Raw genomic sequence first — 1,085,120 nt, 5'->3', positions numbered from 1 at the left:
TGTGTGTGTGTTTGTGTGGGGGGAGTGTGCATGTGTGGGTGGTGTGTGTGTGGGGCAGGAGTGTGTGTGTGGGGGGGAGTGTGTGTGAGTGGGGGGGTAGTGTGTGTGGGGGGGGGGAATATGTGTGTGGGGGGAGTGTGTGTGTGTATGTGTGGGGGGAGTGTGCATGTGTGGGGGGTGTGTGGGGCGGAGTGTGTGTGTGGGGGGAAAGGGGAGTTTGTGTGTGTGGGGGGGTAGTGTGTGTGTGTGGGGGAATATGTGTGTGGGGGGGGAGTGTGTGTGTGTGGGAAGGGGTGTGTGTGTGGGGGGGGTAGTGTGTGTGTGGGGGGGAATATGTGTGTGGGGGGAGTGTGTGTGTGTGGGAAGGGGAGTGTGTGTGGGGGGGGTAGTGTTTGTGTGTGGGAAGGGGAGTGTGTGTGTGTGGGGGGGAGTGTGTGTGTGTATGTGTGGGGGGAGTGTGCATGTTGGGTGTGTGTGTGTGGGGGGAGTGTGCATGTGTGGGGTGTGTGTGTGGGGGGAGTGTGCATGTGTGGGGGTGTGTGTGTGTGGGGGGGGGAGTGTGAGTGTGGGGGGGAGTGTGTGTGTGTATGTGTGGGGGGAGTGTGCATGTGTGGGGGGTGTGTGTGTGAGTGGGGGGTAGTGTGTGTGTGGGGGGATGGGGGCGGGGGGGAGTGTGAGTGTGGGGGGAGTGTGTGTGAGTGGGGGGTAGTGTGTGTGTGGGGGGATGGGGGCGGGGGGGAGTGTGTGTGTGGGGGGGGAGTGTGTGTGCGGGGGAGTGTGTGTGTGTATGTGTGGGGGGATTGTGCATGTGTGGGGGGTGTGTGTGTGTGTGTGGGGAAGTGTGCCTGTGTGGGGGGTGTGTTTGTGTGGGGGACTGTGAGTGTGTGGGGGGGAGTGCGTGTGTGTGTGTGTGTGGGGGAGTGTGAGTGTGTAGGGGGATTGCGTGTGTGTGTGGGGGGGTGTGTGTGTGTGGGGGGGAGTGTTTGAGTGTGGGGGAGCGTGGGTGTGTGTGGGGGAGTGTGTATGTGGGAGGGAGTGTGTGTGTGTGGGGGAGTGTACGCGTAGGGGGAGTGTGTTGTGTGTGGGGGAGTGTGAGTGTGTGGGGGGGAGTGTGTGTGGGGGGAGTGTGTTTGTGTGGGCGGAATGTGTGTGTGTGGGGGGGAGTGTGTGTGTGTGGGGGGAGTGTGTGTGTGGGGGGGGAGTGTTTGAGTGTTGGGGAGCGTGGGTGTGTGTGGGGGAGTGTGTATGTGGGAGGGAGAGTGTGTGTGTGTGGGGAGTGTACGCGTGGGGGGAGTGTGTGTGTGGGGGAGTGTGAGTGTGTGGGGAGTAGTGCGTGTGTGTGTGTGGGGGGAGTGTGAGTGTGTGGGGGGGAGTGTGTGTGGGGGGAGTGTGTTTGTGTGGGCGGAATGTGTGTGTGAGGGGGGGAGTGTGTGTGTGTGGGGGGAGTATGTGTGTGTGGGGGAGTGTACGCGTGGGGGGAGTGTGTGTGTGGGGGAGTGTGCCTGTGTGGGGGGTGTGTTTGTGTGGGGGACTGTGAGTGTGTGGGGGGGAGTGCGTGTGTGTGTGTGTGGGGGAGTGTGAGTGTGTAGGGGGATTGCGTGTGTGTGTGGGGGGGAGTGTGAGTGTGTAGGGGGAGTGCGTGTGTGTGTGGGGGGGAGTGTGTGTGTGGGGGGGAGTGTTTGAGTGTGGGGGAGCGTGGGTGTGTGTGGGGGAGTGTGTATGTGGGAGGGAGTGTGTGTGTGTGGGGGAGTGTACGCGTGGGGGGGAGTGTGTGTGTGGGGGAGTGTGAGTGTGTGGGGAGTAGTGCGTGTGTGTGTGGGGGGAGTGTGAGTGTGTGGGGGGGAGTGTGTGTGGGGGGAGTGTGTTTGTGTGGGCGGAATGTGTGTGTGTGGGGGGGAGTGTGTGTGTGTGGGGGGAGTATGTGTGTGTGGGGGAGTGTACGCGTGGGGGGAGTGTGTGTGTGGGGGAGTGTGAGTGTGTGGGGAGTAGTGCGTGTGTGTGTGGGGGGAGTGTGATGTGTGGGGGGGAGTGTGTGTGGGGGGGAGTGTGTGTGAGTGGGGGTTAATGTGTGTGGGGGGGGAATATGTGTGTGTGTGGGGGAGTGTGCGCGTGGGGGGGAGTGTGTGAGTGGAGGGGAGTGTGTGTGTGTGTAGGGGGGACTGTGTGTGTGCGTGTGTTGGGGGGAGTGTGTGTGGGGGGCAGTGTGTCTGTCTGGGGGGAAGTGAGTGTGTGTGTGTGGGGGAGTGTGTATGTGGGAGGGAGTGTGTGTGTGTGTGGGGGAGTGTGCGCGTGGGGGGGAGTGTGGGCATGGGGGGGGGAGTGTGTGTGTGTGGGAAGGGGAGTGTATGTGTGGGTGGGGGTAGTGTGTGTTTGTGTGGGGGGGGAGTGTTTGTGTGTGGGAAGGAGAGTGTGTGTATGTGTGTGGGGTGTGTGTGTGTTTGGGGGGGACGTGTGTACGTGTGTGAGTGCGGAGTGTGTGTGTTCGGGGGAGTGTGTCTGTGTGACGGGGGGCAGTGTGTGTGTGTGGGAGGGAGTGTGTGTGTGTGTGGGGGTGGGTGTGTGTGTGGGGGGGGGGGAGTGTTTGTGTGTGGGAAGGAGAGTGTGTGTATGTGTGTGGGGGAGTGTGTGTGTGTGTGTGGGGGGGGGGAAGTGTGAGATTGTGTGGAAAGGGGTGTGTGTGTGGGGGGGGAGTGTCTGTGTGTGTGTTTGTGTGGGGGAGTGTGTGTGTGTGTGGGGGGGGGGAAGTGTGAGATTGTGTGGAAAGGGGTGTGTGTGTGGGGGGGAGTGTCTGTGTGTGTGTTTGTGTGGGGGGTGTGTGTGTGTGGGGGCAGGATTGTGTGTGGGCGGAGTGTGTGTGTGGGGGGGAGTGTGTGTGTGTGGGAAGGGGAGTGTGTGTGTGAGGGGGGGGTGTGTGGGTGGGGAAGTGTGTGTGTGTGTGAGGGGGAGTGTGTGTGTGTGTTTGTGGGGGGGGACTGTGTGTGTGGGGGGGGAGTGTGTGTGTGTTTGTTGGGGGGACTGTGTGTGTGTTGGGGGAGTGTGTGTGTCTGTGGCTGTGTGTGTGTCGGGGGAGTGTGTCTGTCTGAGGGGAAGTGAGTGTGTGTGTGTGTGGGAAAGGGAGTGTGTGTGTGTGTGTGTGAGGGGTGTGTGTGTGAGGGGGGAGTGTGTATGCATGTGAGGGGGAGAGTGTGTGTGTGAGGGGTAGTGTGTATGTGTGTGAGTGCGGAGTGTGTGTGTGTGAGGGGGCAGTGTGTCTGTGTGAGGGGGGCAGTGTGGGTGTGTGAGCGGGGAGTGTGTGTGGGGGGGAGTGTGTGTGGGGGGGGAGTGTGTGTGTAGGGGGTGTGTGTGTGTGGGGGCGGGAGTGTGTGTGGGGGGGAGTGTGTGTGTGGGTGGAGTGTGTGTCTGTGTGGGGGGAGAGTGTGTGTGGGGGGGAGTGTGTGTGTGTGGGAAGGGGAGTGTGTGTGTGAGGGGGGGGTGTGTGTGTGTGTTTGTGGGGGGGAGAGTGTGTGTGGGGGGGGAGTGTGTGTGTGTTTGTTGGGAGGACTGTGTGTGTGTTGGGGGAGTGTGTGTGTGTGTGGGCTGTGTGTGTGTCGGGGGAGTGTGTCTGTCTGAGGGGAAGTGAGTGTGTGTGTGTGTGGGAAAGGGAGTGTGTGTGTGCGTGTGAGGGGGGAGTGTGATTGCATGTGAGGGGAGAGTGTGTGTGCGTGTGAGGGGGAGTGTGATTGCGTGTGAGGGGAGAGTGTGTGTGCGTGTGAGGGGGGAGTGTGATTGCATGTGAGGGAGAGTGTGTGTGCGTGTGAGGGGGGAGTGTGATTGCGTGTGAGGGGAGAGTGTGTGTGCGTGTGAGGGGGGAGTGTGATTGCATGTGAGGGGAGAGTGTGTGTGCGTGTGAGGGGGGAGTGTGATTGCGTGTGAGGGGGTGTGTGTGCGTGTGAGGGGGGAGTGTGATTGCGTGTGAGGGGGGTGTGTGTGCGTGTGAGTGGGGAGTGTGTGTGTGTGAGGGGGAGCACATGTGTGTGAGGCGGGGAGTGTGTGCGTTTGGGGGAGGAGTGTGTACGTGTGAGGGGGAGTGTGTGTGTGTAAGGGGGGAGTGGTGTGTGTGAGGGCTGAGTGTGTGTGCGTGTGAGGGAGGGTGTGTGTGTGCGTGTGAGGGGTGTGTGTGTGAGGGGGGAGTGTGTATGCATGTGAGGGGGAGAGTGTGTGTGTGTGAGGGGTAGTGTGTATGTGTGTGAGTGCGGAGTGTGTGTGTGTGAGAGGGCAGTGTGTCTGTGTGAGGGGGGCAGTGAGGGTGTGTGAGCGGGGAGTGTGTGTGTGTGTGAGGGGTAGTGTGTATGTGTGTGAGTGCGGAGTGTGTGTGTGTGAGGGGGCAATGTGTCTGTGTGAGGGGGGCAGTGTGGGTGTGTGAGCGGGGAGTGTGTGTGCGGGGGGAGTGTGTGTGCGGGGGGAGTGTGTGTGCGGGGGGAGTGTGTGTGTGGGGGGAGTGTGTGTGTGTTGGGGTGAGTGTGTGTGTGTGTCTGGGGGGAAGTGTGTGTGCGTGTCAGGAGGAGAGTGTGTGTGAGCGGGGGAGTGTGTGTGTGGGGGGGGTGTGTGTGTGTGGGCGAGTGTGAGTGTGGGGGGGAGTGTGTGTGTGTATGTGTGGGGGGAGTGTGCATGTGTCGGGGGTGTGTGTGTGGGGGGGAGTGTGAGTGTGGGGGGGAGTGTGTGTGTGTATGTGTGGGGGGAGTATGCATGTGTGGGGGGTGTGTGTGTGGGGGGGAGTGTGTGTGTGGGGGGGGGAATGTGTGTGAGTGGGGGGTAGTGTGTGTGTGGGGGGTTATATGTGTGGTGCGGGGGAGTGTGTGTGTGTATGTGTGGGGGGATTGTGCATGTGTGGGGGGTGTGTGTGTGTGTGGGGAAGTGTGCATGTGTGGGGGATGTGTTTGTGTGGGGGACTGTGAGTGTGTGGGGGGGAGTGCGTGTGTGTGTGTGTGGGGGAGTGTGAGTGTGTAGGGGGAGTGTGAGTGTGTGGGGGTGAGTGCGTGTGTGTGTGGGGGGGAGTGTGTGTGTGGGGGGGGAGTGTTTGAGTGTGGGGAGCGTGGGTGTGTGTGGGGGAGATTGTATGTGGGAGGGAGTGTGTGTGTGTGTGGGGGAGTGTACGCTGGGGGGGAGTGTGTGTGTGGGGGAGTGTGAGTGTGTGGGGGGGAGTGTGTGTGGGGGGAGTGTGTTTGTGTGGGCAGAATGTGTGTGTGTGGGGGGGTGGAGTGTGTGTGGGGGGGAGTGTTTGAGTGTGGGGGAGCGTGGGTGTGTGTGGGGGAGTGTGTATGTGGGAGGGAGTGTGTGTGTGTGGGGGAGTGTACGCGTAGGGGGAGTGTGTGTGTGTGGGGGAGTGTGAGTGTGTGGGGGGGAGTGTGTGTGGGGGAGTGTGTTTGTGTGGGCGGAATGTGTGTGTGTGGGGGGGAGTGTGTGTGTGTGGGGGGAGTGTGTGTGTGGGGGGGGAGTGTTTGAGTGTTGGGGAGCGTGGGTGTGTGTGGGGGAGTGTGTATGTGGGAGGGAGTGTGTGTGTGTGGGGGAGTGTACGCGTGGGGGGAGTGTGTGTGTGGGGGAGTGTGAGTGTGTGGGGAGTAGTGCGTGTGTGTGTGGGGGGGAGTGTGAGTGTGTGGGGGGAGTATGTGTGTGTGGGGGAGTGTGTTTGTGTGGGCGGAATGTGTGTGTGTGGGGGGGAAGTGTGTGTGTGGGGGGAGTATGTGTGTGTGGGGGAGTGTGTTTGTGTGGGCGGAATGTGTGTGTGTGGGGGGGAGTGTGTGTGAGTGGGGGTTAATGTGTGTGGGGGGGGAATATGTGTGTGGGTGGAGTGTGTGTGTGTGGGAAGGGGAGTGTGTGTGTGGGGGGGGTAGTGTGTGTGTGGGGGAATATGTGTGTGGGGGGAGTGTGTGTGTGTGTATGTGGGGGAGTGTGCGCGTGGTAGGGGAGTGTGTGCATGTGTGTGGGAAGGGGAGTGTGTGTGTGGGGGGGGTAGTGTGTGTTTGTGTGGGGGGGGAGTGTTTGTGTGTGGGAAGGAGAGTGTGTGTATGTGTGTGGGGTGTGTGTGTGTTTGGGGGGGACGTGTGTACGTGTGTGAGTGCGGAGTGTGTGTGTTCGGGGGAGTGTGTCTGTGTGACGGGGGGCACTGTGTGTGTGTGGGAGGGAGTGTGTGTGTGTGTGGGGGTGGGTGTGTGTGTGGGGGGGGTAGTGTTTGTGTGTGGGAAGGAGAGTGTGTGTGTGTGTGTGTGGGGGGGAAGTGTGAGATTGTGTGGAAAGGGGTGTGTGTGTGGGGGGGAGTGTCTGTGTGTGTGTTTGTGGGGGGGAGAGTGTGTGTGTGTGGGGGGAGAGTGTGTGTGTGGGGGGGGGAGTTCGTGTGTGTGGGGGGTGTGTGTGTGTGGGGGCGGGATTATGTGTGGGGGGAGTGTGTGTGTGGGGGGGGAGTGTGTGTGTGTGGGAAGGGGAGTGTGTGTGTGAGGGGGGGGTGTGTGGGGGGGGAAGTGTGTGTGTGTGTGGAAAGTGGTGTGTGTGTGAGGGGGAGTGTGTGTGTGTGTTTGTGGGGGGGGACTGTGTGTGTGGGGGGGGAGTGTGTGTGTGTTTGTTGGGGGGACTGTGTGTGTGTTGGGGGAGTGTGTGTGTCTGTGGCTGTGTGTGTGTCAGGGGAGTGTGTCTGTCTGAGGGGAAGTGAGTGTGTGTGTGTGTGGGAAAGGGAGTGTGTGTGTGTGTGTGTGAGGGGGGAGTGTGATTGCGTGTGAGGGGAGAGTGTGTGTGCGTGTGAGGGGGGAGTGTGATTGCATGTGAGGGGAGAGTGTGTGTGCGTGTGAGGGGGGAGTGTGATTGCGTGTGAGGGGGGTGTGTGTGCGTGTGAGTGGGGAGTGTGTGTGTGTGAGGGGGAGCACATGTGTGTGAGGCGGGAGTGTGTGCGTTTGGGGGAGGAGTGTGTACGTGTGAGGGGGAGTGTGTGTGTGTAAGGGGGGGAGTGTGTGTGCGTGTGAGGGAGGGTGTGTGTGTGCGTGTGAGGGGGTGTGTGTGTGAGGGGGGAGTGTGTATGCATGTGAGGGGTAGAGTGTGTGTGTGTGAGGGGTAGTGTGTATGTGTGTGAGTGCGGAGTGTGTGTGTGTGAGGGGGCAGTGTGTCTGTGTGAGGGGGGCAGTGTGGGTGTGTGAGCGGGGAGTGTGTGTGGGGGGGAGTGTGTGTGGGGGGGGAGTGTGTGTGTAGGGGGTGTGTGTGTGTGGGGGCGGGAGTGTGTGTGGGGGGGAGTGTGTGTGTGGGGGGGAGTGTGTGTGTGAGGGGGGAGTGTGTGGGGGGGGAAGTGTGTGTGTGTGTGGAAAGTGGTGTGTGTGTGAGGGGGGAGTGTGTGTGTGTGTTTGTGGGGGGGAGAGTGTGTGTGGGGGGGGAGTGTGTGTGTGTTTGTTGGGGGGACTGTGTGTGTGTTGGGGGAGTGTGTGTGTGTGTGGCTGTGTGTGTGTCGGGGGAGTGTGTCTGTCTGAGGGGAAGTGAGTGTGTGTGTGTGCGTGTGAGGGGGGAGTGTGATTGCATGTGAGGGGAGAGTGTGTGTGCGTGTGAGGGGGGAGTGTGATTGCGTGTGAGGGGAGAGTGTGTGTGCGTGTGAGGGGGGAGTGTGATTGCATGTGAGGGGAGAGTGTGTGGTGCGTGTGAGGGGGGAGTGTGATTGCGTGTGAGGGGAGAGTGTGTGTGCGTGTGAGGGGGGAGTGTGATTGCATGTGAGGGGAGAGTGTGTGTGCGTGTGAGGGGGAGTGTGATTGCGTGTGAGTGGGGTGTGTGTGCGTGTGAGGGGGGAGTGTGATTGCGTGTGAGGGGGGTGTGTGTGCGTGTCAGTGGGGAGGGTGTGTGTGTGAGGGGGAGCACATGTGTGTGAGGCGGGAGTGTGTGCGTTTGGGGGAGGAGTGTGTACGTGTGAGGGGGAGTGTGTGTGTGTAAGGGGGGAGTGTGTGTGTGTGAGGGGTGAGTGTGTGTGCGTGTGAGGGAGGGTGTGTGTGTGCGTGTGAGGGGTGTGTGTGTGAGGGGGGAGTGTGTATGCATGTGAGGGGGAGAGTGTGTGTGTGTGAGGGGTAGTGTGTATGTGTGTGAGTGCGGAGTGTGTGTGTGAGGGGGCAATGTGTCTGTGTGAGGGGGCAGTGTGGTTGTGTGAGCGGGGAGTGTGTGTGGGGGGGAGTGTGTGTGCGGGGGGGAGTGTGTGTGTGTGGGGGGAGTGTGTGTGTGTTGGGGGAGTGTGTGTGTGTATGTGTGGGGGGAGTGTGCATGTGTCGGGGGTGTGTGTGTGGGGGGGAGTGTGAGTGTGGGGGGGAGTGTGTGTGTGTATGTGTGGGGGGAGTGTGCATGTGTGGGGATGGGGGGGGGAGTGTGTGTGTGGGGGAATGTGTGTGTGAGGGGAGTGTGTGTGTGAGGGGGAGTGTGTGTGTGTATGTGTGGGGGGATTGTGCATGTGTGGGGGGTGTGTGTGTGTGTGGGGAAGTGTGCATGTGTGGGGGGGTGTGTTTGTGTGGGGGACTGTGAGTGTGTGGGGGGGAGTGCGTGTGTGTGTGTGTGGGGGAGTGTGAGTGTGTAGGGGTGAGTGGTGTGTGTGTGGGGGTGTGTGTGTGTGGGGGGGAGTGTTTGTGTGTGGGAAGGAGAGTGTGTGTATGTGTGTGGGGGAGTGTGTGTGTGTGTGTGGGGGGGTGTGTGTGTGTGGGGGGGGAGTGTTTGTGTGTGGGAAGGAGAGTGTGTGTATGTGTGTGGGGGAGTGTGTGTGTGTGTGTGTGGGGGGGAAGTGTGAGATTGTGTGGAAAGGGGTGTGTGTGTGGGGGGGAGTGTCTGTGTGTGTGTTTGTTGGGGGAGAGTGTGTGTGTGTGGGGGGAGAGTGAGTGTGTGTGGGGGGGGAGTTCGTGTGTGTGGGGGGGGTGTGTGTGGGGGCGAGAGTTTGTGGGGGAGGAAGTGTGTGTGTGTGTGGAAAGTGGTGTGTGTGTGAGGGGAGTGTGTGTGTGTGTTTGTGGGGGGGAGAGTGTGTGTGGGGGGAGTGTGTGTGTGTGTGGGGGGGAGTGTGTGTGTGGGGGGGAGTGTGTGTGTGTGGGAAGGGGAGTGTGTGTGTGGGGGGGGGTGTGTGGGGGGGGAAGTGTGTGTGTGTGTTGGGGGGACTATGTGTGTGGGGGGGGAGTGTGTGTGTGTTTGTTGGGGGGACTGTGTGTGTGTTGGGGGAGTGTGTGTGTCTGTGGCTGTGTGTGTGTCGGGGGAGTGTGTCTGTCTGAGGGGAAGTGAGTGTGTGTGTGTGTGGAAAGGGAGTGTGTGTGTGTGTGGGGGGGAGTGTGTGTGTGTGGAAGGGGAGTGTGTGTGTGAGGGGGGGTGTGTGGGGGGGGAAGTGTGTGTGTGTGTGGAAAGTGGTGTGTGTGTGAGGGGGAGTGTGTGTGTGTGTTTGTGGGGGGGGACTGTGTGTGTGGGGGGGGAGTGTGTGTGTGTTTGTTGGGGGGACTGTGTGTGTGTTGGGGGAGTGTGTGTGTCTGTGGCTGTGTGTGTGTCAGGGGAGTGTGTCTGTCTGAGGGGAAGTGAGTGTGTGTGTGTGTGGGAAAGGAGTGTGTGTGTGTGTGTGTGAGGGGGGGAGTGTGATTGCGTGTGAGGGGAGAGTGTGTGTGCGTGTGAGGGGGGAGTGTGATTGCATGTGAGGGGAGAGTGTGTGTGCGTGTGAGGGGGGAGTGTGATTGCGTGTGAGGGGGGTGTGTGTGCGTGTGAGTGGGGAGTGTGTGTGTGTGAGGGGGAGCACATGTGTGTGAGGCGGGAGTGTGTGCGTTTGGGGGAGGAGTGTGTACGTGTGAGGGGGAGTGTGTGTGTGTAAGGGGGGAGTGTGTGTGCGTGTGAGGGAGGGTGTGTGTGTGCGTGTGAGGGGTGTGTGTGTGAGGGGGGAGTGTGTATGCATGTGAGGGGTAGAGTGTGTGTGTGTGAGGGGTAGTGTGTATGTGTGTGAGTGCGGAGTGTGTGTGTGTGAGGGGGCAGTGTGTCTGTGTGAGGGGGGCAGTGTGGGTGTGTGAGCGGGGAGTGTGTGTGGGGGGGAGTGTGTGTGGGGGGGGAGTGTGTGTGTAGGGGGTGTGTGTGTGTGGGGGCGGGAGTGTGTGTGGGGGGGAGTGTGTGTGTGGGGGGGAGTGTGTGTGTGTGGGAAGGGGAGTGTGTGTGTGAGGGGGGGGTGTGTGGGGGGGAAGTGTGTGTGTGTGTGGAAAAGTGGTGTGTGTGTGAGGGGGAGTGTGTGTGTGTGTTTGTGGGGGGGAGAGTGTGTGTGGGGGGGGAGTGTGTGTGTGTTTGTTGGGGGGACTGTGTGTGTGTTGGGGGAGTGTGTGTGTGTGTGGCTGTGTGTGTGTCGGGGGAGTGTGTCTGTCTGAGGGGAAGTGAGTGTGTGTGTGTGCGTGTGAGGGGGGAGTGTGATTGCATGTGAGGGGAGAGTGTGTGTGCGTGTGAGGGGGGAGTGTGATTGCGTGTGAGGGAGAGTGTGTGTGCGTGTGAGGGGGGAGTGTGATTGCATGTGAGGGGAGAGTGTGTGTGCGTGTGAGGGGGGAGTGTGATTGCGTGTGAGGGGAGAGTGTGTGTGCGTGTGAGGGGGGAGTGTGATTGCATGTGAGGGGAGAGTGTGTGTGCGTGTGAGGGGGGAGTGTGATTGCGTGTGAGTGGGGTGTGTGTGCGTGTGAGGGGGGAGTGTGATTGCGTGTGAGGGGGGTGTGTGTGCGTGTCAGTGGGGAGGGTGTGTGTGTGAGGGGGAGCACATGTGTGTGAGGCGGGAGTGTGTGCGTTTGGGGGAGGAGTGTGTACGTGTGAGGGGGAGTGTGTGTGTGTAAGGGGGGAGTGTGTGTGTGTGAGGGGTGAGTGTGTGTGCGTGTGAGGGAGGGTGTGTGTGTGCGTGTGAGGGGTGTGTGTGTGAGGGGGGAGTGTGTATGCATGTGAGGGGGAGAGTGTGTGTGTTGTGAGGGGTAGTGTGTATGTGTGTGAGTGCGGAGTGTGTGTGTGAGGGGGCAATGTGTCTGTGTGAGGGGGGCAGTGTGGTTGTGTGAGCGGGGAGTGTGTGTGGGGGGGAGTGTGTGTGCGGGGGGAGTGTGTGTGTGTGGGGGGAGTGTGTGTGTGTTGGGGGGAGTGTGTGTGTGTATGTGTGGGGGGAGTGTGCATGTGTCGGGGGTGTGTGTGTGGGGGGGAGTGTGAGTGTGGGGGGGAGTGTGTGTGTGTATGTGTGGGGGGAGTGTGCATGTGTGGGGATGGGGGGGGGAGTGTGTGTGTGGGGGGAATGTGTGTGTGAGGGGGAGTGTGTGTGTGAGGGGGAGTGTGTGTGTGTATGTGTGGGGGGATTGTGCATGTGTGGGGGTGTGTGTGTGTGTGGGGAAGTGTGCATGTGTGGGGGGTGTGTTTGTGTGGGGGACTGTGAGTGTGTGGGGGGGAGTGCGTGTGTGTGTGTGTGGGGGAGTGTGAGTGTGTAGGGGTGAGTGTGTGTGTGTGTGGGGGTGTGTGTGTGTGGGGGGGGAGTGTTTGTGTGTGGGAAGGAGAGTGTGTGTATGTGTGTGGGGGAGTGTGTGTGTGTGTGTGGGGGGGTGTGTGTGTGTGGGGGGGGAGTGTTTGTGTGTGGGAAGGAGAGTGTGTGTATGTGTGTGGGGGAGTGTGTGTGTGTGTGTGTGGGGGGGAAGTGTGAGATTGTGTGGAAAGGGGTGTGTGTGTGGGGGGGGAGTGTCTGTGTGTGTGTTTGTTGGGGGGAGAGTGTGTGTGTGTGGGGGGAGAGTGAGTGTGTGTGGGGGGGGAGTTCGTGTGTGTGGGGGGGGTGTGTGTGGGGGCGAGAGTTTGTGGGGGAGGAAGTGTGTGTGTGTGTGGAAAGTGGTGTGTGTGTGAGGGGGAGTGTGTGTGTGTGTTTGTGGGGGGAGAGTGTGTGTGGGGGGAGTGTGTGTGTGTGTGGGGGGAGTGTGTGTGTGGGGGGGAGTGTGTGTGTGTGGGAAGGGGAGTGTGTGTGTGGGGGGGGTGTGTGGGGGGGGGAAGTGTGTGTGTGTGTTGGGGGGACTATGTGTGTGGGGGGGGAGTGTGTGTGTGTTTGTTGGGGGGACTGTGTGTGTGTTGGGGGAGTGTGTGTGTCTGTGGCTGTGTGTGTGTCGGGGGGAGTGTGTCTGTCTGAGGGGAAGTGAGTGTGTGTGTGTGTGGGAAAGGGAGTGTGTGTGTGTGTGAGGGGGGAGTGTGATTGCGTGTGAGGGGAGAGTATGTGTGCGTGTGAGGGGGGAGTGTGATTGCATGTGAGGGGAGAGTGTGTGTGCTTGTGAGGGGGGAGTGTGATTGCGTGTGAGGGGGGTGTGTGTGCGTGTGAGTGGGGAGTGTGTGTGTGTGAGGGGGAGCACATGTGTGTGAGGTGGGAGTGTGTGCGTTTGGGGGAGGAGTGTGTACGTGTGAGGGGGAGTGTGTGTGTGTAAGGGGGGAGTGTGTGTGTGTGAGGGGTGAGTGTGTGTGCGTGTGAGGGAGGGTGTGTGTGTGCGTGTGAGGGGTGTGTGTGTGAGGGGGAAGTGTGTATGCGTGTGAGGGGGAGAGTGTGTGTGTGTGAGGGGTAGTGTGTATGTGTGTGAGTGCGGAGTGTGTGTGTGTGTGAGGGGGCAGTGTGTCTGTGTGAGGGGGGCAGTGTGGTGTGTGAGCGGGGAGTGTGTGTGGGGGGGAGTGTGTGTGGGGGGGGGAGTGTGTGTGTGGGTGGAGTGTGTGTCTGTGTGGGGGGAGTGTGTGTGTGGGGGGGAGTGTGTGTGTGGGAAGGCGAGTGTGTGTGTGAGGGGGGTTTGTGTGGGGGGGGAAGTGTGTGTGTGTGTGGAAAGTGGTGTGTGTGTGAGGGGGAGTGTGTGTGTGTGTTTGTGGGGGGGGAGTGTGTGTGTGTGTTGGGGGGACTGTGTGTGTGGGGGGGGAGTGTGTGTGTGTTTGTTGGGGGGACTGTGTGTGTGTTGGGGGGAGTGTGTGTGTCTGAGGGGAAGTGAGTGTGTGTGTGTGTGGGAAAGGGAGTGTGTGTGTGTGTGCTGTGTGTGTGTCGGGGAGTGTGTCTGTCTGAGGGGAAGTGAGTGTGTGTGTGTGTGGAAAGGGAGTGTGTGTGTGTGTGTGTGAGGGGGGAGTGTGATTGCGTGTGAGGGGGGTGTGTGTGCGTGTGAGTGGGGAGTGTGTGTGTGTGTGAGGGGGAGCACATGTGTGTGAGGCGGAGTGTGTGCGTTTGGGGGAGGAGTGTGTACGTGTGAGGGGGAGTGTGTGTGTGTAAGGGGGGAGTGTGTGTGTGTGAGGGGTGAGTGTGTGTGCGTGTGAGGGAGGGTTGTGTGTGTGCGTGTGAGGGGTGTGTGTGTGAGGGGGAGTGTGTATGCATGTGAGGGGGAGAGTGTGTGGTGTGTGAGGGGTAGTGTGTATGTGTGTGAGTGCGGAGTGTGTGTGTGTGAGGGGGCAGTGTGTCTGTGTGAGGGGGGCAGTGTGGGTGTGTGAGCGGGGAGTGTGTGTGGGGGGGAGTGTGTGTGGGGGGGGAGTGTGTGTGTGGGTGGAGTGTGTGTCTGTGTGGGGGGAGTGTGTGTGTGGTGGGGAGTGTGTGTGTGTGGGAAGGGGAGTGTGTGTGTGAGGGGGGGTGTGTGGGGGGGGAAGTGTGTGTGTGTGTGGAAAGTGGTGTGTGTGTGAGGGGGAGTGTGTGTGTGTGTTTGTGGGGGGGAGAGTGTGTGTGGGGGGGGAGTGTGTGTGTGTTTGTTGGGGGGACTGTGTGTGTGTTTGTTGGGGGACTGTGTGTGTGTTGGGGGAGTGTGTGTGTGTGTGGCTGTGTGTGTGTCGGGGGAGTGTGTCTGTCTGAGGGGAAGTGAGTGTGTGTGTGTGTGGGAAAGGGAGTGTGTGTGTGCGTGTGAGGGGGGAGTGTGATTGCGTGTGAGGGGAGAGTGTGTGTGCGTGTGAGGGGGGAGTGTGATTGCATGTGAGGGGGAGTGTGATTGCGTGTGAGGGGAGAGTGTGTGTGCGTGTGAGGGGGGAGTGTGATTGCGTGTGAGGGGAGAGTGTGTGTGCGTGTGAGGGGGGAGTGTGATTGCATGTGAGGGGAGAGTGTGTGTGCGTGTGAGGGGGGAGTGTGATTGCGTGTGAGAGGGAGAGTGTGTGTGCGTGTGAGGGGGGAGTGTGATTGCATGTGAGGGGAGAGTGTGTGTGCGTGTGAGGGGGGAGTGTGATTGCGTGTGAGTGGGGTGTGTGTGCGTGTGAGGGGGGGAGTGTGATTCCGTGTGAGGGGGGTGTGTGTGCGTGTGAGTGGGGAGTGTGTGTGTGTGAGGGGGAGCACATGTGTGTGAGGCGGGAGTGTGTGCGTTTGGGGGAGGAGTGTGTACGTGTGAGGGGAGTGTGTGTGTGTAAGGGGGGAGTGTGTGTGTGTGAGGGGTGAGTGTGTGTGCGTGTGAGGGAGGGTGTGTGTGTGCGTGTGAGGGGTGTGTGTGTGAGGGGGGAGTGTGTATGCATGTGAGGGGAGAGTGTGTGTGTGTGAGGGGTAGTGTGTATGTGTGTGAGTGCGGAGTGTGTGTGTGTGAGGGGGCAATGTGTCTGTGTGAGGGGGGCAGTGTGGGTGTGTGAGCGGGGAGTGTGTGTGGGGGGGAGTGTGTGTGCGGGGGGAGTGTGTGTGTGTGGGGGGAGTGTGTGTGTGTTGGGGGGAGTGTGTGTGTGTATGTGTGGGGGGAGTGTGCATTTGTCGGGGGGTGTGTGTGTGGGGGGGAGTGTGAGTGTGGGGGGGAGTGTGTGTGTGTATGTGTGGGGGGAGTGTGCATGTGTGGGGGGTGTGTGTGTGGGGGGGAGTGTTGTGTGTGGGGGGGGAGTGTGTGTGAGGGGGAGTGTGTGTGTGTATGTGTGGGGGGATTGTGCATGTGTGGGGGGGAGTGTGCATGTGTGGGGGGTGTGTGTGTGTGGGGGGAGTGTGTGTGTGGGGGGGAGTGTGTGTGAGGGGGAGTGTGTGTGTGTATGTGTGGGGGGATTGTGCATGTGTGGGGGGTGTGTTTGTGTGGGGACTGTGAGTGTGTGGGGGGGAGTGCGTGTGTGTGTGTGTGGGGGAGTGTGAGTGTGTAGGGGTGAGTGTGTGTGTGTGTGGGGGGGTGTGTGTGTGTGGGGGGGGAGTGTTTGTGTGTGGGAAGGAGAGTGTGTGTATGTGTGTGGGGGAGTGTGTGTGTGTGTGTGTGGGGGGGAAGTGTGAGATTGTGTGGAAAGGGGTGTGTGTGTGGGGGGGAGTGTCTGTGTGTGTGTTTGTGGGGGGGAGAGTGTGTGTGTGTGGGGGGAGAGTGAGTGTGTGTGGGGGGGGAGTTCGTGTGTGTGGGGGGGGTGTGTGTGGGGGCGGGAGTTTGTGGGGGGGGAAGTGTGTGTGTGTGTGGAAAGTGGTGTGTGTGTGAGGGGGAGTGTGTGTGTGTTTGTGGGGGGGAGAGTTGTGTGGGGGGGGAGTGTGTGTGTGTGTGGGGGGAGTGTGTGTGTGGGGGGTAGTGTGTGTGTGTGGGAAGGGGAGTGTGTATGTGGGGGGGGGGTGTGTCGGGGGGAAGTATGTGTGTGTGTGGAAAGTGGTGTGTGTGTGAGGGGGAGTGTGTGTGTGTGTTTGTGGGGGGGAGAGTGTGTGTGGGGGGGGAGTGTGTTTGTGTGTGGGGGGAGTGTGTGTGTGGGGGGGAGTGTGTGTGTGTGGGAAGGGGAGTGTGTGTGTGGGGGGGGTGTGTGGGGGTGGAAGTGTGTGTGTGTGTGGAAAGTGGTGTGTGTGTGAGGGGGAGTGTGTGTGTGTGTTGGGGGGGACTGTGTGTGTGGGGGGGGAGTGTGTGTGTGTTTGTTGGGGGGACTCTGTGTGTGTTGGGGGTGTGTGTGTGTCTGTGGCTGTGTGTGTGTCGGGGGAGTGTGTCTGTCTGAGGGGAAGTGAGTGTGTGTGTGTGTGGGAAAGGGAGTGTGTGTGAGTGTGTAGGGGTGAGTGTGTGTGTGTGTGGGGGTGTGTGTGTGTGGGGGGGAGTGTTTGTGTGTGGGAAGGAGAGTGTGTGTATGTGTGTGGGGGAGTGTGTGTGTGTGTGTGGGGGGGTGTGTGTGTGTGGGGGGGGGAGTGTTTGTGTGTGGGAAGGAGAGTGTGTGTATGTGTGTGGGGGAGTGTGTGTGTGTGTGTGTGGGGGGGAAGTGTGAGATTGTGTGGAAAGGGGTGTGTGTGTGGGGGGGAGTGTCTGTGTGTGTGTTTGTTGGGGGGAGAGTGTGTGTGTGTGGGGGGAGAGTGAGTGTGTGCGGGGGGGAGTGTGTGTGTGTGGGGGGAGTGTGTGTGTGTTGGGGGGAGTGTGTGTGTGTATGTGTGGGGGGAGTGTGCATGTGTCGGGGGTGTGTGTGTGGGGGGGAGTGTGAGTGTGGGGGGGAGTGTGTGTGTGTATGTGTGGGGGGAGTGTGCATGTGTGGGGATGGGGGGGGAGTGTGTGTGTGGGGGGAATGTGTGTGTGAGGGGGAGTGTGTGTGTGAGGGGGAGTGTGTGTGTGTATGTGTGCGGGGATTGTGCATGTGTGGGGGGTGTGTGTGTGTGTGGGGGAAGTGTGCATGTGTGGGGGGTGTGTTTGTGTGGGGGACTGTGAGTGTGTGGGGGGGAGTGCGTGTGTGTGTGTGTGTGGGGAGTGTGAGTGTGTAGGGGTGAGTGTGTGTGTGTGTGGGGGTGTGTGTGTGTGGGGGCGAGAGTTTGTGGGGGAGGAAGTGTGTGTGTGTGTGGAAAGTGGTGTGTGTGTGAGGGGGAGTGTGTGTGTGTGTTTGTGGGGGGGAGAGTGTGTGTGGGGGGAGTGTGTGTGTGTGTGGGGGGAGTGTGTGTGTGGGGGGGAGTGTGTGTGTGTGGGAAGGGGAGTGTGTGTGTGGGGGGGGGTGTGTGGGGGGGGGAAGTGTGTGTGTGTGTTGGGGGGACTATGTGTGTGGGGGGGGAGTGTGTGTGTGTTTGTTGGGGGGACTGTGTGTGTGTTGGGGGAGTGTGTGTGTCTGTGGCTGTGTGTGTGTCGGGGGAGTGTGTCTGTCTGAGGGGAAGTGAGTGTGTGTGTGTGTGGGAAAGGGAGTGTGTGTGTGTGTGAGGGGGGAGTGTGATTGCGTGTGAGGGGAGAGTATGTGTGCGTGTGAGGGGGGAGTGTGATTGCATGTGAGGGGAGAGTGTGTGTGCTTGTGAGGGGGGAGTGTGATTGCGTGTGAGGGGGGTGTGTGTGCGTGTGAGTGGGGAGTGTGTGTGTGTGAGGGGGAGCACATGTGTGTGAGGTGGGAGTGTGTGCGTTTGGGGGAGGAGTGTGTACGTGTGAGGGGGAGTGTGTGTGTGTAAGGGGGGAGTGTGTGTGTGTGAGGGGTGAGTGTGTGTGCGTGTGAGGGAGGGTGTGTGTGTGCGTGTGAGGGGTGTGTGTGTGAGGGGGAAGTGTGTATGCGTGTGAGGGGGAGAGTGTGTGTGTGTGAGGGGTAGTGTGTATGTGTGTGAGTGCGGAGTGTGTGTGTGTGTGTGAGGGGGCAGTGTGTCTGTGTGAGGGGGGCAGTGTGGGTGTGTGAGCGGGGAGTGTGTGTGGGGGGGGAGTGTGTGTGGGGGGGGGAGTGTGTGTGTGGGTGGAGTGTGTGTCTGTGTGGGGGGAGTGTGTGTGTGGGGGGGAGTGTGTGTGTGGGAAGGCGAGTGTGTGTGTGAGGGGGGTTTGTGTGGGGGGGGAAGTGTGTGTGTGTGTGGAAAGTGGTGTGTGTGTGAGGGGGAGTGTGTGTGTGTGTTTGTGGGGGGGGAGTGTGTGTGTGTGTTGGGGGGACTGTGTGTGTGGGGGGGGAGTGTGTGTGTGTTTGTTGGGGGGACTGTGTGTGTGTTGGGGGAGTGTGTGTGTCTGAGGGGAAGTGAGTGTGTGTGTGTGTGGGAAAGGGAGTGTGTGTGTGTGTGTGGCTGTGTGTGTGTCGGGGGAGTGTGTCTGTCTGAGGGGAAGTGAGTGTGTGTGTGTGTGGGAAAGGGAGTGTGTGTGTGTGTGTGTGAGGGGGGAGTGTGATTGCGTGTGAGGGGGGTGTGTGTGCGTGTGAGTGGGGAGTGTGTGTGTGTGTGAGGGGGAGCACATGTGTGTGAGGCGGGAGTGTGTGCGTTTGGGGGAGGAGTGTGTACGTGTGAGGGGGAGTGTGTGTGTGTAAGGGGGGAGTGTGTGTGTGTGAGGGGTGAGTGTGTGTGCGTGTGAGGGAGGGTGTGTGTGTGCGTGTGAGGGGTGTGTGTGTGAGGGGGGAGTGTGTATGCATGTGAGGGGGAGAGTGTGTGTGTGTGAGGGGTAGTGTGTATGTGTGTGAGTGCGGAGTGTGTGTGTGTGAGGGGGCAGTGTGTCTGTGTGAGGGGGGCAGTGTGGGTGTGTGAGCGGGGAGTGTGTGTGGGGGGGAGTGTGTGTGGGGGGGGAGTGTGTGTGTGGGTGGAGTGTGTGTCTGTGTGGGGGGAGTGTGTGTGTGGTGGGGAGTGTGTGTGTGTGGGAAGGGGAGTGTGTGTGTGAGGGGGGGTGTGTGGGGGGGGAAGTGTGTGTGTGTGTGGAAAGTGGTGTGTGTGTGAGGGGGAGTGTGTGTGTGTGTTTGTGGGGGGGAGAGTGTGTGTGGGGGGGGAGTGTGTGTGTGTTTGTTGGGGGGACTGTGTGTGTGTTTGTTGGGGGGACTGTGTGTGTGTTGGGGGAGTGTGTGTGTGTGTGGCTGTGTGTGTGTCGGGGGAGTGTGTCTGTCTGAGGGGAAGTGAGTGTGTGTGTGTGTGGGAAAGGGAGTGTGTGTGTGCGTGTGAGGGGGGAGTGTGATTGCGTGTGAGGGGAGAGTGTGTGTGCGTGTGAGGGGGGAGTGTGATTGCATGTGAGGGGGAGTGTGATTGCGTGTGAGGGGAGAGTGTGTGTGCGTGTGAGGGGGGAGTGTGATTGCGTGTGAGGGGAGAGTGTGTGTGCGTGTGAGGGGGGAGTGTGATTGCATGTGAGGGGAGAGTGTGTGTGCGTGTGAGGGGGGAGTGTGATTGCGTGTGAGGGGAGAGTGTGTGTGCGTGTGAGGGGGGAGTGTGATTGCATGTGAGGGGAGAGTGTGTGTGCGTGTGAGGGGGGAGTGTGATTGCGTGTGAGTGGGGTGTGTGTGCGTGTGAGGGGGGAGTGTGATTCCGTGTGAGGGGGGTGTGTGTGCGTGTGAGTGGGGAGTGTGTGTGTGTGAGGGGGAGCACATGTGTGTGAGGCGGGAGTGTGTGCGTTTGGGGGAGGAGTGTGTACGTGTGAGGGGGAGTGTGTGTGTGTAAGGGGGGAGTGTGTGTGTGTGAGGGGTGAGTGTGTGTGCGTGTGAGGGAGGGTGTGTGTGTGCGTGTGAGGGGTGTGTGTGTGAGGGGGGAGTGTGTATGCATGTGAGGGGGAGAGTGTGTGTGTGTGAGGGGTATTGTGTATGTGTGTGAGTGCGGAGTGTGTGTGTGTGAGGGGGCAATGTGTCTGTGTGAGGGGGGCAGTGTGGGTGTGTGAGCGGGGAGTGTGTGTGGGGGGGAGTGTGTGTGCGGGGGGAGTGTGTGTGTGTGGGGGGAGTGTGTGTGTGTTGGGGGGAGTGTGTGTGTGTATGTGTGGGGGGAGTGTGCATTTGTCGGGGGTGTGTGTGTGGGGGGGAGTGTGAGTGTGGGGGGGAGTGTGTGTGTGTATGTGTGGGGGGAGTGTGCATGTGTGGGGGGTGTGTGTGTGGGGGGGAGTGTGTGTGTGGGGGGGAGTGTGTGTGAGGGGGAGTGTGTGTGTGTATGTGTGGGGGGATTGTGCATGTGTGGGGGGTGTGTGTGTGTGTGGGGAAGTGTGCATGTGTGGGGGGTGTGTTTGTGTGGGGGACTGTGAGTGTGTGGGGGGGAGTGCGTGTGTGTGTGTGTGGGGGAGTGTGAGTGTGTAGGGGTGAGTGTGTGTGTGTGTGGGGGGGTGTGTGTGTGTGGGGGGGGAGTGTTTGTGTGTGGGAAGGAGAGTGTGTGTATGTGTGTGGGGGAGTGTGTGTGTGTGTGTGTGGGGGGGAAGTGTGAGATTGTGTGGAAAGGGGTGTGTGTGTGGGGGGGAGTGTCTGTGTGTGTGTTTGTGGGGGGGAGAGTGTGTGTGTGTGGGGGGAGAGTGAGTGTGTGTGGGGGGGGAGTTCGTGTGTGTGGGGGGGGTGTGTGTGGGGGCGGGAGTTTGTGGGGGGGGAAGTGTGTGTGTGTGTGGAAAGTGGTGTGTGTGTGAGGGGGAGTGTGTGTGTGTTTGTGGGGGGGAGAGTTGTGTGGGGGGGGAGTGTGTGTGTGTGTGGGGGGAGTGTGTGTGTGGGGGGTAGTGTGTGTGTGTGGGAAGGGGAGTGTGTATGTGGGGGGGGGTGTGTCGGGGGGAAGTATGTGTGTGTGTGGAAAGTGGTGTGTGTGTGAGGGGGAGTGTGTGTGTGTGTTTGTGGGGGGGAGAGTGTGTGTGGGGGGGGAGTGTGTTTGTGTGTGGGGGGAGTGTGTGTGTGGGGGGGAGTGTGTGTGTGTGGGAAGGGGAGTGTGTGTGTGGGGGGGGGTGTGTGGGGGTGGAAGTGTGTGTGTGTGTGGAAAGTGGTGTGTGTGTGAGGGGGAGTGTGTGTGTGTGTTGGGGGGACTGTGTGTGTGTTGGGGGAGTGTGTGTGTCTGTGGCTGTGTGTGTGTCGGGGGAGTGTGTCTGTCTGAGGGGAAGTGAGTGTGTGTGTGTGTGGGAAAGGGAGTGTGTGTGTGTGTGAGGGGGGAGTGTGATTGCGTGTGAGGGGAGAGTATGTGTGCGTGTGAGGGGGGAGTGTGATTGCATGTGAGGGGAGAGTGTGTGTGCGTGTGAGGGGGGAGTGTGATTGCGTGTGAGGGGGGTGTGTGTGCGTGTGAGTGGGGAGTGTGTGTGTGTGAGGGGGAGCACATGTGTGTGAGGTGGGAGTGTGTGCGTTTGGGGGAGGAGTGTGTACGTGTGAGGGGGAGTGTGTGTGTGTAAGGGGGGAGTGTGTGTGTGTGAGGGGTGAGTGTGTGTGCGTGTGAGGGAGGGTGTGTGTGTGCGTGTGAGGGGTGTGTGTGTGAGGGGGGAGTGTGTATGCGTGTGAGGGGGAGAGTGTGTGTGTGTGAGGGGTAGTGTGTATGTGTGTGAGTGCGGAGTGTGTGTGTGTGTGAGGGGGCAGTGTGTCTGTGTGAGGGGGGCAGTGTGGGTGTGTGAGCGGGGAGTGTGTGTGGGGGGGAGTGTGTGTGGGGGGGGAGTGTGTGTGTGGGTGGAGTGTGTGTCTGTGTGGGGGGAGTGTGTGTGTGGGGGGGAGTGTGTGTGTGGGAAGGCGAGTGTGTGTGTGAGGGGGGGGTTGTGTGGGGGGGGAAGTGTGTGTGTGTGTGGAAAGTGGAGTGTGTGTGAGGGGGAGTGTGTGTGTGTGTTTGTGGGGGGGGAGTGTGTGTGTGTGTTGGGGGGACTGTGTGTGTGGGGGGGGAGTGTGTGTGTGTTTGTTGGGGGGATTGTGTGTGTGGGGGGGGAGTGTGTGTGTGTTTGTTGGGGGGACTGTGTGTGTGTTCGGGGAGTGTGTGTGTCTGAGGGGAAGTGAGTGTGTGTGTGTGTGGGAAAGGGAGTGTGTGTGTGTGTGGCTGTGTGTGTGTCGGGGGAGTGTGTCTGTCTGAGGGGAAGTGAGTGTGTGTGTGTGTGGGAAAGGGAGTGTGTGTGTGTGTGTGTGAGGGGGGAGTGTGATTGCGTGTGAGGGGAGAGTGTGTGTGCGTGTGAGGGGGGAGTGTGATTGCATGTGAGGGAAGAGTGTGTGTGCGTGTGAGGGGGGAGTGTGATTGCGTGTGAGGGGGGTGTGTGTGCGTGTGAGTGGGGAGTGTGTGTGTGTGAGGGGGAGCACATGTGTGTGAGGCGGGAGTGTGTGCGTTTGGGGGAGGAGTGTGTACGTGTGAGGGGGAGTGTGCGTGTGTAAGGGGGGAGTGTGTGTGTGTGAGGGGTGAGTGTGTGTGCGTGTGAGGGAGGGTGTGTGTGTGCGTGTGAGGGGTGTGTGTGTGAGGGGGGAGTGTGTATGCATGTGAGGGGGAGAGTGTGTGTGTGTGAGGGGTAGTGTGTATGTGTGTGAGTGCGGAGTGTGTGTGTGTGAGGGGGCAGTGTGTCTGTGTGAGGGGGGGCAGTGTGGGTGTGTGAGCGGGGAGTGTGTGTGGGGGGGGGAGTGTGTGTGTAGGGTGTGTGTGTGTGTGTGGGGGCGGGAGTGTGTGGGGGGGGAGTGTGTGTGTGGGTGGAGTGTGTGTCTGTGTGGAGGGAGTGTGTGTGTGGGGGGGAGTGTGTGTGTGTGGGAAGGGGAGTGTGTGTGTGAGGGGGGTGTGTGTGAGGGGGGGAGTGTTTGTGTGAGGGGGGAGTGTATGTGTGAGGGGGGGAGTGTGTGTGTGAGGGGGGAGTGTGTGTGTGGGGGGAGTGTGTGTGTGGGGAGGGAGTGTGTTTTGGGGGGAGTGTGTGTGTGTGTGTCTGGGGGGGAGTTTGTGTGTGTCAGGGGAGTGTGCGCGTTTGGGGAGGAGTGTGTGTGTGTGAGGGGGGAATGTGTGTTGAGGGGGGAGTGTGTGTGTGTGCGTGTGAGGGGGAGTGTGTGTGGGGAGAGTGTGTATGTGAGGGGGGAGTGTGTGTGTGTGAGGGGTAAGTGTGTGTGGAGGGGGATTGTGTGTGGACGGAGTGTGTGTGTGTGGGGGGGGTGTATGTGAGGGGGGAGTGTGTGTGTGTGAGGGGTAAGTGTGTGTGGAGGGGGGAGTGTGTGTGGGGGGAGTGTGTGTGTGGGAGGGGTGTGTATGTGAGGGGGGAGTGTGTGTGTGTGTGTGTGTGAGGGGTTAAGTGTGTGTGGGGGGGAGTGTGTGTGTGGGGGGAGTGTATGTGTGTGTGGGGGGAGTGTGTGTGTGAGAGGGAAATGTGTGCTTGTGTGTAGGAGTGTGTACGTGTGTGGGGGGAATGTGTGTGTATTGGGGGGAGTGTGTGTGTGTGTGTGTGTGAGGAGGGAGTGTGTGTGTGTGTGAGGGGGGAGTGTGTGTGTGAGGGGTGAGTGTGTGTGTGTGGGGGGGGAGTGTGTGTGTGAGAGGGAAATGTGTGCTTGTGTGTTGGAGTGTGTATGTGTGTGGGGGGAGTGTGTGTGTATAGGGGGGAGTGTGTGTGTGTGTGTGAGGGGGGAGTGTGTGTGTGTAGGGGGGAGTGTGTGTGTGTGTGTGTGTGTGAGGGGGGAGTGTGTGTGTGTGTGTGAGGGGGGAGTGTGTGTGTATGGGGGGGAGTGTGTGTGTGTGTGTGGGGGGGGAGTGTGTGTGTGTAGGGGGGAGTGTGTGTGTGTGTGTGTGTGTGTGTGTGTGTGAGGGGGGAGTGTGTGTGTGTGAGGGGGGATTGTTTGTATGTGAGGGGGGAGTGTGTGTGTGTGCGAGGGGGGGGAGTGTGTGTGTGTGTGTGTGTGTGTGTGTGTGTGTGTGTGAGGGGGGAGTGTGTGTGTGTGAGGGGGGATTGTGTGTGTGTGAGGGGGGAGTGCGTGTGTGCGAGGGGGGGAGTGTGTGTGTGTGTGTGTGGGGGGGGAGTGTGTGTGTGTGTGTGTGTGTGTGTGTGTGAGGGGGGAGTGTGTGTGTGGGGGGGGGAGTGTGTGTGTGTGTGTGAGGGGGGGAGTGTGTGTGTGAGGGGGGGAGTGTGTGTGTGTGAGGGGGGGAGTGTGTGTGTGAGGGGGGGAGTGTGTGTGTGTGTGTGTGTGAGGGGGGAGTGTGTGTGTGAGGGGGGAGTGTGTGTGTGAGGGGGGGAGTGTGTGTGTGTGAGGGGGGAGTGTGTGTGTGTGTGAGGGGGGGAGTGTGTGTGTGAGGGGGGAGTGTGTGTGTGAGGGGGGAGTGTGTGTGTGAGGGGGGGAGTGTGTGTGTGTGAGGGGGGAGTGTGTGTGTGTGTGAGGGGGGAGTGTGTGTGTGTGTGAGGGGGGAGTGTGTGTGTGAGGGGGGAGTGTGTGTGTGTGAGGGGGGAGTGTGTGTGTGTGAGGGGGGAGTGTGTGTATGTGTGAGGGGGGGAGTGTGTGTGTGAGGGGGGAGTGTGTGTGTGTGAGGGGGGAGTGTGTGTATGTGTGAGGGGGGGAGTGTGTGTGTGAGGGGGGAGTGTGTGTATGTGTGAGGGGGGGAGTGTATGTGTGAGGGGGGAGTGTGTGTATGTGTGAGGGGGGGAGTGTGTGTGTGAGGGGGGAGTGTGTGTATGTGTGAGGGGGGGAGTGTGTGTGTGAGGGGGGGAGTGTGTGTGTGAGGGGGGCAGTGTGTGTATGTGTGAGGGGGGGAGTGTATGTGTGAGGGGGGGAGTGTGTGTGTGAGGGGGGAGTGTATGTGTGAGGGGGGAGTGTGTGTATGTGTGAGGGGGGGAGTGTGTGTGTGAGGGGGGAGTGTGTGTATGTGTGAGGGGGGGAGTGTGTGTGTGAGGGGGGAGTGTGTGTGTGAGGGGGGCAGTGTGTGTATGTGTGAGGGGGGGAGTGTGTGTGTGAGGGGGGAGTGTGTGTGTGAGGGGGGAGTGTGTGTGTGTGAGGGGGGGGAGTGTGTGTGTGAGGGGGGAGTGTGTGTGTGTGAGGGGGGAGTGTGTGTATGTGTGAGGGGGGGAGTGTGTGTGTGAGGGGGGGAGTGTGTGTATGTGTGAGGGGGGGAGTGTATGTGTGAGGGGGGGAGTGTGTGTGTGAGGGGGGAGTGTGTGTGTGAGGGGGGGAGTGATTCTTGCCTATAGTTTGGGTCATCAATTTCCCATCAGAATGTGATCCAGGGAGGAGGCATGGGGAGGGGGAGAGTGGGTGCACCCAGCTGTAACTGCGCCTGGGGAATGTTAGCGTCTACGGGGAAAGACTGAGCTGTCTGAAACGAGGATGGTGAGGGGAGGTTTATTTGAGGAGTATAGAATCCCCAAAGACCAAGATGGAGTGGATGGGTAGGATCCTTTTCCTGAGCTAAGAGTTCGATGTCAGAGTTTGTAGATTTAACAAGGGAATTTGACATGACTGTTTCTCACCCGGGGATGGTGAGGGGAGAGCTGAGGGGTAGAAGAGGCTAAATACCATGATCGAAACTAAATGACAATTGCTTGTGTGCTGGAAACACTGAACTGACTGAGAACGAAGGAGCAGGAACTGGGAGGTGGCGTCTGACTCGATCACTCTTTGATGTTTAGGCAGACGTGTGGGGCCGTTAGACGTCTCCTGTACTGTCAATGTTTCTATAATTCAATTTATGGTTTCTCCTTTGCTCTTAGAGTCTTCACATGTTTCGGTAACTTTGCTTAGTAAATTAAATATCAAACTGCAGCATCACCAGAATTAACAAAGATCAGAGCTTCCTTGGATGCAGGAGCTGAATATTTTCAGATTTTTCTGTTTACATTTTGAATTTTCAAAGCCTTTTTTTTTGTTTTTAGTACAATATTCTTAATTGTTCAGGCTTCAATACTCCTGACCAGCAACAGTGCAGCTGGTTTGACCTTTAATGGGATTTAATAGGTTGTTGGAAGTTCTCTGTTGTTGGTATCAGGGACACAGTGTATTAGATGGACAGGGTCTGTATGTCTTACTCTGTGATCAGAATGAAGACAAGGATGGAACAAATATCATCGAATCAAACTGATCGATGCACAGAGATCTACCTGCAGCTGTAGGGTAGGGGAAAGGGCAGCCCCTTGAGAGTTAAATAATTGTCATTTTAAAAAAGTACAGCTGACCTGAAGCTGCATGAGGCAGGAAATCAGCAAACATGAGAGGAGACTCCGAGAAAAACTTTAGATGAGTAGAGACTGAATCGGTGCCAAGAGAGTGAATGTAAATATTGACAGAGTCAGTGGAGAGAATGCCAGACACTCAGCCATTTATATGGTCCCAGCAGCGTCCAGTGGACTTAATGCTACTCATTTGTCATTGAGACCAGGCCAGAGTGAAATCACAGCAGCCTGACTCGTGCTGTGTGCCATGTCTGTTCTCTCTATTACCATCGACAGTGCTCTGATCACTCCAGTCAGCAACCTGGCTCTCGATGATAAAAATTAGAATGAATTTACTAAAACTGAAAAGCCACCTGTTCCCTACGGTAAGAGCACATTCAAACTGCTCCTGACTGCATCACCTCACCCTAACAACATGCATTTCCATCCTCTTTCTCCTTCACTCACTCTGCCTTGTTTCCCCTGAAATGTAGTGATACTGTTGCCCTCACCCCCTCCCTGTTGGAGTGAGTCCCACATTCTCCCACTCCCCACTCCCCACTCCCTGTGCTGCATTTATACAGAACAGAGAACGTTACAGTGCATTTCCTCAATTTTGTGCCAACCTGTGAAATCAATCTGAAGCCTCCAATCTACACTATTTCATTCTCAGCCATATGTTTGTCCAATGACCATTTAAATGCCCTTAAAGTTGGTGAGTCTACCACTGTTGCAGCCAGTGTATTCCACACCCCTACTACTCTCTGAGTAAAGAAACTATCTCTAACATCTATCCTTTATCTATCACCCCTCAATTTAAAGCCATGTCCCTTATGCTAGCCATCACCATCCAAGGATAAAGACTCTCACTGTCCACCCTATCTAAACCTCTGATTATCTTTTATGTCTCAATTAAGTCACCTCTCAACCTTCTTTTCTCTAACGAAAACAGCCTCAAGTCCCTCAGCCTTTCCTCATAAGACCTTCCCTCCATACCAGGCAACATCCTGGTAAATCCCCTCTGCACCCTTTCCAAAGCTTCCACATCCTTCTTATAATGCGGTGAACAGAACTGTACACAATACTCCAAGTGAGGCCGCACCAGAGTTTTGAACAGCTGCAGCATAACCTCATGGTTCCGGAACTCAACCCCTCTATCAATAAAAGCTAACACAACACATGCTGCCTTAACAACCCTATCAACCTGGGTGGCAACTTTCAGGGATCTATATACCTGGATAAAGTTAAAAATCACACAACACCAGGTTATAGTCCAACAGGTTTAATTGGAAGCACACGAGCTTTCGGAGTGATGGTCCTTCATCAAGTGATTGTCAATCACCTGATGAAGGAGTGTCGCTCCGAAAGCTAGTGCTTCCAATTAAACCTGTTGGACTATAACCTGGTTGTTGTGTGATTTTTAACTTTGTACACCCCAGTCCAACACCGGCATCTCCGAATCATTTATACCTGGACACTGAGATCTCTCTGCTCATCTATACTACCAAGAATCTTTCTATTAGCCCAGTACTCTGCATTCCTGTTACTCCTTCTAAAGTGAACCACCTCACACTTTTCCCATTTACCTCCATTTGCCACCTTTCAGCCCAGCTCTGCAGCTTATCTATGCTCCTCTGTCAAAATCGTTGACTAGGACCTGCTCTGTACACCCCAATCCCTGTACCTCTGATCCCTGTACCACCAATCACCATAGCACTCCCATCCTTGTACCTCCAATCCCCATAGCACCCCCATCCCTGTACCTCCCATCCCCATAGCACCCCCATCCCTGTACCTCCAATCCCCATAGCACTCCCATCCCTGTACCTCCCATCCCCATAGCACCCCCATCCCTGTACCTCCAATCCCCATAGCACCCCCATCCCTGTACCTCCAATCCCCATAGCACCCCCATCCCTGTACCTCCAATCCCCATAGCACCCCCATCCCTGTACCTCCAATCCCCATAGCACTCCCATCCCTGTACCTCCCATCCCCATAGCACCCCATCTCTGTACCTCCAATCCCCATAGCAACCCATCTCTGTACCTCCCATCCCCATAGCACCCCATCTCTGTACCTCCCATCCCCATAGCACCCCATCTCTGTACCTCCCATCCCCATAGCACCCCATCTCTGTACCTCCCATCCCCATAGCACCCCCATCCCTGTACCTCCAATCCCAAGCACCCCATCTCTGTAACCACCAATCCCCATAGCACTCCCATCCCTGTACCTCCAATCCCCATAGCACCCCCATCCCTGTACCTCCAATCCCCATAGCACCCCCATCCCTGTACCTCCAATCCCCATAGCACTCCCATCCCTGTACCTCCCATCCCCATAGCACCCCATCTCTGTACCTCCCATCCCCATAGCACCCCCATCCCTGTACCTCCAATCCCAAGCACCCCATCTCTGTAACCACCAATCCCCATAGCACTCCCATCCCTGTACCTCCCATCCCCATAGCACCCCATCTCTGTACCTCCCATCCCCATAGCACCCCATCTCTGTACCTCCCATCCCCATAGCACCCCATCTCTGTACCTCCCATCCCCATAGCACCCCCATCCCTGTACCTCCAATCCCAAGCACCCCATCTCTGTAACCACCAATCCCCATAGCACTCCCATCCCTGTACCTCCAATCCCCATAGCACCCCCATCCCTGTACCTCCAATCCCCATTGCACCCCCATCCCTGTACCTCCAATCCCCATAGCACTCCCATCCCTGTACCTCCCATCCCCATAGCACCCCATCTCTGTACCTCCCATCCCCATAGCACCCCATCTCTGTACCTCCCATCCCCATAGCACCCCATCTCTGTACCTCCCATCCCCATAGCACCCCATCTCTGTACCTCCCATCCCCATAGCACCCCATCTCTGTACCTCCCATCCCCATAGCACCCCCATCCCTGTACCTCCAATCCCAAGCACCCCATCTCTGTAACCACCAATCCCCATAGCACTCCCATCCCTGTACCTCCAATCCCCATAGCACCCCCATCCCTGTACCTCCAATCCCCATAGCACCCCCATCCCTGTACCTCCAATCCCAAGCACCCCATCTCTGTAACCACCAATCCCCATAGCACTCCCATCCCTGTACCTCCAATCCCCATAGCACCCCCATCCCTGTACCTCCAATCCCCATAGCACTCCCATCCCTGTACCTCCAATCCCCATAGCATCCCCATCCCTGTACCTCCAATCCCAAGCACCCCATCTCTGTAACCACCAATCCCCATAGCACCCTCATCTCTGTAACCACCAATCCCCATAGCATCCCATCTCTGTAACCACCAATCCCCATAGCACCCCTATCTCTGTAACCACCAATCCCCATAGCATCCCATCTCTGTAACCACCAATCCCAATAGCACCCCCATCTCTGTAACCACCAATCCCCATAGCACCCCTATCTCTGTAACCACCAATCCCCATAGCACCCCATCTCTGTAACCACCAATCCCCATAGCACCCCCATCTCTGTAACCACCAATCCCCATAGCACCCCTATCTCTGTAACCACCAATCCCTAAAGTGCCCCAATCCCCATAGTCCCCCAATCCCTGTAATGCCCCCAATCACTGTACACCCCAGTCCCTGTTCCCCAATCTCCAGAGCTCCTATCTCTGTAGCTGCCAATCTCTGTAATCCCCAATCCCTGCACACCCCATCCCTGTAGCCCCTCATCCCTGTAGCCCCCAATCTCTGTAACCCCCAAACCCTGTAATCCCCAATCCCTGTAACCCCTGAATCCCTGTAATCCCCAATCCCTGTAGCCCCCATCCCTGCACACCCCATCCCTGTAGCCCCTAATCCCTGCAGCCCCCAATCTCTGTAATCTCCAAACCCCTTAGTGTCCTAATCCTCATAGTCCCCCAATCCCTGAAAACACCTATCCTTGTAACCCCAATCCCTGTAGTCTCCCATTCCCTGTAACCCCTCTTCCCTGTAACCCCTCTTCCCCATACCCCAATCCCTCCAAGCCCCAATTTCTAGAGCCCCCAATCGCTGTAAACGCCATCCCACTACCGTCATCCCCACAGCACCCCTAATCTGTGTAACCCACCATCCCTGTACCCCCAATCCCTATAACACCCATGTCTGTAACTCCCAATCCTCATTGTGCCCCAATCCCCACACACTCTCCAATCCAAACCCACCCACAATTGACAGCATCCCCTCTGCATCGACCCCACCCCTCAGCCCCCCTCCCCCATGGGGGACCTTCTCTTTCTGATGTCGCACATGGTCCTGTTTGATTTTTGTGAAGAGTATTTTCCAGGCAGGTCCAGGACAGGTCCAGGACAGGGTCAGGACAGGACCAGGACAGGACCAGGATAGGACCAGGATAGGACCAGGTCAGGACCAGGTCAGGACCAGGATAGAACCAGGACAGGACCAGGACAGGACCAGGATAGGACCAGGACAGGACCAGGATAGGACCAGGACAGGACCAGGATAGGACTAGGACAGGACCAGGTCAGGACCAGGACAGGACCAGGTCAGGACCAGGACAGGACCAGGACAGGACCAGGTCAGGACCAGGACAGGACCAGGACAGGACCAGGACAGGACCAGGTCAGGACCAGGTCAGGACCAGGATAGAACCAGGACAGGACCAGGACAGGACCAGGATAGGACCAGGACAGGACCAGGTCAGGACCAGGTCAGGACCAGGTCAGGACCAGGACAGGACCAGGACAGGACCAGGTCAGGACCAGGACAGGACCAGGACAGGACCAGGTCAGGACCAGAACAGGACCAGGATAGGACCAGGATAGGACCAGGATAGGACCAGGATAAAACCAGGACAGGACCAGGACAGGACCAGGACAGGACCTGGACAGGACCAGGACAGGACCTGGACAGGACCAGGTCAGGGCCAGGACAGGACCAGGTCAGGACCAGGACAGGAACAGAGCATCCTGAGCATCAGCAATTGAATTTGAAAGGATGCCTTGGAGGCTGTCAGTAGTTGAGCCAGACGGTCTCTGTCTGTATAATTGAACCAATAGCGTGAATCCTGACAGGGGTTTTTAGTGCTATCACAAATAAGGAGGAAGCTAACAACTCATCAATCCTGGACACGCATCTCAGTCTGTCCTCTGCGTGAGAGTATATATTGCATATATATATATTCTATACCTTTTAGTATATACTCGATAGATGTGTGTGTCTATATATTATCTTTATATATATTATAAACTGTATATATTATAATGGGCCACACGGTCAAGAATATTTCAGACCCTTACACTTTATACATGTAAGTCTTCTCTGACACCTGCTGGCAGCCACTGAAACTGCAGCTTTAAAGGCCTTCAGGGAGATTTTCCTCTTCCCTGACTCAGGGAAGGTTTGATGTGAAGTTACTGGCATTGACTTGGGCTGGACAAAGTCAAAGGTCTTGTGACACCAGGTTGTTATTTTGGTTCGACCCTCATCATGTGACTCTGATACCTACTCACGTTATTCCGGCCTCTAGCACCACCTTATTTTTGATTTTTTTGTAATTAACTCTCTGCCTCAATTCATTGTATCATAGGTCATCCCTACACTTGCTAATTAGCTGTTGACACTTTACTCACACTGTCTGACGCTCTTGATCAGTTGCACTGACTTGTTACTCAGCCTGTGGACACTCCACCCACACCAAATGTATCTATCCATTGATACTCTTAGTTACCTGGAATTATCTTGCCATTATCTCTCCCCTTATATATTCTGTACCTGTGTGCTTCCTTCCACTTCACCTGACAAAGGAGTAGTGCTCCAAAGCCTGTGACTTGAAGTAAAGCTATTGGACTATAACCTGGTGTCATGTGACTTCTGACTCTGGGACCGTTGATGATGAAAGTGGGAGGAATGGTGGAGATATGATCACTGAGGGAAGTCTCCTCCTTTACCTGGGGAGTTGGAGATATTTATTGAGCACGTACCTTACCCAGTCGTTAAATATAATCTGCTGAATTTTAACTTGATGTACGCGGATTGGGCCTGGTGTCTGTAGAGAGTGGTGAGTATCCAGTGTAATCTGACACTGAACTCTCATGGTGTAGAAATTGGATCTTTAATTCTGTCACTGAGTCCTCACTCAAATTAATAACCGTTCACTTCCTGGCAGTGTCTTTGAATCTCAGATCATTCCAAATTGACAAGACTCAGGCGTTACTGGAGCTGTAGTGTTGATGATGAAAGAAATATATGAAGGTGTCGGAGAGACTTGGTGCTTGCTGTCAATTCCAATTAGTGATTGCATTCACTACGCCCTCTGACCTTTCGCTGGTGGAACAATCTGTACTCTGTTTTAATCATTTCCAAACCTCCCCCCCCCAAACCTCAATGAATTCTGGGTGCTGCATGTTGCTGAAACTCTGATTTCATCACCTTGTACCTGTGGATGGGATCTCTCCTCCCTGTCACACAGATCCCCCCACCTGAACACTGCCCTCTTATCCACTTCTCACTTTTTTCATTGAGAACTCTTGGTGTGACATTGGCTGCCTTACACTCTGAGCTACCCCTCCCCTACTCTAACCCGTCTCCACGCTGCACTCCATTCTCTCTCACCTTGATGCCCGAAGCTGCCGATAAGGGATTCGGGTTGGTGTCTGGAACAATGACCTCTACCTGACAGAGGGGGGGGGTGCCAACTCTCAGATACATCCTCTTACCTCCCCTGGATCAAAGCCCCACTATTGGCAACCCAGCTGCAATTTCCAGAACAGTCACTAACTTCAAATCCTGTGGAGATTTCCCACCTCATTGTCCCCCAACCCCTGGCAGCTAGCATCTTACCTCCTTCACAAAATCCACAAACAGGACAGCTCAGCAGACCCACTGTTGCTGCCTGTTCCTGTCCCAAGTGACTTCTTTCATTCCACCTTGATCCTTTCTGTCTATCCACACTCTCCCCGGCTTCATTGGTGTCTCTCCTGATGCTCTGCAGTTTTTGGACAATTTCTAACATTTTGTCCCTAGTTGCCGCCTCCCATTGCCTTACACATGGGTGTTCTATCCCTCGACACGTCTATTCCCCATCAGGATGGTCTAAAGCATCATTGATTTTCCCTTGAAAAGTCTCCTGAACCGTCCCCATCCATCACCACCCTCCTCTACCAGGCTGAGCTCATTCTCACTTTGAACAGCTCTCCTTTAACCCTGCTCACTTTCTCAAATGAAAGGAGTGACTGTGGCTACCCACCTGGGTCCCAGTGACTCCTCTCTCTCTGTGGGCTGTGGGGGAGCATTCCTCATTCCCAATCTGCTCAGGCCACTTCCTTTCTGCACACCTGTTCTCACCCCAAGTTGGAAAACTCAATGAGTTTTGCTTCTAATTTCCATCTTTCTCTCACCTACACCTGCTCCCTCTCTGATCCTTCCCTCCCTTCACTTCACTTTGTCCATTTCTGAGGTTAATCCACTGATATCCATGACAAACCCACTGATTTCCACAGTTACCTTGACTACAATCCCCACACTTCCTGCAAGGATTCCGTTCCATTCTCCCCGTTTCCCTGTCTGTCACATCTGTTCTGATGATGCCACCTTCTGCTGGGCTGCCTCTGGGATGAGGCCAACCCCTGCCCTCCTGATAGGGCCCTCAGAACTCAACATTGAGCTCACGAACATCTGACCACAAACACAGTGCTTCACTTATTGTCTCTCCTGCCAGTGTCTTCAAGATTTTGCCTTCAGCTGAGTTGACTTTTATTTTGCTATGGATGCCTCCTGTGTTTTCTCATGTCTCTATATCCATCACAACTCCCTTTGCCTTGATCTATGATTCCAGTGATGGCTAATGTTCCTCACCCTTGATCCTTCCTCTGGTCGTCCATTCTGTTCCACCTGCTCCTCTCTGCATTTCTCAACAGTTTAAAATCCATCTGTTTCTCACCTTCCTCGTCGGTTCTGAAGAAGCGTCACACTGAACTTCAACGTTAACTCTAGTTCTCTCTCTGAGAGATGCTGCCAGACCCGCTGAGTTTCTCCAGCACTTCCTGCTTTGATTTCAGTTTTCCAGCAGCTTTCCTTTTGTTTGTGTGCGAGAGTTTCATTGTGAGAGTCAAGCAGAGGAAAAGGAACCTTCAGCAGCCCTTGGCAATCGGCCAGAGTTACATTTCCACTGTGATGGAAGTTCCAGAATTTGACCTCGATTAATAGACAATAGACAATAGGTGCAGGAGTAGGCCATTCTGCCCTTCGAGCCTGCACCACCATTCAATATGATCATGGCTGATCATCCTTAATCAGTATCCTGTTCCTGCCTTATCTCCATAACCCCTGATTCCACTATCCTTGAGAGCTCTATCAAACTCCTTCTCAAATGAATCCAGAGACTGGGCCTCCACTGCCCTCTGGGGCAGAGCATTCCACACAGCCACCACTCTCTGGGTGAAGAAGTTTCTCCTCATCTCTGTCCTAAATGGTCTACCCCGTATTTTTAAGCTGTGTCCTCTGGTTCGGGACTCACCCATCAGCGGAAACATGTTTCCTGCCTCCAGAGTGTCCAATCCTTTCATAATCTTATATGTCTCAATCAGATCCCCCCTCAGTCTTCTAAACTCAAGGGTATACAAGCCCAGTCGCTCCAGCCTTTCAGTCTAAGGTAATCCTGCCATTCCAGGAATTGACCTTGTGAACCTACGCTGCACTCCCTCAATAGCCAGAATGTCTTTTCTCAAATTTGGAGACCAGAACTGTACACAGTACTCCAGGTGTGGTCTCACCAGGGCCCTGTACAGCTGCAGAAGAACCTCTTTGCTTCTATACTCAATCCCTCTTGTTATGAAGGCCAGAATGCTATTAGCCTTCTTCACGACCTGCTGTACCTGCATGCTTACCTTCATTGACTGGTGTACAAGAACACCCAGATCTCTCTGTACTGCCCCTTTACCTAAATTGATTCCATTTAGGTAGTAATCTGCCTTCCTGTTCTTGCCACCAAAGTGGATAACCATACATTTATCCACATTAAACTGCATCTGCTATGCATTTACCCACTCACCTAACTTGTCCAAGTCACCCTGTAATCTCCTAACATCCTCATCACATTTCACCCTGCCACCCAGCTTAGTATCATCAGCAAATTTGCTAATGTTATTACCAATACCATCTTCTATATCATTAACATATATTGTAAAAAGCTGCAGTCCCAATACTGATCCCTGTGGTACCCCACTGGTCACTGCCTGCCATTCTGAAATGGAGCTGTTTATCACTACTCTTTGTTTCCTATCAGCCAAACAACTTTCAATCCAAGTTAGTACTTTGCCCCCAATACCATGCGCCCTAACTTTGCTCACTAACCTCCTATGTGGGACTTTATCAAAAGCTTTCTGAAAGTCCAGGAACACTACATCTACTGGATCTCCCTCGTCCATCTTCAGAGTTACATCCTCAAAAAATTCCAGAAGATTAGTCAAGCATGACTTCACCTTCATAAATCCATGCTGACTCAGACCTATCCTGTTACTACTATCTAGATGTGTCGTAATTTCATCCTTTATAATAGACTCCAGCATCTTTCCCACCGCTGAGGTCAGACTAACTGGTCTATAATTTCCTGCTTTCTCTCTCCCACCTTTCTTAAAAAGTGGTATAACATTAGCCACCCTCCAATCCGCAGGAACTGATCCTGAATCTATCGAACTCTGGAAAATAATCACCAACACATCCACGATTTCTCGAGCCACCTCCTTCAGTACCCTGGGATGTAGACCATCAGGCCCCAGGGACTTATCAACCTTCAGACCTAACAGTCTCTCCAACACCAATTCCTAGCAAATATAAATTCCCTTAAGTTCAGATCCTTCAGCCACTGTTACCTCAGGGAGATTGCTTGTGTCTTCCCCAGTGAACACAGATCTGAAGGACCAATTCAATTCTTCTGCCATTTCCCCATAATATATTCCCCTGTTTCTGTCTTCAAGGGCCCAATTTTAGTCTTAATCATTTTTTTCCCTTTCACATACCTAAAAAAGCTTTTACTATCCTCCTTTATATTTTTGGCCAGTTTACCTTCGTACCTCAGTTTTTCTCTGTGTATTTCCTTCTTAGTAATCCTCTATTGTTCTTTAAAAGCTTCCCAGTCCTCCATTTTCCCACTTATCTTTGCTATGTTATACTTTTTCTCTTTTAACTTTATATGTTTCTTAACTTCCCTCATCAGCCACAGCCACCCCTGCCTCCTCCTGGGATCTTTCTTCCTTTTTGGAATGAACTGATCCTGCAACTTCTGCATTATACACAGAAATATCCACCATTGTTCCTCCACTGTCATCCCTGCTAAGGTATTGCACCATTGAACTTTGGCCAGCTCCTCCCTCATAGCTCCATAGTTCCCTGTATTCAACAGAAATATTGTTACTTCCGATTGTGCCCGCTCCCTCTCAAATTGCAGATTGAAGCTTATTGTATTATGGTCACTACTTCCCAATGGCTCCTTCACTTCAAGGTCTCTGACCAATTCTGGTTCGTTACACAATACCAGATCCAGAATTGCCTTCTCCCTGGTCGGCTCCAGCACCAACTGTTCTAAGAATCCATCTCGGTGGCACTTCACAAAGTCTCTTTCTTGAGGTCCAATACCATCCTGATTCTCCCAGTCTACCTGCATGTTGAAATCCCCCATAATAACTGTAGTATTACTGAGTATAACTGACTGGGCCATTATTGGTCATTTGCTAAAGTCAAATCTCTCAAAACAAAGCCCAATCGTTTTGTGAAATCTCAGCTATTGAGTAGGCTGATATGTGATAGGAAACATGTGGTTTACATATATAGGAATACAGTCCAATTTTAGAGTTTAAAGTTTAAAATAGTTGCAAATTATTGAATCGTACAGTACAGACAGGCCCTTTGGCCCATTGAGTCTGTAGTAATAAGGGTGGCACGGTGGCACAGTGGTTAGCACTGCTGCCTCACAGCGCCAGAGATCCGGGTTCAATTCCCGCCTCAGGCGACTGACTGTGTGGAGTTTGCACGTTCTCCCCGTGTCTGCGTGGGTTTCCTCCGGGTGCTCCGGTTTCCTCCCACAGTCCAAAGATGTGCAGGTTAGGTGAATAGGCCATGCTAAATTGCCCGTAGTGTTAGGTAAAGGGGTAAATGTAGAGGAATGGGTCTGGGTGGGTTGCTCTTCTGAGGGTCAGTATGGACTTGTTGGGCTGAAGGGCCTGTTTCCACACTGTAAGTTATCTATCTAATCCAGTGCCACTTGGCTCCTGGCCTTGAATGTTACAATATTTAAACTGCTCATTCAAATAGCTTTTGAAGGTAGTGAGGTAACCTGCCTCACCTTGGAGATCGTGAGAACTGCAGATGCTGGAGAGTCAGAGTCGATGAAGTGTGACGCTGGAAAAGCACAGCAGGTCAGGCAGCATCTGAGGAGCAGGAGAGTCGATATTTCAGGTCAGAACCTTCCATCAGGATGGGGAGGGGAAAGGGGGCTGAGAAATAAATTGAGAGAGGGGGTGGGGCTGGGGGAAAGGTGGGTGGGATAGCGATGGGATGGATATGCAGGTAGGAGGTGATTGTGAGTGGTCAGTGGGAAGGGTGAAGCAGATAGGTGGAGAGGAAGAGAGACGAGTAGGGTCAGGTTAAAGGGGTGGGGTGGAGAGGGAGGGCTGGTGCTGGGATGAGGTGGAAGCTGGTGAATTCTACTTTAAGGGGGTGTGGTTGTAAGGTCCCAAGGTGGAAGACGAGGTGTTCTTCCTCCAGTTTGGGTGTGGTTTGTTCTGCCTTCCCAGGGAGTGCTTTGCAGATTCCCACCTCCCTCTGGACCAAGCTAGTTGAACTCATACCAGTGTGTTCGTTTTGCAAAAGATCTTTTATTTTAAAAATTCACTCAATGAGACAGATCTTCCTGAACAGTGCAATAATCCAGTATGTGCCAGAGAGGATGGAGCTCGTGGAGTGTGAATATCAAATTGGTTTTAGTGTGGTGGTTGATTACAGGCAGGGGAAACGTGAAATGCTTGTTTTTCTTTCAGAGTAACCAACAATTGACCTGATCATTTCTTCTTAACAGCAACTAAGGCTGGCGCAGAAATGCCGTCCCAGCCAGTGACACCTCCATCCCTTATATAAATAAAGATCTCCTTAGAGATTAAACCTTTTGGGTAGTTCAGAGAAGACCTGCCTGTGGTCAGAATCTTGTAAAGTGGAAAAGAACACAGGACTGTTCAGGGAGAAATCGTCACCTCAGTAGAGAAGTTCAGTTTGTGCAACTTCCAGACCAGAAGTGCTTGGTCAGAACTCTGCAAATTATTAGGACCTGAGAAAATTTAAGCTCTTGATTTGTGAATGAATGAAGACTTCACAGATCACAGAAGGAAAGTGAAAGATTTGGTGGAAAGAGGTAATTTTCTGAATATGAGTCTCTCTGAGGGATATTTTCTGGAAATGGGAGAAATATTTGTATCACATTGTGTTTTAAGACCTTTCAAAGTGCTTTCTATATTTAGATAGCTTGTTTACTTTTGTTTTGTGTGATAAACGTCTGTTCTGTTTTTTTAAAGAAGTCTGCAGCCTCATGTAACAGTGTTTCAGTGAATAAGTACCACACTCACTGAGGAACATGTCCTTCTACTATCTGACTTGTCCAGCTGTGCAATTCGTTGGATCAACTCCCATACGGTGATGGATCACATGGAGACAATTGACAAGATATGGAAGGTTGGTGGCTGATGGTTCTCTTTAAGTAAAATCCTTCAAAAACAGGAGTTTTTGTCCAAAAACTCCCCACATACATTCGAGACACCACCCACGCCCTCCACCTCCTCCAAGACTTCCGTTTCCCCAGCCCCCAACGCCTCATCTTCACCATGGATATCCAATCCCTCTACACCTCCATCCGCCATGACCAGGGCCTCCAAGCCCTCCGTTTTTTCCTCTCCAGACGTCCCCAACAGTACCCTTCCACTGACACTCTCATTCGTTTGGCCGAACTGGTCCTCACCCTCAACAATTTCTCCTTTGAATCCTCCCACTTCCTCCAGACCAAAGGGGTAGCCATGGGCACACGTATGGGCCCCAGCTATGCCTGTCTCTTTGTTGGCTATGTAGAACAGTTGATCTTCTGTAATTACACCAGCACCACTCCCCACCTCTTCCTCCGCTACATTGATGACTGCATCGGCGCCACCTCGTGCTCCCGTGAGGAGGTTGAGCAATTCATCAACTTCACCAACACATTCCACCCTGACCTTAAATTGACCTGGACCATCTCTGACACCTCCCTCTCCTTCCTGGACCTCTCCATCTCCATTAATGACGACCGACTTGACATTGACATTTTTTTACAAACCCACCGACTCCCATAGCTACCTGGATTACACCTCTTCCCACCCTACCTCTTGCAAAATTGCCAATTTCTCTGCCTCCGCCGTATCTGCTCCCAGGAGGACCAGTTCCACCACAGAACACACCAGATGGCCTCCTTCTTTAGAGACCACAATTTCCCCTCCCACGTGGTTAAAGATGCCCTCCAATGCATCTCGTCCACATCCCGCACCTCCATCCTCAGACCCCACCCCTCCAACCATAACAAGGACAGAACGCCCCTGGTGCTCACCTTCCACCCTACCAACCTTCACATAAACAAAATCATCCGCCGACATTTCCGCCACCTCCAAACAGACCCCACCACCAGGAATATATTTCCCTCCCCACCCCTTTCCGCCTTCCACAAAGACCGTTCCCTCCGTGACTACCTGGTCAGGTCCACGCCCCCCTACGACCCACCCTCCCATTCTGGCACTTTCCCCTGCCACCGCAGGAACTGTAAAACCTGCGGCCACACCTCCTCCCTCACCTCTATCCAAGGCCCTAAAGGAGCCTTCCACATCCATCAAAGTTTTACCTGCACATCCACTAATATCATTTATTGTATCCGTTGCTCCCGATGTGGTCTCCTCTACATTGGGGAGACTGGGCGCCTCCTAGCAGAGCGCTTTAGGGAACATCTCCGAGACACCCGCACCAATCAACCAAACCGCCCCGTGGCCCAACATTTCAACTCCCCCGCCTACTCTGCCGAGGACATGGAGGTCCTGGGCCTCCTTCACCGTCGCTCCCTCACCACCAGACGCCTGGAGGAAGAACGCCTCATCTTCCGCCTCAGAACACTTCAACCCCAGGGCATCAATGTGGACTTCAACAGTTTCCTCATTTCCCCTTCCCCCACCTCACCCTAGTTCCAAACTTCCAGCTCAGCACTGTCCCCATGACTTGTCCGGACTTGTCCTACCTGCCTATCTCCTTTTCCACCTATCCACTCCACCCTCTCCTCCTTGACCTATCACCTTCACCCCCTCCCCCACTCACCCATTGTACTCTATGCTACTCTCTCCCCACCCCCACCCTCCTCTAGCTTATCTCTCCACGCTTCAGGCTCACTGCCTTTATTCCTGATGAAGGGCTTTTGCCCGAAACGTTGATTTCGCTGCTCGTTGGATGCTGCCTGAACTGCTGTGCTCTTCCAGCACCACTAATCCAAAAAGTGAGGACTGCAGATGCTGGAGATCAGAGCTGAAAATGTGTTGCTGGAAAAGCGCAGCAGGTCAGGCAGCATCCGAGGAGCAGGAGAACCGATGTTTCGAGCATTAGTTCTTCATCAGGAATGGACCGATCTGATCCTGAACCCAACTCTCCTTCCTGCCCACTCAGCGTTCTGTCTGATTCCTTCTCAGTCAAGAGTTTGATGACTTTGGCCTGAATGTATTCAGTGACTGGTGTCTGTGAAGCAGGATGTGTAAAGCCAGAGGTGAAGACTGTGCTGCTGTTTAACATGAACATCGCTGTAATATACACAGCTCTCGGGGTTTTTGTCCTCCTTTTGAATAGTGAAATACTTGCTTCAGGGAAGTTTGAGAATTTGCCCGTGTTAGCTGTGCGCTTTGTACAGAAAGGGGACAGCGTACCTCTTTGCTGTGCTCTTTTCAAAATGCCCCTTTCTAAAACCCTCAAACAGCTCCTGCTAACCCTAGTACCCCCATCCTCTGCATCTGCGTGCTGATGGATCCCTGCTCTCATTCAATCATTCTTGGTTTCTTCAGGATATAAAGTTGTGATTGTTCCCCTTGTCTGCAATTACCTCACCGCGACCTTCATCCAATCAAGGAAACTCTTCACTTCCCAATTTCATCCCAGACCTGGAGCTCTCAGGGAGCAGAGACAGCTCCAAGGAACTCCTCGAAGATTGACCTGTCCCAATGGGATTGATCCAGTACAGAGCTGTTCCTCATTTAGTCATAGAGATGTACAGCATGGAAACAGACCCTTCGGTCCAATCCATCCATGCTGACCAGATATCCCAACCCAAACTAGTCCCACCTGCCAGCACCCGGCCCATATCGTGTGGGTTGGGGTGGGTTGATCCTGTCCTGAAGGGGAGTTGATCCTGTTCTTGGGGGTGGGTTATTACATTTTATCTTTTGCCTTAACTCGGTTTTAGCCATTGCTGATGAGTAGCACTGGTTCTCTGAGCTCTGTGAAGACCCGCTGCTGGTTGGTAGGTAGCTGTGCCATGCTCTTGGTTTCCAGCTGTGATTGATGTTCTGTCTACTCTGTTTCACAGTTACTTCTCTCTGAAAGGCACCAAATGGGAAGCACTCAGTGATTGAATGTGCTCCTGCTGATCAGTTGCTGTGTTATTAGACAGTTCTTTCAGGGAGACAGTAAATCGGTGGCAGCAAATAAAGATTATTTATTCTGTTTCTATTTACATTGCAGTTACTGCTTCAGTTGGTTAGTGCAACAGATAGAGGAAGTAAAAGGCTTTAATCTAATCCAGCCACTGAGACGGACAGGATTAGCTCAATGGTCAGGCAGCATCCGAGGAGCAGGAGAATCGATGTTTCGAGCGTAAACACTGACCTCCAGCATCTGCAGTCCTCACCTTCTCCTAGGATTAGCTAAGACTACTGGATTTACTCTCTACACGACTTAATCTCCAGTGCAGTCAGGATTGCAGGGTGTGTGAGGGCAGCTGGGTGGAGCGTGGGTGATGTGGGGTATGGAATGAGGATGTCAGGTATGGGGGTGGGGAATGTGGGATTTCAGGGTGGAGTTGTTGAGGCAGGGTGTTTGTATGAGAGGAACTGCACTGTGGCTCTGGTTAGCACTGCTGCCTCACAGCACCAGGGTCCCAGGTTTGATTCCACCCTCAGGCGACTGACTGTGTGGAGTTTGCATATTCTCCCCGTGTCTGCGTGGGTTTCCTCCGGTTTCCTCCCACAGTCCAAAAATGTGCAGGTCAGGTGAATTGGCCATGCTAAATTGCCCATAGTGTTAGGTGCATTAGACAGAGGGAAATGAGTCTGGGTGGGTTACTCTTTGGAGGGTCAGTGTGGACTGGTTGGGCAGAAGGGCCTGTTTCCACACTGTAGGGGATCTAATCTAAAACATTTCACACAATCCCATCAGGTTTGCATCTGGTGAATTGTATGATGCTTTTCCATCCTTTCACAGGATGTGATCATCTCTGACTGGGCCCAGTATTTATTGCCTGTCCCTAGTTGCCCCTTGAGAGGGTGGGGGGTGAGCTGCTTTCTTGAACCGCTGCGGTCCGTGTGCTGTGAGTTGATCCACAATGCCCTGAGGGAGGGAATTCCAGGATTTGGACCCAGTGACACTGTGGGAACGGTGAAATATTTCCAAGTCAGGATCATTGTTCCCTCTTTGTGCTGACACTGGGAATCCCTCGTTACCCCTCACCCCTCCCCCCGCCTCCCCAGGAGAAAAGAATGACAGGAAACACTGATCCGGACGCAATGTTGTTTGGAGGGAAACATTCTCAATGGCCATGTCCTCCCTGGGATAACAGGTTGTGAATTTAGACCATTTGTTGAGCTTTTGTTGAATTTCTCTCACACACCTTGCAGACAGTACACCTTGTTGCTACACAGTGTACCCTATAGTCTCTGACGGCTCTCCAGCCACAGTTTGCAGTCTCGTTCAGAGTGGTGCTGGAAAAACACAGCAGGTCAGACAGCATCCAAGGAGCAGGAAAATCGACATTTCAGGCAAAAGCCCTTCATCAGGAATACAGGCAGGGAGCCTCCAGGGTGGAGAGATAAATGGGAGGGGGGGTGGGGCTGGGGAGAAGGTAGCCAAGAGTACAATAGGTGAATGGGGGTGGGGATGGAGGTGATAGGTCAGAGGGGAGGGTGGAGTGGATAGGTGGGAAGGGAGATTGGCAGGTAGGACAGGTCATGAGGACAGTGCTGAGCTGGAAGGTTGGAACTGGGGTAAGGTGGGGGAAGGGGAAATGAGGAAACTGGTGAAGTCCACATTGATGCCCTGAGGTTGAAGACTTCCGATTTGGAAGATGAGGCGTTCTTCCTCCAGGCGTCTGGTGGAGAGGGAGCGGTGGTGAAGGAGGCCCAGGACCTCCATGTCCTTGGCAGATTGGGAGGGGAAGTCGAAATGTTGGGGCAGTGGGGTTGGTTGGTGCGGATGTCCTGGAGATGTTCCCTATCAGGCAGCCCCAGGAATATTCCGTGTGAAATGTTGTTGCTGCTGTTTTGCTGTTAGCCACCAGGTGTCAGTAGAGCTTTATTTAATGGATCACCCATTCCCACCCTCACGAGGTCAACAAATGCTGGAGATCACAGTGGGTCAGACAGCATCCATGGAGAGAGAGCAAGCTAACGTTTCGAGTCGAGATGACTCTTCGTCAGAGTTGACGTGAAGTGTGGAGGGGGCAGCATTAATGCAATAGTTTGAGCGGGGGGTCAGGGTTCGAGTGCTGGAGGACAAAGGCTGCTGATAGTGCAGATTAAGTGATTGGAACGGGAGAATGGCAGAACAATGGTGTGTCTAACTGCCAGGCTGGAAACAGACTGTCTGACTGGGGTGGGGGTGGGGACAGAGGACATGGTGACAGAGAATGTAACAAGTTAAAGCTAAAAGGCAGGGAAGGAGTGGGACTGAGTTCACAATGGAAGGGTGTTTACCTCAAGATGAAGTCCAGCAGGCTGTAAAGTTGTGATGTTGTTCCTCCAGTTTGTGCTGGGATTCGCTGGAACACTGTAGCATGCCTGAGACAGAAACGTGGGTGTGTGAGCAGGACACTTTGTGTTAAAATGACCAGCTACAGGAAGGTCAGGGTCATGCTTGCACACAGACTGGAGGTGTTTCCCAAAGCAGTTACCCAGTCTGTGTTTGGTCTCTCCAATGTAGAGGAGGCCACATTGGGTGCAGTGAATAAATATACCAGATTGGAGGGGGTACAGGGAAAAGCCTGTTTCGGCCCCTGGCTGGTGAGCAGGGAGGAGGGGAGGGGGCAGGTGTTACACCTTCTACAATTACACGGGAAGGTGCTGTGGGAAGGGGAGGGGATGTTGGTGGTTAGGAATGGACCGGGTGTCCTGGAGAGAATGGTCCCTGTGCAATGCAGACACGGGGGAGTGAGGGGAAGGTGTGATTGGTGGATTTGTGTAAAATGGTAGAGGATGGTCCTCTGAATGCAGAGGATGGTGGATGGAAAGTGAGGATAAGGGGAACCTGATTGTGCTGTAGTGATGGGCAGTGCCAAGGGCAGAAGCACGAGTGATGGGGTGGGAGTGATTGAGGGCCCTGTCAACCACAGTTATGGAAAAATGGGGATTCAGTCAATTTTATTCAAAGGCTTTTACTAAATTCAATTAAATATTAGGGCTTTCAAGAAACCACACATTGCTCTTGTATGTTTTATTCAATGTCCTCACATCAACTTTCCTTCTTTCTCTCAAACACTAAACCTTGAGCACTTTTTAAAAATGACTAATGTAGAATTAACATCAAAAGCAAAGCACAGGATGATTGACTGAAAATAAAAACACTTGATTCCTTTTCTGATTTTCCACAGTTTGAGAAGGAGACAGTAGACAGCTCCAGCCCAGTGCACATTTACAGCTGTCTGGGCTGCCTGGCCTGTTCCTTTCAGTCAGGGCCTGTACAATGGGGGCCCTGCTCCACCTAGAACCTGTCACCAGCTGCTCCTGCTCAGCGCAGTGAGTCTCTGTACCTCTCACTGCTCACTGCTGTCCTCGGCTCCATCTGGGCGGCTGTAGGTCAATGAGGTGACTTTCTATCTGTATGTGTCAGCTCAGGTGACAGTGAGACACAAGCGATTTAAACATGAATTTTTTCAGATTGGGGGTGGGGGAGGGGGACGCTGAAATCTCATGACGGGGAAGGGGTTGAGCATGGGGACGGTGATGGTGGTCAGTGAATGCTGCACTGCTGGCAATGTGGCTGCTCCTGAGTGTTATGGACCAGACGAAACTCCCTTCTAGAATATCCAGGAGATAGCCTAGACCCTAACCTTTACCTTATTTAAAGGCACTTGTGTTCCAGATGTAATCAAGGAAATTCTACTTTTCAGCTTTAAGCAAAAGACATTTTATTCTTACACCCAGTCAAAATCTAAACAAAACAAAGAAGAATTAGTCTAACTTTAACTTAACAGAATAATTCAACTATTAAACAGCAACAGTTCCAATGGAATAACATCTTATAAACACACCCTGGGCAAAGGTAACATCAGTAAAATGGATTGTCTCACACGTGATGTTTCTCCAGTCCGGGAGGAAAGACATCAAGAGAAAGGTCTGGTAGAAGGAGAAAATCCCAGCTTTTAGCTGGGACAGCTCAAGCCCCAGCTGGTGTACCCTGGAGCACTTGCTGAGGTACCTGTCTGTTAGCACGTGCAGTCATAACGTGTGGGCTCTGGCTGCAGATTCAGTTTGAGCTTTTAGTGCACACCTTTTCAGGACATGTGACATTGATCTTTGTGAAAGGGTCTGATCACCTTATCCATTGGCCGGTTGTGTGAGGTTAACAACAAGGAAAGCTTGGCCAGCTTCTGAAATGAGCCTTTCATTTGCTTGGCTTGGAACCTCAATGATATGTTTGCATCTGTGTAGCTTCCTAACACTTCCCTTGCTGCAGTGTTATGGTGTTGTACCATCTTGACGGTCCCTTGGGTATTGTTCTGGGGACTGGCTTGGCTGTTGGAACCAGATGTCCTGTACCACATGCCCAGTATCCCTCAGTGTGAGATACTTCCCATAAATCAGGAAAAGCTGAACAGCTATTGGGTAGGTGTGGCACGCTGCACCGAGACCAGGGCTGCCTGGTTTGTTACATATTCCTGATGGCAGTTACATTGTTGGCTGCTCACAAAGCAGCATTGTCTCTAACCTCTCACATCCATCCATCCATGAGTGAAACGTCAATGGTATGGACCTTTCTCTTGCCCAAGAGATCCTTCCTAAAGGCTTTAATTGGTCCTGAGGTGATGACATACCCAAGGCACCTCTCTGAGAGTCACACTCATACCCTCTGCTGCTGCATCTTCTAACAAATTGCTCCATGGACAGTAGGAATCGCTTTGTGCCTGGTATGTATTGGAGTTTCTTTTCCTGAAGTTAATTCTTACTTGGAGTTTCATCTTTGAAGATCCTCCAGACCTTTTCTTGGCCTTTTTGTTCATCCCTGCAAAGACCCTCCATGTTAATTCTGCAAAGTTTTTCCCACCACTGACAAGTGAGTGATTTTGGGCTGTTTTGGGACTGTCTATCACTTGGCTTGTTACCTCGGGATACTTCTGTTGCTTGAACAGTTGTAATTAACCAAGGTCAGCTACCCAGTATAAAATGAGCTTTCTGTTATTCATTAGACCACCCGAACGAGAGGAGGCCATTCGGCCCCTCAAGCCTGCTCTGCCATTCACTAGGATCACGCCTGATCTGACATTCCTCACATCCACATTACCCCTTAATCCCTGACTCCCCAACTGATCAAGATTCTATTTGTCTCAGCCTTAAATATACACACGGTCTCTGCCCCCACAGCTCTCTGTGGCAAGGAGTCCCAAAGACTCCCAACTCTCTGATAGAAGAAACTCTTTATCATCCCAGTCTGAACTTGGTGCCCCTTTATTCTGAGACTGTGCTGTCTGACCCTGAACTCTCCCTCGGGGGGAAACATCCTCTCAGCATTGACCCTGTCAAGTCCCTTAAAAATCCTCTACGTTTCAATGAGATCCCCTCCCATTCTCCCCACCCCATGTATCCCAGTTACGTACATTGCACTGTTTTACTTTAATTTCTGTGCCCTAATGCTGTGTTTGATACTAAAATGGCCCCTTCCTACATCTTAAAGACTTTGCAGCTCTTGTTATCAGAGACTGCTATTTATCACCAATCAGGAACTGACTTTCTGAACTGTACCGAAATTGTGTCTAACTTGACTGTGTATTTCAGCCTTCTTCTGTGTTTAATGTAAGACTACCGTAGAAATTTCTTTTGACTTTAAAGAATTTCTACTCTAATTAAAAATAAGCTATCTCTGCTATCTTGTTGGGTTGGTGCCCCATTGTCACCTGTTGGTATTCACAGAAACTGATGTTTTTTAAGAATAAGAGGTTTTAGACCATAAGACCATAAGACATAGGAGCGGAAGTTGGCCATTCGGCCCATCGAGTCCACTCCGCCATTTAATCATGGCTGATGGGCATTTCAACTCCACTTACCCTCATTCTCCCCGTAGCCCTTAATTCCTTGTGACAACAAGAATCTATCAATCTCTGCCTTGAAGACATTTAGCATCCCAGCCTCCACTGCACTCTGCGGCAATGAATTCCACAGGCCCACCACTCTCTGGCTGAAGAAATGTCTCTGCATTTCTGTTCTGAATTTTAATTCTAAGGCTGTGTCCACGGGTCCTAGTCTCCTCACCTAATGGAAACAATTTCCTAGCGCCCACCCTTTCCAAGCCATACATTATCTTGTAAGTTTCTATTAGATCTCCCCTTAACCTTCTAAACTCCAATGAGTACAATCCCAGGATCCTCAACCATTCCTCGTATGTTAGACCTACCATTCCAGGGATCATCCGTGTGAATCTCTGCTGGACATGCTCCAGTGCCAGTATGTCCTTCCTGAGGTTTGGGGACCCAAAACTGGACACAGTATCCAAATGGGGCCTAACCAGAGCTTTATAAAGTCTCAGTAGCACATCGCTGCTTTTATATTCCAACCCTCTTGAGATAAATGACAACATTGCATTCGCTTTCTTAATCACAGACTCAACCTGCATGTTTACCTTTAGAGAATCCTCGACTAGCATTCCCAGATCCCACTGTACTTTGGCTTTATGAATTTTCTCACTGTTTAGAAAGTAGTCCATGCTTGTATTCTTTTTTCCAAAGTGCAAGACCTTGCATTTGCTCACATTGAACTTCATCAGCCAAACTGTATAGATCCTTCTGCAGCCTCCCCACTTCCTCAGTACTACCTGCCTGTCCACATATCTTCGTATCATCAGCAAACTTCACTAGAATGTCCCCAGTCCCTTCATCCAGATCATTAATATATAACGTGAACAGCTGCGGCCCCAACATGAACCCTGCGGGACAACGCTTATCATCGGCTGCCATTCCGAAAAAGAATCTCTTATCCCAACTCTGTGCCTTCTGTTAGACAGCCAATCCTCAATCAATGCCAGTAGCTCACCTCGAACACCATGGGTCCTCACCTTACACAGCAGCCTCCCGTGTGGCACCTTATCAAAGGCCTTTTGGAAGTCTAGATAGACCACATCCACTGGGTTTCCCTGGTCTAACCTACTTGTCACCTCTTCAAAGAATTCTAACAGGTTTGTCAGGCACGGCCTCCCCTTACTAAATCCATGTTGACTTGTTCTAATCAGACTCTGCTCTTCCAAGAATTTAGAAACCTCATCCTTAACGATGGATTCTAGAATTTTACCAACAACCGAGGTTAGGCTAATTGGCCTATAATTTTCCATCTTTTGTCTTGATCCTTTCTTGAACAAGGGGGTTACAACAGCGATCTTCCAATCATCCGGGACTTTCCCTGACTCCAGTGACTTTTGAAAGATCTCAACCAACGCCTCCACTATTTCCTCAGCCACCTCCCTCAGAACTCTAGGATGTAGCCCATCGGGGCCAGGAAATTTATCAATTTTAAGACCTTTTAGCTTTTCTAGCACTATCTCTTTTGTAATGGCAACCATACTCAACTCAGCCCCCTGACTGCCTTTAATTGTTGGGATATTACTCATGTCTTCCACTGTGAAGACTGACACAAAGTACTTATTAAGTTCTCCTGCTATTTTCTTATCTCCTTTCCCTTTGTCATACTTCTCTGATGTCCATGTGGATTTCAGTTGTTTCCAAATGTTTGCTTTCTAGCTTTTACTTTCTAGCTTTCTAGCTGCCTTGATGTGAGTTAGCCTCCAGTTGGGGTTTTACCTGATGTGGACATTTAGGGTTGGCTTGTGGTTGAATGATAGTGTGTGCATAGCAGTAGGCTGTCTGTTTGAATCTTGTCAGGTATCTGAAGCTTCACTGGATTGGCAGCCCCTTCATTAACCATTAGTTTCATTTTTGGGTTCCATAGTGGCTCAGTGCTGTCTTACAGCGCCAGGAGCCTGGGTTTAATTCCAGCCTCGGGCGACTGTGTGGAGTTTGCACATTCTCCCCATGTCTGCGTGGGTTTCCTCCGGGTGCTCCAGTTTCCTCCCACAGTCCAGAGATGTGCAGGTTACGATGGATTGGCCATATAAAATTACCCATAGTAGGGCTTCTGCCTATTTTCCTGCCCCTTGGACGCTGCCTGACCTGCTGTGCTTTTCCAGCACCACACTCTCGACTCTGATCACCAGCATTTGCAGTCCTCACTTTTGCCATACAAAATTACCCATAGTGTCCAGGGCTGTGTAGATTAGGTCGATTGGCCGTGATTGCAGAGCTACAGGGTAAGGATGGGTAGGTAGGAGGGTCAGTGTGGACTCGATAGACCGAATGATTTGCTTCCACACTGTAGGGAGTCTATGAGTCTATGGAAATGCTTATGTTATCCCCATTACACAAGAAACTCAGCATGGACACTGTTAAGTTGAAGAATTCAACAGATATTTATTACATCAGACTGAGTAGGGACTTATTAAGGAAATATATTCCACCCGATAGGAAAGTTTTTGTATCTAATGAGATTTCATGACAAGTCAGCAATTGCACAATCACCATTACTGACGGGAGATTATTATTTCAGATTTATTTCATTTGCGGATTTAAATACTGAAGCTACCCATGTTTAGAATTGAGCTCATATTTCTCTGAGTCATTAGCACGAGTGTTAGGATTACCAGTCTGTCTCCAGAACTTTAACCCAGCAATTTCTGTGGATTGCTAGTCCAAAAACATATCACAGAAGTTGCTGAAAAAGCTCAGCAGGTCTGGCAGCATCTGTGAAGAGAAATCAGAGTTAAGTGAGGAAGGGCCATTGGACCCGAAACGTTAACTCTGATTTCTCCTCACAGATGCTGCCAGACCTGCTGAGTTTTTCCAGCAATTTCTGTTTTTGTTTCTTATTTCTAGTATCTGCAGTTCTTTTGGTTTTTTAACATGTTACAGTCACCACTGTCCCCTCTTGAAGCGCTCCTCCTGCTCTGTGTTACCTGGCAATAATCAAATTGATGCTTTCAGGAAATAGCAATGAAAGGTTTGCATTGATGTAGCATCTTTCCCCTTCTCTGAATATTCCTTGAATGCCAAGGAAGGGGTCTTCACATTTAGTCGCTGTGGTGATGTAGGAGGTTAATTTGATTTGTGGTGCAGCAGTCCAATACGAATCGCACAATTGTGAGCAAGACAGACCAGTCGAATATGTTCACTAAAAGAGGTGATTCATTAAAGGGTTGCTGGGAGCTGGAAAAGCACAGCAGGTCAGGCAGCATCCGAGGAACAGGAAAATCAACATTTTGGGCATAAGCCCTTCATCTGGATCATATTGGACTGCCCCTGACCTGCTGTGCTTTTCCAGCATCACACTCTCGACTCTAATCTCCAGCATTTGCAGTCCTCACTTTCGCCTGGCTGCTGGGAGCGGCCTGTGCAAGACGTGGAATATCATTGAGGTCTTTGAGACAGCAGGTGGCACCCTTCACTGGCAAATGCTGGAGGAAAAGGCAACAGATGGAGCAAGGCTGGTTCATGCCAGGTGAGTGTCATTGCCCGACATACCTCTGGCACTCCCAGTCGAACCAAACCCTTCTCTGCCCAAGGGCAAAACAAAGGCTGGGAAGAACTCGGCTTTTTACTGCTGTTCTTTAGGAGAGAAAATCCATGGAAAAATAACCTTCCTGTTTTTATGATTTTACCAGTAACAGCAAAACCGGAACCATAAATAAACCCTGCACAGACCTGTAGCCAATGATGATGCACTATGGTGTTGTCAGTGTGGTGTAGTATTGGATTTACACTCTGGGGTTGTTGACCACCAACCAGTTTGCTGCTGGGGTCATGGGTTGTCACCAGCTGAGTCTTAGTGAGAGGAGGATCTTGTCTTAAGCCAGATGTTGCTCATTCTTGACAGCAATCAGGTGTAAGTAAAGCCAATAAGAGACATTATTCCAAACGCAAAACACCGATATTACTTGAGAAATTCAGTGGGTCTGGCAGCATCGATGGAGAGACAGAAACAATACCATTTTGAGTCCAGTGATTCTTGTTCAGAATTCTGAGTTCTGTATTTTCTACCTGTTTTGCTTTCATTTCCTGCTTATGAAGATTATTGAGAGACTGAGGAGGACAGATCGGAGATCTTCAAGATCCTAAAATGTTCTGCCTTATCCCTATCCAAACATGGAGCCAGCATTAGTTTGGATGGAGGTTAATGTCATCTCCAGATTAACCCCTTCAGAACCATTAGCAGTCTCTCAACATTGAACGATCATGAGTAAATCCAAGGAAACACCATTCTATATTGGACAATCAAACAGAACAGGAAAGCATTTGGCCTTCAGAAAATTGCAGAAACTGGGATTGTTTTATTTAGAGCAGTGACAGCTCAAAGAAAGAAATGTTCAAAATCAAAGATAACTTAGACAGAGTAAACAGAGAGAAAACTGTTTCTGGAGTCACAATCAGAAAACTGAGGGAAGAAGATTGGGAAAATAAGCAGAGGTGAGGGAATATTCTTTTTGAACAGCGTGAATTGATGCAATCTGGAATGTTATTCTTGAGAGGTGAGGAGAGGATGGAATCTTCTAGACTCGGAGAGGGAGGTTGGTGGCAGATTAGAAAACCACTACCTGCCTGCTCATAAACACTGGGTGTGGAAATCCAAGATTTAACATCCCATCGAACCCCCAGCACTGCAACTGAGGCCTTTAATTGGTCAATCAATGATCACTGAAGAACCTCACCCACCTTGGGGGCTACAGTAACTTCAGCACTGGGAGAGATGGGAAAGAGCTGGATTGTCTAACTGGCTAACTGTTTTCACTGGAGTGCAGGAAGTTGAGAGCTGACCTTACAGAGGTCTATAAAATTGTGAGGGGTATAGATGAGGTGAATGAAAAGGGTCTTTTTCCTAGGGTTGGAGATTTTAAGACTGGGGGCGTATTTTTAAGGTGAGAGAAGAAAGACTTTAAAAAGACTCTGTTTCACACAGAGTGGTTCATGTGTGGAATGACAGAGGAAGTTATGGATGCAGGGGCAGTTACAATATTTAAAAGACATTTGGATGAGATGATGAATAGGAAAGGTTTGGAGGGGTATGGGTTGAGCGCAGGCAGGCGGCTCTAGATTAGTTTGGGATTATAGACCAAAGGGTCAGTTTCTGTGCTGTCTCACACGATGACTCTATTACCATTGTGGGCAGTCTGTCCATACGACCAGTGCTCCCCACTTTCCATTGATTTGAGCATGAATCCTGGGAATGAATTAGAAAAGGGGAGGGGTTGGACCGGAGCACGAGGGTGGTCATTGACAGCCACTCCATTCCACTGCACTGCTCTTGTTTCCAACTGCCCGCCCAAACCCCCAATCCAGAAATCCCCATCCCACGAGATGTCCCTCCCAAAGACAATTACTGTTCCCATTGCCATTCCCCTGAGTGAGCCATGGTCTCCACTGGGGTGGGTCTGGAACTGCTGACCTCTGTCTGGGGAGGGGATGGGAGGGGAGGTTCAGCTCTCAGCTGCTGGCACTTCCTGGTTCATTATCCAAATGGCAACAGGAGCTCATCAACAGCCAATCAGCTGGGGCTCCCAGTGGCCTCTCTCTCCTGGGTAGGCTATGGTTTTCCCTCCTGTAAACTCTCCCACTTAGTCCAAAAACAGAGACAATTCTGGCCATTGGCCAATATAGTGACTTGCCAACAGTTTAACGTCTGCAAAATCAAAAGCAAGTGCAGTCCTTGAAGGGCAAATATTTCCAGATCGACAGGTTAATTAATCGTTCCAACAGGGAGTGTCAGGCTGTTTGGAAATTCTGTCCATGATGAAATGAATGTGGATCTGCTTCCTTTAATTTGATTGCAAAGTAGAAAGTTATTGTTTGAAACTCTCATGGGAAACAATATTTAGTTCTGGATTTCTGAAGGGTCATGGATGTGATCCTTTTACCACACACAGCCGAAACATTTCACCCATGGCAGCAACAAACCACACTTTCAGTTTTTGAATCAGTTTTAGTGGTTTTGCTATACATCCAATTATCAAATATTTACATTCAGGAAGTTTTCAGGCAATATTACTAATTTTACAAATCTCTTAAGGAACTATGATATCAGATGGTGAGATCACATGACCATTTTAGGCAGATTTGTACAGGGCCTGAACGACATTGGCCATGCTGCAATTTGTGGCAGAATTGTGTGAGAAATCTAGGGAGGGCCATCTCAACATCTGGCGAAGGAGTCAGCCCAGAAGATGCTTCCTCCAAGGGATTCTCATCCTCAGAGGGTAAGGGGTGGATACTGCCAGGACGGGCTGATATCCTCATGTGGATGTTGACACCCCCCAGCTGGGACGTGGGAAACGCTGTAGCAATCAAAGGTTTGAGATAGTGTGCAGTCAATGACGCTGACAGTGGGTTACTGCAGGAGTCACACTGGAATGAAGAGTAGGACTCAGTTGGTGGGATGTGGGGTCTCAGTCTGCCTTTGGGATGTGGGGGCTCTCACCCTTCCCTTGGGATGTAGGGGTGTCACCCTTCCCTCAGGATGTGGGGGTGGTCATCCTGCCCTGGGGAGATCTCCTGCTCCTAGGGGGTTGGGAGGGTGGAGTCTGCTGTCCACCTGCCCAGGCCATCTCTGCCCTGGGTGTGGCCTGTCTCATTCTGGAATGAGAGAACGGGTTGCACTGAGTGAGAGGGATGTGACTGGCACAGGTGGGAAGGTGGGGAGGTGTCCCAGGCGGAGGGCATTCAGGGTTAGTGCCATGGGGCGCTGTGGGGCGAGAGGGGTGGGTGTGGTGCTGCTGAGGGTGAGTGAGGGCAGATGATGCAGGAAATACTGAGAGTGACATGATGCCTGGATAGGCAGTGGATGCAGTAAGAGAGAGAGGGTGAGGGTGAGGGAGCAGAGACAATAAGGTCATTGACCTTCCTGTGGAACTAATGGCTGCCCCTCAGCACCATGGGGGTGGCACTGCCCCCTGGTGGTGACCTCAGGTGAGGGTGTCAGGGACTGGTGCCATGGTCTGTCTGTCGGCCCTGGGGATGGGGCCGCCCCTCTGCCATACCCCCCTCCCTTCACTGGGAGCTCCCGGTTCCTGTCGGAGAATCACGGAGCCCCCTTCACCTTCTCCACCATCTTGTGAGTGTCAGTATGTCACGGAGCGTGGCAGCTTCAGAACATCGGTGCCACTCCGACTCCACAGTGACCTTTTAGAGATGGTGTGGGTGTTTTGGCAGATATCCAGCAAGGGGTGAATTGGGTGAATAGGAGACCACTGGGGCAGGGTGGGTATTAATGAGGTGAGTTTGGTAAAATATGGCAGGAAAACTTGCCAAGGTTTGGAGTGAAAAGCCCTCCAGAAAACCTCCTGGTGCTTCCCCCATCTCAGCCAGAATGTTTCCAGCTTTCGTGCAGTTAGACACACAGCTCAACAGACAGACAACACCCACGTCTTTAACTCATACTTCTTAGTAATTGAAGTGAATCACTGAGACTTGCACAGAATATAAAATATTATTAGTTATGCTTTGAACACATATTGTGGGCTGTGATTTCCTGCTGGATACTCTGAAAGCTGTAAGACTTCCTTGAACTCAAAACTGTGACGGCACAGCCATGTTATTGTGACACACTTGCTCTCTCAGAATGAGGAAGTATATTCCTCTGGGAGTGGTATATATGAAGGTGAGGCTTAGTGATATTATTACTAAACTATTAGAAACATAGAAACACAGACATTACAGTGCAGTACAAACCCTTTGCTGCCCTGTGAAACCAATCTGAAGCCCATCTAACTTACACTATTCCATTTTCATCCATATATTTATTCAATGACCATTTAAATGCCCTGAATGGTGGTGAGTCCACTACTGTTGCAGGCAGAGTGTTCCATGCCCCTATTACTCTCTGAGTAAAGAAACTACCTCTGACATCTGTCCTATATCTATCACCCCTCAATTTAAAGCTATGTCCCCTCGTGCTAGTCATCACCAACCGAGGAAATAGGCTCTCACTGTCTAACCTATCTAACCTTAACTTACATGTCTCAATTAAGTTGCTCTTAATCTTCTTCTCTCTAATGAAAACAGCCTGAAGTCCCCCAGCCTTTCCTCATAGGACCTTCCCTCCATACCAGGCAACATCCTAGTAAATCTCCTCTGACCCCTTTCCAAAGCTTCCACATCCTTCCTATAATGCGGTGACCAGAACTGTTCACAATTCTCCAGATGTGGCTGCACCAGAGTTTTGTACAGCTGCAGCATGATCTCATGGTTCCGAAACTCAATCCGTCTACCAATAAAAGCTAACACACTGTATGCCTTCTTAACAGCCCTATCATGAGTGGCAACTTTCAAGGATCTATGTACCTGGACACCGAGATCTCTCTGCACATCTACACTCCCAAGAGTCTTACTATTAGCCCAATACTCTGCATTCCTGTTGCACCTTCCAAAGTGAACCACCTTGTACCTTTCTGCATTAAACTCCATTTGCCACCTCTCAGCCCAGCTCTGCAGCTTATTTATGTCCCTCTGTAACTTACAACATCCTTCGGCACTATCCACAACTCCACCGACCTTAGTGTCATCCACAAATTTACTAACCCATGTTTCTACACCCTTATCCAGGTCATTTATAAAAATGATAAACAACATTGGACCCAAAACAGATCCTTGCGGTACACCACTAGTAACTGAACTCTAGGATGAATATTTCCCATCAACCACCACCCTCTGTCTTCTTTCAGTTCACTAATTTTTGATCCAAGCCACTAAATTACCCTCAATCCCTTGCCTCTGTATTTTGTAAAATACCCTACCGTGGGGAACCTTATCAAATGCTTTACTGAAATCCATGTACACCACATCAACCACTTTACCCTCATCCAACTGTTTGGTCACCATCTCAAACAACTCAATAAGGTTTGTGAGGTACGACCTACCCTTCACAAAACCATGTTGACTATCCCTAATCAACTTATTCCTCTCTAGATGGCTAAAGATCCTATCGCTGTTAACCCTTTCAAATACTTTATCCACAACTGAAGTAAGGCTCGTGGGTCTATAATTTCCAGGGTTGTCTCTACTCCTCTTCTTGAACAAGGGAACAACATTTGCTATCCTCCAGTCTCCTGGCACTATTCCTATTGACAATGACAACATAAAGATCAAAGCCAAAGGTTTGGTAATCTCCTGCCTGGGTTCCCACAGAATCCTCAGATAAATCCCATCCTGCCCAGGGGACTTATCTATTTTTTATACTTTCTAGAATTGCTAAAGCCTCCTCCTTATGCACCTTAATCCCATCGAGCCTGTGTTTCAGTATCCTCCTTGACCACATTGTCTTTTTCTAGAGTGAATACTGACAAAAAATATTCATTTAGTGCTTCCCCTGTCTCCTCTGACTCCATGCACAACTTCCCACTACTGTCCTTATTAGTCCTTATCTTACTCTAGTCATTCTTTTATTCCTGATGTACCTATAGAAAGCTTTAGGGTTTTCCTTGATCCTATCCGCCAATAACTTCTCATGTCCCCTCCTGGCTCTTCTTCACTCCCTCCTTAGGTCTTTCCTGACTAACTTGTAACCCTCAAGTACCCTAACTGAGCCTTCACATCTCATCCTAACATAAGCCTTCTTCTCCTCTTGACAAGAGATTCAACTTCCTTAGTAAACCATGGCTCCCGCACTCGACAACTTCCTCCTGACAGGAACATAATTATCAAGGACCCGCAGTAACTGTTCCTTGAATAAGCTCCACATTTCAATTGTGTCCATCCCCTACAGTTTCCTTCCCCATCCTATGCATCCTAAATCTTACCTAATTGTATCATAATTGCTTTTCCCCCAGCTATAACTCTTGCCCAGCGGTACACACCTATCCCTTTCCATCGCTGAAGTAAACATAACTAAATTATTCGTCCAGAGATAAACCAAAAGAACTACAGATGCTGGAAATCAGAACCAAAATCAGAAATTGTTGCAGAAACTCAGCGTGTCTGTAGAGAGAGAAACAGAGTTATGTTTCGGGGTCCAGTGACCCTTCTTCCAAATTGATGGTAGCTAAGAAAAAGTTGGTTTACATACAGAAGACAGGATGGAGGGAGGGGGTAAGGAGTAAACGATATGCAGGGATAGATCCCAGAGAGAGGGGAACAATTGGACAGACAAAAGGAGTGGTTAACAATCAACCTGGGAGAACGTATAGTTGCTAATGGGGTTTATTAGTTGCTAACAATGGGTTGTGTGTGATGCCAGACCATGTGATAAAAAGGCCTGGTGTGTGGTGTTTGGGGTAAGGGGACATGGGAGAAGGTGCTCCAAGCCCTAAGATTGTCAAACTTAATTTGAGTCCAGAAAGCTGTGGGACTCCCAACAGAAAATGAGGTGCATGTTTATCAAAAGATTTTAAAAAGACACGAAGGGCAACTTTTTTACCCAGAGATTGGTTTTAGAGAAAGTGGTGGATGTGTATACAGTTACAACTTTTAAAAGACATTTGGAGACGTTCACGAATAAGAAATGTTTGTGTGTTAGTGCACATTGCATAGTATAAAGGTTCTCAGTGCTCTCAGTATGATCTGAGTCCTTATATTTGCATCATTTATTGTTTCGCATATACAGTGAAGTTTGTTTTTGTTTAAAAATATAAAAGCTTGTGGCATTGTTTTTTAAGTTAATCACTGGGTGTTGAAATTTCTCTTTAAATGTCTATAGAGATTATAACAATGTGCGTTAGGTTCGTTCTGTCTTTCTGAGTATGCCCAATTTTAGCCACTCTATCATTAGTGTCCTTGCTTTGACCTGTCTAGGTTCTAAGTTCCCTCCCTATCCCTCCTGATCTTTCTTTTTCTCCTTCCCCATTAAAACTCTTTTTGAGCTAAGGGAAACACTGTGCAATGTTTTATCACATCAATAATATCAAATCAATACGAAGTGTGCTTGCTGTAAGTGGTTGTAATTGTATTCCATTAGTAAGGCGTCTTGAAGGCCTCTCTAGCACAGACACACTGACAGGCTGCTGCTCCATTGACAAGCTGCAGCAGGGAGACTCTGCACAGGGACAGGGCCTCAGCTCACTCACTGTGCCAGGCTGCACCACGATCTTTAGCACAGACAGACTGACAGACTGCTGCTCCATTGGGATCTGTCCAGGGAGACAGTTTGCTGTTGACCACACACTGAGACATTAGTCTCACCCCGACAGCATGAGCCAGCTGCCTGTGCAGCAAACACACTGACCCATTATACAACCCAATGGCCTTGCCCAGAAATGGCTGGGGGCTGGTCCTCAGGCCATTCAGGAGGGGTGCTATCGGTCAGGGGGTTCTGGTACTGGCAGGCACGGGCACAGTCCACACAGAGTCTGCTCACTCATTCCCTCAAGATGTGTCCGATAGCAGACTGGGCAGTGGGTAATGTTCAGGCCTGGAGGACCAGCAGGGGTAATTGCATACTTGGGGCCAGTGACAGAGCTGCAGACACAGTGGGGTCTGCTCACACAGTGGGAAGGGGTCTGCTCACACAGTGGGAAGGGGTCTGCTCATAGAGTGGGAAGGGGTCTGCTCACACAGTGGGAAGGGGTCTGCTCACACAGTGGGAAGGGGTCTGCTCACAGAGTGGGAAGGGGTCTGCTCATAGAGTGGGAAGGGGTCTGTTCACACAGTGGGAAGGGGTCTGCTCACACAGTGGGAAGGGGTCTGCTCATAGAGTGGGAAGGGGTCTGCTCATAGAGTGGGAAGGGGTCTGTTCACACAGTGGGAAGGGGTCTGCTCACAGAGTGGGAAGGGGTCTGCTCACACAGTGGGAAGGGGTCTGTTCACACAGTGGGAAGGGGTCTGCTCACACAGTGGGAAGGGGTCTGCTCACACAGTGGGAAGGGGTCTGCTCACACAGTGGGAAGGGGTCTGCTCACAGATGTCCTGGGGCTGCCTGTTGATGCTGGGTCAGAGTTGGGTGGAGCTGGTGTGTTTGAGAGACCTCACAAAAAGCTCTTTCCTGATGGACAAGGGCTGCCCACATTGTGCAGGGCTGATGTTCCCCTCGTGCAGCCCCTGGCTGATGTGGAGCTGGGAACTGGGTTTCCACCATAGACTGCAAATTCCAGAAGGAGGTGTCCACGATGGTGAACACAAACAGTTCTGTCCTTTACATTGCTGTAAAATCTTGGCCATCAATGTGGTAATCTCTTACTTATCTCAAGGACACTGCCTTTGCCTACCAGACTGCTTTGAATCCTAGAACTCACCTTTAATAGACTGAGTCATGGCTCTGTTGTAACTGGGTTTGTTTTATTGATACCGAGTGTCTGGTAGCTATTGGAGATAATGTAGGATTATTTAAATGAGGTCTGCCTGTGCCAGCAGGAGTGTTTTCTAAATAAGTTGGAAACCTTTTGCTTCTTCACTCCCTTGACCATCGGTCTCTTTGACCTTCAGTTCCTGCTGTAACACTGTCTGTCAACCATATCAACTAGAGACAACAACAGTGTGCAAGACAGTCACCATGGCAACTATCACTGATGGGTGAGATAATGATATGTGTTAGCATTTAGCCAATTGTTTAACTGTAAAACTATCCTGAAGCAAGTCTGGTAACACTGCTCCAGTAACTTCCTGTTCTTTAAATTAGAAAAAGGTTTATGAAGTTTTTGCCTGACCTGCTGTGCTTTTCCAGCAACACACTCTCAATGTATGAAGTTCTGACTCATGTTCACCATAGATTTTCTTAATGTGCATACATTATTATTTCTATTTAAATTTAATCCTGTGTCCAATCAAAGCAAGTATTTAAAATAATCTGAACTACAATTGGTTGTTATTGTGCTGTCAGTTGTAACTTAGCAGCAGGTGATATTCAATACAGACTTCAGATTCCTCTCTCCTTTTGCTAACCAACATCCTTCACTAGGGAAACCAAACCTGAAATATATGCTCCAGTGAATATCAGCTACGGTCTACCATCCCTGGAGTCTGTGCTGGGGATCATTCACAAAGGGGGCCATTATTTCCAGCATTGTCAGGATGTCCCTATTCTGCCTGTGCTGACTCTTTGGTGGAGTTGTCCAGTCAGTTTCAAATTCCTGTTCCTTGCCCAAAGTGTTCAAAAATAACCAACAATGGTTCCTTAATTGCTTTTTTGAAATTATTATTGAATCTGTTTCCAGAATCCCTCCACGCAGCATCTTATACCATTTTGTACAAGTTGTTTTTTCCTACCGTGTCACCTCTCCACCACCCTCCCCCTGCAACCCCAATTCTTTCAGCATTAAGATTCTTAAATGTGCAGGGAAATTATGATTAAAAGGTTTGCTATGCTGCGAGAGCTAAGCGTGAGTGTTCTTACTTTTCCATGGAGGAAGTGTTATCATTGCAGGCCATGGTTTCAGTTATTTGTTTCATGCATCTTGGCAGTCCATCTGATATCCGAGCAGTGAGTCACTGGTTCCAGCAGGTCGCTGTGAGGGTGGGGTAGTCTCTTTGTCAAAAAGGGTCAGTCTAGTTTGGAGAATGTGAGGTTCTAAAGGGACAGTGCACTCAAAGGAGAAAGGAGAGAAACAGGACGATAGAATTCAAGTTCTCTTCCTTCTCCAAATCCAGGGCAGATATCAGCAGGCCCAATGAAGTTCAAGTTAAAGTTGCAGCTTTATAGAACATAGAACAGTACAGGAACAGGCCCTTCGGCCCATGATGTTGTGCCAAACATGAGGCCAAATGAAACTAATCCCTTCTGCCTGCCCTTAGTCCATATCCCTCCATTCCTTGCATATCCATGTGATTATTTAAAAGTCATTTTAACACCCCTGTCATATCTGCCTGCACCACCACCCCGTGCAATTTGTTCCACACTCCAACCACTCTCTGTGTAGAAAACTTGTCCTTCACGTCTTGTTTGAACATTCCCCCCTTCACCTTAAATGCATGTGCCCTAGTTTTAGATATTTCAACTCTGGGAAAGAGATTCTGACTGTCAACTCTATCAACGTATCTCATCATTTTATCGACTTCTATCAAACCTTCACTCAGCCCCCGCTGCTCCAGAGAAAACAAGCCGAGTTTTTCTAGTTTCTTCATATCAGCTCATACCCTCTAATCCAGGCAGATCGAATGATGGCAAGGATGTGGTGTCTGGAGACCTGTGCAGAAGGGGGCAATACTATTCCATAAGGAATGACGTGAAAGTAAAGGAATATCCATCCCAAGCCAATGCTAAATTAGCCATTTCACAAAATGCAGGTTTTGGAACTATAGAGGTTGGTGCCATGAACAACATGGGATCTGTTTTAAACCAATGAACAAACACAGTTGATGGGAGACTGGTACCCATTAGTGCAAGGTCGCCTGAAACCAGCCTCTGATGAAAATCTACAACTTCTCCTGTGAGGTTAAAGGTCCTTATAATTTATTGCCTCAATATTGTGCTCTGTGCATTACTGCAACGAGGAACTGCTCCCTGAACACAACAGCAAAGGACTGCTCCTTCTGGTCCATGTCAGCCACAACTACTGTCAGCAACACAGGCTCAGGATATTGCTCAGGTTCGCAGCAACCTCTGTCAGGAAACCTGGTTTGACAGCGCCACAGACTATATCCTGAGGGGAGTGTACTCATGTCAGAGTTTCCAGAGCACTGTAAGAGAATGATTACACAAACAGGAAAAACAGCCCGAGAAAGATTGAGGAAAATGAGAAAGAGTATTGCACTGATGACAAACTATCAATTAGATTACTTACAGTGTGGAAACAGGCCCTTCAGCCCAACAAGTCCACACCGCCCCGCCGAAGCGCAACCCACCCTTACCCCTACATCTACATTTACCCCTTACCTAACACTACGGGCAATTTAGCATGGCCAATCCATCCTAACCTGCACATCTTTGGACTGTGGGAGGAAACCGGAGCACCCGGAGGAAACCCACGCAGACACAGGGAGAATGTGCAAACTCCACACAGTCAGTCGCCTGAGGCGGGAATTGAACCCGGGTCTCTGGCGCTGTGAGGCAGCAGTGCTAACCACTGTGCCACCATGCCGCCCAATTGCTGGGATTGGATTTTATTTTCTTTATTTATTCATAGGATGAGGGTGTTGCTGGCTGGACCAGTGTTGATTGTTCATCCCTAATTGCCCAGTGGGCAGTTAAGAGTCAATCACATTGCTGTGGGTCTGGAGTCAGATGTCAGCTAGACCAGGTAAGGATGGCAGTTTCCTTCCGTAAAGGACACTTGTGAACCAGTTGGGTTTTTCCAACAATCAACAATGAATTCATGGTTATCATTAGACTCTTAATTCCAGATTATTATTAAAGTTAAATTGGATTTGAACCCAGGTATTCAGGACATTCTTGGTATTAACAGTCTAGCAATTGTGCCACGAACCATCACCTCCCCTAATTCCTGACTGCTCTCTGGCTTTGGGAATGGTGCATGGAATGAAGAGATTATCCAAGAGGGAAAAGCTGAACATGATTAAATCTGATCCCAAATTTCCAGTTTTGCATTTTGTGCAATCAGTCAGTTGTACCTAAAGGCTAATGGAGAAAGCACTGGAACATCAGAACATGAGGGAAACCACATGCCAATCAGCTGGGCATTGGGACAGAATCCTACACTCTTTGCTGAACGAAGTGGCCACAATAGCTTCCAAAATCAGGCCTTTTCAGGTTTGCTGTCAATGATGTTGAAAAATGTGCTGCTGGAAAAGCGCAGCAGGTCAGGCAGCATCCAAGAAGCAGGAGAATCGACGTTTCGGGTATAAGCCCTTCTAGGCTGGACATCCTTTTGCTAAGCAACCAGTGCTTTGTACAAGGACAGGCTAAAACCCTTTTTTATGACCTATTTAGATTCAAGAGACTGTGTCATTTGTGATATACTCACGTGGCATTTAAGACTATCTGTCAGATTATTACTTTTTCAAACCAAAGATAGAATCCTTGATCCTCATCACTGGAGACATCCCATTTGGTTACCAGATGACAGGAGCTGGAGAACCAGTGAAGGAAATGGACAAACAGTCAGAGCTTCTGCATCATCGAGTGACACAGTCTTTTAACTTCTGTTAAAACATTATTTTGCTGTGAACTTTAACAGGAGAAGTTGGGAGAAAATCTCATTTCTGCAAAACTTCTATGAAACCTTAAAGTCGTCAAAGGGTCGACAATGAGCTTTCGTGGTGATAGGAGCAGGAGGAGGCCACTCGGCCCATTGAACCTACTGCACCTTTTAATGTCATCATGGCTAACAAAACATTTCAATGTCTTTTACCCTCCCTATCCCCATCCCCATCCCCATCCCCATCCCCATCCCCATCCCCATCCCCATCCCTATCCCTATCCCCATCCCCATCCCCATCCCCATCCCCATTCCCATCCCCATCCATATCCCCATCCGCATCCCCATCCCCATCCCCATCCCCATCCCCATCCCCATCCTCATCCCTATCCCCATTCCCATCCCCATCCATATCCCCATCCCCATCCCCATCCCCATCCCCATCCCCATCCCCATCCCCATCCCTATCCCTATCCCTATCCCCATCCCCATCCCCATCCCCATCCCCATCCCCATCCCCATCCCCATCCCCATCCCCATCCCCATCCCCATCCCCATCCCTATCCCCATCCCCATCCCCATCCATATCCCCATCCGCATCCCCATCCCCATCCCCATCCCCATCCCCATCCCCATCCCCATCCCCATCCCTATCCCTATCCCTATCCCCATCCCCATCCTCATCCCTATCCCCATTCCCATCCCCATCCATATCCCCATCCCCATCCCCATCCCCATCCCCATCCCCATCCCTATCCCTATCCCTATCCCCATCCCCATCCCCATCCCCATCCCTATCCCCATCCCCATCCCCATCCCCATCCCCATCCCCATCCCCATCCCCATCCCCATCCCCATCCCCATCCCCATCCCCATCCATATCCCCATCCCCATCCCCATCCCCATCCCTATCCCTATCCCTATCCCCATCCCCATCCCCATCCCCATCCCCATCCCCATCCCCATCCCTATCCCTATCCCCATCCCCATCCCCATCCCTATCCCCATCCCCATCCCCATCCCCATCCCCATCCCCATCCCCATCCCCATCCCCATCCATATCCCCATCCCCATCCCCATCCCCATCCCCATCCCCATCCCCATCCCTATCCCTATCCCCATCCCCATCCCCATCCCCATCCATATCCCCATCCCCATCCCCATCCCCATCCCCATCCCCATCCCCATCCATATCCCCATCCCCATCCCCATCCCCATCCCCATCCCCATCCCCATCCATATCCCCATCCCCATCCCCATCCCCATCCCCATCCCCATCCCCATCCCCATAACCCTGTGCAATGCCGATAATCACTACTTTGTCAACCTCAACATAACTATACTCAGTGACTGGGCATCCACAACCCTCTGGGATGCAGAATTCCAAAGATTCACAACGATCTGAGCATATACATTTCTCCTTAAGTCAATGAGAAATGGCAACCCCCTTATTTTTGAGTTGTGCCCCGTGGTTCTAGATTTTTCCACCATCATATCTGCATCGATCCTGTTGTCCCTTTAAACATTTTCAATATTTAACATTCAATGAGATCACCCCTCATTCCTCAAAACTCTAGAAAATACAAGTCCAGATTGCATGATCTCTTCATAGGACAGTCCCACCAACCCAGGAATGAGTCTGAGGAAACTTTGTTGTACTCCCTCTCTGGCAATAAGAACCGAAGGACTAAGAGCTGAGATAATGAAACCAAAACTGCACACAGTACTCCAGACATGGTCGAGACAAGCTCCTTTACTATCAAAGCAAGTTCTCACTACTCTTCTACTCAAATCCTGTTGCAATTAGGCCTTCCTAATGGTTTCCTGCAGCTGTATTTAAGTCTTCAGTGACTTATCAGCAAGAAACCCAAGTCCCTGAACATCTACACTTTCCAATTTCTCGCTTTTTAAGAAATACTCTATAACACCAAAGTGGATGACCTCACATCTTTCCACATTATGTTCCACCTGCCTTGTCCTTTCCCAATCATTTCGCTACCCAAACCCTCCTGCAATTTTTAAAAATCCTCCCCACAGACTCCTGCTTGGCTTTTCACTACCTGCAAATTTAAAAATATTCGATTCATTCCCCACATCCAAGTCATTGATACATATTTCAAACAGCTGGATCTTTGTGGTATCCCACTAATCGCAGTTTGTTAATGCATGAATAATCTATTTATTTCTCTCTCACAGGTTTCTGACTGTTAGCCGATAGTTAACCCATGCCAGTACATTACCTTCAGTACCATGCACTTTCATGGTTGTGACCAACCTCCTGTGGGGACTTTATCACAAACCCTCTGAAAATCCAAATATATTGTATTTATCAACTTCTCTTTATAAGTGTTCTAAATTAATAACATCAATAATAATTTATCATAATTCATAATTAAGAAAATAATTATATTAAATAATAGATAATTAAACTTCCATCAAGTTTGACAAACGTAATTTCCCATTCACAAACCCATACTGACTTGCCAAATCAGATCATTTTGTTTTAAGTGCCCACTTCTCATGTCCGTTACGATAAATTGTAGAACTTTCCCAATTACAGATGTAAGGCTCAGCTATGTAAGGTCCACAGCTCCCTGTTTTGTTCCCTTGCTCCTTTCTGAAATAGTGAGGTAACATTTACTAGCTCGTGTCCCATAGGAATTGTTCCCGAGCCCATAGAGCTTTGGAAGATATTTGCAATGCATAGAGCCATTTCCTTCAATGCTCTGGGATGTAGATGGTCAGGTTCCGAGTATCTGTCAACTTTCAGCTCCATCACTTTCTCCAGCGCAATCTTCTTACCCATATCAATGTCCTTCAACTCCCAGTGCTTCCTCATCATTTAGATATGTAGTCCTGGGAGATTTCTTTCATCTTCCTCAGTAAAAAAAAGTAATCATTTATTGATTCCAGAGGTGAGGGGCTTGTCTCATGAGGAACGATTGAGCAGTTTAGGCCTTAACTCTCTGGAGTGTAGAAAAATGAGAGGCAATCTAATTGAGGTTTGTAAGGTGCAGTCGGAGATTGGCAAAGTAGATGTAGAGATGATGTTTCCCCATGTGGAGTCACAGCTTTAGAATAAGGGGCAGCAGATTTAAAACAAAGCTGAGGAGGAATTACTTTGCTCAAAGGGTCATGAATCTGTGGGACTCATTACCTTAGAGTTTTCTGGATGCTGGGACAGGGAATGAATTCTATAGAAACGATCCACTGCAACTTGGGCTGCCCAATCTATGTCTTGCTCCAAATAAAAACTGAAAATATTGGAAATATGTAGCAGCTCTGGCCACGTCTGTGGAGAGGGTGTGATCGAATCACCAGAATTGTTTCTGCGCAGAAGAAGGCCATTCAATCCCTTGTGCCTGCACCATTTCTATCACCTCATGCCAATCTCCTGCCTTTACCCCGTGCCCATGCACACTATTCCAATAATCAACCAATGCCATCTCAAATGTCTCTAAGGTCAATGGGTGGAATTTCTAAAGGATATCAGAGTTCCAATACTGGAGTGAAAAACAATCCCTCTCGTCACACTTCCTGGTGTCAGGACCTGCTCATCCATTTTGCTACACACGCCTCTTTGTTGGACATCTGTTGATCCATCATCCATTTAAACATAAAAGCAAATTACTGCGGATGCTGGAATCTGAAACCAAAAGAGAAAATGCTGGAAAATCTCAGCAAGTCTGGCAGCATCTGTAAGGAGAGAAAAGAGCTGACGTTTCGAGTCTAACTGACCATTTGTCAAAGCTGTGACAAAGCAGCATTAGAACTCAGCTTTGACAAAGGGTCAGTTAGACTCACGTCCCCTCTAAAATTTCACTTTAAAATGATGTCCCCGTGTTCTATTGCAATTCACATTCGGAGAGATCTGGATGTTAGCTGTTATAAAGTGACCTCTGACCTCAGTGCTGACAGCTTGGAAACTGGAGAAAATGCAGAGTAACCGACTACGATAAAGAATGTGATTCAGGAAGGCATGGAACGTGTTGGAAGATACCAGAGCCTGGCCTCAGCAACATTAGCTGCTTTCTTTCTTTAAAGTCACTGAGATTGTAAAATGTTGCCTGCCAGCCAAACCCAAAGGTTCCCAGCTTCTGATCAGCAACTGATTCTGCAAATAATGCCAAAAGATGCCAATCAATGTTTAACTTTGTGAAGCCTATTGTTGAAAACACTTTTTTGTTACCAAAAGCTGAATCTGTGAGCTGAAATGAGGAAGGAAAGGAAAATGTAATTTTTTTTCTATCTCCTAGACATTTTCTTTTGTTCAGTCTCTCACAGCTGAGGAGGCTTGGCTCAGTGTGGATGCTCCCCCACCCCCCGAATTTACACATTCAAGTTCCACTCCATTACAAAAGCCCAGAAGGTCTGTGCTTGCCCTCAGTGCAGGGCTGCACAGTCTCAGGAGCCAGTTACTGGCTGAGATACTCAAGGCATCAGTTGCTCTTTCAGCAGGATGTGATCGATCCTTGGGCATTATTTTGAAGAAGATCAGGAGAGTTCTCCCCAGGACCAGGTCAATATTTGTCCCTTAGTCAAAACCACAATAGCACTGCAGTACTGGCCACCACTCTCCAGCCAGGAGTTTAAACAATTGAACATCGTGACAAGGATTAGTGAACAGGCCAATACCTTCAAGTACAGATCACTTACCAGTAAACAGTACACCATGTTTCCCCCATTGCAGCAGAGTACACTTCAAAGGTACTTTATTGGCTGTAAAATGCTTTGGGTGTCCTGATATCATGAACAGTCCGATAAAAATGCAAGGTTTCTTCATTCATACATGGATTCAGTGTTTTGTTGATGGAGTAACTGTCGACATCCAACCATCATATTCAATACTTCAGTAAAAATACCTTTTTTTATTCAGTCATGGGACATGGGCATCTCTGACTGGGCCAGCATCTATTGCCCCGTCCCTAGTTGCCCCTTGAGAAGGTGGGATGAGCTGCCTTCTTGAACTGCTGTAGTCCATGTGTTATGGGTGACCCACAATGCCCTTAGGGAGGGAATTTCAAGATTTTGACTCAGTGACAGGGAAGGAATGGGATATATTTCCAAGTCAGGATGGGGAGTGGTTTGGGGTGATCTTTTAGGGGTTGGTGTTCCCATGTATCTGTTGCCCTTGTCCTCCTAGATGGAAGTGGTTGTGGATTTGGAAGGTGCTGCCTAAGGACTGTTGGTGAATTTCTGCAGAACATCTTGTAGATAGTTTACATTTCTGCTACTGAGCATCAGGGGTGGAGGGAGTGGGTGCTAATAGATATGGTGCCAACAAATGGGCTGCTTTCTCCTGGATGGTGTCAAGCTTCTTCAGCGTTGTTGAAGCTGCATCCATCAAGGAAGTGGGGAGTATTCCATCACAGTCCTGACTTGTGCCTTGTAGATGGTGGACAGGCTTTGGGGGGAGTCAAGAGGTGAGTTACTCGCTGCAGGACCCCCAGCCTCTGACCTGCTCTTGTAGCCACTGAGTTTATGTGGTTAGTGCAGTTGAACGTGTGATCAAATGTAATCCACAGGATGATGATAGTTGGGGATTCAGTGCTGGTGACACTGTTGAATGTGAAGGGGCTATGGTTAGATTGTCTCTTATTGGAGATGGTCATTGTCTGGCATTTAGGAGAGTGTGAGGACTGCAGATGCTGGAGATTTGAGTCGAGAGTGGGGTGATAGAAATGCACAGCAGGTCAGGCAGCCTCCGAGGAGCAGGAGAATAGATATTTTGGGCATACGCCCCTCATCAGGAATCAGGATGTAATGTCAATTCTCCTGCTTCTTGATTGCTGCCTGACCTGCTGTGCTTTTCTAGCACCACACTCTCGAATTGTCAGTATATTGGATATTGTCCGGGTCTTGTTGCATTTCGATATGGACTGCTTCAGTATTTGAGGAGTTGTGAATGGTGCTGAACATTACACAATCATCAGCAAACTTTCCTACTTCTGACCTTATGATGGAGTGAAGGTCATTGGTGAAGCAGCTGAAGATAAGATGGTTGGCCCTAGGACACTGTCACTCTCCCCTCATCTGCGTTGGGCTTTGCATGTAACCTTGTTAACAATATTACTGTAAGAAATACCTTCTTTCCAGAACTCCCTCAAGCCTTGTGCATGTGAGCTGGCAATGTATTTGTAACTGTAAAAAATTGGTGTGATTTTACCTGCACTAGACTGACTATAGCGGCTCAATGTGGCAGCTCACCACTGCCTTCTCAAGGGCAATTAGAGATGGACAATAAATGCTGGCCCAGCCAGTGGACACCCACATCCTGGGAATGATTTTTATTAAAAAAAGATTGTTTTCAGATTTAAAAATCACACAACACCAGGTTATAGTCCAACAGGTTTAATTGGAAGTACACTAGCTTTCGGAGCGACGCTCCTTCATCAGGTGATTGTGGAGGGCTCGATCGTAACACAGAATTTATAGCAAAAATTTGCAGTGTGATGTAACTGAAATTATACATTGAAAAATTGATTGTCTGTTAAGCCTTTCATCTGTTAGAATACAGTGATAGTTTCACTTCTTTCATGTGTAAATCACAAAACCCTTTTTGTAAAAAGTTGCATTCTCAGGTTAGCTGTTAACAATGGTGATAGCTAGACAATATGTTGAGGGTGTTAGCCCCCTGTGTTCTCTGTCTATGACCTGATGTTTAGATTGATTCTAATCTAACAAGTGAGATAACAGAGTTTTACATAAATTCATGCAGTTTTTGAGCTCAGAGTTCTACATGAATGTATGCAGTTTTTGAGCAAAGTACAATGTAACTCTGCAAGTACAAATTCACCACATAAAATATATGTGTGCATGTGGGTCTTTGTCTGTGTGTGTCTGTCTGTCTGGGGTGGGGGTTGTGAGTGTGAGAAAGTGAATGTGTGTGTGTGTGTAGTGAGTGCAAAGTGTCTTAAGTCTGTGAGGGAGTGCATGTGTGTGTCTATAAGGGTGTGTGTGGGTGTCTGTGTGCGCGTCTGTGTGTACCTGTGTCCGTGTGTATGTGAGAGTGTGTGTGTGTGTAGGAATATCTGTGTGTGTGTGTGTGTAGTGCAATGGTGATCCCTGTAATGTGACATGAACCCAAGGTCCCGGTTGAGGCCCTCCCTATGGGTACCGAACTTAGCTATCAGCCTCTGCTCAGCCACTTTCCTCTGCTGCCTGTCCCGAAGTCCACCTTGGAGGATGGTCACCCGAAGGTCCGAGGCTGAATGTCCTGGACCACTGAAGTGTTCCCCAACTGGGAGGGAACCCTCCTGACTGTTGATTGTTGTGTAGCGCCCATTCATCCAGATCATTCAGCCTCGGACCTTCGGGTGACCATCCTCCAAGGTGAACTTTGGGACAGGGAGCAGAGGAAAGTGGCCGAGCAGAGGCTGATAGCTAGGTTCCATACTCATAGGGAGGGCCTCAACCGGGACCTTGAGTTCATGTCACATTACAGGTGACCACCATTGCACTACACACACACACACACACACACACACACACTCTCACATACACACAGACACAGGTACACACAGACGCGCACACAGACACCCACACACACCCTTATAGACACACACATGCACTCCCTCACAGACTTAAGACACTTTGCACTCACTACACACACACACACTTTCTCACACTCACAACCCCTAACCCAGACAGACACACAGACAGACAAAGACCCACATGCACACATATATTTTGTGGGGTGAATTTGTACTTGCAGGGTTACATTGTACTTTGCTCAAAAACTGCATACATTCATGTAGAACTCTGAGCTCAAAAACTACATGAATTTATGTAAAACTCTGTTATCTCAATTGTTAGATTAGAATTAATCTAAACATCAGATCATAGACAGAGAACACAGGGGGCTTCAACATACTGTCTAGCTATCACTATTGTTAACAGCTAACCCGAGAATGCAACTTTTAAAAAAAAGGGTTTTGTGATTTACACATGAAAGAAGTGAAACTATCACTGTATTCTAACAGATGAAAGGCTTAACAGACAATCAATTTTTCAATGTATAATTTCAGTTACATCACACTGCAAATTTTTGCAATAAATTTTGTGTTACGATCAAGCCCTCCACAATCACCTGATGAAGGAGCGTCGCTCCGAAAGCTAGTGTACTTCCAATTAAACCTGTTGGACTATAACCTGGTGTTGTGTGAGTTTTAACTTTGTACACCCCAGCCCAACACCGGCATCTCCGAATCATGTTTTCAGATTGAAACCTTTGACAAGAAACAGGTCACTAACTCCACAATCAGTTCATGGAGTATAATACCGGTTTGTCTGGTTTGGATGGTTTTGTGTTTTTAATGAACATTCCTCTGTGTGTTGAACTGGCAGATACTGTTGGTTTCTCTGCTAATTGCTTTCATTTACAGTCTGGCCATATAACAAATCTGAAATGGCTTACGTTTAATGAACATTGACTGATTCCGTAGTAAACTTTAAAATGCATGCTTTATATACATCGCCAAAATGTAAAAGAGTGACATTTTGCTAATTAATTCAACTTGAGAGGATAGAGAAAAGATTTACAAGGACATTGCCAGGGTTGGAGGATTTGAGCTTTTGGGAGAGGCTGAACAGGCTGGGGCAGTTTTCCTTGGTGCGTCAGAGACTGAGGGGTGAGCTTATAGAGGTTTACAAGATTATGAGGGGAATGGATAGAGTGAATAGCCAAGGTCTTTTTCCTGGAGTGAGAGAGTCCAAAACTCAAGGGCATAGTTTAAGGTGAGAGGGGAAAGAATTAAAAGGGACCTGAGAGGTAACTTTTCTACACAGAGGGTGGTGCGTATATGGAATGAGCTGGCAGAGGAAGTGGTGGAGGCTGGTACAATTGCAACATTTAAAAGGCATTTAGATGGATATATGAACAAGAAGGGTTTGGAGGGATAGAGGCCAGGTGCTGACAAATGGGACTAAGTCAGATTGGGACATAATGATTGGCCGAGATAGGTTCGACTGAAGGGTCTGTTTCCATGCTGTATGATTCTATGACTCTATAATTCTAATGATAATTTTCTGATTCCTGGTTTTCACTTCAATCTCACAAATGACTAACTTCAAACTACAGAAAGCAAATTGATTAATTTTTGCAAAGAAATAAAAGTTGTTTTCTCTCTCTCAAACTAGAAACCAGTTCATGTCAGTGATTTCTCTCTGATAATTTCTCTTCACTATTTCCTTCCAAAGCGTAATGAAAAAGTGAAGGTGGTTCCGTGCCCACAGGGTTTCTGTGTTAGTGTTTCAGCCAGTTAAGTGTAAATCAGCATGCTGACATCCGCCTTGTGAACAAGCAGATCTATTATGTTCTGACAGGACTTCCTGCCCATATCTGATCAATTGACTTTGCCTGTACATGCGCAAGTGCTGAATTCACATTCTTATTCAGGGCTCTAATAGCTGATGGTGAACTCTATAAATCTGTTGCAAAAGATTGTCTTTTGTTTTATTAGATGTGCTGATTATTTGCATAATGCAGTTAAGATGCTCCAACTTCTGATTATTTTTATAGACAGGCTCTTCCATCCCTTTTGATGCCATGTCTGCTTGGTTTCAGGTAAAAATAAAACTTTCTCCTTTTGTGACTGAAGACTGACTGCAATCGCATACTTACTGAATGTTATTGTAGGTCTCATACATCCTTATGTTGCTGCAAGCTGACCTGGTGAATTCTTGCACTGGTCTGATACACACATGTGGTGAATCTTAAAACTGGGTTGTACTTCTCTCTCGACCATGCTGTAATCTTTCCATGCTGATGGGCTTTGTTTTATTCAAAGTGGCCACTAAATCTTTCTCCAATGTTTTTCACAATTGTTTGAATTCATACCTTCCCCCATCTTTCAATTCATTTCTACCTTTGGTGTTGCAGTGGATTTATTCCGTGCAGGTGTTCAGTACCATGTAAAATGGAACATTTAGAGTCATAGAGTCATAGAGATAGGCCGCATGGAAACAGACCCTTCGGTCCAACTCGCCCATGCTGACCAGATACCCTATATTAATCTCGTTCATTTGCCAGCATTTGGCCTGTATCCCTCTAAACTCTTCCTATTCATATCCCCATCCAGCTGCCTTTTAAATGTAATTGTACCAGCCTCCATGACTTCCTCTGGCTGCTCATTCCACACCATCTGTGTGAAAAAGTTGCCCCTTAGGTTTCTTTTAAATCTTTCCCCTCTCAGCCGAAATCTATGCTCTCAAGTTTTTGACTCCCCCATCCCAGGGAAAAGACCTTGTCTATTTGCCCTTTCCATGCCCCTCATGATTTTATAAACCTCTATAAAGTCACCCCTCAGCCGCCATGCTCCAGGGAAACAGCCCCAGCCCATTCAGCTTCCCTCACCAGCTCAAACCCTCCAACCCTGGCAACATCGTTGTAAATCTTTTCTGAACCCTTTGAAGTTTCACAATATCCTTCCTATAGAATGGAGACCAGAATTGCACACAGTATTCCAAAAGTGGCCTGACAGCTCCAACATGACTTCCCAAATCTTATGCTCAATGCACTGACCAATGAAGCATACCAAACGCCTCCTTCACTATCCTATCTACCTGCAACTCCACTTTCAAGGAGCTATGAACCTGCACTCCAAGGTCTCTTTGTTCAGTAACACTCCCCAGGACCTTACCATGAAGTGTATAAGTCCTGCTAAAATTCACTTTTCCAAAATGCAGTACCTCGCATTTATCTAAATTAAACTCCATTTGCACTCCTCAGCCCCTTAGCACATCAGATCAAGATCCTGTTGTACAGTGAGGTAACCTTCTTCCTATCTCAGTAATTCGCTGTTAATATGCCAAACGCCTTCAAGTCAATATTTAGTGTATTTTACATAGAATTGCAAATATTACAGCAAAGGGTATAGAGTTATACCAAACCACTTCAGTCTAGTTTAGCTTCGGTATGAAGAAATAAAATGGGATAAAATTGCATGGATAAATGCAGGTTAATTAAAGAACACCAGAATAGATTTATTTGGAAAAAAACATATTTGACTAGCTAGTATTTTTTTGAGAAGATATTAGATAGACAGTTGCTGGGAATTTTGTTGGTGTGGTGTACACAGATTTCTAAAAAGCATTTGATACAGACTTGTGAGCAAAGTTGAGCTCATGGCTTATAAGGGCAGTAGCAACATACTTCAGAATTGGCTGAGTGGCAGAAAACAAGGAGTGATCGTCAATGGGTGCACTTCAGGTCGAAGGTAGGTTTGTAGTGGAGTTCACCAGGGGTCAGTGTTGTGACCCTGCTTTTCTTGATGTGTCCTCAGTGTTGTACCAATGCAGTGATTCTGTGAGTTAGTGAGATACAGAAAACCCAACTGACAAGCAATAGGGCCAGATGGGATATAGCCTAGATTACTACAGGAACAAGGGAAAAGAATGCTGCACCTTTGGCAATGATCACTGTCCACTGGGGTAATGCCAGATAATTGCAGTGTGGCAAATGTTATTGTCTTGTTCAAGAAAGGGAATAAGGAATACCCTGGAAATTACAGACCAGGCAGTCTTACATCAGTTGTGGGCAAATTATTGGAGAGAATTCTGAGAGACATTCTGAGATTTATGATTACTTGAAAAACTAGAGTTTGATTAGAGATAGTCAGCATGGCTTTGTAAAGGGCAAGTCATGCCTCACAAGTCTTATTGAATTCTTTGAGGATGTGACAAAACACATTGATGAAGGTAGAGCAGTGGATGTGATGTACGTGGATTTTAGCAAGGCATTTGATAAGGTTCCCCATAGTAGGCTCATTTAGAAAGTAAGGGGGCATGACATACAGGGAAATCTGTCTGTCTGGATACAGAACTGGCTGGTCCATGGAAGACAGGGGGTGATGGTAGATGGAATGTATTCAGCCTGGAGCTCGGTGATCAGTGGTTTTCCTCAGGCATCGTTTCTGGGACCTCTGCTTTTTGTGATTTTTATAAATGACTTGGATGAGGAGGTGGAAGGGTGGGTTAGTAAGTTTGCTGATGACACAAAGGTTGGTGGAGTAGTTGATAGTGAGGAGGGCTGTTGTAGTTTGCAACTGGACATTGACATGATGTAGAACCAGGCTGATAAGTGGCAGATGGAGTTCAACCTGGAAAAGTGTGAAGTGATTCACTTTGGAAGGTCAAATTTGAATGTAGAATACAGGGTTAAAGGCAGGATTCTTGGCAGTGTGGAGGAACAGAGGGATCTTGGGGTCCATGTCCATAGATACATCAAAGTTGCCTCCCAGGTTGATAGGGTTGTTAAGAAGGCGTATGGTGTGTTGGCTTTCATTAACAGCGGGATTTATTTAAGAGCTGCGAGGTTATGCTGCAGCTCTTTAAAGCCCAGGTTAGACCACACCTGGAATATTGTGTTCAGTTCTGGTCACCTCATTGTAGGGAAGATGTAGAAGCTTTAGAGAGGGTGCAGGGGAGATTTCCCAGGATGCTGCCTGGACTTGAGGGCGTGTCTTATGAAGAAAGGTTGAGGGAGCTTGGGCTTTTCTCATTGGAGCGAAGAAGGATGAGAGGTGACTTGATGAGAGGCAGAGATAGAGTGGATAGACAGAGACTTTTTCCCAGGGTGGAAATATTTATCACGAGGGGACATAATTTTAAGGTGATTGGAGGAAGGTTTAGGGATGATGTCAGAGATTGTTGTTTTACGTAGAGAGTGGTGGGTGTGCAGAATGCACTGCCTACAGTGGGAGTAGAGTCATAGACATTAGGGACATTTAAGTGACTCGTGGATAGGCACATGGGAAGATAGTACAATGAAGGGTATGTAGGTTTGTCTGATCTTAGAGTAGGATAAAAGGTTGGCACAACATCAAGTGCTACATTGTTCTCTGTTCTATGTGTTTGGATGGAGATATGAGTCGGAAGAGTTAAGAGGGATGTAGGCCAAGTGCTGGCAAATGGGACTAGATTAATTTAGAATATCTGGTCATATGGGATGATTTGGATGAAAGGGTCTGGTTCCATGTTGTACAGTACTATGATGGTAAGTGGCCAAGGAAGATGAACCTAAAGCTGTTAGTGAGGGCTGTTATATTAAGGTGTTGTTGCGTAAGGAATGTGAATCAAATCTGTTCTTCATGGGGGTATTCAAGTCTGATCCATAGTTAAAGAACTGCACACTGAAAGCTGACTACAGGTTGTTCTTCTCTAACTCACATACCGTTAACATGAATTCACGGTAACATGATTGATGAATTAGGAACACTGTTTCCAAAGCGTGAAGTTTTAAAGCATGTATTGGTTATAAAATGTTTCCGGCCCCATTAGTTTAAATAGTGCTTCAATTTTATTATAACACGGGATTACATGAGAATGGAAGTCCCGCGTTACAGCGGAATTGACTGTACCAGATGGAATGCCATGTTCTTTGCAAATTCCTAATTATGAAAGTACAGGTAGTGCTTGTATAAAGCGTGTTTCAGCATTGCGATTTGGCCATAATGTCACTGAAGAACTCGGTATTTCTGCGAATGCACAACTCTTCGCAGTAGTGCAATTCCAGCAGCACATATTGCTCACGCTTTGTTCTGCACATGCCCCAAAGTTTCCATGTGGTTCTGCACATGTGCTGATGTCAGCTGTCGTCAGAGCAGGTGAGAGGTCCAATGCTGTACATTGAGCAGCTCCATCTCAAACAAATTAAACTAATGAATGTTCAGTGCTGTCCCTTTGAGACAAGAATATTCTTGTATAATTCCTGCAACACAACATTACTCTTATACATGCCATTTGCTTTTCTAGTTTGTTCTTGTATCTGCACATCACACAATCGAAACCAATCCCCAACAAACACACAATCAACCACAGCTATCCACAACTGCACCTGACCCTCTATCCCTGTCTAAACAATATTGTTTCAATGTAATCTGTTAAATTTATTTTTGTTTCATTAATAAATACGATTTAAACCTTCGTTCAAGCTGTGCTGTACTTTGTGTTAGGCTTTTGGGTGATTTTGAGTGATCATGAGAGTTATTTTTTGCTGCTCTGCCCCAGCCCCACTTGTCCCAAATGCTCCATCATTTTGGGGAAGCAATTTTCTATGAAGCAAGATTTTGCTGCAATGTAACCAATCTGTTATTGGAGAACTACCTGCATTTAGCAATACATTTCTGCTGTCCTTAAGCCTTTTGCCTTCTCTGTGGACCTGTCTGTTCAGCAATAAAATGTCTGGGATCTACTTGGATATCAGTGGCGCTGAGATGGATTGACATGTGCACCTGGATTGCTGCCAACTCTCAGGCTGTTTCACTTCACTTTCATAACCATCCAAACCTCAGACAAAAGCAATGGGTCATGGGAAAGAACATGATCAAAGACCAAGATAAAACACTGTTGACTTACTTTGATTTAATTACTGAAGATTTAGCAATTCCTTGCAGAATAAAGGCCCCTTAAACCATCACCATGCTGATATTAACGCTGTGCCCAAAGTTTAGTCTGAATATTAACCTTGAAAAAAAAACAAATACTGTGCCAGTGTAGTTTTCTTAACATTCTGTCTGTGAAGCTGGTCTTTCAGTGACTGCCGAGTTGTAAACAAACTGCCATTGTCAGTACATACAGCTGTTACTGTTCGACAAAGTAAGCGTGGATATTTTATTGAACACCAACTTCTAAGTTACAACAGTTTTCACAGTAAAGTGATTCAGAATATTTTAATGCAATCAAAGAAAACATCAACGAACCTTAATTCTCTAAATGGACAGGAGGTTCCTGAACTTGTACATGTCAGTCACAGCCCGAGTAATCCTGTAAAAATCGTTTGATCTAACATCCAGCAGACAGTCACTAACTCTGAAGTGAAGCTGCATTTTTCCTGAATTACACCACATTTCAGACACTAATCGCAAATCAAAGATTAATTTTTTTTTGAAAATAGCAACGTTTGTTCCAATAATGTTTGAAGAGGAGCTCATTAATGGCAGAAAGTAAGAATTGGTGTGTACAGAATACCCACTCAAGAAAGACAAAAGAAACTGACTGGAATAATTCTGTGGGGAATGTGAAATCTGACATTATCCTTTTGTTGAAGTTATGTTTCTTCTAAAGCAAGCTGGAGCAGGTTTCTGCTCATACTACAACTCTAGACTAATCAAATTCATTGTTGTCCCTGCTGGTTGCTTAGATATTTGGACCACAAGCAAAGGATCAAAACAGTGCCTTGCATGAGAATGACTTTCAGAATTATTAAGTTCAGAATTAAAAGCTGTCACAAAAGATCAAAGGTTATTTATAGATGGAATGTGGTTTAAGCTTTTTATCTTTGATTTTTTTTAGTGAAAATGAATTTAATTAAATCAAAATCTTATTTCAATCATTTAGTTGTGAGTTTGAGCTTGGTCTCCAATGATTTCTAATGCTGCTATCTACTTGTTCTATTCAGCACACTTACTCACACTTTGTACAAAACAAAAGGACTCAATTTTCACTCCCAATGCAAAAGCAGAGTTTTATTCAAGTGCAACACGATCTCAGTAACTGGTGGATTGGAAACAACAGCAAGTTATTTACTAAAATTAGAATTCAGAATCCTCATAGCACCTGGGTCCTGGGTTCAATTCCCGCCTTGGACGAGTGTCTGTGTGGAGTTTGCACATTCTCCCCGTGTCTGCGTGGGTTTCCTCCGGGTGCTCTGGTTTCCTCCCACAGTCCAAAGATGTGCAGATCAGGTGAATTGGCCATGGTAAATTGCCCATAGTGTTAGGTGCATTAGTCAGAGGGAAATGGGTCTGGGTGGGTGTGCTGAAAATGTGTTGCTGGAAAAGCGCAGCAGGTCAGGCAGCATCCAAGGAGCAGAAGAATCGACGTTTCGGGCATGAGCCCTTCTTCAGGAATGAGGAAAGTGTGTCCAGCAGGCTAAGATAAAAGGTAGGGGGGAGGGACTTGGGGGAGGGGCATTGGAAATGCGATAGGTGGAAGGAGGTCAAGGTGAGGGTGATAGGCCGGAGTGGGGTGGGGGTGGAGAGGTCAGGAAGAAGATTGCAGGTTAGGAAGGCGGTGCTGAGTTCGAGGGATTTGACTGAGACAAGGTGGGGGGAAGGGGAAAATGAGGAAACTGGAGAAATCTGAGTTCATCCTTGTGGTTGGAGGGTTCCTAGGTGGAAGATGAGGCGATCTTCCTCCAGCCGTCGTGTTGCTATGGTCTGGCGATGGAGGAGTCCAAGGACCTGCATGTCCTTGGTGGAGTGAGAGGGGGAGTTGAAGTGTTGAGCCACGGGGTGGTTGGGTTGGTTGGTCTGGGTGTCCCAGAGGTGTTCTCTGAAACATTCTGCAAGTAGGCGGCCTGTCTCCCCAATATAGAGGAGGCCACATCGGGTGCAGCGGATGCAAGAGATGATGTGTGTGGAGGTGCAGGTGAATTTGTGGGGGATATGGAAGGATCCCTTGGGGCCTTAGAGGAAGTAAGGGGGGAGGTGTGGGCGCAAGTTTTGCATTTCTTGCGGTTGCAGGGGAAGGTGCTGGGAGTGGAGGTTGGGTTGGTGGGGGGTGTGTACCTGACCAGGGAGTCACGGAGGGAGTGGTCTTTTCGGAACGCTGATAGGGGAGGGGAGGGAAATATATCCCTGGTGGTGGGGTCCGTTTGAAGGTGGCGGAAATGATACGCTGTATATGGAGGTTGGTGGGGTGGTAGGTGAGGACCAGTGGGGTTCTGTCCTGGTGGGGATTGGAGGGGCGGCGCTCAAGGGCGGAGGAGCAGGAAGTGGAGGAGATGCGGTGGAGGGCATCGTCGATCATGTCTGGGGGGAAATTGCGGTCTTTGAAGAAGGAGGCCATCTGGGTTGTTCGGTATTGGAACTGGTCCTGGAACAGGAGAACAAAAGAATCAACTAAAGAAACTGAAGATACGTTGCTGCAAAGGGGCTGCCATGGTGGCTCAGTCACTCAGTGGTTCGCACTGCTGCCTCACAGCGCCAGGGATCCAGGTTCGATTTTTGCCTCGGGTGACTCTCTGTGTGGAGTTTGCACATTCTCCCCGTCTCTGCGTGGATTTCCTCCAGGTGCTCCGGGTTCCTCCCACAGTCACCAAGATGTGCCGGTCAGGTGAATTGGCCATGCTAAATTGCCCATAGTGATAGGTGCATTAGTCAGGGGTAAATATAGGGTAGGGGAATGGGTCTGGGTGGGTTGCTTTTCGAATGATCGGTGTGGATTTGTTGGGCCGAAGGGCCTGTTTCCATACAGTGGGGGATCTAGTCTAAAGATCTGGAAAGGATCCAGGGTGAATTTGATAAACATATAAGACTGGCAGCACAGTGCTAAGTAACAATAATGAATCCAATCAAACTTGCCTAAGCAGGAACATAGGCAGTGCTGCAGATTATGAGTTTGTATTTTTGTTGTATTGGTACATGGGTATAATTACTGTACAGTGCTATTTGATTATACAGGTTTAATTGCTGCAGTGGTATATTTGTTGTCATTGTATTTTTGATCTTGAGAGAACAGTTTTAGACTGAACAAAAGAAGGACCTTAATGTTTTTCAGAGGGTGGAGAAATAAGGTATGAAATTGGCCATGATTTTAAATCAAAAGAAAAGATTAAGGACTTGGAATGGCAAAGGCTACAAGGCAACTTCACTAATTATTTCAGAGTTATGCAGAGCATGGCAAAAACTGATTCAGGCAAATTATTGACTACAGTGCAAAGTTCAAACTGCAACGTGTTTAGAAATTGAGGAGATGGTGAAGCAATGAACCACATAGAGGCAAATGAACTATTTAATAAGTTACCAGGTCAGACAATTACAGAGAATAATAAACCTGGATCAAAGGAAGTATCCCTAGTGCATAGAAAAGTTCAGCAAGACAATGGGTAGATAATAATGTTCTGATTGTGTAAAATATCTTTTCATGTCTTGTTGCATGTCCCTGACACACTAAGCTCTCTCTCCAGTGTGTTTGTTGAACTGGACATTACTGAGCTTGGACCCTATTGTCCAGGATCTCAGCAGTCATTTTTACAACTCTGAACGTCTGACTAGTGGAACAGATTTTTAAAAATTGCTCCTTCCTGCAAATAATAAACAATTAGAAGACAGAGGAAGGGTTCTCTGAAAACTATCAGCACTCCAACAGTTAAGCCCTTCAGGGTGCAGTTCCAAACTGTTGTAGGGTTATAAAACTGGCAAAAGAGTGCTGAATTAGCAGAGACTAATTTGACAAAACACACTTATATCAAAGAAATGTCCATCGGAAATGAAAGATTACAGAGAGATTAACTGTAAAGCAGAACTGAAATCACAATATGTGCAGAATGACCCAGTAAAACACAATATGATTCATCAGCATTAACAGTTCATTTTATGACCGTAGGAATGTGGCACATAAATACAGTGGCAGCAAGAGTAGATCAGAGGCTGGGAAACCTGCGACAAGTAACTCACGTCCTGACACCCCAAAACCTACAAGGCACAACTCAGGAATACACTCCACTCAGTTGGATGGGTGTAACCCACAGCTAAGAAACAGACCCTTCGGCCCATTGCATGCACATGTCAAAGGTGCCCACCTAAACTACGCGAAACCCATTTTCCAGCACGTGGCCTATAACCTTGCATTCCTTGGATCACAAGTGCATAAATAAACACTTCTTCAATGTGATGAGGGTGCTACCACTCTCCCACACTTACAGGCAGTGAGTTTCAGATCCCCACCACCCTGAAAGGCATTTCACATATCTCCTCAAAACCTTCTGTCCCTTACTTTAAATCTATGCCCACATTCAGTTCAGGAAAAAAATCCTTCCTGTTGACTCTCTCTATGCCCTTATAATTTTATATATCTGAATGATGTCCCCCCTCCATCTCCTCTGCTCTAAGCCAGAGTTTATTCCTTAATTTATTCATTCATGAGATGAGGACGACACTAGATAGGCCAGCATTTATTGTCCATCCCTAGTTGCCCAGAGGGGAGTCAACCACATTGCAGTGGGTCTGGAGTCACATGGAGGCCAGATCAGGTAAGGACAGCAGTTTCCTTCCCTAAAAGGACATTAGTGAACTAGATGGGTTTTTCCAACAATTGACAGTGGATTCATGGTCATTATTAGACTCTTAATTCCAGATATTTTTTATTGATTTCAAATTCCACCATCTGCCATTGTGGGGTTCAAACCCAGGTCCGGAGAACATTACCAGGATTGTTGGATCAACAGTTCAGCGTTAATACCACTCGGCCATCGCCTCCCCCAAATATACATTGGCTGATTGTCCAGTGTGAATGAGACCATTAAATCTCCATCATTGTTTAATCAGCTTGGCTCTGATAGGACCAGTGGGAGCTGGATCACCTGTAAAATCAAACAGAGTCTCCCAGCCTGGACCATGGGGACATTCAATCAGGAAGAGTCTTACTTTGGTCCAGTTTTCTGGAATGTTAAGGGGACAATGGGAAAGAAGGCAAGTGTGTGAAATTAATGATTAACCAACTAAAACTGGACATGAAAAATGTGGTCTTTTCATTAAGAAAAGAGGGATGAAATATTAATGTGCAATTGAACAGTAGACATAAATTTATAAATTACAAAGGTAGTGTGAGAAGTTGATCAAAGTTATTTGTTTAATGTTTTATTGCTAATAAGGTAAATCAAACACTGGAGTTCATAACCAGAAGGATAGAATTAAACAACAGAAAGGTCATTTTTAAAATTAATTCACAAGATGTAGGTGGGACTGTCCAGGGCAGTATTTATTATCCAGAGGGCAGTTAAGATTCAGCCACATTGCTCTCGGTCTGGCGTCATATGGAAGCCAGACATTGATGCCCTCATGGACATTTTTGAGCAGATGAGTTTTTCCCCAAAAATGTTTTCGTGGTCAGCATTAGAGTCTTAATTCCCATTTTTTAATTGAATTCAAATCCCACTATCTGCTGTAAGACCATTAGAGCCAGAAGTAGAAATTAGGCCATTCGGCCCATTCTGTCTTCTCTGCCATTCAATCATGGCTGATAAGTTTTTCAACCCTGTTTTCCTGCTTTCTCTTCATAACTTATGATCCCTTTGACAATCAAGAACTTATCTATCTCTGTTTTAACTATACTCAATGACCTGGCCTCCTCAGCCGGCTGTGGCAATGAATTCAGTGGCTGAAGAGGTTTCTCCTTATCTCTGTTCCAAGGGGTCTGCAGGATGTCGTGCACCTGACAAAGGAGCAGCACTCCAAGAACTTGTGATTTCAAATAAAGCTGCTGGACTATATACTGGTGTCATGTGACTTCTGACTTTGTCCATCCCAGTCCAACGCCAGCACCTCCACATCATGGTTCTTGGGACACGGAGACAATGGGGTGGTGGTTGAAGGTCATCACAGCTCAGGTGAGCTTGAGAAGCACAAGGTATTCATGGCGGCACTAGCCAGAGTGGGATTTGAACCTGTGCTGTTGGTGTCATGGTGCGTTGCAAACTAGCCATTCAGCAAACCGAGCTACCCAAATCCCAATGATGAGAATAGTGTCATCATTTTCCTGGTGGTTATCATGTTCTTTGTCTCACATTTTCATCTGAAAACTGGTCAAAAAGAATATTGATTTTAAACTCCCTGTGAAAATGTCTTTATAGCCTCTGAACAAGGGCATTTGAATCCCTTTGTACACATCGTATACACACCCATATGTCTCAGTCCTAAGATCAATTGTCATCATATACATGAACAAACAACCAGACTCACACGCAATGGGAAATATCTGACAGTGTTACAAAACAGTTATCACTTTGCAACATTACTGAGTCTGAGGAAACTGTCCTCACTTACCTGATTGATTAAAGATTTGTTCCAAAACAGGATATTATTAGAGTGGGGAGGATTCAGAAAAGATTTACCAGGATGCTGCTGGAAATAGACAGTTTGAGACATAAAAATAGTCTGGAAAAGTGGAGACATCTTTCACTGGAGTGTAGGAGGTTAAGGGGTGACCTTATTGAGATTTATAAAATCATGAAGGGTATGGATAAGGTGAATAACAAGAGACTTTTCTCTGTGGTGGGGGTGTTCAAAACTAAGGGGTATATTTTTAAGATGATAGGGGAAAGATTTAAAAAGGACACAAGTGACAACTTTTACATAGAGGGTGGTCCATGTATGGAATAAACTACTAGAGGAATTGGGGGATGCAGTTACCATGACAACACTTCAAAGACATTTGGATAAGATCATGAATAGGAAAGCTTTGTAGGGATATGTGCCAAGCGCAGGCAGGTGGGACAGGTTTAGTTTGGGAATATGGTCAGCATGGACTGGTTGAACCAAATGGTCAGTTTCTGTGCTGTATGCCTCTGTGACTCTCGAAACAGGAATTTCATTCTTGTTGAAACTTGACCGGGCATTGAATCATATAATGTTGCCTTCAGCACAAAAACAATGTTTTGTAGGTTACACCAGCAAGACTAAGATTACAAATACAGAATATCCTTAAATGACTCATGGCTTATTCACACTGAAAACCTCTTTAATTTCAAACTGCGGTGAAGTTCCAACAGTTACTGAGTTCTGTATGTAATTTGGTCTGAACTAGCCTCTGAAAAGGGCAAGGAATCCACTCCAGGGCAATTTGGGTAACAGATACTGGCCTTGCCACTGTTGTCCATATCGCATAAAAGGTCAAAAAAAGAGACATTTAATCTATTACTGTTCCCTGTTGCTAGTTGGTAGGATAATGGGTTTATAAATAAGAACAGTGGCAATATATGGCAAAGCAGTATTGGTAGATTAGTTGTTGGGAGGGAGTCCTGACTGACAGGATGTACATGTATTTGGAAAGGTAAAGACTGATTAGGGACAGTCAACATGGCTTTGTGCGTGGGAAATCATGCATCACTAACTTGATTGAGTTTTTTGAAGAGTTAAAAAAGCTGATTGGTGAGGGCAGAGCAGTGGATATTATCTATATGGACTTCAGTAAAGTGTTTGACAAGGTCCCACATGGTGGGTTGGTTAGCAAGATTAGATTACACGGAATCCACAGAGAGCTATCCATTTGTATCAGCGATGATCTTATTAATCCAGTTTCAGCAAAAGGAGCCTGCCACCATGCCAATGCCCCACCCACTCTTTCCCATGACCACCACCTTCCCAATGTGTAATAGAGCCTGTGGTAGCTATATTGATCTGCACAGCCACCTATGGACTCATCCTGAGAGGGACTGCTAATGAGATGAGAATGATCTTATTAAATGGTGAAGTCGGTTTGAGGTGCTGAATGGCTTGTATGTACGTTAAATACTCTATTTAAATTTTGTTTTCATTGTTCAATGAGGGAACAAATAATCTGAAGTTTCACTACAGACACCCAGTTCCGCTGACTCTCCACCTTTCCCCAGCTCTCTCTCCCATTCTGTGACCAGTTACTTGCTCAGAACTTGGCCAAACACATCAATTGATGCACGCATCTCAATCTTCCAAGTTGATGGTTTCAATTCTTTCATTTCACTAGTGTCTGGAGCCTAGAAGATAAAGTATCACAAAGGCAATACAATATGGATGCTGGAAATCTGAAATAAAAACAGAAATGGCTGGAGAAACTCAGCAGATCTGGCAGCATCTGTGGAGAGAGGAACAGTTAACATTTCATCAGAACTTATACCAGTCCATAATTGCTTTTTATACATTCTGAGCATGAGGTAGTTTATTGTGAGAAGGAAAAAGATTAACTCGATGTGAAATCTTAAAACAAATTTTCTTTTGTTTTTATCACAGTACAGTATCCCAAGGAACAGTCATCATATTGCAAATGATGCTGATCCTGTGGATTTAGATAGTGCTGCATTGATGCAGTTACTGTCTTTGTGTTACTAAAACATTGGTTACCTGTGATAGATAGTTCATTATTCCATGGACAGAGTATCCCTAACAAAGACACAAAATGCTGAAGAAACTTAGCAGGTCTGGCAGCATTTATGGAGTGAGAGAAAACGGAGTGAACATCTCAAGAACAGTGAAATTGAACTCAGTACATTAACTCTGTTTCTCTCTCCACAGATGCTGCCAGACCCACTGAGTTTCTCCAGCATTCTCTGTCTTTGTTTCAGATTTCCATCATCGGCAGTATTTTGGTTTATGTACAATGTATCTCTAGTTTTTTTCATCCATGGGATGTGAATGTCGATGGCTAGGCCAATTCAAACGCCCATGCTTAATATTTGCTAGTTCTCGGTGAATGTGGTTTGGATTATTGCACCTTTGCCAGAATATAGAGTCATAGAGATGTACAACATGGAAACAGACCCTTCAATCCAACTCGTCCATGCTGACCAGATATTCTAACCTAATCTAGTTCCATTTGCCAGCACTTGGCCCATATCCCTCCAAGCACTTCCTATTCATATGCCCATCCAAATGCTTTTTAAATGTTGTAATTGTACCAGCCTCCACCATTTCCTCTGGCAGCTCATTCTGTACATGTACCACCTGCTGTGTGAAAAAGTTGCCCCTTAGATCCCTTTAAAATCTTTCTCTTCTCACCCTAAACCAATGCCCTCTAGTTCTGGACTCTCCCACCCCAGGGAAAAGACGTTGTCTATTTATTCTATCCATGTCCCTCATGAGTTTATAAACCTCTATAAGGTCACCCCTCAGTCTCCGACGCTCCAGGGAAAACAGCCCCAGCCTGTTCAGCCTCTCCTTACAACTCAAACCTTCCAACCCTGGCAACATCCTTGTAAATCATTTCTTAATTCTTTCAAGTTTCATAATATCCTTGCGATAAGAGCGAGACCAGAATTGCACACAATATTCCAAAAGTAGTCTATAGATTTTATTTTAACCCTCATTTTCCCAATAACAGCTGCATGAATTCATGATAACGATGTTCTTACCTGAGTCTGAGCTGTGTGCAGGAATAAATACCTACCAGCACACAGCGCTACCTACTCAGTCAGCTCGGTTTGGCTGTTTCCTGCCTGAATGGTATCTCAGTGATATTTCTAATCAACCTCTTCAGGGCATACCCATGGGCAGGATGGACAGAGCCAGTGTCTCCTGACTCAGAGATAGGGATGTGACTGCAATACTATCATGGCTCCTAAGCTCTTCAGCAAAGCAAAGAAACTGTGTCTGATAAAAGCAGGAATCCAGACCCATTGAGTGTTATTTTGGACACATTCTCCAGATTTGAGTATGTCCAGTTAGACATGGATATTCAGAGAGCTTTGGGTGTCATTGATTCAACTTTGTGTATAATTCAATGTAATGTTACTCAGAATAAAATGAGCAGGAAAAGTGTAATTCCATTTAATGCAACTCAGATAATGCATACATGTGCTCAGCTAGTGGAGGAGTAGAAAGACTTTTAATACCCTGAGTTGGATAGAAAGTAAGAAAAACAGTCTTGCAAATGAGGCAGGAAACACTAAGAGGTATTCTTTTTATGTATATTCATGTCTACACCAGTGTTTAATATTAACTTTGTGTTTACAATCGTACTTGTTCAATATTCTGGGAAAGTAACCCAAATATTTACTCCTTTGGGCATTTGTTTCCTAATAAGTTCACTTTTTGCTGTGACTTTTAGGAATGTATTGCCACAGAGAGTAGTGGAGACCGGGACCTTAGATGTCTCCAAGGCAGAGACTGATAAATTCTTGATCTCACAAGGAATTAAGGGCTATGGGGAGAGTGTGGGTAAGTGGAGTTGAAATGCCCACCAGCCATGATTAAATAGCAGAGTAGACTCGATGGGCCAAATGGCCTTATTTCCACTCCTATGTCTCACGGTCTCATGTTTGATTCGATTTATTCCTGTTGCAATTATCTAAGTACAGTGAAAAGTTTTAATTTGTGTGCAGTACAGGCAAATTATACCATACAAAGACACAAAGATCATAAGGTATTTGAATAGAGCAAGGAATACAAAGTTATGGCTGCAAAGAAAGTCTGAGAATACAAAGTGGATGATCTTCATTGGTCTGGGAATTTGCTCTTGGGGATTTTCAAGGTTATTTCAGTTTCCTGAATGAAATTCTTGATGAAAATCTCAATTCTCCATCAGCAGTGCCTTTTTATTAAGGCATGTGTACCAACCACAACATCTTTGAATAATTATCTTGCTAATCATTACTTTGTCCGTTCCTCCTGACTTTGTTTCCTGGAGTCCAAAAGAATGAGTCTGCAATTTTATTGTGTGACAATATCTGAAAGCTGTACACATACACACGCTGCTCTTTCACTTCCATTGTATTGTGAACATTTCACATTTCAAAAGTGGCTTCAAAAGCAATATTAAAATCCTGACCTTGGTCCTTGGAGAACTCCAAGTTAACTCTGTGCAAGTCTCACAGCAGCAGACTGGGTTTTCCTACCCATGACAGTTCACTGATAGAAGTGAGCATCATTCCTTTGCTGTTCCTGATTCTCCAGCCAATCCTCTCCTTCAAATGTTTATCGAATACTCTTTGGAAATATGGGTATAACAGGTAGCAATCTCATTCACAATCTTTCAAAATAGCAGAAAAAGACCACTCAGTCTCTACATGTGCTCAAATGATCCCAGTCAACACCCTTCACCAGCATACAATATGAGACAATTAACATGTAATTAACAAACTTGATGTTCTACCTTTTGGAGGTGCTGGTGTTGGGACTGGGGTATACAAAGTTAAAAATCATACAATACCAGGTTTTAATCTGACAAGTTTAATTGGAAGCACTAGCTTTCGAAGCACCGCTCCTTTATCAGGTGGATCAGTCAACCACCTGGTGAAAGAGTGGCACTCTGAAAGCTAGTGCTTCCAATTAAACCTTTTGGACTATAACCTGGTGTGTGATTTACTACTGAATGGTTTTCCTTTTTACAGTGAAATATTTATTTACACTGCATTTTTTAAATTCATTCATGGGATGAAGGCATCACTGGCTAAAGGAACATTTATTGTCCATCTCTAATTGCTCAGGGGGCAGTTGAACAGTCAACCCCATTGCTGTGGGTCTGGAGTCACATATAGGCCAGACCAGGTAAGGATGGCAGTTTCCTTCCCCAAAGGACATTAACGAACCAGATGTATATTCATGGTCATCATTAGACTCTTAATTCCAGGTTTTTAAAAAATTGAATTCAGATTCCACCGTTACTGTGGTGGGATTTGAACCCAAGTCCCCAGAATATTATCTGGGTCTCTGTATTTACACTCCAGCAATAATACCACTTTACCATCACCGCCCCCATCTTATTAAATAAATGCAAATTTCAATAACTAATATTCAAAAATATTTTCGTGTTCTACTGTTGTACTGGCCCTGATATTCTTGCTATCGATATATTAATAAGAATATTCATGTTTTATTGCTCACATTCCCTAGTCCTCGAGTTATACAGATGGACAGCACAGGAACCGACCCTTCTGTCCAAGTCATTTATACCAACTAGAGATCATAAATTAATCTAGTCCCATCTGCCAGTATTTGGCCCATATCCCTCTCAACCCTTCCTATTCATATACCTATCCAGATGCCTTTTAAATGTTGTAATTGTACCAGCCTCCACCACTTCCTCTGGCAGCTCATTCCATACAAGCAGCACCCTCTACATGAAAAAGTTGCCCCTTAGGTCCCTTTTATATCTTGCCCCTCTCTCACCTTAAATCTATGCCCTCTAGTTCTAGTTTCTCCTACCATGGGAAAAAGACCTTGGCTTTTCACTCTGTCCATTCCCCTCATGATTTTATAAACTTCTATATGGTCACCCCTCAGCCTCCGACGCTCCAGGGAAAACAATCCCAGTCCATTTATCCTCTCCCTGTAGCTCAAATCTCCAACCCTGGCAACATCCTTGTAAATCTTCTCTGAACTCTTTCAAGTTTCACAACATCCTGCCTATAGCAGGGAGACCAAAAGTAGCCTAACCAATATCCTGTAAAGTTACAATATGACCTCCCAACTCCTATATGCAATGTCTCACCAATAAAGGCAAGTGTCATAAATGCCTTCTTCACCATCCTATCTACTTGTGACTCCATCTTCAAAGAACTTGTACCAAGGTTTTTATAATGCTGCATTTTAAAGTTCTAAGCTGAGGAAGCTTGAATTTAATAAGCTCAGATATGATTTGTTCAGAGTGGACTGGGAACAGATACTTTTAGGAAATCAGTGTGAGAGCAGTGCCATGTATTGAAAGAGGATACGGAGAGAACATGGCCAACATGTTCCAATAAAGACAAAGGGTCACTAATGGGAGAAGGGGAGGTGTATGGCAGATACCAAAGGCTCGAAACAGCAGATGCCAGAGAGGTATAGAGTGTGCAAGAGGGAAACTTACAAAGGAAATGAACTGAGCAATAAGGGGCATGAAAGAATGATGGCAGATAAAATAAAGGAATTCCCAAGTTATTTTGGAAGTATATTAAGGTTAAAAGAATAGTTAGGGAAAGAATACAGCTCATTAAGGGCCACAGTGGATCATTTGTGTGAGGATGTAGGGTAGGGTTCTAAGTGAATACCTTGGGTCAACTTTCACTTATGAAAAGGTTGATGTAGTTTAGAAATCAGGGAGAAAGTCTGTGTTATACTTGAAGAGGTTAGCATCATTTTTTTACCTCTGGGACAAGAGGTTCTGCGTGTTCTAGCATCGTTAAAAATAGATAAATATTCAGGGCCAGATAAAATCTATCCCACGTTGTTGAGTGAGGCAAGGGCGGAAAGTGTAGGGGCACTTGCCAAGATGTTCAAATCCTCTCTGGTCATGGGAGGGGTGCCAAAGGACTGGAGGGCAGCTAATGTGGTACCATTATACAAGAGGGGAGGAAAGGATAAAGCAGGGAACTACAGCCTGTCAGTCTAACATCAATGGTGGGGAATCTATTGGAAGAAATTCTGAGGGATAGAATTAATCTGGATTTAGAGAGGCAGAGACTAATCAAGAACAATCAGCATGGTTTTGTTAAGGGGAGGTAATGTTGGACCAACTTGATTTAATTTTTTGAAGAGGTGACCAAGTGTATCGATTAAGGCAATACTTATGATGTAAGCTTTTGCCCGAAACGTTGATTCTCCTGTTCCTCGGATGCTGCCTGACTTGCTGCACTTTTCCAGTGCCACACTCTTGACTCTAATATCCAGCATGTGCAGTCCTCACTTTTTCCTAACGCTTATGATGTAGTCTACTCAGTTCAGCAAGGCTTTTGATAAGGTCCCACACAGGTGACTGATAACAAAGGTAAGTGCCCATAGGATACAAGGAAGTTTAACAAATTGAATACAGAATTGACAGAGTGCCAGGGAGTAGAGGGGACTAACTGAGGGCTGTTTTTGCTGATGGAACCCTGTCTCCAGTGAGGTCCCACAGCACTGACTGTCGGGCTCCTTGCTGTTTGTGGGTTAAATAACTGTTGGAGGGTTGGTCAGTAAGTTTGGAAATGATATGAAAATTAGTCAGGTGGTATAGAGTGAGGAGAATGGCTTTAAACTACCAGAAGATATAGACAGACTGGTCAGATCAATTGATTAGTGGCAAATGGAATTCAAAGCAGATAAATGTGAGGTGATGCACATGGGCAGAACAACCAAGGAAAGGGAAAACATGTTGAATGGCAGGATCCTGGGAAACACCCAAGATCGGAGGAACGTTGTTGTGAATGTCCACCACTCTCTAAAGGTATCAGGACAGATAGATAAAGTGGTTACGAAGGCATGTGGGAAGTTTGTCTTTATTGGCCAAGGTATAGAGATTAAGAGTTTAAGGAGGTGTGGCCGGACTGTATAAATTGTTGGTTAGGTCACAGCTGGCATATTGTTTGCAGATCTGGAATTCACAATATAGGAGGGATGTGAGTGCATTGGAGAGGATACAGATGAGATTTACCAGGAGGTTGTCTGGGATGGAGAGTTTCAGTTGAACAGACTGGGATTGTCTTCCTGAGAGCAGAGGAGATTGAGAGGGGATATGACTGAGATGGATAAAATTGTAAGAAGCATAAATCGGGTAGACAGGTAGAAACGTTCCCCTGAATCAATGACCAGGGGACGTAGATTTAAGGTAAAGAGTAGGTGCTTAGGGGATATGTGAGGAAAAACATTTTCATCCAGAGGGTGGAGGGAATCTGGAACTCACAGCCTATGAAGATGGCAGAGGCAGAAACTCCCAGAACATCGAAGAAGTGTTCAGATGTGAAGTTGCGATGCCAAGACGCACAAGGTTATGGGCCAAGTGTTGGAAAATGGGGTTAGAATAGTTAGGTGGCCCTTTATTGTCCAGCACAGAGCTGATGGACCAAAGGGCCCTTTTCTATGCTGTAGGCCTCGATGAAATTATTTTGGTTTTGATTGCAGAAGCTAGTTAACAGCAAAAAGAGACTCATTTCCAGGGTGTGCTTTCGTCTCTAGAAAGTTTGGTTCTTGCTGTTGGCTGTTAGTTGTGCAAATGTCAGCAGTGTTTTTCCTCATTTTTGCAAGAAGCTGCTTGCAATAGGGTTCGAAGGATGAAAGAGGAACTTCTTAAAACTCAGAAGAAGTTCTTGAAACTCAAAGCAAATTCTATGTGGCTATTTCTCAACAAGCCAGGAATTTAATTTTCATTTGAACAAAGGCCTTTTTTGTCATGGAGCTATACTGCTGTGTGTTATATTGAAGGACTGCAACAGCGAGCAGTTGTAAAATGGACCCACTCAAAGTTGGTTAATTATGTTTCTTATTTACTGAATGCTTTGGACAATAAATGTTCCCCTGATTACTGAAAAGCACCGACATAGGATTCCATGCCATATTGCTCAATGCAATGGCTCAGGGTTTAAGCTGTGAACACCTCCTGGTCAATTCACCCTCTGTATCCAGTTAGCTGAGCTCAGCTGAAGTGGTTGCTGAGCAAGGTTAGAAAATCATTAAAAGTCAGCCAAGGTTTCCCCTCCTTATCTCCATGGGCTCAGTGGAAGCTACCAAGCAGATGAGATATAAACCCAAGCTTCTGTCTCTCGTCTCAAATAGACATGAAAGATTCCATGATGCTAATTTGTTGAAAAACAGATGAGTTTCCCTGGATGTCCTGATCAATTATTTATTCCTCAGGCAATATTACCAACCAAGCAGACCCTCTATGTCACTGCTGACTGCAATTTGGCTGCTCCATTCATTTCCTTCCTTCTTTCCTGTTGACATAAACCGTGTTAATGCCTCCATACAATGCATTAAGCAGTTATCACTCACTCTCGCAACTCAGCTGATACATTAATAATGGTTGTTTATGTGCAGTGCAGGTGGCCATAGAACCATTCTGCCTGAAAGGTCACTGGGTAGACTTTCTGTTTGGGATTGAATATGCTTTAAATGTAACAAAGATAGAAATTACTCATGAAACTCAGCAGGTCTGGCAGCATCAGTGGGGAGAAAACAGAGTTAACATTTCAGGTCCAGTGATTCTTCATCAGGTCTGTAGTCGAAGTGTAAATTGCTTTAGCTTGAGTCAGAGCTCCATAACTGGGACTCATACATGTTTGTGCTTTTGATATTTTACACAGTCACTTCCAGCTGGAGTACATGGAACTGAAGCTGTTTTTTCCCCATTTGACCTTATTCCAGTAACAAGAACAAAAATTGTTGAAGAATCTCAGCAGGTCTGGGACCATCTGTGGAAAGATACACCAGCAACCCTACTTCAGAACTGATATCGGCAAGAAAATGGTGGTATATACATTGCAGGCAGGAATGGGTGAGGTGTAAAAGATCAAGTGGATAGATAGAGATGGAGCCCAGAGAGAGAGAGAGAGAGAGAAAGACAGTTTGCAAACAAAGGGAAGGATGATAGTCAGCCAGGAAAGGAGGAAAGCTGATAGTGGGGACAATGAGCAGGAGAAACTGGCTTGGCTGTTCCTAAAGCAACCCAGGCCGTGACAGTGTGGGGGGGAGGAGGGTGTAGGGATGGGTAAAGGATGTGGAACAAGGTGACCTTATATCTGCCTTATTTGTGTTTTCATCCTGTTACCCATTTAAAATGGGTCTTTAAAACTGCTAAGTTGTGTAGGAAAGGTACAATTTAATTTTTAATAGCCAACAACTATAAACACTAGATTTGAGAAATTGTACTTTGCTTGTATTAAATCCAGTTCAACCTCATCGTATGAATTAACTGAGAATTTCACCTTGTCTGGAGACCTTCAGCCACAGTCTCCAAGCCCAATAATGTTGTGAAGATGGATCCTTAAAAATCACAATATGTTAGTATACTTAAGAGAGAAATCAGGAGGGCAAAAAGGGTACATAAGGTCGCTTTGGCAAATGGGGTTAAGGATAATCCAATTGAATTGAACTGAATAGAATTGAATTGAATTTATTGTCACGTGTACTGAGGCACAGTGAAAAGCTTTGTCTTGCGACAATACAGGCAGATCACAGAGTTAGATAGCATATATAAGTAAATAATAGGTAAACAGCGGCAAAAACAAAACACAGGTACAGGCAAATGCTAAGAGTTTGTGAGTCCATTCAGTATTCTACCAACAGTGGGGTAGAAACAGTTACGAAACCGGCTGGTGTGTGTGTTCAGGCTTCTCTACCTTCTCCCCGGTGGTAGAGGTTGTAGAAAAGCATTACCAGGGTGGGATGGATCTTTGAGAATGCTGGCGGCCTTTCCTTGACAGCGGGCCTGGTAGATGGATTCTATAGATGGGAGGTTGGCCTTTGTGATTGTCCAGGCCGAGTTCACCACTCTCTGTAACTGTCTCCGATCTTGAATGGTACAGTTGCCATACCAGGTAGTGATACATCCAGACAGAATGCTCTCGATGGTACATCTATAAAAGTTGGTAAGGGTATTCACCGTCATGCCAAATTTCCTCAGCTGTTTGAGGAAGAAGAGACATTGTTGGGCCTTTGTAACCAGTGTGTTCACATGAAGAGTCCAAGAAAGCTTGTCGTGGATGACCAATCCCAGGAGCTGACACTCTCCACTCGTTCCACCAAAGGGATTTTGTAAATACATTAAGGACACAAGGGTAACTAGGGAGAGAATAGGGCCCCTCAAGGATCAGCAAGGCGGCCATTGTGTGGAGCCACAAGAGATGGGGGAGATACTAAACGAGTATTTTGCATCAGTGTTTACTGTGGAGAAGGACATGGAAGGTATCGAATGTAGGGAAATAGATGGTGACATCTTGAAAAATGTCCATATTGGGGAGGAGGAGGTGCTGGAGGTCTTGAACTGCATAAAAGTAGATAAATCTCCAGGATCTGATCAGGTGTACCCTAGAACTCTGGAGGAAATTAGGGAAGTGTTTGCTGGGCCTCTTACTGAGATATTTGCATCATTGATAGTCACAGGTGAGGTGCCGGAAGACTGGACGTTGGCTAACGTGGTGCCACTGTTTAAGAAAGATGGAAAGGACAAGCCAGGGAACTACAGACCAGTGAGCCTGACGTTGGTGGTGGGCAAGTTGTTGGTGGGAATCCTGAGGGACAGGATGTACATATATTTGGAAAGGCAAGGACTGATTAGCAAAGGTCAGCATGGCTTTGTGCGTGGGAAATCATGTCTCACGAACTTGATTGAGTTTTTTGAAGAAGTAACACAGAGGATTAATGAGGGCAGAGCAGTGGACATGGTCAATATGGACTTCAGTAAAGCATTCGACAAGGTTCCTCATGGTATATTGGTTAGCAAAGTTGGTTTTCATGGAATACAGAGAGAACTCACCATTTGGATACAGAACTGGCTCAAAGGTAGAAGACAGAAGACAGTGGTGGTAGAGGGTTGTGTTTCAGACTGGAGGCCTGTGACCAATGGAGTGTCACAAGGATCGATGCTGGGTCCTCTACTTTTTGTCATTTACATAAATGATTTGGATGTGAACATAAGAAGTACAGTTAGTAAGTTTGCAGATGACACCAAAATTGGGGGTGTAGTGGACAGTAAAGAAGGTTACCTCAGATTACAACAGGATCTTGATCAGATGTTGGCCAATGGGCTGAGAAGTGCCAGATGGAGTTTAGTTAGGATTAATGCGAGGTGCTGCATTTTGGGAAAGCAAATCAGAGCAGGACTTACACACTTAATGGTAAGGTCGTGGGGAGTGTTGCTGAACAAATAGACCTTGGAGTGCAGGTTCCTAGCTCCTTGAAAATGGAGTCACAGGTAGATAAGTTAGTGAAGAAGGCGTTTGGTATCATTACTTTATTGGTCAGAGTATTGAGTACAGGAGTTGGGAGGTCATGTTGCGGCTATACAGAGCATCGGTTAGGCCAGCTTTGGAATATTGCGTGCAATTCTGGTCTCCTTCCTAATGAAGGATGTTGTGAAACTTGAAAGGGTTCAGAAAAGATTTGCAAGGATGTTGCCAGGATTGGAGGATTTGAGCTACAGGGAGAGGCTGAACAGGCTGGGGCTGTTTTCCCTAGAGCATTGGAGGCTGAGGGGTGACCTTATAGAGGTTTATAAAAGCATGTGGGGCATGGATAGGGTAAATAGACAAGGTCTTTTCCCTGGAGTGGGGGAGTCCAGAATGAGAGGACATAGGTTTAGGATGAGAGGGGAAAGATATAAAAGTGACCTAAAGGGCAACATTTTCATGCAGAGGGTGGTGCGTATATGGAATGAGCTGCCAGAGGATGTGGTGGAGGCTGGTAAAATCACAGCATTTAAAAGCTATCTGGATGGCCATCTGAATAGGAAGGGTGTAGAGGGATGTGGGCCAAGTGCTCGGAAATGGGACTAGATTATGTTAGGATAGCTGGTCAGCATGGCTAAGTTGAACTGAAGTGTCTATTTCCATGCTGTGCAATCTATGACTCTATGTTATGCTGCTGATCCTTCCTTCCATTGCTGAGCCTTGGACCTTGTTGCAGGTTTTACAAGTTTGAAATCTCACTTAGCCATGTCCATTTTCTCAGTAAAGAAAAGAGAAAGAACAATCAGTGAAATAGCTCCACAGAGCCGGTATCCTGTCACCAAGTCAGCCTCACAGTCCTTGGCACTGCTCCAGCTCCCTCAGAGCCAGCTCTCTGAGTGGTCAGAACCTCGGACACTCCTGTTTATATCTGTCAGCCAGGGCTCCCTGATTACAACAGATTAACAGCCCCAATCAGTGATTTCGTATTCTATAAGGACCCCTAGCTGACCTCGTTACAATCACTCCATCCCTCCCTCCCTGAGCCCTAGGACCTCAATTGGTGTTTTTTTGGAGCTCCACCTGAGGCATTGTATCACCAGGTCAGGAACCCCGGCTCTGTCCCTGATACGGGCAGTGTATAATATACGGTAACACCAGGTCAGGAACCCCGGCTCTGTCCCTGATACGGGCAGTGTATAATGTACGGTAACACCAGGTCAGGTTTCCCGGCTCTGCCCCAGATACAGGCAGTGTATAATGTACGGTAACACCAGGTCAGGTTCCCCGGCTCTGCCCCAGATACAGGCAGTGTATAATGTACGGTAACACCAGGTCAGGAACCCCGACTCTGCCCCAGATACAGGCAGTGTTTCATGTATGGTAACACCAGGTCAGGAACCCCGGCTCTGCCCCAGATACAGGTAGTGTATAATGTACGGTAACACCAGGTCAGGTTCCCCGACTCTGCCCCAGATACAGGTAGTGTATAATGTACGGTAACACCAGGTCAGGTTCCCCGGCTCTGCCCCAGATACAGGCAGTGTATAATGTACGGCAACACCAGGTCAGGAACCCCAGCTCTGCCCCTGATACAGGCAGTGTATAATGTACGGTAACACCAGGTCAGGAACCCCGGCTCTGCCCCAGATACAGGCAGTGTATAATGTACGGTAACACCAGGTCAGGAACACCGGCTCTGTCCCAGATACAGGCAGTGTATAATGTACGGTAACACCAGGTCAGGTTCCCCGACTCTGCCCCAGATACAGGCAGTGTATAATGTACGGTAACACCAGGTCAGGTTCCCCGACTCTGCCCCTGATACAGGCAGTGTATAATGTACGGTAACACCAGGTCAGGTTCCCCGGCTCTGCCCCAGATACAGGCAGTGTATAATGTACGGTAACACCAGGTCAGGTTCCCCGGCTCTGCCCCAGATACAGGCAGTGTATAATGTACGGTAACACCAGGTCAGGTTCCCCGGCTCTGCCCCTGATACAGGCAGTGTATAATGTACGGTAACACCAGGTCAGGTTCCCCGGCTCTGCCCCAGATACAGGCAGTGTATAATGTACGGTAACACCAGGTCAGGTTCCCCGGCTCTGCCCCAGATACAGGCAGTGTATAATGTACGGTAACACCAGGTCAGGTTCCCCGGCTCTGCCCCAGATACAGGCAGTGTATAATGTACGGTAACACCAGGTCAGGTTCCCCGACTCTGCCCCAGATACAGGCAGTGTATAATGTACGGTAACACCAGGTCAGGTTCCCCGACTCTGCCCCAGATACAGGCAGTGTATAATGTACGGTAACACCAGGTCAGGTTCCCCGGCTCTGCCCCAGATACAGGCAGTGTATAATGTACGGTAACACCAGGTCAGGTTCCCCGGCTCTGCCCCAGATACAGGCAGTGTATAATGTACGGTAACACCAGGTCAGGTTCCCCGGCTCTGCCTCTAACGTACACTAGCTCATCTCTTGCGCCTGGAGCATCTTGGAAGAAATTCCTTCTCCTCTTCAGGCAGCAAAGGCATCAAGACAGTGACATCCACCATGTTCATCTCAGATTCCGAGATATGTTCAAAGCTTGACAGAGAGTGAGAATCCATGGGTTCTGGAACAGTCAGAAAGGTTGTTGTGGAGGCGGCACGTTTTGCTCCTGCCCCATTTGCAAGTTTGCAGCTTTCATTTGGTCCCCGCGCTTGTTCAGGGCCATCACACTGACCTGAACTTTATATGTCACTTGCCCTGACTTCATGCCTCTTACCCATGCAGGACCATTCCTGTGGTTCCTACACTAACTTTGTCCCCTGAAGTAAACTGTCTCTCTCACCTCACGGAGTTATTGTGCCTGGCATTGGTGTTCCTGCTGCTGTTTCACCCTCCCCTCACCCAGCTCCAGGTGGATCAGGTTTAACTTTGTACAGAGAGCTCCCCATCAGCAACTTTGCTGGAGCTCTCCCTGTCTTTGCATGAGGGGTGCTCCTGTAATCAAATAGGAACCTGGGACAGATGGAGAGTCATCTGGACATGAAGCGTTAGCTTACTCTCTCTCCATGGATGCTGCCTGACCGGTTGTGATTTCCAGTATTTTTGTTTTCGCAATCCTGGGATAGTTTGGTGTCTAGTGAAGCTACAGGCTGTTCCTTTAAGGCTGCCTTCAAAGTATGGACTACTCTTTCTGCCAGACCATTGGATGATGGATGGTATGGATCTGTCCTTATACGTCAAATACCATTGAACTTCAGGAAATACTCAGATTCCCTGCTGGTAACCGATAGCCCGTTCCCTGTGACCAACACTTCCAGGAGTCTGTGTATCGCAAAAGATACAGGCAGTCTTTCTATCATCATCCCCAGGTTCAGTGAATGAACTCTATGAATGTCCAGCCACTTTGAGTGGGTGTCCATAATGCCTAAGAACATTGACCCCACTCTTGCTTCCCATAATATACCATCCTCCAAGGTGCAACTCAGTGCAGGGTATACCTGGTGATTCTCATGAATGTGAGGGAGCTGCTGATGTAATGTTTGTCTTTGTTGGCTCTCTGGACACAGACCCACCAACGCGGCTATGTCTGCATCCAATCCTGGCCACCAGCCATAATTTCTTGCCAATACCTTCATTTTGTAAACCTCTGGATGACCCTGATGGAGTTCAGCCAATATCTGGCAGTAACCTTTGCTTGGGACAATCACTCTTGCTTCCCATTATAATATACCATCCTCCACAGTGACCCGGTCTCTCTGGGTCCAAAAAGGTTGCAATTCTGGTTGTGACATCGCTATCGTTTCCCCCATAATCACCACTGTTTCAGTCTACCTGAGGTCTTGCTCAAACTTAAAGGTTGGAGTCCAGAGTGAATTTTGTTAAAAACTGTTTCTGTGATCACTGAAATGGGCATAGAACATAGAACATAGAACATTACAGCGCAGTACAGGCCTTTCGGACCTCGATGTTGTGCCGACCTGTCATACCAATCTGAAGCCCATCTAACCTACACTATTCCATGTACGTCCATATGCTTGTCCAATGACGACTTAAAGGTACTTAAAGTTGGCAAATCTACTACTGTTGCAGGCAAAGCATTCCATATTCTTACTACTCTCTGAGTAAAGAAACTATTTCTGACATCTGTCCTATATCTATCACCACTCAATTTAAAGCTATGCCCCCTCGTGCTCACTGTCACCATTCTTGGAAAAAGGTTCTCCCTGTCCACCCTATCTAACCCTCTGATTATCTTATATGTCTCTATTAAGTCACCTCTCAACCTTCTTCTCTCTAACAAAAACAGCCTCAAGTCCCTCAGCCTTTCCTTGAAAGACCTTCCCTCCATACCAGGCAACATCCTAGTAAATCTCCTCTGCACCCTTTCCAAAGCTTCTACATCCTTCTTATAATGCGGTGACCAGAACTGTACACAATACTCCAAGTGCGGCCGCGCTAGAGTTTTGTACAGCTGTAGCATAACCTCATGGTTCCGGAACTCGATCCCTCTGTTAATAAAGGCTAAAACATTGTATGCCTTCTTAACAACCCTGTCAACCTGGGTGACAACTTTCAAGGATCTGTGTACTTGGACACCGAGATCTCTCTGCTCATCTACACTACCAAGAATCTTACCATTAGCCCAGTACTTTGCATTCCGGTTACTCCGAACAAAGTGAATCACCTCACACTTGTCCGCATTAAACTCCATTTGCCACCTCTCAGCCCAGCTCTCAGCTTATCTGTGTCTCTCTGTAACCTACAGCATCCTTCGTCACTATCCACAACTCGACCAAACTTAGAGTTGTCTGCAAATTTACTAACCCACCCTTCTATGCCCTCATCCAGGTCATTTATAAAAATGACGAACAACAGCGGACCCAACACAGACCCCTGCGGTACACCACTTGTAACTGGATTCCAGGATGAACATATCCCATCAACCACCACCCTCTGTCTTCTTTCAGCAAGCCAATTACTAATCCAAATGGTTACATCTCCCACAATCCCATTCCTCCGCATTTTGTACAATAGCCTACTGTGGGGAACCTTATCAAACGCCTTGCTGAAATCCATATACACCACATCAACTGGTTTACTCTCATCTACCTGTTTGATCACCTTCTCAAAGAACTCAATAAGGTTTGTGAGGTATGACCTACCCTTCACAAAACCGTGCTGACTGTCCCTGATCAGATTATTCTTTTCTAGATGATTACAAATCCTATCTCTTATAACCTTTTCCAACACTTTACCAACAACTGCAGTAAGGCTCACTGGTGGCTCAGTGGTTAGCACTGCTGCCTCACAGCGCCAGGGACCCCAGGTTCGATTCCAGCCTTGGGTGACTGTCTGTGTGGAGTTTGCACATTCTCCCAGTGTCTGCGTGGGTTTCCTCCAGGTGCTCCGGTTTCTTCCCACAGTCCAAAGATGTGCAGGTCAGGTGAATTGGTCATGCTAAATTGCCCATAGAGTTAGGTGCATTAGTTAGGGGGAATGGGTCTGGGTGGGGTACTCTTTGGAGGGTCGGTGTGGACTAGTTGGGCTGAAGGGCCTGTGTCCACACTGTAGGGAATCTAATCTAATCCCCTTCTTGAACAGGGGAACCACATTTGCTATCCTCCAGTCTTCTGGCACTATTCCTGTAGACAATGACCATTTAAAGATCAATGCCAAAGGCTCGGCAATCTCCTCCCTGGCTTCCCAGAGGATCCTAGGATAAATCCCATCTGGCCCAGGGGACTTATCTATTTTCACACTCTGCAGGATTTCTAATACCTCTTCCTTGTGAACCTCAATCCCACCTAGTCTGGTAGCCTGTATCTCAGTATTCTCCTCGACAGCATTGTCGTTTTCTAGAGTGAATACTGTTGAAAAATATTCATTTAGTGCTTCCCCTGTCTCCTCTGACTCCACACACAACTTCCCACTACTATCCTTGATTGACCCTAATCTTATTCTCGTCATTCTTTTATTCCTTAAATACCTATAGAAAGCCTTAGGGTTTACCCTGATCCTATCCACCAACAACTTCTCATGTCTCCTCCTGGCTCTTCTGAGCTCTCTCTTTAGGTCTTTCCTGGCTACTTTGTAACCCTCAAGCGTCCTAACTGAGCCTTCACATCTCATCCTAACATAAGCCTTCTTCTTCCTCTTGACCAGCGATTCCACTTCCTTTGTAAACCACGGCTCCCGCGCTCTACAGCTTCCTCCCTGCTTGACGGGTACATACTTATCTAGGACACACAGGAGCTTTTCCTTGAATAAACTCCACATTTCTAATGTGCCCCTCCCCTGCAGTTTCCCTCCCCATCCTATGCTTCCTAACTCTTGCCTAATCGCATCGTAATTGCCTTTCCCCCAGCTGTAACTCTTGCCCAGTGGTATACACCTATCCCTTTCTATCACTAAAGTAAACATAACAGAATTGTGATCGCTATCACCAAAGTGCTCACCTACTTCCAAGTCTAACACCTGGCCGGGCTCATTACCCAGTACCAAATCTAATGTGGCTTTGCCCCTTGCTGGCCTGTCTACATATTGTGTCAGGAAGCCCTCCTGCACACACTGGACAAAAACTGACCCAATCATACTATAGTGTTCCCAGTCAATATTTGGAAAGTTGAAGTCCCCCATGACAACTACCCTGTCTCTTTCGCTCCTATCGAGAATCATCTTTCCTATCCTTTCCTCTACATCTCTGAAACTATTCGGAGGCCGATAGAAAACTCCCAACAGGGTGACCCCTCTTTCCTGTTTCTAACTTCAGCCCATACTACCTCAGTTGACAAATCCCCAAACATCCTTTCTGCTACTGTAATACTGTCCTTGACCAACAATGCCACACCTTCCCCTCTTTTACCATGTTCTCTGTTCTTACTGAAACATCTAAATACTTGAACCTGCAACAACCATTCCTGTCCCTGCTCTATCCATGTCTCCGAAATGGCCACAACATTGAAGTCCCAGGTACCAACCCATGCTGCAAGTTCACCCACTTTATTCCGGATGCTCCTGGCGTTGAAGTAGACGCACTTCAAACCAACTTCTTGCTTGCCGGGGCCATCTTGCATCCCTGAAACTTGATTTCGGACCTCCCTATGATCAACCTTTTCTATACTCGAACTACAATTTTGGTTCCCATCCCCCTGCGGGATTAGTTTAAACCCACCCCAATTGCCTTAGCGAATTTCCCTCCCAGGATATTGGTACCCCACTGGTTCAGATGAAGACCACCCTGCTTGTAGAGGTCCCACCTACCCCAGAAAGAGCCCCAATTATCCAAGAATCCCTCCTGCACCATCCCTGTAGCCACATGCTCAACTCTTCTCTCTCCCTATTCCTTACCTCACTAGCATGTGGCACGTGGTCGTGCTGGTATCGACCTCCATTAGAACCAGGTGACCACTTAACCAGATGTTTATTTTGATTGGTTCTGATTTGGATGTTGCTAATCAATTTGTAATCAATCAAGATGTAAGTGGATGTCCCAGGATATGAACTCTCCTGGATACCAGTCAATGAGCTCTCTTACTTAATTTAGGTCCAGTGCCACTCCTTTGCTGTCTCAAGTCTGCACACTGGCAGCAACTACAATGGCTTCCCAGCCCGGATCCTGAAGAAAATGTTAACTGTTTGTCCAAAGCATGGCGGTGCTGTGTGGTTTTACTGTGGGCTGGCCAAGAGTCCCTTTGTTCAGGATAGATCGTGATTGAGGCTGTGCAATTGCCTTCACTCAAATGGTGTTCCCTAAGCTCAGTCGGCCTGGCTAGAGTTGGAATACCCTGTAGCTCATAGACTTCACTTGCTGCAGTTTCCAATGATAAAACTAGTTGTAGATCCTGTTTGAAGCCCAGTTGGGTTTCAGCGAGTTGGTGCTTTTACATGGTTACCCCATCATTAATCCCACCCCTGTCACCACTGAAATATCTCCACAGAGGCCGGTATCCCCTTTACTTACACGTGGAGGGTCCTTGACACTGACCCAGCTCCCTCAGATTAACAGACCCAATCAGAGAACCCATATTCTCTGAGGTCCACCTGTCTGACCTCATTATAATCACTACAGACAGTGGGTGGAAAATGTTGTGGAGATGTAGGAATTAGCTCATAGTCAAATGCATGTGATTTCTTTAGCTCAGGAATGACAACCTGCAGTCTATTCACCCAAGGATCCACTCCACAGCTGGCCAAGACGATGAGGTATTTAACAAAGGCAAAGGTGCTGTTAGTGCCCACTGGAATAATCACTTCCAAGATCTTCTTAACAGAGTCTGTCTTCAACATAGGTGTCCTCAACTCTATCCAAGCGAATCTAATCTAGTACCCATCGCCAAGGGGACGGTTTTAAATGTCCGAATCTCTGTCACTAAGGAGAGAAAGAACCTGAATAGATACAGGACCTTTTACAATATCCTAAAGTAATTCGCAGCCATAGAAGCGTACACAGCAGGATCCCACAAGCTGCAACAGCCTAAAATGCAACTTAATCTGTCATATTTTATGAGGAGTAAAGTTATCCAGGATAAGTGTTGTTCTTCAAAATAGTGCTGTGAAAATATATACAAGAGACAAACAAGGCCTTAGTTTAATGTCTCAGCGGAAAGTAGTGTCACATTTTACAAAGGTGTCAGACTTATTATGGTTTAATCACTGCAATGCGTCTTCAATGTGCAATGTCTGAGGTGAAACTTGCTACCACTTAGTCAAGGGTGACACCATAAACCATACGGGCTATTTCCTCACATACTAATAACAGGTCTTAACATTAAACAGGGAGTCATTCTTTAAACTATCAGATTGGTTCTGGCTTCAAGTTTGCAACTTGGACAGATGAAATAGTTTGATGTTTGAGAAGACTAACAGCAAGTCCAACATTCAAACAAAGACAGAAAATGGAAGCTGAAGACAGCTGGAGAAAGGCAGCATTTGGAAAATTTACATCTCATGTTTGACAAACGCTTTTGATCTTTCGAGAAATTTGTCCCAATGATAGTATTCCTTTAGTTTGTCTCACACTGGTCGAATACAATTTTCCAACCCAATATGAGTCATCATTAAACTCTTTTGTTTCGAAATTTGGTTTGATCTTCCCTAAATAAAATACAACAGGGTTAAACAAGCAGTTTGATGTTCCTGAGGTGTATACTGTGAAGGTAGGCAATGTTAAACTGGATAATTGTCATTTCCTGGCTTAAAGCCAAGCAACTTGGATTATTTTTTCCACAGTCTCTGGATTATACTGTACTTGTCCATTTACACTAATTCTTTCTGGTACTGCCACTAGAAATGATCAAAGTAACAGGCTGGCTGAGTTCACAGACACGTCTCCACTGCCTCCAGCACCTTGAACATGTTCCGCCAGTCAATGAGATCATAACTAATTTGTGGCCTAACTCCATATAACTTCCTTTGGCGTATATCCCTTAATACCTGTGGTAAACAAACAATTCTCCATCTCAGATTTAAATCTAACAACTGATCCAACATCCACTGCCATTTGTGGGAGAGAGTTCCAAACATCTCCCATCCTTTGTGTGTGGAAATGCTTCATGTTGCGGCTGTACAGGACATTGGTTAGGCCACTGTTGGAATACTGTGTGCAATTCTGATCTCATTCCTATCGGAAAGATGTTGTGAAACTTGAAAGGGTTTAGAAAAGATTTACAAGGATGTTGCCAGGGTTGGAGGATTTGAGCTACAGGGAGAGGCTGAACAGGCTGGGGTTGTTTTCCCTGGAGCATCAGAGGCTGAGGGGTGACCTTATAGAGGTTTATAAAATCATGAGGGGCATGGATGGGGTAAATAGGCAACGTCTTTTCCCTGGGGTAGGGGTATCCAGAACTAGAGGGCATAGGTTTAGGGTGAGAAGGGAAAGATATAAAAGAGACCTAAGGGGCAACTTTTTCACGCAGAGGGTGGTACGTGTATGGAATGAGCTGCCAGAGGAAGTGGTGGAGGCTGGTACAATTGCAACATTTAAGAGGCATTTGGATGGGTATATGAATAGGAAGAGTTTGGAGAGATATGGGCCAGGTACTGGCAGGTGGGATTCGATTGGGTTGGGATATCTGGTCAGCATGAATGGGTTGGACCGAAGGGTCTGTTTCCGTGCTGTACATCTTTATGACTCCATAACATACAGGAGGAATAAAAGAATGATCAGAGAGAGGCTTGGGCCGATCAGGGATAGTGGAGGAAACTTGTGCCTAGAGTCTGAAGTGGTGGGGGAGGCCCTAACGAAGTTTTTTCCTTCAGTATTCACTCGGGAGAGAGAGGGACCTTGTTGATAGTGAGAATACTGTGGACCAGATTAATAGGCTTGAACAGATTAATATTAAGGAAATGGATGTGCTGGAAATTCTTGGAAGATATATAAGTCCCCTGGGCTGGACCAGATATAGGTTAGAGTGGTGCTGGAAAAGCACAGCAGTTCAGGCAGCATCCAACGAGTAGTAAAATCAAGGCTCTCTGCCTGTATTCCTGATGAAGGGTTTTTGCCCGAAACATTGATTTTCCTGCTCCTCGGATGCTGCCTGAACTGCTGTGCTTTTCCAGCACCACTCTAATCCAGACTCTGGTTTCTGCAGTCATTGTTTTTACCCGGACCAGATATATCCAAGGTTACTATGGGAAGCAAGGAATGAGATTGCTGTGTCTTCTGGCGATGATCTTTACATCCTCACTCTCCACAGGAGTAGTACTGGCTGATTGGAGGGAGGCGAATGTTGTTCCTCTGTTCACAAAGGGGAATATGGAAATCCCTGGGAATTACAGACCAGTCAGTTTAACACCTGTGGTAAACAAGATACTGGAAAGGATTCTGAGAGATAGGATTTATGACTATTTGGAAAAACATAGTTTGATTAGCGATAGTCAACATGGCTTTGTGAGGGGCAGGTCATGCCTCACAAGCCTCATTGAGTTCTTTGAGGATGTGATGAAACAAGTTGATGAAGGTCGAGCAGTGGATGTGGTGTAACTGAATTTCAGTAAGGCATTTGATAATGGTAGGCTCATTCAGAAAGTTAGGAGGTATGGGATACAGGGAAATTTAGCTGTTTGGATACAGGATTGGCTGGCCGAAAGAAGACAGCGAGTGTAATGGATGAAAAGTATTCTTCCTGGAGGTCAGTGACCAGTGGTGTCCCACACGTTTCTGTTCTTGGGCCTCTGCTCTTTGTAACTTTTCTAAATGACTTGGATGAAGAAGTGGAAGGGTGTATTAGTAAGTTTGCCGATGACACAAAGGTCAGTGGTGTTGTAGATAGTGTTAAGGGATGTTGCAGGCTACAACAAAACATTGATAGGATGCAGAGCTGAGCTGAGAGGTGGCAGATGGTGTTCAAACCTGGATAAATGTCAAGTAATTAATTTTGGAAGGTCAAATTTGTATGCTGAATACAGAGTGGCAGTGTGGAGGAACAGCAGGATCTTGGGTTACATGTACCTAGATATCTCAAAGTTGCCACACAAGTTGATAGGGTTGTTAAGAAGACATTTGGTGTTTTGGCTTTCACTAACAGGGGGTTTGAGTTTCAGAGCCTTGAGGTTTTGCTGCAGCTCGATATAGCCCTGATTAGACCATACTTGGAATATTCAGTTCTTATCGCCTTATTATAGGAAGGATGTAGATGCTTTAGAGAGAGTGGAGAGGAGATTTACCAGAATGCTGACTGGATTGGAGGGCATGTCTTATGAAGAGAGGTTGAGTGAGCTAGTGACTTTCACACTGGAGAGAAGAAGGAAGAGAGGTGACTTGATAAAGATGTACAAAATGATGAGAGGCATAGATAGAGTAGATAGCCACAGACTTTTCCCCAGGGTTGAAATAGCTATCCTGAGGGGTCATAATTTTAAAATGATTGTAGGAAGATATAGGGGAGATGTCAGACATAGGTTCTTTATGCACTGCCCAGTGGTGCTAGAGACATTAGGGATATTTGAGTGACTGCTGGACAAGCACATGGATGGCAGTAAATTCAGGGGTGTGTGGGTTAGGTTGATCGTAGATTAAATTAAATTCTCAGCACAACGTCGTGGGCAGAAGGGCCTATACTGTGCCATACTGTTCTATGTTCTGTGTTCTAACATCTGTAGTGGAGAAATTGTTCGATAAGGTAACTGAACAGTTAATCAGTGAGAGTCAACATGAATTCATGAAGGGTAAGTCATTCCTGATATCTGATTGGATTGTTTTAAGAGGTGACTCGAGTAGTGGACAGGGGAATGCCTATGGATGTTGTTTATATGGACTTCCAGAAGATATTTAATGAAGTCCCACACAAGAGTCTGTAAACTAAGGGAGAGGCCTGTGGACTTGAAGGTAAATTCCTGACGTGCCTGGGAAATTGGTTAAGTGGCAGGTTACAGAAGGTAGGGATAACGAGTTGGTACTCAAACTGGCAGGACGTGTCCAGTGCTGCCCACAGGGATCTGTGTTAGGCTCTCAGTTATTCACATTTATAAATGACTTGGCTATTGGCATAGAAAGTCATAAATCCAATGTTGCTGTTGATAAAAGTTAGGCGGTATTGTAAACAGTGTAGATGATAGCTTAAAATTGCAAAGCGATATTGATAGACTAAGTGAATGACTAAACTGTGGCAGATGGAGTTCAATGTAAACAAGTGTGAGTTTATCCATTTTGGATTAAAAAGGATAGATTAAGGTACTTTCTGGATGGTATGAAGTTAAATATAAGATGTCCAAGGAGACTTCAGGTTTCAAGAAATCTAATGGTATGTGGGCCTTTATATTGAGAGAACAGGAATACAAGGATGCAGGGGTTATGCTGCAGTTTACAAAACCCTGGTTTGACCTCATTTGGAGTACTGTGAGCAGATTATTGGCCCCACAGTTTAGGAAGAACATATTGGCCCTGGAGGGAGTACAACATAGGCTAACAAGAATAATATCTGCATGAGTGGGGCATCATGAAACTAACTCCTAGATACAGGGGTGATTGACCATCTTTTTAACATCTCTGTGCTCACTGGTCTATATGGACTCCTGGTGCAACCACTACTTCAATTAAAGCTTTTCATCTTTGAGTTCAAATCCCTCCATAGTCTCATCCCTCCCCTTCTCTACAACCTCCTCCAGCCTCACAATCCCCTGACAAATGTGCACTCCAGCAATCCTGCATTCATATAGTTACTGGGTTTTAATCATATTGTCATTGATGGCCATGTATCCTACAGTCTTCTCCTTAACCCCCTCCATCAGCCCATGTGCCTCTTCACCTCTCTCTTCACCTTTAACACACTATTCAAAACCTACAGCTCTGACTGAGAGTTTGGCCGTTTGTGCTAATGTCTCCTCTTTCGCCTCAGAGTCAGTTTTTGTCTGATTATGCAGCAGTGAAGTATCTAGAGGTGTTTCTATCATTAAAGTATTACTGGAATGCAAGTTTCTGTAAATATAATGAGACAATACAGTAAAGGACAATTTCACAAAGTCAGAGTTCAGGCACATTATCAATTGAGTGTAGGGATAATACTACATGCATTGTAATCCAGTAATGAACAATATATTATGTTGTGCACAGAACAAATATGTCCCAGTCTCCAAGACTATATCCTCTCTTTAATCTGCTATGTTAATTATAATAATGTAATGCCTTTCTCCAAAAAGAGAGGGAGGCAGAAAGTAGTAAACTATAGACCAGATAATTTAACATCTGTCATTGGGAAATTGTGGAAGGCATTATTAAGGAAATGAAAATGGAACATTTGGAATGACAAACACAATCCACTAAAATGGTATGGTGGCTTGGTGGTTAGGTGAAAGTGAGGACTGCAGATGCTGGAGATCAGAGTCAAGATTAGAGTGGGCAGCATCCGAGGAACAGGAAAATCGATGTTTTGGGCAGGAGCCTTTCATCAGGAATGAGGCAGGGAGGCTCCGGGGTGGGATGGGGGTGGGGGTGGGGAGAAGGTAATTAAGAGTGCAATAGGTGGATGGAGTTGGGGAGAAGGTAGCTGAGAGTGCAATAGGTAGATGGAGGTGGGGATAAAGGTGATAGGTCAGAGAGGAGGGTGGAGTGGATAGGTGGGAAAGAGGATTGGCAGGTAGGACAGGTCATGAGGACTGTGCTGAGCTGGAAGGTTCGAACTGGGGTAAGGTGGGGGGGGTGGGGAAATGAGGAAACTGGTGAAGTCCACATTGATGCCCTGGGGTTGGAGGTTCCCGAGCAGCAAGATGAGGCGTTCTTCCTCCAAGCATCGGGTGGTGAGGGAGGGGGGATGGAGGAGGCCCAGGATCTGCCTGTCCTCGGCAGAGTGGGAGGGGGAGTTGAAATGTTGGGGCACAGGGCGGTGGGGTTGATTGGTGCGTGTGTCCCAGAGATGTTCCCTAAAGTGCTCTGCGAGTAGGCACCCAGTCTCCCCAATGTAAAGGAGACCGCATCGGGAGCAACGGATACAATAAATGATATTAGTGGATGTGCAGGTGAAACATTGATGGATGTGGAAGGCTCCTTTGGGGCCTTGGATGGAGGTGAAGGAGGAAGTGTGGATGCAGGTTTTGCAATTCCTGCGGTGGCTGGGGGCGTTATTACAAATCCTGCACCCACACCTCCCCCCTCACCTCCATCCAAGGCCCAAAGGAGCCTTCCCCATCCATCAAAGTTTCACCTGCACATCCACCAATATTATTGTATCCGTTGCTCCCGATGCGGACTCCTCTACATTGGGGAGACTGGAAGCCTCCTAGCAGAGCGCATTAGGGAACATCTCCGGGACACCCGCACAATCAACCCCACCACCCTGTGGCCCAACATTTCAACTCCCCCTCCCACTCTGCCGAGGGCATGCAGGTCCTGGGCCTCCTTCACCACCGCTCCCTCACCACCCGAGGCCTGGAGGAAGAACACCTCATCTTCCATCTCAGAACACTTAAACCCCAGAGCATCAATGTGGACTTCACCAGTTTCCTCATTTCCCCTTCCCCCACCTTACCCTAGTTCCAACCTTCCAACTCAGCACTATCCTCATGACCTGTCCCACCTGCCAATCTCCCTTCCCACCTATCCACTCCACACTCCCCTCTGACCTATCACCTTTACCCTCACCTCCATCCACCTATTGCACTCTCAGCTACCTTCTGCCCAGCTCACCCCCCCCCCCCCTCCCATTTATCTCTCCACCCCCAAGGCTCCCTCTGCCTTATTCCTGGTGAGTGGGCTCTTGCCTGAAACGTTGATTTTCTTGCTCCTCGGATACTGCCTGACCTGTTGTGCTCTTCCAGCACCACTCTGATCTTGGCTTGGTGGTTAGCACTGCTGCCTCAAATGCCAGGGAATGGATTCGAATCTGCATTCGGGCGATTGTGTGGAGTTTGCACTTTTTCCCCGTGTCTGCATGGTTTTCCTCCCACAGTCCAAAGATGTACAGGTTATGTAGATTGGCCATGCTAAATTGTCCATTGTATGTAGGTCAGGTGGGTTAGCCAGGGAAATGCAGAGTTACAGGGATAGAGTAGGGGGGTGGTGAGTCTGGATGAGATTCTGTTCAGAGAGTCATAGAGTCATAGAGATGTACAGCATGGAAACGCTTCGGTCCAACCCGTCTATGCTGACCAGATATCCCAACCCAATCTAGTCCCACCTGCCAGCACCCGGCCCATATCCCTCCAAACCCTTCCTATTCATATACCCATCCAAATGCCTCTTAAATGTTGCAATTGTACCAGCCTCCACCACTTCCTCTGGCAGCTCATTCCATACACGTACCACCCTCTGCGTGAAAAAGTTGCCCCTTAGGTCTCTGTTATATCTTTCCCCTCTCACCCTAAACCTATGCCCTCTAGTTCTGGACTCCCCGACCCCAGGGAAAAGACTTTGTCTATTTATCCTATCCATGCCCCTCATAATTTTGTAAACCTCTATAAGGTCACCCCTCAGCCTCCAACGCTCCAGGGAAAACAGCCCCAGCCTGTTCAGCCTTTCCCTGTAGCTCAGATCCTCCAAACCTGGCAACATCCTTGTAAATCTTTTCTGAGCCCTTTCAAGTTTCACAACATCTTTCCGATAGGAAGGAGACCAGAATTGCACGCAATATTCCAACAGTGCCCTGACCAATGTCCTGTACAGCCGCAACATGACCTCCCAACTCCTGTACTCAATACTCTGACCAATAAAGGAAAGCATACCAAACACCTTCTTCACTATCCTATCTACCTGCGACTCCACTTTCAAGGAGCTATGAACCTGCACTCCAAGGTCTCTTTATTCAGCAACACTCCCTAGGACCTTACCATTCCTGGATGTGTTTCCAGGAATATCGTCCCTCAGCACAGCTGTAATGCTATCCCTTATCAAAAACGCCACTCCCCCTCCTCTCTTGCCTCCCTTTCTATCCTTCCTGTAGCATTTGTATCCTGGAACATTAAGCTGCCAGTCCTGCCCATCCCTGAGCCATGTTTCCGTAATTGCTATGATATCCCAGTCCCATGTTCCTAACCATACCCTGAGTCCATCTGCCTTCCCTGTTAGGCCCCTTGCATTGAAATAAGTGCAGTTTAATTTATTAGTCCTACCTTGTCCCTACCTGCCCTGACTGTTTGACTTACTCCTGTTCTCAGCTGTACCCGTCTCAGATCGATCTCTTTCCTCACTATCTCCCTGGGTCCCACCCCCCCACCTTACTAGTTTAAATACTCCCAAGCAGTTCAAGCAAATCTCCCTGCCAGTATATTAGTCCCTTTCCAATTTAGGTGCAATCCGTCCTTCTTGTACAGCTCACTTCTACCCCAAAAGAAAGATTCCAATGATCCAAAAATGTGAACCCTTCTCCCATACACCAGCTCCTCAGCCATGCATTCATCTGCTCTATCCTCCTATTCCTGCCCTCACTAGCTCGTAGCACTGGGAGTAATCCAGATATTACTACCCTTAAGGACCTCCTTTTTAAATTCCTGCCTAACTCTCTAATCTCCCTTCAGTGTCTCAACCTTTTCCCTTCCTATATCGTTGGTTCCAATGTGGACAATGACCTCCTGCTGGCCCCTCTCCCCTGTGAGAACATTCTGCACCCTCTCAGAGACATCCTTGATCCTGGCACCAGGAAAACAACACACCATTCTGCTTTTTCTCTGATGGCCACAGAAACGTCTGTCTGTACCTCGGACTACAGAATCCCCTAACATAACTGATCTCTTGGAAGCTGACATACCCCTTTCTGCATTAGAGCCAGTCTCAATACCAGAAACTTGGCAGTTCTTGCTACGTTTCCCTGAGAATCCATTCACCCCCTACATTTTCCAAAACAGCATACCTGTTTGAAATGGGTATATCCACAAAAGACTCCTGCACTAGCTGCCTACCTCTCTTACCCTTCCTGGAGTTAACCCATCTATGTGACTGTGTCTGAGACTTTCCCCCTTCCTATAACTGCCGTCCATCACATACTGTAGCTGTTGCAAATTCCTCATCGCTTCTATCTGTCTCTCCAACCGATCCACTCGATCTGATAAGATTCGCATCCAACAGCATTTATGGCAGATATAATCTGCAGTAACCCTTAAACTCTCTTTAAACTCCCACATCTGACAAGAAGTACATTTCACTGCAAAGGCCATTTTTGCTCCTTCACAATCTGCAGACCCAGAAAATAACACCGTCTTATTCCTCTACAAACACTGCCCCTGGTTAAATTAATAGCTATGGCTTATATTTTAAGTTTAATAAAGAGACTTATCTCCAAAAACATATGATTAAGAAAGAATCCACTATACTCACTACTGCAGCCTTTCTCTTGGACAGACTTAAAACAACAATTAACTTATCTGATTCTGTGCTGTGAACTTTGTCCAAACCAGTTCCTCCAAGATTAGTTGTGAATTTCACTGTTTGTTAATTTTCCCAGATACACTCCGATGTCCAGCGAAACACAGTCAGTGTGGACTTCTTGGGCCAAATGGTCTTTTTCCACACTGTAGGGATTCTATTCTATGAAAAAGAGTCAGCATGGCTTCCTGAAGGGTCAATCATAATTGACTAATTTGCTAGCATTCTTTAAAGATGTAACAAACAATGTGGATAATGGGGGTCTGGTAGATCTCATACATCTGGACTTCCAGAAGGCATTTAATTAGATGCTGCATAAAAGGTTAATACACAAGGTAAGATCACGTGGGGTTAGGGGTAACTTATTCAGTTGGATAGAAGATTAGCTAACCAATAAAAAGGAAACAATCAGGATAATGTTTTTTTCTAGTTGGCGAGATATAACCTCATGGAGTGCCACAGGAATCCGTCCTCAGGCCCCCAAATATCTACAATCAATGTTAATGACCGGGATAATGGGACAGAAGGGATGGGAGCTAAACTTGCAGATTACACTAAAATAGATAGAAAAATAAGTCACAGTGTAGAAATAAGAAATTCAAAAATGAAAATGGATGGGTTAGGCAAATGGGCCAAAATGTGTTGGCTGGAGTTCAATGGGTGGTAAGTGTGAGGTTATTCACTTTGTTCAGCGGAATAAAAAGGCAACTGATTATATAAATAGAGAAAAACTTCAGAGTGCTTCAGTGCAGAGGGATCTGGGTGTCCTTGTACATGAATTGCAGGTTCAGCAAGTAAAAAGACAGGCAAATGGGATTTTGGCATTTATTTGAAGGATTAGAATATAAAAGTAGGGAAGTGTTGCTGCTACTATAGAAGGCATTAGTGAGATTCACCTGGAATATTGCATACTTGAGGAAGCATGTCATTGTACTGGGAGCAGATCACAGAAGGTTCTTGAGATTAATTCCAGATATGAAAGGCTTACCTTATGAAGAAAGACTGAGCTGTTTAGGCCTGTACTCACTAGTATTTAGAAAGATGAATGGAAATCTAATTGAGGTATTTAAGATACTAAAGGGGATTGACAAAGTGGACATAGAACAGATGATTTCCCTTTTGGGGCAATCTAGAACAAGATGTTTATAGGCTAAGAGATTTAAAACACAGATGAGAAGGAATTATTTCTCTCAAAGAGTCATAAATCTGGAATTCACTTTCCCAATGCCTGAACATCAAGTACATTTAGGGAGGAGATAGACAGATTTTTAATTAGTAACAGGTTAAAGGTTATGGACAGCAGGCAAGAAAGTGGAGTTGAGGCTGAGGTGAGATCAGCCATGGTCTTACTGAATGATGGAGCAGGCTCAAGGGGCTGAATGGCCTCCTCCTGCTCCTAGTCCTTATGTTCTTTTTAAAAATACCAGAGGATTGTTGCCTTCATAGAATTATACAGTCATACAGCACAGAAACAGACCCTTCAGTCCAACTAATGCATGGTAAAACTAAGCTAGTCCCACTTGCCTGCTCCTGGCCCATATCCCTCCAAACATTTCACATTTACGTCTCTATCCAAACGTCTTTTAAATGTAATTGTACCCGTATCCACCACTTCCTCAGGAAGTTCAGTCCACATGTGATCTACCCTCTGTGTAAAAGGTTGGCCTCTCATGCGTATTTTAAATCTCTCTCCTCTCACCTTAAAAATGTTCCCTCTCATCTTGAAATCCCCCAGCCTACAGAAAAGACAACTACCATTAACACTACCTATATCTCTTTTTTTAATATTTCCATCAGACAATCTTATGCAATCCACTGAGAAAAGACCCAGCCTATCCAGCCTTTTTTTATATCACAAACCTTCAATACGCAGCAATATCCTGGTAAATCTCTTCCGAACTCTCTCCATCTTGACAACATCCTTCCTATAACTGGGCGACCAGACCTGGACACAGTGTTCCAGCAGAGGCCTCGCCAATGTCCTGTATCACCTCAACATGACGTCCTAACTCCTTTACTCAAAGGTCTGAGCAATGAAAGCCTTTTTAACCATCCTGTCTGTGTGTGATGCAAGCTTCAAAGAATTATATACCTGAACCCCTGGGTCCCTCTGTTCTACAACACTAACCAGGGTCCTACCATTAATTGTATAAGCCCTACTCTCCTTTGTTTTTACCAAAATTCAATACCTCACGTTGATCCAGATTGAACTCTATCTGCCATTTTTCAGCCCATTGACCCATTTGATTAAGATCCCTTTGTAAACTTAGAAAACCTTCTTCATTGTCTAGAATGCCACCAATTTTGGTGTCATCTACAAACTTACTAACCATGCCTTCTATATTCTGATCCTAAACATTGATATAAATGATAAACAAAAGAGGACCCAGTACCAATCCCTATGGAACACCACTGGTCACAGGCCTTCAGTCTGAAAAGCAACCATCCACCATCACTCTCTGTCTCCTGACTTTAGGCCAATTATGCAAGTTCACCCTGAATCTCATGTGACCTACTTATCAAAGACTTCTATTGCAGCATCTTAAATAATCCCCAAAACAGGTCAACTGAATGGTCTCCCATCTTCATTTCAAACACCAAGTGTTCAAGGTGAAGTTATTTCAGTTCTGCTCTGATTATTAAGGCCAGCACTTTAAAACTCAATTGCAATTCTCTATTCACTTCTACTGCTAAGTCTTTTATCTTTCTCAATGCATCCAACAATTGACTCACTGTACTGGATGTTTAAATCCCCTTTTTTTTCACTCTGCTATTTCAATCTAATCTGTAGAAGATGTTGTACGCAAGATTGAACTTTATTTAGGAATCGGCTTTATTAGTGCTCAAAATCTCACTCTGCAGCCGTGAGAAATGTGGATTTTTAATCAGGTTCAACAACAATTGCGTAAACTCAACCTTAACTCTTGCTTAACTGTGCAAGGTTTAGTATTCCATTTCTAGGTCATGATTTGGAGATGCCGGTGTTGGACTGGGGTGTACAAACTTAAAAGTCACACAACACCAGGTTATAGTCCAACAGGTTTAATTGGAAGCACTAGCTTTTGGAGTGCCGCTCACCTGATAAAGGAGCAGTGCTCCGAAAGCTAGTGCTTCCAATTAAATCTGTTGTACTATAACCTGGTGTTGTGTGACTTTTAACTTTCTAGGTCAGTTCACATTCTGATTGACTTTACTTCTGTGAGTGGAGTTGAAGCTGAGACAAGGGGCCATCATCATATCAAATTGCAGAGCATGCTCGAGGGGCTGAATAGCCTACTCCACATTCTAGTTCCTATGTTAATTTGAAAGAAAATGAGGAAGTGCTGGAGAAATTAATCAGGTCTGGCAGCACATGTGGCAGGTCATGGAGAGACGCCGACTGAAGAAGCAATCCAATGGTGATACACCTTCTCCAGTATTTTATGTTTTTCCAATCTCTTTTGAAAAATTATTACTGGACGTCTTCCACATTCCTTCCAAACAGGAAGGTATCATCTTCCTTCCTCCTTAAATACCTTCCTTCCAGACCATGAGATGGCAACAAAAATCTTCTGTAAATGGGGAAACAGAGTGTGAGAATGGAGGTGTAATGTTGCAGGGATTAATGGCTTCATGCTTCATGGCTGAAGAAACATTAGCTCAGATATTGAAATTGCTGGTGATATAGAAGCATAGAAAATAGGAACAGGAAGAGGCCATTCAGCCATTTGAGCCTGCTCCAACATTCAATAGGATCATGGCTGACCATCCACCTCAGTCCCCTGTTCATATCAAAACAACTGAGTAGAAGCTGATTCATGCAAAATGAGGATTGAGGAGCTAATAAGCCTCATTTGTCAGATAGTCCTTTAAACAGGAAATGATTGTGACTTGACAATCCCAAGACACTTCTGTAGTAATAGAAGTGGTTAAGCAGAATCTCACTGCCTTTGTCAAGACAAGAGTATAATTATAGCCTAACATTTTTATCATTCACAAAATTCCTGTCCCACCAGTGCCTTTTCTGAAACGTTCCAGTCTTAACCAGCCCAAATCATTGTGTTTACATTAGGGCAAGGTCAGCTAGTAATTCTGACAATGCTATGACGCGCCTGTATAAACACTGACTTTGTAATTGAGCAAATATTCAGTAATTGTGCATCCGGCTGAAGTAGTGTAACCCGACAGAAGCAGGCTTGGGGCTAGGCACATTCATCGGCAGACCAAACTGCCTTCAGTTTGTGATCATCAATCTGTTGAGCAATACATACAGAACTTGGCACATGTAATTGCCTCACCTCCTGTAAATACAAGGTGCTGTCTCCTCTCAGTTAATATATAATTTAGATAAAACTTTATTCCCTCACTCCCAGTAAAACTACACATTATATAAACATGCAATCTGCAGCCTGTTTCCTTTCAAAATGTTGCTATATCTTTTTGGCAATAACTCCTCCTGCCATTGTAAAGCCAGTCTGGCACAGTACACATTCCAGAAAGAGAGGGGAGAGTTGGCAGGTTTTACCAGTGTGTGTTTCTTGAGCTGACTGCTGTAATGTTGTTAGATATTTTTATTCACTCACAGGATGAGGATGTCATTGGTCAGTCCCGCATTTATTGCCCATCCCTCATTACCCAGAGGGCAGTTAAGAGTCAGCCACGTTGCTGTGTGTCTGGAGTCACATGTAGCCCAGGCCAGGTAAGAATGGCAGTTTCCTTCCACATCAGACATTAGTGATTAGACATTAGATGGGAATTTTCTGACAATCAACAATGGTTTCATTGTCATTATTAGATTCTTAATGCCAAAATTTTATTAAATTCCAATTCCACCATCTGCCATAGCAGGATTCAAACAAGGACCTCAAGTTGAATGGGAACATTACCGAGCTATCTGGATTAACAGTTCACTGGGAATATCACAATGCTGTCCCCTCCCCTTGAAGTTAAAGGATTAAAGGGTATGAGGTATGGGGAGAAAGCAGGAACAGGGGTCTGAGTTGGATGTCCAGCCATGAATTTTATAGCAGGCTCAAAGGGCCGAATGGCCCACTCTTGCTGTTATTCTTTATGTTCTCAGAGGTGGCTTCCCATCTCAGTTACACTTCTGAGGGAAAGCACCTGGATTCTATTGTGCAGTACCCCATTTGGAGTACTGTGTCCAGTTTTGGTCCCCACACCTCAGGAAGGACATACTGGCACTGGAACGTGTCCAGCGGAGATTCACACGGATGATCCCTGGAATGACAGGTCTAGCATATGAGGAACGGCTGAGGATACTGGGATTGTATTCGTTGGAGTTTAGAAGATTAAGGGGAGATCTAATAGAGACGTATAAAATAATACATGGCTTTGAAAAGGTGGATGCTAGAAAATTGTTTCTGTTAGGCGAGGAGACTAGGACCCGTGGACACAGCCTTAAAATTAGAGGGGGTCATTTCAGAACGGAAATGCGGAGACATTTCTTCAGCCAGAGAGTGGTGGGCCTGTGGAATTCATTGCCACGGAGTGCAGTGGAAGCCGGGACGCTAAATGTCTTCAAGGCCGAGATTGATAGGTTCTTGTTGTCTAGAGGAATTAAGGGCTACGGGGAGAACGCTGGCAAGTGGAGCTGAAATGCGCATCAGCCATGATTGAATGGCGGAGTGGACTCGATGGGCCGAATGGCCTGACTTCCACTCCTATGTCTTATGGTCTTATGGTCTTATGTATACTGGATCTCACTTTTGATTCAGTCACAAGGCTCTGACCTCACATTTGTACTTTCTGTAAGGCTGCCTATTTCCACCTCCATCACATCACCCAATCTTGTCCCTTGTCTCAGCTCTTCTGACCCTGACACCCTCATTCCTGCCTTTGTTACCCCCAGACTTGACTATTCCAGCACAGTCTTGGCTGATCCTGAATTGTTGAGGAGAAAGTGAGGACTGCAGATGCTGAAGATCAGAGCTGAAAATGTGTTGCTGGAAAAGCGCAGCAGGTCAGGCAGCATCCAAGGAGCAGGAGAATCGACGTTGAAGGGCACCAGTCGATTCTCCTGCTCCTTGGATGCTGCCTGACCTGCTGCGCTTTTCCAGCAACACATTTTCAGCTCTCATCCTGAATTGTCCCCTTTGTGAACATGACATTATCCAAAACCCTGCTGCCGGTGTTTTATCAAAAGCATAAACTGTTGGAAAAACTCAGCTAGTCTGGCGGTATCTGTGTGGAGTGAAACAGAGTTAACATTTCATGGTCCAGTGGTCCTTCTTTCGAGTGCCATCTCTGAACTTCTGAAAAAGAGACACTGAACCTGAAACAATAACTCTGGTTTTCTCTCTCCACCAATGCTGCTAGACCTGCTGAGTTTCACTACCAACATCTGTTTTTGTATCAAATTTCCAGCATCCACACTTGTACTGAGTCCCATTACTCCATCCTCCCTGCGGACAATGGCCTACATTGGCTCCCAGTTGGGCAATTGGGTCTGCAGTGTCCCAGTGTACACCATCAGTGAGTGAACGGCCAGTATCTGATTAACCAGACCTGACCCCTCCAATTCAACTGGGACAGAGCTTCACAATGGGAATTCTGTCGCAAGGTAACTGATGACATCTTGCCATCTTGTCCGTGTTGGAATTAGAATCCCTACAGTGTGGAAACAGGTCCTTCGGCCCAACAAGTCCACACCAACGCTCTGAAGAGTAACCCACCCAGACCCATTCTCCTACCCCATATTTATCCCTGACTAATACACCTAACACTATGGGCAATTTAGCATGGCCAATTCACCTGACCTGCACATCCTTGATTGTGGAAGAAAACTGGAGTACCCTGAAGAAACCCACGCAGACACGGGAGAATGTGCAAACTCCATACGGACAGTCGCTGTAGACTGGGATCGAACCTGGATCTCTGGCACTGAGAGGCAGCAGTGCTAACCACTGAGCCACTGTGCCACCCCAAGTGTAAGTAGGGATGGGCAGTACATATGACGTTTCAAACTTTATCACATCTCAGAACCAAAAGATCAAATCATTAGGAAAGCAGCCTGACCTTCTTAAAACAGAAGCTCTTATGAAACATTATTGTAGTGATTATAATGGGGTTAACAAGGTGGACCACAAAAAATAGGAGTTCCCTGATTGGGGCTGTTAATCTGGTTCAGTCAGGGAGCCCTGGCTGACAGATATAAACAGGAGGGTCAGAGATTAGATTAGAAAGTCTACAAGGAGGAAACAGGCCATTTGGCCCAACAAGTCCACACCGATCCTCCGAACAGCAACCCACCCAGCCCCACTCCCCTACCCTATATTTAGCCCTGACTAATGTACCTAACACTACGGGCAATTTAGCATGGCCAATTTACCTGACCTCCACACCTTTGGATTCTGCTTACTCTGGGAGCTGGCTCTGAGGGAGGTGGATCAATGTCAAGGACTTTCCATGTGTAAATAAAGGGGGACTTAGTGACGGAACACCAGCCTCTGTGGAGTTATTTCAATTATAGTCACATCATATCTCCAAAGTGGATATCTCAGCAAAATGAGAAGGTATTGGTATACACAGTGAGGTGGGTGGTACAATGGTAATGTCACAGGACTAACAATCCAGAATTCCAGGATAACGTCCTGAGATTCACAGAGTTTGAATCCCTCCATGGAAGATGGTGAATTCAATATTTTTTAAAGAATTCTGAAATTTAAAAACGAGTCTAAAGGGGACCATGTAAACACTGTTAATTGTTGTAAAAAGATGTGATTCACCAAAACTGTTTAGGGAGGGAAATCTATTGTCCTTACCTGGTCTACCCTACATGTGACTCCAGACCAAAGGAGTGTGGTTGACTCTTAACTGCCCTCTGGGTAATTAGGGATGGGCAATAAATGCTGGGCCTAGCCAGTGACACCCACATTCCGTGAATGGAGATGTGGGGGATTTTCTCGACTTATTTCACTGGAATTTGTTTTGCAGTTGAAGAAGTCCAACATCAACAGGAGTGGAGCTGGCTGGGCAAAACTCTCCTGTCATTTCTTATTCCTGCTTACCTCCTGGCCATTTAAATGCTGAATCCTGAGGGTGCACTGGAGAAACTGGCTAGAGTGAATGAGTCAATCCCAGTCTGATGTTTGTTTCCACGTAATAAACTGACCACTACATTCAAAAAAAAGGGAAATCGTAAGATCCAAGATTGATCATGAATGAATGAGTTTATTGTTATGCGTATTTGGGAAAGTCCAATGAAAAGTGTTTTGTCTCCTCAATGCAGAGCCATTTTGGATTACAAAATGAATTTTAAAAATTAGTTAAATAGAGCTTCAGCTTCCATTAAATTGACAAATAAAAGTCAGAAAAATAAGAAATAATTTTCAACTTTATATTCCTGCTTGTGTAGCATGGTTCCAGGTTTTCTTACGGTCTCTGTGGTTTCTGTAAAATGTTCCAGTCTCCGTTCCAGGTCCAGCTGACTCCCCAGGAGTCCCACTCCAGATTCCTCCACAATGACACCTCATCCACCGCTGACAAGGTGAAGGTAAGATCATAGGAGCAGAAATTAGACCATTCGGTCTATCAAGTCTGCTCCACCATTCAATAATGGCTGATAGGTTTTCCAACCCCATTTTCCCACTTTCTCCCTGTAACCTTTGATCCCCTTGGCAATCAAGAACCAATCTATCCCTGTTTTAAATGTACTCAATGACCTGACCACCACAGCCTTCTGTGGTAGTGAATTCCATAGATTCCCCACTCTCTGGCTGAAGAAGTTTCTCCTTATCTCTGTTCTAAAAGATCTTCCCTTTACTCTAAGGCTGTGCCCTCAGGTCCTAGTCTCTCTGACCAATGGAAATGTCCACTCTGTCCATGCTGTTCAGTATTTTGTAAGTATTAATCAGTTCTTCCTTCATCCTTCTAAACTCTATATAGACTCAGAGTCCTCAAAACATTCCTCAAATGTTAAGCCTTTCATTTCTGGGATTATTCTTGTGAACCTCCTTTGGATCCACTCCAGGTCCAGTACATCCCTCCTGAGATATGGGGCCCAAAACTGTGCACAATCCTCCAAATGTGGTCTGACCAGAGCCTTATAGAGCCTCATAAGTACATCCTTACTTCTATATTCTCGTTCTCTCGTGTTGAATGAAAACATTGACAAGATGAAGAAAAATGGGCAGCACGGTGACTCAGTGGTTAGCATTGCTGCCTCACAGTGCCAGGGACCCGGGTTTGATTCCACCCTTGGGTGACTGTGTGGAGTTTGCAAATTCTCATCATGTCTGTGTGAGTTTCCTCCGGGTGTTCCAGTTTCCTCCCACTGTCCAAAGATGTGCAGGTTAGGTGAATTGGCCATGCTAAATTGCCCTTGGTATCCAGGGATGTGTAGGTTAGGTGCATTAATCAGGGGTAAATGTTGAGCAGTAGGGGAATAGGTCTGGGTGGGTTACTCTTCAGAGGGTCAGTGTGGACTTGTTGGCCTGAAGGGTCTGTTTCCAGGCTGTTGGGATTCTATGATTCTATGATAAGAGAAAGAGGGAAGATGAAAATGAAAGCAAAAGGTGAATAAGGTTGATCTCGAGTGGGTAGACTTGGGAGCCCCAACGCTACCTCCTTTGCTGCCACGTGGTTAATGATTGCACCAGTCAATTGAATAATTAACCAAGCAGTTGGCCATTTTAGTGTCAAACTAGACCAATTGTAAATTTTCATTTGAAGTAAAATGTTTTAAAGTAAGTAAATAAACCCAAAGATCATAAAAAAAGTTCTGAAATTCAAAATACATTTCAGGGAATACTGTTTGTCAAATTGGATCTATTGAACAAAACTGATTCATTATGTACTGACCATCAGACAAAGTTAGTTTTATTACATTGAACAAAAGTGGCTATCTAGAGTAGTGTTTAATGATGATTGATTTGACATTGACTGCTTTTCATTATTGGCAAAACTCAATGTGCCTCATTCCTTACAGTTCTTCTTTAACATGGAAAGAAAGATTGTAATTGTTTATTTTTGGATGGCACATGGTTATCACTGGAAAGGGTAGCGTTTGCCACCCATCCCTAATTGCCCTTGAATTGAGTGACCTTGCTAGGTCATTTCAGAGGGTACATTAGAATCAACCACATGGCTGTTGGCTGGAGTCACATGTAGGTCAGTCTGGGTAAAGACAGAAGATTGACCAGGTAGGATTTTATAATAATCAATGATAACCTCATGGTTACAATGACTAAGGCCAGCATTAATTCATTTTAAATTCCACTCATTACCATGGCAGGATTTGAAACTATATTCCCAGAGCTTGAGCCTGAATCTCTGGATTATTAATCCAATAATAACATTATCAAACTCTAATTCTTCTCTTGTCAATGATGTTAAAAATCACACAACAACTGGTTATAGTCTCACAGGTTTATTTGGAAGTATTGGCTAACAGAGCCCTGCTTCTTTATCAGGTAGCTAGTCGAATGGGATCAGAAGACACAGAATTTATAGCAAAAGGTCATAGTATCATACACAGATGAAATATATTGGACAAACCTAGATTGCTGTTAAATCTTTCATCTTTTAGAATGAGCTGAAGGTTTTGATTCATTAATAGGTAAATCCCAGAACTCACATTCCCAAGACAAGAGGAAGAAGGCGGCTTTTGGAAGGATGAGATTTGAAGGCTCAGTTGGGACACTTGAGAGTTACAAGTTAGCCAGGAAAGACCTAAAGAGAGAGCTAAGAAGAGCCAGGAGGGAACATGAGAAGTCGCTGGCAGATAGATCAAGGAAAACTCGAAAGCTTTCTATAGGTATATCAGGATTAATTGTATGATGAGAGAAAGATTGGAGTCAATCAAGGATAGTAGGGGGAAGTTATGCGTGGAGTCAGAGAAAGTAGGGGAAGCGCTAAATGAATATTTTTTGACAGTATAGGTGTGAGTGTGGGGGACGTGTATGTGTGTGCCTGAGAGAGACCGTGTGTAAGAGAGAGTTTGTAAGAGTGTGTGCGGATGTGTGCTCATGTGTGAGATGAATATTGTCGTGCCATCACCTGTAGTGTGACATGAACCCAAGGTCCTGGTTGAGGCCTATCCTCATGGGTACCGAACTTGGCTATCAGCCTCTGCCTGGCAACTCTTGTCAATGATGTACATTTCTAATAATGTCCTTTAAATATAAAGAGTTATTTTAAATGGTTGTGACTTTAGACAAAACATAGCAGACATTTAGCACATAACCAAAACACAATGAAAATGACCAGTATTAGTTCTAATGAAGATAAATTACTTATTGCTCAATTTTTCACAGCATAGCAGGGTTTTTAATGTCCAGCTAAACTAACAGTGTTTGTGTCCAAAGGTTGACACCTTTCTCAGTGTCCAACTTGCTCAATAGTACATTGCAGTGCCAACTTCGATTATACACTAATGTCCTGGAACTGGACTCGAATCCTTCAATCCTTTAACTCAAGAAGGTTCAGCTTCTGCAGAGGCTGAGCTGAGCTAATGGTTGACAATAGTTGCTGTTGTAAAATGGAGTTTATTGTCCCATTGTGTTTCACATGATAGTTTAAACCTGATACAAGTTATTATTGTAATCAGTGGTGTTAGCAACAAAAGCATTATAGTCCAGAGTTCAGCTTGATCAGCCATTAATTCTGGATTAGAGGATTAAGTATGTTACAGCTGTGAGACTGTAATCCTATTGAAACACAAATGAGTACACAGATGGGTGAATGCTCCCTCACCTTAGAAGTGTGTTCTTTTTGCCTTCCCCTTATTCTGATCAAATTCTTTCTTTCTGGAAGGGACCTATTCTAAAGGAATTTCCGATTTGTATTTCACTTAACAACGCAGTAAGCTGTGTTGCAGAATAGGTCATGCTAGTTTCTGTGTCTGTGTTTCGTTATGATTTTGTTTATTTTCCAAACAGTGAAAGAAATGCTGTCTAGGATATGGTCCCTGTGTTTGGGAAGCTGTATACTCTTGTCTTTTGCAGCCTCAGCAGTCAACTTCTGATCATTCGGAACCGGAAAGGGCAGGAGGTGGGTGATCGTCACCTTGACTCATTAAGATGGCAGTATCTGAACATCATTTGGTCCATTGCATCTATTCCAGTGTTTGCTTGTCAATTGGAAATGTCTGTTGTGAGTGTTTTGTGCTGTGCTTTCCCAGTGTGGCTTCACCACACAGACTGAAAAAGTTCAAGACAGTAACTCACTCCCATCTTCTCCAGGGCAATTCCAGGTGGGCAATAATTGCAGGATCAGTCAGGGACTCCCACATTCCTTGAAAGAGTATAAACATGAATATACCTTTTTCCTTCTCAATGTCTCCAACCCACTGTGAAATGGTAGTCTCTGTCCCATGAAGTATTCCATAACTCCTTGTGGAATAATCTGTTTTCCAGTTCTGAACTCAATGCAACCTTGAAGAAAAAGCTTTTTGTCCTTTCGGTGATCACTTTCCCATGAGTAACTCCTTCCATCTTACCTTCTTTTTTGGTCAAAACCTCCCTTTTGTGTCTCATTTTATCTGAATTCCAAATACACCATTCTCCATATTCCCTCGTATTCCTATTTACAGCAAAGACTCATGTTATCTCTTACTGCAACTCTAAAATGATAGTACACACAACCCTGAGGAAGGGTCATTGGACCCGAAATGTTAATTCTGTTTCTCTCCACAGATGCTGCCATACCTGTTGCGTTTTTATTGCAATTTCTGTTTATGTTTCTGATTTCCAGTAGTCGCAGGTCTTTCTTTTCCAAAATAATAGTCCCTGCTACTCATATTATCATCAACTATTTGTAAATATTCCAGTTTCTATTGAACCTCGATATAATCTAATCACTACTTCCTCATTGATTCTATTCTATTGAGCATATTCTGGATGATAGGGATTAGCTTTCCAGAGGGTGTGCCCTCCTTTATAGCAAATAGACATGTCCGCACTGTTTAGATAATTTTGTGTGGGAACTACCGGATCCAGAGCAGCTGCAGGATTCTCCTGATCTCCTGTAATAATTCTCCTTTGCAGAATTGCCAGGCAGTTGTTTCTTAAGAGGTTCCAGTGATTTCCCAACTCCAATGTCTGGGATTCAATATCCTTCCGTTTGTTCTTCCTTGAAGAGGTTTTGTATTCCTCTCCAGCTCTGGTGAAGGTCATATTGTTCTTTCTCCACAAACAGCGCTGTGTTACACAACGACACTTGCCTCAGACGAGAAGCACCTGTAATTGACCTTTTCTTCATATCTCTGTCTCGGGAGTCAGACAGTTCATGGAGCAGTGGACAGTGAATGGACACTGGATTGGTGCGGGAAGAAAAATGGCCAGAATTAAGAGAGTAAAAGCTGTCACAGAGGTGGGGAGGGATTGAAAGTACTGTGAGGCGGTGATTTAGGAGAAGGTAGGAAATGACAATACAGAAATATATCAGGACAGAAAGTACCAGCGAGTTGGAGCAAGGAGTCTGAGGGAGTGACTGTTGCTGTTGGGCGAGAGGGTGGTTTTGGAAGACCAGATGACAAACATTGAGATAGAGGCCAGCAGGAGATCACAGGCCTGAAGGTGATAGAGTCCTGGGGCTATGGATGGCCAAGGATAGGGTCTGTGACATTGTGGACACCTTGGAGTTAGCAAATGGCAGAAGAGGGAAAGCAGTGAGCAGAATGACGCAGACATTCAGTCGCAAGATATCTTTCAAGCAGACAATTGTGAAAACCCATCAGGAAGTTGAATTCCATGTTACTGTGCAGTTGTATTCGATAACAACACCATGGAAATTTACCAGGATGTAAGCCAGCAAGCTCTAGGCTCTTAAATTAAATAGATTTTTGACACTGTAAAGATTAATGAGAGAAAACATTACTGTAATTGTCACTTCTCAATTGCAGAAGGGATATGGAAAATTCAGGACCCGACCTCAACAATGTGAGAAAGTGACAGTTATTTTTAGTTGCGAGACACATCACAGCCAGTATTTTTCCACATTATTTCATTTCAAGGAGTATCTGCTATTCGAAAATGAAATCATCCCTGTTAGCCACGTTAACTGCCATAAACCAAGGTGTGATGATTCAGTAGAACCGAACACCAGTCACTGGCATTGCCTCAAAAATTCTGACAAAGCTGGAACATGCAACCTAACATCTTAACTGTGGCAGCCCCATTGCATGTTAGGACATGAGGAAGGAGGAAGCCAACTTTGTGTCCAACAGGCAGGTGCTAAAATGAATGAACTAGTTAGAAACCATTAAAACTGCTAGACGTATAGAATAACAAATTTCTATGTACGATTTTTAGTGCAATGTTTGTGCACCAGTGATATTTCGGATAAAAATTGTAAAGATTTCATCCATCTAGAAAGTTTTCTGTAACAAAACCCAATCTCTCTTAGCTTTTCAACATTAATGTCACACAAATGGAATGTGAGGTTTTCAGGATGTTCCTTAGCAGCTCACTGTAAACTAATCAGATTAACCCACGCCCATGTCAGCAGTAAGAGTTTCGAGGCTGTACTGTAGAATGAGAACAGCACCCCAGAAAGGCACAAGTTAGTTAAAAAACAATTAGCATGAATTTGTTTCCAATTGTTAAAATAACTTTTTTCTGAGGCATTTGCAGAAGGAAATGGGATGGATGTATGTTTTGGCACAGATTTTGAAAGGAATTTGGTTGGCACAGCGATACACCAGTTAGCACTGCTGCCTCACAGTGCCAGGGACCCAGGCTTAATTCCACCCTCAAGTGACTGTATGTATGGGGTTTGCACATTCTCCCCATGTCTGTATGGATTTCCTCAGCGTGCTCTGGTTTCCCCCCACAGTCCAAACATGTGCAGGTTAGTTGGATTATCTATGATAAATGCAAGGATTGGGGGTCTGGGTGGGATGCTCTTCAGTGGGTTGGCATAGACCCAATGAGCCGAATGACCTTTTTCTGCACAGTGGGGATTCTATGGTAAGGTGCTGCACTGAAGGCTGGTTAAAAATATTAAAATGTCCATGTTACATTACAGGAAGCATTGCAACATGGACTGGAATATGAAAGACCGACAAAGGAAAGAATTATTCAGTGGATGTTTCAGTCAGATCCGCCTATCTGATCATTGTCCCAGATTGAATGTATCAATTTGGAACCTTGTTGTTGTCTGCTTTAACCTGAGATAGTAATTGTGAGCACATATTCTTTAAAACACCAAAGCTGTTTATTCCCACCGCCCTCTACATTAGTCCAACTTTGACCCTGCCTCAGCCCAGCTGCTATTGAATGTGGTGTCAAGGGGTTGTACCATGCTCGGTGACAGCATTCTTGCCCCTTGGTTTATGAGTTATGAGTTCAAAGCCCACTCCAGAATTTGAGTAGCTCATATTAAGCACTGAGGGGAGGCTGTCTTCCAGATAAAGGAAGGTCCTATCCCTCTGGTAAGGATATAAATATCCACTGGCACTTTTCAAACAGGAGCAGGAGAACTCTCCTTATGCTCTGGCAAATATTTATCCACCAACTATTGTCATTAAAACTCTTCAGCTCATTGTTGTATATAGCATCTTACTATGAGCAGCTTGGATGTTGTATTTTTGCACGTTTCTGTAACTGAAACATCCTAGTATTATGAAAAGAGGTATAAAAATGAAAACTCTTCCAGTTTCAGTGCCTCCTCCAGATTAGATAGTTCCAATGCTCTGTTGGCCAACTTTCAATTTCTTTATTCATTCATGGGATGAGGGTGCCTCTGGCCAGGCTGCATTTATTACCTATCTAGGGGTAATAAATGCAGTGGGTCTGGAGTCACTTGTAGGCCGGACCAGGTAAGGATGGCAGTTTCCTTCCCTGAAGGTCATTAATGAATAAGATGGGTTTTCCAACATGGTCATCATTAGACTCTTACATCCAGATTTCTGTTGAATTCAAATTCCATCCTCTGCCATGGCAGGATTCAAACTCAGGTCTCCAGAACATGGCCTAGGTCTTTGGATTAACAGTCCAGTGATAATACCACTAAGCTATCAGCTCCCCTGTATAATTGTACAACCTGTCCTCCATAAACTTCAGTTCATGCAATATTCCATCATTTGTGTATCGGATTGAACCGTCCATCACTGTCAACTCCTGTTCATGGGCAGGTACGTCCTAAAGGGAAGGAAGAAAGGGAAGAAAATTTAAGCTGTAACTTCCTTAGAAGTTGCTTAAATAGAAAATGTGGCCACAAGCACTAAGGTATCTCTGTGGGTGTTCCTCAGGGGAGTGTCCTAGGCCCAACTATCTTCAGCTGCTTCATCAATTACCTTCCCTACATTATAAGATCAGAAATGGGAATGTTCACCAATGATTGCACAATGTTCAGCATCATTCACAACTCCTCAGCTACTGAAAACATCCATGTTCAAATGCATTAACCCTGTTCAATTGGCACCACATTCAAAAACATCCACTCCCTCCACCATTGGTGCTCAGAAGCTGCAGTGTGTACCATCTACAAGATGTATGGCAGAAATTCATCAAAGATCCTCAGACAGCACCTTCCAAACCCATGACAACTTCCATCTAGAAGGAAACAGCAGCAGATACTTGGGAACTCATCCATCCATCTTGGCAGTTTATTTGATTTTTTTTGTCCTCTTGTCTGTCTTTATTGTGGTTGAAATAGCCAACTCTAAGTTACTATGTTACCCAAATTTGGTTATGTATTCTGCCTTTTCAATGCTGCATAACATTCCCTGATTTCTGGTTCTCTGGGTTGAGGAAGAAATATATTCCTTCAATGATCCTCAGTAGAACATTCTGTAATTCCGCATCGTAATATCCCAGCTATTTCATTTTATGGTCAAGTGTTTCGTGCCCCTTTCTACTTTTTCCCAGCCTCAGGAATGTGATTTTAATAAAACACGATATACTCTTCCCATGTCAAGGCTTAAAGTGTAACTTATGTTGGCATGTGGTAACTTTTTAAACAGTTGCTTGGATAATATCAAGGGAATAAAACCTAAGAAATACTTCCTAAGTGTTTACATAATTAATTTGAAACCTGATCATTGCGTGATGCTTGCAAATGCTACTTGGCACATGATCCCATTTATGACATTATGCTGGGATGGACTTTCGTTTAAGAATTAAAGTGGATCATTTTGAGTCTTGGTCCTTGGGATTCAGTTAGGGTGAGAGAGGAGCAAGTGAACCTGCCAAATGTTGGATCTGAGGAAAGGAAACTGGTGTTAGAAATCATGATTTTGTTTTTAAAAAACTGAATGTTCCTCATAGCTTTTGTGTGACGTGAGATTATATTGCACATCTCATACAACAGAACTTAAATTTCCAAAATTCTAGCATGGGAAAACAAAAGGGAAGAATTATAAAAAACATGGAGGTCATAATGTACATTGATCTAACGTCAACAATTTGTCTGGCACCAAATGTATTATCAATGTGTTGTTTTTGGAGATAAGAAGGTTTTGTTCTTAGAAAGAATGGTAAACTAACCCTCAGATGAAGGCAGACAAGGGGACAATATTCTTCTGATGTCATAAGTGGTTGTCAGTGGTCATTGGCTAAGAGAGGGTAGACAGGTAGAGAGGATAGACATAGCATTGACAGCCAATCCCCCAGGGACATTAACAGGGACAGGAGGGTACCAAGAGCAAGGGCAATGAGTCACCAGGAGTTCCCCTACATCAGCTCAAATGAAGAACAAAGGCAACTGGCACCAAAGACAACCAGGAAAGAATTAACGATATCTGGGTAGTGGGAGTGTGCTGCCTCTACTCCTCCATTCTACAAAAAGGCTTAAGTGAAGTGTTTTCACATATCATGGTTGTATACTTTCTTTATCCAATTAACTAATGTAACATACTTAAACTGTCACTTCTTCAGAAGCTCAATAAGCTATCAGAAAATTACGAGAGATTGTCAACTCCCAATATTAGGTAACTCGTAGAATCATAGAATCCCTACAATGTGGAAGCAGGCTATTCGACCCATCAAGCCCCCAATGCAACCCTCTGAATAGCATCCAACCCAGACTATACCCCCTACCCTACCCTTAGCCTTGATTTGGAGGAAGTGTACAAGTTAAAAATCACACAGCACCAGGTTATAGTCCAACAGGTTTATTTGGAAGCACTAGCTTTCGGAGTGCTGCTCCTGCATTAGGTGGTTGTAATCCCCATTTAATGCTCTGAAACACAGGAAGGAAATGTTGGCCTTAGAGAATGAACAGAATAAATTCACCAGAATGGTATTGGGGAGTAAGTAATCAGTTGTATTCCTTTCAGTTTGAGATGTTCAGAGGCAACAGTCAGGCTGTTTAAAACGGTAAAGGAACTAATTAGATATAAAGCAATGATTCCCTTTTATAGGGAGGACAGAAATAATCATAGATTATAACACACACTCAGGTTCACACACACATGTAAGTTCACACTTGCATTCATCCTCAGGCTCACACTCACACTCATACTCACACTTAGACTTACACTCAATCATACTCACACTCAGGATCACACTTACACATGTGTAATTATCCCCTAAGTATTTGAGATGCTGAAAGTTGTTGCAATTGAGAAGATTGAAAAAATTGCACATGTTCAGGAACACTTCTTTCTATTATCCAACGGCCTGGGTTAGGGACTAAATCTTAACAGAAATTTGCTAAATGTTATTTCTATCAAGATTCCTGAAGAGTCTGCCTGTAGTAGTCCAATTCTCCCACTCTGTGTTGGTGGAAGTTTGCTGCTAAGTCTGCGTGGAGAAATGGAGGCAGGAAAATACAAGACAAGGTCTTTTGGGGACATAGAGCTGACAGGAGTGACGTGTCAAGTAATTATGTTAACACAGGTGTTCGTTTTTCCTCACCAGCTGGGGCTGAATGTCTGTCTAGCCACAATGACAAACTTCAGGATCCAGACTGTGGCCATCCTGAATGCTGCAGGATGTTTTATGGCCCAGGATGAGAAGTGAGCAGTTTTCTGCAGCATGGACACTCTCTGGATAAGCTACAGGTGACTGCTATTTGTGGTGACTAGATCTCAGCTTTCCAGAGAATCACAACCTTACTGTTGTATCACAATCATCAGTGGGATAGAATCGTGATGTGAGTAGAAGGTGGTTGGGGCAAGAGTGCAGACTGCGCATTTACAGTGTTATATTCCATTCAGCATGTTATATTAAATACAATTAATTACAATTTCAGAGGGTTCTGAAGAAGTCATTGGACTCAAAAAATTAACTCTGTTTCTCTTATCACAGATGCTGGCAGACTTGTGGAGTTTCTCCAACAATTTCTGATTTTATTTTCGATCTCCAGCACTTGCAATATTTTATGGATCATTTGCAGGTTAAATAAACATATGAAAGTGCTGGAGCCTAAACCTCATACACGTGAATTAAAGGTGGATGTGAAGGGCCAGACGGTCTTGTTACTAAATTTACTGACAACACAAAGTTGGAATGGATAGTGAGTTGTGAAAGAAAACATAGTGAGGCAACAAAGGGATGGCGATAGGTTAGTGGAATGAGCAAAGATCTCGACAATGGTGTATAACGTGGGAAAATGTGAAATGGCCCATTTTGACCAAAAGAATGAAGAAGGAGCACGTTACCAAACAGTGAGAAGCTGTAAAGATGCCGAGGAATCTGGGTATCTTAGTACATGACTCACAAATTGCTCAGTGTGCAGGTTAAGCACATAATTAGGAAAGCTAATAGAATGCTATTATGTATTGGAAGGAATTGAATAGAAAAGTTGGGAGAATGACATGGTCACTCAGAGGGCAGCATGGTGGCTCAGAGGGTGACACGGTGTCTCAGAGGGTGGCAAGTTGTATCTCAGAAGTGGCACGGTGGCTCAGTGATTGGCACTGCTGCCTCACAGCACCAGAGACCCAGGTTCGATTCCAGCCTTGGGTGACTGCCTGTGTGGAGTTTGCACATTCTCCCCGTGTCTGCATGGGTTTCCTCCAGGTGCTCTGGTTACCCTCCATGATTCAGTGATGTGCAGTTTAGGTGAATTGGCCATTCTAAATTGCCCATTGTGTTCAAGGATGTGTTAGTCAGGGGAAATGTACAGTAATAGGTTAAGAGAATGGGTGTGAGTTGGAACTTCTTCGGAGGATCAGTGTGGACTTGTTGGGCCAAATGGCCTGTTTCCACACTGCAGAGATTCTATGTATTCTTTAGTTACACAGAGCATTGGTGAGACCACATCTGTATTGTATACAGTACTGGTCACCTTATTTATGAAAGGATACAATTACATTGGACCTAGTTCAGAGAGAGTTTACCAGACTAATACCTGGATTGGGGTGGTTGTCTTAGGGGGAAAGGTTGAACAGGCTGGGTGTCTATGATCTGAAGTTCAGAGGAATAAGAGTCATAGGGGTATAGAGCTATACAGCACAGAAACAGTTCCTTCAGCCCAACTCATCCATGCTGACCAGATTTCCTAAATTAATCTAGTCCCATTTGCCAACATTTGGCCCATATCTCTCCAAACCCTTCCTATTCATATACCCATCCAATGCCTTTTCAATGTTGTAATTGTACCAGCCTCCACCACTTTCTCTGGCAGCTCATTCCATACACGTACCACCCTCTGCGTGAAAAAGTTGCTCCTTCAGTCCCTTTCAAATCTTTCCCCTCTTGCTTAAACCTGTGCCCTCTAATTTTAGACTCTCCTGCGCTGGGGAAAAGACTTTTGACTATTCAGTCAATTTCTGAGCTGTCAGAGGAAGTGGTGGAGGCTGGTATAATTACAATATTTAAAAGGCATCTGGATGGGTAATTTGAATAGGAAAGGGTTAGAGGGAGAAGGGCCGGGTGCTGGCAAATGGAACAAGATTAATTTAGGATATCTGGTTCGCATGGATGAGTTGGACTGAAAGGTCTGTTTCCGTGCTGTCCAGGTCTACGGCTCAGTAACTCTATGATTCTGTCTGCAGTAGACAAAAGTTACAAGACTTTAATGAAAGCTTCAGTTACGCTGTCCGCATAAAAAGAAATGATTCGAAGTGGACCGTGTGGATGTTAAGCATCACGTTGGACAAATCTGATTGAATTATTTTGGGAGATAGATGGGAGAAGGCAATGAATGTATCAAACATGAATGATTGATAGGCCTGTGATAAATCTGCAGGAAGATACTCTTTGGGAGATTATTACAGAAGATTAATTGGCATGAAATTAGTGGAGGAGAAAGTGAGGACTGCAGATGTTGGAGATCAGAGCTGAAAATGTGTTGCTGGAAAAGCGCAGCAGGTCAGGCAGCATCCAAGGAGCAGGAGAATCGACGTTTCGGGCATCAGCCCTTCTTCAGGAGTTAGTGGAGGCTAATAAACCTGATTAAAAATTGTTTATGAAGGGGAAAGCAGAGGAGAGAAGCTATTTATTTCAGAGTGCTGAATATGGGTGGCATTCTGTGGTTACTTCTGTATATTAATAAATTCAATGTCAGATCTGGACACAGTGAAACTTGGAGATGATTCAAAATGGGGAGGTTTAGTTTATCTCTGAGAAAAACCAAAGAAAGCTACGAATGGACAATTATAATCTGGGTAAATGGGCAAATAAAAAGTGGCAGATAGAATTCAATGTTAGCAAATTTGAGGTGAGACATTTTGTTTAAAATAAAAGAAATACTAATCATAGTCTGAGGGGAAACAGGCTTAGTGTTGTGGAAAAGCACAGAATTCATGGCTACAAGATTTACAGAAAATCTTTCAAACAATGAACCCATTGCCACTTCCACCTGAAAGGACAAGGGCAGCAGGGACATGGGAAGACCACCCCACCAGATGCAAATTCCCCTCTAAGTCTCTCTCATCCTGACTTAGAAATATATTGTTGCTCCTTCACTGTCACTGGATCAAAATCCAGGAATTCCCTCTCCAAGGGCATTGTGGGTCAACCTACAACACATGGACTGCAACTGTTCAAGAAGGCAACTCACCCCCACCTTCTCAAGGGGCAACTAGGGACAGGCAATAAATACTGGCCCAGCCCATTTCCCATTAGTGAGTTTAAAAAAAGTAGTTAAGTTGAAAGGTATAGAATATAAACAATACATTTAAATAAAACCTTAATAAGACTCAATGACTGTGTAAAGAAAACAGATTTTAGAGTGAATCACTGGGGTGACCTCTGGTATGAAGAATTACAAAGCATTACAAACACAGAATTTCTATCATTAAAACAAAATGCACATTACAAGCAGATAGGATTCAGAGGTTTGTCAGATGATGGAAGAACAGAAAGTGCAGGTCAGAGCAAACTGTTTCCATTGATGTTGGAGTTAGGGCCAATGGATATAAGCTTAGAATTAGGATAAAAGACAAGAGAAACATTCTCACAAAGAGAGTCACAAGGCTCTTGAAATCACTTACAAAATCAGTGTTTGCAGCAGAGACTGTTAGATTAGGCAATGTAACATAGGGGTGAAGGTACAGCAGGATGTAAGGACAAGACCTGTTGCTGACATGGAGGGAAATTAAGGTAGACAGGTTGGACCGAATGACCTGTTTCCACGTTCTCAGTTCAACCTAAATATGTTGTGGGGAATAAATAGAAAGAACCCAGTGACCTGCAGGTTTTATTGATGTATTTATAGAGCTGGAATGCTTTAAGCAGGACACTGACATTTAATACCCTCTGACTGTAACCCGGGCAAGACCATGAGTAGAAACAGTGCAGACTCAAGAATTTAAAAATGAAGAAACTTATGGACTATATTTTTCAATTCAAAATGTTTGCTGCGACAGCAGATCCAATATAGTGTCATTGTTTAATCTTCGGACATGCTGACAGGGAGTTTGCAGAAAAGAAAAGGCACTGGCTCTTTGTCTGTAAGAGAACCCAAGTAAAGTACGTAGACAGAGCACATGACTGGTGTCAACGCAGGCAGCTCCCTCAGAGTGTACGTGCATTCTAAAAGCAGAGTTTGCCTCCTGGGACTGGTTATGTGCTGTAACTTGACCAGCTGAAGTGGTAATGCACCGATGTTACAGCTTGGAATTTCAGTAAATGACGGAATAGCTCTGCCTGAAATGTTCCTACCCTTTACAAGCAGTGAGATGGAAAATGACTAAAAATGGTTAGCTGTCATTAACATCACATTCACAAAATATTTAGCAGTGGGTTTACAGAATCAGTTGAAAACATTAAGAGCTGGTTATTTTATTGGTAGCAGATGAATTACTGTAGGCAGTTAAAGAACTCAATTACATCTATTCATATGAACAAGATAATTTATGGTGATGCAACATATCAATTTTTTTCCTGGAATTTCTACTTTAGTTCTGGGGATCAGATTCCAGGTTTAAATTATATTTGAAAAAAAAATAGGCACGGTTTGGTGTTGCAATATTCTTATAATTCTGCCAATGGATCTTGTAGCTAGGAGCAACATTTTATTGATTTTCATCTGTCCCTACTCACTGTGCCCGTTGTGGAATTTGTTCCAATCTGCAGCCTTCCTAACATACTGACAAATCAGCTCAGTCAGAACTACTGTGTGACACAAACTCTGTGATAACTCCAATCATCAGAAGCCCCCAACAGAAAGAGACATTCCATTCGATCACAACACGCACCAGTCACATAGTGTCAACAAGTCTCAACATCTCAAATACAATTTCACAGACAGGAAATTTGCCTAATCAGCTTAATCACAAATACCAAGATGAATGATAATAAAAGATTACATGTTTCCATAGAATGTTTTTGATTTGAATAGTTTGACTGAATTTATCCTAACACCAGCTCATGGGGTTTAACTCTGGATGCGATAAGAACTTTTTAAAAATTTTATTCATTCATGGGAAATGGATATCACTGGCTAGACTGGCATTTATTAACCATTCCTAATTGCCCAAAGGACAGTTAAGAGTTAACATTAATGCTGTGGGTCTGGAGTCACATGTAGGCCAGACCAGATAAAGATGGCAGTTTCCTTCCCTAAAGGACATTAGTGATCCTGACAATTGATTCACGCTCATCATTAGACTTCTGATTCCAGAACTTTTTTAGTATTAGCTTCAAATTCCACCATCTGCCATGGCAGGATTTGAACCACAGTCCCTTGAATATTACCGAGGCCTCTGGATTAACAGACCATCACTCCCCTTGTAATAGCAGAAGCACATTCTCAGGAGAACAACTGCCAGAATCCAGGAGATAGGCAAAGAGAGGAAGGGCAGATAACATCCAGGAGCAGGGACAAGTTTATTGTAGTTTTCACAAAAATAGGCGAGAGGCATGGAATTTAACTAACCCGAGAGTTACATGCAACAAAAATATAATTATCATATTCATTCCTTACAATCTGGTAATCTGGTGGAACAGCCCAATCCACAAAACAGGTTGATGAGTTCTACCAGGTAAAAACAATGACTGCAGATGCTGAAAACCAAATACTGGATTAGTGGTGCTGGAAGAGCACAGCAGTTCAGGCAGCATCCAACGAGCAGCGAAATCGACGTTTCGGGCAAAAGCCCTTCATCAGGAATACCAGTCAAGTATGAGCGATGAGAGCAGTGCTCAGTGCTATGTCAGCCCTGCTCCTGGTTGTGATTTGGAGGATTTGAAGTTGATTTTATTGCTAGCCTTTGAAGAAAACAGACTTATTAGTCAGGGGTAAATATAGGGGCGTGGGTTTCTCTTCAGAGGGTCAGTGTGGACTTGTTGGGCCGAAGGGCCTGTCTCCACACTGTAGGTAATCTAATCTAATCTTAATCTTTTCCTTAACCATGAACTACTGCTGTGCAGCATGGGACAAAAACCACTTCCTCCTGACCACAAACTAGAAGCTGCCACTGGGATTCAGAAGGTAGACAGACAGGAGGCTGGAAGAACACAGCACGTCAGGCAGCATCAGGAGGTGGAGAGGTCAATGTCACAGGTGTAACCCTTCTTCAGGACTGGGGGTGGGGGTGAGGGGAGCTGCAGATAAAGGGTTGGGGGGTTTGGGGACAGGGGCGGAGTGGTGAGGTAGTGATAGGTGAACACAGGTATTGGGTGCAATCTGGCTGGTCGATCGGAGGAATGATTCCAGTTGGTAGCTGGAAGGAACGGGCTCCTCTCTTCCATTCCTCTGACTGCCCCTTCCTTCTGGATACATCCCTTCCATCGACCAACCAGGTCATACCTCTATCTGTGTTCACCTATCAGTACCTCACCACTCCATCCCTCTCCCCAACCCCCAACCCCCAACTCTCCTTTATCTGCAACTCCCCCTATACTGACCCCCAGTCCTGAAGAAGGGTTATACCCAAAGCGTCTCCTTCTCCACCTCTTGATGCTGCCTGGCCTGCTGTTTTCTTCCAGCCTCCTGCCTGTCTATGTTGGATTGCAGTGCCTGCAGTTTATTTTGTCTCTTGCTAGGATTCAGAAGGACAGTCTGACTCGGAATGGCACCGCCCTCCAATTGCGATGCCTTGCTCCATTGTATCTGCATTCTTTCCACACTGGTGTTACTGTACCAACGGCCCTCCAGACCGAGTGTAGGAGCAACTAAAGCCTGGTCGAAGTGACTGTTCCCAGCACAGCAAGATCGAGCAACTCAAAAACGGGTTCACAGAAATGTCAATGACCACTCTTGCCTCATTCTGACGGGTTTCAACTTGTCCAAATTCCATCAGCCTTCAGAAATACTGTTCAAAGCCACAAAAAATTGATTTGATTTTTATGTTTTTAATAATTCAGTTACAAGGTGTGGGGCCATCATTTAATGCCCATCCCGAACTCACCTTGAGAAGGGGATTATGAGTCACAGAGTGTGGTCATAGAGTCATAAAGGTTTACAGCATGGAAACAGATTCCTTGACCCAACTTGTACATGCCGCCCAGTTTTCACAATTAAACTAATCCCATTTGCCTGTGTTATGCAAATATCCATATCCCTCCAGACCTATCCCATCCATGAACCTGTCTAAATGTTGCTTAAATGACAAAATTGTACTCGCTCCCACCACCACCTATGGCAGCCTGTTCCCAAAACTTACAAAGAACAAAGAACATTGCAGTGCAGGAACAGGTCTTTCGGCCCCTCCAAGCCTGCGCTGATCCAGATCCTCTATCTAAACCTGCCACCTATGGATCTGTATCCCTTTGTTCTCTGCACAATCATGTATCTGTCTAAATGCATCGTAAATGACGCTATCGTTCTCACCCCTACCACCTCCGCTGGCAAGGCGTTCCAGGCACCCACCACCCTCTGCATGAAGAACTTTCCATGTTTATCTCCCCTAAACTTTTCCCCTTTGATCTCATGACTGTTAGTAATTGAGTCCCCCACTCTGGCTATCTACCTTGCTATCTACCCTGTCTCATGATTTTGTAGGCCTCAATTAGTCCCCCTCCCCCACCTCCCTTACAATGAAAATAATCCTAATCTACTCAACCACTCCTCACATCTAGCACCCTCCATACCAGCAACATCCTGGCGAACCTCCTCTGCACCCTCTCCAAAGCATCCACATCCTTTTGGTAATGTGGCGACCAGAACTGTATACAGTATTCCAAATGTGGCTGAACCAAAATCTGATACAACTGTAATATGACCTGCCAACACTTCCATTCTCTGTGTGGAAAAAGTTGGCCCTTTTGGACCCTTTTATATCTCTCCCCTCTCACCTTAAACCTAAGCCCTCTAGTTTTACACTCCCTCACCCTGGGGAAAAGCTTTATTTTTGCCCCTCATGATTTTCTAGACCTCAACAAGGTCACCCCTCAGTCTCCGATACTCCAGTGAAAAAGTCCCAGCCTGTCCAGCCTCTCCCTTGTACCTCAAACCTTCCATTGTAGGTAACATTCTGATCAATCGTTTCTACACTCTTTCTAGTTTAACAGCTATCTTGTCGAACCACTGCAAGCTAAGTTGCTATAGGTCGGCCCACAATGTTGTGAGGGAGGAAGATTTGGACCCAGGGTTGGTCTCTGCCATGACCCTCAGCACATCCTGGACCCTTTCAGAGGCCCCTTACAGGTCTCAGAGACCCTGAGGTCTGTTGCTGCCTTTACCCTCACATGGCCTTGGTGCAGACCTGTTTTACGAAAAATCAACAAGAAGATTACTGAGGGTTTTTTTCTGATCCTCCAGTTAGGAAAATATCACATTGACAAACCCTGCTAAAGATTTGCAGGTCTGGCAGCATCACAATACGTTCTGAGGAAGGGTGACTGGACTCAAATTTCAACTTTGATTTTTCTTCACAAATGCTGCCAGACCTGCTGAGCTTGTCCAGCAATTTCTGTTTTTGTTTCTGATTTACAGCATCCACAATTCTTTCGGTTTTTATCCCATTAAAGATTTCTCACTTGGTTGAAGATTTTTCAGGTATTACAATTAATTGGTAATGCAGGAGCTTTGAAGTAATGTGTTTTAGAATGTGCACAAAGTCAACAACAAGTGGTGAATACATTTCCTTAATCATATCCCTTCACTTTACAGTGCATAGGCTGGCTGGCAGACTTCGACCATCTTCAAGATATCGTAACTCCTTTGTTCGCTCAGAGAGTGGGGAACCTGTGGAGTTTTCTTCCACAGAAAGTGGTTGAAGTCAAAATGTTTAGTGTTTTCAAGAAAGAGATAGAGTCACAGAGTCATCGAGTCATAGAGACAGACACAGTTCTATGGACTAATGAGATCAAAGGATATGGGTCAGAAAGCAGGGACAGGGGACTGAGTTGGATGAGCAGCCATGGTCATATTAAATGGTGGAGCAGGCTCAAACAAAATAACAAAAAGAACAAAGAAAATTTACAGCCCAGGAACAGACCCATTGGCCCTCCCAGCTTGAGCCAATCCAAATCTACTGTCTAAACCTGTCACCCCGTTCCTAAGCATCTGTATCCCTCTGCTCCCCACGTACTCATGCATCTGTCCAGATGTATCTTAAATGAATTTACCGTGCCTGCCTCTACCACCTCTGCTGGCAACGCGTGGCAGAGACCCACCACCCTCTGTGTGAAGTACTTGCCGTGTGTATCTCCCTTAAACTTTTCACCTCTCACCTTGAAAGCGTGACCTCTCGTGATTGAATCCTTCACCCTGGGAAAAAGCTTATCTCTATCCACCCTGTCTATACTCTTCATGATTTTGTAAACCTCAATCAGGTCCCCACTCAATTTGCTTTTTTCTAATGAAAATAAACCTAACCTACTCAACCTCTCTTCATAGCTAGCACCTTCCTTACCAGGCAACATCCTCGTAAACCTTCTCTGCACCCTCTCCAAAGCGTCCACATCCTTTTGGTAATGTGGTGACCAGCTCTGTACACAGTATTCTAAATGTGGCCAAACCAACATTGTGTACAATGTTAACATGACTTGCCAGCTCTTATACTCAATACCCTGTCTGATGAAGGCAAGTATACCATATACCTTCTTGATCATTCTATCCACCTGTGCAGCAACCTTCAGGGTACAATGGACCTGAACTCCCAGATCTCTCTGCTCATCAACTTTTCCCAAGGCTCTTCTGTTTACTGTATAATTCGCTCTAGAATTAGACTTCCCAAAATGCATCAGCTCACATTTGCCTGGATTGAACTCCATCTGCCACTTCTCCGCTCAACTCTCCAATATTCTCTCTATATTCTCTCTATATTCTTTGACAGTTCCCTATACTTTCTGCTACTCCACCAATCTTTGTGTCATCTGCAAACTTACTGATCATACCAACAGCCCCCTCTTCCAGATCATTTATGTATATTACAAACAACAGTGGCCCCAGCACTGATCCCTGTGGGACACCACTGGTCACCTTTCTCCATTTCGAGAAACTCCCTTCAACTACTACTCTCTGTCTCCTGTTGCTCAACTAGTTCTTTATCCACCGAGCTAGAACACCCTGCACACCATATGACTTCACTTTCTCCATTAGTCTACAATAGGGAATCTTATCAAACGCCTTACTAAAGTCCATGTATATGATATCAACAGCCCTTCCTTCATCTACCAACTTGGTCACTTCCTCGAAGAACTCTATTAAGTTGGTGAGGCACAATCTCCCCCGCACAAAACCATGTTGCCTATCACTGATAAGCCCATTCTTTTCTAAATATAAATAGATTTTATCCCTCAGTACTTTCTCCAGCACCCACCACCAATGTTAGGCTCACTGGTCTGTAGTTACCTGGAATATCCCTACGATCCTTCTTGTACAGGGGGACAACATGAGCAACCCTCCAGTCCTCTGGCACCTCACCTGTACTTAAGGATGCCACAAAGATATCTGTCAATGCCCCAGCTATTTCCTTTCTTGCCTCTTCTCGGCAACCTGGGATAGATCCCATCTGGTCTTGGGGATTTGTCCACCTTAATAAACTCTAGCCTACCCAACACATCTTCCCTACTTATGTCAACGTGATCCAGACTAATCAAACTTCTATCTCTAATCTCAACATTCATCATGTCCCTCTCCTCAGTGAACACTGATACAAAGTAATCATTCAGAATCTCACCCATTCTCTCAGGTTCGGCACACAGCCTTCCTTCATTATCCTTTAGTGGACCAATCCTTTCTCTAGTTACCCACTTGCTTCTTATATAAGAATAAAATGCTTTGGGATTCTCCTTAATCCTGCTCACTAAAGCTATTTCATGACCCCTTTTAGCCCGCTTGATTCCTTGTTTAAGCCTGGTCCTACTCTCCCGATATTCCTCCAGGGCCTGTTCTCTTCTTAGCAAGGGCTGAATGGCCTAGTCCTGCTCTTATTTTCTGTTTTTAATCACAAAACAATTTTTTATACTAATCTGTACAAACAAGATATTAAACTTTCACATGCAGAAATGTTAACTATTCAGTGTTTTCCAGTGTATATTATTGTGGTGAATTACTCGACCAGCTAAAGTATCTGCTTTGCCTGGTCTTTTAATCCAACTCAGAGATGCCATGTCAGGTGGCTTCATTGGGCCCAGTACCTTGAGCACAACAATGACGAAAGAACATGCATCTCCCTTTCATGCACAAGATGCCCCAAAGTTCTTTACAACCAACAAGGTACTTCTGAAGCCCAGTCAGTGTTTTAATGCAGGGGGCTGTCCACAGCAACACTCTCACAAGCAATGCGATAAGTGATCTTCTGTTTTATTGTTTGAGGGATAAATATTGGTCAGCAACTCTGGGAGAACTCTTCAGCCCTGGCCCTCCTCTCAGGGGGATGTAAGATGCCATATGACACTATCTCAAAGAAGATTAGGGAAGGCTTCTGCCTGGCCAAATATCCCTCCATCAAAATGATAAAAAAACAAAGAACTGCAGAGGCTGGAAATCAGAAATTGCTGGAAAGTCTCAGCAGGTCTGGCAGCATCTGTCAAAAACAAAGTGAGTTAATGTTTCAGGTCCACTGCTATTTTCTAGCAATTTATGTTTTATTTAAAATTGATTAGCTGGTCATTAAGGCATGATGTATATGGGAGCTTGCTGTGCAGAAACTGACTGCCGTTGTCCCTACACTACCTCAGTGACTACTCTTCAGAATATTTAATTAGCTGGAAAACGTTTTTAAACGTTTAGAGGTTTATGAAAGGCTATGCAAATGTCTTTTATTTCTCTTCCAACTATTGGAGATGCTACACATTTCTGTTTGAGAGATTGTGTCGTAACTGACCCAATGCACATTTTAATCTATAGAACAATAGGAATACAACTATCAATGCTGGAAATCCAAAACAATACAGAAAATGCTGAGAATATACAGCAGGTCAGTTAGCTCCTTATATTTGAAAAATATGCGAACATTTTAGACATTTATCTTGCTGCTGAATGAAAATTGAAAATGTAGGAAGACAAGGGAAAGGTGCAGAGAGGAAATAGAGGCATCAGGCATTTAGCTGTTTGTGAGGAAGCACATGGACTGACTAACTAGAGAACACAATCAGGGACGGTTCACTGAGACCAAAGATCATTTTCATTAGTTAATGGACAAAACTGATTAAATTTATTCATTGTAGTTGTAAAAATATTCAAAGTCTCATGGTCAAAATGTCTGTGAATGTTTTAAAATTTGCATTGGTTTGTACTGAATTGAAATTGCAGAATTGGCTCATGTGGCTAAAGGGAACAAGGGATATCGGGGGAGGGTGGGATAATGATCAGCTATGATTATGTTGAATGGTGGAGCAGACCAGAGGGGCTGAATGGCCTACTCCTGTTCTTGCCTTCTATCATGACATTGAGGTAGGGAAATACTAAATAACTAAGGTAGGCGCTGCAAAATCAACAGGGCCACAATCATTGGATGTAGTCCTTCAGCACAAGACAACACCCAAATGGTGTTTCACAAGTTTGTTGTCAAATTGAGTTTCATACTGAGACCCTCAAGGGGCTATTCATTAAGATATTAGGGAAGTATTCAGGATTGAAATGTCAGAGAGGAGGACAGTGAGGAGAGAGGCAGAGATATACCAGGCAGGGAATGTAGGCTGGCGGATTAGTGGTGCTGGAAGAGCACAGCAGTTCAGGCAGCATCCAACGAGCAGCGAAATCGACGTTTCGGGCAAAAGGATGAAGGGCTTTTGCCCGAAACATCGATTTCGTTGCTCGTTGGATGCTGCCTGAACTGCTGTGCTCTTCCAGCATCACTAATCGAGTATTTGGTTTTCAGCATCTGCAGTTATTGTTTTTACAATGGAGGCTGGCAATCTTGTCAACTGAAGGCATGGGAATCAGTGAGAGCAGGAATCAGGAGCACTGGGATCAGGGACACAGGGATCAGGGACACAGGGATCAGGGACACATGGATCAGGGACACAGGGATCAGGGATCAGGGGCACAGGGATCAGGGGCACAGGGATCATGAGCACAGGGATCAGTGAGCACAGGGATCAGAGAAACAGGGATCAGGGAACACATGGATCAGTGAGCACATGGATCAGGGAACATATGGATCAGGGAACATATGGATCAGGGAACATATGGATCAGGGAACATATGGATCAGTGAGCATAGGAATCAGTGAGCATAGGAATCAGTGAGCACAGGGATCAGGGGCACAGGGATCAGGGGCACAGGGATCAGTGAGCACATGGATCAGTGAGGACAGGGATCAGTGGAATAGGGATCAGGGCAACAGGGATCAGAGGCACAGGGATCAGTGAGCACAGGGATCAGTGAGCTCAGGGATCAGTGAGCACAGGGATCAGGGAGCACAGGGATCATGGGCACAGGGATCAGGGAGCACAGGGATCAGTGAGCACAGGGATCAGGGGCACAAGGGTCAGTGAGCACAGGGATCAGTGAGCACAGGGATCAGTGAGCACAGGGATCAGTGAGCACAGGGATCAGTGAGCACAGGGATCAGGGGCACAGGGATCAGTGAGCACAGGGATCAGCAGCACAGGGATCAGTGAGCACAGGGATCAGGGGCACTGGGATCAGGGAACAAATGGATCAGTGAGCACAGGGATCAGGGAGCACAGGGATCAGTTACCACTGGAATCAGGGGCACAGGGATCAGTGAGCACGCGGATCAGCGGCACAGGGATCAGGGGAATAGGGATCAGGGGACCATGGATCAGGGGAACAGGGATCAGTGAGCACAGGGATCAGTGGGCACAGGGATCGGGGCATAGGGGATCAGGGGCACAGGGATCAGTGAGCACAGGGATCAGGGGCACAGGGACCAGGGGCACAGGGACCAGGGGCACAGGGACCAGGGGCACAGGGACCAGGGAACACATGGAGCAGTGAGCACAGGGATCAGGAGCACAGGGATCAGTGAGCACAGGGATCAGTGAGCACAGGGATCAGCGGAATAGGGATCAGTGAGCACAGGGATCAGTGAGCACAGGGATCAGTGAGCACAGGGATCAGGGGTACAGGGATCAGGGGAACAGGGATCAGTGAGCACAGGGATCAGGGGCACAAGGATCAGGGGCACAGGGATCAGGGGCACAGGGATCAGGGGCACAGGGATCAGGGGAACAGGGATCAGGGAACACATGGATCAGTGAGCACAGGGATCAGGGGCACAGGGATCAGGGACACAGGGATCAGGGACACAGGGATCAGGGAACATATGGATCAGTGAGTACAGGGATCAGTGAGCACAGGGATCAGTGAGCACAGGGATCAGGGGCACAGGGATCAGGGGCACAGGGATCAGTGAGCACAGGGATCAGTGAGCACAGGGATCAGTGAGCACAGGGATCAGGGGCTCAGGGATCAGGGGCACAGGAATCAGTGAGCACAGGAATCAGGAGCACAGGAATCAGGGGCACTGGGATCAGTGAGCACAGAGATCAGTGAGCACAGGGATCAGTGAGCACAGGGATCGGAGCACAGGGCACAGTGAGCACAGGAATCAGGGGTACAGGGATCAGTGAGCACAGGGATCACGGGCACAGGGATCAGGGGCACAGGGTTCACGGGCACAGGGATCAGGGGCACAGGGATCAGGGGCACAGGGATCAGGGGCACAGGGATCAGCGAGCACAGGGATCAGCGAGCACAGGGATCAGGGGCACAGGGATCAGTGAGCACAGGGATCAGGGGCACAGGGATCAGGGGCACAGGGATCAATGAGCACAGGGATCGGGGCACAGGGATCAATGAGCACAGCGATCAGGGGCACAGGGAACAGTGAGGACAGGGATCAGTGAGCACAGGAATCAGTGAGCACAGGAATCAGGAGCACAGGAATCAGGGGCACTGGGATCAGGGGCACTGGGATCAGGGGCACTGGGATCAGGGGCACTGGGATCAGTGAGCACAGGGATCAGTGAGCACAGGGATCAGTGAGCACAGGGATCAGTGAGCACAGGGATCAGGGGCACAGGGATCAGTGAGCACAGGGATCAGCAGCACAGGGATCAGTGAGCACAGGGATCAGGGGCACTGGGATCAGGGAACAAATGGATCAGTGAGCACAGGGATCAGGGAGCACAGGGATCAGTTACCACTGGAATCAGGGGCACAGGGATCAGTGAGCACGCGGATCAGCGGCACAGGGATCAGGGGAATAGGGATCAGGGGACCATGGATCAGGGGAACAGGGATCAGTGAGCACAGGGATCAGTGGGCACAGGGATCGGGGCATAGGGGATCAGGGGCACAGGGATCAGTGAGCACAGGGATCAGGGGCACAGGGACCAGGGGCACAGGGACCAGGGGCACAGGGACCAGGGGCACAGGGACCAGGGAACACATGGAGCAGTGAGCACAGGGATCAGGAGCACAGGGATCAGTGAGCACAGGGATCAGTGAGCACAGGGATCAGCGGAATAGGGATCAGTGAGCACAGGGATCAGTGAGCACAGGGATCAGTGAGCACAGGGATCAGGGGTACAGGGATCAGGGGAACAGGGATCAGTGAGCACAGGGATCAGGGGCACAAGGATCAGGGGCACAGGGATCAGGGGCACAGGGATCAGGGGCACAGGGATCAGGGGAACAGGGATCAGGGAACACATGGATCAGTGAGCACAGGGATCAGGGGCACAGGGATCAGGGACACAGGGATCAGGGACACAGGGATCAGGGAACATATGGATCAGTGAGTACAGGGATCAGTGAGCACAGGGATCAGTGAGCACAGGGATCAGGGGCACAGGGATCAGGGGCACAGGGATCAGTGAGCACAGGGATCAGTGAGCACAGGGATCAGTGAGCACAGGGATCAGGGGCTCAGGGATCAGGGGCACAGGAATCAGTGAGCACAGGAATCAGGAGCACAGGAATCAGGGGCACTGGGATCAGTGAGCACAGAGATCAGTGAGCACAGGGATCAGTGAGCACAGGGATCGGAGCACAGGGCACAGTGAGCACAGGAATCAGGGGTACAGGGATCAGTGAGCACAGGGATCACGGGCACAGGGATCAGGGGCACAGGGTTCACGGGCACAGGGATCAGGGGCACAGGGATCAGGGGCACAGGGATCAGGGGCACAGGGATCAGCGAGCACAGGGATCAGCGAGCACAGGGATCAGGGGCACAGGGATCAGTGAGCACAGGGATCAGGGGCACAGGGATCAGGGGCACAGGGATCAATGAGCACAGGGATCGGGGCACAGGGATCAATGAGCACAGCGATCAGGGGCACAGGGAACAGTGAGGACAGGGATCAGTGAGCACAGGAATCAGTGAGCACAGGAATCAGGAGCACAGGAATCAGGGGCACTGGGATCAGGGGCACTGGGATCAGGGGCACTGGGATCAGGGGCACTGGGATCAGTGAGCACAGGGATCAGTGAGCACAGGGATCAGTGAGCACAGGGATCGGAGCACAGGGCACAGTGAGCACAGGAATCAGGGGTACAGGGATCAGTGAGCACAGGGATCACGGGCACAGGGATCAGGGGCACAGGGATCAGGGGCACAGGGATCAGGGGCACAGGGATCAGCGAGCACAGGGATCAGGGGCACAGGGATCAGTGAGCACAGGGATCAGGGGCACAGGGATCAGGGGCACAGGGATCAGGGGCACAGGGATCAGGGGCACAGGGATCAATGAGCACAGGGATCGGGGCACAGGGATCAATGAGCACAGCGATCATGGGAATAGGGATCAGGGTAACAGGGATCAGGGAACACATCGATCAGGGAGCACATGGAATGGGGAGCACAGGGATCAGGGGCACAGGGATCAGAGGCACAGGGATCAGTGAGCACAGGGATCAGTGAGCACAGGGATTAGTGAGCACAGGGATCAGGGGAACAGGGATCAGGGGAACAGGGATCAGGGGAACAGGGATCAGGGGACACATGGAATGGGGAGCACAGGGATCAGGGGCACAGGGATCAGCGGCACAGGGATCAGCGAGCACACAGATCAGCGAGCACACGGATCAGCGAGCACACGGATCAGCGAGCACAGGGATCAGGGGAATAGGGATCAGGGGAATAGGGATCAGGGGAACATGGATCAAGGGAACAGGGATCAGTGAGCACAGGGATCAGTGAGCACAGGGATCGGGGGCACAGGGATCGGGGGCACAGGGATCGGGGGCACAGGGATCGGGGGCACAGGGATCAGTGAGCACAGGGATCAGGGGCACAGGGATCAGGGAACACATGGAGCAGTGAGCACAGGGATCAGGAGCACAGGGATAAGGGACACAGGGATCAGGGAGCACAGGGATCAGTGAGCACAGGGATCAGTGAGCACAGGGATCAGTGAGCACAGGGATAAGGGACACAGGGATCAGTGAGCACAGGGATCAGTGAGCACTGGGATCAGTGAGCACTGGGATCAGTGAGCACTGGGATCAGCAGAATAGGGATCAGGGGCACAGGGATCAGGGATCACATGGATCAGTGAGCACAGGGATCAGTGAGCACAGGGATCAGGGAACACAGGGATCAGGGAACACAGGGATCAGGGAACACAGGGATCAGTGAGCACAGGGATCAGTGAGCACAGGGATCAGGGGCACAGGGATCAGTGAGCACAGGGATCAGTTACAACTGGAATCAGGGGCACAGGGATCAAGGGCACAATGATCAGGGGCACAGGGATCAGGGGCACAGGGATCAGGGGCACAGGGATCAGGGGCACAGGGATCAGGGGCACAGGGGTCAGGGGAACAGGGGTCAGGGGAACAGGGGTCAGGGGAACAGGGGTCAGTGAGCACAGGGATCAGTGAGCACAGGGCACAGTGAGCACAGGAATCAGGGGCACAGGGATCACGGGCACAGGGATCAGGGGCACAGGGATCAGCGAGCACAGGGATCAGTGAGCACAGGGATCAGGGGCACAGGGATCAGGGGCACAGGGATCAGTGATCACAGTGATCAGGGGAATAGGGATCAGGGTAACAGGGATCAGGGAACACATGGATCAGGGAGCACATGGAATGGGGAGCACAGGGATCAGGGGCACAGGGATCAGTGGGCACAGGGATCAGGGGCACAGGGATCAGGGGCACAGGGATCAGTGGGCACAGGGATCAGTGGGCACAGGGATCAGTGAGCACAGGGATCAGGGTAACAGGGATCAGGGAACACATGGATCAGGGAACACATGGATCAGGGAACACATGGATCAGGGAACATATGGATCAGGGAACATATGGATCAGTGAGCATAGGAATCAGTGAGCACAGGGATCAGGGGCACAGGGATCAGGGGCACAGGGATCAGTGAGCACATGGATCAGTGAGCACAGGGATCAGTGGAATAGGGATCAGGGCAACAGGGATCAGAGGCACAGGGATCAGTGAGCACAGGGATCAGGGGCACAGGGATCAGGGAGCAGAGGGATCATGGGCACAGGGATCAGGGAGCACAGGGATCAGGGGCATAGGAATCAGTGAGCACAGGGATCAGCGGCACATGGATCAGTGAGCACAGGGATCAGGGAACACGGGGATCAGGGGCACAGGGATCAGTGAGCACAGGGATCAGTGAGCACAGGGATCAGGGGCACAGGGATCAGTGAGCACAGGGATCAGCGGCACAGGGATCAGTAAGCACAGGGATCAGGGGAACAGGGATCAGGGGCACTGGGATCAGGGAACAAATGGATCAGTGAGCACAGGGATCAGTGAGCACAGGGATCAGCGGCACAGGGATCAGTAAGCACAGGGATCAGGGGCACTGGGATCAGGGAACAAATGGATCAGTGAGCACAGGGATCAGTGAGCACAGGGATCAGTGAGCACAGGGATCAGGGGCACAGGGATCAGTAAGCACAGGGATCAGGGGAACAGGGATCAGGGGCACTGGGATCAGGGAACAAATGGATCAGTGAGCACAGGGATCAGGGAGCACAGGGATCAGTTACAACTGGAATCAGGGGCACAGGGATCAGGGAGCACAGGGATCAGTTACCACTGGAATCAGGGGCACAGGGATCAGCGGCACAGGGATCAGTGAGCACACGGATCAGCGAGCACGCGGATCAGCGGCACAGGGATCAGGGGAATAGGGATCAGGGGAACATGGATCAGGGGAACATGGATCAGGGGAACATGGATCAGGGGAACATGGATCAGTGAGCACAGGGATCAGTGGGCACAGGGATCAGTGGGCACAGGGATCAGTGGGCACAGGGATCGGGGCACAGGGGATCAGGGGCACAGGGATCAGTGAGCACAGGGATCAGGGGAATAGGGATCAGGAGAACAGGGATCAGGGGCACAGGGACCAGGGGCACAGGGACCAGGGGCACAGGGACCAGGGAACACATGGAGCAGTGAGCACAGGGATCAGGAGCACAGGGATAAGGGACACAGGGATAAGTGAGCACAGGGATCAGTGAGCACAGGGATCAGGGAGCACAGGGATCAGGGAGCACAGGGATCAGGGAGCACAGGGATCAGTGAGCACAGGGATCAGGGGCACAGGGATCAGGGGCACAGGGATCAGTGAGCACAGGAATCAGTGAGCACAGGAATCAGGAGCACAGGAATCAGGGGCACAGGGATCAGTGAGCACAGGGATCAGTGAGCACAGGGATCAGTGAGCACAGGGATCGGAGCACAGTGCACAGTGAGCACAGGAATCAGGGGTACAGGGATCAGTGAGCACAGGGATCACGGGCACAGGGATCAGGGGCACAGGGATCAGGGGCACAGGGATCAGCGAGCACAGGGATCAGGGGCACAGGGATCAGTGAGCACAGGGATCAGCGAGCACAGGGATCAGGGGCACAGGGATCAATGAGCACAGCGATCAGGGGCACAGGGAACAGTGAGGACAGGGATCAGGGGCACAGGGATCAGTGATCACAGTGATCAGGGGAATAGGGATCAGGGTAACAGGGATCAGGGAACACATGGATCAGGAAGCACATGGAATGGGGAGCACAGGGATCAGGGGCACAGGGATCAGTGGGCACAGGGATCAGTGGGCACAGGGATCAGTGGGCACAGGGATCAGGGGCACAGGGATCAGTGAGCACAGGGATCAGGGGCACAGGGATCAGGGGCACAGGGATCAGGGGCACAGGGATCAGTGAGCACAGGGATCAGGGGCACAGGGATCAGTGAGCACAGGGATCAGTGAGCACAGGGATCAGTGAGCACAGGGATCAGTGAGCACAGGGATCAGGGGCACAGGGATCAGGGGCACAGGGATCAGTGAACACAGGGATCAGTGAACACAGGGATCAGTGAGCACAGGGATCAGGGGCACAGGGATCAGGGGCACAGGGATCAGTGAACACAGGGATCAGTGAACACAGGGATCAGTGAGCACAGGGATCGGGGCACAGGGATCGAGGCACAGGGATCAGTGAGCACAGGGATCAGGGGCACAGGGATCAGGGGCACAGGGATCAGGGGCACAGGGATCAGGGAGCACAGGGATCAGTGAACACAGGGATCAGTGAACACAGGGATCAGTGAGCAAAGGGATCAGTGAGCAAAGGGATCAGTGAGCAAAGGGATCAAGGGCACAGGGATCAATGGCACAGGGATCAGTCAGCACAGGAATCAGGGACACAGGGATCAGTGAGCACAGGGATCAGTGGAATAGGGATCAGGGCAACAGGGATCAGAGGCACAGGGATCAGGGAACACAGGGATTAGTGAGCTCAGGGATCAGTGAGCACAGGGATCAGGGACACAGGGATCAGTGAGCACAGGGATCAGTGAGCACAGGGATCAGTGGGCACAGGGATCAGTGAGCACAGGGATCGGGGCACAGGGATCAGGGGCACAGGGATCAGGGAACATATGGATCAGTGAGCACATGGATCAGGGAACATATGGATCAGTGAGCACAGGGATCAGGGAGCACAGGGATCAGGGAGCACAGGGATCAGTGAGCACAGTGATCAGGGGCACAGGGATCGGAGCACAGGAATCGGAGCACAGGGATCGGAGCACAGGGATCGGAGCACAGGGCACAGTGAGCACAGGAATCAGGGGTACAGGGATCAGTGAGCACAGGGATCACGGGCACAGGGATCAGGGGCACAGGGATCAGGGAGCACAGGGATCAGGGGCACAGGGATCAGTGAGCACAGGGATCAGGGGCACAGGGATCAGGGGCACAGGGATCAGGGGCACAGGGATCGGGGCACAGGAAGCAGTGAGCACAGCGATCAGGGGCACAGGGAACAGTGAGGACAGGGATCAGTGATCACAGTGATCAGGGGAATAGGGATCAGGGTAACAGGGATCAGGGTAACAGGGATCAGGGGCATAGGAATCAGTGAGCACAGGGATCAGGGGCACAGGGATCAGTGAGCACAGGGATCAGGGGCACAGGGATCAGGGGCACAGGGATCAGGGGCACAGGGATCAGGGGCACAGGAAATCAGGGAACAAAATAGATCAGTGAGCACAGGGATCAGTGAGCACATGGATCGGGGAGCACATGGAATGGGGAGCACAGGGATCAGGGGCACAGGGATCAGTGGGCACAGGGATCAGTGGGCACAGGGATCAGTGGGCACAGGGATCAGGGGCACAGGGATCAGTGAGCACAGGGATCAGTGAGCACAGGGATCAGTGAGCACAGGAATCAGTGAGCACAGGGATCAGTGAGCAAAGGGATCAGTGAGCACAGGGATCAGTGAGCACAGGGATCAGGGAAACAAGGATCAGGGAAACAAGGATCAGGGAAACAGGGATCAGGGAGCACAGGGATCAAGGGCACAGGGATCAGTCAGCACAGGAATCAGGGACACAGGGATCAGTGAGCACAGGGATCAGTGGAATAGGGATCAGGGCAACAGGGATCAGAGGCACAGGGATCAGGGAACACAGGGATTAGTGAGCTCAGGGATCAGTGAGCACAGGGATCAGGGACACAGGGATCAGTGAGCACAGGGATCAGTGAGCACAGGGATCAGGGGCACAGGGATCAGGGGCACAGGGATCAGGGGCACAGGGATCAGGGAACATATGGATCAGTGAGCACATGGATCAGGGAACATATGGATCAGTGAGCACAGGGATCAGGGAGCACAGGGATCAGTGAGCACAGTGATCAGGGGCACAGGAATCGGAGCACAGGGATCGGAGCACAGGGATCGGAGCACAGGGATCGGAGCACAGGGATCGGAGCACAGGGATCGGAGCACAGGGCACAGTGAGCACAGGAATCAGGGGTACAGGGATCAGTGAGCACAGGGATCACGGGCACAGGGATCAGGGGCACAGGGATCAGGGAGCACAGGGATCAGGGGCACAGGGATCAGTGAGCACAGGGATCAGGGGCACAGGGATCAGGGGCACAGGGATCAGGGGCACAGGGATCGGGGCACAGGAAGCAGTGAGCACAGCGATCAGGGGCACAGGGAACAGTGAGGACAGGGATCAGTGATCACAGTGATCAGGGGAATAGGGATCAGGGTAACAGGGATCAGGGGCATAGGAATCAGTGAGCACAGGGATCAGGGGCACAGGGATCAGTGAGCACAGGGATCAGGGGCACAGGGATCAGGGGCACAGGGATCAGGGGCACAGGAAATCAGGGAACAAAATAGATCAGTGAGCACAGGGATCAGTGAGCACATGGATCGGGGAGCACATGGAATGGGGAGCACAGGGATCAGGGGCACAGGGATCAGTGGGCACAGGGATCAGTGGGCACAGGGATCAGGGGCACAGGGATCAGGGGCACAGGGATCAGTGAGCACAGGGATCAGTGAGCACAGGAATCAGTGAGCACAGGAATCAGTGAGCACAGGGATCAGTGAGCACAGGAATCAGTGAGCACAGGGATCAGTGAGCACAGGGATCAGTGAGCACAGGGATCAGGGAAACAAGGATCAGGGAAACAAGGATCAGGGAAACAGGGATCAGGGAGCACAGGGATCAGGGGCACAGGGATCAGGGGCACAGGGATCAGTGAGCACAGGGATCAGTGAGCACAGGGATCAGGGGCACAGGGATCAGGTAGCACAGGGATCAGGGGCATAGGAATCAGTGAGCACAGGGATCAGGGGCACAGGGATCAGTGAGCACAGGGATCAGTGAGCACAGGGATCAGGGAAACAAGGATCAGGGAAACAGGGATCAGGGAGCACAGGGATCAGGGGCACAGGGATCAGGGAGCACAGGGATCAGGGAGCACAGGGATCAGGGGCATAGGGATCAGGGGCACAGGGATCAGTGGGCACAGGGATCAGGGGCACAGGGATCAGGGGCACAGGGATCAGGGGCACAGGGATCAGTGAGCACAGGGATCAGTGAGCACAGGGATCAGGGGCACAGGGATCAGGGAGCACAGGGATCAGGGAGCACAGGGATCAGGGAGCACAGGGATCAGGGGCATAGGGATCAGGGGCACAGGGATCAGTGGGCACAGGGATCAGGGGCACAGGGATCAGGGGCACAGGGATCAGGGGCACAGGAAATCAGGGAACAAAATAGATCAGTGAGCACAGGGATCAGTGAGCACAGGGATCAGTGAGCACAGGGATCAGGGGAATAGGGATCAGGGGCACAGGGATCCGGGGCACAGGGATCCGGGGCACAGGGATCAGGGGCACAGGGATCAGGGGCACAGGGATCAGGGGCACAGGGATCAGGGGCACAGGGATCAGGGGCACAGGGATCAGGGGCACAGGTATCAGTAAGCACAGGGATCAGTGAGAACAGGGATCAGTGAGCAGAGGGAACAGTGAGCACAGGGATCGGGGCATAAGGATCAGGGGCACAAGGATCAGTGGGCACAGGGATCAGTGAGCACAGGGATCAGTGAGCACAGGGATCAGTGAGCACAGGGATCAGGGGAACAGGGATCAGTGAGCACAGGGATCAGTGAGCACAGGGATCAGTGAGCACAGGGATCAGGGGAACAGGGATCAGTGAGCACAGGGAACTGTGAGCACAGGGATCGGGGCACAGGGATCAGGGGCACAGGGATCAGGGGCACAGGGATCAGGGGCACAGGGATCAGGGGCACAGGGTTCAGTGAGCACAGGGAACAGTGAGCACAGGGATCAGTGAGCACAGGGAACAGTGAGCACAGGGATCAGGGGAACAGGGATCAGTGAGCACAGGGATCAGTGAGCACAGGGATCAGGGAGCACAGGGATCAGGGGCACAGGGATCAGTGAGCACAGGGAACAGTGGGCACAGGGATCGGGGCACAGGGATCAGTGAGCAGAGGGAACAGTGGGCACAAGGATCAGTGGGCACAAGGATCAGTGGGCACAAGGGTCAGGGACACAGGGGTCAGGGACACAGGGGTCAGGGACACAGGGGTCAGTGAGCACAGTGAACAGTGAGCACAGTGAACAGTGAGCACGGTGAACAGTGAGGACAGGGATCAGGGACACAGGGATCAGTGTGCACTGGGATCAGGGACACAGACATCAGGGACCAAAGGGATCAGTGAGCCCAGGGATCTGGGGCACAGGGATCAGTGAGCAAAGGGATCAGGGACACAGGGATCAGTGAGCACATGGATCAGTGGGCACAGGGGTCAGGGGCACAGGGGTCAGGGGCACAGGGGTCAGGGGCACAGGGGTCGGGGGCACAGGGGTCAGGGGCACAGGGGTCAGGGAGCACAGGGATCAGGGAGCACAGGGATCAGGGAGCACAGGGATCAGGGAGCACAGGGATCAGGGGCACAGGGATCAGGGGAACGGGGATCAGGGGCACAGGGATCAGGGGCACAGGGATCAGGGGCACAGTGAGTACAGGGATCAGGGGCACAGGGATCAGGGGCACAGGGATCAGGGGCACAGTGAGTACAGGGATCAGGGGCACAGGGATCAGTGAGCACAGGGATCAAGGGCACAGAGATCAGGGGCACAGGGATCAGGGGCACAGGGATCAGGGGCACAGGGATCAGTGAGCACAGGGATCAGTGAGCACAGGGATCAAGGGCACAGGGATCAGTGAGCACAGGGATCGGGACACAGGGATCAGTGAGCACAGGGATCAGGGGAATAGGGATCAGTGAGAACGGGGATCAGGGAGCCCAGGGATCAGGGAGCCCAGGGATCAATGAGGACAGGGATCGGGGCACAGGAAGCAGTGAGCACAGGGATCAGTGAGCACAGGGATCAGTGAGCACAGGGATCAGGGGCACAGGGATAAAGGATGAACTCTACTTTGAATCCAACTGCTAACTTGTAAAAAAGGCCACTTCTGTGAAACAGGAAAATATATTCTTTGAACAATAACGTACAAATAATGATAAGCATGAAAAAGGCATGAGCTCTCATATCGAAACAGGAAACACCTGGAACACCAAGTAACCATTCGTAAAAGAAACAGTCAGGAGCAGGTGTCCGGCACGTTATGTCGGTGAGCTCGGCGAAGGATCCATGACCTAATCCTTCGTGGTTAAACAGTTTGGAAGTGGGAAATGTTTCCTTTGTGCTGGAGTTATTTAGGAGCCCATATCTTATTGGCCTGATAGATTTATTTGCAGCTAAAACTTGGAACGTGATGGAACTGCGGGAAGATGTCTGGAGGCAGGAAGAACAGGGAAGGTGCCCTGACCAATAGCTATCCCAACAGTTGGAAGATAATAGCAGTGTTTCTTTGGAATTCCCTGATTATTTATATCAGTGCTGTGTGTGGGGTCACGTGCACACAGAGCAGCTGATGGCTCTCTGCTGTAACTGTGCCTGAACTTTGGAGGGCCTGTCTTAGCCATAAAGTATTTGATGAGGTGCAATATAAATGCAAATTTGACATCTTGCTCTAAAATGTTTGAAGGTCAAAAAGATGGGAAGTCTAATTCTCGAGCGAACTATACTGTAAACAGAAGAGCCTTGGGAAAAGTTGATGAGCAGAGAGATCTGGGAGTGTAGGTCCATTGTACTCTGAAGGTGGCTGCACAGGTGGATAGAGTGGTCAAGAAGGCATATAGTATGTTTGCCTTCATCGGATGGGGTATTGAGTATAGAGTGGGCAGGTCATGTTAAAATTGGACAAGACATTGGTTCGGCCATATTTAGAATACCGTGTACAGTTCTGGGCACCACATTACCAAAAGGATGTGGACACTTTGGAGAGGGTGCAGAGAAGGTTTACGAGGATGTTGCTGGTATGGAAGGTGCGAGCTATGAAGAGAGGTTGAGTAGGTTAGGATTCATTTCATTAGGAAAAAGGAGATTGAGGAGGGGACCTGACTGAAGTCTACAAAATCATGAAGGGTATAGACAGGGTGGAGAGAGAGAAGCTATTTCCAAGGATGTAGGATTCAAGAATGAGAGGTCATGCTTTTAAGGTGAGAGGTGAAACATTAAAGGGGGATACACGCAGCAAGTACTTTACACAGAGGGTGGTAGATGCCTGGAACGCGTTGCTAGCAGAGGTGGTAGAGGCAGGTACGGTAGATTCATTTAAGATGTGTCTGGACAGATGCATGAGTACGTGGGGAGCAGAGGGATACAGATGGTTAGGAACTGGGTGACAGGTTTAGACAGTAGATTTGGATCAGCTCAGGCTTGGAGGGCCGAAGGGTCTGTTCCTGGGCTGTAAATTTTCTTTGTTCTTTGTTATAAGATCCATGTTGTGGAAAAATAATTATGTTAAAAGCTATTGAATGGATTTGTTTGAGAATTGTTTGGAGGTTGTTTGAAATAGTCAGCCTGGGATGTTGAGTATTGGTTGATATAATAAAAAGTGATGTAATATAGGTAACTGGGTTTAAAACAAATATTGAGTCGATAGGAATTGTACTTCTTGAGTCTGATTTAAACTAATTCACAAAGTCCCTGACTCTCCCAGACAGAGGGACTGGCCACCAGGAATTATACCTCTTGGAAAACTGTTCAATTATCACAGCGGCAGGAAGTGGGCAGAGTGAAGTGAGTTATTTCTGGCTGGCTGCCAGCTGTCTCCTGACTGAAAATGTAGCCACAAGAAGCTTCAATTCCCCAGTGACAGACAGGACCTTGAAACACACTTAAAGAATTTCGCTTCATCTCCAATGTCAATACAGAGACAGGAGAAACAGTCCACAGGTTATTTTGCCCAGTTAGTCTATGCTTGACTTGAATTCCCTAAGTCATTCATTGTAACCCTGTTATGCCTTCCCCCTCATTTAATTGCCCAGCTTTCCCTGAAATGTTTCTCTGAGTATTCACTGTAACCATTTTGGAAAGATTGAGTTCTGCCTTCTCAGCATTTCCCTGGAGAAAGCTGTTTCTTTGGAATTCCATGTTGGATATCTAGGTGGTGATCTCATATTAATGGTCTCCACTTTGACTGTTCTCCAAACGAGGAAGCATTCTCTCTCAATCAGAACAGTCATAAACATATATTGCCTGCTGTCTGTAAACACAGCTCAGTCTTGGTGTTGTGGCAAAACCATATTGTCTAGAGAGCAGTGAGTGTCATTGAGCCATGCCTTGGGCAAGCAGGCCTTTAACAGATGCTGGTGTCAAATGAGGGCATTGCATTTATTTTGGAGCTGCTGATGTTCAAACTACTGACGCAAAATACTCAAAGCTGCAGCAAAACAACACAAACTTCATTGACTTTAATTTCTGTTTAAAGTAAACTTTAATTTTTAAGCTGTCCTAACTTGGAGAGAATGGGTTCTAACTTGAGTTTGTGCTATTTAATGTTCTAATAAATAAATTTTATTTCCAGGCCGAAGAGGAAATGAGTTATTAATTGAAATAAATGTATCAAAGTGAAAGGAATCAAAAGAATGGGTCAAAACCTCCTCACTAATAGCGAATTCATTCCTCAGACTTTGAGTTGTTGAAGACAGAGGTAATTGTTTTAAACTGAGTTGAAGATGTAATCAATGTGAAGATGGATTAAACCCAGATCAGGCTGATATTTAAAATATCCCCAGGTCTGAGTTGTTGAAATTCAAATTCCAAAATGGTTGTTCAAGCAAGGAAATGGTTGTTGGAATAATAATTAAAATGAGGTCAGTCAGGTCTCAAAGTGACTGTTGACAACGTGAGGGATTGGATTGTTCACATGTTCCTGTACATTTCTCAATCTGCTTGTTTGTTAGCATTGTTCCTCATTTATAATAAACATGTTAGAGCCTGTGTAAAACAACTGAACAGAGGAATGTCGTGTAATGCATTCAGGGATTATTTTACAAGCTGCCAGCAGTAATTTGCAGGTTTCTGAATCCAGCCCCATAACAACAATAACTTGTACTGGCATTCAAAGGGTTAAAATATAGAAACCAGGATATCTTCAGCGTGCCCTCATCTATACACTGTATTTGTCAAAAACAGTCATTGCTGGAGAAACCCAGCAGGTGTGGCAGCTTCTGTGGAGAGAATTTTTAAAATTATTATTCCAACAACCATTCGCTTACTTGAACAATCATTTTGAAGTTTGAATTTCAATAACTCAGACCTGGGGATATATTAAATATTGGCCTGACCTGAGCTTGATCCATCATCACATTGATTCCACCTTCACCTCAACTTAAAGAAGTTAACCTTTTGGGTTCAATGATTTCTTCAGAACTATTCAAAATTATTTCATGTTTGCGATTGTGCCTATTCGTGCAGAATTGACTTTCTTCTGAACTCTCTCACACCCGTCATCAACACTGAGGGAACACGCGATATAAACCTCACTTGGCAAGCTCTGCCCTTTATAACTCTCTGTAAAACTTTATCTTCCTCAGAGCAAAGTTGCACCATTTGCCAAACCCAGCCCCTGTCAACATGGACAAAAGAAAGAATCTTGCATCTTAGCAAATGACTTGTATTCAGTCGAACTGACTCTGACCAGATAGAAACCCAGATACGTATAAATCAGCTCAGATACACATGTTCACTACTGTGTCGACCTGAACACTTTGTACCAACATGTTCACTGCTTGATGTTGAGTTCACAAAAAAAAGCCAAACAAAAACATGTTGAAATATAGGCCTGATAATTTAATGCAGCACTCTAAGATTGCTAGCACTGGTCTTTGTGAATGTTCTGCTTGTGATGCTGATTATTATATCCTTTACTCCAGTAATATCTTTGTATTAGCTCATAAAACGTCTGTACCGTTGGTTGGGTCTAGCATTTATTGCCCGTCCCTAGTTGCCCCTTGAGAAGGTGGGGATGAGCTGCTTTCTTGAACTGCTGTAGTCTATGTGCTGTAGGTAGACCCACAATGCCTTAGGCAGGAAATTCCAGGATTTTGATCCAGTGACACTGAAGAAACATTGATATATTTCCAACTCAGGATGGTGACTGGCTTGGAGGGGAACTTGCGGGGGGCGGTGTTCCTGTGTATTTGCTGCCTTTGTCCTTCTAGATCTGGTTTGCTATTACCTCTTGGGAGAGTTTAAACCAGTGTGGGTAGGGGATGGCCAGCATGTAGAGTGACTGAGGAGTAGGTAGAGGTTAAGTCGAGTGAATCTAATAGGAAGAACTTGCAGGGCCAGGTTAGTGATCACAGTGGGAGTGGTGGTCTGAAGTGTATTTACTTTAATGCAAAGAGAATAACAGGTAAAGTAGCTGAGCTGAGAGCCTGGATTAGAACATGGAACGACAGTGTTGTAGCAATTACAGAAACTTGGTTGAAAGAAGGGCTGGACTGGCAGCTCAACATTCTGATGAGATCGAGAGGGATGTAAAAGGAAATAAGACCTTACATTACTGTGTAAAGAGAATGCCACAGCTGTGCTAAGAGAGGACAAAATGGAGGGCTCCCCCAATGAGGCCTTATGGGTAGAATTCCGGAAGACAAAGGTGCAATCGCTATGTTGGGGTTATACTATCGGCCTCCCAATAGCCAGCAGGAAACAGAGAAACAGGGATGTAAGCAGGTTGTGGAATGATGTAAAAATAACAGGGTTGTTGGAGAGGGTGAGGTTAACTTCCTCAATATTGACTGGGAATCTCTTAGTGCCAGGGGCTTAGGTGGGGCAGAATTTGTTAGGTGCATCCAGGAGGGTTTCTTGAAACAAAATGTAGATAATTCAATGAGAGAAGGGACCGTATTGGACCTTGTATTGGGGTATAAGCCTAGCCAGGTGATTGAAGTTTAAGTAGGAGAGCATTTTGGCAACAGTGATCATAATTTCCTAAGCTTAAAGATAGTTATGGAGAAGGGTAAGACTGGCCCTTTGAGTCAAAGTGCTAAATGACCACAATATAAGAAAGGAAGAGGGGAAAAAGAGCTTTGTCAGGATGTTCGAGGAGAAAGTGAGGACTGCAGATGCTGGAGATCAGAGCTGAAAATGTGTTGCTGGAAAAGCGCAGCAGGTCAGGCAGCATCCAAGGAACAGGAGAATCGACGTTTCAGGCATAAGAAGGGCTGAAGAAGGGCTTATGCCCGAAACGTCGATTCTCCTGCTCCTTGGATGCTGCCTGACCTGCTGCGCTTTTCCAGCAACACATTTTCAGCTTTGTCAGGATGTTGCCTGGATTGGAGTGTATTAGCTGTAAGGAGAGGTTGGACAAACTTGGATTGTTTTGGAGTGTTGAAGGCTGAGGGGCAACCTGATAGAAAAACAAAATTACAAAAGGTATGGACAGGGTGGATAATCAGACTGTTTCTTCCCAAGGTGGACATGTCAAACGCAAAGGGGACAAAGGTTTAAGGTGAGAGGGTGAAAGTTTAAAAAGTAATGCAAGGAAAGATTTTTTGACAGTAGGTATTAGGTGCTTGGAATGCACTGCCAAGGGATGTGGTAGAAGCAGATACAATAACAGCATTTAAATGGTGTTTAGCCAGACACATGAACAGGAAGTGAATAGAGGGATATGGACCTTGTGCAGATGGATAGGTTCAGTCTAGAATGACATAATGCTCAGCACATACATGATGGGCCAAAAGATGTGTTCCTGTGTGGTCCTGTCCTATGTTCTATGGTAGAGGTCAGGGATCTGGGAAGGGCTGTCCAGGGAGTTTTGGTGAGTTTCTGCACTGCACCTTGTAGATAGTACACACAGCTGCTACTGTGCATCGCTGATGGAAGGTGTGAACCTTTGTGGATGTGGCACAAATCAAACAGGCTGCTTTGTCTGGATGGTGCTAAGGCTCCCGAGTGTTGTTGGAGCTGCACCCATCCAGGCAAGTGGGGAGTATTCCATCACACTCCTGACTTGTGCCTTGTAGATAGTGGACAGGTTTGGTGAGTCAGGAGGTGGGTTATTCGCCATAGTATTCCTAGCCTCTGACTTGCAAATCCAGTTCAGTTTCTGGTCAATGCTAACCCTTGTGAGAATTTAAGGAATGGCAAAAACATTGAATGTAATAGGGAAAGGGTTGGATTCTTTCTTATTGGTGATGATCATCACCTGGCATTTCTGTGGGTGATTGAAACTTGTCACTTGTCAGTCCAATTCTGCATATTATTCAAGTCTTGCTGCATTTGGACATGGACTGCTTCAGTATCTGAGGAGTTGTGAATAATGCTGAACATTGTACAATCATTGGCGAACATCCCCATTTCTGACCTTATGATGGAGGGAAGGTCATTGATGAGGCAGCTGAAGATGGTTGGGTCTAGGACACTACCCTGTGGAACTCCTGCAGAGATGTCCTGGAGCTGAGATGACTGACCTCCACCAACCACAACCATCTTCCTATGTATCAGATATGACTCCAACCACCAGAGAGTTTGTACCCAATACCCATTGATTCCAGTTTGGCTGGGGCTCCATGATGCTCCTCACTTGGTCTTGAAGTCAAGAGCTGTCACTCTCCCCTCCTCTCTGGAATTCAGTTCTTTTATCCATGTTTGAACCAAGGCTGTAATGAGGTCAGGAGCTGAGTGGCCCTGGTGGAACCCAAACTGGGCATCACTGAGCAGGTTATTGCTGAGCAGGTGCTGCTTGATAGAACTGTATTGACCCCTTCCATCACCTTACTGATGATGGAGAGTAGACTGATGGGGTGGAAATTGGCTGGGTTGGATTTGTCCTGCTTTTTGTGGACAGGACATACCTGGGCAATTTTCCACATTGTTGGGTAAATAACTTTCTCTATTTGTCCCAGTGAGATGGAAGCAGTGAGGAATTGCTCTCAGAGACTGATGCCTGCATTGCAATAATGCAACGAAGAACGAATTTAACTGGAAGTTTCCGAAACAGCTTTTTGGCTGAGGTTATGGAGTCGGCCTGTTTTTTTGGATACAGAATTCTGTTTGTGCAGGTGCATCTGCAAATTATGATGAGACTGACATTGAGCTCATCGGCAGATGCAAGAAGTTACAATGGCAAGCGAGAATCCAGGGACAACGAGCTGAACTGTGCAACATCGAATTGTACTAGGTGCTTCACTATCCCTCCAATAGGAAGCTTGCAGAAGCAGTAAGTTGGAGCTGGAGGTGTCAATGTTAGGCAAACAGCAGGCACTGATTGCTGGCCGTCACTGATATCCTGGAGCACAGAGTGGCAATTCCCATTCCTCCTTGTTTCACATGAGGCAAAGTTTAAATATACTGGGTTCGAATATTACTCAGACGACAAAGCATTTGGACTGTATTTCAGGTATGTTTGAGATGGATAGACAGTGCTGGGGAATTGGTACAGTATGTCCATCTACACAATGGCTTACACTATAACAGTTGAATGACAAATGTTTAAAGCAACAACTTATTAATGACACCATGGTCTACTTGAGCAAAGACAATGGGGCGATCTGTTTTTAGCCATGACAAGGTCAATGATTAATTCTGGCCCTTTTGTGTTTAGATAAGGGTTCTTAGTACATTCCCGAAAGCTGACAGCCTGGAAAGCAGCACTTTAATCTTCCACAGTGTGCTTTTGTGACTTGATTGCTTGTGATGGCTGCTTTTGTGGTAATAGCATTCCACATCATGTGGCACGTAGCCCCTGAGTTTTCTGGCTCAGTGCTTGCTTTGCAGATGACAGGCTCCTCCTTACTCCAGCCCATCTACTGCTCCTCTGGGAATGTTCTTCTAACACTAACAATTTGGAGAGAGGTTGAGAGAATCCTTAACCAAGTAACTCCTGATAATTCATTCCATCTGTTCTCAACTTAGTCTTCACAGTGCTGAACCGGTTGGCCTTGTGGTGCTGCTCTCTCTGCAGTTAGCCTGGCCTTTTCCCAGTATAGCTTGGCTGTTTGCCTGGTTAGTCTCGCCCTTTCACTCAGAAACATGATGCTTTCTCGAGTTATCTCACCACATCATATGGGCCAGGCTTTTGCCCGAAACGTCGATTTCGCTGCTCCCTGGATGCTGCCTGAACTGCTGTGCTCTTCCAGCACCACTAATCCAGTATTTGGTTTTCAGCATCTGCAGTTATTGTTTTTACCCAATTGTATACCTGTTTGGTTTGTCTTTTACATAATTCCCCCTCGTAACCTGATCTTCATTATGCAACCATCTTTAATCTATCTTTAAATCTACTGGATCCCTCAGGATCTTTTCAGAATTATTCTTTGAATTTCCTCACCACCTGCTTCTCATTTTACACAACGAAGGGAATATGTTTCGGCATATTGCTGCACAGATACATCACTGTTTCTGGGAAAAGTGAAGACACATCATAATCACTGCAGCTTTTCTGAAACCTCCACAATGACCTGGGACAGGATTTTGGGATCAGCTTGGGGAGAGGAATGGAGGTGACCGGCTCTGAAAATAGTGCCACCGGTTGGAATGTTAGTTTCCTGTGACAGGACCACAAGAAATAGGAGCAGGAGTAGGCCATTCGTGCCTTCAAGCCTGATCCTATAGTTGATAAAATCAATCCTGTTTTGATTGCTGCCTTAACTCCACATCTGTGGCTTCTCCCTGCAATTCCTTGTTGGTCAACTATTTGTCTTACTGAGCTCTGAATATATTCAATGCCACACAATTGCTCTCGGGGGAAGAGTCCCAAAGTCGGACTACCCTCCAAGAGAAAGTAATTCTCCTCTTCACAGTCTTAAATAGATGACTCCTAAGTTTTAATATCAGAAGTTCCCTTGGGATCTTCCATGTTCCAATCTGGCCACCTCTCACTATCTGAAACCCCAGTGGCTCATGGCCTCGATACGATTTTTCAGGACAGGTAAGGTCTGCACAAGGAAGAGGCTAAGATCAGGGCAGGATTGGAAGCTCACTTTAAGATGTTGAGAATGTGTATGATTGTGGATGAGTCCCTGTATAGAGGATTATCTTGTGAGTAAAGGTTAAACAGGTTGGCACTCTACTCATTGGAGTTGAGAAGAATAAGAGGTGAGTTCATTGAAACATGTGGATTCTTAAGGGTCATGGCAGAGGGATGTTTCCCTTATCGGAGAGTCTAGGACCAAACAATACAGTCTCAGAATAAAGGGGCAACAATTGAAGACTGAGATGAGGAAGAACTTCTTCTCTCAGAGGGTTGGGAGTCTTTGGAACTCCTTGCCACAGAGAGCCGTGGGGCAGAGTCTTTGTGTGTGTTAAAGGCTGTGACAGATTCTTTCTTAGTCAGGGAATCAAGGGTAATGGGGAAAAGGCAGGAAAGTGGACGTGAGGAATGTTGAGTCAAGCATGATCCTTTTGAATGGGGATCTAGCTTGATGGCTACATGGCCTCCTCCTGTTCCTATTTCTTATGGTCTAATGGTCAGGGCTCATCTCATCAGCTTGTATCAGCTGAGCTCTCCCACCCCAGGATGATGGCAATGGGAGGAACTCTCACTTCTATTGAGGAGACAGTCTTACATCAGTTGACTCTTACTTGCCCTTTGAAATGGTTGAGCAAGACACTCTGTTCAAGGGTAATTATGGATGGGCCACAAACACATGAATCAAATTATAACAACCTCAACAGGCGGTGCCATGGCCTATTGGTATTATCACTGGACTCTGAATCCAGAGACCCAGGTAACGTTCTTGGGACCCAGGTTGAAAGCCTGCCATGGAAGATGGTGGAATTATGAATTCAATATATATCTGAAGTTAAGGGTCTCACCAAGGGACAACTAATCCATTGACAATTGCTGGAAAAACCCATCTGCTCCACTAATGTCCTTTAGGGAATGAACCTGCCATCCTTACCTGGGCTGGCCCCCAGCGATGCAGTGGACTCTTAACCCCATTAAAGATGAGTTATAAATACTGGACTAGCCAGTGGCACCTTCATCCTGTGAATGAATTTCAAAAAAGGTGGACCTCCAGGTTGGCAACAGCAAGGTGAGGGGACACCCAGGTCCTAGTGCCTGCCCTCTCTCTCCCATCCTATCACTGTAACTCCAGCCTGTCAAGTCTCTATTCACTGAGTCCCACCTCCATCCTCACTCATGCAGTTGCCAATTGACCACCCACACTGCCTTCCAGCCAATCAGAAAGCTTCCTCTGTAAATATTGAGGACTGGCACTAATTCCACCCTGCCCTTGCCCCACCACGTTACCAAACTGGCAGGGTGGCCTAGAAACAGTGTCCCTGGAGTTAGCTCACTGGATCATGGGTTGCTCTGGGAGAATGCAGAACTGTTTAGAGTCTGAAATGTTTCCACTATTCAAAAACAATGTTAGCACATAGGAAACCATGGTTACATATAACTCTGACCTCTCATTAGCTTCTTCATGCAGTTTTGTTGGTTATTATTGACAGTACCATCAGGGACAACAGTTTTGAGAAAGATGCTGATCTCGATTCCCACAATACCTTGGTCAAATGAGGCTATCAACTGTTTCCCAATAGCTGGACCTAATCCTAAAGGTTCATTCGGGATGAGAAAATGCTGTCAAATTCAGTCTTCTCCCAGCAGTTGGAAATGACAAATGATTTCATTTTATTTAGATTGAGCTGAAATTCAAGCAACGAGCTGATTATGTTAAAAATGAATCCATATCAGTGTCAGACTGAGGTAGGAGTCAGGATTTGCTGTGAACCAGGAACATGTTTGGATTTCTTGATTATCTGAGAGTGATGCTTAGCTGCTATTGGCCACTTCTTTGTTTTGGGCGAGTCCATGGGTCCAGTCACATTTATTTTCTTTTCACATCAGTTCATTAAGAATCATGCACCAACAAAATGTCTTCCCCTGGATTTTCAGGATTATGTCACTAAGTTGTAGAAATATTTTTAAAGTGAGTTTCTGGGGGAATCTCATTACATTCAAGGCACAACGGCCCTAACCTGTTCACACATAATGAAGTCAAAAGTGTGGCACTGAAAAATTAAAGCAGGTCAGGCAGCATCCAAGGAATTCCTGATGAAGAGCTAATGCCCGAAATATCAACTCTCCTGCTCCTCTGATGATGCCTGACCCTGCTGTGCTTTTCCAATGCCACACTTTTGATCTTATTTCCAGCAATCCGTTGTCCTTACTTTTTCCTTCACACAGAGTCATAGAGATGTACAGCATGGAAACAGACCCTTCGGTCCAACCTGTCCACGCCGACCAGATATCCCAGCCCAATCTAGTCCCACCTGCCAGCACCCAGCCCATATCCCTCCAAACCCTTCCTATTCATATACCCATCCAAATGCCTCTTAAATGTTGTAATTGTACCAGCCTCCACCACATCCTCTGGCAGCTCATTCCATACACGTACCACCCTCTGCGTGAAAAAGTTGCCCCTTAGGTCTCTTTTATATCTTTTCCCTCTCACCCTAAACCTATGACCTCTAGTTCTGGACTCCCCAACCCCAGGGGAAAGACTTTGCCTACTTATCCTATCCATGCCCTCGTAATTTTGTAAACTTCTATAAGGTCGCCCCTCAGCCTTCGACGCTCCAGGGAAAACAGCCCCAGCCTGTTCAGTGTCTCCCTGTAGCTCAAATCCTCCAACCCTGGCAACATCCTTTTAAATCTTTTCTAAGCCCTTTCAAGTTTCACAACATCTTTCCGATAGGAAGGAGACCAGAATTGCACGCAATATCCCAACAGTGGCCTGACCAATGTCCTGTACAGCCACAACATGACCTCCCAACTCCTGTACTCCATACTCTGACCAATAAAGGAAAGCATACCAAACGCCTTCTTCACGATCCTATCCACCCGAGACTCCACTTTCAAGGAGCTATGAACCTGCACTCCAAGGTCTCTTTGTTCAGCAACACTCCCTAGGACCTTACCATTAAGGTGCATAAGTCCTGCTAAGATTTGCTTTCCCAAAATGCAGCACCTCGCATTTATCTGAATTAAACTCCATCTGCCACTTCTCAGCCCATTGGCCCATCCAGTCCAGATCCTGTTGTAATCTGAGGTAACCTTCTTCACTGTCCACTACTTTTCCAATTTTGGTGTCATCCGCAAACTTACTAACTGTACCTCTTATGCTCGCATCCAAATCATTTATGTAAATGACAAAAAGTAGAGGATCCAGCATCGATCCTTGTGGCACTCCACTGGTCACAGGCCTCCAGTCTGAAAAACAACCCTCCACCACCACCCTCTGTCTTCTACCTTTGAGCCAGTTCTGTATCCAAATGGCTAGTTCTCCCTGTATTCTGTGAGATCTACCCTCGCTAATCAGTCTCCCATGGGGAACCTTGTCGAACACCTTACTGAAGTCCATATAGATCATATCTACCAGTCTGCCCTCATCAATCCTCTTTGTTACTTCTTCAAAAAACTCAATCAAGTTTGTGAGACATGATTTCCTACGCACAAAGCCATGTTGACTATCCTGAATCAGTCCTTGCCTTTCCAAATACATGTACATCCTGTCCCTCAGGATTCCCTCCAACCACTTGCCCACCACTGAGGTCAGGCTCACCGGTCTATAGTTCCCTGGCTTGTCTTTACCGCCCTTCTTAAACAGTGGCACCACGTTTGCCAACCTCCGGTCTTCCAAAACCTCACCTGTGACTATCGATGATATAAATATCTCAGCAAGAGGCCGAGCAATCACTTCTCTAGCTTCCCACAGAGTTCTCGGGTACACCTGATCAGGTCCTGGGGATCTATCCACCTTTAACCATTTCAAGACATCCAGCACCTCCTCCTCTGTAATATGGACATTTTGCAAGATGTCACCATCTATTTGCCTACAGTCTATATCTTCCATATCCTTTTCCACAGTAAATACTGATGCAAAATATTCATTTAGTATCTCCCCCACTTTCTGTGGCTCCACACAAAGGCTGCCTTGCTGATCTTTGAGGAGCCCTATTCTCTCCCTAGTTACCCTTTTGTCCTTAATATATTTGTAAAACCCCTTTGGATTCTCCTTAACTCTATTTGCCAAAACTATCTCATGTTCCCTTTTTGCCCTCCTGATTTCCCTCTTATGTATACTCCTACTGCCTTTATACTCTTCTAAGGACTCACTCGATCTATCCAGTCTATACCTGACATATGCTTCCTTCTTTTTCTTACCAACCCCTCAATTTCTTTAGTCATCCAGCATTCCCTATACCTATCAGCCTTCCCTTTCACCCTAACAGGTATATACTTTCTCTGAATTCTTGTTATCTCATTTCTGAAGGCTTCCCATTTTCCAGCCGTCCCTTTACCTATGAACATCTGCCTCCAATCAGCTTTTGAAAGTTCTTGCCTAATACCGTCAAAATTTGCCTTTCTCCAATTTAGAACTTCAACTTTTAGATGTGGTCTATCCTTTTCCATCACGATGTTAAAACAAGTCAAATTATGGTCACTGGTAACAAAACACATTAATCTGTACAGACCTTTTCAGTGTTAGACAATGTGTAGACTTGGTGGTGACATGGTGAAAATATCATTGGGTTAAATAGTCCAGACATCCAGCTTAGTGCAGAAGCATCGTGGATTCAAATCTTGCCATAGCCGTTAATGAAGTTTGAAGTCAAAGCAATATATCTGGAATATAAAGATTGCCTCACTAATAGTGATCATAAAACATGGATCTGGATTACTCACTGAGCTGGAAGGTTCATTTTCAGATGTTTCATTGCCATACTAGGGAACATCTTCAGTGAGCCTCCAGACTGCTGATTATTCCTGCTTTCTATTTATATGTTTGGGTTTCTTTGGGTGGATGATGTCACTTCCGGTGGTGATGTCATTTCCCATGGTGATATAATTTCCTGTTCTTTTTCTCAGGGGGTGGTAGATGGGGTCTAACTTGATGTGTTTGTTGCTAGAGTTCCGGTTTGAATGCCATGCTTCTAGGAATTCTCGTGCGTCTCTATCAACAAACACATTGATTTGGACCCTGTTTACCACCTCCTGAGAAAAATAACAGGAAATGATATCACCACAGGAAATGACATCACCAACCCAAAGAACTCTAAACATATAAATAAAAAGCAGGAATAATCAGTGGTGCTTCACCTAGAAACTCACTGAAGATGCTACCTGGCATGGTGATGAAATGTCTGAAAATGAACCTTCCAGCTCAGTGAGCAAACCTACATCCAGAACCCCAACTGGAGCTACAAATCTTTTCAAAACTCGAGATCATAAAACATCTTCAACTGAGGGATGGTCAGTGAACCTGACATGTTAACTCTGTTTCTTTCAACACAGATGCTGCCAGACCTGCTGAGTTTCTTCAGCACTTTCTGTTTTTGTTTCTGATTTCTAGCATCTGCAATTCTTTGGTCTTTTGTTGAGTGAAGGGTCTGTTCTGTTGCTGCTTCAGGACAATTCTGATCTCTGGGGTTATGAGCCATGACCAGGAAGGCAATCAGGCTATTGTCAATCTGCAGTAGGTGGACAGTGACCTGTTGCCAGTTATCCCTTGATCTGGGCCTGGGACAGGAGATAGGAAATGGAGCAGGGACATTGGGAGCTGAAGGAAACAAGGTGGGAATGCAGAGATGTGAGCACAATCAGATGAGCCATGATATAACTGAATGAATAATGTACTCCTGCTCCTAACTTGTATGTTTGTAATAGATTTCTGTGTTTGATTCCCAAAGCTCTCACCTATCCTGTCACCATTATGATAGAAAACTAAAGGACAGTCCAGTCCTGAATGTTGATGGTCCACTAATCAGGGACCATCAAAACCCCTGTGAAACTCTGCAGCTCAAACTAATCCTGTCGCCATCCGGTCTCCACACTCTCAGCCACTGGGGCATCTGAATAGGTGTTGGAGCTGTGTCTATCCTGGTTTACCTTGTCCCAAATCTAATTGTTAGTTCCCTGGTTGCTATTGTCACACTCACAGAGAATCAAATCTGGAACCACCGAGTGGTACGTTGTAACACAACTCAGGAGAGGGGTTGGGATAACAATGTCATTGAGGGCTCTTTACAGCTCTTTGCTGATCTTGTTCTGAGTACAGATTGTGACCCGGACATGAAGACTAACTAACACTGTCTTCTTCAACATATTACAACTCATTGTGGAACTTGAAACTGTATTATTATGAAATGTTTACATAAATTATGAAATTATTCATCACTGCACACTCCATCATTTCAGCAAAAATATTTCCCATAAACAGTTGTGTGTGTGTGTGTGTGTGTGTGTTCTGAGTTTGGTTTGGCGTAACATTTCTGTCAATATCTTTCTGCTTCAATTACGAGACTAAAATAAGCTTCACTGGAACATTTTACTGTGAAGTAAAATATCTTTTTGACCTTGAAGTTAGGAAATGGGTTACTTCAAAGAAAATTGTAAATATGTGAAGGAAACCATTAAGAAACCCTTTCAGATTTTGGAAAAGAACTAATAACTTTCCAAAACTGGGACAATACTGGCCACAATGAGTGAGATCAAACTTTCCATTTGGTAAATTAACAAACATATTGAGACACATATATTTACAAGTTAAAGAACCCCACTTTACAAGTGTCAAGATTTCTGAATTAAAACTCCCTATGCATTTTTTAAAAAGTATTTTTTATTCTGAGTGAAATGAATCTCTGACAGTTGTGCAAGACGCATTAAAGAAATAGCTGCTTGACTTTGTTGCATAAAGTCATAGCGATGTACAGCACGGAAGCAGAACCTTTGGTCCAACTCATCCACGCTGACCAGATATCTCAATTAATCTAGTCCCATTTGCCAGCATTTGGCCCATATTCCCCTAAACCCTTCCTATTCATGTACCATCCAGATGCCTTTTAAATTCTGTAATTGTACCATCCTCCACCACTTCCTCTGGCAGCTCATTCCATACACGCACCACCCTCTGCATAACAAAGTTGCTCCTCAGCTTCTTTTAAAATCTTTCCCTTCTCACCTTAAACCTATGCCCTTGGACACCCCAGAGAAAAGACTGTAGCTATTTATCCTATGAGGTAAAAACAATGACTGCAGATGCTGGAAACCAGATTCTGGATTAGTGGTGCTGGAAGAGCACAGCAGTTCAGGCAGCATCCAACGAGCAGCGAAATCGACGTTTCGGGCAAAAGCCCTTCATCAGGAATAAAGGCAGTGAGCCTGAAGCATGGAGAGATAAGCTAGAGGAGGGTGGGGGTGGGGAGAGAGTAGCATAGAGTACAATGGGTGAGTGGGGGAGAGGATGAAGGTGATAGGTCAGGGAGGAGAGGGTGGAGTGGATAGATGGAAAAGGAGATAGGCAGGTAGGACAAGTCCGGACAAGTCATGGGGACAGTTACTGAGCTGGAAGTTTAGAACTAGGGTGAGGTGGGGGAAGGGGAAATGAGGAAACTGTTGAAGTCCACATTGATGCCCTGGGGTTGAAGTGTTCCGAGGCGGAAGATGAGGCATTCTTCCTCCAGGCGTCTGGTGGTGAGGGAGCGGCGGTGAAGGAGGCCCAGGACCTCCATGTCCTTGGCAGAGTGGGAGGGAGAGTTTAAATGTTGGGCCACGAGGCGGTTTGGTTGATTGGTGCGGGTGTCTCGGAGATGTTCCCTAAAGCGCTCTGCTAGGAGGCGCCCAGTCTCCCCAATGTAGAGGAGACCGCATCGGGAGCAACGGATACAATAAATGATATTAGTGGATGTGCAGGTAAAACTTTGATGGATGTGGAAGGCTCCTTTAGGGCCTTGGATAGAGGTGAGGGAGGAGGTGTGGGCACAGGTTTTACAGTTCCTGCGGTGGCAGGGGAAAGTGCCAGAATGGGAGGGTGGGTCGTAGGGGGGTGTGGACCTGACCAGATAGTCACGGAGGGAACTGTCTTTGCGGAAGGCGGAAAGGGGTGGGGAGGGAAATATATCCCTGGTGGTGGGGTCTTTTTGGAGGTGGCGGAAATGTCGGTGGATGATTTGGTTGATGCGAAGGTTTGTAGGGTGAAAGGTGAGCACCAGGGGCGTTCTGTCCTTGTTGCGGTTGGAGGGGTGGGGTCTGAGGGCGGAGGTGCGAGATGTGGACGAGATGCGTTGGAGGGCATCTTTAACCATTTGGGAAGGGAAATTGCGGTCTCTAAAGAAGGAGGCCATCTGGTGTGTCCTATGGTGGAACTGGTCCTCCTGGGAGCAGATACGGCGGAGGCGGAGAAATTGGGAATACGGGATGGCATTTTTGCAAGAGGTAGGGTGGGAAGAGATGTAATCCAGGTAGCTGTGGGAGTCGGTGGGTTTGTAAAAAATGTCAGTGTCAAGTCGGTCGTCATTAATGGAGATGGAGAGGTCCAGGAAGGGGTGGGAGGTGTCAGAGATGCTCCAGGTAAATTTAAGGTCAGGGTGGAATGTGTTGGTGAAGTTGATGAATTGCTCAACCTCCTCGCGGGAGCACGAGGTGGTGCCAATGCAGTCATCAATGTAGCAGAGGAAGAGGTGGGGAGTGGTGCTGGTGTAATTACGGAAGATCAACTGTTCTACATAGCCAACAAAGAGACAGGCATAGCTGGGGCCCATACGTGTGCCCATGGCTACGCCTTTGGTCTGGAGGAAGTGGGAGGATTCAAAGGAGAAATTGTTAAGGGTGAGGACCAGTTCGGCCAAACAAATGAGAGTGTCAGTGGAAGGGTACTGTTGGGTACGTCTGGAGAGGAAAAAATGGAGGGCTTGGAGGCCCTGGTCATGGCAGATGGAGGTGTAGAGGGATTGGATATCCATGGTGAAGATGAGACATTGGGGGCCGGGGAAACGGAAGTCTTGGAGGAGGTGGAGGGCGTGGGTGGTGTCTTGAATGTATGTGGGGAGTTCCTGGACTAGGGGGATAGGACAGTGTTGAGGTAGGTAGAGATGAGTTCAGTGGGGCAGGAGCATGCTGAGACAATGGGTCGGCCAGGGTGGTCAGGCTTGTGGATCTTGGGAAGGAGGTAGAACCGGGCAGTGCGGGTTCCCGGACTATGAGGTTGGAAGCTGTGGCTGGGAGATCTCCTGAGGTGATGAGGTTCTGTATGGTCTGGGAGATGATGGTTTGGTGATGGGGGGGGTGGGGTCATAGTCGAGGGAGCAGTAGGAAGAGGTGTCCTCGAGTTGGCGTTTGGCTTCAGCGGTGTAGAGGTCAGTGTGCCAGACTACCACTGCGCCCCCTTTATCTGCTGGCTTGATGGTGAGGTTGGGATTGGAGCAGAGGGATTGGAGGGCTGCGCGTTGTGAGGGTGAGAGGTTGGAGTGGGGGAGGGGGAACGACAGGTTGAGGCGGTTAATGTCCCGGTGGCAGTTGGAAATGAAGAGGTCGAGGGCAGGTAATAGGCCAGCGCGGGGTGTCCAGGTGGATGCAGTGTGTTGGAGGTGGGCGAAGGGGTCCTCGGAAGGTGGGCGGGAGTCCTGATTGTGAAAGTAAGCTCGGAGGCGGAGGCGACGGAAGAATTGTTCGACCTCACGGCGTGTATTAAATTCATTGATGCGTGGACGGAGGGGGATGAAGGTGAGTCCTTTGCTGAGGACTGATCGTTCGTCCTCAGTGAGTGGGAGGTCTGGAGGGATGGTGAAAACTCGGCAGGGCTGGGAGTTGGGATCTGGTATGGGTGTGGAGCTGGGAGTGGGGACGGAGCCTGTAACTGGAGTGGGTGTGATGGTGGGGGGAATGGGGGTGGAGGCATGAGCAGGGGTAATGTTCCCCTCGGGGTTCTGGGGGGTGGGGATAGTGACAGTGGGGTCTGTGGGGGGGCGTGTCAGCAGAATGCAGGTGAGTGGCGCTGGTGGGGGTGGAAGTGGTGGTGACCATGGTATCCTATCCATGCCCCTCATGAATTTATCTACTTCCGTCAGGTCACCCCTCAGCCTCAAATGCTCCAGGGAAAACAGCCCCAGCCTGTTCAGCCTCTCCCTATAGCTCAAACCCTCTAACCCTGGCAACATCCTTGTAAATCTTTGAAGACCAGTTTCATACCCAGTCTGTGTTTTTTATTCTGAGACACTATTACACTGCAAGATGTGGGCACTGATTGAAGTGGGTTTCGGAGGTTGTTACTGTATAACGTATAACTCTACCTTTAGTTTATGTTCTAACTTTATGTTCAGAAGGACATGGGACAGAAGCTCCCCAGCCCCTGAACAATGTGGGACATGGTGAGAAATTTGACAAAACTGGGTAAAATATTCGATGCTTCTGGAATCTCTGCCTTTCCTGGTTTGCATTCCCTTCCCTTACATGGCCTTCTTGTGCTTTTCACCCTTGGCCCAAGCTAACAGACTCACAGCACCTTATTCGTGCAGACCCATTGACAGCTTGCCCATGGTGGTAAGCTGTGATCAGATGGTCTACTCCTGCTCCTAGCTCTTATGTTCTTCCTCTGTCCCGCCCCACCCCCGTGTTTTGAAAGCCTCAATCAAACCTTCTCTCAGTCTTCTCTCTGAGGAGAACAGTCCCAAATTCTTCCATCCATCCTCACAACCGAAGTGGTATCTAATTTCAAACTAGGGACCTTGTGCATGTGAAACAGACTTCAGAAGCAGCACTCTACAGGAACAGGCCATGGCCCATTCTTAACCTGCCATCAGTTTGTCAAGGAAGCTGCAGGAATTGTTGTTTCCAGAGGTCTCGCATATCAATGGCCATTGGTATTAGAAAAATGTGTGTAAAAGATACTTGTTGATCTTGTAAGTGACTGCTAAAGTTACACGTCTGCATAAACACAAGTAACTATAGCAACTCTTATTGTTTTGAATCTGTTCAAGTTCTGTGTCAAGTCAATATCTTTCAAGGTTTGTCTGTTACCTTCCCCTTGGAGCACAGCAACAATTTCTGCTGTTCTTTAAATGATTGTTGGAAGTGTGTAAAGAATTAACTGATACGTTTCTTTTATAAAACTTCTCTGGGGTTAGGGAATTGAGTAAAAATGTGTCAGAGGCCTGGGGATTCAAAAGGAAGAAAGTAAACTTTGAAACCTCGTTAGTTGTATTGAACAGGGCCTTTGAAGCAGGAAGAATGTAATCAGTTCTGCAGCAAATGGTCAGGTGAGAACTTTATTGTAAATGGAACAAATGCACAATGAGTTCTATCTAGTTGCCAAGATACAAGTTTCACATTGTGCTGATACGCAGTAACATCGTCTTCAAACACTGTGTCTGTGTCAGTGATCCATTGTCTTGTCCATTGTTGGAGTATGATGTACATATAAAAAGGACCAAAATTCACTCAAAGATGCGCCTTTTAATTATATTTAGGGCCATAACAATCTCAGCAGACAATAATTATAGTAAAGCAGATTATGAAATCCTCCTGTTTATTTGTTTAACTGAACAGATAACTGGTCTCAAATAAGGAGCTCGAAATCGGATTAAAAAGGATTTTAATGGATTGAAATCCTCAAACATATGGGTGAGGACAAATCAGTTCCCACTCAGTGTGGTCAGAATTGACATTTACCTGGTTTAGATAACCCTCCCTATTGATTGTGTGAATGTGGAGAATGGTTTCAGTGTCGGGGAATTCTGGAGTTAATTCCTACCCCTGTTTGATCGTGTGTTAGTTAAACCCAGCCCCTATCTGGCCACAACTATTGCCTTGCAAGTTCCCTGGCCAGGCTAGCAGAGAAACCATTCAGATTTCCATTTTTGATTGTTGCCCAAAGCAGAACATTTTGTTCTACTTTACAACCACGTTCCTTTGTTTCCATTTCCCATCCCAGCTGATAACGAACCACTGTACAGTGACGAGGCAGATAGATACACACCAATGTTTACCTGGGCACGTGAAACAGTTTTCAAATGAAAGTGCAGTGACAGGTTTTAAAGAGCCCTTGTGGTGTAGTGGTAGTGTCTCTGAGCCAGGAGGCCCAGGTTCAAATACCACCTGTTCTGGAGGGCTATCATAATGTCTCTGCACAGGTGATTAGAAAATATCATCATAGAATCTTCATAGAATCCCTAATGTTTGAAGGTAGGCCACTCACCCATTGAGTCCACACTGACCCTCTAACAGGAGGTTTTTCAGTCTATTCACAGGCAGGCAAAGAAGCTACAACAACAACGTTGCATTTATACAGTGCCTTAACATAGTAGGATGTTCCAAGGCATTTTGCAGGAGCAATCATCAAACACAGACTAACAATGTGCCACATAAAGAGATAGTTGTTCAAAAGCTTGGTTAAGGTGGAGGTGTTAGAGGAGGAGAGAGGAGTGGAAAGGTGGAAAAGTTTAGAAAGGGAATCCTGGAGCTTGGAGCTTGGAGCTTGAACTATTGGAAAGTCTGGACTCCGAAGGTGGAACGATAAAAATTGGGCGGAACTGGAGGAACACGGAGTTGGGGGCTGGAGGGGGTTACACAGACTGGGGTCAAACTGGCACCTGTAATTATTGATGAACATTTAAAACTGAGGTGCTGCCAAAGTAGGGGTCTGTGTGGGTCAGTGGAGACAGGGGTGATGGGAGATAAGCCAGCTGAGTTTCGGAGGAGTTGGTTTATGTAGGCTATGGGGAGGTGGAATAATCGAATGCCAAGGTAACAATTAAGTGTGCCTGCTAAAGGAGCCTGTTGGTTGTGGGGAAGCTTTCTGTACTGATGCCTCAGAGGCATTGGGCATGATAGCAAGAGAGAGGAGCTTTTATTTCTCCCATATACAAACTGATCCAGTAAAAACCAGACAGTGTTCCTCCAGGACCGAGGGTGCTACGTGGACAGCACAAACTACTCGAGCATACACAGGGTGGCATAAAGTGCATTAGTGCAAACCACACAAGTTACAGTGTAATAGAAGAATGATAAATAATGGATATTTCTCGAGCAGCAATTCAAAGTTGTGCAAAAAACATCACATAGGAAAGAGTCCAACCATACTGTGTTAGGGAGCCTGATGGCTTGGGGGAAGAAATGTTTGCACAGTCTGGCCGTGGGAGACCAAATGCTCTGGTATCTTCTGCCAGATGGCAGGAGGGAGAAGAGTTTGAGTGAGGTGTGTGAGGGGTCTTCCACAATGCTCTTAGCCTTTCGGATGCAGCGTGTGGTGTAAATGTCTCTGTAATAGAGGGGAGAGAGACCCCGATGATCCACTCAGCTGTCCTCATTATCGGAAGATGCTCAATGATATTTACTGGGTTATATTCATGAGAATAAAAGAAAGTGATGTATTTGTGTTAAGGAAAGCTCAGACCCAGAACAAAACTCCTTGCAGTTCATTGAGACTCTTTTCTGTACAACAGGAGTGCAGTGAGACCCTGAGGTACATTTAGTTCAATCAGCTGGACAGCTGGCTGAGGGTAATGCCAACAATGTTGGTTCAGTTCCAGGACTGTTTGAGATCACCATGAAGTCTCTGCCTTTACCTGAGGTGTGGTGACCCTCAGGTTAAACTTGCCATCAGCTTTTTCTCTCTCTCTCTCTCTCTCCTTCTAATGAGAGACGGCAAGCTATGGTGATGTCACGTTAGATAACTCCCTGTTTCCAGAGACAGGGACAATAACCATCCACAAAGGCAGCATTCTGATATCTTCTGTGACCTCAAGTTGATAAACAAAACTGTATCATATCAATTCAAAATGTAAACAGAAATTGCTGAAGAAACTCAGCAGGTCTGGGAGCATTCATGGAGGGAGACACTGTTAACAGCCGGGTTCAATGTAACTCGAAGCCAGTATCTATGGAACCTTTTATTTTATATTAAGAGTATAGTCGAAGCTGAAACAACACTCTTGTAGTCCACACAGCCCAATAGAATATGAATCATTGTATTTTGGAAAGCGTTTGATTATTTACTTGGATGCTGCCTGAACTGCTGTGCTCTTCCAGCACCACTAATCCAGAGTTTGATTATTTATGCCCATCTTTATTACAACAAAATTTGAGCTTATAACAAAACCCATCGAAAACTTAGACACATTTCCAGCTTTGGCTGGGCAAATCCTTATGGAGGAAGGGAACAGGATACTGATTGGGAATGATCAGCCATGATCATATTGAATGGCGGTGCAGGCTCGAAGGGCTGAATGGCCTACTCCTGCACCTATTGTCTATTGCCTATTGTCTATTTCTGACATTTCTCCTGACATTTCACATCACCTCACTCTGCAATCCCATTGTTAGTCCTGCATTAGATTAACCAGGACTCACATCAATTTAAAGATTAAATCAAGCCGCTGCTTAATCTTCTTCCCTCCAACGTAAACAAATGCAGTTCTGTTTAACTACCCTCCAGCCAAGAACTCCAAGCCCTTGAGTTATCCCATCCTCTTTTCTTTAACTCTCTACCAACTATCAATGTACCATTAAAAGAGGGAACTACTCAGATCCAACAGACTCCAAAATGGAAACTGGAATGTGGAATGGGAATTCTCTTTCCAAATATACCCTGAGTTTTAACTAAGTGATGTACCTGAAACCATTAGAATTTAGTGCCATGCTGCATTTGAGTATATTTTTGTAAATAATGAAGTTCAGGCTGTTGTAAAGAGAAGTGTTTAAAAGAACCAAAGTCCAGCATTTAGATGACGATGCCATTGGAGCCCTCATTAACTGGAAAAATTGGGATGTGAGAAAATGGGGAGTATGTGGTCAGTTAGCGATAGGGCTATTTGATCTGATGCAGGATGGTTCAATCAGATTTATCCCCCTCAGTCCCTTCAAATTTCACCAGCTCCTTCTCCCCTCATGACTCCACATTGGGAGATGGGAGATGGGAGATGGGAGATGGGAGATGGGAGATGGGAGATGGGAGATGGGAGATGGGAGATGGGAGATGGGAGATGGGAGATGGGAGATGGGTGTTCTACCCAAGTGAGCATTCTCCAGCTATCAGTAACATCATGAAAGTTACTGAGATTTTTCGCGCTGGAAGGAATTGTTGCTGAGGCTCTTCCCATCATTTGTGAAACCCATTTCCATTATGAATCATAAATAACAATCTGCACTGAAGAACCTGCAGCAAGAACCTTACTCCTCTTCTGGCTCGAAGGTGCGGAGGCCAATTATAACAGTGCTCCCACATCCCCCTATTCTCACACTTGCTGAGGTCAGCTATTGCACCACATACTGACAGAGAAGAAGTTTCCTTTGATTATAGACCCATCTTTTACTTTTGGTCATGTCTTAATATTTTATGTGGCTTGATGTCAAATCTTTGTCTTATAACCACTTCTTTGAAGTGCCTGAGAATGTTTTATCATGCTAAAGCTGCTAATTAAATGCCAGTTGTTGTTGCTGTTGCTGCATTTACCAACAAAGTACAGGTAGAGGTCTTGTTGTTCCATTTGCCATGGAAGACTTTTTTTGGTTTTTCATGCGATGAGGGCATCACTGGCTATCCCTAATTATCCAGAGGGCAGTTAAGATTCAATCACGTTGCTGTGGGTCTGGACTTACATGTAGGTCAGGCCAGGTAAGAATGGTAGTTTCCTTCCCTGAAGGACATTAGTGAACCAGATGGATTTTTTGCCAACAATTGATAATGGATTCATGGTCATCATTAGCCATGGTCATCTCTAGACTCTTAATTCCAGATTTTTTTTCATTGAATTCAAATTTCACCATAGTGGGAACCCTGGGGTCCCCAGAACATTACCTGCGTCTCTGGATTCACAGCCCAGTGATAATACCAATAGGCCATTTCCTCCCTTGTTTTGATTCATGTATTTCTTGCCCATCCATAATGGGTGGCACAGTGGCTCAGTGGTTAGCACTGCTGCCTCACAGCATCAGGGAGCTGAGTTTGATTCCAGCCTCGGGTGACTGTCTGTGTGGAGTTTGCACATTCTCCCCGTGTCTGTGTAGGGTTCCTCCGGGTGCTCCGGTTTCCTCCCACAGTCCAAAGATGAGCAGGTTAGGTGGATTGGCCATGCTAAATTGCCCAGAGTGTTCAGGGATCTGTTGTCGTTCTGTTCGCCGAGCTGGGAATTTGTGTTGCAGACGTTTCGTCCCCTGTCTAGGTGACATCCTCAGTGCTTGGGAGCCTCCTGTGAAGCGCTTCTGTGATGTTTCCTCCGGTATTTGTAGTGGTTTGAATCTGCCGCTTCCGGTTGTCAGTTCCAGCTGTCCGCTGCAGTGTCGGTATATTGGGTCCAGATTGATGTGCTTATTGATTGAATCTGTGGATGAGTGCCATGCCTCTAGGAATTCCCTGGCTGTTCTCTGTTTGGCTTGTCCTATAATAGTAGTGTTGTCCCAGTCGAATTCATGTTGCTTTGTTGCTTGTCATCTGCGTGTGTGGCTACTAAGGATAGCTGGTCGTGTCGTTTCGTGGCTAGTTGATGTTCATGGATGCGGATCGTTAGCTGTCTTCTTGTTTGTCCTATGTAGTGTTTTGTGCAGTCCTTGCATGGGATTTTGGACACTACATTGGTTTTGCTCATGCTGGGTATCGGGTCCTTCGTTCTGGTGAGTTGTTGTCTGAGGGTGGCTGTTGGTTTGTGTGCTGTTATGAGTTCAGGGATCTGCAGATTAGGTGCATTAGTCAGGGGTAAATATAGGATACTACGCTAGGGGAATGGGTCTGGGTGGGTAACTCTTCGGAGGTTCGGTGTGGACTTGTTGGGCCGAAGGGCCTGTTTCCACACTGTAGGAATTCTACTCAATCTCTTGGTCCTTCTAATCAATTACCCTTGAACTGAGTGTCTTGCTCAACCATTTCAGAGGGCAGGTAAAAGTCAATGGCTTTACTGTGGGCCTGGAGTCACATGTGTCATAGAATCCCTACAGTATGGAAACCAGCCCTTCGGAAACTGGAGCACCCAGAGAAAACCCACACAAACAAGAGGATAATGTGTAACCTCCACACAGTCTGTCGCCCAAATCTGGAATTGAACCCGGGCCCCTGGTGCTGTGATGCAGCAGTGCTAACTACTGGGCCACTGTGCTACCCCAAGTGTAGGGATGGCAGATAAGATGGGCTTTTACAAAATCAATATCATAGTTGCCATTAGCTTCCAATTCCAGATTTTATAAACTAATTCTTAAGTTCCACAGCAGTGGCATTTGAATCCATTGGCCCAAAACAGCATTAGAGCTGAAAATGTATTGCTGGAAAAGTGCAGCAGGTCAGGCAGCATCCAAGGAGCAGGAGAATCGACGTTTCGGTCATAAGCCCTTCTTCAGGAATGAGGAGGGTGTGTCCAGCAGGCTAAGATAAAAGGTAGGGAGGAGGGACTTGGGGGAGGGGCGTTGGGAATGCGATAGGTGGAAGGAGGTCAAGGTGAGGGTGATAGGCCGGAGTGGGGTGGGGGCGGAGAGGTCAGGAAGAAGATTGCAGGTTAGGAAGGCGGTGCAGAGTTCGAGGGATTTGACTGAGACAAGGTGGGGGGAGGGGAAATGAGGAAACTGGAGAAATCTGAGTTCATCCCTTGTGGTTGGAGGGTTCCTAGGCGGAAGATGAGGCGCTCTTCCTCCAACCATAGTGTTGCTATGGTCTGACGAAGGAAGAGTCCAAGGACCTGCATGTCCTTGGTGGAGTGGGAGGGGGAGTTGAGTGTTGAGCTATGGGATGGTTGGGTTGGTTGGTCTGGGTGTCCCAGAGGTGTTCTCTGAAACGTTCTGCAAGTAGGCGGCCTGTCTCCCCAATATAGAGGAGGCCACATCGGGTGCAGCGGATGCAGTAAATGACATATGTGGAGGTGCAGGTGAACTTGTGGTGGATATGGAAGTATCCCTTGGGGCCTTGGAGGGAAGTAAGGGGGAGGTGTGGGCGCAAGTTTTGCATTTCTTGCGGTTACAGGGGAAGGTGCCGGGAGTGGAGGTTGGGTTGGTGGGGGGTGTGGACCTGACGAGGGAGACATTTACTATAAACCGACCTCCCCCCTTACTTCCCTCCAAGGTCCCAAGGGATACTTCCATATCCGCCACAAATTCACCTGCACCTCCACACACATCATTTACTGCATCCGCTGCACCCGATGTGGCCTCCTCTATATTGGGGAGACAGGCCGCCTACTTGCGGAATGTTTCAGAGAACACCTCTGGGACACCCGGACCAACCAACCCAACCACCCCGTAGCTCAACACTTCAACTCCCCCTCCCACTCCACCAAGGACATGCAGGTCCTTGGACTCCTCCATCGCCAGACCATAGCAACACGACCGTTGGAGGAAGAGCGCCTCATCTTCCACCTAGGAACCCTCCAACCACAAGGGATAAACTCAGATTTCTCCAATTTCCTCATTTCCCCTCCCCCCACCTTGTCTCAATCAAATCCCTTGAACTCAGCACCGCCTTCCTAACCTGCAATCTTCTTCCTGACCTCTCCGCCCCCACCCCACTCCGGCCTATCACCCTCACCTTGACCTACTTCCACCTATCGCATTCCCAACGCCCCTCCCCCAAGTCCCTCCTCCTTACGTTTTACCTTAGCCTGCTGGACACACTTTCCTCATTCCTGAAGAAGGGCTCATGCCCGAAACATTGATTCTCCTGTTCCTTGGATGCTGCCTGACCTGCTGTGCTTTTCCAGCAACACATTTTCAGCTCTGATCTCCAGCATCTGCAGTCCTCACCTTCTCCTCCAAAACAGCATTAGGGTGGGACCCAGCTAGATTAGGCAAAGTCACCATAGTCTTACAATAGGGCTGCTCTGTCATAGAGAGAGAGAGGGGACTGGTGGTAGTTTAACCTGAGGGTCACCACACCTCAAGCAAGGACAGAGGTTGAGAATAAGAGTCCTGTGGAGTAACTTCAGTTGGTGTGGGAATTGAACCCACACTGTTGGTATCACTCTGCATGTCAAAACATCCAGCCAAGCTAACCAAACCTCCACCCCCAAAGCTAGATTATGGGATTGGTGACACATTACAATGTTCCCAGCTTCCCCAACTCTCCGACATAGAATGTTGACAGTATTTAGGGTGACTAACTGGGCATCTCAGTTTCTCTGGGACAGTCCTGTTTCTATTTTGGCAAATGGCTTGGTATCCTAACAAATAAATAGTTGAAATATCCTAGATTTCACCTTTACTCAAATATGAACTGAGACTGGTGGAGGGGGAATCTGTATGAAATGTAATCCTTTTTCCTGTGAACAGCCTTTACATCACATCACATCACACTCAGGGGACCTTTGCTCCTCCTCAACCCACTCCATGCCATCATCAAGGGAATTGTCATGAACGTTCTCATCTCTATTGCTGAGTCACTTTATAAATGATCAATGGAGTTGCCAACTCTTGTTGGACACATCCTTCAACTGCCCCTCCCCAACACTCCTGTGACTGGATGTACAATATGTCAATTATCTCAGAGCCCCACCTTCCCATGGCTTTTCAGTACGTCCCAGGGTTGACTTTAATTCCAAACAAAGTTAAACAGACCCTGCAGCAGAGCTTATTATAAGCTCTGTTTGGTTGCAGCCTCTTACCCGAGACAGCCAGGTCTTCCAGAGATTCCAGTGTTAATGCCATCGAACAGAGTTGGACACTCCTGTTTTTGAGCATGTTTCTTAACAAAACTCCCAGCTGATTCCAACTGTCTGCCTTCAAATCCCCAGAATTGGTGATTTTTAATTGGAAATTTGGAGCAGTTCAGGGGCAAACTACTGCTGTCTGTAAATTCCTTTAAAAACACTATGTTCTCATTACTTATGAAATACCTCGAAAGAAGTGAATCATTGAATACCAAGCCAATGTCTGTAGCTGCTGTATTAAGAGGAAATGGGGGGTTAAGGGTCATCCTGGGAACTCCGTGCTGTGAGAGCTCACTCACTTACAGACATGTTTCTGTGGAACTGTCCCAAACTGGAAAAATGATCAGCTTCCCTGTCCCTAATCACACATTATATAGTCACCCATTATCGTAACTTCCCTCATGCCAGTGATTCATGTTGGAACATCCTGATAATTATGTGAAGCCACGCCTTTTCCTGTGTTTGGATAGACAGGGAATATCTGCCCAGACTTGTGACAGCATCCTTCCATCCCTAATATAGGCATATATTATAGGCATTTATGAGGCTTCCAGCATTTTGTTCATTCTGCCTCGTAACTATTTAACAGCAATTTTCTTTTATAAAGTATCTTTGACATATTGAAATCTCCCAAGGCTCATCACAGACATATTATAAAGCAAACCGTAATACCGAGCAACGTAAGGGGCTATTAGATTAGATAGTGAAACCCTTGGTCAATGAAGTATGTTTTTCAAAGGAAAATGAGGGGTAGTAAGGTTTAGGGTGACATTGCAGAGGTGGAGAAGGGAGGGGATTAGAGATGCACAGGTAGTTTTGGGGGGATTGTGAGGCTGGAGGTGATAAGCAGTGATCAGGAAGGTTGAAGTTCTGGAGGGTTTTTTATTCATTCACAGGGTGTGGGCATCACTTGGGGGAGCTGGGCATTTATTGCCCATCCCTAATTGCCCAGAGGGCAGTTAAAAGTCATCCATATCACTGTGGGTCTGGAGGCACATGCAGGTCAGATCAGATGAGGATGGTAGACTTCCTTCCCTAAAGGATGTTAGGAAAGCAGATGGGTTTTCCCCAACAGTTAGCAATGGTTTTATGGTCATCATGAGACGTTAAGTTTCAGATTTTCTTTTAATTCAAATTTCACTCTTTGTGACAAGATTCAAAACTGGGTCTCCAGAATGTTATCTGGATTAACTGCCTGGCAATAATACCACTACACCATCACCGCTCCTAATCACAAATAAAGAAGAGAATTTTTAAATCCAGACATTGCTTGACTGAGAGGTCAATCAGCACTGGGGCAATAGGAGAGAGGGAGCTGAGTTTCAGAGGAGAGAAATATGGGAAACATACAGCAAGGAGTGCAGATGATAAACTTTCCAGAATACTCTGTTCAGGGCTTGTGGTGGGGAAGGGGATGTTAGATAACAGAATACTTGAATTATTCCCCTCATGGGCGTTTTGTGGGATATGCACAAGAATAGTCACTTGGTATGACCATAAACAGATGCAACAATTGGCCACGTTCATGGATACCATGAGCTGAGGTGAGTCAGAACAGAAAGTTTTTGGAAAATGAAGTAGGAAATTAGCTACAAGATCAATGCAACCAACTTCACTGGAATTCTTTAACAGAAAATAGCCCATTATATCAGAAGCAACCCAGAACTCCAATCTGTTATTAGTGTCCCTGAAGTTAGCCTTCATCCCATTCAATAACATATGCAAATAAATTAAAAATGCTTCTGTGCCATTGCTATATTTGTCCCATAACATCATAACCTCCTTGTATAAGGAAAGCGCGGCACATGGCGGCACGGTGACACAGTGGTTAGCACTGCTGCCTCACAGCGCCAGAGACCTGGGTTCAATTCCTGCCTCAGGCGACTGTCTGTATGGAGTTTGCATGTTCTCCCCGTGTCTGCGTGGGTTTCCTCCGGGTGCTCCGGTTTCCTCCCACAGTCCAAAAATGTGCAGGTTAGGTCAATAGGCCATGCTAAGTTGCCCATAGTGTTAGGTGAAGGTGTAAGTGTAGGGGAATGAGTCTGGGTGGGTTGCTCTTTGGAGGGTCGGTGTGGACTTGTTGGGCTGAAGGGCCTGTTTCCACACTGTAAGTAATCTAATCTAAAATGTGGCGAGTGAGCATTGTGGGCTAGACACCAGTTCCCAATGTCTTACTGGGAGAGCAGAAGGAGCAGATAGACGTTATCAGTCCTGGGTGATGTTAGAATTTTTGAAGGTTGCTCGATGGGCAAGGATTGCTTGACCAGAAACAAGGGATTATGTCAATGAGTGGATGGTCTTGAGTTTAACCCAGAGACTTGCATTTCCCTGGTGGCCTTTCACAAAGATTGGACCTCTCAAAGTATATTACTTACAATGAGGTAATATTTAAGGTTTTGTAGGAAGCGCATCAACCAACTTGTGCACAGCAAGATCCCACAAAAAGTACTGTGATTGTCAGCTCATCTCTGCAGAATGTGGGTGGCACTGGTGAAGTCAGGGTTTATTGCCCCTCCCTCATGCCCCATGAGTAGGTGATGGAATCACTTTCTTGAACCGTTGCAGTCCTTTGGGCCACCCACAGTACTATCAGAGAAGTGAATTCCAGGCTTTCTCCAGTGATATTGGAAGAACAGTGATACATTTCCAAAAGTGGACCAGCTGCATAAATACATTAGCTACAAGTGCAAGTCACAAGCTAGGAATCCTGCAGTGAGTAACTCACCTCCTCAATCCCAAAGTCGGTCCATTATCTATGAGTTATAATATGAAGCATAATATACTACTTGTTCATTCTTTTTGCTGAAATGGACAATTTCACATTTTTCTATATTTTATTCCATATGGCAGATCTTTGCCCACTCACTTAACCTGTCAATATCCCTTTTAGGCTTCGTAGGTCCCCTTCACAATCTACTATCCTGTCCAATTTTGGGTAGTCAGGAGTGTGATGGAATACTTCCCACTTGCCTGGATGGGTGTAGCTCCAACAACACTCAAGAATTTCAACACCATCCAGGACAAAACAGCCACCTGATTGGCACCACGTCCGCAAGCATCCACTCCCTCCACCAGTGATGCTCAATGACAGCAGTGTGTACTATCCACAAGGTACATTGAGGACATTCGCTAAGGCTCCTTCAACAGCACCTTCCAAACCCACAACTACTCCCATCTAGAAGGACTAGGGCAGCAAAAGTTGATGGTGTAATCTATATCAATGGATTGGTAATATTAAACCCTAGGCTAATCTTGGTGGCACATAGGTTCGAATCCCAGCATGGTAGGTGGTGCCATTTGAATTAAATGAAAAGCTAGCCTAACTGTAACCATGCAAAACTGTCAGTAGTAAAACTTAGCTCACTAATGTCCTTTAGGGAATGAAGAACCATCCTTCGCTGGTCTACATGTGACTCCAGACCCACAGCAATGTGGTTGGCTTTTAACTGCCCACTGGGCAATGAGGGATGGGCAATAAATACTGGCCTAGCCAGTGATGCCCACATCCTGTGAATGAATGAAAAACGTGAAATAAGATTGCACTGAAGAGTTTGATTCAAAGTTCTTTGAGTTTGTGCAGTCATTGATCTTCCACAAGCCGATTGTTGCTCAGAATGATGTATTATACTGCAATAGTCAATAAGTATGTAGCATTATGGAAAAGCACTTGTGACTCTGCAGAAAAAAGTGGCAAGTATGGAGGTGGCAGTTGAATCGAAATGCAACTAGTACAAGAGACTAGTGTGTGTTGAACACACCATGACAGAAATCCCCAACTCCAGTGTGAGAATGGCACAGAGCTCAGAGTGTAACCTAAATCTGTCAACATTGCATGGCCCTACATTAGTGCCAATTCACTCTGGTCGTCATGGTAATCATGGCATTACTGCCAATGACATCCTGTCTCCCACCAACATCAATCTCTTAATAGGATTTACCAGGATATGCCTGGAATGTGTTTATAGTACTTAATAACTTTTAACAAGAATATTTAAGACAAAAGGTAAAATATTGTACCCTCAGGCAGTAAGGTGGAAGTGTGCTTTTAGAACTGGTTTTCACATTTTGCAGGAGTTCTGCTGCTGACTGGAAAGCATTTGTAATTCTGTGTTTCAGAACGTTTCCCTTCTAAGTGTCAAATGTAATAAGTGACCCGAATAAATATAATTGTGCAACATACAAAAAATAATGAGCTGATCTCTGTTTCATGTCCAGTTATTGTAGGCAATTCATGTTCAAATTAGTTATGCTTTTTAAACCAATTAATCTCATTTGTCAGATTCTCCAACAGTCATGAACTGAAGAGGGAAAGCAGAGCTTAGGTTTCAGATGTTCATCACTGCTTCCATGGTGAAGGCATCAAATGAAAAAAAACCTTTGAAAATTGAGCTATAACATGCAAAAGGAATTTAACAGTTTGTCCACAAATTCCATGCCACTTTTGCCACTTTGGTGTCCTGATATTCAACCACTTCCAGATCCAATAAATGCAGATTTAGTTATTGAGTTAGCAAATACCAGTGTAATTGTGCAGACATGATTTGATTGTCACAACGACTACATCTTCTTACCTGTTGCCACAAATAATTACACGATTTTTCAAGCGAACTGATCATGGTCAGTGGTTAATATTTTCAAGACGATAAACAATGGACTAAGGATGAATATTGTATCAAACATGTTACTGTTTCCACTCCCAGTTAACCAATCGTTAATTCACCTTCATACTTCCTTAGGATCAAGGTCAAACCAAAATAATCTCTATTCTGTGCTCCATTACAGGGGAGATTAACTGGGGCAATGAGAAGGGGCAACAGTGTCTTGGGCTCATGTTCTCATGAAGAGGAAAACAGAGATTCCCTGTTTCTTCTCATTGTCTTGTTGGAAAGTAGGTCACAAGATGGTGTAGGAACAGGGTTGGGCAATGCTGGGAGCTGAAAGTTTGAATTATTTAATTTAGATAAAAATCAGATTTTTTTCTTTAATCAAGAAAACTTTAAATTTTCAAGGGCAGCATTGTTTATTTGGTTGTAAAGGAGTGTTTTGTTCTTTCAAGACATTTAGAATGTTTGAGATACATTTAAGTAGCTGGAAAACAGGAGAGGAATTGATAGGCATGTGAACACAATCACTTCATCCTCCATAATGTTTACAATTTTTTCAATCATTTCCTTTTTAACATGTGGCATCTGTTTTCTGTTGTGATTTAGATAATTACATGTTGTTGAATTTGCATGGAAACATTTACACAGAACTTGGAGCCAAATAAAACCTTTTGAATCCTCATACTGTTCCTAAGCACCTTTTGATTTTGAACTGTAGTTTCTGTTTTGTTGAGAACGGAAGACAATTTGTACACACTGATCTCCTCATAAAACAGCAATGAGGTAAGTGGTCTGTCATCAGTAGCTTAATGTGATGCCAGCTGGGGGATAAATGATGTTCAAGTTACAAGAGAAACTTCTACTATGTTTCTTTGAATAGTTACATGGGATCTTTATCAAGAGCCCCAAGGGGAGATCCTGGTTCAACTAGTCATCTAAAAAGTGACAATGCGATATTCCCGCTACACTAAAGGCAAAAGAGCAGAGGAAGGTTCTCTCCAGTTTCTGCGGCCAATCCTTATCCCTCAATCAACATCACGAAACTCACTGCACTTGCTGTGCACAAATTGACAACCATGTTTTGGATCAAATTATTACAGATGCTGGGATCTGTACAGAAAACAACAAAATGCTGGAGATCACAGCAGATGATGAAGAGTCATCTTGACTCGAAATGTTAGCTTACTCTCTCTCCATGGATGCTGCCAGACCTGCTGTGATCGCCAGCATTTCATAGTGATTGCCATGTTTCCTACATTATAACACACTCATTGATTGTAAAAGGAGTGTTGGAAATGTACATCTTTTCCTCCTTTATCTGGTGCAAAAATCTCACCACTAAAACTCTGATTGGGTTTTTTGATTTTGATGGTTTTTTTTAATCAGAAGGCCCAGCAGAAGGTGAAGTAGGAAAAGTGTCGAATGGCACTGATCTGAAGTGACACATTTCAGAGCCATGGACAAACTGAGTTGCTTCTTTTATTTTGTTAATTCCATTGTCATGTGTGAGTTTTAAATTGAAGACACTCTAAATCACAATACTTTGTAGTTTACCTTCCTAATCACTTGCTGCACCTGCATTTTCAACTTTTGTGATTCATGTCCAAGGACACCCAGATCCATCTGTACCTCAGAGTTCTGTAATCCCTTGCCAGTTAAATAATCGGCTGCTTTTTTTTATTCTTCACATCATAATTGAGAGCTTCACATTTTTCCACATTATACTCCAACTCACAATTTTTTCTCACTCCTCTCACTTAACCTATCCATATCCTTGTTCAGACTCCTCACATCCTCGTCACAACATTTTTTTTCAACCTATCTTTGTATCATTAGCAGATTCAGTTGCCATACATTTAGCCCTTTTATCCTATAAATTGATATAAATTAAGATAGTTCGGGACACAGCACTGAGCTGTGTGGCATTCAACTAGTCACAATTTGCCAACCTGAAAATGACCCATTTATCCCTATTCTCTGTTTCCTGTTAGTTAGCCAACCCTTCAAACATTGTAGCATGTAACCTCCTAAACTATGAACTCTTCCTTTGTGTAGTAACTTTCATAGCACCTTATCAAATGCCTTTTGGAAATCTAATTCCACCGTGCCTTCCACTTTCCTATTATCCTTGCTATTTCCGTAAAGAACTGTAATAAATTAGTTAAACCCAATTTCCCTTTCACCAAATCATGTTGACTCTGCCTGGCTCCATTAAGATGTTTGAAGTGTCAGGCAGACTCTCCTTCATAATAGATTCTCATTTCCTACTTTCTGTCTCCCACCTTTCTTGTATAGAAGAGTCACATTTGCTAATTTCCAATCTGATGGGACCTTTCCAGAATCTAGGAAATGTTTGAAAATTGAAACTGATGTATCTGCTATCTCTGCAGCCACTTCTTTGAAGACCTTGGAATGAAATCCACCAAGATCTGGAGACTTGTCAGCTTTATGTTCCAATAGTTTCCTCAGTTTCCTTACCCTGACTATTATAATTGTTTCCAGTTCCTCCCCTCTCTCACCTCCTGGTGTATAGATGTTGCTAGAATGTGGTTAGGAGTTTCTGCAGTGTAGGCAGACCCAGAGGGATGGAACTTGCTGAGGTCTGTGTGACATGGCCCAAGTGGAAATTATGGCAGGAAACGGTTGAGAAGCAAGGTGAGGCTGGCATTGCGAACATTTGGCTCCACCTTTTATGGTGGCGAATTGAGTTTTTCCAAGACAGTAGCAAGGTGCCAACAAAGGGGAATTGTTGTTCGTTAAACACCTTGTTCATGGCCCAACTCACCTCTTTAATACTTAGCTTCCTCTCTCACCAAATATGCCAACATACTGGACATCAAGAGATTTTGACACGTGTGCATGAGAGTGGGTTAGAGCAGGGCACAGCGGGTCACAGCCGGTCAGAACAGGTCAGAGCGGGTCGAAACAGGTCAGAGAGGGTCAAAGCGGGTCAGAGCGGGTCAGACAGGGTCTGAGCGGGTCAGGGTGTGTCAGAATGGGTCAGAGTGGGTCAGGGTGAGTCGGGCTGGGTCAGAGCGGGTCAGAGTGGATCAGGGCGGGTCAGGGCGGGTCAGGGCGGGTCAGAGAGGGTCAGAGCAGGACATAGCAGGTCAGAGTGGGTCAGAGTGAGTTAGAGAGGGTCAGAGCAGGTCAGAGTGGGTCAGAGTGAGTTAGAGAGGGTCAGAGCAGGTCAGAGTAGGTGAGAGCAGGTCAGAGTGGGTCAGAGCGGGTCAGAGTGGGTCGGAGCGGGTCAGGGCAGTTACGCGGGCACTGCCGCTCACTGCTTTCTCTAAAGGAGTTCCATATTGGCCACTGGGCACCAACATCTCAGGGCACACTCCATGGGCACCAGCCTCACACAGTCCACATCCATGGACACTGCCGTCTAACATGTGCCAGCCTCTATGAACCCTCAGGGCCCACCTCTGATCCACTTACAGGACACTCTGCCCTTCAATACTACCCCAGTAACTCTCAGTGTAACCCTGCAGCAAGGACACTGTGTGCCCAGGGACACCCCCCTCCCCAGCTCAGGGCCTGGCCCAGGCTGTATCTCTGGGATCCTCACTCCCTGTCAGAGCCCTCACTCACTCGGAGCCCACCCCGATGCTCACTGCTAACGTTGTCTTTAAGTTGTACCTCTCCAATGTTCTGCACTGGGTGATTGATGTTCCAGCATTCACTCACGGTTCTGGAAGATGGTGCCACACACGGACTTAGCAGATTTATGCAGAAAGATTATCAGGAAGGTCATCAGGAATCTATCTCCCTCTGCCTGAAATATATTTAAAGGTTCTCCATCCACTGCCTTTCAAGGAAAGGAATTCCAAAGGCTCACAATCCTCTAAAAGAAGAAATATTTCCTAATGTCTGTATTAAATGGGTACCCCTTCTCTTTAAGTTCTGACCCCTAGTTCGAGAGGAAACATCCTTTCCACATCTACCCGGTCAAGTCCCCTCAGGATCTTACATTTTAATTAAGTCACCTCTGACCCCTCTAAATTGCCGAGGTTACAGGCCCAGCCTGTCTAGCCTTTCCTCATAAGGCAATCCACTCATTCCTTGTATTAGTTCAGTAAACTTTCTCTGAACTTCTCCCAATGCATTCTGTAAGTACAGTGATCAATATTGTGCACACCGAAGTTCGGTATTTCTACAGCATAACCTTCCACATAATAAAATATAACATCCTATGAGCTTTCCTGATCACTTGCTGTACCTGCACACTAACCTTCTGTGATTCATGCACTAGGATACCCAGATCCCTCTGCATCCTCTCACTGTTTGGATAACCAGCTTCTTTTCTTTTCTCTTTGACAAAATGGACAATCTCACATTTTCCCACATTATACTCTAGCTGTCAGACCTTTTCCCACTTGCTGAACCTATTGATATCCCTTTATAGGCTCCCTATATCCTCCTCACAACTTACTTCCCTACCTATCATTGTGTCATTAGCAAATTCTGCTTCCATACCTTTGATCCCTTCCTTGATATCATTTCTATAAATTGTAAAGAGTTGAGGCCCCAGCATGGACCAATGTGGCACACCATTAGTGACATCTTCTCAACCTGAAAAAAGACCCACTATTCCTAATCCCTGCTTCCTGTTAGCCAGTCAATCTCTAACCTATTTCAATATCTTTTATTTTCTGCAATAGCCTTTGATGTAATGCCTTATCAAATGCCTTCTAGAAATCTGAAGACAATCCATCCACTTTATCCCCTTTATCTACAGCACAAATTACTTCTTCAAATAACTCCAATAAATGAGTTAGACGTGATTTCCCTTTGACAAAACCACGCTGGTTCTGCCTGAATACCTTTGAACTTATCTAAGTGCCCTTTTATAAAGTCTGTAATAACAGTTTCAAACATTTCCCTTAAACAGATATCATACACATTTGTTTCTTTTGGAGTTGGCATTTCATCCATTTTGTAATGAATGTTTTGTGCATCTATCTGTGTCTTCTATCCTTTTATTATTTTATAAACTCTGGCCTTATCTGCTGGTGCACATTTCACTTTGTGCTGTCCTGCCACTCTCTGTTTCCTTTACTGCCACCTTGATCTCTTGTTTGATTTGTCTATTCTAGCCTCATGTGATCCCTTGTCCCCAGTGTTTAGTTTAAAGCTCCCATTGATCCTGGAAACTAAAAGCAAAATACTATGGATGCTAGAAGATTCTGCCAGACCTGCTGAGTTTCTCCACCAGTTTCTGTTTTAATTTTTACTTGGGTAAAGACCGTCACAATAGTACAGTTCACAACTGAATAAGTAAAGGCTAACAAACAAGAAATGGTAAAAACAAGTATATTTGCCACGTTCGGGTCTTTGATGAGGCACTGTAGGGTTAAATAGAGTAAAGGACCTGAACATTATTTCATACGTTGAATGATTTATGGTGTTGCAATATTAAAATCAAAAATCCTAGTTGCCAGAAGTGAATACTCAAAGATCTAATCTTTGTGAAGGCAAATAACTTTTTAATAATTGAAACTGACGTTGAAGCATTTACTGAGGCTGTGGCCAGTTTGCAGAGACTGAGCAGTGAAATTAAATGCAGGATAATTCAATACAAGGGAAGATTATGCTGAGGCAATGTCACTAGACTAGCAATCCAGGACTCAGATGAATGTAATAAACCAAAGAACTGTGGATGCCAGAGATCTGAAACAATGAAAAACAGAAACTGTTGCAGAAATGCAGTAGAGTCTGGCAGCATCTGTGGAGAGTGACAAGGGCTCAAACATTAACTCTGTTTCTCTCTGTGCAGATGTTGCCAGACTTGTTGTGTTTCCCCAGTAATTTCTAGTTTTGTTAGGCCCAGACTAATATTCTAGGGATGTGACTTTGAGTCACTATAGCAGAGATTGAAACTTGAATTTAAAAAAATTTGGAATATCGAGCTGGCCCTAATGGTGACTATCAATTACTGCAAAAATAACCCATCTGGATCACTTATTTATTTTAAGCAACATAAAAGCAGAGTGTAAGATCTTCTATACGAATGAAAAATGCAAAAGATTATTGAAGACAAATGCTGGCAACCATTCATCAGACAGTTCCCTGAGATGGCAGGTTAGTCAGATGATAAGAGATTGGGCCTGTATTCACTGAAGGTTAGAAGTAGGAGATGGGACCTTATTGAAATGTACAAAATTCTGACAGGGCTGGACAGACAGGATGTGGGTATGATGTTTCCCCACAGCAGGGGTTCAGAACAAGGGGCAGCATTCCCAGGACACAGGGTAGGCCATATCTGGGCAAAAGTGAGGACTGCAGGTGTTGGAAACCAGAGTCTAGATTAGAGTGGTGCTGGAAAAGCACAGCCGGTCTGGCAGCATCCGAGAAGCAGGAGAATCGACATTTCGGGCAGAAGCCCTTCATCAGGAATCTGACTGAGTTGTGGAGAAATTTCTTTGGTCATTGTGCGGTGATCTTGTGGAATTCACGACTGCAGAGGGCTGTGAAGACCTGAATGAAGTAATGAATGATTTTATTGTCACGTGTACTTTACAGTGAAAAGCTGTTCCACTGTCACCACAATCTGATACCATTTTGAATAGTTTAAGACATAGAAAAAAAAGGAAGATATAGCTTAAAAAGCCAGCTCATCATCAATGACGCCTGCACCTCTGTCCCTCGGCCACCACCTCTCTGCCATCTGCACTGGACCAAAGCAACGTTGCAGTTTCTACTCTTCAGGGGCTATCTTTCACTGCTGGGCTGACTGTCCTGTATCATCACCTCACCACTGTCTACACCTGACACAACCAACATGTCTCTCACTCATCGATGTCAACTCAGCCCAACTCATCAATGTCACTAAGATGTCCTTCCACTTTACTGCCAGCAGTGCCAGACCCAATCAATGAGGAAGTGGCTGATCCTCAGGCACTATCTTTCACTGCTGGGCCTATCTCTCTGATATCGCCTCCACCCAACGTGGACACTGCTGACAGGTCCCATGCTGTCACTGGAATGTTAAGTAGTCCACATTGCATTCCATCTCCACCACCGATACCATCTGAACTCAGCACAGGGAGCGAGAAAAGGAAAAGAGAAGAAACAAACACAAGAAAAGAGAAAGAAAAGCAGTGATAGCAGATAAGCCCCAGCTCAGGAGTCATCTTGATACCAAGTCACTGAATATATTTAAGAAATGAATAGATTGTCCTCTGAAAGCCCAAGATGTTGAGGGGGAGTGGGATTATGACATTGAGGTAGAGGATCAGCCATGATCACATTGCATAGTGGATCAGGCCGCTCCTACTCATATTGCTTCAGTTTCAGAGTTTCTGTGAGCCCTTCTCTTCCCAGGAGCTCAGAACAGAAGCAGTGTCCTTGAAATCACTGCCAGTGGGACAGCCCCCACATTTCCCAGCTGCAGCCTAAAGAGCATGTCATGTCAAGGTGAAACACAATTTCACTTCCTGTGTCGTAACTGCAGTATAACGGAGGTTCACACATTGACTCATGTTGGGGAAAGGTTAGGAAAAGCTGAGGAAGGTGTACAGGATACACAGCCGGAACCAAAGGAATGAATTAGTATTACAACACTTGAGGAGAATTACTCAGTCTCCTCTGTTGAAATCTCAATCTCCCCTGCTTTAATACCTCTGTAAACCTTGGTTTTCAATCATACATTAAAAAGATTCAGATTTGCTAAATTGCTTTTAAATCTCTCTGTAACCTCATTCGTTCCTACTTCTATAAACACATCCCTCTCCCAAATCCTCCAAGGTTTCTGCACTCTTCCAACTCTGACCTTATTGTCGTCCCTCCCCCGATGGTCACCCCTCCCCCGATGGTCATCCTCCCCCTGATGGTCATCCCTCTGATCTGATGGTCACCCCTCCCCCAATGGTCACCCCTCCCCCAATGGTCATCCCTCCCCTGATGGTCACCCCTCCTCCAATGGTCATCCCTCCCCCGATGGTCATCCCTCCCCTGATGGTCACCCCTCCCCCAATGGTCATCCCTCTGATCTGATGGTCATCCCCCCCAATGGTCATCCCTCCCCCGATGGTCATCCCTTCCCCCGATGGTCACCCCTCCCCCAATGGTCATCCCCCCCCCCCAGTGGTCACCCCTCCCCTGATGGTCGTCCCTCCCCCGATGGTCACCCCTCCCCCGATGGTCACCCCTCCCCTGATGGTCATCCCTCTGATCTGATGGTCATCCCCCCCCCCCGATGATCATCCCTCCCCCGATGGTCACCCCTCCCCCGATGGTCACCCCTCCCCCGATGGTCACCCCTCCCCTGATGGTCATCCCTCTGATCTGATGGTCATCCCCCACTGATGGTCATCCCTCCCCCGATGGTCACCCCTCCCCCGATGGTCACCCCTCCCCCGATGGTCATCCCTCCGATCTGATGGTTATCCCTCTGATTGTGTCTTCAGCCCCTTGTCTCTAAATTCTGAAACACTCTTGCAGCCTCTCCATCTCTTTATCTCTTTTTAAATTTACCCCTTTGTCCCTATCCTAATCGACTCAAATTTTCTGTCCAAAAAGTGATGAGGTTGATGGGCTATAACTAACCAGGGTCAAGAGTGTGGTGCTGGAAAAGCACAGCAGGTCATGGCAGCATCCGAGGAGCAGGAGAATCGATGTTTCGGCTATTAGCCTTTCATCAGGAATTAGGCCCATTCCTGATGAAGGGCTTATTCCTGAAAAATGTTGATTCTCCTGCTCCTCGAATGCTGCCTGACCTGCTGTGCTTTTCCAGCACCACACTCTTGACCCTGATCGCGCGCATCCTCAGTCCTCACTTTCTCCTAATATGATTAACCAGGGGAAAGTTAATGTTAATGGCATAAGAATGAATCTGATCCAAATATATTGGAATCAAAGATTAGCAGCAAAACCATAATGGTTGCCTTTATTGAAGAGGTTATCTCCTGTGAAGAGGAAAGATAGGACAAACAAATTAAGAGCTCCCTGGGTGACAAAGATAGTAGAGATTAAAATGAAGGCAGAAAAAGTGTATTTATGTCAGATGTTGACTGGAGAATATAACTGTACCTGAGGCTAAATGTAGAGGGTTCAAAGTAGAATGGAAAACACAAAGAACAGAAGCAAAGAAATAAGAAAAATGACAGCTAGCATGACAGGGATCGAAATTCTTTTGTTAACTTCCAAATAAGGAAAGAGGCGAGGAACCAATGAGCAATGACAATGAAGTTTCCACATGGGAGCAGGGGGCATGACTGAGTTATTAATTGGATATTTTACATCTGTCTTCACCCGGAAGAAGATGTTGCCCAGACCATGAGTGACAGAGGAGGTGCTTCAGACCTTTGAAGGGCCAGACGTTGATGAGGAGAACACATTCAATGAGCTGAATGTATTTAATGCTGATAAGGCACCAGGAGTGAATGCGATGCATCTCTGATATGGAGCCCAAAACTGCTTAAAATATTCTAAATGTGGCCTCACCAGAACCTTACACAACCTCAAAAGTACATTCCTGCTCTTGCATGTTCATCGTTTTGAAATGTATTTGCCTTCCTAACAGCCAGCTGAACCAGTGTGTTAACCTTAAAAGAATCCTGAACCAGGACCACCAAGTCCCTTTGTGCATCAGTTTCCAAAATCTTTTCTCATTTAGAAAGTAGCCAATACATCTACTCTTCCCCCAAAGTGCATAACCTCATACTTTCCTACATTGTATTCCCTCTACTACTTCTTTGTTCACTCTCCCAGGCTGTCCAAGCCCTTCTGCAAGCTCCCCACTTCCTCAACACTACCTGTCCCTTCGCCTACGTTTGTGCCATCTACAAACTTAGCAACAATGCCCCCAGTTCCTTTATCCAGATCATTAATATATAACATGAATCACTGTGGCCCCAACACTGAGCCTTATGAAACTCCACTAATCACTGGCTGCCACCCTAAGTATATGTGGATAGCAAATGTGGTTCCCTTGTTCAAGAAGGGGAGTAGGGATAACCCTAGTAACTATAGGCCGGTGAGTCTCACTTCTGTTGTGGGCAAAGTCTTAGAGAGAATTGTAAGGGAGAGGATTTATGAACATTTGGATAGGAATGATGTGATCAAGGGTAGTCAGCATGGTTTTGTGAAGGGCAGGTCGTGCCTCACAAACCTTATTGAATTCTTTGAGAAGGTGACTAAGGAGGTGGACGAGGGTAAAGCGGTAGATGTGGTGTATGTGGATTTTAGTAAGGCGTTTGATAAGGTTCCCCATGGTAGGGTACTGCAAAAAATACGGAGGTATGGCATTGAGGGTGCGTTGGAGGTTTGGATTAGGAATTGGCTGGCTGGAAGAAGACAGAGGGTAGTAGTTGATGGTAAAGGTTCATCTTGGAGTGCAGTTACTAGCGGTGTTCCGCAAGGATCTGTTTTGGGACCATTGCTGTTTGTCATTTTTATAAATGACCTGGAGGAGGGGCTAGAAGGTTGGGTGAGCAAGTTTGCGGATGATATGAAAGTCGGTGGAGTTGTTGACAGTGAGGAAGGATGTGGCAGGTTACAGCGGGATATAGATAAGCTGCAGAGCTGGGCAGAAAGGTGGCAAATGGAGTTCAATGTTGGTAAGTGTGAAGTGATTCACTTTGGTAAGAGTAACAAGAAGATGGGGTACTGGGCTAATGATCGGATACTTGGTAGTGTGGATGAGCAGAGGGATCTTGGTGTCCATGTACACAGATCTCTGAGTGTTGCTACCCAGGTAAATAGTGCTGTGAAGAAGGCATATGGCGTACTGGCTTTTATTGATAGAGGAATTGAGTTCCGGAGTCCTGAGGTCATGCTGCAGTTGTATAAGACTCTGGTGCGGCCGCATCTGGAGTATTGTGTGCAGTTTTGGTCACCATACTATAGGAAGGATGTGGAGGCACTGGAACGGGTGCAGAGGAGGTTTACCAGGATGTTGCCTGGTATGGTAGGAAGATCGTATGAGGAAAGGCTGAGGTACTTGGGGCTGTTTTCATTGGAGAAAAGAAGGTTTAGGGGTGACTTGATAGAGGTGTACAAGATGATTAGGGGGTTAGATAGGGTTGACCATGAGAACCTTTTTCCACGTATGGAGTCAGCTATTACGAGGGGGCATAGCTTTAAATTAGAGGTGGTAGGTATAGGACAGATGTTAGGGGTAGATTCTTTACTCAGCGAGTTGTGAGTTCATGGAATGCCTTGCCAGTAGCAGTGGTGGACTCTCCCTCTTTATGGGCATTTAAACGGGCATTGGATAGGCATATGGAGGATAGTGGGCTACTGTAGGTTAGGTGGGCTTGGATCGGCGCAACATCGATGGCCGAAGGGCCTGTACTGCGCTGTATTTTTCTATGTTCTATGTTCTATGTGTATACACCCAGGAGGGTATACACACAGGGGAGGGTAATCACATGGGGAGGGTATACACACAGGGGAGAGTATACACGCAGGGGAGGGTATACACACAGGGGAGGGTATACACACTGGGGAGGGTATACACACTGGGGAGGGTATACACACAGGGGAGGGTAATCACATGGGGAGGGTATACACACAGGGGAGAGTATACACGCAGGGGTGGGTATACACAGGGGAGGGCATACACACAGGGGAGGGCATACACACAGGGGAGGGTATACACACAGGGGAGGGTATACACACAGGGGAGGGTAATCACATGGGGAGGGTATACACACAGGTGAGGGTATACACGCTGGGGAGGGTATACACACTGGGGAGGGTATACACACAGGGGAGGGTATACACACAGGGGAGGGTATACACGCTGGGGAGGGTAATCACATGGGGAGGGTATACACACAGGGGAGGGTATACACACAGGGGAGGGTATACACACAGGGGAGGGTATACACGCTGGGGAGGGTAATCACATGGGGAGGGTATACACACAGGGGAGAGTATACACGCAGGGGTGGGTATACACAGGGGAGGGCATACACACAGGGGAGGGCATACACACAGGGGAGAGTATACACGCAGGGGAGGGTAATCACATGGGGAGGGTATACACACAGGGGAGAGTATACACGCAGGGGAGGGTATACACACAGGGGAGGGTATACACGCTGGGGAGGGTATACACGCTGGGGAGGGTATACACACAGGGGAGGGTAATCACATGGGGAGGGTATACACACAGGGGAGAGTATACACGCAGGGGTGGGTATACACACGGGAGGGTATACACACAGGGGAGGGTATACACACAGGGGAGGGTATACACATGGGGAGGGTACACACACAGGGGAGGGTATATACACAGGGGAGGGTGTACACACAGGTAGGGTATATACACAAGGGAGGGTATACACGCTGGGGAGGGTATACACATAGGGGAGGGTATACACATGGGGAGGGTATACACACGGAGGAGGGTATACACGTTGGGAAGGGTATATACACAGGGGAGGGTATACACACAGGGGAAGGTATACACACTGGGGAGGGTGTACACACAGGGGAGGGTATATACACAGGGGACGGCATACAGGGGAGGGTATATACACAGGGGAGGGTATACACGCTGGGGAGGGTATACACATGGGGAGGGTATACACATGGGGAGGGTATACACACAGGGGAGGGTAATCACATGGGGAGGGTATACACACAAACGAGGGTATACACGCTGGGGAGGGTATACACACAGGAGAGGGTATACACACAGAGGAGGGTATACACACAGGGGAGGAGATATCCACAGGGGAGGGTATATACACACGGGGAGGGTATACATGCTGGGGAGGGTATACACCCCTGGGGAGGGTATACACCCCTGGGGAGGGTATAAACCCCTGGGGAGGGTATACACATTGGGGAGGGTATACACCCCTGGGGAGGGTATACACACAGAGTGGATATACACACTGGGGAAAATGCCCTTCATTGTTTCAAGAGTCAGCTCAACAATTAAGCAGAGTTCTGGGGTCTATATCATTTCTGTAACATTACTTTATGGGCCACAACTACACCATGGATCATGTGCCTGTAATGTCATGGCTCTGTACAAGTAGACTTGACCTGACCCCATTTTCTCTCTAATTCACCTTCTTTTCACTCTAATATATTCTGGATCTGACATACTTTGAGACTTCCTTCTTTCCATCTCCTTCTTTTCATCCTCTTTCTTAATAAAGAAGGTAATTTATGAGAAAACTCACAATTCCCTAGTGAAAGGGAAAGGAGCTCCCCCATGTCACTACTTCTACTCTCATAAAATGGCAGCTGATTCAGACCTGATATTCGGTTGGGCCAGGCCTGTAAATTCAGCCAAGGCTAGGTAAACCATGGAAACACAGGCATCTAACCTTCGAGGCGAAAGTGAGGACTGCAGATGCTGGAAACCAGAGTTTAGATCAGAGTGGTGCTGGAAAAGCACAGCAGGTCAGGCAGGATCTGAGGAGCAGGAAAATCGATGTTTTGGGCAAAAGCCCTTCATCAGGAATGAAGGAAGGGAGCCTCCAGATTGGAGCGGGGTGGGGCTGGGGAGAAGGTAGCAAAGAGAACAGTTGGTGAATGGGGATGGGGATGGAGGTTATAGGTCAGAGGGGAGGGTGGAGTGGATAGGTGGGAAGGGAGATTGGCAGGTAGGACAGGTCATGAGGATAGTGCTGAGCTGGAAGGTTGGAGCTGGGGTAAGGTCGGGGGAGGAGAATTGAGGAAACTGCTGAAGTCCACATTGATGCCCTGGGGTTGAAGTGTTCCGAGGCGGAAGATGAGGCGTTCTTCCTCCAGGCTTTGGGTGGTGAGGGAGCGGTGGTGGAGGCCCAGGACCTCCATGTCCTCAGCAGAGTGGGAGGGAGAGTTGAAATGTTGGGCCACGGGGCGGTTTGGTTGATTGGTGCGGGTGTCCCAGAGATGTTCCCTAAAGCGCTCTGCTCGGAGGCGCCCAGTCTCCCCAATGTAGAGGAGACCACATCGGGAACAACAGATACAATAAATGATATTAGTGGATGTGCAGGTGGAACTTTGATGGATGTGGAAGGCTCCTTTGGGGCCTTGGATAGAGGTGAGGGGGGAGGTCATTTATGTCTCCTGTCAAACCTTCGAGGCAAGTCATCACTTGGGCAAATATGGAATCATTAAGGAAAGTCCACTTGCAGTTGGAAAGGGAAAACCAGGTTTAGCAAACCTGCTGGAGCTTTCTGATAGTTATCAGAGAGAGTTGATGAGGACAATTCTATTGCTAAAGTGTACATAACTTTCAGGTCTTGTTTGACAGAGAGCTGTATGAATGTGATTCAGGACAGCATCTCACACAGTGATGGAAGTGGGATCATTGGATATTTTGGAGGCAGGGGAGATTCTTCACTAACAGGACAGTAAGTTACATGGATGGGTGGGGGTGGATCAGATCCACCATGATCATATTGGATTGTGGGATAGCGTCGATGGGCCAAATAGCCCACTCCAGCTCCTAACTGGCACGTTCAACCAGTCTTTGGTGCACAATTCAGAGAGAATCTCAAGTCAAAACACAGTCAAGAGTTGGGAGGTCATGTTGCGGCTGTACAGGGCATTGGTTAGGCCACTTTTGGAACATTGCGTGCAATTCTGGTCTCCTTCCTATCGGAAAGATGTTGTAAAACTTGAAAGGGTTCAGAAAATATTTACAAGGATGATGCCAGGGTTGGAGGATCTGAGCTACAGGGAGAGGCTGAACAGGCTGGGACTGTTTTCCCTGGAGTGTCGGAGGTTTACAAAATTGAGGGGCACGGATAGGATAAATAGACAAAGTATCTTCCCTGGGGTGGGGGAGTCCCGAACTAGAGGTTCAAGGTGAGAGGGGAAAGATATAAAAGGGACCTAAGGGGCAATGTTTTCACACAGAGGGTGGTAGGGATATGGAATGGGCAACATTTAAGAGGCAATTTGGATGGGTTTGGAGGGATATGGGCTGGGTGCTGGCAGGTGGGACTAGATTGGGTTGGGATATCTGGTCAGCATGGACGGGTTGGACCGAAGGGTCTGTTTCTGTGCTGTACATCTCTATGACTCTGTAACAAAGTTATGAAGAAGTTTTGGTGTGTGATTTATACTCAGAGAGTTGGCAGGCTACCCAGTTCGGATCAGAGTCTAAACTGAGGAAGACCAGGAGGCACAAACTGGGCCCTCCATGCAATCCAGTGGAGTCAGTTCCTGGTCAGGTCTCCTGTTTATAAATATATTGTACAATGACTTTCAGCAGCTAACCCTCATGTAACTTTAGAAATGGAAACGGCTGCTGCCAATGGACAGTGTGTAAGGAGATCTGTAGTGGGTTTGGGGGAGGCGTGGGTGTGGAAGATTTTGTCACACCCACAGGAGACTGGTCCATGAGATCCTCAGCAAATGTTGAAGGGGCGAGCCCATCACACACCCCTCAGACGTCACCATTGATATCCAATCCCATTCAAAGCACTCACACAAAGAGCAGTCCGTTCCTCCCAGCCGATTATTACATGAACGTCATCGGAAGGAGGGACACAGAAGGAACTTTCAACACAGGGAGATAACTCTGTACCTCATTACAGATATTGGAGGAGCTTTTGTGGCGAGGACTGAATCGCAGAAGGATTTGAATAGCGTGACCCAGAGAAATCACCCAAGACCAAAACCCAGCAATCCGCAGAGTCTTCATCTGTGAGAGAGCAGCATGGCCACAGACAAGGTATAGTTTACAGAACGACTGTATTTTACTGGGGATCCCCTCCCCCACAACACGGTTTAAAAATCCGTGACCAGTTTCTCTGGACGAGACCCGAACCTGTTTGTAATGTTCTGCGGTGCCGATTTTGGAATGCGGACGAAGTTGGGATTTAATATATTCCATTTCTAAAGTCACAGGTTTGAGGGAGTTGTTGGTGTGTTACAGTTTGTAATGGGCTGAAGAATGAGGGTAGTCAGATAAACGAATGTTTAAGGTCAACCACAGAGAATGCTGGGGAAGATCTGTGAGAATTCGAGTGTGGTCAGAGGTTCTCAGAGCAAGGAACCAGCTGGAATGGAACGCTGTGATAGTTGGGGGCAGAGCTGAATCATACACACACACACACACACACACACACAGAGGGACTGGGGGAGGGAAATATTCACTGGGAGAAAAGGAAGGAGGGAACACAAGAGACCCGTGTGGCCAAAACAATAGCTACAACGCGTGTTTTAATGATACAGAATCAGGGCATGTTCTTTTCACAGAATTCACAGTATGAGGAAATGTTTTAACACTGTCAGTGAATCATTTGTCTCTCAGGCAAAAACAAAAGCCTGGATGTTTAAGGCTTTTCTGATTTCCCAAGAAGGCATTGCCTGGGACAGGGGGGCGGTGTCAGATTTAAAACTTACTCAAATTAATCTTCATTTTCAACCGCTCCGGCCACATCTTCAAACGGTTACTGGAGTTGGGCAGTGTTTTAAAGTAGGTTAATATCGCACTAAATGGAAAGAGTAATAAGTGTTAAAACATTTATGTGAATTTCCACCGAAATTTAAACAGTTCACCAAGAACGGAGCTGTAAAACCAGTGAATACCCCCTGCAATCATTCTGTTCCAAATGTCTCCTGTATCCCTAACCACAGCCCGACCAGATCCCAGGGCAGATCCAAAGTGATTCTTGTAACTAAACCAGCAATGGGATTTCAAAACATCAACCATTTTACATTTTAAACTCCGCCAGGCGATGTATTGTTTGGTCTGTTGTAGGGGGATGGAAATGTCTCAGATCCCAGCCCACCCCCTGCCCCCTGGAAGCTGAATAGTTACCAGGTGAGACTGCATCCGGAATGTGTACATGACCCAGTGAACGTACAACTCTCAGCTCGCCTGGATCTAGCTCGGGTGTAGCTGCTGATTTACGATGTGGATTTCAACAATCTGCAACTGTTCTGTTCCCTCTCGAAGAGTTAACACTTTATATCCTCCCTATTCTCAAACCTACTCGCCATTTATAACTTTCTCACACCAGGCTCTGTGAACCTGTGTGTGTGTCTCTGTGAACCTGTGTGTGTGTCTCTGTGTATCTGTGTGTGTGTCTCTGTGTGTGTGTGTATATCTCTGTGTGCGTCTGTGTGTGTGTCTGTGTATCTGTGTGTGTGTGTGTCTCTGTGTGTGTGTGTGTCTCTGTGTGTGTGTCTGTGTATCTGTGTGTGTGTGTCTCTGTGTGTGTGTGTATGTCTCTGTGTGTGTCTGTGTGTCTCTGTCTCTGTGTGTGTGTATGTCTGTGTGTGTGTCTCTGTGTGTGTGTCTCTGTGTGTGTCTCTGTGTGTGTGTGTATGTGTCTCTGTGTGTGTCTCTGTGTGTGTATGTCTGTGTGTGTATGTCTGTGTGTCTGTGTGTGTGTGTCTGTGTCTCTGTGTACGTGCCTGTTTGTGCGTCGAGTAAATATCCCAAACTACACTAAATCTCTGATTTTGAAGACATTTATTGTGTAAATCACAAGCAGCAGCGAATGTGTCAGCTTTAATTTCCGCATCTAAAATGATTTTAATTATTTCCAGCATCAACTCATTTTCCCAAATCGGGTTGGGGGTGTTGGTGGTGGTCGCCCGGTCACGTGGAAGGAAGCTGAAGTGCTTTCACGGATCTGTTGCTGTAGCAACAGTGAATATCATAAATTCTTAATCAGCAAAATTCACAAACAACTGGACCAGCAAAAAACCCTTAACTTCATTTAACTGAAATAGCTTGGCAAAACATTAGAAAGGAGGAAAAGGTGAGGACTGTAGATGCTGGAGATCAGAGTCTAGATTAGAGTGGTGCTGGAAAAGCACAGCAGGTCAGGCAGTATCCCAGGAGCAGGAAAATCAACATTTTGATCATAAGCCCTTCCTCAGGAATGCCCAAGACATTAGAAGGTGTTAAAGAAATAAAAGTTATGAGAACTATTTCCTGATGATTATCAACATTTGAATGTAACACCAATTAAAAATTAATGCCAAAATATGTTTGAATTCAACATTTGCTATTGAAGACTGGTGCCAGCTGTATTTTGTTGTGTGGCCAGTTTATGCTGAGTGCAGTGTTGGCAGAGACACATTCAGAAACCTTGCACAGATTCAGCTGTTCAGTAATACTCACAATGAATAGTTTTTTTGCATTCCTAAAAAAAGCAACAAAAGTTGCATTTTTAAAGGGATAGAAACAAGGAGCAGGAGTAGGCCATTCGGTCCGCTCTCCCATTCAGTATGTTCATGGCTGATCATCCAACTCAATCTGCTATTCCATGGAATAGAATCCCAACAGTGTGGAAACAGGCCTTTTGGCCCAGCAAGTCCACCCCAACCCTCTGAAGAGTGACCCACCCAGATCCATTCACCTACCCAATGACTAATGCACCTAACCTACACATCCCTCAACACTATGGGCAATTTAACATGGCCAATTCACCTGACCTATACATCTTTGGATTGTGGAAGGAAACCAGAGCACACGGAGAAAATCTGCACTAACACTGGGAGAGCATGCAAACTCAACACAGAGTCGCCCTCGACTGAACTCCAACCTGGGTCCCTGGCGCTGTGAGGCGTGCTGCCCCAGACCCTCTCTCCCCCATAATCTTTGAACCATGTAGCATTAAGAAATCTGAGGAATTATCTTGGTAGCTGCTAAATACAGGTAGTTCTCCTAAAACGCGATGGCTGCTAAATACTGTGTGGTTGAAGAATCAAAAAATCAAAACAGCTCAGTGCTCTTCAGCTGTTAATGAATAATTTATGTACTCAAAATTTAGCCGGCTTTAAAGGATCAGTCTTATCTAATGTAAGGATACACAGCTAACCTACACACATTCACGCACGGGAGTTTTAAATCAGGAATTGCAAAAGGATTTGAGAAGAACTAAAGTGCCACCGTGGATAAGAGAGCACTGAAAGTTATAATATTCCTGAGTGGCCGAAATAAAAGCTTGCAGGGTGATAACAGGAGATAGAGGCTTTAGACAGACTGCCTCATATACACACTGCTGGTTCTGATACTTGCTGCATGACCTGGCCAACACACAATCCCATAGAACTAGAAATTGGAGATTGTGTTTTTCCAGGCTATACCTCTGTTAGATGGAATGGGTGTGGAGCTAGAAACAGCAGGAATTTGAGTTATAGGTCAGTCCTTGCAAGTCTGCACTTGTCAGTGCTGTGTGGTCTTTGGAAAGCAGTCTCACCTCAGAGATAGAAGATTGCAAATTAATGTTCTGCTGCAGAGACTTGAACCCATTATCCAGGCTGGCCCTGCAGTGCAGCACTGGGGAAGTGTTACAGTGGCAGAGATGCCATCTTTCAGACGAGATGTTAAACTAAGGCCCTCTCTGCCCTGAAGGTGATCTAAAACATCACTAGGCAATATGTCACAGAAGACCAGTGGACTCCCCCACCCCACCCCATGGCTGAGCCAATGTTTACCTTCAAAACAACATCAGTAAAAACACTTCATCTGCTCAGTGTACTGCTGCTGTGTGGGATCAAACTATGCACAAATTGGCTCCTGTGTTTCCTACATACCAATAGTATAGTATTCCATCAGCTGGGAAGCAGTCTGGGTCATCCCAAGTCAGTGAAGTGTTTAAATATATCCAAATACTTTATTTACTGCATCACAAAATAATGTTAAGATCATCAGAAAAATGATCACATGGGAGACATGTTATCTTAGGCATTTCTCCTGGGAAGGCTCTAAAAAAGACCCAGTCGATTTCCACAATTGAAGCTGTGATGCAATTTGTTGTCTATGTAACATGTCTTGTGATAAAAAGTGCTCGAGCCGTGAGTGACACTGAGTAATATCAGATTGCCTGCTGCAGGGAAGTCACTTGACTCGCTCACATGCAGGACACTGCCAAGGTTAAAAGGACAAGATAAATCAGGAGCCGGAGATTAGGTGACGATTGGGGACTGTGGGGAGAACTTTATTTGGAACAGTTACTTAATGCAGTGTTAAATAATTCTATTGTGCATGGTGATGCAGCAATAAAGCACTGCACAAGAAAGATTTTTCATTGCCAGAGGGTTTATGGAACATAGAACACTACAGCGCAGAACAGGCCCTTCGGCCCTCGATGTTGCACCGACCTGTGAACTAATCTAAGCCCATCCCCCTACACTACCCATCATCATCCAAGTGCTTATTCAAGGATTGTTTAAATCTCCCTCATGTGGCTGAGTTAACTACATTAGCAGGTAGGAAACTCCACACCCTTACCACTCTCTGAGTAAAAAAACCTGCCTCTGACATCAGTCTTAAATCTATCACCCCTCAATTTGTAGTTATGCCCCCTCGTACAAGCTGACATCATCATCCTAGAAAATTCTTGGTTTCAGAAATGAAGTTGCTCGGTCTTATTAACATGTGAATGATGTTGGGGTTACTGTGGACCTCAGTGTATTTGATGAATGGTGGGTTGTGTGTACTGGCAGTACAAGAAGAGAGTTTCAGTGTGAGTCCTGCAGTAGTGATTGTGGCGAGATGGTTTTAGGGAATAGGGAATGTGAGATAGTGGATAAATCAGGGCCCAGGTGAACTCCTCCTGGTCCCTGGACGTATCTTACCCAATGTGTTTGCTTCTCTGTTTGCCACCAAACTGGCTACTGCCTGGTGTGAGAGTCCGGCAAATATCCTCACTGGGGCTGAAGTTAGATTAGGATCCAATCATACATCCAACTTAGATCAGTATTATGTGAATTTTGCAACCATCAGTTCTGGTTTGTTTAGAAACATTAATTAAAATTAGAGACAGCACTGCCCCTGGTTCAGTATCCCAGGTTATTATAAGTGCCCATGGGCCCAGTTTCTGCCAGAAAGGTCAAGTTAAAAACTAACTTCTGCCTTCTCAATTTCTCAAGCTTCTTGAATGTTGCTTTGATATATTTTCTCAGATCCTCCTTCTGCCAGCATCTGGCATTTATGTTGCTGAATATATTCTCCATAATCGGCTGCAGACCCCACTAAAACTCTGTGGAGAGTGAGTTTGTCTCCAGTAATGGGTTCCAAACTCCACATTCACAGAACTTAAGACAGTTTAAGCTCAGTGCCATGTATCTGAGATTCTGTCTGTACTTCAGAAACACCATGGAAGTAGGAATAACAAATGAGACATTATTTACATGACAAAACACAGTTCAGGGAGGCAGTATACAAACGTGGATACCTGTCATTTTTGTCTGTTGCTGGTCCATGTTTATTTTTCTTCCTGCTCCTCCCCAAATTAAAGCTATAATCATGCAATTTCACTGGCAAAACTGAGGAAACCTGGCTCCACAATTCAAGGTTTAACTGAAACCATGAAAGGATCTCCATGATTTGTCCATGGTTTGTGGCTGCTCCTGGCTCCATTAGTTGGCTGTCTCTCGGTGTTGCCCTGGAGAAGGTGGTGGTCAGCTGCCTTCTTGAATGGGGTTTACAGACAGACACCTGCTGCTATTAGGGGGGCAGTTGCATTGAGATTCCATTCATAGCTCTGGTTGGTTGTGCCCTTGGGGACAATCGCACCGGCTGCCCCTTACCACGGACTTCACATTTACAATAACTCTTATCACCCCTTTAACATAACAAAACATCCCAAAGTACTGCAGGAGAATATCATAAGCTAAAATATACCACATAAGTATATTTTAGATCTGATGACCAAAGCATGTTGAAGGAATAGGGCAGCACGGTGGCACAGTGGTTAGCACTGCTGCCTCACAGCACCAGAGACCCAGGTTCAATTCCCACCTTGGGCGACTGACTGTGTGGAGTTTGTGCATTCTCCCCGTGTCTGTGTGGGTTTCCTTTGGGTGCTCCGGTTTCCCCGCACAGTCCAAAGATGTGCAGATTAGGTGAATTGACCATGCTAAATTGCCCATAGTGTTAGGTGCATTAGTTAGGGAATGCGTCTGGGTGGGTTGCTCTTCGGAGGGTCAGTGTGGACTTGTTGGGCCGAAGGGCCTGTTTCCACACTGTAGGGAATCTAATCTAATCTGAGTCGTGGGAAGTGAGATAGAGGAGGATGCTGGGATTCTAAAGTGACTGTTTTAGATCAACTGAGGGCAAGAATAGAGTGATTCATTAGTATGGGTGTCTTACAGAAATATGGATTTAGAAAATTAAAACATAACATTTTGGCTGCATTTTGAGACTTACACTTTAGAGGTGACAGCCTATTGGTTTTATCACTGGACTGTTAATCTGGAGGCCCAGGTAATGTTCTGAGGACCTGGGTTCAAATCTTGCTATAACAGATTGTGGAATTTGAATTCAATGCAATTCTGGAATTAAGAGTCCATTGATAATGATGTCGATTGTAGGGGAAACACCCATCTGGTACATGAACGTTCTTTAGGGAACAAGACTGCCATCCTTACCTGGTCTAGCCTATATGTGACTCCAGACCAACAACAACGTGCTTGACTCTTAACTGCCCTCTGGGCAATTAGGAATAGGCAATAAATGCTGGGCCTAGCCAGTAATACCCACTTCCTGTGAGTGAATATAAAGAAACTGCCAGTGCTTGGCCTGTAGCCCTGTGAGCTATGGGGTTCCAATTGCTCATCAAGATATTTTGTCGATTGGATTGGATATTGTCACCAAATGAACAAATGGTTGTCCACAATGTCAATGTTCGTTTGATGGTCAACTGCAGGTCAAGATGTTCTGAATCCTTTTGAATTATAACTTCAAACTGAAGAGGGATCTCTGGCCCAAATAACTTCAATGATATTAACATTCAGATTTCCCTCTTTAAACCTATCTGTTGCTTTACCTACCTTTATTGACATTCCTCTCCTGATCAAGGTATTGGTGACCTAGTAAAAACCAAAAGAACCGTGGGTGCTATAAATCAGACAATTAGAAATTTCTGGAAAAGAAGGGTCTGAGGAAGAGTCACACAACCCAAAATGTTAATTGTAATTTCTCTCCACAGATGCTGCCAGACCTGCTGAGTTTTTCCAGCAACTTCTATTGTTGTTTGGTTACCCAGTATCCCCTTGTAGGGATTGTGTTTGATTCCTGGTTGGGCCATCAACTTAAAATTGTAGTTGGAACTCAGCGATGGTCATGTATCTCTGAAAGAAATCTTTGCTGGAGCGATTATTAAACGCTTAACACTCACCTTTCTATCTGTTCCCAGCACAGCATAAAAACTTTTCCCCACAATATGCATTTGTGTAGTACCTTCAGGTTACATATTCCAGGATTAGATTAGATTACTTACAGTGTGGAAACAGGCCCTTCAGCCCAACAAGTCCACACCGACGCGCAACCCACCCATACCCCTACATTTACCCCTTACCTAACACTACGGGCAATTTAGCATGGCCAATTCACCTGACCTGCACATCTTTGGACTGTGGGAGGAAACCGGAGCACCCGGAGGAAACCCACGCAGACACGGGGAGAATGTGCAAACTCCACACAGTTAGTCGCCTGAGGCGGGAATTGAACCCGGATCTCTGGCGCTGTGAGGCAACAGTGCTAACCACTGTGCCACCGTGCCGCCCAGGATGTTGCACAGGAATGGTTTCAGTCAACATATGACACTGAGCCACATGAAGAGGTACAAGGATAAGTGACCAAAAGCCTAGTCAAAGAGACAAGGAGCATATGAAAAAGAAGAGACTTTTCCACAGGAATTCCAGAGCCTAAGGCAAAGACGTAGCTCCAAGATTAGAGTGGTGCTGGAAAAGCACAGCAGGACAGGCAGCATCCGAGGAGCAGGAAAATTGATGTTTTGAGCAAAAGCTGTTCATCAGGAATGATGAAGGGCTTTTGCCTGAATGTCGATTTTTTTTTTTTCCCTGCTGCTCCGATGCTGCCTGACCTGCGGTGCTTTTCCAGTTCCACGCTAATCGTGACTCTAATCTCCAGCATCTGCAGTAACCACTTCCACCTAAAGACATAGCGCCCTAAATATTAAATAAAACTCTTCCCCTGAGTCGCCTTTTGTGTTTTCCTCAATGTTGTCATGAGGTGGGTTTTCTCTTCCTTTCCTGAACAAAGCTTCAGTCCCAAACCTGAAACCCTATCTCTCTCTCTTTCAAGATTTAGTTTTACAGCTTCTGTTTCATGTACCTCAAAAGGATGAACTTCACAGCCATCACATCAAATGGGACCTGCCTCTGTCCTTGTCCCTCCTTATTCACACTGTTTGTAGCTGTCCCTAACCAGGAGATTCACCATCAGACTCCTGTGAGTGGGAAGGTCAGAGCCATTGTTAGTTTTATTATTTTAGACAACAGCGTACTTTTTATCTGCATTGGAGCCACAGCTGCATGGTGGTCACTGGGCAGTTAAGTCTTAGTTTTGTATTTGTTTTATGTCTTTACACAGGACCTGTTTGATTGAAGTCCTTCTTATTGTGGTTATTCTGTTTGAGGTGGGTGGGAGAGAGGGTGAAAACTGGGGGAATAGTTAGTACTCTGGTGTGTAATCAGGGTTTGGGGTCATTGTTGGACTCATTTGGACATTAGTTCTGGGAATTTTGAAGTATCCTGAGAGTTATGTTGGTTATATTCTCAAAATCTGTTTTCGTAGCATGTTGTTTGGGTGATTATTAAAATGTTTAAGACCAGCATTTGCTGCCTAGCCTTAGGCTGAATAATTCACTCAGCCATATCATAAGGCGTTTAAGAGTCAGCACATTTGCTGTTGGTCTGAAGTCATATGTAGGCCAGACCAGGTAGGGGTGACTGATTCCCTTCCCTAAATGGCATTAATGAACCAGATGAGGTTTTGACAGTAAGTGGTAGTTTACACTCATCATTCCTGAAACTAGTTTTTAAATTTCAAAATTATTAATTGAATTCCAATTCTACCCACTGTTCTGGTGGGATTTGAACACACAACCCCAGAGTATTATTCTGGACTGCTGATCTTCCCATGATGCCACTGTTCAGAATATGAATGAGGGGAAGGACAATTGGTAGATAGCAGCAGAAAATATCCAATCAAACAGTAAAACAAAACGGAACTATTCAAAACGATAAGAAATTTATCTTATCTCACTTTCCAGGACCCCAAATTCTCCTTTTGAGATGAAGCAATACTCAAACTTCCCATGTTATAACATTCTACTCACTTCAGCCATTGAGTGTCCTCTGTGTTGGAGTTTGGAGAACTGCATTTGGGTAACTACATACTGCAACTCTCCTCTGAGTCCACTACAGTGACCCTGAGATATTGATCACCTTATCCCTTTCTGATCTTTGCCCTCATTTATTGTTATTATTCAAGCTTGAGTTGAGCTTCATTGGTACAGCATCTCAGTTTTTACTTAGTACTTTACTGACTTCAGGTATAAATATCGAGGTTAACAACTTTACATGTCAAGCACCATCTGATTTCCCTTCATTAACAGGTGCTAAGGATGGACAAACACAAGGGTTATCTGGGATGGTGGAGGGATGGGTTGATACTTAAGGTGGGGATATAGCCATCAGGATAATGTACATGCCTCAGAAACTGTCTGCTTTCCTTCCCACAAAGTCCAGAGTAACACAAGCCTCCTCTTTGCCAGGTTTTCCCATCCTTTGTTATAGCCATTTTCCCTTCCTTTACACCCATCTTTTGTCTCTTTATTTATGACATTATCACCTCTTTTTGTGGAGCATCATCATCACCTCTTTAATTATTTATTCCCTCTATCTTTCCTCCCCTCCCCACCCCCACCTCCCACCTCTCACCTATTGTTCATCCCCGCCTCTATTTTAAAAGCTGTGCACTTTGAGAAGCTGCCCATTCTGATGAAAGATCATTGACTTGAAATTTGTTCTGCTCCTTTCTGCATCGCCTTCTGAATGTATTCCTTCATTTTGACCTCTTTGTTTCAGATTTTTAACTTCTGCTCAAAAACTATTTGAGAGTTTTGGTTTTTGTGCAAATTAAAGAACTCCTAAATTAGATCCAAAGTTCATAATTCCAGCTATGGCCGCATATTTGGTTTTGCATAGAGTTTGAGAATTTAAAATAAGCTGATTGCTTTACTTAAATGGAAAAGCTTTTACATTTTGGTTTTGTTGATTTGACATTTTTAGGGTGGGGAGGGTTAGTTTTAATTAATTGTACAACTGAGTTTACTGAGTGAGGTTTAATCTCCTGTTTTAATCAATTCAGGGCTTTGTGTTACTCAGGAAGTAAAGAAAGCTGCTTAATGTACACACTGAAAGTAAGCGTCTCTGATTTTGAGAAGTGCAAACAGTGCCTACTGTCCCCATTCCATGACTTTCTGCTGAGTTGCTGGAAAAGGATTAAACAATGTGACCAGTGTCTGGGAAGCTCATGATTAATGTTAACAGATGAGTAATTGTTCTGCTAATGAAGTTGGATAGAAATATGCAAATAGACTCTGTGGGAAGGCAACGGTCAAATGGTATTGGCACTAGACTTACTCCGGAATCCTGGGTAATGTTACGAAGATACTGGATTAGTGTTGCTGGAAAAGTGCAGCAGGTCAGGCAGCATCCAAGGAGCAGGAGAATCGACGTTTCGGGCATCAGCCCTTCTTCAGGATGATGCCCGAAACGTCGATTCTCCTGTTCCTTGGATGCTGCCTGACCTGCTGTGCTTTTCCAGCAACACATTTTCAGCTCTGATCTCCAGCATCTGCAGTCCTCACTTTCTCCTCAAAGATAATGTTATGAAGATATGTGTTCAGTTGACTGATGGAGGAATTTGACCCCAATAAAAATCTGGAATTCATTATCCAACAATGACTATAAAACAACTGTCTGGATAAAATTTTAAGGGAAGGAAATCTGCCATCTTTACCTGGTCCGGCCCATATATGACTCCAGACCCACAGCAATGTGTTTGATGCATAAGTGCCCTCTGGGCATAAGGCTGGGTAATAAATGTCGGTCTAGCCAATACACCCCTGTTCTGTGAATGAACAAAAATACAGCAGGATGGTGGTCACTTGATTTGAAGGTGGGGGTGTACAGGTAGTTTTCCTAAAACACGATGGCTGCATTCTTGTGCAACCCTGAATTATAGAAAAATCACGCTTTAGAAACAGTGCTTTAAAGTGTTAGCATCGTAATCGCATTACAGCCAACACATGTTTAAAAAGCTTGTGCTTTAGAAACTTTCTCCAGTTTGTCAATCGCATTACAGTGAATTCTTTTTAATGAAACATGCGTTAATGCAGCCACCCTGTACTAGCAGATTGGAGAACTGACGTTTTCTTGTTCAAGAATGAGTTGGAGATGCTGGTGTTGGACTGGGGTGGACAAAGTTAAAAATCACACAACACCAGGTTATAGTCCAAAAGGTTTATTTGGAAGCACTAGCTCTCGGAGCTTCCAATTAAACCTGTTGGACTATAACTTGGTGTTGTGTGATTTTTTAAACTTTGTTCGAGAATAGTTATGTTATAGAGGGGAATGGGAAATATTGTTATAAAACATAAAATTACTTACAGTTTGGATTTTACTCAAACACAAAAAAAAACTGTACCAGAGAAAAAATAAAGAATGGGGGAAGGAACAAAAGAAAGCATTCACAAATCAAACATCTGCATTTAATGAAATGGTATTAAGGAGTCTCCAGGAAGAGTTTTACCCTGAAATGCAGTCTATTTCCAACTTTTTTCCATGTGTCTATCTCTTTCTCTCTGGGTCTGTGTTTCCATTGGTACACAAAAGTACAGAGTGTGATCTTGGTCTCTTTCTTAATATCTTTCAGAAAGTTACTGGACAGTTAATCCTAGCAGTGAGCACTGCAGTGCTGGGGTCAGTCCAGTTCGGTTACAACACTGGTGTCATCAATGCCCCCCAAAAGGTAGGACAAGCTGTTTCAATATTTCTAAAATTGATCTGTTTTATAATGCGATTCCACACTTTGTGGAAAAGATTGATTGATTTCTTGGCATATCTTATGGTAATTATTTATTCATATCAATGAGCACATTAGATGATTATTTATTAGAAATAATTGCAGGTTTATGGGGAAAAGCAGGAGAATGGCATGAAGCCACTCCGCTCACTCAGAGTCAGGACAGTCACAGTGGGCTGAATGGCCTTCTGCATTGTAACAACTCTGAGAGAAATATGATGGAATTTGAATAATAATTCTTTAATTTCAATGTAGACTAGATCAAAGACAGGGGACGAAATGTCTGCAACACAAATTCCCAGCTTGGCAAACAGAACCACAACAACTAGATCAAAGAGTTGTGGAATAAATATATTTATTTTTACCATAGGTTTGTCGTCAGTAACTCAAATTACATTGTACCTCTGATGGTGAGGTGCTGGTGTTAGACTAGTGTGGGCAATGTCAGAAAGCACATGACACCAGGTTATAGTCCTATCGGTTTATTTGAAATCAGAAGCTTTCAGAGCGCTACTCCTTCATCACATTGCCAGAATTACTATGTTAAATATTTCTTCCCCAAACTATATGTTAATCACCCTTTCAAGGTCACAGTTCACCCTTGTCCTTCTCTGCTCAAAGGCTATTCTGAAAGTATGGGCTCACTCAGTGAATGCCTTGGATTTATATTCCCCTGTTCCATGTTCAACATTCACTCACTTCTGTACAGGAGTTGGTGACCAGCTATAGAGGACAGGAACATTTCCCACTTTCCCCTCACTATCGCAGAAAGTTGTGACTTCAGTGGGTTAAATCAAGAGAGGTTAGGGATTTGACCAGGGTATATGGTTCACTGATGGCGCAGTTCCTAATTGAACATTAGCTCCAGTACTGAGCTGTGTTAGTGGTAATCAAAATCCTGGGAACTGCTTGACCAAAAGTACGGAATAGGAGCAAATTACTGCAGGTGGTGGAATCTGTACTGAAAACAACAAAACGCTGGAGATCACAGCAGGACAGGCAGCGTCCATGGAGAGGGAGCAAGCTAATGTTTTGAGTCGAGATGATTCTTCATCAGAGCTTCATATCAGTTCTAATGAAAAGTCATCTAGATTCAAAACATTAGCTTGCTCCCTCTCCATGGATGCTGCCTGTCCCACTGTGATCTCCAGCATTTTTTTGTTGACCAAAAGTTCCACTTCCTTAATGGAAGTTTGCAGGTAGGATTTGTGAAAAAGTCCTCATCGAACCAGTTATAACAATTAAAAAGAATATACTCCGAGGACATTATTTCTGTTAGCATCTGTTTAAAACCTTTGGAAATATAATATTTGGGATTGATTAGTTATTACTTAGATATAAATTCACTGATTTAAAATTTGTAATGTTTGTTTCTTTAATATGTTGACAGAGCGGATAAAGTAACTGGTTATGTTTTTCTCCTGAAATAATATTTTTGCTCAATGTTTTTTTCGATCAGCACAGCAGTGGGTTAACGATTGGACTAATTAGGTCTCATGATACACAAAGGACAGGGCCTCAAAATAGAATTTCATTGATAAGATCAATGGGACACAATGTGTTCAGCTGGGCATGGAGAGAAGCTTCTAGATCTTATTGATCTATCACCAATTCATATGGTGATTTTTAAAAAGATTTGAAACATTCCTGCTTTGAAAAGTAAACTATTATTAAATTTATTACACTTATCACAGCTTGCTGAAATTGAGAACAACATCTTTTGTCTAATACAGCTGCTGTTCAACTGTCTTTCAATGATCTAAATCTATTATTAGAATTTTGACTCCGAAAAGCAAAATTACTAGATAAAACAGAAAACCATATCTTCTAAACCTGCCTAGAGCAAGAAAAATAATTGTTGTCAGAAGTCACAGATCCGTTGTAAAAAGCAAATTAAACTGTGTGCTAGAAACAATAGAGGAATTTGTTTCATTAGTTGGCAGCATGAGAGGGATTCACCTCAATATATTTATGAAATGGTGGCTGTTTTGGGGCCTGCAACATCACTTCATGTGGCTCATATTGTTTATGTCCCTGTGCATTCACAGTCACAGTCTCAGGTTGAAACTGCACAGATCATAACTGGCCCCCTTTACTAATGAGAACAGTCAACTGGGAGCAATAGCTGAAAATGTACATTACCTCCAACAGGCATTGTGTCAACAGTAGACTATAGATTATCATCGTTTACAGAATGAGTCTCCACTATTGATTCAGAAATAACATTTTCCAAAGAAAACAAACATGCCTTCAATTGCAGACAGCAACCTCCAAATTTCTTTTCTTTTTTTTTCACCAGTCATGTCCAATTATGGTCAGCTTCGAGCTACAAACACATTTACCGGGTCTGCCCAAGTTTACATTCCTTATATTAAGCCTGGGCAAGATTCAAGTTCCTGTCCTGTGCACAAAAACACAATGTCTCATCTGAACATGCTCATTCAAGTTAAACATCTATACATAACCTTATAAAGTAGTTTATCTCTTTAACATGGATGAATATATACATGCTCAAATAGTACGCAGAAAAGTTTTATACAGCCTTGCTAAACAATTGGCAAAAGATAATTACATCCAGTGATGATTTCTGAAATACAGAAACCTCCAGTTTCCCTGGAAACTTGCTGGTGATATCACAAAGAACAAATTCAATGTGTACGCAGTAAAGTTTTGGTGTATATACGAAAATCCAAAACATTTATTTTCCAACTCTTTGACCAATGGGAATTGATTATCTTTATTTCTTACAGTATAAAAATATTTAGATTTTAAGAATCACGTATATGAATATTTATGAGGAAGCATGTCATAGTGATTGTGTACACTGCTCCATGTTACAAAGTAAACATTGTATTTGACTAGGAATTTTCCAAAGAATGAAAACAGTTCCATTCACGCAGTTACCTGGAAACTAGAGAGAAAGACATGAGAGCACCAGTGTAACCAAGATGACACAGGCTGATGAATTAAAATTCAGGGTGTGGTGACCAATACACAGCAGTTCTTTCTGTTAAAGCAAGAATTGTTACTGTGTTAGAATAGGTGAGAGAGTGCACACAGTAATGGCAGGGAGTTATAAAAATGCAGCTGCCAAATGACAAGGGCTGCTATCTAACTGCCAACATCTTTGTGATGTTAAATCAGAGCCTGACCTGAAACAATGTGTCCCGCTGGGGAGGAGTGCGAAACCAAAATGGTAGCAACATTATGTGACCTTTTTTTATGAAATGGAAACTCAGATTCTGTCAACACAAGTAGATAAAGCACAAAAGAACACGAGCTGTGCTGTGGTGAAGGACATGGGTCATTTTCAGCAAATGGCACACTTGTGCCACCTAGTGGGAGGGATGGGTTCAGAAAGCAGCGTCCATTTTGTTGTCTTGCTACATATTACTTTCTTCATTAACCCGGCCCTCTCCTCACCCGTTCAAAAGGAAGAGTGTAATATTTACATTTGGCTATTTGTTCAGCCTTTGGCAATCCTGATATACTTATATAAGTTTATCTCAAGATTTATTAAAAACAGGATGTTAGACATGGCATTGCATTTATTTGTGTATGACCTCTTTTAATCAGACTAAGGTGCCATTGATTACACTTTTTTCCAGATTTGAGTTGTCCACTTCCATTAATGACAATGAAATTCACATCAAAACTTCTGAAAGGATTTAGTGTCTATAGTTCATTTGTTACATTCTGTAATGTTGGTGATTTATCTTTCAGGTTATTGAAGGATTTATTAATTATACCTGGATACAACGTTACGATGAATCTGTTGATCCATCAATGCTCACCACCATTTGGTCTCTGGCTGTCGCCATTTTCTCAGTGGGTGGTATGTGTGGATCATTTTCGGTGGGATTGTTTGTCAACCGATTTGGAAGGTAACATTTGCAGTGCAATTGATATATTTACAACATAGAACAGTGCCCCTCATGTCTGTGCCCACCATGATCAATTTAGGGTATCTGATTAGCATGGAAGAGTTGGACCAAAGGGTCTGTTTCTGTGCTATACAACCCTATGACTCTAAGGCTATATCCTAAACTGATCTGGCCCTATTTGCCAGCACTTGGCCCATATCCCTCTAAACTCTTCCTATTCATATACCCATCCAAATGCCTTTTAAATGTTGCAATTGTACCAGCCTCCACTACTTCCTCTGGCAGCTCATTCCATATAGGCACCACCCTCTGTGTGAAAAATTTGCCCTTTATGTCTTTTTTATATCTTTCCCTCTCACCCTAACCCTATGCCCTCTGGTTCTGGACTCCCCCACCCCAGGGAAAAGACCTTGGCTACTCATCCTATCCATGCCCCTCATGATTTTATAAACCTCGATTAGATTGCTCTTCAGACTCTGACACTCCAGGGAAAACAGTCCCAGCCTATTCAACGTCTCCCTACAGCTCAAATCCTCCAACCCTGGCAACATCCTTGTAAATATTTCCTGAACCCTTTCAAGTTTCACAACATCTTTCCAATAGGAAGGAGACCAGAATTGCATGCAATATTCCGAAAGTGGCTTAACTAATGTCCTGTAGAGCTGCAACATGACCTCCCAACTCCTGTACTCAATACTCTGACCAATAAATACAAACGTGCCAAACACTGCCTTCACTATCCTGTCTACCTGTGAATCCACTTTCAAGAAACTATGAACCTGCACTCCCAAGGTCTCTTTGTTCAGTAACACTCCCTTGGACCTTGCTATTGTATAAGTCCTGTTCTGATTTGCTTTTCCAAAATGTAGCACCTTGCATTTATCTGAATTAAACTCCATCTGTCACTTCTCACCCCATTGGCCCATCTGATCAAGGTCACATTGTACTCTGAGGTAACCTTCTTCGCTGTCCACTACACCTCCAATTTTGGTGTCATCTGCAAACTTCCTAACCATATCTCCTATATTCAAATCCAAATCATTTATATAAATGACAATACTGATGCTCTTAAAGATTCTGCCACTACGATACACTTTCCTCTTCCGTTTGACCTCCCAAATGCATCACCTCACACTTGTCTGGATTAAGTTCCATCTGCCATTTCTCTGGCCAACTTTTCAACAGATCTATAACATGCTGTATCCTTTGACAACATTCCACAACTCCACTAATACTCATGTTATGAAATTTCCAATTTCTAATGCATTCAAGATGTCCCCTAACTTCTAATCTTATCACCCATTGTCTGATTTGTGACATAGCAAAATCACAAAGCCTGAAGCACTTTGAGGAAAAATATTTGCCGTTAACAAGTACATTTTCACAAAAGGCTGAATATTATCACTCTGGTGTGGCAACTTCTGACTGTTCTCAATTATTCGCCATGAGAGATTGGTTCAAATTGACCTGTATTTAAGCATGTAAAATTCAGACAGGAGTTGGCAGGGAAGCTGCAGGGAGGACCTTTCCATGGTTGAGGAGTCTAGAACCAGGTGTCATGGTCTCAGGAGCTAAGATGAGGAAACACCTCTTCACGTTAAAGAATAGTGAACCTGCGGAGTTCTCTGTCTTTGAAAGCTGCGGAGGCCACGTCTCTCAATATATGAAAGAAAAAGATAGATGAGCTTTTAGATTTCAAAAGCATCAAAGAATATTGAGAGGAAGTGGAATGTGGCACTGAATTGGAGGATCAGCCATAACCATAATGAATGGTGCAGCAGGCTGGAAGGGCAGAATGGTCTACTTCTGTTTCTAGTTTCTATGTTTCTCTTCCTAACAGAACACTAGAAAATGACATTGTTTTTGTTTGAGTAATTACAATTCAATTAGTCCCTCCGCTGGTTTATTCAGTCCAAACACAGTTTTGCACAATCAGAATGAAACAGCAGAATTTTGTCAACAATCAAAACCATCTCTCACACATGAGAGAAATGGATTTCTCTATTGTTCAGCATGATGTAACAGCTTTCAACATTTACATCGTTCATTGCATCTCGTCCTGTTCAAAGACTGAGCTTGCAGTAAATCTGATGAAATGTTTATCTGGTGATAGTCAGACTCAGTAATGAACAATTACAGACCTTCCTGTAATTATATCTGTTATCCCTCATCCTAATAACTTGTTAAGTAGTCGTTACCTTGAGATCATTTTACCAATTTTGATCATCACCTTCACAAAAGATGTTGGAAACCTAAAATAAACAGCGAAAACGCTGGAAATTTTCTGGGTCTGGCAATTTCTGTGGAAAGAGAAACTGAGCTAATGATTTAGATCAATTAGTTTCATCAGATCTCGAAAGAATTAGAAATGTGATTAGTTATGAGCAAGACGAGAGTAGAAGAAGGTTGGAGGGGAGGAAAGAACAGAAGGGTAATGTCTGTGAACTTCAACTTTTATTGACCAACCTCACTATTAAATATTTATTATTAATTATAAGTCGATTCATGATTAAGAAATTTTCATTAAGAGGGTAGGAATTTTACTTGATGGTCATTATCCCGTAGTATCCATTTCTGGCACTGTACATTTCTTCTGAACATCAATTCTGTTATTGAGCAATTTGACCTCAATTGGGTTTAAATTTAGTTTCACTGAAGCACAACTTGAGAGTTTCCACCCCATGATCAGCCTAAAGGGCCAGTTTGGAAGAAGAAGCACAGGGCTCAAAACATTAGCTTTAGTTCTGTCTCCACAGATCCTGCCAGACCTGCTGAGTTTCTGCAGCACTTTTCAATATCCTGTGGTTAATCATCAGTGATAGGACCTGTTCTGCTCTGTTTTATTACACCATAAGGGACAGGAGCAGCATTAGGCCATTTGGCCCATTGAGTCTGCTCCCCCATTGGATCCTGGCTGATATGTTTCTCACCCCCATTCTCCTGCCTTCTCCCTGTAACCCTTGATCCCCTTGCCAATCAGAAACCTATCTATCTCTGCCTTAAAAACATACAAAGACTTGGCCCCCACAGCCCTCTCTGGCAATGAGTTCCACAGATTGACCACTCTCTTGCTGAAGAAATTTGTCCTCAGTTCTAAAGAATCATCCCTTCATTCCGAGACCACACCTTCTGTTCCTAGTCTCTCCTACTCATGGAAACATTTTCTCCATGTCCACTCTATCCAGGTCGCTTAGTATTCTGTAAGTTTCAATACAATCCTCCCTCATCCTTCTAAACTCCATTGCGTACAGACCCAGAGTCCTCAACCGCTCCTCAAAGACAAGCCTGTCATCCCTAGGATCATTCTTGTAAGCCTTCCCAAACCCTCTCCAAGGGCAGCACATCCTTCCTCAGATATAGTGTCCAAAGCTGCTTACAATATTCCAAATACAATCTGACCAGAGCCTTATATAACCTCACCAGTACATTTCTGCTCTTGTATCCTAACTTCTTGAAATTAATGCTAACATTACTTTTGGCTTCCTAACTGCCAACAGAACCTGCATGTTAACTTCTAGAAATCCTGAACTAGGACTCCCAAGTCACTTTGAACTTCAGATTTCTGTAGCCTTTCCCCATTGAGAAACTAGTCTACACCTCTATTCCTCCTACCAAAGGACATCACCTCACACTTTTCTACATTTCTGCCACTTCTTTGCCCACTCTCCCAGGCCGTCCCAAGTCCTGCTGCAGCCTCCACCTTCCTCAACATGACCTGTCCCTCCACCTGTCCTTGTGCCACGTACAAACTTTGCAACAATGCCCTCAGTTCCTTTATCGAGATTGTGAATGTATAAGGTGAATAGTTTACACCAGACCTCCTGTCTGTCACTGTGTCTGTTTTTTAATTAAGTGTGAAAATAAATTGAAAAACATACCAAAACATTGCTGCTCTGTTTGTATGTCACTTGTGAATCTGAGTGAGTGATTGATTGTGAATTTGTCATTTCTTAATTACATTCAAAAATAAATCCCTACAGTGTGGAAAAAGGCCATTTGGCCCAACAAGTTCACACTAATCCTTCGAAGAGTAACCCACCCAGACCTATTCCCCCTACCAATTACTCTACATTTACCCCTGACTAATGCACTTAACCTACACATCCCTAACCACTATGGGCAAGTTAGCATGGCCAATTCATCCTAAACTGCACATCTTTGGATTGTGGAGGAAACCCATGCAGACATGGGGAGAATGTGCAAACTCCAGACAGACAGTCACACAGGAATTGAGCCCAGATCCCTGGCGCAGGGAGGCAGCAGTGCTAACTACTGAGCCACAGTGCTGCCCCAAAGCAACTTGGTCATGAATGATCACTGTGCAATCCACTTTCTAGTTAACGACAATTTATAATAACGAGTCCTGTTAAACTTCTTCGGATAAGTTAACTTGTTCTGTTGCACGATGAAGTACTTTGTAGACTATAAGATCTATTTCTGTTGCTCTTTAACCCAGGCGGAATTCGATGCTGATGATCAATGTCCTGGCATTCATTGGAGCTGCTCTCATGGGATTCTCTAAACTGGCTAGCTCATTTGAAATGCTTATACTGGGACGATTCATTATTGGCATTTACTGTGGTTTGACCACAGGTTTTGTTCCCATGTATGTCGGGGAGATCTCTCCCACAGCTTTGAGAGGAGCTCTCGGGACTCTACATCAGCTGGGAATTGTCATTGGAATTCTGATTGCACAGGTGAGCAATATAATCTGGACAATACCAATGTGGGACTGCTTCCCATTTCCTGTGATCTCTTATAGTCTTGGCAAACCATCCAGAGTATCACTGCAACAGTGTGGCAGCAGGCCATTCAGCCCATTGAGTCCATACTGACCCTCTGAAGAGTATCCCTCATCCCCACCCTATCCCTGTAACCCTGCATTTCCCATGGCTAATCCACCTAGCCTGCACATCCCTGGACACTATGGGCAATTTCACATCATTCACAGACAGATTCCAATTTTGATATTTCACTGTAATTTGTTTTGAGCTTAGGTATTTGTTACTGACCAGTCACAAGCTCAAGAAGACTTGGCCACAGCTAAAATCACTGACCTATATTTGGCAATTACTGTCTGTTCAAGTGTAAATTCAAAGTGTATTTTACAAATAAGTGACGCTTGTTTCCAAAGAATCCTCCTAATCTGCTGACATGCCTGGCTGTCTGTTTCCTCTGGGATTTTCACTGACCACCCAGCGAGTTGTTGGGCGAGGGGGAAGAGAGAGAGAGAGATAGAGATACGAGAGGGAGAGAGTTACAAGAGAGAGAGAGCTGCCATAGAAATGTCACAAGAAGATAAATGGAGCAGGGGATGGAGGTATGTGTTAATACCAGCCTGGGATCAGAGATACACCTTTCAAACTTGCTGTCCTGACCAGATTATTGACCTCATCAGAGTAAGAGTGAAGATTTGCGCAGGGTCTGAGACTTTGTGAAAGGCTTCCGTCCCAATTTCATTTTTCTAAGAATTTATTTGATTTATTATTATCACGTGTACTGAAATACAGTGAAAAGTATTGTTTTGCTAACCAGATAAACCATACCTTACTTAAGTACATCAGGGTAATAGAACAGAATGCAGAACATAGTGTCACAGCTATAAAGAAGGTGCAGAGACAGATCAATTCTAGTATAGGAGAGGTCCTTGTAAAATCTCGGAATAGTTTTTACTCCTTATTTTCAGATGTAACTAAATTGAAATACTCTTTCCTTGTATTTATAGATTTTTGGGCTGGAGTCTATTATGGGAGGTGAATCACTCTGGCCATTGCTGCTTGGGTTTATCTTCCTGCCAGCACTGTTACAGTGTATTGCTTTACCATTCTGTCCAAAGAGCCCACGCTTCCTCCTTATCAACAAGAATGAAGAGAGCAAGGCAAAGAACGGTGAGTTTAGTCTTTCACCAGTAAAGAGACTCTTATTTTGACACCATCTATCCGAGCAATCAAACTATTTAATAAACTTACAGCAAAACGGCTTTCATCTGTTTATGCGTCACTGGGTAAGGTGGGAAAACACAGTTGGTAATTCACTAATGAGGGAGTGAGCTTGGTTAGTTGCTGTAGGAATGCCTAGGAACTTTACCAGGGTCTGGTGTCTCAAGGGAGAGTTGAGCCACATTTTTTTCTATTTATTCATTTGCAGGACATGGGTATCTCTGGCTGGACCAGTATTTATTGCCCGTCCCTAGTTGCCCCTTGAGAAGGTGAGGGTGAGCTGCCTTCTTGAACCGCTGCAGTCCACCTGCTGTGGGTTGACCCACAATGCCCTTAGGGAGGGAATTCCAGGATTTTGACCCAGTATAAGTGAAGGAACAGCGATATATTTCCAAGTCAGGGTGGGGAGTGGCTTGGAGGTAAACCTCCAGGTAATGGTGTCCCCATGTATCTGCTGCCCTTGTCCTTCTAGATGGAAGTGGTTGTGGGTTTGGAAGGTGCTGCCTGATGATCTTTGGTGAATTTCTGCAGGACATCTTGTAGATATGGTGCACAATGCTGCTACATTTCACTAGGTCTCGAGTTGAGGGAGGGAGATTTGGGGTAGGTGTTTGCTCTTGTGATGAACTTTAAGTCAGATTGACTGCTCATTATCACGGTTTGGGAGCTTGTTGTGTGCAAGATAGCAGCTGTGCTTCCTGAACTTCAGCAGGAACTAAGGGTCTTTTTCTCAGGATCGGGGAGTTCAAAACAAGACGATAAAGGTTTAAGGTGAGAGGGAAAAGATTTAAAAGGGACCTCAGGGGCAATGTTTTCACACAGAGGGTGGTGCTTGTATGGAATGAACTGCCAGAGGAAGTGGTGGAGGCTGGTACTGTTACAACATTTAAGAGACAGTTGGGCAGGCAAGTAAACAGGAAAGGCTGAGAGGGATATGGGACAAATGCAGACTGGTTTAGTTTGGAAACTTGGTCAGCATGAATGAGTTGGACGAAGGGGTCTGTTTCTCTGCTGTATGACTCTTTGATTACACTTCAAACCAGGCATTCTGAGTTTAGGAAAGGTGCTATGGAAATGCAAGTCTGTCCCGTTTTGCAAAAAAGATCTCAGCACTCAATTGCTTGTTAGGGTGCATTGTGTAAATACATCTTCTGTGTTTGGGCTTGTACCAGGTACCTATTAGAAAAATACAGATAAGATAATCGTGTAATCAGAGTTCTGTCCAGCTGCTCCATATCTGAAAGCACTTAGGAATCAATAAAGTGCTAATTTGCACACTCTTTATCAGCCAGTCATCCTTACTGTATAAGTGGTGTGACCAGGTAAATCAATCTGCATGTGTGGAATGAGCTTTAGTTTAAACGCTCATCCCAAAGTCAACAACCTGATAATGCACCTACCCTGGCCAGGGTGATGACTTTGGCATGTGCAGAAAATGTAAAATTGGTTTCCCAAAGTCTTGAGAAGCATATCAATGGGAATGTGAATACTGAGCTGATGTAATTCCAACGAGGTACAAACAATGACTGCAGATGCTGGAAACCAGAATCTGGATTAGTGGAGCTGGAAGAGCACAGCAGTTCAGGCAGCATCCAAGTAGCTTCGAAATCGATGTTTCGGGCAAAAGCCCTTCATCAGGAATAAAGGCAGTGAGCCTGAAGCGTGGAGAGATAAGCTAGAGGAGGGTGGGGGTGGGGAGAAAGTAGCATTGAGTACAATGGGTGAGTGGGGGAGGGGATGAAGGTGATAGGTCAGGGAGAAGAGGGTGGAGTGGATAGGTGGAAAAGGAGATAGGCAAGTAGGACAAGTCCGGACAAGTCATGGGGACAGTTACTGAGCTGGAAGTTTGGTACTAGGGTGAGGTGGGGGAAGGGGAAATGAGGAAACTGTTGAAGTCCACATTGATGCCCTGGGGTTGAAGTGTTCCAAGGTGGAAGATGAGGTGTTCTTCCTCCAGGCGTCTGGTGGTGAGGGAGCGGCGGTGAAGGATGCCCAGGACCTCCATGTCCTCAGCAGAGTGGGAGGGGGAGTTGAAATGTTGGGCCACGGGGCGGTTTGGTTGATTGGTGCGGGTGTCTCGGAGATGTTCCCTAAAGCGCTCTGCTAGGAGGCGCCCAGTCTCCCCAATGTAGAGGAGACCGCATCGGGAGCAACGGATACAATAAATGATATTAGTGGATGAGCAAGTAAAACTTTGGATGTGGAAGGCTCCTTTAGGGCCTTGGATAGAGGTGAGGGAGGAGGTGTGGGCGCAGGTTTTACAGTTCCTGCGATGGCAGGGGAAAGTGCCAGAATGGGAGGGTGGGTTGTAGGGGGGTGTGGACCTGACCAGGTAGTCACGGAGGGATTGGTCTTTGCGGAAGGCGGAAAGGGGTGGGGAGGGAAATATATCCCTGGTGGTGGGGTCTGTTTGGAGGTGGCGGAAGAAGGGCTTATGCCCGAAACGTCGATTCTCCTGCTCCTTGGATGCTGCCTGACCTGCTGCGCTTTTCCAGCAACACATTTTCAGCTCTGATCTCCAGCATCTGCAGTCCTCACTTTCTCCCCTCCCCAGTACGTCAACTTGAATTCAGTAAACACAAAGCCACTCTTGTCACAATTTTAATGGGTTAGTGAATTAATATTCCTGAAAATAACGCTGTCAAATATTTTCAGTTCTGAAGAAGCTTCGTGGGACAACCGATGTGAGCAATGATCTGCAGGAGATGAAGGAAGAGAGCAGGCAGATGATGCGAGAGAAGAAAGTAACAATTCCTGAGTTGTTCCGCTCACCGATGTATCGGCAGCCCATCATCATTGCAATCGTGTTGCAGTTGTCCCAGCAGTTGTCCGGTATCAATGCTGTGAGTATTCACCAATAAAACACTCTGTTCAGTCCAGGGAGTCTGTCCTTTCCTGCTACCCAGCTCCCAATCACAGCTATCCCATCATTTCCTAGAATTCATTCTCTTCAAACGTTCATTTCATTGTCTCTTGAATTTATTTCTACTGCCTTCCTTTGTTTTACAAACCTGTTTGTAATTTCAGTTTCCACATTAATAGCGTGTGTCCTTTGCCTTTGTATTCTTTGCTAGAACAACCCATTCAGACCAGTCACTTCATCATCTGGAAAACCTTTGGTAGCTCAAAGTCTCCCTTTTCCAAATGGAGCCAGCTTCCCAAAGCGTTGAATGATCTTTCTTGCGCTTTATCAAGAGACATAATTGGTTCAGGAAACTGGGTAATCAATCTCAGAACTCTGAATGGTGTCTGACCTGTGACGTACACAATGATACACACAGGCCAGGCTGTGTTAATGTTTACAGTTCCATAGGGAGAGTCCCTGGTTTATGTTGGTGATTTGGTCAGTGAGGGGACCACAAAATAATTGGTAAATGTAACAGCCCACTGAGTTCCTTACCCAGATTCTTGGGCTGTTTCTGGAGCCACTTCTGTGAAAATAAGAACTTGGAGTAGACACAAAGCCTCTGAGCTCCACTTTCCTGTTACAAACAAACCTTCAAGGCTGTCTTCTGATCATGTCCTGCATTTACTGAAGTTCTGTTCCCTAAGTGTTTGCTTTCTCATTATTTATTTGGCTTGTGCAAATGATCAGGATTTTGCTTGGTTCACGGAATAACTCCACAAACGCAGATACCCCGTCAACAAATCACTCCTTTATTTCCACGTGGCGAGTCCTTGCCTACAGTATTACCTCATACAGAGTCAGGTACCAGAGTGCTGGTATCCCTGACACTCTCCTTTTCATCTGTCTGTCAGCCAGGGCTCTGTGATTGCACTAGATGAACAGCTCCAATCGGGGAATTCATATTCTATGATGTCCAGCTGGCTAACCACTACAGCTGTCTTCTGAAAACATGTGATTTTGTGGTTGTAAGTGCCAAAAGGACCATCATTGATGTCAGTGTTTTCTCAAAATGTGTTTTATTCTTTCTATAGATTTTCTATTACTCGACAAGTATTTTTGAAAAAGCTGGGGTTGAGAAGCCTGTCTATGCCACTATTGGTTCCGGTGTGGTGAACACAGCTTTCACTGTTGTATCGGTAAGTACTCGGTCATACTTGAGTTCCCCACCTGTACTGTGCTGTAAGGTTAAGAATTAAACTCCAGCGTGGATCAGGATGCTGTAAGGGTACCACATTGGTCAATCAGTTCAGAGTGGGTCTGGGCCACAAGCTCACTGATCTTCAACTGCTCTCAGATGGGATCACTCAGGTTTGAGGAGATCCTCATTATGATATAGGCAGCCTCTACTCGTTCTTACATGTGAACGGACACGAGGTGGGGGGCCAATTGTAACCCAGTTGACTTTACCATTAGCATTAACGGTCCCAAGCTTCATCTGTGAAGGTTCTCCCTAAAGTGAGGGCCGTCAGACAGTGCATTATATTGCTTCAGTGTAAGTACATGGCACCAGATGTCAGAGTCATCAAGAGACAAAAAGAAAATATTTCTTCAGACGTTGGGGAAGATTAAAGTGCTTCTTTTGCTCATTTTTAGCAGAGTGGAGGAAATAAAATGATCTAGATTCCTGCAGTGATGTTTTTGAGTGTAGAATGGATGTAGAAATCCTCTGTTTCACCGTGCAGTGTCCTGTGTCCTGTACCCAGTGCTGTATGGGGTCTGTGAGGTTTTGACCTTCCCAGTGGCTTCCCCAAGTCAGATATTAGACTCCCTGGTAAATGGAGTATTTGGCTAGCTGCTGGATCAGGGTGGGAACTCATGGGGACTGAGCTACAAGGGCACATTTTAGGCTTTTCAGCTCTTCGTCCGGACTTGCTGATGGCTGTGCAGTGGTCTCTCAGCCTCCAATGAAACACCATGGTCTGTATTCACTGCCACATGGTATTGGGGTGGTGCAGCTGCAGTACCATGGTCATGGCTGGCACAACCTCACCCATCTCCCAGGGATTGTTCTTGGCCCACATTAGACACTGTCTACCCTCTGGGCACCCAAATCACATTTGCAGCTTGTGGGATGAGATACATCGATGAGATCTGAGGACAGATTTGGCTCAAACATCTGGCTCCTTGCCTCAGGCCACTCTCCCAGTCTGTACAGCACATTGCACTTGTAACATGGAAACATAGACGTTAGGAGCAGGAGGAGGCCATTCAGCCCCTCATGCCTGCTCTGCCTTTCAATACGATCGTAGCTGATCATCCAATTCAGTCCCCTGTTCCCACTTTCTCCCCATACTGCTTGATCCCTTTAGCCCTAAGAACAATCTCTAACCCCTTGAAAACATTCAATGTTTTGGCTTTGACCGCGTTCTGTGACAGAGAATTCCATAGGCTCCCCACTCTCTGGGTGAAGATATTTCTCCCAGGAGAAATGGTAAAGGAGACCGGGGTGGTCTCACCAAGGCCCTGTACAATGGCAGCAAGTCATCCTTGCTCCTGTACCCCAATCCTCTCACTATAGAGATGAAACCGATAGTTTTTCGAGGCTGCTGTTTTCATTGTAATGTCTTTATTTCCTGCAGCTGTTTGTGGTGGAACGTGCTGGGCGACGCACACTGCATCTGATTGGCCTGGCAGGGATGGCCATCTGTGCGATTCTGATGACTATTGCACTTGTCCTTCTGGTAAGAGACTTTTATTGAGTGATTCATCCCTATGTGTGCACATGTGTGTGTAAGTGTGTGTGAATGTGTGTGAGTGAGTAAGTGTGTGTGAATGTGAGTGGAGTGTGTGTGAATGTGAGTGTGTGTCTTAGTGTGCATGAGTGAGTGTGTGTGAATGTGAGTGTGTGTTTCCGTGTGAGTGAGTAAGTGTGTGTGAATGTGAGTGGAGTGTGTGTGTGTGTGTGTGAGCATGCATGAGTGAGAATGTTTGTATGTGTGTACGTGAGAGTTTGTCTAAATGTTGTGTTTCTCTGTAATTTTATTAAACAAATTACAAACAGTTTACAAAAAACATTTACAGCTGTACACAAAAGACAGCAACTTTACAAGGGAGAGGAGCAGCAAAGCTAAGCCCCAAACCCTATCATTCAACCATTTTACAGGGAGATGAGGACAAACCTCAAATCCCTGTGTTTCTCTGTATTGATTAACGAGGCAATTCATAGAAATTAATTCTACAAATGTTCATGGACAACAGCTGTGTTTAAAAAGGATTTAAATGTTCACTCTGAGTTAACTGTCACATCAAAAAAGATGGGTTTTGAGTAATTGGCTCAATTGTGCGATTATGTTCCAAGTAATTTTTGAAGGAAAAGAGAATGTGTGGAACAAAATAAAGTTCATTAAACCCATCAAATCCCCTCCATGCACAGAATGTGACACACTTATCCAGTTGTGGATTTTATCCAATTTATTTCACTATCAGTCCAGTGGCCTTGAATTTCCAAGAATAAAATTCTATAAAATCATTGTATCCTTATTAGCAAACAACCAAAAGACTGATTACAGAATACAACTCCTCAGTGTCCTGATTTACTGAGTGCAGTTTGCGAAATGGGAATACTTCCAAGATTTAATACAAAAAGGGAATTGAATATGTTCCTGATTCGGCAAATGTGGTGAATCTATAGGAAACAAAATGCAGAGTATATGGGATGGAGATGGGGGTGGGGTAAGAACTAGCACAGACAGGAAGGGTGGAGTAGCCTCCTGCACTGTACGATGTGACGAAAATAGATTTTCTGTGAGGTAGATCACAAGGTGTAAAATGTTTGAATCATTTTGAGAGAACACTTGGCTGCAACATTTCTTCTCTCATAGACTTTAGTTGTAGCCTGTAATAGTTGTGGTTCCTAACGGTTACGCTTAGACTTTTCATCATTTGTGAAAATATTTATGGGAATGATCCCAGGGCTAAGACGAAGACAGGTTCATGCACTTGGCCTGTATTCCTTTGACAATAGATAACAATGGAATTGGAATGTTTTGGATTACTAAGGATTTGATAGTGTAGATATAGATGTTTGTTGGGATGATGACGGGACCTCACATTAACAATTAGAGCAAGGCCTTTAGGGGATGTCTGAAAGGAGAGTGGAAAGCTGGAAAATTCCACCCTCCCCCATGAAATTTGAGATTGTTGATCAATTGAAAATTGAATAAAATAAATTGATGTTGGGTCAGGGATTCTCGGGAACTGAGGTGGTAACTGGAATTGTGGTGCAGCTCTTACAAATCTTCCCTAACCCAATCAAACATGGTCTTATTGAATGGAATAGCAGTTTAAAGAGGCAGAATGTTATCCTTCTGTCCCCGTGTTCCTAATAGTGGGAACATGTTAGGTTTACAATCATGGGGATCCAGATATTGATTAATTTTGAATTGGGAAAGGTTCCACTGGCACAGATCGATCCACTGCTGCACAGCATCGACAACTTGATGAGGTCTTTTGAAAAGAAACTTTGAATCCAGCAGGATTTTCGATATGAGCGCCATAGTAACTTAATTGTGCTAAGGATTGTGCTTTCATTATTAGTTTTTCCATAAGACATGGGAGCAGGCGGTCATTCAGCTGGTTATTGAACTCTGCTATTCAATGAGATCATGGCTGATCTGGTAAACCTCAACTCCACTTTACTGCCTTTTCACCATAATCCTTACTTCCATTCCTGAGTAAAAATCTGTCTATCTCAGCCTTGAGTAGGTTTAATGATCCAGCCTCAATAGCCCTCTGCAGCATAGTTTTTCATCGGTTCACTGTGTTCTGAGAGAAGGAATTGCTCCTCATCTGTCTTCAATGGGTGAGCCTTTATTCTGAGATGATGCCCTCTGCTCCTAGACTCTCCCACAAGGGGAAACAATGTCTCCACATCACTTTGTCAAGTCCCCATAGGACTGTGTATTGCCTCCCATTCGTCTGTATCCAATGTGTACAGGCCCAATCTATTCAACCTCTCCTTTGTAATACAGCCCTCCGTTCCTTGGATTAGCCAAGTATGATTGATACGTTCTCAAGGTTGTTCTGGGGAACTGAGTAGAGGGACGGGGACTATTAATGAAAGTCTTGTTGCCAGGAACAATGAAGTGCTACAGCACAGAACCCCAGCTCAATGGTTTCACTTAGTCAGAGTTCACAATAGAAGAAAATCTCAGAAACACAACAAGGAAATGGTGAAATCAACTCTGATCAGAAAGAAAAATCATCACCCGCGAGATTTTGTACCGGTTTATATTTTAAGAATGAGTTTGATCGTTGTGAGCATAAAATATTAAAAGTGCTGTTTTTGTTGTTGTGCAGGACCAGCTGACTTGGATGAGCTACATAAGCATTATCGCCATTTTTGGGTTTGTGGCCTTCTTTGAGGTTGGACCTGGCCCAATCCCGTGGTTTATTGTTGCGGAGTTGTTCAGTCAAGGACCCAGACCAGCTGCTATTGCAGTGTCTGGTTTGTGTAACTGGACGGCAAATTTCCTTGTTGGCATGTGTTTCCAATATGTCGAGGTGGGTGCACTGTGTTTGTTAACCGCAAATGACAGGGAGGGGAGGGGGGGGGGGCCGTAATTAAAAAAAGTATTATTGTCTGACCTATTAAAACCTGAGTTAAAGTGTTACCAAACAGTGACACATGCTCAAACCTCTGGATTTGTCTGGAGAAGGCACTCAAATAACCACCTAAAGCTCCATGGCTCCAGGAGCACGGGTGTTAATCTGAGGTGATGATTTGAAGATCAGCACAACACAAGAGTGTATTGATTAGGGGTGATGTTTTGTTTCACTGTAATTTGGAACCTTTGTGGCTTAGCTCCTGTGGATCTGAAAGACTGTTTGTACAGTTTGGGCTCCCATTGTGTGAACCTTTCACACTGCTGCTGAGGGAGCTTTCAGGAAGTGTATCTCGCAGAATGAGCTTCCCTCTAACAAAGAGGCCCAGTGACAACACCAACCTGGTATAGCCATCATGGGGGCAGTGGGTGTGGGCACACTGACACCATATACCTGCTCAAAGTCTTCACTCTGTAACTGCTGTGTGCAGTTTGTCAATAAAACAAGGAGTTTTTACTAAGCTCAGGCATTCCAGCTGATTGTTCCTACTGTTAACAGGAGAAAGAAAGTGAAGACTTGATTGATTAAAGCTGCAGGGGTGATGTGACCTTGTCTGAAATCAGCTGAGTTTTTAAATTGGGTAAATTCAGAACAACACAAAATAGCCATCTTGCTTTGTACGATCGTTACTATGGAGATAGAAAACTGTTAGCATTATTTATGTAATATGGAGCTTGTTCCTGATAAACAGTAACTGCTGATTATAGTATCAAAAAGTGTCTAACTTCCTTCATTCAAAATATTTCTTTTCCCCTTTAAACAGCTACTCTGTGGACCTTATGTTTTCATCATCTTCACTGTGCTCCTGGTTCTGTTTTTCGTATTCACCTACTTCAAAGTCCCTGAGACCAAGGGAAGGACATTTGATGAGATTGCCTCTGGTTTCCGCCAGGGTGCGGGAGTTAACTCACCAGAAAAGCACAGTCCAGAGGAACTCAACAGCCTGGGTGCAGACTCACAGGTTTAAGTGGGAGCAGTGTTGGAACAGCCGAATAGGAGCCAATGGGACTAGGTTATACCCACACTACTGACAAAATATGTAACAGGGTGGAGTGTCTGGCCTGTCAGCAGATTCCTGTGAATGTACAGGAACTAAGCTCTGATTGTTTACCAGAACACATCTCCATTTGTTTAAAATGTTATGGTCAGTAAGCAGAACTAACCTTTTTGACTATCTTACATGTTGACTGATATAATTATTAATTAGCATTTCAAAGCTTTCCATGTATAGCGTTGAGTATTTATATGTTGAATATGTTTATAGTGTTTATAGGAAATAAATTATAGAGGTAAAGTTAATGTAAATATAATGAGCTACATGTCACATGTAATGTATAAACACAGAATATGGTTTCGTTTCTGTAGAAATGGCTAGTTGTAAATGATAGAATTACTTTTTGTACACTTCACATTGTAGAAAGCTGCTCCTGGTTCACTGGATCAGCCCTTAATATTTTTTTTAAAAAATAGTTTTTGTCATTATTGGAGAACACTTTAAATCATCTAGAAATCTGTGATATTTTAGTGGGTGAGTGTTTTCCCACGTTTGAATACAGTTTCTCTGTGATGTTGCAGAAGAACTGATAACCCAGCAAGTGAACGTACTCTCACTAACATGGCCAGCACCAGTGTCCAGGCTTTTACTGACCAGCCACCTATCTCCTACACAACATAAATACTTTTGTACTGTAATTTATAAGTAGCTTTTCTGAAACACTGATAGTAAGTAATGTTGTTACTGGAAAGAGTTTGGTGTGAGCCATTATCACTTCCATACAGATGTGCCAAACATTGCTTTTGCAATTGATGCAACGTATCCATGGAATTCAGCCAACACACAGTCCTGTGATATTGATGGAGAGGTTGGTGAGGATACTTGGCTTGTGTTGCTATCAAATCCGGCAAATATTTCCACCCCTCCCCCTACCTCCAAAACATTTTTGGTGAGTCAATGCTTAAAGTATGGAGGCTGCCAAAATGAATTGAGTTTGTTTTCCCTCAAAGTACGTATCTAGGGGCCCATTTTCACTTGAGCATATTATTTTATTCCTGGTTATAAAATGTAATCATGTGAAGTAGTCACCTGTTAGATACAACTGTGTCATCTGTCCCAAGTATTGGCCACATGAAATCCACCACACGATTGTTCATTTTTACCAACTTTATGTAATCAATTTTAAGATTTTACAATAATTTCTTTCAGAATTAATAGACTTTCTGGATTTCTCAGTATCTTTTCCTCCCCCTTTTTCATTGCTGGGGTATTATTAATATTTGCTTAATGTCCAATACCCAGCCAAGGATAGATGTCAAACAGATCATTATTGTCTCTTTGCTACTTTCTGAAACCTCTCATTCAGATTTCCAAACTGTTTGTGATCTTTGCCTCCATTTAGTTTTTTTGCAAAAACCTTGGAAAACTGTATAATCTTCACTGTATTGAGCTAGTTTTGGATATGAGCTCAGTACTTCAGATAGTGCCTTGTGTGGTTGTGGACTCTGACATTGCACAGAGTGAATGTTAGGGATTAAGCATCTGTTTCCATCTCTGCCTGTTATTATTTCCTCAGTTGGAAATAAAGGGCAGGAGGCCTGTAAGGAAAGTTAACATTTTAGAGAATCTGACAAACCCAGGCCTCCCCCAGTGTTTGAGCCCCTCACCAGCAGCTGAAGGCTCTCTTTTGTTTCTTAAGAGAAACCTTAAACAACAACTATTCATCCACAATAAAGAATAAATAGAGATTTGCTTTATTTTAGTTTAGCCGGTTTTTATACATATTTTAATCTGGGAAAGAAAAGTAGAAAAAGATGTAAACTGAACAAAAATTATATAAAATACATTTTCTCTTGGTAATGTTTTGCTTGAAATATTCTTTTTGTATTTTAAATAGTAGAACTAAAAGTAGTACCTGTACAAAAATAGCCTGTGCAGCAGTTAACATGTGACTCATGGGGGGTTAGATGAGACTAAACCCTGAATGGGAATATCAAACAGGTTTTGTTTCCCTTCATTCCCAGTTTTGAGATGTTGCTGCTGCTCATGACCTGGCTTCAAAGGTCATCACCTTGACAGTTGCTGACTTTGTTAGTAGCTCACCTGCTCCTGTTTAAGATTCAGAGAACAATAATGCACTGAAGTAGGCCATTCCACGTATCAAACCCATGCTGGCTGTCCACAGAGCAAGGCAGTTACAGCCCCATACCCCTACATCTCAAACTCACTCTGTCCCTGTATCTCTGCAAACTGATCGCCCTTAGCTTACCAGCTGAATTCCTTTTGAAATTGTCCATCGTTTCTCTTACTCCAACCTCATGGGCAGTGATGATTGATGCAATTAATTTGCAGAAAATAGAGCAGCCACCAAGGTTTCTGGTTGCCTTAGAGTCTGGCAGAGGAGGGGGAAGTTGCAGGCGGGCATTGTGAGTTCAAAGGGCTGGAGTTGGTGAAATTTTGTTGCCATCGGTAATTGAATCAGGAAGTGAATCAGGAATAGGTGAGCCAGCATCAGGAGAGTTGACAGGCAGCGCGGAGCTGGGTGAATGTTGTGAGAGAGTTAGGTAAATGTTTGAGAATTGTTTTGGTAAGGAGGACCAAACATGAGAGGGGCCAGTGAGGCCTGGGATTGGGAGGCCAATGATGTCAGTAAGTTGAGTCAAACATTCACTGAAGTCCCCATTTGTTTATTGCCATTCGGATTTGCTGAATTGCAGGTGGTTAACTTAAACCACTAATTCGCATGGTGCCACTTTAAGTACTTGAAGTGTGTGAAAACAACGGGTTAATTTTAACTTGATGCACCTGAAGTGGAACCAAAGAATGAGGTGAAACATTAGTGACACACCGTGTTCAATAGCACTGTCCAGGGATTTCAATGGAGACAAAACCAGCATGAAAGCTGATTCTGTTCCTGTGCTATTAATGAATAAATTGTGTTAATTAGTTTCCAGGCGGGATCTGACTGTAACCAGCTGCTGTGCTCACTCAGTCATGATCACACTTGGAGATCTCCTTGAAGAAAACCATTCTTTCGGGAAAATGAAATATTCCCCATGGTTGAATAAGCATATACACGTTTTTTTTAATAATATGTTTTCTTTTGAGCTTGTAAATATATTTCCTGAAGAAACATCTTTCGGGAAGTTAATAAGAAAGTGAAAACAAACAGATTGACTCGAGCAGTGAATGTGGTCACACCTTTAGTAATACCCCTGCTTTGTTTGGATAGAGGTTGTGCACAGATTTTGTACATATTTCTTGTGAAGCTCACCTTAGTGGCAAGTTGAAAATAAAAAAAAATTCTGAACAATAAACTGTGTGGTTTTGTACCTGAATTAACCCACTAATAATCTAACTCTAAATATAAGTGCCTTAAATTTTCCTTTCTTTGTGAACCTGATAGTTACTCCATCCTGTGGCCATGATCCTGAAAACCTTGGAATTTCTGAAAGGAAGATATTAACCAAACTCATGCCACTGGATGTTAGTGCAGGTGGGAAACAGTGAAATGTCCATATCAACAAGAAGAGTATGTAAACGGTGTTGGGTTTCTGAGTTCTGAGGTGCACAGGGATCTGGGTGTCCAAGTGCATGATTTACAGAAGGTTAATCTGCAGGTAATGACGGCCAGAAACTGAATGGTATTTTTAGATTTAGATTTAGGGTTTAGTGTCACATATATTCAATACAGGGTACATGACTACAGTAAAAAGTGTATAATGTCGTTGCATTGTACCATCTCAGGCACAGAGTACCTCGGTTCAAAATCTTATTTACAGAAATCAAAAAATAAGCTTAAAAATTCAGCACCACAAGCTTCTTAATATAAAATATCAAACGTTACATTCCGTTCTGAAGCATTGGGCCTGTGGCTTCTCCAAGCTCAGTGTCCCCAAGAGGGCTCACTCCCCACCACCTGTCCTCCAACCCCCACACTGGGCTCACTCTCCCAGCGTGCTTGGCTAAGATCCACCCATGGATGCTAGACTACACTGCTACTCCCAAGTCTTCAGCCCTGCCCTGTCTCACTGCTACCCCCTGTCTCACTACTGCCCCCTGTGTCACTGCTGCCTCCTGTGTCACTGCTTCACGCACCCCCCCCGTGTCACTGCTGCCCCCTGTCTCACTGCTGCCCCCCATCTCACTGCTGCCTCCTGTGTCACTGCTTCACGCACCACCCCCCGTCTCACTGCTGTCCCCTGCCTCACTGCTGCCCCCTGTATCATTGATGCCCCCAGTCTCACTGCTGCCCCCCGTGTCACTGCTGCCCCCTGTCTCACTGCTGCCCCCTGTCTCACTGCTGCCCCCCGTATCACTGCTGCCCCCCATGTCACTGCTGCCCCCTGTCTCACTGCTGCCCCCTGTCTCACTGCTGCCCCCCCAATCACTGCCGTCCCGTCTCACTGCTGCCCCCTGTCTCACTGCTGCCCCCCGTATCACTGCTGCCCCCTGACTCACTGCTGCCCCCTGTCTCACTGCTGCCCCCTGTCTCACTGCTGCCCCCCGTATCACTGCTGCCCCCCATGTCACTGCTGCCCCCTGTCTCACTGCTGCCCCAATGTCACTGCTACCCCCGTCTTACTACTGCCCCCCGTCACACTGCTGCTCCCTGTCTTTCTGCTGCCCCCCGTGTCATTGCTGCCCTGTGTCATGGCTGCCCCCCGTCTCACTGCTGCCTCCTGTGTCACTGCTTCACGCACCCCCCCCCCCCCCCCCCCCGTGTCACGGCTGCCCCGTGTCTCACTGCTGCCCCCGTGTCACGGCTGCCCCGTGTCTCATTGCTGCCCCCCTGTCTCACTGCTGCCCCCGGCTCATTGCTTCCCCCTGTCTCACTGCTGCCCCCCCCCGTCTCACTGCTATCCCCCCGTTTCACTGCTGCCCCCAATCTCATTGCTGCCCCCTGTCTCACTGCTGCCCATTGTCTCGGTGCTGCCCCCTGTCTGACTGCTGCCCCTGTGTCATGGCTGCCCCCTGTCTCACTGCTGCCCCCTGTCTCACTGCTGCCCCCCGTATCACTGCTGCCCCCCATGTCACTGCTGCCCCCTGTCTCACGGCTGCCCCCTGTCTCACTGCTGCCCCAATGTCACTGCTACCCCCGTCTTACTACTGCCCCCCGTCACACTGCTGCTCCCTGTCTTTCTGCTGCCCCCCGTGTCATTGCTGCCCTGTGTCATGGCTGCCCCCCGTCTCACTGCTGCCTCCTGTGTCACTGCTTCACGCACCCCCCCCCCCCCCCCCCCCCCCGTGTCACGGCTGCCCCGTGTCTCATTGCTGCCCCCCTGTCTCACTGCTGCCCCCGGCTCATTGCTTCCCCCTGTCTCACTGCTGCCCCCCCCCGTCTCACTGCTATCCCCCCGTTTCACTGCTGCCCCCAATCTCATTGCTGCCCCCTGTCTCACTGCTGCCCATTGTCTCGGTGCTGCCCCCTGTCTGACTGCTGCCCCTGTGTCATGGCTGCCCCCTGTCTCACGGCTGCCCCCGTCTCACTGCTGCTCCCTGTCTCACTGCTGCCCCCCCATCACTGCTGTCCCCCTTTGTCACAGATGCCCCCCCGTCTCACTGCTGTCCCCCTTTGTCACAGATGCCCCCCGTCTCACTGCTGCCCCCTGTGTCACTGCTGCCCCCCGTCTCACTGCTGCCCCCTGTCTCACTGCTGCCCCCCGTCTCACTGCTGCCCCCTGTCTCACTGCTGTTCCCCCTGTCTCACTGCTGCCCCCCCCGTCTCACTGCTGCTCCCCCCTCTCACTGCTGCCCCCTGTGTCACTGCTGCCCCCTGTCTCACTGCTGCCCCCCATGTCACTGCTGCCCCCATGTCTCACTGCTGCCCCCGTGTCTCACTATTCCCCCTGTCTCACTGGTGCCCCCTGTCTCACTGCTGCCTACTGTCTCTCTGCTGCCGCCCTGTGTCACTGCTGCCCCCCTGTCTCACTGCTGCCCCCCCCCGTCTCACTGCTGCTCCCCCTGTGTAACTGCTGACCCCTGTCTCACTGCTGCCCCCCCGTCTCACTGCTGCTCCCCCCTCTCACTGCTGCCCCCCTGTCTCACTATTCCCCCCGTCTCACTGCTGCCCCCCTGTGTCACAGATGCCCCCTGTCTCACTGCTACCCCCCGTCTCACTGCTGCCCCCTGTCTCTCAGCTGCCCCCCCGTCTCACTGCTGCCCTCCCCGTCTCACTGCTGACCCCTGTCTCACTGCTGCCGCCTGTGTCACTGCTGCCCCCCTGTCTCACTGCTGCTCCCTGTCTCACTGCTGCCCTCCCCGTCTCACTGCTGCTCCCTGTCTCACTGCTGCCCCCCCAATCACTGCTGTCCCCCTTTGTCACAGATGCCCCCCCTGTGTCACTGCTGCCCCCCCTGTCTCACTGCTGCCCCCCCTGCTCACTGCTGTCCCCCCCCGTCTCACTGCTGTCCCCATCTCACTGCTGCCCCCTGTCTAACAGCTGTCCCCTGTCTCTCTGCTGCCGTCCTGTCTCATTGCTGTTCCCCCATGTCTCTGCTGCCCCCCTGTCTCACTGCTGCCCCCCGTCTCACTGCTGCCCCCCCATCACACTGCTGCCCCCCGTCTCACTGATGCCCCCCCATGTCACTGCTACTCCCTGTCTCACTGCTGCCCCCTGTCTCACTGATGCCCCCCTGTGTCACTGCTGTCCCCTGTCTCACTGCTGCCCCCATGTCACTGCTGCCCCCACGTCTCATTGCTGTCCTCTGTCTCACTGCTGCCCCCCTGTGTCACTGCTGCCCCCCATGACACTGCTGCCCCCCTGTGTCACTGCTGCCCCCCGTGTCACTGCTGCACCCTTGTGTCACTGCTGCTCCCTGTTTCACTGCTGCCCCCCATATCTCTGCTGCCCCCTGTCTCACTGCTGCCCCCCCGTCTCACTGCTTCCCCCCCGTGTCACTGCTGTTCCCCCAAGTCTCTGCTGTCTCCCTTTCTCACTGCTGCCCCCCATGTCACTGCTGCCCCCCTGTCTCACTATTCCCCCCGTCTCACTGCTGCCCCCCTGTGTCACAGATGCCCCCTGTCTCACTGCTGCCCCCTGTCTCTCAGCTGCCCCCCCGTCTCACTGCTGCCCTCCCCGTCTCACTGCTGCCCCCATGTCACTGCTGCCCCCTGTCTCACTGCTGCCCCCTGTCTCACTGCTGCCCCCCCAATCACTGCTGTCCCCCTTTGTCACAGATGCCCCCCCTGTGTCACTGCTGCCCCCTGTGTCACTGCTGCCCCCCGATTCACTGCTGCCCCCCCTGCTCACTGCTGTCCCCCCCCGTCTCACTGCTGTCCCCATCTCACTGCTGCCCCCTGTCTAACAGCTGTCCCCTGTCTCTCTGCTGCCGTCCTGTCTCACTGCTGCCCCCCTGTCTCACTGCTGCCCCCCCGTCACACTGCTGCCCCCATGTCACTGCTGCCCCCTGTCTCACTGCTGCCCCCCCAATCACTGCTGTCCCCCTTTGTCACAGATGCCCCCCCTGTGTCACTGCTGCCCCCCCTGTGTCACTGCTGCCCCCTGTGTCACTGCTGCCCCCCGATTCACTGCTGCCCCCCCTGCTCACTGCTGTCCCCCCCGTCTCACTGCTGTCCCCATCTCACTGCTGCCCCCTGTCTAACAGCTGTCCCCTGTCTCTCTGCTGCCCCCCCGTCTCACTGCTGCCCCCCTGTCTCACTGCTGCCCCCCCGTCACACTGCTGCCCCCCCATCTCACTGATGCCCCCCTGTGTCACTGCTGCCCCCCCGTCACACTGCTGCCCCCCCCGTCTCACAGCTGCCCCCTGTCTCACTGCTGCCCCCCTGTCTCACTGCTGCCCCCCCGTCACACTGCTGCCCCCCCGTCTCACTGCTGCCCCCCTGTCTCACAGCTGCCCTCTGTCTGACTGCTGCCCCCCTGTCTCATTGCTGTCCTCTGTCTCACTGCTGCCCCCATGTCACTGCCTCCCCCCCTCTCTAACTGCTGCCCCCCTGTGTTACTGCTGCCCCCCGTGTCACTGCTGCCCCCCGCCTCACTGCTGCCCCCCTGTGTCTCTGCTGTCTCCCTTTCTCACTGCTGCCCCACTGACTCACTGATGCCCCTGTGTCACTGCTGCCCCCCGTGCCACTGCTGCCCCCCCAGTCTCACTGCTGTTCCCCCTGTCTCACTGCTGCCCCCCCGTCACACTGCTGCCCCCCCGTCTCACTGCTGTTCCCCCTTTCTCACTGCTGCCCCCCGTCACACTGCTGCCTCCACTGTCTCACTGCTGCCCCCCGTGACACTGCTGTCCCCCCCGTGTCACTGCTGCCCCCCATCTCACTGCTGCCCCCCCAATCACTGCTGTCCCGTGTCACTGATGCCCCCCCGTCTCACTGCTGCCCCCCTGTCACACTGCTGCCCCCTGTCTCACTGCTGCCCTCCCCGTCTCACTGCTACCCCCGTGTCACTGCTGTCCCCCCATGTCTCTGCAGCCCCCTGTCTCACTTCTGCCCCCTGTTTCACTGCTGCCCCCTGTCTCACTGCTGTCCCCTGTCTCACTGCTGCCCCCCTGTCTCACTGCTGCCCCCCCGTCTCACTGCTGCCCCCCGTCTCACTGCTGCTCCCCCGTCTCACTGCTGCCCCCCGTCTCACTGCTGCCCCCGTCTCACTGCTGCCCCCGTGTCACTGCTGCCCCCCTGTCTTTCTGCTGCCCACCCATCTCACTGCTGCCGCCTGTGTCACTGATGCCCCCCCGTCTCACTGCTGCTCCCCCCTCTCACTGCTGCCCCCCTGTCTCACTGCTGCCCCCTGTCTCATTGCTGCCCCCCTGTCTCACTGCTCCCCCGTCTCTCTGCTGCCCCCCGTGACACTGCTGCCCCCCCGTGTCACTGCTGCCCCCGTGACACTGCTGCCCCCCCCGTGTCCCTGCTGTCCCCCTGTCTCACTCCTGCCCCCCGTGACACTGCTGCTCCCCCCGTCTCACTGCTGCCCCCCCATCACTGCTGTCCCGTCTCACTGCTGCCCCCTGTGTCACTGCTGCCCTCCCCGTCTCACTGCTACCCCCATGTCACTGCTGCCCCCCGTGTCACTGCTGCCCCCCGTGTCACTGCTGTCCCCCAGTCTCACAGCTGCCCCCCCGTCTCACTGCTGCCCACTGTCTCACTGCTGCCCTCCCCGTCTCACTGCTACCCCCATGTCACTGCTGCCCCCCGTCTCACTGCTGCCCCCCGTCTCACTGCTGCCCTACCCGTCTCATTGCTGCCCCCCAGTCTCACAGCTGCCCCCCTTGTCTCACTGCTGCCCCCCCCATCTCACTGATGCCCCCCTGTCTCATTGCTGTCCCCTGTCTCACTGCTGCCCCCCCGTCTCACTGCTGTTCCCCCCGTGTCACTGCTGCCCCCCGTGACACTGCTGCCCCCCTGTGTCACTGCTGCCCCCCGTGTCACTACTGCCCCCCAGTCACTGCTGCCCCCCTGTCTCACTGCTGCCCCCCTGTGTCACTGCTGCCCCCTGTGTCACTGCTGCCCCCCGTGTCACTGCTGCCCCCGACTCACTGCTGCCCCCCCTGTCTCACTGCTGCCCCCTGTGTCACTGCTGCCCCCTGTGTCACTGCTGCCCCCCGTGTCACTACTGCCCCCCATGTCACTGCTGTCCCCCCTGTGTCACTGCTGTCCCCCCTGTCTCACTGCTTCCCCCTGTCTCACTGCTGCCGCCTGTGTCACTGCTGCCCCCGACTCACTGCTGCCCCCTGTGTCACTGCTGCCCCCCGTGTCACTACTGTCCCCCATGTCACTGCTGCACCTCCGTGTCACTGCTGCCCCCTGTCTCACTGCTGCCCTCTGTGTCACTACTGCCCCCCATGTCACTGCTGTCTCCCTTTCTCACTGCTGCCCCCCCCCGTCTCACTGCTGCCCCCCCGTCACACTGCTGACCCTCCCGTCTCACTGCTGCCCCCTGTGTCACTGCTGTCCCCTGTCTCACTGCTGCCCCGCGTCTGTCTGCTGCCCCCTGTGTCACTGCTGCACCTTCGTGTCACTGCTGCCCCCCGTGTCACTGCTGCTCCCCTGTCTCACTGCTGCCCCCCGTGTCACTGCTGCCCCCCGTGTCACTGCTGCCCCCCCGTGTCACTGCTGCTGCCCTGTCTCACTGCTGCCCCCTGTGTCCCTGCTGCCCCCTGTGTCACTGCTACCCCACTGTCTCACTGCTGCCCCCCCGTGTCACTGCTGCTCCCCTGTCTCACTGCTGCCCCCCGTGTCACTGCTGCCCCCTGTCTCACTGCTGCCCCCCGTGTCACTGCTGCCCCCTGTCTCACTGCTGCCCCTGTGTCACTGCTACCCCCCCGTCTCACTGCTGCCCCCTGTCTCACTGCTGCCCCCCGTCTCACTGCTGCTCCCTGTCTCACTGCTGCCCCTGTCTCACTGCTGCCCCCCCCGTCTCACTGCTGCCCCCTGTCTCACTGCTGTCCCCTGTCTCACTGCTACCCCCCCCCGTCTCACTGCTGCCCCCCCATGTCACTGCTGCCCCCTGTCTCATTGCTGCCCCCCCCGTATCACTGCTGCCCCCCCGTCTCACTGCTGTCCCCACGTGTCATTGCTTCCCCCTGTCTCACTGCTGCCCCCCGTGTCACTTCTGCCCCCCCCGTGTCACTGCTGCCTCCTCTCTCACTGCTGCCCCCTGTCTCACTGCTGCCCCCCCCGTATCACTGCTGTCCTCCTGTGTCACTGCTGCCCCCCGTATCACTGCTGCCCCCCTGTCTCACTGCTGCCCCCTGTCTCACTGCTGCCCCCCTGTCTTACTGCTGCCCCCCCCGTCTCACTGCTGCCCCCCTGTGTCACTGCTGTCCCCCCCGTCTCATTGCTGCCCCCCGTCTCATTGCTGTCTCCTGTCTCACTGTTACCCCCCTGTGTCACTGCTGCCCCCCTGTCTCACCGCTGCCCCCCCGTCTCACTGTTACCCCCCTGGTGTCGCTGCTGCTCCCCATATCTCTGCTGCCCCCCTGCCTCACTGCTGCCCTCCCGTCTCACTGCTGCCCCCCGTGTCACTGCTGCCCCCCGTCTCACTGCTGCCCCCCGTCTCACTGCTGCCCCTTGTGTCACTGCTGCCCCCCATCACACTGCTGCCCCCCCGTCTCACTGATGCCCCCCCGTCTCACTGCTGCCCCCTGTCTCATTGCTGCCCCCCCGTCTCACTGATGCCCCCCCGTCTCACTGCTGCCCCCTGTCTCATTGCTGCCCCCCCGTATCACTGCTGCCCCCCCGTGTCACTGCTGTCCCCCGTGTCACTGCTGCCCCCCCGTGTCACTGCTGCCCCCCCGTGTCACTGCTGCCCCCCTGTGTCACTGCTGCCCCCCCGTCTCACTGCTGCCCCCCCGTCTCATTGCTGCCCCCTGTCTCAATGCTGCCCCCTGTCTTACTGCTGCCCCACTGCTGCCCGCCTGTGTCACCGCTGCGCCCCGGGCTCACTGCTGTCCCCTGTGTTACTGCTGCCCCCATGTGTCACTGCTACCCCCCCATGTCACTGCTGCCCCCGTCTCATTGCTGTCTCCTGTCTCACTGTTACCCCCCTGTGTCACGGCTGCCCCCTGTCTCACCGCTGCCCCCCCTTCTCACTGCTGCCCCCGTATCACTGCTGCCCACCGTGTCTCTTCTGCCCCCTGTCTCACTGCTGCCCCCCGTGTCACTGCTGCCCCCCGTCTCACTGATGTCCCCCTGTCTCACTGCTCACCCCCCGTTTCACTGCTGCCCCCTGCTTCACTGATGCCCCCCTATCTCACTGATGCCCCCCCTTTCTCACTGCTGCCCCCTGTCTCACTGCTGCCCCCCTGCCCCACTGCTGTCCCCCTGTGTCACTGCTGCCCCCGTCTCACTGTTGCCCCCCCATCTCACTGCTGCCCCCTGTGACACTGCTGCCCCCCTGTCTCACCGATGCCCCCCTTTCTCACTGCTGCCCCGTCTCACTGATGCCCCCCTTCTCACTGCTGTCCCCCTGTCTCACTGCTGCTCCCCTGTCTCACTGCTGCCTCCCCGTCTCACTGCTGCCCCCAATCTCATTGTTGCCCCCTGTCTGACTGCTGCCCCCGTGTCACTGCTGCCCCCCTGTGTCACTGCTGCCCCCTGTCTCACTGCTGCCCCCCCATGTCACTCCTGCCCCCTGTCTCACTGCTGCCCCCCGTCTCACTGCTGCCCCCTGTCTCACTGCTGCCCCCCGTCTCACTGCTGCCCCCTGTCACACTGCTGCCCCCCGTGTCACTGCTACTCCCCTGTCTCACTGCTGCCCCCCCCATGTCACTGCTGCCCCCCCTGTCTCATTGCTGCCCCCCGTCTCACTGCTGTCCCTGTCTCATTGCTTCCCCCCGTCTCACTGCTGCCCCCTGTGTCACGGCTGCCCCCGTCTCACTTCTGTCCCCTGTGTCACTGCTGCCCCCTGTCTCATTGCTGCCCCCCTGTCTCACTGCTGCCCCCAATCTCATTGCTGCCCCCTGTCTCACTGCTGCCCTCGTCTCACTGCTGCTCCCTGTCTCACTGCTGCCCCCCCAATTCACTGCTGTCCCCCTCTGTCACAGATGCCCCCCCCCCGTGTCAATGCTGCCCCCGTGTCACTGCTGTCCCCCCATGTCTCTGCAGCCCCCTGTCTCACTGCTTCCCCCTGTCTCACTGCTGCCCCCCCATCTCACTGCTGCCCCCCGTGTCACTGCTGTTCCCCCATGTCTCTGCTGCCTCCCTTTCTCACTGCTGCCCCACTGTCTCACTGATGCCCCTGTGTCACTGCAGCCCCCCATGTCACTGCTGTTCCCTCTGTCTCACTGCTGCCCTCCGTCTCACTGCTGTTCCCCCATGTCTCTGCTGCCTCCCTTTCTCACTGCTGCCCCACTGTCTCACTGATGCCCCTGTGTCACTGCAGCCCCCCGTGTCACTGCTGTTCCCTCTGTCTCACTGCTGCCCCCCGTCTCACTGCTGTTCCCCCTGTCTCACTGCTGCCCCCCCGTTTCACTGCTGTTCCCCCTGTCTCACTGCTGCTCCCTGTCTCACTGCTGCCCCCTTGACTCTCTGCTGCCCCCATGTCACTGCTGCCCCCTGTCTCATTGCTGTCCCCTGTCTCACTGCTGCCCCCACATGTCAATGCTGCCCCCCTGTCTCACTGCTGCCCCCCTGTGTCACAGATGCCCCCCCGTGTCGCTGAAGCCCCCTGTCTCACTTCTGCCCCTCTGGCTCACTGCTGTTCCCCCTGTGTCACTGCTGCCCCCGTGTCACTGCTGCCCCCCTGTCTCACTGCTGCCCCCCGTCTCACTGCTGCCCCCCGTGTCACTTCTGCCCCTCTGGCTCACTGCTGCCCCCTGTGTCACTGCTGCCCCCTGTCTCACTGCTGCCCCCTGTCTCACTGCTGCCCCCTGTGTCCCTGCTGCCCCCCCCGTGTCACTGCTGCCCCCCGTCTCACTGCTGTCCCCTGTGTCAATGCTGCCGCCTGTGTCACTGCTGCCCCCCCTGTCTCTCTGCTGCCGTCCTGTCTCACTGCTGCCCCCCCGTGTCACTGCTGTTCCCCCATGTCTCTGCTGCCCCCCTGTCTCACTGCTGCCCCCCTGTCTCACTGCTGCCCCCCGTCTCACTGCTGCCCCCCCGTCACACTGCTGCCCCCCCGTCTCACTGATGCCCCCCGTGTCACTGCTGTCCCCTGTCTCACAGCTGCCCCCATGTCACTGCTGCCCCCCCGTCTCACGGCTGCCCCCCGTGACACTGCTGTCCCCTGACTCACTGCTGCCCCACTGTCTCACTGATGCCCCTGTGCCACTGCTGCCCCCCAGTCTCACTGCTGTTCCCCCTGTCTCACTGCTGCCCCCGGTCTCACTGCTGTTCCCCCTGTGTCAATGCTGCCCCCCTGTCTCACTGCTCCCCTGTCTCTCTGCTGCCCCCCGTGTCACTGCTGCCCCCTGTGTCACTGCTGCCCCCCCCGTGTCACTGCTGCCCCCTGTCTCACTGCTGCCCCCCCAATCACTGCTGTCCCGTCTCACTGCTGCCCTCCTCGTCTCACTGCTGCCCCCCGTGTCACTGCTGCCCCCCAGTCTCACTGCTGCCCCCCGTGTCACTGCTGCCCCCCTGTCTCACTGCTGCCCCCCGTCTCTCTGCTGGCCCCCGTCTCACTGATGCCCCCCGTCTCACTGCTGTTCCCCCTGTCTCACTGCTGTCCCCTGTCTCACTGCTGCCCCCCGTGTCACTGCTGCCCCCCTGTGTCACTGCTGCCCCCTGTCTCACTGCTGCCTCCCATATCTCTGCTGCCCCCCGTGTCACTGCTGTTCCCCCAAGTCTCTGCTGCCTCCCTTTCTCACTGCTGCCCCACTGTCTCACTGATGCCCCTGTGTCACTGCTGCCCTCCGTGCCACTGCTGCCCCCCAGTCTCACTGCTGCCCCCCCGTCTCACTGCTGTTCCCCCTGTCTCACTGCTGCCTCCCGTCTCACTGCTGTTCCCCCTTTCTCACTGCTGCCCCCCCGTCACACTGATGCCTCCTGTCTCATTGCTGTCCCCTGTCTCACTGATGCCCCCCTGTGTCACTGCTGCCCCCAACTCACTGCTGCCCCCCGTGTCACTGCTGCCCCCCGTGACACTGCTGCCCCCCCCGTGTACTTGCTGTCCCCCTGTCTCACTGCTGCCCCCTGTGTCCCTGCTGCCCCCCCTGTGTCACTGCTGTCCCCCTGTGTCACTGCTGCTCCCCCCGTCTCACTGCTGCCCCCCGTGACACTACTGCCCCTCGTCTCAATTCTGCCCCCGTGTCACTGCTGCCCCCCGTCTCACTGCTGCCTCCTGTGTCACTGCTGCCCCCTGTCTCACTGCTGCCCCCTGTCTCACTGCTGCCCCCCCCGTGTCACTGCTGCCCCCCCGTGTCACTGCTGCCCCCCCCGTCTCACTGCTGCTCCCCCGTCTCACTGCTGCCCCCCGTCTCACTGCTGCACCCCCGTCTCACTGCTGCCCCCCGTCTCACTGCTGCCCCCCTGTGTCACAGATGCCCCCCCGGGTCTCTGCAGCCCCCGTCTCACTTCTGCCCTCTGTCTCACTGCTGCCCCCGTCTCACTGCTGCCCCCCCGTGTCACTGCTGCCCCCCTGTCTCACTGCTGCCCCCTGTCTCACTGCTGCCCCCCGTGTCACTGCTGCCCCCCAGTCTCATTGCTGCCCCCCGTCTCACTTATGCCCCCCTGTGTCACTGCTGTTCCCCCTGTCTCACTGCTGCCCCCCCGTCTCACTTATGCCCCCCTGTGTCACTGCTGTCCCCTGTTTCACTGCTGCTCCCACGTCTCACTGCTGCCCCCCTGTGTCACTGCTGTCCCTCGTCTCAATTCTGCCCCCTGTGTCACTGCTGCCCTCCTGTGTCACTGCTGCCCCCCTGTGTCACTGCTGCCCCCCCGTCTCACTGCTGCCCCCTGTGTCACTGCTGCCCCCTGTCTCACTGCGGCCCCCTCTCTCACTGCTGCCCCCTGTCTCACTGCTGCCCCCTGTCTCACTGCTGCCCCCCGTCTCACTGCTGCCCCCTGTGTCACTGCTGCCCCCTGTCTCACTGCTGCCCCCTGTCTCACTGATGCCCCCCGTGTCACTGCTGCTCCCCGCCTCACTGCTGCCCCCTGTCTCACTGCTGCCCCCTGTCTCACTGCTGCCCCCCTGTCTCACTGCTGCCCCCTGTCTCACTGCTGCCCCCCTGTCTCACTGATGCCCCCCGTCTCACTGCTGCCCCCTGTCTCACTGCTGCCCCCTGTCTCACTGCTGCCCCCCTGTCTCACTGCTGCCCCCAGTCTCACTGCTGCCCCCCTGTCTCACTGATGCCCCCCGTCTCACTGCTGCTCCCTGTCTCACTGATGCCCCCCCGTGTCACTGCTGCCCCCCAGTCTCACTGATGCCCCCCGTCTCACTGCTACCCCCCTGTGTCACTGATGCCCCCCCATGTCACTGCTGCCCCCCCATGTCACTGCTGCCCCGTCTCACTGCTGTCCCCCTGTCTCACTGCTGGCCCGTCTCACTGCTGTCCCCCTGTCTCACTGCTGCCCCCCGTGTCACTGCTGTCCTCCTGTGTCACTGCTGCCCCACTGTCTCACTGCTGTCCCCTGTGTTACTGCTGCCCCCATGTGTCACTGCTGTCCCCTGTCTCTCTGCTGCCCCCCCTGTCTCTCTGCTGCCCCCCCTGTCTCTCTGCTGCCCCCCCCGTCTCACTGCTTCCCCCCTATGTCACTGCTGCCCCTGTCTCATTGCTGTCTCCTGTCTCACTGATGCCCCCCCTTTCTCACTGATGCCCCCCCTTTCTCACTGCTGCCCCCCTGCCCCACTGCTTTCCCCCTGTGTCACTGCTGCCCCCCCTTGTCACTGCTGCCCCCCCCATCTCACTGCTGCCCCCTGTGACACTGCTGCCCCCCTGTTTCACCGATGCCCCCCTTTCTCACTGCTGCCCCGTCTCACTGATGTCCCCGTCTCACTGCTGCCCCCTGTGTCACTGCTGCCCCCTGTCTCACTGCTGCCCCCTGTGTCACTGCTGCCCCCTGTCTCACTGCTGCCCCCCCGTCTCACTGCTGCCCCCCCATCTCACTGCTGCCCCCCCGTCTCACTGCTTCCCCCCATGTCACTGCTGCCCCACTGTCTCACTGCTGCCCCCCCTCCCCCCGTATCACTGCTGCCCCCCATGTCACTGCTGCCCCCCGTCTCACTGCTGCCCCCCGTCTCACTGCTGCCCCCTGTCTCACTGCTGCCCCCCCGTCTCACTGCTGCCCCCCCATCTCACTGCTGCCCCCTGTGACACTGCTGCCCCCCTGTTTCACCGATGCCCCCCTTTCTCACTGCTGCCCCGTCTCACTGATGCCCCCCGTCCCACTGCTGCCCCCTGTGTCACTGCTGCCCCCTGTCTCACTGCTGCTCCCTATCTCACTGCTGCCCCCCCGTCTCACTGCTACCCCCGTCTCACTGCTGCCCCCTGTCTCACTGCTGCCCCCCCGTCTCACTGCTGCCCCCGTCTCACTTCTGCCCCCTGTCTCACTGCTGCCCCCTGTCTCACTGCTGCCCCCCGTCTTTCTGCTGCCCCCATGTCATTCTGCTGCCCCCTGTCTCACTGCTTCCCCCTGTCTCACTGCAGCCCCCCAAAGTCACTGCTGCCCTCCCCTGTCTCACTGCTGCCCCCCGTGTCACTGCTGCCCCCCCAATCACTGCCCCCCCCGTCTCACTGCTGCCCCCTGTCTGGCTGCAGCCCCCGTCTCACTGCTGCCCCCTGTCACACTGCTGCCCCCCTGTCTCACTGCTGCCCCCCGTCCCACTGCTGCCCCCTGTGTCACTGCTGCCCCCTTGTCTTTCTGCTGCCCCCATGTCATTCTGCTGCCCCCATGTCACTGCTGCCCACCCATCTCACTGCTGCCCCCCTGTGTCACTGCTGCCCTCCCCCGTGTCACTGCTGCCCCCCTGTCTCTCTGTTGTCCCTGTCTCATTGCTTCCTCCTGTCTCACAGCTGCCCCCCCGTCTCACCGCTGCCCTCCCCCGTCTCACTGCTGCCCCCCCAATCACTGCCGTCCCGTCTCACTGCTGCCCCCTGTCTCACTTCTGTCCCCTGTCTCACTGCTGCCCCCCCTGTGTCACGGCTGCCCCCTGTCTCATGGCTGCCCCCGTCTCACTGCTGCCCCCCTGTGTCACTGCTGCCCCCGTCTCATTGCTGCCCCCCTGTCTCACTGCTGCCCCCTGACTCACTGCTGCCCCCTGTGTCACCGCTGCGCCCTGTCTCACTGCTGCCTCCTGTGTCACTGCTGCCCCCTGTCTCACTGCTGTCCCCTGTCTCACTGCTGCCCCCTGTCTCACTGCTGCCTCCTGTGTCACTGCTGCCCCCTGTCTCACTGCTGTCCCCTGTCTCACTGCTGCCCCCTGTCTAACAGCTGTCCCCGATCTCACTGCTGCCCCCCCCCCGTCTCACTGCTGCCCCCTGTCTCACTGCTGCCCCCTGGCTCACTGCTGCCCCCTGTGTCACTGCTTCCCCCTGTCTCACTGCTGCCCCCTGTCTAACAGCTGTCCCCTGTCTCACTGCTGCCCCCTGTCTAACAGCTGTCCCCGATCTCACTGCTGCCCCCCCCCCGTCTCACTGCTGCCCCCTGTCTCACTGCTGTCCCCTGTCTCACTGCTGCCCCCTGTCTAACAGCTGTCCCCGATCTCACTGCTGCCCTCCCCCCCCTGTCTCACTGCTGCCCCCTGTCACACTGCAGCCCCCCGTCTCACTGCTGCCCCCCCGTCTCACTGCTGCCCCCTTGACTCTCTGCTGCCCCCATGTCACTGCTGCCCCCTGTCTCATTGCTGTCCCCTGTCTCACTGCTGCCCCCACATGTCAATGCTGCCCCCCTGTCTCACTGCTGCCCCCCTGTCTCACTGCTGCCCCCCTGTCTCACTGCTGCCCCCCGTCTCACTGCTACCCCCGCCCCCCCGTCTCACTGCTGCTCCCCCGTTTCACTGCTGCCCCTGTCTCTCTGCTGCCTCCCACATCTCTGCTGCCCCTGTCTCATTGCTGTCCCCCCGTGTCACTGCTGCCCCCCGTGTCACTGCTGTCCCCTGTTTCACTGCTGCCCCCCCCCCGTTTAACAGCTGTCCTCTGTCTCACTGCTGCCCCCCACCGTCTCACTGCTTCCCCCTGCCTCACTGCTGTTCCTCCATGTCTCTGCTGCCTCCCTTTCTCACTGCTGCCCCCCTGCACCCTGTCTCACTGATGCCACTGTGTCACTGCCTCCCCCCGTCTCACTGCTGCCCCCCCTGTGTCACTGCTTCCCTATCTCACCGCTCCCCCCTGTCTCACTGCTGCCCCACTGTCTCACTGCTGCCCCCCCTGTGTCACTGCTTCCCTATCTCACCGCTCCCCCCCTGTCTCACTGCTGCCCCCTGTCTCATTGCCGCCCCCTGTCTTACTGCTGCCCCCCCGTCTCACTGCTGCCCCCTGTCTCACTGCTGCCCCCCTGTGTCACTGCTTCCCTATCTCACCACTCCCCACTGTCTCACTGCTGCCCCCCCTGTCTCACTGCTGCCCCCCCTCTCACTGCTACCCCCCCTATGTCACTGCTGCCCCCCGTCTCATTGCTGTCTCCTGTCTCACTGTTACCCCCCTGTATCACTGCTGCCCCCCTGTCTCACCGCTGCCCCCCCCGTCTCATTCCTGCCCCCCCGTATCACTCCTGCCCCCCCGTGTCTCTGCTGCCCCCTTGTCACTGCTGCCCCCTGTGTCACTGCTGTCCCCTGTGTCACTGCTGCCCCCCTGTCTCACTGCTGTCCCCCCGTCTCACTGATGCCCCCCAGACTCACTGCTGTCCCCTGTCTCACTGCTGTCCCCTGTCTCATTGCTGTCCCCTGTCTCACTGCTGCCCCCCATGTCACTTCTGCCCCCCGTGTCACTGCTGCCCTCTGTCTCACTGCTGCCCCCTGTGTCACTCCTGCCCCCCTGTGTCACAGCTGCCCCTGTGTCACTGCTGCCCCCGACTCACTGCTGCCCCCTGTGTCACTCCTGCCCCCCGTGTCACACCTGCCCCCTGTCTCACTGCTGCCCCCCCCCCCCCCCCCCACCCCGTGTCTCGGCTGTCTCCTGTCTCACTGCTGCCCCCCGTGTCACTGTTGTCTCCCCCCATCTCACTGCTGCCCCCCGGTCTCACTGCTGCCCCCTGTCTCCCTGCTGCCCTCCTGCGTCACTGCTGCCCCCTGTCTCACTGCTGCCCCCTGTCTCTCTGCTGACCCCTGTCTCTCTGCTGCCCCCCTGTGTAACTGCTGCCCCTCCGTCTCACTGCTGCTTCCATGTGTCACTGCTGCCCCCTGTCTCTCTACTGCCCCCTGTCTTTATGCTGCCCCCCGTGTCACTGCTGCCCCCTGTCTCACTGCTACCCCCCTGTGTCACTGCTGCCCCCTGTCTCACTGCTGCCTCCTGTATGACTGCTGCCACTCTGTGGCTCTTCTGCCCCTCTCACACCTCCCCACCCCCAGCTCACTGCTGCCTCCCCTGATTCACTGCTGCCCCCGGTGTCACTGCTGTCCCCCGTGTAACTGCTGCCCCCCTGTCTCACTGCTGCCCCCTGTGTCACTGCTGCCCCCCGTGTCACTGCTGTCCCCTGTTTCACTGCTGCCCCCCCCCCCCCCGTTTAACAGCTGTCCTCTGTCTCACTGCTGCCCCCCACCGTCTCACTGCTTCCCCCTGTCTCACTGCTGTTCCCCCATGTCTCTGCTGCCTCCCTTTCTCACTGCTGCCCCCCTGCTCCCTGTCTCACTGATGCCCCTGTGTCACTGCCTCCCCCCGTCTCACTGCTGTCCCCTGAGTCACTGCTGCCCCCTGTGTCACTGCTGTCCCCTGTCTCACTGCTGCCCCCTGTCTCACTGCTGCCCCACTGTCTCACTGCTGCCCCCCCTGTGTCACTGCTGCCCCCTGTCTCATTGCCGCCCCCTGTCTTACTGCTGCCCCCCCGTCTCACTGCTGCCCCCCTGTCTCAGTGCTGCCCCACTGTCTCACTGCTGCCCCCCCTGTGTCACTGCTTCCCTATCTCACCGCTCCCCCCTGTCTTACTGCTGCCCCCCGTCTCATTGCTGTCTCCTGTCTCACTGTTACCCCCCTGTATCACTGCTGCCCCCCTGTCTCACCGCTGCCCCCCCCGTCTCATTCCTGTCCCCCCGTATCACTGCTGCCCCCTGTCTCACTGCTGCCCCCTGTGTCACTGCTGCCCCCCGTGTCACTGCTGCCCCCTGTCTCACTGCTGCCCCCGACTCACTGCTGTCCCCTGTCTCATTGCTGTCCCGTGTCTCACTGCTGCCCCCTGTGTCACTGCTGCCCCCCGTGTCAATGCTGCCCCCTGACTCACTGCTGCCCCCCGTGTCACTGCTGTCCCCTGTCTCATTGCTGTCCCCTGTCTCACTGCTGCCCCTCTGTCTCATTGCTGTCCCCTGTCTCACTGCTGCCCCTCTGTCTCACTGCTGCCCCCCATGTCACTTCTGCCCCCCGTGTCACTGCTGCCCTCTGTCTCACTGCTGCCCCCGACTCACTGCTGCCCCCCGTGTCACAGCTGCCCCGTGTCAATGCTGCCTCCTGACTCACTGCTGCCCCCCGTGTCACTGCTGTCCCCTGCCTCACTGCTGCCCCCCCCCCCCCCCCCCCACCCCGTGTCTCGGCTGTCTCCTGTCTCACTGCTGCCCCCCGTGTCACTGTTGTCTCCCCCCATCTCACTGCTGCCCCTCTGTGTCTCTGCTGTCCCCTGCCTCACTGCTGCCCCCTGTCTCCCTGCTGCCCTCCTGCGTCACTGCTGCCCCCTGTCTCACTGCTGCCCCCTGTCTCTCTGCTGACCCCTGTCTCTCTGCTGCCCCCTGTGTAACTGCTGCCCCCCCCGTCTCACTGCTCCCCCCGTCTCACTGCTGCTTCCATGTGTCACTGCTGCCCCTTGTCTCTCTAATGCCCCCTGTCTTTATGCTGCCCCCCGTGTCACTGCTGCCCCCTGTCTCACTGCTGCCCCCCGTCTCACTGCTACCCCCTGTGTCACAGCTGCCCCCCCCTGTCTCATTGCTGTCCCCTGTCTCACTGTTACCCCCCTGTGTCACTGCTGTCCCCTGTCTCACTGTTACCCCCCTGTGTCACTGCTGCCCCCTGTCTCACTGCTGCCTCCTGTATGACTGCTGCCACTCTGTGGCTCTTCTGCCCCTCTCACACCTCCCCACCCCCAGCTCACTGCTGCCTCCCCTGATTCACTGCTGCCCCCGGTGTCACTGCTGTCCCCCGTGTAACTGCTGCCCCCCTGTCTCACTGCTGCCCCCTGTGTCACTGCTGCCCCCCGTGTCACTGCTGCCCCCCTGTCTCTCTGCTGCCCCCCTGTCTCACTGCTGTCCCCTGTGTCACTGCTGCCCCCCGTGTCTCTGCTGCCCCTGTCTCACTGTTGCCCCCCCATCTCACTGCTGCCCCCTGTGTCACTGCTGCCCCCACTGTCTCACTGCTGTCCCGTGTGTCACTGCTTCCCCCATGTCACTGCTTCCCCCCATGTCACTGCTGCCCCACTGTCTCACTGCTGCCCCCCGTGTCACTGCTGCCCCCCTGTGTCTCTGCTGCCCCACTGTCTCACTACTGCCCCCATGTCACTGCTTCCCCCCATGTCACTGCTGACTCCCCGTCTCACTGCTGCCCCCCACCGTCTCACTGCTGCCCCCTGTCTCACTGCTTCCCCCATGTCTCTGCTGCCTCCCTTTCTCACTGCTGCCCCCCTGCTCCCTGTCTCACTGATGCCCCTGTGTCACTGCCTCCCCCCTTTTCACTGCTGCCCCCTGCTCCCTGTCTCACTGATGCCCCTGTGTCACTGCCTCCCCCCGTCTCACTGCTGCCCCCTGTCTCACTGATGCTCCTGTGTCACTGCCTCCCCCCGTCTCACTGCTGCCCCCTGTCTCACTGCTGCCCCACCGTCTCACTGTTGCCCCCTGCCACACTGCTGCCCCCGTCTCACTGCTGTCCCCTGTGTTACTGCTGCCCCCATGTGTCACTGCTGCCCCCCCTGTCTCACTGCTGCCCCCCTGTGTCACTGATGCCCCTCTTTCTCACTGCTACCCCTGGACTCACTGCTGCCCCCCGTCTCACTGCTGCCCCTCTGTCTCACTGCTGCCACCGTGTCACTGCTGCCCCCTGTCTCACTGCTATCCCCCCATGTCACTTCTGCCCCCCGTGTCACTGCTGCCCTCTGTCTCACTGCTGCCCCATGTGTCACTCCTGACCCCCGTGTCACAGCTGCCCCTGTGTCACTGCTGCCCCCTGACTCACTGCTGCCCCCGTATAACTGCTGCCCCCTTGTCTCTCTGCTGCCCCCATCTCACCGCTGCCCCCTGTCTCATTTTTGTCCCCTGTCTCACTGCTGTCCCCTGTGTCACTGCTACCCCCCTGTGTCACTGCTACCCCCCTGTGTCACTGCTGTTCACTGTGTCACTGCTGTCCCCTGACTCACTGCTGCCCCCGTCGCAGTGCTGACCCCCGTCTCACTGCTGTCCCCTGTCTCATTGCTGCCCCCTGTCTTACTGCTGCCCCCCCGTCTCACTGCTGCCCCCTGTCTCACTGCTGCCCCATTGTCTCACATCTGCCCCCCCTGTGTCACTGCTTCCCTATCTCACCGCTCCCCCCGTCTCGCTGTTGCCCCCTGTGTCACTGCTGTCCCCTGTCTCACTACTGTCCCCTGTCTCATTGCTGTCCCGTGTCTCACTGCTGCCCCCCTGTCTCACTGCTGTCCCCCCGTCTCACTGATGCCCCCCAGACTCACTGCTGTCCCCTGTCTCATTGCTGTCCCCTGTCTCACTGCTGCCCCTCTGTCTCACTGCTGCCCCCCATGTCACTTCTGCCCCCCGTGTCACTGCTGCCCTCTGTCTCACTGCTGCCCCCGTGTCACTCCTGCCCCCCGTGTCACTGCTGCCCCTGTGTCACTGCTGCCCCCGACTCACTGCTGTCCCCTGTCTCACTGCTGCCCCCCCCCCACCCCGTGTCTCTGCTGTCTCCTGTCTCACTGCTGCCCCCCGTGTCACTGTTGTCTCCCCCCATCTCACTGCTGCCCCTCTGTGTCTCTGCTGTCCCCTGCCTCACTGCTGCCCCCCCGGTCTCACTGCTGCCCCCTGTCTCCCTGCTGCCCTCCTGCGACACTGCTGCCCCCTGTCTCACTGCTGCCCCCTGTCTCTCTGCTGACCCCTGTCTCTCTGCTGCCCCCTGTGTAACTGCTGCCCCCCCGTCTCAATGCTCCCCCCCGTCTCACTGCTGCCCCCCTGTGTCACTGCTGCCCCCTGTCTCTCTACTGCCCCCTGTCTTTATGCTGCCCCCCGTGTCACTGCTGCCCCCCGTCTCACTGCTACCCCCTGTGTCACAGCTGCCCCCCCCCGTCTCATTGCTGTCCCCTGTCTCACTGTTACCCCCCTGTGTCACTGATGCCCCCTGTCTCACTGCTGCCTCCTGTTTCACTGCTGCCCCTCTGTGGCTCTGCTGCCCCTCTCACACCTCCCCCCCCCACCCCCAGCTCACTGCTGCCTCCCCTGATTCACTGCTGCCCCCGGTGTCCCTGCTGTCCCCCGTGTAACTGCTGTCCCCTTGTCTCTCTGCTGCCCCCTGTGTCTCTGCTGTCCCCTGTCTCACTGTTGCCCCCCCATCTCACTGCTGCCCCCCGTGTCACTGATGCCCCCCCCGTGTCATTGCTGCCTCCCTGTGTCACTGCTGCCGCCCCGTGTCACTGCTGCCCCCTGTCTCACTGTTGCCCCCCCATCTCACTGCTGCCCTCTGTGACACTGCTGCCCCCCCATCTCACTGCTGTCCCGTGTGTCACTGCTTCCCCCATGTCACTTCTGACCCCTGTCTCACTACTGCCCCCATGTCACTGCTTCCCACCATGTCACTGCTGTTCCCCCATGTCACTGCTGCCCCACTGTGTCACTGCTGCCCCACTGTGTCACTGCTGCCCCCCCGTGTCACTGCTGCCCCCCGTGTCACTGCTGCCCCCCGTCTCACTGCTGCCCCCTGTCTCACTGCTGTCCCCTGTCTCACTGCTGCCCCCTGTCTCATTGCTGCCCCCCCGTCTCACTGCTGCCCCCCGTGTCACTGCTGCCCCCCGTCTCACTGCTGCCCCTCTGTCTCACTGCTGCCCCCTGTGTCACTCCTGCCCCCCGTGTCACTGCTGCCCCCCGTGTCTCTGCCGCCCCCGTGTCACTGCTGCCCCCTGTCTCACTGCTGTTCCCCCCCCATGTCACTTCTGCCCCCTGTCTCATTGCTGCCCTCTGCTGCTGCCATCCTTCATCACTGGATGACACCTTATGGCTGGCACCGTTTGGGTTCCCACTCGGCCTGAGGGTCTGTGACACCCCCTGGCTCCCAAAGGTAATTAAGAAACACCAAACTTAAAAAAGCAAGATGAGAAAAGGAGGAAAAAGGAAGGTTAAAAGGAAAGTGGGCAGAATGGATAAGACGGTGATTATGAGGGAGAGATAGGGCGTTCATACTTAAGTTATACAGGGCACGGATGCTCCCACAGTACTCCTGCATTGGCAATTTTATTCAAGGAAAGATGGGAATGAGCTGAGATCAGCTGAAAGAATGTTTTGCTCAAATGGCAATGGGAATAGGGATGTGGACTGAGGCTGGGTGGGCTTGGGTTCACTGCAGCTTCGGACTGCAGGAAGGGACTGTTTTTTACTCATTTGAGGGATATGGGCATCACTGGCCAGGACAGTGTTTATTACCCATCCCTCGTTACTCGTGAGAAGGTGTTGGTGAGCTGCCTACATGAATGGCTGCAATCTATTTGGAGTAGAGATATCCACAATAACATGAGGGGCTTTCCAGGACTTTGACCCAGCTGCAGTGAAAGAATGACAATATATTTCCAAGTCAGGATGGTTAGTGACTTGGAGGGGAACACGCAGGGGGTGGTGTTCCCATGTATCTGCTGTCCTTCTAGATGGGAGAGATCACCAGTTTGAATATCCTGTCAAAGGAGCCTTGGTGTATTTCTTCAGTGCTTCTTGTAGTTGGGACACACTGCTGCTACTGACATGGTGGTGGATGGGATGGATGTAGAGCTGACTTTGTCAAAGTCAAGTGTTTGAATCATGCAGCATGGAAACAAACCATTTGGTCCAACCAGTCCATGCCGATAACATTCCCAAACTAAACTAGTTCCCACTTATCTGCACTTGGTCCACATCCCTCCAAACCTTTCCTATTCAATTTCTCCAAATGTTTATTAAATATTGTAACTGTACTTGCATCTGCCATTTCATTCCACACATGAATCACTCTCTGTATAAAATGTTGCCCTCATTTCCTTTTTAAATCTTTCTCCTCTCAACTTTAAAGATATGCCCCCCAGTTTTGAACTCCCCCCACCCTTTGGAAAAGACTCTTATATTCACTTTAAATGTGTTCCTCGTGATTTTATAGACGTAAACATTTTACACTCCAGTGAGAAGTCTCAATCTTTCCAATCTATTTTTATAACTCAAACCTTTCATTTTCAGCAATGTCCTGGTAAATCTTTTCTTTTTTTTATAGATATTTTATTAGAAATTTAGCATTTTTACAAGTTTGCAAAAATAAACAAAACTCTCAAGTACAAACATTGATATACAATTAAATCTTAAATATATAATAACCAAAATTTAACCAAAGAAAAATACTGAGAAAAATAAACAAAACTCAACTAACTACTAATCTAACCTACAACTAACCAGAGTGTATATTTAAGTCTCTTACATTATTCAAATAAGAGAAAGAGAAAACAAAACAGCGGATAACATAGAAATTGGGTAGTGAGATACATGCTCGGAATATGTTAACATCAAATGTAATAAAACCCATATTCGTGCGGGATTCCTCTCCCAAGGGGCCCCGGACCAGCCAGGTTCGTAATCTCAATTAAATAAAAGCCCTTGTTAGGATAGCCGAAATATCTATATTCATATAATTCAAGAAGGGCTGCCATATTTTATAAAATAATTTGGTCTTTCGGTGCACCATATTTGTAAGGAAGTCAAGGGGAATACATTCCATAATTAATCTGTGCCAATTTGAAAGACCAGGGGGACCCTCAGCCAACCAGTTTACCAAAATATTTTTCCTTGCACAGAAAGAGAGAATAGAAAATGATCTCTTCCCGTACATATCCAGGGAGGGTAAGTTCGAAAAGCCCAAAAGGAGAGATACAGGGTCCACTTTAATTTCCGTTCCTAAAATTTCTGTCAAGGCACTTGCTAGTTTAGTCCAGTATCTACGGATCTTATGACAGGTCCATAGGCAATGTACAAGAGTGCCCACCTCTATTTTACATTTGGGACACATTGGAGATGCCCCTGCCTTAAATTTTGCCAATCGATCCAGTGCTATATGGGCCCTATGAAGTATCTTCAGCTGGATAGCCTGAGTTCTGTTACAGATGGTGATTCTTCTGGCATTTTCCCAAATGTCATTCCACGTTTCTATAGAGATTTCTAGTCCCAATTCCTGATCCCATGTTTTAAGCAGATTGTCCATATCTCCCAATACTTCATCATGTAGTAAATGATAAATGGTACTGATGGAGGATACCCCCATTGGTCGTAGTACTCTACACTCTCTATCTGATTTATAAAAGTAAATCTTTTCTGTACCCTCTCCAGTTTAATAATATCCTTCCTATAACAGGGTGACCAGAACTGCAAACTGTACTCCAGAAGAGGTCTCACCAACAACCTGTACAACCATACATGACATCAACAGGTCCTGATGGGTATGTCAAGCTTCTTGAGTGTTGTTGGAGCTGCACCTATCCAGGCAAGTGGAGAGTATTCCATCATACTCCTGACATGTGCCTTGTGGATAATGGACCAGGCTTTGGGGAGTCAGGAGGTGAGTTATATGCCACTGTATTTCTAGCCTCTGTCCTGCTCTTACAGCCACTGTATTTGTATTAGATTAGATTTGATTTAGAGTCATAGAAACAGACCCTTTTGTCCAACTCATCCATGCTGACCCAGTTTCCCGAACCAAACTAATCCCATTCGCCTGCAGTTGGCCCATATCCCTCTCATTCTTTGCTATTCATTTACCTGTCCAAATGTCTTTGAAAAGTTGTAACGGTACGAACCACTTTAAGAGGGGCGTTGAGGGTATAATGTAAATACAAGTCACTGTGCCTCTAATAAGCATTAAAATATCAGCACAAGATGAAAATGAAACCAACTTAACATGTAATTATAGGCTTGTGAAAGTATCACTCCTTAACGAACTAGCCTGTTAACTGAACTCATACTAGCAATTTTACATAGGGATATCACTAATAGACAATAACATGAATTTTAATATTCTTAAATATGCAGCTAATTCTTGACAATAAATACATTTTCCACTGCAGTTTTAAATGTGTAGAGCAAATTAAATTTTTACAGATGAACCAATAATATACTGATGGGTCAGTGCAGCAAATAATGCAAGAACATGCAGCTTTTGTAAAATTCAAGATTGATTTCAAAGTGCACAAGGTACAGAATGTAATTACAGAGCAATAACATACCAACACAAGCTGAATTAGAGGGCTGTCTATGAAAATGCAATTGGTATCAGGTTAGGACTCAAGGAAATAAGACAAGTTTGAAAGTGGAGTCGCAGGTAGATAAGATAGTGATGAAGGCGTTTGGTATGCTTTCCTTTATTGGTCAGAGTATTGAGTATAGGAGTTGGGAGGTCATGTTGCGGCTGTACAGGACATTGGTTAGGCCACTGTTGGAATATTGCGTGCAAGTCTGGTCTCCTTCCTATCGGAAAGATGTTGTGAAACTTGACAGGGTTCAGAAAAGATTTAAAAGGATGTTGCCAGAGTTGGAGGATCTGAGCTACAGGGAGAGGCTGAACAGGCTGGGGCTGTTTTCCCTGGAGCGTCGGAGGCTGAGGGGTGACCTTAAAGTGGTTTATATAATGAGGGGCATGGATAGGGTAAATAGACAAAGTCTTTTTCTTGAGGTGGGGGAGTCCAGAACTAGAGGGCATAGGTTTAGGGTGAGAGGGGAAAGATAAAAATGGGACCTAAGGGGCACATTTTCATGCAGAGGGTGGTGCGCGTATGGAATGAGCTGCCAGAGGATGTGGTGGAGGCTGGTACAATTACAACATTTAAGAGGCATTTGGATGGGTATATGAATAGGAAGGGTTTGGAGGGATATGGGCTGGGTGCTGGCAGGTGGGACTAGATTGGGTTGGGATATCTGATCAGCATGGACAGATTGGACTGAAGGGTCTGTTTACATGCTGTACATCTCTATGACTGTATAACCATTAGAAGTCCTGAATAAATGACTGTGTTTGCAGAGACTGATGAACCTGGAACAGTCTCCTCAGGGAGTGTCCAAACTTGGATCAACTTCAGCTGCTTCAATGACCTTCCCTCTATCATGAAAGATTAGGAGTGGGGATATTTGCTGATGACTGTAAAGTGTTCAGCACCATTTGCAACTCATCAGATACTAAAGCAGTCCATGTGCACATGCAGAAAGATCAGAAAAGTATCCAGGCTTGGAGTGACAAGTAGCACATGTGCCAGGCAATGACCATCTCTGAATGACAGACACTAATCAATTATTCCTTAATATTGCCATTGCTCAATCCCCCACTAATCAACATCCTGGGGTTATCATTGACTGGAAACAGAACTGGACCAGCCATACAAATACCTTGGCTACAACAGCCTGTCACAGGCATGGAACCCTACAGTCAGCACCTTACTTCCTGCCTTCAAACCCTCTTCACCATCTCTAAGGCACCAGTCAGGAGTGTGATGCAATACTCACACACATTTGTCTGAATGCAACTTCAACACGAGCCAGTTGCAACATTCACTCCCTTCACCAGCTTCCATCTTCATTACAAGTTCTTTTGTCCTTTATAAAGCTCATTGATTAATAACTACCTGGATATTTGTGATCAAAGAAGCATTTGATGTTATGCAGATACTTTCAGGCCGACTGCAGAGAAACATCTGCACCAACTCCTCTTCCACCTCACTATTCCTGTTTGTCACATAAAGACAGCATACTCTCCAGTCTGTTTTAATAATCAAGCAGGTTAAAATGTAATCACGATTGCCTGACTGTCTCAAAACATAGTTTCAATCCAAGTTCTAAATTCTCTTCATTCAATCTTATAATACAAATTACTTTCTCGTCCCATTTCATCTTAGAATCCAAACAGGTCACTTGTGGTTCTACAACTTCTTGTTCTCAGGTATAGGCTTTCATAGCTTCTGTTTCTAATTGCAAAAACACTTGGAGATCATCGGAGTGGGACAGGTCAACGTAGTGTCCTAACTGAGGCACTTCTATCTTTTAGTTTGAAAGAAAAATGTTTTATTTGCAATTACAGGCAACATTTCCCAAGGCTGAGTGCTGTAGAAACCTGCAGCAAGGCAATGGTTTGTGAATGTAGGCTAGAAATTCCATGACGAAAATGTCCACTAATGAATGTCTCAAGTACTGTATATCCGTATTTCTAACTCTGCACTCCCATTGCATGCATGATATTTGCCTTTCAAAATGTTGCTCTCATAGTGTGTGTTTGATCAAAGGAAGAGGCTCATCTTCCAAATTTAATGTTGCTACTGCATTGACAACTCCTGGGGCATGTTGAGCTGCGTGATAACATGTCAGCAACATGTATCTACCTCATTTCACATTCAAAATAAATATATTTAGCAAACAATTAAGAGCAGACAGAAGCAGTGAGGGTATCATGTGCTGAAGCTCCCAATGCTATTCCTATATCTTTGTACAACAATCATAGTTCAGTTTGGAGTATCACCAAATGTTTTCCATACATTATAATGTGAATGAGGGTCAGTTAGTTCAGTGGCTGGATGGCTGGTTTGTGATGCAGAGTGACACCAACGATGCAGGTTCAATTCCGACACTGACTGAAGCTATTGCCAGTAACTCTCCTCAATGTCTCCCCTTGTCGGTGGGGCCTGGTGACCCACAGGTTAAACCCCCACTCTAATGATTGTAATGAGGTCAGTAGGTGGGGCGATGGGATACTGGCCTTGGTAGAGTTATTTCAACCCCCAACCATCTCTCTCCAATATAGTCTGGTAAGACTATGGCAACTTAACATTATACAGGGGAACCAATAAATTTGTCTTTGGATTTCCAGAAGTCATTTGACAAGATACCTCTCAAAAAGTATAGAACCCAAGAGATTGGAGGTAGTACATTGGCAGGGATAGTGAATTGGCTCACGGACAGGAAACAGTAAGTGGGAATAAGGAGTTCCAGTTCTGATTGGTGGCCACCGGGGTTCCACAGGGATCACTGTAACTCGTAAGAGGATGGATAAGAGCTTAAGGAGCAAGGTTCATAAGTTTGCGATGACACCAACATTGGTGGTGATAGTGGACAGTGAAGAAGATTATCTAAGATTACAAAGGGATCTTGATCAACTGGGCCAATGGGCTGAGGAATGGCAGATGGAGTATAGTTTGGATAAATGTGAGCTTTTGCATTTTGGTAAAACAAAAAAAGAGCAGGTCTTAAACAGTTAGTGGTAGGACTTTGGGTAATGTTGTAGAACAGAGAGAGACCTAGGAGTTCATGTACATAGTTCTTTGAAATTTGCTTCACACATTATTATCAGATGCACTGAGACACAGTGAAAAGTATTGTTTAGTGTGCTATCCAGACAAACCATTCCTCAAGGTAATTGAACAGAATGCAGAATATAGTGTTACAGCTACAGAGAAGGTCCAGAGAGAGAATCAGCTTGAATATATGAGAGGACTGTTCATAAATCTGATAACAGTGGGGAAGAAGCTGTTAAATCTGCTGGTACGTATTTTCAAACTTCTGCATCTTCTGCCCGATGGAAGAGGGTGAAAGAGAGTATAACTGGGGTGGGAGGGGTCTTTGAAGATGTTACTGCTTTCCCGAGGCAGTGGGAAGTGTAGATGGAGTCAATGGATGGAAGGCTGGTTTGTGTGATGGGCTGGGCTGTGTTCACAACTGTCTGATTTCTTCCAGTCTTGATCAGAACAGTTGCCAGACCATGCTGTGATGCATCCAGATAGGATGCTTTCCATAGTACAGCTACAATATTGAGTAAGAGTCATTGTGGACATGCTGAAGTTGCAAAGCCTTCTGAGGAAGTAGAGGTGTTGGCATGCTGCCTTGGCTGGAGCACTAACGTGGATGAACCAGGACAGGTTGTTGGTGATAATTCCTCCTGGGAACCTGAATCACAACCACCTCCACCTCAGCACCATCGATACAGACAGGATGGTGTCCTCCACTCTGCTTCCTGACCAGGTCTTTCATTTTGCTGTCATTGAGGGAGAGATTACTGTCCTTCCTGCAGTGTTTCTTGACATTGAGAACTGACCCATGGTGATGGTATTATCAGCAAACATATAAATGGTGTTTGGCTGAAATGGGCCACATCGACATGAGTGTATAACGTGTATAGAGAGGGGCTGAGTACACAGCCTTGTGGGATGCTAATGTAGAGGAAGAGTTATCACCTATCCTTACTGAGAGTTGTCTGTGGGTCAGGAAATAGAGGATCTAGTTATGCTGAGTCCAGTTGAGTTTCTGGTTAATGGTAACCCCCAGGATGTTGATAGTGGGGGATTCAGTGATGGTAACACTGAATATCAAGGTCAATGGCTAGATTCTCTCTTGTTGGTGATGTTCATGGCCTGGCATTTGTGTGGCACCAATGTCACTTGTCTGGATATTGTCCAGATCTTGTTGCATTTGGACACAGACTGTGTCAGTATCTGAGGAGTTGTGAATGGTGCTGAACATTGTGCAATCATTGGTGAACATCCTCACTTCGGACCTCAGGATGGAGGAAAAGTCATTGATGAAACAACTGGAGATTGTTGAGCCTAGGACACTACCCTGAGGAGCTCCTGCAGAGATGTCCTGGAGCTACAATAACTGACCTCCAACAATCACAACCATCTTCCTGTGTGCCAGGTATGACTCCAACCAGTGGAGACGTTGCCCCTTGATAACCATTGGTTCCAGTTTGGCTGGGGCTCTGTGATGCTGCACTCGGTCGAATGCAGCCTTGATGTCAAGGGCTGTCACTCTCCCCTCCCCTCTGGAATTCAGCTCTTTAGTCCATGTTTGAACCAAAGCTGTAATGAGGTCAGGAGCTGAGTGGCCCTGGTGGAACCCAAACTGCGCATCACTGAGCAGGTTAGTGCATCTGATAATATTGCTGAGCAGGTGCTGCTTGATTGCACTGTTGATGACACCTTCCATCACTTTACTGATGATCGAGAGTAGACTGATGGGTCAGTAATGGCTGGGTTGGATTTGACCTGAATTTTCTGTACAGGACATACCTGGGCAGTTTTCCACATTGTCGGGTAGATGCCAGTATTGTAACTGTACTGGAACAGCTTGGTTAGGGGAGTGGCAAGTTCTGGAGCACAAGTCTTCAGTACTATTGCAGGAATATTGTCAGGGCCCATTGCCTTTGCAGTCACCAGTGTCTCCAATGGGTTAGCACTGTGAGGATGCCATAACAGAGGGTTGTCACCCAATAGGACTGTGCGCCAAATATCTCCACCAGCTGCCTCATGTACAATCAATGTCTATCACTTCACTGCAGCATTGTATTGGTACCCAGTGACACTGCTTCCTACAGATCTGCCAGAGCTTGTTCTTCAAACAGAAAAGGAGTTTCAGCAGCTCTGACACCTTCAGCTCACTGAGCTTTTGTTTCAACCCAGAGAGTGGACACAGTTTTATACCAAAGGTGTGTGTGAGGCAAGGACACAACCATAGGAGATGGTTTTGGGATGAACACTCAGAGCTCCCTCAGTCACAATCAGCACATGACACTTTATTATTTTTCAATAAAGGTTTCTTGTTAGCACGTTGATGGCATTGAGCTAGCTTTCATTTTGAACCACCCTAAAACATTCTCCGTCCAAGTATCATGCCTGGCCAATCACGTGTCTGACTGTATCTCTTGAACCAGGCAATGTGTCCATGTGGATGTCTCTTTATGCACCTCATCTTCTGCAGGAGAGGACCGTGTCTGAACAGCAGAGGGGAGGTGAGGGAGATGAGCAGAGAGTGTGGAGGATGTCCAACAGTCTCCTGACAGTCTCCTGACAGTCTCCTGACAGTCTCCCTTGAACAATTGGACCCTGAACTGGCAGGAGAACAAGGGCTCGTGCTGAAGGTGAGAGCCATCATCATTGAGTGGTCCACTATTGGTCAGTTACCTCAGTGTCTGTCATGGGGAAGGTATTAGAATTGGTCATAAAGAGGTTATAATTATGCAATTTGAAAAACTCAAGGTAACCCTGTAGAGTCAGTGAGGTTTTATCAGAGGGAAACCAGGTTTAACCAATTCTTTGAAGGAGTAACAGATGTTATGGATAAAGTGGAGCCTGTACATGGATCTTGAGAAAGTATTTGACAAGGTGCCATGTAAAAAGTTATTGTACAAAGGAGGATTCTATGCCATTTGGAGTAACATTAACATTGAAGATTGGCTGCCTGGCAGAAAACAGAGGGTATGTGTAAGGAGGTCTTTTTCTGATTGGCAGGAAATAATGAGTTGAGTCCCACAAGAGCATATGCTGAGCCAGCAATGTTTTACAATTGGCTGGTGGTTAGGTTTGCAATGGAAGCCATGATTGCTTGGAAAGTGAGCTGTGAGTCAGGGTCCCCATGTGTCCAGTAAACTACTCCCGGAAGACGGGGAGATTCTATCCAATAACATCAGTCCTTCAGTGTCTGTTCCTAACAGCATTATGGACGCCCGCACTCTGTGAGCAGTTCAGATGGTCAAGAAAGCACCTCCAGCACCTCCTCGAGGATGTTAGGGATAGGGTATAAATATGGAACATTAAACATCCATAATGTGAAAATATTTATAAAAGAGCAGCCTCTCATTCTTCCAAAGTCCAATGCTTATTGGCCCAACTTGCGCAATCTTTTCTCACAAGATAAACTCCCTTCATTCTCAGAAGCAGCTAAGTAACCCTTCTCTGATTTGCCTTCACTGTAAATATGCCCCTTCTTTAAATCCAGAGGCTGGAATGTTTTCTGTAACACACTAAGTCTGCACAATCTATCAGCAAGATCTGTCACAGCCAGAACTAAACAGTGGTCCCCAGTCAGCTGTATACACTGACCAGACGGATAGTTTGCCTCCAATGGTCACCTTTAGGCTCACTTCTTATTGAAGTTAAATTTCAGTATCTGCCAGTGTGGAGTTCTGGATTACTAGGCCAGTGACATCTCCCATATGGATATGGATTAAAGAATCCCTGCTGTGTGGAAACAAGTCCACACTAACCCTCTGAAAATTAACCCACCCAGACCCATTCCCCCAACGTATTATCCTACATTTACCCCTGACTAATCCACCTAACCTACACATTCCTGAACACTATGGGCAATTTAGCATGGTCAATCCACCCTAACCTGCACATCACTGGATTGTGGGGAGAAACCAGAGCACCTGGAAGAAACCCACTCAGACACGGGGAGAATGTGCAAACTCCACACAGACAGTCACCCGAGGCTGGAATCGAAGGTGGGTCCCTGGCGCTGTGAGGCATCACTGAGCCAGGGTGCCACCCCGAGGGTGTTTCATACCCCATTATTACATTGTTTGGATAACCTTTTAAAAACCATACCTCCAGTTAACTGCAGAGTGTAAACTAATAAATAAAGAGTTAATTAACACAGCTCTGGTTACAAATTGAGCACATTGTATCCAAGTACTTGGTCAAACATGTTGGACAGGGATCCAGCAATACATAATTTCCTTATTTGAGGAAGTTTGGGATCAGCTGTCTGAACAATTTGTGAAAATTCCTTCGTGAAGAAGTAACATTTGGTTGCGAAGCTTAATGATTGAGTCAGTGCTGTGTTTCAGTTACTGGGAATGGAATGGTGTTATCGGTGTTCTATATGTAAAGATGATTTCACCCATCCCAAGAGCAGGCAGGTGGGACTAGTTTAATTTAGATTATGGTCGACATAGACTGGTTGGACCGAAGGGTCTGTTTCTGTGCTGTATGACTCTGTGACTCTATCCTGTAACCCCAGGGAAAATGATTCTTGCTGGAAAGACAGTTAGAAACTACATCTTATCAATTGTAGCTCCCACTTATTGAACTCGGTTCAATCCCTGCAAGGAGAGGAGGATTTCTGAATTTACTCTTTGTGATCTTCATCTCTCCTCTTTATTGTATTTTAATTTGTCTGCATTTTACCTTCCACCAATGTTGCAGCTTTTAACTAGTATTCCAAAAATTAAAACCAGTGCAAATTGTCTCAATTGTACATCTTCATAATGTAACAAATGTTTAGATTTTGTACCTAAAAAGTTCATCAATGTATAAGCAACAAATTCTTTTCAAGATCTTGTTAACATATTAATGAAAGTTTTTGAAGTTTTAAAAACTCAGCCCCGCATGTGCACAGAACTGGATAAACAAGCAGCTGCTGCCATTCACAAACTGCACAGTAAAAAATATCAAATAATTATGATGTGGAGATGCTAGTGTTGGACTGGGGTGTACAAAGTTAAAAATCACACAACACCAGGTTATAGTCCAAATAAACCTGTTGTACCATAACCTGGTGTTGTGTGACTTTTAACCTCAAATAGTTATGAACTCATTTTACAATAAAAGAAGTAATTGTTGAAAACTCTCGACAGATCTGACTGTGGAGAGAGAAACTAAATTAATTTCAAATCAATAACCTTTTGTCAGAACTCAAAGTTATGTGAGATGAATAATTTAAATCCAATGTAAATTCAGGAAATTACAGCAAAAGGGGAGTGAACTGTGTGAGTCAGAATTCAGGCTTTTCTTAATTCATTTCTGGTACAAACTCATATGCCATTCAGATGGCTTTTTCACCTCCTCATCCCCTGATAAGGATGTAAATACCTGACTAGTTCTACCTACTAATTTTGTTTGAATCAACAATACTCACTGGCCATTTAATTTGTTTAGCTACTTTCTCAAATAAAATGAAAAAGGCTTCTATGTCCGTCTCATCGAAGCTTGGATATATTTAAACAGATCCCCACCAGGCTTTAGCTATGACGGTTTTGCTCTTCATCACTGTCCTTGTCACCACTCCCACCTTCAACCCTAAACTCTGCCATTTTAAGACTACTTTCCTCTTTCATTGTGACTTTCTGAAGTTCAAACCCACTCTCCTCCCTTTCTTCGGCTGGGCCATCATTTCCTCTTCTGTTTGTTCTGCCGGGGTTAGTCTTTACTTCTTTTTTTCCTCTGCTTTTTATCATAATTCAAACAGTTTCATTTTGATTTCTCTTTTCTTTCTTCTTCCCTTTCTGTTGCCTCTAATTCAAGCTGCTTCATTTGCGATTGAATTTTAGCCATTTCCAATGATTCTGTTTGCATTCCTGGCCATTGTAAATGTTGAGCTATTGCCAAAATTATCTCCCCTTTACTCCCAGACATAGGGAACTCCAACTTGAACGGTTTTTGCCAATTTTAGAAGTTTTGCCTTTCTCACTTGATGTAAAACACCAAAGTGACTTCTCCCACCCCCAGGAAATTCTTCACAACTAGAATAGCCCCATGACTACACAAGACACACACTGAGTACAACACTCCAGGAAAAACACTAACAATCACCACTCACTGCCTTAAAATCCAATAATTCCAAACTCAATCTGGAACTAGAGATTTATATATCCCAACAAGAGGCCCCCAGTTTGTTATGGTCCAGACCAAACCGCGCCCTCCCCCCCTCCCCCAAGGAGATAGGCTTGACCCTAACTTTTATCTTGTTTAAAGGCAAGTGTAAGGTGCTGTGTTCCAGATGTAACCCAAATGGTTTAAGCAAAACACACTTTATTCTTATCCTCCAGTCAAAGTACAAACAAAGAGGAGCTGTTTTCCCGGGAGCATTGAAGGCTGAGGGTGACCTTATAGAAGTTTATAAAATCAGAACATCGAGCATTACAGCACAGAACAACAGCTCGATGTTGTGCTGCCCTGTGAAACCAATCTGAAGCCTATCTAACCTACTCTATTCCATTCCCATCCATATGTTTATCCAATGACCATTTAAGGTGGTATGTCTATTACTGTTGCAGGCAGTGCATTCCATGTCCCTACTACTCTCTGAGTAAAGAAATTACCTCTGAATTCTGTCCTATATCTATCACCCCTCAATTTAAAGCTATGTCACCTCATGCTAGCCATCACCATCTGAGGAAAAAGACTCTCACTGTCCATCCTATCTAAGTCTCTGATTATCTTATATGTCTCAATTAAGCCACCTCTCAACCTTCTCTCCAATGAAAACAGCTTCTAGTCCATCAGCCTTTCCTCATAAGACCTTCCTTCCATACCAGGCAACATCCTAGTAAATCTCCTCTAAACCCTTTCCAAAGCTTCCACATCCTTCCTGTAATGCGATGACCAGAACTGTACACAATACTCCAAGTGCGGTCGCACCAGAGTTTCGCACAGCTGCAGTGTGACCTCGTGGCTCTGAAACTCAATCCCTCTACCAATAAAAGCTAACACACCGTATGCCTTCTTAACAACCCTGTCAACCTGGGTGGCAACTTTCAAGGATCTATGTATGTGGACACCGAGATCTCTCTGCTTATCGACACTACCAAGAATCTTACCATTAGCCCAGTACTCTGCATTCCTGTTGCTCCTTCCAAAGTGAATCACCTTACACTAGTTCGCATTAAACTCCATTTCCACCTCTCAGCCCAGCTCTGCAGCTTATCTATGTCTCCCTGTAACCTGCAACATCCTTCATCACTATCCACAACTCCACCTTCCTCCAGGTCATTTATAAAAATGACAAACAGCAGTGGTCCCAAAGCAGATCCTCGTGGTACACCACTAGTAAATGAACTCCAGGATGAATATTTCTGATCAACCATCACCCTCTGTCTTCTTTCAGCCAGCTAATTTCTGATCCGACCGGTAAATTACCCCAATCCCATTCCTCTGTATTTTTTGCAATAGCCTACCGTGGGGAACTGATCAAATGCCTTACTGAAATCCATGTACACCACACCCACATCATAAGGGGTATGGATAGGGTAAACAGACAAGGTCTTTTACCCAAGGTGGGGAAGTCCAAAACAAGAGGGCATAGATTTAAGGTGAGATGCGAAAGATTTGAAAGGAACATAACGGGCAACTTTTTCACACAGAGTATGGAATGAGCTGCCAGAGGATGTGGTGGAGGCTGGTACAATTGCAACATTTAAAAGGCATCTGGATGGGTATAGAATAGGAAGGGTTTGGAGGGATATGGGCCAAATGCTGGCAAATGGGACTAGACTAATCTTGGATATCTGGTCAGCATGGATGAGTTGGACTGAAGGGTGTATTTCCATGCTGTATATCTCTTTGACTCTGTGACTGTAATTGGTATAACTTTAACTCTATTGGAAAACGTAACAGAATAATACATTATTTAACAACTAAACAGCAACTGTTCCAATATAGTCACACGCCATATACACAACTTTGGTAAAGGCAAAGTCAGTAAAACAGATAATCTCACACATGATTCTAGCAACAGAGAGAGAACCCCAGCTTTCAGCTATAGCAGAGAGAGACAGGGAGAGATAGAGGGAGGGAGAGAGAGAGGGAGAGAGAGGGAAAGAGAGAGAGGGAGGGAAAGAGAGAGGGAGAGTGGGGGAGAGAGAGAGAGAGAGAGAGAGATTGTCAGCTTCCACAGCTAGCTTCAAAATCTGAACAATGACTGAAAGCTCAACTAAAATCCCGGGCTGTGTGGGAGCCTCACTCCACCCATTCAGGCTCCATCTATTGTTCTAACTTTGAAAAATAAAGATCCTCACAAACTGTTCACTTTATTGGCTTGGAGAGACAGCATTTCATTGCTAACTCAAAACCTCTCTTCAAAATAAAGCAGGACAAAATACATCTCATAAAGCCATAGGACTATCACAGGAGCAGAAACATTTCTTATGGTTTGATTGGGATGAACTGTCTCTTTCTGTCCTCTGTAGCGTATAGAGGTGCTGCTGTAAAGTGAAACCTATTCAGACCAACTCATTCACCGCAGCGGGACCAAACATCAAGGCTGGGTTGTCAGACACAGCAAACACTGTACCCTCTGTCCTTGCTGCTAATTTCACTAACTGTTGGTAAGTATTTTTAATTACCCAGCCTGGACTGGTTATGACACATCTCTAGGGCAGGTGAGACTTGTAGCCTGATCTTCTGGCCCACAGGTAAGGACACTACTACTGTCCCACTGTACTACCGCATGCAGTTTCACTGAAAACAGACACCAGACTAATTCACCACCAGAGGACACTGCCTCCCAAGTGCATTGTTGTATATGTCCAGCTCAAATGACAGAAGGGTAGCTTTGTTCACACATTCCAACATTAAAATGCTGTTTTTCAGACATCGTCCTTCCCCTTTCTGTTTTCTACAGTTTCCTAATTGTTGCCTGTAGCTATGCCCAGAGCTTTCTAACTAATGAGAGGTGCTGGTTTAGATCTGTGGATATTTCAATGCTAATGGTTTGGTTTGGGTTAAAGTTGCTGTCCCCATGGACTGGACTCAGACCTGTATTGTTCTATCCTCAGGGCTCTACACTCCATGGGCTCAGGGCTGAGTGTCTGGGCTGCACTCTCGAGACTGCTCTGCTTAACTAGACTGTCCTTAACCTGGTCTGCTCCATCATCTTCACCTGATCTAGGAGTAAGTATCGTCTGACTCTCAGTATGTACGGTCAAACTCTTGCTTTATAATTTAACATCCTGCAAAGTGATTACAGCTCTCTCTGATACAACTCTTCCCCTCCTCCCTCAGAGCATGAGTGTTAATGTCAAATCGCCAGCACTCTAAACATCATCATCATTCAGATATCTATCTCCAAAATACCAACTGGAAAGGAGTAATAATCCTGTCCACTCACTGCCCATTCAATGTCGACTGACTATCCATTCAATGTCCACTCACTGTCTACCCCCATCCACTCACTGTCCAGTACTGTTCATTCGCTGTCTCCTCACTGCTCACTTTCTACCCTCTGTCCACTCACTGCCCACTCACTGCCCACTCACTGCCCAATCACTGCCCACTCACTGCCCACTCACTGCCCAATCACTGCCCAATCACTGCCCACTCACTGTCCACTCACTGCCCACTCACTGTCCACTCACTGCTTCATTGATTGTCCACTCTCTCAATGGAAGAATCCTATTTATAAAGTGATTATATTTGATTATTTTGCTTGTTGTGAATTTGTGGAAATGATGTAAGTTTCTGGCGAACATTACAAACTAAATGGCTGTGTTTACAAGTTATTGACAATAAACAGAGAGAAATTGATCTTATCTCCAAACTCAAATCAATAATTCCAGTAACCTGTTGATCCACAACCCAGGATGCTCATGATCTCCACTGGCTCCCAGTTAACCATGATTTTAAAATACTCATAAACAAAAAAAAACATAGAGCATTATAAGGCAGTACAGGCCCTTTGGCCCTCGATATTGCACTGACCTGTGAAACCAATCTGAAGCCCATCTATCCTATACGTTTCCATTTTCATCCATATGTTTATCCATAAGAACCATAAGAAATAGGAGTGGAAGTAAGGCCATTCGGCCCATCGAGTCCACTCCACCATTCAATCATGGACATATCAATGCCACTTACCCGCACTCTCCACCCCATTCCTTAATTCCTTGCGAGATCCACCCAATCTAACTCTCTGATTATCTTGTATGTCTCAATTAAATCACCTCTCAAACTTCTTCTCTCTAATGAAAACAGCCTCAAGTTCCTCAGCCTTACCTCATAAGAACTCCCTCCATACCAGGCAACATCCTAGTAAATCTCCTCTAAACCCTTTCCAAAACTTCCATATCCTTCCTATAATGTAGTGACCAGAACTGTACACAATACTCCAAGTGAGGCTGCACCAGAGTTTTGTACAGCTGCAGCATGACCTCATGGCTCCAAAACTCAATCCCTCTACCAATAAAAGCTAACACACCGTATGCCTTCTTAACAACCCTATCAACCTGGGTGGCAACATTCAGGGATCCATGTATATATGTACACAGAAATAGTTGTACATGGAAGTTGCTGGAAAAGCTCAGTAGATCTGGCAGCAGGCTTTTGGGGAGAAATCAGAATTAACGTTTCGGATCCGGTGACCTTTCCTGAGAACTGATGGTCGCTCGGGAAGTGTTTGTTTTTATGCAGAAGATAGAGTGGGGGAGGGGCCAAGGAGTAAATGACAGATTAGGATAGAGTCCAAAGAGAGAGAAAGAAAACAGTTGGACAGAGAAAGGAATGGCTAAAGATCTGGCTGGGAGGGTGAATAGCTGTTAGTGGGGACTGTTAGTGACTAACAATAGATAGACTGTGTGATAACAAGGCCTGATGTGTGGGGAAGGGGGTGAGGATGTGGGGGAGTTCAGGCCCTAAAATTATTAAACTCAGTGTTGAGTCTGGAGGGCTGCAGGGTCCCCACATGGAAAATGGGGTTCTGTTCTTCCAGCTTGCACTGAGCTTCACTGGAGCCCTGCAGCAGGGCTGAGACAGAGATGTTGGCCAGGGAACAGGGTGGTGTGTTAGACTGGCAGGCACCTGGAAGCTCAGGGTCTTTTCTGTGGACAGAATGTAGGTGTTCTGTGCAGTGGTCACCCAAGCTATGCTTTGTTTCCCCAAGGTAGAGGAGACCACATTGTGAGCAGCGAATACAGTAGACTAGATTGTGAGAAGTGCAGGTAAAGTGTTGCTTCATTTAGATGGTGTGTTTGGACCCTAGGACACTGAGAAGAGAGGGGGGGAAATGGGCAGCTACACCTTCAGTGGTTACAGGAGGAAGTGCTGTGGCACTGTGGAGGGGGGCGTTGGGAGTGAACGAAGAGTAGGCCAGGGCGTCCTGGAGATAACGGTCACTGCCAAAGGTGGACAAGGGAGGGGAGGGGGATATGTGTTCCTCAAGTTTTTTTTTCCACTTTCAGCTGACTGGACCCTAAAACTCCAAAATCCTCCCCCTAAAACCCTCCATCTTGCCTGAAGTGACTGTGATTTGACCATTTAAGGGTCTTAATTGGTGATGGGGTGAGAGGATCCCAAAAATCTACTCTCAAGAATTTAATCAATGAAATGATGAGATTGAGATATATAACTGTCAAGATTCAACTCACCTCCTCTCTTGCCATCTCCAGGGAGAGGGAGATAGAGTCATAGAGATGTAGAACACGGAGACAGACCATTTGGTCCAACTTGTCCATGCTGACCAGATATCCTAAATTAATCTAGCCCCATTTCCCAGCATTTGGCCCATATCCCAATAAACCCTTCCTCTTCATTCTGTGATGATGCTGTCAATTGAACAAGGTTATTTTGTCCTTGGGAGTTTTTTAAAGAGAGGTTGTACAGGTAGAGGTATTGAGGGATTGAGAGCGAGCCTAGTCTAACAAAGGCAGGAGAGTGGCCAGTTCTCCCAGTTTAGGTTTTTTCCAGTTTGGTTTAGTTGTGACAATCACAGGATGCTGGACTCCAGGAAAGGTTGCATGCTTCAGTGAATGTTTCCAGACTGACATTCTCTCTGAAATCTCGTTCCCTCCTGCCTGTAAGAATCTGTGTTTCAATTTACCTATTTGCTAAGGGATGTGTGTTTATGGGATGTTACTGGGTCAGAACAGTTCCTTAGATAAGTTGCTGCATCAGGTCAATTAGGTTTCCAATAGTTAAGTTATTCTAAATTCTGTTTCTCTTTTGTGTTTCAGCTGTCGTGTTAAAGTAAATGCTGTTTTGGTTAAAGTTGAGTGGTTTGACCTGCCGCATCACACACTTCACAGCTACTTTTAAAATAAGAAAATAGTTAGTGTCTAGGCTACTTTCTTAAAATATTTGGGAAGGACCATAACAACATACCCATTCAGATGCTTTTAAATGTTGTAATTGTACCAACCTCCATCACTTCCTCTGGCAGCTCATTCCATACACGCACCATCCTCTGCATAAAAAAGTTGGCCCTTAGCTCCATTTTAAAATCTTTCCCCTCTCATCTTAAACCTATGCCCTCTAGATTTGGACCCCCTACCGAGGGAAAAGACCTTGTGTATTTACCTTACCCATACCCCACATGATTTTATAAACCTCTATCAGGTCACCCCTGAGCCTCTGATGCTCCAGGGAAAAAAAGCTCTAGTCCATTCCACCTCTCCCTGTAGCTCAAACCTTCCAAACCTGGCAACATCCTTGTAAATCTTTTCAGAACCCTTTCAAGCATAAGAACATCCTTCCTATAGCAGGGAGACCAGAATTGAACACAGGATTCCAAAAGTGGCCTAATCAATATTCTATACAGCCACAACATGACCTCCTAATTCCTACACTCAATGCTCTGACCAATAAAGGAAAGCATACTAAACACCATTTTCATGATCCTATCTACCTGTGACTCCACTTTCAAGGAGCTATGAACCTGCACTCCAAGGTCCCTTCATTTGGAACCCCTCCCCAGGACCTTACCATGAAGTGTATAAATCCTGCCCTGATTTACCTTTCCAAAAACAAACACCTCACATTTATCTAAATTAAACTCCATCTGCCACTTCTCGGCCCATTGGCCAATCTGATCAAGATCCCATTGAACTCTAAGAGAACCTTCACTGTCCACCACACCACCTATTTTGGCATCATCTGCAAACTTTCTAACCAAATCTCCAATATTCACGTCTAAATTTGTGGGTGGCACGGTGGCACAGAGGTTAGCACTGCTGCTTCACAGCGCGGGAGACCCAGGTTCAATTCCCGCCTGAAGCGACTGACTGTGTGGAGTTTGCACGTTCTCCCCGTGTCTGTGTGGATTTCCTCTCGGTGCTCTGGCTTCCTCCCACAGTCCAAAGATGTGCAGGTCAGGTGAATTGGCCATGCTAAATTGCCTGTAGTGTTAGGCAATTTAGTGTTAGGTAAGGGGTAAATGTAGGGGTATGGGTGGGTTGGTGTGGACTTGTTGGGCCGAAGGGCCTGTTTCCACACTAATCTAATTTTACTGCTCTTCGGATGCTGCCTGAACTGCTGTGCTCTTCCAGCACCACTAATCCAAAATTTATATCGACGGTATCTACTGCTCTGCCTTCATCAACCTTCTTCATCGCTTCTTCAAAAAACTCAATTATGTTAATGAGATGGAGCCCACTATTTTAATACTGTATATCAGTGTTGTAACGTCATGGGTGAACGTTTTCAGTAACGTGCACATTTTGGAAGAGAATCTGCCATTTGGAGGTTGGGCCTTTTACTGTGTCAGTTCATGCAGCAGAAGCTAATTGTATCATCATTTGAAGATACAGTGCTGAGAGAACAATCTTCACTGGCATTCAGTCTTGTACATTCAAAACATGTTTAAGATAGCACAGAGCAAAAAGGAATGATTAAAAATGAAATAATTTCATTAAAACAATGTATTGAGTGAGCTCCAAGTATTGCTTGTGTCTTGCTCTGAACATATTCTTGTTTAATTAGCTGTTTATTGCTATTTGTTCGGTGATATCTGATTTCTAATTGTGGGGGTTAATTCAGGTTCAACCTATTCAAGCTGTAATTGTGAATGAGTTGAAATGTTATTTACAGTGGGACTGCGTACTTGCTTTTGTTTAAAAGAGCAAAGTGACTGAGTCACAAATCCTTCATCTCTACACTGTGATTATTCAGATCTATTCACTTTTTCTTTGGCTGTTAACTTGTTTTTCTCCCCCCACATCGATGTTTTGGTTTGTAGAGTGTTCAAAATACTCCTCTCAGTTCTGTCTCAATACTTAGCCTTGTGTCAGTAATTTGGAAAACTGCTCAAGTTCTGTTCATCTCAGCTTGGGTCCATTCTGTATTCCTGACCTGTCACCTTGCACCAAGAAACACACACACGTAGCTGTCCTCTGTTGTTTAGCCCCGTCACCCACCACCTCGGCTGTACTGATCTATTCTGCACTGGCATTGCTCCCCAGTCCAACAATTGGAATTGTTTTGGAAAACCCTGAGCAGCACAATGACACCATACTGTAAGATCAGAAAGTAATGTTACTGCAAAGGTAAACGGAGGGTGCTAAGGATTACTGCACGATCAGAAGTGACTCAGCTCCTGTTAGTCTTTCCTTCAGCTTGTCTCTTATAGATTGTCTCTGATTCCTGCAGGAGAGGGACAAGGGTGAACACAGAGAGATTGGATAGGGAAAAGCAGAAAGAGAATTGAAAATAGTGAAATGTGGCTCAGACTCAATAAATATACATCGACACTACTCTTTCATCATTTCACTGTTTTCCCAATAACTTATATCTCAGAGCTCAAATGTAACTTCCTACTGGAGCAGCATCGAGGAACACAGTCCCTAGAAGCCTGATTGATCGTCCAAAATTTCTAATCAATAGAAGAAATAATTGAGAAAGTAATCACAAACTCCAGAATTACACTTCATCTCCCTACATTTTCCTCTGATTTGCAAATGTTAAATATTTTGGTGAAGGGCCACACTTTGTGGTCCACCTTGGTCCTGCAGGAGACTTGAGTGTGAAACAGAATCCAGATCTGCAAGAAGACCCAGCTGCCCCTGGTTGCTATGTTTGTCTCTGTAAACCTAGTGATTTGGTTCCAACCTGCAGTTACTGCATTGTAGAAAATCATATTGATTAAATTATCCTTTGGAATAAACCCTCCTAGCTTTCCTTGAAGCAATTTAACAGACTTGATAAATTCCTTCATCTTTTCAAAGAGTTGTAAATGAAAAAGTTCACATTCACTTTTAACCTTACTGTCACCAGTAATGTAATGGAAATTACAGACTCACTATCTGACTCATTCTGAAAGTGATGGGTAATTCGAAGATTTTACATTAGCTCTGATCCTCTCTGTTACCTTCTCCTGTTGTACAGCTGTTTATGTGGAGAAATTAAATCAAATAGTCCCACATTCAGAACACAGACAAAGAAAAAGAAAATGCAATTTATGCCTCATTAAGGATTTCTTCAACAAAGGAAATTGTGTTGGAAAATGGGACATGGACAATGTTTGGAATGTGCTAACCTGGAATTTGTTGAGCAGTAAGATATAACAATACAAACATTAGCACTATGTTAGATGATGAAGTTTCTGTGAAAGGCAGTTAGTTGATCCATTATTCATGAAGAGACACAACAGAAATGCAACTCACAACTCCTCAAAGATTCCCAAGATGGCGGTGAAGTAGGATTCCTGACCTGGGGCTCATCCGCTCTGTCTGTTAATTTTCTTTCTTTCTCTCACTTTTTGCGCCTTTTTTTCTTCCTCTTTTTACCTCCCACCAGTGGGCGGCATCGGCAATTTCCAGTCTGAAAGCCAACACAAATCCGTAGCCTCAGTGTAGGACTGAGACTCCCGGCCTCAGTGTGGACTCAGGCTCCCAGCCTCAGTGCAGGACTGAGACTCCTGGCCTCAGTGTGGACCCAGATTCCCAGCCTCAGTGTGGGACTCAGACTCCCAGCCTCAGTATGGACTTCGTCTCCCGGCCTCAGTGTGGGACTCAGACTCACGGCCTTAGTGTGGGACTTAGACTCCCAGCCTCAGTATGGACTTCGTCTCCCGGCCTCAGTGTGGGACTTAGACTCCCAGCCTCAGTATGGACTTCGTCTCCCGGCCTCAGTGTGGGACTCAGACTCCCGGCCTCAGTGTGGACCCAGACTCCCGGCCTCAGTGTGGACTCCAACTCCCGGCCTCAGTGTGGGACTCAGTCTCCCGGCCTCTCTGTGGACCCAGACTCCCGGCCTCAGTGTGGACTCCAACTCCCAGCCTCAGTGTGGACTCAGACTCCCGGCCTCAGTGTGGACTCAGACTCCCGGCCTCAGTATGGACTTCGTCTCCCGGCCTCAGTGTGGGACTCAGACTCCCGGCCTCAGTATGGACTTCGTCTCCCGGCCTCAGTGTGGGACTCAGACTCCCGGCCTCAGTATGGACTTCGTCTCCCGGCCTCAGTGTGGGACTCAGACTCCCGGCCTCAGAGCGTACTCAGACTCCCGGCCTCAGTGTGGACTCAGACTCCCGGCCTCAGTGTGGACTCAGACTCCCGGCCTCAGTGTGGACTCCGTCTCCCATCCTCATGTGGACCCAGACTCCCGGCCTCAGTGTGGACTCAGACCCCCGGCCTCAGTGTGGACTCAGACTCCCGGCCTCAGCGTGGACTCAGACCTCCAGCCTCAGTGTTGTCTAAGACTCCTGGCCGCAGTGTGGACTCAGACTCCCGGCCTCAGTGTGGACCCAGACTCCCGGCCTCAGTGTGGACCCAGACTCCCGGCCTCAGTGTGGACCCAGACTCCCGGCCTTGAGGTTCTACCCAGCATAGTCTGGGTAGGAGGAATTATTTTCTGAACTCTTATTTCTCTATCTTTATAATTTAGTGTTGTTTTATTTCTTAATTTTTTCAAAATTTTTCCCTAAGAATTTATACTTAAGATTCTATGCCCAGGTACATTGGTACCTCAGAGGGTGCCATAATTGGCGACTCGTCAACTTTTTGCTGTACTCATGTGAGCACCTGTGACGATAAAGCTAATACTAATACTAATTCTACTCTTGCCATAAAATGTTTGAATACAACACCTGTCCAGAAATAACGATGAAATGAATGTCCAGGTCTGTTTATATGAGATATCTTCCAAGATAAGAGTTAACCAGAATATACTCCCAGCTCTTCTTCAAGTAATGCAACCCTGGATCAAGTCAATAGGTATTTACAGTACATTGCAGAACTGTTGCACTCTGTCAAAACAGCACTGACATATCGGCCTGTCATTTCCAACCTATGAGGCAGAGGTGTTCCTCCTGATCTTGGCTGCTGGTTAAATTGTATATTGAACTTGAAACCCAACTCTGTGTTGAGTGATAAGTGTTACAAGATTATATATCACATGAACCACCCCTCATTCGTCACAAGAGAAATGTATTTTTGTGTTTTGTTGAGGTTTCCAGAATTGACGCAGTGGATTCACTAAATTACTGGCAACTGGAATCAAAACAAAGAACAAAGAAAAGTACAGCTCAGGAACAGGCCCTTTCCCCTCCAAGCCTGCTCCGATCCAGATCCACTATCTAAACCTGTCGCCTATTTTCTAAGGATCTGTATCCCTTTGCTCCCTGCTCATTCATGTATCTGTCTGGATAAATCTTAAATTACACTATCATTCCCGTCTCTACCACCTCTGCTGGCAACACGTTCCAGGCACCCACCATCATCTGCGTAAAAAACTTTCCACGCATATCTCCCTTAAACTTTTCCCCTCTCACTTTGAACTCGTGACCCCTAGTAATTGAGTCCCTCACTCTGGGAAAAAGTTTCTTGCTATCCACCCTGTCTACACCTCATGATTTTGTAGGCATCAATCAGGTTCCCCCTCAACTTTCATCTTTCCAATGAAAATAATCCTAATCTACTCAATCTTTCTTCATAGCTAGCGCCCTCCATACCAGGTAACATCCTGGTGAGCCTCCTCTGCACCCTCGTCAAAGTATCCACATCCTTTGGGTAATGTGGCGACCAGAACTGTACGCAGTATTCCAAATGTGGCCAAACCAAAGTCTTATACAACTGTAACATGACCTGCCAACTCTTGTACTCAATACTCTGTCCGATGAAGGAAAGCATGCCGTATGCCTTCTTGACCACTCTACCAACCTGCCCTGCCACCTTCAGGGAACAATGGTCTGAACACCCAGATCTCTCTGTACATGAATTTTCCCCAGGACATTTCCGTTTACTGTATAGTTCACTCTTGAATCGCATCTTCCAAAATGCATCAACACACATTTGCCCGGATTGAACTCCATCTGCTATTTCTCTGCCCAACTCCCCAATCTATCGATATTCTGCTGTATTCTCTGACAGTCCCCTTCACTATCTGCTACTCCACCAATCTTAGTGTCATCTGCAAACTTGCTAATCAGACCACCTATGTCTTCCTCCAGGTCATTTATGTATATCACAAGCAACAGTGGTCCCAGCACAGATCCCTGTGGAACACCACTGGTCGCATTTTGAGAAATTCTCGCCATTTTGAGAAATTCCCTTCCACTACTACTCTCTGAATTCTTTTGTCCAGCCAGTTCCCTATCCATCTAGCTGGTACATTGTGGACATCATGTGACTTCACGTTCTCCATCAACCTACCATGCCACCTTATCAAACCCCTTCCTGAAGTCCATGTATATGACATCTACAGCCCTTCCCTCATCAGTCAACTTTGTCACTTCCTCGAAGAATTCTATTAGGTCGGTAAGACATGGCCTTCCCTGCACAACATCATGTTGCCTATCACTGATATTCCTGAAGAAGGGCTCATGCCCGAAATGTCGATTCTCCTGCTCCTTGGATGCTGCCTGACCTGCTGCGCTTTTCCAGCAACATATTTTCAGCTCTGATCTCAAGCATCTGCAGTCCTCACTTTCTCCTATCACTGCTAAGCCTATTTTCTTCCAAATGGGACTAGATCCTATCCCTCAATAACTTCTCCAGTAGCTTCTCTCCCACTGACATCAGGGTCACCGGTCTATAATTAACTGGATTATCCCTGCTACCCCTCTTAAACAAGAGGGCAACATTAGCAATGCTCCAGTCTTCCAGGACCTGACCAGTGTTCAGAAAAGCCCTTTGCACAGTCAGGCCACTACGTATTTTGTTTTTCATTGAGAATCTGTTTTCATGTCCTAAGCTGTCTCTAGGCTGAAAGAGTAACCCTGTTGGACCTGACCAAATAATTCCTTTTCCCACTGTTTTTGAATATCTTCTAGGAAGTCTGCCTCATAATGGGAGACATCTATAACAACAGAAAAATGCAATAAGTGTTTACAAAAGTTGCTGAAGAACCTTTCAAGTCAGCATTTGTGAAGGGAAAGCAGAGTTAATGTTGTGAGTTCAGACCTTGGGTCAGTGAATTTGAAATGTTAACTCTGTTTCTCTCTCCACAGGTGCTGCTAGATGTGCTGAGTTTCTCCAGCAATTTCTGCTTTTGGTTCTGACTTCCAACATCCTGATTTCCAGTTCCTTGTTTTATATCACAAATATGCAACCCCTTCGATGTAGGTAAACCATTCTATGGTGTGTCTTAGTCACATAGGGAGGGGTGTGGCCATGGTGGGGGCTTGCCAATGAAGACGAGAATTTTAAAATCAAGACAATATTGGTCTGGGAATCAGCGTTAATGAGAGCAAGCAAAGCTTTGGAAGCTTGTGGTGTTTGGAAGGTGGAAGATGGGAGCCCCAGCTGGAGAGCATTGTCAAGATTAGGGGTTACAGGGTGAGGGTTGACGGTCACAACAGCAAGTTGGTTGAGGCCAAGGTAAAGGCGGATAATTGATAGAAGTTGAAACAAGCTGCCGTGGTGATGGAGTAGGTATGTGGTTGTCAGCTCTTCTCAGGCTCAACCACAACGCCAAAGTTGGAAACAGTCTGGTTTAGCTTTGGACAGTTACCAGAGAGAGAAGTGAACCTGCTAGATAGGGAATGGAGTTTGAGATGGTGGGACTGAAAACAGTGGTTTCAGTCAGTCTTCTCAACCTTAATTTACTGAATATTTAGTTTTGTCCTGTCTGTTAGTCATGCAGCCAGATAAACCTGAGACCCTGAGAGAGGTGAGAGAGATATTGCTCATGTACAGGTGGGTGCTGTCAGAATCTATAGTGAGAACTAGGAAGGAGTCTCTGATAGTGGATCTGAGTGATACCATTAAGAGTTCTGATCTCAAAAAGACAGAAACTTCTTTGTAACCTGATGATTAATGGGGGAACATGTACAGGATGATATCAGAAATAGTGGGTCCACATATCAGGAAAGAATTGACAGCCTGGATCACTTTTCTTTGGAAAAAGAAGGCTAAGGGGAGACCTACTGGACCTTCTTAAAATAGTGAAAGGTTTTTTATTGTGTGGGTACAGAGAAAATGTTCTCTCTTGTGGGGAAGAGCATGACTAGAGGCAAGATAAAATAAACTTAATAAAACTTTTACAATAATGTAAGATAGTCACCAAGAAACCCAATAGGGAATTGAGAAGAAATTTCTTTATCTATAAATGTAGTATAAATTCATTTAAAGGAAACTAGACAAAACATTTGAGGCAGCAGGGAATAGGGGATGATGATGGTAGCTTTAGATGAGAAAAGCATGGAGCAGGTGGGAATGGAACATCAACACAGTATGGGCTGGTTGGGCTGAATGGCCTGTTTCTTTGCCACAACCCTGAGGTAATCCATTTCAGGCCCACATCCTGAGCACTGATTGTAGGGGACAGCATGTGCAGGATCGACAGCATCACAGACAGAACAAAACAACCCAGACTTCACACTACTTTGATATTTTTTGTAACTAAGATATCAAAAAAAGAATCCATATGTAAATCAAAGACTTTGTGAACATGAAATGGAGATTAAATTGTATGCAGTTGGCTGCATCATCTCTTATTGTTCAAAATCAGGAGCCATTTGCAGAGTCCACATCTTTGTGGACATTTTCTGATTTCACTTGTTTCTTTTCGAAGTGGATTTTAATAAGATTCGTAGAATTTTGCCAAGTCTGATTGAAACTGGGAGGTGAAAGAAAATATTTATATTTTGGATCAAAGCGACACATTTCAAAAGCCATGGATTAACTCTAATTGATGCCTTTGAGCTGGAGGTATCACAGTCATCACATGTTGCTATGGTTCCAAACAAACTGTGCATCTGACATCACTTTCAGAGCTAACTAAGTAGTGAGCTATTGATGTGACCTAGTTTCTGTTCTGTTTTCATATAAACAAACAGAGCTCAGAATCATTGAGTGATTCGACCTAGGTGTAAGCCATTCAAGCCGTTGTAAATATGTCCTGGCTCTTCGAAAGACAATTCAATTACAGTCCCTTTGTCCTTTAAAATTATAGTCTAACACACTCCCTGCATTCTTGAGTAAGTTAGAATAATATTAACAAAGAACTATAACTTCACTGTTCAAAATAAATTCCAGACGTTTTTGTTGGATTATGGATTGTTAGAAACAGATTGATTAAGACCTCTTTTGGAACATTCCATGGCCTCTTATCAAAGTTCCAGTTTCAAATTGTGTGTATCTCACACCCACAAGATCTGTGTACCTTCTGAACGCTCTATGGACGGTGCTGACTTCATGATGTTTAGCACCCGAATTCAGGGAGAAGGGGGAGCTAGGCTTTATAAGTTATATGTTTCAATGGAAGAAATGGATTTTCTTCCTATTCAGTTGTGAGAACAATTGGCTTTATTTTGAAGGATTTCTGGTTGACAGCTCCCTGACTGTGAATACAGTTGTGTTACACCTCTCAGAGAGTATAACATCATGCTGCATTTATGCAGAGGTGGTGGTGGTATAGCACTGTTGTAGCTAGCTCTGTAAACAGGAACCCTATACTAATGTGAATGTGTTCAAATCCTACATTGGTAGGTAGTATAATTTGATCAAAAAAGCACTCTGGTGAGGACGGTTATACATGTAGTTTACTAATGCCTTTTGCAATCCTTAATTAACTTGACCAACATGAACCTTCAGACCCATACAATGTAATTGGTCTTAAACACCTTAGGAAATGGTCATTCAGAGATTAGATTAGATTACTTACAGTGTGGAAGCAGGCCCTTCGGCCCAACAAGTCCACACCGACCCGCTGAAGTGCAACCCACCCAGACCCATTCCCCTACATTTACCTAACACTACGGGCAATTTAGCATGGCCAATTCACCTAACCTGAACATTTTTGGACTGTGGGAGGAAACCAGAGGAAACCCACACAGACACGGGGAAAATGTGCAAACTCCACTGTGAATTTCACCTTGGTTATGGAGAGAGATAGGTGCGCACAACAAGGAAGATTTTACAATTGGGGGAAGGGAAATTACGATGCTGTAAGACAGGATTTGAGGAGCATAAGTTGGGAGCATAGGCTGGCAGGGAAGGATGTGGTGGAAATGTGGAACTTTTTCAAGGAGCAGATACAACGTGTCCTTGATATGTATGTACCTATCAGGCAGGAAAGAAATGGTCGTGTGAGGGAGCCTTGGTTGACGAGGGAGGTTGAATGTCTAGTAAAGAGGAAGAAGGAGGCTTACATAAGGTTGAGGAAACAGGGTTCAGACAGAGCAGTGGAGGGATACAGGATAGCCAGAAGGGACCTGAAGAAAGGGATTAGGAGAGCTAAGAGAGGGCATGAAAAATCCTTGGCGGATAGGATCAAGGATAACCCCAAGGCATTCTATGCGTATGTGAGAAACCTGAGAATGACGAGAACGAGGGTAGGTCCGATCAAGGACAGTAGTGGGAGACTGTGTATTGAGTCGGAAGAGATAGGAGAGGTCTTGAACAAGTACTTCTCTTCAGTATTTACGAACGAGAGGGACCGTATTGTTGAAGAGGAGAGTGTGAAACGGACTGGTAAGCTAGAAGAGATACCTGTTAGGAAGGAAGATGTGTTGGACATTTTGAACAACTTGAGGATAGACAAGTCCCCCGGGCCTGACGGGATATATCCTAGGATTATGTGGGAAGCAAGAGAGGAAATTGCAGTACCGTTGGCAATGATCTTCTCGTCTTCACTGGCAACGGGGGTGGTACCAGGGGACTGGAGAGTAGCGAATGTTGTGCCCCTGTTCAAAAAAGGGAATAGGGATAACCCCGGGAATTACAGGCCAGTTAGTCTTACTTCTGTGGTAGGCAAAGTAATGGAAAGGTTACTGAGGGATAGGATTTACGAGTATCTGGAAAGACACTGCTTGATTAGGGACAGCCAGCACGGATTTGTGAAGGGTAGGTCTTGCCTTACAAGTCTTATTGAATTCTTCGAGGAGGTGACCAAGCATGTGGATGAGGGTAGAGCAGTGGATGTAGTGTACATGGATTTTAGTAAGGCATTTGATAAGGTTCTCCATGGTAGGCTTATGCGGAAAGTCAGGAGGCATGGGATAGAGGGAAATTTGGCCAATTGGATAGAAAACTGGCTAACCGGTCGAAGGCAGAGAGTGGTGGTAGATGGTAACTATTCAGCCTGGAGCCCAGTTACAAGTGGAGTTCCGCAGGGATCAGTTCTGGGTCCTCTGCTGTTTGTAATTTTTATTAATGACTTAGATGAGGGAGTCGAAGGGTGGGTCAGTAAATTTGCAGATGATATGAAGATAGGTGGAGTTGTGGACAGTGAGGAGGGCATTTGTCGTTTGCAAAGGGACTTAGATATGATGCAGAGCTGGGCTGAGGAGTGGCAGATGGAGTTCAACCCTGCCAAGTGTGAGGTTGTCCATTTTGGAAGAACAAATAAGAATGCGGAATACAGGGTTAATGGTAGGGTTCTTAGTCAGGTGGAGGAACAGAGGGATCTTGGGGTCTATGTACATAGATCTTTGAAGGTTGCCACTCAGGTGGATAGAGTTTGTAAGAAGGCCTATGGAGTATTATCGTTCATTAGCAGAGGGATTGAATTCAAGAGTCGTGAAGTGATGTTGCAGCTGTACAGGACTTTGGTTAGGCCACATTTGGAGTACTGTGTGCAGTTCTGGTCGCCTCACTTTAGGAAAGATGTGGAAGCTTTGGAGAGGGTGCAGAGAAGATTTACCAGGATGTTGCCTGGAATGGAGAGTAGGTCGTATGAGGATAGGTTGAGAGTTCTCTGCCTTTTCTCGTTGGAACGGCGAAGGATGAGCGGTGACTTGATAGAGGTTTATAAGATGATCAGAGGAATAGATAGAGTAGACAGTCAGAAACCTTTTCCCCGGGTACAACAGAGTGTTACAAGGGGACATAAATTTAAGGTGAAGGGTGGAAGGTATAGGGGAGATGTCAGGGGTGGGTTCTTTACTCAGAGAGTGGTGGGGGCATGGAATGCGCTGCCCGTGGGAGTGGTAGAGTCAGAATCATTGGCGGCCTTTAAGCGGCATTTGGATAGGTACATGGATGGGTGCTTAATCTAGGTTAGAAGTTCGGCACAACATCGTGGGCCGAAGGGCCTGTTCTGTGCTGTATTGTTCTATGTTCTATGTTCCACACAGACAGTTGCCTGAGGCGGGAATTGAACCTGGGTCTCTGGTGCTGTGAGGCAGCAGTGCTAACCACTGTGCCACCGTGCCGCCCAGATGGTGAGATGGGATGGTCACATCTCAAAGAAAAATAACTTTTAATTGACATTCTCGAGACATCATCACATCAGAGCATGTGACAACTCCACGTGGGGCAGTGCTCAGGAAATCAAGCCTCATTATTCATGAAGTCACCAGAAATGTGAGAAAATGTCCCACACAAGAGGTTAGTGAGTAAAATTAGGGCGCACGGGATTGGGGGCAAAGTACTAGATTGGATAGAGAATTGGTTGGCTAATAGGAAACAAAGGGTAGTGATTAACGGCTCCATTTCGAAATGGCAGGCAGTGACCAGTGGGGTACCGCAGGGATCCGTGCTGGGACCGCAGCTTTTTACAATATATGTAAATGATATAGAAGATGGTATCAGCAATAACATTAGCAAATTTGCTGATGACACAAAGCTAGGTGGTAGGGTGAAATGTGATGAGGATGTTAGGGGATTACAGGGTGACCTGGACAAGTTAGGTGAGTGGGCAGATGCATGGCAGATGCAGTTTAATGTGGATAAATGTCTGGTTATCCACTTTGGTGGCAAGAACAGGAAGGCAGATTACTACCTCAATGGTATCAAATTAGGTAAAGGGGCTGTTCAGAGAGATCTGGGTGTTCTTGTACACCAGTCAATGAAGGCAAGCATGCAGGTACAGCAGGTCGTGAAGAAGGCTAATAGCATGCTGGCCTTCGTAACAAGAGGGATTGAGTATAGAAGCAAAGAGGTGCTTCTGCAGCTGTACAGGGCCCTGGTGAGACCACACCTGGAGTACTGTGTACAGTTCTGGTCTCCAAATTTGAGGAAAGACATTCTGGCTATTGAGGGAGTGCAGCGTAGGTTCACGAGGTCAATTCCTGGAATGGCAGGATTGCCTTACACGGAAAGACTGAAGCGACTGGGCTTGTATACCCTTGAGTTTAGAAGACTGAGAGGGGATCTGATTGAAACGTATAGGCTTATGAAAGGATTGGACACTCTGGCAGGAGGGAACATATTTCCGTTGATGGGGGAGTGCCGAACCAGAGGACACAACTTAAAAATACGGGGTAGACCATTTAGGACAGAGATGAGGAGAAACTACTTCACACAGAGAGTGGTGGCTGTGTGGAATGCTCTGCCCCAGAGGGCAGTGGAGGCCCAGTCTCTGGATTCTTTTAAGAAAGAATTGGATAGAGCTCTTAAAGATAGTGGAGTCAAGGGGTATGGAGATAAGGCTGGAACAGGATACTAATTAGGAATGATCAGCCATGATCATATTGAATGGCGGTGCAGGCTCGAAGGGCAGAATGGCCTACTCCTGCATCTATTGTCTATTGTCTATTGTCTAAAATGCAATCAAAATATCAACTGTCCCTAATGTTCCTGACTGACAAACCCAGATCAAAAAAATAAATCTATTGGGTTTCTGTACTTTAAAAAAACCAGCTGTTTAATGTAAACAGTTTGTTTTTAACCAAAACAGAAAAGAAACACAAGTTACTAATTTATTACTGTATAATTTATTGTAACCCTGTGAAAAATGTTCCACATCCAAAGACAAATCTCAGGTAGGACAGAACATCATGAACCACAGTGAAACAAAGACATGCACGAGAATTCCTAAAAGTATGGCATTCCAACTGGAACTCTATCAACAAGCACATCGAGTGAGACTCCATCTACCACCCCCTGAGAAAAGGAACAGGAAGTGACTTCACCACAGGAAATAACATCACCACAGGAAATGACATCGCCAACCCAAAGAAACCCAAACATATAAATAGAAAGCAGGAATTTTCAGCATTGCCTTGCATGAGGCCCACCAAAGATGTTACCTCGTAGGGTAACGAAACACCTGGAAATGAACCTTCCTGCTCAGCGAGCAAACCTACATCCAAAAGTCCTGGCACTAATCCAGATTATCAGCATCGATGAGGTGTCTTCCTTCAGTTTCCTTCACATCCCTTTAGACTCTGATGGGGACACAAATAGTGGCAGGTCAGACCCTGCAGAGTTGGCGGCAGCGGCATGCATTCAGGAAGGAATCTTCAAAGTTCACCCTGGGCTCCATGAAGTGGCATCAGATTAAACATGGGCGGGGAACCTCTTGCTGATTATGACATTCCTTGGCTGATGAATTAGTACACGTCCAGGTTAAACAACATGGGGAAAATACTGAGGATGGCAAAGTTGCAAAATGTACTCTGGGAGTGGGATTTCCAATATCCACCACAAAGAGTGGCTTGGCAGCAGCACTACTGATTGGGCTAGTTGGGTCCTAAAGGGCATAGGGTCTGTGGCACGTGGTGAGGGAACCAACAATAAACCTGACCTCATCCTTACCAATCTTCCGGTTGCAGATGCATCTGTCCATGACAGTATCAGTAAGGGTGACCACCGCACAGTCCTTGTGGAAACAAAGTCCACCTTCACATTGGGAATACCTTCCACCTTGTTGTGTGGCACCATCACTGTGCTGAATGAGACAGACTTTGAATAAACCTAGCGACTCAAGTCTGGGCATCCATGAGGTGCTGTGGGCCATCAACAGCAGCAGAATGGTACTCGCACAATCTGTAACCTCATTGGCTGATATATCCCCCACTCAACCATTACCATCAAGCCAGGGGATCAGCCCTGATTCAGTGTAGAGTGCAGGAGCAGCACCAGACATACCTGAAGATGAGGTGTCAACATGGTGAAGCTACCAAACAGGACTATTTGCAGACCCAACTGCATTAGCCGCAAGTGATAGACAGAGTGAAGCAATTCCGCAACAACAGATTAGATCTAAACTCTGCTCTTCTGTCACTTCTGGTCATGAATGCTGGTGGACAATTAAACAATAGAATTAAACATAATTTAATTAGTTAGACATTCTAACAATAGTACTGAAGACTTAGACTCCAGAAATTGCCACATCCTTAGTTAAGCTGCTCCAGCACAGGTACATCAGCAGACATGCTTTGGCAATTTTCCACATTAGTGGGTAAATACCAGAGACAAAGAGTGTGGTGCTGGAAAAACACAGCCGATCAGGCAGCATCCAAGGAGCAGGAGAATCCACATTTCAAACATAAGCTCTTCATCAGGAACTGCCTGATTCCTCATTCCTGATGAAGAGTTTATGCTCGAAACATTGACTCTCCTGCTCCTTGGATGCTGCCTGACCTGCTGTGCTTTTCCAGTACCACACTTTTCGACTCTGATCTCCAGCATCTGCGTTCCTCACTTTCTCCTAGAAGTATGTCCAGGACAAACTGGCCAGCGAGGTCACAATCCTGGAATTCCCTTTCTAAGGGCATTGTGGGTCTCCCAATCACACGGACAGCAGCAGTTCAAGAAGGTAGCTCACCCACACCTTCTCAAGGGCAACGACGGGCGGCCAATAAATGGAGGGGCGCAGCCAGTGACACCTACATTCTGGGAATGAATTAAAACAAATCTCAGTCTGGTCACAAGTCATGAGATTAGAACCACATCTGAAGCAGGTGAGTAGACCACATGGGAGACATTTGAATCAGTTAAATTTGAAGAAGTTCTCAAAAGTGATCTGTTACATGTCGGTCAGACTCAGTATAAACCACTCTGGTTAGGTCACAGCTGGGGTACTGTGTACAGTTCTGGTCGCTGCGCTATGGGAAGGATGTGATCACACTGGGGGTTGGGGGGTGGTTGCAGAGGAGATTCACCAGGAGGTTGCCTGGGATGGAACATTGCAGCGATGAAGACAGGCTGGATAATCTTGGGTTGGTTTCTTTGGAGCAGAGAGGGTTATTGAGGGGGGACCTGACTGAGATGTGTAAGATTATTAGGGCTGTGGACATGGAGTATACGGGCAGCATCCGAGGAGCAGGAAAATCAACGTTTCGGGCAAATGTCCTTCATCAGGAATAGAGGCCCGATGAAGGGCTTTTGCCCGAAACGTTGATTTTCCTGTTCCTTGGATGCTGCCTGAACTGCTGTGCTTTTTCAGCATCACTCTAATCTAGAATCTGGTTTCCAGCATCTGCAGTCATTGTTTTTATCAAGCAGTATACGGAGCAGCTGATCCCCTCAGTCAAACGGTCAATAGCAAGGGTGCATAATTTTAGAGTGAAAGGCAGGAGGTTGAGAGGGAATTTGAGGAAAATCATTTCACCCAGAGGGTTTTGGTGTTCTGGAATGCATTACCTGGGAGGGTAGTTGAGGTAGGAAACCTCACAACCTTGAAAATATATTTGAACGAGCATTTGGTATGTCATAACATTCAAGGCTATGGGCCCTGTGCAGGAAAGTGGGACAAATGTAAATTGATGCATATTTTTGGTGGTACAGACTTGATGGGCTAAAGGGCCTGCTCTATAACTGTAGGTAAAAACAATGACTGCAGATGCTGAAAACCAAATACTGGATTAGTGGTGCTGGAAGAGCACAGCAGTTCAGGCAATATCCAACGAGCAGCGAAATCGACGTTTCGGGCAAAGCGAAATTCCTGATGAAGGGCTTTTGCCCGAAACGTCGATTTCGCTGCTCGTTGGATGCTGCCTGAACTGCTGTGCTCTTCCAGCACCACTAATCCAGTATAACTGTAGGATTCAAATATATGTGAGTTGCAATCAGCAACTCTAAAAGATGTGGAAATACAAGTGTCATAAAAGATTATCATCCAGAGATGGCCTGACTGTATTAATATCTTACCCAAGATTTCAATAGCTCATGATGGGTCAAAGGGTGTCTTTCCGTGCTGTAAATAGTCTGTTTTAATACTGTATATCGCTTGTTCAATCTGGACATGATACCTTGATATGATTTGGTATGATTTTGTCTCTGTATGGCCAAGATAGAGCCATGGACTAATTACACACACACGCACACACACACACACAAACATATATTTTGTGGGGTGAATTTGTACTTGCAGAGCTACATTGTACTTTGCTCAAAAACTGCATGAATCCATGTAAGATTCCGTTAACTAATTTTTTAGATTAGAATCAGTCTAAACATTATGGCACAGACAGCAGCACACAGGGGGCTAACACCTTCAACATATTATCTGCGCTGACACCAATTGTTAAAGTTCACCTGAATGTAACTTTTAAAAAAGGTTTTGTGATTTACATATGAAAGAAGAGAAGCTAACATGGTCATTCTAACATTTGAGAGACTTAACAAACAATTAAGGTATTTTTCAATGTATAATTTCAGTTACATCACACTGTAAACTTTTGCGATAAATTCTGTGTTTTACAATTGTGTACTCCACAGCCACCTGATGAAGGAGCGATGCTCCGAAAGCTAGTGCTTCCAATTAAACCTGTTGGACTATAACCTGGTGTAATGTGATTTTTAACTTTGTACACCCCAGTCCAACACCAGCATCTCCAAATCATGACTAGTACAATGTATGTTAACCATGATAGGATCAATGATCACTGAGTGTTGAGCAATCAAACAAGATTTTCAGATTGCATTGTTACATTTTCACTTCACATTGCTGGAGAAGGGATTACTTTCCCCCTCACAACACCTGCTGGAAGGCAACTGTGAAAGACCTTGACCTGGAACCAATTCCCAAGAGATAGAACATTCTTCTTCATAAAGGGAGGAGAATGAAAGAGAAGCAGGATGATGGAGCAGGTAGAGAGCTATCAAAATAGCTCACCAAGCAGAAAGTGTGAATTAGAAATACAAACACAAAGATCTGGATTTCAGTAAAAGTTTCCAGAATATTCAATATCCCAGACCATAAGAAGGTAATACCAACCATGATGCTACATCGAGAGGGATCAGAGTCCAACTTAGACCAACATACAAAATACTGTCCATACACACACACAGAGTGAGAAAGAAAACTATGAATTTTCTCAGATTGATGCTTGTTATTCAAAATCAATATTATTTTTGGCTCTATACTTGATTTTCTGAGATTTTGAGATGTTTAAAAGAAAACAGTTTTTGTAATGTTGTGTTTTCCAATGTTTCCTCAGGGCTGTTTTTCCCAAATAACTCAACTTCGGCATTCCAATCAAACTGATTTCAACAATTCACAAATATAAACCCACTTTCTTCATTGAAAGTAAGTCTATGATAGTGGACAATATGAGATGGGGAATATGCTCAGAATGTGAGATACAATATTTGCTGAAAAATGTCTCATGCAATTTATTTTCTATAAGATAGAGGAGGCAAAAGAAAGGGACACCGAAGTTATACTGCAGTTATCCAAGACCCTGGATGGACTGCACTTGGAGTAGTGTGAGCAGACCTGTTCACCATATCCCAGGAAGGATAGATCGGCCTTGAATGTAGGCTTACAAAAATAATACCTGGATTTTAGGGGTTGTGTAATGAGGAAAAATGATGTAAATAACGTGTGGTTTCTCTAAAATTTAGAAGTTTAAGGGGTGATCTGTTTGAAGTTTTCAAGATATTAAAAGACAGGGTAGATAAAGATAAACTAATTCCACAGTTTGGAGGCTCCAGAGCGAGGGGACATAGTCTAAACATTCAGGTCAGAATGTTCAGAAGAGATTTTAGGAAGCACTTCCACACACACAGGGCAGTAAGGGTTTATGCCTCTCTTCCACATACAGCAGTCAATGCTGGATCAGTTGTTAGTTTTAAATGCGATAGATACATTTTTGTTCAGCAAAGTATTAAGGGATATGGGCCAATGGTAGGTATATGAAGTTAGGCTATAGACCAACATGATCCCAGTGAATGATGGGACAGGCTCAAGGGGTTGAATGGCCTACCCCTGTTCCTATGTTCCCAATGTTGAAGAATGATAGAGAAAAGATATTCAACAGGATCATCTGATCCTGACCAATTGGATCACCAAATGGATCAGTCTTATCCCTTGCCAGAGAGAGCAAGCAAGAAATATGAATGCAATCATGAGAGATTTTTGCTTTTATTCTTTAACCTTTGATAAATCTCTTTGAAGAATTGGGTTATGAATGATTGAAAGGCACAAAAGTTATTTTAAAATCGATTGATTCTGTTGATCAGAAAGTTTTTTTCTGCTTTCAGGAAGCTATCCTCCTGTGATCTTCCTGTTTCCCTCTTGTCCTATTCTGTGCTGTTTTACTGGATAGAGTTCTGGGGAGCCCTATTATGCCCAGATAGCTGGTTCAGGTGGTCACTGCTCATGAATGAGCTTCTACAGTGAATCTCAGCAGGTGACCTGACTGTGGAGAGGAACATATCTGAACTGACTCAATGAGATATTTTGAGGTGAAGTTACTGTGAGGATGTAAAGAAATGTGGCAAGTAATGTGTACACAGTGCCAGCCTTGATGATAATAGTTGAAAGTTGGCCAATGTTCCAGTACTGGGTGGTTATTGAGCATTTCAGTACTGAGTGGACATAATGGCTGCATGGTGTGTGTGTGGTCACTAAATGAGTACCATCCTGGCTTTTCCAGTGGAAATGGCTTTTATCACAACTGATTTTTGTTCAAACAATACTTCTTCAGGAAAAAGTTGGAGCCAATTATTTAACAATTCTAGAGCTCCAACTCAAGTCCTGACCCTTGCACTTTGACCCAAAGTTGATTACGTATATTGGTTTAATGGCACAGTGGATCAATTGGACGAAGCAAAGCCAGCAAGTTCTTTTACCTATAAGAATGTTTGCCAGTTTTAATCCATCTTACGGATTAGTTTTGCTCCTGAATTTTGTCTAATTATCTCTCAATTCTATTTTCAGATGGGTTGCTGATTGAGGTGGTAGCACGTGCTGTGTAAGGCATCCATTATGTGTGAAAATGGTGGGACTGGTGATATTGGATGACCCATTCAGGTGAAAGTTCATGAATTAACTTTTTGCAAGCTAGTGATTCTATGTTGTGACTATGTTATTGCCAGTTGCTGTTGTAAATTTATTGCTTATTCATATCTTTCCACTTTCAGGAGAAAAAGATTATTCAAATTTTGTTTAATGATTTCATTGATGCTTTAGGTTTCAACTCAGGAATATTCCAGAATGATTGGAAGAAGTGTATGAGAATGTGTTCTTCCTCTCCACACTTTGCAATGCAATGTATTTGTAATGGGGCAGGTCAGAGAGGAGTGCTAGAGACGTACCTTTCCTTATTCAGCTGACTGGGCCGATTCCATGATTTTATTCTGAGTCTGGGTTTCCCTCCCAATCTAATGTCCTGCCTTCTTCTACTGAGGGAGTTAGCTTGTGTTGAATAGTGACCGGTTTCTCCTGGGGGTATGGAGGTTAGGGTTAGTGTTAAAGTTAGGTTTACAGCTAAGGTTAGGGTTACAGTTAAGGTTAGGGTTAGAGTTAGTATTAGGTTGAGGGTTAGGGTTAGCATTATGATTAGGTTTAGGATTAGTGTTAGGTTAGGATTAGGGTTAGGGTCAGAGTTACGGTTAGGGTTAGAATTAGGGTTAGTGGCAGTGTTAGGGTTAGGGTTAGGATTAGGGTTTGGTTTAGGATTAGGGTTAGGGTTTGGATTAGGGTTAGGGTGAGGATTAAGGTGAGGGTTTATGTTAGGTGTAGGGTTAGGATTACGGATTGTGTTAGGATTAAGGTGAGGATTAAGTTTTCAGTTAGTATTAAGGTTAGTGTTAGTGTTAGGGTTATGGCTAGGTTCAGTTTTAGGGTTAGGATTTGGGGTAGGTATTGGGTTAGGTTTAGGTATAGTGTTAGCTTTACGGATATGGTTAGGTTTAGGGTTAGCTTTAGGGTTATGATTAGGGTTTGAGTTAGGGTTACGTTTATGGTAAGGGTTAGGTTTAGGGTTAGGGTTAGGATTAGTATCAGGGTGAGGGTTAGGGTTAAGGTTAGGATTACGGTTAGGGTTAGGTTTAAGGTTAGGGTTTGGTTTGCAATAGGTTAGGATTCGGGTTCGGGTTAGTATTAGGTTTAAGGTTAGGGTTAGATTTAGGGTGAGGGGTAAGTTTTGGGCTCGAGTTTGGGTTAGGATTAGAATTAGGTTTAGAATGAGGTTGAGGGTTAGGTTTAGGGTTAGTGTTAAGGTCAGGGTTAAGCTGCGAGTTAGGGTTTGTGTTTGGGTTAGGGTTATGGCTAGTTTCAGTATTCGAATTAGGATTGGGGTTTGGTGTTGGGTTAGGTTTAGGGTTAAGGTTAGGTTTAGGATTGTTTTAGGGTTATTATAGGGTGATAGTTAAAGTTAGGGTTAGGATTCGTGTTAGGTTTAGAATTAGGGTTAGGATTCGGGCTAAAGTTACGTTTAGTATTAGGGTTGGGCTTCAGCTTAGTGTTAGGTTTAGGATTAGGGTTAGGTTAGGTTTAGGGTTATGGATTATGTTGATGGTTAGTATTCGTGCTAGGGTTAGTGTTAGTGTTAGCGGTAGGGTTAGGATTAGTGTTAGGGTTAGGGTTAGTGTTAGGTTTAGGGTTAAATTAGGGTTTGGTTTAGGTTTATGGTTAGCAATATGTTAGGGTTAGGATTAGGTTTCTGGTTAGTGTTAGGGTTAGGATTAGCGTGAGGTTTAGGTTTAGGTTTAGGGTTAGGGTTAGTTAGGGTTAGAGTTAATTTTAGCCTTAGGTTTCAGATTGGGTTGAATGTTACGATTAGGATTAGGATTAGGGTTACTGTTAGGGTTTTGATTAAAGTTAGATTTAGGGTGAGGATTATGTTTAGGGTTAGGGTTAGGATTAGGGTGGAAGTTAAGGTTAGGGTTAGGCTTTGGTTTTGGATTAGGTTTTGGATTATGATTAGGTTAGGATTAGGATTAAGGTTAGCATTAGGATTAGGGTTAGTGTTAGAGTAAATTTTAGGATTAGGATTAAGTTTAGGGTTCAGATTGGCTTCTGGATTTGGATTAGGGTTAGGGTTAAGGTTAGTGTTTAGGGTTGGGGTTAGGGTTAGGGTTAGGGGTTAGGGTTATGGGTTAGGGTTATGTGTTAGGGTTAGAGTTAGGGTTAGGGTTCTCTCTTTGATGTGACCTGTACAGTGAATGTGAGCATCTCTGGATTAGTGGTGCTGGAAAAACACAACAGTTCAGGCAGCATCCGAGGAGCAGTAAAATCGACGTTTTGGGCAAAAGCCCTTCATCAGGAATAATGGCAGAGCAACCTGCTCAATGCTAGGGAATTGTCAAATGATGGTAAAAACAATGACTGCAGATGCTGAAAACCAAATACTGGATTAGTGGTGCTGGAAGAGCAAAGCAGTTCAGGCAGCATCCAACGAGCAGTGAAATTTCGCTGCTCGTTGGATGCTGCCTGAACTGCTGTGCTCTTCCAGCACCACTAATCCAGTAATTGTCAAATGATGTTTGATGATGTTCCCACTCTGCACACAGTCAGCCTTCACATCTGTGCTCATTTGGGATGCCTGAGCAGAAATTTGATTCTTCTCGGCGTTTCTTCTCCAAATCTCCAAGATGCTGCTGTTTACGATTTGAAATGTTAAGGCTCCCCCCTCCTTTTATGGTGTCCAAAAGCAGGTCAATTACTTGTTGAGGGGAAGGTCTCTGCATGCCTCTTTCCGGGTTTTGGGAATTTCCAGGAGACTAACCAATGAACCAAACTGAAATTTCTTTTATTCCAGAATATGCTGCAGATACTTAGCTCTCACCAGCCCAACATATTTCATGAATATTTGAATTTAACAATAAAATATTCATAGAATCTGTTGTTCATGAAATAACAGTCAAACTGTTCAGAGACATATAACTGGCATGGATTAAATAATGTAGGAAAAGGATGAATTATAGATTTGCAGAATAAAAGTGTTCAGCCAGAAGCAGATAGCACAACAGAATCTGGATTATTCTGGCAATAATGCAACAGGATTTAACAGTCCCCCCGACCTGAACAACTCTTGTTGTTCCATAGATACAGCCCAGCTGCAGTCATGAATAGACTTACACAGACATCACGAGTGGGACACCCAATAAAACAGGTTAAGCAGAAAGCTATATTTAATCCACAAAAAGGCATTATACTGTAAAGGATAGGCGGACAGATGCCAATTCACTTGTGTCAGCGATAACGTTGATGTGAGAAAGCCGTGGTCTGACTCTAGACTGTGCATTTATTTCTGTGTGAAATCAGCTTATGAAGTTGAGGAATTTCATATAAAACGTTGTCAAGTGCAATTGGAGTGGTTTGAAGATCGAGTATACCCCAGAGCAATACTTTGACAGCGACCATCTGCATTTTCTAAACAACTGCAGCCTGTTATACAAAGGGTTCAGGAATCTGGCATTGCAATGGTGTCAAGGAACTGCACATATTGAACAGTCTGGTCAGAACAGGAACAGTCACTCGGATAAACTATATTACACTGCACCACTCTATCTGGAAAATTCAAGTAAACACATGGACATGAATATATAAAGAAGATTAATTAAGATTTTTAATGTAATTATAAGATTAGGACCTTGTCTCTGCTTGATTACTTTTTTTCTTTTATTCATTCATAGGATGAAGGTGTCACTACCTAAGCCAGCACTTATTGCCCAAGGGCAGTTAAAGGTCAACCACATCGCTATGGGTCTGGACTTATGTGTAGGCCGGACCAGGTAAGATTGGCAGTTTCCTTCCCTAAAGGACATTAATGAGCCAGGTGGGTTTTTCTTGACAATGGCTTTATGGTCATTGTTAGAGTCTTAGTTCTGGATTTTTAAAAAGTGAATTCAAATTCTGCCATGGCTGGATTCAAACCCAGGACCCTATAACATTACCTGGGTCTCTGGATTAACAGTCCAGTGGTAAAACCACTAGACCATCACCTTCCCAACAGTGGTAGTTATAATGGATAATACATAGTATTAATCTGAATCTTTTGCCATCTTCCTGAGCAGTCTGTCTTAAATCCAAGCTCATACTGTGGCATTAAGGTGGATGATGATAGATTGTCGGATTAATGGGAATGGGCTGTGATATGAATATGAAGTTGTACTGCAAGTGTCATTGGATTATGGCATGGAATCTTCATAAGAATTTGACCCCTTCTTTAACTCCATAATAAGAAGAGTATTTGCTCAGTATTAACCTTGTAGATGGTAATCAGTGAGGTTCAACGTTGACTGAGTAAACAGTAACTAGTGAGACTTCCAAAGTGGAAGATCCAGCCTGAGAAATCTCCCACACTGACTTTCAGAAACTAACAGTGAAAGTGATCTCTGCATTTCCAACAGGTGACAGCTGTGAGCATGTGTTGGTATGGAGATAATTTTGGGCATCATTTGTGTCTGAACCATCTCCTTCAGAATGCGCTCTGTTCACCCCCAGTCGGGAAAGGTTTGGAGAATGTTACCTAAAGATCACCTGTCTCTCTTTCTCCTGGCTGGCAAACCACATCCTGGGGTGGGACCACTTCATTGTCAAAGAAACAATGCAGTAAACCTTGGAATGTATATTGGAATGTTTGATCATTTGTGGATAATTTCAAGAGTGACAGTTTGGAAACAAAAATTGCAATTGTACCAAATGTATAATCATGACTTCAAACTGACATCATCTGCCACAGTGAGATCTATCTGCATCATGAAGAGCAACTGAAAGATCAAGCAAGGATCACAGCCTCGAATGGAAAGGAAAGGCTGATAGTGGCCATTGTATGCACAGAGTTAGATTTACGATTGGAAAGAGGAGCTTGGATGGCACTGTGGGTCTGAAAACCCATCTGTCCCGAATCTGAGGGTCAAACATCCAATTGTTCAGTCATAATGAAGACCCATAATGAAGCAGCAATCCATCTTGATACTGAGCAGGTGTCATCCTGAAGGACAAGAATGACACAATAGGCTACTGATTAACCCAAAGTTGCAGGGATTCAGGAGAATGACACATAAATGAGTTGAGGATTGGAAGGAAATGTAATTATGAAAGGAGTCCGGCTAGCTGGGACAGCTCAGTGTTGCAACTCTGTATCTTGTGTCTGGACAGATTATGAGCCAGTGATTCTGTTCTGAAGAAGGGTCATTGGACTTAAGACATTAAGTCTATTTCTCTCGCTCCACAGATGCTATGAGAACTGTTGAGTTTCTCCACAATTTCTGTTTTTGTATGTTTCTGAATATGCTACAGTCCTGAGGAATCAGAGGAATCCTTCTCATTGCTGGGCATCCCATCCTCACACTCTGATAGGAAGTGCTTTGTCTAATCTGTACCTGAGCTGCCAAGTGACCTGGCACCTTAGCTTCAGTAGAGAAGGCTGTGATCTCTAACTGAATGATAATCAGCTGCTGATTTCAGTGAATCCTTTCCCTGCCATGGTGGGATAGTCCCTTTGTGTTCCTGTGATTGAGGGCAGCTTACTATGCAAAGACAGAAACAGCTCTCACACCATCAGGATGGTCCGGTCAGGCTGGAGCTGTGAGGATGTTGTCGTTTGTCTCATGTTGTCTTTAAGCAACAAGTGTTAACCATTTCATGGAAATTAATATTAGTGGAAAGATTAGTATCGATGGAAGGATTAATATTGATGGAATCTCCCACCAAATTGGCAGGAATATCTTGGTAGCTGTGATTGTATGGATAGCAGACATTTCCAATCCCGAATTCTGGAGGACACTGAAGGATGTTACAGAACTCGAGCAGCTACATCTGAAACTTTGCATCTACAAATACATTCAAACCAAAATGACGCCATTTGTCACTGACGTAGACCTGGGATTGCAAGCTCACAAGGAGGTCTCTATAACTTTTAGTGTAGCCTTTCATCTGTTCACCTCTATTGCAACACCCAGAATGCAGGAGCCCCCACTGGATAATCTATGATCAACCATCAGTGGGAGTGTTCACACCACCACAACTGGAATCCTTCACCTAGGAGTTGATGAACATTGGTACATTGTGGTTGAGGGCAAAGAAATCCGATGTAGTGTTCACAGAGGTGCACTGGATCAGGGGGAGCTCTGGCTTTGAGGAACATAGTTGAAATATTGTAAGGAAGAAATATTGTCAGTCCAACACCAGCACCTCCAAATCATAATGTTCATTGAGGAATAGAGATTAATGATGTACCCAGCAACATTGCTTTCTCAGCATCTTCTGTCTCTCTGCCTTTTATGGGTGTCTGATATCTGCAAATGGCCTCACTTTACCTTTTATAATGGTAAGTAATTCAAAAGCAGTTTCAGACACTTCGGAGAGATGTACTACAGCAAGCTGCTGTTTAAAACTCATTTTGTTGCTTTGCATTCAAAATTGTTGGCCCTATCCACTTTCCCAGCTTGTTGGTTTATTGTGGGAGAAATCACGGAATTGTTACGGTGTAGAGGGAGGCCATTTGGCCCACCGTGCCTACACTAGCTCTTCAAATGAACAACATTCCCTGGTGCCAATCTCCTGCTTTCTCACCATATCCCGGCACACTATTTCTATCCAAATAATCATCCAATTGCCTCTTGAGTGCATCCACTCCACTTCCAGACAGTGCATTCCTCACCCTAACTACTTAACACGTGAAAGAGATTTTTTCTCATATTACATTGCTGCTTTTGCAAATCACTTTCAATCAGTGCCCTCTCACTCTTGTTCCTTTTACAAGCGGTGAAATGAAGCAGAATAAATTGGTTTGAAAATGTCAGTGAATAGCCTGACCTGGATAAAATCAGATTTCACGGAGCCTTCCTTTGTGATCATCATTTCCCACAATCTCTTTCCAGGGGGCACATGTCCTTTAGCTAACTCCTTTCAGTTCAGCCACAACAAAAAAGAACCTGATTTTTCTCTCAGTTTGATCTGGCACAAAACATCAGTTTCACCAATATTTGCAGAGAACTATATTATCCAGCTCTGTATTTCTAAGGTTTTCAGTAAAATGATTTGTTACGTTAATCAGAAATTGATCCTCACATGACAGTGTGGTGATCAGCTGGTGAGCTGTAATTTCTCTGGTTGTAATAAATGTAATCCAATATTGTCGGCAAGGTTTTAAATTATGTATTCTCATTGTTCGGATTATTTGTCTTTCTCTGAAGACTCCATTCAAGCAACCATTTCCTTTGAAAGGACAACATTTGTTAAAGATCGTTATTGCAGGGATTGTAATGGAATAGGAGTTCCCTGATTGGGGCTGTTAATCTGGTCCAATCAGGGAGCCCTGGCTGACAGATGTAAACAGCAGTGTCAGTTGGACAGGCCGATGGCCAGTCCATGGGAACACTGGCCAGGAGAAAGGGTCGGTCAGTACACGGGCTGTCCGGGTGCTGGAAGGCTGACCTTCCGACTGTAGGAAAGCAGGTCAGAGGTGGTTTGGTTAATATGTGGAGTGTCCAGGACCTGGGTGGTCGATGACCAGCCTGGAGGAAAGTGGGCTGCAGAGGGTCAGTCAGTACAGAGGGCGGCGGGAGATTGGAAGGCCCACAAGCAGCTCGTAGGAAAGTGGCCTGGGGTAGTCCGGTCAGTACGCAGGGCGACTGGGAGCTGGCTGGTCAGCTACCAGCCTGGAGAAAAGTGGGCCTGGGGAGGGTCAGTCATTACGCACAGTGAGCAGAGACAGGAAGGCTGACTGTCCTACAGGAAGGCGAGCCAAGAACAGTCTGATGTGTGGTGTGAACGGGTGTCAGGTGTCTTTCTTACAGCTATATTGAGTCTGTGTTCTATGCACTGTTTCTGATTTGATTGCACTGTCTTGTCTGTGTTTGTTACTGTCACCTATTTTTTGACTGAAAGTGGGATGTTAGGTTTGTCCTCATCTCCCTGAAAACTGGTTGAACAGTGGGGTTTGGGGTTTGGATTTGCTACCTTTTCCCCTGTATATAGTGGGGTTTTCTTTTAGTGAACTGCTGTTTTCTGTTTATTGTTAAATGTATTTTGTTCTGTTTAATAATTTTTTTAAAAATCAGGAGTGTCAGAGATTCAGTCTGGCAGCTGGCTCTGAGGGAGCTGGATCAGTTTCAAGGGTGAGTTGGTGACGGGATATTGGCCTCTGGTGAGTTATTTCAGCCATTACACTCAGTTCTTGTACCTCTGTTTCTTGATGGAAAAAGCTAATATCTATTCTGGCTTCCATACTGCTACTGTCTGGATCAGAAAGGATCTCCTTGTGAAACCTGAAAGGTTCAGAAAAGATTTAAAAGATGATTGCTGAGGTTTAGGAGGGTTTGAGCTACAGGGAGAGGCTGAACCGGCTGGAGTGTTGGAGGCTGAGGGTGATCATATAGAGGTTTACAAAATCATGAGGGATATGGACAGGATAAATAGCCAAGGTCCTTTTTTCCTGGGGTGGGGTAATCCAGAATTAGAGGTATGCATTTTAAGTGAGAGGGGAAAGATTTAAAAGGGACCTAAGGGGCATCTTTTTCATACAAAGAGGGGTGTGTAAGGAATGAGCATCCAGTGAAAGTGGTGGAAGCTGGTTTGTTACAACATTTAAAAGGCTTCTGGATGGGTATATGAACAGGAAGAGTTTGGAGGGATATGGGCCAAATGCTGGGAAATGGGACTGGATTAATTTAGATATCTGGTTGGCAGGGATATGTTGGACTGAAGGATTTGTTTCCATGCTGAACATCTCTATGACTCTATGACTCCTTATTTCTCAAGTAGATCTCTACTTTTTTTCTGTGGCCCTCCTGTGCCACATAGAATGTGAGAGACTCACAGACAGCAATAACTTTGGAAAACTAGAGGAAAGAAGAAGCAGTTTCTTTTCACCCAAGGGCAACCACATTGGGAGATCATTGAAAGCCACAATCCTCATACTGATTAAAACCTGATATGAAACACTTATGTAGCAGGAGAGACAAAGAGGAGATGATGGAGTACACACAGGCACAGGAGGAGGCCATTCAGCCTCTTGAGCCTCTATCGCATTCAATATGGTAAAACAGGGCAAAGTCAGCACGGTTTCATCAAAAAGAGGTCATACCTGGCAGACCTGCTAGAATTCTTTCAGGAAGTAACAAGTAGGTTAGACCAAGGAGAGCCAATGGATATTATCTATCTGGAGTTCAAGAAGGCCTTTGACAAGGTGCCGCACTGGAGGCTACTGACTAAGATAAGTGCCCATAGTGTCAGAGGCAAGGTGCCAGCATGGAGAGAAGCTTGGCTGTCTGGCAGAAAGCAGAGAGTGGGGATAGAAGGGTCCTTCCCAGGATGGCAGTCAGTGACAAGTGGTGTTCCATAAGGCTCAGTTTTGGGACCACAACGTTTCACTTTATACATTAATGATCTAGATGAAGGAACTGAGGGCATTCTGGCTCAGTTTGTGGACGGTACAAAGATGGGTGGAGGGACAGATAGCATTGAGGAGGTGAGGAGGCTGCAGAAGGATTTGGACAGGTTAGGAGAGTGAGCAGAGAAGTGGCAGATGGAGTACAACATGGGAAAGTGTGAGGTCATTCACCTTCGTAGGAAGAATAGAGGCACGGACTATTTTCTAAATGGAGAGAAAATTCCGAAATCTAAAGTGTGAAGAAACTTGGGAGTTCTAGTCCAGGATTCTCTCAAGGTAAATTTGCAGGTTGAGTCAGTAGTTAAGAAGGCAAATGCAATGATGGCATTTATTTTGAGAGGACTAGAATATTAAAGCAGGGATATACTTATGAGGCTCTATAAAGCTCTGGTTAGACCACGTTTGGACTGTTGTGCGCAGTTTTGGGCCCCATATCTCAGGAAGGATGTACTGGCCCTGGAGCGTGTGCAGGGGAGATTCACGAGAATGGAAGGTTAACATATGAGGAACATTTGAGGACTCTGGCTTGATGCTTGATGGAATTTAGAAGGATGGGGGTGGGGGGATCTAGTTGAAACATACAGAATCCTGAATGGCCTGAAAAGAGTAGGTGTTGAGAAGATGTTTCTATTGGTAGGAGAGACTAGGGCCTGAGGGCACAGCCTTAGAGTAAAGGGAAGACCTTATAGAACTGAGAGAAGGAGAAACTTCTTCAGTCAGAGAGTGGGGAACCTTTGGGATTCACTACCACAGAAGGCTGTGGAGGCCAGGTCATTGAGTGTATTTAAGACTGAGATAGGTAGGTTCTTGATTGTAAAGGGGATCAAGGATTACAGGGAGAAAGTGGGAGAATAGGGTTGAGAATAGTAGAGCAGACTCAATGGGCTGAATGGCCTAATTTCTGATCCTATATCTTATGGTCTGATGGTCTTATGATATGATCATGGCTGGTCTTATCTCAGTCTCAATTCCACTTTCCTGTCGTGGTGATGTCACTGAATTAGTAATGCTCTGGGGATGTTAGTGTTTAGTGACTACATCAGGGATATCAAGCTGATCATCGATCAGGAATGGTAACGACTCCCATTTAATCAGGTGTTACAATCAGATCAGCCATTTTCTTAGAGAATGTTGGAGCAGGCTTGAGGGGCTGAATGCCCTATCCCTTCTCCTGATTCATATCTCTGTCCAGTGGAAAGATAGATACGGTGTTCCTGTTAGGCTGACAAACCCAATCTTTGATGTGATTGTTGAGCATTATGAGCAGTTTCAACAGCATGACCTGTGTCTGCCAAAGGGCATTGGCAATTCTGTCTTGTTCTGGTGCATTTTTGAAGCAATGTCACTTCCCACAGGGAGAGTCAGATAGTTGTCATTCAGAGACAAGAGGAAACCATTCCAGGCCAGAAACTACGAGCAGAGCCAGAGATAGCCAGCTCTCACTGGGAAGAATTGAATCTGAATCACAAGCCTTATAGTTACTGAAACCTCCATGCTTAGTGTGGAACTGAGAATTACATTATCGCTACTGTGCACAAGGAGGCCATTCAGCCCATCATGCTAGTACTAGCCCTCTGAGCATTTTAACTTTGTGTCAGTCTCCTGTCTTTTTCCTGTAGACATTGTTTCCGTTGGAATAATCATACAATAGGCACTCGAACACCTCAGTTTAAGCTGCCATTTCCACTCTTCCAGACAACACATTCCACACCCTAACTACTCCTTGAGTGAAAACATTTCTTCAAGCTCACATATGCTTCTTTTGCAAATCATGATAAAACTGATCTGTCTGGTTCACAATCAGTTTATAGATGATAACTGTTTCTCTCTCTGTCCAAACCTGTTATGACTTTGAAAGCTTTTCTCAACCCTCCCTCGGCCTTTCGTTTCCAAAGAAGATGGCTTCTTCAATCTGTCCTCATAAACGGAACACTGGAACCATTCTTATAAATCCCTTCTGCACTCCCCCCATTGTGTTCATATGCTCCCTATAGTCCAGAAGTGTAAACAATACTCCCTGCCTTCATACACAACCTCCCTGCTGTTATGCCCCTGTTTATGAAGCTCAATGTATTGTATAATTTATAACAGCTCTCCCAACCTGTCCTGCTGTCTTTATCAACATATACAGACATACACCTTGGCCTCTCAGTTCCTGCTCACTCTTTAGAATAGCTCCCTTTGTTTTACACTGTCTTCCTGTGTTCATTGCACCAAAGTGCATCTCCTCACCCTTCTCTACAGTAGGTCTCATCTGTCTCCTATCCACCAATATATCAATGTCTTTTGCAGTTTCACACTGTTCTCCATGCAGTTTAAAATTCTTCTGAGCTTTGTGTCATCTGTATACTTTCAACATGAGGAAGAGCCCACAGTAAAATCCTTGCAGTGTGCAGAAATAGTATTAAAGGACTGAGATGAGAAAACATTGTTGGGAATATTTACATTAAGATTGGATAGCTTTTCAAAACAAAAACAGGACCTCAACTCAAATTTGCCTGTTCATCAATTTGTCTTCATGTGCATATTTTGCAATGTCCCTACTCACTGGTGAATGGAATTGAATTGAATTTATTGTCACGTGTACCGAGGCACAGTGAAAAGCTTTATCTTGTGAGCAATACAGGTAGATCACAGAGTTACGTAGCATAGATAGTAAATAATTGGTAAACACCAGCAAAAACAAAAACACAGGTACAGGTGAATGTTGAGAGTTTGTGAGTCCATTCAGTTTTCTAACAACAGTTGGGTAGAATTTGTTTCAAAACCAGCTGGTGTGTGTGTTCAGGCTTCTGTACCTTCTCCCCGATGGGAGAGGTTGTAGAAAAACATTGCCAGGGTGGGATGGATCTTTGAGAATGCTGGTGCCCTTTCCTTGACAATGGGCCTGGTAGATGGATTCTATAGATGGGAGGTTGGCCTTTGTGATTGTCCGGGCCGAGTTCACCACTCTCTTTAACATCTCCAATCTTGAATGGTACAGTTGCCATACCAGGTAGTGATACATCCAGACAGAATACACACAATGGCGCACCTATAACAGTTGGCAAGGGTATTCACTGTCATGCCAAATTTCCTCAGCTCCCTAAGGAAGAAGAGACATTGTTGGGTCTTGTTGGTGGTGTAGATGAATTGACATGTCAGTGTTTATCATATAACAGTGACAACGTCTTCTGAGTCCATGGTCTTCAGCAGGGGCCACAAAATCCATCCATCACTGGGCATCTATCCATGTCTTACCAAACTCCAGAATGTTTCCAATGCAGATTGAGAGTGTCCACATTCCTCCAAAGTGCCTCAAGGATGAATTATGGCACCTTTAAGAATTTCTGATCCCTGTGAAGAATTTTCAACCCTCGGCTTCCCCAGGGACTGAGGACACAGCTTCTGGAGATTGAATCAGTACATGGGTCAGCTCATGGATCAGTACATGGGTCAGATCATGGACAATACATAGGTCAGCTCATGGACAATACATGGGTCAGCTCATGGACAATACATGGGTCAGCTCATGGATCAGAACATGGGTCAGCTCATGGATCAGTACATGGGTCAGCTCATGGACAATACATGGGTCAGCTCATGGATCAAAACATGGGTCAGCTCATGGATCGGTACATGGGTCAGCTCATGGATCAGTACATGGGTCAGTTCATGGATCAGTACATGGGTCAGCTCATGGACAATACATGGGTCAGCTCATGGACAATACATGGGTCAGCTCATGGACAGTACATGGGTCAGCTCATGGACAATACATGGGTCAGCTCATGGACAGTACATGGGTCAGCTCATGGACAATACATGGGTCAGCTCATGGACAATACATGGGTCAGCTCATGGACAGTACATGGGTCAGCTCATGGACAATACATGGGTCAGCTCATGGATCAGTACATGGGTCAGCTCATGGATCAGTACATGGGTCAGCTCATGGATCAGTACATGGGTCAGCTCATGGACAATACATGGGTCAGCTCATGGACAATACATGGGTCAGCTCATGGACAATACATGGATCAGCTCATGGATCAGTACATGGGTCAGCTCATGGATCAGTACATGGGTCAGCTCATGGATCAGTACATGGGTTAGCTCATGGATCAGTACATGGGTCAGCTCATGGACAATACATGGGTCAGCTCATGGACAATACATGGATCAGCTCATGGATCAGAACATGGGTCAGCTCATGGACAATACATGGGTCAGCTCATGGGCAATACATGGGTCAGCTCATGGATCAGTACATGGGTCAGCTCATGGACAATACATGGGTCAGCTCATGGGCAATACATGGGTCTGCTCATGGATCAGTACATGGGTCAGCTCATGGATCAGAACATGGGTCAGCTCATGGATCAGTACATGGGTCAGCTCATGGACAATACATGGGTCAGCTCATGGACAATACATGGGTCAGCTCATGGATCAGAACATGGGTCAGCTCATGGACAATACATGGGTCAGCTCATGGATCAGTACATGGGTCAGCTCATGGATCAGTACATGGGTCAGCTCATGGATCAGTACATGGGTCAGCTCATGGATCAGTACATGGGTCAGCTCATGGATCAGAACATGGGTCAGCTCATGGACAGTACATGGGTCAGCTCATGGATCAGTACATGGGTCAGCTCATGGATCAGTACATGGGTCAGCTCATGGATCAGTACATGGGTCAGCTCATGGATCAGAACATGGGTCAGCTCATGGATCAGTACATGGGTCAGCTCATGGACAGTACATGGGTCAGCTCATGGACAATACATGGGTCAGCTCATGGATCAGTACGTTGGTCAGCTCATGGACAATACATAGGGGTCAGCTCATGGATCAGAACATGGGTCAGCTCATGGACAGTACATGGGTCAGCTCATGGATCAGAACATGGGTCAGCTCATGGACAATACATGGGTCAGCTCATGGATCAGTACATGGGTCAGCTCATGGACAATACATGGGTCAGCTCATGGACAATACATGGGTCAGCTCATGGATCAGTACATGGGTCAGCTCATGGACAATACATGGGTCAGCTCATGGACAATACATGGGTCAGCTCATGGATCAGTACATGGGTCAGCTCATGGACAATACATAGGGGTCAGCTCATGGATCAGAACATGGGTCAGCTCATGGACAGTACATGGGTCAGCTCATGGATGAGAACATGGGTCAGCTCATGGACAATACATGGGTCAGCTCATGGATCAGTACATGGGTCAGCTCATGGACAATACATGGGTCAGCTCATGGACAATACATGGGTCAGCTCATGGATCAGTACATGGGTCAGCTCATGGACAATACATAGGAGTCAGCTCATGGATCAGAACATGGGTCAGCTCATGGACAGTACATGGGTCAGCTCATGGATCAGTACATGGGTCAGCTCATGGACAATACATGGGTCAGCTCATGGACAATACATGGGTCAGCTCATGGATCAGTACATGGGTCAGCTCATGGACAATACATAGGGGTCAGCTCATGGATCAGAACATGGGTCAGCTCATGGACAATACATGGGTCAGCTCATGGATCAGAACATGGGTCAGCTCATGGACAATACATGGGTCAGCTCATGGATCAGTACATGGGTCAGCTCATGGACAATACATGGGTCAGCTCATGGACAATACATGGGTCAGCTCATGGACAATACATGGGTCAGCTCATGGATCAGTACATGGGTCAGCTCATGGACAATACATAGGAGTCAGCTCATGGATCAGAACATGGGTCAGCTCATGGACAGTACATGGGTCAGCTCATGGATCAGAACATGGGTCAGCTCATGGACAATACATGGGTCAGCTCATGGATCAGTACATGGGTCAGCTCATGGATCAGTTCATGGGTCAGCTCATGGACAATACATGGGTCAGCTCATGGACAATACATGGGTCAGCTCATGGATCAGTACATGGGTCAGCTCATGGACAATACATGGGTCAGCTCATGGATCAGTACATGGGTCAGCTCATGGATCAGTACATGGGTCAGCTCATGGACAATACATGGGTCAGCTCATGGACAATACATGGGTCAGCTCATGGATCAGTACATGGGTCAGCTCATGGATCAGAACATGGGTCAGCTCATGGACAATACATGGGTCAGCTCATGGACAATACATGGGTCAGCTCATGGATCAGTATATGGGTCAGCTCATGGATCAGAACATGGGTCAGCTCATGGATCAGTACATGGGTCAGCTCATGGATCAGAACATGTGTCAGCTCATGGACAATACATGGGTCAGCTCATGGATCAGAACATGGGTCAGCTCATGGATCAGTACATGGGTCAGCTCATGGATCAGAACATGGGTCAGCTCATGGATCAGAACATGGGTCAGCTCATGGATCAGTACATGGGTCAGCTCATGGATCAGAACATGGGCCAGCTCATGGATCAGAACATGGGCCAGCTCATGGATCAGTACATGGGTCAGCTCATGGACAATACATGGGTCAGCTCATGGACAGTACATGGGTCAGCTCATGGATCAGTACATGGGTCAGCTCATGGATAGTACATGGGTCAGCTCATGGATCAGAACATGGGCCAGCTCATGGATCAGAACATGGGTCAGCTCATGGACAATACATGGGTCAGCTCATGGATCAGTACATGGGTCAGCTCATGGATCAGTACATGGGTCAGCTCATGGATCAGTTCATGGGTCAGCTCATGGATCAGAACATGGGCCAGCTCATGGATCAGAACATGGGTCAGCTCATGGACAATACATGGGTCAGCTCATGGATCAGTACATGGGTCAGCTCATGGATCAGTACATGGGTCAGCTCATGGACAATACATAGGAGTCAGCTCATGGATCAGAACATGGGTCAGCTCATGGACAGTACATGGGTCAGCTCATGGATCAGAACATGGGTCAGCTCATGGACAATACATGGGTCAGCTCATGGATCAGTACATGGGTCAGCTCATGGATCAGTTCATGGGTCAGCTCATGGACAATACATGGGTCAGCTCATGGACAATACATGGGTCAGCTCATGGATCAGTACATGGGTCAGCTCATGGACAATACATGGGTCAGCTCATGGACAGTACATGGGTCAGCTCATGGATCAGTACATGGGTCAGCTCATGGACAATACATGGGTCAGCTCATGGATCAGTACATGGGTCAGCTCATGGATCAGTACATGGGTCAGCTCATGGACAATACATGGGTCAGCTCATGGATTAGAACATGGGTCAGCTCATGGATCAGTTCATGGGTCAGCTCATGGACAATACATGGGTCAGCTCATGGACAATACATGGGTCAGCTCATGGATCAGTACATGGGTCAGCTCATGGACAATACATGGGTCAGCTCATGGACAATACATGGGTCAGCTCATGGATCAGTACATGGGTCAGCTCATGGACAATACATAGGAGTCAGCTCATGGATCAGAACATGGGTCAGCTCATGGACAGTACATGGGTCAGCTCATGGATCAGAACATGGGTCAGCTCATGGACAATACATGGGTCAGCTCATGGATGAGTACATGGGTCAGCTCATGGATCAGTTCATGGGTCAGCTCATGGACAATACATGGGTCAGCTCATGGACAATACATGGGTCAGCTCATGGATCAGTACATGGGTCAGCTCATGGACAATACATGGGTCAGCTCATGGACAATACATGGGTCAGCTCATGGATCTGTACATGGGTCAGATCATGGACAATACATAGTGGTCAGCTCATGGATCAGAACATGGGTCAGCTCATGGACAGTACATGGGTCAGCTCATGGATCAGAACATGGGTCAGCTCATGGACAATACATGGGTCAGCTCATGGATCAGTACATGGGTCAGCTCATGGACAATACATGGGTCAGCTCATGGACAATACATGGGTCAGCTCATGGACAGTACATGGGTCAGCTCATGGATCAGAACATGGGTCAGCTCATGGACAGTACATGGGTCAGCTCATGGATCAGTACATGGGTCAGCTCATGGACAATACATGGGTCAGCTCATGGATCAGTACATGGGTCAGCTCATGGACAATACATGGGTCAGCTCATGGATCAGAACATGGGTCAGCTCATGGACAGTACATGGGTCAGCTCATGGATCAGAACATGGGTCAGCTCATGGATCAGTACATGGGTCAGCTCATGGATCAGAACATGGGTCAGCTCATGGATCAGTACATGGGTCAGCTCATGGATCAGTACATGGGTCAGCTCATGGATCAGAACATGGGCCAGCTCATGGATCAGAACATGGGCCAGCTCATGGATCAGAACATGGGTCAGCTCATGGATCAGTACATGGGTCAGCTCATGGATCAGTACATGGGTCAGCTCATGGATCAGAACATGGGCCAGCTCATGGATCAGAACATGGGCCAGCTCATGGATCAGTACATGGGTCAGCTCATGGACAATACATGGGTCAGCTCATGGACAGTACATGGGTCAGCTCATGGATCAGTACATGGGTCAGCTCATGGATAGTACATGGGTCAGCTCATGGATCAGAACATGGGCCAGCTCATGGATCAGAACATGGGTCAGCTCATGGACAATGCATGGGTCAGCTCATGGATCAGTACATGGGTCAGCTCATGGATCAGTACATGGGTCAGCTCATGGATCAGTTCATGGGTCAGCTCATGGATCAGAACATGGGCCAGCTCATGGATCAGAACATGGGTCAGCTCATGGACAATACATGGGTCAGCTCATGGATCAGTACATGGGTCAGCTCATGGATCAGTACATGGGTCAGCTCATGGACAATACATGGGTCAGCTCATGGATCAGTACATGGGTCAGCTCATGGATCAGTACATGGGTCAGCTCATGGACAATACATGGGTCAGCTCATGGATTAGAACATGGGTCAGCTCATGGATCAGTTCATGGGTCAGCTCATGGACAATACATGGGTCAGCTCATGGACAATACATGGGTCAGCTCATGGATCAGTACATGGGTCAGCTCATGGACATTACATGGGTCAGCTCATGGACAATACATGGGTCAGCTCATGGATCAGTACATGGGTCAGCTCATGGACAATACATAGGAGTCAGCTGATGGATCAGAACATGGGTCAGCTCATGGACAGTACATGGGTCAGCTCATGGATCAGAACATGGGTCAGCTCATGGACAATACATGGGTCAGCTCATGGATGAGTACATGGGTCAGCTCATGGATCAGTTCATGGGTCAGCTCATGGACAATACATGGGTCAGCTCATGGACAATACATGGGTCAGCTCATGGATCAGTACATGGGTCAGCTCATGGACAATACATGGGTCAGCTCATGGACAATACATGGGTCAGCTCATGGATCTGTACATGGGTCAGATCATGGACAATACATAGTGGTCAGCTCATGGATCAGAACATGGGTCAGCTCATGGACAGTACATGGGTCAGCTCATGGATCAGAACATGGGTCAGCTCATGGACAATACATGGGTCAGCTCATGGATCAGTACATGGGTCAGCTCATGGACAATACATGGGTCAGCTCATGGACAATACATGGGTCAGCTCATGGACAGTACATGGGTCAGCTCATGGACAGTACATGGGTCAGCTCATGGATCAGTACATGGGTCAGCTCATGGACAATACATGGGTCAGCTCATGGATCAGTACATGGGTCAGCTCATGGACAATACATGGGTCAGCTCATGGATCAGAACATGGGTCAGCTCATGGACAGTACATGGGTCAGCTCATGGATCAGAACATGGGTCAGCTCATGGATCAGTACATGGGTCAGCTCATGGATCAGAACATGGGTCAGCTCATGGATCAGTACATGGGTCAGCTCATGGATCAGTACATGGGTCAGCTCATGGATCAGAACATGGGCCAGCTCATGGATCAGAACATGGGCCAGCTCATGGATCAGTACATGGGTCAGCTCATGGACAATACATGGGTCAGCTCATGGACAGTACATGGGTCAGCTCATGGATCAGTACATGGGTCAGCTCATGGACAATACATGGGTCAGCTCATGGATCAGTACATGGGTCAGCTCATGGATCAGAACATGGGTCAGCTCATGGACAATACATGGGTCAGCTCATGGATCAGTACATGGGTCAGCTCATCGATCAGTACATGGGTCAGTTCATGGACAATACATGGGTCAGCTCATGGACAATACATGGGTCAGCTCATGGATCAGAACATGGGCCAGCTCATGGATCAGAACATGGGTCAGCTCATGGACAATACATGGGTCAGCTCATGGATCAGTACATGGGTCAGCTCATGGATCAGTACATGGGTCAGCTCATGGATCAGTTCATGGGTCAGCTCATGGATCAGAACATGGGCCAGCTCATGGATCAGAACATGGGTCAGCTCATGGACAATACATGGGTCAGCTCATGGATCAGTACATGGGTCAGCTCATGGATCAGTACATGGGTCAGCTCATGGACAATACATGGGTCAGCTCATGGATCAGTACATGGGTCAGCTCATGGATCAGTACATGGGTCAGCTCATGGACAATACATGGGTCAGCTCATGGATTAGAACATGGGTCAGCTCATGGATCAGTTCATGGGTCAGCTCATGGACAATACATGGGTCAGCTCATGGACAATACATGGGTCAGCTCATGGATCAGTACATGGGTCAGCTCATGGACAATACATGGGTCAGCTCATGGATCAGTACATGGGTCAGCTCATGGACAATACATAGGAGTCAGCTCATGGATCAGAACATGGGTCAGCTCATGGACAGTACATGGGTCAGCTCATGGATCAGAACATGGGTCAGCTCATGGACAATACATGGGTCAGCTCATGGATGAGTACATGGGTCAGCTCATGGATCAGTTCATGGGTCAGCTCATGGACAATACATGGGTCAGCTCATGGACAATACATGGGTCAGCTCATGGATCAGTACATGGGTCAGCTCATGGACAATACATGGGTCAGCTCATGGACAATACATGGGTCAGCTCATGGATCTGTACATGGGTCAGATCATGGACAATACATAGTGGTCAGCTCATGGATCAGAACATGGGTCAGCTCATGGACAGTACATGGGTCAGCTCATCGATCAGAACATGGGTCAGCTCATGGACAATACATGGGTCAGCTCATGGATCAGTACATGGGTCAGCTCATGGATCAGTATATGGGTCAGCTCATGGATCAGAACATGGGTCAGCTCATGGATCAGTACATGGGTCAGCTCATGGATCAGAACATGGGTCAGCTCATGGACAGTACATGGGTCAGCTCATGGATCAGTACATGGGTCAGCTCATGGACAATACATGGGTCAGCTCATGGATCAGTACATGGGTCAGCTCATGGACAATACATGGGTCAGCTCATGGATCAGAACATGGGTCAGCTCATGGACAGTACATGGGTCAGCTCATGGATCAGAACATTGGTCAGCTCATGGACAATACATGGGTCAGCTCATGGACAATACATAGGTCAGCTCATGGACAGTACATGGGTCAGCTCATGGACAATACATAGGTCAGCTCATGGAAAATACATGGGTCAACTCATGGATCAGTACATGGGTCAGCTCATGGATCAGAACATGGGTCAGCTCATGGACAATACATGGGTCAGCTCATGGATCAGTACATGGGTCAGCTCATCGATCAGTACATGGGTCAGTTCATGGACAATACATGGGTCAGCTCATGGACAATACATGGGTCAGCTCATGGATCAGTACATGGGTCAGCTCATGGATCAGAACATGGGTCAGCTCATGGACAATACATGGGTCAGCTCATGGACAATACATGGGTCAGCTCATGGATCAGTACATGGGTCAGCTCATGGATCAGAACATGGGTCAGCTCATGGATCAGTACATGGGTCAGCTCATGGATCAGAACATGGGTCAGCTCATGGACAATACATGGGTCAGCTCATGGATCAGTACATGGGTCAGCTCATGGATCAGTACATGGGTCAGCTCATGGATCAGAACATGGGTCAGCTCATGGACAATACATGGGTCAGCTCATGGACAATACATGGATCAGCTCATGGACAATACATGGGTCAACTCATGGATCAGGACATGGGTCAGCTCATGGATCAGTACATGGGTCAGCGCATGGACAATACATGGGTCAGCTCATGGATCAGCACATGGGTCAGCTCATGGATCAGTACATGGGTCAGCTCATGGACAATACATGGGTCAGCTCATGGATCAGTACATGGGTCAGCTCATGGATCAGTACATGGGTCAGCTCATGGATCAGAACATGGGTCAGCTCATGGATCAGTACATGGGTCAGCTCATGGATCAGTACATGGGTCAGCTCATGGACAATACATGGGTCAGCTCATGGACAATACATGGATCAGCTCATGGATCAGAACATGGGTCAGCTCATGGACAATACATGGGTCAGCTCATGGGCAATACATGGGTCAGCTCATGGATCAGTACATGGGTCAGCTCATGGACAATACATGGGTCAGCTCATGGGCAATACATGGGTCAGCTCATGGATCAGTACATGGGTCAGCTCATGGATCAGAACATGGGTCAGCTCATGGATCAGTACATGGGTCAGCTCATGGACAATACATGGGTCAGCTCATGGACAATACATGGGTCAGCTCATGGATCAGAACATGGGTCAGCTCATGGACAATACATGGGTCAGCTCATGGATCAGTACATGGGTCAGCTCATGGATCAGTACATGGGTCAGCTCATGGACAGTACATGGGTCAGCTCATGGATCAGTACATGGGTCAGCTCATGGATCAGAACATGGGTCAGCTCATGGACAGTACATGGGTCAGCTCATGGATCAGTACATGGGTCAGCTCATGGATCAGTACATGGGTCAGCTCATGGATCAGTACATGGGTCAGCTCATGGATCAGAACATGGGTCAGCTCATGGATCAGTACATGGGTCAGCTCATGGACAGTACATGGGTCAGCTCATGGACAATACATGGGTCAGCTCATGGATCAGTACGTGGGTCAGCTCATGGACAATACATAGGGGTCAGCTCATGGATCAGAACATGGGTCAGCTCATGGACAGTACATGGGTCAGCTCATGGATCAGAACATGGGTCAGCTCATGGACAATACATGGGTCAGCTCATGGATCAGTACATGGGTCAGCTCATGGACAATACATGGGTCAGCTCATGGACAATACATGGGTCAGCTCATGGATCAGTACATGGGTCAGCTCATGGACAATACATAGGAGTCAGCTCATGGATCAGAACATGGGTCAGCTCATGGACAGTACATGGGTCAGCTCATGGATCAGAACATGGGTCAGCTCATGGACAATACATGGGTCAGCTCATGGATCAGTACATGGGTCAGCTCATGGATCAGTTCATGGGTCAGCTCATGGACAATACATGGGTCAGCTCATGGACAATACATGGGTCAGCTCATGGATCAGTACATGGGTCAGCTCATGGACAATACATGGGTCAGCTCATGGACAATACATGGGTCAGCTCATGGATCAGTACATGGGTCAGCTCATGGACAATACATAGGGGTCAGCTCATGGATCAGAACATGGGTCAGCTCATGGACAGTACATGGGTCAGCTCATGGATCAGAACATGGGTCAGCTCATGGACAATACATGGGTCAGCTCATGGATCAGTACATGGGTCAGCTCATGGACAATACATGGGTCAGCTCATGGACAATACATGGGTCAGCTCATGGATCAGTACATGGGTCAGCTCATGGACAATACATAGGAGTCAGCTCATGGATCAGAACATGGGTCAGCTCATGGACAGTACATGGGTCAGCTCATGGATCAGTACATGGGTCAGCTCATGGACAATACATGGGTCAGCTCATGGACAATACATGGGTCAGCTCATGGATCAGTACATGGGTCAGCTCATGGACAATACATAGGGGTCAGCTCATGGATCAGAACATGGGTCAGCTCATGGACAGTACATGGGTCAGCTCATGGATCAGAACATGGGTCAGCTCATGGACAATACATGGGTCAGCTCATGGATCAGTACATGGGTCAGCTCATGGACAATACATGGGTCAGCTCATGGACAATACATGGGTCAGCTCATGGATCAGTACATGGGTCAGCTCATGGACAATACATAGGAGTCAGCTCATGGATCAGAACATGGGTCAGCTCATGGACAGTACATGGGTCAGCTCATGGATCAGAACATGGGTCAGCTCATGGACAATACATGGGTCAGCTCATGGATCAGTACATGGGTCAGCTCATGGATCAGTTCATGGGTCAGCTCATGGACAATACATGGGTCAGCTCATGGACAATACATGGGTCAGCTCATGGATCAGTACATGGGTCAGCTCATGGACAATACATGGGTCAGCTCATGGACAGTACATGGGTCAGCTCATGGATCAGTACATGGGTCAGCTCATGGACAATACATAGGGGTCAGCTCATGGATCAGAACATGGGTCAGCTCATGGACAGTACATGGGTCAGCTCATGGATCAGAACATGGGTCAGCTCATGGACAATACATGGGTCAGGTCATGGATCAGTACATGGGTCAGCTCATGGACAATACATGGGTCAGCTCATGGACAGTATATGGGTCAGCTCATGGATCAGAACATGGGTCAGCTCATGGACAGTACATGGGTCAGCTCATGGATCAGAACATGGGTCAGCTCATGGACAATACATGGGTCAGCTCATGGATCAGTACATGGGTCAGCTCATGGACAATACATGGGTCAGCTCATGGATCAGAACATGGGTCAGCTCATGGACAGTACATGGGTCAGCTCATGGATCAGAACATGGGTCAGCTCATGGACAATACATGGGTCAGCTCATGGACAATACATAGGTCAGCTCATGGACAGTACATGGGTCAGCTCATGGACAATACATAGGAGTCAGCTCATGGATCAGAACATGGGTCAGCTCATGGACAGTACATGGGTCAGCTCATGGACAATACATGGGTCAGCTCATGGACAATACATGGAACAGCTCATGGACAATACATGGGTCAGCTCATGGACAATACATGGGTCAGCTCATGGATCAGTACATGGGTCAGCTCATAGATCAGTACATGGGTCAGCTCATGGACAATACATGGGTCAGCTCATGGATCAGTACATGGGTCAGCTCATGGATCAGTTCATGGGTCAGCTCATGGACAATACATGGGTCAGCTCATGGACAATACATGGGTCAGCTCATGGATCAGTACATGGGTCAGCTCATGGACAATACATAGGGGTCAGCTCATGGATCAGAACATGGGTCAGCTCATGGACAGTACATGGGTCAGCTCATGGATCAGAACATGGGTCAGCTCATGGACAATACATGGGTCAGCTCATGGATCAGTACATGGGTCAGCTCATGGAGAATACATGGGTCAGCTCATGGACAATACATGGGTCAGCTCATGGCCAGTACATGGGTCAGCTCATGGATCAGAACATGGGTCAGCTCATGGACAATACATGGGTCAGGTCATGGATCAGTACATGGGTCAGCTCATGGACAATACATGGGTCAGCTCATGGATCAGTACATGGGTCAGCTCATGGACAATACATGGGTCAGCTCATGGATCAGAACATGGGTCAGCTCATGGACAGTACATGGGTCAGCTCATGGATCAGAACATGGGTCAGCTCATGGACAATACATGGGTCAGCTCATGGACAATACATAGGTCAGCTCATGGACAGTACATGGGTCAGCTCATGGACAATACATAGGTCAGCTCATGGACAATACATGGGTCAGCTCATGGATCAGTACATGGGTCAGCTCATGGACAATACATGGGTCAGCTCATGGACAATACATGGGTCAGCTCATGGATCAGTACATGGGTCAGCTCATGGATCAGAACATGGGTCAGCTCATGGACAATACATGCGTCAGCTCATGGACAATACATGGGTCAGCTCATGGATCAGTACATGGGTCAGCTCATGGACAATACATGGGTCAGCTCATGGACAATACATGGAACAGCTCATGGACAATACATGGGTCAGCTCATGGACAATACATGGGTCAGCTCATGGATCAGTACATGGGTCAGCTCATGGACAATACATGGGTCAGCTCATGGACAATACATGGGTCAGCTCATGGATCAGGACATGGGTCAGCTCATGGATCAGTACATGGGTCAGCTCATGGACAATACATGGGTCAGCTCATGGATCAGTACATGGGTCAGCTCATGGATCAGAACATGGGTCAGCTCATGGACAATACATGGGTCAGCTCATGGATCAGTACATGGGTCAGCTCATGGATCAGTACATGGGTCAGCTCATGGACAATACATGGGTCAGCTCATGGACAATACATGGGTCAGCTCATGGATCAGAACATGAGTCAGCTCATGGACAATACATGGGTCAGCTCATGGATCAGTACATGGGTCAGCTCATGGATCAGTACATGGGTCAGCTCATGGATCAGAACATGGGTCAGCTCATGGATCAGTACATGGGTCAGCTCATGGATCAGTACATGGGTCAGCTCATGGACAATACATGGGTCCAATTGGTTTCATTCTCAGGCAAAAAGTTTAGATACCTTGTGCCACTTGATGCAGCAGAGGATGGCATGGTGGCTCAATGCTTAGCACCACTGCCTTTTGGGTCAGGGATCTGGGTTCAATTCCTGCCTTGGGCAACTGTCTGTGTGGAGTTTGCACATTCTCCCTGTGTCTGTTTGGGGCTCCCCCCATAGTCCAAAGATGGATTGGTCCTAGGAGATATAGAGAAGGTGGATGGGTCTGGGTGGTATACTCTTCAGAGGGTTAATGGGCCAAATAGCCTGTTTCCACACTGTAGAGATTCCATGTTTGTCATCAATTAGCTTGCAACATATTAAAATTTGATTCAAATCTCCAGCTCAAAGGTGGCCTATTGAAATAACTCAGATGAAATCCTGAGACAACAAGTCTGTCTGCTGCTTATGGTACATCATTCATGAGTAATGTGCTTTCTTTGGATTATTGCTTTAGGACACCAAGGATGATGATGGTTCTAGGCAAGAAGGGCATAAAAATGGAATTTAGAATGCTTGCTTTCCCCTTTGAAATCTTCACAAAGTGGTCTCACAGAGTAATTGAAGTAGGAATATTCAGCTTCACACATCTGTTTTCGAGAAATCCTTTTTTCACTAAATCAGGAACATCAATCTGAATTGAGGAAAAATATCTGCCAGCCTAATATCTATATCTCATCCAGAAGTACATTAATTCTCAAGCTTTCTTCTGTCCTTGAATGTATCTGTTCAGTAATGTGCCCTAACTGATCCACTTGGGAGAGTGATGGCGGTATAAATAGCCTTAACTTCACATTTTACAACCATCAGGTTTCTGATCGTTTTCTGATGCCCAAGGCGTTTTGAGATAACCCTGACACTATCAAAATTTCTTAATGTGAATGCTTCAAATCCTTCAGCTGTAAATGCAGTGTTAGGTAACTTATCCCAATGTTAAGGATTAAATCCTTTTCCTTGTTAATGACTTTCTGATGGATTAATTCCATGTCTGGGACATAATGAATGTTTCCACCTTCCATTTTTCACGGGGAGCTCAGTTGAGTTGCTATTAAAACACGTTTTTGCAATTAGCAGCGTGTTAAACTATTCAGAGAAAGTGAGGACTGCAGATGCTGGAGAGTCCGTGTTGAAAGGTTTGGTCCTGGAAAAGCACAGGAGGTCAGGCAGCATCCGAGGAGCAGGAGAATCGACATTTCAGGAATAAGCCCTTCATCGGGAATGTTTTCAGTAGATGCTACTTTCTTTAGTAGAACTGGTCACTATGCAGTAATTGATGGAGTCTGTGTCATCATGAGTTGGTTAGCTTAGTTGACTGGATGGCTGGTTTGCAATGTAGGCTGATGCCAACACTATGGGCTCACTTCCTGCACCAGCTCAGCTCCTATTTTGTTGGATCTTGTCCCTCACCTGAGATATGGTGTTGTTCAGGTTAAACCACCACTAATCATTCTACCCCAGGAGAGAATGGGACTGAAGCTGTTCAACCATGTCGTGAAACAAACTTGACTCTATGCTACTCTCTCCCCACCCCCACCCTCCTCTAGCTTATCTCTCCACGCTTCAGGCTCACTGCCCTTATTCCTGATGAAGGGCTTTTGCCCGAAACGTTGATTTCGCTGCTCCTTGGATGCTGCCTGAACTGCTGTGCTCTTCAAGCACCACTAATCCAGAATCTGGTTTTCAGCATCTGCAGTCATTGTTTTTACCTCGTTGATTTTAACCCTACTGCGAATCCTCTTGCCTGGATGCCTGCTTTGAAGAGGTTTTCCTCCTCTCTCTACAAGAATCTCAGGGAGTCCCTCTCCCACTGCAATTCCCAGGTCATTTCCTCTGCCCTGAAGCTCTTCAACCATGTCCTTAAACAAACTCGACTCTATGCTACTCTCTCCCTACCCCCACCCTCCTCTGTCTTATCTCTCCATGCTTCAGGCTCTCTGCCTTTATTCCTGATGAAGGGCTTTTGCCCGAAATGTCGATTTCGCTGCTCCTCGGATTCTGCCTGAACTGCTGTGCTCTTCCAGCACCACTAATCTAGACTTTGGTTGTGATGCCTACTGTTTCTAAATAACTGAAACATGACTCCCTACTTTGATGCTCAGTTAACCAGCCAGCTGAGGGTTTGGGATGGAAACAGGATGGGTTGAATTTAAGAGTCATGAGATCTTGTTGCAGCTCTATAAAACTTTGGTTAGACCGCACTTGGAATACTGCATCCAGTTCTGGTCACCCTATTGTAGGAAAGATGTGGATGCTTTGGAGAGTGTTCAGAGGAGGTTTACCAGGATGCTGCCTGGACTGGAGGGCTTTTCTTATGAAGAGAGGTTGACTGAGCTCGGACTTTTTTCATTGGAGAAAAGGAGGAGGAGAGGGGACCTAATTGAGGTATACAAGATAACGAGAGGCATAGATAGAGTCGATAGCCAAAGACTATTTCCCAGGGCAGAAATGACTAACACGTGGGGTCATAGTTTTAAGCTGTTTGGAGGAAAGTATAGAGGGGATGTCAGAGGCGGGTTCTTTACACAGAGAGTTGTGAGAGCATGGAATGCGTTGCCAGCAGCAGTTGTAGAGGTAGGGTCATTGGGGACATTTAAGAGACTCCTGGACATGCATATGGTCACAGACATTTGAGGGTGCATACATGAGGATCAGTGGTCGGCACAACATCGTGGGCTGAAGGGCCTGTTCTGTGCTGTACTGTTGTATGTTCTAGTTCAGCATGAGCTGAAATTCTGTGCAGATCCTGCCTTCTCAACCTCATAGAATCCCTACAATGTGGAAGCAGGCCATTCAGCCCATCAAGTTTACACCAAACGTCCAAAGAGATCCCACCCAGACCTACCCCAGTAAGTCCTGCATTTCCCATGGTCAATCCATAACGTGCACATCTTCGGACTGTAGGAGGAAACCAGAGCACCCCATACAGATGTGGGGAGAATGTGCAAACTCCACTCAGTCACCTGAGGCTGGAATCGAACCCAGTAAGGGAGCAGTGCTGACCACTGAGCCACTATGCCACCCTCATTTCAGGCCTCCATTCAGACCACCACCAGCCATCTCTCTCTAATGAGAGAGTGGGACTATGGTGACTTTTCAATGCACCATTACACAACATTCCCAATATTTTGTCTTTCCTGCAGCATTGATATTTTAAACTGGAAAAAAATAACTAAAATCTATGGCCCAAACATCATTCAGAAAACACTAATAGAGCAATGTAGAAAACTTTTACAACTATTTCACTTCATTAAAAATACTCAGTTAAATCATTGTAAAAAAGATCTTCCTGTGCTCAGTCAGTATGCTCTGAACAGCTCATCAGATGAACAACTTCAATCACCTATACATGCTGCACAAGCTATTCTTGCTAACCAGATTTAATGGGAATGATACTTAACTATAATAATGTGCAAAAAATTAACAGCAATTGGTGCCAATGCTGCAACTTACTTTAGTAATGAAACATTGCAGAATCTGGCTCCACTAAATTATAGTCTGTGCTCAACTCACATCAAATTATGGTCATTATGTACGACAGAGGATATCAAAGTGAATGGAATGGGAGCAAGACAGCAGCAACAAAGGCAACATCTTTAATGAGGACCCTGAGTTTTTTATTGTTTAATTTTGCTGTTTGACTGTTAGCATTTGCTCATATTTGTAATGTGTATTTGATGTCATTATCCTGTTTTGATGCTATTATCTATTGTAAATGCTAACTTTCTTTCAACGTGCGTCTGAACATATTTTCAAGTGAAAGAAATAATACAATCATGTTGTGGTGTGTACAAAATATTGCTCTGTAATATTTGAGGATAGTTCCTTAGATCAGAAATGTTGAAAATGTGGATTGTTATCAAATAAAGGTAGTGAGAACCAACAAAGCTCAGCACCTTTGACAGAAACAATACTATGATGTCATTAGGTTACAATAATTTCACATGAACCTGTTAGTACCCACCTCTGGAAAAGGTGGGACTTGAACCCAGGTCTGCTCAGCTAGAGGTAGGAGCACTACTACTGCACCATAAGATTCCTATGAGCTTTAGGGTATATTGTAAGAGTTGTCTCCTCCGTTAATGTCAGCAACATAGAAATGATGGTCAATGATGTCTGCCTGTAATTTAATGTGTTAGTCTCATTCAGTTCAATACACCACAGAATGACGTCTTGTCCCTTAACTTCAACTCCAAATACATTCTTCTCGTGGTGTTTCTGACCATTGAACTCTCTAAGTTTCATGCTTCATATATCATAATCCACTTTGCTTTGCTTCTCTCCTTCTTTGCTACATGTTTAGGAATATGATGTCATCATGGTGTAATGGCATGTGACGTAGTAGTGTAAAGGTCTCGGTCACCATCTTACTGCACCATTTTGCAGCATGACACACTGAGGGAAGTACACTACACACACATTGAGTCATTTAGATTGAGTGCAGACATGTGAGTGCCTGTGACTGTGATGTACATCTGTAAACACCAGGTGCTGTCATAAAACTTTGTTGAAGTCTTTGGTGATACGTGACCCATGTCTCATCCTTACGGTACAGGAACTGACAGATATCACATCACAACCACTGAAAATCCGCAGTTATCAGGTCATAATCAGTATAACTGCTGCTTTCTTTTTCCAAACCAGAATTCATGATATCTGGAATGGAAAGGGGTGTTAGCATTCTGAAAGTGACTGGTTCCAAGTAAGGGATGGCTTTCAAGAAAATTTAAATTGTTGGTATTTGGGTAACTGGCCACGAGCTGAGATTTCAGTTAATGAGCCAGAGCCGGGGCATTCCGATACAGTCTACAGATAATGGGGTCATGCAGCACATGATCGTCCTGTCTCAGCCAATGGTAGTGCATAGGTAACATAATCCATTTGAATTGGACATGATTATTGTTGATAGTGACAATGTGAGGGGAGAGTGACAGCCCTTAACATCAAGACTGCATTCGACTGCATTGGCATCAAGGAGTCCTCGCAAAACTGGAATCAAAGGATATCAGGGACAAACTCTCTGCTGGTCGGAGTCATACCTGTCACATCAGAAGATGGTTGTGGTTGTTGGAGGGTCAGTCATCTCAGCTCCAGGACATCTCTGCTGGAGTTCCTCAGGGGAGTGTCCTAGGTCCAACCATCTTCAGCTGCTTCATCAATGACTTTCCCTCCATCAATAAGGTCAGAAGTGGGAATATCGGAAATTACACGATGTTGAGACTCCTCAGATACTGAAGCAGTGCATGTTCAAATGCAACAAGATCTGGACAATATCCAGGATTGGACTGATAAGTGGCAAGGAGCATTAGCGCCGCACAAATACCAGGCTCTGACTAAAACCAATAAGAAAAAATCTAAATAAGGCCCCTTGACATCCAATGGTGTTACCATCACTGAGTTCCCCATCATCAACAGCCTGGGGGTTACCATTGAGCAGAAACTGTACTGGACTCACCACATTAACACAGTGGCTATAAAATAGGTCAGAGGCTGGGAATACTGCAGTGAGTAACTCACCTCCTGACTCCCCAAAGCCTATCCATCATTTACAAGGCACAAGTCAGGAGTGTGATGGAATACTCCCACTTGCCTGGATGGGGGCAGCCCCAACAACACTCAAGAAGCTTGACACCGTTCAGGACAAAACAGCCCGCTTGATTGGCACCACATCCACAGACACCTATCCACCTCCACCAACAACGCTTAGTAGCAGCAGTGCTTACCACCTACAAAAACTTTCCCAAAGATCCTTAGATAGTACCTTCCAAATGCACAACCACTTCCATCCAGAAGGACAAGGGGGATATTGGGTGGCACAGTGGTTCAATGGTTAGCATTACTGCCTGCAGGGAATCTAATCTAATAAGGGCAGCAGATACATGGGAACATCCCTTGCAAGATCCCCTCCAAGCCACTCATCATCCTGACTGGAAATATATTGCTGTTCCTTCACTGTCACTGGTTCAAAATCCTGTAATTCCCCCTTTAAAGACATTGTGGGTCAACCCACATCATGTAGACTGCAGCGGTTCACAAAGGCAGCTAACCCCCACCTTCTCAAGGGTGACAAGGTACGGGCAATAAACGCTGGTCCAGCCAGCAAAGCCCATATCCCACAAATGAATTTTGCAAACCTGTTTTTGCCAGGTGAGCACTTCAGGGTTATTTTGGTGATGGTGACCACAATTCTGTGACTTTCACCTTGGTTATGGAGAGAGATAGGTGCGTGCAACAGGGTAGATTTTACAACTGGGGGAAGGGAAATTACGATGCTGTAAGACAGGATTTGAGGAGCATAAGTTGGGAGCAAAGGCTGTCAGGGAAGGATGTGGTGGAAATGTGGAACTTTTTCAAGGAGCAGATACGACGTGTCCTTGATATGTATGTACCTATCAGGCAGGAAAGAAATAGTCGTGTGAGGGAGCCTTGGTTGACGAGGGAGGTTGAATGTCTAGTAAAGAGGAAGAAGGAGGCTTACATAAGGTTGAGGAAACAAGGTTCAGACAGAGCAGTGGAGGGATACAGGATAGCCAGAAGGGACCTGAAGAAAGGGATTAGGAGAGCTAAGAGAGGGCATGAAAAATCCTTGGCGGATAGGATCAAGGATAACCCCAAGGCATTTTATGCGTATGTGAGAAACCTGAGAATGACGAGAACGAGGGTAGGTCCGATCAAGGACAGTAGTGGGAGATTGTGTATTGAGTCGGAAGAGATAGGAGAGGTCTTGAACAAGTACTTCTCTTCAGTATTTACGAACGAGAGGGACCGTATTGTTGAAGAGGAGAGTGTGAAACGGACTGGTAAGCTAGAAGAGATACTTGTTAGGAAGGAAGATGTGTTGGACATTTTGAACAACCTGAGGATAGACAAGTCCCCCGGACCTGACGGGATATATCCTAGGATTATGTGGGAAGCAAGAGAGGAAATTGCAGTACCGTTGGCAATGATCTTCTCGTCTTCACTGTCAACGGGGGTGGTACCAGGGGACTGGAGAGTAGCGAATGTTGTGCCCCTGTTCAAAAAAGGGAATAGGGATAACCCCGGGAATTACAGGCCAGTTAGTCTTACTTCTGTGGTAGGCAAAGTAATGGAAAGGGTACTGAGGGATAGGATTTACGAGTATCTGGAAAGACACTGCTTGATTAGGGACAGCCAGCACGGATTTGTGAAGGGTAGGTCTTGCCTTACAAGTCTTATTGAATTCTTCGAGGAGGTGACCAAGCATGTGGATGAGGGTAGAGCAGTGGATGTAGTGTACATGGATTTTAGTAAGGCATTTGATAAGGTTCCCCATGGTAGGCTCATGCGGAAAGTCAGGAGGCATGCGATAGAGGGAAATTTGGCCAATTGGATAGAAAACTGGCTCACCGGTCGAAGTCAGAGAGTGGTGGTAGATGGTAAATATTCAGCCTGGAGCCCAGTTACAAGTGGAGTTCCGCAGGGATCAGTTCTGGGTCCTCTGCTGTTTGTAATTTTTATTAATGACTTGGATGAGGGAGTCGAAGGGCGGGTCAGTAAATTTGCAGATGATACGAAGATAGGTGGAGTTGTGGACAGTGAGGAGGGCATTTGTCATTTGCAAAGGGACTTAGATATGATGCAGAGCTGGGCTGAGGAGTGGCAGATGGAGTTCAACCCTGCCAAGTGTGAGGTTGTCCATTTTGGAAGAACAAATAAGAATGCGGAATACAGGGTTAATGGTAGGGTTCTTAGTCAAGTGGAGGAACAGAGGGATCTTGGGGTCTATGTACATAGATCTTTGAAAGTTGCCACTCAGGTGGATAGAGTTTGTAAGAAGGCCTGTGGAGCATTATCGTTCATTAGCAGAGGGATTGAATTCAAGAGTCGTGAAGTGATGTTGCAGCTGTACAGGACTTTGGTTAGGCCACATTTGGAGTACTGTGTGCAGTTCTGGTCGCCTCACTTTAGGAAAGATGTGGAAGCTTTGGAGAGGGTGCAGAGAAGATTTACCCGGATGTTGCCCGGAATGGAGAATAGGTAGTACGAGGATAGGTTGAGAGTTCTCGGCCTTTTCTCGTTGGAACGGTGAAGGATGAGGGGTGACTTGATAGAGGTTTATAAGATGATCAGAGGAATAGATAGAGTAGACAGTCAGAAACTTTTTCCCCGGGTACAACAGAGTGTTACAAGGGGACATAAATTTAAGGTGAATGGTGGAAGGTATAGGGGAGATGTCAGGGGTGGGTTCTTAACCCAGAGAGTGGTGGGGGCATGGAATGCGCTGCCCGTGGGAGTGGTAGAGTCAGAATCATTGGCGACCTTTAAGCGGCATTTGGATAGGTACATGGATGGGTGCTTAATCTAGGATAGAAGTTCGGCACAACATCGTGGGCCGAAGGGCCTGTTCTGTGCTGTATTGTTCTATGTTCTATGTTCTATGTTCAAACACAAATGCTAATTGTCGACTGATTTCAGAGATCAATCAGCTTTGAAATGTGACTGCGGCATCTATTGGTCCTTGAGCCTAGCAGCCCTAAGGGACAGTACATTGTACAGGTTGACTGACTAATGCTTCAGTTCATCTTGCTTCCAGTCTGTTGTCTTGTCCATTAGCCTTCCCTCATTGGTCAAAGCTCTTCAGTGAATATTCTGTCTCTGAAACTGCTGCAAGTGAGGCTTTGACTTATGATGTTCATTTTATAGAAACTGACTAAAGGTATCAACAAACCAAGAGAAAAGTGAACTGAGCATGAATGAATATCAGATTGCTTGACTGTATTTTTTCCTTTATTCTGTCATGGGTTGCAAGCATCAATTCCAAGACCATAATTACCCTTTGAACTGGATGGTTTACTAGGCTATTTCAGAAGGTAGTTAACCACAGCAATATGGACCTGGAATCACTTGGAGACCAGACCAGGTAAGGACAGCAGATTTCCATCTCTGAAGGATAGGAGTGAATCTGGGGAGTTTTTAAATCAGATGTTAGACGGGTTCATGGTTATTAATGGAGTTGAAATTGCTTCAGCTGTCACAGAGGAGTTTTACCTCTGGGTCCCAGGCTATTGGTTCTGGATTACTAGCCCAGTGACATTACCACGACATCACCATCTCCCCATACAGTGAAGAGGTTTCTATTCTACTCAAAAATCAAGAGCTGAAGGTCAGCAACCTATTGTGGGAAATAATTGGCACTGCTACTTTTTCTGCAGAAGTTATCTTGTGAAGGTATAAGCTATTTCTTCGTGCATGGTCGTTTTATTTACAAGAAACAGGCACAGCATTATTTACAAATCAGCAAATGCTGTCTCTCTTTGATAGAAGGCAGTGTAATTAAATATTTATATATAAGCAGCAGTCAGTATGACACTATTGGTCCCAGTTATTACTGCGTGCTGAGGGGATTCTGTGGAACTATGTAAAAATGTAGAAACAGTAACGAGAAATCCTTAGAATCAGCACAGGAGTAGGGTTTTTGGTCCAAAGGTTCAATGACTCCCTCCCATTCTAACTATTTCTTTCCACCATGTTCCTGCTTCCTTTTTGATTTGATTTGTTTGGATTGATTATTGTCACATGTATTGAGATGCAATGAAAAGGATTGTTTTGTGTGCTATCCAGACATAAGTGCATTCTGCTTCATGTATATTCAAAACTCTCCTTAAATATATCAAAGCCATCTTCAATAACTATTCAGTGCAGTGGTGAGTTCCATATTCTTTTCATTCTATCAGCTGCCCCCTAAATTCCTCCCTGTTATTGACTAGTTTATAATTGTACCTGTGTGCAGGACTCAACCACAAGTGGAAACAATGTCTTCACATTCTTAGCTCTTGTTCACCCATTCTATATTAAATCATATTATCTACATAGTAATTGCCAACAAAGTGCCTCAATGGGCCTCTATTCTGGGTTGGAGACAGGATGGTGAGGAATCTCTCTCACTTCCTTCCTAACTATTAAATACCTACCATCCCCAGCTGCTCCACAGAGGAGGTCACAAATACCCCCCAACTGTTTCCTTCTCTGCAGACCTCTCTGACTTGCTGAATATATCCAGCGATTCCTTTTTTTAAAAATGATGATTACTTTATTTAATTGATATTTATTACTTCCACATGTTCAATAAGGGACATGGAAATAAATGACTGGTATTTCCAATCAATATGTTTAATCTATCCGTCAATGTCACACTGTTGAAAGTATACCGATACCAGGGGGCTAATAGGTAGATTTATTTTGTAAAAGCTGTTGACAAGTGCTTTTAGAATGTTGTCTAGGATAATGTGGCAGGTATTTTCCATTCCCACATGTCTCAATCATTTCAGCTTCAATGTGTCTGCTCATTGCAGAAGAACATTGCTACAGTATGAATGACAACACCAAGCCTAGCAGCGAATATACAATGTACTTGGGTTTACAAAGGCAAGCACACACATGAATATTAATGACATAGAGACACACACACACATTAGAGACATAAAGACACACAAATATTGAAGAACGTGAACACGCTACAGGTGCAGACATATGTTAAAGATGCACACGCAATAAAGATTCCTTTATTCCTTTATTAAGAATATGGTGTGAAGTGGAGGCAATTTTTCAAAGAGTTGACTAGTTTTATGGAATTAAGAATAAAATACTTATCACTCTCACGTTAATCTGTAAGATTCAATTGAATTAGATAAATACATTCTTGGGAGAGCAGATAAATATTTGAGCAATTAATTACCATTTTCCTTGTCAATTAAAGGCTAGAGACAGGAATCATTCAAATCCTAGCAAGGCTTAGCTCCTTTTGACATGTTGTAATGAAGGTTTGTAATGTATTGCTTTTAATCAGGAACATACATTCCAAATAGAGGTTAATGGATTATTGATTTTCAGTTCTGTGAAGGTGACTTTTTTAAAATTAGGATAAGGAGTTCATTTTAATTAGAATTGGGTCATAGCAGCCTTTCCAAGAAACCATGAGACGAGTTGCCTGCTACCTACAATTTTATAAAATATTCAATGATCGAGCCAGGGAAGGAGGTCGTTCAGTCCATCACGTTAATGCCAGCTCTTTGGGAGAGTTGTTTCATTTGCCCACTTCCCTGCCCTTTCCCCATATTCCTGTAAATTTTCCCCTTATTCAATTCCCTTTTGAAAGTCAGTATTGAATTTTCCACCACGGCCCTCTCAGGCAGAGTATTACAACCCACTGTGTCAATGTACAATGTCCATATCACGTTTATGCTTCTTTTGCCGATTGTCTTAATCCTGTGTCCTTGGGGTTACTGATCCGACAGCCGCTCGAATACAGAAGGTGAAAAGAAGGCAGATGTGATGGTTTTCCACTGTTTTACCCTACATTGAATGACAGACAAAGCTGCTCAGAATCTGCATCAAATTTTAATAAGATAACTGTGACTGAATAGGTCACTTGGAAAATCAGTGAGTATACAATCTAAATTTGAAAGAAAGGAGTTTAAGGGATTATTGTATTTTAATTACATTAATCCTTCTGCAATCTTGGAAGTAGGTTTTACAAAGCTAGTTTACATTTGTAGAGAACAACTGAAATCCAGATCATATTCAGGGCGTGTTTTTGAAATTGCAAAGATGGGGTGGAACGGTCTAGCTGTTCCTAGGTATTACATTCATCAGGTGAACTGACCTTGTGCTTGATTTTGAGATGAAGCTTGTTTTTTTGATAAGAATGTGGCACATACCATTGGTACTCTCCGGGTATTCTCTCTCGATTATGTACATTTTCCTTACCTCTCATACCAGAAGCAAACCTGCACCTTTCAATTTACGGCAAACCGACCATTATCACAGCCCTGATCTAAACAGTATACTGCATCTTTCATGTGTTATATGTTCAAAAGGTTTCTATTAGAATATCATGTTTTAAGCCCTGTCTTTCCTTTAAGGTAAAATGTAGTCATAAGAGAGTCGTTTGGTTTGCTATGAGTTCTGCAGGGTTTGGTTACTATGGAGATTGCTGGTCCAGATTGGGACTGACTGAAAACAAAGGTAGAAGCAGCTGGACATTTTAGGCGGAAGGTGATAGCAGCCTCATTGAGCCAACTGGCTGGAGTGTTCAGCAGAGTGGAGAGGTTTGGATCCTCTACAAACCGTCAGGTAGAACATGGGAGGGAGGATGGTTTCTGTTTGAAGCATGACAGCTTCCTGATGAAAGGCTTATGCCTGAAACGTCAGTTCTCCTGCTCCTCGGATGCTGCCTGACTTGCAGTGCTTTTCCAGCACCACACTCCCGACTCCTGTTTGAAGCAGACAGACTCAGGGTTAGAGCTGTGTGGGGAAAGGGGGTAGTGGGGTTAAAAGGAACAGTGAGACCTGTGGGTATCAGACACAGGCAGACAGGAGGTAGGGCTGTGTAAAGTCCCAGACACAGGATTCAAATTGGGATGTTACAGTTGAGAAGGTACCTAATTGAAGGGCATTTCTCTCATCTTTTGTGATTGGTTGGTTATTTACGTTAAGATTTCAAGTACAGCTTAATAACTTTGTATTGATAATTAATAATTCAGAACCTCAAAATGATATTTCTTTTGTGAACTCAGGAAAGTGCAGTTAAACAGCTCCTTCGAAAACATAAGTTTGTTGGGTCTGGGAGAAGGGTATCCCTCCCTTGCAGGAGGGAATTCTGTGTAAATTGACCTGCTGCACCAGAGAGGAGGTCTGAGTAAAGAAGAGGAATTGGTTCACCCTTTCTCACTTAGAGGTTGATGTTTTGGTATCCCGTCTTTATTTATTCATTTGTGGGATGTGGGTGTCGTTGGCTGGGCCCAGCATTTGTTGCCCTGTGGGTAAAAGCGAGGACTGCAGATGCTGGAAACCAGAGTTTAGATCAGAGTGTTGCTGGAAAAGCACAGCAAGTCAGGCAGCATCCGAGGAGCAGGAAAATCGGCGTTTCGGGCAAAAGCCCTGTCCCTAGTTGCCCTTTGAGAAGGTTGGGGGGAGCTGCCTTCTTGAACTGCTGCAGTCAATGTGCTGTGAGTTGACCCTTAGGGAGGGAATTCCAGGATTTTGACCCAGTGACAGTGAAGGAACAGCGATATATTTCCATTAGAAATGGTGAGGGGCTTTGCTGGTGCTCTCATATTTCTGCTGCACTTGTCTTTCTAGATGTAAGTAGTGATGGGTTTGGAAGATGTTATCTGAGGATCTCTGGGTGATTTTCTACAGTGCATCTTGTAGATGGTACACATTGCTGCGACTGAGTGTTGGTGTTGGAGGGAAGAGATACTTGTGGATGTGGTGCCAATCAAGCGGGCTGCTTTGTCCTGGATGGTGTCAAACTTCTTGAGTGTTGTTGGAGTTGCTCCCATCCAGGCAATTGGGGAGTATTCCATCACACTCCTGACTTTGCCTTATAGATGATGGACAGGCTTTGGGGAGTCAGGAGGTGAGTTACTCACCGCAGTATTCCTAGCCTCTGACCTACTCTTATAGCCACTGTGTTAATGTGGTGAGTCCAGTTGAGTTTATGCTCAATGGTAACCCTCAGGATGTTGATAGTGGGAGATTCAGTGATGGTAACACTATTAAATGTGAAGGAGAGGTGTTTAGGTTGTCTCTTATTGGAGATAGTCATAGCCCGATGTTTGTGTGATGTGAATGTTACTTACCACTTGTCAGCTCAAGCCTGGATATTGTCCAGATCTTGTTGTATTTGAGCACGGATTGCTTCAGTATCTGAGGAGTTGTGAATGGTGCTGAACATTGTGCAATCATTGGCGAACATCCCCACTTCCAACTTTATGATGGAGGAAAGGTCATTAATGAAGCAGCTGAAGATGGTTGGGTCTAGGACACTACCCTGAGGAGCTCCTGCAGAGATGTCCTGGAGCTGAAGTGACTGATCTCTAACCACAACCATCTCCCTTTGTGTCAGGTATGACTCCAACCAGCAGAGAGTTTGCCTCAGATTCTATTTCATTCCAATTTGTTGGGGCTCTGTGATGCCACATTTGGTTGAATGCAGTCTTGATGTAAAGGGCTGTCATTCTCCCCTCCCCTCTGGAATTCAGCTCTTTTGTCCATGTTTGAACCAAGGCTGTAATGAGGTCAGGAGCTGAGTGACCCTGGGGGAACCCAAACTGGGCGTCACTGAGCAGGTTATTGCTGAGCAGGTGCTGCTTGATAGCTCTGTTGATGACACCTTCCATTATTTTACTAATGATCGAGAGTAGACTGATGGGTGGTAATTGGCTGGGTTCGATTTGTCCTGCTTTTTATGAAGAGGACATACCTGAGCAATTTTCCACATTGCCGGATAGATGCCAGTGTTGTAGCTGTACTGGAACAGCTTGGTTAGGGGAGCAGCAAGTTATGGAGCACAAGTCTTCAGTACTATTGCAGGAATATTGTCAGGGCCTACAGACTTTGCAGTATCCAGTATCTCCAACCATTTCTTGATATCAAATGGAATGAATTGAACTGGGTGAAGACTAGTATCTGTGATGCTGGGGACCACCGGAGAAGGCTGAGATGGATCATCCACTCAGCACCTCTGGCTGAAGATTGCTGTGAATACTTCAGTCTTATCTTTTGCTCTAGTGTGCTGGGCTCTTCTATCATTGAGGATGGGGATATTTGTCAAGCCTCCTCCTCCAATGTCTAGAAAGGAAGCAACTTGGAGAACTTTGTCGGGGGATTGGTCATAACAATATGCTGTACATGCTTTAGATGTCAGAAACAAATGCAAAATTCGCAAATAAGCTGATGACAAAAAAACTACGTGAGGATATGAGGCTTCAGGGGGTCTTGAAGAGTTTCAGAGGATTGTCAGAAATGTGCCGGATGGAATATAATGCGACTGAATATAAAGGTAGAAAAAATCAGAAAGTAGAAAAAAAGAGAAAAGCAGAATATTTCTTTCTTGTAAGAGATTGGGAAGTGCCGCAATGTCCGAAGAAAACTGAACATCATCACTCATGATCACGTTCTTGTCAAGAGGAAGAAGAAGGCTTATATTAGGATGAGATGTGAAGGCTCAGTTAGGGTGCTTGAGGGTTACAAGTTAGCCAGAATAGATCTAAAGAGAGAGCTAAGAAGAGCCAGGAGGGGACATGAGAGTCATTGGCAGATAGGATCAAGGAAAACCCTAAAGCTTTCTATAGGTATATTAGGAATAAAAGAATGACTAAAAAATGATTAGGGCCAATCAAGGACAGTAGTGGGAAGTTGTGCATGGAGTCAGAGGAGATAGGGGAAGTGCTAAATGAATATTTTCCGTCAGTATTCACACTGGAAAAAGACAATGTTGTCGAGGAGAATACTGAGATACAGTTTACTAGACTAGATGGGATTGAGGTTCACAGGGAGGAGGTGTGAGCAATTCTGGAAACTATAAAAAATGACTAAGTCCTCTAGGTCAGATGGGATTTATCCCAGGATTCTCCGGGAAGCCAAGGAGGAGATTGCTGAGCCTTTGGCTTTGATCTTTATGTCGTCATTGTCTACAGGAATAGTGCCAGAAGGGAGGATAGCAAATATTGTCCCCTTGTTCAAGAAGGGGAGTAGATACAATCCTGGTAATTATAGACCTGTGAGCCTCACTTAAGTTGTGGGTAAATTATTGAAAAAGATTATAAGAGATAAGATTAATAATCATCTAGAGAGGAAAAAGTTGATTAGGGACAGTCAACACGGTTTTGTGAAGGGTAGGTCATGCCTCACAAATCTTATTGAATTCTTTGAGAAGGTGACCAAACAGATGGATGAGGATAAAGTGGTTGAGGTGGTGTATATGGATTTCAGTAAGGCGTTTGATAAGGTTCCCCACGGTAGGCTGTTGCACAAAATATGGAAGCATGGGATTGAGGGTGATTGAGCGATTTGGATCAGAAATTGGCTAGCTGTGAGGAGTATTCATCCTGGAAATATTCATCCTGGAGTTCAGTTACTAGTGGGGCTACCACAAGGATCTGTTTCGGTCTACTGTTGTTTGTCATTTTTATAAATGACCTGGATGAGGGCGTAGATGGATGGGTTAGTAAATTTGCAGATGACACTAAGGGCGGTAGAATTGTGAATAGTGACAAAGGATGTTGTAAGTTACAGAGGGACATAAATAAGCTGCAGAGCTGGGCTGAAAGGTGGAAATGGAGTTTAATGTGGAAAAGTGTGAGGTGATTCACGTTGGAAGGAGTAACAGGAATACACAGTACTGGGCTAATGGTAAGATTCTTGGTCGTGTAGATGAGCAGAGAGATCTCGGTCTCCAGGTACATAGATCCTTGAAGTTGCCACCCAGGTTGACAGGGTTGTTAAGAAGGCGTACGGTGTGTTAGCTTTCATTTGTAGAGGGATCGAGTTTCGGAACCATGAGGCCATGCTGCAGCTGCACAAAACTCTGGTGCAGCAGCACTTGGAGTTTTGTGTACAGTTCTGGTCACCACATTATAGGAAGGATGTGGAAGCTTTGGAAAGGGTTTAGATGAGATTTACTAGGATGTCGCCTGGTATGGAGGGAAGGTCTTATGAGGAAAGGTTAAGGGACTTGAGGTTATTTTCGTTAGAGGGAAGAAGGTTGAGAGGTGACTTAATTGAGACATGTAAGATAATCAGAAGGTTAGATAGGGTGGACAGGGAGAGCCTTTTTCCTTGACTGATGATGGCTAGTACGAGGGGACATAGCTTTAAATTGAGGGGTGATAGATATAAGACAGATGTCAGAGGTAGCTTCTTTACTCAGTAGGGGTGTGGAACGCACTGCCTGCAGCAGTAGTAGGCTCACCAACTTTAGGGGCATTTAAATGGACATTGGATAAACATACGGATGAGAATGGAATAGTGTAGGTTAGATGGACTTCAGACTGATTTCACAGGGCAGTGCAACATTGATGACTGGAGGATCTGTACTGCGCTGTAATGTTCTAATCTGAGTACATAGAACATAGAACATAGAACAATACAGCACAGAACAGGCCCTTCGGCCCACGATGTTGTGCCGCACTTCTATCCTAGATTAAGCACCCATCCATGTACCTATCCAAATGCCGCTTAAAGGTCGCCAATGATTCTGACTCTACCACTCCCTCGGGCAGCGCATTCCATGCCCCCACCACTCTCTGGGTAAAGAACCCACCCCTGACATCTCCCCTATACCTTCCACCCTTCAACTTAAATTTATGTCCCCTTGTAACACTCTGTTGTACCCGGGGAAAAAGTTTCTGACTGTCTACTCTATCTATTCCTCTGATCATCTTATAAACCTCTATCAAGTCACCCCTCATCCTTCGCCGTTCCAACGAGAAAAGGCCGAGAACTCTCAACCTATCCTCGTACGACCTACTCTCCATTCCAGGCAACATCCTGGTAAATCTTCTCTGCACCCTCTCCAAAGCTTCCACATCTTTCCTAAAGTGAGGCGACCAGAACTGCACACAGTACTCCAAATGTGGCCTAACCAAAGTCCTGTACAGCTGCAACATCACCTCACGACTCTTGAATTCAATCCCTCTGCTAATGAACGATAATACTCCATAGGCCTTCTTACAAACTCTATCCACCTGAGTGGCAACCTTCAAAGATCTATGTACATAGACCCCAAGATCCCTCTGTTCCTCCACCTGACCAAGAACCCTACCATTAACCCTGTATTCCGCATTCTTATTTGTTCTTCCAAAATGGACAACCTCACACTTGGCAGGGTTGAACTCCATCTGCCACTCCTCAGCCCAGCTCTGCATCATATCTAAGTCCCTCTGCAGCCGACAACAGCCCTCCTCACTGTCCACAACTCCACCCATCTTTGTATCATCTGCAAATTTACTGACCCACCCTTCGACTCCCTCCTCTAAGTCATTAATAAAAATTACAAACAGCAGAGGACCCAGAACTGATCCCTGCGGAACTCCACTTGTAACTGGACTCCATGCTGAATATTTACCATCTACCACCACTCTCTGACTTCGACCGGTTAGCCAGTTTTCTATCCAATTGGCCAAATTTCCCTCTATCCCATGCCTCCTGACTTTCCGCATAAGCCTACCATGGGGAACCTTATCAAATGCCTTACTAAAATCCATGTACACTACATCCACTGCTCTACCCTCATCCACATGCTTGGTCACCTCCTCGAAGAATTCAATAAGACTTGTAAGGCAAGACCTACCCTTCACAAATCCGTGCTGGCTGTCCCTAATCAAGCAGTGCCGTTCCAGATACTCGTAAATCCTATCCCTCAGTACCCTTTCCATTACTTTGCCTACCACAGAAGTAAGACTAACTGGCCTGTAATTCCTGGGGTTATCCCTATTCCCTTTTTTGAACAGGGGCACAACATTCGCTACTCTCCAGTCCCCTGGTACCACCCCAGTTGCCAGTGAAGACGAGAAGATCATTGCCAACGGTACTGCAATTTCCTCTCTTGCTTCCCACATAATCCTAGGATATATCCCGTCAGGCCCGGGGGACTTGTCTATCCTCAAGTTGTTCAAAATGTCCAACACATCTTCCTTCCTAACAGGTATCTCTTCTAGCTTATCAGTCCGTTTCACACTCTCCTCTTCAACAATACGGTCCCTCTCGTTCGTAAATACTGAAGAGAAGTACTTGTTCAAGACCTCTCCTATCTCTTCCGACTCAATACACAGTCTCCCACCACTGTCCTTGATCGGACCTACCCTCGTTCTCGTCATTCTCAGGTTTCTCACATACGCATAGAATGCCTTGGGGTTATCCTTGATCCTATCCGCCAAGGATTTTTCATGCCCTCTCTTAGCTCTCCTAATCCCTTTCTTCAGGTCCCTTCTGGCTATCCTGTATCCCTCCACTGCTCTGTCTGAACCTTGTTTCCTCAACCTTATGTAAGCCTCCTTCTTCCTCTTTACTAGACATTCAACCTCCCTCGTCAACCAAGGCTCCCTCACACGACCATTTCTTTCCTGCCTGATCGGTACATACATATCAAGGACACGTCGTATCTGCTCCTTGAAAAAGTCCCACATTTCCACCACATCCTTCCCTGACAGCCTATGCTCCCAACGTATGCTCCTCAAATCCCGTCTTACAGCATCGTAATTTCCCTTCCCCCAATTGTAAAAACTTCCTTGTTGTGCGCACCTATCTCTCTCCATAACCAAGGTGAAAGTCACAGAATTGTGGTCGCCATCACCAAAATGTTCACCCACTAACAAGCCCACCACTTGTCCCGGTTCGTTACCGAGTACCAAATCCAATATGGCCTCCCCTCTGGTTGGACAATCTACATACTGCGTTAGAAAAGCTTCCTGGACACACTGCACAAACACCGCCCCATCCAATCTACTTGATCTAAAGAGGATTAAAGTTGTCTTTCTGCAATTGCATACCGCCTAGGTGAGACGGCACTTTGTTATTTGATGTACAGTACTGTGTGCAGTTGTTGTCTCATTTAGTAATGAAGGATATAGTTGCCATCAAGGGAGTGCCACAGACATTCACCAGACTAACCTCTGGGATTGGATTAGTGGTGCTGGAAGAGCACAGCAGTTCAGGCAGCATCCAACGAGCAGCGAAATCAACGTTTCGGGCAAAAGCCCTTCATCAGGAAGGGCTCTCCTGCTCCTTTGATGCTGCCTGACCTGCTGCGCTTTTCCAGCAACACATTTTCAGCTCTGATCTCCAGCATCTGCAGTCCTCACTTTCTCCTAGATTCCCCAGTCTGTCTGGCAATTAAATTGGCTCCGTACCCCCCACCTTACTGAGCAGCTACATATCGCTGACCTGAAAACATAATGGTCCCCCAGTGAAGAAGGGTCAATGCTCACTGGAATTTTAAAACAAACATTCACTTTCTGAGGGAACCTGATCATGCAAACAACTGTCTGAATTTTGTATCTCTGTTGTTTTGTGAATGAAGCCATTTGAGATTGACAAAACATAGTTGAGGCAACATCTCACCAATGTCCTCTCCTAGTGGTAGAGACGGAGCACCAAGACTAACCTTTTATTTTTAACCTTGACGGAGTTCTTCACTGTGGGTTTTGGCTCATGCATTTTGATTTCTTGATTAAAAAGCAAGAAATCAACCACGTTCAAAACCAAGCTTTAATCCCTCTGTCGGTTTAAATGCTTATGCGTGGTTGCAGAAATTACGTTTGTAATCGCGTCATATCTCACCACTCATACTTGCAGAGAAGCTCTGAGCTACACTCACTTGTCCCCCATAGAAGCGTACTACTCGTTAAAGTGGTAAACGATGGAAACCTGCCCATGGAAATTAAAATGAGCCTGATGTGACTTACTCCAAGCTGGATCCCAGAGTATTGCTTCCCAGCTCTTTGGCTTTCTGCTTCTAATCTAATGATTAACAGATTGCCAGTGAAGATGATTTCTCCAGCCTCCAATGCCAGTTTGACGTTCAGGAATGAACAATGTACTAAATTTATAACAGCTCATTGCTAAACCCTTCTATTCTTCCAGCCACAAATCAAAGACTTCCCAGGCAGTGTAGCTAAAGTGCACTTCCCTGGCCAACAGAATCAAAACACAGTGTGGGCCATTTTAGGTTGATTGGAACATATCTGATGTGAGTGGTGCTAATCCCTCCTGAAGGGATGCAGAATGAAGACCTACAGTGGAAGTATGGACATGAGGAAGCCTACAGAAGGAGATGTCATTCTGATGAGTTGTTAACCAGCTCTCCTCCCCGTCGACTGTTCAATGAAGCACGAGGATTTTCTCCATAGAATCCTGATCAACATTTATCACCCAACAGACATCACTGAAATGCCTTACTCTGTCTTCCCCTTGTTGCTGTTTCTGGAACTCTATATACAAATTTGTAGCTGTTTTTCTCACGTTCGAATCAAAATATTGGGGTCTTTCTGCAAATGCAATTGTGAACCTACAGGTCAGTTTATATTTCTCCTAATGCTTATTCCAATCAACTTCATTGCCAGGCAATTTACTTCCTCTTGATGTGCAACAGCATCCCATTAATGAATCCTTCAGCATCTGGAAGGACAAAGGTGCCAAGTGAGGGATTAATATTAATTGGTGAGTGATGTAACTGATAACATAACCATGATAGAAGCAGAGAACTATTAGAGAGAAGGTGCTCAGATAGGGACTGAGTGAGAAGCAACCCTCGATATTCATATTCTGTGCAGGGTTACATTCCAGTACAAAACATTTGAATGACTTGACCATGCCTACATCCAGGTGAGTGTTAGACTAGAGCAGGTAAGGATTACCTACTGGATCACTGCTGAAGGGATTGGGATAAAGGAAGCCTTAGATGAAGGATTAGAGTGGACCATTCTGAAGATCTCCCTTCCATTGTAACTCCGATCCTAAAACAAATGGCAACAACTATAACGGACCACCAATATCTCCCAGTTTCCCACCAGGCACCATCCAGTATTACTTCATTGTTGCTGGGTCAATATCCTGGAGCACCACCCCTGAGAACCCTGTGGAAGGAATTTTCAGGAGACGGACTGTAGCTGCTTCAGAGTATGCTCCATCACCACCTTGATAACAAAGGCCATTAATCTCAGCAGTTACTGCAATGAGTAATAACAAGATAAGTGAAGGACTTGTACATCAATAATTGTTTTCCGAGTTTGCTATGAAATCAGCATTTGAAACTACCATTGAACTATAAGCTTATATTAACTTTATTGGCACTGGCTCAATGAAAGATATTTCCTATACACCAATGTATAGTCTAGATTGTATGAGAAACATCAATTTTCAGGTTTTTAATACGATTTGGTCCATTGTCAGCAACATGTTCTTTGAATTATTACTACTCATGGGTATTCTAAAAAAAATCAGCAAACAAATCTATCTTTCCTTTTGTTTGGTTGGTTCAATATTTGATGCAAAATGAATTTTAGGATTTATCTCAGGGACAACAGGAAACTTTGATGCTTTCATATTTGTGATTTTGGTTTTACATAAATGTTTGCAAAACAATCTCTAATGCAGATTACGGATGATGGCATGCAGTTTGTTTAATTTTAGCACAGACAATTAAACATCCCATTGATTCCCAACAGGCCACACTGGGAGCTGTGTCACCTTATTGCAGCCTCCACACTTGTACATTAGATTTTTATTGATCCTGCTAAAGTCTGCTTTTTGCAAATTGAAATCAAATTGCAAACCAATTGATTGAACATGCTCAGTTTTATTTGTATTGAACAAAGTAGTTCAATTAAAGCAATAGTTTGCAGAAGGATGAGAGATTAGTCCTTTTCTATTGAAATAGGTAGTTGCGGGCTCACTCAATGTGTTCAGTGCGCTGAGATATCAAAAGTATATTTTGTTTAAAAATGAATTAACTAACTTGATTTGAGAGGGAATGAAAACTTTTGGATTAAAAGAATGCACAGATGCTGTTAAAGCATTTCCCACTCTCTCACAAACGTCTCGAACAGAATCATGCAATACAGCTCTCATTGTTGCAGAAAACCTGCAGGAACCAGTTTGGCAGTTGTACCTGTTTAAGAGAGGAATGGAATGTGATGTTACCCACCTGTGATAGACATTGTGCCCCATGTTCTGCAAAGATGATGACGTATATGAGTGTGAGGTTAATCATTGAAGACTTTGTGCAAATTAAATGATGCTGAAGTAAGAGGTTGGCCTTATCAATGTGCAAAGTGGAGAAGGTAGGTTTATGTATGTGTGTGTGTGTGTGTGAGCATATATGTGTGTGGGTGAGTGTGGGGGTGTGTGTGTGTGAGTGTGTGAGTATATATGTGTGTGGGTGAGTGTGGGTGTGGTTGTGATGTGGGTGGATGTATACCTGTGTGGGGGTGGTTGATTTTGTGCGGATGTGTACATGAGTGGATGGTGTGTCTGTGTGTAGACATATATTTCTGTGGGTGTGTGCTTGTCTGCATGTATGCGTGGTGAGTGTATGTGTGTCTGTCTGTTTGTGTGTGTCCATGTTTGTGTCTGTGTGGGTGGTGTGTTTGTGCATACGAGTCGAGAGTGTGGTGCTGGAAAAGCACATTAGGTCAGACAGCATCCAAGGTACAGGAAAATCGACATTTCAGGCAGAAGCCCTTCATCAGGAATGAGGCTGGGAGCCTCTGGGGTGGTGAGATAAATGGGAGGGAGGTGGGGCTGGGGGAAGGTAGCTGAGAGTGCAATAGGTGGATGGGGGTGGGGGGGATAATGGTGATAGGTTGGAGAGGAGGGTGGAGTGGATAGGTGGGAAGGAAGGTGGACAGGTGGAACAGGTCATGGGGACAGTGCTGAGCTGGAAGGTTGGAACTGGGATAAGGTGGGGGGGAGGGGAAATGAGGAAACTGGTGAAGTTCACATTGATGCTCTGGGGTTAGAAGGTCCCAAGGTGGAAGATGAAGGGTTCTTCCTCCAGGCTTCAGGTGGTGAGGGAGGGGGGGGGGTGTGGAGGAGGCCCAGGAGGGTCTTTGTGGAGTGGGAGGGTGAGTTGAAAAGTTTGGCCATGGGGCGGTGGGGTTGGTTGGTGTGGGTGTCCTGGAGATGTTCCCTAAAAGCGCTCTGCGAGTAGGCGCCCTGTCTCCCCCATGTAGAGGAGACCGCATCGGGAGCAATGGATACAATAAATCACAAGCATGGAAGTACAGATGAAACTTTGATGGTTGTGGAAGGCTCCTTTGGGGTCTTGGAAGGAAGTGAGGGGGGGAGGTGTGGGCGCAGGTTTTGCAATTCCTGCGGTGGCAGGGGAAGGCGCCAGGACGGAAGGGTGGGTTGTAGGGGGGCATGGACTTGACCAGGTAGTCACGGAGGGAATGGTCTTTGTGGAAAGCGGGTAGGGATGGGGAGGGAAATGTATCTCTGGTGGTGGGGTCCGTTTATGGGTGGCAGAAATTGCGGAGGATGATACAAAGTATATTGAGGTTGGTGGGGTGGAAGGTGGAAGGTGAGGACAAGGGGTTCTGTCCATTTTGCGGTTGGAAGGGTGGTGTTTGAGGGTGGAGGTTTGGGAAGTGGATGAGATGTCTATCTCTGAGTGAGAAGGTGGTTGGGTTCCAGTGCTATATCACTCCAGGATTCAGGTGTGTAAATCCAGATTAGCACATCAATGTTGCTCTGAGGGGATGGGAGTCTGATATTTTTGAGATTTGATGTGTTGAATCAAAACTCTTAGATCAATATAATGACCCAATGACATTATTTCAAAGAGCAGGGGCGTTAACCCTGTTATCCTCAACAATATTTAGCCTTCAATTCGCATCGCAATTTATGTTAATTGTTCATTACCACATTGTATCTTTTGGAAGCTTGGTGTGTACAACCTGAAGCCTGTGTTTCCTACATTGTAACACTGCCTCAAATTCAAAAGCACTTTTTGACTATAAAATTGTTTGGGATGTCTTGCTGTGGTGAAGCTTTATTATTTCTTTCAGAATCACAGAACTGTTATAGTGCAGAAGGGGACCATTCTGTCCATCCTGTCTGTACCGGCTCTTCAAACAAGCATCATTCCCAGTATTAATCTCCTGCATTCTCCCTTCCATCTTATTTTTATTGAAATAATTATCAATTGCCTTCTCGAATGTTTCAGTTGAACCTGCCTCCATCAAATTTCCAGGCAGTGCATTCCACACCCTCACAACTCACTGGGTGAGGAAGGTTTATCTTATATCATCCTTGCTTCTTTAGCAAATCACTTTCAATCTATGCCCTTTCTTTCCAGTGCCTTTGATAGTACAATATAATCAGAACATCAGGGGAAAAAGGAGGATTGTTACATCCTTCTGGCATCCAAAAGCAAGTTAATTCACTTTGAACCTAATAATTTTGTCACTGCTGGAGAGAATTCCATTTTTTGATGGTAGCCACGGTGATGCTCATTAGAAAATGCAAGTTACAGAGCATGCTCAGGAACGGTTTTGTTAGACAATCTTGATAGATAAAGGAGTGGAAAGAGAAGTTTCTTTTGAAAAAAAAAGTCTCACTGGCAGTGGGCTGAGCCAGTATTTATTACCCATCCCTAGTTGCCCTTTGAGAAGGTTGGGGGTGGGGAGCTGTCTTGTTGAACCACTGCAGTCTATGTGCTGTATGTAGACCTACAATAGGGAGAGAATTCCAGATTTCAACCAAGCAACACTGGTGGAATGGCGATTATATTATTTATTTATTTAGTGGTGAATTGCTTATCTTTCTCAACAGAGCGCGCTTCATCAATCTGTTGTTTTCTGGCCTGGAAGATTCCCTTGCTCCATGAGGGTCCTGAGCCACTTCTTCCCAAAGTGCAGTTGAGGTGCCTTCCCATTTTCTTCCTTACACTTCCTAAATCTTCGAGCACCTGCTGTTGAGCCCACCTACAAAGGGGAAAGTTACTGCCACTTATCTAGTGCACCTATCCTGCTGTGCGTTGTTATGTTGTTCCGAATAGATGCATTGACCTCTGCTTGGGAGGACAATGCTTTGAACCCAAGCCCTCTAACTCAAAGACAAGTGTAAAGCCACTGAGCCAGCAGTTACTTTGTTGACTAAGGTAGTGGCTCATGGTAAAACCAGACTATCACTGAGGAGACAGTTTCAAATTACGTGATCCTCCCCACTTTCAAACATCAGTCAAAGGATTTCACTGTCTGGTGATTTGCAACTAATGCCCAGCATCTGATGAACTGGATTCATACACCAAACAATTCACGACTATAATTTCTTCCTGTAATGTCTGTGGACAGTAACATCTTAATCATGCACTACATGCTCATTAAAGTAATTACAGTGCAGCAAACACAATGTTTCGGGCACAATGTTGCGTCAGAAACAAGATGCTAATTTAGTGCTTCGTTGAATGTCACACAAGATGTTGCTGGCTTGACCATTTGTCTGAACAGAGCCGTTCCGTCTGTCAGTCCAAGTAAATGAGTGAAAATGAGTTGAAGCTAAAATGACATTTGTGCTTAAAGGTGTTTGCTTAGGGGATCGGTGAATTGCTGGAATTCATGCTTTATACCTGCTGACTTTGACACTGCACCTTTCAAACCTCTTCAAAACTCAGATCTCAATCAATTCTCTCATCACAAGCCATTCCTTAAACTGTTTTGACTTATATTTGCTGCCTTGTATTTTAAAGTTGTCACATAAACATAAATTTATGTTGTAAAATGCCAAATCATGAGGATGCAGCAGCACAGGGTCACAGTAATTTGCTCTAAATCAGCCAACCCTAGACAACACCAACCCAACCTCTCTGATCACCTGTAATGTGAGATAGGCTCATGACTCAGAGGTGATGGAGATTCCCAGGATGGGAGCTGATGGAGGTCTGAACAACATTGGCTGTGCTGTGAGTTGTGACAGAATTGGAACGACAACTCCCCTGAGCCCATCTCAAAAGTCAGAAGCCACTCACTTCCTCTCTTTTCGCTTTTGCTGAGATTCTCACTGGGCTGCAGCCAGTTCCCAATTAAGGGGGATTACTGCTATTGAACTCCTTATTAAAACCACAACTCACCTCATTAATATGCAGCTTTCTATCATAACAAATGAGCTGCACAAATGCGACATTGAGAATTCTCAATGCGACAGTCAGAGTGAGAACCTGGTAACTTCAGCTGCCCACTGGCTATGAGGAACCTCCTGGTTGCTCACCCCCAAACAGTATCTCAGGGCACGATCCATGGGTACCAGCCTCACCTACCCCTCATCCATGGGCATTGGTCAAACCCATCAGGATCCTCAGGGCTCCCGGCAGCTCCCTCACAGAGTACAGAGCTGCCTTGTTTCTGAATCTCGACCTTGATGTAACCAGAAAAGGCCTTTTGACAGAGTTGATTCATAAACTCAGCGCTGAAATCTTTCTTGTAGGTGGTTGCAATGATCACATTGAGTTATTGCTGGTGTCTGAACCATTAGCTGTGAAGCAGATGTTCTCCCCATGGCATCTAATTGATATTTCATCCAGTTCTTTATAAACAAAGGAAAATAATTTGTACATCTTTGACAAAGTGTGCGAGCAACAAACTCCAATTAATATGTACTTCAAAGGCAGATTAAAAGAAAAGTAATATTAATTGCAAAACTTCCTTTACAGACATTGAAATGTCATCACACATTTTGTACTCTTCCTGATCTTCAGTTCCACCCAATTCAAGCCTCCAGGGATGTCACAATATGGTTCATATTGAAACATCCTACCCCAGTACTGGGTACATTGTTTAGGTCAGGAACAGCTTCTATCTCTCATCAGTCTGTAGCATGTCAACTGAGAGGCTTCAGTCAGTAACACACATCAAGTCATTGAGATGTACAGCATGGAAACAGACCCTTCAGTCCAACTCATCCATGCCGACCAGATATCCTAACCAAATCTAGTCCCATTTGCCCCAGCCTGTTCAGCCTCTCCCTATAGCTCAAATCCTCCAACCCTGGCAACATCCTTGTAAATCTTTTCTGAACTCTTTCAAGTTTCACAACATCTTTCCGATAGGAGGGAGAATAAAAAGGAAAGATGCAGATAAGGCAGACGAGCTCCAGCTTGTACCCTGCCACCATTCTTGGAGGATCACCACATGGTCATAACTGAGGGAAGTATCTCTTGCTGATATCTGTTCCACACACCTACTGCTCTGTGAGGGAGAAAAAATAATACTTCTTTAACAACATTTGCAATGTAATTTGCAATCATAGAGTCTCGAACCTAGAAAAATGCCTTGAACCACTTTCCAGTATCATTATCATACTCTGTACTCTGAAGCAGAGATGGAGATAGGTAAACAAAACTTTGATTGGAAAGCTTAGATTTAGGGAAGTCTTCGAGGAGGTGGGAAAGTGAAGGGCTTTAGGGCACAATGTTGCATCAGAAACAAGATGCTAATTTAGTGCTTCGTTGAATGTCACACAAGATGTTGCTGGCTTGACCATTTGTCTGAACAGAGCCGTTCCGTCTGTCAGTCCAAGTAAATGAGTGAAAATGAGTTGAAGATAAATGACATTGTGCTTACAAGTGTTTACTACGGGAAGCGGTGAATTGCTGGAATTCATGTTTTATACCTACTGACTTCTTCACTTCACCTTTAAAACCTCTTCAAAACTCAGATCTCAATCAATTCTCTCCTCACCAACCATTGTAGAGAATGGGTCAGAGAAAGTGGAGGCCCACCCAACAATGTGTTGGCCTGAAAAGGCAGGAGGATGCACAGGAGACTTGATTCAGAATAAGAGAGAATTGGAACCCCAGGACTCCCTCTCTTCAGTTCCAGAAAAGACTCATTGGGTTGGAAATGTTAACTCTGTTTGTCTCTCTGCACAATGCTGCCAGTTTCTGGTTTTATTTTAGGGGGTTTGGGGAAATAGTTTCATGGATCAGGGGCTGCAAATGGATTCAAAAATGAGGATGTGAATTTTAAATTGAGGAATCCGTTGCCAAAGTTAATTTGTCATGTCATTTTGTGTCTTGGTCAGAAGTCACATGACACCAGACTATAGTCCAACAGGTTCATTTGAAATCACAGGCTTTCAGAGCGCTGCTGCTTTGTCAGGTGGGGTAGTGTGGCACCTCTAATTCCAAATGTTGTTAAATTCATAGCTGTCCAGGAGTTAGGTGTCTTGGAGGATGTTTGACACCTTCTTTGATATAATTCATCATTCCTTCCATGTCATAGATTTATAATTGGAGCAAATGATCAAAAATTGAGTCAAAACTTCTCGTACCACACCACGTACATATTCCCAGGATGTTCTCTCTTTTCTCCCCCAGGACAATAAATTGGCAATTTCCTGACGGGGTATTGTCAGGTTTGCATCCTGTGTTGTTGGTTTTGCTGTTGCGATCATAAAGAGGTAATTTAGTTCCAGGAAATATTTTGTATAATTTCAAGGCATTTCACAAACAAATGGTCCATTATGAATCGATGTTTCATTGACAGTTCAGCTGGAGACCTATTCTTGTGCTGTGTGTGTGCAATGTAATAACTCTTCCTATAGTTATCTTGAAAAAAACATTTTTTTGGTTGAGAAATTCTATGACTCACCCCCAAAAGAGTGGCTTTAGTATTTGGTTATTGACTGAACTTTCCAATCTGATTTTAACTCCCAGCCTGAACAAGGTGGGAGCTAATGGCACCATGAAATCAATTTGGATCATGTCAATCAGCTTACACGCTCATTGTCTGCTGGAACTGGGCATCTCATTCCAATCATTAATCAACACCCTTCCTCCCTCAGTAATCCAGCGACACCTCCCCCCCCCACACACCCCACACCCCTCACACACACACCCCACACCCCTCACACACCCCCCACACACCCCACACCCCCCACACACACCCCTCAAACACACTCCTCACACACACCCCTCACACACCCCTCACACACACCCCTCACACACCCCTCACACACACCCCACACACCCCTCACACACCCCCCACACACCCCACACCCCCCACACACCCCACACCCCCCACACACACCCCTCAAACACACTCCTCACACACACCCTTCACACACACCCCTCACACACACCCCTTCAACACACTCCTCACACACACCTCACACACACCCCTCAAACACACCCCTCACACACACCCCTCACACACACACCCCCCACACACCCCTCACACGCACCCCTCATACACACCCCTCAAACACACACCCCTCACCCACACACCCCTCAGACACACCCCTCACAAACACACCCCACCCACACCTGTCACACACACCCCTCACACACACTCCTCACCCACACACCCCTCACCCACACACCCCTCAGACACACCCCTCAGACACACCCAACCCACACCTGTCACACACTCACCTCACATACACCACTCACACACACTCCTCACACACACCCCTCACACACACCGCTGACACACACTCCTCACACACACCCCTCACACACACCGCTGACACACACTCCTCACACACACCCCTCACATACACTCCTCGCCCACACACCCTCACACACCCCTCAAACACACTCCTCACACACACTCCTCACACACACACCTCACACATACTCCTCACACACACTCCTCACACACACCCCTCACATACACTCCTCGCCCACACTCCTCACACACGCCCCTCACACACACCACTCACACACACCCCTCACATACACCGCTGACACACACTCCTCACACACACCCCTCACACACACCCCTCACACACAACCCTCACACACACCCCTCACCCTCATTCCTCACCCACATCCCTCACACACACCCCTCACACACCAGTCACATGCACCCCTCACACACACAGACTCCACACACACCCCTGACACACAACCGCCACCACACACACTCACACACACCCCTCACACACATCCCTCACATACATTCCTCACCCACACCCCTCACACTCACCCCTCACACACACCCCTCACACTCACCCCTCACACACACCCCTCAAACACACTCCTCACACACATCCCTCACACACACCCCTCACCCACATTCCTCACCCACATCCCTCACACACACCCCTCACAAACCCCTCACATGCACCCCTCACACACACACACACACACACACCCCACACACACCCCTAACACACAACTGCCACCACCCACACTCACACACACCCCCAACCCACACTCTTCACACACACTCCTCACACACACCCCTCACACACAACCCTCATACCCACCCCTCACACACACCCCCCACCCACACTCTTCACACACACTCCTCACACACACCCCTCACACACACCCCTCACACACTCCCCCCACCCACACCCCTCACACACACTGCTGACACACCCTCCTCACACACACATCTCACACACACCCCTCACACACACCCCCCACCCACACCCCTCCACCCCTCACACACACCTCACACACACACCTCACACACACCCCTCACCCACACACACCTCACACATACACGTCACACACACCCCTCACCCACACACTCCTCACACACACTCCTCACACACACTCCTCACTCACACCCCTCGCACACACCCCTCGCACACACCCCTCGCACACACCCCTCACACACCCCTCACACACACCTCACACACACCCCTCACCCACACCCCTCACACACACCTCACACACACCCCTCACCCTCATTCCTCACCCACACCCCTCGCACACACCCCTCACACACACCCCTCACACACACCTCACACACACCCCTCACCCTCATTCCTCACCCACACCTCACACACACCGCACACAGCCCTCACTCACACACACCTCACACACACTCCTCACACATACTCCTCACCCACACTCCTCACACACACTCCTCACACACCACTCACATGCATCCTTCACACACACACACCTCACAAACACCCCTCACACACACCCCTCAAATACACTCCTCACACACACTCCTCACACACACCCCTCACACACACCCCTCACACACACACCTCACAAACACCCCTCACACACACTCCTCACCCACACCCCTCACACACACCCCTCACAAACACCCCTCACACACACCCCTCAAATACACTCCTCACACACACTCCTCACACACACCCCTCACACACACCCCTCACACACACCCCTCACAAACACCCCTCACACACACTCCTCACACACACCCCTCACACACACCCCTCACAAACACCCCTCACACACACACCTCAAATACACTCCTCACACACACTCCTCACACACACCCCTCACACACACCCCTCACACACACCCCTCACAAACACCCCTCACACACACTCCTCACAAACACCCCTCACACACACCCCTCAAATACACTCCTCACACACACTCCTCACACACACCCCTCACACACACCCCTCACACACACCCCTCACCCTCATTCCTCACCCACACCCCTCACACACACCCCTCACACACCACTCACATGCACCCCTCACACACACACACACCTCACAAACACCCCTCACACACACTCCTCACACACACCCCTCACACACACTCCTCACACACACCTCACAAACACCCCTCAAATACACTCCTCACACACACCCCTCACACACACCCCTCAAATACACTCCTCACACACACACCTCACAAACACCCCTCACACACACCCCTCACACACACTCCTCACACACCCCTCACACACACTCCTCACACACACCCCTCACACACACCCCTCACACACACACCTCACAAACACCCCTCACACACACCCCTCACACACACTCCTCACACACACCTCACACACACTCCTCACACACACTCCTCACACACACTCCTCACACACACCCCTCACACACACCTCACACACAAACCTCACACATACCCCCCACCCATACACGTCACACACACCTCACCCACACACCTCACAAACACCCCTCACACACACCCCTCAAATACACTCCTCACACACACCCCTCACACACACCCCTCACATACACTCCTCACACACACCCCTCACACACAACCCTCACACACCACTCACATGCACCCTTCACACACACACACACACCACACACGCCCCTGACACACAACCGCCACCACCCACACTCACACACACCCCTCACACACACCCTCCACCCACTGTCCTCACCCACACTCCTCACACACACCCCTCGCACACACCCCTCGCACACACCCCTTACACACACCCCTCACACACACCTCACACACACCCCTCACCCTCATTCCTCACCCACACCCCTCACACACACCTCACACACACCCCTCACATACACTCCTCACACACAACCCTCACACACCACTCACATGCACCCTTCACACACACACACACCACACAAGCCCCTGACACACAACCGCCACCACCCACACTCACACACACCCCTCCACACACCCTCCACCCACACTCCTCACCCACACTCCTCACACACACACCTCACACACACCCCTCGCACACACCCCTCGCACACCCCTCAAACACACTCCTCACACACACTCATCACACACACTCATCACAAACACACCCCACCCACACCCCTCACACACACCTCACACACACCGCACACAGCCCTCACTCACACACACCTCACACACACTCCTCACCCATACTCCTCACCCACACTCCTCACACACACTCCTCGCACACACCCCTCACACACACCCCTCACACACACCTCACACACACACCCTTCACCCTCATTCCTCACCCATACCTCTCACACACACCCCTCACACACCACTCACATGCACCCCCTCACACACACACACCACACACACCCCTGACACACAACCACCACCACCCACACTCACACACACCCCTCACACACCACTCACAGGCACCCCTTACACACACACACACACACACACACCTCACACACACCTCTCACACACACCCCTCACAAACACCCCCCACCCACACTCCTCAGACACACTCCTCACACACTCCCTTCACACACACCCCTCACACACACTCCTTAAACACACTCCTCACACACACCCCTCACCCACACCCCTCACCCACACACCCATCACACTCACCCCTCACACACACCCCTCAAACACACCCCTCACACACACTCCTCACACACACCTCACACACACCCCTCACACACACACCCCTCAAACACACTCCTCACACACACCCCTCAACCACACCCCTCACCCACACCCCTCATCCACACCCCTCACACTCACCCCTCACACACACCCCTCAAACACACTCCTCACACACACTCATCACACACACCCCTCATAAACACACCCCTCACCCACACACCTCCCACACACCCCCTACCCATACACGTCACACACGCACCTCACACACACTCCTTAAACACACCCCTCATCCACACCCCTCACACTCACCCCTCATCCACACCCCTCACACTCACCCCTCACCCACACCCCTCACCCACACCCCTCACCCACACCCCTCACCCACACCCCTCACACACATCCCTCACACTCACCCCTCACACACACCCCTCAAACACACTCCTCACAGACACCCCTCACACTCACCCCTCACACACACCCCTTAAACACACTCCTCACACATACCCCTCACACACACCTCACACACCCCTCACACACACCCTTCACACACATACCCCTCAAACACACTCCTCACACACACCCCTCAACCACACCCCTCACCCACACCCCTCATCCACACCCCTCACACTCACCCCTCACACACACCCCTCAAACACACTCCTCACACACACTCATCACACACACCCCTCACAAACACCCCCCACCCACACACCGCACACACAGCCCTCACCCACACACACCTCACACACACCCCCTACCCATACACGTCACACACGCACCTCATACACACTCCTTAAACACACCCCTCATCCACACCCCTCACACTCACCACTCACCCACACCCCTCACCCACACCCCTCACCCACACCCCTCACACTCACCCCTCACCCACACCCCTCACCCACACCCCTCACACTCACCCCTCACACACACCCCTCAAACACACCCCTCACACACACCCCTCACACATAACCCTCACACAAACCCCCTACCCATACACGTCTCACACACACACCTCACATACACTCCTCACCCACACTCCTCACCCACACTCCTCACACACACCCCTCGCATACACCCCTCGCATACACCCCTCGTACACACCCCTTGCACACACCCCTCACACACACCTCTCATACACTCCCCTCACACACACCTCACACACACCCCTCACCCTCATTCCTCACCCACACCCCTCACACACACCCCTCACACACACCACTCACATGCACCCCCTCACACACACACACACCACACACACCCCTCACACACACCCCTGACACACACCCCTCACACACACCCTCCACCCACACTCCTCAGACACACTCCTCACACACTCCCCTCACACACACCCCTCACACACACCCCTCACCCACACCCCTCACCCACACCCCTCACACTCACCCCTCACACACACACCTCACACACACACCTCACACACACCCCTCACACACTCCTCACACACCCGCCCACCCACACTCCTCACACACACCCCTCACAAACACACCTCACAAACATCCCCCCCACACACATGCTCACACACACTCCTCACACACACCCCTCACATACACTCCTCATACACACCCCTCACACACACCCCTCAAATACACCCCTCACACACACTCCTCACACACACCCCTCACACACACTCCTCACACACACCTCACACACACCTCACACACACTCCTCACACACACTCCTCACACACACTCCTCACACATACCCCTCACATACACTCTTCGCCCACACCCCTCACACGCCTCACACACCCCTCACAACACACCCCACCCACTCCCCTCACAAACATCCCTCACATACATTCCCCCACACATTCATCATTCACACCCCTCACCCACACCCCTTACACACATCCCTCACACACACCCCTCACATACACACCCCTCACACACACCCCTCACACACACCCCTCACATACACACCCCTCGCCCACACTCCTCACCCACACTCCCCCCACACACTCATCACTCACACCCCTCACACACACCCCTCACCCACCCACACTCCTCAAACATTGCCCTCACACACATTCCTCACACACACACCCCCCCACACCCCTCACACACACCCCTCACACACAAACCCTTTACACACACTCCTCGCCCACACTCCTCGCCCACACTCCTCACACACACCCCTCACTCACACCCCCTCACACACAAACCCTTTACACACACTCCTCGCCCACACTCCTCGCCCACACTCCTCACACACACTCCTCGCCCACACTCCTCGCCCACACTCCTCGCCCACACTCCTCGCCCACACTCCTCGCCCACACTCCTCGCCCACACTCCTCGCCCACACTCCTCACTCACACCCCTCGCACACACCCCTCGCACACACCCCTCACACACACACCCCACCCACACACCCCACCCACACTCCTCACACACACTCCTCACCCACACCTCTCACACACACCCCCCACGCACACCCCTCACACACACCGCTCACACACCCCCCCACCCACACCCCCCACCCACACCCCACCCACATTCCTCACACACACCCCTCACACAAAACGATTGCATAAATACTGCCCCCTCCACTCTTCCTGTCAACCCCAAATGAAGAGTCACCTCAGCTTGAAGCACTAGCTTGCTCTCTCTCTATGGATGCTATCGGATCTGCTGTGATCTCTAGTATTTGTTGTTTCCAGTACAGATTCTATCATTTGGAGTAAGTTACTCCAGCACCTCTTTGAAGTTATTTTGTTAACTTCGCGTGGAGGCCCATGTTGCCTTCCTGGCAGCTTTAGCTGCTGGGTAACCTCCCCTCCTCCCCATTGCCCCCCCACCTCCAGGTGAAACTGTCATTGGCCAGCCCATGTATTCCTCACAGACCTGGTTCCCTGCGGGAATTCAGGAATAGCCTCACAGCTACCATTGAGGCTAAAATGGGGAAATCAGTGGACATGGAGCTGCCCTATTTTATTGCACCTCCTGTTGTAGTTCCCTCTGTTATTATCAGGGTTATAATTACCCATTTATTTCTTTTGAAACAAGGAGAGGTCCCTGATCAAGTTTGCCTTGAGCAGAAAATGCCTGCCTTTGATGCTCAGCCCCTGGAGTGCAAGGTCACTGCAGATATAGGTCTGTTGGAATTACAAATAAAGCAGTCCCTTTGGCATGATTTGTGAGCCATTACGTGAGTTAAAGAGCCTACAATCTAATCTGGAGTTGTCGAGTGCTCACCCCACTGAAACATAGTGAGAAACAACTTTAGCTGCTGCATTTAAATATCCGATGCTAATATTGTTGCATAGAATATAGGACATTGAACAGTACAGCACAGTACAGGCCCTTCAACCCTCGATGTTATGCTGGCTTTTTATCCTACTCTAAGATCAGACTAACCTACATGCCCTTCATTTTACTATCATCCATGCGCCTATCTAAGTGTCGCTTGAATGACCCCAATGTATCTGACTCTACGACCACCACTGGCAGTGCATTCCACGTACCCACCATTCTCTGTGTAAAGAACCTACCCCTGCCATCACCCCTAAACCTTCCTCTAACTACCTTAAAAGTATGTCCCCTCATGATAGATATTGCCACCCTGGGAAAAAGTCTCTGTCTATCCACTGTCTCTATGCCTCTCATCATCTTATACACCTCTATCAAGTCACCTCTCATCCTTCTTCACTCCAATGAGAAAAGCCCAAGCTCCCTCAACCTTTCTTCATAAGCCATGTCCTCCAGTCCAGGCAGCATCCTGGGAAATCTCCTCTGCACCCTCTCTAAAGCTTCCATAACTTTCCTATAATGAGGTGACCAGCACTCAACACAATATTCCAAGTGTGGTCTAACCAGGGCTCTATAGAGCTGCAGCATAACCTTGCGGCTCTTAAATTCATTCCCCCTGTTAATGAAAGCCAACACACCATATGCCTTCTTAACAACTTTAACAACTTGGGTGGCAACTTTGAGGAATCTCTGGACATGGACCCCAAGATCCCTCTGTTCCTCCACACTGCCAAGAATCCTGCCTTTAATGCTGTATTCTACATTCAAATTTGACCTTCCAAAGTGAATGACTTCACACTTTTCCAGATTGAATACCACCTGCCACTTATCAGCCCAGTTCTACATCCTGTCCTGTAGCAACCTACAACAGCCCTCCTCATTATCTACCACTTCACTAACCCACCCTTCCACTCCCTCATCCAAGTCATTTTAAAAAATCACAAAGCACAGAGGTCCCACAATCGATCCCTGAGGAACACCACTGGTCACTGAGCTCCAGACTGAATACTTTCCATCTACCACCACCCTCTGTCTTCCCTGGGTCAGCCAATTCTGTGTTCAGTTAGACAGATTTTCCTGTGTCCCATGCCTCCTTCCTTTCTGAATAAGCCTACTATGGGGAACCTTATCAAATTCCTTGCAAAAAATCCATGTACACCACATCCACTGCTCCACCTTCATCAACATGTTTTGTCACATTCTCAGAGAATTCAATAAAGTTGTGAGACATGACTTGCCCCTCACAAAGCCATGCTGACTATCTCTGGTCAAACTATGGTTTTCCAAGTAAGCATAAAGTCTGCATCTCAGAATCCTCTCCAATAGTTAGCCCACCACTAATGTAAGGCTGACTGCTCTGTAATTCCTGGGATTATCCCTATTCCCTTTTTTGAAGAAGGGAATATCACTTGCCACCTTCCAGTCATCTGACACTACTCCACTGGACAGTGAGGATGCAAGGATCATAGCCCAAGGCACAGTAATCTCTTCCCTCCCTTCCTGTATGCAACCTAGGCTATATCCCATCTGGCCCAGGTGATTTATCTATCCTTTAAGATTTTCAAGCTTTTCAGCACATTCTCCTTCCAAACATCAACCTGTTCTAACATATCAGTATGTTTCATGCTCACATAATCAAGGTCCCTCTCACTAGTGTATAACGAAGCAAAGTATTCATTAAGGACATCCCCTACTGACTCCAGGTGCAATTTCCCTCTACTATCCCTGATCAGTCCTACCCTCACTTGGCTATCCTCTTTGTTCCTCACACAAGTGTAGAATGTCTTAGGGTTTTCCTTAATCCTACCCGCTAAAGCTTTTTCATGCCCCCTCTTGGCTCTCCTAAGTCCATTCTTCAGTTCCTTCCTGGCTAACTTGTAACCCTCTAGAGCCCAGTCTGATCCTTGCGTCCTCAACCTTCATCCTTCTTCCTCTTGCCTAGATGTTCCACATTCCTTGTCACCCAAGGTTCTTTCATCCTGCCATCCCTTCTTTTTCTCAGTGGGACAAATCTGTCCAGCACTATCAGCACTTCCTAAACAACCTCCCACAACCTCTGTCGTGCAGTCCCTGAGAATATCTGTTCCCAATTTAGGTGCCCCAGTTCCTGCCTAATAGCATTGTAATCCCCGCTCCCCCCAATTAAATACTTTCCCATACCGTCTGCTCCTATCCCTCTCCATGAGTATAATTCACTGTCTGAGCTGGAATACTTAATGTACTGTGTTGTTTGCACTTTTCAGTATCTATGAATATCTTACGGGCTACCTCTTCTGAATAATGCTGAAAGCAAATTTCTGTGGAGCTCAACTGAATAAACAGGAGCTGTAATTGGTGAGTCTAGGTCTAGGATTAATGTAGAGGATAACAACATGGAGAAATATCAGTGTGCCAAAATAATCTAATAAAGAAACACAGGTTAGAATCAAGCAATTAATTTAAGCTACAAATTATCCCTTGACTTAGACTCTGCATCAGTAAACCTTTAGATGACTGTTCATAACAGGCTATCAGTTTAACATTATCAGCAGTACCTTTGTGTGCAGATTGCTTGCTGGTATGATTTGCGTGAGTTCTCAAGTGGTTTGCCATTTAAACTCTGCCAACCTTCACATTTTGAGTCGTCTTTGTCTGAGTCTTCAAGGCACCAAGGCATCTGTCAAACACAAAGGGAGCTGACCTCTCCCCCCATTCCATTGCAGAAGGAATTGCCAAAGAATCAGAGGCATATGGGGAGACTGTTTTACACAACAAATTGTTAAGAACTGGAACAGGTGACATGGAAGCAGATGCAGTAACCTTTAAAAGGACTTCAGATAAATAATAGAAAGGGAAATATTTGCAAAGGACTGGGGAGTAGGGTTAATTGGAAAATTGATTGAAGCGTGTAAGATCAAGAATGATCTTGTCAAGACGCGTTAGGGTCAGTTCAGAACTAAGGGGCAGTGTTTTAAAATTCGAGGTCACCCTATCAGGAAAGAAATCCCTGTCTCTGAAGGTTTTGCTATCTTGGAACTGTCTACCTCAGGAGGTGTTGATGGTGGAGTCTGTGTATATTTTGAATACAGAGATGGATAACTTCTTGTTCGGTATGGAAATGGAAGGTTACGAGGGCTCAAAGGGAATGTGGAGATTAGTGTCCCACACTTTAGCCATGATCTATTGAAAGAGAGAATCCGAACAGGAAGGAGGCCATTCAGTCCATCATGCCTGCACCTGCTCTATAGTCTTGTGGCAATCTCCTGCTATCCCCCTATATCTCTCCACACCATTTCATTTCAGTTAATCATCCAATTCCCTCATGAATGTTTCAATTAAACCTGCCTCCACCTCATTTCCAGGTAACGCACTCTAATCCCTAATTACTCGCAGAGTGAATAAAGTTTCTTTCCCTCTTTTGTCTTCATTCCTGATGAAGAACTTATGCCCAAAACATCAACTCTCATGCTCCTTGGATGCTGCCTGACCAGCTGTGTTTTTCCACGTTCATATGTTAGCTCTCCCAAAGAGCTGGCGCAGATATGATGGATGGAATGGCCTCCTGAATCCTATATCATTCTATGATTTCATCAAGAGCACCTCCTGACAGTGAATTATGGGCAAGGTTAGTTTAGTTTCCATATGCCATGAGACATAAAAGATAACCAGATGGTTGGATAGGGTGGACAGTGAGAGCCTTTTTCCTCGGATGGTGATGGCGAGCACAAGGGGACATAGCTTTAAATTGAAGGGTGATAGATATAGGACAGATGTCAGGGGTAGTTTCTTTACTCAGAGAGTAGTAGCGGCGTGGACTGCACTGCCTGCAACAGTAGGAGGCTCCCCAATTTTAGACCACCCTGTTGCTCCTACATCTTTCTGTAATCTGTTTACATATTTGTAACACTCTCACACTCACTGTTGAGAGGCCTGCAATGTTGCAGCTCCAACATTGTCACTGCACCCTTCCTATTTCTGAACTCTGCTTATACTGCCTCACTGTTCGAGTCCTCCATAGTGCCCTCCCTCAGCACAACTGTGATAGCCTCTCTGACCAGTAATGTAACTCTTCCATCCCTTCTATCTCCCTCTCTATCCCACCTGAAGCATTGATATCCAGCGGTATTTAGTTGCCAATCATGCCCTTCCCTCAACTGAGTCTCAGCAGTAGCAATAACATCATACACCCAGGTTCTAATCCAAGCCCGAAATCCTTGTTTGTGCATCTCCAACAGTTGAAACTGACTTCATTATTTTTTTCTTTTATTTAATGGCAATGCCCAGAAGAAAGATACTTATTAAGGCCTTTGAGATCATGATTACCATTAACTGAAAGGACATGCAATAGATTCAGCAAAACCTATAAGCCATTTCATTTGTCAAGCTGTGAATTTCTAAATACTTAATCCCATTAGTAACACTAAATGGAGACTTGAATTAAATATGACAAGGTAATAAGGAATTTTCCTCCTGCAAAGGAAATATTAATATTAAAGAGCTCAGCTATTTTTCTGTTTCCTTCAGGATATGTATCCAAATCATTTTGCAACATTTCTTCACAGCTTGCAATTATTCTCTTGTGCTGTTTTATTAAATCTTTTAAAAATTCATATTTGTAACTTCAATGATCAATAACGACAAGTTTAAAAAGATTAAAATACACCAAAGCTAATCTACAAACTTTCGAAATTTGTATTTCTAACACTGCAATTGGCATTGAGTTTAACGAGTACAGGTCCTTCCATTAGCACGAAGCTCACAATGGTGAGACACATCTGATAAATTGCAAAATCTCAATTAAAATAAAATGCATTCCTGTTGATATCAAGAATCGTGTCCAGCTCTTGATGCCACAGTTTGGAAAGGCTATGAAGGGACTGGAGAGGATGCAAAACAGACCCAGAAGAATGGTTCCAGTGATAAGGAAGTGCAGTTTCGTGGTCAGATTGGAGAAGTTGGGACTGTTGTCCTTGGAGAAGTGAAAGTTGAGAGGAATTTTGATAGGTGTGTTCAAAATCGTCGGGATAGGATTATAAACAAAAAACTAATACAATTGACAAAAGAACCAATGGTGACATGAGGTGAAAGGTTTTCTCACAGCACGTGGTTAGGTGCTGCTTGACAGCATGGTGGACAGAGATACAAATATTGGGTCATTTGGAAACCAGTACAGACCTGGTGGGTCGAATGGCCTCCTTCTGTCCAGAACAATTCTCTGATTCTACCACCTGAAGGAGAAGGTGTTTCGCCTCATGGTTCACATGTTTTCCTGTTCTCCCAGTCAGCCACCTTCATGACACATAGATTCCATTCGAATGTTTAAGTGTTGCTTCTGAGATGAGTATTGGTATGAATTCCCTGAAAGAATCTTATATCACAATCAGGACTAAATATTTATCGCTTGTGAGATGATTGTAAATCCAATCTTTTATAATACTCTCCAAAACCTTTCCTACAACAGAAATAAGGCTCACTGGTCTACATTTACCTGGTCATCTCTGCTGCCCTTTTTGAACAAGAGTACAACATTTGCCACCCTCAGTCCTCTGGTACTAAACCTGTAGACAATGGTGACTCAAAGATCAAGGCTAAAGGCTCCGCCATCTCCTCCCTTGGAAAATTCTTGGAAAAGTCCTATCCGGCCCAGGGTACTTATATACTTTCACATCTTCTAGAATTGCCAACACCTCCTCTTTACTAACTTCAATCCTTTAAAATCTAGCAGCCTGTGTCTCAGTCTTCTCCTCTACAATATTCTCCTTTTCCTGAGAGAAAGCAGATGAGAAACATTCATTTAGCTCCTCTCTCATCTCCACAGGGTCCACACACAATTCCCCAAAGCTGTCTTTGACAGGCCCAAACTCTAACAAACTCACACAGACTCATATAAGCAAAGAGTGACTGACTAAACTTTGTGATATTTATATTTTTAGCTTTTCTTTATTTCAAAGTGAGAAAATGTGGATGGTTGCATGATTAACAAAATGATTAATGACTGTAATCCTATTTTCAATAAGTGGTAAGCTGCTGATGAATTTGCCAACTGATTTGGCGGTAAATCACCCACCTGTACACAAAACATACTCGGAAGAACATTTAAAATGGTAACAGATTTCCGTTTCAGCTCTGGTGATTAGTGTAAGCAGTTAACACAGCTGATTCTATTCATCAGACTGTTATTTTTGGTCTAAGTTACTCCAAAAGGAATTACATTAAAATTACAGTCAAACTATTATTCACATTATGAAAAATTATTATGTCTCAAAATTATTGGCTGAGAGGACTTTGGGAATAAATGATTATTCCTACAATGATGAAATGAGGTATTTTATCATTGATTGTCAGGATGAAGTCTCTCTGACAGTTAACTGGAATCTCCCAGGACACTGTCTGTCTATTGTATATTAACTCGAACCTTAAGACACTCTGTATGACAAAAGCCAACTACCTGGGCTCTCTGAGAGAGATATGCAATAATGAAATACAAGCATTTTTCCATTGAATAGTATATGGAATAGTATATGACTTGGCATTTCCAAATTGTACTTCATTCAGGAGAGTGAAGGTTATCAGTAACAAGCAGAGTTATATCCTGTCTGTTTGCTTTAGATTCTAAGTCAGGTCCCAAAATGGTTGTTTTAAGCCATTGTACTTCCTAACCTCTGGATACCAAACAGTTGTTTATATCAGAAGCAAAGTGTCCAAATCTTAGTTTCAGCTGGTTTTCCATCAATAATCTAGACATGAATCTAGGAGGTATGATCAATCAATTCACAGGTGACACCAAAATTCCTGGTCTGCTAAACAGTGAGGAGGAAAAGCCTACAGCTCCAGAATGATTTAATTGGGCTGGTCAGAGGGGCTGAAGAGTGGCAAATGGAATTAAATCCTGAAAAGTGCGAGAGTGAGGCATTTTGGAAGAATTAACAGGGCAAGTGATTATACAATAAATGGCGGGATCTGAGGAAGTACAGAAGATTAGAAGACCTTGGCGTGCATGTCCATTGAACATTAGAGGCAGTAGGACGGTGCATAAGATGGTTAAGAAGACATACGGGGTACTTGGCTTTATTGGTGAAGGAACTGAATACATGAACAGGGAGATTGTGCTGGAGCTGTGTATGACAACAGCTAGGCTACAGTTGGAATACTGTGTGTAGACTGGCCTCCGTGCTATAGGAAAGATGTGATTGCACGAGAGAAGGTGCAGAGAAGATTCAACAGGATAGTGTCTGGGCTGGAGTGATTGGACATGAAGAGAAACTAAATAGGCTGGAATTGTTTTCCTTAAAGCAGAGAAGGCTGGGGAGGGGAACCTGACTGAGGTGTAAAACGTTCTGAGGAGCATTGATAGGGCTGTTAGGGAGAAACATTCACCTTTAATAGAGGGATCAGAAGCCAAATAGTACAGTTTTAAGGTAAAAAGGCAGGAGGTTTAGAGGGGATGTGATGAAAACGTTTTTTATCCAGCAGATGGTGGGTTTCTGGAACTCTCTGCCTCTAAGGGTAATAGAGGCAGAAACCCTCATCATATTGAATCAGAATTTTCATTTACACTTCAAACACCATAGCTGACAGGCTCTGGCCCAAGTGCTAGAAAGTGGGGTTTGAATAGATGGATGTTTGATGACTGATGTGGAAATGATGGACCAAAGCTCTATCTTCTGTGCCATAAAAATTCTATGATTTTATATCTTTAGTGAGATTCTAACCAAAATCATTGAAAAATGTCAGGGATCTGTTTGTGTTAGAACATTGCTGTTTCTGGGCATTTTAACTACCCCTTAAAAGGCAAATGAGGTCAGGGACCAGGAACAAGGCAAAGGACAACGGGATCAAAGATGGGCTTTCCTTTTTGAATGAATCAACATCAGGTTTATCCTGGACTTGCTGCACAGCCGGAAAGTGGTTACTCCAACTTGGGCAAAGATGGATCCAGTTATATGAAGGATAGGTCAGTGACTTCAATACCTCACTCCACAACCTGTCCCTATACCTCTCAAAATCCACTCAGAGAAGATAGAAAAAAAAATCTTGCTCAGTTCTTTTAACAAGGTCCCAACAAGAAGATGCCGAGGTGTGATAAAGGGGTCTTGGACAAATCCCTCTCAATTAACAAGATAATGATTTTTGATTACAAATCATTTGGAGGTGCCGATGTTGGATTGGGGTGTACAAACTTAAAAACCACACAACACCAGGCTGTAGTCAAACAGGTTTATTTGGAAGTACTAGCTTTGGGTGCACTGCTCCTTCATCAGGTGGTTGTGGACTGTAAGATTGTAGGACATAGAATTTGTAGCAAAAGTTTACAGTGTGATGTAATTGAAATGATATATTGAAAAAGGCTTGGATTATTTGTTAAGTCTCTCATCTTTTAGAATAGGCATGTTGGTTTCAGTTCTTTCATATGTAAATTCCAGAACTTTCTTAAAGTTACATTCTGAAGTGAACTTTAACAATGGGTGCCATGTCGACCCTGATAATGCATTGTAGGTGTGAGGTGCCCTGTGTGAGGCTGTCTGTGCCCCAATGTTCAGAATGATTCTAATCTAAAAAAGGGATTTAAAGAATCTTACATGGATTTATGCAGCTTTTGAGCAAAATAAAATGAAATTCTGCAAGAACAAATTCACCCCACAAGCTTATATTTGCTCCGAAAGCTAGTGCTTCCAAATAAACCACATTTGCTAGCCTCCAGTCCTCTGGCACTACTCCTGTAGACAAAGAGGACACAAAAATCAAGGCCAATGGCTCTGCAATCTCCTCCCTTGCTTCCCAGAGAATCCTAGGATAAATGCCATCAGGCCCAGGGGACTTATCTATTTTCACCCTTGCCAGAATTTCCAACACCTCTTCTCTACATATCTCAAAGCCATCCATTCTACTTATTCGTGCCTCGGTATTCATATCGACAACAATGTCCTGTTCCTGAGTGAATACTGACGAAAAGTATTCATTCAGTGTCTCCCCAATCTCTTCAGCCTCCACACGCAACTTCCCATTACTATCCTTGATTGGACCTATTCCTTCCCTAGTCATTCTTTTATTCCTAACATACCTATAGAAAGCCTTAGGGTTTTCCCTAATCCTACCAACTAAGGACCTTTCATGTCCCCTCCTTGCTGCTCTTAGCTCTCTCTTCAGGTCCTTCCGGGCTACCTTATAACTCTCAATCGCCCCTATTGAACCTTCACGCCTCATCTTTACAAAGGCCACCCTCTTCCATTTAACAAGGGATTCCAACTCCTTATTAAACCACGGCTCCCTCACACGACCCTTTCCTCCCTGCCTGATAGGTACGTACTTATCAAGGACACTCAATAATTGCTCCTTGAACAAGTTCCACATATCAATTACGCTCTTGCCTTGGAATCTACTTTTCCAATCCACACATCCTAAGTCATGCCTCAACGCATCATAATTTCCCTGCCCCCAGCTATAACTCTTTCTCTGTAGTACACACTTATCCCTCTCCATCACTAGAGTAAAAATCACCGAATTGTGGTCACTGTCCCCAAAGTGCTCACCTACCTCTAGTTCTAATACCTGGCCTGGTTCGTTACCCAGAACCAAATCCAGTATGGCCTCACCTCTTGTTGGCTTATCTACATATTGTGTCAGGAAACTCTCCTGCACACATTGCACAAACACTGACCCATCTAACGAACTTGAGCTATAGCTTTCCCAATCAATATCAGGAAAGTTAAAGTCTCCCATAACAATCACCCTATTACTGTCACTCTTCTCCTGAATCATCTTCGCAATCCTTTCTTCAACGATTCTAGGACTATTAGGAAGCCTGTAAAAGACTCCTAACGTGGTTCCCTTGTTCAAGAAGGGGAGTAGGGATAATCCTAGTAACTATAGGCCAGTGAGTCTCACTTCTGTTGTGGGCAAAATCTTAGAGAGAATTGTAAGGGATAGGATTTATGCACATCTGGATAAGAATGATGTGATAAAGGATAGTCAGCATGGTTTTGTGAAGGGCAGGTCGTGCCTCACAAACCTTATTGAATTCTTTGAGAAGGTGACTAAGGAGGTGGATGAGGGGAAAGCGGTAGATATGGTATATATGGATTTTAGTAAGGCGTTTGATAAGGTCCCCCATGGTAGGCTACTGCAGAAAATACAGAGATATGGCATTGAGGGTGAGTTGGAGGTTTGGATTAGGAATTGGCTGGCTGGAAGAAGACAGAGGGTAGTAGTTGATGGCAAAGGTTCATCTTGGAGTGCCGTCACTAGCGGTGTTCCGCAAGGATCTGTTTTGGGACCATTGCTGTTTGTCATTTTTATAAATGACCTGGAGGATGGGTTAGAAGGTTGGGTGAGCAAGTTTGTGGATGATACGAAAGTCGGAGGAGTTGTAGACAGTGAGGAAGGATATGGCAGGTTACAGCGGGATATAGAGAAGCTGCAGAGCTGGGCAGAAAGGTGGCAAATGGAGTTCAATGTAGCTAAGTGTGAGGTGATTCACTTTGGTAAGAGTAATAAAAAGATGGGGTACTGGGCTAATGGTCAGATACTTGGTAGTGTGGAAGAGCAGAGGGATCTTGGTGTCCATGTACACAGATCTCTGAAAGTTGCCACCCAGGTAAATAGTGCAGTGAAGAAGGCATATGGCGTACTGGCTTTTATTGGTAGAGGAATTGAGTTCCGGAGTCCTGAGGTCATGCTGCAGTTGTATAAGACTCTGGTGCGGCCGCATCTGGAATATTGTGTGCAGTTTTGGTCGCCATACCATAGGAAGGATGTGGAGGCACTGGAACGGGTGCAGAGGAAGTTTACCAGGATGTTGCCTGGTATGGTAGGAAGATCCTATGAGGAAAGGCTGAGGCACTTGGGGTTGTTTTCATTGGAGAAAAGAAGGTTTAGGGGTGACTTGATAGAGGTGTACAAGATGATTAGGGGGTTAGATAGGGTTGACAGTGAGAACCTTTTTCCACGTATGGAGTCAGCTATTACAAGGGGGCATAGCTTTAAATTAAGGGGGGGTAGATATAGGACTGATGTTAGGGGTAGGTTCTTCACTCAGCGAGTCGTAAGTTCATGGAATGCCCTGCCAGTAGCAGTAGTGGACTCTCCCTCTTTATGGGTATTTAAGCGGGCATTGGATAGGTATATGGAGGATAGTGGGTTAGTGTAGGTTAGGTGGGCTTTGATCGGCGCAACATCGAGGGCCGAAGGGCCTGTACTGCGCTGTATTCTTCTATGTTCTATGTTCTATGTTCTAAACGTGTTGGATTATAACCTGGTGTTCTGTGATTTTTAACTTTGATTACAAAGGTGGATTTTTCTGCAGTGGTGTCCTGTTGAACTCCACTTGCGGTACCCTCTATTAGATTAGACTCATTGAGTCCTACAGCACAGAGACAGGCCCTTTGGCCCAAACTGGTCCATGCTGACCATGTCTGATTCTGCAGACTCTCTGGTGCAGTCAGCAATAGAGTCCATCAGCCAATGTGATCCCAGCACATGTATCAGAACGACATGCTGAGGATCTTTGGCACTGCTATTTATATCTTGCAGAAAGTTCCTTGGTGGGATAGGACGTGTTTCTATAACTCAAGTGTTTTATGGTATTATTTCAGGATTAGTGGTGCTGGAAGAGCACAACAGTTCAGGCAGCATCCAAGGAGCAGCGAAATCAACATTTCGGGCAAAAGCCCTTCATCAGGAATAAAAGGCTTTTATTCCTGGTGAAGGGCTTTTGCCCGAAACATCGATTTCACTGCTATTTGGATGCTACCTAAACTGCTGTGCTCTTCCAGCATGACTAATCCAGAATCTGGTTTCCAGCATCTGCAGTCATTGTTTTCACCTCTATGGTATTATTTCACTCCACTATAGCATTGCTTTCCACAGACTGTGAAGACAACACTGATTGGAACTACAATTGGTTATTAATTACATTCAATATCACATTGAAGATTTCTATCCACTTCACACATTGTCAATTTAATCATTGTTATTCCTCTTTGATGTTATTGTGGTTCTGTTCGCCGAGCTGGGAATTTGTCTTGCAAACGTTTCGTCCCCTGTCTAGGTGATATCCTCAGTGCTTGGGAGCCTCCTGTGAAGTGCTTCTGTGATGTTTCCTCCGGCATTTATAGTGGCCTGTCTCTGCCGCTTCCGGTTGTCAGTTCGAGCTGTCCACTGTAGTGGCCGGTATATTGGGACCAGGTCGATGTGTTGATAGAGTCTGTGGATGAGTGCCATGCCTCTAGGAATTCCCTAGCTGTTCTCTGTTTGGCTTGTCCTATAATAGTAGTGTTGTCCCAGTCGAATTCATGTTGCTTGTCATCTGTGTGTGTGGCTACTAAGGATAGCTGGTCGTGTCGTTTTGTGGCTCGTTGGTGTTCATGGATACGGATCGTTAACTGTCTTTCTGTTTGTCCTATGTAGTGTTTTGTGCAATCCTTGCATGGGATTTGCAAAAAAAAAATCCCATGCAAGGACTCCACAAAACACTACATAGGACAAACAGGAAGACAGTTAACGATCCGTATCCATGTACACCAACTAGCAACGAAACGACACGACCAGCTATTCTTAGTAGCCACACACACAGACGACAAGCAACATGAATTCGACTGGGACAACACTACCATTATAGGGCAAGCCAAACAGAGAACAGCCAGGGAATTCCTAGAGGCATGGCACTCATCCACAGACTCTATCAACACATCGACCTGGACCCAATATACCAGCCACTACAGTGGACAGCTCGAACTGACAACCGGAAGTGGCAGAGACAGGCCACTATAAATGCCGGAGGAAACAGCACAGAAGCGCTTCACAGGAGGCTCCCAAGCACTGAGGATGTCACCTAGACAGGGGATGAAATGTTTGCAACACAAATTGGGCGGCACGGTGGTACAGTGGTTAGCACTGCTGCCTCGCAGCGCCGGAGACCCGGGTTCAATTCCCACCTCAGGCGACTGACTGTGTGGAGTTTGCACATTCTCCCCGTGTCTGCGTGGGTTTGCTCCGGTTTCCTCCCACAGTCCAAAGATGTGCACGTCAGGTGAATTGGCCATGCTAAATTGCCCGTAGTGTTAGGTAAGGGGTAGATGTAGATGTAGGGGTATGGGTGGGTTACGCTTCGGCGGGGCGGTGTGGACTTGTTGGGCCGAAGGGCCTGTTTCCACACTGTAAGTAATCTAATCTAATCTAAAAAAAAAATTCCCAGCTCGGCGAACAGAACCACAACAACGAGCGCTCTAGCTACAAATCTTCTCCCAAACTTTGAACATCTTTGATGTTATAATAAAATTAAAGTATATTATTTCTAAATCATGTCACACACATTGTTATACTTTTGCTGTCTCTCACCACCACCAGTTTATGTGTTCACCATCCTGTGGCAAACATACAAAAAAAACTGAAGACAATTAAGAATCACTTGAACAAACAATGTGACACTCAATTATTACAACATAAATAACGGCACTGGTTACTTGTGTACAATCTGAGCTTACCAGTGAAAGAGTTAAGGTGACCTGTATTCAGCTTTGTGGAGTTAATGTTAGTTCTCAGCCCAGGGGAAAGGCATTGAAGATCAACTCTTGCTGATGGCTGATCAAGGTCAAACTTGAAGTGAGCACAACAAACACTCTTTTTGTTCCTAACTCCATCTTTATTTATGCAATCATATACAATATGTAAGGCTCGAATTAACACTCTATTGATAATAAACTGGATCATCTGCAAAATGTCAGTAGCTGGTAGACAAATTTCAGCTTCTTCCGATAAATGTTCACAGTTATCTGTTTTAACTGATATTCAAAAACTCTAAAATGCCATAGATATCTTTCAGTCATGTAAATTGACACCATGACATTCTCTCAATGATATTTTTTTGAATAAATGCAGGTGCCCGTGTCTTAGACAATCCATGCATTGAGTGGGAATAAATAACAAATATCTGGATTAAAGAAAACTCCTGATATTAAAAGAAAAGACTGGAAGGGATTCTTAAATGTCAACTGACAGCCATCCCATTTGCATGCTAAAAATACTAGTAGCAATGAAATAATTCCAGCCTAAAAGATGATTCAGTCTGTCACAGGAAAGCAATGCAGTGAGGCATCTTTCGCGTGTCATTGTTCATGGTGAGTGACTTTTATGCTGATTCTTTTGGTTGTGAACACTCAAACTTTACCTCAACTTCATTGTACAGATTTGTCCAATAGGAGATAATGTAGGGAGAGATGTGACATTTTCTAGCAATTGAGGTCTTGTAGGAAGGCTTAATTAATGAACTTGAATATAGGATTTTCCTGCAAATGTGGCAAATTTATTTACCTCTTTTATAGGATGTGGGCATCACTAGCAAGGCCATCATTTCCTGTCCAGCTGATCAAGTAGCTGAGTTTTGAACCCAGTAATAGAACATAGAACATAGAACAATGCAGCACAGAACAGGCCCTTCAGCCCACGATGTTGTGCCGAACTTCTAACCTAGATTAAGCACCCATCCATGTACCTATCCAAATGCCGCTTAAAGGTCGCCAATGATTCTGACTCTACCACTCCCACGGGCAGCGCATTCCATGCCCCCACCACTCTCTGGGTAAAGAACCCACCCCTGACATCTCCCCTATACCTTCCACCCTTCACCTTAAATTTATGTCCCCTTGTAACACTCTGTTGTACCCGGGGAAAAAGTTTCTGACTGTCTACTATAGAACTAATGTGTTTCACTTAGCCATTTCAGAGAGCAGTTGAGAGCTAACCATGTTGACATGGGTCTGGAGCTGCATGGAAAGCAGACTGGGTAAGGCAACAGATTTCCTTCCCTGAAGGACATTCATGAACCAAATTTTATGATGATCCAGTTGTTTTATGGTCACCATAACTGAGACAAGCTTTTTGATTCTAGATTTAATTGATTCACTAAATTTAAATTCTGTAGCTGCTGTGGTGGAATTTGAATTAATCCCTGTATCATTAATTGAGACCTTGTGATTGCCAGACCAGCATATAATCCTTAAACCTACTGCTGATCTCTCTAAAGCTATGCAGAGCACAGAAAGCCTTGCTGTTACTAACTGTGGGCCCCACTTCATCAGGAAACTGAGGGGGTCATCAGAAGTTGTATTCTGTCCTTACAATTAGCAACCCCAACCAGAAAACCTAGCATTGACTGAATTGTTAAAGTGGATGCAATCATTGGTGGATAAATTGTTAATATATTTGTATTGATATTGTCTATCTGCTATTTTATCACGATGTCAATCTCATTTATTGAAAATGGATAATGCTTTGTTTAAAATAATAGACAAGAGAATTGCCATGTAGCCCGTGAGGTAGATCCACGCTAATGTTATCAATGGTATAAGACCATAAGGCATAGGGGCAGGAGTCAGCCATTCACTCCATCAGGTCTTCTCCCCCACTCAATGAGCTCATGGGTAGCTTCTACCCCACAGATAGAGTAGGCTGTCCGAATGATGGGTTTTCAGTGTGACAGAAAGCCACATGAACTGCATTTCCTTTTGCTGTAAAACTACTTGCTGTAATAATGTTCCAACAACTCAGGAGCAAATAAATAGCATAATTAAGTAGAAAAACAAATAGGATTAACAATTGAATGGAAGTTCGTCCTTGTTTTTCACTCTCATCAGTATCACTGTTTTACACAGATCTATTAATTTGCATAGCTTTGGAATTTATTGTTTGTTCTGTCAGTTTTAGAGAAACCTTGTCTTTTGATCCTGTCCCCACAGTGGTCAAAATTCATGAAAACGATAGGGCTGGCTTCATGCCAGAATCTATCGAGTACATCGTCAGGGTCCAGGGTCCCCATTTTGAGTTTTTTTACAAGACTGTGTTGGATACTGTACCAATTACTTGCTTACACTTGAATCACATTTCCATGTTTATGGCATGTTTATACCTCAACATTCTGTTTCAGTTAAAAAGACAGAACAGAATACTCATGGGAATATTTTCTGCAGTGAGTCTCCAGTATTATTCTGTGGAAGTCAGTCTTTTACAGACAGGTACAAATTCATAACGAGCTCAGAGAACCAAGGTTAACGAAACAGCAGCAGCAGCAGCAGTGAGGTATGTGCTGCATGTTCACACAGTTAAACACCCTCTAGCACTTCATGAGTATAACAGCTGAAATAAAATGGACCAAGTCAAAGATTGAAACATTAAGGCAGGTGACCAAACATTTAGTGAAAGAAGGAGTCATTGAGGATTGAGGGAGAAAGAAATAAATTGACAGAAGAGGTGACCTTTGGATTGCATATAGGGGTCAGAGGTACAAATCAGGATCATTATGATAGTGAGGTTGTGGCTGGCACAGCATGAGACATAGCCAGAAGAAGAGATGGAACAATGGCTGGCTAATCAATGGCATCAAACACCCTCCCTCCATCATAAAGTCAGAGGTGGGGATATACAATGTTCAGCACCATTCATGACTCCTGAGATACTGAAGTAGTCCATGTTCAAGTGCAACAAGATCTGGACAATATCCAGGCTTGGGCTGACAAGTAGCAAGTAACATTTGCACCAGGCAAATCCCAGGCTACGACCATCACCAATAAGAGATAATCTAACCACACCCCTTGACCTTCAATGATGTTACTATCACTGAATCCCTCCACTATCAAAATCCTGGGGGTTACCATTGACCAGAAACTCAACTGGACTCAGTATATAAATACAGTGGCTACAACATCAGGTCAGAGTCTAAGAATACTGTGGTGAATAACTCACTTCTTGACTCTCCAAAGCCTAGCTACCATCTATAAGGGACAGGTCAGAACTGTGAGGGAATACTCCCTAAGTGTTCGGACGGGTGCAGTTCCAACAACACTCATGAAGCTTGACACCATCCAGGACAAAGCAGCCCACTTGATTGGTAGTAGTCCTTCCACCACCAATGCTCAGTAGCAGTAGTATATACCATGTGCAAAGGCTCCTTAGATGGCACCTTGCAAACCCATGACCACTTGCATCCAGAAGGTCAAGGTCAGCAGATACATGGGAACATCAATACCTGCAAGTTCTCCTCCAAGCCACTCATCATCCTGACTTGGAAATACATCAGTATTCCTTCAGTGTCACTGGGTCATTATGGGTCTATCTACAGCACATGGACTGGGGTGTTGGAAGAAGGCAGCTCACCATCACCTTCTCAAGGGGAAAATAGGAATGGGCAGTAAATGCAGACTAGCAATACTATATCCCACAAGTGAATTTTTAAAAATGTCAAATGCTTGTTTTCACACTTCTTTATAATGCAAGTGTATGTTGCAGCTTAGATAGCATTCATCTTAGAAAATCAGGGTGTATTGAATCTCAATTCCTGGACTCTGCAGTTTGGAATGAACACACACTGTCCCTGGGACTAGCGCATCTTATCCCTGTATGTTCACACTCAATGATTCTCCTGTTCAGAAAACATTCCCAGGATTAGTGAGGATGGGGTGAGGAGGAGTGGAGGCCGGGATGGATATATTTTATCAGAATTGTTCTGTCCGGTTTTGGAATAGTTGATACATGATGCTGTACTGTCTTGAGTTGATGACTATCCAGAACGGCATGATTTGGAGATGTCATTTTGGACTAGGGTGTACAAAGTTTAAAATCACACAACACCAGGTTATAGTCCAATAGGTTTATTGGAAGCTTTAGCTTTCAGAGCACTGCTCTTTCATTAGGGGGTTGTCTGAAAGTCAGTGCTTCCAAATAAACCTGTTGGACTATAACCTGCTGTTGGTGATTTTTAACTTTATCCAGAATGGGGTCATGTGAGAGCAATCATTAATGGTAATCAGCAAAATAAAGTTGAACTCTGACTGTCAAACTCTGATCAATAAAACCAACTGACATTACAAAAGTATGGAGAAAGCAATAAATCATAAAGGATAATAGTGTCTCTTAGTTTCAGGAAACCTCAGCTGAACCCAGCCCATTCTCTCAACATTCATTGATCACAGGTATCCAAACTGACCAATTTACAAAGTTCTTTAAAGCTTTAAATTACAGTGTTCTCTTCCTGTTTGTATTTGGTTCCTTGTTTTTGCATTGCTTTGTAATACTGAGATACTGGGAAATGGAAGAGCACGGAGAGTAATATTTGTGTTGTCATAGCGATAGAACATGTGGACTATATCAATCTTTAAATCTTATTGACCAACATAAAAGCCTTGGACTTTAGTTTCAGAGAAAGCACTTACAAAGGAGCCGGGAGATTTTAAAATGGCCCCCAAAGTCAGCTGAGTTGAAAGCAGCCAAGCTGACAGGAATTTACAAAAGAATATCTAAAAACACAGCTGAGATTATTTACCATCTCCTAAAGTGACTCTCAGTGGGATTTGGGAGTCTGCATCCATTAATCACAAAAAATTAGCATCTAAGTTAATTGGGTAATGGTGGGCAAATGAAATGGTGGCCATTATTTCAAAGAGATTTGAATATAAAAGTAGAGAGGTTTATGCAAAATTAAACAAGGCACTAGTTCGATCCACTGTGAGCAGTTTGGGCCCCTTATTTAAGTAAAAATAAGCAGGCATTGGAGGCAACCCAGAGAGGGTTCACTTGGCTGATCCCAAGTATAGAGGGATTATTTGATGAGGGAAAGGTTGATTAAGTTGGGCCTGTACTCATTCGGTTTTCGAAGAATGAGGGGCGACTTTACTGAAACCTCCAAGATTCTTGGGGTACTTGATGTGGAGGGGCTGTTTCCCTTTGTGGGAGAGTCTAGGACCAGGGCATCATTTGCCAGAATGAGGTCACCCATTGAAGACAGAGCTGGATAAGAATCTCTCCTTTCCACGGGGAGTGAGTCAATGGAATTCTTTACCACACAGGGGTGATTAAGTATATTCATGACTGAGACGGACAGATTTTGATCAGTAAAGGAATCCATAGTTAAGGAGAAAAGACAATAAAGTGGAGTTGAGGATTATCAGATCAGCCATGATCTCATTGAATGGTGAAGCAGAGTCAATGGGCTGAATGACCTGCTTCTGCTCCTACATCATCTGCCCATATGGGTAATACATAATGCACTCGTTATAGTATACTCCCAGAAGCAGCATCATGGGGCAGAATGAGGCTTTTGTGTTATTCATTCATGGGACATGGGCATCGCTGGCTGGGCCCAGCAGTTATTACCCGTCCCTAGTTGCCCCTTGAGAGGGTGAAGTTGAGCTGCCTTCTTGAATCCCTGCAGTCCATGTGCTATGGGTTGACCCGCAATGTCCTTCGGGAGGGAAATCCAGGATCTTGACCCAGCGAACAGCGATATATTTCCAAGTCAGGACTAGGAGTAGAGGGAAACGTGCAGGTGGTTGTGTTCTCATGTATCTGTATGCCTTTCCAAATGGGAGTGGTTTGAAAGATTGTGCTGAGGGATCTTTGGTGAATTTCCGCAGTGCACCTTGTAGATCTTAAGCAGTCACTAATTGTCCACTTAGCACACACAATTGACAACAAAGAAACAAGGCCAACTAATGTCTTTCCCACCTAGAATTTACTTTGAGTCAAAGTGTGAATGCAAGCAGGGAATAGGGAGAGGGGTGTTCAGGAGTGTTCAGGTGTGCCATCACACCGTAAATAAATGCCTCTCCTGCTCCTAAGCTTTCTATAGAAGTTACCATCTGGAATTTGGTATCTAATTCTACTTTCCACCCTTCATGAGAAAATCTCCCTGTGCCCTTACCACAGGTAGGACAACAACTATTGCAGAGTTGCTGCAAGCCAACATTAGTTGGGCTAAAAATAAAGTGGCAGATCTCATGCACCATTACAGACTTGGAGCTATGGTCCAATTGATTAGAATTTAAAATGACACGGAAGTCAGTTTCAGAATTATGTTCAGATAGATGGCACTGTACAGAGGCATTATTGGTTGTGCAACAATATCAATAGAGTGTTCTTTATTTAAATCTGCACCTGCTATTGAAAATGCTCCTACTCTCCTTGTTCTGCAACGAAGGTGTTTTTGAAAAATGGAATTTTATCCTGATTTTTTTTCTTCCAACATATAGCAGACAATCAACTTTCACAGATTTCTTCACATTTATTATGTGTCTGAATCTGCAGTGGGCCAGTGTGGGCCAGTGTGGGTCAGGGTGGGACAGTGTGTGACAGTGTGGGACAGTGTGGGTCAGTGTGTGACAGTGGGACAGTGTGGGTCAGTGTGTGACAGTGTGGGTCAGTGTGTGACAGTTTGTAACAGTGTGGGTCAGTTTGGGCCAGTGTGGGTCAGTGTGGGACAGGGTGCGACAGTGTGTGACAGTGTGGGACAGTGTGTGACAGTGTGGGACAGTGTGGGTCAGTGTGTGACAGTGGGACAGTGTGGGTCAGTGTGTAACAGTGGGACAGTGTGGGTCAGTGTGTGACAGTTTGTAACAGTGTGGGTCAGTTTGGGCCAGTGTGGGACAGGGTGGGTCAGTGTGGAACAGTGTGTGCCAGTGTGTGACAGGGTGGGTCAGTGTGAGACAGTAGGACAGTGTGGGTCAGTGTGGGACAGTGTGGGACAGTGTGGGACAGTGTGGGTCAGAGTGGGTCAGCGTGTGACAGAGTGGGCCAATGTGGGCCAGTGTGGATCAGTGTGGAACAGTGTGGGTCAGTGTGGGACAGGGTGGGTCAGTGTGGTACAGTGTGGGTCAGTGTGGGACAATGTATGACAGTGTGGGTCAGTGTGTGACAGTGTGGGTCAGTGGTGGACAGTGTGTGACAGTGTGGGTCAGTGTGTGACAGTGGTGGACAGTGTGGGATAGTGTGGGACAGTGTGGGACAATGTGGGGCCGTGTGGGTCAGTGTAGGACAGTGTGGGACATGTGGGTCATTGTGTGATAGTGTGGGTCAGTGTGGGGCAGTGTGTGTCAATGGGTCAGTGTGGGACAGCGTGGGACCGTGTGTGTCAGTGTGGATCAGAGTGGGACAGTGTGTGACAGTGTGTGACAGGGTGGGTCAGTGTGGGTCAGTGTGTGACAGTGTGTGACAGTGTGTGACAGGGTGGGTCAGTGTGTGACAGTGTGTGCTGGATTAGTGGTGCTGGAAGAGCACAGCAGTTCAGGCAGCATCCAACAAGCAGCGAAATCGATGTTTCAGGCAAAAGCCCTTCATCAGGAATCCTTCATCAGTGTGTGCCAGTGTGGGTCAGTGTGGGACAGTGTGGGACAATGTGTGTGACAGTGTGTGACAGTGTGGGTCATTGTGTGACAGTGTGTAACAGTGTGGGTCAGTGTGGGCCAGTGTGGGCCAGTGTGAGCCAGTGTGTGACAGTTGGGACAGTGTGTGACAGTGTGGGACAGTGTGGGTCAGTATGGGACAGTGTGGGTAAGTGTGGTACAGTGTGGGATAGTAGGGGACAATGTGTGACAGTGTGGGATAGTGTGTGATAGTGTGGGTCAGTGTGTGACAGTATGGGTCAGTGTGTGCCAGTGTGGGTCAGTGTGGGACAATGTATGAAGTGTGGGTCAGTGTGTGACAGTGTGGGTCAGCGGTGGACAGTGTGTGACAGTGTGGGTCAGTGTGTGACAGTGGTGGACAGTGTGTGACAGTGTGGGTCAGTGTGTGACAGTGTGGGTCAGTGGTGGACAGTGTGTGACAGTGTGGGTCAGTGTGTGACAGTGGTGGACAGTGTGTGACAGTGTAGGACAGTTGGGTCAGTGAGGGACAGTGTGGGTCAGTGTGGGACCGTGTGGGTCAGTGTGGATCAGAGTGGGACAGTGTGTGACAGTGTGGGTCAGTGTGGGACAATGTGTGGGTCATTGTGTGAGTCAGTGTGGGACAGTGTGGGTCAGTGTAGGTCAGTGTGTGACAGTGTGGGGCAGTGTGTGTCAGTGGGTCAGTGAGAGACAGAGTGGGTCAGTGTTGGACAGTGTGTGTCAGTGGGTCAGTGAGAGACAGAGTGGGTCAGTGTTGGACAGTGTGGGTCAGTGTGGATCAGAGTGGGACAGTGTGTGACAGTGTGTGACAGTGTGGGTCAGTGTGGGACAGTAGGGGACAGTGTGTGAGTCAGTGTGTGAGTCAGTGTGTGAGTCAGTGTGGGACAGTGTGGGACAGTAGTAGACAGTGTGGGTCATTGTGTGAGTTGGTGTGTGACAGGGTGGGTCAGTGGGTGCCAGTGTGGGTCAGTGTGGTGCAGTGTGTGTCAGTGAGGGACAGTGTGGGTCAATGGTGGACAGTGTGGGACAATGTGGGACAGTGTGAGTCAGTGTGGGGCAGTGTGTGTCAGTGGGTCAGTGAGAGACAGTGTGGGTCAGTGTGGGACAGTGTGGGTCAGTGTGTGAGTCAGTGTGGGACAGTGTGGGACAGTGTGGGACAGTGTGTGACATTGTGTGACAGTGTGTGAGTCAGTGTGGGACAGTGTGGGACAGTGTGGGACAGTGTGGGACAGTGTTGGTCAGTATGGGACAGTGTGGGTAAGTGTGGTACAGTGTGGGATAGTAGGGGACAGTGTGGGTCAGTGTGGGATAGTAGGGGACAATGTGTGACAGTGTGGGATAGTGTGTGACAGTGCGGGTCAGTGTGTGACAGTATGGGTCAGTGTGTGCCAGTGTGGATCAGTGTGGGACAATGTATGAAGTGTGGGTCAGTGTGTGACAGTGTGGGTCAGTGTGTGACAGTATGGGTCAGTGTGTGCCAGTGTGGATCAGTGTGGGACAATGTATGAAGTGTGGGTCAGTGTGTGCCAGTGTGGGGCAGTGTGTGTCAGTGTGGGGCAGTGTGTGTCAGTGGGTCAGTGAGAGACAGTGTGGGTCAGTGTGGGACAGTGTGGGTCAGTGTGGATCAGAGTGGGACAGTGTGTGACAGTGTGGGTCAGTGTGGGACAGTAGGGGACAGTGTGGGTCAGTGTGTGAGTCAGTGTGTGTGTCAGTGTGTGAGTCAGTGTGGGACAGTGTGGGACAGTGTGGGTCAGTGTGGGTCAGTGTGGGACGGTAGGGGACAGTGTGGGTCAATGTGTGAGTCAGTGTGGGTCAGTGTGGGACAGTGTGACAGTATGTGCCAGTGCGGGTCAGTGTTTGACAGTGTGGGACAGTATGGGTCAATGTGGGACAGTGTGGGACATTGTGGGTCAGTGTGAGTCAGTGTGTGACAGTGTGGGACAGTTTGGTCAGTGGTGGATAGTGTGTGACAGTGTGGGTCAGTGTGGGTCAGTGTGTGACAGTGTGTGACAATGTGTGTCTGTGTGGGACAGTGTGGGTCAGTGTGTGACAGTGTGTGACAAGGTGGATCAGTGTGTGACAGTGTGGGTCAGTGTGGGACAGGGTGGGTCAGTGTGTGACAGTGTCGGTCAGTGTGGGACAATGTGTGACAGGGTGGGTCAGTGTGGGTCAGTGGTGGACAGTGTGTGACAGTGTGGGACAGTGTCGGTCACAGTGGGACAGTGTGGGACATGTGGGTCAGTGAGTGACAGTGTGGGGCAGTGTGTGTCAGTGGGTCAGTGAGGGACAGTGTGGGTCAGTGTGGGTCAGTGTGGGTCAGTGGTGGACAGTGTGCGACACTGTGGAACAGTGTGGGTCAGTGTGGGGCAGTTTGTGTCAGTGGGTCAGTGAGAGACAGTGTGGGTCAGTGTGGGACAGCGTGGGACCATGTGTGTCAGTGTGGATCAGAGTGGGACAGTGTGTGACAGTGTGGGTCAGGGTGGGTCAGTGTGGGACAGTGTGGGACAGTGTGGGTCAGTGTGGGTCAGTGTGGGTCTGTGTGGGTCAGTGTGTGACAGTGTTGTTCAGTGTTGTTCAGTGTGGGACAGTGTGGGACAGTGTGGGTCAGTGTGGGTCTTTGTGGGACAGTGTGGCTCAGTGTGTGACTATGTGGGTCAGTGTGGGACAGTGTGGGACACTGTGGGTCAGTGTGTGACAAGGTGGGTCAGTGTGTGACAATGTGGGTCAGTGTGGGACAATGTGGGTCAGTGTGGGTCAGTGTGGACAGTGTGTGACAGTGTGGGGCAGTGTGGGACAGTGTGGACATGTGGGTAAGTGAGTGACAGTGTGGGGCAGTGTGTGTCAGTGGGTCAGTGTGGGTCAGTGTGGGTCAGTGGTGGACAGTGTAGGACAATGTGGAACAGTGTGGGTCAGTGTGGGGCAGTGTGGGTCAGTGGGTCAGTGAGAGACAGTGTGGGTCAGTGTGGGATAGCGTGGGACCGTGTGTGTCAGTGTGGATCAGAGTGGGACAGTGTGTGACAGTGTGTGTCAGTGTGGGTCAGTGTTGGACAGGGTGGGTCAGGGTGGGCTTGTGTGGGTCAGTTTGGTCAGTGTGTGACAGTGTTGTTTAGTGTGGGACAGTGTGGGACAGTGTGGGTCAGTGTGGGTCTTTGTGGGACAGTGTGGCTCAGTGTGTGAAAAGGTGGATTAGTGTGGGACACTGTGGGTCAGTGTGGGACAAGGTGGATCAGTGTGGGACAGTGTGGGACAGTGTGGATCAGTGTGTGACAGTGTGTGACAGTGTGGGTCAGTGTGTGACAATGTGGGTCAGTGTGGGACAGTGTGTGACAAGGTGGATCAATGTGGGTCAGTGTGGGACAGTGTGGGTCAGTGTGGGTCAGTGTGGGACAGTGTGTGACAGCGTGGGACAGTGTGGGTCAGTGAGAGACAGTGTGTGAGAGTGTGGGTCAGTGTGGGACAGTGTGGGTCAGTGTGGGACAGTGTGTGACAGTGTGTGACAATGTAGGTCAGTGTGGGACAGTGTGGCTCAGTGTGTGACTATGTGGGTCAGTGTGTGACAGTGTGGGTCAGTGTGTGACAGTGTGTGACAATGTAGGTCAGTGTGGGACAGTGTGGGTCAGTGTGTGACAGTGTGGGTCAGTGTGTAACAGTGTGTGACAAGGTGGATCAATGTGGGTCAGTTTGGGACAGTGTGTGACAGTGTGTGACAATGTGGGTCAGTGTGTGACAGTGTCGGTCAGTGTGGGACAATGCGTGACAGTGTGTGTCAGTGTGGGTCAGTGTGGGACAATGCGTGACAGTGTGTGTCAGTGTGGGTCAGTGTGGACAGTGTGGGACAGTGTGGGACAATATCAGTCAGTGTGGGACAGTGTGGGACATGTGGGTCAGTGAGTGACAGTGTGGTGCAGTGTGTGTCAGTGGGTCAGTGGTGGACAGTGTGGGACAATGTGGAACAGTGTGGGGCAGTGTGTGTCAGTGGGTCAGTGAGAGACAGTGTGGGTCAGTCTGGGACAGCGTGGGACCGTGTGTGTCAGTGTGGATCAGAGTGGGACAGTGTGGGTCAGTGTGTGACAGTGTGTGACAGTGTGTGACTTTGTGGGTCTGTGTGTGACTGTAGGTCAGTGTGTGAGAGTGTGTGAGAGTGTGGGACAATATGGGACAATATGGGACAATGTGGGTCAGTGTGGGTCAGTGTGTGACAGTGTGTGACAGTGTGGGTCAGTGTGTGACAATGTGTGACAATGTGTGTCAGTGTGGGTCAGTGTGTGACAGTGTGTGACAAGGTTGATCAGTGTGGGTCAGTGTGGGTCAGTGTGGGACAATGTGTGTCAGTGTGTGACAGTGTCGGTCAGTGTGGGACAATGTGTGACAGTGTGCGTCAGTGTGGGTCAGTGTGGACAGTGTGTGACAGTGTGGGTCAGTGTGTGACAATGTGTGTCAGTGTGGGTCAGTATGTGACAGTGTGTGACAAGGTTGATCAGTGTGGGTCAGTGTGGGACAATGTGTGTCAGTGTGTGACAGTGTCGGTCAGTGTGGGACAATGTGTGACAGTGTGCGTCAGTGTGGGTCAGTGTGGACAGTGTGTGACAGTGTGCGACAATGTCGGTCAGTGTGGGTCAGTGTGGGACATGTGGGTCAGTGAGTGACAGTGTGGGGCAGTGTGTGTCAGTGGGTCAGTGAGGGTCAGTGTGGGTCAGTGGTGGACAGTGTGGGACAATGTGGAACAGTGTGGGTCAGTGTGGGGCAGTGTGTGTCAGTGGGTCAGTGAGAGACAGTGTGGGTCAGTGTGGGATAGCGTGGGACCGTGTGTGTCAGTGTGGACCAGAGTGGGACAGTGTGGGTCAGTGTGTGTCAGTGTGGGACAGTGTGGGACAATGTGTGATAGCGTGGGACCGTGTGTGTCAGTGTGGATCACAGTGGGACAGTGTGTGACATTGTGTGACAGTGTGTGACAGTGTGGGTCAGTGTTGGACAGTGTGGGACAGTGTGGGACAGTGTGGGACAGTGTGGGACAGTGTGGTTCTTTGTGGGACAGTGTGGGACAGTGTGGCTCAGTGTGTGACTATGTGGGTCAGTGTGTGACAGTGTGGGTCAGTGTGTGACAGTGTGTGACAATGTAGGTCAGTGTGGGACAGTGTGTGACAAGGTGGATCAATGTGGGTCAGTGTGTGACAGTGTGACAGTGTGTGACAGTGTGGTTCAGTGTGTGTCAGTGTGGGACAGTGTGGGACAGTGTGTGACATTGTAGGATATTGTGGGTCAGTGTGTGTCAATGTGGGACAGTGTGAGACAGTGTGGGTCAGAGTGGGTCAATGTGTGTCAGTGTGGGGCAGTGTGGTTCAGTAGGGGACAATGTGTGACAGTGTGTGTCAGTTTGGGTCAGTGTGTGTCAATGAGGGACAGTGTTGGTCAGTGTGGCTCAGTGTGGGTCAGTGTGTGACAGTGTGGTCAGTGTGGGTCAGTGTGGGACAGTGTGGTCAGTGTGGGTCAGTGTGGGACAGTGCGGGTCAGCGCGGGTCAGCATGGGTCAGCGTGGGTCAGTGTGGGAAAGTGTGGATCAGTGTGGGTCAGTGTGGGACAATGTGGGTCAGTGTGTGACAAGGTGGATCAATGTGGGTCAGTGTGGGTCAGTGTGGGACAGTGTGGGACATTGTGGGACATTGTGGGTCAGTGTGGGTCAGTGTGGGTCAGTGTGGGTCAGTGTGTGACAGTGTGTGACTTTGTGGGTCTGTGTGTGACTGTAGGTCAGTGTGTGAGAGTGTGTGAGAGTGTGGGACAATATGGGACAATATGGGACAATGTGGGTCAGTGTGGGTCAGTGTGGGTCAGTGTGTGACAGTGTGGGGCAGTGTGGGGCAGTGTGGGTCAGTGTGTGACACTGTGGGGCAGTGTGGATCAGTAGGGAACAATGTGTGACAGTGTGTGACAGTGTGGTTCAGTATGTGTCAGTGTGGGACAGTGTGGGTCAGTGTGTCACAAGGTGGATCAATGTGGATCAATGTGGGTCAGTGTGGGTCAGTGTGGGTCAGTGTGTGTTAGTGTGTGTCAGTGTGGGTCAGTGTGTGACAGTGTGGGTCAGTGTGTAACAGTGTGTGACTTTGTGGGTCTGTGTGTGTCTGTGGGTCAGTGTGTGAGAGTGTGTGAGAGTGTGGGACAATATGGGACAATGTGGGTCAGTGTGGGTCAGTGTAGGTCAGTGTGGTCCGTGTGGGTCAGTGTGTGACACTTTGGGGCAGTGTGGATCAGTAGGGAACAGTGTGTGACAGTGTGGTTCAGTGTGGGTCAGTGTGTGACAGTGTGGGGCAGTGTGGGTCAGTAGGAGACAGTGTGTGACAGTGTGTGACAGTGTGGGTCAGTGTGTGACAGTGTGGGTCAGTGTGTGACAGTGTGAACCACTGTGGGTCAGTGTGGGACAGTGGGTGACAGTGTGGGACATTGTGGGTCAGTGTGGGTAGGTGTGGGTCAGTGTGTGACAGTGTGTGACTTTGTGGGTCTGTGTGTGACTGTGGGTCAGTGTGTGAGAGTGTGGGACAATGTGGGTCAGTGTGGGTCAGTGTGTGACAGTGTGTGACAGTGTGTGACAGTGTGGGGCAGTGTGGGTCAGTGTGGGGCAGTGTGGGTCAGTAGGGGACCGTGTGTGACAGTGTGGTTCAGTGTGGGTCAGTGTGTGACAGTGTGAACCACTGTGGGTCAGTGTGGGACAGTGGGTGACAGTGTGGGACATTGTGGGACATTGTGGGTCAGTGTGTGATATTGTGGGACAGTGTGGGTCAGTGTGGGTAGGTGTGGGTCAGTGTGTGACAGCGTGGGTCAGTGTGGGACAGTGCAGGTCAGCATGGGTCAGTGTGTGTCAGTGTGGGACAGTGTGTGTCAGTGTGGGACAGTGTGTGACAGTGTGGGACAGTGTGTGACAGTGTGGGTCAGCGTAGGTCAGTGTGGGTCTGTGTGGGTCAGTGTGGGTCAGTTTGGGACGGTGTGTGACAGTATGGGACAGTGTGTGACAGTGTGTGACAGTGTGTGACATTGTGGGTCAGTGTGTGACTGTGGGTCAGTGTGTGAGAGTGTGGGACATTGTGGGTCAGTGTGTGTCTGTGTGTGACAGTGTGTGACAGTGTGTGACAGTGTGTGACAGTGTGGGTCAGTGTGTGTCAATGAGGGACAGTGTGGGTCAGTGTGGGTCAGTGTGTGACACTGTGTGACAGTGTGGGGCAGTATGGGTCAGTGTGTGACAGTGTGGGTCAGTGTGTGACAGTGTGAACCACTGTGGGTCAGTTTGGGACAGTGGGTGACAATGTGGGACATTGTGGGACATTGTGGGTCAGTGTGTGATAGTGTGGGTCAGTGTGTGACAGTGTGTGATAGTGTGGATCAGTGTGTGACAGTGTGGGTCAGTGTGTGAGAGTGTGTAATAGTGTGGGTCAGTGTGTGACAGTGTGTGCCAGTGGGGACACTGTGGGTCAGTGTGTGACAGTGTGTCAGTAGGGGATAGTGTGTGTGACAGTGTGGGTCAGTGTGGGACATTGTGGGACATTGTGGGTCAGTGTGGGACAGTGTGGGACATGTTGGTCAGTGAGTGTCAGTGAGTGTCAGTGTGTGTCAGTGTCGGTCAGTGTGGGATAGTGTGGGATAGTGTGGGACAGTGTGGGACGAAGTGCATCAGTGTGGGTCAGTGTGTGACAGTGTGTGATAGTGAGGGTCAGTGTGGGACAGTTTGTGACAGTGTGAGACAGTGTGGGTCAGTGTGTGACAGGATGAGTCACTGTGGGACAGTGTGGGTCAATGTGTGACAGTGTGGGACAGTGTTTGACAGTGTGGGGCAGTAGGGGACAGTGTGTGACAGTGTGGGTCAGTGTGGTACAGTGTGTGTCAGTGTAGGTCAGTGTGGGACAGTGTGGGTCAGTGTGGGACAGTGTGGGACAGTGTGGGTCAGTGTGGGTCAGTGTGGGACAGTGTGTGTCACTGTAGATCAATGAGGGACAGTGTGGGTCACTGTGGGTCACTGTGGGTCAGTGTGTGACAGTGTGGGACAGTATGGGACAGTGTGGGTCAGTGTGGGACAGTGTGTGACAGTGTGGGTCAGTGTGGGACAGTGTTTGTTAGTGTAAGTCAGTGTGTGACAGCGTGTGACAGTGTGGGTCAGCGTGTGACAGTGTAGGTCAGCGTGTGACAGTTGGTGACAGTGGGTGACATTGTGTGCCAGTGTGTGCCATTGTGTGCCAGTGTGGGTCAGTGTGGGACAGTGTGAGACAGTGTGACAGTGTGTGATAGTGTGTGACAGTGTGGGTCAGTGTGACAGTGCTGGACAGTGGTGTCAGTGTGACAATGTGGGACAGTAGAATTAGTGTGACAGTGGGGTCAGTATGACAGTGTGGGACAGTGGGGTCAGTGTGACAGTGAGGGACAGTGGGGTCAGTGTGACAATGTAGGACAGTGGGGTCAGTGTGACAATGTAGGACAGTGGGGTCAGTGTGACAGTGTGGGAAAGTGGAGTCAGTGTGATAGAGTGGGACAGTGGGGTCCGTGTGACAGTGTGGGTACAGTGGGGTCAGTGTGACAGTGTGGGACAGTGGAGTCAGTGTGACAGTGTGGGACAGTGGGGTCAGTGTAACAGTGTGGTACAGTGGGGTCAGTGTGACAGTGTGGGACAGTGGAGTCAGTGTGACAGTGTGGGACAGTGGGGTCAGTGTGACAGTGTGGGACAGTGGGGTCAGTGTGACAGTGTGGGACAGTGGAGACAGTGTGACAATGTGGGACAGTGGGGTCAGTGTGACAGTGTAGGACAGTGGAGTCAGTGTGACAGTGTGGGACAGTGGAGTCAGTGTGACAGTGAAGGACATGGGGGTCAGTGTGACAGTGGGGGACAGTGGAGTCAGTGTAACAGTGGGGGACAGTGGAGTCAGTGTGACAGTGTGGGACAGTGGAGTCAGTGTGACAGTGGGGGACAGTGGAGTCAGTGTGACAGTGAAGGACATGGGGGTCAGTGTGACAGTGGGGGACAGTGGAGTCAGTGTGACAGTGTGGGACAGTGGAGTCAGTGTGACAGTGAGGGACAGTGGAGTCAGTGTGACAGTGTGGGACAGTGGAGTCAGTGTGACAGTGAGGGACATGGGGGTCAGTGTGACAGTGGGGGACAATCGTGTCAGTGTGACAGTGTGGGACAAAGAGGTCAATGTGACAGTGTGAGACAGTGGGTTCAGTGTGACATGCTGGACAGTGGGGTCAATGTGATGGTGTGGGACAGTGATGTCAGTGTGGTATTGTGGGACAGTGGGGTTAGTGTGACAGTGTGGGACAGTGGGCTAAGTGTGGTAGTATGAGACAGTGGGGTCAGTGTGACAATGTAGGACAGTGGGGTCAGTGTGACAGTGTGGGAAAGTGGAGTCAGTGTGATAGAGTGGGACAGTGGGGTCCGTGTGACAGTGTGGGTACAGTGGGGTCAGTGTGACAGTGTGGGACAGTGGAGTCAGTGTGACAGTGTGGGACAGTGGGGTCAGTGTAACAGTGTGGTACAGTGGGGTCAGTGTGACAGTGTGGGACAGTGGAGTCAGTGTGACAGTGTGGGACAGTGGGGTCAGTGTGACAGTGTGGGACAGTGGAGACAGTGTGACAATGTGGGACAGTGGGGTCAGTGTGACAGTGTAGGACAGTGGAGTCAGTGTGACAGTGTGGGACAGTGGAGTCAGTGTGACAGTGAAGGACATGGGGGTCAGTGTGACAGTGGGGGACAGTGGAGTCAGTGTAACAGTGGGGGACAGTGGAGTCAGTGTGACAGTGTGGGACAGTGGAGTCAGTGTGACAGTGGGGGACAGTGGGTTCAGTGTGACAGTGAAGGACATGGGGGTCAATGTGATGGTGTGGGACAGTGATGTCAGTGTGGTATTGTGGGACAGTGGGGTTAGTGTGACAGTGTGGGACAGTGGGCTAAGTGTGGTAGTATGAGACAGTGGAGTCAGTGTGACAGTCTGGGACAGTGGGGTCAGAGTGACAGTGGAGCCAGTGCGACAGTGTGAGTACAGTGGGGTCAGTGTGACAGTGTGAGTACAGTGGGGTCAGTGTGACAGTGTGGGACAGTGGGGTCAGTGTGACAGTGTGAGACAGTGGGGTCAGTGTGACAGTGTGGGACAGTGGAGTCAGTGTGACAGTCTGGGACAGTGGGGTCAGAGTGACAGTGGAGCCAGTGCGACAGTGTGAGTACAGTGGGGTCAGTGTGACAGTGTGAGTACAGTGGAGTCAGTGTGACAGTGTGGGACAGTGGGGTCAGTGTGACAGTGTGAGACAGTGGGGTCAGTGTGACAGTGTGGGACAGTGGAGTCAGTGTGATTGTGTGGGACAGTGGAGTCAGTGTGACAGTGTGGGTCAGTATGGGTTCAATGTGGGACAGTGTGGGTCAGTGTGACAGTGTGAGACCGTAGAGTGAGTGTGACAGTGTGGGACAGTGGAGTCAGTGTGACAGCGTGGGATAGTGGGGTCAGTGTGACAATGTTGGGACAGTAGATTTAGTGTGACAGTGTGAGACAGTGGGGTCAGTGGGACAGTATGGGACAGTGGAGTCAGTGTGACAGGGGGACAGTGGGGTCCATGTGACAGTGTGGGTACAGTGGGGTCAGTGTGACAGTGTGGGACAGTGGAGTCAGTGTGACAGTGTGGTACAGTGGGGTCCGTGTGACAGTGTGGGACAGTGGGGTCCGTGTGACAGTGTGGGTCACTGGAGTCAGTGTGACAGTGGAGCCAGTGTGACAGTGTGGGTATAGTGTGGTCAGTGTGACAGTGTAGGACAGTGGGGTCAGTGTGACAGTGTGAGACAGTGGATTCAGTGTGACAGTGTGGGACAGTGGAGTCAGTGTGACTGTGTGGGACAGTGGATTCAGTGTGACTGTATGGGACAGAAGTGTTAGTGTGACAGTGCTGAACAGTGGAGTCAGTATGAAAGTGTGGGACAGTAGAGTTAGTGTGACAGTGCTGGACAGTGGTGTTAGTGTGACAATGAGGGACAGTAGAGTCAGTGTGACAGTATGGGACAGTCGTGTCAGTTTGACAGTGTGGGACAGTGGCGTCAGCGTGACAGTGCGGGACAGTGTGGGACAGTGGGGTCAGAGCGACAGTGCTGGACAGTGGTGTCAGTTTGACAGTGCTGGACAGTGGTGTCAGTTTGACAGTGCTGGACAGTGGGGTTAGTGTGATAGTGTGGGACAGTGGAGTCAGTCTGACAGTATGGGACAATGGAGTCAGTGTGACAGTGTGGGACAGTAGAGTTAGTGTGATGGTCTGGTACAGTGAGGTCAGTGGGACAGTGGTGTCTGTGTGACAGTGCTGGACAGTAGAATCAGAGGGACATCGGGGTCAGTGTGACTGTATGGGACAGTGGGGTCAGTGTGACAATGCTGGACAGTGGGGTCAGAGAGACAGTGGGGTCAGTGTGACAGTGTGGGACAGTGGAGTCAGTGTGATGGTGTGGAACAGTGGAGTCAGTGTGACAGTGCTGGACAGTGGGGTCAGAGGGACAGTGCTGGACAGTCAGGTCAGTGTGACAGTGTGGGACTTTGGGGTCAGTGTGACAGTGCTGGACAGTGGGGTCAGTGTGACTGTATGGGACAGTGGGATTAGTGTGACAGTGGAGTCAGTCTGACAGTGTGGGACAGTGCTGGACAGTGGAGTCAGAGGGACATTGGGGTCAGTGTGACTGTATGGGACAGTGGGGTCAGTGTGACAGTGCTGGACAGTGGAGTCAGAGGGACATTGGGGTCAGTGTGACTGTATGGGACAGTGGGGTCAGTGTGACAGTGTTGGACAGTGGGGTCAGAGAGACAGTAGGGTCAGTGTGACAGTGTGGGACAATAGAGTTAGTGTGATTGTCTGGGACAGTGAGGTCAGTGTGACAGTGTGGGACAGTGGAGTCAGTGTGACAGTGTGGGACAGTGGGGTCAGTGTGACAGTCTGTGGCCATGGAGATTGTGTAATAAACCTGCTGTGATCTTATTAATTCATTGAACAGGCCTTCGGAGCCATGCGGCCGATTAGACAATTATTGCTTACGTTCTGCAATTTACATTGCCCCTCTTGTAATGCAAGTTTATTTTTATCTGCAGCCTGGCACTGTACCAATGTCTTTGCAGAGACTCTATTTAAACCCATCCTGATTAATACACAATATGACTGATCCAATTATCAAGGATGATGGTAGGACTGGATTGATGACCCATAACCTCTCACACAAACAAGCTTATGGGAAGAGATGGAGTCTGGAATCTTTAATGAAATGGCACCATCCAACAGGAAAAGGAAACGGTAGTTTTCATTTAAAAAAATGTTTTTATGGAAATGTCTTTCTTAGCAGAGAGATTATGAGAATCTTTTAAATCTATTAGACCTCACTTGCCAACGAGTTGGCCAGGTGTTAGATTTGGAGGTAGGTGAGTATTTCGGTGATAATGACCACACTTTGGTTATGTTTACTTTAATGATGGAAAGGGATTGGTATATACTGCTGGGCAGGAGTTATTGCTGGAGGAAAGACAGTTATGATACAATTAGGTAAGATTTAGGATGCATAGGATGGGGAAGGAAACTGCAGGGCATGGGTACAATTGAAATATGGAGCTTATTCAAGGAGCAGCTACTGTGTGTCCTTGGTAAGTATGTACCTGTCAGGCAGAGAGGAAGTGGTCAAGCGAGGGAGCAGTGGTTTACTGAAGAAGTTGAATGTCTTGTCAAGACAAAGATAAAGGCTTATGTTAGGATGAGATGTGAAGGCTCAGTTAGGGCTCTTGAGAATTACAAGTTAGCCAGGAAAGACCTAAAGAAAGAGCTAAGAAGAGCCAGGAGGGAACATGAGAAGTTGTTGGCAGATAGGATCAAGGAAAACCCTAAAGCTTTCTATAGGTATATCAGGAATAAGAGAATGACTAGAGATAGATTAGGGACAATCAGGATAGTAGTGGGAAGTTGTATGTGGAGTCAGAGGAGACTGGGGAAGCACTAAATGAATATTTTGCATTAGAATTCACACTGGAAAAAGACACAATGTTGTCGAGAATTCTAAGATATGGGCTATTGGACTAGATGGGATTGAGGTTCACAAGGAGGAGGTGTTAGCAATTCTGGAAAGTGTAAAAATAGCTAAGTCCCCTGAGTCAGATGGGATTTATCCCAGGATTATCTGGGAAGCCAGAGCCTTGGGCTTTGATCTTTATGTTGTTATTGTCTGCAGGAATAGTGCCAAAAGACTGGGGGGAGAGCAAATGTTGCTCCCTTGTTCAAGAAGGGGAGTAGAGACAACTCTGGCAATTATAGACCAGTGAGCCTTACTTCGGTTGTGGGTAAAGTGTTGGAAAGGTTGTAAGAAATAGAATTTATAATAACCTAGAAAGGAATAAGTTGATTAGGGATAGTTAGCACGGTTTTGTGAAGGGTAGGTCATGCCTCACGAACCTAATTGAGTTATTTGAGAAGGTGACCAAACAGGTAGATAAGGGTAAAGCAGTTGATGTGGATTTCAGTTAGGCATTTCGTAAGGTGCCCCACGGTAGGCTAGTGCACAAAATATGGAGGCATGGGATTGAGGGTGATTTAGCAGTTTGGATCAGAAATTGGCTAGCTGAAAGTAGACAGAGGATGGTCTTTGATGGGAAATCTTCATCCTGGAAATCAGTTACTTGTAGTGTACCGCAAGAATCTGTTTTGGGGACACTGCTGTTTGTCATTTTTATAAACGACTTAAATGAGGGTCTAGGAGGATGGGTTAGTAAATTTGCGGATGACACTAAGACTCGATAGAGTTGTGGATAGTGCAGAAGGATGTTGTAGTTACAGAGGGACATAGATAAGCTGCAGAGCTGGGCTGAGAGGTGGCAAATGGAGTTTAATGCAGAAAAGTGTGAGGTGATTCACTTTGGAAGGACTAACAGGAATGCAGAGTACTGGGCTAATGGTAAGATTCTTGATGGTGTAGATGAGTAGCGGGATCTCGGGTGTCCATGTACATATATCCCTGAAAGTTGCCACACAGGCTGATAGGGTTGTTAAGAAGGCATACAGTGTGTTAGCTGACTGTGTGGAGTTTGCACGTTCTCCCCGTGTCTGCGTGGGTTTCCTCCGGGTGCTCCGGTTTCCTCCCACAATCCAAAGATGTGCAGGCCAGGTGAATTGGCCATGCTAAATTGCCCATAGTGTTAGGTAAGGGGTAAATGTAGATGTAGGGGTATGGGTGGGTTACGCTTCGGCGGGGTGGTGTGGACTTGTTGGGCCGAAGGGCCTGTTTCCACACTGTAAGTAATCTAATCTAATCTAATCTAATCTTTTATTGGTAGAGGGATTGAGTGTTGGAGCTACGAGGTCATACTGCAGCTGTACAAAACTCTAGTGCAGCCACACTTGGAGTATTGTGTACAGTTCTGGTCATTGCATTATAGGCAGAATATGGAAGCTTTGGAAAGGGTTCAGAGGAGATTTACTAGGACGTTGCCTGGTATGGAGGAAGGTCTTACAAGGAAAGCCTGAGGGACTTAACTGAGACATACAAGATAATCAGAGGGTTAGATAGATTGGACAGTGAGAGCCTTTTTCCTTGGATGGTGATGGCTAGCACGAGGAGACATAGCTTTAAATTGAGGGGTGATAGATATAGGACAGATGTCAGAGGTAGGTTCTTTACTCAGAGAGTAGGAAGGGCGTGGAATGCACTGTCTGCAACAGTAATAGACTTACCAAGTTTAAGGGCATTTAAGTGGTCAATGGATAGACATATGGGTGAAAATGGAAAATGGAACAGCTTAGATAGGTTTCAGATTGGTTTTACAGGTCTGCGCAAAATTGAGGACTGAAGAGCCTGTACTGCATTGTAATGCTCGATATTTTACGTCCTATGACTTGTTGGTTGGGGATTCAACAATTGGATGAAACCTCTGACCAACTTGGTAATATGAGTATTCTCCAGTTTCTTCAGCTGTTTAGTAAATGTTTCAGTGTCTGCATTAGCTGGAACTCTCCAGGGAGGCTAGGTAGCCTTTATAGTGCATACTCCAGTTCTAACTTTTAATATTTCATGTCAGCATTGTGGACACTCAAGTTCATTATAGCATTATAGCAAATACAATTTTCTGTGAACTTTAACATTCAGTGAATGATTTTGTGGAAACGTGACTGACAGTGTCCAGTTCTTCCTTTTAATTGTAGTTAATGCATTCATCGTTTAAGATCCCATTTCGTGCTGTTTCCAACTTGTGTTCCCAAGAAGCGTCTAAATAGATTTCTAGTTCCAACAGCAACTTGGATACAGACAACTGTGAGTATCATCAAAATAGACATTCATGTATAAAAGTAAAATCTACATTAAAAATTTCTGTTTTACAGGAACTATAATTGACACATACCTATTGAAGTATACAACTCCTCTGGAAGGAAGCAAACCTGTCTTGTTATTCAATATTGCTGCTTCTTTTTGCATGAAAATTATATAAAAGTGGAATGACTCGTTTATGAAGAAAGTAATTTCATTCATTATGTATTAAATTTCATGAGGATCAAATAGTTTTGGTTCCAGAGGGGCCCGAACTGTCTGGTTGATGGAATGCACAATAAGAATGTTGTGCATAATGAATAGAGCAGCTTTCAATACAGTGCCTTTTGAATAACACACACAATTTCTCTCTCAAAAAAGTTAAATATAGTGAAATACTTTATATTAATAAATTAAGATTTTAATTGTATAATTGAGATGCAAATTAAGAAGGGTAGAATTGACAGAATTCTGAAGGATGAAGAGAAATGCAGATTTATCAGCACCTGGTAGAAATCCATTTCAAACTGACAGTATCTCTCTTTAGTTGCTGATATTTCAAAAAAAATTTTAATGCCAATGTTCACTACATAATTGAGCAAGCTCATTTCTTTAACTTCAAATTGCAAATTAGGATCTTTTACATATAGGTGCTAAACTCAGTTATTACAACCACCTGCATTTATGTAGCAGCCACATGTGAAACATATCCTGAGGCTTGAGGCAATGCAAATAATCCAAGATGGCAGCAGGGGAACAAAGCTACCTGTGGGGTATTAATGGGGGCTTATCCATTCCTGTGTGTTTCTTTCTTTTTTTTTCTTTCCTTTTACTGCTGTTCTTTTTAATTCATGTCTTTCTTTTGTTTTTCTTTTCTTTGGAGCCTTTTGCTGTGCCTTAGTTGGTAAAATCAGCAGAGCAGCTGGAGCCGGCTATATGTAGAATGGCAGCCCCTGCTGGTGGTCAGAGGCAGTAGCAGACACGTCCTCCCAATGTTTGGGCTGCTGCTGGTTGTGGTGGCAACGCTCCTCCACTGATTGGAGGTGGTGCTGATGGCAGGCTTTTCAAGATGGTGTCATGGGCAAGGTGACATCTTGGAGGAGGGTGGTCGGAGCAGGACTCTTGTCGAGAAGGTGGTTGTGGCCTGGCCAGAGTGGGGACTTCTGGCTGCAGTGAGCCCAGAGCGGGGACTCCTGGCTGCAGTGGGCCCAAAGCGGCGACTCCTGTCTGCAGTAGGCCCGGGGCGGGGAGTCCTGGCGGCAGTGGGCCCGGAGCGGGGAGTCCTGGCTGTAGTGTGCACAGAGCGGGGACTCCCTGGTTACAGTGGGCCCTGATCGGGGACTCCTGTCTGCAGTAGGCCCGGAGCAGGGACTCCTGGCTACAGTGGGCCCTGATCGGGGACTCCCTGGCTACAGTGGGCCCTGATCGGGGACTCCCTGGCTACAGTGGGCCTGGAGCGGGAACTCCCTGGCTACAGTGGGCCTGGAGCGGGGACTCCCTGGCAACAGTGACAATAGACAATAGACAATGGATGCAGGAGTAGGCCATTCTGCCCTTCGAACCTGCACCACCATCATCCTTAATCAGTATCCTGTTCCTGCCTTATCTCTGTAACCCTTGATTCCACTATCCTTGAGAACTCTATCCAACTCTTTCTTAAACGAATCCAGAGACTGGGCCTCCACTGCCCTCTGGGGCAGAGCATTCCACACAGCCACCACTCTCTGGGTGAAGAAGTTTCTCCTCATCTCTGTCCTAAATGGCCTACCCTTTATTTTTAAGCTGCGTCCTCTGGTTTGGGACTCACCCATCAGCAGAAACATGTTTCCTGTCTTCAGAGTGTCCAATCCTTTAATAATCTTATACGTCTCAATCAGATCCCCTCTCAGCCTTCTAAACTCAAGGGTATACAAGCCCAGTCACTCCAAACTTTCAACATAAAATAGTCCCGCCATTCCAGGAATTGACCTCGTGAACCTATGCTGCACTCCCTCAATAGCCAGAATGTCTTTCCTCAAGTTTGGAGACCAGAACTGCACACAATATTCCAGGTGCGGTCTCACTAGGGCCCTGTACAGCTGCAGACGAACCTCTTTGCTTCTATACTCAATCCCTCTTGTTATGAAGGCCAGCATGCTATTAGCCTTCTTCACTACCTGCTGTACCTGCATGCTTACCTTCATTGACTGGTGTACAAGAACACCCAGATCTCTCTGTACAGCCCCTTTACCTAACTTGACTCCATTTAGGTAGTAATCTGCCTTCTTGTTCTTGCTACCAAAGTGGATAACCATACATTTATCTACATTAAACTGCATCTGCCATGCATCTGTCCACTCAACTAACCTGTCCAGGTCACCCTGTAATCTCCTAACATCCTCCTCACATTTCACCCTGCCACCCAGCTTAGTATCATCAGCAAATTTGCTAATGTTATTACTAATACCATCTTCTATATCATTTACATATATTGTAAAAAGCTGCGGTCCCAGCACGGATCCCTGCGGTACCCCACTGGTCACTGCCTGCCATTCTGAAATGGAGCCGTTTATCACTACCCTTTGTTTCCCGTCAGCCAACCAATTTTCAATCCAAGTTAGTACTTTGCCCCCAATACCATGCACCCTAATTTTGCTCACTAACCTCCTACGTGGGACTTTATCAAATGCTTTCTGAAAGTCCAGGTACACTACATCCACTGGATCTCCCGTGTCCATCTTCAGAGTGCATCCTCAAAAAATTCCAGATTAGTCAAGCATGATTTCCCCTTCATAAATCCATGCTGACTCTGTCCTATCCTGTTACTACTATCCAGGTGTGTCGTAATTTCATCCTTTATAATAGACTCCAGCATCTTTCCCATCACTGAGGTCAGACTAACTGGTCTATAATTTCCTGCTTTCTCTCTTGCTCCTTTCTGAAAAAGTGGTACAACATTTGTGGGCGGCACGGTGGCACAGTGGTTAGCACTGCTGCCTCACAGCGCCAGAGACCCGGGTTCAATTCCCGCCTCAGACGACTGACTTTGTGGAGTTTGCACATTCTCCCCGTGTCTGTGTGGGTTTCCTCTGGGTGCTCCAGTTTCCTCCCACATTCCAAAGATGTGCAGGTCAGGTGAATTGGCCATGCTAAATTGCCCGTAGTGTTAGGTAAGGGGTAGATGTAGGGGTATGGGTGTGTTGCGCTTCGGCGGAGCGGTGTGGACTTGGTGGGCCGAAGGGCCTGTTTCCACACTGTAAGTAATCTAATCTAATCTAATTAGCCACCCTCCAATCCGCAGGAACTGATCCTGAATCTATCGAACTCTAGAAAATAATCACTAACGTATCCACGATTTCCCGAGCCACCTCCTTCAGTACCCTGGGATGTAGACCATCAGGCCCCGGGGCCTTATCAACCTTTAGACCTAACAGTCTCTCCAACACCAATTCCTGGCAAATATAAATTCCCTTCAGTTCAGGTCCTTCAGCCACTGTTACCTCAGGGAGATTGCTTGTATCTTCCCCAATGAACACAGATCTGAAGGACCAATTCAACTCTTCTGCCATTTCTTTGTTCCCCGTAATATATTCCCATGTTTCTGTCTTCAAGGGCCCAATTTTAGTCTTAATCATTTTTTTCCCTTTCACATACCTAAAAAAGCTTTTACTATCCTCCTTTATATTTTTGGCCAGTTTACCTTCGTACCTCATTTTTTCTCTTCATGGGCCCACAGCAGGGACTCCTGGCTGCAGAGGGCCCAGAGCGGGGACTCCTGGCTGCAGTGGGCCCAGAGCGGGGACCCCTGGCTGCAGTGGGCCCAGAGAGGGGACCCCTGGCTGCAGTGGGCCCAGAGAGGGGACTCCTGGCTGCAGTGGGCCCAGAGAGGGGACTCCTGGCTGCAGTGGGCCCAGAGCGGGGACTCCTGGCTGCAGTGGGCCCAGAGCGGGGACTCCTGGCTGCAGAGGGCCCAGAGCGGGGACTCCTGGCTGCAGTGGGCCCAGAGAGGGGTCTCCTGCCTGCAGTGGGCCCAGAGCGGGAACTCCTGCCTGCAGTGGGCCCAGAGAGGGGACTCCTGCTTGCAGTGGGCCCAGAGAGGGGACTCCTGGCTGCAGTGGGCCCAGAGCGGGGAGTCCTGGCTGCAGTGGGCCCAGAGCAGGGACTCCTGGCTGCAGTGGGCCCTGAGCGGGGAGTCCTGGCTGCAGTGGACCCAGAGCGGGGACTCCTGGCACCTTTGAGGTGGTGGCTAAGCAGAGGAATCCTGGCTTCTGGGCGAGTGTGGGTTCAGCATGGGAGCCTGGATCAGCAATGGCATCAATGAGGTAGCCCAGGTATGAAGGGACTGCACCTAAATAAGGATGATTCCTACATTGGTGCATCTGGTACAGACAGCGGCGAGACAGTGGGGGAGGGATGGGCAGTGTAGGTGTTATTGGTGAGCCAGCTCTGAAATCTCTTTCAGTTATATCTTTTATCCTTTTTTATTTTTAAATGATTCAAAATGGCGTCTGATTGTGGCAACTGTTGGAGCTTTTTACTGTTTTTCTGTGTTATTCAGTATTATTTGGTGTTATTCTGTAATTTTCGGTGTTATTCTGTGTTAACTACATTCGCTGTAAAATGCAAGTGACAATAAATATATCATTCAATCATCATTCAAGAAGGAAAGGTTAGGAGCAGTGTCTGAAAGCTTCAAGAAGGGGAGTTTTAAGGAAAAACTAAAAGGAAGAAATAGCAGTGGAGAGGCAGAAGGGGATTAGAGATGTGGTTCTGGCTACAGGTGTGGCAGGATATCAATCCTGTAGCAGCTTGAGGGGAGACACAGAATAAATAGTTAAGAGTTGAATATGCAAATAGGAAATTTTGCCAGCAATGATGAAACAAATGAAGTGATGGAAAAGAAAGATCATACTGAAAATGTACATCTTTGGTTAGTATTTCAGTCCCCTAACCCACTAATCCCTCATCCCCTTATGTGGCAAATGTTGTTCAATAATCCACCTGTGAAAGAGACATTGAGTATTTTACAATGTTACAGATAAGTTTTAAATGCAAGTTGCTTTCCATCTCACTCTCTAATCTTTCGGCTGAAAACATTGCCTGCTGCCTCAGTGATTTAATTCTGTAGCATGAAGGACAAATCTAATTAAAAACTGCCTTTAAAGCCAATTTAACCAAAGAATTGTGAGATAGTTCTTGGTTTGGCACTGACTTCAAATCCAAAAATGATGATGGTCAAATAAACTGTGCTGATAATATCAAAGATGTTCAGATAATTGATTCATTCTTGTCACATAATGTGAGAATGATCAAAATCTAAAACCTCCATTTTAAATAAATATAAACATTCCATTTTGATTGCCTTGGTATATTTCTGTTCTCCTCTTCACTTTCCTGTTATCAGTCCAGTTTCACCCCAGCTCAGTCTCACCCAGAAAGGTCACAGGATTAAAGAAGTATTTCTTGCTGAAGTCCAACCTTTTTAAAATGATCTAAATGATACATCGCTGTGCTTGTAGATCTAATTTATTATTTTCATTAAAGCTTCAAATAATTTTCATCTTCTCTTCTGGCAATACCATTCATTTGGTGATGGAAAGCTGGTCGGGAAATACATCTGATAATTGACTGAAAGCTGTGGAGTTTGGAGCTTGTTCTGAGTTTGTTGAATGGAGTAAGTCTCAAGAGTAACCTCGTTGTATCTTCAACATAATCAGCTCATCTTTTCACTTCATGCTGGCACTCAGCTTGAAGGTGAGGGCATACTGCATGGACAGAGATGTCATCTTTCAGATGAGATGGTAAACTGAGACCAGCTAGGCCTGTACCTTTAGGGAAGTTAAATGACACCATGATGTGTGGCATCCTTGTTTACAGGTACCTTGTTTGCTTTCAGTCACTCCCTCTGTATCACTGTGTCAGTGTAGTGACTTCAGTCAGCCAGCTATGTGTGTGTAATGTACAGTAACACCAGTAAGCTCACAAGGCAGACCATGTATAATATTGTAGCCTTGTAAATTGTGTAAATAAACTTCCAGACATCTGACTCAATGAGAATCTGTGGAATATGTTACATAAGCAAACATATGGAAAATCATGGCCAGGGAAGAGGGATTGGGATGGGATTCAAAATCTTTGTGATGGGGCAGCAGACTGTACACCAGCTGATGGTGGAACAATTCAAATTGAGAATGTGCAGGAGGCTGGAACGTTCAGACCATTAAACCATTGTAGGGCTAAAGAAGATTGGAATGTGTTTTCAGGTGCCAGTACACATTGGGGTATCTCAGTTGGCTGGCATCATTTACAATGCAGAGTGATGCCAACAGTGTGTGTTCCATTCCTACACTGACTGAGATTACTATAAAGGACACTCCTTCCCAACCTTCTTCCCCTGCCTGAGGCATGCTGACCCTTAGGTTAGACCACTCTTGGTGGTCTCTCTCTCTAATGAGAGAACAGATCAGTGGGATATTGGTGCCATTGACCTTTTCCAAGCTGTGGTCAGTGGAGCAGACAGTAATCAACCTTCTCTCCTGGGTTTCAGTTGCTTTGGGAACCTCACTACAAGAATAGCGCTTCACTCAGAGAGTTTGAACTAACCAGGGCCACTTTCCCAACTATGTGCAGAGGCTTCCCCACATTAACTTGGTCAGAGACAAAAAAAAACGGCAGATGCTGGAGGTGGACAGGCAGGAGACTGGAAGAACACAGCAAGGCAGGCAGCGTCGGGAGGTGGAGAAGTTAATGTTTCGGGTGTAACCCTTCCTCAGGACTGGTTCCCCACATTCACTGAGTCTGACCTAAATAAACTGCAGGAAACATATATGGTCTTTATTTTTTTGCCCTGACTCCTAGCGATAAATGAACAAACAGCTGAACAGTAAACCTCAACTTGTGAACACTTCCAAAACTAACACCTTTGGACCGTTATGGGAAAGGTTATAGAGATGAATTCTGAGGAAGGGTCACTGCACCCGAGTTAGAACATAGAACATAGAAAAGTACAGCACAGAACAGGCCCTTTGGCCCACGGTTGTGCCGAGGTTTAATCTAATGTGAAATATAGTAACTTAACCTACGCACCCCTCAACTCACTGTTCTCCATGTGCACGTCCAGCAGTCACTTAAATGTGCGAATGACTCTGTTCAACTCTGTTAACTCGGCTGTTAACTCTGATTTCTCTCCAAAGATGCTGCCAGACCTGCTGAGCTTTTCCAGCAATTTCTGCTGCCAGCATCCGCAGTTCTTTCAGTTTTTATGAAAGGGATGAGTGTTTGGGGTTTACCTTTTCTGCATTTCAAAGTAAATGATTGCACCTTTTGGGGTTGATCTGAAACAGCTGATTTCACTCATTTACAGTCTCTTTACCCCCCTCCTGGTCAGTCGGCCCGAATCCCAGGACATTCCAGGAGCAGTTTGGAGCCGGATCCAGGTGAATTTCTGACTGTCCTCCCGCTGTGTTCCTTCTTTAATGAGAATGTTATTGAGCACTTCATTGGCAGAAGGAGTTTCTTTTCGAATGGGCAATGACAGATCCACTCAGCTGAGTCCTGTAACCCTCTGGATTGTGTGATTGTTTTCCATGTATCAGCAGATGTAATTGCTCCGAGTTTATTGTGGATTGTGGTACACAGTTCCGTTTTCAAATGTGACATTTCGCTCTGAATGCAGCGTGTGGGCAACAGCAAGTCATGTGATAGAGGCAGTGTTTTTTTTACTGAGGGAGAATAAAACACCTTCTCGGCACGTTCCCGGAGCTGCATCTCAGCCCCAGTGCAGTGGGATCGCAGTTACTTCCCCAGCCTGGCGTCAGACTCCAGCAGCAACACTCCACAAGGTAAATGCTCCCACTCTGCTGCTGCTGCTTTTTAACCCCGGTACTTGTGAGGTTGCATTGCCTTCCAGTTGTCTTTCCAACAGTAGAAATGATCCCCTTAATGTGAAGATGCAAGCAGGGGAAGCAGTCTCACAAGTAAGTAATCCTGAATCATTCTCTCCGCCCGCATTTATTTTTGAGAGATTTCCATGTCACTTCCATCTATCTCACACTCTGGGTGATAATGGACAATAATGCAGCAAATGGTGGCAAATCTGTAAGGCATTGAGCTGGGGCTGGTGTTTTGATAGCAAGTTTGTGAATCTCTGGTTTACATGAGACACTGGTGAGGACACAGGAATTTATTCGCAATGATAGCGGGATAGTGTGTAGCAGTGAGCAGCGGACGTACGGGGCTCTGTCATTTCGAGATGGAAGTTACTCGATGCTTTTTGACTTGATGTTTTAATTGGATAAACACTGTCGTGGCTGGAGAGTCTCCTCTGAATTTAATTGCATTTGTCTCAGCCTGAACAGAGATCAGCACGTCTCTGGCTCAGTTGTAGATATTGTAGACAGTTGTACATTCATTCTGACACTGCTCTGGAGCTGGTGGGACACAGGGGACCCCTATCTGTGTGTCATGGAGTGGTGGGGGTCCTTTCTGTTAAGTCTGGGTGATATCTTTCACTAGGTTTGGATGGATGGCGAGCATCACAGTAAATCCTGGTCCTATCACAGTCTCCATTAGCTGCTCCTCAGACTGGTTTTCCAGTTGTGGTCCATGGCTATGAGGCAGGAGGCCAGCAGTCCCCAGGGTAACTTGCCTCTCTACTCTGAGGTTACTTCGAGCATATGTTTTACTGCCCCAGCTGACTCCGGAATCCAGTCTGGAACCTCCCAGGAATGTGTGGGGCTAGGGGCACTTGCTCAGTATTATCATTCTCTTGCTGAATTGCTTGCTGATTGCAGCTCAGTGCACCCTCCATGGTAAAATCGCTCAATGGAAATGTTGTTCAAGCAGAATTTTCTAACACAAACATTGATAAGTAATGAGTCGTGAAGTTACCTAACTCCTTCTGTGTTGATTCAGTTAAAACTGGCCTTTAAAATATGCTAAAATTCTTGCGATGGGAATATTTTGAAAATATTAGGTCAAGGTAGTCACTAAAGAAAGGGTTCCGAAATGTAACAGTAATAAGTTGATTAAGTTGTGAAATAAACTTAATTCAGATGAACACATTCAAACCCAATGATTATTTTAATGACTAATTCTTCACGACTCTATTACATGTAATTGATCAGGTCATTCGATACAGGCTTTTGATGTACTGCCAGATACATATTGTGTCAAAGTCTAAAGCATCTAATGCTTTGGGAGATTGATGATAAGAATTAAATTTAACCCTGGTTGGACACACTGTCTTTTTTTACAGAAAGACAAGAGTTAATATTCAGGTCACTTCTTTGTCAGTAACAGAGCTCTGTGTCTTTTTTGAGTTTTTATGAGTAATATTATTTTGTCAGGCATTCCTAGCAGCTTTGATAATTCAGAGATGATTTTTATAGTTGATCAAATAACCAAATGCTAAAGATGTGCACAACTGTCTCTGGGAAATGAAAATATTTAACTCTAATCAAGGTCAATGCTCTGAGGATTATCCTTTTATTTAAGCAGAAAGTTTGAGATTGTTTGCTTTAAAGTGCTGAATTGAATGTCAGGTCTGCGTCTGTGTAACACTGCTCTTACAGATTTCAGGGTGTGTCTCTCGTTCCTTGTTTAATTAGGATCTAATCTAGAAAGGGGTTCTTTTATCTCCTATTTTTGCAAGAAGGAAATCATTCCAATTGTCTGAAGTTCTCTTAGTATAGTATGTGATCTACAATTAATCACTTGATGATTGACAAAACAATGATGGATACAACCTTTTTTCTCTACAGAGATAGATTAAAATAATGTGATATTATCTCATTGCTCATACAAATCATTGAATTGTTAGTATTTTAAATACCAATTATTTATTTGTTGTCACTAGCATCTACTGTCAATTATGTGTGCTAAGTCTTTTACAGACAGAATGAAAAGGATAACAACAGATGATATGGGCGGAAAAGACCAAAATGGTAGTGCATTGTTTGAAAGGGTTGTTTTTGCAGCAGTGAAATGATGTAGAAACACATGATGGAACAAAATGAGAGATTAAAAATGTTTGGAAATAGAGTACAGAAAAAGCTTCAGGCATTGATGAAACAATAGCAGCACATTTAAATGCCGCTGGAGAAACTGAATTAAAAGTGGTAATAGAAATTGTGATTTAAATATCTACCAACGGATACATTCTAAATGACTCGATGCTCAGTATTTCTTAAGTTACTAAGAAACCCAAAGCAACTGAATGCAATAATTTTAAGACTTAATAAGCATGCTGGCTCAGTGGTTAGCACTGCTGCCTCTCAGTGCCAAGGACCTGGGTTTGATTTCAATCTCGAGTGACTGTCTGCATGGGTTTCCTTCGGGTGCTCCAGTTTCCTCCCACAATCCAAAGATGTGCAGGTTAGTTGACCTGGCCATGCTAAATTGTCCATAGTATTCAGGTGTGTGTAGGTTAGGTGCATGAGTCAGGGGAAATGTAAAGTAATAGGGTAGGGGAATGGGTCTGGGTGGGTTACTCTTCAGAGTGTTGGTGTTGGGATTCTATGAATCTCATTAAAGTGTGTCTGAAAAACAAATTAGAAAGAAATAATAATAAATTTGAGACAGAAATTGGTGAAATGCGGTCTGGGGCAAAACATTTTAGCCTAAAAACAATTTTTATAAATATCTGGAAGTGGACAAGATAATGAAGAAAAACACTGTCTGTGCTTAATGCACTAAGTTAATAGGTGTGATATTGAAACGTAACTTTGAGGGTAAAGAAGTGGACTTCATCAAGAGGCTAAACTGGGACCAAACAGCAAGCATCAGGTTCACAGAAGGCCAGCCAGACATGTTTGAAGTGAAGGGAGGAGTGTTCTGGAGAAATGCATTTGTATATGGATCTGGTTTATACTGTATCACTTGCTATAGTCATGGTCTCTGAGGTAACTGCTTTCGGCATTAAGGCATGGAGAGAGAATCCATTAACTGAGCATTTGGAACATGGTGAGATTCATGGATTGTGAGAGATGTAAGAGCCAGTTATCAAGGAAAATTGCAGGAATATTTGAAAATGCAGCCTACAGTTTTCGATTACTGAGTGAGTCAGTATGGCTTCAAACATTTCAGTCTCTACTGCTGTGGAGATGATTCATGATTTGAGATGGAATTAGAACTTTGTTCCATCTCCTTGGCAATATCAGGAAAGAGCCATAGAGTTAAATAAGGAACCTGAACAAATCAGAGTTGCAACTCCATTATCAATGTTATCAACTCTGGGGCTATGAACAATATCAGATGTATCACTGACATTATGTGAAGTGCATTAGGATTAAAGCCATCTCATCACAAAATCACATTCACTGAAGTGCTATGATGCTAAAGTAAGCCATTTGGCCCATCATATTTGCGCTGGCTCTCCAATTGAACATCATAACTTTGTGTCATTCTCCTCCCATTGCACATTGTTTCTATTCCATTCATCATCATGTGAACCCGTCTCCACCACACTTCCAAGGCACTGCATTCCAGACCTGACAGACCTGAACCACTCATTCTGTAAAAGTTTTTTTTCTCACATTATATTTGCTACTTTTGCAAATCACTTTAAATTTGTGTCCGCTCTTTTCTTTCTTTTTATGAGTGGAACTGTTTTTTCCTGTCTAGTCTACCCAGACATCGCCATGATTTGGAAAACTTCTATCTGATCTCCTCTTGGTCCTTCATCCATCCCAGGTAAACAGTCCCAATCCCTCGAACCTATTTTTATAACTGAAGTTCCTCATTCCAGCAACCATTCTTGTGAATGTCTTTTGTACTCACTAATGTGTTCTCATTCTTCCTATCATGTGGCACACTTACTTTTCTAAAATTCTTGGAAGGTTTCTAAATTCTTGGAAGAGCAGAGTCTGATTAGAACAAGTCAACATGGATTTAGTAAAGGGAGGTCATGCCTGACAAACCTGTTGGAATTTTTTGAAGAGGTGACAAGTAGGTTAGACCAGGGAAACCCAGTGGATGTGGTCTATCTAGACTTTCAAAAGGCCTTTGATAAGGTGCCACACGGGAGGCTGCTGAGCAAGGTGAGGGCCCATGGTGTTCGAGGTGAGCTGCTGGGATGGATTGAGGATTGGCTGTCTAACAGAAGGCAGAGAGTTGGGATAAAAGGTTCTTTTTCAGAATGGCAGCCGGTGACGAGCGGTGTCCCGCAGGGTTCGGTGCTGGGGCCACAGCTGTTCGCATTATATATTAATGATTTGGATGAGGGAACCGGGGGCATTCTAGCGAAGTTTGCCGATGATACGAAGTTAGGTGGACAGGCAGGTAGTACTGAGGAAGTGGGGAGGCTACAGAAGGATCTAGACAGGTTGGGAGAGTGGTCCAGGAAATGGCTGATGGAATTTAACGTGAGCAAGTGCGAGGTCTTGCACTTTGGCAAAAAGAATAAAAGCATGGACTACTTTCTAAATGGTGAGAAAATTAATAAAGCCAAAGCACAAAGGGATCTGGGAGTGCTAGTCGAGGATTCTCTAAAGGTCAACATGCAGGTTGAGTCTGTGATTAAGAAAGCGAATGCAATGTTGTCTCTTATCTCAAGAGGGTTGGAATATAAAAGCAGAGATGTACTACTGAGACTTTATAAAGCTCTGGTTAGGCCCCATTTGGAGTACTGTGTCCAGTTTTGGTCCCCACACCTCAGGAAGGACATACTGGCACTGGAACGTGTCCAGCGGAGATTCACACGGATGATCCCTGGAATGACAGGTCTAGCATATGAGGAACGGCTGAGGATACTAGGATTGTATTCGTTGGAGTTTAGAAGATTAAGGGGAGATCTAATAGAGACGTACAAAATAATACATAGCTTTGAAAAGGTGGATGCTAGGAAATTGTTTCTGTTAGGCGAGGAGACTAGGACCCGTGGACACAGCCTTAGAATTAGAGGGGGTCATTTCAGAACAGAAATGCGGAGACATTTCTTCAGCCAGAGAGTGGTGGGCCTGTGGAATTCATTGCCACGGAGTGCAGTGGAAGCCGGGACGCTAAATGTCTTCAAGGCCGAGATTGATAGGTTCTTGTTGTCTAGAGGAATTAAGGGCTACGGGGAGAATGCTGGTAAGTGGAGCTGAAATGCGCATCAGCCATGATTGAATGGCGGAGTGGACTTGATGGGCCGAATGGCCTTACTTCCACTCCTATGTCTTATAGTCTTATGGTCTTATGGTCTTTTACACAATACTCCAGCTGAAATCTAAGTGTCTTATACAAGTTCAACATTACTTCCTTGCATTACAACAGTTCCTGATGCTTCACACCAGTTTCAGAATTTTCGGTTTGCAGGCTCCAGCCACCTCCTCTTTACCATGGATGTGCAATCCCTTTCCACGTCCATACCCCACCAGGATGGTCTCGGGGCTCTGTGCTTCTGCCTGGAACAAAGGCCTGAACCGTCCCACCCAGCTCTACCCTCCTCCACCTAGCTGAGCTCATTCTCACCTCCAACAATTTCTCTATTAACCCCTCTCATTTTCTTCAGGTCAGAGGGTCACCATGGGTAAACATGTGGGCCCCAGTTACGCTGTCTCTTTGTGGGGTATGTCGAACATTCCTTGTTCAAGTCCTATTTCAGCCCCCACCCACAACTCTTTCTCCAGTACATCAATTATATCATCAGAGCAGCTTCCATCTCTTGCCAAGAATTCAAAAAGTTCATCAATTTCACTTCCAATTTCCATCCTGCCCTCTCTTTCACTGGATGTATCTCTGACTCTTCCCTTCCTTTACTCACCATTTCTGAGATAGAAATATCCAAGATTCACCGACTCCCACAGTTACCTGGACTATACATCCTTGTGCCCTGTTTCCAGTAAAGACTCTATTCCATTCTCCTAGTTCCTCCGCTTCCATCGCATATGTTCTGATGATGCCAACTTTGACAGGGGAGCCTCCAAAATGCCCACCTTCTTCCTCAACCAAGGATTCCGATTCTGGGTCGGACCTATCTCCAGCACTTCTGCCTTCACTCCCTCCCTTCCCTCCCAAACAGTGATAGAGTCCCCCTTGTCCTTACCTACCATCACACCAGCATCCACACCCTGTAGATCATTAGCTGCTATTTCCACCACCTCCAATGACATGCCATCACCAGACACATATCCCCCTCCCCTCCCTTGTCCACCTTTGGCAGTGACCGTTATCTCCAGGATGCCCTGGCCTACTCTTCGTTCACTCCCAACACCCCCCTCCACAGTGCCACAGCACTTTCTCCTGTAACCACTGAAGGTGTAGCTGCCCATTCCCCCCCCTCTCTTCTCAGTGTCCTAGGGTCCAAACACACCATCTAAGAGAAGCAGCACTTTACCTGCACTTCTCACAATCTAGTCCACTGTATTCGCTGCTAGTAACAGGATAGGTCAGAGCTGAAAATATGTTGCTGGAAAAGCGCAGCAGGTCAGGCAGCATCCAAGGAGCAGGAGAATCGATGTTTCAGGCATGAGCCCTTCTTCAGGAATGAGGAGGGTTTGCCAAGCAGGCTAAGATAAAAGGTAGGGATCCCTTGAACTCAGCACCGCCTTCCTAACCTGCAATCTCTTCCAGACCTCTCTGCCCCCACCCCCACTCCGGCCTATCACCCTCACCTTGACCTCCTTCCACCTATCGCATTCCCAACGCCCCTCCCCCAAGTCCCTCCTCCCTACCTTTTATCATAGCCTGCTTGGCACAAATTCCTCATTCCTAAAGAAGGGCTCATGCCCGAAACGTCGATTCTCCTGTTCCTTGGATGCTGCCTGACCTGCTGCACTTTTCCAGCAACACATTTTCAGCTCTGATCTCGAGCATCTGCGGTCCTCACTTTCTCCTCCAGGATAGGTCAGAGTCAGCATGGATATATGAAGGGGAAATCATGCTTGACTAATCTGGAATTTTTTGAGGATGCACTCTGAAGATGGACACGGGAGACCCAGTGGATGTAGTGTACCTGGACTTTCAGAAAGCATTTGATAAAGCCCCACATAGGAGATTAGTGAGCAAAATTAGAGCGCATGGTATTGGGGGCAAAGTACTAACTTGGATTGAAAGTTGGTTGGCTGACAGGAAACAAAGAGTAGTGATAAACAGCTCCATTTTGGAATGGCAGGCAGTGACCAGTGGGATACCGCAGGGATCAGTACTAGGACCACAGCTTTTTACAATATATATTAATGATATAAAAAATGGGATTAGCAATAACATTAGCAAATTTGCTGATGATACTAAACTGGGTGACAGGGTGAAATGTGAGGAGGATGTTAGGAGATTACAGGGTGACCTGGACAGGTTAGTTGAGTGGTCAGATGCATGGCAGATGCAGTTTAATGTGGATAAATGTCTGGTTATCCACTTTGGTGGCAAGAACAGGAAGGCAGATTACTACCTAAATGGAGTCAAGTTAGGTAAAGGGGCTGTACAGGGAGATCTGGGTGTTCTTGTACACCAGTCAATGAAGGTAAGCATGCAGGTACAGCAGGTAGTGAAGAAGGCTAATAGCATGCTGGCCTTCATAACAAGAGGGATTGAGTATAGAAGCAAAGAGGTTCTTCTGCAGCTGTACAGGGCCCTGGTGAGACCACACCTGGAGTACTGTGTGCAGTCTATAATGTGGTCTCCTCTACCTTGAGGAAACAAAACGTAGATTGGGTGACTGCTTCACAGAACACCTACATTCTGTCCACAGAAAAGACCCTGAGCTTCCAGGTCCCTGCCATTCTAACACACCACCCCGTTCCCAGGCCAACATTTCTGTCTCAGCCCTGCTGCAGGGCACCAGTGAAGCTCAGTGCAAGCTGGAAGAACAGAACCCCATTTTCCATGTGGGGACCCTGCAGCCCTCCGGACTCAACATTGAGTTTGATAATTATAGGGTTTGAGCTTCCCCCATGTCCTAGCTTTCTACCCTACACACCAGGCCTTGTTATCACATAGTCTGCCATTACACACTACCTATTGTTAGTCACTAACAGTCCCCATTAGCAGCTATTCACCCTCCTAGCCAGATCCTTAGCCACTCCTTTGTCTGTCCAACTGTTATCTCTCTCTGGGCTCTATCCCCACCTATTATTTACTCCTTACTCCCCCCCACTCCCCCGCCCTCTCTTCTGTATAAAAAACAACATTTTCCCAGCTACCATCAGCTCTGAGGAAGGGTCACTGGACCCGAAATGTTAACTCTGATTTCTCTCCACAGATGCTGCCAGACATGCTGAGCTTTTCCAGCAATTTCTGTTTTTATTTCTGATTTACAGCATCTGCAGATTTTTTGGTTGTGTGCTTGCTCTTGTACTCTATGCTCTATCAGTAAAGCCCAGGATACAGTATACTTTATTAATTATTTTCTCCACCTGTTTTGCCACCTTCAATGATCAGTGCACTTATACGCCCAGCTGCTTCTGCCCTTGCATCCCTGAAGTATTGAACCCTCTATTTTACATTGTCAGTTCATGTTCTTCCTCCCAAATACATCACCTCACACATCTCTGCATTGTACCTTATCTGTCACCTGTTTGCCCACTCCACCAACCTGTCTATGTCCTTTTGGAGTTCGACAATGTCCTCCTCACAATTTACAATTCACCCAAGTTTCATGTAATTTTGCAATCTTTGAAATTGTCCCCAAGATCTAGATATTTCCCTCCCCACCCCCATCTGCATTTCAGAGAGATCATTCCCTCTGTGACTCCCTTCTCAAGTCCTACCTGTCCATCTTCCTTCCCACTTATCCGCTCCACCCTCTTCTCTGACCTATTACCATCACCCCTCACCTCCATCTACCTATTGCAATCCCAGCTACCTTCACCCCCAGGCCTACCCCCTCCCATTTATCTCTCAGACTCCTTGGCCCACAAGCCTCATTCCTGATGAAGGGTTTATGTCTGAAACATTGATTCTCCTGCTCCTCAGATGCTGCCTGACCTGCTGTGCTTTTCCAGCACCACACTCTTCGACTTGGACTTCCTCCACAATCAGTCCTGACTGCACTGTTTATAAGTTGCATCTCCTTATTCATTTTAACAGATTTTGTAATGAGTCTAAATAAAAGAATGAGAATGTTCAACCATACATTTCCATGTCACTGGACCAAAACAACCTTCGAATTAAATGACCGGCTTTGTTTTCATTAGTTTTGCACTTTTTGTCTGTGAATTCTGTAACAATGTGCAAATGCTGAATTCCTTTTGTACAGCAGTGCAACAATACATCCAGAAGAAGACACATTACCTGTGATAAATAATGGTTGGAATAATGTTAGATCATCCGGGCACTAATTTTTTTTAATAACTTGCATGCAAACAGTACCAATAGGTAACCTTTGACCCAATCAAAACAGCAAAGTGCCTAATTATGGCATTTGGATGCTCACTGTGGTATATATTGCATGCATTATTAATGTTTTTAAAATTCCCTACTCAATTTTCATGACATGTGACAGTGAGGAATGCATTGACTGGACTGCATTACCTGTCATATAACACCAGATACTACAATCAAGCTTCAACAAGCTGGTGAAAAATCAATGGAATTTCTAAAGTTCACTCATGTTTCTGGTACTATCCTTTGCTAAGTTAAAGAAATAAACCTTGAGCTGTTTCTGATGCACATGAGGTAGTGAAGTGACAAAACAAAACAGATCTTAAATACCAGCAAATGAATTAAAGAAAACATCCTTAACTCCAGTGTCAGGTGTACAAGAATGAGATTTGAAAGGCATTTTGCAATGGAATCAATTTCTGTTTCTGTGGTTTTCTTTACCACAGAGGGATGTCAAGGCTGGCTCATTGAGTATATTTGAGGTGCTGAGAGACCACTTTTATTCAGTAAAGGAATCAAGGATTATGTAGATAAGATAAGAAAGTGGCGATGAAGGTTATCAGGTCAAACAGATTTCCCAGAATGGTAGAAGAGACTTGATGGGCTGAATGGCCTACATCTCCTAAATCTTATAGTCTTCTGATTTATTAAGTTGTTTTTTATTATTGAGTGTTCTCCTCATCCAGCATTGGCAATGGTGTCGAATATATGGGGCCAAATTGAACTAACCTGTCACAACCAGAGTGAAAAGAAGGGAATCAGTAAGGTGTCTTATGTTCGTACTTCCAAAAGGTATTCAATAAGGTACCTCACAAAACATTATGTCATAAGAGCCCACGGGGTTCGAGGTAGTACACTGACATGGATGGAGAATTGGCTCATGGTCAGGAAACAGTGAATTATGATAATGGGGTACTTTCTCAGGTTGGCCACCTGTAACCAGCAGGTTTCCACAGGGATCAGTGTTGGGGCAGAGACTGTTTGTGTATGACCTGAATGAAGGAAGAAAGTATACTATAGCCAGATTTACGGACGACACACAAATAGGTGGAAAGGCACCTTCCAAGACAGTTTACAGAGAGATATTGATCAGTTAACTGAGTGGGCAAAAACCTGGCAAATGGGGTATAATATGGGAAAATGTGAGATTGTTAATTTTGAAAGGAGAACAAAAGAACAGTATTATTTAAATAGAGAAAAGCTGCAACACAAAGGGACCTGGGGGGATACTTGTGCATGAAACACAGAAAGCTAACACACAAGTACACCAGGTAATCAGGAAGGCTAATGGAATGTTAGCCCTTATTTCATATGAGTTGGAGTATAAGAGTAGGGAGGTCTTATTACAACTGTACAAGGGGCTGGTCAGATCACATCTGGAGCACTGACAGTAGTTTTAGAGTCATAGAGTCATAGAGATGTACAGCACAGAAACAGACCCTTCTTGTTCCCTTATTTAAGGAAAGATATCATTTCTTTGGCGACAGCTCAGAGAAGATTCACTGGGAATGACTCTTTATAAAAGACAATCCTCCATGAATAAAAACTATATCAGTTGGGACTATATTCACTGGAGTTGAAAAGGATGAGAGGTGATTTCATTGAAACATTGGCTTCTTCAGGGGCTTGACATTAAATGCTGAGAGGCTGCTTCCCCTCATGGGCAAGGCCAGGAACAGAGGGTATTGTTTAAGAATAAAGGGATGCCAATTTAAAATTAAGATGAGGAGGACTTTCTTCTGAGGGTCGAGAGTCTTTGGAACTCCTTGCTACAGAGAGCTGTGGGAGCAGAGTCCTTGTGTACATTTATGGCTGAGATAGATTCTTGATCAGTCAGGGAATCGTGGGTTACAGGGAAAGGGTGGGAAAGTAGAACATGAGGAATGTTGGATCTGCCAGGACCCAATGAAAGGCAAATCAGGCTCAAAAGCCTGGACTGTGTCCTCCTGCTCTTACTTATGGTCATACCTTTGAAATGATTCATCTCAGCATGCAGGTATTTGTAGTGGCACATGATGTGGCTTTTATTTTGAGGTCAAAATGTAGTTTTCTAAACAATGTTTGAGAAAAGAATATTACATCCAAAGATAGCCTGGCTGTTTATCCTTTTTGCTTCTAACCTCTTCCCTTCAGAAACTCTCTTCAGTTTGTCTTTCTTGTTCCAATGATGTGGAGATGCCAGTGTTGGACGGGGTTGGACAAGAGCCGAAGTCAGACGACACCAGGTTATAGTCCAACAGGTTTATTTGAAATCAGAAGTTTTCAGAGCATTGCCCCTTTGCCAGGGGGTGAAGGAAGCTTGTGATTGCAAATAAACCTGTTGGACTATAACCTGGTGTCTCTTGTTCCAGGTTACTTTTGCATGTTTAGAAATTTGTACTTTTTCAAAACTGGTTGTAGATGTTTCAGCTGATGTCTACTTCAATATGAAAAAAATTTCAGTTCTTCTATTGATATGCTGCAGTTTGGAGTTAAATTGTGTGATGACAATGACTGAGGTCTGTAAGAAGCTGAGAAATTTACCAGGTGAAGGAAGACAATTTGAAAAAGTTGATTGGACTCTGTACGCATTGTTAATTTAGTTGAATGGAAGAATTGGACTATAATAAATTAGCACTTCACACGTGCACATTCTGATAGATCTAATTTCTGTAAAGGATTTGAGACAACAGTAACTTGGGTGATGTCCACTTTCCAGGTCTGTGTTCCTCTCTAGTGTCGAATGGTGGATTTCAAGCTTCTCTGTATGTAATAAGTATGAGTCTGAACTCATCACTTATTAGACTTGCATCTACAGCACAAACTCTCTCTAATTTTGTTTCAGTTAGTTGCAATGTCCTGATGTGGAACATGTGACTGTGGTTTTATCGAGGAATTCTGCACAAGTTATGGCATTGCCAGGAGAGCTTTTATCTGTGTCTAGCCTTCTGACCTGATGCTGGGTGTGTGAAATAGTCTATATTCACTCACCTCCTAAAATTTGTACTCTTGATTCATCAAGAAGTTCTTGATCTGCCAATCAGATTTACAAATTTTAATGTGGAATCAACAATTAATGCATATCACTTCAAGTAAACCCTAAAACTGTCTTATGGCAGTCTAGAAAATAATCACTAAAGACTCTTACAAGAAAGTCCTTTAGGAATTATATAACTATATTCTGTGATCTTTTTTCATTAGAAACAGCATGCGTTAAGTTATTGTGGTTGTGTTCATGAATTGATAATCTAGAATTACCTGGCAATTCCCTCCATGGTAGTGGAGACATTTCAATTCAGTTAATTAGGTAAATCACATGCAAAATTATTAATGTCAGTGAGCTGTACAAAACAAAGTGGTCATTAACACAATCTCTTCCCATGTGACAATGCCCTCTGTATGTTCTGTGATGCCAGTCATTATCAATTTGTGACAGGGGTAGTTTACTGCCACCACCCTCTTTCCTTACATGGGTCGAAGGTTTAGAGTGAGAGAGGAACAACCACAGTTTTTCTAAGGAAGGGTAACTCAACCCAAAACGTTAACTCTGATTTCTGTCCACAGATGCTGCCTGACCTGCTGAGCTTTTCCAGCAACTTCTGTTTCTGTTTGATTTACAGCATCTGCAGTTCTTTCAGTTTTTGAGAGGAACAGTCACTTTGTGGGTTTTAACCAGAAGAGATTCTGTCCAAACAAAGATGTGCAATGACAACATTTAAAAAGCATGTGGATAAGGGCATGAATAGGAAAGGTTTGGAGAGATATGGGCCAAGAGCGGGTAGGTGGGACTCGTTTAGTTCGGGATTAATGTCGGCATGGACTGGTTGGACCAAAGGGCGTATTTCTGTGCTGTATGACTCTGACATTATGTAGTTTAATGCATGAGAGCATCAGGGACAGTTTACACAGGTTTTTGCAAAGCGTTTGTGGTGCAGTAATAATGTCCCTGCGTCTGCACAAGGAGGTCCGGGTTAAAGTCCCACTTGTACCAAAGGTGTTTCATAGCCTACCTGAGCGGGCTGATGAAAAGTATCTCTGTTAGTCTGTAACTTGTTGTTGCTAAGACATTTTGGGAGACATTGGCCTTCACTCAATAAGATTCCAAAAACTTCTTCCTCTCCCCACCCAACTCTGAATGACATAGAGTCATAGATAGAGTCATAGAGATGTACAGCACAGAAACAGACCCTTCGGTCCAACCCATCCATGCTGACCCGATATCCCAACCCAATCTAGTCCCACCTGCCAGCACCCAGCCCATACCCCTCTATACCCTTCCTATTCATATATCCATCCAAATGCCTTTTAAATGTTGCAATTGTACCAGCCTCCACCACTTCCTCTGGCAGTTCATTCCATACACGTACCACCCTTTGCGTGAAAAAGTTGCCCCTTAGGTCTCTTTTATATCTTTCCCCTCTCACCCTAAACCTATGCCCTCTAGTTCTGGAATCCCTGACCCCAGGGAAAAGACTTTGTCTATTTATCCTATCCATTCCCCTCATAATTTTGTAAACCTCTATAGGGTCACCCCTCAGCCTCCGACGCTCCAGGGAAAATAGCCCCAGCCTGTTCAGCCTCTCCCTATAGCTCAGATCCTCCAGCCCTGGCAACATCCTTGTAGATCGTTTCTAAACCCTTTCAAGTTTCACAACATCTTTCCGACAGGAAGGAGACCACATCATCAGGTTGGGTGGATTTAATGCAGCTTTTGACATTAACCCTTTCAGAACCATTACCTTATACATCCCAGGGACCAGCCCTTGTGAACCTTTGCTTCACTTCTTTGAATGCAACTGTATCTTTTTGTGGGTAAGGAGACCACAACAGCACACAATGATCCAGGTGTGTCCTTATCAAGTCCTATGCAACTGCAGTAAGACTTCTCCACTCTTCAGCTCAAATCCCTCTGTAACAAACCCGAGCAAGCCAAGTGACTTCCTTATTCTATGCTACACATTCACATTAACAAAGACATCTAGATATACCTGAATGCCAGTGATACCCCCTCCATCAGAAGGTTGAATGTGAGAAGGGGCACTGATTATTGACCATGGTTGAGTTCCATTTCTGCTTCTTAAGACAGTATCAGGAATAAAAGAATGACTAAAGTAAGATTCGGGCCAATCAAGGATAGAAGTGGGAAGTTGTGCGTGGAGTTGAGGAAATGGAGAAGTGCTAAATGAATACTTTTTTGTCAGTATTCACACTGGAAAAAGACAATGTTGAGGAAAACACTGAGATACAGGTTACTAGACTAAACTGGATTGATGTTCGCAAGGAGGAGGTGTTAGCAATTCTAGAAAGTGTAAAAACAGATGATCCTGGGCAAGATGGGATTTATCCTAGAATTCTCTAGGAAATCAGGGAGGAGATTGCAGAGCCTTTGGCTTTGAACTTTATATCATCACTGTCTACAGGAATCGTGCCAGAAGACTGGGAGGATAGCAAATGTTGTTCCTGAGTTCAAGAAGGGAAGTAGGGACAACCCTGGTAATTATAGACCTGTGAGCCTTACTTCAGTTGTGGATAAAGTGTTGGAAAAGGTGATAAGAGACTGGATTTATAATCATCCAGAGTGGAATAAGTTGATTAGGGATAGTCAACATGGTTTTGTGAAGGGTAGGATGGTGACCAAACAGGTGGATGAGTGTAAAGCGGTTGATGTGGTGTATATAGATTTCAGTAAGACATTTGATAAGGTTCCCACAGTAGGCTATTGCACAAAACATGGACGCATGGGATTGAGGGGGATTACATGGTTTGGATTAGAAAGTTGGCTAGCTGAAAGAAGATATAGAGTGGTGTTTGATGGGAAATGTTCATCCTGGAGTTCAGTTACTAGTGGTGTCCCGCAAGGATATGTTTAGGGACCACTGCTGTTTGTCATTTTTATAAATGACCTAGATGAGGCGTAGAAGGATGGGTTAGTAAATTTGCAGATAACACTAAGGTCGGTAGTGTTGTGGATAGTGCAGAAGGACGTTATAGTTACAGTGCTGGGCTGAGATGTTGCAAATGGAGGTTAATGGGAAAAGTGTGAGGTGATTTACTTTGGAAGGAGTAACAGGAATGCAGAGTACTGAACTGATGGTAAGATTCTTGGTAGTGTAGATCAGCAGAGAGATCTCGGTGTCCATACCACTCTGGTTGATAGGGTTATTAAGAAGGCATGCGGTGTGTTAGTTTTTATTAGTAGAGGGATTGAGTTTTGGAACCACGAGATCATGCTGCAGCTGTATGCGGCCGGTGCAGCTGCACTTGGAGTATTGCATGCAGTCTGGTCACCGCATAATAGGAAGAATATGGAAGCTTTAGAAAGGGTTCAGAGGAGATTTACCAGGATGTTGCCTAAAATGGAGGGAAGGTCTTATGAGGAAAGTCTGAGGAACTTGAGGCTGTTTTTGTTAGAGAGAAGAAGGTTGAGAGGTGAGTTAATTGAGACATATAAGATAATCAGAGGATTAGATGGAGTGGTCAGTGAGAGCCTTTTTCTTTGGATAGCATGAGGGGACATGGCTTTAAATTGAGGAGTGATAGACATAGGACAGATGTCAGAGGTAGTTTCTTTACTCAGAGTAGTAGGGGCGTGGAACCCACTGCCTGCAACAGTAATAGACTCGCCATCTTAAGGGCATTTAAATGGTCATTGGATAAACTAAGGATAAAAGTTTAATAGGGTAGGATAGGGCTTCAGATTGGTTTCACAGGGTCAGTGCAACATCGAGGGCTGAAAGGCCTGTACTGCGCTGTAATGTTCTATGTTCTAAAACAGTCCAAATCCATATGAAGCAACATGATGACAATGTTCATTCTTGTGCTGATAAGGGGCAAGTAATATTGGCACCAGCCAAGTTCCAGGTAATGACCATCTCAAACTTGAGGGAATCTACCCACCACTTCGAAATGTAACAGTCCGTCTATCACTGAATTCTTGGCAATCACGAACCTGGGAGTTACCATTGACAGAAACTGAACTGGACCAGCTGGAGAAATACAGTGCCTACAAGAGCAAGAGAGAGGCTGGGAATTCTCTGGTGAGTAATTCACTTCCTGACTCCCCAAAGTGTGTCCACCATGTTCTAGGCACAAGTCTGCAGTGTCATAGAGTCATAGAGATGTACAGCACAGAAACAGACCCTTTGATCCAACCCGTCCATGCCGACCAGATATCTCGACCCAATCTAGTCCCACCTGCCAGCACTTGGCCCATATCCCCCCAAACCCTTCCCATTCATGTACCAATCCAGATGCCTTTTAAATGTTGCAATTGTACCAGCCTCTACCACCTCTTCTGGCAGTTCATTCCATACACGTACCACCCTTTGCATGAAAAAGTTGCCTCTTAGGTCTCTTTTATATCTTTCCCCTCTCAACCTCAACCTATGCCCTCTAGTTGTGGACTCCCCCACTCCAGGGCAAAGACTTTGCCTATTTATCCTATCCATGCCCCTCATGATTTTATAAACTTCTATAAGGTCACCCCTCATCCTCTGATGCTCCAGGGAAAACAGCCCCAGCCCATTCAACAACTCCTCATAGCTCAAATCCTCCAACCCTGGCAACATCCTTGTAAATCTTTTCTGAACCCTTTCAAGTTTCACAACATCCTTCTGATAGGAAAGAGATCAGAATTGCACACAATATTCCAATTGTGGCCTAACCAATATCCTGTACAGCCGCAACATGACTTCTCAACTCCTGTACTCAGTACTCTGACCAATAAAGGAAAGCATACCAAACGCCTTCTTCACTATCCTATCTACCTGTGACTCCATTTTCAAGGAGCTATGAACCTGCACTCCAAGGTCTCTTTGTTCAGCAACACTCCCTAGGACTTTTCCCATTAAGTGTATAAGTCCTGCTAAGATTTGCTTTCCCAAAATGCAGCATCTTACATTTATCTAAATTAAACTCCATCTGCCACTTCTCAGCCCATTGGCCCATTTGATCAAGATCCTGTTGTAATCTGAGGTAACCTTCTTCACTGTCTGTATCACCTCCAATTTTGGTGTAATCTGCAAACTTACTAACTATACCTCTTATATTCACATTTATATAAATGATGAAAAGCATGGACCCAGCACCGATCCTTGTGGCACTCCACTGGTGATAGGCCTCCAGTCTGAAAAGCAACCCTCCACCACCACCCTCTGTCTTCTACCTTCGAGCCAGTTCTGTATTCAAATGGCCAGTTATCTCTGTATTCCATGAGCTTTAACTTTGCTAACCAGTCTCCCATGGGGAATCTTGTCAAATGCCTTACTGAAGTCCATGTACATCACATTTATCACTGTGATCTCATCAATCCTCTACTTCTTCAAAAAACTCAATCAAGTTTGTGAGACATGATTTCCCACGCACAAAGCCATGTTGACTATCCCTAATCAGTCCTTGCCTTTCCAAATACATGTACATCCTGTTTCTCAACTTGCCCACCACTGATGTCAGGCTCTCTGGTCTATAGTTCCCTGCTTTTCTTTACCACTTTTCATAAATAGTGGCACCACAGGAGGAACCTGTGTGGGAGAGCTCATAGCATAGAAACAGATAAGTGGCCAAGAGCACTGGGAAATCAGGAGATTGGGAAGGCTGCAAAAACAAACAGATGATAGCAAAGAGAGAAATAAGGAAGGAGAGGATCAAATATGAAGGTAGGCTAGCCAGTAATATTAGAAATGATAGTAAAAGTTTCTTTCAATGCATAAGAAAAAAAATGACAGAAAAAAGTAGACATTGAGCCACTTCAAACTGATACTGGAAGCCTAGTGATAGGAGATAAGGAAATAGCAGGAGAACTTAATAAGTACTTTATGTCAGTCTTCACAGTGGAAGACATGAGTAATATCCCAACAATTCAAGGCTGTCAGGGGGCTGAGTTGAGTATGGCTGCCATTACAAAAAAGAAAGTGCTAGAAAAGCTAAAAGGTCTTAAAATTGATAAATCTCCTGGCCCCGATGGGCTACATCCTAGAGTTCTGAGGGAGGTGGCTGAGGAAATAGCGGAGGCGTTGGTTGAGATCTTTCAAAAGTCACTGGAGTCAGGGAAAGTCCCGGATGATTGGAAGATCGCTGTTGTAACCCCCTTGTTCAAGAAAGGATCAAGACAAAAGATGGAAAATTATAGGCCAATTAGCCTAACCTCGGTTGTTGGTAAAATTCTAGAATCCATCGTTGAGGATGAGGTTTCTAAATTCTTGGAAGAGCAGAGTCAGATTAGAACAAGTCAACATGGATTTAGTAAGGGGAGGTCATGCCTGACAAACCTGTTGGAATTCTTTGAAGAGGTGACAAGTAGGTTAGACCAGGGAAACCCAGTGGATGTGGTCTATCTAGACTTCCAAAAGACCTTTGATAAGGTGTCACACGGGAAGCTGCTGAGCAAGGTGAGGGCCCATGGTGTTTGAGGTGAGCTACTGGGATGGATTGAGGATTGGCTGTCTAACAGAAGGCAAAGAGTTGGGATAAAAGGTTCTTTTTCGGAATGGCAGCCGGTGACGAGCGCTGTCCCACAGGGTTCAGTGTTGGGGCCACAGCTGTTCACGTTATATATTAATGATCTGGATGAAGGGACTGGGGGCATTCTAGCGAAGTTTACTGATGATACAAAGTTAGGTGGACAGGCAGGTAGTACTGAGGAAGTGGGGAGGCTGCAGAAGATCTAGACAGTTTGGGAGAGTGGTCCAGGAAATGGCTGATGGAATTCAATGTGAACAAATGCGAGGTCTTGCACTTTGGAAAAAAGAATACAAGCATGGACTACTTTCTAAACGGTGAGAAAATTCATAAAGCCAAAGTACAAAGGGATCTGGGAGTGCTAGTTGAGGATTCTCTAAAGGTAAACATGCAGGTTGAGTCTGTGATTAAGAAAGCAAATGCAATGTTGTCATTTATCTCAAGAGGGTTGGAACATAAAAGCAGCGATGTGCTACTAAGACTTTATAAAGCTCTGGTTAGGCCCCATTTGGAGTACTGTGTCCAGTTTTGGTCCCCACACTTCAGGAGGGACAAACTGGCACTGGAGTGTATCCAGCGGAGATTCACACGGATGATCCCTGGAATGGTAGGTCTAACATATGAGGAATGGCTGAGGATCCTGGGATTGTATTCATTGGAGTTTAGAAGATTAAGGGGAGATCTAATAGAAACTTCCAAGATAATACCTGGCTTGGAAAGGGTGGATGCTAGGAAATTTTTTTCCATTAGGCGAGGAGACTAGGACCCGTGGACACAGCCTTAGAATTAGAGGGGGTAAATTCAGAACAGAAATGCAGAGACATTTCTTCAGCCAGAGAGTGGTGGGCCTGTGGAATTCATTGCCGCAGAGTGCAGTGGAGGCCGGGACGCTAAATGTCTTCAAGGCAGAGATTGATAAGTTCTTGATGTCACAAGGAATTAAGGGCTACGGGGAGAATGAGGGTAAGTGGAGTTGAAATGCCCATCAGCCATGATTAAATGGTGAAGTGGACTCGATGGGCCGAATGGCCTTACATCCACTGCTATGTCTTATGATCTTATGGTCTTATGGTATGTACATAGTTTTAATGTGTAACCTTGCTGTATGTCTACAGTTATGAGTACAGTGGATTCTTTCTTGATTATATGTTTTATTGAGATCTGACTCTTGATTAAATTTTAAATATAAACCTAAGTACTAAGTTAGCCTGGAGCGTTGTTTTTTAGAGCAAAAAGACAGTTTTATTTTCTGGATCTGTAGATTGTGAAGGAGCAAAGATGGGCTTTAATAGAGTGATATGCTCTTCCTGTTGGATGTGAGAGTTTAGGGAGAGTTTCCCTGTTACTGATGATTATGTCTGCAGGACGTGTCTTTGGTTGCAAATCCTATCAGATTGCATGAATCAGTTGGAGCAACAGTTCGAGGCAATGAGGAAGTTACAAGAGCTGGGGGAGTGATGGATGGCAGTAACAGGAAGGGAGAAAAGTCACAGATACAGTCAGGCAGATGGGTTAACTCCAGGAAAGGTAGGAGGGGTAGTGCAATAGTCTTCTGTGGCTATCTCCATCTCAAACAAGTATGCTGTTTGGAAGATGTCGGAGGTGATGGACTCTCAGAAGAATATAGCACAACCCCCAAGTTTCTGGCATTGGGACAGGCTCTAATATAATGAGGGGTTCATCGGGTTCCAAGTGATTGATTGTGATAGGGGATTCTCTAGTCAGAAGCACAGACAGATGTTTCAAACAATATGATGGGATATTTTATTGTTACCTGGATGAATGCAACTTCAAAATTTGACACCATTCAAGACCAAGCAGCTTATCTGACTGGAGACCCATCCACCACCTTCAATGTTCATTTCTTTCACCTCCTGATACACACCATCAGCAAAGTGTACCACCCCCAAGATGCACTACAACGGCACCTCTGGAGGTTCCTTGGAAAGAATTTTCCAGATCTGAAGCCTCTACAAAACAGAGTGACAAAGAGAACAAGTGGGTGGGCTACCACAGTCTGAAGCCTCCTTCCATCCTGGTCACACATACCATCCTGACTTAGAAGTACATCACTGTTACTAATATCTAGCTCATTGATGCTCATCACTCACTAACCCTAAAACCTCATTAATTCTGGGTCAAAATTCTGGGACTTCATTCCTGGCGGCACTAATGGTGTACTTACATTGAATAGAGTGCAACTCTAAGAAGGCAGTTCACCAACATATTCACAAAGGCAGATAGGATGGGCAATGAATGTTGGTTCAGCCAATGATGCCTACATCCAGTGAGTGGAATCAAAGAACAGGTGCAGTCTGGCTCACTGATTTACAGCGTTGACAGTGAAAAATAAGTAAGCTCTTTCCTCATGTCTTTAATGGAGAGTATGGATTAGAAGATTATGCTCTAAAACCTTGTTTCCATCTGTTTGGGTATTTTTCTTTGCTTGAGTTGCTTATTGAAGGATGCTTGCACCATGGTGAGGTGGCAATCTGTTAGAGTACACTTCAAAAACTGGAGAGGAAGCATGATAAAGAATAGAATTTTGGTTGGAGTGTCTGATGGAGAAAAAGTAATGTTTAAAATCCGAAAATTATACAGAAACTAATTTAGTCCCATTAATCATCAATAATTATGACACTTCCCATTGCTTTGACATATTTTCTGGTTCTGGGAGTTCCCCATCAGTTTTCTACTTGACGTCTTGTCATGATGGTCTCCAGGGTATTTGCTTCTTCCATTAATAGAAGCTCGAATTTCCATCAGAAATCGACAAGCATTGATTTAACCAACTTTATATTGGGAAGGGGAGATTCTCTGTGTCAATTTCCCAGTAGCTTTCAACATGACAAGAGGGTTCAGACATCCAAGTGAGTAAAGATCACTCTGCCCGTTTTATCACACTCTGTGATCCCACCACCTTACTCACCTCATACTCTTTCTACTCAAATAGAATAGCCTTTATCGTCAAATGCACTGGAGTGAGTGCAGTGAAAAGTTTGCAATGTCATTGCTTTGGCACCATCTTAAGTACAGGGTACTTAGGTACTGATACTTTTGAGTGTTTGTATTTGGAATCGAAAGAGTAAAGAAAAATAGTCTAGCATAAGAACACAAAGTTTTAAGAAGTACTCAAAGTATAGTCCTTTTCACTCAGTCTGTACCCACTGGACTTAGAACACAAAGGCCTCACTGTCTCTTGCTCCCGGCTCTTACCCACAATTGCCTCCAGGGGCAACCTTGGGCAGCCTTGCCTCCTGCCCTGGCATGGTCTCCAACTTGTCTGCTGTGCCGTTTGGACCTGGACTGGCCTCCATTTTCTCTGGGTAAATTTAAGATGTTAAAATAGGGGGCAGGGGATCAAAAACTGCAGAAAAGAGAAACAAAAAGGAAAAGAAAGTGGCGAAGCAGAAGAGCTCCAACTGGATGACCTACTCTGCCACCATCTTGGATCACTGAGGACAGCCAATTCCCTGCCGAAAGGGCCCAGGTGCCTTCTCAATCTGGAATTTGCCCATTTGTAAAGGTTTTCTAAATCTCTGTGATAGGCAGGGAACTCTGCCTGTCAATACATGGCAGCAAGCCACAAGCAGTATTCTTCCAACCTCACCATATGTGAAGATCCCATGGTCAGAAAATTAATTCTTCTTACACATAACCTACAATCACAGAATTGTTACAGTTCAGAAGGAGGCCATTTGGCCCATCGTGCCTGCACCAAGTTGTTAAATGAGTATAATTGGCACTTGGCAATCTTCTGCTCAAGGTTTGTGTCAAGATTTGTCATTCGGGTGCTGGCTGTCGTAGTTGTGGGTGTGTTCGCTGAGCCGGGAAGTTGATTTGCAGATGTTTCTGTTCCCTGTCTCCGTGACATCATCAGTGCTTTGAAGCCTCCTGTGAAGTGCTGCTGTACTGTCTCTTCTGGAATTTATTTGGTTTCATTCCCGCTGCTTCCGGTTGCTGGTTCCGGTTTTTCGTTGTACTGGTTGGTATACTGGGTCCAGGTCTATGTGTTTGTTGATGGAGTCCGTGGATAAGTGCCATGCTTCTAGATACTTCATCCGCAGAAGCCCAACAGACAATCAACACGATGAGGATATGTCAAGACCTAACTCCCTAGCAACACTACCTTACATAAAAAATATCTCGGAACTGATAGCCAGGCTTCTCCAACCATTGGGATTCAATGACAGCCCATAAACCAATAGCCACGCTCAGACAATGACTCACCAGGACAAAAGACCCTGTACCCATCGTGTACAAGACAAAGGTAATTTACAAGATTCCATGCAAAGACTGCACAAAACACCATATAGGACAAACAGGCAGACAGCTAGCAATCCGCATCCACGACCTACTCAACACTATAACCAGCTGTCCCTAGCAGCCAAACACACAGGTGACAGGGACCCCAAACTCTACTAGGACAACACAACAGTCATAGGACAGACTAAACAGAGGATAGCCAGAGAATTTCTAGAAGCATGGCACTCATCCACAGACTCCAACACACACAGACCTGGACCCAATATACCAACCACTACAACGAACAACTTGGAACCAGCAACCGGAAGCAGCAGGAATGAAACCAAATAAATTCCAGAAGAGACAGTACAGCAGCACTTCACAGGAGACTCCAAAGCACTGATGTCACAGACAGGGGACAAAACGTCTGCAAATCAACTTCCCAGCTCAGCGAACACACCCACAACTACTAGGAGAAAGTGAGGACTGCAGATGCTGGAGATCAGAGCTGAAAATGTGTTGCTGGAAAAGCGCAGCAGGTCAGGCAGCATCCAAGGAGCAGGAGAATCGATGTTTCGGGCATGAGCCCGAAGAAGGGCTCATTCCTGAAGAAGGGCTTATGCTGGGAACGTTGATTCTCCTGCTCCTTGGATGCTGCCTGACCTGCTGCGCTTTTCCAGCAACACACTTTCAACACCTACAACCACAACAAGCTTCTGCTTTTTCCACATACTATTCCCCATTATTTTTATCGAAGTAACTATCCAATGCCTTATCAAATGTTTCAATTGAATCTGCTTCCATCTCATTTCCAGGTAATAATTTCATGCCCTAACTACTCAGTGAAAATGTTTAGGTTGACCCCACCCTTGCTTCTTTTGCTGGTCACATTTGATTGGTGTCCTCTTGTTCCTTTTATGAGTGGGAATAGCTTCTCTCTATCCACTTAAAGGAGAGGTGACAGTCAAGTGGTATTTTCCTTGGACTTTACTCTGGTCTCTGCTTTAAATGTTCTAGAGACCCAGATTCAAATCTCACTGTGGCAGATGTGGAATTTGAATTCAATTTTAAAAATAAAAAATCTGGAATTAAGAGTCTAGCGATGACCATGAATCGATTGCTGATTTTTGGGAAAAGCCCATCTTCAGGTTCGGAAACTGCCATCCCTACCTGATCTGGCCTTCCATGTGCCTCCAGACCCATTGCAATGGGGTTGACTCTTAACTGCCCTCTGGGCAATTAGGGATGGGCAATAAATGCTGGCCTGGCCAGTGACACCCACATCCCATAAATTAATTTTAAAAATCTCTGTTCAGCCTGCTTATGACTTTGAAAACCTTAATCAAATCTCCTCTCAGCCCTCTTGTCTCTGAGGAGAACAGTCTCAATTTCTTCAATTTATCCTCATCTCTTCATACCTCATTCCTGGAATTATTCCTGTGAACCATTTCTGCATTCTCTCGGATACGTTCACACCCTTTCTGTAATGTGGTGCCCACAACTGTACACAATACTCCATCTGAATTCAAACAATATTCTATACTGTCTTTTAATGTTCATCCTCACATTTCTCTGCATTGAATCTCTGCTGCCACGTCTCTGCCCACTTCCACAATTTGGAGTTCCACACTGTTCTCCTCACAGTTTATGATTCTCCAAAGTTTCATGTCATCTAAAAACTTTGCAGTTGTCCCCTTCACACCAAGATCCAGATGATTAAAATACACCAGGAAAAGCAAAGAGCCCCAGTACCGGCCCCTGGGGAATTCTGTTACAAACCTTTCTCCAGCCTGAAAAATACCCATTATCCATTCTGTCTTTCCTTACATATTTTGTATCTACTTTACTCCTGTCCAATTTTATACCATGACCTATAACTTTCTACACAAATCTCATGCCCTGTATTGTTAAGTTCTTTTTCCTTAGATTCATATACACTTGACGCAACTGCAACACATCAACTTCTGTGAACAAGCAACCAAATTTTATTATACACAGTACAGTACAAGCTTTGGAGAAACCCTGAAGACTCTTCGCCTTGCTTGTGAATCATGTCCAGGAGTCTCTCTGGAGGAACCTTTAACAAACACCTTGCAGGGCTTTCAGGGACGTGGCAAAAGCTCTCTCTGAACAAAGGAAACAGTCCTTCCTTTATACAAAGTCATTACATCCAGGTCAGTAATGCCCACAAGACAATCCCTAGTCACTCCCTCACAGTCACATGTCACTCAAGTTACAATGCAGTGACCACCTCACCTCCATAAACAATGTAATACAAACCATTCCTGATTGGCCAGATCTGGTGTGAGTTGTATTTTTTTAAATTACAGGGAGTTGTCAGAATTCCAACATTAATGTTGTTATTGATTTCTGAATAGGTGATGATGACAATGTAAATCACCCCTGAATAGCAAGTGATGGGAATGTAAACCTCTCACATTCCACCCAATGACAAAGACATACCACCCTACCCCAGGGAGATTCAGCTCTCTGCCGGTTTGCAGAGCAAATTAACTCTTTGATATCACAGTATCAAATGACCTCTGAAAATTCACGTACACTTCATCAACCTTGAACCCTTAAGTCATGTCCTTAAAAAACTCCAGGTAGTTAAATATGATTCTCCTTTAGAAATCCATGCTGACTCTTCCTAATCAACTCACATTTTTCTATGTAACTACTAATTTTATCCTGAGTAATTGGCTCTTGAAAATTCCCATCATCAGACTTAATGTTAAGAACTTTTCCCTAGCGCCCACCCCATAATATTTCACCTCCTTGTTTAACAAGAATCTATCTGCCTCTGTATCTCCCAGCAAGGAACATCACACCTTCAGTGCAGGGGGCAGGGATATCACAGGACAGCACCTGATTTTACCATGAATTTAAATTAATGAACAAATGTGAGGCCGGAGTTTAGATCAGAGTGGTGCTGGAAAAGCACAGCAGGTCAGGCAGCATCCGTGGAGCAGGAGAACTGATTTGCCTGCTCCTCAGACACTGCCTGACCTGCTGTGTTTTTCCAGCACCACTCTGATCTAAACTCTGGTTTCCAGCATCTGCAGTCCTCACTTTTGCCAAATGTAAGACAGCCAATATTCAGGTGGGCATCATGATAATGTTCGAGATATTTCATTCAAATGTGTTCATATTTTTAATAGATATTTTAATAGGTGCCAATCAATAAAGACAGGAAGAGCTTTTACTGTGGCAGATTTCATGCAAAGCAATCAATCATAAATGTTCAATAAACCCATTCCAAAAATCTCAGTAAACTAACATTCCACGTAATTCTGCACCACTTTGGCAAAACATTGTGATTAAAAAGCTATTTTCATTAAATTCTGCAGGCTGTTCGCAATTGCTGTCATGGTAAGGAGTTCCTTGATGTAACTGGGTAGCCAGTAAGACATTTTCAGGGAGAACTGTGATAGCCACAGAGTGTGTGAAGTCAGGATCCAAGACTGTGAGCAGCAGAAGTTTCATCAGCACTGTCTTACTGTCCCTGAGGAGCCCCTGCATTGGCAGCAGTTTACCCTGAGGGTCACCATGCCTCAGGTGAGGGGAGAGATTGAGAAGGAGGGACGTTCATGGTAACCTCAGCTGGTGCAGGAATTGAACCCAGACTGTTGGCATCACCCTGCATTGTAAACTGGCCAGCTGAGCTAACCAACCTCAGCATCTCACTGTAGGGGAATAACCTAGTACAGAGGTGAAAGCAGAGGACATAAATGAAAAGTGGTAGTTATTACAGGAAGGCAAATGGTTTACTTACAGAGAATTAAATTTGTTTAAATCTGATGATCTGTCTTTAGGAGAAACAGTTGACTACATGAGCACAAAATATCTGAAAATTATTAGAACAGAATGTCAAAGGCTAATTGGATTGGACTGCTGCACAAATCAACTGATATGTTCCAGATTAATCATACCCACCCTAATTTGTACAGCATATTATTATAAATTGATTGTGCAAAAATGCTTAATAGCTCATGACAAGACAGTACAATACTCAAATGGACAAGTGCTTAGGTCTTTAATATTCAATTCATTGTTTTCTCTGAAGGTAGAGGAGATGTTCAGTCTGCAGTTAGACAGAATAATCAGCACAGCAGTGACCAACTCAAACACGACAAGCAAGCAGAAGGTGCCTCATGTCTGCCATATGAAAATGACAAAGAAGTATATGCACAAGACATGAGTAATGCAGATCGAACAGAGGCATAGGTTCAGAGATCAAGTAGCTGCAGGGTGTTATGATGTATTACATTTCCCTCTGCACTGTTTCCAATCAAGGATGTACAATTCATGAAGTGAATTATGCAATAAATTGGATTCCTAATCCCTGGGCAAAGCACTACAAGGGTCCGGGCAGGTAGAACAGCATCACCATGGGCGGCACTTACAGACACTTACAGACAAGGTTGAAAGAGGATTCTGTGAATACATCCTGGGCACTGTCCTGAGAGAAGCTAGTGAACATGATGAGGACATGGCCCCGAACGTCTCTTTGATGAAATCTGGAATTTAACCAGAAACGCTGACAATGTTAAGCCTATTTTGCTGATGTCAGGTTACATTAAGGACACTTAATCCTCATGAGAATGCACCCAAACCTAAAATGGGTGCAAGTCTTTGTAAGCAAACAAAGCCCAAGGAGATGCTACGTATTTGTCCTTTGAATTCTAAGATCACTGTTTCAACTCATTGGACCAAAATTCTTAGCATCAAACACAAAGTGGAAGGAGTTGCAATTTGGGAAAGATTTTCAGTTTCTCATGTGACTTACACCTGTGTCCTGAAAATCCGTTCAATAAAACAGCAAATATAGAACAGATCCTAGCGTACTTAAATCTCCAGCTATTTCCAGGCTAACAATCCCAACGATTGACATTTTCAGGTGGTTCACTGCCTCTGTCAGTTTCAATTGTTTCCAGCTTTGTTAGTGGAGCTTTTTCTGAAATGGATAAACACCTTCACTGCAGCCTCAACCTGCTCTTGTCTGGTGAGACTCAGGATCGAATGAACAAAGCACATTCAAACATCCTCTGACCAGAATTCAATTCAAGTACAGGAAACTAATGCAGGAGAAATTCAGAATTAGCATTTGATCTAGTCCCAAATGTATCATCTTTTGAAGAGGGGAAAAAAAGAGAAATATTGATGTGATTATGTTTGTTTTAAATGTTTAACAAATTGATGAATAGAATTTGTTTTTATGGCATCAAATGTGTTTTAACTGCTGGTTAGTTCTAACCTTTTAAATGTCTTGAGCACTTTTCGTTACTTTTAAGGTCATAGAACAAAATCACATTGGCATAGATTTTTTCAAGCAGAGGTTGATGTTCAGGACGAAGGAGTTTTGGGAGATGACAGTTTCATTCAGATTGATAGAAAAGCTTTATTCTAGTCCAGTACATCGCTTCGTTCCCCTAAGATTACTGAATCATGGTTCACTGCACAGCAATGATTTGCATGTTCCTTGTCTTTCTATCATTTAGCATGCCTGACTGCTGCAATGTGTAAGTAGAACACTGTTAGATCGTCATCATGCAGAGTTCTCTCTGGGGTGCTCGGGCTCCGAGCTGATATTCAGCCAGTGAAAGGAATCTCTCCATACTCTCTCTCCTCTTTCTCAACATTATGAACATCTGCTGAAAGTGTGTTGCTGGAAAAGCGCAGCAGGTCAGGCAGCATCCAAGGAGAAGGAGAGCCCTTCCTGAAGAAGGGCTCATGCCCGAAACGTCGATTCTCCTGCTCCTTGGATGCTGCCTGACCTGCTGCGCTTTTCCAGCAACACATTTTCAGCTCAGATCTCCAGCATCTGTAGTCCTCACTTTCTCCATTATGAACACCTGGGCCGTCTACTCCAAATGGTTTAAGGACCTTGTTGTTTCAAGGTTTTGCTGCACTGTCAGAGTCTAGACAACATTGACAACTCTTCCCTCCAATGACGAATTGCTATTGGCTCTCATTGAGTTTAAACAATTGCCCTTCCACAGCAGCAGTGGGAGAAGTTTCTGAAGCATCAAATTATCTTTCATTGTCCCCAGGATGTTGGGCTTTAGACAGTCCATCCCTGTACACAGTTGTGCTCAAACTTTTAAAGTTTGCTTTCATTGAAAACACACCCTTAAGTAGTTCTGATTTAGGTGAGAGGGGAAAGATTTAAAAGGGACCCAAGGGGCAACTGTTTCACAGAGGGTAGTGCGTGTATGGAATGAGCTGCCTGAGGAAGTGGTGGAGGCTGGTACAATCGAATTGAATTGAGTTGTAACATTTAAAAGGTGTCTGGATAGGTATATGAAAGGAAGGTTTAGAGGGTTATGGGCCAAGTGCTGGCAAATGGGACCAGATTAATTTAGGATATCTGGTCAGCATGGACGAGTTGGACTGAAGGGTCTGTTTCTGTGCTCTATGATTCTACGACTCTAGGATTTTATTATGCAGTGAAATGGCATCATTGAGGCATCTGCACTCCCAGCAGGAATGTGTCAGTGATGTGACCCTGGACAAGGAATGCCCTGTCAGCAGTGAATACCCAACATTGCCTAGCGTTTCTGAGAAGTGGGCGGTCACAGTTGGATTGGACTCTGTTTGTTTTTTTCAGTGAGCACAGAGTTCTCCATTTCTTTCTGGGAATTCCGATTCTGACTCTTTCCAAACTGCAGACGGTGAACCCAGTTTCCATATATAGCAAGGTCGTTGCAGAAGACACTCCCCAAGCTCAGTCCTGCAGCAATCAGTCTATCCTGTTATAGAGTCACACAGCATGGAAACCGACTCTTCAGTTCAACCTGTCCATTCCAACTATAATCCTAAACTAACCTACCCTGACCTGCCAACTCCAGGTCCATATCCTTCCAAGCCTTTCCTATTCAAGTACTTACCTAAATGTCTTCTAAACATTGTAACTGTGTCCACATGCACCACTTTCACAGAAGGTTCATTCCATACGCGGACTACTCTCTGTGTATATTTTTAAAAATTGCCCTTCTTGTCTTTTCTAGAATCTCTGTCCTTTCACCTTAAAAATGTGTCCCTTTAGTCTTTAATCCCCCATTCATGGGAAAAGGCACCCACCCACCATTCTTAGATTGCACTGTCTGGAAACACAGCCAGACATTTTGACTGCTGCTGTGGAAGAGTATATGTGTGGGGTTAGGATGACAGTGGTTAAGAAGCTCGAGGTCGGGGGTCAGATGGGGTGAGTCCCAAAGTGCCAGGTGGGTCGTGTGCCAGCTGGAGAGGGTGCTAGATGGAAATGATGGATTGATTCAGGCAGGTTTGAAAACGGATGGGGGGAATGGATAGCTGAGGGGGGGAGAGGGGGAAAATGTATTTGGTTCCCACAGTTCAACCCCGCAGCAAGTAGGAGGGTCAGTGCTTGGGATTGGTGGGGGTGGTGGTGGAATTGTGTTGGGATGGGGGGGACATTGTCAGGGATGCTGGAAAGGTATAGAGCCAGGGCCAGGAGGTGGAGGAGGAGAGTGTAACTATGGAGTCAAGATGATGTGTCAGTGGATCAGATAAATAGTTGCTTAGGAGTTAGACTACATTTCTAATGATCTAACTTTTCCTGGGTAATCATTCATTTAACAGAAGTGGAACCCTCTGAATTCTTTGACGTTTAAGCGTTTTGTTTTGGAGTGTTCCGGCCTGGGGAGTTGGCGATTAGAATCTTCAGTTCTGGGTAATTCCCACAGACTCTGTTGTGTCTGAGATTCTGAATGGTCTCAACAACATGTTCTGCTCTGTAGGTAAAAACAATGACTGCAGATGCTGAAAACCAAATACTGGATTAGTGGTGCTGGAAGAGCACAGCAGTTCAGGCAGCATCCAACGAGCAGCGAAATCGACGTTTCGGGCAAAAGCCCTTCATCCTTTTATTCCTGATGAAGGGCTTTTGCCCGAAATGTCGATTTCGCTGCTCGTTGGATGCTGCCTGAACTGCTGTGCTCTTCCAGCACCACTAATCCAGTAACATGTTCTGCTCTGCCTGTTATCTGGCCCTTGAAATATCTGGATTTTAATCATATTGTGATGCCCTGTGTTTTCAGTCAAGGGTGTCTTTATTAACAACAGGAATATTATTTGGGGTAAGGGAAGAATTTGTGATCCCCGGGTGCTGCTTTCTTGTGAGGTAGTTTTCAAGTTCAGCATTGAGTCAGTTCTGATGATGGGTCTGGGATGCTGCTGCTCACTGCCTGGGTGCCACCAAATATTTCCAACAGTTCCAGTTTCTGTTGCTAGTCCTTGAAAAGCAGTCAGAGATTTTGTGAGCCTCTCCATTCCCTTCAGGGAGAAGCTCCACAGCAGATTCCTGATGGACATGAATTTCAAAAAAAAGGTTGTGAAAGAAACAGCAACAAGCTGCTCAGCAGGAGAAAATGGCAAAGCGATGAATAAAGGATAAAAATGACCATGCAAAAATGCTAAACAACAGAGCGTGCTAATGAAATCTTTTGTTTTTGCCTATCACTTAAGAAGCAGAGCTAGAGAGAAACTAGAGCCCAAGTCCTGATCACCAGTGATCTGGGGTTTGGGGGGTGTGTGGTACTGGGGCAAAGCGAAGGGGTTGGGTTTAACTCATGCTGAACATGTGTTCACCTTTGGTGGTGAACACTCAAAATCATAGAATGCCTGAATCATACAGAACAGAAGAGGTCCTTCAGTCCATCAAGTCCACCCTGCCAAAAATATGCTCCTGCCTACACTGGTCCCACTTTCCTGCACTAGACTCAGAACCCTGAACAAGCCCTTGATGTGTCATCACGTTCAAGTACTTTTCAAAGGTTGTGTGATTTGCCACCTCAACTTCCCTCCCAGTTAGTGCATTCCAGACCCCCACTACACTCTAGGTGAAAAATCCTCTCCTTAAATCTCCTCAAAACCTCCTGTCTTTCACCTTCAAATTATGACCTTTGTTATTGACCTATCAACTAAGGGGATCAGTTGCTTTTCTATCCTTGCCCCTCATAATCTTTTACACCTCAACCTGGTCCTGACTCAACATTTTCTGCTCCAAAGAAAACAACCCAAGCTTATTCAATGTCTTTTCACAACTAACCTGCTGCACCCCAGGCAAGATCCTGGTGAAGCCCCTCTGCACCCCCACTAGTGCTATCACATCCTTTCTATTGTATGGTGAGCAGAAATCCACACAGTACTCCAGTTGTGACCTAACCAAATTCCTGTGTAGCTCCAACATAAATAAACCAATTCCAAACGGATTTGATGAAACTCATGAATTGGAGTTTGGAAGTGGATTTTGCTTTTCAGCGGGAATCCTCCTGGTTTCCTGGACTTAGGAAGTAACCTGGAGCAGCAGGAACTGTTTCCAGGGTCTGATTTTGTTCAGTCACTAGTGGCATCAGCTAAATCTTATGTCTTTTTGGTTAATTCTGAGTTGTGTCGTGTTTTTTATGGAGTGTTTACTGCCCGGAGGTTTAGTGAGGTCTCTCAGTATATCTTGTGAAACCTGCCTCATTAATTAGCTTACTCTGTCCCACAGTGTCTATCACTTTCCATTTCCAGCCCATCCTATTCCACTCCATTCCCAGAATAACTCGTCATTTAGTGGATATTTCTGAATTCACCAGCCTCCCTGCCACTTTAAAAGCCCCATTGTGGACCCCTGGACAAAGACAGGAGGCCTGGAGCTGCCCTCACACTTCCAGAGATTTTCCCAGGATGTGGCAAACAATGGGAGAATTTATCAGCACAATCAGCAGCAGGTACCTGGAGCCCCCAGCTGTTCAGGATGGAGGGAGGGGTGAACCCCTCTTTCCCCAGGACCAAAAGGTTGAGGCCCCACCATCAGCCCCTGCCCAGCCTGCTCTGCGGTTAGCTTCCCCTGCCTCCCCCAGGTCACTGCTGTCTCAGTGTCTGGAGGAATGTCCAGTGCTGTAGGAAGGTGGTCAATGACCTTCTCCCTCTGCCAACTTAAGTTACCACCTTCTCTCTGCTCACTCACCCTCAGTCTGTCTCTCCTACTGCACCCACCTCCCACGCAGGCTCACACTCTCCTACTCTCACTATTACCCACAACATCCTCCCTCACTCATCCTCATCCATCCCAACCCTCGACACCACTGACCCTGCCTGCCCTCTGCACTGCCCACTCACTCTCTTGGGGCACCTTCCCCCCACCAGGCCAACGTTAACAGCTGTGTCAACCACTTCCATATCCCATAATACCCACCTCTCCCTCACTCCAGGAGGGAAACTGCCCACACTGGGGGCAGAAAGGGTCCAGACGGGCAGTGGGCTGCCCGACATTCTCCCCTCTCAGCCCCTTACGTGGAGAGGATCCTGACTCTACCCACCCTGAGGGGCTGACTGACCGTGACCAGGCCCCTGGACTGGTCTGGGAGGCTGCCCTTGCCTTCCTGCACTGGCAGCCCCTGAGTGAAGTCTGTGCCCCTTGCCCTGACGGAGTCCTGCTGCCAGCCGTGACAAGCTTCCTGGCTTTGTGCTTGTACTAACCAGCCGAGCGACACAGCAATACTCTCAGCCTGGTGTCTCTGACTGAGGGCCAAGACACTAAACAGCAAGGTAAGGCAGGGATGCAGTGAGCACCAGGGTAGGCTCCGAGTGAGTGAGGGCACTGACAGGGAGTGAGGATCCCGGAGACACAGCCTGGGGCAGGCCCTGAGCTGGGGAGGGGGGTGTCCCTGGGCACTGAGTGTCCTTGCTGCAGGGTTACACTGAGAGTTACTGGGGTAGCATTGAAGGGCAGAGTGTCCTGTAAGTGGATCAGAGATGGGCCCTGAGGGTTCATAGAGGCTGGGACATGTTGGACAGCAGTGTCCATGGATGTGGACTGTGTGAGGCTGGTGCCCATGGAGTGTGCCATGTGAGGCTGGTGCCCATGGAGTGTGCCATGAGATGTTGGTGCCCATGGAGTGTGCACTGTGATGTTGGTGCCTATGGAGTGTGCCCTGTGATTCTGTAGTCCATGGAGTGTTCCCTGTGATGCTGTAGTCCATGGAGTGTGCCCTGAGATGTTAGTGCCCATGGAGTGTGCCCTGTGATGCTGTAGTCCATGGAGTGTGCCCTGAGATGTTGGTGCCTATGGAGTGTGCCCTGAGATGTTGGTGCCCGTGGAGTGTGCCCTGAGATGTTAGTGCCCGTGGAGTGTGCCCTGAGATGTTGGTGCCCATGGAGTGTGCCCTGTGATGCTGTAGTCCATGGAGTGTGCCCTGTGATGCTGTAGTCCATGGAGTGTGCCCTACGATGTTGGTGCCCAATGACCAACGTGGAGCACCTTTGGAGCAAGCAGTGAGTTGCAGTGCCCAGGTAACCGCTCTGACCTGCTCTGTCCCATTCTGATCTGCTCTGACTTCCATTTTGAGATTTTCTAATGTCAAATCCTGATTAATTAGAATGTTTTCCAATGAGCTATCAGAGATAATAGGCCATGTGGCCTCTTTCTGTGCTTCATCATTCCCTTTCCCAATTACAGACCTTTGGCTAAAGACCCTGTGTAACTGCTCACATCAACCATGGGAAACCGAAATCATATCCTTACACGTTACAGATCTACCTTCAGCATCACTGACAACTGATGCTATTTCATTGATAAGTAAAAGTTTTGGTGGTTTCCATGAATCACTGAAGGATTCACTTGTAGCTGGATCCCGTCCTCCCCAAACAGAGCCGTTGTCAGGCCTAACTGTGCATTTGATTCACAACCAAAGTAAAGCATATTCCCCACTCGCTGGCTCCTGATACAACAGCAGTCCTCCTGTTCTATGATGTTCTTGCCTTCAGCCTGCTCACTCTACTCCTCCCAAACTAACTCAGTTTGACCGTGGTCCACTGCAGCTAATGTGACCTCGATGCATGTGCTGCCACTTTGCTGCAAATTAAATATGTAGATGATATGTAGATGATATGTAAGTGTATGTGTCTGAACTGCCATTGATGAAGTAGCACTTGCGATCTGTTTATTTGTGTTTGCCAATATTTATCTTAGTTTCCACTGTGTTTTATTCTTTGTTTAACACAAATACAGGTTTTGTACACATAGATCTTGGTGACTAAGGGAAAGAATTTTAAAAACCACAGATTCATAAAGTATAATCTCAAACAACTTTGTTATTTGTTCCAACTCTTATATTCATTCAATGCCTCAACCGATGAAGACCAGCATGCAAAATGCTGCCTTCACCTCCCTGCCTATATGTGATGCCACTTTTGAACAACTTTGTCATTTGTACATTTAAAACTTTAAATATATAATTTAAGTTACAATTATGTTTTATATACAATAGGCCAATATGGCACCAGTTTCTGGAATTTGTTAGATTTTTATTTGCAGTCCGAGACTAAATTGTATATATTACTTTTCTCAATTTTGTCAAGTTGTGTAGACAGCAGAGCTGGAAGATTTTGGTCGCGATGATCAGGATTTTATAGTGTGTTATTCCATGATCACATGCTGCTGGGGGTAATGGCTCTGGCCAAAGCCAGGTTTAAGCTTGATGTTTGAGTTCCTGCTTTTTATCAGCCAATGGTTGGCTCTGATCTCTGAACTGGCAGCAATGGGATAGGTCTGAGGGATCAGGTGTGTGACTGCACACTCCACCCAACCAATCCCATCACAAGGCAGGGATGAGTGGCTGAGGCTGGGCCTTGTCCATTGTAAAGACAGGACTTCATTCCCCCCAGGCCACCCACGAAAGAGCCAATGGAAGTTCACTAACTCTGTGACACCTGAATAAAATAAAATTGATGCAATTGAAAATTACCATTGAGATTGTGGATGTTGTCTCCGTGCACTCTAGTAAGACCTCTGACAAGGTCCCGTACAGCATGCTCGTCCTGAAGGTTAGATCGCATGGGATCCAGGGAGAGTGAGCTAATTGGATTAAAAACTGGCTCGACGATAGGAAACAGAGGGTGATAATTGAATGTTGTTTCTTGGACTGGAGGCTTGTGACTAGTGGTGTGTCACAGGGATTGGCACTGGGAGCTTTGTTATTTTTATTTACATAAATTATCTGGGTGTGAATGTAAGTTTATGGTTGATACAAAATTAGGAGGTATCGTTGATAGTGAGGAAGGTTATCAAAAATTGCACAGGGATCTTGATTAGATGGGGAAGTGGACTGAGGATTGGCAAATGTAATTCAATACAGATATGATTTGGTTTTGTTTTGAAAAGTCAAACCAAGGTAGTACTCCTACAGTAAATTGTAAGACCCTGAGGAGTGTTGTCAGACAGAGGGACCTTGAAGTACAAGTACATAGTTCTTTGAAAGTGGCATCACATATAGGCAGGGAGGTGAAGGCAGCGTTTTGCATGCTGGTCTTCATCGGTTGAGGCATTGAATGAATATAAGAGTTGGAACGCTATAAGTCACTGGCGAGACCTCACTTGGAATATTGTGTAAGGGTTTGCTCACCCTATTATAGGAAAGATGCAGTTAAACTGGAAAGAGTGCAAAAAAGATATATAAGGATGTTGCCAGGACTAGTAGGCCTGACTTACAGGGAGAGGTTGGTTAGGATAGGACTTTATTCCTTGGAACATGGGAGAATGAGGAGTGACCTTATTGAGGTGTATAAAATCATGAGGGGCATGGATAGGATGAATGCATAGTCTTTCTCTCCGAGTTGGGGAATTGAGGGCGTAGGTTTAAGGCGAGAAGGATAAGATTTAAGAAGGACCTGAGGGGCAGCTTCTTCACACAGAGAGTGGTGCAGATATGGAATAGGCTGGCAGAGAATGCAGTTTGGGGCAGGTACAATAGCAACATTTAGAAAACAGCTTTAAAAGTTCACTCATGGGACATGGCTGTCACTGGCTGGGCCAGTATTTATTACCTATCCCGAGTTGCCCTTGAGAGAGTGGTCATGTGCTATGGATTGACTCACAATGCTGCTAGAGAGGGAATTCAAGGATTTTGACCTAGTGACACTTAAGAAACGGATATATTTCCAAGTCGGGATGGTGAGTGGCTTGGAGGGGAGCTTGCAGGGGGTGGTGTTCCCATGTATCTGCTGTCCTTGTCCTTCTAGGTGGAAGTGGTTGGGGGTTTGGAAGCTGCTGTCTTAGGCTCTTTGGTGATTTTCTGCAGTGCATCTTGTAGCTGGTGTGCACTGCTGCTACTGAACGTCAGTGATAGAGGGAGTGGATGTGTGTGGATGTTGCACTAATGAAGTGGGCTGCTTTGTCCTGGACAGCGTTGAGCTTCTTGAATGTTATTGGAGCTGCCCCCATCCTGGCAAAATCCAGCATGAAATCATGGAACCCACAAAGGCACTGTCTGTGTTCCTGCAGTCCATGGACTGAATAATTCAAGAAGGTAACTGACCAACACCTTCTCAAGGGCAATGAATTCTGACAAAGCCAGTGAAGCCCATATCCATCCCCTTGATGAATTAAAGGATAAAGGGCTATTAGCATCTGAAGCTCCTGCATTTTGCAGAATTTCTGTTTGATGTTTCATGTGTATTTTCTGCTTTTCTCATTCCCAGAGGTTTACAGAATTAAGTGTGAACCATGAAACAGATCACAACAAAGGCCTCAAAATCCGCGGTCATTATTTTGTATTTTGCTTGTCTTCTTGTTCTCAGCCACTTTGCAGAGAAGAAAAAATCTCATTTCAATGGACCTTAACTACAGTGACTCACAACTGTCACAACAATTTCACAAGTACTTCTTTTTATATAATATTCTCTCATTTAGAGAAAGAAGTGCGTATTATGTGAGGGAACTGTAACCATTTCAATTGCATTGGGTGTGCTGACAATAATACTTCAATTAACAATCACAAATATCAATTAATCCTTGAGTTCCTAAGTAAATAATGCAGCTTGATAAAGCAAACTTAATAAAAGCAAAATTCTAGGGATCTGAACTAAACAGAGAATATTGGAGAAACACAACAGGTCTGGCAGTGTCTTTAGAGAGAGAAATTGAGTGTTGACATTTTGAGTTCAATATGTCTCCTCTTCAGTAGCCATGATGTGGAAATGCTGGGGTTGGATTCGGGTTGACAAAGTCAGGTCACAAGCCACCAGGTTATAGTTCAACAGGTTTACTTAAAATCAGAAGCTTTCAGAGCGCTATTCCTTCATCAGATCACTATTAAAAATACAACATTGCAATTTTAAAAATAGTACAGTTTGAACAATACTGTCAATTGTCCACAATCTAAAGAATTGTGATTAACAAACAAACTGCTTTGTTTCCTTCATTGCATGTATTATGTCTCTATCTGGGATGTAAGATTTTAAAACTGCCATACCTGATGTTTAAATTTGCTTGATTTCTTATCACGTGTACCTAAGTGCAGTAAAAAGTTTTGTTTTGCAAGCAGTACAGGCATTAGTGTTTTGGAAGGAAAGTTCCAGTTTCCTTCAATATTTTCTCACACTTCAGATGAAAAGGAAACACTTGTCTTCCTATTGTATTGTTCCCGATCTTACAACAGGAAATATGACGATATACGCATGTAAAGTTTCAACATTGAATCCATTTTTTAAAAGGAATTATTATCCCAGAATCCAGTGCCATAAAATATGAACATTATAAAGTTCAGTTCTTTTGCTATGTTGTCCTGTAACCCCATATCCTAGAGTATGCCATTGCCATCCATGATTCAGTGGATGCAATGTGCTGATTTGGTAATCAGAGAAAGTAGCTGCTGTTGAGATTTCAACATCAGCAAGCCATAGGTCATTCTTCAAAACGTAGAGCTGTACAGCACAGAAACAGATCCTTTGGTCCAACCTGTCCATGCCAACCAGGTATCTTAAATAAATCTAGTCCCACCTGCCAGCATTTGGCCCATATCTCTCCAAACCCTTTCCTATTCATATACCCATCCAGATGCTTTTTAAACGTTGTAATTGTACCAGCCTCCACCACTTCCTCTGGGAGGTCATTCCATACACGTACCACCCTCTGCGTGATAAAGTTGCCCCTTAGGTCCCTTTTAAATCTTTCCCCTCTGGCAAGGTTTACTATGCCATTTAGTTCTGGACTTGCCAACCTCAGGGAAAAGACGTTGGTTATTCAAGATTAGAGTTGGTGCTGAAAAGGCACAGCAGGTCAAGCAGCATCCAAGGAGCAGGAAAAGTGATGTTTTGGGCAAGCACCCTTCATCAGGAATGATAAGGTTGCCCCTCAGCCTCTGATGCTCCAAGGAAAACAGCCCCAGCCTATTCAGTCTCTCCCTATAGCTCAAACCCTCCAACCCCAACAACATTTTTGTAACTCTTTCCTGAACCCTTTCAAGTTTTGTTTGAAGTGACACGTTCTCATGGGAAGAGGCTAATTAGAAATCAATTTTGATTGTACAATGATGATATATGGTCTTCTAGTAAAGAGCAATCTACAGTATCTCATAGATTCCTTTGAAAAGTAAAGTGGGCCTCTGCTTGTCTGTTAATGGGCTTGCTTTAAGGATATTCTGGATTAGTGGTGCTGGAAGAGCACAGCAGTTCAGGCAGCATCCAAGTAGCTTCGGAATCGACGTTTCGGGCAAAAGCCCTTCATCAGGATTCCTGATGAAGGGCTTTTGCCCGAAACGTCAATTTCGAAGCTACTTGGATGCTGCCTGAACTGCTGTGCTCTTCCAGCACCACTAATCCAGAATCTGGTTTCCAGCATCTGCAGTCACTGTTTTTACCTCGTTGCTTTAAGGATAAGCAGTAAGCCTGAGTAATGAGTGCTTGTCTTGACAACATTAGTCAGAAGTCACATGACATCAGGTTATAGTCCAACAAGTTTGTTACAAATCACAAGCTTTCAGAGTGCTGCTCCTTCATCGGGTGAAGTGACTTTGTTGGACTATAACCTGGTGTCATATGACTTCTTACTTTGTTCAGCCCAGTCCAACACTGATTCCCTCCACATCTTGACAACACGTGCCACAATGTACAGTTTCTCTCTGTGAGCCCCTTCTGCCTCTCTCACTGAGATGTACACTTGCTGCAAACGACCTTTTTTCCACATCTAGAAAGAAAACAGAAACAAACAGTAGGCCATTCCTCCCTCCATGCTCTTATGAGGATTAGTTTTAGGTTAACAAATGCTAAATTCCTATGTTAATTAAAATGTACATCCAGCAAACAAATGAGGATGTTGTAAATGTAGCAGCTTTGCTAAGATCGTAGCAAGGACATTGCTGACAAAAGCAAAGTGTTCAAAATGCTGATACATCTGATCTGATACTTGCATGGAGATTTGTGTATGTATATAATAGTGAGCCAAGGTTGTGCTGAAGGACTGTGACGAAGTAAGGAGACGTTTCTAAAAAAAAACAAGGTAAGGGAGAATGATCAATACCAGGTGTCTGACATTATGATCCGAGTATGATAAGGAAACTATGGAACCTGGTCATTTCAACCTGAAAGTGTAAAGAGGGTAAGGGCACTGCACTTGCTGGGAGGGCAGAAGATGACCATATCCTAGATGATGAAAAAGAAACTGGAATCCTGGTTTGTGAGAATGCAAGTTTGTTGAAGCAGAGTCTTGTATTTATGGGCTGTAAGAAAAGAAGGCCAAGGCTAGCTTTTAGTTAATCATGAAGTTAAGTAACTATTGAAGATTTATCACACTTTGTGATTCTTTTCCTGGGTTTGAAATAATTGGAAATACATGGGATTGACACTTGCTGGTGAAAGGCTGGTCACATTGGATATCTTAAGGATCAGTATTGAATGAGGAAATAGTTTTTCTTTGATCCATTGTGTGATTGGCATTGGCATTCTGTTACCATTATTTACTTGACAACAGATTGCCTTATTAACTTGTTAACCAAAATGATTGTCTCCAGCAAGGACTCACATTGAAATAAGGACAAAGTGAGCTGGATAGATGTGCCCAGTCTACTGAGAAACTGAGTTAAAGTTTCAGGGTATGACCTGAAATGTTATCTCTGATTCCTCTCCATAATTATTCCTGATACTCTGGGCTTTTCTAGTTTGTTTTGTTCTTATTTCAGATTTCCAGCTTCCACAGAATTTGCTTTTGTTTTAAGGAACTAGGCAGTTTAGCTAGATCTTCTGCCGTGCACACTGATCCTAATATTTCAGGTAAAAATATCTCTCGGATGTACTGGAAGATGCCCAATTTTTCAAAGTAATCTGGTATAACTGTTTAACCTCTGTGTTTCAAAGGTCAGGTCTTAGACTGAACCACCGACCCACACAGCTAGTGTGTTGATGGCTCTGGATTGATTTGAGTTTCAGAGTTGCACCACGATTGGACAGGAAGGCTGTGCTGATTTGTGTGCTCCATAAATGTCACAATGCCACATTTGAGCTGAATGTCCTATGTCAGCAGAGTAATTATTAACTCGCAACTCCTTCAAGGGCAGATGGCAAAAGAGAAGTTCAAAACGTAGACAGTCAGTTCTTGGAGACATTTGGGACTATCGTACGAACTGAATCTCATATCAACTCTATATAACTGTTCTGTCAGTAATATGGGAGAACACATGGAAGTAAATATTGGCATAGTGAAAGCAGCAGAATAAATCTGTGTGGCTTCTAAATACAGAAAGAAATCCTTGCAAATTTGTCAAAACAAATACAAAATGCTGGCAATGCACAGGGAATTGGAAAGAAAGATGAAGTTCAATTTCTGTTTATGATTTCATGAGGAGATCCAGAATGTTTTGTTCTTTTTATACACAGTTGGAACAGTCCATCTTCCGCAGTTACACTGGCACCATTCTCACCTTTTCCTTTGCTACATTGATGACTGTATCAGCACCACCTCATGCTCCCATGAGGAGGTTTGAACAGTTCATCAACTTCACAAACACCTTCCACCCTGGCATCAAGTTCATCTGGACCATCTCAGACATTTCTCTCCCCTTCCTGAACCTCTCCGCCTCCAACTCTGGCTCCTGACTCAATACTGACATCTATTTCAGACCAACCAACTCCCACAGCTACCTGGACTACATCTCCTCCACCCCCTCCTGTAAAAATGCTATACCTTCCTCACAATTCCTCTGCCTCTGCTGTATTTGCTTCCAGGAGGAGCAATTCAACTCCGGACATCCCAGATAGTCTTCTATTTCAACAACCAGAATTTCCCCCTTCCACATGATTATCAATGCCCTCCAGCGCATCTCCTCCACTTCCTGTACCTCCGCCCCTGAACCCTACTCCTCCAACCGCAACAAGGACAGAACTCCCTGGTGCTCACCTTCCATCCCACTAATCTCCAGATACATCACATTATCCTCTGCCATTTCCGCCACCTACAAACAGACCCCACCACCAGAGATATATTTTCTTCCCCATCCCTATCAGCATTCCGCAGAGACAACCTCGTTAGGTCCTCGCCCCCACGAACCGACCCTCCCCCCTCCACCTTCTCTTGCCACCGCAAAAGATGTAAACCTGCTCCCCCCCCCCCCACCCCAGTCACCTCCATCCAAGGCCCCTTCCCCCTCCAGCAGAGATTTTCCTTCACATCCAAACACCTCATCTACTGTGTCCGCTGATCTCGATGTGGTCTCCTTTACACTGGGGGGCCAGGACGCCAAATCACAGAACATTTCAGGGAACATCTCTGGGACACCTTTCACCAAACAACCCCACCACCCCATGGCTGACCACGTCTACTCCCTCTCCCACTCCGCCAAGGACATGCAAGTCCGGGCCTCCTCTACCACCAAATCCTAGCCACCCAATGCCTGGATGGAGAAGACTTCATTTTCCGCCTTGGAACCCTCCAACCACACGGCATCAACATAGATTTCACCAGTTTCTTCATCTCTCATCCTCCCACCTCATCCCAGATCCAACTGTTCAACTCGGCACCGCCCTCTTGAACTGTCCTACCTGCCCATCTTCCTTCCCACTTATCTGCTTCACCCTTCCGTCCAACCTATTGCCTTCACCCCCCACCTTCATCTATTGCCTTCCCAGCTACTTTGCCCCCAGCCCCACCCCACCCTCTTATTTATCTCTCAGCCCCTTTCTCCTCCCCACATTCCTGATGAAGGGCTTATGCCTGAAACATTGACCCTCCTGCTCCTCGGATGCTGTTTGACCTACTGTACTTTTCCAAAGCCACACTTTTGGACTCTGACTCTCCAGCATTTACAGTCCTCACTTTCTCTTTACACTTAATCTCCATGTTATTTTTTTAAAAATTCTTTAAATTTCTATTTCCAGAATGTGGAATTAATGTGTATATTGTTTAAACATTTCACTGAACCACTCGAAGAATACCTTGCTCACAAAGTCTAAAGCTGCACTCCACGTAACTCCACACCAAACACAGAAAGACATCCCTACTTCCCATTCCACACTTTCTGTTTCTTTAATTTGCTATATGGTTTTTGTTGGAAGTGGCTTGTGTTGGGGTTAGAATTTATTTTATTTCTGGATATTTCCTCATCATTTTACCCAATACTTCAATGCACTGTTAGGGTGTACTGCACTGCCAGAGATGCAATTTTCTGAAAAAGCCATTGGATGAAATCTAAGTGTTTTTTAGTCAGTGCAAACTTGATGGGCTGAAGGGTCTGTTCTATTATGTATGATTCTATAAAAAGATCACAGGGCATTCAAGACATGGGCGTTCTTCTAGTTCTGATAAACATTGATTCCTCTCAACACTATCAAAGGCTGTTTCTATGAAAACTAACTGTGGTATTTCTCTACAAATCACTGAGCAATTTTTTCACCAAGTGATTTTTCTGATGATATGAAAAGCACTATACATAAGTAAACCGCTCCTTCATTACCTCACTTTTATCAGTCTCCTTTCCATCTCTCCCTTCCTCCCTTTGTTCCTTTTCTCCAAATGCAAATAACAGGGTCTCTGGTTTTGAAAAATATTGGAAATTCATTAGCCCAATTGCATTCTGGGAAAAGACGTTTTTGTTAGAAAGATTCCTCTTAAGGTCGAACATCTAACATTGTATCAAAGCTCCAGCTGACTTCTTAACACTCTTTCATCATGGTTAGTCTTGATTCCAGAGGAAGATACTGATGATTATCGTTACAATAAAGTGCCGTTTAATCAAACCTGTCCATCCTTCAGTTTTACTGAGGGAAAGCAGCTTAAAGTACAGCTGGAGGTCAGATAGAGGCAGATTGAACTGATGGATGCAGATGAGCTCTCACTCCACCCAGGAAACCTAACAAATCAGATGAAAAACTGAGAAAATAATTTCTGTTTATTCCATTTGCAAAACACCTTTAATGTTGTGCTTATTCTGATGTTGTGTTTCTTGTGTCAGCTTGTCCAAGAGTCAACTTGAAGGCAACATTTGCACATCAAAAAGGATTATGCATAATTTTCATTAATTACAAATTCTGTAACATCTCTGCTTTAAAGAAATACTTCACAGAAAATAAATTCACCATCAATAGCCTGGAGTATTTCCCTGACTTCAGGTCTGAGTGCAGTACTGTCATTCTATGTTGATATACTTTTTGGTAAGTCCCTTGTGCAGATACTATACTCATTATGGCAATGACTTTATTTTTCTTTGGGGCTTGAGCCACATTTCAGCTGGAGAAAGTGATGTTAGTGCAGTGAGGGATTGAGTGACATAATCCTCACACATCTCAGAACTTTGTTCCAGCCAAAGTTACAGCTGGAGAAGGGAACAGCTAATCAGAACTTTCTGCTCCTGAACACTGACCTGGAATGGGAAAGGCATGACTATGAATATTCTATTCAGTTATGATTCTCTGTGTTACAGAAAGAAGAAATAATCCGTCTTTTTATTGCTACTTCCCTCTTTCTTCCATAAATGGAAAAAGCTCTCCTTTCTGTCAGAAGGTGGTATTAATTTATGTGAGAGTTCCTGAACTCTGTTTTTAATCTGAGTCCAAAAAGGACTGCCGTAATCTTCAGAATGGTGCAGTAAATTCAAAATTACTGGAGGATACTGACCTTCCCTCCATCATAAAATCAGACTGGGGATGTCCACTAATGGTTGTGCAATGTTCAGCGTCATTTATGGCTTCCCGGATATTGAAGCAGTCCATATTGAAACGCAGCAAGATCTGGACAATATCCAGGTTTGGGCTCATTAAATGGTGAGTAATTTTGTACCACCCATGTGCTGGACAATGATGAGCTCCAACAAGAGAGAATCTAAACATGCTCCTTGGCATTCAACGGTGATACCATGACTGAATCCCCCATTATCAACATCCTGGGGGGTCACCATCAACCAGAAATTGAAACAGCTTCACCATAAATACAATGGATACAAGAGCAGTTCAGAGGCTAGGAAGACTGCAATGAGTAAGTCACCTCCTGATTCGCCAAAGTCTGTCCATCATCTCCAAGGCACAAGTCAGGAGTGTGATGGAATGCTCCCCACTTGCCTGGATGGGGTGCAGCCCCAACAACACTCAAGAAGCTTGACACCATCCAGGACAAAGCAGCCACTTGATTGGCACCACATCCACAAGCGATTAGGAAAAGTGAGGACTGCAGATGCTGGAGAGTCAGAGTTGAAAAATGTGGTGCTGGAAAAGCACAGCAGGTCAGGCAGCATCCGAGGAGCAAGAGAGTCAATGACTCAGGCATAAGCCCTTCACTCTTGATATTGCCTGACCTGCCTTGCTTTTCCAACACTACACTTTTCAACTATATCCACAAATATCCATTTCCCTCACCACTGACACCCAGTGGCAGTAGTGTGTACAAGGTGCACTGCAGAATTCACCCAAGCTCCTTAGACAGCACCTTCCATCTAGGAGGACAAGGGCAGCTGAGACATGGGAACATCCTGCAAGTTCCCCTCCAAGCCATTCCTCATCCTGACTTGGAAATATATCACTGTTCTTTCACTGTCACTGGAATTTCCTTCTTAATGGCATTGTGGGTCAACCTCGACAATATGGATTTATATCAAACAAAATAAAGCACAAAAGCAGGATGACCAAAAGCTTGGTCCAGGAAATAGGTTTTGAAATGGGATGTCTTAGAGGAGGAGAGTGCTGTCGGATGGGAGAAAGGTGTAGAAAGTGAATTCTGGAGCTTAAATGCTCTAGGTTTAATTACCCGTGGTGGAGTTATTAAAACTGAAGATGCTTAAGGGGCCAGAGCCAGAGAACTGCAACTATTCAGAAGGCTGTAGGGCTGGAGGAGATTGCAGAGATAGACAAGGATTTCAAAACAAGAATAAAATTCCAAACTGTAAATATAAGCCAGTGGGTGCAGGAATGATAGGTGAGTGGGTCTGACTGGGAGCCTGGAAGCCTGGAAGCCATGTTAGAGGTTTGAATTATCACAAACTTACAGAGGGTTGTACATGTAAGAACAGCCAGGAATGTACTGGAATAGTTGGGTTGTAAAGGCAGCAAAGGCCGGGAGAAAGGTTTACACAGCAGATGAGCTGTAACAGAAGTGAAAACAGGTCATGTTTCTCAGCTGCAAATGGACATTCATGATGATGGCATAGACAGGACAACAAAGGTTCATATCAGGTTCAAATGTGACATGAGCTGAAAATTCTGCACCTGATCTCACAGACGTGGTGTGTAGCTTGAAATAAAAACACCAAATGGGGAAGATTTGTCCAATTAACGAGTTGTTGTCTATTATGAATGCTGAAATTATCTATAGCATTGATGCTAAAATTCATAATTGAACTAGTTTTCAACAACGTTAACAGATTAATGGTAGTTTTTCAGGAACAGTTTCTTATCTCCTCAGTTGCTAATTATTTAACTAACTTGCATTTTGTAAACTACCTGCGACACAATCAATGACTGGATGCTTCTATCCACCCCTCCATCCCCACCCCCAGCTAACCTTCAGTATAGGTCTTCCAGACTGGAATATTTCAGCACATGAGTGACTGGGATTGATGAAGTGAGGGAACACACAGACTGAGAGCACAGACTGCTGACATGGCAGCTCCTCAACAACATGCAAGCAAGAGAGAAAGTCATTTCAGTTCAAAGAAGCTCTCTTGTCTACATGACCTTCAATACTTATACATAATGTCGTTTGTTAAAGCTATTGTTCCATCATTGCCTTCTTTTTCCAAACGTGATCTGTCAGTCGGTAGATGCAATCTTTCCTTGGATTAGCATTTAAACAGTTTGATTTTCAGAGGTCTGGCTGCTAGCTAATGGAATAACTGGATCCCGATGTCAGATTTTTCCAATGTGCATCCCATTTCCCAAACAGACAAAGGGAATCTAGAATATCTATGAAGAAAAAGAATCTTAATGTTAAAACTTGGCAATTAAATCAAAACAAGTTAAAATGAAATAGCACAATGAATAGAGAGGAAAGGGAGGATTGATAGAGCAAAAGTAAAGGGATTATTTGGAAAATCTCAGCAGGTCTGGCAGCACGTGTGGAGAGAAAGCAGAGTTAATGTTTCGGGTCAAATCACCCTTCCTCAGAAGTGTTCTGACGAAGGGTGACTGGACCCAAATTTCAACTTTGATTTCTCTCCACACATGCTGCCAGACCTGCTGAGTTTTTCCAGCAATTTCAGTTTTTGTTTCTGATTTGAAGCATCTGCAATCCTTTCAGTTTTTAAAGGGATGATTTATTTTGCTTTGAAGCCATTGCATTCTGTTGTTATTTTAATATTTGTCTTTAACTCAATGACATTGTACTAGCTGAAAGGAAACATGTTTGTCTATGAAATGTTGAAATGAGTGTTTTAACAAAGGGTTAAGATGAACCATCTCTCTTCACTGTTCATTTTAAAGGTTAATCCCAGCTAGACTAAGGAAACAATATGATTGGGACATGTTAAATGTTTTTGTCTATATTGCCAAAAATCCTTTTGAAACTAAACAGGGGTTAATTGTGCATTATATTTATAGCTCTTAATCTTCAATAATTACAAATTTCTCCATGTTTACAATGCTACCTTAATTGAAATTAGCAGGAATTAGGCACATCATGTGGAGATTTTAGGTTTTCCCCAGGTATTTCTTTTCCTGTCTGAGTCACAATAACAATTGAAGCTGTGATGAAAGATAACAGACAGAAGTGGGTACTGCAGATGCTGGAGATTAGAGTCCAGATTAGTGTGGTGCTGGAAAAGCACAGCAGGTCAGGCAGGATTTTAGGAGCAGGAAAATCAGGAATCCTGATGAAGGCTTTTGCCCGAAACATCGATTTTCCTGCTCCTCAGATGCTGCCTGACCTGCTGTGCTTTTCCAGCACCATGTTAATCTTGAAAGATAACAGACCAAAATGTTAACTTTGTGTCTTCCTCCACAGATGTTGCTAGACCTGCTGAGTTTCTCCAGCACTTTTTTTATTTCAGATGATAACAGTTCTGTAAACAGTGCTGCCTGAATACAGAAACATTATTAGCTATCAGCTGGCCGTCACACATTAACAAGCCATTTCAGTGTTTCTGCTAATGAACTCAATTATTACCCTTAATTACATTTGTATTCTGTGCAGATGGTGCATCAGATTACAGCTGAACAGGATGCTCAATGTCAAGTGTGATGCAGCACTTGTTATGTAAGCTTCTGCCTTATATCAGAAATGGGATTCAATTGTTAGCACAAATCTCATTCCTTTGGAGCTGTGTGTGGGTTCTGCTAATTCATAGAATCCCTACAGTGTGGAAGTAGACCATTCAGTCCATTGAGTCCACACTGACCCGCCAATGAGCATCCCACCCAGAGTCATAGCCCTACTCTATCTTTGTAATCCTGCATCTCCCATAGCTAACCCATGTAGCCTACACACCTCTGAACACTATGGGCAATTTAGCATGGCCAATCCACTTAACCTGCACATATTTGGACTGTGGGAGGAAACCAGAGCACCTGAAGAAACTCCACACAGACAGTCGCCCAAAGCTGGAATCGAACCTGGGTCCCTGGCGCTGTGAGGTAACAACGCTAACCACTGAGCTACATTCACCCCATTTTCCCTAGGATTGTGTTGACGTCAACTGCATCACTGAAGGAACTTGACAAGCCCTAAAGCGAAAGCTAAGTTGCTCCTGAGTAATGTGGGCCCTATTGCCTTCGGCCTCTGGCTCAAATCTTGCTAAAATGTAACTCTGCCAGCAGGCTGACCAATCAGGTGGCACATGGCCAGAACTAAAAGTGACTGCTCTGGGGGGATGTTGAGGCCAACATCACAGGATGATAACTCCAGAGGCTGGGACAGTATCACCTGTCCTGATTGGTATTCTGTACCTCAGGAGAGATGTCCATTTAAATGGATCAAAGTGGACCCTTTGTAAAGGACTGCTGCAGGCGGAGGTATACATTATTAAATTGTCTGGGAAGTCATTGGGCTGAAAGTCCATAAAGTGCTTCCTTTGGGATGATTCACTGAGCAAGCATATCTGCAAATTCAGGTATTCCCTATGAATTAAACAAAGTCGCACCTTTATGTTGCTCTACCTCAGAGGGGAACTGAATCAGAAGCCCAGCTGCTGTTTCGATAGCCTGAAGCTTCATTGCACACTCGACAAAGCATTCAGAGCTGCTTGATTTAATGATGGAATTCAGGAAACCGATTGGTCTTCCCTTCTGATAGTAATTATGGCCCAGTTGTGACGAGCTGAAGTCCATCACTCAGTAAACTCCCAAGGTCAGGCATAAGGAATTGTATAGCTCTCATCTATTTGCACAGGAATAGCAGCAGATGACAGTTTTATTAATGTGTGAGGTGTGACGGGCACTGTAGGTAATAGACTGCAATAGAAAAAGTAATCTTTCATGGGCCCAGGTTCTGATGCATCAGCATTCATCTCTTTGGAGATTTTCTTCAAACACTAAGATAACCCACTGCTATTTTAGTTTGAAAGAACAGGATAAAATATTGTATAACTGCAGAAATGAAGATTGGTTGGCAACTGCTCCCTGAGTGTCCCACTCTCCTGGTGAAGGGCCATGAGATGGATGTGCTGCCCATTTAGAGACAGGCTCCTGTTTTGTAAAACACAGGGCCCAAGTGAAGGTCATTTTACAGAGTGGGCAGCCAGCCCGCCTTCCCATGGGCAGACCACCAGCTTTCCACGTTCTCCTCCATTTGGCAGCTTCAGGGTTACTAGGGGTCACCATAGCCAGAGGTTCCAGGCCCCAGAGGGTCATGGATTGAAAGGAGAGCCCTTGGGTTTTCCCAACTGATTCTCTGCCCAACCCTCAACAGCCATTCTCAATTACAGAACAAAACTATCCGGCAAGCCTGGAGGTTTCTGACTGACCTCAGCAGTGTTCTCCTCGCGCTTTGTCTCACTCTCACGCTCTCTCTCCTGCTCTGTCTCTCTCTCCTGCTCTGTCTCACTCTCTGGCTCTCTCTCACCTGCTCTGTCTCTCTCTCTTTCTCCTCTTCTGTATGTCTCTCTAACTGAGATGCTGCTCAGCATGAAGCCCAAAAGCATTGAATGAGGAGGGGCCTACTGTCAAATTACTGGGTGTGTCCCACTGACAGAAGTTGTGTTCTCAGTAGCAGCTTCGGGGTCTGAGTATAATTCAGTGTCAGTCGTTCTGCATACCTGAGAGTTAACTGCTCGTTGACTTTCTCTCAGGGCCTTGGTGTCTGACACTTCACTTCCTGTCATTAATCTCACGTTAGATTGGAGAATACAGTTCCTATGTCCCCTAATTCTGATGAATCTGTTTCCGATTGTAGTGAAGCAGCAGGTCGGAATCCGATTAGGGGTCTTACATACAAGTGGCTTGTTTTGAATTTTCACAGAATCTCTACAGTGCAGAAAGAGGCCATTTGGCCCATCCAGTATACACTGACCCTCTGAAGAGCATCCTACCCTATCCCTATAACCCTGTGTTTCCAATGGCTAATCCATCTATGCTGTACATGTTTGGACAGTGGGAGGAAACCTCTAGAAACACAGGGTGAACATACAGACTCCACACAGACAGTCACTCAAGGCTGGTATCAAACCCAGGTCCCTGGTGCTGTGAGGCAGCAATGCTAACCACTAAGCCACCCACTATCCACAAGGTCGACTATATTTTAAATTAATTGATTCTAGTACTCTGCAATATAGTTCAGCCTAATTCATCCAGGCCATTGTAAAATGCTAATTTACTTTGTATAAATATTCACTATAACAATGGACATACAGCTATTACATGGTCTGCCACATTCCCGTGGGATTTACATTTACAATCAACAATATTATAATAATGAGCTGCAATTCTTTGAGTGCGGAATATTCCTGATTAAATGAATACAGGTCACTTGAGAGTCAGGGGTTACATGTCCTGCTATTCAATCAGAATCCTGTCAGGATCAAGGTCACCCAGGAGAAGTTATCAATTTCCATCTAAGTGCAATAAAAGAGGCAAAAGAAAAGCCAGCTGTATTAGTGAGAGAAAGGAACAGAACAGCAGACAATATATAACATTACTTATCAATAAATAATGGCTTAAATGTAGATAGCTTGATGGATGTGGATTGATCCCTTTTCAGTCTCGGCAGACCTCCAGGACAATCTCTTTTCACCAGACCTGAAATTTAATTTTTTTTTGATATCCAAGATCCTTGCAAGGCTCTGAGTATGTTTGTATATGCACGTGTGTTTCTGTGTGTGCGTGTGTGTACATCTGCATGTGAGTGTGTGTGTGTTTGTGTGTGTGTGTGCATGAGAGTATGTATGAGTTTGTGAGAGTCTGTGTGTCTGTGTATGCATGAGTGTGTGTGTCTGTGTGTATGTATGAGTGTGTGTCTGTGTGTCTGAGAGTGTGTCTGTGTGTGTATGAGTGTATGTGTCTGTGGGTGTATGAGTGTGTGAGTGTATGTGTCTGTGTGTATGTATGAGTGTGTCTGTGTGTCTGAGTGTATGTGTCTGTGTGTGCCTGAGTGTGAGTGTGTGAGTGTATGTGTCTGTGTGTGTATGAGTGTGTGTGTGTGTGTGTGTCTGTGTGTGTATGAGTGTGTGTGTCTGTGTGTCTGTGGGTGTATGAGTGTATGTGTGTGTGTCTCTGTGGGTGTATGTGTGTGTCTCTCTGTGGGTGTATGAGTGTATATGTGTGTGTCTCTGTGGGTGTATGAGTGAATATGAGTGTCTGTGTGTATGAGTGTGTGCGTGTATGAGTGCATGTTTGTGTGTGTATGAGTCTGTGTGTATTTGTGTGTGTATATGAGTGTGTGTTTGTTTATGTGTGTGTCTGTGTGTGTGTGTGTGTGTGTATGTGTGAGGGAGAGAGAGGCTGTTTGTGTGTGTGAGAGAGAGTGTGTGTGTGTGGATTCTATGATATTTTTGTTCTCCCGTGCTAGATGTCAGACAGCAGTTTCACAACATACTGCACTAATGATTCTATCTTTTATGATAATGATATGTTTTGTAATGTTAACAACAGGAACATCTATTTGTCTCATTAGAATTCAATTGATTTTGAGATGGAAAGAGTAGGGAGCAGGCTGTTTCGATATTGCATTATTAAAATAGACTTCACACAGGCCTGATTAATGAAATAAAGCCTGCTATGCCACTAAGGAAACAATTAATATGCAGGCTGTGAAAATATGTCTCAGGAAATCGCCTGAATGTCTGTGAGGAACTCATCTTTGCATTATTTCCCCGAAAAGAGGTGAAGGAAAGCACAGAGGCCAATGTATTGAGTACTCCAGCCTATTTCAGAGTCTTTCTGTCTGATGAACAATGAGCTGTGAATTGAATATCTGTCAGTGGATAACATTCCATAAACAGCTAGCAGGTTTTATATGGAGGGCATGACAGTGACTAATCTACAATTTGCTGCAATGACTTTAATTGCTGTGACATTAATGCAGTTAAATCATAATCAACATTTGTCAAAAGTATTGGCTACTGAATGTTTACCTTGAAACATATAACATTATAGTTCACTTCTAGTGGATGACAAAGAATTTCCAGCACAGACCTAAACCGTTCAGCCTGTCTTGTTCATACTGTTGCTTATGCTTCTTTCCTCCCCACTTTAACTTACCTGATCAATGTAACGTTCCAATCCTTTCTCTCTCATTGTGATTATCCAACTTACCCTGAAATACATCAACTCCATTCAATTCTAACTAGTTCCGATTCAACTCAGTTCTGATTTCTCACCAAGAAAACTCATCACTGATTTCTTCACCAACTGAAGAAGATTCTTCTGAACTGGCTTTTGGGCATCGTATATTCACCGTCCCTCGTATATTCACAGTCCCTCGTATATTCACAGTCCCTCGTATATTCACCATCCCCCTTATATTCACCGTCCCTAGTCCTAGTCATGCCTAAAGGTGAGGATATTCTCCCAGCTTTGATTCTTTGATAATACCATAAGATCATCAGACCTCAGAAGTAGGCTATTCAGCCCATCAAGCCAATGAGATCATCACTGACTTGATAATCTTCAGCACCGCCCTGTTCCAATAACCCTTGATTCCCTTACTGCTTAAAATTCTGTCTATCCTATTACTGCCTTGTATAGTTTTGGCAAAATCTCTCTATTTTTGTGCCCCATTCCCTTTGTAATAAAGGTGAACATTCTATTTGCCTTGACTATTTCTTATTGAATTTGGATGTTAGCTATTTGTGAGTTATACTGATGACTCCAAATTCCTTGGTGCAGTCGCTTTCTGTCTCATTTAAATAACATTCAGCTCCTTTATTCCTGCCAAATTGCATAACCTCACTTGTCACCACGTTATATTCCATCTACCAAGTTTCTGCCCGCACACCCAACCTGTCTGTATCCCTCTGTAGTCTTAGTTTTTCTCAACACTTGCCTTCCCACCTATTTTTGTGTCATTCTCAAATGTTGCTGTTGTTTATTCACTTTCCTTGTCCAAATCATTGAGATATTGTAAATAATTGTGGCCCCAGCACTGATCCCTGTGGCACTCCCACTAGTTACAGGATGCCATCCTGAAAATTATTCTAACTATGTCTTTTATTAGCTAGCCAATCCTCTATCCATGCTAATAAGCTACCTCCAACACAATGAACTTATATCTTATTAAGTAGCCTAATGCAAGTACCTTATCAAATGCTTTTTGGAAATGCAAATACATTACATCTACCAGTTCCCCATTTTCTACCATTCTAGTTACCTCTTCAAAGCATTCTAATAAATTTATCAGATATCATGTCCCCTTTATGAAGCCATGCTGCCTCTGCTTGATAATATTATGCACTTTTAAATGTTTTGCTGTTACATTATTTTTGATAGATTCAAATATTTTCCCAGTAACAAATATTCGGCTAAATGTTCTAAGGTTACGTGTTTTTCAACTCTCCTCCTTTTTGAATAGGAGCATTACTTTGGTAGTTTTCCATTCCTGTGGGAGTTTTCCAGTATTTAAGGTTTCTTGGAAGGTCACACCAACTCATCCACTATCTCTGTAGCTATTTCCTTATAATATCCTCTAATGCAACCCATCATGTCTGGATCAAAGACTCAGCAATAATTGCTGCAATTGCTATCATCAAAGGTTCATCATGCTTGAAATTCATTAAGATGGGGGTGTAAAGATATAATGTTAAGTCTTTGCTGAGCACAGATCATTCAGCATCAAAGAGCATCAGTGGAATTAGTGAATAAATGACAAAATTGAGATGGGGATAGCCACAGGAGACTGCTGCACTATCTGCCTCCCTCTCCTACCTTTCCTGGAGGTCACCCATCTACCCAACTGTATCTGGGGTTTATCTCCCTTCCTGAAACTGCCATCCATCACACCCCCAGCTCCTGTATATTCCTCATTGCCTATAACTGCTGCTCCAACAGATCCATGTGATATGATTGGATTCACAACCAAAGACACTTCCAGCAGACGTTATCAGTAACATGGAAACTCTCCCTAAACGCCCACATCCAACAGGAAGAGCACATCACTCTACTAAATCATTGTACCTTAACAATCTACAGGCCCATAAAATAGCACAGTCTTTCTGCTCTAAAAACACTGCTCAAGGGTAACTTGGTACCTGTGTTTTACATATTTTTCAAAAATGTTTAATCTAGAGACAGATCTCAATAAAACATGTAAAAAAAAATCCCCCTTATGAATGATTTGGATGTGATAATAGGAGATGTAGTTAGTAAATTTTCAGATGACACCAAAATTGGAGGTGTCATGGACAGTGAAGAAGGTTACCTCAGTGCAACAGGACCTTGATCAGATGGGCCAATGGGCTGAGGAATGGCAGATGGAGTTTAATTCTCAGCAAAGTGTGAAGTGCTGCATTTTGGGAAAGCGAATCTTAACAGGACTCAAACACTTAATGGTAAAGTCCTGGGGAGTGTTGCTGAACAAAGAGACCTTGGAGTACAGGTTCATAACTCCATGAAAGTGGAGTCACAGGTAGGGAGGATAGCGAAGAATGTATTTGGTACACTTGTCTTTATTGGTCAGAGCATTGAGTATCAGAGTTGGGAGGTCATGTTGCTGCTATTCAGGACATTGGTTGGGCCATTTTTAGAATACTGTATTCAATTCCAGTCTCCCTGCTATAGAAAAGATGTTATTAAGCTTGAAAGGGTTCAGAAAAGATTTACAAGGATGTTGCCAGGGTTGGAGGATTTGAGCTACAGGGAAAGGCTGGATAAGCTGAGGCTGTTTTCCCTGGAGTGTCGGAGGCTGAGGGGTGACCTTACAGAGATTTATAAAATCATGAGGGGCATGGATAGGGTAAATAGACAAAGTCTTTTCCCTGGGGTGGGGGAGTCCAGAACTAGAGGGCATAGGTTTAAGGTGAGAGGGGAAAGATATAAAAGGGACCTAAGGGCCAACGTTTTCACACAGAGGGTGGTACGTGTATGGAATGAGCTGCCAGAGAAAGTGGTGGAGGCTGGTACAATTGCAACATTTAAGAGGCATTTGGATGGGTATATGAATAGGAAGGGTTAGAGGGATATTGTCCAAATGCTAGTAAATGGGATTAGATTAATTTAAGATATTTGTCAGAATGGACAAGTTGGACCGAAGGGTCTTTTTCCGTGCTGTACATCTCAATGATTCTATGATTGTAAGTGGAATTGGATAAACGATGCAGTTGGAGGGAAGGGAAGGGACAGATGATCAGGGGCAGGGGGTGGTAGGGGGCTGCGGGTGCTGAATGTTCCATTGAGTATTTGGAAATTCAGTTCTTAAAACTTCTGTTCCTTTCAGGTGTGAAGGAAGACAAACTTCAAAAGCTTAAACATAGTGATGTCTTTCCAAATTCTCCCTGTCCTTCCCTCCCGTCCAACACCATCTCCTCATGTAATACCACTTCTTGCTGTCTATCCACCAGACCCCTCTCTTACACTCACACCTCAGTGAATTTTGGGCACAAGATAATGTTGTTCGAAAGAAGAGTCATACCACACTCGAAACATTAACTCTTTTTCTCTCTCTAAAGATGCTGCCAGACCTGAATAGTTTCTCCAGCATTTGCAGTATTTGTTTCAGATTTACAATGTCCACAGTGTTTGCCTTTGTTATCAAAGTTTTGCTTTGTGACTTGGGACCACTTTCATGTATATTTTCTGATGGCCACTGTTTGAAACAAATTCACCTCTGTTTGGATCAAATTTCTTCTGAAGAAGGAATATTTTTATTGGAAATGGGTTAGGATAATCTGCCATAACCAGTCATTTTGCACAGCAGTTATTAGGTGAATGCACCTTCTGTACTACTCCAAATTTTAAAAAAATATCTGTTTGCGCTTTGCTGAGTTATTGAGAGCATTGTATCCTGAGGGATTACATCTCATCGATTGGAAAGATGCTGGTGAACCAAAACCATCTAAGTTAAAAAGGCTGGAGTAAAAATGAAATCTTCTGGGAAAGAAGTGTTCATTGATGTAACAAAGTATTTCTAAAAACAGCTGACAGGAATCATTACAGACATGCTGAGGGCTATCAGCCTCAGGAAAACAACTGCCAAGAAATTGGGTCACAACTATTCTTCAAAGAACAGTCAGTTCTTTTCCAAAGAGGACATTTCCAGTTATAGGGACATAAATTGCAGGTTTGTTGAGATTATTATGAGTCATGAGTAAAAGCAATCTCTTGAAGAGTACTTCTTCACCTGCAGGAGTCACAAAGTGACGTTTTACTCCCCCTGAATTGAACAAAAGCTTTTTGCCTTTTGATCTTTTCTCAGAAGAATGTGTTGCCGAGAACTGAGTTGATTGAGTGTCAGGTCACGCATTGGGCAGACCAACAGAAACAATAACAGAAATTTCTGGAAAAACTCAGCATGTTTTTCAAAATGGCAGCAGAGTAGGATGCTTCAGCCAGACCTTGTCTGCTCCACCTGTTTCCTTTTTGTGTGTTTTTCTCACTCTTCTTTCTTCTGGGTGACATCTTAAACTTTTGGTCTCAGCGTGGGTCTGGTAAGGTGTCCTCATGACTGCCCAGTGTGGTGGATTCCCAGCCCAGTGTGGCAGTTTTAGCAGGATGAGGGGGTATCTGATTAAAACATATAGAATCCTGAATGGCCTGGACAGAGTAGATGTTGGGAAGATGTTTCCATTGGTAGGAGAGACGAGGACCTGAGGGCATAGCCTTAGAGTAAAGGAAAGACCCCTTAGAACGGAGATAAGGAGAAACATTTTCAGCCAGAGTGTGGGGAATCTATGGAATTCATTGCCACAGAGGGCTGTGGATAGGTTATTGAGTATATTTAAGACTGAGATAGATAGGCTCTGGAGTATCAAGGGTCATGAGGAAAAAGCAGGAGATTGGGTTTGAGAAACTTATCAGCCATGATGGAAAGGCGGAGCAGACTTGATGGGCTGAATGGCCTCATTTTCTTCTCCTATGTCTTTTTGTTTTATGGTTTCCCGGCACACTGTGGTGATTTTCCGGCACACTGTGGTGATTTCTTGGTGGTCTCTTGGCAGCCCAAGGCTGTCTTTTGGTGGTCCAGCATGCCCTCAGCGTGCATCTCTGGCCTGACATGATTCCAGAACATATTCCCAGTGTTGGAAAGCTCGAGGTGAAGCCCAGGGCGATGTGGAGTTCCTGCCCAAGGAAGATGGGTACCAGCAGGGACTGGGTTGGAAAGACTGTCATTCTGAACTTTTTATTTCTCTCTTTTCTAATTTATTCCTATGATCTGTAATGCTGGGTGTTTTATTTCTTTATTTCTCTGTTTTGTTTTGCTCTGAACTGGTACTGAAGAATCTGTACCTAGGTACCTTGTAACCAAGATGGTGCTGTAGGTGGTGACTAATAAACTTTTCACTGTACTCATGTGAGTACATGTGACAATAAAGCTAATTCAATTTAATGCAATCTACCGAGAGAAAGCAGAGTTAATCTTTCAGCTTCTTCAGTGACTGTTCTGCCATTCCTGTTTGTGTTTCTGATTTCCAGCTCCCACAGTTCTTTGGGGTTTTTTTGGGTAGATGAATAGGTTTGATGAACGTGATCAACTCTTTTCATTTCCAAATCATGGAAACCTAGAATCTTCAGAATTATCGAGTTGTTGCAGCACAGAAGGAGGTTATTTTGCTCCCTGCGTCTCTGAATGAGCAATTTATTTTTTCCCGTTCCTCCTGATCTTTCCCTGTAGCCCAGCAATTTACTGCCCTTTCAAATCCCCTTTTGAAATTTACTGTTCACTCTGTGAAATGTTCAGACATTGCATTCCAAAATCACAATATGCTCATTGATAATAATTCTCATTTCACCTTTCCTTCGTTGCAAGGGGTGCAGTTTCATTGATTATAATAGGTCTGGAGCCAGGGTGGCCATGTCCCTGTGTTGTGCTGATTGGAGCAACTCTCTACTTGTACTGTTACAGACCAGTTGCAACAGAAGCAGAAGAGCAGCTTCCATCAATCTGCCTGATCCCCACTGTTAATTAACTCCTTCCTAACAATAGAATACTGTTCTCTTCCTATCTCTCTACTGTACGGTGGGATTGCTGATGCTGTCAAACTTGGACTGTTGGGCTGGCTGTTGGAGTCTCTGGTTAGCAATGCCATGTGAGTTTGTCTACACTGTGGATATGGTGGTGGTTGTGCATGGCCATGATGATTGAAGCAAGCAGAAAGGAGAATAGAACATAGAACATAGAACAATACAGCACAGAACAGGCCCTTCGGCCCACGATGTTGTGCCGAACTTCTATCCTAGATTAAGCACCCAAAAATGTTTCAGGTCAATGGAGCTTGGTGTTATTATTAATTTAGTCCAAAAGCAAATGCTGTGAAACTGTTGATGACAATGAAAACCCATCAAAAAGCATGTTACAGAATGTTACAGAATGTTCTGAAATGCTCATAACTGCCGAAGACTGTGGCATGTGCATGTTCCAAAAGGCTGACAAGAGTTTTACAGATGATCAACAGGATTCATGTGTTAAATATACAGAGCAGTAGGGGACCTCATCAGTATCTGGTGTAAGCTGCCAAATGAAGGCATGTGTGCAGTAATGAAAGCAGTAATATCTGAATCTCCAAATCTGCAACCAAAACAAATCAGTGACACAGCATCTGTCATTTGTATTAATTAGACATGAATCATATCAATTAGATTTTCTCTAATGTACATGATGTCAATGCTTAGTAAAATCATTTTATATTATCAGACATTGGCAACATTTATGTGACAGTAGAGAATCTCTCCTGTTTTTTTTCACTCATTCATGGGGTGTGGGTGTCACTGCATGGGCCTGTATTTATTGCCCATCCTTAGTTATTCCCTTGAGAAGGTGGGGGTGAGCTCCTTCTTGAACCACCTGCTGTGGGTAGACCCACAATGCCCTTAGGAAGAGAATTTCAGGATTCTGACCCAATGACAGTGAAGGGATGGAATATATTTCCAAATTAGGATGGTAAGTGGCTTGGCAAGGAACTTGCAGGGGGTGGTGTTCCCATGTATCTGCTGCCCTTGTCCTTCTAGATGGAAGTGGACATGCGGTTGGAAGGTGCCTTAGAACATAGAACATAAAAGAATACAGCGCAGTACAGGCCCTTTGGCCCTCGATGTTGCGCTGATCCAAGCCCACCTAACCTACACTAACCCACTATCCTCCATATACCTATCCAATGCCCGCTTAAATATCCATAAAGAGGGAGAGTCCACCACTGCTACTGGCAGGGCATTCCATGAACTTACGACTCGCTGAGTGAAGAACCTACCCCTAACATCAGTCCTATATCTACCCCTCCTTAATTTAAAGCTATGCCCCCTTGTAATAGCTGACTCCATACGTGGAAAAAGGTTCTCACTGTCAACCCTATCTAAACCCCTAATCATCTTGTACACCTCTATCAAGTCACCCCTAAACCTTCTTTTCTCCAATGAAAACAACCTTCTGAGGATCTTTAGTGAATTTTTGTGGTGCATCTTGTGAATGGTACACACCGCTGCTACCAAGCATCAGCAGAGGGAGTGGAAATGTGAAAATGGCCACGGAGGCCAAAGCTCAGAAGTTGAGACCCCAACATGCTGCAAACTATTTTTTGTGGGAACGAGAATGGGCAGTTTTTGACCTACATAGAAATTAGCAGCTGCCTCCAGTCATCATTGATTTTGGTGATCCAATCAAGTGAGATGTTGTGAATAGAGTTTTGAGCTGGTAGGAGTAAGCCTTATTTGGTGATTTGTTTTGGAGAGATTAGCTACTCCTTTGAGTCTAGGATTCCTTTGGCAGATGTAAAGTGCCCTTGGGATTGAAAGTAGTAACATGGGGTGTAAATATTATAGCAATCCCGTCAATCTGATCAGGACTGTTAACAGACCTGTCAAAGCAACTAGTCATGTCATTTAAAACTCCTGCTCTTAAAATATTTTCTGAAGTGTTACAAAAAAAAGTTACCTGTTATTTTCATTCTGTCTGTTGACATTAGCCTGAGGGCACCCACTCCTACATTGACAATCTTCAAATATCGCTGTAAGGTCCCTCCAGTTTACTGTGTGATTGACAGCTTCAGTGTTAATAGAATGTTTGAAGTGAGATTATGAATTCCAGTGGTTGCTTTTTAAGGGGTTTTGAGCTGGAATTAATATTTGTTGTTATAAATGATAAGACAGGTGAAGGAAGTTAAATAGAGTGATTTTGTTTATGAATTAGATATTTAAAAATATGTTCTGTAATAGGCACTTAGCACTTCATAGTATTTTATCTCAGCAAGGCCTCTGTGATCTGCCCAGAGTGGATGCTGGGTGGGTTGCTGAGATAGGAATAAAGGAGAAGCATTTGTTGGCATGTGTTTGCACAATGTTGGCACAGGGCCTATAGAAGGATCATGGGGGAGGTTGGAGGACAGATTTGCCATGGAGAGTGGTGACGCAACTTCAAAGGATTATGTACCTGAACCCCAGGTCTCTCGGTACTACAACACTACCCAAGGTCCTACTTTTAATTGTTAAACTTCTGCCCCAGCCCCCTTCATTTTACCAAAACGCAATACCTTACATTTATCCAAATTATAATCCATCTGCCATTCCTTAACCCATTTACCCAATTGATGAAGATCTCTTTTGTAATCTTAGATTAACCCACTGGAAAATGACCTTCAACACTCAAATACCCCGCTGTTCTTAATCAACAACCAAGACACTGAGCTACAGCCATGGTGAAAATCTGTGACATGTAGTTATCCTCAAACATCTCTTCAGAGCCTGCCTTTACTGTGTTGTTTCTCCCTGATGCCAGTGGATATAAACTTTGGTGCTGCAGAATATGGAGGTCTTCAGTCAGGACATCCTTCCTCACCATTGGTGGAAATTTTAATTCCAAACGGATAACAAAAAAGGGCAAATTGTACATTTCACAATCAGTTCCAAATGGATGCTAAGTAATTTGTCTCCAACAGATACAAAGAAAGCAACTATTACCAATACTCTGTGCCATTTTTAAAAATTTACATGAAGCAAGATTAACTAATAAATAATTGTACTTAATTATAAATACTCCTTTTCTAATTATACGGTGACTACATGGTGCAATACTTTGTTAAGATTCATTTCAAAGTTGATTAAAATCCTAAGTAAACACCATTTTATAAAGAGCAGAGAATTTATCAACTCTCCCGAACAACATTCTTCCCTCAGAATACCGGCAGACTCAATGAAAATTGTAATTACCTCAGCTGGTGTTTGTTGGGCCCAGCTGTGTGAAATGTTGGCTGCTAGATATCCGTCAAGATGACAAGAACTGTAATTAAAAAGAAATGATTAGCTGTGGAAAGCATTGAGATGTTTTAAGGGCAAAAGTGTGGTTATATACAAAAATGGAAACATAGCAAATAGGAGCAGGAGTAGGCCATTCAGTCCCTCTAGTCCACTCTCCCATTCAATATGAGCATGGCTGATCACCTGACTATCCTAGTCCCATTTTCTCCCCATATCCTTTGATCCATTTATAGTAATAGTAATTCCTACAGCGTTGAAACATTGGACCAAACTAGGCCACACCGACTCTCCAAAAAGTATCCCACCCAAACCCAATCCCCTATTACTCTACATTCTCCCTGACTATTGCACCTAGTCCTGTGTCTAGATCAAACATGCATTGGTTTGATCTCAAGCACTTCCTGTAGCAGAGAATTCCACAGGCTCACCACTCTCTGGCTGAAGATATTTCTCCTGGTCTCAATCCAAAATGGTTTGCCCCATATCCATAAACTGTGATCCCTGCTTCTGAACTCCCAGTCATCAGGAGCTATTCCTGTGTTTACTGTCTATTCCTGTCAGAATTTTAGAGGTTTCTATGAGATCTTCCCTAATCCTTCTAAACTTCAGTGAATATAGTTGGAAGAGATTCAGTCTCTCTTCATTTATGAGTCCTGCCATCCCAGGAATCAGTCCGGGAAACCTTCATTGCACTCTCTCTATGGCCAGAAAGTCCTTCCTCAGATAAGGAGATTAAAACTGCAAACAAGATTCCAGGTGTGGTCTCACCAAGGCCCTCTGTAATTGCAGCAAGCCATCCCTGTGAAAGTTAACATACCGTTTACCTTCTTCCCCACCTGCTGCACCGACACGGTTACCGTCACTGTCTGATGTACAAGGTCACCCAAGTCTTGTTGCACCTTCCCCTTTTCCAATCTATCACTATTCAGCCAATAATCTGCCTTCCTGTTTTTGCTGCTAAAGTGGAGAACCTCACATTCTCCACATCATCCTGCATCTGCTGTGTATCTGCCCACTCCGTCAGTCTATCCAGCTCACACTGTAGTGTTCCTGCCTTCTCCCCACAGCTCCCCCTCCCACACAGCTTTGCGTTGTCTTGAAGATGTTATGTAGAAACTAGGAGCAGGAATAGAGCATTTGGCCCTTGAAGTCTGTTGTACTATTCAATAAGACCATGGCTGGCCATTCTACTCTCTACTTATACTCACCTTTCCCCCATATCCTTTGATCCCTGCAGCTCTATTTACTATACCCAGCTGCTTGTTGAAATCACATGATGGTTAGATCTGGACAGGTGTCTGTGGCAGAGAGTTCCACAGGGTCCTCACTCTCTGGAGTTTTGGTCTACTGATCTGACGAAGGATGTGGTGGCCGTGGGTGGTGAGGTGGGTGGGTGGTGAATGTTTACCAGACTGATGCCTGGGATAACAGGATTTAATGTTTGAAGAGAGACTGGGTCAGTTCAGACTATATTCACTAGAGTTTAGTTCCCTCATCTAAATCATGAACATGTATATATTGTGAATAGCTGAGGTCCAAGCGTTGCCCCTTGCCGTACGTATTAGTCACTGCTTGCCACTTGGAAAATGACCCATTTATTCTTGCTGTTTGTTTCCTAACTGCCAGGCAGCTTTCTATCCATCTGTATACACTAACCCCAATCTCTACACATTAATTTTACATGTTAATCTCTTATGTGAGACGTTATTGAAAGCCCTCTGAAACCCTTCCAGGGAAACCACATCCACTGCTCCCCATTATTAATTAATTAGTTACAGCCTCAAAAATTGCAGTAGATTTGTCAAGCATGGTTTCCCTTTCATAACTCCATGCTGACTCTGTCCAACCCTGTCACTGTTATAATGAACTGTAACATTTTTCTCACTACTGCCCTCAGGTTAACTGGTCTATAATACCCCATTCTCTCGCCACCTTTTTTAAATAGTGGAATTACGTGAGCCAGCTTCCAATTTGTAGGAACTGTTCCAGAGTCTGTAGAATCTTAGATGACCACTCATGCGTCCATTATGTCTAGGGCCACTTGCTTAAGTACTTTTGGATGTAGATTTCCAGGCCTGGGAGAATATTCACCAATAATCCCATCAATTTCCCAGCAACATTTCCCTACAAATACTGATTTCCTTCAGTTCCTGCTTCTCACTAGACCCTGCATTCCCCAATATTTTTGTCAAATGCAATGTCTTCCTTTCATTCTGATTTTTGCAGTCATTAACTGTTCAGTGAAGGCAGTATTCCATTATTGACAACAGCTTGTAGCAATTAAAACCAAGATTTGTTGTCAACCTTTCAAAGTGTACTTTAAGATCATTGACACGCCGAGTCATCAGTGAATGTCAGGTTGGTTTGAGCCCTCCTTAAAAGAGTAAGGGCCATGGAAGTATCATTTGTACTTTTGATGGAGAGAAGGTGGAGAGGTAAGTAAAAGAGAGTGGGAAGAAGAAAATGTTTCTCAAGTTATAGAAATGTAGCTGCTCTGTGCTGCAGATCAGGCTCATTCTCCAGCTGTGCCAAAGGTTTAGAAATGGGTGAAGAAGGAATTGTGATGGTTCTGCTCCCCCTTTCCCCCCTCTTGCCCATGTTTCTTAATGTCCCGGTGAACACTGATCTCTTTCAGTGAATATTCACCAAGAACTGCTCATTGCTGTTAGTGGGATCTTGCTGAACACTGAACTGTTGTAGGTGGCTGGGTAATAGTTCATCGGGTTGATATTAATGACTGAGCTTTGATATAATTGAATAATGTGAAGTGCTTTGTGATATTTCTGAGATTTGATAAATGTGTGGCCTTTAAAACTTAATAAAATATTGAAACAAATGTGCAGTTTAGTTTCTTGATGCTGTTAATATTGCTGTAGCCTGACCTCTCCAGGTGAGAGCAGTGAAAACATTTCCTGCTTCATTCACACAGTGGCTTATCGACTAATAGGAGCAGGATTCAAACTTCTAATCATCAATCATTTTTATTCAGTGTGTCAAACCTACTAAAGTGTTACTTAAATAGGATTACAGCCTAATGTTAAAACAATTAACATTAGACAGAGGGATCATTGGGACTGTAATGGTGACTCCATTGTGAAATGTGTCTGGTTAGCATTGTTGCATTGCATTGCCCTGACAATGAGAACAAAGCCACAACCACATTATCGAGGGACATCATGCTTCCCTCCTGGCCTCGTCAGTTGGGATGTGGATTCTGGTGCATTCCATAAGAAACTATCACTCTTGCCTAAATCACAATTGTAAATAAAACAATCAGAAGTCACAAGCAGCTATCACATGAACCTACGGGCTGAATGGCTACTTCTGCACTATAACAAATCTGTGATTGTGTTGCTGTACATTACATTTTCTTTTGCATAATCTTTGCAAACTCACACTTTGGGCTGCATCTTAACTTTTCTTTGGCAAAGAATCAGTTTTGCCCAGTGTCATGGAAGGTTCTGCTCTAACATGAAGCCGAGTGAGTTTTCTTTTTGTAAACCTTTTAACTACTTAAGCCCCTCAATGGTGACCCTCTAACCACACTCTAAACATAACTGGAACAACTTCCCACTGCTAGGATATCCCAGAATTGATCAGCATCCTTTGTGCCTGTACCACCTTTCAAAGTCTGATAAGCTCTGTCAGCCCAGCACTGCCCAACACAGTCCCTGACATTGCCCCAGACATACCTCAGACATGCTTGACAAATCTACTGCAATTTTTGAGGTTGTAACTAATTAATTAATAATGGGAGTAGCGGATGTGGTTTCCTTGGAAGGGTTTCAGAAGGCTTTCAATAAAGTCCCACATAAGAAATTAACAAGGTTGGGTTGGTTTGAGGGAACAGTGTGATGCCAACAGCATGGATTCAATCCAACACTGGCTGAGGTTACTACAAAGGTCTCTCCTTGTCTAGGGTATGATGGCCCTTGGGTTAAGCCATCACCAGTTATCTGTCTCCAATGAGAGAGCAGTCCTATGGTCTGGTAAGATTATGATGATGTGACATTCCACTAGTGTTGGTCTTCTCTTTGAGACTTCCCGCTCACTCTACCTCTGCTACTGCGGCTCATTCTCCCACTTTCTTTATTTCCTGTACCATCCACTGTTACCCACCCCAACCCTGGACTCCACTGACCCTGCCTGCCCTCTGCACTGCCCACTCACTCTCTTGGGGTACCCCCCCCTCCCCACCAGCACCAACATAACCGCTCCACCCCTATATCCCATAATACCCACCTCTCCCTAACTCCAGGAGGGAAACTGCCTACACTGGGGGCAGAAAGGGTCCAGACGGGCGGTGGGCTGCCCAACATTTTCCCCTCTCAGCCCCTTACGTGGAGAGGATCCTGACTCTACCCACCCTGAGGGGCAGGCTGACTGACCGTGACCAGGCCCCTGGACTGGTCTGGGAGGCTGCCCTTGCCTTCCTGCACTGGCAGCCCCTGAGTGAAGTCTGTGCCCCTTGCCCTGACGGAGTCCTGCTGCCAACTGTGACAAGCTTCCTGGCTTTGTGCCTGTACTAACCAGCCGAGCGACACAGCAATACTGTCAGCCTGGTGTCTCTGACTGAGGGCCGAGACACTAAACAGTAAGGTAAGGCAGGGATGCAGTGAGCATCAGGATAGGGACTGAGTGAGTGAGGGCACTGACAGGGAGTGAGGATCCCGGAGATGCAGCCTGGGGCAGGCCCTGAACTCAGCTTCACAATAATACTGTTAGCTTGGTGTCTCTGACTGAGGGGCGCTTTGTGCCTGGGCTAAGCTGCAGGGCAGGGCAGGGTGGGTCAGGGCAGTGGGTTGGATGTTATCAATCAGACTACCTTGTACACCCTATTTAGAATTACATTTGAATACATCGGACACCCAGAAACAGGCCATTCGACCCAGCCAATGTGTACTGGCATTTATGCTCCACTTGTGCCTCCTTCAATCTTTCATCATCTGAACATAACCCTTTGCTTTCCTTTCTCTCTCATTTGCATCTTGAGCTTCTCCTTTATTGTGTCTCTAACCGACATTCCCTGGAATTTTCCAAGTTCCTGTGTTTCCGTGATCTCTGGAGGTGGAAGCCAGTGTGTCTGTGCACAGATTGGCTGGAGCCTTGCGCACTGACCCATTGAGTCACTGTCCAGGGGATCATTTTCTTCAACAATTCACCTCAAGGACTCGCTTTGGTAACGATGAACCTCCCGCACCATTGGTAGAAATTGTGATCTCACTGGGTAGTGAAGAGTTGCTATACAGTTTTGGATCTGATTGGAGGAAGGATTGCTTTCAGATTCCGAGTTGAACATTTTAAATAGATGCTGTTTGCCTGAATGGAAAAATGATTCAGCTTCACCATCGCAGCAAAGTTCAGTTTGTGATGAGTTTACAATTATCCTGAAATTTCCGAGAATGAAAGATGTTCAACACCGCCGCAAGTAATCCAAGTGAACAAAAAACAGATTATTAAAAGTGATGTTTCTGTGTCCCTTGAGAATTCATTTGTTTATCATGAAGATATTGGGGAGAGGAAAAGCTGTTCACCTGGAGGTCAAGGTTATAAGTGAGAAATTCTAAACTAAATCCTCCATGCTAATGTCCAACCAGAGCTGGTCATTTTAAAGAAATCAACAACAGGAAAATCATTAAATTAATGAACGTCTCTGCCCACTCACATTCAGACCAATCAGACCAATCTGGCTTCAGGCTCCTACATTCCTCCGTGAAAGCTCAAGGCAGGTAGAAGGAACAGTATCCCCACCTGTCAATGAGGTAACTTACAGTCTCTCTGATTGATCACTGAGTGTAACCTTTCCAGGCCATAACCTGCTGCTCTGCCTTTTTGGGACATGCAGCTTTTGGTGAAGATTCTACCTTTTCCATGTCCAACCCAACGTCTGGAACCAGCACAGTTTGTCACCCAGCAGTCTCCCCCTGACCTGCTGTCGTCCTCAATGCCTCTTGCTTGCTAATGTCCTTCATGTCAAGGTGCCAACTACAAACAATGGAAACTGTACAAGCAAGAAAAGGGTTGCAATGGGATAGATCCTTTGATCTACTTTTCCACTCCTTCCACCCCTTTCTGTGGTGATGTACAGTTTGTCGGACTCTGCTCTCTTCAGTTCAGTCTGAAATGCATCTCTGAGATGTGAAGATAAATGCTCAACACATTCATAATACACTTTTTGTTCAATTATCCTTCTATAAAAAAGACCCAACAGGTTTACAATTGTTGTTGGAGTGATCTGGCTAGTCTCTAGTATTCCACTTTCTCAAGCTTCAAAGGGGTACAAGTAAGAGTGGAGTTGAGAGAAAGAGAACCCTCTGGATCCTAGTCCCTGACAGTCAAAATGTGGCAACTTCAAGCAGATTTACTGCAGTCACTATGGAACAGCTTTGATTGAAATGAAACAAACTGTGAAACAATTGAAGAGGGTGCTCAAGAGAGTGTGTAACAGATTCTAAAGTCATACAGGACTTGACACGTTAAATTCTAGCTCTCTCCCTCTCTCCACAGACACTGCTGATCTTCTCAGTTTCTCCAGCGTTCTGTGTCGTTGTTTCAGATTTCCAGCATTTGCAGTGTTTTACCTTTGTTCAAGTGTATAACAGTGCGTTATTACAATCAAGCAATTCCTCTTTGTGTCTTTTTCCTGCCTGGTTGAAACTCCATGACTGCAAAGCTGAGACAGGAAATTCTTTTGTTAAGAACTTTGATCACAATGAAGATGCTTCGGACTGAAGATGCTCCTGTCCAAAACTCAGCTCACATTTTGACAGCTTGACAATCTACCCACAATATTCAATGTAAAACAGTCCACAATATTTTAGAAAAAAAATTTACCCTATCTCCAATGTTAGCAGATCATTTTTAAAAAATCCAAGATCTGCATCTTGGTTCCACACCTGTACCATACTGATCACGTCTTCCTTGGGCCACAGCCATAATATGCACTGTGTTTTATTAAAATCCATCCTTTCGTTTTTCAAGCACATAATTTATAATCAACACACTAACAGAAGACGTGCAAATGTTACGTCCTCCTGTCTTCAGTCACAAACGTAATGAAGTAAAGATTTTGTCTGAAGTCAAGCTTAGGGTACACTTGATAAGAAAAGAAAGGTTTGTTTTCCTTTGTTGCATTTGTTTTCTTCTCTCATTTCTGTTATTTGTTTGTTTTTCAGACCGTGGCATCATGATCCTATCATTCCCATCTCTTCTAGACACATCGTGTGATCTTGTCCCATTACCATTCTTTTGGGTCCCATACCATCAATCCTTCTGTCAATTAATCTTCCTTACTCTCTGCCTTGTGACAGACCTTTCCCTTTGCTGTTCTTCCCATCTTGCACCTTTCACCTGCTCAAAACCTCTTTTCTCACATCTGATGGAAGCTCTTTGACCTGAAGGTTAATTGCTTAATCTGCTGAGAATTTCGATCACTGCAACTTTACAGTAAAGACACCAATCTTCTCAAAACACGGTAACACAAACCTCTGGAGACTGAATTCCACTTGAGTCTTCAGAACTTTTGTTACTCTTTATTCATTTCTCTGAATTTTCTCATGGGTTTAGTCTTTTGGAGTAATCTTCATTTAATATTCCACAACACCCTCACTCCAACCTCTCAGTGAGTCCTCTGATGGGTTGTCAGTTGTCTCCCTTGTCAATCACTCCTTAATTTCCTCTTTTAGTTTTTTATTGCTCTGTCCTCATTCTCTTCCTGACTCATGTTTCTTCCCCTCTCAATGAAATTGCATCTTTCTGTACAAGTCCAATACACTGCCATCTATTGTAAAAGATACAGGCAAATGTCAATGACTCTTGTCTGTAAGCCAGGCTCTGAGAATCAAAAAATAAGTGAATCACTTGAAAGTAAATTCACCGCGTCTTCAGCAGAGAGAACATCTCAGGTAACATTGGGATCAGAGAGAAACCGTTAGCATGGTGGTCATATCACTGGTCTAATCATCCAGAGGCTCCAAATAATGTTCTGGGAACAGACACAGAGATTGCTGGAGAAACTCAGCAGATCTGGCAGCCTCTGTGGAGAGAAAACAGAATTAACGTTTTGACTCTTCCCCAGAACTCAAGGCTAATGTTGTACAAATGTGGGCTGGAATTAATTAAATATGGAATTAAAATCAAGCCTAATTGTGAGCATGTAACCATTATTAGAAACACCAATTTGCGTCATGAATGTCCTTTTGAGGTGACACCTCCACTCTATGCAGGAATATGACAGAAGACCATGACGTGGTGCTTTGCTGTGGTGTCAGTGTTTGAGTTGTTCAACCTGATACTTATAAAAATTAATTTTAAAAATGCCTTTGCTGAAAGACCAACAGTTTGAACCCATATTGTATCTTTGACATAGTAAATCACCGGCAGGCTCTCTGCAAAATTATTAGAGATATAATTAATCCAAAATGGAGAAAGTACCAGACGGAGAGTTTGAGAAGGAAACACATGAAAACTCAATAGGGCTCATGGAAAGAAATCCCAAACTTGACACTTGGCCAAATTCTGATAACATTTAGCCCTACCGCTGTTCTCTTTACCATTGCCAGTTTGCGTTTCTTATATTTGCTTGTATTGTTGAGAAGTTTCTATTGTTTTACATTAAATTGTTCCTCCTCCTGAGGATATTACCACTTTAAATTGGAACATAGAAAGAGGAGTATGCCACTCTGCCCATCAAACCTGTTCTGCCATTCTAGATCGTCGATGATCATCTCCCTGAATGTTAGTGTCCCATTCTGAAATTCCATATTCCCGGATGTACGCTGTTACCTTGCTTTAGTGTCCATTGTGCAAGTGTCAACTTTGATTTTCAGTGGTGGATTGGCTTTGTCACAAAATGAATCTCGCCCAAGTTGAAAGCCCCCGGTCCACTGTCCTCAATTAGCTGAGTTGTCATGAAGCGGCACTGTGTCACAGTGGTTAGCACTGCTGCCTCACAGCGCCAGAGACCTGGGTTCAATTCCCGCCTCAGGCGACTGTCTGTGTGGAGTTTGCACATTCTCCCCGTGTCTGCGTGGGTTTCCTCCGGGTGATCCGGTTTCCTCCCACAGTCCAAAGATGTGCAGGTCAGGTGAATTGGCCATGCTAAATTGCCCGTAGTGTTAGGTAAGGGGTAGATGTAGGGGTATGGGTGGGTTTCGCCCCCCGCGGGGCGGTGTGGACTTGTTGGGCCGAAGGGCCTGTTTCCACACTGTAAGTAATCTAATCTAAGCAGTACTATTACACGTGACAAAAACCGATACTGAGTGTGGAGTGAGAGAGAGCAGTTAATACTCAGCTGTGCCCTCAGCTTTATTAATAGGGGCATAGAGTACAAAAGCAAAGAGGTGATGGCGAACTTGTGCAACACAATTGTTAGACCTCAGCTGGAGGACTGTGTACAGCTGTGGGCAACACTTTACTTGAAAGATACAAAGACATTGAAAAGAGTACAGAAGTGATTTACTAAAATGTTTCCAGAAATGAGAAGCTTCAGTGATGAAGATAGATTGAAAATGTTGAGACCATTCTCCCTGGAGAGAAGAAGGCTGAGAGGAGATTTGATGCAAGTTTTCAAACTCATGATTGGGCTGGATAAAGTCAATAGGGAGTAGTTGTTTCCACTCATAGAAGAAATAAGGACGAGACAACATGGATTTAAAGTGATGCGTAAACGATGCAAGGGTGATATGAGAAAATAGTTTTCACCCAGTGAATCGTTAGGGTGTGGAATGTACTGCCTGGAAATGTGGCAGAGTCAGGTTCAATTGAGACACTCGAGGGCGTTGGATGGTTATTGGATAGTGATGGTGTGCAGGCATATGGGGTAAGAATAGGAGATTGACAATGGGTTTTAGAGCAGGTGCAGGCATGATGGATCTATTGGCCTCTTTCTGCACTGTAACAATTTTGTGATTCTGAGTGAATTCATAAATAATGCCACAATTGGAATAATTTGATATGCCAAAATCTATGAAGCCTATCAGCCCTGCTAACAATTTTCGGAAATATGAGATTTGAGCCATTAATTATCCAATAACTCAAAAACCATAGTAAGCAGGGGGTAAGGGCAAAAGAAAGAACTAACTTTCTGTGTTTGCTATTTATTAACTCCTGTAGAGCTGGCCTTATTACATAAATGTTCTTTCCCTGAGCTGATTAGCAGCAGGGGGAAAGCAGGCCATATGCTTTACACCTTTTGGATAAAAGATACAGAACAATGGCCTCTATTATCTGGCTGCATCAGTGCTGGATAGCATCTACTTTTCCAACTCTTGTCCATTTTCACAGATTCAACAGCAGTGTGCTTTCAAAATAAAGGATTATTATAGCTATCATAATTGGAGTGTGTGGGTGGAATACTGCAGAACTAAGTCAGGCAATTTATTGTGATTTCAGTTGATGAGGCTATGCCACTCCAACGTTGCTGAAAAAGTGACCAATGTCACATTTTCTCAAGAAACCTTTCACCATTTTCCATTTTGTATCATCAGTTCCTTCACAATATGAATCATCACAAAGTGTTCGTAAAATTCTTATTTCTTTCTTGAAGTGATGAGGCCTTTGTTAAATATAGTTAGACTGTTTCTGAAGGAATGTTTGAATTTGTAAGAAAACACAATAATGACAGAATGTATGGAGTTTTTTTAGGTTTTTGTTTCTTCAATAATCCCAGTTACGAGATGGAAATGTTGTTGAACAAAGAAACCTTGGAGTCACATGTAGACAGGATGTGAAGAAGGCATTTGGTATGCTTTCCTTTATTGGTTAGTGCATTCAGTATAGAAGTTGGGAAGTCACATTGCAGCTGTACAGGATATTGGTTAGACCACTTTTGGAATCCTCCATGCAATTCTGGTCTCCCTGCTATTTGAAAGGATGTTGTGAAACTTGAAAGGGTTCAGAAAAGATTTACAAGGATGTTGCCAGGCTTGGGGGGTTTGAGCTATAGGGAGAGATTGAACAGGCTGGGATTGTTTTCCCTGGAGAGTCGGAGGCATTGGTAGGCTAAATAGGCAAAGTCTTTTCCCCAGGCTGGGGAGTCCACAAATAGAGGGCATAGGTTTAAGGTGAGAGGGGAAAGATTTAACAAAGGACTTGAGGGTCAACATTTTCACACATGGGCTGGTGTGTGTATGGAATGAGCTGCCAGAGGAAGTGGTGGAGGCTGGTACAATTGGAACATTTAAAAGGCATCTGGATGTGTATATGAATAGGAAGGGTTTAGAGGGACATGGGCCGGGTGTTGGTAAATGAGACTAGATTCATTTAGGATACCTGGTCAGCTTGGACAAAGGGTCTGTTGCCATGTTGTACAACTCTATGATTCAACATCTGTAACCACCCAGTACCAAAATTTTGAGTACTAGTTTACCATAACACAACTACAGAATTACAAATTATACTTTCTCATAAGTAGTGCCATGACAATATAAAATACAAGTGTTAATCTATTAATATTATTGTCTAAAAGAAAACTTGAGAGAAGCCAAGTAAAATGCCTGGCTAAGCCACCTGATGTGAAAACAATCGAACTTGCAGGAATTAACTAAGGAATGTCTCAATAGCGTGGCTCAGATGAGAAGGTGATCCAGAGGTAATTATTGCTGGGACAAAGACTTAAATCAAAACACATTCTACAAAGTGGAGGTTTGAAATTCCCTTTATATCGGATGTTATAATGAAAGGTAACTTGAGAACTCTTTTGAAAGACTCTTTTTAAAAATAGTTTGTCCCACTGTGGGCCAACAGCCTGTTTTGATGCATTGAAAACTCCATTCTGTGAGAAGCTGTGACGACAGAGACCTCCAGAAGACTCAGTAACATCAGGAAGAACTCTCTGACTTTGAAAATGAGGTGCCTCCTTCTATAAGAGTGATCAGCCCTGAGAGAAAACTTTGCAAAACAAGATCTTTAAAGATGTGGAAGTGTGCTCCAAACAACTATCTGGAGAAGAGCTCACACAGACCTGTTATTGTAAAAGTTGTTTCAATTCCACCTCCCCTGAGCCAGCAGCTTGTTCTGTTTGCTTGCACAATAACTGCTTTAACATGTCACAAAGGTTGGGACAGATTTTTATCATGAAATAAGTTTTATGCTTCACTCAAATGAGTTTCAATCAATCAACTCCTTCATTTTGATTAAGTCAAGGAGATCTGTTTGATAATTCTTCATGGTTTTCATACATGTTCAAGTGTGTAATGAATTGGGGAAAAATAACAGTTGTCTGTTTAAAAATTCAAAACTCTGTAATACTAAAACTCTGTAATTCAGGGTGTCACAGTGGCACAGTGGTTAGCACTGCTGCCTCACAGCGCCAGAGACCCGGGTTCAATTCCCACCTCAGGCGACTGACTGTGTGGAGTTTGCACATTCTCCCCGTGTCTGCGTGGGTTTCCTCTGGGTGCTCCAGTTTCCTCCCACAGTCCAAAGATGTGCAGGTCAGGTGAATTGGCCATGCTAAAGTGCCCGTAGTGTTAGATAAGGGGTAAATGTAGGGGTCTGGGTGGGTTGCACTTCGGCAGGTCAGTGTGGCCTTGAAGGGCCTGTTTCCACACTGTAATGTAATGTAATCTAAAAACCAACCAGGGAATTCAAAGAGAGGAATGTATTCATCTCTCTACATTCAGTCACTGTAATAGTTTTGTTCTGTTAATGTGGAATGTTTTTGTTTCATTTTGTCCTTTGAACAGAGTTACAAGATTAAAAGGTAGCATTTTCCACTATTCCAAACTCCTGTTGTCCCACCATTAGCATGCTGCAGGAATTGAGCACTCTATTCTATGCTGTGTTCCCCTCTACCCACATCAAACCACCCATTACTCTTCCCACCAACCCACTGTGACCTTCACCTATCAGGAGATACGATGAAGCTGAGGATGAGATTCCATGAGGCTTATAAATGTGACACAATGTTTGAAAAAGCATCATGACATTTCCAATCACTGCAGCTGATGACACGACTATTATGTCCTTTCAATTCTTTAAATATCGCCTCCAGCCAATGCCCATATCCTATGAATTATATATTGGTGTTGTGGTTCTGTTGGCCGAGCTGGGAATTTGTGTTGCAGATGTTTCGTCCCCTGTCTAGGTGACATCCTCAGTGCTTGGGAGCCTCCTGTGAAGCGCTTCTGTGATCTTTCCTCCGGCATTTATAGTGGCCTGTCTCTGCCGCTTCCGGTTGTCAGTTCGAGCTGTCCACTGTAGTGGCCGGTATATTGGGTCCAGGCTGATGTGCTTATTGATTGAATCTGTGGATGAGTGCCATGCCTCTAGGAATTCCCTGGCTGTTCTCTGTTTGGCTTGTCCTATAATGGTAGTGTTGTCCCAGTCGAACCCATGTTGTTGGTCATCTGTGTGTGTGGCTACTAAGGATAGCTAGTCGTGTCGTTTCATGGCTAGTTGGTGTTCATGGATGCGGATGACACGACCAGCTATCCTTAGTAGCCACACACACAGATGACAAGCAACATGAATTCGACTGGGACATCATTACTATTATAGGACAAGCCAAACAGAGAACAGCCAGGGAATTCCTAGAGGTATGGCACTCATCCACAGATTCAATCAATAAGCACATCAACCTGGACCCAATATACCGACCACTGCAGCGGACAGCTGGAACTGACAACCGGAAGCGGCAGATTCAAACCACTATAAATGCCGGAGGAAAGATCACAGAAGTGCTTCACAGGAGGCTCCCAAGCACTGAGGATGTCACCTAGACAGAGGACGAAACGTCTGCAACACAAATTCCCAGCTCGGCGAACAGAACCACAACAACGAGCACCTGAGCTACAAATCTTCTCACAAACTTTGATTACATATTGGTGGAATATTCCAGTGTAAGACTTCTCAATCTCTTAAAGCTTAAGCCATGCTTCAAGATTGAGTCTCACTGAACAAAATTATGTTTCACGTAAACATTTAAACAAATGCTGACCAATGAAAAGCTGAAGTGTTGGGTTTTGGTGGCTCTTTCATATTTATTGCAGTTGCTAACTGAGGCAGACCATGTTCAAATGCAGCAAGATCTGGACAGTATCCAGGCTTGCGCTAACAAGTAGCAAGTAACATTCACACCATACAAATGTCAAGAAATGATCACCTCCAAAAGATGGGATTCTAACTACCACCCCTTGACATTCAATAGTGTTATCATCACTGAATCTTTCCACTATTAACATCCTGGGGATTGCTATTGAACAGAGACTAAACTAGAACAGCCATATAAACACAATGGCTATAAGAGCAGGTCATAGGCTAGGAATACTGCAGCGAGTAACTCACCTTCTGACCCCCACCCCTCCTCCAAAGACAGTCCACCATCTACAAGGCACAAGTCAGGAGTGTGATGGAATACTCCCCACTTGCCTGGATGGGTGCAGCTCCAACAATACTCAAGAAGCTTGACACCATCCAGGACAAAGCAGTTCACTTCACTACCACCACATCCACAAATATCCACTCCTTCTTCCACTAATGCTCAGTAACAGCTGTGTGTGCAATGTACAAGATGCAGTTCAGATATTGACTGAAGATCCTTAGACAGCACCTTCCAAATCCAAAAGCGCTACCATAGAGGAGGGCAAGGGCAGCTGATACATGGGGGGACGCCCACAGCTACAATTTCTCTTCCACTCATCATCCTGACTTGGAAATGTATCACCGTTCCTTTACTGTCACTGGGTGAAAATCCTGGAATTCTCTCCCTAATGCCATTGTCGGTATATCCACAACACATGGACTGCAGTGTTTCAAGAAGGCAGCTTACCCCCACCTTCTCAAGGGAGCAACTAGAGAGACAGACATTAACTGCTGGCCTAGTCAGCAACGCCCACATCCTGGAAATTTATACAAAAAGTTTTCTTTCTTTTAAATCTGTGGTAGTTTTCAGTGCCAGTGTTGCTGATTGGTCAGTACTTAACAATGACTGTATTGTTAAAAGTTTCTTAAGCTACTAAAACTAATCTTAAATGTTTCTGGTAGATTTATTGGCATCTGATATGTAAATACAACACATTCATGTCAATCAGTGCAGATCAATAATGAGGCAGACAGCAAGATAGCATTTTGCAAAGTTAATGACACATCTGTGCAGTCCAACCAGCAACATGAAATATTTGAAATAAAAACAGAAAGTACTGGGGAAACTCAACAGGTCTGGTAGCATCTTTGGAGAGAGAAAGCAGAGCTAATATTTTGAGTTTAGTCCCCCTTCTTCAGAAGTCAATAGACTTGAAGTACTAACTCCACTTTCTCCCCACAGATGCTGCCAGACCTGCTGAGTTTCTCCAGCACTTTCTGTTGTTGTTTCAGATCTTCAGCATGAGCAGTTCTTTGGTAGAATTCAAATATTCTATAATACAAAACACAGTTCTGCTGATTGTCTGAAAATGCTGGTATCGGCTTAGTTGGCTGGATGGCTGATTTGTGATACGGAGCCATGCCAACACTGTGGGTTCGGTTCCTGCACCAGCTGAGGTTACTGTGAACGTCCTGCCTTCTCAACTTCTCCCCCTCACCTGATGTGTGGTGACCTTCAGGTTAAAACCCCACCAGTCATCTCCCTCTAATGAGAAAACAGCCCTACGGTCTGCTAGGACCATGGTGATCATCATTACCCAGTGTCACTTTGACAGTAAAATCTGATCTGTTTGTTTAGTTAAGCATATTATCCTTGGGCTTTCATAAGACATCTTACACAACCACAATCTAATAATGAGATCTCTATCCAATCTTCACCCCCAATAAGCCTCACTGATTTGTGGCCTCCCTGTTATCAGGATGGGGCTTCCTCTGCTGTCTAATGTTGCCTATCCATAGGAATTCAATTAAATCCCCTGATGTTAGTTTGTCAACTACATTTATAATTTCAGCATACCCAGATAGGTTTATTAAAGAAGTCTTGATTATTGTGGGATCTTACTCTTTTTAAACTAACTGGTGAAAGGGCCTCTCTCAAAATTTTTCCAGTCTCTGCTTCATAATCTTATCTGGTTGCCATGAGTATGAAGGCCACAATTCTGACTATAACTGTGTTCAACGAACAATTCTCTGCAGCCATCTTATGTCAGCTAAATACCACAGTCAGCCATTTTATGTTACCTTCAGCCCATGGGCAGCTCCAGAAGTTATTGTGGGACATAAAAGCTCATAGAGCAAGGGGACACATATTGGCACAGATTGAAGCTTGATTGGCAAACAGGAAACAGACAGTAGGTATAAATATGTGCCACAGAGATCGGTGCTGGGACCTCAACTTCTGATAATTTATATAAATGACTTGGATGAAGAGACTAAAAGTATCATAGTTAAATTTACTGATGACATAAAGGTAGAAGGAAAATAAACTTTTGAAGAGGATTCAATATTGTTGCACTGGGTTATAAATAGAATAAGGAAAAGGGCAAAAATATAGCAAATGGAGTATAACCGTAGAAAATATGAAATTGTCCTTTTTGTCAGGAAACATTATAATCTGATTATCCAAATGGTGAGATGTTGCAGAGCTCTGAGATGCCAAGGAGTCTGGGTGACCTTGAACATGAGTGTTAGTCTGCAAGTACAGTCAGTAATTCGGAATGATATAGTTTACTGCTGGAGGAGTTGAATTCAGAAGTAGGAGGGTTATGCCTCAGTTATTCAGGACACCAAGAGACCATATCTGGAGTCTAAATTTGTAACTCTATATGTTAAGTGATTTGAATGTCTGTCCCAAACTCTGCACTTCTGTAGCAAACTATACATTTCTTTGTGATTCGTAGTATTGAGAGGGATCAGACACTCAAAACGTCTCATGGGAAACATTTTTTAAAAGCTCTGGTGCAGAATCAGCATAAGGTGTTTAATGTTGTATCTAGCTGCATGAGCAATGGGCTCAGTGTTGCCCAAGCTAAACCTAATTGAAGAATATAAGATGCCAAAGGGGATTGACAAGGCAGGCATAGCAGATGTTCCGTGCTGTGGGGCAATCTGGAACAAGTGGTCATAGCTTTAGGATAAGGTGTAGCAGATATAGAACAGAAATGATGTAAAATTCCTTCTCTCAAAGGGTGGTGAACCTGTGGAATTTGCTTCCCCAGAGTGTGGTAGATGCTTGGACATTCAGTAAATTAGTAACAGGATTGAAAGGCTATGGAGAGCGGGAGGAAAGAGGAGTGGAGTCCAAGATGAGCTCAGCCATGATGGTATCAAAATGTTGGAGCAGGCTCGAGGGGCTGAATGGCCTCCTCATGCTCCCTGTTCTTATGTTCTCATGTTTAAGTGGTTTACAGACTGTGGCTGAAAGGTGAATACATTTCTACAGCAGGTATGGTATGATTAATTAGGTTGTTGTCACCCAGGAAAGCCAATTTGCAAACTGTCCATCACCTCAAATAATGGAGACACACTCATGATTTGATGATCGACTACTATTTTATCATCAAGAATTTAAAATGCTAATATTTGACATAAGTGTAGAAAATCTTCCTGTCCTTCTGTGAATGTAGTTATTCGTATACAGGTCCCACTCGCACTCAGCCACAATCTGGTACCTGGTTACTGTTTGAGGATGCACGGAGTGAGTGATGGTATATGGGAGGGGATATTCCAGTCGGATTGCCTAACCTGACAATTAAACACCCACACATACAAGTAGGAGTCACTGGTTAATGACCAGAAGAAGTAACCTGACTGATTTTCTTTGCAGGGCGAGCAGCGCTGAGGCAAATTGCACCATTAACTTCATTTTCGCTAAAGTTGGATAGAATTATATATCAGAACCACATAGGATTGCAATTTGGCAGGTGGGTAATATAAATCAGAGAACAAAGTTGATCTGGTTTGCAAATGTTCAGTAGTCTATGTCCTTAAGTATATTTTCCTCCAATGAACTGTGTCAATTGTAAAATCTGTTTGAGTACAGTAGCTAATGAGCACTATTAAGCAAAATGTTTAATTAAGTAGTCATACCAAAACAGAATCATGCAAAATAACTGCATCAGGCAGCACCAAAACAAGCCAAGACAGATTCTTATCTGTGTACAGTTCTGGAATCCACATTGTCAGAGGGATGTGATAGCACTGGAGAGGGTACAGAGGAGATATGCCAGGATATTGCCTGGACTGGAGAGTTTCAGTTACGAAGGGACATTGGACAGACTGGTATTGTTTTCCTTAGAGAAGGGGAGAATGGAGAGGGTGCAGGGAGGGAAAGGTGATTAAAATTATGAAGGTGTAGACAGGTAGTCACAAATATTTTTTTTTTCCCTTGATAGAGGAATCAATGACCAGGTATATGGATTTAAGGTAAAAGGCAGAAGGTTTAGAGGGGATGTGAAGAAAAATATTTTCACCCAGAGTGTGGTAGGCATCTGGAGCTCACTGCCTGTCAGTGGTTGAGGCAGAAACCCTCAGAACATTGAGGAGGAAGTATTTCGATGTGTATTTGCAATGTCAAGGCAGAAAAGGCTGCGGGCCAATTGTTGGACAATGGGTTTACAATAGTTGGGCAATTGTTTTTGATCAGTTTGGATGTAATGGGCTGAAGGTTCTTTTTGTGTGCTGTAGATCTCTAAAACTTGTGGCTGAAAGGAAATTGACGAAGTTAGTGCTGGTAATTCTATAATGGGATGATGGCGTTCTTGAGCAACCCCACGTTATAGAAAAATCTCGCTTTAGAAACAGCGCTTAAAATGTTGGCGATGTAATCACATTGCAGCTAACACACTTTTTAAAGTTTTGCACTTTAGGAAACAGTGTCCCCAGTTAATCAATCACGGTACAGTGAATTCACATTTAATGAAAAGCATGTTATAATGGAATGACCTGCATTGAGGATTAAGAGATATTTTGAACATGGGGAATGGGATGTTGTCAGGGCCAATGGTAACCTTTAAAGCATAATTGAAAACTGAACTTCAGAAACATTGTTGTTTAAGATGTAAAGGAGGATTTATTTCTTTGTTCCTCCAGATCATCTCCTTGTTTTGGCAACAGATGTGTTTTCCATTGAGATGGGAAATTGATTGGATAGGCTGGAAGTGCTGCATATCATAGAATTAGCTTATGGCATAAGGCTACCTCTGAAGGTTCAAAGTACAAAGCAGATTGATTACATTAAAGGGATTTAGACCAATTAAACAGATGGGTTGATAAACAACAGATGGATTTTAATGTGGATAAATACAAGGTAGTTCACCTCAGAACAATAAACAACATGGAAACCTCAATGGTCGTTCATTAGTGAGGGTTGAAAATGGGAAGGATTTGAGCATGACTGTGTTCAGCCAGCATAATGATTTCAGCAAATACAGAGAATCATTTCAGGAGAACATCAGAAGCAATGTTCCCTCTAGGCTGCATGCACACACACAGCCACTTCAATATTCCACACACGGAGACTGGAGTGCAACCCAGCTCGCAGTATTCACTTCTGGTTCCAGAAGTTTCTGCCACACACAGATTGGAGAAAATAAAATTAGAGAGAACCCTAATCAGTCGGCCATTGGATTATACACAAGGGTGACTTACATGGATGCCCTAGAACCTTGGGTAGACTGTAAGACACAGGAGCAGAAGTAGGGCCACTCAGCCCATCGGGTCTGCTCTACCAGTCAATGAGATCAAGGCTGACCTGATAGCTCACAACTCCATTTTCCTACCTTTTCTCTATCACTCTTAATTCCCTTACTGATTAAAAACCTGTCGGTCTCAGCCTTGAATATATTCAAAGACCCAGCCTCAACAACCCCCTGTGGTAAGGCATTCACAGATTCACAATTCTCAGAGGGAAGACATTCTCCCTCCTTAATCGTCAAATCCCTCATTCTGAAATGACGCCCTCCCTCCCTCTTAGTATCTTCCCTGTCAAATCCACTAAGAATCTCACTGATTGCTACCTCTCATTCTTCTAAACTCCTCTTCCTTTTCTGATATTTAATGAAACCCTTGCTGTTTATTTATATATTACTTGTAAGTTTATCCTAAGGGTTTATCTTCTCCCTTTTGTTAGCTCATTTCAGAATATTGTTGTCCAGGTTTTGTGACTGTGTCCTTGTGGAAAGAGATCGGAGAAAATTGAACAAGCTGATCCCACACTTAAGACACTAAAAAAAACACTGTAAGGAACAATGAACATTGGGATCCAATTACTAAATCTATGCAATGAGTATTATATGACATCACAGCACTGAAGTCTGGGATCAGCAACACTGGTAATCAGGGCAGGATCATTATCAACCCATTTAACTGAATCCGTGGATTTCCTGGGATTGGGGTGACCTTTCCTTTGAAAGCCATTGGCAGATTCATGTCCCCCGCAATTAGGAAGTCAGAACGTTGGACAGGGAATTAACAGGCCCAGGTAGTCAGGTCCTTCCTACCAACAAGGAGCTAGCAGGTGCTGTGTGGGAAGGAATTACTTTTAAAAACATCTTGTGACTCAATTTTTAAGGCTGCCTGCCTCAGGATAGACATGCAAAAGAAGTCAGGAGATCCCGGTCCTGTAGTTCGAGTCTGTCGATTCTGTGATGATTGAACCAGCTCCCATTATTATGCCATAAAATGACAGCAGCAGAGTAGCAGCATATAGTGTGAGCTCCTCAGTTCATGAGTCCATTGCTTGTCTACTCAGTTGCCTTGACTATTTTCTTTTCCTTGTTTTCTATTGTGAAGGTCTTTCAGTTAGCATGTATACTATACTACAGATAAGTTCAAATTCACTCATCTTCATTTTGAAGGCTTCAGCCGTGAGCTTCTCCTGAGTGGCTGTTGTTTCTGGTGGTCTTTCTCAACGTGTTGGTCTCAGCCTGTGGTGCGGTCTCTGTTGGAGCGGTTGTCCCAGTTTGTGATCTTGGCAGCCGTCCAGCTTGAATCTGGATCTTTGTTGAGTATTTCTGGCTTGGTTTTTCTGATATCTCACTGTTTAGTTTTGTCCATGGGTGGTGGTCCAGTGATCCGATGGCCCAGGGGTTTTTATTTTGACTGGTGTTCTTGGCAGCTGTATTTCTTTGGAGGCTTTCGATCCAGTGATGTGACATTGCAGCGTTTCTGTTCTTGTCCCGACATGTCATTCTCATTGTGGATCTGCTTTCTTTGAGACCAGGAGCCTTTCAATGGACTTTGTTGAACTTTGTCTTATATTAACTTATTTTTTACTTAATTCTGTGACTTGTGTTTTTATCATAACTTCTGTCATTGCAGGTGCCATGGTAGGGTGACTTAGAACACTTTTCATTGTATTTTTACTGTTAAATTCTAATTCTAATTCTAATTTGTTCCAGCCCATCCTGTCCACTCACATTCAGCATGAGAATTGCTCCATTCCATATTATAGAGCTCCCTTATAAAACTGAGGAGCAATCAATGCACAAGCTGGAAACGTGTTTCGGAGGGTGATGACTTCCTGTGAATGAGTGCCTGTTATCGAATCAAATTGTCTGCTTATAGAATCTTTACAGATAACTTCTTTTTCTCTCCCGCTTATCTCACCTGCACACAATCTATAGGCATGAACAGAATCTATTCCCTTCAGAATTTTAAAGGCATCTATCAGATTGAATCAAAATCAGTGCTTTTCCAAGATTAAAAATCTCAATTTTTCTAAGCCCATGCTGACTATTAATGGTATTACTACGGTAATATGGATCACTCAGAAACATCTTCAGTTGGGAAACTGATGTAAAACAGCCTTATTAAAACTCAGCTCTGTGGTGGGCTCCTACTCGACTACACTTAACTGCCATCTTCTGTTCCATCATTCTTATCTTCTCTAATTACAGATGTAATTGCTATTAAACTGTGTCTGGTTCCCACCCCAATTCAGTATTTCTGTTAAACTGAATTAAACTGTATCAGTTAAATTGTTAAACTGCAGATCACACTAAAGTCGGTGGAGTAATGGACAGTGTGGAAGAATGTTGCAGGTTGTGGGGGACTTGGATAAACTGCGGAATTGAGAGGTGGTGAATGGAGTCCAATGCTGATAAATGTGAGGTGATTCACTTTGGGAAGAATAACAGGAAGGCAGAATACAGGGTCAATGGAAAGATTCTTGGTGTCCATGTGCATAGTTCCCTGGAAGTTACTACCCAGGTTGATAAGAAGGCATACAGTGTGTTAGGTTTCATTGGTAGAGGGATTGAATTCCGGAGTCGTGATGTCATGCTGCAACTGTACAAAATGCTAGTGCGGCTTCACTTGGAATATTGTGTACAGTTCTGGTCACCCCATTACAGGAAGGATGTGGAAGCTTTGGAAAAGGTGCAGAGGAGATTTACCAGGATGTTGTCAGGTCTGGAATGAAGGCCTTATGAAGAAAGGCTGAGGGATTGGGTCTGTTCTCATTGGAGAGGAGAAGACTAAGAGGCAATTTAGTAGAGGCATACAAGATGATCAGAGGATTAGATAAGGTGGACAGTGAGAGTCTTTCTCCTAAGATGATGATATCGGCTTGTACGAGGGGTGCAAATTGAGGGGTGATAGATTTAAGACAGCTGTCAGAGGCAGGTTCTTTATTCGGAGAGTGGTAAGGGCGTGGAATGCCCTACCTTCTAATGTAGTCAACTCAGTCGCATTAGGGGCATTTAAACAGACCTTAAGCATATGGATGATGATGGGATAGTGTAGGGGATTGGGGTCAGATTAGTTCACATGTTGGCACAACATCGAGGGCCAAAGGGCCTGTTCTACGCTGTGTTGTTCTATGTTCTATGTTCTATGTAAAGGAGCAAAAGAATCAGCAGCTATCGTAACATGATGTAGGAAGATGTAAACTTGTCCACTTTTCAGGGAGAACAAATGTTGGTATTGCTGGCTAGGCCAGTGTTTATTGCCCAGAGGGCATTTCAGAATCAACCATATTGCCTTCCCTAAAGGACATTAGTGCACCTGATGGGTTTTTTCAGTAATGTAAGGGGATCTAGGTATCCTGGCATATGTGTCCCTAAAAGTTAGTGTGCAAGTGCAGAAAGTGATTAGGAAAGCAAATCAAGAGGTGGGGTTTATTGCAAGGGGAATGGAATATAAAAATATATAAGGAGGTATATACGCCAGGAGCAACATTAGGCCAACCTAAAAATGAGCTTTCAACCTGGTGAAGCCACCAAACAGGACTACCCATGTGCCAAACAGCATAAGCAGCAAGTGATAGACAGAGCTATGCAATCCCACAACCAACGGATCAGATCGAAGCTCTGTAGTTGTGCCACATCTAATCGTGAATGGTGGTGAACAGTTAAACAACTCACTGGAGAAGGAGGAGGCTCCACAAATATCCCCATCCTCAATGATGGAAGAGTACATCACTTCAGAGCAAACGGTAAGGCTGAAACCTTTGCAGAAATCTTCAGCTAGAAGTGCTGAGTGGATGATCCATCTCCGCCTCTTCCAGAGGTCCCCAGCGTCACAGATCCCAGTCTTCATCCAATTTGATTCACTCCACATGAAATCAAGAAACGGTGAAGACACTGGATACTGTAAAGGAAACAGGCCCTGACAACATTCCAGCAATAGGACTGAAGACTTGTGCTCCTGTACTTGCCGTTCCCCTCGCCAAGCTGTTCCAGTACAGTTACAACACTGGCATCTACCCGACAATGTGGAAAATTGTCCAGATATGTCCTGTACATAAAAAGCAGGACAAATCCAACCCAGCCAATTTCCACCCCGTCAGTCTACTTTCGATCATCAGTTATGGGATGGTAGGTGATAATAACAGTGCTGTCAAGCAGCACCTGCTCAGTGACGCCCAGTTTGGGTTCTGTCAAGGCCACTCAGCTCCTGACCTCATTACAGTCTTGGTTCAAACATGGACAAAAGGGCTGTATTCCAGAGGGGAGGGGAGAGGGACAGCCTTGACATCAAGAGTACATTTAACTAAGTGTGGCATCACGGTGCTCCAGCCAAACTGGAATCAATGGGTATCAGGGGACAAACTTTCCGGTGTTTGGAGTCATACCTGAAACATAGGAAGGTGGTTGTGATTGTTGGAGGTCAATCATCTCAGCTCCAGGACATCTCTGCAGGAGTTCCTCAGGGTAGTGTCCTGGGGCCAACCATCTTCAGCTGCTTCATCAATGACCTTCCCTCCATCACAAGGTCAGAAGTGAGGATGTTCACCAATGATTGCACTATGTTCAGCACCATTCATGACTCCTCAGATACTGAAGCACTCCATGTCTAAATGCAATAAAATCTGGACAAAGTCCAGGCTTGGGCTGACAAGTGACATTCACACCACACAAATGCCAGGTTCTGACCATCACCAGTAAGTGACAATCTTATTACCACCCCTTGACATTCAATGGTATTACCATCATGGAATCCCCAGTATCAACATCCTGGGGGTTATCATTGACCAGAAACTCAACTGGACTTGCCACATAAGCACAATGTCTACAAGAACAGGTCAGAGGTTAGGAATACTGCAGCAAGTAACTCCCCTCCTGACTCCCCAAAGCCTGTCCACCGTCTACAAGGCACAGTCAGGAATATCCTGGAAAACCCCCCATTTGCCTGGATGGGAGCATCTCCAACAACACTCAAAAAGTTTGACACCATCCAGGACAAAGCAGCCCGCTTGATTGGCACCACATCCACAAATATCTCCTCCCTCCACCACTGGTGCTCAGTAGCATCAGTGTACTTTCTCCAATGTGCACTGCAGAAATTCACCAAAGATCCTCAAACAGCACTTTCCAAACCCATGACCACTTCCATCTAGAAGGACAAGGGCAGCAGATAATTGGGAAAACCACCACCTTTAAGTTCATCTCCAAGCCACTCACCATCTTGACTGGAAATATATCGCTGGGTCAAAATCCTGAAATTCCCTTCCTTGGGCATTGTGGGTCAACCCTCAACAGGTGGACTGCAGCGGTTTGAGAGGGAGCTTATCCCTATCTTCTCAAGGGGCAACTGGGAATGGGCAATAAAATGCTGGCCCAGCCAACAACACCCACATTCCACAAAATGAATTTTAAAAAGTTTACTGCAAATGTAGAGTACCTTGGTGAGGCTACATCGGGAGTATTGGGTGAGGGTTATAGGATAAAGATGACTGACTCGACCCTGTTTTAACAGCTATCTCGCAACTTCTGTGTCCAGTTTCCTTGCGTGAATCCTGAAAATGATCAGACTTTTTGAATGTAGTTTCACAGTTTTTGTTTCATTTTGGGATTTTGACCCAATCTTTGATTTCTGGCTTGTTTCCCTCCTCTTCTGAAAGTCTGTGTCATTCTGAAATATGGCTTTTGAGATTCCCGTCCCTGTCAGATGTTCAACTGGCCATCCTGCATATGGAAGCTGATGTAGTGAAGCTTGTCTTTCGGGTTTGAATAGCCAGTACTGAGACTTGTTCACTTTGCAGCGGGAATGAATGATGTGGAAATTCTGGGTTGTCTCATACACAATTCTTAAGCCCAATGAAACAGAGTATTTGCATCTCTGTTGTTGTTATGGGCGGCACGGTGGCACAGTGGTTAGCACTGCTGTCTCACAGCGCCTGAGACCCGGGTTCAATTCCCGCCTCAGGCGACTGACTGTGTGGAGTTTGCACGTTCTCCCTGTGTCTGCGTGGGTTTCCTCCGGGTGCTCCGGTTTCCTCCCACAGTCCAAAGATGTGCAGGTCAGGTGAATTGGCCATGCTAAATTGCCCGTAGTGTTAGGTAAGGGGTAGATGTAGATGTATGGGGTAGGGGTAGGGGTATGGGTGGGTTACGCTTCGGCGGGGCGGTGTGGACTTGTTGGGCCGAAGGGCCTGTTTCCACACTGTAAGTAATCTAATCTAATCTAACTTAACAGAGTTTGCAGAACAGAGCCTGAACCTTAGACATAACATGGCAGAATGGACAACACTTTCCAAATTGGACCTTTTGGGAACAATGCTGTGACTTTAGGCCATGGGTAGATTTATTGAGTGACTTTGGGCTGCATTAGCATTCTTCCTTGGAATCCAAAGGTCAAAGATCCAGCTCAGAGTCTTGAGCATATAACCAAGGCAGACAGTTCAGTGTCAGAGGGGGCACCTTTCTGATCAGTCATCAAACCAAAGCATCATCTATTTCAGTTTAAAAGAGAAAAATGTCAGGAAGCTCTTTAAAGATGAGCAAAAGAGTTTTCTCACTGTGTAAATGAATAGTTGTCTCTCAAACCATGACACTTAAATGAGGTTCTCTAGTCACTTGTTTCTTGACTCTCTGTGAGAGGTTTGTCCCTGATTTCAGAGGCTGACCTGGAGGGGTAGGATCAGCCTTTACCACAATGTCCATCCATTGCTGAATTAATCTTTTGATTCAATATTAGAGAAAACTGATCATACCTTTTTTAAGTCCATTTTATTTTGACAATTTGCCCATTTTTACCCCTGCATATTAAGGCTGGGCATTCCACAACATATTTTGATGGCTGCATCAATATTCCAAATATGGCTCCAAATAAGGTGTTTTATTCTTTAGTTTACAGAGTGGAGATTTACTAGCCTATTTTGACTCTGTAAATGCTCTCGGTGTAACACAATTACCTTCTTGATATAAAAGCAGGGGATGTAACTGACAACAGAGTCATAGAGTCATAGAGATGTACAGCATGGAAACAGATCCTTTGGTCCAACCCGTCCATGCCGACCAGATATCCCAACCCAATCTAGTCCCACTTGCCAGCACCCAGCCCATATCCCTCCAAACCCTTCCTATTCATAAACCCATCCAGGTGCCTTTTAAATGTTGCAATTGTATCAGCCTCCACCACTTCCTCTGGCAGATCATTTCACATACCTTTTGCACGAAAAGGTTGCCTCTTGCATGTCATTTATATCTTTTCCCTCCCACCCCAAGGAAAAGACCCTGTCTATTTATCCTATCCATGCCCCTCAGGATTTTATAAACTTCTATAAGATCACCTCCGACACTCCAGGGAAAACAGCTCCAGCCTATTCAACCTCTCCCTACAGCTCGAATCCTCCAACCCTGGCAACATCCTTGTAAATCTTTTCAGGACCCTTTCAAAGTTCACAACATCTTTTTGATAGGAAGGAGACCAGAATTGCATGCAACATTCCAAAAGTGGCCTAACCAATGTCCTGTACAGCTGCAACATGGCCTCCCAACTCCTGTACTCAATACTCTGACCAATGAAAGAAAGCATACCAAATGCCTTTTTCACTATCCTATCCACCTGCAACTCTACTTTCAAGGAGCTATGAACCTGTACTCCAAGATCTCTTTGTTCAGCAACACTCCCTAGGATCTGACCATGAAGTGCATAAGTCCTGATAAGAATTGCTTTCCCAAAATGCAGCACCTCATGTTTATCTAAATTAAACTCCATCTGCCACTTCTCAGCCCATTCACCCATTTGATCATGATCCTGTTTAATCCGAGGTAACCTCTTTGGCTGTCCACTACACCTCCAACTTTGTTGACATCTGCAAGCTTACTAACTATATCTCTTATGCACACATCCAAATCATATAAGTGACAAAAAGTAGTGAACCCAGCACCGATCCTTGTGGCACTCCACTGATCACAGGCCTCCAGTCTGAAAAATAACCCTCCGCCATCATCCTCTGCCTTTCTGAAGTCCATATAGATCACATCTACAGCTCTGCCCTCATCAATCCTCTTTGTTACTTATTCAAAAAACTCAATCAAGTTTATGAGACATGATTTCCCACGCACAAAGCCATGTTGACAATCCCTAATCAGTCCTTGCCTTTCCAAATACATGTACATCCTGTCCCTCAGGGTTCTCTCCAACAACTTGCCCACCACCGTAATCAGGCTCACCGGTCTATAGTTCCCTGGCTTGTCCTTATCACCTTTCTTAAACAGTGGCACCACATTTGCCAATTTCCAGTCTTCTGGCACCTCACCTGTGACTATCGATAATACAAATGTCTCAGCAAGGGGCCCAGCAATCACTTTCCTCACTCCCCACAAAGTTCGAGGGTACACCTGATCAGGTCCTGGGGATTTATCCACTTTTATGCATTTCAAGACATCCAGCTGGGTGTGTCAGCCACTGAGGTAGAAGCAGGCAGATGTTAACACCTGTACTGCCAGTGGACAGTCTTTCTTGCAGCAAGGTCTTTTTAATTACCAGGCAGAGAGACTATTTAAACTAATTCCTGTGAAGTACAGCAAATAGAATTCAAGACCACACCTGAAGCAACTTCCTATGAATAAAACAGGCTGATTTATCCAAGGAAACGTAATGAGTGCAGGCCAGTTCCACACACATTTTCTGTTTATGACTTGAATGCAATCTTCTACATCAGTGTGTATCTGTGGAGAAATAAACCAATCAGCTCCATTCTATCTGAGATTTATATTGTCACTATTTGCAGTCATATTGCTGTGGTTCCAGAATGTTCCAGCATTCACCAGCTTTCTAAAATGCCTTATTTATTTAGACAGAGCAGAGAAACAATCACAGGTATTCCTGATTTTATATATTTAAAAGCTTTTTATTGCTTCTTTCCTGTTTGGGCCACTGAACATCAGCCATTGACGGGGGATATTCTGTATCGGACACAAACACAGTATTTTAGTTACAATGTGCTCAGCAGGATTGAGGGCCGCACCAAGATTCAAACAGAAACACAGAGACTCGCATCCATTCCCAGCAGCAATGCTAGTTTTAGAAATGTCTGAGGAAATCATTGCTGAAATGTCTCTCAGTGCCTTCTCTCTGCCTTCTTCATTTTAGTTTTGAAATCAAAGCCATCAACAATTACGGTCCTAGAATGTTAAAGGAACAGAAGCTTTAAGTCACTGTTCCATTTACTAGGGACTGACAGTAAGCTGAATTTGTGTAATTCACCTGCAAGGCTCAAGTCAGGAGTGTGATGGAATTCTCCCCACTTGCCAGGATGGGGCCAGTCCCAACAACACTCAAAAAACTTGACACAATCCAGAACAAAGCAGCTCACTTGATTGGCACTGCACCCACTCCCTCCACCACTGGTGCTCAGTAGCAGCAGTATGTACTATCTACAAGATGCACTGCAGAAATTCACCAAAGACCCTCAGACAGCACCTTCCAAACCCACAACCACTTCCATCTAGAAGGACAAGGGCAGCTGATACATGGGGACATCACCCCCCTGTAAGTTCCCCTCCAAACCACTCACCATCTCAACTCAGAAATATATCACCGGTCCATCAGTGTCACTAGGTCAGAATCCTGGAATTTCCTGCCTAAGAGCATTGTGGGTCAACTTATAGCATATGGACTGCAGCGGTTCAAGAAAGAATCTCACTCCCACCTTCTCAAGGGCAACTAGGGACAGGCAGTAAATTCTGGGTCCACAACCTGTTAATGAATAAACAAATGGCTTCCATGGATATTTCGTGAAATGTTACAGATTTACAGGGATGTGAATTCTTCAAACTTCAGTCTCTGAGCTTTAAATTGGTTAAAAAGCCAATCTTTAATAAGAGTTTTCTACAAATGAAAAATACTTTGAAAAGATTTGTCCCATATCCAAAGCGATAGTGAAAGTAAAGAGATTGAACACAAAGGGAAACAAGTTATTTCGAACAAATGAAAGAAATAAGAAGGAAGCAACATTGCGAGTTTTACTAGTTCCCACTGCTGGTGACTGGTTACCACTGCGTACTGTCAAATTCTAGCACTGGTCATTACTACTTCTTTCCAAAGTAAGGCCACATTCCCTGATCATACACTCTGTGCCAAGGTTGGCGAATCAGTCAAACCATCTTGGACATCTAACCCTGACCAGCACTGTCCACAACTGCCGGAGCACTACATCAGTGTGATTAGCCCCAGAATTGAACTTCTTTGCTCTCTGTCAGTCTGTCTGTCTGCCTCTCTCTCTTTCTCTCTCCCCCTTTGTCTCTCTCCCTCTAAGAGAAAGAGAGTAGAAATAGCTGATAAGAAGGAAGACAAACGGAGTTTGAACATTTATTACTAAAGGGCTGTAGTATAACATTAGGGAAATGTGCTGCAACTGTACAAGGCATCAGTGAGACTGTACCTGGAGTAAGGTGTATAATTGAAGAGGGATGTAGTTGTATTGGAGCAGTTCAGAGGAGGTTCACTAGATTGATTGCAGAGATGAGGGGTTTGGTTTCTAACAAGAGATTGAGCAATTTAGACCATTCTCTCTGGAGTTTGGAAGAATTACAGGAGATGTAATTGAGGTGTATTAGATCCTAGAGATGATTGACAAAGCAGACATAGAGAGGATGTTCCATTGTGGGGCAATCTAGAGCAGGAGGCAATAGTTTTAGAAATTATTTCTCTCAAAGAGTCATAAATCTGTGGAATTCACTCCCCCAGAGTGTGGTGGATTCTGGGACATTGAGTAAATTTAAGGGGGAGGTGGACAGATTTTAAATTAGTAACTGGTTGAAGGGTTATGGAGAGTGGGCAGGAAAGGAGGGTTGAGACCAGGATGAGATCAGCCATGATGGTATCAAATAGAACAGGCTTGAGGGGCTGAATGGCCTCCTCCTGCTCCTAGCTCTGATGTCCTATATTCAAAAACAATTTTGGAAAATGAGAGAAACTTGGTGTGTGTGTGAGGAAATAGCAAACATGGGTTTATATTTTCATTCAAAATTGTTTGAAAGCTGCTTAACAGTTTAAGTTTGATATGACAATAATGGTGCTATTCCTGGAATTTGAGTAGGTTTCTTAATGTTAATATTTGTTTCAGTAACAGAGAGCATGAACTGAAAACAAACTCAATCTTCCTGGTTCACAGTCATTGCTATGCATTTCATTTTTATCTCGGTCTACCAGCTTGCCAAAATCTATTACTTCAAGTCATGCTTGTTTTATCCTGCTTTGTAATAATCTCAACAACAAGGCTTCAAGCAGATCACAGAATCATAGAATCCCTACAGTGTGCCATTTGGCCCATCGAATCCACACAAACCCACTGAAGAGTATCCCACCCAGTCCCACGCCCCCTACCCTATCCCTGTAACTCTGTATTTCCCCTGGCTAACCCACCTAGCCTGCACATCCCTGGACACTATGGGCAACTTAGCATTGCCAATCCACCCAACCTGCATGACCTTGGCTTGTGGGAGGAATCCGGAGCACTCGGAGGAAACCCACGCAGACACGGGGAGAACGTGCAAACTCCACACAGTCTCCCGAAGATGGAATCGAACCCGGGTCCCTGGCGCTGTGAGGCAGCAGGACTAACCACTGAGCATCATGTATGAGCTGGAGCTGGGTGACTTGTGTAGAACTGAAGTGAAACAGGTGATCCAGTCAGTCCTGCCAGAAACGGTTTGAGAGTAAACAATACAGGTTGATTTATCACAGTCACTGCACCCTTGCTCCTGTACTGACCTTGAAGTAACATTTAAAGCTCAGCAGTGCATTTGCTGATTATAAATGGATCTCAGATTTTGCAGGACCTTTGCTGCTCAGTGTAACCCAGTCGTGCCGATGCCTGTTTTTGTGCAAAGTGCAGAACTCTATATAGTTTTGATCAGGTTTAAACTGTTCTATGTTTTGTATTGGGCACTGAGTCCACATGCTGCAGTTCACATACATGTGGGCGTCACGGTGGCACAGTGGTTAGCACTGCTGCCTCACAGCGCCAGAGACTTGGGTTCAATTCCCGCCTCTGGTGACTGTCTGTGTGGAGTTTGCACATTCTCCCCGTGTCTGCGTGGGTTTCCTCCGGGTGCTCCGGTTTCCTCCCACAGTCCAAAAATGTGCAGGTCAGGTGAATTGGCCGTGCTAAATTGCCCGTAGTGTTAGGTAGTGTTAGGCGGGTCAGTGTGGACTTGAAGGGCCTATTTCCACACTGTAAGAAATCCAATCTATCTGGCAAACAGGCTATTTCATGGCAAAGTCTATTTATTCAGTAAACAAAGTTTGTTTAAATTTCTCCACTAACTAAAGCAAACAGAACTCACAGCCAAAACTGAAGCAAGTCCTTGTCCAAGTTCAAAATCACGAGAGCACTGGACAAGGTAAATCAGGACAAACTGTTCTCATTGGTGGAAGGGTTGAAAACCAGAGGACCCTGATATAAGATCATTTGCAAAGGAAACTACAACAAACTTGAGGACCATTCGTTTTAAGCAGCATATAAATGGACAGATCAGGAACACAAGTAAGCCACAGAACTCAGAACATAAAACAGTACAGTGTGGACAAGTTGGACCGAAGGGTCTGTTTCTGAGCTGTACATCTCTATGACTCTATGACAAGAACAGGCCCTTCAACCAGACATTCTGGCTATTGAGGGAGTGGCTTCTCGGCCTTTTGGCTAAGATCAAGTGTCTGTTCTTATCAGGACAGGGGTCGAGTTGCAAGTCATCAGAGCTAGTGGAGATCATCGCTGGATCGTGATTGGATGTTGGAGGATCGTTTGGTTGTGCTGACCTGCTATTGGTGGATCTTCATGCTGGCTTTGGCCTAACGCCAATTCAGGGACCAGCCAACCTCAGAGCTATGGCCTCAACAGCTGCCTGCAGCCCTGGGCAGGGGGTTCAAAACACAGTCAGGGTGACTGTGAAGAAGATTGAGGATCGTACACCACTCGACCACACCTTGTTTATTAAGAAGGTAATGTTGGGATGCTGTGGGTTTGCTGCAGTGGACTTACGCACAGATGGCCGGAGGTGGCAATGTGAGCCGTGGACCCCCAAAGACCAGTAAGGTCCACCCGGACAGCAGGGAAACGGCGTCTGGTGACACCCAGAAAGAAGATCAGGCTGGAGTGGAGGAGGCGGCAGCCAGCGGAGAGACACAGCAGCTGATCCTAGCTCTAGCCGGGCAGATGGAAGAAATGGAGCAGGAGGTAATCAAGCAGGCAGAGGAGTGGATACCTGTTAAAAACAGGAAGAGGAAATCGTGCCAAGCCCCCAAAGCCTCCCAGCAAAAGGGGAAAAGACAGCTGCACGAGGGAGGGACGGCCAGCTCTTCGGAGGGGGAAGATGGACGCAAAGAAGGCCATCACCACCAGAAGAAGAGACAGAGCGCCGTCGGTAAAGAGGAGGGCATTTCCTCCCAACCAGGAAACAACGGACCCCCCGAAGTCCACCCTCCACCCAGTGAGAACCAGGAGGTACCCACTGCCCCACAACTACAGGCAACCGAGAGCTGTGATCCTCTGACAGTCCCACTGTCAGACACGGAACTGGACAGTGTGGACCCTTGCCTTGGCTCAATGACACCAGAGCGGGTAAATGACCCCAGTGAGGAGCTGGATAGCTACCTCAGCCCAGCGAAGGTCCAGCAGTTCGTGCTTACCATGGGGATGTAGACAGCTACCCCAGAGACAGGACAGTCAAATGGACAATGGTAACCCCATAAACTGGGGGTTAAGGAAGATTTATTTGCTTTCATATAACAGGGCACCCACTCAGCAGGTCGGTTCTGCTGAAGCCACAGCTAAATACTAAGAGACTGGGTGGTTAAAGGGAACTGTAAATAGGATAACTGTAAATTCGATTAATTCAATCTGTTCTTTGTAATGTTAAGGCATGCAATGTATATAACTATGAATGACATGACAAATTGTACAAGTACCAAAGATTTATTTCTATGAATAAAGTATATTTTGAAATTAAAAAAATTAATAAAGTAGCGTAGGTTCACGAGGTCAATTTTTGGAATGGTGGGACTACCTTATGCTGAAAGATTGGAGCGACTGGACTTGTATACCCTTGAGTTTAGAAGACTGAGAGGGGATCTGATTGAGACATATAAGATTATTAAAGGATTGGACACTCTGGAGGCAGGAAACATGTTTCCGCTGATGGGTAAGTGCCGAACCAGAGGACACAGCTTAAAAATACGGGGTAGACCATTTAGGACAGAGATGAGGAGAAACTTCTTCACCCAGAGAGTGGTGGCTGTGTGGAATGCTCTGCCCCAGAGGGCAGTGGAGGCCCAGTCTCTGGATTCATTTAAGAAAGAGTTGGATAGAGTTCTCAAGGATAGTGGAATCAAGGGTTATGGAGATAAGGCAGGAACAGGATACTGATTAAGGATGATCAGCCATGATCATATTGAATGGTGGTGCAGGCTCGAAGGGCAGAATGGCCTACTCCTGCACCTATTGTCTATTGTCTATAACCCACTGTGTCTGTGCTGACCACAATGCTATTGTAAATAGTTCCATCTACCAGCACCTGGTTCAAATCCCTTTATTCTCTGCCTGTTTGTGTATCTGTCTAAATGCATCTTAAACTTTGCTAATGTGTCTGTTTGTACCACTTACCCTTGCAGCGCATTCCAGGCACCTGCTATTCTCTGTGTTAAAAAAAAATGCCTCGTACATCTTCTTCAAATATCTCCCCTCTCATTTTAAACTTATGTCCCCTAGTAATTAATGTTTCCACCCTGGGAAAAACACACCAATGATCCACCCTATCCATGCCTCTCATAATTTCATTAGAAGTTGAGAAAACCAAAGGTTTAATTTTTGCAGGTATTCATGTAAGATGACTAACTAATTAACTATTTTATAACTTCCCTAATGATCAATTCTGGCACCTCTCCCATGACCAATGTCAAGCTAACTGGCCTATAGTTTTCTTTCTCAGCCCTTCTTTCTTGAATAGAGGGGCTATATTTATACTTTACAGTTCAATGGAATCTTTCTGGAATCTAATGAATCTTAGAAAATTAATGTTAGTGCATCGGCTATCTCATTAGTCACCTTGTTTAAGAGCCCCAGATAAAGGATATCTGGAACTCGAGATATTCAAACCAGCAGATCCATCAGTTTGCTCAATACCATTTTTTTGGCAATTATAATTTCACCAATTTGCACTCTTCATTCCACCTTCTGATTTAGTTTTTACTCAAATGTTTTTATATCCTTTATAGCAAAGATAGAAGCAAAATATTTATTCACATCTGCCTGTCTTAATTGCCTTTTATTGACTTTTCTTTCTCACTGTCTAAAGGCCCAACACTTATTTTATTTACTTTTACCCTTTTTTAAATACCTGTAGAAACTCTTGCTATTTGTTCTTATATTTCTAGCTAGCTTTCACTCATACTTTAGTTTATTTGTCCTGATTAACCTTTTAGATATTCTATGTCATTCTGTATATTCTGAGCAATTACGTCTTTGCAGAGTTATGTGCTTTCATTAAGCCTGATGCTTTGCTTAAATTCTTCAGTTACCCAGAAGTGGGTAGGTCTTGCTCTTTGAAGTTTTCTTTGTAGTAGGAGCAGACTTATTCAGAAATATCCTTTTAAATATTTGCTACTCCTTCTTGATTGCTCTATTTCCTAGCTACATATGCCAGTTCATTTCTGCTTTCATGCTCACATAGTTGTCTCTAGTTAAGTTAAAAATATTTGTCTTGGACTCACTCCTTTTCCTTTCAAACTGGATGTAAAATTCAATCCTGTTGCGGTCACTGCTACCTTGATGTTCCTTTACTTTAAGGTCATTGATTGATTCTGTCACATTACATAATATGAAGTCTAGTGTAGCCTTGTGGGTTATATAGGTTATAGCCTTATAGATTATGATAGGTTGGTTCTGAAATGTGATGCTCTAAGACACTTTCTCAAAAACATTCTATGAACTCCTTGCTGGGGTTATTATCAATCACATTTCTTCGGTTTATATGTCAAATAACATTGCCCATGATCAGTCCCATGCCTTTATCACAAACACCCAATATTTCTTCTTGCATACTTTTATATACATCAGGAAACAAGAAGAAAGCTAATAAATTTTTTAAAAGGACAAATATTGAGTAGCGTGTTGAAAGGAAGCAATGACAGCAGAGAACTGCAGACATAGGGTACGTAACATCTGTGAGATGTTTAGTGAAAGTGCATTGTACCTTGAAGTTTGTTACCTCAGTTGGCTGGGCAGTTAGTTTTGGAGGAAGTGTATTGCCCATGGTATAGGTCCAATCCCCACACTGGCTAAGGTCATCATCAAAGTCCCACCTTCTTGACATTGCCTGTGGTGTGGTGACCCTCAGGTTAAATACCCCACCTGTTGTCTCTCTCTCTCCCTCTCTCTCTCTCTCAGATTATGTTGACTATCTTTTTTTAATTGTTTATGGTCTAGGTTGGCTGGGCCAGTGCTTATTTCCCGTTTCTATTTAACCTGGGAAGGTCATGGTGAGCTGTTTTCTTGAACCACTACACTCCATCGGTGCAGGCACATCCACAGCACTGTTAGGAAGGATGTTCCAGCATTTTGAACCAGTGACATGAAGGAACTGATAATTGAGCAATAATACTATAGCAATGAACTTATATCTGAAAATTTTTATTTGATTTTGGGAGCACTTACTTCCAAAGAGATCACAATTTCATTGAACCTGCTACCGTGCTCTGCATTCACAGTTTGAACATATGCTGTGTAAAACTTTGTGTGTTTATTCTGTCAATGTGTATTAAGAGGGCAATTGACTGTCTAACTGGTTTTGGGCACCGTGCCTGGGAGTTTACCATCTGTACAGACATTCTCCTCTATGGAAATTGAACTCTATCCATGGGATTCCCATATTTTAAAAGAAAGTTTTGACAAGTTATCCCTAAAGTAATTGAGTTACTGTTACTTATCCCTTTGAAATTGTTTTGCATTTCAAGTCTCGAAGTGAATTTTCCTGAAAGAATATTACTAAAACCAACAACTCAATTAAAATTCCCCTTTAACACTGAATAAAGAGGATTCAACAACGTGATATGATTGGTGAACCACTCACCTTCTATTACCTTTGGTTCACAATATGAAGACCGTACATCCAAGATAAAGCTGACCTCTGGGATCCATTGTCCCTCTATATGGATGTTCCTGTTGAATTCCCAACAAGTAGGTTCTGAACTGGTTCAGTCTTGACTGAATGCAATATCACCACCAACTGTCCTTATGTGATGACGACTTGATGGGGGAGAAAAGTAGGAACCCATGGAGGGGCAGACTTAAGGTGAGGTCCTCTCAATAGTCTTTACAGCCCATTCTTATAACCTGTACATATGCAGCTGGAAAAACAATAGGCCAAATTAGCAGGGCCGAAGGGATGCTATTACACCATGCAGTGGAAGACTGGGGAATTTGCCTTCTTTAAGGCAGATCAGCATCAGACCATTGAAAGGAGTGATCAATTCTGGTCAAATACAGATATTTCTTTCGGAGACTTCACTGCAGCCTCAAAAACAAGACACTCCTCCAGAAAAGTTGCAAAGAATTGGAAACCCTCTTGTACAGCAGTGAAGTGCAGGAGAGCTACCATCACTACAAAGTAAAAACCTTTGAAAAGAGAAAATACTTAATTGTATTCAGAAGCCATAGTAAAATAACTCCACAGAGGCTGGTATTCTGCCACCAAGCCCCTCTTTATTTACACGGGGAGGGTCCCTGACACTGATCCAGTTCCCTCAGAGCCAGCTCTCAGTGTGAACAGAATCTCTGACACTCCTGTTTAAATCTGTCAGCCAGGGCTCCCTGATTGGACCAGATTAACAGCCCCAATCAGGGAGCTCATATTCTATGAGTTTATCTGACCAACCTCATTACAATGACTATACACAGCATCAGAGGTAATATTACCAGGAAGATTCCAGCGATGGTACAATTAGTTCACAAAGCTGGACATCCTAGAGCAAACAAACCTTGAGGTAACATTATCAGATAATGAGCCTTTGTTTCCAGCCAACAGGACTTAAACTGGATGACCCAGGTGACATCATGCTTAATGTTAAAGATCTGCTACAAGCAACTCTCCAGCTCAGGGGCACTGACAACTGGAAAACCCACATACATTTTGCAACAGGAATCCTCACTGCTGAGTAGGAAGGTATTCCCCTGGCCATGAAACTAGCAGAGTGGCGTTTGGCCATGATTACTGTACCTAAGCCTAGTACTATTGTTTGAATTTATATTAACCTTACATAGTTCAACAAGGCAGTAATATGAGAAATTCACCCTATGTCCATCGTGGATGTGATTCTAGTTAAACTATCCAAAACAGAAATTTTGAAAACTCACAGAAATTGTGGATTTTGGCAAGTGTCATTTGATAAGTAATCAAAATTGCTTCCCACATTTAGAACAAGTTTTGGAATTTTTTAAAAAATAGGTAGCTGTTTGGAATTACATCTGCCTCAGAAATTTTCCAAGGAACTGTGTCAAACAGTTTTCAAGGTCTTCAAGGGAGGTGCTGTATGTATGACACACTGATCCATGATCAGAGAGTGCGTACAGTATTCAAAGGAAGAAGATTTAATGACATTGGGAATTTTGCCAAGAACCTCTCTGCTTTTTGAGACACATTGTCAATAGGGAATTTTACAGGCTGATCTTCAGAAGACTAAAGCTATCGCAGAGTTTCCTAGGTCAAGGGATCTTCAGGATCTTCAAAGATCTGAGGGTATGGTAAATCAGTTGGCAACAGTTTTGGCTGATCCACCAAACATTACAGAATACTCCAAGAGGAATCTCCTCAAGAAGAGACAAAGATTATGTTGAAATCCAGCTGCCTTGATGGATTATACACCACCACTTGTAACAATAATAACATTCCATCCCTCAGCTTTAGAACAGTATTCTTCCCAAAGCAGCTAACCTGGTCTCGAATGCATCACAATAATATCTGATGCAGAAATATGTTATTGATTGTGATTGAGAAAGAGGCTTTTTCAGTTACATGGACTTGTGAGAAATTCTCAGATTAGGTCTTTGCTCTGAAAGTGTCTCTGAAACCGGTATTAACCTTCCGTTTCTGTATTGGATGAGATGGATCTTGTAAAATCCCTCCAATAATTAAAAGATTGTGACTCTGTCTCATCAGATTTGATTAAGATGCCACCTGGATTACATAGTTGAACTTTTTCAGCACTGAAAACTGCAGATGACGTCAGATGTCAATTTCATCCCAGAACCTGAGTCATATACCGGGTCCATAGAAGCACAATGACCAGCAGGTTGTAAACAACGTCATCAGACTCGACAAGAACAGATGAGACACCAAGATTGTCTCAAGATGCATTAATATTGCACCAAGGATTGGCTGCACCAATGGCTCAGCAACATGGTCACCAAAATATATTTCCATCACAGGAATCCTTTGCCAATTATTGATGACATTCCAGAGTATGACGACTAACTGGTTGTCCAGCTTCACTTGGAGAGACACTTTGTAATGCCCAAGTGCCGAGCCAGAGCTTGGCCAGGAACTGGTGGCCTGGGATCTCCTGGGATATTGAGAAACTTAATTGTCCTCAGGCCAGAATAAAGGGACCCAGCAAATGAATGCCCACTAAGTTCCCAGTTAGACCTTGGGAATGTTTGATGTTTGTGTTGAGGGAAGCGATTAAGGACCCAATGGATCAAGGTTGAAAAATTGTAAGCAATGACCACAGAATCAATTATCCAAGTCATGCATAAGAAACTGGAAATACGAAGTATCCCTGATGTGGATTTTCTGGAGGAGGACGACAAATGGTGAATGAGTACTTCAGTTATTTCACAGCTGATTCTGGATTTGAGCTTTGGATACAGAAGACAGGATTAAAACCAGAAACAGAAATAGCCAAAAGAAAAGGAAATGTTCAGATCACTGCTTCACCTCCACCATGAGCCCTTGCTGCCAGAAAAATGAAGCCATGAAATCCATCCCTCAGTCTGTGTCCACAAGCAGTTGGAATGCCACTGTTTCCACCATCAGGTACCCACGGCCAGCCACGAGAACCATGTCACCATTCTTTGGTGCCATCTTGTGGCCATTGACATCATCACCGCCATGACCCCACGCTGGGCCCATCTTGGTGACGCAGCTGGTGTTGAATCTACTTGGTACCAAACCCAGCCCTGGGCCACTCGCACCGAACCAGCCAGTGCCCCGTTTGGGATTACATTGCTGCTGCTCCTGCTGCCGTCTCCGGGGACTGACCACCATTTCAGCAAAGGAATCCACCACTGCCAGCTACCCCAGGAAGGGGACTGTTCCTGCTACTGCCAACCCCCCAGGAAAGAACCCTTCCCACTACTGCCAACATTCCAGGAAAGAACCACTTCTAGTCCTGCCCACCTCCTGGGAAGGGGACCATTCCTGCTACTGCTGACATTCCAGGAAGGGGGCTGTTCCCACTACGGCCAACCTCCCAGGAAAGAACTGTTCCCAGAGGTTTAACTCGGAGGGCAGATGGAGGTTAGTGGTAATATGATGAAATTTTCAAGAATATGTCTTTAGAAGTTAATCTTAACATCAGGCCTTCTCCCACAATGCTAGCTTCTTCAGCACACAATGTACTGAACGCTGGGTTTGTCCTTTCCTGAATGAGTTTGCATTCTACTCAGGAATAAAACATTTGTCCAATGCCTTTGAGAGAAGCTCAGCGTTATTACTCCAAGTGCAGTACAGATAATGCATCGTGTTCTCTTTCACTTAGAGAGAAAGGTCAGCTCAAAAATTCCAAATTGTAGTTTCCCTGAAAGCTATTAAAATTATCTTCTCCACTTAACAGCTAAAAGCTTTACAGTTGCTTGACGTCCTTCTGCTGCCTCCTACTAACCTTCTGCATGGAATATGACGAATTCAAACATCTTTTTTATTTCAGTTTGTGCTGAACTTTATTCAGTTTACTGTCCATTTAACATTTTTCAGGTTATATTGTAATGTGGACTCTGATGATTGGATGGTTATAAAGAAAAGCACATGGAAAGCAAGGATGTGGTCTTATGAGAAAGCAACATCTCAGTTATTGAAAAAAAAAGTATACAACTAAGAACATCATTGTGAATGTTTTACCCACCAATGATTGCCTCCACTTCACTGATGACCCTGTTTCTATTAGATTGAAGGTTCAAGGATGTTGGATATCCCCTCTGTATGTTACAGAACTCCAGGCACTGAGAGTTGGCAAGGTCCAGGCACAATACAGGTAGAGGCATGATATCAATGGCACCACTGACTGACACCATCACACCAGCTGCCTGTGAAACTCTCAAATAGAACTAAAAATTGTACGGTATCCAACGGTAGTCTGAACTACATGCTATATCTTGGGTTAATGTCCTCTTGGGTTCTTGATGACCCCTGCATATTTACTACACAGTTTTAGGAAAATCTTATTTCGCTGTACAATCTTGGTCTGAATTCCTGTCAGCTGAAATTTGGGGATAAGTCGGCATTCAGGTCTTTGTTTCGTCAAACTGAATTTACTTAAGATGTAAACATTTAGCATCCCCAGTATTTGTCCAGTTCCACAGGGCTCAGGAAGCTGATGGGATAGATCTCCAGAGGCATATTTCTCATATTATTTTTACCACACTCACTAAACCTGTTTCTGCCAAACCCACTTGAGCTACTCCTATGTGAAATTATTTCAGAATTTATGAACAAACAGCCAGTCAATTCTTGTGCATTTGAAAAGGTGCAACACCTGATACTTACAGAAAAAAAAAACAGTGCAGTTTTCTCCAGCAGGAGATCTACTGACCAAGTGACAGGGAAGGAATGGCAATATATTTCCACGTCAGGATGGGGAGTGGTTTGGAGGGGAACTTGCAGATGGTGGTGTTCCCATGTATTTGCTGCACTTGTCCTTCTACATGGAAGTGGTGATGGGTTTGGAAAGTGCTGTCTGAGGATCTTTGGTGAATTTCTACAGTGCATGTTGTAGGTGGTACACACTGCTGCTGCTGAGTGCTGGTGGTGGAGAGAGTGGCTGTTCGTGAATGTGGTGCCAATCAAGTGGCTGCTTTGTCCTGGATGATGTCAAGCTTCTTGAGTGTTGTTGGAGCTGCACCCCGTCCAGGTAAGTGGGGAGTATTCCATCCCACTCCTGACCTCTGCCTTGTAGATGCTGGACAGGGGGAGTCAGGAGGTGACTTACTCCCAATATGAAACCTAGTTTTTGACTTGCTCTTGTAGCCACAATATGGTTAGTCCAATTCAGTTTCTGATTAATGGTTAGCTCCAGCATGATGATAGTGAATTACTGAGTCCAAATATAAACTTGCGCTAGGCCATAAGATCTGATTTTTTGGGGAAAGTTGACACTGCACAAACCCATATGCATTGGGTGCAAAGAACCCAGGTTATTACTGAGAGAATGCAACACTCCAGAATCTCCTCACTTGCTGAGTTTCACGAAATTGCCCCTGAGTGTACAGAGGAGACACTCTCAGCAATGTGCAGCATTGTTTGTGTCATTCTGTAAGTGTATAAGGTGTTGGTAATGAGCCCTAGCTGTGAAGATTAGTTGTACACGAGCTCTTCTTGAACTTAACCTGTTTAGTATGGACCACTGTCACCATGATCATTCATAACTTGCCAGTTCTCAGACGAGTTTTTCGCATAGAACTACAAACATGGAGTCATAGATCATTACAGTGTGGAATGAGACCCATCAGCCCTTCACATCCATGTCAGTTATCAAGCAGCTTTCTATTCTCATCTCTTTTCCCAGCACCTAGTCCATAACCTTGTGTGCCATGGGGTTTCAAAGTTCAATCTAAGTTGTTCTTAAATGTTGTGAGGATTACTAACTCTCTCACCCTCTTAGACAGTTACCTCCACATATTCACCACCCTTTGGATGAAAGGTAAAAATCACCCAACACCAGGTTATAGTCTAACAGGCTTATTTGGAAGTACAAGCGTTTGGAGCACTGCTCCTTCAGCAGGCAGCTATTACTATAAAGTCTGTGTCCTATGCTCCTGCCCCACTAGTTACCTGAGGTAGGAGTGGCACTCCAAAAACTTGCACTTCAAATAAACCTGTTGGACTATGACCTGACGTTGTGTGATTTTTAACTTTATCCAGCCCAGTCCAACACCAGCATCTCCACATCATAGATGAAAGATGTATTCCTAAATTCTCTCTAGACCTCACACCCTTTACCTTAAACCTCGGCTCCCAGGTTATTGACCACTTGAGGAAGGGGAGTAGTTTATTCCTGTCTCTATCCAGTTCTCAATGTGTTACTAATTTCTCAACTTTCCCATTCCTTCATCCAACCTCAAGGAATTCTCTAGCTTTTTGGCAGCAGGGCAAGTTCTCTGAATTCTAAACACCAACTGCTCATTAAGGTAAAACTTCATTGGAGGAAACCCAGGTTAACAGCTATCTGAGCATGTCCACTTAAGTGGGGCCTAAATTCAAATCCTAGGCCCAGGAATTACTTCATGAACTCAACCCAACCTCTCCAGCGATTGGCACCTGGACACAGAGCAGAGAGAATCTCAGCTTGTGGAGGAACAGAATCCTGATCAAGGCTCAGTACATTTAGCTGGGTGGGAAAAGCAGACCAGCTGATTTCACAGAATCACTGCAGTGTGGTAGCAAGCCAGTTGGCCAATTGAGACCACACTAATGGCACCCAGACCCACTCAATCCCTGTAACCCTGCATGGCCTATAGCTACTCCAACTAACCTGGACACAATGGGCAATTTCCCATGGCCAATCTACCTAACCTGCACAACTTTGGACAATCGGAGGAAACTGGAGAACCCAGAAGAAGCCCATGCAGACACAAGGAAAATGTGCAAACTCCATACAGTCACCTGAGGCTAGAATTGAACCCAGGTCCCTTGGCAGTGGGAGGCAGCAATGCTGACCACTGAGCCACCATGCCACCCCAAGGTGCCCCCTGTCTATAAGATAGAATCTGAGGCTGCAGTTTTTGTCCAAGTTGGTGAAATTTCCACAAAATATTTGGTGGACATTTGGCACATTTCCAGCTAATATTCTACCCCATTGGCTGGAAGTCCTGGGTCAGGATAGAACCATAACTGTTTCACTCAGAGGTGAGGTGCCCACTAACTGAGCCAATAAAACATGTGGGGTAGTCACTTCCAAGGCAAAACATCAGAAACTGTGAGGGTGCAAAAACCTAAGGGAACTGCAATCTCAAACACTGACATTCTCTAGATCTATTAATAATCAGAGTTCAATCCATTGTTTTATCATGGATATTAGACATCGATTGGCACAATCTCAGACACTGTCATGCTCAGGAAACACTCCCCAGCAAACACTCCTCCACAACCCTATTCCTGATGAAGGACTTTTGCTCAAAACGTCGATTCTCCTGCTCCTCAGATGCTGCCTGACCTGCTGTGCTTTCCTAGCAACACACTCTTGACCCCACAATGTATAGACTTGCAGAATGGTGGTCAACACGGTGGCACAGTGGTTAGCACTGCTGCCTCACAGCGCCAGAGACCCAGGTTCAATTCCCGCTTCAGGCAACTGACTGTGTGGAGTTTGCACATTTTCCTCGTGTCTGTGTGGGTTTCCTCTGGGTGCTCCGGTTTCCTCCCACTGTCCAAAAGTGTGCATGTTAGGTGAATGGGCCATGTTCAATTGCCTGTAGTGTTAGGTGAAGGGTAAATGTAGGGGAATGGGTCTGGGTGAGTTGCTCTTCGGAGGGTCGGTGTGGACTTGTTGAGCCGAAGGGCCTGTTTCCACACTGTAAGTAATCTAATCTAAAAAAAACCCAGCTTCACCCAGTCCCCTATCATCTCTTTCAAATTCAAGGCTGACAATATTGGTGCATTTAATTGGATAATTGTATGAGGGAGAAAGGGTGAGAGGAAGATGGATGAAGAAAGCTGAGGTGCAGCATGAACTGTGAGAACAGAATATTTTTCGCTGTAAATTTTATGCACTATTCTCTTGTCCATCTCAGTGACGTGCTGTAAAAAGGGATCAGAGCCCTGTGTGCTTTTTTTTCACCTGTGCATTAGTCACACTTTAATTCAAAAGAGCTTTTGTTCTTTTCAGATTGACAAAATAATTTCCAAATTGAGGTCAAGCAATAAATGTCATAAAGCTGATGAGTATGGATTCACACACAGTTCTTGGAAGCAATGGTCCTTGAATTTAATGACTGTGTGGGAACCATTTACTGCAGAAAGTGTTGGAATTGGACACAATCACCAATATCAGAACAATAAGTAGATCATAATCACATCACGAGTATATTCTGAGCACTGCCATCCCGGATGTGTGCCATATTCAAGAAACTGCCTTTGAAAGAAATACAGTTCAGGTGTAACTGAATAACATATTGACAGAACATTAAATTTAATGCTCCATCCCAAAATTCTGAACCTACTCCATCCGACAACCTGCCACTCCCAGTACAGCTTCTACTCTGTCTCCTCTCCATTTCCTCCAATACCATGAAGACTTTGGGCTACATCGGTTCAAGTGTAGGACTGTCCCCCGTATTTTCCCCCTTCCCAATTACTCTCATGCTCAATAATTACTGCACCCACATTTCAACTTCACCATGTTACATTAACTGAACCACTAATCAGTCACCATTCCTTTGAGATACTCTTGTTGTCAAATGACTCAATATGATGGGATTGAGCCTGAGAGAGAGGTGGTTCTTTGCTGCGATCCTCGTTCATAGCCAGACCAATGGACTAATGGTTGAACGGTCCAAGATGGCGGTGGAGTGGGCTCATGTGTCTGAACGTGTCCACTCCGACCACTTTTTTTTTCTTTTTCTTTATTTTTCCAAATCTTTTCTTTGTGACTTACTTGCCTTGTGCTGAGATTGGGCAGCATGGATGGCAACATTGGCTCAGTGTCAGGACATCGAGTGGTCTTGAGCAGGGCCCAGGGTGTGGACCTTGAGCAGGGCCCAGTGTGGAGGAGAGCGAGCTCCTGCTGATGTTTCTGAGCGAGCCCAGGACATGGAATTGGTGGCTGCTACATCGGCAGAGATGAGGTCAGTGAGGGACGCCCAGCAGCAAAAGATAGTGCCCGAGGATGGGTGACTTCAATGTTGGTTGGATCGGTGTAGATGGTGGTAGAGGGATGGCAGCACAGGTGAGCTGGCTCAGAACTGATGGACAGGCTTTAAGCTTTAACTTTCTTCTATATTCTTAAATTATTCAAAATGGTGCCATTTCGTGGCATCAACTGAAAGTTTTTCACAGTATTTTATTGTATTCTTACTGTAAAACACATATGACAAAATGGATTAAAGGACTATATTACTTGCGCCTGACTTCATCTGCATAATCACTAACAGCACAAACTAGGAGAAGAAGAAGGTCTTAAGACAATCTTTTAAAGTAGAGGATCCAGAAATTGTTTACTTGAAGTGCTCTGTTTAAAAAAAAAGAGGTATTTTTCCAGCGGGTTATTGCAGTAAAGGACAAATACAAAAGGGACAGTCACTAGAATTAGCAGTTGGTCAAGAGTTTAACCTGAGGCTCATTTCACCTCAGGCAAAGTTAAAGCCTTCATAGTGTGTTCAGTTTTTAAAGGAATCGAACCCACATCATTGGTATCACTCTGCATGGCAAGGCAGCTATCCAAACTAACCAACCACCCGACAAACTCACATCACACTGAAATAGAATCATAACACCAAAGATGCTGGAAATGTGTTAAAACATTGCTGAGTATTTCCAGCATTTTCTGTTTGGATTCCTGTTCTTGCAGCTGAGCAGGACCACCTGAAGCAAGTCTCAGCTCCATTAACTGTCCCCATCCCGAGATTTAACAGACTGGGTATTTACTGGTTAAGTGTCACAACTGAGGATCTGTTTGTGGGGTGTTCTGCCTTTGTTTTAATTATTGGTAATTAAATATAGTGACCAGTAGTTTGGAGTGAGTCACTCAGGCGTGGGTGAATGCACAGTTTTTGCCATTTCCAACTTAATTGGAGAGGTTTTAATTCTTTTTCCTCAAGTTAGTCATTGGATCCCTAGTCTTGGTGGATCACTGTTGTCAGTGGATCCCCACGTGACTGGTCTCAGATTAATATTTAAAGTAGTTTTTGGAGAGGAGGAGTGTGATCGATGATGGTTACATCCCCAGTTATTAACATAGCCAGACTTGAACGTTCATCCCAGAATATGCTGCTGTTATTTCAGCTGCAGACCACAGTCACAAATATTGGCTCACAGGCTCCGTTCATTTAATAAACTTCTTGGCGCGCTGGATCAATGTGTAAACAGATAAAAAATCCAGCCACCATTTATTCAAATATACATTTTATCAGCAAATTCATCAATTTAATGTACAGTTCAAAGCAAACTAATCCCTCTCGTCTCCCATGGATACAGCTGGTTAGGTAGCAGCAAGTAAAGCGTGCTAATCTTTACAAAAATTGATAGCATCCATTTCTGAAACTATAACAATCACCTTTCAGAAACTTTCTAAGGAAGGGCGACAGGAAATTTATAAGTGTGTGTATTTATGAGTGTGGGTGAGCGCAGCTGGGCAGATGAGGCTGAGTGTGGGTGTGAGGGTATGAGTGTGAATATGTGTTGAATGTGAATGTAAATGTGAGTCTGAGGATGAGTGTACGATTGTGATGGTGTGGGTGCGATCATGAGAGTGTGAGAGTGGGAGTATCACTATGAGTGTTAGTATTTATATGAGCATGACTGTGAGAATATGAGCGAGAGTCTTTAACAAGTGAGTTTTTTTCATATTCACTTGGGGGTATGTGGGTGTCACCGGCTGGGCCCAGTATTTATTGCCTGTCCCTTGTTACCCCTTGAGAAGGTGGGGTGAGCTGGCTTCTTGAACTGCTGCAGTTCATGTTCTGTAGCTTGACCCAGCAACAGTGAAGGAATGGTGATACATTTCCAAATCAGGATGGTGTGCGGCTTACAGGGAGATCTTAAAAGGGGGTGTCGTTCCCATGTATCTGCTGCTCTTGTTCTTCTAGATGGAAGTGATTGTGAATTTGGAAGGTGCTGTCTGAAGATCTTTGGTGAATTTCTGCAGTGCATCTTAGAGATAGTACACACTGCTGCTACTGAGCATTAGTGGTGGAGGGAGTGGATGTTTGTGGACGTGGTGCCAGTCAAGTGGGCTGCTTTGTCCTGGATGGTGTCAAGCTTCTTGAGTGTTGTTGGAGCTGCACCCGTCCAGGCAAGTGGGGAGTATTCCATCACACTGCTGACTGTGCCTTGTAGATGGTGAACAGGTTTCAGGGAGTCAGGAAATGAGTTACTCACCGCAGTTTTTGCAGCCTTTGACCTGCTGCTGTAGCCAGTGTGTTTATGTGGTGAGTCCAGTTGAGTTTCCAGTGAATTGTAACCTCCAGGATGTTGATAGTAGGGGATTCAGTGATGGTAACACCATTGAAAGTCAAGGGGCAGTGGTTAGATTGTCTCTTATGGTGATGGTCATAGTCTGGCATTTGTGTGGCGTGAGTGTGACTTGCCACTTGTCGGCCCAAGCCTGGATACTGTCCAGATCTCGTTGCATTTGAACGTGGAGTGCTTCCGTATCTGAGGAGTCATGAATGGTGCTGAACATTGTGTAATCATCGGTGAACATCCCACTTCTGACTTCATGATGGAGGGAGGGTCATTGAAGCAGCTGAAGCTGGTTGGGCTTAGGACATTACTGTGAGGAACTCTATCAGAGATGTCCTGGAGCGGAGGTGACTGACCTCCAACAACCACAACCAGCTTCCTATGTTTCAGGTAACTCTCCAACCAGTGGAGAGTCTCCCCTGATACCCATTGATTCCAGGATTGCAGGGTTCTTTGATGCCACACCCAATCGAATGCAGTCTTGATGTCAATGGCTTCACTACCTACCCCAGTATTCAGCTCTTTGTCCATGCTTGATCCAAGGCTGTAGTGAGGTCAGGAGCTGAGTGGCCCTGGGGGAACCCAAACTGAGCGTCACTGAGCAGGTTATTGCTGAGCAGGTGCTGCTTGATAACACTGTGAATGACCCCTTCCAACACTTTACTGATGATTGAGAGTAGACTGATGGGGCAGTAAATGGCTGGGTTGGATTGTTCCTGCTTTTTATGTGCAGGGCATACCTGGGCAATTTTCCACATTGTCAGGTAGATGCCAGTGTTGTAACTGTACTGGAATAGCTTGGCTAGGGGAACGGCAAGTTCACGAGCACAAGTCTTCAGTCCTATTGTTAGAATGTTATCAGGGCCTATAGCCTTTGCAGTGTCCAGTGACTCTACCTGTTTCTTCAAATCACATGGAATGAATTGAATTGGCTGAAGACTGGTATCTGTGATGCTGGGAACCACAGGAGGAGGTCGAGATGGATCATCCACTCAACACTTCTGGCTGAAGATTGCTGTCTGAAGGTTAATGTGTGTGGGTATGGGAGCAATGTGTATGAGTGTTTCAGTGTGTGTGTGTGTGCATATATGTGAACAAGTGTGAGAGTGAGATTGTGTGGGAGTATGTATGTATATGTGAGGGTGTGAATGAGTGAGCATAAGGATGTGAGTGTGTCAGTGTGACAATGTGTGAATATGAGGATGAATGAGTTCAAGTTGATCTTTGAACAAAAATAATATTTTAGACAGATTATTCACAGAAATATAAGCCTGCTTCCATTTAATCAATGACGAATGCTATAACATTCCTTTCCAAGTGTTTTAAATATTTCAGCAAAATAAGAACACTATGTGAATATCTATATTATTGCATTCTGATTGTATTAGTCACTGATCATCGAGCTTCTATTAGACACGTTCTAAATGTCAAGCTGCAAGTATTTCACTTTTCTGGAAATAACAAAATAATTGAAAGATTTTCCGAAGTGTATTTGAAAAGGTGTTCCCACAAGTGGGAAGTTTAAAATCGAGAATTGAAATCACCAATCAGATACACCCACCAAACAATCAGTCAGATACACCTACCAATCAGATACACCCTCCAATCAGATACACCAACCAATCAGATACACCCTCCAATCAGATACACCCACCAATCAGATACACCCTCCAATCAGATACACCCTCCAATCAGATACACCAACCAATCAGATACACCCTCCAATCAGATACACCCTCCAATCAGATACACCAACCAATCAGATACAGCCTCCAATCAGATACACCAACCAATCAGATACACCCTCCAATCAGATACACCCACCAATCAGATACACCCTCCAATCAGATACACCAACCAATCAGATACACCCTCCAATCAGATACACCCTCCAATCAGATACACCCACCAATCAGATACACCCTCCAATCAGATACACCAACCAATCAGATACACCCTCCAATCAGATACACCAACCAATCAGATACACCCTCCAATCAGATACACCAACCAATCAGATACATCTACCAATCAGATACACCCTCCAATCAGATACACCCTCCAATCAGATACACCCTCCAATCAGATACATCTACCAATCAGATACACCCTCCAATCAGATACACCCTCCAATCAGATACACCCTCCAATCAGATACACCAACCAATCAGATACACCCACCAATCAGATACATCTACCAATCAGATACACCCTCCAATCAGATACACCAACCAATCAGATACACCCACCAATCAGATACATCTACCAATCAGATACACCCTCCAATCAGATACACCAACCAATCAGATACACCCTCCAATCAGATACACCCTCCAATCAGATACACCAACCAATCAGATACATCTACCAATCAGATACACCCTCCAATCAGATACACCAACCAATCAGATACACCAACCAATCAGATACACCCTCCAATCAGATACACCAACCAATCAGATACACCCACCAATCAGATACACCCACCAATCAGATACATCTACCAATCAGATACACCCTCCAATCAGATACACCCTCTAATCAGATACACCCACCAATCAGATACACCCACCAATCAGATACACCCTCCAATCAGATACATCTACCAATCAGATACATCTACCAATCAGATACACCCACCAATCAGATACACCCTCCAATCAGATACACCCACCAATCAGATACACCCACCAATCAGATACACCCTCCAATCAGATGCATCTACCAATCAGATACATCTACCAATCAGATACACCCTCCAATCAGATACACCCTCCAATCAGATACACCCACCAGTCAGATACACCCACCAATCAGATACACCCTCCAATCAGATACATCTACCAATCAGATACACCCACCAATCAGATACATCTACCAATCAGATACACCCACCAATCAGATACACCCTCCAATCAGATACACCAACCAATCAGATACACCCTCCAATCAGATACATCTACCAATCAGATACACCCTCCAATCAGATACACCCACCAATCAGATACACCCTCCAATCAGATACACCCTCCAATCAGATACATCTACCAATCAGATACACCCTCCAATCAGATACACCAACCAATCAGATACATCTACCAATCAGATACACCCTCCAATCAGATACACCCTCCAATCAGATACACCAACCAATCAGATACACCCTCCAATCAGATACACCCTCAATCAGATACACCAACCAATCAGATACATCTACCAATCAGATACACCCTCCAATCAGATACACCCTCCAATCAGATACATCCACCAATCAGATACACCCACCAATCAGATACACCAACCAATCAGATACACCCTCCAATCAGATACATCTACCAATCAGATACACCCACCAATCAGATACATCTACCAATCAAATACACCAACCAATCAGATACACCCACCAATCAGATACACCCACCAATCAAATACATCTACCAATCAAATACACCAACCAATCAGATACACCCACCAATCAGATACATCTACCAATCAGATACACCCACCAATCAGATACATCTACCAATCAGATACACCCACCAATCAGATACATCTACCAATCAGATACACCCTCCAATCAGATACATCTACCAATCAAATACACCAACCAATCAGATACACCCACCAATCAGATACATCTACCAATCAGATACACCAACCAATCAGATACACCCACCAATCAGATACATCTACCAATCAGATACACCCTCCAATCAGATACATCTACCAATCAAATACACCAACCAATCAGATACACCCTCCAATCAGATATACCCACCAATCAGATACACCCTCCAATCAGATACACCCACCAATCAGATACACCCTCCAATCAGATACACCCACCAATCAGATACACCCACCAATCAGATACACCCTCCAATCAGATACACCTACAGAGGAACAGGAGCAAGCCAGTCAGCCCATCAAAAATGCTGAAAATGTGTTGCTGGAAAAGCACAGCAGGTCAGGCAGCATCCAAGGAGCAGGAGAATCGACGTTTCAGGCATGAGCCCTTCTTCAGGAATTTCCACTTTCTCCATCAAAAATGCTCTCCTTTTCAGGAAGACAGGATTGATCTGCTTGTGGTCTCAACTCCGTTTTCTTGTCTATACCCCTATAATTTCAGATCCTTTGTCTATCAAAAATCTATTAACTCAGCTTGGAAAAAATGGAAAGATCCAGCCTGCACCTTTCCTGGGAAAGGGAATTCAGACCATAAGACCACAACAAACAGGAACAGGAATCTACCCTTTGGTTTCCTGAGCCTGTTCCACCATTCAATAGGATCGTGGCTGATCTGACCTTCCTCATGTCCTCTTTCCTGCCCTTTCCTCTTAACCTTCAATTCCCCAACCGATCAAGAATCTATGTCTCAGCCTTAAATACACACATCTTTCTGAGGCAAGGATTTCCCAAGATCTCAACCCACTGAGAGAGGAAACTTCTTCTCATCTCAGGTTTAAATTGGCAACCCTTTGTTCTGAGAGAGACAGGTCCTAGACTCTGCCCATGAGGAGGAACATCCTCTCAGCATTGCCCCTGTCAAAGCCCTTAAAAATCTGATATGTTTCAATGAGATCTCCTCTTATTTTTCTAAACTCCAGTGACTAAAATAATTAATATAATTCCATACTTTACGACCTTCTAAAAGAAAATATTTCCCCTCTTCTGCTCTTCAACAGGATGCCTCCTATTCTTAAACCATGACTCCACATTTTAATCTTCCCTATAACACAAAACACCCTCCGGTCATCAACCCTACCCAGTCCATTCAGGATCTTATATACTTTAATAAAAACACTTTATTCTTCTAAACTCTCATGTTTACGGGTCCAACCTGTGCAACCGTTTCTCATGTGGAAAGCATTTTGTAGGAATGAGTTGAACTGATCCGAACAATGATGTCCTTTTTCACATAAGGATTCGTACACAGTAGTCCAGATGTGGTATCACCAACACACTGTATAGCTGCAGAAGGACTCCTCTAATATTGTGTTCCATTCCCTTTGCGGTAATTGCAACAATTAGAGTCATAGAGATGTACAGAACAGAAACAGACCCTTCTATCCAACCCATCCATGCCGACCAGATATACTAAATAAATCTAGTCCCACCTGCCAGCACCCGGCCCATATCCCTCCAAACCCTTCCCATTCATATACCCATCCAGATGCCTTTTAAATGTTGCAATTGTACCAGCCTCCATCACTTCCTCGTTCCACACATGCACCACCCTCTGAATGAAGAAGTTGCCCCTTAGGTCCCTTTTATATCTTTCCCCTTTCACCCTAAATTCATGCCTTCTAATTCTGGACTCCCCCTACCCCAGGGAAAAGACTTTGGCTATTTACCCTATATATGCCCGTCATGATGTTATAAACCTCTATAACGTCACCCCTCAGCCTCTGAAGCTGCAGGGAAAATAGCTCCAGCCTATTCAGCCTCTCTCTATAGCTCAAATTCTCCAACCCTGGCCAATTTTGGTGTCATCTGCAAACTTACTAAATATACCTTCTATGATCATATCCAAATCATTTATATAAATGACGAAAAGCAGTGGAGCCAGCACCAATGTTTGCGGCATACCCTGGTCACAGGCCTCCAGTCTGAAAAACAACCCTCCACTACCATCCTCTGTTTTCTTCGAGCCAGTTCTGAATCTAAATGGCTAATTCTCCCTATATTCCATGTGATCTAACCTTGCGAACCAGTCTACCACGAGGAACTTGTCGAATGCTTTATTGAAGCCCACCTCTCTGTCCTCATCAATCCTCTTTGTTACTTCTTTAAAAAGCTCAATCATTTACAATATCAGAAGATTTTTAATAGAATTACAAGGATGTTGCCATGGCTTGAAAATTGTGCTCTAAGGAAAGTTTGGTAAAGCTGGGTCTTTTATCTTTCGAACCAAGAAGGCTAAGATGTGACCTAACCAAGGAGTACAATAGAAAGAGTGGATAGATATAGGAGTGAGGCAAAACATGTTTCCATCAGTGAGCAGTTCCCAGTGTTGCATAGATTTAAGATGATTGGCAGAAAGATTAGAGGCGACACGAGGAAAAGCTTTCTAATCCAGAGGGTGGTTGGCATTTGGAATTCACTGCCAGTTTGGTGGTGGATGCAGAAACCCTCAACTCATTTAAGATCTGTCCCTGAAAAGGTGGAACCTGCACAGCTACAGGCAAAGTGCTGGAAGACAAAATTGGAATTGACAGCTAATTTATTCAGCCGGAACAGACACCGTGAACCACGTGGCCTCTTTCTGTGCTGTAACCTTTCTATGGCTCTATTCCAGTTACATCACTTGTATTGTGTGTATCTGCAAATTAACCTTTTTTGTGATTCATGTACCAAGCATCCAGATATGTCTGGATCATTGAGCTCTGTGGTCTCACTCCATTTCCATGATGTACCACTATTCTATTCTTCCTGACCATTCCCAGCTGGGCAGTTGCTCCAGATTTCCTTTCCTGAAGGACATTGGTGAACCAAATGGGAGTTTATGACTGTGGTTCCATGATCACTATTAGGGTCACTTTACATTGCAGACTTTTATTGGATCTGAATTTTATTATCTGCCATGGTGCGGTTTGAACCCACATCCCCAGAACTGGGACTGCGTCACTAGTGACAATATTACTGAGCCACCATCACCATCGTCACCAGTAGCCCCACTCAATCACTTCAGTGGAACTTTACCAAATAATTTCTGAAAATCTAGATATGCCACTTCCACCAATTCCCTCTTATCTATTCTGTGAGTTAACATAGAACATAGAACGTAAAGCACAGTACAGGCCCTTCAGCCCTCGATGTTGCGCCGACCTGCAAAATTAATCTGATGCCCATCTAACCTACACCGTTCCATTAGTATCCATATCTATGTCCAATGCCCATTTAAATGCCCTTAACATTGGCAAGTCTACTACTGTTGTAGGCAGGCTGTTCCATGCCCATACTACTCTCTGAGTGAAGAAACTGCCTCTGATATCTGTCCAATATCTATCACCCCTCAATTTAAAGCTATGTCCCCTCGTGTTAGCCATCACCATCCAAGGAAAAAGGCTCTCCCTGTCCACCCTATCTAACCCTCTGATTATCTTATACATCTCGATTACGTCACCTCTCAACCTCCTTCTCTCTAATGAAAACAGCCTCAGTTCCATCAGCCTTTCCTCATAAGACCTTCCCTCCATACCAGGCAACATCCTAGTAAATCTCCTCTGAACCCTTTCCAAAGCTTCCACATCCTTCCTGTAATGCAGTGACCAGAACTGTACACAATACTCCAAGTGCGGCCACACCAGTGTCTTGTACAGCTGAAACATGACCTTGGGGCTCTGAAACTCAATCCCTCTACCAATAAACACCAACACACCAAATGCCTTCTTAACAACCCTATAAACCTGGGTGGCAACTTTCAGAGATTTATGCACCTGGTCACTGAGATCTCTCTGCTCATCTACACTACCAAGACTCTTACCATTAGTCCAGTACTCTGTATTCCTGTTACTCCTTCCAAAGTGAATCACCTCACACTTTTCTGCATTAGACTCCATTTGCCACCTCTCAGCCAACTCTGCACCTTATCTATGTCCCTCTGTAACCCACAACATCCTTCGGCACTATTCACAACTCTGCCTACCTTAGTGTCATCTGCACATTTACTAACTTCTACGTCCATATCGAGATCGTTTATAAAAATGACAAATAGCTGTGGCCCCAAAACAGATACTTGTGGCACATGCTGGTAACTGAGCTCCAGAATGAACATTTCCCATCAACTACCACCCTCTGTCTTCTTACAGCTAGCTAATTTCTGATCCAAACCGTTATATCACCTTCAATCCCGAAAGTCCTTATTTTGTGCAATAGCCTACTGTGTGGAACCTTATCAAACCCCTTACTGAAGTCAATATATACTACCTCCTGCCCAAAATCCACAAACCTGACTGCCCCAGCCGACCCATTGCCTCAGCCTGCTCCTGCCCCACCGAACTCATCTCTGCATACCTCGACACAGTCCTGTCCCCCTGAGTCCAAGAACTCCCCACCTATGTTCGGGACACCACCCACACCCTCCACCTCCTCCATGATTTTCGCTTCCCCGGTACCCAACGCCTTATCTTCACCATGGACATCCAGTCCCTGTACACCTCCATCCCCCATCACAAAGGACTCAAAGCCCTCCGCTTCTTCCTTTCCCGCCGTACCAACCAGTATCCTTCCACTGACACCCTCCTTCGACTGACTGAACTGGTCATCACCCTGAACAACTTCTCTTTCCAATCCTCCCACTTCCTGCAAACCAAAGGAGTAGCCATGGGCACCCGCATGGGCCCCAGCTATGTACCACATTGATATGTGGAACACTCCATCTTCCGCAGCTACACTGGCACCACCCCCAACCTTTGCCTCCGCTACATCGATGACTGTGTCGGTGCCACCTCGTGCTCCCACGAGGAGGTTGAACAGTTCATCCACTTTACCAACACCTTCCACCCCGACCTCAAATTCACCTGGACCATCTCAGACTCCTCCCTCCCCTTCCTAGACCTTTCCATTTCTATCTCTGGCGACCGACTCAACACAGACATTTACTATAAACCGACCGACTCCCACAGCTACCTAGACTACACCCCCTCCCACCCTGCCCCCTGTAAAAATGCCATCCCATATTCCCAATTCCTTCGTCTCCGCCGCATCTGCTCCCAGGAGGACCAGTTCCAATACTGTACAACCCAGATGGCCTCCTTCTTCATAGACTGCAATTTCCCCCCAGATGTGATCGACGATGCCCTCCACCGCATCTCCTCCACTTCCCACTCCTCCACCCTTGAGCCCCGCCCCTCCAATCGCCACTAGGACAGAACCCCACTGGTCCTCACCTACCATCCCACCAACCTCCATGTACAGCGTATCATCCACCGTCATTTCCGCCACCTCCAAACGGACCCCACCACAAGGGATATATTTCCCTCCCCTCCCCTATCAGCATTCCGAAAAGACCATTCCCTCCGTGACTCCCTCGTCAGGTCCACACGCCCCACCAACCCAACCCCCACTCCCGGCACCTTCCCCTGCAACCGCAAGAAATGCAAAACTTGCGCCCACACCTCCCCCCTTACTTCCCTCCAAGGCCCCAAGGGATCCTTCCATATCTGCCACAAATTCACCTGCACCTCCACACACATCATTTATTGCATCCGCTGCACCCGATGTGACCTCCTCTATATTGGGGAGACAGGCCGCCTACTTGCGGAACGTTTCAGAGAACACCTCTGGGACACCCGGACCAACCAACCCAACCACCCTGTGGCTCAACACTTCAACTCCCCCTCTCACTCCACCAAGGACATGCAGGTCCTTGGACCCCTCCATCGCCAGACCATAGCAACATGACGGCTGGAGGAAGAATGCCTCATCTTCCGCCTAGGAACCCTCCAACCACACGGGATGAACTCAGAGTTCTCCAGTTTCCACATTTCCCCTCCCCACACCTTGTCTCAGTCAAATCCCTCAAACTCAGCACCTTGGAGTGCGGGTTCATAGCTCCTTGAAAGTGGAGTTGAAGATAGATAGGATAGCGAAGAAGGCATTTCATATGTTTGTCATTAATACTCAGTGCATTGACTTTAGGAGTTGGGAGGTCATGTTGCAGCTGTACAAGACATTGGTCAGGCCACTTTTGGAATACTGTGTGCAATTTTGGTCTCCTTGCTATAGGAAGGATGTTGTGAAACCTAAAAGGGTTCAGAAAAGATCTACAAAGATGTTGCCAGGGTTGGAGGATTTGAGCTATAGGGAAAGGCTGAATAGGCTGGGGCTGTTGTCCCTGGAGCATCAGAGGCTGAGGGGTGACCTTATAAAGGTTTATAAAATCATGACGGGCATGGATAGGATAAATAGACAAGGTCTTTTCCCTGGGGTGGGGGAGTCCAGAACGAGAGGGCATGAATTTAGGGTGGGAGAGGAAAGATATAAAAGGGACCTAAGGGGCAACTTTTTCACTCAGAAGGTGGTACATGTATGGAAGAGTTGCCAGAGGAAGTGGTGGAGGCTGGTACAATTACAACATTTAAAAGGCATCTGGATGGGTACATGAATAGGAAGGGTTTGGAGGGATGTGGGCTGGGTGCTGGCAGGTGGGACTAGATTGGGTTGGGATATCTGGTCAGCATAGATGAGATGGACTGAAGGGTCTGTTTCCGTGCTGTACATCTCTATGACTCTATAACTCAATAAAGTTAGTGAGGCTTGACCTACCCTTCGCAAAACCGTGTTGACTATGCCTAATCAAATTATTCCTTTCCAGATGATTATAAATTCTATCTCTTATAACCATATCCAACACTTTACCTCCAACTGAAGTAAGGCTCACTGGTCTATAATTCCCAGGGTTGTTCCAACTCCCCTTCTTAGCCTCCAGTCTTCTGGCACTACTCGTGTCGAAAATGATGTCATAAAGATCAAAGCCAAAGGCTATGCAATCTCCTCCCTGGCTTCCCAGATGAATCCGAAGATAAATCCCATCTGGCCCAGGATTGTTATCTATTTTCAGATCTTCCAAAATTGCTAGATCCTCCTCTTTGTCAACCTCAATCCTGTCTAATCGTGTAGCCGTGTTCTCACTAACATCGCCCTTTTCCAATGTGAATACTGACGAAAAGTTTTCATTAAATGCTTCCCCTATGTCCTCAGATTCCACACACAACTTGCCACTACTATCCTTGATTGGCCCTAATCTTACTCTTGTCATTGTTTTATTCCTGATACACCTATAGAAGGCCTTAGGATTTTCCTTGATCCTATCTGCCAACAACTACCCCTCCTGGCTCTTCTTAGCTCTCTCTTTAGGTCTTTCCTGGCTAACTTATAACTCTCAAGTCTCCTAACTGAGCCTTCATGCCTCATCCTCACACAAGCCTTCCTCTTCCTCTTGACAAGGGCTTCAACTTCTTTCGGAAACCATGGGTCCCTCTCTTGAGGACTACCTCCCTGCCTGATAGGTATATACTTATCAGGGACCCATGAATAAGCTCCACATTTCAAGTGTGTCCATCCCCTGCAGTTTCCTTCCCCGACCTGTGCATCCTAAATCTTGCTTGATCGCATCATAATTGCCTTTCCCCCAGTTATACCTCTTTCCCTGCAGTATATACCTATCCCTGCCCATTGCTATTGTAAACATAACCGAATTGTGGTCACTATCACCAAAGTGCTCACCTAGCTCCCAATCTAACACCTGACCGGGTTCATTCCCCAGTACTAAATCCAATGTGGCCTCACCCCTTGTTGGCCTGTCTACATACAGTGCCAGAAAACCCTCCTGCACACATTGAACAAAAACTGACCCATCTAAACTACTTGAACTATAGCATTCCCAGTCAATGTTGGGGAAGTTGAAGTCCCACATAACAACTACCCTGTTACTCACGCTCCTATCGAGAATCATCTTTGATCTCCTTTCCTCTACATCTCTGGAACAATTCAGAGGCCGATAGAAAACTCCCAACAGGATGACCTCTGCTTTCCTGTTTCTAACCTCAGCTCAAACTACCGCAGTGGATTACCTCAAATGTAATCTCAGCTGCTGTAATACTACCATTGATTAACAATGCCACACCCCTCTCCTCTTTTACCATCTTCTCTGTTCTTACTGAAACCTCTGAATCCCAGAATCGGCAACAACCATTCCTGTCCCTCTTCTAGCCATGTCTCTGAAATGGGCACAACATTGAAATCCCAGATACCAACCCATGCTGGATGCTCCTGGCATTGAAGTACACACATTTCAAACCAACATCCTGATTGCTATTGCCCTCTCTTGACCTTGTAAACCTATCCCTGACCTGACTGCCCTCACTTTCCTGTACACTGGAACTACAATTCAGGTTCCCATCCCCCTGCTGCATTAGTTTAAACCCACCCGAAGTACATTAGCAAATGTCCCCCCAGAATATTGGTACCCCGCTGGTTCAGGTGGAGTCCATCCTGTTTGTAGAGGTCCCACCTTCCCCAGAAAGAGCTCCAATTATCCAATAATCCAAAACCCTCCCTCCTGTACCATCCTTGCAGCCACGTGTTCAGCTCCGCGCTCTCCCTGTTCCTCGCTTCACTAGCATGTGGCACTGACAACAAACCCTGTTTGTCCTTGCTCTAAGCTTCCAGCCTAGCTCCCTGAATTCCTGCCTTAGATCCCCACCTTTCTTCCTACCTATGTCATTGGTGCCTATGTGGACCACGACTTGGGGTAGCTGCCACTCCCACTCAAGGATCCTGAAAACATGATCAGAGACATCACAAACCCTGGCACCTGCGAGGCACCACACCAACCGTGAGTCTCTCTCATCCCCACAGAACCTCCTATCTGTCTCCATAAGTATGGAGTCCCCAGTGATTAAAGCTCTGCTTCTCTTCCCCTGCCCCTCTGAGTAACAGGGACAGACTCTGTGCCAGAGACCTGTGTCCCATTGCTTACCCCTGGTAAGTCGTCTCCCGCAACAGTATCCAAAACGGTGTACTTGTTGTTGAGGGGAACGGCCACAGGAGATCCCTGAATTGCCTGCCGGTTCTCTTTCCTAGCTGAAAAGTGTATTGCTGGAAAAGCGCAGCAGGTCAGGCAGCATCCAAGGAACAGGAGAACCGACGTTTCGGGCATAAGCCCTTCTTCAGGAATTCCTGAAGAAGGGCTTATGCCCGAAACGTTGATTGTCCTGCTCCTTGGATGCTGCCTGACCTGTTGCGCTTTTCCAGCAATACATTTTTCAGCTCTGATCGCCAGCATCTGCAGTCCTCACTTTCTCCTAGGTTCTCTTTCCTACCCCTGATGTGACTGTGGAATAACTACCTCCCTGTAACTCCTCTCAATAACTCTCTCTGCCTCCTGAATGATCCAAAGTTCATCCAGCTCCAGCTCCAGTTCCCTAACAGTTCCAGTTAAATACCTTAAAAACAGCAATAGTTTGTCAAATATCTTTTCACAATTTTCTTTTCACAAATCCATGCTGACCTGGCCCGATTCTACCATTATTGTCTCAATGACCTGTCATCACATCCCTTATGATACATGCTAGCATTTTCCCTATTATTGTCTTTTCTTCTTTCCTGACCCATTCTCCTGGTTCCAATCTTAACCTGTCGAAGCATTTTAAAATCTTTCAGCAACAGTTAATTCTTAAGTTAATTTGAAATGAATTTTAATTGTTAAAGTTATTAAACTTTATTGTTTCTACAGCTGTCCTATTTTTGGGAATAATGCAGGAAAGTGGCAAAGAGGTAGGATATCAACTTTGATCTGGAGGAACAGCAGAGCAAGTCTGAAGGGCTGACTGGCCTGCTTCTGTTGCTATTTCCTTTGTTTCTAGTCTAGTTGTTCCTCTGGTATTATTCAACCATTATTCTAATTTTAAACAGGAGAAAAAAAATTAATACTAAAATAAATAACCACCTTATATTGAATTCCTATTGCTTTACATTTTTAATGTACAGATATATTAATAAGTTATATTTAATTCCTAATTAATAGCTTTGATGTTACTCAGTTGTCTTAACCTTATTTATGAAGAAATGACTATAATTTACAATCCTTGATATTACTTTTAGAACTAAGAACAAAGAAAATTTACAGCCCAGGAACAGGCCCTTCGGCCCTCCAAGCCTGAGCTGATCCAAATCTATTGTCTAAACCTATTGCCCAATTCCTAAGCATCTGTATCCCTCTGCTCCCCACCTACTCATGCATCTGTCCAGATGCATCTTAAATGAATCTCCCGTGCCTGCCTCGACCACCCCTGCTGGCAACGCGTTCCAAACGCCCACCACCATCTGTGTGAAGTACTTACTGTGTGTATCCCTCTTAAACTTTCCACCACTCACCTTGAAAGCATGACCTCTCGTTATTGAATCCTTTACCCTGGTAAAAAAACTTGTCTCTATCCACCCTGTCTATACTCTTCATGATTTTGTAAACCTCAATCATGTCCCCCCTCAATCGCCTTTTTTCTAGTGAAAATAAACCTCTAACCTACTCAACCTCTCTTCATAGCTAGCACCTTCCATACCAGGCAACACCCTCGTAAACCTTCTCTGCATCCTCTCCAAAGTGTCCACATCCTTTTGGTAATGTGGCGCCCAGAACTGTACACAGTATTCTAAATACGGCCGAACAAATGTCTTGTACAATTTTAACATGACCTGCCAGCTCTTATACTCAATACCCTGTCCGATGAAGGCAAGCATACTATATGCCTTCTTGACCACTCTATCCATCTGTGCAGCAACCTTCAGGGTACAATGGATCTGTACTCCCAGATCTCTCTGCCCATCAACATTTCTCAAGGCTCTTCCATTCATTGTATAATTCGCTCTAGAATTAGTCTTGCCTGACTGCATCACCTCACATTTGTCTGGATTGAACTCCATCTGCCACTTTTACGCCCAACTCTCCAGTCTATCTATATCCTCCTGTATTCTCTGACAGTCCCTTATGCTTTCTGCTACTCCACCAATCTTCATGTCATCTGCAAACTTGCTGATCATACCAACAGTGCCCTCTTCTAGATCATTTATGTATATTACAAACAACAGTGGCCCCAACACTGATCCCTGTGGAACACCACTGGTCACCTTTCTCCATTTTGAGAAATTCCCTTCAACTACTACTCTCTGTCTCCTGTTGCTCAACCAGTTCTTTATCCACCGAGTTAGAACACCCTGCACACCATGTGTCTTCACTTTCTCCATTAGTCTACAATGGGGAACCTTATCAAACGCCTTACTAAAGTTCATGTATATGACATCAACAGCCCTTCCTTCATCTATCAACTTGGTCACTTCCTCGAAGAACTCTATTAAGTTGGTGAGGTACAATCTCCCCTGCACAAAACCATGTTGCCTATCACTGATAAGCTCACTCCTTTCCAAATATAAATAGATCCTATCCCTCAGTACCCTCTCCAGCAACTTTCCCACCACCGACGTTAGGCTCACTGGTCTGTAGTTACCTGGAATATCCCTACGATCCTTCTTGTACAGGGGGATAACATGAGCAACCCTCCAGTCCTCTGGCACCTCACCTGTATTTAAGGATGCCACAAAGATATCTGTCAGGGCCCCAGCTATTTCCTCTCTCACCTCCCTCAGTAACCTCAGATAGATCCCATCTGGTCTTGAGGATTTGTCCACCTTAATAAACTCTAGCTTACCCAACACATCTTCCCTACTTATGTCTAATCTCAACACTCATCATGTCCCTCTCCTCAGTAAACACTGATGCAAAGTAATCGTTCAGAATCTCACCCATTCTCTCAGGTTCGGCACACAGCCTTCCTTCATTATCCTTTAGTGGACCAATCCTTTCTCTAGTTACCCACTTGCTTCTTATATAAGAATAAAAGGCTTTGGGATTCTCCTTAATCCTGCTCACTAAAGCTATTTCATGACCCTTTTTAGCCGCTTGATTCCTCCTTTAAGTCTTGTCCTACTCTTCCAATATTCCTCCAGGGCCTGTTCTGTTCTGAGCTGCCTAGACCTTATGTATGCTTCCCTTTTCCTCTTGACTAGTTGTATGATTTCTCCTGTCATCCATGGTTCATGAATCTTGCCCTTCCCTATCTTTTGCCTTCAGTGGGACATGCCTATCCTGCACTCTCCTTAACCTATCTTTGAAAGCCTCCCACATCTCAAATGTGGACTTCCCTTCAAATAGCTGTGTCCAATCCACATTTCCCAGCTCCTGCCTAATTTTGATATAATTGGCCTTGGTCCAGTTTAGTACTCTTCCCTTAGGACCACTCTCTTCTTTTTCTACGAGTACTGTAAAACTTACAGAATTGTGGTCACTGTTCCCAAAGAAATCCCCCACCGCAATATCTACCACCTGGCCTGGCTCGTTCCCCAGTACCAGGTCCAATATGGCCCCTTCCCTCGTCAGACTATTGACATACTGCTCTAGAAAACTCTCCTGGATGCTTCGTAAAAATTCTACCTCATCCAGATCTCTGATGCTAAGTGTATCCAGTCAATGTTGGGAAAATTAAAATCTCCCATCACCACTACCCTGTTGCCTCTACATCTTTCCATAATCTGTTTACCTATTTGTTCTTCTACCTCATGCTCACTGTTGGGAGGCCTGTAATACAGCCCCATCAATGTAACTGCACCCTTCTTATTTCTCAGCTCCACCCATAATGCCTCACTACACAAGCCCTCCATAGTGTCCTCCTTTAGCACAGCCGTGATGTCGTCCCTGACTAGCAATGCAACTCCACCCCCTCTTTTACTTCCCTCCCTGTCCTGTCTGAAACGTCTATATCCTGGAACATTTAGTTGCCAATCATCATGTCCTTCCTTCAGCCAAGTCTCTGTGATTGCAATAACATCATACTCCCAAGCACCAATCCAAGCCCTAAGTTCACTTGCCTTACCCACTCTACTCCTTGCATTAAAGCAGATGCATTTCAGGCCACGAGTTCTTTTGCACTCACCTGCTCTCTGCCTACTCTTCCCTTTATTAATACCGTCTTCATGATTCTTACAGTCTCCAGTCTCCACTGCGCTGCCTAATTGTTTTCTCTTCTGGTTCCCAGTCCCCTTCCACATTAGTTTAAAACCTCCCCAACAGCAGTAGCAAAAACTCCCCAAGAACACTGGTTCTGGTCTGGTTCAGGTGTAGACCGATGTAGATGTGGTCAGATGTAGATCGTCCATTTTGTAGTTGTCCCACCTTCCCAGAACTGGTCCAAATGTCCAACAAATCTGAACCCTTCCCTCCTACACCATCTCTCAAGCCACGTATTCATCCTGCCTATTTTTTCATTTCTACCCTGGTGAGCACATGGCACTGATAGTAATCCCGAGATCGCTACCTTTGAGGTCCTCCTCTTTAACTTCTCTCCTAGCTCCCTGAATTCTGCTTTCAGGACGTCATCTCTTTCCTACTTATATCGTTGGTGCCTATATGCACCAAGACAACTGGCTGTTCACCCTCCCCTTTTAGAATGCTCTGCAGCCAATCAGTGACATCCCTGACCTGAGCACCTGGGAGGCAACACACCATCTGGGAGTCCCGTTTTCACCCACAGAACCACCTATCTACTCCCCTCACAATAGAATCCTCTATAACTATGGCTCTACGAGTCTTTTTCCCGCTCTTCTGAACAGCAGTGCCCACCACGGGGCCATGATCTTGACAATTGCTGCCCTCCCCTGGTGAGCCATCTCCCCCAACAGTATCCAAAACGGTATACCTGTTTTGGAGGGAGATGACCGCAGGGGACACCTGCACTGCCTTCCTACTCTTTCTCTGCCTTTTGGTCACCCATTCACTGTCTCCCTCAGCAATTCTAACCTGAGCTGTGACCAGTTCACTAAACGTGCTATCTACGACCTCCTCAGCACGATGTTCGCAGTGAGTCCATCCACAGCTCCAGAGCCATCACACAACAGCTGCAGCTGGACACACATCTTGCCAGTGTAAAAGTTAGGAATGTCAGACACGTTCCTAAGCTCCCACATTTTCATAAAGACACTATCCTAACCAACCATCGATATGTTGTGTTTTAACTATTGGTCTTAAATAATTTTACTTTGTGGAGCTTCACTTTCTCAGTGGCATTTTCTACTGATCTTCAGGGAATATCTTTCCTTTCACTGTCAAAGTTGCCTTGGCTCCTATTTGTTAAGACAAAGCTGACATCATTACATTCGAGTGGATTCCTCAGTTGTCTTTTAAACCAATGATGGGTTGTGTGAATTGAAAGTGTAAAGTCAATAGTTTGAATTTTAACTTCCAAACCAGCTAGTTTCTGCTGACTAGACAAAGTTAAGATTCATCAGAGTGTACCCTCTCCTCCTCTTTACCTTTCTCGATCTTCATCACTTTCCCATAGCTTTTTCTCAATTTTTCTCTCGTCTCTCCAATGCTCCGTTCCATGCTCTTTTTCTTCCAGTTTTTATTTTCCTCTATCCTTTTCCCTGTCTCTCTTTCTCAAGGGTAGCTCTCAGAAAACAACACATTCAGACTTCAAAGAAATCTCTCAGGAAGTTACAAATCAATGGAACTCAAGCTGGAACATCTCCTCTCCAACTCCCACCCAGTTAGACTCCTGTGTTCACCCTCTCCTTTAACAACAATCTCCAACTGAGCTAAGCCTCATATTCCACATGTGGTTTAGCAAATCTCACATTAACCTCTGTACTTGCACCAAATTGCATGTTCTCCTCATGTGACACCATCTTAATATTGCAAAACCCCAGAGTAGATCCCTCGCGCTACTCAAACCTGGGAGAAGCGATATTGATAGCAAGGTCATATGATCACCCAGCCCTGAGCAAATTAAATCCTCTTCTACTATTTTGCTGAATGCCAGATATTTACCAATAACTGATAAATCTTTATGTGTACAATCTTAGTGTTTTCCTGGTGGATTGGTCAGTGTTTATTACATTCTAATACCACAAGAAAAATCAGAAAATAGTCATTATCAAATGGCGGTCTATGAGTATTTGCTGAATGATAATGTTTACACTTAGCAATTTTGAGCCACTTGAAGGTACAACCAGACTCCTTTTCCTCCTTTGTTTGTCTCACATGCAGTTAGCTGTGAATGATCATGGCAGCTTTGGTGTTTGGCAGAGCTATTTTGTTACACTGCCGGCATTGCTCAGAGCTGGAAACATTGACCTGTCAACTCCTCAGGTTATGAGCTCTCTTTCAGAAATGCAATGAGGTGCCTGGTTGAGTTGCTGAGGCATTTTATTTTGTGACTCAGCCTTCTAAAATTCGAAGCATTTTTGTGCATTCATTAACCTTTGCAATGACGCTGGTCTGAAACTCCTCCCTGATTAATTATATGCCTGTGTTGGGGACTGGATGCTTCAGCGATTGTACTGGGTGCTGATGCAGACATTGCTAAGTGGCTGCGTGTTTGTTTCTTTTCTAGGCCACTATTTATAGCCAGTACAATAAGTTGGAGTATTTGTCTGATGCAAGTGGTTTTATTTTTTACTCATCTCAGTGGACAGCTGGTGGATTGGCCTTGGTAAATTACCCATGGGCAGCACGGTGGCTCAGTGGTTAGCACCAGTTCCAGGTTTGATTCCAGCCTCGGGCAACTGTCTGTGTGGAGTTTGCACATTCTCCCCGTGTCTGTGTGGGTTTCCTCCGGGTGCTCCGATTTCCTCCCACAGTCCAAAGATGTACAGGTCAGGTGAATTGGCCATGCTAAATTGCCCATAGTGTTTGGTGCATTAGTCAGAGGGAGGTGAGTCTGGGTGGGTTGCTTTTCATAGGGTTGGTGTGGACTTGTTGGGCTGAAGGGCCTACTTCCACACTGTAGGGAATCTAATCTAAAACCCCATTGTGTCCAGGGAAATTCAGGCTAGGTAGTTTTGCCATGGGAAATGCAGTGTTACGCGGATGTGGTTTGGAATCTATGTCTGGGTGGGATGCTCTTTGGAGGGTTAGTGCTGACTTGATGGGCCAAATGGCCTCTTTCTGCACTGTACAGATTCTGTGATTCTGTGGACGTTTTCAAACCTTTCACTTTATCTCTCCTGAGGTGGTTTAACATCACCTGCTATAAATTCCCAATGCTGCATCTGGAAAGAGAGCAGGAAAGCATCTGCATTTACGTAGTGCATCTCTCTCTCTCTCTCCACCTCAGAGAGTCCCTTGCAGGCAACAGCATACTCAGACATGGTCAACAATGAATTTTGGGATTTGGGGCAAAAGATTCAACAAAAACAAAAGAATAGTAACCAAAGGATCTGTTATTAGGGACAGTATTGTGATAAATACACCTGCAATGTATTTACACCCAACATTCCCAACCACTCCTTCAAAGACAAAAGCAGAAGGTGTTGGAGAAACTCAGCAGCTCTACCAGTATCTGTGGAGAGAGTTAATGTTTCAAGTTCAATATGTCTCCTTTTCAGGACTCTTTCACTCTGATCAGACTCAAACTGTTAGCTGTTTTTCTCTCCACAGATACTGCCAGACGTACTGAGTTTCTCCGGCACTTTGTATATCTTTTCAGATTTCCAGCACCCATATTATTTGGTATTTATCTCATTATTTTAGAGTGCATCTACAGAACAGACTCAAAGACAGACAGAGCGCACTGCACATTAACGCAAACAGCAAACGACTCGTATTTACATTTGGAGCATCAGCACACTAGTGTTACCCTTGAACAAGGTGACAGAAATCTTTTAGTGTATGTTAAATATTCTGATATGTGTGCACTTTGCAACTTTGCTGCAGGATTGATAAGGGTGTGCTTGAGAAGGACTTTATGCTGGAAAGAATTAACAGAGTGTCACAAATTACAACATTTTATGAGAAATTATTTCTCCTTCTGCTTCATTTGACAGAAGTATATATTTGAAGTCATTTGATTTCTCACAAGGCCCACAGCATCAAGTATAGATACCTATATACTGATGTATAGTGCCCTCTTGTGCAACAAAGAGACATATTGAACAAAGACGTGAGTATTTTTGAGGAGGTTCTTGAAGCACTTAGGGTCCCTTCCTCTGACTATGTGAGAATTCTGTATCCTTTGGTTGTGAACAGTTGAAGTGTTGGTCTGCAGACAAATGCCACATTGTCTGCTCAGCTTGGGCCTTCAGTGTTCCAGTGACAGAGAGGTTCATTGTTGTTGAAATGAATTTAAAAAAATTAAAGTCCACTACTTATTCTGTGACACCGACAGTGTAAATATAAACCAATAGAAAAATTGTAACACAGCATATTTGTTTTGTTTATACTATTTGAAGGTGTAAAGGTATGTTGCACAAACCTGCAGTCCCAGTTTTGGAATTTGCCAGTGTGAGTGGGTACTGGGGACTCAGTACTGGGTAGCAGTATGCCAACTGAGTCAATGGAAAATCCCATGAGACTGATTGCTCTTCATTGCTAGATTCCCAAAATGAACCTCTGCTCAGGGAATCAGTGGAGAAAGTGAGGACTGCAGATACTGGAGATCAGAGCTGAAGATGTGTTGCTGGAAAAGCGCAGCAGGTCAGGCAGCATCCAAGGAGCAGGAGAATCAACGTTTTGGGCATGAGCCCTTCTTCCTGATGAAGGCCTTATGCCCGAAACGTCGATTCTCCTGCGCCTTGGATGCTGCCTGACCTGCTGCGCTTTTCCAGTAACACATTTTCAGCTCAGAGAATCAGTGGACTGGATTGTGAATTTATCAAACTGTGCCCTTCATTGTTTTAAACACAGCTCACAGTATTGCGACCTTTAATGCAATCACTGATATCACTTTGCTTGGTAGGCAAAGAAATCACCTGAAGCTTTCTTATCTGAAGTTTTCAGAAATTTTCAAACAAAAACGATGTTTTGGAACAATTGCACAATCCATTTTCTCAGTACTTGTGGAAAAGTTAGGTTTTTGGCATATTCTTCATACACTGAGGAAATATATATTTAAGGATGGAGGTTAATTTACTTTTGATTGGCTAGGAATTTATTGGATTATGGACAATCAAAGTATCTGACTGTAATAATTCCTATGAGGCCCATGGGGAATCATTAATTAATTTCCTATGGAGCTCATTCAATATGGGTTCCCTTGGTAACAGGCAATGGCCTACCCAACAGGAACTCATCACCTGAACACTTTGTAAAGCAGACTCAGGGATGGGTCTTTAAAACTGTCTGCGACTAGCCTAGGTACACCACAAGTAGTGGCTGTATTTTGCTGTTCAAGATGTTCCTTTCTATATGAGTTTCCTGAGTTATTGCAATCGCTAAAATAGATAATGTTCTGTTTACATACCCCTGTTTTTTTCTCTGGTTTCAGAGAGAAGTCAATGTTGACTGCTCCAGTAATCTTCAAGAAAGTGATTAGAATGTTGAGGGATGCACTTGGTGCAATCACTCACCATCCCTACTTGGAAATATATCACCATTCCTTCACACAGTTTTCAGTCAGAATTCTGGAATACCTTCCCTAAGTGGGTCAACCTACAGTATGTGGACTGCAGTGAATCAAGAAGGCAGCTCAACACCACCTTCTCAAGGGCAACTAGGGACAGTCAATAAATGGTGACCCATCCAGTGATGCCCATGTCCCACAAATGAATGAAATAAAAGACACCTCACATATCCTTGGGTTATTCTAGCGTGAAGTTTGAAGAATATTGGAATCATTTGGTGGTACTGCATTAACTCCATGTTGTGAGGAGGTGCCATGAGCTCTGAGTGTTTTATACCTCTGATCGAGAGGCTACAGGGGGTGGGGAGGAAACTCAAAAACTGATGGGTTCGATGCTGAAGCCAAAAGTGGTACATTATTCAGTCTGATACCTCTGGGTGACATTACTCAGTCTGATGTCTCTGGGTGACATTACTCAGTCTGATATCTCTGGGTGACATTACTCAGTCTGATATCTCTGGGTTGCATTATCCAGTCTGATATCTCTGGGTTGCATTACTCAGTCTGATATCTCTGGGTTCCATTTCTCAGTCTGATATCTCTGGGTTCCATTTCTCAGTCTGATACCGCTGGGTGACATTACTCAGTCTGATATCTCTGGGTGACATTACTCAGTCTGATATCTCTGGGTTCCATTTCTCAGTCTGATACCGCTGGGTGACATTACTCAGTCTGATATCTCTGGGTTCCATTTCTCAGTCTGATATCTCTGGGTTCCATTTCTCAGTCTGATATCTCTGGGTTCCATTTCTCAGTCTGATACCGCTGGGTGACATTACTCAGTCTGATATCTCTGGGTGACATTACTCAGTCTGATATCTCTGGGTTCCATTTCTCAGTCTGATACCGCTGGGTGACATTACTCAGTCTGATATCTCTGGGTTCCATTTCTCAGTCTGATATCTCTGGGTGACATTACTCAGTCTGTTATCTCTGGGTGACATTACTCAGTCTGATATCTCTGGGTTACATTACACAGTCTGATATCTCTGTGTTACATTACACAGTCTGATATCTCTGGTTGACTTTACTTAGTCTGATATCTCTGGGTGACATTACTTAGTCTGAAATCTCTGTGTGACATTATTCAGTCTGATATCTCTGGGTTACGTTACTCTGATATCTCTGGGTTGACATTACTCAGTCTGATATCTCTGGGTTACATTACTCAGTCTGATATCTCTGGCTGACATTACTCAGTCTGAAATCTCTGGTTGACATTACTCAGTCTGATATCTCTGGGTTACATTACTCAGTCTGAAATCTCTGGGTTACATTACTCAGTCTGATATCTCTGGTTGACATTACTCAGTCTGATATCTCTGGTTGACATTACTCAGTCTGATATCTCTGGGTTACATTACTCAGTCTGATATCTCTGGGTGACATTACTCCATCTGATTTCTCTGGGTGACGTTACTTAGTCTGATATCTCTGGGTGACATTACTCAATCTGATATCTCTGGGTTGCAGTTGAATGTGGAAGTAGAACTAAATTGTGTGTTGGGGACAACTTTTCAAGGTGCACATGTTTTCATTAATATTATGCAACAATACAAGTAGGTGATAGAATGTAATTAATGATCAATATGATGATGTTTTATAAAGAACATTGAGTGAATTTAATGAATTAATGGTGAATCAGTTTTACAAATTAAAATTGGATTTCTCTTTAATTGGATATTAGTTTACTTCCACATATAGAATGAATGATTAGCTTAAGAATGACAAAAATATCCCAAAGCTTTTTTGTTAATGAGCAAAATGATTGGAGTTCTTTACTGGAACACATGCAGGTTTTACTGCAATGTGTGTTCTCACCTCTGGTTGCCTATTAGTTGTTGAATTGATAAATGGAGCCACTGGAAGTTCCATTTTTAATGCATATAGTGTTTTTTGCAATATTTGGTATTGACAGTTACTGCTTTCCAAATTAGTTCATGTTTGAACACAGTTTTTTTTGTTGTTAAAAATGAAAACACTTGAGTGAATCTCACTGCTTTGGGCAACTTTTCATTCTAAATGTTATACATGAATAAACATTGATTGTTCCACCTTTTCAAACTTTCTATAATGTGTGAGGCAAGAGTATCAAAATATATTTACAAAGTACAAATGAATTAGAATTAGAATTAGATTTTATTGTCATGTGGACTCAGGTATAGAAGTACATGAGTAGAGTAAAAAGTGTTAAAATGGCACCATTCCAAGCACTGTCTTAGGTACAAAAGTTCTTAGGTACAAGATCTTAAGTACAAAGTAGACAAATAAAGAAATAAAGTTAGTAGTTCAACAGTTGTTTTAAGGGCTTGACTTTGCTGGGCTCACACTCCCTACTCTGGGTTCGATCTCTTTCACTCTCCGGGAGACCGCCAATTGTCTGCTCTCACCACCTCAGATACCGGGAGAATATTTCTCACCACCACGTTGGGCTCTCTCTCCCCACAACGGCTCAGTCTTCCCGTTATGGCTCGATCTCGTCTGCGCTGATCTCCACCCCACTGATCAAACCCACTCTCTCCTGAAGGCAAGTAGATTAAAGTAAGAAAGCAATGCAAGAAGAAAAAGAAGTGAATAGAGCAGATGAACTCCAGGGAGGAGCCCTCACACTGTGCTGCTACTCTACCGCCATCTTGGATTTTAGATTCCAGAACGAATTTCTCAAGATTGTCTTAATTCCAAATGTTGAAAGGACAGAAGTTTCAATAAGTGATTTATTTTGTCTACAGCAGTATACTAGATAGCTAGTAAACTATCTTTTTAATAAATAAATATTAAATTCATAACATTCATTCATTTGAATTTTGCGTCATGGAGATTTACCTTCTATTTCTCTGAGCATTGCACTGCATGTCAATTAAAATGGGAAGGTGAAAGTGAGGACTGCAGATGCTGGAAATTAGAGTCTAGATTAGAGTGGTGCTGGAAAAGCACAGCAGTTCAGGCAACATCTGAGGAGCAGGAAAATCGACGTTTCGGGCAAAAGCCCTTTATCAGGAATAGAGGCAGGGAGTCTGCAGAGTGGAGAGATAAATGGGAGGGGGTTGGGGCTGGAGAGAAGGTAGAGAGACTCACTGAGATTCTTGTGGAGAGAGGAGGAGAACATCTTCAAGGTAGGCATCCTTGCAAGAGGATTCGCAGTAAGATTAAAATTAACTAGGCAAAAGTGAGGACTGCAGATGCTGGAAACCAGGGTCAAGATTAGGAGAAGCTCAGCAGGTCAGGCAGCATCCGAGGAGCAGGATACTGTTGCCAGTGCTGGAACAAACAGAAATGATCAAAGGACCGCTGAGCACAAGGTGATACTGTGAATGGAATTTGATGTGAATGCCCAGAACGGGAGAGGGGGAGGTGGGGGTGGGGGGGGTGGGGGGGGGGGGGGCGCGGGCGGGGTGTCACTGTCTCAGATTCGGGGTAGGTCTTTGAGGACTGAGATGAGGAGAAATGTCTTCCCCCAGAGAGTGGGGAGCCTGTGGAATTCTCTGCCACAGAAAGCAGTAAAGGCCAAAACATTGAATGTTTCGAGAAAAAGCAAGATATCGTTCTTAGTGCTAAAGGGATCAAAGTGAGAAAAGGGGATCAGGGACTGTGTTGGATGGTCAGCCATGATCATATTGAATGGTATAGCAGGCTCAAAGAGCCAGGCTACTCCTATTCCTATTTCTATATTCTTACATTGGATATATGATCTGGGCCTCAACTCCTCATTCTATGCCAAATCTTCATAGACCTTGCCTTCCTGAGATTTCAAAAGTCTATCTATCTCCTCTTTAAATACTTGCAACCTCCTCAACTTAGAGAATTCCAGATAATTCCTAACCTTTGGGAGATTCTGTTACTGTGTTTCATAGTTTGAGATTCCCACACCAGTGGAAACATCTACCCCTGCTCCCATCCCAAATTTCACATGTTACAATAAGATCATCTTGCATTCTAATCAGTAAAGGTCTAACATTTCTAAAGTACTACTGGTGGGTTTTTGTGAACTCCTGCAACCTGCCTGGTGTTCTTTGTAAAGGTGCTAATACAACCAACCATCTTGGTAGCCCATTACATGAGACAGCTCGTAATCAGCCCCTTGATCAGAGACTGGATTCATACATTGGACAGAATGGGTAATGATGGGAGATTTTGGATTAGTGGTGCTGGAAGAGCACAGCAGTTCAGGCAGCATCCGAGGAGCAGCAAAATCGACGTTTCAGGCAAAAGCCCTTCCTAATGATGGGAGATTTCCATCCCTAAAGAATAAGCACAAAATAATTGAGTTTTTTTAACAACAGCTTTGTATAATCAGCATTTATTTCTTGTTTTTATTCAAAAAAAACAAATACCAGCACCGACTTCCTCCAAATATCCTGAATCAACTGATCTTGTTTTTGTTTTCTGATGATCCATTCCAACTCTATTTTCTCTCCTGGAATCTGGATGAACATTCGATGGGGACCACAGGTTTCAGCTGCAAAGTATTGGCCTGTTCTTTGAATGTTGGAAAACTCTCATCCTATCGCTCTCATTTTCTCAAGACAATCGCGTGTTCTGGTGTTCAGTCATCCATTCCAATGTGTCAAGGCTTTATATTGACACCTGTGATTCCACCCAGAATCAGTCTGACTCAATTAACACAGAGCAATGTGTCTGAAAAAGAAAAGTCAAAGTTATCTTTTTGACATTCTCTTCTACAGACGGATTCACTCGGGTTTGAAGGTGTTCTGAAATTTTTCCTGTGTATCGAACACTCCTGGAAGGAATACATTGTTCTTAGCATTAAACATAAACATAAGAACATCAGAAGTAGGAGCAGGAGTAGGCCGTCTGGCCACTCGAGCCTGCTCCACCATTCAATATGATCATGGCTGATCTTTTCGTGGATTCAGATCCACTTACCCACCCTCTCACCATAACCCTTAATTCATTTACTATTCAAAAAAAAACTACCTTAACTTTACAAATGTTTACTGAAGTAGCATCAACCAATTCACTGGGCAGGGAATTCCATAGATTCCCTACCGTGTGGAAACAGGCCCTTCAGCCCAAACTGACCCCCCAAAGAGTAAACCATCCAGACACACTACCCTCTGACTAATGCACCTAACACTATGGGCAATTTAGCTTGGTCAATTCACCTGACCTGCACATCTTTGGACTGTGGGAGGAAACCCACACAGACACAGGGAGAATGTGCAAACTCCACACAGACAGTCATCGGAGGCTGGAATTGAACCTGGGACCCTGGTGCTGTGAGCCAGCAGTGCTATCACTGAGGCACCATAGGGATCAACAACCCTCTGCATGAAGAAATTCTTTCTCATTTCAGTCTTAGATCTGCTACCCCTAATCTTGAGGCCATTCCCTCTTGTCCTAGTTTCACCCGCCAGTGGGAACATCCTCTATCTTATTGATTCCCTTCATAATTTTATTTGTTTCTATAAGACCCCCCCCCTTCTTCTAAATCCCAATGAATATAACCCCAGTCTACTCAGTCTCTCCCCATAAGCCATCTGCGTAACTCCAGAATCAACCTAGTGAACCTTCTCTGCACCCCCTCCAGTGTCAGTACGTCCTTTCTCAAGTAAGGAGACCAAAACTGCACACAGTTCTCCAGGTGCAGCTTCACCAGCACCCTATAAAGAAGGACAAAATTCCATTTGCCTTCCTAATTACCTGCTGCACCTGCAGACCAACCTTCTGTCATCATGCCCCAGGACAGCCAGGTCCCTCTGCATAGCGGCATGCTGCAACTTTATACCATTCAAAGATTATTATAGATTTCTTTTACTGTTCCTCCTACCAAAATGGATGACTTCACATATATTAACATTGTATTCCATCTGCCAGACCTTTGCCCATGCACTCAATGTATCTATGTCCCTCTGCAAAGTTTCACAGTCCTCTGCACACTTTGCTCTGCCACTCATCTAAGTACCATCTACAAACTTTGATACTCTACATATGATCCCCAACTCCAAATCATCGATATAAATTGTAAATAATTGCAGTCCCAACATTGATCTCTGAGGCACACAACTAGTCACAGCTAGTCAGTGCTAAATGATAAATAGCATTTATCCCCACTTTTTGCTTCCTGTCAGTCAACCAATCCTCTAGCCATATTAATACTTTACCCAGGTTGAAGTTCTGGATGTAAGTATGCTCGTTGAGCTGGAAGGTTCATTTCCAGACGTTTTGTCACCATACTAGGTAACATCTTCAGTGAGCCTCCAGGCGAAGCACTGTTGATAATTTCTACTTTCTATTTATATGTTTGGGTTTCTTTGGGTTGGTGATGTTATTTCCTGTGGTGACATCATTTCCTGTGGTGATGTCATTTCCTGTTCTTTTTCTCAGTGAGTGGTACATGGGGTCTAACTCAATGTGTTTGTTGATAAAGTTCTGGTTGGAATGCCATACTTCTAGGAATTCTCATGCGTGTCTCTGTTTGGCTTGTCCTAGGATGGATGTGTTGTCCCAATCGAAGTGGTGTCCTTCCTCATCTGTTTGTAAGGATATTAGTGACCCTCTCTCATTAGTATCCTTACATAAAGATGAGGAAGGACACCAATTCAACTGGGACAATGCATCCATCCTAGGACAAGCCAAACAGACTCATGCACAAGAATTCCTAGAAGTATGGCATTCCAACCAGAACTCTATCAACAAACACATCGAATTAGACCCCATCTACCATTCCCTGAGAAAAAAAACAGGAAATGACATCACCACGGGAAATGATGTGACCACAGGAAATAACATCAACAACCCAAAGAAACCCAAACATATAAATAGAAAGTAGAAATTATCAGCAGTATTTCGCCTGGAGGCTCACTGAAGATGTTACCTAGTATGGTGACAAAACGTCTGGAAATGAACCTTTCGGCTCAGCGAGCAAATCTACATCCTTAATACTTTACCCCTAACACCATGCAACTTTATCGTATGCAGCAGCCTTATGTTCGGCACCTTGTCGAAGGCCTTTTAGCAATCTACGTACACCATATCCATTGGGTTCCCATTGTCCATTTTGCTTGTAATGTCTTTAAAGAATTCCAAAGGATTTATCAAGCATGACCTGCTCTTCATGAATCCATGCTGCATCTGCCCAACGGGACAATTTCTATTGAGATGCCTTGCTATTTCTTCCTTGATAACAGACTCAAGCATCTTCCCCACTACAGAGGTTAAACTAACTGGTCTATAATTCCCTATCTTTTGTCTACCTCCCTTTTTAAACAGTGGCGTCACACTTGCTGTTTTCCAATCTGACAGGACTGCCCCAGAATCGAGTGAATTTTGGAAAATTACCACCAGTGCACTTGCTATTTCCCCTGCCATCTCTTTTAGTACTCTGGGATACATTCCATCAGGGCCAGGAGACTTGTCTATCCTTAACTCTATTAGCTTGCCCAACACTAGGTCTTCCGTGATAATGATTGTTTCCAGGTCCTCACCTCCCTTCGTCTCTTTGTCATTTATTGACATGTTATTAGTGTCCTCCACTGTGAAGACTGATACAACTTACTGTTCAAGGCCTCAGCCATTTCATCATATCCCAGAACTAAATTCCCCTTCTCATCCTCTAAGGGACCAATGTTTACTTTAGCCACTCTATTTTTTTGTTTTATATATTTATAGAAAATTTTGCTATCTGTCTTTCTATTGTGTGCTAGCTTTTTTCCCCCATGTTTTATCTGACTTTTCTTTATAGCTCTTTTTGTGGCTTTCTATCGACCTTTAAATTTTTCCCAATCTTCTAGTTTCATGCTGTTTTTGGCCACTTTGTACACCTTCTCTTTCAATTTGATAGCCTCCCTTATTTCCTTAGTCACCCATGGCCGATTTCGCCTTTTCTTATAGTCCTTCCTTTTCACTGGAATACACATTTGCTGAACACTTTGAAAAATTGCTTTCAAAGTCCTCCACTGCTCATCAACTGTTCCACCATAAAGTCTCTGTTTCCAGTCTACTTTAGCCAAGACCTCCCTCATTCTATTGTACTCGCCCTTGTTTAAACCAGATAAAAACAATGACTGCAGATGCTGGAAACCAGATTCTGGATTAGTGGTGCTGGAAGAGCACAGGAGGTCAGGCAGCATCCGAGGAGCAGTAAAATCGACGTTTCAGGCAAAAGCCCTTCATCAGGAATACAGGCAGAGATCCTGAAGCATGGAGAGATAAGCTAGAGGAGGGTGGGGGTGGGGAGAAAGTAGCATAGAGTACAATGGGTGAGTGGGGGAGGGGATGAAGGTGATAGGTCAGGGAGGAGGGTGGAGTGGATAGGTGGAAAAGAAGATAGGCAGGTCGGACAAGTCATGGGGACAGTGCTGAGCTGGAAGTTTGGAACTTGGGTGAGGTGGGGGAAGGGGAAATGAGGAAACTGTTGAAGTCCACATTGATGCCCTGGGGTTGAAGTGTTCCGAGGCGGAAGATGAGGCGTTCTTCCTCCAGGCGTCTGGTGGTGAGGGAGCGGCGGTGAAGGAGGCCCAGGACCTCCATGTCCTCGGCAGAGTGGGAGGGGGAGTTGAAATGTTGGGCCACGGGGCGGTTTGGTTGATTGGTGCGGGTGTCCCAGAGATGTTCCCTAAAGCGCTCTGCTAGGAGGCGCCCAGTCTCCCCAATGTAGAGGAGACCGCATTGGGAGCAACGGATACAATAAATGATATTAGTGGATGTGCAGGTAAAACTTTGATGGATGTGGAAGGTTCCTTTAGGGCCTTGGATAGAGGTGAGGGAGGAGGTGTGGGCACAGGTTTTGCAATTCCTGCAGTGGCAGGGGAAGGTGTCAGGATGGGAGGGTGGCTTGTTGGGGGGGGGGCGTGGACCTGACCAGGTAGTCACAGAGGCAACAGTCTTTGCGGAAGGCGGAAAGGGGTGGGGAGGAAAATATATCCCTGGTGGTGGGGTCTGTTTGGAGGTGGCGGAAATGTCGGCGGATGATTTGGTTTATGCGAAAGTTGGTAGGGTGGAAGATGAGCACCAGGGGCGTTCTGTCCTTGTTATGGTTGGAGGGGTGGGGTTTGAGGGCGGAGGTATGGGATGTGGACGAGATGCGTTGGAGGGCACCTTTAACCACGTGGGAAGGGAAATTGCGGTCTCTAAAGAAGGAGGCCATCTGGTGTGTTCTGTGGTGGAACTGGTCCTCCTGGGAGCAGATACGGCGGAGGCGGAGAAATTAGGAATACGGGATGGCATTTTTTCAGGAGATAGAGTGGGAAGAGGTGTAATCCAGGTAGCTATGGGAGTCGGTGGGTTTGTAAAAAATGTCGGTGTCAAGTCGGTCGTCATTAATGGAGATGGAGAGGTCCAGGAAGGGGAGGGAGGTGTCAGAGATGGTCCAAGTAAATTTAAGGTCAGGGTGGAATGTGTTGGTGAAGTTGATAAATTGCTCAACCTCCTCGTGGGAGCACGAGGTGGCGCCAATGCAGTCATCAATGTAGCAGAGGAAGAGGTGGGGAGTGGTGCCGGTGTAATTACGGAAGATCAACTGTTCTACATAGTCAACAAAGAGACAGGCATAGCTGGGGCCCATACTGTGCCCATGGCTACCCCTTTGGTCTGGAGGAAGTGGGAGGATTCGAAGGAGAAATTGTTAAGAGTGAGGACCAGTTCGGCCAAACGAATGAGAGTGTCGGTGGAAGGGTACTGTTGGGGACATCAGGAGAGGAAAAAACGGAGGGCTTGGAGGCCCTGGTCATGGCGGATGGAGGTGTAGAGGGACTGGATATCCATGGTGAAGATGAGGCGTTGAGGGCCGGGAATCAGAAGTCTTGGAGGAGGTGGATGGCATGGGTGGTGTCTCAAACGTATGTGGGGAGTTCCTGGACTAGGGGGGATAGGACAGTGTCAAGGTAGGTAGAGATGAGTTCAGTGGGGCAGGAGCATGCTGAGACAATGGGTCGGCCAAGGTGGTCAGGCTTGTGGATCTTGGGAAGGAGGTAGAACCGGGCAGTGCGGGGTTCCCGGACTATGAGGTTGGAAGCCATGGGTGGGAGATCTCCTGAGGTGATGAGGTTCTGTATGGTCTGGGAGATGATGGTTTGGTGATGGGAGGGTAGGGTCATAGTTGAGGGGGCGATAGGAAGAGGTGTCCTTGAGTTGGCGGCTGGCTTCAGTGGTGTAGAGGTCAGTGCGCCAGATTACCACTGCGCCCCCTTTATCTGCTGGCTTGATGGTGAGGTCGGGATTGGAGCAAGGGATAGGAGGGCTGCGCGTTGTGAGGGTGAGAGGTTGGAGTGGGGGAGGGGTGTAGACAGTTTGAGGCGGTTAATGTCCCGGCAGCAGTTGGAAATGAAGAGGTCGAGGGCAGGTAATAGGCCAGCATGTGTATTGGATTTTATCTTCACACACTCTATCTGTATTCTAAATCCAACCATACTGTGATCACTACTTTCAAGAGGATTGCTAACTATGAGGTCATTAATTATTCCCATTTCATTACACAGGACAGAAATGGATAGCTTGCTCCCTCATCGGAACCATTACATACTGTCCAAGAAAACTATCATGAATACACTCAATGGTCTCCTCCTCAAGGCTACCCTGACTGAGCTGCTTTGACCAATTGAAATGTAGATTAAAATCCCGCATGATAATAGCCATACCATTTTTACAGGCATTAGTTATTTCATTGTTTATTGCACATCCCAATGTGATGTTATTATTTGGTGACTTATAGACTACACCTGTCAGTGACTTTTTCCTCTTAGAATTTCCAATTTACACCCAAATGGATTCACCCTCGTTCTTCGTAGTATCTGTATCATCCCCGATGTCATCCTTAAATATCAGAGCTGCACCACTTCCCTTGGCTTGCTGTCTGAATAGTCTGATATCCCTGGATATTTAACTCCCAGTCATGACCATCCAGTAACCATGACTGAGAAATGGCTAATACATCATATTCATTCATGATGATTTGTGCTGGTAACTCATCAACCGTGTTATGAATGCTACAAGCATTCAGGTAAAGCACCTTTTGCGCTAGCTTTCTTATTGTCATGATTTCCAACATCTCTAATGATATCCCGGAGTTATCTTTCCTTCTTGCTTCTTTCCTAGTCTGCCTTGAACTTAAACCCTCCTGCATTCATGCTAACCTGCTGCTTACCTTTTTATTTACCAACATACTCCCTGTCAGTTTCCCTTTCCCTTCCCCCTGACTCACTAGTTTAAAGTCCTAGTGACCACCCTATTCATCCTTTTTGCTTGAATACTGGTTCCAGATTGGTTCAGATGGAGATTGTCCCATCAGTACAGATCCTCTGGTTCCAAAACTGATGCCAATGCCCCAAGAAATGGAACTCCTCTTTCCCACACCAATCCCTTAGCCACATATTTACTTCCCTAATTTTCTTATTCCTATGCCAATTAGCAGAGATTATGACCCTCAAGGACCTGTTCCTTAACTTTGTTCCTAGTGCTTGATAATCCCCAAACAGATCCTCCTCCCGGGTAAAAACAATGACTGCACCAAATACTGGATTAGTGGTGCTGGAAGAGCACAGCAGTTCAGGCAGCATCCAACGACCAGCGAAATTTCGTTGCTCGTTGGATGCTGCCTGAACTGCTGTGCTCTTCCAGCACCAGGTCCTCCTCTCTAGCCTTGCCTATGTTGTTAGTGCCAACACAGACCACAGCAACTGGATCCTCCCCCTCCCACTCCAGTATCCTTTCAAGCTGGTCAGAGATGTCCTGCACCCTGGCATTAAGTGGGCGACACACCATTCACACCGGCTCGCAAGCGATACTATCTGTGCCCCTAATTATAGAATCCCCTAGAACAACTACTTGTCTTTTTGCTCCCCTCTCTTGAATGGCCTTCTGTACCATGGTGCTGTGGTCAGCTGGCTCATCCTGCCCACAGCCCTTTCCCTCCCGTACAGGGAGCAAGAATCTCATATGTGTTGGATAAGGTCAAGGGTGGAAGCTCCTCCACTCCTGAACTCAGGATCCTCCTACCTGCCTCACTTACAGTCACACCCTGTTGTCCTTGATCACTGACTGAATTTGAATTACTTAGTCTACTGTTTGTTTTAATGCAGCAGGGTTCCTCAGATGAAAGTGTGCTTTCTTTTATACCTTCCAGTATGATGCTTGCCACAGTTTATTCTTTTAAAATCAATTTATGTTTTAAAAAAAAGACTTCACCACATTCATGTGAGCAACATTATTGGCTGCATCAATGTGAGATGTTCGAGTGTTGAGTTCAAAAGCTGCAGCTCCTTTGAACTTCAGCCAAAATTTTCAAATTGTCATCAGCAAGCGAGTGTACAAGCCAGGCACTCCAATTCTTCACCGTGTTGTTTATTGATATTGTGGACAGCTTCAAAGGACTAGTTTTACAAATTAAACCTCTCTGCTTGTATGTGTCAGAAGCAATGAAAAATTAACCATTGAGGATGCATGATCGTGGAAATGGAGTCTATTGTGCTTATTAATGGGTCAAAGACAAGTGCCCATCTATGTGTTCCTGTGTGCAATGCTTGGTTGAGTTTATATCGGCCACCTTGTATAAAACATGGAGAGTGTATGGACTGGTGGAGGAGTTGCTGAACAAAATCTTGTTTCCCACTTCACTTCGTATTTGGTCTTGAGCAGCCAAGTCAATTAGTCACAGCCATAAAATCATACATTACAGAAACATACCCATCAGCCCAACTCGTCCGTGCAGATCAGATATCCTAAATTAATCTTTTCCCAGCACTTGGTCCATATCCCTCCAAGCCCTTCCTATTCATATACCCATCCAGATGCCTTTTCAATGTTACAATTGTACCAGCCTCCACCATTTCCTCTGACACCTCATTCCATACACGCACTACCCTCTGGGTGAAAAAGTTGCCTCTCAGGTCACTTTTAAATCTTTCCCCTAACATCATAAACCTATGTCCCTAGTTTTGGATTCTCCTACTCTAGGGAAAAAACCTTGTCGATTTATCCTAGAGTGGCACAGATGGCTCAATGGTTTGCGCTGCTGCCTCACAGCGTGAGGGACCTGGGTTTGATTCCTGCCTTGGGCAATTGTGTGTGTGGAGTTTGCTCTTCTCCCCATGTCTGTGTGGGTTTCCTCCCACAATCCAAAGATGTGCAGGTTGGGTGAATTGTTAATGCTAAATTGCCCATAGTGTCAGGTGCATTAGTCAGGGGTAAATGTAGGAGAGTGTGTCTGGGTGGGTTACTCTTCAGAGGGTTGAAGGGCCTGTTTCCATCCTGTAGGGAATCTAATCTACAATGTTGTCTCTCAGGTCCCTTTTAAATCTTTCCCCTATCATCGTAAACTTATGTCTTCTAGTTTTGGACTCGTGTACCCGAGGGAAAAGACGTTGTCTATTTATCCTATCCATACCCCTCATGATTTTACAAACCTCTATAAGATCACCCCCTCAGCCAAAAATTGAATGGGCCACTCAGCCAATGTCACACTGACAACTCTCAAGTCTACTGGTCAGCTCACTGGGAAAGCTAATTCTGAGTCAGCAACACAACCAATCATCCTTCACTCTGCTACAACAGACCTCTACTCCCCAAACCAAACATCCTTCACTCTGCGACAAGAGACCTCTACTCCACAAACCAATCATCCTTCACTCTGCAACAAGAGACCTATACTCCCCAAACCAATCATCCTTCACTCTGCGACAAGAGACCTCTACTCCACAAACCAATCATCCTTCACTCTGCTACAACAGACCTCTACTCCCTAAACCAAACATCCTTCACTCTGCTACAACAGACCTCTACTCCCCAAACCAAACATCCTTCACTCTGCAACAACAGACCTCTACTCCCCAAACCAATCATCCTTCACTCTGCGACAACAGACCTCTACTCCCCAAACCAATCATCCTTCACTCTGCGACAACAGACCTCTACTCCCCAAACCAATCATCCTTCACTCTGCTACAAGAGACCTCTACTCCACAAACCAATCATCCTTCACTCTGCTACAACAGACCTCCAATCCCCAAACCAAACATCCTTCACTCTGCAACAAGAGACCTATACTCCCCAAACCAATCATCCTTCACTCTGCGACAACAGACCTCTACTCCCCAAACCAATCATCCTTCACTCTGCTACAAGAGACCTCTACTCCACAAACCAATCATCCTTCACTCTGCAACAAGAGACCTCTACTCCCCAAACCAATCATCCTTCACTCTGCTACAACAGACCTCTACTCCCTAAACCAATCATCCTTCACTCTGCAACAAGAGACCTCTACTCCACAAACCAATCATCCTTCACTCTGCAACAAGAGACCTATACTCCCCAAACCAATCAGCGTTCACTCTTCTAAAAAAGCTCCCTACTGCCCAAACCAATCTCTCTTCATTCTGCTACAGCAGATCATTATTCTCCATGTCCATGTTAAATTTCAGGCATGTTGTGGAGCAACACTGCAGGAGGGCCATGCACTGGTTTTACAAGGACCTTACAATTAAATCTGCCGCTGGGGAATGTAAAACCCACTCCAGTCCTGTCATCGTTCAAGTACAATTCATTTCATACCCGATTGTTAAGGTCAGACATCACAGTATTTGATCAATTCTGCCTAGAATTCTTTCCACTGTTTGGAAATCTCATCTCAGCAAAGATCAGAGCCTTGATTTTCTGCTCGCTCCATCTGTAATACAGAGGGGACTCTCAGGCACACCTCTATTTCCCTAAATCTAACTATAGCCCACTGCTCACAGCCTGATATCAATATTCAGTAACCCTAATGCTCTTCCTCCATAATCCTAACCCTAACCCTCCATAGTCCTAAACCCAGCCCTAACCTTCCCTATCTCTATTTCATTTTTACTACTTTATACTGAGAACTATAATATTGAACTTTTAATCTATTTCTTTATTTTTCTGATTTTTACCCAAGACTTTGTACCTAGGTGACCTGTACATAAGATGGCGTTATGAATAGCAACAATGCAATTTTTCACCTTATTCCTGTATCCCTGTACTTGAGTGCACATTGTAATAAATACTAATTCTAATTCCATATCTGGGTCACTACATTAAAGCCTGGAGATGTTGGTTTTGTTCTGAGTGGAGGCAGGTGCCACACACTGACTGCCCTATATCCTGTGCCCATCTGGCATTCCATTGGACATCCAATGGACTTGGCAGATCTCTTCCAGGGAGAGCGATGAATGCAGCAGCCAATTGGAGACAGGCATGCATTGTGTCCATCAATGCCACTTTGAAGGTCCAGGATCTCAGACTCAGGTTGGGTGAGGAGCTTGGGGAATGAGGGTGCATATTGGGGGTGTCTTTGTGGGAGTGTTAAGGATTATGGTGTGGGAGTAATGAGGAGGACAGGTTCAAAAAGTTGGAGGCAAGAGTAGAAAATGGGTATCTTTAAGCAGTCAACCGCTTTGTTCCTGAACTATGCCCCCAGTCACCCTCCAAACAGGTGCAGATTAAGACCACCACCCCCATCCGGGCCCCTCTCCTATAACCAGGCAGACAGGCCATTTTATTCTTACATGTCGCGAGGGCGGAGTTAATCGTGGAAATGACATGTCAAGACCCTTGACACTTGAGGGCCGCAGTTGGTGAAAGATTGGAAGGATGATGCTTGGGGCCTCTTAGTCAGAACCTAATTACCATGGTGCCTGGGTATCTCCCTAATGCCAATCCACCCGACTTATCATCACCACTCCCACTCCTTTCCACCAGTTTGATGGAAGGAATAGATTCCAACCAATGCTTTGATCCCTGGAGTTTGTGATTCCTGATTCCACATAAAGGATTTGGGGGAGGGATGCGTGAAGGGGGTGGTTAGCTTGCATATTGTCAGATGAAAAGAAACATGGAAAGAACATTAATTACAAGGGAGCAGTGAGTTGGGTGGTTTGTGGAGATAGTTGGTCTTTGACATTGGGAGGTACCAACTTCAGAATGTAACTGACCTCCAGAGTGGGGAGAGGGTGGGGAATATGATTTCATTGCTTTGGACTAGGATGCCTCCTCTCCAAATGTTCGCAATTAGAACATAGAAAACATAGAAAAATACAGCGCAGTACAGGCCCTTCGGCCCTCGATGTTGCGCCGACCGAAGCCTACCTAACCTACACTAGCCCAATAACCTCCATATGCTTGAAGATTGAAGATTTCTTTCTGCCCTAGTCACTTCAGGCAGCTTCTGGCTGTTTTTCCCAAACTGAAGTTAATGACCCTTAGAAAAACTGCCAGTAAAATAAATGGTAATGCGCTGATTCTCATCCAAATCATTGAGCCCATCAAAATCATTATCTGCTTGATCAAAAATGTTTCATCTCCAAACATTGGCAGAGTCTGATCGTAATGAGCTCCTTCATCACAATGTTCTAGCAGCTTCGGAATGAGCCAGAAATGTATTGCAACAAATTCAATCCCAGACTGTCCTAAATTCCCTCTGCCTACTCGGATCGTTAGACATTAAACAGAGCAGCTCTGACATTGAGAAGTAGTTGATCCCATTGGTGTAAAAATGAATTCTCAATCTCCTGTTGGGAGAATCAGTTACCAATTAGGAGGAGCAGTATCTATTCATCCGCAGGCACCCTCCAGCAGGTAGGTTTAATGAAGTTTAGGTGTTGGCAGTAAAGACTGACAAATTATTTCTGGTATTCAATGCTTCACCGTGTGATGGGGGGAAGCGAACTGCAGAAAGTTTTTGTTCTGAAGTAGAATGACAGAAAAACATTGTGATCACTTGAAAGACATAATGAGTGAAGCAGTTGGCTATTAACTGTATTTTCAAACAAAATTAGACGGGGTACCGAGAGCGACCTAACTATTCTGAAAATAGATTCTTGCTTTTATACTTTATTCGTAATAGTTAATGTGCATTCTGGATAAACCTTTCATTCAATACATCCTATAATGAGGATGGAGTTATTACTCTGAACCAAGTCACAATACAATTATTAACAATGTGAAGGATACAAAAGGAGTACAGTTGACTGTATGTTAACATGTTGGCCTTAGAAACAGCTATCTCTGTATTACAAGTTATCTGAAATGTTCAATATTGAAAATCTCAAATTAGTTATCAGTTTGATTGCATCAGCTGTAGCTCAGGTGTTAGCATCCTGCCTCAAAGGCACAAAGTTCCAGGTTCAGGCCCCACTCCAGGGTTTGAGCACTGTACTCTGTGCTCCTTTCTGTAGATACTGAGAGAGTCTGGTGCTGTCATTCAGAAAGTCTCTCTCACAGATGGATGGGAAAGTTCCATGCCAGCATTTTGAGGGAGAACAGAAGAGTTAGCATCTGTATACTGACTGATATTTATTCCTCATCAACATCAGAAAAATAGATTATTTAGTTGTTATCACATTTCTGTTTATGGGAGCTTGCTGTGCACAATTGATTACCCTGCTTGCTACAGTATAATGGTGATTATTTTATTGGTCGTGTAGGTGGAATGTGCTGTATAAATATAAGTTTTTCTTTAAATTATAACACGATTCTTTCAGATAATTAATGAGTAAGAATAATCATTGTCATGTTCTGGAAGTTAATCATATAAGGCAACTAATTGAAACTGGGAATTATTGGATTTAGATTTCTGATTCCCAATATTCAGGACAATTTTGCTGTTCATCAATGTGTTTCCATGCATAAGCCCCAGTGTTGTTTTTGAATTGCAACTGAAGCAGTGAATTTCACTGATTGCTGGGTAACAGGTCCAAAGTTGGCTGATTGCCAAAGTCAACTCCACTGTCAATGATGATGTTCCCAGAGAGACTTCACTTCAGGAAACCTCAAGGGGAATGTGAGTAAGCTGTCTCAAAAACAAATCATTTTGTCCCTGTGACTGACAAGTCCAGAAATGTCAAACAGTCAAAAAATGATTAGGATAAGGCTTTAAGGAACAGAGTGACATCTGTCACCTTTAGTGAAATACTTTATTTAAAAACTATGCTTTTTTTAATTGGATTCTTTGTTTCAGTATGGCATGTTGTTATCATTTAGGGAATAATACAGAGCTGGGAATGATTGCAGGCAATCATGTCATTAAGGGATTTAAAATGTTTGTTATATTTCTGTTGTATTATCATAACGAATTCAGAACTAATTATGATGGTGTAAGTATCGAAAGGTGTCATATTTTACTGCTTCAGTGTACTCATTTCTTGAGCAATAATATACCTGTCCATTAGCCTCATGAACAACTGGAAGAAACAGACTCAAAACTCCATCCTTTTGAGTCTAAGGTGTGATTATTTCAAACCTGTGAGAAACATAACAGTGACAGTGGTGAGTAAAAATCCCAGCATTCTAAATGGGCTTAAATTAAAAAAAAATCAACTCTCATTAGTTTGAGAGAGAAGGAGAAAATTGAGTGAGTTGTGAGAAAAATGAAAGGACCACTGTAGCATTGCAAGAAATATTCTGCATATGGATTAAACTGTGGAGAATGTTGAAAGTCTAATCATTGGGAAAGAATGTCCAAGTCAAAGAAAGGAAACAGTAGACAAGTTATCAGAGAGAGCGAACAACCAGGTAAATGAGCCATAAAATAAGCCAAAGTGCTGAACCTGGGTGAGCCATCAGGGACAGAAATCACAGCATCCACACTGCTCCTGGTCCCATCCCCTGTCCCTAAGCTGAGCTCAGCAGTCTCTGCCCTTAACACCACCACTGTAGGTCCTTCCCAAGCCCCTCACCCCCCCAGCCCCCACCTGGTCATTGAGCACTGATGATCCTCTCTGTCCCAGACCCTGGACAAAATATACGTAGAAGCTTTATAATAGCACATACTGTCTCGTTGTGACAATTCCTAAAGAAAACAAATCCTCACAATCATTCAGATCAGGAAAATGCTGATAAATACACTCTCAGCAATAAACCTGGAGCACAGAGTCACTGCCAAGACTGTGCCAGAGACTTTTCCTAAAACCCAGAAAGAAAATAGGTTCCTAATGAAACTAGGCTCTGTTATACCATGGGAATGAGTGGAAAGTCCAGGGATTCAATAGTTACAAACAATCCAACTTTAAGGGGCAAGCAAAGGAAACTGTGCTAACTGTGTGGTGTACAGGACTGAAGCAGATAGACCTGGCATTGGACAGTCACAATGAGCTGCAGCTGATCTCAATAAACCACACGATGGGAAATTTCTGGTCAAATAATCCAACAACCAGTGAACATTGCACCACAGAAATTGGGTCATATTTGAAATGTGACCAGCAACAATGGACAGCTCTTTTAACAAATGATCCAAAAGTCTGTTAGGATGCAGAAAAGACAGCCAGCAGTACAGTTATGCTGAGCTATTAGAGATGACATTCCATTAGAAGGTGGTGTTCCTAGCTGGATTCAAAATAATTAAACCTACAACTCCATTAGTTATATGAAGGCAGCGTGGGATTTGAGAAGTGTGAGCAGAAACATTGAAGGAATGGTGTCACTTTGCAACAAATGTTGAAAGTACAAACTCCCACCACAGACAGGGGAGATGTTAGTTACTGAAATATCACTCAGACCATGGGAGTGGATTATTTGCAAACTACCAGGAATATTGTCTTAAAGTCCACTCAAAGATCCCTTTTATTGGAATGAGAGAGAGTCAGCAATTGTGTGAGGTCTGTTCACTGAGCAAGAGGTTCCAGAAGATTTGGTAAAGAGTTTTGGTTCAACATTGTTACTGTGTCAACATGGGGTTTTAGAGGACAATCCAGATGGACAGAACTTTCTGGAAATACTGAGGGACAAAGGAAGAGCAAACTGCGCTTGGACCAAGGTCAGAGCCATTCTACTCAGGTCAGGAGCAGGTCGGGTCTCGGGTCCTGAGGTCTGGGCCAGGAGTAGCACCAGCGCCTGTGATTCCTGTCCCAGCCCCTGGCCAGGAACCACTAGCTGCTGGGTTAATCCCAGTGGTAACGGAATGAGACTTTCAGCCACCCATCAGCTAGTTGACAACCATTGATCTTTCCACGCAGGGAATTCAGGGGCAGAGTTGGGAAGGGGTAGGGTTTGGGTACATGACCATCTGGGATAATTCTCAGCTCCAAGTTCCCCACCACCAAGAGCAGAGGATTCTACTCAACAACGGTTTGATGTACAGGTCATTACTTCAACAGTCAAGCCATGTCCCTGCCTGAGCTGTTTCAAGGGCAAACAACATTTGTATGGAATGTCGTCATAAAAACCTGGAACCCAGAAAAGGTTGGTGCTAACTCCAAGGTCAGAGGCCAATTCGACTGAGACTGAGAAACATCAAACAGAGACCTTCTTAATCTGAGCTGAACCTGGAGAGAAGAGAAGGTCATCAACAAAACCAACCTGTCATTGACCAGTGTGATAACATTAACATCACTAACAAACAGTGCATACCACCCAGCATCAACAACATCAAATTACAGAATTATTATGGCACAGGAGGAGGCCATTCGGCCCAGTGTTCCTGCACCAGTTCTATTCCCTAGTATCAATTTCCTGCCTTTCCACTATATCCCTGCACACCATTTCTATCCAAGTAACCAAGCAATTCTCCATTGAATACCTCAACTGAAGCTGCCTCTGGCACATTTCCAGGCAATGTATTTCATACCCCAACGACTCGGTGAGTGAAATGGGTTCTTTTCCCATTGCCCTTGCTTCATTTGAATCACTTTAAATCTATGCTGTCTCATTCCTTTACGAGCTTTTACGCGCAGAAACAGCTGCTCCCTGACTGCTCTGTCTAGCAGGCTCCTCATCTTTGAAACCTCAATCAGATCTCCCTGTCAGCCTTCTTCTCTTCAGGATGAACAGTCCCAACTTCTCCAAACTAACCTCGTAACTGGAATAAGTCATCCCTGTGACCATTCTTGTAAATCACTTCTGCACTCTCTCCAATACATTCACACCCTTGCTGCATTGACATCCCCTGTACGGTACACAATATAAAATACACCAGACAGAAGGTCCACAACACACTGAGCAACAGGCAACTCTTCATTGATGCAACGCATGAACTCATGACTGAGAGAAGTGATGTTAACTGCACAACATTCCACCAGGAAGCAATGAGATGAATAATATGTTTAACAAAACAAGCTATAAATGACTCTTAAGATGTTCCGTTTATATTTTAAAATGAATTGTTAATTCTTTTTATTTAAGAAAAATGTCAACCATAGGAACAGTTCTATCGATGTTGAAGCATCATTTTTAAAGAAAGAGGAGTCCAATATTATGATGGTATTTGTAAAACAGACAGGAATGAATTGTTGTAGGAAGCTATAGCCCAAGGTGCCACATGTTACTGCTGCACTGGAGTCACACATCAATTAATATCTTCTCAACCTTGTCAGTTTACAGCTGCATGGAGAGCAGAGAGAAAAATACACTTACTGACATTCCACAGTCTCCAATGTGATTACTTCAAATGGTTAGGAACCACAAGATGTCAATATGTTCACTCTCCTTGCTTCGGCTTTCTGTTCTCCCATCGTTACTCCCCTCCCTCTAACATTTTCCCTTGACTCTGGGGAGATTCTTTTCAAATGCCCATTCTCAATATGAGGGCCTGGAAGCCATTCCAAACCAGAATGCCTATTTTCCTCAAAATAATTAACTTGCCGTGTTAAGTAGTGGGTTCTATTTGATGTGAATGGAAACTGACATTGTTCTCTCAGATAATCACAGCCTGCAGTTTTTGTAACAATTTACCAGATTCAGTTTTGAAAATCTCCAGTTACTTATTAACCTTTAATGGAAAGAATCTTGTGATGCCTCTCGTTAAAATAATTAATCATAGAATAATTGAAGACATTTGTTCCATGCAGTTAATTAGGTGTAAGAAAGTGAGAGTTGAGTTTGCCCTGTGATTAGCCGTGGGATGCAGTTTTTACATTTACCATTGCTTTTTCTGGAATATATCTCGTCCTGTTTTACAAATGGATCAGCATCTCTGCCAACACAGTGGGAGAGGAATTTCTGGTCAAAACATTAATTCGCCTGTTAGAATTCTACAGTATCATTTCACAGTTGTTGATGCTAACGATAATAGGTAATAGACAAAAGGTGCAGGAGTAGGCCATTCTGCCCTTCAAGCCTGCACCACCATTCAATATGATCATGGCTGATCATCCTCAAACAGTATCCTGTTCCTGCCTTATCTCCATAACCCTTGATTCCACTATCCTTGAGAGCTCTATCCAACTTTTTCTCAAATGAATCCAGAGACTGGGGCTCCACTGCCCTCTGGGGCAGAGCATTCCACATAGCCACCACTCTCTGGGTGAAGAAGTTTCTCCTCATCTCTATCCTAAATGGCCTACCCCTTATTTTTAAGCTGTGTCCTCTGGTTCAGGACTCACCCATCAGCGGAAACATGTTTCCTGCCTCCGGAGTGTCCAATCCTTTAATAATCTTATAGTCTCAATCAGATCCCCTCTTAGTCTTCTAAACTCAAGGGTATACAAGCCCAGTTGCTCCAATCTTTCAACATAAGATAGTCCCACCATTCCAGGAATTGACCCCGTGAACCTACGCTGCACTCCCTCAATAGCCAGAATGTCTTTCCTCAAATTTGGAGACCAGAACTGCACACAATATTCCAGGTGCGGTCTCACTAGGGCCCTGTACAGCTGCAGAAGAACCTCTTTGCTTCTATACTCAATCCCTCTTGTTATGAAGGCCAGCATGCTATTAGCCTTCTTCACGACCTGCTGTACCTGCATGCTTACCTTCATTGACTGGTGTACAAGAACACGCAGATCTCTTTGTACTGCCCCTTTACCTAACTTGACTCCACAATGTGATGTCTGAAGGTTTCAGAACTGTTCAGAGGTTAATGAGGAGCATCCCAATGTGCCTAATTGCACCATGTTTGTCCTCAATTGCAGTTTAAGTTTTGATTATTACTGGCTGAATTAAAAACAAATGTCACTGGAGACACCTGACAGAACAGGCAGCATCTGCACAGCAAGAAACAGAAGTGGCATATTACATATCTGTACTTTCATCAGTTCTGAAAGGTTAACCCTGTTTCTGTCTTCACAGATGCTGTCTGACCTGCTGAGTATTTCCAGTATTTTCAATTCTTATTTCAGACTCTCCACTCTTCTGTCTGTGTTAGTTTTTGTGAGGAATCTGAACATTCAGCCCTTGGTCAGATCACAAATTTACTAACCCATCCTTCTATGCCCTCATCTAGGTCATTTATAAAAATGACAAACAACAATGGCCCCAAAACAGATCCCTGTGGTATACCACTAGTAACTGAGCTCCAAAATGAACGTTTCCCATCAACCACCACCCTCTGTCCTCTTTCAGCTCGCCAATTTCTGATCCAATTCACTAAATCACCCTCTCAGAGAACTCAATAAGGCACAACCTACCTTTCACAAAACTGTGTTGACTATCCCTGGTCAACTTATTCCTATCTTTTATAACCATTTCTGACACTTTACCCAGAACCGAAGTAAGGCTCCCTGGTCTATAATTCACAGGGTTGTCTCTATTCCCCTTCTCGGGATCTCTTGCTGTAATGTTGATGGGAGAATGGAGAAATCAATCACTTTGATTGCCCTTCCCCCCCCATGGAGCATCAGGAAAGGGTGAAAATTCCTGCTAAGATTCCATTCTTTCTCAGCTTTCTTCTCAAATACCCCTACCATTGTTTCTCAGTGAGAATTTTTCAGCTTACGCTTTTGACTCGGAGCACAGGTGAAAAGAAAACAAAAGAGCTTCAAATATTTTTCCTGAGATGGTCATCAATTTGCTAAAACATAGAAACACAGAAAATAAAGACTGGCCAGGCCATTCGGCCCTTCAAGTCTGCTGCTTCATTCAGTATGATCCCGGCTGATCATCGAGCTCAGTCCCCTGTTCCTCCTCCCTCCCCCCTCCCCCCATTCCCTTTGATCCCTTTAACACAAGGATATGTCCACACTATAATATTTATTAAACAACATCAAATTTACAGTAAAAATTAGAACTGAAACAGAATGAGGAAGCTTAGCGAATCAATTTCAAAAATGTAGAGCAAGCGCTGCTGAAACTTTAAAACAGTAAACAGATTAAAATGTTTTTAATTGCAATCTCATATGAAATATTGGTTTAGTTTGTGCCAGCTTCTGTCATAAAGTTACTCACAATATCCCACAGTTATGAGCAAACTCTACAATATAACGACACATCCTGTCTAACTATTGAACTACACTCATGGGTTAATCCTGGGATTGTTGATTGCTCCTCTTATCCCTTTTTCTCCTGAAATCCAAAGTGGCTATCTCTAATGTTGTCCTGCCTTATTCCAACCCCTTTGTATGTTGCAATTCTCAACTCACCCTTCAATGTCTGAACAAGCAGACAACTTGTACACAGATTGTGACCTCAACTCCACTTTGCTGCCGACTCATCCCGTCCCCGCTCTGATATCCTTTGACTCCCTTTCAAGTTAGACCCTACCTAGCCCAGCCTTAGAAAATATTCAGTCTGAACCTGAACTTCTCTGGGCTTTCTCCTGATTTGTACAGCTTGGTGCATCGATGTTAAGTATAGATCTTAGTTACTTTCCTCGGTTTCTCATCAACATTGCCAGTTCTTTGTCGATTCCAGCCATTTTTCCAGATCTTATCTGCTTTATTGCAGTTTGTATCTCACCCCCTGGTTTCTGATCCAATTTAAAATGTCAATATTATGCTGTTCTTCTAGCTCAATGATGTCTGTTTTGTGGATTTTGGAATAACATTTGATTGGGTTGATCAGATTAGATACCTGACAAAATTGAAAGACATTGGAGAAGACTACAGAGAAAGTTGACTCACAAGTACTATAATCCCAGCTGATGGAATTATTGTGTGGGTCAGATCTTCAAGTTGAACGGGCTTGATAAATCATATGTTTCATTTTTTGCAATTTGATGGCCATGGTTGTTAGTCACTGAACACATTCACCAACATATTGGGCTAACAAATTTCTTTATTATATAAATTAAGCTGATATTTTTGTATGTCTATATTTGAGATTGTGTTTGTGTGTGTGTGGTGTGTAAGTCAGTTTGACACAATCTCAACCTAACTATGGAAAACATGGATCCGACCTTTTTCCCAGCAATATTCCTTTCAGTGCTCAGTCTCAGAGAAATATGACTCCAATCCTAATGCTTTAATTTCTTCATAAACTGACTCTTTGTTAATTTTTCTTCTTGCATTCGTGTGACAGTTTGAAGATTTCCTTCCAGTTTTGAATCTGGTTCCAGTCCAGTTTTGATAGCCTGAATCTGGTTCCAGTCCAGTTTTGATAGCCTGAATCTGGTTTAAGTCCTGACAGCTTGACACTTGTGCGTAGATTCACAGTTTGGAGATTTCACGAAGCTGACAAACTGACAAGCTGCTGGGATGAAGCAGTCCTCCTGAACTGAAAACCTGGTTTGTCTCAACTGAACTCAGTCTAAACCATCAATGGCCCTTGATCAAGCGTTTTTCGGTCAGCCATAAACTCAGCGGCGTAACCGTTTCATTAGTATCACCACAGGCATGTGGTGAGGTACCTACAAGCTCGTTCACTCTCTTGAAAATAATGTATTCAGGTCACTTTTCTGAATGATTTTGTGACCTCTTTAAAAAAGATGTTACCTTGACAGAACGGAAACCCAAAGCATCTATTCTAAAATGCAAATTCGCAAATGATAGTAATGCATATAATTACAACATAAGGGATCTGTTTATGGGTCAAGGAACAATAGGGAGACAAGCCAATAGGGAGTCAGAGACACGTGTCACTGAGTGAGGAGCTTGGTAAGAGTGGTGTATACTCTCTTCACTGTCCACACAAACACATAGTTTTCAATGTATAATTTCAGTTACATCACACTGTAAATTTTTGCTATAAATTCTGTGTAAGGATTGAGCCCTTCACTATCACCTGGTGAAGGAACGACACTCTGAAAGCTAGTTTGCTTCCAATTAAACCTGTTGGATTATAACCTGGTGTTGTGTGAGATTTTTAACTTCACACAAACTGACAATGATCAAAGACACATTTGAAAACACACAACCTGGTCTTAATTTGGGGGGATGATGATGACAGCAGGTTCAAGTCGCAAATGGCAGTGCTCTTGCAGCAAGTAAAGCAACAAGGATTACAGAAACTAACAGATGGATAAATTATAGCAGGCACAGACTCTGAAATGGAAGGGAACATTGGCAATGCCAGACTGTAGCAGATGGGCGGCACGGTGGCACAGTGGTTAGCACTGCTGCCTCACAGCGCCAGAGATCCGGGTTCAATTCCCGCCTCAGGTGACTGACTGTGTGGAGTTTGCACATTCTCCCTGTGTCTGCGTGGGTTTCCTCCGGGTGCTCCGGTTTCCTCCCACAGTCCAAAGATGTGCAGGTAAGGTGAATTGGCCATGCTAAATTGCCCGTAGTGTTAGGTAGAGGGTAAATGTAGGGGTATGGGTGGGTTGCGCTTCGGCGGGACGGTGTGGACTTGTTGGGCCGAAGGGCCTGTTTCCACACTGTAAGTAATATAATCTAATCTCAGAGTCACGAGAAGAATTAGAACTGATGCAAGATTTCCAGTAGAGTATTCGGAAATATGATATTTAATGGAAGATGCAACAAATAAATAAAACACGGAAAGCAATGGGAATATATGATTAGAAAGGATATTGTTGTTTTTGTGGCTTAGAGCTTGTGGAAGAACCGAGCGACTCGCTAAATAACTTAGATGCATATTTTTTAAAGACAGTAGAACGGATCCAATTGGGACAGAAAAACGAACAAGTGATGAAGAACTAGAGGAAGTGACTAACAAAGAAATTTGTTGAAAATAATAATGAAAAAGCAAAGAGTGAGGGCAGGGCAGGGCATACCTTACATGGAAATGAATTTGTAGCAGAGGCTGTGAAGGGAAGATTTAAAAGAAAAACAGAAAGAAGAAAGAAGAAAATATCATGATTGTGGAGGTGCCAGTGTTGGACTGGGGTGGGCAAGGTCAGAAGTCACACAGTGCCACGTTATAATCCAACAGGTTTATTTGAAATCACAAGGTTTCGAAGCAGTACTCCAAAAGCTTGTGATTTCAAATAAACCTGTTGGACTATCACCTGGTGTCATGTGACTTCTGACCAAGATGATATCAATAATGGAAGGCTTGAAAATGGCAGGAAATTGTGGATAAATGGAAAGTGACTTGGGTTAGAGAGACAGGACAAGCCCTGGTGAAAAGCAAGGTCTTGCTTCCCAAGAGAGGCTGCCTGACCGTGATATTGTTTTTGGGGGAATTGAAAGCTTTAAGAGAAAAAATTGGCTCAATAGAGAACTCAGGAACTCATGAGCTATTTGCAGCTTGGTGACTGGATTAAATGATAAGTTTTGTGTTACCAGGAACTGCTCCTATTTATCTTTAATTTCTGTGTTTCATTATGAACTTGGCTAGAAAAGATCTTCCTCAAATTTGCCGCTGGTTTGTATTCAGAAATGAAACTAACTTTTACTCCCTAACCAAATGTGAACAATAAGAAAACCTTTGCTCAGATATAGCGAAGGAAGCCAGACTAATGAGAGAAGCCTCTCCAAGAGATAGTACAGGCTCGATGGCTCAAAGGCTTCCTTCTGTATGGTTTGACTGTGTGATACTAGAACTGTATCTGTAGACTGCAGCATACAATCAGGCTGTTTAAACGTTAATGTGAGACCTCCAATTGATTCATAGGCCTGAATGACTTGGACTGTACAGAGATTTGTCAGAGAATTACTCGAGAAATCCCATCTCCATGTTGGGAGGAACCCACTGCATCTTTAATGTATTTACTGAGCAGTGAGACAGGCTTCTTACTGTGCAGCAGTGAGTTGCCTATTAAGGGGAATTATTGCTCATTAATTATTTTATTAACTACACATCTCACCTCATTAGTATTCAGCTTTGATCTTACCAAATATACCAAGTGAGCCAGACATTGAGAGTTCTCAATGAGGAGGGTACAGCAGGTATCTGGCAGCTTCAGCTGATCACTGGCTGTGGAAAACATCCACTGATTCCTGGGATGGCAGGTCTGAGGTAGGAGGAGAGATTGAACTTGTTGGTATTGTATTCACTGCCATTTAGGGGAACGTGAGGAAAATCTCACAGAAACATATAAAATTCTAAAAGGACAAGACAGGGTCAATGCAGAAGGCAGTTTCCTGACGACCAAGGAGTCCAGAACCTGGAGTTACAGTCTTAGGATATAGGGTAGGTCTTTGGGACTGAGATGAGGAGAAATGTTTGCACCCAGAGAGTGGGGAGCCTGTGGAACTCTCTGCCACAGAAAGTGGTTGAGGACAACATTGAATGTTTTCAAGAAGGTGTTAGATATAGATCTTAGGGATAAAGGGATCAAACAGTATGGGGCAGAAAGCAGGAACTGAGTTGGATGGTCAGCCATGGTCATATTGAATGGTGCAGCAGGCTCGAAGGGCTGAATGGCCTATTCCTGCTCCCAGTTTCTATATTGCTCATCATACAAACATTTCAGGGCATGGTTCTTGTGCACTGGCTGTATGCATCCCTCTTGCACAGATGTGGGCATCCAATATTTGGCAACCCTTCAGGATCCTCATGATATCTTTCCCAACCAGTTGTAGGATGCTCATGAAGCACTGGCCTGCATTGTACAGTACACCAGCAACCAGCATTGAGAAACTATAGCAGGGACACGATGAACACATGGACAGTCCCCAGCTCAGGCACTGAACCAGGCTGTGTCTAGGGGCTGCTCACGTGCTTGGAATATGGGGTGGGGCCTAATCATGAGCCCAGTCAAGGGAGGTGGGGGGGTGGGGGCACTGTCAGTTTGGATCCTGGTTCTGTCAGTCATAGGTACAGACCCTTTTGCTGTTTGTCAAAAAGCTGACAGTTTGGAACTGTGCAATTGTTTCCCTGTATGTGACATTTAGCGACTGGACAATGTTAAGCTGTGGGTCTCCGGTGGGCATGGGGAACAGACAAAGGAGGTGGTAACAGAGAGGGTGTTCAGGCAGGATGTTGGTAAGGACAGGAACACGGTGTGTCCTGGTGGGTAAACAGTGACTGGGTGGGGGGTCACAGGAAGAGAATGGGGTGGTGTGTGAGAGGGAGTACCAGCCATGGCAGCACTGTGCCATGAACAGTGTGGCTTTGTGGCTGCTGTGCCAATACACTGCCAGCGAGTGGTCACACCGGATTGGCAACACAAATGTCCAAGTGCACAGGCGCCTTTCAAAGATGGCGCAGGCCCCAGGGATACTCATCTTCTGCTGGATATCAGTGAGTGGTGAGGCATTCTGGGAACGGTGCCTAATAAAATAGGGTTAGAACTGGACAAGGGGGATACCATTGGACAAGTCGGGTAGTTAATGGGTCAGGATTATAATATACGGTAAGAGACCTTGCTCAGCCCAGTGGCTGAGTACCCTCCAATAATCTCGCTGGGACTGACACTCAACCAAAAGAAGGTAACCATGAGCTTGCTGTCTCTGTGTATCACCTTACTGAGGGGCTCCTGCAGATGCACATTCTGTTCTGGGTCATGTATTGTTGTTGCTCTTTAGCCAACTAACGAAACAAGAGAAAGGTGGATTGATTTGCCATTTAAAACACTTACCTTCAAGACCTGCATCTTCAGCACTTTGTGGATAGCTCATAGTTACCAAGAAAACAAGGTTCAATAACATCCACCTTATTTATAATGCATCTTGGGCATGTCTTTATCGTTAAACCAGTTCATGTTCATAACACTGAGAACTTTTATGTTCAAACCAGTCACCTACTTTTGGGTTACAGGAGCTGAAATAACTCCCCCACTCCTCAGGTACTTATCCTGCTGTTCACCTCCGAGATTCGCTCTCACTGACCCCACTCCTCAGGTATTTAGATTAGATTACTTACAGTGTGGAAATAGGCCCTTTGGCCCTACAAGTCCACACCGACCCATCACCCACCCAGACCCATTCCCCTACATTTACCCCTGCCCATCACACTACGGGCAATTTAGCATGGCCAATTCACCTAACCAGCACATCTTTGGACTGTGGGAGGAAACCGGAGCACCCGGAGGAAACCCACGCAGACATGGGGAGAATGTGCAAACTCCACACAGTCAGTCGCCTGAGGCAGGAATTGAACCCAGGTCTCTGGCGCTGTGAGGCAGCAGTGCTAACCACTGTGCCACCGTGCCGCCCAATCCCAGGTTCACTCTGACTGACCCCACTCCTCAGGTATTTATCCTGGTGTTCACCCCCAGGATCGCTCCGACTGACCCCACTCCTCATTCAATTGGTTAACATACAGAACAACATCGAGGTTTAAATGCTTCTGCCTTTCAATATCCCCAGAACTCACATATATGCACATATTCCTCAGAAAAATAGAGAAAAAGAATAATTTCTCAGCAGAAATTAGCTTTCTGGAAAATAAAACACTTTGGCCAATATATTATTCTTTAATGAAAAAGCATCAAGTGTAGGAAGGTCAGGGATCTGTTGCTGTGAAACTTTGGTACATGTGGTGAAAACACTGAGCAGACACAGCTATCTCTGAAATCTCAGACACAATTTCTCAGGAAATACGATCTTGAGATGGTTTTTCAATCACTCTTTCAAAAGAACAAATAGTTTTCTCCATGAACTTACATTGAGGGTTTTCATTTTCAAAACGGTAGAAATTAACTTTTTAGAGTTTGTTTAGAGCAGGCTTTCCTCCAACTCTACTTGATAAAACAAGAACCTCTCCAAGCCAGTCACTGTAGATAAAACCAGCCTTAGCAGGGTCAACAGTAAAGCAAGCAGTTTCCACGAGGCACTTGGTTTGTAGGAGGCCCTGTTAAGACAAATTTCCAATATCCACAGTGAACTTTCAAAGTCTTCTTTTCAAGGAACCACTGCAGATATTACCACAAAACCTGAAATTAATTCCTTTTTTCCCACAAATCTTTAAAACTTAAGACTTCTAAGCAATATTGAATATGAGTAATCTTCGGAAAACCAATATGTTGGTTTTTAAAAATGCCTTTTTTCATAGTGATCTTTTATGAATAATCCTTTTCTCAATCAAGTTTAACTCCCAGCCAAATAACATCTGCTTTTTTTTCCATTTTGTGGTCAATCATTCATCACTGATTTGTAGCTGGTTCTCGTGTACCACTGTGTACTATTCCCTGAAATTTAATTTCTCGTGCTTTACGTGCGAGCACCTATTTACACAAGAACATTTCTTCTTTCAATAGTAGATGCTAACCTGTTCCACATACTCTTTAAGTCATTGAATCAACCTTTTCCCTTAATCTGTTTCACCTAGAAATGACTCCCTGTGATATTTTTTATATCTGCACATTCCAGAGATATCATTCTAAATAGGGGAGATATTGGAGGTGGCACATTTAACTAAAAGAAGGTATTAAAAGATAACCCTTTCCTGTACTGACTCCAGATTTAAATTTTAAATGTATCTAAATTCTAAACAATTAACTATATTCCTATACTTTCTTCACAATATGAGAGGGTAACCTGTGCTAAGAAACCCTCAGAAAGATAGTCCTGTTCTCTCATTAGACGGAAACAATTGGGTTGGTTTAACCTCAGGGTAAACCACACTTCAGGCAAGGGGAGAGGTTAGGGAGAGTCTGTCACTGTAGTATCAGTCAATGCAGTAATTGAACCCATGCTGTTGGCATCACTCTGTATCATAGATCAGCCACCCAGTCAACTGAGCTAGGCAGCACACCCAATGCTCCAACTGAAGGACATTGCCAATAGAGACACAAAAGCCTTCAGTGTCAAACATGATAGTTGGAAGTTCGAGTTGACAATCAATGAAAAAGGCAACACCAGCTATGTGTAAAATTTCTGTTATGATGATGTAGTTTCCAGAGGTCTACAGTATGTGCCAGCCCTGCACAAAGTAACATCAGAGACCATCCTATATCATTGACAAGGGGCATGAGATCAGAAAGTGCTGGAGAAGCTCAGTAGCTCAGGCAGTATCAGGGGAGAGACATCTGCTCCCAGACCAGCTGCATTTCTCTCGCACTTTCAGTTTTTATTTCAGATTTCCAGCATCTGCAGAATTTCACTTTTATTTATTAAAAAATCTAGAACCCTATAAAACTCTAACAGGAATAGACAGGGTATATGCAGGAAGGATGCTCCTGCTAACTGGGGAGTCCAGAACCAGGGGTCACAGTCTAAGGAAATGGATAATTTAGGACTGAGATGAGGAGAAATGTTTCACCCAGAGATTGGGGAGCCTGGGGAATTCTCTGCCACAGAAAGCAGTGGAGGCTAAAACATGGAATGGTTTCAAGAAGGGGTTAGATGTGGATAATGTTAAAGGGATCAATGGGTATGGAAAGAATGTGGGAGCAGAGGACTGAGCTGAATGATCAGCCATGATCTTATTGAATGGTGGAGCAGGTTCGAAGGGCTGAATGGTCTACTCTGATCCCATTGTTTTCTGTTCCTATTTGAAAGTTCCCATGTGGATAGACATTGTCTCTCCAGAATCAGTTTGTTAAGCCATTGAAAAGAAGGTCAGGAGATACTTGAATCTGTCCTCAGCCGAGTTTGGATGCTGCATGCCTTGCATCTCACAACTGGGACAATGCCAATCCGTCAGTCAGTTATCTGAGATCATGTGGCTAAGACCAAACAATCAATTTTAACTTAACTCAAACTGGACAGGGTTTAACCATATGGAGTGAGCTCCTTTCCCACTGTCTCCTGTTACATTAACCCTGACGGGTTTTGTAGGCAGGTGAATGTCTGTTGGACCTTATTGAAACTCCAGGGTATTACAGCCAGGCTCTGAGGACGGAATGTCACTTAGCAACTCCCAGCAGGTAAAACCTCAACTCCAGATTCATGAAGGACAGAGGGAGTGAAAAGTTTCTGTTTTAACCAATCCATTTAGACATGTTATGACATGCTCCAGGGGCTGGTGGGACCTAAACCTGGGCAGCCTGGCCAGAGGTAAGGTCATTACCATTGTCCCACAGGAGCCCGAATTACAAAATTGTAAAGTCATCTGCCTGTAATTCTGTAACCTGTTTCTTGCTCATTATCGCTTTGAATCACTTCATCATTGGTCAATCAATCACCATGATTCAGAAAGCTCAGGATCGTATTGGTCAACACCTCTGTTTGTAAAATGAAGGATCACCTATGCCTTATTAACCATTTTGTCAAAATGCTTTGGTTGCAAACTTCATTAATTCCTATCTTTTGAATACTGTCCTTCCTCCCTCCTTTTGGATTAACAGAAAATTACTGAGGAAGAATGGTACTAGGGTTAGCAATTTGTATTCAGTGTGAAAGCAAGGTCAAAGATTTCCTGCAGAGGGTTTGCTTTGGGATAAATGCTGGTTTATCAAGAGTGTTACAGGTGGAACAAATTATAGCTTTCACCACAAAGTTGGCAAGATTTCATCTTTATTTTCTTGCATTATTACTACCTTCTGTTCTATTTCTTTTAATATAGATATATACCTTGGAAATCAAGAACAATATGCAAAAACTTAACAATAACAAGATGTAAAAAATTTCTGAAGCACTATTATCCGAGAAAGGAATGTCCTGGATAGAATTCCTTGAATTAAACATGTTTATTTTTGTAGTGCTAGAGACTGTTGATGAAATATATGATAGACTGGAAAAACTGACAACTTGTTCTTTTCTTTAGCGTTTGTGTGTCTTCCACGGTGGCTCAGTGGTTAGCACTGCTGCCTCACGGCATCAGGGACCCGGGTTCAATCCCAGCATCGGGTGACTGTTTGTATGGAGTTTGCACATTCTCCCTGGGATTGTGTGGGTTTTGTCTAAGTGCTCCAGTTTCCTCCTACAATCCAAAGATGTGTAGATTGGCCATGTGAAATTGCCCAAAGTGTCCAGGGGTGTGTAAATTCGGTGAATTAGCCATAAGAAATGCACGGTTATGGGGATAGGGGTTGAATCTGGGTGGGACGCCCTTTGGACAGTCAGTGTGGACTTGTTGGGTTGAATGACCTGGGTTCCACATTGTAGGGAATCTGAGTGCTGCTTGTCAGCAGCTGCTGTACATCATCACTTAATGGGAGGGGAATGGAAAAGAAATGTACAGAGATGACATAGCTAACTCACCATTGCAAATCCAAGTAGGCATTGCTAGTTAAGAATTAACCTTCACAGAGTGCTCATTCTTAGTATATGTCATAGAGCCTAATCAAAGGGAGTGCTACACTTACCCCAGTGTAGTTCAAGATCCTCTCATTGTTCAATGTGGATCATCACAAACTGACAAATCTTCAAATAATGTTTTATTCAGCAACAGCAAAAGCAAAGAAAAAACATACAAGAGCAGCACTGGCTTCTGAGAATTAGCAGGGATTTCATGTCTTTCCAGTAATGACAATTTTACCATGACTGCATGTTGCTCACATCTATGTTAAATCAGCCTGGCTTGTTGCTGCTGACACTGTAGTGCTAATATGCAGAGGATGATGGTCATCTTGCTCAATGTGGGACAGCATGGCGGCTCAGTGGTTAGCACTGCTGCCTCACAGCATAAGGATCCCAGGTTCGATTCCAGCCTCGGGCAACTGTCTGTGTGGAGTTTGCATGTCTGCATGGATTTCCTCTGAGTGCTCTGGTTTCCTCCCACAGTCCAAAGATGTGCAAGCCAGGTGAATTGACCATGCTAAATTGCCCATAGTGTTAGGTGCATTAGTCAGAGGGGAAATGGGTCTGGGTGGGTTACTCTTCAGAGGGTCGGTGTGGACTGGTTGGGCCGAAGGGCCTGTTTCCACATTGTAGGGAATCTAATCTAAATCTTTCTCCACAGAACACCACTACTGTTGCCTCAGCTCTTCAGAGTCTATCACACCCTTTCTGCCTGCTCCAGTCATGTGGGGCACAATGTCCAGAACATGCCTCAGGCCATCCCATACCAATACAAATATTGGAACCTCATCTTCATGAGGCTTATTGTCTGCTCCACAATGGTCCTGGGTTAAAAATGGCTGCGTTGTATCTACATTCAGCTTCTTCAGGAATCATTGGGGAGTCTACACATCAGCTATTCAATAGAATCATTAACCGTAGTCACAGAGAGTATCTTATCTCTCAGTAACCATCCTTATAAGGAATCTGACCCGTCAAACTAATTAGTGACATGGGAATTTTCAAGGATATAGACATGATAGACATGCGTTATATTCTAACATCTCAAAATTAACATGAGGCAAATGTGAGTAAAAGACAATTATCCATACAGAACACATCCAATAGCAAATGCAATCAAGACAGATGCTAAGGATTTCTCAGCAACCCCTCACTCTCAGTGTCCATGTTGTTGTGAGTCACCATATCTCAGTCAAGCTTCAAAAGGGATTACAATGCTTCATTCTTGATAACCTGGCCCTAAAACTCCTTTTCCCAGTTTATGCTCCCATGGGTTCTTTGACAGGGCACTTGCTCACAAGCACAACACCAGCTTTTCACAAACAGCAGGATTCACCAAACCACAACTATACTATATTGATTTCCTGAGCTCTAATCCAGCTCAGTTACAGAAAGGACATATTGCTTGTATGCTTCCGACATCCTCATTCACAGCTGCACTGAACCATTGAGGCATACAGCTTCTTCTGCGGCCCTACAACTCTCAGGATTTTTCCAGAATCCTGACTTCAACACTCAACTCTCTACCAACTTCGAGAACATCTTCCTGAGTTCCAACAACACAGGATCTCCAACTACACCGAACCAGTGTAGTTTGGTCATTCTCTCAACAATACAGCTTAACATTTCTTCTCTGTGTAGGGCTTGCTTCTGCCTTTCTCTATCTTCTCCACGTACTAGACTTGCTCTTCAGTTTTGAGCGACCTATTGAAAACCTTACAATAAGCCCTCCCATTGTTTTTAGGCAGCATTGACTAGAATTAATATTTTGGATCAGTCTAAAGTAGGTAGACCTTGGAGCTGTCAGTCTCCTGAGCATTACAATGTTCACTGACAGCTGGCTCCTGTGACACAAATTTATGCAGCAGAAATAGAATTCAACTTATAGCTGAGCTGTACAGCAATCATTCAATTCTGCTCAGTAGAATGCCCATCTAAATTAACTCTGTGTTCATGAACAACATTGTGGGAGGTCGGCTGGTCTAGCTAAAAGTGTTTATTATTTGCAGCACCTTATTTTTTAAACATTTATGTAAGAGATTCACTAGGAACACTCATAGGATTGAAGTAGCCACAGCAGTGACATCAAATACATTTGTATTTGGAGCTCTTTGATATGCTTATCCAGCAGTGTTTTATGTAAATATGTGTCTAGGGATCATACCCACTGACAAAAGAAACCTTTCTGTTCATGTGCACAGAATGCATAGCTTGAGAAACACAGAGAGCAGGGACAAGTCAGATCCTTGGAGGAGCCGTCTAGTTTACAATGTTTAATAAGAACTCCCGACAAATTCAACATTTGCTTTTCTGACATTCAGAACTGACTGATGCCTGGCACAGTTAACTTGTAGCAAAAAAAATCACCCTGTAACCAGACAAAGGATGGTATTGAGAATTTACTGTACATTCCATTTCTAACAATACAGACAGTGTCCAATCTGACACTTGAACAATATGGGGTTAAAAGTATGTAAGATTTTTCTATAACGGAGATACATGGCCTGAGAGCACGTGTAGCACTGCTCTGGTAGTTCACACAAGGCCATCTCTATCTTTAAGGCTCTGTGATTTAATTGCCTAATTGTCATGTAGTTTTCCTCAAAAATGATGAAAAGACACACTGTCCCTTATCCTAAGTAACAAAATTGCTTTTATTTTAACAAAGCGAGATTTGAGATAAATTGTAACTTTTTGAAGAAATTTGCACCATAAAATGTTTCTACATAACAACAGGCAATAGCATTGCTAATCAGAGTTTGTGTCTGAAAGATCTTGAATGAAACTAGTTTTCACTGAAAGTTCTGGCTGACGGGAATCTGGCTGTTGCTATGAGATACTGTACAGGAAATGGAGCTCTGAGCTTCTCGTTTTCTGCCTGAATTGGCAACAGTTGGTTCTTGAAGAAGCAAAGCCCCGTGTGGAGTAACAACAGCTCAAGGGAGGCTTAACCCTCCCTGCTGTTTCATTGCAAGAAAAAATCCCCAAGGAAGATTGTCTAGTGGATAAAACATGGAGAGAAGGAAAAGAAGCTTCACTTTTGGAGCATATGGAGGGTAAGTGCTTCTTCCTTTTCCAGAAGACAAATACTGTACAACTGATGAAGAACATTGTCTGACTCTACTTGTTAAATATCCAGTTACATACAAGCCACCTGCAAAACCCCACTGAGTTAAATTGCTGAGAGATATTCCGTTTACAATCTGTGTCCTTTGTTATTTATTAACTGCCTAAGATATTGTTCTCTGAACGATTTTATGAGACTAATTTAAATCTGTTACTTTCGTTTGGAAACATCTGAAGTTAGCCCGACTGGAGGTTTGCTCAAGGCAAAATGTAGCACTTTTGTTCTGATACAAGGTCCCGAGCACCAGAGGTGAAATGAGGGGTTCAGGAATATGACATTTCAATTCATTAATTAGGTCCCGACATTAGACCAAACCCCAATGTTTGCTTAAAATGAAGCAAAACAATCAAAATGCCTACTTTTTCACTCTTGGTGCTTATCTGCTATTATTTTAGTTACTACAATTACAGGAGTTAATCCAGCACAGCTTTATAATAATCAGGGTGTTCAGGGGCTTTAACTAATCAGCATAAAGTAGATTAACTGAATGCTCTTTAGACAGCATTATAATTTACTGCAGAACCTCAGGTTAGGGAGGGGATGGGAATAATTTGCCAGGATTAACCTGCCTCTTATTCAGTCACTGTGGATGTGTGTGAGGGTGTGTGTGCGTGAATGTATATCATGTAAGGGCATAGCTTGAGCAATGATGTGTCTCCTTTGCTTTGTCATTGTGTTTGGTGATGAATGGTGCGCAGGTTGACACTGGATTAGGAAACAGAAAGAAACAGTTTTCTGTAGCATCTATAAACAGAATGAGTAGAGTATGGGGAAGGGCTGTAATAAAGGAATTTACTCAGACTGATGGAAGAAGGTTGTTGGGATTAATCCAGGGAACACTTATTATTGACTATTTATGTGAAAAATTTGAACTCAGCATGCATAATCTTTTTTTACAAATTGCCATCAAAATGGGAAGTGCAGCAAATATTGAGGAAGATTGCAAAAAAACACGAGACAACAATAAACTTATAATATGAGTGGATGAAGGGTAAATACTTTGAATACAGGTCAGTATGATAGGGCATCCTTTTAAATTCTTTCAAGGTATGTGGGTGTCTCTGGCTGGGCCCAGTATTTATTGCCTGTCCCTAGTTGCCCCTTGAGAAGGTGGGGGTGAGCTGCCTTCTTGAACCACTGCAGTCCATGTGCTGTAGGTTGACGCACAATCCTTTGAGCGAGGGAATCCTAGGATTTTGACCTGGTGACAGTAAAGGAACAGCAACATATTTCCAAGTCAGGCTGGAGAGTGGCTCAGAGGGTGTTGTTCCCCTGTATCTGCTACACTCAGATTTGAATGTTTCTGGGATAAATTCTTCTCCTTTGTTCTGATTCCATTGAACTCCATGACATTGCAGGAAACTGTTTTATATTAAATAAACAATTTACTGATTTTTACATACCATTAAAAGCAACTTGGCAGGAGCTTATGTGTGGAATTTGCTAGGTGAATGGTTTATTAATCCTGGAATACACCCAGTATTCTATTCACAAGTCTTGAGTAAAATTAATGAAACAAAGACCTTTCTGAAAAATGAAGGGCAGGGCAGGTTGAGAATTCTGTTAATGATGTGTATGAGATCCTGGACTTTCATCAGCTCGGAAGTTATGGTGAATCTGTTTAAAACTGGTTTGGTCTCCAATTTGATCCAACTAGTGACCACACTTCAGGAAGGATAGGAATGCATTAGAGAGGGTGCAGGGAAGATTCACAGAAACTGCTCAAGAGATGGGAGGCTTTAATGATCAGGATGGTCCAGAAATGTTTGGTTTGATCTTTTGAGAGGAGACAATTTTGAGAAGAGATTTGTTAGAAGTCTTCAAAAATTATGAAGGGTCTAGATTAGCACACTGAGAAAAGTGGTTCCTATTGATGGAGGGGTTTGAGAACCAGAGAACACAGATTTGATGTGATTGGCAAAAGAATGAAGGGTGACATGAAAGGGAAGGTCAATGCACTGAGTGGTTAGGATTCAGAATGCACTGCCTGAGAGTGTGGGGAAAGCAGGTTCAAAGATTGAAAAGGAACCTGAACATGCACCTAAGAAGGGGTAAGGGTAGGAAGGTGGGACTGGGTGAGTTACTCCTGCAAACAACTAGGATGCCATGTTGGGCCAAATGGACTTCAGGCAAGCTGTGACCATTCTATGCTGGAAGACTTACATTTCTGTCATCACTTCCATCACTTCAGGATATTTCAAACATTTACAGTTATTAAAGCACTTTTTGAAGTGTAGTGACTAATGTAGGAAATACAGCAGCAAGCTCCCACAAACAGCAATGGGTGAATGAGTTGATCATCTGTCTTATTGTGATATTGGTTGAGGGGCAGAACACTGACCAGGTCAATGGAGGAGGTTTTCCTGCCTTGTTATCTGTTCCCTGCCAAAGGTAGAGGTTCACATAGGGTTATACCTCATGAGGGGGATCATTGACCAGGTCACCAGACAGATCTCCCCTCTTCTTCTTCATATCATTGCCTTTGGATCATTCCTGCCCACCCAAGATGGCAGACAGCAGTCCCCCGTCACTGCCCAGACTAGCAGTCCTGACCTCTGTGCTTAGCTTCTGGAGTGGAACTCCAATTCACGGCCAATCTGGAGTTGGCAGTGTAACCAACAGAACTGTGTGACAGTGGGATACATTTGGGTTTTTTTATTTACATGAGCCCCTTCCAAGGAGGATTAGATTTTCTATTCCAGCAAGAGAGCTCAATGACACTGTCAACACTCAAAACTCTCAGAACGAGTGGCTGAACTGGTTCAAACAAGAATTTTGTTATGGTGCCAAATAGAAGTGTAAAAATATGCCTCCCGTTGATCTGCTTCAGTGTTACCATGAAATTTATTCTCATACACTACATGGGAACTCCCTTTAAGAATTACAATAGTTCCAGTGCTTTCAGCAGCTGCAAAAATAATTGATTCTGGCTCTACCTGGCCTCTCATGACTTTAAAGGATTATGTTCCAAAGGCAATGTGACTCACTAATTTCAAACTGTAAAATTTACTGCTGGCAGAAACAGCCATGAAAATCAAAGGCAAAAACACAATGATTCATCCCCAACTGGACTGTTGCTTTTTAATAAATGTTGCGCTTTGTTTCGGGTCCACATGAATTCTCGGTTCTGTGCCTTCATCAGGAGAGATGACTGCGACTGGAGGAGGTTTTCCTACCTTGTTACCAGTTCCCTGCCAAAGGTAGAGGCTCAGATTGGGTTATACTGCATGGGAATCAGTAAGAGGCTGTGTGGTGAGTGTCTGCAGGTTTTCCCCATGAAGGTGATCCAAGCTGCTCTTGATGGGTTTCCCAACTCATACTTTGCTATTGCCCGTTTCTAACACTTGGCAACATTTGGCTGGGAAGTGATTGGGTGCCTCAGGGACAGGTAGAATTTGGGGACCCCAGTTAGACTGGTCCTGCAGTCCGAATCGGGGGAAAAGCCAGGAGCAGGGAAGTATTCACCAAGGAGATAGGAATCCAATTCCCATAATTAAAGACAAAAAACATAAATTGCTGGATAAACTTGGCAGGTCTGGCATCAGCATTCGAGAGAGACAGAAGTTAACGAGTCCAGTATCGTTTCATCAGAACTCCTGGTTGTTCCAGCAATTTCTGTTTCTGTTTCTGTTTCAGTTTTCCAGCATCCACAATTGTTAGTTTCAATTCAAATAACTGAAGGTCCAATTAGAGGCTGTTTTACAACAGGATACTGATTAAGGATGATCAGCCATGATCATATTGAATGGTGGTGCAGGCTCGAAGGGCAGAATGTCCTACTCCTGCACCTATTGTCTATTGTCTATTGTCTAACAGAGTCAACATCTCGTTGATGGTTAGTATTATATGGGGCTTTTGCCCGAAATGTTGATTTTCCTGCTCCTTGGATGCTGCCTGAACTGCTGTGCTTTTCCAGCATCACTCTAATCTAGAATCTGGTTTCCAGCGTCTGCAATCCTTGTTTTCATCTCGTTGATGGTGTCAGTGAAGGGGGTAGGTGGCGCATCCCTTCCCTTCCCTCACTGCAGCGCAATGGCAGATATGAAAGCAGGGCATGGGGACCTTTCTGTTCTCTGTGGCGCAGTCACAAATGGATCAACTTATCTTTCAGGGAGCTGCCTTCTGCTTGGGTTATACAGGAAGGACAAGATGGGACAAAGGCCCTCTTTCTGTGCTGTAAAAATTCTACAACTCCATCACAAACAGGGTGACACATTATTCACCAATGTGGATGTCAGCTTGGCTCGAAATGCTCACCTTGTCAGTCTTGCTTTGAGTCAGAGGGTTATGGGTCCAGTCCCACACCAGGAATAAAGCACGTTTTCTAAAGCACAGCTTCGCTCAGGGGAGTGCTGGATGGTCAGAAGTACTATTCTCCAGCTGTGATGTTAAACTAAGGCCAGTCTTTCAAATGTCTGCAAACGTACAGGGAGTGTGTACAATCATCGGTGTCCTGTTATGGGAAGGATGTGAACACATTGGAGAGAATGCAGAAGGGATTTACAAGAATGGTTCTGGGAATGAGAAACTTCATGAAGATAGATTGAAGAAGTTGGGACTGCCGTCTTTGGAGGGGAGGTGGCCGAGAGGAGATCTGGTTGTGGTTTTTAACTGGATAGAGCAGATAGGGAGGAACTGTTCCCATGCACAAGGGATTGAGAACCAAAGGTTACAGATTGAAAATGTTTTGTAAAAGAAGCATATGCAAGTTGAGAAATATTTCTTTACAATCCGATGAATGGTTTGGGTCTGGAATGCATTGCTTGGAAATGTGGTGAAAGCACGTTCACTTGATGCATTCGAGAGTGGAATTAGATGGTTAGTTATATCGAACAACGCGTGAGGTTACAGGGAAAAGGCAGTTCTTCAACACTGAGTCGAAAGGCTCAGAGAGCCAGTACAGACACGATGGGCTGAATGGCCTCCTTCTGTACCATAATGATGCCGTGATTCTGAAAGGCCCTTCTGATCCACTGAGCTTTAGAGGAAATTTAAAGCAGCATTCATAGGGGACTTTGACAGACCAGATCAGCAAGACCATTAACCAGAGGGACTCAAACAATTGTCAGACAAAATCCAGGAGTATACTCAGGAAAAGCAGGAGATGGTGCTAACTGCACATTCCAGCCAAAATGTCAGCACAGGAATGATGGGCCAAAAGGCCTCTTTCTGAGTTGGATCATTCTAAAACTGTAAAATTGTCATAACTGTTCAAAAGTGCTGATTTATGCAGGAGGTTAAGATCCTGGCAGTGAGCACTTCACTTGACCCATACACACTGTGCTAATCACCAGGTACATTATACAGGATCCTGGCATCAGGCAGTGAGTACTGTGGGTGGCAGCTGGATGTAAACCCAACTGTTAGAATCATAGAATAGCATCATAGAGCCATAGAATCCCTCCAGTGTGGAAGCAGGCCATTCAGCCCATCAAGCCTGCACCAATCCTACAAAGGGCATCCCAGCCCCTATCCTATCCCTGTAATCCTACATAGCCTACAGCTAATCTACCTAGCCTGCACATCCCTGGACACTATGGGGTAATTTGGCATGGCCAATCCAGCCGAACCTGGAGCACCAGAGGAAACCCACGCAGACACGGGAACATGCAAACCCCACACAGATAGTCATCCGAGGGTGGCTGTTGACTTCAGTAAAGTCACTGTACACCTGAAAATTGATGATAGTCCTTAAGGATTTGTTTTCACACAGAATTTCAACAGGAACTGCATTGCAGCTGGGTCACACTGTGTCAGGCCATGTGACACTGAGATTATTAATGAGCACCAGGGTCTATAACACCCTCACTTCATGATTTAGCATTTGAGGCATTGGATTTTTCTAGTGCATAATGGTTTATACCCAAGTCTCATGCTGTGAAATAACAATTAATATTTCTTATGGCATGGTGGCATTAAACATAAGAGCATTACATTTCCCTGAAATATTCTCAATTAAGTTCCAATCCTAATTGTAAATTGAAGTGAAATCTCACAGGGTGAATTAGTATCTGACAGATTGTGATGTGGAAGGAGTTCATACTCAATCGATCAGTCCCTGCGAAGGGAGGAAGGGAAGTTATGCCCTGCTGAATGTCAGACGGTTGTTGAGTGTCAGAATTAATAACCAGACAGCAAGTGTCCGAGTAAGTCTCAGTCTCTTCTGGTGAAAGCCTATGTGGATGATAGATGTACAGAGTAAATAAAAGCAAAACATGGAGGATGCTGGAATTCTGAAATTAAAATGTGGGAGGCAATGGCCGAGTGGTATTATCACTGGTCTGTTAATCTCAAGACCCACATAATGCCCTGGGGGCCCAGGTTTAAATCCTGCCATGGCAGATGGTGTAATTTGAACTCAGTAAAATCTGGAAGTAAGTGTCTAATGATGACCATGAATCCATTGCTGATTGTTGGTCAGCTGGTTTACTAGTGTCCTTTAGGGAAGGAATCTGCCACCCTGACCTGGTCTGTCCTACATGTGACTCCAGATCCACAGCAATGTGGTTGACTCTTAACTGCCCTCTGGGTAATTAGGGATGGGCAATAAATGCTGCCTAGCCAGTGACACCCTCATCCTGTGAATGAATAAAAGGAAACAGAATGCTGGAGAAAATCAGCAGGCCTGGCACCATCTGTGGAGAGAGAGTTAACACTTCAAGACCAATCTGACCCAAGTTCAGAACGATGGACGGAGTGTAAGAACTGGCTGAACCATTCTTCGTATTTTCGCCTCATTTTTTTCCTTCAGCTTCAAAAACGTGACCCTATAAATATTCAAACAGATGAGGATCAGGAGGAGCCTGCTTTATCAGGTCTGATAGCCAGCTTTAACTCCCACCTGCTCCCTCTATCCCACAATTCACCAATAAAACAAAAAGAAATCAATCTCAGTGATAAATCTATTAATCAATGGAGCATCTGCACCCTCTGGGAGTATAGAGAATTCCAGAGACTCACTGACCTCTAAGTGGAGAGATTTCTCCCCTCAGTTCTGACTGATTGATCACTTACCCTGACACTGTATTCCCTGAGTACTAGATTGCCCAGCCTAGTAGGGGAAACAGCCTCTCAGTGCCAACCTTGTCCAGCCCCTTCCACGCTTTAAAGAAAAGCAAAGTAAACTGTAGATGATGGTGGGAACAGCTAGAGAAACCCAGCAATCTGACACCATCTGTGGAGAGAGAAACAGTTAACGTTTCTGGTCCGGTCTTACTTATCTTCAGAACTGAAGAGAGATAGAAATATGGTGAGTTATATTGTATGTTTAAAAAAAACAAAGAACTGCAGAAATCAGAAACAAAAATAGAAGTTACTGGAAAAGCTCAGCAGGTCTGGCAGCATCTGTGGAGAGAAACCAGAGTTAACTTTTTGGGTTCAGTGACCTTTCCACAGAACATAGGTAATCACCATTCCAGGCAAGTGGGGAGTATTCCACCACACTCTGATGTATGCCTTGTAGATAGTGGATGGGCTTTGGGATTCAGGAGCTGAGTTACTCATCACAGAATTCCTAGTCTCTGGCATGTTCTTGTAGCCATAGTATTTACATGGTTGGTCCAGTTCAATTTCTGATTAATGGTAACATCCAAGGATGTTGAGAATGTGGGTTTCAGTGATGTTAATGACTATTAATCTTTTGAACTGTCTAAATGAGTTCCAACATTCCACAAGAAGTGTAATACTATCCAGGATGAAGCAGGCCTGCTTGGCTAATACCCCATCCATCATCATAAACATCCACTCTCACCACCCATCGATGCTCAGTAGCAGCACTGTGTATTATCTACAAGGTGCACTGCAGAAATTCACCAAGTTTCCTTAGACAATCCCTTCCAGACTTGTGACCAATACTATTGAGAAGGACAAGAGCAGCAGATACATGGGAACACCAAACCTTTCAAATTCATTTCCAAGCCACTCACTACCCGGACTTGGAAATGTATCGCTGTTCCTTTATTATTGTTGAATTTTGGAATTCCCTCCCTAAGGGCATTGTGGGTCTATCTGTAGCTCATGGACTGCAATGGTTTAAGAAGGCAGCTCACGCCATCTTCTCAAGGGGCAACATGGGATGACATCAAATGCTGGCCCAGCCAGCGATGCCCATGTCCTATGAATGAATATGAATAGGAGAGGAATGCATTATGTGTGTACTGACATGTTGGGCTGATTGACCTGTTTCTGTGCTGTTGGCATCAAGATCATCGTCAGCAATCATTCACTAACCAATCCGGATTGTCCTCCTGGGAAATTATGTCTCCCTGCTCCAGGGTTCTATGGATCCTTGTGTGGATGATGAGCCTGATCCCAGAGCCATACATTTGGCAGGTGTGTTTCTGGGATGTTGGGTTGGTCCTTGGATTTGAGATCATGGCTGTTCCTTTCTCCTGTTCCTCTTCCATACTCTCTTGTCAATAGGTATTCTCATGGAATTGTGTCCCTTCATACAAGAGCTTCCTCCAAGTCAGTTTCTTCTGAATAAAATGGTCCATCAATGTTGCATTCCTTGAGAGATTTCTTCAACACAATTTGATGCATTCACTGTTTTGATTGCTTTTACACTTTTGATCCAGAATGCTTCCATTTTAGACATATCAGGTAATTGGGTACATCAATATAATCCCTTCCATGTTTAACTCTAAATTTTAATATTCCAGCTGGCACTGAGCTGAGGGGCTGTAATATTAATATTACAGCTGGCACTGAGCTGAGGGACTGCTTGGTTAATTTTACTTGGTAATTCATTTTTTTTTAAAAATACAGGTGCAGTCCTGCAATATAATAGTTATATTGACCTGTCAGTGTGTGTTTTATTGACCTGTCAGTGTGTGTTATTAACTTTGAGGTCCTTCACATGTTTTCATTGTTTTCTATGGGAAAGAATGTAGGATAGAAATAGGATGGGAACATAGTGTGAGTTGTATATTATTGGATCACACAATCCGCCGATGTCGTGCCAAGTGTTCTCTTGTGATGTGTTGGAATTGCAAGCAGACCAACAATGTGACACTGGCTTGTCCTCAACCCCACATCTCAGATGGTTCCACATTTGCCCCAGGTCCACACTGGAGCCATTGCTCACTATTGGTTACCATGCATTTTTATTACAGAGTACAGACCAGCAGTGAGAGTGTGGAGGCACCTCTCTTTTTACAACATTTTATTCGACAGTTAATGGTGACAACCATCAGAGAAAATCATATGGTAAGGGTTAACCTGAAGAGAATGTTGAAGCAAAGTCATTGAGTTAAAAGATTAACAATGGGGTTACATCAATCTTTATACTGTACATACACTCTTGATATTGGTTAGTAAACAAATAATTTATATATCTGTGTTTTCACTACGATATATTTTCTGGAGAGCTTTCTTCAGGGAGGTAACTGTGCAGATTCTGAATGTGAACTTCATATAGTGAATCCGAAAATGGTAAAATGATCAGACTTGTTCACTCTTAAGTGCTGTGTACAGTGAGACAGAAGGGAACAAACAAATATTGGAGGAAATGTAGATTATATCGATAAGCCTTATCATCAGGGGCTTTAAGAAGTAAAGAGTAGAGAAACTCAAGCCTGGAAAAGAAGCATTAAAAGGGAATCTTACATGAGAATTATAAAATTGGAAATGTATAGACTAAAGCAGATCTGAAAAGCTGCTTTCAACTTCAAAATTTGGAGGTGCTGGTGTTGGACTGGGGTGTAAAAAATTAAAAATCACACAACATCAGGTTATGGTCCAACAGGTTTATTTGGAAGTGCTAGTGTTCGGAGTGCTGCTCTTTCATCAGGTGGTTGTGGAGTATAAGATCATAGAATTTATAGCAATGGTTTACAATCTGATGCAACACACCGTTTTGGATGGATCGACTAGAATGGACTGAATCATTTATGTTGTCTCCTCATTCTTCCTGTTGCAATATGTTATTTTATACTTGCTCTGCATTCAATTTCATCTGTCATTTCTACATGTCCCCCTGAAATCAGTTATTATCTCTCTTATTGTTTCCTGCATTAGTGAGTTTTATGTCATTCGCAAATTTTGAACTGATGCCCCGTATACTCAAATGTAGGTCACTAGCATATAGCACATGATGGTTTTCAATACTGACGTTGGTGGGAGACAGCAATATGAATGTCACTTTGATCACCATTGTTATGTGCCTTCTGACACAGTTAATTCTGTTTCTATGTTGACATTGTTGGTTTAATTGTACGAGTTTTTGTTTTATTGACAAGTCTATGATATGGTATTTTATCAAATGCCTTTATGAAATCTATTTACACAATATCAAACCACTCACTTGGATATTAATTAACTGCAAGCAAGATGATAGAGTCAAAGACTTAATAATAAATCTCGGTTTCAAGCTTTCAAAACAAAAGACCATGAAACATTTTCCTGTCAGGGGATTTTGTGGTATGGTAATTCCCAAACTTCAAATCAATGCCAATATCTCATTCCATTGTAAGCATGAGATAGTGAAGAAAAGCCCAAATTTACATGAAATATTTCAGCCAATAATAATGAGAATGTGGAAGGTTCAGAGGATCTCAGGAGGACACTGTCTTTCTGAAGAGCGGATATGCCATTGAAGAGAAGAGAGGAAAACTAATAACAATCCTTGAAGTGCAGCACAAGACACAATCCTCCTTGTTAATAAGAACTTGTCATTGACTAAATACTTTCAGTCAAAGGTTATTTATTTCATGTGAAAAGATGGAGGATTGGATTTTCTAGGAGGACAGAATTTTCTTGTTGACTTGATTTTGGGAATTTCAAAAGAAATAATTAAAACTAGACAAGAAGAAGATACTTTTTTTTATTAAATCAGGAGATAGAGAATGAAGCGCCTGTGAAAACCAGATACACAAAGGTCATTATTCCTTGATAGTTTGAACTGGATTCTTATGCAAGGTCAATGTTGATATTGCTCAAGCAATTATGTTACTGTGAAATGCCACACTATAGACAAACCTCAATGCAAGTTAATGTTACTGAGAATCCCAAAAAGGAGACAAATCCTGAAATAAACTTCATATCATAACTGTATTTTGGGCAGGAAAAATATTTATTGAAGCCACATCTGAGCTTATTTGGCTCAGTTATAAAGGAACAGCATACAGTCCAGATTTCATCTTCCATTCTGCAGAGTTTGTCGATCTAAGGAGTGGGCTGTAGGGATACTGCGGTTTGGATTAGGTTCTTGATTTTGGTTGCTATCTAAGGTCACTGTTATAAATGGACTCATTTGAACTATTTTGCAAAGAGTTAAACTTTGCTGTGATGCCCTTGGATTCAAATTGCATTGCAAGGGCTCATACATAAGTAATATCACCTGGGAGAGACACTGGAATTTTATTGCATGGAATATCATTTCTTCAGGAGAGAAGGATTGAGTATTGGCAATGTCAGAGGTTAGGAGTGATTGATTCAAAATTGAAGTGTTTGTAACTCTGCCTGGCGTTGGTCGTTGGTGAGCATTTCCACAGCATTTCCATTCTGGTTTAGGTGAAAGGCTCAGTCCACCTTCGGTGCATGTAGAACGAGTGGGTCATTATTGCAGCCTGACTTTACTGGAATTGAACTTTTCCTCAGTATTACACAAGTATATGGCCAGTTTGCATTGACTGACTTTTACAGCTGATTCGTGAAGGCCTGCCTTCAAAAACAAGCAGCCTGTTGTGTAATTACGTTTGAGCAACACTCAGATCTACCATGATTCTCCCATCAGTGATAACATGGAAATCAGATGTTTGGTATTAGTTTGGTCTTTGAAAGCATGTGAGATATTATATGTAGAAATGCAAATTGGTTTAAGGTACTGGGATTGTTTGCTATGAATCCAGAAAATGTGTAAGTGAATTTGTTCAGATTACTTACAGTGTGGAAACAGGCCCTTCGGCCCAACAAGTCCACACCGACCCGCCGACGTGTAACCCATCCATTCTTGTACATTTACCCAACACTATGGGCAATTTAGCATGGCCAATTCACCTGACATGCACATCTTTGGACTATGGGAGGAAACCGGAGCACCCGAAGGAAACCCACACAGACACTGGGAGAATGAGTCGGGAATTGAACCCAGGTCTCTGGCGCTGTGAGGCAGCAGTGCTAACCACTGTGCCACCGTGCTGCCCACTAACTAATTTGTGCCACTAACCACTGGAACAGAATGATTTGCAGTTTTAGCATTGCCAATACGCATTGTTTACTGCTGGCACAGCATGCTATCCACAGAGACAATTCGCTAAACAATGGGCAGGAAACTTTGAGTGGAAAGACGCTGTTGTAATAAAATATGCTTCAAGTTCCAAGAGACAAAATTCCAAATGCAAAATACTATAGGATGTCAATCAGCCACAGATGTACTCAGGCACAGTTAATGCAGTGGCACCATGTGCTTTGACAGGAGTCTGATCTGTTCAGCTGATCTCTCCCTGACAAAGCTGAGCTCTATTCACAAAGAGAGCTAACTGAATACCATACTCCACCAGCATCAGCAGAATCCAACACTTATCATCATTTGTGAAGCTAAAGCAGAACAAGGTCACTATTTTCAGACTCAATCTATGTTCTATGTTCAATCAAACTAGACTGAGCTTGTTTTCCTTAAATATCAATTTATTATCACAGATTCTGCATTAGAGTAGCTATGTTACATAAATTCAAATACACAGTACAGTATATGTATGTAGCTGCAGATGAAATTACAGCAGAATTCAGATTCCACATGGGTTGTGAAATTTAATAGCATTCAAAGAAATTAAAATTATATGGCTTGTATGTCAAATTCAACTATTACAGCCTCAAGCCTTTGGTTGTCCTGGTAAACTTTACTGAAACATGGCAGAAGAAAGCAGCTCAACATTCATTGATGCGGGTTTTCAGATAGGACACAGATAGGGTTAAAAACAGAGGTGGGGACACACAACATTGTTAAACAATCGTAGCTGTGAGGAGGGATGATACCGTAGGAATATCATCAAATGATCACCAACTCCTTGAGACTTCTTTGTCAGCTCCTCCCAAACCTACAATTACTAACATCCAGAAAGACAAGGGTAGCAGATAAATTGAAACCCCACCTCCTGCACGTTCCTCTCCAGATCCTCACCATTCTGACTTGGAAATAGATCACCATTCCTTTGCTGTCACTGGGTCGAAATCCTGGAATTCCTTCCTGTGGATCAACCCACAGCAGGTGGACTGCAGTAGTTGAAGAAGACAGCTCATCCCCACTTTCTCAGGGACGGGAAAGAAATCCTGACCAGCCACTGATGCCCACATCTCACAAAAAGAATAAATAAAAGTCTTTTTAAAATTATTTCAATGGATATGGGCATCACTGGCTTGACCAGCATTTATCATCCTTTCCAGGAGGCAGTTAAGAGTCAACCACATATTGTTCTGGTGAAAGTGAGGACTGCAGATGCTGAAGATTAGAGTTGAGAGTATGGTGCTGGAAAAGCACAGCAGATTAGGCAGCATCCGAGGAGCGGGAGAGTCGATGTTTCAGACAAATGCCCTTCATCAGTCCTTCACACGTTGCGGTGGGTCTGGAGTCACCTGTAGGCCAGACCAAGTAAAGACGGCAGTTTCATTGCCCAAAGGACAGATGGGATTTTTATCCTGTGCGTCTTGCAGAGGATATACGCTGCTGCAACTGAATAACAAGGGGACTGACTACAGCTCAATAAATGGTAAACCTCTGATGCAGCTGGTTTTTAGAAAATCCTTAATAGAATCGTTCTTTGGGCCAAGTGAATTCCCAGCCCTGTGTAATCAATAGCCTGGGCATTAATTGAAGCTATTATTTTTCCTGAGAAGTGAATATTCTCTTCCCCAAGCTCAAGGCAGGGAAACACTACATTTCTTGTCTTCAAATGAAATTATCTATTAAACTAGTTTGAAATAGAGTGAGATGAAACAGAAGCTGTCTTATTTAAATTGTTTATTTTCAAATTTGGATTACTTGAATTTCTTTGGAAAGGACAATAACTCTGAATTAACATCTGTCGGTGGAGTCTCCTGGTGCCTTGGCTTTCGTCACAGAAGACAAAAATACCAAAGCTATTATAGTTCCCAATTGAGTTACTCAGCACTGGAAATCCTTTTACACAGTGAAATAATTGTATACTTTTACATCTTCCACTGAATTGGATTAGACATCTGACAATGTGAGGATATTTTATCGATAAGATCTGAGCTCTCTTATCTCCAGATCAGGATATTACAGACAGTCCTGATTTATGAAAATCTGACTGATGTATGCCTGTACTTACAAATGCTCATACCATTCAGGGGTGTATCAATATCAGTTTTAAAGATTCAACGTGTGTACATTTCCTTGTGCTGACATACAGTATTTTACATTGTCCTGCATTGTCTTGTGTACAAATCGACTTGCAGACAGACTCCAGAATCGAACCTGTTTGAAGTGATTGTAACAGGGTCAGCCAGCTGAACCTCATAGAATATGAGTTCCCTAACTGCGGCTGTTAATCTGGTCCAGTCAGGGAGTCCTGGCATTTATGAAAAGGTCAAGTGTCAGGGATACTGAGCATCTGGTGTCTGACTCTATAAGAGGCAGTGCTATAGTTAAGGATTGTTGATGTGTCAGTAAAGCATGACTTGATGATGGGATACTGGCCTCTGTGGAGTTACTTCACCATTTGCAACCAGGGGAAGGCCTGTATATGATTGCTGCACCCTAGCAAATGTGACGACACTGATTGCCACTTTCCATATGGGATTTCTTTGTACATATTTCAATCTAAAGTGACAAGTATTAAAAAACATAAATTATTTTACTTTTTCAGTCAACCCTTTGATTGCAACTAGTCTTCTATTGATGAATATTAAACATTTCAAATCTCTCATGTTGGATAATGAACCGGTTACTCTTTGAGACAATTACCCTGTACATGTATAAGACTCTGGTGCGGCCGCATCTGGAGTATTGTCTGCAGTTTTGGTCACCATACTATAGGAAGGATGTGGAGGCACTGGAACGGGTGCAGAGGAGGTTTACCAGGATGTTGCCTGGTATGGTAGGAAGATCGTATGAGGAAAGGCTGAGGCACTTGGGGTTGTTTTCATTGGAAAAAAGAAGGTTTAGGGGTGACTTGATAGAGGTGTACAAGATGATTAGGGGGTGAAATAGGGTTGACCATGAGAACCTTTTTCCACGTATGGAGTCAGCTATTACGAGGGGGCATAACTTTAAATCAAGGGGTGGTAGGTATAGGACAGATGTTAGGGGTAGGTTCTTTACTCAGCGGGTTGTGAGTTCATGGAATGCCCTGCCAGTAGCAGTGGTGGACTCTCCCTCTTTATGGGTATTTAAGCGGGCATTGGATAGGCATATGGAGGATAGTGGGCTCGTGTAGGTTAGGTGGGCTTGGATCGGCGCAACATCGAGGGCCAAAGGGCCTGTACTGCGCTGTATTCTTCTATGTTCTATGCTCTATGTTCTATGTGTTCCTTTATATTTTACAGCCATCTCCCTGACCACATTTGGTTCGTCTTAAAGTAATATGTAATCTCGAGTACAAAATGTCAACAAGATGAAACAATGAACAATGAAAGAATCTTTCCTTAAGGGCTCAAGACACAGATTTTTTTTGGTCTCATAATCAAAATGTTTTTCTGTGAATTGTTTGCAAAAAGAAGAATGGTAACTTTAACTTAATAATAGACTGTAATAAAACTGGGAGTTCCCTCAATCCACACCTTTAGAAGAAGTAATTTTGTTTTGGTGAAGGACAGATCCTCAAGGGTTTTCCATTTTTATTGGAGAATATAAATTGTTGTGGGCTGCCCAGTTTTGGAATGCTTTACATTTGCTCCAACTTTTGAGAGTGGAGCTCGGTTTCTTCGCTCAACACCAAAAACATACTTTTGCTGCACTGGATTTGAATCTTTCTCTCTGTATATACTGTCCAGGTTCTGTTAGGTAAGGCATATGTTACACTCTTATCGTAAACTTTTCACAGCTGTAGTATTGCTTATTCGTTCCTGGGATGTGGGGATCAGGAACTAGGCCATCATTACTGGCCTTGAGGAGATACTGATGAATGGCTTTTATGAGGCTCTGCCATTCCATGGGTTGTGAATTCACCGGCTCTGCTGCTGGGGAGGGAGTTTCAGGGCTTTGACTTGTTCTTACAGCTCTAGTATTTGTGTGACTTGTTCAGTTACATTTCTGGTCAATGAAAGCTCCAGGAGGTGATTGTCAGATATTTAATGATGATAATGCCATTGAATATCAATGGTAGTTGGTTAGTAACTGTGATCTTGAGAATACTAGATTCTTATAGAAATGTCACTAATGCCCTTCAGGGAAGGAAGTCAGCTAAGCTTATCCAATATGGTTACCTGTAACTCCACACCCAATGCAAACATAGATGACTCTTAGCTGGCCTCTGAAATGGCATAGCAAGCAAAGTGTCCATGATGTAACTGAATAAGAAGGAAAGTGGACAGATCACTTGGTCCCCACTGATTGCCTTTTGAGGAAAGACTAGGCAGGCTCGGCCAGTATCCTGTGGAGTTTAGAACAATCGGACTTGACTGAATTGAAACATCCTGAGGGGGCTTGGCTGAGTGGATGTTGAAAGGATGATTCCTCTTGTGTGACAGTTCTCAGATCTGTGGGTCTTTGGAATTCCCTTCCTCAAAAGCAATGGATGCAGAATCTTTAGACGTTTTTAAGGCAGAGTCAGATAGATTCCTGATTACCAAGGGAAGGAAGAATGAGCAGGGATATACAGGAATGTGGAGTTGAGGTAAAAATCAGATCAGCCACAATCTTATTGAATTACGGGGCAGGCTCAAAGGGCTGAATGGCCTCATCTTGTCCCTTGTGTATATGTTCATATCCACCTGGGCACAAGAAATGACAAAGGCACATAGTGAAGAGGGCATTTGGTATGCTTTCCTTTATTGGTCAGGGTATTGAGTACAGGAGTTGGGAGGTCATATTGCAGATGTACAGGACATTGGTTAGGCCACTGTTGGAATATTGCATGCAATTCTGGTCTCCTTCCTATCAGATGGATGTTGTGAAACTTGAACAGATTCAGAAAAGACTTACAAGGATGTTGCCAGGGTTGGAGAATTTGAGCTATAGGGAGAGGTTGAAAAGGCTGGGGCTGTTTTCCCTGGAGCGTCAGAGGCTGAGGGGTGACCTTATAGAGGTTTACAAAATTATGAGGGGCAGGGATAGGATAAATAAACAATTTTTTTTCCCTGGAGTGGGGGAGTCCAGAACTAGAGGTCATGGGGGTTGAGAGGGGAAAGATATGTGAGAAACCTAAGGGGCAACCTTTTCACACGAGGATGTTACAATTTGGAATGAGCTGCCAGTGGAAGTGGTGGAGGCTGATACAATTGCAACATTTAAAAGGCACCTGGTTGGGTAAATGAATAGGAAGGGTTTAGAGGGATATGGGCCAGGTGCTGTCAGGTGGGACTAGATTAGGTTAGGATATCTGGTCGGCATGGACGGGTTGGACTAAAGGTCCATTTCTGTGTTGTACATCTTTATGACTCTATCCCAAGCTGTCTCTGAAAAGTCCTTCACACTTAACCTCAGGGACCTGAGAGAGGAGATGTCCCATAGACTAATTAAACAAGACATGGTCGTACTGACAGAACCCACTTGTAGACTCTCCAACATCATCCCTGGGTCTATTCTTCCCATTAGCTGGATACATCCACCCACCGATGATGATAGCACAGTGCTCCATGGTTAGTGTTCTATCAAAGCTGCACTCCATGGTTGTCCCTGTGACAATCACCACGCTGACATGTTGGCTTCCAGTTTCAGAAATTGCTCCCAATAACAGCCCTCAGATCTCAAAGAACCACCCACCCAAAAATAAAATGAGAGAATTATCTACGGTCAGTGGGGAGTGGTCCTGGGAGTCTTCAACATTGACAGAATTGTCTTTATCTTTTATTTTCTTCAAGGTTGACATTACCTTTAATTTCCAACATGATAGGCCATTCAGCCCCAACAGATCCATGTTCTTGTGCTTTCTTTCATAAATTCACAAGATGAGGGCATATCTGGCTGGGCTAGCATTTCTTGGCCATTGCTAATCACTGAAGAGTCAACCACATTATTGTGGGTCTGGAATCACATTAGGCCAGACTAGATGAGGATAGCAGATTTCCATCACTGAGCTAGATGGGCTTTTCCTCTGAAAATCGACAGTGGTTTCAACGTCATCAGTAGATTCTTGATGTCAGATTCTTTTTATTGAACTCAAATTCCACCATCTGCCATGGTGGGATTCGAACTTGGGTTCCCAGGACATTAACCGTTGATTAATGATCTAGTGATAATAGCACTAGGCTATTACCTCCCCACAAGAAGGCTGCACACGAACCTTCTCCCAGCTTGCTCCACCTCTTTCATTTCTTTCCTTCATTGTGTAGTTACCTTGTTGCACCAAGATGTAATGTATGCGTTCATAATGACAGGTTCTATTTTAAAATCAATCTTTTTCTTTAAAGATTGGAAATGAGTGGAACAGTTGTGAGTGCATTTCTTTGCCTCATCCAATGTTTTAAATGCAACATAATATTAGAAACACCATTGGTGATCAATATCTCTGATCCACGGGTTGACCCAGCTCTCTCAGATCTAAGCATCCCCAGTACTTTTGTTTTGAAACAGATGAGATAGGGTTGTAAGTGTCACCCCATCCATTTAGATTTAGATTCCTCACAGTGTGGAAACAGGCCCTTCAGCCCAAGCTCATTCATCGGTCATTGTTGGTGAAATGTATAATGTTGGCAAATATCCAAACTTCAAGTCACACAAAGGTCCACTCGACAACTACAAAACAAGTTTTGAAAAGAATGTGCTTTCATTCCATTTTCTGTTGAAAGTACAAATCTTAAACATCTGTCAAATTTCTTGATCAGAGGATATAATTGAGTGATAGTGGATAATGTCAGTACAGCAGATGTCAAATTTTATTTGTAGTTGCCTCCCTTTCTACTTATAGACTATTGACTTTGGCAAACCCCAAGAGAGTGTGGAACAACAGATGATGAAGCTTTTTGAACTGCACTCTCCAACTTGACTCAGTTCAACACTACTTCATCTAAGTGATACAGCACTTTCACAATGTTCACTGTTGACTGGAGTACACTAGTGATAGTGATCTATGCAGCCACTTTCACCCCAAGTATAGACAGCTACAATAGTGTCATCAAATCCCATCCCTTTGCTCCATCTAAGTCACAGCTACTCTATCCCAGTGCCCACTGGAGACCCACAACCTGGCATTTAATAGTCAGGGAATGTCACAAACAACTAGACAATTCCAAACAGGAGCATTTATTTAGAGACAGTATAAATGAGCACAAACAAGACCAATCAATGCTGCAGATCCCCTCGACAATGCGACCCAGATGTCAGCCAATGCCTTATAGTACATTCCACAATGGTCTGTAGCCCCAACTCCCAGCAACTGGCCCAGGGCTCAATCAGCTCCTCCCTGGCAGTGCCCAAAGCAGCTGAGCTCCATCATGGGCAAGGAGATTCTCCTCCCCAATGTTCTTGTCCCCCATCTCCTTCCATCCCATCGCTGTGACTCTTGCTCCGATTGTGCAGAGCACAGCTCATTGAGATGATGCAGCACACTGCATCTGGGCTGGACTGGAGGGGCAACCCATCCCCCTCCCCAGCTCACTGACAGACCAGCCCAGGCAATGGATCCCCATCTTCAGCAGCTCTATCACCTGCTCTCCCATGGCCCTGGGCAAAGCCTGGGCAGCATTGTCTCTGTTGCTCGAGGGTGTGTGTGAAGGTACCATGACCCATGGTTCACAATGGGATGCCCTTGTCCCAGTCACCACCTTGTACAGGCCCTAGACTCTTACCTCTGACTGACTTGGACAAGCAGACCCTGGACATGACTGAGGGGACAACACTGACCGTTATAATCACAGTCCCCCAAGTGATCATTCACTATGGCCCCCGACTGCTGCTGCTGGCCCTACAGGACTGACAGTTGCCCACTGGCCAGTCTGCATGGTAAAATCTCCTCTGAATGTGAGAGTCCCATGTGGAGAACTGACTGTGAGCAAGGCCCTGCACTCTGTACGGAGCATGACTGATGGGACCAGCACCCCCTGACTGACAGGGGGGCCTCTCTGTTGATTGGCCTGAGGACCAGCCCCCAGCCATTTCTGGGCAAGGCCATTGGGTTGAGTAATGGGTCAGTGTGTTTGCTGCACAGGCAGCTGGCTCGTGCTGTCGGGGTGAGACTAATGTCTCAGTGTGTGGTCAACAGCAAACTGTCTCCCTGGACAGATCCCAATGGAGCAGCAGTCTGTCAGTCTGTCTGTGCTAAAGAGCGTGGTGCAGCCTGGCACAGTGAGTGAGCTGAGGCCCTGTCCCTGTGCAGAGTCTCCCTGCTGCAGCTTGTCAATGGAGCAGCAGCCTGTCAGTCTGTCTGTGCTAAAGAGCCCGGTGCAGCGAGTGAGCAGAGTGTCCCTGCTGCAGCTTTTCAATGCTTATTGTTGCTGCTTCCGACAAGGCAGCTCTGTACTCTGTGAGGGAGCTACCAGGGGATCAGAGAGGAGCCCTGAGGATCCTGATGGGTTTGACCAATGCCCATGGATGAGGGGTGGGTGAGGCTGGTACCCATGGATCGTGCCCTGAGATACTGTTTGGGGGTGAGTGACCAGGAGGTTCCTCATAGCCAGTGGGGAGCTGAAGTGACCAGGTTCCCACTCTGACTGTCGCATTGAGAATTCTCAATGTCATGTTTGTGCGGCTCATTTGGTATGATAGAAAGCTGCATATTAATGAGACATGGCGAGCCATTAACAAGGCAAGTGATAGTCCCCCTTATTTGGCAACTCACTGATGCCTGATGAGAAACTCATTCTACTATTTGTCACAAGCATAAAAACTGCTGCAAAATGTTCCTGATGTTGAATTAGATTTTGCTGATCACCTCATCTGATTCAGCCATAAATCGCACTATCACCCCTGTCACTCAGATTCTCTTTAACTGTTCCACTAGTTACCATTAACCGAACTAGCCTGTGGACTACACTTTCTCAATATTGTCATTCTGAGCTTCAACCTTTCCCTTCCAATCAGCTGACAGCCCTTAACTTACCATCTTCATCTACTGGCAAAAGCATGATGGTGTGGTTACAAAGGTGTGAATAATTGATTCAATATAGTTTATGTTCCAATTTGATGTACTTTCTGGCACATCCTTTTGTTTGAATAATGAGAACGAGAATATTAAATTGTGGGGTTTGTTCACTGAGTGTCAATAGGGAGGCACTGATGAGTAGCCATTAGACAGAAGGAGAGCAGGAGCAGTCAATGATACAGTGATGGAAGGAAATAATTTTTGTGGCATTTTGAGGGATCAGAAGCTCAGCTTGTGTTCGATTGAGAATAATCCGTTGCATTCTGAGACACTGACCAGGGAAGGAGAACAACGGGGGAAGATTGGATCACTTGAAATAAAAACAGACGTTGCTGGAGCACCTCAACAGGTTTGGCAGCACCTGTGGAGAAAAGGCAGAGTCAGCATTTTGGGTCCTTCTGAAAAAGGCTCCAAGCTGTCTATACTACTCTTGATGCATGTTGCTATTCATTCACAAGTACAAAGCAATAGGAATTTTTTATCTTAACCCACATAATCCATTATATGTAACAGTGATAATCGAATGACAGTAACAATCTCCTTGCTCATAATGTTCACTCACTTGTTTTGGATTGTTAATGATTCAAAAGTCCTAAAGGAATTAGTTACACTCTTCACTTGAAAATAGAACATAGAACATAGAACATAGAACATTTCAGCGCAGTACAGGCCCTTCGGCCCTCGATGTTGCGCCGATCAAAGCACCCCTAACCTACACTAAGCCACTATCCTGCATATACCTATCCAATGCCCGCTTAAATACCCATAAAGAGGGAGAGTCCACTATTGCTACTGGCAGGGCATTCCATGAACTTACGACTCGCTGAGTGAAGAACCTACCCCTAACATCAGTCCTATATCTACCCCCCCTTAATTTAAAGCTATGCCCCCTTGTAATAGCTGACTCCATACGTGGAAAAAGGTTCTCACTGTCAACCCGATCTAACCCCCTAATCATCTTGTACACCTCTATCAAATCACCCCTAAACCTTCTTTTCTCCAATGAAAACAACCCCAAGTGCCTCAGCCTTTCCTCATAGGATTTTCCTACCATACCAGGCAACATCCTGGTAAACTTCCTCTGCACCCGTTCCAGTGCCTCCACATCCTTCCTATAGTATGGCGACCAAAACTGCACACAATATTCCAGATGCGGCCGCACCAGAGTCTTATACAACTGCAGCATGACCTCAGGACTCCGGAACTCAATTCCTCTACCAATAAAAGCCAGTACGCCATATGCCTTCTTCACAGCACTATTTACCTGGGTGGCAACTTTCAGAGATCTGTGTACATGGACACCAAGATCCCTCTGCTCTTCCACACTACCAAGTAGTCTACCATTAGCCCAGTAATCCATCTTTTTATTACTCTTACCAAAGTGAATCACTTCACACTTAGCTACATTGAACTCCATTTGCCACCTTTCTGCCCAGCTCTGCAGCTTCTCTATATCCCGCTGTAACCTGCCATATCCTTCCTCACTGTCTACAACTCCTCCGACTTTCGTATCATCCGCAAACTTGCTCACCCAACCTTCTAACCCTTCCTCCAGGTCATTTATAAAAATGACAAACAGCAATGGTCCCAAAACAGATCCTTGCGGAACACCGCTAGTGACGGCACTCCAAGATGAACCTTTGCCATCAACTACCACCCTCTGTCTTCTTCCAGAGAGCCAATTCCTAATCCAAACCTCCAACTCACCTTCAATGCCATATCTCTGTATTTTCTGCAGTAGCCTACCATGGGGGACCTTATCAAACGCCTTACTAAAATCCATATATACCACATCTACCGCTTTCCCCTCATCTACCTCCTTAGTCACCTTCTCAAAGAATTCAATAAGGTTTGTGAGGCACGACCTGCCCTTCACAAAACCATGCTGACTATCCTTGATCACATCACTCTTATCCAGATGTGCATAAATCCTATCCCTTACAATTCTCTCTAAGACTTTGCCCACAACAGAAGTGAGACTCACTGGCCTATAGTTACTAGGATTATCCCTACTCCCCTTCTTGAACAAGGGAACCACGTTTGCTAGCCTCCAGTCCTCTGGCACTACTCCTGTCGACAAAGAGGACACAAAAATCAAGGCCAATGGCTCTGCAATCTCCTCCCTTGCTTCCCAGAGAATCCTAGGATAAATGCCATCAGGCCCAGGGGACTTATCTATTTTCACCCTTGCCAGAATTTCTAACACCTCTTCTCTACATATCTCAAAGCCATCCATTCTACTTATTCGTGCCTCAGTATTTATATCGACAACAATGTCCTGTTCCTGAGTGAATACTGACGAAAAGTATTCATTCAGCGCCTCCCCAATCTCTTCAGCCTCCACACGCAACTTCCCATTACTATCCTTGATTGGACCTATTCCTTCCCTAGTCATTCTTTTATTCCTAACATACCTATAGAAAGCCTTAGGGTTTTCCCTAATCCTACCAACTAAGGACCTTTCATGTCCCCTCCTTGCTGCTCTTAGCTCTTTCTTCAGGTCCTTCCGGGCTACCTTATAACTCTCAATCGCCCCTATTGAACCTTCACGCCTCATCTTTACAAAGGCCGCCCTCTTCCATTTAACAAGGGATTCCAATTCCTTATTAAACCACGGCTCCCTCACACGACCCTTTCCTCCCTGCCTGATAGGTACGTACTTATCAAGGACACTCAATAGTTGCTCCTTGAACAAGTTCCACATATCAATTACGCTCTTGCCTTGGAATCTACTTTTCCAATCCACACATCCTAAGTCATGCCTCAACGCATCATAATTTCCCTGCCCCCAGCTATAACTCTTGATAATATGATGAAAGGATTCCTCAGGAAATCCAGGTGGAATTAGCTGGACCTGATTTTCATGTTAACTAGTTTTGTGAATCAGAGCAGCCGTTCTCTTCTGCTGTTATTCCTTTAGAACCTTCACTGAAACATCCATTTTCTAAACTTATTCAAACCTTCCCTCTGGAGCTTGGGATCAGAATAACAGAACCATAGAAATTTACAGCAAGGATGGAGGTGATTTGGTTCCTCATGCCCACACTTACTGACATGGACCGTCCAGACCAGTCTCCCATTCTTGGCCCATAGCCCAGAGGTTACAGCAGATCAGCTGAATATCCACGTACCTTTTAAATAGTGTGGGATTCCATCTTGACCACCCTTTCAGGCTGTGAGTCACAGATCCTCAACATCCTCCAAGTGAAAATATTTTCCCTCAAATCTCGTTTAAATATCCAGCGTTACAACCTAAATCTACATCTTCTGGTTATGGCTCCCTCAGCATGCCTCCTGCCTTCTCCCCATATGTCACCCTTGATCCCCTTACTATTCCGGAATCTCTTTGTCTTAAATATACTCACTGACTTGGCCTCCACAGCCCTCTGCAGCAAGGAGTTCCACAGATTAACCACCCATTGGCTGAAGAAATTCCTCCTCATCTCAGTCCTAAATGGCTATCCCTTCACTCTGAGGCTGTGTTGTCAGGCCCTAGTCACTCCTATTAGTGAAAATATCTTCTTCATGTCCACTGTGTCCAGGCCTCTCAGTATTCTGTAAGTTGCAGTCCGATTCCCCTTCCCTTCCCCCTTCTCAACTCCATCAAGTACAGACCCAGAGTTCTCTACTGCTCACATGCCAAGCCCTTCATCCCTGCGATCATTCTTGTTAACGTCCTCTGGACCCCCTCCAAGGCCAGCGAATCCTTCTTTCGATATGGGGCCCATATCGATATATTGCTCTAGCAAAACCCCCTGATTTTATGGCTAAGAAAGGGGACGTGTTCTGAATGCCTCCTACCTACCTGGTCACCAGTCCATGCAGGTATCTGAGTACATAGACATCACAGTCCTTCTATTCTCCACATGTCTCAGTATGCCACCATTCCTTGTTTATGCCCTCACCTTGTTTGTCCTCCCCAAACATATTACCTCACACTTCTCAAATCAAATTTCCTCTTATTCCACATACAAATTCCTTCCTCACTATCAACCACACGGACAATCTTTGTATCATCTGAATTATTAGATTGTGTAATTATGCTGTCTACAATCAAGTCATTGACAAACACCATTTAAACAGGGATCAACTACTGAGCTCACAAACCTCCACTGGAGATAACCTTCTAGTTACAAAAACACTCATTCCCCATCCCCCACTCCCCTCTGCCTCCTGCCTCAGAGTCTATTTTGGATCCACTTTGCCTTGGATCCCATTGGTTTTTTGCCATTATGACCTTCCTTATCAAACACCTTGCTAAATTCACCATCAAAAGTACTTCCTTCATCGATGCTCTTCCTTACCTCCTCAAAAAAATCACTCCCACTGGTCAGACATATCCTCCCCCTAACAAATCCACACTGACCATCTTTCCACTATTTCTTCTGTAGTGTTCCTGTGCAGTCTCAGACACAGTTCATCCAAACCTGGGGAGTTATCCATTTTTAAAAGTCTCAAACCTTCTTCCTCTGAGACTGTACCAATCCCATCCAGTAGTTTTAGGCAGCACAGCTGATAGGGTCTTGCTGGCCTTCACAGGGAATATTACAGATGAACAGAATGGTAATGGGCTGGGGTTACCTTGTGAGGGCAGGTTGCATAAGCCTGTCTTATATAGCCTTGAGTGTTAAAGCTTGTGGGGGTAACCTTGGGGAGATGATGGTGCAGTAATGTTACTGGGCTAGTAATCCAGAGGCCCAGGCTAATGTTTTGAGGACAATGGTTCAAATCCTACCATGACTTAGTAGAAATTAAGTTCAATTAATAAAACTCTGGAATTGAAAGCTGATCTCAGTGATGTTAACCATGACAATTATCACTAATTGTTATAAAAACCCACTTAATTGATTAATGTTCTTTAGGGAAGGAATCTACCATCCTTCCCTGGCCTGGCCCATATGTGACTCCACTCCCATACAATGAGATTGACTCTGAACAGCTCTCTGGTATGGCTGAGCTGGCTATGCAGTGCAAGGTGCAGACCAGCCTGACCTCACTGAGTGTAGAGCAAGTTCAGGGTGTCCTCTTGGTCCTACATTTGCTGTGGATCACAACATAGAAGTTCACCAAGTCCTGAAGACTGTTCAAAATTTTTGTCAAAAATCATAATATTCAGTGTATAATTTTATGCCCCCATTTCACCCAGGGCATACACTCGTATCAACACTCAGCCTCAGTTTATTGTCCCACAAATCCCCCTGGTTTATCACTCCATTAGGGAGGTGATGCCCTAGTGGTATTATTACTGGACTGGTTATCCAGAAACCCAGGGAATGTTCTGGGGACCTGGGTTCCACAGCAAATGGTGGAATTTGAATTCAATAAAAGTCTGGAATTAAGAGTCTAATGATGACTGTGAATCCATTGGCAGTTGTCAGAAAAACCAACCTTGGTCACTAATGTCCTTTAGGGAAGGAAACTGCCATCCTTTTCTGGTCTGGCCTACACATGACTCCAGACCCACAGTAATGGGGTTGACTCTTAACTGTGCTCTGGGTAATTAGGGAAGGGCAGTAAATCTGGCCTGGCCAGAGATACCCTCATCCAATGAATGAATAACAAAAAATGAATGCTTTACTTGCCAATACCCAACATCGGTATTCCAGCGATTCAGAAGGCAATATGGGCTTTATTGGGAAGACATGTGAAGATTAATTCATACCCAAGTAGAGCAGACCCTGGATGAACAATGACAAAAATATTGACTATCCTGCACCCTCAAACTGGTAGTTCACTTTTATGCAAAGTGTTTAAATCAAACCCTGTTGTGGAAGGATTTTTTAAGCCTTCAAAAGCAGTCTTATAGAGCAATAAAATAGTTTAATTATAAAATGAAATTAAAGTATTTTGAAGAATTGCAGTTGTGACCCTGGTGTGTTTATGTGCTGTCTTTATCATCACTTGATACTGCTGAGGTTATCTTTGGTGAAACAATGGATTGAGGCAAAAGCAATTCCCATGAAACAAAAAAATAGTGAATAGAGAAAATGGAGACAGGTTATTTAGAACAACTAAGTTTCAATGTAGATTTATTAGAAACCCACCAGACATGCAAACAAATGTGGGGAAACAGATAACATGATCTGGGAAGTGCTTTTACAGTGACCAGTAAATTGTCCATTGAAACAAATCTGAAATGGGAAGGCAGCTGAGATTTGTGGTTCACTCTGCCTCACTCAGACTGGGTCTCATTTGTAGGTTGGAATGCTGCAGTCAGGAAAAATTGGATTCATACCAAAGACTGGCAGCTGTGGGTTATACAACCCCTCAAGCCCAAACACTCGATCTAATCCTGGCTGATTTTTGACCCGAGCTTTGCTTTCCCATCTGATTCCCACATCCCTCGATTTCCCTCGAGGTGCTCATTTTTAAACATGGGACAGGTTCCAAAGTATTGTCTCTTCTGAGGATCTAATGTTGTCTCAGTATTTCCCTGGTATCAGCCAGGCCACTGTGATCAATAAACAGTCAGTACTTCAGGAAGTGCAAGAGAATTTTGTAATTTGAATTTTATTGTATGGGACACATATTCCATACAGTAGTAGACTTGCCAACTTTAAGGGCATTTAAATGGTCATTGAATAAACATATGGATGAGAATGGAATAATGTAGGATAGACAGGCTTCAGGTTGGTTTCACAGGTTGATGCAACATCAAGGGCTGAAGGGCCTTTTCTGCGCAGTAACGTTTTATGTTTTATGTTCTACTTATTGTGGAAGGTTGGGACAATTACTTTGCCTTGCAGCCTCCTGTACTTGCTTTTGATTATCAATAAGGAAAGGAAACAGTAATGATGTGGAGCCTGGCCAGTATCCAAAGTGAAATGGCTATGGCTATAGAGGGCATTGGGAGTTAGAAAATACATGAATTGTCATCTTATCTCAAGGGAAGAAAGGACAATAAAGAATGGAATGACCAATAAACCTATTTTAAAATGTTTTTGGGGAAAGGATCACAATTTAGTTTTCAGTGCACAGTCTAGGCTAAGATTGATTGGTTGCCCTACAGGCTCTTCAGCCATTGGATGGGAATGTTTACCTCTCTGCTGCAAAATCAAGTCGAGATCATCAGGTGAACGTGATGTGGAGTGCACTGAGCAAGAACGCTGTGACATCACCTGAACAGTCATAGCTGTAAGCTGGAGAATCTTGGGATGGTACTTGATGGTAATCATTTGACAAGAACTTCAAAGGGTCAAAGGAGAAACATTCTGTCAATATATTGAGACTGAAAGTGCTTTGTGCTTTAATGATTTCATTAAACAGTAGTTTCAATAAATTGGCTTGAAGAACAAAAATATTGAGTTTTCAAATACTTTTTAAAAGTAACTTTGGTCAAAAACTCAAAAGATCGATTTTTTCAATCTCATTGAAATCAGCTGTAAATGTCAGAGCCACTGTGATAATCACTTCAACCTTCTTCAATGATTGAAAATTGCTCTGCCAAACATCAGAAATTCTGCCCATTGTTGCAAAAAATCCTGGGAAAATAGATTGACATAGTTATAGTTGCTACATGAGTAACTTCCTGTTTTTGCTTAGCGTGTGGTTTAGTGTAAATGCGTGGTTCAAACATTACATTCAAATACATGGTTGGTGGCAGAAATCTGAAAATACTGTCAGGTGTAAGCTACAGTATCCTATCAGAGAATATCCCATGGCATTATCATGAAGGAATTGATCCCTCGTGTCCCCTGGACAATGTTGATCCCTCAATCAGAATCTTCGAATAATACCACACAAATGGAATCATTCAGCCCTTTGTGTAGCAGTGACATTTTAAAATACCAGGTGAGTTTAGCCCCAAACTTATACTCTTTGACTCTCAGCCTGTAAATTCTTCATCCTTAAATAGCTCTTCAACTTCCTGTTGAACTTATTTCCAGAATCAGTATCCACACATCTTTGTGTCAACCATGCCAAATCCTGACAACTGACTGAAGGCTGGAATGCTAGGAACAGTTTCAGGCCCCTTATTTCAGAAAAACATATTCTGGCATTGGACACAGTCCTATGAAGGTTAACTAGGCTGATAGCAGGAATGGAGGGACTATCTTATGAAAAGAGATTGTTTCTGTCCTCATTGGAATATAGAAGAATGAGAGGTGGCCTTGTTGAAACACACCAGATTCTCAGGGAGTTGACAGGGAAGATATGGAGAGGTTGTTTCCCCTTGTGGAAGAGCCTAGGACTGGAGGGCATCATCTCAGAGTAAGGGGTTGCCCATTGAAGACAGAGACAAGAGAAATATCTTCTCTCAGAGCGTTGTGAATCTGGAATTCCATACCACAGAGGGCTGTTGTGACTGGGTCATTAAGTATATTCAAGGCCGAGATAGACAGATGTTTATTCAGTAAGGGTTATGGGGAAAAGGCCGAAAAGTGGAGTTAAGGATTATCAGATCAGCCATGATCTCATTGAGTGGAGAACAGACTCAATGGGCTGAAAGGCCTACTCCTGCTCCTGTGGCGTATGGTCCTATCATCATTATTCTTTGAGATTTTGATGCTTTCTGGTCCCTCTGTTCCGGAGGGAATACATTACTCTATTTACTTGATCAAAGCCACTGATCATCTTGAGAATCACCTTTTGCTCATTTCTTGATCTGTTCCATAACACTGACATTTTTCAATCTTGTCCTCATAATTGAATCACTTACACCTCACTTTAATGAATATGATCCCCACTTCTGAGACAAAATGTTCCTTTTTTAGATCACAACACACTGCAGAATATTTACAAGCAGTAACGTGATTTACAGAAATCCCAATTAAAATAGAAACTGGAAGAAAATTAAACAAATGGTGGAATGAGTGCACAGCAAAAGCTTTCACTTTTAAATTTGAAACCTTGAGATATTGTAGTTACAAGAATCTTCACTTTCTCACTGACAGGGCAGCATAGTGGCTCAGTGGTTAGCACTGCTGCCTCACAACACCAGGGATCTGGGTTTGATTCCACCTTTGGGTGACTGTCTGTACGGAGTTTGCACATTTTTCCCTGTGCGTGCATGAGTTTCCTCTGGGTGCTCTGTTTTCCGACCACAGGTGCCACTATTTAAGAAGGGTGGTAAGGACAAGCCAGGGAATCAGAGACCAGTGAGCCTGACATTGGTGGTGGGCAAGTTGTTGGAGGGAATCCTGAGGGACAGGATGTACGCGTATTTGGAAAGGCAAGGACTGATTAGGGATAGTCAACATGGCTTTGTGCGTAGGAAATCATGTCTCACAAACTTGATTAAGTTTTTTGAAGAAGTAACAAAGAGAATTGATGAGGGCAGAGCAGTAGACGTGACCTATATGGACTTCAGTAAGACGTTCAACAAGGTTCCCCATGGGAGACTGATGAGCAAGGTTAGATCTCACGGAATACAGGGAGAACTAGCCATTTGGATACAGAACTGGTTCAAAGGTAGAAGACAGAGGGTGGTGGTGGAGGGTTGCTTTTCAGACTGGAGGCCAGTGACCAATGGAGTGCCACAAGGATCGGTGCTGAGTCCTCTACTTTGTCGTTTGCATAAATGATTTGGATGCGAGCATAAGAGGTACAGTTAGTAAGTTTGCAGGTGACACCAAAATTGGAGGTGTAGTGAACACACAGATTACAATGGTATCTTGATCAGATGGGCCAATGGGCTGAAGAATGGCAGATGGAGTTTAACTTAGATAAATGCGAGGTGCTGCATTTTGGGAAAGCTAATCTTAGCAAGACTTATACACTTAATGGTAAAGTCCTGGGGAGTGTTGCTGAACAAAGAGACCTTGGAGTGTAGGTTCATAGCTCCTTGAAAGTGGAGTTGCAGGTAGATAGGATAGTGAGGAAGGCGTTTGGAATGCATTCCTTTATTGGTCAAAGTATTGAATACAGGAACTGGGAGGTCATGTGTGGCTATACAGGATTTTAGCTAGGCCACTGTTGGAATATTGCATGCAATTCTGGTCTCCTTCCTATTGGAAAGATGTTGTGAAACTTGAAAGGGTTCATAAAAGATTTACAAGGATGTTGCCAGGGTTGGAGGATTTGAGCTACAGGGAGACACTGAACAGGCTGGGGCTGTTTTCCCTGGAGTTTCAGAGACTGAGGGGTGACCTTATAGAAGTTTATAAAATCATGAGGGGCATGGATAGGATAAATAGACAAAGTCTTTTCCCTGGGGCGGGGGAGTCCAGAACTAGAGGGCATAGGTTTAAGGTGAGAGGGGAAAGGTTTAAAAGGGACCTAAGGGGCAACTTTTTCACGCAGAAGGTGGTGTGTGTATGGAATGAGCTGCCAGAGGAAGTGGTGGAGGCTGGTACAATTGCAACATTTAAGAGGCATTTGGATGGGTATATGAATAGGAAGGGTTTGGAGGGATATGGGCCAGGCGCTGGCAGGTGGGACTAGATTGGGTTGGGATATCTGGTCGACATGGACAGGTTGGACCGAACAGTCTGATTCAGTGCTGTACATCTCTATGACTCTATGCAGATTAGGGTATATTGGCCATGCGTAAATTGCCCATAGTCTCCAGGGACATGCAGGTTAGATGGGTTAGCCATAGGAAATACAGAGTTACAGGGATGGGGTACAGGAAGTTAGCATCTGGGTGGAGGGTCACTGTGGCCTGAATGCCTGCTTCCACATCGTATCGTTTCTGTGAGTGCAGTTTGTGCCCTGGCTATTGTAAAAGCACTTGCTTGCGAATATTTGTTTGTGTGTGTGTGTGTGTGTGTGTGTGTGTGTGTGTGTGTGTGTGTGTGTGTGTAAGCCAATTGGAATAAACCAGTCTCAGCTGGGTTTTAAACATGCCATATGTTTTGTGGGCGGCACGGTGGCACAGTGGTTAGCACTGCTGCCTCACAGCGCCAGAGACCCGGGTTCAATTCCCGCCTCAGGCGACTGACTGTGTGGAGTTTGCACGTTCTCCCCGTGTCTGCGTGGGTTTCCTCCGGGTGCTCCGGTTTCCTCCCACACTCCAAAGATGTGCAGGTCAGGTGAATTGGCCATGCTAAATTGCCCGTAGTATTAGGTAAGGGGTAGATGTAGGGGTATGGGTGGGTTGCGCTTCAGCGGGGCGGTGTGGACTTGTTGGGCCAAAGGGCCTGTTTCCACACTGTAAGTAATCTAATCTAATGTTGTTGTGGAATTCATAAATTTCAGGAATTGATATTAAGCAAGCATTTTAAGTAACTTTGAGAATGGTTCTGGTTTTGGTCTGAAACATTGACTCTGTTTCTCTCTCCACAGCTGCTGAGTATTTCCAATATTTTCTGTTTCATTCCAGATTCTCGTCATCCACAGGTTCTTGTCATTGGATGAGAACATTATCAATATATTTTTAATAATTTATTCTTTCCTGAACGTGAACATCACTGACAAGGTCAGTATTTGTTGTCCATCCTGAATTGTCCTCAAATCAAGTGACTTGTTGCATCATGTCAGAGGGCAGTAAAAAGTCCACCATATTGCTGTGGGTAAGGGGTCACATGCAGGTCTGACTGGGTATGTTTGGCAGTTTCCTTCCCTAAAAGCCATTAGTGAACCAGATGGGTTTATACAGATGACTGTCTACAGATGATTCATATATAAAGTTTTTTTTGTGGTTTATCCAGTCCAACATTACCAGAATACAAAGTATGAATCCTTTACTTCTACTCTGCTCTTGAATAATAGTGCACCCCAACTTCCTTAAAATAATTTTTGTTTTAGGTACCTGACTGTGCCTGACGAGAATGCAAACAGATAACCCAGACATCAGTATTCAGATTTGCTCCCAGAGTGGACAGTGCAGCTCTGGGGTAAATCTGTGGTGTCATACATTCCCGAACGACTGTGCTTGATCAGCATTGAGGGCCATGAGTTTGATTCGGCCATGACAGATTTCAGCTTGGTGTTAGTATCTTACACTGAGTGCAGGAGACTCTCATCAGATGTGAAATGTTTCACTTGGAAGAAAACAGATGAAGATGGTCTTGAACAGCTGTTCAATGTAATTTTCCTACACTAGGTCCAGGCCATAAAGGGGAACATTCTCCCTCTGCTTATTTATACAACTATCCAAGACTGTGAGAACTGCTTCACTGTCACTGCAGCCACACCTCTCTCTCTCTCTCTCTCACACACACACACACACACAGTCTCACATTCAGCTTCCCCTTGATTTCCTCCACATTTCAGATTCACTGTTATCAATAGCATCTTTTTTTCAAAATTGACATGTAATACTACCCATCAGCAAATAAATATAACTTCAGTCGGTTTATCCAAGGATCTAACCAATAGTTATGAAGAGGAAATTATAATCATGTGAAATATTAGCTAATACACCCTCAAATAGTTAAACAAAATAGTTTAATAATTAGCTCTGAGGAAGCGTCACTTGATCAAAATATTAGCTCTGAGTTCTCTCCACAGATGCTGCTCCACGTGCTGAGCTTTTCCAGCCATTTTTGTTTTTGGTTCTGATTTACAACATGTGCAGTTCTTTCACTTTTTATTAAGCTTAACATTTAATCCTAATTTAAATCAGCATAAGATATAAAACTGAAACAATTGAATTCTGCATTCCTCTAACACTGTCTAGCCAGAGTCTTTTCCCTGGGGTCGGGGAGTCTAGAACTAGAGGGCATAGGTTTAGGGTGAGAGGGGAAAGATATAAAAGAGACCAAAGGGGCAACTTTTTCATGCAGAGGGTGGTACGTGTATGGAGTGAGCTGCCAGAGGAAGTAGTGGAGGCTGGTACAATTGCAACATTTAAGAGGCATTTGGATGGGTATATGAATAGGAAGGGTTTGGAGGGATATGGGCCGGGTGCTGGCAGGTGGGACTAGATTGGGTTGGACTGAAGGGTCTGTTTCCGTGCTGTGCATCTCTATAACTCTAACTGGGATAACTTGGAGTGCAGAGAGAACAGATGATTCTCTACTCAATTGTTGTGAATTTACACAGACTGTTGATTTTGACCAACAAGCTGAGGTCACAGTAATGGTTTTAAACTTAGTTTGTTAACTTGCAATATAACAGCTGTATTTTCTAAAGTGACCTTAGGGCAGGTTCCAATGTAGACTTTTATTAGGAGATATTAAGAAGTCAATTATTATAATAATTCAATTACAGTTAATTGAATGTCACCAGCTGATTTTCATTGTTCAATTGAATAGGGAGTGACCCCTTTCTTTTTAGCACTTCACGCATTACTTTGGCCGTCAGCTGTTAAATAGTTTCCAATTGTCCTTTCAATAACATGTAATTACTTCAAAGTAAAGGATTTGCCTTTTCCAACAGGTTGAAGTTTAGTTTTAATTCAATCTCGAAGTGGAATAAGCTGTAAGTATAGCTGTTTACAATTAGTTTATACATGTTCAGTTTTAGAATTTCAAAATTAAAGTGAGTTTTTACCTATGTTTAGTATCAGGAAAGAGAGATTGAGCCCAGGAGCAACTACAGGACCACGGCTTAAGAGAGACTATAATTTGGAACTTTAAACTTTAGTTTTTAGTTAATGCTGAGAAGAACTGTAATGTTGAACTTTTAACTTTTGTTCTACTTTTTTTCCTCAGATTTTGTACCTAGGTACCTTTATGCATAAGATTGTACTATGAATGGTATTGTTGTAAATGTTTCACTTTACTCCTATATCCCTGTACTTGAGTACATGTGACAATAACATCTAACTAAAGCCTGTGGTACCTGAATCAGTCACCAGTGTGTTGGTTTATTATACTGGAAAAAGTAAATTTGATGTTTTTTAAAAATTCACTCATGAGACATAATCATCACCGACTGGGCCAGCATTCATTACCTATCCCTAGTTACTGTGGAGAAGGTGGGGGGTGAGCTGCTTTATTTGCAGTCTATGTGCTATGGGTTAATCCACAATGCCCAGGATTTTGACCCAGTGACACTGAAGGACTGGCGATATATTTCCAAGTCAGGATGGTGAGTGGCTTGGAGAGGAACTTGCAGGGGGTAGTGCTCCCATTTATCTGCTGTCCTTGTCCTTCCAGATCATAGTAGGTTCCAGATCATAAAAGGTTCTGTCTAAGGAGCTTTAGTGAATTTCTGAAATGTATCTTGTAGATAATAAATACAGCTAATACTGAGTTCAGTGGTGGAGAGAGTGAACATTTATAGATGTGGTGCTAATCCATTGGGGTGGATGGTGTCAAGCCTCATGAATGTTGGAACATGCACTCATCCAAGCGAGTGGGGAGTATTCCATTATACCCCTGACTTGTAGATGGGGAGTCTGGGTGTGATTTACTTGCTGCAGCATTTCTAGCCCCTAACCTGCCCTTGCAGCTGCTGCAGGAATAGGGTGAAGCCAGTTAAATTTCTGGGAGAATGTGAGGACTGCAGCTGCTAGAGATTAGAGTTGAATGTGGTGCTGGAAAAACACAGCCATCAGGCAACATCCGAAGAGCAAAAGAATCGATGTTTTGGGCAAAAGCCCTTCATCGGGAAGGGTCAATGGTAACCTGCAGAAAGTTGATAATGGATGCATTCAGTGACGGTAACACCACTGATTGTGATTAGATTGTCTCTTATTGGACATTTCCTGGCATTTATGTGGTGTGAATGCTGCTTCTCAGCCCAACGCCTGGATATTGTCCAGATATTGTTATATTTAGACTGCTTCAGTATCTGTGGTTATTAGAATATGTCAGTTGGCAAAATGGTGTTTTCAACAAAAGTAGAGCTTAATATTTGCAGCAGTGTGCCAAGCCATTATCATTTGATGTCCTTTGCAGTCGGAAAACTCTTGCTGTTAATTTTTTTTTTAGTTTTAATAATCTGTGGATAGATGAGGGCCTTTGAAATTATAAAAATTGTAAGCACTATTTATGTTAAATGCCTTAATGAGAGAGAGCATTTCTCTTGATATGGCACTACAAAAGCTTTCAAAGAATCCCCACAATGTGAAAGCAGGCCATTCTGCCCATTGAGTCCACACTGTCCCTCTGAAGAGCATCCCATTCTCTCTCTCAATCCCTGTAACTCTGCATTTCCTATGGCTAAACCCACCTAGCCTCCACATCTTTAGACTGTGGGAGGAAACTGAAGCAAACTCATGTGGACGTGGGGAGAATGTGCAAACTCCACACGAACAGTCTCCCTGTGGTGGGATTGAACCTGGGACCCCAGCATCATGAGGCAGCACTGAACCACTGTGCCACCCTTAATGATAAAGGTCAGGGTGTGTGGAGGCAGGAATGGACTGAATTGAACTAAAAATAGAGACAGAGTTAATACTTTGTGTCCAATATGATTTTCTCTTAGACCTGGAAAAGATTGAAAGTTTGCTTTTATTTATAAAAGAACTGACTAAGTATAAATTGAGAAGATTTTTCAGTTGTATGAATTAGGAAGTGGTTGGTAGAGATCGGTTTGTGAACTCTAGTCCTGAATACATCGAGGTGTTGGAGTCTGAATGTGACACTCTTGTATTAGAATTGAAAAATGATATCAAACTGTGGGATGGGGACAGGTAATAGTGAAAACGTTTGGGATTGTGCTAAGAAATAAACAAGGTAACACAGTCTATGCAATAATATCCAGTACAGCACAGGAACAGGCCCTTCAGCACCATACCTACATCGATTCCTAATCTCTTTATTTAGACTAGCTTCGTATTGACCACTTGATCTCCATGCCTCCCATTCATGTTTATCAAGATGCACCTTAAACCTGCCTATTGAGCCTGCTCCCACCACCTCCACTGGCAGTACATTTCCAGTCACCCACCGCCCTCTGGTGAAACATTTTCCCTGCACTTCTTCCAAAAACTTACCCCTGTCTCCTTGAACCTATGCTCGCTTGTAGTTGACCTTTTCACCCTGGGAAAAAGCCTCTGACTATCCACCCTACCTGTGCCTCTCATAATTTTGTAGATCTCTACCAAGTCGTCCCCTCAGCCTCCATCTTTCCAGTGAAAACAATCTCTTATAAGCTCTCCTTATAACTAAAACCCTTCAGATCAGGCAACATCTTAGTAAACCTTCTCTGTATCCTCTCCAAAGTATGCATGTCCTTCTGGTAGTGTGGTAACCAGAACTGCTCACAGTATTCCAAATGTGGCCTCACTAAAGTTCTATATGCTGTAATATAACTTGCCGACTTCTATATTTGACATCCCAACCAATGAAGACAAGTGTGCTGTCTGCCTCCTTGACCACCTTATCCACCTGTGTTGCCCCTTTCAGGGATATGTGGACCTGTATGTTCGTATTCCTCAGGATTCTGACATTTATTGTGTAATTCCCACCTAAATTTGATCTCTCAAAGTACATCACCTTTCATTTGTCCAGATTAAACTCCATCTGCCATTTCTCTGCCCAATTCTGCGATCTATCTATACCTCACAGTTTCCTTTGACAATCCTCCTTACTATCTGCAAGTCCACCAATTTTGGTGTCATCCACAAACTTACTAATCAGACAACCTACATTTTCCTCCAAAGCATTTATATATGTGATAAACAAAGGTCCCAGCACTGATCCCTGGGGAGTACCACTAGTTACTGATCTCTATACCAAAAAGCACCCTTCCCCTGCTACTCTGCTTTCTATGACCAAGCTAGTTCTGCGTCAATCTAGTCAGCTCCACTGTTAATTTCCCCTGTCATCCAAGATTTCTGAATCCTGCCATTCCCGTCCTTCATTTTCACAGGAACGTGCCTGTCCTGCACTCTGATCATCTGGTCTTTAAAAGACTCCCACATTTCAGAAGGCTGGATCTTAAGAGGCTCTACCTTCCTGCCATGACGCACCTGATCAAATGCCTGACTAAAGTCCAGGTATACAGCATCCGCCACCTTTCCCTTATCAATCATTCTTGTCACCATCTCAAATCCCAATCAGGTTAGTGAGACATGACCTTTCACACACAAACCTTAATACATTTCAAGACACCTGACACTTCCTCCTTCATTTTGTTGACCTACCTGAGATTATTCACACACTGTTTCATAACCTCAACATCCCCCATTTCCCTCTCTTCAGTAAATACCGATGTAAACTACTCACTCAGGATCTCACCCATTTCTTCTGGTTCCACCCTCCTTTATTTATGAGTGGGCCTACTCTCTCCCTCGCTACAGTCTTGCTCCTAATGTATGTATAAAATGCCTCAGGATTTTCCTTAACCTGGCTGGCCAAGGACATTTCACGGCCCCTTTTTGCCCTCCAATCTCACCGTTTAAGGTCCTTCCTACTTTCTGTATATTCTTAAAGAGCTTTGTCTCTTTTTAGTTGCCTGGACCTTTAGGTATGCTTCTTTTTTTTTTTGACTAAGCTGATAATTTCCTCCGTCATCCAGGTTCCTGAATCCTGCAATTCCTGTCCTTCATTTTACAGGAATATGTGTGTCCTGCGCTCTGGTCAACTGGTCTTTAAAAGACGCCCAAATGTCAGATACACACTTACCCTCAAACAGCCGTTCCCAATCCACATTCTCCAAGTCTTGTCTAGTTCAGTTACAGTTAGCCTTCCCTCAATTTTAATACCTTTAGCTAAGGTCCACCCTTGTCTTTATCCATGAACATTAAAAACTTACGGAATTATGGTTGCTATTCCCAAAGTGCTCCCCCACTGATACTTTAATCACCTGGTTGAGCTCATGTCACAAAACTAAGTACAGTATGACGCCCCCCCCCCCCCACCTCCTCCCTCATCGGACTATTCACATACTGTTTCAAAAAAACCCCCTGGGCACACTTAATAAACTGCTCTCCATCCAAACACCGAACATTAAGGGGGTCCCAGTCAACATGGGGAAATGCAATCAGCCAGTACAACAACCCTGTAAGTGATACATTACATTTTCATGTAGATAAATGTGAAAAGGTTCATTTTGTCAGTAGGAATTTGATCACATGGAGGTTAGTAAAACCCAAATGGGGTAGTTGAGAATATACAAGTGCATGTGGGTCAAAGGAGCCATGTGGCCTCATCGAAACAGATACTTATTAATCTTTAGAATTTTGGAGCTACAGGAACAGCAGAGCCTGGATCATTATATATACTCAAGGCTGAGTTACACAGATCTTGGATCTGTACAGGGCTGTCGAAAGTAAGGGGAGGACACTCTATGGTTCTTTGTCCAAATTCCTAATTTTAATGAATCTGGTTTAACAGCTAGATTTTTTTCTTTGATCATCAAAGTGTTACTGTTTGTTTGGAACATTAATAAATGTGACACTGATCAAGGAAAATTTTCAATCAATTATTTGAATCTGAAGGATTAGTGTTAAATCTGTTCTGCGTTCATCTAATAACTGCACTTGCCCAATTTCCTGCCATAATCCAAACAGATGTTTTCTCAAATACATTCCCTCCTTAGCCTGAAGACACAATGGATTGTACTGAAACAACAACAGAAAACGCTAGTAAAACTCAGCAGGTTCATAAGGTCCCAACAATGTGGCCTATTGAGTTCACACTGACCCTCCTACCCTATAATCTGCATTTCCCATGGCTAAATACCTAGCCTGTATATCCCTGGACACTATGGGCAATTTACCATAACCAATCCAACCTAACCTGAACATCTTTAGACTGTGGGAGGAAACCCATGCAGACACCAGGAGAATGTGCAAACTCCACACAGACAGTTGGCCGGGTCTGGAGTTGAACCCGGGTCCCTGATGCTGTAAGGCAGCGGTGCTAACCGCTGAGCCACCGTGTCCCCCCACTCTGGCAGCATTATACTGCTGGTGAGAAATCAGAGTTACCATTTTGGGTGGAATGACCTTGCCTCATAAATGATGGTAGCTGGGAGTATATTGTGGATTGTATTGAATTGATCCAAGTTGAACCTTGGTATGTCCCCTCATCCATCTCGCTCTATTCCATTCTATACCATATACTTACTAAAACAGCCAAAGGTTAGAAAGAAAATCTGTATTTCTATCATACCTGCTCACAAACTTGTGATATTGTAAAGTGCAGAACATATAATTAACAAAAATGTCACCATTAATTGTGATGCTGTTTAATTCGATTTGAGCATAATTTATGGTCGCAGACTTGAGAATGTATTTCTCGGTTTGGCTAAACCTGTTAAAGGTATTCAGTTACTGAAACTAACTTCCTGATTTGTGGCAAAATTTCAGTAAGTGATTCGATAGTGTGTTGGCACCTAGTGAATGGATTAGTACTTGGACAAAATAATAAAGGAGGCATGTTCTGCAGCTTAATGATTTAAAACTGGGTTAATCTTGTTTACAACTCCACAATAGCTGAGATGGAAAATAGGACATTTCCCATTCTGAGCATCTGGTGGATGTAATGTCTCCAAAGTCTTGCCATTTAAAAACAAATTAATAATGTGATGTGGGCGTCACTGGCTGGCCAACAGTTATTGCTTGTCCCTAGTTGTCCTTGAGAAGATGAGGGTGACCTGCCTTCCTGAACCATTGCAGTCCACCTGCTGTAGGTTGACACACAATGTCCCTAGGGAGGGAATTCCAGGATTTTGACCTAGCGACAGTGAAGGAACAGCGATATATTTCCTAGTCAAGATGGTGAGTGGCTTGGAAGGGACACACATAAGGGGTTGTCTTCCCACTATCTGCTGTAAAGGTAAAGGTGCCGTAGTGCCAGAGGACCATTGGGCTTCTCGCTCTCCTCTTGTTCTCACCCTCGCCCTTGCAGTCTTATTAGAGAGGTGACTGATGGTGAATTTAACCTGAGGATCACCAAACCTTGGAGAAGATTGAGAAGGCAGGACTTCATGATGACCTCAGTTGGTGTGAGAATTAAACCCATGCTGATACCATCACTCTATTGCAAACAAAGCTAGTGGGTTTGGAAGGTGCTGTCTAATGAGCCTTGGTGTATCATCATAAGTCTTTCAACAGATACATACAGTGTGTGGAAGTGGAAGTACCTGAGGAGCAAGGAAGTGAGCTGTTAAAGTGTTCAGGGATACTGTATGTTGAGCATTTTGTGAATCTGCACTCTTGTGAACATTTGGTGGTTGTGTGTTAATGTTTATCAAGCATCACTTTCAGGAATGGTACACGTGTATGGGCCCAACACGCTAAGGAGAATTCCAAAAAGCATCTGGGATGTTGAGGTTTTAGATCCAAGGAAATCCTGCTTTCCTGGTAAGGCCTGACAGAGTGTTCCATTCTGAGCACTGCTGTTGCTGAGAGTGGGAATGCATTTGGGGAATGTGCAGAGGAAATTTGCATGACCCTTCCCAGGGATTTAGGACATTCCTCATGGAGCAACTGATGAAACCGCTTCACCTTCAAGTGGAGAAGGTTAAGAGGAGATTTATTACACAAGGATTTTGTGAGAATAAATGGGGAAAGATGGTTTCCATTGTCAAGTAATCCAAGGCTGTGACTGACGATTATTGGTGAAAGAACTTTGAGAAATTTCCAAAGCAAGTTTCTGATCTGGAATGCAGTCTGAAAGGCTAATAGATGCAAAATTCAATAATAATTTTCAAAAAGGAATTGGACTAGGTCCTGGAGGGGCAGAATGTTACCAAAATAATAATATGGCAGAAGAGTTGGCTTTTTTCCTGTTTGTCTCTAACCTCCATCAGAACAGTGTTACCTGCTTGTCCCTAATTACCACGAGGAGTGGGGAATTAAAAGGCAAACATCTCGTACTGGCCTGAGGAGGTATAGCAGCTTCTGTCCCTAAAGGATGGTCTTGATCTAGTCCGACCTAACACAGTAATCTCCTGCTGTTTTGGAATTTACTTTCTCAACTTGCTGTGGTGCAAGTGGGAATCCTGTTCCAGTCCACTTGACCTGGATAGCTGCCCCCTGGTACATAGGTAAACAAGTGGTCTGCTTGTTGTCAGTTTCTCCTGATTTTCTCAACAACATTTACATTGTCCTGAGCACAATCTAAAGACTCCAGTTTGGCCTTTGTTCTATTTTTACTCTCTCTCTCAAACAATGAATGTGTTTCTGTTGATCATTGAAAACACTGTCAGAATGGGCACTAGAAATGTATACCTTTTGGAATTACTGACCAAGGTTCATCAGATAACAAACAAAAATAAATTGAATCGAGTCCCAGGTGAATTATTTCTCCGTTTCAAATTGGCACAAGTCCAACGGTAATTTCAAGCTGATGAGAGACATAAGTTTGAGTATTTCACTCCCGTCTGGCAATGGGTTGTTTTTTAATACACAGAGGGTGATGGGAAACTAGATCTCCTTAAAAAGATGGTAGAGGCAGAAATGATCACTAAATGTATGCAGTACTTGGATGTACATGAGAAGCACTGTAACCCAGAGGGCAATGGACCAACAGCCAGAATGTTGTGTTGGGCTGGATACCTTGATCTTTATTTGCTGGCACTGAGTCAAAGGGCTGTTTGTTCATGTGCTGTAAATTTTCTGATCTTGTTATAAATTCTCCTGGAATAATTTGAAATGTTCCTTGGTTCCTGCCCAGAGCTGTGTGATGACTTGTTCCACAGTGTGTTTGCGTTGCTGGCATTACATTGGGATTTGTACCAGTGCAAAGGGGACGGCTGTAGCTTGACCTGAACCCAGCCTTGAGCAGGAGGTAATCCTTTCAACAATTTAACCTTCTCACCTTGTGACAGGAAGCAGTGAAAATGTATTTGAAATGTAAAGATCAAAACTTCAAAGGTTCTTGGCCAATCTGTCAGGTGACCTTTCAGTGATCCATGTAGTTGGACTTTTACCGATTTTTAAAAAATGGCTTCTGAATGTCAGCAAGTTGTCAGCCTGTGAGTCGAAGTTGTTAAAGAGAGCACTCCGCTGTCCTCATGTTGTGTGCAGCGTATACTCTATGCTGCTGGTTCATATGTTATTGATATTAAGCTTGTGCAATAAAATAACTTTCATTGTATAGCACATTTGACTCAGTAAAAGTTCCAAAACAATGTTCCCTCTAAGCTGCAGGCCAGACGGCAATTGGACACAAACTGCCTGCACAGTGGTCCCTTTAAAGATGTGCATTGTTATGTCTCATGATCAGAATGTCAGTGTGCCTTTGGCACATGCGAATGATGTCATCACTATCTCATAGCTACCTGATGAAAGGGTGGTGCTCTGAAAGCTAGAGCTTTCAAATAAACCTGTTGGACTATAACCTGGTGTTGTGTGATTTTTTTTTTAACTTTGTCCACCCCAGTCCAACACCGGCTCCTCCATATCGTAGCATGGAGGTTTATAAAATCAGGAGGGGTGTAAATAAGGTAGATAGCCAACAGGTTTTCCTCATGGTAGGGCAGTCTAAAACTGGAGGACGTAGGTTTAAGGTGAGAAGGGAGAGATACTAAAGAGTCCAGAGGGACAATTTATTTTCACAGAGGGGGGGTCTGGTACAGGCTTACGGAAGTAGTGGTGGAGGCGGGTATGACTTTGTCTTTGTAAGAAACATTTGACAGTTATGTGGAGTATTGGTTTTAAATTGATTCACATGCATATCATCAAATTAAAAACTTACATTCAGTTGTTTATGGTCAAAGGAGTAAGTTTGTAAGCAGCCTCTTCAGTGAGGAGAGAGACAGAGAGTGACAGATGTTCAATGGAGATGGGAGTAGAGGTCCAGAGCTTTGGACCCAGGTAATTAAAGGTGCTACTAATATAGTGAAATGATAACATTGGAGAGTTGGGGTTTGTAGGATATTGCAGAGATTGAGAGGGATGTGAGACCAAGAAAACGTTTCAAAACTAGCATGAGCACTTTTAAATGGAGAGGCCTGCAGAATGCAAACAGTCAATGAAGCTTTCCATTCTGGTCTCACACCAACAACAGCTTAGATTAATTGGCAAAAACCATATTTGAAGAGATTGATCATGATTGACCATGCTATTCAGTGCCGTTTTTGTCTATGAAACCAGGTGTATTAAAGTAACCTCAAAATGAGAGCAATTAAATCCTATATGGGACACACCATGAATTACAATAAAAGTTCCTTTTCTGCGAAAAGCCATATAAACCAAATTAAAACAACAGGACTTTATGATCACTCCATTGGTTTCTGTGGTTTATATTTTCATGGATGTAATGGCATTGAGGCAAAAGTGTGGACTGCAGATGCTGGAAATCAGGGTCTAGATTAGAGTGGTGCTGGAAAAACACAGCAGGTCAGGCAGCATCCAAGGAGCAGGAAAATCGACGTTTTGGGCAGGAGCCCTTCGTTAGGAATGGCATTAACCCTGATCCTGAACATTTTATTTATTTATTTAAAATCTTTAAGCATATTAAGCTGCTTGAGTATGAGTCCATGTGTTAGCTCATTTTAAATTTATTTATTTGTCATTATATTTTCCCCAAACTGAATCTACTGCAAAAGGTGTATTTTGGCCAACATAAGGATATTTTGTGATAATCCTTCAAACTGTAATCTGGTAAACCCCAATCAATATTGTAACATTAAAATATTCTCAAAACAACTTGACTGCAAACTGTATGTGGATGAACCATGTTTGAATACTAAATCCTAATCATATAGAAATACTTAACTAGAATTCATTTGAAAAGTCAATCTTTCCCAGCAGAAGAACCTAACACATAAATAGTGCAGAGCATATGAAATGATTGGCTATGAACAAGATCCAAGAATCAGGCTAATGAGAAAAAGTATACCTTCCAGTGTAAGAAGGTAAAAATGAAGAATGCTAATTTAGGTTATTGTAATAATGGAGTGTGTTGAACCCTTCAGTATGCAGTAATGATGAGCAGTAAAGTAACCGGCTCACTTGAACTTATTAAACTTGGAAACCCACTGGACAAACTAGTCACTGGAACACAGATGTAATAGTACATCTTGTGTTTCAAGTGAACTTGCACCAAATTAATTCTGTGCTTCAAAGACATGTATTTTGTGTTTTCATATCTTATTTTTTGAAGGTTAGAAAATTATTACTGGATAATTACAACTTGAGTTTAATTCTTTAACATTTCTTCTGTTTCCAGGATAGATAAATCTTTCATTCGTTTGAGAAGTACACAGTAAGTAACTTTTTAAAAATCTGTCTTGTACAGTAGGTGCCTTGTGCTAAATTCCTGCGTTATTATTTGTTAGCTTAATGTTTAAAAGTTTGCTGATAACTTGATATAGGGACAATAGAATGGAAAACATGTTCAGCAATATGATTGTCTCCATTCTTTGAGGTTTAACCTATTTAAAATTCCTGTCAATCTGTTGATCAACTTATTGTATGGAACCCCAGTATGAACAATGGAAATTAACACCAGTTACACAAGGACATAGTGAAAGTCAATCATATAAAGCTGTGTCACTGAGTACATGATTCCTTCAGAAACTTGTTTTAAACTCTGGCTGACATCTAAACTTTAGTATAGAGTGTGCTTTGCCGTGTTATTGTAACAGTGTTGGAAAGTGGCTTAGAAATTGATGTGAGTATTCACAGATACCCAAAGGATTTTCAGATCTCTGGGCTTTTCTCCTTTCTTATAAGAACAATCAATTCATTAACTTATTCAGGAATGAACAATGATCTTCACTATTGTCAGATTGAAGGGAGTCTTTTGCCTGATTGTGAGGAGCTCTTTCTAGTAAATTCATTTGAACCATAGAAAAGTGACAGCAGAGAAAGAGGCCATTCAGCCCATCGTCTCTACAACAACTACCCATTCTAATGCCTTTATCGGCTCCTGGTCTGTTGTCCATTGCAGTGTAATAATCTGGGAAGAGTCTATTGGTTGGCTTCATCGCATTTTAGATTTGGGATATCCATCAACTCTCTCTTGCCAGTCATTCTTTGTTTTTTTTTTGTTCATTTGATAACTGCGTCATTTCATAATCAAGGGGCCAGTCTTTGAGCGCGTTACATTGTTACAGATGCCACCTTTTTAGACCAAGGCCTTCTGATTGGATATAAGGGTAACATGCACCTCCCATTTATTCCTCATCCGGCAACCCTTCAAAGAATTAATATCTGGCCTTCCAGTTGCTGATTGTGGAATCTTGTCGCGTTCTTTGAGTACCTCCACAATCAACATTATAGAACAAAAAACGTAAAAAAGTACAGCACAGAGCAGGCCCTTCGGCCCACAATGTTGTGCCGAGGATTATTCCTAATCTAAAATAAAATAACCTAACCTGTGCACCCCTCAATTCCTGCTGTCCAAGTGCATGTCCAGCAGTCACTTAAATATCCCTAATGACTGCTTCCACCGCAACCGCTGGTAACGCATTCCATGCATTCACAACTCTCTGCGTAAAGATCCTACCTCTGACTTCTCCTTTATACCTTCCTCCTAACATCTTCAAACTATGACCCCTCGTGCCAGTCAATCCTGCCCTGGGGCAAAGTCTCTGGCTATTGACTCTATCTAAGCCTCTCATTACCTTGTATACCTCGATCAGGTCACCTCTCTTCCCCCGGAGAGAAAAATCTAAGCTTATTCAACCTCTCTTCATAAGGCAAGCCCTCCAAGTCCAGGCAACGTCCTGGTAAACCTTCTTTGCACCCTCTCCAAAGCCTCTATCTTTCCTATAGTAGGGCGACCAGAACTGGATACAATATTCCAAGTGTGGTCTCACCAGGGACTTGTAGAGCTGTAGCAAAACCTCGTGGCTCTTAAACTCGATACCCCTGTTAATAAAAGTCAAAATACCATATGCTTTCTTAACAACCCTATCCACTTGGGTAGCAACTTTGAGGGATCTATGCACTTGAACACCTAGATCCCTCTGTCCCTCCACCCTGCCAAGAATCCTGTCTTTAATCCTATACTCAGCATTCAAGTTCGACCTTCCAAGATGCATCACTTCACATCTATCCAGGTTGAACTCCATCTGCCACTTCTCAGCCCAGCTCTACATGCTGTCTGTCATGCTGCAGCCTGCTATAGCCCTCGGTACTTCCAACGACATCTCCAACCTTTGTGTCAACTGCAAATTTACTAACCCACCCCTTAACCGCCTCTTCCATGTCATTTATAGAAACTACAAAGAGTAGAGGCCCAAGAACAGAGCCCTGCGGGACATCACTCACCACTAACCTTGAGACCGAATACTTTCCATTTACAACCACTCTCTGCCTTCTGTCAGCCAACCAATTCTGAATCCAGATAGCCAAGTCTCCCTGTATCCCATACCTCCTGATTTTATGAATGAGCCTACCATGGGGAACCTTATCAAATCTCTTGCTGAAGTCCATATACACCATATCCACTGCTCGGCCTTCATTGATCTGTCTCGTCATCTCCTCAAAGAACTCAATAAGAGTTGTGAAGCATGACCTGCCCCTCTCAAAGCCATGCTGACTGTCTTTAATCACGCTATGCTTTGCCAAATAGTCATAAATCCTATCCTCAGAATTCTTTCCAAACTTTGCTGACCACAGATGTAAGACTGACTGGTTTGTAATTGCCAGGGATTTCCCTATTCCCCTACTTGAAAAGAGGAACAATATTCGTCTCTTTCCAATCCTCCGGTATGAATCCTGTGGAGAGGGAGGAGGCAAATATCCTCGCCAGCGGCTTAGCAATCTCCTTTCTTGCTTCCCAGAGCAGCCTCGGATAAATCAGGTCTGGCCCTGAGGACTTATCAATTTTAATGTTTGCCAAACTTTCCAGCACATCAACTTCATCAATCTCGATCTGGTCAAGCCTGTTTCCCAGCTCCGCAAAGTTCTCATTCACAACAAGGTCCCTTTCCTTAGTGAAAACTGAAGCAAAAAACTCATTTAGGGCTGCCCCTATCTGCTCAGACTCTACACACAAGTTCCCTCCGCTATCCCTGTTCGGCCCTACCTTCTCCCTGATCATTCTCTTATTCCTCACATATGAGTAAAATGCCTTTGGGTTCTCCCTAATCCTTCCTGCCAAGCCTTTCTCGTGCCCCCTCCTGTCTCTCCTCAGTCCATTTCTGAGCTCCTTTCCAGTAAGCCTGTAATCTCTAAAGCTGTGCTGGATCCTTGCTTCCTCCACCTTACGTCAGCTGCCTTCTTCCTTTTGTCGAGAAGCTCCTCTGAGCTCATCATCCAAGGTTCCTTAATTTTACCCCTTCTTACCTGTCTCAGAGGAACAAATTCATGCATTTACAAGGGGGCATAGCTTTAAATTAAGGGGGGGTAGATATAGGACTGATGTTAGGGGTAGGTTCTTCACTCAGCGAGTCGTAAGTTCATGGAATGCCCTGCCAGTAGCAGTAGTGGACTCTCCCTCTTTATGGGTATTTAAGCGGGCATTGGATAGGTATATGGAGGATAGTGGGTTAGTGTAGGTTAGGTGGGCTTTGATCGGCGCAACATCGAGGGCCGAAGGGCCTGTACTGCGCTGTATTCTTCTATGTTCTATGTTCTATCACTCGCAACAACTGCCCTTAAACAGTCTCCACATGTCTGCTGTGCCCTTTCTGTGGAACAGTTGCTCCCAATCTGTACTTCCCAACTCCTGTCTGATCATGTCATAGTTTCCTTTTCACCAATTAAAAAAACTTCCATCGGTAACTCCTCCTTTCCCTCTCCAAGGGTTTGGTAAATGTGAGGCAGTTGTGATCACTTTCACCAAAGTGCTCTCCCACCGCGAGATCTGACACCTGTCCTGGCTCATTGCCGAGCACCAAATCCAAAATGGCCTCTCCCCTTGCCGGCCGGTCTACATACTGAATAAGGAAACCCTCCTGAACACAACTAACAAAAACTGCTCCATCCAAACCATCTGCACTAAGGAGGTTCCATTCAATATTGGGAAAGTTGATGTCACCCATAACAACAACCCTGCTACCTCTGCATTTTTCCAAAATCTGCCCGCCTATGAGTTCTTCAATCTCCCTACTGCTGTTAGGGGGTCTGTAGACAACCCCCAATGTGGTGGCTGTTCCCTTGCTGTTCCTAACTCCCACTCATACTGACTCCATAGACAAACCTTCCTCAACAACCTTTTTGTTTCTGTCGCTGTGGTGCACTCTCTGATTAGCAATTCTACACCCCCTCCTCTTTTCCCACCCTCCCTGTTCTTTTTAAATGTTCAAAACCCTGGAACATCTAGCAACCATCCCTGTCCCTGTGAAACCCACCTCTCCATTATGGCCACAACATCACAGTCCCAACATCACAGATCTATGCTCTCAGTTCATCATTCGTATTTCTGATACTCCTCCAAAGGTAATTCAGTTGTAAAGGTATATGGGATGTACTGAAGATATAAAGCGCTACATCAGGGCAGATTGGTTTTTCTAGTTCACTCATGAAATGCTTCTGTACTTCCCCCTACCTATTGTCTTTTCCTGGTAACAAATTTTGGTTTTTGTTCAATACCATTTGACTCCACTTCCTTCCTTTCTCAATTTTAGCTTCCTCATTCTAACTTTAGTCAGTCATTGCAGAATCCTGGCCACAATATTTCTCCCTTGTCCTGAGACTGTGATACTGCAATTCACCTCATGTACAATCTTGGTTGAAACCAGCAGGTTTTGGTCAGACCATATGTTAAAAAGTGTAAGAATGTATTGGGACAACTGTAACCTGACAGTGGGTCATTCTGATGGTCACATTTGTTTTTTTTTATTGTGTCCAGAAATTATTTTTCTGGACTTTTTTTTCTCATTTACACCATTGGGCATATTATATAATGACTCTCTTCATAAGAAACCACTAATAGCTCAGACTCCTTTTGCTGTAAATGGATTTTTGCACCATTTTATTGAATTTCCTACATTCCTGGAACTGCGCACACTCTTTTTGTAATCTTGTAATCTTGTCTTCCTTGAGCAAACACTTGACAAGGCTCACCAATATTACAGGAAATTACATTTTGTTTTAGTTGCCTACCCTGAGATTTACTTTTCCCAAAATGACTGCCGTTGTCAGTCTTTCTGTCATAGTCATAGAGATGTACAGCATGGAAACAGACCCTTTTGGTTCAACCAGTTCCACGCCGACCAGATATCCCAACCCAATCTAGTCCCACCTGCCAGCACCCGGCCCATATCCCTCCAAACCCTTCCTATTCATAAACCCATCCAAATGCCTCTTAAATGTTGTAATTGTACCAGCCTCCACCACATCCTCTGGCAGCTCATTCCATACACGTACCACCCTCTGCGTGAAAAGGTTGCCCCTAGGTCTCCTTTTATTTCTTTCCCCTCTCACCCTAAACCTATGCCCTCTAGTTCTGGACTCCCCGATCACAAGGAAAAGATTTTGTCTATGTATCCTATCCATGGCCCTCATAATTTTGTAAACCTCTATAAGGTCACCCCTCAGCCTCTGACGCTCCAGTGAAAACAGCCCCAACCTGTACATCCTCTCCCTGTAGCTCAGATCCTCCAATCCTGGCAACATCCTTGTCAATCTTTTCTGAACCCTTTCAAGTTTCACAACATCTTTCCGATTGGAAGGAGACCAGAATTGCACGCAATATTCCAACAGTGGCCTAACCTATGTCCTGTATAGCTGCAACATGACCTCCCAACTCTTGTACTCAATACTCTGACCAATAAAGGAAAGCATATCAAACGCCTTCTTCATTATCCTGTCTACCTGCGACTCCACTTTCAAGGAGCTATGAACCTGCACTCCAAGGTCTCTTTGTTCAGCAACACTCCCTCGGGACCTTACCATTAAGTGTATAAGTCCTGCTAAGATTTGTTTTCCCAAAATGCAGCATCTCACATTATCTGAATTAAACTCCATCTGCCACTTCTCAGCCCATTGGCCCATCTGGTCCAGATCCTGTTATAATCTGAGGTAACCCTCTTTCCTGTCCACTACACCTCCAATTTTGGTGTCATCTGCAAACTTACTAAGTGTACTTCTTATGCTTGCGTCCAAATCATTTATGTAAATGACAAAAAGTAGAGGACCCAGCACCGATCCTTGTGGCACTCCACTGGTCACAGGCCTCATGTCTGAAAGCCAACCCTCCACCACCATCCTCTGTCTTCTACCTTTGAGCCAGTTCTGTATCCAAATGGCTAGTTCTCCCTGTATTCCATGAGATCAAACCTTGCTAATCAGTCTCCCATGGGGAACCTTGTCAAACGCCTTACTGAAGTCCATATAGATCACATCTACTGCTCTTCCCTCATCAATCTTCTTTGTTATTTCTTCAAAAAACTCAATTAAATTTGTGAGACATGATTTCCCACGCACAAAGCCGTGTTGACTATCCCTAAACAGTCCTTGCCTTTCCAATTACATGTACATCCTGTCCCTCAGGATTCCCTCCAACAACTTGCCCACCACTGAGATCAGACTCACCGGTCTATAGTTCCCTGGCTTGTCTTTACCACCCTTCTTAAACAGTGGCACCACGTTTGCCAACCTCCACTCTTCCGGCACCTCACCTGTGATTATCGATGATACAAATATCTCAGCAAGAGCCCCAGCAATCACTTCTTTAGCTTCCCACCGAGTTCTCGGGTACACCTGATCAGGTCCTGAGGATTTATCCACTTTTAACCATTTCAAGACATCCAGCACTTCCTCCTCTGTAATCTGGACATTTTACAAGATGTCACCATCTATTTCCCTACATTCTATATCTTCCATATCCTTTTCCACAGTAAATACTGATGCAAAATATTCATTTAGCATATCCCCCATTTTCTGTGGCTCCACACAAAGGCCACCTTGCTGATCTTTGAGGGGCCCTATTCTCTCCCTAGTTATCCTTTTGTCCTTAATATATTTGTAAAAACCCTTTGGATTCTCCTTAATTCGATTTGCCAAAGCTATCTCATGTTCCCTTTTTGCCGTCCTGATTTCCCTCTTAAGTATACTCCTACTTCCTTTATACTCTAAGGATTCACTCGATCTATCCTGTCTATACCTGACATATGCTTCCTTCTTTTTCTTAACCAAAGCCTCAATCTCTTTAGTCATCCAGCATTCCCTATACCTACCAGCCTTTCCTTTCACCCTGACAGGAATATACTTTCTCTGGATTCTTGTTATCTCATTTCTGAAGGCTTCCCATTTTCCAGCCGTCCCTTTACCTGCGAACATCTGCCTCCAATCAGCACCACTCCCCACCTCTTCCTCCGCTACATTGATGACTGCATTGGCGCCACCTCGTGCTCCCGCGAGGAGATTGAGCAATTCATCAACTTCACCAACACATTCCACCCTGACCTTAAATTTACCTGGACTATCTGTGACACCTCGCTCCCCTTCCTGGACCTCTCCATCTCCATTAATGACAACCAACTTGACACCGACATTTTTTACAAACCCACCGACTCCCATAGCTACCTGGATTACACCTCTTCCCACCCTATCTCTTGCAAAAATGCCATCCCGTATTCCCAATTTCTCCGCCTCCGCCGTATCTGCTCCCAGGAGGACCAGTTCCACCATAGGACACACCAGATGGCCTCCTTCTTTAGAGACCACAATTTCCCTTCCCACGTGGTTAAAGATGCCCTCCAACGCATCTCGTCCACATCCCACACCTCCACCCTCAGACTCCACCCCTCCAACCGTAACAAGGACAGAACGCCCCTGGTGCTCACCTTCCACCCTACAAACCTCCGCATCAACCAAATCACCCACCGACATTTCCGCCACCTCCAAAAAGACCCCACCACCAGGGATATATTTCCCTCCCCATCCCTTTCCGCCTTCCACAAAGACCGTTCCCTCCGTGACTACCTGGTCAGGTCCACACCCCCCTACGACCCACCCTCCCATTCTGGCACTTTCCCCTGCCACCGCAGGAACTGTAAAACCTGTGCCCACACCACCTCCCTCACCTCTATCCAAGGCCCTAAAGGAGCCTTCCACATCCAGCAAAGTTTCACCTGCACATCCACCAATATCATTTATTGTATCCGTTGCTCCCGATGTGGTCTCCTCTACATTGGGGAGACTGGGCGCCTCCTAGCAGAGCGCTTTAGGGAACATCTCCGAGACACCCGCACCAATCAACCAAACCGCCCCGTGGCCCAACATTTCAACTCCCCTTCCCACTCTGCCGAGGACATGGAGGTCCTGGGCCTCCTTCACCGCCGCTCCCTCACCACCAGACGCCTGGAGGAAGAACGCCTCATCTTCCGCCTCAGAACACTTCAACCCCAGGGCATCAATGTGGACTTCAACAGCTTCCTCATTTCCCCTTCCCCCACCTCATCCTAGTTTCAAACTTCCAGCTCAGTAACTGTCTCCTTGACTTGTCCGGACTTGTCCGACCTGCCTATCCTCTTTTCCACCTATCCACTCCACCCTCTCCTCTTTGACCTATCACCTTCATCTCCTCCCCCACTCACCCATTGTACTCTATGCTGCTCTCTCCCCACCCCCACCCTCCTCTAGCTTATCTCTCCACACTTCAGGCTCACTGCCTTTATTCCTGATGAAGGGCTTTTGCCCGAAACGTCGATTTCGCTGCTCGTTGGATGCTGCCTGAACTGCTGTGCTCTTCCAGCACCACTAATCCAGTATTTCATAAGTTCTTGCCTAATACCATCAAAATTGGCCTTTCTTCAAATTAGAACTTAACCCCTTTTAGATCTGGTCTATCCTTTTCCAACACGATTTTAAAACGAATAGAATTATGGTCACTGGCCCCCAAAGTGCTCCCTCACTGACAGCTCAGTTACCTGCCCTGCCTTATTTCCCAAGAGTAGGTCAAGTTTTGCACCTTCTCTAGTCAGTACATCCACATACTGAATCAGGAAATTGTCTTGTATGCACTTAAGAAATTCTTCTCCATTTAAACCTTTAACACTGTCTTTAGTCATTTCCTAATGGTTTAACTTCCAGAGGACTGTCAATCATCACCAGCTGTACAATTCACTTATTTCTCATTTTGTTTTACAATGATTCTCCTGCCAAGGATTTGAGACTCATTCCTGAACGTGAAAAGTGCTATATTAGTTGTGGTCAGCTTTTGCCTATTCTGGGAATGCAGGTTAACCTGTTCTGTTGTAGCATTCAGCCAGAATTATAAAGATGACTTTTCTGTCTGCTTCTTTTTAAATGCACAGCGCCTTTAAATAACACAATACTTTTAACATCAAAGTAGAGTAGACATAAAATTAGGGATAAAGTGATTGATCTCTGTAATAGTCTCAATTAGTTAAAAATATGTGTTCACCAAATCAAGAATGATTTGTGGGTGTGGAATTATTACCCCATATTGTGCTTTGTCTGCTTTAGGTGAAATATTGAACTGTGTCTTCACAAAATGCAGTATGTAATGATATTGGACTGCATTCACAGCTGAAGACAATATAAATAGATGGAGCTGAGTGTACACTTGCTGCTCCATTTTTAAATTTAGAAGTGGAGTGACTGAGAGTTAAACAAAGCTCTAAACATATTTATTCAAATAATTTCCAGCACACAGCTCTGCCAGCATTGGAATGCTGATTGGGTTTCAACTTCAGAGAAGGTCCAACCAGACAGCCAGTTCTTTATCAACATTACAAACAAAACTGGCCCAGTAAACTAGACCAAAATATATTACATTACACCTGGATTTGGAATGACATTGTTCCCTCTGTCATTGTCACTGGGTGGGATATCCTGGGACATCCTGCCTAACAGCACTGTGGGTGCCCCTACCTCTCACTGACCCTGTCTTCCCTAAAGACAGTTATTGACCCTCATCCCACAAAACATTTAATGAACACTTTTTGCTGTACTTTGAGAAAGAAGTTTTGAGAGCTGGTTTGTGATAGCTGCAGTGATGTAGAGACATCTTCCTAAATGTTATACAGTTGACAAGCAGGAGGCTGGGAGAACACAGCAAGCCAGGCAGCATCGGGAGGTGGAGAAGTCACCGTTTCAGGTGTAACCCTTCTTCAGGACTCCTAAAGGTTATACAGCATCTGTAAGAAAGCTCGACATTGGTCACAGCCACGAACTGACATGCCTGTGCGAGTATAAACATTCTGTTTTCACTGGTTCCCACTAGAGGGAACCAACGTTTTAAATTAGGTTCCAGACTCAACAGAATTCTGCTGTACTTGATGTATCCAGCAGATGTCACTTTGAAGGTTTACACTGGCCATGTTCTGCTGGACCAACATCTTTTGTTCATTAATACTGTACCCTCATCAAGCATGCACTCACTCACTCCTCTCTTATTCAGTCACTCTTGACATGGATGTGATTTTGGAAGTTAGGATTACATTTAGAAAGGGCAGTGAGTTGGGTGTGTGACATTCCTTGCTTCCAGTGAGTTCATACAGAATTTCATCTGGTGAGAGGGGTTAGGGCTCATTCAGTCTGTGGGGTTTTCTGTTTCTCAAAGTAAGTTTGTTTTATATTGGTACAAGTTGTGAATGTTGTGGGACAGGTTGGCACTTTTCCATCCCTAGTTGCCCCTTGAATTGTTTGGCTCTTTAGGTAATTTCAGAGGGTGGTTAAGAGTCAGCTGCATCGCATGTAGGCCAGACCAGGTAAGGATGGCAGATTTCCTTCTGTGAAGAACAGTAGACCAGATTTATTTTTGAGTCAGTTGTACAACATGGAAACAGACCCTTCGGTCTAACTCGTCCAAGCTGACCACATATTCCAATCTAATCTAGTCCAATTTGCCAGCACTTGGCTCATATCCCTCCTAAACCCTTCCTATTCATGTATCCATCCAGATGCCTTTTTAAATGCTGTTATTGTACCAGCCTCCACCACATCCTCTGGTAGCTCATTCCATACGCGTACCACCCTCTGAGTGAAAGCATTGCCCCTTAGATCCCTTTTAAATCTTTTCCCTCTCACCCTAAACCAATACCCTATTGTGTGTTCTGGACTACACAATAGTTTCATGCTCACCATTAGAATAGCTTTTTAATTCTAGATTTTTATAGAATTCAACGTTCCCACCTGCCAGGATGGGATTGGAACCTGTGCTCCCTAGAGCATTTACCTAGAATTCCGGATCACAACTGCAGTGACATTTTTACTACACAATTGCTTCCCTGCTTCACAAACCTCCCCCACCCACACAACTGGGCAAGTTGGACATCTCATTCTTTTCCAATGGAACGAGGGAGCGCTGCGCTGTGGGAGGGTCGGCACTGAGGGAGCGCCGCGCTGTCGGAGGGTTGGCGCTGAGGGAGTTGTGCTGTGCATGGCCACGCTGACCGGTTATTGAGGGGCCATCCTTGTCACTGAAATCTCATTGCCTTTAATTGTTATTTTCAATAGAAGATTCCAGGAAAAGGTTAGTTTGCATTTTTTTGTGGACAGGTTTAGAGTCTACTACGTGTTTTGAAATACAATAGCAATCATCAATTTAACTGAAGACATGCTTGCTTTCATATAATCTGGTTATTCTAGTTGGATTTAGTTATACCAATTAGGATTTAACAATCCAAAGGCCTGTAATATCCATTCTCACTCCAATTTGCCAGGACAAACTGCACAACTGAGAGACAGTGACACGTCCCCTCTGACTTCACCCTAGCAATATTCCATGTCCATCCTCCACGTACAGGGTTTTACAATTGTATCTACATTTTTAAATCTTATTTATAATTAGTAAATAGTTGGATATTGTTTTCTCATCTTGTGTTAATCTGAAGTAGAGTCTGTTGACTGTTGACATTTTGGATAGCCATGGTTCAAAAGGAAGTTCACAGATTTCTTAACAGTGGAGAGGGCATCCAACCTCTCCACTGACTGATGTGTAGTTTTTGTCTACACTTGGAAATAGCTGTTTTCCAAAATGTGAATGTGGTGCTAAATATAATTGAAAAAACCCACAGATGAGATGGAGCAGGAGCTGGAACGAATGGATCTTTGCCTTTTATGTTCAGTGTACTGGGATGATGATCTCCTACATGTGTATCATTTTCAATCATCTCTGAACTCCGCATCAGTTCCTCACTGTGGTGTGGAGAATTTGAGTGAATTGCTGTCATGGTGATCATCTTTTAAGTTAGATTTGTCGTAACATCTTATTGAAAAAAAGATAATTCACTTTTTTTATGTTGATTTTTGTTTTCTCTCTGAAGGAGCTGTCCATATCTGGGCTCTCTCTCTGCACAGTATACACAGTAACACATTATGATTATGACAGTAACACGTTTCTACTTCTCCTTTTGTTGTGCACTCCAGAACATTCTCTGTCAAGCAATTGACCATCAGATTTAACTGAAGCTGTTAGATTCTTCATAGTGTCTTGTCTCTAGCAGATAGAGAATTAATGTCCCGAGACAATTCCTCCATGAAACTGCTCCAAGTAAAAGAAAATTGAACAGATTGTATGTTGTTCTTCAATGCGGAGTTGGTTATCCATCATAATAGACATGTATTACAGTTTAGAACCAAGCAGGAAAGAAGGGCTGAAATGAATTGATCTCCGGACTGATGCAGCCAGGTGCATCCTGCAGCTTTTATAATAATTTATTGGAAACCGTTCAGTTGAGTATCTAATGGACCATACCTTCTATAGCACTCTGTGAAATTCCATCATTGCAGCTTCTTTTGCAAAGTTATCTACTAATTCTGCCACTTAACAGGTAATGGTAATATGAACACTGATCAGGACGTGAAAAATGGGATCTGGAATAATGCTGGATTTGTATCTCTCCTATTTTACTCTCGGTTAATGTCACAGCGTTGAATTATTTCAGGATAAGTTCAAAGCTGACACTTCACTCAATTCTAATTGGTCTTAATGATTCCCCCACCCCTACCTGCCCCACAATAAGCATTGCTGAGGGAATGTAGCTATTCAATGTACAGGAAATGTAAGTCCTTCATCAAAGTGACTGTGTTATTTACTTGTACAAGTTGGTGAGGATTAGCTATGATGTGCTCCTTCTGGGCGTTAAGTCCTGTTTAAGATTCCGATGGCTTTGACAAGAGAACAGTCTGCAGCCTTTCTGCACTGAGTCTGCAAAAGGTTTCTATAAAGCTGTTGGAGAGCTGTGATATTGCAGCCCCTATCATCGATAAACAATTTACTTAAAATAAGATGCAGTATGCCAAGCTATATCACACAATCCAGATGTACAATGCCTACTATCACTCTGTGACTGTGCTTAATGAATTTTACAAAGGTAATATTTCTATTGGAAATTGATTTAACGAAAGTCATTGTGGATTTGTACGAAGGTGGATCTCTTTTCTGTCTCAAGGAGATGTTCTGTGTTTGCATTTGCACAGAATAACTAAACTTTACACTGGAAACAGGCCATTCAACCCAACCTACTCCTGCTGGTCTTTATGCTCCACTCCAGTGTCTTCCCACCCTCCTCTCTTGTTCATCAAGCTCCAACTACTTCCTGTTGGTGCAATTTCCATGTTCTTTCCTACTCCAAAAGGTTTAGTTTCCTCTTTGATTTCCCATGAATTGAATAGCTCTCGCTGAGAATTTGTACTAAATTGCTTCACTTGTCAACCTTTCTACCTTACTTCTTCCAATGTGTCACCTTCTTATTACCAAAATGTAGTACCTCATCCTTTATCTGATAAAAATGATTTGCCAATCATAGTGATTCGAATGAGGTTGGCCGGGTGGATCTCAATGAGTTGGAGTTGTTAACCTGGGTCAATCAGGGAGTCCTGGCTGACAGATATAAACAGAAGTTGCTGATCACACAACACTGCCCTTTGATGTGAAGGGCGGGGCTTGTCACTGGCCACTCGGGTGTTTCCTTTCTTCCTGGTGGTGGAAATTGAATAAAGATTTGTATATCTTGTGTCTCCCACATACACTCACATACCATAGGCGCGGGAGGAAAAATAAGCACTACCGCAGTTAGGTGGTAGTGTGGGGGTTAAATAAAGAAAAAAAGAAGAAAAAAGGAGTATCAGACAAAAAAAACTGTAGTGGCAAAAATACACAGGAGTTACGGGATTCTCCTCACTCTAGGGACTGGCTTTGAGCTGGTCAGAGTCTGTGTGTGTGTAATTTTAAAGGATGACTTGGTGATGGGATACTTGTTTAAATGGAGTTATTTAATCAATTATACATCATTCAAGTTTACTAATGTCATCTTGTAATTTTGTTATTTTTCCTGTCTAGTACTAGCTATGCCAAAAACTAACCAAAGGAGTGTCCTGTAATCTACCTATATCTACATGTTCCAGACCTAATCTGTATCCCAGACCAGGGAATTTGATTGATCCATGAATTGGGATTCTATTATTATGTGGTGTTTTTGCCTATTCAGCGAAATAATAGAAGCAGGAGGAGGCCATTTTGCCTGTTTAGAGCTTGCTTTGCTATTCATTGTGATCATGGCTGATCATTCAATTCAATAGCTTGTTCCTGCTTTTCCACCATATTCTTTGATCCCTTTAACCCCATGTGTTATATCCAACTCCTTCTTCAAATCATACAATGTTTTCTGTGGTGGCGAATTCCACAGGCTCACCACTCTCTGGATGAATAAATTTCTCCTTTTTTTTTGTTCAGTTCTAACTAGTTAACCAGTACCCGTCTTAAATTATAACCCCTGGTTCTGGACTCCCTAGAATCAGGAGCATCCATCCTGTATCTCCACTATCTCATCCTGGTAGAATAATTAGGTTTCCCTGAGAACTCTTTCTGCACCCCCCCCCCCCCCCCCCATCAACCCATTTTCCTGAAGTCCATTGAATATTCTCTAAGCTGATTCAAGCTCCCACATCAGTACACCCTCTCCCCCCCCCCCCCGACCCCCTCCCAGATCATAATTTTAGATGATCACTTTGTGGTTGTGTAAATGAGACCGCTCAAATTTGCGTTATACTTGCAATAGATCATTTGAGTTCTGGAGACAGTCAATTGAGTTGATGTGCATTCAGAATATTATATTAACACAATATGACTTTAGAATACTTGTGGTGTATTGGTAATTTTCCTACTTTCTGAGCCACGAAGCCTGGGTTCAAGTCCCACATGCTCCGGGGATAACCTCTCCGAACAGGTTGAGTGGAAAATATCTAGCAGGACAACTCCCCCAATATTTGTCCATGTTCTAAAATATTTCAGCCAGATGAGCTGTGATTCCATATTTGAAGAGTTTAAGTTAAGTTCACCGCTGTTTTCCAACGCAACATTGCTTTTGCCTGATAGCTGTGGAGACACTTTTAGTGCCATCAGGTTTCTAGTTACGGTTGCTTTATTCTGAAAAGAACACCTTTTTCCATATATCTCTATTAGCTGGGTGCCTATCTTTGCCCTGTATCTTTCCAATCCCAAATGTGAACCTACTTTACACAATAAAATGGAGCTGATAACATGCATTGTTGTAAATTATTAATACTTGCACAAAATATCCTCCAGATTCTTAATGGGAAAGTTATAACATCACCTGTGCTTTCAGAGAAAAGTTACTTCACGTTTTAAATGTGTTGCTAAAGGACAGGCGATTGCCTATATCTGAGTGAAAGGTTTGAACGCACTTCAGTGTTGCTTGGAGGGAGTGCCGCACTGTGGGAGGGTCAGTGCTGAGGGAGTGCCGCACTGTGGGAGGGTCAGTGCTGAGGGAGTGCCGCACTGTGGGAGGGTCAGTGCCGAGGGAGTGCCGCACTGTGGGAGGGTCAGTGCCGAGGGAGTGCCGCACTGTGGGAGGGTCAGTGCCGAGGGAGTGCCGCACTGTGGGAGGGTCAGTGCCGAGGGAGTGCCGCACTGTGGGAGGGTCAGTGCTGAGGGAGTGCCGCACTGTCGCTTGTTATCATGGCCCAAGGAAGAGCAGGAGTAGTCTCTCTGCTGTCCTGGCCAATGTCACTAAAGCTAATTAGCTGCTTGTGTATCACCTAGATATCTGTGGGATTTTGCTGACCATATGTTACTTCTCTGTTAGCGAGTTTTAAGAAGATTTGTAGCTCAGGTTGAGGTTTTGGATGTAGGCTTGATTGAAAATGAACCTTCCAGCTCAGCAGACATTTCGTCACCATACTAGGTAACATCTTCAGTGAGCATCCGAATGAAGCACTGGTGGAGTAGCCCGCTTTCTATTTATATATTTGAGTTTCCTAGGGTTGGTGATGGCATCACCATAGGAAATGACATTTCCTGTTCTTTTTCTCAGGGGAAATGGTAAACAGGATCCAAGTTGATAGAGTTCTGGTTGGAATGCCATGCTTCCAGGAATTCTCGTGCGTGTCTCTGTTTGGCTTGTCCTAGGATGGATGTGTTGTCCCAGTCAAAGTGGTGTCCTCCTTCTTCTGTATGTAGGGATGTTAGTGAGAGTGGGTCATGTCTTTTTGTGGCTAGTTGTTCATGTATCCTGGTGACTAGTTTTCTGCCTGTTTGTCCAATGTAGTGTTTGTTACAGTTCTTCCAAGATATGTAAATGACATTTAATGACATGTAAATTGCATAAATGACAATACCTTGCAAGAAATGTAACAAACACTACATTGGACAAACAGGCAGAAAACTAGCCACCAGGATACATGAACACCAACTAGCCATGAAACAACTTGATCCACTCTCACTAGTATCGTTACATATGGATGAGGAAGGACACCACTTTGACTGGGACAACACATCCATCCTAGGACAAGCCAAACAGACACGCACGAGAATTCCTAGAGTTCTGGTTGGAATGCCATGCTTCTATCAACAAACACATTGACTTGGATCCTGTTTACCATTCCCCCTGAGAAAAGGAATAGGAAATGGCATCACCATAGGAAATGACATCACCAACCCTAGGAAACTCAAACATAGAAAGTGGGCCATACAACCAATGCTTCATTTGGAGACTCACTGAAGATGTTACTTAGTATGGTGATGAAACATCTGAAAATGAACCTTCCAGCTCAGCGAGCAAACCTACATCCGTTACTTCTGTCTCACTCCCCTACAGAAATTTAGGAAAATTCATAGCTGTGTTACTCTTTGTTTCTGATATTATGAAAAGTGTTGCATAATGCAAATACTGTCTAATGCTTACATAATGCTATTATATTGTGCACAATATAATAGATTTGGGAAAATTTGCATTGGTTACAAAATCTTTTGACTCTTTCAGCATCTTGTTAGGAATGCCATTGCATAATCTTTATGTAGCTCTAAAGTTATTCCATAGAATCCATTTCATGTGGTCAATAATCACTGTGTGCTACACTGTGTGGTCTCTGGGCAATAGCCCAGAGAGATATAGGCAATAGCCTATCCTTTAGCAACACATTTAAAACTTGAAGTAACTTTTCTCACATATCTGAAAGCACAGGTGATGCTATAACTTTCCCATCAAGAATCTGTAGGATATTTTGTGCAAGTATTAATAATTTACAACAATGCATGTTGTCAGCTCCATTTTATTGTATAAAGTAGGTTCACATTTGGGATTGGAAAGATACAGGGCAAAGATAGGCACACAGTGATTATTGACCACATGAAATGTGGCACTGTGTGCTCTCTGTTTTTATGATATTGAGGGGAAAATAAAATTATGATTTTGGATGTCAGAATGTTGGTTGTATGGGCACAACTCTAAAAGCTGAGAATCACTGATTTAATTTGGGATATTCTTATTGCCAAACTGAAGCACTTGGTTGAGGGAAACTCTCTTTGCTCTGAAAGACAGAGCTTTGAGCAGGCCAGGGCGAGTCTCTCACTGACCTCATTGTCCTCCAGCTGCAGTCACTGCCTGTCTGTGTTCTGCCCACCCCCCCCTACAGGGAAAAGCCTGGAGGGAGCATCTTGTATTGTGGAACTGCCCAGGATGAACCTCCACAAGAAATCCTGCATCTCTTCCCAGATTTCCTTTACAGAGTCCTGTTCCTCATGGAAGCAGTCGATGATCTGTTCCTTACCTCCAGCACCTTGGGGACAGTATGCAGAGGGGTGAAATTCTAGACTCAGTGACTCTCACTGAAACTATCCAAGACATTCCAGACAGTGGCTATACTTGTTTGGTCAGAAGGAAATTCCTACACTACAAACAGAATGGTGCTGCTTTCCAGAGGGTAATTTGGTCATTGGTGTGACTGTTATGCTTTCTTTTCATATTGGAATCAAACCCATTTAAGGTAAAGATTCCCATCTGCAATGTTACATGAATATTTCATATCCTTGAATGAAATGCTACCTTGCTATCTTACTGAGAGATATTACCAATTGTTTCCATCTTACTGTGTTAGAAAAGACTTCACTCCAGCTTGCCATATCTGCTAAGTATCTTAGCACTGTTGCTTCATTCAAAGGCTTTTAATTTAAGATCTGATTCCTTGCAATAGCTTTTGCGTGTATTAATATGGTCATGAAGATAGGCTGATTGTATTGTCATTTTATCACATCACCTTTTTGGTTAAGTATTTTCTGAATTAAAAGTAGGTGTGTTATTTGAGCAACTTGATTAGAAGCTGGATAGGTCAAAGCATTGAGACAAGACAGCTGTGCTTAAACATACATTCCAAACAGTAGCTCTGTTTGGAAACAGTATGGTGTAGACTGTGCCTTTTCTCTGGGGGCAGATAGTGGCACCAGTCAGAAGCTCCACAGCCCATATCTATTGATAGCAGTTGCTGTGTAATGGATTTTAAGCCCACACTCCTTCCTTCTTTCCTTCCTTCCTTCCTTCCTTGAATCTGGCAGCACATCACAATGACAATATGAATAACTTGCTTTTATTGATTTGACAAGATAGAGACTAACAGTGTGTAGTGTTCTGTTTGTTTGCTAATATTTATCATTGTGGTTTGTGGGGAACTTGCAGTTTGCAAACAGGCTGCAGATTTCCTCCAATAACAATAATCCAAAAATCTTCCATTGGATGAAAAAGATTGTAAAAGATGCTATGTAAATGTGTGCTTCCTTTTTCTTTTCTTTCTGCTTCATATGTTAACTTTGGGTTTGGTGACAATGCAAACCAATGTAAATCTTGCCCAAAACACTGCTCAGGAACGCCAGTCCAGTTTTACTCTCTGCCTTGTACCTCACCCAATGCAGCTAACATCTGCTAAATCAGAAAAGACTTGCAGATCAAACCTGATTCTTCCTGGGCTTGATTAATCATGGAACATGGATAGAAATTAACCTGAATTTTAATCCCCAGGGAGACTCCTGTTGGTTGAGGTTGCATCTTCCAGGAGGGTTTAGCAGGAAGCATTCTGAATCTTCTACAACATGATTCCTTTATTCCTCTTCCGTATTCCACCTGCTGCTACTTGGGTACAGTGGCCTTAAGTGGACAAAATATATGATGGGATCTGAATGCCTGAACCTGATTGGGTACACCACTTGGCCAGTGGGCAGGAGCAGGACTTAGGAACCTCAGAATCCAATAGTATGGTTTCTGAGAGTTGGAAAAGTGATTGGGAGTTTGGGGTGAAGGTCAAAGTAATTTCCCCAATTCCTCCTTAAAATTTACACACGCGCACACACACACCACCCCCTCCCCCCCCCCCCCCCAACCCCACCCCCAAGCTGGTTTCAGCAGTTGGGCAGAGTTAAAATGAGTTTCATAAAATTAATTGATCTGCCAGTTTTATTGGGAAGTGTTAATCTTTCAAAGAAGCTGTAAATCAGAGTTATCCAGTGCAGAAGAAACTGTTTTGGCACACAGTGTCAGTACCCTCATGTAAAAAACATTTGACCTTCAACCTAATTCCATTGACCAGCACTTGGCCCAGACCCTTGAATGTTATGACAGGCCAAGTGCTCATTCATGTATCTTTTTTGAAGGATGTAAGGCAACTCGTTTCTCCCACCCTCCCAGATAGCACATTCCAGTCCGTCACCACCCTCTGGGTAAAACCATTTTTCCTCACATTTTCCACCCCAACTAAGGTCCTGCCCCTCATCTTGAACCCTCCCCTAGTGACTGACCCTCCAACTAAGGGGAACAATTGCTCCTTATCCATTCTATCCATGCACCTCAGTCAGATCGCCCCTCAGCCTTCTCTGCTTCTTTGAATGCAACCCAAGCATATCCAACCTTTCCTCAATAATTTAGTTTTTCATCCCAGGCTGCATCCTGGTGAATCTCATCCTCACCCTCTCCAGTGTAACCATATCCTTCCTATAATGAGGCGACCAGAAATGCACACAGTATTCTAGCTGTAGTCTCACCAAAGTTCCGTACAACGTCATCATGACTTCCCTGCTTTTGCAATCTATAGCTTGATTGATTAAAGGCAAGTGTCCCATGTGCCTTTTCTCATTACCCAAGAAATACCCTTCCACCTGCAGAGATCTGTGGACAAACACACCAAGATGCCTTTTTATTTCTACAGAACTTCCTGGTGCCATATTGTTCATTGAATACTTCCTTGTCAAATTACTCTTTCCAAAGTGTATCACCTCACACTTTTCAGAGTTCCATTCCATCTGTTGCTTATCTGCCCATTGACCATCCAGTTTAAATCTTTTCTTAGTCAACCTCACTGTTAGCCACCTGACCAATCACTGTGTCATCTGCAAAGGTACTAATCCCGCTCCCCTCTGTCCCAACATGGTCAGCTGTGTCGTTTATATGGATGATGAATAGTAGGGGACCAGCATAGAGCCCCGTGTACCCCACTGGACACTGGCTTCCAGTCAGTAAGGCAGTCTTCTGGCATCAGCCTGTGTCTCCCACAACTGAGCCAGATTTGAATCAACTATAAAATAACCTTGTGTCTCATGTGCATGTGCCTTCTTGATAAGTCTCCTATGTGGGACCTTGTCAAAGGAAAATTTAAAGCTAATATAAGAACCAACAGATGTTCTCTATCCAAGTGCAGAAAGCAGAAGGAATAGAGTTAGAAAAGCAATCAAGTAGTTTCTCACTTGTCAGCAAGATCACTCCAGATCTCCACAATAGGCATCACTGACCTTTCCAACATCCACCGTGAGGGAAGATCCCTGCACTCCAATCTGGGATGTTGGTCAGTAGAAACTCTGCCAGTCACAGTGTCTCTAAGTTGGGGACTGAGCATCAGGTATGATATTCTATATCCTTCAGAGTAGAAAAAGGAATCATATGTGGTACATTTCTAAGAAGGGACTCAGTGATCATAAACTTTGAAATAGGTTCTTTATCAATTTCAATTTTTAAAAAATGTATAAAACATCTGTGCTTCACATAAGCCGCCAATATATTTTATGATTCACCTTTGGAATTTTACAGCCAAGTTTCCACACTGGAGCTGATTCCTGGTGTTTTTGCTGCTTTTGTTTATATTGAGAGATTGAAGGTGACACTGGCTGAGAAACTCCTTTCACAGGAGCAGGGAGCACTGATGTATACAGCTGGCAACTAGCAGCAATATGTTGTCTGTCCTGCATCGTTTGAGGTGGTGAGAAGCCAATCTTGTTGTATTGACACACGCATACACCAGTGGCATGGGTGAAAACGAGACTGGAATTAATGAAATGCAGCATATTAAGAAGCTCAAGCTACTTCTGTGCTTCGCAGAAGACTGTGTTGTGACAGGAGTCTGCACCAGCACCAGATCAAATTTGCTGCCAAGTAACATTTAATTATGCTTCTGTGAAGCTAGTGCCTTGGGATAGTTTACTACATTAATGTTGCTACATAAATATAAGTTGTCATTGTTATTGTCTATTTTGAGCTGCTGCTACTGTCCGATTTCAGCCTGGAAATGTCTAAAAGCCAATGCACGTCAGTTCAGTCATTAGAATGAATGAAATCAGTTATAAAGCATGAGGCATTGCATTTGAAACCTTCTGAAACTTCCCAGCATCCGTCTGTCATTATTAAACTGTTCACCTGCCAGGCATTTCAACCACAGCATCATTTTATTCCACTAAAGAATAACTGATGATGCAGCTTTTCATTCAAAAAGCTGAGTATCATTTACATAAATTCAATAATCTGCACAAACAGTGTTTTGGCTTTGACACACAAGATAAGCAACCATTTGGCTCAAAAATCCATGCTTGTACAATTCCTGCTGCTCTCTGAGACATAATGTGTTGCCCAACTTCAGGGAGAAATTAGCCCAGAGCAGAATAATCATTAAAACAGTAGACATACAGTACAAGATGCATTTATATATATATAATTGCACATAAATTTACACTGCCAAAGACTGACTCATGAGCAATCCCAAAAAGCTAATGTCTGTAGAATAAAAGTGTCAAGCAGTTGTTTTTTTGTGAGTTTATTTTATGAAGTTTATCAGACACCTAGAGACACAGCCTCTCATGAATTATAACATCATCTGTTTAATGTTTGTCATTAACCATTAACAGAAGTAGTTAGGATTTGTTAGAAAGCACTCTTCTCATGTTCTCAAACTCCTATTCAATTCAAGGCAATTTCCTCATTCGGTCTAACATTTTTGGAAAAATGGAAATGGTCTCATCCAACAAATCTCAAAAACATAAGTTGCAAAAATAGATCATCAGGTCTGCGCCACGATGAACGTAATTGGGGCTAATCTTGGACTTGAGTTTCACTTCCCACTCCCTCCCCAAATGAGTTCATCAGCACTAAACTAGATCCAAGTTCATTGCCTGTTGGAAGCTAAACTGGAACACTGTCAATTAACTGAAACAGTCGTCCTTCCTTGGGTTCAGATAGTGAATCATGAGCCATTTCAACTTACTCCTTCATCACAGTCATATAGCACAGAACAGGATATTCTGTCAGTTGAGTCTACCCCAAACTATCTCATCAATCCCATTTTCCAGCATTCAAGGCTATGGGCCAATGCTATGAGAATTAAGTGCTCATTCACATTTTTTTTTTGAAAGGTTACAAGGTTTCCTGCCTTAACTACCCTCCCAGGTAGTGCATTCCAGATTCCCATCACCTCCTTGGTCAATATTTTCCTCAAATCCCCACTAGGGTGGCATGGTGGCTCAGTGGTTAGCCCTGCTGCCTCACAGTGCTAGGGACCCTGGTTCAATTCCTGCCTTGGGCAACTGTCTGTCTGTGTGGAGTTTGCACAATTTTTCCATGTCTGTGTGGGTTTCCTCCCACAATCCAAAGATGTGCAGGTCAGGTGAATTGACCATGCTAAATTGCCCATAGTGTTTAGGTGTATTCGTCAGGGGGAATGGGTCTGGGTGAGTTACCCTTCAGAGAGTTGGTGTGGACTTGTTGGGTCAAAGGGCTTGTTTCCACCTGTAAGTAATCTAATCTAAACCTCCTGCCTTTTCATCTTAAAATTATTGACCCTTCCACTAAGGGGAATAGCTGCAATAGCTCCCCTCTACCCTGTTCCCCATCCCTCATAATCTTATATACCTCAGTCAGGTCTCCCTCAACCTTCTCTGTTCCAAAGAAAACCACAAGAGCTTATCCAACCTCTTTTCAAAACTAAACTTCTCCCATCCCAGGCAGCAGCCACGTGAATTTCTTTTGGACTCTGTCCAACGCAGTCACATCCTTCCTGACCAAAACTGCATCATCTTGACTCTTTTCCCATTTGCAATACTTCCAGGTAGATGAAAGTGATGATGCAGTATTCTCTGCGTTTATAGAAAGCCAATTGAAATCATGGTCACCAAGCAAGAAAGGTTTACGTGTTCTCAAAGAAAGAAACCACTGCAAATAGTAAACTGGTTCACGACTATTCTTTAGAGAGTCACCGAACTAAAAGGTTAACTCTGATTCACGTTCCACAATTGCTGCCTGAACTTTTGTCCTTCCTTCACGTTTACAATATTACCATGCTTTGTTTCTGAAATGAGCACTTCAAGTTAATAAAGCATAACAAAACTTCTGTCCAATCCACCATCAGCTGCACTGTCAATACTGAGCCATATTTGTGGGGTTTGCAAATCAGTGATGTCATAATATAGTGAAGGCCACATGCTCGTTTCCTTCGTTTTGGAGTGTTTCAACACTTTAAAGTTTGACTGTATTGAACTACCTCCAAATCCAAAATTCAACTGATCAACAAAGATCAACAAAGGGAGAATGAGACCCAGAAGACTTGAACTTGTATGTTGATCAGCACAAGCAATGTTATATTGTGGGTCTGATCTCCCTTTCTCAGTGGCAATGGATGGCGGCTTTACTCAAGGTAGGACATTAGCTTTGAACTCAGTGGTCTTCTCTCCCCTCACCACAGACACCGTAGCATTGGCTGGTTATGATTGGAAGAACATTCTGAAGATGAATGAAGCTCCTGTGTCTTCTGATTGGTTTGAACAAAGCCAATGTGTGTTAACCTGGATTATATTAGAAACTCTTATTTTCGATTGAAAAAAAGTGTAATGCCTCTGAAGTGGGAGTTGACATGGGACACACAAACACAACATGGCCACTGAGCCATTACAGCGAACCAAGCACAGATACTGCCTGAGGCCAACAGGATACCAACTCAATAGACACAAAAGATAGATAATTAGTTTAAAGTGGGTGGGGGAGAGAATACACATCAGTAATGTCTACTGCCTGCTGAAGTGTCTGAGTCCAGCCACCACCACCTTCAATAGAAATGTTAACTGCCTGAGACTGGTTGTATATAAGTGCTAATATCTTAGATTTGCAGTAATGGGAAACAATCACGACTAATTACTGCAGCAATGGACCTCTGTGTAGCTGCTGAAACTGACAATGACTCTGTAATATTTTCTGTAAACAAACCATGTTGCGCAAACAAAGACTCGATATCTGGACCATTACACCATGAAACATATAAGATAGTGTGACACATGCACCGAGGGTGAGAGAAGGTTTGCAGCTGACAGGCAAGATGCCAGACATCTCTCTCTCTCTCCAGAGCTCCAGTTTCTTTGTACAATAAACTCTGTCATTGAATCCTGACTCTAACTCAGAGACTGGTAATGTTCTCCACAACACTCAAAATAAGAAAGAGTTGAAAGAAACGGTTTCTTGGTCTTATCAGGAAACTGATCTTCAAACGCACTTGTCCCTCCTGTGGGGGCTTGACAATAAACATCATTGAGCTTCAAAATACCATGATCTACCCTTGCGGATCCATCACGGTTCCACAACAACACCAGAACTTCTACACCTGCAGGTTTAAATTACTACCCTTCTGAAATCCTATTGTTACCACAATTTTTTATTTTCCCACCAGTAATTATGAATGAGGAATGTTTGAGGCAGCAGTTCGAAACCACAACCCTCTACATTCTGTGCATTTGCATTCCAGACACTTGGCAGCTGTGGTAATCCTGCATTTATCATCTTTGCAATTAGTGGGCTGGAGGCAGAAACATTAACATGAAATAAAAGGATGGTATTCCCAGATGACAGGAAATAGGAATATACGTAGGCTCTGCGAGGAGGGTTCATTTAGATTGAGGTTCTTTGAGTCTACTTGATTAATACAACCTCCTGCTTTAGTCAAACTTATTAAAATACCATTTTTTTAAATAAATTGCCTTTGGATAATGTTGACAGTAACTCAGCTTAATGGTTGATCAACAATGCAGGAGCCTATGGACCATCAGTTTATTATTCATCGTGCCATTTACCTAATATGGAGGGGACAGGAATAGCACACATGTCAGAATCATAGCACATTACAGCTGAGAAGGAGCAAATTCAATCATCAATCCCATGCTGTCTCTTTGAAAGAGTTTGGTTTGAATTCCCTGCCTTTTTGCAAACCCTTTATATCTTTAACTTCCCTTTGTTTTCTTGGGTATGTTGCATTTTCTTTCCAACTTTTACTGTGCACCTTACTACACAAAACAGGATATCATCTATAATGTCTCCAGTTGCTTTACTGATTATTTTCACTTATCTTAAACTTAGTCATAGAAACCTGCAATAACACTGGACTAAAGGCAACACAAAATGTCCAACCTCATAGTCTGGGAACCCCGCACTGCCCAGTTCTACCTCCTTCCCAAGATCCACAAGCCTGACCACCCTGGCCGACCCACTGTCTCAGCATGCTCCTGCCCCACTGAACTCATCTCTACCTACCTCGACACTGTCCTATCCCCCCTAGTCCAGGAACTCCCCACATAATTTCGAGACACCACCCACGCCCTCCACCTCCTCCAAGACTTCCGTTTCCCCGGCCCCCGACGCCTTATCTTCACCATGGATATCCAATCCCTCTACACCTCCATTCGCCATGACCAGGGCCTCCAAGCCCTCCGTTTTTTCCTCTCCAGACGTCCCCAACAGTACCCTTCCACTGACACTCTCATTCGTTTGGCCGAACTGGTCCTCACCCTTAACAATTTCTCCTTTGAATCCTCCCATTTCCTCCAGACCAAAGGGGTAGCCATGGGCACACGTATGGGCCCCAGCTATGCCTGTCTCTTTGTTGGCTATGTAGAACAGTTGATCTTCCGTAATTACACCGGCACCACTCCCCACCTCTTCCTCCGCTACATTGATGACTGCATTGGCACCACCTCGTGCTCCCGCGAGGAGGTTGAGCAATTCATCAACTTCACCAACACATTCCACCCTGACCTTAAAATTATCTGACTATCTCTGACACCTCGCTCCCCTTCCTGGACCTCTCCATCTCCATTAGTGACGACCGACTTGACACTGACATTTTTTACAAACCCACTGACTCCCATAGCTACCTGGATTACACCTCTTCCCACCCTATCTCTTGCAAAAATGCCATCCCGTATTCCCAATTTCTCCGCCTCCGCCGTATCTGCTCCCAGGAGGACCAGTTCCACCATAAGACACACCAGATGGCCTCCTTCTTTAGAGACCGCAATTTCCCTTCCCACGTGGTTAAAGATGCCCTCCAACGCATCTCGTCCACATCCCACACCTCCGCCCTCAGACCCCACCCCTCCAACCGTAACAAGGACAGAACGCCCCTGGTGCTCACCTTCCACCCTACAAACCTTCGCATCAACCAAATCATCAGCCGACATTTCCGCCACCTCCAAAAAGACCCCACCACCAGGGATATATTTCCCTCCCCATCCCTTTCCGCCTTCCGCAAAGACCGTTCCCTCCGTGACTACCTGGTCAGGTCCACACACCCCTACGACCCACCCTCCCATTCTGGCACTTTCCCCGGCCACCGCAGGAACTGTAAAACCTGTGCCCACACCTCCTCCCTCACCTCTATCCAAGGCCCTAAAGGAGCCTTCCACATTCATCAGAGTTTCACCTGCACATCCACCAATATCATTTATTGTATCCGTTGCTCCCGATGTGGTCTCCTCTACATTGGGGAGACTGGGCGCCTCCTAGCAGAGCGCTTTAGAGAACATCTCCGAGACACCCGCACCAATCAACCAAACCGCCCCGTGGCCCAACATTTCAACTCCCCCTCCCACTCTGCCGAGGACATGGAGGTCCTGGGCCTCCTTCACCGCCGCTCCCTCACCACCGGTCGCCTGGAGGAAGAACGCCTCATTTTCCGCCTCGGAACACTTCAACCCCAGGGCATCAATGTGGACTTCAACAGCTTCCTCATTTCCCCTTCCCCCACCTCATCCTAGTTTCAAACTTCCAGCTCAGTTACTGTCTCCTTGACTTGTCCGACCTGCCTATCTTCTTTTCCACCTATCCACTCCACCCTCTCCTCCTTGACCTATCACCTTCATCTCCTCCCCCACTCACCCATTGTACTCTATGCTACTCTCTCCCCACCCCCACCCTCCTCTAGCTTATCTCTCCACGCTTCAGGCTCACTGCCTTTATTCCTGATGAAGGGCTTTTGCCCGAAACGTCGATTTCGCTGCTCGTTGGATGCTGCCTGAACTGCTGTGCTCTTCCAGCACCACTAATCCAGTATTTGGTTTTCAGCATCTGCAGTCATTGTTTTTACCTAATTAAAAATGATGGTTCATCATTAACACTAAAACCAACAGCAATAGAGTTCCTGACTAATTGAATCAATCAATCTCTATCCATCAGACACAACAAAAACAGATATGTCATGAGAAAGCCCCCAGTGATAAAGAAGTTCTGGTAACTTTTCCCACCCAGACATACTGCACTTGCTACATTAGCATGACTTGAGTAAGTTGTGCATCCAAGAAGACTCCACTCTTCAGTTCATGCAGGTACATCACAGTTCATGGAGTTTTCAGCAGCCTGTGCCATCCTTTAGACCTACCACAAGTTCCCTCTTTGACCTCCTGGCTCTTTCGAGCCTTCCAGTCACCTGATCTTCCATTCTCCTTCATTGCAAAGTATCTGGGTGGCCTCAGCTCCTTGGCTTTAAGATGAAGGGTTCCAATGTTGGGTGCCTTTTGGGCCTCTCCATCCAAGCCAAGGGGCTGACTTGTGCAACAATGAACTAGACTCTTTCAAGGCCAGGACATTGAAAGGAGCTGCTGAAACATCACAGCTTATCACAGACAATGGATGACTGCTTCCCAGCTGATATCATTTCTCTACATTCACTGAAGGCTGCAGTTCAATGTTATGGAAATAAATAGATTTATTTTCATCAACTCACAAATGACAGCTGCTCTGAGAGGGTCACTGATTATATCACAGAAACTAATAGATAGATAGCTTTATTAAGAAATAACATCTTACCCCAATCAACGGTCCATGGCTGGAATATCAGACGCTGCCTGTGAATGTGCTGCTACATTAGGCTGGGAGAACAGAAGCCCCGTGACTGGAGGATTTCCAGCATTTAGTTATTGATTGTGCTGTTTACTCAATATTTCAGTTTTTATTAAGCCTACAATGTAATAATTGTATTTACTATCTACCTAACAATAACTGATGTACATGTTGCATTTTTATTTCCTAATCAAATCATTTGGGCCAGTTTACCTTTCTATTGTAGAAAGTTCTTCTTATCAAAACAATTCTGTGTGGGGGTAGGGAAAGGAGAAATGGGAATATTGATGAGGATTTCCAGGAAGTTGAATGTTCATTGTACACACAATTGACCTCATATGAAAACTGTGCAGACTGTTCTCTATGATTCTTTCCAACTACTAACTAGTAGGCAAGTAACTCACCTCCTGACTCCCCAAACTCTGTCCACACACAAGTCAGGAGTGTGATTGAATACTCCCCATTTGCCTGGATGGGGCAGCTCCAACAATACTCAAGAAGCTCAACACCATCCAGGACAAAGCAACCTGCTTGATTGGCACCACACCACAGGCATCCACTCCCTCCACCACTGATGCCCAATAGCTGCAGTGTGTACCATCTACAAGATGCTCTGCAGAAATTCACCAAAGATGCTCAGACAGCACCTTCCAAACCCACGGCCTCTTTCATCAAGAAGGACAAGTGCAGCAGATAAATGGGAATCCCACCCCCTGCAAGTCCCCCTCCAAGCCACTCAGCATCTTGACTTAGAAATATATCACCATTCCTACAGTGTCACTGGGCCAAAATCCTGGAATTCCCTTCCTAAGAGCATTGTGGGCCTACCCTCCAGCACATGGACTGCAGCGGTTCAAGAAGGCAGCTCACTCCCACCTTCTCAAAAGGCAACTAGGGATGGGCAGTAAATGCTGGACCAGCCAGTGACCCCCCACATCCCATGAGTGAATAAAAGAAATAATTGTTCCCTTGGTAATTGGATGTGATTACTGGGTTGAAATTTTGAGTGATCAAAGTGGTGCATGCCTCCATTTGCATTCCTTTTGAGAATGTTACCATTTGTGATTTATTGCAGTCTCAGTTTTTATTTATTCATGGGATGTGGGTGTTGCATCTCCTCCCTATAATGGTCATGAATGAGCCAGGTGAGTTTTTATAACAATCAGCATGGTCTGTATTGGTTGAACCTTTCATCTTCATATTTTTAAATTCAATTTCCACAGTGGGATTCAAACCCAGATCCCCAGAGTGTCAATCTCTGGATGACTAGCCCCAGTGACATTACTATGACATCACCACCACCTCTGCCTTCTTAGAGTAGAATACATGGTTACAGAGCCTTCCTTTACATTTCCCTGACGTGGATATCCCCCAGAAAATGTTTAAAGGTTTGTTTATATTCTGTGAGAAAGATCAAATGCAGTCTGTGATAGCACATCATTTGCATATTTGCACGGTGTATATTCAGAGCTTGTCTTTCCCACTTTCTGTTTGCAATCCTCCACGTGACTGCTTGCCTTCTCTCACCCTGTTAGCTCTCTGCTGTAAGACAGCAGCGAGGTCGAAACTGGGCTTTTCCCTGGCTGTATACATGTCATTTTTAGGTTATGTCCTTTTGTACTGGAACCCCCATCATTTCCTGTACACCTTCCCCTGATTTTGATGAACAATAGTTTGTTATTTGTGTTTTTCAGACTTGTTCAGTAACTCCACCTTGTTCACACCTGCTGGGTTGATGAATGTCCTTGATAATTTTGTTCTGATCCATCATTGACCAGGCACTGAACTAGATGAGCCATATTAATGTTGTGGTCCAGTGATAGTGTCCTGACCTTTAGCCCAATAGGTCCGGGCTGGAGTCCCACTTCATCCAGGGATAAGCCATAACATCTCTAAACAGGTGGATTTAAAAATATCAACAAATATTTCTATTCAAAAGCAAATCAGAGGCTATAGATTTTCAGCATGTAACTCATCTGACTCCCCAAAGCCTATTCACCATCTACAAGACACATGTCAGGAGTGTGATGGAATACTCCCTACTTGTGATGGAATACTCCCGACTTGTGATGGAATACTTCCTACTTGTGATGGAATACTCCCTACTTGTGATGGAATACTCCCGACTTGTGATGGAATACTCCCTACTTGCCTGGATGGGGGCAGGTCCAACAACACCATCCAGGACAAAGCAGTCTCTTTGATAGGCACTACAGCTGCAAGCATTCACTCATAGAGTTACAGAGATGTACAGCATGGAAACAGACCCTTTGGTCCAACTCATCCATGCTGACCAGATATCCCAACCCAATCTAGTCTCACCTGCCAGCACCCGGCCCATATCCCTCCAAACCCTCCCTATTCATATACCCATCCAGATGCCTTTTAAATGCTGTAATTGTACCAGCTTCCACCACTTCCTCTGGCGGCTCATTCCATACATGTACCACCCTCTGTGTGAAAAAGTTGCTGTTTGGGTCTCTTTTGTATTAGAGTACTGCTGAAAAAGCACAGCAGTTCAGGCAGCATCCAAGGAGCAGTAAAATCGACGTTTCGGGCAAAAGCCCTTCATCTCTTTTATATGCTTTCCCCTCTCACCCGAAACCTATGTGTCATTTTGAACAGGACAAAGCACTCTCAAATATTATTCTACATTTATCCAAGGTGTATTATTGCTGAACAAAGTCTCTTAGTCCTACCTTCCAGCAATTTCAGAATTCCCATATTATTGTAGGAATCCTAACATTCACAAGTACAATGGCTCAAATTCTATTTCCCTGATTAATTTAAGTTTAGATTTAGTTTTATTATCGTGTGTACTCAAGTACAGGGGTACAGTGAAAAGTACAAAGTACCTAGGTACAAAATCTTAGTTACAGAAATAGAAAATAAAGAAATAAGTTAAAAGTACAGCGCCACAGGCTTATTAGCATAATAGTTCAGGCTCAATAGCATAAAACAGAAAATAAAGGAATAAAGGTAAAATATTCAACATTTCAATCCTTCCTGAGGCCATGACCCTGTAGATGCTCCAAGCTGCGCTTTCCCCAAGAGGCCACCATCCCCCCCACCCTACCCCTCTCCGCCCCCCCACCCTACCCCTCTCCGCCCCCCCACCCTACCCCTCTCCGCCCCCCCCACCCTACCCCTCTCCGCCCACTATCTGTCTGACTACTTTCTCATGATTCCCCTGAATAATCATATTGTGCTTGAATACCCTAGGTACACCTACATCACTCCCATGTCAAAGCATCAAGGTACACAAAGGCTATAAGGCTATATTAATTACACATTTCGGGGTATATTGGAGATAGTATTTCCATTTTATACACAGTTGACAATCTGAGTTCAAATTTTGAGCTGGTTTTCTGAATTTATTCAATGCTTCAAGTTTCTACTCCGGGAGATTGGGATCTGTTCTGGGGGAGGTGAGGCTATTACAAATTGGATGGTCTACACCTGGGAACCAATGTCCTTGGGGGTGTTTTTGGTAATATTGTTGGGGAGGGTTTAAACTAATCTGGCGGGGGACTGGAACGAAATGAGGAGGTTAGCGGACAAGAAGGACATAGTAACTAAAGACTGTAACAAACTAGATAATGAAGTCAGCGTGACTAAGGGGAAGTGTAGGCAGGGAGCAGATGATGAACGTAAAGGGATTGGTGGTCTGAGGTGTACTTGTTTTAATGCAAGAAGTGTAGTAGGTAAGGCAGATGAACTTAGTGATTGGATTAATACCTGGGAATATGATGTTGTTGCTATTACTGAGACTTGGTTGAGGGAAGGGCATGATTGGCAACTAAATATCCCAGGATAGCGATGCTTCAGGTGGGATAGAGAGTGAGGTAAAAAGGGTGGAGGAGTTGTATTACTGGTCAGAGAGGATATCACAGCTGTGCTGAAGGAGGGCACTATGGAGGACTCGAGCAGTGAGGCAATATGGGCAGAGCTGAGAAATAGGAAGGGTGCGGTAACAATGTTGGGGCTGTACTACAGGCCTCCCAACAGCGAACGTGAGATAGAGGTACAAATATGTAAATAGATTATGGAAAGATGTAGGAGCAACAGGCTGGTGGTGATAGGAGATTTTAATTTTCCCCAACATTGACTGGGATTCACTTCATGTTAGAGGTCTGGATTGAGTTGAAATTGTAAGGAGCAATTAAAAAGCAAATATTTGTGGCTTTGCACTAAACATAAAATTTATGAATCTCTACAAGTATACAAATGAGTGCCTTCAGCAGAAACTTTCAATGATTGAGTCAATCTTGGGAAGAGCCTCTCTTGTGTCAAGGCTGAGTTCCATCGCCGTGTTTGGATCAATTACACTGCAAGTGCTATCCCCCGATATTTGTGTTTGATTGGCAAATTGGCTAAAATATCCTGAACAAAGTGTTTTTTGTAAGATTGAATGGAATTGCATGCACATATCACACAAACATCTGAATATTTAATCAGAGATAAAGTTAAATAACCAAACATTGAGTTTTGAATTGATACAGCTTCCATTAAATGTGTTGTAAAATACATCCTTAATATTGCAATAGAATTGGACTGGAAAGGTCAAATTTTTCCCGTCAACTTAAACTTCTTGGTTTATGTGCCCTCAAACCAAGACATAAGAATGTGGGAGCCTTGTTACATTTTCATTCCGATGAGAGAAGTTGTGATTCCAGTGAAAGCCAGTTATCACCGTTTCAAAACTTGTTTTTAGTGAATTCCAGCCCATCTGTACTTTGTTAAGAAGCTATTTTGAAGCCTTGTAACATTCCTCCAAAATGAGTTTCTTTCTGCACTTGTTTGGCCACTTTTCATACTTTCCTGTCATTTTACTACTGTGCATTGCTATTGCTTAAACCTCAAACTTTGAATTAGACTAAACGTTACACCCATCAGAAACCCCATAATGCAACAATGCAATGCTGACATAATTCAACAAAAAAGTATTTCATTGCTTGACTTAACTAAAGCTTTCAAATTAAAGCTCCACCCAAAATATTGACTATCCTTTTAAGTTGGCTAACGTAAATGTGTGGGCTGAAAATGTGTTGCTGGAAAAGTGCTGCAGCTCAGGCAGCATCCAAGGAGCAGAAGAATCGATGTTTCGTTGATTCTCCTGCTCCTTGGATGCTGCCTGACCTGCTGTGCTTTTCCAGCAACACATTTTCAGCTCTGATCTCCAGCATCTGCAGTCCTCACTTTCTCCTAATGTAAATGTGATCAATCATTTATGAATCCGGTCCACAAGCTTCCCAGTCAAATCAACAAAGTATATTCTGTAAGAACACAGTATTTTGTGTTCTCTCCCTTCATCTTCAACTTCAATCTCTTCAATATTTGGCATAGTTGACATCTCTGACCTCTTCCAGCTCCCAGTGTAGTTTTGGTGGGACGGGGGACATGCTGTTGCTCTCTGAACTGCCACAGCCACTTCTGCTAATGACGTCTCTTTCAATATTGCCCCCATTACTTCAATTCCTCATCTGTACATTGGTCCTCAGCAGCATCAATTGTTCACATTCTGATAGTGAGGGTTATAACTCATCTGATTGTTAATGTACACTGTGTTTGATACATACCAAATTGTAAATGAAAGAGAAATTTCTGTAACACATCAGCAAGCCTGGAGGCTTTATGTTGAATGTTCTTCAGTTGTCATAACTTAGTTCCAAACATCTTTTAGTTTGAAACCAAGGTAAGTGTAATTGTGCACACAATTGCCTTTGATCATTTCATTAGATTTAGTTGTTTGCAACACAGAAAGACACCATTCGGCCCATTGTGTCCACTCCAGTCGGTGAAGCTCTGATGACACTAATCCCATTTTCCAACTTTTGAAAATTTCATTACTGCTTAACTGTTTGAATGGAGAGTGCAGAAGGGCATACCAGGAGCAGCTCCAGGTATACCTGAAGAGGACGAGTCATCCTGGTGAAGCCACCAAACAGGACTACCTGCATGCCAAACAGCCTAAGCAGCAAGTGATAGACAGAGCTAAACAATCTCACAACCAATGGATCAGCTCTAAGTGCTGTAGTCCTGCTGCATCCAGTATGAATGGTGCTGGACAATTAAACAATTCACTGGACGAAGAGGCTCCACAAATATCCCCGTCCTTAATGATGGAAGAGCCCACCACCTCAGTGCAAATGACAAAGCTGAAGTATTCGCAGAAATCTTCAGCCAAAAGTGTGAGTGGATGATCCATCTCCACCTCTGCCAGTGGTCCCCAGTGTCACAGATACCAGTCTTCACCCAGTTCAATTCATTCCACGTGATATTAAGAAACAATGGAGCCACTGGATATTGCAAAGGCTATGGGTCCCAATAGTAATCCTGCAATAGTACTGAAGACTTGTGCTCCAGAACTTGACGCTCCCCTAACCAAACTGTACCAGTATAGCTACAACACTGGCATCTACCCAGCAATGTGGAAAATTGCCCAGGAATGTCCTGTACATAAAAAGCAGGACAAATCCAACCCAGCCAATTACTGCCCCATCAGCCTACTCTCGATCATCAGTAAAGTGATAGAAGGTGTCATCAACAGTGCTTTCAAACAGCACCTGCTCAGCAATAACCTGCTCAGTGACGCCCAGTTTGGGTTCCACCAGCGCCACTCAGCTCCTGCCCTCATTACAGCCTTGGTTCAAACATGGACAAAAGAGCTGAATTCCAGAGGGGAGGGGAGAATGACAGCCCTTGACATCAAGGCCATAATTGACTGAATGTGGGATCAAGGAGCCCTAGCAAATCTGCAATCAATGGGTATCAGGGAGAAATTTCGCGACTGGCACAAAGGAAGATGGTTGTGGCTTTTGAAGGTCAGTCATCTTAGTTCCAGAACATCTCAGGATAATGTCCTGACCCAGCCATCTTCAGCTGCTTCATCAATGACATTCCCTCTTTCATGAGGTCAGAAGTGAGGATGTTTACCAATGATTGCACAATGTTCAGCACCATTCATAACTCCTCAGATATTGAAGCAGTCTATATTCAAATGTAACAATATTCAGGCTTGAGCTGTTAAGCAGCAAATACCATTTTTGCCACACAAATGCCAGGCAATGATCATCTCCAACAAGAGAGAATCTATCCACCTCCCGATGATATTCAGTGGTGTTGCCATCACTGAATTCCTGACATCCTGGGGATTACTATCGACCAGAAACTGAAATGGACTAGTCATGTAAATACAAAAACCTGACCTGCTCTTGGGAAATAAGATGGGGCAGGTGACTAAGGTGATAGTAGGGGAACACTTTGGGTCTAGTAATCAAAATCCATACTATTTACAATAGTTACGGAAAAAGACAAGTCTTCTATTAAAAATTAAACTTTTTAATTGGAGTAAGGCAAATTTTAATGGTATGAGACAAGAACTTTCAAAAATTGATTGGAGTAGTCTGTCAGGCTAAGGAATGTTTGATATTTGGGAGGCTTTCAAAAGTGAGATAATGAGAGTTCAAAGTCATTATGTTCCTGTTCGAGTGAAAGGTAAAGCTAGTAGGATTGGAGAACAATGGTTGAATAAAGATATTGAGATTCTAGTCAAGAATAAAAAGAATCAATATGAAATATAAACAACTACTTACCGAGATATTTGTATCATCGATAGTCACAGGTGAGGTGCTGGAAGAGTGGAGATTGGCAAAAGTGGTACCACTGTTTAAAAAAGGTGGTAAGGACATGACAGGGAACTATAGACCAGTGAACCTGATGTCGGTGATGGGCAAGATGTTGGAGGGAATCCTAAGGGACAGGATGTATACCTATTTGGAAAGGCAAGGACTGATTAGGGATAGTCAACATAGCTTTGTGCATGGGATATCATGTCTCACAAATTTGATTGAGTTTTTTGAAGAAGTAACAAAGAGAATTGATGATGGCAGAGCAGTAGACGTGATCTATATGGACTTCAGTAAGATGTTCAACAAGGTTCCCCATGGGAGACTGATGAGCAAGGTTAGATCTCACGGAATACAGGGAGAACTATCCATTTGGATACAGAACTGGCTCAAAGGTAGAAGACAGAGGATGGTGGTGGAGAGTTGTTTTTCAGACTGGAGGCTTGTGACCAGTGGAGTGCCACAAGGATCGGTGCTGGATCCTCTACTTTTGTCATTTACATAAATGATTTGGATGTGAACATAAAAGGTACAGTTAGTAAGTTTGCAGATGACACCAAAATTGGAGATGTAGTGGCAGCGAAGAAGGTTACCTCAGATTATAACAGGATCTTGATCAGATGGGTCATTGGGCCAAGGAGTAACAGAAGGAGTTTAATTTAGATAAATGTGAGGTGCTGAATTTTGGAAAGCAAACCTTAGCAGGACTTTATACACTTAATAGTAAGGTCCTGGGGAGTGTTGCTGAACAAAGAGACCTTGGAGTGTAAGTTTATAGCTCCTTGAAAGTGAAGTCACAGGTAGATAGGATAGTGAAGATGGCGTTTGGTATGCTTTCCTTTATTGGTCAGAGTATTGAGTACAGGAGTTGGGAGGTCATGTTGCAGCTGTACAGGACATTGGTCAGGCCACTGTTGGAATATTGCGTGCAATTCTGGTCTCTTTCCTGTTGGAAGGATTTTGTGAAACTTGAAAGGGCTCAGAAAAGATTTACAAGGATGTTGCCAGGGTTGGAGGATCTGAGCTACAGAGAGAGGCTGAACAGGCTGGGGCTGTTTTCCCTGGAGGGTCAGAGGCTGAGGGGTGACCTTATAGAGGTTTATGAAATCATGAGGGGCATGGATTGGATAAATAGTCAAGTCTTTTCCCTGGGGTTGGGGAGTCCAGAACTAGAGGGCATAGGTTTAGGGTAAGAGGGGAAAGATATAAAAGAGACCAAAGGGGCAACCTTTTCATGCAGAGGGTGGTACATGTGTAGAATGGGCTGCCAGAGGAAGTGGTGGAGGCTGGTACAATTACAACATGTAAAAGACATTTGGTTGGGTATATGAATATTCATATGGAGGGATATGGACCGGGTGCTGGCAGGTGGGACTAGATTGGGTTGGGATATCTGGTCAGCATGGATGGGTTGGACCGAAGGGTCTGTTTCCATGCTGTACATCTCTATGACTCTATGACTCTATAACTGGGTTCAAATGTTGAACAGTGTAAAGAATATCAAGGCGGTACGAGAGAGCCTTGGCAGATAAGGTTAAGGATAATCTGAAGAGGTTCTACAATACATTAAGGGCAAGAGAGCAGCTAGAGAGAGAGTAGAGCGCCTTAAAGATCAACTAGGTCACCTTTGTGTTGAACCTTCGGAGGTCGGAGAGATACCAAATGAATATCTTGTGTCAGTTTTTACTGTGGAGAAAGAAATGGAGTTTAGAGAACTCACGGAAATAAATATTGATGTTTTGAAAACAGTTCGCATTACAGAAGAGGAAGTGCTGGAGTTTTAGAAAATATAAAGGTGGATAAATCTCCAGGACCTGATCTAGTGTATCCCAGGATTTTATAGAAGATAGAACATTGCAACGCAGTACAGGCCCTTCAGCCCTCGATGTTGTGCCGACCTTCATACCAATCTGAAGCCCATCTAACCTACACTATTCCATGTACGTCCATATGCTTGTCCAATGACGACTTAAATGTACTTAAAGTTGGCGAATCTACTACCATTGCAGGCAAAGCATTCCATACCCTTACTACTCTCTGAGTAAAGAAACTACCTCTGACATCTGTCCTATATCTATCACCCCTCAATTTAAAGCTATGCCCCCTCGTGCTCACCGTCACCATACTTGGAAAAAGGTTCTCCCTGTCCACCCTATTTAACCCTCTGAGTATCTTGTATGTCTCTATTAAGTCACCTCTCAACATTCTTCTCTCCAACGAAAACAGCCTCAAGTCCCTCAGCCTTTCCTCGTAAGACCTTCCCTCCATACCAGGCAACATCTGAGTAAATCTCCTCTGCACCCTTTCAAAAGCTTCCACATCCTTCTTATTATGTGGTGACCAGAACTGTACACAATACTCCAAGTGTGGCTGCACTAGAGTTTTGTACAGGTGTAGCATAACCTCATGGTTCCGGAACTCGATCCCTCTATTAATAAAAGCTAAAACACTGTATGCCTTCTTAACAACCCCGCCAATCTGGGTGACAACTTTCAAGGGTCTGTGTACATGGACACTGAGATCTCTCTGCTCATCCACACTACCAAGAATCTTACCATTAGCCCAGTACTTTGCATTCCATTGTACTGACCAAAATGAATCACCTCACACTTGCCCGCATTAAACTCCATTTGCCATCTCTTAGCCCAGCTCTGCAGCTTATCTTTGTCTCTCTGTAACCTACAACATCCTTTGTCACTATCCACAACTCAAGCGACCTTAGTGTCATCTGCAAATTTACTAACCCATCCTTCTACGCCCTCATCCAGGTCGTTTATAAAAATGACAAACAGCAGTGGACCCAACACCGACCCTTGTGGTACACCACTAGTAACTGGACTCCAGGATGAACATTTCCCATCAGCCACCACCCTCTGTCTTCTTTCAGCTAGCCAATTACTGATCCAAACTGCTACATCCCCCACAACACTATTCCTCTGCATTTTGTACAATAGCCTACTGTGGGGAACCTTATCGAACGCCTTGCTGAAATCCATATACACCACATCAACCGGTTTACTCTCATCTACCTGCTTGGTCACCTTCTCAAAGAACTCAATAAGATTTGTGAGGCACGACCTACCCTTCACAAAACCGTGCTGACTATCCCTAATCAAATTATTCTTTTCTAGATGATTATAAATCCTATCTCTTATAACCTTTTCCAACACTTTATCAACAACTGAAGTGAGGCTCGCTGGTTTATAATTACCAGGGTTGTCTCTACGCCCCTTCTTGAACAGGGGAACCACATTTGCTATCCTCCAATCTTCTGGCACTATTTCGGTAGACAATGACAATTTAAAGGTCAATGCCAAAGGCTCGGCAATCTCCTCCCTGGCTTCCCAGAGGATCCTAAGATAAATCCCATCTGATCCAGGGGACTTATCTATTTTCACACTCTGCAGGATTTCTAATACCTCTTCCTTGTGAACCTCAATCCCACCTAGTCTAGTAGCCTGTATCTCAGTATTCTCCTCAACAACATCGACGTTTTCTAGAGTGAATTCTGTCGAAAAATATTCATTTAGTGCTTCTCCTATCTCCTCTGACTCCACACATAACTTCCCACTACTATCCTGGATTGGCCCTAATGTTACTCTCGTCATTCTTTTCCTTAAATGCCTATAGAAAGCCTTTAGAAAGGGTTTACCCTGATCCTATCCGCCAACAACTTCTCATGCATCCTTCTGGATCTTCTGAGCTGTGGGAAATTAGAGAGGAAATTGTGGAGCCCCTTGCAGAAATATATGTATCATCTATAAATAAGGGTGAGGTGGTGGATGATTGATGTTGTGCCTTTATTTCAGTAGGGCTGTAAGGAGAAGCCTAGGAACTATAGACCCATGAGTCTGACTTTGATGGTGGGTGAGTTAGATTAGATTAGATTCCCTACAGTGTGGAAACAGGCCCTTCGGCCCAACAAGTCCACCGACCCTCCAATAGCAACCCATCCAGACCCATTCCCCTACATCTAACACTACGGGCAATTTAGTATGGCCAATTCATCTAACCTGCACATGTTTGGACTGTGGGAGGAAAACCAGAGCACCTGGAGGAAACCCACGCAGACACGGGGAGAATCAGGAATTGAAACTGGGTCCCTGGTGCTGTGAGGCAGCAGTGCTAACAACTGAGCTGCCGTGCCGCCCCACGGTTGTTGGAAGTAATTCTGAAAGAAAGGATTTATATGCATTTGGAAAAGCAAGGAATAATTAGGTATAGCCAGCATGGTTTTGTGTGAGGGAAATTGTGTCTCACAAATTTGATTCAGGTTTTGAGGAAATAATGAAGAAGATTGATGAGAGCAGAGCATTAGACATTGTTTACTTGGACTTTAGTAAAGCTTTTGACATGTTTCTGCATAATAAACTGATTAGTAAAGTTAGATCATGTGAGATTCAGGGTGAACTTCCCAATTGAGTACAAAATTATGCTGAAGAGTGGCAGATGGAGTTTAATTTGGGTAACTGTGAGGTATTGCATTTTGGTAAAACAAACAAGGGCAGGCCTTAGAGAATTAAAAGTCGGGACTTGTATGGTATTCTAGAACAGGAAGACCGAGGGATTCAGGTACATAATTCTTTGAAGGTTGCTTGACATCTAAATAGGGTGGATAAGAAGGCATTTAGCATGCTTGACTTCATTGTTCAGACCATTGAGTGTAGGAGTTGGGATGTTATGTTGAGGTTGTACAGTTCATTGATGAGGCCACTTCTTGAGTACCATGTCCAGTTTTTGTCACCCTGTTATGGGAAGGATATTATTAAATTGGAAAGGGTTCCGAAAATATTTACCAGGATGTTGCCAGGAATGGAGGATTTGAGTTGAAAGGAGAGGCTGAATAGGCTGGGACTCTTTTTTCCGTGGAGTATCGGAGGTTGAGGAGTGACCTTATAGAGGTTTATAAAATCATGAGGAGTATGGATAAGGTGAATAGCAGGTGTCCTTTCCCGAAGTTGGGGATTTCAAGACTAGGAGGAGTTTTTTAACATGAGAGGAGAAAAGTTTAAAAAAGACATGAGGGCAATGTTTTTATACAGAGAGTGGTTTGTGTGTGGAATGAACTGGCAGAGGAAGTGATAGTTGTGGGTACAGCTATAACATTTAAAAGACATTTACAAAGTAACCTTGATTATCCAAAGGACACGAGCGGAAAGTATTCTGTCCAGTTTAAGCGAATTCCTGATAATTGAATGCTGGATAACATAGTTTTGCCAAGCATCGGGACCTTGCAACCTTGTCAGATAATCTGAAATTTGCATAATTGAATGCCAGATAATCGAGGTTACTCGATAGATAAGTACGTGAATAACAAACGTTTGGAGGGATATGCAACTCAAATTACTTTGTTTTTAATTCCAGTTGTATGAACTGAAAACTAGTCTCAAGAGATGTGGGGTATCTTATTTATATATATTTTAATGTAATTTATTTTTGACTTAAGTTATTTGAATTTTGATTTGGATGTGTCATTTGGATTTTGTGTGTGTCTGAATGAATTAATTGTTAACTGGTAAGTCTTCTATAGTCATGGTGAAAGGCAAGACGTTTTGGTTTTTGCTTATGTGTTTTCTGAATCTCCCTTCATTCAATTGGTGGAAGGTGCAGCTTGCAGCACGTATCCATTTTGTTCATTCATGGGATTTGCATGTGTCTGACTGGACCAGTATTAATTGATCATCCCTAATTCCCCACAAGATGGTGGTGGCTGAGCTGCCCACTTCAGCCAATGCAGATCATGTGCTGTAAGGACACACACACAGTGCCAGTGAGAGAGGGAAAGTCAGGATTCTGACCCAGTGACACTGAATATGGATATATTTCCAAGTCTGGATAGTTTGGGGTTTTTATTGAGGTTGAAATTTACTCAACATTTGCTCCTGGCATGCACTTTGAAGTACGTGAGAATTTTTCTTGTTCAACTTATTAGACAGGATTATAAAATGCCCCAAATTGTGATGGGGGTTGGGGGGGGGGGGGGGGGGGGGGGAGGGGAGGTGGAAGGTACTATATCAATGTGACTTTTATTTAAAGCTAGAAGTTTCCCATTAAAAAGAGCAAGTGCATCCTTGAATAGTAAGAATTCATGTTATATGTTGTGGAGTCATTCCATTACCATTGACTACTGAAGTTCATCAATAATACCAACAGTAAGATGATTGGATATGCTTACAAACCTTTTTGTTGGATTCTAGTTTCATTGTGATACTTCCCAGAAACCATCATATTCTGAACGTTCACAAATAAAGCCAGCCTCCTCCTTCAGAGTTCAGCTAATGTACCCTTGGGTTTTGCTGAAAAAAAGACACATTTTATATACAAGTGTGTTCCACTTACTTGTGGAGGGATGTAGTTACATTGGAGGCATCTCAGACGAGGTTCACGAGATTGATTCCAGGGTTAGGGGATTGGTCTTTTGAAGAGAGGTTGAGCAGTTTCGGCCAGTACTCTCTGGAGTTGAGAAGGATGCAAGGAGATGGAATTGAGGTTGACAAGACGCTAAAGGGATTGACAAAATAGACATGTGGGGTCATCCAGAATGTGAGGTCACTGTTCTCGGATGAAGGGTTACTGCTGTAGGATTAAAGGTCACCACTCTAGGATAAAGAGTCACCACTCTCGGATAAAGGGTCACTGATTTTGGATAAAGGGTCACTACTCTATGATGAAGGGTCACTGCTTTCGGATAAAGGGTCACTGCTCTAGGATAAAGGGTCACTGCTCTAGGATAAAGGGTCACCGCTCTATGATGAAGGGTCACCACTCTATGATGAAGTGTAGCAGATTTAAAGCACAGGTGAGGAGAAATGACTTCCCTCAAAGAGTCATGAACCTGTGGAATTCATTCCCCCAGAGTGCGATGAATGAAGGGAGATTGAGTAAATTTAAGGAGGAGCTGGACAGATATTTATGCTAGCAGGCAAGAAAGTGGAATTGAGGCCAAGATGAGATCAGCTATGATGGTATCAAATGTTGGAGCAGGCTTGAGGGGCTGAATGGCTGCCTCCTGCTCCCAATTCTTATGTTCTGATGTCCTTGAAACTTTTTGTCTTTCACTCATCAGCCTGACTTTCAGCTGAATTTGTTTGAGGCCAGCTGTACATCTTATTAGTGGCTTGTTGGTCTTCTCACATCCACCTTGATATTTTTTCCTTCACTCTTGGAATAATTCTGAAAGTTAGTGATATTGTGATTGGAATGGGATCTGCTGGTTGGACCTCCTAGAATATGAGTTCCCTGATTGGGGCTGTTAACCTGGTCCAATCAGGGAGCCTTGGCTGACAAATTTAAACAGGAGTGTCAGAGGTTCTGTTCACTCTGGGAGCTGGGACAGTGTCAAGGATCCTCCCCGTGTAAATAAAGGGGTACTTGGTGAACGGATGCCGTTCTCTGTGGAGTTATTTCACGTGAGAGTGAGACAAGCTTATATTTCCAGTCTTTTGTTCAGAAATATGTGAATGCGTGTGTGGCTGTGAGTGAGTATGCTTTTCTTGTTTTCTCATCTCTAGTTTTTGCAGTCTGGAAATTCCTTCCTAAATCCCTAAGCTTCTCTCTCCACCTTTCATTACTCTTCTCTTTCTGACTATTGAAGCTGACCTCTTTTGATCAAAGGCTTGATTATGTGCTCCAATATCCCCTCATGTGACTTGGTATTAATTTTTATTGGGTGTTCCTGCAAAGTGTCTGGGACTTTTGACCCTGTTAAAGGAGCTAATTAAATCTGAGCTGTCATTAAGCTGATCCTCTCTCCAACTTGTAGCTTTTAAACTTTCAGCATTGTGTTGAAAAATGCCTTGTACATAAATCTGAACATCAGCTTCTCCTTAAAGAATACAATCCTGCATGTCACTGGATTTTAAAACCGATTTCTGTTGCATACCAGTTACTTCTTTCACCAAATAAATGTAAATTGAGCAGTCTCGTGTAGAACATTCTACCAGATAAGACCATAAGACATAGGAACCACCATTCAATGAGGTCATAGTTGATCTGATAACCCTCAACTCTACTTTCCTGCCTTATCTCCATAACCCTTCTGATTAAAGATCAGTCCATCACAGCCTTAATATACTGAACAACCCAGCCTCTAAGCTGAAGTGTATACTATGAATTTGGGGATAGATGATATACAATTTTTTTGAACTTTTCCTGTAATTCATATTACTGAAACGTGTTTTTTTTTATTGTGGAAACTGCATCAAGAGCATTTTGCTCCTGAAATCAACCCATTATCTGAGTGACTTGTGTACTTGAACCAGAGCAAGGGGAAATTATCTCCAGGATCTCTTTTCGCATTAGGATTAGCATATGTAGCATAGAATGAAATATACAGATCAAAAAGAGAGAGGTTGCAGGATTATGGCATCTGAATTTGATTCTGTTTTAAGGAAAAAGATAGTTTTTTTTTAAAATCCCTTTCTATGAAATGATTCCTTGACATGTATAAATTCACGTTCTTTGTCTCAAAGAGTCTAAATTTTCTTTCAATAAAGTGAACTTCTTTCTGAATAGCTTTGTGTGATGGTTTAAACTGGGATTACTTCTGGAAAAGCTTCACATAATCCATTTGCATCAGTGGTCAGTGTCTGTGAGAACGACTTGCGCTATAGTGTGTTCCAGCAGGGCAGACCTCTCCTACAAACTAATGGTTACCATTAGCCTGTTGGTTAAAGCTTGAATTCCAAGTTTTTAAAAAATCAAATCTGTGGCAGGATGGTGGAGTAGAATGAAGAACAGCAGCCTGTACCCATGGTTCATTAGGTTGCTATGGTGATCAGAAACAATATTCCATTTTTTAAAATATTCCTCTGGCGCACACTGAGTTCTGGTCAGGTATTACCAGCCGGTAGTCCATGGAGGACAGATGCTGCTCCTGTCTCTCTATCTCTGGTATCCTGCTCACTCCTGGTTAACAACTTGTATTCTGAAGACGTGCAGGGCCCCCCTCAATTGGCTGCGGATGGGTTTCCCTTTGCTGAGCTCAGTGCTGCTTTCTAAAGCAACCGTTGTTGACTGACCCAGGCAGTGAGCAACCCACTGCCAGCCTGAGACAAGACTTTGCAATCTATCAACACTATTGTAACACAGCACGCTTTCTGGTTAAACAGCTCTTCTGTAGCCAATCAACATGCCATGCTCTCCTTTCAGGATTGGGAAATCCAAAAAATTCTGGTGAGTTATTAGGAATGTTTCATTTTTACAGGTTGTTAGAAATTGCCTGCAACCACCTCAGTTAAAATTGCATAAATACAAAATCTTTCTCTGTTCATCCATTATCAGAATCTTGCATTACATGCTTACACTTGTTCATTGCAGACCCCTAGTATGTTTGTTGTTTCGGTAGATAGAGATTTCTCTGTGTTTCTCACATCCTGCTGTGTTCAGTATCAGCCTTTTACTACATTGATTTTAGATGCAGTTTCTTAATGTTGAAAACTAGATGAGAATAGAATGCTGAATACCCATTTGTCAGTGTAAACCACATTAGCGCTCCTCAATTAATCGCGTTGTTTGCCTCAAGCACTGCATTTGGATAAAAGCAGCTGCTGTTTGCAATAAATAACATTCCTGCTTTACACCTTGTCGTCCAAATCCAAAGTAGCCGGAAGCCTATTCTGATCTGTAGTGGGAAGATTGACACAAGTAATGTGACTAAAAGTATCTTGCTTTAGTTTTTCATTAAAAATGGAGGTGAGGAACTTTGCTGTTATTTCCCGATCCACTGTTTGAGGATTGAGGGATAAATACTTCCAGCATCATTTTCAGCTGAAAAAGTCAATGGAGCATCTTGTAAAACAGTTTGGGGGCAATTTCACCATTTTTTAAAACTCATTTATCGGACACATTTTAAGATGAACAATTACTGTATACCATGCTGATTGGGATGGCGTGAATCTGCTGGTTGTTCAGAGATTTGTGTTGACAGCAAAGATATTGTCTTCCCTGCCTTTTTACCATAAACTTCATTCGTATTCCAAGAGCATTTTCTTTCGCTGTATTCCAGCGACTGGTGTGGAAAACTCAATAGGATTTTTTTTATTCCACAAAAGGCTGCAAGATAAATTGAACCACAAAACAAGTTTAACAGTGATTCCATCACTGTTTAGTCTGATGAATTAGAAAATGAAGCAAGGAATTTGGTCCCAACCTTTCCCAGTGAACAATACTGTGTGACTCTGACAATAGTCTGTAATCGTATAAAGTCCAGTACCTCAATCTGCTTTGTATTCATGAATGCAGGCCGGCTGCTGCTGTTTCAGTTTTAAGATGGGTGGACAAGGTGTGTGCGCATTGCTTAGTGTAAACTATATTGAAGGGGCAGTAACTGCAGGAAAAAGTGTTTGGCAAGTCTATTGTTTGTCTAGATGAAGATGAACCATATAACACTGTCATCAGCATGAATGTGATGGTACTTGCATTCAGTGCAACCTGTTGTGTCTGAAGAGCTCAACGGGATAATTTGTGTAATGTGCTGGTGAATAAATCAGACTAGATTGATCTGTTTGTCGTTGTATTTACTTATGATGTTTGTGTTTGAACTTCCTGTTACTCCAGGAACCCCAACTCTTCTACACTGTTATTGGTCATTCCCTTTTTATTCCTGATCACTCTATCATTTGACATTTTACTCAGTAGCTTGGTCCCTAGACTTGCATGAATTCCTTATTTAAGAAATAGAATATAATCTCCAGCTGAGTAGGATGCTCTGTTATTGATAATACATGGAAGATCCTTTAATGCAGAACCTTAGCAGGAACGTTGTTTAAATGTTCTGCCCTCTTCCTGCATATCGCCACAGTATGTGAAATATATTGTGTAAAGTTTACAGAAGCAACAAAGTAAATGGAAATAACTAATGGCTTTGGAAGTTTAACAAAGGAGTAGCCTTTCCATTTCTAGTGTCAGCTTTTTAAATTGCATGATAGGTTCAATAAACGTAAGCACTGCTTCATATCCAATATACACTCTCCATCAACACACTCTCAGAGACAGACAAATTTACTTCATTGAAACATGTGCATTTCTGCATCTACTGAAAGCTGCATATCTCCACAGTCAGTCTTTCACATCTAACCAGTCTCATTAACAAGTTAACAGATGGCTTCTACTTTATAGAACAAAAATCATTACAATTTAACTGATTTGGGCACCGGTGAACAATGTTTATTATCCCATTTCATGTCCTGATGCCAGTGATTAGGACAAAATCTGTTAAGTTTAGAACGAGGAACAAATAAAATATTTTTGGATGCTCCGACCATGTGGGCAGAGTTATTGGATAAAGCAAAGGCCATCTCAGTCTTTGTGATTTAATTGGATAGATGATTAAAGAACACAGGAACAGGAGCAAGACCAAATCATTCGCCAGTCAATAAGGTCATGGGTTTCAACTCAAACATATCCACTCACTCCCCATTCCCATAGATTCTGCAAGAGTCCCAAAATCCATCACATCCAGCAGTCAGTATAGTCAATGACTGACATTCTCAACCTTTGGGACAGAGGATTACAAAGAGTTACAATCCTTTGAATGAAGAAATTTCTCCCCATCTCAATCTTAAATGATAATCCCCTTATCCTGATCAACTCCTGTGTTCTACAACCTGTGACTAGTAACATGGAATAAACAGGTTGCAATGGAGTATGGGCACTGGAGATTAGGTTGACTGCTTGTTCAGAGGATAATTGCTCATCTGGTCTGTGTTTTGTTCATAACTTCCACACAGTGTTTTGCATACATTTTTCTGAAGATTCTACATTCTCCTTTGGTGCACTTACACCTTGCACTTACACATCAAACATAGTGAGACCCACAGGAGTAAAGCTGCATATATTCCAGGTGCCCGTGTTGATACTGACAATGTACACTGGCTGATTATGTGAAAATGTGACTGGTCAGTCCAATCTCGTACCTCCCTTGGATGAAATGTTGAAAGGAGAGATACTGGTCCTGCAAACTGCACTTAATAATCTGCTCACATACAGTTTTGATGGTTCAAACAGAAAATCAAAATTGAAGCTAAAGTAATTTTTTTTTCTGAATACTTCAGAATATTCCCAGCTTATAAATGCTTACCAGTTATTATTTCACTTGTGTTACATTGTAATGTAGGGACATAGACCAATACATACTGGCCCAATTATAGTGTAGTTTTTGCATGGCTGTGCTGCAGTGTAATAAGGTAGGGAAGCTGCTACCAACCCAGGAATGATGGTTGGAGATGACCTGGGGAATAGTAGAGACTTAGCTTTAGTTTCTGTACTCCAAATCCACTTTCTGATGCAGTTGGATTGTATTGTAGTCAGTGCTCCTGAAATAGGGAAACAAGGTTCAAACTTTCTCATGGTGCCAAGGAGATGATAATCATGTCAGTATTTCCTCCACACTCAAACCAATAGCAGCAGTGGATGAGTGGAGCTTTATGAATGTATTTAATTTTCTGGGAGCTAAGCTCTGTTTTGTTTGCCACTGTTGGAATTTCATTGCATTTCATAAAATGACAGAATTGTTACAATGGAGAAAGAGGCCATTCGATCCATTGTGCCTACACCAGCTCCAGTACCCAGTGCCAGTCTCCTGCTTTTCCCAAACCTTTGCACACCTATGCTATCCAAAGGACCATCCAATGCCCTCTTGAATGCCTCCATCGCATTCCAGACTCTCACTGACTGAAGTTCTTTTTCTCACATCACCGTTGTTTCGTTTACATGTCAGTTTAAACCTCTGCCCTCTCATTCTTGTTTCTTTATAAGTGAAACCAGCTTCATCCCATCTACTCCCTCATGATGTCGAAAACCTCTATCAAATCCCTTCTCAGTTGCCTTCTCTTCAACAAGAACAGCCTCAACTTTTCAGTCTTTCCTCATAACAAACGTTCCTCATCGCTGGAATCATTTTTGGAAATCATTTCTGCAATCTCTGCAATGCATTCACATCCACATGATAAATGTGCTGCCCATAACTGTACACAATACTTCAGCTGAGGTCTAACAAGTGTCTTGTACAAGTTCAACATTGTTTCCTTACTCCTGGACTCCTTCACTGCAGGAAAGTGTGAATTTAAAAGGTGGGAGATGTCTGCCACCAACTAATACCAGATGGGGAAGTGATGACCTTTTGTTGAACTTTTTTGATGATTGCCTCAATCTGACTGTGTACAACAAAACTCAAATTCCATACAATTCCAAATGTTTCATTTGAAACTTGCTCCAACTTCCCCTCCCCATAACTACTAAAACAGATGGGTGAAACACTAACCTGTGCCTTTCCACTGCTGCCTGTACTTTATAATGAGAATGCTGAGAAAGGTCTCACAGCCCAACCATATCATTTTTGTCATTATGCTCCACACAAACTTCTTCTGAACCCTCCAGCATCTCACTCTGTCAACACAATCTTCTATTTCTTTCTCAATGATGTGGATTTTCCACTTTCTTTTGTGATTTCTTTTCCATTGAACCATTTGAAACCAGTCCACACCCAGCTCTAAGTACCTGTCAGAATGACCTGAGCTGTAAAAGTTATTTCTAGCACTGTATCAGTGAGTATCTTGTGACTGATACACCCACTCCTGCTGACTAGGTGTGGTGTTTATACTAAGATAATCAAATTGAACTGTGCTATGCATTTAGCCACGAGTTAATGCCACGCTGTTTTCTGGAAAGGAAATGCATGGGAAACAGAGTTCTTTCCAAATTAGACTTCCTGAAAGAGTCTTCCCAAATCAGGTACGTTCCCTCTATCATTCAAGTGGGGCAGCAGAATGAGACTCAGTAAGTTAGTTGGAAATGTGATGGAGACAGTCTTTGAAAATGCTGCAATTGTTATTAATACAATACTAGATTGTTCAGTAATATTGAAGAGTCCATACATTCATTATTAGAATTAAAAGTGACACAAATTTGAAAAGTTATGTATCATTTATTAGAAAGATATATGGTTTATTTTGGCATGAACATTATGTACAATTTCTGGTTCATAAAATGATCAACATTTATTTGGAACATCACCAGAGTTCAGAAATGTAAATGAGGCAGCAGCTTTAGTGCCAACTTTTAACATTAGAGGTGTGTAGATTATAGGATGGAACTGACTGTTTGGATTTTGATGATACCAAAAGAGAAAATGCTGGAAAATCTCAGCAGGTCTGGCAGCATCTGTAAGGAGAGAAAAGAGCTGACGTTTCGAGTCTAACTGACCCTTTGTCAAAGCAGATTTGGTTTCAGATTCCAGCATCCACAGTAATTTGCTTTTATGGATTTTGATGATACCTATAATGGAGACATGTTCCCTTCCCAATAACAAGGAAATAGGTCAGTGGGATAATACTGTATTAATGTGCACATCAATGATATGGTGTAGATCACTGCACATAGACATTTGTAATTGGTGATCACGTAACTGTAAGAAAAGGATACATGAATCAGTCTTATTACAAAATTTTAAGGTGGGATTTTAAGGTGGATTTGGATGTTCCAGTTTATTTGATTCAGTAATGTCCGGGACAATAACCAGGAACCACAATTCACTTAGAAAAATAACGAAAGGTGATGCACAGTATGAGGACAGCTGCTAGTATATGCTATGCTGTCGAGTATTTTACACAGCTGTAGGATCACACTATGTTAATGTAGACGTTTCAGAAAGCCCATTTAAAATGGAAGGAGAACTGGGCTACTGTTCATGTCTTGTGTGAATGGCTTGGGAAACAAGTATCTGATTTTCACTCTCGGTTTTTCTGTACCAATTTAAAATTTTGAAATATGCAAAACCAGATTAAGACTCATTGGGGCTCAACTAGGCACTCAAAGTTAGCAAATTCTCCGAAAGAGAAAATGTTTGTTTACTTGCTGCATGTTCAGTTTACTTTATGGTGATCATAGTCATTAAAGTTGAAAATGAATTGAAAAGATAACAATCAGCAATCAAACTTTCAAGTTGAAGCCATGATCTCATGTTGTGTGACTGACTGTAAGGAAGACCAGGAAGGTGAATAGTGTCATCAAACTCAAGAAGGAACCGATCAACATTTTTGACAGAAGCAGTTTGAGGAAGATGAGAGAGTAGTGTTGTAATCTGTGAACTTTAAGTTTGGGCGGACAGGCTGAATCTTTCCCAGCCCTGTACAACCAGGAATGATCATTAAAGACAGCCAGCACATACCCTATTCATTATCTGAAATGTACTGTCACTCAGTTTTACCTATTGCTTCAACTTAAAGGTCAGTAAAAGGATTTATGTGAATGCAGATGTTCACTGCTCAATATCACTACATTTGCAGTGAGACAGCACTGAAATGTCAGCATCAATGAGAGCACCAGCTATAGGCAGGTAATTGAAAAAAGGTCTGAACAGCATTTCACTTGGAAGTGAGTTATAAGGGCAGACATTGTTTTCAGGAACAATATTATGAATTGGCAAGTAAGGGAAAAGTTAAGATAACTGTATGAAAAGAGAAGTTTTTACCAGATATTTGTATAAAATCAGGATGTATTGGGAATAAATGTCTCCTTCCACTCTGAATTGGTATAGTGCCTGAACAAAGTAAATTTGACCTCCATCTCAATCAATTTCCCAATAATTGTACATTCACATAAATTTGAATTTGAAGCAATGGAATATTTTCCCTTCAGAAGAGCTCAGGTAGCTCAGGGTTGAGGGGAAGAGTGACACTGACAGTATAATGGTGCCATGGACAAAGCTGAAACTCCATTCTAAAGATTTGTGAGGTCTGGGGGCGAGTCAGAATTGCATGTTGCCTTTTGCTGGTTCTTAATCGGGGAGGGGTAACTGCTACTTAGATTGAATAAGAGGGAAAGTAATGGAGCTCAATGAACTGAGCATAAGTTTGTCTGTGTAATGTTCTGGCTGTTCTTCACGGTGGCACAGTGGTTAGCACTGCTGCCTCACAGCGCCTGAGACCTGGGTTCAATTCCCACCTCAGGCGACTGACTGTGTGGAGTTTGCACGTTCTCCCCATGTCTGCATGGGTTTCCTCCGGGTGCTCCAGTTTCCTCCCACAGTCCAAAGATGTGCAGCTCAGGTGAATTGGCCATGCTAAATTGCCTGTAATGTTAGGTTAGGGGTATGGGTGGGTTGCGCTTTGGTGGGTCGGTGTGGACTTGTTGGGCTGAAGGGCCTGTTTCCATACTGTAATCTAATCTAATCTAAAAAAATATAAACTTTAAATTTACAACTAAACAAGTTTCGATTCTAACTTCTTGCCACTTAGATATCGGGTGTATCATCTATATTTCCATTTACTTCGATTCCTTTTCCTTCAGAGTGTGATGTGGAGAACAGAGTAATGCCAGTAAGTTCAGAGCTGGTTATTTGTAGATGTCCAGGTCACTGAGTTGTTTGGGCTGCAGCTACAGTTTTCTCTAAATCAGCTCCATTTTCAGTTGCCACTCTCTGCTGAACGCTGAGCTCTTTCCCATCTTCTCTGGACTCTTGCCATTCTGTACTCTGTCATCTTTCACCAAAGTCAGTTTAAGATGAGCAATATTTGTGCTAAAAGTCAAAGCCACATGGGTGGATACAGATACAGCTGTAATGACAGACATGTTTCAGCGTTGTTGACAGAGATAGTAGATAAGACAAGCATTGTATTAATGAAGCCAGTTTGAAAAGACCAAATAGCTGAAGGTGTACCTAATCAGTTCAAACAAGCTGAATCATTCTCACCTCCAGAATATTATCTGCCATTTCTTATTTCAATAGATGATTGGAAATCAGGTCCCAAAGCAATTCATTTGAACATCAAGTTTGAACTTAACTTTGTGTTTGCTAATTGACTCATACTCAGAAACAGTTTCAGGAGTTAAAGTCACAATGGGTGTTGTTTAGCTGAGTGGGCTTTCTGATGTCAAGTGCTGTGTGTGTAGTCCAACAGGTTTAATTGGAAGCACACTAGCTTTCGGAGCATTGCTCCACCTGATGAAGGAGCGACTCTCTGAAAGCTAATGTGCTTCCAATTAAACCTGTTGGACTATAACCTGGTGTTGTGTGATTTTTAACTTTGTACACCCCAGTCCAACACTGGCATCTCCAACTCATGTGCGTGTAGTGATTGTAATGAGATCGGCCAAGTCAACCTCAAAGAAGATGAGTTCCCTGATTGGGGCTATTTATCTGATCCAATCAGGGAGCCCTGACTGAAAGATAGAGAAGGAGCATAAAAATAATCACCACTGTTGTTAGGCAGTAGGGTGGGGGAAAATTTAGGAAAAAAAAACAAGAAAAATAAAGAAACAGGAATGCCGGGGTGCTGTTTACTCTGGGAGCTGGCTCTGACGGAGCTGGATCAGTGTCAAAGACTCTCCATTTTATGTGAGGGAGGGGACTGACCTCTTTGCTGTCTGGACCACAGTCAATGTGTTATTACTGCTGTTGTGTTTCTACTAAGGAGGAGAGTTTTCTTTTAAAAAAAAGATAAAAGTGCATCAGGGGTCCTGCTTACTCTGTTGAAGGGCTTTTGCCCAAAACGTCAACTCTCCTGCTCCTCGGATGCTGCCTGACCTGCTGTGGTTTTCCAGCACGACACTCTTGACTCTGATCTCCAGTATCTGCAGTCCTCACTGTTGCCTAGTTGATTATAACCTCACTGCGAAGCTTCTTCCAAGGATGCCTACCTTGAAGAAGTTCTCCTCCTCTCTCTACAAGGATCTTAGTGAGTCCCTAAGATCACTGCAACCCCCGTGTTGTCCCCTCTGCACTCAGATTCTTCAGACCTATTGCAGTCTCAGCTACCTTCCCTCAGTCCCACCCCCCCCATCCCATTTATCTGTCCACCTCTGAGCCTCCCAGCCTCAATCCTGAAGAAGGGCTTTTGCCCAAAATGTTGACTCTCCTGCTCCTCAAATGTTGCCCGACTTGCTGTACTTTTCCAGCACCACACACTCGACTCAGAGACTGTTGGATCAGTGTGACTTGGTAACGCCAGGGAGGTGTTGGTGATGGTGGGAACCAGGAAGATAGTGAGGAAAGAGATCAGTCTGAGACTGGAACAGTTGGGAAAAGGAGTAAGTCAAACAGCCTGGGCATGCAGGGACAAAGCAGAGAACAAGGTAGGACTGATAAATTAAACTACATTCATTTCAATGCAAGAGGCCTTACAGGGAAGTCAAATGAACTCAGGGATTGATTGGGACCATGGGACTGGGGTATCAGAGCAATATACAGAGATGTGGTGGACAGGACTGGCAGCATAATGTTCCAGGATATAGCGCTATAGGAAGGATGAAAATGGGCGAGGGAGGAAGGGGAATGGCATTTTTGATTAGGAATAACATTACAGCTGTACTTAGGGAAGATATTCCTGGGCAGGTTATTTGGGTGGAACTGAAAAATAAGAAATGGATGATCACCTTGTAGAGATTGTTCTATAAACCCTCTCCCCAATAGTTGGCAGGAGTTTTGTAAGGAGATCTCAGTTATCTGTAAGAATAATAGGGTGGTTACAGTAGGGGATTTTAACTTTCCAAACATAGACTGGGAGTTTCATAGTGTTAAGGGCTTTGATGGAGAGGAATTTGTTAAGTGTATACATGAAAATTTTCTGATTCAGTATGTGGATATAGCTACTAGAGAAGGTGCAAAATTTGACCTACTCTTGGGAAATAAAGCAGTGAGTGTTATTCTCTGAGTTTTAAAATAATGATGGAAAAGGATAGACCAGATCTAAAAGTTGAAGTTCTAAATTTTGCATGAATTAGGCATGAATTTTCAAAAGCTGATTAGGGGCAGATGTTCACAGGTAAAGGGACAGCTGGAAAGTGGGAAGCCTTCAGAAATGAGATAATCAGAGTCCAGAGACAGTATTGTTCTGTTAGGGTGAAGGGCAAGGCTGGTAGGTATAGGGAATGCTGGATGACCAGAGAAAATGAGGGTCTGGTTTAGAATAAGGAGAAACCTTATACCAAGTATAGACAGGAGAGACTGAGAAAATCCTCAGAAGAGTGTAAAGGCAGTAGGAGTATACTTAAGAGGGAAATCATGAGGGCAAAAAGGGGACATGAGATAACTTTGGCAAATAGGGTTAAGGAGAATCCAAAGGGTTTTGCAGCAGAGTGTGTGGTGACAGCGTGGACCGGGGGCTGCTGGGAAGGTAAATTCCCTGTTAAAGACTTACCTCATGAATAGGCAGAACGAAAGCTCAAATGGTGTGGACGCGGACAAGGGGATTGCTGGGCACATGAATAGATATAGTCAGGCTGTGGCTAAACACAAGACATTACATTTGTAGTGTCTACCATCTGTCCTCCTCCACTAACCAAAAAAAGAGACTGCATGCAGTGTGTTGGTAAAGTCAGGCTTTCTATTTATTTATTTATTTTCATTTATTCATTCTCTCTTGATAATGTAGAGCAGAGGGGATGGAGGCCAGGGCAGTTGCATCATGCTCCTCTTGCAGGATGTGGGAGGTAAGGTTCACCCCTGGTATCCCTGCGTACTTCACCTGTGAGAAGTACACCCAACCCCAGCTCCTCACAGACCGCATTAGGGAGCTGGACCTGGAGCTGGACAAACTTCAGATCATTCGGGAGGCTGAGGGAGTGATAGAGAGGGGTTATAGGGAGGTAGTCACACCTACATTACAGAATAAAGGTAGCTGAGTGACTGTCAGGAGAGGGAAAGGGAATAGGCAGACTGTGCAGGGATCCCCTGCGGCTGTTCCCCTCAACAATTCATATACTGCTTTGGATACTGTTGGGGGGGAGGAGGGGGTGCAGACAGGAGAAAGCCAAAGCGGCCAAGTTTCTGGCACTGAGCCTGGCTCTGTGGCTCAGAAGGGAAGAAGGGAGAATAGGAGAGCAACACTGACTGGAGGTTCAATCATGAGAGGAACAGACAGGAGATTCTGTGGTCATGAGTGAGACTCCCAGATGATGTGTTGCTTCCCGGGTGCCAGGGCCAGGGATGTCTCGGTTCGAGTCTCCAGGATTCTTAGAGGAGAGGGAGAACAGCCAGTAGTTGTGGTACAGATTGGTACCAATGACATGGGTAAGAAAAGGGAGGAGGACCAGAAAAGTGAATATAGGGAGTTAGGTTGGAAGCTAGAAGCAGACAAGCAGAATATTAATCTCAGGATTGCTACCGGTGCTACATGTTATTCAGGCTAGGAATAGGGAGTGCAGATGAACATGTGGCTGCAGGGGCTGGTGTCAGAGAGAAGACTTCAGATATGTGGATCATTGGGATACATTCTGGGGAAGGTGGGACATGTTCAGGAAGGACGGGTTACACCTGAACTGGAGGGGAGTCAATATCCTGGGCAGGGGGGTTTGCTCGAGCTCTTCAGGAGGGTTAAAACTAGAATGACGGGGGTGGGGGAATGGTGGGAACCTGAGCTATGGATCAGATGATGGAGTAGGTAGTGAACAGTGTACAGAGAGTCTGTAAGGAGGGAGAGGCAAAGGTGCAGTCAGTGTGATGGGCTGAAGTGTGTCTACTCTAATGCAAGAAGTATCAGGAATAAGGGTGACGAACTCAGAGCATGGATCAGTATATGGAACTATGAAGCTGTGGCCATTACAGAGACGTGGATATCACAGGGGCAGGAATGGTTGTTGGATGTTCCAAGGTTTAGATGTTTCAAAAGAATTAAGGGGGAGGGAAAAGAGGTGGGGGAGTAGCATTGCTAATCAGGGATAGTATCACAGCTGCAGAAAGGGGGATCATCGAGGAGGGTTTGTCTACAAGTCAATATGGGTGGAAGGCAGAAACAGGAATTGAGGAGTCACTTTACTGGGATCTTTCTAAAGCAACCACCTTCCCCCCCCCCCCCCCCCCCCCCCCACCAATAGCAACAGGGATACGGAGGAGCAGATTGCGAAGACGATTTTGAAAAGATGCAGTAGTGACAGGGTTATTGTCGTGGGTGATTTTAACTTTCCTAATGTTGATTGGAACCTCCTTGGCTCAAATAGTTTAGATTGAGCAGTTTTTGTCAGGTGTGTCCAGGAAGGACTCAATATGCAGATAGACCAACTAGCGGGGAGGCCATATTGGATTTGGTGCTTGCCAACGAATCATGCCAGGTGTTAGATCACTTGGTGTGAGAGCATTTCGGTGATAGTGATCACAATTCCCTGACCTTTACTATAGTCATGGAGAGGGATAGCAGCAGACAGTATGGGAAAATATTTAATTGGGAGAGGGCAAATTACAATACTATTAGGCAGGAACTGGTGCACCTAAAATGGGAACAGATGTTCTCAAGGAAATGTACAGCAGAATTGTGGAGGTTGTTTAGAAAGCACTTGCTGATAGTGCTGGATAGGTTTGTCCCACTGAGACAAGGAAGGGATGGTAGGTTGAAAGAACTTTGGGTGACCAGGGATGTAGAACATCTAGTCAAGAGGAAGAAGGAAGCTTATTAAGATGGAGGAGGCGAGAATCAGACTAGCCTCTGGAGGATTACAAGGTGGCCAGGAAGGAACTGAAGAATGGACTTAGGAGAGCTAGAAGGGGGCATGAAAAGCTTTACCGGGTAGGATTAAGGAAAAACCTAAGGCACTCTACACTTATGTGAGAAACAGGGATGGCCAGAGTGAGGGTATGGCCGATCAGGGATGGTGGAGGGAACTTGCACCTGGAGTCGGAGGAGGTAGGGGAGGTCCTTAATAAATACTTTACTTCAGTAATCACTACTGTGAGGGACCTTGACATTTGTGAGAACAGCATGAAACAGACTGATATGGTCAACAGGTTGATATTAAGGAAGATGTGCTGAAAATTTTGAAAATCATGATAAATCCCTGGGCCAGACAGGAAATACCCTCGGTTACTACAGGAAGTGAGGGAAGAGATTGCTGTGCCTTTGGCGATGATCTTTGCACCCTCACTGTCCACTGGAGTAGTGCCAGATGATCGGAGGTAGTGAATGTTATTCCCTTGTTCAGGAAAGGGAATAGGGATAATCCTGGGAATTACAGACCAGTCAGTGGTGGGTAAAGTATTGGAGAGGGTTCTGAGAGACAGGATTAATGATTGCTTAGAAAACCATAGTTTGCTTAGAGATAATCAGCATGGCTTTGTGAGGGGCAAGTCATGCCTCACAAACCTTATTGAATTCTTTGAGGATGTGATACAATGCATTGATGAAGGTAGAGCATTGGATGTGGTGTACATGGATTTTAACAAAGCATTTGATGAGGTTCCCCATGGTAGGCTAATTCAGAAAGTAAGGAGGCATGGGATACAGAGAAATCTGGCTGTCTGGATACAGATTTGGCTGGCCCATAGAAGACAGAGGGTAGTGGTAGATGGAAAGTATTCAGCCTGGAACTTGGTGACCAGTGGTGTTCCACAGTGATCTGTTCTGGTACCTCTGCTCTTTGTGATTTTTATAAATCTTTTATAAATGACTTGGATGAGGAAATGGAAGAGTGAGTTACTAAGTTTGCCAATGACACAAAGGTTGGTGGAGTTGTGGATAGTGTGGAGGGCTGTTGTAGGTTGCAACAGGACATTGACAGGATGCAGAACTGAACTGATAAGTGGCAGATGGAGTGTGAAGTGATTAATTTTGCAAGGTCAAATTTGAATGTAGAATACAGGGTTAAAGACAGGATTCTTGGCAGTGTGGAGGAACAGAGGGATCTTGGGGTCCATGTCCATTGATCTCTCAAAGTTGCCCCCCAAATTGATAGGATCGTTAAGAAGGCATATGGTGTGTTTGCTTTCATTAGCAAAGGGTTGATTTCAAGAGCCGTGAGGTTATGCTCGATAGAGCCCTGGTTAGACCACACTTGGAATATTATGTTCAGTTCTGGTCACCTCATTATAGGAAGGATGTGGAAGCTTTAGAGAGAGTACAGAGGAGATTCACCAGGATGCTGCCTGGACTGAAGGGCATGTCTTATGAAGAAAGGTTGAGAGATCTAGAGCTTTTCTTGTTGGAGCGAAGAAGGCTGAGAGGTGGCTTGGTAGAGGTGTGCAAGATGTTGAGAGGCACAGATAGAGTGGATAGCCAGAGATGTTTTCCCATGGTGGAAATGTCTATCACAAGAGGACATAATTTTAAGATAGTTAGAGGAAAGTTTAGGGCAGATATCAGAGGTAGGTTCTTTACACAGAGAGTGGTGGGTGTGTGGAATGCATTGCCAGCAGTGGTAGTAGAGTCTGATACATTAGGGACATATAAGCGACTCTTGGATAGGCACATAGATGATAGTAAAATTATGTAGGTTTGTCTGATCTTAGAGTAGGATAAAAGATCAGCACAATATCACGGGCTGAAAGGCCTGTACTGTGTTGTATTGTTCTATGTTCTAAGTACATTAAGGACAAAAAGGTAACTAGGGAGAGAATGGGGCCCCCAAAGATCAGCAAGGCGGCCTATGTGTGCAAGTGCAGGAGATGGGGGAGTTACTAAATGAGCATTTTGCATCGGTATTTACTGTGGAGAAGGATTTGGAAGATAGAGAACATGGGGAAATAAATAGCAAGATCTTGAAAAATGTTCATATTACAGAGGAGGTGGTACTGGACATCTTAACATGCAAAAAGGTGGATAAATCCCCAGGACCTGATCAGATGTACCCTAGACTCTGTGGGAAGCTAGGGAAGTGATTGCTGGGCCTCTTACTGAGATATTTGTGTGATCGATAGCCACAGGTGAGGTGCCGGGAGATGAGAAGGCTAACATGGTGCCACTATTAAAGAAAGGTAGTAAGGGAAAGGCAGGGAACTATAGACCAGTGAGCCTGCTATCAGTAGTGGGCAGTTGAAAAGTGTGGTGCTGGAAAAGCGCAGCAGGCCAGGCAGCATCCGAGGAGCAGGAGAATCGACGTTTCTGAAGAAGGGCTTATGCAAGTTGTTGGAGGGAATCCTGAGAGATAGGATGTATGTGTATTTGGAAAGGCAGGGACTCATTAGGGATGGTCAACATGGTGCATGGGAAATCATGCCTCACTAACTTGATTGAGTTTTTTGAAGAAGTAACGAAAATGATTGAGGGCAGAGCAGTGGATGTGATCTATATGGACTTCAGTAAGGCATTCGACAAGGTTCCCCATGGGAGACAGATTAGCAAGGTTAGATCTCATGGAATACAGGGAGAACTAGCCATTTGGATACAGAACTAGCTCAAAGGTTAAAAATCACTTGATGTCTATGTCGATATGTGCGATCTTCTTGGAGATCCTCTCCACTTTAAACCGGCAGTTAGTGGTGTCGATAGTAGTCATGATTTAGAGATGCTGGTATTGCACTGGGGTGTACGAAGTTAAACTTTGTACATCCCAGTCCAACATCAGCATCTCTAAATCATAGCTCAAAGGTAGAAGACAGAGAGTGGTGGTGGAGGGTTGTTTTTCAGACTAGAGGCCTGTGACCAGTGGAGTGCCACAAGGATCATTATTTATATAAATTATTTGGATGTGAATGTCGAAAGTATAATTAGTAACTTTATGACAGATGACACCAAAATTGGAGGTATAGTGAACAGCAAAGAAGGTCATCTCAGATTACTATGGGATCTTGACCAGATGGGCCAAAGGGCTGAGGAGTGGTAGATGGAGTTTAATTTAGATAAATGTGAGGTGCTGCATTTTGGAAAGGCAAATCAGGGCAGGACTTATACATTTAATGGGAAGGTCCTGCGGAGTGTTATTGAACAAAGAAGCCTTGGAGTGCAGGTTCATAGCTCCTTGAAAGTGAAATGCAGGTAGATAGGATAATGAAGAAGGCGTTTGGTATGCTTTCCTTTATTGGTCAGAGTATTGAGTACAGGAGTTATGAGGTCATGTTGTGGCTGTACAGGACCTTGGTTAGGCCACTGTTGGAATATTACATTCAATTCTGGGCTCCCTTATGGAAGAAGGATGTTGTGAAACTTGAAAGAGTTCAGAAAAGATTTACAAGGATGTGCCAGGGTTGGAGGATTTGAGCTATAGGGAGAGGCTGAATAGGCTGGGGCTGTTTTCTGTGGAGAATTGGAGGCTGAGGGGTGACCTTATAAATCGTGAGAGGCATGGATAGGATAAATAGACAAGGTCCTTTCCCTGGGGTGGAGGAGTTCAAAACTAGAAGGCATAGGCTTAAGGTGAATGGGGGAAAAATTTAAAAAGGATCTAAGGGACAACTTTTTCAAACAGTGGGTGGTGCGTGTATGGAATGAACTGCCAGAGGAAGTGGTGGAGTTTGGTACAATTACATCACTTTAAAGGCATCTGGATGGGTATATGAATAAGAAGGGTTTGGAGGGATATAGGCCGGGTGCTGGCAAATTGGACTCGATTGGGTTGGGATATCTGGTCAGTGCAGATGGGTTGACTGAAGAATCTGTTTCTGTGCTGTGTATCCCTCTGACTCTATGACTGGTCTGTATGTTGGGCAATATTGGGTGCGCGGTGACCAGATTCCCTTTTTAGTGCAGCTTTAAGTTATCTTCTCGACACCATCAGTTTTCACAACTACACTCTACAAAGTCTAACCAATTGTGAACCAGTTGAAGAGTGATGGAGGGAGGAAATCTGGCCCAGACTTCACGGAGTCTTCCTTCTCAGAGAAGGAGCAAAACCTGATGTCCTCTTTAGGAGTGTTAGTGGAGGAGCACTTTGGGACCAGTGACCAATAACAATAATATTAGTTTTACAACAACATAGCCTTGCATAAAACTTCTAAAGTGAATAAGGTCAGTTTTGACAGTATGAGACAAGAACTTTCAAAAGTTGATTGGACTAGACTGTTCACAGGGAAAGGGATGTTTGGCAAGTGGGAGGCTTTCAAAAAGGGAGATAATGAGAATTCAGACACAGTATATTCCTGTAGGAGTGAATGATAAGGCTTGTACAAGTAGGGAGCAATGGATAAACAGAGATATTGAGGCTCTGATCAAGAGTATAAGAAAGAGGCATATGTGTCAAGTATAGATAATTGGGATCAAATGAATCTCTTGAAGCTTCTAAGGGGAGTAGGGGCATTCTTAAGAGGGAAATCATGATGACAAAAAGGGGGTATGAGATAAGGTTAAGGAGATTCCAAAGACATTCTACAAGTACATTAAAGGCAAAAGAGCAACTTTAGACAGAATAGGGCCCTTTAAAGTACAACATGGTCATCTATGTGTGGAACTACAGGAGATGGGTGAGAGATTAAATGCATATTTTGCTTCAGTATTTACATTGGTGAAAGACATGGGAGCTAGGGAACTTGGGGAAATAAATATTGATGTTTCGAAAACAGTCCACATTACAGAAGGGGAGGTGCTGGAGGTTTTAAAAAGCAGAAAGATAGATAAATCTCTGGGACCAGATCAAGTGTATCCTAGGACATTGTGGAAGCTCAGGAAGAAATTGTGAAGCCCTTAGCAGAAATATTTGTATCATCTACAGCGACAGGTGAGGTGCTGGAAGACTGCAGGTTAGCTAATGTGGTGCCTTCATTGAAGAAAGGCTGTAAGGAAGAGCGAGGGAGCTATAGATCAGATTGTGGTTCATATGTGGAATGAGCTGCCAGAGGAAGTGGTATATGCAGATGCAGTTACAACATTTGAAAGATATTTGGACAGGCACATGAATAGATAATGATTAGAAGGGTATGGGCCAAATGGGACTCATTTCGCTTGGGAACATTGTCAGCATGGATGAGTTGTACCGAAGGTCTGTTTCCATGCTGAATGACTCCATGATGCAATGATAAGGTTCAGTTAACTGGAATGGATTTAGGAATGACAATAGCAGATGGCTGCTTGTTATAAGATCTAGATATACGTCTGAATAATGGTTAATATCTGCCAAATTGGTGAATTATGCTTCTGATGAAAGGTCACAGACTCTTAACTCTGTTTCTCTCCTAACAGATCCCGTGTGACCTGTTTTTGTTTTTAATTTCGATGTCTTTTGCTTCTCGTTCCAGCATTGGAGATTTATTCAACTGAAAATGGTGTTAAATTAAATCTCTGACATCCCTTTTGTCAAGTTTGCCCTCTGAAGGGCCATTGACTTTTCCAGCAGTAACAAAAGCCAGGCTGGTTTCTTCCTGATGAATTTTCCATATCTGGTCAGTCTTACTTTGAGTTTGATTCATACATTTCAAGTCCACGCACCACACACTGATCTAAAGAAAGCTTGGATTTGGATAAAGCTTGGGCTGTTTGATTTGTGGCTAAAATACAGATATGTTTTCTGATGGTGATTGATGTGCAGCAAGTTCTCAAGCAGAATGTTAATAGTCTCCCGCCCATAGAATTATTTTTGGATTCTGAATCTTGTTACCTTTTCTTAGTTGCCTTCATGGATTTTTTTGAGTGTTTAATTCAAGTGCATTTTTGTATTTGGTTTCATGTCCAAGCAAATGGGACTCATTTAGTTTGGGAACTTGGTCAGCATAGACGAGTTGGACCAAGGGTCAGTTTCCATATTGTACATCTCTATGACTATGTGACTCTGTTGTTTGTGTGACTTGATTCCTTTATCACGTTGCAAGTTGAAAAGGTCCACTACATCTGACAAGAATGATGTCTTTTGTGAAAGGCCTTAATCTCCGAGCCACGAATGCATTCTATTCCTCAACTTTTTCTTCCCTATCCAGGAACCTGGAATGACTGCCTGGAAATATGGTGGCCACAGGTTTAATTGAGGCATTCAAAGGGGCACAGGATGATCATGTGAATAGAGAGCGTGTGAAGAATATGGGAGAAAGGGAGATTAGCATAAGGGAATAGTGCAGGCACAATGGGCCAAATGGCCTCCTACTGCACCGTGATAATGCTGTGATTCAGTGAACATGTCCAATTATCTGTTGGATCCATTTGAACTGTCTGTGGGATCTTGTGTACAAATCTGTTGAGCTTCAAGTGATAGGAGCAAATTACTACAAAACATGGAATCTGTACTGAAAACAAAAATGCTGGAGATCACAGCGGGTCAGATAGTAAGCATGGAGAGAGATGAAGAGTCATCAAGCTTTGAGTGATGATGCTTTCATTTCTTATTGTTCTTGCTGTCCAAATTTTAATTTGTCTTCTATTATATGAATGAAAAATAATGAAGTGAGTCATAGAGATGTACCGCACAGAAACAGACCCTTCTTTCCAACTTGTCCATGCTGACCAGATATCCTAAACTCATGTAGTCCCATTTGCCAGCACTTGGCCCATATCCCTCCAAACCCTTCCTATTCATATACCTATCCAGATGCCTTTTAAATGCTCTAATTGTACCAGCCTCCACCACTTCCTCTGACAGTTCATTCCACACATGCACCACCCTTTGCATGAAAACGTTGCCCCTTAGGTCTCTTTTATATCTTTCCTCTCTCACCCTAAATCTATGCCCACTAGTTCTGGACTCCCCCACCCCAGGGAAAAAATCTTGTCTACTCACCCTATCAATGCCCCTCATGATTTTATAAACCTCTATAAGGTCACCCCTCAACCTCATATGCTCCAGGGAAAACAGCCCCAGCCTCTCCCTGTAGCTCAAACCCTCCAACCCTGACAACATCCTTGTAAATCTTTTCTGAACTCTTCCCAGTTTCACAACATCCTTCTTATAGGAGGGAGACCAGAATTGCAAGCAATATTCCAAAAGTGGCCAAACCATTTTTTTAAAAGCTATCTTTCCTAAAGATTATGTGTACCTTTAATGGGAAACAAAGGCAGCTTAGCTCAGTGTGGTCAAAAGAACATAAGAACAGTGGCATGGTGGCACAGTGGTTAGCACTGCTGCCTCACAGCGCCAGAGACCGGGGTTCAATTCCCACCTCAGGCAACTGACTGTGTGGAGTTTGCACATTCTCCCTGTGTCTGCATGGGTCCCCTCCGGGTGCTCCAGTTTCCTCCCACAGTCCAAAAATGTGCAGGTTAGGTGAATTGGCCATGCTAAATTGCCCGTAGTGTTAGGGGCAGGGGTAAATGTAGGGGAATGGGTCTGGGTGGCTTGCGCTTCGGCGGGTCGGTGTGGACTTGTTGGGCCGAAGGGCCTGTTTCCACACTGTATCAATTCTAAAAATACGAACTAGGAGCAGGAGTAGGCCATTTGGCCCTTCAAGCCTGTTCTGCCATTCAATAAGATCATGGTTGATCATTTTGTGGCCTCAGCTCCACTTACTCACCCTCTCACCATATCCCTTAATTCCTTTATTGTTAGCTTGAAAAACATTTACTGAAGTAGCATCAACTACTTCCCTGGGCAGGGAATTCCACAGATTCACAACCGTCTGGGTGAAGAAGTTCCTTCTCAATTCAGTCCTAAATCTGCTCTCTCTAATCTTGAGGCAATGCTCTCTTGACTTGGCTTTACCTGCCTGTGGAAATATCCTCTCTGCTTCTATCTTATCGATTCCCTTTATAATTTTATATGTTTCTATGAACCCCCACCCCCACCCCCCATTCTTCTGAATCCCAATGAATATAATCCCAACCTACTCAGTCTCTCCCATAAGCCAACCTACTCAATTCTGGAATCAATCGAGTAAACCTCCTCTACATAGGACCAGATCTAGGATAGCTTACACCCTCACTGTTCAAGAAAACTATCACGGATACACTCAACAATCTCCTCCTCAAGGTAAAAACAATGACTGCAGATGCTGAAAACCAAATACTGGATTAGTGGTGCTGGAAGAGCACAGCAGTTCAGTCAGCATCCAACGAGCAGCGAAATCGACGTTTCGGGCAAAAGCCCTTCATCAGGAATAAAGGCAGTGAGCCTGAAGCGTGGAGAGATAAGCTAGAGGAGGGTGGGGGTGGGGAGAAAGTAGCACAGAGTACAATGGGTGAGTGGGGGAGGAGATGAAGGTGATAGGTCAAGGAGGAGAGGGTGGAGTGGATAGGTGGAAAAGAAGATAGGCAGGTCGGACAAGTCCGGACAAGTCATTCATTTGGCCGAACTGGTCCTCACCCTTAACAATTTCTCCTTTGAATCCTCCCACTTCCTCCAGACCAAAGGCGTAGCCATGGGCACACGTATGGGCCCCAGCTATGCCTGTCTCTTTGTTGACTATGTAGAACAGTTGATCTTCCGTAATTACACCGGCACCACTCCCCACCTCTTCCTCCGCTACATTGATGACTGCATTGGCGCCACCTCGTGCTCCCGCGAGGAGGTTGAGCAATTCATCAACTTCACCAACACATTCCACCCTGACCTTAAATTTACCTGGACTATCTCTGACACCTCGCTCCCCTTCCTGGACCTCTCCATCTCCATTAGTGACGACCGACTTGACACTGACATTTTTTACAAACCCACCGACTCCCATAGCTACCTGGATTACACCTCTTCCCACCCTATCGCTTGCAAAAATGTCATCCCGTATTCCCAATTTCTCCGCCTCCGCCGTATCTGCTCCCAGGAGGACCAGTTCCACCATAGGACACACCAGATGGCCTCCTTCTTTAGAGACCACAATTTCCCTTCCCACGTGGTTAAAGATGCCCTCCAATGCATCTCGTCCACATCCCGCACCTCTGCCCTCAGACCCCACCCCTCCAACCGTAACAAGGACAGAACGCCCCTGGTGCTCACCTTCCACCCTACAAACCTTCGCATCAACCAAATCATCAGCCGAAATTTCCGCCACCTCCAAAAAGACCCCACCACCAGGGATATATTTCCCTCCCCACCCCTTTCCACCTTCCGCAAAGACCGTTCCCTCCATGACTACCTGGTCAGGTCCACACCCCCCTACGACCCACCCTCCCATTCTGGCACTTTCCCCTGCCACCGCAGGAACTAAAACCTGTGCCCACACCTCCTCCCTCACCTCTATACAAGGCCCTAAAGGAGCCTTCCACATTCATCAAAGTTTCACCTGCACATCCACCAATATCATTTATTGTATCCGTTGCTCCCGATGTTGTCTCCTCTACATTGGGGAGACTGGGCGCCTCCTAGCAGAGCGCTTTAGGGAACATCTCCGAGACACCCGCACCAATCAACCAAACCGCCCCGTGGCCCAACATTTCAACTCCCCCTCCCACTCTGCCGAGGACATGGAGGTCCTGGGCCTCCTTCACCGCTGCTCCCTCACCACCAGACACCTGGAGGGAGAACGCCTCATCTTCCGCCTCGGAACACTTCAACCCCAGGGCATCAATGTGGACTTCAACAGCTTCCTCATTTCCCCTTCCCCCACCTCATCCTAGTTTCAAACATCCAGCTCAGTTACTGTCTCCTTGACTTGTCCGACCTGCCTATCTCCTTTTCCACCTATCCACTCCACCCTCTCCTCCTTGACCTATCACCTTCATCTCCTCCCCCACTCACCCATTGTACTCTATGCTACTTTCTCCCCACCCCCACCCCCACCCTCCTCTAGCTTATCTCTCCACGCTTCAGGCTCACTGCCTTTTTTCCTGATGAAGGGCTTTTGCCCGAAACATCGATTTCGCTGCTTGTTGGATGCTGCCTGAACTGCTGTGCTCTTCCAGCACCACTAATCCAATCTCCTCCTCAAGGCTACCCTGACCAAGCTGGTTCAACCAATCGACATGTAGATTAAAATTCCCCATGATAATAGCCATATCATTTGTACAGGCATTAGTTATTTCTTTGTTTAAAGGTTACAGAACACAGTTGAATTCAAGTGACTGAGGTTGAATGTATTTATTGTCACATCGCGAGGTGTGTCTGGGACGTGGGCTGTTATGAGTAATTGTGTATGTATGGCTGATCATTCATCTTGTTCTTTGCAAATGATGTGCATTGGTTGTGGCAATGAGCTGTACATTCAGACTCAAAGCATGCACCAGTGATGTCACCAGCAGCAATACAATGCTTGGAAAACCTGCCTTTGTGTTATGGAGCATGCAGGTAGAATGTCAATGCCGTCAACAAGAAAACTAGCCCAATATCCTGGAATAGATCTAAACTCAGCAAAATAAAACATTGTTCAGGGATGGCAGATTATAATCAAGTCTCATGTGGGGGTTGTGTACACCTGATGGTTATAAACCTGTTGACTGTCTCTCCTGTGTTTTATTTTGGTCTCTGAATCTCTTGCCCCTTTCTTGGTTTTGTTTCTGCATGGTAATCATTGCTGAATATCTTCTGTATTCTACCTTGCTTCAGCAGCTTCTGGATTTCACTGTGTTATTGGTCTTGTAGCTGTAATATGTATTGGATAATGGATTCTGCAGCATGGTTCAGAGTTCAATCCACATTTCATTGACGGTTAATGAAGCTGTTTATGATGGTGATAAATAGCTATTATATTGGTAAGATTTTAAAGCTACCAGATCAATATCTCTTTCATAAATAGAGGTCATTGTGGAACAGGGAGGTTTTAGTTTTGTAGAAGAGAAATCTCTCGGTCCATTTGTATTAAGTGACTTCATATTCCAAATATTTTCACATTGCACATTAAGAGATAAAGGATCCTGCTTGTTCAGATATCATTACATTTAGATACATATTAGCCAGCTTTAACTGATTGACCATTCTATTAATTCTGTTTTTCTTTTATGCCTGCTAACCCCATTAACCCTCTGCAGTTCACATGGCATTAATTACACATCATTTCAGCTCAGACAGTGCAGCACACGCACTTAATTCATTATATAAATATATGCACAAAATTAATGAAGTTCATTAATGAAGCAGTAATGGTGGGCACAATTAATTCTGCTGTCACAATTACTGCACTGAGAATAACCACAATTTAAGTCTGTCCATTTCAGACCATATCATTTCAGAATGCATTTTGAACTAGGCAACTGAGGCTAAGACACTGACATTTTACTCCGGGGGCCACTGTGTGAAGAGATGAAAGCCTGTTTTCTGTCTGATTGCAAGAGTCTTACAGAAGGTGTGTCTGGACAGCACCTCAATCCAGTTCTGTGTACCCAAGGGGCTCACAACTCGAAGCTAACCACATTTTCAGAGACGCCCCAGGAAATACAGGGCTGTCATGAAGAGACAGTTGTGACACTCTGTAAGAATGTGAACCCCTTCGGAGAGTGGGCAGAGTAGGGACAGGTTTCACTCGGCATCTAATCGTTTCTGATCAGGGGTCTCAAAATGGTGAGTCCTTCATTTGTGTTGGTATTACCACCTTCATTTTGACAAGAAAATATTTGTTGAATCTAGTCATTACCAGATCCAGATAGAAAAGACCAAATTGTGTCTCTATTCTTTTTCTCAGTAACTTTGATGAACAATAAAGCTGATGTACAAATATTGGAGTGAGGTTGTACTGTACGTTCTCCCATCAGCTCCTCACAAATCCATATTCCTATCAATAGTTCCAGCAGCAGCTGTAATACGTTGTTGACTCCTAGAGTTAGAGACTTCTATGACACAGTGTATCTGTCAGTAATGTTTAATGCTGCTCCAACATAAATAAATGTAAGGAAATCATTTTGAAAATTGATCAATTATTAACAACAGATGATTTAATCCTTCATTTCTTACAATAAGTTACATTTATGGTATGAGGGGACATAGCCTGAATATATCCTCCTGTGTAATTATATTTATACGCTCAAGGTGAGAGGATTTACTGTTTTTAAAATGGTGACATGTAATAATGAAAGGAGGAATTTTAATTTGCAGTGGGATTTATGCATATTCATAGAAGTTTACAGCTCAGAAAAAGGCCCTTTGGCCCGTTGGGTCTGTACTAGGTCAAAGTGAACAGGCTGAACACTGGATCTCCTTCCAGGAGTCTGAGCCAAACCATCATCAGATGCTTGTTTGAAACAACAGGTGAGAAGGAGCAGTCTCCTGGTGATGATGGGGGAACACTAGGCCGGGATTGAGGAAGTGGGTGGTCTGTAACCGTCTGACAAGGGAAAAGGACGAGAAGCTTTGGGACTGAGAAAGAAGAACAAGTAAAACTTGTAGATGTCATGTACTGGTTTGGTTAATCTTCCAAATGGAGCTACAGTACAACCAGTATGTTCATTTCCCAATATTACTGGTTTTGAATGGGCTGTTACCTCTTGGGAAAGGGAGGCCTACACTTTGTTTGAAAGTTAAGAAGGGTGTTCCTGATGCCGTAGCTCCATAAAGGTGAAAGAACCTTGATCTTAAGGAACTGGTTCAGGACAGTCTTCACCTGGCATGGCAAGGATATTGACTTTTCCAAACAGGCCAGAGTTTGGGAAATGGTAGGGTAATTATAGCTTCATTTGCATATTTAAAGAGGAACTTCTTCAAGCCTGTGTCCTGTTGTTTGCTGAGAGGAGTGAGGTGGGTTCTTGGTGAATAAGTCCCAGGCACATCAAGACTGGCTTAAAATGCCCCTCATTTAAATTTTATGATTTGTACATTAAGACATTTTCATGTACTTTGATTCCATAAAAATATTCATACAGTATCGCATGAAGTTGTCCTTTTCTTTAAATTTTCTTTCCACGTGATCTGCCAGGCTGTTAAAGAGCTTGTTGGAGTAGGTGGAGTTTTAATCTTGTCACATTTCAGTCAGTGCACAGCATGGATCAACCTCCAACTGCTAAGATTGGGATTTTAGCCAGTGACTGATGTTGTGATATATATGCCAGGATCCCCATTGCAGAATTCCCCTGTTTAAAATGTCTCTGAGATCAGTGGCCACACTCTGAGATCAGTGGCCACACTCTGAGATCAGTGGCCACACTCTGAGATCAGTGGTTGTCCCACATGTGGGATTGTTAAGTTCATTGTCCTGATGGCCCATGCACTGAGCACCCTACTCACTGTCACACAAAGCAGCAGCGTAAAGGACACGATAAGGGGGACCGGTCCTTGCATTTCTCTGATGCCTGTCCATTTATCAGATAGTTTTGGAGCAGAGTTGTTGAGAATGTGCAGTAATCACCAGCTACAAGCTGAAGGAAAGAGTGTCTTTCCCAAAACGGAGTCTTGACTGAAATGGATCCTCAGCTCGCATATTCCGTATCTGGACATTGCAATGCCCTTAGTGTGAGAGGTTGAAATCATTAACGTGCAGAGGAATTCTAATTCCTGAAATTTCAATTTAAATGTGGCCGTGATCGATGAGAAACTCCCTCCCTGGCAGGGAAGAAATGGAAGTTATACCGCTGTCAGTGAGCCTCCTGTGGGGAGCAGGCCGAGGGATCGTGCCCTAAGAAGCATCGCCATGTGTTATTTATGTCACACAAACAACGTGAAAAATCCTGTGGAACTGAGGATATGTCTCCAGATCGGCTTGCAACTGTGTGGGTCCGATATTTCATGGTGTTGTGGTCTAAATGGAACAACTGTTTGGCAAACCCATTTTAAAAGTAAAGGAAGAACCACCTGAGCTCTCATATGTCATTTCCAACTCAGTAGCACACTGCTGACAGGACTTGATATATGACATTGTTCTTTGTTTTAAAATAAAACGTTCATCCCTCATTTTGTTCTCAAACAGTTCAATATGGTGCTCCGTCTACCAATTAATAACTGAAACTGTCAGCTATTCCTATTTTCACTTTTATAAAGACCAAACATTTCTTGAAAATATAATAAGAAATCTTTTATAGATGAGCATGTGCACCGTGGAGTAATGGTTCAGTCCAGTCACTGGAACAGGTGGGAGAGATGTACATTTAAAACAAAGCCCCTTGCCTGAGGAAGGGAACCAGAATCTGTAAAGCTGTTTCCTCAGCCTGAGTCACTGGCCACATTTTATATCTCGTACAGATAATGTTGTGCAGCATCCATTTTGGAGTTCATCAGAAACAATCAGCTTATATTTATATGTATTGTTATAATCCCCATGAGGAATTGCAAATCAAAATTGCTGCATGACAACCCCCCACTCCCCCATTTCAAATGAAGAAATTGCAATTAATTAAATACGAATTGACAGGCAAATAGCAATGAAACCATTGTCCATCATCGGTAATATCTGTCTGGTTTCACTACTGTCCTTTTTGAGTGAAGGAAGCCTGCCGTCTGGCCTATGTGTGACTCAGTTCAGCAGCAATGTGGTTGAATGCCTCTGGAAATTGGGAATGGATGATAAAATGTTGAATTATTCAGCAACACCCACTTTCCATGAACAATTAAAGATTATCATTGATTTGCCTATTTTAACAAATCTCTCACACTTCTCAGTGACTGGGTGATTGCAGTAATAATGTGAAGCTGCAAGAAGCCATCAGGGAACTGTGGAATGATTAAATATATTGTCTGCTGGTCCTCACCTGACAAACTGTTCTAGCAGACTCAATCACCTCACTGGGAAGTACAGCTTGTTGCTCCTCAATTGTCTTCCAAGACCTTCAGCGAAGTGCAAAGATGAAATGCTGTCATTTTATAAATCTGTACATTTATAATCCAAAGCGATGTCACAATGTCTCTAATCTACTGAGTTTCAGAAAATGGGATTAATTTACAGACCAGTGAGCTGTGGTGTGACACCAATGACTCACTTTGAGCTTGATTCCAGACCAGTGGTTCCAAACCAGTTGAAGGATGTAACCTCCTGCTTTATCCCCACACTGACTCCAGTGTAACTGTGATTATTGTGAAACTATTTAGGAGTAGACCACTGAGCTTTCTAGAAACATGTGATTTTTCATGTAAAGTTCTTCTATTTGCAGGCAATCAATTACATTGGCATTGAGATAGTTAGAGAATGGGAGATCCCAGCACTCCTTAGTTGCTGAATTCAATAGGCAGGTGCTGGTCTCAAACTGATACTCAGACACAGCAGCAGAAATAGACCATTCAGCCCATCAAAGTCTGCTCTGCCATTCAATAAGTTCATGGCTGACTTGATAATCCTCAACTCCACTTTCCTATCATTATCCCAATAGCCCTTAATTGCCTTACTGATTAAAAATGTAGTTTATACTTTTATACTTGGATGAATAGTTACAAACATGAGGAATCGTAAACTGTCTTAGTCTTGAGTAACTTAACATCACCATCTCGACAACCCTCAGGGTAAAGAATTTCACCGATTCACTAGCCTCTGAGAGATGAAATTCCTCCTCATCTCTGTCTTCAATGTGCAACCCATTACTCTGAGACTATACCTTCTGATCCTAGAACCACCTCCAAGAGGAAACCATATTGTTCCACCTATACAGTCAAGTCCTCTAAGAATCTTGTATGTTTTAATAAGGTTGCCTGTCATTCTTCTATATTCCGATGAGTACAGGCCTAACCTGCTCAACCTCTCCTCATAAGACAGTCCTTCCATACCCAGGATCAGCTGAGTGAACCTTCTCTGGACTGCTTCCAATGGCAGACTATCTTTCCTTCAGTAAGGGGCTCAAAACTGTTCACAATATTCCAGCTGTGGTCTGACTGGGGCCTTGTATCGTTTTAGCAAAATCTCCCTACTTTTACATTCCATTCACATTGAAATGTTGGCCTTTATTTCAATAGCCTTTCCTATTAACAGCTGAACTGTGACATTAGCTTTTTGTAACTTATGCGCAAGGACCTCCAAATCCCTCTGGTTTATTGTTTTCTATAGTCTTTCTCCATTTAAATAATATTCAGCTCCTCCTCTTTCTGCCATCATGCATGACTTCACATTTTCCTACATTACATTCCATCTGCCAAATATTTAACCCACTCACTGAACCTGTCTATACCCATCTACAAATTCTTCGTCATCCCCACCAATTACTTTCCTATTTTGGTGCCATCTGCGAACTTGGCTACAGTCCATTCACTTTCCTCATTCTGACTCGTTAATATATATTGTAAATAACTGTGACCCCAGCACTGATCCTATGGCATTCCACTAGTTACAGGTTACCATCCTGAAAATATCTCCTTTATCCCAACTCCCTATCTTTGATTATTTCACCAATTCTCCATCTATGCTAATGTACTGCCTCAGTACCATAGGCTCCTATTAAGTAGCCTAAAACCATGGTCCCATATCAAACACTTTCTGGAAATCCAAATATCCACTGCATTCCTTTTATACATCTTGCTTGTAACCTTCTCAAAGAACTATAATTAATGCATCAAGCATGATTTCCCCTTCATGAAGCCATGCTGACTCTGTTTTATCACATCATGTGTCAAAGAATTGAACCCAATAGATCAGAGACCACAGTTGAGAGTATGGTGCTGGAAAAGCACAGCAGATCAGGCAGCGTCCAAGGAGCAGGAGAATCGACATTTCTGGCATATGCTCTTCATTTTGAAAATGACCTGCTGTGCTTTTCCAGCAACACACACTCGATTCTGATCTCTAGTATCTGCAGTCCTCACTGTTGTCTAGTTGATTATAATCTCACTGCGAAACCTCTTCCAAGGATGTCTCCCTTGATGAAGTTCTCCTCCTCTCTCTGCAAAGACCTCAGTGAGTCTGTCTCTCACTGTTCCCCCCCAAGTCCTCTCCTCTGCCCTGAAGCTCTTCAGCCACATTCTGAAGCCACATCTCCTTCCTCAGTGCCTGCCTACAGAACCGTAAATTCCACATGGACGCTGGACCACATTCAGACCAACCCAGTTTGGACCTGAACAGGATACCCAGTACGCACTTCAAATCTGAAAACTTCAGCAATTATTCTCTTTTCAGATCCTCCCCTCCACGCTATCAGCCATGCGCCATCATCTACTCTACCTGCAGTCAGTCCTGCCCCAGCTCAGAGTTTCACTCTCCCAGACCTGTAATGATTCTGGATTAGTGGTGGATCAGGAGATGAAGGGCTTTTGCCCGAAACGTCATTTCGAAGCTACTTGGATGCTGCCTGAACTGCTGTGCTCTTCCAGCACCACTAATCCAGAATCTGATTTCCAGAATCTGCAGTCATTGTTTTTACCTCCAGACCTGTAATGAACCTCTGCATTTCTACATTCTCAGAAGGATTCATGCGCTCGACAAACAGTTTTTCTCTGCCACATTGGACATAAAAGTACATAAGTTAAACAAAATTTCATGTATTTCCCTCAACACACTGGTTTCCTTGAACCTTCTAGAACCTTCTCCTGGCCTCTGGAACTGCCCAGACACCATTAGCCACGCGGCTGCCCCTTACATGACCACCGGGGCATTCGATGATGTCACTCCCGCCCCGACACCGCCACATGGACCACAGCCACTGGCAACCACACCAGCTCTGAGATCGCCATCCACCCATCCACCTATCCACCTTCCCAACTGCAGAAAAGACCAATGCTGCAGGATCCACTGGCGCAGTGAGATTCACCAGCACAGACACGATACCTACCTTGCATGTCACTTCCACCCCCCACAGTTGCCGCAGTGGCAGTCAGTTCCCGCCCTCCTGGAAGGCTCTATCGCTGACGTCACTTCCACTGCTGGTGACGTCCCCAATTAAGTACCAAACTAAAACGTTGCCCTCACCGCTCGTGATGTCACTTCCACCCCTGTTAACTCAGCAATAAACCCCACTTCTGCACCACCCCCCTTTTGAGGGTCACTTCCATTGGTGATGTCACTACTGACCCTATAACCACGCCCATTCAAGCTACTGTCTCTGACCCCACCTTGAGCTCCAGCCGTACTCAAAGTTCTAGCTCCCATCCCTGCCGTGTCTTCACCATTCCCCCAGACCTCCCCCTCACTGAGGACAAACGTTTAGTCCTCAATAAAGGCCTCACCTTTATCCCTCTTCGGTCCCAGATTGATGAGTTTGACATTTCAAAGAAGGGCTCATGCCCGAAACGTCGATTCTCCTGCTCCTCAGATGCTGCCAGACCTGCTGTGCTTTTCCATCAACACACTCTCAACTCTGATCTCCAGCATCTGCAGTCCTCACTTTCTCCCTCCTGATCAGAGACCACAAACAAGAATCATAGTAAAATTGACAAGCAGTTTTTTGTTAAAAAGTGATATCGCGGAAGAGAAATTGACCAGGCTGACACAGAACTGATTCTCTGCACAGATGGCCAAATACTCTCTTCCCAGAACTGAAAGTACAGGCATGTTTATAGGGGCACAACAACAAGGTGATCATTGTAAAACAGTTACAGTACAATGGGGAAAATTGTAAAGAGATTAAAACAAGAATAAACTGAGTGGTAGTTAATCAAACGTCCGGCAGTAGCAATTCATTTATCATTGATATAGGAGATTCCAGCCATCTCTGTGAGTGGGTGACAATGTTTTTTAGAGGATTCTTCATTGTATTTCCCATCCATGTGAATATGTGTAAATGTCCCTTCTCCTAGCATTCAGGTGTGTCCATTGTGTTCCTCCTATGAGTGAAGTCTTCCAGGGTCTCTCAGTCTGCCTCTTTGTTTATGCGGTACCAGTTTCAATGGGAAAGGAGCCTGCCCTTAGTGTGCTGGGACTGCAGTGCTAATCTGGGCTGGCAGCTGATTGTGAAAGTGCATTCTCTGGTCTTGGGAGTGGCTTGGCCATGTCTGTTTTTTTATATGTTAGCCTGTTTTTGCCAAGACTGGGGCACTCTGGGTAGTTTCTGGACGTGTTGTCAGGCTTGATTTCTGAGTGTTGCAGGCCAGCTTCTGTGTTTTTTTTATGTGACCATGCTGCAGATCTTTTTCCCACATCCTGTATTTCTAACTGCTCTGTTATTTCTAACTAACTGCTAATAAATACTAAACATTCCCAATAACAGGTGGTGAGTAAACTGGCCCATAATTGGCTGTTTGCTTTTTGTAATCTCCTCCCCTTTTTCAAAGATGTCTGATAAAATGAAGTAACGCTTGCGTTTCTTTAGCAGCTTTCAAGCTCTCCAGCCAGCTTTAAGCCTTTTACAGACAGGACTTTTGAAATATATTCATGTGTTCTAGGAAACGCATTGTTAAAATTGTACATAACAAGCTCCCACAACTATAAAGAAAGGTAACTGTTTGTCTTGGTGATGCTGATCAAAGGATATTTTCAAGGACAGATGATTGAGCTCCCCATTCCCTTTGAAATGGTACCACAGGATGTTTTCTGTGTTGCATTGAGGACAGATTGAACCTCAGTTTAATGTTTCATGTGGAAGCCTACAGTTTCAATTCCCTCAACACTGTACTAGGGTATCTTCCTTGACTTTAATGCTCAGGTTCCTGGACTGGGACTCTTTCTGACTTGGGCAAAACAAAGGAATCTGGCTGACTCCCAGAGCAGGCACTATTCCCTTTGCTAACATCGGCACAAATCCAAAGCTAATTACTGTTGGAGGCAGCACAAACCGTCCTTGATTAGCTGCTTTGATAGAATGAGTAATGTCAGTGAGCATGGGGGCAATCCCCTCTCATGTGTGTCTGCTGTCTTTACTCTGCATGGTCTCTCTCTGTTGAGCCAAGGAGACTGCAGCTGTACACTTCTATTTGTTGAGCTGAGGAGAAACAAACATCATGAATATTGTTGCAAAGTTCTGGACTTGAGTCTATCAATGTGTGATTGTTCTTTTCTGACTGAAAGTGATGCTGCAATGCTTCTATTCCACATATCTGTCCCATCAAGTAGACATTTGTAAGGCATGGTGGGTAACTGACCAATCTGAATAAGGCTAATTTATAATCAGGACTTATTTAATGTCAAGTTTATTTTACACATAACCAAAAAAAATTTGTATCATGTGTCGGTATAAGTTTGTGATCCTGTGGCACATGGTGGACGAGCAGTTCTCTTGAACCTGCTCCCCCTAGTACTTATTAAGGTCATGGCTAATCTGATTGTGAGCTCAACTCCACCTTGTCTCCAGATCCTTGACCCCATTGTCATATTATTAAAAAAATCTGTTCCAACCTTGGGTACATTCAGGGATCCAGCTTCTGCACGGCTGCCTGGGGAAAAGAAATCCATTGACTATAATGACTCCCGAGCAGAAAAAAAACTCCTCCTTACCTCAGTTTGACATGGGAAATCCCTCATTGTTATTATCTGTGGTCCCATATCTCTGTACTCTGTCCAAATGACAGTGTTCTTTCTATAAAAATGATATAAATGAAAATGTGATTATTATAATTTTCACAATTTATTACTTTGAATTCCACAGCTTTCAGTTATAATGTCAGCATGTTTCCTGTATAATGGGAACTCCTTGAGAGATTGTCTCTCTTCTCTGCTCACTATCTAAAATCAAATTGTCGGTGCTTTTAATTCATTCCATTTTGATTTGGTATATTTGAGTATATCAAGATTATAGCTCTGGGCTTTTATTTCACTGCTGAATTAATGCCATTTCTCAAACTATCTTGGTGTCCTTTAAAATATTCACTGAAAGTATTCGGCTGATTTATGAAGGGCCAGAAAGTTGCATTAAACTGAAAGCAGCGACAAAGTCACAAAGTTTTCACAAGTTTTCATTCCGTTTGTGCTAATCTTTCCTGGATTATATGCATTCTGATTTTAACTTGGGTAATGCAAGATGGAGGACGGGAAAAATCCTGCTCCTTTTTTGAGGTATTTTAGGTGCTGGAGGTGATTTCCTCGAATTCCAGGAGCAGCAATTACTGTTTTATATGCTGTTGCATTGTTTTGGAACTTTGGAAAAAAAAAGTCAAAACAACAGCAGTTTTAAAAGGAAGCACATGGTGAGGACAATGCAGGAGAGAGAGAGAGAGAGAGAGAGAGAGAGGGAGAGAGAGAGAGAGGGAGAGAGAGAGAGAGCCTGCACAGTTACTGCCTTTTCTGTTTTTGAATTCATGTGTCACTGGACATCGGAGTGTGTCTGGGAAAATTAACAAACAGTGAAATTCACAACTAATCTTGGAGGAACTGGTTTGGACAAAGTTCACAGCACAGAATCAGATAAGTTAATTGTTGTTTTAAGTCTGTCCAAGAGAAAGGCTGTATTAGTGAGTACAGTGGGTTCTTTCTTGATTATATGTTTTTAGAGATAAGTCACTTGATTAAACTTAAAATATAAGCCATAGCTATGAATTTAACCTGGGGCAGTGTTTGTAGAGGAATAAAATGGTGTTATTTTCTGGATCTGTAGATTGTAAAGGAGCAAAAATGGCCTTTGCAGTGAGATGTACTTCTTGTCAGATGTGGGAGTTTAAAGAGAGTTTAAGGGTTACTGTGGATTATATCTGCCATAAATGCTGTTGGATGCGAATCTTATCAGATCGAGTGGATCGGTTGGAGAGACAGATAGAAGCGATGAGAAATTTGCAACAGCAACAGTATGTGCTGGATGGCAGTTATAGGAAGGGGGGAAAGTCTCAGATAAAGTCACATAGATGGGTTAACTCCAGGAAGGGTAAGAGAGGTCGGCACCTAGGGCAGGAGTCTTTTGTGGATATACCCATTTCCAACAGGTATGCTGTTTTGGAAAATGTAGGGGGTGATGGATTCTCAGGGAAACGTAGCAAGAACAGCCAAGTTTCTGGTATTGAGACTGGCCCTAATGCAGCAAGGGGTATGTCAGCTTCAAAGAGATCAATTGTGTTAGAGGATTCTGTAGTCTGAGGTACAGGCAGACGTTTCTGTGGCCATCAGAGAAAAAGCAGAATGGTGTGTTGTTTCCCTGTTGCCAGGATCAAGGATGTCTCTGAGAGGGTGCAGAATGTTCTCACGGGGGAGAGGGGCCAGCAGGAGGTCATTGTCCACATTGGAACCAATGATATAGGAAGGGAAAAGGTTGAGATTCTGAAGGGAGATTACAGAGAGTTAGGCAGGAATTTTAAAAGGAGGTCCTCAAGGGTAGTAATATCTGGATTATTCCCAGTGCTACGAGCTAGTGAGGGCAGGAATAGGAGGATAGAGCAGATGAATGCATGGCTGAGGAGCTGGTGTATGGGAGAAGGATTCACATTTTTGGATCATTGGAATCTCTTTTGGGGTAGAAGTGACCTGTCCAAGAAGGACGGATTGTACTTAAATTGGAAGGGGACTAATATACCGGCAGGGAAATTTGCTAGAGCTGCTCGGGAGTATTTAAACTAGTAAGGTGGCATAGTGAGACCCAGAGATTAGTGAAGAAAGAGATCAATCTGAGACGGGTACAGCTGAGAACAGAAGTGAGTCAAACAGTCAGGGCAGGCAGGGACAAGGTAGGACTAATAAATTAAACTGCACTTATTTCAATGCAAGGGGCCTAACAGGGAAGGCAGATGGACTCAGGGCATGGTTAGGAACATGGGACTGGGATATGATAGCAATTACAGAAACATGGCTCAGGAATGGGCAGGACTGGCAGCTTAATGTTCCAGGATACAAATGCTACAGGAAGGATAGAAAGGGAGGCAGGAGAGGAGGGGGAGTGGCATTTTTGATAAGGGATAGCATTACAGCTGTGCTGAGGGAGGATATTTCCAGAAATACATCCAGGGAAGTTATTTGGGTGGAACTGAGAAAGAAGAAAGGGATGATCACCTTATTGGGGTTGTATTATAGACCCCTCCAATAGTCAGAGGGAAATTGAGAAACAAACTTCTAAGGAGATCTCAGCGATTTGTAAGAATAATAGGGTGGTTATGGTAGGGGATTTTAACTTTACAAACATCGACTGGGACTGCCAAAGTGTTAAAGGTTTAGATTAGATTACTTACTGTTTGGAAACAGGCCCTTCAGCCCAACAAGTCCACACCGACCTGCCGAAGAGCAACCCATTCCCATACATTTACCCCTTCACCTAACACTACAGGCAATTTAGCATGGCCAATTCACCTGACCTGCACATTTTTGGACTGTGGGAGGAAATGGGGAGAATGTGCAAACTCCACACAGTCAGTCGCCTGAAGGTGGGAATTGAACACGGGTCTATGGTGCTATGAGGTGGCAGTGCTAACCACTGTGCCACTGTGTTGGAGAGGAATTTGTTAAGTGCGTACAAGGTAATTTTCTGATTCAGTATGTGGATGTACCTACTAGAGAAGATGCAAAACTTGACCTACTCTTGGGAAATAAGGCAGGGCAGGTGACTGAGGTGTCAGTGGGGGAGCTCTTTGGGGCCAGGGACCATAATTCTATTTGTTTTAAAATCATGATGGAAAAGGATAAATCAGATCTAAAAGTTGAAGTTCTAAATTGGAGAAAGGCTAATTTTGACAGTATTAGGCAAGAACTTTCAAAAGCTGATTGGAGGCAGATGTTCGCAGGTAAAGGGACAGCTGGAAAATGGGAAGCCTTCAGAAATGAGATAACGAGAATCTAGAGAAAGTATATTCCTGTCAGGGTGAAAGGGAAGGCTGGTAGGTATAGGGAATGCTGGATGACTAAAGAAATTGAGGGTTTGGTTAAGAAAAAGAAGGAAGCATATGTCAGGTATAGACAGGATAGATTGAGTGAATCCTTAGAGTATAGGAGTATACTTAAGAGGGAAATCAAAAGGCAAAAAGGGGTCATGAGATAGCTTTGGCAAATAGAATTAAGGAGAATCCAAAGGGTTTTTACAAATACATTAAGGACAAAAGGGTAACTATGGAGAGAATAGGGCCCCTCAAAGATCAGCAAGGTGGCCTTTGTGTGGAGCCACAGAAAATGGGGGAGATACTAAATGAATATTTTGCATCAGTATTTACTGTGGAAAAGGATATGGAAGATATAGACTGTAGGGAAATAGATGGTGACATCTTGCAAAATGTCCAGATTACAGAGGAAAGAGTGGTGGATGTCTTGAAATGGTTAAAGGTGGATAAATCCCCAGAACCTGATCAGGTGTACCCGAGAACTCTGTGGGAAGCTAGAGAAGTGATTGCTGGGCCTCTTGCTGAGATATTTATATCATCGATAGTCACAGGTGAGGTGTTGGAAGACTGGAGGTTGGCAAATGTGGTGCCACTGTTTAAAAAGGGTGGTAAAGACAAGCCAGGGAACTATAGGCCGGTGAGCCTGACCTCAGTGGTGGGCAAGTTGTAGGAGGGAATCCTGAGGGACAGGATGTACATGTATTTGGAAAGGCAAGGACTGATTAGGGATAGTCAATATGGCTTTGTGCATGGGAAATAATGTCTCACAAACTTGAATGAGATTTCGAAGAAATAACAAAGATTGATGAGGGCAGAGCAGTAGATGTGATCTATATGGACTTCAGTAAGGTGTTTGACAAGGTTCCCCATGTGAGACTGGTTAGCAAGGTTTGATCTCGTGGAATACAGGGAGAACTAGCCATTTGGATACAGAACTGGCTTAAAGGTAGAAGACAGAGGATAGTGGTGGAGGGTTGTTTTTCAGACTGGAGGCCTGTGACCAGTGGAGTGCCAGAAGGATCGGTGCTGGGTCCTCTACTTTTTGTCATTTACATAAATGATTTGGATGCGAGCATAAGAGGTACAGTTAGTAAGTTTGCAGATGACACCAAAATTGGAGGTGTAGTGGACAGCAAAGAGGGTTACCTCAGATTCCAACAGGATCCGGACCAGATGGGCTAATGGGCTGAGAAGTGGCAGATGGAGTTTAATTCAGATAAATGCGAATTTTGGGAAAGCAAATCTTAGCAGGACTTATACACTTAATGGTAAGGTCCTAGGGAGTGTTGCTGAACAAAGAGACCTTGGAGTGCAGGTTCATAGCTCCTTGAAAGTGGAGTCGCAGGTAGATAGGATAGTGAAGAAGGCGCTTGGTATGCTTTCTTTTATTGGTCAGAGTATTGAGTACAGGAATTGGGAGGTCATGTTGTGGCTGTACAGGACATTGGTTAGGCCACTGTTGGAATATTGCGTGCAATTCTGGTCTCCTTCCTATCGGAAAGATATTGTGAAACTTGAAAGGGTTCAGAAAAGATTTACAAGGATGTTGCCAGGGTTGGAGGATTTGAGCTACAGGGAGAGGCTGAACAGGCTGGGGCTGTTTTCCCTGGAGCATCAGAGGCTGAGGGGTGACCTTATGGAGGTTTACAAAATTATGAGTGGCATGGATAGGGTAAATAGACAAAGCCTTTTCCCTGGCGTTGGGGAGTCCAGAACTAGAAGGCATAGGTTTAGGGTGAGAGTGGAAAGATATAAAAGAGACCTAAGGGGCAACTTTTCCACACAGAGGGTGGTACGTGTATGGAATGAGCTGCCAGAAGATGTGGTGGAGGCTGGTACAATTGCAACATTTAAGAGGCATTTGGATGGGTATATGAATAGGAAGGGTTTGGAGGATATGGGCCGGGTGCTGGCAGGTGGGATTAGATTGGGTTGGGATATCTGGTCAGCATGGACAGGTTGGACCGAAGGTTCTGTTTCCATGCTGTACATCTCTCTGACTCTATGACTGTAACTTCTAAGGAAGTTGTTGAATGCATACATTTTCTAATGTTGCTGCACATGGTGATTAAGTGCAAAACTGCCAAAAGCTGTAAGGATATCATCACAGTAATAAAAAATTAAAACCATACATTATAAATGTGGACTACAAAATGAAATGTTTCTGAATCTCCATTTTCTTCTCTATACACTAAATAATGGACTAACACAAGCAAGCAGCATGTCACTTTTTGAACTATAGAATCTTATATTGCACAAGGAGGCCGTTCAGCCCATCATTACCGATACCATTTCTTTCAAACTCCCATTCAATTTGTTTCAGTCCCTTACTTCTCCATTACCCTGCATTGTACTCTATTTCAAGCTTCACATTCCAGACCATTGCACAGTACAGTATAAAGTCCAAATGTTACATCATTTCCCCCATAAGCTTATTGTCAGTCAGCATGCAGTGCCATTCCACAGAGTGCCTGAACAGGTACTCTGCCTGTATTCCTGATGAAGGGCTTTTGCCTGAAATGTCGATTTTCCTGCTCCTCAGATGCTGCCTGAAATGCTGTGCTTTTCCAGCACCACACTAATCCAGAATCTGGTTTTCAGTATCTGCAGTCAATGTTTTTACTCTGCTGGGTGAATAGGATAGTCAGCTTTTCACTTTTGTTAACACGTTGCAAATCCAGCTAAGACTGACTCGGTTCCCATCTAAAGTGAGACAGTCCCAAATTCAAGTAGGTTTCTCTGGGCTGTTGACCAACAGTTTAATGTTCTTTATAATTTGGCACACGTTGCCAATCTCCTTTACGCACAAGTTCTGTTCTTAGATATGTGAAATAATGTCAGAATGGATCTCAACAGAGATGTTTCATCATCTAGAAGGGTTGAGACTGAGTAGATAATGTCTTCCTTTTGGACTACACCCAGGATTCTGAAGGAAATAGCTGAGAAGATTGTTGAGGCATTGAGGGTGATCTACCAGGATTCACTGGAGTCCAGGAGGGCTCCAGGGACTAACTAGAAAATGGCTAAAGTAACACTCCTGTTTATGAAGGGAGGGAGGCAGAAGGCAGGAAACTATAGGCCAATCTACAGATTAGCCTGGCCTTCGTTGTTGTTAAGAGCTGCAAGTCCATTATTAAGGATGAGATTGCAGAGTACTAGAAAATGCATGGTAAAATAGGGCTGGGTCAGCGCGGCTTCATCAAAGGGAGGTCATGCTTGACAAATCTGTTGGAATTCTTTGAGGAAGGTACTGAGCAAGTTAGACAAAGAAGAGCCAATGGACATGATTAATTTGGATTCCCAGAAGGCCTTTGACAAGGTGCTGCACAAGAAGCTGCCAAATATGATGAGAGCCCACTGTATTAGGGACAAGGTACTGGCATGGACAGAGGATTGGCTGTTTGGCAGAAGGCAGAGAGTGGGGATAGAGGGGTGTTTTTCATGATGGCAGCCCTGGTAATTATTGGAGTTCCATGAGGGTCAGCGCTGGACCACAACTATCCATTTTATACATTAATGATCTGGACAAAGAAACTGAGGGCATTGTTGCAAGGTTTGCAGATGACGCAAAAATAACTGGAGGGAAAGGTAGTGTTGAGGAACCAGGGAGGCTACAGAAGGGCTTGGACTCTGTTTCTAAGGAAGGATGCGCTGGTGTTAGAGGGGGGTCTAGAGGACTTTTATATAAACGATCCCAAGAATGAAAGCGTAGGCATATGAGAGGTGATTGAGGACTCTGGATCTGTACTTAAAGGATGAGGGTTGGGGGGGGAGCGGAATCTCATTGAAACTTACACAATACTGAGAGGCTTGGATAGAGTGGACATGGAGAAGATGTTTCCACTAGTCAGAGAGACGAGGATTTGAAGGCACAGCCTCAGTGTGAAGGAACATCCCTTTAGAACTGAGATAAGGAGGAATTTCTTCAGGCAGAGGGTGGGGATTCAATGGAACTCATGGCTGCAGAGGGCTGTGGCAGCCAAGTCACTGAGTTTCTTAAAGGCAGACGGGGAAAGTTTCTTGATTAGGGAAGGACTCGAGGCTCACAGGGAGAAGGTAGGATAATAAGGTCGAGAAACATCTCAGACATGATCAAATGGCAGGGCAAACTCAATGGGCCAAATGGCTTCATTCCGTCCCGATACTTTATGACATATAACCTTCCCAATCCAGGTAGATATGTATTAGTCACTGAAAAAGTCATTTACTGAAATTCTCCCATCTTTCACTAAGGAAGTAAAGCCTTCGTAATTAATCGAAAATACCGTCAAACTCTGTTTTTCATCCTGTTATTTTACTAGAAAAAACTGCTCAAAGTTTAAAATAAAGCATGTCATCAATCTGGCACACCTCAGTTATGACACACCTCACGGATTTGAACCTGAACCCTTTGACCCAGAGGTATGGTCACTACTCTTGTATCACAAGACGTTCAAACCAAACTTTAGCATTTTCTAATCAACCTGTTCAGAGATGTTATTACACACAGATGTAACTTGAACCCAGACCTTCTGACTAAGAGGTAAGGGCACTACTACTGTATCTCAATAGCCTGAAACCAAAACTTATCAGCTTCTTCCATTCACAGGTCATCAGTGATATTCTTTTCAGTTATTAACCACTACCAATAAATCACCCGTGTTTCCAGTTGAATAATTTATGTGGAAAGCCTGTTCAGAACAATGCAGACAATCAAATGGAAGGGAGAGATGGGGAGAGGATGAGGGAGCCAAATTAAAATGAAGTTGGAATGGCAACCAAAGCTTAAGATACACTTGATCGTGATTGAGGTCACATGCCAGTCAGTGCTCATTGACTATTTAGAAATGTAATAAATTACAGATTGTTCTGATATAACGGGCAGTTGTGTTCCTCTGCAGCCTCACACTGTAGAAGATCACTAAGAGAAAATCGCTATACCCATTCAGTGGAAAGTTCACATTATCCAAACAACGCCCACAATTTGTCACTCGGTCATAGCCAATTCACGCTGACGAAACACATGTTCTAGTAGAATGACCTGTATCTCAGTGTTCTCCATTACCTGCATTTGAGCCTAACTTTGTGCAAAGCCAGAATGATCCCCCAAGAACTGGTCATCCTTGTCCATGTGCAATTCTATCTCCATATTGGATATTAATATGGTGCTCACTAAAGAAGGCAACATGGTGGAGATCAATCCTGTTGTTATTCACTGAGGTACACTAATGTACATACACCCTCTATCTCTCACCAATGGGCACACCCACTGTCTCACACACACCAATGCATACAACCTCTCTCTCTCAGATAATTTCTCTTAAGCAGTGATTTGATTGAGTGATTTTTAAACTTTCTTCCCGATGCCTTGCAACAAGATTCAGAGCTGAGGTCAAACCTGCAACATTTTAGACTGCGTGACCTTCTTGGGGATAGACATTTCCCAGCCGTTGGTGCACTTGTCTAGAGTCCAATGTGTTTTCTTTAGCATGGAGTTTGTAAGATGCTGGAATCACCACTGAACTCCCAGGAAATTCCCACTTACATTTTGTAACACAATAGCTAAAAATAGAACCTTACTGACCAGTTATTGATTGGCTTTCCAGTTTCTCCTCTGGTATGGGTTGGCATGCTGAAAGTGCTTTAATGAACTGAAGCTGATTGCGTCTAACCCACAGTGAGGTTTCCCCTGACCTTTCAGGGATAAGTAAGCACAGCTTCTGAATTGTGGTAATGAACCTGATCTCAGGATGCAGCTGTTTGTGAATCATTCCAGTGGTTAATATTTTAATAAATAAACTGCCCTCCTTTATGTTTTGCATCAAATCTGCTGTAATTTAGTGTGAGAATCAATGTTAAACTAGCTGCTTGTTGCAATATTAATATTTAACAGATACACAAGAGTAAAATTGACGATTGCCAACCATCAGGGAAGTATTTGAAATCACTGTTAATGGATCTTCAAGGTAACAGTGTCAGCCAGTCTCAGTGTGCACCTTTGTGACAGAAAACACAAGGTGAATTGATGACTGGGGGTTTGTGTGACTGACAATGTTACTCATGGCATTCCACAGGACTCCATGCATGGTCCTTGTCTCCTGTAGCTTTTATTAATAATTTAGACTTCAATGAAAGGGGAATGATATTGAAGTTTGGAAATGATCCAGATTTGCCTGTGCGGTTAACCGTGAGGAAAATGGCTTTAAACTGCAGAAAGCTGGAGATGGCCGAAGATGTGGGACTAAATGGAAAACTGGATTTCGTTTCGGAGAAATGAGGCAATATATTTCAGGAGTTTGGAAGAAGGGGAAGAATGCGGAATAAACAGGAGGGCAGGGAGGATCAGAGGGAGGTGGAGTGTATTGGCACAGAACATTAACGAGATGGCTGGACAGGGCAATTGCATCACGTTAGGTTTCATTTCCTTCATCAGTTGAGGTTATGCTGGATCTGTGGACAACATGAATTAATCAATAGCTCCGGCACTGAGTACCATTCTGGTTATATGTGGGAAAGATGTGAATTAATGGGAGAGGCTGCAGAGGAGACTTCTAAAGATGTGGCTTGGACTGGAAAATTGTTGCTATAATTGGGTAGCATGGGATTGTTTTTCTTGGAACACAGCAGGCTGAGGAGTGACCAAATTGAATTGTTTGTAATTATGAGGAGCCTAAATAAAGTAAAGTCAGACAAGCTATTTACCTTAGAAAGGTTTACAGCAGAGAACCATCGATTTGAAATAGTTAGTGGAAGGTTGCAATAGAAGATGAGGAATCGGTTTCCCACTTGATAGTGTCGGCACCAGAAACTCTCGCCACGTTTAAAAACAATGATTTGGATCTTCATTTGAAGAGCCAGGAGCTCAGGCCCTGGGTCTAATGCAGGAAGGTCGGGTTAGGCTCAGGAGATCAATCATCTCAAAGACAATGGGCTGAAGGGCCTCCTTCGACATGGTCTATTTTCTGTGAACCATATTACAACTATTATACTACATCAGCAGAATTTGAGGAAGTTAATCTGCCCATTCCACTAGTTTACAATTAACACAAATTATACTTGTATTTGGCTGAAAACATGAATAATTTCTCAATTCCAACATTCTGTAACATTGATCTGAACCTTTTCCCTGAAAGACTCAAGGTGTAATTTGTCAAACTTAGCTGCTGAGACGCAGCTTGCTGGTGAGGATTGAAATTTTAACTTTACTCTTAAGCAAGGCCCACCCATGGCTTTGAAATTTTGTTTCAGTTATGTGCAGAACACAATTAAAAATAGGCAACATTTGATTAGTTCAATTCTGCTACAGTAGACAGAGAATTATTTCTTTTCCACTTCCTATGTTTTTTTTTAAATATATGATGCTGAATGAAACAATTTCCTCAAGTCGTCTTGAAGCCAGGATAATTTCCTGCTGATGACCTATTTCATGAATAAGCATGCTCTGTAATTTATAACTCAACAGTGAATTGAAAAGATCAAATTGATATTAACTTCATAATTAACTTTTAATTCGGTCTCCGAGCGGCGCTTCTTTTAACTGTCTCTGCCAAGTGTCTAATTTTTGGAAGAGCTGGCTTTCTGTATAATCTACACAAATGTTGAAATAGAGTGTTGTATTATTGCACAGATGTTAGAAAGGTGCTGTGCATTTTAGACAGTTTAACGATATCACCGCATGATGCTACAATAGAAAAACTCTCCATTTTATTTTTTATACAGTTAATAGCTTGCTGGCCAGACAGTTAGTCAGCTAGTCCTATGTCATAGAGTCATAGAGATGTACAGCACGGAAACAGACCCTTTGGTCCAACCCGTCCATGCCGACCAGATATCCCAACCCAATCGAGTCCCACCTGCCAGCACCCGGCCATATCCCTCCAAACCCTTCCTATTCATATACCCACTCAGATGCCTCTTAAATGTTGTAATTGTACCAGCCTCCAACACTTCCTCTGGCAGCTCATTCCATATACGTACCACCCTCTGTGTGAAAAAAATTGCCTCTTAGGTCTCTTTAATATCTTTCCCCTCGCACCCTAAACCTATGCCCTCTAGTTCTGGACTCCCCCACCCCAGGGAAAATGCTTTGTCTATTTACTCTATCCATGCCCCCTCATGATTTTATAAACCTCTGTAAGGTCACCCCTCAGCCTCTGATGCTCCAGGGAAAACAGCCCTACCCTATCCAACCTCTCCCTACAGCTCAAACCCTCCAACCCTGGCAACATCCTTATAAATCTTTTCTGAACCCTTTCAAGTTTCACAACATCTTTCCGATAGGAAGGCAACCAGAATTGCATGCAATATTCCAATTTTGGCCTAACCAATATCCTGTACAGCCGCAACATGACCTCCCAACTCCTATACTCAATGCTCTGACCAATAAAGGAAACCATACCAAACGCCTTCTTCACTATCCTATCGACCTGCGACTCCACTTTCAAGGAGCTATGAACCTGCACTCCAAGGTCTCTTTGTTCAGCAACACTCCCTAGGACCTTACCATTAAGTGTATAAGTCCTGCTAAGATTCCCAAAATGCAGCACCTCACATTTATCTAAATTAAACTCCATCTGCCATTTCTCAGCCCGTTGGCCCATCTGATTAAGATCCTGTTGTAATCTGAGTTAACTTTCTTCGCTGTTCACTACACGTCCACTTTTGGTGTCATTAGCAAACTTACTAACTGTACCTCTTATGCTCGCATCCAAATCATTTATGTAAATGACAAAAAGTAGAGGATCCAGCACCGATCCTTGTGGCACTCCACTGGTCACAGGTCTCCAGTCTGAAAAACAACCCTCCACCACCACCCTCTGTCTTCTACCTTTGAGCCAGTTCTGTATCCAAATGGCTAGTTCTCCCTGTATTCCATGGGATCTAACCTTGCTAATCAGTCTCCCATGGGGAACCTTGTCGAACACCTTACTGAAGTCCATATAGGTCACATCTAATGCTCTGCCCTCAGCTGTATATGGACGGGTTTGGACAGAATTGGGACATTTAGCCCCTCAAACCTATTCCACCAAGTCCAATATCTGCTTAGATTGAACAGATCAAAATATTATTTGGTTCTAACTGGAAACAATGATTCAGAATCCACTGAAATAGTGACCAATCATTTCGAAGTGCAACACCCATTGTCTTTTGGTTTCTTGCCTGGCCCCACTACCTCTCCCCATTTCTTTGCTTCTCGATCTATTTGCTCATCAGAAACATTGTTCACAAACTCATGAATTTCATGTGTTTGAACTGGAGCCAGTCAGTCCTTTGGCATATCATGTCATTGTGAAAGGTGCTATATAAATTAAATCAATCTCTTTGTGGGCGGCACGGTGGCACAGTGGTTAGCACTGCTGCCTCACAGCGCCAGAGACCCAGGTTCAATTCCCGCCTCAGGCGACTGACTGTGTGGAGTTTGCACATTCTCCCCGTGTCTGCGTGGGTTTCCTCCGGGTGCTCCGGTTTCCTCCCACAGTCCTAAAGATGTGCAGGTTGGGTGAATTGGCCATTCTAAATTGCTTGTAGTGTTAGGTAAGGGGTAGATGTAGGGGTATGGGTGGGTTGCGCTTCGGCGGGGCGGTGTGGACTTGTTGGGCCGAAGGGCCTGTTTCCGCACTGTAAGTAATCTAATCTTATATCCGTTTTGGGCCACATGCCAACAGCTGACCTCGAGAAACTGAACAAAAGCCTGTGTGTAGTTTGCATTTTATTTTTGTTTTCAGTGAAGATATTTTGTATTCTTCTTCACTTGCAAGAATTCAAAGTCTGGAATGTAGCTTTGATCATGAATGAACCACTTGACCTTCAGTGTACTGCATTGTTTAGGACTGAGCTACATCTTACATGATCGGATTGAGCAATTTTCTTTTAAGAAGGGATATTAGATACATTCTCTTGTTGGTGTTGCCATGGTTACAGGTGGAGGTGTTTTTTAACGTGAACCATTCGGAACGTTTCTGTGAACCAGAGTTCCTTTCAACCCGGTCAAAACCTATTCCTCATTTGGCTGCCTTCTTCACAGATACTTTAGAGGACAGTTGGTGGGTGGGAGGAGGAGGGGGGGAGCATGTGGGGGTAAATAAAAAGTTAGTTCAGCCCAATCCAGTTAATGAATGAATTTGAAAAATCTTACAACTGTGCCAATTGTCATCAATTGAAAGCAAATTGTTTGCTGTCACATGAAATAATTTTGTTCTTGTATTAAGTGGTGACTTTTTCAATGTCCCAGCGGGAATAATGTCAGCAACTGGGTTTCATTGCAGAAGGGGAAACTTTGAGTTAGGAATGTTTGGATTCAACATACCTGGGATGGGCCATTAGACCCAGGCAGGACCAGATACAAGCCCCTCTCTGACTTGCGTCAAAGCATTGATGTTGTTGGAGTTTTGAGAATTCCTGCAGTAAACATTCAATCAATGGCATCAACATCACACTGAGACTCTGTCAAGGAAAGCAATGGAAATATATACATAGCCTGCAGTTTAATAGATACCTGGTGTTTTTAATCTGAATGTGAGCTCAAAATCCTTTTATGTGGATCAGACTGAATCCGCACATATAACAGCACTGGTAGAAATCAGTTTATACTTTCTTGCAATTTGTTCTCAATGGGTGAACACATTTGGACAGGAGGAGATTGTGTGAATAAGCTCTGTTCAAAAAGCTGGATGTAAAACCTGCTAAAGTGGATTAAAAAATATCATGGTCTGACTGGCACAGAAGCCGAAAACTGTGTTTGGGATATAACCCTCGAGAGAGTGAGAGATTCTGAAGGTCTGGAACTCCTGAGTGCAACTGGGAAATTCATCAATAATTAGACCAATATCATAGAATTCCCTACTGTACGGAATTTGGCCTTTCAGCCCATCAAGTCTGTACCAACCCTCTGAAGGGAGCAAAGCCACCCCCCCCCCACCTTCCCTGCATTTCCTGTGGCTACTACACAGAAAATATACATCCCTGGCCAATACATCTAATCTGTACATCTCTGGGCTGTAGGAAGGAAACCCATGAAGACAATGTGCAAACTCCACACAGTCACCCAAGGCTGGAATCAAACCCAGGTCTCTGCGACTGTGCAGCAGCAGTGCTAACCACTGAGCCACCATGATATTTGTAAATTTAATATCTACCAAAGGCTCAGCTCTTTTGCTCAGGTGGTCATTAAAGAATCTGACACTATTCAAAGAAGAGCAGTAGAGACTCCCTAGGCACAGTCTTCAAAGCAGTAGATTATTTGCTTCCTCTGTGGGATCTTGCTGTACACTGTTGTATAAGGTGGTGGTCCTGAAGGAGTAAATGATCATATTACATCAACTCCAGCAACTCTACTGACATCACACACAGCCTGCAGGTGGAAGTGGGGAGTTCTACTAGAGCTTTCAGAGGGAGCAGATGGGTCTGTGCCTGCTCCCTAAAGTCCTTGTAACTTTGCCTGAGCAAAACAAGTTGTACTTATTGTTATCATGCAATAAACCTTCTTATTATCTAAAAATAGTGCCCCTCTGTAGATATTCTCAGGTGATGTATCCTCCACTACTGATCACCAGATAGACCTCACACCGAACCAGGCGGTACAATACCACACGGTGACTGCAGTGGCCATCTGGCAAAATGATGCCGAGCTGCTTGGCCTGCTGTGTTCTTCCAGCCTCCTACTTGTTTACTTTGGATTCCACCATCTGCAGTGTTTTTGCCTCTATTCTGGCAAAATGGCAGACTTGTCTTTTTCCACTGTATTTATATTTGTTAAGACACTCTGATTTATGTAGTCATTAAAAGGTTGTGTTGACACTGAGTTTCTGCCACCTTATTGGTGTAACTCAGGCCCATCGGCCATGGCAGTGTCTCAGACACCCCCTCAATCTGCTTTGCAGAGTGATATGGTGCTCAAGGAATTGGCAGGGAGGGGGGAAAGGTTTAGACTTGACTGTGAGGTTCCTCTCTTTATTTGAAGGAGACTCACGGTTGGTGTGTTGCCTCCCAGGTGCCAGGGTCTGTGATGTCTCGGATCGTATCTTTGGGGTCCTGAAGGGAGAGGGTGACCAGCCTCAAGTCGTGGTCCACGTAGGTACCAATGATATAGGTAAAAAGAGGGATAGGGATGTAAGGCAGGATTTCAGGGAGCTAGGGTGGAAGTTGAGAGCCAGAACAAACAGAGTTGTTATCACTGGTTTGTTACCCGTGCCACCTGGTAGCAAGGCAAGGAATAGGGAGAGATATCAGCTGAACACATGGCTGCAAGGATGGTGCAGGAGGCAGGGTTTCACGTACTTGGAGAATTGGGGCTCATTCTGGGGAAAGTGGGACCTCTACAAACAGGACAGTCTTCACTTGACCCAGAGGGGTACTAATATCCTGCGTGGAAAATTTGCTGGTGCTATTCGGGTGGGTTTAAACTAGCTCAGCAGGGGGATGGGAACCTGAGGTGTAGTTGCAGTGCACAGGAGGATGGGAGTAGGGAGGACAGGGACAGGATTTCAGGGTCACAGGAATGTCCTGGCAGACAGCAAACTGGTTTGAAGTGTGTCTACTTCAACTCCAGATGTATCTGAAATAAAGTAGGTGAGCTTGCAGCATTGAGAGGTAACCAGGACCTTGATGTTGACACAGTATGTCTAAGGGCTGACAAGAGGGGAGGCCACACTGGATCTGGAGCTTGGTAATGAACCAGGCAAGGTGTTTGATTTAGTTGTAGGTGAGCACTTTGGAGAGAGTGACCATAATTCAGTTACATTTAGTTTAGCGATGGAAAGGGATAGGTACATGCGACAGGTCAAGAGTTATCAATGGGGGAAGGGCAATTATAATGCAATTCGGCAAGAATTAGGATGCATAGAATGGGGTAGCAAAATGCAGGGGATGCAGACAATGGAAATGTGGAGCTGGTTTAAGGAACAGATATTGCGTGTCCTTGATAGGTATGTCCCTGTCAGGCAGGGAGGAAGTGATAAGGTAAGGGAACCATGGTTTACGAAAGAAATTGCATCTCTTGTTAAGCAGAAGAAGGTGGCTTATGTGTTGATGAGGCAAGATGGTACAGATGAGGCGACGGAGAGTTACAGATCAGCTAGGAAGGATTTAAAGAGAGAGTTAAGAAGAGCAAAGAGAGGACGTGAGCAGTCTTTAGCAAATAGAATAAAGGAGAACCCTAAAGCTTTCTATAGGTATGTGAGGAATAAAAGGATGACTAGGGTAGGAATAGGGCCAGAAGTGGGAAGTTGAGTGTGGACCCTGTGGAGATCGGAGAGGTGCTAAGTGAACATTTCTCATCGGTTTTCACTCAGGAAAAGGAGAATATTGTAGAGGAGAAGAATGAGGTATGAGATATTAGACTAGAAAGGATCTAGGTTAGTTATGAACAGGTGTTATCAATTCCAGAAGGAGTGAAAGTAGACAAGTCCCCTGGGCTGGATGGGATTTATCCGAGGATTCTCTGGGAAGCTAGGGAGGAGATAACAGAGCCTTTGGCCTTGATATTTGAGTCATCATTGTCTACAGGTTTAGTACCAGAGGACTGGAGGATTGGAAATGTTGTGCCCTTGTTCAAGAAGGGCAGTAGAGATGACCCAGGTAATTATAGACCAGTGAGCCTTACTTCTGTTGTAGGAAAGGTTTTGGAAAGGATTATAAGAGATAAGATTTATAATCATCTAGCAAGCAACGATTTGATTTCAGATAGTCAGCATGGTTTCATCAAGGGAAGGTCATGTCTCACAAACCTCGTTGAGTTTTTTGAGAGGGTGACCAAGCTTTTAGATGAGACTAGGGCAGTTGACGTGGTATACATGGACTTCAGTAAAGTCTTTGATAAGGTTCTACGTGGTAGGCTGTTGGAGAAAATGCAGACGCATGGAATTGAGGGTGATTTAGCAGTTTAGATTAGAAACTGGTTTTCTGAAAGAAGGCAGCGAGTGGTGATTGATGGAAAATATTCAGCCTGGAGTCCAGTTACTAGTGGTGCGCCACAAGGATCTGTCTTGGGACCACTGCTGTTTGTCATTTTCATAAATGACTTAGCCGCAGGCATAGGTGGATGGATTAGTAAATTTGCAGATGACACTAAAGTCAGTGGAGTAGTGGACAGTTTGGAAGAATGTTACAGGTTGCAGGGGGACTTGGATAAACTGCAGGATTGGGCTGAAAGGTGGCAAATGGAGTTCAATGCAGCTAAATGTGAGGTGGCGAACTTTGGGAAGAATAACAGGAAGGCAGAGTACTGGGTCAATAGAAAGATTCTTGGTAGTGTGGATGTGCAGAAGGATCTTGGAGTCCATATACATAGATCCCTAAAAGTTGCCACCCAGGTTGATAGTGCTGTTCAGAAGGCATATGGTGTGTTCGGTTTCATTGGTAGAGGGATTGAATTCCGGAGCCGCAATATCATGCTGCAGCTGTACAAAACGCAAGTGCGGCCACATTTGGAATATTGTGTACAGTTCTGGTCCCCATATTTCGGGAAGGATGTGGAAGCATTGGAAAAGGTGCAGAGGAGATTTACCAGGATGTTGCTTGGTCTTATGAGGAAAGGCTGAGAGACTTGGGTCTGTTCTCATTGGAAAGAAGAAGACTAAGAGGGGATTTGATAGAGACATACAAGATGGTCAGAGGATTAGATAGGGTAGACAGTGAAAGTCTTTTTCCTAGGATGATGATGTCAGCTTGTATGAGGGGGCATAACTACAAATTGAGGGGTGATAGACTTAAGACAGATGTCAGAGGCAGGTTCTTTACACAGAGAGTGATAAGGGCATGGAATGCCCTACCTATTAATGTAGTCACCTCAGCCACATTAGGGAGATTTAAACAATTCTTACATAAAGCACATGGATGATTTTGGGATAATGTAGGGGGACGAGCTGACAATAGTTCACAGGTCGGTGCAACATCGAGGGTCAAAGCGCAGCTTTTGCGCTGTATTGTTCTATGTTCTATGTTCTATTCAAGGTTGTCAGTGTAGGTACTTGGCCAGTTGAGTGGCCAAATCCTCACTGTCATTAATGGATAAGGAGTTGTATGAGTGAATTACTTCCAGTGAACACTGCGGTGTTCAGATAGACAGATGTCCATCTGTCCATTGCGGTTCCCTGCATCCAAATCATCCATTTCACAGAACCTACAGAACAGGCTCCGTCATGAACCAACAAACAACAACTCCCAAAACAGCAAAACCAAAAACAAGTTAATTTTTGTGGACACATTCTGCTGGTGATAAGCATCCAGTCCCAGCAGGAGATAGTTGTTTACCCTGTCCTGTGATTAATTTCCTGTGACTTGTATCACCATTTTGCTTTCTTTCAAAGCATGCACCAGTACCAGTGGTATGGAGCAGTATTATTCATCTGAATGACAGCACAGGGGTAATAATTAACACCCATTTGTCCTTCACAATGCATCCATTTCTCAGGCAATCTTAGGAGCAGGAGGGAAGGAAATCTATGTGTACATTTCATTTAAGGGACAGACAGCAGCGCTAGGAGGAAACAATACACGCATTGATGTCCATGAAACAAGTTTGCATTTTGTAATTTATGTGGTCTCTGCATTAAATTAAGGTTTAGCTCAATTTTGCTTTTACAAATTTGCGTAGCGTGTGGCAAACTGAATGCAGGAGAAGGCCACTCGGGCTGATTTGTTTCCCAATCATAAATCTCTCATATGTTTGTTCATGGAATAACCAATCAGTTTGCTGATGATGAATTAGACTTGCACAGCACTTGATCATGAATCCTTGACCTGCTCCTTTCATCAGACACAATGTCATAACGAACATTTACAAATGAAGCAATAAAACCACAGCATTATGTGTGCAATTAATATTTTGGAATAATTTACTCACCAACTGGACCTTCTGTAATTGGATCTGAGTGAGTTTTACAGTCAGTGTTGACCTTTTTATTTCTAGCTGTAACGGTGTAAGGAGGTGGAGGAGATCAGATCAATAAAAACAGCAACATCCTTCTTTGCTCTTCAGGCTCTCAAATCAGTTGGTGAAAGTGAGGACTGCAGATGCTGGAGATTAGAGTCAACCTTAGCGTGGTGCTGGAAAAGCATAGCAGGTCAGGCAGCATCCGCGGAACAGGAAAATCACGTTTCGGGCCAAAACCTTTCATCAGGAATGAGGCTGGAAGTCTATCTCTCCACCCCTGAGAGATGCCCCTGCCCCTAATGTCGATTTTCCAGTCTCAAATCAGCAATTAGTTCCCAGAACCAATAGCAAGCCATTAACATGGAGGAAGAAAATGGCCACCGAACAAGGTTCAAATTCCATAACAATGTGGGCTTTTCATGTATTAGTGAATTAATTGGACTCAGTGAAATGCTGTAAACAGGGATTTTAAAATTAAATGAGTGCAAATTGAATCTACACATTCCATTAAATATATCTCCACAAGGAACATCCCATAATCCAGATCGGGGGTTGCCCAGCATCACTGTTTGCAGCCTGGGTCAGTAACAGAAACTGCAAGGCATCATATGGCACTAAGACAGGTGGAGGGACAGGTCATGCTGAGGACGGGTTAGGAGAGTGGGAAAGACATGGCAGATGGAATGCAATGTGGGAAAGTGTGAGGTTATGTACTTTGGGAGGAAGAATAGAAGCATTAACCATTTCCTAAATGGGGTAAGTCTTTGCAAATCTGAAGCACAATGGATTTAGGAGTCTTAGTTCAGGATTTCTGAAGGTTAATATGCAGGTTCAGTTGGCAGTTAGGAAGGCAAATGCAGTGTTAGCATTCATTTCCAGAGGGTGAGCACAAGAGCAGAGATGTGCTGCTGAGGCTGTCCAAGGCCTCATTTGGATCATTGTGAGCAGTTTTGGAGTCGGATCTAAGGAAGGATGTGCTGGTGTTGCAGAGGGTCCAGAGGAGATTTAGAAGAGTGATCCCTAGAGTGAAGGGCTGGTCATATAAGGATTGGTTGAGGGGTCTGGGTCTGTGATCAATGGAATTTGAAGGGTGAGAGGGGGATCTTCCTGAAACTTACAGAATTCTGAGAGGTCTAGACACAGTGGATGTGGAAAAGGCATTTCCACCGGTAGGAGAGACTAGAACCCTAGGACACAGCCTCGGATTGAAGGGACAACCCTTTAGAACAGAGATAGGAAGGAATTTCTTCAGCCAGAGGGTGGTGACTCTGTGGAACGAAGTCATTGAGTGTATTTAAGACAGAGAGAGAGAGGGGTTCCTGATTGGTAAGGGGATCAAATTATAGGGAGAAGGCAGGAGAATGGGGGTGAGAAATATATCGGCCATGATCCAGTAGGGGAGCAAACCCGATGGGTTGAATGGTCTGACTATACTCCTGTATGTTATGGTCTCGACAGCAACGAGTCAGAACTGTACTCTGCATAGACGTGACTTGAAGAAGGGAGGGGAAGAAGTATGTATGCTCAAAGTGGGAAAGAAAATGTGATTCAGTGTAGAAAGATATTTGCTTGATTCAAAATTCTATCTATTGTATTCAAGTAAACACTTGGGAGGTAGAAATTGAGGTTGTGTCTGTTAAATCACCTACTCATTCTGCAGTCCCTGTTGGAGACAGTAACTGTGTAATTTGAGTCCACTCCTTGGATGCTGCCTGAACTGCTGTGCTCTTCCAGCACCACTAATCCAGAATTTGAGTCCACTGCTGATTGCAACTTGCCATATTTTGGGATAAGCAGTGTTGTTGGAACTGGTGGAGTTTCTGTGGATATTTAGGCTGTTCCAGTCTTTCCATGAACAGGTGGGAAGGAGATTGACCACATAGCTGGAGGATTCTGTCAGTCATCCCTTTAACTGTTCAGTTCTTCTTTGGAAGAACCTTCTGTACTGCACAGAACACTCGTTTTCCAGGAACTCTGGTACCTTTGTTAATCCTGGACTATCACAGCTATTTCTCAAATTAACTCAATGCTGAATTCCATGGGGAAGTAGAGAGTTTAAGCAATTGGCTGTTCACATTATTAACAATTAATAAAGTTGTTCAACTGCTCCACCAATCAGATTTCACCATTCACCACATTTTGGGGATGAATCACAGTAGTGTGAAGGTTGTATAAATTGGATCTGAATTATCCAAAGCTCCGCAATGATCCCAATAAATGTTTCAACATTTCGTTATTGACTCCTTGTCACCCTTTTTAAATTATAAAATAAATCCATTCTGTATAAGACAGGAAAGGTGACTCCATTAGCCCCAAACTGTCATAAACATGTATTAGAATAGCTACATCCTGAAGATGTTTCTACTCATGGTGGAATCTTGAACTGGGGGATATAGTTACAGAATAAAGCAACACTCATTTAAAACTGAAAAACAACCTTCCACAGCCTGGTGAATATTTGGAATTGAGAGAGTTGTGAGGCAAGATCACTGAAAGTTATTAAAGATGAAGGTTGATGGGTTTTTGCAATTGGGATTTTTTTCATATGAATATTAATTCTATCTCAAAAATGGTTTCTCAAAGTTTTCCAGCCACCAAAAACAGTTCAATTAATTGTGTGTTTCAGATCTTTGGTAATTTGTTTATTGGCTAGAAATTTGTTTCATTCTCATTTCTGCCCACGTAGGATTGGTCATTAATGCTGTGATGTGTACATTACTGGGATAAATGATGGTATGCAGTTACATTTCTTCTATGCCAAAATTCAGAAATAGAATTAACTTTATTGTCAAATGTACACATGTGCAAGTTTCCAAGTCGCCACTTATAGTGCCATCATGATACAACCTAGGTTGATCCCGAGTAAATTGAATGCATTGCAAGATGTTTGATGTTAAACTGTTTTGGATGTGGATTTGAGTTTTCTCTATTTGTAATTCCAATGCAATTTGGGTAATTGCACCTATACAATTTATTTAAGTGTGGTTGGAAAATTTTGTGAAGTATAACACTGCTAAACATTGGCCACAATTCAGAGTACTATGTTTAAGACTACTTTATGCATTTGCATGTGTGCATTTGTCAGGCAGGAGGAGCCTGATCACAGAGAGAATACTGTTACTTATTGGACAAGCTGTTATCTGAAATCTATGTATGACCTACAGCAAAGTAGGAAGTATATTGTCTAAATAAAAGACCTACTCCAATCTGGTGAAATGAATGGTTCTGTTATATTTCATTCAGAACCAAGTTCCACTTACAAGAATGTTTTCATAAACACAGCACTGGCCAGATTACTGACATAAAAATGTAGTAGTTGATGCATTTAAAAAATAGCTAACTTTCTTGGGCCCCTAGGTTTTGTACCTTAACATGTCTCAAACTAACAAAGCATCCCATTGTAAATGTGAAATTAACGTTCCTCTTAAGTCATTTTCTTCAAGGATATTTTCTAATCAACCTGGGCAATGTTGCTATTACACATATCCAAAGCAAGTGAGACCTGAACCCAGCCTCCTGACTCAAAGGTAGGGACACCACCACTGTACCACAAGAGATGTCATTTTCTTGAATTTTTTTATCATTATTGTTTGCATATGCTCTGAGTCTAGTGGTTTAAGGAGACATTTCATGATCAGACTCTTTGGAGTGGAATGGAAAAAGGCTGTTTGTGTGAATGAGGCTGATAGGAAAGGGAAATGCTCATGATGTATCTCTGACATTACATCTGATTCCTCACCCTCTGGATGAACAGGGGTTTTATCTCCTCAAGATTTCCTTGAGACACTTGTACTTAATTATCAGACTTCACCTTCTGAAGTCTAACTTAGTGCATCTAAAGGAGTCAGTAACTGGAAGTTAGACAACAGGCTATTAGAGTCAGTCATCCTGGAGAGCTCATGATTTGTTAATTGCTAATTGTTCCATATCATTACTTGGAATTGACTGTGAGTGATTATTATTTAGCAAAGCAGCATTCTTATAAATGTGAGCACTGACTTCTTTAATCTACTGTTCTGCAAATGTAGACTGTAGATCCCGAAAACAGATTAGTTTTAATAAGTCAGGTACGGTGGTTCAGTGGTTAGGTCGCACTGCTGCCTCACAGCGTCAGGGACCCAGGTTCAATTCCTACCTCGGACAACTGTCTGCGTAGAGTTTGCACATTCTCCCCGTGTCTGTGTGGGTTTCGTCTGGGTGCTCCAGTTTCCTCCCACAATCCAAAAGTTTGCTGGTCAGCTGAATTGGCCATGGGAAATTGCCCGTGGTGTGCAGGGATGTGTAGGTTAGGTACATTAGTCTGGGGTAAATATAGGGGAATGGGTCTGGGTGGGTTATTCTTCAGAGGGTCAGTGTGAACTTGTTGGGCTAAAGGGCCTGTTTCCATACTGTAGGGAATCTAATCTAATCTAATAAAAGTAAATTCATCTGCAAATATGATACTCAGGCAAGTGAACTCAGGAGAGAGATTTCATTACTTCTGAGCTATAACAAGATGGGGGATATACTTCCTTATCCCTTCCTGGGAAAGTATATCTGTGTGTATGACGTGGAATGAAGACTGTTTCGAGTTGGCATCACATCACCTGCTACAGTCCCTCATGTGAGATCAGCATGAAGCCTGACATTTCACCTGACAAAGGGGCAGCCTTCCAAAAGCTTGTGATTTCAAATAAACTTGTTGGACTATAACCTGGTGTTAGGTGACTTTTGTCTAAGAAAGGACAGAGACAGAATACAGGAAATTACAGGCCAATTGGCCTAACCTCAGTCATTGATAAGATTTGAGAGTCTGTTAGTAAGGATGAGATTGCAGAGTATTTGGAAGTGCACGATAAGATAGGGCTGAGTCAGTATGGCTTCGTCAAAGGAGGGTCATGCCTGACAAATCTGTTTAAATTCTTTGAGGAGGTAATGAGAAAGTTAGATAAAGGAATACCAGTGAACATGATCTGTTTGGATTTGCAGAAGGCCTTTGACAAGGGCTACTAAATAAGGTCATAGCCCACTGTGTTAGGGGCTAGGCACTAGCGTGGATAGAGGATTGGGAGAAAGTGAGGACTACAGATGCTGGAGATCAGAGTCAAGAGTGTGGTGCTGGAAAAGTACAGCAGGTCAGGCAGCATCTGAGGAGCAGGAGACTCAACGTTTAGGGCAGGAGCCCTTCATCAGGACTACAGGGCTTTTGCCTGAAATGTGATTAGTGGATTGGCTGATAGTGGATTGACACAGGATTGGCTGATAGTGGATTGACACAGGATTGGCTGATAGTGGATTGGCTGATAGTGGATTGATAGAGGATTGGCTGATAGTAGATTGGCTGATAGTGGATTGATAGAGGATTGGCTGACTGGCAGAAAGCAGAAGACAGAGAGTGGGGTAAAGGGGTCATTTTCAGGATGGCAGCTCGTGGAGTTCTACAGGGGTCAGTGATGTGATCACAACTATTCATGTCATACATTAAAGATCTGGACAAAGGAACTGAGGGCATTTTTGCTAAGAATGCAGATGGCACAAAGACAGGTGGTGGGGAGGTGTGAGGTTATGCAGTTTGGGAGGAAGAATAGAGGCATAGACTGTTTTCTAATGGGGGAAAAGCTCAGAAATCTGAAACATAAAGGGGCTTGAGAGTCCTAGTCCAGGATTCTCATAAGGTTGACATGCAGATTCGGTTGGGAGTTAGGAAGGCAAATGCAATGTTAGCATTCATTTCAAGATGGTGAAAATACAAGAGCAGAGATATGCTGTTGAAGCTGTATAAGGCTCTGGTCAGTCTGCATTTGGAATATTGTCAGCAGTTTTGGGCTCGATATCTAAGGAAGGGTATGCTGGCGTTGGAGAACGCCCAGAGGAGTTTTAAAAGAATGGTTCTGAGCAAAGGGCTGTCATATAAGGAGTGGTTGTGGGCTCTGGGTCTGTACTCAATGGAGTTTAGAAAGATGAGGAGAGAACTCATTAAAACTTACTGAATGTGGAGGAGCTGGAATCAAGTGGATGTGGAGAACATGGTTCCAGTGGTAAAAGTGGCTAGGACCCAAGGGCACAGCCTCAGAGTGAAGGGATGACCCTTTACAAATGAAGTAAGGAGGAATTTCTTTAGCCAGAGGGTGGTGATTCTGTGGAACTCATTGCTGCAGAAGGTTGTGGAGATCTTAAAGACAGACAGAGATTCTTGATTGGTAAAGGGAATCAGCGGATACAGGGAGAAAGCAGGAGAATGGGGGTGAGAAACATATCAGCCATGATTGAATGTCAGAGCAGAGTCAATGGGCCAAATGGCCTAATTCTACTCCTATGTTTTATGGTCTTATGATCACAATACTTTAAACCTTTGCAGTTGTGTGGTTTCCTATATTTTGGGCGAGACTGGCCACATGATTCCAGATATGGCCCCATCATGAATCTATTTCACAGTTGGAAAATTTCTTTCCAATTTCAAACAACATGTAAAATTGTGTTTTTCCAGCCAGTAGCTGGTTGAACCAGGGATCCTTACCAGTAGTAGATTTCTTCTATGGAATCAGAAGCAAAACCAGCTGCACAGAGATACAATAAATGAATTATTTTTAGCTTTTGGAAATGCATGGACAGTGCTGAAGGAGCATTGTTGAGTTTAGTTGATCTCCAGTTAAAGAATAGAATTTGAACAGCTTGTAATAGTTATGAAATTATTTGAAAGTAATTTGTTACGACAGGCAATGCATGCATAGACCAAAGAACAGAATGAAAATTAATATAATCAAATCACCCTCAGGTAGGAACGTTGAGGATAGGTTTAATTACTGTCATTGATAATTGTTCAAGCATTTAATTTGCTACCATTCACTTATAATTATAGTCTAGAATAAACCCTATTTTGAAAACTTGTTTTTGCGTGTATTCTTCTTGTGCAGGAACCTAAATGTCATGGGGAGGGGGGTGAGGGTGGGCATTAATGCTCCCATGTGGAGTATCACTTATAGATATATAAATGAATTTTGTCCAGTCTCTAGGAATGAGAAACAACTCCCCAAAAAAAACCTCAAATCTGCAATAGTCTGAAGTGTTAGGAGCACAACTAGTAACAATAAACTCTTCTTACTTTGATTTCAGAATGTGCTGTGATTGAAAAGAGACACTTTATGATATTTTTAAATTCAACCCATTTGCAAAGGGTGAGACGATTATTTAGCCCAGTCTTTCCTTTCTCTTACAATGCATAGGTTTTATCAATCCAGACTGACAATGACCTTTACCTGATTAATCCTGTTGCCTCTCCTTCATTTTTTAACATTGATTATGTCTTTCAATGTGGAGCTGAGCCCTTCATTTTGTTGTTCAGATTAATGAGAAAATGGCACTTTGTGTTTCAACTTGTGTTTAGTTTCAAACATTTTATTCCTGGAAAGTCCATTGGTTTGACTTTCCGCAGATATAAAGAAAGGAAACTTGTGCCAGAGCTCGGACTCTGCCTTTAGGAAATATGAATGAATTCTCCTGTCTTTCTGAAGAGTGTAACTCTGCAAAACTACTTAAGGGAAGTTAATTTCTTTTTCTCGCCGATGTTAACCAGATGCCCAAAACTGCTGTTAATATTGATTGAATTGCTTGAAAGAACAAACCATAATTGTTCTCACCAAAAATATGAAAATTGAAATCCATTTTCACTTTAAAATAAATAATATACTCATCCTGGCCTGGAATATAAAAGTTGAATGATGGTCATTATCCGTTGAGCTTTGTACCAAATCTTGTCTGAGATGTGAAGGGGGATGTTTGCCTAAAAATACCATAGGGTGCTTAGAATGTTTCACTATTCTTAAATAAAGTTGGTGTGAATGTGAGCTGTTAGGAATCAGTCATTGAGTTACAGACAAAGACTGTTCAGCCCATTGAGTGTATACCAGCTCTCAAAAGCAGTCCAGTGAGTCCCACTCCCTTACTCTATCCATATCGTTTTGTTCATGAATCCATTTCCCCCCAATGACCATCCAATTCCCTTTTGAACTCATTCATTGTCTCTGCTTCCCACAGAGTCATTGGCAGCAGGGTCCAGGTCATGACCACTCATGCAACTTTTATTCGATATCTTTAATCTATTCTATGTAATCCTGGTACCATCAGATACAGGGAACAGCTTTTCTTTATTGATCTTATCTCAACCTATCATGATCTTACACATCTATCAACCTCCTCTCAAACTCCTTTAGTACAAGGAGACCAGCTTTGGCTTCTCCAACCTAACCTTGTGACTAAATTGCCTCATCTTACAAACTATCCTCTGCATCTCTTTGAGAACCTTCTCAACCTCCCTAGAGTGCGGTGACCAGAATTGGACAATATTTGGAACATCACCAGAGCTTTGGAGGGGTTTTGTGTAACTTTCCCTTTTTGCACTCTGTTCCTTAATTTTTGAAGACAAAAAACCCGCACATTCTGTTAACTGCTGTGTCCATCCTGCCACCTTCCAGAATCCATGGGCATGATCCTTTACCCCTGCATTTCCTTCACAATGGTGTCATTCATCTCCATTCCCCTGCTGCCAAAATACACAAAAGACACAGAGACTACAAAGTGATATGAACAGAGTGAACTTTGGAATACGTGAAAGGTGAAAGATGCCGTATACTGTGGGGAAGTGTGAATTTATTCATCTTACTGATAAGCAAAGGAAAACAGATTATTTTTTAAAAGGTGTGACGCTTTGAAATGTTGATCTTTATAAAATTTGGATGTCTACCTACCAGAAATGCAGGAAGTTGGTCTGCAGTGACACACAGGGAGGCAGGCAAATGGCATGTTGGCATTCGTTGCATGGGCACTGAAGTACTGGAATAAGGAAGACCTTTGGCAATTGTATAAAGCTTTAGAGAGACAATGCCTGAAAGACTGCATGCAGCTTTGGGGCTGAATTTTACTGGGGAAATATTTGTTCACCCATTTAGAGGGTAGATGAGGAAGTGCAAAGGAAGCATCATTTTGGAGAGGTGCCTCTCATCCCTACTCCTTCCTTTCTGCTTTTCCCCCTCTGATGATGTAAAGGCGGATTCTTTGCCCTTGCCTGCCTACATTATGGTCAGCACAGCATCAAGTTTTGGTCCGTTGGTTAGCAAGCATTTTTAAAATGTTGGATTCCCTGCCAATTTTGGCACTAACTTGCCCACTGTTTTATATAAAACTTGGTGTCGCTTAAGCTTCATCCTCATCTTTTGATACGTGTTATGCATCACATAGCAGCAGTTTTGATTGGCAAGGATAAAATCCTGGCCTCAGTCTCTGTATCTAAGAATGAATCTACTTACAAAGGAAGCAGCGCAGATTCAATGATTAATGCAAATCTGAATAAACTGGATTGGTATTATCTGGAGTTTTGTTGAGTGAGAAGTAAACTTCACTGAAGCATATCAGACTCGAAAGGAGCTCAGAGGCTGCTCTTGACTTGGAGTTACATGTGAAATGCCCTAATGAGTACAAGGTGACAATTTCTCAGCAATAATGAGATTCAGGATATTTTCCCAGACACATTGAGTGCAGTTTCAGGCTAAAAGGTTCATCCACTAATGTGAAGCCAAAATCTTCTTCCACATTTTGGATGAAGATTCTGGTGAATTATTTGGTGATTCTTAAACCTGCTTTAACTGCCTGAGTCATATTGCTTTTAATCTTCATTTCCTAAGAACTCAAGCTGTCCAGTCGCCTGAACATCAGAGGGCACTAACAGATCCATCATCATCCAGGGCAGAGGTATACGACCCTCCTGACCTCCATGATTCAAGTGTTAAATTAGACGATTCAGAAAGTAAGTGAATGTGTCATAATGTGCAAACCCTGATTTGATTTTGAACTGAACTTGTAACAAAGTAGGTGTACATTTGGTTCTAGTCGAATACCTACAGTTAGTGCACTCTCTGGAACCAGGTGTTAACAAATTTCATAATTTCAAGGAATTGATTGAACCACATTGCATTAAAAGCCCATATTGGTAAGGTACTCTATGTGGTTACAACTTGGAGAGTCTCTTGAAATCATATTCATTGCCTTCTGTTACAAATAGAATCGCTTTTTTATTTTATGTTTCCAACAATCTGTTGCCTGGAGAGAGTCAGTGTGCCTTTCATTTTATATGAGTCACTAATCGTTAGTGACCAGTCCGCACACTGGCAATGGCAGAGTGGAGTTGATTGATTGTCACAGATACCAAGGTACAGTGAAAAGTTTTATTTATGAGCAGTACAGAAAGATCATAGTAAGCAAGGATGTATAAATCAAAAAGGCTTCAACAGAGACATACAGTTTACATTACAAAGGACATGCACTAAGTGCGATCGGGTTAGAAAGATCATTTAAAAGAGCATTATTAGTCATTTTTACAGATTTAGAATTTAAGTTTAAAAGTGTAGTATGGTTATCAGCAATGTTAGGGTTAGATCTGCTGTTGGGAGCTCACAAAGTGTTGCCTGGTATCAGAGCCATCTTTATATTTCTGGCTGCATTTTCTTTTAGTATAAAAAAAGGTGTCATTTCTTACGATGTTGTATTTGAAATATAAGAACAGCTTCATGGAATTACAGTGTGATGGAGCTCCCCACACACTGACGAAGTGGTGCCAGGGTTTGCTGTTTTTCTGGCTGCTTCTCATTTTGATTTTCCATTCTTGTGATCTGGAATATGCAATGATTTTGAAGTGAAAAATAAATAAAACTGGCTAATGCAGTGTCACTGTTCAAACTTTTCTGGGGCTGCTTTAGACACCAAATGCATGAGTGTGTAAGAGACAGTGGATTTGTGTCTGTATCAGTACGACTGCTACGTCTAGCTTCTAGGTAAAAACAATGACTGCAGATGCTGGAAACCAGATTCTGGATTAGTGGTGCTGGAAGAGCACAGCAGTTCAGGCAGCATCCAAGTAGCTTCGAAATCGACGTTTCGGGCAAAAGCCTTTATTCCTGATGAAGGGCTTTTGCCCGAAACGTCGATTTTGAAGCTCCTCGGATGCTGCCTGAACTGCTGTGCTATTCCAGTACGTCTAGCTTCTGGCTATTTGCTCTGACATCTCATTGTGAGTGTCTAGTTTTGCTTTTGTGATGCTCCTCTGAATCATGATGAGCTGCTTTGTCACATTACAGGAGTGATATAAATATACATTGTTGACCAGAATGGCCTGTTTCTCTTCTGTGTAATAAACTGTGAGTAGGCAATTTTCACAAAGTAAATTTCTCCAGTCATATTGGTCCCATTGGAATCTTTTACACAGTTCACTTTGCAATGAAGTGGGAATGTGGAGCCAGAAATGAGTCCCTGCAGAGCTGTTTTGTACTTGCAGGAAATACCCAATTGAATTGTTTTGTCAGTAACTCCAAATATCTCGATGCAAGAGAGATGTTTCAGATATGATTCTTCTTCAGATCTCGAAACATTCATTTTCTCTCTCTTTCCACAGATGCTGCCAGACCTGCTGAGTTTCTCCAGCATTTTTTTTTATTTCTGATTTCCAGCACCCAGAATATTCTTCTTTTACATATTAATAATATTCGATGCAATACCAGACACTTTGTATCATTATTAGCATTTAGATTTCTACCAGAGTTGAAAGTGAGGTATGTCTCCCCGATCAAAAGCAATTGGTTATTTTCAATATATCTGTATACTTCAACAGAAAGATACAATGTGGTTGAAATGCTGGGAGTGACCTCCCTTCTCTCCTGTTTTATTAATTTGAATCTTTAACCTCAGCTTTATGGATGGCTTGCTCCAGCTGTAAAACAGGACAGGGTGGTGAAAGCCCTAAACTAATTTGATGTCTTGAAGCCTGAAGTAATAAATTTGCAAAGTTTAAAACATGTCAGTGTTGACCTGTTTCAGCAGGCTTAGACTGTAATCAGGAACTAGGAAGCCTTCTGATTGATTACAGAGAATTCTATGTTGCCTGTGAGTTGGTTACTGGATCAACCATCCTGCCTGTCCATTGCCTCACTACGAAATCCAACCCATTTTAGGGTGGCACAGTGACTCAGTGGTTAGCACTGCTGCCTCACAGCGCCAGGGACTCAGGTTCGATTCCCACCTCATGCGACTGTGTGGAGTTTGCACATTCTCCCCATGTTTGCATGGGTTTCCTCTGAGTGCTCTGGTTTCCTCCCACAGTCCAAAGATGTGCAGGTCAGGATGGCTTGGCTGTGGGAAATGCAGGGGGGATGCATCTGGAAGGGATGCTCTTTGGAGGGTCAGTATGGACTCGTTGGACTGAAAGGCCTGCTTCCACACTTAGGGATTCTCTGATTTTCGGGTAAAGGCTGATATGAAGGTGACCAGGAAGCTGTGTGACCCTGCTCCAGTTTGCTGACTGTGTGTCTGTGTGTGTGTCTGTGTGTGTCTGTGTATGTGTGTGTGTGTGTGTGTGTGTGTGTGTGTGTGTGTGTGGGTTTTGGGGGTGATGGGGAAAACCATTCTTTCCCACATGAGCTGTGGGATGTGGACATTTTGTTACAGGCAGAAGTTGAATTTCCATTTGTATTGATCCCACAAAAACTCTGCCCAAGAGAATTTCTTTATCTTTCCTTCAGTGGCCACCCTATGCTTGTTAGGGCCTTATCACCTTCTCTAAATGTATAGTAACAATGCACACGGCATGCATTTGAAACTGAGCCTTACAAACAGAGCCTTGTGGGCAATAGGGTGCTAGTTAATCAGCTGTATACTTGAAACAGGTCAATGTACTCTATCAAATTTGATTCCTGCCTGAAAGTTACAAAAGGTGAACCTCCAGTGCCAGTGGCTAGCTGCCTGTAAGACCATAAGAAATAGGAACAAGAACAGTGTAATTAATTGGGGAACACAGAACTGCAATTTAGTGTTCCCATTCTGTTTAAAAATATTGAATAAAGTGTGTTTTAAGTAAATCAGCATTTGTAGGAATTGTTAGTTGTTGTGGTAGTGAGGTTTAGCATGTAATTGAGAAATGAATTACATGTATACCGGGAGGTATACATCCTGTTCCAGGCAGGACTCCGAAACCGGTTTTTATGTTATGGATAACCACAGAATCACAGAAGGTCCATCATCCTGCATCTGCCCTTCAAATGAATTACCCAGAACAAGTCTTCTGTTTAATCCTCAAATCCTTGCACAATATATCCATCCAAGTAATCGTCCAATGCCCCTCTTGAAAGCTTCAACTGAACCTTCCTCCACCAAGTTTCAAGGCAGTGCTTTCCAAACCCAAGCCACTGAGTAAAAAAGCTTTCTCCGCTCACCATCCTTGCATCTTTTGCGTATCACTTTAAATCTATGCCATCTTGTTCCTATTCCTTTCATGAGCATGAACAGCTTAGAAACATAGAAAATAGGTACAACCAGTAATCCATTCAAACCCAGCTCTATCCTCAATATGATCAGTGTAATTATCTAACTCAGTCCCCTGTTCCTACTTTTGCCTCATACCTTTTGATCTTTTTCGACCTAAGAACTATATCTAACTCCTTCTTGAAAATATTTAATATTTTGGCCTCAGCATCATTCAGTGCCAGAGAATTCCACAGGCTCCCCACTCTGAGTGAAAATGTTTCTCCACATCTCAGTCTGAAGTGGCCAACCCTGTATCCTTAGACAGGGACCCCTAGTTCTGGACTCTCCAGTCATTGGGAACATCCTTTGTGCATTTGCCCTGTCTGGTCCTGTAAACATTTATAATTTCAATAAGAACTTCCTCATTTTTTCTAAATTCAGTCTCACTGCATACATCAGACCAGCCAACCCAGGAACCAGTCTGGTTCTCCATATCTACTCTGTCCAGCCCATTCATGGTTTTGAAAACTTGCATCAAATCTTTTCTTAGCCACCTTCTCTCCAAGAAAAACAGTCCCAACCTCTTCAACCTATCCTCACCACTGAAATACCTCAGGCTTTGAGCCATACTAGTGAACCATTTCTGTGGTCTCTCCAAAGTGTTCACACCTTTCCTATAATGTGGCACCCACAACTGCACACAGTATTCCAGCTGAGGCCTAACAAGTGTCTTGTACTATTTCAACATCACCTCCTTGCTCTTGTACTCTATGTGTCTATATGGTTTACTAACTGCTCTCTCCACCTGTCCTGCCACCTTCATTGCACATTTACATCCAGCTCCCTCTCCTTCTGCATCCCCTTTGGAATTTATCTCCTGTTTTATATTGTCTCTCAGTGTTCTGCGAACCAAAGTGCAGCACCTCACACTTTGCATTGAAGCTAATCTGCCAAGTATCCACCTACTGCACCAACTTGTCAACGTCCTTTTGGAGTTCTCCACTCTCCTCCTCAGTTTACAGTTAGAGCTGTCCGGCATGGAAACAGAGCCTTCAACCCAACTCATCCTTGTCAACCAGATACCCTAAATTAATCCAGATATCCTAAATTAATCCAGATATCCTAAATTAATCCAGTTCCATTTCCCAGCTTTTGGCCCATATCCCTCTAAACCTTTCCTATTCATAATTCTTCCAAGTTTCATGTCATCTGCAAACCTTGAAGTTGTTACCCCACACCAAGATCCAGATCATCTGTATATCTGAGGGAAAAACAAGGGCCTCAATACGGATCCCTGGGAAACTCTAATACAGACCTTCCTCCAGCCTGAACAATATCCATTGACCATTCCTCACCATTTCCTATCACTCAGTCAAATTTATATCCACATTGCTATGTCCTTTTTATTGCATGTTCTATAATGCTGCTCACAAATCTCTTTTGAGGCACTGGATCAACTATCTTCTAGAAATCCACGCAGACCACACAGCCTTAACCTCATCAACCCTTTCCAATTCCTCTCCAAAAAACTCCAGCAACTCAGTTAAACACAATTTTCTTTTAGAAATCCATGCTGATTGCACATCTTTTTCAATGTGACTGTTAATCAAATGCAGATAATTGTTTCTTGAAGCTCCCACCACTAAATTAAAAAAAAAGGGTTTGTAATTGCTGGGATTATTCTTACACATTTCATGAACAAGGCCATGATATTCTCCAGGCTCTGGCACCTCCCCAGAGTCCAGAGCAGACTGAAGGGTTATGGCTGGTGTCCCTGTAATCTCTGTTGTAACTTCCTCCAAAGGTTTTGGCTGCATCTCGTCCAATCCCAGTGCCTTGTTAACTTTAATTACCAACATAACCCTAGGTACATTAAATAGCATCAGTTACAGGAACTCAAACACCAGATTTTGGAACCTATGCAGCATCTGGCTTGACTGTGGCAGGTTTGGGATGTTGAGATTTTTGTGGATGTTTTATTTATAGATGTAGTCATCTACAGAGAGGTGGCCAGCAATGAGGCAAGAGGAATTAGACAAGTCGCGCAGGAGCCTAGCCATGTTCTGAACACTGCTTCATCTGGAGAAGTCAGTCAGAGGTAAGCTGTTCACAGGGTAAACAAGGAGACTGGAAATGTAATAGTGATCGCTGATGCAATAGCTGGAGGAACACAGGCATTGGTCCAAGTTGGCATGCTGTCTCCCTGGTGCCAGGGTAAGGAATGCCACTGGCTGCATAACACACTGAGAATGTAGAGCCAGTGGCTGTGGTCCATGTTGGTACCAATAGCATAGACAGGAGGAAGGCTGTGATCCTGCCGTCAGAATTAAGGGAGTTACATAAAAAATGGGCAAACAGGAACTCAAAACTTGTATTCTCCAAATGACTCCTGATACCACAAGAAACTGAGTAAAACAGGAGAAGAGGGCAGATAAATGCATAGCCAGAGAGAAAATAATGATGTGGGGCAGTATTAATCATCAATAAAACAAAGAACTGTGGCTGGAGTGCTGAGAAACTCAGCAGGTCTGAAAGTATCTGGAGCAAAAGAAACAGAGTTGATGTTTCAAGTCCCGTGACCCTGCGTCAGAATTGGGGTAGTTCCCTTCTTCAGAAATACTCCAGTTCTGAAGAAAGGTCACAGGACTCAAAATGTTAATTTGCTTTTTCTCTACAGATACTGCCAGACCAGTTGAATTTCTCCAGCACTTTTTGTGGTTGTTTAACTTTAATCATCACTTGGTCCAATGCAGTTGAGTCAAGGAAAGCCAACAGGAATTTGATGTAACATTGTGTTTTGCTGGGAAGTTTGGTAAGGTAACCAAAGAGAAAGGGGAGTTAGTGGGTGTTATACACTTGGATTTTTGAAGGGCTTTGAAATCCCCCAAAGGAAGTTGTTTAGCAAAGTTGAAGCACAATGGGATAGCAGTTAATGTGCTGGCAAGGACTACTGATTGGAAACAGCTGAGAAGACAGAAGCTAGGAATAAACGGATTATTCTGACATTGACAGACTGTGACAAGTGGGTACCACAAGTAGCAGTGCTTGGCTCCCAGCTGTTCATAATATATATGTCAATGATTGGATTTGGGAACCACATTCATTTCTAAGTTCATGGATGACACAAACCTAACTAAGAAAGTGTACTATGTGGAAGTTGTAAAGGAGCTTCGAGAGTATTTAAACAAACTTGATGAGGGGGTATGATGTGACAGATGGAATCCAGTGTGTAAAAATCTGAGGGTATTTACTTTTATAGGAGGAACTGATGGGCAGAGTTTTTTTAAAATGTTGACAGGTTGGAAAGTGTGAATGTACAAAAGGACCAGGTGGCCTCAGCAATGAGTCACTGACATGTAGGTCCAGAGCTAATGAAATGTTAGCTCTGCTTGCAAGAGGATTGGAGTATGGATATAGTGAAGTCTTGCTGCAATTGTATATAAAGAAGCTTGGTTAGACAACAAATGAACTTTTGTGTGCAGCTTTATTCTTATCTCAGGAAAGATCTTATTGCCATTCAGAGAGTGTCACAAAGGTTCATTAGATGTGTTTTCAGGATGGTAGGACTGTCCAATGAAGAGAGATCGGAAAAATTAAGCCTTTGTTTGCTTGAATTTTGAAGAATGAGATGTTCCCATTGAAACCTGCAAAATATTTAAAGGGATTGACAGGCTGGATGTAGTTAAGATGTTTACCCCAGTGGAGGATTCAGAACCAGAGGGCACAATTCACAAATAAGTGGGAAGTCACTTAAATGAGGAAAACTTTCTTTAATGTTATGGACCAAATCAAACCTCATCAAAACATATTAAGGAGATAGCTTGGACCCTAACTTTTATCTTATTGTAAAGCAAGTGTAAGGTGCTGTGTTCCAGATCTGATTTGATTGGTCAAACTACTCGGCTTTAAGCAAAATATACTTTATTCTCATACCATGGGGGCAGCACGGTGGCACTGCTGCCTCACAGTGCCAGAGATCGGGGTTCAATTCCTGCCTCAGGCAACTGTCTGTGTGGAATTTGCACATTCTCCCTGTGTCTGCGTGGGTTTCCTCCAGGTGCTCCGGTTTCCTCCTACAGTCCAAAAATGTGCAGGTTAGGTGAATTGACCATGCTAAATTGCCCGTAGAGTTAGGTGAAGGGGTAAATGTAGGGAAATGGATCTGGGTGGGTTGCTCATTGGAGGGTCGGTGTGGACTTGTTGGACTGAAGGGCCTGTTTCCACACTGTAAGTAATCTAATCTAAAAAACCTACTGTTAAAATGCAAACAAAAAAAGAATTGGCATAACCTTATCTCTCACTGATATACTTAACAAAATAACATATTATTTAACTACTACTCATCAACTATTCTAGTGCAGCAGCATCCCATAAACACACCCTTGGCAAAGGCAAATTCAACCAAACAGATTTCCCTCACTTGCTATTGACTCCAGCCAAGGGGAAGGAACACCAACAGAGTGAATCTAGCAGCAGAGGGAGATCTTGAGCTTTTTGCAGCTGTATCTAGCAGCTTCAATTTCAAAAACCCCAACTTCAACAACTGAAAATAAAACTAAAACCCTGGGTCTGTGTGAGTCTGACTCCACTCATTCATGTTTCTTTTGTCTAATTTTTAAAAAACTGAAAGCTATTTATTCTGCTTTCCATCGAGTAGATACAAGATTTACATTACCCCTCTTCAAGAAAAACATGACAGACAACTCCCCCTGAAAGGCACATTTCACTACATTACTTAGAAGGTCGTCAATGTTTTTGAATTCTCTAACCCAGAGGGCTGTGAAGGTTTGATCTTTGAACATGTTAAAGCAGAGAATGTCAGATTACTAACTACCAGTGATATGTAGGAATATGGGGATCCTGTGGGGGGACAAAGACATTGAAGTGTATGATTGGCCATGACTGTATTGAATGGTGGAGTGGGTCCAATGGGCTGAACAGGCTACTGCTGTTCCTCTGTTCCTCTGTTCCTCTGTTTCTATTGATTCTTTTGTGAATATAAAAACAGGATTCGCTCTTTGAGCTGCTTCACCATTCAATAAGGTCAAGGCCAATCTGGCTGGTGGTACCAGATCTACTTTCCTTTCTGCCCTCACAACCCCGAGCTCCTTCATCAACCCAATATCTGTCAATCTAACTCAGCCTTGAACAGTTCTGAATCCCGGCTTCCACCACCCTGTGATGGAAAGAGGAAGTATAATTGAGAGAGTATTTCTCCAGGTCTGCTCTTTGTTCTCCAGAGCTACAGGACTGAGAGACATCATTAACATAAATGAACAGTTAAATTCAAAGTCTAAATTGTCACTTTTACTAAAATAAATGAGAAACCACCTTCACACCGGGATAGGTTAACAACATGCTGATGTCACATTGCTGTCAGAATGAGTTAATTGACTGTTGGACTTTAAGACTTTCTTCATTGAATTCTGATTTGCACGATGAGGAAACAGATTTTCAAATCCATGGTTCATTTTGTTTTTTAAAAGTGTTTTCAACAGAGAAATAGGCATGTGGAGAAATAAGCATTTTGGAATATATTCTAAAAGTCTCAATGCGAATCTGATTTTGGAAGCATTGTTTCCAAATGCTTGTGAATCATGGGATTTAGAATATCTCAGATCATCGCAATGCAAAGATGGTTAAAGAAGGCTCTGTCAATTACATCAAGCTTCTTTTAGTAAATGCTTGTCAGATACAATTACAATCAGACTTCGCAATTTATTCTAACTATTCCATAGTTTATTTACAACTGAGAGAATCCACCACACTCCCAATTCATAATTCACTTGATGTCGTTGAAACAAATTGCTTGAATTTGCGAAGGGGGATTTTATATCGCTTTCAAATGCTAGTGCCACTGACACTTTGTGAAGATGACTGTGTCCTAGAAGGATTCACTACCATGGGTCTCTGATGTTTTTATTAAAATTACCCTTCCATATTTCATTCTTGTAGTGTTCATTTAATGTAAATTGCACTGGGGATGAAACAGCAAAGATTCACGAAACGTATCTCTGTGTTGAGTGATTTGTCTCCAAGTGGTTCAGTACAATGAGCTTGTGTTCTCCAGAGTTTAGAAGAATGAGAGGCTGTCTCATTGAAACACACAAGATTCTGAAGGGTTCTGACAGTTCTGATGAAGAGTTACAGGACCTGAAATGTTAACTCTGTTTCTGTCCTCACAGACACTGCCAGACTTGCTGAGTTTCTCCAGCACTGTCTATTTTTGTTTCAGATTCTGAAGGGGTTGAGTAAGGTAGAGGCTGAGAGATTGTTCTCACTGATTGAGGAATCTAAAATGTCAGGATACCGTCTCCAGGATGATCACTTAACACTGAGATGAGAATGTTCTTCACTCAAAGGTTGTACATTTTTGTAGTTCTTTTCCCTGGAGAGTTTCCCCCAGTGGATGCTTCATTGTTTAATACATGTAAGGCTAAGGTCATTGGAATTTTGGTGTCTGAGGGAATCCGGGGATATGGGGAATGGGAGTAAGTTGGAAAAAATTAAGCAAGGGGGGAACAGTTATTTTCAAGAGACAACAATGCGGATTGAACAAAGCAATCATATCTTTTTGATCACTTGTACCAGGTCAATGGGCAGTGGCCTTCTCCTCCTTCCCCAGGTGGCCCAGGAAATTTGGCCTTTCCATAAGGACCACAACAACTTCTCCAGATACACCATTGAGCATACTATCCAGGTGCAAAATGGCCTGGTACGGCAATTGGTCTGCCCAGAAACTACAGAGGATGGTGTGCACAGCCCAGACCATCACAGGAGCCAACCTTACATCCACGGACTCCATTTACATTTCTCATTGCCGTAGACAGGTTGCCAACATCACAAAGACCTCTCCTACCCGGTAATGATCTCCTATGACCTCTGTAATCAGGCAGAAGATACAGAAGCTTGAACACAAGCAAGTTCAATTACAGCCTCTTCACCGCTGTTTTTAGACAGATAAGCACACTCTCTAAGCTCAAATAATGCTGATTCAAGACAAATGACAAATGAATTTTGAAGAAAATTAGATGGTAACATGAGGGAAACTGAGTTTAAGGCTACACAGAGTTTGAGTAGGGACTTCGGGCTGACCTGATTGTTCTACAGAGAGCCTCAAGGACTCAATGGGCCAAATAACCTCATTCCATGCTCAGGTATTTTCTTGTGATGGACTCGAGACTCCAATGTCAGGTGTGGGATCAGATCCCAATTCCAGGTTACATCAGAGACAGATCTGATTCTGAACAAGCTGACTAAGAGTGACCACAGTAAACAGTAACTGCACAAATCACTGACCTCACTCACTGTCCAATTCAGGAAGCCGCAGGTAGCTGAAGAGGTGGCACTGTGGCTCAGGGTTCGATTCCTGCCTCAGGTGGTTGTCTGTGTGGAGTTTGCACATTCTCCCCGTGTCTGCGTGGGTTTCCTCTGGGTGCTCCGGTTTCCTCCCACAGTCAGGGTGGATTGGCCATGGGAAATTGCCCACAGTATCCAGGGATTGCAGGCTGGGTATGTTAACCATGAGATAGGGATGGAGCAGATCTGGGTGGAGTGCTTTTTGGAAGGTTGGTGTGGACTTGATGGGCTGAATGGCTTGCTTTCTCACCGTAGGGATTCTGTGATTCAATGAGGTTGAGGTGGCCACAGCAGAGAATCTTGGGGCCTGACCACTCCGCAGCCCTGTCATCAAGAGACTAATTGTACTAAATGTAGAACAGCTCCCTGCAAGCCTTCTAAATATTAAAGATTTCACAGCTGTCGTCATAGAGCAGGAACCATCCCCTGTGTGGTCTCCGTTATGACCATCTCGCATCTGTCATGAGGAAGTAGTTAAAACTGACAAATAGCATCCCCTCTAATATCCCTCAGTGAGCTGCCAACACACTTTGGTCAATGAATGCTCTCTGAAGGGACTTGGCATTCACCTGGAAAATAAATCCATCTGCACTGGGAGTTCAATCGAGCTTTGTCTCTGTTTGTATTTGGGTAATTGACTTCCCTCCTGCCCAGTCACAGCCTTGCCCCTGACTAATAGCCTCATCAGCCTCTTGTCGCACTACCAGGAAAGTGGTCATGGGAAATTGCAGACTGGTTCATCTCTGTTCCTGCCTCCTCAACCCCTTCATTATCCAGCTCATTGATTCTCCACAGTTACTGCCAGAGCTACTGATCATTTCCAATGCTGCTGTTTGCAATTTCCTGAGTCCTAGGAATTTGGTTCTAGCTCAGGAGATTGAAGTCAATAAAATCATGAGGAACATAGATAAGGTAGATAGCCAACAGCATTTCCCCATGGTAGGGGAGTCTAAAATTAGAGGGCATAATTTAAGGTGAGAGGGGAGAGATACTAAAGGGTCCAGAGGAGCAGTTGTTTCACACAGAGGGTAGTCAGTGTCTGGAACAGACTGCCAGAGGTGGAAACAAGTACAAATCTTGTCATTTAAGAAACACTTGGACAGGTATGGACAAATCGCAGGCAAGTTGGACGAGATTAATTTTGAAAACTGAACAGGTTGTACTGAAGGGTCTGTTAGGAGAAAGTGAGGACTGCAGATGCTGGAGATCAGAGCTGAAAACGTGTTGCTGGAAAAGTGCAGCAGGTCAGGCAGCATCCAAGGAGCAGGAGAATCGACGTTTCAGGCATGAGTCCTCCATGAGGTGTACAGTCGATGAAATGTGCAAAACAGGGAGCAGTCTGACTGATAATTGAAGCACATCACTTGAAATATTTGAAATAATATTATGTTTTTAGCAAGTAGTGTACACAAGGCCAGTCTTTTGAGTGTGATTGTGGTTTTAGGATGAATTTGTACAGCTAAAATGAAGCCAGGTGTGCTTATAGTGCCTTGGCTTTATTAATGTTAGAAATATTAGCAGAAACATGAATAAAACAAAAAATATTTTGCACAAAATGAGACCCTTCAACCCATTATGCACAGCACAGCCAATAAGGAGCCACTCAGCTAATCCATAGCCTATAAATCAGCAGTGTTTCCGATTGTTATCTTCAATGTGATGGGAATTTCTAAGAATGAACATAATCTTCAAATTCTCCAGTAATTCTTCTGTGAATGACTCTTTAATTCTGTGCCTTGTGGGTATTCTGCACTCTGTGATGGGAAAGAGCTTTTCTCTATCCCCTCTGTCTAGATCAGCTCTTGTGATTTTATATTTATTGATTAAATCTCCCCTCAGCCTCCTCTTTCATTTTTCAATTATCATTTTAATGGAAATTAAAAGACCATGTTTCGATCAGTGAAAGCTGATTAAATTGAACGAGCTTATAGTCAACATGTGCAAACTGTTTTGACTGGGTTTCTTTAATCATTGATCATTTTGAATGCTAGGGAGGATTTTTTATAAACAGCATGACTGCATAATAACTGCTTCTATTGAAACAATTTGTCATAATATAGCAGAACATGGGGGTGGATTGAATGAGTTCAGAGTGAAAACAAGAGATTCCAATATGCAGAGCCATTTCTGAATCTGAATCCATTGGGACTATGATCAGAGGCAGTGTTAGGATTGTCCATCTGGGCCCAGTAATCAAAGTCTAAGTTCAGGAAAGTTCACTCCACTCAGAGCCTGTTAGCCTGAGGCAGGAGTAGGACTGGGCACTGTGGGGGTCTGCGGAGAAGAAAGTGAGGACTGCAGGAGCTGCAGATCAGAAAAGTGTGACGCTGGAAAAGCACAGCAGGTCAGGCAGCATCCGAGGAGCAGGAAAATCAACATTTCAGACATAAGCCCTTCATGTGGTTTCTGCCCCTGCCCTGGCAGTAATCAGAGTGATTCTGGGCTGATATGTTCCTGTTATTGTTGGTATGGTACTTTGTCTTTAATGAGACCACACAGCTTATGCATCTAATGTTGTGACTCTACCTGCAGTGGGTTTGCAAGCTGTCTGCACTGAAATTAGTTAGTTTCTGTAATGTTTTGCTGATAGGGTGACACAGTGACTCAATAATTAGCACTGCTGCCTCACAGCACCAGGGTCCTGGGTTTGATTGTATTTGTCAGGTTAGACAGGAATGTGGAATTCAAACCACAAACATGTCAGCAGTGATCTTACTGAATGATAGAGCAGGCTGGAGTGGCAGACAGGTCTTCTTCAGCTCTGAATTTTTATGTGCATATAATAGAGGCTGCAAGATAATGGTTTCAGGAATATGGAATTTCAGTTATTGGAAGAATTGTAGAAGCCGGGACTGTTGTCCTTGAAAGGTTAACAGATTTGACAGAGGTATTCAAAACTCCGAGAGGACCGGACAGGATGGATAGAGAAAAGCTGGTACCATTGGTGGAAGGATAGAGAAATAGTGAGCACAGATTTAAGATACTTGGCAGAAGAAGCTCTAGTGACATGAAAGATGTCTTTTTTCAACATAGTGAGTGGCTAGGGTCTAGAATGCCACTATGTTGAAGGAAGTTTTGATATTCAAAAGAGAATTGGATCATGCTGAGAAAAGGAAATATTTATCAGGCCTGGGAAAACGTCAGGCACTGGGACCACATGCTCTTGAAGAGAAGCAACATAGTCATGATATTGGAATGAATCTTTCTGTGTTAGAAGAATTTAATTTAAGTAATCATCTTCGACCTGTTACTTGTCATAGCTTTAAATTAAGGGGTGGTAGGTATAGGACAGATGTTAGGGGTAGATTCTTTACTCAGCGGGTTGTGAGTTCATGGAATGCCCTGCCAGTAGCAGTGGAGGACTCTCCCTCTTTATGGTCATTTAAGCGGGCATTGGACAAGCATATGGAGGTTATTGGGCTAGTGTAGGTTAGGTAGGCTTCGGTCGGTGCAACATCGAGGGCCGAAGGGCCTGTGCTGCGCTGTATTTTTCTATGTTCTATGTTCTATGTCATTACTAATCTCTTTCAAATAAGTACAATTTCTTTTTATTTATTATATCAAAAACCCTCATTCATTTGAAAGTCTTGACTAATTTTTATGTACACTAAAGAGAACAGTCCCAAAGTGTTTTGTGTCTCCTAACTGTCAACAATCTGGGGGTTGACCATTGCCCAGAAACTGAACTGCACCCACCATGTAAATACTGTGGCTACAAGAACAGATCCGAAGCTGTGAATTCTGCAATAATAACTCACCTCCCTGACTTCCCAAAGGCTGTCCACCATCTACACCTCATACATCAGGCACGCAATAAAAACCGTCCCTCTTATCTGGATACGTGCAACTCCAACAACACTCAAGAGGGTTGACACCATCCAGGACATAAAAGACAATGTGACACCATGTCCGAATCATTCACCCCTTTCACCACGAATACACACTTGATCTCCTGACCACCATTTCCAAGGAACATTCTTCCGAAAATTCCGAAATGAATTGTGCAGAATCGAGATGGCAACAAATGTAGGTTTTATCAGTGATGCCCAACTCTTGTGAAAGTATTTTTGACAAAGCCAAGGTCAAGATTTACCAAGATATCCTTGCTTTTAAATCTAAGGATTCCATTGACTTTTGTAGCAGCTTTATCAAGTTGTCATAAGACATTCGAAAAGGAATCTTTGTTTTATCTAACATTATTTCTTTATTTTCTATTTTTATATTAAGATGACTGTAATGCTGAAATTTTTAACTTTTGTCTTTTTTTCTACTTCTGTAAAGTTCGTACTTAGGTATTTTGAACCTAAGATGACGCTGTGTATGGTGATGACATTGTACACTTTTCACTGTACTCTTGTATGTCGTACACATGACAGTAAAACCGAAATCTAAAACAGAATGTGACCCTCAAGGTCTCTCAACTACCTCCCCTCATTTAAAGTTTATCATGTTGTTCACAAAACCATTTTTCAATTTTCCTTCAAAAATGCATCACTAGTCTGTAGGAATTTGCTGTGCAAACATTAACTGCCCCATTGCCTACACTACAACAGTGACTACACTTCCAAACCTTCACAAACCTTGCAGTGACTACACTGTAACAGTGACTACACTTTAACAAATACTTCATTTGGCCATAGAGCAGTTTGTGACATTCTGAGGTTGTGAAAGGAGCTACAAAAATGCAATATTCACTTTTTTCTCCAGTTATTAACAAGCTGACGTAATTCAAATTTCCCTAGTAGTCATCCACCACTGAAGTTAATGTGTATCATATAGAGACTTGGATTTTCAATGTACGTTGAGAGATTGATCAGGGTCCTACTAAATACTGAGGATGTCAAATTAACTGTTTTCACTGAAGAAAGTATTCATACTGCTGTATTTTGTAAATCATAAAAATAAGGCTTGCAGAGTATATTGACATTCTCAAGTACATTGATGTAAAAAACCTTTAGATTAGATTCCCTACAGTGTGGAAACAGGCCCTTCGGCCCAACAAATCCACACTAACTCTCCGAAGAGTACCCCACCCAGTCCCATTTCCCTCTGACTATTGCACCTAGCACTATGGGGCAATTTAGCATGGCCAATTTACCGAACCTGCGCATCTTTGGACTGTGGGAGGAAACCCACACAGACATGGGGAGAATGTGCAAGCTCCACACAGACAGTCACCCAAAGCTGGAATCGAACTTGGGACCTTGGTGCCGTGAGGTAGCGGTGCTAACCACTGAGCCACCGTGCCACCCAGCAAGGTGGATAATGTCATCAAGAAGAGTAGGTTCATCTGCATTATTGAACACAATTGTTCTATTCAACTCTGACAGAGCCCATCAAAAACAGCTTGTGCCAAAAATACAAGAACTGAATACTGAATGTTTCAGTTACATAGATTTGTTGATGTCCATAAGTTGTTGCACTTAGCAGAGTGGACATGTCTATGACTTGGATAAATGTCTGTGTGGAATGCCTCCCACAGCTCAAAGATGTATGGGTTAGGTGGGTTGACTGTGCTAAATTAGCCCATAGTGTCCACGGATGTGCAGGCTAGGTGGGTTAGCATTGGGAAATGCAAGGTTATAGGGTTAGGGTAGGAGGTGGTTCTGTGTGGGATGCTCTTTGGAGGTTTGGAATGGACTCGATGAGCCAAATGGCCTGTTTCCACACTGTAGGGATTCTATGATAATGTGTTTCACTGTTTGAAACTGAAATGAACTAACACTTAAAGTTAATCAATCCCTGAAGAGCATTATCACTAATGTGACGTGGTGAGCAATGTTAGAAATCATTGTGCTTATGAATCCTATCATGTCTGAACAGTTAACAGGCAAGTTAGACCACATTTGATCGTTTTAATCATGTTGCAGGAGTCAAACCTTGATGTCTTTCTTAATTATAGCATTAGAGCAGGTGACCATCGCAGCTTATTAATAAGGAGAGCAATCCCTAACGAGAGGCATGATTAACTCGCCTAATCACTTCCCTTATTCAGGAAGCTGCTGGATTGACAGCAAGCAAGCTCAAAGGCTCATTGTCGAATTGTCTACAAAAAATCCTTAGCTTAAATTGGGACATAGTGGACCTCCTGACAGAATTTAAAATAGTTAACCAGCTTTCAGAGCTATGGTTTCTAGATTGGAGTGTGTCCAATGCAGAAAAACAGGCTATGATGATTTGCTTAGCCATTGGGACTGTTAAGTCTACACAGACTTAGCATGTAGGGATCAATAGAAGAATAGGTAAAGGATCCCCAAAAGATGTGGAGCATATGAGAAGACAAGTTCAGAGACAGAATAATGTTCTGTATTCGTTGCCTGCCAGTCAGCAGAAAAATCGACATTTTGGGCAAAAGCCCTTCATAGGGCTTTTGCCCGAAATGTCGATTTTCCTGCTCCTTGGATGCTGCCTGACCTGCTGTGCTTTTCCAGCACCATTCTAATCTTGACTCTGGTCTCTAGCATCTGCAGTCCTCACTTTTGCTGAGTCATGTCATTTGACAGAAGCATACTCAATCCTCTATATATCACTTCACAAACAGATACAGAGAAAAGTGCTCATTGTGATTTTTATTTTTTTGGGATTAAGAGCAATAAAGTTGTTGAGTTGGTGATTGCATCCACTGTCATGGAAGCTTTCTCGAAAGACTTACTAAACAAACCAAAAGGTTAGTGTCTTTACTGAGGGGAGATGGAGGTCAATACAAAGCAACTCCATGAAGCATATTGGTTGAGAGTACAAACTTAGCTGCTGACGTAATCACCAGAACACCCATAAACCGAACAAAACATGGCAGGTGTTGGGGCCTTCTGCATGCACCAAGAAACGCGAGGCTTACAGTCAATTTTGCAGGGTAACTGACAGTAAAGACCATTGACAGAGACCATGCACCAGGGCAAAGGTTAATGCAGCTGCAAAGAAGCACATGCTCTGATCAAACCAATTGGTCATTTTCAAACTACAGTAATGGCATTCGGGCATCTCACCAGAGGCGCATACATGACATGATCACTAAACCTGAATCTGATGAGACAAGGGGGAGGTGATGACCTGCTGGTGTTATCAGACCTGCTGCACTGTTAATTCAGTGACCCAACTAATGTTCTGGGGACAAAGGTTTGAATCCTCTCGTGGCAGATGGTGGACTTTGTTATCATCCAGGTTTTTATTGGAATCAATCTAATGATGATCATGAATCCATTGTGGATTGTTGGAAAAACCCATCTAGTTCATTAATGTCCTTTAGGGAAAAAATCTGCTGTGTTTACCTGGTCTGGCCTACATGTGACTCCAGACCCACAGCAATGTGGTTGACTCTTCACAACCTCTGGGAAATTAGGGAAGGGCAATAAATCTGCCCTAGCCAGCAATACCCGCATCTTGTGAATGAATAAAAAAGAGCAGTGAGCACACATTGTCTTTCTCATGGAAAATTTCAATGTCGTCACACCATGCAAACTTCTGCAAATCATTTGAAAAAGGACAGCTAGCAAGCCTTCTCAAAGGGAAATAATAGCTCTGTAAAACAGCATATTCCTATCTGAAATACAGGGGTAAAGTTAGAGTGCGAAGTAAACTTTTAAATGGATGATTGGAAATTCCGGAATTGAATTGGTTCCTCATTGTAAGTTCCCCTGCTTTCCTTTGGGTAGGTGTTGACCCTGACTGACTGACTGATGATAAAATCTTCCAGCATAGCTGTTTGCATCTGTTCCCATTCCACCCAAACTGTAATTCAAGTACAAGGCAATCATTTTACCTTAAAGTTTGCGCAATGCACCTGTTTATTTTTATACGGCCCCCAATGCCATTTGTGCAGCAGGACATTTAATGGACCAAGTTTCAAACAATAGTATTTACTTTAACATCTCTTACTGTCTGCCAGCTGCTTACAGCTGAAAAGAACAAACATGTCATTTTGATAGGGTTATAACTCTGCCATCAGAACTGAGGCTGTGCTCTGAGCAATCTGCTTTGTTGTCACGTATAACTGCGTCACGCTACATTTAATAATGTTGGAGCTGGTGGCCTCGGGAGTGAGAAACACTGGCTCTGAATCAGTTAGAGAAATTGAACTAAATAATAATGCCCTTGTATTCATGGAATGTGGCGCTGTAATAAGAGACAATCTAATGAGTGGTAAATGTATAAAGTTCAAGCAAATTCCCTTTAGATTTTCTCAGTGAAAAAAGTAAATGCAAATTGATACAAGCAGAAAGCAGTATAAAAGTCAGATTTGAAGGATGCTCTCCAAGTTTAAAAAATAAAGTAAAAGCTAGACATTATAAAGAGAACAAAGCTGTTAAACTATCAATATTTCCATCAATTACTTCCCTCTTCCAGTGTTGTGGTTCTCCCCATCAACTGGCAAAGGTTATGGTGCTCTCCAACATAAATGCATGGAAGAAGGTAGTTACGAAGTAATGAAACTGTGATTAAACTGATTTATAAATTGCAGCACCATGTTTAAATCTGTGTGTAATTGGCAGTCTGAATGGTTCAAGAGCAGGTATTGCTGTTCCAGAACAGCCTCTAATGAGCTATTTCTGTGCAAATGTTTTAACAAGGTCTGTGTGGATGTTTTATTAGCAGTTTACTTACAGAAATTACTAAATGACTATAACTGTGATTAAAATCTTATCACCAGGAACAGGTTCAACATAATATAGAACTGTGTACGTATAGAAAAGGGTCTGTTTGTCTGAACATCTCTTTAGGAAAAGGAGATCATGGCACCCTCAATATTTGCCCTTGTTACCCTTTGAAGAATTGCAAAAATAAAAGAGGATTATCATACACAGGTGTGTTTATAACTTTTGCTTAATTGCTTGAAAATGGCAAGCAGCTAAAAATTTAAATGTTTTGGCAACATAGCAAGAGCACTGAATTGCCAGTCGAGGTCTCTTAATGTAAAATTCGCAAAGACCTCATTTTCCAAATCTGTAAACATGCAGAGGTTAATCTCAATCATACTTTGCAATAGTAGATTCTTCTTTATTTTGAAATGGTCTTTGACTACTTCATTTAGTTACAAATGAAGAAAAATTATGTTGGTTTCCAGCCATTAATCAAAGTCTGAAAGGGCAAGTGCTTGTGGTCTTGGTGTTCTTCACATGAGCAAATATTTGAGCTAATCACAGGAAGGCAGCATATCTGCCCATGTTAACTTGCCATCAATTCTTACTGTAGTCTCGATAAATGGCTTTGCATCACCACACAGTACTGTGGACATATCTTTGTGTCACAGACAAGACTCAGAGGTGAATTGAATTATTTTTACTGTTCTCTTCTGTTCTGTCTGTAAAGGAGATAGTTTTTAACATTTGTTTCCTTATTTTACCTTTCCCTTTTAAAACGGGCAAAGGAGTGTTTCCATGTAGTGATTGGAATGAGGTTGGTCAGGTGAATCTCATTGAGTATGAGATCACTGATTGTCCCAGAGTTAGCGGCCCCAATTAGCGAGCCCTGGCTGACAGACCAGAAGCCGGAGTGTCAGGACCTGGCTCTGAGCTGGCTGGTCACAATTCATGTACTGTGCACATGTAAATGGTAATGAGATACTGGCCTCCACGGAGTTATTTCATTCCACAAGTTTTGTTTGTGAAGTCCAATTTAAAATTACCTTCAGCAACGTTTTTTTTAGGTTTAAGACAAAGTGGGGTTTTATGACTGCATTCAGTGCCATGGGGGCATGGTGGGAATGATGGTTTGCAACATGCAATCATACACATTCATGCAAGAAGAGAACAGAAAGGAAGGGAGTCACATATGATTTAAAATTAAAGATATTGGAATTAGTTCATACGCATTAGAAAGTCCAGAAAGTCAATGTCCACTGGAGGCTCTTTCAGTTATCTATGGATCCCTTTTCGTAGGAATACAGGGGCAGTCGAGAGGTGAAGGTGCAGAACTTGTAAACAGGGAATTTGTTTAATTCATGGGTAAAAGGTAGGATTCTTTCCCAAATTAGATGTGTGAGAGATGTTAGATCCGAATCAGGTGTTAGCGACTCCTGGAGCTGCTTACTCTCCTGCTGTTAATATGTAGACTGAGAAAATAACTCAAAAACTGTACAATTACAAATAACCCAAGGAAACCAGTTTCATTCTTGTGAGTGAGGCTTCCACCTTAGCCACACATCTATCAAGGTGGACTGAGCTGTCCAGAGGCAGGACCCCATTGTTTTTGTGGAGTAAACAATGGAGATGTCATTGAGCAATAATGAAGAAGGACCAGATCACATTCAATATTAGCTCTTTCACTCTCCACAAATGCTGCCAGACCCGCTCAGTTGTTTGAACACTTTATTTTCATTTTGAGTGTGATAATGGGTTTTGATGGTCTTCTTTGTTCATGACTTGCTGAGGCAGACATCCCATTATCTAGACCTTTGAGAAGACTTGGTTGCAATGTAAGGAGTATGACATTCACAGGTCGATGATTAGATTCTCTACAGTGTGGAAACAGGCCCTTTGGCCCAACCAGTCCATACAGACCCTTCGAAGAGCAACCCACCCAGACCCACTTCCCCTCTGAATGATGCACCTAACACTATGGGCAATTTAGCATAGCCAATTCACCTGCCCTGCACATCTTTTGGACTGTGGGAGGAAACCGGAGCACCCGGAGGAAACCCACGCAGACTCGGGGAGAATGTGCAAACTTCACACAGACAGTCACGCAAGGCTGGAATCGAACCTGGGACCCTGGTGCTGTGAGGCAGCTGTGCTAACTACTTTGTCCTTTGGTTACTGCTGGTCAGAACTTTCCGGATATTGTAGTCAACTGGCATCATGTGATCACTGGAATCCATGTTTATTAGTTCAGCAAATGTCGATTTGTTAGAAAGTTGAAGCAAGACAATATAGTTTAAAAAAAATTATGTTTGCTCTCTTCCTGCCTCCTGGACATTACATTGGTTATATCACATGTCAGAGATCTTGGTGGCTGCTCTCACTGCTCAGGCTTTTCAAATACATTTTCAGAGGTTTCCAGTTATGAAATGAATGCATGTATCCTGTTGCATCCACAACTTCACAATGTTACTCAGGTTAAATACAACAAATTGAACTCATTAAACTAGAAGATTGGATATAAAACTTCAGACACTCCCCTGTGATACAGTTGGTTCCTTCAGTAGTTGGCACATCCATCCTTTTTCTGAACAGCCAATGACCTGACATATCATTTTTCAACCTCCTTTCCATTTCCCAAAAGACAAGCCATTACTTAACGAACTGCTCCAGCGACTGCTGTAAATCTTCCTCTCCAGGTCTTGCTGAATAGTCAGCCCTACGTTTATTAACTGGGAGACTTTCCAATGCTTTGATCACCCCCCCACCCCAGGTTACAAACAGCCTGTGGTTTCTGTGAATTTATTCTCTTTGGACCAGCTGCACCAACTTAACAGGATTCCTTTAAATCCTGGTTTCCTACAAACCTGTTGTAGGTTTCTTGTAATGACAGGACCACACTGAATAAAATTAGCATACTTGTGGTTTGGTATTTGTACAAATAATGAGTATTGCCTCCAGGACATTTCTCTAATGCATTCCAATTCCTTGATTATTTCAATGCCATAGAAATTTATTTCAGCCAATTGGATCTTTTTCTGATTCAAGACATTGTAGACATCACACCTGAAGACACAGAAGCGAAAACCTCCTGAAGAGGATGGAAGTCAGTCGATCAAGTCTGATTGGTCAGCTCCTAATAATGTGTACAAATGATGGATTCATCATGAGCAAGAAGTGAAACCCTACTGGAGAAGAAAGGGGAAAAAATGGCGTAAACATTTGATGCTCCACTAATTTGAGCTCATTCCATTGAGGACAAATCCAGCCTGGCCAATTTGTGCCCCATCAGTCCAATTTCAATCATCAGGAATGGGATGGAAGAGGTCATTAACAGTGCTATCAAACAGTACCTGCTCAGCAACAATCTGCTCAGTGACGCCCAGTTTGGGTTCCCCCAGGGCTCTTCAGCTCCTGACCTCATTGCAACCTTGGTTCAAACAAGGACAAAGAAGCTGAATTACAGAGGGGAGGGAAGAGGGACAGCTCTTGACATCAAGGCTGCTTTCAACTCAGCTTCAGGAATTCTTTGCAGGGGTTCCTCAGGGTAGTGTCCTTGACCCAACCATCTTCAGCTGCTTCATCAGTGATCTTACCCTCCATCTTGAATGTAGGAGTTTGGATATCATTTTGTGTCTGTACAGGACATTGGTTCAGCCACTTTTAGAATAATGCATTCAATTCTGGTCTCCCTGCTACAGGAAGGATGCTGTGAAACTTGAAAGGGTTCAGAAAAGATTTACGAAGATGTTGCCAGAGTTGGAGGGTCTGAGCTACAGGGAGAGGCTGAACAGGCTGGGGCTATTTTCACTGCAGCATTGGATGCTGAGGGGTGACCTTACAAAGGTTTATAAAATCATGAAAGGCATGGATAGGGTGAATAGACAAAGTCTTTTCCCCAGGGGAGCGCAGTCCAAAACTAGAGGGTGTAAGATTAAGGTGAGAGAGAAAAGATTTAAAAGGGACTTAGGGGTCAATGTTTTCATACAGAGGGTGGTGCATTTTAGAGGTTTACAAAATTATGAGGGGCATGGATAGGGTAAATAAGCAAAGTCTTTTCCCTGAGGTCGGGGAGTCCAGAACTAGAGGGCATAGGTTTAGGGTGAGAGGGGAAAGATATAAAAGAGACCTAAGGGGCAGCTTTTTCATGCAGGGGTGGAACGAGTATGGAATGAGCTGCCAGAGGAAGTGGTGGAGGCTGGTACAATTGCAACATTTAAAAGGCATTTGGATGGGTATATGAATAGGAAGGGTATAGAGGGATATGGGCCGGGTGCTGGCAGGTGGGACTAGATTGGGTTGGGATATCTGGTCAGCATGGACAGGTTGGACCAAAGGGTCTGTTTCCATGCTGTACATCTCTATGACTCTATGACTCTATGTATGGAATGAGCCACTAGTGGAACTGGTGAAGGCTGGTACAATTACAACACTTAAAAGGAATTTGGATGTGTATATGAATAGAAAGATTTAGAGGGATATATGCTAAATGCTGGAAAATGGGGCTAGATTAATTTAGGATATCTAATCAGCATGAATGAGTTGGGCCAAAGTATCTGTTTCCATGCTGTACAGCTCTATGAATCTATTAGGTCAGAAGTGGGGATGCCCACTGACAACTACACAATATCCAGCATCATTCACGACTCCTCAGATACTTAAACAATCCATGTTTAAATGCAGCAACAGCTGGACAATATCTAGGTTTGGGATGACATGTGGCAAGTAACATTCACATCACACAAGTGCCAGGCAATGACCATCACCAACAAGAGAGAATCTAACCACTGACCCTTGATATATAATGTCATTGCCATCACTTATGAAAATTCTGAGGATCTCCATTGATCATAAGCTGGACTGGATCCTCCACTGAAATGCTATGGCAACAAGCGCAGGTCAGAGGTGGGGGATTCTCTGATGTGTAACTCACCTCCTGACTCCCCAAAGCCTGTCCACCATCTATAAGCTCCATCCTTGCATGAGTGCAGCTCCAAAAATAAAGTTTGACAACAGCCAAACAAAGCAGTCGCTTGACTGGCACCCCATCCATCAACTTAAACATCCACTCCCTCCACCATCGATGCTCAGTAGCAGCAGCGTGTACCATTTACAAGCTGCGCTGCAGAAATTTACCAAAGACCCTCAGACAGCACCTTCCAAATCCATTTGGAAGGACATGGGCAACAGATATGTGGGAGGCATCAGCATCTGCAGGTTCCTCTCCAAGCCAGTCATCTACCTGACTTGGAAATAATTTGCTGTTCCTTCAGTGTCACTGGGTTAAAATCATGGATTTCTCTCCCTAAGATGCCAAAGGAGGCCATTCAACCCATGGTGCCTGTACTGGCTCTATTACCCAGTCTCCTGCTTTTCCCCCATATTCCTGCGAAGTATTACTATGCAAAAAATCATTAATGGCCTCTTGAAAATAATTTGATTTCAAAGTGAGTCTGGGAATTGTTCTGGTGTGTCCACCTTCTAGTATGGAAATTTACCAATCATGAGTGTTTGCCAGAGATCAGTTTTCCAGTTGCTGAACGTGTTCCTCCTTTACATAAGCAACACAACAATGAAAACCATTAACTCTTGATTTTCCTTTATCCAGAAATGCTTTTACACACAACTGAACAATTTTTCCCCATCACCAAATAACCTATAGTTTTTTTTTCATCTGTTAACCACACAATTACCTCGACTTTTTTTTTGTGCCATATTTTTTTCAATCGTTGTTTTATTGGGACTGAAGACATTGCTGTTATTCTAATTTCCAAACCCAAATAATGCACATTTTCTTACAAAGCTTCCAATGCAGTGTGTCCTTTGAAAATAAAACAGTGCAGCCATAATACTTCGACATTATAGTTTACGTACTGAACTGAACCAAATCAAACCTGAAAAGTATACAACTAAATTTTAGTATTAGCCTGAGAATTGCACGGATGTCCTTGAAAGTTTTATGATACATTAACCATACTGTCACATCAACATTTTTATCATTAGATACCAGAGCTGCAATTTATTTTTCCGACTTGCTGCATTGAACAAGTAACAATGCAAAGTTTAATGTCTTGGTGAATAAGACAAAATATATGCATGCATTCACTTAGATCAAAAATAATTCATGTTATAAAGGAAATGCCCAATGTTCCTACATTCTGCAAAGATTGCACAAAGTTATTGAACTTTCACTGACTTGGAACAACACAAACAGCAGGTGGCAGCAAATTCTCAACCATCTATTGATCATCTCCAAAAGCGACCTTTGCAGGAAATTAATTAAAATGAGGATATTCATTCTGGTACAAATTTTGTAAATCTTGTGGGTTTTTTTCCCAGTACAATAGCTATTTTCCTCTCAAAAGGAATTTTTTCATTCAAATCAGCTGGAATGCTCAACAATTGCCTGACTGGTAATAAACTGGAGAAGTGGTTTTTCTGCAATCCCTGGACAATGTGGGCGCTGGTAACTTTGGTGGGAACATGGGGAGAGGTTGGCAGAAATGCAATTCTTGATGTCAGCAGGAAAAGTTCTGACTCTCCAACTGAAGTTGAACAGTGAGACAGGAATCTCATTATTGAACAGAATTATCTAATCTCGCCTCATTTCCGTGCAGTTTGCTGTGTTCCCAGGCAAGGAAGAGAAAGGTGACAGCACCAACTCCTGACCTGAAAGTTAGGGTAGGTACAAGGCAGGTACAGCTCACCAGTATCTTCCCCAGGTATCTATCTTACCTGGCCAGGATTCCACAACATCTCAGGGCATACCCCATGGGCAGGGGCTAATTGCAAACTTCATTTATGGAAGTTGGCATTGTCAAAGGAGCATCCCCACTATAACACCATGGTGCATCTCAGACTAAACTGTACTTTTATAATGCAGCTTCAGCACTACACTGCACTTTGAGCTAAACATCACCTTCTTATGTAACCCTGCTCCCAGGCTGATTTGTGAGCAGGGACAGAGACATACATCCATTCAAAGAGTATCTCTCAGCTCTTAGCTTTCTGCTTACTCACTGTGAATTGACTTATGTACTCATGGATTCTCTGTCAGTCAGCCAGATATTTGGGGGAGGGGTGTTGTGTGTGTGGGTGTGTCGGTGTGTGTGTGTGTGGGTGTGCGTGCTGTGGGTGTCTGTGTCTGTGTGGGTGTCTATGCTGTGTGTGTGTGCCTGTGTCTGTGTGGGTGTCTGTGTGTCAGTGTGTCTGTGTGTTGTGTGTATATATGTGTGTTGTGTATGTGGGAGAGGTGTTGTGAATGGGTGTATGCGTGTGTTGTGGTTGGGTGTGTGTTGTGGGTGGGTGTGTGTGTTGTGAGCGTGTGTCGTTGTGTGTTGTAGGTATGTGTGTTGCGTGTCTGTGTGTGGGTGTGTAAATGTTGTGGGTGATGGTGTGTGTGTGTTGCGTGTCTGTGTGTGGGTGATGGTGTGTGTGTTGTGAGCGTGTGTCGTTGTGTGTTGTAGGTGTGTGTGTTGCGTGTCTGTGTGTGGGTGTGTAAATGTTGTGGGTGATGGTGTGTGTGTGTTGCGTGTCTGTGTGTGGGTGATGGTGTGTGTGTTGTGAGCGTGTGTCGTTGTGTGTTGTAGGTGTGTGTGTTGCGTGTCTGTGTGTGTGGGTGTGTATATGTTGTGGGTGATGGTGTGTGTTGTGGGTGTGTGTTCGTTTGTGTGAGGGCTGTGGTGTGCACACCAATTGGGACAGAAGAACAAATGAAACGATGGTGTACTATCGTGCATGATTCCGTTTTTTTATCAATTTCTCGGGTGAATGCCCCATTTTCCATGGATGTACAGCGTGGAAACAGGTCCTTCAGCCCAACGTGTCTATGCTGACCCGGTTTCCTAAACCCAACTGGTCCTATTTGCCTGTGTTTGGCCCATATCCCTCGAAGCCTTTCCTATTCATACACCTATCCAAATGTCTTTTAAATGTTGTCATTGTACACACCTCTACCACTTCCTATTTAAAACTTTCATTCCTAAAACTAAAAGTTATATTTAAAACATGCGAACTCGGTATTCACAAAAATAGGGTGACAATGATTTTCTTTTAAGGTGAATGTTTTGCAGTTCACTGATTTCTCTCTTTTATTGATGATAAACTTCAAAAGTAAACATAATCTTCTGCAGTTAGGAAATTGCTAGCAAATGTTTTTTAGATTTAATAATATTAATGCTTCTGACAATTGCCATTGGTAAAACAGCAGCAAAATCCAAATTTCAAAATCTGAGTTTCAATATCGAACTCTATCAGGCATAAAGTCACAGAGACTTCAACCCACCATGTCTATGCTAACCTATAAACACCAAACTACACTAATCCCATTTACTCGCACTTAGTCCATAGCGTTCTGTGCCCTGGCATTTTAAGTGCATGTCCAGATGCTTCTTAAATGTTGCGAGAGAACCCGTAGTTGTGGCAGCATGAGAACTCGCTCAGTTTAAAAGGCTGATTGTAGTTGTTGCAATCTTAGTTTTTAAACTCACTCTGAGGAAAGTCACTTTGAATCAAATGTGAGATATTAGAGAGATGGCAAAAGTACAACAAAGAAAATATTTTTAGATTTCCAAGCATGGAAGAGATAAAGAGATGGAGAGATTGACAACAAGAAGAAACCTCACAAACTGAAAGCAAAGGCAGGTTTGGCTGCTGTGAAGGCTAATGAAGATGGTGTGTACCAGATTAATTACTTTCAGCCCAAGTGAATCGATTACAATTACAATGTGGAGTTGAAGCATGTTTTTCTTCAGCAGTTATCTTGATAATGAGAGCCTGTATAAAATATTCTAACATTTCAATGTTTTTGCAGTCGGGAATGTTTAATGTAGTTCATGCTTCTCATGAACAGTTCCCCATTTCTTACAAACGATAAATCAGCCAGTGATTTCAATGTTTGTTTGTGACCACGGATGTGTCACTTGATCATTAAACCAAGACAGTACAGACTCAGGCAGTACAGCCCATTCAGTCCATGCTGGCTCTCAGTAGATTAATTCAGTAGATCCCATTCTCCCTCTCAATCCCCAAAGTTCCTGTCAGTTTACTTGCCTCGTGTACCCATCCAATGTCTTTGTGAAATCATAATTAAAATACTTTTCACTATTTATGTTCTTTATGTAAATGTGTTTAATCCGACAACTTTTACTTATTATGAAGAGAGATGTTTGTATTTTAAAAAAGAAATAGAATTTCATGACACTTGGAGGAAGCTATTTGGTCCATCATACCTCTCCCATTATTCCTGCTACTCTTTCCCCTGCAAATTAAATCAATAGCATCAAGTGACGGAGTGTTGGAAAGTGTCGAGTAGGGGAATCGCAAAGGAAAAAAGACCCTGATGGGAATTGAGTACAGGCTTCCAAGCAATAGTCAGGATGTGGGGGAGAAAATAAATCACAAAGTAGAAAATGTTTGTAAGAAGGACAGTATTACAATAATCATGTGGGGCTTCATTATGCAGGTTGGCTGGGAAAATCAAGTTGGTAGTGGATCCCAGGGAAAGGAATTAGTGGAATATAGATGAGATGGTTTCTTTGGAGCAGCTTGTGGTAGAGCCCACTAGGGAACAGACGATACTGGATTTGGTGATGTGTAATGAGGTAGACTTGATTCAGGGAACATGAGGTGAAGGAACCCCTCACAGGCAGTGACCACAATATGATAGAATTCATTCTGCAGTTTGAGAGGGAGAAACTGAAATCAGATCTAATAGTATTAGAATTGAGTGAAGGTAATTACAAAGACATGGGGGAGGAACTGGTCAGAGTTGATTGGAAAGGGATCTTGCAGGGAAAAGGTAGAGTAGCAATTGCAGGGGTTTCTGAGGATAATTTGTGAGGCTCAGCAGAAATTCATCCCAAGGAAGAAGAATCATACTAAGGAGAGGACAAGACAACCATGGCTGACAAGGGAAGTCAGGGACAGCATTTAAGTAAAAAAGAAAAAGATACAAAATGGTGAAGATTAGTGGGAAGTCAGAGCATTAGGAAGCCTTTAAAAACCATCAGAGGATAACAAGAAAAGCAATAAGCGGGAAGAAAATGAAATATGAGGGAAATGTAATATAAGAAACAATACCATGAGTTTATTTCAATATATAAAAGATAAGAGAGAGGCAAAAGTGAACATTGATCGAAACATACAGAATACTGAAGAAGGGCTCATGCCCGAAACGCCGATTCTCCTGTTCCTTGGATGCTGCCTGACCTGCTGCGCTTTTCCAGCAACACATTTTCAGCTCTGATCTCCAGCATCTGCAGTCCTCACTTTCTCCTAGAATACTGAGAGGCCTGGTTAGAGTGGACATGGAGAAGATGTTTCCACTAGTAAGAGAGATGAGGATTTGAAGGCACAGCCTCAGAGTGAAGGAACATCCCTTTAGAACTGAGATGAGAATTCCTTCAGTCAGAGGGTGGTGTCTCTGTGGAATTCATTGCTGCAGAGGGCTGTGGAAGCCAGGCCACTGAAACAGAGATTGAAGACAGAGATTGATAGGTTCTTGGTTGGTAAGAAGATCAACATTTAAGGGGGGAAGGCAAGAGAATGGGGTTGAGAAGCCTATCGGCCATGATTGAGGGTGAAATTTCCAATTTCAAACATCAGTAGAGACTGCCAGTGAACTGGACAGATAGTGCTGGTGCTGCCCTAAGGTTTGCACCTGTTACAATTCTTGGACAGAAAACAGAGGCAGCACAGCTGTCCCTCAGTCTAAACAGCAACTCAGAAAAATCACTATTCACTGCCAGAACGTTATAAACAACCAGGCAGGTTAGACCCCTCCATGAAGTAGTCTTCAATAAAAAAAATAATTTATGCAAAGTATTTGGCAATTATTTTGTTAAACTTTTTTTTTTGGCTTGCCTTGATGCACAAGCAGTATAAATGAGTTTCCAATTAGTGTCTGGAAGAGACCAAAAAGGTTTTGTGAAATATTAGAATATAGGGGTCCTTATAATTGTGACGTTTTGATTTATTAATAACTTTGAGGAACATGGTAGATGTATCTTGTTATTAATTAAATGGGATTGTCAATAGGTTGATTTGCTCCAAAACTAAAAAAAGTAATTTGTCTCATCCTATACAGCCGTGAATAATCTCCCAGTCTCTCCATACTGCCAGGCTTTGTGGAATGAAGCTGATTCTACAGGCATTCTCAAAGTTGTGGAGGCAGGCGTTTAGTTAGGTTGGTTTTCTGATGTTGATGTTCAGAGCTTGATCCTGAAGAAAGGGCAGTGGTTTAGAGTGTTACTTCTCAGACATTTCACAGAAGAAACTGAAATGGCAAATGACCTACAGTTTGTCCCTCCCCCACTCACCCTGCCTCTCTCATCCCTGTGATGAATGGGGGGAGGAGGAGAGGAAATGGACCCAGCCCTAATGTGTCAACACAAAAACCTCATCCAGTCATCTGGTGATTCGTTTTGGCATTCTCTCCCACATCTGCCTGAGCGCACACAATCCACCCATTATCACCACTGCCCAGAATGTACGAAGAATGTACTCTCCATTCAGAAAGAAACACAGTTCCTTAACCTTTGTAAAACTATCATTAATATCCAGCATTGAAAGATTTCATTACTGAAGTGTTATGTTCACCCAGTGAATGAGCTGAATATATAAACACATGTTAAAGTCATCATCCTCAGGTTTTTAAGAAGGGGAACAGTGGATCTTCTCACTATGGGACCAGACTCTGTTCCTGGCAGGTATTCACTTGGAGGCAACAATGCTTTCTTCTGTAGACCATGGTCTTGAAAAACACGTACTGCAAAAGTTGTATGGAGGCTACAGGAAACAGTTACTTGCTGTAAAATCCATGTTTCTAGCCTTGAGTTATTTTGCCAGTTGTGAACAAGCTGCAGACCTGTTTATATCAGCTGGAAAAAGAGAATTAACCAAAGGATGCCAAAGTTCCTAATCCTATTGCAAACCCTTTCATTCTTATCCAATATTGGAAATGGAGATAAGTTTACTTGATCTAAAAATATTTTACATTTTGAAAGCTGCAAATAGTTATTTACATTTGAAACAGAGGGAGTATTCACAGGGAGTGACAAATTTGTGTGGAATTACGACAATCCCACCTCATAATTTCCTTGTTGTATCTGCCAAAATCCACACTTCCATACTTTGGGAATGCCAACTGTTCACTTCCCCAAGCAATCTCTGTGATTTGAAGTTGTATTTTAGGGAGGATTTTGCTACTAAAATACAAGAGATTCCCAACAGGATATGACTTCAAACTATTCCAAAAGATTAAAGTTAACCCAAAGATACTTTCCACTGTTTTTCTTCTTTAAACATTTCTTTGTCCTTTTATGTTGCAAATGCATGTGCCAATCGCTGACTTCATTACAAAGCTAGAATGTCAAAGAAATGATACAACAACAACTTTGTATACCCTTTAATGTCGTATACCCTTTAAGATAAGAAATACATCATGATTCCATAATGAAACTGTTCAGAAAGGAAGGAAGATCACCATACTGACTCAATAAAAATGATTCACTTATTTTTTTGAAACAATATAGTATAATGAAGATTATCTCAAATATTAATTTAGAAAACCGTGAATTTGGAATATCATGAACTATAGATATATAGGTATATCTTGGACATTTTGAAAAGAAAATTTGTAAGCACAGAGGAGATTGGCTACAGCAAGTGATGCTGTTACATTTTCAAAGGACACAAACCATTCAGCTGGTGTCATGGGGTCTATCACAGGTTCAGAGGTTGGTCACAACCTGGCTGATAAGTTTAATAAAGTTATTGAATTTGAACATAGACAGGCAGATAGATCATTTGAACATAGACAGGCAGATAGATCATTTGTTGAAGCAAGATCCTTTGCCCTCTTTCTTTCTCTGAAATCCCTCTCATCAAAGTCTGATTGAAATCCCACTGGAAGGCCTCATCACCACAAGTAGAGGAGTTCCTAAAGGGATCACCTGGAAGCTACCATCTCTGTATTTCCAGAAAAATTGAAATAAGCCAGCCATGACTGATCCAGGAAGAAATCCTAATAGCCACTCCTTGTGTGGAAAATGGCTTCAGCTACACAGCAGTACCTGGTGTAATCTGTGAATAATTCTTTTTGTCTGAAATTAACTGTTACGTTGCGAAAAATATACCACTCTGCAGAATTTTATACCTTTGCTTCCCAAGACTTTGGGATTGTATGTGGATAATTTACTTTTCAAGAAGGGTCATTGTATATATTTACATTGTTTAAAACTTTTGTTTATAAACTTCTCATTTTTGCTTGAGCAAGTTTTTTTTCTGTTGTAGTGAACTAGTTCCTTATTTGTTACATATCAATACATAGAATTGGCAATATCCCCTCCTTTTTTTAAATTCAAACTTTGTTATGGCCAGTTGAGGAGGGAGAGAAGAAAAGCAATTGGTTCCCCTTTTGGCATAACAATAGTGTGGGCAGGAAAATGGTAGATGGAATTCAACTCTGATAAGTGAAAAGTGATGTATTTATGGAGATCCAAGAGTAAAAAGGAATACATAATAAATGGGAATATACTGAGAGGGGAAGATAGTCAGAGATCTTGGTGTCCAAGTGCACAGGTCCCTAATGGGAGTAGTACAGTTTGATAAAGCACATGGAATGCTGTCCTTCATTAGAAGAGGGATAGAGTACAAAAGTAGGGAGATAATAATGAAATTGTGTAACATCACAACTGGAGTATTGTGTGCAGTTCTGGTCACCACATTACAGGATGGATGTACAGCTCTGGAGAGAGTGCAGAGAAGATTGACTTGAATGTTGCCAGGGCTGGAGAGTTAGCGCTACAAGGATGGATTGGAGAGGCTGGGTTTGTTTAACAATTTGGATAAAGGAATTGAATGCCATATCTCCAAATTTGCAGACAACACCAAGTTGTGTAGCAGTGTGTGCTATGAGGAGGATGCTAAGAGGCTGCAGGGTGACTTGGACAGACTGGCTGAGTGGGCAAATACTTGGCAAATGCAATAAAATATGGATAAATGTGAGATTATCCACCTTAGTCACAAACACAGGAGAGCAGACTATTATCTGAATGGTGGCAGTTTAGGAAAAGGTGAGGTGCACCAAGACCTGGGTGTCATGGTGGAACAGTTGCTGAAGGTTGGTGTGCAGGTGCAGCAGGCAATGAGGAAAGCTAGTGGCATGCTGGCCTTCTTAGTGAGAGGGTTGGAGTATCAGAGTAAGGATGTCTTGCTGCAGTTATACAGGGCCTTGGTGAGGTTACACCTGGAGTATTGTGTTTAGTTTTGGTCTCCCAGTCTGAGGAAGGGCATTCCTGCTATTGAGGGAGTTCACCAGACTGATTCCCGGGATGGCAGGACGGCATATGAGAAAAGGCTGGATCGACTGGGCTTGTACTCCTTGGAATTTAGAAGAATGAGGGGGGATCTCACAGAAACATATAAAATCCTAATGGAACAGGACAGGCTCGATGTAGGAAAAATGTTTCCAATGTTAGGGAGCTCCAGAGCTTGGGGCCGCAGTCTGAGAATAAGAGGTAAACCATTCAGGGCTGAGATGTGGAAGAATTTCTTCACTCAGAGAGTTGGGAATCTGTGGAATTCTCTCCCACAGGAAACCGTTGGTGCCAATTAGGTGAATTGGCCATGCTAAATTGTCCGTAGCGTTAGGTAAGGGGTAGATGTAGGGGTATGGGTGGGTTGCGCTTTGGCGGGGCGGTGTGGACTTGTTGGGCCGAAGGGCCTGTTTCCACACTGTAAGTAATCTAATCTAATCTAATCTAATTCATTAGATATATTCAAGAAGGAGCTGGACATGGTCCTTGCAGCTAAAGGGATCAAGGGGTATGGAGAAAAAATGGGAATGGGACACTGAGATTGAATAATCAGCCATGATCAATTGAATGTTGGTTCAGGCTTGAAGGGCTGAATGGCCTACTGCTGCACCTAGTTTCTATATTTCTATGTTTTCCTTGGAACAGAGAAGGCTGAGGGCTGATATGGTTGAGTTGTACAAAATAGTGAGGACTCTCAATTGAGAGTTGAGTGGATGGAAGGAACCTGCTTCCTTTGGCAGAGGGTTCAAACACCAGGGATCAGAGATTCAAGTTAAATGGCAGATAGGTTTTCCTCATCCTCTAATCTTTTTATGGAGAGGGTGGTGGGAGAGGCAGAGACCCTAAACTCTTTTTAAAAAGCATCTGCATGTGCTCCTTGAGTGCTGTATGATTCAGGGCTATGGACCATGTACCAGAAGATGGGATTAGAAAGGACATCTGGGTGTTTTGGGGTCTGCATGAACAAGATGGGCCAAATAGCCCCCTTCTGAGCTGTATCATTTCCATGGTTCTATTTCTTCTAACATTGAGCAAGCCAATATCTGGTTCAATAGAAAACCCTTTCTCTCACCTGTAATCAGAGCAGCTGTCCTGGTTCAGGAACAATAATCTGAAAGTAAATCACAACCATTCTTAACAGTTTCCTTTCCTATGTACTGTCTCCCTACGAAAACAAAATATCCCTTTTATGTCAAGGGATAAGATTACTCTACTGCCTTTGTATCTAGTGCATACTGGTTGAAGCTTGACGATGTAGCAGTGATAGTATGAATGCTGAGGCAGACTCCACAATACAGCTATTTATGTTAGTCTATGTATGCAAGAAAAATGTTTCATTAACCTCAAATCAAAGATAATGATTAAAATGGCAATATTGTAAAGATTGACATTTTGTTGCATATGGAGAGTGTCACTAACGACATTGAACATAATGCTTAGATACCTTAGGATTGTCAATGTGTCAATGAATTACTGAAAGAGTTTGCTTGTGCTGGGTGAGACACACAGGCAGAGATTTTGTAGGTATCTAAAGTTTATTTCAAGTGGAATAATTTAAGTATTAACAAAGCAAACATTGTAATATGACTTTTTTTGTACAAAATCTGATGATAAAGTTGAAATAAGTAACCTAAGTATTGCTGACAGAGTTAATTCATGCTGCTTCAACTCCTCTTCCAAACCAAATCAGCAGTTTGTTAAAAAAAAATGCAATGTGTTCTTATAATAAACGACAGTAAATGTTACTGAGATGGTCTCAGTGGACATTAATGTAGTGTGATGTGATGGGAATTCTGACAGCTCCTGTTAGGTGATTGTAAAACAGGCCTGTTTTCTGATAACAGAGACCTTAATCTCTGATTCATTTTGTAAAGGCCAGTCACTCAATAAAGCCACAAGGGGATATGGGAGAAAAGATGAACATTTATCAAAGTGTAACACAGTAACACAGGCAACAAAAGGGAGTGTGTGAAGCAAAAAGGTTTTATTTTGGTGATGTTTGAGAATGATTTACTTCACATATTCTTGGACCAGATGTGAATATAAGAGTGCTGCTTCCCAATAAGGTTTTGTATGTAACATACAAAATGATTTAAAGTCTGTCTACAGCACCTCTTTTCTTTAATAAAGAAAATGTCACCAGACAACAAACTTTGCTACAGCAGTCTGAAAGCTCTCTCAGTTCAATTTGCTCCTGGGTTGTTTGCAGTTGGTTTTGAGTCATATCATCAAAGACTCTGTGTAATAATCATTGTAACTTTGTTTGCCTAATGACCATTAAAGAACATTCCATTTTGCTACCTATTCTCATAATTGGAAGGGCGATTGTTTTGGAGTGTTTGATGTAAAGTGTTTTGACACAGATACATCTGGTCAAAGGTTGAACTGCAAAGTCAATCGCACTTTTCTTTCTGTTAACTTCGCTGCTGGAGTACGTGCATCGGTAGGGGAATGTATGTGTGGATATCTGGGAAGGGGTGTATATGTGTGGGGCTACCTGTATGCATGTGTGGGGAAGGGAGTATATGTGTGTACATGTGGAATCTTCCCAACAACCCCACCTATGGACATCGGCATTGGATATGTACAAGCCTCACTGCACAGCTCCGATCCAACTACAAGACAATGGTTCTGATCTTTTACACTGCACTCTGGCACGGACCTGCATCACTCATTCAAGAGCTACAGCAGATATTATTTGCACACAGCGACTAATTGGACAGTGTTATGGACCAGATCAAACCCCCTCAAAATGTATTAAGAATATATTCTAGACCAAACTTTCTCTAAGAGTTTTATTCCAGATGCAATTTGATTGGTCAAACTACCAGACCTGAAGCAAAATAATAGTAATAATTCATATACTATAATTAAAATATAGACAAAATAAAAATAAAATTATTGGATTAACTGTAACTCTATCAAAATGCTTAACAAGTTAATAACATCCCTGATGAAGGGCTTATGCCCAAAACACCGACTCTCCTGCTCCTTGGATGCTGCCTGACCTACTGTGCTATTCTGGCACCACACTCATCGACTCTGATCTCCAGCCTCACTTTCTCCTAATTTATATATTAACTATTACTAACTAACTGTTCCAACATAGTAACATCTTATAAACACGCCCTTGGCAAAGGCTAATGCAGTCAAATAGATTGTCTCATATGCAATTCTAGCAGCAGGAGGAGAACCCGAGCTTCTAGCTGTAACAGAGAGAGGAATGAGAGCTTCCACATCCAGCTTCAAGACCCCAGTAATTGCAAAAAGCTGAAGCTGAAAATCCTGGTTCTGTGGGATTTTGATCCCACCCATTCAGGCTGCTTCTATTGTTCCAAGTTAAAAAAAAAGTGAAAACCAAGACCACACAAGCTGTTTACTTTATTGGCTTTGGAGCAGACTGCCTAGTCTCTCTGTCTCAACCTTTCTTCATTTAAAAAATAGATTAAATAGACTCTTAAAGCCATTGTGTCATCATAACGGATTGGACCAGGCTGCAGCATCTTTGCTTGATGTTTTAGTGCTTACTCACTTTGGGTTCACAGCATCCCTGCTTTGTTTTGCATTTTTGCACATTTCCCTCCCTCATCCAGAGCTTCAAGGCTCATAGAACGTTTGTTTCCAGCTGCCTTTAGTGCAGAGACACAGCCAGTGAGCAGTCAAAGGGGTGGACGTGTTGATGTCCAACATCGAGTGATGGCATACCTGTGCCAGCAACTGATTGGACAAGGGCACGTGCAGTGAGCAGCCAGAGCTCATCATAAAAGGGAAGTACACAGTTTATCTCAAAAGAGCTCCCATTCAGCCAGGGGTCATGGAGACAGTGCATCAAGGGGGAGCTCTGATATCAGTGCAGGGCTTTGGCAGAGTCAGTCAGCTAGTTACAGTCAGGTTGTCTATACCTCAATAATCTGAGCCCTGAGGCTCCAATGCATGAGTGCTTATTTCAGGAAACTGTAAACATCAGTCAGGGTCATCTGTCCAGGTCAGTCAGATGAATGGTCTATCATGAGTCCTGGGGTCCATCCACAAAAAGTCAGAGTTATCAGAAACCAATGTAGTGGGAGGGAAGGTGGAGAGAGATTTCTAACCAACCTGTTCCAAGATGCTATTACACTCCTCTGGAGCAGGTGGGATTTGAACCTCAGCCTCTTGGCTCAGAGGTAGGGACACTACCACTGCCACACCAGAGCTCTGGGAAGGTGGTGATTCACTCATGGGAAATGGAGGCAGCTGAAAAGTAGGGAATAATAATAAAGGGAGGAAACTCAACATAAGGAGGGGAGGAGAGGACAGCGTATGGGAGGAAGTGGATCAATGTGAGGAGGTGGTGGGTCTCATTAACAGTCAGCACCAGATGGAGGGATACTGAAGTCCTAATTGGATCTACAGGGCAGTTAGAGCCAACCATGTTGCTGTGGCTCTGGAGTCACATGTAAGCCCAGACCGGGTAAAGACAGAAGATGTCCCTCCCTAAAGGACATGAGTGAACCTGTTGGATGTTTTTGTTAATTGATAGTGGTACATGGTCACCATTAGACTAGCTTTTATACCTTTTTTCATTGAATTCACATTGCACATCTACCATGGTGGGATTCAAACCCAGACCAGCCTTCGAGGCTTCTGGATTATGAGTGAAATGACCACAGCGAAGGCAGAAACCTATAACATAGGAGCAGGATTAGGCTATTCAATCTTTTTCCTCAATCACTTCCTGCGGCAAAGAATTACACAGGCTCACCACTCTCTGGGTGACGATATTTCTCCGCACCTCAGTCCAAAATGGGCCTACTCCATATCCTTAGACTGTGACCCCCCCCCACCCCGCCCCGGTTCTGGATTCCCTGTTCATTGGGAACAGCCTTCCTGCATTTACCCTGTCTAGTCCTGTCAGAAATTTGCAAATCTGTATAAGATTTCCCCTCAATCTTCTGAACTCCAGTGAATCTAGTCGTAAGTGATCTAGCCTCGCTTCATATATCAGTGACACTATCCCAGGAATCAGTCAGGTAAACCTTCATTGCACTTCATCCATGACCAGAACATCCTTCCACGGCTACAGAAACCAAAACTGCACACAGTATTCCAGGTGTGGTCTCACCAAGTCAGTGTTTAATTGCAGCAAGACATCCTTACTCCTGTATTCAAAACTTTTCGTTCCAAAGGCCAACATCCATTTACCTTTTTCCCCACCTGCTGCACCTACACGGTTACTGTCACTGTCTGGTGTATACGGACACCCAGGTCTTGTTGCACCTTCCCTTTTCCCAATCTATCAGCATTCAGAAAATAATCTGCCTTCGTGTTTTTGCTCCTAAAGCAGATAAGCTCACATTTATCCATATCACACCATATCTATCATATATTTCCCTACTCACTCTGCCTGTCCAAATCACACTGAAACATCTCTGCATCCTGCTCACAGCTCACCTGCTCAACCAGCTTTGTGTTTTTTGCAAACTTGGGAATTCTATATTTGGTTCCCATCTTGTAATAATTAACATTTATGTGACTAGCTGGATGCACACATTGTCCCCTGTGGTACTCACTGGTCACTGGCTGCCACTCAGGAAGTGGCCCACATTTTGCTATAGTTGGTGTCCTGCCTGCGAGGCAGTTCTTTGTGCATCTCAATACACTTCCCCCTCCCATGCACTGTCACCACAGGATAAAGGTCCCTGCTGCACATTAAAATAAGGAGCTAATACAAATCTTAAACAGAGTTAATGTTCGATATTGCATCACACACTTAAATCCAAGGATATTGAAACTGAGTAAGTTTGATCATAACAGCAGTCTATTGCTGATTGGTCAGCTGAAAGTCAGAATATCATCGAGGGGGCCCTCACTCTGCAATGATCTATACATCTGCACTGAACAGATTTATAGCAAGATAAGTCCTTCCTTCCAATTGTAATGGAAGAAAGAGACAGGATAATTTAATGTCATCAGTGATATGAATGGTTATTCACCTGCAATCTAACTGCAAATATAGAACAATGAAAGTCCAAAAGGAAATGTATGAACGTTGTGATATGTCTTTCTGGCTGTGTAGCACTACGAGGTCAAATGGTTCGACAGTTACAATCAAATCCAAACACCTGCCTGAGGATGTAAACTACACTGAAGTCATCAAATTCAAATACCTTACAGCTGGGGCACCTTGATTAAAATAGCTTCGCTAATTGATGCAAAATAATCCTTCATCACAGTTCTGATGAAGAAATTAAATTAAAAATTAGAGTGCAGCATTAAAGTCAACCTTTGGAGCTTTGAAACATTCTGAGAAAGGGAGGAGGGGTTAGTGGAGGACCACTTTCTGTTCTGTCTCCTCTGTGTAGATGTCCTCTCATCATCTTGGCAGCATGGCCCATATCGACTGTGTAATCCCCGGTGCCAGTTTATAAAGGGTGGATATAACCCTGAGCATGTATTCATTAGCTCCTCAGGTAAGTACAACTGTAACAATTTATTTCATTGCTAAAAAATGGCAAGGGTTGAGGGGAGGGGTGCATGGGTGATGTCAGCATATACAGAGAATAGGTCACAGCACGTGTTTTGGCACCAAAAAGTATCCTCCTAAGAGATAAATCAACTTTGAATCCATGATCTACACCAATATTGACTCTTGACACTTTTACTTGCAGAAACAGTACTTGCTTGAATTTATTTTTTATTCAAGAGCTATTGATTTAGACAAATCTGAAGGTCATTGGCAACGTAGCAGCCACCTGACTGTTCTTCACGCCTGTGCTGGTCCCAGTTTGATTCAGTAACAGGCAAATAGATGATCCAGCTCAGATTCTTGAATCTGATTACTGCCCGTTGCATTTATGTGGAGATTGGATAGAGCCCGATTCAAGTTCAAATAGCATCCTGACATGGAATGATTTGTTCACAGTTACAGAATGACCATTTGTAGCAGAGCACGGCGGGTATCAAAACCTACATCTCAGCCTGTACCCGAATCTCTGTAAGTAAGAGATGAAAATGGTGACACCATTAAGAAAATTGAAAAGTAGTTTACTCGGTCATTCTTTGCTTGGTTCGAAAGCTGAGCTTTACATGAAGCTGTAGTTATTGAAGTTTTCTTGAGTTTCGATCATTTAACATTAATGTTACAGAAACAGAAGTATGCAGATGGCCCGCTGCCCTTTTCCATCACTAGACAATAGCAGAAGTACAGATTGTTGGTTTATATTTTTGAAACAAGTAGCTAAGATTTTATTTCATCCATTGTAGAGATTTGTGCATCGTTGGGCATAGCATAAGGAAACATCCGAGTGGTTGCTGCAGCATTTGAGAGCAGTCAGAACTATAGGTCTGGAGTCGCATGGAGGCCAGACTGGGTAGGGACAGCAGATTTCCCTCCCTAAAGGACATTAATGAACCAGATGGGTTCTTAATAACTTTGCACTTTCATGATCACTACTCCTAATAATAGCTTCATTTAAAATTCCAGATTTGATTTCAACTTGTATCTCTGGATCTTAAAATTTTATTGTTCTAGTCCTATAACATTATAGTGCTAAAAGATCACTATTACACTAGCCTTTGAACATTATTAAACTAGTTCTCGAACATTATTACACAACACCACAAGATTATTACAGTGCTTCCACTTGAATAAATATATTTTGCTGAATACAAAATGAGGTAAATGAAAAGAAGAATAACCAGGATAAATGATCAGGAAGATATTGCATTAGGTTAACAGAGGTATGGAGTGAAATATTGAGCAGTTTTACAATTATATTTGCAACAAGTAAATTAAAAAGATTGCAGTACATTAAATCTAAAATCACAAATTGACTTAATGTTAAGTAATTCAAGTATAGCAAATATATTTCATGAATTCTTCCTTTTCAGTGACTTGGGATATTTCCCAGTCCAGAAGTTGAATTTCCAGGAAGGCAGCAGCAAGAAATAGAAACTCCAAACAAAATAATCACTGGTGACCTAAAACAATATCGAAAAATAGCCCACGGTTTAGAAAAGGTTACTCCTAGGTAATGTGCAATGTGGTCAACAGATCTGATCACAGATCTGATCACAGATCTGATCACAGATCTGATCTTGCTCTTGACGCTATTTCCAAGAAATGGGAGTAGTGGCAGAGATTTGGAAAGTATGCAACACACTATAAATCTTTACAAAAGGGCAAAGAGATGATTGAGTAAATTCCAGGCCAGTAAACCTGATGCCTGTCTTCAGGAAAGGATTAGGATGTATTCCAGAAGCAAGGGTAGTGGGATAAATGGCAAGAGGGAGTGGGCATTGATTTCAGTGAGAGGAGCTTCATTGAATATATTCAATGGAGTTGGCTGCAAAAATGATCAGTGCTCCTTGCTGCAAAGAGAAATTCTGAGATGGTGATATATTTAGATTTCTGGTAAGGTTTTTAGTGTTGAACCATGTGATTGATGAAATCATGCAATTGGAGCCAGATTTCTGAGTGGAGCCAGGAAAAGCAAAGGTTGATTATGAATGAAGGTTATTTTTTATCATGGCAAGTGGCCATTGGTGGGGTTCCACTGGGCTCTGTGTCAGACCTATAATGTATATACACCTGAAATGGAGTGGGGAACAGGATCAGTTTGAGAAAAGTCAAACCAAACACAAGTGGACTTGTACAGCTTGGCAAGATGGATTGATTACTACAAAGTAGCATTTAATAGGGACAAGTAGAGGGTAATGGGATTGGCTAAGATAAATAAACCAGGGAATATCATTCTAACAGCAAAAGGCAACACAAATGAAGGGCCAGGACTCTGCTGTGCTGTCAGTGAAACCAGCTGCACATGTGAACAAGTAGCAAAGCAACTTGACTCAGTCTTGAAGTGTGCAGCTTAGAGAACAAATCCCAGGAGATGATCGTGCATCTCTACAAGACCCAGGTACGGCCAATGCCTAGAATAGGGACAATCCTCTTTACTCTGTACATTAAAGTAAACTTGCTTCAAAACCCATTTTGTTTTTCTGCATTGAACTGATATGTGGCTTAGTGAATGATAACCAATGTTAACAATAGCATTTCATTCAGCAACTTGATATTGTGGACTTTGATTAAATAAAATTATCAAGGTCACAAGCCTCAAATCTCCTGTGGACATAAGGGTTGAGTTAACAATGATGAAAGTTCCAGTGTCTGCCTGAAGGTGGTTGGACAGGTCCCACTGAATTACAATAAAGGGAAGAAAGAAAACAGTATAAATGGATTGCAATGAAAAAGATAAAATCCCTGCAAATACAGCCACCTCCGGTTTAATGTGACACAGTTTGATGGAACATGGGCTCTTTCTTCATGGCTTCAACACAGCAGAGGAAGCCATAGGCACTTTTCCAAGCTCATCTTGGCAGAGTGTTCTGGTTACCATGAATCATGTCTGAGTTTCTGATCTGTTTTACTTCGCTCTCTGGCCAATTTTGTTTCTCACACTTCACCCACAAGAACACAATGTTTAATCTTTTACTGAAATGCACACAAACAAAGATGGCACTGTAATTCAAAGTGTGCAGGTTTCCCACTCTCCAAGAAATGAAAGGTACAGATAGAAAGGAAAGACTTGCATTTATATAGCCTCAGAATATCTCACAGGGCTTTGTGACCTGAGCTTTTATGAGATGTGAAATGTACTGAAGTCATGAACAGACAGTGTTGTTGGCATTCAGTGAATGCTTGTCAGTCTGGCTTCCTGTTTCTGTTACTATTTGATTTTGATGGCTGCTCTTGTGTTAACTAGTCTGAAACATGAGTTATTGGAATTTGCCCCATCATAGATTTGAATCATAAATATATTAAGCAATGGATTAACCTCATTGAGATTGGAGGTAGAGTTAATCACTGGTTACAATAAGCTGATGGCGAATTCTTGAGTATCTATCGTCTGAGCTGTGACTATTGAAGGTGGTATTTCTTGAACTCTGACGATGTGACTATTGAAGGTGGTATTTCTTGAACTCTGACGATGTGACTATTGAAGGTGGTATTTCTTGAACTCTGACGATGTGACTATTGAAGGTGGTATTTCTTGAACTCTGACGATGTGACTATTGAAGGTGGTATTTCTTGAACTCTGACGATGTGACTATTGAAGGTGGTATTTCTTGAACTCTGACGATGTGACTATTGAAGGTGGTATTTCTTGAACTCTGACGATGTGACTATTGAAGGTGGTATTTCTTGAACTCTGACGATGTGACTATTGAAGGTGGTATTTCTTGAACTCTGACGATGTGACTATTGAAGGTGGTATTTCTTGAACTCTGACGATGTGACTATTGAAGGTGGTATTTCTTGAACTCTGACGATGTGACTATTGAAGGTGGTATTTCTTGAACTCTGACGATGTGACTATTGTAAATAAACCAATGTTCAGGTTTTACTGAAAGAAGTTGAATCGTTGAATCACATTCCAAGTCCTGCCTAAGAATTCATGGGTGTTTTATACTGGAAAACTACAACAACTTGCTATTGATGATAATGTCTTAATATTGGAAAAGATAAACACTTCTTCCATTGATTTGAAATAATCCTATTTTTGATACTAAGCAGACGACATAATCAAACCACCTTAGCAAAAGGATAATTGGTTACAAATAGGGGTCTATTAACTGCCATTAAATGGTATCATGACACTTATGTTCCTTTTGCTGTGACCCACTCTGCTCAGGTGGTGGCCTCCTGTTACTGATGTGAAGCTTCATGAGCATCAGTAAAGCTTAACCAACATTAACATAATTCTACCTGCTCCAGCCCAGCAATGTGGGAACCCTGAGAAGGTTCTGGTGCAGTCGTGGAGATAGTGGGTGCAGTGTCACGTCAGTAACCCAGACACCCTGGCATTTTCTTCACATTCATTCATGGCATATGGGCATCACTGGCACAAACAGCATTTATTACTCAGAGGGCAGTTAAAAGTTAACCATATTGCTGTGGTCTGGAGTCACATGTAGATCAGACCACATAAGGATGGCAGATTTCCTTCCCTAAAGGACATTTGTGAACCATAGAGTCATAGAGATGTACAGCATGGAAACAGACTCTTCGGTCCAACCCATCCATGCCGAGCAGATATCCCAACCCAATTAGATTAGATTACTTACAGTGTGGAAACAGGCCCTTCGGCCCAACAAGTCCACACCGCCCCGCCGAAGCGCAACACACCCATACCCCTACGTCTACCCCTTACCTACACTACGGACAATTTAGGAAAGCCAATTCACCTAACCTGCACATTTTTGGACTGTGGGAGAAAACCGGAGCACCCGGAGGAAACCCACGCAGACACGGGGAGAACGTGCAAACTCCACACAGTCAGTCGCCTGAGGCGGGAATTGAACCTGGGTCTCTGGCGCTGTGAGGCAGCAGTGCTAACCACTGTGCCACCGTGCCGCCCAATCTAGTCCCACCTGCGAGCACCCAGCCCATATCCCTCCAAACCCTTCCTATTCATATACCCATCCAAATGCCTCTTAAATGTTGCAATTGTACCAGCCTCCACCACATCCTCTGACAGCTCATTCCATACACATACCACCCTCTGCGTGAAAAAGTTGCCCCTTACGTCTCTTTTATATCTTTCCCCTCTCACCCTAAACCTATGCCCTCTAGTTCTGGATTCCCTGACCCCAGGGAAAAGACTTTGTCTATTTATCCTATCCATGCCCCTCATAATTTTGTAAACCTCTATAAGGTCACCCCTCAGCCTCCGACGCTCCAGGGAAAACAGCCCCAGCCTGTTCAACCTCTCCCTGTAGCTCAGATCCTCCAACCCCTGATTAGATCCTGGGGATTTATACACTTTTAACCGTTTCAAGACATCCACCACTTCCTCCTCTGTAATCTGGACATTTTGCAAGATGTCACCATCTATTTCCCTACAGTCTATATCTTCCATATCCTTTTCCACAGTAAATACTGATGCAAAATATTCATTTAGTATCTCCCCCATTTTCTGTGGCTCCACACAAAGGTCACCTTGCTGATCTTTGAGGGGCCCTATTCTCTCCCTAGTTACCCTTTTGTCCTTAATGTATTGTAAAACCCCTTTGGATTCTCCTTTGAAAAGTCTGGATCGCTTCTAAGCAACTTGTCCAAACTGTCACTCCAAACATTTGAGGGAGTAATTTGAACATAACTTAGTTGGCGAAAATCGCACAGGACCAACTGGAACGTGGTGGTTGGTTGTTGCTTTCTAAAAGTGTACAACTGAGCAGCAGGTAAACAAGTGTCGTACCTGATCTCATCACTTTATCACAACAGGTGAATGAACACCTGCAATCATTACAACCAAGCTCCAGATAGGGCTTTCCCCAAAAATCAACAATAGTTTCATAGTCATCATTAAACTCTTATTTCTAAATTTCTATTGAATTCAAATTCCACCATCTGTCATGGTGGGATTCAAACCTCAGTCCCCAGAACATTATCTGGGTCTCTGAATAATAATACAGTGGTAATGTCACTGGCCATCAGATCTCAGGCCAGTGTTCTGGAGACAGCAGCTGATGAAATTTGAAATTGATTCATAAAATTTAAGTTGGAAAACTATCAATGACTGTTATAAAACTTGTCTGATTTGCTCATGTACTGGAGGGAAGGAAATCTGTTCTTACTTGGTTGAGCCTCTCCTGGTGATTCTAGACCCACAGCAATTGCCCTTTGAAATTGGTGACCAAGTCACTCAGTTCAAGGGCAATTAAGGACAGACAATAAATCCTGGCTCTATCCAATGATGCCCACATCCCATCAAAGAATTTTTTTAAAAAATCATCATCCCCACCTGATATCCACTGCCAGGATCACTGGCTTCCTGATGTTTTGTGGGGAGGGGGAAATGGGGGAAGTGTGACTACATCGAGGATGACCCCACTCCTGAGCAAAGAGAAGCTGAAGATTCCCACATCATTATTCAGAGATTGGAGCAGCTTGTTCAGAAACTAGGATCTTGTGTGACAGAGCCTTTTAGAGATGGGTTGCTTGGATAAACTGGGAAATTACATTACTGCATCAAAGGCAACCATTTAAAGAAAGATTCCAGGTAATCCAACATGTAAGACGAGAAAACATTTTGTGCCTGATCAGGAGTCACCAAATTGAAAACATCCCTTCTGTATCTCTCTGCACTGTTGCTGCCAGACCTGCTGAGTTTCTCCAGCAGTTTCCATTTTAGTTCCTTATCCCACATGAGGACCCTGAGAAACAAAGCTGGTTATGTTCATGTGCAGGTTCTCAGGGTTACACTCGGTACATGACACCAAGAATGGAAGAATGCCCCTTAAAAGCCAACCCATGCCTTTGACCCCCTTGTCCCCTTTGACCCTCTTGTCCCCCACCTTTGTCCATAGCCCTCTCTTACTCACCAGTAGGCAGGGTTCCTGGTTGATCCTGGGCCTGGGGTTTGTAGTGCGGGCAGCTAACCCCACACCCTCAAGGGGTTAGTGAAGAGCCTCAGGTCTATCATTGGCCAGTAACTCCCGATGTGTGGAATTTATTTGCCCCGACTGAGGGTTGGCCTTCCCCAAAGGAGATGATGAACCAGTTTTGTACATTATTTTTTAATGAACCTGATCAGGGATGTTGTGGCACATCTCTGGGGCAGGTGGGGCTTGAACCTGGGTTGTCTGATTCAGAGGTAGGGACATTACCAATGTGCCACCAGAACCACCACTGTCACCTGCTCAGTACCAGGAAGTGAGACCACTGCTGCTTGGGTGAAGTTCCAGCCTTGAAAAAGATATTTCCTGAGGTAGTGCCATTGCAAAGTGATGGATTGTGTTTGATATTATTATAATATTATTCACGTCTCTTTGTATCTGGAAGATTTTCAACATTCTGATGTAATAAAGTTCAGGATGACCCAGATGCCTCTTTCTGCCCCAAACTAATCCCAATCCCATCTTTTTCCCCTCACCCCGATCTCCCCTTGCTCCATCTTCCCCACCCATCTTCATCTCCACCCCCACGCCTACCTCTATCCCTATTCCAATCTCCCACTCCCATTTCCAACCCACCTCCAACCCCAACTCCGAACTCCAACCCCAACCCCCAACACTACCTTCCTAAAACCATAAGGTATGGGGGAAGAAGTAAGCCATTCTTTTACTGATTAAAAATCTGTCTTTCCCTATCCCCAACTCCCTTGCTCGCGTACCATACCTCCCTTCACCATCTCCCCCATCCCTCACCCCATCTCCCCCATCCCTCACCCCATCTCCCCCATCCCACACCCCATCCCCCCATCCCACACCCCATCTCCCCCATCCCACACCCCATCTCCCCCATCCCTCACCCCATCTCCCCCATCCCTCACCCCATCTCCCCCATCTCTCACCCCATCTCTCACCCCATCTCCCCCATCCCACACCCCATCTCCCCCATCCCACACCCCATCTCCCCCATCCCACACCCCATCTCCCCCATCCCACACCCCATCTCCCCATCCCTCACCCCATCTCCCCCATCCCTCACCCCATCTCCCCCATCCCTCACCCCATCTCCCCCATCCCACACCCCATCTCCCCCATCTCTCACCCTATCTCCCCATCCCTCGCCCCATACATCACCCCATCTCCCCATCCCACACTCCATCTCCCCATCCCTCACCCCATCTCCCCATCTCCCCCATCCCACACCCCATCTCCCCATACATCACCCCATCTCCCCATCCCTCACCCCATCTCCCCATCTCCCCCATCCCACACCCCATCTCCCCCATCCCACACCCCATCTCCCCATCCCTCACCCCATCACCCCCAGTCCCTCCCCCAGCCTCTCCCCTCCCCTCACCTAGTCTCTCAGCCCATTTCCCCCAATCTCCCCTATTCCCTCACCCCATCTTCCCCCCACCCCATCTCTCAGCCCATTTCCCTCAATCTCCCCTAGACCCTCACCCCATCTCCCCCCCCTCTCTCAGCCCATTTCCCCCAATCTCCCCTAGTCCCTCAACCCATCTTCCCCCTCCCCCAGTCTCTCAGCCCATTTCCCCATTGGACAGTTGGCTGGTAAAGAATTCCCAAAGTCAGGAATGAGCCAGATTCATTGCCCTTGGCTCTCTGTGGGGGTGATGGTCCAATCAGATCCTGGAATACGGAGGGTGGGGAAATTGTCGCTGGGCTCCCTCTCACTGATTGGATGATTTAATGGGAATGGATTTGTAGTAAACCTCAGTGTCGGGGGGACACCTTCACAGGAGGGGAGAGCACGGGCAGCCAGAGACTGTCCTCGCTGGGTCAGTCCCCAGAATAGTGTGTGAATCCATGGACCGCAAATTCCCACACAGCAGCTGTGTGTTAACCTGAGTCCTACCAGACGGTCTCTATTAGCCAATAGCACACATCATTACTCATTAAACATTTCAAACAAAGTGTGAGAAAGCGAGAGAGAGGGGAGGGGGCTTGTCTTGAGGGAAGATGTGGAGGATTAATTCTCCGCTCCATGTGATCTTAAACCCTTATTGTGTGTGCAGTCTATAGAGCCATGTTCCCTCATCATCAGCCGTGGGACTGCTTGATCTTCCTTCTCAAAGTAATGTTGCCTCCTGGAGGAGAGTGACTGAGAGAGGGTAGGCTCTTCTGTTTCTCGCACAGCTTTTGTTGGGGAAGGCTGCTGCTCTCGGCGGACGGTGGCTGCGCCTGGATTCACTGTGGAGTCTGTGCAAGTTGACAGTATACTTCAGCAGCTGCAGCAGGCAGCTCAGAGGAAGAGAGAGAGAGAGTGAGACAGAGATATCCGGAGAGAGAGACCCAGTCCAGGCAGGCACCATTGAGAGCTGCTGGCATGCCTGCCAGGAATATTAAAATCCGAGCTCTGGTCATCTTAATCAGCCTGCTTCACAGAACAAGGAGGAAGAAGTCCCTAAGGTACAGCTGTTTGTTTTCTCTCCTTACTCCATTCTTTAGTTTGAAATGAAAGTTCCTGGGACTGACTCAAAGCTGCAAATGACTAAGTGAGGGGCGCCAGCAGCAGAATGAAAACACACTGTGCTTCTGTGTTCCTCGCTGCAAGATACAGACCTTTTGGAGATTTATGTTTAGTTTTCGGATTGAAAACTGATTGGCTGTATCAGAGGGAATCACATGGGGACATTCCCAACCACGCATTGTGCAAGCTGGGTTGACTACTTCCTAACCATAGAGCTTGCTTATTTATAACACATGATATTTAGTGTTTTATTGCAAGGTGTATCCTTTAAAAAACAGATGCTATTCTTTTAGTGGAGAAGTGTAAAACTGGCACCGTTGCACATGTTAAGCAGAACTAATCACTTGAGTTACAGCTGACTGCAGAGTTCAGTGAGTTCCTGTGCCCTGCGCTGCCTTAGTTTCTCAACATGAGGGAAGAAACAGACCAGGGAACCCTGGCTGATCCCCTTATGGAAAAGGGGCAAGCTGCAGCTCCCAGGTCACCAACCCCAGCAAGAGGTGAAACTTGGAGTCCAGCTATATTTTTTGAACTGACAGTCTGTTTGTGTGGTTGTTCTGACTGACTTAAGCTTCACTTCCATAAATATAGTGCCTGAAGCTGGGACAGTTGCTCTTTGTCTGAAATCTTGTAACAAGAGCTGCGTTTGAAAATAGCAGTGGTGCTGAATAAATTTTAACAGGAAGATGAAAATATTTTTCGTACCTAATTAAAGTTCTGGGACATGGAGAAACATTTATCTCGCTGAATATTTTGGCAAGTGAGATCTATAACCAGTTCCTGTGGGTCCCACAGTCACCAGTACAAGGTGTGAACTGAACTACTTCACGACCAAGATGACAAGGCTGCAAGGAAGCAGAAAAGCTTGTGTTTTAAAGAAGCGACCAGGACAGCTTTTCCTCTAGAGAATAAAAACAGCTTAGAAATAGTAAAACAAAGAAACATGAGGAAAATTGAGTCTGTATAGAAATTTTGTGAAAATGTTCTATTGTTTGCTTGACTTCTTTATAAAAAACTTATTGAAGATAAAGGGATTAATTTAATGGTGAAATAGATGTTTGTGCTTCAGTTTTGACTACCACTCATTGTGATGTGCTTCAACAGAATAATGAGTACAGTCAGCTCATCACCTTGACATGTCATTTACCAATCACAAGACAAGACTGGTTTTTACATATCTCGCAAAAAAGAAGCTAGTATTAGAAAATAGAAACTTACTTAAGTTAAAATTGTCTAAACTCATTGTTTAGATTACATTTGAGTAACTCCTGGTTATCCATTATTCCCTGTTTATTCAGTGAAATTGGAAGGGAGTTTTCCTGCTGTAATGACCAAACCTTTGTGGTACAACTACTCTCTGTTTCTTTGGTACAAAAACAGGAAATGTTGCAAACACTGAGAGGGTCAGACAGCATCTGTGAAGAGAGAAACAGAATGAATGTTTCATAATGATCAGAAAGGATCTGATAAGAAGCTGCATTACTCACTCTGTTTCTGTCTCTTCATGACATTCTCGTTGCCAGCACACATCTTCCTTCAGTTAGTCTTTGGTTGAGCTCACTCTTTGTACTAAAGATGAAACCAGAGATGGATTGTGGGTCCCTAACTGAAGACACAGGACACTGCTATTTTCAGTTTAAATACAGTATTCCAAAAGCCCTGTGAATCCCAATATTCCATCAAACTAATTGTGTTCAACTCAGTAACAAAAACAAGTTACTGCCAGATCTGCTATGTTCCTCCAGCAATTTCTGGGGCTTTTTTCAGATTTCCATCAATCACAGTTCTTTGTTTTATTTTAGTGTTCCATTCAGTCCTAGTTTGCAGTTCCTGAAATGTGGCAGTTTAAGATGTTGAAAGCACATTTTCCTACTGACAATCAATTCCCAGATCGAGTGTTGACAACGAGTTTACATTAGACTCCTGTTCTGTCATTGGGCTGCACTTGCCACCTGCTGGGTGTTTAATGTCACTACAAGGGCAGCCTAGATGCTGGGAGAGAACTCTGCAGCATGGCAAAGGATATAGATCATTTAAAAAAAACAATGTCAAGATGTCAGATTCACAGTGATTGATGCTCAGGTTGTAGATCTACATCAGTTACATCAAAATTAGACTGGAAACTCCATTACCTGCTGATTAATCTTGTTTTTTATTTGACACCTCTTGTGCTGCCAGTGTTGGACTGGGGTGGACATGGTCAGAAGTAACACGACACTGGATTAATGTCCAATAGGTTTATTTGAAATCACAAGCTTTTGGAGCCTTGCTCCTTTGTCAAGTGAAGTGACCTCACCTGATGAAGGAGCAGTGCTCCAAAAGCTTGTGATTTCAAACAAACCTATTGGACTATAATCTGGTGTTGTGTGACTTCTGACCTCGTGTTGCTAGTTATGGGTTATTTGTTGGTAGCAGACACATCACTTCACTTCAGTTAAAAGTGCTGCAGACTCCTATCCATGTCAATGAGGAGTTCAGTTCTCACATGAAAGCATTTGTTGAATATAGAGAAAGATGTGGTCATCCTCTGTCAAGTGCAGAAGAACTTCTTAAACTTCAACAGAGAATGGTGGAGAAACTCAGCATGTCAGGTGGCATGTGTGCGGAGAGAAACAGAGTTAATGTTTTGAGTCCAGTGACCCTTCTTCCAAACTTCAGTTCTAACTTCTAACTGTCTCCTTTCTAAAGTTTTACAGCCTCATCTATTCTTTGCCTTCCCTTTTGTTGCACGTGTTGTTTGCAGCCTTTCCACATGTGCCTGACAACGAACATCCCGAAAGCAGATGTTTAGTATCTCCATACTATCTGTGGGAGCTTGCTGTGTTCAAATTGGGTACTCTGTTTCCAAGATTACAACAAGGCTTCATGTTCAGAAAGAAATGTTCGCTGGTTGTTTGAGACATCCTGATGTCAGGAACACTGTCCTATAAATGCAAGGTTTTCTTTTAATAACCTCCTGCTAGGGCATCGCTAGCTGTTACTTTATTCAGAACAAACTCTAGTTATTCAAAGGATTAAGTCAGGTGTCACTCCAAGATCATTTGATGAGTTTCGGTTGGATTTTTGCTGACAGAGGCCTGTGGTAAAACCTACCTTCAATCCAGAGATTTTCTACATATATATTTTCTCAATGCTGGGTTTTATTAATGTGGGGTGGGGGTACATTGAGCACAGGAGCAAGGAGGTGAGATGGATGTATATAAAACACGAGCTCAATCTCCCCAGGAGTAGCACATCACCACTTTAAAAAGTAGAAGGGATTCACAAGAATGGTTTCAGAAATAACTACAGTGGAGTCAGGTTCAGCAGAGGCATTCAAGAGGGAATCAGATCAGTATCTGAAAAGGTTAAGATGCTCATAGTTAGAGGGCGGAGGAGGGAGAGTGGCTGTTTGGAGAGCTGAGACTGTGGGAACGATGGACCGTGCTGAAATCTTTTTGTGATTTCCAGTTTTTGTTCTAAAGTTTCATCCCACGTTCTTTGAGATTTTTTGTTAAATTATAGCACTCCATTCTGACCCAGATTTCAGGTTGAAATCTATCAGAAAGGTAACTGTGTTGTCACTGATCTTCACAATAAAATTCTTTATTGTCAATGAAATCCTGCATGCAGTATAGGAACCAAGGTCAATGAGGTAGTAGAGAGTGTGGTGCTGGAAAAGCACAGCAGGTCAGGCAGCATCTGAGGAGCAGGAGAATCAATGTTTCAGACATAAACCTTTCATCAGGAATGAGGCTCGTGGGCCAGAGGGCTGAGAGATAAATGGGAGGGGGGTGGGTCTGTGGGGAAGGGAGATGAGTGCAATAGGTGGATGGAGGTGGGGGAAACGGTGATCGGTCAGAGAGGAGGGTGGAGCCTCCTCAGCCATTACCATAGCCAATGAGCTGGTAGTGCAGATAGAAACTGGCAGGTACAATGTTGTGGGTATCACATGGCTGCAAGGGGATCAGGGCTGGGAACTAAATATCCAAGGAAACACATTCTATTGAGAGGACAGGCCGAGGGGTAGAGGGGGTGAGATTGCATTCGTGGTAAGAAATGAAATGAAATTGACAGCAAAAAGTGACGCAGAGTTGGAAGGTGCAGAGACTGTGTCGATAGTGTTAAGGAACCACAAAGGAAAAAGTTATATCCAGGACCACTGGCAGAGTCAGGATGTGGGGAAGAAAATATATTGGGGAAATCAAGTTGGGAGCAGATCCCAAGAAAAAGAATTCACAAAATATCTGCAAGATGGGTTTTTAAAGTAGCTTGTGTTAGAGCCCACTAGGGAACTGGTGATTCTGGATTTGGTGATGTGTAATGAGGCAGACTCAACTACACATGAGAAAAAAACTATGGAGTAGTTCAGTAAAGGAGTGCACTGCCTGAAAATGTGATGAAAGCAGACTCAATTGAGGCATTCAAGAGGGGTATCGGATGGTTATTTGTGTAAAAATGGTATACAGGGGTATGGGGAAAAGGCAGGAGATTAGCACTCAGTACTAGAACCAGTGTAGGCATGATGGGCCAAATGGCTTCCTTCTGCAATGTAACATTTCCCTGATTCTGAGACTGCAGTTTCATCTGGTTTCTGGCTCAGTAAACGAATTTAATCTTCAAATATCCTCACAAACCAATTTATTTGAAGTTTGGATCAGATCAGATCACAAGAAGAAGAGCCAGCCATTTGGGTGAAAGGAAAAGCTTGTCACTTTGAACCAAGGTTCGATATCGAGTCATTCAGCAATTCTCTTTGTTTATACCAGAATCAATACCATTTTAACAGGAACCAAACATTCACTAATGGCCTGACTGGGCTAAGTGTGCAGACAGCTGTCAATATCACAGCATCCCTCAATGCAACATTTGCCAAAAGATTTTCTATTTGTTCTGTGCCTTTCAAGCATTTTCTTACATTTTGGTATTCTGTTGCAATATGCAGACTTAATTTGAATGGCTAACTTCAGTCAAATGATCGATCAGACAGGATTACCATCACCTTGAATCCCATTCAATGGCGGAATAGGCTCGGAGCTCAATGGACTGCTCCTGTTCATACATTCAAATGATACAAATAAATAGCTTTTGTAAAAATTGCCTTGTGTGAGAGTGTAGGAGAAAGTGAAGACAACAGATGCTGGAGGTCAGAGTCAATGAGTGTGGTGCTGGAAAAGTCAGGCAGCATCTGAGGAGCAGGAGAGTCAACATTTTGGCATAAGCCCTTCCTGATGAAGGACTTACATCGACTCTCCTGTTCCTCAAATACCACCTGACTGGCACCACACTCTTCGTGTGTGAGAGAGAGTACCTCTGTTTGATGATGCCATTGAGCAATCTGTGAACTTCTGGAGACAACTGTACTTTAAATATGTGACAGAGCGATTTGGATAAATCATCAGCACCCTCATTGATCACCTCACTGACAAGAATGATGCTGTATTAAATCTGTGCCACATTTGTTTCTGTTTTCTCTCTGGATTGTAAATGTAACACTGTCTGTATTGAGCTGAGTGAAAGATTTAATTTATTCATTCATAGGACATCTCTGGCTGTGTCAGTATTTGCTGCCTATCACTTATTGCCCCTGACTGGGTAAGTGATGTTGGGTAGACTGACTTCTCAGACTGGACAGAATGATCAAGATAATCTGGTTCTGTAGTCCTCTGACCTGAAGGGTCACTGGTCCTGAAATGTTAACTCTGCTTTGTCTCCATAGATGCTGTCAGACCTGCTGGGTTTTCCCAGCAATTTATGTTTTTGCTTCTGATTTCCAACAGTCCTTTGGTTTCCAATATATTTGTCTAACCATCTTGAGCAGCTCCAGAACAAATCCCAATGGTCTGGTGCATTGCCCTCTGTTGTATTGAGAATTCAGGATGGGTCAGTTCTTGGCTGGGTCTTGTTTTCCCTCTGGAATTAGCTACCTTCGCTCCGATGGGCAATGGGACCTTTTCTGTTTAATATAATATAGCCTAGTTTCCTGCTCCTTATTTTATTAATAATTAGATGGTAATTAGATGCTTAAATCATGTTGTAATTCTTGATGTTTAAACAGCACAGTAGGATTCACAGCACAGCCTGTAATTGTACCTTAGCAATGATAGTTAGCAGCACTGGTATCCTACTCAAGGAATTATATGTTACAAACAACACTATCACTATCCCGGGATATGTTCTGTCCCATCAGCAGGATCCCACTTGATCATAAAATCAAGTTTCATATTTATCACATTTTACACTGGGTGAGTGGTGGGGTGCTATGGGGCAGTGAATTTTGTCCATTGTTTAATGTTGAGTTGAATAATGGAGTCCTGAGGCGTACATGCACACACACAAAATATGATTAATAGAAACAAATGATGTGACACAAAGTTCCTGTTATGCTACCTTGCGATACTTTACAAAGCAGATTTTTTTGGCTTGCCTGCCTTATCCTTAAGGGAGTGGGATCCCTCAAAGCACTCCAGTAGTTTTCCTCTCCTGTCCTGATGAGATAGCGGTGGTGGTCAATCAGAGATCAGCACAGGCATTGCTGAAACATTAGCTGCTGTGGATTGGACCACCATGTGCTCTGATCGCCGTGCTGCTTTAGCCGAAATAGAGAAACCACCATCAAATTTATCCAGGCCTTGAGGCACACTAAAACATTTCACAGCCTATTGGGTTCCCCTTGAATTGGTGTTGCCACTGCGGTAATGTGAGAAACACGGCAGCCAATTTGTACCCAGTAAGATCCCACAAACACCAATATGATAATGGCCAGATAATGTGTAACAGTAGCTTTGGTTGAGGAACTGAGGTTTATTAAATCATGAGGGGCATAGATAAGTTGAATGACCAGGGTCTTTTCTCTACAGGGAAGATCAAAACTAGGGGGTGTACTTTTAAGGTGAGTGGAGAAGGATTTAAAAAGGACACAAGGGGCAACTTTTAAACAGAGTGGCTCAGGAGTGAAACGAACTGCCAGAGGAAGTCGTAGATGTGGGTACAGTTACAACATTTAAAAGACATTTGGATAAGTTCATGAAAATGAAATGTTTTGGAGGGATATGGGCCAAACACAGGCAGGTGACTGGTTTAGTTTGGGAACATGCTCATTGTGGATTAGCTGGACCAAAGAGTCTGTTTCTGTGTTGTAATACTCTATGACTCTACATTCATTGATCGATTTGATTTTGAGGTTGTGAATCATGTTCACCATCAATACTCACAAGGAATCATTGTCAGTTTTGTTTGCAAAGAGTGTGCAGCAGTTGCCAAGTTGCCAGCAGTCCCTTTCTACATCATTAAAAAAAACCCAGACATGGAATAGCAGCAGCTGATTGGCTTTCATCCATTGCACAAAATCACTCTGTTGCCCTTGCTTTGTGAATCTGTCTAAAAGCAGGAGGCAGTGCTGTTTCAAGTGATGTTTTATTGATATTTAACATGCATCTTGCTGAGTCACTCACGCTGCAGACTGTCCCCCAGCTGCTTTGTTGTTTCTGTGGTGGCCAATTCAAATCAGAGATATTTGCAGGGTTCATTCCTCAGCCAGTCTGAGTTATACTTCATACAAAGGTCCAGGGCAGAAGGAGCTGCTCAAGGTGGTAGAGAGGGTGAAATCAGCATGAAGCTCCTGATCAAGCTTGAAGTCCAGTGACCTCAGCTGTAAAGTACAGGATTTATAACACCCCTATCCCTGGGTGCTTGGTGACATTGCAGTTTCGATTTGATCCTGTTTTCAAAGCTGTTTAAAATAATATGACACATACAGCATCACACCTAATAAATGCATGTCAGGGATATGGTCAGTGCTACTAGTATGTTATTCCACCACAGCGTTGTGCTTTAGCAGAGTTGCAAGTTGTGGGAATTGTCCCTTAGCCTGTCTGAATAGTTGTGTGACAGGGATGAGGATGGATATTGAACTCTCCGATAGATTGAAAGCCTTAGTTTAATGTTTGCCTTTCGTATTGTACAATGTTTAATCTTGGAAGATTCTGTGAAAACATTTCCTGTATCTGAAACACTGCTGATTCTCAAACCTCTTCCTGTTTTATTTAATTGGTTTCAGTAAAACTTATAAATGGCTGACTATTGTTTAAACAAACTAAAAATTAATCTATTTATTAAAAAGAAGTATCATTACGATACAGGCCCAGGTATGAATGAAGTGAAGGGCAGGGAAATTAAATATTTAAACAGCACAAGGAAGAGCAGGTATGTAGGAGCCATCTATCCTGTTCATTTAAAATTCTGACAGGTTTAAGAAAAGTAATGTAGCAGGAGAACTGTGCATAGTGTGAGAAAGCAGCTGGTAAATGGGTTGAAGTGTTTACCTTTACAAATGTGGGAGAGCAGGTTCCAGTTAATGGCTTCAAAAAAAAATGCAAATGTTTGTTTAAAGAAAGCATTTGCTTGGACAGAAATTTAGTCTGGAGTCAATGTTTGAATCTTTACACTGATGCTTCAATTAAAATTGCCACTTCTGGAAGATTCACTTTGTTCTCCCCAGTCTTGTACCTTTCCATCAGCATTAGTTTGGATTTTTTGGCTTTGCAAATCAAACAGGGCCTCCCCAAAAAAGAAATTGCACCTCCCATTGGTCTGGTCCAAGGAAGCATCACCTGGGTACCTGGTTGGCATCAGCTGGTGACCTTTAAACTTTTATAAGGGCCCACAAGGATCTCTAGACCACCTCCTTGTCCTTTTTGGTCATCACTTTACAATAGTCAGAATTAAGCCCAGCTGTGAAATACCATCATTGTTTGAAATGTGCCTGTCTCTATAATGTTCACTGTTCCATTGTCTTTGATTCTCGTTGTGTGAAAGAAAACCAGCTGCTCCTCATCTTTAACTTTTTGCTAAGTTTCTCTTCTTAACTTCTGAAAGTGTGAACTCATCTGATAGGATTTGATTGGATTTATTTATTTATTTTCAGGTGTATTTTGTTACAAAATACAGTGAAAAAGTTTGGATAGTTTCGCCACTCTCTTGCACTGTCTAAAAACATAGAAAAATATACCAAACCATAGAGTATAAAGGCAGGAAAATAAAGGCACCACGTTCATTGGTACACTCCATCTTGTTAAGTGCTAAGTCATGGGCCTGGAGCGGCCGGCCATGAGTCCTCTTGCCGCATCACCACAATAACTCTCCCATGCCAACTCGTCTCCACCAACACTGCCATCATCATAACTTCGCCACACCTCACTTATACTGCCATCACCGTGACACTTCACCGACACTGCCATTACTGGGGCTCTACACCACACTTCACCAACACTGCCAATACCATGAATCTTCACTGCACTTCACCAACACTGCTGTCACTGTGACTCTTCACTACATTTCACCAAAACTGTTGCCACTGAGTGTTCACTGCACTTCAGCGACACTGCCATTACCTTGACTCTTCGCCACACTTCACCTCTACTGCTGTCACTGTGACTCTTCACCGCACTTCTCCAAAATTGCCATTACCAGGACTTTTCACCGCACTTCATCCAAGACTGCCAATACTGGGACTCTTCACCACACTGCACAGACACTGCCATTAACGTGAGTGTTGGTGAAGTGTGGTGAACACTCACGGTGATGGCAGTGGTGGAGAAGTGCAGTGAAGAGTTACTGTGACTTTTCACCGCACTTCACCAAAACTGCCATCACTGTGAGTGTTCACCACACTTCACCAACACTGCCGTTACAGTGAGTGTTCAATGGATGTCAGCTGTGCAGTCACCACTGATGACCCACACCAGCCCAAACTTGACTCCACTACCACCAAGAGTTGGCTTTGGGCCCACCTCACTGATATAGCTGTAGCCAATGCTCCCTGGTCTTGTACTGGGCCCAAATGTGCATTCACTGCCTCCGTCACGAATCTGCTCTGGGTTTAATTCGCTGTCACCATGACTGAGCTCTTCACAAGAGGTAAGTAAGAATGAAGAAAAAACACAGAAATGAGAAAAGAAAAGCAAACAGAGCAGACAAACTCCTGGCTTGGAAGCTCTGCTCCGCCACCATCTTAGATCTTGAATTTACGATCTTGAATTTAGTCAGGAGCTATGGTTATACAGGTGTCACAACCCCTCATCCCTCATCTATCTCTGAGTTGTCAAATGTAGGGGACCATTAATATTTAATTCCATTGACTGATTTCTTATCTTGAGCTTTCATTTGAAAGAAAATATCTTTAAAGGAGTCAGACAAGATGTGTAAAAATGGCGGCAGGGGTTACCTATTCTACCAGAAAGACCATTTTCCAAAAATCTCTGCAGATTAACTGGGGGTATGTGTGCATAGTTCTCCTGCAGAATTTCACATTTGCCAATGTTTGAACTTTTGGGGGAGAAAATACTAAGGACAATGAGCAACAGTCATCTCATTATTAGAAATTTCCAGAAAGAAAGGAACCTTAGCAAATAATCTCAATATGCAACAGAAATCTGAACCCTCCTGCGCCTGGTCCTTGATAGCTTTAACAATAGGAGACCATAATTCCTTCATTGCCCCATTGTGTAGCACTAATCAAAGGTCACATGACAAAACCCTCTTTATGAAGAGCTGAGATTATAGACCTGTCTGTTTCCTATAGAAGACAGTCACATCAATAAGGCCTGCAAGTTGTAATAGCCTCAACTTGTTTAGTGGTACTTACAGAAACATTTGTCTAAAGTGGGCCAGGAAATGAGACTAAGTGAGTGAGCAGCAGATGTTTCATAACCCACAGCAAAGCTTCATTCCAGTCAATAGGAAGGATTCAATGAGAATGATGAACCAAAAGTGCCTAACAAAGGCTGTCAAGAAGAGTTTTCAATCAAAACCTAAGACAAAGTGCTGCAAACTCGTGGGACGTCAGAGGATTGGAAATGTTTTCAGAAGCAGCTATGGATGACTGAAATGTTAATAAAAATGGAAAGAATTCTGGATGTAGGTTTGCTCGCTGAGCTGGAAGGTTTGTTTTCTGATGTTTCATCACTATGCGACTTTTGACACCTAAACACACAAATAGAAAGTGGGCCAAACACCAGTGTTTCGTCTGGAGGCTCACTGAAGATATTACCTAGTGTGGTGACGAAACGTCTGAGAATGAACCTTCCAGCTCAGCAAGCAAGCCTACATCCAGAAACTCAACCTGAGCAACAAATCTTCTCAAAACTCGCTAAGTGAAAGAATTGATTATAAAAGTAAATTGGTAAGAAATATAAAATCTAACAGCAACAGTTCGGAAAGTCCATAAAATAAATTAGCTAAAGTAAGTGTAGGACCCTTGGAGGATGCAGCTGAGAAATTGATAACAGGGAACAAGGAAATGGCAAATAACTCAACCCATATTTTGCATTGAGCTTCAATGTAGAGGACACTGTAAATGTCTCCAAAGATATCAGATAAGCAAGGTCCTAGTGTGAGGAACAGTCTATCATAAGGGACTAAGTATTTGACAAACTAGAATGAATGGAATCCCTACAGTGTGGAAGCAGGCCATTCAGCCCACCAAGTCTACACTGACTCTCTCTGAAGAGCATCCCAGCAAGATTCATCCCATCCTCATAACCCTGCATTCCCCATGGCTTATCCACCTAACCTATACATCCCTGGACACTATGGGGCAATTTAGCATGGCCAATCCGGCACATCTTTGGACTGTGGGAGGAAATTGGAGCCCCTGGAGGAAATCCATGCAGATACTTTGAGAAAGTCTCCCAAAGCGGGAATTGAACCCTAGTCCCTGCACTATGAGGCAGCAGTGCTAACCACCATGCCACCCAAAATAATGGCATACAATTTGCCAGGGCCCGATTGTCTGCATCACAGGGTGTAAAAACAAGTGGCTAGAGAGATGATAGAGGTATTGGTTGAAATAATCCAGGCTTCACTGGATTGTGGGAAGAGTTAAAATTGTTGATGTGCAAGGGAGGGAGACAGGATACTACAGGCCAGTGATATTTGTTGCTAAGTGCATTATTAAGAAAGAAACAGCAACAGATTTAGAAAAGCTAAACATAATAACGCAGAGGTAGCATGGGTTTGTGAAAGGGAAATCATACTTGACAAATTCACTCGAGTTCTTTGAGGACAAAACAGTACAAGTTGATAAAGGGAAGCTAATAGAGTTTGTGTACTAGGATTACTGTCATACTTCGAAGGGGCATATAGATATTGGAGGCGGTTCCAAACAGAGTCTCTGGACTGATTCCTGGAAGGGAGTTGATATGTTCAGAACGGCTAAACAGGTTAGACCTTTATTCATGTGAATTTAGAAGATGGAGAGATTATCTTATTGAAACAGAAAAGATTCTGAGGCAGCTTGTCAGGGTAGATGTTTAGAAGATGTTTCCATGAGTAGGGGAATCTCAAACTCGGGACATAGTTACAGAACAAAGGACACTCATTTAAAACTGAGAATCAAAGTAACGTCTTCTCCCAGGCCATTGTAAATATTAAAGTATTTAATACTTAAAGTATTTAAAAAGAAGGTGGATGTTTGAATAATCAAGAAGTTGATGATTATACTCAGCTGGAATGAATGGAGAGTTCAGCCATGATCTGTTGAATGGCAGAACAGGCTTGAGAGACCAAATGACCTATCCCTCATTCAATTTGTTATGCTCTTATGTAAGAATCTTATGTTTTAATAAGTTCCATTCTGTTTCTTCTAAACTCCATGGAATGCACTCAATCTCATCATAAGAAAATCCCTCCAGACCCAGGAGCAACTTAGTGACCCTTCACTGGACTGCCTCCAATGTCCTTAGACTGTGTACAACATTCAAGTTGCATCTGATTAAGGCCTTTTTATAGTTTGAGTATCCTCCTTTCCCTTGAAATAAAGGCCAACGCTCCATTTGCCTTCCCTGTTACCTGCTGAAGTTGCTGATTCATGCATGAGGACTGCCAAATTCCTTTGTGCTGTAGCTTCCTGCAATTTTTCTCCATTTATATAATATTCAGTCCCTCTATTCTTCTTGGTACAGGTCATAACCTCCTATTTTCCCACATTATATTCATCTGCACCTTCTTTTCCCACTCACTTACCTTGTTCATATCCCTCTGTACCTTCCTTGCCTCATCCTCACCACTTGCCTTCCAACCTATTTTAGTGTCATGTAGAAATTTGGCTATGGTACATTTACTTGCCCCACCCAAGTCATTATTGTATAATGTAGATAACTGTGGTCTCAGCACTGATCCGGTGGCACTCCACTAGTTTCACGTTACCATCATGAAAGTGCCCCTCTTATCCCAACTCTCTGTCTTCTATTAGTTAGCTAATTCTCCTTCCATCCACTGCCTCCAACACCATGGGCTTTTATTGATAGCTTAATGTGTGTACCTTACCAGAAGCTTTCCTGATTTTGCTTTTTGTCTTAAAGGCTTTATAAAACTATTTTGATTTTTTTTTTGTCAATGACGTGATGAGCTGTAAATCTGACTTGATTTGAAACTAGCTCAGAAATATTATGGTTTAGATGGTATAAATAATATACATTAGCCAAGCAGTGTTGTGGATTTCATTTTTGAATATTAACATTAGTTACTATTTTAGTGCTAATATTGACCGACTGACTGACTCCCACAGCTACCTCGACTACACCTCCTCCCACCCTACCCCCTGTAAAAACACCATCCCATATTCCCAACTCCTTCGTCTCCGCCGCATCTGCTCCCAGGAGGACCAGTTCCAAAACCGTACAACCCAGATGGCCTTCTTCAAGGACCGCAATTTCCCCCAGACGTGGTCGGCGATGCCCTCCACCACATCTCTTCCACTTCCCGCTCCTCCATCCTTGAGCCCCGCCCCTCCAACCGCCACCAGGACAGAACCCCACTGGTCCTCACCTACTACCCCACCAACCTCCATGTACAGCGTATCATCCGCCGTCATTTCCGCCACCTCCAAACGGACCCCACCACCAGGGATATATTTCCCTTCCCTCCCCTATCAGTGTTCCAAAAAGACCACTCCCTCCGTGACTCCCTCATCAGGTCCACACCCCCCACCAACCCAACCTCCACTCCCGGCACCTTCCCCTGTAACTGCAAGAAATGCAAAACTTGCACTCACACCTCCCCCCTTACTTCCCTCCAAGGCCCCAAGGGATACTTCCATATCCACCACAAATTCACCTGCACCTCCACATACATCATTTACTGCATCCGCTGCACCCGATGTGGCCTCCTCTATATTGGGGAGACAGGCCGCCTACTTGCGGAACGTTTCAGAGAACACCTCTGGGACACCCAGACCAACCAACCCAACCACCCCGTAGCTCAACACTTCAACTCCCCCTCCCACTCCACCAAGGACATGCAGGTCCTTGGACTCCTCCATCGCCAGACCATAGCAACACGATGGTTGGAGGAAGAGCGCCTCATCTTCCGCCTAGGAACCCTCCAACCACAAGGGATGAACTCAGATTTCTCCAGTTTCCTCATTTTCCCCTTCCCCCACCTTGTCTCAGTCAAATCCCTCGAACTCTGCACCGCCTTCCTAACCTGCAATCTTCTTCCTGACTTCTCCGCCCCCACCCCACTCTGGCCTATCACCCTCACCTTGACTTCCTTCCACTTATCGCATTTCCAACGCCCCTCCCCCAAGTCCCTCCTCCCTACCTTTTATCTTAGCCTGCTGGACACGCTTTCCTCATTCCTGAAGAAGGGCTCATGCCCAAAACGTCGATTCTCCTGTTCCTTGGATGCTGCCTGACCTGCTGCACTTTTCCAGCAACACATTTTCAGCTCTGATCTCCAGCATCTGCAGTCCTCACTTTCTCCTCATCTCAAGTGTAACTGAATGTCTGAAAATTGCTTAAGGTGACAAGTGAGAAAGTACTTAATCCTGAAACCAGGAATTTTTTGTTTTGTAAAATGTAAGCCCAGAGTAGATTTGCACTGATTCCTAAAACTTAACCAAACAAACCATTGACCTTTGATCTGTGATGTCATCAAAAGTGTTGTTTTAAAGAAACCTCGGGGAAGAACCAAGAACCTTTTGTACAATATTTAAGTCAAAAAATGAATAAATCTCGAAGGTATTGGTTCACTGACATGTAACCTAACTTTAAACTATTTGTGGGTTGCAGAAGGAAAAGGGATGTAAGGAACTGGGGACACAGTTTAGAATTTTATGAAAAAGATGTTGGAATAGGATACGCTGTGAGGATGCAGAAAGAGCAAGATTCATAGATCCATAGAGATCCTTTCGGTCCAATTCACCCATGTCAACCAGATACCCTAAATTAATCTCGTCCCATCTGCCAGCATTTGGTCCATATCCCCCTCAACCCTTCCTATTCATATACCCATCCAGATGCCTTTTAAATGTTGTAATTGTACCAGCCTCCACCACTTCCTCTAGCAGCTCATTCTAAACACGTACCACCTTTTATGTGAAAGAGGCCCCTTGGGTCTCTTTTATATCTTTCCCCTCTCGCCCTAAACCCACAACCCTCTAGTTCTGGACTCCCTGACCCCAGGGAAAAGACCTTGTCCATTTATCCTATTCATGCTCCTCATGATTTTGTAAACCTCTCACCCCTCTGCCTCTGACGCTCCAGGGAAAACATCACCAGCTGATTCACCGACCCCCACCCCCACCATTGCTCAAACCCTCCAACCCTGGCAAGTTCTTGTAAACCACTTTTGAACCCTTTCAAGTTTCACAACATCCTTCCAATAGGAGGGAGACCAGAATTGCACACAATATTCCAAAAGTGGCCTAACTAATGATGCTACTGTCGCTTAGCAGACCTGAAAAGAGAAATGTTTACAGAGTCAAAAATCACGGAGGCACCAATTAGCTAAAAGCAAGAAACATTCCAGTGAAGGTGGATAATTGGAGAAAGTGAAGGATAAACCTGATATAATGCACACTGGCTCAGTGGTTAGCACTGCTGCTTCATAGTGCCAGGGGTCTCGATTCAAATCCAGCCTTGGCTGACTGTGTGTAGGATTTGCACATTTTCCTATGTCTATGTGAGGTTCCTCTGTGTGCTCCAGTTTCCTCCCACAGTCCAAAAATGTGCAGGTTAAGTGGATTAGCAGTGGGAAATGTGAGATCACTGGTATAGGATCGGGGCTGGGTCTGGATGGGGTGCTCTTTGGAGGGTTAGTGCACACTCGATGGGCTAAATGGCCTCTTTCCACATTTTAGCGATTCTGTGATTCTAAGTAAAAGGTTCTGGACAGTTTTAGAATTATTGTTACCATCAGGACTAAATATTGGAAATCCGAGAGACTCTCTTCTCACCATTAATTTATATTTGTGTGTTCTATAATAGTTATTTTATATATTTCATAGGTTCTTGCAGAAAAAAATAGATAATTCTACTAATATTTTTGAAAGCAGCTTCTTCCCTTGATTTAGAACAACTCAGCAAGTCATGATTAGTGAGAATAGCTCATTTACCCACCAAACCTCCTCAAACACACAACCTCCTTGTGACCTTGGTACACCTGTTCTGGTTGGGTGGTACATGTTCATTGGATGACTATCTTAATCAAAATGAATCCCCGTCTGTGTTCTCTCTATATCTGCCTGATAGCGCTGACTTAGTTACTAAATAACTGCCTTTACTGCCTCGATATTGTCTAAAGTATCTGGGATCTGACAGAATATATTGTGCTCTATAATTAAATCCCTATAATTGAAGTAAAACTATCATTTCACTGAAAATCTCCCAGCAAAACACTGCCAACTTGAAATTATTGATTGAGAAAGAAACCAACTGCACTACATTTTGATAATGCTCACAAATCCCAGAAAATTCAATCACATTCTATATGATCTCTTTGGAATTCCTTGATCACACTGACACCTTGCATACCTCCTCAGCACCCTTTTCCTTTTCAAAACAACATTATTGAACTATTTTTCTAATCCCTGTTGAGGGATGTTACTATGCACCTCTGCAACAGGTGGGAATTGAAGCCAGGCCACTCAGTCCAGGGGCAGGGACACTACCAGTGTGACAGAAGAGAGCCCTCCCAGCAGTCAGTTACTCTTCACATGGTCCATCATGTTCTTTGCAGAAGAACAATGTTTATCTGTTAAATTGTTAATTGGACATCAGTCAGGTTAACTGCATACATCTGGAAGGCAGAGATTGAATTCTTACTTGGCTACATATAAGAGAGACTGGGGCTTATGTGGCATAGTGGTAGTGTCCTATCTCTGAGCCAGGAGGCCCACCTGCCCCCAAAGATATGCACTAATATCTCTAAATGGGTTGGTTCAAAAATATCTTTAAAAAATTGATTGATGCTGTAGGGTAACACAATCTTCTGTTATGGACCAGTCCCGACCCCTCAAAACATTCTTAAGCAGATATCCCAGACTGTAATTTTGTTATTTATTTAGACAAGTGTCGGGTGGATATTTCCGGAATGAATGAGCTGGTCTGACTGCCAAGTTTTAAACAAACAGAATTTATTTACAAAACTACAGAATGAAACACAAAAAACAGAAAGTAGAATACCGGATAGCTTACCCTATCCAAAAACCCGACAGACCATCCTGACTTAATGATGCTGTTCTAAAAATACTTGCAACAGTCCCAATAAACACAACCTTTCGCACAAAGAGTAAAAATTACATAATAAGCTTACGGGTTACAAAGTCCAAAGGGCAGAAGGAGGGAGAGAACCAGCAGCCTTTCTTCACACACACCGCTGTTGAACTAACTCTGATCTAAACAAAGGCTAGCTACACAGCTAGCTGGCCACTCCCCTTTGATTACACAGGTTTGGTTTTTAAGACATGAAAGCCTTAGGCTGGAGGCATTATCTGTTAGGGGGTAAACAAAAAAGGGCCCCAATAACCCTTTAAACCCAGCCTAGTTGGAGCCTGGTCAATTACCCCCTGTCTGGAAAAAACCTCAAGGGCAGAGTAACCTTGTAAAAAGACTAACATTGTGACACTTGTAATCTTTCACTCTGTGAATAACTCTACGCTGAGTAACAATTGACTGATTTTACTTCTCCAACTAGTTATCCAGAACAACAACACCATGAACCCACTGCCAGTATTCTGTGTACGAATGCAGTTCTCTATAAAAGCTTATCATTGGACACAGTGCAACCAGGGTTCTGTATGTGATCATGTGCTTTGATCCCAGCAGATGTTATTATTAAACAATTTCGATCCCAGACTGAAATCAGGCTTGATAGATCATTTTCTGTTTTCTCTTAGAAATTGTCTCTTGCTGAAATATATGTACATCATGTTGTATATTTCATTTTATCAATAGAACAGAAGATTATTTCACAAAAGAAGTGAGGATAAAACAAATAACAAAGAACAATACACACAAGAACAGGTCCTTCGGCCTTCAAAGCCTGCACGGCCACCTTTTACCCTTCCATGCTAAAACCGTCTTCCCTTATAGGATCCCTATCCCTCTATTCCCTTCCTATTCATGTATTCTTGAATGCTGCTGTTGTGTCTGCTTCTCCCACTTTCTCTGGCAGCACGTTCCAGGCACTCACCACCTTTTGTGTGAAAAACTTGTCTTGCACATCTCTTTTAAACAACATCCCACCTCTACTTTGACCCTATTCAGTAATTGACCCCCCTGCCCTGGGTACAGCCTCATCCCTTCCACTCTATCCATGCCATTCACAATCTTATAAACTTCTATCAGGTGACTTCTCAACCTCCTGTGTTCCAGTGAAAACAAACCCAGTCTATTCAACCTTTCTTCATTGCTGAAATCCCCCATATCAGCCAACATCCAGGTAAAACTATGCTGTACCCTCTCTAAAGCAACCACCTCCTTCTGGTAGTGTGGTGACCAGAACTGTATGCAATATTCCAAATATGGCCTAACTAAAGTTCAATAAAGCTGCAGCATAACCCTTTTCTGTCCTTACACTCAAAGCCCCTTCCAATGAAGGCAAACATGCTGTTGGCCATTTTTTTACTACCTTCTCTACCTGTGCTGCCACCTTCAGCAATCTGTGAACCTGCACACCTAGATCCCTTTGCATTTCAATATTCCTAAGGTTCTGCCTTTCACTGTTTAAAGGATAGTTTTGTTTCAAAAGTGTAAACAATAAACTTAACTTTATATTCGTATAAACATAGAAAGCAGGAGGAGGAGTAGGCCATTCAGCCCGTCATGACTGCTCCACTATTCAATATCATCATGGCTGATCATTCAACTCAGTCCCCTGTTCCTGCTTTCTCCCCCATATCCTTTGATCCCTTTAACCCTGGGAATGATACCTAACTCTTTCCTGAAAACATTCAATGTTTTGACCTCAATTGTTTTCTGTGGTACAGAATTCCACAGGCTTCCCATTCTCTGGTTGAAGACATTTCTCTTTCTCACTGTTTTCATCAATAATATGACTGTATGTTCTAATTTTAGATTAGGTTAGATTACTTACAGTGTGGAAACAGGCTCTTCGGCCCAACAAGTCCACACCGACCCGCCGAAGCGCAACCCACCCATTCCCCTACATTTACCCCTTTACCGAACACTATGGGCAATTTAGCATGGCCAATTCACCTAACCTGCACATCTTTGGACTGTGGGAGGAAACCCGGAGGAAACCCACACAGACATGGGGAGAATGTGCAAACTCCACGCAGAGAGTCGCCTGAGGCGGGAATTGAACCCGGGTCTCTGGCGCTGTGAGGCAGCAGTGCTAACCACTGTGCCACCGGGGCACCCTCAAGAAAGAAGTTCACCAGGGAGAATTATGGACATTATTTATTAGATTAGATTACTTACAGTGTGGAAACAGGTCCTTCGGCCCAACAAGTCTACACTGACACGCCACCCACCCAGACCCATTCCCCTACACCTAACATTATGGGCAATTTAGCATGGCCAATTCACCTAACCTACACATTTTTGGATTGTGGGAGGAAACCGGAGCACTCAGAGGAAACCCATGCAGACACGGGGAGAATGTGCAAACTCCACACAATGTTTACATTCATTTAACAATGTGCTGTAACAAGGAGCTGAACTGTTACAAACAGGCAAAAGTGAGGACTGCAGATGCTGGAAACCATAGTATAGATCAATGTCATTCTGGAAAAGCACAGCAGGTCAGGCAGCATCTGACGAGCAGGAAAATTGACATTTCGGGCAAAAGCCCTTCATCAGGTCCAAACAGGCCCAGGGCTATGTTCTCCAATTTGTTACAGTTCCAGATGGGATCCCCAACATTCCCTAGACCCCCTAGGGTGAGGAGGGATAAACTGGCTCCCCTTGTTTTATACACAGACACACACTCGCACACGCCTACGCCCACACTCACACTTCAACATTCACACACTCCCACGCACCTACACTCACACATACCCACACTCTCTCACACACACATACACATTCACACTCTCATACTTCAACACTCACACACACCCACGGGGCACCAACGCTCACACACACCCACGGGGCACCCTCACACCCTCACACTTCAACATTCACACCCCCACACCCAAACACACACACACACACACACACAGCCCCAAACACTCCAGAAAACACACACACACCCCAGATACACACACTATACAATCGGTAGGCAGTCAATCCATATAATATTTTATGGATGTAAGTTTGCTCACTAAGCTGGAAGGTTCGTTTTCAGATGTTTTGTCACAATTTTAGATGACATCATCAGTGAGCCTCCAGTGAAGCAAAGGTGTTGTTGACCCGCTTTCTATTTATGGGTTCAGGTTTCCTTACGTTGATGATGTCATTTCCTGTGGTGATGTCATTTCCAGGTGTTTTTCCCAGACAGTGGTAAATGAGTTCCAAGGTGATGTGTTTGTTGAGAGAGTTCTGGTCGAAATGCCATGCTTCTAGGAATTCTCGTGCGTGTCTCTGTTTGTCTTGGACGAGAATGGATGTGTTGTCCCAATCAAAGCAGTGTCCTTCCTCATCTGTATGTAAGGACACTTGTGAGAGTGGGTCATGTCTTTTTTGTGGGTAGTTGATGTATCAATCAATTAGCCACAAAAAAGACATGACCCACTCTCACTAGTGTCCTTACATGCAGATGCACGGAAGGATACCATTTTGACTGGGACAACACATCCATTCTAGTACAAGCCAAACAGAGACATGCACGAGAATTCCTAGAAGTATGGCATTCCAACCGGAACTCTATCAACAAACACATCACCTTGGAACCCATTTACCACCCTCTGAGAAAACCAGCCAGAAATGACATCACCACATGAAATGACATCATCAACACAAGGAAACTTGAACTCATAAGTAGAAAACAGGTCACTATCACCAGTGCTTCACCGGAGGCTCACTGATGATATTACCTAGTATGGTGACAAAATGTCTGGAAACTAACATTCCAGCTTAGCAAGCAAACCTACATCAAGAACCTCAACCTGAGCTACAAATCTTTACAAAACTTGATAATATTTTGTAAATTCCACTTTGGAAATAGAACCAGTCTGAGTCAAGATGGGCTTACAGACAGACTGTGACCTCACACCTTTAATGTATTGTCTGAGCTGAGATATCACCCTTTTCTTTTTAAAATAAAATCTTCTCTTATCTTGAGAATGTGACTTAAAAGAAGTTCTGGGATTTACATACTAATGAACCGAAACCTTTAACCCATTCTAAAAAATGAAAAGACTTAACAACAATCGAGGTTTGTTAAATATATAATTTTACTTGCATGACATTATAATCTTTTGGTATAAATTATGTGTCTTATGGTTCTGCTACACAACCACCTGATGAAGGAGCGGCGCTCTGAAAGCTAGTGCTTCCAAATAAACCTGTTGGACTATAACCTGGTGTTGTGTGATTTTTAACATTATCACAAATGTTATTGCAAGGAAATACTTTTCCAAACCAGAACCAACAAAGTAAAACATTTCCTTTTATTGAAATCTGCGCCAAACACCTTCCTTCACAGCACATGATTCCATTGACAGTCTGATGCACCATCCCTTTCATCTACTTTGAAATGGACAGGTTGAGACCTGAGAGGACTGTTTGACTTTGCTGAACATTTAAAACCTATTTCTTTTTCAAATGTTGTCGGGTGAAGATTGGATTATTAATGTAGATGAAAGAGTCTTTGCTTTACTTTGCAACTGTCTAATAGCATTGAGGACGATTCAGAATATTACCAATGAATGTGTTCTGATAAACCTTTTCTTTTGTTATTTCTGAAATTTCGCACAATTTTACTATAGTTTCTGCTCCCTCTGTGTTCATAGCATTGGAATCAACCCTTGTGCCATTCCTTACCAAAACCTCGAAGCTCCTTTGGTTTTGTTTTGTATTGGAACCAGAAACCCCCATCCTGTTTATGAGAGTCCTGTGAGACTGGGAATCATGTTTGCACATGGGATTAGAAAGAATGGTTACCCTTTCTCAGCTACCACAGACACGATGGGATGACTGGCCTCTTTCTGTGTTGTAACTTCTCTATGGTTCCACCTTGCTTTATCTGCCCATTCATAAGTGCAAGTTTGTTGGCACATGAAGTGATTTCTCCTGGTCCATGTAACCTTGGTGCTGTGCCTATGTGACACTGCCTGATCCTTCACTGAGGCTTCCTACTGGGCCACAATGGAGCTGGGATTATTGATGCCCATCTGACAGAGTGTATATAGGTCCCATCCTGAATGCAGATCCTCTGGCTTCCTTCCTGACTCCATGCAGACCGGAAGCTGGTAGAAGCCATATCCAAGATAGATGCAAATCCTACAATTACTTGGTGATCCCAGCGCCAGCTGATTATAGCTCATAGTTCGATAGCAATTAGGCATGTACTGTGAGCCTGAAGTCAAAATTATACAGCTTAAATGATATGTACATATATCTATACATTACATGATATGAGATGGTATATATGTAGAAATCATTCAGCCATCAGTTTCTTTTATAAGGTTATATGTGATTACAATAACATCAAAAATTAATACAAATTATCAGCATTAAAATGTGGGTGCCCAGTTCCAGATTCTCGGTCTGTGTCTGTGTGAGAAAGAGAGGGAGAGAGAGGTGAGGCGAAGTGGGGTGTAGGGTGGAGTGGTGTGGGGTTAGGGATGTGGGGAAGGGAGTTGTGAGGTGGGGGTAGTGGTCTGGGGAGAAACAAAGGCATCTGGGTGCAGACATGGCCAAGCAGATGCCCTTCCTCAGAGATTCAACATTCTTTCAGTCCTCAACTCCCCATCCACCCACACCCCATCCGTGCCACGTTATGCCCTCAGAAAACACCCATCTTTTCTGTACCATCTCAAGTTTAACAACATCCTTCCTATAGAAGGGCGATAAGAATTGCATGCAGTATTCTAAATGTAACTCACCAATGTCCTGTACTCAATGTTCTGACCAATAAAGGCGAGCATGCCCAATACTTTCCTCGCCACTCCTGTTTACCTGCGACTCCACTTTCAAGGAACTATGAACCTGTGCCCCTAGGTCTCTTTGTTCAGCAACACTCCCAGGATCATACCATTGAGTGTATACATCCTGTCTGGTTTGCCCTAGCATGATTGTTTTGGACAGAAAGTGAGCATTTACTATATGGCTTGCCTGTAGCTCCACCCAGCTTTGTTTACTGTTTTGGTAAGATCAATGACTGAATGTAAAAGCATAATGTGAGAAGTCAGAGTAAGATGAAAATATATCTTTAGTCAAACTTTACTGTCCATTCTGAGAAGTGCTGTGTGCAGTAACAAACAAGAACAGGTGTTACTGTGATGAGAACAAAGCAAATAGCACAGAAAACTTTAAATAGTGGGAATATCATAGCAACAGTGAGGTGACTCTGCAAAGCGAGTTAAGAAGACGAACTTAGTGAGTAAGATACTTGCACATCAAGGTTATAAGATCATTAGAAATAGCAGAAGCAGGCCATTTGTCCCCTCAAACTCATTGCTATATTCAATAGGATGTTCTAATTGTGGATTTAGCAGCACTTTCCTGCCTGCTTCCCTGTTATTTGTTAATGAAGTGGTCAGGAAATATGATTCACTTTAACCTCCAGCTCAGCTGACCAAGCAATCCCCCCTGGAGCACAAAGCATCGGTGACGGTGATCCCAATTTGTCCTTCTGGAAGAATCTATGAGGTGACTAACATCCAGGGAACACTTTGGCAGCAAATTAAAAGCTTGTCAAAATGTTCAAATCTAAATAAACTGTGCACTTGTGTTGTTTATTATGACACAGAATGCTTGTCCATGTCTCTCAGCTAAATGGCACATTGAGAAAGGTCAGAAAGTGATCATTGAGGATAGCTGGCCTTGCTAATCTCCTCCTAATCCCAGAGTTGTTCCAGTTAGGAGCTCAGGTATGTCCATCTCAGGAGATTGCAGGAGGTTCTGAACAGGATACAGCATTCCCCAGTCCCATCCACATTGGAACTGACAACTCAATCAACTATGAATCCATTCCTTTGTAATATTTATTGGCTGCTTGATTAGTCTGTGTTCTTTGATAAATGTATTTTTGAGTTTAAACAAACCTGAATCTGTCATCAGCCAGAGCGCTGTGTAAACCAGAATGTAAAGTGCTCATTTACTTTGCTTGAGAATTGGTGAGATTCTAAATCACAACCACTGGCATATGTTCATTGTCATCAGTCAGGCAGTGGGGAATGCATTGATCAGTTTCAAGCAATGTAAAGTTCATTTAATGTACTTTGGTGTCATTCCATGTCTTCATTCATTCATAGGATCTGCATTTAATTGCTCTTGAACTGAATGACTCTGACTCTGAAATGGCTGAGCAAACCAATCATATCATTGTGGGCTCTGGACGTTCATTGAGGCAGACCAGGTAAAAAGGGCAGAGTTCCATCACTTAAAAACATTAGTGACCAGGTGGGTTTTTAACAACAATTGGCAGTGACAGACAGATAATGGTCGTCATTAAACTGCCTTTTATTTCAACATTTTTCTTTTAATTGAATTCAAATTGGTAGGATTTGAACTCATGTCCCCAGAACATTAGCCTGGTGTTCTGGGTGGTGAGTCAAGAATATGGTGCTGGAAAAGCACAGCAGGGCAGGCAGCATCCGAAGGGCAGGAAAATCAATGTTTCAGGCAAAAGCCCTTCATCAGAAATGAGGCCGGGAGCCTCAGGGGTGGTGAGATAAATGGGAGGAAGGTGGGGCTGGGGGAAGGTAGCTGAGAGTGCAATAGGTGGATGGAGGTGGGGGGGATAATGGTAATAGGTTGGAGAGGAGGGTGGAGCGGATAGGTGGGAAGGAAGGTGGACAGGTGGAACAGGTCATGGGGACAGTGCTGAGCTGGAAGGTTGGAACTGGAGTAAGGTGGGGGGGAGGGGAAATGAGGGAACTGGTGAAATCCACATTAATGCTCTGGGGTTAGAAGGTCCCAAGGCAGAAGATGAAGGGTTCTTCCTCTGGGCATCGGGTGGTGAGGGAGTGGCGGTGGAGGAGGCCCAGGACCTGCATGTCCTTGGTGGAATGGGAGGGGGAGTTGAAGTGTTTGGCCACGGGGCGGTGTGATTGGTTGGTGCGGGTGTCTTAGAGATGTTCTCTAACTCGCTCTGTGAGTAGGCGTACTGCCTCCCCAATGTAAAGGAGATTGTATCGGGAGCAAAGGATACAGTAAATGACACATGTGGCGAGTAGGTGAAACTTTGATGGATGTGGAAGGCTGGACGGAGGTGAGGGAGGAGGTGTGGGTGCAAGTTTTGCAATTCCTGCAGTGGCAGAGGAGGGTGCCAGGAAGGGAGGGTGGGTTGTTGGGGGATGTGGACCTGACCAGGTAGTTGCGGAGGGAACAGTCTTTACAGAAAGTGGATAGGGATGGGGAGGGAAATGTATCTCTGGTGGTGGGGTCTGTTTTGTAGGTGGCGGAAATGGCAGAGGATGATGTGATTTATGCGGAGGTTGGTGGGGTGGAAGGTGAGGACCAGGGGGGTTCTGTCCATGTTGCAGTTGGAGGGGTAGGGTTCGAGGGTGGAAGTATGGGAAGTTGATGATGCCCTCCAGCGCATCCACTTGCCTTCCACACTCTAATCTTGACTCTAATCTCCAGCATCTGCAGTCCTCACTTTCGTTCTGGGTTGCGAGCTGAGTGAGATTACCACAATACTATCCCTCCATAGTGTTCAAGTTCCTGTTAGTTTTACCAGGTAATGATGGCAAAATCTAATTCAAAAGCACTTGATGCTTTGTGCCAAATCTGGTAATTAATTGCAAGTGGGGGCGAATGCCTTCATGCAAAAAAAATGAAAAGTGTCCTCTAACATACTTCAGTCAGATGGCAATGTTTCATCCAAATCCTGAGGAGTCTGGAAGAATTAAACAGAGAAGCTGCTGCCCTTTGGTGGAAGGGTCAACAGCCAAAGACTGCTCATTTCAGTGGAATGTAAGCAAACTATAACTCTAGTACGTTGGATGGATCAGTTTTTGTCCAATGTGTACTGGAGGGTTTCCTGACACAGTATGTCGAAGGGTCGACAAGAGGAGAGGCCACACTGGATCTGGTGCTTGGTAATGAACCAGGCCAGGTGTTTGATTTAGTTGTAGATGAGCACTTTGGAGAGAGTGACCATAATTCAGTTACGTTTAGTTTAGAGATGGAAAGGGATAGGTACATGTCACAGGTCAAGGGTTATTGATGGGGAAAGGGCAATTATAATGCAATTAGGCTAGAATTAGGATGCAGAGAATGGGATAGCAAAATGCAGAGAATACAGACAATGGAAATGTGGAGCTGGTTTAAGGAACAGATATTGCATGTCCTTGATAGGTATGTCCCTGTCAGGCAGGAAGGAAGTGATAAGGGAAGGGAACCATGGTTTACTACAGAAATTGCATCTCTTGGAAAGCAGAAGAAGGTGGCTTATGTGACGATGAGACGAGATAGTTCAGATGAGGCAATGGAGTTACAGATTAGCTACGAAGGTTATAAGAGAAATTTAAGAAGAGCAAAGAGAGGACATGAGCAGTCTTTAGCAGGTAGAATAAAAGAGAATCCTAAAGCTTTCTATAGGTATGTGAGGACTAAAAGGATGACTAGGGTAGAAATAGGGCCAGTCAAAGACAGAAGTGGGAAGTTGAGTTGGACCCTGTGGAGATCAGAGAGGTGCTAAACAAACATTTCTCATCGGTTTTCACTCAGGAAAAGGAGAATATTGTAGAGGAGAAGAATGAGGCACGAGATATTAGACTAGAAAAGATCTAGATTAGTTACGAACAGGTGTTATCAATTCCAAAAGGCGTGAAAGTAGACAAGTCCCCTGGGCCGGATGGGATTTATCCGAGGATTCTCTGGGAAGCTAGGGAGGAGATAGCAGAGCATGTGGCTTGGAATTTGAGTCATCATTGTCTACAGGTTTAGTACTAGAGGACTAGAGGATTGCAAACGTTGTGCCCTTGTTCAAGAAGGGCAGTAGAGATGACCCAGGTAATTATAGACCAGTGAGCCGTACTTCTCTTGTAGGAAAGGTTTTGGAAAGGATTATAAGAGATGAGATTTATAATCATCGAGCAATAAACAATTTGATTTCAGATGGTCAACATGGTTTCGTCAAGGGCAGGTCATGTCTCACAAACCCCATTGAGTTTTTTTGAGAAGGTGACCAAGCATGTAGATGAGGGTAGGGCAGTTGCTGTGGTATACATGGACTTCAGTAAAGCCTTTGATAAGGTTCCACATGGTAGGCTGTTGGAGAAAATGCAGAGGCATGGGATTGAGGGTGATTTAACAGTTTGGATTAGAAACTGGCTTTCTGAAAGAAGGCAGCGAGTGGTGGTTGATGGAAAATCTTCAGCCTGGAGTCCGGTTACTAGTGGTGTGCCACGAGGATCTGTTTTGGGACCACTGCTGTTTGTCATTTTTATAAATGACTTAGACGCAGGCATAGGTGGATGGATTAGTAAATTTGCGGATGACACTAAAATCGGTGGATTAGTGGACAGTTTGGAAGAATGTTACAGGTTGCGGGGGACTTGGATAAACTGCAGAATTGGGCTGAGAGGTGAGACATGGAGTTCAATGCTGATAAATGTGAGGTGATGCACTTTGGGAAGAATAACAGGAAGGCAGAGTACTGGGTCAATGGAAAAATTCTTGGTAGTGTGGATGTGCAGAGGGGTCTTGGAGTCTATGTACATGGATCCCTGAAAGTTGCTACCCAGGTTGATAGTGCTGTTAAGAAGGCATATGGTGTGTTAGGTTTCATTGGTAGAGGGATTGAGTTCCAGAGCTGCAATATCATGCTACAACTATACAAAATGCAAGTGCAGCTACACTTGGAATATTGTGCAAAGTTCTGGTCCCCATATTTTGGGAAGGATGTGGAAGTATTGGAAGAGGTGCAGAGGAGATTTACGAAGATGTTGCCTGGTCTGGAGGGAAGGTCTTATTAGGAAAGGCTGAGAGATTTGGGTCTGTTCTCATTGGAAAGAAGAAGGCTAAGGGGGGATTTGATAGAGACATACAAGATGGTCAGAGGATTAGATAGGGTAGACAGTGAAAGTCTTTTTCTAGGATGATGATGTCAGCTTGTATGAGGAGGCATAATTACAAATTGAGGGGTGATAGATTTAAGACAGCTGTCAGAGGCAGGTTCTTTACTCGGAGAGTGGTAAGGGCGTGGAATGCCCTACCTGCTAATGTAGTCAACTCAGCCACATTAGGGAGATTTAAATAATCCTTAGATAAGCACATGGATAATGATGGGATAGTGTAGGGGGACAAGCTGAGAATAGTTCACAGATCGGCACAACATTGAGGGCTGAAGGGCCTGTTCTGCGCTGTATTGTTCTATGTTCTAAACTAGTAAAAACATGCAATAACCATCCATACATAGTGGACAGCTTAGATGTGGCATGCACTGCCTGAGTGTTTGGTGGAGGAACATTCAGTACTGGATTTCAAAATGGCAATTGGATAATTATCTACAGATGATCAACATTGCAGGGTTCCAGGGAAAGGACGTTAGTATAAAATCAGTGCAGTTGCTTCTCTAGACAGCTGCCATGGACCTCGACTGGCTGAATGGCCAACTACAGTGCTGTAACTGCTGTATTATTCTAAATTTGTATGATCACCAAAGAAATGAATTGAGCTGGTTTGTTTTTGAGTGAAATATTCTGTTGATATTGTCTCCAGTTCTTATGGATTTTTTGTGTCTATCTAAAACATGATGATTGGTGATCAGTTTGTTGCTTTAGATATGGTCGTGGATCTACCATATGTTCAGATAACAAATTGAGCAATACAGAAAAATTAATCTATCGATGTAAACAAAGAAAAGGCTGGATCTATTCAGAAGGATTGGCAGCATCTGCAAAGAGAAGCATAGTCAATACTTCAATGTTTACAGCGAAATATTATGGTCGATTGATTTGGAGAACTGGGTTTTTCAGCTAATTTTGCTTGTAAATACATTTTTTCTACAGATAATCTAGTCCATATAACCATATTCTTAAGTCTGATTTTCTGTACCTTTTAATTATATTCAGTTGGCAAATGAGGAATCTTTGCAAAAATCTTGGATTCACTAACTCTCAGATCCAAGTCCCAACCCTAGACTGGTGGTTAATCATAGTTATGGTGTAGGGTCTGACAATCACTATCAGCATATGAGCTAAATCTTCCTATCAGATTCTACATGGACAGGATTCACTTGTTCAGTAATCTATCTCTTGCACAGTGTTCAGAATAGTTGTTTGACAGGTCTTTTACCTCAACTTTTGTGTTGGCATTTTATTATCTAAATGGAGGTGTGATGAGTTCAAATTCTATTTGTGGCACTTGAACACATTGTCTTGTACTGCCCTGTTTGAAATGTTGCCTGTGAAATAATCTGCAAAGTCCTGACCCAGTCTGTCCCCCTCTCAGATGGATTTGAAGAAGAGGCAGAGAAGTTGTTATTGCCAATCCGTCTACCCCATCCACCAACATGAAAGCAAACTGGTCATTGATCTCATTGCTGTTTATGGGAGCTTGCTGTGTACAGATTGGCAGCCCCGTTTCTCTGCATTAAATTTGAGATTACACTTCCAACTGTGAATTAGTTGCGAAGCTTTCTAGATGACCTGAAATCTTGAAAGGTTCTATACAAATGTAAATTCTTTATATTTTGTTAAATATTAAATAACTTTTTAATGCATCTCGAAGTTCAAACTGTCTTAATTACCATACCAAGATATTATTCTGTGTCTCTATTGATTGCAGTGTGAATATGTAACAGGAGTGGCAGGCAGTGGTTGCTATGTGAGTTGGATTTATTGCAGTCATTCACTTTGGGCGGTGTATTAGTGAGCAGATGTAATTGCTGCCTCAGCCATCTCCGTTCACTTTGTAACATCTCCATTAGTAGCTCTGCTACTGTTTGTTCTGGTGGTTTCCCTTTGAGCAAGTAACTTACCTACTCTTTGCAATGGTACTTTGCACCTTCAGTCTCAGTGGTTACCAACACTGAACCTTTGGGATCTGTGTTAAAATATTGTACATAGTTTGGAGATCTCTGCAAATTTGTATTTAATTATACGGACACAGGTTCTCTGATTCATTCATTTATTGCACTCATGTTGATTTAGCAATCTCTCTGTTTTGAATTCTGTTCCAGAATTACTTGCTTTTTATAATTACATGTTGCTGAGAATGATTTTTGGCAGCAAATTGGGAAATGTAGAAAATTAGATACTATAAATAATAAAAATTGCATTTTCACCTTTTGCAACTTGTATCAAACATTGATTAATTACAGCAATTAATGTTTCTTTATTTTAAAGTTCATTCAGTGCTGTTTTTGTTAGGTGACATATTCTCTGTTTTATGATCTGTTATGTAACTATTACCCTAGTTTAATGTGTTTCACCATCTGAAAGCCCTGGAAAGTTTAGGAAGTCACTCACTTTCTTGTTGGTCAGAAATGAAGTGCTTTATTTTAGTCATGACATTCCTTTGTGCAAAGTAAAGAGAAATACCTGTTTGGTGAAACAACAGTCATCGGAAATAGGAGGGTTTGTGCTATAGGGAGAGGTTGAATAGGCTGGGGCTGTTTTCCCTGGAGCGTCAGCGGCTGTGGGGTGACCTTACAGAAGTTTATAAAATTTTGAGGGGCATAGATAAAGTAAATAGACATGATCTTTGCCCTGGGGTGGGGGAACTAGAGGGATAGGTTTAGGGTGAGAGGGAAAGATTTAAAAGAGACCTAAGGGGCAACTTTTTAACACAGAGGGTAGTGCATGTATGAAATAAGCTCCCAGAGGAAGTGGTGGAGACTGGTACAATTACAACGTTTAAAAGGCATCTGGATGGGTATATGAATAGGAAGGGTTTAGAGCGATATGGACCAAGTGCTGGCAAATGGGGACTGGATTAATTTAGGATATCTGGTTGGCGAAGACAACCTCAATGTAAGGATCTGATTCTGTACTGTACATCTCTGACTTCTGATCACCAATTCAACACTGGTTTTGCTTCATTTACTAAATTAAATGTTAAATGCTTGGTGTGTGAAAAGCTCCTATTGCCAGTGAAATGCAGTCCTGTTCTCTCCAGCAAGACTCTATTTAATATTAATGCAACCTGATGCTATTAAAGATTACAGTGTCAGCTGGGCTCTGTCGGTGTGGTTGTAATTACTGCTGTCCTGCATCACTGCAGCATCCAGGAGAATACAACTCCAGATGCCCCAAGGAACCTGAAACTCAAAGCTGCCAAGACCATTGTCCCCCCTGCCCCCAACACCACCATTAGCGCCAAATGCCTATGTCTGATGCTGAATCCCAAAACCCGTTGTCATGGCAGCAATCCTTCTGGTGAGGTCTGCTTAATTAAGCTGCACTTAATGAATGCAAAGCAAACTCTTGCATAGTGTGTGCTTTACTAGGCAATTTCCATTTCTGGGGAAAGGCAATGTTTAAAGAGCAGGTAGCTTTCTGTCTCCTCCCCAGTAGTGTGTGCTGATGATTTGAACAGGAGTTTGAACTGCGGCTGGCTATAAATTGCTGGTTTGAATCTCTGCAGTGGTACAATCTCACTTCTCTGGCAATACCAAGTCTTTATTTATTGGCTGCTTTAACAAAGTAAGTGAAGTTAAAACATTGCTTTATGTTTCACCCGCTGCAGGTTTTAGTTAAAGGCTTCAGTGTGCACGTGAATCGTTTACATATGTAGCTATTTTTGTTATACCTAAGCCACGTACATTTCTGACTGTTTTTCTCCTGATCTGTAAATGCTCCAGAGAGTCACCAAGATATTTTGAGTGGATGTTTTATAGCACTGATGATTAGAAGCTGCTGAGGTTGAAAAGATGCAGGATTCTCATTGCTGTTTAAAGGTTGATTAATTTTTTTACATTGAGGTAGCAGTTCTTCACAGTAACAAGAACACTAACTGGGTTATCACTCGGCTGTGACTGTCTTTCAGTTGTACTCTTAAAATGAACCTCAGACTAATTCCAGTAATCTTGGGGATTTGGGATCTTGGGTAATTTGCAAGTGATAATGTCTGTTATGAAGAGAAAATAAAATGCCCCAAATTAATTCTAGATCCAGCAGTTTTTCTATGGAGAAGGGAGATCTTCATTCTAATTTTAATTGCATTCTCACAACATTTTAAATATTTGGCAAAGTGGAAACAGGGTTAAGGTACTTAATGTATTGTATAATTATTTAAATGGTAAAGAATCCAATACCAGCTATAAAAGATCTCCAATGCTGCATTTGAGAATTGAAAAGGTTTGCTGCTGTGCCTGTGTATCTGATCATTCAGCTGTCAGCTATCCGTTTCTTATGGTTTCATTAAAACCCAAGAGTGCAGTGTGACGATTATTTTACTAATGAGGGGGAAAAGAAGTGAGAAGAAATGTTTTTTAAATTGTGTTGGTTTTGGTAAAATTACTATTACAACTATGTTGAGACTTTGGATTGTAGTAAACATTTCAACACAGTTACATGGAGCTGAACTCCCTTGATATTGCCTGAAGCAGGACTGACTCGGAGACATATAGAGCTAGCAGAGCCCCAGTCCACTCCCCGGGCTTTGTCAAGTTGGATCATCCTCACCATATTGACAATAGGGGCTGCTGTTATTGATCTCTGTGTTCTTGGAAGAAGGAAAAAAAAAATCAAAAAGAGATCCCACCTTAGGTTTGCTGAGTGACTCCCCTTTATGTCAATAATTACATCCTAATGTCAAAATGGTTACACTTTTAACCAGATGTGCTCAGGTCCCCAGTTTCTACACTGGATCAGTACTGTTTCTATCACTCGTGATAATTGTCCATAACCCATACTGGGAGCTACCCTAGTGACCATGTTAGATTAGGGGAGGTCGGTCCATTATGCTGTTAAGGGCAGAGATATTTTCTAATCATCCTGTTCTTTGGTGCAATGCCACACCTCTGGAATTGGTGGGTCTTGAACTCGGGCATCCTGACTCAGAGGTGGGGAAACTACCACTACACTACTGTTATGGTCAGAGAGTCTGTTGACATATTGAGCAGACTGGCCATTGGTTGGTGGAGGTTGACTGGGGAATGTAGAATAGTAAAGATAGTAATCGTACCATAGAAACAGAGAAAGTGGCTTGCATCAAAGGCAATAGACAGGCATGGTTGTACAAAACCAATAATTTTTTTTCCTCATAATAGGAAACATGATGGAGGAGATCACAACATTTCCAACTCATTAGAACCACCGAGTCCAGAATCACAACCCTCGTACTCTGCACGGTCGTATCTCAAGGTAAGAGATTCTGAAATTTCTTGTTGCATGTGAGTTGTAAATGTTTTACCAGACTTGCAAACTTGCATTGTGAAAATAATACAAGTGTGTTTGAAAGCATAATTTGTATCTTTTAGTTCTGGCTGCTGTGTTAAGCCCAATGTCTGCAGAATGTCTATATAGAGCATTCCATTGAAAAATACTTCAGGAAAGAGGGAAATTGTAGACCAAGGTGACTGCTCTGCCATGCTGGCATCCCAGGCTCTGGAGGAACTACAAGGTTTCTACAGTTCTGCATCTCCAAAGGCCGAAATGGCACATTCACCTCATTGTACCACAACCAAAGATACAGCTGCTCCTGGTGCCAGTGATATAGAGAATGTCACATGACAGCAACCATAAAAAGTTCCACCTACTGTTCATTACAGTTTATCGTAAAGATGACTGGGGAATCTGTCTTCCAAATGTCCATATACAAATTGCCCAAAAATGCAATGCATTTCATTAACAAGATGTAAAAGTCCAGATGGAATGGTGCATAGTAAGCTCATGGTTAGAATGGCATGTGTTTTTAGTCTTTGTGTTTCACATTATAGATGTTAGGTCACAGAGTGAGAACACCACACTAACTCACAAGTGTGCTTTCTTGCTGTTTTTAGGAAATACAAATGCGAAGATAGACACAGAGAAATGTGTTTTTATTAGGATATAGAGATTGGAGAGTGATCTCATGGTGGTGTTAAAAGTGATGAAAGGAATAGGACATACAAAATAGAACCAAATTATTCACAGCGGTTGAGGCAAGCAGCAGAAAACAGACTGGTTTAGCACCAGAGATCAGCACAAGGCTATAAATTGCTTGACTGTAGTTCCTTGCCCAAGGAGAGACCATCTTGATAGGTAAGAATAAGTTCAAAGGGTGGTTAAAGGATAAATAGATGGTTCCACAAAGCTACGCATAGAATTGGATTCTTGCTCTGCAAAAGTTGGAGGCCCAGATTTTTACAAAGGACCGAGAGCTGCCAAAGGGCTGTCAAAGCTTTAGATCTACTGAGCTTTAATTTTTTTTTTTCAGATCTGTGGAGCTTTTAAATAAAATCAGTTATTGCTATTTCACTTTGTTGACATGAGCCTGGATAGGAGCTTTACTGTTCTGGGATTTGTGCTGCATGACTAATTGTATTACCTTACACTATCATAGTGAATGCCTCTAAGTGAAGAGATTGATTGACAACTTCAAGTCACTATAAAACACTAACATTTGTTTTCGTAAGAGATTAGTTTCAATTTTCAGTTAGCACTCAATAGCGCTATCACTAATAGACACCCACATTTCTTTTCTGTGTGGTTCCTGAGGTGGATTCTAGGCCTGTTGACATGTAAGGGTAAGTTCGACGGATGTTGGGGGTGGGACATGGGTTGGCATGTTGCATTAAGTTAGCATTGGGCCACAGGAATGCACAGGATGTGCACAAAAATAAGATCAACATTAGATATGAAATTAGAGAGGTCCATTCAGCAGTCTAATTACAGCAGAGAAGAAGCTGTTCTTTAACCTGTTGCTACGTATGTTGAAGACCCCCCCCAGGATTGGGAATTCTGTCCAGACACACTGAACCCAAGAACACAAATCTGGGCTCATGACTAACATAGGCTAGTTGTGCTCAATTCTTAATTGTTCTTAATTGTCCATCTGTCACAAAGTGCAGCTCACTCCCTGAAATGAGGCCTTTATTAAAGAAGGGGAAGAGCTCCTCAGTTTCTTATTTTGATTAAAACCTTGAACACAACAACAGAATATATTTTCTTTTACAAAACCTTGTTTTCATGATGAACCTTCATACTGATGGGCCTTTAGTTCTCAACATAAGAACAGGAAGCTGATTATTGTCCTGTACTGAGATTCTATGTTACCTCCAAGAGATAACCTTCTAATATATAGCTCTGTGCTGGCTACGATATAATTGCAAGTAAAACAAATCAAACCTTTAAAGAAGCAAGACCTGAATCTTATAACTTTTTTAAAAAATACTGATGTAAAGGGAAAATGATATTTCTGCTGTATGATTGGTGGGCAAGTAGACTCTGACGGATACAAGTATTGCATAGAGAATGCTGCAGTTAGATAATGACTGACAGTTAATTGCCAATATTGGTTTAAATTTTAAACTGGACAGGTTAACTCTGATTGGTCAAATCATCTTCTACTTTCAAGCTGGGTCAGTGAACACCTGAGTGTTTGTATTTAAGTCCTTCAAGTATGGAGAGCATGTTGCTCCATCAGTACATGAGGGAAATGATTCTAAATCATGTAATTCCCAAAGTGTGGGATTTTTTTCAACTTCTCACTCCTTTCCATTATGACCAGGAGAGGAAGGGTCACAGTCCTCCTCCTATCCATTTTTAGGTTGCCTTCCCTTGGTCAGTTATTACAAATTTTTATTTTTCCTTTTAAGAATGTAGTGATCAAATTTCAGTTAAACTTAATCAGATTAAAATTGAGGGAGAACCAATTCTGAGCTTTCCTTGAAAGAAAACTTCCTTGAAAAATCAATAAAGTGCACCAGCTAGCATGCACACACATACTGACAGAGCTTAGAGAGAAGGTTGTGAGGGCTACACAGTATAGACAGGAAGGGAAAGACCAATACAGTTACTGATCTTTTGAGTCCCTTGGGTATTGAGAATGAAATGAACCAAGTGAAACTCTTCAGGTGTTGTTCTGCTGCCTCCCTTTCTCATTCGCTCAAAGGCCCCACTGGAATCCCATTCCCCTGCAGATTCTGGAGAATGTGGCAGTGTTTTATTCCAAGTTGGATAAAAGTAGGCAGCCCTTTCGTCTCTCAACACATTGAAGACTTTTTTAGAAGTAGTTAGCAGACCGACCAAAAGTAACTAGTCTTGTTGATTTATAACCTTTCCCACAAATAATAGGTGTAAAAATAATAGAGCAATAGTTATGGGTGACTTTATGTTGAATGGGTTAATGTTGAATGGGTTAATCAAATTGGCAAAGGGTAGCTACAACAATGAATTAACAAGTTCCTGATGAAGAGCTTACACTCAAAACATTGACTCTCCTCCTCCTCGGATGCTGTGCCACACGTTTTGACAATGAATTAATAGAGTATGCTAAGGGTAGTTTCCTAGAGCAATGCGTTATGGACCCAACCAGGAAGCAGGCTCCCTTGAATCTGGTAAGGAGCAACGAGTAACTAATAAACTATCTGAGTTAAAGATCTCCTAGGAAGTAGTGATCATAACATGATAGAATTACTATTCAATTTCAGTGTGAGAAACTTGGGTCTGAAATAACTGTGTTTAACTTAAACAAAGGGAATTACAGTGAAATAATGATAGAGTTAGCTATAGTGAAATGGATGGGTAGATTAGCAGGAATGACAGTGAACAAACAATGTCAAACATCTAAAGAGGTAATTAATGACTCTCAGCAAAAATACATCCCAGAAAAGAGGTAAGATTCAAAGAGAGGGATAAGCCAACCATGGATAACCAAGGCAGGCAAGGAGAGTGCAAAGTTGAAAGAAATAGCATATAAAGAGGCAAAGTGATAACTCTGAAGACTGGGAGAAATTCAGAATCCAAAAAATTGTAGGGATCACCATTTTCCTTAAAAACCTTTCTATAGGTGGTCAGATTAAACTTTGGCAGAGAGCAATGACTGACAGTAGATTGGCCCCATGATCTACACGACTGATTTCACAGAACAGGACCATCAGCTGCTGGTCCACTGGCCACAGGTGAGTTCTCCTCATGCCTGGAAAGCCTGCTGTATGAACTTACTTTCTGTGAAATCCCTCTCATCAAGGTGAGAAATGTTGATGTCTGAAGATGGAACATTTTACCAGCTAAGTCATCTGATCTCTGCAGTAAATAATCCAAGGCCAGTGCTTTGCGCAGTCTGTGATTCATACATTCCCTCTTCACTGCGCAACTGACCCTGAACGCTAACCTAAAAACACAGCTTCCTCATTACTGGTAGCAAAAAGCTTGTACTTAATGGAATCTATTGTTTAGTCTTCACTGATCTGATCAATTAATAGAATATTTCTCCTCTTATTATAAGTAGGACATGAGAGCTGACTGCTAAGCAATCAATGAATACTAGCTATTTGAACAGAAATCAGGTTTTATGTTCTCTTAGGGAAATAGTTTGAATACCTCGGGAATACTCTGGCCAGTCAGCTAAAGAGAGATCTTGGTGAGAATGGTTTTCACATCATTCTTGACCTCCTGGAGCATCCATTATTGTTCTGTGGCACCTTGCTGTTCTGTTGCTAATTCTCTCACTGCTCATTGTACTAAAGTAAACATGCCGTTAGGAGGTTTGCACTTGATTGTGGGAGGAGGGAATTCATTGTGAGTGCTCCAAGCCTTGAGTTGGAAAAGTTCAACTTGATATGTAAGCCCATGGTTATTTTCACTTTCTGCAGTGATGATGGATATTTTTCACAATGCCTCTTGGCTCCTGTATTGATTAGTCCAATAGGGTGCAGCCACAAAAATAAAAATTTCAACAAAGCATGAGAAGTCACCAAATCAGCAAAACAATGTCTTCTCCTCTATTTATGATCAAATTTGAAGGGTTGGGAAGACACTTTGCATTCAAAGTGCTCAGTCCCCATAATTATGGAAAAGTATATTCTACTGTGAAGAATCTTTTCAATGCAAGAGACACCTACAAATACAAGGTTTGGGAGTGAAATATCCATTCTAATTAGTTGGATAATCTGAATTGGATGATCTAGCAATGATCATATGGAGCAGGCTCGAAGGGCTGAATGGCCTACTCCTGTTTCTATTTTCAATGTTTCTGTATAATTTAATACTGCAATAAAAACAGAAAATGCTGGAAATAGGGCAGCACGGTGACGAAGCGGTTAGCACCGCTGCCTCACAGCACCAGGGTCCCAGATTCGATTCCAGCCTTGGGCAACTGTCTGTGTGGAGTTTGCACATTCTCCCCGTGTCTGCTTGAGTTTCCTCCGGGTGCTCCGGTTTCCTCACACAGTCCAAAGATGTGCAGGTGAATTGGCCTTGCTAAATTGCCCATAGGTTAGGCATGTTAGTCAGAGGGAAATGGGTCTGGGTAGGTTACTCTTCGGAGGGTCAGTGAAGGCTTGTTGGGCCGAAAGGCCTGTTTCCACACTGTACAGAATCTAATCATATGCAGTGAAGCTGGCCAAGTCTGTAGTGCTAGAAAGACAGTGAATATTTCAGGTTGCTGATTTTTTTGCTGTGCTCCACTGAATCTATTGCAGTGTCATTCACAAGAATCCAATGCATAGAAATTACGACAGGCTGTACAGAGAGCAGCTAATTATTTTTAAAAGATGCATTATCATGAAGGTTTTAATCTAATGGCTATTATGTCAACTCTGATCTGGGATGGATTATAATGATACCTAAGGGTTTCCACATTGTTTCTTTTAAGTCTTTGGGCATTGTTAAATCTTCTGATTGGGGTTTTACCATCAATATGGAGTTTATTGTCAAGGTCATCATTGATGCTAAATATACTCCTCTTGCTGCCCCAGACTGTTAGAGCAGTGATACCATCTGTGCGTTTTGGTATCTTTTCAGCTCTTGGTGGAATTACTATCCAGGGAGGTTTGCTTTCACACCATCTTTCAAAATAACTATTGCTTTATCATCAAATTAATATCAGATTCAAGTTTCTGGGCACAAAAAATGCTGAATCTGAATATAAATCATTAAATGCTCATTGAGTATGAGGAACTTTAATGACAGAGTGAGACAAATGATCAGATTTAATATATTTCTGTCTTGTATCAGTCTCGAACTGCAGCGCAATAATGAAGGGGTTAAGTTCTCCTAATAGCTCAGTGTGTATGGACACTATATAATACTATACACAAAATGTTATCACTTGATTTGAATGAATAAAAAATAATATAGAATATGAAACCCATTGCAAAACATAATTGTAAAAGGTTTTAAATAAGTGGCTTCTTTTGTTTGGGGTGAATGGGGGATGATATAGTTGGAACGATACGTTGAAACAGCATTAGGCCATGGAGCCCCTCAAACCTATCCTGACTTTTAATGATTTTACACTTGACAACCAAACTGAATATAGAAGACTCAGAGGGAATTAAGAAAGAATATGAGGAGAGACTGGCAGCTAATGTACTGGGGGTTCCCTCATGAAATCCAAACTGAACTGGTTGCTTCTGTCAGAAATCGCACACGGCAAATCAAAGAACTTTGGTATGATTCCAACTGACGGTAACACTGGACAAATCAGGTCGCAGATTGAGACCTGGCTTGATAGACTGTTAAGTTTTTTATTTTCTGTTTGCCATGTCGGTTAGTCAGTACATATACAAGGGGCTATCAATGTGTATTAACAAAACAATATAAAAGATTATTGCACAAACTAAAAAATGTAAATTATGTTACACTGTGCAAGAATTAAATGGAATAGTCGAATTACAAATAACAGAAGGGAGGATTCAATCTTTTTACACCAACAAAAACATTACACCCAAATCTCAGTGAAGGGTCTCCACTTTAAAACTCCTTGTTCAGCTTGCATTACTGTAAATAATTTCATTTTGAAAAATTTCTGCATTCATTTGGTGCTATTTTTGTTAATGTCTCTTCTAAAGCTGTTAAATAGGTTGCTAAATCAGCTCACTTCCTCCTTAACATGACTTCAGCAACTTTATATGATGCCTTCCTGTCTGACACCTCCACAACCTTCTGCTTTTGGCTTTCTTCTACGTAACTCTCAATGTTCTCCCAAGCCCTTGGACATTGGGCTACTAGTAAAGGCACCTCTGCCATTGAGAACCTCCTCTCTCATTCAAGCAGAAGCAATTAATGCTCCCCCTCCTCATGCTTCCTCTCCATAAGAGTCTATCTCTCTCTGTGTCTCTCCATCAGTACTGTCTGTCAGACTCTGTCCCTTCCTCTCTGTTTGTCTCCCTCTTTCCCTCTCTGTGTTTTTCTGTCTCTTTCACTGCCTTTTTGTTTACCTGTCTCTGCCTCTGTCTGGGTTGTAAAACTCATGTCAGCAAACACCCTCGCAATCACCACCTTGGGATACTTGTCATTTGTTTATTTAAGGGGCGTGATTTATATCGAGGAAAGAAGAGCAGTTTGAGAAATGGTAAAGGAGGGGGGAGTAATGAAGAGAAAAGGAGAAACAGGAAAATGTGAATGCAAAATGGTTTGGGCAGAGAGCTACCAAAATAATGGAGAGCCCGGAGTTTGCAAACCAGTCAGAAAGAGTGAAAGGAAACAGAGGAGAAGGAGGTGTGTGTTTTATCCTCAAAGTGCATCAACTTCCAACAGTTTAAAAATGGATGGACTGCCAAAGGAGCCAGTGTTTCCGCACCACTGACAGGTAAAGATTTCAAAAGATGAAAGATCCTGGTATTGAGCCTGAGGCCAAACTCAGTGTGGTTAGTATCTGCTGAAAGCATCAAAACAAAACTCGAATCTGTTGTTAGCTGCTTTAGAACATTTTTAGTGGATTAGTTGGAGCTTTTCAGAGCCACTAAATCATGATTAATGCAGAACTTGGAAAGCACAGTATTTATTCTTGCAATAAGCTGAATTAGTCATGCAGTGAGAATGTAAATACTGAGTTTGGGATTCTGTAAACTGTTCATTTTATAACAAATCCAACCCTGAATGAATTCTTTCCAATGGTTTACTAAAAGCTATTGATGTGCAACTTCCTCACACATCCGAAAGATGGCTCTCAGAGCTGGCCAAATGTACATTGTCTGGATTTTGACGGGGGAGGGAGTGGGTAGGGTTCAGCACTCACTTTATTATGGAGTAAATCTGATGGCTATATTTGTTCCTCCAAAGTGTGCAGTGTTTCCACTCTCACTGTTAGATTGTAATGGTGGCAAATTTTGGGGTGCTCTCCTCAAGGTCCCACGAAAGCTGGCTGACAGGGTGAGGTTCATGCATACAGGTAACAGTGGTTATTATTATGTACAACCCTGAAAGCTTACTTTACAAGTGTGGAGTCTCATTCCATAAAATGTTTCTCTCCCTCTCTCTTTCCCCATCCTATATTCCAAACTGTATTTCCCAATACTGTCATTAGTTCATTAAATACAAGAACAAAGAAAATTACAGCACAGGAACAGGCCCTTCGGCCCTCCAAGCCTGCACCAATCCAGATCCTCTATCTAAACCTGTCCATTATTTTCTAAGAGTCGTATCCCATTGCTCCCTGCCCATTCATATATCTGTGTAGATACAATTTGGAGATGCTGGTGTTGGACTGGGGTGGACAAAGTTAAAAATCACACAACACCAGTTTTGGTCCAACGTGGACTATAACCTGGTGTTGTGTGATTTTCAACCCTGTCTACATACATTTTAAAATATGCTATCATGCCTGTCTCTAATATCTCCGCTGGCAATGCGTTCTTGTCCACCACCACCCTCTGAGTAAAGAACTTTCCACGCATATCACCCCAAAACTTTTCTCCTCTCACCTTGAACTCGTGACCCCTAGTAATTGAGTCCCCCACTCTGGGAAATAGAGTGGATAGCAAGATGCTATCTGTACCTCATGATTTTGTAGGCCTCGATCAGGTCCCCCCACAACCTCTGTCTTTCCAATGAAAATAATCCTAATCTATTCAACCTCTCTTCATAGCTAGTGCCCTCCAAACCAGGCAACATCCTGGTGAACCTCCTCTGCACCCTCTCCAAAGCATCCACATCCTTTTGGTAATGTGGCAACCAGAACTGTACACAGTATTCCAAATGTGGCCGAACCAAAGTCTTATACAACTGTCACATGACCTTCCAACTCTTGTACTCAATACCCGTTCAATGAAGGAAAGCATGCCGTATGCCTTCTTGACCACTCTATGTCCTGCATAGCCACCTTCAGGGAACAATGGACCTGAACACACAGATCTTTCTGTATATCAATTTTCTCCAGGACTTTTCCATTTACAGTACAGTTCACTCTTAAATTGGATCTTCAAAAATGCATCATCTCACATTTGCCATTTCTCTGCCCAATCTCCAATCTATCTATATTCTGCTGTATAATTTATACCTTGTTTAATTTATACTTACTGGGTTTGTAAGGATCCTGTAGTGTAATGGTCATGTTACTAAATTTGCAATCTGGAGCTCTGAGCAAATCAGCACAAGTTTAAATCCCATTACAGTAACTATGGAATTTAAATTAATTTCATAGAACATAAAACACAGAACATTACAGCGCAGTACAGGCCCTTCGGCCCTCTGTTGCGCCGAATTCTGGAACTATTCTGAAGCCTGTCTAACCTACAGTATTCCATTCTCATCCATATGACGATCCAATGACCATTTAAATGCCCTTAAAGTTGGTGAGTCTACTACTGTTGCAGGCAGTGTGTTCCGTACCCCTACTACTCTCTGAGTAAAGAAACTACTCAGAGGGTGGTGGTGGACAAGAACGCATTGCCAGCAGAGATGTTAGAGACGGGCATGATAGCGTCATTTAAAATGTATGTAGACAGGGTTGAAAATCACACAACACCAGGTTATAGTCCACGTTGGACCAAAACCTGGTGTTGTGTGATTTTTAACTTTGTCCACCCCAGTCCAACACCAGCATCTCCAATATCCATCACCCCTCAATTTAAAGCAATGCCTCCTCGTGCTAGCCATTGCCATCAGAGAAAAAGGGCTCTCACTGTCCATCCTATATAACCCTCTGATTATTTTATACGTCTCAGTTAAGTCACCTCTCAGCCTTCTTCTCTCCAACAAAAGCAGCCTAAGTCCCTCAGCCTTTCCTCATAAGATCTTCCCTCCATACCAGGCAACATCCCAGTAAATGTCCTCTGAACCCTCTCCACATCCTTCCTATAACTGGGTGACCAAAAATGTACAGAATACTCCAATTGCGGCCACACTAGAGTTTGGTACAGCTGCAGCATGATCTCATGGCTCCGAAACTCAATCCCTCTACCAATAAAAGCTAACACACTGTATGCCTATCAACCTGGGTGACAACTTTCAAGGATCTATATACATGGACACCAAGATCTCTCTGCCATCTTCACTAACAAGAATCTTACCATTAGCCCAGTACTCTGCATTCCTGTTGCTCCTTCCAAAGTGAATCACCTCACAGTTCTTCGCATTAAACTCCATTTGTCACCTCTCAGCCCAGCTCTGCAGCTTATATATGTTCCTCTGTAACCTCCAACGTTGTTCAGCACTATCCACAACTCTAACAACCTTCGTGTCATCCAGAAATTTACTAACCCATCCTTCCATGCTCTCATCCAGGTCATTTATAAAAATGACAAAAAGCAGTGGTCCCAAAAGAGATCCTAGTGGTACCCCACTAGTAACTGAACTCCAGGATGAACATTTCCCATCAACCACCACCCTCTATCTTCTATCAGCCAATTTCTGATCCAAACCGCTAAATCACCCTCAATATTCTGTGCAGTATTCTGTGCAGTAGCCTACCATGGGGAACCTTATCAAACGCTTTACTGAAATCCATATACACCACATCAACCGCTTTACCCTCATCCACCTGTTTGGTTGCCTTCTCAAAAAAACACATGACCTATCCTTCACAAAACCTTGTTGACGTTCTCTAATCAATTTATTCATTACTGGATTATTATAAATTCTATCTCTTATAACCTTTTCCAACACTTTAACCACAACCAAAGTAAGGCTCACTGCTCTCTAAATACCAGGGTTGTCTCTCCTCCCCTCTTGAACAAGGGAGCAACATTTGCTATCTTCCAGTCTTCTGGCACTATTCCTGTAGACAATGACAACATAAAGATCAAAGCCAAAGGCTCTGCAATCTCCTCCCTGGTTTCCTGGAGAATCCTGGGATAAATCCTATCTGGCCCAGGGGACTTATCTATTTTAACACTTTCCAGAATTGCTAACACCTTCTCCTTGTAAACCTCAATCCTGTCTAGTCTAGTCACCTGTATCTTCGTATTCTCCTCAACAACATTGTCTTTTTCTAGTGTGAATACTGACGAAAAATATTCATTTTGCACTTCCCCTATCTCCTCAGACTCCATGCACACATTCCCACTGCTGTCCCTGATTGGCCCTAATCATTCTTTAGTCATTCTTTTATTCCTCATATACCTGTGGAAAGCTTTAGGGTTTTCCTTGATCCTATCTGCCAATGACTTCTCATGTCCCCTCCTGGCTCTTCTTAGCTCTCTCTTTAAGTCTTTCCTGGCTAACTTGTAACCCTCAACTTCCCTTAGTGAGCCTTCACGTCTCATCCTAACATACACCTTCTTCTTCCTCTTGACAAGACATTCAATTTTTTTAGTAAACCATGGGTCCCTCACTTCAACCACTTCCTCCCTGCCTGACAGGTACATACTTATCAAGGACACACAGTAGCTGTTCCTTGAATGAGCTCCACATTTCAATTGTGCCCATCCCCTGCAGTTTCCTACCCCATCCTATGCATCCTAAATCTTACCTAACTGCATCATTATTGCCTTTTCCCCAGCTGTAACTCTTGCCTTGTGGTATATACCTATCCTTCTCCATTGCGAAAGTGAACATAACCAAATTGTAGTCACTATCACCAAAGTGCTCACCTACCTCCAAATCTAACACCTGGTCAGTACCAAATCCAATGTAGCCCTCCCCCTTGTTGGCCTGTCTACATACTGTGTCAGGAAACCCTCCTGCACACACTGGACAAATACTGACCCATCTAAAGTACTCGAACTGTAGTATTTTCAGTCAATATTTGGAAACTCCCCTCAAACAACTACCCTGTTACTCTCACTCCTATCCAGAAGTACCTTTGATCTCCTTTCCTCTACATCTCTGGAACTATTCAGAGGCCTATAGAAAACTCCCACCAGGGTGACCTCTCCTTTCCTGTTTCTAACCTCAGCCCATACTACCTCAGTAGACAGGTCCTCAAACATCCTTTCTGCCACCATGATACTGTCCTTGACTGACAATACCACAGGTACGTGTATGGAATGAGCTGCCAGAGGATGTGGTGGAGGCTGGTACAATTGCAACATTTAAGAGGCATTTGGATGGGTTTATGAATAGGAAGGGTTTGGAGGGATATGGGCCGGGTGCTGGCAGGTGGGACTAGATTGGGTTGGAATATCTGGTCAGCGTGGACGGGTTGGACCGAAGGGTCTGTTTCCGTGCTGTACGTCTCCATGACTCCATGACCTCCCTCTCTTTTACCACCTTCCCTGTTCTTACTGAAATATCTAAATCCTGGAACTGCAACAACCATTCCTGTCCCTGTTCTATCCATGTCTCTGAAATGGCCACAACATCAAAGTCTCAGATACCAACCCACACTCCAAGTTCACCCACCTTATTCCGGATGCTCCTGGCATTGAACTAGAGACACTTCAAACCACCTTCCTGCTTGCTGGTGAACTCTTGCGACCTTGAAACCATATTTCTGACCTTACTACTCTCAACCCTCTGGACACTGGAGCTCCAATTTAGGTTCCCATTCCCCTGCTAAATTAATTTAAACCCTCCTGAAGAGCATTAGCAGATTTCCCCCTCCCCCCCCAGGGTTATTGGTAGCCCTCTGGTTCAGGTGTAGATGACCATCCTATTTGTAGATGTCACACCTACCCCAGAATGAGCCCTAATTATCCAGGTATCTGAATCCGTCCCTCCTGCACCATCCCTGTAGCTACATGTTCAACTCCTCTGTCTCCCTATTCCTCGCCTCACTAGCATGTGGCACAGGTAACAAACCAGGGATAACAACTCTGTTTGTTCTAGCTCTCAGCTTCCACCCTAACTCCCTGAAATTCATTAAATTCATTCAATAAATCGAGAATAAAAACTCATCTCAGTAATTATGAGCATGTAACTGCTGGATTATCATAAAAGACCCTGAAGGCAGCCACTGATTAGATGCTGGATCAAATCAAGCCAACAACAATTTGTATTCCTGTAGCACCTTTAACATAATAAAACATAGTAAGATGTTTGCAGGAGTCATATAACATTAATTGCAACACTAAGTCAGCTAAGGAACTATTGGAGAGCAACAAAATGGTGACAGTTGTTTTTAAGGACCATCTTAAAGGAAGGAAGTGAGGTGGAGAGGTGTCAGAAATGAATTCCAGACTTTGGGATCCAGGCAACTAATGATGTGTGAACGTACAAGTTAGAAATAGGCCACTGTTCCACCTTCCAACTCTGCCCAATAACCTTTGACTCTCTTGCTAATCAAGAATCTATCTGCTCCTGCCTTAAAACTATCCATTGACTACCTCCCCCACTCTCAGGGAAAGGGGGTACCAAAGACCCATGACCCTTTGAGAAACTAATGTTCCACATTGGTGTCTGGCCACTGATGTTGGGGTGTTTATGATTGGGAGTTCATTAAAGGTCAACATTGGAGGAGCACAGGGATTGTGGGACCCAAGGAGGTTACAGAGAGAAGGAGGGGCAAAGTATTCGAAAAAACGGATAAATATTTCAAGACTTTGCTTGACTGGGAGCCACTATAGGTCAACAAGCATAGGGTGAGAGAGGACCTAGACTTGCTGCAAGTTAAGACAAAGGCAGCAGTTTCCATTTCCAGCCACCTGCAGTTCAAAGTCTTCACACACTCTGAGAGCCACTGTCTGCTATCTTCCTGGTGAAGACAATGTTCTCACTTAAATGTCTTACCATTGGGATTCCTGTTTCTTTTTAGGGTGACAAACACAGCACTTGGTGCTGATTGTTAGTTTCATGGTTTACTGTGCTGTCGTTAGATGATGCAGACCAGCTAAATAGATGTGTTTATAGAATGTACTGTGGGGTTTCAGCACATTATGATCCTCCAGGTACCCCATCAGTTCAATTTCATCGAGAGTGAAATTGCACTACCAGATTCAGGTTACCATTTGCTCTTAGCTACAATATCAGGGTCTGTATACAGGCAGCTGTATCATTACCCTGCACTGACAGAAGCCAAACTTTGTTCTGCCAGCAGTCTCCCAAATGCTGGTTAAATGTTAATGTTAGCAGGTGTCTAACTGAACCCTCCCTTCTTCACTAGCGTCTAGGAATATATTAAATATTCCTCATTGCGGTGACTTGCCAAAAGGACAGAACCCTGGCTGCAGTCAGACTGCAGCAGATGGGAATCTGACGTGTGATCAACCAGCTCATTCAGCTGTACACAAGCCAGCACCCTAGTATCCTGGAAGTGGTGGAGATGCGGTGGTGAGCATCGTCCTCCACATCCCGCTACAATGCTCTCCACTGCATCTCCTCCACTTCCCGCTCCTCTGCCCTTGAACCCCGCCCCTCCAATCGCCACCAGGGCAGAACCCCACTGGAATTCACCTACCACCCCACCAACCTCCAGATACATCGTATCATCCTTTGTCATTTCCACCACCTCCAAACAGACCCCACCACCAGGGATATATTTCCCTCCCCACCCCTATCAGCGTTCCAGAAAGACCACTCCCTCCTTGACTCCCTCGTCAGGTCCACAACCCCCACCAACCCAATCTCCACTCCCGGCACCTTCCCCTGCAACTGCAAGAAATGCAAAACCTGCGCCCACACCTCCCCCCTCACTTCCCTCCAAGGCCCCAAGGGATCCTTCCATACCCATCAGAAATTCACCTGTGCCTCCACACACATCATTTACTGCATCCGCTGCACCCGATGTGGGCTCCTATACATTGGGGAGACAGACTTGCGGAATCTTTCAGAGAACACCTCTGGGACACCCGCACCAACCAACCCAACCACCCCGTGGCTGAACACTTTAACTCTCCCTCCCACTCCACCAAGGACATGCAGGTCCTTGGCCTCCTCCATCACCAGACCATGGCAACACGACGCCTGGAGGAAGAGCACCTAGGAACTGTCCAACCACACGGGATGAATGCAAATTTCTCCAGCTTTCTCATTTCCCCTCTCCCCACCTTTTCTCAGTCCCAACCCTCAGACTCAGCACCGCCTTCTTGATCTGCAATCTTCTTCCCGACCTCTCCGCCCCCACCCCCTCTCCGGCCTATCACCCTCACCTTAACCTCCTTCCACCTATCATATTCCCAACACTCCTCCCCCCAAGTCCCTCCTCCCTACCTTTTATCTTAGCCTGCTTGGCACACCCTCCTCATTCCTGAAGAAGGCCTTATGCCCGAAACGTCGATTCTCCTGCTCCTTGGATGCTGCCTGACCTGCTGCGCTTTTCCAGCAACACATTTTTAAGCTCTGATCTCCAGCATCTGCAGTCCTCACTTTCTCCAAATTGAATATCTTTCCCACCATATCAAAGCCAAGTCTCTCCCCTGAGAACTGACTGCTCAGTTATTTTGCAATCTTCATGTTTTATTTCACCCTGAGATGATTGTATGATTGTCTGTAAATGCCTTCATTATTTCAGCTTTGACACTGCCTCAACTCAGCTGCTGATGAAACCCTCCATGCTATTGCTGCCTCCAGATGTGACTTTTCCAGTAAACGTTTCAGCTGCTGTCCTGTTTAACTCAACAAAGTTCCACTCATCTTCTGTGTTCACTGGTCCACACTGTTAAACAAGGCTTCAGTTTTAAACTTTGAATTCTTGTTCTCATATCCCTCTGTGACCTCTAACCTCCTCATCTTCCCCTATCCCTTTGGAGATATCTGCATTCCTCCAGTTTTGGCTTCTTGAGCATTCCCAGTTTAATTGATTCTATTATTTCTGGCCAGGTCATCACTTGCCTATGCCCTGAAAACTGGAATGTCCTCCCACAATCTTTCCATCCATCTCCCTCACCTTCCTTTAGTAGATTTGGCCCCTTTGACAGAGCTTCTGGTTATCCAACCTAACATCCCCTTCCATGTGTAAGAATTTGTTCATAAATTTTCTGTGAAGCACCTTAGGATATAGCACCTTGAATGTAATGAAATATGAATGTAATTTGTTACAAATCCTCTGAATCTTCATCTTATTTATTTTCCTCTTTAAACATCTTTGACCATCCTTCTTTTAGTGTAGTATTCCATGGTTTTGTCCCTTCCATCTCTGTCAACTATTTTGGTGTGTCCTTCCTAATTAAAAACAATACAGGAACGCCTGTAACAAAATAAAGCAAAGAATTGTGAATGCTGAAAATCTGAAACAAAAACAGAAATTGCTGGAGAAACTCAGCAGGTCTGGCAGCATCTGTGGAAAGAAAGTAAAGTCCACAGTTTGAGTCCAGTGACTCTTTTTTTCAGAACTGCCTACAATCATTATTGTTTCTGATTGGTTTAAGCTTTTTTTTTTAGAGCAGCCATAAATCTGTGACCAGTATGAGACCATTTGAAGGAGTGGTCTCGAGCCAGATGAGATCAATTTCAGCTTTGCACACTTTATAAATTAAAAACTTACAAATTCCCTAATGGTTTTTCAATTTTTAATTTAGTCAGGGACCAATGAGTAAGTTTGGTTTTGATTTTTGAAGACATGACTGTCTTAATCTGCACTCAAGCCTGGAAATATGTTGTGTGATCAGAGACTGGTAGGAGACAGGTGCAATAACAGCTTGTCACCCTCAAAAGCACTTTATTTTAACCAAACTGCTAATGTAGTCCTGTTTGTCTTCTCGGTATCACCTAACCTCAAGAATTCATTAATACTTTAAAAAAGACCTGAGTTTTGCACTTGTAATTTTAATGTGTTTGTTATAAGCTTAATACCAGCACAATTATGCAAAGTGAATTTTTGTAAAATGATCATGTCGGTGGGTGACCCACTGCCCAGTGTGGGGCCAGCAGAACTGTTGGCAAACAAAATCATTGCCCTGCTAGAACCAACTATAGAGTCTGTGATAATGGAGCATCTTTGTAAAGCTGTTAATATCTGATGTTATGGGAGCTTCTTTCCAAAACCATAAGCACAAGGTGGTTACATTAACATAGAGCACAGAACAGGACAGCGCAGGAACAGATCCTTCGGCCCTTGATGTTGTGCCGAACGTGATGCCAAATTACACTAAACCCTTCGACCTTCCCTTGGTCCATATCCCTCCATTCCTCCCATGGTCAGCTGCTTATCTTTTAATTTCTGAAAATCCTTTAAGAGCCTTTTAAGAAGGTAGAGACAGTAAACTTTGACCAATTTTGAAGGTCTATAGTTTGCTAGGAGTTTAAGTTGCATAAAGTTTTGTTGATATGACAACAATGTGTCATAACATACTCATAAAATTAGTTTGTGCTGACAGTTTGTGTCACCTCAGATAGTAAAATAGGTTCTTGCTACTAACGTATGGAGGTGTAAAGAGTACTATAGTATTTCAGTGACTGGGGAATTAACAAAAACTTAAAGCATTGTGGCTGAGAAATGAACAGATTCAGAGTTTTGCTGCCAATTACTTGTTTGTAGTTGAAGGCACTTGGCAACAGAAGGTTAGAAATTCCTGTGTCAGGTTGGCAGGCAGCCTGTTAGTTGCTAATTTGCCTGCGGTATAGTGGCACTTCGCCGGCTGAAACACACTGCTATAGTTGGTGAGTCGGTTCACAATGTCGACATTGAAGGGCCAAGTGTCTTTAAGGGAAAGAAAAACACTGATTAATCACATCTGAGGGAAAACACTGTTACAGTCAAGTGAATGAGATTCAAGTTCATGATGTGTAAATTCTTGCATTGCTTTTCAGTCTTAATGCCCCAATTTTATTCACACTGCCTTTAGCTGCCTGAGCCCTAGGATCTGAAATTTCCTCTCTAAACCCTGTCTCCCTGTCACTACCACTCTCCTCCTTTAAATCATTGCTTCAAATCTTCTTCATTGAACAGGTTTTTGGCACTTGTTCTAATCTTAGTGGCTCCATATCAGATATTGTTCAACCAATTGATCAGATCTAAGTTCTGCAGTCCTGCCACATCCAGTCATGAATAGTGGTGGATGATTAAACAACTCACAGGAGGAGGAGGCTGCACAAATATCCCCATCCTCGATGATGGTAGAGCCCAGCACATCAGAGCAAAAGACAATGCTGCAGCTTTCGCAGCAATATTCAGCCGGAAGTGCCAACTGAATGATCTATCTTGGCCTCCTCCAGTGGTCCCCAGCATCACAGATACCAGTCTTCAGCCAATTCAATTCACTCCATGTGATTTCAAGAAACAGTTGGAGACCCTGCATATTACAAAGGCTATGGGACCTGGCAACATTCCTGCAACAGTACTGAAGCCTTGTGCTCCAGAACTTTCTGCTCCCCTAGCCAACTTCTTTCAGTACAGTTACAACACTGGCATCTACTTGACAATGTAGAAAATTGCCCAGATATGTCCTCTACGTAAAAAGCAGGACAAATCCAACCGGCTAATTACCATCCCATCAGCCTACTCTCCATCATCAAATGTTATCAAGCAGCACCTGCTCAGCAATTACCTGCTCAGTGACACCCAGTTTGGGTTCCCCCAGGGCCACTCAGCTCCTGACCTCATTATAACCTTGGTTCAAACATGGACAAAGGAGCTGAATTCCAGAGGGGAGGAGAGAGTGACAGCCATTGACATCAAAGCTGCATTTGACTGAATGTGGTATCAAGAAGTCCGAGCAAAAGCTGAGTCAATGGGTATTGAGGGCAAACCCTGCACTGGTTGGAGTCATACATGGCGCATAAGAGGATGGTTGCGATTGTTGGAGGTCTATCATCTCAGGTCCAGGGCATCCCTGCAGGTGTTCCTCAGGGTAGTGTCCTAGGTCCATTCATCATCAACTACATCATCAATAACCTTCCCTCCATTATAAAGCCAGAAGTGGGGATGCTGACTGCACAACTACTCAGATAAAGAAGCAGTTCATGTCCAAATCCAGCAAGATCTGGACAATATCCAGGTTTGGGCTGACAAGTGGCAAGTAACATTCACACCAGACAAATGCCTGGCATTGAACCATCACTAGAGGAGTCCTCAGAAAAACAAAAAATTATTTTGACATCTAGAGGTAAATGTGTTTTGAATTTCATGTCAGCTTTGTTGAACAGCATTATGGGATTTTGACACTAAGATTGGTATGACAATTCCGAAGGAGTTTCCAGATAACAGGTTTGGTTAAGTTCTGTGGTTGGATGAGAAATGACCATCTGAGTTGTTGTTGCAAATTACTTGTTCAATAATTATGCAGCGGTATACTTCCTGAATGGAAGGATAAAAGGAATCAGCAGCCCCAGGGTTGCTGAAGGCAGCTGTCTGTACTCTGCTCCTGCCCTGTCACTAACTCAGAGCTGAAATTTAAAAGATAATGGATTTTCTGCCCATTGATGGACAGAGATATTTTTTCCAATGTACAGTCTCTTCTGATAGCCAGAAGAGGCAAGAAACAGAAGTTAGATCTTACTGATGTATCATTTCACGGGTAAGATGCCAGTCATGTTGGATATTCAAAGTGGCTTAAAGATTCTTTCTTTGGAAAGCCTGTATTTGCAAGTAGGATATAGTTCAGCTTCATACCTGTGTGAGCATGTAAACAAGGTATGGTCAATCACGTGGATTATTGGAGGGTTTGCAGCATCTATGAAAAGCTTACCCAGATTGAGTCGGGATGTGTAAGAGGGGCGACAAGACATGACCAGGGAAATAGGAACAAAAATAAGCCACTCAGACCCTGCTGTTTGACTCCATCATATCTTCAGTATATTTGAACTCATTTCTCACTTTTACTCTGAATCCCATGATAGCCTAATCCAACAACAAAAAAAACATTAAGTCTCTAAACTTTCAGTTGCCTCCCAGGTTCCACTGCCTTGTAGGGAACAGAATTTCAGTTACAGATTCCAACCAGGCTTTGTCTGAGGATAATTTGTCATTTTCAATTATTCATTCTGAAGTGATTGTTGCTGCAATATCTGAGGACCCTAAATATTTTCCACAAAGCAGGATTAACTTTTTTCGCTTTAGCAAGTGACTTGTTTGCTTTTGATCTGAAATAGTTACTTGATAATTGGCTGAGTGTTACTGTAAAATAGAGACATACTACTGAAACCATTTGCTTGCACCTGTCAGAACAGCGTGACTGCCAAAATCTCAAAGGGCACAACAATTAATACTGCACGAGAAAAGGGTGCTAACTGACTGCACAGTGGACTCTGGTCTATACATTGCCATGGAGAATACATCAGGGAATGGATATCCTGCAAGTTTTTATTTACTTGGAAAGGTGGAGTGCGTGGACATGTTCTTTCTATTTATAAAGGATGGGGCACCGCATTAAACACATGTAGCTTTTTGCGTGTGTAAACAAACTTGACTGATGATCCGATAACTGGCAAAGCCCTGACTATTCAAAGACAATATAACTTGTTTGAATTTAAACAAAAGCTTGGTGCTTTCTCCATGACAACACATTGACCAATTAGAGCCTACTTGCCATCTCATCAGCATCCTCTTCTCATGCAGTAAAATTGTTGTTCCCATTAAGATTTCGTATTCTTGTGATTCTGGACCAGTGGGTTACAAGTGAAAAGCTTGAATTGTTCATCTCTCTGTTTTTGCAATACTCATTTTAAATTCATAAGCATGGTCAGAGAATGATTTTGCAGTTAAATTTATTTTTAAAAGAATCAGTTGTTAATGGAAAAATATATCTGCAGGAAAATAATGATGTGTAAAGTTGGCAAATGCATTTGCACAATAAGCAGCAAAAACTGTGAACAAAAACCTTGATGAACAAAGCAAGTGCTTGCAAAAAATTATCTGCCTTTGGTTTCCATGGTAACTGCTCACATTTAAAAATCTTGCAGCTTAGTTTGACTATACTGTTCATATTTCCTCCTGGATGCAACCTGTTCTTTTTTCTGATCTTCCCTTTTTTATTACTGTTAACCCTTTTCCCTATATTTTAAATCTTTCTTCTCCAAGAATAGTCTCTATTTAAGAGCTGTCTTTTGTTCGGCACAGCAGCAATTACGCCCTGTTATTCCCAGAATTACCACAAAACTAAAAGATTTAGTCAAATTTTGCAAAATTCCTCAATTTATCGGTCTGTTTAGACCTAGTTAAGAGAAAACACAGAGCTGATTTCTGTACTTTACAAGGATTAACATTTATTAAGTTTAATTAGATTCAGCTGCAGATAAACTGGTGACATACAGCTCCAGCAATTAAAACTCTCACCTTCTCATAAACCCATGTCCCCCCAAAGAAACACACATACACACACAGACTTACAGACAAGCGACAAGTGTTATGGGTAGAGGGAAAACTTGGGAAGGCAGTTCAAAGGTCCCAGTGCACAGGGTTCAAGACTTGATGTTCTTCAGTCTCTCTTCTCCAGGTACTTGCAGGAGACACCGAGCAACTGGTTCACAAATTACAAAAGTCTCTGACTTATGAGTTAAAAGCATCAACTTATAGCAACTGTTGGGAGGAGATAACTGGCTCCTTCAGGCTTCAGGTATTTTCTGCTGCAGAGAGATATGTTACCTCCCCTTCCAGAGTGCCAAAGCTTCTGGAACTATCATTGTTATCAAGAAGCTGTTCAGCTACTCAGCTGCCAGTCACTTACTTGTTGGCCAGTTGACACCTATTACCAGACTCTCGACGACCAAACCCCACCCCCAATACAGTGAGTTACAGTAGTTTTCTTTTCAAAAATGCAACAATCCCTTTCACAAATCTTGTGCAGTGATTGTAATGAGGTCAGCAGACCTCATGGAATATGAGTTCCCAGATTGGGACAGCTAATTTAGTCTAATCAGGGAGCCCTGGCTGACAACAAGAAACAGAAGTGTCAGAGGTGCTGTTTACTCTGGGAGCTGGCTCTGGAGGAGCTGGGTCAGTGTCAAGGATTCTCCATGTGTAAATAAAGGGAGACTTGGTGATGGGATACGGGCCTCTCCGGAGCTATTTTACTTGTTGCATTTCAATCCAATCATAAATATGGAAAAATCAAAAGATATGTTGTTTGAACTGCTTGGTATAAAAGGGCACCTTGTCCCAGCCACTTTTCCATCCTGAATATACTGATACCTCACCTGATTGCCAGATCTTTATCGATGTGTGAGGGATTATGCGTCTTTTGAACAGTCCACTATGTTCATGATCAGATCACAAGATAGCAGAAGAGTTCTGATTTGATCTCTACATGAACTTTACACCGAGATTTGAAACTGTGATAGGAGCTGGGAATGGCCAGGGGAATACTGTAATACTGTTCCTCCTGAATGTGCTGATAGCTTGGTCAATGGGTGGTTGTGTTTTGGATGAACTTGAGGTCTCTGTGGTGGAGTCTGAACAAACCACAAACAGTTAGTGAAAGATGATTGAGGTGCTACTGTTCTTTCAGCTGGAAGCTGCATTTACAGTGAGAGGAAATTAAAAGAGGTGGGAATTATAGTTGCAATGTTTTATTTTAAGGACCTAGCTCCTGAAAGCACAATTGCACATTTATCCTTATGTTTTTTATTTTTCAGATGTAAATGTGTAGTATGCTAATAATGTGAAATGGACGCTTTATTTGCCTAGTAATCTGATCCACCAGATAAAATTTAAGCTGCCTCATGTATTGCTGGTGTGCCTAGCTGTTATAATGAAAGCATTTGCTGTATTACTTTGGAAAAAATATACTTCTGTCACCTGTTAATGACTCTTTCCAGCATTTGCATAACTGAATCATTTTCATGGGGAAGTAAACCTGTGTGTGGAGACTGTTTGTGAGGCAGCTGCTGAGTGACTTATAAATTTCAATAAACTGGGGGTGAATCCATGGGTAGAGGCTGGAAACGGGGCTTTTATAAAAACCCCAAGAATAGCAGTTTTAAAATAGCCTTCGTGCCTTTTAATTTCCTGCAGTTCTGCACGAACCCCTCATGAATATCCATGAGTTACGGAGAAAAAAAGCTCAATAAAGAAAAATATTTGATTCTGTTTAATATTTCGGGAAAGATTTTTTATATGATTCTGAAATGGAGTGTTTTATTTCAATTCACATCAGAAGGTATCTATGATGAAGCAGTTTTCAATGTCCCTTGCTCCTTTGTCTCATTTATTATGGGGATAATTCAAATAATGTTTTAATAATGTAATAAACAATCATATATGAGGAGCAAGAGGGTAACTAGGGAAAGGGTTGGCCCACTCAAGGACACAGGAGGAAAGTTAAGGGTGGAGTCAGAGAAAATGGGTGAGATTCTTAATGAGTACTTTGTGTCAGTATTCACCGAGGACAAGGACATGACAGATTAGATTAGATTAGATTACTTACAGTGTGAAAACAGGCCCTTTGGCCTAACAAGCCCATACCGACCCTCCGAAGAGCAACCCACCCAGGCCCATTCTGGTACATTTACCCCTTCACCTAACACTACGGGCAATTTAGCGACAGATGTTGAGGTTAGGGATAGATGTTTGATTACTCTAGGTCAAGTTGGCATACGGAGGAAGAAAGTGTTGGGTATTCTAAAGGCGTTAAGGTGGACAAATCCCCAGGTCCTGATGGGATCTATCCCAGGTTACTGAGGGAAGCGGGAGAGGAAATAGCAGGTGCCTTAATAGATATCTTTGCAGCATTCTTGAACACAGGTGAAGTCCCAGAGGACTGGAGAATTGCTAATGTTATCCCCTTGTTTAAGAAGGATAGCAGGGATAATCCAGGTAATTATAGAGCGGTGAGCCTGACCGATAGGGATAGGATCTGTTTATATTTGGAAAAAATTGACTTATCAGTGATAGGCTACATGGTTTTGTGCAGGGAAGGTCATGTCTTACCAACTTAATTGAATTCTTTAAGGAAGTGACAAAGTTGATTGATGAGGAAGGGCTATAGATGTCACATACATGGACTTCAGTAAGGCATTTGATAAGGTTCCCCATCGTAGACTGATGGAGAAAGTGAAATCGCATGGGGTCCAGGGTGTACTAACTAGATGGATAGAGAACTGGCTGGGCAACAGGAGACAGAGAGTAGAAGTGGAAAGGAGTTTCTCAAAATGGAGACCTGTGACCAGTGGTGTCCCACAGGGATCCATGTTGGGACCACTGTTGTTTGTGATATACATAAGTGATCTGGAGGGAGGTATCGGTGGTCTGATCAACAAGTTTGCAATGACACAAAGATTGGTGGAGAATCAGATAGTGAAAGGAACTGTCAGAGAATGCAGCAGAATATAGATAGATTGAAGAGTTGGGCGGAGAAATGGCAGATGGAGTTCAACGTGGGCAAATGTGAGGTGATGCGTTTTGGAAGATTCAATTCAAGAGCGAACTATATGGTGAATGGAAAATCCCTGGGGAAAATTGTTATACAGAAAGATCTGGGTGTTCAGGTCCATTGTTCCCTGAAGGTAGCAACATAGGTCAATCGAGTGGTCAAGAAGGCATACGTATGCTTTCCTTCATCAGACGGGGTATTAAATACAAGAGTTGGCAGGTCATGTTACGGTTGTATAGAGCTTTGGTTCTACATTTGGAATACTGCATACAGTTCTGGTTGCCACATTACCAAAAGGATGTGGATGCTTTGGAGAGGGTGCAGAGAAGGTTCACCAGGATGTTGCTGGTATGGAGGGTGCTAGCTATGAAGAGAGGTTGAATAGATTAGGATTATTTTCATTAAAAAGATGGAGGTTGAGGGGGGGACCTGATTGAGGTCTACAAAATCATGAGAGGTACAGACAGGGTGGATAACTAGAAGCTTTTTGCAGAGTGGAGGACTCAATTACTAGGGGTCACGAGTTCAAGGTGAGGGGGAAAAGTTTAAGGGAGATATGTGTGGAAAGGTTTTTACACAGAGGGTGGTGGGTGCCTGGAATACATTGCCAGCGGAGGTGGTAGAGGAGGACACGATAACGTCATTTAAGATATATCTCGACGGTTACATGAATGGGCAGGGAGCAGAGGGATAAAGACCCTTAGAAAATAGGTGACAGGTTTAGATAGATGATCTGGATCAGCACTGGCTTGGAGGGCCAAAGGGCCTGTTCCTGTGCTGTAATTTTCTTTGTTCTTTGTAATCTACCAGCTGGGATTATGTGTTGATGATAGAATGGTCAGCGTTTTCTGTATTCTCCACTGAAATTGACAAAAGCCTCCAGATTCTGGATTAGTGGTGCTGGAAGAGCACAGCAGTTCAGGCAGCATCCAAGGAGCAGCGAAATCAATGTTTCGGGCAAAAGCCCTTCATCAGGAATAAGACAGGACATGTACAGAATCACCCCAAAGGATAGCTGTGCTCCTCTAGGGGCCAGTCTATAAAGAGCCCTACAAACTTCAATCGCTCGATGATTGTGAGTTCATAAGGATTTCCACTTTGCTGCTATCAGTCTTGCAGCAAAAACCGCAGCAAAGTTGCATCTTCTTGAATGAAGGTGTAATGAGGATTTAACAGCGTATGAAGTTAGTAATTCCAGCCACAAGCCTTCAATGGTTCCAAAAAGCTAATTTAATATTTATGGAATGTCAAATTTTTCCATTATAGTAAAAATTACACGTTTAAAATCATAACTTTTTGTCTGTATCTTTGTTAGTTTCTATCTTAGTTTAGTCATTCAATTTAAATTTTCAAATAACATAATAAATGTAAACAAAGAATTGTAAATGTTTTTACTCCCTGATTTACTGTGTTTGAATGATTCAAAGCGGTTGGCTGCTTACCCACTTGTTTCCATCACTGCACTCCAAGGCATCCCTGATTTGATGCCAAGTTTAAGCTTGTCTCTGGAGAGCAGTGAGCCACAGTAGCTCAGTTGGCAGGATAGCTGGTTTGCAATGCAGAGTGATGTAAATGATGTGGGTTTAATCCCTATGCCAGCTGAGGCAAACACAAAGGATTCTCCTTGTCAACCTCTCCCTTTGCCTGAGGCATACTGATCCTCATCTTAAACCACCACCAGTCATCTCTATAATGAGAGATCCGCTCTATGGCCCACCAGGACAACGCTAATTTTACCTTTTACATCACAAGCTCTTTGTTGGCAGCTTTCTCCTGGGAAAATAAAACAGGAAGTGCTTTGTCTGTGAAAGAAAACTCCAGACCAATACATTTTTGGGATAGATTAGATTCTCTACAGTGTGGAAACAGGCCATTTAGTCCAACAAGTCCACATCCACCCTCCAAAGAGTAACCCACCCCCCCTATCCTATATTTACCTTGACTAATGCATCTAACACTATAGGCAATTTAGCATGGCTAAGTCACCTGACCTGCACATCTTTGGATTGTGGGAGGAAACCGAAGGAAACCCACATAGACATGGGAAGAGTGTGCAAATTCCACACAGACAGTCGCCCGAGAATGGAATCGAACCCGGGTCCCTGGCGCTGTGAGGCAGCAGTGCTAACCACTGAGCCATCACGCTGTTCTCAAAAGAGGCCCCAGTGAGATATGATAATGATATCACAACACATCGTAGCTGTTGGGAAATTGTCCTCCGTTTGTGAAAGCAATCAAAATTTAGCAAGCAGAGACTAGTTTAAACACAAAATTCAGTTCCATTTTTAATTTCATTCTGGAAGGAAACACAGAGAAGTAAGGAAGCACTTCTGTGGATGTGTTCAGGTAGTTCTAGGATATCACGTGTTTCGCCAGTGCAATTTGGCTATAATGTCACTGAAGAATTAGGGAACGGTATTTTGGGGAACACGTACCTCCGTTGGCAATAGTGTGATTCCATTGGGGGTCGGCTTGTGCACTTTGTTCTGCGCATGAGCTGATGTCAGCTACTGACAGAGCAGCTTTCTGTGGGGGGTACTGTACAGAGAGCAGCTTTCTGTGGAGGGTACTGTTCAGAGCCCAGCTTTCTGTGGAGGGTACTGTACAGAGAGCAGCTTTCTTACATTTTGTTTTAAAAGTACTGTGTTAGATTTACTTTTGTTTTGTTATTGATTTCAACCCTAATTCAGGCTGTGCTATTGTTAGCGTTAGACTTTTGGGTGATTTTTGAACGATCGCGAATGATATTTTTTACTGGTTTGCTCCAAACACACTTTTTCCACAGGTCTCATTATTTCCACAGGCCCCATTATTTCCATTATGTGATTTTCTGTTGAGCGAGATTTCGCTGGAATGCAATGACGGTGTTATCACAGAACGACCTGTACTACAGTTTGGTCGGTGTAAGGGATATCCCAAGTAACAGTCTGTGTGGAGGTGTAGTTCCAGTCCTCACCCTAATAATTTGCATCAATGAAATGTCACCCCTCTTCAACGTATTTATCAAGCTTTCAGAAGGTAAATATTCCTGTAGGTATTTTTTTAGGGATGATCAAGAAAGCTGACATTTTACTTCAGGTAAAACACACAAAAGTAATCTGTTTCACATTCTCTCGCTTTCTCTCACTCTTTTGTTTCTTAGCCTCTGGTTGTTAGAAATTCTAGTCTGCCCTGGGATTTTTTGGCATCAGTTTCTCCAATAAATGGGTCCAACTTCAACTCCCCAATAGTATAATGTGAAAGCAACACATTAGACACTTACTTTGTCATCCAGCCAGGACATTCATGTTTTCAATCAGAGCCCCGACATTCATCTCCAATATTTTCAACAGTGAAATTTGAAAGCTGATACAAATTGTTAAAATATTTTATTTAGAGACGAATTGACATGTTTACATCAGTTGCCTCGAACCAGTTCAATTTATCTTCATATAATTAAGCAAGATAAGAAACGTATTATAGCAACACCCAGGTTGGCAATGTGCTGTTTGTAAAACTGATCAGTCTGTGTTGGGGGGAAAAGAATTGCTTGAATTTACATAGCACCTTTCAGAATCACCCGAAACATTTCACAAGCTAATGAAAGACTTTTGAAGTACATTTATAGTTGGAATGGAGGAAACCAGCAGCCAATTGGTGCAGAGTGAGCTCCCACAATTTGATAAAGAACAAACCTTCTGCTTTTGTCTGTTAGAGTAAGAGGTCATTTGGATAACATACTTATTCCTCTTTGAACTAGTCACCTGGGATCTTTTCTATCCATTCAAGCAAGAAGTTTAACATTTTATCTGAAAGACAGCAACTCCAACAGTGCAGCACTCCCTCAGTATTGAAATACGAGAGCCAGCTTTGGTTTGTATCCTGAAGTCTGGGAGGGGAACAAGTGTTCGGCAGGCAATGCTGAATGACTGTTTCTCCTGTTAGTAACAGGAGAAATAATCAGAATGCACACTATATCCTAAAGTTCATTTTATTAACGCAATGCAACTTATTGCCTGAGTTAAATAAATTCAATTCAATTCAATGAATTAATGGCCCTTATAGTTGACATTTATACAGAGTTGTTTTTCCATCATATACTTTTAAAAAGTTGCATTGCCAGTTCTTCATGGGACTCTGCCATTTCTGCCATCTACAGTCAGACCCCACCACCAGAGATATATTTCCGTCCCTGTTCCTATCAGCATTCCACAGAAATCTTTCCCTCCACAAATCCCTCATTTAGGTCCGCACCCTCCACTCCTGGCACCTTCCCCTGCCACTGCAAGAGGTATAAAACCTGCGCTCACACCTCCCCCCTCATCTCATTCCAAGGTCCCAAAAGATCCTTCCACATCTGGTAGAGATTTTCCTGCACATCCAAACACCTCATCTACTGTGTCCATTGCTCTCAATGTTGTCTCCTATACACTGGGGAGACAGCACACCAACTTGCAGAACATTTCAGGGAATATCTCTGGGACATACACACCAAACAACCCCATCACACTGTGACTGACCACTTCAACTCCCCCTCCCACTCCACCAAGGACATGCAAGTCCTGGGCCTCCTCTACTGCCAAATCCTAGCCACCTGACACCTAGAGGAAGAACGCCTCATCTTCCACCTTGGGACCCTCCAACCACATGGGATCAATGTCGATTTCACCAGTTTCCTCACCTCCCCTCCCCCTACCTTATACCAGATCCAACCCTCCAACTCAGCATCGCCCTCTTGAACTGTCCTACCTGTCCATCTTCCTCCCCACCTATCCATTCCACCCTCCACTTCGAGTTATCACCATTACTCCCCACCTGTATCTACCTATCGTATTCCTAGCTACTTTCCCCCCACCCCAGCCCCATTCCCCACCCCCTCCCCCCCCATTTACCTCTCAATCCCCTTGGCATCGACCCCCCCCAACCCCGAACTTACGAGGATTTACTCACGAGAATGTGGAACATCTCTGGCTAGGCCAGCATTTATTGCTCATCCCTAATTGCCCAGAGCGCAAGTACAAATCACCCACATTGCTATGGGTCTGGAATCACATGTAGGCCAGTCTGGGTAAGGATGGCAGATTTCCTTCCCAAAAGGACATTAGTAAACCAGATAGGTTTTGACCAACAATCGACAATTGATTCGTGGTCGTCATTATACCCTTAATTCCAGATTCAAATTCCGCTATCTGCCATGGCAGAATTTGAATCCGGGTCCCCTGAACATTAGCTAAGTGTCCTGAATTAATAGTCTAGCAGTAATACCACTAGGCCATCACCTGCCCATTGCAAATGTAAGGTTTAGTGTAACCGTCTTATAGATCAGAGATTAAATCATTCTGAACTGATTTTTTAATCCATGTTACAGATTCCTAAAGGAGTTATTGCTCCTTGTTTGTTACCTGAGAGTCAGTCCATCATCTGTGTGTGAAGTGCCTGAGCACCGGTTGTAATCTAATGATAGAGAGAACCTCCTGAGATTTGACACTTTGGCTGGAATGAAGTATTAATCAGTATGTTATGTTTCAGGAGTTCTGGACACTTGTTCTTCTGCTAATGCAACTACTGGCATTATCAAATAGCTTTGATCATGTTCCACTCCATTTCTTTGTAACTACTCTTTGAATATCATTAGTGAACCAGAAGTTTCAGGTTTCACAGAAAGCCAACTTCAAATGCAGAATGGGATCCAAGAACACACTAAAAAAAAATTGATATTTGACAAGGCCCTCATTAAATACATAACAAAACTCTTCTCTCACCCTGAGGCCATGCGTGAAAAGCCCAGTTTCTGGCTGGATGCTGGAGTCAATAAACTAGTCGATAAGGTCCAACTGGACTCATGGTGATTGCTTGAAGCATCTTTTCTTTGTAAAACACTATCCCACTCAGATTCCTCAGATTGAAGTAAATGAGTTACACAAGATGAGAATCGTGGCAACAAAATTGTTGAAAAGCTTAAACCTGTACCCAACCGAAAGAAAATGCATGATGTTCAAAATTATGTTGTCGTGAAACTTACAGTAGGGGAGAAGAAATACCAAAGCATACAATTTCCAAGTTAATTAAATTGAACAAACGCAATGAAAAGTTAAATTTGGCTTCCCCTAATGTTGAAACCAACACTGTTCTGGGTTGACCTTGAAAACATCTCGACCCTCTCTAAAGTCTCAGCATCCAGTTTATATTATACTGACCAGTACTGATCAGGCATGCTCCTCAGGCTAACCAAGGTTTGATATGGGTTGTTTTTATTCATGTATTCACAGGACATGGGCATCGTTGCCTGGGCCAGCATTTATTGCCCGTTGTTAATTGCCTTTGAGAAGGTGGTAATAAGCTGCTTACTCAAATCACTGCAGCACTCTCAGATGTAGGGACACCTACAATGCCTTTAGGGAGGGAATTCCAGGATTTTGACCCAGCAACATTGTAGAAATAGTGATGTCTTTCCAAGTTAGGATGATGAGTTGCTTGTGGGGGAGCTTGCAAGGGAGGTGGTGTTCCCATGTATCTGCTGCCCTTGAACTTCTCAATAGAAGTGGTCATGGTTTGGAAGGTGTTGTTCAAATGAGCCTAAATAGGATGATCCGGTGCATCCTGTAAATGGAACACTGAAGCCACTGCGTGTTGTTAGTGGAAGGAGTAAATTTTGCTGATTGATTGCTGCTTTGTCCTGGATGGTGTCAAACTTCTTAAGTGTTGTTGGAGCTGCACCCATCCAGGCAAATGGGAGTTTTTCAAATTCCTGATTTGTGCCTTACAGATGTAGACAGGCTTTGGGGAGTCAGGAGTGAATTACTCAGTGCAGTATTCTTAGACTCTGACCTGTTCGTGAAGCCCACAGTAATCAGGTTCAGTTTCTGGTCAATGGTAACCCTCAGGATGTTGATAGTGGAGGATGTAGTGATGATAATGCCATTGAATGTCAAGGGGTGACAGTTGGATCCCCTGTTTTGGCAGATGGTCATGTCCTGGGATTTGTGCAGTATGAATGTTACTTGCCATTTGTCAGCCCAAGCCTGGATACTGTCCAAGTCTTGCTGCATTTGGACACTGACTGCTTCAGTATCTGAGGAGTTGTGAATGGCACTGAAGATTGTGCAATCATTGGCGAACATCCCCACTTCTGACCTTGTAATGGAGGGAACGTTATTAATGAAGCAGCTGAAGATGGTTGGGTCTAGGACACTACCCTGAGGAACTCCTGCAGAGATGTCCTGGAACTGAGATGACTGACCTCCAACAACCACAACCATCTTCCTATGTGCCAGATATGACCCAAACCAGTGGAGCCATTGACCCTGATACCCATTGATTCCAGTTTTGCAGGGCTCTGTGATGCCACACTCAGTTGAATGCAGCCTTGATGTCAAGGGCTGTCCCCCTCCCCTCCCCTCTGGAATCCAGCTCTTTTGTCCATGTTTGAACCAAGGTTGTAATAAGGTCAGGAGCTGAGTAGCCCTGGCAGAACCCAAACTGGGCATCACTGAGCAGGTTATTGCTGAGCAGGTGCTGCTTGATAGCACTGCTAATGACATTTTCCATCCCATTACTGATGATCAAGACTAAAGTGATGAGGCAGTAACTGGTTCTGTTTAATATAACTGCCCTACTTGTCAATTCTTTTCCCCTCAAAGTAAAACCTGTTGTTTGGTTTGTTTTTTTATGGTCTTTCTTGCCTTTGACACAATATGTAGAATGACCTGCTATAATTTGTTGCAGTCCTCCTCAATATTGATTATTTCTGTTGGTTATGACATCTCGCTGAGTTACTGTGTGTCACGTTCAACCCTGCAGCAAGTGTTTTGAGGCTAAATTGATCCTCAGTTTTGGTGAGCGGTCTGATCTGGGTGACCACAGCCATGTGCTGGGGCTTTCCTTCATGGGCTGTTTGTGAAGGGTGTGTGATGGCCATATGTGGAGAATATGGTTCCACTAGAATGTTGAGCAGTTTCCCCACCCTGGAATAGTCTTCCCCTGGAGGCTCTTCTGTCAGATCATTCTCCAGCTTCTTTGGTGATGTTGCTGGCCAACAGGTTTTCACCCTTTTTTATTAAAACCTGCATCACTCAAAGCACTTGCAGTAAATCAGAAAGACTTACGTGGAATGAGTCCCATTTGGCATGGACTGAGGGTCTTTATAAATTGTAGATAAAGGGTTAATTATAGTATTCGCCCAGAAAAGCCACTGATATGTACGAATGTGAAACTCAAGCCATCCCTTAAACTGGGAACTGGTGAAGGTAGGTGAGTGAGTGAGCACAGGGTTAATGGAAGGTTTACCAAGGGGAGGGTATGGAACGCATTCAGGAGTGTGTTGGACTTGTCAGGTTTAGAATCACTGATAAAAAGTCTCCAATAGGGACAACACCAAAGTTATAATGAAGAGGAATGAACTCTGTCAAAGGTTTTCATGTCCTTCTGTAAAGGTATGATCTTTAACTTTATTTGTCTACTTTAAAGCACTTTTGTTCCAACATGTAGTCATTTGTTAGGGCTTGCACAGTCAGTTCTGTTGTTCTGGCGAGGAGCCAGCACTTTCCCACAATGATCCAACTCGATATGACAAACAGACAAACCCACTGGCACTTTCTGCTGGGGCCAGAAGCAAGCATTCACACTAATGAGAGAAAGGGAGAGCAGAGACTTACCTCGCTGGCACTGACCTCACCTGCCTGACATGGTGATTGCCAGGAACAGCAGCGAGACCTTCGAGGTCAGTTAATATGCCTAAACAGCAGCTCCTGCCACTGATGCCAGCTATGGAGGGCACTGCCAGCTCTCCATTCCAGTACTGGACTGATGAAGTGAGTAGAACCTTGCTAATTTCCCAGTCATTTTCTGTCACAGACTCACTGACGTTAAAGGTGGTTGGTCATATCCTTTCTATTATTTGGGAGAAGTAGTTCAAACATTGGCGTGAAGCTGTTATTCTGTCCTTCTCCCTGACTGTCCTTGGGGTTGGTAGCTGGGTATAGATCTTCCTGAACTCTGACGACTGAAAGATGGAGTGTTGGTTGGGAATTAGGCACTGTTTCTGAAAACTCCGTGCTCCAGAAAAAAGTCCCAACGGCGAGGCTTTGTGAAGCTGAGAAGCTGCACCGACGCTGTCAGCAACACACCAAATAAAACAGAAAGCAAAGCCAGCAGCTACAGTGGACGCATTGTTCTGCACAAGTGGCGTCTCTTCGGTTGTTGATGCGTGTAGTTCATCGCTTGTAAAATATAATGTACTTGGAAACACCCGCTAGACAAACACTGCAGTGTTTGAATGGTAGGGAAGTTGAGAAGTTTTAAAAATGCAAATCCGCTGAAATCTCGAGCTGTCAGCCCAGTGTATAAAGGCACCTTTTCCGATGATAGTCTCACCTGCCGGCTCCTGCCCTGGACTGGGAAGTAGATGTTGCCCCGAAGCCTCACTGCAATCCCCCACTGTCTTTCTCCTTTGGATTGGATTGTTCCTGAGGACATACAAGGGAATATTGAAAGTTCCCTCTTCAGGCGCTCTCGGGCTCCCTCCCTTCGATAGGGTACACATAGTGAGGGGACGTCCTTGAATAATGGCTATGAGAATGGTTGGTGCCTCTTTATTTTGAATCTGTGCCCTCTGGTCCCAGACTCTGTTATGAAGGGAAACATCCTCTCAGCATTGACTCTGTCCAGCCCCTTAAGAATCCTCTATGTTTCAGTGAGGTCACCTCTCATTCTTCTAAACTCCAGTGAGTAGAGTCCCGACCTGTTTCACTCTTGCTCATGAGACAATCCCTCCAAACCAGGGGTCATTCTGAAAAACTGTCTTGAATGAAATATCTTTCCCTAAATACGAAGACGGGAACTGCTCACAGTAATCCAGGTGTGGTCTCACCATTACCTTGTACAATTGCAGGAATCTCCCTGCCTGACTCCATAGGATTTGATCACCAGTGTATCTCATCAAAAGGCAGTTTCTCATCTGCAAACAACTGAATCTTTGGTGCTATATTATACAATGTTTCCAGCATCCCAACTCCACCTGGTTCTGTTCCCATCTAATGGCAACTTCCACACGCACCCTTTTACAGACTGCAATCAAGTGAGGGGTCCTGGAGATCAGTAGAAATATCCTGGTTTCATTCGCTTTGCATTCACCAATTCTGTTTCGCAGTGAACACAAGGCAGAACAGGATCTCTGCTCCTAATCATGCTGGGTAACAGGGGCTCAGAACAAACCATCATTGCCACAGATTCTGGCTACATGAGAAGTTGCACTTACAAGAGACACTGAGAAACCTGTCTTTGAAAAAATAAAAATAATATTCCCGCTTCACTGAGCCCCAAGATGCAGTAATTCAGTCACTGAACTGTGAAAAGATGGTGGTTGGAATACAGAATTATGAAGGAAGATGATCAGCGCAGACAATTGAATGAAGGAAATGATCAATATGAAGAGATAACATAGTGAGGCTGAACTTAGTTAAAAATCACACAACACCAGGTTATAGTCCAACAGGTTTCATTGGAAGCACTAGCTTTCGGAGCAACAACCACCTGTTGAAGGAGCAGTGCTCCAAAACCTAATGCTTCCAATGAAAACTGTTGTTGTGTGATTTTTCACTTTGACTCTACTAGCACTTTGTACAACCCAGCCCAACACCGGTATCTCCAAGTCAAGGCTGAGCTTAGATTCAGTCAGAGGATGAGTCATCAGATGCTGAGAAGTGTGCTGACAACCATTGAAAACTGTACCAGGAGGAGTTCAAAAAAGTCTAGAGACTGTTAACATAGACTCATAGAGTCCTAGAAATGTAGAACGTAGAAGATAGAACAGTACAGGTCCTTGATGTTTTGCCAACCATTTATCCTACTCTAAGATAGACTAACCTACACACCCTTCTTTGCACTATCTTCCATAGTTACTTAAATGTCCCTAATGTACCTGACTCTACTAGCACCGCTGATAGTGCATTCCACACACCCGCCACTCCCTGTGTAAAGAACCGACCTCTGACATCTCCCCTAAACCTTCCTTCAATCACCTTACAATTATGTCCCCTTGTGATAGACATTTCTGCCCTGGGAAAAAAAATCTCTGGCTATCCACTCCATCTATAACTTTCATCATCTTGTACACCTCTATTAAGTCACCTCACATCCTTCTTTACTTCAGTGAGAAAGGCCTTAACTCCCTCAACCTTTCTCCATAAGACATGCCCTTCATTCCAGGCAGCATCCTGGTAAATCTCCTCTGCATCTTCTCTAATGCTTCCATATCTTTCCTATAATGAGGTGACCAGAACTGAACACAATATTCCAAGTGTGGTCTAACCAGGGCAACATAACCTCACGGCTCTTAAAAGCAATCCCTTTGCTAATGAAAGCCAATACACCATATGCCTTCTTAACAACCCTATCAACTTGGGTGGCAACTTTGAGGGATCAATGGACATGGACCCCAAGATCCCTCATTCCTCCACACTGCCAAGATTCCTGTCTTTAACTCTGTATTCTGTATTCAACTTCAACCTTCCAAAATGAATAACTTCATACCTTTCCAGGTTGAACTCCATCTGCCACTTATAAGCCCAGCTCTGAATCCTGTCATACAGTCATGAAGTCATAGAGACATACAACACGGATCAGCCTCTTCGGTCTAGCTCATCCATGCCGACCAGATATCCTAACCTAATCTAGTCCCATTTTCCAGCACCTGGCCCACATCCCTCTAAACCCTTCCTATTCATGTACCAATCCAGATGCCTTTTAAATCAATGTCCTGTTGTAACTAACAACAGCCCACACAATCCACAACTCCACCAACCTTCGTATCATTGGCAAACTTACTAACCCACCTTCCACTTCCTCATCCAAGTCATTTATAAAAATCACAAAGAGCAGAGGTCCCAGAACAGATCCTTGCAGAACACCACTGGTCACCGAACTTCTGGCTGAATACTTTCCACCTACTGCCACCCTCTGTCTTCTATAGACCAGCCAATTCTAAATCCAGAGGATATAGTTAAGAGGACAATTAGTAACATTTGTAGCCATGAAACAGCACAAAGATTTACTGAAATATTTCTAATTACGCAGTTTTGGGGTTAAATATGATAAAACATATTTCAGGATAATTTCCGTATCTTCCTTGTTCAAAGTTGTTGAATAAGGCAGACAGATGAAGTCGAGACACAAGTGGCAGATGCTGCCAGACCTGCTGAGCTTTTCTGGCAATTTCTACTTTTGTCTCTGAATTACAGTATCTGCAGTTCTTTGTTTGGTTTTTAGACAGATGAAGATGCCTGAATTACATTATTCCTGGTTTTCCTGCTGCATAATCACTTTGCTTGCTCCACATTCCCATCACTTCACATTCTGCTGTGAGAGTATTGTTTTTTAAATGTCCCTTTGGGATAGGTGCAGGTAGTATGGTTTTCCTGTTTGCTCAAACTAATTCTATTATTTTCCTTTTCAGAACACTGACTTCTTTGAAATGATTGAAAAGATGCAGGTAAGTTATGCTTTCAACCTGCTGACCTAATAATTGAAGCTTTAGACAAAACAATTACATTTGCTTTGTGGATCGAAACTTAGAACTACTTTTAAGCTTCTCCTTTCACTTTGCCATCAGCTTCACAAAAACGATATAACACTAACATGTCTTTTTAAAAAATAGTTCATTAATTATGAGCAGGCAAAATCTGATGGTGAACCAGCAGTGACACAGTTGACATGTCTACTTCAAGCAGCCAATATACATTGGAGAGAAACCTGTTTGTGTCCCTCAAGCCCTTCATTTCCAATTAGAAACACTGGAGGCAGGATTGAAACTTGAATGACATTGGGGGAAGGGTCTAGGGTATGGTCAATCAGAGGATGGGGAAGAAACCTTGCAGCTCCACTCCCCTCACCCCCACAACCTTGTTGCTCTGCTGCATTTTCTAATGGGATTTGATCCCCATTTTGAACTGATTGTTGTGATTTCCTCTGATTTAAGAACAGTTCCTGAGGATCAGAGAACAACAAATATAACCTTCTTAATTAAGAAAGGAAGAAATTACAGGAAAGTATAAATTTATTAGCATATCAGCAGTAGCAGGCAAACGCTGGAAATTAATATTGGGGAAATGGTAACCAGATACTTGGAACATTATCATATAATTAAATACTGCGAGCGGGGGTTTATGAAAAGAGAATTATATTAGAGAAATCCATTTTTGGAGGGAGATGTGATTGGTAAAATGAATTGGAAATAAGTAGATATTTTGATTTACAAAACCATTCAATAAGATGTCACAGAAGAGGCTAATGCAACCGTAGAACTCCTAGGATTGAGGATCATACATTACTGTAGATTGAGGATCAGTTGACGGATAAAAAAAATGAAGTAGGTATAAGCAGGACATTTCAGCTTGACAGGGTATTGCAAGGATCAGTACTGGGGTCTCTGATGTTTACAATCTATATTAATGGCTTGAATGAGGAACCACAATGCACGTATACTACTCTGCTGATAGTACACTATTAGGTGGGAAAATATGTGAAGACGATGAAAAGATGCAGCAGAGGAATAGTGACGGCTGGGTGACTGGGTATAAACATGGCAAATGGAACAGTGTAGCAAAGGGTGAAATTATTCACTTTGATAGAAATATTTTGGGGAGAAAGAAGCAGATATTTTTCTACATAGTGAACGCCTGGGAAATGTTTGCATTCAGAAGGACCTGGGAGATTTTCATGAATCACAAAGATAATAGATCAAGCAAGGAATTAAGAAGGTGCTATCTGCGCAGAAAGTGTGGTATGTAATTCTGTCCCGGGAAATACTACCTTCAGGAAGGAGATCTCTAGCCACTATCATTCTAATATTCTAATAGAACATCAGGGATTTTGTTCACCACACATTTTTCAGTTGCTGGGTGGTATCTGGGCTGGCTTTGCCTGTTAGTAACATTCTGATGGAGCTCATTATCACTATACACTGGTGCCCATTATTACTATACTCTGTATGTCCTGTCGCTGGGATTATTGGATACAGTTACAGTATTGGCATTAATTATTGGGGCAGTTTGCTTCCATTTGTTCAGAATGGCAACAGCTCACCCATCAAGCAGCACTCTGAGCCTCAACCATCTTGATGATGAGGCAGACGGCAGAAGAGAAGGAAAGCAGAGGAAATAAATCCTGCTGTCTGGGCTGCACCCTCTCACAGGACATCCTGTCCCATGTGACTCAAGTATTGATGGTTCAGTGACATAAGGACCCACAGCAGAAGTGGATGAGGCTGAGTAATGTGGGATTGTGTTCAAATACCTCGAATCACTGAGTGATGAAAATAACTTGCTTTATTCAGCAACCATAACTAGCACAAGGTCGAGGCAGCAATAGAATCCCAAAATACCGTTCTTACAAGAGCCCCTTTATATACAGTTTTTACATACATTAAAATTCCATTATTATGATGTTACATTTTTCATCTATAAGACACAAAGGTTTGAGGGGCTTCTGTTCTGGGAGACAGGAGATAGGTTAAAACATGTGCTAAATGCGTTAAAAACAATGACTGCAGATGCTGGAAAGCAAATACTGGATTAGTGGTGCTGGAAGAGCACAGCAGTTCAGGCAGCATCCAACGAGCAGCGAAATAGACGGTTCGGGCAAAAGCCCTTCCTGATGAAGGGCTTTTGCCCGAAACGTCGATTTCGCTGCTCGTTGGATGCTGCCTGAACTGCTGTGCTCTTCCAGCACCACTAATCCAGAATGTGCTAAATGTGGGCTGCTACATCTGATGGGATTAAGAGTGTCAGTCCGGTCTGTTTGCATAATTAAGAGGTGTTAGTCTTTTTGTCTTTTAAGTTAGTAAATGTTAGTTTAAATACTAAGCCTATATGCTCTAAATAAGTTAGAAATTGTACTTAATAATAGAATAAGGGATAGTAAACTGATTGCCACAGCTGGGGTGTGAGATTTGTTTACTATTTGCCCGTGTGAGTTTCATTCATTCATGACATTTCATGGCAGCACTGTTTTTACACTTAGTTTCTTAAAGGGATAACAGCCCAGTTAAAAGGTATTTAACAAGTGCATACTAATTGGGGCAACTGGTATTCTGTCATCTATTCAGATCTGGGAGATGGTTGGTAAGGGCTGATTAATATTATAATGTTTCATGGAGACATGATGGCAGGGGTGGTTGTGTTCTGTACGCTACACTTACTCAGGGGTAGCAAGAGTGTGAAAATGCAGTAGTGGGTTTGAAAGGTGTGTTTTGATTAGAAAGGGTTGTTTTAAAGTTGGTCTATCTTATCATAGTAAAATAAACTACACAACCAGAGCGGCACGGTGGCTCAGTGGTTAGCACTGCGGCTTCTCAGGGTCCCAGGTTCGATTCCAGCCTTGGGTGACTGACTGTATGGAGTTTGCATGTTCTCCCCATGGTCTACGTGGGTTTCCTCCAGGTTCTCCCACGGTCCAAAGATGTGCAGGTCAGGTGAATTGGGCGTGCTAAATTTTCCCATAGTGTTCAGGGGCATATAGGTTCAGGGTAAATGTAAAGTAATGGGGAATGGGTTTGCGTCAAATACACTTTGGAGAGTCATTGTGGACTTGTGGAGCCAAAGGGCCTGTTTCCAAGCTGTAAGAGATTCTAATTCTTGTAAATGGATGAATGAAACTGTGACTTGGAGGTGCCGGTGTTTGACTGGGGAAGACAAATCACACAACACCAGGTTATAGCCCAACAGGTTTATTTGGAAGCACTAGCTTTTGGAACGCTGCTCCTTTATCAGGTGGTTATGAAAATTAAGGTTTATAAACTCACAGAATTTATAGTCAAAGGAGTCCAGTGTCATGGAGATGTGATACAATAAACCATCTTAGATTAAAACTTCGTACAGTTGAATGGCCAGTGTGAACAAACCATGGGGAGCACAGGCTCCTACAATATACAACCCTGGAAACTCACAGGCTCCTACAATATACAACCCTGGAAACTCACAGGCTACTACAATATACAACCCTGGAAACTCACAGGCTACTACACCCAGTCATCTGCCTTAGAGATAAATTGACCACATTATAAGTCTCTAGCTGTTGCCAGTTTGTGATGCAGATCAGGGACTAGAACAGCAATTTGTTTACTTATTGTTTGATTCCTGTGGTATTTATGCATGATTCATGAACTTCTTTGTTTTTGTTCATTCTTGTGTATTTTCCCCATTTAGGGATGCAGAATGGATGAACAGAGATGCTCTCTTCCACCACCTCTCAAAGTATGTGCAATCTTTTCCCTGTTTCTTGCCAGATTTGTGGTCAATCACTTTTCAACTTAATTCTTAACACACTTCCAGTCATATGAACATAATTAAGAGTGTGTTGACATGCAGTTAAACTCCACAGTTTCACAACCTTCTACATGAGCCACTGTCAAAGTTTAGAGACAATAGAAGCTCTATGATCTGCCTCTGAGAGCAAGGTCCAACCTTTCCTCACAGTGAGTGTAAGCTGGGTTGGGTATTAATGGTAAAAACAATGACTGCAGATGCTGGAAACCAGATTCTGGATTAGTGGTGCTGGAAGAGCACAGCAGTTCAGGCAGCATCCAAGTATTAATATTGGGGGACCTTCCTGTAGCACACAGGCTGCAGCGGTTCACAAAGGCAGCTCACCACCACTTCCTTGAGGACAGCTAGGCTTTGGAATTTTATGCTGACCTCCATCCTGATATTCTCTGCCATGAACTGCCCCAATCCAACTTTGTAACTGAGATTGGTCATGTTGTGAGTTTCCAATATTTTGTTGTCTGAGAAAGTCTCAAGGGGAGGGAAAATGCTTTACTCCAAGATGAAGGTCAGTATGTAGTACTCTTAAGGGCCATTTAATGAAGAGTATTAAACTAATCCTGGTTTGTTTGTTACTGATAACTAACATTCTTTCTAAGCTGTGTGGCATATACACCAATGGTAAGGTGCCACGCTAGGAAGACTTTGCACTTTGCGCATGGGGAGGCAATGGGCTATTGGTATTTATCGCTGGACTGTTAACCCAGAGACCCAGATAATGTTCTGATTTCAAATCCTGCCAGAGCAGATGGTGAAATTTGAATTCAATAAAAATCTGGACTCTAATGATAACCATGAAATCATTGTCAATTTTTGGAAAACTCCGTCTGGTTGACTCAAGACCCACAGCAATTGGGTTGACTCTGAACAGCCCACTGGGCAATAAATGCTGGGACTAGTCAGAGATGCCCACATCCAGTGAATGAATAAAGATAGTGATGCTTCCCTCAAGTTATGCGGCTGTACCCACACAACACCATGAGCCATTTACATACACACGCATGTATTCAGTTACACATTCACACATACAGACATGTGCACACAACCCCGTGCACACAGTTACACATACACACGCACACAGACATGCGCACAGTTACACACACACAGACATGCACACAGTTACACACGCACAAAGACATGCGCACAGTTACACACACACACAGACATGTGCACAGTTACACACGTACACAGACATGCTCACAGTTACACACACACAGACATGTGCACAGTTACACGCACACAGACATGCACACAGTTACACACACACACAGACATGGGCACAGTTACACATGCACAGACATGTGCACAGTTACACACAGACAGACATGCACACAGTTACACACACACACAGACATGTGCACAGTTACACACGTACACAGACATGCGCACAGTTACACACGTACACAGACATGCGCACAGTTACACACACACAGACATGTGCACAGTTACACACGTACACAGACATGTGCACAGTTACACATGCACAGACATGCGCACAGTTACACACACACACAGACATGCGCACAGTTACACACACGCACAGACATGCGCACAGTTACACACACGCACAGACATGCGCACAGTTACACACACGCACAGACATGCGCACAGTTACACACACACACAGACATGCGCACAGTTACACACGCACAGACAAGCGCACAGTTACACACGCACAGACATGTGCACAGTTACACATGCACAGACATGCGCACAGTTACACATGCACAGACATGCGCACAGTTACACACGCACAGACATGCGCACAGTTACACACGCACAAAGACCTGCACACAGTTACACACACACAGACATGCACACAGTTACACACACACACAGACATGCACACAGTTACACACACGCACAGACATGCGCACAGTTACACACGCACAGACATGCGCACAGTTACACACGCACAGACATGCACACAGTTACACACGCACAATTACACATGTACACAGACATGTGCACAGTTACATATGCACAGACATGTGCACAGTTACACACGTACACAGACATGTGCACAGTTACACACACACCGACATGCACACAGTTACACACGCACAAAGACATGCGCACAGTTACACACGCACAGACATGCGCACAGTTACATGTGCACAGTTACACACGTACACAGACATGCGCACAGTTACACACGCACAGACATGCGCACAGTTACACACCCACAGACATGCGCACAGTTACACACCCACAGACATGCGCACAGTTACACACACACACAGACATGCACACAGTTACACACACACACAGACATGCGCACAGTTACACACGCACAGACATGCGCACAGTTACACACTCACAGACATGCGCACAGTTACATGCGCACAGTTACACACGTACACAGACATGTGCACAGTTACACATGCACAGACATGCGCACAGTTACACACGTACACAGACATGTGCACAGTTACACATGCACAGACATGCGCACAGTTACACACGTACACAGACATGTGCACAGTTACACACGCACAGACAAGCGCACAGGTACACACGCACAGACATGCGCACAGGTACACACGCACAGACATGCGCACAGTTACACACGCACAGACATGCGCACAGTTACACACGCACAGACATGCGCACAGTTACACACGCACAGACATGCGCACAGTTACACACGCACAAAGACCTGCACACAGTTACACACACACAGACATGCACACAGTTACACACACGCACAGACATGCGCACAGTTACACACACGCACAGACATGCGCACAGTTACACACACGCACAGACATGCGCACAGGTACACACGCACAGACAAGCGCACAGGTACACACGCACAGACATGCGCACAGTTACACACGCACAGACATGCGCACAGTTACACACGCACAGACATGCGCACAGTTACACACGCACAGACATGCGCACAGTTACATGCGCACAGTTACACACGCACAAAGACCTGCACACAGTTACACACACACAGACATGCACACAGTTACACACACGCACAGACATGCGCACAGTTACACACACGCACAGACATGCGCACAGTTACACACACGCACAGACATGCGCACAGTTACACACGCACAGACAAGCGCACAGGTACACACGCACAGACATGCGCACAGTTACACACGCACAGACATGCGCACAGTTACACACGCACAGACATGCGCACAGTTACACACGCACAGACATGCGCACAGTTACACACGCACAAAGACCTGCACACAGTTACACACACACAGACATGCACACAGTTACACACACACAGACATGCGCACAGTTACACACACGCACAGACATGCGCACAGTTACACACACGCACAGACATGCGCACAGTTACACACGCACAGACAAGCGCACAGTTACACACGCACAGACAAGCGCACAGTTACACACGCACAGACATGCGCACAGTTACACACGCACAGACATGCGCACAGTTACACACGCACAGACGTGCACACAGTTACACGCGCACAATTACACATGTACACAGACATGTGCACAGTTACACACGTACACAGACATGCGCACAGTTACACACGCACAAAGACATGCGCACAGTTACACACACACAGGCATGCGCACAGTTACACATGTACACAGACATGCACACCGTTACACATGCACAGACATGCACACCGTTACACGTGCACAGACATGCGCACAGTTACACACGCACAGACATGCGCACAGTTACATGTGCACAGTTACACACGTACACAGACATGCGCACAGTTACACACGCACAGACATGCGCACAGTTACACACGCACAGACATGCGCACAGTTACACACGCACAGACATGCGCACAGTTACACACCCACAGACATGCGCACAGTTACACACGCACAGACATGCGCACAGTTACACACGCACAGACATGTGCACAGTTACACACGCACAGACATGCGCACAGTTACACACGTACACAGACATGTGCACAGTTACACATGCACAGACATGCGCACAGTTACACACGTACACAGACATGCGCACAGTTACACACGTACACAGACATGCGCACAGTTACACACGTACACAGACATGCGCACAGTTACACACGCACAGACATGCGCACAGTTACACACGCACAGACATGCGCACAGTTACACACGCACAGACATGCGCACAGTTACACACGCACAAAGACCTGCACAAAGTTACACACACACAGACATGCGCACAGTTACACACGCACACAGACATGCGCACAGTTACACACGCACAGACATGCGCACAGTTACACACGCACAGACATGCGCACAGTTACACACGCACAGACATGCGCACAGTTACACACGCACAGACATGCGCACAGTTACACACGCACAGACATGCGCACAGTTACACGCGCACAATTACACATGTACACAGACATGTGCACAGTTACACACGCACAGACATGTGCACAGTTACACACGTACACAGACATGTGCACAGTTACACACGCACAGACATGCGCACAGTTACACACGTACACAGACATGTGCACAGTTACACATGCACAGACATGCGCACAGTTACACACGTACACAGACATGCGCACAGTTACACACGTACACAGACATGCGCACAGTTACACACGCACAGACATGCGCACAGTTACACACGCACAGACATGCGCACAGTTACACACGCACAGACATGCGCACAGTTACACACGCACAAAGACCTGCACAAAGTTACACACACACAGACATGCGCACAGTTACACACGCACACAGACATGCGCACAGTTACACACGCACAGACATGCGCACAGTTACACACGCACAGACATGCGCACAGTTACACACGCACAGACATGCGCACAGTTACACACGCACAGACATGCGCACAGTTACACACGCACAGACATGCGCACAGTTACACACGCACAGACATGCGCACAGTTACACGCGCACAATTACACATGTACACAGACATGTGCACAGTTACACACGCACAGACATGTGCACAGTTACACACGTACACAGACATGTGCACAGTTACACACGCACAGACATGCACACAGTTACACACGTACACAGTTACACACGTACACAGACATGCGCACAGTTACACACTCACCGACATGCGCACAGTTACACACTCACCGACATGCACACAGTTACACACGCACAAAGACATGCGCACAGTTGCATGTGCACAGTTACACACGTACACAGACATGCGCACAGTTACACACCCACAGACATGTGCACAGTTACACACCCACAGACATGTGCACAGTTACACACCCACAGACATGCGCACAGTTACACACGCACAGACATGCGCACAGTTACACACTCACAGACATGCGCACAGTTACACACGTACACAGACATGTGCACAGTTACACACGTACACAGACATGCGCACAGTTACACACGTACACAGACATGCGCACAGATACACACGCACAGACATGCACACAGTTACACACACGCACAGACATGCGCACAGTTACACACTCACAGACATGCGCACAGTTACACGTGTACACAGACATGTGCACAGTTACACACGCACAGTTACACACGTACACAGACATGTGCACAGTTACACACGCACAGTTACACACGTACACAGACATGCGCACAGTTACACACGCACAGCCATGCGCACAGTTACACACGCACAGACATGCGCACAGTTACATGTGCACAGTTACACACGTACACAGACATGCGCACAGTTACACACGCACAGACATGCGCACAGTTACACACGCACAGACATGCGCACAGTTACACACGTACACAGACGTGCACAGTTACACATGCACAGACATGCGCACAGTTACACACGTACACAGACATGTGCACAGTTACACACGCACAGACATGCGCACAGTTATACACACGCACAGACATGCGCACAGTTACACACTCACAGACATGCGCACAGTTACACACGTACACAGACATGTGCACAGTTACACACGCACAGACATGCGCACAGTTACACATGCACAGACATGCGCACAGTTACACGCGCACAATTACACATGTACACAGACATGTGCACAGTTACACACGCACAGACATGTGCACAGTTACACACGTACACAGACATGTGCACAGTTACACACGCACAGACATGCACACAGTTACACACGTACACAGTTACACACGTACACAGACATGCGCACAGTTACACACGCACAGCCATGCGCACAGTTACACACGCACAGACATGCGCACAGTTACATGTGCACAGTTACACACGTACACAGACATGCGCACAGTTACACACGCACAGACATGCGCACAGTTACACACGCACAGACATGCGCACAGTTACACACGCACAGACATGCGCACAGTTACACACGTACACAGACGTGCACAGTTACACATGCACAGACATGCGCACAGTTACACACGTACACAGACATGTGCACAGTTACACACGCACAGACATGCGCACAGTTATACACACGCACAGACATGCGCACAGTTACACACTCACAGACATGCGCACAGTTACACACGTACACAGACATGTGCACAGTTACACACGCACAGACATGCGCACAGTTACACACGCACAGACATGCGCACAGTTACACGCGCACAATTACACATGTACACAGACATGTGCACAGTTACACACGCACAGACATGTGCACAGTTACACACGTACACAGACATGTGCACAGTTACACACGCACAGACATGCACACAGTTACACACGTTCACAGTTACACACGTACACAGACATGCGCACAGTTACACACTCACCGACATGCGCACAGTTACACACTCACCGACATGCACACAGTTACACACGCACAAAGACATGCGCACAGTTGCATGTGCACAGTTACACACGTACACAGACATGCGCACAGTTACACACCCACAGACATGTGCACAGTTACACACCCACAGACATGTGCACAGTTACACACCCACAGACATGTGCACAGTTACACACCCACAGACATGCGCACAGTTACACACGCACAGACATGCGCACAGTTACACACTCACAGACATGCGCACAGTTACATGCGCACAGTTACACACGTACACAGACATGTGCACAGTTACACACGTACACAGACATGCGCACAGTTACACACGTACACAGACATGTGCACAGTTACACACGCACAGACATGCACACAGTTACACACACGCACAGACATGCGCACAGTTACACACTCACAGACATGCGCACAGTTACACGTGTACACAGACATGTGCACAGTTACACACGCACAGTTACACACGTACACAGACATGTGCACAGTTACACACGCACAGTTACACACGTACACAGACATGCGCACAGTTACACACGCACAGCCATGCGCACAGTTACACACGCACAGACATGCGCACAGTTACATGTGCACAGTTACACACGTACACAGACATGCGCACAGTTACACACGTACACAGACATGCGCACAGTTACACACGCACAGACATGCGCACAGTTACACACGCACAGACATGCGCACAGTTACACACGTACACAGACGTGCACAGTTACACATGCACAGACATGCGCACAGTTACACACGTACACAGACATGTGCACAGTTACACACGCACAGACATGCGCACAGTTATACACACGCACAGACATGCGCACAGTTACACACTCACAGACATGCGCACAGTTACACACGTACACAGACATGTGCACAGTTACACACGCACAGACATGCGCACAGTTACACACTCACAGACATGCGCACAGTTACACACGTACACAGACATGTGCACAGTTACACACGCACAGACATGCGCACAGTTACACACACGCACAGACATGCGCACAGTTACACACACGCACAGACATGCGCACAGTTACACACACGCACAGACATGCGCACAGTTACACACTCACAGACATGCGCACAGTTACACACGTACACAGACATGTGCACAGTTACACATGCACAGACATGCGCACAGTTACACACGCACAAAGACATGCACACAATTACACACACACACAGACATGCGCACAGTTACACGTGTACACAGACATGCGCACAGTTACACACGCACAGACGTGCACACAGTTACATGCGCACAGTTACACACGTACACAGACATGCGCACAGTTACACACGCACAGACATGCGCACAGTTACACGTGTACACAGACATGTGCACAGTTACACACGCACAGACGTGCACACAGTTACATACGCACAAACATGTGCACAGTTACACACGCACAAAGACATGCACACAGTTATACACATGCACATGCACAGGAAGATAAAACACCAATTTTTAAAAATTTCCTAAGCTTTTTAAAGTGAATTCAAATTCTGAAACTGCGATTGTGATGTTTGGTCCTGCTGTTGAAATTTCTCAGGTCAGTAACAAACGATGTCAGTATTAATGTCAAATAGTAGATTAGGTTCCCTACAGTATGGGCACCCAACCCATTTCCCTCTGATTAATGCACCTAACACTATGGGCAATTTCCCATGGCTAATTCACCTGACCTGCACATCTTTGGACTGTGGGAGGAAACCGGAGCACCCGGAGGAAATCCACACAGACACTGGGAGAATGTACAAACTCCACACAGTCAGTTACTCAAGGCTGGAATTGAACCTGGGACCCTGGTGCACTGAGACAGCAGTGCTAACTGCTGAGCCACCATGAGGACATCCAAAGCAGGCACTTTGCTGGGTGACTTTCAGGAATACTAGTGCAGGCTGATTGCCCCCTGCAGAGGTGCTCATTGTCCTGTTGTACTGACAGAGACCTGCTGACTTTGGTCTAACACCAGGAATCTTCCTGATCTTTTAGACAGTCCAGTACTCGATAGCTTAGAGTATTGACCAGTAAATCAACCTGAGGAAGTTTTACTGGGAAATGGTTATCAAACCAGTTTGCTTGAAGCATCAAACTGAAGACTGCAGTGTTCATGTAATAAACCTGCATTTTCTTCTATTGCAGACAGAAGAAGATTATATTCCTTACCCTAGTGTCCATGAGGTATGACACCCTGACTGTTTATTCTGAATGATAGACTGATAATGGTGCTTGCCATTGAATGGAGTTTTGTGCAAAACCTTTGATGTGTTGTAAAGCAGGTCTCAATTTCTGTTGCAGCTTGGCTTTGGTTTGGATACTCTATTTACCTATATATTTGTTTGTGCATGTAGTTACTGCTTTCAGTTCTTTTTGCATTAATACATGTTTATTTTCATGTGTGGGTGGTGTTGCTCTCTGAGCTCCTGCTGTGTGGGAGTAGGCTCCTGCGCTATCAATGACTGTGCTATTGCTTTTTGGACAGTAGATGCACGGACAGGATTTTAGCAGCAGTAAAGACTGAACCACATTTCATTACAGGAGGTTCAGAACTTGATAAATGAGCGTTAAATGATATAACAGAATGGTAGTTTCACTGTACCGAGGGAAGGAAGTGAGTGATCTGGAGAAGATGCAGAGGAGAATCACCAAGATCTTGCCTGATATGGAGTGCTTCTGCTATGACGGGAGACTCAATATGCTTCAATGGTTTTTCTCAGAACAGAGGAAACTGAGGAAGACCTGTTTGAGGTGTACAAAATTACAAGGGGCTTAAATAGGGTTGATAGAAATTAAACTACTCATCTTAGAAAAGGGGTCATTAACCAGGAGCACAGTTTTAAGGTTAGAGGGGATTTGAGGGAAATCCTTTCCATCCAGAGGGTTGTGTGTATCTGGGAACTCACTGCCTGGAAGGTTATTGAGGCAGGAACCCTCATAACATTTTGATGAGCATTAAAAACATCGCAGCTGACAGGGCTATGGGCAAAGTGCTGGAAAATGCTATTTGATTAGATTGATACTTGATGACCAGCACGGAGTTGATGGGTCAAAAGGTATCTTTCTGTGCTGTTAATACTCTCTAAGCTTTACTATCTTCATGAGTGTATTTGGGGTTATACTAAATCTCACTCTGTGTAAAACACCGTCAAGAGAATGATTAACTGCATTCCAATCAATGTTTAATCTTCATTAAAATGTAAATCTACTGAACTGTCATCATGGGTGTGACTTCAATCATACTGTTTACAGCCAGAGGTGAAACCAATTTTATGTTTAAAAAAAATAGTCAGTGTAGTATTGTCTTCATAATTAGATTTGATGTTTATACTTTGGTGTGTACATTCTAAATAACTTTGAGTGATTGAAGGTGAAGTTTCAAAGCATTCTTTGTGCAGTAGATGTATACAAAATGAAAATCTATACACCAAGCATTGTTGAAGCAGATTTCAGAACTAGTTTTTCAAAACCAATTAGTTAGCTGTTTGGAAAAGCAGAATGTTAAAGATTACAGAGAGGAAGCAGTGGGGAGTATGACCAATGGGGGATTGTTTCCGTGTTGTGACAGTGAATGATTTTTAAAGCAGGTAATAGGCTGCTGGGATTAATCTGACTTTGATTCCTAGGTCAACAGGCAGTTTAGCTGATAGTAAACCAAAGTATTGCAGACTTTTTTAATTTCAAAAATAGACGTTATTCATAAAAATATCTTTATGTCCATACATCGTCAGTAAAGCAGATCATTCTGTAAAGGAGTGCATGAAGAAACAACCAAATATTGCAGTCTGACTCCATCCAGAAACAAACCAAAGGCATTTCTTTCTTGTACAAGATTATATTTATATACATTTGAGGCATTGGGAGGGTCCAAAAACTGAACTGACCCCCATTTAACTTTGACACAAAGACCTCGGACAGTGGTCTTTCCCCAGTGTGCTTTGTTGGCAACTGCCCCAAGCTTCAGTGTGTCCCTCAGCACCTGGACCCTGGGATGCGTCAGTCTGTAACACTCAGCCAAAGTGTTATATAGAACCTTTTAAAGACCCTATCAGGAAGGATGTGAGCCTGAGTTGGAGGCGGCGGGGGGGTGCGCTGGGGGAGGCTGGGGGAGGGGGGGGTGGCTGGCTGGCAGGGGGGACAATATCACCATTTTCTGCTGGGATCTGCTGTCAGTGCACAGACTCATGTGGTCTATGGCCAGTTCCAAATGGACTCAGGAGCCGAAGGTCAATCAAGGCAACAGTGAGGTCATGTTCTTTGGGACTGACCAATCCTTTATCACCTTCACTGTCAGGGCAGATTACCTGAAGGTGCTGGGAATATGGGTCATGAGGGTTGATTGTGTCGTTCCCTGAGCAGACTGTCGGTCATTCAGTAGAATGCCTTATCACCAGAACTTTCCAACAAGCACCAAGACATCTCTTGGCTTGTGGACAGAAGGGCATTACCTGTGAAATCCTTCATGTACGCCCAGTCAGTCTGTACCACCGTATGCTGCCCACAAAGTGGCTGTGGGGAGGGGAGGTGTGGTCAAGGTAGAGACTGTTAAACATCTCCTGCTGGGAATGTGCCTTTGCAAAGGAATTCTGGAGGAGGGTGCATTTAAATTTTTTGAGGTTCGTCTCGAGCAGTTCAATGACGTGGGACTCTGTGCTCTACAGTCTGTTCCCTGGGATGCACACCAAGACAATCATCGACTGCACTTGGAGGACCATCAACTCGGTGAAAGATGCTCTTTGCCTGAAACTTGCTGGTTTTCCGGTAGAAAAGCAAAGTATTGCAGTTGCTGGAAGTTTGAAAGACAAATTGGAAATGCTGGAAATTGCGGGTCATGTTCAAGGGACAGAGGGTAGTTAAACCTCTCATTATGACCATAATTGTTCTGAAGGAGTGAGATGTTGAATTGGAAATGTTAATGTTGAGATAAACAGCTTAAACAACACAGATGTAGGCACTCCCCAGAACATGAATTTGTTCACTTTATCCTTGAACACATACTAATTTGCATTATTTAATCAAATTAGTTACACTGGCAAATCTCTTTGTTTTATGGAAAATGGATCAATTGAAAGATATTCTGAGGTTCCATATATTTATAAAATTCTACTCATAGTAAGCTCAAAGTTTTAATTTGCGCTGTTGTCAAAGTCAACGATTTCAGACAGACTGCATTGAAGGAAGTTCTAGAGATGCTCATCCAGAGTGTACACATGATCATCTTCTGAAGGTGTCTGGTTTCAGTCACTCAGCGGTTTTCTTTTAAAAGAACAATGTTTGCAATGTTGTCAGTTGGTTCTCCAGCCTCTCCTGCATTAACAGCAGTGTGAAAGCTTCAGTAACCCCTGAGGTAACGGTTACAACTGCCAAAATAAAAAAAGGAATGTTTCTGCCGTTTATCTGGAGGTTCCTCTGATGTTACGCCAGGAAACCGGAGAAAGCTGTTAAAATTGTCCCAGCAAATACTTCTCTCATCTCTATTCTCCAAATTCATTTTCTCATCCACGACTCTCTGGTCTTATTGGTAATATTGTTAAAATAACACCTTTGATGAAGCAATGTGTTCCAAGGAGCATCCCAGCTTAGGGTTCAATTATATTAGTAACTGTTATTTGGGAATTTCCTCTCGCGCAGTACATTGACCATGCTGCTTAGTGTTTATGGTGTTGAAATGAAATCTCAATTGCTCTGTCTCTCCTGCTTCCCACCCTCCTATGTCTCTCTTCAATTTTTAAGAGTTTTAAGACCCAGGTTTGTTCTTGCCAATCACCACTATTCATTTCACCTCATGTTTGCATCTCTTAATGGTGCAACATCGAGGGCCGAAGGATCTGTACTGCGCTGTAATGTTCTATGTTCTGAGTTCTCTTTTCAATGTTGGGGAATCTAAATCACAAACCTTCACCCAAATTCTATATTGTAGCTCGGTATATAATCCCATGTTGTGCTTCCTGCCTGACTGCCCAGATGTTTGGTCCGGGTAGTGTTGAAGATCCATTTCCTTGGGTTATCCACTCTTTGAGGAGGGGATGTTGGTTGAAATCTCTGGTCTTTATTTTAGGTTCTCCAACGTGAGGCTCCTTATCCTATTATCCTGCTCCCTCAGTTTGGAGGTTACTGGATCGAGGGAACAAATCATGAAATCAGAAGTCTGTCTGAAACAGAGCAGCTGTCATCTCCTGCATCCAAACTCAAACTAGAGTGTAATTCTATTGCCAAGCTCTACAGGAAACATTTCTTGGGAAAGGTATGGAAAACTTGATCAAGTTGTAACATATGGAAGAATCCATTAACTGTTAATAAATAAACTCTTCTTACAAAAATAATCCAAAATGTATTCTAAAATAACAGACATATGACATCGAGGGAAATTCTAGTGGTGTCACAGTCCAGAGCACCAGTCCCGCATTTTACTTCATGTCTTCAGAAACGCCTTGTTTTATTCCATCGAGTTTTAATGCCGACATCTGCAACATTACACAATGGAATTCTCAGTCTCCGTTCATAAATATATCTTAAGTACATCATAAAGGTTGCAAGCATGAAAGAAATTATGTAAACTATTCACAAAATGATTTATTTTCTCTGTCACAAGTCTCCCAGTTTCACTTGTAATAAAGCAGTCCCACTGAATTATCAAATGTGCTCTGTGCCAATGATGTGTAGCAGGAAAAGGAAGCTTCATGAATTTGGAAATGAAAGCATGTAAGATGTGAAAAGGTTGTTCTCCCCTTGTGGCAGAGTCTAGGACCAAAGGGCATCATCTCAGAGTAAGGGGATCACACATTTAAGAGATGAGGAGGAATTTATTTTCTCAGAGGCTCGTGAATTCTTAGAATTCTTTACTGCGGAGGACTATCATGTCTGGGTCATTAAGTATATTCAAGGCTGAGATAGACAGATTTTAATCAGTAAGGGAATGAAGCGTTATGGGGAAGAGGCAGAAAAACACAGCTGAGAATGATCAGATCATCTATGATCTCATTGGTTGGCAGGGCAGGCTCGATGAGCTGAATGGCCTATTCCTGTTTTGATTCCAACTGACATGTTCAGACTCGAGCTGATCAGTGTCATTCATATGGAATGTGACATCAATCTCCTTATGAATATTTAATGTCATGTTTGTCCTTTTCGAACAGGAACATTTTAATTATTACTGCGTCGACAGTGCACTCGGCCATTTGGTATTCTCCCTCAAGTATGATGTCATTGGTGACCAGGAACACCTCCGACTGTTGCTCAGGTGGGTCCAGGGATTTGAAAATCCTGTGAGCGTATCACCCACCAACACATCCCACACTGGCATTGGCTCATTGACAATACTCACTTCCCAGAGCAATTTGTTACAAAGGCACCATTTACAACTCCCTAAATATTCCAATTATTTCCAGCAATTTGCAAAATAATTGCCTGTATTTAGCTAGTCAAAAAGTTCTGCTGATTTCAGCTGAATGTTACTCTTCAGACAGTTCTACTTGACTGGTCACACCTCACTAACATCTGGGGATGGGCTAGGGAGAGTTTCTTGGGGCAGTCACTGCCCATTAACATCAACCTCAGCCAATGGTAGGGCAGAGGCGAGACAAGCAGCTGGGAGCACAGAGAAATCCCTTCTGATTGGCCTGTACTGGAGTCAGACTGTCTGAGGGTGGGGTCTGGGAGTGAAGGTTAGACAATCACTCTGTTTATGGGGTGAAGGAGGGGGTCACCTTTTCCAAGGGAGGTGGCAATGGTTCACCTCTGGGAACACTGTACCTGGTAATGTCACTGTTGCTTTTTGCTGTGCAATTATTAAGTGAGAATTCCTGACTTTTAGAAATAGTTTGCTAATAGTTTCATTAGCAGAGGGATTGAATTCAAGAGTCGTGAGGTGATGTTGCAGCTGTACAGGACTTTGGTTAGGCCACATTTGGAGTACTGTGTGCAGTTCTGGTCGCCTCACTTTAGGAAAGATGTGGAAGCTTTGGAGAGGGTGCAGAGAAGATTTACCAGGATGTTGCCTGGAATGGAGAGTAGGTCGTACGAGGATAGGTTGAGAGTTCTCGGCCTTTTCTCGTTGGAACGGCGAAGGATGAGGGGTGACTTGATAGAGGTTTATAAGATGATCAGAGGAATAGATAGAGTAGACAGTCAGAAACTTTTTCCCCGGGTACAACAGAGTGTTACAAGGGGACATAAATTTAAGGTGAAGGGTGGAAGGTATAGGGGAGATGTCAGGGGTGGGTTCTTTACCCAGAGAGTGGTGGGGGCATGGAATGCGCTGCCCGAGGGAGTGGTAGAGTCAGATTCATTGGCGACCTTTAAGCGGCATTTGGATAGGTACATGGATGGGTGCTTAATCTAGGATAGAAGTTCGGCACAACATCGTGGGCCGAAGGGCCTGTTCTGTGCTGTATTGTTCTATGTTCTATGTTCTATGTTTTCTTTGGTTTGATTCTGTAAAGTGGAAAATTGATGCTAGCATCAATTCTTCAGTGAGTTTGAGGCTGTCATCTTATTCCAGGAGTTTGACTGAAACAAATTAATGTTCACTGCTGTGGGCTCAAGCCAGTGGTCAGACCTCCAGATCATTGCTTTTATACAGTAATTTTTTTCCAGCACACATGGGTCCAATATCTGATACCTGAGTCTAATTTTCAAACCAAATTCTATTATTTTTACAGTATATCACAAGTCTCTTTAAAATTAGCAGATACATTTACTTAAAGTCTTCATGAAAATGTGCTTGGCAAAATAATTCCCCTTTGTTTAGAAATATAAAATTTAATTATATGAAATAATCTTGTGCATAGGTTAATTTACATCTTTTCTCCACAGAACCAAACATAAAACCCACCAGGATGTTGTTCCAATATCCTGCCTCACTGAATTCCCCAATGTGGTTCAAATGGCAAAGGTGTGTATCTTTCCTGAAAAACAATAAAGTCTTTCCTGGTGAAATGTTTAAGGTGGATGCACTGCAAATGTGGATATGAAGCTCTGAGTTTCCTGTAGCTAAAGTAAGCTCTGTTTGGAAAGTTGTGTCATGGTGGTACTTAGAGTCATAGAGTCGTACAGCATGGAAACAGACCCTTTGGTCTGACCATAATCCCAAACTAAACTCGTCCCACCTGCCTGCTCCTGTCCCATTCCCTTTCCCATTCATATTCTTCTCTAAGTATCTTTTAGATATTGTAATTGTACCCCCATCCACCACTTCATCAGAAGGTTCATTCCACATGTAAACTATGCCCTGTGTAAAAAAAATGCCCTGTGTAAAAAAAAAAAATTGATCTTCATGTCTTTGTTAAATCTCTCTCCTCTCACCTTAAAAATGTGCCCCCTAGTCTTGAAATCCCCGTCCTAGGGAAAATTCATCTACCATTAACCCTATCTATACACCTCATATTATATAAAGTATAATATTATATAAGGTCACCCCTCAACCCTCTACATTCCAGTGAAAAAAGTCTCAGCCTATCCAGCCTTTCGTTGTAACTCAGACCTTCCATACCTGGCAACATGCTGGTAAATCTTTTCTCAACCCTCACCAGCTTAATAGTATCCTTCCTATAACTGGGCAACTGAAACTGGACACCCTACTCCAGAAGAGGCCTCACCAATGTCCTGTACAACTTCAACATGACGTCCCAACTCCTATACTCAAAGGACTGAGCAATGAAGGCAAGCGTGCTAAACGCCTTTTTAATCATCCTGTCTATGTGTGATGCAAGCTTCAAAGAATAATGTACCTAAACCTCAGGGTTCTATGCTCTACAACTCTACCCAAGGCCCTACCATTAATTGTATAAATCCTATTCCTGTTTGTTTTACCAAAATGCAATACCTCACATTTATCCAAATTGAACTTCATCTGCCATTTTCAGCCCCTTGATCCATTTGATCAAGTTTTCTTATAATCTCAGAAAACCTGCTCCACTATCTACCATGGTGTCATCTACAAACTTACTAACCATGTCTTCTATATTCTCATTCAAATAACTTAAATAAATGACAAACAAAAGAGGATCCAGCACCAATCTCGGTGGAGCCCCACTAGTCACAGGCCTTCAGTCTGAAAAGCCACCAACCACCATCACTCTCTGTCTCCTGCCATAAGGCCAATTATGTACTCCAATTGGCAAGCTCACACTGAATCCCATCTGATGTATCTTTACTAATTAGGCAACCATGTAGAACCTTGCCAAAGACTTTTCTAAAGTCTAAGTAAACAATGTCTACTGCTCTGCCCTCATTATCATCTAAGAAGAGCCAGGAGGGGACATGAGAAGTCATCAGCAGATAGGATCAAGGAAAGCCCTAAATCTTTCTACAGGTATTTCAGGAATAAAGGAATGACTAGAGATAGATTAGGGCCAATCAGAGATAGTAGTGGGAAGTTGTGCATGGAGTCAAAGAAGATGGGGGAACGCTAAATGAATATTTTTCATCAATACTCACACTGGAAAAATACATTGTTGTTGAAGAGAATACTGAGATACAGGCGACTGGACTAGACAGGATTGAGGTTCACAAGGAGGAAGTGTTAGCAATTCTGGAAAATATGAAAATAGATAAGTCCCTTGGACCAGATGGGGTTTTTATCTAGGATTCTTTGGGAATCCAGGGAGGAGATTGCAGAGCCTTTGGCTTTGATTTTTATGTCGTCATTGTCTGTAGGAATATTGCCAAAAGACTGGAGGATAGCAAATGTTGTCCCCTTGTTCAAGAAGGGTAGTAGATACAACCATGGTAATTATAGTGAGCCTTACTTTGGTTGTGGGTAAAGAGTTGGAAAAGGTTATAAGACATAGGATTTATAACCATTTAGAGAGGAATAAGTTGAGGGATGATCAACATGGTTTTGTGAAGGGTTGGTTGTGCGTCACACACCTTACTGAATTCTTTGAGATGGTGACCAAACAGGTGGATGAGGGTAAATCAGTTGATGTGGTGTATATGGAAATCTATAAGGCGTTTGATAAGGTTCCCCACGGTAGGCTATTGCACAAAATACAAAGGCATGGAATTGAGGATGATTTCATGGTTTGGATCAGAAATTGGCTAGCTGATAGAGAGTAGTGGTTGATGGGAAATGTTCATCCTGCAGTTCAATTACTAGTGGTGTACCGTAAGGATCTGTTTTGGGGCCACTGCTGTTTGTTATTTTTATAAGTCATCTAGATGAGGATGTAGAAGGATGGATTAGTAAGTTTGCGGATGACATGAAGGTCGGTGAGTTGTAGATAGTGCTGAAGGATGTTGTAGGTTACAGAGGGACATAGGTAAGCTGCAGAACTGGGCTGAGAGGTGGCAAATGGAGTTTAATGTGGAAAAGTGTGAGATGATTCACATTGGAAGGACCAACTGGAAGAAAGAGTGTTGGGCTATGGGCAAGATTCTTGGTGGTGTAGATGAGCAGAGAGATCTCGGTGTCCACGTACATAGATCCCTGAAAGTTGCCACCCAGGCTGATAGGGCTGTTAGTTTTAATTAGTAGAGCGATTGAGTTTCAGAGCCACAAGGTCATGCTGCAGCTTTACAAAACTCTAGTGCGACTGCACTTGGATTATTGTGTACAGTTCTGGTCCGCATTACAGGAAGGATGTGGAAACTTTGGAAAGGATTCAGAGGAGATTTACTAGGATTCTGTCTGGTATGGAAGGAAGGTCTTATGAAGAAAGGCTGAGGGACTTGAGACCGCTTTTGTTTGAGAGAAGAAGGTTGAGAGATGACTTAATTGAGACATATAAGATAATCAGAGGGTTTGATAGGGTGGACAGTGAGAGCTTTTTTCCTTGGATGGTGATGGCTAGCACAAGGGGACATAGCTGCAAATTGAGGGATGATAGATATAGAACAGATAGCAGAGGTAGGTTCTTTACTCAGAGTAGTAGAGGCATGGAATGCATTGCCTGCAACAGTAGTAGACTCGCCAACTTTAAGGGCATTTAGATGGTCATTGGATAAACATATGGATGGAAATGGAATAGTGTAGGATTGATAGGATTCTGATTGGTTCCACAGATCAGCACAACATCGAGGGCTGAAGGGCCTGTAATGTTCTATGTTCTAATATATCCACAATTGAAGTTGGTCTCACAGGTCTATAGTTCCTCGATTTCTCCTTTTGATCTTTCTTAAACAAAGGCACAACATTAGCCACCCTCCAGTCATCATGCACTTCACCCATCGTTATACATCATATAAATACTTTTGCAAGGGGTCCAGCAACTTCCTCCCTTAATTCCCAGTTCTGGGATACATTAGATTAGGTCTTGGAGATTTATCCACCTTTATATTTTCTAAGCTCTCCTGGACGTCCTCCTAAAATGTGAACTAATATCAAAACATCACTGTTTATTTCCATGCATTCTCTCGCCTCCATTACTTTCTCTGCAATAAAAACTGATGTGAGATATTCATTCCCTCAATGGTCCAAAGTGTTCAGGCTTCTCTGCCAACAGAGCCCTGGCTGGTACAGTGATTGGGTACAATCCTGGTACCAGCTCAAATCTCAAAGACGGCAGCTTGTTGGATGGGAGCAGCAGGTTCTGCTATTTTCAGATGTTTCCTGGTTTTAATTTCACACTCTTCCCAGAGGAATGTGGTATGGTTACCTGTTCCAGTTCCAGATGAAAATGATAACAGGGACTTGTCTGTATCTGTTTCTCTGAAGTGTTGCTCAAATTATACTGAGCTTTCTCTCAGTACTCCAGAAGGCAGCGACTGTCAGCATTAGTGACAGCAGTATTAGTGCAGGGCAACTGTCTTGCTTTGTATTTTATTTTCTGTATAAATGGTTTTGCTACTGAACTGAGAATTAGAATGAGGTTTATAGTCAAGCAGTGATCAGACTTGGCCTTTGATTGAGGACAGAGAGAACTCCCTCTGAAGGAAAGCCACAGTGAGTTTATAGCAAACTTTCTGAAGCTTAACTTAAAGCTTGTTTGTAATTTTTATAAATAACCTGGGTGAAGGCTTAAAAGGATATGTTAGTAAATTTGCAGATAACACTAAGGTTGGTGGAGTTGTGGATAGTGCTGAAGGATGTTGCAGCTTACAGAGGGACCGAGGTAAGCTGCAGAGCTGGGCTGAGAGGTGGCAAATGGAGTTTAATGTGGAAAAGTGTGAGGTAATCCACCTTTGAAGGAGCAACAGGAATGCAGAGTACTGAGCTAATAGTAAGGTTTTTCCTGCCGTTGGAGATCGGAGTGATTTTAATTATCGCATGCATCTCCTTATTTCATTTAGCTTAGAGATAAATAGCAAAATATTGGAGATTATTTGGAAATACTTCTAAACACTTCAATGATTAAGAGACCAACTTAAAAAGTTTAGTAGTTGGCATTTTAAAATTTTCACCTTGGTTTCTTGAAGACAGTGTGGAATTTTGAATAATTTTAAAAGAAACTAGCACTGCCACAACATATGGCAATTGAATGTAAGTACTGCTGATGTTGAGAAGACTCCAGAACTGCTCAGTAACTCACCCAATATCAATCTCATAGCCTTGTCACTTCACTATCATGATGGGACTGCAACAGCAAAACTCAAGGATATTTCAGTTTTGATGAGTATGCAAAATTATCTGACATTTTTCTGTGCTTCAAGCCATTCCTGTCAAAACTCCTCAAAATACTTTGAGTACCATTCAAGAGAATGAGCATGTTTTCGATTGAAATCATCCAACAAGAGCAACTCCTGTTAAGTATCATTTGGTTTACTGTGTGTGTATGTATGTTTGTGAGACAGAGAGAGAGAGTGTGTGTGTGAGAGTGTGTGCGTGTGTGTTTGAGAGAGTGAGAGTCCAGGTCTGTTCCAGCCTGCAGTGGTCTCCCACAATACACTGTTGATCAGTGCACACTTGTGGTAGAGATCCTTGTGTCAGATCAATTGGTGAATAAGACCTGATGTCAAAGGTTGAAGTGATCTTTTGTTTCTCTATCTGCAGCTTGTTTGTGAAGAAGTAAATGTGGACCGTTTCTTCCCTGTTTTATACCCTAAGGTAGGTCTCAATATGAGTATTTTTCAGCAGAATGTTTCTGTCCCTGTTTTTTGCCCATGCTAGGAATGTTAATGTCAAAATACTATGTAGGAATGAAGTTGAATGCATTGAGCTGCCAGGAGTTTTGTCACACTTTCTTCTGTATTTTACAGGCCTCACGGTTAATTGTAACATTTGATGAGCATGTCATCAGCAACCATTTCAAGTTTGGGGTTATTTATCAAAAGTTTGGCCAGGTGAGTCTACTAGGTCCTATTGTTGGATTGATAGTGCAGTACAGTAAGATTTCTAATGATTCCTTTATTGCTGTGCTGTAGGAACTTGCGGGCCTCATTCCCCTACTTATTTTTATTTCAAAAATATACATTATTCATAAAAATATCTTTACATATATACATAGTCACTAAAGCGGTTCAGTTCTGTACCAGAGCATATGAGAAAGCAAACAAACATTGGAGCTATCCAGCAAACAAACCAAAGGTATTTCTTATCTGTACAAGAGTTTATTTACAAATGTTTTAGGCACCAAGAAGGTCCAATAACTGAACAAACCCCCATTTAACTTCAGCAGGAAAACCTCAGACAGTGGTCTTTCCCCACTGTACCTTGGCAGCAACTGCCCCAGCACGTAGTCCTGGACCTTGGAATGAGCCAGTCTGCAACACTCGGTCAGGGTCAACTCCTTCAGCTGGAAAACCAAACCATTTCAGGCAGATCAAAGTGTATATTTCACTGAGATGATGGTCCTCCAGGCGCTGTTTATGTTTGTCGCAATGTGCATCCCGGGGAACAGCCTGTACAGCACAGAGTCCCACGTCACAGAGCCGCTCGGGATGAACCTTGACAAAAACCACAGCATCTTTTTCCAGAGTTCCTTTGCAAAGGCACATTCTAGCAGGAGATGTGTAACAGTCTCTACCTCCCCCCACTCCACAGCCCCACTTTGAGGGCAGTGTGCAGTGGTGTAGACCAACTAAGCGTACATGAAGGATCTCACAGGCAGTGCCCTCCTCCCCACCAGCTGAACGATGTCCTACTGCTTGGAAAGTTTTGGCAATGAGACATTCTGCTGAATAACTTTGACAGTCTGCTCAGGGAACCGTTCGACAGGATCCACCCTCTCCTTTTCCTGAAGGGTCTTGAGGACGATATGTGCTGACCACTTCCTGATGGACTGATGGTCAAAGATGTTTCTTTTCCACAAATTTCTCCATGAGGGACAGATGATACAGAATTGTCCAACCACTTTTAGCATTCTGTGGCACAAGGCCAGTCCCATCCTTCCCAACACTGGGGATAGGTAGAACCTCAGTATGTAGTGACACTTGGTGTTTGTGTGCCAACAATCTATGCAGAGATTGATGCAGCTACACATAAAGGTGGCCATCAGGATAAGGAAAACGTTGGGTACGTTCTCCCCGCCCCCCTCCCACCCCCCACTCCTTATCCAGTGATTTGTACATGGTATTCCTGAAGACGCCATGTGGAAGGTGGCTTGGGTGACTGAAACAGTACAGTGCTGGGGAATGGGCCAGACCTGCACAACGTACAAGTCACACCTGACAGCCATCACAGTCAGAAAGCAATCACAAGAAAACAGTCAGTCTAGTCTAACACACATGGCACCATTTTAAAACAGAGTTCAATTCACAACGGAAGAAGTTTAAAAATGGGCTAAGTTTGAAATTCGAGCACCCTTCTGATTACAGCCACCTCAGAATGAGCTTCCTACACAGCCATCCTGTCATTATACAGTGGATGTGTGATGAGTGATTGTTTATTCTGTACCAATCTCATCTTTTATCGAAACAGGTTGGTGTGCATTTAGTGAAAGGTGGAAATAAAGGCAGTCCTTATATTTTAAAGAGTACGAGAACAATGGGTTGCAAGAAGTGCTGCATATCTCCTTTCTCACATTTTTATGCAGCTACAGCATATTACAAATGGTACTTCAGCCTTTCAAAGGAGCCTTTGAAATCTGAGCAGCATGAGGATCATCGAATATAAACTTTCAAATAATTAATTCTATCCTATATTTAAATGCATTTTCCTTCTCTCTGTATAGCCTTTCCAGATCCATCTTGAATGACAATGACTCTTGCACTAATTCAGTAGGATTTAAAGAATGTTTCTTCTTTAGCAGAGAAACAGTCATCAGAACAGTATGCATTTAATCATAAAATAATATGAATGTTCAACATTAATAAATAGGATATAAGTCTGTACAATCAGGATCAGCATCACTTTTAGTTTGTTCAGCCTCTTGTAGTCTTAGTAACAATCTGAAGGCAGAATAGTCTTTTGTTTTTTTTAACAAAATATATTCAATATGGATGTAAGTTTGCTCGTGGAGCTGAAAGGTTCGTTTTCAGATGTTTCGTCACCATACTAGGTGACATCATCAGTGAGTCTCCGGTGAAGCACTGGTGGTATGGCCCGCTTTTTATTTATGTGTTTAGGTTTCCTTGGGTTGGTGATATCATATCCTGTGATGATGTCATTTCCTGATTTTTTTCTAGGGTGGTAAATGGGATCCAAGTCAATGTGTTTGTTGTTAGAGTTCAGGTTGGAATATTCTAGAATATTCAATATATTCTGAATAAGAAATATGCAATAATTTTAACTTACTGTTAATTGACCACTTTACCAATTTTTTGTAGAGTGTAAATGTAGTGGGCAGGCAAAAGCCTAGTGGTAATATTGGCTAAATTATTAACCCAAATACCCAGGTGAACTTCTGGGGCCCCAGGTTTGAATCCTATAGGTAGAATTTGAATTTAGTAAATTAATCTGGAATTAAGAGTCGAATGATGATCATGAAACTGTTATTGATTGTTGGGAGGTTTGAGGCGCTTTAAGGAAGGAAAACTGCCCTCCTTACCTGATCTGGCCTACATATAACCCCAGACCCACAGCAAAGTAGTTGACTCCTAACTGGGTTAACAACTTGGGATGGACAATGAAAGCTGGCCTAGTCAGTGATGCTTCTATCCTGTGAATGGATTTAAAATAAAACAAAAGACCTGTGTTTATATAGCACCATTAAGGATGCCCCAAAAGCTTCACTGTCAAGGATGTAGCTATTGTTATAATGAGATGAAGGCAGGGACTTAAACATCCTTTATAAAGTACAATCTGCAATACTCTCAAATACCATAATCTTCCCAAGGTATCAGCACTCAACATCAAGGTTCACACATTCCACTGTTCGCCATGCCTCCAGCTGACAAGCCCCTAAATTCTAGAATTTTGTTCGGAACCTCTCTACCTCTCTCCTCCTTTAACACATTCTTTAAAATGACCGAGCTTTTGGTCATCTGTCCTAATGTCTCCTTATGTGGCTCAATGTCACATTTTGTTTTGATAACAATAATGTGAGCACTTTGGAATTGTTTATGTTGTTAAAGGTGCTATACAGATGTAGATTGTTGCTCTGCAAATGCAGGAATTGTTGTAATCGAAGAGTGAAATTCCCATTCTGCTTGTTTTGAAATTAGACAAGGCACAGGGAGATCCCCCGAATCAACTGAACTACAATGAGCTAACGTTACGAAAGCAACATTTCCCAAAATTTTGCAGATTAAAATCTGAATTTAAAATATACCCTCATTTTAATATGATCAAAAAATTCGCAGGGCCAGTTTTATATTTTGTACTTTGGTGAAAAGACAAATTACTAAAATGACCATTAGGCTCTTGCCTCCCCACTACATTTATATTTGACAAAAAAATTGGCAAAGTAGTCAATTAACAATAAAGTAAGTTAAAATTATTAAGAATATGTTGAATATTCTAGAAATATGGTATTCCAACCTGAACTTAATCAACAAACAAATTTTATTAAATAGAATGTTTTGACCAATGTTTGTCCCTCCATAATGGTGAGAGCCTGGCATATCTGTGGATCAGATGTTATTTGCCACTTGTCAGCCCAAGTCTGGATATTGTCGAGGTCTTGTTACACATGGACGTGGACTGCCTCAGTGTCTGGGGAGTCATGAATGGTGCTGGATATTACACAATCTTTGGTGAACAGGGCCACTTCTGATCTTATGATGAGGGGAAGGTCATTGATGAAGGAGCTGATGATGGATCCTGCTCACCCACACTATCTGGATTGGGCCATCCCATTTTGTAATACTGTAATACAGAAAAATGGAAATTAAACCACTGGAACTCTTTTAATCCAAGATCTACAGGTTCAAACATTTAGACATGGTGATGTGAAAATATCCAAAGGTAATCCTGTATTTTTTAAAATAAGTATAAATACCACAAGTTAGTTGGAATATTTGACTAGGCTTAACAACTATTGAATTCTAGCAGACAACCACAGCAAAAGACAGCAAAAGTCAAAATTATTTTTCCTTGTATAACAGACTTCAGAGGAAGAGTTATTTACCAACAATGAGGAAAGCCCTGCCTTTGTCGAGTTCCTGGAACTGCTAGGTGAGAAAGTTGAGCTTCAGGACTTCAAAGGGTGAGTTTTGTTTAGGCACCGTACTGACCAGATTTATAACTTTTGTTCACATTGTGATCACTGGAGAGGGGCAAAAATAGCATTAATGTGCACTGACCCTGTTTCTAATCACCAAACAGCCATTTGGAGAATCCCTGCAGTGTGGAAGCAGGCCAATTGGTCCATTGAATGTCTGAAGAGCATCCCACTTAGACCCAACCCCCTACCCTTGTATTTTTTTTATTTCAAAATATACTTTATTCATATAAATAAATCTCTGGTACTTGTACAATTTTCCCATGTCGTTCGTAGTTATATACATTGCATGTCTTAACATTACAAAGAACAAATTGAATTAATCGAATTCACAGTTATCCTTTTAACAGTTACATTTATTAACTATCCAGTCTCTTGGTGTTTGGCTGTGGCTTCAGTGGAACCCTGAAGATTGGGTGCCCTGTTATATGAAAGCAAATTTAAACTTCTTTAACCCCCAGTTTATGGGGTTACCATTGTTCATTTGACTGTCCTGTCTCTGGGGTAGCTTGTCTACATCCCCATGGTTAGCATGAACTGCTGGACCTTCGCTGGGCTGAGGTAGCTATCCAGCTCCTCACTGGGGTCATTTGCCCGCTCTGGTGTCATTGAGCCAAGGCAAGGGTCCTCCCTGTCCAGTTCTGTGTCTGACAGTGGGACTGTCAGAGGATCACAGATCTCGGTTGCCTGTAGTTGTGGGCCAGTGGGTACCTCTTGGTTCTCACTGGGTGGAGGGTGGACTTCGGGGGGTCCATTGTTTCCTGGTTGGGAGGAAATGCCCTCCTCTTTACCGACGGCGCTCTGTCTCTTCTTCTGGTGGTGATGGCCTTCTTTGCGTCCATCTTCCCCCTCCGAAGAGCTGGCCGTCCCTCCCTCGTGCAGTTGTCTTTTCCCCTTTTGCTGGGGGGCTTTGGGAGCCTGGCAAGATTTCCTCTTCCTGTTTTTGACAGGTATCCACTCCTCTGCCTGCTTGATTACCTCCTGCTCCATTTCTTCCATCTGCCCGGCTAGAGCTAGGATCAGCTGCTGTGTCTCTCCGCTGGCTGCCGCCTCCTCCACTCCAGCCTGATCTTCTTTCTGGGTGCCACCAGACTCCATTTCCCTGCTGTCCGGGTGGACCTTACTGGTCTTTGGGGGTCCATGGCTCACATTGCCGCCTCCAGCCATCTGTGCGTAAGTGGGGCCCCCACGTCTTGGGCAGGTCTTGTACATGTGGCCCGCCTCTCCGCACAGGTTGCAGCTCTTTTCTTCCTGACAGTCCTTAGTCAAGTGACCCTCCTGTTTGCAGTTCCTGCAGATGGTCACTTTGCAATCCGCTGCCACGTGTCCCGACTTCCCACAGGTTCGGCACACTTTCAGCTGCCCTGCATATGTCAGGTAGCCTCTGCTCCCTCCGATTGCGAAGCTCGAGGGTGGGTGGAGGATGTTCCCACTGTCATCGGCCCTCAGAGTTACCCTGACCTGCCGCTTGCTGGTCCAGATCTCAAAGGGGTCGATCACATCAGTGGCTTCTCCCTCAACTTGGACGTACCTTCCCAGGAAGGTCAGGACATCAGCCGCTGGAACGTAAGGGTTGTACATATGGATTGTAACAACCCGATTCCTCTGTGCAGGAAGCACACACAATGGGGTCGCCGACAAGATGGAAAACAACGGCTCCCCTTCCTTCTCCTTGAAGACCTTCAGGAGCTGTTCTCACTGCTTCACGCTTCTGAAGGTCACATCGAAGTAGCCTGCCCCAGGGAAATCCTGCAGGCAGTACACGTCCGCAGCAGCAAACCCACAGCATCCCAACAGGACCTTCTTGATAAACAGGGTGCGATCGAGTGGCGTACAATCCTCAATCTTCTTCACAGTCACCCTGACTGTGTTTCGAACCCCCTGCCCAGGGCTGCGGGCAGCTGTCGAGGCCATAGCTCTGAGGTTGGCTGGTCCCTGAATTGGCGTTAGGCCGAAGCCAGCATGAAGATCCACCAAGAGCAGGTCAGCACAACCAAACGATCCTCCAACGTCCAATCACGATCCAGCGATGATCTCTTCACTAGCTCTGATGACTCGCAACTCGACACCTGTCCTGATAAGAACAGACACTTGATCTTGTATTTACCATGGTTAACCCACCTAGCCTGCACATCCCTTGACACAGGACAATTTAGCATGGTCAATCCACCCTAACTTGCACACCTTTGGGTTGTGGGAAGAAACCCTGAAATTTCTCAAACATCACAATCAGGCAGTGAAATTAAACAAAATAGTCAAAATTTGAAGTCTATCCAATGATGTGTCACTGTGTACTGGATCACATGGATTGAGTACAAAACAGTTCGGTCTAATTCATTTGTTCATTGGTTCATTTTTCATGACAATGCCCTGACCAATCAAAGTCAAGTTGCCTGCCTTGAAATCAAAAGAAGGCTTAGCTGTTATTTGTCAATCATTAGTAGCTGTTGAATTTTCCATGGCAATATCTCCTCCTCTGAGAATCTACTTGCAATCAATCAGCCACCTCTTCTCTTTCAGGATAAATGTCAGTTTTCTCCACGATTACAAGATGAAAAGCTTTAACAAAGTGTGTGTCTTTTTCAGCAATGCTAAGAATTGTTGTTTATTCCAATAGAGGATCTGTTGGTATTCTGTATATTAACTGGATAACTAAATAATTAGGGCTTGGTAAACTGAGAGTTAAAGCTTTAGTGTGTGGTACAACATGCAAGAAATGAGCCTACAAGCTAACAGTTCCATTCTGTGTAAATCCAGAGCTACCCCTTAAAAATCCATTGTAAACCTTGAGCAAAAATAATAGAGACTGAGCTGTTTTATACCCTGTACACCGTTACACATCATTAGACAGTCTTGAATTTGTGACTATTTTGCTTAACTTCACAGCCAGATAGTGAGGCGTGAGAAACACCAGAGACAGCACTGATTCTAATGATTTGCAGGTGGGGACCAAAGGTAATTTTTCTAAATTTGAGAAAGTTGCAAAGCTAAGTAGAAATATTTGTTGTGATGAAAATATAAAATATCTTTGGGAAGAGTTGTACAAAAACAGAGTATCTGGAATATAATGTAAAATCGTGAAGTTATTCACTTTGGGAGGAGGAACAAATGGGCAGTGTTGTTTAGATTAGAAAGTGTAGATGTGCAAAGGCACCTAAATTGTCCTTGTCGATAAGTCATGGAAGTCTAACGTACAGGTGCAGCAAGCTACGGGGGGGGGGGGGGGGGGGGTAGGGAGGTGCTGCTAACGGGCTGTTAGCCTTTATTAAAAGATGTTTTGTGAACAGGAACAATGAAGTATCGCGTTAATTTTATAGGACTCAGTTAGACTGTGCCTGGAGTACTGTGCACAGTTTTGGTCTCCTCCTCTCAGGCAAGATGTTATTGCCATAGAGTGAGTGCAGTGAAGGTCCACCAGACTGGTTCCTGGAATGGTGGGACTGTTCTAGAAAGAGAGATTAGGCAAACTGAGCCCGTATTCTCCAGAGTCCCAAATGATGAGAGATGATCTCATTGAATCCCACAAAATACTTAAAGGGATAGAAGGGTAGATGCAGGTAAGAAGTTTTCCTGATTAGGGAGTCTAGAACTGGGGGCATAATTTAAAATTAAGGGGGTTTTCACCATCAAAATAACCTACTTTCTATTTATCCTCTCAAATTAGATTCCCCACAGTGTGGAAACAGGCCCTTCGGCCAAGTCCACACCGACCCTCCGAAGAGCAACCCACCCAGACCCATTCCCCTACGTTTACCTCTTCACCTAACACCACGTGCAATTTAGCACGGCCAATTCACCTAACCTGAACATTTTTGGACTGTGGGAGGAAACCGGAGCAAACCCACGCAGACACGGGGAGAATGTACAAACTCCACACAGTCAGTTACCTGAGACAGGAACTGAACTTGGGTCTCTGGTGCTTTGAGGCAGCAGTGCTAACCACTGTGCCACCATGCCGTTTACTTCAATCACATTAGTCCGTAATCTTCTATTCAACTTAGTCTCAGCAAACGCCTATAATTTAAGCTTTTAATTTTTAGCGTTAAATTTGTGGGAGAGCAGTGGTTTCACGATCATCAGGCCTCTCTCCTGATGAAGGGCTTTTGCCCGAAACGTCAATTTTCCTGCTCCTCGGATACTGCCTGGCCTGCTCTGCTTTTCCAGCACCACTCTAATCTTGTTTCAGGATCAATGTTTGCAAGGAACCCAGGGTGGGGGGTGAAAGTTTAATGCTTCTTCCTGACACGCTTTAATCTACCATCTGAGAAGAGATGGCAATTCATTAAAGACAGGTTACAAAATATTACATGTGAAGGACACATTGGAAGATTACACTGTGCTAGCTGCCCCTTGTATTAATGAGATCCTTTGTTCCTCAGCTTTCGTGGAGGCCTGGATGTTGCACATGGTCAAACAGGAACAGAGTCGGTTTATACCAAATTCAGGAGCAAAGAGATTATGTTCCATGTTTCCACAAAGCTCCCGTACACTGAAGGTGATGCACAACAAGTAAGTCTGGGCTTACACAGTTAGGGACAAATGGATTTGTGATCATTCTTAATGCTCACAGTTTAGGGTCTGTTCTGGAGAAAGTACAAAGCAAACCAATTGAATCATATCAATGTTCCCACTCTCCATCCCCACCCTATCTCCAGATATTCGAATGGCTGACTGGGTGCGGATACTGCTTGATCCTGCCCTGAGCTTCATGAGCAGCAAGGGAATGCTAGCAGGTTTGCACAGGGTTAGCAGGTGTCAGTGACCCGGGCTGGAAGTGGGGAGAAAGGTGTAAGATACAAACTGCTGCTCCCATCCTCTAGTTTGATGCTGTTTGGCTGCACTGCTACAATCTGAGGGCATGTAACCAATCATAAAGCTTTGCTTGAGGATCAGCTGACAAAAGCAACATTAAAAGTGTTTTCTGCTTAATACATCAATTCAAGGAAAAGCTCATTACAACTTGAGCTTTTCTAACACACTGCTGAAATTGCAGGAGATCAAAATTTTGGAAGCGTTCCATTAACTATGTCAGAGATTTTAGTCGCTGTTCCTTCTGATTCTTTGTGCATTCAACCCCCCTCCTGGTTTCAGTGAGTAAACTTACTGAATCATTTCATCTCCAAGTCAGCTGAATCTTTTCAGTAGTGTGTGTTTGAAAGTTTAGAGCATGTGTGAGAGGGAAAGATGTTGTCACAGACTATGCCCGTTTCAGAGCCAGTCTGCAGGGCTGTGCCTCCCTGTGCTCAGTCTGGAGTCGAGTGCTGAATCACCTGTTTAATGTATATAAACGGTATAGCACTCTTCAGAACTACCAGCTTGCTAGTGAATGGCACAGTAAGCTGTCGTGGTAACCCACTGTCCTTTCATGTTTCCTTCCATCTTTTCCCTATATTCCATTCTGTAAGTTTCCAATGATGAGTCTACATTGTTGCATAAAAACATCAGAGAAGCAGAGTCAGTGACCAGAGAAATACTCATGATTACCTCTGAAAGTCTGATTACCATAGAGGAGAGCAAACTAATAAGAGCTGATTTGACAGAGGTGTTTAAAATCTTGAATACTAACAAGAGAAACTGCTGCCAATGGCTGTTGATTGATAGAGCACAGAGGTGATTGGCCAAAGAAGCAGCAGGGACTTGAGAAAGTATTTTTATGCAGCAAGTGTTTTGAATTTGAAGACTACTGCCTTATATCACAGCAGATACAGATTCAAAAACAAAAATATAAATTGCTGGAAAAGCTCAGCAGGTCTGGCAGCAGCTGTGGAGACAAATCAAAGTTAACCAGAAGTCTGAGCAAGGGTCACTTGACCTGAAACGTGAACTCTGATTTCTCTCCACAGATGCTGCCAGACCTGCTGAGCTTTACCAGCAAACAGCATCTGCAGCTCTTTTGGTTTTTATTTGGATACAGACTCAAAATCAACTATTAAAGAGAAGTTGGATAAATGCTTTAGGGAAAATGCAGTGATGAAACCAGATTTGTGGAAAAAATGTGACTCTCTTTGAAAGAATCAACAAAGACACTATGGACCTCCTTCTGTGCTGCACTATCCCAGGTTTCTGGGTCGAAATGTTTGTAACCTTTTAGCTGTTCTGCTATTTTGTGCAGTGGGTTGGAATGATCTAGAATGATCTACATGATAGGGCAGCAGAAACCTGTTCAATAAAAACACAGTGGACAGTGATGGCTAGTATGATGGGACATAGCTTTAAATTGAGGGGTGATAGATATGGGACAGATGTCAGAGGTAGTTTCTTTACTCAGAGAGTAGGAAGGGCATGGAATGCACTGCCTGCAACAGTAATAGACTCGCCAACTTTAAGGGCATTTAAATGGTCATTGGATAGATATAGGAATAAAAATGAAATAGTGTAGGTTAAATGGGCTTCAGATTGATTCCACAGGTCGGTGCAACATCAAGGGCCGAAGGGCCTGTAATGTGTTGTAATGTTCTATGTAAAAACTTTCAGAACAGAATTGCAAAAATACAAAAATGAAAAATGACCCTAGTCCACTGGGGGGAATGTGGGTGTGTGGCTGTAATTGGATTGCCCTTTTAAAGAGTCTGCATAGCTGTGATGGACCGAATGGCACCCTTTGCGAGGTTTAGCACAATAAAATGGTTCTGTAACACAGGGACTATATATGGACTGCTGTGTAACACAGGGACTGTATGTGCACTGCTTCTGTCATCGATTTGGGCAGAGCAGGGGGAGCACAGAAGAAATGATTGAGTATTTTGAAATGTTGGTTTTACTGGCTGAGTACCATCTGACAGGCTGAGCCTTTAGCAATGTGGAGCTCCTGTGTTAATATCTATTCCATGCCAACCACGACTGTTTCTGTGATAAGTGACTTTCTTGATTTAAAACAACAATGTGTTCAATTATTGGTGTGAAATATACTCGAGTGTGAGTTTACACTGAGCGCATACATTTAAAATACAAAATCAATTTAAATAGTCATCCACTGCTCACCCCCATCTCTTAGCTGTATGCTCAAACTGATATCTGTGAAGTATGTTTATGGATTCATAGACACGTGGCTTGTTTCTCTATTCAGCTTCAGAGAAAACGACACATAGGAAACGACATTGTGGCCATCGTCTTTCAGGATGAAAACACCCCGTTTGTGCCAGATATGATAGCATCTAACTTCCTGCACGCTTACATTGTTGTCCAGCTGGAAAGCCCTTGTAGCAGCAACACCATGTACAAGGTAACCCTGGTCTGCAGCCAGGAGCTCTGTTTACCACCAATGGCTCATTCATCCCATTTAATGTGATTAATTTTTATTATTAGGGCCCACCATGGCACTATCTCATTTCTGGAGACTCACTCTCAAAATGGCTACATAATACACTGATATGTTTTACTCTGAATTCAGTAAATCCCGGAGTGAGCAATCATGGGTGGCACAGTGGCTCAGTGGTTAGCACTGCTGCCTCACAGCACCAGGGACCTGGGTTCAATTCCACACTCAGGTGACTGTCTGTGTGGAGTTTGCACACTCTTCCCTTGTCTGCATGGGTTTCTGCCAGGTGCTCTGGTTCACTTACACAGTCCAAAGATGTGCACTTTGGGGTGGATTGGCCATGCTACTTTAGCCTATAGTGTTCAGGGATGTGCAAGATAGTTGGATTAGCCATGGGAAATACAGGGTTACAAGGAGGGTGTCGGTCAGATGCTTTTCGGAGGGTTAGATTTTAGATTTATATAACTTACAGTGTGGAAACAGGCCCTTTGGCCCAACAAGTCCACACCGACCCACCGAAGCGCAACCCACCCAGACCCAGTCCCCTACATTTACCCTTCACCTAACAGTACAGGCAATTTAGCATGGCCAAATCACCTAACCTGCATATTTTTGGATTGTGGGAGGAAACCGGAGCACCCGGAGGAAATCCACGCAGACACGGGGAGAATGTGCAAACTCCACACAGAGAGTCGCCTGAGGCGGGAATTGAACCTGGGTCTCTGGTGCTGTGAGGCAGCAGTGCTAACCACTGTGCCACCGTGACGGATTTGATGGGCCAAATGGCCTGCTTCCACACTGTGGAGATTCTGTTTCATAAAAACTTATATAATTCCAACAGGACAAGGTGGGGTAAATGCTGGAAGGTAGTTTCCAATGGTGGGTGAGTCCAGAAACAGGGGGTGACAGTCTAATGATATGGGGTAGGCCATTTAGGACCAAGATGGGGAGACATTTCTTCACCCAAAGCATGTGGATTTCTCAAACATAGATCGTGGTTGAGACTGAAACAGTGAATGTTTTCAAGAAAGAGTTAGATCTAGGTGTTAGGATTGAAGGAACTAAAGGGTATGGGGAGAAAGCAGGAGCCTGAGTTGGATGAGCAGCCATGATAGTGGAGTAGGCTTGAAGGGCCAAATGGCCTACTTCTCCTCCTATTTTCTATGTTTCTGTGTCTCTATCCTCCTGATGGTTATCCAGTGCAGGAGATGACTGCTGGAAACACAAAAATGTGCACATCTCCTGACAGCCAGCATCTAAACTTGGCAGCAATGCTCCAAACCATTAAATAACCAATGATTACTCAAAATCCAAATTCCCAGGCAGCAGAATGTTGATGGGAAGAAAGCAGTGGGTGATGGGAGATTCACTGTCTCTAAATGAACACTTTCAAAAGGAAGGAACTCACAAAGGGAAGAGGAATTAGGAAGTGTGATAAATTGATCTCAAAACTTTTCTCCCTCCACTCCAGTCAGATTCCCTGGTGGAAACATTGAGAAAGGATTTCAAGATGGGAAGAGCAGCTCAGGTGTCTCTTTGTTTAAATAGAGTGACAACATGGTGCCATGTGCTCCTATTCCACAGAAACTGAACACCTCACCTCAAAATTCCCTAAAATCCAGACAGTTCCTTTTGTTTTATAACCACACTGCTCAGAGGTATAATGACACACTTCTGGAGTCTTGAACACAGGCTTCCTGACTCAGAGGTAGGCATTTCCCCTTTATTGGTACAACCTAACACACAACTCTGCTAGCAATGCCAGCGCGACAGTGTTACCAGATTAGTGTCATTGGGTTGGAGAACTCTCCCATATAAAGAACTGAAAAAGTTTGTCAGTAAGATAGGAGATTGTCTGAGATTCGATTATAAATATCTGCACTTCATTCATTCACTCATTACACCTCCAGATCCTTCCGGTTTTGCACAGTATTATTTTTGCCAGCTGCTCACTTGGTAGTTTGCACCAAATCACTGGCCTGTGGTACCTCTAGAAGCTATCTCACCAGCACCTCTACTTCTCAGGTCTCCGTCACAGCAAGAGATGATGTTCCATTCTTTGGCCCTGCACTGCCCGATCCAGCTGTGTTTAGAAAGGTAACTGCTTAATCCACATGGACTTGAAATTATTCTGGGCACTGATGTGTATGAATACATAATAGGTTTGTACAGAATTATCCCACTGACTAATCTCACAGAATTCACTCTTAATCAATTGATTTCTCCAACTTTCTGTCTCAAAGACATTAATAGTATGAACTTGTGTACAAAGCAGAACAGTTTGGTCTGAGGAATATACCTGCATTGCAGCATTGCATCAAGGAGCCCCCATTCCATCAACAAAAATCAAGAACAGAAATCTCTGTGTCTCTCTCTGTCTCTGTCTCTCTCTCTCTCTCTCTCTCTCTCTCTCTCTCTCTCTCTCTCTCTCTCTCTCTCTCTCTCTCTCTCTCTCTCTCTCTCTCTCTCTCTCTCTCTCTCTCTCTCCTCCCTCCCTCTCCCTCTCCCTCCCTCCCTCCCTCTCCCCTTCCTCTGTCTCTCTCCCTCCTCCCTATCTCTCTCTCTCCCTCCCCCTCCCCCTCTCTGTCTCTCTCTGTCTCTCTCTCTCTCTCTCTCTCTTTCTCTCGGTCTATGAAGGAACACCACCAATGGTGGAGCAAAAGACATTGGAATTTAGATTGAAATTAGGCAGACAGTGGTCCAGTGATGATGTCAGTAGGTCAATCCCACCATGTCACCTGGTGGAATTCAAAATGGAATTAATAAGTAAACCTTAACTGCTCGCTGAAATGATGTGGCAACTCAGTTCAAGGGCAGTTTAGAGTGGGCAAGAAATGTCCTTGCCAGTGATGCCCTTATCCATGAGTATATATCAAGAAGATCACTGTCTATGATTGTACCCCCAGGCCTGATATTAATTGCATTGCTGTCCTCTACAGCCTATTCTCTACTGGATCACCCTTACTATCAATCACAGGATCACATCACTGCCAACAATGTATCAGGGTAAAGGTGGTAGGTACAGAGCAAGGCCCTGCAACAGGGGTAGTAGGGACAGTGAGGTGGATAAAATCCTAGTTCCTGAGTTTTCGCCCTTCAGTATTAAGGAGAATACGTTAATATCATAATTCCTTTAGCTCAATGCAATGTTGTACATGAAAGGGTTTTTTTGTTATGCGGTGAATTATTTCATTTCTTCTCCAGGTGTGTTCAGCTGTGCTCTCTGTTTTATTTTCATATTTTACCAGGGTCTTGAATTTCAGGAGTTCTTGCTCACAAAACTCATTAATGCAGAATATGCTTGCTATAAGGCAGAAAAGTTTGCTAAATTGGAGGTAAGATCTGAATGTTTTATAGTTGCCGTGGACAAATCATACATACTGTGTGTGTGTTTACGTTCAGAAAGCCTGACTTGTAATGCAAAGGGACTCTCTAATGTATCCATTATACACTGTTAGCTTCAACTATTCACCAGTGTGATGTGCATTTCAATTTAAAACATACAAGATCATCTATATCCTGCACTGAAAGGATTGCGCATTTGTTCATAGAGTCATAGAGATGTATAGCACGGAAACAGACCCTTTGGTCCAACCCGTCCATGCCGACCAGATATCCCAACCCAATCTAGTCCCACCTGCCAGCACCTGCCCATATCCCTCCAAACCCTTCCTATTCATATACCTATCCAGATGCCTCTTAAATGTTGCAATTGTACCAGCCTCCACCATATCCTCTGGGAGCTAATTCCATACACGTACTACCCTTTGCGTGAAAAAGTTGCCCCTTAGGTCTCTTTTATATCTTCCCCTCTCACCCTAAACCTATTGACCTTTGTCAATTTATCCTATCCATGCCCCTCATAATTTTGTAAACCTCTATAAGGTCACCCCTCAGCCTCCGACGCTCCAGGGAAAACAGCCCCAGCCTGTTCAGCCTCTCCCTGTAGCTCAGATCCTCCAACCCTGGCAACATCCTTGTAAATCATTTCTGAACCCTTTCAAGTTTCACAACATCTTTCTGATAGGAAGGAGACCAGAATTGCATGCAATATTCCAACAGTGGCCTAACCAATGTCCTGTACAGCCGCAACATGACCTCCCAACTCCTGTACTCAATACTCTGACCAATAAAGGAAAGCATACCAAACGCTGCCTTCACTATCCTATCTACCTGCGACTCCACTTTCAAGGAGCTATGAACCTGCACTCCAAGGTCTCTATGTTCAGCAACACTCCCCAGGACTTTACCATGAAGTGTATAAGTCTTGCTAAGACTTGCTTTCCCAAAATGCAGCACCACACATTTATCTGAATTAAACTCCATCTGCCACCTCTCAGCCATTGGCCCATCTGGTCCTGTTGTAATCTGAGGTAACCCTCCTCACTGTCCACTACTCCTCCAATTTTGGTGTAATCTGCAAACTTACTAACTGTACCTCTTATGCTCGCATCCAAATCATTTATGTAAATGACAAAAAGTAGAGGACCCAGCACCGATCCTTCTGGCACTCCACTGGTCACAGGCCTCTAGTCTGAAAAACAACCCTCCACCACCATCCTCTGTCTTTTACCTTTGAGCCAGTTGTGAATCCAAATGGCTAGTTCTCCCTGTATTCCATGAGATCTAACCTTGCTAACCAGTAACGCCTTACTGAAATCATGTAGATCACATCCACTGCTCTGTCCTCATCAATCTTCTTTGTTACTTCTTCAAAAAACTCATTCAAGTTTGTGAGACATGACTTCCCATCCACAAAGCCATGTTGACTATCCCTAATCAGTCCATGCCTTTCCAAATACATGTACATCCTGTCCCTCACGATTCCCTCCAACAACTTGCCCACCACTGAGGTCAGACTCACCAGTCTATAGTTCCCTGGCTTGTCTTTACCGCCCTTCTTGAACAGTGGCACCACGTTTGCCAGCCTCCACTCTTCCGGCACCTCACCTGTGACTATCGATGATACAAATATCTCAGCAAGAGGCCCAGCAATCACTTCTCTAGCTTCCCACAGAGTTCTCAGGTACACCTGATCAGGTCCTGGGGATTTATCCACCTTTATGCGTTTCGAGACATCCAGCACTTCCTCCTCTGTAATCTGGACATTTTGCAAGATGTCACCATTTGTTTTTTGTGATTTTTAAAAGATGCAATTACATGTTTATTTGAAAGGAAAAACTGTGGAAGGGAGAGTGACATAGAGTTTCAGCTGGGGTTTCCTGTGGCTCCGAACTCTACCTTTTAATCCAGAGGATTGGGGTTCAAACTGCACCTGTTCCAGAGTTGTATTATAACATGATTAAAAATACACACAGGGTCAGCAGGTAATAGGGGAAGGAAAATGGACTATTGGCCTTTATTTCAGAGAGAATGGACGATAAAAATAAGAAGGTTGTGCTAAAGCTATGCAAGGCACTGGTCCAATCACAACTTGAATCCTATGAATATTTTGGTCCCTTTCTGTCGGGAAAGATATCCCGATATTGGAGGCAGTCCCAGAGAAGGCTGACTACCTTGATTGAGGATTTGAGGAAATCATTGCCGTTTCGAATAAGGAAAGGCAACCTTATTCAAATGTACAAGATTCTCAGGACTTGACTCGAGTAGATGTGGAAAGGTTGTTGTTCTGAGCTAACATCTAGCAGAGAATACGTATTGTCTCCTTTGTGGAGTGTGATCTGTAACATTTTGTGCCAAACATCAGCATTAATATTTATAGTTAATCACTGACTTAAATGTGACTTCTCAGATTAATGGACAAGGTGCTCTTGGGTAGTTGTAATGTGAAGACTGAGTTATTCATGCTGAATCAAGGAACATTCTGTGACATCTTTTGAAATTGATGTACAAATCCAAAGCAGATGATACAGTGCTGATTTGCCTGAACATAGACAAAGATGTCTCAGCTTTATGGTGAAACTCGACTGGTGATGCAGCTTGGCAAGTACATTGAATAACAAAGGTTAGGTCGGTGATATGTAACTTTGACCATGTGCAGTTTATCTTTGTTGAGTTTATTGATTAACTCTTCTGTACATGTAATGAAGGAGCGGACCAGGACAGCTCTGCTGGAGACACTCTATGAAGAGCTCCATGTAAACAGTCAGGCGATGATGGGCATTAGCAACGAGGATGAGAAGATTGAGAATGGAGGGAGTGGAGGAGGAGGAGGTTTCTTTGAATCCTTTAAGGTAATGTCACCTTTTATCGAATGCACTTCATTAGGTTCACCTTTGTTTACTTACATAGTTTATTCATATTATTTTGCTTAATTTAAAATTGCTTTGAATATTCTTCCCTGAACGAACAAAATAATGTTTCTGTAGTGCTGATATTTTTAAAATGTGCATTGATAAAGCAGATTATGAATCTGATTGTACGACTTAATGTAATTATGTGAAAACTTACTATTTTCACTAATTAACTCTTGCAAGTTAAAAATGTTCTCCCTTGACAATCCCATTGCTTTTCTCTTCATTATAATGAAGAAATTAGAAAATGTAGCGGATATTCTGTCTATTCTTGAAGCATTGCTTTATTGCAGCAAATCCAACATCCAAAAAACCTTGAAAATGTGTAAGATTGGATTTTATTAACTCAGCATTGTACTGGAGAGTCACTATAATGTGTGGTTGATACATGGTTAAAAAACGTTGAATTATCAACAAAAACAGTTAACTATTTAACTCACCATTTAGCAAAGATTGCCAGCATGAAAAATTGTAAACAAACCATGTGCCTACTTCACATGTTGGTGTTTTAACGCTTTGGGCAGATCCAGGAAAATTCTTGGATCCCTCAACTTTCCACTTTTGTAAGTTCTTAATGTGTGGTATCCATGAAATAACAGCAATAAAGTTGCTTGTGTATCAGGAGAAGCATTATTACTGTAATATTACTCTAGCTAACTAAAACAAACATTAGAAAATGCGGCATTTTAGCCTCGTTATCTTTCTCTGATCCTTATATCCTCTTCCTTTCTCCCTAGTCAATTTCTAATAATATGCTTCACTCTTAATGTTTTCTGATTGTTTTTTGATGTCCATCCAGTCATTCTTTCCTCTGTAACCTACCTTCCACCATCTATCTTGGTGGTAAGAGCGTGGAATGATTATGATGTAGGCAGACAAACAGGCCATTCAGCCCAACCAGTCTATGATCCATTCCAGGCCCTTCCCATCTTTCCTCACTTTTTTTCCGCCATTGTAACACTCTTCCCTCCTCTATTACATTCTGGTCCAACCTCCTCCGTACTACTTGCAACTTACAAATGTTATCATTTGGAAAAAAGTTTTCCTTTGTTTGTTAATAAAACACTTTTACAAATTTACTGGACATAGCACAACAAAGTCATCAGATGAAAATGAGGAATATAGAGCTAGTCATGTATTCTGAACCCAAGGTGGTGAAGTAGGAAACCAGACACTGATCTTTTACTTCACATGAGATTTACTTAGAAAATGTAATGTCTGCCTCCTTCCCAACAACATTTGGAAGTCTCTCTTTATATGTGCTCAAGATACTTAGTCAATGTCTTCCACTTGCATATCTTCATCTTAAAATGAACGTACAATTAACATGGCCGCACTATAATTATTGTGCTACATCAAAACCAGCCAATTGTGTACTAAGGTGTTACATACTGTAAAAGATACCACAGTGTACATCACCCAGCTGAATAAAGTCATCCATTCCACCCATTACATGAAGAAGGGAAGTACATCTAATGGAAACACACGGGAAGCACAGATCATTTCAGTTTCAAGTATTCTGGCTTTTACTTACAATATTTACATACACATTTTACAAAACATTGAGATGTATGCATCTATAGATGTGTTCAGAGGGTAATTCTAGCCTAACACACTGAGCAGGAGATTCACAGGATTGGTAATTTACTAATTTTACACCTTATCCAAGATGACATATCAGCAGAGAGTAAATTCAGTCAGATCAGAAAAACCAACATTGTACCCAATTGTCTCGGAGTTTCAATGGGTGATTTGGTTTAAAGCTTTATCCATAATTTTCATCTTGTCGGAAAAATTGTTCCTGTGAGAGTGGTAAGGAAGTGATGTCCCAGTTAACACACTAGACCTTTTTTAAACTGTCTCAATGTACAATGTGAGGCCACAATTCAATGATTTTGTTTATCTTGTCTGAGCAATTCAGGCTCATCGATAGTCATTACAATTTCAAACAATGTATGGATCAGTAATATTGTTTCAATAAAATACCTCTGGCATTGTCCAAGCATTGTATCTGGGCGCTGGGGGAGCTGCTGTCTCAGGAGGACTGAAGTCAACAGCAGTAAATGTGTTTGAAAATGGCAAGTTTATGAATTTCTTCCACAAAAATTATTTTCCTTACCCCTCCCCCATGAATATATTGTTGGTCATCAGCAGGATTTGGACATCACTATGAAGGTCAGTATTTCTCACCCCCTTGGTAACCATCCCTGAGGGTTGGGTCTTTCGCTGTCACTCCTCTGCTGAGTCTCCACCTCCAAACACCAATGTTTTAATTACTTGTCTCTGTTTGCTCTGCCTTCTCCTATAAGTGCTAACCTCTCCTGAATTACATTTGGCCAAAGTGCTAGGCCATCTCATTTGGCTGCCTGTTCAACTCCTGTAACCCTAGCCTGCGCCCCCCACCCCAGCCCGGACCATGATATGTGATAGTTTGTCATAGCCCATTTTGAGCAACTGTACAAAGTCCAGGTCTCTCCCAGGGCCTGACCGAGTAAGAAGTGTAACCATCCCAGGGAAGGACAGAGGCTTTTCCATTTGATCTTTGTATTCAGGAGATTAAAGATTTATATTTTGTGAAAGGGGTCTGCAGTTCTGTCACAAGGGACTACTAATTGGATATTCTGTATAAAAGTTAACTGAGGGGCTCACTCACTCACAGTCGGAACAGTTTCAGTATTTTAAAAGGATGATTTCTTTCCACACATCCTAACAATTAGCAAATCTGTACCATCCACCTCCGCCTGCTCAGGCCTGTTATGACATCTCCAGAACAGGTTGGACTTGAACCCAGGCCCCCTGTCTCAGAGGGAAGGGCCCCCTGTCTCAGAGGGAAGGGCCCTCTGTCTCAGAAGGAAGGGCCCCCTGTCTCAGAAGGAAGAGCCCCTCTAATACTTTCTTTCTGACTAATTAATCACATTGCAAACATTTGCTACCTTTATTGTCACCCTCAGGAAAACATTGTCTCTTTTCCAATTCTTACAATAAAATTCTAATGATCTCTAAGATTGCTAATTTAGAAATAATTGGCGCTTGATTGAAGAGTCTTTTGCCCTGGCCTGAAAACAGCAGGAACTGGATTGAGACCAGATCCATTTCATGCAGCATTAAATCTGACATTTAAAACAAGAACTTTGTCAGTAATGTTGTGCCTTGTAAATAGCGTCATAGTGAATTGATGCTGCTCCCTTCTGCAATGAGACACAAGCTGATTGCATCAACTGCTTTTGTTGCTTACATAGCCCTATGTATTCAGACAGAACCCCCACTGAAACAGTGCACAGAGCTGAACTGACAAATATCGGCAAAATATTTAAGTTAATGTAAACTTAATGTAGCTGAATATTTAATTATGGTTATTAGAAATGGAATAACAGACTACTTAGAAACATTTATTCTCACCAGTAGTAGTTAAAAATAAATTAAGTAGAAGAGAGGAAGGTATCTTAAACTGAATTGCTGTGTAAACACTGCCTTGATATTGATGCCAATCAATTCAGTCTTGTCTTTTTAATTCAATGTATAAATCTCACTTTCCCATAAATGGTTGAGGTGCAATGTTTCTTTTAATAAATAAACAATGCCCTCAAGATAAATGAAATTGAGTTAAAATAATTTTGATGGGAAGGATTGAAAGGTAACAGCACAGGCAGTTTAACTCCCAGATATCTTGTTTATTCAACTGCCTGAATTAGATTGTTAATCAATGTGATATTTATAGTTAATACAAAAAGATGTATTTTGGTCTTGGCTTCCCATTATGACAACTGAGTACTGAATTGTGGTTTAATACAAATGCAATTTTGTAGGCAGTGGGTCTGAATGATTTTCAATCCACTAGTGATTTAGGGAGATGCACATGTTGCATCTGCCTTCTATGTGCATCAGTCTGTTGTTGTGTGTGTGTCCAAGCTGTCCTGGTCTATAGCATGTTTGCATTTGATCTATTTGGTGCTTAAGAGGATGCATGCAGTAGTGGTTACTCACTTGTATGCACTTGCCTGAGCTTCCTTTGGTTCTACCCCATGGTTCTTACAGAGGTTCCATCTCTTTGATCTCCCTCACAATCTAGTGAAAACATGTCTATTTGATCACCCATAAGATCAAGAGCATGCCTAAAACTAATCCCCTTGATAGTTTATCAAACTTGCATATGAGCTTTTACCTCCCTGGTGAACTGATGCATGTGGTTCAGTCTTGGTTGGTGAGCTGTGACGAGGGTTTGTATGTCTGGTCTTGATGTTGTGCAACAAGTATACATGTACCTGACTTGTACCAAGGATTGTTCTAAAAATGGATCAGTAAGCTCACCTACTTCTCGGATTCTGCTTGTCAAGGGTTATTCTCTAAGACCTTTTGTTTGGATAGTTTATCAATTCAGACAATTTGAATTCATAGTTGCAAATCAAATCCAACAGTTTATGTAACTGGAAAATTTCTTTGGACACCAAAGATCAATTTGTCAAAGCATCTTTTGTGTTGAAATAAAGTTATCAGATCCTTAGCAGCTGCCTTTAAAGATGAGAGATTTTCTTTCAACAATCAGCTTGTACTCTCACAGGCGTTCCATCATACAGGAGACTGTGCTAATCAATGTTAAGGTTATGTAGCTGTGATTGTTTTGTCTATCTCACGGAGAATTACTTCAGGCTCAGAATGCGTCAGTAGCAGAGATCATTGCCTTCCAGCAACACGAGTGTAAGTTATATTTTTGGAAAAGAAGTTTGACCAACTCCGAAACGAAATTGGTTTTACAAAGAGGACCTAGAATATGTGCTGTCATGTGATAGAAATTTGTAACTTTTGGTATTTAATTTGACAGATTGAGGCTCGGGGAACTCGGCTGTATTCGAAGTCTCAAAACTGATGAGGAAGATCTGTGCTCCGAAACATTTCCAATAACACTCCAGCCCCTATTGTTCATAGAAATGCATGTTCACCAGCTATCCATAATGACAGATGTAATATGGCAGCATTAACTAATTAAATCTTATTTTAATTCATTGGTTGACTTTGAGTGGCTGCTGCCCATTTTATTCCACCAGAAATGTTATCAGCAGTTCTGCTCATTATTAGTTTAAAATTACGTATTCATTAGTTTCAATAAGGTGGAGATAAAATGTTATTTTTCAAGAGAATATGCTTCACAAAGTCATTACTTTAAAGGATATAAAAGCTGCGGGAGGTCAGTGTAAAATATCAGTGCTCAATTTCAAACAGACCTCAGCTCTGTTCTGCTCTCACCGGGATCTGTCAAGATAGCAAAGGCTGGAGAGATGAGGAGAAAAACGAGAATGATCAGGAGGTAGTGTTCAGGGATTTGAAACACTTACTTACAAAAAGGCATTGGAAATGGATATGTCAGGGAGCTGAAGTCTGCATCAATAAAGCTCTTTTATTGCATTCATTGCACCATAGTGAGATGCAAATGTGTGAGTAAACCCTACTATTTCTGCCTGAAATAAACAAATTTAAAATGTTAGAACCACAAACTTTGAAATTAGCATTGGACTGGTGGCCTGGAGCAATACATTTAGGCTACAGAGATGTCCCTTGCGGACTAGAGAAAGCAGGAGCATTAAAAGATCCAGGACAATGTTTCAACTTCACCGTGCTACCCGGAACAGAAATAAATATCTGCTGAAATGGTGTTACTTACATAAATAGCTCTTTTGTAATTAAACTTACTTTAAAGAGTCACTACTGGGAGTTTGGCAAGCAAAAGAGAGATTGAATTACAGCTGCTTATATAGCCCCATAAGACTGATGTTTGGATTAATTAAAAGACCTCTAGGTATTATTAAATAAATGTTGAACTCCTGTTGGTAGAACCTGACTGCTGGTATGGAATAAGCTAGGGGGCAATAATGTAACATCTGCTTTTGGAAACTGGTGCAGTTCAATGCATGGACACATTTTGTCAACCAAAGGGGAATATAATATCTCAACAGAAAGGAGATCTTGACCATCCTGATGTCTTCGCATTGTATAAAGCTCTAGAATCTGAACACATGGACTTCCAGTAAAGACATCAGTAGCAACACTTTCCATGGATCATCAAAGATAATGATAATCATTTCTGACTAAATGTAGGTCTGACATGCCACATTCTCAGAGTAAAGTCCTAACACTGGATGAATCATTCACATTTATTTCAATGAAGTAAAAGATTAAATGAGTTTCTCATTCTCCAAATACAACTGCTGCTGCCCATATTAACTTAATTCGAGACAATCCGTAAAACATGACATATGACTGATTAACCCTTTTTTATTCAGCGGGTGATTAGAAGTCGAAGCCAGTCGATGGATGCCATGGGTCACAGCAATAAGAAACAGAACACTGTCTCTACCAGTCACAGTGGCAGTTTCACCCACAACACAGGAGAAACCATCAAAGCCCCTGGCATTGTAAGTACCAGCCCCCTTTAGACTTACACACAATGAAATCAACAACAGTATAAGTACAGAAATCAGCAATATAACTTCAAAAACCAGTTCATGGAATGTTTAACTCTTTAAATACACATTTAGCAAGTCAGAGGCAAACAGAGTACATTCAAACCTAATTGTAATAGAATCCTGAAGAATCGAACTTCTTGTGTTACAATGAGGTCCATGTTCCAGTGAATGTCACACAGCGTAGAGGGGAAAAGTAAAATGGTAAGTCACGTGAAAAAGTCAACATCCAAGATCCACCAATATTCTGAGGGATAGTTAGTCATGGATGCTTTTGTACGGATACATTGAAAATAAAGAATATGTTGTCACTATTACCATAACTGAGAGAACTTTGCTCCAACTGTGTTATTTTTCTACAATATCATCACTAACAACAGTATTATAACAGGCTTAGAATATGAGCAAGAGCTATTAAACTTGTCTGTGTCATTTATACATTGTCTATAAATTATTTAGGACCACATAGAAATGCAATTTTATTTCTTTATCGTGACTGGCACAAGATTATTCTGATCAGCATAGCTTCTTCACCAAAAGTCTTTTGAATATATTTTTATTTTCAGTATCTTGCAGACCACAAACGCTAAGATATCAATGTTTTCATTGCAATTGCTAATTTGCTTTGGTGGCTGTATTTAACCCACTTTCACAAGCTCCAGAGTTCAAGTCCTAAGTCAGCCTGCCTCAGCTGGGGGAGAGGTTGGACCTGTCGATGCTCCAGGTGATAGGAGATGGCAGGACCCTATGTTCCCGATTGGAAGTAAACTTTATCAGGCAATCCCCATTTGTCATTAAAATGAGCATGAAATATAAAAGCGTAACAGAACAGGGTGAACAATAACTTTGGTATCTTTGAAATCCTTTGAGGAATTGGCCATTTGGTCTCTCAAGAATGCTCCACCATTTTAAAAGGAAACACACCTGGCTTTGTGCTTGAATGTCACTTTTCTGCCCATTTCCTCTCATCTATTTAATGGACAAATATCTTGAGCTGTGATTAGAGTCTTAACATCGGACTGAGCATCCATTACTCACCAGAACAAGGAATTCCAAACATTCACCACCTTCAAAGTGAAGATGTTTTCCCTCGGTTCAACTATTAACCTTTATCTGAAGATGTTGCTCCCAATTTGGAGCTCTCCAGCCAACTGAAACAGACGCTCAACACCTAACAGTAGGAGATAAATACTAAAGGTCAGAGGTCGTTGCACTGATGGGACTTCAGATCCAAAGCTATCACACAATACTTACCTCCTTTAGAATCATTTCAAAGCTTATTCCTTGAACACTTTACCCCAAAAAAAACACTCAAATATCAACCACAATTTGTATAGAATCACAGGATCCCCACTGTGTGGAAGCAGGCCATTTGACCCATCGTGTCCACACCAACCCTCCAAAGAGAATCAAAGCCAAACCCACCCCTTACCCTATCCCTGTAACCCTGCATTTTCCATGGCTAATCCACCTAACTCTCTCAACCCTGCACACTATGGGCAATTCAGCATGGCCAATCCACCCTAACCTGCAAATCTCTGAACTGTAAGAAGAAACTGGAACACCCAGAGGACACGGGGAGAACATGCAAATTCCACACAAGCAGTCGTCCGAGGGCGGAGTCGATCCCGGGTCCCTGGCTCATGCCCACCTTGTATGATAAAGCTTTTCCTGGTGTCAGTCCTGAACTCGCTTTGGCAAGCCCAAAGGTGTTTTATAAATATCTAAAGAACTAGAGATAACCAAAGCATATGGAGGTCCAATTGGAGAAAGCAAAGATAACCTGTGTGGGAGGTGGAAGACCTGGCTATGGTTCTTACTGACTATTTAACATCTGCCATCACAAATGGCAGTGAGGATGTAAGTGCTACAGCTAAGGAGGAGTCTGTAAAATTGAATGGGATAAACATTGAGGTGTTCAGTGTCTTTGGAAGCAGATAAATTGCCAGGCCAGGAAAAAATGTACCCAAATGGTGGCGGGTTAGGGATTCTTTTCCAGTCCTTTCTGCCTGTAGACATAGTGCCAGAAGGCTGGTGAATTAATAAGACAGCATGATTATATAAAATTAGGGGAAGGAAAATGCCAAATAATGACCATAGTCTGACTTTGGTAGCGGTCAAATTATTGGAAACATTTTGACAGAGCATGTGATTTTATGAAGATGTCACAGACAGAAGCTATGTGTTCCCTTAGTGCCAGCCATCTGTATGGTTTGTTTCCCATTGACTGCTAATTATTTTTGATTCCCCTGCATAACAAGAATCTGTCTGAAAATATTCACTGATCCCCATCTCTGCTGTCTTTTGATCGGAGTTCCAAACACTCTCAACCCACTCAGAGAAAGACTTTCTCCTTGTCTCTGCCCTGACAGAACAACCCTAATTTAAGTCCCTTGTTCTGGACTGATTCACCCTTTCCGTATTCACCTTGTTGAGACCATTCGGGATCTTGGACAATTCAATCAAGCCACCCTTTTAAATTCCAAGCTACACACTCCAAGTATCAATCTAATAATATTGCTCTGAACCACTTCCAACGCATTTACACCCTTTCTTGAATAATGAGATCAAACATAAACATGGTGTTCAATTGTGGCACTTAATTGAGTTATCTAGAAGTAAGCCTTTGTAAGTTTGAAATTAAAGAATGTTCTCTTACACACATCAAATTGACTGTAACACTGATGATATCATTGATATGTTGGAGAAAGAGTTGTAGATGGGGGTGGGAATAGGTCTGAAAGAAGGAATGTTCCACGTACCTCACAAAGAGACAGGCTCTGGGACACCTCCTCCTATCTCCTCCCAGACTAAAGAGACAGGCATAACGGGAGCCAATGTAGGTGCCCACGGCCACCCCTCTGATGTGAAGAAAATGGGAAGAATTAAAGAAGTTGTTGAGGGTGAGGACGAGCTCGGCCGGGCGGAAAAGACTGAGGGTCGGAGATGGTTCCGGCCTTTGTTCCAGGAAGAAGTGGAGAGCCCTGAGACCATCCTGACAAGGCATGGACATGGAAAGGGATTGCACGTCCATGGTAAAGAGGAGGTGGCTGGAGCCAGCAAACTGGAAATTCTGAAATTGAGGTAAAGCGTCAGAAAAATTGCTGATGTAAGTGGGAAGAGAAAACAATCAAGGTGAGGTAGGAGAAAATAACTTGTATAGGGCAGAAACAATGGGTCTACCTGGGCAGTGCTACATGTGGCTTTTGGGAAAAGGTAAGGAGCTGTATGAGGTTGAGGGTTGATGAGCTGCAAGGCTCTCAGATGTGATGATGTTGGTGACCATTGTAAACACAATGGTCTGATGATCAATAATAGGGTCGTGATCTGGGGTGGGTTGGGGATAGGAGGAGGTGTCTGACCCACCACAATGTAGAGGTTAGGTCACCAGGCAACAACAGCACCACCCTTATCAGCATTGTAATTACTACATCAGAATTGGATCTGAGAACACACAGTTCACAAGGAGAAAGGTTCCAATGGATAATGGGGGCCAAGAAATTAAGGTGACTGATGTCATATCGGCAGCTCCCAATGAGCCAGAGGGATGGGTCCAGGTTGTGGGAGACTGTTGGAGGTGAGTGAGGGGTCTGTTGGTCAGGGAGAGCACTCCAACCCAAAGAAATGGGCATTGAAGCAATGAAAGAAGATTTCAACGTCACATTGTGCCCAAACTTCATTGGGATAGAGGGATAAAACTTGGACTTTTGCAGAATACAGAATATTCAGCATCGAAGAGCAAAAGGTCAGAAGGGATGGTAAGTACCCAACAGATGATGGGGTCAGGAGAAAGGATGGAGTCAGAGAAAAGGGGAGGGGAGGAAAGTTCCCGAGGGGAGGAAGGTTCTTGAGGGGTATGGGTATCTCTGAGTTCCTCCAGCTTGTGGTCCTTGAAGCTTGAAATGAAGAGAAAACGTTTCTTGTTAGTGTCGAATGAGCCAGAGAATGAAGTGAAACCAGGGTCAGGACAGCTCTGAGCCAGCATGAGGTGGTGCTGATGGAGAGAGAGAGGTATAGTGTGTGCATGGCACTGAGTGTGGATCTCACCATGCAGTGAGAACAGTTCTGAGGAGCATTGTGGTGTTTATGTTGATTCCAACATCCTGTGTTGCAGTATAAGAGTTCTGAGATACACCCCATCTTGTTTGAGGGAAGCTATCCCCTTAAAAGTTCACTCTTGCTTGTTACTAATTGAGTTCTGATCTTTCCTTTTGTTCAGGATGAACCCTACAGACTGGAGATTCCATTGTCATTTTGTGTTGACCCATCCTTAAAGAGATTTTGTGAACCACTGAATGGCATGTCCATATTTAATTAGGTTTTGCTTTCACCTGAAGCTCAAATATCAAAGGTCACACAGATTGCAGCAGTCATCTTAAAGGTTGTTGGTGTCTAATTTTTAAAACAGTTGAATGAGTGCTCTAAACATGGTGTTTCTGTACTGACTGAGACAGAAAGGAAAGTGCTATTTGACCTATTAATTGGAGCTTTTTAAGGATGTAACCAGGAAAATGATCAAAAGGAGCAAGCTGACATATTACACTGATTTCCAAAAAGACATTCAACAAGGCACCACTGAAAAGGTTACAAAGCACGATGAGTGCTCAGGGAGTTTGAGATGATACATTCACTTGGATAGAGGATAGATTAGCAGACAGGAAGCAGGCAAGAGGGATAAATGGGACATTGGGCAAAAGTGAGGACTGCAGATGCTGAAGATCAGAGTCTAGATTAAAGTGGTGCTAGAAAAGCACAGCAGGTCAGGCAGCATCCAAGGAGCAGGAAAATGGGACATTGTCAAGTTGTTAGGATGTGACTAGTGAAGTGTTGCAAAGATCCATGTTAGGTATCAGTATGTATGCTTCATAGCAGTGACTTGAACAAAATGACAGAGTTTAAGTATTCACGTTTGCAGATGATACAAAGGCAGAAATATAACCAGTGGGAAAGACACAGAGGCTGGAAAAACATAGAGAGAGTGTGAGTGGGCAAGAAGATAACAGATGGAGGATAATGTTATTCGTTTTGCTTTTAAGGATAGAGGTAAAATATTTAAAAACGTGTGAAAGATTTAAAAGTTGGCGTTCTGAGAGAGCTGGGTGCAGTCTGAGAGGTAGTGTACACCAAGCAATTAGAAAGGTAAACAGCATACTCTGTCTTTGGAGTACAAGAATAAAGAAGTCTTATTGTAACCTTGTAGGGTTTGGTGGGACCTGACATATATTGAACAGATTGGTCTCTGTATTCAAGGAAGCAAATAATTAAACTGGGTGTAGTGAAGTGAAAGCTGACAGGGTTGGTCCCTGGGTTGAGAGAGCTGCCCTCTATGGGAGGCTAACTAAATTAATAGAGTTAAAAATCACACAACACCAGATTATAGTCCAACAGGTTTAATTGGAAGCACACTAGCTTTAGGAGCGTCGCTCCTTCATCAGGTGACAGTAGAGGGCTCAATCCTAACACACAGAATTTACAGCAAAAGTCTACAGTGTGATGTAACTGAAATTATACATTGAAAAATTGATTGTCTGTTAAGTCTTTCATCTGTTTGAATGCCATGATTGTTTCACTTCTTTCATGTGTAAGTCACAAAGCCTTTTTTAAAATGTTGCTTTCTCAGATTAGCTGTTAACAATGGTGATAACTAGACAATATGTTGAAGGTGTTAGCCCCCTGTGTTCTCTGTCTATGACCTGATGTTTAGATTGATTCTAATCTAAAAAGTGAGATAACAGAGTTTTACATTAATTCATGCAGTTTTTGAGCTCAGAGTTCTACATGAATGTATGCAGTTTTTGAGCAAAGCACAATGTAACTCTGCAAGTACAAATTCACCCCACAAAATATATGTGTGCATGTGGGTCTGTGTGTGTGTGTCTGGGTTTGGGGTTGTGAGTGTGAGAAAGTGTGTGTGTGTGTGTGTAGTGAGTGTAGTGTGTCTTAAGTCTGTGAGGGGATGCATGTGGGAGTGTGTGTGTGTCTGTAAGAGTGTGTGTGGGGTTGTCTGTGTGCGCATCTGTGTGTATGTGTGTATAAGAGTGCCTGTGTGTGTGTGTGTGTGTGTGTGTATAGTGCAATGGTGGTCACCTGTAATGTGACATTAACCCAAGGTCCCGGTTGAGGTCCTCCCTATGGGTACCGAACTTAGCTATCAGCCTCTGCTCGGCCACTTTTCTCTGCTGCCTGTCCCGAAGTCCACCTTGGAGGATGGTCACCCGAAGGTCCGAGGCTGAATGTCCTGGACCACTGAAGTGTTCCCCAACTGGGAGGGAACCCTCCTGTCTGTTGATTGTTGTGCGGTGCCCATTCATCCGTTGTCGTAGCCTTTGCTCGGTTTCCCCAATGTACCATGCCTCCGGGCATCCTTGCCTGAAAGGTATAAAATAAACAACGTTGGCTGAGTCACATGAGTACCTGCCATGTACAAGGTGGGAGGTGTTCCCACGCATAATGGTGGTATCTATGTCCACACTCTGACACATCTTGCAGCGTCTACTGTGACAGGGTTGTATGGAGTTGTCCTGAGAGCTGGGCAGTTTGCTACGAACAATGATCTGTTTGAGGTTTGGCGGTTGTTTAAAGGCAAGTAGTGGAGGTGTGGGGAAGGTCTTGGTGAGGTGCTCATCCTCATTGATAATGTGTTGCAGGTCACAAAGAACATGGCGTAATTTTTCAGCTCCTGGGAAATACTGAACAACGAAGGGTACCCTGAAATCATAAATTAATAGAATGAGAGAATATCTTGTGGAAATTTCAGGATCTTGAAGAGATTTGACAGCATGAATACTGAGAGGCTGATTCTCTCAGGCTGGGAATCTAGGAACAGGATCACAGAGCCTGGATAAGTGGCCAATGAGATGAAGAGAAAGATAATGGAAGCTCCATTGTTGATTGTATTTAAGACAAGAATAGAGAGGTTTCTGATCTCTCAGGGAATTAAGGGATAATAGAGAATCGACAGAAAGTGGACTGAAACCCAAGATGAGCCATGATTGGATTGAACATAATGGAGCAGGTCTGATAGGCTGAATGGTCTACTCCAGCTCCCATCTCTTTTGTTTTTATGGGGCAGTAGAAAATCGATCTTTAGTAAGGCCTAGGTTAATCAAGCAGTATTAGTTAGAACTTAAAGTATTAGTTGCAGAATTCGTTTTGAGGAGGAACAAGGCAGAAAGTACATTTAAATGATTTTACTTTGACATTTGACAAAGTCCCACATGGTTAAGACTGGTCGTAAAATCCAATGTTATCCAAGAGAAAGTTAGGCCTGAAGGTGGCACGGTGGTTCAGTGGTTAGCACTGCTTCCTCACAGTGCCAGGGACCCGGGTTCGATTCCTGCCTTGGGCGACTGTCAGTGGTGTTTGCAGATTCTCCCTGCGTTGTCTGTGTGGGTTTCCTCCAGATGCTCCAGTTTCCTCCCACAATCCAAAGACGTGCAAGTTAGGCAAATTGTCCATACTGTTCAGGGATGTGTAGGTTGGGTGCATTAGTCAGGGATAAATGTAGAGTAATAGGCTAGGGGAATGGGTCTGGGTGGATTACTCTTTGGAGGGTCAGTGTGTACTTGTTGGGTCGAAGGGCCTGTTTCCACACTGTAGGGATTCTATGATTGATTCAAAGTTTACTCACTGGCAAGACACAAATGGTAATGGTTAATTGGTGTTTTACTGACTGGAAACTGTTTCCAATTGGTTTCTTTTGGGGCACAGTACCCGGCCCATTGCTTTCCATCTTAAGGATCAATGATTTAAACTTAAATGTTCGGACGTCGTGGATGAGACAAAATTTGCTGTGTGGTTCATGGCGAGGAGAAAGATTGTTGACTTTACAAAGGTGTCAAGGAGTTGGTAAAGTGGACAGAAAAATGGCAAATGGAAATAATTCTCGAGGCATGAAATGTTGTGTTTGGAAGGACAAACAATGGCAAGGTTGGCTCCTGACAGGTGTGGAAGAACAGAAGGTCTACAGATCTTTAAAGGTAGCAGGACAATGAGAATCTGAAATTCAAAGCCTGAAAGGGTGCTCTATGCAGAATCCCTGCAGGTCGATAAGCCAAGAGCTGGGAGTACAGGTTAGATTGCTTCTTATCTGCTAGTATAGGCATGGTGAGCTGAATGGTCTCCTGCACTATGTTTCTATTTTCATGCTACGCAATTGTGATTTAAGGTAAATTGTGGTGGTTTATCAACTTTATAGATTTTCATTCAGTCAAATGAAATGTAAAAAATGTGCTGAAGTAGGTAGTGATTCAGTAAATCTGTCAGCAGTCTAAGGTTTAAACATAAATGGTATTAAATGGTTTAAAATCCTTATTGTCTGCTTTCAGTCCCATCATCATGTTTACATACTTGCTATTGCCCTCATTGGACTGTGTACTCTCAGTCGCTTGTTGCACTTTATCTGTTAATTCCAGCGGAACAGATCACAACATATTTGGCAAAGTGACTGGCAGTTTAGAAAAGAAAGTGCAAATGTTCATGATAAGGAACAAGAACTGTGGAATAAACACCGGGAATGCTGGGGAAACTCAGCAGGTCTGGCAGTGACTGTGGATGGAGAAACAGAGTTAATATTTCTAGTCTAATATGACTCTGCTGAATTCTTTGATTAAAAAGTCATACCAGATGTTTTTCTCTCTACCGACACTGCCAGACCTGCTGAATTTCTCCAGCATTCTCTGTGTTTGCTTAAGATTTTCAGCATCTGCAGAATTTTATCTCTATTCAAACTATGGAATGATGGGTTTTTATTGGGATTTTGTTGGTCATGGTGATGGTTAGAATGTCTAATTGCTTCTGGACTGGCCAACGTCTTGACCTGGATGTTACTGAGAGATTGACAGTAGAAAGGTTTATGGTGTGAATATTTAAAGTTGTTAAAATAATCAACTTTTCCTGAAATTGAGGGGCCTTGTGCAGTGATAGTGTCCATAGCTCTGAGCCAGAAGGCCTGCTTTGGAATCCCACCTGCTCCTGAGGAGTGTGATAATGGAAACTATCTTCCTGCAATCCTGTGGGAATGTGTGGATGCTGAGTGACGATAAAGTATTATCCTGGCTCTAATGACCTGTCAACTTTCACTTTTTAACTTGTCGCACCATGATGGGACAGGAATGGTGTCAAAATTGGGTCAGTTTCTGTTACATCTTGGTTACATTATTTGGAAAGGGACCACATTGCTAACCACTTGAAGTACTGGCCTGTCTCAGGTTCAAGACCAGTCAGAGAGCCACTGGACTCTGACAATCTGTTGTGGAAAGGTTTTTATTGGAGAGATATCTGCAGCTATCATTATGTGCAATTTATGTTAGTTGCTGTAACAAACTTATGGTTTTTATTGGTTTCATGCAGCTTTACAGATTAGTTTGCTGACAGTTTACAACTTCAGCATCTGATTTTATTACTCTTGGCCATAGTAACTAATTGGTACACAAAATGTAATACCACAAGCAAATATTGTAAAACAAAGTTTTTGTTTGTCCTTTGCCCACAAATGCCATGGTTCAGTGCTTGGCAGGACTGAAGGGTTTTCTAAAGCAACATGTACTGCCAGGTCCTACCCCAGCTCACACAGTTAACTGGGCAATGCCACCAACTTGGAGTTGATTCCAAAAAAGCTGTTTTGATATCAGTGTTTAAATTGACTGATAAACTATTCTGGGAGAAATGATCACATCCACAAAATCAACTGAGTGGCACAGTGAGCTAAAAGTTAACCTTTCACCTCTGGGCCTTGGGTTCACATCTTGCAAAGGTTAGTGGGATAGAAATGCTCATAGATGTTTAGAGCATAAAAAGTGGCCGTTCAGCCCACTGTGTCCATGCTATATAAGCCCATTTCCCAGCTGTTGGCCCATAATCCTGAAGGTCATGGCAATGCAAGTGAACATCTAAACACTGCTGAAATGTTACGAGAGTTTCTGACTCAACCAAATTCTCAGACCGTGAGATCCAGACTCCCATCATACTCTGCATGAAAACAGTTCTCCTCAAATTTCCTCTTAACCTTCCACAGCTGTGCTCCTGGTTATTGACCCCTCTATTAAGAGAAAAAGTACCTTCCTCTCCAACCTATCCCTGCCCCTCTCAACCGTTGCTGCTTGAAGGGAAACAACTACAGCTTCTCCAAAGCTCCTCAGAGCTTAGATCCTCTATTCCAGACCGTATCCTGGTAAATCCCTCTGCATCCTGTCTAGTGCAATTACATCCTTCCTGTAACATGGTGACCAGAACAGCACACAGCACACTTGTGGCCTAACCAACAATCGATACATTTCGAGTATAGCCTCTTTGCTCTTGTGTTCCGTGTCTTAGTTAATAAAGTCAATTATCCCATATTCCTCCTTAACTACCTAATCTATCTGTCTTGCTGCCTTTAGGGATCTGTGAACGTGCATACCAAGGTCTCACTGGTTTTCAGTACATCGTTATCTGGTCTATGTTTCCTCTACATCCCAGACTCACTCACATGTTTTTACTTCTAATTCCATCTCCACTTCACTGTCTTTAACTACATATCAGGATTCCATCCCCTCAGCAAACTGGTTTAACCAAGAAAAGGTGACTGCCTAGTGGCACTGTCACCAGACTAGTATTCCAGAGAGACTGATAACGTTACAGAGATGCCACTTCCAATCTCACCAAATAGTCGAAAGTGAATTCAATGAAAAAAAATCTGGATTTAAATGTTTTAATGATGAGCATGAAATGATTGTGGCCTTTACCTTGACTGGCCTACATATGACTTCAGATCCACAACTAGCTCCTAACTGTCCTCTGAAAGGGCCTAGAAAGCCACTCTATTGTATCAATAATTCCAAAGGAAAAAAGAAATGAAGTTGATCTGACTGCTTGGCATCAACCAAAGAATGATAATGGTGAAAACAGCCCTGTCTCCCTCATTAACATCTGGAAGCTAATGCCAAATCTGGGAGAGCTGTCTCACAGACTAGTCAAGCAACAGCCTGACACAGTCATTCTGATGGAATCAGACCTCACAGACCATGTCCGAGACCCCACCATCACCATCCTGTCCCACCAGTAGAACAGACCCAGCAGAGATGGTGGCACAGTGGGATACAGTTGGGAGGGAGTTGCTCCCATGAAGTCTCAAGTCATCAGGTCAAATGTGGACAAGAAACCTCTTGCGTATTACTGTATACTGTTCTCCCTTGGCTGTTGAGTCATTGCTCCTCCATTTTGAACAACATGGAGAAAGTACTGAGGGAGGCAAAGGTGCAAAATGTACCCAGGGTGGGGGATTTCAATATCGACCACCAAGGGTGGATCAGCAGCACCATTATTGATCGAGCTGGTTGGATTGTAAAGGATACAGCTGCTAGACTGGGTTGTGACAGGTGGTGAGGGAACCAACAAGAGGGAAAAACATACTTGACCTCATCTTTGCCAACCTGCCAGCTGCAGATGTATCTGTCCATGACAGAATCAGTAAGAGTGACCACCGTACAGTGTCTGTGGAGACGAAGTCCTGCTTTTACATTGAGAATAACCTCCATGTTGTGTGGCACTATCACCGTGCTGAATGGGACAGACTTTTAACATGAGGTGCTGTGGGCCATCAACAGCAGCAGAATTGTACTCCATCACAATCTGTAACCTCATGGTCAGATCAGGCAGGTCAGGCAGTATCTTTGTAGAGAGAAACAGCATTAACTTTTAAGATCATTAACTTTTCATCAAAATACCCATTCTCATTAGTTTAGCATTCCCAGCTGTTCCTGTATTGAACCTCATGTTCCCCCTGATCTATGGTGTTTTTTCAAATTGTGTACAAAACAAATCGAGAGCCATTCCCATGATGGTCTTATGCTGTAGCATGTATTCTCATCTTTCCTAACTGTGTATTTGGCTTGAAGATGTAAGAGTAGATATAGGCCATTCAGCCCATCAAATCAAATTCATTGAGATCTATTTCCAATCTGATAATCCTCATTCTCCACTTTCCTGTCCTATCTCCATAGCTGGTTCCCTTACTGATGAAAAATCTATCTTAGCCCTGAATATGTTTAAATGACGCAGCCTCGACAGCAAAAGATTACCCAGATTGACTACCCTTTTGGGAGAAAAATAATACATTATTATGCTCCCATTTTGGGATTAAAGCACCTAGCGATTGAGTTAATGCAGAACAATAATTTACCTATGGTATGTTCACACTCATTTGTAATCTGTGCTGCCCAAAATCCATCAAAACAGGAACATGTTGCATCTTTTGCAAAATTCAAGGCAGTTGGTGATTGTTTACTTGTTAAATATTGCCATAAAAATTAAACTGATCCAGACCCTCTCCTCATTGCTGATTTACTCAGCAGTGTTATATGCCACTTGGAGACAGATAACCTTTAACGAGAAATTTGAATTTCCAGTGACTCAGTCAAAGAGTTTCAGGACAAAATTTCATATTTTAAGGCTTTAACTGTAAGAAACCAGCCAAAAGTCATCTTAGACTGGATCTTACTGGTTGCCTACTAAGTGGGTGGTACGGTGGCACAGTGGTTAGCACTGCTGTCTCACAGCGCCAGAGACCCGGGTTCAATTCCCGCCTCAGGCGACTGATTGTGTGGAGTTTGCACATTCTCCCCATGTCTGCGTGGGTTTCCTCCGGGTGCTCCGGTTTCCTCCCACAGTCCAAAGATGTGCAGGTCAGGTGAATTGGCCATGCTAAATTGCCCGTAGTGTCAGGTAAGTGGTAGATGTAGATGTAGATGTCGGGGTATGGGTGGGTTGCGCTTCAGCGGGTCAGTGTGGACTTGTTGGGCCGAAGGGCCTGTTTCCACACTGTAAGTAATCTAATCTAATCTAATCTAAACTTCAAAAAAGAGATCCTTTCTTAATTTGATAATACAACTGATCCCATCATTTAATCCCGTCAATCTAACCCACTTCTAGCAGCAGACAACTCCTCCCAGTCACATCAGGGAAGTTCCTCCAGTGTCTATAAACCCCAGCTGGTCCCATCTCCTTTACCAGGGAACAAGCTTCTGCCTGTTGACTAACAGAGACCGCCTGTGCTGTTCTCAGGGGGCTGCTGGTTTCCTGACTCTGCTTTCTCTGTGTCCAGGTGTGAACACTGCCACTTGTTTTTCAGTAGGACTTGGCCAAGGACCTGGTTTCACCTTCAGTTCACAGTCAGGAAAACCAATACATCAAATCCCCTCTCTGTTAATCCATTTCAGTTTGAATTAAAGAAAACAGTTTAAAACTTCAACATTTTATTTTTAAGAAAACTTACAGTGGTAAAATGAGAGTCAGGTTTATGCAGGGAATTCCCATCACAACCTATGACCCGGAAGCTGTACTGCACAGACCCAAAGCCAATCATAGGCACTGGAGGAAGCTCCTTCAGCTCCTCCAGCTTGTTCCATCGATAGTAATTGATCTGTAGCTTAACTCTTCCCCACCTAACCCCGCCTATCCCCTCCACACCCACCCTTGATTCCAGAATTCTGAATATATATGTCTCATAGGATCAATCTTTATTCTGCAATGTTTCAGTTGGACCAATATGAATACTTCTGAGGGACAGTCACAATTTCCTACTGCCATTTATGTGAACACTTTGTTCCTTCTCTCAAGCCTTTGACAAACTCATAATCTGTAAAACCCACCTTTGCAATTCTCTTGGATGTGTGCCAGCAACACGTCCCACTTTTTAAAAATCATTTGAAAATGTAAAAAGAGCAGGTACTGTGTTGGACTAGACTGTTGAAGTATAATTTGTGCAAACCTTTTCATATTTACAATGACACCACACAATCAGAGACATTTGTACTCTTGGCAAAGCTCCTAGTTCACATGACAATCATTTTCAATTTCTGTCATGAAATCGAATTGGAAGAATTTGCTCATATTTTGTGTTCAATTCTGTAGAATTCTAGATGGCAGACCTTGTTAAATTACGTGATACTTCAGTAGACTCCTATACTCCAATCCCTATACAAACTGAAATCTTTGATGCAGAATAACAATTATGGTCTCTATGGAAAAAAAATTAACAAAGAAAATCATATTTAAATTCATCTGCCCAATGCCATCCGCACAAAGGTATGCTAACTGTTTTACACATGACCTACTGTGTGATCTGATGTGTTCGTGTTCTGATATTATGCAGCAGGTACAGCAGGTGGTTGTGGTTATTAATCACAGCCTTTCCGTTCTGCTGCAGTCTGCTTGACAAAGTCACCACGGTTAAGAGGTTGCAACCTATAGCAGAGATTTCAAATGTTAATGAATGAATGAGCAGCTAGAAATGGAGTGATTACCAATGAGATTGATCAGTTCCACTGTGTGTACTTGTATGATTGGTCAGTCTGCCATATCTCTGGGATGGGAATCCCAATGGGACCTGTCAGAACACACTGTCTCACTGAGCATGGGAACCAATCAGAAACTTGGTCCAATTCAACTGTGTTGCAACATTAGCAATAGTAAAGTTTTGTTGTAAAAAGTCTAGATCATTTTTTAGTCTCTTAAATGGAGAGCAAAGTGAAAGCAGTTCACTATCACATGTTTCACACTATTATACAAACAGGTCATCAACATTTCCAACTTAGGCTAACATTGTGTGTAGGTGACCTTTGAACAGGTCTGTCCTTGCTGCTCTAACAGAAGATGGACAGGAATGACACAAAGCCAGGTCCTCTGATTTAATCTGCCTCTCTGTGGAGAACTGTGTGTGTTTACAAAGGAACTACAATTCCACTTGCAGTGGCTAGTGGAGAAACTGGGTTTTTGGAACCACCAATAGATTACAAATGAAATTGCATGCTTCAAAGTCGTATTGCTGTGGTTTTGTTAGCAGGATATTTATAATAGAGAAACTTCAGCTTTCTTACCTAAAAAATAATTTCAACTCAGATTTGCAAAGAGTTACTCCGACATCTTTGAACTGTACCATCATGAAATACCATCTGAAATTGGCTGTATACACCCTATGTTACCCTTGGCAGGCTAGTTAAAACTGGCCAGACTCAACATTAGGCAAATATGCTCCTGTGGTGTCAATGATCTGGTGGAATTCTACACTTAACATCATTTTTCTATTCAGTCGAACTGAAGAAGTAGTAAGTGTCAAATCAAACATTTGGTTAGAACAGTTTTTTGTAATGTTTAGGAGATACTTTATGTTTGAAATTAGAGTCATAGAATCCTATAGCACAGAGACAGGCCCTTTGGCCCAAACTGATCCACGCCGACCAAAATGTCTATCCACGCTAACCCCATTTCCCTGCACTTGACCCATATCCTTCTAATCCTTTCCTATCCATGTATTTGTCCAAATGCTTTTTTAAATATTGTTAACATACCTGCCTCAACCACTTCCACTGGCTGCTCATTCCATGTGCGCACCACCCTCTGTGTAAAAATGTTGCCTCTCAGGTTCCCTTTTATTCTTTCCACTGTAATCTTAAACTGATGCCCTCTAGTCCTTGATTCCCCCACCCTGGGAAAAAGACTGAGTGCATTCACCCTATCCATACCTCTCATGATCTTATATACCTCTATAAGGTCCTCTCTCAGTCTCCTAAGCTCGAAAGATAAAAGTCCTAGCTTGTCCAACTTCTCCCTAAAACTCAGACTATTGAGTCCAGGCAACATCCTTGTAAATTTTCTGTGCACTCTTTCCAATTTAATAACATCCTTCTTATAACAAGGTGACCAAAACTGAACACAATACTCCAAGTGTGGCCTCACCAATGTCTTGTACAACTGCAACATAACTTTCCAACTTCTGTACTTCTATACTCAATTGAAAATGTGTCTTGGATATTAGATTAGATTATATTGATTAGATTAGATTAGATTAGATTAGATTACTTACAGTGTGGAAACAGGCCGTTCGGCCCAACAAGTCCACACTGCCCCGCCGAAGCGCAACCCACCCGTACCCCTACATCTACATCTACCCCTTACCTAACACTATGGGCAATTTAGCATGGCCAATTCACCTGACCTGCACATCTTTGGACTGTGGGAGGAAACCGGAGCACCCGGAGGAAACCCACGCAGACACGGGGAGAACGTGCAAACTCCACACAGTCAGTCGCCTGAGGCGGGAATTGAACCCGGGTCTCTGGCGCTGTGAGGCAGCAGTGCTAACCACTGTACCACCGTGCCGCCCACAGTGCTAACCACTGTACCACCATGCCGCCCACGGTGTTCAATGTTCCCATGCCTTGTGTTTTGTTTTTGCAAGGCAAGCTAAGTTAGTGTGAAGCAGAGTTGGTGAGCTGCTCTGCTCTTCTGAAAATAATATCAATGTTGGGTTTTAGTTCTGTGTGTCACTGCTTGCTCAGCAAGTGACCAGCGATTGCCAGCAGAATCTACAAATGGGATCTAAATCTCAAAGTCTGATCCCGTTCCTGCTTGATGCAGAAGGATTGTTGGATATTAATGGGGTATAAGGCCCTGACTAATTCTCTCTGTCCAAGCTGAGTGATGAGATGAGCTAGCAGTTCAGGGATTGAATCTCTTTGTGTTCACTGATGCACTGAGGTGCAGTTTGGGAATGTGGTGGACCAGGAGGAAGTGAATGTGGTGTTCCATTATTGCAAGTTGGCTGTTTTTGAAGATGAATTGTGTTTTTCCTGTTTCTGTGATGATAGAGAGCTGCTTTCAGGGTAATCACTCTGGGCCTGAATTCAGAACTGTTGCTATACGTTGAAAGACATTCAACATTATAAATATTAAACATTTTTCAGAATCAGGGCCCATGATAAATTAGGACCTAACACCAACTCTCTTCAAGCACACTGGCAAGTGGCAGAAGCTGTCTTTATCATTTTTGTACCTCTCGTGAGATATAATACCATAAAGTACAGGAGAAGAATTAAGCCATTCAGCCCATTGAATTCTGGTCCGCCCTTCAATCATGGCTGATACATTTCTCAACTCCATTTTCCTGACTTCTCCCATAACCCTTGATCCCCTTACCATTCAGGAACCTATCTATCTTGGTCTTACATATACTCAATGACTTGGCCTCCACAGCTCTCTGTGGTAATGAGTTCCACAGATTAACCACCCTCTGGCTGAAGACATTTCTCCTCATCTTAGTTCAAATTGGTCATCCCTTCACTCTGAAGCTGTGCCCCTGGGTTCTCATCTCTCCTACTAATGGAGACATCTTCTCCACATCCATTCTATCAAGGCCTCTCAATATTCTGTAGGTTTCAATGAGAATATCCCTCATCCTTCTAAACTCCATTGTGTACAGACCCAAAGACTTCAACCGCTCCTCATATGATAAGTTCATTATCCCAGAACCCCCGCTGGACCCTCTCCAAGGCCAGGAAATCCTTCCTTAGATACAGGCACGAAACTGTTCACAATATTCCAAATGCGGCCTGACCAAAGCATTATTCAGCCTCTGCTCTTGTATTTTCGCTATCTTGAAATGAATGCTAACATTGCATTTGCATTCCGAACTGTCAACTGAACCTGCATGTTAGCCTTAAGAAAATCCTGAACTAGGACACCCAGGTCTCTTTGTGCTTCAGATTTCCAAAGTCTTTTCTCCATTTATAAAATAATCTATGCCCCTATTCCTCCTACTAAAATGCATAACCTCACACCTACCCACGCAGTATTCCACCTATCACTCTCCCAGCCTGACCAAGTCCTTTATAGTCTCCCCACCTCCTCAGCACTACCTGTCCCTCCATCTGTCTTTGTGTCATCTGGAAATATAACAACAATACTCTCAATTCCTTTGTCCGGTCCATTAACGTATAATGTGAATAGTTGTGGTCCCATTAGTCACTGATTGCAATCCTGGAAAAGACTCCTTTATCCCCACTCTGTGCCTTCTATCAGTCAACCAATCCTCCATCCATGTCAGTACCTTGCCCCTTATACAATGGGTTCTTATTTAGCTCCTGTGCAGCACCTTCTCATAGGCCTCTGGAAATCCAAATAGATCATTTCCACTGGATCTCCTTTGTCTAACTTGCTCAGTACCTCCTCAAAGAATTCTAACAGATTTGTCAGGCGCAACCTCCCCTTAACTCAGCTCTATTTTATCCTGCACCTCCAAGTACTTCACAGTCTCATCCTTAAGGGTGGACACTCAATTCTTACTGATGACCAAGGTCAGGCTAACCAATCTATAATTTCCTGTTTTCTACCTCCCTCCCTTCTTAAACAGGGGTGTTATATTGGTCATTTTCCAGTCCTCTTAGACCCTCCCTGACTCCAGTGATTCCTGAAAGAGCTCCACCAATCACTCCCACAATCTCCTCAGCTAACTCCTTGAGAACCCCAGGGTGTCATCCATCTGGTCAAGGTGATTTATTCACTTTTGGATATTTCAGCTTCCCCAGCACCTTCTCTTAAGTGATGGCCACTACACGTACCTCTGGCCCTGACTCTCTTGAAGTTCTGATATGCCGATGATGTCTTCCATTGTGAGAACTGATGGAAAGTATCTGTTCAGTTCCTGCTCCAATTCTTCATTCCCCATTACTCCTTTTTCTGTCTCATTTTTCCATCAGTCCAGTATCCACTGTCGGCTTTCTCTTACCTTTTGTATTTCTGAACGTTCTCTTGTAATCTTCCTTTATATTACCAGCTAGCTTACTCTCATATTTCACCTTCTCCTCTTTTATTGCTTTCTTTGCTGATTTTTAAAGACTTCCCAATTCTCTGACTTCCCACTTAGCTTCACCACATTATATGCTTTGTTTTGAGCTGACTTCCCTTGTCGTCTTGTCCTGCCCTCAGTGTGCTGCTTCTTCCTCTGAATGAATCTCTGCTGTGCTCCCGAATTACCTCCAGAAACTCCTGCCATTGCTGCTCCACCATCTTCCCTGCCAGATTCCCCATCCAATCAACTCTGGCCAGCTCCTCCCTCATATCTTTGTAGTTAGTTTTACTCAATTTGTAATGACAAATTACAAATGACTCTGGCTTCTCCCTCTCAAACTGCTGGGTGAATTCTATCATATTATGATCACTGCCCCCTGGGGGTTCCTTCACCTTAAGCTTCCTAATCAAGTTTGCCTCATTCCATGTCATCAAATCCAGAATTTCTTGTTCTCTAATGGGCTCCAACACAAGCTGCTCCAAAAAAACTATCTCTTTGACATTCCACAAATTCCTTTTCTTGGGATCGACAATCAGCCTGATTTTCCCAGTCCACCTGCATATTGAAGTCCCACATGATTATTGTAATAGTTTCTTTTCTACCTCGTGATTTATTTAATAGTAGTCCACTGGATTAACCCATTGCAAAGTCTAAAATGATACAATAAAATTGCCACCGTACTGTCTGTAAGGTGTAACTTTGGATGATGTAAGTCCAATGAAAACATTGTTAATTAATATGCAAAGAATTGCTCTTCCATTTATTATTTAGAGATTTCCAAAACTCTCTTCAAGAAATCAGACCACCTAATCCAAACTTGCAGGCTGGTAATGCTGCTGCTTTAACCAGCAGTTGGGAAGGTGACTGTATGTCACTGTCCAGGAGGATGTACATTGAGAGTTCTCACGAAGAGTTCTAAGTGTGATTGCTCTTCAGATTTCTCAGGTTTACAGTTCACTAACATTGCGGCTGCTTTGTGGTTTGTGCAGAGCATGTAGATTCCATGTAAAGCAATATATAGATGAACTGTCAGGGAGTGGGATGCAGATTGTGTCTGTGACCTGCTGTGCAATGGGCTCCCACTCTCGCGCTGTGCTTTAGGGAAGCACCAAATGAAGACCTTATATTCTGCTGGGAGGGGAATCCAGGTGAGTCACTAAGCTGTTTTTCTGCCTTTTGCAGGCCCCTACACCATGACACTAGCTGAGGTCTGGTTGAGAAATCTCTAACCTCTCCTCTTGGCCTTGGGTTGGTTTGAAAGGTTGGGCACTCAACAGGAAGCAAAGGAAAAACAATCCGTTTAAAAAATATTGTAAATATGTACTTCATGGTGTTTCAAGTGAACCACTTCAGTTACACTGGATCCAAAACCCAGGGTACAAGTTTCAGTTCCAAATATTCATTCATGTTTGGTAAAACAGCTGCAATTTCTTTGGATCTTTTGCATCCACCTCCACCCCCCACTCCATAATTTTCACTTCTTGGTGCCATTCTTGTAAGTCATCATAAGTCTTTGTTGTGAGGAAAGCTATGCATGATTCATTTTGTATTTTCTCCTTTCCCTTTCCTTAGTCGTTGCTTGTGCCTGGAAAAAGCCCAACTAAGCACGGACGTCGAGGCAGTGCTATAGGCATAGGAACAATAGAAGAGGTTTATGCTTTTCACTCACTTTCCTGTTTCTTGTTCAATCCTGCTTCTCATGTGTGATGCTCACTGCACGCTCACTGATTCAAGTCTGCTGCATGAGTTTGTTATTTTTATAGGAGCAAGTTGCTCTTAAATGTTCCAAAACACCATCTCTATATTTAGAGCATCTTTTCCTAATGTTTCAATGCTGGCCTTGCAGCCTGTACTCCAAAACCTTCTTTATTTGGACAGATATATGAGACTTGAAGAAAAACAAAAGATTTAAGTACAAGCTACAAAGTCAGCTATCTGACTGTCTGAGGAGATGGTTTCTAAATATAATAGTCATGGATGCATTGATTTCAATTAATTTGCCCGTTGCATGACCAACCTCAATGACAATCAAGTTTAACAAAGTCTTGGGAATTGACTTTTAAGGGATGTCTTCACTGCATTGTTCAAATAGTGACTGGTTAGTAACAACAATGCTAAACTACTGTCCGAGAGATTTTGACAGTTATCAGAGCCACGCCCTCACAATATGGGAGAGTTTCCTGGGTCAGTGGATACAGAAATGAGGCAGCTCAGAGCACAGGTTATGAAAGGAGCAGTTTCAGATCCACTTAGATGTCCGGTGTTAGAACTTAGAACATTACAACGCAGTACAGACCCTTCGGCCCTGGATGTTGCGCCGACTTGTGAAACCAATCTGAAGCCCATTTAAATTACATTATTCCATTATCATCCATATGTTTATCCAATAACCATTTAAATGCCCTTAAAGTTGACAAATCTACTACTGTTCCACGCCCCTACTACTCTGAGTAAGGAACCTACCTCTGACATCTGTCCTATATGTATCACCCCTCAATTTAAGCTATGTCCCTTTGTGCTAGCCATCACGGACCGAGGAAAAAGGCTCTCACTGTCCACCCTATCTAACCTTCTGATCATCTTGTATGTATCTATTATAGAGTCATAGAGATGTACAGCATGGAAACAGATCCTTTGGTCCAACCTATCCATGTTGACCAGATACCCCAACACAATCTAGTCCCATCTGCCAACACCCAGCCCATATCCCTCCAAACCCTTCCTATTCATATACCCATCCAGATGCCCTTTAAATGTTGCAATTGTACCAGCCTCCACCACATCCTCTGGCAGCTCATTCCATACCCATACCATCCTCTGTGTGAAAAAGTTGCCCCATAGGTCTCTTTTATATCTTTCCCCTCTCACCCTAAACCTATGCCCTCTCGTTCTAGACTCCCCCACCCCAGGGAAAAGACTTTGCCTATTTACCCTATCCATGCCCCTCATAATTTTGTTAACCTCTATAAGGTCACTCCTCAGCCTCCGACGCTCCAGGGAAAACAGCCCCAGCCTGTTCAGCCTCTCCCTATAGCTCAAATCCTCCAACCCTGGCAACATCCTTGTAAATCATTTCTGAGCCCTTTCAAGTTTCACAACATCTTTCTGATAGGAAGGAGACCAGAATTGCACACAATATTCCAACAGTAACCTAAGCAATGCCTTGTACAGCCGCAACTTAAGTCACCACTCAACCTCCTTCTCTCAAACGAAAGTAGCCTCAAGCCCCTCAGCCTTTCCTTGTAAGACCTTCTCTCCATATCAGGCACATCCTGGTAAATCTCCTTTGAATCCTTTCCAAAGCTTCCACATCCTTCCTATAATGCAATGACCAGAACCATACACAACACGCCAAGTGCGGCCACACCAGAATTTTTTAGAGCTGCAACGTGACCTCATATCTCTGAAACTCAATCCCTCTACCAATAAAAGCTAAACCACTATACCCCTTCTTAACAATCATATCAGCCTGGTTAACTGGTGATCCGAGCCCAAGATACAGGAAGGTCTCTTCAGGTCAATTCTTTTCTCCTTGTTTTGCATCACCCTTCTGCCCCTGTGCAGAGTTCTTCACTCGACAGGAAAGGGTGAGCTGCTTATTGGCCACTTCTGTCATGAGATAGTAGGGAGTGTGACAGGATAAAAACTGAAACAGCTGTGGACACTGGAAGTCAGAAACGAAAACAGAAAATGCTGGAAAAGCTCAGCAGGTCTGGCAGCATCTGTGGAGAGAAATCAGAGTTAATGTTTTGGGTCCAGTTACCCTTCCTCAGAACTGATAGTAGCTAGGGAAATGTTGATTTATATGCAGACAATAGGGTTGGGGGAGGTGATGAGGAGTAAACAATAGGTAGAAATAGAGCCCAAAGACAGAGAAGAACATTCGGACAGATGAAGTGTGTCAGGATGACTGCCCATTGATAGAGAGTAAACAGGCAGGAGGCTGGAAGAACACAGTAAGCCAGGCAGCGTCAGGAGATGCAGAAGTTGATATTTCAGGTGTAACCCTTCTTTGGACTGGGAGTGGGTGTGGGGTGAGCTGCAGATAAAGGGGTTGGTGGGGGTAGGGTGGTGAAGTGGGGATAGGTGAAGTCAGGTCAAGGGTATGACCTGATTGGTCAATGGGAGGAATGCATCCGTTTGGTGGCAGGGAGGGGCTGTGAAGGGAGTCAGGGGATGGAAAGGAGGTTACTTGAAATTGGAGAACACAATGTTAAGTCCTCCGGGCTGTAGGCTGCCCAGTCAGAAGATGAGATGATAGAGACACTGACTTGCCATGCTCCTGGTGATGGACTGAGATCTCACCTGCACCTCGAGCTGATGTGCTGTCACTGCTAGTCACTCATCACATGGACAGTTGCAGGGGTCAATGTGAGGCGAAGTACACTGGGAGTAGCAGATGACCACTTCAGCAGACTGCATTATTCCATCAGGAGTGAAGAGTACTTTAGCAACAGAGGGTTGTCACTAACATCCTGTCACTATATTGCTGCAGCTACAAACTAAAGTCACTCCTCTGGATAAATTGGGTGATGAGCATTTGATTTTTAAATTACTGCATGACCTGATTTTTTAAGTGTTATTTAGCTAATGATTTATTGTTTGCATTTTAATTATAATGAATACAGCACTAAACTCAATAATCATTGATTAATAAACACTAATCCATTATTAATTTGTTAATTTGTGTACGAGTCAATGATTATTAATGTTTACTAACATTGAAATACTTGGTTTATGTTGTATGCAAATAACTGGTAGGTACTATTCACTTGTATATAATTCATCACCTTTTTTTTAACAGTTTAATATTTTGCTGAAAGTAAAGGACCAAGTCTATAATTTCAAACTCAACCAATGGTTAAAAAACATTAATATTTAGGAGTAGTGGTTGGATTATACTAATTTTCAGCTTGCAAAAGTCTGTGAGGAATGGAAAAGAAACAAGTCCTGATTTCAGTTCCAAGATGATCCAAGCAGGAGGAAGCGTATAATAACCAAGGCTGAGAAGTTTTGAGAGACAAATTAAGATGTTTCAAAGAAGAGGTGACTAAAGCCAAACTTGCAGCATAGAACAAGATAAGACAGGAAACAATGGTCCCATCAAAGAACCAGTGCCAACCAGTATCAGGCCAACTAACAACAGTTTTATTGAAGCCTTTAGATTTAATTGGAAAAGAAGGGGATTGAAACAGGAAATTGAAAATGGGGTATAAACATGGGAAAAAGTTAGGACTGTAGATGCTGGAGATCAGAGCTGAAAATGTGTTGCTGGAAAAACGCAGCAGGTCAGGCAGCATCCAAGGAACAGAAGAATCGACGTTTCGGGCGTAAGCCCTTCTTCAGGAATGAGGAAAGTGTGTCCAGCAGGCTAAGATAAAGGTAGGGAGGAGGGACTTGGGGGAGGGGTGTTGGAAATGCGATAGGTGGAAGGAGGTCAAGGTGAGGGTGATTGGCCAGAGTAGGGTGGGGGCGGAGAGGTCAGGAAGAAGATTGCAGGTTAGGAAGACGGTGCTGAGTTCGAGGGATTTGACTGAGACAAGGTGGGGGGAGGGGAAATGTGGAAACTGGAGAAATCGGAGTTCATCCCTTGTGGTTGGAGGGTTCCTAGGCGGAAGATGAGGCGCTCTTCCTCCAGCCGTCGTGTTGCTATGGTCTAGCGATGGAGGAGTCCAAGGACCTGCATGTCCTTGGTGGAGTGGGAGGGGGAGTTGAAGAGTTGAGCCATGGGGTGGTTGGGTTGGTTGGTCCGGGTGTCCCAGAGGTGTTCTCTGAAACATTCCGCAAGTAGGCGGCCTGTCTCCCCAATATAGAGGAGGTCACATCGGGTGCAGCAGATGCAGTAAATGATGTGTGTGGAGGTGCAGGTGAATTTGTGGCGGATATGGAAGGATCCCTTGGGGCCTTGGAGGGAAGTAAGGGGGGAGGTGTGGGCGCAAGTTTTGCATTTCTTGCAGTTGCAGAGGAGAAAGTGAGGACTGCAGATGTTGGAGATCAGAGCTGAAAATGTGTTGCTGGAAAAGCGCAGCAGATCAGGCAGCATCCAAGGACGGGGGGAAAGTGAGGACTGTAGATGCTGGAGATCAGAGCGAGGAGAAAGTGTCCACCTGCATGGGCCCCAGCTATGCCTGCCTCTTTGTAGGATATGTGGAACAGTCCATCTTCCGCAGCTACACTGGCACCACCCCCCACCTTTTCCTCCGCTACATCGATGACTGTATCGGCGCTGCCTCGTGCTCCCACGAGGAGGTTGAACAGTTCATCCACTTTACCAACACCTTCCATCCCGACCTCAAATTCACCTGGACCGTCTCAGACTCCTCCCACTCCTTCCTAGACCTCTCCATTTCTATCTCGGGCGACCGAATCAACACGGACATTTACTATAAACCGACCGACTCCCACAACTACCTAGACTACACCTCCTCCCACCCTGCCCCCTGTAAAAACGCCATCCCATATTCCCAATTCCTTCGTCTCCGCCGCATCTGCTCCCAGGAGGACCAGTTCCAATACTGTACAATCCAGATGGCCTCCTTCAAAGACCGCAATTTCCCCCCAGACGTAGTCGACGATGCTCTCCATCGCATCTCCTCCACTTCCTGCTCCTCTGCCCTTGAGCCCCGCCCCTCCAACCAACACCAGGACAGAACCCCACTGGTCCTCACCTACCACCCCACCAACCTCCATATACATCGTATCATCCGCCGTCATTTCCGCCACCTCCAAACGGACCCCACCACCAGGGATATATTTCCCTTCCCTCCCCTATCAGCGTTCCGAAAAGACCACTCCCTCCTTGACTCCCTCGTCAGGTCCACACCCCCCACCAACCCAACCTCCACTCCCGGCATCTTCCCCTGCAACCGCAAGAAATGCAAAACTTGCACCCACACCTCTCCCCCCCCTTACTTCCCTCCAAGGCCCCAAGGGATCCTTCCATATCCACCACAAATTCACCTGCACCTCCACACACATCATTTACTGCATCCGCTGCACCCGATGTGGCCTCCTTTATATTGGGGAGACAGGCCGCCTACTTGCGGAATGTTTCAGAGAACACCTCTGGGACACCCGGACCAACCAACCCAACCACCCCGTGGCTCAACGCTTCAACTCCCCCTCCCACTCCACCAAGGACATGCAGGTCCTTGGACTCCTCCATCGCCAGACCATAGCAACACGATGGTTGGAGGAAGAGCACCTCATCTTCCGCCTAGGAACCCTCCTACCACAAGGGATGAACTCAGATTTCTCCAGTTTCCTCATTTCCCCTCCCCCCACCTTGTCTCAGTCAAATCCCTCGAACTCAGCACCGCCTTCCTAACCTGCAATCTTCTTCCTGACCTCTCCGCCCCCACCCCACTCCGGCCTATCACCCTCACCTTGACCTCCTTCCACCTATCGCATTTCCAACACCCCTCCCCCAAGTCCCTCCTCCCTACCTTTTATCTTAGCCTGCTGGACACCCTTTCCTCATTCCTGAAGGGCCTATGCCCAAAACGTCGATTATCCTGTTCCTTGGATGCTGCCTGACCTGCTGCGTTTTCCAGCATCACATTTTCAGCTATAAACATGGGAAAACAGGAAATAGGAGAAGTCAAGTGTCAATGGTAATGATGGGCAGGAAGTAAGAGACAACAGTTGTTAGTTAGAGATATAAGGGAGAGCCACACTTTGCTTCCAAAAAGCTGAAAGAAGTAGCATTTTTATTTCTTCCCTAAATGGTCTAAAAATGAGGAGGTTTGGATCATGGACAACCACTGGGGTATGTGAGGGGTGAGGGTCGTGTGGCCTGGACCCTGAGGAATCTAGATTTGAATCATCAGTGAAAGAGTAAGTTAGCTAATGTGATAAGTCAAGGAGTTACAGACCTTGGAAACAAATGGATTGGGAGAACAGAAGAATAAGAAAAGCAAAAGCAAAGACTGCAGGTGCTGGAGATTAGGGTCAAGAGTATAGTGCTGGAAAAGCACAGCAGGTCAGGCAGCATCCGAGGAGCAGGAGAGTCGACATTTCGGGCCAAAGCCCTTCATCAGGAATGAGGCTGGAAGCTTTGGGTGTGGAGAGATAGATGACGGGGTTGGATGGGGGGCATGGGTGATGGAGGTGGAGGTAATGGTGGTAGGTCCGAGAGGAGGGTGGAGTGGACAGGTGGGAAGGAAAATAGCCCCTCCAACATGATGCCCTCCAGTGCATCTCATCCACTTCCTGCACCTCTGCCCTCGAACCCCATCCCTCTAATCACAACAAGGACAGAAAACCCCTGGTCCTCACCTTCCACCCCACCAACCTTCGGATACATCGCATCATCCTCCGCCATTTCCGCCACCAACAAGCAGACTCCACCACCAGAGATATATTTCCCTCCCTACCCCTATCCACTTACCGTAAAAACTGTTCCCTCCGTGACTACCTGGTCAGGTCCACGCCCCCCAACAACCCACCCTCCCCTCCTAGCACCTTCCCTTGCCACTGCAGGTATTGCAAAACCTGTACCCACACCTCTCCCCTCACCTCCATCCAAGGCTCCAAAGGAGCCTTCCACATGCATCAAAGTTTCACCTGCACATCCACTCACATCATTTATTGTATCCGTTACTCCCGATGTGGTCTCCTTTACGTTGGGGAGACAGGAAGCCTACTCACAGAGCACTTCAGAGAACATCTCTGGGACACCTGCACAACCAACCACACTGCCCTGTGGCCAAACACTTCAACCCAGCCTCCCACTCTGCCGAGGACATGCAGGTCCTGGGCCTCCTCCACCGCCACTCCCTTACCACCCGACGCCTGGAGGAAGAACGCCTGCCTCATCTTCCACCTCAGAACACTTCAACCCCAGGGCATCAGTTCACCAGTTTCCTCATTTCCCCTTACTCCACCTTACCCCAGTTCTAACCCTCCAGTTCAGCACCGTCCTCATGACCTCTCCCACCTGCCAATCTTCCTTCCCATCTATTCGCTCGCTCCGCCCTCCTCTCTGACCTATCACCTCCATCCCCACCCCCATTCACCTATTGTACTCTTTGCTACCTTCTCCCCAGCCCCACCCCACCCTCTTCCCATTTATCTCACCAGGTTCGAGGCTTCTAGCCTCATTCTTGATGAAGGGCTCCTGCCCGAAACATTGATTTTCCTGCTCCTCGGATGCTGCCTGACCTGCTGTGCTTTTCCAGCACCATACTCTTGAATAGTAAGAACCAAATCATGAATTAAAGGAACATTAGTTCGAAATGAATGATCGATTAATACCCGTGGGCTGTGCTGAAAACCGATTTAAGGAGATTTTTTTCCCAAACTGCACATTACCAAACCCCAGCAAAAAGCCTGCAAGATGGCCGAGGTATTGACAAATGAATTGCAATCTGCTGAAATGCAAAGTACTAGAGACAGTCTCCTACAAATGAAACAACTATGTTTTAGGTGAGAACTTTAACCATGAGGGATGTTTGGAAGGTTACCAAAAGCTACCTAACATTGCAAAGTTAGGACGGTAGGATTTGGCTGCAGGAATACAGAGGGGCCATCAGTTTTGGAATAGAATGGGCAGCAGCAAATTCTCAGAATGGAGGAAAAGCTTCTCTTTTCTAAACTAAATAAATGTAAGTGAAAGTATCAAAGTCATCTTGAACCTTTAATACTTGTTGGCTTTTGCCTGAGCCAGGCCCGGGGCTTGGTGGGTTTGGGGGATCATGGGTAGGGTGGTGGTGGGGGTGGGGTGGAGGTGAGAGAGTGGGATATGGGTGATGGTTGGGGGGGGAATGCCTTTTGGCAGGGGTGGGGGGGTGGTGGGAGGAAATCCTGATGGTTGTAGCACAGATTATTTATAATTTTTTAGAAACATGTCAGGTGAAAATTGGAGAGAGATCCCTTCTATAACAAAAGGATGAAGTTGAATTTTATTAATTTGTAAGAACTACAGATGTTGTTTTATTTTGATGTCACATGTGTAATAGTTAAGTTATTGATGTAACTGTTAAATGTGTTTACTAATAGTTTCAGAGATGGTGTTACATTAACTTGTTTAAAATCTGTTGGTGTTCCTCTGATTTTCACACATCTTGATGGAACTAAGTGCACAGAAGGTATGACAACTAGTGCTCAGCCTTTTCCAGACTTAACTCAACCTCATTTAATGTCAAACTGACTTTCCCTGAGGAGCATGGAAACATATTCCTTGGTTCAAAAGAGCAAATACAGTGGGACTCAACAGTTCTGCAAACATGGGACATAAAGATGCTTCACTAAGGAGCAGACATGCATTGACATTTTCTCAAGATAATTTCACATGGGCTCTAAATCCTTAAAATAACATGAGTGAATGTCCATGAAATTATAAGCAGCAAATTCTGACTTGTTGATTCATGTTATGAGCTATATAAAACAATAGACATTTGGCAAACTCCTATGAAACATGGTTTTGCCTTTCTTTGGAATAAAAAGCTGGTTTTGATCCTTAGGTTTCTCAGTGTGGCCAAATTTGCTCCTCTCAATGTTAGTTCTAATTGATGAGACAGCAGCCAATTTCATGCCCAACATCTGTGATGCATTTGAAACTCTGGTGGAGGCCATATAGTAGGAATGGAATGGTGGTAGTGGGAGAGAGAAAGAAATGAGAAAGGATCCTTGCCTGTTGCATAGACCAAAATCCACCTTCATTCTCCCGGAGCAACATTGAAATCAGCACCTTTCAGGTGGAGCCCTGCATCCTGCCTGGGGATGACACTGGGGAGAGTCCTGGGAAAGATCTTTGTCTTTTGTTCAATTACTAAATGAAGTTCAACATCAGGACAAGGCCAGAGCTAAAGAGCTGATAAAAAGCCAAGGATATTAGTTGGAAATGGAATGATTACAAAGCAAAATGAATAATTAATATTTTCCACCAAAATCCCAAAAGAATTCTAAGGATTAACAGTCACATAAGAATTAAATACTTTAAATAAATAGATTTTCCCTGTTACTTAACCAGTGTTGGAAACCCCATGGTTAAGTGATGAGCTGGGAAATCCCTCTTCCAGTAAGATCAAACAAACACTTCAAGTATTTGGATATTTTAATTAAATTAGAGGCTCTATTAAATAACGGGGACATGAACATCAAACAAATGCATAATTGTTAGTTCCCTTATCTGGACGTTATTAATTCTCTAGTCCCAGCTTGTTTGCCCAATGTAAACTCACTGTAATCAAAATGTTTCTGCATTGGTGAGAGACCTGTCATGATAAAGGTTCAGTTTTTGCAATGTCACTAAACAATACACCTGGGCAACCTTTGTGCACAGGAAACTCCCATAAATAAATGTGATTTTTTTTTATTTTGAAATATAACTGCATGCAAATCAATGTATGCTGAAATGGTCCATTATGCAACAGTATTATAATATGAGGCCAGTTGCATGTATTTTCTGTTGGGTGTATGACACTAAATATATTTTCACAGTCATTGATTATTCCGGGGAAAAGCCCAACGAGGAAGAAATCCGGACCTTTCAGCTCCCGCCGGAGCAGTGCCATCGGAATAGAGAACATTCAAGAGGTGGTGGAGAGAAGGTGCGAGTCAGTATTTGCTGTTTTGCTACAGTACAGTTTTACTGGGAAAACCAGTGCACCATTGTTTCCATTAAACAGCTTCCATAAAAGTGTAATGTTATGGCTTTGATGAACATTTCAGACTGAAAGGTGACCTGAACCATAATCTCTCTGAGACGTTGACAGAGTCATGGAATTATTGCTGGGCAGAAGAACATTATTCAGTCCATCGTGACGAATGTAAATTTTGTTCACCCCAGTTCAACACTGGCACCTCCACATCAGAAATGTAAACCAGGAGAGCAGAGCACTGTTGGTGGGTGTTGATGACTTGGAAAATGCACAGACGTGACACTGATTGCACGGTCTGCTGATACTGAATGTAAAGGCAGGAGGCACATCTGGGCTTGTATCAGAGGAATGCAGAGATTTTATTGGGGGTGGGGGGGGGGGGTGGGTAGTCCAGAATGCTTTTTTTTATGTTCTGTAGCATTAAAGGGAATTTTTAATATGTTTTTCACAGATCTTTATTGATTTTGGTACAGAAAGCAACTCAGATAATCACATCATTAGGTCAAGATCAGGCCCAAGTGATGGGTGGGATATATTTCAACTCAATTTTCATGATCACATGATGTATTTCTAACAAATGGACATTTTGACAGGAAGACTGTTATTTAATGAGGCTGCTGAATCAAGTCCAGTTCATGTTGAAAGCAGTAGTGTTGAATGAAGAAATATGTTACATTATCCAAGTTTCTGGCTACAATAAAACCACAGGTCACCTGTCTGTCATGGGAATGCTAGTGGAATTGTTCAGCACCCAGGAGGATCCTGATCATTTCATTTTGCTCCAGTTATCACAGAGACTTTGAAATCCCCTCTTGCTTTTTCAGTTTGGTGATTTGAAAAGCAACAGACTAATTGTGAAATGTATCTTTTGTTAAGTAATTCTGATGGCCAAAGAAACCTCCTGTTTCATCATTGATAGATATTGACAGCAATGAGCTCACATCAATAAACCTTTTCAACCTGGTGAAGGGAGTGATTTCAGAAGAAATCTTTGAGAAGTGATGTGGGAAAGGTGAATTTAAAATTGTCAGGAAGCCATCATGCTGGTAAAAAAACAAATTTTAAAATTAGCTCCTCACATACACAGTATGCATTTGAAGTAGAGTTTGATTAGATTAGTTGAGATGACAATTCTCCAGTTATTTAGGGAATTGCTGGATACTATTTGGTAGGAGGGGACAGCACATGCTGTCCATGTGGAAGAACTGAATGACTTTCTCTATCTGTGTATGTTCTTAATGACAATAAGGAGTTAGGATGGAAGCTGCAAAGCAGGACAAACAGAGTAGTGTTCTCTAGTTTACTACTGGTGCCACGAGATAGTGAAGCGAGGAACAGGGAGCGGGCGCAGTTTTTTACGTGGCTGCGCAGCTGGTGTAGGAGGGAGGGCTTCAGATATGTAGATAATTGGGATGCCCTCTGGGGAAGGTGGGACCTGTACAAGAAGGATGGGTTGCATCTGAACTGGAAAAGGACCAATGTCCTGGGTGGAAGGTTTGCTCGAGTTGTTCGAGAGGGTTTAAACTAGTATGGCAGGGGGTGGGAACCTGAGCTGTACACCGGTGGTGAGAGTTGATGGAGATGAGGCAATAGCAAGAAGTAGACCAGCTAGTGGGAAGGATCTTCCTGGGAAGGAACCAAGGGATCAGTTACAATGTGTTTGCTTTAACGCAAGGAGTATCAGGAATAAAAGTGATGAACTTAGAGCATGGATCAGTACCTGGTGCTGTGATGTTGTGGTCATAACAGAGACATGGGTTTCTCAGGGTCAGGAATGGTTGCTGGATGTTCCAGGGTTTAGAGCATTTAAAAAGAATAGGGAGGGGGGGGAAAAGAGGAGGGGGGTGTAGCACTACTAATCAGAGAGGGTATCACAGCTACAGAAGCTTCCATTGTTGAGGAAGATCTGCCTGCCGAGTCAGTATGGGTGGAAATTAGGAACAGCAAGGCAGCAGTCACCTTGTTAGGGGTTTACTACAGGCCCCCCAGTAGCAGCAGGGAGATGGAAGAAAGCATAGGTCGGCAGATTTTGGAAAAGTGTGGACGTAGTAGGGTTGTTATAATGGGTGACTTTAACTTTCCCAATATTGATTGGAACCTCCTTCAAGCAGGAGCTGTTTTTGTAAGGTGTGTTCAGGAGGGTTTCCTAACTCAGTATGTTGACAGGCCGACGAGGGGAGAGGCCATTCTAGACTTAGTGCTTGGAAACAAGCCGGGGCAGGTATCAGATCTTGTGGTGGGAGAGCATTTTGGTGATAGTGACCACAACTACCTCACATTCTACATAACTATGGAGAAGGAGAGGATTAGGCAAAATGGGAGGATATTTAATTGGGGAAGAGGAAACTATGATGCGATTATACATGAGTTAGGAAGCATGGATTGGGAGCAATTGTTCCATGGTAAAGGCACTATAGACATGTGGAGACTGTTTAAGGAACAGTTGTTGCAAGTGATGAATAAATATGTCCCTCTGAGACAGGCAAGTAGTGGTAAGATAAAGGAACCTTGGATGACGAGAGCGGTGGAGCTTCTCGTCAAAAGGGAAAAGGTAGCTTACATAAGGTGGAGGAAGCTAGGGTCAAGCTCAGCTCTAGAGGATTACAGGCAGACGAGCAAGGAGCTCAAAAATGGTCTGAGGAGAGCCAGGAGGGGGCACGAGAAAGACTTGGCAGAACAAATTAGGGAGAACACAAAGGCATTTTACACTTATGTGAGGAATAAGAGAATGGTCAAAGAAAGAGTAGGGCCGATCAGGAATAGCATAGGGAATTTGTGTGTGGAGTCTGAGGAGGGAGGGGAAGCCCTAAATGAGTTTTTTGCTTCTGTCTTTACGAAAGAAACGAACTTTGTAGTGAATGAAACCTTTGAAGAGCAGGTGTGCATGCTGAAATGGATAGAGATAGAGGAAGCTGATGTGTTGAAAATTTTGTCAAACATTAAGATTGACAAGTCACCAGGCCCGGACCAGATTTGTCCTCGGCTGCTTTGGGAAACGAGAAATGCAATTGCTTCACCACTTGCGAAAATCTTTGCATCCTCGCTCTCCACTGGAGTCGTACCTGATGACTGGAGAGAGGCAAATGTAATTCCTCTCTTCAAGAAAGGAAATAGGGAAATCCCCAGCAATTACAGATCAGTAAGTCTCATGTCTGTCATCTGCAAGGTGTTAGAAAGGATTCTGAGGGATAGGATTTATGACCATCTGGAAGAGCATGGCTTGATCAAATGCAGTCAACACGGCTTTGTGAGGGGTAGGTCATGCCTCACAAACCTTATCGAGTTCTTTGAGGATGTGACTAGAAAAGTTGATGAGGGTCGAGCTGTGGATGTGGTGTATATGGACTTCAGCAAGGCATTTGATAAGGTTCCCGATGGTAGGCTCATTCAGAAGGTCAGGAGGAATGGGATACAGGGGAACTTAGCTGTCTGGATACAGAATTGGCTGGCCAACAGAAGACAGTGAGTAGTAGTAGAAGGAAAATATTCTGCCTGGAAGTTTGTGGTGAGTGGTGTTCCACGGGGCTCTGTCCTTGGGCCTCTACTATTTGTAATTTTTATTAATGACTTGGATAAGGGGATTGAAGGATGGGTCAGCAAGTTTGCAGATGACACAAAGGTTGAAGGTGTCGTTGACAGTATAGAGGGCTGTTGTAGGCTGCAGCGGGACATTGACAGGATGCAGAGATGGGCTGAGAGGTGGCAGATGGAGTTCAACCTGGATAAATGCAAGGTGATGCATTTTGGAAGGTCGAATTTGAAAGCTGAGTACAGGATTAAGGATAGGATTCTTGGCAGTGTGGAGGAACAGAGGGATCTTGGGGTGCAGGTACATAGATCCCTTAAAATGGCCACCCAAGTGGACAGGGTTGTTAAGAAAGCATATGGTGTTTTGGCTTTCATTAACAGGGGGATTGAGTTTAAGAGTCATGAGATCATGTTGCAGCTCTATAAAACTTTGGTTAGACCGCACTTGGAATACTGCGTCCAGTTCTGGTCGCCCTATTATAAGAAAGATGTGGATGCTTTGGAGAGGGTTCAGAGGAGATTTACCAGGATGGTGCCTGGACTGGAGGGCTTATCTTATGAAGAGAGGTTGACTGAGCTCAGACTTTCTTCATTGAAGAAAAGGAGGAGAAGAGGGGACCTAATTGAGGTATACAAGATAATGAGAGGCATAGATAGAGTCAATAGCCAGAGACTATTTCCCAGAGCAGAAATGACTAACACGAGAGGTCATAGTTTTAAGCTGGTTGGAGGAAAGTATAGAGGGGATGTCAGAGGCGGGTTCTTTACATAGAGAGTTGTGAGAGCATGGAATGCGTTGCCAGCAGCAGTTGTGGAGGTAGGGTCATTGGGGACATTTAAGAGACTCCTGGACATGCATATGGTCACAGACATTTGAGGGTGCATACATGAGGATCAGTGGTCGGCACAACATCGTGGGCTGAAGGGCCTGTTCTAAGCTGTACTGTTCTATGTTCTCTATGTTCTAAGACCACTTCACTTAATATAACATTTTACCTAAGTTCGAAATAATTATTCTGGTTCTGATTTTCTGGATTTAGCCAGTTGTGAACTCCTCCAAATCCTGCTACTAATTCCTTCCTTACTTTAAATCATTTATTTTACTTCTTTTCTGAGTATCTTAACAGTGGGTCTCTCCTTCATTGATGTAAAACTATCAGTAGTTTTCAAATCCTCACAGTTTCAATACAGAATTTCTTAAGGAAGGAAAACACAACAATAATGAAAGTCAAAATTGTTGATGGTGCACACAGAGAATATTTGTGTCACAATTTGGGGCTACTGTTGGCTCTGTAAATCTATAGGAGAAAGTGAGAACTGCAGGTGCTGGAGATCAGAGCTGAAAAATGTGTTGCTGGAAAAGCGCAGCAGGTCAGGCAGCATCCAAGGAGCTGGAGAATCGACGTTTTGGGCATGAGCCCTTCTTCAGGAATGTAGAGGGAGGAAGAGAGCTTCTTCAAGGAAGGCATCCTTGCAAGAGGCTTCTCAGTAGGTAACCTACTGCGATTCCTGAAGAAGGGCTTATGCCCAAAACGTCGATTCTCCTGCTCCTTGGATGCTGCGTGACCTGCTGCGCTTTTCCAGCAACACGTTTTTCAGCTCTGTAAATCTATACCCTACATCAGCCTTCATAGAAGAGAACAGAAAGGGGTTAAGAGATTAAACAGATATTGGATAACATTTAATGTGAGGTGATGGTTTAATGTGTGGTGATGGTTTAATGTGAGGGGTTGGTCTTGAGAGGGAGAATAAAATAAAGCGTAAGCTAACTGGTCAAAACCTTAAATGGTTCAGAAGGATGTAATGCTTAAGGCTGAAATGTGTAAAAGTGGAAGGACAAGTTGATCAATTTTTCTTTAAAAAAGCAAAGAGATCATAGGCTTTATAAAATGGGCATAAAGAACACAACAGTGATGTTATACCCCTTAAAAACCTCTGGTTATGCTGTGGTCCTGCTTTAAGGAACATGACAAGGTCATTGAAAGGATACAGGACTAATCTGTCAAGGAGCTGTCAGCAATATGGCCACGGGCCAAGGGCATGAGAGGTTTCATGAGAATCTGAAAATCCTCATGTTCTTTTACTCGAGCTTGAGAAACTCCATTCATTCAACATCATGAAGTCTGCTAATCCTGACTCAGTGATATCATACTTGCCTCTGAATTGAAAGGTTATGATATTGAGTTCCCTGCGTCATGATCCCTTGCTCAGGATTAACACTCCAGTGACAATGTTAGACATGCAGGTCCCTCACAGGGTAAACCAGGACAACTTCAGTGGTCATTAGGAGCAACTGATGCTCAATGGAGTTTGACACTGAGCTGAGTTCTGCACTCCCTACCTGTCCCTCACCTTTCACCATCTGCACTGCCTTTAACAGACTTCACGCACAAATGATTTAATTGGAACACGAGTGATTTATTGGTGGTGCTTCATAGATGAAAAATAAACCACTGGTGATTTGGCGATGGGGAAAAGAAAAGGTGAGTTTTATGTAAGAGAATTTATGCTTATGAGAAGAAGGAAGAGTTGAACATTGAACTATAAAAACCAGTTGAGCTTTTCCACTGGTACCCGTGAGGTTTCCTGGTAGCGGTGTGTAATTCTGGTCTCCTTCCTATCGGAAAGATGTTGTGAAACTTCAAAGAGTTCAGAAATGATTTACAAGGATGTTGCCAGAGTTGCAGGATTTGAGCTATAGGGAGAGTCTGAACAGGCTTGGGGCTGTTTTCCCTGGAGCGTCGGAGGCTGAGGGGTGACCTTATACAGGTTTATAAAATTACGAGGGGCCTGAATAGGATAAATCAACAAAGTCTTTTCCCTGGGGTCGGGGAGTCCAGAACTAGAGGGTCTAGGTTTAGGGTGAGAGGGGAAAGATATAAAAGAGACCTAAGGGGCAGCTTTTTCACACTGAGGGTGGTATGTGAATGGAATGAGTTGCCAGAGGAAGTGGTGGAGGCTGGTACAATTGCAACATTTAAGAGGCATTTGGATGGGTATATGAATAGGAAGGGTTTGGAGGGATATGGGCTGGGTGCTGGCAGGTGGGACTAGATTGGGTTCGGATATCTGGTCGGCATGGACAAGTTGGACCAAAGAGTCTGTTTCCATGATGTACATATCTACAACTCTGAGTGGGTTGGGGGAGAGGGTGGTGGTGGTCGGGGTTTCAGGGGTGCATTATATCCCCATCCAACTCTATTTTAATTTAACCTCCCCTCTCCTCCATTAGTTTCTCTCCTTTGGTGTTTGGTTTTCAGTTAATCTAATTATGCCCCTTGTGGACAATATTTGTCTTTTTTCTTTTATTTTAAAAGAAGTCTGATTTTTTTTTTCACCCATTTTGGAGTTAGCTACAGGCTCGGGAGAGGATCCAGAATGGGAGGTAGGAAACCAATGTTTATACTGAGTTACGTGTTAACAATGAGATGACTATATCTCAAAATAACTTCTCCTCCTGCTTCAGTGTATGGATATGTCAGGGTACAGTATTAAACACTGAAGCAGAGCTGTACTGTAAAGGTACCTCTTTCCAAGGAGACACAAAGCCACGGCCTGGCTGTCCTTTCGGATGACCATGGCACTAGTTGAAGAAGAGTGTGGGAGATCTGGTGTTTTAGGCAACATCTAACCATGAGCAAACACCTCAGGACAGACACTCTATTGTTATTACAGTGCTGTTTGTGGGAGCTTGCTACACACAAATTAACTCCCAGATTTCATACAAGATAACAGTGACTACATTTGAAACTATTTCAATGTCTGCAAAGTGCTTCAGGCTATCCTGAAATCATGAAGTGTGCTATAAAAATGCAGTTCTGTTTTCCTGGAAAACTACTAGCATAGTTTACTGAGTGGATAATTGAAGAACGTACATTTAAGATCATCACTGAGAAAAGCACGTGGTGAAGAAGGTGTCTTGTATGTTTGCCTTCATTGGTCATAATATTCAGTACAGGAGTTGGGAGGTCATGTTGCAGTTGTACAAGACATTGGTGACATCTCTTTTGGAATATTGTGTGCAATTCTAATCTCCTTTCTATAGGAAGGATGTTATGAAACTTGAAGGGTTCAGAAAAGATTTACAAGGATGTTGCCAGGGTTCGAGGGCTTGAGCTATAGAGAGAGGCTGAACAGGCTGAGGCTGTTTTCCCTGGAGTGTCGGAGGCTGAGGGGTGACTTTATAGAGGTTTATAAAATCATGACGGGCGTGGAGAGGGTAAACAGACAAGATCTTTTCCCCAGGATAGGGGAGTTGAAAACTACAGTAATAGGTTTAAGGTGAGAGGGAAAGCATTAAATAGGAGCTGAGGGGCAAATTGTTCACACAGAGTGTGGTGCATGTATGGAATGAGCTGCCAGAGGAAGTGATGGAGGCTGGTACAATTACAACATTTAAAAGCATCTGGATGGGTATATGAATAGGAAGGGTTTAGAGGGATATGGGCCAAATGCTGGCAAATGAGACTGGGATGTTTGGTCAGCATGGATGATTTGAACTGAAGGGTCTGTTTCCATGCTGTATATCTCTATGACTCTACTTCACTATAGACATTTCAGACTGCTCCCTGACTGAGTTTGAACATCATTGTAATCCTTGAGATAAAATTTTAATTACTGAATTCATTCTTGCAGTAAATTTGCTTTTAAATGTTCAGTTTTTCATGTTCTTTGATTTCCACAGAGAGAGTACGTCAAGTACCCAGAAAACCCCAGACAGTGGGCATGTCTCACAGGAACCAAAGTCTGATAATTCATCCAATCAGAGTTCTCCAGAGATACCCACCACCAAGAATAGGTACGTTCAGGTGATTTTGGCTCACACAGACCCACTCAGTGATTCCAGAATCTTCTTGCCATTGACAAATCTCAGTGCTGCATTGGAAGATGACAAGTGAAATTAGGCTTGTTCTGAAAGCATTATTCTGGACTTACAGGTAAAAGAAGTCCAATCGCTGTCAAACATAGAAAATAGGAGCAGGAGTAGGCCATTCAGCCCTTCAAGCCTGTACTGATCCAGCTACCTCATCAATGGATCTTTATGATTTCCTCAATTACTCCAAGTGGGAGCATATTTTAAACACTGTCTTCATAAAGAAGATCCTTCCTCATTTCCTTCGTGGTTTTATCAGTGACTATCTTAACTTTATAACACACAAGTTTGGACGAGCACACCTCTCCCCAAATAAACATCATCTACTGTTTAACCACCCTATTGAACCACTTAGAGTCATAGAAATATACAACACGGAAACAGACCCGTTGGTCCAATTTGTCCACGCCGACCAGATATCTCAACCTAATCTAGTCCCATTTGCCAGCACCCAGCCCATATCCCTCTAAACCCTTCTTATTCATATATCCATCCTTTTAAATGTTGTAATTGTACCAGCCTCCTCCACATCCTCTGGCAGCTCATTCCATACACGTACCACCCTCTGCGTGAAAAAGTTGCCCCTTAGGTCCTTTTTATATCTTACTCCTCTCACCCTAAACCTATGCCCTCTAGTTCTGGACTCCCCGACCCCAGGGAAAAGACTTTGTCGAGTTATTCTTTCTGAACCCTTTCAAGTTTCACAACATCCTTCTGACAGGAGGGACAGCAGAAGTGCACACAATATTTCAAAAGTGACCTAAACTGTACAGCTGCAGCATGACCTCCCAACTGCTACACTCAATGTACTGACCAATAAAGGAATGCATACCAAACACCACCTTCACTATCCTATCTTCGTACTTCATGTCTTCATATTCACTTGATACTTTTAGAGACCTGTGTCAGATCACCTCTAACTTTTACTAAAGAAAGGACCCCTAGTGTCTTTACTGTTTTTAGAATCGAGGAACTGAATATTAATTAAATGGAGAAAGACTGCAGAAAGCTGCAGCACAGAGGGATTTTTGGGAATCCTTGTATATGAATCACAAAACACAGACAATAGGAAAACAAACAGACTTTTGGCCTTTATTTCAAATGGATTGGATTTGAAAAATAGGGAGCTCTTGCTAAAACTATACAAGATACCGTGAGATCACAGCTGGAATACTGTGAACAACTTTGGTTCCTTTACTGTAGAAAAGATATACTGGCCGTGAAGGTAGTCCAGAGAATGTTCACTACCTTTCCTAGTTACGGAGGGATTGTTTTATGAGGAGAGGTTGAGGAGGTTGGGCCTGTACTCATTGTGGTTTATAAGAATGTGCGGTGACTTTGTTAAAACTTACATGGTGGGCTTGACAGGGTAAATGCAGAAAGGAGGCTTCCCCTTGTAGGGGGAATCTAGGACCAGAGGGCATCATCTCAGAGTAAAGGGTCACCCATTTAAGACAAAGGTGAGGAATATTTTTTGTCTGAATGTAGTGAAGGGGTGGAATTCTTTACCACAGAGGGATGTTGAGGCTGGGTCATTAAGTCTATTGAAAGCAGAAATTGAATGCATTTGATAAGATTCCACACAGTAGTCTATTACATAAAATACAGAGTTTAGGGATTGAAGGTGATTTAGCGGTTTGGATCAGAAATTGGTGAGCTGAAAGAAGACAGAGGGTGGTGGTTGATGGGAAATGTTCAGTTACCAGTGGTGGGCCACTAGGATCTGTTTTGGGGCCACTGCTGTTTGTCATTTTTATAAATGATCTGGATGTGGGCTTAGAAGGATGGGTTCGTAAATTTGTGGATGACTCTAAGGTAGGCAGAGTTGTGGATAGTGCCAAAGGATGTTGTGGGTTACAGAGAGACATAAGATGCAGAGCTGGGCTGAGAAGTGGCAAATGGAGTTTAATGTGGAAACGTGTGAGGTAGTTCACTGAAAGTTACCATCCAGGTTGATGGGGTTGTTAAGAAGGCATATGGTGTGTTGGCATTTATTAGTAGGGGCATTGAATTTCGGAGCCATGAGGTCATGCTACAGCTGTACAAGACACTGGTAAGGCTGCACCTGGAGTATTGCGTGTAGTTCTGATAGGCATTGTAGGAAGGATGTTGAAACATTGGAAAGTGTTCAGAAGAGATTTACTAGGATGTTGCCTGGTAAGAAGGAAGGTCTTACGAGGAAAGGCTGAGGCTGTTTTCGTTGGAGTGAGGAAGGTTGAGAGGTGTCTTAATCGAGATGTATAAGATAATCAGAGGGTTATATCGGGTGGACAGTGAGGGTCTTTTTCCTCAGATAGTGATGGCTAACACGAGGATATATAGCTTTAAATTGAGGGGTGATAGATATTGGACAGATATCAGAGGCAGTTTCTTCACTCAGAGAGTTAGTAGGGGCATGGAACAGCCTGCCTGCAACAGTAGTAGACTCGCCGATGTTAAGGGCATTTAAATGGGCATTGGACATACATACATATGGATACTAATGGAACGGTGTAGGTTAGATGGGCATCAGATTAATTTCACAGGTTGGCGCAACATTGAGGGCTGAAGGGCCTATACTGTGCTTTACGTTCTATGTTCTATGTAAGTAGATGGATGAATCAGTAACTGGGAAGTCAAGGTCATGAGGAAAAGGCAGTAAGTGAAGTTGAGGATTAGCAAATCAGCCATGATCTCGTTAAATGATGAAACACACTTAATTGACTGAATAGCCTGCATTGCTCCTATGTCTTATAGTTTTATGGACTATTCTCAACGTACTGGACTGTGTGCAGTTTCTCTCTTTTGTACTGGCTTTGAAATAAACTTTCTATAGAAGGTAGGATTTGTCCCAGTACAAGTTAACATTTGTTAATCCTTTATTATTACTTTTCACATTATCATTATGTCTTTTTTTTATTTTCGCTCAATCTAGTCTTCCTTTCCCTCTCTCTTTAGTTTATTTGCAGAATCTGATTTCACATTGAATTTGCTTTTGTAACTGGAGCAGTAAATTCTGGCCCAATGCCAGCTCATTGCTGATGAACTGCTCTCTGACTGGGTCACATTGGCTGTGAAGGTTGTGAATACATAGGGCAAAACTGATTTTAATTTTATAGCAATTGAGAAATCATAAAATAGAACATGTACACTTTAAACTTCATTCACAGAAATGGATTCTCCAGAAAAATAGGTTTGTTCATTAAATACATGTTAATGAAAAGTAACCTACTCTTGGTTCTAGAAGGTGACTGTTTGTTTCCTTCACTTTTAGAGCCGTAACAAATCAGAAAGTTTTAAATGATGGTCAAGATCTCTCGCGATCATCTTCGAATGCCAGCAGCTTTGCCAGCGTTGTGGAGGAGAATGAAGTTCTTGAAGACTATGACACTGGAATGGTAACTAAAACCATGAAACGATGCCGTCTTGGTCTTGGTTCACCCAATTAGTTAAACTCAAGTCACTGCTCTCCAACTATTACTAACTGGCATTTGATCTGTCCCAGTTTCCTCCTCATTCATTCAGTCTTGCCAAAGCTTCATGGTGGAATGTGATATCCCCCGAATTCACATCCTGCCTCTATTCTTCCCAGAGGATCACTCGACATGTTTGAATGTCATGAATGTTGTGGTCTACACAGAAGGCACCATATTGAGCTCACTGCTGTCCCACATCACTGCTGGAGGAATACACCTTCCCTCAGTAATCACTGGTAATCAGGGACACTGGCTTTGCCCCTTTGGGATATAGATACCAGCCCTTCAGCCCTACTCCACCATTCAGTAGGATCATGGCTGATAACTATTTCGATGCCATATTCCTGCTTCCTCCCCACATCTCTTGATGCCTTAAAATCTAGAAATTTATCTCTCTCTTAAATGTACTGCCCATTGTGAGAGTCAAACCGTCCTTACAACTCCCTAATGGAGATCAACCAGCTCAGCACAACCTGACCAAGTAACCTAGAATCCTCCCCTCACACGCTTCAGCTCCAACTGCATGAGCTAAACACCATCTCAGACATGAATTTTAACCCTTCATCATGTAAAACACAGCCATTAGCTTCCTGGCCAGTGTCTATCAGATATGAAGCCACCTCAAACACAGCACCCAGTAATTCAATGCAGGAGTTGTTATTGACCATTCTTCTTTACTGTCATAGGTTTTAAAGAGAAACTCTCTTTAGCAGTGATATTATTGGCTGGTGTCATGAAATTTTCTTAGAAACTAGCTGCCCATCCAATTAAATTCAAGATAACCTTATTTCCATAAAGGTTTTGGTTAAAAGTCAAAATGTTTGAAAGAGAACCCCAGGCGACTGAAACCTTTAACTGTGTGACATTTATAAAGAGTCGATGTCAGTGTAGGGCTTGGCAGCAGTTTGAGCAGGTTGGGAGTTTATAAAGCTGTGTTCAGTACTTCCATCGAAATGTGCAGATAACAGCAACAATTCGGGGAAATGTATTCTGGTTATGTAGCAGCTGTTCACTGTAATGCTATCCTTACATGGATGCTAATGACAGAATTTAAGTTTCTCCCTGAAGCAAGTTTAGAGGTGATGTTGAACTGACTCAGAACAATATTTGGCTTATGTCACTAAACTGCCTCCAGGGGGACACAATATTTCTTTGTTAACTGGTGACACTAAGTGGAATAACTCCACAGAGGCAGGTGTCCTGTCACCAAGTCACTCTTTATTTAGACACAGTGAGAACCTGACACTGATCCAACTCCCTCAGCGTCAGCTCCAGAGTGAACAGGACCTCTGACATTTGTGTTTTTTTATCGGAAGAAAGGAAACACCTGAGTGAGACGCAGTGCCCTTCTCAAAGGGCAAATCTGTGTGATCAGACAGTGAAGGGGAGGGCAAGGATTCAACCAAAATAGAGTTGGAGGGGGAGACACTCCTGTTTATTTTTTAAAATAAAATTTAACCCCCACACTACTGCCTAACTGCGGTAGTGCTTATTTTTTCCCCAGCACCCATGGTGTGTGTGTGCAGGTGTGAGACACAGTGAGAGACACAAGGTGCACGAATCTTTATTCAATTTCCACCACCAGGAAGATAGGAAAAACACCCAAGTGGCCAGTGACAAGCAGTGCCCTTCAAACCACAGGGCAATGCTGTGTGATCAAAACAGTGAAGGAGAGGGTAGGGACTAAATCAATATAGAGTTGGAGGGGGAGACACTCCTGTTTATATCTGTCAGCAGGGCTCCTTGATTGGACCAGATTAACAGCCCCAATCATGGAACTCATTTTCTAGAAGGTCCACCTGGCTGAACTTGTTTCAGTCATAAAGCTAATCAGATTATGACAAACATCAATAAACCTTATTCCATGAAATATTGAGTTGTTACCACAACTTACTGTATCTTGTGTTCAAACCAGCCATCCATCTGAAAAAGATTTAGTAATTAAACCCTGTGGTATCCTGTCTGACAGCTGAGTGGGGATCTGGTTTATTTAGGAGAAGGTGAGGACTGCAGATAATGGAGATCAGAGTTAAAAAGTGTGCTGCTGGAAAAGCACAGCCAGCTAGGCAGCATCTGAGGAGCAGGAGAGTCAACGTCTCAGGTGTAAGCTGAGAGATAAATGGGAGGGGTGGTGGGGCTCCGAGAGGGTAGCTGGGAAAGCGATAGGTCGATGAAGGTGGGAGTGATAGTGATAGGTCGGAGAGGAGGGTGGGGCAGATAGGGTGCGAAGGAAGATGGACAGATAGGACAGCTGAAGGGGGTGGTGCTGAGTTGGAGGGTTAGACCTGGAATAAGGTGGGGTAGGGAAGATGGGGAAACTGGTGAAATCAACATTGGTCCCATGTAGTTGGAAGGTCCCAAGGCGGAAGATGAGGCGCTCTTCCTCCAGCCGTCGGGTAGCTAGAGTTTGGCAGTAGAGGAGACCCAGGACTTGCATGTCCTTGGCAGAGTGGGAGGGGGAGTTGAAGTGGTTGGTCACAAAGCAATGGGGTTGTTTGGTGCACCTGTCCTAGAGATTCCACAAGTTGGCATCCTGTCTCCCCGATGTAGAGGAGACCACATTGGGAGCAATGGACACAATAGGTGAGGTGTTTGGATGTGCAGGAAAATCTCTGTCGGATGTGGAAGGATCTTTTGGGGCCTTGGATAGAGGTGGGGGGGAGGTGTGGGCGCAGGTTTTACACCTCTTGCAGTGGCAAGGGACGGTGCTGGGAGTGGAAGGTGGGTTGGTGGGGGGGGGTGGTGGTGTGATGTGTGGACCTAACGAGCGAGTCACGGAAGGAATGGTCTCTGCAGAATGCTGAAAGGGGTAGGGAGTAGGGAGGGAAATATATCTCTGGTGGTGGGATGTGACTGTGGGTGGTCGACATGGCAGAGGTACATGGAGATTGGTGGGGTAGAAGGACTGGGGGATTCATTTAGACAGGTGAATACTAGCTGTATCACAGTGATTGGAAGGAGTCACTGAGGTCGTCTCCTGTTAAAGTGACTTCTTACTTTGAGATGGTGCCCTTCGTATTAACTGATCCCTTTCGGAGAAATAAAAGTACATGTGAGAAATACTCAGCAAGTCAGGCAGCACCTGTGGAGGGGAGATGGGTGAGTTTGTGTTTTGACTGTCCTAAAAGTGGAATGGGCCATATTTTCTGCTCATTGAAAAATGGAAAACTGTTACAAGGTTTTGGGAGAGTGGGTTTTTCAGAGTTTGTTTCCATCCCGTGGAACATCCTGAGCGAGGGAGTGATGGTCTCAAAATCACAGATGAGGCATTGAAGGAGTGAACAGGAAGAAACATTTCTTCACTCAGAAAATTGTGAACATTTGGAACACTCATCCCAAAGACTTGTGGACATGCAGTTGTAGAGTATTTCTAAAATGGAGATCCATAGATTTTCATACTTTATAAAATTTGGGAAAGTGGAATTATAGAATCCCTACAGTGTAGAAAGAGGCCATTTAGCTTATCAAGTCCACCCTGGCTCTCCAAAGGGCATCGCACCCAGATTCAACCCCTCCACCCTATACCTGAAACCCCACATTTCCCATGGTTAACCCACCTAGCCCACACATCCACGGACACTATGAGCAATTTAGCATGGCCAATTCACTTAACCTGCACCTTTGAACTGTGGGAGGAAACTGGAGCACCCTGAGGAAACCCACGCAGACACGGGGAGAATGTGCAAACTCCACACAGTCAGTCACCAAAAGCAGGAATCAAACCCAGTTCCCAGCACTGTGAGGCAGCAGTACTAACCACTGAGCCATCGTGCTGCCCAAATTGAGCTTGATGATTAGCCATGATCTTATTGAATGGTGGAGCAAGTTCATGGGGCTGAAGGGCCTCCTCAGTTTTTGTGTCTGGGTTAGTTATTTGTCAAAACAATAGAATTTGTTCGGATGTGATCCCCTATTCCCCAATAAAACTTGGTTCAACTGACTAACACCTGCAGCGGGAATCTGTCAAACTCTAGTAAAGAGTTCGGTGTAGCTGTAAACTTGCACTGCATAACCCCCCATCCCATTCCCGAAGGAATCCTGTCATGTAGACAATTTGGCTTTGTCTATCTGTAAACGATTAATCTATTCCTCAGTTTCTCCTATTCTGAGCATTTGTTCTTCACAGATTCTGTTTAGCTGAACAAGGATCAATCTCCAGTGTTTGTTTGTGTAAACAGGACAGCCTTTCTTCAGTCGGAACACCTCATAAAAGGGACTCATTCACCTACAGTACATGGTTGGATGACAGTGTCAGCATGACGAGTGCACTGAGTGCTGGGAGCTCGACAGGTACGTTTGAGCAGGTTCATACCTGGTCTCCATTTTCACAAATACATTGGAATCACATGTCCCTCATGCATAGGCACATAGAAAATAGGAGAAAGTGAGGACTTTAGATGTTGGAGAGTCAGAGTCAAAAGTTGTGGCGCTGGAAAAGCACAGCAGGTCAGGGAGCATCCGAGGAGCAGGAGAATCGACATTCCGAGATAAGCCCTTCATCAGGAATGAGGGGGATGAGGCAGACAGATAAATAAGAGGGTGGCGATGGGGGAAAGGTAGCTGGGAAGGCGATAGGTAGATACAGGTGGGGAGTGATGGTGATAGGTCAGAGAGAAGGATGGAGCGGATAGGTGGAAAAGAAGATGGACAGATAGGACCGTTCAAGAGGGCGGTGCCGGGTTGGAGGGTTGGATCTGGGATGAGGTGGGGGGAGGGGAAAAAAGAAAACTGATGAAGTCGATGTTGATGCCGTGTGGTTGGGGGGTCCCAAGGTGGAAGATGAGGCTGTCTTCCTCCAGGCATCGGGTGGCTTGGATTTGGTGGTGGAGGAGTCCCAAGACTTGCATGATCTTGGTGGAATGGGAGGGGGAGTTGAAATTGTTAGCCATGGTAATTCAGCACTTTGAGCCCCCACTGCCATTCATTAGGATCATGGCTGATCATCCAACTCAACAGCCTGTTCCCACTTCTTCCCCACCAACATTGTTCCCAGTGATGCCAATGGCCTATCAGTTTCCCAGTGTCTCACTGAGATGACTCTGAGCGCTTTACGTCTCTTTGCAGCATTTTCCAGTCTTGTAATAAACCATTAGACCAATTCACTGCACCATTGTGAAAATAGTTAGTGTATCTGAACTTGTGGCAGTGGCCCCGATTACAACATGGTCTGATTAAGAAAGAAACAAGACAAAGACCGACCCTGTGGAATAAAAAGGAAGAAAGAGCAACCGTGTACAGCAAGATGAAGGTCAAGGGTCTGACCAAATGTTTTTGAGCTTGATGTTGGGTGCAGAATGTTGAGCCTTATTCCTTGTGTTTCACTGGAACATTGCAGCAGACTGTGACAGAAAGGTTCAGGGAGCAAAGTGAAGAATTAAAATGCCAAGCTCACATTCAGAGCAAAGCAGTTTCTGCAGCCATGTCTGGTCTCCCCAGTGTAGAGAAGATGGCATTGTGAGCAGTGAATACAGAGAGGTAATCAGAGATTGAAGGAAGCACAGCCTGGCCACTGAGCACTGAGGGCGGAGCAGATAGTGCATCTCCTGTGTTTGCACAAAAAGGTGTGAGATAGGGAAGGGAGGGAGTGTTAAAGGTGACTAAGGAGTGGACAGGGATGTGGAGGAAAGACTGGTCTCTGTGAAATGCTGAACAGAGAGAGTCACATGTTGGATGATTGCACCACATCAACGCTGATTCTTTGAGATTGGTGGTGTGAGAATTGAGGAAAAACAGGACCCTACTGACCATACTGGGCAGGAATGATCAGTTACTGGAAAAGGAAGATGTCTCTGTAGGACTGGTGGCGAAAACAGAATCTTTGGGACAGATGCCTCAGTGATAGAGAAACTGGTATTTTGGAATGGAATCTTTCCAGGCAGTAGGATGTGAGGAAGAGTCGTTGAGAAAATGTTTCTTCACTATATCCAATACCACTCTCTCTGGCAGTGCTTTGTGAAATTCTTTAGTGTTTCATTTCCTCCTGGCCTTTTCCCTGTGAAACAGCTTCCCTACGTTTTTTCTGCTTTCCCTTCCCTACCATCAGTTTAAAGACAGTAACATCTCCCTTCAGCTCTGATGAAAGGTCATTGAGCCGAAACATAAACTCAGCTCCCCACACCCCGCAGATTCGGCCTGATCTGCTGGACTCTGGAAGCTATCTGAACATGTGTTTTCATTAACTTTGTTATCATCATTTCTTATGTCTGATGATTGGAATCTTTATCTTCATTCCAATGCCAGGTGTTTTCTGAGTCCCTCTTTTTACATCATTTATATTCACAATTCTCTTCTTGATCAATTTCCTTCTTCAGTTACATATACAAACCTCTGGCTAGGAATTGTTTTTTACCTGCATGTAGGCTCTAAGTAGGTGACACATTCAGAAATGTGCTGCAGCCAAGGCTCCTACGAGATTGAGCATCAAATTGAATTAGCATAATTTTGGTAAAATGCAAATAACAGTTGTCAATTGGCTCACCATTAATCTGGGTTTCTATTGGACAGAGACATGCAGGACCAATCAGTCCTGCCTGGCACTGAAGGGGCCAGTTAGTGTGGGAACCTCGCATTGAGGCAGAACTGCAGAGAAATCTGTGATTAACACTTTGTAAACTCTCAAACTAAACTCTTGCAAAACTTTGGTTGAAATGTTTCTGGGGAAGAGGTGAGGGGGTTAGGATGCAGGAAGTGGATTATAATTGGAGAACCCTTTCAGACTGGGAGGCTAAACCAATCACCTATCATTTTTGAAATGTTGTTTCCTTTCCAACATCCAATCAGATTGACAGGTTGATCACTGGCCTAGGTCAGGGTCCATGGGTTTCAGGGGAGATTGTGGAATATGGTGGATAGGGAGGTACCGGGAGGTGGAGAAGACTGTGGGACAGATGGAGGGCAAATGGGACGACAAATCATTGGACATGAACCTTTGGGTGGGGTGAATCTGGGACAGGGCGATGTCTGATTGTCCCTTTGAAGACTGGCCATGATCAGCAGGAGGTTGGCTCATAGGGTCAAGCGGGAGATTCTTGAAGGCATCAGGAAGATTCTTGTGTTCCTCCCAATGGCATTCTTCAGCCTGAATTATTCCTCAGTGTGAGATTTCCACAGCAGCCATCTTTGTTGTCTCTTCTGAATAAGTCTATCTGTGTCCTTTAGGAAACAGATTGATGAGATCCCAGAGCTCAGCAAGTGACTGAATCAGACTTTCCTCCTGGTTCTTTTACACAATTCGTTTCTACAATTGTTTTCAGTAAACCACGCAAATTAACTTGGAAAATTATAAATGCTGACAACTTTGAAAAGAAAGTCTAAAACCAATAAACAATGAAATAGTTTTTGCGAACATTTTCCTGTCAGAATGATCCTGAGTTTGAAAGTTGCCTAAGCTTCAAACACTTGACACTTCAAACACAATGTCAAGTGTGCGTCCTCTAAACAAGTTTGGAACTTTACGGGTTTTTTTGTTTAGTCATGCACATACAAGTCTTGTCAACTCTTTGATATGTGTAGGTGGCCCACGTCTGGATGCTAACCGAGCTGGTGACTTACCGAGACCAGAGATCAAAATTAAACTCGAGAGAACTGAGCAGCAGAAACCCAATCAGGTAAGTTCATTTTGTTTCTGGTGTGATTTTAATTGTGTTTACCACATTTGTCCTCTCTGTGCTTGTCCACTCTGTGCTTGTACAAATTGTGGATTCTGGGCCTTATGTTTATTGTCAGTTTTGTTCTGTTGTTAATTTTGTGTGGAAGCCTTTTTATTCTGATAGAAGTAAAATTTGGCAACCTTTCATAATTTTTATGTGTGTGTGCTAAAGCTTTTGGTTCAAAGTGTTATTTTCTCAGCCAAGTAGAAAATGAAGTGTAAGAAACGATACCAGGTATGCTGCAGGATTTTCAGGAGCCCCACCCCTTCTGCCATCCCTGAAAAATTAACAATTAATTCATTAAAAAAATAGGCTTATCAAACCTTCAACATACACACTCCTACAACACAACTTTACATTCACTTTCCACACTAGTGAAGAAAGAAAAGTTGGGAGCATTTTGGTTATTAAGAGTGTGAAGTCCTACTTACTTTGCACTGAACGTTGTCAGTTGTAAAGAAACATTAGTGTGGCCATACGAAAAGAGGAGTGTGATTAACTAGATATTTCTTTCTGAAAGCTGCTTTTTCATTCACTAGATGTGGGGGTCACTGACTAGACGAGCATTTATTGTCCATCTCTAATTGCCAGAGGGCAGTTAAGAGTAAATAACATTTCTGGGGTCTGGAGTCACATGTAATCCAGTCCAAGGTAAATTTCCTTTCCTAAAGGACATTAGTGAAACCACATGGGTTTATCCTTACAGTTAGCAACAGTTTCATGGACAACATGAGGTTTTTAATTCCAGATTATTTTTGAATTCAAATTCCACCATCTGCTGCAGCAGGATTTAAACCCAGGTGCCCAGAACATTACTTGGATTTCTGGATTAATAGTCTAGCAGTAATTCTATTAGGCTGTCATCTACATCTGTTCTAGATGCTATAGGTCAAATAGTTTCTTTCTGCAGTAAACACTCAGAGACCAGACAATATTTGACAACAATAAATGCTGAAGATCACAGCATGTCAGGCAGTGTCCAAGGGATTGTTCATGTCAGGCAGTGTCCAAGGGATTGTTCATGTCCGGCAGCGTCCATGGGATTGTTCATGTCCGGCAGCGTCCAAGGGATTGTTCATGTCAGGCAGCGTCCAAGGGATTGTTCATGTCCGGCAGCGTCCATGGGATTGTTCATGTCAGGCAGCGTCCAAGAGATTGTTCATGTCAGGCAGCGTCCATGGGATTGTTCATGTCAGGCAGCGTCCATGAGATTGTTCATGTCAGGCAGCGTCCATGAGATTGTTCATGTCAGGCAGCGTCCAAGGGATTGTTCATGTCCGGCAGCGTCCATGAGATTGTTCATGTCCGGCAGCGTCCAAGGGATTGTTCATGTCCGGCAGCGTCCAAGGGATTGTTCATGTCAGGCAGCGTCCAAGGGATTGTTCATGTCCGGCAGCGTCCAAGAGATTGTTCATGTCAGGCAGCGTCCATGGGATTGTTCATGTCAGGCAGCGTCCATGAGATTGTTCATGTCAGGCAGCGTCCATGAGATTGTTCATGTCAGGCAGCGTCCAAGGGATTGTTCATGTCCGGCAGCGTCCATGAGATTGTTCATGTCCGGCAGCGTCCAAGGGATTGTTCATGTCCGGCAGCGTCCAAGGGATTGTTCATGTCAGGCAGCGTCCAAGGGATTGTTCATGTCCGGCAGCGTCCAAGGGATTGTTCATGTCAGGCAGCGTCCAAGGGATTGTTCATGTCCGGCAGCGTCCAAGGGATTGTTCATGTCAGGCAGCATCCAAGAGATTGTTCATGTCAGGCAGCATCCATGAGATTGTTCATGTCAGGCAGCATCCAAGAGATTGTTCATGTCCGGCAGCGTCCATGAGATTGTTCATGTCAGGCAGCGTCCATGGGATTGTTCATGTCCGGCAGCGTCCAAGGGATTGTTCATGTCAGGCAGCGTCCATGAGATTGTTCATGTCCGGCAGCGTCCAAGGGATTGTTCATGTCAGGCAGCGTCCATGGGATTGTTCATGTCAGGCAGCGTCCATGGGATTGTTCATGTCCGGCAGCGTCCAAGGGATTGTTCATGTCAGGCAGCGTCCATGAGATTGTTCATGTCCGGCAGCGTCCAAGGGATTGTTCATGTCAGGCAACGTCCAAGGGATTGTTCATGTCAGGCAGCGTCCAAGGGATTGTTCATGTCAGGCAGCGTCCATGGGATTGTTCATGTCCGGCAGCGTCCAAGGGATTGTTCATGTCAGGCAGCGTCCATGAGATTGTTCATGTCAGGCAACGTCCAAGGGATTGTTCATGTCAGGCAGCATCTATTGGCTTGTTCTCTGCTTGACCCACGGTAATCTCCAGCATTTTTAGTTTTCAGTTCAGATTCCAGCATTTGCAGTAATTTGCTCCTAATACCCAGAGACAGATGCTGTGTAATGCTTATGTCATGTGGGTTGTGATGACCAACAGTGTCCAAGCAGAACAAACTCAGTTTATCTTTACAACTTGTAACTCTGGGACCGCCAAACTGTTTCCATTGTGAATGGCGAATTCTAGCAAACTATTTCAACACGCAAACAGATTGATGTTAGCCCAATACTCACTGCTAAATGAACCTAGAATCTTATACTCAGTAAGGCTCAGTTACAGAGTGGAGATGGAATTCATTAGCCGCATGCTGGGGAAGCTCATTTTTCAGATTTCTTTACATAGTTCCTCTGTACATACACTTTAGATGGGTGTGTGTGTAACACAAGATATACGGACAAAGAAGTCTTATTTACTAATGAATAGAATCCCTACGGTGTGGGAGCTGGCCATTCGGCCCATCAAGCCCAAAGAGCATCCCAGCCCCTATCCTATTCTACTCTGTCCTGGCAACCCAGCATTTCCCAAGGTTAATCCACCTAATTTACACATCCCTGAACACTATGGTCAATTTAGCATGGCCAATCCACCTAACCTGCTCATCTTTGTACAGTGGGAGGAAACAGGAGCACCCAGAGGGGTGCCCACGCAGACACAGGGAAAATGTTTAAACTCCACACAGGCAGTCACCCGAGGGTGGGATTGAACCCAGGTCCCTGGTGCTGTGAGGGATCAGTGCTGACCTCTGAGCCACCATGCCACCCTAGAATACAACATCAGCAAATGTACATCTAGTTTAATTGTTCCTGCACAACCAAAGAATGTTGGAACTGAGGAAAATTTGGGATAATAAAGCTTCAAATATTTGATTGGCATTTAATTAGAAGGCAAGTATAAACAATAATCAATTAGTTTATTGTATATGCCAAAATATGTTGTTTCTTACAAACCATGCATTCTGCATGTTATCACACACAGTGTATGTTCATGTATGAATTCAACACTTCCATCCATGTAAAAAAGTGTCAATTGGGGATTTTATTTGATCATTATAATTCTCTTCCTATATCAGTCTTAAAACACATTGCAGGTCTAAACTGCTGATGGTTTGTTTTCTCCCAGAATAATTACCATCATTATTCAGTTTCAAAGTTATTTTACACTTTGCTTTACAAGTCCACACAAGTTTAAGGATAGTTTGTACTGAACTAAGGTGTAGAAAAGCTGCTATTCATGAGCCTGTGAGACAATCTGCTTTTATTAACAAAGAATTTCAGTTGTAACGTGTTGACTGGCTCATTGTGACCATTCTTGGTGTGTGACTTTAGAATTCAACAGAGTGTTGTACCTTTCAGAGAGTTTCTGTGTCTGCTTAGAGCTGGTAGCATATTTGGTCAGTCCTGGCTGTCACATAAAGTTTAAATGTTCCAATTCTGATTACTTAGATTACCAATAACCTGTATGAGTAGGTTATGTGTAAATGAGTGTGAATACACAATAATTTACATTCATTTTAAAACATTAAAAAGACTGACATCTGTGGCATAACAGCAGGAGTAGGCCATTCAGCCCTTCCAGCCTACTCCCCATACCCTGTGGTCCCTTTAGGCTTGAGGATTAATCTAACTCCTTCTTGAAAACATTTATTATTTTCACCTCATCCCTTTGCTGTAGTAGAGAATTCCACAGGCTTCCCATTCTCTGGGTAAAGACAATTCTCCTCCGCTCAGTCCTATCTGATCAAACTGTCCAGCTGGAAATTGGTCAAAGCTGAGCTCAGTAGCTCTAGCTGTGAACAGAAGCATTTAATGATTGTGAGATGTAGAAAACAGAAATGAGAGAGAAAAGGTTCATCTTGGAGTGCCGTCACTAGCGGTGTTCCGCAAGGATCTGTTTTGGGACCATTGCTGTTTGTCATTTTTATAAATGACCTGGAGGAAGGGTTAGAAGGTTGGGTGAGCAAGTTTGCGGATGATACGAAAGTCGGAGGAGTTGTAGACAGTGAGGAAGGATATGGCAGGTTACAGCGGGATATAGAGAAGCTGCAGAGCTGGGCAGAAAGGTGGCAATGGAGTTCAATGTAGCTAAGTGTGAAGTGATTCACTTTGGTAAGAGTAACAAAAAGATGGGGTACTGGGCTAATGGTAGACTACTTGGTAGTGTGGAAGAGCAGAGGGATCTTGGTGTCCATGTACACAGATCTCTGAAAGTTGCCACCCAGGTAAATAGTGCAGTGAAGAAGGCATATGGCGTACTGGCTTTTATTGATAGAGGAATTGAGTTCCGGAGTCCTGAGGTCATGCTGCAGTTGTATAAGACTCTGGTACGGCCGCATCTGGAATATTGTGTGCAGTTTTGGTCGCGGCACGGTGGCACAGTGGTTAGCACAGCTGCCTCACAGCGCCAGAGACCCGGGTTCAATTCCCGCCTCAGGCGACTGACTGTGTGGAGTTTGCACATTCTCCCAGTGTCTGCGTGGGTTTCCTCCGGGTGCTCCGGTTTCCTCCCACAGTCCAAAGATGTGCAGGTCAGGTGAATTGGCCATGCTAAATTGCCCGTAGTGTTAGGTAACGGGGGAGATGTAGGAGTATGGGTGGGTTGCGCTTTGGCGGGGCGGTGTGGACTTGTTGGGCTGCAGGGCCTGTTTCCACACTGTAAGTAATCTAATACTATAGGAAGGATGTGGAGGCACTGGAACGGGTGCAGAGGAAGTTTACCAGGATGTTGCCTGGTATGGTAGGAAAATCCTATGAGGAAAGGCTGAGGCACTTGGGGTTGTTTTCATTGGAGAAAAGAAGGTTTAGGGGTGATTTGATAGAGGTGTACAAGATGATTAGGGGGTTAGATAGGGTTGACAGTGAGAACCTTTTTCCACGTATGGAGTCAGCTATTACAAGGGGGCATAGCTTTAAATTAAGGGGGGGTAGATATAGGACTGATGTTAGGGGTAGGTTCTTCACTCAGTGAGTCGTAAGTTCATGGAAGGCCCTGCCAGTAGCAGTGGTGGACTCTCCCTCTTTATGGGTATTTAACCGGGCATTGGATAGGTATATGGAGGATAGTGGGTTAGTGTAGGTTAGGTGGGCTTTGATCGGCGCAACATCGAGGGCTGAAGGGCCTGTACTGCGCTGTATTCTTCTATGTTCTATGTTCTAAAAATGGTACTTAACATTGATAAAATTAATACGGAGAAAACATGTCAACATTCTAATGGTGCATCACCCAAACAACATAAAATGATAATACTTTGAGTCACAATCTTTTCCACAGAATCTGAGACATCTCGAAAGAAGATTTTGTAACAAATTTGAGACAAACAAAATACAAACTTGCCTTCAACAGAGTTCTCCATTCAGTTGTTTGGCATTGGAGCTTGATTGAGTCTAGTGTAGTCCAGGATTTCTCATGGTCCGCAGAGAAGGGGGACTGTGTAGAAGCCAATGCCCCACTTTCACAATGACTCCAAAATGTAAAGGTCTTGATGTCACTTTCACATCCACAGACAAAAGCTACTGAAGGGTTAGAGTACCAGGTGGGTGTGGGGGTAGGGTACCAGGTGGGTGTGGGGGTAGGTACCAGGTGGGTGTGGGGGTAGGGTACCAGGTGGGTGTGGGGTTAGGGTACCAGGTTAGTGTGGGGGTAGGGTACCAGGTTAGTGTGGGGGTAGGGTACCAGGTGGGTGTGGGGGTAGGGTACCAGATGGGTGTAGGGGTAGGGTACCAGGTGGGTGTAGGGGTAGGGTAGCAAGGTGGGTGTGGGGCTAGGGTACCAGGTTTGTGTGGGGTAGGGTACCAGGTGGCTGTAGGGGTAAGGTACCAGGTGGGTGTTGGGCTAGGGTACCAGGTTTGTGTTGGGTTAGGTTAGCAGGTGGATGTGGGGCTAGGGTACCAGGTGGGTTTGAGGCTAGGGTAGCAGATGGGTGTGGGGCTAGGGTACCAGGTGGGTATGAGGCTAGGGTACCAGGTGGGTGTTGTGATTTGGTACTAGGTGGATGTGGGGCCAAAGTATCAGGTGGGCATGGTGATTGGGTACCAGGTGGGTGTGGGGCTAGAGTACCAGGGGATGTAGGGTTGGGTGCCAGGTGGGTGTGGGGCTAGGGTACCAGGTGGGTATGAGGCTAGGGTACCAGGGGATGTGGGGCTAGAGTACCAAGTGAGTGTAGGGCTGGGTGCCAGGTTGGTGAGAGTGTGGCTTGAAGTGGGTAAAATGGGTCCAATTGGGAGGTGGTCCTGGGGATTTTGGAGTCCAATGGGGAATCGAGGGGAGTTGAAGATCAGGTCCAAAGGATGGGGGTCTGGTCTGGGACAGGGAATGGGGAATTGAGTATTGGGTTCAGTTGAGTAGGACTATGAGGTTGGGTAAGGCTGAGCTGCATGGGGTTGAGTCAGGGATCAGAAGGTGGGCACCCTTCATGTGGGGGAGTGGCGGGGGCAGAGTTAGTGGATGGCAAGGTAGGATCAGTTTAATGATTATGTAGGAGTTTAAGCAGGTTCAGATCCCTGGAAACATCTGCTGGTTAACTGTTGAGTGAAGTTAGATTGAACTCTCCGAGGTCTCTAACTCAGAGTTTCTGATCTCTAAACCACTGGGTAATCACCTATTATGAGTTTAAACTTCCAGGCAGTTTCTGAGGAGTATCTAAACATCCACGTGGCCACGAGATACAACTCCTGTCGAAGCTGCCTCAACAACAAGCTGTACATCAGAACATCGGTTTTCACATTTTGGGTGTCACTTCCTCAAAACCAAAACCAAGAATCTTAGCAGAAAGATGTCATTCCTCTATAAAACATAGAACATAGAAAAATACAGCGCAGTACAGGCCCTTCGGCCCTCGATGTTGCACCGACTGAAGCCTACCTAACCTATACTAGCCCAATAACCTCCATATGCTTGTCCAATGCCCACTTGAATGACCATAAAGAGGGAGAGTCCACCACTGCTACTGGCAGGGCATTCCATGAACTCACAACCCGCTGAGTAAAAAATCTACCCCTAACATCTGTCCTATACCTACCACCCCTTAATTTAAAGCTGTGTCCCCTAGTAACAGCTGACTTCATTAGCGGAAAAAGGTTCTCACTGTCAACCCTATCTAAACCCCTAATCATCTTGTACACCTCTATCAAATCTCCCCTAAACCTTCTTTTCTCCAATGAAAACAGCCCCAAGTGCCTCAGCCTTTCCTCATACGATCTTCCTACCATGCCAGGCAGCATCCTGGTAAACCTCCTCTGCACTCGTTCCAATGCCTCCACATCCTTCCTATAATATGGCGACCAAAACTGCACACAATACTCCAGATGTGGCCGCACCAGAGTCTTATATAACTGCAACATGACCTCAGGATTCCGGAACTCAATTCCTCTACCAATAAAGCCCAGTATACCATATGCCTTCTTCACAGCACTATTTACCTGGGTGGCAACTTTCAAAGATCTGTGTACATGGACACCAAGATCCCTCTGCTCATCCACACTACCAAGTAGTCTACCATTAGCCCAGTAATCCATCTTCATGGTTAATGCCTGGCTGATAAATGGCTAAATTTATTCTTTTTCAAATCAACATATTCAGCGATATCCTCTGCAGCAGGTGGGACTCAAACCTGGGCCTCCTTGCTCAAGGTTAGGGACACTACCACTGCTCCACTAATGCCCTAAATGATTAAATTAGTTAAGAGATTATGGAAGTTATTAGTACTTTTGGATATTACTGAAGGATTGGTTGTTCAAAACCTCTTGGAGTGGTACTCTCTCTGAGAGTGGTAGTGTCCCTACACCTAGACCAGGAGGCCTGAGTTCAAATTCTGCTTGCTGTAGAGGTGTGTACTAACATCTCTGAACAGGTAGATTAGAAAAATAAGTTCAGTTAAAAAAGAATATAATAGTGGGAGTTGTTAAGACACACCTGTGCTGACAGTGGGACTTGGACTGGGCCACACAGCCTCTAATAACCATAGTAACAGTATCTATCTTGTTAATTTGCACCTGATTGCTACCATGTAATAAATGATATTGTGTTTAATAGAACAGTATAACACTGTAGGGCCTTTCAGCCCTAATGATGCTGTGCCAAGTATTTATCTTAATCTAAGATCACCCTAACCTACACACCCCTCAATTTACTACCGTCCATGTGCTTGTCCAGCAGTCGCTTAAATGTCCCTAATGTCTCTGACTCTACGACCACCGCTGGCACCACCACACACCCATCACTCTCTGCGTAAAGTACCTACCTCTGACATCTCTGTACCTTCCTCCAATCACCTGAAAATTATGACCCCTCATGATAGCCATTTCTGCCCTGGGGAAAAGTCTCTGGCTATCTGCTCTCTCTATGCCCCTCTACTCTCTCTATGTACACCTCTACCAAGTCATCTGTCTTTCTCCTTCTCTCCAGTGTGAAAAGTCCTAGCTCACTCAACCTCTCTTCATAAGACGTACCCTCCAATCCAGACAGCTTCCTGGTAAATCTCCTCTGCACCCTCTCTAACGCATCTGCATCCTTCCTATAATGAGGTGACAGAACTGGACACCATATTCCAAGTGTGGTCTAATCAGAGTTTTTTAGAGTTGCAGCAAAACCTCACGGCTCTTAAACTCAATCCGCCTGTTAATGAAAGCCAAAACACCATACACCTTCATAACAACCCCATCAACTTGGGTGGCAACTTTGATCGATCTATGTACATGGAGCCCAAGATCCCACTGTTTCTCCACACTGCCAAGAATCCTGTCTTTCACCCTGTATTCCGCATTAGTCACCATACTAGGTAACATCATCAGTGAGCCTTTGGATGAAGGACAGACACAGAACAACAAGCCATAACTATTAAACAGTGACAAACACAGAAAATGAAAAAAATAGACCTGCAGGAAAAAACTAGACAAATTTACACAAAATAACAACAGAGACATCTGACCGACCTTTAACAGACGTTGAAAAGGCCATCTTAGTAAGAGGATTAAATTACAACTTCCAGGATGTGGACAAGAAAGATTTCTTAGCAGTATTAGAACCCACACTGAAAGACACCCAACTCCCAGAAGAAACCCAGCAAACCATCAGACAGACAATCAGACCAACATCAAGCAGGAAAAAGGAAGGAAACACACTTAATACACAAAAAAGTAAAGTACTAGAAAGACTAAAAAAAATTGTGATCCTACCTGCAGACAAAGGATGCTTGACAGTCATTTTAAATCAAAGACTACATTGAGAAAGTGAATACACTACTTGTAGAAACCAACAATTACCAAGAAGTGGCAATAGACCTGACCCCACAACTAGATAACTGAATCACAGCCCTACTCAAAACAAACTTCAGAAATCTGTAGAAATAAATAAAACTGACTTCTAGAAAATGAAACCAGATGGATCCAACACGCCATGCTTTTATGGAGTACCCAAAATTCACAAACCAGGAGCCCCCTCAGACCTATAGTCTCGCTACCTGGAACACCAACTTGCAGATTGGCCAAGGCGCTGTGGCTTCATCCAGAGGCCCACTGATAATGTTCCTAATAGGGTGACGAAATGTCTGAAAATGAACCTTTCAGCTCAGTGAGCAAATCTACATCCAGAACCTCAACCTGAGCCACAAATCTTCTCAAAACTCACCAAAAGAAAGGTGTTTTGCTTTCAGTCTCACCAACTGACTTGAAATTGAGTAGCATCAATTAGTCTTTAATTGGAGACGGTGTAATAATGTTGACATGCAATTGATGACTCTTCCAGACGTCTGAAACTCAGACAATGCTCTCAGCTGGATCATTCCATCACTGCCTCCACCTGCCTGTTGCTGCAGCCAAGCCCATTGCTGTAGTGACCAACCGAGCACAAAAAAATAGTTATCAAGGTGTACAGAATAATCAGGGCCTTGGGTCAGCACTGAAAACAAATCAATGGAGTGAAAAACTGGTGCACAGCTCTGAATAAATTTGTATTACAGAAAAATGGAGAAAGCTGAGTAGAACTGTGAGGCAAAGGGACAATGGGATGAAAGGATAGAAATTTGATCTTCGTTGTGATGTGTTTCCATATGCTGTAAACTCACTCTGAAATTGTGGGGCCTATTTTGTGTGATTTTCTCCCTCCTTTCACACCGCCTATCCCATTCATGGGTGCATGGGATATTTGCCCTCATTTGTGAAAAGGAAACATACAATTAAAGAGGGCACAGTGCCAATGTAGAAAAAAAGCGTTAAATAGCATTGAATGAGTCATTTTGTTTTGTGCTTTTAATCATATCAGAGTGCATTGAAAAAGGATCGCATCAGAATGAAAGAAAAAATCCATGTAGTGTAATAAAGAAAAGGCACATCTGTGCAAGAGGAAAAGAAAACTTTTGACATTTTTAAACATGAAATGTTCGACAGAAAGCACCAGATTTGCAATAAGTATTCACAATGTTTTAAAACTAAAGGACAATAGTTTGCAATTCCAGTTATTGAAGGTTCTTAAAGAAAGCAGCTACAATGCTGCTGTTTTGAATCTTTTTTATGTTTTTCAACTATTTGCCTTTTTCTTAGCAATCTGTTATTCAAACACTCTTTCTGTTATGTGTCAAATGTAAGTTTTCTCTGCATGTGGGGTGATGCTTTGCAGCTTATATGTAGCATTTGTACCCGAATGTCATTCAAATGTTTGATCAACTTTCACCTTAGGAATTGGAATTAAAGGCTTTTTTTCTTTAGACTGAAATTAGATGCATTTAATGTAACTTTTTTGCAGCAAGATCTGGAGAATTAATATTGAAGCAGTTTAACAAAGGTAAGTTTGGAACTGGATTAAATTTTTAGTTTTATTTTAAATTCCGACACTCTCTAAACTAACAAGTCTAATTTAGTAACTTTGTTTAATTTGTATGCCTTTGGCTAAATGCTTTGTGCTGTCTAATAGTGAGTGGTCTGTCTCTGTCAATCACATGTTAGAATTTGACAATTTTCACAGGTGACTGCTGAAAAATTCTAAATATGACACAGAACTGAAATTAGCATCTAATCTTTAATTGCTAATTTTCCCTAAAGATGCTGAATTTTGGAAAAGCCAATCAGAGCAGGACTTATACACTTTTGTGATAAGGTCCTGGGAGTGTTGTTGAACAAAGAGACCTTGGAGTGCAGGTTCATAGTTCCTTGAAAGTAAAGTTGCAGGTAGATAGGATAGTGAGGAAGTCTGGAGTCCCTGTGGGATCAGTGGGTTCCGTAGGCAGGCACTGGGAGGGAGATGTGGCTGTGGTAGCAAGTCTGCTTCAGGACGTGGCTGAAGAGCCAAGGGGATGCCCTGGAGAGTGCAGTGAGAAAGAGACTCACTGAGATCCTTGTCGAGGGAGGAGGAGAATGTCTTCAAGGTAGGCATCCTTGGAAGAGGCTTCGCAGTGAGGTTATAATCAACCAGGAGACAGTGAGGACTGCAGATCCTGGAGATCAGAGTCGAAGAGTGTGGTGCTGGAAAAACACAGCAGGTCAGGCAGCATCTGAGGAGCTGGAGAATCAACATTTCAGGCATAAGCCCTTCATCAGGAAGCAGGAAGCCCTTCCAGCACCACACTCTTCGACTCTGATCTCCAGCATCTACAGTCCTCACTTTCTCCTAGTGAAGAAGGTGTTTGGAATGCTTTCCTTTATTGGTCAGAGTATTGAGTACAGGAGTTGAGAGGTCATGTTGCGGCTGTACAGTACGTTGGTTAGGCCACTTTTAGAATATTGCGTACAGTTCTGGTCTCCTTCCTATTCGAAGGATGTTGGGAAACTTGAAAGGGTTCAGAAAAGAATTACAAGGATGTTGCCAGGGTTGGAGGGTTTGAGCTATAGAGAGGGGTTGAATAGGCTGGGGCTGTTTTCCCTGGAGCATCGGAGGTTGAGAGATTTTATAAACCTTATAGAGGTTTATAAAATCATAAGGGGCATGATAGGATAAATAATCAAGATCTTTTCCCTGGGGTTGGGGTGTCCAGAAATAGACGGCATAGGATTGGGATGAGAGGGAGAAGATATAAAAAGGACCTAAGAGGCAAATTTTTCACACAGGGTGGTGTGCGTATGGAATGAGCTACCAGAGAAAATGGTGGAGGCAGGTACAATTACAGCATTTAAAAGGCATCTGGCTGGGTATATAAATAAGAAGGGTTTAGAGGGATGTGGGCCAAATGCTGGCAAATGGAACTAGATTAGGTTAGGAGATCTGGTCAGCATGGCTGAGTTGGTCTGAAGGATCTGTTTCCATACTGTACATCTCTATTACTCTAATTCCAAACCAAGAGTGGTATATCTGAACAAAAGCAACTATAAAGCAGTTTAGCAAAAGTGCCTAAGGCAGCAAGATTCAAAGATATGATGATAGACTAGCAAGGGCAAACATGTATAGAATTAATTCATAATTTGCAGCAAGTATACATCCAATCACTTGGTAGCACAGAAGTTGAATGTTGCTGGAAAGACAGACACGTTGCTATAGCTTTTTATTAAATATAGATTTATTTTAAAAGCCTCACAGGAAACATGCGCCAAGTGTGGCTGATAACAGAAGCTAAAGATGATATTAGATTGCAAAATGAGCTTCGGCTTGTTGTCAAAAAGTGAGTAAAAGATTTTACAATCCAGCAAGATCTGACTAAGAAAGAGAATCTGATAAACAGAATATGAGAGTAAACAAGACAGTAAAGGCCTCTATAGGTTTACAAATAGCAAGTGAATAACACTTTCTTAGCGAGAGAAGAAATTTTAATGGGAAAGAAGAAAACGGCAAAAATATTAAACAATTGATTTGTGAGTTTTCATCATAGACACAAAAGAATTTACAGGAGTACAGTAAAAGAATGGCACAATTGGGAACTTAATAGTATGGGAGATTTTATAATTGAACTAAAAGCCAAAGAGAAGTCCTGTAGATCTGACAGTCATTACCTTAGGACTTGAAGAGAGAATGCGTTGGTTTGCATTTTCAAAATTCTCTAGATTCTAGAACAATCCAACTGACTGGAAAGTCATAAACCACAGCACTGCTGTTCAAGAAAGGAGGGAAAGAGACTACAGGGAACAGGAGCAAAGGATGGAGAGAGAAACAGGGATAACTGATCAGTTCCTCCAGTACTTGATGGTTTTGTTTAGATTTCGAACATCCACAGTATTTTATTTTTATTTAGCTATTGGTCAGTTAGCCAGTAGGTTTATAAGGGTTTTGTCGGACACAGAGAGGCACTTTAGCCCATCATGTCTGCGCCATCCATTCAAATCCCATTTTCCAGCACTGTCCACTTGTTGGAGTTATACTCGGCACAATAGGCAGATGGTTGTTGGAAGTCAGTCATCTCAGCACCAGGACATCTCTACAGCACTCCAAAACTAGTGTTTTCAACTAAACCCGTTGGACATAACCTGGTGTCATGTGATTTTTGACAGACTTCCTCAGGTTAGTGTAGTGTCCTAGACTCAGCCATTTTCAACAACTTCATCTTCCCTCCATCATGAGATCAGATGTGGGGATGTTCATAATGTTCCGCATCATTTGATCTCCCCAGAAACTGAAGCAGTCCATACCCAAATGCAGCAAGATCTGGACTGTATCCAGCCTTGGGCTGTTAATCAGCAGTAATTTTCACACCACACAGGTGCCATGCAATAACTATCTCCAATAAGAGAGAACTTAACCATCTCTGCTTGACATTCAATTATATTGTCATCACTGAGTTCCCCCAATGTCAGTATTCTGGTGATGTGGGGGAATGGGTTACCCTTGAGCAGTAACTAACTGGACTAGCCGTAAAAATACAGCAGCTATGAGGAACCTGAGGAATCAAACTGGACCCAAAACATTGCCTCTGCTTTCTTTCCACAAATGCTATCAGACCTGATGAGTTTTTCCAGTATTTTCTGTTTTTTTTTCCCAAACATGATTTTTCTTGACTGGGATCCAGTGTAGATCAGGAAGCAGAAGGATGACAGGAGAATGAGACTTACTGCGAGTTAGGGCATGGCATCAATGTTTTGGATAACGTCATATTTGAGGAATGTCGAAAGTGGGAGCAGTGTATTAGAAACAGCAAGGAATGGTTGTGGGCTTAAGCAGCAGATGAGCTGAAACAGGGTTGGAATTGAGCGAGATTGCAGGCATGGTCTCAGGATTGTGATCAGGAGTTCATCTCTGAGTGAGGTACGACACACAAGTAGCAGTTTCTGGTGCTGGTTTGTACCAGGGAGAGGGAGCGATGTAGTAGCTCCAATCTAAGGATATTTCTCAAGGTTTAATCAGAGGAAATTTCAGACAAGGAGTCTGGCAGGAGGGGAGGAGAGATGAGGCAGGATGGTCATTAGGGGGCATTCATTCAAACTGCATCAATTACCTGGCCCCTTTGTCTCTTTGCACTCTGATATCCAAAACCCCCCGGCCACACTCCCACCCCCCCCCCAGCCCCCCAGGCACACCCCCCCCCTCCCCCCACCAAAGCACACTTTCCCCCCCCCCCCCCAGACACCCCCCTCCAGGCACATTTCCCCCCCCCCCCCGGGCACACTCCCTGCCCTACCCCCAGGTACACTGCTCCCTACCCATCTGCACATTGCCCTCAGGCTACCTGACCTCACACTTTGTTTAAACTCTCATTATTTGACAGAAATTGTCAAAAGTGTTTGTCTGTGAATGTGGTCATTTACATTTCCGAGTACAGCTGCTGTTGGCTGTGAGAAAGGTGCTGGATCTCCTATGCAGCTGTGTGCCCATAGGAGCTGTCAGAATGAAGGTTCTGAAGCCTCCTGACTGGAACCTCCTGAACACAGAGCACTTTCCAATCATAAAATGGACTTTTTGTGAGATTGTCACTGTTCAGAAAATCTGAGTTTAGATGGAATTTAAAAATACAGAGGATAAGCCACCACTGTTTGGAAAGCTGCGTTGCAGTGTCAATGAGAAATGTTTTTGTCAAACTTAAGGAAGTTTGTGAGTGCACCTCAATGTGACAGCATCACATGATGTTGTTGTTGAGTTGTTTTCCTGAAGAGAACACATTTTGCAAACCCAGTGGACATCAGATATCGGTGCAATGTCTAACAATTAACTTGTGTGCTTTAGCAATTACACTGTCACAGCCATTTATTAATGATTATGCTCTTACACCTGCATACTACCTAATTTCTCTCATTCGATTCCGCTGTCAAAGTTGTTGCTACAGTGAAACCTGTATTAACAGCCTCCTACAAAAAAGAAAATGGCCACCAATCGACATAGCCAAACAACTTGGTTTAAATTTCTCAAGGAGCATTGAATCTCCAGTCTCTGACAAACGACAAACCTGACAGTTTTTAATGCACCAAACTGTTTGACAACTGCCATCATGGAATTGAGAATTCGGTTGCAGCAGGGTTTCTTGTGAAAGAAGCGGTTTTTGGAGAATGGGGACTGCGAACTCACTTTTCATTGAGGTGGAGCACTGGCTTTTTCTGCTGTTGGATTCCCAATTTCAGCACTTTCCCAGCTGCTGTGTATGCTGGGTAAAAAGCTCCACATTTTACTGGCAAATACTTAACTTGTAAACAATGACCCTTTTAAAAATAAGGACAACTAAAGCGAGAATGTTTGCCCTGATTTAGTCCCAATTTACAGATTTCACTGCATTCTCCATCATTATGTCAAGGTGTTATGCTCTCATTTGAAGCAAATTCCTGTAACAATTATTACAAAATTGCCAGTACATCAATTGACAAAGATCAGGGGGCAAACTATCCTCTCGTAACAAGATGGTTGTGGTTGTTGGAGATCAGTCATCTCAGCTCCAGGACATCTCTGCAGGAGTTCCTCAGGGGAGTATCCTAGACCCAACCATCTTCAGCTGCTTCATCAGTGACCTTCCCTCCATCATGAGGTCAGAGTGGGGATGTTCGCCAATGTTCAGCATCATTCACAACTCCTCAGATACTGAAGCAGCCCATGTTCAAATGCAACAAATCTGGACAATATTCATGTTTGGGTTGACAAGTGACAAGTAACATTTGCACCACACAAATGCCAGGCAATGATCATCTCCAATCACGGAGAATCTAATCTTCATCCCTTGACATTCAATGTCAACATCATCACTCCATTGACTAGAAAATGAACTGCTCCAGCCACAAAAATACTGTTCCTGTAAGAACAAGTCAGAAGTCATGATTTCTGCATCAAGTAACTCACCATCTGACTCCCCAAAAGCCTGTTCCCTATCGACACCTGTGAGAATGAATGCAGTCCCAACAGCACTCGAGACGTTTGATACCATCCAGGACAAAGCAGCCCATTTGATTGGTACCACATCCACTTTCTCCCCATGACCCTTGGTTCCCTTGAAACTCAAGAATCTCTCATCTTGATTCCTTCAAACTGTAGGTCAACTTTCCAATAGCATTGGGATTACTTCTTGTTCATGTGCACTTGCTTCTCGATCCAAATCGCTTTACTGTCTTTCAATTCGTAATCTCTGAGCCTGAGAAAATAATCTTCATCAATTTGGGGCCTAAGTAATTGATTTCTTGTTTTCACACAATGGACTCCACATGCTACAGTTAAACAAAAAACTTGGAAGAACTGTGATGCTGGAAATCAGAAACAGAAACGGTAGTTGCTGGAAAAGCTCAGTTCTGAGGATGGATCACTCGACCTGATACATTAACTCTGATTTCTCTCCACAGATGCTGCCAGACCTGCTGAGCTTTTCCAGTAATTTCTGTTTTTCTTAGATACTTATTTAGTTTGCCTGTACCACTTTGGTTTTTGCTCCTGTCCTTCCTAACACTGTGTCATAAGCAAACCCAGATAAACAATCTCAGTTCCATGTTAGTAATATTTCTGTTGAAATACTTAAGAGCAGGGTGGAGACCCTGAGAAATGTCACTTGCTACAACCTGTGAATCAGAGTACGTTCACTTTCACCTCATCCCCTCCACCTACTCCATCCCAACCAATTACTAACCCAAACACATTACTGATTTGATTTTCAAGATTAAATGAAAAGATCTCTTGTGAAGCTTTGTGCAGTGGATTTATTCAATAAACATGTGATATCCAAAGCATACAAAGCAAGATTAGAGAATTGAAAAGGTTGGAGTATTGGGACTGCCCCTAATTTGAGAAAGAAGAGTGAAAATATTCATGGGTAAGAAGATTGAAAGGTACAACATGTCTTAAGTGCAGGAATGACAGACTCTCACTTTTAATGATCAGGAATTTGTTTTCAAAAAGAAATTCTCCATGTGCCTCCAAGTCTTCACAACCCATATTCAGTGTCCATGATTGGGTTTGTATTAGCATGACCCAGTGATGTTGAGAATAATCTTCATGCTTTTGATTTTGTAGAATTACCAAAAAAGACACAAGCTGATGGAGTTGAGGAGAACCCGAAAGTTTGCCACAAATGAAGATGACGCCTTACACTCTAAAGGAAACCAGCTGAAACCAGGACTGTAAAAATGAAGAATTTATTTGGAATTTAGAAATATATTCTCAAACTGCATTGCACTTTGATGGAGATTCAGTTTCAACTGCCTCTATGTAGAAACTATTGTGATTGTCTAATTTTTGTGTTTTGGTGTTAATATTGTCATTGGACATAGTGTAAAAGCACAAATGGTGAAGTGAGTGGAGCATGATCAACACTGTCAAACACTGCATTAGGCCTATTTATGGATTGTTGCTGTGTTTTGGTGACTATTTGCTGCAGCTGGCTAGATATCATCACTGTTGAATGGAAAAATGTAAATATGCTTTTGTAAATAATGCCAAATAAAAATCTTAAATGTTACAACCAAAATGATCTAAACTGCTTTTTTTATAAACACTGGACCCCAATTGTGTGAACTGTACATAAGGAGGTTAGGAAGATTAATCTCCAATATTGGCTCTTGTTAAAGTCACCCACAAAGATTTGAGAGACACTTTAAGTAATGTTTCTGCCTAAATAATTGTGTTCTGTTTTGTTGAAACCTTCCATTGCAAGCTGCCAGTTGTAAAAACAATCAGAGCTGTTTCTCCCGCTTCTGTTCAGTTTGACTGGAGTACTGCAGCAGGCCGAGGGACTAAGACGTGAGCGTGAGAGAACGCTCTGATATTGAAATGACAAGTAACTGGAAGCTCAGGGTCATGTTTGTGGACTGAGTGAAGATGTTCTTCAAAGTAATCATTCAATATGGATTTAATGTCCCAAATAAAGAAACTGCATCTTAAAAAATTCAATCATGGTGAGCTAAGCCAGCCAAACACTTGCGATCCTTGCTTTGTGAGTAATAATGGACTAAGTTATAATTTTAGCAGATTGAAAGGTGACTTAATTGAAATTTATAATATTCTTAGAGTTAGCTCCAAGCCAGAAAGGACGGTTGCTGTGACTGGCTTAGGCCAGAGTCAGGAGAGAGTAGAACTAGCGTCAGGATTGGGGACATTTCATTTAACACAGAGGGGGAGAGAAATGTCTTCACTCCAAGGAGGAGAGGTAAAGCTTGGGAATTCCTGACCCCAGAGTCTGTGGAAGCTCAGTCATTGAGTATGTTCAAGACCGAGATCATTATATATCAGTCAATTCTAAAAACATCAAGGAATAGGGGAACAGTACAGGGAAATGGCATTGAGTTGGATAATCAGCCATGATATAAAATTGGTATAGTGGCTTTCAGGGGCTGAATGGCCTCCTGCTCCTATGAGAGAAGTGCAAGTCAATCATTTGTTCATCTGGGCAGAGTTTGGGGTTTGGACACAATGAGGTAAGAGAATGTAATCAGGAGGAGTCATATCTATTGTGATTATATGGGAAGTTAGCCCAGGAGTGGGATGAGATGTTGGAGTTGATCAAGGAGTGGAGCAAGCTGGTAGAGAGGCAGTGGTTCATTTGGAATCTGATAAAGGATTTTTCTCCATGTGCTTGGTGCTTCCAACAAAGCTTGCTCCATTTGGATCAGTCAAAACTAGGATTCCTATGAGTCAGTGAGAATATTTCCCCTCTTCCCCTCTGAAGACTTTCCTGAAGCCTTTTCATTGTCAAGCTGGGATTTATTTTCCCTGGAGCAACAGAGGCTGAGGGGTGACCTTATAGAGGTTTAGAAAACCATGAGGAGAATGGATTGGGTGAATAACCAAGATCTTTTTCCTGGGTGAGGGATTTCAAAACTAGAGGGCATATATACAGTCGTTCCTGATGCTTATGCCTGAAACGTCGATTCTCCTTTTCCTTGGATGCTGCCTGACCTGCTGTGCTTTTCCAGCACCACACTCTACATATATGCAGTCAGAGAGTCATTCAGCATAGAAACAGACTCTTCGGCCTAACTCATCCATGCTGACCAACTTTCCCAAACGGAACTAGTCCCATTTCTCTACATTTGGTCCAAATTGGTCTAAACCTTTCCTGTTCATATTCCACTCCAGATGCCTTTTAAATATAGTAACTTTACCTGCAACCACCACTTTCTCTGGCAGCTCAATCCACGTATGAACCGCGGTCTGTGTGGAAAAGTTGCCCCACAGGTCCCTTTTAAATCTTTCTCCTCTCACTTTAAATATATGTCCTCTAGTTTTGAACTCCCCCACTCCAGAAAAAAGGCCTTTGCTATTCACCTTATCTGTTCCCCTCATGATTTTATAAACCTCTCTAAGGTCACCCCTCAACCTCTTATGCTCCAGTCAAAAAGGTCCCAGCCTATCCAGCCTCTCTCCATAACTCAAACGCTCCAATCCCGGTAACATCCTCGTAAAGCTTTTCTGAATGCATTCCAATTTAATAATATTCTTCGTACAGCAGGGCGACCGGTCCTGCACATAATACTCCAAGAGTGGCCTCAGCACCGTCCTGTAATGAAGGCATTTAGCACGCTTGCCTTCATTGCTCAGACCAGGAGTTGGGATGTCATGTTGTAAAACCGCAACATAATGTCCCAACTCCTGGTCTGAGCAATGAAGGAAGTGTATTAAATGCCATCCTGTCTACCCGTGACGCAGGTAATTTTGAAAGAACTGTGTACCTAAATGCCTGCGTCTCTCTGTTCAACAATACTACCCAGGGCTTTCAATTAACTATGTAAATCCTGCCCTTGTTTGTTTTAACAAAATGGAAAAGCTCGCATTTATCCAAATTAAACTTCACCAGCCACTCCTCAGCTCATTGGCCTAATTGATCAAGATCCCACTGTAATCTATGATAACCTTCTTCACTGTCTGCAATAGCATCAATTTTGACAACATACACAAACTTATTAACCGTGACTCCTAAATTCTCATCCAAATCATTTATATAAATGACAAACAGAAGTGGACCCAGCACCGATCCTTGTGGAACACCACTGATCACAGGCCTCCAGTCTGAACAACAACTCTCCAGCACTATTCTCTATCTCCTAACACCAAGCCAATTTTGTATGCAATTAGCAAGTTCATTCTGAACCCCATGTGATCTAACTTTACAATTCAGTCTATTATGTGGAACTTTGTCAAAGGCTTTACTAAAGTCCATTTAGACAACGTTTACCGCTGTGCCCTCATCTATCTTTTTGGTTATGTCCTCAAAAAACTCAATCAAATGTGAGACGGACCCGAGGGTTAATTTTTTTTCACTCAGGGCATGTGAAGTGAACTGCCTGAGGAAATGATAACATTTAAAAGACATTTGGACAGGTACGTGGATAAGAACATTTCAGAGGGATATGGACCAAACGCAGGCAAATGGGACATGTTCGGGAACCATGGTTGGGGTGAACAAGGTGGACTGAAGGGGTGTTTTTTCATGATGTGTGACTCTTTGACTAGAGCTAACACTTTGAGTCAAGTGACCCTTTCTCAGAAGAAAAGGTGTCATTGGACTCAAAACGTTAACTCTGTTTCTCTCTATAGTTGCTGGCAGAGCTGCTGAGTTTCTTCAGCAATTTGTGTTTTTGTTTCAGATCTCCAGCATCTGCAGTTCTTTGTTTTGCTTTACATTTTGTCAAAGTTTTTCATCTTGCACTCATCAGGACAATTCACAAGGGGAAAACAACATTGACACTGTATAAAGCAGAGGGCTGTATTAATGAGTGGGCTTTGATTGCCAGAGGTGTTGCATGAAGGATCATTCGATGATGACTGACAGTGGCCAAGCTTTGGTTAAATTTAAATCAGGCAGGTTGATCAAAGGCCTTAAAAATGAACCACAGAATGGCTGTCCTCTGATTTGTTAAGTTGTGTATATTCTTTCTGTCTGCAAAGAACATGGCCATTGGTGTTAATACATGTAACTTCCATTAGTTACAATGCACTCACTGTGACCCTGCCTGAATAGGTTGTCAGTGAATGCTCAACAAATCATGTCCTTTTCCAGCAATCCTCAAGAACATTATGTGACTTAATTTGAAAATCAGAACTCTAGATTTTTCAGTTCTAATTCCAATTATCTTGGTAAAGGAGGAATCAGAACAGAACTGACCTCAAAAGGAGAATTTGGACTCTATTTTGACAAGGGAAGAGGGAATGTCTGTCAGAGGTAGGCAGTTGTAGGTGATCTTCCATATTATTTTACACATTCATACAGCGTAATCTCTCTAAAATTCCTCATAGAAACTATGGTCTGTCACAAGAGGGAATACCAGCTTCAGTATTTCATGGGTCTTGGCCATGAACCTTACTGACAAATACCAAAAGAACCTGTAATCAGATCTACTGACTTAAAGGATTGTCAAAACTCAAGATAAATTAAAGTGATAAGTTAACTTGTGCTGAAGAGTCAATTACAACCACGTTAAAATGTTTGCTTGACAATACTCTGCTGACATAGCATCCTCACAGTGTGGAAGCAGGCCATTAAGCCCACACCATGAAGACTAGACCAAGCTCCCTCCCCCCACCGCCCCACAAGAGAGCATCCCACCCAGATCCATCCCAGCCCTGTAACCCTGCATTTTCCATGGTTAACCCACCTAGCCTGCACAACCCTGGACACTATGGGCAATTTAGCATGGCCAATCCACCTAACCTACACATCTTTGGACTGTGGGAGGAAACCAGAGCACCAGAGGAAGTTCCACACAGACATGGGGAAAATGTGCAAACTCTACATAGTTGCCTGAGGCTGGCATCAAACCTGAATCCCTGGTGCTGTGAGGCAGCAGTGTTACCACTGAGTCACTGTACTGTCCCTATCTATTGTTATATACACACAAATCTTTGTCCTTATATTCCTGATTGTTTGTATTCTTTTCCTCTAAATTATGTCACATATTAATTAATCCCATTCTACTATGTAAAAATGCTGTCTGTGAATTTACTGATTCAAACACACAGTCTCTAAAAGCAGTCACTGATGAGGTTCTATTTAAACACAACATGCCTGTTTATTGAAATGAAGCCTAGTTCCTGATAAAGGGACAGAGCTGCTATTATCTCCATGGCCCTGGGTAATACGTTTTCACAGGGATACACTCAAAACCGAATCTATACAAAACTGTGTACTCCCACAGAAATGTATACAGAAAATTAATATTTTATTTTCGAAGGGGATTAGCAAGTTATATAACCTGAAATCCCATTTTGAAAAGTTCCTTTGTAGTATTTAACCAGAACCCATGAAGGAATATTTAACAATCAGTGCTCCTTTCCCAGTCTAATCCTAGTGCACTAAAGATAATCTACATATAGACTGAATTCATCATGGTCATGGAGCCTGTAAGATGAGTTCATTGAGTATTATCGGAACTCTTTCTTAAAGCAGAATGTTTTCAAGTCAACCAGAGAGCAAGATATAGTAGAGCGGCCGGTAATGTGTAATGAGATAGGATTAATTAATGATCTCGTAGTAAGGACACTCTTAGGTAATAGCGATCATGATATAATTGCCTTTTATGTTCATTTTGAGGGAGAGAAGGTTGGACCAAAGTGTAGTTTTGTAAACTTTAATATCAGCAATAATGAGGGCATGGAGTCAGAACTGGCTAAAGTGAACTGGGAAACTAAGTTAACAGATAGTTTGCTATTGATGCAGTGGCAAACAGTTGAGATGAGACTTCAGAATATTCAGAACCGATCCACTCTAGTGAGAAAAGAAGGTTCAAAGTGAAGCAACCTGTTAGAAGATTGGACTGTTTTTCACACAGAGTGTGGTAAGTCCTGGAACACGCTACCAGGAGGGCTGATAGAAATAGAAATGATAGCAAAGTTTAAGACATATTTAGACAAACACATGAATAGGCAGGGACTAGAGATATATGAACCACTGCAGGCAGATGGGATTAGTTTAAAATGGCATGGTGGTCAGCATGAACATGGTGGGCTGAAGGGCCTGTTCCTGTGCTGTACTGTTCTAATGTAGAGAATGGCAAAATGTGACGAAAAGATTAATTAGCAGGGAGGAATTAGAGTACACGAGAAAGCTAGATAGAAGTAGAAAAACAGATGCTGAGACTTTCCATGGCTAGTTGGAAATGAAAAAGCTATGTAAAGTGAGCATTGGTCCTCCAGAGAATGAGTCTTGGATTTTAATTTTGGGAACTAAGGCAAAAGTGGAAGAATTGAATAGATAGTTTGTAACTGCTTTCAATGAAGATACAAGTAACCGAAATAATTATGAATCACAACATGAAAGGGATGGAGGAACTTAACAATAACAAGCACCAGGTACTGAGAAAATTATTAAAATGGAAAGCTTAAACGTTTCCAGGTCCTGATGGAATCCATCCCAGGGCCCTGAAAGGAGTAGCTGCTGAAAATTAAATACATTGGTTATGGACCTTAGATTTGGTGGAATTGAACCTTTAGTCTGAGGGGAAGGACCGTGGGTTCAAAATGAGCTGGGTTTAGCAGGAGTTTAGCAGCAAAAACAGTTAGGTATCAATGACAGATGTTTAAGAAGATAGTTTATTGTCTGCGCAAAGACATTTTTAAGATTGACAATGACACTCACCTGCCCTTTTAGACTGTCCAGGCTCTATGGAAAGGCAGAAAGTAGCTTGTAAAGTTTGACAATCTTATTTGCACCTGTATACAACAAATACTCAAAGAATGAAGATAATGGTTACTAACACACAGGTAACATCTCAGGAACCTTGGTTCAATTCTCAGCATGGCGGAAGAAGGAATTTGAACTCAATTAAAAGTCTGGAGTTAGAGTCCTAATGATTCAATTCATTGTCAATTGTTGTAAAGCCCGTCTGGTTCATTAATGTCCTTTAGGGAAGGAAACTGTCATCCTTCCCCTGTCTGGCCTCTATGTGACTCCAGGCGTACATCAATATGATTGATTCTTAATCACTGCCAGGCATATCACTCAGGTTTTTTATTCACTCATGGGATGAGGGCATTACAGGCTAGAGGAGCATTTATTACCCATCCCTAATTGCCAAGGGGGGGCAGTTAAGAGTCAACCACATTGATGTGGAGTCACATGTAGGCCAGACCAGGTAAAGACGGCTGTTTCCTTCCCTAAAGGACATTCATGAAGCAGATGGGTTTTCCTGACAATCAGCGGTGGTTTCATGGTCATCATTAGATTCCTAATTCCAGATTCTTTACGGTGGCGGGATTCAAACTTGGGTGCCGGAACATTGGTTGAGTTTCTGGATTTATAGTCTGATGATAACAGCTAGCCCATTGCTACTTCTCACTATCAAACTACTAAACAGTAATGTAATGGGGCACACCATCTGGCATTGACTTAGGCATCGGAAAAGACAACCCCAGAAACAGCCCTGTGCACCTGGCACAAAGTTCAGCACCATTCATGCCTCTTCAGACACTGAAGTAATCCATGTACAAATGCAGCACCTGGACAATATCTAGGTTCAGGCTGACAAGTAACAAGCCATATTTGTGTCACACAAACATCAGGCAATGAGAGAGAATCTAGCCAATACTCATTATTTTTCCCTCTTGTTGGTTCCCTCATCACCTGCCACAGACCTATGTCTAACAGCTCTGTCCTGTAGGGATTGACCAGAAGGGAATAGACATAATTCTTAGAGCTAAAGCAATGAAAATATGGGGTTAAGGCAAGAACAGGGAGCTGATTGGATGATCAGCCATGACCGTATTGAATGGCAGAGCAGGCTTGAAGGGCTGAATGGCCTCCTCCTGCTCTGTTTCTATGTTTCTGATCAATGGCAATCCCATTACTGAATCTCCCACAGGTTAGATACACCCTGTGATGTCTTTGCAGAGACGTACACATCATTGGATTACGGTACAGAGTGAAGCTTCTTTAAATCTGCTTTGGTTTCTACCTCCAAACATGAAAGACCAGCAGAGTGAAGGACCATGTTGGTCACAGTAACCATCACTCAAATCTCAGTGACAGAAATCCCTTGATTAAACTTAAAAGCCAATCAACCATATACTACATTCTAATTATCAGTTAGTTATAAAAATGCAGGGCTTTTTCAGCCAAGCACCAGATAAATCAACAACTTTGCTCCATCTAGAATTCAGATATTTAATGTTTAACTTGATTCCGATGTTTAACCCAGTCACAGTTTTGTATTTATACGAGTCCCCGAGAGGCAGATGTTCACAGCTGGTGAATGGCCACAGCTCATGACCAGTTGAGCAGAATGTTTGAACACACTGATATTAATCCTTCCCACTCAATGCTAAAAATCACAGCCTTTTATTCCAAAGACAGGGCAGAAGGAGCCTCTCAGTGGCTGACATTAGAACAGCTAGCACCTTTAGTCTGAAAGTCACCTGTGATTTGGAGCTCCCTTCCCCAGATACTCACCTTAATGTTTCATGACAGAACAAGAAAATGTGTAACTTCACAAGTAAACAGAAGCTTCACAAACGGTACCTCACACGATCAGAATCTGTTCTTGGTTATAAATGTATCAGAGTGATCAATGTGATTTCATAAAGTATCCTCAGATTGAACAAGAGAGTTAAAGAAATGCTTTCAATCACAGAATTCCCAAAATTCATCATTGACGTTATTTATTTTTGCTGTCATGATAACTCATGTTTTTTTCCAGCACCCTTACCATCTATCCACCACCACCACCAACAGCCCTCATGCCCTCAATGTTTCTGGTTCATTCCCAATGTTTACAGCTGTCCATTAAATCTATCTGCATGTGACAATATAGATCAGAGGATACAGGGGCAGATAGAGGCCAATGGCCCCTTCAAGTCTGCTCCATGCTATAACCCAGCCACAATCTGTACCCACCCCCATCATTTGTAGGATCATTCAAACACCAAAAAAGTTAAGGCTTGTAATGATGCAGAAAACTGCTGGTAAACTTCAAGTAAATCTAAATGACAGAACAAATTAGAACAAGATGGCACAGATTTAAAGTGATGTGCAAACAAAGTAAGGATGATGTCAGAAAATATGTTTTCCCACAGTTAGTGGTTAGGAATGCACTGCCTGGAAATGTGATGGATGCAAGTTCAGCTGAGGCAATAGACAATAGACAATAGATGCAGGAGTAGGCCATTCTGCCCTTCGAGCCTGCACCGCCATTCAATATGATCATGGCTGATCATTCCTAATCAGTATCCTGTTCCAGCCTTATCTCCATACCCCTTGACTCCACTATCTTTAAGAGCTCTATCCAATTCTTTCTTAAATGAATCCAGAGACTGGGCCTCCACTGCCCTCTGGGGCAGAGCATTCCACACAGCCACCACTCTCTGGGTGAAGTAGTTTCTCCTCATCTCTGTCCTAAATGGTCTACCCCGTATTTTTAAGTTGTGTCCTCTGGTTCGGCACTCCCCCATCAACGGAAATATGTTCCCTCCTGCCAGAGTGTCCAATCCTTTCATAATCCTATACGTTTCAATCAGATCCCCTCTCAGTCTTCTAAACTCAAGGGTATACAAGCCCAGTCGCTTCAGTCTTTCCGTGTAAGGCAATCCTGCCATTCCAGGAATTGACCTCGTGAACCTACGCTGCACTCCCTCAATAGCCAGAATGTCTTTCCTCAAATTTGGAGACCAGAACTGTACACAGTACTCCAGGTGTGGTCTCACCAGGGCCCTGTACAGCTGCAGAAGCACCTCTTTGCTTCTATACTCAATCCCTCTTGTTATGAAGGCCAGCATGCTATTAGCCTTCTTCACGACCTGCTGTACCTGCATGCTTGCCTTCATTGACTGGTGGACAAGAACACCCAGATCTCTCTGAACAGCCCCTTTACCTAATTTGATACCATTGAGGTAGTAATCTGCCTTCCTGTTCTTGCCACCAAAGTGGATAACCAGACATTTATCCACATTAAACTGCATCTGCCATGCATCTGCCCACTCACCTAACTTGTCCAGGTCACCCTGTAATCCCCTAACATCCTCATCACATTACACCCCACCACCTAGCTTTGTGTCATCAGCAAATTTGCTAATGTTATTGCTGATACCATCTTCTATATCATTTACATATATTGTAAAAAGCTGCGGTCCCAGCACGGATCCCTACGGTACCCCACTGGTCACTGCCTGCCATTCCGAAATGGAGCCGTTAATCACTACCCTTTGTTTCCTATTAGCCAACCAATTCTCTATCCAATCTAGTACTTTGCCCCCAATCCCGTGCGCCCTAATTTTACTCACTAACCTCTTGTGTGGGACTTTATCAAAAGCTTTCTGAAAGTCCAGGTACACTACATCCACTGGATCTCCCTCGTCCATCTTCCGAGTTACATCCTCAAAAAATTCAAGAAGATTAGTCAAGCATGATTTCCCCTTCATAAATCCATGCTGACTCTGTCCTATCCTGTTACCATTATCCAGATGTGCCGTAATTTCATCCTTTATAATAGGCATTCAAGAAGGGCATTGGATGGTTATTTGGATAGAAATGGTGTGCAGGAATATGGAGAAAAGGCAGGAGATTGGCACTGATAATATGACAAATACAGACACGATGGGCCAAATTGCCTCCTTCTGCACCGTGACAATCATTTGATTCTGTGAAGACCTCCTTTCAGACTGAGCAGGAGTCTACTTTGCATTGTGAAATGTTACTCTTTCATTAAGGAACTGTACACAAGGACTCTGCTCACCCTGAATTCATCCTGTTTTTTGATTGTTTCTTTCTGCTTTTCAGGCAAACCTGGTGCTAAGTATTGGGATGAACTGAGGTAGAAGCTGATTGTGGTATTTGTTACCCAGGTGGAAATAGCAGTGTGCTGATAGCTCAGCCCATACAGTAGGCCTCTGCCTGAGTCAGCTGCCAAGGAGAGAGGTGAGCTACTGGGAAGGGAATAGAGTTTGTGGGGAAGACTGAAGCATTTCACTGATGCCAGTATTTACTAGATATTTAAGCCATTAAATAAATGGAAATTAGCACCCAGTTTGAATATGAGTATCAAATAATTTACATCATGTTTATGTCTCATAATTCACATTAAACTTCCATCATTTGGAAAGAGACAATTTTGTTGAGAAACACGAGAATTTAAATTTTATAATTTCACACCTAATGTTAAACATTAATTTGTATTGCAATTTTTATTTATTTTGATGCAAATTTATACAGATTATTGATATTCATCCCATGAAGTTTCGATGCTATGTATTTCTCATGCACTGGTTAGACAGAACAGTTTGCATCAACATGAAGCAGTTTAGGTGAAAGTGAGGACTGCAGATGCTGGAAATCAGAGTCAAGATTAGAGTGGTGCTGGAAAAGCACAGCAGGTCAGGCAGCATCAGAGGAGCAAGAAAATCAATGTTTCAGGCGGGAGCCCTCCATCAGGAATGAAGCAGTTTAGGTTTTGCACAAAGGAAAAATGTGCCCTATAACTCCGCTGTGAATGTAAGAAATGCAGCAGCTAATCCGCAACAAGGTCATTGGGGAAGGTTTTGAAGAGCTTCATACTTTTTCAGTGTTTCTGTCGTGTCAGGAAAGCTGGTAATTGGACAGGGAACTAACAACCTCAGAGCGCCATCCAGTGACAACCTTAAGTATTTCATCAAATTGAAAGTTAAAACTCACACACCAGGTTATAGTCCAACAGGTTTAATTGGAAGCACACTAGCTTTCAGAGTGATGCTCCTTCATCAGGTGATTGTGGAGGGCTCGATCGTAACACAGAATTTATAGCAAAAATTTGCAGTGTGATGTAACTGAAATTATACATTGAAAAATTGATTGTCTGTTAAGCCTTTCATCTGTTAGAATACAGTGATAGTTTCATTTCTTTCATGTGTAAATCACAAAACCCTTTTTTTTTAAGTTGCATTCTCGGGTTAGCTGTTAACAATGGTGATAGCTAGACAATATGTTGAAGGTGTTAGCCCCCTGTGTTCTCTGTCTATGACCTGATGTTTAGATTGATTCTAATCTAAAAAGTGAGATAACAGAGTTTTACATAAATTCATGCAGTTTTTGAGCTCAGAGTTCTACATGAATGTATGCAATTTTTGAGCAAAGTGCAATGTAACTCTACAAGTACAAATTCACCACATAAAATATATGTGTGCATGTGGGTCTTTGTCTGTGTGTCTGTCTGTCTGGGGTGGGGTTTGTGAGTGTGGGAAAGTGTGTGTGTGTGTGTGTGTGTAGTGAGTGCAGAGTGTCTTAAGTCTGTGAGGGGGTGCATGTGTGGGAGTGTGTGTGTCTATAAGGGTGTGTGTGGGAGTCTGTGTGCGCGTCTGTGTGTACCTGTGTCCGTGTGTATGTGAGAGTGTGTGTGTAGGAATATCTGTGTGTGTGTAGTGCAATGGTGGTCACCTGTAATGTGACATGAACCCAAGGTCCCTATGGGCACCGAACTTAGCTATCAGCCTCTGCTCGGCCACTTTCCTCTGCTGCCTGTCCCGAAGTCCACCTTGGAGGATGGTCACCTGAAGGTCGTTGTGCATGGCAGGTAGTCATGTGACTCAGCCAACGCTGTCTATCTTATACGTTGCAGGCAAGGATGCCCGGAGGCATGGTACATTGGGGAAACCGAGCACAGGCTACGACAACGGATGAATGGGCACCGCACAACAATCAACAGACAGGAGGGTTCCCTCCCAGTTGGGGAACACTTCAGTGGTCCAGGACATTCAGCCTGTTTCCTGTGTAAAATGGTCAAAATATAAAGTGGCCCTGCTCTTATAAACATATGAAAAAAAAGTAGTAGTCCATTGAGTCCCTTGAGCCTGTTCCAACATTGAATAAGATGATGGCTTCAAATTTACATTTCTGCTTTCGTGATAACCTTTCACCCTTATGCTCAACAAAATTTGACCAACCAAATTGGGTGGCACAGTGGCTCAGTGGTTAGCACTGCTACCTCACCATACAAGGGGCCTGGGTTTGATTCCAGCCTTGGGTCACTGTCTGTGTGGAGTTTGCACATTCTCCCTATGTCTGTGTGGGTTTCTTCCCACAGTCCAAAGATATGCAGGTTAGGGTGGATTAGCCATGCTAAATTCCTCACAGTGTTAGGACAATGGATCTGGGTGGGTTACCCTTCAGAGGGTCAGTGTAGATGTGTTGGGTCAAAGGACCTGTTTCCACACTGTAGGGAATCTAATCTAATCTCTGCCTTTAACATATTCAAGGTTTTTGCTTTCATCATCTTTTCAAGAAAAGAGTTCCAAACACACGTGATATTCCGAAAGAAAAGAATCACTTTATCTCAGTTTTAGGATCAGTCCCAGGGGACTGGAGAATTGTAAATGTGACACCAGTATTTAAGAAAGGGACAAAGAATAACGCAGGAAACAACCAACCTGACATCAACAGTGGGAAAAGTGATGTAGGCCATAATACAGGAATATATACTTAGAGAAAAATAACTTAATACTAAACAGTCAACATAACTTTGTCAAGGGCAGATCCTATCTGAGGTCTTCGATGATACAGGCAGCGAATGAGGGTCATGCTATGGATGTTGTATATTTAGACTTTCAGAAAGCATTTGATACAATGTCACATTGGCAGGTTGGTTACCAATTAGAAATGTTTGGGAATGATGGACCCTTACCAGCATGGATTAGAAGTTGGCTAAAAAAAGGGAAACAGAGGGCAGGTATACATGGGTATTTCTCAGATTGGAGACAAGTTGAAAATGGTATTCCCTAGGGATCAGTGTTGGGATCTTTGCTTTTTAAGATTTATATAAACAATTTGGAGATGGGTCACACAGTCACAGAGTTAGACAGCTTGGAAACAGACCCTTCAGTCCATCTCGTCTATGCTGACTAGATATTCTACATTAATCTAGTTCCCTTTGGCAACATTTGGCCCAGATCCCTCTAAACCCTTCCTACTCATGTACCCATCCAGGTGCCTTTTAAATGTTGTAATTGTACCAGCCCCCACCACTTCCTCTAGCAATTCATTCCATATATGCACCACCCTCTGCATGACAAAGTTGCCCCTTTGGTCCCTTTTAAATCTTTGATTGAGAACAAAATCTCTAAATTTGCAGGTGATACTAAGCTCAGGAGATGAGCGAACTGTGAGGCTGACACTGAGCAACTTCAGGGGGACATTGACAAGTTGGCCAAATGAGCAGACACCTGCCAGATGAATTTCAGTCTAGAGAAATGTGGGCTAATGCATTTTGGGAGAAGAAACATGGAGAGACAATACATGCCTCAATGGCACAACTCTGAGGGAGGACAGGAGCAGAGGTAGCTCAGGATTCATGGGCATAATTCTCTGAAGTGGCCAGGCAAATTGAAACAGTTGTTAAGAATCTTACAGAATCCTTGGGTTTATCAATAGAGGCATAGACTATAAAAGTGAGGAAGTGATGCTACACCTGTACGAATCATTGGTCAGAGTACATTTGGAGTTTGTGTTTGGTTCTGAGCAGCTTATTTAAGGAAGGATGTTAAAGCCCTGGGAGAAAGTGCAAAGGAGCTTTACCAGAATGACATCAGGAATGAGTGATTTTAGATACAAGGAAAAAATTAGAGAAATTGGACTTTTTCTCCATGGAGCAGAAAAGATTTAGAGACCTAATTGAGGGGTTCAAAATTATGAACTATTTTGCCTGGTAAAGAGCAATGTTCTGTTTCCATTAGTTAGTGGGGGTCACAATTTCAAGATTGTCAGAAAGACAGCTCAGAGTGAGCTGAGGAGAAACTTCTTTGCTCAGAGAGTTGTTCGGAGTTGGAATGCATTATCTGGGAGAGTGGTAGAGGCAGATTCTGTACAATGTTTCAAAAGTGGACTGGGTATGTATTAGAAAGTGATCAATTTGGAGGGCTATGAGGATAGGGCTGGAGATTAAGACTAGCTGGTTGGCTAGGCCAGACACAATTGGTCAAATGGCCTTCTGTACTGTAAAATTCAATGACTCTATTTAAATTGTCAATCATTTTAAACACTGACATTTAGTTCCAAATTCTCCCATTAGAGGAAATATCCTCTGTACATCTACCATGCCAATACCCGCTGGATCTAAATCAAGGCACCTCTTCCAATTCCGAACTCCAGTGGACACAAGCTGATGCTTCCCAATCCTTCCTCATGAGACAACCCACCTATTTGAGGTGTTAGTCTGGTAAACCTCTGAACTTACTACAATGGATCTGCATCCTTTTTTAAATAAGGAGACCAATACTGGGCACAGTACTCCCAATGCAAACTTACCAGTGGTCCTATATAATCAATATAAAACCTCCCTACTTTTGTAGCAATTTCCCCAAACAATAACTGATCTTCTGGTCACCAGATCATCAGAGAGCAGACATACAACCCAAGATACATGTAAGGGCCCTGCAAAAATCCAAATGTGCCCATTTTCTCTGGGAATTGCTCAGAAAATTTGAAATTCCAAAGGTCAGTTCCCTGAAACCTTGTGTGTACATCTCTCACTCTTATTCTAGTAAGTTGCCCACTCTGACTAACTCCCCAGGAAATGTTAAACATGAAAATCTTAGTCTAATTCATAAATAAGTACATAATTGACCATTCACCCCACCCCACCTGTCCAACAATGATTCCACACCACACCCACGGTGATCTGACTCACCCCAAACTCCCCATCTTAGTTCCAAATTAACTCCCTGACCTGGCTATACCTGGCATACAGTCAGGAGGAAGTTGGCCTGGGAGTTCTCAACATTGACTCTAGATTGGAAGGAAACCCCGCCTAACTATCACAAACAGCTCTCCTCCTCAAACTCCCTCAAACTCAGTTGATGAATCAGAACTCCTCCCACTTTCAACATTGTGGGGGGGGGGGGGGGGGGGGCACCCTCGACCAGAACCTGAAACAGACCAGCCATATAATTATAATGGCTACAAAAGCAAGTCAGAGGCTAGGAATACCACAGCGAGTAACTCATCTGCTGACTCCCCAAAACCTATCACCATCCACAAGGCACAAGTCAGGAGTGTGATGGAATACTCCCCACTTGCCTAGATAGGTGCAGCTCCAACAACACTCAAGAAACTTGACACCATCCAGGATAAAGCAGTTACTTGATTAACATCACACCCGACACCTTCAGCATTTTCTTATAAAGTCATAGTCATAGAGTGATACAGCACAAAAATAGGCCCTTCAATTCAACCAGTCCATGCTGAACACAATCCCAAACTAAACTTTGGTAAATTAATCTAGTCCCATTTGTCAGCATTTGGCCATTATCCCTCTAAACTCTTCCTATTCATAAATCCATCCTGGTGCATTTTCAATGTTGCAATTTTCCCAGCCTATCTGATTACGGTCCTGTTTGTACTCTGAGATAGCTTTCACTGTGCACTGTCAATTTTGGTGTCATCTGTAAATTTGCGAACCATGCCGCCTATATTTGCATCCAAATTGTTTATGTAAACAACAAAAAGTAATGGACCTAGCACCAAACCTTACTGCACACCACTGGTCACAGGCATTCAGCCTGAAAAGCAACCCTCCACTACCACCACCACCTTTTCTCTCCTACCTTCAAGCAAATTTTGCATCCATTTGTCTAGCTCTCCCATGTGATCTAATTTTGCTGACCAGTCTACCCTATCCAACCATGTTGAATGCCTTGCTGAAGTCCATTTAAAACACGTTCACTGCTCTACTTTCATCAATCTTTTTTGCAACATCTTCAGAATTCTGAATCAAGTTAGTGAGATATGATTTCCCACACTCAAAGCCAGGATGACTATCCCTAATCAATTTTTGCCTTTTGAAATGCATGTAAATCCTGTTAAAGAACACAAAGAATAAGGAAAACTTACAGCCCAGGAACAGGCCCTTCAGCCCTCCAAGCCTGAGCCGCTCCAAATCCACTGTCTAAACCTATTGGTCGATTCCTAACCATCTGTGTACCTGTGCTCCCCATTTACTCATGCATTTGTCCAGACACATCTTAAATGAATCTACCATGCCTGCCTCAACCACCTCTGCTGGCAATGTGTTCCAGACGGTAAAAACAATGACTGCAGATGCTGGAAACCAGATTCTGGATTAGTGGTGCTGGAAGAGCACAGCAGTTCAGGCAGCATCCAAGGAGCTTGCTGAACCGCTGTGCTCTTCCAGCACCACTAATCCAGAATGTGTTCCAGACACCCACCAACCTCTGTGTGAAGTATTTGTCGCATGTATCTCCCTTAAACTTTCCACCTCTCACCTTAAAAACGTGACCTCTCGTTATTGAATCTTTCACCCTGGGGAAGAAACTTGTCTTTATCCATCCTGTCTATACCCTTCATGATTTTATAAACCTCAATCAGGTCCCCCTTCAATCTCCTTTTTTCAAATGAAAATAAACCTAACCTCCTCAACTTCTCTTCATAGCTAGCACCTTCCATACCAGGCAACATCCTCGTAAACTTCTCTGCACCCTCCAAAGCGTCCACATCCTTTTGGTAATGTGGCGCCCAAAACTGTACACAGTATTCTAAATGCAGCCAAACCACCGTAGTGTACAATTTTAACATGACTTGCCAGCTCCTATACTCAGTACTCCATCCAATGAAGGCAAGCATACTATATGCTTTCTTGACCACTTTATCCACCTGTGCAGCAATCTTCAGGGTACAATGGACCTGCATGCCCAGATCTCTCTGCCCGTCAACTTTTCCCAAGGCTCTTCCGTTCATTGTATAATTTGCTCTAGAATTAGTCTTGCCTAAATGCATCACCTCACATTTGTCTGGATTGAAATCCATCTGCCACTTTTCTGCCCAACTCTCCAAAGTCTGTCCTTCAGAATACCCTCCAACCGGGTCCTGTGCAGTGTTGCTGAACAAAGAGACCTTACCACTGACATCAGGCTCACCATTTTATAGTTTCCTGGCTTTTCCTACCATCTTTCTTAAATAACGGCATCACATTAACCACCTTCTGTCTTCCGGCACCTCACCTCATACAAAAACCTCAGCAAGGGGCCCAACAATCACTTTCCTAGCTTTCCACAGAGTTTTAGGGTATACCTGATCAGTTTCCAGGGATTTATCCACCTTTGTGCATTCTAATATGTTCAGTAGCCCCTCCTTTGTAATGTGGACACTTTTCAAGATCTCATTGTTTGTTTCCCCAAGTTTTCTAGCTTCCATATCCTTCTCTACAGAAAACCCTGAAGCAAAATACTCGTTCAGTATCTCACTCATCTGCAGCTTCACACATAGGTGTCCTTTCTGATCTTCAAGGGGCTGTATTCTCTCCCTAGTTACTCATTTGCCCTTTAACATATTTGTAGAATCTTTTTGGATTCTCTCTTTAGCCCTATTTGCCAAAGCTATCTCATGTCCCCTTTTTGCTGTCCTGATCTCCCTCTTATATTCCTCAAGGAATTCAATCAATCCCAGCTGATTATACATGCCATATGCCTCTTCTTTTCTCTTGACCAATTTCTGTCGTCAGCCAGCATTCCCCACACCTATGAGCCTTGCCCTTCACATTAGCAGGCTTGAGGTGTTGACTCTTTCTCCACCGATGCCAGACTTTTTTTTTCTCAGTGAAGTTCAGTGAATGAGAGATAAGTAGATAATGCAACTTGAACACAAAGCCAGTCAGAAGTATTTGTGAGTGGTGTCTGCTGCTGTGATAGTGGAAATATTTGCTCTTGAAGCACCTGAGCTGTCAACCACATTCAAGACTCAGGAATTCCACAGATTTATAACTTGCTGAGCGAAGACATCAAGAATCAGCTGACCCTTTGTTGTAGATCCTCCAGCTCTCAACATCTATCAGCTTCAGAATTCTGCATCTCTCAATGAGGTCACTTCCTATTCTTTACCCGTTCCACTCCATAATTCCTTATATCCTCATTTACTACATCAGCTTTTGTTTCCTGAACTGGCAAGTTACTATCTCCAGTGGCCTTGCACCATCACTCTAGTTATTTCATCTTTCTACTCTCCATCATCTGGAATTTCCCCTCTTACTTTTCCCTCACTCCTTCCCAGATCCTGCTCTTACCTAAAATAGAATTTAGAACATACAGCGCAGTACAGGTCCTTTGGCCTCTGCTGTTGTGCCAAACTGTGAAACTAATATGGAGCCTATCTAACCTACGCTATTCCATTTTTGTCCATTTGCCTATCCAATGATGATATTAGATATAATCCAAAATCTGAGCTTCACTTTATTTCCTTGCTTTCTGTTGAAAGGCCAATCCTTAAACAGATCTCTGCCAGATCTGTTCAGGAATTCTAGTCTTTCCTGTTTTTAATTTGGATTCTAATTTTGTGATTGACTCAGCTCAGCTGATCGACACAGACACACCTGAGCAGCAATGTCTGGTTCTGTCAAACGGGTTGGACAGGTTGGGGTTCACAGGAAAACGAAGCTTCTATTTCACTTCATTTTGCATGAGGCTCAGTGCATTGATTTTTAGAATGTCTGACTCATTTTTAAGAAAATGACACAGGTGAAAAGGGAATGTTTTGTAATTCATTGTTAGATCACAAATGATGCGCTGCCTTTTGTCCTATTATTTTGTGAATTAGGTGAAGGGTTCACATATGAACGATACTTCCTGAAGAAGTGGTAGATGTAAGTATAGGAAAGGTCTGGTGGGATATTGTCCAGAAGTAGGCAGGTGGGAGAAGCGAACACCTAAAGGGTCTATTTCCACGCTGTACAACTCTATGACTAAGTCCAGTATCCCCAGAGAGTGTCTGGAAAAAGGGTCACAGCTAAGGTAGCCCGGAAGGACCTGAAGAGAGAGCTAAGAGCAGCAAGGAGGGGACATGAAAGGTCCTTAGTTGGTAGGATTAGGGAAAACCCTAAGGCTTTCTATAGGTATGTTAGGAATAAAAGAATGACTAGGGAAGGAATAGGTCCAATCAAGGATAGTAATGGGAAGTTGCGTGTGGAGGCTGAAGAGATTGGGGAGGCGCTGAATGAATACTTTTCGTCAGTATTCACTCAGGAACAGGACATTGTTGTCGATATGAATACTGAGGCACGAATAAGTAGAATGGATGGCTTTGAGATATGTAGAGAAGAGGTGTTGGAAATTCTGGCAAGGGTGAAAATAGATAAGTCCCCTGGGCCTGATTGCATTTATCCTAGGATTCTCTGGGAAGCAAGGGAGGAGATTGCAGAGCCATTGGCCTTGATTTTTGTGTCCTCTTTGTCTACAGGAGTAGTGCCAGAGGACTGGAGGCTAGCAAACGTGGTTCCCTTGTTCAAGAAGGGGAGTAGGGATAATCCTAGTAACTATAGGCCAGTGAGTCTCACTTCTGTTGTGGGCAAAGTCTTAGAGAGAATTATAAGGGATAGGATTTATGCACATCTGGATAAGAATGATGTGATCAAGGATAGTCAGCATGGTTTTGTGAAGGGCAGGTCGTGCCTCACAAACCTTATTGAATTCTTTGAGAAGGTGACGAAGGAGGTAGATGAGGGGAAAGCGGTAGATGTAGTATATATGGATTTTAGTAAGGCGTTTGATAAGGTCCCCCATGGTAGGCTACTGCAGAAAATACAGAGATATGGCATTGAGGGTGAGTTGGAGGTTTGGATTAGGAATTGGCTCTCTGGAAGAAGACAGAGGGTAGTAGTTGATGGCAAAGATTCATCTTGGAGTGCCGTCACTAGCGGTGTTCCGCAAGGATCTGTTTTGGGACCATTGCTGTTTGTCATTTTTATAAATGACCTGGAGGAAGGGTTAGAAGGTTGGGTGAGCAAGTTTGCGGATGATACGAAAGTCGGAGGAGTTGTAGACAGTGAGGAAGGATATGGCAGGTTACAGCGGGATATAGAGAAGCTGCAGAGCTGGGCAGAAAGGTGGCAAATGGAGTTCAATGTAGCTAAGTGTGAAGTGATTCACTTTGGTAAGAGTAATAAAAAGATGGATTACTGGGCTAATGGTAGACTACTTGGTAGTGTGGAAGAGCAGAGGGATCTTGGTGTCCATGTACACAGATCTCTGAAAGTTGCCACCCAGGTAAATAGTGCAGTGAAGAAGGCATATGGCGTACTGGCTTTTATTGGTAGAGGAATTGAGTTCCGGAGTCCTGAGGTCATGCTGCAGTTGTATAAGACTCTGGTGCGGCCGCTTCTGGAATATTGTGTGCAGTTTTGGTCGCCATACTATAGGAAGGATGTGGAGGCACTGGAACGGGTGCAGAGGAAGTTTACCAGGATGTTGCCTGGTATGGTAGGAAGATCCTATGAGGAAAGGCTGAGGCACTTGGGGTTGTTTTCTTTGGAGAAAAGAAGGTTTAGGGGTGATTTGATAGAGGTGTACAAGATGATTAGGGGGTTAGATAGGGTTGACAGTGAGAACCTTTTTCCGCGTATGGAGTCAGCTATTACAAGGGGGCATAGCTTTAAATTAAGGGGGGGTAGATATAGGACTGATGTTAGGGGTAGGTTCTTCACTCAGCGAGTCGTAAGATCATGGAATGCCCTGCCAGTAGCAGTAGTGGACTCTCCCTCTTTATGGGTATTTAAGCGGGCATTGGATAGGTATATGGAGGATAGTGGGTTAGTGTAGGTTAGGTGGGCTTTGATCGGCGCAACATCGAGGGCCGAAGGGCCTGTACTGCGCTGTATTGTTCTATGTTCTATGAAATGCAAATTCTCTCTCTCGCGGATGCTGCCAGACCACAGTTTCTCTTTTTTTGCTTCAGATCTTTAGCCACTGCAGTCGCTTTAGCTCTGACCTCTGCTATTTGTTTAAAAGACTGAATGCTGCTTGCTGAGTGATGTGCTAAAAAAAAATGGTGGTGCCTCCCTGCCAGGTTTCCAGTTTTGCAGAGAGTTGTCAGGTAGTTCACCAGCTCTCAGCTCTATTGACGCAACTAAATGATCAATTAATTACCAAGTGCTTCATTCACCCCAGCCCAAGAAGAGCCCAAGGAAGAGCCAAATCAGCTTTCACTGAGCAGACTGCTATCTAGGGAAGGATCTCCTTTCGAGGTAGGGGGCTGTGTCCCCAGAGAGGAACCATTTCCCTTGACTGCGAACCTCCTCTCACCAGGGATCTGCAACCAGCCTCATCCCAGTTTTCACAGTTCATCACTTGATCTGAATGATTGCATCTAAAGGATTGTTGGACATAATGTCAGCTTAGGATTTCCACTGTTTCAGGCTGTATTCCAACAGGTTCTACATCTATGCATATGAAAATGATTACTGTAGTCTCCCTTAGTCTCAGCCCCCAGCTATACCAGCACCAATTCAAAACAGAGAACCAAATACACCTACTACTCCATGGCAGCACAGGACCTTTTCTCTGGCAAGCACTCTACTGCTGCCTCTACTTTTGAGAGAGAAATAGAATCCCCCTCTGCCCCAAACTAAAGCTACAGTAGAATCCCTTCAATTAGATTACAGCACATAAACCACATGTACTTATTAGGTACTATAGGCCCCCCCCCACCCCCCCCAACCACACACACACACACACACACACACACACACACACTCTCTCTCTCTCTCTCTCAAGACTTTCAGCCTTAGTCCAATACTTAGAAGCTTCAACCAAATGGTCAACATATTAGCAAACATTTTTACTGTTAGGCTTTACTCCATTAGACTTTAATGTTTCCAGAGGTACCCTGAAGGCCATGAGGTAGTTACCCATACCAGGGCGTTTGGTTCCAGAGTGTTGTCCGCACACACTGCACAATTTGGATGCCTATCTTCTGTGCTTCAGTGACTGGCTGGCACACAAGTTAGACCTCAACTCCGACATATTCATGGGCAGCTGCAGGGACAGCGTTCAACTCCAGCATTGGATGACTGTGGAATTCGCACATTCTGCCTGTGTCTGCATGGGAATCCTACGGTTGCTCCGGTTTCCTCTCACAATCCAAAAATATGCAGGTCAGGCGAATTGGCTCTGCTAAAATTAACCAGTGTTCAGGGATGTGTAGGTCAGGTGCATTAGTCAGGGGTAAATATAGGATAATAGGCTAAGAGAATGTGTATGGGTGGGTTACCCTTCAGAGGGTCAGTGTGGACCTGTTGGGCCAAAGGGCCTGTCTCCACACAGTAGAGATTCTATGGATTTAAGTATGATTGATAAGGATGTTGTCTGGGCTGGAAGATGTTTGCAGCAAAAGGAGCATATGGGCTAAATTTGGGTTGGTTGTCCTCGAAAGAAAGACCAAAGAATGACTAAGTACTAGAATTATTAGGGGCCTTGATAAATAAGAACAAAGCACTAGAAGTAATGCCCAAAGGCTGGGACTTCAGTGGAACATCAGTTAAGGGGCTACCTTATAGGAATTTTTACAGTAATGGGGGGTATGGTTAGAGTCAATGGCAGTTGTCGTTTCCCTCTGATTGGGGATATCAAGACTGGAGGCGCATTAAGGTGACAGTAGTTTTAAAGACATGGCAAAGATTGAAAAAAAGGGGAACACGTATGGAATAAACTTCCTGATGAAGTAGTGGTGGATGTGGGCAATTACAACTTTTAAAAGACATTTGGATAAGTACATGAATAGGAAAGATGGAGGGGTTTGGGCCAAGAGCAGGTCAGTGGGATGGGTTTGGGATTACGGTCAGCATGGATTTACTGAAAAGGAGCTGGATATCCACATGAGAAGCCAACACCTACAAGATTCCTGTTTCAGATATTTTACTTGCCGGTCAGTCATATTCTAGAGATTGCCCTGCCTACGGCATTGTGCAAGTATTTAGAGAAGCAAAAAGGCAAATGTCATCTTAAAAGGCAAATGACCAAGGATGAGCAATCAACCAACCAGGTTCAGAAAATTATTCTAAATAATGTCATATGAAGTTATACTTTATCCATTTCTTGCTCTAATCTCCCTGAGAATTAATAGAGTATAGGCTCACAGTACATCCATACTGGCTGTAAGGAACATTTCATATGTTGCTTGATATGCTATAAAAAGGTATTGACTTTTAGTCTATCAGCCACGTAGCCTAGTAAGCTTGTCACACCATTTTAAGAAGTTGAATTCAATGCCATTTTCCTTGACTCTATATTCTTTAATGCCATTAAACCTCCAGAAGCTTATCTATTTACGTTGAACTTGCTCAAATGATTGAGGTTCCACAACCATCCCAAGCAGAGAATTCCAGGGAGTGACCACCTGAGATAAATCTCCATCTCATCTTGTATGGCCTGCCCCTTATCCTGAGATTGTGTTCCTGGTTCCAAAGTCAGAATATTTCCCCTATCTACACCACCCTGTCAGAATCTTGTATGGTGAAATAAGTGTTCTCTCATTCTTCAAAACTGAAGTATAGATGTGCACTCTTCCAGAGATACATCAACCATCCCATGATTAATGTGGAGAATCTCCACTGCAGTTAAATATAGAAGAGCAAAATTGCACACAACACTTCAGATGAGGTCTCACCAAAGCTGCATACAATTATGGCTGGACTTCTGCAATCCTGTCTCAAAGCCCTTGGAGATGAATTCCAACATTCTATTTGCTCAGATGTCAAGTCAAAGAAATCCTGCGATAAAGCAACAGAATGTGCCCACTACCAGTGGATCCTTTCTAAAAGGATGTAGAATGTAAAATCCAACTGAATAGCAACTATATTTGGATAGTTATACCTTAATTGGAAACAAGCAAATTTAGAAATTGATTAAAACAGCTTTCTAGTGTTCTAATTTGTCCTGTCGCAACTTACTGCATTCCAGAATTCAAGATTTTTATACTAGCTACTCTTCCTAATGAATTACAGGCAACTATCTTTCATACAGGAGTAGGGCAGCAAGTACAAAATGCCTTTGATTTGTTTACAGGTATTACTGGAATTTTTGTAGTGAAGTTAGATGAAATTATCTTATTCACTGCACCCACCATTTCTTTACCACTAACTCCTTTCTCAACCTTTTAGACGATGAACACTACCTCCCTGTTTTTTTAGGTATCGAGAAACCTTGGCTGTTTTTAACATTTCTAGCTAACATAATGCTCTTAATTTATGATTAACCTTAGTCACTCTTTTGGACTTTATTTATTCACCAGTTATCTTGCTACTCACTTTTGCACAATTAAATATTGTTGAATTCATTACTCTCCTGAACTAATTTAACCATGGAGAGCAGCTCTTGCCCTTTAAATTTTTCAATTTCAAAATACCAAAAACGTGAAATATCCTTAAGGGTGTGCCACTGCATTGCTACCAATCCACCTATCTCAGACCTCAAATAATTTACTTCAGCTAGACTCGCTTTCAAATCCATACTTAGGTTTAAAATACTAGCCTTAAACCCTTCTTCTTCCTATCCAGCTAAAGTAGGAATAATCATTGCTGCCCAGAGGCCTGTGTAGAGGTCATTCATTAACCCTGTCACATTAAAACAATTCTAACGCAGGTATCAGCCGGTTTCCTGGTTGGTTCCAGGATGAGTTGCTCCAAAAAGCTCTCAAAAACATTAACTCTTCAGAGGCCAATATAATTTATTTTTTGCTTACAGCTCAAGTAAAATCAGCTGTTAATTACTGAGCCCCTTTATCACAAATATCCATTATTTCTTGTGCTCCTTTTTGGTGGTTATTGTTTAGATACATAAATCAGATCCAAAATAAACTTTTATTTCTTTATTTCTAAATCAAACAACTTCTACATCTTGAACCAAAGTCACCTCTAACTATCAGTCGTCATATTGGATTAGGAGGTTAACCACATTTACCCACCTTCCTATTCTTCTTCAATGCCCTCTCTCTATTTAAAACACAATCTTACCAGACCTGAAGCCACATTTCTATTGTGGCAATTATATTTATTAATTGATGAAAATAATTTATGAAGCAACATGCATTAAATGCAGATGGTGCAGTTTGTTATCTTTGCACCATCAATTCGGAGTGCTGGTAAGAGTTGTTTTCCTATCCCATACGACCATTCTGACCTTTATTTTCCACGTTAGAATTCTGTGTTGCTGCCCACTATCCCTGTTATATTTACTGGAGCCAATCTTGATCAGATGGGCCAATGAGTGGTAGATAGAGTTTAAATATAGATAAATTGAGGTGCTGAGTTTTGGAAAAGCCAATCAGAGCAGGACATACACTTAAATGTTAAGGTCTGGGGAGTGTTGAACAGAGTCCTTGGAGTGCAGGTTAATAATCTGTTGAGAGTGGTGTGCTTTACAGCTCTATAACTCAACCTTGCATTCCTCCCAAACATTAAGCAAAATTCTGCTGTGAGAAAAAGTGCTAAAGGGAAAGTGCTCTTGGTTGAACCAAGAACCACTGGAACTTATGGAAAGAAACATCGTACTGGTGAAGGAGAGTCCCACTGTTCATTTAGTTATTTAGCTTTTGGCAATACCTATTACCAAAAACTGAAAAGCATTTCCAAAGAATTCATGCTTCCTCTGCTCAACAGCACAAACGGAATTGTTCCTCATAACAGCCAGAAGAATGCCCAGTCTTCAAAAGGGAAGCCTTGATATAATAAAATGAAATTTCACTTTATTTGCTCATTTAAAAAAAAAAATCACCATTACCTTAATGGAAATACAGACCCTGAATTCAGGATGCCCCAACACTTCTAAAACCAGGAAGCATAGTTAAAGTGTAGTTACAACTGTATATTGGAAAAGTTGCAGCCATTTGTAAACAAACTCCAACTGATCATTTTTTCTTGACTATTTGCACTGTACAAGTACTTCCAATAACCACCTGCAGTTGAGAGGAAACCTACACACTTCATCGTGGAAAAGTATTACAAATCAAATTCTCAACTTTGGTCACTGAACAGAAACTTAACTGGGTCAGCGACAAGCGAGAGCCAGATGCGAGCAATTCTTGGCAATTAATTTATCACTGTTTGGGTCAAAACCTTTGCAATATCCACCAAGTCAATACGGTGTTGGGATGCTCTACTTGTCTGGATAATAACAGAAGTTTAATAATCAGAACAAAATAGCAATCTGATTGGTATCCTATCAAAAAAGATTTACTTCAACATTCAGCACATTACGTGCCCTCTATAAAATCAGTGTGCACCTTCAAACCACAACACATGAACAGCAAATAACCCGAGACACCTTTCAAACTATACTCCTGATCTGAAAATGTCAAAAACTCCCACAGTTTAACACCATTCAAAATCAACTACAAAGGCTTGAAATAAAGCAATTTCCCCACAAAAGCAGAAAATTTATCAGCTTTCATCCAGAGAAGAGGGGTATCGGAGGACAGTGTCTAATTTAAAGTCTGGTCCTTTTGTCACCAGCAATTCTCATGTATCTGGCACTGATTATAGTAGGCATCAGTATCTTCATATGGTACTCTTTACACCAGTATGTTCATATCTGATCACAAAATGAAATTACATGCCACACATCTGCTTGGTATCAAACTGAAACAATTGCATTTCTTTGCACCAGTGTAGTAGGAGAATCTAATGACAATCTGAGACACCCACAGTAACCTTGAAAAGATCAAAATATTCCAACTGATGCAACATGTTAAGAGCACACCAAAATGGAGAAGGCTCATTGGGAAAGGCAGTTAATTTGATCCTAAGGAGTACCCAAGGAGACTCTCCTGAACGAGGTGACTGTTCTTCACTGTTGCTGGGGAAATCATAACTGGATTGTGAGAAGTAGCTTGTCTTGTTCCTTTGAGAAAGGATTCTGCTATCCTCACTTTGTGCAACCACATCCAACTGCAAATGCACTGCAATATAGTTCTCAACTGGTCTGACAGTCTGTTGTATCCAAAACAGACTCTGCCTTCAAGAGCAATTAGAGATGAGCAATAAATGTTCACCAAATACCCAGCCCTTAAAAAGAGCCATGTGATTTTACCATGCTACATGTACAGCATCCACTTAACACACTTAAGATTCACATCTTAGATTTGCTAAATCACAGAAGACTCCAGTTATAACCAAGTTATTTACCACCTTGTCAGCAAAAGTGAGGACTGCAGATGCTGGAAATCAGTCTACGTTAGAACACAGCTGGAAAAACACAGCTGGTCAGGTAGCATCAAGGACAGGAAAATCAAAGTTTCAAGCAAAAGCCCTTCATCAGCCCTAATCTTGCGTCAAGGCTTCTTAGCATTAATGTAGAAATCATTCATAATACAAATATCAAGACAGCGAATGGTGTTCTTTCGGACCTTTATTAGATGCCCGGTTGTACTTAAATTTCAGGTGTACAATGCTTACAAATTAAAAACTGGTATTTCAAAAATTCAAATTGACCAGATATCAAATAAGCTTAAAAACCATCTGAAGTAAAAAGGAAAATAGACCATCTACAAAAATCTGTTTTAAGCCAGTTCCAAAAAGCAGTTCCAGGAAAGGTTAAGAAACCATGCTGCATAGGTTTACTAGTGTGAAACGTTCTGGTATCTGGTCAACTGTATGCAAGCACTGCAGATCTTCATTACAGTCGAAAGCTCACTTTTCTTATTATTGCTGGAATTTGACTTTGATGGTCTTCATTTGATGACAAAACTGCCAAACAAAAATTGAGAATTATTGCAGTTATACCAAACCAAGCACTGAAAGCTGAACACACACTGATGCTGCAGGAGATGCGCAATTCACACACTAATACTGCTCAGATAAACTTCTACAATATCTCATCCGAATAAAGAAGCTGATATCGGATCAGTGACTGCTAGCAAAACGCTGAACAAACAGCGGCAGGAACCACTATAATGCAGTCACAGTACAAAGTTACTCAATTGGTGAATAGGCCCAGTTTGTATTTTATGGCATAACAATCATTTACCACAAGACTTACTTAGTTGATGTTAAGAGATGCTGAGCTGGTGTTACTCAGCATTGCCCTGCTCGGTCTCTGGAGCAGAGATGTTCTCAGCTGGTGTTTCGGGTGCCTTGGTCTGAAAGACAGAAATAATCACATTGAAGTATTTGCAATTGAACTAAGCTGAATTAGACAATTCTGTAGGCTCCCATTTCTTCAGCGAGCAGACTTTGCCCAGATGCATAAAAAATTAATGGTGAAATTATATGATCTACATAAGGCAGATCGTTAACTGTCTACCCACCTAAAAAGCAACAGTAATATTGGTCATTCTGGTGAAGATATACAACCTTAAAACTAAAATCACAAAAAGGTCCCAGAGTTTGGGGCAACAAGAATTGGAAGGGGATTAGTATACTGACAGGGAGATTTGCCACAGCTGCTCAGGAGGATTAAAGCTAGCAAGGTTTTGGGGAGTTGGGGGGAGGGGGAGAAACACCTCAGGGAAATAGTAAGGAAAGAAAAAAATGAGACTACTACCACTGGGAAATGTACTAGAGGGCACAGATTTAGGGCGAGAGGGGAGGATAAAGGCACCTAAGGGGCAATGTTTTCACAGAGGGTGGTGCATGCATGGAATCAGCTGACAGACCAAAACAAAGTGTTGGAGGCTAATACAATTACAGCATTTAAAAGGCATCTGCACTGGTATATAAATAGGAAGGGGTTTAGAGGGAAATGGGCCAAGTGATGGCAAATGGGACTAGATTAGGATATCTGGTCAGCATGGAGAAGTTGGACCATGTGCTGTACATCTATGACTTGAAAAGGTGACAGTCCCCGAACGCCAGAAGGCAGCAACAGTGGCTTTAACTTTTACATTCCAGAACCAGACAAGTTGCAATTTGGAAAAGCTGCACCTTTACATCTGCAGATACGATATTGATAAGTATCCAAACCCAAGAGTTACCACCAGGAAGAGCACAAAAATTTGACTAGAGGTGAGATAAAGGATAATAGCAAGAAAAGGGCGAAGGTTTGAAAGCTTGGCCTGAGACTGCTGAAGGCACACAATGGCAGGATGAATGGAAGGGAGAGGCCAACTTTGGAGGAATGCATAGCTGTTATACAAGTCAGGGGTAACAAGTTACAGTTAGGATATGCAGATAAAAGACAAATTAAGCCTGGAAACCGACGACACTGGCAAGCAATAGGATACTGGCCATCAGGTGCAAGTTAAGTTGCATACAGTGGAGCCTGAACTACCTCACCCTATATAAAGTTGGAAATGGATACAGGAAGGGACATGTCAAGAGTTTGATTGGAGGATCAAAAGCTCAGTTAATGGTAGAATAGGATATTAAGACTGAACAGTCTGGTTCAGCCCCAGTAGGTGAGCAGAGAGTGAATAGAATAATGACAAGGAAGAGTTTGAAATAAGGGATCTTTCAAATGATAAGTCAGATTAGAGAGTTAGTTGTCCAGGACAACTGCGTTACAGCAGAAGTGCAAAGCAAGGATACAAATATCTAAAAGATACCACTGTTGAACAGCAGTTTAGTAGAAGTTGTAGGGGACAAAGCATAGATGGTGTGGGTCATGGTATGTGGTAGTGGTCAGAGGCAGACAGAGGTGTTGAGAAGAATTAGCCCAAGTGCGAAACAATGCCCACGCAGTTTTGCTGAGCTAGAAAACTGAATACCATAGGAGAAGGATATTGTCAACTGCATCATAAATCAGAAGGATCAGGGTCCTTCCAACAAAATCAAGACAGAAGAGTTTTAAACTCAGTTGCAAAACAGAGAGAAATTTGGACGGAGCAACAAAATTAAGATGGATTGATAGTTTGGAACAAGAGTCAAGAATAGGGAGGGGGGGAGAAATCTGAAGGTAAGCAGCGCCAGAGTGTGAAAAAAGGAGTTTGGTAACAAAGATAGCAAGAGATAGGGATGAAGAGATCACAGATCACAAGACTTTCTTTGCACAAGAAAGTCCACAAAGATTTAGAATAGATGCGAGGAAAAAAGGAAGGAAAATGGCAGAGATAGGTTCACTCAGTAGTAAAAGCACAAAGAGGCAAACAATGTTTGGCAAATTTAGCCTTCATTGGAAAAACTCTAGGAAAGCCACTCATCAGGCATTAACAGCAATCATAATCTTACCTCCTCGCCATCTTTTGGTTTAGGGTTTTGTGGTCGACGACGCCTGTAGTTGTAGTTGCGGCGAAATCGTCTGGGATGTGACTGCTGGTCTTGTTGGCCATCCCCTTGATTTTCCTTATCTTCTTCACTACTACCCTCCCTTGGTGGACGTGGGCGAGGTGGTCCTCTATAACAAACCAACTCATCGAAATTAATTTCACTACGGTATTAGATACAGCATCTGCTTTCAAACTCGAGATGCACACCCCATCAGCAATGAATCTAACCAAGTGACATTTGTTCACAACCTTTGGCCCATCTCAATCAGAATTCCAGTGCTGCTAATGATGCACCCAATCCCTCAAATCTAAATCTCTCATCAAAACTGGACCAACAGTATTTATGGCAGCAGAAACTTTTGGATGGTGGGCAGGCAGTCATGTGGGGAAAGTAGTGCAGAAGACCTTAAATTTCAGATAGATACAAGGATCATGTGGCAATTTACTGCAACGCACTGAACATGTTATACACTGCTGCCAGTACACCAATGGGAGGGGGAGCAAATGTCTTAAGTTTGGGCTGAGAGTTGCTTTGTCCTGGATGGCCTGGTGTCTCCCCAGAATGGTTGCTGGGAGATGCCCTCATCCAGACATGTGGACGGCATTCCATTAGAAGTAGCTACAGTATTTATATGGCTGGTTCATTTATGATCAACAGTAATTTCCAGAGATGCAGACCATGGGGACACTAATGGCAAAGGGTTAGATCCCCTTGTAGGAGACAGTTGGGAAACAAATCTACTCACCATATCATGCCAAAATGGAATTGTGCCTCAATATACTTTCACATTGGCAGAGACTTAGTAATAAAATTGCAAACTCGGTTATCACACAATCAGCCAATAATCTAATCCTGTCCTGAGGAAACGTCATTGATGAAACAGCTACAGGTAACTAGGTCATTATATCCCTGAAGAACCAGAGCTGTTGTGGCAGTGGTAGTGTCCCTAATGGAGGGACAGAATACTTCGGTTCAAGGCATGCCTCTAGGTATGTCAAATACCTAACCTAAGGAACTCCTGCACAGATGCATGGTGTAGAGTTGGTTGAATTCCTACATTGCCCTTTGCGCCAGGTAACACTCCAATCAATGGAAGAGTTACCACATGCCATTTATGTCAGGAATCCTTAATACTATACTGTCAAAATATTGTCTTGATGTCAAAGGACATGCCCCTTAGTTCACCAATCATTTCTTCCTTATTTTGAAAGATTGTTCTAATGAGAACAAGAGCTAAACAGGTCTAGCAAACTGGCAAATTGCGCTAAGAGTAGGAGATTGCGAGGCAGGTGAAGCTGACAACATTGTTGGTAACACCTTCAAATGGAGGAAGGAGGGGCAAGTTGGCACTCTTTCATTTTCTAGACATTACCAGTACACCTGGGTAATCTTCCATATCAAATGCCAGTGATTAGAGATACAGCTACTTCTGGAGCAAACCCACAGCATTACAGGTAGCTCCCCTATAATGCTGTACTCGTGTTCCAGCAAAACCTTGTTTAATAGAAATAGAGGTCAAGGAAAAGCAGGGTTAGGGGAAGACCAGCAAAAAAACAATGGTCAAAATTCACCTAAAGCCTATCAAAAGTATGGCACAGCCCCAAGGAAAGTTTAAATCAAATTTATTAACAAAACAAAGTAAAATTTTACACATTGCATTGAAAAATTGTTTATGCAGGAAAGGTGGTTATCACGACCACCTTCAGGTGTAGTTTGGTGCAGAAGTGGATGGCTGTGGCTGATTGTGTTCAGTTTCTTCAGTACACAGACAGGAGAAGAACACAGCAAGCCACGTAGCATCAGGTGGTGGAGAAGGAGATGTTTCGCATGTAACCCTTCTTCAGGATTGGGGATGGTGTAGGGGGAGCTGCAGAAGGTGGCAGGGACAAGGGGGGAATGGGTGACTGCTAGGAATGGAAGGGAGGGGGAGGGGCTGGGAAGAAAGTCAGGGGGTGGGGGGTGGCGCGGAAGAGGAGGGAAGGGAGAGGGGAAAGAGGGGCAGTTATTTGAAATTCAAGAACTTGGCTGACAGCCAGATGTGGTGTTGGTGCTCCAATTTGCAGTTTGGTTCATTGTGGCAATGCAGGAGACCAAGGATTGTAATGTCAGAAAAGGGAGTAGGAAGGGTATTAAAAGGGGCAGTGACTGGGAGGTCTAGTTGCACTTTCATGGCTGCAAGGTGACCTTGCAGAAGACAGAGGGGAAGATGTTTTTGGTGGTGTGGTGTGGTCTAGTTGGCAGAAGTATTTAAGGATGATGCATTGGATGCAGAGACTGGTGGGTTGATAGGCGAGGACAAGGGGGACCCTGTCTATATTGAGTTTGTGTGTGGGGTGGGGTGGGGGAGAAATTTAGAGCAGTGAAACTGGGAATAGGAGTGGTGCAATGGAGGGCTATCTGGACAATGGCAGGGGGAAGCACATTCAAATAGGTGGACATCTGGGAATCTTGAGACTATGGGATAGAGTTCGTGTAGGATACTGGGAGTTAAAGGAGAAGTTACAAGGGTGAGGACTAGCTTGGCAAGTCAGGGTATTGGTGGAGGGTGGGTGGATAGATCTGTTGGAGATGCAGACGCGAAGAGCCTGGAGGCCATCCTTGTGGGGTATGGACATGAACAATGACTATTTATTGGGGACTAGTTCAAAAATAGAGATTTAGACTTTGCTGCTTTGCACTTTTGTCTTGAAGCTGATCAGAGGATCAGATATCAGATATCTTCTTGAACAAACTGCTTTCTTACGGCATTGTGTTGTCATCATTGTCAATTAGAGCATGGAGGATCTGAGCGACAGGGAGGAGCTGAACTGGCTGGGGCTGTTTTCCCTGGAGCGTCGGAGGCTGAGGGGTGACCTTATAGAGGTTTACAAAATTATGAGGGGCATGGATAGGATAAATAGACAAAGTCTTTTCCCTGGGGTCAGGGAGTCCAGAACTAGAGGGCATAGGTTTAAGGTGAGAGGGGAAGATATAAGAGATCCAAGAGGCAACTTTTTCCACACAGCAGGTGGTACGTGTATGGAATGAACTACCAGAGAAAGTGGTGGAGGCTGGTACAACTGCAACATTTAAAGAGACATTCGGATAGGTATATGAATAGGAAGGGTTTGAAGGGATATGGGCCGAGTACTGGCAGGTGGGACTGGATTGGGTTGGGATATCTGGTCAGCATAGACAGGTTGGACCGAAGGGTCCGTTTCCATGCTGTACATCTCTAAGTCTCTGAGTGCTTCACTTCCCTGCAGGATAGATGACAAAAGAAACGTGGAAAGCAGTCATGGTGCTGCATCCTGGACTTAATCCTTTGAATCTCCAGCTACCCCATAGCCCTCAGCAACAAGTTGTAGTAGATCTGCTGTGGAGAGGTGTTCATAGTGCAACTCAAGCAGCTCTTCAATATCCTCATTTCACACTTCAAAGCCAACCTGCTTTGAAAGGGTAACACAATGCTCTTTGATTTTTGGGAGCTTGTCTGATGGTTCACATCCTTTAAAATCTTGGACGATGGGAGGATATGCCAGTGCCTGCACCTTGTCTGTGTAAGCAGATTCACCAATTAACTTTATATTATTGTATGCATAGCTGTTCTTTAAAACCAGCAAACCACCCACTGCTTGCACTAAAGACGGACATCAGCAGGATTTGGGAGCATCTTTCTTTGATCTTCATAAAAGGATAAGGCTCTTTTATGGTGAGAAAGGTTGCCCCAGATCATTTTTGTTCGATCTTCTATCCAACCACTTAGAATCTCTCCAACGCGAGCTCTTTTAACCCCTCACACCTGCTGGCACTCACTTGTTCCAGCAATACAGCTTCTTTAATCTTTTCAGCACTGCCTCTAATGCTGCATAAGGTAGCGAGCTACATCACATGGTCTCTCCTAAACATCAAGCTTCTCTTCAACTGTTATAGCCTCTTTTGCGGTCACGGGGAAACTTCTTGCTAACAGAGTCACTGTCTTTTTTTACAAAAAAATGAAGTGGCATAATCTAGGAGTAGACTGCATGATATGCAGGTACAAAAACAAAGTAAGGCAGTCCTGCAGGAATCACACAGGCCTTACACTGGAATTATACATGAACATTCTTGTCTCAAGAGTGTGAGCAATGAACATTAGTTGAATTTGAGTTGCAGCTGCTCAGTGTACAGCACTGTATCGAACATGCTCCGAGGACAGCTGACATTGGCCATGCAGAGAACATGGAAATTTTGGCACATTCACAGAACAAAGCATGAGAAACAAGCACCACTAGAATCACGCTATTGCAAAGAGTTGAGCGTTCTCAAAAACACCATTCCCTGATTCTTCAGGTGAGGCTATAGCCAAAATCACACTACTGAAAAACACTTTATAGAACTACCACTTGGACTGCGAGGGCCCAGTTTTCAATACACAATGCCACCAGCTTTTTCATAATCATATCAAACGAATTAGTTGAAGACCAGTAACTATGATGCTGGAGATCAAGAGACATTGTCTAACCGTTCTGCACTAATGGGCAAAAAAGCTTTCAGCCTTGTCTTTTATAAGTTCAAGAGATGTAGGAGCAGAATTAGGCCCTTCTGCCAATAGACTGTTCCGCCGTTCAATCATGGTTGATATGCTCCTCACGCCCATTATCCTGTGTTCGCTCCATATCCCTTCAACATATAACCAATTGAACAGCTAACTCCTCAATTTACTCACTGTCTCAGCATTCAGTGCACTTTGGGGTAGCAATTTCCAGATTCACAACCCTTTGAAAGACGTAGTTTCTCCTCAACTCTGCTTTAAATTTGCTACCCCTTATCTATTTTATCCATACTTTTTAATCATTTTGAATACCTCAATTTAATCTCCCCTCATTCTAAATTCCAGCAAGTATATAGGCCTAAAATTGCTTTGCACTGATGTGCTAGACTTAATACTGAAGTTGGGGAAACTTGCAGAGCCACTTCCAGAATGCTCTTCTCCAAATCAGGGTGAACATCTGGCTTGATAGTAATCAAGAGATTGCTAGACTCCAAGGCAGAGTGAGAATGAATATAGTTTTGTTAATGTCCAGCTGTTTTAAACTGTTAAGTTCTGTTGCATACCTGCGGTAGCGTGGACGGTAGCCCCTAAAACGATTTTGTCCTCTGTTGGGTTTACCACCTTCTTCCCCAGCAGCTTGGTTTTCGTTTATTTCACCACCCTTAGGAGTATAACAAAAACCATTACAACATTAATTTGGTTAACCTGGTTCCAGAAACCCAATACAAATATGCTTAGAGTTCGATAAATTTCAAACGCAGGTTCACAATACTATAATCACAGAACCGTAACTGAGCAAGCAAAGGAAACATCAACAGTCAAAAGAACAATGAAAAGCGAGCTGTGCCATTCAACAGACGCGAACTAACATTACTTTCTTGCCAAAGTTTGTGGTGACCCTTCAATATAGTGTGGAAAATCCAAGCTATTCAAATACCAGAACAGGGGAAAGCCATTTAGCCTACTGGGCTTGCGACACTATTCAACTACACAAGTGACCATCCCTTATTTCCCTGCTCTAATACCACATCCCTCAATGTCATCAGACTTCTAGACATTTGTGCCTCAAATAGGCTGAATGATCACTATTTGTCACCAGATTCTGGTAGAAAGTTCCAGAGATTCACTACCTTTTTGCAAGCTATTTCTGTACTGATATCCTTGAGGTCAATAGACAATTTGCCTTTCTAAGTGCTTGCTGTACCTGCCATAGCTCACTCAACAAGGACATCCAGGTCCCCTTGGTCACCTGCACTTCCCAACGATTTAAGGAATATTCCACCAAAAAGGGAACAGGTTCACACTTGCACATTATGACTGAGCCCATTCACTTAGCCTCTAAGTTAACACTTCAATAAATTAGAATTATTCTCTACATCCAAAACATTTATTAAAATGTTATTGTTGTGGACCTAACACTGACACTTTCAATAACCCACTAATGGGATGCCACCTTAAGGTGGGATTTAAAGCCATTGGGTCGTAGCGAATTTAACTTATAAAATTGACCAAGTCCAATAAGGATTGGAAACATTTCCCATTCAAACATCCATATTCTGCCCAGTATCATCCTCTGCAATGACAGGTTATCACATCCCCCACTACTGATATCAGCTTTAGAACAACCTTTAGAATTTTGAAATATAACCACACATTCAATCCATATCCTTTAACACTGGGATGAATCTCATCTGATCCAGGGATTTTAATCAACCCTCAATCCAGTTCACATCTTATACATAAACTGATTTCTTTTAACTTATTCAGACTCATTCCTTGATAACCTAATATTCTTTAGGAAAATCAGCATCACCCAAGATAGACTCAGGAACTATTGCATTTTGCCAATATGTCCCATTCACCACTACAAATTCACCTGTCCCTATGGGTAATGGACTCATTTACCCAAAAGATTTTGTTGGGTTTCGTATACCTAAACAAAGTCTGTCTTTAAGAGTCATTAGTTGGGGTTTATATTCTCTACTTTCTTGTTTCCCAGTTCTTACTTTTCCAGGGTTCAAAATTGCTTCAAATCCTGGTTACCAACGTCTCTCAACATAACCATAACCCTTTATATACAGGCAGCTGATCCTTTATCCAAAATAGTCTGGACCAATAGTTTTTTGGAATTTTTCGAATTTCAGAATAAGTGACAGTGTGATGGTGAAATTTTTAAAACATCGTAGTGAAGGAGCACATTTATTAAGTAAAACAGGCCTTGAGAACGAACCCAGGGCCTGCCAGTGCTGGGCCACGCCCCCATGTCACATCTGAGTGACACAAATCGAGTGATGTGGTTTGGGTTAACTGTTTGCACACCAAACAACCTTGTTAATGAGAAAAAACTTCACAATCTTCGGATTTCAGAACTTTGGATAAAGGATTGTCTACCTACATTTTGTTAACCACACCAACCATTTGGGTGCTGGTGCCAGAAAAATACTTAGGCAATGTTTCTTTAAATACTAGCCATCATGTCTGACAAATCATTTCAAGTATTATCTCAATCTCCCAGTGCCACTCATCTTCATAACTTCCCTTCAGATTTCAGACTCTGGATTCAAAATTAAACTATATTGCATTCAAACAGTGCAAACTTCTTTCATATCATAGTCAGCCTTTTCAAAGGCTATTATTTACAGCATTTATTCATTCACAAGATGTGACATCACTGGCCAGCCTGTATTATCCATTCTTAATTATCAAAAGGGCAATTGCTGTGGGTGTGATATTCAGCTCCCAATCTTGGTCCCCACATCACCACCAGCAATTAAACTGGTTCAAATCACTTCAGTTTGAGCATTCACAAAAGGTGATCGACTTGAATACAAATGTCCATTCAGACAAAGTGAAAACAGCTTCTATCCCCTTCTCACTACCATTTCCTCAAGCATGTAAACCTGTCAACCTGTAAGCCACAGACATCCAGCATCTCATCTGGTTTTGGTATCTGGACGACAAAACTGGACACCTCAAACAAAATATTGATCATTTGAGTTTTGAAGATAGGCCGATCCCAAGTTACTCTACAAGTCAATTATTTAAATTCCATTTAACCTTAATGCACACAAGGGGATTGTAAATCCAGCACATCTCCCAAATATGGTAAAGATACATAGCATTCTGATCGATCCAAAGTCAACCAAAATGCATCAGGATCCTGTATCCACACTTCATTTGCCATTCATGAAGGGAATCAAGTCTTTTCATTAAGCTTTATTACACAGATAAAATTTCAGGTGCAAGCCTTACAGTGGATATGCAGTCATTTGAGTACTATTTTAAAGTTCACTACTTTAAGGTTCAAACCATTCCTGAAGGCTGGTAATTCTAATTGGCTAATTACCAGCCTGGGGACGGGACCATAACATCCAAGAGCAGAATTAGACCCTTCAGTCCATAAGCGTCTACTCCACTGTTCAATCATGGCTGAGGGGTATCACAATCAAGTTCTCCTGGCTTCTCGGCAGGAATCTTGATCCCCTTAGCAATCATGTGGCTGTCTATCTTAAATAGAATGACCTGGCCCACACACACCTCTGCAGCAATGTGTTCCATTTACCACCCTCTAAAGAGCTTCATCTCATCTCTGTTCTAATAGGTTGTGCTTTCACTGGGACTTTACTTACTGTCTGTACTATTGAAAAGATCATTTCCACACTTTTTTTAAGCCACTCAGTATTCTAAATTTCAATCAGGTGGCTCTTTAACCTTCTAAACCCCATTAACAACAGACTCTTGAACCTCTCCTTGTATGGCTTACTCCGGATGTATTCTTGTAAACCTCCTCTGGTCTACCTACCTTTGTGTCATCTGGTAACATAGCCAAAGTGAAACCAGTTCCTTCATTCAGATTGTTAGTGTATAAAAGGTGATTAATTGTGGTCCCAACACTTGCAAAATTTTGCCAGTCACCAGCTGCCATCTGAAAAAGGACTGGTGTTGAGGACCTAATTGAAATCAATAGCTTTCAAGTTCTCTGGAAATTTGCAGTTGATAAAAAGCCAATAGATTCACAGGAGTTTTAAAAAGCTACTATCTACTCGTGATTGGTAATAAAACTGCTTAAAATGTCAAAATAAAACAAACTTTAATAAAACACTAACATAAGTTCTGGAAAAGCTCAGTCTGGCAGCATCTGCAAAGAGAAATTAGAGTTAATGTTTCAGATCCAGCGACCCTTCCCACAGTTCTGAGGTAGGGTCACTGGACCTGAAACGTTAACTATGATATCACTTGGCAGATGCTGCCAGAGCTGATGAACTTTCCTAACAACTTTTGTTCGTATTTCTGGCTTACCAGTATATATATTTTTTTAAAAACAGAACATTATCTCTCTCCTTGATGACTGGCAAAGATTAGAGATTATGGCCATTCAACTAAGCAACCTTTAATATATAGATTACAGCAGGTGGGACAAATCATAAACCCTGAAATACCCACAATAAAGATCCAAACCAGTGAAAGGAAAAGTCACTGATTAGCATATTAAGAGAAAATATTTCAGAAATAATTGATGTGATATCGACAATGGATGAGTGTTCCATCAGGTCAAACTGCTTCTTAGCCACAAAGGAATAGCATTTCAGCAATTCTTCTATCCATCCCAATACAAGGTTATGGTGTAAAGTAAAAATATTTCTTACCATCTTTCTAGAAAAATTACTGATACCAACAATGCAACTAATCAAATATGCAAAGAACAAACTCGACAGCAAATTCCTTTTACACTACCTCAGTAATTTCTCCCTGAGGCTGGTTGCTATATTGTGGACGGCGACCATAGCGGCGACGGACAAAGTAAGGTGGATAACGTTGTCTTCTGTATGGAGGACGATGCTGTTGATTTTGATATTCCTGATTTTCTCCATCTGTTGCTGTCTCTGCTCCATCTCCTTTCTCTCCACCTTCAATGTTCTGTTGGTACTAAATTAAAAATCATACAGAAGCTATTTATTGATATGAACCCAAAAGAAATTAACTAATCAAACATGATAGGAAAGCTATAGGCAAGGAATGGATACAGGGGGGTCTTTCAATGGATGGAAAGTCTCAAATGGATTTGATCCCACTACAAAGAATGCAAATTCAAAACACAGTCTGTTTTGCCATCTGACCAACTGAACCTACTTTGCTATCTAATATACAAAAAAAGGGCTCTGACAGTTCTTGCATCGTTATGCTTGGTATTAGTTCCCTTTTATTCCAGGTATTATGAAACATAGGAACAGGTCAATTAAAAAGATCTAAAGCAGAATTAGAATTATAAGCAGAAGCAAAATCTAGCTTTCACTAATGCACTCCAATTATCTGATACATTTTGATCATTTAGAGCACTGACCTGAGACTAGTCTCAATCTTCACAATATAGATGCGAAATTAATTTTATTCAGTTATAAACTGTTTTACTTGAGCAAAGGAAAAATTAAAATGCTTTTAAAAACAGTATCAGCAAGACAAAAACCTTTGTAATGCAATCACAAAACAATTAAAAGTTGCATGGCAGAATTGCTTAATATCCTCTTTTCACAATACTTGCACTATTCAATTAATTGAAGGCTCACATCATAATCATTGAAGTTTACAGCACAGAAAAGAGCTTAGCAACCATGGAGTCTGCACTGGTCAAAAACAAGCGCCATTCTACCATTCTAACCCATGTCCTCATGAAAACAGTTTATGATCAAATGCTACAATTGTTCAATTAACAGGTGCAACTGTCCAAATTTATTAGGACAGTCTGCAGAGGAATATAGATAGGTTGTGTGCGCAAGTGTCTGGCAGATGGAGTACAATGTTAGTAAACGCGAGATCATCCAATTGGGCAGGAGTAACAAAAAAGGACTAATTACATAAATGGTGGAAAATTGCAACATGCAGCCATGCAGAGGGACCAGGACATTCTTGCGTATGAGTTACAAAACATCAGTTTGCAGGTGCAGCAGGTAATCGAGAAAAACAGAATATTGTCCTTCATTGCTAGAGGGATGGAGCTTAAAAAATAGCAAGGTTGTGCTGCAGCTGTTTAGGATGCTGATGAGGCCACACCTGGTGTACAGTGTGCAGTTTTGACCTCCTAACTGGAGAAAGGATGTAGTGGCAGTGGAAGGAGTGCAGAGGGTTGGATTGAGAAAATTGGCCTATTCTGAGAGATTGAGTAGACTAGGACTATACTCGTTGGAATGTAAACATGGATTTTGGGTGGGGGGTGCAATCTAATGAAGTTAACAGACTTAGAAGCTGCGAGCAGGTCTCAAAATAAGGGGGAGCAGATTTAAGAAAGTTGAGGAGGAACTTCTTGAACATCACAGGAATGAAAAAGGTTATGGTCAGTAGGCCAGTAAGTGGAGCTGAATCTATGAAAAGAGCAGCCACGAGCTTAACAACAGATCAGGTTCAACTGACCAGTTGAGCTACGCCTGCTCCTATCTCAATTTTAATTTATTAGCAATAACCCAGACAGTAATTTCTCCACATAGCTTTCTCACACACACTATTTCCAGTAGGACACTGCAATTAGGTACTTCAAGTACAAAGAAACCAACACTTTCCTCACTGGGGCACTTTCACCAGATAACATGACCTAGACAACAGCAGGTCATGACAGCATCAGTTTTATACTTACATTACGTGGTGGCCCTCGACGACGAGGGTTGTAGCGACGGTAACGATTTCGGTCCGCAGCATATCGGCTTCCTTGGACAGGAACTCCACCTGGACCAGTGACATTTGCCGCCTCTGCACCCTACAAAGCACAGAGATTATGGTCTGAAGAGAAAATTTGAGGTACACACAATGTGGTTCTTATTTCAGATCAAACCTGCCATATGGTTTACTTTGTATCTTTGCAGGAACATTGCGCTATACCTAACTCGGCAGAATGATGTTGAGGGAATACTTTTTTCCCCCCCAGTAATGTTGACAAGTAAATGCACAATGAAATGAAGGTGCTACAGACCTGGAGAAATTACTTTACAATGATTGCTGATTAACTTTAACAACATCCTATTACAGCAGTCAAGTTTTCAACTTGAACATAAAGACATTTGAGCCATATGACAACTAGCAATACCTTTTCACCTTCCACCACGTCAAACTCCACAGTTTCACCGTCCCCAACGCTACGTAGATATTTCCGTGGGTTATTCTTCTTTATGGCAGTCTGAAAAGAATTCAATGCCTCAATAAGATTTAAAATCTCAAATTTCTTCATACATTACAGGCCTGAAAGTTTGCATTTGAGAGTCAAGGGAAATGCAACACATCTGTCAAAAACAAAAGTTTTGACTTGGATTGCCAAACTTGAAAGCTTTTTGCAACTGTTTTCATTCCTGCAGTTACACTGTCACAAAGCATTTTCTCTAGAACATTGAGCAGTCCAAAGACCCAAATGGTATTGCAGACCTTCCCCAATAAGATCATGTATTCTAAGAATAGAAGATATATTGCTTGCTTAAAGTGACATTTCTGCCATCAGGGTATCAGCAATGTACCACAGAGATCAACAAACAGGAAGAGAAAGCTTGAAAATACTCAGGAGTAGGTTAATGTGGAGTGCTACAGCTAAAGCAGTTAGTGCTTCCAAAAGAAGTCATTAAGCCTAAGCCACCAGGAAGAGTGCACACATTATGAGGTAAAGTCTCCAGACATGTTGCTGAAGCTGCAGGAGTAGCTTGTGTGTGAAGGCAGAAGTTTTTGCATTATGACTCATCCACATTGACTATCAGACTGCCCCAAAAAACCTCAGACAAGTTTAAGGGACACTGGTGAAGTTTACATTCATATTTTAGGTGATGAATAAGATGGGACCAGTGATTTACAATTCATTTGAAAAGACCTTCAAACTTAAAAATCACTTGACAACCGATGCTTCAATGCTTACAGGATAACCAGATCGATTAGATTTCAAAATGCCACATCTAAAATCATGAAGACTGCACTAGATTGCTTATTGAGTTGTCCTTTAAACATGTCAGAGTGCCAACAAAGATTCTGCCATGAGACATGGTGACACCACCTATCACATGCACAGCAAGTACTCATGTGACTCAAAGTCCATCTCTCACTGGACGCAAGGATACCCTGAGGCACAGCACATTGTCAAAACCGAGCAGACGCTATGACAACAGATGAATGAGCACCATGTAACATTAGCCAAACAGGTATGTTCCTTCCCTGTCACAGAACACATTAGTGGTAAAGACAGCCTCAGATCTTCAGGAAGCTGTGCTCCAAGGCAAACTTCGGGATATGCAACACCATAATTGCCAAACAGTGGCTGACAGCCAAATTCAGTACCCATGATGGCCTCAACCAAAATCTTAAATACATGCCCCACTACACTACACACAAGACACTCATTCACACTGACACCCTGTCAACAACACTGTCAAGTACAAACTTAAAAGCACGTGCACACACTCCCACATGCATGCACACACACAAGGTAAAAACAATGACTGCAGATGCTGGAAACCAGATTTTGGATTAGTGGTGCTGGAAGAGCACAGCAGTTCAGTCAGCACCCGAGGAGCCGCAAAATCGACATTTCGGGCAAAAGCCCTTCAGGAATAAAGACAGAGAGCCTGAAGCGTGGAGAGATAAGCTAGAGGGTGGGGGTGAGGAGAAAATAGCATGGAGTACAATGGGTAAGTGGGGAAGGGGATGAAGGCAATAGGTGAGGGAGGGTGGTGGAGTGGATAGGTGGAAAAGAAGATAGGCAGGTAGGACAAGTCATGGGGACAGTGCTGAGCTGGAAGTTTGGAACTAGGGTGAGGTGGGGGAAGGGGAAATGAGGAAACTGTTGAAGTCCACATTGATGCCCTGGGGTTGAAGTGTTCCGAGGCGGAAGATGAGGCGTTCTTCCTCCAGGTGTCTGGTGGTGAGGGAGCGGCGGTGAAGGAGGCCCAGGACCTCCATGTCCACGGCAGAGTGGGAGGGGGAGTTGAAATGTTGGCCCACTGGGCGGTGTGGTTGATTGGTGCCGGTGTCCCGGAGATGTTCCCTAAAGCGCTCTGCCAGGAGGTGTCCAGTCTCCCAAAATGTAGAGGAGACGGCATCAAGAACAACGGATGCAATAAATGATATTAGTGGACGTGCAGGTAAAGCTTTGATGGATGTGGAAGGCTCCTTTAGGCCTTGGAGGTGAGGGAGGAAGTGTGGGCGCAGGATATGCAGTTCCTGCAGAGGCAGGGGAAGGTGCCAGGATGGGAGGGTGTGGACCTGACCAGGTAGTCACGGAGGGAACGGTCTTTGCGGAAGGTGGAAAGGGGTGGGGAGGGAAATATATCCCTGGTGGTGGGGTCTTTTTGGAGGTGGCAGAAATGTCGGTGGATGATTTGGTTTATGAGAAGGTTGGTAGGGTGGAAGTTGAGCACCAGGGGGCGTTCTGTCCTTGATACGGCTGGAGGGGTGGGGTCTGAGGTGCAGGATGTGAACAAGGGGCGTTGGAGGGCATCTTTAACCATGTGGGAAGGGAAATCGCAGTCTCTAAAGGAGGCGGCCATCTGGTGTGTTCTGTGGTGGAACTGGCCCTCCTGGGAGCAGATACGGCAGAGGCATTGGGAATATGGGATGGCATTTTTGCAAGAGGTAGGGTGGGAAGCGGTGTAATCCAGGTAGCTGTGGGAGTCGGTGGGTTTGTAAAAAAAAATGTCAGTGTCAAGTCGGTCGTCATTAACAGATGGAGGTGTCCAGGAAGGAGAGGGAGGGGTCAGATGGTCCAGGTAAATTTAAGGTCAGGGTGGAATGTGTTGGTGAAGTTGATGAATTGCTCAACCTCCTCGCGGGAACACGAGGTGGCACCAATGCAGTCATCAATGTAGCGGAGGAAGACGTGGGGAGTGGTGCCAGTGTAATTACGCAAGATTGACTGTTCAATGTAACCAAAGAGACAGGCATAGCTGGGGCCTATACGTGTGCCCATGGCTACCCCTTTGGTCTGGAGGAAGTGGGAGGATTCAAAGGAGAAATTGTTAAGGGTGAGGACCAGTTCGGCCAAACGAATGAATGTGTCAGTGGAAGGGTACTGTTGGGGACGTCGGGAGAGGAAAAAACGAAGGGCTTGGAGGCCCTGGTCATGGTGGATGGAGGTGTAGAGAGACTGGATATCCATGGTGAAGATTAGGTGCATTTGCAGTTGCAGATAGATTCTATTTTGTTCAGAAAGCACACAATATGCAGGCAGTTAGTCCAAATGATATTTTATAAATTCCTACTTGGGATACAGAGACACTAACCTCACCTTTAATGCATTATCCGAGCAGAGATGTTACTTTTGTATAAAACCTTAAGCTATCACCGGAATGCGATTTTATAGTAGTTCCACTATTTACAGATTAAGGAATCAAAACCCACAACCATTCTAAAAGATGAAACACTTAACAGTAACATAGGCTTGTTCAATAAGTCCTACCAGTTGTAGGACACTTCGATCCATATAAATTCTGTGTCTTCTGATCCTGCCCCACAAGCTAGTTGAAGGAGTGATGCTCTGAAAGCTTCTACTTCCAAATAACCTGTTGAACTACAACTTGGTGTCACGTAACTTAAACTTTGTCCAAAGTCTAACACTAGCACTACATTAATGTCTCCAGTGGATATGCATTAGCATCTATTTCTGGATAACTTAAAATACCTAATTAACAAATAGAGTACTGTTCCTTATTGTTCCAGCCGATTACATTGCCAGAACTGAAGCTTAATTACTAGACAAGTAGAAATGAAAAATCACATCACTTTCAAAGAGACAAAAATAGCAAGTCCACAACTGAAGTCAGTTCACTTTCATTAAAAAAAAATTCACTCATGGGATTGCCGGCACACCAGCTGGGTCAGCATTTGCTTCCCACCTATATATTCCTTGAAAACATGAAGAGACATTCCTTCAACCACTAGGCTTACTTAGACTGTTGATAGAACAGACTGGTATGATGAGAAACACTTACTCTAAGCTGTACGGCCACACAGCCACCCTAAGGGCTTGTCCACAGCAGTAAGTGCTTGCAGCATTGGTGTTCAGGTTCAAAAGACACCACTATGCCGATGTCAGACATCAGCACAGACAAATAGAAGCAGGAATATTGCTGCTAGGTCATTTCAGAGCAAAGTTAAGAATCATGCATATTGCTGAGAGTCTGGAGTCATATGTTGGCCAGACCAAGTAAGGATGGCAGATTTGCTTTCCTGAAGGACATTAGTGAGCCAGATGCTTTAACAATACCACATTCTTCAAACTCTCTCCTTCCCCAATGCTGAAGTCACCACATTACGCTTCATAGATTTTTGACAAAAAGGAAGGTATATACAGGTCATCCTATATAACACTTTGTTAACATGACAAATTTGGGGATGCTGAACGAGTGATTTTCTATAGAGATCTCCTACACTGCCATTTTCTGCAGCGGTTTTCCATAGCACAACTTTCTACAGTGCAAGGTTACAGGGGAATGCAATTGTCACATTAAAACATGACGACCTGTACAAGTAATACATTTCAACTGACATGCTGGAATAGCCATCACTGGTAATTGCAGAGAATGAATTTAAAATTACCCACTAGATTAAATATCACTCACCAAGGCCAAATCTAAGCAACAAAATCAAAAACCAAAGAGAGAAACCAGAAATAAAAGGGACAAACTTACAAACTTTTAAAAAACAATTCTTCAAGGCGATCAGCATATGGCAAAATCAGAAGCTGGAAAATCCCTGGAATTGCCCAAGACAATGTTATAATAGCATGGGTAGACCATGTCCAACAGGTAATCAAATACCATTGGCCTATCTCTAATCTGGAGAAATGGTAATCTCAACCTTCATTTATGAAAGTCTGAGCAATGGGCATCTTTTCTCAGAGGTAACACAAGCTAATCCCTATGTGGCTACTATACTGCCACATTCCCTCAAATAACCCCATGCTTCCAAATTAATAAAAACTTCATCTGGTTTACACAAAAACATTTACCAACATATCAAAATGAACAAAAGTTATTAACTCATATTACCCATTGCCTTGAACATCTTTATTAACATAAAACTGACAATCTTGCCCTTGCTATGTATATCACAAGTCAACTGCAGAAATTTGGTAATCCTTCACTACTGACGCTCAAAACCTAACCACATCTGGTATAATGAACTTTAATCATGTACTACTGTAAGATTTGGCACCTCCCCACATTCAATTTTGAAGATTACCCCAAAATTTCACTAGCGACCTTTAAGTAAGGGCAAGCCAATGCTACAAGCAGAGTACTGATGCAGATGGGCCATAATCCAAATTAACACGCAGAAGCTAAACTATCAGCTTTTAATCAAGGTTGAAAAACAATACAAATGCAATTGTTTCTGCACCAAACACGTGGAGCCCTTTGCGACAAGTTTCTGTAGGACATTAGGAATATCAATGTTAACCTATAAGGAGACACTGGAAACTTCTCAAAAGGTGTGTCAGAGGAAGTTGTAGCAGAACATCTGAAAATCCTTCAAATCTCTTTTCACGTGAAGCAGCAGCACCATGGGCTATTTCAACAAGTCAAACAGATGGGAACCCAATTATTATACCACATTAGTCGATAGCATATTACATGAGCCATTCAGCCCATCAAACCTATCCCATCTCAATACAAATGGTCTGGGGCAGATCAGCCTTCAATTCCCCAATATTGCAAAAATCTATTTGCTCCCTCTGCAGTGATACAGCCACAATTCTCTACAGTAGAGAACTTCAGACATTCACTACCCTTTGTTAAAAGGAATTCCTTTGCATCTCAAATTTAAAGGTGTCCCCACACTAAGCAAATACATCTGCTAACTCAAGATTCCCCCACCAATGAAAACATCAAGATCGGTCTGTTTTGATCAGATCACCCCCATTCTTAACTAGACTCAAATATTGTACTAGTCTTATCTACTTGCAGCACATGCATGCCAGATGTTTTTTTTTCATGCTCACCACCACCTAGGCTCCTCTGCACTTGTTTTTGGAAGGTCTTGATAAAAGTAATGCCTCCTTTTGAATTCTTCTGACCAGAGTGCACAATCGCACTTTCATCATTAAAAACTCTACTTGTTACATTTTTTGCCCATTCAGTATGTACCTTGCAAATGACAACACTATACCAAACAAGTTGGGTAGACAACTGCAAGTTTAACACATCACAATCTGCCCCATTATCTAAATCATGGATAAACAGTAAATAATTCAGTCTGTAGGGCTGATGGTGGCACTCCAATAGTTATGTCTTTCCAAACTAAAAAAAAATTGATCACAACTGTCTTCAACATTAACAGTTCACAACACTGCACTTTTACCACCAGCATGACTGTTCAACATGCAACAGCTCAGCAGTGTCATACCTGTCCACATTTTTCACACATCCAAAAGTTTATTGGGACTTCGGCTAGTCGTATGCATGCAATCCTTCGAATATACACTCACCTGATGTACAAAAACATCTTCCTTTGTATCATTCCTACAAAGCAAAAAGAATTATAGTTCATACATCTGTATTATTCTGTCAGGTCATTCTCTTTCCCTATTCATATCTGCATGGCAACTTATCCAGTAATTTGACTTAAATTTTTAATAGTTTTACACATGTAAGTGCTTCTAATAATAAAAACTATAATCAAAAACCTAATTGTAAATATTAAGCTCTGAGAGTTTTCACAGACCTGTTGATAAATCCATAGCCATTTCGTACGTTGAACCACTTTACTGTTCCAAGAACCTTTGTTGCTGAAAGAGATGATTTACAATATTTGAGTCATAATTTTGATGCATCAGCTTAACTTTCAATGTACACCTGATCTAACTTAGGAACCAAGCACTAAAATCTCACCAGAACTCCAAACCATGAGTAGCAACTTACTGTTAAACTGGTAAATCACCATTTGGCTGCAAATTTCCACAATAGATACTGGATAGAGATGGTGACATGGAACAATGCAATAACTGATTATAGATGCCACTCAATCTAGGTCTATAATTAGTGCCCTATAACAGGCCATAGAAACATTTATAATGCAAACATTAATAAATGCCCTCTTCAAAATTCCTCAACGTGAGAGAAGAGGCAGCAGCAAGGCATCTCCTAGAGTGTACCGCAGCATTCAATATCATACCTGATCATAAACTTCAAGATCAACTGCTCATTCAAGGCAGACAGAAATATAACTGAGGTGTAAGGCTTTAGTAACCAAGCCAACCTTAATCCAAAACATTAGTAAATCGGACAAATCAAAATGAGACTTATCCATGATTACCCAATATACCAGGTTTATTTCAATGAGGAACAACTGCAGATGACATCAGTATTGGTGTAAAGGGCTTACTGAGCTCAGCAGAGAGACAGCCAAGTGAATTGACTTGTCATTTTTGTTTAATACAGCTACATCACATGAGCTGATTTATCAATTGCTCCATGCAAACTATCTACATGCCAGTTAGCAAATTAACAGCTCAGTCACCCCAAACAGTCAAAGCAAATGATACTTATTCAAATTTGTCTACTAGAAATGGATATCCACTTGTGAAGATGGCAAAAATGTTAAATGGTGCCTTATTCAATTGGGTTTCAATTTCAATAGCAAGTTGAGTGACCCAATAACACTGGGCATCATGATCTGCAACTTAATAACACTCAATAAAAGGTTAATAGAGATGAGAATGCAGTGCTGTCTAAACAGTCCCACAAGAATGCAAACCTACAGCATATGGAATTAAACTGCTGAACAACACGGCTACAGCTTCACCTAACTACATCATTGACCAACTAAATACAGACATACTTAGTTTTGTGCATCATTGCTGGCAACTGCCAAAGTTTGCTGCACAGTGTTATCTTACGGATCCTCCTTAGCACACTCATATCAACAAAGCTGCACAATACGGATTAAAAGTAGTAGCACATTCACACAGTGGTAGCGGGTAGAGGATATAGTAAAAGTGTAACAACCTTCCGAAGAGCATGCAGATCAAGTTCACCCCAAGTAGGATGACGGACCTTCTGACAGGAAGCAGGTCTCGCTTAAAGTGGGGTCCTCCTCCAGCCCCGGGCATTAAGGTGGGCTCAGACCCCTCACCTGAAACCCGTCTGACACCGAGGGACAACATGACAGTGAGGACCCTCCCGGCTCCACGACAGTGTCACCCCCGCCCCACAAATGGTTCGGGGGGGGGGGGGGGGGGGGGAAGGGAGAAAGGCCGGTGAAACAGCTCGGAACCCGGGGCGGGCCGTGTTCCAGGCCCCAGTTTGAATCGGGTTCCAGCGCGGATTCCGCTCCAACGTCTCCCCGACGGCGGTTTGAGTTTGAGGTGGGTCCCGAGCGCGGGTTCCAAACGCCCAGGAACCGCCGGCACAGGCCCAGGCCCCCGCGACACGCTGCCGACATGTGGCCGGGCCGGAGGCCCCGGAGCCCGGGGCACACAGCAACATCCACCGGCTCGGAACAATGGGAGCGGGTACCTTCCGGGAGGCGGGCCGCGCTCTCTCTCCCCCCCAATCCCCCACCATAAACCAGGGGAATGGACCGTACCCGGGCCCGCGGCTAACCCGCTCGGAGCCACCGGAGGGGCATGACCGGGGGGGGGGGGGGGGGAGACAGCACCCGACCCCGCGCTCTCTCCCTCCCCCCCCCCCCCCCACATCAAGGTGTGTGCGGGGGGGGGGGGGGCCGTTGACTTTTGAATCCACGTGAGCTCGACGCCGGCGGCCGTTACTGCACCCCCCCCCCCTCCCCCTCCATCCCGCACCCCGGGGGTGAGGGCCCCACGCACTCTCTGTCCCCGAGGACGGAGCTCTCCCTCTCCCCGGTATCACCCTCCCTCATCTCGGGGACCACACTCCAGGCCCGGGGCAGGAGGGTAGGGGCCTGGCGTCCCTCCCTCTCACCCACCGATGACTTTCTTCTCCCCGGGGGATTTGGGTTTGTCCGGCTGCTGCTGCTGCTGCTGCTGAGGCGGCGGCTGCTGCTGCGGTTGCTGCTCGGGTTGCTGCTCTGTCTCGGCCTCGCTCATGGTGTTGTCAGGCTGCCTGCGGGATGGTGGTACAGTCGGGCCGCTCTCGGCTGGGGGGCTCCCTGCGCTCTCGCTCCTCGCTCTCCGCTCCGCTCCTCTCGCTCTCCCGCTGCTGAAAGAACATGGCCGCCCTCTCGCGAGAATTTCAAATAAATACCACTGACCGGCCCGCCTACCTGGCCAGTTCCTATTGGACATACGTTCGTCCTTCCCACTCGCTATTGGTTATGTCGTCTGTCCCTCACGTGCCTTCGCCACCGCCCACATTCCACGGGTAACGGCCGTGACTGGCGCGGCATTCCAATACCCGCTCTCCATTGGCCTATGCCGCCGTCCATCGTTCGTGACGTATACCCATTGTCCGCGTTTGTACCCGCCCATTTTGTCCTCCGATTGGCCCTTCACCGGCCTCTTCCCACCCCCTCCCTATTTGTTTGACAGCAGCGGACAGGTGAGCAGCTGTCAATCACCGAGTGAGCCCGGGCTACTGGGCATCACTTGCAAAGGTTGCACTGGGTATACTCACTGAGCACCATGTTGCATACATCAGACACGTAGACCATGTACAGCACACACCTCAAACCGTCAACACTATCTTGCCAGCATGGAGACCTTGAAGGACTGCCAAAGAGGAAGAAATGTCTTTAAGCCACAAGGATCTGTGCTGGGTCCGCTGCTTTTCATTATTTATGTAAATGATTTGGATGTGAGCATAGGTATTGTTAAGAAGTTTGCAGGTGACACCAAATTTGGAGGTATAGTGGACAATGAATGTTACCTCAGAGTACAACAGGATCTTGATCAGATGGGCCAATGGGCTGAGGAGTGGCAGGTGGAGTTTAATTTAGATGAATGCTAGGTGCTGGATTTTGGAAAGGCAAATCAGAGCAGGATACATTATACATTTAATGGTAAGGTCCTGGGAAATGATGCTGAACAAAGAGATCTTGGAGTGCAGGTTCATAGTTCCTCGAAAGTGGAGTTGCAGGTAGCTAGGATAATGAAGAAGGTGTTTGGTATGCTTTCCTTTGTTCAGTGCATTGAATATAGGAGTTGGGGAGTCGTGTTGTGACTGCACAGGACATTGGTTAGGCCAGTTTTGGAATATTGTGTGCAATTCTGGTCTCTCTGCCACAGGAAGGATGTTGTGAAACTTGAAAGAGTTCAGAAAAGTTTTACAAGGATGTTGCCAGGGTTGCAGCTATTAGGAGAGGCTGAATAGGCAAGGGCTAATTTCCTTGGAACATCAGAGACTGAGGGTTTATTTATTCATGGGATGAGGTCATCACCTGCTAGGCCTGCATTTATTGCTCATCCCTAATTGACCAGAGGGCATTTAAGAATCAACCACATTGCTGTGAGTCTGAAGTCACAGACCAGATAAGGATGGTAGTTCCCTTCCCTAAAGGACATAAGCAAACCAGATGGGTTTTTCCTGACAATCGACAATGGATTCACGATGCTCTTAATTCCAGTTGTTTATTGAATGTAAATTCCACCACTTGCCATGGGTGCCTATTACAAGGGTCTTCTGATGAGCAGTCCAACAAGAATACCACTAGGCCATTGCCTCCCCCATGACCTTCCTATATGAATAGGAAGGGTTTGGACGGAAATGGGCCAGGTGCTGGTGGATGGGACGAGATTGGGTTGGGATATCTGGTCGGCATGGACCGGTTGGAACGAAGGGTCTGTTTCCGTACTGTACATCTCTATGTCCTATATGATGTGCCTCTTCTTCTAAGACTAATGACCTGTTTTTATTTCTGTTGACTGAGGAATCTATCTCTCAGTATCAAACTTGCCAAATCCCTTGAGAATTATCAGTGTCTAACAAATGCCCTTCATTCTTCTTAACTCCAGAGAATATCAGCACAACTGATCCAGCTTTTCACCTTAGGACAACCATGCTCATGACAGGGACAAACCTGGTGAACCTTTGCACCACCACCTCCAATGCAAGTGTACACTTGCACTGTGAAGCTCAGTGAAGCTAAGATCGGTTCTTGAACGTCTCACCGGTGAATGACGTACTTTGCTGTATCCTCTTCAACAGACTGTGCAGCTCTCTGCCGCTGCCCCTGCACTTCACATTACAGCTTCAAAGGCAGATCAGGCGGAATGTTCATATTTCTACAAAAAGGCAATCCTTTTTGAGGTTAAACTCAGAAAGGATTACAGGAACCATGCAGGAGAAGAAGAGTCAGATCAGATTGGAAAGGTTAACTCTGTTTCTCATTCCAGAGATGCTGCCAGACCTGCTGGGTTCCTCGACCATTCTCTGTTTTACATTCGGATCTCCAGCATCCACAAGATTTTGCCTTTATCTGAAACCTTTTAAAGAGTTCAGAACTTCTCAAAGATCACTCCCTTACATGAGTCAAACGCCATGGATGGTCAAAATCTGAAATTAAAACATAAATTGTTGGAAATAGTCATCAGTCAGTACCTGTAGAGAGAAGCAGAGTTAAACAACTCAGGTCAATTACTCTATTTGAATGGATCAATGCGTATTCCTTATGAGTCAAAACTAATGTCCCACTGAAATAAAAACAGTTCTCAACTTGTGATCCATCCCTATCGTCAGGCAAAATGTTCTAAGTCTTTCTCTAATTCTCATAGTCTCCCTGATTGTGCATTCCACATAATAGCAGCACATTGTGCGAAGGAGGAACATTAATCCTTTTGTAATTTAGCTGTAATATTTCCTAACTCTTCACCACAGGCAGAGAGAGTTCACTCTGAGTAGAATTAGAACAGGTTTTGTTTTCATTAATTACAAAAATTGAGTCTCAAGACCACTTGTCTTTCCTGTGGAAGATGGGCTGTCTTTCAACTCACTGTTCATTGAGCTGAACTGGCTATCCTCATGAAAAGCTTCGTTACTGATAAAATATTTAGTGTTTGTATCTATTTGAGATTCAAACAAAACTCTCAAGAGATATGGCAGCAAGAACTTCGAAGAACGAGTTCATCAGAATCTGAAACCTTAACCCCTTCTCTTCCTACAGATGCTGCCAGATCTCTTTGGTGTTTGCAGGATTTTCTGTTTTGAATTCAGATTTCCAAGCAACATCTTGATGTTATAAAAGTCACAGGCCACCTTCCAGATTGAAAGGAATGAAAGGTAGTGGCCACAATGTGTCTGGTATTCACAATGAGAGAAGAAAATTAATCTCCCTCCTGATTCTCCAGATTGAAAGCTAATGTGAAATGCAAGAAAAGGCAGGATCAAGTTTGACTGGAATACAGTATCTACTATGATAGATAATGACCAATATTCACTATTTAACCTCAAACAACAAGGAATGGTCATTCCTGCAGAACATGGGATGATTGCCTACATGTGCGATATCATACCCAATATATTAAATAATTCAGTTACAACTTAGAATGTTTCCTTATTTTGCCTTGGGATGTGGGTGTTGCTGGCCAGGCCAACATTTGTAGCCCATCCTTAATTGCCCTTGAACAGAAGGGCTTGCTAGTGCTGGTTTAGAGGGTGGTTGAGAGTCAGCAACAGTGCTGTTGCTCTGGAGTCACAGGTAACAATGAGACATTTCCTTCCCTAAAAGACATTACTGAACTGGATGGGTTTATTTTAGTACAATAGATGACAGTTGTCATGTATACCACTGATGACTTGATGTATTTTAAATAATTCTAATGAATCTGTATAGAGATGTTATTACACACCTCTGGAATAGGTGGGACTTGAACCCAGGCCTCAGCTAAAAGGCAGGGATGCTACCACTGCAGCACAAGAACCTACAAACTCTAGAGTTGATTCCACCAACCATTCCACTATGGTGGAATTTAAATGCATGTACACAAAGCATTACCTTGGGTGTCTAGGTTATTAATCCAGTGACATTACTACAACCTCCATCATCTTCCCACAAACACTTAGAATGCAGACATTGGTAAAGGAAAGTTGGCATTCATTTAGGCACGGAGTACAAGAGTAGAGATAAAATATCAAACTTGGAAAATATTTTGCAGCAGTCTGCAGTTTAAAGCAGTTTTTTGGTGAAACCATCATGAAGTTCATGGGTGAGAATCTCTGGTCAAAGAACAGAAACCGGCCTTTGCAGGGCATTGCCATTGGAGTTGATTAGGCTGAGGGCAATCTGAGCAACATTTTCAAACTAATGAGTTTTAAATGAAAAATGTAAGGCTATTTGGATAATTAGTGGTAGAAGGTCATCAGTTAGTGATTGGCTCCAAGACTGAGAAAAGAGGAGGCATTCCTGTGAACAGGGGTGTCATAGGAACATAAAGAATTCACCAGGCAATGTGATGCAGGTCAAGATCATGGCAACCTTTAAGAGAAAATTGGATAAGTATTTGTGGCAGAGGAAGATTTATAGTTGAGATGAGAAAATTTTGCAGGACATTAGGCTTGGAATGTGAAACCAAAGAACTGGCGCGCGCACACACACCTCAAATGAGTCCCTTCTCTGCTGCAAACCTGCTCTGGTTCCCTGGAGAGTGGCAAGTGGATACCTGAAATGAAATGATCAAATGAACATTTGGAGCAGTTTTATGGACAAAAAGAGACACTGACATAATTTAACAGTGAAGCTGTTGAAATGTTTCAAAAAAGGAAGATGAAACAAGATGCCAAATTAGTTTTGGATTGTTCTAGGAAACAGCCAGCAAGGATTCTGGAGATCATTTCTTTTCATGTTTTTATTCCATTATTCTATGGCTTTAATATCTTTACACTCAATAAACTTCAGCAGTCAATAAACTGAAAGGACTGAACAAAACTATTTAGATGAACAGATTTATGTGAAAGTGAAAAGGAATTTCTTTCTCTGTATAAAGCTAAAGTTGACATTAAAAGAAAATTATTCTTCACGTTACACAATATACTCTCCTGAGCTTTCTTCCATAATAATGAAGGCAAGGATGTGAATGGTTAGCAAAAATTAAATATGCAGATTTGTACATGCTACTGACTGCCATCCACTGAGAATTGGCATTTATTAAAGTCAGAGAGATGTACAGCATGGAAACAGACCCTTCGGCCCAACCCGTCCATGCTGACCAGATATCCCAACCCAATCTAGTCCCACCTGCCAGCACCCGGCCCATATCCCTCCAAACCCTTCCTATTCATATACCCATCCAAATGCCTTTTAAATGTTGCAATTGTACCAGCCTCCACCACATCCTCTGGCAGCTCATTCCATACACATACCACCCTCTGCGTGAAAAAGTTTCCCCTTAGATCTCTTTTGTATCTTTCCCCTCTCACCCTAAATCTATGCCCTCTAGTTCTGGATTCCCCCACCCCAGGGAAAAGACCGTGTCTATTTACCCTATCCATGCCCCTCATGATTTTGTAAACCTCATTAAGGTCACCCCTCAGCCTATGATGCTCCAGGGAAAACAGCCCCAGCCTGTTCAACCTCTCTCTATAGCTCAGATCCTCTGACCCTAGCAACATCCTTGTAAATCTTTTGTGAACCCTTTCAAATTTCACAACATCCTTCTGATAGCAAAGAGACCAGAATTGCACACAATATTCCAAAAGTGGCCTAACCAACGTCCTGAACAGCCACATGACCTCCCAATTCCTGCACTCATTATTCTTCGCACACAACTAGTGACTCACAGGTAACTAGTGACTCTCAGGTTACCAAACTGACCAGTGAGCAAGTTTCAAAAAGAAAATTGTCTGAAATAAGGCAGAAATCTGAATACGTTTGCAGATGGTCTGAAAGTTCAGTAGAAGCTGTGCATTGACCTTAAAAGTAGTCAGACTGGAATTTGTATTAAGCCTTACAACATCAGTTTGTATTTACCTTGCATCTTTAGCACCATAAAACACCAAGGCCTTTCCCATGACCGTTATGAAGCAGATTCTGGAACAAGTAATCAAAACATTGCTCAAGGATGTTGATATGAAGGAGCATCTGAAATCAAAGAGATGTTGAGAGGCTGAGGGGATTTGGAGAGGGAACTCCAGTTTGATGGCCTCAGTTACTGAAGACACAGTGTTATGAAGATGTGGGTGTACTGTACCTTTAAAGAGTTAAAAGCTGGTAGAACTACCTGACAGCACCAAGTGTTCTCAATAAGGTAACAACATAACACTTGGTCAAAAGCTAGATTAGCTGGCCGCTTGGAAATGACAAAACAGGTTCAAATTAGGCCAATCGGTTTAAATTATACCGCCACCCCCCCCCAAAAAAAAAACCTCTAATCCAGTTTGTATTTCATATCTTAATCTTAACACAATGCTTTGGGAGTATAAGATCGGGGAAAATTGAACAGTTGGGAGGGGAATTGCCAAGCCACCAGTATGCAAAGACTGCTTGAAAAATAGCTCTCTTAAACGTACCTTTATCGATCAGTGACCTGTGAAGCAGAATCCCCAAGAAGAAACACAGACAGGAATACAGAGAAGAACTGAAAGCTGGCTGGTTTTAAGGTAAGTTTTGTTTTGTAAATCTTAAGCGGGGATTTTATAGGGTATAGAGGGGAAAGATAGGTTAGAGGAAGGAGTTGTAAATAGTTGTTAATTATTCTCAGTTATACCTTAAGAAATAACGTTGTTAATTTTTACTTTAAATAGTTCTTGGCCTCTCGAATTTCCCCAGATCATTGCATGGGATAAATCTTTTCAGTGTTGCTGGTTTAAACTAAGCAGGAGGGTTTAACCTGTGTCATAACAACAGCCATTAGTTATCAAGTGAGGAACGGTGAGTCACAGTCACGGCTGCTGGATCTTTCAGTTCTGAAGAAATCATACTAAATTCGACATGTTAACTTGGATTCTCTCTCCACAAATGCAACACGGGGTAAACCCCTCTGCTAATTTAAACCCCACACACACAGAAGCTCACCTCACATCATCATCTGTTAAATTTCAAAAGGCAAGGAACTATCCCAGAGGTCATTATTTAAAGGAAAAATTAACAATTTTATTCTTTAAGTCCAAAAGAGAACATTTGACAACTACTTACAACTACTTTCTCTTAAACCTATCTTTTACCTTCCACTCTATAATACCGGTCTGATAAAAAAATTCCCCGATTAAGATTTACAAAAAAGAATAATCACGTTTCAAAACCAGTCAGCTTTGTTGATTTTCCATTGTAGCTTTTTGGCTGAATTTCCTGGGTCATCTCTTCCGTTTTCTGCTGCACAACTTTTCTTATGGACAGGTACCTCTTAGAGAGCTATTTGGCGAGCAATCTATACTTGTTGGTTCTTGGCATTTCTCTCCCTAACTGTTAAAAATTATGGATTTTATACCCCAAAACATCGGATCATTTCATTGATTTGATGTCATCAAAACACTAAATTCAATTTCAATTGGATTTTAGTATCTGGTTCATAATCTAAACTGATTGGCTGAATTTGAATTTGTTTTTGTTCCATGGTAACGCAAATCCAGCTGTTTGTTTCAACCAGGTATTACATTTTTAAATTGTTCAGCACAACCTGCGCTTTCAGTCAGTCCTTGCTAGCTTTTTCTCTCTCTTTTTTATAGATATTTTTATTGAAAATTTAACATTTTTACAAGTTTAAATAAATAATAACCAAAATTTATCAAACAGAAAAAAAAATACCGAAAAAAAAAACAAAACTCAACTAACTACTAATCTAACCTACAACGAACCAGAGTGTATAATTAAGTCTCTTACATTATTCAGAGAAGAAAAAGAAAACGACGGATAACACAGAAATTGAGTAGTGGGATATATGCTCAGAATGCGTTAACATCAAATCGTAACAAAACCCGCATTCGTGCGGGATTCCTCTCCCAAGGGGCCCCGGACCAGCCAGGTTCGTAATCTCAATTAAATAAAAGTCCTTGTTAGGATGGCCGAAATATCTGTATTTATGTAATTCAAGAAGGGCTGCCATATTTTATGGAATAATGCAGTCTTTTGGTGCACCATATTTGTACGGAAGTCAAGGGGAATACATTCCATGATTATTCTTTTTCTCTCTCTTAAAAGTACACTGTATACATACAAACCTTAATAAAAATTGGCATACATCTCTGATCCAGTTACAGTACCAATCTGTCCATCATTGCAATGCTGCTGCTAACAAAGTGTATATGCAGGGTCAGGCACCAATCCAATGCATAGAACCAAGGTGCATCTCAGAAAAGGTACATCTCTGAAGAAGGGCTTATGCTTGAAACATCGATTCTCCTGCTCCTTGGATGCTGCCTGACATGCTGCGCATTTCCAGCAACACATTTTTCAGCTACATCTCAGAGCTGTCTGCTCTTTCTCCCACTGTGTACTACTTTGGTGCTTAGACCATCTGCCTTGCCTGTTACATTTTGCTGCTTCAGCCAGACTGTAAAGGCTCACAGTTCTTCTGTCTTGCTTTGTTGCTCCATGCAAAAACAAAGCCGGTCAATAATGTGTGGTTGTTAGCAGTCACCAGTCAAGGGGGTCGTCATAGACAGCTCTGTGTTACACCAATTTCACATGTACAGCATGTGCTACCTGTCTATGTGGCAGACACATTGTGCCAACCAAATGACCAGGTCTCCAAGTCTAACAGAGAGTAATCCTCCATGTATACAGCTAGTCACAGGCATCAGCTGGTCCAGTCCAGGGGCTTGGATATGGTCCATCATTCACTTGGGGTGAACATGGTCGGGGTCCTTTTCACCACAGTTGGGGGAGTGGGCCTTGGACAACCCTGGGGGCTCAGCGCTGATGGGCTGGACAGGGAGCCCTTGGGAAGAAAAGGGTATGGAAATTTCAGGGTTGGAGTGGTGATGCTCTTGATTATCTGGATGAGCCTGATGCTCACGGTGCCAAGTCCAACCTGCCATGCCTTCCATCCTCGGGCTAATTATAAATATGCAATGGAAACAGAAAATGGCCCTGAATGGGTGGAGTCAGTGTTTTTCTATCTAAGCACATGGGTTCCACAGGGAGCAATAGGAGGTTCTCCAAGGGGCAATTGCATTACACAGGGCAGGGTGAAGGCAACCATCATCACTGCCCCCTGCCTGGGAAATGCAGCAATGACCAACTGGGTGGGGCATAAACACGAGGCACAGGTAATCCTGACCTCGTGACTGGAATCTACACATTGTGAAGCAGAAGTAATCCCAGGTGACCTTAAAGTGACCCCTCAGGGCCCCAAAGAACAAATGTTGTAATGATTGTAACAAGGTCAGTACAGTCAACATCTTAGAATATGACTGCCCTGATTGGGCCAGATTAACAGTCCCAGTCAGGGAGCCCTAGCTGACAGATATAAACAGAAGTGTCTGATATCCTGTTCACGCTGGGAGCTGGATCAGTGTCAAGGACTCTCTGCATGTACATAAAGGGAGAGTTGGTGGGATAATAGCCTCTGTGAAGTTATTTGCAAAATAATGTGAGACCACATTGGCTACACAGTGGCACTGAATTGATGCCTCTCTCTTTGAACTGTAAGTATTCTACACCATGCTCTGACCTGCAATGCTGCCTTTCGTGGTGATGTGAGACTGACAGGACAAGGTCTCAGTCCAACGTCAGAGCTATCTCACACACTGTCCTCTGAGGAAACGGAAATGTCTCAGGAAGGGAAGCTGGAGGCCTTGCTGGTACAGAGGAGATCAAGGCATTGAAGATGGCCAGCCTGGACACAGATAGCAGCTCAGATCCATAGTGCCTCCAGGGTTAGAGAGAATCTCATTAGTGCAGCAAAATGAACAAGAATTTCCTGTGTTACCCAGATGGGAAATGCCACTATCAACTCTGTTTGCTCACACCCACCCTAACCTTGCCACCGCACACAGACTTCAACACCACCCATGGATCACCAATCTCACCACTGCATGTAGCTTCTCCACTCCAAAGCTCTCACCGACCTCAACCTCCACAACCCCAGACTCTTCCTTTTCTGGTTGGAAAGCTGTACAGTGGCTGACAGCCTCAAAGGAAGCGCAACATAAACAACACCATGACCCACACAGCAGCCTGTGTAGCCAGCTGAGAAAGCTGCGTGTCACAGAAACATAGAAAATAGGAATTGGAGTAGGCTGGTCAACAAGCTTTTTCCAATCTCAGCATCTTTCCCCTTGTTTCTTGCCATTATCCACGTAGCTGAGGGGCTGGTAAAAATTTTGCCCTATGTCTTTGCTTGAGCTTTACAAGTGTCAGCTGGTGAGAAAGGTGATGATTTTAAAAAATATGATTTGCTTCACAGGCACCAACTACTTATTCAATTCGGTCACTAAAAAGGGAGTGATGATGGTAACCAGAAGGGTTGTAGGTTGGAAGTGGGCAGAAACATTACGTTTTGATTGCAATAGATATACAAATGGTGATGACAGAAACAACACTGACATCATGCAACTGAAAGATCATAACATTTCAGCCTTGACCTTGTCTGCCAGGTGAAATCAATCAGGATCAATAGAAACTGGGATCAGAGTGAACCAGGGGGAAAGGATTTTGGTTCTTAATCACAGCTTCCAAATGTATGGAAGGAAATGTCAGATGAGGACAAGATTCAGTTTGGCATTGTCTCTATTTCACCTGCATCCTCACTCTCTTTACCATCTCCATGGAGTCAGATGATGCAAATAGATTCATGGACCGATACAGGCCACATCCCGAGGAAGCCGACTGAAAAAGAATGTCATTTATTGTTAAACATTGAGATAGAGCCATGCCACATAGATTACATAGGCCAGTCCCTGACTGCGACTGACAGTCCTGCAGACCAATCCCTGGGGCTGCTTTTTTTTAATAGATTTTCTAATCAACCTACTCAGAGTTTCTAACACTGGAGCAGGTGAGACTGCAACCTGGGTTCCCCCGGCCCAGAGGTAAGGACTCTACCATTGTGCCATAGGAGCCTTTCTAGGTCTGTTCTTTTATTAAAAAAACCAACCTATTCAGCAATGTCATTGCACATATAGAGAAGCTGGGATTTGAACCCAGATCTCCTAGCTCAGAGATGGGGGCAATACCATTGTGCCATAGAAGCCAGCTAGGTTTTTTTTAAATATCTGAAGTATTATCACACACAAAAGTATTTTTCTCCACCAACAAGTCACCATAACTTTTTTTTGTCTTTTTTAAACTATTAACCACCAGCAGTAAATTGCCCGTGCTGGTATTAGACAAGCCTGTAAACTATCGGGGGGGTGGTGGTAGGGAGAGAGAGAATGCGCTAAATCAAAATGCATTTGGAGGGGAAATGAAGCACTTTATCCCCTGCAGTGCCCACCTCTCTCTAAAGGTATCAAGGGCATTGATGGATGCCGTATGCTCCCTCTTCAATGACACCCAGGCAAAAATGTAACCGTGGAAGAGGGGCAGGCAGTTGGCAGATATGACCTCCTCTACTGTCTGCTGCCTGGACCTGTTTATAACCAGCTAGGCGTGTACAGGGAACAGACCCACAAGGAAGCTCTCCGAGCTGCCCAATCCCATCTGCTCGGTCTGCTTAATAGAATCAGAGAATCCCTACACTGTGAAAGCAGTCCATTCAGCCTATGAGTCCACACCAACCCTCGGACAACATCCCACTCAAACCCCAGCCCGACCCTATCCCCATAATCCTGCATTTTCCTCTGGCCAATTCCCCTAACCTACATATCTTTAGACTGAGATAAGAAGCTAGAGTACCCAGAGGAAACCCACACAGACACAGGAAGAAGGTGCAAACTCAACACTGTGACCCAAGGCTGGAATCGAACCTGGGGCCCTGGTGCTGTGAGGCAGCAGTGCTAACCACTGAGCCACCGTGCCACCAACAATATTTTTTATTCTTCTTCTACGTTATCATTTAGGCAAGTCTAACTCGAGAGCGAATTATACAATGAATGGAAGAGACTTGGGAAAAGTTGATGGGCAGAGAGATCTGGGAGTGCAGGTCCATTGTACCCTGAAGATTGCTGCACAGGTGGATAGAATGGTCATGAAGGCATATAGTATGCTTGCCTTCATTGGACGGGATATTGAGTATAAGAGCTGGCAAGTCATGTTAACATTGTACAAGACATTGGTTCGGTTGCATTTAGAATACTGTGTACAGTTCTGGTCGCCACATTACCAAAAGGATGTGGACGCTTTGGAGAGGCTGCAGAGAAGGTTTACGAGGATATTGCCTGGTATGGAAGGTGCTAGCTATGAAGAGAGGTTGAGTAGGCTAGGTTTATTTTCATTTGAAAAAAGGAGATTGAAGGGGGACCTGATTGCGTTTTACAAAATCATGAAGGGTATAGACAGGGTGGATAGAGACAAGCTTTTTCCCAGGATGAAGGATTCAATAACGAGAGGTCACGCTTTAAAGGGGAGAGGTCAAAAGTTTAAGGGGGGGATACACGTGGCAAGTACTTTACACAGAGGGTTGTGGACATTTGGAACGCGTTGTCAGCAGAGGTGGTCGAGGCAGGCACGGTAGATTCATTTGAGATGCGTCTGGACAGATGCATGAGTAGGTGGGGAGCAGAGGGTTACAGATGCTTAGGAATTGACCAACAGGTTTAGACAATAGATTTGGATCAGCTCAGGCTTGGAGGGCCGAAGGGCGTGTTTCTTAACCGGAAAATGTCTTTGTTCTTTGTATGACATATGACTGAGCGAACATCCCATCCCATCCCATCCCATCTAAAACCATCGTGACTTTTGCTGGGTGTGCTTTTTATCACATTTAACCCATTTTCTTAAGCAACTTGGAGCAGGTGGGGCATGAACCCGGACCTCCTGGTCTAGGGGTGAGACGGTATAAAGGACTCAGGTGAGGAGTTCCAGAGGAGCACCTCAAGGAGATGAAATAGTGACTTCACAATGTCCGTGGGGGAGTCGGGGGGGCAGAGTGGAGTGCCACAAATGTCACAGTCAGGAACTGGCCCTTTATTCTGTCTTTCCCAGGCACCACGGTGTGCATGAGTGTGCCCAGAGGCATATAAAGCTACAAAATAGAGACACGTCATCTTGTACTCCTCAGGCCAAATACAAACATGCCAAATTTGAAAGGATTACCAAGTTAATTACCACAGATATTGCCAGACGTGCTGAGTTTCACCAGCATTCTTGTGTGCAATTCTGGTCTCCTTCCTATCGGAAAGATGTTGTGAAACTTGAAAAAGGGTTCAGCAAAGATTTACAAGGATGTTGCCAGGATTGGAGAATTTGAGCTATAGGGAGAGGTTGAACAGGCTGGGCTGTTTTCCCTGGAGCGTCGGAAGCTGAGGGGTGACCTTATAGATGTTTACAAAATTATGAGGGGCATGGATAGGATAAATAGACAAAGTCTGTTCCCTGGGGTCAGGCAGTTCAGAACTAGAGGGCATAGATTTAGGGTGAGAGGGGAAATATATAAAAGAGACCTAAGGGGCAACTTTTTCACACAGAGGGTTGTATGTGTATGGAATGAGCTGCCAGAGGAAGTGGTGGAGGCTGGTACAATTGCAATATTTAAGAGGCATTTGGATGTGTATATGAATAGGAAGGGTTTGGAGGGATATGGGCCGGGTGCTGGCAGGTGGGACTAGATTGGGTTGGGATATCTGGTCAGCGTTGACGGGTTGGACGGAAGTGTTTGTTTCCATGCTGTACATCTCTGACTCTCTGACTCTATCTGCAGGATTTCACCTTTAACCAATCTAATATTCTTGTGTGTGACCTCATGAGTCCAAGATGTGAAGTTTTGGCAGCAAGTCATAGAGCCGTACAGTACGGAAACAGACTATTTGGGCTTTTTAGATTAGATTCCCTACAGTGTGGAAACAGGCCCTACGGCCCAACAAGTCCACACCGACCCTCCGAAGGGTAATCCACTCAGTGCCATTTTTCCTCTGACTAATGCACCTAAGACTATGAGCAATTTAGCATGGCCAATTCACCTAACCTGCACATCTTTGGATTGTGGGAGGAAACCGGAGCACCCGGAGGAAACCCATGCAGACACGGGGAGAATATGCAAACACCAGACAGTCGCCCGAGGCTGGAATCGAACCTGGGACCCTGGTGCTGTGAGGCCGCAGTACCAATTCGAACAGAGCATTTGGTCCAACCTGTCCATGCTGATCATGACGCCAAAGTAAATGAGTCACAGCTGCCTGCCTGGCCCATTATCCCTCCAAACCTTTCCTGTTTGTGCACTTATCCAAATGTCTTTTAAATGTTGTAACAGCACCTGCATCCACCACTTTCTCAGGAAGTTAATTCCACACACTAACCACTCTGTAGCAAAAGCTGCTCCTCATGTCCTTTTTAAAACGTTCTCCTCTCATCTTAAAAAATGTCCCCCCACTCCCACCCAGGTTGTAAGAAAACATCTATCTTCTGTTTTTTTGACAATTTTATTAAATTTCTATCTATCCAATAGTAACTACCTCACCATTGAAAACCGATTCTCCTTAAATTTTTATAATTTGAAATCCTTGGTTACATTTCCTCTCAACCCTTTCTGCTCGATGCAAAACAGTCCTGCCTTTCCACGTAACTGAAATCCTTCATCCCAGACATCATTCTGGAAAATACTGGATATATCTCTATAAAAGGAGAAAGTGAGGACTGATTATGCCGGAGAGTCAGAGTCAAAAAGTGTGGCTTTGGAAAAGCACAGCAGGTCAGGCAGCACCCGAGGAGCAGGAGAGTCAACGTTTCAGGCATAAGCCCTTCAACAGGAATGTCATATTTGTATCAAAGTTAATTTCATGTAAAAGTTGCCCTAAGAAGATTTTGGCTTAAAATGTTGTAATTTTCCATTCGTATCCTAAGATAGTCAATCTTGTTTTTTTCCGAGATCAAAGCCCAGAACTATCCACTCTCCTTCCCTTCATGTTGAGCCCAGGACCAGTTCACACACACTTACTCAAATAAAGCAGCAGGTTAGAGGCACTGTCTGGGAAAGCCTGTTGTCGATCTCCCTGTCCACAGGCAGCTATTTCCCTTTGAGGCTCCTCCAACATTGCCATTGCAGATAGCCCACATCACAGAACTCCCATTGAAAAGAACTACTACCAAACAATTTTCTGCACAAGCATCTCTCTTTTCATCGAGATTGAAGTTCAGTGACAGTGCAATGACTGCAACAACAAAAAGATAAATGATATTAAATTCACCCCTTTCTGAAAGATGACATAGTTTTACAGACAACCAATATAGAGGCATGCGGCATGAAAACAGACCCTATAACCACATAATTTAGCTGGAAAGAAATGCAGCATTTGCGTATTTCTGAATTCAAGTAGAAGAATATTGAGATCAGTTTCCACAATAATATTCCAAACAACAATAAACAATAAACCAGGTCCATGCCAATGGGTCTGATGACTTCCCATTACAATGATCATGATTAACGATTTCAATTAAAAACACAAAAACAATATCAGAACATTAAACTGTTATTTAGGTGATCAGTCGATGAATTAACATGGTTAAAACTAAAATTTGCATTATTTTTCATTCTACTTACACAAAACTTTCACCACAAGCTTGTAAACTGTTGTAAACAATACTCATTGAGAATCAGTTGGAGAGTGCTTCTGAAAGAAGCAGGAGGTGACAAGGAATGATTTGTGATAACTACATTGTCTGAATCGATATGTTGGATAATACAGAAATGATAAACTGAGGAAAGCACCCTTCCACAATAAGTCCTTCTCAATAAATCGATAAGAACGATTTTCAAATATCTATAAGAGACCAACATTCAATGCTGTCATGCAGATGTGATGAGAATTCAGTGACTGCAGGAGCTTTGAGTAAATATAGCAGGTCTTTATTGAAACATACTGACCCATAATGTAATGAGAATTCAAGGTTGGATTTCTTTACTTCTGCTGATGGTCTCGTGAGGTCATACAATAGAAATGCTTTCGAGAGGAGAAAATGGAAGATAACTAGCCTGTTCTCAGTTACTGAATGAAGAGCTATCTTGCTGAACATTATAGACAGATTCCACACCTGTCTTTTCAACAAGGGAATAATGAGTGCAGTGACAGGGATTGAAACTTAAACAAAGGAGAAGATAAAAATTGAAACCAGAACACAAAATTAAGTGCTTTGATTGTAATCATAGAGATGTATTCCTAAGTAATGAACCTGAAACACTCTGAAATTAAAGACACTGAAAATAGGAAATGTCACATGGATTCCAAAGTGCTATCATCTTTAAATAATGAATACACTTAATCAAATAACAATGAAGCAGTCAAGAGTACAGACAAATTTCCAGGTTGTGAATGAGTTCCGTTTTTGAGTCTGCTCACAGGTCAGAGTCATACAGCAGTACACAAGTAGGAAAACAATATAGGACAATATGAAAAGCCTTTTCTAAGTACAGGGAATGTTCTTATTTCAGATGTTTAAACTGAATACCAATACACCCCTGCACAGGAGTGTGTTCTAACATCACAAGTGTCCTTAGGACAGATGTTTGTAAATCAGGGGCTGAGTGGGAGTAAGAGTTCACTCCCAAAAACTGGTGTGGGATTAGAGCGCACAGTGAAATTACACCTGTTCATTATATGGCCATAAGAAACGGCAGAAGTAGACTATTCAGCCTCTAGTCTGCTTGACCAGTCAATGCGATTATGGCTGATCTAATAATCCTTAACTCCATTTTCCTGCCTTTTCCCCATTACCCTTGATTCCCTTATTGATTAAACTCTCAGCCTGGAATTCACAATGACAAAGACGGGGTACAAAATGATCGAGCCTTGACAGCTGTTTGAGGCAAAGAATTCCACAGATTCACTCACTTCCAAGAGAAGAAATTCCTCCTTATCTTTGTTTTAAATCAATGAACCTTATTTGGAGATTATTCCCTCAGGTCCTAGATTCTCACCCAAGGGGGATAACCTTTCAGCATCTACCCTGTCAAGCTTCCTGAAAATGCTGGACATGCAGATGTCCCTGCTCCCTGGAGCTCGATCATCTCTCACCATTTAGATTAAATGACTTCGCTATTTCTTCCAGATGGAACTCCATTTGTCAGATCATATTTATTTCCTATTGCGGTCTCCTTATGTCCCTTCATAGCTTACTTTCCAACCAATTTTTATATCATCAGCAACCATATTTTCTGTTCCCTCAATCACCTCATTTATATAAATTGTAACATGTTGAGGTCCCAGCAATGAGCCGTGTGACATGCCACTCATTACATCTTGCCAACCAGAAAACAAACCAGTTATGCCTATTCTGTTTCCTGTTAGCCACCCAATTTTCTCTCCACATCACTACATTACAGCCGACAGCATCAGCCTTTATTTTCTGGAATCACCTTTAATGTGGCACTTTCTCAAATGCTGTCTGAAAAATCTAATTACCGCCCATCGACGGGTTCCCCCTTATCCACAGCATATGCCTCTTCTTCAAAGAACTCCAAAAATTGGATAAACATGATTTCCCTTTCAGCAAACCATACTGACTCTGCCTGATTATCGTGAACTTTTCTGAATGCTCTGTTTTAACATCTTTTGTGATAGATTTTAGCATTTATACTATGACAGACACTAAGCTAATTTGAGATATAGGGTTAGAACCTTGCCAACTCTTGTTTGATATGGGCATGTCAGTTGAGAAAAGTTGAGATTGATTGAAATAAGTTTCTTGAAGTCAAGAGGAAGTAGTGGGATTGAACACCCAAGTGTGAACAGAGATGAAAATCTCCTTAGTGAGTGATGAGAAGTTCATTGGCATTAATTTTCATGTATTCACATGTCAGAATTACCTAACCTAAGTCCCCCCGATAAAGTCCATTCAAACTGGAGCACCTGTCCGACCACAGCTCCACAACTCATTCCATGCCACTTCACAGTGATGTCATTTTCTTGAGTTTCTCCTTTCCTTCTGTTTGTGATGTATATTTCACTTGACTAAGGTGTTGGTGGAGGAGCACTTTGGGGCCACCGACCATAATTCTATTAGAATTAAAATAGTGATGGAAAAGGATAGACCAGATCTAAAAGTTGAAGTTCTAAATTGGACAAAGGCCAATTTTGAGGGTATTAGGCAAGAACTTTCGAAAGCTGATTGGGGTCAGATGTTTACAGGTAAAGGGACAGCTGGAAAATGAGAGGCCTTCAGGAAAGAGATAATGAGAATCCAGAGAAAGTATATTCCTGTTAGGGTGAAAGGGAAGGCTGGTAGGTGTAGGGAATGCTGGATGGCTAAAGAAATTGAGGGTTGGTTAAGAAAAAGAAGGAAGCATATGTCAGGTATAGACTGGATAGATCGAGTGAATCCTGAGAAGAGTATAAAGGCAACAGGAGTATACTTAAGAGGGAAATCAGGAGGGCAAAGAAAGGGACATGAGATAGCTTTGGCAAATAGAATTAAGGAGAATCCAAAGGGTTTTTACAAATACATTAAGGACAAAAGGGTAACTAGGGAGAGAATAGGACCCCTCAAAGATCAGCAAGGCGGCCTTTGGGTGGAGCCACAGAAAATGGGGGAGATACTAAACAAGTATTTTGCATCAGTATTTACTGTGGAAAAGGATATGGAAGATATAGACTGTAGGGAAATAGATGGTGACACCTTGCAAAAATGTCCAGATTACAGAGGAGGAAGTGCTGGATGTCTTGAAATGGGTAAAGGTGGATAAATCCCCAGGACCTGATCAGGTGTACCCGAGAACTCTGTGGGAAGCTAGACAAGTGATTGCTGGGCCTCTTGCTGAGATATTTGTATCATTGATAGTCACAGGTGAGGTGGCAGAAGACTGGAGGTTGGCTAACGTAGTGCCACTGTTTAAGAAGGGTGGTAAAGACAAGCCAGGGAACTATAGACCGGTGAGCCTGACCTCAGTGGTGGGCAGGTTGTTGGAGGGAATCCTGAGGGACAGGATGTACATGTATTTGGAAAGACAAGGACTGATTAGGGAAAATCAACATGGCTTTGTGCATGGGAAATCACGTCTGACAAACTTGATTGAGTTTTTTGAAGAAGTAATAAAGAGGATTGACGAGTGCAGAGCAGAAGATGTGATCTATATGGGCTTCAGTAAGGCTTCAAAAAGGTTCCCCAAGGGAGACTGATTAGCAAGGTTAGATCTCACGGAATACAGGGAGAACTAGCCATTTGGATACAGAACTGGCTCAAAGGTAGAAGACAGAGAGGGTGGTGGTGGAGGGTTGTTTTTCAGACTGGAGGCCTGTGACCAATGGAGTGCCACAAGGATCGGTGCTGGGTCCTCTACTGTTTGTCATTTACATAAATGATTTGGAAAAGAGGTACATTTCATAAATTTGCAGGTGACACCAAAATTGGAGGTGTAGTGGACAGCGAAGAGGGTTACCTCAGATTACAACACGATCTTGACCAGATGGGCCATGGGCAGAGACGTGGCAGATGCAGTTTGATTTAGATAAATGCGAGGTGCTACATTTTGGGAAAGCAAATCTTAGCCAGACTTATACACTTAATGGTAAGGTCTTAGGGAATGTTGCTGAACAAAGAGACCTTGGAGTGCAGGTTCATAGCTCCTTGAAAGTGGAGTCGCAGGTAGATAGGATAGTGAAGGCAGCATTTGGTATGCTTTCTTTTATTGGTCAGGGTATTGAGTACAGGAGTTGGGAGGTCATGTTGCGGCTGTACAGGACATTGGTTAGGCCACTGTTGGAATATTGCATGCAATTCTGGTCTCCTTCCTATCGGAAAGATGTTGTGAAACTTGAAAGGGTTCAGTAAAGCTTTACAAGGATGTTGCTAGGGTTGGAGGATTTGAGCGAAAGGAAGAGGTTGAACAGGCTGGGACTGTTTCCCCTGGAGCTTTGGAGGCTGAGGGATGACCTTATAGAGGTTTACAAAATCATGAGGGGCATGGATAGGATAAATAGACAAAGTCTTTCCCCTAGGGTCGGGGAGTCCAGAACTAGAGGGTATAGGTTTAGGGTGAGAGGGGAAAGATATAAAACAGACCTAAGGGGCAACCTTTTCACACAGAGGGTGGTGCGTGTATGGAATGAGCTGCCAGAGGAAGTGGTGGAGGCTGGTACAATTGCAACATTTAAAAGGCATTTGGATGTGTATATGAATAGGAAGGGTTTGGAGGGATATGGGCTGGGTGCTGGAAGGTGGGACTAGATTGAGTTGGAATATCTGGGCGGCAAGGACGGATTGGAGTGAAGGGTCTGTTTCCGTGCTGTACATCTCTATGACTCTAGGATGTTACTTATAATGTCTACAGTGAAGACTGATTCAACGTACCTGTTCAAATCATCTGCCATCCCTTTGCTTTCTCCAAATGCCCAGGCCAACACTCACTTTCTTAACTTCTTTTTTTCTGACCTCCTACCTATATTTGTGTAGTTGTATGCTTTTTCTTTAGTGTTGCTGCTACTGTTTAAATTTTTCACATCAACTATGGATGTTGGGCTCTGCCTTTTGAATTTTTCTTTGTGGTTCAAAGTGATCCATAACGTGATGTTATGGCATGCGGGTATTGCTGGCTTAGCCAGCATTTAACACCCATCCCCAACTGCCCAGGGTCAACTACATGTGACTCTGGCTTCACTTTCCTTCCCTAAAGTGCGTTTGTGAAGCAGTTGGGTAATCATCTTTATGTACGGTTAAAATACTCTTCTTGGATCCACTTTTCTCTCCTTTAACTGAATGCAAAATTAAAATATATTATAATTGCTGCTATAAAGGGATACCCTCACTATCAGGCCATGAAAGAATCCTATGTCATTGCACAACATCGGGTCCAGTTTAGCGTGCTGTCTGGTCAGCTCCAGAATGGGCTTTTCTAACAATTGGTGAAACATCCTATGAACTCTTCGATGACCTTTAATGTGGCACTTTATCAAATTCTTTTGCCAATCTGATTTTTCTGGACTAAATATAAATTAAAATTTCCCAGGATTATTACTGAACCATTCTGACAAATTTAAGTGTGTCTTCCTTTATACACCATCCTACCATGTGGCTTCTGTTCCAGGACCTATACACCACTTGCACATGATTTCTTATCTTTATTATTTCTTATTTCTACATCCTAGTTTCCTGAACTTTGATGATCCCTCTTGATTATGCTAATACCATAATTAATTAACAGAATATTTATGTCACAGTACCACAAGAACCATTCTTGCATCTTTTCCTGTACCCTTCAATATTCAGGTCTGAATCTGTCATCCTGCAGCTATGTCGCTGCAGTGCCTTTTAGATTATACTTATTTATTTCTATTTGCACTCTCAGATCGTCTGTTTTGTTTCAGAAGCTATATGTGTCCAGATAAACTCTTTGGTCTTTTTATTCTATAAGCAACCTCTAGCCTTATTAGCTGATTTGTACTGTCAACCCTCTCCCGTCATACTCTTTATCATTTTTTATATTAATACCATCTTCTCTTGCCTTGCCTCTACTTTTTGGTTTATCGAATCTTCTCAAATGTAATCCCTTATATCCACTACTTAAATCTAAAGCACTCTCAACTGGTCTAGCTATATGACTTGCTGCAGCATTGGTGCCAGCATGGGTCAGGTGAAGACCGGTCCAGTATTACAGATCCAATTCTTCCCAGTACTGGTGCAATAGGGTTAGTGAACCCTAACCCATTTCTCTCACATCAGCCAAAAAGCCATGCATTCAACTCTCTAAGTTTATTTATTCAATGCTGACGTGCCCATGGCTCAGAGAAAAATAGAAATTGTTATTCCGAGACTCTGCTCTTTAAATTTATCCCCAGTGCTTTTATCTTTTACCATTCCTATTGCTACGTGCCTGGGATAATGACCACTGGCCCCCTCCTCTCCAACCGTGAGCATATATCCTGAACATTATCTTTTTTTTTGCAATAGCTGTCTTCCATAGTTTTATCTTAAATTCCAGAGTCTGTGAAAATGATATGCCTTCTTCGGTAGTGCTGTTTTTTTTGGACTTCCATTTTATTTGCATGTATATTTTCTAATCAACCTTTAGAGATATTATTACACACCTCCTGGAACCTGAGCCACCTGTCTCAGAGTAGGGTCACTACCATTGCACCACAACAGCTCTCACACCAGTGGTGCATCTTGTACAAGAGCAGACACAACTGCTACCAAACACCAGGTCAGTCTGATTAAGGGCAGAAGCATTCCCCAAACTCCCTGCCTATGATGTACTGGTTTCTGGTAATTTGTCTATTATTGAAACATCACAGAAGGCTTTGAGCTATTTTCAGCTCATTAACTATTAATGAGGAGAAAATGCATTCTAAACTTTAGACAAGAATGACCATTCATGAAATAACCATTCGCTCTAATCCATGTAACTATTAATACAGTAAAAAAGACCTAGCTAGCACTTTCTTTTCAATACTCTTTTTTTAAAGCTGTGAGACAGATGTTGAAGAAACAAAGTCAATCATTTGAAACGTGCAGAGAAATTCTTGGAAACCAGAAAATGCAAATTAGGGATTGATATTCTCCTCCAGTGCTCAGTAACGTGGGATTCTTCAATCAATTTCAAATGAATGAGGAGAAGAAACAGAGACTCGAGCAAGTGAAAAGGTATAAAACCTGCTGGATTGTCAACAGCTTTGTAACTGACTTCACCAACCCTTTTAAAAAGAATCCTGGTGCTTGCTTTCTGAAGCACAGCCTACATACTGTTCTTCAACTGAGAACAACCACTGCATGCACTTACCAGTTTCTGATAATGAAATGAACCAGCCTGTTTGCTTAAAAAAACTTCAGAGTTTAAGTTACTTCCTTCAATATTATGGGGGGAAAAAGGGCAAGTTAGGATTTGGAAAAGCAAAGACATTGGAGTCTCTACTTTGTCTGCTTCACAATCACCCACTTCCAAACAGATAATCACTGACCTGAAAATCTACACAATGCGGTTTATCAGGAGACATTTCTACTCACTCAGAGGGCTCTCTTCATTTTTCATAAGGGCTCCTTTTGGCTTTCAGGAGCTCCTCTTTCATTTGCATTGACTTATTTATCAGTTGATGCAATCACGTAGTAATAATCCCATTTATACTTGTGTTAACGTATGGGGCATTCAGACTTTATACAGAAACATAATTAGAAGAATTCAGCAATATCCTCAATAATTATCAACGACGACCCCCACCCCACCCCCAAATAAATTCAAAGTCACAACTTACAAGTATTAATTCCCTCGAAACTACAATATTTTAATTGGTACAGGACCACAGGCGTAATAAGCATCAGAAGTACATTTTCAAAATAACTGATGCACACAAAAAAACCATGATCCAAAATATATCTTCAAGGTTGGTAAAGACAGCGAACAAATGTCCACTGCACATTCATAAATCTGGAATATATCAACCAAGCAGTTACTATCTTTTTCACAGCAACTCAGATTTAAATTGAACAATTATGTCCATGTTCCTGATAACATCTGCTGTATTTTTCCCATAATGTGACTGTTGAACATTGAAACATGGAAACTACAAGCAAGAATAGGCCATTTGGCCTATCAAGCCTGCTCCGCCATTCAATGTAATCATGTTAATCCTCAATCTCAACACAATATTCCTGCTTTCTCTCCATTATCTCAAGTCCCATAATATACAAGTTGCATACTCCACCTTCAGGTGCTCCCCTCAATCCAAGTGGAAATGTACACAGCCTTAAAGTATAGATTCCACATTCATTTGTAAGCAATTCAATACCCCAATGAATTTTCAAGTGCTCCTGGCTTTCAGTTAGCTGAGTGTTTATTTGCTGACTGTTTAACAAATAGAGAGTTACTAATATGTGAAAGTGCCTCGAAATGAGATCATGTACATCATTTTCAAGTAATTTTGAAAATTCCCAAAACAGGTTTAAAGTCTGTCCAATAGAAAGGCTGCATTTGTATGTAAAGTTGGTTCTTTCTTGATTATATGTTTTTGAAGATAAGTTTCTTGACTAAACTTAAATATAAACCATAACTGTTAATTTAACCTGAGGCAGCGTTTTTTAGAGGAATAAGATGGTGTTATTTTCTAGGTCTTCAGATTGTGAAGGAGCAAAAATGGCCTATAGTACAGTGATATGTACTTCTTGTCAGATGTGGGAGTTTAAAGAGAGTTTAAGGGTTACTGCGGATTATATCTGTCATAAATGCTGTTGGATGCCAATCTTGTCAGATTGAGTGTATCAGCTGGAGAGACAGTTAGAAGCGATGAGGAATTTGCAACAGCAACAGTTTGTGATGGATGGTAGTTATAGGAAGGGGAGGGGGGGGGGAAAGAGGAGAAGTCACAGATACAGTAACATAGTTGGGTTAACTCCAGGAAAGGTAAGAGATGGTAAGAGAAGGAGTCTTTTGCGGATATACCCATTTCAAACAGGCATGCTATTTTTTAAAATGTAGGGGGGGGGGCAATGGATTCTCAGGGGAACGTAGCACAAATAGCCACGTTTCTGGTATTGAGACTGGCTCTAATGCAATGAGGGGTACGTTGGCTTCCAAGAGATCAATTGTGTGAGGGGATTCTGTAGTCCGAGGTACAGACAGACATTTCTGTGGCCAACAGCAAAAAAGCAGAATGGTGTGTTGCTTCCCTGGTGCCAGGATCAAGGATGTCTCAGAGAGGGTGCAGAATGTTCTCACAGGGGAGAGGAGCCAGCAGGAGGTCATTGTCTACATTGGAACCAACAATATAGGAAGGGAAAGGTTGAGATTCTAAAGGGAGATTACAGAGAGTTAGGCAGAAATTTAAAAAGGAGCTCCTTAAGTGTAGTAATATCTGGATTACTCCCAGTGCTACGTGCTAGTGAGGGCAGGAATCGGAGGATAGAGCAGATGAATGCTTGGCTGAGGAGCTGGTGTGTGGGAGAAGGATTCACGTTTTTGGATCATTGGAATCTCCTTTGGGGTAGAAGTGACCTGTACAAGAAGGACTGATTGCACCTAAATTGGAAAGGGACTAATATACTGGCAGGGAGATTTGCTAGAGCTGCTCAGGAGGATTTAAACTAGTAAGGTTGGGGGTGGGACCCAGGGAGATAGTGAGGAAAGAGATCAATCTGAGACTGATAAAACAGTCAGGGCAGGCAGGGACAAGGTAGGACGAATAAATTAAACTGCATTTATTTCAATGCAAGGGGCCTAACAGGAAAGGCAGATGAACTCGGGGCATGGTTAGAAACATGGGACTGGGATATCATAGCAATTACAGAAACATGGCTCGGGGATGGACAGGACTGGCAGCTTAATGTTCCAGGATACAAATGCTACAGGACAGAGAGAAAGGGAGGCAAGAGAGGAGGAGGAGGAGGAGTGGCATTTTTGATAAGGGATAGCATTACAGCTGTGCTGAGGGAGGATATTCCTATAAATACATCCACGGAAGTGATTTGGGTGGAACTGAGAAATAAAGGATGATCACCTTATTGGGATTGTATTATAGACCCCCCAATATTCAGAGGGAAATTGACAAAGAAACTTGTAAGGAGATCTCAGCTATCTGTAAGAATAATAGGGTGGTTATGGTAGAGGACCAGTTCCACCATAGGACACACCAGATGGCCTCCTTCTTTAGAGACCGCAATTTCCCTTCCCATGTGGTTAAAGATGCCCTCCAACGCATCTCGTCCACATCTCGCACCTCCGCCCTCAGACCCCACCCCTCCAACCGTAACAAGGACAGAACGCCCCTGGTGCTCACCTTCCACCCTACAAACCTTCGCATCAACCAAATCATCCACTGACATTTCCGCCACCTCCAAAAAGACCCCACCACCAGGGATATATTTCCCTCCCCACCCCTTTCCGCCTTCCGCAAAGACCGTTCCCTCCGTGACTACCTGGTCAGGTCCACACCCGCCTACGACCCACTCTCCCATTCTGGCACTTTCCCCTGCCACCGCAGGAACTGTAAAACCTGTGCCCACACCTCCTCCCTCACCTCTATCCAAGGCCCTAAAGGAGCCTTCCACATCCATCAAAGTTTCACCTGCACATCCACCAATATCATTTATTGTATCCGTTGCTCCCGATGTGGTCTCCTATACATTGTGGAGACTGGGCGCCTCCTATCAGAGCGCTTTAGGGAACATCTCCGAGACACCCGCACCAATCAACCAAACCGCCCCGTGGCCCAACATTTCAACTCCCCCTCCCACTCTGCCGAGGACATGGAGGTCCTGGGCCTCCTTCACCGCCGCTCCCTCACCACCAGACGCCTGGAGGAAGAACGCCTCATCTTCCGCCTCGGAACACTTCAACCCCAGGGCATCAATGTGGACTTCAACAGCTTCATTTCCCCTTCCCCCACCTCATCCTAGTTTCAAACTTCCAGCTCAGCACTGTCTCCTTGACTTGTCCAACCTGCCTATCTTCTTTTCCACCTATCCACTCCACCCTCTCCTCCTTGACCTATCACCTTCATCTCCTCCCCCACTCACCCATTGTATTCTGTGCTACTCTCTCCCCACCCCCACCCTCCTCTAGCTTATCTCTCCATGCTGCAGGCTCACTGCCTTTATTCCTGATGAAGGGCTTTTGCCAGAAACATTGATTTCGCTGCTCGTTGGATGCTGCCTGAACTGCTGTGCTCTTCCAGCACCACTAATCCAGTATTTGATTTTCAGCATCTGCAGTCATTGTTTTTACCTTGGTTATGGTAGAGGTTTTAACTTTCCAAACATTGGCAGTCCAAGTATTAGTATTAAAGGTTTAGATGGAGAGGAATTTGTTAAGTGCGTACAAGACAATTTTCTGATTCAGTATGTGGATGTACCTACTTGAGAAGGTGCAAAACTTGACCTACTCTTGGGAAACAAGGCAGGGCAGGTGACTGAGGTGTCAGTGGGGGGAGCACTTTGGGGCCAGCGACCATAATTCTATTAGATTTAAAATCATGATGGAAAAGGATAGACCAGATCTAAAAGCTGAAGTTCTAAATTGGAGAAAGATCAATTTTGACGGTGTTGGCAAGAACTTTCAAAAGCTGATTCGAGACAGATGTTCGCAGGTATAGGGACAGCTGGAAAATGGGAAGCCTTCAGAACTGAGATAACAAGAATCCAGAGAAAGTATATTCCTGTTAGGATGAAAGGAAAGGCTAGTAGGTATAGGGATCCGTGCTGGGACCGCAGCTTTTTACAATATATGTAAATGATATAGAAGATGGTATCAGCAATAACATTAGCAAATTTGCTGATGACACAAAGCTAGGTGGTAGGGTGAAATGTGATGAGGATGTTAGGGGATTACAGGGTGACCTGGACAAGTTAGGTGAGTGGGCAGATGCATGGCAGATGCAGTTTAATGTGGATAAATGTCTGGTTATCCACTTTGGTGGCAAGAACAGGAAGGCAGATTACTACCTCAATGGTATCAAATTAGGTAAAGGGGCTGTTCAGAGAGATCTGGGTGTTCTTGTCCACCAGTCAATGAAGACAAGCATGCAGGTACAGCAGGTCGTGAAGAAGGCTAATAGCATGCTGGCCTTCATAACAAGAGGGATTGAGTATAGAAGCAAAGAGGTGCTTCTGCAGCTGTACAGGGCCCTGGTGAGACCACACCTGGAGTACTGTGTACAGTTCTGGTCTCCAAATTTGAGGAAAGACATTCTGGCTATTGAGGGAGTGCAGCGTAGGTTCACGAGGTCAATTCCTGGAATGGCAGGATTGCCTTACACGGAAAGACTGAAGCGACTGGGCTTGTATACCCTTGAGTTTAGAAGACTGAGAGGGGATCTGATTGAAACGTATAGGCTTATGAAAGGACTGGACACTCTGGCAGGAGGGAACATATTTCCGTTGATGGGGGAGTGCCGAACCAGAGGACACAACTTAAAAATACGGGGTAGACCATTTAGGACAGAGATGAGGAGAAACTACTTCACCCAGAGAGTGGTGGCTGTGTGGAATGCTCTGCCCCAGAGGGCAGTGGAGGCCCAGTCTCTGGATTCTTTTAAGAAAGAATTGGATAGAGCTCTTAAAGATAGTGGAGTCAAGGGGTATGGAGATAAGGCTGGAACAGGATACTAATTAGGAATGATCAGCCATGATCATATTGTATGGCGGTGCAGGCTCGAAGGGCAGAATGGCCTACTCCTGCATCTATTGTCTATTGTCTATTGTCTATTGAATGCTGGATGACTAAAGAAATTGAGGGTTTGGTTAAGACAAAGAAGGAAGCATATGTAAGGTATAGACAGGATAGATCGAGTGAATCCTTAGAAGAGTATAAAGACAGTAGGAGTTTACTTAAGAGAGAAATCAGGAGGGCAAAACGGGGACATGAGATAGCGTTGGCAAATAGAGTTAAGGAGAATCCAAAGAGTTTTTACAAATGCATTAAGAAAAAAGGGTAACTAGGGAGAGAATAGGGCCCCTCAAAGATCAGCAAGGCGGACTTTGTGTGGAGCTGCAGAAAATGGAGGAGATACTAAACAAGTATCTTGCATCAGTATTTACTGTGGAAAAGGATATGGAAGATATAGAATATAGGGGAAGAGATGGTGACATCTTGCAAAAATGTCCATATTAGAGAGGAGGAAGTGCTGGATGTCTTGAAACGGGTAAAGGTGGATAAATCCCCAGGACCTGATCAGGTGTACCCGAGAACTCTGTGGGAAGCTAGACAAGTGATTGCTGGGCCTCTTGCTGAGATATTTGTATCATCGATAGTCACAGGTGAGGTGCCAGAAGACTGCAGGTTGGCAAACATGGTGCCACTGTTTAAGAAGGGCAGTAAGGACAAGCCAGGGAACTATAGACCGGTGAGCCTGACCTCGGTGGTGGGCAAGTTGTTGGAAGGAATCCTGAGGGACAGGATGTACATGTATTTGGAAAGGCAAGGACTGATTAGGGACAGTCAACATGGCTTTGTGTGTGGGAAATCATGTCTCACAAACTTGATTAAGTTTTTTGAAGAAGTAACAAAGATGATTGATGTGGGCAGAGCAGATGATGTGATCTATATGGGCTTTAGTAAGGCATTTGACAAGGTTCCCCATGGGAGACTGATTGGCAAGGTTAGATCTCATGGAATACAGGGAGAACTAGCCATTTGGATACAGAACTGGCTCAAAGGTAGAAGACAGTTGGTGGTGGTGGAGGGTTGTTTTCAGACTGGAGGCCTGTGACCAGTGGAGTGCCAAAAGGGTCCTCTACTTTTTATCATTTACATAAATGATTTGGATGCAAGCATAAGAGATACAGTTAGTAAGTTTGCAGATGACACCAAAATTGGAGGTGTAGTGGACAGTGAAGAGGGTTACCTCAGATTACAACAGGATCTTGACCAGATGGGCCAATGGGCTGAGAAGTGGCAGATGGAGTTTAATTCAGATAAATGCGAGTTGCTGCATTTTGGGAAAGCAAATCTTAGCAGGACTTATACACTTAATGGTAAGGTCTTAAGGAGTATTGCTGAACAGAGACCTTGGAGTACAGGTTCGTACCTCCTTGAAAGTGGAGTCGCAGGTAGATAGGATAGTGAAGGCAGCGATTGGTGTGCTTTCCTTTAGTGGTCAGAGTATTGAGTACAGGAGTTGGGAGGTCATGTTGCGGCTGTATAGGACATTGGTTAGGCCAATGTTGGAATATTGCGTGCAATTCTGGTCTCCTTCCTATCTGAACGATGCTGTGAAACTTGAAAGGGTTCAGAAAAGACTTACAAGAATGTTGCCAGGGTTGGAGGATTTGAGGTATAGGGAGAGGTTGAACAGCTGGGGCTGTTTTCCCTGGAGTGTCGGATGCTGAATGGTGACCTTACAGAGGTTTACAAAATTATGAGTGGCATGGATAGGGTAAATAGACAAAGTCTTTTCCCTGGGGTTGGGGAGTCCAGAACTAGAGGGCATAGATTTAGGGTGAAAGGGGAAAAGATATAAAAGGGTCCTAAGGTGCAACTTTTTCACGCAGATGGTGGTAAGTGTATGGAATGAGCTGCCAGAGGGAGTGGTGCAGGCTGGTACAATTGTAACATTCAAGAGGCATTTGGATGGGTATACGATTAGGAAGGGTTTGGAGGGATATGTGCCGGGCGCTGGCAGGTGGTACTAGATTGGGTTGGGGTATCGGGTCAGCCTGGACGGGTTGGGCCGAAGGGTCTGTTTCCGTGCTGTACATCTCTATGACTATGTTACTCTTCCAGACACTTTCCATTTCATCAAGTCAACTTTTTGCAAAAACTGTCGTCGTGTAAAAATATTAATAAAACTATTTAAAACAGGCAAGGCAGTTTAATCATAATGCTTTGAGACATATCATTTTGCTTTGTGTTACTACTTTAACCTGATATCTTCTGTATTTCCATTTTGCTGCTTTTCCTGAAGATTTATCTGTTTTATCTGTGTCCTAAAGGAATTGCAATGCTGCCTACTGTCAAGCTTTTAAACCCTGAAGTAGAATGCTATTTTTCTCCATCAGTCACCAAATGCTTCTGAATTATGCCCAGAATATTAAAATATCTGATCCTGGCTATTATTGAAGATTTAAATTGTTCTTAATGCTGGTTGGTCCCATTCTGGCCCCTTTCTATTTGTCAGATTTATTCAAAGAATGTTACCTCCAAGCAACAATTAGGAGTTAGGAGTCTTGATTCTCTTAACTAGAGAATGAAGCCATCAAGTTTTCTAATTTGCCAAAATGCATTTTAAAATGAACCAATACAAGGGTTATTTCAAGGAAGTGACAATGAAGGGTTCAGAGAACTGATTAATAGTGAAAGGTTTCTTTCTGGATACTGCAGTATTTCATTACCAATTATTCAAACAATAAGATTTCATTAAAACAAAATAAGATTGTTCTCCATCAAGCTAATTCATCTTTGCCAAACAAAATTACACCAAATCACCAAACATCTTCATTTTAAACTGGGTTACTACAATGGAAGTGTATTGAAACCGATGGCCATAAACCTGGACTTTATGACATTAATTACAGGTGAACTTTAGAATGCACAGAGTAATTGAAAATACTTGAGAAAATGATGCCTTTAAACATGAAAATTACATAAATGAAAAGATAAAGCTTAATTAACTAACAGGTGTCAATAATTCTGATGCCAAAGTTTTACTTAGGATTCTTGAAACGTTAATCAACAAGTAGCAGATAACAGTTCATTAAAACTCAAAGAACATACAGTTTGAATTGGAGGAGTTTCATTCAAAGTTCAAGTGGTTGATGTGGATAATTTCCTGCTGTACTGTCAAGCTCAAGTCCAAAGTGCACTTTCCTGTAGCTAGGACCAATAGTGGAGGAAACGCCTACTTGAATGAACATGCACTTCAGTTAAGCATAAGCATTTCAATCTATTAGATGTATGCCTCATTTTTCGCTATTCGTCCATGCAAAACACTATACAGAAAGAACATGTGAAATGACTTTGAATGAATGCTGCAACTAAATATTTGTATTGATTATGGAAAGTTCTCTTTAATATTAAAACAAATATATTTCGGAAATTTCTTAATTATATTATTTCCTGCTTGATTTCCAGAAAGGTTTGTACCAATTGTTAATCTCTTTACCACCAAATGGGTTGCTAAGGGCATCGTCTACTTGACTTTGGAGCAAAGCGTTTTTGCTGAGACATATATTGCATGGGAGATGCTCCATGTTTATAGAACATAGAACAATACAGCACAGAACAGGCCCTTCAGCCCACGATGTTGTGCCGAACATCTGTCCTAGCTTAAGCACCCATCCATGTACCTATCCAATTCCCCCTAAAGGTCACCAATGATTCTGACTCTGCCACTCCCACAGGCAGCGCATTCCATGCCCCCACCACTCTCTGGGTAAAGAATCTACCCCTGACACCCCCCCTATACCTTCCACCCTTCACCTTAAATTTATGTCCCCTTGTAACACTCTGTTGTACTCAGGGAAAAAGTTTCTGACTGTCTACTTTATCTATTCTCCTGATCATCTTATAAACCTTTATCAAGTCACCCCTCATCCTTTGCCATTCCAATGAGAAAAGGCCTAGCACTCTCGACCTATCCTCGTACGACCTACTCTCCATTCCAGGCAACATCCTGGTAAATCTTCTCTGCACCCTCTCCAAAGCTTCCACATCTTTCCTAAAGTGAGGCAACCAGAACTGCACACAGTGCTCCAAATGTGGCCCTCCCAAGGTCCTGTACAGCTGCAACATCACCTCACGACTCTTGAATTCAATCCCTCTGCTAATGAACGCTAATACACAATAGGCCTTCTAACAAGCTCTATCCACCTGAGTGGCAACTGTCAAAGATCTATGAACATAGACCCCAAGATCCCTCTGCTCCTCCACCTTACTAAGAACCCTACCGTTAACCCTGTATTCCGCATTCTTATTTGTCCTTCCAAAATGGACAACCTCACACTTGACAGGGTTGAACTCCATCTGCCACTCCTCAGCCCAGTTCTGCATCATATTGAAGTCCCTTTGCAGCCGACAACAGCCCTCCTCACTGTCCACAACTCCACCAATCTTCGTCTCATCTGCAAATTTACTGACCCAGCCTTCGACTCCCTCATCCAAGTCATTAATAAAAATTACAAACAGCAGAGGACCCAGAACTGATCCCTGCGGAACTCCACTTGTAACTGGGCTCCAGGCTGAATATTTACCATCTACTCTCTGACTTCGACTGGTTAGCCAGTTTTCTATCCAACTGGCCAAATTTCCCTCTATCCCATACCTCCTGACTTTCCGCATGAGCCTACCATGGGGAACCTTATCAAATGCCTTACTAAAATTCATGTACACTACATCCACTGCTCTACCCTCATCCACATGCTTGGTCACCTCCTCAAAGAATTCAATAAGACTTGTAAGGCAAGACCTACCCTTCACAAATCCGTGCTGGCTGTCCCTAATCAAGCAGTGTCTTTCCAGATACTCATAAATCCTATCCCTCAGTACCCTTTCCATTACTTTGCCTACCACCGAAGAAAGACTAACTGGCCTGTAATTCCCGGGGTTATCCCTATTCCCTTTTTTGAACAGGGGTACAACATTCACCACTCTCCAGTCCCCTGGTACCACCCCTGTTGACAGTGAAGACAAAAAGATCATTGCCAACGGCTCTGCAATTTCCTCTCTTGCTTCCCACATAAGCCCAGGATTATGTTTATCAGCCAGAGCTTTTGGTTACTGTCCTAGTTATGGCAAGGAAAGAGGCCATTTAGCCAAATGAGTCTGCACCAGTTGAAAAAAAACACTCATTTTAAACCGAGCTTCCAGCACCTCAATTCGAAAGGTGTTTAGACAGGGTTGCGCAAGTATGTTGTACGCATTTGGATTCTTGTTTGGTGAGCTCAAATCACTTCAGTCATACCTTCAGTCGTACACCAAGTCTAACCAGCAGTGCTGTGATATTGTTCGGGTTAGTTCTACCTGCACGAGGAAACCCACCTGGAGTGATGGTGGGGAAAAGATCTTCGCAGCCAGAGTCAGCTGCAGAATCATGTCATTTTCTGCTTGAAGAATTACAGCTACCTGCAATATTGGACTCAGAAATCCAGTGACAGTGCTAACAGTCCTCTGCATCTTCAATTAAGACACTACCTTCTTACAGACGTATGGCTTCATGCCGGTAATTCTGTAGTATGACACAGATGATCACTGTCTTACAACCAAAACCAATAGCATAGGATCCAGTTTGGAGCTATATTGTTGAATTGCTAGTTGCCCGCGGTCAGTCTTAGAAAAACTGTTTATTTACATTTCATAGTTCAATACAAATTCCAATCGGCTCTCTCCCTTTACCAACTATCTCCCACTACTGAAGAAAATGAGCCCACCCTCATTTTTTTTACTTCCACTAAAGCACCTCCAACGCTAAATTAACAATTTTAAAAAAAAGACATCCTGAAGAAATGAACTCCTTGCTTCAAAATCAACTAGTTCAGAGAAGTTATTGAGAAGGCGTGATTGAACCGAGGCTGCTTAGCTCAGAGGTAAGAGCACTGCCACTGTGCCACAATAGACGTAGAGTGAACGTTTAGATATTTTCCAAACAACCTGTTCAAAGATGTTACGACATCTCTCAAGCAAGTTGCTTCACGAGCCTCAGTTTGAGTGCTGGAACATTGTTCCAGAATGAGCAAATCAATTCAGAAATGTTAGGATCTATCATGAAACTTGGTAAATGAGACCTACGCTGGAGATTCAATGTTAAACATGCACAAACTAACAGGGGAGGCAATGGCCTCATGGTATTATCACTAGATGATTAATCCAGACACCCTGGTAATATTCTGGGTGCCTGGGTTCATGTGCCACCACTGCAGATGGTGGAATTTGTATTTAAGGAAATGTGGAATTAGGAGCCAAACAATTAACCCATGGCCGATTGTCAGAAGAACCCATCTGGGTCACTCATGCCCTTTAAGGAAGGAAAGTATCAGCCTTACTTGGTCAGGCCTCTATGTGACCCCAGACCCGCAGCAATGTGATTGACTCTCAACTGTCCTCTGGGTAATTAGGCATGGACAATAAGTGCCATGCTAGCCAGCAAAGTCCTCATCCCATGAATGAATTTTTAAAAAAAAGGCCTGATGCAGTGCTGCAGATTTGTATTTTAAAACTTTCAATTACCATCATTCCAGTTAACAGGTTCTTGAATCTTCTGGCCACATTCAAACAGAGTATAAAATATGACCAACTTCACCTTTGCTTCTCTGATTACCGAAATCACTTCATATTATAATATGGGATGATAACTGCATAGTAAAGATGTTTTTAAAGCTTTTATATTTCTTCAACATACCAATGGAAGAACTGTATGTTGATCAGTGTCAAGTTGCAATCTATATTCAACTGTTTGAAGGTTTTGAGTTAATGCAATAAATCAGCAATTGAAGCAGAACCCATAATTCTACTTTTATTCGACAGCGCTTGTTTCAAATCGACAAAATAGATGACAGCTATTCTCCAGTTCACATCTCAGGGCAAGGTTTTAACCAATTATGTGTCAACTTGCCTGGTTTAAATTTAAACCAAAGTTTATCTGATAACAGTCATCAATAACCCATGTATTCACCATCGTCAATGAATCAGCATTAGAAACACAGATCTACAGTACAGAAAAAGACCCTTCAGCCTATTGGGACTGTGCCTATTTTAATCCCATTTTCAAGCAGTTGGTCTATAGCCTTGTAAGCCTTGTCTTCACAAGTGCATATCTGAATATTTCTGAAATGCCATGAAGGTTTCTGCCTGTACCACCCTCACAGGCTGTAATGCCTAGTATCCTCAGTGGTAACGTTCTTCCTCTAAACATCCTGCTCGGATATATTCCCTGGTCATCGATCCCTCCAGCAAGGGGAGAAGTTCCTTCCTACCCAGACCCCTCACTCTTCCGGTCAGGCAGCATCCAAGGAGCAGGAGAATCGATGTTCTTACTGTAATCTATGGATAGCAGATCAGAGTGCAGGGACAATCCTTCAGAATTGACATGAGAAGGAATTCTTTCAGCTTGAGGGTGGTGGATCTATGGAACTCTTACCTGCCACAGACCTCTGCAGCAAAGTCATTCAGTATCTTAAATCCAGAAGTTCTTGATTAATTAGAGGATGAAGGGTTAGGGGAAAAGGCAGGAGAATGGAGTTGAGAAACATATCAGCCATGATTGAATGGTGGAGCAGACTCAATGGGCCAAATGGCTTAATTCCGCTCCTATCCTTTATGGTCTAAGTCAGGTTACCTACATATTAATCAGAACAACACTTAGTCGAAACAGACCTTAAGAATCCATATGTCAAGGTAACATTAATGAGTATTTTGAAAGGCATGCATTTATCAAGACAGATGGAAAGGATTTATTTCTGCAAATTCAATCAATTTAACAGCTCTGAAGAGATAATTGGAAAAACGAAAATCTAGTGGAAGTCAATATGGATTTTCAGATGGCATTTAATAAGCTGCCTCAAGAGACTTGTTTAGAGTATTTCTGGCATATCTTACACAGAAATGTAGCAGCAGATAGTTAACTAACTAACGTAAGGTTGTCAGTCAGGCTTTCAGTGTGGCTGCTTTCCAGTCCTGGGAGTTACATATAATGACACCTCAGGGCCTTGTTTGCAGAAAGAAAGAATAGGTACATTCACTGCACCCACGGTTTTATTTTGCATGGCAAGGCCTTGACCAATTAAGAGTCAACTTGTCAGGTTTAAAATTTAGACAAAGCTTGACTGCTAACTGTTAGTCGTCATTAACTGGTGCATTCTTTGTGGCAATTATCTACTAACCAGAGTCCATTCGCAAACCAACCATCACTTTCCTATCTTACAGTATAAATTCTGTTTTCCTTTTACATTGCTGCTTCTTGAGAATTTCTCTGATGCATGTTCTTACAAAAATATTTTCCTAAACAATACTCAAGTTTCATAATACTGAATAATTAAGCTGTTAGCAATTCTATTCTACACCAGTTCAATTTGGTTTTAAACTCTCTCATTACCAAAGAAACACTCTTTACTGTCACCATATTTGGCCTTATGAAAATATATATTTTTTTTTAATTTGACAACTTCTATCAGTGTATTTGTTAATTTACGTTGAGTTGGTTTGAGCCAACTCCCTCCTTATTGCTGGCAGTGCCTGTACTTAACCAGAAATCAAAAATTTTAAATGCATTAGCTGTAAAGCGATGAATTTCAATGTTCACTATTCGTAGAGCATTTTGGTTCCCAAATGTGCACAAAAAGAACTCCATGAAATGGTTAATACTGGGAATGATCAATCACTCACTAAATAACATACAATTGAAAGTTTTATTTCAGATCTAATAGTATATATCATTCATACGGCTCAAACCAAACTGCCATTGTCTGAAAAGTAAATATAAACTGAAAATATAATATAAAACAACAAATCACCACAACTGCAATCATATTCCTTACATTCTGTTCTAGGTAAATGGGAAATTTACAATTTGATAGACAATATAGACTGTTTCTCAAAAACAAAAATAAACGATTTGATGTTTTGGCTGTTAAAAAGACAAGTGAATTCAGATTTCACTTACAAACACTTACTGGATGAAAGTATTTCCGAAAACAAAATAAAATGCACTGGGTGACTCAAATGTTACCTGTTCACCAGGGCAAACTTTTGTTTCAAGTTGGGGTTTTAAACAAGAACTCTACTAAAATGATGTTTTTATTTTTACGAGAGAAATGGTTTTGGAGTAGCTCATTCACAGCACAGGAATTTCCTATTCACCTTGGTCTCAGGATGAAATAAATTGAGTTGTCAAAATCCCAGATTGTGCTTGTTAATTATTTAAACCAAAGACCCCTGGCCTCTGAACACCACTACAATAGTGTGCAGGTCATAAACCGGTCTCTTTACACTTCTAAACAAATAGCGAAGAACTGCTTCTTCTCTTGTTTCAGTAAACTCTACATTTCTCCACACTGTGCAATCACCACAGGAAGTTTCGGCTTGTTGCTGGGTCCAGCAGGAACATTCTGTGGGCAGAAGTTTTATAATGACTAATAACAAACAATAAAGCTTTCTGAAAGACTATGCTGCTTTATTTTCATAATCACAATTTAATTAACTCGTCCAACTTTCAAATAGCTGATTAAGAGGAGCCACAAAGTTCAACACCCTGATGAAGATAAACAAATAAAAACACTTACACTGATTACTCTCCACATCCTGCCAAACCTGCTGAGTTTTTCCTTCTAATGAGCCAAAGAGTTTGGGGTGGGGGGGAAAGAGAAGAAGAAGATTAATGACACTGGGTCAGGATTGATGGAAGTGTTGACTGGGAAACAAGGACTGATGGGCACAGGGAATGATCTAGTCATGAAGGTTATATTGTTCAGTTGTGGGTCTGTGGCAGTTTAAGGAAGGCAGAGGACAACGTAAAGATGGCAGGGGAGGGACTGGGCAGTTGGTTATGACTGGCTGAAATCCTGACTTCTCAAAGCCTCTTCATCACAAACAAGGTGCAAATCTGGAGTGTGACGAGATTCGCTTTATTTTCCTGGCTGGGAATAACTACAATACTGAAGAAGCTCTGCACCATCCAAAACAATGTACTCCCGTTTAATGCCATTTTATCCACAAGTTAAGCATTTATTCTGCCTAAACAAGTTTTAATGGTACAACCTGCCACAGCCTCTTCAAAAGCACCATAGTTCACTGTCTCCCACCACCCTGAAGAGCAACAGCAACAAGGGTATTGCAACATTTTCACCTCCAAGGTATGAAACTTTGATTTAAAGGTATATCACTGCCACTTTATTGCTGCTGGGTCAAAATCCTGCAACTCACCACCAGCCAGGTAGGACCACACCCGTCACCACCAGCCAGGTAGGACCACACCCGTCACCACCAGCCAGGTAGGACCACACCCGTCACCACCAGCCAGGTAGGACCACACCCGTCACCACCAGCCAGGTAGGACCACACCCGTCACCACCAGCCAGGTAGGACCACACCCGTCACCACCAGCCAGGTAGGACCACACCCGTCACCACCAGCCAGGTAGGACCACACCCGTCACCACCAGCCAGGTAGGACCACACCCGTCACCACCAGCCAGACGGGAAGTAAATGGAAGTTCCAAGAATTAAGTCTTTCTTTGAAAATTCTGTAAAGTGATGGGTGAAGAAAAAATAAAAATCTAACTAAGCTGTTGTCACTATTTTCCAGTGTGGTTCAGTGATTAAAACACTGACCAAATGGGAATAATAATTCAATAGTGTCTCTCACTGGAGGGTCAGTGCATAGACACAGCTCCTGTGCATTGTTTCAGCACTATATTGTTTTAATTTATCATTTTTAATTTTGTTCTCTTTAATTTCAAATGAATTACTTGCCCAAGGCATCCTAAGATGGGGTAAAGCAGAAGCTGATAGAGCCGCTTGGTTATGTGCAAGAGTAGGAATTAAACATTGAAGATGGTGTAGTCTGAGCTGCTGCCTGAAGTAAACAGTGTTCCTTTGGAGGCTGCAGTGAGAATAAAAGTAGATAGGTGTGCTACATAGAGACGGTGGAGCAGCTGGTGAGAGTCAACAGGACATTGGAAGCTGGTTGTAAGTTCCCAAGCTCCAGGCACTTAAAGGATTCACTGAGTTGCGCACACATTATGTGTTGGTGAATATGGAACATTGGTGTATTTAACACAAACTTTAAACACCCAATCCAGGAACAATAACGGTGACAGAGATTATTGACAGTAATACTGGATTAGTGGTGCTGGAAGAGCACAGCAGTTCAGGCAGCATCCAACGAGCAGCGAAATCGACGTTTCGGGCAAAAGCCCTTCATCTTATCTCTCCACGCTTCAGGCTCACTGCCTTTATTCCTGATGAAGGGCTTTTGCCCGAAACGTCGATTTCGCTGCTCATTGGATGCTGCCTGAACTGCTGTGCTCTTCCAGCACCACTAATCCAGTATTTGGTTTTCAGCATCTGCAGTCATTGTTTTTACCTTATTGACAGTAATACCAATCGGATGGCAAGTTAAATTAGCCATACTTGCAACTAGTTAGGTTAGTTAATATCAATCATAATCTTAGTTTTACAATCAAACTGTGTAAACTTGCAAGGGTGCACAAGATGCAACAAGGACAGACTGTGGGGAAGGGAGGGAGAAGGACAGAACAGAAGGTAGCTTCACATGCCTGCTTGCAATTGGTCACATGAAGGATTCCATGAATCACCTAACTGCTATTGGACAAAGTCTAAAGATAGGAAGATAATTCAGAGTGTGAGTAGAGGGAAGAACAACATTATTTAAGAAAACCATACAAAGCAGCTTCTTTAAAAAGAGTTGGATGAGTATCTGGCTAAAAGGTCTGCTGCAGAAAATGATGCTGACAATAACTGTGGAACATTTTCACTTAACCCTGCTTAACTCAAAAGTGTGCGGAATGCAGTTGGTCAAAGATAATGAAAGCAGAGAATGCTGGAAAAGCTCAGCAGATCTGATCATATCTGTGGAGAAACAGTCAACATGTTGAGCCTGATCTATCAACAGAATTTTGTTCAGATTTCCAGTCAATGGAGTGTTTTGTTTTGGTTGCAATATTATGTCAAAATCCCAATGGAGTATTTTTTAAACTCAATCACTTGCAGGCTCAAGGAGGCATCTGAAGGGTTGTTCAGAGTTCTGTTCTCTCAAAGTTTTACCTGCCTCTGGGAAGAATGTGGTGAAAAATTTACAAATCCAATTGCATATAGATTTTCAAGAGAAATCTATGATTAATTTGAATGAACTTTTTTGGTCCATCTTTTATATTCCAATTATTAGGCTACAGTTTATTTATCTGAGTCAAGGAAGAATGATCATTTTACCACACCGCCCCCTACCCTGGTCCTCACTGAAAAAATCCAAGGAATGTTTTTGCTGAAATGTGTACACATTAGGTGCAAATGAAAAATATTTAGCAGAGTGCACCTAAACACTGTTTAAACAGCAAATGTTTAACTTAGCGACAGTATTTGCTTTGCAGCAATAAATATTACCAAAACAGATAACTGCTTACCTCAATTTTCCTCATTACAAGTAATCCATCAATTATTCTACCTGGATAAAATTAAGATTTTTAAAAAGAGGTATTAATTCCTTCAAGAAGCTAAATAAATAAAGTTACCTTCCAAGGAAGGGGCAAATGAAATATAAGTGTATATGACTAAGTGGCTATGTTTCTGTACACTGAATTCTTGGCCCTTTCTATGCTGACAGGGAAAGCATGCCACGTACAAACGCTTTGCACTGCAAGCATTCAGTGACTGGAAGCCCCTACCCACAAGGAGAACAGGAAAAATGCAAAAACCACTCCATTCAGAACATTGAGTGTACCATTGATAGCCCTGGAAGCAGGTCACATCAACACTCAGCAAGAGTGTTAAAATACACAACTAACACGAGAGTTCCTTCTTTGATATGGAATCAAAATTTTCTGTAGGAAATCCTGGAAACATGCTCATTTCCACAACTGAGAGTCATCAAATCTGCAATGAACACAAACTATTGTCTACCTTCTTAACATTATGAAGACTGCTGCAGTTTTGAAAGTTGAATTCCAAAAAAATTGTTGGCATGCAATTTGCAAGAAGTTAGTCATCAATAATCTTAAAATGAAAGCTATTTATAACTGCAGCCTGGTAACATGAAAGGTGCCACTTTTGGCCTCAGCTTCCCCAAATTGACAAGTGGGAAATTGGTCAGGATTCCTGCTCGTAATCACTTTCCAGTGTAATGAGCCTGGATGATGGCAGAGTTAGAAGAAAATGAGGACAGCAGATGCTGGAGATCAGCGTTGAGTGTGGGGTGCTGGAAAAGCACAGGAGGTCAGGCTGTCTGAGCTTCTCTAGTACCACATTCTCGACGCTGATAAAGTCAGGATTATGACAGTGCCACATGTCACCTGATATCATTCGCTTGAAAGGGAGCAAGTAACCACTCAGAAGACATTGGACAATATTGAAACAGATGTTTCACCTGCCAGTTACACTCCAGGTTACCTGGTACTCCCACACTCGACCACAGATTGGTTAACTTTAGTTACGAAGGGAGTTTAGTCATCTGGTTTCATTGGTAAAATCTGGATTGAAGATTTGGAAACTTGTCCTTCCTGTACTTAATGTATGATTTACTTTTGTACTGACTGTATAGAATAGACATATTCCCAGAACAACTGCTCCTCCTGAAAGCTTTCAGAGAGACCTGCTTCCTTACCAAAAACAACATGCTTTCCATCAAGCCAATCACATTTAGAACATGTGATGAAGAACTGACAACCATTTGTATTTGGGCCACTGTTTGCCTGTTAGAGACACACAAAAAAAGTCCTGGTTAGTAAAGCACAGAAATTTCAAAGCAGCTTTTGGAGTTTCTCTCTGTCAGGTTCAAGTTCCACTGCAGGGTTTGGGTAGATCTTCTGCACTTTTGAAACTGCAGTTTTTCAGCTATTAACCTCAGGCCCCATCTGCCTGGTCAGGTGGATATATAGACCCAATGGCATTATATTCAAAAAGAACATGGGCAAAAGCCCCATTGGCCTGGGCAGCATTTATGTTTTAATAACAGATTAGCTAGAATTGACCCCATTGCTGTTTGTGCAATCGCAATGTATGTCCTCCATCACGTTAACAATTACACTACAAGAACACTCCACTAGCTTTGAATTGTTTTGGACATCTTGTGGTCATGAAAACTGTTACCTCAATGCAAGTCTCTTTTTCTTCTCTTAACAAATACATATTTTTATATAAACAATTTGAATCTCCCTTACCATGGATAAGAGACCAGGGGCATTGTGCTTCAGTTTGAAGTTTTCATCTGCAAATGGCCCTCTATAAATACTACATACACCAGTCCCATCGCCCTGTGTGCAAGAGATTCACTACATTATCACAAGCATTCAGGAGATTACACAGAAAATTTATAATTTTAAAGTTAAGATCATATGACTAAGCACTGGACTATCACACTTCTCTGTAATGCTGACTTTTATTGGTCAAGAATGCTGAATAATAAAGGGGGACAGTATAGGGTGCAACCATGTCCCACAGCTTTGGGGAGTACAAATGTTTTATAAAAATGGAGAATAGTTGTGCTAATACAATGGCCACAATTACTATGTTTAAACAAACAGAGAATGCTGGAGGAGCTAGATGGTCTGGCAGCATTAGTAAAGACAGAAACAGATATAATGCTTGGTGAGACTGCACCTGGAATACGGCGTTCAGTACTGGTTACCATACTTACAGAAGGATATCGATGTGTTGGAAGCAGCTCAGCAAAGACTAGACCTGAATCTGCTGGAGTTTGAGTCAGAAGTGACTTAATTGAAACATAAAAGATCCTGAAGGGACCTGACTGGGTGGACATTGAAAGGATGCCTTCTCTTGTGGGGGAATTTAGAACTAGCATTTATTGTTTTAAAATACGGAGTCACCCATTTCAAACTGGAAACATGTTTTCTCCAAAAGGATTGGCAGTCTTTGGAATTCCTTTCTTCAAAAGGCATTGAATACAGAGTCTTTAAATATTTTTAAGGCAGGGATGGTAAATAGTTGATTACCACGGGGATGAAAAATTATCAGTGGATTTGCAGGAATAAAAAATTGAGCATAAAATCTGACCAACCATGATCCTATTAAACAAAGGGACAAGTGGTTTACGTGTTTCTTGTTTGTAATCTGGTATGACTCTTTAGAATTAGTTGTGGAGAAAATTCATTGGACTTGAAACATTAACTGTTTCTGTCTCCACAGATGCTGCGAAACCTGCTGAGTTTCTCCAATACACTTATTGTTTTTCTTTTTTTTTTAAAACAGATTTCCAGCATCGTGAGCAATTTGCTTTAGCTCCATGCTTAATGGCATCTGGCTTTTATTCATCTTACAATTACGCGTCAGTATTTGAGAGGCATGGGCAATTCCATTCATGTTGTTCCACCATGCACACTTCTGCATTTACTGTCCAGTATCGGTAATAGGCTCTGCCTTACAAACCTTTCCTGTCTTCTCTATACGTGCTTGTAAAAGTTAAGCCTCATTCTTAAAGGGATCTCGTGTTTTGCACTATTGTAACTCAAACATTACCACTTTCAGTTTATCTACTTGGATGACTTCTACAGTAAACTTTCAGGTGCCAACTAATTCTCACCTCATATTCAAACCTTTAACTTGGTTTACTCGATATAAGCCAGGCAGCAATGTGGTTATGGAGCTGGAAAAAGCACAGCAGGTCAAGCAGCAGAGGAGCAAGAGTCGACATTACAGTGACTCTGGCTTTCCAGCATCTGCAGCTCTCACTATCCCCAAGCAGTATATAGAGGAACCTCGATTATCCAAACAACACAGGCAGGGAGTATTTTGTTCTGATAACCGAATGCCAGATAACAGAGTTTGGCCAAGCATTGGGACCTTTCTGGATAATCTGAAATTCAGATAATTAAGTGCCAGCTAATTGATGTTTCTCTGTAGTTATCATTAATTAGAAGATTGGATTGCCTGCTCTATTTCCCAGAGCTACTACATGCTATTCAGTGTTTCTGTGGGTGATCACACACCCATTGTCTGTTGATTACTGAGTCCCTTGGATGAGTGGTTGAGGGCAATATTTAAATGCAACTGATTATGTCTATCCAGCTTTCCCCATTATTGCAAGTTTTGAATTTTTGCTGATTCTGCTCCCTGATCCATTTACACCACAATCACCCTCACCTTGGAATTCTTGAACACAAATGTAGGATGAAAGTTCAATCCCACTGCTTCAACAATCGCCCCCAGCACCACTCCATTCAGTTCCAACTGCCATAGAACACTGCCTACATTTGAATCTCAGGCAAATCTTATTCTCCTTCATCCTGTATACTGCACTTACTGTCAGGTTAACCAAGGTCTGGATTGATGTCACACAGCATCAAGTGATAGCAGTGGCTCCTGCTGGTCACCAAGATCAGCTAGCTGTTGGCAGCTGTGTGAGAGACAGATCAAGCTCAGTTCCAAGTCTTTAGGTTTCTAATCACATAACGTCCCACTTCTGATACCTCCACCTGGTCAAACAGCTTCATTTCCCATTACTGTTGGTTACACAAGATAATGGCCCTAAAAGGGTTAATGTTCATGTTACATCTGCTCCATCCACTCTACTGATATCATACACAGCCTGTGGGTAGAGACAGAGAATTCTACTTGAGCTTTCACAGGGAATAGATAGATCCGTAAGAGCCTTCTAAGACTTTTATAATTTTGCCTGACCAAATGTAATTGTACTTAGACTCAGATGTGCAGCACAGAAACAGATCCTTCAGTCCAACTCGTCCATGCTGACCAGATATCCTAAATTAATCTAGTCCCATTTGACAGCACTTGGCCCATATCCCAGGATTATAAGAGATAAGATTTATAATCATCTAGCAAGCAACAATTTGATTTCAGATAGTCAACCTGGTTTCGTCAAGGGCAGGTTGTGTCTCACAAACCCCATTGAGTTTTTTTGAGAAGAAGGTGACCAAGCATGCAGATGAGGGTAGGGCAGTTGACGTGGTATACATGGACTTCAGTAAAGCCTTTGATAAGGTTCCACAGGGTAGGCTGTTGGAGAAAATGCAGAGGCATGGGATTGAGGGTGATTTAACAGTTTGGATTAGAAACTGGCTTTCTGAAAGAAGACAGCGAGTGGTGGTTGATGGAAAATATTCAGCCTGGAATCCGTTTACGAGTGGTGTGACACAAGGATCTGTTTTGGGACCACTGCTGTTTGTCATTTTTATAAATGACTTAGACGCAAGCACTGGTAGATGGGTTAATAAATTTGCAGATGACACTAAAGTCGGTGGATTAGTGGACAGTTTGGAAGAACATTACAGGTTGCAGGGGGACTTGGATAAACTGCAGAATTACGCTGAGAGGTGGTAAATGGAGTTCAGTGCAGCTAAATGTGAGGTGATGCACTTTGGGAAGAATAACAGGAAGGCAGAACACTGGGTCAATGGAAAGATTCTTGGTAGTGTGGATGTGCAGAGGGATCTTGGAGTCTATGTAGATAGATCCCTGAAAGTTGCCACCCAGGTGGAAGACATACGGTGTTAAGACGGCATACGGTGTGTTAGGTTTCATTCATAGAGGGATTGAGTACTGGAGCTGCAATATCATGCTGCAGCTATACAAAACGCTAGTGCAGCCACACTTGGAATATTATGTACAGTTCTGGTCCCCCTATTTCAGGAAGGATGTGGAAGCATTGGAAAAGGTGCAGAGAAGATTTACCAGGATGTTGCCTGGTCTAGTGGGAAGATCTTCTGAGGAAAGGCTGAGACACTTGGGTCTGTTCTCATTGGAAAGAAGATGACTAAAAGGGGATTTGATAGAGACATACAAGATGATCAGAGGATTAGATAGGGTAGACAGTGAAAGTCTTTTTTCTAGGATGGTGACGTCAGCTTGTACAAGGGGGCATAACTACAAATTGAGGGGTGATAGATTTAGGACAAATGTCAGAGGCAGGTTCTTTATGCAGAGAGTGGTAAGGGCGTGGAATGCCCCACTTGCTAATGTAGTCAAATCAGCCACATTAGGGAGATTTAAACAATCCTTAGATAAGCACATGGACAATGATAGGGGGACAAGCTGAGAATAGTTCACAGGTTAGCGCAACATCGAGGGCCGAAGGGTCTATCCTGCGCTGTATTGTTCTATGTTCCAAACCCTTCTTATTCATATCCTCATCCACAGGTTTTTTTTAATGCTGTAATTGTACCAGCCTCCACCAATTCCTCTGGTCGCCTATTCCATACACACACCACCCACTGTATGAAAAAGTTTCCCCTTAAGTCCCTTGAAATGTTTCCCTCTCACCCTAAACCTATGCCCTCTAGTTCTGCATTCCCTCAACCCGTGAAAAGACACTGCCCCTCAAGATTTTATAAACCTCGATAAGGCCACTTCTCAAGCCTCCGAAGCTCCAGGGAAAACAGCCGCAGCCTACTCAGTCTCTCCCTCGAGCTCAAACCCTCCAACCCTGGCAACGTCCTTGTAAATCTTTACTGAACTCTTTCAAGCTTCACAACATCCTTTCAATAGGAGGGAGACGAGAACTGCACACAATATTCCAAAAGTGGCTGAACCAATGTCCTGTATAGCCACATCATGACCGTGTTAACTCCGACACTTAATACTCTGACCAATAAAGGAAAGCATACTAATCGCCTTATTCACTATCCTATCTACCTGAGACTCTACTTTCAAGGAACTATGAACCTGCACTCCAAGGTCTCTTTGTTCACCAACACTCCCAGGACCTTACCATTAAGTGTACAAGTCCAGCGCTAATTTGCCTGACCAAAATGCAGCACTTCACATTCATCTAAATTAAACTCCATCCGCCACCCCTCAGCCCATCTGATCAATATCCCATTGTACTTTGAGGTAATCTTTCACACTGTCCTTTACACCTCCAAATTTGGTGTCATCTGCAAATGTACTAACTATACCTATGTTCATTGTTATCTTGCAGTAAACCTTCCTGTTGAAAAACAGTACTCCTTCTGCAGATACCCGAGGGTGCTATATCCTCTGCCACTGATCACTAGACAGACCCAAGACAAAAGGAAACCCAGATGGGTGACAGTGAGGGGGACTGGGAGGAAGCAGCCAGTGCAGGGACTCCCTGTGGCCGTTCCCCTCAAGAACAAGTAAACCGTTTTGGATACTTGTGGCGGTTGGGGGGAAGGAGAGAGCGAGAGAGGACTTACCAGGGGTAAGCAATGGGGTTCAGGCCTCTGGCACGTTGCTCAGAAGGGAAGGGTGGAAAAGAGCAGAGCAATAGTTTTTGGGGACTCGATAGTTCAGGGCACAGATAGGCGGTTTTGTGGGGGCGAGAGAGACTCACGTTTGGTATGTTGCCTCCCAGGTGCAAGGGTACGTGACGTCTCTGATCGTGTTTTCCAGGTCCTTAAGGGGGAGGGGGAGCAGCCCGAAGTCGTGGTCCACATTAGCACTAACGACATAGGTAGGAAGAGGAGTGAGGATGTTAGGCAGGCTTTCAGGGAGCTAGGTTGGAAGCTCAGAGTTAGAACGAACAGAGTTGTTGTCTCTGATTTGTTACCCGTGCCACCTGATAGAGAGTCGAGGAATATGGAGAGAGAACAGTTAAATGCGTGGCTACAGGGATGGTGCAGGAGGGAGGGATTCCGGTATCTGAATAACTGGGGTTCTTTCTGGGGAAGATGGGACCTCTATAAACAGGATGGTCTACACCTGAACCTGAGGGGCACCAGTATCCTTGGTGGGGGGGGGTTTGCTAGTGCTCTTTGGGAGGGCATGGGAACCTAGGCTGTAGCTTTAGGGTACAGGACCTTGAGTGTAGGGAGGTTAGGAACATGGCATTAATCTCAAAGGAGGGAGGGTGCCTGTAAACAGGAAAGTGGCTTGAAGTGTGTATACTTCAATGCAAGAAGTATACGAAATAAGGTAGGTGAACTTGCAGCGTGGGTTGGTACCTGGGACTTCGATGTTGTAGCTATTACGGAGACATGGGTAGAGCAGGGACAGGATTGGCTGTTGCAGCTTCCAGGGTTTAAATGTTTTAGTAGGGTCAGAGGTGGGGTTAAAAGAGGGGGAGGTGTGGCATTGCTTGTCAAAGATAGTATTACAGCGGTGGAAAGGACGATGGATGAAGACTCGCCATCTGAGGTAGTTTGGGCTGAGGTTAGGAATAGGAAAGGTGAGGTCACCTTGTTAGGAGTTTTCTACAGGCCTCCTAATAGTCCTAGAGACGTAGAAGAAAGGATTGCGAGGATGATTCAGGAGAAGAGTGAAAGTAATAGGGTGGTTGTAATGGGGGACTTTAACTTTCCTGATATTGACTGGGAAAGCTATAGCTTGAGTTCGTTAGATGGGTCGGTGTTTGTCCAATGTGTGCAGGAGGGTTTCCTGACACAATATGTAGACAGGCCAACAAGAGGTGAGGCCATACTAGATTTGGTTCTGGGTAACGAACCAGGCCAGGTGTTAGAATTGGAGGTAGGTGAGCACTTTGGAGACAGTGACCACAATTCGGTAACTTTTACTTTATTGATGGAGAGGGATAAGTGTGCACTGTAGGGTAAGAGTTATAGCTGGGGGCAGGGAAATTATGATGCGGTGAGGCATGACTTAGGATGTGTGGCTTGGAAAAGTAGGCTTCAAGGGAAGGGCGCAATCGATATGTGGAGCTTGTTCAAGGAGCAACTATTGAGTGTCCTTGACAAGTATGTACCTGTCAGGCTGGGAGGAAAGGGTCGTGTGAGGGAGCCGTGGTTTATTAAGGAATTGGAATCCCTTGTTAAAGGGAAGAGGGCGGCCTATGTAAAGATGAGGCGTGAAGGTTCAATTGGGGCAATTGAGAGTTATAAGGAAGCCAGGAAGGATCTGAAGAGAGAGCTAAGAGCAGCAAGGAGGGGACATGAAAAGTCCTTAGTTGGTAGGATTAGGGAAAACCCAAAGGCTTTCTATAGGTATGTCAGGAATAAAAGAATGACTAGGGTAGGAATAGGTTCAGTCAAGGATACTGGTGGGAAGTTGCGTGTGGAGGCTGAAGAGATTGGGGAGACACTGAATGAATACTTTTCGTCAGTATTCACGCAGGAACAGGACATTGTTGCCGATGTGAATACTGAGTCACAATTAATTAGAATGGATGGCTTTGAGGTATGTAGGGAAGAGGTGTTGGAAATTCTGGAAAGGGTGAAAATAGATAAGTCCCCCGGGCCTGATGGCATTTATCCTAGGATTCTCTGGGAAGCAAGGGAGGAGATTGCAGAGCCATTGGCCTTGATTTTTATGTCCTCGTTGTCTACAGAAATAGTGCCAGAAGAGTGGAGGATAGCAAATGTGGTTCCCTTGTTCAAGAAGGGAAGTAGGGATAACCCTAGTAACTATAGGCCGGTGAGTCTCACTTCTGTTGTGGGCAAAGTCTTGGAGAGAATTGTAAGGGATAGGATTTATGAACATAATGAACATAGGAATAATGTGATCAAGGATAGTCAGCATGGTTTTGTGAAGGGCAGATCGTGCCTCACAAACCTTATTGAATTCTTTGAGAAGGTGACTAAGGAGGTGGACGAGGGTAAAGCAGTAGATGTGGTGTATATGGATTTTAGTAAGGCGTTTGATAAGGTTCCCCATGGTAGGGTACTGCAAAAAAATACGGAGGTATGGCATTGAGGGTGAGTTGGAGGTTTGGATTAGGAATTGGCTGGCTGGAAGACGACAGAGGGTAGTAGTTGATGGTAAAGGTTCATCTTGGAGTGCAGTTACTAGCGGTGTTCCGCAAGGATCTGTTTTGGGACCATTGCTGTTTGTCATTTTTGTAAATGATCTGGAGGAGGGGCTAGAAGGTTGGGTGAGCAAGTTTGTGGATGATATGAAAGTCGGTGGAGTTGTTGACAGTGAGGAAGGATGTGGCAGGTTACAGCAGGATATAGATCAGCTGCAGAGCTGGGCAGGAAGGTGGCAAATGGAGTTCAATGTGGGTAAGTGTGAAGTGATTCACTTTGGTATGAGTAACAAGATGATGGGGTCCTGGGCTAATGGTTGGATACTTGGTAGTGTGGATGAGCAGAGGGATCTTGGTGTCCATGTACACAGATCTCTGAAAGTTGCCACCCAGGTAAATAGTGCAGTGAAGAAGGCATATGGTGTACTGGGCTTTATTGGTAGAGGAATTGAGTTCCGGAATCCTGAAGTCATGTTGCAGTTATATAAGACTCTGGTGCGGCCACATCTGGAGTATTGTGTGCAGTTTTGGTCACCATACTATAGGAAGGATGTGGAGGCACTGGAACGGGTGCAGAGGAGGTTTACCAGGATGTTGCCTGGTATGGTAGGAAGATCGTATGAGGAAAGGCTGAGGCACTTGGGGTTGTTTTCATTGGAGAAAAGAAGGTTTAGGGGTGACTTGATAGAGGTGTACAAGATGATTAGGGGTTTAGATAGGGTTGATCATGAGAACCTTTTTCCACGTATGGAGTCAGCTATTACGAGGGGGCATAGCTTTAAATTAAGGGGTGGTAGGTATAGGACAGATGTTAGGGGTAGATTCTTTACTCAGTGAGTCGAGAGTTCATGGAATGCCCTGCCAGTAGCAGTGGTGGACTCTCCCTCTTTATGGGCATTTAAACGGGCATTAGATAGGCATATGGAGGATAGTGGGCTACTGTAGGTTAGGTGGGCATGGATCGGCACAACATCGAGGGCCAAAGGGCCTGTACTGCGCTTTACTTTTCTATGTTCTAAGTGGCAATGAACTATATCAAACAACCCTTGCCTAGTCCCAGACACTGGTTGAGGTGGCAAATACCACAAGTTGCCAGCAATAATTGTCTGGGAAAACAACACAGTTACTGTCACAAAATGTCATTCAGTAGCTTACTTACATTTACAAAGTCTCCCCCTTGTATCATGAAGTCCTTGATTATCCTGAAAAAAAGAAATACTCTTTTGCAGCAAATGAATGGAAGTTGCAATTACTGCACAGAAATGAGCACTGCAATAATTGGAACAGAACATATTTGAACACAGATGAAAAACTGCAAATATCAAAAGGTCAAATAAAAACATAAAATGTTGGAAATATCCAAATCAGCCACTCAGCAACTACACTGGGCACACATCAGTTCGCATAAACTATGGACTCAAATTTTTAAAATTTACAAATGAACAGCACTTACAAATAAACTGAACACTGAGGGAAAAGAAAGAAAACAGACAGATATAAGAAAGGAAATAAATTTCTTCCCGACATCCCTTTGCCACTCCACCTTCCTTACTGCTTTTAAGTCCTTCATATAATAAAGCTGTCATAGTTGTGGGTGTGTTCACTGAGCTGGGGAGTTGATTTGCAGATGTTGTGTCCCCTAAGTGACATCATCAGTGCTTTGGAGCCTCCTGTGAAGCGCTGCTGTACTGTTCTCTTCTGGAATTTATTTGGTTCCTTTCCTGCTGCATCCGATTGCTGGTTCCAGTTTTTTGTTGTAGTAGTTGGTCTATTGGGTCAAGGTCTGTGTGCTTGTTGATGGAGTCCATGGAGGAGTGCTTCTAGATTTTTTCTGGCTGTCCTCTGTTTAGCCTGTCCTATGAACGTTGTGATACCCCAATCGAATTTGTGGTCCCAGTCATCTGTGTGTGTGGCTGCTAGGGACAGTTGGTTGTGGTGTTTAGTGGGTTGCTGGTGTTCATGGATGTGGATTGCTAGCTGTCTGCCTGTTTGTCCTATATGGTGTTTTGTGCAGTCTTTGCATGGAATCTTGTAAATTACCTTTGTCTTGCTTGTACACGATGGGTACAAGGTCTTTTGTCCCGATGAGTCATTGTCTGAGTGTGCCTATCAGTTTATGGGCTGTCATGAATCCCAGTGGTTGGAGAAGTCTGGCTATCAGTTCAGAGATTTTTTAAAATCTAAGGTAGCGTGGCTAGTGAGTTAGGCATTGTCACGTCATCACCGCGTTGTATGCCTGTTCGGCATCTGCAGATAAAGTTGTGGGGATATCTGTTCTTGGTGAAGACTCTGCAGAGATGTTTTAATGCAGGTTTCGTGTGTTCAGGTGGTTGCTGTTGTCGTGCAGGACCTGACTGGTGTGTGTGGCTTTTCTGTACACTTTTATGCTGCATTCATTGTTCTGTGTTCTTTGCACCATCACATCCAGAAATGGGAGTTGATTGGTGGTTTCCTTTTCTCTCGTAAATCGAATCCCTGTGAGCATGGTATCGATAATCCGGTGTGTTCTCAATCTGTGTTCTCTTAATGATAACAAAAGTGTTGTCTACGTCTCCGATCCAAAGTTTGGGCTGGATTTGTGGGAGGGCTATTTGTTCCAGTCTTTGCATCACTGCTACTGCTATGAGCCCAGAGATGGGTGAGTCCAGTGTTCCATTGATCTGTTGTTGAATGTGATATTTGTTGTCAAGCAAAGGTCTAGTAGTTTGAGTATGCAGTCCTGGCTGATAGGTTCCCCATCGTTTTGTCTGTTCTGCCTGTCCGGGAGATTGGCTATTGTTTCTCTGGCTCACAGGGATCAGGTTTACGAGAGAGGAGGAAACCAACAATCATCTCCCATTCCTGGATGTGACGGTAGAAAGAACAGAATGTTGAATGCACCACAAATAAGTGTACAGGAAAGACAGACAGACAGACACACACACACACACACACACACACACATCAGCTTCTGCACTACAACAACCACCTGAACACAAGAAATGCTGCATTAGGATCCAAAAGGGCTACTGCAGCACTCCTGACCTACAAAGTGAAGAACACCTCTACAGAGCACTTAGCGAGAACGGATATCTCCGCAACTTCATCCGCAGATGCCCAACAGCATATAACGCGACAAGGACATGCCACGCCACAACTTAAGTCACTAGCAACGCTACCTTATATAAAAAATATCTCGGAACTGATAGCCAGACTTCTCCAACCATTGGGATTCATGACCGCTCATAAACCAATAGCCACGCTCAGACAATGACTCACCAGGACAAAATACCCTGTACCCATCGTGTACAAGACAAATGTAATTTACAAGATTCCATGCAAAGACTGCACAAAATACCATATAGGACAAACAGGCAGACAGCTAGCAATCCACATCCACGACATACTCAACACTATAACCAGCTGTCCCTAGCAGCCAAACACACAGGTGACAGGGACCCCAAACTCTACTAGGACAACACAACAGTCATAGGACAGACTAAACAGAGGATAGCCAGAGAATTTCTAGAAGCATGGCACTCATCCACAGACTCCATCAACAAACACAGACCTGGACCCAATATACCAACCACTACAACGAACAACTTGGAACCAGCAACCGGAAGCAGCAGAAACGAAACCAAATAAATTCCAGAAGAGACAGTACAGCAGCACTTCACAGGAGATTCCAAAGCACTGATGTCACAGACAGGGGACAAAACGTCTGCAAATCAACTTCCCAGCTCAGCGAACACACCCACAACTATGACAGCCAGCACCCAAGCAATAAATCTTAAAACGCAAATCTTGTCTAATAAAACTCTTTGGACATGCATCATTTTAGTTTTTGATTACATTTTTGAAAGGCCTTGAGGTGTTAAAGAATGATAAAAACTCAAGTAAGTTTTGCAAAGAAAAGCCCAGAAAAACGTGGTGAAATGTTTATTACAATGTTAACATAAGATTATATGAAAAACATTGTAACAGAAGGAATCAGAATAATCAAGATCGTTGGATGTGGCGAATGTATATTGACAACGGAGACTGCAGGAGCTGGCAAAGTGAAACACCATTTTAATAGCCCCGCCATTTTCCATTTCAGACCTACCACAACTCCACCACCTCAACTGATCATACACACATTCGTCAATTATCTAGTCAGAGTTGCACAGCATAGAAACAGACCCTTTAGTCCAACTCATTCATGCTGACCTGGTATCATAAATTAATCTAGCCCCATTTGCCAGTATTTGGCCCATAGCCCTCTAAACTCTTCCTATTCATATACCCATCCTTTTACATGTTGTAATTGTACCAGTCTCCACTACCTCCTCTGACAGCTTATTCCGTACACACCCCTCCCTCTGCATGAAAAAGTAGCCCCTTAGGTTCATTTTGAATCTTTCCGCTCGAACCTCAAGTCTATGTTCTCTAGTTATAGAGTCCCCTACCCTGGGTAAAAGATCTTAGTTATTCACCTTATCTATGGCCCTCATGATTTTATAAACCTCTCGGGAAAACAGCCTCAGCCTATTCAGCCTCTCCCTATAGCTCACACCCTCCGACCCCAGCAGCACCCTTGTAAATCTTTTCTCGCCCTTTCAAGTTCAACAACATCTTTTCTACAGTAGGGGGACCATTAGTAGAACACAGTACTCCAAAAGTGGCCTAACCAATGTCCTGTAAAGCTGCAACCCCTATACTCAATGTACTGACGACCAATAAAGGCAAGTGTAGCAAACACCTTCACCACCCTGTCTACCTGCGACTCCACTTTCAAGGAACTTTGAATCTGTACCCAAAGGTCTATTTATTCGGCAACACTACCTAAGAGCTACCATTAAGTGTCCAAGTCCCTGACTTGCCTTACCTCAAAATGCAACATCTGACATTTATCAATGCAAAAACATTGAATATATTCAAGAGGCGACTAGATATAGCACTTGGGGCAAATGAGATCAAACGGTTATGGGAAGAAAGCAGGATTAGGCTATTGAACTGGACAATCAGCCATGAACATGATGAATGGTGGAGCAGGCTGGAAGGGCCAAATGGGCTGTCTCCTCCTCCCCCTATCTTCTAGGTTTCTATCTTTCTATCTAAATTAAACTTCATCTGCCATATCTCAGCCCATTGGCTTATCTGATTAAGTAGTAAAAACAATGACTGCAGATGCTGGAAACCAGATTCTGGATTAGTGGTGCTGGAAGAGCACAGCAGTTCAGACAGCATCCAAGGAGCTTCGAAATCGACATTTCAGGCAAAAGCCCTTCATCAGGAATAAAGGCGGTGAGCCAGAAGCGTGGAGAGATAAGCTAGAGGAGGGTGGGGGTGGGGAGAGAGTAGCATAGAGTACAATGGGTGAGTGGGGGAGGGGATGAAGGTGATAGGTCAAGGAGGAGAGGGTGGAGTGGATAGGTGGAAAAGGAGATAGACAGGTAGGACAAGTCCGGACAAGTCATGGGGACAGTGCTGAGCTGGAAGTTTGGTACTAGGATGAGGTGGGGGAAGGGGAAATGAGGAAACTGTATCTGATTAAGATTCTGTTCTACTCCAAGAAAACCTTCTTTACTAGCCACTATACCACCAATTTTGGTGTCATCTGAAAACTCACTAACCATTCTTGCTATACTCACATACAAATCATTTACAGAAGAACCTTGATGATCTGAACAAGATGGGTGGGGAATATGTTTGGATAATTGATTATTCGGTTAATTGATTCAATGGCTTTCCTCTCAGGCTTGGAGTTTTTTTTATATAAAGTCCACTCCCTGTTCAGGATACTAGGCAGCAGCACACCACTCAAGACCCCCCCCCAACCAAATCCTGTCTAACACCACCCGTGTGCCACACATCCAATCCCATCCCCCGGCCCACCCTCACTCACGCCCAATAGTGTCCTGCACCCGCCCCCCCCTAACCCCGCCCAACAATGCCTCCCCGCCCCCAGTCCCAACCCCCCTACCCTGTCCAACACCACCCCGTCCGCCATCACGCCCTCCTCCTGCTCTCCCCAACAAATGCATCCAATAACCCCCCCCACACCACCCCCCTACCCCCCCACTTCCTGCATCTAACCTCTTTAGTCCTGTTAGAATGAGTTTTTGCTGCAAGATCCCCCTCATTCCTCTAAACACTATATAATATAACCCTAAACTACACAATCTCTCCTCATACACCATCCCAGGAGTCAATTTGGTAAACCTTCACTGCACTCCCCCTTTAGCAGATATCCTCAGATATTCCAAGTTTGGCCTCATTAATGCCCTATATAATTGCAGCCAGACAACCCTGCACTCAAAATTTCTTGCTACGAAAATAACATACATTCGGCTTCTTTCCTGCCCTTTGCACTTGAACGTTTATTTTCAGAGACTGTTAGAGAAGGATGCCCACGTCTCGGAGCATTCTCACCTCTCAATTTACAGCCATTAATCTGCATCCCAAGTGGATAACCTCACTTTTGTCCATATTTAATTCATCTACAAGAATTTAATTCATTTACAAGATAATACATGGCTTGGAGAGGGTGGACGCTAGGAAATTGTTTCCGTTAGGTGAGGAGACTAGGACCCGTGGACACAGCCTTAGAATTAGAGGGGGTAAATTCAGAACAGAAATGCGGAGACATTTCTTCAGCCAGAGAGTGGCAAGCCTGTGGAATTCATTGCCGCAGAGTGCAGTGGAGGCTGGGACGCTAAATGTCTTCAAGGCAGAAATTAATAAATTCTTGATGTCACAAGGAATTAAGGGCTACGGGGAGAATGCGGGTAAGTGGAGTTGAAATACCCAGCCATGATTGAATGGCGGAGTGGACTCGATGGGCCGAATGGCCTTACTTCCGCTCCTATGTCTTATGATCTGCCATGCATTTGCCCACTCCCTCAGCCTGTCCAAATCACACTGCAACATCTCTGCATCCTCCACACAGCTCATCCTTCCACCTAACTTTGTGTCATCTGCAAATGTTGAGATATTACATTTAATTTCCCCAGCTAAGTCAACAACATACATTGTCAACAGCTGATCCGTTTATTCCTTTTTGTCTATTAACCAATTTTCTGTCCATCTCAGTACATTATCCCTAATCCCATGCACTTTAATCTTGCACATTAAAATCTGATGTGGAACACTGTAAAAATCCTTCTAAAAGTCAAAATAAACCACATGTACTGGCTCCTCCTGATCAACTCTACTAGTTACATCCTGGAAGAAGAATTCATGTAGGTTTGCGAAGCGTGATTTCCCTTTTGTAAATTCATGCTGCGGCTGTGTCTTTGCAGGTCATTCGATTTCCTTTTTAGTGTATTTTCACCATCTTGTGCTGCTTTCTAAATAACATTCATTTACAATTTTGATCTTATTCTTAATGCGTCACACCTGAAACAAGGAATGGGACTTGTGGTAGCACTGACAATAAAATGATTAGTTTTCACCATTGATACTCCTCTGTAGCTGACAGCAACCTTTGGAATCCACATAAGCAGAAACTGAGAAATTGCTGTCAGTAATTCTATTCGGAGAAAATGGTGTTCCAAGTACCCTCTAATTGCAATCAATTGAAATCAACTGACCATTTTGTCAAAACGTTTCACCTCACACTTATCAGGACAATTCACAAGAATAAAAATTCAACGGAAGTACCAACGTTTATACTGAGTGAGAGGACATTGCTGACTGGTAGGCAAGTGGATTCTGGTTATTTGAGGTGTTACATTGGAAAGTGCTCACGTAAATGCTAATTAAGATTTCAAGATATAAGATCAGAATTACATCACACAATATCAAATCCTTCAAAAGTTTTGAAAACTTCGACAAAGTCACTTGAGTTTGTTTTCAAGACGAAAGAAATACCATCTCAGTCTCTGCACGTTTTCTATTAGTGAAAGGATGGAGACACAGACTTAAAAGTGATTTGCAATGGAAACACAGCAGGCATGAAGGAAAACATATCTTGCAGTGAGTGGTTATGGTATGGTGCATTGGAGGCAGACACAATTGAGGCAAGAGGGAACTGAATTGTTAGCTGAAGAGCAAAGTTAAAAGAAAAAGGTGGGAACTGCCACTAGGAAATGCTGCTTAGGAGAGCTCGTGCTGACATGATGGGCTGAATGGCTTGTTCCTGCGCCGTAACAATTTTCTGATAGACGTAATTTCACAGCTCTTGTAAAATTTGTTCACTTTCCATTGCCTCTGTATCCATTTAAAAATATATCAACCAGAACCTCATTCAATACTCCAAATTTGGGTGAACTACTGTTTGATACAATAGGATAACAAGCCAGATTCTAGTGTTGGATTTCAGTTGAACTGGAGGGTTCATCTACTTGACCAACGTTTAAGTCAGAGCCCGGTTTAATGTATCCAGTGTCCTATGGAGTGGAGAAACAGATGCAAAATACTGCTCATATGGAAATCAGATAAGAACAAAATTGGTGGAAAAATTCAGCAGGTTTGGCAGGATCTATGGAGAAACACAGTTAACACAGTACTGTGTGCAGTTTTGGTCTCATTATCACAGGATATTATCTCTAAATAAGAGGAATGCCATTTAGGTCTGAGGTTTAAAGAATTGTTTTTACTCAGTGTTGTAAACCTTTGGCAATCTTGACCACAAAGGTCTGTGGAAGCTCAGTCTTTGAAAATGTTTAAGGTAGAGATTGATAGATTTCTGATTACTGTTGGTGTTCAGGGTTATGGAGATGGGAAGGTAAAAGGCATTGAGGAGTTTAATCAGCCACAATCATACTGAATGGCAGAGCAGGTTCAAGAACAGGAACAAGAGCAGACCGTCCAGCCTATTAGTCTGATATGACTCTCCTTCAGTTCTGTTCTGTTTTCATTTCTTAGGAAGTCGTGATTGAGTAATATAACTATGTCAAAACCCAAAGAGTTGCAAAACGTATGGCATACCTGTGAAATGTACTTCCTTTGTAACCTATAGGGACACCATCCTTCCTGTTGAAAGAAAAATCTTCAGTTTATGCAGTTAATAAATTAATTCAAGGCAAACTGACATGAACCACTTATTTTGAAGAACGTAGTGGTTTTTCTTCCTAATTCAAAGCAGTGACAATACAAAATCATTAGAGTCTGACCCAAGGCCACAGATCAAACAACTGTATTTATCCAGGTGAGGTACAGAAGTAACATTATTTCAGAAATAGCCCCATAGTGGCTGATGCCTAATCTATTACATAACTGAGACAACAGTCTGAAATAAGGGAACAACGAACAACAAACAACAGCACAACCTGAAGGCCTACAGAAGCATTTCCTATGCACATAGAACATTTCACCTCTCCTCTTTACCATGCAATGAATTTGTTTTCATTTTCAGTCCATTGCATGAGTAGCATGTTCAAAATACTTTAGGGATGGCAGTTTGTATAATGGTGAGAGAGCAGGCAAATTAGAGTGAGAAAAGAAGCCTCTGTTGCTAAAAAAAAGTTGCCCATTCAATAGGCCAAATACCATGCTGTTATTCTTAACTACTAACCAATACAAACCCGTACTTTCAAAGCCACTGTTTAAAGTTTGGTGATCTAAGTCAGAATAACATGTTTGCTATCCCCAGCACTGGAAAATGAAGGGAAAAATAAATCAGTCAGGGTTGCTGCATGTTATTGTTGAGAGGTTCACTTGATCAATTGATTTGAGACATGGGCTTCATTTCAATGGTCCCCACTGTGGGAAAGAAAGCGGTCACCAACCATGTTTATTCATGATAATGGCTTCACTAGTCTGGGGAAGTTGACAGTGCAGTGAGTATTAAAAGCCAAACATCAGGAAAGATAAATGCAAAAATGTGTAGTCAAAAACAAACAGCAACATGTTTAGTCTTCATTCGACACCAAAATGCCTGATTCAGCCTCTTTGATTTAAGTCACTGCTCACTCCTGATCTGGAGGAAAGGAATCTACAAGATTGGCTGGCTGAAAAGATAAGATTAATAATTTCTTGCACTGGTAACATTGGGAGTCCTTCGGTAAGCCAATAACATCAAACCAAGAATCAAATATACTGACCTGAATTCTCCAGTGCAGAACTGCCTAAAACAGGAAAAATATAAAATCATAAATAATGCATGTTTACCAAGAGTATTATTAAAGAGACTGAAATAAATCTTGCAAATTAACAGCAGCACTATACCTGACATTCTCTGCTACCCTTGGCACTACATCAGCAAACAGTTCAATCTTCATGCGTCCCACCTCCTGTTACAAATAAATTGGTTTAACAATATAATTTGGTGTGTGTTTATAGCACAAATGCAATCAACACTTAAAAGTTTGAACAGAATAACAAGCAAAATGCAGAATTGTGAACAAATAAAAGTTGCAGCACTCCTGTTGCTGAACAAATTAGGTCAAGAATTATGTCACAGGATTGTTGATATGAATGTGGTTTGTCATGAAGGTTGACAGCTCTGCAGCTGCAAGATTCAGCAGAAACTTTCCAAGAGATCATTTCTTGTTCATCATGGGATGTGGGCCTCACTGAAGAGGCAGCATTTATTACACATCTCTAATTGCCCAGAGGGCAGTTAAAGTCAACCTGTAAGTCAATCTGCGGTCACATTTAGAACCAGATGGAGTTTTCCAACAAGTGACAATGTTTCATGGTCACTCATTAAGATTCCTAACTCCAGATCTTTATCGGATTCAAATTCCACTATCTGTCACAGCAGGATTTGAACACAGGTCCCCAGAACATTACCAGGGTCTTTGGACTAATACTATAGCAATAATATCATGAGGCCATCATCAGTTTGCCCACTAGCCATTGATTCTAGTCTTGCTAGGGTTCCTTGGTGCCACCCTTAGTCAAATGTGGCCTTGATATTAAAAGCTGTCACTCTCACCTTCAGGTAGAGGTAATGATTAATTTAATCATGATCTTTATAAATGGCAGCAAAGGGTCTGGTTTTCAAAACCATATCTCTTTTGGTATGTTTTTCAGCCTAGTTGTCACTTGTGTTATCAAGTTATTATTTACAACTTTATAAGTTTACTTTTAAAATTTGTCCCTTTTGTCCTCCAAAGGTCTGGCTTTCTTCATGCTATCTGTTGCCCTTTTGGGACTATACTTCAATTGTACCTGAAATAAGAGGCAGCTAATTACATTCAAAACCTTTTTTTTAAAAAAAAGGTATTTTAGGTGTTGGAGGGGATTTCCTCGAATTCCCAGAGCAGCAATTACTGTTTTATATGCTGTTGCAGTGTTTTGGAACTTTGTAAAAAAAAAAGTCAAAACAACAGCCGTTTAAAAGGGAGAAGAGCAGACAAAGGAAGCACATGGTGAGGACAGTGCAGGAGAGAGGGAAAGACAGTGAGAGAACCTGCACAGTTACCACCTTTGCTGTTTGAATTTGTGTATCGCTGGACATTGGAGTGCGTCTGTGAAAATTAACAAACAGTGAAATACACAACTAACCTTGGAGGAACTATTGGGCGAAGTTCACAGCACAGAATCAGATAAGTGAATTGTTGTTTTAAGTGCGTCCGAGAGAAAGGCTGCAGGAGTGAGTATAGTGGATTCTTTCTTGATGATGTGTTTTTGGAGAGAAGTCTCTTGATTAAACAAAATATAAGCCATAGCTATTAATTTAACCTGGGGCAGTGTTTGTAGAGGAATAAGACTCTGTTATTTTCTGGGTCTGTAGATTGTGAAGGAGCAAAAATGGCCTTTGCAGTGAGATGTACTTCTTGTCAGATGTGGGAGTTTAAAGAGAGTTTAAGGGTTACTGCGGATTATATCTGCCATAAATGCTGTTGGATGCCAATCTTATCAGATCGAGTGGATCGGTTGGAGAGACAGTTAGAAGCGATGAGGAATTTGCAACAGCAACAGTATATGCTGGATGGCAGTTATAGGAAGGGGGGGGGGGTGGTTGGGGAAGGGGGGGTTGGGGGTGGGTGGGAGTCTCAGACACAGTCACATAGATGGGTTAACTCCAGGAAGGGTAAGAAGAGGTAGGCAGCGAGAGCAGGAGTCTTTTGTGGATATACCCATTTCAAACAGGTATGCTGTTTTGGAAAACGTAGGGGGCGATGGATTCTCAGGGGAACGTAGTACGAACAGCCAAGTTTCTGGTATTGAGACTGGCTCTAATGCAGCAAGGGGTATGTCAGCTTCCAAGAGATCAATTGTGTGAGGGGATTCTGTAGTCTGAGGTACAGGCAGACGTTTCTGTGGCCAGCAGAGAAAAAGCAGAATGGTGTGTTGCTTCCCTGGTGCCAGGATCAAGGATGTCTCAGAGACGGTGCAGAATGTTCTCACGGGGGAGAGGGGCCAGTAGGAGGTCATTGGTTCCAATGTGGACAACGATATTGGAAGGGAAAAGGTTGAGACACTGAAGGGAGATTACAGAGAGTTAGGTAGACATTTAAAAAGGAGGTCCTCAAGGGTAGTAATATCTACCTAATATCTGGATTACTCCCAGTGCTACGAGCTAGTGAGGGCAGGAATAGGAGAAGATGAATGCATGGCTGAGGAGCTGGTGTATGGGAGAAGCATTCACTTTTTTGAATCATTGGAATCTCTTTAGGGGTAGAAGTGACCTGTACAAGAAGGACGGATTGCACCTAAATTGGAAGGGGACTAATATACCGGCAGGGAAATTTGCTTGAACTGCTTGGTAGGATTTAAACTAGTAAGGTGGGGGGGGTGGGACCCAGGGAGATAGTGAGGAAAGAGATCGATCTGAGACGGGTACAGCTGAGAACAGGAGTAAGTAAAACAGTCAGGTCAGGCAGGTACAAGGTAGGACTAATAAATTAAAGTGTATTTATTTCAATGCAAGGGGCCGAACAGGGAAGGCAGATGAACTCAGGGCATGGTTAGGAACATGGGACTTGGATATCATAGCAATTATGGAAACATGGCTCAGGAATGGGCAGGACTGGCAGCTGAATGTTCCAGGATACAAATGCTACAGGAAGGATAGAAAGGGAGGCAAAAGAGGAGGGGGAGTGGCATTTTTGATAAGGGATAGCATTACAGCTGTACTAAGGGAGGATATTCCCAGAAATACATCCACAGAAGTGATTTGGGTGGAACTGAGAAATAAGAAGGGGATGACCACCTTTTGGGATTGTATTATATAGCCCCCAATAGTCAGATGGGGATTGAGAAACAAACTTGTAAGGAGATCTCAGCTATCTGTAAGAATAATAGGGTAGTTATGGTGGGGGATTTTAACTTTCCAAACATCGACTGGGACTGCCATAGTGTGAAAGGTTTAGATGGAGAGGAATTTGTTAAGTGTGTACAAGACAATTTTCTGATTCAGTATGTGGATATACCTACTAGAGAAGGTGCAAAACTTGACCTACTCTTGGGAAACAAGGCAGGGCAGGTGACTGAAGTGTCAGTGGGGGAGCACTTTGGGGCCAGCGACCATAATTCTATTTGTTTTAAAATAGTGATGGAAAAGGATAGACCAGATCTAAAAGTTGAAGTTCCAAATTGGAGAAAGGCCAATTTTGACGGTATTAGGCAAGAACTTTCGAAAGCTGATTGGAGGCAGATGTTCGCAGGTAAAGGGACGGCTAGAAAATGGGATGCCATCAGAAATGAGATAACAAGAATCCAGAGAAAGTATATTCCTGTCAGGGTGAAAGGGAAGGCTGGTAGGTATAGGGAATGCTGGATGACTAAAGAAATTGAGGGTTTGGTTAAGAAAAAGAAGGAAGCATATGTCAGGATAGATCGAGTGAATCCTTAGAGTATAAAGGAAGTAGGAGTATACTTAAGAGGGAAATCAGGAGGGCAAAACGGAGACATGAGATAGCTTTGGCAAATAGAATTAAGGAGAATCCAAAGGGGTTTTACAAATATATTAAGGACAAAAGGATAACTAGGGAGAGAATAGGGCCCCTCAAAGATCAGCAAGGCCGCCTTTGTGTGGAGCGACAGAAAATGGGGGGGGGACATTAAATGAATATTTTGTATCAGTATTTACTGTGGAAAGGGATATGGAAGATATAGACTGTAGGGAAATAGATGGTGACATCTTGCAAAATGTCCAGATTACAGAGGAGGAAGTGCTGGATGTCTTGAAACACAAAGGTGGATAAATCCCCAGGACCTGATCAGGTGTACCTGAGAACTCTGTGGGAAGCTAGAGAAGTGATTGCTGGGCCTCTTGCTGAGATATTTATGTCATCGATAGTCACAGGTGAGGTGCCGGAAGACTGGAGGTTGGCAAACGTAGTGCCACTGTTATAAGAAGGACGGTAAAGACAAGCCAGGGAACTATAGACCGGTGAGCCTGACGTCAGTTGTGGGCAAGTTGTTGGAGGGAATCCTGAGAGACAGGATGTACATGTATTTGGAAAGGCAAGGACTGATTTGGGATAGTCAACATGGCTTTGTGTGTGGGAAATCATGTCTCACAAACTTGATTGAGTTTTTTTGAAGTAGTAACAAAGAAGATTGAGGAGGGCAGAGCAGGAGATGTGATCTATATGGACTTCAGTAAGGCTTTTGACAAGGTTCCCCATGGGAGACAGATTAGCAAGGTTAGATCTCATGGAATAATGGGAGAACTAGCCATTTGGATACAGAACTGACTCAAAAGGTAGAAGATAGAGGGTGGTGGTGGAGGGTTGTTTTTCAGACTGGAGGCCTGTGACCAGTGGAGTGCCACAAGGATCGGTGCTGGGCCCTCTACTTTTTGTCATTTACATAAATGATTTGGATGCGAGCATAAGAGGTACAGTTAGCAAGTTTGCAAATGACACCAAAATTGGAGGTGTAGTGGACAGCAAAGAGGGTTACCTCAGATTACAACAGGATCTGGACCAGATGGGCTAATGGGCTGAGAAGTGGCAGATGGAGTTTAATTCAGATAAATGTGAGGTGCTACATTTTGGGAAAGCAAATCTTAGCAGGACCTATACACTTTATGGTAAGGTCCTAGGGAGTGTTGCTGAACAAAGAGAACTTGGAGTGCAGGTTCGTCGCTCCCTGAAAGTGGAGTTGCAGGTAGGTAGGATAGTGAAGGCGGCGTTTGGTATGCTTTCCTTTATTGGTCAGAATATTGAGTACAGGAGTTGGGAGGTCATGTTGCGGCTGTACAGGACATTGGTTCGACCACTGTTGGAATATTGTGTGCAATTCTGATCTCCTTCCTATTGGAAAGATGTTGTGAAACTTGAAAGGGTTTAGAAATGATCTACAAGGATGTTGCCAGGGTTGGAGGATCTGAGCTACAGGGACAGTCTGAACGGGCCAGGACTGTTTTCTCTGGAGCGTCAGAGGCTGAGGAGTGACCTTATAGAGGTTTATTATAAAATTATGAGGGGCATGGATAGGATAAATAGGCAAAGTCTTTTCCCTGGGGTTGGGAGTGCAGAACTAGAGGGCATAGATTTAGGGTGCAGGGAAAGATATAAAAGAGCCCTAAGGGGCAACATTTTCACACAGAGGGTGGTATGTGTATGGAATGAGCTGCCAGAGGATGTGGTGGAGGCTGGTACAATTGCAACATTTAAAAGGCATCTGGATGGGTTTATGAATAGGAAGGGTTTGGAGGGATATGGGCCGGGTGTTGGCAGGTGGGACTAGATTGCGTTGGGATATCGGGTCAGCATGGACGGGTTGGGCCGAAGGGTCTGTTTCCATGCTGTACATCTCTATGACTCACCCTATACCCTGTAGTTCTGGACTCCCCGAGCCCAGCACCAATCGGGGCGCGCTGCGGGGCGGCTTTCTTTGTTTAAATTTATCGAATCCCTCGCGATTTAACAAAAGGCCATTTTTACTGAAAATCAAACGGCACAAAATTACAGCAGATCCGCCCAGTCCCGGGCTCGCTTCCCCCGGCCTCGGGCCTGGTCCCCGCTCCACCTGCCGCAGGCCTCGGGCCTGGTCCCCGCTCCACCTGCCGCAGGCCTCGGGCCTGGTCCCCGCTTACCTGGCCGCCGATAGTGATATCGAAGAAGACGACAGGATTGTTAGGGTTGGACTGGACCCCCGCCATCTCTTCACTGAGAGCGGCAGCAAACACCTGGACCCGGAGACTAACGGTACAGCGCCCGAGGCCCCGCCCCCGACCCAACTACCGAGGCCCCGCCCCCGACCCAGACCCAGACCCAACTACCCCCGCGCCCGAGGCCCCGCCCCCGACCCAACTACCCCCGCGCCCGAGGCCCCGCCCCCGACCCAACTACCGAGGCCCCGCCCCCGACCCAACTACCCCAGCGCCCGAGGCCCCGCCCCCGACCCAACTGCCACCATGCCCGAGGCCCCGCCCCCGACCCAACTACCGAGGCCCCGCCCCCGACCCAGACCCAACTACCCCAGCGCCCGAGGCCCCGCCCCCGACCCAACTGCCACCATGCCCGAGGCCCCGCCCCCGACCCAACTACCGCCGCGCCGGGGCCCCGCCCCCGACCCAACTACCCCCGCGCCCGAGGCCCCGCCCCCGACCCAACTACCCCCGCGCCCGAGGCCCCGCCCCCGACCCGACTAACCCTCGCCAGGGCCCCGCCTATACGTGATTGACAGTTGCCTTTCCCTCCCCCAATTGGGTCAGGTCAATGGGATCTTCCTCTGTACTGTGAGCTGGGGAGATGTTGGGATGGGGCAGTGTTGCGGCATTCCCAACCCGCCTGCCCTGGAATCGTACAGCACGGACACACCCTGCCGCCCATACTCTCCATAATCCCAGCCGCCTGCTCCAGGCCCACATCCCTCCAAACTCTTCCTATTCATGGCCTTACCCAACTGTCTTTGAAATGCTGTAACAGCGCCCAAATCAACCACTTCCTCAGGAAGGTCATTCCACACACAAACCACCCTCTGTGAAAAAGGTATATTTTTTAAATGATTAGATTAGATTATTTACAGTGTGGAAACAGGCCCTTCGGCCCAACAAGTCCACACTGACCCACCAAAGAGTAACCCACCCAGACCCATTCCCCTACATTTACCCCTGACTAACACAATGTGCAATTTAGCACAGCCAATTCCCCCTACCTGCACATCTTTGGACTGTGGGAGGAAACCCACACAGACACGGGGAAAATGTGCAAACTCCACACAGACAGTTGCCTGAAGCTGGAATGGAACCCGAGTCCCTGGCACTGTGAGGCAACAGTGCTATCACAGAGCCACCGTGCCGCCCCACAGAAATCTTTCTCCTTTCACCTTAAAAACATGCCCTTTAGTCCTGAAATCCCCAGTCCTAGGGGAAAGATACCTATCATTCACCCAATCTATGCCCTTCATGATTTTATAAGCCTCTATAAGGTCACCCCTCAACCTGCGTTCCAGTGAAAAGAGTTCCGTCCTCTCCTTATAATTCAAATCCTCCAATCCTGGTAAATCTTATTTTGAACCCACTCTGACTTCATAACATCCTTCCTAAATGAGAGCAACCAGAACTGGACACAGTACTCCAGATGAGGACTCAACAACATTCTGCACAACCTCAACTTAATGTCACAACTCCTATACTCAAAGGTCTGAGCAATAATTACAAGCATGCTAAAAGTCTTCTTAACCATCCTATCTGCATGTGATGCAAATTTCAAAGAATTATGTGTCTGTATCCCCCCCAGTCTCTGTTCTCTGAGATGTTTCACTGGTCAGTGAATCCTGGAGAAAGTGAGATCTGCAGATGCTGGAGATCAGAGTCGAGAATGTGTTGCTGGAAAAGCACAGCAAGTCAGGCAGCATCCGAGGAGCAGGAGGATCGACGTTTCGGGTTAGAGCCCTTCACCAGGAATGGCACCCTGACCACCTCTGTGGTTAACCCTGTCCCTGAAAGCCAAGGGCACTTCTCAGTAAAACTGAATCACCTACCTTCCAAAATTGGGAGAGAGGGGGATCCTCCAACTGTTCCATGCTGGCCCTAGTAGCCAGAAGGGGGTCAGGCAGTGATAGATGCCCCATTAACCTGGCTTCTGACACCCTCTGTCCCATCCAGGGACAATCCCCATGCCCCCACCTCTGGATTTCAACATCAATGTATCAGCATCAACCTTGACCACTGATTAGCTTGTTAGATAATTATCCAGCTCCCTTTGGAAAACTGGGATTGAACCAGCCACCAGTGCTCTCAGGCAGTGTATTCCAGACCTTAACCACTTATTTTGTGATAATATTTCCCCGAAATACCTTTACATTCACCTGATATCATTGTGCTTTGGTCCTTGACCCTTCTCCCATCTGATGTTGACTACATAGTAACAGGGAACAAGAGTTGGCCAGTTCCCCCTTTGAGCCTGCTTTGCCATTCAATAAAATCATGGCTGATATGATTTTAATCTCAATTCCACATTTCTGGGTATCATTTGATAATCTTTCACCCTCTTGATAATCAAGAATTCATCTACCTCTGCCTTAAAAATATTTAAAGATTCTGCATCCACTACCTTTGAGGAAGGGAATTCCAAAGATCCACAACCTTCAGAGAGGAAGACTCTGTCAAGACTCCACATGATTTTGAACTCCTGTATCAAATTTCATCTCAACCTTATTTTCAACAATCCCAGTTTCTCCAATCTGCCATGAAGTTCCACATTCATGGGATCATTCTTGTGAATGTTTCAACACTTTTACACTGTGCAATGTTCACAACTGAATGAAACTGTACAATTCAAGATCGGAGACAGTGACGGAGAGTAACCAGACTCGGCCCAGACAATCACAAAGGCCAACCTCCCATCTATAGAATCCATCTACCAGGCCAGCTGTCAAGGAAAGGCTGCCAGCATTCTCAAAGATCCATCCCACCCTGGTAATGTTTTTCTACAACCTCAACCATCAGGGAGAAGGTACAGAAGCCTGAACACACTCACCAGCCGATTTCGAAACAGTTTCTATCCTACTGTTGTTAGAATACTGAATGGATTCACAAACTCTTAGCATTGTACCTGTGTTTTGGTTTTTGCTGCTGTTTACCTATTATTTACTTATATTTGCTATCTAACTGTGTGATCTGCCTGTATTGCTCGCAAGACAAAGCTTTTCAGTGTGCCTTGGTAGATGTGACAATAAATTCAATTCAATTCAAATACACCACTTGAAGCTTTTATAAAATTTCACAATAACTTTCTTA

The 1,085,120-nt window shown here is 44.4% G+C and overlaps 5 protein-coding genes and 1 long non-coding RNA gene across 30 annotated transcripts in view; 3 read left to right on the top strand and 3 right to left on the bottom strand.

Moving 5' to 3' along the window:
* Positions 1–196,710: 196,710 nt before the first annotated feature.
* LOC140486894 (uncharacterized) lies at positions 196,711–207,317 on the bottom strand. The gene is made up of 3 exons (XR_011962668.1): positions 207,204–207,317; positions 207,018–207,106; positions 196,711–197,189 (listed from the first exon to the last, which is right to left on the bottom strand). It is a non-coding gene; the product is annotated as an uncharacterized lncRNA (long non-coding RNA).
* On the top strand, positions 206,119–241,118 carry LOC140486893 (solute carrier family 2, facilitated glucose transporter member 1-like). Its single transcript, XM_072585958.1, has 10 exons — positions 206,119–206,343; positions 218,323–218,418; positions 222,196–222,356; positions 226,813–227,053; positions 228,082–228,244; positions 230,951–231,138; positions 232,235–232,339; positions 233,783–233,884; positions 236,502–236,705; positions 237,571–241,118. The coding sequence occupies exons 1-10, from the start codon at positions 206,329–206,331 to the stop codon at positions 237,772–237,774; spliced, it is 1,479 nt and encodes a 492-aa protein (XP_072442059.1). The 5' UTR covers positions 206,119–206,328; the 3' UTR covers positions 237,775–241,118.
* Positions 241,119–407,489: 166,371 nt separating this feature from the next.
* rap1gapa (RAP1 GTPase activating protein a) lies at positions 407,490–965,551 on the top strand. 23 transcript variants are annotated; one of them, XM_072585954.1, is made up of 28 exons: positions 407,716–407,821; positions 487,675–487,771; positions 622,232–622,267; positions 728,678–728,799; positions 734,271–734,382; positions 812,015–812,108; positions 848,664–848,699; positions 852,412–852,459; positions 861,445–861,483; positions 865,358–865,543; positions 866,436–866,539; positions 868,114–868,192; positions 873,230–873,283; positions 873,436–873,519; positions 877,663–877,763; positions 882,158–882,287; positions 884,845–885,000; positions 887,062–887,133; positions 888,285–888,371; positions 891,087–891,230; positions 897,566–897,697; positions 917,922–917,999; positions 927,792–927,901; positions 936,165–936,278; positions 939,607–939,730; positions 943,987–944,098; positions 947,321–947,415; positions 965,098–965,551. In XM_072585954.1, exons 7-28 carry the CDS (start codon positions 848,682–848,684, stop codon positions 965,206–965,208), a joined length of 2,178 nt encoding a protein of 725 aa, XP_072442055.1. In that variant the 5' UTR covers positions 407,716–407,821; positions 487,675–487,771; positions 622,232–622,267; positions 728,678–728,799; positions 734,271–734,382; positions 812,015–812,108; positions 848,664–848,681; the 3' UTR covers positions 965,209–965,551. The 23 variants fall into 23 exon arrangements, with proteins under 23 accessions (XP_072442043.1, XP_072442045.1, XP_072442051.1 ...); XM_072585955.1 differs by lacking the exon at positions 407,716–407,821 and adding an exon at positions 407,930–407,956; XM_072585933.1 differs by lacking the exons at positions 407,716–407,821; positions 487,675–487,771 and adding an exon at positions 576,895–577,063.
* A 27,584-nt stretch (positions 965,552–993,135) lies between these two features.
* ybx1 (Y box binding protein 1) lies at positions 993,136–1,016,621 on the bottom strand. Its single transcript, XM_072585932.1, is given in 11 exon segments — positions 993,136–993,491; positions 993,784–993,883; positions 995,910–996,075; positions 1,001,025–1,001,122; positions 1,005,196–1,005,387; positions 1,007,087–1,007,206; positions 1,007,534–1,007,623; positions 1,013,903–1,013,936; positions 1,014,139–1,014,202; positions 1,016,362–1,016,579; positions 1,016,581–1,016,621. Coding segments are annotated over 10 exon segments (1,077 nt in total). The 5' UTR covers positions 1,016,607–1,016,621; the 3' UTR covers positions 993,136–993,491; positions 993,784–993,814.
* Positions 1,016,622–1,017,951: 1,330 nt separating this feature from the next.
* On the bottom strand, positions 1,017,952–1,082,107 carry ppih (peptidylprolyl isomerase H (cyclophilin H)). 3 transcript variants are annotated; one of them, XM_072585930.1, is made up of 11 exons: positions 1,081,971–1,082,107; positions 1,076,201–1,076,265; positions 1,076,077–1,076,100; positions 1,074,962–1,075,006; positions 1,067,226–1,067,268; positions 1,058,592–1,058,684; positions 1,058,036–1,058,123; positions 1,056,840–1,056,880; positions 1,053,982–1,054,026; positions 1,020,925–1,020,988; positions 1,017,952–1,018,886 (listed from the first exon to the last, which is right to left on the bottom strand). In XM_072585930.1, exons 1-10 carry the CDS (start codon positions 1,082,034–1,082,036, stop codon positions 1,020,926–1,020,928), a joined length of 573 nt encoding a protein of 190 aa, XP_072442031.1. In that variant the 5' UTR covers positions 1,082,037–1,082,107; the 3' UTR covers positions 1,017,952–1,018,886; position 1,020,925. The 3 variants fall into 3 exon arrangements, with proteins under 3 accessions (XP_072442031.1, XP_072442030.1, XP_072442032.1); XM_072585929.1 differs by lacking the exons at positions 1,017,952–1,018,886; positions 1,020,925–1,020,988 and adding an exon at positions 1,053,090–1,053,807; XM_072585931.1 differs by lacking the exons at positions 1,017,952–1,018,886; positions 1,020,925–1,020,988; positions 1,053,982–1,054,026 and adding an exon at positions 1,053,090–1,053,807.
* Positions 1,082,108–1,083,459: 1,352 nt separating this feature from the next.
* Positions 1,083,460–1,085,120, top strand: part of taf10 (TAF10 RNA polymerase II, TATA box binding protein (TBP)-associated factor) — a 10,721-nt gene continuing 9,060 nt past the window's right edge. The window contains exon 1 of the mRNA XM_072586869.1: positions 1,083,460–1,083,520. Coding sequence (XP_072442970.1) covers positions 1,083,460–1,083,520 — 61 coding nt within the window. The remainder of the gene's footprint in view (positions 1,083,521–1,085,120) is intronic.

Source organism: Chiloscyllium punctatum, chromosome 16 (assembly GCF_047496795.1).
Source record: "Chiloscyllium punctatum isolate Juve2018m chromosome 16, sChiPun1.3, whole genome shotgun sequence".
Taxonomy (NCBI): Eukaryota; Metazoa; Chordata; class Chondrichthyes; order Orectolobiformes; family Hemiscylliidae; genus Chiloscyllium; species Chiloscyllium punctatum.
Note: the sequence above shows the minus strand (reverse complement) of the source record. Positions and strands in the feature narration are given on the sequence as shown.

What these genes read in the sequence shown, in the direction of transcription:
- LOC140486893 (XM_072585958.1), top strand. An exon ending in CAGCTTTCACTGTTGTATCG is followed by an intron (nt 232,340 to 233,782) that starts GTAAGTACTCGG and finishes TATTTCCTGCAG; the next exon opens with CTGTTTGTGGTGGAACGTGC. An exon ending in CTATTGCACTTGTCCTTCTG is followed by an intron (nt 233,885 to 236,501) that starts GTAAGAGACTTT and finishes GTTGTTGTGCAG; the next exon opens with GACCAGCTGACTTGGATGAG.
- rap1gapa (XM_072585933.1), top strand. Translation starts at nt 577,020, where the DNA reads ATGGAGAGAAGGAAAAGAAGCTTCACTTTTGGAGCATATGGAGG. An exon ending in ATTCGTTTGAGAAGTACACA is followed by an intron (nt 622,268 to 728,677) that starts GTAAGTAACTTT and finishes TCATTTCCTAAG; the next exon opens with AACTCAAGCTGTCCAGTCGC. An exon ending in CACCTCCGACTGTTGCTCAG is followed by an intron (nt 866,540 to 868,113) that starts GTGGGTCCAGGG and finishes TTTTCTCCACAG; the next exon opens with AACCAAACATAAAACCCACC.
- ppih (XM_072585929.1), bottom strand. Translation starts at nt 1,082,036, where the DNA reads ATGGCGGGGGTCCAGTCCAACCCTAACAATCCTGTCGTCTTCTTCGAT. An exon ending in TTCTGCACTGGAGAATTCAG is followed by an intron (nt 1,075,007 to 1,076,076) that starts GTCAGTATATTT and finishes TTCTTTCAACAG; the next exon opens with GAAGGATGGTGTCCCTATAG. An exon ending in TTGTAATGAGGAAAATTGAG is followed by an intron (nt 1,054,027 to 1,056,839) that starts GTAAGCAGTTAT and finishes TTGGCTCATTAG; the next exon opens with AAGGAAAAACTCAGCAGGTT.